Source organism: Chiroxiphia lanceolata, chromosome 4 (assembly GCF_009829145.1).
Source record: "Chiroxiphia lanceolata isolate bChiLan1 chromosome 4, bChiLan1.pri, whole genome shotgun sequence".
Lineage (NCBI taxonomy): Eukaryota > Metazoa > Chordata > Aves > Passeriformes > Pipridae > Chiroxiphia > Chiroxiphia lanceolata.
Genome location: NC_045640.1, coordinates 55,074,840 through 56,225,948, shown reverse-complemented (window position 1 = coordinate 56,225,948; position 1,151,109 = coordinate 55,074,840). Strand labels below are relative to the sequence as shown.

At 38.5% G+C, this 1,151,109-nt stretch overlaps 5 protein-coding genes and 1 long non-coding RNA gene across 19 annotated transcripts; 2 read left to right on the top strand and 4 right to left on the bottom strand.

Moving 5' to 3' along the window:
- Positions 1-1,450: 1,450 nt before the first annotated feature.
- Positions 1,451-136,942, bottom strand: FAM13A (family with sequence similarity 13 member A). Of its 11 annotated transcripts, none has more exons than XM_032686920.1 (23): positions 136,926-136,942; positions 121,052-121,241; positions 118,157-118,366; positions 109,222-109,402; positions 98,601-98,760; positions 75,383-75,555; positions 51,855-51,896; positions 41,746-41,790; positions 39,952-40,131; positions 36,894-37,080; positions 33,886-33,962; positions 33,125-33,167; positions 27,910-28,060; positions 20,131-20,344; positions 19,618-19,756; positions 18,464-18,545; positions 18,108-18,328; positions 16,702-16,785; positions 12,694-12,789; positions 11,051-11,134; positions 6,983-7,179; positions 6,196-6,297; positions 1,451-5,160 (listed from the first exon to the last, which is right to left on the bottom strand). In XM_032686920.1, the coding sequence occupies exons 2-23, from the start codon at positions 121,206-121,208 to the stop codon at positions 5,034-5,036; spliced, it is 2,952 nt and encodes a 983-aa protein (XP_032542811.1). In that variant the 5' UTR covers positions 121,209-121,241; positions 136,926-136,942; the 3' UTR covers positions 1,451-5,033. The 11 variants fall into 11 exon arrangements, with proteins under 11 accessions (XP_032542811.1, XP_032542810.1, XP_032542808.1 ...); XM_032686919.1 differs by lacking the exon at positions 136,926-136,942 and adding an exon at positions 136,144-136,423; XM_032686917.1 differs by lacking the exon at positions 136,926-136,942 and adding an exon at positions 135,437-135,488.
- Positions 136,943-161,689: 24,747 nt separating this feature from the next.
- On the bottom strand, positions 161,690-194,639 carry GPRIN3 (GPRIN family member 3). Of its 2 annotated transcripts, none has more exons than XM_032686565.1 (2): positions 194,251-194,639; positions 161,690-167,556 (listed from the first exon to the last, which is right to left on the bottom strand). In XM_032686565.1, the coding sequence occupies exon 2, from the start codon at positions 167,471-167,473 to the stop codon at positions 165,083-165,085; it is 2,391 nt and encodes a 796-aa protein (XP_032542456.1). In that variant the 5' UTR covers positions 167,474-167,556; positions 194,251-194,639; the 3' UTR covers positions 161,690-165,082. The 2 variants fall into 2 exon arrangements, with proteins under 2 accessions (XP_032542456.1, XP_032542455.1); XM_032686564.1 differs by lacking the exon at positions 194,251-194,639 and adding an exon at positions 193,798-193,986.
- A 40,698-nt stretch (positions 194,640-235,337) lies between these two features.
- Positions 235,338-243,167, bottom strand: LOC116786111. Its single transcript, XR_004356826.1, has 3 exons — positions 243,107-243,167; positions 239,790-239,905; positions 235,338-235,370 (listed from the first exon to the last, which is right to left on the bottom strand). It is a non-coding gene; the product is annotated as an uncharacterized LOC116786111 (long non-coding RNA).
- A 66,026-nt stretch (positions 243,168-309,193) lies between these two features.
- SNCA (synuclein alpha) lies at positions 309,194-372,746 on the bottom strand. 3 transcript variants are annotated; one of them, XM_032686639.1, is made up of 7 exons: positions 372,451-372,746; positions 371,974-372,109; positions 370,576-370,721; positions 365,215-365,256; positions 357,697-357,842; positions 310,827-310,916; positions 309,194-309,822 (listed from the first exon to the last, which is right to left on the bottom strand). In XM_032686639.1, the coding sequence occupies exons 3-7, from the start codon at positions 370,694-370,696 to the stop codon at positions 309,790-309,792; spliced, it is 432 nt and encodes a 143-aa protein (XP_032542530.1). In that variant the 5' UTR covers positions 370,697-370,721; positions 371,974-372,109; positions 372,451-372,746; the 3' UTR covers positions 309,194-309,789. The 3 variants fall into 3 exon arrangements, with proteins under 3 accessions (XP_032542530.1, XP_032542532.1, XP_032542531.1); XM_032686641.1 differs by lacking the exon at positions 371,974-372,109 and having other exon boundaries at positions 372,451-372,633; XM_032686640.1 differs by lacking the exons at positions 371,974-372,109; positions 372,451-372,746 and adding an exon at positions 372,283-372,368.
- A 29,072-nt stretch (positions 372,747-401,818) lies between these two features.
- On the top strand, positions 401,819-445,125 carry MMRN1 (multimerin 1). Its single transcript, XM_032687003.1, has 8 exons — positions 401,819-402,418; positions 416,812-416,931; positions 419,100-419,197; positions 424,566-424,664; positions 428,684-428,857; positions 433,533-435,512; positions 442,461-442,607; positions 443,741-445,125. The coding sequence occupies exons 1-8, from the start codon at positions 401,901-401,903 to the stop codon at positions 444,160-444,162; spliced, it is 3,558 nt and encodes a 1,185-aa protein (XP_032542894.1). The 5' UTR covers positions 401,819-401,900; the 3' UTR covers positions 444,163-445,125.
- A 61,993-nt stretch (positions 445,126-507,118) lies between these two features.
- On the top strand, positions 507,119-1,148,133 carry CCSER1 (coiled-coil serine rich protein 1). Its single transcript, XM_032686628.1, has 11 exons — positions 507,119-507,323; positions 578,034-579,392; positions 581,993-582,180; positions 628,838-628,931; positions 674,902-675,022; positions 767,705-767,915; positions 820,089-820,166; positions 862,678-862,761; positions 907,800-907,877; positions 1,026,408-1,026,453; positions 1,147,931-1,148,133. The coding sequence occupies exons 2-11, from the start codon at positions 578,078-578,080 to the stop codon at positions 1,148,014-1,148,016; spliced, it is 2,301 nt and encodes a 766-aa protein (XP_032542519.1). The 5' UTR covers positions 507,119-507,323; positions 578,034-578,077; the 3' UTR covers positions 1,148,017-1,148,133.
- The last annotated feature ends 2,976 nt before the right edge of the window (positions 1,148,134-1,151,109 follow it).

Sequence of the window (1,151,109 nt, the reverse complement as noted above, 5' to 3'; positions counted from 1 at the left end):
TACACGCAGTGGGTGGAGGTGAGCTGGACTCTCAGAGACAATTTATGTGTCTCACACCACAAGCAAAGGGCCTTCAACGCCCCACGCCGTGATGGTCAAAGGCAACAAAACCTTAGTGACCCCCAGAAGGAGAAGGAAGAGCCCAGGAACTCCTGCTCAGCCATCAGCATGGCTTGCTCTCATTTTGCATCTGTGCATGTTGTCCATCTCTGATGTATCCATTGCAGGCTACATTAGCAAATAATTACGCTGCACCAGACCCACTCTGCCCCTTTTACCACCAGTGGGTTAATTTGTACTTTCCCAGGTCTTGACATCAGTGCAGAATTTTTGACTTGACCTGTAACAGGTTCGGTCCAGTTTGGCTTTTCCCCACAAAGTGGCAAGGAAGAGGAGGAGTTCATCTCAGCCAGCTGAGGCTGGGGTAACTTCATTACTACTTAAAAAAATAAATGCTGAAGTGCATTTGAACGCTTTTGCAAAACCAATTGCTTTCAGCAGGGCCAGGCTTTCACCCTCTCCACCTACAAAGAATAAGCTCCTGAGCTTTTCCAGTAATGGCACTGTCAATTTATCATTTTATGGCTGGAAAACAATTGTTTAAGGCATTGTTTAAATGTTTGCAAGAGAAATCCCCTCCAGAACTAGATTACCAGAACCACTGGGCTGTATCCCAAGGGCCGATGACTGCTGTCACTTCCCCTCCCTTCCCTGTGCACAACACCAGGCGCACAGTCCTGGCTCTGCTGATGCTCCTGGTGCCAACAGCACTTTTCGTAACACATGCAGGGGAGATTGCTGGAATCAGCACTCTCTAAGTGCAGCCACTAGGATAAGGTTCTTTTTGCCCTTCAGGAATATGGAAGCGTCCAGAGATAGGAAGGCAGTGAGCCACCCTTTCCACTAAGTTATCCCTCACTACAGGGTCAGAGAATGCACCTCTTGCTACAGTTTTCAAATACAAAACTGACTTCCCTATCTGCACATGAACAAAGTCCCCTCCTGTGCTTGGCTTAGAAAAACCAATCTGCACCTGAATTCCTTTTCCAACAGGCAGAAGATGTTTGATCCCTCCCCCGGGAGATGAGAAATAGAAATAATGAACCCAGAGTGAGACAGAAACCAACCTAAAGTACAACTCCATGCCCTGTGTGTACACCTGGCACCAAGCTGGTTCACACGTGCAAAAGCCCAGGCCAGGTTCCCAGCCTCTGGCAGCTGAGCTTCTACTTGTCCCAGCCAGCAAGGGGAACAGAGCAGCCCTGGGATCACCCTGCTGTTTGATGGCCACCAGTTCAACCCCAGCACTGGGCCATTGGCTGGCACACTGGAGCTTCACCTCCAAGCACTGTCACAGTCCTCTAGAGAGGACTCCTCAGGCTCGAGGATGTCTGGCAGAAGAAGATCCCTCTGAAATTTGTACCAGGAATAACAACCCATGTGTCAGAAAAATGATTAAAAGATAAGATGCTTTAATTTCACTGCCTTTAACATAAACATCCATTATTCAAACTGTTTACTCAGGAGTAAACGGAATAAAACCAAATGCAACTTGTAAGAATGACAAGTTTTTCCTCTAACTCTTGCAATCTTATTTTGTCCACAACCCGTTCATGGCCATCATTTACATAAACCACAATGATTTATTATACCACAACGTGGTAACATACAGACACACGTCTGAAATGGCCCCAGTGGACGGGAAGCCCAACAGACCGTACTGCCATCTACAGCAGACAGTTTGTTCTAGCAACATGAAAACAGGTTGTCTTATACTAAACAGCTTATTTATATCACATAAAGTACATTTTTGTACAGTACTTCACACCTTTTAAAAAGCACAGTCTTGTATTTAATATTCTCCAGTCAATAGTCATTGACGTTGGCACAGACAAATTATCAAACAAAACACACAGTTGTTGCTTGGATTGACTTAGTGTGGCAGGGCAAAGGTAACTCCTGGCTATTTGTGGTTAGTGGGAAGTCAAATCATTTGTGGGAGATACAAAGACAATGTTTTAGTGCTCAGGAGCCCTCCTCCTTGTGCAGGCCTGGGAGAGGGGAGTCACAGCATCTGCAAACCCAGGACTAAGTTCAACATTTGTACACGTCTTTCCAGGACTGGAATTTTAAAATTCACTTCTCTACAACAGTCTTTTCTAGCAGTTCACAACTAGGCAGATGAAGTTTTACTTTCTTTTTGCCATGGGGAAAGACCTGAACAGTTTAAAAACAGAAACTGGCTAGGTGTGTGTTTTTCTTTTAATGTACAATCTCAGATAACAGGCTTTGTTACTTTTAGTTTTCAAAGTCCAAAAATATAAACTCTCTAAAGTGCATAACTGTACTTACATTTCATAGAAACTATCTGAAATTCTAGCAATATACCATGTAAACAGCAGTAACTAAGCATCAGAAAATGCTACAATCTCATCAGTTTAAAAATAAAATGGACTGTTCCCTACATATCATTTATCAAGATTTGTCAGGGGCAAAACCCAGCAAAACAGATAATTTATCAGTACACAGTGCAAACAGGCTTTTAAAAATAAGCACAGAAAACATACTCCCGGGAAGCCTTGGCCCACTGAAAAAATGCATGATTATGAAAAAGGGCAGAAATTGCTTCTCTTGTCCATTTAAAGGTGTCCAGGCCCAGATTCAGCAAAGCACTCAAGCTTTAGTCCATTGTAATTCAGCAAAATCCCAAAGCAGACCAGTTTGAGGCACATGCTCACCATCCAGGTTTTTGTTTTGTTGAACTGGGCCTAAACAATACAAAAATGAGCCAGTGCTGAGCACCTTTTGGTAACTCAACATCCTTTCTCATCCCACGCTTTTACTAGAAGAGTGACACTGCAGCCAGTTTGGTTCAGCTGCCTTACCTAAAATAACTAGGGAGAGCTGACTGTGAGAGGAAGAGTCTGCACGAACAGGTTGAAGGACAAAGGCACAGCTCTGTTTTCCTGGGCTGCCCTCTGTTAGGACAGGGGTTTACCCTGGTCAGGCTTCCCTTCCAGTCAAACACCTTCAAAAGCACTTTTTGAGCCCATCTGTCAGCCCAGTTAACACACCCAAAGGATCAGTTTTGCAGAGGCAGAGTCTCACATCTCTCAGGAGATGAGAACTCAGCACCTCTGAAAAGCCAAGCTCCAGGTCAGCACACAAGTCCTCCAGACCACTGGGAAATATGAAATTCAGTCTTTGCTGGTTTTATATAAAACAGGCAATTCTACAGTCAGTAAAAAACCAAACCAACCCATGAGTTCCCATCCTAAGTGCTTTCACTAATGCAGATCAGTGCCTTACCTATCAGGACTAGCAACGGGCATGTGCAATCCACTGGGAGATGGCTGCCTTTTGAAGAGTTCATGGGATCCTGAAGAGACCAAAACAGCATCAGTTTTGGCAAGAATTAACACAGCACATATGGCAAGTGAAACTACCAAAACCCCAATATAATTATTTGTGAGCTTACTTGTCCGTAATAAAGAGGGAAGGGGGAGGAGTTGTTCTGGGAGTCCTCTTGGCTCCTCTGGTACAATGTACATGAGGCCTGGCTACAACTGGCACTTGATTTCATCTCAGCCATTTGGCTTCTGCACACTGGCAAGGATCCCCTGGGGAGCTAAAGCACTATGGATGTGCTCTCCCTGGGACATCAGGGTCAAGCCCTGGCTTGGGCAGACCAAGGGGTGCACTCAAGCCTCTGGAGTAGGAGAGTAAGCCCAGGTGGCTCAGGACTGCAGAACTGTGAGCCCTCAGCAACTTCCTGCCTGTCTCCTTCAGGCAGCATGTTTGACACAAGCACCTGAATCAGTTGTCTCAGGACACTTTTCTGAAAGTCATAAGCAAATTTGAAAACACTGAACTGTCAAAACTTGCATCCGAGACACAGGCCCTTTCCACAGGCAGAACATGGCTCTGGGCTCTCAGTTCCCTGCAGTATCCTCTGTGCTGCCATACCTCCTACACACTGGGAAGAGACCATCCTCTGCTGCCACCATCACAGTGTCACTGCTGCAGCCCACACAGTTGTGAGGTACATAAAAGAACAAAATTTAGGCTAGTGAGTATGTGGGACACCCATGTGGACTGCTCAGCTTAGACTCAGATGTTTGTATCAGATGATGAACTACTGATGGGGAGGGTCTTCCAGATATCTTCCAGATACTTTACGCCAGATATTTAACCAACTACCCAAATCCCAAGGGATTCTGACTTTAAGCTTTTAAAACCTCTTCTCTTCCCTGTTGCCCAATCATAGTCATAATGTCACAGTATCACCTTCCAAGTGGAACAAGCTGGTAAGAACCTTCCTGCATAGTTCATTTTCTTTACTATCCCAAACAGATGTAGGTACTTCCTCTTCTACTTCAGTTGAATTGGCCATCAAAAAAGTGGGAAGAAAACCCAACTCAAACCTGGGCAAAACTGCAACTCACACCAGCTCTAGGTGATGGTGACGAGATTCTTAGAGCATTTCTCCAGAGCAACAGAAGATGCTGGACTCCAAACAGTCAGGTCAAAAGTCTGAGCAAATCTTTACTGCAGCTACAAGAGAACAGTCTTGGTGCTACCTGACGTTCACATGAGAGCAGTCAGGGTACTTGTCTGTTAAACTAAGGTAGAAGCTATTTGATGATTTCATTACTATTCATCCTACTGTGCCTCTTGCTATGAAATCCTGGGAAAAAAGAATAGTATGGCTGGCTTTGATATTCTAAATATTACAGGATCTGTAAGCAAATCAATATAGAAGGATCCCTTCAGTGCAGTCACTGAGCAGTGTCATGTCTCCTACACTGGCAAACTCCATTTTGGGCATCAGGCCTGGAGAAAGAGTGGGCAACAGTGAGTGTAGAGAGTGATGGAAATCCACCTTTCCTCCCTCTCCCACGTCTGGGAATGGCCCTTAAGTTCTCAGGGAGCTCCTCAACTCTCCCCAGTCAAGCTCCCGCTGCATCCACTTCATGCATTTGTCCATTTGGTGCTCTCTCCTCTTTGTTTATTGGCAAAAACAATCTCCTCCTTTACATGATCTTGGAGCTAATATCTCTTTTACTGATCAGGACTTCCAGCAGCCTCAGCTTAGCCTTTATCTGCTTGTATTCATTGTACTCTTCAGCCATGGGAGTGCGGTCTTCTTTCTGCACATTCCTAGTGGGAGTGAAAGCAGATCATGAAGATTTCTGTAACAGGAATGCCCTCCCCTCAGCAGCCTCCCTCAGTACCCCAACAAGACCTACAAAGCAGCTCCTCTCCTCTACTCCTCATCAGAGAACAAGACCATCACTTTTATCCTTTGAGAGGAAAAAAACAAAATTAGGGGCAATCAATCTGCTCCAAAGAAGTGTGAGACCCTTGTGTATTGAAGCTGAACATTATCCCACAGTTCCAAATAGAAAATTTTATTTGAAACATGCCCTGCTTCTCTGAAATCGCCAGCCTCTACACAACAGCTGGAAAACAACTCGGGAGCCACCTGAGTGCCAGCTTGCTAGCCTGACAAAATAAAATACAGCCTCCCCTGGCTTGGCACCACAGCACTTGTTACAGAAACAGGCACACTTCTGAAAAAGAACATGACATCTGATCAGACTGCTCTTAGCTTACAAGAAACCTTTTAAGTTTTCAGTGATTTTACAAAAACCTCTAAGGATGACAGCTGGTGGCAAGAAACAAACAAGATAATTTACAAATACAGGAAAACATTCTATCAGCTCATTAATGAGGAACATTTTCTGAAAACAATAAACCCAGCTACACTAAGGCAGAAATACTTGTTAAACTAGTGTCTGAATATCTCACAGATAAGCAAGAATAGGACAGAAATCTAAACATATATCATTATAAAAAAACTCTATTTTATTGCCAAATAACTTCCACCATTCCTGTCAGCTGTGCTAGAGGCAGCTGGATTTTCACAGTCTGTACTTTTGCTTCCCTCTGCTTATCCTAAGACAAAGTTTTCAAAGAGGCCGTGGTCCCTGAAGTTCTTTGGCCTCTGTGAGTGTGTGAGTATGCACAAGGGGTTATAATTTATTTTAACAGGTAACTGTAATAAATGTGGGTATTAAATGATAATTATTGTGAAGAGATACGTAATAGTCAATTCAGGTAACTTTCCATATTTGGAGCTCTCTGTAGATGCAAACCAGACAAAGTAGCTGAATAACAGAGAGAAATTATTACCTTCCATTTTGTCGGAAAAAATTATCTTCGAAGTCTCTCAACTTTTTTCTGATACGCTTTTTCTCTTCCCTGACTTCTTGGAGCTGCTCCAACAGTTCAGAGCTATTGGGTTTAAAGATAAATAAGATTATACATATGTACACAATTATAACAGGAAACATACAGTAAACCTACAAATGTATAGTTACACATATGCCAAGCAACAGAGCTGCTCTGGCAACCTCATGTTACTTGAAATCAAAAGCTCTCCAAATTTAGTTCAGAAAAACGATCATACACTTCAGCTGAAGCCTCTAAGGAGGTCAAGTGTGCATTTCACAATTTCCAATTTCCCCAGGGCACACAATTCTATGAAACTTACTTGCTGAAGATGGGTCTGGGTTTGGTGACATTTACACGTTCAAGATTCAATGGCTTAAGGCTACCACCTACATGTGGTTGCATCAGACTCAGCCCTTTGAAACTAGCAAAGCTAGTTCCACTTGACCTCTCCAAAAGCTCAAAACCTTGTAGAGTAGAGGGTTTTCATGATAGAGGCTTGCCACTGGTGAGGTGGGGCTATTATTTAGTGCTGGAATCCAAAGATGCAGAAGCCAAGTATGAGTATCAGGACAAGGTAGTTTCTTCCCAGACTCTTTCATATAAGGGTCTATTGCATTTAAAAATAAAGCATAAAACCTTCTCACTCAGATCATAAATGGAAAAAAAATCTAGACACTTTTCTGCCAAATAAAATGCTATCTTAGCAAGAAATAACTTTTTGAAGTTGCCTGTGAATTTAACATACATGGATGCTTCATGGAGATTTGAAAGCCCCATATCCTGATTGCTCCTAGATGGCATCTTATCATCCACCGGGGAAACAAAGCCATCAGCATCATCTTCCAGCTGATCCAAGAAGCTACGCACGCTGAAATCTGTTTTCATGGTAATTGTGAAATCTGGCTTCACATTGCTGTCCTCCTCGGACCCCTCCTCTTCCTCCTACAAACAGGGATAGAGTACCCCCACAACAGAATAGGTTACTGCTACCCTTCTCAGAAACAGGTTCCTCCTTTCACCACATGCACTGGGGAACATGTATGAAAAGAAGTGGATAGGCAGAGCAAACACTTCAATTGCCAAGCAATACACAGGACACCAGGAGACCATCAGTAAGGCAGCCCATACCCAAAGCACAACAGAGAAACTGCAACCACCAGACTCGACTGGTTAAGGAGACCCAGGGCAACAGAGTTGAGTAAAAAAAAATACCTGGGGTTCTTAGCAACACGTGGCCTTGTTTAGTTTATGTATTCTGATGTAAATCAACCCACTTACAGTCATTATGCATACTGTCTAAAGCACATCAGCCATCCTCTGCCTTTTCACTACAGCATACACCTGGCAGCATAAAGACTTCCAGGTTAAAATGTGGAATATTCTCTCAACAGTTGCAGCTCAACAGCTCTCTCTAATGGAGTGCTTGTAGAGTGATACCAATGAGCTCAGATCAGTCTTACAATTACCCAAATGTGGGATATGACCGACTGTAAAAGGACTGCTGTTGCTAACACGTTCCCGACATCAGCTCTGACCATTTAGCTGGAATACAGTAAAAATCGGAGTGGAAAACACTAAGTCTGAACTCTGCACAGTGCAATTTCCAGTTTCCCCAAGACACAATGATGAATTGGTTGTGTTCCAATTTTTTACAAAATTTATGGACATGAGATCTGAAAGTCCCTGCTGCACTTGATATTCACCAATTCACAGCATTCTTGAATGCAGGGCTTGTCCTGTGACACTATCCAAAAATTATTTTAATTATCAGGGAAAAGGGCCCAGTCTCTTATGTATGGAGACATTTCTAGAAGGCAGTTTTCAACCTTAATATAAAGAATGAGGGATGAGCACGAGCGAAAGGTAGTAAATGCCAGCACGGGCAGTAAATCTCTTAAATACGTATGTGTATATATATATTTATTTTACAGCCACGTAACTCTAGCCAGGAAGGATCTAAGCACATGCATATCTTTAAAAGTGTTTGAGAGCTTATACCACTGAAGTCTTCAAAACAAAAATATATTGTAGCATTGGGATCAAAAGAAGACATTTTCTTGACTTTTTTTTTTGTGTGATTCCTTGTGAACAGTTCAATTATTCCTAAGAGATTACCCCTATATTTCAAGCAAAAACGGAGAAGGTAACACTAGGACCTGGCCTAGTCCCATTAAATCCTCAAAGTCAATGATTCATAAATGCATACATTTAAATCAAATCATAGTTTGCCCAGAGTTTTCTTTTTAAGTTAAAGCTCTAGGCTATGATAATGCATTTCAAAGCCACAGGCCAAGAATTACAACCAAGCTTGAGGGTGAAATAAACATTAGCTGGGGAGAAGTTCTGAGTAGTAATAATAATAAAAGATCTAGAGAAGTTTGAATGCATCTTAGGAAAATCTGCAGGGGAAGATAATTTGTGAAAGTTAAAGCAATACCTAGCAACCCATTTGTCAGATGTAAATTTTATAGCTTAAACAGAAGGCATAAATCAGCAGTCACTGTTCTTAAACCCTGCAAACAACTCCAAGCTGAACTGGGGAGGGAAGACTGTTCATTTACCAGTCCCCAAATGTGCTGTGCTGCCTGGACAGGTAAGGACAACCAGGGCTGCAGCAGAACACCAGTCCTGCTGTGGCACGGAGGAGGATTTGCTACGTCAATCTAAGCAAAAACAGTACATTTTGTTTTAGGAGAATCTCTCTGGCACCAAAGGAGAAGCTCCCATGCCCTTTCCTGGGTGAGCTTCTGGAAAGAAGTAAACAGACAATTCTCAAAGGCAGTGTGCCAAACTGCTCCTGAGGACAGATGCAAGGTGTCTTCCCCATGGATGCCATGAGCCTGTCTTGCCTCACTCCAGGGCACCACGGGAGGAAGAGAATTGCAGAAATTTCATTTGTTTAGACCTCAGAGCCAAAACACTGCTCTGGCTATCACATTTTGCTGTTACAAATGAAAGAGCAAATTAAAAGGATTCTTAGCAAGAACTCAAATAGAAATGGCCATCTAAGGCCTTCCCTTTACACAAGTCTCACACAGGAATCTTATTTTAAACCTGCACCAGCATTTACACCTTGAACCAGAATGATCTTCAATGACTAGATCCATTTAGTGTGCACCTGCTTGGATCTTTTGGGTAATCATGAGGCATTCCAGAGTTACAAATATAAAATCTATAGAGTATCCTATCATTGGCACTCACAGAAAGCAATGATTTTTTCAACACAACATTCAAAATATTCTATCAAAATGTTTGGTAAGGCTTCACCTCAAACACCTTTCAAGCTGTTAGCCAACTCTCCCAAATGCTTCTGAAAACCCCAGCCAACCAACCAAGGAAAAAACCCCAACAACCCGATTGTCAGAGGCCTGTCAAATAGTGTTCTGCCAATAGAAGATCTATGCAGTGGCTGTTCTGGGGCCTTTTGGCCATTTCCTCTCTTTAGTTCTGAGTGGAGTTCAGTACAAAGCTGTCAGATGTGGCTCCACAGGGCCCCATTTAAGTGCTAATGGCCATGTAAGTGTTAACAGGCTTAAGGCTGTCATCCTGATCTTCAGTCAGAAACCTCTCTAGGTTTGCATCCCCTGTAGGACACTGCTGAGCCTGTTCCATGCTACTCTGGCACAGCACCAGCCATGCTGGCCATTAGAGATCACCATAACTGACAGTTGAAGTTCTGACTCTGGGTGCAAGCATAGGTGAAAAACAGAGAACACGCTAAAAGAAAAAAAAAGAGAAGCAAACAAAAATACTCCCCCACGAGAACATTACTGCAGATCTGATCCAGTGGTCATCTAGAAAATACTAAGAAGCTTAGTGATTATTAACCAGCCTTCAAACAGCAGCTCAACATCTTCAGTCTGCAATCTGGTATCAATGAATATGTGTCTTGAATAGTCCACTAATACACAATCTACTGTAACTGCCTAGTAATCAAATTACCTGGGATGTTTAAGTCTGCAGTACTTACACTATTAACCAAGCTCTGGCTGGGTAACAGATAAATAACCCAAGCGTGCTGAAGCCCTTTTTTCCCCTGTTGCATTGCAAGGGTACCAAAAGTAAGCCAGGGCCCAGCTCCATGCTCTCTGTCCTGGTCAACTGTTGGACTTCACTCCTCAGGGGAAGGCCCAATATCACAGCAATCGTCATCACCTAGAATTATTACTCCACAGCAGCAAGAGAAGAAGAAACAACAATCCCTCCAACCAAATGACCAAGCATTAACTAGCAGAATCAAGTTGTTCTTACTTTCATCCTCATGTGACTTAGCTAGAAATACCCTTCACCAGGTGGTGACACAGAGCCTAGACAAAATAAGCACGCGAATGGGAGTAGGTCAGGATCCCGTAAGTGCCCCGGCTGGCTCCGTGTGCGAGCGTTAGTTTTGTGAGAGCTCATTCCTGCCACGGTGCTGTGCGCAAGCCACAGAGCTTTGGAGTGAGAGAAACTACCGCAAAACAAGTTAGTGTCGTTAAAATGAAAGGAGGAAAGCAAGGAAGAAAGAAAGATACAAGGGTAATTGTGATTTTTATTTTTTTTTTGAAGTAAAACAAAATATATTATGTGGAGATGGAGGGGGAAGGAGAAGGACAGGAAAGAATGCAAAGCCAAGGAAATACTGTAGTCTTATCTACAACAAGGAAAGAATCTGATCAGAATTGGCGAGGCTTAAAGCACCTACTGATTTTTCAGGAGGACACTGCAAAAAAATCAACACTGACAAAAAAAAAAAATCAATCATTCTCTTTCATTGGTATAAGGGGAAAATTGATGCAAACTGAGCAATTAGTTAGCAGCTGGAGGTCTTCACCTTTATTTCCTTGAAGAAGGAAGCTGTTTCGCCCTCGATAATTGGCTGCAGCAAAGGGCTTCTCCGCTTGCTGGAGGGGGAACCCTGTGACAGGTGTTAACAAGTATGTTACATTGTGAACCCCTTTCTCCTCCACCACCTGCTCTCAGCTCATTCTCACCCATACATTCACTCCCAGTGACCACCAGGAGAAATCTATTTCTCACAGAAAAAAACATTCCTGGCAAACCCCTTGAACCTTGGGCTGATTTTTCTCAGGATGTTGCTTAGCAAAGGACATCACTGCCAATCTCCTTTAAGAAAAAAGCTTGGATGCTAGAATACTAGCTGGGCAGTAAGTACAAAGCAAAGGCTGCAAGAAAATAATCCCCAGCCCAAAGTCCATACACACACACAGAGCATCTGGATGGTTCTCCAGAGCTACAGCGTAAGTTCAGCAAGGCTCTCCAGACTTGCCTTCCAGGAGCCTGATTTCCCACTGAAGTTCCTAATGATGCAGAGATGGATTTTCAAATGTATCCTGACTCTGTATGAGCCTCTCACTGTTCTCACTCAAGGGGGCTGGGGAAAGCCAGTCTCATCTCTCCTCTGATAGCCACTGTAAAATTTCAGTTTTGTGTCTAAACAGGACCTGAGCTCCTTTGAGAGCTTTGTGTTAAACTGCCCACAGCACACTTACATGGCATCTTCCTTCATGATTGCCAGCACTGCCTTCAAAGCATCCATTTTGGGGAGTATTTTGCATATTCAGGGAGGAATAGCTTTTTGTTTTGTTTTAAATGCAGGACTAGGACCACCTCCCACTATTTGCAGAAAAAAGCCTCACTTCTCAGTGTGACTGCACTGAGTGATACTGCCAGTCCGTTCACATCACTGGCAGTCTATAAAAAGTGGACAGGACATCAGCACAGCTTGGGAACAGCAAAAAAAGTAAAAGTTCATACATGATGGACAGAGTAAACAGGAACCATGATAAAAGAATTCTCGTTCCATAGAAAGGCTCCAAGTATTCTGTGTGGGTTTTTTAGATCAATTTTTTTTTTAAAGTGGCTTACACAAGTTGTCTAAAATGACAATGAATTTGCTCCCTAGAGGTATATGTTGGGTTCCTTGCTTGTGGCTGTGTCTCCTTGCCAAAGCACCACTTTGAATGAGGGAATATCTACCACTTGTAGGATCTCTTTAATACAAATTAAGCATCAGAAGACTGCCAGCCCTTTCTTTCACCAAGGACACTGCTATGCCCTGTGGGATCTCAGCAAGTCTGTGTTCCTGACATACAACTTTGTGTAACCAAGCAGCATGAAAGACCTACAGCTCAGCGTGGGTTGGTATGGAAAGGGAAGTGAGGCTGTAGCCAAACAGAAGATGATGAAATAACAGCAGCAGCCCAATGGAAAGAGAAGAAACAACACAAAGTGAGATGTGTCCCATGGCTCATGGGTGGGCACTTAGAGACCCCTGATCAGCTTTGCCCTACTTCAGTATAAGGTGTGTCACTGATTCACTCATTTGCTTGATCTTTGAGCGATCAGGGAGGTTGGGACTTGGCCTTAGTGACTGTGTTGTATGCAAAAGTGTGGTGGTTCCTGCTTCCTCAGCTTGAAACCAAAAAACAGCCCCCAAAAGAATGCTCTACTCACAATAATAGGGATGGTGCTGGCTCTGGAGAGGATCTGTTTGACCAAGCGATACCTGTCATACAATGGCTTCATCACCTGTCGTTCATTTTTGGTAACCTGAAAGGGAGAAAGAAGAGAGATCCATGAAGCCTGAAGCAGTACTCCACTCTAGCTCACATGCCTGCAATCACCACTAGTATGAGGAGGCTTGAAAGGAATTGTATGGAGACGACAGGAGAGCAGCATTAGCCCTGAAATTGGTAATGCAAGTGCTCGTGTACTCATCGCAACTCCTGTGCCCAGTGCCAGTTGAGCTGTGGGTGGAGTGTCTTGTGAAGGTGGCTGTACGACACAGGTGGTTTAAATGACAGATTAGGTGTCATGTCCACAGCGCAAAGTGACCCTCAGAGGCAGCAGTCTGTGCCTGCAGTCACAAGTACAAGATGAGGTTTCCCATCCTTATTCCCATGGCTGGCCCTCAGAGGCTGTACTTATGATTCAGGAAAAGGGAAAAGAGCTGCAATGACTGGACATTACAATGTAAGGAGACTTTCCCCAAGCAGGTTAAACTACGGATTTCATAAAAACTGACTTTCTGGCTTTGTTATTCCTCCTAATTTCCTGTCCAAGCCAGCAGTTTTTCACTTTTTTAACCCCCTAACCTCGCCCTCCACACCTCCTTCCAGTCACCTTGCTGGGGAGAAGTTACCACAGAGCTGAGAAGGGACGAAGGTGCCAGGGCTGTGTGGCATAAGAATACAGAATAGTGCTGTAATGTCCACCTCAGGCATTCCTTACATTGCTCTGTCCTTAACCCCACTCCTAACTGCCTGTTGTGCTCCCTCCTCAGTCCGAGAGTATTAGAAACTTAAGTGTATTCATTTCTGTTTTAATTTCAGGTTTAAGCTAAGCCAAAAACTGTCAGCACCACTGACAGTGCAGAAGGGAAGACCTAAGGGCCAGTAGCTAGTGTGGGAAAGCAAAGGTCTGTCCAACTAAGTACTAGTTTTGAAGAAGCCCTTTTATTTCTTCAATGTTGTGTTACAGCAGGGTTAGAAAAACAAAATCCTCAGCAGAACCTGATCATCATTCAACACTGTCTGACCCACATCCTACAATGAGTGTCCTTCCATTAGATCTTTTGTCTAACTTTAGATTATAAAGCTCTTATGGGGAAGCTTTAACTGATGTCATGCCTATCTTCCTCAAGGCTTTCTACTGCTGCTAATCACCAGAGCACCTGAACAACTGCCATATAAAAATCATCACTGACAGCGTAACCTCTGGGGAGCTTTGTGCGGCCTCTTTTTCTACAACAGAAATAGGAGGAAAGGGAATACAGGTTGAGATGGGGAGGAAATTTTAAAGTGAATTGCCTTTTATTTTGTCTGCAGTTGACTTTCACTGGAGTAAGCTTTCTAAAGCTTTCACATCCTCCCTCCAGAGCAGGAGAGGGTGTTGGTGCAAGGGGTAGAAGAACTGTAAGTATTGCCAGGAGTGGGATGGCAGGGATGAACTCAGAATCTGGAGGTAGCATCTTCCTCCTGAAAATCAAGCCTGTTTCCTATGTTGGGGCAGATGAACAGGGAGGAAGGAGGAGGAAGATCTTTTTACTGCTCTCTTTGTTCAATGCAAACACGTCCAAAGCCTGATACGGGGCACCCAGATGGGCAGTCTGAGCTCTAGGGCCGGAATGCCCCACACCTCCAAAGCACAGCAGGGCTCCGATACTGCCTGTTCGTTGAGTAAGCAGCTCACATGGATTAGAGGAATGTCAGCAGCATCAAACAGCAGCACTCAGCCTTCTTTGTACTGAGTTTTGTATTGGTGTGTCTGCACTCAGTTGCACTGGCTAGCAAGTTGCCTCCATCTTTGGACATTTCTCTGTAACTAATCAAGAATACAACTGTAGAAACTGGGTAGCCTAAAATTATATATATATGTAATATTAATCCTAGCTTTACTAGACTAGCAGTTAGTAAAACAGGAGGTACAGCACTACTGTTGGCTCAGACAGTCTCTGTTACTTAAAAAAAAACCAAACCAAGACTGTGCTGAGGCTCATGTTGAGGTTGAGAACTAAAGCATTCAATTAATAATATTTCAAAGTTGATAAACAGTACTGTTCTGTACAGAAAAATAAACATAAGCCTTGGCATGGACAAAAATCCTTAGGTATGTTGAAGAATGGAAAAGATAAGCAACACGCTTCAGTGTCTGAATATCAGTATGGAGCAACAACACAGAAAATTAATTTAGGCATTGGAACTTAAGTGTATGGAGCCTGAGACTTACACCAGCAAACTTAACAGAAAGCAGATTCTGAAAGTAAATGCTTAGCACACAGGCAAACTGTCTCATTAAGTAAACATAAGTAAGACCAGCAAAGCCTGAGTATATTTTGGGAGAACATCAAAATGCAAAGAGACTGCTGGAATAATGGAGCCTTTGACACAACTCTGGGGCACACTCCACATGGCAGAAGAGCTGCAGCTGAGGAACAGACCATTGGTCGCATTGTTAGAGCAGCTCAAGAATTTCTGCAGAGACAGACTTTTGGCTTAACTAAAACAGTTCAGTTCCACCTTTGCAGGTTCGTGTATCACTGGTGCAGAAAGACCCAGCTGCACAATAAATCTGAGCTCCATTGTTTTTCTTGTTTAGTTAAATGTCTTTAAGACAAAAAAAACTTGGCTGAACTATCCCCATTCTCCTCAAACTCTCAGTACTTTTCCACTGCTGCACTGCCAGGAGCTAGGAACAGCAAAAGCTGATCAGCTACAGTCTTCCTTGCCATGCACTTCAGTGTTGCTAGGTATAGACTGCTTACTTAAAAACAAATAAATTAAAAAGCAGTTGTATAAATGAAGCAAGGGAAGGAGGGGGAAAAAAGGTGTGCTGACATGATAGGCTCTGGGCTTGTTTTTTTTTAAACAGATTCAAGTGAGTTCACTTCAGAAGGATGCTACCTGTTGATTTACATCATTGTAAAGGCAGCAAAAGCAGAGTTGGTCTCATGGAGAAGACAGGGAAGGTTAAGTGGACTCCCTTGTGCTTCCCTTTTGCTATTTTACACAGGAATAAATCTGCATTTCCTCTCATATAACTATGCCATTTTTAGTTGCTAATATATGTGACTGTACAATATTAGCACTTTATGAACATATTTAAATAAATTAGTGAGACTTTTTTAAAAACAATGGATAAAGAAGGAAATAATTCAGAAGCAAAAGGAAGGAAAAGATCAGAAATCCCATGCAGGAGCAGAATGACAGATTTGTCAGCTGCACTAATCAAGTACTCCTTATAAGCAGTAATTTGCTGCTCCCAAGCCACTGCTCAAAGGATTAGCACCACTCTGACATTAAGTTACTTTACCCATACAGCTGGTAGCAAAGATTACAGTGTCATCACTGAAAGAGAAGGAGGGACTCATAGAAAGCCAACTTGGTGGCCTGAAAGCCGCTGTGTTTCTGCCACAGCAGGGATCGACACAATACTTAATTCCCTGTCTTCATAAATAATTTGGCTTTGTTAAGATCAAATGTACAAGAAAACTCATGCCATTCTCTTCCTCTGGTACACAGATAAAACCCACCTCTTTCTCAGGAGAAGAACCAAATGTCCTGTCAACTCCCTTGAAGTGCCTTCCTGGTTAGCCATTAATACCAAAAAAACTGCAAACTTCCTGGTTGGATGGGAGACAACACACAAACTGGATGTCTATGGAATCTAGTGAGTGTCACGCCAAAACAATGCACACTTGGCCTCACTGGGCCTGTAGGCTCTGTCCTGCAGGTGTCTGTCAATCCCTGTGCTGTGTGTGGCACCACCTTGCCTAGAACAGACTCCTCAGTGGCAGTGGAAGTCAAGGATCAGGGAAGTGGATTAGAGGATGCATGGGGGGTTTGAAGAGCAAAAAGTTCCAGTGACCAGTGACATGAAAGGAGCATTATGGGCATCATTAACCACAGACAAAGACACAGAAAGATGGACTTCGAAAAAAAAAAAAAAAGGTGCAGTACATACCGGTCTGCCATGAATGCCTTCATAATACAGCAAAGCTTTTTGAAGAGCCACTTTTTCAGCTGCTATCTGATCTCTTGTCATGTCCTATGAAATTTGGCACAAAGAGAGAGGAGGAGGAAGAAGAAAACAAAGTCAGATTCCTGGACTCAAACAATACTGATCTGTGGTATAATCAAAGTCATGTCACATTGTCATTAAAGTTTTGAAGATTCCAGCTATATTGCCAAGGAGACTGTGAGTAGAACCCTACATACAATGCAGGCAGATTAAAAACATGTAAATTTTGCATATGAAGATATTTTTTAAGGGGGATTTATTGATTATCAGTGTGCTTTGAAAAAACAAGCTATGCAACTTTCGATGATTGTGGCTCTTTTTCGATTAAGATCTGCAGTGAAAATTCTACAACAGAACACGTGTCCTTTCTTTTTCTACAAATTTGAGACAAGCTCCAATACCTCTTGCAAAACTTGACACCTTTGCTTTGACTGCCACAAATACGCTTTACCAAGAGCTGAAGTGCAGTCAGATCATCTCCTTCTGCCAATTCTGCCATGCAGTGAAAAGCTGTGGCAGACAGACTGAGGGGACAAAGCCAAAAAAATAAAGGGCAGACAGACAGACTTCTCTAACTAAGTTGGCCAGAGCTCTCCCACTGAACTTACCTGACTCCACGCCTTCCCTCCCTATCACAGCACCAAATACTATCAACAGGCCCTCTACAAACAGCCAGGCTTGGATACTTGCTACAGTCAGAAAATAGCCAAACACACACTATGTGCAAGTTCTTCTTCTTCAGATCTATTAAACAAAGATAATGCTGTCTGCCTCACTCTTACAAACCACTGCACAATTTACATGTCAGCAGACTCAAGGACTTCACTTACAAGGCTGCCCAAACCTCAGGAGCATTCAACATCAGACACAAAGACCTCCCTGCTGATAACCCTCAGAGATTACAGCAGCTAACAGAGCTTCATGTGAAACTCTGAACGGTAGTGATAAAATACCCTGAGGGAATAGCATTCAGCTTTGAAATAAATAGAAGCAAACAGATGACAATATCCAGAATCAGTGGAAGACTCAGAATTTGCCAGAAGCCTTTGGATGTAACAACAGAAATAACCAAATGCAGGGCAGGAAATATTGCAATAATTCAGAAACATTGCTCAGAATATACAATGGTCAGACAAAGAACATACGATGACATACAAAAGAAACCAAGCTCTGGAAAAAAATCAGATACTAAGGGGCAGAGGGAAAGAAACTAAAGCAAGTGAGCCCAGAGTAAAGGTTGTAGACTTTTTAACAAAAGTAGAAGACCACAGTGCTCTCACAAGTGACTGTGCAGCCACAAGTTACCTACTTGTACTTAAAGACCTAAACCTGATCTGTCTACATCATACCTTAATATCTTCAGGTCGATTTGTCTCTGCTCGTTTTTCTTGAAGCTTCTTCTGGATAGAGTCAAGGGTTACTTCCACAGCAGGCTTGGCAGATTTATCTGACAGGTCTTGCTTCTTGTCATCATCCTTTTCCAGCTGAGAGCCAAAGCTCTTGGGAAGCGTGTTGCTTCGCTGACGCACAACAGGGCCAAGGTCTTCCTCCGATATCTTCAGTTTTGACTCTAAACAGGGACATTGGAAGATGCGTAATTTGCCATTTTTAAAATGCGACAGTGACAGGATTGCTACCTCACATCAAATCTAAATGAGTCAGAGTTGAGCCGCCCCCCAAAGGTGCACCAGTGGTGGCTGCTCACCTTTAAGCTGCTTTCGGAATTTGGCCAAATCATTTGTCCATTTGAGCACTTCAGGGTTGGCTGCTTTGTCGCTGTGGGAAGGCTGGGAGGAAAGAAGAATCATGCTGAATCTGTGTTAAACCAACAGGAGAGACTCACTGAAACAAGTGTGTGGGACAAAGAGGTACAATAGAACTTGGATTCAGCACAGAGCACAGTCACTGTTTTCTGACTGGCACCTGCACACCTCTGACCAGCTCATTTCAGACCTTGTTTTAATTGCTCCTGCCCTTCACTACACTGTCTTAGGGGCATCATGAAATTGATTTTCTTTTTAGAAAACACAAAACATCTGACAGCAACAATTAAGTCATAGAAGTGGCTCAGAGGGCCAGATGCACATTGGAATCTTTGTGCCTATTGTTTTGTAACAAGAGGGCACCTCCAAAATAGGAAACCTAACATGAACAGTTTGAAAAGTATTAGGATACATGTATCCACACCAAAGGCTGCCTTATATCCAAAGACAACAAAATAATCTAAATGCTAGGCTACAGCAAACTGAGCATTTCTTCCAGCCTTTTTTACTGCAGGTAAGATCCTTTCAGTACAATTCTTTGTACTTCAATCTCCAGCAAAGATACACACATGCAAAGCTTTGGTTCCTTAAAAAGCTTTCTGTGCATCGGAAGGGCATGTCAGGAACAATTAGAGTACAGTCCACCACTGCTGCTCAGCAGCAGACTGTGGTTCCTTGCTCAGGAGTGAAGGCAGCTGTTCTCTCTCCTCTGCAATGCACAGGTGTCCTGGGATTACCACAATGCAAATGAGATGTGCAAATGTGCTTTCCATAAACTGAACTTAAATAAGTAAACAAAGAGAAGTTTAACATAGCTATTCCTACACACTGTCTTAAGCAGAGATCAAAATCCTATGAGTTTATTAGACTCTCTCTCTTGTGCTGCATTGATAGTACATAATACCTGGAAAGGTAATTTGCTTGGTATGGATATGCATTTTTTTAGGGGCAGCAGCTTTTTTAATTTCTTCTTTTTTCTTTTCTCCTTATAAAAGCTTTCAAGCCCTCTGTACGTTTGACACATTTCCCTGATGTCCCTTCCTTTTGTTGTTAATTCATATATCTCCACATAAATGCTTAGCTCCTAGAAACTCACTCTGTATTTCCTCTCCTCTTCGAATTTGTCCTCAAATCTCCTGATCTTTTTCTTCAGTCCCTGAATCCTCCGGGTGAGTTGTGCAGGGGTAAGGTCCTCTCTGTCATCTTCATAAGATCCCAAGGATGAACTCCGCCTCCTACGAAGAACAGAGATTGCAGGAAGAGCTTATCCAAACAGCCACAGTACATCTCAATGCAGAGAACGGTATTTAAACTTTGGGTAAATAAAGGTAAAGCCCAGAAAGTGAGAATGCTATGTTGCTACTAGGTAATGACAGATAGCAAAAGATGCTCTAACAGCCTCTTTCAGCAGCAGCAACTCCCTAGATATAAATTCACAAATCCAGAAATGATTAGCTACCAAGAACTTTCATAAAAACAACAGTTTCCTGTGAGCAGGAAAAGAAACACAACACAGCACAGCTATCTGATGTATATAATATGATAACATATGAGGATGTTGCTTGATGCAGCTGGGAGGGAGGGTCAGCACAAGCAAATCACCACCCACCTCATGAAGGAATGAGAATTGGGAGGAGAAGGAGGCACTTCTGTATCATCCAGGTACTGCTGGCTCTGTCCATAGGCATAGAAGCGAGGGGACAGCATAGGATCGCTGTCCTCATCCAGCAGCTGGCGAATTAAGCGCCCAGCCTGCGGGGAAAGGCGAGCCTCATCTGAGTCTAAGCCGTCTCGCTGCCATGAGGAAAGAGCAGGGATGGGCTCTGGGAACAGTAAGACAAAGGCTGGTTTTATTGTTTTTGTTTTACATGTAAGACAAGACTCCAGGTAACTTTTCTAATGAACCTTGACCCATTTGTCCCGGACCATGAGATCCTTGTCACCAGGCATTCTCCGGTCATTACTCGCATCTGCCCTGTGTGCAAAGCAATACAAAGCACTGCCTGACCACACGGGCACCCTACACAAACGTAAGTAATCTCTTAGGTGCAACAGAAAACTGTGCCCAAAAGATGATGAGGAATTACCACAGACTGACTCTAAACAAGGCTATCACCAGGTAACACCTTTGACCAAAATGTTATGCTGGACAGAGAGAATTATTGGAACGCGTTAGTACAAAAGAGGCAACTGGATTGCAAAAGGATATTTTTTCAGTTTCAGGATGTACAAATACTGTAAATGAGTAGGTCTTTTTGTAGCCTCCAGCTCTCCAGTGCAACCCGGTCACCTGCTACTGGAAATTCAAAGCCTCAGAGTAAACACAGGTTCTTCTAGTCTTGCAAGCAAAAGGTGTCTGGCACTACTACCTGTTCCACAGGGTGCCCAGCCCATAAATTAACAATTATGGTAATATGGTCCCAATTTCCCCTTATCTCTTTCACATGCAATCCTGCTGCTTAACAGCATAGTACAAAAGGGAGGAAATTCTCAGTTCCCTGGATTACATAACCAGCTAGAAGTAAAAGCAATGTTGTACAGGGAGATGGAAGTGGGAAAGGGAAACCCAACTTAGCATTGCTGATTAGCATAACAGAGCCCACGGAAAGCAATCGCCTCAATCTTGTGATCACTCCCTCCAGATGCCATAAGGAGTCCAACATTTTGTGTTCAGATAGTTTACTAAGCTGATTTGCATGCTCCTACTTAAACTGTCTAATCCTGTGGTGCTAAGAGCCAGGCTTTGAACTTATAAATCTAACAAACAGTTCTAGAGTCAAGTAACAAAACAAAAACCTTATAGAAAGCTCCCAGATCAGTCGCAGAGCTATGGACTAACTGTTTCCTGTGCCTAGTGTGTCTTTTCTCCATTTACAAAGAGAAGGGGCTTTAGAAGTTATCAATTTATGAAAAAAACCCAGTTATTTCCTTTTCCTGAACAAAGATAACATTTTCACAGCTCAGAGTGGATAGCACAAAGACTCCCCTGTAGAACCTCTATGCTGTTTAATATTCCCTCTCTGTACAATTCGGGCAGTACAAGATCATCCCCAATGCAGTAATGACAGGCTGAGTGGTTTTTTGCCCATACACATCTTCAAAGGATGCTCTGCTCTCCTCCCTTTTCTCTTCTTCCTTAGCACATGAATATAAATGGCATGCCTCTGCTTAGAGGCTGGTGCTGCATTCACACTGATGGTTACCCTGGAAGGGATGGTAGGGGGTTTTTGTATAAGAGCTTCTTGAAGGTGTTGTGATAAGAGAAGTACATACAAGCCTGGTTCACAGATGTTACTTCCATGAGATGTGCAAGTCCGAAGTGCACGTAGAATCAGAAAGCTTATGCAGCCTGCAATTCTCTTATGTAATTTCTGGAAAAAGAGTTTTTCTAAGCACAGTTCAATCGTGGCAGTATCTAATACCTGAAATATTTTGCACCCACTTCCCTGAATCTCTTACGATTTTGGGAAGGATCTCACAAGATCTCTTGCAGCAAAATAAAGGGTAATAATACAAAAGGAAAAAAGTTGATACATTTGACTAGCAGGAATGAGAGTTACATGATGCATGGGATTCTTCCAGACATCTCTCCCTTTTAGTTCTTTGAATACGCTCTCACCCCCAAGCAGAACTTGCTCTTGGAAATTGTTAAATAACACCTTCATGGGATTTACATAGATAGAATAAATTTAGAAAAAATCAGCAGCATATTTAGCAGTAACCAAATTAAGCTCCTATCACACCAGCTAACAAAGCCATTATTAATCATGCATGATGCATGTGACTTTGTCCAAGGTGGATTTTTAAACCAGATAGCATGCGACATTCAGGGAATTGCAAAGGCTCAAAGAGCCTCTGATCAAATCCCAAAAGACAACAGAGCACTTTACATAAGCTATTCGAGACTGAGGTATATATACTTTTTATTTTGTTGATTTCAAAATACTCCCCCAAAACAGAAACTCACAGTGCAAAGGAGAAAGTGTTAAAAAGGAGAAGAAAAAAGTCCTAAAAGGAAAAATCAAATTTGAGACTTGACGGAACAAATGGTTGCTATAGAAAATCAGCTGGTTTTAACCCTTGCTCCTGGAAGGCCTGACTCTATGGGTAATTTTGTTTCCCTTGCTGACCACACATATTGAGAAGAAAAAAACTCATCTACACATAAAACAGCTAGACCTCCAGAGAGTAACACAGCAATTAATCAAGGAATATATGTAAGTATATGGATTTTATCTACATCAGATCACAAAGTAGACCAGAGCTGTAGTCCAACTGCCTTCTCTCTTCTTCTGGCCAGGTGCCAGGTGCTTCAGCTGGAAGCACTGGAATTGCTGGATCACACAAACATATAGGAACCCACTAAGGGTAAGCTGCCACTTTTTCTGACGGTGCCCAATCAATCAATTCCTGTTTAACAGGATACATATTTTTTGTTATTCATTTATCCAAGATAGCTGTTAAAGCACTGAGCCTTTCCTGAAGGCTGTTAGGTTCCTAGACTTAATGGTTCGGGTTTGAAGTATCTGCTATCATGATTAATGTTGTCACCCTTTCCCCTTTCTGCTAACTGAAGAATAGAATCTCAGTAAAGAATGTAAATGTTTCACCTTTTCCTTGCCATTGACTTGACAGAGCAGTTACCCTTATTAATTTTCTGTCCTGAACAGATCTCTCTTGCTCAGGGAAAACTCTTGGTTTTCTACTCATCTCCACATTGTTTCCACATGCTTTTTCCCCCCCCTTTTCCCTAATGAAAACTTTTTGTGAAAAAAAAGCAAAAGGGAATATCTAGCCACTGTAGCTGTACCAGTGCAGAGAAAGGGTGAAAATTTTTTTTATTTCTTGGTCAGATTCTCAAGGCATTTCTTTCAGGTCTGCCTTTTCTAAGCTGGCACAGAAGCAGCGAGCTATGCTGGTATTGAGCCTGCAGTCCTTCAGAAGCGCTGCACTCCCTCTCAAAATCCCACAAAACCAGCTAATCTTTCAACAAAGCTGTCAGCCATCTGCCAGGTGTGGCTCTGCAGAACTCTGTAGACACAATATGGCAATACAACCTCTCTGCAAACCTGCTGCATAGAGGGCTGGAGATATTAATAAGTCTGTAAAATGCAAGAAGGAAGAAAGATTTATTGTATTACACTGGTGTATTACTAGTGAGCTCCAAGCCCTCTTGCTGACAAAAACATGTCTTTTTTTATCATTACACTGTATATTTGCCACAGGGTTACTGGGGGCTGCAGGGCCAACAGAGGGGTGTCCACACACAAATACTACCTGAGGTGCAGCCAGCAAAATGCCACAGGCATCTCCTGTTTCCCTCTCTGCAGCCACACAGCTGATGCCTGCTGCTAACACTGCTTTTACACACACCCAGCTGTCAAACAAAGGAGGCCAAACCTTAGCTGCTGCAAACTGAAGTAGGTCCACAGGGATTAAGAAGTCTAAACTCATTATAACACCTGAGGTCCTAGTATCAAAATGCCACTTCAAAGAGTCCAGAAAGACCTCTTACAATGAAATGAATAAAGCAATTTAAAACTCCATCCAAAGCATTCACTAGCTCAGTAACAACCTATTTTTTTCATCTTAAAAATAACTGTATGAAAACATCCTTGTTTGAATACATCAGGAGGTATTCTTCCTACGCAGATCAAAAGAATGGCCCAAATACAGCACTGCCATGCCTATTTAGTTAGTGAGATGACACATCTCTCAGCTAGCAAGCAAATTTTAAGAATCAAAAACACGTTTTTAATATATTGATGCTATAAAATAAATTCAGTAAACAATGCAATTATTTTTTTTTACACTTAGTAATAAAAATAAAATGTGCTTCATTACCTATTTACCTTATGCTAAAGACTGTTACACACAAATACATTGATCAGTCTAAGTTCACAGTGCTAAAAAAAAAAAGAAAACTAAATGCAGCTTCCCTTTTGCTACACTATTTGGATTTTTTTGCATTCCTTGCATCAGCTAAGTCAATGCTAAAACTATTTGTAGATCAGCTTCACCCTCAGGGTCTAAGTGCTGCAATACTTGAGTTCTCAACACTGAGAACTCGAATTGTGTTTTTGCATTTTGAACTTCCGCTTTTTTTTTAAAGCTTGATAGTTTGCAGGAAAATGTCTGTTGATTATTCCATAAGTGCTTGTTACTGGAAACTCTGCTTGAAATCTCAGCTACAGAACTTTTTTCAAGCATCAGTAATCAGGTGACATCGGCAGCAATCACACACATCGTACTGATCCACTGAGCCGCCTGCTCAGCCCAATCTGCTGACAGGGCCAGCCACTGTTCTGAAGAGCAACATACTTCCAGATTTTCCTCAAGGACAGGATAGCAAGTTCTGGGCTTGAATTAGAAACATTTGGTAAGAAATCTGCACAACAGCTCTGAGAGAACACTCTGTACTCCTCAGTCACAGCACCCAATTCAAACATAATCCACAACAATTAGAAACCTTTGCTATGGAAGCAGCTCTGAAAATACTTGCTTAAAAAGCCATCTCAGCTGCCACTGACTGACCAGTTTAGCAGGCAAACCCAGCAGTCAGATATCCCAGTTCACAGAGACACCTCGGTTCACACCCAGTGTGAGAACAAAACTATCTGATTTGCACCTGCTAGATGCACACTCAGAAACTACTTCTGGACCATGGAAACGCACCTAGGCTAAGAGTTCAGGTCTTGAATTTGGCTGGGGCACTGCTCACGCCTTGCTGACTACTGCAATAGCCTGATGATCACTACACATATGCCTCTATACATAGCAGGCAAGGGGGACACAGAAGGTGGGCATGTGGTAGAGTGTGAGCCTATGCACTGCGGGATGCAAATTTCTCTGTCCCGTCTCTGCTCAGCTTTAGGTAAAGGGAACAGAGCTTGGAGAAGTACAGCAAATCTCTCCTCTTGTGTAGAGTTTTGACTATGTGGGAAGCCTTATGGGAAAGACAAATCTGGTAGAAATTACTTCTAGTGTAACATAAAAGGCATGGGACTCTGCCATGTTCTGTGCCCCTGAATGAGGGTTTTTATGGCAGCTTTGGTCTTAACACGATGGAGAGCCTGCTTGACTGACAAAACCTAGTCAATGGACAATGTTGTCTCGTGTGATTTTGTGCCCATTTTTCAAGGCTTTTTCCTAACACTCGAGGCAGTGACAGCTACAGCCAAAGGCAACCCCTCAACCTGTAATTGTTCTCACGAGTCACTTGTGAAAGTCCCAGCAGTTGCCCTTGTCCTTAGATGCTCTGTATCTCCTGTAGTATGATACAGAGGATCTTGTCCCCAAAAGTCAGTCAAGTATGTAATGGGTAATTTCCTGAAAGACGGACCTACCAAATTTGCTAGAGCAAAGCAATAAACAGCTCAGTGTTGCCACTTTTGAAGGCATGGTCCTTTCTCCTTTCCAGTGGGGATGCAACCAGAGCTCTGGCACGGATTCAGGAGAGATGTGTGAAGGTTTGAGTGACACAGGTTGGCTGGCAGGAGGATATCCTGGCTAGAGCTGTGGATGGGTGGTATAACTGTGCCTTGCAAAGCCAGTCTCAACAACAGACTGTGCCATTAGCCACAGAAGTAGTCTGAGAGTTGATGTTAATACCTTCCCTTCCTGGCTGCTGCAAGCTTGATTTCACATCCACAGCTGGGAAAGATTCAGTCCCTCCTTGCTGAGATACAGAAGACACCATTTTGCTGCTGTTGCATCCATGCCAACAAAATGGTGATTCTGGAAGGCACATAATTCTGAAGATGATGTCTCTCTCACTCCCAACAGCTGATTCTTTTGCAACTGCCCACCTCCTCCTCTTGTGAAATACACATGAACAGAAGGGAGGAAGGAAGAATCTGAGAGAAGCACTCTTCAAGTGCAGTCACATGTGCCCTTAATCCTGTTTCGTATTTGCAGGGCAAGAAAGCTAGAATCCAAACATAACAGTATGCCTGCTACAAGGAAGTTGTACCAAAGATACAAGTTATTTTATAGAGTGGGAAAGCCACTGGCAGACAGAAAGGAGCTGTGTTCTCTCCTTCGTACATTCATATGACTCCTATTACTAATGCAGGATGGAAAAAAAAAGAGTCATTATTTCCAAAGGTTCACAGGATGGCTGAAGCCACGCATCACCTCTGAGGACACAGACGTGCTCACCCTGCCTTGAGACCCTGCAGGGCTCTGCTAATTAGCATCTCAGTAAACACCGAGTGGCCAAGGCTGCCTGGGAGCCCTTCTGAGGCGCTTTGATCAGCCATGCTGCACAGGTGGTGATTCCATCCAGGGATTCCCTGCCCAGCAAGCAAATGGAAAAATTCCCTCCTGTCCAGGGTGACTAGTTGAATTCCTGGCTGAATCAAAGGCAGCCATGGCTGCGGGTTTTCTTTACTCATGCCTGAAGTGTCATAACTACTTCTGTCCTAGAAGGAAAAGCAAAACGTACTAGGTCACGTACACTGTGGAGGCAGGAGTAGAGAACTTCACTTCTCAGTGTTCCTCAGAGATTGCTTTTTTAGAGCAATGAATTAGTAGCACATTTTCCCTCTCCTGCTTTATTAAAACACTTGCGTTTTCCTGTTTCTTCCCTGTCAAAACCCATCTTTCACTCTTAAAGCATAAACTAACAGAAGAATTCTTGCTTGTACATAGAAACATTTCAGTAACGGGAAAAGGGTTTGATCCCAGAAGCACTGGACAGCTTCATTTCATCTCAATTTCAAATGAAATTGAGGCGCATGGCACCCACAGAGTTTGCCCAGATTTCCCACTCTTAAAAGAGTAAGTGTAAACAGCCAACCAAGCATGCACTCTGGACATGAGACCTAAGAAACAGTATTAAAATAATTTAAATGACATACTATCCATTTAAAACTGCTACTTGAGCTGGTGAACAGATTTCCTTCACAGAATACATAAAAAAAATAAAAGTTGTTTGTAAGACGAAGTAAGAGATAGACAGCTTTTTTTTCCAGCTGTGCCTTTCAGATCCAAATTATTATTTCCAAATAGCGATTGAAGAGGAAGAAATGTTCCTTTTAGACTGTGAAACACCCAGTTGCTTTGAAGCGTAAGACAGTCTAGCTTAAATCTCCAATGTCACCATGAAATAAGATATCCTGAAACACTAGGGATGAAAGTGCTAAACGGAACATGAAAGTAACTTCAAGAATAAAACAATTAATTTTCTCCCTCTAAGTGACAATTAGACTTAGTACCATTTAGTATTTGCTTCCAGTTTCTCCAAACTTTCAGTTCTACATTCAGGACAAAATTGCTTTCCTGTTGTTTTTAGCATAAGAACACGATCACATAAAGATACATCCAGCCCACTCAGGTTTCCCTCTCTCCCATTTCACTCATATGACCAGCCATCACACAATCCTACCTTCCCAGTTGTTGTCATCGCACAGTGAGGTTAAATCCAGCCGAGGCACTTCAGATACAAAGCTGTTTTCCTGATCATCAGCATCTTGATTTCTTTGCAACTTGTTTTCAGGCATGCTTGGATGCTCTTGAATCTTCATACTTGAAGTCAGCTATGTTCCCATACACCCAAAGAAATTAGAGAGAAAGAAAAAAAAATGTTTCAGGATGCAGAGGAAGAAAAAAACCCCTGCAGTCACAGCAACAGTAAGCTCATGCCTTTAGCTAATAGGATCCAAACAAACAGTCCCTGATGTTTCCAGTTCCAAATCCAAATCCCCTGCCTGGTGACCCCTATGTACTAATTGCTCACTCACACCAGTTAAGACATCTGTCCATCTGCCTTCCTTGAATTTCTCCTTCTTTAGAAAGCCAATGCAAGTTCCCGAGACTGCCTGCCCTGACAACTGCATGCAGCTGAAAAAGCCTCCAGTAATGGATTGGGATGAAAAGGGAGGGAGGGAGGGAGGGAGGGAGGGAGAAAGGGAGAGGGAGGGGGTGGCTGCGTACACTTCCTACAGGAGCGCAACTCCTTCGAGCAACAACAGAACCGCTGCTGCTGTTGTGAGGCTGTAGCAATATGGTGCCTTCTAAAAAGCAGGCACCAGAGGTCCTGAGGTAGCAGCTGCAGACAGCAAGCAGTGCAGGCTACGTACATGAATGCTCTCATGCAGGCTGTGCTGGCTCAGATCAATTAGTGCCAGCTAAGCTGTGCTGGCTGCACATTCCCTGATTTCCTGTGGTTGTTTTCTAGCTGGGCGTGGGGAGAGCAGAACTATTTATGGAGGAGCTCGGGGTATTAAAGCAGCGTTGCGCAAATCCAAACGGCAGTAGGGTTTGGCATCTCAGCTGGAAGCAGTGCGGACTCTGGGAAAAAGCCAAAAAATTCACACAAGCATCCAGTGACTTAGGAATAAAAAAAAAAAAGGTAGAATGCTGTCAAGTAAATGATTCACCAGTTAGCACTACCTAGGAGCAACTGCTGTTTGTCTCACCGCTATTCACCCCTGCACATACCACACGTCGTGTGCATTTATGCAGAAACCACTGCCATTCCCACAATCCAGAGACACACTGCGTGTCTGCAATAGTGCCTGACGAAACGAGTAGTTTTGTGACTCTAAAACAAATCAGCTGTAATGCCACACAGAGGGCAGCAGGGAAAAGGAACTGTAAAGCATGTACATAAACATATAGTGTGATATGCATAAATCCACCAACAAGCACAGAGCTATCCGAATAGACAGCACTACACTACTACATAAACTAGTGGAATTTGATAAGAACAGCTTAGGCATAATTCTCTCCAACATAGTCTAGCAGGTAGTCAACATGCAGATTTTCTCCCTGCAGGTATTTCGATAATCTAGTTAGTAATCTGCATATGCTGATATGCAAAGAAAATGGGCCTAAAGAAAATAACTGGTATCTCTGGACATATTTGTCTTGTGAATCCAGAAGCATGGCCAAATGCTTCAATATCCCTAATACACACCACTAAGGCACACTTACTTTGTTTCATCTGCATAAAGTTAATGATGTGTTTATGTTTTTTTCCCTTTTGAGCAGAGAAAAACAAGTAAATTTCATGAAGAGGGGAAGAAAACCTTGCCCAGTAGACAAATCATATGAGTAAATGTTTTAATCTTATCTGGATTCAATTCCATCAATCCCTGCAATTGAACAGGGTGCTAAATAATCTCATCTAGGCTTCCTTTCCCACAAAAGGTTGGATCAGGTGATCTTTTGAGGTCCCTTCCCACCTGGGCTGTTCTATGGTTCTAAAAATCAGGGTGATGAATACTCTGGTGTTGTAAAGAGTTTTCTGTATTGTATTTGTATGAGGTGTGTACTTCCTGTTCATTTCAATAAATCACCTTGTTGAAACAGCATAACAAAATGAAACACTAGATGACAGTTTGCCAAACACTAATAACTCGTACAGCTTGACGCTAAATCTGATTACAAATGTGTTTATTGTGAGAGCCGTACATGGAAAAATGCTAATTCACCGTTCAATATCTTTTAAGCTGCTTCCAGGTTGGGAGGACTTAAATATTTCTTTAAGGTTCAGTAACAAATTTCCTGCTAGGATCTAAATAGTCAGTGTACATTCCAAACAGAAAGACTGGTCAGTGGCCAGAAACAGGCAGTCTTCTACATTTACTAAAAGAACAAACTGTACCCGTAGATAAACTGCATATAATTTGCCAGCACAGTATTTTAAAGGTTGAAAGAAATTAAGCAGTAAGTTTCAAAACAAGTGTTATTTTTAATAACATAAAGAAGTGTGAAGAGAGGAATTTATCTAGATCAAGAATTTCAAAGAGACCAACCTGAAAATACCATCTCGTCACCACTACTGATACTAATTACAGAGTTAAACATCTTTTTATGAAGAGTGTACTATCTCCTGACTTATTAAGACTCTTAAAAGATATCTTTGGCAGATATAAGAGCACTTCCCAGATGGGTAAACATTTCCATTACAGATATATTAGAAAGATCATATCCATGTCCTCATCCTTCTAAAGTCACTTGAGTTGTAGAAAATATTTAAAAGGTGATTAAAAACAGGCCTGTGCTCTGCCTGTCGGCAGTTGCTCTCCTTTCCTTGCTCACCGATGTAGCCTCTAACACAATGAATAAATCATCAGGTGTTCTGAAAAACAATGGTGGTAAAAACCCAGGAGACTCAAGAAAGCAGATGTTTAACTTCCTTTGCATTAATGCTCCAAACCCTTAGAGGGGTTGATAATTCAGTGTTTCCATCACTTATTTTTCCTTTTTGATTTCCTGATGCCACAAGTTGCCAACCTCCAGGGAAAAAATCATGTAAGGGAGAACTACTTTGCCTTAGGTATGGATGTGCCACAATTTCTTACAAACTGAAGGGGCGGCAAGTTGATGATCTCGGTAATGCTTGGCAGCCTCAGTGCACTGCAGATATTACATAAATGACCATGAAAAAAATCTTCAAAGTAGGTACTTGAATTCTGCTTTTTAGAAGCTGCTTTTGCAGCTATACTTTGCAGGCAAGCAGTAACTACAGATCTAAGTAACCTGGGGACAAGTCAGCTACTTTCATTCTTGCTGCTCCAATGGAGATTCAGCACAAAGAGTAGTTCAAGTAGCTAGAAATAAATGTCAACAGAAAGGTTTTTAAATTCTGATCAGGAAGTTGTATTCTGATCAGTTACATGTGGATTCAAATTAAAAGGCTTTCTTCCCCTACATCTGATCATCCCTTACAACCACAAGCAGGAAGCATCCTCAAGCACATCTTATTAATACAACCTGATGCAGGAATGCAGCCATTCTGTTGCCTTACTCCTGAGTCATGCCAATCCCCCTCTACACTTGTTGCCATGCTGGTGTGAATCTTAAATACTCTTCCTTATCAAAACCTAGATACTACAAAGCTCTGCTTTTCATCCTGGAACTTAGCTACTTCGAAGAGCAGATTATGAAGGTTACAAAAGCACTGAAAACTCATTTGGGACTTGAGTTTCAAGGTATTTTTACAGCCTTGTGGAGAACCAAGTCGACACAACTGGTAACTATGGCAAATTCCAAATACCTTTCCTAATATTCTCAGACCGGAGACAGGGTGAGAAAGAGTAAGGAAGTCTCTATCCCTTCCTCATACATAATGGGTTGTTTGTTATGAAACGTATGTCTTTAAGCTTTCCTAAGCAAAAGGATTATAAGGGGTAAGGAATGTAAAACAACTCTGCAGGAATGTAACATTTTCTTGACCTTGTAATTCCTATATAATACAGGCTCTGGGTTAAGGCTGTCCTCTCCTGTAGTTAAAATTCTACGTTTTAAAACTTGTCCTAAAGAGAAGTTTATTTTTAGATTATGATTTCATACTCAAACATACCTCCACCAGGCTAATTTAAAAGCTTAATAGGAGTGTTGGGTGGCATGGCAGTAACAGCACCTCCTCCACCAGCAAGTAGATGCGTGAGGAACAAGGTGTTGCAAAATCTACAGTCTGGAAAATATAACAACTCACGAGCAAGTGCAGGATCATTGGGGATTACTGATCCTCTGGGAGCCAAGTAGGAGATCCATCTAAGCCCAGTCAGAGCAGTGATCAAAGGCAGCCCTGAACACCCTTTGCAGAGGTTACATATTTCAGTGTCCCACAAACTTCTCCAGCTACAACACAGCTGGTTAGAGCTCAGTTGTTAGCAATCTCTTATCCTTCCTGCTAGATGGAAATAATTTCTACCAGAAACAGTCTTTCAAAGGCAATAAATGCATAGTGGCTTTTATTGGAAAAAAACCCCCCAAACAACCACATGAGGAGTCTAGTTTACAAATATTACCAGCCTTCAGATAACTCCAGACAGCCAGAAAAAACAGACATTGGCTACAGCTGTTTTACTGTGCTCCTCTAAAATGGGTGCATAGCTGAGGGAGAGGTGCCTCAAATAACTTTCCCCAGTATTTTAAATGCTTGGCTGTCTAGAGGTGTTTCAAAGAAACCCAAATGAACGAGTGACTGCAACGGTGTTCACCCAATCCAACCCCAATCTCTGATTTGCTGAACAGTCAGATAAAAAACACCATAAAGCCAACGCAGGAGGTGTGTGTTGAAGAGGAATGGAAAGCTGGGGGAAAAACTGTTGCCATCAATGCCACATGTTCCCTCCTGACAGCCATCCCAGTTACCAACTCTGAGAAAGAAACAGGAGATGATCCAGTTTTCTAAAGACAAATGGATCTCAGACATCTATGTTCAAAAGCAACAGGCTGCACTGGGAAATCATAAATAAAAGACCAAGTTATTTTAGAGAAATCAAGAGAGACAAGCTGATCCTACTGCCCTGGGAGGTAAGACACCCTGTTTGCCATGATTAATAAGGCAACTTCGCATCACTTAAACCAAAGTGCTGACTTCAGTGATCCTTCCCTTTTTGGCAAGGAGGGATCAAAGGGACTGAAGCAGATGCTTTCAGACTACTCAGTGGCTGAGAGGCTCCCTAAATTATGCAAATAAAAAGCATAGGTAAGGGAAAGAAAAAGTACATGCTAACTCCATTTCTCTGAGAAAAACAAAATTTCACAGAACTGTACATGTAACTAACTACTTGTTTCTACTCAATAAAAAGCTCATTTAGAGACCAGAAAACTGAAACAAAACCAAAACAAAATAAAATACCAACCTGAGAATGCCTGAAAAAAACCTCATCGTTTTCACTTTCTTTGCTATAAAAAAAAACAAAAACAAACCAACATATTACAAATACAAAACCAGACTCTCTTGCAACAAAAACAAGCAGGATTCCTGCACGCACACCAGATTTTTATGTTCTTGCTATTCCTGCACTCTCGCTAATTCACACAGTAAATGAAGGGATACACTGGGCTGCAGCACGTCAAGCTGCTGAACTATGTGTTTTTGCTTCCTCTCAGAAGCTATTTGTGAAAAATAAATAATGTAATTTAATTCCAGCGCCCTTAATCCAAATCAGTATGACTTTCCCACCAAACAGCTGTCAAGAGGAACTGTCATCTCAGGTGAGTAGATTGAGGCTGTTCAGCTTTTGCAGAAGCAGAAAGAAAAGGGCCAGATTCCCAACCCAGAGGCCAGGTAAGACAGGCCCTGCAATCCTCTGTGTGGAGTATGCTGGCTCAGGTGCTTCACAGCTGACTTCTTTTCAGGTCTGCACCATCAGCACCTTCAGAGACAATCCTAACAGGCTGGGAAAAGAGTCTTGGTGGCATATGCTGCAGGGCAAAGCCCACACAACATACGCAGTGCCTCCATGAAGATCTACTTTGAAGTTAACATGGTGGGTAATGCTGTTCTGCAGCATAACTAAATGTCATCCTCATAGTCTGTGGTGGAAGACCTCTCAGGCTCTACTACAATCACAGGGAAAGGAAAACATACATATATTAAAAAAAAAAAAATAAAAATCACCTTTCTTCAGATAAAATTTCCATGTCATCAGGTCCTGTTCTGTCTATAGGCTTGGACGAGCTAAAGCTTTCCATACTCTGCAATACAGTAAATGTTAAAGCAGTAAGATACATATGAGAAACAGATTCAAGCTGCAGGTCATAAAACAGATCAAATATAAAAATATTAAACAGGACTTCTAGGAACAAGACAACAAACTACTGCCTGCTGCACATTTATAACAAAACAAATCCCACAATTTATTTGCACAATCTGCAAAAAACCCAACTGCTCACTGCTTGATCTCTTTCATCATGACCTCAAAACATCAAAACAGAACAATTCTGCAGAGTACCCCGCAAGTTCCCATGTTACAGACTGACAGAGACAGCCTGAGCCTGGGAGCAGTTCTGTGGTCTGTGCAACTTCTGTAGTAGCAGGTACAAAATCCAAGCATCTTCTCAGCAGGACTCCTTATGTTCATCTTAGAAAATACTCCACTTCTCAGCCAAATCCTCAAATCCTTCCCTAGTTTCTTCTTAAACAGGTAAAAGAATGCAAAATGACTGTCATGTGTAAAAATATAATGTTGTACTAATATGAATGCAGGGCAAGAAATCCAACTGGTTATGACAACTTGTTCTGATGTTTGCCTTGGCTACCATTAGGAACATTAATGCTGTTGTCCTCTAAGAGCTTGAGAAACTACTGTGAGGGCAAGCCACGTTGCCACTTTGGGCACATGTCCAGGAGGTTTTCTACCCTGGGTTTTGGAAAAATCCCTCTTAAATATGAGGAAGCCAGTCAGTGGCATAGCGTGGTTCTTGCCCTGGAAACTATGTGCACAGACTTTTTAGGACAGTCACAGCCCTCTCTCACCTGCTACACCTCCAGCCCCAAAAGGTGACACAGGTCAGTCATTCCAGCCTTGATTAATGTGATTCTTCAAGTCCTGCTGGTACCTGGCTACCATGTCTTTGAAATGCAGTTACAAGCTTTTAATGCTTTGTGGTTGGTTTGCTTGGGAGAGTAAGTGGAACTGACAGCTCTTCCACTGCTGACTTACACTTTTGAGTCAGATGCAATCAGACAGCTAAGAGGAAAGCTTCCACGCACTGTCCTACATACTCTTTCAGGCTTTGAAAAGAAGGAAGGCTCAGAAAAAGGTAGTTAAGGAGATACAACATCACAGACTTGCTCACATGACCAAGGCCTATTAGTAAATGCTAAGGTGCAGGCTATGTCCTCTCATACTTCAAGTTGGCAGTTTAATTTGGGTTATTATTTGTAGCATAATGGTGTAGCTAAGAGAGCTAAACCACCACACATCCTTCTGGCAGTCTCTGAAATGCATGCATGTAATAAGCACACACATTAAAACTTAAAAAGCAGCTTTTGCTCTTCCAGAAGAGTAGCACCAAGCTCTCTGCAAGCTGTTTCATAACAATACTCCCAGCTGACAATCCCACTGTGACATTTCCTCTAGCAGGCCAAGCAAGAACCATGCTGATGATCATCGTGGTCAAACTGCTTTCAGTACAAGGTTAGTTCATTTTACACTCCTTCCAGACTTTGCCCCTCAAGAGATCAAAAAACGAGGGGCAGGGCAAAGTCCAGTGGATACAGGTAAGTTTGAGGACATTTCTTCTGGGCATGTTTTAAGGCTTCATGAATGTTTTTCAGATCCACAGCAAAAGCGGACACTTCTGTCAGTCTTTCCTTTCCTAAATCCTAAGACAAATTCTCATTTACATTTAAACTGCTTTACACTCCACAGGCACAGAGAAGAGGTGCCAAAAAGAGGATAAGCACTAGACCTCTGCCTATCAAAGTCCATCGCTACAAGCAAAGACTCCAAGTGTGAATGTGTCTATCTCACTCTGCTTTCATGAAGTATCACCTGAGAAGGTTACTGATACTGAACATTAAATCTAAGTTACTAAACTGAGCACAGTGTACAATTTTTGGCACCTTGCCTTCTTTTTATCGTGAAGATAAGCGAAATCCACCTCTCTCTAGAATCTCTGCATGAGGTAAGAGCATCAAATCATTGCAATCTTATGATCTAAACAAAATGAGTCCAAACACAACGTCACAGTAAGAACTCACTTGCACCACAGTCTAAAACTTAATCAAACACAACTGAAGGAAATGCCCTGTAGCTCAGGACAGTCTTTTCACACAGCTTTTGCTGTTACTAATAACCCTGTAATGCATGCTCAGTGCCAGGCCCTGGGATGTACAGCACCTCTGCCACTGTATGCAGACCCTGCATGAAGCACAGGACAGTTTCTCACCTGCTGATACTCTAATCGGTGTATGGTTTGGTTGAGAGGGAAGAAGGGTGCATCAGTTTTATTCTACATTGGCAAATTGTCTTCTACTGTGGAGATTACACATGAATATGCCAGAAAAATTCTATACTATTCCAGATTTTTACGATGTTATATCAAAGTCATTCACGTTTTCATTAAAAAGTAGCTAGAGGGATCACCTTTTGGACCAACACTCTCTAAAGTGCTTTGCAAATTGCAAACACCACAGTAACACACAGACTTCTGGGAAAAGGCATAAAACACCTTTGTCATCTCATTATCAAGTAGTCACTTGAAATCTAGTTTCAGAATTTAGCAGGAACATAAAAATAAACTTGACCTGAACACGAGAACCTACATCTAAGGTTCCAACCTCCCCGTAAGACTTCTGAAAGACTGGGAAAAAGACTTATTTCCTTTTCTGCTTTCCAAAATGCTTCACTGAATTCAAAAGAAAAAAAAAGCAAAAAGTTGTGGAAAGAGAAAATGACTACAGGTGGAGTAAGAGGGTCATAGCAGAAATATAGCTTTTCAGTTGCCTTATCGCAAAGGTTACAAGTGTAGGATCCAGTGTTTCTATAGTTCAAAACAGCCATTTATGCCTATACTGCAGATAAAAAAAAGGCTTCCTAAAGGAACAAGTTGTGCACTGAAATAAAAAGTCTTTTACCCACCCTAGTAACAGGTGTCAAATAGTACAGCATGCTGGCTTACCACAGGACTGTCCTGGTTGTCATTGAGCTCTGAAAGCCTGGTGCTAGATTTCTGCCGCTTCGATTTATTCCTTTCACTGAGATATCCAGAGCTGGTGTCTTGTAATTTTTCTACTTCTTGAGCAGCTAGAATACAGTCCTCAAGATTGCTGAATCCAGAGGGAATGTTTTCTTTGTTGACAACTTCCCTAAAAAGAAAAGGGACGTTACAACAAGAGGTTGTTTAAAACGCTCTTCTGCTACATTTACAGTACCAAGAGAGAACTGCATCATGCTGACTAGTTCTGGCAACATCTTCTATGCCCTATGAAACCAGTATCTCTGGTTCTTCCCAATGCAGCAAAAATCACACACTGTGCAATGCTAAATCCCACTGGGGAGTGAAAGCCAAGTGTATACACCTCAGGTGAGAAAGCCGTAAGGATCAACGTTTCAGATTTGATTCACTTCCCACTAAACCCAACACAGAAAATCCCATTGACTTCAGATGGAAGCTGAACTAGCCCGTGGCTGTCTGTGGTATTTTTATTGAGAATATGCAATATATTTTCCTTTGAGACACGTGTTTTTAATTTAGAAAAGTGATTCACAGCTGTGGTCCAAGGATCTCCTTTGGTGCATGACACCACATAATTGTGTCCTTCTTACTCATACTCTCAAATGCAAGAGCAGGACTGTAGTGCTTTAGCCAAATCCTTGAATCTTATTTGGGAATTACACAAAACATAAATGTATCTTTGTAATGGCAACACAGCTGCTAGGACAGAGGACTGCTCTGCTAAGGGAAGTGGACAGCTAGCCTTAAGCCATCACGTGATGCACTAGCAGGGACCCTCTGGGCTGGGGGGTTTGCTCATGTTTTCCAGAAGCTTGGCATATGGCTTGTCTTGCCCTGCATAATTAACCTGCTGGGTCTTCAGCATGCAGCTTTCCATTCACAACCTGTTTAGTACTCTTCCCTCTAATTTGTCCAAGAGTGAAGATGCACATACATAACACATCACTACATTATGGGAACAGAAGAAACACAGTGCGCCTCATTCATCACTCTATTACCCTGCCAGAGGCTAAAGGCAGCCTGCTTACACTTGACATTGAAACTGGAATATTTGCTAACTGTTGTACGTGTTACTGCCTTACACAGTGCCATGTGGCTCCAAAACCTGCTTCTACAAACAGCAGGAGAATTTATCTAGTCTTGCACTGGTGAAGAAACACAAGAAACCAGTTACTCTGCAGTATCTGGACAGTGCCAGCATGACAAGTATTCAGAACAAAAGCAAAACCAGAAGGTTCCAGTGACTTTCTTTATCACAATTCTCTAGGTTTTGTTGGTGGAAAAGAGACACAAAGAGGTATTATAAATCTATGATTAAACTTCTAAGATAACACATTCGCCTTTGTGGAAATTTTTATAAACCCCTGAGCAGACCAATTACATATAGAGAGCCCATGGATCACGTAACCTTGAAAGCCTGGGAGTTCACCTATGTGTTTTTGTAATAAACACTCTTCCTGTCTGTAGTCCTATTTTGTGACATTACGAATCCTCTTGTGATCCATCACAAGGCAAAGAGATGAAGTCACTGACAACCAGAACAACAACCACAGAAAGAAATTCCCAATTTTGATAATTTACCCAAAGGAGTCCCAGCAATCTGACCTAAGGAAACTAGGGAAAACAATTTGAATCCTGGTCAGCATTCAAAACTTCCAATGTGCTTTAAATTCTTGTCTCCAGTTTTAAGAACTGAACCTGAATAACTGTGTCAATCATATCTAAAGGCAGCTCTGTAACGCAATGTTGAAAAAAAGCCCCGCAGTACTATATGCTTCCAAACACGTACACTAGCCAGTCTGTGACCTACTTACCTGAGAAGCCTGTCAGCAGGGCGACTAAACAAGAAAAACTACTTTAGAGCTGCTGCCAGATACTTTGGTGACTTGCAAGTGCTCATTTCCCAGTCCATCTTCACAGCACATTTTCATTCTCTAAGGAAATGGTGGGGGTTTTTTTTTTGGGTAACTGTAGATTTTTTTTACAACAGTAGCATTGACACATTTTGGGAAATACCACTGCTGCAATATTAACACGAGGTATTGATGGTTATACACCTGAACAGAAGTGGTGTTGTACAGAATGGTGCAGATCCAATAGGATTTGGAGAATTCAGCATTCAGGAAAAACAGAGGACTAGATGTTTATTTGGAATCTAACTTGATATCCTAGCAATTCAATACTGCAGTGAAGCACACACATTCTTTACAAGAATAGTGCTGTGTTAAAGCTAGACATATGGGTAAGCACTGATCAGAACATGGCCTTGCAAAGTCTGTAGTTACAATTCCTCAAACACAGATATGCTTTGCGCAAGTGTTTTTTAAGGCTGTGGTGGTGATATATTTGTATCACATAATATGTGCCACAAGTAGAGGAGTATGAAAGGAAAAATAGGTATTATCTTTATTCTTTCACAGACATTTAATGAAATTCACCACAAGATCATGTTTAAACTTTGTGTAATAGGGTGCATTAAAAAAAATAAATTAAATTCCGATTAATCAAAAGGAAGATTTTTCTAATTTCAGACAAACTACCAAGTTTCCTCACTAAATCCAAACACAAGCTGTGCCTTCACACACAAAAGAAGAACTTAATCTCGTTTTTGAAGCTATTCTGAATTCAGAAAAGCAGCTAAGCCCAATGTTAAAAAAAAAAGTTACCAGCAATAGAGTCAACTGCTTGGGAATTTCCACTAATGTAACAAATACTGTAAGTAACCAATTCCCAATACTGTAATTAAAAACTTTACTGCATAATCCCCCTAGATTCTTATCGTGCTTTGCCCCACTCCATGATCTCCAATAAACTCTAAATTTCCCAGCTCTAACTGATGCAATGGAGCTCTGCACAGGCACTGCAGCCTGCTCTGCCCTTTCAACTCATGGCAAAGGTCAGTGCATTTCATAACAGAATGTAGTATCGCCTTGATAAGAGGACATGACTAGGGTAGACTTAACCAAATATACTTTCCAAAACAAAGAAATCAGGCTCATACATGTCTCTGTTTCTCCGGGGTTCCTCCTGCTCTTTGTGGTGCCGCCTCCTCTGCCTGGCAGACACATTAGAAGAGGCTGAAGATGTTCCCGATTCAGAGTCCTCTGAACTCTGGCCGCCTGAGCCATGAACATCAAAGAGATGCTGCTCCACGGCTGAGCGGATTGTCTTCTCTAAATACCTGTCAAGCCGAAAAATAAGGTCAATTGAGCTCAAAGACTTTGCAGAGCTCCCTCTCTGCAACAATAAATAAAGCAAGGGTATCTGCGGGCTATATTTTTTTTATGATGGCAAAGCAGCACAAAATGTCCTAGGGCTACAACATATGCAAAAAGCAAAGCCAAAATCTTCAGATACCCTGCAGTTCAGGTCCCTCAGAAGAGCTGAGCCTTCCCAATTAATCTTGCTCTTTTTTATTTCTAGGGATGTTTGAACCTTCAGTAGAACATCTAATTTTACCTACTGCAACTACAGACATCGGTGTCTAACTTTCCCCCTCCACTTTAAAAGTCCTTGGCCTGACAAAATTGTATCTGATCCCCAGCCATGCTGACACCGGTCAAGCCTGTTGTGCAGTACAAGCTCAGCGAGGCAATGGATAACCTGCAAGAAGATGAGTCACTGCTGTCTCACACAGGGATGAGAGTATGCAAGCAGTAGTTCACTACAAACTCCTAACATGTTTAACTTTGTGACCAAGCATGGATTTTGTTCTGAATTCATTCTGTTTTCACACATTCTTGTGCCATGAACGCACCCAAAGCCACCCCTGATGTACTCTGGTGAGAGATCGTAGTCATACCCAGGGGCAGCAAGAGAGCTTCCACAGAAGCCACAGCAAAGGATCCTCTGCAGTTGCATTGCTTAAAGATGTGGAATTACTTGAACTTTCAACACAACCAAATCTCCTTCATTTTGGTACTCATATTTGCTTGTAATATTCCCTTCCATCCTTCATCAGAGGAAGCTTTTAGGGGCAAAATCTAATTTTTTGTTGTTGTTGTTTTTGCAAAGAGATCACACAGAAACACATTTTTTTTACATTCCCATCCCATCTCTGTTTCTTGCAATGCTTAAGTAGTCTGCTGAAGAAGGGGTTTTTCAAACATGCTCATCCAAAGTCCCTGTATAGTTTCTACTGTTTTTTTTTCATAATTAAAACATTGTTTCAGGATTTGCTGGTTAATTTTTAGCTGAGTAGATAGAGCATGGGATCCTGTACTTAGGCTGACTTCCCCTTTACAGAAGTTGTGTTCAGTTGCTATACTTGAAAGTCTGCTGAGACTGCAGTTCCCAAAAAAAGTCAAAATACCTTGGCAACTGCAAACTCCCACATGGTTTAACTAGCCAAGTATGCCTGTAGTTCACTATTGACACAAATCAGTTCTGCAAATCCATCAGCCGCTGGGAATTTCCAGCTCTGGCAAAGGAGCCAACTCTTAGCTCTGCTGCTCCCAGTTATGGTAGTGGGGTCAAGTCACATCCTCTGTTGAGATGCAACAGGGAGCCAACAAGAGCAAGAGGATAACACAGTGCAAATAGCTTCTCTAAATATGCAAGTTTTGCATAACCAAAACATCACAGGCACAGTGCGAGCGAAGAACCAAGGGCCTGAGAATTTTTCAGAAGGAAGTGATTTATTATCATTGCAGATGATCTGCTTTGCTGGGAAACTGGCTCTTTTTTTTGTTAATATAAGACCAACTCTTAAGGAGAAATCAAAGAATAACCAGTGATGCTTAAAAAAGCTCCAATATGCAAGAAGAATAGCTACAAAATTGCAAGAGACACTTACTCTCCTGTAGCAGGAATGTTGCTACTGACTTGTGATACATGGGCACTGCATAAAAGAAAAAAGAGAAGAAAGTTAGATCTTATCATCACAATAAGGTCTTGAAAACTCTTGTTCTTTGCAGCGCTAAGACTTAAAGGTATGAGCTGTCTCAACAGCAATTGCCTGCGCATGCCACTAGTTTTCCCCTTAAGGGATTTTCTCTCCCACTGTGAAATGGCACATTTTCACAATGCCAATATTCTCAAGAATTAATTTCCCTGTCATTCCCATGCATTAGGCCAAGGTCTAACAAAGTATTTCAACCTCAACACACCGCAGATTTTTTTTGCTTTCTTCTGAGCTTTCTGCTGCTGCCAACTGTTTTAGCCTCATCACAAAAGTCCTCGCCTTCTGAGGCTGACACTTAATATTTAACTGCTCTCTGATATTCATGTTCTTTGCTTCACATTTTAAAAAAATAAAACCTACGTTCTCTTCTTTCCCTTTTATCTTGGGCTGTTTTCAGGCTCAGAAAAAGCCAACACAAATGTGGTCAAATGGAGTAACTGCTTGCTGTTTAAAGTCCTTCTGAACAAGTTGACCTGTCACCTGGCACAGCTGTCACTGCCTTCCTCCCTCTGCCAAGCTGAGTCCCATCCTGCCTCCTTTTCCCCCCACACTGACTCAGCTTTGCAGCTAAAGTGATTTTTTTGCCTATTCATCCCTCCTGTTAGGTCTTGTTGACCTCCGTTAGGTCAAATAAGCTACAGGCCTAGGGGTTCATTTCAAATTATCCCCACATCAACACAGGAATTAGTACAACTGACTGATATATCTCAGTAAAATGACATTGTGGTCAGGGTATGAGCCAGGATAGATGCAAAATGTGTTTCCTGCCAAAACAGCCATTTATTGCTTTCAGTCTTCACCAGTTCCTCTTAAACCTTTCCAGTGCAGAACCACAAACAGCTGACTTCCCTTCACTACCCAAAGGTTTCCTCTGTTTCCTCAAATGTTGTGCACTTCACTGTATGGGCCCAGAGTTATCTAAGAAGCTGCAACACTCTCAGATAACCACTCTAGCAGGCAACAGCCGATAGAAGGGTAAGCAAGAAGTCACTACAGCTATCAACAAAACAGCCCGACTCCCGATTTACAAAGCCCACAAACACCCAGCTCCAAATCACACTTGCAATATGCTTCAGCTTCCTTAGGCTGAACCAGTGTGTTCAGCTCCATGTGGGTTAAGCAACGTGCCCTAACCACACACTCATCCTTTACAGTCCCAGCTTCACTCAGTGCACCTCTCCAGTCCAGGCACAGGTCCCTGGAGTGGTGGCATACCAGGAAAGCAGTCATGGACTTGTCACTATATCCCACGTGACCTGCACAGCACCAAAGCAGCTGTGTCATTCATGATTTCATGAATAGAAGACATACAAACAAGTACTACCGTATTTATTAGTACAGACACACAATCTGCATATAGGAAACAAAAAATTTGCAAGATTCCTCTCTTCCCACATCTAACATCTTGACTATTAACTACTGGATGGCTTTGCAATTTGAAGAGCGTGTTTCAAGCATTCTACTTGCATTCTTGTTCATTTACAGAAACTATTTGGCCTCTTCCCAGTCCAAAACTATTTTTTAAGACCTGGCCTCCCATGGGAGACATATTAGCAAGCAAGGAGCTAGTATGGTAGGCTAATAATTCATATGCTGGCTACTGCTCCTACACATGTGGGAACAGGTTAATATTGGATCAACTTTCTCTAATACTTACATGTAATACAAAATGAGCAAGGGTGTTATCACACCCTTCTTCTCTGTTTTCATGTCAGGAAAGTGGTAGTGGAGAGGAAAAAACCAACTGTTTGGATTCTATTTTTTTTTTAAAACATCCTTAGGATATAGGTTTATCTATCCATACATTTTTTTATAACACTCCAATACATTCTGTAGTTGTCTAATTCACAGTTAACTGTGTGCTTTACTAACACCAATTCAATTTTAAGTACATTAACCCAACTAATTAATATTGCATATTTGCATAACAATTCCTTTGTGGTATCCAGAAAAGCCCTACTCAGACAACACCGATGCTAGAGAAAAGACAGTACTATGGCAATTTTCAAACTACTGACAAATAACCAGGAAGTATGCATACAGTTTCATGGTTGAGTGGATGACTACAAAATGAAGGTCTAACATTCCGATTTTACTATATTTCCCTTCTAAATACTTTTTCCTTGTGTAATGAATCCAAGTTTATTCTTAATTCTGTGATATTTTAATGCTCTTTCATTAGCCCCTTCTCAATAAGACAGAGATTTTAAATCAGAGTTTTTCAAGACACCCTAACCCTCTTAATTCCACAATTGGTAACTTTTCTGGCTATTTCATTTTGAAGCTTAATTTAAATGTATTGCTAAATTGCTTCACTTACTCTCCACTAACCTTTCTTATATTGAGGAAGTTCACATCCAAAACAAATGGTGGAGGGTAGAGAGTTACACGGTGGTTTTAGGATTTGAGCGGGCTGCAGGACAGAGTAGGAGGTGTAGGAGCACGTTACCAAACCCGGGGAAAGACACCACCCACTAAGGATTTCACAGCCCAGAAGAGCAACCAGGCAGGCAAGGTGTATCCTGCGGGGTTTTCCAAACTTCTTGGGTGGCAAAAGTTGCTCTGCTGTTGGATTTACGCTTCACGGAGCAGGCGAGGCAAGCCTTGCTTAGAAGAGCCCTCTTGGCATGCCCACCCGTGCAGGCAGCTGCCTTGGGAGGGCTGCCTTGCTCAGTAAATCATCCGGACAATGAGAACTCATGTTCTGCTACAGTTCATTATTTTCTCCTCACATCTGCTCCATTTCACTGATACGTATGGTCAATTATCTCCACAGCTAGATTATCTTTATTAAATTATGCAGCTGCTGCAGAGCATGCTGAGAAACACCGACCTTTGATAGAATTTACAGGTTCTTCTCTGGTGACAGAAGGCAGCAGCACAGTTTCCCAGTGCTGGGGACTTTTACTTTCAGAAAGCCAGCCAGAAAACCTGCATCAAGGCACACAGCTGTTTTAAGTCCTATAAACTTTTGAACTGGCTTCTTATGACCCTCATGCTTTTCCTTTTAGGAAGTTTGACCTCTAGCAGTTCCTAGTGTTGTCTAACTTGTTTACCCAAGTCTTTTTTGCTCACTTTCAGAGGTTCTCCATCAACTCTGAATAACGTCTTGCTTCACACATAAGGTAAACTCTTACTGCATGGTCTCTTCTCCCATTCTGTTTCAACCTCAAGTACAGGAAGGTGTTATTTTCCATCACTTTAAAGCATATTAAAGCTGGCCTGCCCCCCTAACTAGTACTCTCTACGTTTAAAAGATGTGCACTGAAGTGAGAATTATCTCATTCAATGTCTGCACCTTGTTTGGTCTGCACTGGGCATTTTGTGATAGCAGACAAATAACTGAGTTGGACAGCAAAGCCCCTTCTCCAAATTTCTTTCATTCAAGGTCACTGTCGATGTTTTAGCTTCCAGGTAAAAAGAGCAAAGAAAAAACATCAAACAGAGCAAACTAACTTTACTGGCACAGTATTTTCCCAGATTGGGTTTTCATTTATGAAGTCAATTAATTACTTCCTGACAATGCTTAATGGCCTAAATCATAAGATAGACTTACAATCTGGTGCTAAGGTCATTCATTGCTGAGATTTATTTACAATCCAACTGTTTATTCAGGAAGCAAAAGGGTTGGGTTTTTTTTTCCTGTTTTTGCTTTTTTGAAAGCCAAGCACAACAGTAAGAAAGCCTCAATAGACTCAAAAACTTTTTACCATTTTGCCACTCCAGTAAAGTCAAGAATTTTTAAATAGGTTTGACATTTTAGATGGGAAATTTCTGAAGTCCTCATGAATACATTATTTCAACCCATGAGCTAAGAAATTTCTTTTCATAGGTACTTAAATAGTCTAAACACTACCCACTCTCCACACTGTGACATGCAATACGGCAGACTCACGTGGGATCCATTTTAAGACAACTACTTCACTTTATATTTTCACATAAAATGTGAAAATAATGAGATTAAAAATAAAAGAGATGTGCTCTTAGTTACTGGGATGTCTCATCACACAGATGACACACTTTCAGTATTTTTTCAGCATCTCCATGCTTTCAGAAACTCAGATCAAATTACCCTTCCTTTAAATGTGGTACATTATTTTTGACACTACCTTCTTATGCAGAAAACTAACCCCACTAAAAGCAACTGTCTTCACGATTCCTAATCTTTTTCACTTGCATTGAGATTATCCTTTCTGATGGATGCACACTGACACCTACTGCTTGGAGCAGAGACAACCCTGAAGGGGATTCATACAGGCCACATGATTTAGCTTGGTGAATTTGGATGGCTGTGTCGCACAGGTTCCCCTACAGAGAAGGGAGATACACCTCAGGGAGCATCAGACCTGCACGGTAACTGGACACCCAGAGCAGGGGCAACCACTGGCCTGACATTTACTTTCAGCTAGGGCTGATGTGATGCAGGACATGAACATGCATCACACAATGTAATCATGATTTGCAATGGGGCCCAGCATTCCTGTGGGCCTTAGGACCTCTTATGGCATGTCCACAGAGGAAGAAGTGTCCAGCAGGAAGGTGGTCAAGGAGATGTGAAATCCAGAACAAAATTTTTCAGCTCCTTCAGGAAAATGACCTAATAACAAACAACATCTTAACCAACACTACAGGTTAAGAATACTTGACTTGCATTATATAAAAAGAGTTGTCTCAAATAACAACTGTTAAAAGGAGAAACAATTAGCTGTACTGAATATTGCCAACAGGATGGATATCTGTACTTCTAGGAGAAGTATTAAATCAGGTGAAACTGTCCAATGCCTTGCCCTGCACACATGGGTATTTAATTCAATTTTTGGCATTGCTTGTGATGTCAGCTCTCATCTCAATTTCAGTTTAATGCTCTGCATGTTAGCAAGGAAGCTCCACACTACAAAGCTTTTACTTTTTCCCCCCTGTAATATCACCCTGCTTTATCTCAGGATGTATTCACTGGGAACTCCTCTGAAACCATCTACCTGACTAACCTCAAATCTAAAGCATATATGGCAGCACAAAGCATGTCTGTAGATCCTCTGATTTCTAAAAACTCATAGCACTTGTTGAGCAGAATTGTGCTTACAGGGAACTGCCGCTGCCAGATGCTGCTTCATTACCTGAAACTGCAGACTGTTCCTCAGTACTGATTACTCAGTATAGCTGGCATCACAGTCTCATTACAGAATTACACAAGGAGCAGTGCTTTGCACTTTTTAACAATCTCAACTCCATTTACCACAAGGTTTCGTTACAAAAGGTTTTGGAACGTAAACACCCTTCAGGGGAGACTCCCTGGAACAATCAATCACTCAGCAAGATTCTCCTCTTCTTTTACAATGCAGAAATCTCCTTGCCTGCTACTGAGCACAGCTGAACCAACAAATTATCTGACCAAGGACTACAGAGAGGGAGAGGATAACCCTGGTCAGCAGTAAGTGAATGGACTCAAATCTCACATCTCTCAAATTGGTCAAGCTGACCTCACCCTTATAATGCCCAACAAAAGAGGCCTTCAGCTACAAAAGTAATAATTTTCTGCCAAAATTTATTCATAGACTATTTGTACACATTTCCTCTTGCATCAGTATTGTTATTTAACACAAACAATCCTTCCCTTCTGTCTAAAACTCAGAATGAATATGTATCCTCTGGTTTCTTATGGTGACTAAGACCTCCATGCTCTTTTCTCCATCTTATAACAGGGTCTGCCCATTTCTTTAATCATCTTCATAAACCTAATGCCATTGGAACACAAGTTACTGAAGCTGTGCAGGGCCTCACCTGTCTCTTGTACAAAGGTATACTGAAAATAATTCCTTTGTATATCCATTGTCATGTGATTACTTCAACCTGAAGATTTTCATCCCATGCCTCCCTTCCATCCCTCCATGAACAAGTATGTCCACATCCTTTTCTTCCTTGGCACTTCCAAATGCGAGGAGCTCCCCTTTCACATCAAAGATTTTCATTATTAGTCCTGAGATATATGACATTATTACCTATGTTATTATTTTTATACTATACCTTATATATATATATATATATAAATCACCCTATATAATATCTCACTACCATATATTTTCTCCCAGAAGACACTCCCAACCCATTCATCTGTCCTAAATTTCTGCTACAAGCTCAGTTCATCAATATGATTTGATTTTATTGTGTCAGTGGCTATTAAAGAAAAAAAGTCCATGACATTTAAGGAGCTCCAGCAGCAATCTCCTTGCTCAATAGGTCTCACCCCCTCCCTACCCATCTTTAAGTTCTAGTACTAATGTCCTTTTTTTCCATATCGATGGCATGATATTAAACATTTTGCTGATGTCAGACAGATTAGGTATATTATTTTTCTTCCTCTCTCTGTAAAGTCTTATAAAAATAATTTTGCTGTGTGGTTGTCACCACTCTTTACAAAGTTATGTCACATTTTGCCTCATTTACTGCTTACTCTTGTACTGTTAATGACTGCTTATTTCCTTACAAAGCAGCAGTGGTGATAAACTCTATAATTGGTCTTGACCTTCCCAATGTCTAAAGGAAAAAACCCCAACTTAAAAGTTAAGATCTTCAGTATTGGCCTTATTGTTAAAAAGACCAGCCAGGGAAATATCTCCATTTCTAGCTGACACAGTATGGCACTGAATAATCAAGTCTGTGGTTTGATTCTCCCAAAACTGGTCTATGGGGGCGTGCTAGTTTTGGCTGGAGTAGAGTTAATTTTCTTCACTGTAGCTGATATGGGGCTGTGTTTTGGATTTGTGCTGGACACAGGGTTGATAATATAGAGATGTTTTGGCTTTTGCTGAGCAGGGCTTATGCAGAACCAAGGCCTTTCCTGCTTTTTGTACTGCCACGCTGGCAAGGAAGTTGGGGGTGCACAAGAGGCTGGGAGGAGACACAGCCAGGATAGGTCACCCAAACTGACCAAAGGGATATTCCATACACTGCAACATCACGCTTTGCATTTAAAGTAGGGGGAAGATGGAAGAAGTGGGGGACGCTTGGAGTGACGGTGTTTGTCTTCCCAAGTAACTGTTACATGTGTTGGGCCCTGCTCTCCTGGAGATGGCTGAACACCTGCCTGCCCATGGAAGCAGTGAATTGATTCCTGGGTTTGCTTTGGTTGTGTGAATGACTTTTTCCTATTAAACTGTCTTTATCTCAACCCCGAAGTTTTCTAGCTTTTACCATTCCAATTATCTCCCCAGTCCCTCTGGTGCAGGAGTAAGCGAGCGTCTGGTTGCTGGCTGGGGTTAAACCATGACAGAGGGACACGATGCTCCTTCAGTCTGGCAAAGCCAAGTATCATGCAGTGTTTGGAAGCTAAAGAGCTCTTGTTCCCACTTATTTAACTTGTATAATTATCTATATGGAAATACTGCATAAACACAGCAGTGGCTGCTCTGTACCTAAACATTCATGATTCATTTCAAGGATTACTTGAACAGTATTTCAAATTTTATAAATGTGGTTGGTAGTAATAGAAATATATTTGACCATCAGACAGCTAAAGGAAATAGTCTCCCCTTCCTTGCCCATGGTGTGAAACACAATTCCTACATATGTCATGCACAGCTCTGGGGCAGCAATTAGAACAGTCAAAGTTGCGCTGAAAAAACTGGCTACCCACTCAAGTTCTCAGTTGTTGAAGCACCATGATTTGCCCAGCCAGCACCAGCTCTCCTGCCAAATTAACTGCACTTGGCAACTGACCGCAGGAGGACACATTTCTGATGTGTGATAAATAGAAGCAAGACTTACAAGCTGTTCGCTTTATTTACAAGTAACTGTATCCCAGCAACATTACAAAAGACACAAGCTTGGCATGAAGCCTTTGTCTCAAGGTATGCTGCTCCCTCTCTGCTCCTACAAGCCATTCCTTCACTTCTCAACTATATGCTTATTCCTGACTGTTTCCTTCCTATTTGCAAGACAGATTCCCATAGAAAGCCACCCTTTCATTGCAATGGACAGAATCTTTCTTCCCCACCCTAATATCAGAGAATCACAGAATGTGTCAAGTTGGAAGGGACCCACAATTATCATGGAGTCCAACTCTTAGCCCTGCACAGGACCATTCCCAAGAATCCCACCATGTGCCTGAGAGCATTGTCCAAATGCTTCTTGAACTGTCAGGCTTGGTGCTGCGACCACTTCTCTGGGGAGCCTGTTCCAGTGCCCAACCACCCTCTGGGTGAAGAACCTTCTTCTAATATCCAACCTAAACCTCCCCTGACACAACTTCAGGCCATTCCCTCCTGTCCTGGCACTGGTCATCAGAAACAAGAAATCAGTGTCTGCCCCTCCTCTTCCCCTCACGAGGAAGTTGTAGACTGCAATGAGATCTCCCCTCAGTCTCCTCTTCTACAGGATGAACAGCCGCTCCTCATACAGCTTCCCCTCAAGGCCCTTCACCATCTTCATTGCCCTCCTTTGGACACTCTCCAATAGCTTAATATCTTTCTTATATTGTGGTGCCCAAATCTGCACACAGTATTCAAGGTGAGGTCGCACCAGTGCAGAGCAGAGCAGGACAATCCCCTCCTTTGACTGGCTGGCGATGCTTTGCCTGATGCCCACATTTCTATTTAAAATGTTCAAACTTGCTTTCAGGAATGTCCTGCTTTGAAGTTAGTTTCGTCAGGTTCACTCCTGGCTCCCTATCTCCTTGGCAATCTTGACAAGGTCAGCTGAAGACAATCTCCTTCATGCATAATTTTTCCATAATCCAGGAAAAGGCTTGGAAGGACAGTTTTAAGCAGTAAGAGATGGAAACATAATGAAAGCCTAAAATGATCTGAAGGTCACATTTAGCCAGAAAGAAAGAGGGGGACCATTTTCAATGGAAAGACAGGATGAAGATTTAAACTAGGGAAAACTTGAGACAGGGGAATGTATGTATGCAGCTACAAAATAATCTCACAATGGAAAAGGCAGAACCTCCTCAGACAGTTCAGAGCTTCTGAGGCCAAGACTGGGCAACATCTTCACAAACACACTTCAGGGAATGATGGTGTATCAATAGGAAGGCAGACAAGATCATGCAACCAGGCTAGTCCATGAACAGTTCACTGACACACATTTCTGCACAGTATGCATTAAATGCAGTGTTTCTATAGTTTGTTAAAAAAAAATCTCTAAGAAAAAACCCAAGCTACAAAGATAAATAGAAATATATACAAGAGAACTAACAAATTTCAGAGATCGCTGTAAGAATTCTAATTATCACTGCTCTCACATAAAGCACCACTGGGATTTCTTTTTATTTGTTTAAACTCTGCAGAGATCAAAGAACCCAATTATAATATCTGGCCCTTCTTCCTCTGCAGCCCTTCACTGTTAATTGCCCTGGCTCCTGTTCTTCCACTAAGTATAAATGAAAGCACTGGAATTGAGCCTGCTACTGAAGCAAGCACAGCAAACTTTCACCGATGTCAACAGAATTAGACCATTTTTACAAGCAGTGACTTTGCCCTCCAGTTGGCAAAACAAGAAACACAATTTGTTCAAATGCAGCGTGAGCACCATTCCCTCCAGAGGGGCTTGCTGGGGACCCAGGCACTCTCCTGCACTTCTGGGCTGCAGCAGAGAAGCAGTTGCTGTATGGGCTGCTGACTCACCATCTGGTTCCTGATTTCTTTCTGAGCAGCACATGCTGCGAGTTCCTCAAAGCTTGTGGCAAAAATCTCTCCTCTGCCTGCAGGTTATAAACTACTCAAGATAGGCACCTAAGCTACATAACAAATCAAAGAGGAAACCCATGTCCATCTTCTAATTAAAAGTTTAAAGCCCAGGTCTATTCTGTAAATACAAAAAAATTGCAACAGAGTTTGTATCTTCAAAGACTTATCTCATTAACCAAGCAATAATTACAAATGTAACATTAATCTTCACTTTGATTACAGTTTTTTCAGCATTTCTGGCACCCCTACCCACATTTAATTCCAATAACGAGTCAAGCCCGCACAGAAAAATAATTTAAACAACTGAGTAAATACCTCACATAGAAGGGTGACATAGGCCGCTCATCTTCTTGGGAGCTAAAAATAAAACATATTTTTTAAGGTTAGTATGCAGTTCTGTCTTGTATGTGCAGTTCAAGATACTCACTCTTAACAAGTAGAGATAACAAAAGTAAAACCTGCTACAGAGGTAACATGTCTACTTTGTCTCCTGGTTTTACACTTAAAGGAAGAAACCTTTAAGTCACGTTTCTTAAATCCTGGCAACCTAATTCACTTCTCAGTGTCCACAAATGTGGTGTAACTGATCTCCTGCTAGACAGGCAGAAGTCATTCAGACTCTGCAGCAGTGCAAGGACTATTCCCATAGCAACAATAAAGCATTTTTTGCCAGCAAAACCAAGAGAGCCCTTTGCTGCCTGCTGTTCCAGAATTAAACAATCTGCCTATTAAAGCCAAATTTGAGAGAAAACCACAAATGACATCTTGAGCAACCACAGAAATGGCCATAGGTGTATGCATGAGGCTACAAATTCCCCAGTTTTACTGCTCCTGTGGAAAGCTTATTTGACTATGACAAAATTTCTGTAGGCTTGAGATCAGGGACTGCCATCGGCTGGCATGGAGGTCCCCTGACAAAATGGTGTTTCAGTTGTCAGCTGGCCTGAACAGCCCTGATCCAGCTCAGCCTGCCTGTGCTGGCACAAGCCTAAGAACGAGATGCTGGGACACTGAAGCTTAAAGGTGTGGTGGACTGATGGCTTAAGTCAATGTAAGACCATGCCCCTGTACGAAGGGGTTGAAACAAATTTCACCTACTCATTCCAAACTGAGAAACAGTCAGGTTTGCAGGGTATTAAGACTTCTAACTCTCCAGAACAGGACACCTGGCTTCCTCCAAGCACACGGGATATGCCACTGAGGTCAGCAGCTTGAGCAAGCTGCACTCAGCCACTGCTGTGGGAGCACTGAACGCCGCTGTCGCTCCCAGAGCTGGCCAGCACGCAGAGTAGAGCAGAGCAGAGCAGTGCAGTGCAGTGGGACAGTGCCTGCCTGTGAACTGAGGTCAACATCACATAAACAGTCTTTGTGAGAAACTGCTATGGCTTTGAGAGTGCCTAGAAAAAGTGGATGGAAACATGGAAGTGCCTATTATTGCCCTTCCCAGAAGACGACCTGCAAAAAAGGCACAGGTAAGAACCTCTGCCAGGTACAGGCTCCCTCCCCTGACGGCATGCACAGTCTCCCAGCCTGCATGCATGTTATCACTTTATTTAGCACTTACAGAATATATATTTTTGTAAGTGTAAAGAAGCTACTTTAAATTCACAAAGCTGCTGGTGAAGATTTTTGCTATGTTCAGTTCATTGTGTTAGTAGCTGTACTTGTCATCTCAATGCGAACAAGTCCCAGTGTTGGACAGAAAACATGAAAAATGTTTTCTCACACAGAGGAAAGTTCACAGCACCATCAAGATTTCTGTTCATCGATGCAACTTCAAATGCCAACACCAAATGCTGCTTTATGTACAAGTGGCAGTTGTCAAAGCCACATCAAACATGCTTTCTCTTCTATCATAAACCCCTTCCTTATCTCAGGATTTGTAATTACTTTCCAAGTCGCTGAAGCACAATGATACTGAAAAAGTCCAAATAGCTTTTTTACATTCATGCTCCCAATATTTGCTTTGACAGATCAGATGGAAAAGCAGTATTCAGCAGGGACTCTGAAACTTCTTGCATTTCCTTCCTGTTCTTCCACAGCAAGTACAACTGCTGCTCTGTAAGTTCAAGAAAGCTTTATATTTGTACCAAAAAAAAAAATCAATATCCACCCATACAAAGTAAGAGAGGAGAAACAAATATTTAAAGAACATTAGCTGGGAATGGCAGACAAAACAGCTCTTAGAGAAGTAAGAAACCAAGTACCAGCTTCATTCAGATCATCACGTCTCAGAATTTCACAGCTGCTAATAATTGTAGCTGTGCATAACCTCTTTTACTAAATAATGGTTTATAGTTTTACGCATGCAGCACTGATCAGTAGCTGAATCTGGGATGAATACCTCCAAGTTAATTAGTATGAAATCCAGACTTCTGAGAAAACCATAAAAATCTTCTAAGAAGATCTCCTGCATCTGAGTAAAGCATATTACCCATTTTCCCACTAAACCATTAAAACCAACATATCCCAAACATCTTTCCCTAACTTCACACACCTTAGCCAACTCATTAGTGCAAGCTAGAAGATATGAGCTGTCTAAATTCCAAACAGATTTAAAGCAGTTATTCCACACAATTCGTAATCTCTCAAATTAGATGTGAGACTACCAAATCCTACTCCAATCACTTAGCACACAAAGATTCTGTTTTGATTATAACACTTTATGAAATAATGGATTATTCCCACTGAAAGGTAATAAACTGATGCACTTATACACACAAGTACAGCTTAGTTTAATGAAAGAAATGGAAATTGTGTGCAAGAAGTTTTAAACCTGTATATACCTAACCACATAGTTTCAGACAGAGAAGTGACAGGCAAGTGAGCAAAAATGTACAAGACGTGATCATAAATGATCACCAGTTGATATTACACAATAAATGGGCTAGAAATTGCTTTAAAACCTTCCACACAGCACTCTTTGTCACTATAACTCACACTATGCTGATTAGAAAACAACTGCTCACTTGTTTTTAAAACAAGCCCCTTGAACTAAAGGGCTTACTAGTATTGCTAGGAACCCCTGTCTACCATGTATCCTTTCAAAAGAAACTGCTAGAAGTCACTAAGATATGTTTAACACTTAACTGCACTGTACTGTACTTGGGTTGCATAATTCCTCTTTGGTTAAAGGGATGTATAACCCTTCCAGAAAGAAGAAAAATCTTAATACCTGGCACACTGACTGGGCAAACCAAGTCAGATCCCCACAGTATGGACAGGACAAGTCATTCTGATGAGCAGCTCTTACATAGTTTAAATTTCTACCTTGCCCAGCAAAGAATTTACCCATTAGACAAACAGGTTTAGCAGTAGATTAAGTTTTGGGGTTTTTTGGTTGGTTGGTTGGTTTTTATCAAAGTTTGTCTAGCTTTACACATGCTTTATGATGAGAAGGCACTAAAAGGATGAAATAACTTTAAAAAAAACCCAGTTATTTATTCAGCTATCCCCGATTACCTGGCCAAGCAGGTGAGTGCAAGATACAGCAGTCTCTTTTAACTCAGGTATATAAATAGTTCCCCTAAATCAAGGGATTAAACTGAAATTAAGTGCTTCCATGAAATACTTGGGAGATTACCTAACCGATGCCTTCTTGCTAAAAACCAAAACAAATACCAGCCAAACTAAAACCAAACAAACAAAACCAAACAAATAAACTTGTTCTGTTTATTTCAGAGCTAAAGAAGTAATACTGTTATGTTTGTGACCTCCACTGAGCTAGCAAAACAGTTTGTCAGACTGGAAGGAACACCAGTTTAGCCCACCAGTTAGTTTAGCACATTTGGGGATTTTCAGGCACATGTATTTTACAGCATTTACACAACTCATCCTTTCTGCCTCTGAGAAAGGAAATAGGAAAGCCTGGGTGAAGTCTAACTGTTAAACGATAAATTTCCATCACAGAAGGGCAGTTACCTTTTTTTGCCTCCCTCTTTTGCAACAGGAATGTTACAGTCAACTGTTCACCCCTCACAGACAATGATGGCCTTTTTTTTTTTTGCTGATGGTGTCACAGAACCACAGAATTGTTGAGCGTGAAAAAAACCTCTAAGATTATCAAGTTCAACCATTAAATCAACTTGCCCTTCAGGAAGAACAAGGGAGCTGCGGAGCCTATTGCAGAACACCCACTTAGACAGAAAGTTCCTAATTTATTTACACATATATGGGCTACCCCTGTCTCAGCCCTCTCCTCAACGGCCTGAGCTCTCAGCCCAAGTCAGAGGGTGACTCAGGGTCCTTCCTCCTTGTTTTATTTGCACTTAACTATCAGCAGTTCTTCTGTCTTGGCCTCCTGGCACTGGAGCCTCCATTGCAAATCCACTGCTGCTTTCCTATTCCACATCTCTTTTCAAAAGATAAATGGGACATTTAGTGGATGAAATTAAATTAATACACTGTGTTGCTGGTTTTGGGGTTTGTGAGTTCTTTTTACAATCATGAAAATGTACTTTGACTTAAGTGTCAACATTCTACACCAGAAATGAAAGGCCTAGAGACTGTCAGGGTCTTGCCTGCTCAGCCAAGGTCATGTTTTCCTAGTGCCTTGCCATAGACTTTATTTGTTCTGACCTCAAAAGTTAGATAAGGAAACGGCTCACTTTCTATTCCACCACGGATATTCCGGACTTCAAAAGAAATTAATTGCTTGTTTAGTGAGAATACTTCTTTCAGGCAAGGCAATAGCTGCTTTTAATTTTAATGCAATCAAACGAAAAGGTATTGAAAAGTCGGTGTCAAATTACTAATGATATCAAAAGTTAACGCAGCTTTTGAAGGCAGGAAAGGAAGGTTCAAGCTCGAGTCTCCTCTTGTTTTCTTCTCATCATTCAGAACCACCGTGCCTTCTTGGATTAACAGATATGCAATTTTTGCATTTACAGAGGATATTAACACTATGGTTTATTTACTTGTTCCGACATTCAACACTAAGAACACTAAAAACAGCTTCAAGGAAACGCTGATTTTCAGGCCACAGTAGTGCTTTTTGCTGAATGTTTCGTCTTATTCACAAGTTTTTCAGCACTTCTTCACCCCCCTAAGTCAATTCCCCATAAAAGTTATTTCAATCTTGCAAAAAATGCAAGATTGAAACAGCTCATGAAAATTTATTGCATACTTATTTTCTCAATAGAGCAATTTACTCATAGCTTGTGCTTCGCAGCAGTGGGTAAAAGGCAATGTTTTTGCCAAGGAGAAATACCAGGCAACATAAGCTTTTTCCTTCAAATAAATCCTTCAAAACAAACTTCCTTCAAATAAATACTGAGGTACATTATGCAAAAGAAGGAAGAATAATGCCACCCTCGATGCAAGACTAACTGTAAATTTCATCTAACATAACAGTGTGGTGATATAATGGTCAACATTAAAGTCAGCACCTACCATCAATTATTGAGCAATACCACCCTTACTCTATACACCTAAAGAAGAGGAAGGCAGGAATGCCCTATATGCACTATTTAAGAAACAAATGCTTAACAGCTATTTCTCTGTGAGTTATTTCCATGAAAACATTTTCATTTTCCCTGAAGAGCAACTTTTATAAATCAAAACCATAACATGTTGTTCCAGATATTTATCTCCAGTCTTCACAATAGTTATGCTTATACCTAACCATGCATACCACTGAAACTTAAATAAACTATTCAGCCAACGAGCCACATGTCAAAATATGAGGCTGACAACCCAGCTTCTTTATTCTGAACTCACATACTCCGCAAAACATCTCCAATGACTTGGGTGGGAGTGGATTGGTATTGGTTTAAATATTAATCTCCAAAGGATCTCACCATCTTCCCCAAAGCTGTTTCTTCAGCAGTGTTTTTCCTGAAGTCTCTCAACTAAATTACATCTTAAGCATGTGAGATCCCAGTGGGCAGCAACATAACTGCAGGGTTGAAGAAAGAGACTTTTTGAGGAAGAGTTCCCCATTTGCCTTCCAAAACAGAAGCTTCTGCTTCTTGTTTTCTCTGGCAGTCAAAATACCTGTATTACCACTCCACAGAGACAAGCTGAGGTAAATACGAACAATCACTTTGTCACGTCTGAGGAGCACTTATTGCTTCTTGTTCTATTTGCTACAGTCACGATTAAGGCACAAGGACCCAAGCCTAGAGTAGGAGGTTTTTAATTCTAGGAAACACTATCATAGAGCACAGCCAAACATAATGAGGATATAGTGCATTATCCACAGGCATAACTGCACCGGCTGTGCGTGAGGGGACACTGAGATTGAGGCACCTTACCTGAACAGGAAAAAAAACTACACTGAAGCCTTTTTGCACACCTCCTCCCACTTCAAAGCAACATCAGGGATCAGGGAGTACAGGCTACCCCACAGCAAGGTGCAATAAGCAGAACTTGTTGCTAATTAAATGCCCCTGTGAGCAAGAGGCTGATTTTCCATTTTATATTAACACATCTGAATATCCCAGAACCCTTGACAGCATAATTTTGTATAATGATTTTCTACCTACTATCCCCCTAGATTGCAAATATGTTTATCTTTTATAAAATGACATCAATGTTAAACAGCTTGCTTTTGTTGTTTCACTTCTTAAACTACTTGGGTCTTATGAAAGACAGGGCCGTGTCTTTCCTTCTACTTGTGGTTTGGCAATAGCCCTAACTGGGTTAAAACTAGAAAATGGGTCAGAAAGAGGCGGAATGAATGTACCAGCCAAAGTCTCACCTCATCTCAGAATTTAACAGTGTAAAGTTGCATAACACACACATACCTGTTGCATTATAATGGTGAAGAACTGTTACTAGGTAACCAGTGATTTCAGTTTCAGGGTTGTTTGTTAAAAGCTTGCACACTTCAAATAAAGGTATCTCAGAGCCCAGCTTTTAGGTAAATATTCATACTTTTTTGCTTAATCAGGTGGACACCCCAGAAGTAAACATCACAGAAAAATTCCATCTCACTTTCCTCTTTTAGTCAGAGCCCCCCACCCTCAGTTGTACTCAGGAACGGTTTTCCATAGGCTCCTACACTCACCATGTCACAGCTGTGACAAGACAAGGCACCCAGCTGTGGGCCAAATCTGAGCTTGGAAGGCAAAAAAATTCACATAAAATTCACATAGCATTTTGTAATAAGCTATGACTTGTGGAAGATGAGAACCACAGGTCTGAATTTCTCTTCATTCTTCCACCAGAAGAAAAAACACGCAAACTCAAAGCAAACAAAGAAAAAGTTAGATACAAGTTCTCAGAGAGCATACCTCACGTACATATTCCAGAACGTACTTCATTAGGGCTTGTCAAGTCCTCCCAGTATCTTGGATAGAAAGTGATAACAAAGTCCAAAGGATCAGACATATTTACAATACAACTTTACACACAGATGCTCACTAGCGTGTTAAAGAGAACACAGCAGCCATTCAAAAGAAAAAAGACTAAAGTGTGTTGAAATACAAATGGTGTTCCTGGGCTAAAATACTGGGTATTTGTGAAGCAAACCAACCAATAAGGTAAATCAAACAATCCTGATGATGACTGCAAGACAGCCCATACAGACAACTGCTGTGTAGAGATTAGAAACCCATCAGTCACATTCCCTACTGCTATCAGATGCACTTTCTAAAAATACTTGTGATGGCTTCACTCTTCTACTACCTTGACTTGTTTCAACAAAGTGCAAAACAACAGAGTCCACTGATCCCAAACAAAGTCCAAGTGTGTACCTGCCTTTCTTATCTCCTACAGCAACCAGCAGATACGATTGGCAAAGGCAACCACAGGCACAGCTGTTGTTAAATCTGCAATAGACTGAGCTAGAATAGATGAATTAACATGTATTAACAGCATTAGTAATGGTCTAACTAGGAATCTAAGATAATAAAGTAAGCTAATGCTATTCAGAAGAGATGTTAGCCTATTAGTAATGGAAGAGACAATTACTGGTGGATAAGTTGTTGGAAAATCAGTAATGCAACCCATGTGACATTTACTGGTGCCTTCTACAATGCTTGGGAAATATAGTACCTATTGGAGTGGAGGTTCAACACATTTGGCCTGCCACCTCTTCCTATGCAATGAAACATAACCCTGACATCCCCATCTCTCACAGCAGGCCACCATAACCCATCATGTGTCATTCCACAAATATCTATGTATAGAATAAAATGATACCATATAGTACATATGCAAGCACATTATATGATTTTCAGGAAGACAGACTCACAGCTTACGGATACCATGGTAGATATGATACTTTGCCACTCTACTGACAAATGCTATTTACATATCACAGCTTCTTAAGACAGAGCCCTTCTCCCTCTCTCAAGTTTTACACATCAGCTACACATCTGTAGTGCTTCCACACAGGAGGTTCCCACGGCAGGCACCGCATGGCCAGCTTGTGGTCCAAAGACACCTGCAGGAGAGTGGCGGGTGGGAGTTCACTTACACAGGAAGGGAACCAAGTGTGATTATTGTTGGCAGTTCATTCTCTGTCTTGAGAGGGAAAGATGGAGTCTTTTAGCTTGGGAAGTGCCCTAAGATGCAGCACCTGAAGGGTGGCACTAGTCTGATTTAAACCCAGCAACAGGAGCCGTGCACTGCAATTTGTCCATGCCTCAGCTGGAACAGCAACATTAGCCTGTCCACCTCACGGGAACTACAAGCATAGTGTTACCCATGCTGGTTACTAACCACTTATAGGCATCACTTTTCCTGAAGCTTGTAAAAAATGCTCAAAGCCAGCAGCAAAACCCTCTTCTGCAGCAAAACTCTGCACTAAGAAGGGATGAAACAACACTACAGGGAGAAGAATAAGGGAAAATAAAGGTGCACCCTGAAGAACACCACTGTAAAGGGATCTGGCATTCTGTGCTTATCTGCCTCTAGGTCCAAAGAAAATTAGGTGTTTAAAGTACCATATACACAACCTAAAAATAGACCAGGGAGATGGAAAAGAAACCAGAATTTTGTGAATAATTTTTAACTGCAAAACTCAAACAATTCTGTACCATATTCAAGGTTTACTGGAGTTTGAAAAAATTCTTCACTTTTAAAGTGCAGAATACGTCTCTAACTGATGGAGACTTAGCACTTGCAACAACAAAAACAAAGAGTCTAATTAGAGCCAGCCTGTGAAACCTATCTTCCCCTGGGGTGAAGAGTCAAGAGCACAATAATAACCACTTGTTCCGACCGCTGCTAGGACAGTAAGATCCTCGGGAACACAAAAAGGTTAAAAATATTACGTGAGACTGGTCCTTCAAATAGAAACTATGCACCATGACCACTTGAAGACATTCAAACCACATTTCTGTTCCTCTGCAGTCATCAACATGGACCCCCATGACTGCATTACTACAACAAATCTACCTGCAGAGGACCCTGCACTTTACCAAGACAGTAACAGTTTGGGCAGCAATTTCAGTTACTATTTTCTTGTGTTGAAGTAAAAGCAGCAACTCCGCAGGTTTGGCTGAAAGAGCTCCACCACAGTGCTGAAACAGCACGGTAAATTTCTTATTTACTGTTTTGCAGATTACCAAAAGACTGACATTCATCCCATTCAAATATGGCTAGGGGAGGTATGGACCGCTTAATTTTGAGAACTGAAAGAGCAGTAAAAATAATAAAAAAAAATTAATGACTCAGTAAAAGGGCTGTGTACACTCCTCCCCGCAGTGGGTCTGTGACCTGCCGTTTCAGAAGCTTGACTGAAGTTGCCCCTGCCATATTGTGGCAGGAGCACATGCCAGCACAGGTACGCACTCACAGCTGGTGCTGAACTGCGGTGTGTGTCGGCACCCTGGAAACAAACCAGCCCTTTTTTCCGAAAACTAAACCTCTCGCCCGTGCTGTGTGCGAGCTGACAGCTGTGGGTGGGTGTGCGCAGGGACAAGCCCGGCCACGCTCCCTTTACCGCAGTACAGCCCCCGCTACAGGGAGGTGGCGGGAGGCACAGGTTTGCCCGGGCACAGGGAGCTGGCAGACCCCCACGGCTGGCAGGGAAAGGATGGCCCCCAAATCCCTATAAACCCCTGAGCAACTCCCGCCCCGCGGCAGGCTCCCCGCAAAGGGGAGCGCTGTGTGGATTTCGGGGCGCTACATCGAGCCCCCCTCCCCGCACGAGGAATACAAAGAACCCCAGCCCCGGAGATAGGCTAATAACCAGACTTATTGCCCTGCCCCGGTGCCGGGGCAGGTATCCCAGCTCCCAGGTGGGTGTCCCCGCTCCCAGAGTCCCGGCCCCCCGGTCGGACACGTACCTCTGCAGGGGCATCACTTCGCAAGCCATGCTGGCCATGGAGCCGCTGCTCGCCCGCCGCGCCTCTGGCCGCGCCCGCAGCGCCGCCAGCGCTTCGCCACGGGGAGCGGCCCGGCCCCGGGGAGGGGCGAAGGCGCCGCCAGCCCCGGGTTGGCGGCTGACGTCGACCCGCCCCGCCGCCCAGAGCTCCGGCCCGGGCCCCCCCGCTGCCGCCGAGGAGCTGGGACACCGGCCCCGGCCCCGCTCCCTGCCCTCCCCGCCGGCCTCGGCAGAAGCAGGTTAACCAAAAGCGGTTTATAATGTCCAGTTGGTCCTGGGCCTGCAAGAGATACCGCAACCTGCGGGCTGATGGATACAAGACACCTTTAAACAGAAAGACCCCCACAAGGTCTTTTAGTAACCCTTTTAGTTACTATAACCCACTGCCCTTCTTCCTAAACGCCCCCCAGGGTGCAACGTAGGCACCCACGACCTGCCTCCCCACCGTCGCAGCAGCTCTGGCTCCTGTCCGGGGTGGCAGGGCGCTGGCCGTGCCCCCAGACCACCTGAAGCTCCAGGACACCATCGCCGGGCTGCTCTGGCTCTGCAGTAGACACCGAGCCACTGCTGCCTACACGCACCTTCATTGTCGTGTCTGTCGGGGCTGGCACAGCCGCGCCTTTGAACTTGATCCCTTTGTGTCGCAGTAGATACTAATACTACCCGGGTTTGAAAGGTTTGTGCTGTAGCTGGCCAGCGAATTCAGACCCACCACAAAGAGGAGCATACGAGAACTCTTCCCTTAACATTTAAACTGAAGAGTGTTGCAGGAGCCGAACTTATTTTTACTGATGTTCCCAGTGAGCCACCCTAAAGCACTCCTGCTTCTACATCTACAGCACCTGACCAAATACTGCTGTGAAACAACAAACCATGTCATTTTATTTGGTAGAAATTTGGGCTGGGAAAAGTGATAGCAAAAGAACCCCATACAACAGGTGACCCACACAAATGTGCCACTTTCTAGGACATAGCAGCCTTGGAAAATAAACAGTACAAAATGCCCAAAGTCTTACACTGAAATGTTTAATGGCTACTGAAGGAGCATACCCAAGGTTTTACTGTACACCTTTGCACCTCCTCTGACCAGAAGGCCTAAGGAATTGACTCCAATTTGCCCCAACACTGGACAGAAAACACTTTTGCTGCTGCCCTCCTGCCTCTGAACAATATTACCACAACAGCATACTTTATGCGATGGGGAAGGGGATGATGCCAAACTGATAAAGGGGCATAAGAGAATAGATTTGTTCTACATTTTAGGTGGTAAAAGCATAATGGCAGATGTCATCTTCAAAAATTCAAGTCAGTATTAAAAGCACCATCACCTTAAAAACCTCAGTGAGGTCTGGCACTGGTTTGGGAGAAAGCTGTGGCAGGAGCTTAGTACCTCTATGTTTAAGACTTTCATGCAGATGTAGGTCATGTAAATTAAACATGAGCCACATCAGCTTTCTGGAGAAGCAGCCGACACTCTCAGGTTAGCAGAGGGTATCAGACATTTCACAGGGATGTCTAACAGATCCTGACCTTTCTCAGCAGGAGGCAGGGACGTTTTCAGTCAAAAACAAGAGCAGCAGGCAGTTGCAGTCTCAGAAGGCAGTGGCATGGCAGAGACACAGAGGTCAATGGAGAAATGGCTTTGCTTCAGTACGCTGAGCTGTTTAATATTTGCTCCGGTCAGCTGGCTGACTGGAAGAAGTGCATTAGTAATGCTTCTGCCCATTGCCTCAGCACAAGCCTGTTCTGCTGTGACACAGCCACGCCAGGCAAAGCACAGGGCTCCCTTTTAGGAAAGTCAGCAATGCTGATAAAGCGCTCTGCCATCAGGGATCTCGGCTGCTTTTATCTGTGGCAATTAAATGAATATCTCGATGACTTCCTGTTAAATTAAATGTGCCGTACATGCTCTTAAGCAACTAGAACCCCGAGAGAAAGATTTTACTCTGATACATAAAACTACTTCAGTGTAAAACAAAAGAACCTTGTACTGTTTTACAACTTGACAATAAATCAAATTGCATTTCCCTGGCCAGTCTTCTTTTATACACACACAATTATTCATAGTTTATTACACTTCTATAAACTGAGTGTTATTACCGTCAGGATGCCATTAAAAAAAATTAATTTTCCACATTTAACTAAGGACCCATCTACACGGGGAAGGATTCAGAGTTCTCCACAGCAGCTTGCTGAATAAACAGAAGTGGAATAACTCAAATAGCTGCTGTACTCTGAATTTATACACTAGTTATTTTGTCATAACTTCCATGGGACTTGCTCATATAAATAAGCTTAGAAGTGCTAAGCTCCTTGACAAAGAATTCACTAACAAAAAGGGATGCTGTAATAACCAGAAAGATTAATTTATGAATTAGCATTAGTGAAGAAGGTTAGTTTACGGCATCACGCTAAAATCAACCAGATGCCTTGGGAAAACAGTAAAGTCGCAGGGCTCCTGTGCCATCAACACCTTCAGATCCACCTTCTGTTTCTGTTGTCTTCTTCTGGAGTCCCCTCAACAGGGTATCTACTTCTCCCTCTCCTTCCTCATCTGCCTCTTTAACATGGCCAAAATCATCACAACTAAGAAGAGGTACACTAGCTCATGTTTCCCTGCACCACTGGCATGCAACTTCAGCACCCACCGAAAGAAAGGCGATCAAAACTGAAAAAAAGCTAGTTGGTGGTTGCTGGCACTGCTGGTTTCCCTAGGTTTTAATTATTTCCAGAACAGCTGCATATACTGCAACAAAAGATTTTAACATCGAGAAATGTCAGAGAGTGAAATTTTAAAAAGTACTTTGGGGCACAGTGCCCAACCATCAGTAAGAGCAGTAGTACTCAAACAGCAGGAAATTTCCCCATGATGCATGTCACCTTAGTTCAGTTCTCAATGGGCCTTTCGAATCTCTCACCTGCTAAACGAGCTCACAACTCATTAATTCTTCATCTCCCCAGTTCAGGAGTATGGACCGCAAGTGATTTATTTGTGGCACAAAGGAGGCAGACAAAAGCTGCCAGAGAACTGCAGTCTTATCTCCAAACACTTCCACTTCCTTCACACAGATGTTTACCTTTAAGCCAACTTGCTACTTGACAGAGGCAGGAATTCCCACCTTTCCCCTGCCCTCTTACACCTTTTTTAACTTGCATAATTCAGGATGGGTTATCCCATATAAAACCTGGGATTATATAACATTTTGTTTTGGATTTCTTTGCACTGGTTCAATTTGTTCTCCCGTGTTAAAGATGGAAAACAAAACCTTATCTGCAGGTTCCATACAGTTCTTGCATACCTACTACTCAGAAAGGCCAAACTCACCTGTTGGCAGCAACAATGTACCACAGAAGCCCTTTATGGTACCACCAAACACACATACAGAAGGTGAGGAAAACCCTCCCTCAGGACATGCACAGCATCCTCCCCACTGACTATAAGCTCCTCAGTGTATTGCAAATATCTCAGGAAAACAGACAGCAAATAACAATAAAAATGATAAAGCCCCTTGAAATACCAACACATACCGCCACACTTCAGCACCTACACCAAGGCAACACCTGGGTTCAAACTATTAGATTTGCAAATTTCTTACTGAGATTCAACAAAGAAAAAAAAATCAGTGGATGGAACTAAATATGAATAATCACTTTTCTCCATCAAAGTTTAAAGAATAACCGCATGTTTGGAAAGGAAGTCTCCTGTCAATCATCATTACAGAAGTGCTTTCTTCTCTATCTTTCCCTTTCATACTTTGCTGCACACCAAGTAATTTTCTCAGCACATAAAGCAACAAAAGAAGAGGATCTGTGAGCAGCATCAGAGGATACAAGTGATCTAGATAATGGATTTTATGAGGATGTGGTTGTGTCTGTCTCCTGAAAAGCAGTTATCCCTTGCTTCACTGCACAGTCATACACGAATTAGATACTATTTTTAAAAGAAAGAGGTCTTGCCTGGTCTGACAAAATCTGAGGGTTTTTAGGATGCTGCTCATTTTATTCCCACAATATTTACTTAGTTATGCAATATTTTCCCTCTGGCAGAAAAATGAAATGCAAAGCAAAGATGTCACAGACAGAAAATTAAAGAACCTTCTTTTCAAAATGCCACCAATAAAAAATTTAAAGTGCCATTATTTATGTACATGTACATGCATGTACATGTATTATGTGCATGTATTGATACATGCATTTTCCTCTTTAGAATATCTGTCCATATGAGCATCTGCAATCACAAATGATAAATACCCTGGAAAATCTCCCACGGGCTAGAAGACTTGTGTGCACACATGAAATAAGCAAGTCACGAGTAAACAGAAACCATATTTGGAAACTGTAGCCCTTCATGTCCAAACAAAGCAGACAGACAATTAAATAAGCCCTCTCCAAAAGGGCACAAACAGGAAGAAAGACCAACTAATATATCAAAAACATAATTTAGTGAAAGGGGAATCCTCAGAAAGGGGGTGAAAGTACTAATGGTGACTTTCCAAAGCTGGTACTCAGCCCTGTTTCACTTAGCAATTTTATCAGTGAAAGGAAATGTAAAACTATGCTGGTGGTTCTTTTTGTATGTTGTGTGCAAGCCAGCATTAGAAGTTACAGTACAGCCATGTAAGAGTAAAATCTGGGAACTATGTGCAAGATGATGGGTCCTACTGGGGGATACAACATCATGCCAGACCAGCACTTCTATACAAGCTCTGAGTGACTGTGTGGCTGAAGAAATTATCATCGTCTTAGGAGGTATCAACACGGATATTGTGTGGGAAAGGTGTACAATGTTTGTATTTCCTACTGGGGTGGTTGCTACAGAAGACTATGATCAGTTCAGCAATTCCCATTCTCAAGCAACTTGTGAGAAACTGAAGAGTTCTCAGAGGCAACCCACAAAGGGAACACAAAAACTAAAACCACGTGTTTAGTGTTTTTCAAATAAAATAGCCTCTGCATGCAGAAAACATTAATATTTGACCTAGAACTCACAAACCGACCAAGACCCAGTGGTTGGGAGTCAAAGATAGGCAAATTATGCCTAGAAATGAGACTTTTTTCAATGATGAGAATAATTAACTACTGATGCAATTCATCAAAGATGATGGTGAATTTTTAATGATCTTGCAACTTAACAGTTGCTTCTGTTTAGGAACACCAAGCCTTAGGTGAACTGCCCAGATAGAATTTACAGAATTTTCTTACTCATTTTCTTAAATGATACTCCTCTTGTCCAAGAGACAAGTAGGTTGCTCTCAGCTGACTTAATTTTATCCCTTTTATTTTTTGCATTGGCATAGAAATGCAAGCCTTGTTGGCCTATCCATGGAGAATCTACTGGGCTTTTGCACTTCCTGTAACTTAGAGGCCAAATTACCTTTTAAACAAAGCTAATTAAAATCTCTTAAGGAGGAAACATATTCCAGAATTGTTTCTTAAACTTGCTAGAATAAGAGAAAAATAAAGACCAAGCTGAAAGCTTCTCATAGCCTCAGGTTCTCAGCACTCCTGATCTCAGCCAACAGATAAGCACACTAGTTCATTTGTCATTGCAAGGGACACCCCAAACTCTCTGGAGACCTGGATTGGCTGCTGTGGCTGCTCTTCATTAAGCAGCAGTGTCCTTTGCAAGCAGTGCCACACCTGCCTGCCAGCAGCTTTAACTTATTCCAAAGGACTCTCGCCCCATGGGATAGCCCAGAAATTATTTCTTGGCCTCCATCCTGGAGAAGGGAGAGGATTGGGAGTAGGTTCCTAAAGGGTTTCCTGGGAAAGCAACAAGTGATGAATGGCTGTGCCAGCTAATCTGCTGTGGGAACAGGGTAAAGCATGCTGAGTGACAAGGTCACTAGGTTTTTCATTTGCACTAGTTAGTTAAAGTGCCAGAGCATGGAAGAGCAAGCAAACAAGCAGGAGTCTGGTAGGGTGCAAGTTATTTCCAAAGCAGGCTTTCTCCAAAGCTCTGTTAATCTAATGAAATTTCTAAATGTTAATGTCCAGTGAAATTTCTCCCAGTCCTCCAAACTGTTATTTCTATCAGTCTGCACAAAACCCCTTTAAAAATCCAGCTGTTTCACACCAATGAAAACATCTGTCATAGAAAACACTAAAGAAAAAGCATTTATTTGCTAGCAAAAAAATTCTAAAAACTTAAAATGAGCCCCTGGTACTTCCTGCGTTAGTTTTATTTTCTACCAAAAATGTCACTGTTTTCACACTTTCCCATCTTGCAAAAACATCCTTCCAATCCTCTACTACTATCCTTTGAACTCCATGCCTCTGAACCCTCCCTGTTCCCTGCTTCCTAAAGCGTCTTCAAGTAAAATACCTGTAGTTTACCCTTAGTCTTATGAAAAACAAGGATATGAGAAGAGGCTGAGGAAAGTGGAGGAACTGGCCACACAATTCATGTTTGCTGCAGCAGGTTTCTACGACGCTGAAAGATAAACTGCCGTATTGTGTTGGCAAGGGAGGCAGTCTGGCGAAGTTACCCTCTGGAAAAAACCCTCTAGAAATAGCTCCTCTTCTTCAGCTAATGACGTGACTGCAAGGAGTCCTCCCTTTGCACAAGTGCCTCAGTGGCCGGCCTGGCTCCTGGGAGAGCTGGTGGGAAAAGATCACTTGAGGTTGACTCTGGCTGGGAGACGCTAAAAGAAGAGCGAGCTGAGTGAGAGTTAACTACATATCTCTGTACAGGGTTGGAAGATGCATCTGCCACGGAAGCAAGGGAGATCCTGGCGAAAAGGCAATTCTGACCAGATCTATTAAAACCTGACTACATTTGAAAGGAATACAGCCCTCTCAGGTCAGTCCTAGGGCTTCTTCCTGCACCCAGCTTTGCTGGTTGGGTTGGGATCACACTCCTCACAACAGATAAAATGAGAGCTCAGAGACAAACCGATGCAAGCAAGAGCAGTGAATAACAACCCTGCCATGCCATCCTCAGCCTTTTCTTATTAGACAGCCAGCTGACTACTTTGATTAAAAATATACATGTGTGTCATGGGAAGTCACAGCTGAACTCCATCAGCCTACGCTGCAACGTGCTGAACACAATGTCCAAATGCACAGCTCTTTCAGCCTGAACCGGGAAATTGCAGCAGCAAACAAGCCCGACTGAGAACCCGGTGACCTCTGCCCACTGATCTTCCTGAAGGACACAGGGCCAGGTCCCCTCTGGGAAGTGCAGAGGAAGGAGAACCTCACAGCTTCAGGTGGTAGAAAACTGCTTGCTCTGCAAAGCTACCGGAAACAAGGCACACTATGCTGAACCTCCTCATCTGAACAATGCACCAGGCACTTCAGGAGAGACAGGCTAAGGAAGTTATGGGAGAGGGAACTACTCACTGCAGTAAAAATAAGTCAAATTACAGTGCAGAGGCTCTGCCTCTTCCCTAGTTGCTAGTAAGACAGGTTAGTGATGGGTGTCTTGGTTTTTGTAAACACAAATATTAAAACCACAAAGATTTCCAAGGCTGGCTTAAATTCTTCACTGTATGTTTTCCAATGAGAAGTCACTGATCCCTTTGTTTAAAAATGACTTCAAAATAGTACAGATATTTGCATTTGATATCCTCAGCAAAAACTATTATCTGGCCCAGCTGGTATCAGAAAGCCACCGGCCTCATGAGATGTAGAGACTTTCTCCTCACAGCAAAAGCAGATACAAAAGAAGAAATGAACAAGATGGAAAAATAAAGAATCTTTCTAACTGAAAGGGCAATGCCTGAGGTACAGAAAGGGAGTAGGGTTTTTTTTTTCAGCTCTATTACTCAATTACTGGGAACTTAACTTTAGTCCCTTTCTGATTTCTAAGGCTGCTGGATGCTGTCCCAGGAAACAGAAAAAGCTAATATACTTGGCTAATGGACTGAAAGCAGAACTTCTGTTTCCATATGCACATTACGACAATAAAGTGCATATATGCTTTCTACCTCTAACAGTCACCAGATCTTTGTTTCATATGTGATTCTTGTTGCTTCCAAGATGAACCTCTACTTCTGTGGCACAGGTCAGGGCATCAGACTCAAAATGTTCTCCATCCCACAAGCCATAAGTTGTCACCACGTAAATCTTGCAAGGAGAGGCAAAGATAGGATGCATAGAAGTATACACGAAGGTTACAATAGTGTAATGGACAAAGCCTAATTTAAAGGATTAACCTGTGCAGGGTGGAAGAGAGAGGGCAAATGCTTGGAAAAGTACACTGAAATCCACCTAAGTGACTTGCATGAGAAAAATCTACATAATTACATGTTTCTGTGACTGTCATTACACCTTGGCTATAGATGGTAGAAGAACCCAGAAAGAGCTCAGACCACACCCTGATTTGCCATTCACAGTCACCTGCTTTGGAGAGACACAAATCACACGTTTTTGCGTCTGTGTTTTTAGAAAACTGAATGCTTTTCTTAACAACTCATTATGTAAGGCAGTTCCTGCTGCCAGCATTCCACAATGCAAGAAAGAAGGGAATTGATTGCATAGAAGGGTGGAGACAAATGTACTCTCAAAGTTAAATGAGTCAGCTTGGAAAAACTAACTCAACACAACCTAAAGAGACAAAGGGACAAACAGCAACAACACCTTACACAAAAAAGTCCTCTCTGAGGACTCAGAGCAGGGCCTGCCAGAGGTGTTGCACGCTGAATGATGCAGAAGGCAACTGCGCTCACTACCTCTCCATCAGCCTCATTCCAGACCTCTACCCCTTTCCTGAAACGTTTTCTTGAAGAATCCATGGCTGTTGGAGGGCAGCCCTGCCAGCTGCCTGGCTGCAATCCCTTATGTAAACCTGGCAGCCAGACTCCTGAGTGGTAAGGCAAATTATTACTTTGGATAGGGACTGAATGTACTGGCACGACAGACTTCAAAAACAAAAAAACCCCAAACCTAAACAAAAATAGTCAACTAAGCAAACAACACTAGCCCCCCTGTTTGATTTGTTCTGGCAATAGGCACCCAAGTTCTTAGCATGTGCCAGAGAATAATGGTAAGTTTTAAACCGCAGCTGCTAAAAGGAAAGCCAACAAACAGGGAAAGCGTTTATAGTAAGCACAAACTTCTCAGTGTACAAATATATGTGTTTTCATACCTCAACAACTAACAGTGAAAATATGCAGTGTCATTAAGACGAGGGCACAGCAGGGTACATTAACCCACCCCTTAATTTAGGGAGGTTACTATGCTACTAGGCACGTGATGCCTTTATTTTCAGGACATAGGTCAGATATAAGGATCTTTGTGAACAAAAGGTTGATGTAAACAAACCTTCTCCTTGAGAACATGCACGTGTTAGAAAGCCAGCACGGGGTATCTGTGCTGGCAGATCTCATTGCAGCTGTGATGGCAGTCACAAACAGGAATTTATGATCTTTGGCACACAAAGGCAAGGCTACAAAATACAGAAGGCAATGGCTGGCTTACTGAACAACTGCTGTGGTTGCTCTAAGCTTTGGCTCTCAGGAACTGCAGAACGTTTTTCACAGTCTGGCTGCCATACACACACCCATTCCTCAGCCCCTGACCACCACTAGCAAGGACGGGTGCCCAGCCCCACTCCTTTGGCCAATATTTCCACGCAGAGAGCCTAACAGCACCTTAAACAGCAGCGTGCTCTCCCACTGAGGGTTCCTCCTTCAAAACAGTACCAGGACTGCAGAGAGGACGCAGCTCCAGCAAGTGCTAGAACAGACATCCACAACAGTAAAGCGAATTTCAGTGCCCTTTCCTGGGCAAAAGTTCCAGGATGGTGATTGTATATGAAGTTTAGCACGAAAGGCTGAGAGCATTGCTTGCAAGAGGCCCTCCTACCTTTGTATCCACTTAAATCATAGCATATCCTACCCCTAAAGTAAAATCCATTTGAATCTGTGATTTGAAGCAGTTATTTGAAGTTTTAGTACCACTAAACACATCCAAAATCACACCAGTTCCTACCACAATTGTGTATGCCCTTCCGAACCAGTTTTGAGCAGACTTTTCCTCGTAGATAGCAGAAAGAAAGAGGGACCCAAACAGGGACTCTGAGGTTCACAGAGCTGCAAGCCCACTCTAATATCTTCTCACTGAAGGTCTGATAACGCCCCAGGGAGCCCCATTCCCTCCAGCCCACACCCTAGTCCCAAAGCTGCCGCTTTCCCCAGCTCCTGAGGTCTGCAGTGTGAGTCTTGTGTTCTCAATCAGGTAAAGATAAAAGTATGTGTGTGGTTCCCAGGGTCTGGAGGTTTGGCTGCCCTGCTCTGAAGCTCTGCACAGGAGCTCTTGCAAAAACAAATGAGACTCACAGAACTATGTAACAGGCTGCATATTGCATAAAGACTTCTATCCTTCTTTCAGAGGACCAGTCTCTCCTCTCCTGACGCTTCCTTTCCTTCATTCTCCACTGGTTTTGGATTTAATCGAGAGCTGCATTACAGGTGTGCTTTTCTGCTACTGCATAATTAGCAGTTTGTCCTTGCACACAATTATGATAAATGAGGCAGTTTTCAAAAGAACACATACATTAAGTGCTACTGGGGATTTTGGGTACATAGAGTTAATCCACCTATTTCGATTAGGAAAAAAGAATGCATCAACTTTACAAATAACATTTTCTTAGGATACCTGTTGAGAACAGAGCGTGATACAGATTTTATGCTCTGCAATGTTTTGACTGCAACTGATACATTGTATATTTCAAATAACATCAGCACCTTAAAAAAAATCCTGCAATGAGGAATAACATACCTGTAAGGAGGCATAACATGACTTTCAATATTTAAAAAAAAAAGGTAAGTTAATCTAGAAGACAGAGTCACAACCGTAGTTGCTACTTAATACACAAATCTTGATTTTAAGGACAACTGTATGAAGACACATACTAAGAGGTATTTCAAATAGTATTAAAAATTACTAATCAACCAGAAGTCTCTCATTTTCTCCCTGAAGGCCTCTGTTCCAGTGCCAAATTAAACTGATTGAAAATTTATTAAAGATTGAAGATTGTAGTCCTTGCTAGAGAGGGCCTTACAGGCTTAGTGTGTGTGGTTATTTCTTCACTTTTAAACACTTGTGAAGCTGCCTAAGATGGAGTTCTGCATCTACTGTTGTGTGTAACCCTTCATCCTCTTCTAATCCACCCATATCATGGTATCTGAGCATGGAAAGGGAACAAACCAGTTGTTTTCATGAAGCAGCAAATGATTATCACTGCCAAGAACAACCTTTATTCTTTTCTACCAAAGATCATATCATAGCTGAGCAGATACAGCAAGCAATTTCACTAAAACATACCTGATAATTACATATAATTAATGATAACATTTATTTAAGAACTATTAGTACCTTGTGACACAAAACATCCCAACAAGAATAGCAGTGTGTTTGCAAAGCACTTTATAATCTAGGTCAGATGCCAGAGTCCTTCTGCCGAAAAAGGTGGAAACTCCTAATAATAGCCTTGCACTGAAATAAAACCAGGTAATACCTCATTGTGGACTTAAATTACACAAGAGTGACCCAAGGCTGCCAAAAGCATGTTTAAAAACACTCCTGATATATCAGAGCACTACATTAATGCCAGGGAATAGGGGTTTCTGCCTGTTGCACAGACACTTCACGTGTTATGTCTCTTCGCTTTTCCTCTTAGGGGTGTTCCAAGGCCTTGTCTCCATCCCGTCCCACCCAACAACCTGCCATCCTGAAGCTGGGTAGGAAACAACAAACACTGCCTGTTCTTCCTCCAGCAGCAGCAGATCACGGACACAAAAGTACCAGACACAAAGAGCGGTGTGGATATTCAACCCAATGAGGTAAATAAGTACAGAAGTGTGATAGAGGACAGAAGACTAGGGCATTCCTGAACAAAATGGGATTACAAGAGAATTAATTTCTACAGTTTATTAATTTTCCAGATAAAATTAGAGATGCAGACATCTTTCACTCCAAGGCCTACGCACAAAGATTAAAATTCTGCCTAATTACAAACATATCTCATTTGGTGCTTAATGTCCTGTGCTGGTATTGGCCCAACTGTTCCATATTTGTACTCTTCTAAGCAATTACACATTGACAAGAAAGTATGAATTCCTACAGCATATATGACACCTTCTGGGGAATGTTCTCCTAAGAGAACAGCAGTTTTTGGGGTACCTCATGAAGTACATCAGTCACACACACCTTCTCAGACACAAGACTCTGCAGTCCTTTGTTTCAGCCCCGGAGCACTTCATTTCCCCTTACACCCTGCAACACACAGCAGAATACAGGCACACTCTTGGCACACTCTCTGCCAAGCTCCAGCATACCAACACAAGAGGCTGTAGCTTCTGACCCAGCCCCACCTGCCTGGCCTTGTCTAGCTGGTAGAACTATACTGCCTTCTCAGTTTTGCCAGATGACCTGCTCTGGTAATTGTTTCCTAACTCATCTCAGTCAAAAAGAGCTGGATTAATGAAGCCATGTAAACAAACCTTATGTGTTCTGGCTGCAGGAGCTTTGGGGGAAGTTTGGGGAGAGTAAATACACAGCTAATGCAGCTAGAACTTAGCACATGTGCCTGCAAGGGCTTCACCACCATCACTATGAATCAAAATCTGGTGTCAACGCATGATTTACTAACTTGTAAACTCAGTGCTGTCTGTCTGCGCTAGTGCTGAGAATAGCACACATCTCCTGCTAACACAGTGAAGTCAGTTATGTGTCTGGCAGCACTGCCTCTGCTTTGTGCTCCTATTGGTGTGCTGAGACACTGCGGTGTTGTGTTTCATGACATGTAAAATAGCACCATTTCCCACATTAGGCCAACTCCTTATTTCAGTAGCACACTGCAATTTCCCACAGTAACCTGAATCCTCCATGTGCTGCACTAGACACAAAAGGAGAGAGAATGACAGACTCAGTTCAATATCCTGAGAAGAACAAAAAGATCCTGGTTCAGCCTGATGTTCAGGGAAGGACTTTACAAGAAAGCAAACTGCACATTACCTGTTCACCTAATCAACAATGTGCCAGCAATCAAAACTCAAAATACTCTTTTAGGATAGATACCTTTGTAGATTCTTTAAACCAATAGACTCTCATAGATTAATTCAGACAGATAATCTTACAGATATTCTCTATATATTCTTTTATTCTGTCTTGTCTGAACAATAGTAGTACTAGCATTGTTCTTGCCAGAAAGAGAAAACCCCCTAAAACCCCTTCCTTTTGGACTGAGAGTGAGAATGAAGTCAGCCATCTGTTAACACTTAAACTGGGCAGATCAAATACGCTTGATTACTCAGAGGAGACACCTAACATTGCAGTTATATCTTGTGCTCATTGCAATTTCTAGTGCCTGATCATAGATCAGTCCTGTCCATCTGCACTCCTTCACCAAGCATCTACCTTCAAAAGCTTGAAATTTAATGTTGGACAGGCAAACCAAAGCACACAGCTGGCACTGGAGTGTGTAGATTGAACAGGAATAGGCACATTAATTTGTCTTAGACCCCAGTATATTTTGTAAGTGTTCAAAAAGCCCAGAGCTAGAGGTGCAGTTACAAAACAAAGAAGGAGGCAAACACAAAGACAAAAAAGGAACACTAACCTGGAGAAAAACACATCACTGTTAGTGAAGGAGATTTCATCTGTTAAGTCCATCTCCTTCCCACGTGAACCACTGTCTGTCAATTGGAGGCTGACCCGAGGTATTCCATCTGACCAGCCCGGTTGTGGCACTAGGCACATTTGGTTGGATCGTTCCACTCTGGACTTGGTCATCTACGGAAGCAAGGAGAGGAATGTGAAAGGAAGAAAGGCCAGAGCAGCCTTTTCAGATAATCTGTAACAGAAAGACATTCCGTACCAGTGCACAAGCAGCAAAGAATAAGACAAGGTGCAAACCAATATTATAATATACATATAAATCAAACATTCTGTTTGATAAAGGCTATTTAAAGAAAACTAAAGGTGTGTCTATTGAAAGAGCGGGGGCAAGAGTGACATTAAGAAAACAAAGGTTAAGTTAAATAAATACTTATCTTCTGCATCACAAGAGAGAGATTAAAAAAGTTTGCATTGAATTTGCTTCTTGACACAACTGGAGAAGGTAAAAGCAGTTATATACCTCTTCTCAACTCCCTTCACACCCTTTTTAATGGCAATTGATATCAACACATGCCCTGGAAAAAAATTTCTCAAGAAGGATGAAAACATTCTGGATTGGTGCTCTTTCCTGAGGCAGACAGAACACAGAGTTGGAAGCTGGGCTCTCTAAATACAAGCAAAGTTTCCAAGCATCATCGAATCCAGTAAGGCCAGGGCTCTTGCTCTGACCCATCAGGGAAGCATACAGAGTATAAGAGACAATGCTTCATCAGACAGCTGTCCAGGATCAGTGCCAGATAAAAAATGCCTAGGAAAGAAGAGGAGCATGTTCAGGGGTCTGTCCTTCATGCGATGCCCCAGATTTGGAATTCTGTGGTACAGGACCTTTCCTTGACTTGGCCACTGCACCTGGTTCACTGTGTTTTATCAGCAAACATTGAACCTAACCTTTGAGATTAAATTCAGTTTTCTCTTGTGTTCACTTCTGTTTTTAGCCTTTGCAAGATTCTATGGCTGGGAGTTTTACAACATTGTTACACATTGATTAAAATAAAAAAAAAAAACCTTCTATTTTAGATATGGCAACAGACAATCTTTCCCTTGTTTTTGAATTGTGAGAATTTGCCAGAAATAATGCTGATGGTTCCTAATGACTTTAATTATCCATTTGTTTACCAGTTCTGCTGTCTGCTGTAGTTATTACAAATATGTTGGACAGTAAATTGGAATTCCTGTACTCCTAAACCTTTTTTGTAGCTGGCTTACCCTAAGATTCTTTGTAAAATTTTTCATTTTTCATTATACTTCTGTTCCTAGTGCTTTGTTCCACTCACAGTTGTTTTCAAATGCTTTGTGTGTGTTGAAAAGTTTCACGGGACAGAAAGCTGCTTCTTACTGAGCTCTGAAGAGAATAAAATGAAAAATAAAATGTGTATCAGCAGCAAAGGGAAACCAGAGAGATATGCTGAGAGAGCTTTCCAGCTTCAGCCTCTGGACTGCATACTCTTGGCGAGATCCTGCCTTCACTGATGTCAATAGGCATTTTGCCCAAAGTCAGATCTTACCTTTGTACCACTGCTGGCTTCCAGTCATACAGCAATACTCTGTTAGCCCAACACCTGCAGCAGTCTCTGGCTGTTGGCACCATGGGAACTGGCCACACATCACATGGACACCAGGCCGTGCCTCTCAGCTGCTACAGAACGGCAGCAGTGATGTGATTTAAAAGGGGAAGACCATGTCTACAGGGAGGAGGGGACACAGGGAGCATTACAGGAAAGAATCGCAACAGGAAGCATCAGGGCCTGGGATCTGGAGGCACTGACTCACTGAATTCTGATGGAAGGGGCTCTTAAGCCCTTTTTTTGCCACTGAAACTTGCAGTCAGCCATTTAAGCTTTGCTGCAGCTGGAGATGACTGTTGACTGCCATGCTTGCACAGGGACATAGAATCATAGAATTGTTTAGGTTGGGAAAGACCTCTAAGATCATCAGTCCAACCATTACTTTAACACTGCCAAGTCCACCACTAAAACATTTCCCTAAATGACACATCTACACATCTTTTAAATACCTCTAGGGATGGTGATTTAATCACTTCCCAGGGTAGCCTGTTCCAATGCTTGATAACCCTTTCAGTGAAGAAATTTTTCCTAATATCCAATTAAACCTCCAGTGGCACAACTCAAGGCCACTTCCTCTCATCCTATTGCTTGTTACTGGACAGAAGAGACCAATCCCCATCTCACTATAACCTCCATTCGGGTAGTTGTAAAGATCTCACCTCAGCCTCCTTTTCTCCAGTCTAAATATCCCCAGCTCCCTGAGCCACTCCTCCTAAGACTTGAACTCCAGACCCTTCACCAGCTCCGTTGTCCTTCACTGGACTTGCTCCAGCACCTCAATGTCTTTTTTGCAGTGAGGGGCCAAGAACTGGACACAGCACTTGATGTGTTGCCTCACCAGTACAAGGGGACAGTCACTGCCCTGGTCCTGCTGGCCACACTATTTCTGATACAAGCCAGGATGCCACTGGTCTTCTCGGCCATCTGCTGGCTCATGTTTAGTGGCTGTTGATCAGCAGCCCAAGTCCTTTTCTGCTGGACAGCTTTCCAACCACTCTTTGCCAGCCTGTAGCACTGCCTGGGGCTGTTGTGATCCATGTGCAGGACCTGGCACTTTGCCTTGTTGAACATCATACAACTGGTCTTGGCCCACCCATCCAGCCTGTCCAGATCCCTCTGCAGAGCCTTCCTATCCTCTAGCAGATCACCTCTTACCATGGCCTTTTGGTGCTACTTCACCATGAGCCACTAGACCTGATGTCATGCACATCACAAAAGCTCTTCACCAGAGTAACAAAAATGGTGACTGTACATAAGCACAAACCTCTAAACTAGAACATATTCTACACATTGTTCCATCATTACTTTACAGAGCACATGTGGGTATAAGCAAAGCAGACAACTTCTACGATGTACTACATATAACGACAGTCACTGAAGCCTGGAAAACAGGAGGACACCAGCTTTTCCACCCCTACCCTACCACGTGCATCCCGATTTCAAGAACACAATTAACAAAGCTAATAATTTTGCTACCAGGTACTGCAGAATCTGCCTTATGAAAGAAGAAGTGCCAGCAAACAGGCAACTTCTGCTGAACAGCATTATCAGAATCCTGTGCAAACATACGTCACTATGAGTGTTGAAGAAAGTGCAAGAAAACCTTTCCCCTAGAGGCACAAGCTGACCAGTCAAGGTGGCATCATCCCACACAATACCACCACCAAGATTCTTCGTAAGTGACTGGGTGCATCACAGAGATGTTTCATCTTCCTGGGAGGTCTAGGGAGTTCCTGGGTTCAAAGATCAAAGATAAATACGCCACGTATTCTAAAGATCTGACGTGGTGTGGTGACTAACCTTTCTCTGTTTTTGAAGAACAGGGACTGCTCCACACCAAGATGAGTCTGGAGAGCCTTGTGCATATGAATCAACATGGTGTAAAGATACAGACCCTTGGCACAGGTCATCCTCAGAAATCTGAGTACATCACTCATGTTCTCAAGGAGGAAAAAGAAAAACTTCCAGTATCCCAAGCCAAGCATGAATACGTAAATAACTAGACAATTCATACCCATTTGAGTAAGTAATTATGAAGTGTAAATGCACAACTTTAGGAAGAAACTAGCTGCGAGTTTACATTTAAATGTTACAACTGAAAGGATAATAAAGATATTTCTATAAGGTTGTCATAAAAAACCCCATGAAGTAGTTAAAAAGAAGAATGTGCTGTATATGCTTTAATGCTGCATGAGCATACTATCCTTCTAGAGGAGAGAGAAATCTCACTCAAAAACTTTTTTGATACACAAATCGAATTCTTAGGGTTGTCCACCAAAACAAAGAACTCCAAATCACTTTTTGAAGAGCTCCTTGTCATCCTAGGGCTCTTTCAACTTACAAGTTGTCTATATCAATATAAATATTCCACAGAATAGCAAAAGGCACATTTCTTTTCAAAAATCTAAGCATGGCTGAGCGATGTAGGGAAATCTGGAATGCTGCTTTCTTTCTCACTCTAGTTTCATTTTGGCTAACTATCAGCACAAAGCTTACATGTCAATGTATCCACTGATCAGCACTACCTCTGCTTCATGAATGACTAAGAAAGGGAGACCATTAGCCAGCTCTTGCCTGACAGCTAACCAACTTGATTCGACCAGTTCTGTTCAGTAAAATAACCAGGGAATGAGACATTTGCCAAAGTTAACCAGGATTGGTATTTGGCCACTGACACCTCTTGAAACAAATATAATCCATTCACTCCATTTAAAATCAGCAGGTATTTCAATGAGATTTCCGTAAGCTCTCTACCGAAGTTAGTTAATGGTAACAACAATGACAGTGAATTACATCAGGCCTTGTTTGGAGACGCTAACTTTTCCCAGAGGGTTTAGGTCATCCTGAATTGTCCCAGAGAATCAGGTGGAAATTCCTGCTGAGACAGCAATGCCCTTCAAGTTATTCAGTGAATAGAACACATATTTATTCTGTACTTGTGTTGTTCTCCAAAACTTCATAGTGCAACCAGTTCTCATACAACACCAGCTTTGCCACCATTCTTCTTCAACTTCTGGGATGAATCTGGACGGGATGAATCTCCTGCAGCTGTGAGTACCAGATATCTTTCAGGCCCAAAGGCAGGGAGGGGTAGCTCTACAGGAAGATTTTTCAGTTACATTCATCTCACACTTCTTATATTATTCCCATGTGTCCCATGGACACACCTGAAGAACAGGATGCCATCCAGAGAGACCTGGACAAGGTTGAGAAGTGGGTCCATGGGAATCTCACGACGTTTAACAAGGCCAAGTGCAAGGTGCTGCATCCGGATCAGGGCAACCTCTGGTACTAATACAGGTTGAGGGATGAACACACTGGTAACAGCCCTGCTGAGAAGGACTTGGGGGTGCTGGTGGATGAGAGGCTGGACGAGACCCATCAATGTGCACTTGGAACCCAGAAAGCCAATCGTGTCCTGGGCTGCATCAAAAGAAACATGACCAGTAGGTCAAAAGAGGTGGTTCTGCCTCTCTGCTCTGGTGGGACCCCACCTGGAGTGCTGCCACCACCTCTGGAGTCCTTAGCACAAGAAAGACATGGATCTGTTCAAGCCAGTCCAGAGAAGGGCCACAAAAATGATCAGAGGGATGTAACATCTCTATTACGAGGAAAGGCTGAGAGAGTGGGGGCTGTTCAGCCTGGAGAAGAGACAATTCCAGGGAGACCTTACACCAGCTTTCCAGTACCTAAAAGGGGGCTTATAAGAAAGCCAGAGAGGGACTTTTTACAAGGGCATATTATGATAAAGTAGGTAGATTCAGACTAGATATATATAAGAAATTTTTTAAAATCATGGTGGTAAAACACTAGAACAGGTTGCCCAGAGATGTGGTGGATGCCCCATACCTGGAAACATTCAGGATCAGGTTGAACAGGGCTCTAATTAACCTCATGTAGTTGAAGGTGTCCCTTCTCATTGCAGGGAGGTTGGATTAGATGGCCTTTACAGGTCCCTTCCAACCCCAAACATTCTATGATTCTAAGACCTTAAGCCTGGACTAAGCTTAAAGCAAGAGAACAGTTGTCTTTAGCAAGGCTGCTGTCTTACTAAAATGCACTTGTGCTTAAATACTTGCCAAAACATAGATTCCATTCCTTGATTCATCACTTCACCTACCTCCTACAATATTGATTTTAAAACCACAGAGTCATATTACAGTTGTGAAGTTCTCCTCAAATTAAAGATGCCTCTTCATCTTACATTACTGACACTGGGAGACAAAGATCAATCCTTAGACTGATCAATCTCTGTAAGCCTTACCAGGTTTACCAGAGAGTCAACACATACTTGCAAAATAATTCAGTTACCAGCTCTCTTCCATACTCAGAATGAAGCCTGAAATCCTTCCTTGATTAACTGCCACACTGAAATCATAAAGTCACGATAAATGCGGTCATCCTTACAATATGTGCAGCTGCCACTGCCAAATTTGGATTTCTCTTACTCTATTTGTATTTTTAGGCACTGGATCACTAAAACACCTCCTCTGTACTCTGCCCTACTCAGATATCAAAGTTATAAATTTGATGCAATCCTAACGTGTATGACGCTTTAAAGTTCAATGAAGTTCTGATGTTTTATTCAAATTAGGTGCCTTAAAGAGGACAAGACTTCGGATTCAAAGAGTTGAGTATTATCTTCCTTTAAACCACATCCTAGTCCTGCTTGTCAAACTTAATTTCCTTTTATGACAAAGGTAACCCACTTAGTTGATCAAGGGAAGACAGCTGATGTAATCCTTTTGAATTTTAGTAAAGCATTTGATACTGTCTCTCACAGGATCCTTCTGGACAAACTGTCCAGCACACAACTGGACACTCATCATGTGGTGGGTGAGCAATTGGCTCAAGGGTCGAGCACAGAGGGTAATAGTGAATGGGGTGACATCAGACTGGTGACTTGACACCAGTGGGGCTCCACAGGGCTCCTCCACTTTGGGCCCTGTGCTCTTCAACACCTTCATAAATGACCTGGATGCAGAACTGGAAGGAATACTAAGAGTGCCAAAGACACTGAATTGTGAGGAGCTGCTGACTCCTTCAAGGGCAGAGAGGCCCTGCAGAGAGACCTTGACAAATTAGAGGGCTGAGCAATCACCAACCATATGAAGTTCAACAAGGGGAAGTGCCGGATTCTGCACCTGGGATGGGGCAACCCCAGATGTTTGTACAGACTGGGGAATAAAATGCTGGAAAGCAGTGCCATGGAAAGGGACCCGGGGGTCCTGGTGGATGCCAAGTTGTATCTGAGTCAGCAGTACCGTGGTAGGAGGGCCAACCATGTTCTGGGGGGCATCAGGGAAGGTATCGCCAGTCAGTCGAGGGAGGCGATTCTCCTGCTCTGCTCTGCACTGGGGCAGCCTCGCCTTGAATATTGTGTGCAGTTTTGGGCACTGCAATATAAGAAAGGTATTAAGCTGTTAGAGAGTAGCTAAAGGAGGGCAACAAAGATGGTGAAGGGCCTTGAGGGGAAGCCGTATGAGGAGCAGCTGAGGGCACTTGGTCTGTTCAGCCTGGAGAAGAGGAGACTGAGAGGGAACCTTAAGACAGTCTACAACTTCTTCATGAGGGGAAGTGGAAGGGGCAGGCACTGATCTTTTCTGTGTGGTGACCAGTGACAGGACCCGAGGGAATGGCATGAAAATGTGTCAGGGGAGCTTTAGGCTGGATATTGGGAAAAGGTTCTTTACCCAGAGGGTGGCTGGGCACTGGAACAGGCTCCCCAGGGAAGTGGTCACAGCACCAAGCCTGACGGAGTTCAAGAAACATCACCACAGCCTCCATATTTGACAGAAGCCACTGCAAACAGCAGAACTGCTTAAATGCTTGAAAGTAAACACACACCTAAAAGCTTTGCAAATGTTGCATGATTCCAGAGATAAGAAGCCAGCAAATGCTCTCAGAAAGCCCATGAAATTCAACACAGCTATGCAGATACTGCATTTCCGGAGACATCTTCCTTGTCACTGGTTGTGAATACCATAAATTTGTTTCAGTAAACTTTCCCAGTGTAAAAATCATGTCTGTTATAAGCCAGTCAAAGCACATTCCGTGAAGAAATTCCAAATTTTCCCTGAAGGCTAAACATAAAAATTGTACACTCCAGAAAGATGTAATCTGAGCCCAAAGCTATACTGTCCTAAAAACATTCAAATTCAAGAAAACAACCCAATACTAAGATTATCTTCAAACCTGGGACTCTCCACAGTACACGTACAACAGGAGGCTGTTAGAGTGAACCAGCAACATCCTAAAGCCCTTTTTTCTGCAGGAAACCAGACACATCTGCCTAAGGGAATCCCTTCAGCCTTCTGCCCTCTGCAGCTTGAAGGCAGCTTTGCCAAAACGCTGCAGGCGTGCAGCGTGCATGGGATGTAGGCCAAAAGTGACAAGATGTATGGGCCTCAAGCCAGAAGTTACAACCAGCTCCCAGCGATTGCCGACTGCTGGGTGGCATCTGTTTGCCAAAGGATGCCTAGTGCAGACAGTGTTCTGAATTGGGGTGAAGAGAGCTTCATCCAAGAAGAGAGGAAAGAGTGGGATTGATGCAGATTTTGCAAACTGGGGGTCTGCAGGTGCAGCAGAGAACAGCATCCCACAGCTGAGTGCACAGCCAGTTCACTGTAAATTGGAATTAAACGTTTAAGTCTGATTTGGCAAATACAGCCATCAATGAGGAATCCCAGCAAAAAGCACGTTGAGGACTCCTTGATGGGCTAAATAAAAAACTCAAAAACAAAACAAGCATGTATGCCTTCACATTGGAGAGATACAGTGTATAGTTTCAAAGTAATATACAGGGAAAATTACATAATAACAAAAATACCTCCTCCTTCTGGAGGTAATACCGAATTCCTTACACATATGTTTTTCAGGGCAATATGAAATAATCCTCTCTTGCACTCCTTCCTAGAGATTTCCATCAGCTTATGGTTTGGCATGTACTGTTTTTGTGTCACTGCACTGAGAAAGACTCTAACCTTTGGGTTGGGTTTTTGTTTTTTTTCAATTTCCTCTTTTAAATTTATGTAATCACGTCATCATATGAACTGCTGGTAACCTAAATCTGCCCCATGTATAAGCCTGCTTCCACATACTCTTGCAAAGTCACTCACAAATTCATTTTTTGAACTCCAAGGATCTCAAACTCCCACTCTTCAGCTCCTGTGTCTGTACTCTGAGGCAATGCACCTAACACAGCAGAATGAATGTATATTCTCTTATGCTGTGGAATTAATCTTATGCATGTATCAACATCACCATCCAGTATAAAGCAAGGACAAAACAGCATTATAAGTAAAACCAGTTAGTGGACTGTAAATGGTGTTAACCTTTTTTCCTTTTGCATTTCTGTTTCACATATGGAGACTGGAAACATGGATCTACCATTGCTTGGCCACAGCAATTGACAAGAGTCTTTCCTATGGCCTTTGCTCCATACTGATGGCTCTCCTTCAGCTTCAGTATTTTTAAGCAGTATCAAGCACAAAGGTGATGCCTCAAATTACCACCTGAAGCTTTGGCAACGAGTCCCAAGGTTGGTTTCATAAGCAGATACATTGTACCAACCCCTCACACTGCTGGGACTCTGCTCCTCTGGGAGTAACTTCTGCCTTTCCTTTGCTTGGTTTCTTTGGACTCTCCTAGTTTGAACAGGAGATGTATCACGAGTAAGAAGTGCAAATATGGCCAGATGATCACAATCAGAGGACAGATGTACAAATGAACTTAAAAGGCTGACTATGGTGATGATTCCTGTTTTCAGTTTCCTATAGACTTTCTGCTCATGTCCATATTCACCTGCCCAGTCAGAACAATAGCGAGAGCAATACAAATTATGGTAGGTTACTGTAGTTACAATGGGCATCATTTGATATTTCAATATATTCTTAAAATAAATGTCACCTCCAGTGAAGGAATCTTAAAGCAAATGCTCTGTAACTATGTGCTATGCTGTTTAAGGGCAAATGTTAATGAGACCATCAAAAGCAAGAGAACAGAGGAAAGCCAGTATAGCATCCATCACATTCTTCCATCCCTCCTGTTGGCTAATTGTTTGAAGTGTAAACAAGTCTTTGCCAAAGGATTTCTTCCTCAGAAAAATGTGCAGATGTGCCAAAATTCAGAGCTGCTCCACTGAAGTCCATGTAAGTAGGTTGGAAAGTTCAAACAAGCTGCTGAGAAATCTGTCTTTCTCCATGTATGGTACTTCTCCTGTTCACAGCATGACAGTGAATTACACAGTAATGAAATAATTTGCTGCCTAAAAGACACTGCTGGCACTGGCCTGAACTGTCCTATATCCTATGAAGTGCAGACAAATCCTTCAAGGAAAATTTCTCCTGTCCTGCAATACCATATGGCCAAATCATTACTAAGGGAACCTGAACAACTGAAAAGATGACTGTAAAGGCTGACTTCAGCTACCCACCCTTCAATCCCTTTTTCTTCTCAGCAATAAAGAATGCTGTTTACAAACTGTAAAAAAAGCAGGTTCAGGCCTTAGGAATTTTGAACAGAGGTGAAGCAGCACTCTCAGGCATACCAATAAAGCGGCACTAAATGTGCCCAAGCTCAACTAGCACATTTTTATGGCCCTCTGAATCAACACTGGGTAATACAGATAAGCTGAGACTCCACTAGAAATTCCACTAGATCACGCAACAATCCAGCAAAAAAAGGACAGGAATGATCCTCTTCTTGGATCATTCACCTCAGACCTAGAAAAGAAGTTAAAATACATCCTGTACTCTAACAGAATCTTCCAGGTGATCTCATAGGTGTTTTCTATCTCCCATTTTTATGGACCTGTATCTTCATTATAACTACACCTCCAATTATAAGTACAAGTCACTGCAGACAAATGACTCTAATGAGTCATGTAGGTGTGTTAGATCAGATTCTTCTGTCATTTGCTAGCAAAAGTCAGAAATCAACATTCCTGCAATTAATGTAGGGCCAGGCTTGCCACTGACTGAATGCTATTAAGATAAGCATGCAACACTCAGGGATTGCAGGAATCAGGCAGTACAATAATTGCTTCTAATATGTTGAATAGAGATGAAAAATGAGAACAAAAGTGTGTGAACTAAAAACAGAAAACCCTTGGATAGCAACTATTTACTGTTCCATCATGGATTCTGCAACAGCACATGTAGGTTCATGTGTTTCAGTATAGAAATTAATTTAGTTTGCATAAAATAATGCTTCCAAGGGAGCAGAGATCCACATACTGAGAACACAGCAAGCAGCACTAGCTAAGAACCTATTAAACATTAACCTCCAGAAGTCTGCTCAATACAGGCTCTGGCAAGAGATCTTATTTACACTGGGCAGAGTGCATAAAAGTGTATTTTTCTAGTTCTCTATGAAAAGATTTTATTTACAGTTTATTCCAACATTTGCAAATCTCCTGTTTATTCCCTATTATCTTTCAATTCATGCTGGTTTTTACAAGGCAAACATTACTATAAGATTATACCACTCTTCCTATAAACTAGCTGTTTTCTTTTAACTGTACAGCATATCCTTATGTTAATTAAGACAAGGGGAACAACTCACCACCATTAAAACAAAAAATGCAAGTTGAAAGACAAAAGCTACTAGAAAATATCAAGCAGGTGTAACAGTCACATTCTCAGGCTGCCCGAGTTCCTAGGCTACTTGGAAAACTTACAACAAACAAAGCAAAATGAGAATCTCAAACAGTTCAAGCTGAGAATCCACTGCTGTCAGTGTTTTGTTCTTGAATATTAGCTCTTGAAGGACTGGCAATCTGTTTGATGTTACCCTTTAAAATCCAAGAAGTAGAAAGAATATGTGCTCATTTTCAATAATATGTCATACTTCAGTGACTAAGCATATTTTGGAATATATTTTGTTTTTCTAAACATCCTGTGAACTTGTAGATCAAAAAAAAAAAGTCAAGATATTTTTGATTATAGTTATACTAAATCCTAATTCTACTAGCATAGATTAAATAACTGTTCATCTTCAGAAATCTGACACTGTTACTCTCAGAACACTGTCTGCTACTGGGATTCAAACAATAAAACTAAGTCATAATTTTCAAATGCCAGTGAAAGTCAGGTACTTGTATTCCACATAGAGTACTAGAAATGACAAAATTTCAAGTCAAGTCACATTTGCAAAGTCTTAAAGAGCACTTGTCTGTCTGTGTTTCTGTTAAGGAAGATTATGCAATTACACCAACCTTTGTACTTGCATAGTAATAGTATTATTACACAATTACCTATATGCATTTCTGTGCATCTCTGAATTACTGAAGCTTCAGAATTCCTTGAGATTTTTAGCACTGCTTGTGAAATCTATGAAACTGTGGGATGAAATCTGTTGTGCTTTAAAGCCTGATTTCCTTTACAATCAGTTACATAGCTACTATACAACTGGGATAAATGAACCTGAAGCCATAAAATAACTAGCATGCATCCCATGCAGAAGTACTACCTCAGTATCACTCTTCTAACCATTACAGATCTCCAGAGAATGTTCTAAGGAGAAAGGCTTATTAGCAATTGCATACTTTTCATTCCCATGTGGAAAAAAACCCCAACAACCTCTAGTACAGCATACTGGATACAAAACAAACAAGCTTTGTTTTGCTCAACTGTGTGTGTTCAACAATCACTGTTACCGTTTGTATCTGAAGAATTATCTAAGCCCAGCTTACTGTCAACAGCTGCCAGTGACCACCTCTCCATCTCATACTCCCCAAAACCTGCCCAAACTAGAATACCTGCTCATGATGGCATCAAGTCCCACCATTAAGCCCCTAAGGAAAATTTTCTACTAACAAGAGTACTTGGGCCAAAGTAAATAGTCAGCATCTACACAGGACACTGCCAAATCCCAGGTTTTGAACTAAGTTTCTTTAATGATTTTCACCCAAGAATTGACAAGAGCACAGGAAAAGCCAGAGAACATTTAATTTCCTAACTTTGACAAGCAGTATTTATCGGCAAATAGTCCAGTCAGAAGTCTATCAGCATAAAGCAAAACTTCTAGTCATCTCCTACATCTGCAAATGTGGCAAATTTAGAGACTTGAAGATCTTCCTAACCTTACAGTATAATAAAAACAACAACTTCCATTGGCCCATGCTAAATAATGGACTGTTATTTTCCACAAGATGTATTACCATCATACCAAAACTACACAACTTTTTGTATTGCTCAAACAGCTCAAGAAGTCTGTAAGCTTCCTTGGGCATGCCTTAGACAATCTTTTAACTCTAGGTTAAACATAGCAGGGCTTCCTGATCCTCAAATAAGATTCTCAGGTAAGACTCTGCTACAAATGCTAACAATTATCAAAAACCATTAAAAAGAACAGCTGACTTGTCCATTCCCCCAAAACCAGAAAGGAACTCACTTCATTTAAATACCAGCCCAGTATTCTTATACCTAGATTGGGTGAATTATACTGGCCCAAGAAACAGGTCATCTTCCTTCAGAAAAGTAAAAAATCTTCATTGCTAAGGAATATCTCACTGGCAGATTCTTCACAAGCCATACAAAATGCAGATTTTACAATGCATGAGACTTCACCTCAATAAAAGCTTTAAACAAATTAACTATGGAGACCTCAATGATTAGGAAAGATTAGAACATCCCTAGAATACTCTTTGACCTATTTATTCTTCAAGAGCATAATCCTTTCACACCACAAAGTGCTGACACTAATATAAAGGTTGACTACTCCAGAGCTCCTCACTTCATGCTGCATGAATAAAGAAACACCATAGGTCAAAGGCATCCTTAAAGGAGAGACTAAATCACAGGCAGGGTGTAAGACACCTAGCAATGTCTCTTACTCAGTTACCCTTCCTGTACTTATTTCTCTTTATGTTCATCTCTCCAGACAGACTGACCGACCGGGATTATCTGTGGAAGGGTGAGAGTATTCAATTACATATTTATTTTCAATTATGTGCTTGAATTAATTTTAGGGAGATGACTAACATCAGCAGAAAAGGCTGAGAAAGAACCTAGCAGTAAAAGACATTGCCTGCCACATCCTGAATAGTTAGCACTACTGACTCTATGTGAGAACCTTGGCAATGTTTTTGTACATTTCAATGGAATGAGAAAATACTTGCTACAGTAGTTAAGCTTTAGTTATTCATTATACTTTTTCTTCAAATAGAATAAACTACACTGGTTCCTTTATCCACTGCCATTATTAAGTAAGAGGGATTTAAACAGCATACTTGCATCCTACACTGTTATCTGTCTTGGATGCAAAATTCAAAACGGAACAGAATACTGCTCTTGCTTTTATCCTTTTCAAGAAATTGTTGAATGGGCATAAAAATTGTCAAGTTTCAGCCTCAGTCAACTGTAGTGCCAGAACTGCACAGTCAGTTTACAGTCTTTTGTATTTGTAGCATGCTACGACACTGTAATACAAGCCTTTAAATGCATCTGATTATGATTGCTTAAATAAGAAATTAGTGAAAAATAGTTATTAAAAACAACGGCTATACATTGCACTGTATTTTAATGACAACAATAAACTTATTTGTTGATAATTTGATATTCCAAGATATCTTTGGAACAATCTCATTATTACTACTGTGCTCATCCTCTCTTTCCTACTTGATTCAGTAATTAATCTCTTTCTGGTCTCACAAACTGCATAATCAGAGGAAACTGGCCTGTGGGGTTCTCAGTTCAAGTTTTAAATGTTGCTAAGAAAGCCTTGAATCTATTTTTAGCTATTAATATGTAGAAGACCACCTTAATTAAAATAAACTTGAACTTAATCAATGTGAAACTTTTTTTAACTAAAGCACAAATTAGATTTTTTACAGAAACAAGGAGTTAGATTCTCTTCTACAATAAAGAACATGCCCCGCTGACTTCACCAAAATGTCATCCAATTTAATGCATTAGAGTACTTGGCCTTGTGCCCCAAAAGAGGAAAGCTATTACATGTGACTGCTCACTGACTTCATGCAGGGACTTTGACAGAAAAACCAGTTGTTGTCAGTGCAGTGATTAGGGTTGCAAATATCAAGAGTAATTTTTCATTAGGAAAAAAAACCAAACAACCACCATGGTAGCTTGTAGGGGTTATGGGTGATAGAGAGAAGACAGACTGTTCACTATCCCCTTCAGCTAAATAAATTAAAAAAAAAAAAAAAACCAAAATAAAAGGAGAAAAAAAAGGGGAAAAAATCAGGCAACCTTCAAGTGACACTAGTAAAAGCCATGTTTTTAACAAACAAAAGGAGTCAGTTCTTCACGTGAGAGGAAACAATTTGTGGCACACTTTTCCAGATGACATGTTGGAAGCAAAAAACTTACACACATGCAAGAGAGACACAAGACAATTACTCTGTACATCACTGAATACACAAACCATTTCAAGAGCAGGAAAACCTCCAAGAATAGTCAACAACTGGTAGAAAAAAAGAAGGAAACACCTTGCTGCCTGTCCTCACTCTTCCCTGGACATCTGCTTATGGGCAGTGTGGAAGGCAGGACACTGGGCTAGATGGATCCCAAGTCTGAGCCAGTACAGCCACTCTTCTGTATGATGAGCAACCGTTAAGAGGATTATTCAGTGGATTCCATGCTGCAAATAACTGCAGAAATGATGCATTAGCTGATTGCATGGAGACAGACTGCAACAGCTGACTCTTTACTGGGTCAGCAGCTGTACACCACAGAGGAGGGAATATTCCATTTCCCTCAGGAGCACTCCATGAAACAGCGCAATGCAGCCTTTGCTTCAGGTGGGTGTCACCAGGGTCACACCTGCAAATTTTCCCAAGGCTACAACAAAAGTGCACAACAGGGTTGTGCATGGAGCAGTTCAAAAGAAACAGTGAATTTAAGAGTTCCTCGCTCTCCCTTCATTTGATATTGGAGGGGGAATATGCTGTCTCCTGTACCAAGTTCCCTGGAGCACAGCAGCGCAGGTGTGATACGAAGCAGTGCTGTCAAGGGTGCCAATGAAGAACCAAAAGAGCCACAGCAGAGCTGCTCCTACTCACAAGATGAAGACAACATGGAATCTCTCCCCTCTGTGATCATGCAAAATAGCTCATGGCTGATTAAGGCTCTGAAAGACACACGAAGTATCAAATAGCCTATTATTTCTAAGACAAAACTGTATAGCCAATGGCATGGCGATCTTCAAAGGCATTTTCTAATTCATATGGTCACAGGTATTTTCATGCACGTTAACTGGATGGAATAACTAAATTTTTATTCAGGTATCAGTTCACAGAGTCATCATTCAGTGGCACAGGTACCTTCAGGAAAAATACAGAAAATGATTTAATGTGAACAGAAATTGGAAAAAAAAAATTCTTCACAATGTATTAGGTATACTTTCCATTTTATACCCAGAAGGTGATGAAAACCTCCTTGTTAGAAGGGGGAACAATGTCAGTAAAGCTGACATACAAACCATGTAACGAAGATTGAAACAGCTAGTATTTATATATGGGGGTTTTGCCTTGCTTGTTTTTAGCACACAGATACCAGGTCAGCTTCTTCCTATCTGCTGTTCTACCTTGCCATCATTTACACTATACTTTAATAACTAGAATTCAGCAAAGCTGTTTCAGACAAAAGTGATAAAAAGCAAAATCTCACAGTTTGCAAAAAAACCGCATCACTGCTTTTCAATATAAAACTAATACCCTATTCAGTTCACCTTTCATTTCCTTTTGTTCTCCCAAGACTATTTATATACATGACCTTTTACCTGAGACCATATCTCTTAATAAATAGCTAAAGGTTATTCTGTTTTGCATCAGTACAACCTTAACCTACTGCACTTATGGTCATAAAACACACACAAAGGTCATGAATTGTTATACGTAAGCAAGAGAGAAATGTGGAAATCCATTATTTTTAGAGAGGACTGGAATACAGAAAAGGAAATGACAAACACAGTAATAATCCCGTGATATACCCCAATGCTCCCAGCTCCATCTGTGGAATATCATGGTATTTTCTTGGAGGAAGAGAAAAATCTGCCTCCAGTCACCCAGAAGGACTGGCTACTGAATGCTGCAAAATTTGAACTGGCAATGCCGGGATCAAACACAATTCCAGAATTTGTAAAAGGTTACAAAGACCTCACTGAGGGAAACTATTCACCTTCCATGCCCATCCCCACAATTTGAAATAAAACCATCCCCAAATTATCAACAGCGTTTGCAGTACAAATCCAAAGCACACCATACTAGCTACTATGAAGAAAATTAACTCAACTCCAGTCAAAACCAGCTGCCATCATCCTGTGGCAGGGTTAAGGTGTCATGCAATGGTATAATGACCACACCTCAGCTTCTCATGGCTGAGGTACAAATAAGGGGCCTGTAGCAGAACTTAAAATCAAAAAAACAAATCAAACATCTACAAAGTGACACAAGCCAATTGCTCTCTTGCTGGGTTTACCTAACTCTGTATGTGTGTGTGTGTGCGTATGTGCATGTATTCAGTAACAACAGAGCTCAGAGCAGTTCCAGGGGAACATTTTATTCTACCTTGCAATTTTGAAAATTGGAGTCTGACTCATCTATTTACTGTAATGTTATTCATAAAACAGAAAAAGCAGACCTAGCTATGGGAGAAATCCAGGCTCTCCAGACCTGTATCTCACATTACAGTTGCTTAAACTCAGCCTAGGAAAAGCTAAATTGCATTTCAGATCTAAAAATCAAAATATTCACAAGCAAAAAAGTTCTTCACGCATGGAATTCAGTAATGTTACTTTTAAAAGGTATATCTGATTTGCAGTAAATTAGGAAGTCCTGAGTATCTCTATATTGTTCTAGTTACTAGTGTAAGATTCCCAGCACACAGAGAACAGACCCCTTTCTTAACAGTGAAACTGAGATGTTCACTGCTTCCAGTTAAGGTCAAATGCTGCTGGGATCTACTGAATATATCAGATTTTCAAGAGCACACATATTCAGACACATTAAGAGTGTCTGGACCCTTGTGCCCCTTGCATCACATGCTCGCTCCTGTTGCTCTTAGACTGCCCTGAGCCCACTTTATGAAAAGTAAGTTTTGGGACACCAGAAATGTTACAGGCTCACCAGGGTGTACCAACCACCTTCTCCTGGACAAACTGTGATCTTCACAGTACTCACAGGAGGGTTTTTCAAAAATGCATTGGACTTAAACTGAAGTCAATGAGCATTTCACTGCACTTAATAAGGGCAAAAGAATTAATTTAGTTCTGGTTCCTTTTGAAGCTCCCACCTTGAAAGTACTACAGATGAAGCTAATGGCAGAGGTCAGTGAGAATTAAATGCCACAGGTTGAAAAATGTCTTACACTTCTTCACTTTGGATCAGTTCCAACTGCCTGCAATGTGTCCTTGTTACAAAGACAGCACTGATTACTGATCTAAACAGAGGGAATAATGCTGATCATTTTGTGTAACCTGATTAACTGAATGACTAATTAATGAGAAGCAGAATAAACACTGGGGAATCTAAACAGCAGGAATTGAGAGATTTGTCTTAGTAGAAAAATTCTCATCCTCTTGCTAACCTCCCTTTTTCCCCATGGGTATAGCAAGGATGCTCAGAAACAGCTGGCTAGTGCAGAGACTGACATGTTTATTTTACTGTACCTCGTTTCTTCGTGCTGACTTTCCCTTTTGAAATAGGATGTTGTACTGGCTTGTTGTACTCCCAAGTGCTAAATCACAATGTTGCATCACCTCACTCTCCCAAAAAAAACCCCAAACAACAAACCCAACAAAAAAATCAAAACAAAACAAAACAAATAAACCCCAAATAAACTCAAATCAATAACAGATAATGAATGAAAACATTTCAAATAAAACATGTGCAAGTACAGACCAGGCCATACATACACATATGGATCTTATTATCTCTATATTTTAGCTATGTGGTATTATCAAGGGACTATGATAATATCAATGAGCATTTGTTTCAAGAAAAAACTGTGAGAGAGAAAAAAACAAAGCTCCTAAGCATCTCAACTGCAAAATTAGTCAGCTGTATTCAAAAAATTTATAGTATACTAGAAATATGGACAGCAGGAGAAAGACATTTGTTATGTGTCTGTGTTTCCTTTACATGACCTAAATCTTGGCAAATTTATTCTCATAATGTGTTAAAATGAAAATATTACTGGTGAAATTCTAGCTAAAGAAGTATTGGCATAATAATTTATTACTTCATAGCATTAACATATTTGTGTAAATATTCAGGATTGCATTTAGTAACACCACAAGTGACAGATTTACAATCTTGCGAATGCTTTAATGAATTTCAAGAGCAGAAACATTCTGTTTTAATAATACATATACAGAGTGGTCAAAAACAGCAGTGCTCTTTGGAAAGCTCTTTCAAAATTACATGAGAATTGTTCAGGGTTTTTTTCGCTTGCCTTTCTGAATCATGGCATAAACACAACCATCCTCCTCACTCCAGACTGAATCTGCTATAGGTGAAGAGTTTGGAGGCTTATAAACTTTCACCTACAAATCTCATATTGCTCATTTCCTGTCAGCTCACATTTTAAAATGTCATTCTGTCTGAATCACTATATACCCTTACTATAAACATGTCCATCTGCTCACTGGTGGACAACTGCAAAGCGAATTCTAGCTGAAGAAATACTAAATAGAAAATGGCAGACAGACTTCCACAGGTGCTCCTTCTCCTCATGTACTTCCCACCCATCTCCACATCTCCCATGTGAACCCACTCCCACCCTTTGGTGCTCCCTAGCCCAGGCAGGAGCAAACTCATGTGACCTGCCCAAATATGGGGATACTTGCACAAAACGGAAATGTTTGTTGAGATCTTCAGAAAGGATTTCCAAACGAGATCAGTTCCTGCTGTTTGCTGATGGGAAAGAATTAATCCAGTACTGAAAGCCAACCATTAACATGGTGCTAAAATGGTCCCAGACGTGAAAGAAGAATAAAGTAAACTATCTAGACCCTGTAGGCTTAGCCAGGGCTGTGTAACATGGATTAGAAACGGATGCCTTTTTTCCTGACGTAAATGAGGGATTGCTCTTGTGTGTTGCTGAGTGTGTAACCATGGGGCCAGAGCTCTGAGGTGACAGGGAAGGAGGACTTATTTTGAGGGAGCCCACTCAGTCATGGAGTCGGGGAGTGCACACATGCAGCAAGAATGGTAGTTCAACTACCAGTAGCCCTACAGAATCATGTCTCTTTTTCCCATCTATAACATTTATTAACTTCTGGTCTCCTTAACACATATTTTCTTTAAGCTGCCGCAGTCTGCACCTGATTGAAATGCACTTGATCCTTCTAGAAGTCTGTAGCATTGTGGATTCCCCATAGCTATGACTAACATAGTAGACAAGATGCAACTTGCTCCACTGGAGCTGTTTTTCCTTTCCAACAGACTGGTCCAAGAGAAGCTTGATGCTTTTATGACTTTATCTAACGACCCACATATCTGTGTTTTCATTTTAAAAGAGCAGTATTTCTTGCTTTTAAAAATCCACTGATTTTATAACCAAAGTGTGGAAAAATCTTAAGATATGCAGACCATGAAGCGTCAGGAGTCATGCAAGTCTGGGAAGATGACTGTGACATGACATTCCCATCTTAGGATGGAATAGCATGAGCCACTAGTTCCCTATTTTTGGGTATTTGCTCTAAATTAACGATTTAGGGTTGATGTAGACTTCAAAAAAGGTTATTAAGAATGGATGATGTGAAGCAACAGGCATTTAAGCCACCTCAAGAACAGCCCAAGACTGCAGGGAGAAATAATATTCCTACAATATCTTCAGACACTAATTAAAGGTAGGTTCCTGTTTTTCCAGTTGAAATTTCAGCACCAAAGTAAAGGTATGAAGGCATGAAAAAGAGATAAGAAAAAGCAGGGCTGATTTTGCAATGCAGTAAGCTATAAAAGCATACCAGAGCAAGGAGAGAAGTACATTGTTTAATGTACTTTTTGATGTCTTTCCTTATTTTTTAAACCACTGTCATTGTGCTTCAAATTTTGATTCAAGTTAGTACTTCTGCAAATTTTTGGCATTCTTATCCTCGTGTATGATTTTTCATGCTTATAGATGCTCTTTCCAAACTCTTAGTCAAGAAACATGTGGATCAGCACTGATGGTTTTGACCATCACGAGGTTATACTCTTAACACAATGTAAAAACTGATTTCTTCCTATAAGTACCTCCATCCCCTTTTTGGGAACCTTACCTTTGGGTAAGGATAACACCAGCATTCCAGCTGAAAGGAGGAATTCATGCTTGTCTAGGAGAAGTGTCTCAATAAGCCCTAGCCCCAAACTACCCACCTAGAAGAACACATAAGGCAGGTCACATTACTGAAGCCACTGTACTAACCTAGAGGAAAAGTTATCTCCACAGTCAAGAACGTAAAAGAAAGGATGGCAAAGAAATACAAGCTGTGGAGGGGCTACCTCAAGTGTGTAGAGTGACTGGAGGTGATGGAAGGCTGTGTATCAAGAGTGCTGGAGCTTTTGCACTTCACTACAGACTGCCAGCCTTTTCCCTGGACTGGGAACGAAGGGCTATCAAGTTTGAGTACAGCAAGAATAGTGGGACAGGGCTGTGGCAATTCAGAGAAAAATGTCAACATGGAAAAGTGAGAAAGGAGAGTGAAGGCAATTATAGGAAAGGTAGCAGTGTAGTGACTCAGGGTGAAATGCTGGCAAGTAAGTGATTTGTGGGAAGGGATGACAGAATACTCCATGAGGGAGTGAGTGAGGTTATCTAAATCTCTCCTCACCCTCTTGCTGATCACAACATAAAAGCTAAAAAAGCCATTTAGATAAATGTAGCTGAGTTTGGTAAAGGACAGATCCTACTTTTCTTCACTTTCCTTGCCATCTGCTCTCCCATCCCATCATGGTTCATATTTGAATGCAACACCCTTAAAATCAACAGGTTCTCAGTCTATGAGAGCATTGTCCTGAACATCCTACATTTTTCACTGCTTTCAATAGGATTACTTGGCAAATTTCTATCCAGTTACCTGTAGATGTATCAATGGCTTTTCCAGAAGCAGCAACTTTGCTTACAAATGGCTTGTTATTTGCTGGACACTATGACACAAGTCAGGCCAAATAATTCTCTGAGGCATTTGTTCTTTTACGACAGAGATACCAGCTGGCTTCTATTGTATGTAATGGCTCATAAATTAGCAAACTGGCAATCGCTTTTCTCTGCTGAATCTCATTTGTTACCTCTCAGATTTCTCTTCAAGTGCACCATCTCTATTATACAAACTGGCAAGGATAGGGGGTACCCGCTAGGATACAAAAAATGTAACCTTTGAGAATGGTAAAAAGCATCCTTTAGTAGCACCACCTGACAAATTTCAACAAAATCTTCTTAGTATCTTTGCTACATGAAGTTAGATGATTGTATTTCTTGTGTTTGAGTATTTGCCTTCATTTAACTAGAAAACTTCCCACCCATGTTAGATGGGCAAGGAACAAGGTCAAATTTTTGCAGCTGATTGCCAACTGAATTTTGAAAATATCTACAAGATCCAAAGATGCAAACACAGCGCAAGCCCTTGTGTTCAGGCACAGCTTACTCCTCTCAGGCAATCACCTGTCTCCTGAGGCAAAGAGATGGGCAACACTTTCCATCTCATATGGGTAACTATACCTTTTAGGATATTTTGTTGAAGTAATTCTGGTTATCACCATGTACTTTGATAGCTCATATCTCTGAACAGCTGTGGGAAATCTTCCAGATTTCCACCTTGGTGCATTTCCAATTACCAATAAGTCCTGAGAAGTGAAAGACTACCTTGACTTTTGCAACTAGGAGAGGCTTGAAGGAGGAGGTATATCTGAAGCCTTTCTTCTGTGTTCATTTTTTAGAAATATGTTCTTCACCTGTTTTTGTTGCTGAAGTGACCATCCGTTGCTAAACATCAAATGGCCAGGCAGACCATTTCCATTACCCAAAAGTTACTGTGACTTCCATAACATAAATTAAGGAAGACAGTGGAAGGCTACCAGCCATTCTACCTCCAAATTATATAACTTTTCTTTAAGAGCTCCAATGTACTTTCTTTGAATAGTAACTTTTATTTAATGCTTCTCTTCAAGTGCTCTCAGGAATGGCCATTCTGAGTCAGAACATACGACTTTTAAACTCAGGTACACGTTTGAGACAAGTAGACTTCATAGTGGGGCAAAGGCTAGAGACCTCGTACTGTCCTAAAGTATGGAAGTTCATAATCACTGAAGTACATCATAAATGATCACCATGTCAGAAACCTTGAACACTTCCTAGAATTATTCTGCCTCCTCATTTAAAAACACTTAAATTTTAGTGAATATATTTTCTAAATAAATAACAGTGCTCAGCTAACAAAGCAAAAAGATGTTTAATAGAATGAACTTCCAGACTAGTAATGAAAATTAGCCTATCAGCAGAATCAATTTGTAAACTGCATACCAATCAATAACACAGAACACTATTACAACAGTGCCTGTCTCCCACTTATCTAAACATTTATGTTTTGAAGCCTGCAATAAGCCTGAATTACGAAATTGCTGTAAGAAAATGAAATATTAGAGATACTCACTTTTACCAAAATTATTCTTGCTAGCTCTTCACATACAGGCTTTTCTTCATCCTTCTTCAAGCCTTCCAGTTCAAACAAGGTATTGTAATTTTCTAGCATTTTTGTCATTATCTTGTTGCAGATCTCCTGTTCTTTTATACCTTCAAATCCAGAGGGCACACTAAAATTGGACAGAAGATAAAGCAGAGTGTTATAGGGACTAAACATACAAGAGTTCCTGCACAGTGTCTTTATAACATTTCAGTTGTGGATACAGGCTGGCTAGCAGGCACAGGAAACTCCGTCTTGGAAAGGAGGATTGTGCCTATGTTGGTAACAACTATCCTTATTGATATAAAATATCCAACCTGTTGGCCTAACTACCCATTCCAAAAAATCTAGGTAGAGATCTAATTGAGACAACCACCAAATGGGGTACCACCAACCCTGCTGTAAGTTCTGTTTCATGACTGCAATAGACAGCATGAGGCATTTAGATGCTCTGGTTTGTGATAGCCTCAAAGGTTATCACAGGATGAGTGAAAAAATTAAGAATACCCACATTCTAAGCAAAACACTAAAAGTGAAGCAATATCTTCGCATTCAGATGACCCAATGCTGTACATAACATTTTCTAATCTTATGTTTGAGTTGGTATTTCTTTCAAAAGTAGGCTCATAACTTAAAGGGCTTTTTAAAATACAGAGATGGAGGGTGCCTTCTGCAGAACAGCCTACAAGATTAATACAAGAAGTGGTTCCTTACTTCCACTTTCCGGGAGAATAACCAACTACGTGGCTGCTGAAGAAGCAGCTTCCTGGTTTCTTGAAACAGGCCCCTTTGCAACCAGGAATTGCTTGCCAGAAATTATACACAGAAATTATAAGATACTGATTTGGAAGAAGTGTTGTATTCCAGTCTATGCTCCTTTGCCCTCCTTATGTGTTTCACACAACTCTCTCATGTAGTAAAAAACCCATATTACTCAAAACAGGGGTTATAATTTGTTGAAGCTTCTAACGATCATCTGCTGGAATATAGGCTTTCTAAACTTTTTATTGGACTTTGCTGCCCAAAACTGACTTAAATTCTGTTTAAATGCAAAGTGAAATCTCTGAAGAATCTTCTTCAGCATTCAAAATACTTCTCCAATCATCCAGTATTTCTTATTGTACAGTACTTCCAGTAGACACACTCTCCTCTCAATAAGCCACGAAGTGGCTGCATGGATGTAAATTTTCTAAGGACCTTATAAAGCGGCAGACTGCAGACCAGGAGTAAAGAAACGCAAAAAATTTAAAGGGAAGAAACAGAGGAGTAAAAACCAGAAACAAAATAAAGTTTCAAGTATCTTTTGGCTGAGGACAACTAGCGGTTATACGAGAGGAAAACATAACCCAAACCCCCAAAAGCTAAACAAAATGCCATCTGAGCTATTTTATAGGGATGTAACTTGAAAGCAAACCATTGTTTATTACAACCAGCAAATTAAAATTTATAAATAACTACCTACTGTAAAACTGCAACTGTAGTTTATTGGTGCCAGCTGTGCATTTCAACAAGAAGACTCTGAAAGCAGATGCACCCAGAAATTTGCCATCAAAAAGTGCTTTTTTGTAAGGGCTGCATGCTGCTGATCCTTCTCAGTACTTTATTCTCTGTAGTACATCTATATGTCAACAGGGAGAGGATCCCACTACAGCAGAACACATCTTTGTAAACTCCAGAAGAGAATCTTTACCGCTATCATTTCAACATTTAATACATGCTAGAGTAGTAGAACCTGAATTTTAAAGGATCGCATTATTTTACACTGTAGAACATTGGCAACTGTAAAAAATGTGTCAGTCTCAGCTGATTTACTGATTTCATCAGTGTGGAACCTGGCCTCTGACTAAATAAAGAACAAATAGGACAACTGGTATTGACAGATGTGCACGTATATTCAGGTCAATTCAACTCAAAGAACCTCACATTCACTAAAACTTACTAACTGGCTTGAAGAAAAGTGTATGTTACCAATACGCCCATGCAACAATCCTGATTTAAGGAAACCCCTCTTTCCATGCTACATGATGTGCTCCACAGTTGGTATAGTGCAGAGCTTGCTTGCTTGCTAGTTCAGGCAAACCCTGACTCTTACCTTCCTGATTTGTTTCTCCAAAATAGGGTACAACAAGAAGCCTGGCATCCCTGTGAACCTCATTTCCAGGAAAAGGACTGGAAATGTACTAGAGCATATGCAAGTCAAAATAAAGACTCCAGATAGCAGAACCTTTCCCTAAACTGCATCTGCTGGGAACTACAGCCAAAACCTCCCTACTGGGAACAGCTAACATCAAAAATCTCTGACTGCAAAACAGGCCAGTCTACAAAGTTTCCAGAAAGCATAGAAACAGTATTTCATTTCTGAATAATTCCATGGCTTTCTTGCCCTCCCTTCTCCACATTACCTTGTCAGTTAAACTTTACTAAATCAAATCTGTGAAAAGTCTAACATCTTATTCTGAACAATTCTGTAGATGTATGGAGAGATATGCAGAACACAAGGCTAAAGCTCACGGCTTTAGTCATTTTTAACACCTCTGTCTGAACATAACTAAGCAAAGCAGTATGGTTTGATTTATTTTAAGGGCAATGTACTATATTTTATTCACTGCCATCTCTCTGCCACTTAAATAGGCATATTTTACAAAGTTTCTAATTTATTTTTCATTTAATTGCTGTTTATTAGACTTCCATCATGGTAAGGACTATTATACTCTTTGAGGTCTCCATGGTGACATTTTCCTTGCAATAAATATATGCTGAGCTGAAGATATGAAGTTTATATTACAAGCATGCACCACCCTGCCTATTTATACAGATTAAACTCCATCTGTTGCCACACTGCATGATCCACCAGTCTAGCTAGACTTTTCTGAAAATTCATGTAAAAAAATAGTATCTTTAGCTCTTTTTAGTCTGAAAAGTTTGCATCTACAAATGCCACTTCAACTGACTACAAAAACCCAGTCCTTTGAGAAGGTATTCTCTCACTACCTTCCTGATGCACATCCTACTCCTTGCAAATTTTACAAGTTCTTTTGTGAGGATCCTGTTAAAACATCACAGCAAAACTGTGTTCATAGTCATGGTTCTTCTATGTCTATTTTCATGTTAATTAGGCATTACAACTGTGTTGCTTAGAGAGTTAGGCACACAATTTACTCCAGATACAAAATCCTGAATAGCGGGACTTGATCCCTTATAGCCACAGATGCAGGAACCACTTCAGTAGTAGCACCAGAAACATAAGCTTCACTACCAGAAACACGTTTTCTAGAAGGGAGGCATAAACAGGCAATTTCTGTGGTTATTTCTAGAAGAAAAACTGTTGATAAATTCAGGTCTATCTTAGTGGTTTGAGCTGGAAAACTCCCACTGAGCTGTCACGGTAGCTTGCAAAGTCATGGACAGATACACAGCACAGGCAGAGCAAGAAGCAAATTCCCTACCGTCCCCTCCTGATTCCTTGGACACCTTGTCCTTCCCAGAAGGCGCTCTGAACAATCTGTGTGCAAAGCACAGTGGCTCAGTACATATTAATTATTTGGAAAAAACACGCCTTTTCTAAACCAGGTACCAGCATTAACAGCGTCTGACTCAGTTAAATAGGTTGAAAGGCAAAGGTGCATTAATACCAAAAGTTTTACAGGATATTCATGATCCAAATTACTGATGAAGCCACTTAAAAGCTGAAAAAGCAGTAGTACTGAAAGTGAAAATATTTACTGGGAATAGGATCAAGTTATTAGCTCTTCAATTCAAAATATGACACTCAGTAGTATTTCACACTTCTGCACAATGTCCTGAAAGTATGCCTGGCCCCTGGCCCACCCACTGCAGCTCCATGCAGCTCCTGTCCATGCAGATCCATGCTCACATGTTCCTTGTGTTCTCCCAGACCATGTGCATGTCTCCTTCCATAGTGATGCTCAGGAAAGCTAGTCGTAAATGCGTTAAGCCACATCAAGGCTCTGTGTCACAACTCTTACCCAGAACTAAAGTGACGTAGAATTACTTACATTTCATGCATTAGTTAAATGAATTTACATCAGAATCTCTGTAAACAAGGTGTAACAGGCTAAATGCAGAGTAGGCTTATGAGACAGCGAATCTCCAGACTCTACTGAGAGTGATGCAGTAACACACACCAATATTTCTGCATCTGACACAAAACAGGCATCACTACAAGGCTCTGTTATCATCCACCACACCTGGGAAACTTGCTTCTAGCAGAAACAGGGGCCAGGAGGACTTGGGATGTTGTTATCTGTCTGTAATAAACTGAACTGAGATCACTGAACTGATTTCCCCAGGCAACAACTGCTGACAGCTCCCTGTCACAACTGAGAAGCAGAGATTTCCATGTGAAAGGGTCCATCTCGTTAGGAATTCCCAATAGTGTTTGACCCTACCCAGTCTGACATGCATATTACCATTTCCCTAAGTGGCTTTGTAGAAGTAGCTTGCATGGAATGACAGCACTGTAATCCTATTTTACAACCACTGCAGGCTATATCCTCTGACTCCTACTTCTGCTGTTTGTACAGTACATTTTGTAGAGGAGCTCCACAAAGTCACCTTACCATTCTCCTAGGGAATCCAGCCAGAAATGAAGGGACTCAAAGGACAGGGAACACTTCATGGGTTTTTTGTTTCTCCAGCCCTCACAAAACATTTTTGTTAGTACCTCAGATGCCCATGAGTCCCTCAACAAGTGCAACTGAAGGCTTTGAGAGCTGACCTGCTGTAACATTTCTTAGAAGTTACAACTTCAGACAGTCTGTTCTGTCCCTCTAGACAGACATTACTGTGTCTGTAACAGACGTGACCTCGTGGCCACAACTCATCCCTGTACTTCAGCTGATGAAAGTGATTTGTCCTAACACACTGGACCACAAACTGGCGCATCTGAAAACGGGCCCATATTCATGTCTGCAGACTATAGTGCAAGATCGGAGCCTAACAGGTACCCAGAGATAAAGCATTGCTAACCTGAGACAGGTGTTCATCTCCGTCTGTGTGACTCATTTACGTGCTCTGCAGCATTTACAGGCTTATGTCTCACCGGTCTGGATGAAATGAGATGACAGATGACACTACCGAGATTTTAAAGAAGCATTTTAGCTTCTGAGGTACTGGAGAGTCAATTTTGAGGCATCTACCTGCCTGCCTGTTAAAACCTGTTTTGGATAATTTTCTGTATCAGATTCAGGTGCCTAAGCATTATTTGCAGCAGATGCATAACGCAAACTTCAGGTAACACAGGTAACACAGAGCAGATAGAGTAGACTGTCTTCATTTACATGCAATATCTTTAGCTTCAGCAAAAGTTCCATTTTTTATCACAAAATTACAGTGAGAGTAGGCATCTTAAAGAGTGAAACCTACACAAAGGGGGACAAAGGGCAGCCCACAGCCTAACACCCACTCTCAAAGTACATTGCTCTCATCTCCAAACATTTCTAAGCAGCAGTTCTTCAAAAACACCCCCTGTAATTGTATTTCAGCTGTATTGCTGAACTAAAACACCATTTTGTTTTGTGCATATCAGGAAAAAGTTCTTCACTAAGAGGGTGGCTGAGCACTGAAACAAGGCTCCCAAGGAAGTGGTCATGCTCCCAAGGCTGTTGGTGCTCAAGAAGCATTTGGACAACATACTTAGACACACAGTTTAATTTTTAGGTTGCCCTATGTGGAGACAGGAATTGAACTCCATGATCCTCATGGAACCCTTCCAACTCAGGATATTCAATTGTAGTTTTTCCTGTGACACTGGTCCTCCACTTAAATTCTCGGTGTATGCTTTATTGCCAATCCTCAGTTAAGATCAGAAGGACAAACATTTTCAACCCACAGCAGTAACTGACTTTAATGGAGCTTTTACAGCAAAAAAACCAAAAAACCAAAACACCCAACGCAAAACCAAAACAACAGAGCATTTCCTATTGAAATAATCACTATTTCATTCAAGAGATGAAATAGAAAATATCATAACACCTGACACAGGACAGATGATAAAAGACAAATTTAAAGGAGAGAACAGAAGGCTTGAGATGGAATTTGGCCAGAACACCCCTCCACTTATGAAGAGAGCAATACATCTTTAGCAATCTTCAGTTTATTTTACATAAAGGTCATTCAATGGGCCCCAGATGACAAAACTAAGTACACAACAGAAAAGAAACAGAAGAAAACACAAAAACATATCTCAGAAAGCCTTGGCAATATAGTTCCTTACACAATTTGCAAAGAGGAGGCAAGCACTCATAAGTATTTAATATGATTATGTATGAGGACATTTATGGCTTTCCTATATTATGTTTGGTGCTTTAAACTGGCATTGTAGGGTGTAGCATACTGAATTCTTACAGAAAACAATTCCTTTACCCTGCTGGAAAATGCAGTATTTAAAATCTACATAAACCGTGCAAGAAAGGTTATGGTTGCATGTTCCAATTTGCAATAATCAATGTTTAAACAACAATGATCCTGGATGCACATTTGTTTTTAAGACTGATGCAGGATTGGGACTGCACTTCCTGAAAACGAAGCCCATTCATATAATGTTTCAAAGGCCAATATTACTCACTGAGGAGTTCTAGTTCAGCCCCTCTGCTTTCACTTCATATACCCAATCTCTGTAGGCTCCAAGGCTACTAGAAACCAAGTAAGATAGTCATGCATAACTTCAGACTAGATTTTAATTCTTACAAGTTCAGCACCTCTGAAATACCTACAGCTACCCTACAGATGATCTACCATTTTCTCTGTATCTAAAGACAACACAGTTTTCCTCCATACCTAACACCTTCTTATGCAACCCTTCAGGTAATTTCTGTTACGTACTCATCATACATAAATAACTGCATCTAACTCTAACTGGTTATCTGCATTTGCCAGCCACTTTTGGGGGGATGGAGCAATCCCTCACAACATGCTTAATCTCTGCTTGAATGAAGCACAAGCAAGTTAATGAGGGCTTGAATGATGGAGGTCACACGTTCAGACCATTCTTTGAGAGATCGCTGCAAAAAATGGGTGCAAATGGATCCTCTGCTTACTCTATCTGGTAGATCTCATGTCTTACAATCCCAACCAAAGGACAGGATGAGTGCAGCAGCCCCTCTGATACCCAGCTCCAAGAGAACAGAGAAGAGGAGAGAAAACCCAGCTGGTCCTCTCCTTTCCAGCACAACCTGTGAGAGCTGAGAAGAGACCACACAGCAGGCCATAACTAAAGCTGTGTCTCTACTGAGGCTGAAATTTAGGTCAATGGACAATAACTTCCTCTAAGAGTAATGACACTGCAATGTTAATACTCTACACAGATTACCCCAGCGACAGAAAAGACAACTTTTTATGTTCCTTCATGCTCATTGTTCTTCAAGGGCTGTATTTCTCAATATACTTGACCTTTGCCTTCCATCACAATAAATCTGAACAATCCAAGTTGGAAGAAAACAGTGAATTAAATCTCAAATCTTCTTCTGAGCTGTTTGACCTTGCCCTTTACATCTTCCTATATGTGACACCACACTTCATTACAAGGAATGCAAATAGCCATTTTTTCCCTTCTTCTGTTCATTAGAAATACAGAAAGCACAAGATAACCTTTCATTAGAAAAGCAGCAGTGCAGTCTGTCAAACAGCAAGTAAGGAAGCAGGGGAAGCAATGGATAAGATAAAAGTAGTAAGGGCTGAAAGTTTAGGAAATCAGATATCATTACATTACATGTTTTCCTACATGAGATAGAGAAACAGAATGAAATTAAGAGAATTAAAATGAAGTCTAAATGTCTGGAAAGTGACCAAACAGCAAGATTTATTTCTGCATGATTTATTCAACCGTTAAACAGTTTTACTTATGCAGTAGGAGATAATATGCTTAAATAGCTAAAATGTCACTAAAAATACCTCACAAAAAGTAATCCTTCACTATCAGCAGATGGGCTTCATCTTCTCTGACACTGTGCCTTAACTACACAGACTCCAACATTAATTTTAGACACGAGTGTGAATTTGTGACAGAAAAATCTCAGATCTTCCAGCTTAAGCAATGTAATTTCTGACAAGCTGAATGCTAAGCCTTCTTTCGTTGTCGCGGAGAAACACCCCATACACTGCTCGGAACAAACAACGCAAAGCAAGAGGAGTGTTCGCTTCAGCCGCCTGCTGATATTTAATTTCTGCAGCTACCCTCTCCTGGGGCTGCCTGCAGCCAGTAGCCAGACAGCCCTTGCCAAGCAGACTTCAGGCAGCACTACTCCAGAGCTCTGAGCTGTGTTCTGAGGATCTCTCTCTGGAAGCTTGGCCAACCAGCTGGCCAAACCCAACGCCCAAAGTTTAGTGCTGCAAGTTCTTTCCTCACTCTGTCAAATCTTTGTTGATACAGATGGTCACAGTTCCAGCAATTTAAGACTGCATCCATTAACACAGGAGAAAAGGGTATTTGAACTGTTCCTCACAGTCTTTGTGCCTGGACCACAATCGCAAACTATGTTGAACACACCAAGACCTGATGAAATACATAGTTGAATTACCACACTGTGAAACTTAGCCTAAATAAAATCTACATGCATAATTCTGACCTATTCGGATCTTTAAACAATGCATTACTCATTTGTTAAGTGTCAAACCTTGCTTTCACCGCCTCTTTTGCCACATGAGCATTTATTTCAGCATGTGTCACAGCTGCTGGGCTGGTTACACTCATAATTGGTTTCAAGAGCCCTTGGGTTTTCACCTCCAGTGAACTCTGCCTTTCTCAGTCTTCTGTGATGGAATGATGTGATTCCACCCTTTACCTTCATAAGGTACAGCCCTTGTACCTTACAAAAACCATTACATCCTTTCTATGCCATCTTAGGAGCAGAGATCAGTTGTGGCAAAAACTACACAGCTTTTACGATGTATGTTTTCATTTAATATCAGAAACACCGATTGCAATTCCAAACTGCAACTCTCTGCATTCTACACCAAAAACTGTGCAGAGCTAATTTTCAAACTTTCTTGAAAGAGGTGATGAGTAAACTAAAAATTATTTTAATAGCCACTTGGGAGCTTGAGTCATAGAGATTTCGCCATTGAACTCAAATTCTTCTAATTTATTTTGTTTGTTCTTAACTCTACCAATACATTTAGACACAAAATTCCCAAAGTGCCCATAAAAATACAACTTTAAAAAATGATTTTGCTTTTCCTTGTCAGAAGTTTGCAATGTTGTGCTTCCAGTAACCCTCATATCCTTGCATTCCCACATACACTACTGTCTTTTGAGTATTCTTACTTTTGGAGAAGAAAACAACTATTTTCAAAATATACTTTATCTTTTTGCACTAACACAGTAAATTCTCTCCTTCATCATCCACCAGCAGCATCTTAAGATAAGACAGCAGTGTAGTCTCTAGGACAAACTTTAGTTTAAATGTCTCATTTCTGCATGTTCTCTTCCTAATCAATGGAAAAGATATGTTCCTTAAAAACCCAGAAGGCAGCATCTAGCCTAAGTATGTGGAACTGGCTCAATATATTACAAGGAACCCCGTTTCAGTTATTTGTCTTTAAAGAAATCTACTTCTTTCCACTGGCTATGGAGGAAGCCTGGGGAGATAGTCTCATTAGGCACTTAATCTAATCTAAGTCTTACCAGGCAACTCAGTATTATTCCCAAGCGAAATTTTACCAAGATCAATACAAATCCAACATCGAGACACTTGTCTCTTCTTGGAGATACCACGCACCTTCCAAGACTGATGACTGAACTGAACTCCCTACGTGTTTCCCATGTCTTAGATCTCGAATGCCAGCCAGTGGGTTCACCGCAGACAAGATGGGGGTGAAGGTGCTAATGCAGCACTGCATCACACCAGGGACTCAATAGGAACCTTTTCACTCAAGTGTGTTCTTGCACCTGGAAATAACTATTCTTGCTACTGCTGCAAGCTTCACTAGCATGTAAAACACATCTTCAGCACAAGCACCTAGGAACTGTGCCCAGTGAAAGAACCCAGTAAAACTACTGAGTCCAGTAAGGAGTCTCAAGAAACCAGGGGACCCCCAGAAGTTCCAGAGCAGTTTCTAAATACACTAGAGGGACAAAGAACTCAGAATCATTGGCATCTGAAGACAGACACCAGAACACAAGGCCAAATTTGCATACAGAATTCAGTATCCATCTCTAGAAATCATACAGCATCTGGGTGCCACACAGGAGTCCTTTTCCCCCAGGCATCCTCTGTCAAAGCCTTCTGCAGAGACAAATTCGTATTAACAGAGGGCAAAGGAAGAAACCTGTATGAGCACAAGTCTCCTTGTTCTCATAAAGGCACTTAAACAGCCTGAAGGCCTTTTGTTGTTATACTCCTGCTCTGCTACCAACGCAGCAACACAAAACTGATCAAAAGTTTAGCAAAACAGTAAGAGGAAATGGAAGAGCAACTCAACTCCCATTCAGCTCTAACAACAGCTTTAGCACTAAAATTTAACACACAGCCCCAGTCGTTGCCTCCATCTGATCACCTGAGCTACATTTCTGACCATCTGCTCCATTAGACTCCCTGTCAGCATACAGGGAAAAGTAAAAACCCCAACTTACTGAAAGCAGTTTGGTCCAAATACAGTGGCAAGGTTGCAAAGGTTCATCCTGTTCTCCACGTGATGTTCAGCAACCTTTATCAGGAACTGGCACAGGTACTTCAACAGGCAGTAATGAGCCTCAGGCAGTTCTTTAAGGAGTTCTTTCAAGTAACTTTCCTTCTGCATGTCGTTTCTCGTGTCTAGGAAAAACAAGAGAAGAAAAAACATATCTGTATGGTTTTCTCCATTGCCACCAATTTACTCACATGGGCCAGCAGCGGGAGCTAAAATTCAATCCTGCTTCTGTTCAGAGACACAGAATCCTCCAAACCCCTCAATTTTCCTCAGGGAATGCACACCTTTCTCCTGAGCCCACCACTGGCACCATTTCATGCTTACCTTTATCTTGTAATCTTTTTCCTGAGCAGATTGACCAGTTACTAACAGCTTTAGAGCATGTTTATTCCCACCCGGTACATAGCTAAATCTGCTCTAACTCCAGTTCCACCAAATCTCTTGATTCCATGCTTCTTCTGGATGTCATCCCTACTTCCCACACCCTTCTCATACTCATAGTTTTCCTTCCCACGAAAACTTTGAAAAATAAGAAAGCAAGAACAGTAAACAAAGGAGTCTCCTGAAATGCAGACAGTACTTTCTGGGGGTACATTTTACGAAAAACTCAATTTTGTATCTTTTGTCAGAGGGATAACTCTACAAAATCTTAGGTGAGGCACCTTGCTTAAGAAAAAAGGCTGTTCATGGCACTGTTACACTCTAAAATGAGCAAAAACTTTGCCTAATGTTGCAGCCTTGTTAAAATGTACAATCTTCTAGAATTTAGGTATGGGTAAAAGTTTCCCATGCTAAACTGAGTACTATCCAAGTATGACTAAGGTCAATTTTCTTTTATGCAGGTTTTTTGTCGCTTTTCTGTTTTAAAGGAAAAATTTTATCAACTTCACAGATGCTGTAAAGACCCAGGTGGTGAACACAAGCTTGGCCTCACACAGAGCTTCTGCTTAGCTGTGTTCTGCTGCTGGAATTGAACTCGCATGCAAAATTCTTTGCTCCCCTCCTCTACCCCAAAAACACACTTCCCAAAAAGTGTCCAATTTCCACCACGATCTTGAGGTGTGCGTGTTAATAAAAGTTTTGAAAACCAATCAGCATTGATTTCCCTTTATACCAAAACAGGATGCCTTAATGCTTGGAAATGTTAATTTCTACTCTTCACCAAAATGAAATGTCACTGAAACTTTCACATATGCACAAAAACCCTACGGACTTTGCAACAGCATTTTCAGACACGAGACCTCAAGCCCTAAAGGTTTTCCTCACCGATCTAATTATAAGCAATCTCCATTAACACAAGGCCATCTGTGCATTACTAGCACTTTTTTCATTTTTTATCAGCCTTATGGGTTGCTGGTGTCAATGCTTTAAGACTGTTGTTGCATAATAGCTTTTTCCTTAGAGATGTACTGTGAGGTTTAAAAGCACTTCTAGTGGTTGGAAGGATGTCTTTATTCCACAGAGTCGAAGTGAGCTCATGCTAAATGCTGACCTTCTCTGTTCTCTGTAACAGGCTGCCTTGTCCCAAAGTAGCTGCTGGCTTACCATGGGAATACAGACATCCTCCCCATGCTTAGGGTAACAAGGTGTTTTTTTCATTCAGAGGATGATCCTTATGATCCTTAGCAAGGAGATTCACCCAGCATTTAATCAAAACCAAATCTTGCTCAGTCTTCAAGATTTGTTTTCAGTCAAGCAGATGTATCAGAATATGTATCAAGCAACTGCATCAGAAGCAGTTGAGCAAATAGTTGCTGCTTCTGTTGCCTGCATGCAGAGAAGACTGGCAGAAAAACATCCAGTGTAGCTGCAGGAAAAAATAACATTTTACATTTCCCCAACATTTCAGAGGGAAAAAAAGGAGGGGAAAACAAAAATCTTTGAACACAGATTAAAATATGTATAAACACTTTGCAAGTTTCATCTTTGCTTTTACTTTTCATTTCCCAGAAATATTCCAGGGCTGGATTGAACAGTATTCCAGGAGTACGGTGCTTTGAAAAGTGGTTAGGAGTGAAAATTAGTAGTCTGTATAAAAATATCTGAAGGTGACTCCTGATAACTCAACCACTAAGTTGCAATGTTATTTCTGGTTTACAATCAGTCATTTTCTGTGGCTAATAAACAGGATTTATCCTACGTACAGTTTCGGAAACAAATGAGTTTTCTATATACATACTTGCCACTTCATACAGCTGAATTTGACAGATTTCATCTGCTTCCAAGCTTACAATCCCTGCTTTATACGACATGCATACTACTATATATGGTGAGAGAAGCCTTTTTAAGTTTTATACGCATGGTGAATTCATTTTTATGTACCTGTTTTGGTACCACCAACTTGATAAGGAATTCTTCCATGACAGCAAAGTTTAAAATGCCAGTCAAATTACAGGACCAAACATTTCAACCAACTGATTAATTACATCCTTTTCTTGTACAGCTAAGAAATTAGCTCCTTCAGAGAACTCAAATATCAAAAATGCATGAAGCAGATGAGAAAAAAATCTTGCTTGTTTATCTCAAGCATTTCTTTCAAAAATTTTGGAGCTATATAGAATATAAAACAGTCATGACTTCATTGCTATCAATCAGTTTGGTAACAGTAAGAAATCTGATTTATTACTTTATTTCTGCAGTAAAATTTCAGGATGCTTCTGAAGGCTGTATCAGATGGAATAACAATAAGGAATTTAGGTGCATTTGTATTTGCACTGATCAAAGTGGACTGTACAGTCTCTGACTCGATTACTAATTATCTTTCTATTAAGCTTAAAGAAAAACAAAACCAACTAATTTCCGCATAGCCAGATCATTAAAATTCACCTCCTAACATACTTCTCTTTAGATAACAAAGCAACTAGCACAGAGTGTTTTCTACTACAAATTGCCTGAAGTTATGATAAGGAAAGCCAAAGTCATCTCTCCGAAAAAATGCACCTCTTCCACCACCATCACCCCACCATCTAATTAGGAAATGCCCTTGAGAACTCATTGCCTCTCTGAGTCTTCCACTGGGGCTTTGGATTGACAGGTACTTTTCCATTTACTGAAGGATTTTCCATCCCTTCCAAAGTAGAAAGATGCTAATAACAGCCACAAAAGATTCCGAACACAGGTTTGCACTCTGACAACAAATAAGGTTATCAGGCTCATGGCCTCAGCTGTATTTGGTAGGTGGGATGTCCTTGTTCATTAACCACAATAAGTTATGTGGCGCAAATCAACACCGCAGATGTTTATCGCTGGGCACAGCCAAACCTTTGTTCGCTTCTGTACTTTCAAGTACAGAGACAGATATTAGATCTAAGATCTTGAAAAATTACCCCTAAGTGAAGGACACAGAGACACTCAGCAATACGAGGCAGCAAACCCAATTTACTGAGCCATGAAATTCCCTGTCCTTGTGAAGTGGGAGAAAGAAAATACGGCTTTCCTCTTTCTTCCTTTTCCTGTGAAAACAAGGGAAGGAACTCAAGTTTTTCTTCCAATACAGTCCAAAAACCAAAACCACTTCGTTAATTCTCCTGCTGCTGACATTTCATGGATTTCACCTTTATTTTTAAAAAAAATCCTATAACAGCTCGTGGTGAATTTAGGCAATGACATGCATACGCAGTATTCCATGCACTTTGTATATTTTTCAGGACAAGTGTACCTCTGCAATCCATGATCATTTCTTCAAATAAAGCAGCTTTTCAACTTATTAGAGAGCAAAAATAGTCTTCAGTCATAACAATGAGCAATTCCTTGGAGCAATCCTCCTCCTTTGACCACCTGCTAGACAATTTTTCAGCTTGTTTCAAAGTCATTCAGTAAGGTTTACTCAGCTGGTACCGACCAGAGAAGGAGAAAGAAGTAAAAGAAGAATGAAGGCTAGGAGGAAGGTCTCTCAAGGTACCTTTTTTATTCTGGAAGCCTTCCAAAAGTCACGTGCAATAGATGGCATCTCAGTAAAGGCCTGCACAAGAAGCACTAGATGTGCAGCCAGGAAGGGCTTGAAACCAAGGATGAAAGAGAGGGTAGGCTGAGGAAGGGAACAAAACCAGAAGCCTCAGGCCATGTCCAGCCTCAGCAACCGGAGGACACAGAACACAGCATGACACAGGCAGAGGACCAAGGAAGCCAGCAAGGCCAGAGTGGTACCTCAAAGCTGAACTAGGGACTCACTACTGAGGAACAAGTCAAGGAGATAAGTGAAAAGGACAGGCAGTCTCTCTAAAAATGTTAATTAACTAGAAACAGGAGCCTCAACATTGTAGGAGGCACAGACACATCTGTGAGTGTGTTTTCAAGTCTCATTTACTTTCAGTATACACCCACATATCACAACAAGAGGGACATATTTTCCAATAGTTCATCCTATTTCTGAACATACTGAACTTCTCTGACATGCTACAGACACAATCTAATTCCCCAATTCATCTCTCCTCATATTACTCCTTCCCCCTGCAGAACCTGCTGCCTGAACATCACTAAAGGTATGGATGCCTGCAAACAGGTGTGTGTAATTGTTTTGCTCATGTCTCAAATGGTCTGACCCCAAACAACTCCAGCCTGGAAGCGCTGAAACCATATCACCAGGGTGCCATGCCCTAGCCAACTATCTGTGCCACGAGATGAGGAAGAGAGGCTACTGCTTAGTGTCATGCTACCACAGCTTTTCAGATTGGAGGGCAGACAGAAAAGCTTGCATCTGTCAGCAGCTATCAATGTGCCCGAGGAAGTTAATCTTTGGCAGAGAGGCAGCAGGTTGTACACTGCAGTACCATGGCACCCACTGGACTGTCGGAGGAATCAAAGCATTTCTTTCCACCTCCACAATCTACGGGAAGCGGGGCTCCAGTCTCTCTCTGTCAAGAGACAATCTGCTTCAGACACGATCCTGCCACAGAGGGGAAAAAAAATCACGCCTTGTTGCCATCAGTAACAGAAATATTGTAAGTCCTTATCATAAGAAGGCTGTCATCACAATCCAACTTGAGACCCCTTGCTCTCTATCATTATGGCACTTTGCAGCGCTGTATTTATGCCTCATTCCAACACAGTGGAGAAGAGCACTCTCACTTCTTTTGCAGCTCTGCTGAGTGTCATCATCTGCATAAAAAAATCCAATTACAAGAGGTTTTACTGCTTAACAAACATCATCTCCATGTGCAAAACAAAAGTTATTTCTCTAGTTTGGAACTAGCCCTTATAACACTAACATAACACTAAAAGCCAAAGGAAAAGATTAAAATCATGTCACAAGAGCCTGGAGAACCACAGATATCTCGTGACTCTGATTTGGTGCACTGCTGCAGTTACCATGGTTAAAAGGTCAGCTCTCATGTATTCATTTTCACAGTCACTGTTCAGATTGAAATTTGACCTCTAAAATCGCCCAACACAAGCTGTATTTTTGGTTCTGCTTGTTCATGTAAGTCAAACAGCTGCCGGCTACTAAGCGTTCCGTAAACTGACCTGTTGATACAGAAGGGAGCTGCTCATTCCCTTCCACCTCCTCCCATCCCTCTCGCTGAAACTAGCAGGGCTGTTCACAGGCATCAGACAAAACCTTGCCAGACATGGCAGGTTGTGAGCAGAAGGAGGTATGTGAAATAAAAGTCACATCTAGCTGCTGCCCCCTGAAAAATATAACTTCTCTAGTATGGAGCAACGTCAAGTAGCCAGAGTGATGAAACAGCATCAACATAATTCAACTGTACCAAAGGAAGACAGGAATCCACATTTCACTGTATCCCTGCAATGGCAGCAACAAAAAATAAACTTGCATGAGGGAAAAGCTTTCTGTATGATAAAAAGGAAAAGTATGCTAGCAACCTGTCTTTATTAAAAGCAAGTGACCTGTGAAAGGAGTAAGAGCTGCACGTACAGTTCCCAGTATGTACAAATGTCTTAAGAGTCAGTGACTGTGATGTAGAAGATAAGGAATGAAAAGCCAGAAGGAATAAACAAGCTCAGGCAGGGATTGCTTATGGGAGTTGCTGATTTCTTCTGTCTGAGGTCTCTGTAAGCACAGCCCATTTTACATGGGCAGGTATAGCTCTGCTCTGCCTCAGTCACAAAAGAGATTGTGATGGACATTTTTTACCCCAGGACTCCCTGCAAGGAGCAGCCTTCATATTTGACAGGTGCTCTGAGGAGATCAGCCAACACCAATGTGTCCCTGATCTGCACTTGCTACACACATCTCTGATCAACATCCTTTACAGAGGGAGGCCCTTCTCAGCTCCCACTGCCACTGTTCTTTTCCAAGGGCAGAGAGAGAATGTCAGGACACAACAAATGGCCTTTGGACATACACATTATGTTTTCTGGAAATGTATAGTCTTGGCATTATGCTGAATATTTATATAAACACCAGTGCTTTAGGATTTGGGGGCAGCATGCAGAGCTCTGTTTCACATGACACTGCACAGGTTGCAGGTAGCAATGCTAAACAAGCTGCATGGACTTCTTGAACTACTAAAAGGACAGGTTCTCTCTTTCATAAAAGGGCAGATTATTTCCTCTTTGGTTTGGTAACAAAGACTATACTTGGAATTGAGAAGGGTTACAGGTAAAATCTGTAATTTTCAGTCCAGTTATTTTTAACCAGAGAAACCACTCTCTAACAATTTTTATAGTAAGTAATCTAACTATGTGTTATTCTCATGTCAAGATCTCAGCTGGCTTAGAACATGCTGATATCAAGCCGTGAAAATACTCCAAACTAACTCCAACATAATTCCAAAAAAGCATATCCCATGCAAAGCTTCAACAGAAGGAAATCCAGAGGCTGTAACAGAGCTTCTATTTGCCTTCACTGTAGACATGCAGTGAAGTGGCTTCAGATTCAAAGTTATTTTTTAATAACCTGTTGGGTCAGAAACAGTTCGACCTCTCTCTTCATAGTTTACAAAAAGAACGCCCAGGCACACACTCTCTTGGTACCATTTTGCAACAAATACCCTTGCACATACTTTGATAAGTGAACAGATAACTCCTCCAATCCTGCACAGCTGGTTGATCATTTAACTGTAAACAAATGCCCACTTACCACTTAAGCTAATCTGAACACACTGAAAGTCACCAGTCACATAGCTACTCATCTATGCTGTGTTTTCTAGGGCATGAAAAACCCCTCGGTTTTGGTCAAGCTTTACAGAAGTCTTTCCCTTGCCGTAATAGCCAACTGGCACTTCTTTGCCCTAATCAAAAATTATAATGGGACTAAACTGAAGCTTCTTGTGCAATACAGGCAAACTTAGCTATGAAGACACGTCACAGTTGGATGGACTTTTGCAGAACTGGGTTCATAGGTTACACCACTAACTTTATTTGGAAACAAGAAAGTTTAGTGGGTAAATCTGCTAAGTGAGAATATCCATCTCATTTCCCTAGAAAGTACTGGGGGGATTTTGCATTTCTTGTGGGAAGCAGGAACAGACTAAACTTTCCACAAACACCACAAACAGCACTGTTCACAAAGCACATCAGTAGTTCCTGGCACAATACACCAATATGACCTTTGTGGGGATGTAGAACAGCTAAGGTGTGACTTATACTAAATTTACACCTAAACTGTGATTTATGAGAAAGAACATAATTAAATACAGCTCAAAAGTCAGAACCGGTGAAATCTAAAAGACCCCAAAGAAAGCACAACAATGACCAGAAAAAAAGGGACTTTCTAAAAGAACAGCACCTTCCTATACAACACTTCCTGAACACTACCCTTGGGCACCAGAAAACTTTACTAAATAGGGAAGGTATTTTACACAGCTCACATGTAACCTTAGAACAGCTGAAATGTCTGCACTCAAGGTAAAGCACAAAGTTCTTCTCCAGTGCACCATCAACACTCTGTACAGCCCAAAACAGAAAAGAAAGAAAACACATGGTAGTGTTCTCCCTCCTCTGGGAAATGGCTAAACTTCCTCTCCTCTGAAGGCAAGAAAAGGGGAAGGGAGTGTGTGAGAACTTTGCACCATCTTCCACTAGGGATGCATGTCAGAGCTCGTGTTACTTCTCTGCATCATGCATCACATATGCTCCTTACAGGAAGGCAAGCAAATCTCTAGTAATATTTACCCACCCATTTTGCAGCTTCTTAGGAAAACATAAAGAAGTATCGACTGCCTGCAGCAAGAGAGAAGAACTGCCACTGACTCACACGGTCAAGAACAGGGCCAACCACCCCTCATTCAACATAACATCACCAGAGAAGAAATGTATTACAGACAGATGAATTAGATTTAAACTTACACAACTCTCTGTTAAATGATTTCTCAACTTTCCACAGAAGAAGTGGTGTTCTGTCCTATGGTTGATCCACCACTTGAAGGTGGGTGAGGGGGCGTGAAAAGAAAGAAAGAAAGAAAGAAAGAAAGAAAGAAGTCTTCCAGGTTATGTGCTACAACACAGAACAAAAGATAAAGTCTGCTGATACTTGCAAACTGTTTCCTTTTTTGATGGGACATTACATAGAGAGAAGCAGAAACTTAGACAATGTATGGTTTTGGCCCAATTTGATTAGCAGATGAAGTTGTAACTTTTCAGAGTCCATTACAATGAAACTGCCAGAAACCACCCCAGCAAACAGAATCAAAACTCTGTCCTACACAGACAACAGCTGTTGTCTACAAGTTTGCTCAAAGAAACCAACTGATCATTTCAGTTTATATTCAGCAGATACAACTGGATAAGAAAATCATAAATAGTCCAGACTTTACAAGCACATAAGAAGCATTCTTCTGCCTCTTGTAAGAATTGCACATCTGGGAGCAGGTAAGAGCTAAAGTCAAAGGAAATGAGGAACAAAGTAGGTAAACCAAGAAACCAGTAATCCAGAAAGAAAGTGCATTGAAGGACTGATATTTTACCTCGTCACTTACCCTGGTAAAGCTGAATAAACCTGGGATGTAAGGCAGACGTGATAATCCCATCTGGCAACTCTCTCAAAAATAATTTCAACAGACTGGCTGCTGAGTACACATCACCATCTTTAACAAGTTCCACCTCTTCTCCACGTTCGTACTGCAGACGCAACTGCTCCACCATTTTCATGCTGCCATTTACTCTGAAGAGACCTTCCTGCGTCATACCTGTAATTATATATTGCAGGTAAGACTGATCAGAACTAAGACATCCCAGTGACACGATGAAACATATTTAGTGTGAATAATATACATGTAGTGATATAAAAGAGAGCAATTAATACACCACAGTTTAAAAAAAGTACTACTTTGCCCCCAGAAACCCCCTCTAGTCAAGTAGTTGGATTAGGATAAACAACAAATACTAGTGACAAGATCTTGAGGCCTGGGATACTCTTTTGAGAACCCACAGAACTCAGTGGCATTGCTGTAACCTCACACTACGGAGAAACCAAATCAGACAGACATATTTTGAATTGGTATATTTCAAGAGAAAAGGATCCCACAAAGGACTCTACAAAACAGTTCCGTTGTTTCATTTTTGCAAGTAGCCCATTATCTTGAGCAGGACTCCAACAAACACACATGTGACTACTGCCAGCTTCATGTTTCAGGGTAACAGGTTCTTACGCGTGACCATCATGAAGCAAAAACATCTGAACATATGCTGACTGCAGCAGTAACTCCATTATGAGTACTGCAACTTTATGATAGTAAGAAATCTCAGTGAGCAAATATGTATTTTGGATAGCACAAAGACCAAAGTATTTCACAATGAAAAAGAAACGGTATCGATCACCACAGGTTAGACAACTCACACCCAATGAAGGAGATGTAGAAAGAAGGAGGCTTTGACAGAGCAAGCCAGACAAATAATACTATAACTAACATCATTTTCTAGGCATTTGTTGAGATTCACAACCTCCTGGGAAGAGCCTAAAACTGAACTCAGTAAATTAATTTTCCTCTAGAATGCTTTCACCACAAACTTTCTGCCTTTTCTAACATTGTCTATATTCCTGCTTGTTCTTCTTCAGAAATATAACACTAAAAGGATCAAAATATATATGGTTTTCATCAGTTCAGACTAGACATCATGAAACAGCAATCTTAACAGAATGCTTCCAGTCCAGGAAGTCAATTCTGATGCAGCAGAGTTTGTAGAGAAAAATAATCTCTTTTATTGGACCAGAAGACAAATGGCTCTAGTAAGGGGAAAAAAATGGACAAGCACTCAAACATTTTACTCGACTACTATGAAACAGTGCTGACAGAGTTTGTATTCCTGTATTCACAATGAAATCCATTTTTATGTGGCATGCTGTGCTGCCATCTCGAGGGCAGAAAACACCTCATCTCAATCATGATTTTCATTTTTGCAGCACTGAGTGAGCAAAGAATACAGATCAAACTTCCTTTCCTCTTCCTCAGTCATTTATAGAAATAAAGAGAGGCTAGAACATCCTGATAACAGCAATCAGACAGTACTAAATACAGAAGAGGGAAATTTCACTTCATCTATAAATTTGGAAATAGGCAGCTTAATGCAAATTTAGTTCAAGGATGTATCTGCCCAACAGTCAGCTCAGACCAGTTCTCTGGCCCTCTGTTAAAAACGTCTTCACGGTTAACTTTGCCATTAATTCACAAAACAAACCTTATACAGGCACAGGACGCTCATTTCAAGAACTTCTTCCCATGTAAGAGAACGTCTTTGAGATCTAGCTTGAGCTTTTGAGAAGGAGAATGGATTGTATCTTTATCGGGGCTGGATAATCAACTTGGCATTCAGAAGCCCAGCTAATCTAGCTGCAGAGTAGAAAACTTGGCTTGTTTAGTCCATATTTGGGACACAGTTGTGTGGGATTCTGATCTTTTTATGGAACACAGAGTGCAGCCCACAACTTGCAGTCAAGAGCGTTTGTCAGCTTCTGGTTTTGATTAAATCCTAACTGATGCAAAACTTTTTCCATCCTTGCTCTTTCAGTGTTCTAGCAAACCACTTCAAGGCAAGTTGAAATAGATCAAGCAAGATGCTGCTGTGTAAAGGTAGGACCACGTTTTAAATTTGCACTGTACCCTAATCCAACCTAACTTTCAAGCCATGATTGCATCTATCAGCTTCTGAGGATCTATCAAGATACTGTCATGGAATCTAAGGCTCTGCAATTGGATTATCATTACTGAGTAGCTAAAAGAAAAACCTTAGGGTAAAACCAGATGTAGCTTCCTACAAGATGAAATTATCTCCACAAAACCCTTTCCATTGCTGACCAAGTGCCACAGAATACATCTGTGCACCAGTGGTGCTCCAGATTTCTGCAAGATTTATTTCAACAACAAGAAGTCCCATTAAATGAGTGCAAAGAGGAGCTAAGAATTGAACACCTACCTCCTTGAGGGGATTCATAACTAGAATCTATCTGAAAACCTGTAAGAACATGTATTCCTTTTCAGTAATGTTCTCTGACTGGGGGGAGGAGAGGGGGGTATCCGTGAATACCTCTGTTTAGATACTTACATCTTCTCACTGTCAAAAAGTGTTAAAGACAAATGTTTTGCAACTAGAAAACAACACAAATCTTCGCAAATGGAATACATTCTATTTACAAACATTCTATTTATGAACATCTTGTTTATGAGAGTGTGTTGCTACTTAACACTGTAGTTTACCTTTATAAACATATTAAAAAGTAAATTCAGCATCAAAGCAGGAAAAAAGAAAAAAGGAAGCAAACTATATACAGTAATACTCTTTGTCTGTGGCTAGTACCACAAAAAGAGACATATCTTCCCTTTGAAGAGTCTTACATAAAGAGTGCAACTAAGCAAAAGTGATTCCACTAAGCTTACCATGTTGAGTGAGGTACTCGACTATATTCCACACAACTATTGGAATACCGTTTTTGCTCAGTCCCTGCTGCTGGAGCTCCAGAAGACTCACACCAAACACCTTTGGACAAGTTGAGTCCCTCTGCTTGTTCAGTGGAAGCACAGCTATCTTTTTCATGTCCTCCTTCAATCTCACAGCCGTTTTGCTTTGCTTAAAGGAGGAAAAAAAAGTGGATTAGTCACATTTGCTGTAGAAGGTTGCACAGTCACAACATAAGCACATGTATCAAAACTGGCTTTTACACTCCAGAATAAGGTTTTGGTCTTACTTTCTTTTAAACCACAGGAAAAATATCTGTGAAGTAGGAAAAGAAAAATTAACAGAGAAAGAAACTAGAAAAGGAACAAGAAAAGCATGTAGGTAGTCTGTAGTTAACAGAGAAAGACTTTTATAGGCAAGCTTGTTAGCAGAATAACAAGTAACTACGAGTCACAGGAGACTGCTCCTCTAACTCATGAAGTTCACATGGATTACAAAAGCAACCGGGCAAACACAAAGAATCCCAACACACCACCATTAGTTCAGCTTGTCTCCAGGATGCCTGTCAGGGAGAGTACTCTGGGGAAGGTTTACTACACCCTTCTTCCAAATGCTATTCATTAGGGATTCATTTTGGCCACTGTCAGGTGAGATGGACCCTTTTGAAAGATTTTACGTTATGTTTAGTATCTGCTAAGTCTGAAATTTAATTACTGAGGTTTTAAGCTTAGAAACGGACTATGTAATCTAATCACACATAATAAGGGGGTAGAAAAACAACTCCACAATAAACCCTTAATCCCATAGGTTCTTCTGGAGGCACAACATTCTCAAAAGTTTTGAGGTGCAGTGGCAGGGAAAACACAGGAAGATAGTCAATAAAACCCAGAGGAATAAAATAACACATGATAAATTTATAGGATCCATAATAGGCAGAAATCTAAATTAGCCTACAGCACTGACATTTGGAAAGACCGCTCAAGGCAGAGCAGCAGCATCACCCATCACAGCTGTGATCACACTGCAGGAACTGGGGGCCACTGTTACCACAGAGTTCGAGCTCTTTGTCCACCACTTGCATGGTGCTTAAAAATGAACTTATTCCTACTGTGTTTCATTAACAAATCTCTAGTAGAAACATAGAGCATATTGTATGGTAACACAAAAATGTGCTCAGACTCTTGACTAAGTCTTGGCATTTTATTGTATTAAGACAGATTTTAGCATGGTATACATGTTTTATTTTAAAAAAACTTTAAAATCTCTTCAGTTGTGAGTCCATATTTTTACTGTAGCCTGCAAGCTACATGAACATCTGCATCTGTGCTGCTATTAAACATGACTGACCTTCTTTCAGACATAAAATGGTATGGCAGTTCACCCACTTTGCTGTGCTTTTTCCATTAAACACACCTATTTGAAGCACGTGTGTTCTACAGTCCCGGGTCCTATGCAACACACCTGATATTTACAAAAGACATTGCTTATATAAACATCATAAATATGTTTTACTATTTGTGAAACAGAATTGCAACATTGCATTATTGTGACCACCTTATAAATATTTATGATAAACAGTACACTCACCAGTGTTCGAATTAAAATCTGACTGACATTAAAATACCACATTTCTTTCAAAGAGACATGTTCCCATTCAAGATTAATGAATAATAAATGATTTTTATTCCAGGCAGATACACGTCAAGGGAAAAATCATCTAGCCTAGGTTAAATTCAGAAGACAGCAAAAATCCTTTGAGCAGCTCCTGAGCAGCTGTGATGCTCAGAGAGCTTTTCCAATTAAGGCCTTCAATTAGCCTCACAATCTTGCTCAGTTACAGCATTTCCAGCCTGTTTCAGCATTCGAAAACCTGAATAACTGAGCTGGACTTACTTGGGAAAACTCACTATTTAAATTTGCATGAGAACCAACAGACGTTTCCCATGTTTCTGGAAACATAGGAACTGAGAAAATTTTCGAGCTTGTTTCACGACCTGGAGAGGCTGTGCTAACTAGAGAACAAAAAATTACGCGGTTATTCAGAATACACATGTAACCAAAACCAAAATAAAATCATCCCCTCAAAACAGCTCTGAAACAAAGAGTTCAGTGTTAAGTTGCCTTATAGATGGAAGATCCAACTTTACACTGTGAAAACGTGTCCAAACATTAATGCCACTGTTAGTGATCACAAGACTGGGAAAGCAACTTAAATCATCCCTGCACGATGCCGCCAAAAAGTGGCGCCCAGACACATGGAGAAAAGCTATTTATACGCCACGGGGACGCACTTTTACAGCTCATCTAGGAACTTTAACGCGGGGAACACGGCAGCGTAGTTGCTCTCTGGCTTAAATAATGGGGGGGGGGGGGGGGGGGGGAGGAGGGAGGAGGGGAATAAGACCAACTGGAAATGTCTTTATTAATCTTCACCTCTCCCAAACGAGAGAGCTGCCGAGAGGGAGGGAAGGGAGAGGAGGGGAGCGCTCGGGACGAGCAGAAGGCGCCGGGCCCAGGCCGGGCTCTCCTCCCCCGGCCCCGCGACGGACCCCGGCGGGGCGGGCGGGCGGAGGCTCCTCCAGCCACCATCCATCCCCCCGCTCCCCGGCCGCGCTCCGCAGACGCTCCCCCGGCAGCGCCGCCCCGTCCCCGAGCCCGTCCCGCCGCCAGCCCCTACTCACGCGTACGGCCAGCGCCCCGGCCCCCATCCCGGCTCCCGCTCCGCCCCGGCCGCCCGCCCTCGCTGCTCCCGGCGGGCCCCTCCCGGCGAGAGCCGCGGCCCCGAGGTGCCGCCCGCCGCCCCGGCCCGCCCCGCGGCCCGCGGGGGGAGCGGGGTCGTTCCCCCGCCTCCCTCCGGAGCGGCCGGGAGGGCTCGGCGGGGGCGGCTCTGCCTGCTGGAGCCTTCCCGGGTCATGGCGGCCGGGCCACGGGGCCGGCGGCTGCACCGGGCGGTCCCTGGGCATCGCCGAGGGCCCGGGCCGGGAGCTGCCGCTCGGAGCCCGGTGCCGGGCGGGGAGGGAGAGGAGCCGCTCAGCCCGTGTGCGAGCCCGGGCTCGGGCACAGCCGGGCCGCCGCTGGAAAGGTCTCCGCGACGCCGCGTTCAGCCCGGTAACGTTAGCGGGGCTGCGGGAGATATCGCAGCCGGGCAGCCAGGGAAAACAAACCTTCCTGCGCCATGGCACTGCCAGGGGAGCACGGCGCGGGGCAACGCGTGGCCTGAGTTTGGAAGGTGTGAAGCAGTGCAAGCGTAGCCCCCGTCCCCCCTGTGAGTGTCCATCTAGGGATACGTTGGTGAAAGAAGTGAAAAGTTAAAGCAAAAAGTGGAGGGCAGGGCACCCTTCACGTCTGCCGGCAGTCACGGCATGGTGGTGGTGGTGGTGGTGGGATGAAGAATTCACTCCCCCGTTGCCCTTCTCCCGGTCACCGCAGCCTGGAAGCAGTGTTTGTCCTAGAAATTAAAAGTGCGTTTCAAAACAGAACTGTAGAGTTCTGGTGTTTCAAATGTTCGACTTTGTTTATTTGTTTGTGGAAGAAAAGCACCCACATTTTTATTTCTGTATCAGATGCAAGCACTGCTCGGCAGGGCCTTAGCATTGGGATAGGAGCAAAGGTCTTTGGAAAGTGTCTCTCAGAAATACCCGCTTCTGGTACAGGGACAAAAGGAAGTCTGTCCAAATAGAGTAAACGGAAGGAAAAAGAAAATTTGATCGAACCTTCCAGATGAGGAAAATGCTACCTGCAGATCTGAGTTCTCATGCACAATTTCTATTTTATTAAGAACTGTAATCACAATCTCCTTCGTGCTCAGTTTTTGTTTTCCTCTCTAAGGCAGTCTAACCCAAAATGACTAATTTCCAAGTTGGCATGTGTACAACAGAAAGTTAGACTTAGTGGTAGTTAATTTTGGTGTTTTAATTTCACTTTAGGACTCTTAAAGTGAATTGATGTAACAGCCTTTTCTTCTTAGTCCTAATTGCAGCTTCACCATGAAAACCAATGGCATGCTTCAAGCCCTAAGCCAGAGAGGGAATGATGAGAAACTGCAGCTCTCTGGAGACTTCACTTGGGAGTGAAGAGTTCAGACATGAAACCACAGTAAACAGAAGCTACAGTGTTAAGGTTTCATTAATATATGTTGAGAGGTAGCAGGAACATCCTATAAAAACCAAGACCAGAAGACAAGCATTACCATCTCTTAATCAGAGCCTTGAAAGTCATGCTTCTGCTAAGTCACTGGAGCACTTGGGGCTATGATATGCTGGTAACTTTTCTCTAGGTTAATAAAGACACTTCTGGACTTGCTTAAAGTCTTGAGAGAGCTGAAGACCAGTGTACTCATCTCCTGTGTGGCAGAAGAATCAAAACCAGACTGAAACTTCCTCAATGCCTTTGTCCCCTCACAACTTTTCCTCATCAGCACCCCACGGGGCCAATGACCCCTGTGCAGGGCAGAGTAAGATTCACCTGAACTTTTCCTAACCCCAACCTAGGAGTAAATACATTCCTTCCTGCACCTTCCACCCTTCCCACAGGGACATGTTTCCATATATCCTGATGTTCTTCTCCTCCCTTTACTGAACCACCACGCTTCAGGATGACGGTTCTAAAGAAAGGTGTGATGAATGGGGAACAGCAGTATTCTGGCACCACAGAAATCAGCCAAGACCTGCTGTGGTATTTGACTGTAGGTTGCACCCTACTCAGGAAACCTTCACTGTTTTCCTTTAAGCAGTTCAGAAAACCCTTAGAAAACAAAAAATCAGAAGCAGCCACACCTATCACAGAGAAACGGAAAACTCCCCAAACCCAACAATAAAAAAGCATACTTCTGTATATGACCCCTATTATGCTATTTCATTTTTTCTGGCTAAGGTGTTGCATCAAACAGCTGTCTCTTCCCTTTTCTACTCCTGAGGAATTTTATACTGCATGAACAGAACAACTGCAGGATGCATGCTTATTTATGCAACTTGTCATAAACTATGTCTAGAGCCACGAGAGCTCAAATCAGAGCAAATGCATTGTGAAAGACTGATGAAAAGTCTGTGAGACCCACCAGTTGTGTATCCCTAGCTTTTGTCACATATCGTGCCTACCTTCCTTGGGCCACACAGTTGTTTCCTTTAGTTCTCAACTACGCTGTTATCATCTGTGTGCAAGAATAGCTCGATGGCTTTTTAACATGCCTGTCTTTTTAGGGGAGCTGAGAGAATATATTCTCTACCTGAGATACACACCTCCATCATTTACTCTCTAATTCCACATAACTGCTAAAAGCTAATGTAAAAACATTGCAAAGGACAGGCTAATAAGATCATGCAATGAATCAATAGAGGAAGAAAAATATTTTTTTTTCCCCTTCCACTTGTTTACAAACAAGGCGTTTAACCTCAGATGTTGAAACAACATTCCCGGAGGGAAAGAACAGCTGGGATAGTGTTAAAAGTTCAAAGGAACTGCCTCACACCATTTCTGTGAGTAATGCCTTTGTCTCTGTGATACCATATGTTGCTTTAACCTGACTATTATTCATCATTTCCATTGTAACATCAGAATTCAGCACTCATTTCATAACAGCTCACATAAAAGCAGGGTGAAAAGAAGTGAAAGAAGTGTCTACTGCCGGCTCTGGCATCCTTGAACATTACTGTTTCCTCCTGGTTAGCCCAGGTAGCCAGCTGCGGGATATTTGCTGTGACCTTCCAGGGCGCTCACGAGAAGGCCAGCCCAGCTGAGCATGGGGCATACTCGAGTGACCTGCATAGTCTAAGACCTGGCAGCTGCAGGTGACAGAAGGAGACAAATCAAGAAATCAAGAAACATGGAAGAGCAGCTCAAAATTGCCAGACCAACACGTTAGAGTAGGTTCAGATTACATATTAGGAAAAAATTCTTTACTGTGAGGGTGGTGAGGCGCTGGAACAGGCTGCATACAGTTTTTAGGTCCACGTTGGATGGAGCTCTGAGCAACCTGGTCTAGTGGAAGGTGTCCCTGTCCATGGCAGGGGGATTAAAACTAGATGATCTAGAGGTCCTTTCCAACCTGGGCTATTCTGTAATTCTGTGATCTGGCTGACAGGTTTGTCTGCATCGAGTAACTAACCAGAACTTCTCATCCAAAAAGCAGTGACAAGACACCTTTTTAAAAATAAAATTAAAAGGCATGCAATAAAAAGCATGTGATTTGCTTCAATCAAGACGTCTATGTGAAGTACTGAAGTATTACTGAACTGCTTAGACTCTGAAATACAGCTATAATGGTAAGGAACCAAAGAAAAATAAATAGCTATCAAATACCTGAGTCCAAATTAATGTATAGTTTAAACAGCAGGGTTACCAGCCTACTGCATCAATGAGATGGAGACAGTCACACTAATTATAAAATTATTTCAAATAATACCAAGTTTCTTCAGGCGTACCTAATTGCAAATTTAAACATGTCCATATAAATTGGCATTTGCAGATTTGGTGATCTCAGCAATTTTTCTGTAAAAACAGTAGCATCATAAGACTGTGTGATAATTTAGGTTATGATCTGGGAAAAACTGGATTTTTAAAACAGCAATAGAGTACAGAGGGCAGGAGCTGCTGCTGCCACACCAGCTTCTGGCTTGTAGCACAACAGAGAAATCTCTCACCTCCCCAAATCAAAACTACAACAAAGCAATCAATTTTTGCCTGGGCAAATTGCTATGCCTTCATGAAGCCATAGTAAAAACCACCATGGTTGTTAAACTTATGTGGGAGAGTAAAAGCATAAAGCATGTTACACAATTTCTGCCTAAATGCAGTGCAAGCTGTCTGACAGCCAGACTGCTCCTGAGGATTTTACTTCTCTGTAATGGAGCCTACGCCTTTGTTGCAAAGAAAGAGGGGAGCAAAGACATACCAGCACTTGGGCTCAGCCTGCCAGTAGTTGGGGCTAGCAGCACGGTCCTGCATCCTACTCTCCTGGGTAACCAGTGCTGGAGGACACAAAATTAATAAATATTCAAACAAACTAACTTTGCCAGGCAAAATGTGCCTTCTCACCTGGCAGCTGCAATTCAATCAGTTTTCTGTGGACCGCTGCTTCTTAATGATAATGCCTGCCCTTCAGTGGCACTAGACCAAAATACACTGGGTTTTGGAGTCAGAATAAGGATGACTTTCCCCAGGATGTTGTTCTTGTAAGTGGATTAAACATCTTAAATATGTAAAACTAGTATTAATTTTGGAGGGTTTTGTTGCTTTTGTGAAAAAATACGTGTCTACCTTGCACTTCCACCTGAAAACTAGACAGGGAAGGGACTAGAAACTATCTCATTTTCCCTTCATTGTGTTGTCCAAATGAAGAAACACCAAAATCCACTGAGCAGCAGATGGAGGACAGAAAATTAAACCAGCATTTTTGAGTGCTCTTTTACTGAAAGATGGGGCAGGGATTTGTTGTGTGACTCTTTTCCAATGTAAGCCCTACAGAAACGGTGGGTTGAATTTTTAATGTCTTCACAGCACCTTTACCCTTCAAGGCAGGGGAGGATGTAGGAGAAAGAGAAATCTTACATGAAAGTTACGATTCCAAAGTAAAAAAACAAATTGTTATTCTTGAAACACAATTTTGAGTTTTACCAGTCCTTGAATAATGTTCTGCTGCTCAGCATTATCTATGACAACCCATTTTATTTATACAAAATTTCCTTTAGAAAAAGTCAATATTTCTTGGGGGCATTCATTACTACATGTGACTCCTCTGAAAACAGAACACTCTGAATGACAAGTACTTCATCATAAAAACAGCACTGCAAAAAAAGCACAGAAATAATCAGTGGTGATAAATAGGAGAAAGGATTTATAAATAAATTATTTTTTATTGTAGATCAACAATGAAAAATGTCCAGTACCTACATTTTGATATAATAGTTTCAGGGTGGGAGATATTTTTTTTTTTAAGGTTTATGGCTTCTGGTACTTGAAATTTCATTTTCTTCCCCTCCTCACTCACCTTTTTTGCCTTCCTTCCCCTCCAGGTAACTCTAAACACAAATTTCATCTAAGTGCTGCAGTGCTTGGTCTCTCTAGGGCTCCCACATCCTGGAGCAAACCAGTGAGAGGGATTACAGCTATTCACAAAGACAGCAGTTGTCCCAAACTGGTGATGAAAGGATGTATCACCTCATAACATGGATGATGAAGGATGGGATTTTGTGTGCTCAGGCCCCTTTCATCACCCCTATATGTGTGCAAGGCCTAAGTAAATGCTAGCTAAATGAAGAGCTGAGCCTGCTAAACACTTGCCTTTAGCTCAGAAGGAACGGGAGGCTTCACTACAGTAACTTACAGAAAATAAATATGTGTGTGATGTATTTTCTACAAAAACCTTTCAGAGGCTGCCCATTGGTGTGTTATGAAACGGAGCCTGTTAATCATTTCAGCCAAGCTACCACCACTGCCAGCTAAACATCAGATCTGCAGGGCAAGGACCTGCCTGGGCCACGTTTTAGCCTGAATTTCTTCCCTTGGCCACTTGGGACAGAACCTTTGTGGGTATTTGATGACTCTTGAAGTTAAAAACCGAAAATAAAGCAGGTTGTATAAGTGTAGAAATGATTTAGCTGACTAAATCGATAGTCAGCTATTGTCTGACTAATTATTAGCACGCTAATCTCTACTTAGTGACACGTAGGTATTTTTAGAGAGAGGTTTGCCTCTTACTGTTGCTGCAATGTTTTAAAATTAGACAGGGAGTTGCAAACAGCTCAAATGTTTTGTGGCAAACTACATTACAAAGATGTTTTAATTTCAACAAAGCTACGAAACAGGTTTTTTTCAGACCCAAACATCCCTCAATAATAGCAAATTATTTAAGAATTAACGTATCTTGCCAGTATGCAGGCTCCAAATAATAGCAAAAAAAGGAGGTCCCTGAGTGGGCAAGGATCACAGAGATTCATTCCTGGAGGGAAAGAAGCATTTTCATACCTGACCTAAACTCAGGTTTACATCTCCATCTTGTGGCAAAAGGGGATGGGTGCAAGGCAGCAAAAGGAAATTACACTTTGTGGCCGAGGGTAACCCGCGGTTTGTGGCCGCGGTTTCACAACGTACCAAGCAGGAGAGATGCATAAGGGATGTCCTCTTGCTAAAATCTCAGCAAAACTGCATTCCAAAGAGTTTTGCTTGGTGTAGAAAGTGTCTCCATCCCAGCATTGTGCCAACCAATTAAAGAAATCTGCTTGCCATAGTTCAATCCCATCTTACCAGGGGAAACCTAAATTTCATTTAATTTCATGGACTGCTGGTAAGTTTTGGATCAGATCTATTAGTTAAAACCGAGAAAGAAAACCAGAAAAGCACTGCCAGAAGAACTGTACCGTGGGCACAGTGCTGCCCTGCCAGTCTCAATATGCTCATTGTTTGTGGGTGTCTGACTTTGAGCACACACATTTTAATACACCTACCCCACTTCTGAGACAGACATATTTCAGTGTGGTTAGTGCTTAAGCTGGGTGATGTATGTGGTCCTCCAACTTAGAGCAAGGAAGAGCAGCATGCTGTGTTCCAAAGTTATAGTTGTGTTTTTTACCCAATATCAGCTACTAAGGCATTTTATAATGAACTCAGAAACACAGGAAGCAGTTGAAATATGGAGACACGGGAAGATCAGAGTGCCAAAAAGCATAACAAGCCTACAGTAGAATAAAAAGACTTCGTTGGAAACCCTGTGAGAATAGTAACGAGCTTTACCAGCAAATAAGAAGTGTTCATCCCTTCTTTCTCTTCCCATCTCAGCCCCCACCTCAGGTTGTCAGTCAACCTTAGCAATTAAATTGTTAAAGATCAACAGCTGTAAAAGAAAAGAGAATAGCATTTTTATTCTATCTCACAGTGAGCTACATGGTTTTAAAAATTATGGTGAAACCTGCACACATTTTTAAAACCAGGCAAATCCAGGCAGCAGCTGGCAGGACTGCAGCATACTTAAAGATATCTAGAATTCCCATGGGACAAGAGTGTGGGAGCTTGTGCTGCTGTTCAGACACAATTCTGAGGATATTAGTGGGATGTCTACACAATTCCAAAGATGTTCAGACACACTTCTAAGGATATTAATGGGATGTCTATCCTATGTAAAAACTCTCAAAAATTTCATCCTGTGTTTCCTGGCCTAGAACACCAGCACAATCCAGCCTCCAGGTCTGGCTACTTCTCTGTGCCCAGTGCAGTCCAGGACCTTAGATTTAGACAGATAGAGCCCCACTGGAATCTGGCTGTGAACTGGGCAACATTGTGTGAGCTCAGCTAACACATGGCAATGAGACAGCCTTAGCCTAAGATTTAGGCTTAAGTCAATTGAAAAGAGGATCCAAGCTCTTGAATCTGGGCTAGACTTTGTGAAAAGGTTGCAACACAGCCCAATATGTTTGGGATGCTGCTATTTCAAGAGTTCCAGTCACTCCATGCAATTGTCAGAAAGTAGGCAAGAGTTTCCAGGATTCCCCAGGGAGATAAATAGGAAAGAGAAGAAAAAAGTTTGAGGACAAAAAATGTTTTTGGGTTTTTTTTTTTTGCTATCATATTTTGGCAAAGGAAATATCTCCAATATTACATACCAAAAATGTTCATCTTTCAGTGACCAACTACATGCAGCAGAACAGGTTAATTTTTTTCCTCCTGGAAATTTCATTTTTTATGTGTGTGAGCTTAATCTCACAGGTAACAGAAATCACATGTCCCTTATTGCAGGGTAAAATGAAGTGTGATCAATAGAAGAGAAATATGTAGGCTGGGCCTAAATAAAACTTCTCTAAATTTGCTATCTTGTTGCCTTGACAATACAAGTCTGTGTAAATAACAAATAAAGACTCTGAGTACCAGACTGGAGAGAGCCACATCTGATGCAGGGAAAGGATCCTGCCCATTAATTTGTATGAGCAGAGAAGCCTACATGACAGGATTTGGACATTGGAGACAATCCCCTCATGAGGGAACTTGCACTTAATCTCCATGGTGCAAACATATAACACTTGCATTTAATCTGACCCTGCTTTAGGAGTCTCTGGTCTATGAGGGATTTGTTATTGCCCATGAGGAGAGCAAAAGTCATCCTTTGTGTTAAATCTCTGAGGCCATATTGTGGCCCCCTAGATGCTCTGCAGAGGATAAGAAGGAAGATCTTCTGGTGGCTGTCATTGCCCTACAAGTTTTTTTAGTTATATTTTTAATTTATCAGACGTTTACCAAGTGTGTAAAATAATCACTTTGAGAGTGAATGGCATTTGACAAGTTGATTTACTGTAAAAGTCAGCAATCCCAGCTGAAGCCAGCTCAAACAGTCTTCAGAAAGCAACCTGTAAACAAACCTGTTTTGGTTGGAAATTGTGCATCCTGAAGCCAAGCAAAACTCAGTCACATCAGATTTTGTAAATTTGATTTTGTCCGGGTTTTACAGGCTTCTTTACTGTTTGTTCAGCACCCTGAAAGCTAGTACCAAGGGGAGATCTAGAGCTCAGCAGAGTTTTAGCAGGAAAAAAAAAGTTTTCTTCAGATTTTTTTTTTTTTTTTTTTTTAAATGTTAGCACACACCATTTTGGCTGAAAATCTATTATTTCAAGTCTGAAATTGCCCCACCGCAGCACACTGACATTCTGGCCAGATGATCCCTGCTCCTACCCTTTTCTTTAGTGGAAAGGCCAAGATCTGCTTTAGCTGTAGCCTGATAATGAACTGTGATAAAAATACTAGGATCTGTAATGTGGTGTGTTTCCAGCTGAATCAAAGAAATATCAGTTCTGCTGTTTGAGGTATTGGCATAAACTCACCTACAGTACTGTGTTCAGTCCTGCTTCATAAGAGATTAATTTAAATGAAGACAAGTGCAGAAAAGAACTAGCAGGATCAAATAGAGAGGAGAAAATTCAGCTTGGTGTTGGAAAATGAAGACTGGAAACAAATATGATTGCTTGCTGCTACAATATAGGAGACACCAGAGAGAGGAGAGAGTTGTAATGTATGGAACAAATTTGGAAAGAGTCAAACTGGCATCTGTGGCTTGTGAATAATTTTAGGGTAGAATACAAATATTTAAAACCTAGCCAAGTGCTGGAGTAGCCTTTTGTATGGAGGAGTAAAGGCCAGAAACCTAAATGGTCTGAAGCTGGATTATGTGATGGGAACATTGTTGCAGGAGGAAGCAGTTCCGGGGACCCAGTAGATTTTTTTTCCCATCTGTGGTCCAAGGGCAGGCTTGATAGGGAAAGACACATGACATGGCAATTCTGGGTCACACTGTTTTACAGTAACTGAGTTTCCAAATTGAAATCTTTTTGAGTTTGGGACTTCCCCTTTTTCAGCCAAAGAGACTTATCCATGGGAAGCAGACACATTCCACAAACATGCTCATTTAGTCAATAAGCTGTTTTCCACTAAGAAGTCGTTCATCTGGAAATTTTCAAGAAGCCCCAGCTCTAACATCTGCTTAGATGCAAACCCCTTGGGCAATAGCCTCCACTCCTTGTTTCTTCAGTGTCAAAGACCCTTGGTGAGATAGACAAATAAAGGATGATCAGGCAAGGGAAGTAGAGAGTTTGTCCAGCTTCTGCCATTTCGCCTTTCCATGAGCTATCTGTGAGAGGAGAGGGCAGTGAGTGACTCTGACACACTCAGACATTGGCTAGGCTGGAGAAGGGAGCAAAGATGTAAACTATGTGATGAATGTGACCATAGAAAACTCAAATGCAACCTTGCAGTGCAAAATGTCTTAACAGAATACTGCTGAATGAAAGGCCAAAATAATAAATAGCAATAAATTATCATTTTTAGTAAATTAGCCATGGGTTGTGTAGATGAAACAGGAGTTATGTCAGGAACACAGGCCACAATAAAAACCCACGTAATTATTTGAAAAATTCCATTCTAAGAGGAAAAAAAATGGGATTGAAAAGCTTGGATTTATTTTAAAGATTCCCATACAAAATTGTTCTATTTAAGAAGAAATCAAGTTTTATCCGCTGCAGCAGAACCCTTCTCTCCTACTTGCCTGCTCACTCATCCTGTGAGTCACACAGAGCTCTGTATATCTTATACATCTGGAATAACAAATTTTCTTCCTGGAGAAGATTAATCCTTTGTCAGGTTTTCCACATTTTTGCCACCTACAAGTGTATTGGGAAATGCCATTCAACAAGCTTGAGTTAGCATAGAATTGAGCTCAGCTCTTTCACAAAGCTTTTTAAAAGCTTGATTATCAGCAAGATGCACAGGGGATGCTCAGCCACATTCATTTCATGATCTCACACTGCCCACAGCTCAGGAGTTCCAAGTACAATGCATAATTTTGGTTTGTAACCCAGCTTCTTTGCAGTGTCAGCTAGTCAAAAAAAAAACCATGCCCGCATGCATATACACATACACAATGTGCTTCTTGCTGCAGAAAGAAAGAGGATTCTCCATGCTTGGAAGTTTCTGTGGGGAAGCAGTGGAGACAGCAGCTCTCCTCCAGCTTGTCAAAGCCTGGCTAAAAAAAAAAGGATGTGCACAGATCTCACTCAGACATGATTGATTGCTCTGATTTACTCTTGGGTTGGTTTTTTTGTTTTATTTTTCCTATAACCTTCTTTTCCTGCTATAGCTGACAACTGATTCGGTGCCTTTGCCGGCTCGGAGGCTGTAAGGTAATTTTTACTGTGTCTCTCCCACACAGCACCTAATGATTTAGAGTCAGAGCACCCTTGCCTATAAAAGGGAACATAAAGCAGTGGGCATCACTGCCACTTGCTGTACCTGTCCTGAGTGGAAACGGGAAAGTCTCCATGCACAGATAATTGTGTTTATATTTCACAGCCCATAGGGGTGGTAAGGGTCATACAGGCACCAGGGAAGGTCAGTGAAAACAACATAGCTTGCATGTAGATGAAACAATTACAAAGCCTAGTTTCTTTGAATAGTTATATTCACCATGACAGGAAAGGAGCACAACCCCCATTTCACAGTGAAGATATAGATGGATCCTGCAGTGCCCTTCTGGCAAGGCCTCCCTATGCTTCATTTGCAACTTGGGGGGGCAAACAGTAAGGAAAGAGTATGCCCTGTGAATACCCAAAACAGTAGACACCCGTGGCTCTGGCCCCCCAGAGGATGCTTATCATCAAGGACACCCCAAAACCATGAGCAGTCAAAGACAGGACCATAAATGCCCTTCTGACATTTTGACTCAGCACTCTGAGTTAGCAAAGGGTACCCTTGCTTGTAGCATTAGAGAAATTTTCAAAGACAGTGCTGGAATTACAAGGGAGTTTAGATTCTCCAAAGAATTCTGCTCCCAGAAGTACACGGCATGTAGAGGTACATAACAGCACAGGAATACAGCATTGATGTGCACTACTCACTGAAGGACCTCTCTGTGCACTCAGCCTCTCAGGATCGGTCTTCATGAGATGCCTTAGAGTAGAGTCAGGATTCAGAAGAGGAGAAAACAGCAACAAGGTAATTTTCATAACTCATGGCCTGCTGTGAGTACTTGCTAATAATTGCTTTCACTCTGGATTACGGAACACAACACATGATGGCACACATTTCATCCATTCAACCTCATCTGTTTGCCCAATCTATTTTCTATTCTTTCCCTACCCAAGCAACTTCTTCCTTTCCCACTGTTCCGAGTCGTATGCAAAAAAAGGTCACTCTTCAGTATCAGCACAGGGATCTCAGAGCAAACTCACAGATCATTGCCAATGGGCTGATGACCTTTTCACCTGTCCAGTAGCACAGGTGAAGAAGGGGCCTGGAGTTTGCCTTGCAGCAACCCAAGCTGACCTTTGCTGTCAATTGCCTTTTACAGAGGTTGGCAATGGACAGAAACAAGCATCCATCAGGGCACTGAAAGAAAACCCTCTCCTGAAGAGAGCAGCACCAGGGCTTTGCCTGCCAGCTCGGGGCCACAGGGAGGAAATCCCCTTTATCAAGCCACCCTGATTCATGAGAAGCAAAAATAATGACATGAAGGATAACAAGTCCCAGAATAACTCCAATTAGATAAATTTGTTATTAAGGACCTCAGAAGACAGCAGCAGGGGGACTGGAGAAAGGTACTGACCTGAAAAATACCCTCTGTATGCCAATGGGGAGGAAAGGATGGTGCAGCACAGGGAAGCAGGGAGGTGAGGTCTTGCCCAGCCCAGGAGCTACTCAATGGCAAAATTTCCTCCTGTTGTCTGCAGTGAATGCCCAAGTGCTTCAGCAGTGCTGAAATACTTCACAAGCACTTGTCAGTGGTTTGGGCATGTTGAATCATAGGTTAACCAATTAACTGATGAGTACAAGTAGAACACCTGACCTTCCCAAGGACTAAGGTGCTTGTTCACACCATCACTGCTACCCCATCTGACTGTTACTACAGTTAGTAATAGCCAACAGAAGCACCTCAGTTTTTAAGTCACCTTCATAATTAATATTCAGACATGGTACTGAATGTCTTGTAAGCACCTGATTTTTTTTTTCCTCCTGTTTGATATTATCTATGTCTAATCTTTAAATCCATACAAAACTGGTATGTTCTTCAACTGTTTGGTGGTTTTGCTTCAATTTGCTTTTTCTTCTTTTACTTTTCTGTTGAGCAGATCTTTAAACTGGTGTCACTTTCTGACTTCCTTGTGGCATACATTTATACACCCCCCCCAAATTCTACAGCAAAAGAACAGTTTAATCTGCATCACTCAGAACTGAGGAGGAACTGTAACAAGGGCTGTCTGTACAGCTTTAACTTGACCCCAAAGGCAGATGCATTAATGACACAATCATACAGTATTTTTCTTCAGAGAACCCCATGGCAATTTACCGCATAAGGAGTGTTTTCATTTCTGTTACTGAGTGTCTCACCCTAAGCCTTGTGCTGGACAATCAGGTTGGCATATTTCCTGCAGAAGATTCAGTCAGAGGAACACAAGGGAACAATCCCTCTGTTCGCCCCATCCCAGCCCTTGCTCTAACCACAGTTGCTGCTGAACCCAGTCATTTGTTTCTGCCAGAGTCTAGAGAGTCCCAGAGACATTAAGTTCCTATGCTTGGCTGAGGAAGAGGAAATAGGTAATTTTCATGCCTCCTGCAGGGTTGGTAGGCCTCCTAGGTTGGTAGGCTTCCTCCTTTGTGGACACCAGTGTCTCCCCCTTAAAATCCATGTCCATATCTCAGGTGTCCTTGGCTCTGCAGTACTGGAAACGACTGCTTTTTTCCTGGTACTCATTCCCATGCTGATGCTGGCCACTTGTGATTATTCTGTTTCCTTGCCTATGATTTTTTTTTTTTAAAATCTTTTAGTTCCCTGGACCAGAGCAGTGGCTCTGCGAATGTTGGAGAGCAGCTAGCAGCAGCATGAGAAACTGATATTCTCTTTAAAAAAAAATTAGATTTATAAGTGAGACATCCTGTCCTGGAACAACAAAAAAGGCCAAACAGAGGAACAAGAAAAGTTTGTTCCTTTTAACATGAGGGTAAAGATAGAGTGAATAATAAGGTGGTTGCTGTCCAAAATTCAGGGATGGGGCTGGAGCATCCACAGACCTTTATAATACTCATTTCAGGATAAAACTGCCTTTCTGTGAACTAGATAAGGGATTGTGACTCTGCAGAGCCACAAAGGTCCAAAGGTCTTATGGAACCCTGGGAGGGGAAAAGAAATTACAGATCGCCTAGTAGGCATATTGGCATTAATCTGACCTGTGCAAAGGACAGGGACCTTGTCATGTCCTGATGACAGGACATGACAGCTCTTCAAACTGTGGATTGTTATAGCCTCCTATTTAAACATGTAAATTGTATGGTTAATAAAATGCACAATGGCTTTTATCAGCTCATGATTATAGCTTGGGTCAGCTGATCAAGAGGTTACATGCTTGAAGAGATCTATGTCTCTTCGTCTGTATTACCTTGCCTGACTTAGACCCAGGTTCAGAAGATCCACGGCCCATATCTTGATGTCAGGGGGAGAAAGGAAATCATGTTTTGATGGTTTTGCAGAGAGGCAGATGCAGTGGGTTGGCAGCAAGGAGGAGAAGGTGATACTGGCCCCCAGATTGGCACAAGGACTAACAAAGGCAAGTGGAGAAGACTAGGCAAAATGCAGGAAGAAAGAATATGCCTGGCATTTTTTACAAACTCATGTGGGATGCTTTGGTGACATGCATCTGAAAAGGGGGTCCCAATAGCTTTGAAACAGATGTGCAGAGCACTGACAAGAGATTTGCCATACAGACTCTGAGCAGATTGCCTGCAGTGAGAACAGAGGTGGATGCAGTGGCTCTCCAGCATCGCTGCTGCCAGGAGGTGAGGAGAAAAACCTCTTTAGGTGCCCTCTTCTCATTTCGCTAGTCATCTCTGCTATAAATTGTAACACAGATCTTGTGTCCTGCTATCCTGAAGGCAGTAGATGGTGCTATTGATAGCACTATTAATGCATATGTTAATCAAGTAAAAGTATCCTTAGCTGAACAATGTTAAATGCTCGTGTTTTCCTCATGTTCTTCATCTCAAGGAACCTCAAGACACTTGCAAAAATTTAAAACCTGCATTTTTATGTCAGTTTATGTTCAACCTCAGTTCAGCCACTCTTCTGTGTGTCAACACAGCCCTACTCCAGAGAGAAGACAGAAGAAGATAGCAGAGTAATTGTAAGTGGCAAAGAACCTCGTTACACCAAGTCTCACTGAGACTTGAGAGATAATTTCAGGAAGAAGGGTGCAAACAGCCAGGTTAGAATCTGGCAGTGCTAATTTAAATCAAACTAATCCCTCAGTTTTACATGAGAGCCCTTAACAACTTGAGGTCAGGCTGTCATCTCTATAACCTCTTGGGAAAAGCTGTTCTCAAAAGCCAGCACTGATTACCCTGTTGGCACATGGTAGCTGCTCTGCTGCTTTTCAGAATAGGGACTTGTAATGGTCACATTACAATAATTGACGATTATTAGTCTCAAAGTAGCAGATTAGTCAAAAGCTATGGTTCCCAGTGGGGCAGAGGCAGTGCAAAGACATAGCTCTTGCCGGAAAAAATTTAGAAAGGCAACTGCTCCACCTCAAAAAATTAAATTACATCATCAGTATGATGAAGTTGAAACCACTAATTTCTGACTCCAGATCAGTCACATTTAGAGGAACTAGCTAACTCCTTTTGTACCATGTACAAAGTTTGCATTACAATCAAGAGCCATGCATCCTAGCAGAGATGCTGACAAAGAAATGGGCCAATACACACAGCAAAGTGTACCCAAGGATGCTGAACTGGCTGACTCAGCAAGACACTCAGCAGTGTGCTTTGTGTTACCAAGCTTTGTGGAAAACATCTGAGGCCCCATAAAACCAAGACTGGAATTTCTATAGCTAAAAGTATCAGTGTTCATGGGAGAGGCAACTCCTTATCTGTGGAAAAGAGGTGCTCAGAGCCGTGATGAGTTTAAGTTTTCCTGCATATCCTAAGTCTTATGTGTTTTGAGATCCGTGTTTCAGGCTATACACAGCCCTTTTCCAAATGCATCCAAACACACACATCCAGCTCTGCAAAACACATACCAAGCATGAGAACAGCAGTCTGGTCCAGCTCCCGGTCCACCTTAATAATCACCATTATTTTCTATCATTTTCCTTTGCTAGCAGCAATTCTTTAAATTGATCTTTGAATGTGTACAATTTTGTACTCTGTAGATGTCTCAGACAAGATTTAAATAGCAGCAGATTGTGTTTCAAGCATTTCACATTGATGGAAATTAAAGGCCCATTTCCCAAAGCTTTTAAATACGTGCTTAATTTTGGACACATGAGCAATGCTATTGACAGCAAAAGGATAATTCACATGCTTTGCTGTACTGCTGCACAACAGCTGAATGACAATACAAATTGCTCAAGTGATATTCATGGGATTACTCTACATGTTTTCTTTCAAAAAAATAAGCCTGCAGGAGGGATATCACTTGGCAACATAATTTAGCAAAGGGAAGAGGACCTGGTGACAAAGGACACATGGGAGCCTGAGGTACAGAGAGTCTCTTTTGTCTCAGTCTTCACAGGTAAGACCACCCTTAAGCAATCCAAGGTCCCTGACACCTGCAAAACTGGAGCAAGAAAGACACAGCCTTGGTGGGAAAGGAGCAGGTTTGAGGATATTTAAACAAATTGGACATACATTAATTCCATGGACTCTGATGGGATGCACCCACAAGTGCTGAATGAGCTAGCAGGTAGCACAACAGCAGGGCTAGTCTTGCCAATCTTTGGTTGTGTTGCTCAGGGGAGATTTCTGATGATGGAAAAAAGGACACTTCTGTCTTCAAGAAGGACAAGAAAGAGGATCTGAAGTACCAGCTAGTATCCCTCACTTTGATCCCCAGGAAGGTGATAGAGGAAGTAATTTCTAAACACACAAAGGACAAGATGATAGAGTAGTCAGCAGGATTTCTGAAGGGTCAAGCCTGACCAACCTGATAATAATGAGATGACTGGTGAGGGGAAGGAAAAGGATGTTGTTTATTTGTTCAGTGGACTGTAGTAGGCTTTCAATTCTATTTCCCATAACATCCTCTTAGACAAGCTGATGAAGTACAAGTTAAATAAATGGACAGTAGATTGAAAACTGTCCGAACTGCCAGACTTGGAGTCATGATCATGAAATCCAGTTGTGGCATGAATCCCAGCTGGAGGCCATTCACTAGCGGTGTACCCAAGGAGAGTATGCCGATGTCAGTACTGTTAGACATCTTCATTAATGATTTTGATGACAGAGTGGAGTCTACCCTCAGCCAGTTTGCTGATGACACAAAACTGAGTGGCTGATACTCAGGGGGGCTGTGCTGCCATCCAGGGGGACCTCAATAGGTGAGAAGAGAAAGCCAGGAGAAATGGGCTGACCTAAATCTCATGCAGTTCAACAAGGCCAACTGCAAACTCCTGCATCTGGGGAATGACAACCCTACATCTCAGTACCTTGTGGAGTCCAAGTGTTTGTAAAGCAGCTTTACAGCAAAGGACTTGGGGATCCTGGTGGACACCAAGTTGACCATAAGCTATCAATGTGCCCTTGTGACATGGAAGACCACCAGCTTCCTGGGGGGGAGGGGGGGCATTAGGAGAGGCATTGCCAGCAGAAAGTGATACTTCCTCTAGTGCTTATGAGACACACATGGAGTGCTGAGTCCAGTCCTGGACTCATACAAGTCCAGTCCTTCCTCATACAAGGAAGATATGGATTTAATGGAGAGAAACCAGAGAATGGGCCAGAAGGTTATTAAGGGACTGGACCATCTGTCATACAAAGAGAAACTGAGAATTAGGAAAGTACAGCCTCATAAAGAGACAGTTGAGGGAGGATCTCATCAATGTGCAAAAATATCAGATATGGGGGGAAGGGATAGAGAGAACTGAGCCCTTCTCAGTGCTATCTAGTGACAGGACAAGAGACAGTGGGCACAAATGGTAGTACACAAAATCCCATTCAAACATAAAATTAAACATACTCTTTTTTTTCCTTCCTGTGAGGGTGGTAAAACAGTGGCACTGGTTTCCCAGAGAGGTTGTGACATCTCCTTCATTGAAGATATTCAAAACTCAACTGATCATGGCCTTGAGAAACCTGCTCTACATGACTCTGCTTTGAGCTTGGGGGTTGGTCTGGATGAACTCCAGATTCACCTTTCACACTTAACCAGTAAATGGCTGTACGAACTGCATCTAGAGGAAAGGAAAAAAAAATTCACAAAGTATGAATAGGAAGCTCTTTAACAAAATTAGAAAAAGTACTTATTTGTGATTGACTGAGCAATTTATAAAAGTGAGGGGCAGCTTTACTCAAAGGAAAGAAGTAATTGCCTAGTTTCATCAGCTTCTAATATGCTTAAGTTCATGCTTAATCACATTAAAAAACACCCAAACAACTCTATAATTCCTAGTTCGTATTGTTTGTTGCCTTTTGTGGTGTAAAAGACATCCCAAAGATAAATCTATGGATTGCAAACTGGCTTTGAAAATTTGCCTTGTGATAAATCATTGTTTTGACCAAAAATGCTTAGTCCCATTTGTTCGCAGATAATCCAGCAGCAGCTGCCACAGATGCAGTGCTAAATTCAGATTTACAGTAAGATTTTTCATTTTACTTTTCCTGGTGGGTAAAATATAACTTTTAAAGTACAGCAGTATAGCTCCTTATTCAGCTCAACCATGAAATAATGGTCATTGCAATATACTCAAGCTGAAGGCAGTAAAAGCCCATTATCCTACAAGTGGTGATTTTTGAAGAGCTAACCTTCTAGCTACATCTTTACTATGTCTTTTCCAAAGCTGCCAGTGCTACTGTGTGTTTACATCACAATCTAAATGGACAGTACTTATTAAGGTTTAAATTGTCTAAAGAAAAAGTACAGCCTAGCACAACAGAGTTATATCCAGTTTCCTTTCTCTTTTTAACTTCTGCCTGCAAGGTTCCAGGAACACTTTAAAACCACAGCTGCTCTCCTGCAAAAGTCCTTTCTGTTGCCAACTGTGCTAAGGGGTGCTCTGTAGTTTCCTCTTTCAACACAAAAACAGCAAATGCATTTCAAACTTGCAGAAAATGCCAGTGAAACTCCTGGAATACTTATGGTTTCTCTAGTGCAGGCTGAGTCATATTAGCATCAAGAGGCTGGGAAGCCTGAAATGCTTTTAGAAATATTATCTCTGTTGGTGAATCAAAGACTGAGTTCTCCAGGTCTGACTAATTTTCAACTTTCTGCAGACCTTGGAGATTTGCTGGCCTCCTTCACCATCCAGGGGAAGTATTAAGCTGATGAAGCTGCCCAGAATTGTGGGAGAGAAAACAGGGAAGGTTGCTATGGAAAAGAACTGAGTATTAGTATTTGATGGACTTTAATGACTATCCTCAAACTCATCTCAGCCTAATGCCAGACATACCCATTCAGTTCAGTCCTTAATTCTAACATTTTCATGGTTTAGAGGTGGACTAGGAAATACTATGTTTACGGTTGGACTCTATGATCTTAAGAGTGTTTTCTAACCTAAATGACTCCATTATCTATAGTCTACTAAGTACATGCATACACTATTATTGTGAGTGCTAAAATTTGCAGCAAACCTTCCCAAAGCAGAAGCATCAAGCCAGTACCCAGGCAAGCCCTGCATTAGCGACAAATTACTTAAATCAATATTTGCTTCTCCAAGAATCAAAACCAGGAACTTTCCCAGGCAAAGGCAAAAATAAAAAATATTGCTGACAGGTATACAGAAAAACCAGTCACAAGAGAACCATAAGAACAGCCTTATTTTCCCATTAGGAGCTAACACAGGTATGGTCCACCACTATTTACTGCAGAGTTGCTCATGATTTTGCTATACCACAACCACAGAAAATAGATACTATAAACAGCAACTCTCACTCAACACTGTATATAACGATCCTACAGGGAGGAGATTTTATTCAGTACTGACACCATTGGTTTCTTGTTTGGAATCTCAAGCACTGTTGAGACACAAGTCAGTAAAATTGGTTCTCAGGCTTTGGAGTTTTCAGGCCAAAACCTTAGTTGCAGTTTTAAGCTACCTTTCACTTTAGAAGATATTTATAGTTGTGAACACTGCTGAGCATTGTCCTCATTTTCCACTTAGTTCAAAAGAGGTGAAAATCTTGGAAAATTTCTGCCAAGGTTTTGTGTTTTTTGTTTTGTGGGTTGTTGTTGTTGTTTTGATGTTGTTGGGTTTTTTTTTTGGTTGGTTGTTGGGTTTTTTTCTTTTTCCTTCTGCATTCCCAGCAATGGAAACAAACCAGAACAAAAGGAAGGGCCAGTGTGAGCCCAACTTGAATCACGATGCTTGCAACTGGCACCCAAACATGCCCATTAACCAAATGCATTGTAGCCTGACTCTGCTGACAACACAGAGCAGGAGCTGAATCACAGCTGAGCAGGGCTAGACAGAGCCTGGGTTTGATGTAGCAGACCTTTGTGGAGCCAGTCCAGCAACAGAAAACCTGTTTTCTAACTTTGCATGTCATGAGTTAACTGTGAGTGAAGCAACCCAACAAGTACTTAAATGAGAGCACTACTGAGGTTCATGAGAGGAAACCAGCAAAATTTCTGCTCAGTACAAAAATACCCTCAGTGGCTTTTTTTTTTTCTCCTTGTTGATTTGTCCTAGAAAGTTTTTACCTAATCTTCAGCTCGTCATTTCTATAGAAAGAAGAGTAGGACCAAAGTTTGCTACACTGATTGAAGGAGAATTTAGAAAAGTGTTACAGAACACATGTGTTGCTCTTTCACAGAACACAAACCTGTTCTTGATTATTTGACAGGATTTGAAATGTTCGAAGTGGCTATGCTGTTACATACTGTATTTTACCACCTCCTAATTACAAGTTTCTGAATCACTTAGCTATGGTCAAAAATCCTAGAGGCATAAAATTAAGAAAACAGAGATAATTAGTTTACATGTGCTGTCATGAAGATCATGGCATATTTGATGATGTTTTAAATATTTGGGATAGTACTGACACAAAGTAACTCAATGGAAAACAGTACACGCATAGCTCAGATTATTACTTTATATACACACTGGACACACTTTCCACTGAACCATGAATTTGATCTCTACACAGCTATTGTATCTCTTCTTAACAATGCTGATTTATTACCATTTTTGCCTGCAAGAGCATATGCATCAAACATTAAATCACAGTAATTTTTGCCTCTCTGACAGCCAAACCAAGGGCCAAAATACCAGGTTTGGATGACACTGACCTCCCACAGCTGCTCTCAGGTATTGATTGATATTATGTGAAAAAACAGGCAACAAGTGGGGAGTGAGCAGAACCTCTATAACCTTGGAGAAGGTTTTGCATCAATCCCTTCACAATTTTAAATGCTAGATGCTTGAAAATCAGCAATGAAGGTGTTTACACTTCAGCGCACTGTAGGCAGTGTCTCTGTGGCAGGGTAACTAGGAAGAGCTCAGTATAAAAGTGCTTGGAATCTACATGTAAAAAATGACAGTATTTAATGAAGTTAAAATGTTGCCTCAAAATGCTGCTGGAATAGCATAGCTTGTTTCCAGGAGTAAAGGGAAAATTGAAGCACCACAAAGCAACACTTGTAGAAAATTTCAGCAGTTCCAGATATCTTGTTTCTGTAACTCATTTGCTCATGACTAGAAAGAGGAGTTTTTAACCACCTACCAGCTATTCAGTGTTTTCCTGGACTCATTGGTTTGGTAGCATTTGTATTCTGTAGCCAAATCATACTTCTTGCAGTAAGAAGCCAAGGGGCTTCTGTCTACTTGGTTTGTGTAAGAGGTTCTATTGCTAACATATATATTCTATTGCTAACATGCTGCCTAGTTCAAATGGAAGTAAAAGGACTTCTAAGTTCTGCATAGCTTTGCATTACAGCTAAATATGTTTTAACATGCTTCTTGGACAAGACTTGGAAATGATGAAAAGATTTAGGAAAATCATGTCAGTAGTGAAACCTAAATTGTCAAGAAGGAGTGAAGAATCTGATTTGGTGATAATAAGGTAAGGTCTGAGCTCTGTTTGTAATAAAAATGTTCAAATCATAAGAGATTTTTAATTGTGCTCTGGGTTCTTCTATTAGAATAAAATATTTTCCTAGTTTCAAAGGCACTCCAGATACCCTGTAATAGATAGCACAGGAGTCATCTATCAGCACTGCCTGTCCACTATTGCATCTGTCACACATATCCCTGGACTGTTTTTCAATGCTGTTATTTTAAAGATGACAGACATGTTTTCAATTAGAAAGGTTGTCTATTTATATTCCCTTGACACAGCTTCTTTCACTGTTCTGTAGAAGCTTTATCCAAATAGGAAGGATAGTGTAGTCTGAAGGATGCTCTTCCCATTGAAATTATGTATACAGGCATGTCTACTTGGGAAGGCACAGGGGGCAAAGAGGAGATTAGGGCTAATCCATGAATATTGGTCCCAGTTATCTTAGCCATGCAGTTTTTAGCTGGGGCCACACATTCACTTTGCTAGAAACAATGCATGAAAAGTAGCATCTGTGTACCCAATGGTTTAAATACATGTTTCAAGAAATTAACACTAAAAGGGCAAATTTCACTGGTGACCTGCCCAGTGCTGTCTGGGAGGTTGCAGTGAAGAAAGAGGATAGAGTGAACAGCAGATAGCCTTCTTGATACAACAGTGATCCAAGTGTCCCAGTTGCAAGAGGGGATGTGTGCATGACCCATCTGCAGACAAACACTTCACAACATGCCCAGTCACCAGAATAACCCCTTATTTGTTAGTTGGGGCTGTTGCCCCAGTCTGAGCTTCATGCTGGACATCAAGCTGTCTGAGGGGTCCTCGAGGACCATAGTGATGGCTTTTTGCTCTGGACCTCAAATGTTCTGAACTTGTGCCAAAGGCTTTCTACAGGGAAGCCTGCTGCTGGAGGAATGTTACCCAGACAATGTGTTGCTGCCCACCAGCTTGTCTTGCAAACTCAATAGGGCAGGCACCTGAAGATTGTCCCTATAGAATGCCACTTACAAGGTATCCTGGTTTTCAGCTGGGCCTCAAGCTAGCACAAACTTGTTTCTGAAGTTTATTTTCTGCAGGGAGCATGTTCACCAAGGAAAAAAACCAACTTCCAGTATCTGTGGAAATCTTGCCAGTGATTTCAAAAAGGCCAGGATTTTGCAGTGGTCTAATGGTATCCAAGAAAAATGGTTGGGCCACCCCTCTTGTATCCATTTCTGGTCTTTTCAGGCCCCATCTACCAGAAAGAGTAATATTACAAATTAATCTAAATGCAGTTGTTTGAGATCTCAGTTTCAGCATAGTGAAACACTGCCTGGTGAAAATGATGGGCTTACTGTTACTTTTGCCCTCCTCAAAATTACTATTTTAGTAATATGGTCTCACTGCAAGACACTTATTCTTTAAAAAGATTCAGCAAAAGAGAATCTAACTAGGCATTAAAGCACTGGGATAATTAATTAATTGCACAGAACGGTGTGGAGGAGACCCTCACGCTTTAAATCCAACACTAAACAGTCTCAGCTTCTCCATTAAAAAACAAACAAACAAACAAACAAAAAAACCCCCCAAACAACAACAAACAAACCAAACCAAACAAACAAAAGAAACCTAATCCACAATGACCTGTCAAGATTCACTGAACTTCTGTTCTCCTTATATATCCCTGAATATGGATACATCTGAGGTAGGTTAAAGATATGCTATTAATGCCTTAAACCAACGTAAGGTGCAGTTAGTAAATCTAAGGAGAACTGAAGATATTGCTTACAGCTAAGGCAGCAGGGCACTTTTTCCTTCTCATTCAAACAAACTGCAAAAAATGGACATTGATGATCAAGTAATGGTTGCTGCAGCATGGCAATATGGTTCAACCACAAAAACACTCTTCCACACACTATCACAGACCACAGCCACTTTCTCTCCAACAAGCTGAAGACCCTCAGCAAAAGACAGAAAGCTTTAGAAATCAGAAGAGAGAAACTAGGAGATACTGAAAGAAGCGCTAAGAAACGCTTGCCCTTGAAACAAGGGTGACTTCGCCAGATGAGTTCTCTTGCTTCCACGTGCACAATCCTCTTATTGCTTTAACATTCAGACTTTGAGCACTCATCCCCTCAGGGCTTAGGGCTTCCAGTAGAGCCTGTTATTCCCTATATCTCAAGTTCCATGTAAAAATACCCGGGAGAGAAGATTATAGCTTTAGCATCTCCTGATCACTGTTGCATTCACAGACACAAAAGCCACATTGATGTAAACTGAATATTTGCCCCACTCCCCCATCTGTTTCAAGTGACTATACAGGCTATGCCAGCTCCACCTCCACAGCCAGGCTGTTTCTTATCAGCCCAGATGCCTCAAGCTGTTATTAGCTATTATGCTATTGATCATCGTTATCTCTCAGACACATCTTCAGAGATAAGCTTGAATTTGCAGATGCTCTCTGCCTCCCAAACCACCTCTGCTTGAACAGACCCACGAAATCTGGAATGTGAAATGCCTATTACCATAGACTTTCACTACAGCAGCACGCAATGACACTTGGTGAACAGAAGAAGCTGTCCTCAAAGCACTGCTGGAGTTGCAGTGTGCTTACCCACTGCCAGCTGAAAAATTAACCTAATACAAATTCATGGGAATGGGATTAAAAGGTCACTTGATGGTGATTAGCAACACCCCAAACCTTCTGTTTAGTGTTGTTAGCAACTCCAGATATATATAGTAGCTATGAGATACTTCCTGTGCCTTCCTGGTAGAGACACATTGTTGCACTGGCTTTAGACAAAGAGATACACGTATCAACCAGACACAAAACTGCCATCAGGCCTGCAGGTGGGACTGCAGCCTTTCCCAAAGCAGAGGGGAAGCAATAGGATCTGTGGTACAGCCATGGGGCCACAGCAGTGTTTTCAGGCCCTACATGTGGTGAGGAAGGAAACCCCCATGAGGCTGCAGGGATTAGGGGGAGCTCAGGGACCAGGCTCTCATTCTGCCAGCTGGGGCTGGGAAGATTATATGCAGATGTGGGAACAGCTACAGCAAATAAGAGCACTTTCCCCCTCAGTCACTTCTGAATATAAACACTGTGACAAGCAAATGACTAACTAAATCAAGGGCACTTCAGTGGAGGGGCTAAATCCCCTACAGGTAGCATTAACAGCCTCGTCAGCCTCTCACAAGTGTTCAGTGACTCCATATTCAGGTAACAGCAAGAAAGCCATTCAGGAGGTGAGAGCCCTTTGACACCAGGCACTGTACAGCTTGGGATAGTTTCCCTACCCTGTGAGTCTGCAGTCCCAGGAGGACTGGAACAAAACAAAACAAAACGATTTGGGATGAGGAGGTGGAAAAATAGTCAATAAACTGTGCTCTGTCAACTCTGAACATTGAATTTCTGACAAATCTCAGTTAAGTTAAACCTCAAAAAGTAACAGTGTATTAGTATGTGTAACCTCCCCAAAATGTGCAAAGTTCAGTCTCACTATCTACAGGACAGCAGGTTGTGGAAGTCCGATTCAGATTTTAGGTGTATGGAGTTATTCAGATTCAAAGTTAGTTCATCAGCAGCTATTAAGTGACTGATGGCTTTGTTGCAGTCAATAGCACTATGTTCATTAACTCCAGCTGATAATCTGGCCCTTGGGGTTTGATTCAGATACAAATCTTTAATCAACTAAACACCAACATAAGAAGCTGCAGATGCATTTGCGGACAGTCCATTGATTAGAACAGGAAGAAAGAGGTGATTTTTTCCATGTATGTTTAACAGCTTTGCTTCGAATTGTTTTTAAATCTAACATCAATCGGACCCAATATGTCTCTTTAGAGGAAGCTACATAAACCAGAGCCCCTGCCCTTTTATATGAAGGAACAACGCAGTGCAGCTGAGGGGTATGATGGGCATTATTATTCTCAATACACTGCAGTCTCATTACATTCCAGGGCAGTCATCTGAGTCGATTGCAATGCCCAGAGCACTGGTGATTGCAGTCCAGGGGCTGGCTGAACTAAAAGCCAACTAGGATGCTGAAAGAATAGGTAAATGCAGATTCCCTCTACCTTTCAGAAGGAAATTAAAGCTTTTAATTTTGTTTCCCTGCTGAGCAATGCTGTGCTCTGGTGCCCAAGATTATCCTGGAGGCCCCACAGCTCAGGAATTTCTTTAGTCTGATCAGTGCTTAAGCCGAAGGAGTGGTAAGACTTCCAGAGGGAATTCTTACTGAAAAGGTAGGGTAGGGTGGGATTAAGCCAAAGAGAAATCCTTTCTCTACAACCCCTGCATGTGATCCTAGGAAGAAGATAGCATTAATATAACATTATACTTGGCCTGGACAAGAGGAAGCTGTGGCCTCTGGGGCAAGGTGAAGGTCACAGGCAGAGCTGGCTGATGGCCAGCTACCAGGCTGTGTCCATCTTGCAGGGACAGTTTGGCCCAAAGCCCAACATGAAGGCAACAGAACATTTGCTCCAGTGGGCTTCCCACAACCTCACCCTCCATCAAAAAAACCTTGGCTGCCTCCTTACCTTTGATTCAGGTACGACTGTAAGTAGTAATCACAGGACTTCAGAGGTGGCATTGAAGAGTAACCAATGCATGTACTGCCTGAGGGCAGCCTGGCCTGCACAGAGAAAATGGTGTGGATGCTGTGCCTTATTCACCCTTCTGCAGAGGGCATGCTGTTAAGTGTCCCTACGTAACATGAGGGATGGAGAGGTGCCATGGGCAGCACTGAGATGTGTCATTGGTCTGTCAGTGATGCTACTGCAGGTTTGTATGGCAAGTGCTTGGGCAGATGGACAGACAAGCATTGATTTACAAATTCTTCCAGGAAGCAGCATTATTTAATGCATTTAATTAGCAGAGCTTCTCCACTAATTTTGTCTGCTTGGCAAGGGGATGCAAAGGCTGCCAGCCTCCACTTACTGGGGATCAGCCTGGAGGCCTTTGCTTCCTGTTGAGCCCTGTGGGAGGTGAGTAAACTGAGCTTCTGGAAGGCATTATTTTTCTGCAAGATTATGTCCTTTGACATGGAAAACTCCAATGATGAACAGGTCTTCTGCAGGTTTTATCATCAGAAGAGACCCTCCTAGTTACCTGAACAGATTGTCTATTATATGCCAGAGAAACAGGTTAACTAATTTTTGCACCCAGCTGACTGAGCTGAAGCTTACTGGTCTTGCATGAAACAGTCCTAAGTGATTTAGTTGGAGAACATTAGTAGACTCTGCTACTGACACTGTTTGATACTTGTCAGCCAGCACTGTCTCATTATGGCCTCCATACATTGCACCCTGTCCAGGCCATGAGCTGATGACCAGCTGGGTGGCTTTAAAAAACCCAAACCTGAGCACTTTGCACACTGAAGGGAAGAGGGGTTTAATGCTTGGGCTCAGTACAGAAACTGTAAAGCATCCTGCAGTGTGACTGCAGCATTTTCTGCTTCTCAGCAGAAAAATCAGCATATCCTAGAGAAAAATGTTCTCTTAGACTAGAGGAACAAATGCTTGCACCCTCTGTTACAACCGATATGGAAGGAAAGACTTTCTCTAAATATGGCAGGTAATTAGAAGATCAAGAAGCCTCTCTCTCTCTCAGACATTAAGGCCAAGGCTTTAAATACCAGTGCTAAGGTGCCTAGATCACCAGCTGAAACCTACCTATGCAGCAGTGCCCAAGATTCCCTGTTGCCCAATGGCTTTGGGATAGCCTACAATAAAAGTGTCATCTACGTAAGTAAGAGTTAAAGTTGCCTCCACAATTGACAGGTTGGACATTTTGATGGCAATTTATACAAAGTGACACAGTCATGAGTCTAACCCTTCTCTTGATGGTTCAGTAGGCAGAGACAGCACTACTCACTGGAATGAGATGTGGAAACTAAATCTTGGCCCAACACAGTTGCCCTCTTCACTGTAGATTTGCTGCTCTTGTGAGGAACAGGCTGTATACAATCACTTTGTCACCACAACCTCAGAAGTCATGCTGGGTAGATGCTTCCCTTTGGTTTCCTTAATACATGGTCATCCATTTAGAGAATTCTTCAAAAAGGTCACCTCAGGAAAAGGGAGACCTGAGACATTGAATGTGCCAGCCCCAGGCCATGGCAGCAGGCACTATGAAGGGTGAAGACATTTCCTTTGCTAAAAAAAAACATTTACCAGGGTGTGATGTTTTGCTACTTGTAACATGAAAATTTTACTTTATGTGACACTTCTGATTCGCCTTGGTTTAAAATACAGTTTAGTCTATAGTTAGCTGAAACAGTTTATCAAGGAGAATATAAGGCATTGGATAGCTGTATAGACACAGAGACGGTCACTGTCTCCAGAGGGGACAATTAACTTTGCAGTGCAAGAATCCTGCCAAGATCAGCTGCTTCCTCTAGATGTCTGTCAAGCTTTGACAGCTCATTAAAAGTTAGGAGAGAAAAATATATTATTTGCTTGACTTAGAAGCAAAGCATAGAGGCTTACCCTTTTGCTCAAACAATGCAGTAAAAATGACCTTCACTCTTCCCAGCTTTTCTATGCTACACCACAGCTAGCAGCAGGGGAGGACCCAATTCTGTGCACAATTATTGCCAACAGTCTTTTACTGCTTTAGAATTGATTCTTCAGTCAGATATTAATTTGCACTGCAAGAAATGATTTAGAGCTACCTGCAGGTTTAAGGCATACGGCTGCATCGATTATGCTGAAGACACAATTTTGAGATAATCTTTGCAGCTTGGACAGATAAACTTCAGATTTTTATTTTTTCCTCCCACTGAGTAGAAACAGAGACTCTGCAAGGTCAGATCCACTTCAGGCCCTGCATGCCAAAGGCACAGTGTGAGAAAGAGTTAAATATCCATGTGGCACCATGGCTAGTGCTGCTCCTGAGAACTGTCACGGTGTTTGTGTGCAGTGTGTTAGCGTGACATTAAAATCAATGTGTGCTGTGTATACCTGCAGGCAATACTTGGTCCCTGGTAAACAAGGAAGGCAGGGCTGGTATGAGAGCTACACGACAGAGGACTCAATAATTTCCCTCTATTTAAAAGATATCTCACTTGAAATGCGTGGCAATCCCACATAGCTTGCCAAGAACATCTAAAATACCAGAGCACATTTTCATTCTTCTTTGGAGTTCTAAGGCTAAAAAAGTGCTGACAATACTTTTTCATACATGAAAAAGCTTTTGTGTCGTGTTTCTCTATTACTCCAGTAGGTTACACAATCAATCTATATCTGCCTTTTCTATTTATCAAACCTCAGTCAACATATTTTTCTCCCACTAAAACCAATGAAAATTTAGGGTAAGCAATCTACCAGGGACTTCTTATTTCTTTTTGCAGCTATGTGTCTCATGTCAAGAAAAAGAGAGGGAAACACTAAAACTTCCGAGGAAAGCCCGGCCTTACAGAGTTTTATGTGTCTCTCTGGTAAGTCCACACAGTTGTGCCACTTTGCACCCCCTGGGCTGCCCTGGCTGGTGGGAGCACAGGCACACCTGCTGCAGCCTTAGCTCTTTTGTCCTTCTTTTCTTTGGATCTAACTCTATCTGTTCTTAGTCTTAACTTACAAAGTGGGAACCATAAGTTCAGCCAAGCATCTCAAACTGCCTTATTTCTCTGCTGAGAATCAAAACCTCTAGCTGTACCTTTTCCTTGCTATGCATTAATAACATCACACACTGTGTAGTGCAATACCCCAACCCTGAGTCCCTCCTTTCAGCCCAGGCCTTCATCCCCTCCACTTGACTGATTTAAATTTCACAACGCTTTGGAACCAACCTTGAATAAAGGTACCACAATAAGCAAGAACTCCATGTTGCATCTTACCTGCAGCTTCCCTAATTGCCTCAGCTATTCTGCAGGATAAACAGTCTTCTCAAGCTGTCACTGGAGGCTTTCCTATCTCTCCTGAGAAAGGACCCTTACCCAGTGTTATACTTAGGTGTCTGTTACAACTTGCTGCATCTTCATCAAATGCCTTTAGGCTCTTGGCTCCAGCTCACTGAGCTTAAGTAACGAAGAGCACTTGTGCCCCTGCCCTCTTCCCACCTGTCAGAGCCTCTACTGCCTCCTGAGCTTAATGCACATCACCAATACACCTGGTGTTTGCAAAGGTGGCGAGAGATGAGAGCCTCCTTTCTCACTGTCCTCCCTACAAGGTTCAACCTGCCAAGACCACTGGTTAGAAACCGGTCTTACAGGAAAGCTGCTCAGAGACTTTTCATCTAAATGAGTATTTTTCTTTTCATGACCTCATTTTCATCCACATTGCAGCACTTGGGAAAACATGTCAATCACTTGATTTTTGAAAGCCAAACTGAACTCTTGTAACAGTGCTGAAATGCCTTTTTCAAATATAGTTTATTCAACTGCAAAGGTGTGGAGCATCCCTGGAAAAGGAGCATTTAAACCAGCCCATCCCTTCCTCTACAAACCTTTCTTTTCACTATCAAAGCAAAGCTCCACACTGTGGTGTTCTTCCCACTTGCTTGTTGCACATGCTGCATTCTCAGACAGGGACACCAAACGTCTTTTTCCTCCCAGCATTTGGAAATGTAGGATTTTTTTTTGTTTTTGTTGGGCATATGACCTTTTAAGGAAATAAGCCACAGCACTGAAAGACTCAGATAATTTATTCAAGCAGAACTTGCCAAACAAGTTAAAGAAGTATGAAAGCTCTTCTGGAGCTGGTATTGAATGCCTCTCAATGTTAGAAAAGTGTGTGATCAGAGCAGACTGCCAGGAAAAGAGCAATGTGTACATTGTGCCAATATATGTGTTTGGACAAATAGAACAGAGGAGTGTGCCCTGGTACAGGGAGGCTTCAATGTTGGGTTTTTTCTTTTTCAGCCTGCATTGGAGACAGAAAAGATCGGCTATGCTGAAGCTGGACACAATCTCCATATGTGTAGCTATCAAAAAAGCTATTAAGCTATACCATATACCTCTCCTTTTGTCAGGGGTTGGTTCTAAAAAGCTCCAGCTTCTGTTTTGGCAGAAATTAGGACCATTTAGGGACTGCCTTCAATTAGGTAGGCTCTCTCTACAGTGCCATCAATTAGTTTGGAGTAGCTCTTCCAGCCAGTATGTGAGCCAGGATAGAAAGAAAATGTACAAAAAAAAAAAAAAAGCACAGATTTACAGCTTTTCTCCCTGCAAGCAAAGGAGTGGACCTTATGAGATTGTTACTGCAGCTCTGTGCCTGTGGAAAGTGTGCCATCTCAGGGAAATATCCTGTGGAGAAAATATGACTACTTTCTGCTCCACCTGTGCTGCCACAGGGGAACAGGCCAGAGAACCTGTCTTTGGCTTTGCAAGGGCAGAGACATGAATGACAGATGGGGAAGAGGTACTCGCCCACATCCAGCCCAGGAAGCAGAAGCCATGTACTGACTGTGTTTGCACTCAGTTTAATGATCTCAGGCCATGTCCCCAAAGGACGGGAATGCACATTAGAAAACACAAGACGGTTGCCAGTATCAATCATGCAAACATCCAAAAGTGAAGAGCAAATGAGAGTGAGTGACCAAGTGCTTCATTCTTCAACTGTCCATCATCAACTGAGCCAAGCTGAAAAGGTGGGCGAGTCTGGGAGGAGAGAGAGCACTGTCAGCTCCTAGGAAAATAAAGCCCAAGATGACAATGCAGAGGATAGCACTTTGCAGAGAGCTTCAGTTAAGTAAGTGCATTATTCTTCTCTGAAAGAAGATGGGTGCTATAGTCTGTTGTAGCATAAGCTGTGCAGCAGGGAAGTTAGGAAAACTTTCCCAGCGGAGAAATATATTAGCATGCAGAGCCATGTCAGTGAAGGCAAAGAGATAAATGTGTAATAAAGAGTATTTCATGTAATGAACCAAAATTGGAGCAAATTTTGCATTTGCATTTGCCTCGTATAGTTTGCAGGACTCATTCCAGGGTTGTACCTAAGCTGCTGTACAGCTCTCAGCTTTCTTAGCCAGCGTTTCTCCTTTAAATAGCTGAACAAGTTAATGCTGGGTGCAGGGAGATATTTGGACATGACCTGAGCAACTATCAGCCCTATTTATTCCCCATTTCTTCTCTCCTGAAGCCAGGAAAAAACAGAGAAACCTGTCCACCAGCCTCTGTCTACAGAGCAGGCACTCAAAGTGTCCAAAACCTAAGGGGAGCCCAGGAGTTTCAGAAGAGTAAGTAAAAATGCATGGAGACAGCATCTCCCTAGAAGCTTTTCCCTAGCTTGAGACTTACTAAACCTAGGCAGTTTCTCTCATTAATCAGTAGATCAGTAACTATCCTTGAAAAAGGAAGACACACAAATCTTGAGGGAAGAAACATGAGGAACTCCCAAATCCCAGGAGGAGTAGCTCCATAGATGGCCTCACCTCTGCCGGTTCCCAGGCAGACCTTGTCCCTCCTGCTTCTCGAGGCCAGGGCGACACAGTCCAGCGGTTCCTGGCTCAGCGCAGGTGTGGGGGCTCTGCAGAACCCAGCAGACATTCCTGCACACCAGCCATTTTCTATCAGGCGCCGAGGAAAAGGTGGGTGCCGAGTGGCTGTGCTCTAGCTGCCAGCGTGTTTTGCACCAGCCCGTGAGAAAAATGTCCTTAACTGCTCAGCTCACTGATGTTATGTAAGTGGATTTAGAGAAAAAGCACTGCCATGAGCAGGTTTCTAATTAGGAAAAGAAATAAAAAGAATTATGGAATTAAGGCAGAACCTCAGCATGAATGACCCAAATCCCTTCCTTGTGCTGCAGTCCACAGCAGGCTATTAGAAAACTTTTTTTTTTTAAAAAATTAATTCATCACAAAGATGGTACAGCAAAGGCGAATTCTTTTGTAGGCTGGCACCCGCTCTTCCAAGCTGCTGATCCCACTTAATTTGTCTATTGTAAGTGCAAAGGACACTTTAGGAAGAGGTGTGCTCTGCAATGCAAGCACTCCTATAGACGCTGCTGTAATACGACCAACAATGTGGCATATCATAGAACCACAGAATCATCATGGTTGGAGGAGACCTTTAAGATCATCATCCAACCGTCCACCCAGCACTACCACTGTAACCCCTAAACCACTAACCATTTCACCCAGTGCCAGATCCAGATGCCTCTTAAAAACCTCCAAAGGATGGTGACTCCACCACCTCCCTGGGCCATCTATTCCACTGCCTGACCACCCTAACAGTGAAAAAAACTTTTTCTAACCTAACCCTAACCTTTTATTTTCTTAATCTCCCCTGTCACACCTTAAGGCCATTTTGTCTGGTTGCCTCACTGCAAGCACAGCAGAACAGACTGGCCCCCCACCTCACTACAACCTCCTTTCAGGTAGTTGTAGAGACCAATGAGGTCCTCCCTGAGCTTCCCCTTCTTTAGACTGAACAAACCCAGCTCCCTCAGCTGTTTTTCATGACATCTTTTCCAGACCTTTCACGAGCCTTACTGCCCTTCACTGGACACGCTCTAGCACCTCAATGTCCTTTTTGAAGTCAGTACACAGTACTCAAGATACAGCCTCACCAGTGCCGAGTACAGGGGGATGATCACTTCCCTAGTTCTGCTGACTACCCATACAATCACTGTACAATTAGCATTTCCTAATCTGCACTGGCAACTTTTTGTAGGTTGTGTGCACTATAATTACAACTCAGAGTTGCCTACAATGAGTTACTTACTATGGCACTGGGTATAGGTGTCTCATTAACAGTGGAGATGTCAAGCATCCATAGGTCTCCACGATCTGACCTCAACAAGAGATAAGAGCACCCTACACTTCTCACAAATGAGGTCATATTTGTCTAAATACTAAATTGCAGATTTAAGTGCCTATGCTTTAAAACATTGGCTAGCCAAACTGGTCATTTATGTTTCTCAAAGGAGTAAGCAATTTGAAATTTGATGAGGAAATTTTAACTTTTCTATTCACAATACTGCCTACTGTGAGTGGAAACACTCACCTAGCAGAGTCATTTCGATGTCACTGAATCCCTAAAGGCATGGTGGTTTCTTTAGCAGGTTAAAGAAGCAAAGCAGATACCCCAGGATGTAGTGCTGCTGGTTGTTAAGCTTACATCCTCAGTAAATCAGCTGATGTATGAACAAGAAGCCAGACTTATTCTTTATATATGAAGGCGCTATCTCCCTGAAACTGTCACATTATATGATACAAAATCTGCATCAGATAGAAAATGTGCACTGGTCATTATTAGTTTGATGGAATGGTAGCTTATCTTCTGCACTGGTCCTTTTTCTGCTCCATCAGTCCCTTAGGGGGAAGGGATCTTTAGGCTTTTTCCTTTCTGCAGCAAGACTACAGGGATGAAGTACAAAAGGGAGACCTCAGCTTTCTGGCCTACAAAGAGACCTTGCCAATTGTGGCACACAGCTGAATGAATCCAGGTACCGCAGGGAAGCACCTTGCTCCTGGAAATTTGGGTTCAGGACTAATGTTTGGCAGTGACTAGCATGCAGGAACCTGAACCTGACAAGGAACCCAGCAAAGCTCATTAATAAAATACCCTCCGCAACTGCACAAAGGAATGGGCAGTTAACTGAAGCACCCTGAGGCCTTGCAGCCAAGACACAAGTACAGAAACACAGTGAAGGAAACAACTCTTTTTGGGGGAGAGACTCCAGCTTGGGGTGAGCAGACAGAAATTCAGTTACAGCAGAGGCACCATGCAACCACATTACCTGTCTGTTCTGCTCCTCTCCCCTCACCATAGGAAAGTCTGTGCAGAGGTGGGGTCTTCATGCCCTCTAGTAAAAGTCAGGTACATGGAAATACCATACCTGTAACACTGCTGGATCAAAATACATCACTGCCACAGATATCTTATGCTCTTTTGTACTCTGAGATAAAACTTTCTCTTTTTTAGGGGAGGAAAATGATTACTGATGCTTTCAGCTTTGTGTGTGTTGTGTGCTGGTGGATGGTGGTGACAATTTGCTACAGCAGTGACACAGCAGGGTTAAAACACTGCCTTTTCCACCTCGGCTCCTGGGTTGCTGAGCTAAATGAGTAATGTGTTGTTGTGTGGCAATGGACTGCTGAAAGGCTGAGCGAATTCATGCAGAAGGGTAGAGTAGCAGCTGATGCAGAAAAGCCTGTGCTCATAAACAGCTGTGCAAAGGCAACTGCACTTACACAGAAGGAAGCAGACAGGTCTCTTCTTCAGCTGGGACAGTGTGTGGAAGCTTCCACCATGCTGAGCTTTGCAAGGTGCCAGGTCTCAGGCCTGAATTCAGAAAGCCTTTCATAGCGGCTTTGACTTACAGACATCCACAGATTTAGCCAGGAGGTCCACCCTTAAAAGTCCTTTCTTTTCCCATGTCAGCCTACAAACAGAGACCCAGAGTAATTAAGACAGTGCTCATTTTATTGTACTCAGCATGGAAACCAGATGTAAAACAGCAAAACATTAAATTCCTAAGGGACTCAATCAAGTGGGTAACATTGCTTTAGTATCACTGTAAGACTTCTTCACATGCAAACTTCTGTTGGTATGTCTCAAATGAATGCCACGGTACACCTGGAAGCCTAATACTAGCTTTATTTTGTACAGTACATCACGTTCAATCAGTGTAACTATAAAATGAATAACGCCACAATAATATTATTTGTTGTTAGAAGCCCCAAAGTTAGTTTTCTTCTGCTGCTGACTGATCCATGGCCATAGTTTTTTGGAATTAAAGTCCAGCTATGCTCCCTCCCTTTAACTCTGTGTAGAAACTCCCAGTACTTTTCAGTGTGCCACTGAGACCTTTATTTCACAACTCAGATGTGATTTTATGTGCCACAAACACAGGGATCTTTCTCTTCCATTTTATGGAAATTCCTCAGGGCAGTGTCTAAACTTGCTTTTGATGTACTTGAAATTATTGATTGTGAACTGGGCTAAGGGAAGTGCTGTCAGGAGGACACTGCAGCAGAAGGGTCACCTGTTGTAGCAGAGCTGCTGAGAAGCATCTGAGAGACTCATATTCTGCAGCAGACAACCTCTGGAAACTTTGCTGGCAGATGTCATTTATTTCTACTCCAAAGAGTGTCAGTCTAAGCAGAAAACTAACAAAAACTCATGGTCTATTATTTCAAATGGGGCTGAGTTGATGTGATTCTATTCCTAATGAACTCCAATGCTTGCTGTCACCCATAGTCTGTTTTTTAGAGACCAGATAAGGAGAAAACCCTTGTTTCTGTATTGCAGAGTGATTTAAACTTGCCTCAAGGTTGTAGAAAATGCTAAGCCTCCAGCATTCAATCAGAAGGGCAAACAGAAAAAGTCATATTAGAGCATGAGTGATGCATGAGACCTGCACACATGTACTCCCCTTTTAAATAGGGACACATGTACACAAAAGCTTACCTACAGCAAACATTTTCCTAGAGGAAAAAATATTTCCTCTCTGTGTGATTTGGCTCAGTAGTAACATTATTTTTTCTTTAAAGCAGCCTGAATGGTGAAAGGTATGTTTCACTTTGCAAGATCTTTGCCAGATTTTGATGCAAAATCCACATTATAAATTCTAGGAGGAAGGGTTGCTCAGAAAATCAAAAAGCAGAAAAAAATAGTAAATCTCAAGAGTTTAAAAAAACCCCACAGATGACAGTAATTTCAGTTTGGTTCAATTCAGCTGTAATACTTCATTCTTTTAAACATCTACACTAACTTAAGTAGGATAATTTAGGCCCCTAAGAGAACACTGCAGCCAGTTCAAGGTACAGGACCTGACCTTCAGGTCCATGAACCACTGCAGCAGCCAGTGATCCCAGAGATACTTGGTAGTGTGCAGTATTTGGATAAGGATCTATGTGCACATCTTTCAGACAACTGAAAATACTGATCACTCATAGAGGCATTAGAGAGACACCAAAAAAACCCAAACAGCTGAGGTTGGTTACTAAAACTGTAGCTGTAAGTTTTTAAGCCCATGGAGTCTGACAATCAGTTGTCTCTTTCAGAGCAGCTGTTCCTATAAGCTGCCTGTGAAAGACTTACTCTGTCTTGGTAACATTTTGCATTAATTTTTAAAAGGTGTAGAAGGATAGGCACAGAACAAGATAATGGAGCTAACAAGCTAATAAAATCTGTACTTTCACACAAACCTTGCATACACTGAGCTAAGTAATGAAACACTGGAATGGTGTATTCCATCAAGTTTCCAAACTGAAAACCAGCGGCAGCCAATTTGAATTTTCCTTCAACACTGATCTTCATTTGGATTTCCACTTTTACCTTTAACACTTCAACATAGTAATGAAATTCAAGAGAAAAGCTAGTGTTATCTTTAGAGCACACATTCACCTTTTCTGAATCCCTTGAATATGCTTCTCCAAACAGTGCATTTTACAATTGCAGTAGCAGTAATAAACTGAGGTTGTTTGCCTAGAGGTTTTATTTGATCAAATTTGGATATATCTATAAATACTAGCAAAATATACAGCCTTTGGAAATGTTAATTTTCCTAAAAGCCACGGGATACCACCAACAATATGAAAAATGTGTGAGGTCAGAATGAAGAAATGGGCAGAACTTAAGCAAAACACTGGCTTCACACACACAGGAATGGGAATTCTTTGTGAAGCACCTACATCAACTTTATTTTACATGTCTTTTGGTCGCTCCCTCCCCATGTTTCTCAGCAATTCTTTCTTGTATATTCAAAAGAAGGTTTTTTTCCTCTGAAACGAAGAAGACAGATACTCCCCTTCTTGTCTATTCAGCTATTTCCCCACTCTTTTTTTCTCGAAACCAAGTCAGTAGAAATGAGGAAGAACTTCAGAACTTGTGCCCAAAGCAACACAAAGCTGGCTGATACCAACCAAGTGCACATAGACATGTCACAGCCTCACATGAAATCCAGGACTATACTGCAAATTGCCTGCACCAACATACTCCTTCAACTCAGGTTTTGTATTGGTAACACTGAAATGTGCTTATTCTCATCTTTTCCTAATGGAAAGCTCCTGAAGTGAAACTAGAAGTAAATATTCCATTCTCATTCACTGCTTTTATAAATGCAACCAACAAGAAACAGTTTCCTGACAATAAGCTTGTTTCCCAAAATTTCTCATCTTGCAAAAAAAATGAATTTTTCTCCTTTTTTTCCCATATAGATTTACTCTTGGAAATGACAAAGTATTTTCTGTTTTGAACCCTCTTTTTATTAGCACAAATGGATTTCCTTGGTTTTTAACCATCCAACCATCAGCAATGTGATTCTGAGTCACTGGGCAGAGAAAAGGAATGGGGTGGTGGCACACAGATCATCTGCCCCTACTCTCTGCTATACCACTACTCCAGGCACACTTTCATTTTTGACAAATGAAGACACCAAGAACAGTCTTTCTTGGCTGGTACAAGCCCACTCACATGCATAATATTTGCTAATTGCTACCCAAAACATGGTTCTGTTTTGCTGCTGGTGAAACGTGTGTCATCCACATGAGGATTCATATTTTCATCTAGACACTGTATGGAGGAGTAAGCATAAATCACCAGTGTTAAAACTAGCAGCTTGCCTACAGTCTGCCCTAGCGAGGCAGAATCAAAATCTAAAATATTTTCCATGAGATGTGCTGGTGATTATCGACTCATTTTTGTGTGTTGGCTTTTGGCACTTTATTGCTTGACTTCAAACACATGTCTGCAGGACTTCTGCCCTCACTAGACAGCGTCACGGACACTCTGCGTCTTTACACTGGTATTTTCCCAGAATACGTGCTGAACACTACATTTTTTTCAGTTATGCCCATGCAGTTGTTCAGATGCATCCACTTAGTAAGCTGTCCATCAGCACTTTGTGGTACGTATGCATCGGTGAAATTTTCCTAGAAGAAAGGTCATTTGGCACGGGGAAGGGAGCTGTGGGTGGACTGGCTAGTGAAAACGCAGCTGAAAGAAGCTGCAAGGAACCAGGGGAGATCTCCTATTCCTCACAAAGAAGAATTAATTCCAGTGCTGGCACAGCACCCTGCTCATTCATTGCCAAGCCCAGTTTGGTCTCAATAAAGCCACCCATACACTGGAAATATTTTGCAGAGCTTAAGCTAAAGGATAAAGTTCGTAGAAATTGGTGAATGCGCGATAGCCATTTATTCTCCTCTGGAAAAAAATATGACAATCCATTTGTATATTCAGACTGAGGATAAAAAGGGACAGTTCAGAGTAAGCTGGCTCACAGCACTACAGGAAGGGGGACAGCAAAGAGAGGGACACAAGCTGAGCCAAGGGACACGGTTTCACAAGAAGACAGGCTGGGCAACAGCTAGTGAAGGAAGGGGCAGAAGGGAGGCAAAAGGAGCAGCACAAAGCCTTGGACCTGGACAGGAGACAGCAAAAAACACAGACAGCTCGGGGAACCTCGTCAGGGCTGACATGGACACAATGTGGGAAGAGACACTGAACTTGTCAACTAACCTGACCTAATGATACTGCCAATATTAATGCCACACAAAATTTCACACGAAACTCACATCTCAGACACTGCTAGGAAGGGGATGAAAACAGCAGTACTAACAGAAAAAAGGCTGGAGACTTTCCTCTGGTAGGCAGAGGTGGGAAGACACTCTCTAATGTGGTGTTTCAGGATGAGCAATTCAGCATCACAAGTGGGAGAGGACTTGAAATAACATATAAAAATTGAACGAAGACGTGACATAAAGCCCCCAGATATGCACCAGAGGAAAACTGGGAGTCAATGCAGTACTATGCCTAGAAGTAACACCTTTCATTGAACTGGGTTAAAATATTGTATATTACAGTATTTTACTCTTCTGTTGGGGAAAAATTGCCCCAAAACAGCTACTTTGAAGGGTTGCCAGTTGATATACTCAAGAAATCTGGCCTCCTAAATAAAATGGGACTACCTCAGGTTCGCTTCACAGAAAAAAATGAAAAAAAAAAAGATTAATACTCATTTACACTGTGTAAACCTATAAGATTTAGAGTAAGATCTACAGAGTAAGTCAGGCATGTGGTACTACAGATGGAAAAAAAATTATCATCATGATTCATGAAAAATCTTTAATGGAATAAAAGTAACTCCTATTTAACTCTTGTACTCTGCAGGATTACAGTATCCAAATCCTCAGTGCTTTGCAGGATTGATAACTAAATTTCCTACAAACTGCAGGAGTTCCCCAGCCTCCCTTTAAGAACTCTAGTGGACAGAATAAAAAGCTAGTGGGAAACATATTTCCCAGGCTGAAAAATATTATGTTGAGAAATGTGACCAACATACATTTGAGACATTATTGTATATCACAATTCTGGAGAAACAGTCACTAAGCTACTTTTTATTAGCAGTTTCTATAACTTCTCTAACTTCAGAAATACAGCAAAGATTGTCTCAAGATTTCAGTACTGCTATAAAGTAAATTTTTCAAGTTAACAATATAATGGTTTATAATATAGTGTTAGGTAAAACAAAATACACACAGGCTAAATAAATGGTATTGGTTTTATGAAAGGCAGCAAGAAAAGCACCAAAATACTGAAAAAGTAGAGTTGGCTAAGGACTTAAAAAGGAAAAAGACCCACACTAGACATGGAGGCTCATGGACAGGACAGCCTGCTCGTATGGGAGAACATCTCTGGAGAGAGAAGAAAGATCCACATCACTTTAAAGAGTGATTTAGAGGAGAGGTGCTCAGCACCGTGGGAGGTGGGGAGCAGGGGCTGCCCACCCCAGCTGAGGAGCCAGAATGGCTAACTGCTTTTGAAAGACTTGGCAGGAACACCCCAGCAGGCACCATCCCACTTGATGCAGGTACATTTACCAATGTGCTCTCCTGTGCCACACCTGCTTATACCTTAAGCATGGCTGATGCGGGGGACAAAAAGCCCCTCTTTCACCTCCCCTTCTGGCCACCAAAATCCCATTGATTTAGCTTCTCCCAAAGAGACAGTCCTTCAGTCTTGATCCTCCCTCTTTTCCTCATTCTCCATTTCAACAGGAGGGGAAGACCTGGCTCCCTGGGGCTAACCTGAAAACAGTAACCACAGTATCAGCAGAAGTGAGACTGCTCAGTGATCAATGTCCATAGTCTGTTCATGGATTTGCCTCAGCGTAGGTAACTTACACACCAGGAAAGTTGTCTTGTGTTAGATCTTGACAGCTGTTAAACCTTAGTTTCACCTCCCTTAGCTTCCCCCAGTCCACCCCTTTGTATAAAGACCTCATGATGCACACAAATAATTTCCCATAATAATTCTGATAATCTCTCTGCTTCCTACTTTATCAGAAGGTGCTGCTCTCTCTGCAACAAGGTGGCAATTGAAATTTGTGCTTTTGCTAAGTGCCTAGCTTTTCATCTGACAGTAGTCGGGATAGGGGCATAATGTGGGAATACACCAGCTGTGACAATAATAATGGCATGATGGAGCATGTGGCTAGTCAGAAAACAAAGGGGAATAATTTTCCACTGTTGCTGCATCACAATCTCAGTAACAAAACCGAACAGCAGGACTTGAGACTTGAGGGGAGGGATTCTCTCTACCACTGCAGAGATCCAGGCACCCCTGCAAACCACGTCAGTCTAACACAGAAGAGGGAGCAGGTCGGACACAGCAGTTAGGACGCCTAAAATTCTGCAGCATGGACTGGAACATGTTGTGCTGCCTCCCTTTCAGTTTTTTATTTGAGGATGTATCCGAGGAAATGGATTTCCGTGTCTGACTGTTCTGGGTCCGGATCAGTTTCTCATGTTCCCGTATTTGTCTCTGTAAGTGGTTCTGGATGGCAATTCCCAGGGATTCTGGATCAAGGGAAGCACCGTAAACTTCCCATGTCATTCCCTGCTCGTCCCAAACAACATCCCTGATGTGTTTGGACTGCTTCACTTGCACTTTTGCCTCCATGGCTGGGGTGTGCTGCTTTTTGTTTTCCCCCAGGTTTGGCAAGGCCTGAGCTGAAGCAGGAATTGGTGCTGTGTGAAGCTCGTGTCTGGACTCCCTGGCCTGGAAGCCTTGCTGCTGGAGAGCTGCAGATGCCGCCACAGGATGGGCAAGACCTGGAGAACTCCCACTCAACTTAGGTGTCAGTCCTGCCTGCAGGTTCTGGTTGCTGGCTGTCTGAGGCTGGCCGGTGTCTCCCTGGCCTCTGCTCTCCTCACCTACATCCTCCAAGCACGCCTTTACATGGACAGTGGCAGGCTGGCTGCTAACATTCATCCCTCCTTTAGGATCAAGCACCATTGAGTTTTCTTCCTTTGGTTTTACCACAGATTGATAAGGAATGGCCTCCCCTCGACCTGCACCCTTACTTTGCACAGGCTTTTGCTCAGAGCTGGCTGGGACCTCCTTCTGCTTGACTTCACTGTCTGTGCTACAGAGTAAAACTAACGGGCTGCTTCCTGCAACATGGACAAGATCTCGCCCGTTGTTCTCAGTTCCTGGGACAGCATCAGGGGAAGTGTTGCTTGGTTCATCAGTGCCAGTCCCAGACTGTGATGGAGTTTGATTACTGGAGTCAAGACCAAGCTGCTCGACTGGGACAGGCTTTGGTGGGACCGGAGCATCCACTGGCAGCTGAGCAGCATCCTTGCCATCACGGGCTTCACCAGTCATTCCAGCATTACCCACAGATGTCCCTTGGGAGGTAACAGCTGCAGGGGAGATGGGGACAACAGGTTTTGCATTATCTGCTGACACTGGAGACACCATGTCAGACGGCACCCCAGGCAGTTTGACAGGCTGGGTTTGGGCTGAAGCAGTCACAGCGATAACAGTCGATTTTGATGTGATACCAGGAGAACATGGGGACTTCTGTGGTGGGGATAAACTGTCAGTACGTTCAGCCTGGCTCAGCCCCATACCTCCTTGGTAAATTATGTGCAGTTCTTCCTTCTCCTCTGGAGGAGGATTCCCTTTCAAGAAGGCAACAAGGATGCTGGGACTGGTGGAGGCGGATTTGCTCTCCACGGTAGCCACAGCCTGAACCTCAGCATCTCGCCATGTCCTACTTACAGCTTCCTGAGTCAAAGAGCTGCTCTCTGGCTGAACCGTCATTGTACCTGTTTCTCTGAATTTGGAGAGCTGGGTGGGACCTGGACTTCCTGGCCTGGGGTCTGTGTTGTGTACAAGATGTGGACTCCCGTGGCTAAACTGGGCTGGTGCCTTGTTGCTCTGGGCCGCTTCAGCTTTATCTGTGGGCTGCAACTGCGCCATGTCTGCAGGCCCGCTCTTCGCCTCCAAACTGGTCTGTGGGTCTCTCCCCAGGTCAGCTTCAGTTTGCCTTGCTGGCAAGGCTGACTGACATGCAGCGGAACCATTTTTTTCTGCTCCCCTGTCTTTTTCCCCCCTTTGCAGAAGGTTTGCCTGAGAAGTATGACAGGATTCATCACCCCTGACAGGATCACCTGGGGAAGAATAATTTAACACCTCAAGTGCCGGCTGATCATTGGTCCCCTGAGGTTTCAAGGCAGAGTCATCTATTTGCGTCAGGGAGCTCGTTTTCACCTGGCTGCCTTGCACGAACTGCCGGGAGCTCTGGGGGGCTGGCATCATTTCCGGCCCTTGCCCTACCAAGAGGGCTCCTGCTGCAGGAAGGGCTTGTGCTGCTGATGCTCCGCTGCCTGCTGGCTGGGAGCAACCAGCAGGATTTACGGCTGCAGGATGCCCCTCTGCAGCTGTGCTGGCGAGCCCAGGAGGAAAGGCTTCCTGCTGGCTCTCATTGTCTTTGTGGCACTGCTCACACCTCTGAGTGCCGGCAGCACCTGCGGCAGCACCTGCGCATTTCAGGTCGGACAAGCAAACTGCAGCTGAGCTGGACGGTGTGCAAGGGAAGCCATTGCTGGTCCTCTGGCCACTGGGTAGTTGGGGCTGGTGCTTAGCAGACTGCAGGTCTCCCAGGTGCTCCTCCTCTGCAGAAGCTGAGACCACAGAAAGCTTGGCAGATCTCAGAGGATCTGGTACAGTCCCCATGGACTGTCTCCGAGATGTTGTTTGCGTTCAACTTGTCCTTGGAGTTTTCTCGCTGTTGGTGACCGGTTTCCTGTGAAGCTAACCTGTTAATGAAACAAACACAGTGTTAGCAGCAGTCAGATTTAAGTAAAAGCACCCAGAACAAATTGATTTTACAGCACGAAAAGAAATACTTGCAGGTAAAGGGGAAAGTGAAGCACCCGATTCAAAAAACAGCTGCTCTGTTGTCAATACACTACCGAAAACAATGACATACCAAGAGGGAGGAAAAAAAAAAAGAAATTTGAAGTTAAAGAAGAGGTACAGACTTTTTAGAGGTGTTTGAGGTCACAAAATAAACTCACTGTGATAACATTCTCTAACAAGCCACATACGGAAGGAAAGGCCCTACCTTGCCTGTTGCACCTATGTGAAGAACAGACCTGATTTCCACCCCTAGACCTGAGTGGATCCCACACCTGCAATAAGCACCAGTTCCCCCTTCTTCTCAAGAATAGCCCTTCTAGCTCCAATACCAACAAGGACGTGGTCACAGGGGGCAACAGGTCAATTCAGACTAACGTGGATGAACCCAAGCCTCACTGGTAAAAGGAATATGCAAGGATCACAACCTGCTGGGTGATGCAGATAAACAACAAGAGAAGCTACTGCACAGAACAGCACAAGGGTTGTGCACGCACTTACTGCTTTCACACTTAGATCCTTTGAAATAATTACAAGGAAGCCAGCTTGATTAATAAATGGAGGTACAAGTGATCTAGAAATCAATTTAGGAGCAGGTGGTATGAAACTGGAAGGGAAACACTGAAGCACTGCAGAACAGGAGGGGCCCATGCCATACCCAGGGAAACATGGGGGAGAGATTTTAAGCAGGTGCAGCACCGTTATCGAGGTTGAAATTCTGCCAGGACTGCAGAGAAACCATTGCTTCAAACAGGAGGCGATCTCCAAATGTGCCTGTTGGCTGGGCATTCCAAAGGGCTTAGCCCAACTTGGATTCTGTTAGAGGTCAAGGACTGCATCCCTGTCAGTGTCAGCAGAGTGGTGGTGGCCAGTGATAAAATCCCAACCCACTCTTCTTTTAAACTGCAGGCTACATGTGCTTGTCTAAAAAGTTTTCCCTGTCTTATGCTGTCAGGAAAACACAAGTATGAGACTTGGGAGACACCCTGAACATTTAGTTTTGTTAACCAGAGGGATGATGCCAGGAAAATGACCGTACCTTTTTGTGTGCCTCCATCTCTGCAGGTACACAGTAGGATCTCCTTTGCTACATTCCTAGGGAGATGCTGCTGGAAGCAGCTGTGCAATCACTCAGCTGTTCCAGACCCTCCCTCCCTACTAGCAAAATCAACAAAAGTTCTTTTCAGAAAACATCTCTCCTTCTCTTTCTCAGCCTGAATGGCAGCGGTATAACTTTCTTAGTTTTTGTAAAATTAATCCTAAGTTTCAACGCCTTAGGATACTTAGAGCAACAGAAGAAACATGTTCAGTGAAAGGAAAATTTAAAAAATACAGCCAGTCTATTTTTCTAAGAAAAGAAAAGAAAAGTATTACTTATTCATTAAGCTTTACATCTTCCAGATATTAATAATTTATTATTTTTATACTGTCTCTTTGGGCTCTGTCCAACCACAGATATACAGTCTGCTGGGTTAAGCCAGTCCTGAGAAACTGTGATCCTGCCCCTGAAGGATCCTGAGTTCCTTAGCTATAATCTGTGACAGCAGCCCGGCATCATCCCACAGTGGCTTTCCAGGAAGGCTAAGGATTGCTAAGATTTTTGAGAAGTATGTAAACCAGACTGGAAGTCAGTGGGAGTTTGTGGCTGCCTACAAGACATCTTCACTTTATTATGTGCTCACTTTACAGACAGCCAACGTAGTCCTTAAGGAAAGGAGAGCCATCCCATGTTCTACTGTTGTACTATAAACATCTAATGTCTGCAAGGAGAGGAGCAGATGGCTTCGGGAATCTTTTTGTCTAATTCTGTTACTGTCTTCTCTCCCTTTCCAAATATTATGCAAATCAAACCAGTACATAAAACTAGGCAGGTCACATATCTTTTTTATTTTTTAGATCCAGAGTTTATTTAAGAACAATTAAACAAATAATAGAACAAAACCAATCCATATTTTTAGGATGAGATGTACTTAGCAGTTTCAGAAGAAATAAAAATTTCAGAGAAAATCTGTTCAGTTCTTCACTATACAGAACCAGGAGCACCATCTTTTAACTCATACCCTCTCAACAGGGGAATGATTCCTAGTTTGTCAATTTAATTAACTAGTTCTACTCTGAACCCCTGCATGAATTCTCTCCATCTGTTTAGTGGCTCTTCCTCAGCATCACCTGAAACACACATTTAAACGTCTGCCTCGTGCTAGTTAAAAGAGATTCTGCTACAAAGCCCTCCACATATGACGTCAACAGAGGAAATTCTGCCCCAAAAAATCCACCTGGACCTATTCTCGGATGTGGGACAACAGAGCATAGGCCAGACATTTTGCTTGACCCTTGAACACAGGTTGGGGACATGGGTGATTCTACTGCCTGGAATGACTTTGAAAATGAGTTAGTTTATGAGAATAAGGTTTTTATAAAGACTGTTGTCAAAGTCATGGGAGCTACTTCCTAGACTCCTCACTAAGCCATCCTAATGACAGGAGCCAAAGGTACTGTAGCAGTCTAAATAAACACGGTAATTTTTGATAATGTTCTTACTGAAGAATAAATAAAAATCAGAAAGAAAGGTAAGTCTTAAGAAAGAGAACAAGCAAACCCAACAGATTACAGAATTGGAAAGGTATTTCTGTTATTGAAATCTCATTTATGATTATTGTCTCATTTTTATTATTTGAGTCCTGTTATATAGGAATGAAGAACAATGCTGGGGCCTTTGGGCAACACTGTTCAACTGCCAAGACAGTGAGGATTCAAACAAACAAGCAACACTGCCTGCAAGCAAATACTTAGGAGAAACAGAAATACAAAACTCAGTAGTAGGCCAAAAAACATGTCAAAACAAATCAAGATCGCTGATGAATTTTTCAAATCTTGTACCAGACCTGAAGCAATCATCCAAAATTTTCTGTTATTAGGAGGTGAAATTAGTATCTCCACAAAGGTCAAAATCAATTTTTAGTAATAAGAACAGATTTGCTACACCAACACAGTTCTCCTTCCCCTTATTCTTGCAGGCCAAATTAGCCTGCCTGAGTGTGTCACTCTCATCTCAACAAAGAATTATTCTGTACCTTTTGCAACAAGAGGTTTCTACCTTTGACAATGTCTGTGTTTGGCTTATATGGTCTGGGAGGGTCCCTGCATGGCCAGCAGACCTTCATGGACTCTTGTGACTGAGTAGGTCTTTTTTATGTGCTGTACAAAAACCACAGAAACACCACTAACTCCCAAACCAAGAAGTTCCCAGGCAACTCAATGCTGACAATGTAAAGAAACTCCTAGTTATTTCAGTAACACCCAACCCCCAATTAAACAACACTAAAATTTTTCCTCTTGCCGCTTATGAGAAAGTCTGCATGTTTCATAATACAAACCAATAAATTTGCAGGAAATTCCTACATAATACTCTGCCTCCCATTCCCTCTTGAAAAAAATTTGAAAATGTGCAAAAGCACAAATAAGACTACCAGCATCTCCACCTGCCCTCAATTGTAAAAATAAAAACAATTAAAAGGAAGCTCCCAAACTAATCAAGCATTCCTTCCCCAGCTCTATTCTCATTAGGTTTCTATTTTTTGAGCCCCCCACTCTTGGAGTCCTCTCTTCACCCTTGTCTCTGCAAATAGAAGAGCTGAGCATTTGCTCCTAACAGTTCTAATCTTATATGATCTCTCAGAGCATCACAAAAATCATTATACAACCACATGGGTTAAGGACAGAGATAAACATTTGCTGAAGTGAGAATTCAGTCTCCATTCTCATTTCTTGATCTGAGAAAAAAGATAACGGCTCACCCAAACTCATATTAAACCACTGAATATAAAAAGCACAAAGCTCACTTCTTTAAATTTTAAATGTAAATATGCACGTGCGTCCTTCTAATTCTGTACCCAGTGGGGTTTTTTCCCCACATCATTAAGTTGTTTTTCTCTGTAAATGCTGTAACTTTCTTTTTTTAATGTCAAAGGGTGTTTGTTATTCTTTTTATTTGTGAAAAATTTGCTTTATGGGTTATTTTCTCCTAATTATCTGTGGGATTGAAAACTGGCAGTACAAATAAAGGGCAGCACAAACCAAGGACATATTCATTAAAATACGAAAGAGGTTGCCCGAAGAGGTAAGATACAAGATGCAGAGCTTCCATCTTCCAGTGTGCTTTGGGAGTGTGCTGACAGGAGACAGACTATCACACTATGACCACAGGGAAGCAACAGGCGGCAGGGGATGCCCACAGATACCTTGCATACCTGCGGTTCCCAGCAGAGATGGGGCTGGCATTTCAAGGATATGGTGCCTGAAGTCCCACTTCGCCTTCTACACCTGGGGACTGCACATGTTATTGAGGGACAGACCTGCAAACACAGCATGAACCGGTTCCAGAGACAGACAGGGAGGTGGACAGCAGAAGCAACCAGTGCAACACCACAGGGCTGCAGCACCTTCTGTGCAGACATTAAGCAAAGTAGGTTGTATGTGGTGGTTTGCTTTTGACTGGCCTCTGCTGACTCAGCAGAACTTCTGTAACACTTCAGCATATACTGCTAAACAGCTGTTTACTCCCTCACTATCCAGTGAATTGACAGGACTTTACTCAGCACAGATGGACAACAGCCTACTGCTAGACTGCTTTTAGTGCAATAAGGGGTTCTCTGCCCTTTTTAGCTATTTACCTTTTCCTGTTGCTTCTTCATGCTTTTCTGCTGCCTTAAACTACAACGTACTTTGACTCTGCTCATCAGCTGATCCCATCATCCTGTGTTTGAGCACATTCACTGCAGCATCTGTCCTCAAGGCTACCTCGAGTTACGGGCCCACTCAATAATTTGACCACACCGAAAGCCTTGTTTGGCTCTATCACAACTGCCCCGAGGACAAGAACAGGGAAGACGTGATGTATTGTGTATCTTATTTGTGCATTCACTGTTACATTCCCTTAAATGTCTGGTGGGGTTAGCCACACCTCTCTAGGAGAAGCTCAGCTCAAAGGGCCATGGGACAAATGTTGGAAAGGAAGTTGAGAAGGAATTGAGATGTGCAGTCCCTGCAGGGAGCATCCAGCCAGGTGCCAAGGGTGACAGGAAGAATTTCAGGAGGACTGGAGAGGACCAGGCAGTCTCATGCAGCTCAGGAGCCTCTGCAACCCTCATCTGCTTATTTTTATTTTTCACTATATTAAAAATTAAATTCCTCATTTGCGATTTTTTTAACTCTAGGTGTGTGTGGGTTTATTTGAAAAGCTTTTCAGTTTTTCTTGTTACTTTTTTGGGGTAGGGAAGTTTATTTTAGAAAAACATCACATCCACTTAAAGGTTCTACCCAGCCCAAAGCCCTAGCACACATACAGACACAGATCCTCTGTACGACCTTCCTGCTGCTGTCCATCAGGAGTTTCAGGATTTTCCAAATGGAAGGGCACACTTTAATCACCTTTGGAAATGAATGCACATCTATTTATGAACCTCCTTAGCATATCTGGCCTATACAAAATGCTGTGCAATGCACACATGCATGCCCTATGAGAAAAGGACCTTTATTTGTACAAGCCTGCTCAGTGGAAGTCTGGGCCACTCATTTTAATGTTAAAGCAAACACCACCAAACCGAACCCCACAGCCCCTCCTAAAACCCTTCCCAGCACCTGCCCTAGAAGCACTTTTGAATCGCGTGTGACGCCACAATACTAGATCAGCTGGAACTACCAACTGAGCCACATGAACAGCCCTGAGGAAAACTCTGCTCCACCCAGGGCTCCCAGGGTGCAGCGGCTCCTCACTGGGTCTCACAGCTCTTTCTCCCGAATGCTGACACTCAACCCCCACTGCCTAGCCAGTCTGCTCACAAAGGTGTCAAGACACAATGAATAATGCAAACAGTGGAGTGAAAAATGGGAAATAAGTCCAAAAGAAAAACAGGGATAAGTGCTCGTCTTTGCTTTGTAATGGTAATAAACCAAGGAAAATCATGTGAGAAATCAAGGGCAAGATGCACTGCCATTTTCTGCCAAAAGGAGATGGCTGCCAATCAGCCTGACAGCTACTGAAGATTTACCTAGCAATATTTTGTACATGCTGAAGAAACATATTTTTCTGGTTGTTGACTCCTCCCATCTTGCATCTCTATGCTTCAGAATGCAGAGCATGGGAACCCCCCTTTAGAAGGACAAAGCTCAGCTTAACCTGCTGCCCAAAACCTGCAGATGAAAAAATGAGTAAAGCTAGTCCTACCAAATGGTACAGTGGCTTCTGGGACTAATCCAAAGCAAAGCAAACTGCTCTGCACCTTCTTTCATTTCTTTCAGCTTCTGACAAACCTTAAATACAGCCTGAAAAGAGGCCACAGTAACCTTACTGTGAATGACATAGTCTACTGAACTAGATGCAAAAGCATTTCTGATTAATATTAAATACATTTTAAAATCTAATATTTACAGTATTTTCTCACTGAAGCATGCAGATACTATTGGTGGATTTTGTTTCTGCAGGTACATGCTCTCTTTAAATATATGCTTTCTGTGCTCCCTAGACTCTTAATTCCTTAGAGTCTAGAAAGTGCAGTGTCCAGCAGGCTGCAGAAGAGCCTCTCCAAAACCAGATCTCCCAAGTGCTCTCAGGTACTTAGCAGTGAGCACAAGGGATTGTCTAGCTATAATTTTGGTACTGCAGTGCTTATCCTAGTTTGGAAGCAAGCATCAGTCACTCCATCCCTACCATAACCTCAGGATTGCCCAAAGTCAGTGCTGGCCTAAGCAGCTTTAGGCTGGTATACAAAGAGTGCACCTAAGCAGAGCCGAACCAGATGTGGGGCACACCTCTGCTCCAGCTTCAGACAAAAGGGTGCAAACCAGTCCAAGTCCCATGGCTTGGGAGTGCACGATGGTGCTGAGAGTCTGGGCACATGACCTTGAGTAGAACCTTGCCCTGACACTTCAAAATGGTCCAAGGACACATGTGTACCTCAGCAGTTGCTCAGGGACAGATGTATGAGAGTATCTACAATCGGCTTTTAATAGGCAGGCACACAGAACAAAAACTGTGTGGTGATCAAGCGTGATTCAGTTCTACCATCCTGCTGGCAGTTACCCTACAATTAGAAAGATGTCCATCTAAAAAGGAAGTACAGCTCTGCTCTGATACAGCATGTTCTAGCCTGTGTCCCCATCTGTTCCCTGTGGGCAGCACCCATCTCGCCCTGGCCAGGAGACAAGCAGCAACCCCCACATCCAGCTCCAGCACCCGTTCACAAAGCCCTGGTGGGAGCCCGTGCACCGTTAGCAACACCATGATGTAATTCTTCAGCATGCATGTAAACTTCTTGCCTGGTTGCATTTTGCTTTTAATCTCTGTCAGCAAGTCACTGTATTGGAAGGGATCACATTATCCTTTTCTGTACCCTGATGCATTCAGCTACTGCAGTCCCACCAGGGGCTTTCACTCAGACATTCCACAGCACGAAAGCTGGGCTGGCTCTGCTGAAGATGTCACTGTTCTGTGGCCATGGCACGTGCTGTGGACGTGCTGCAAGAGCATCTTGTTTGTGTGGGAGTAAGGACCAAGTGGTTACGAATTTATGGGTGCACCCTGATTTTGTGAAACTCTTCCAGGTTTCCAGAAGAAAAGTGACGTTGCCTTGTGCTCCAACACTTTAAAGCATGAAAACATCGTATTTAGAAGCGGGAGAAAATACAATATTGAGAAGATTGATAGAAGCCAACATTTAGAAAGGAGATTGAAAATCTTGGTTTAAATTAAGAATTGTGGTATCATCTGTTGCCATTGAAGGTTTAAGCCTTCAAAGTTCACTTCTTTCTCACAGATTAAAAGCCTTTTCCAGGAGAAGCGCAGATCCTCACATAATCATAGCCTCTAGAATCTCTCAAAAGAGCCCCCCACATGGTCAAAGGGCAGTGGCATGGGAAGGAACCACAGGAGGGCTGGATGACAGCCTGAACGTGCACCACCTCCACACCCTTCTCCCCATACCATTCCTTCCTCTGACCCCCATCCCCATCCTGCCCCTCTACTCCCCCACTCAGCCCATGCTCCCAAGCATCCTCCCTGTTGGCAGACAGAGGCCTTGGGGAGCAAAGACAGGCACACCTCCTCCCAAGGCTACAGCACCTGGTAAAAAGGCTTTCTTCAGCAAGGCGTGTAAGTATGCAAAAGTCCCTGCTGAACACTGGGTTTGCTGCAGAACACCGCCAAGAGCCCATCAGTCTTTCTCCTCCAAGGTGAAAGGGAAGGATAAATGGCTTTATGAAAATAGCTAAATCAAACAATAACTACACTGACCAGCAGCCACATTTAACAGCTGCATAAGCTACAGTGACATTCCTTCCTCATATCCTGGGCCACCAAGGAGTGGATGTGACATGCAGGTAAAACCCACAGAGATATATATTTTATTTTTTTTTTTTTAATTGCATGTTATTATGTTTAGCCTCATTTTTTATCAACAGGTTTTTCTTATTTCAATATCTGACACTGGAAGTCATTTTTAAGGAAACACAGCCTGACTTCAAGGGTAAGCCATGTTTCAGGAGGAACATCTGCATGCCGCACCCCTGACACAAGCACACAAGAGGAAAGCAGCAACCTGTTGTCCACATCAGGTGACTCCATTTAACATAGCTCACTGCCACGGTATTTTTTTTCAGCTTACTACTGAGTAAAAACAAGACATGATGTTTGAGGGATGTGAACAGGAGGCTTTCAAACACCACTTTAATGTTTGATGTTGTGAGCAACAGAATTTCTAGCAGACCAAGTGGGAATTCACTCCTTGTCTATCCTGCTATCTTCTCCTGTCTGATAAAAGTATGGTAAAACCTAACCCCTCATTAACGCATTTCATGCAGCTGAAAGCTTTTGAATGTTGACAGCTGACAAACAAAAGCCCTGTTTTTTGTGAGAGCAGTTTAACAGTAGCCAACAATACATACCTTTTTCCTAAACAGCAATGCCAACGTGACTTCATTATAAAGCAGAGTGATCATCTTTAGGGATGAAAGCATAATGCTGGCTTAGTGCCCATGCAGTTCTTGCTTTTTCTGCTATGACTCTCAGATAACTAGCAACAACCAGGATGATAAGGTTTACGTGGACATCCATCTCTTGTAAGCTGGACCAAGGCCAAAATCACATTTTTGTGGTCAGGAGAATGTAACTACTGCTGAGTAGGTGTGTCTTGGAACGGATGGCTCTCGGGACAAAGGATGTTATATACTTCTAACATGCTTTCAGATCCTCAAAAGGAAGGTTCCTGAATTTCATTATGACCTCCTTAAGAGCATTCCCCCAGTGCACTAAATACAAATACTCATCTCATGGCTGAAGCATCCCCAGCAGAGGTGCTGCTAGCCTAGATAATTAGGCCTCATTTGCTGCTGAATAATCATATTATCAGTGCCCAGAGAAATGTATTGTAGCAGTACTTCTTGTTTTAAAACCAACCTTGCAAATGAGGAAATTTTGCCTTGGAAGAGCTGATAGCAGGTTCAATGTCTTTTGCATAAAGTAAAACCCAATGATAATGTTTAACTCTCATGTGCTGTCTGAGAAAATTAAGTTCTCCTCATATATCATTTTAATGAAGATGCTAGGCTTAGTATTAGAGAAGGAAAGAGATCTTTACATAACAGGCACCTGGCAAAGGACATATCCATTGTCATTTACAGGCGTTATCCTAACGGAAAAGAACTACTCCAAATGGCATGTAATTAGGGAAGAAGGATGTAGTGCCTAACCAGTCATTACTGTAACAGAAATTTGCCGTACTGTGTGATTAACCTAAGAAAGGCATGATGATGATCTCACCACGTCTGCTCTTGTCTCCTGGCTATCAGAAAACACAACTAATGTGAATAAAGGCCGGCAGCTGAGACTGTGGCTTTTTTTTTTTTTTTTTAGAAAAAAACCCCCAACAGTTAAAAATATCTTGCCTTCTTCCTGCTGCCACCCCAGCAGTTGCTTCCTGCTTTTTCACGTTGTCACTTTGCTCTGCTGTTGTCTGTCATTGACATAAGAGCAGCAAAAAGAACAAAATAATCTCCTTAGTAAACCGCCTCCTGCTAAACACCTTCTCAAAAAAACACGAGAGGAAGAACCATGTTCTGGGCCACTTTCTGTCTGATGTATTGAGGCTCTGCAGGAAACCAAATGGCTGCAGGTTGGAGGCCTTCGCTGTTCAGGGATAAAAATCGGAGCAATTCTATGGTATCTTTACAATGCTGGTAAATGCTCTTTTGAGGGCAATGACTCAAACCTGTATGATTAGCTAAGGCCTCTAACCTGCTCACCTCAGCCACTCAAGCTTTCAGTATGACTTCACTGAGACCATTACATGGAAAGCTGCCACCTCAGTCTCAGACTCTTCTTTTTTTTAACTTGAGGCTATACACTTTATTTGGTTGAACATTGACCCTGCTGGAATTGGACGAAACCAGAGATCAGTGCCTCGTTCATTATTTTTTTAACTGATGAAGTACTGCATGTGGGACATGAGGAAAGTGGGATGCGCTAACCGAGCAGGGACAGGATGACACACCCTAAGTGGCACCTTGCAAAGCCAGGAAAACCAACACATCATGTACTGCAGATAATCAGTGACGCCATTGTTCTTTATATCCAGAAATGATGGAATAGCCTGATGGTGTACAAAGCACTGTAGGCATGTGAGGGCTTCCAGTCACCTGACTCTAATGAAGGTCAATGCCAAATATTAACATTTTGGTAAAATCTTACACCTATAAACCACAGCATGTCTTCTTTGATCTCCACCCAGCGCTGACAGAAGGTGTTGAAAGACACATCTGAGAAACCTTCTAGATGACAGTGACTGTGGCAGATCTGACCAGGTAAAATTGAGAGCAACCTGCTATTCTGGCTCTCGGCTTAAGTAAAAGGAGGGGCTGGCAGTGACACCAACTCAGTGGTGGTAAAAATCAACCCCTCAAACATTACATCCCTAACTTGGAGTCCTGAAATTCACTATACAGCCAGAGAGCTCCTCAGGATAAAGAGAGCCTCTTAAGCCTTCTCCATCCACCACTCACATGTGCTTGAACAGAGAGACTGCAGTGCTTCCTCAGGATGAAGAAGCCAACTCAGTCACCAAGTCACTCTCTCGACACCTCCACCTTCCTGTGGCAAAGAAAAACACCAACAGCTGTGCTGTACGACGGCTTATTTTAGGAACAATTCATTATTTGCAGTCTATCCCACAGGTGTCTGATAGCAATGGCTTTTTAGAGTTGCCCTTGCAGGCAGCCCAGGCGTATAAAAATCACTCAACACTAACAATCGCAGGAACCATCCTCACTTCTGTTAGAATTGTTTCCTAACAATGGCTTATTCAAAACCTGCATTTTTATCCATAGATTCAATGTGCTTCTATCCTTCCAGCCCCCAAAAGGGGGGGCTAAGGTACCCAACTGTCTGCAGCATTTTACACTATGCTTTAAATATGATTTTCACAGGTTTAAGGATAATTACGTTCTCTGCTTCTGAATTCTTAAAAATCTCAGTGCTCTTAAAACAAATCCTTATTTAGCATCTGAGACCTGAGAAGTCCCATCTGTGTCAGAACCAAACTAAACCCAGAAACACTCCCCCAGGACAGACAATATTTAAGATAGAGCAATGCAAAATCTGGAGACTAGTTCAATAAAACATGCTGGAAACAGACACAGCATGTCTTGTTCTGTAAACCCTCTCAAAGCTAATAATAGTATTGGGAGTCACTTAGTGGAGGTGTCATAAGCCAAAGCTTTGCCTGTTGCAGCATGGCACAGCTATATGCATACCCTGGACCTCTGCCTTATCCATGCCAGATGTACACTCTGGTCTGTACCCTGGAACTCTGCAAGGTCATGATTGCTTATATCAGGCTAATGTGACATTCTCACTCCTGTCAAAGGGAGCTAGAGTTTAAGATTTACACTGACCCTATTGCTGGGCATACCTCTTCGCCTCATTTCTTCTACATTAAAGACAGGCATATTTACATTTACATTTATCAGGTGACTGAAGCAACTGAAGCACACTCTGATGGAGGCAGTGGTAAAAAAACATAAACTTTGACTTGAACTACTGTCCTTCAGGATGATTGCCAAATTGGTTAATGAGTATAATTAGCATTAATTAAAATGACAGCTCAAACAAGATATATCACATTTGAGTTTAACAGTCTCAGCTTTACTGAAGCTGGCTGCCTCGACCACCTGGCCAAGCCCAAACCAGACATCCCCAAGGGCAACGTGACTGGCACTCACCATGGCAGCTATCCCTCCAGCTCACCTTCCAGCTTCTCAAGCTACACACAGCAAGCAAAACATGCCCTCAAGCATTCAGAAAGAGATTTGGCAGCCCCAAGGAATCACTGAGTTTATCACCAAAAGCCCAGCACCTCCCATCAGGCTACACTCTTTACTCCTCTTTGGAGCAGTTTTAGTTGCCCTTGCTTGAGCTGCCAGCATATTTAATCTGCAAATCTTAGAAGTGAGCTGAGGTCAGGTTATACCTTGCTAGAGCACAGCTGTGAGCAAGCAGGGCTGTGCGACAGCTTTGTCCTTGTTTCTAAGTCAGCTGGAGTGGAAGCTGGCAGGGTGTGAAAAAGGATCATTCACAGCTTAGCGTTTAATTACTGGACTCGCATTGAACATCAATGCCTCATGCACAGAGGCATACTTGAAAGAGCAAGAAAACACATGCAACCTTGGAGCCAGCATGAAAATCCAGACAAGATGGTTTATTTTCACACAAGACCTTCTTGAAGATAAGTACTAGATACTTCAACCACTCATCTGACAGCTGTGAATGCACAGAGGCTTCCTACCACAATTTATTTTTATTGACATCCTATTTTTGGATACAATTTATATTATCACAAAGTATGCATACTTACATGATTGCAGGCAGACATACACATACATATACACTTTGATATATGCTAACATAAAGATAGTAATCTAGCCTAATCTGGGTGATTAAAGCCAGGCACTGAAATCAAAGAAGTCTGATGCTGAATAATCAGAAGTGCTGAATAATCAGAAATACCAGTAAAGCCAGTAGAATTCAAAAGTTGTTCAATACTTTTGAAAACACAATTTCTTTTATTCCTGTTCTTATCCAAGAAATGCCAGAAGGCTCTGACATACTCTGCCGTTCTGTTGGATGCCACATGTAAGCACAGAGACACTAAACATTCATCGCTTAAGCAGGCAAGACAGTGAACAGAGGTAGGAACCGGTACATTTTCTGCCTCTTCCTTAGAAGCTAACACAGCTGAAGATCACAGAGAAAACTATGCAACAGTCAGTGTCTAATGCCAATGATTTAACTACAGAACACCCATCTTTACATCTCATCATCTACTACTAAAACCTGTGTAATCATGAGCACTTGAATCTGGCTTTAGCGATCCAGCTCTGCAACACCAGTAAAATACTCAAATGGGTGTTTCCCTCTGCTAGATTGCCATATTGCAAGTCCTGAATCTATGAAGAGGGAAAGCAGGCTGGTACCTCTGTTAAAGCAAAATCCAGAAAACCAAACAAGTGCATAGAATATGCTGCTGCTAGCATTTGCAAAGAAAAAACCCAAACCCCACAAAGCCACCACCTTAAAGCTGAATAAGCAAAGGATGTTACAGACTAGGAAGGCCATCCACCCAAGAGAAGTACCTGCAAACACTGCAGATCCACAAGTGTTCATACAAGGAGATAAGCAGTTTTGGAAAGGGCTCTGTTAATGCTCTTGCTCTTCAGAAAGCTCAGGCCAGGCATGGGATCAGATGGGATATGAACGTAGGACAAGTGAGAAGTCTAAACCGTCTAAACAGGGCAGCAGTCAATGAGATACTGAGCAAGCAACTCTACTCAATTGTCTTTTCTTCTTCTTAAAGATGAGTTGCTTCTCTTGTAGAGAGCAAGTCTTGCAACTTGTTCTGAAAGACCTTTCCTATAAACCTGTAGCCTGAGTGCTTAAGCAAGGGGACTCAGAGGCAACCAAGAAAAAATGGAAGAAGTATGTGGACAGAGGCAGATTGCGTCAGAGGACCAAGTAAGTCCAGGCTACAGAGCTATGACAGTAAGAGAAATTTATCAAGTATTCACTGTATAACCACATGATCAAATGCCCAGGCCACACTCCAAGCAACTTGGCTGTCAGTAAGGTGACAAGCCTGCACCTTCATCCCTGCTCAGCTGCTGGTCAGCACAGTCCAGGTAATTACCATAGCCTGATTTTCATTCTCTCAGCTCTCTTCACTCCGCTCCCTAATCTATCTATTAACAACCCTAAACCACAGGTGTGGGCAGTCACAGGGAAACTGTTGGGTTTGTTCTACTCAAAGTCAGCAGGAGAAAAACATTTTTGCAAATGCAGACTGCCATGGGAGGTGGTTTGAGAGACAGATGTCTGGTTAGTACTGCAGATGGGCTGGAAAATCCCCCATTACCACTTCAAAACTCTCATCCTTCTCCTTGCCCAGGAGGACAGAAAACACATTTTCTCCCCTCATGTGTGGGGGCTTTTATTTTAAGGGAAAAACTGCAACATCTGGAAATTCATTAGCCAGCTGGCCTTCTCTCTGGACAGCAATTAGGTGAAATGGCTCAGTTGTTGAATTTCAAGGTTAGCATGCCTCAGTTTCTCCCACAAAACTAGAGTGTTAATGCTGATCTTGGGAACACCAACCTTCTCCCATGTGAACTCAGTAACTTCATTCCATTTATGAGGCTGACAGATCTCTACAACTGCTGATTGAATTCTGTCCAGGTAAGAAGGCAGGAGAAGATAAAGGGTGAAGGGGAGACTTGCTCTTTCAGAATGAGGATGTACAGGGGAAAGTTAAGTTGGTTGGTTCTTGTGATAGAGAAATTTTTGGCCCTCTGCCTCCTGGACCTAGGCTTGAATGCTCCTCCAGCACTGATTCCCCATCTGCCTCTTACTGTGTGCTCCTTGCCAGACCATTTCACAGCTTCATATAGCTCAAGGCCAGGAAACTGCTCATAAATGGATGTTTCAAAATAATCTTTTGCACCATTGTATAGCATCATTTTTGAAAGACAGTTTTAACATTGCTTAAATATTTGTGGTGTTGACCATGTTCCTATATCTTGCTACCTCATGTTGCACGCTCAACTTGAACATTGTGAGTATTGTTCTGTCTTTCTAAGCCTCTGAAGAGTATTTTTCCCCATTTCCTGATTTATTTTTTTTTTGGTAATCTATTAGGTCTCTTTCTTTTAATGCTTGACCAAACACTATGTGGAAAGCTGCTCTGTGATCACACAGAAAGTATTTTTCTGTGTATTAGTAAAGAAGAGGGAAAAAAAACCCAAGGAAAACAAATAGACTAAATAGACTTAACTAAAAACAAATGTGTACGTGCATAAAGCTTGCCCCCTTTTCAGTCAGAAACAGGAAACCCTCTCAAGAAAGGCAGAATTAGTCAGGAAGTGTATATAACCAATTAAGCATTTCAACAGTCAAGAGTGAAGCAGTTAAAATCAGGACCAGGTGACTACAAGAGATTTATCCCAGCTAAATTCTGGTCACAGAGGTCAGCTCAAAAGCCCACGGATGAAATCTCACAGGCAACACACAAAGCCTTCAAGAGGGGAGAGATGGAAAAATGCTGCATTAATTCAAGGGGGAATATATATTGTCACATGCATTTCTTCAAAATACTCTCCAAAACTAAGCTAATGGGTCTAACCCAAACCACTTCTAATCATGTCTTTAACTCCATGGTGCAAAAGCTTAGTGAGAGCCATCATATGGTCTGCTACAAAACAGGCACTTTTACACACGTTTCCATTCAAGATATGAGATGCTGAACCATTAACCCAGCCAGAAAAAGGTTCGAAGAAGCATCAGGAAGACTGCAGAAAGCAATCAGAACAGTCCTTTCTGCAACCAGACACAGAACTCAGAAGGTGTGTCACAAGACCTGCTCAGTGTCTTTTTCTCTGCAAATTTTCTACCACTATGGTCTTTCTTAAGTTCAATGATAGAAAGCTATTGCAACAAACCATTGCATAGGAAACTTTGGGTTTGGAACCTTCTGCTCAGCACACTGCATCAAGCACACTGGATACGGGTTCCAGATTTGCAGGAGTCCTGGTACAATTAAACTTCTTACTCTTGAGAGTTCATTATCATCATTACCTGCTGTTTAGGGTGCACCATTGCTCTGTTCACTGTTCAAGCCAATAGTATTTCAGGACCATCACTAAAGATTGTAGAGGACAAGGATTTCAAAGTGCATGTCACTGGCTGGCTGAAGTATCACAGCTGAATATTCTGTCCATTCATTTCTACCTCATCTGCTCTACATTCACTATGAATCAGCTAAGATAGGATGACTGAAAGGATGATGATGTTGTTTGGCTTCCTGTCAGAATGGCAACTATGGTGTTTGGAACAGTTTCATGTTAATTTAATAACTCTGGTTATATACCTCTGGTAAAAGGTCAAATTTATACCTCATATGAACTACAGCAGGTCCATTAATGGGGTTTTCATCAAAGGAATTACAGCCTTTAACTTCAAGGTCAAATTTCACCTATCTAATTAAGTTTCTTTTTCTGAGCAGCATGTTAGCTACAGACTGATGTGATTTTTAGAATAACAGGTGTGGCTTTGATTGCCAACTAGTTGAACTTGTGGTCATTAAAGACTCATTTGATTGCTGAAATTGAGATTATAAATCACACTGAAAAAGAAGAGAAGTTTCAACAGACACATGTGAGACAAACTGAGGCTGAGTAGGTGGGATTCATTAGTCACCAGAAGGCAGGCTCTGCTCATGGAGGAACACCACCACATGGGTTGTGTTGGAGCATCCATACAGATGGAAGTGATGAGTAACAGCAAATAACACTTCTTTTATGGAGCTCATTACTAGGGATCATAGTATTAGCAATGTAATGTAATTGAAGCTTGTTTTCTTGGTAGATACTTAAAACTATTATTAGCTTTGTTGTCCTTATACTTCACTTTTCTTCTCCTAAAGCTTTTCAAGGATTGGCTTAGACATTTTGTGGGCTTTCTCCTTGTCATCTGCATGTTTGAGTTGGCTGCTAGTAGGAAGCTCTGCTCACATGCCTGCAGGCATGCCAATCTGGATACAGCAGACACATACAAATAGCCTGCATGCAGTAATCTAGATTAAAAAAAAAAAGAAAAAAAGGAAAAAAAAAACACCAAAAAAACCCCCAAAACAAAAAAAAAAACACACAAACAAACCAAAAAACCAAAGAAAAACACACACACAAAACCCCCCACAAAACAACAACAAAACAAAAAAACCCCACAAAAAACACTCCAAAAAACAACAAAGAAACAAACCCCCAAAAAACCCAAAACAAAACAGGATGCTATCTTTTAATATATTTTATATATATATATATAAAAAAAACAGTCCATGCATCGTCTCATTCAGAGCAAGTGTGAGTGTGCTTATTGTCCATTTCTTTGGCAAGCCTCCTCCCACCTTCCTGTCCCCTCCAGCATGGAAAACTTTAATTCTAAAATAGGTCATTTTATTATGAAAATATGTTTTCCAAGCAATATTCCCCTGAGGCCCTTCATATTAAGAGCATCCTTTGAACTGGATAAATACTGTTCTCCTATTTCCCAATATCATCTGCCCATGTCCCTGTGCTAATGGCCAAGCATGGTCCAGCTGCAAGCAATTCTCAAACAGACCATTTAATAGAAGAGTATTTCTGAGGGAAGGCTCCCAGGCCTTACAGGATATTATCTGCTCTTATTGCACTGTCACCCCAAGACTTGAGATTTGGATTGTTCCCTGTAAGTTGATGTGAACACTGAACCCAGACAGGAGGTAAAGACCCCTCTTCTCACCAAAGGCAAGACTATCTCTGTTAGTTTCTATGCCTGCTATATGCAGGAGGAAACTGCTTGTCCCTTCCCCTTCCATCAAGCTAATTGAGACTCAAACAATCAATAAAGGCTGGATTAATTCCTGAGTGCCAAAAGCACAAGCAACTAAATTAATGAAGCTAATCCTTTTGTAATACCCATTTGTTAAAACTTTTGTCTGCATCTCCTGATGAAGCTTGCTTGACTTGAAAGCTCCAAAATGAATGAACAGCTTTTATTCCTCAGTCATAGTCTGCAATGCATCCTCATGCATTTTTTGCACAATTAGCGCATGGCCAAAAACTACAGGCTGAATTTAGCTGATGAACCCTATGTTCTCAGGCATGAGATAACAGCACAAATTCTGCACAGTCCTGACCCAAAGTCATCACATGCTGGTATGGTCTTGTATGGTCTTCCAAGTCTATTCAGCTCTTGGCTGAGGTAGGTGAAAGCACATTTGCAGCCACTAATGCTTGTGCTTATGGCATGAACAGGTTTATTTGAAGAACTAGACAGCAGGCAGGGACCCAAAAGCCTGGTCGCTTTATTCTGCCATACCATGGACTTGAGATGACTCTTTGATATACGACTTGCCCTTTCTGTGAAAATGCCTTTGGTGCTGCAACTAAGAATTGTCAAACCATAGCTGAATCTGTAATTGGGATACCTGTCCCTATGGACTGAATAAAAACTATGTTATTTTTATACAGTACTGAAATGGGAGATCTTGTAAGGCTACTGTTTAGTTTGAGCAGAAATCTGGGTTCTCAAACTCACGCAAACCTTCATAGCCTCTTTACTGGCTTTTAACAGATATTCCCAAATTATTAACCTCAAGGATAGGATTAACATATTTTAATAAATATGGAGATGTTGTGGTATGCTGCAGTATTATAAAGAGTTGTGAAATACCAGCCTTTCAGGGTAGAATAATTCTGTCATCTTGTTTCCATACAGCTCTTCTCAAGAGCATCATCTTTCTGACAAGTATTTTATCACATTACTTCTACCTCTTACCACACTCCCTAGTAAGCTTATTATATTTAATAATTTTCCTAATGATTCATCTCAAGCTTAATCTTTCAACTGCGTGAAGTTTTTCATGAAACTGATGTTTCATAGGAAGGAGAGGGACATGAATGAAAGTGACTCTTCAGTTTATTAAATACTAAGGGGTGATTATCCTTCAACATTTTCTAGCCAAAGGACTAGCTAACTCCAACAGCCAGACTGCTTCTAGGAGAGCTGAGCTGGGAAGATTTATAGGATTTTTACATCTCTCTGCTTTATGAAGTTGGGACCTGGTGATATCTAATTAATTTCTCTGTGCCCAAAGGCCATCCTAAAAGCTGCTCTGAACTGTAGCTCCAGCAGTCTAAGAAAATGGGGCTTGCTAAAATGCAAGTGCCCTGTCCATATCATCTTCTTCACTAGAAGCTTTCTTATATAGTCCATTATACCAACTTTCCAGATTTACTCTGTTGTTTGATCCTGGTTTTGGCAAAACTCCACCATCAGAGTCCTGGAGCCCTATGGAAGGGGAGGGACTGTTCCCTGAGCTACTTTGCTAACTAAGATCTCACTGGCAGCACACCTTCACCACTCCAGGACTTCAAAATGTTTTACAGTTTCTTTACTATGACAAAATGACTGCCTGTGAGTAGAAAACCCCTTTCAGTTAGGCTGGTTTTCAGTTAAGGGACTATGCTCACCCCAAAGCTGCCAGACATGACCCTTCCCTGACCAGAGAAACCACACACCAGCTCTACCTGCTACCAACAGGAACACTCATCTCTTCCCAAACCCATGTAAAATCAGATTAGTAACCAGTCTACTGTTCTTTTCCTTCTCTGTTTCACCCAGGAAAGGAAAAACCCATCCATCTGAAACTTATGCCTAACCACATAATTTTTTTTTTCCACATAAATGTTAATGGATTGACTCCTGTTTATCAAACGTAAGGTAAACATCAGAACCTTTGTTATCCTGTGTTGGAAATTCCTGCTGTTTCCATGATAACATCTTGACTGATTTTCTTAGCTTTCTAGTGATTATAGCATGGAGCAGCAGGTATAGCCTTGCATGTAAAAAGGGGTCCTGGAGTCACTGGAAAATTTCTGAATTAATTCTTCACTGACTTCACTGTCATCACTTGAGATAAGCCATTGCTTTTTATAGTATCCTTTTTAAGATTAGTCATAATGTATCATAGTATTCATGCCCTCTATTTGAATTTGTTGGGGTTTTTGCATGAAAAGCAGTAAAAATAATTGCACAGCTCCTTGTTTCATTTTACCTTTTTTCTTTTTTTTAATTCCATTTTAAAAACTGAGATTTTTGTTTGTTTGCACATTAGCATCACTGGGAAAGAGATTTTCACCACTAGAATGCAATCTGGGATGCCGATCACAATAGCCAATATTCGTTCAACTTTCTCCAAAAGAAGAAGAAAGCCACATAGGTATAAAGAAAGCCATCCTCTTTTTCAGGACAAAGTGCCAACTGGTGATAATTGCACGATGATTTTGAAGAGCTGACAATATTCATTACCACCACTGAGCTACAGCAGAATCTCAAGATACAGATGTCACAGAGAGAATTCAAGCAAATACTACTTCTCAAATTTTTAGAAACACTTTGTCCATTTAGAAATAAAAAAAAGAAAAAAAAAAGTCAAAAAGAGGGCAAATAGGAAGATCTGCCTGAACATTTGGTCACTACATTCTGTTTATGTTTGGTATATTTTTTTTTCAAACAATAACAATACTTCTGGTTGCAGGCAATTGTCAAGTAACCTTTCCTACACTAGTTACTTCAGTCCTAATCTATGCTTTAGTTGAACAAATACATAGTTGTAGCTGACTGAAGCACTGACATAGCTTTATTAGCTCTTGCCGGAATTAGCCAGACTACCAATGCTTCAGGAAACTCTGCTCTTCCCCCCATTTGTGTGTGCATTAATGTATAGGCACACAAATGAGAGGGCATAAATTATTCCTGTGTAACTCTGATCAATCCATAGACAATATGAATAATATCAGACATAGCAATACTGCTGCTCCCTGGATCAGAAGGTCACCAGACCACAGTGAAGATTCCTATCTAGCAATGTGCTTCATAGCTATTTTATCATAGTTGAGTTTGTTTCCTTAGTAGTGACTGTGAGGGTTGCATTGAGGCAGAGATGATAAATATCTCAGAATACATTCTTCTTACGATCCTCTTCTAAAAAACTTTTTCTCCACTCCCTCAGCAGAATATTTCTTATCCAAAGCTAGACATGAATGATATAACTTAGCCTGGGAAATGAATTGTTATCATTTGCCAAGTGATACAAGCTTTTTGTCTCAGCTCAGAGCTGGTCTCCCCTATGTTAGATACAGATAGTAATATTACGTAGAGATGCTGATAGCACAGATACTAATAGTATAACAAAGCATTGGGGTGTCTGTCTCCCCCTTGATTAATTCTCTCTTGTTCTAAGAAAACTACTGTCAGATGGAAGAAAATAGGCAAGGAAACAAGCAAACACAGCTGTCAGTACAACATTTTACTAATGTATAATAAATACAGTAAAATAAACAGTAGAAGTAATGGGTGTTGCTAACACAGTCACAGATATAACAGATACACTCTTTTTCCTGGATCATTCAATATATAACTGTACCTTCCCAGATGTCTGGTTGATATTGGTTGTCGTAATAGCTTCCATACCTGCCACCAAGTTTTGTTACACAGGATCATGGAGTCAGAAATGGGAGGCAGGGGAAAGAAGTCAATATCTGCCCTCTGTGGACACACCTGCAACACCCTTCTACCACAACTCATTGTAATATTTGTGATTGTTGGCATTCTTCCCTGGACTTAATTACTTTCCTCACGTACATGTGTCCACTGACAGAGGACAAATAGGAGCAAAATGGTATTAAGGCTGATTTCTGGTCATTTGGTGCTCACCTTTCCCTTCACCTCTCTCCTCCACACCCCACATGGAGTTCCAAGTGTTGGCATTGCAATTTTTCCCTACTTACTCAGGCAGCATTCTGACACCTCTACCCTCTAGGATCTGCTGCCAGTTTACAAATGCGAACTCTTAGCCGTGGACTCCCAAGAGACAAATCGCTCAACGTTAATAAGTAACTGATCATGTGTGATTAAATTTTTAATCGGCACCAGCCTTTGTTTCTGTAGAACTGTTACCGAGTTCAAAAGTCCATGTATATAATAAAAGAGATATATGTAGACCTTTAGTATTTTTACTATTTGCAAAAGTTAACTATACTCAGATATGCTCTCAAAAGGTTTTCCTACTGGGGAGTAATTTAATTTCATTCAGAACATGTCCAGAAATTGTTTTCCCCCAGTAAAATTACCAGTCTTTCTTTTTTTGTTCTCTCAAAAAGGTTATGTTTACCTAAATGATCCAATGTGTAAGACCAAATATGGGATCAGTTTAGACATCCTGTCATGTAGGACTGAGGCTTACAATGAAGGCACCCAATTCAGATCCAAGGTTAATACAAAAACAACTATAGGAGGCTTTTGCTACGTTGCTAACCTGCCATAATAATATGAAAATACTGCCAGTAGCAACACAACTAATTTTAAAGAATTTTGCACTAATAGAACCAGTTCATAACACTGTGCAGCAGTTATGAAAGTTTTATCAGCTATGAAGCCGTTACATACCCTTAGATAATGTCAGCTCTTAATCCAGGATTGCTCTTAAATCCACAAAGGCATCAGATTTAGCCTATATCCCAACTCTGCCTTTAATGTGGGAGTTAGAAATTAAGAAGTGATGCGCTGCTAGAAGCGCAATCATGAGTTACGAAATGTCGCTCTGTAGCTGCGAGACTGGAAGCAGCTTGCTTGTACTCCCACATCAGTGACGATTTCACAAACTGGAGGCAGGATGTTGTTCTCCTTAGCTCTGGCTGTGTCTGACAGAGAGAGTTTATATTGTTAAAAATAAAGGTGGCAGTAACAGCTGCAGGACCCAAATCTGACAAGGTTTACTACTGCCAACACATTTTGCTAAAGAAATCTGTCTAACTCTAACCTAGCACTTTCTGGAGAGACTTCAGCAAGTCTGAGACTCAAAAATACTATCTTCTGTCTGTTTGTCTGTCCTGGTCCTGTAGAATTAATTAACAGCCGCTAATTTTAATGCTGGGCTAACCCTGGGCAGACATCATAACTGAGAAATTTATAACTTTTGGGACCAGCCACCCTATAGAAACATACAAATGCTCTTCTGATTGTGAAAGGAATTGAAGACAAGGCACGACCTTGAGAAGAGGAAGCCTATGTTGAAAAAACTCAGATATCCCCTAATTTGGGGCACAGAAGCTGAGTTTGAATGGTTGAGGGAAAGATACCTCTCAGGTAATAATTTCATATATACAATTGTATAAACAATTGATAAACAATTCCTAAGATGCTGACACCAGCCTGTAGAAAATTCACCATAATTCTAGAGTTCAGTGGTGCTTCATTCAATCAGATATGATATCTGAGCTCTGTAATGACTTTTCAGACCTTTTAAGAGTCCACCACTACTTATACTTAGGGAAATCTTCTGAAGAGACACTTTCAGGGACTTGTAATGAAAAAATCTTCATGAAATTCAAGAATGCTCACTGTCCTGACATTTAAGTCATTACACAATCAGAATATACTTTCCTGAATTCTAGCACTTTGAAGACAATTAGATCATTCTAAAGGCTGAAACCTGGTATCTTATTTCATGCAAACCAACCTTACTTATAAGCATCATCATATCACTTACTGCATGGGATAGTCTGCATGTACAGGTCTTTAACTTTTGGACCTTACATCGCCCTCCCTCATTGTGCACTAAGCTTGTAGACAGGGTAAATCAAGGTAGTTACTAACACACCATCCCCAGAAACCAAAAAGTCCCAACCCAAACGAGTCCATTTCAAAGAACTTTATTTTGTATTATTTCCCACAGCAGGTGCTTTCAGACTACTCAATCTCATCCTTTCACGGAGATGCTACATGCTACTGGAACAACTGACAATATCCTGTCAAAACCACCTACCTCTGGCCTGTACTTTCAGATACTGTTCTTTCTAGAGAGAGCTATAAATCCAGGCTTAAGCATACTTCAGACCAAGTAAAACTCACAAAATTCAAGCTCAAGACTTGCAACATAATGAAACTGTATGTGTTAGCCTAGACATTATACCGAGTAGTGGTATTTATAGCTCTCCAAGACAGGAAAGCAATTCTCTTTCTCTCCCACCAACACTTGGAGGCACAGCTGAACAAAAGCAGTTACAAAAATAAGTCACTGTAGTGGGCACTTTCAGTTTGCAGTTTGTATATTACTAGGTATAACTTATCCTCCAGTAAACTTCAAATAACTTTAGGGTCACCTAGAGCACTACCAAGAAGAAGACAGACTTTTTAGGATGAAAGTCCCATGAAAAGAAATTCTTTTGACTTCTAGAGGACACCAGAGGTCTCTTGTGATTCCTGAGCTGCAGATTCCCTAGAACTGAAGTGACAGGAGGAGGGAAAAAGCTCTTTAATATAGGCAGATCCAAAGTTATACATGTAGGAATTTTTAATCTAAATGCCCCTTACAGGACAGACAACCAGCTTCTGAGAAAACCCTGGCTCAGAAGGAAATGCAAGGATCACTGCTTGTAACTAACGGAACAGCAGTTCCCACCATGTAGTCGTGGGAAAGGAAAGTTTGTACCGTTGGGTGAATAGACAGGGGAATACTGAGCACAAGGTTATTATCTCCACACATGACATTAGCAAGAGCCTTTCTGGAATCCACAGTGCAGCACCCGGTGGCCAGCAAAGACAGTGGTGGGGGCTCAGAGAAGACCAGCCCAGACACTTCTCCTGGGGAGCATCTGCATTCCAGGGAGAGACCAAAGGAGTCAGGTCTATTTATCTCAGAGACAACATTAAGTAGCTATTTAATTACCGCCCTTAAACACTTGAGCAGACAGAGATGATCTGAAACTAGATAGCTATTTAATCTGACAGACAAGACAAGATCCAGTAGCTGGAAGATAAAGTCAGAAAAGTTCAAAGTAGAAAAGAGATGTAACCGTTTAACAAAGAGATTAACAACTGGAGCCAATTATCCAGGAATGTAGTCAACTCCAATCCTTGGAAGTCATTCAATCAAAACTGTTTATAAAGAGGCTGGTGGGCCAGATCTTGGAATCACTAGGGAATAGCCCTTATAGTGCTTTATATTATAGAAGAGGTTAGACTACAGGATCATAATAATTCCTTATGAGTCTAATAAATCCACCACCAGCATTGTTATCTTGAGCAAAAAAGAAGAATGATGGAATAAAGCACTAACAAAGCCACGGCCTGTATGGGGCACAAAACACAGGCTGAATGAGAACACCACAAGACAGACCAGGAGCTGGCAAGACCATCAGTAGTTTTGTCACCAACTTCAGCAGGATAAAGAAAAGGCCCGTGAAGGATCCGTTCCCAGCCACAAGGCCCTGATTCAGGAGGGCGGCGAGGCTCTCACACTGGGGGCATCACCCGGCCAGAGCTCACGGTGCGATGCTACTTGACCGCGACATCCCAGCTCGCACCATCCTCCCCCTCCCGGTCCGGCGCCCCCACAGCCCCCTGGGGATCCCTGGGCCACGCAGACCCCCGCCCGGGGGCACACTGGCACCCCCGCACCGCTGCGTCCACCAGACCTCGCCCTGGGGAGGGCCCCGGGGACGCCCCTTCGCCTGGGCGGCCGAAGGCGGGGGATTGGGGTTGCCTCTGGGGCACCTTCCGCGCTGCGACACCACGGGCACGTTGCCGTGGCGACCGCGCCGCGCATCCCTCCGGCCCGTCCCGGCAGCGGTGGGGGGCACCTGATCATTTTTCCTTCCTTTTTATTTTTTTTTTCCTTAAGTTTTCCGCGCTCCCAGACCACGCGGGAGTCAAAGCCGCTTCCAAGCGCCGGTATAAAAGAGCAGAGGCAGAAAGAGACGCCCTCGGCGCTGGCCCGGCCCGACTGTCCCTCACCCGCTGGGGAGCGGGGCATGACTCGGTCCCTCGGGATGCGCTGCCCGGGCACAGCTCGGTCCGCCCGGCACCCCGCGGCGGGCAGGGCGGGGCAGTCCCCCCGCCTCGCCCCGGGCACCTGCCCACGCACCCACCCCGATCCTCTCCGGCGCCGAATACACTCGCTGGTGCGCGTGTGTGTGTAGGTGCTCACGATCCCTCCACCCCTTACCTCCGCGGCGGCGTCTGGGGAGCCGCGGGCGCACCGCCGCCGCGGACAGGGATGACCTTGCGGAGAAATCCATCATCCGGGCAGGAAAACAAGCCCTTCCTCGGGGTGTGCGGCGGCGGCGGCAGGAGGGCGGGAGCGAGAAGGGCTGCACTTGAGCGGCCCTTCCCGCCGCGGGGGCAGGAGGGAGGCGGTTCGTGCCCACTACGACAAGAGGCTCGGGCAGCCCGGCCAGGCTCCGCCGCCGCCCAGGGAGCTGCGGCTCCCGGCCGGCTCGGGGAGGCGGGGAGCGCCGGGGCTGCGGCGCCAGGCTCCCCCCGCGGCCGCAGGGAGAGCGAAGCAGCTCCCGCGGGCAGCTCCCGGTCCCCGGGGAGGGGACCGCAGCACACCCCGGCGGCGCTCAGAGCCCGCACCCCGCCCCGAGCCCTCCCAAACGCGGAGGGCGCGGGCACGTACCTGCTTCCAAGGAGACATTTCCCACTGACGCCAGCCCCACCCCAGGCCTCGCCTGGCTTTTATAACCCGGGAGCTGCCGGCTCCTGTCCTGCAGCAGGGGCTGGGCGGGGGGCCCTCGGCAGCCCCCCAGGAGGGCTCGGCAATCCCGCCAGAGTCCCGGGCTCGCTCTGCGTTGCCGCCTCCACCAACCGCTTCTCTCCAGCTCCTGAACCAAAACTACGAGCTTGAGCTGCTTCACGGCAGAGGAGCTAGAACCTCACATCCCAATTCCGCCAATTCCGTCCACCTGTGTTGGTCTTGCATGTGTCCGCGGAGGAAGCGCTCCCACAGCCAGCCAGCGAGGCACCTCCCGAGCCCTCTGCCTGCCGGGTGGTACAGGTTTGCGTGGGGAATCGCAGTGTATGCAAATGCGTATCAGCCTTTGTCACGCTTTCAATTCGGATTGTTGGTTTTGATAGGCAAATTTGGCTTCCTGTATGAAGCAATGCCCTGATTGCCTGCAGAAAAAAAAGAAAAAAGTAGATCCAAGCAGCAAAAGATATTTTGGCTTGGAACTCTTTAATTATCTGGAAATCTTTGATCTAATTTTGGTTTATTCCCACCACAGTGGAATTTTATCTCTCCCTGCTGCAATCACAGGAAATGGTTCTGCACTGCCCGGAGAGTCAAGTCAAGTACAGGTTTTCAACTGGGAAGATTTTAACACTTCTGCCATCATTTAAGGATAAATAGGAGCAGGATTTCAAAGAGCTACAGGACAAGCTGTGAGAATTCTGTTGCAATATGGAAGAGATTGAGGGGGAAAAAAGAACAGTTGACTAGGGAACCTAATTAAATAACTTTTAAGTCTAATCGTCATAGATATCAATGGATCATATTCCCTTGATCCATATGCATGGACTCATGCTTTATTCAATTCTTTACCAAACACCCTCTAGCTCAGTTATTGATCCTAAATCTCTTCAACTCATGGGTTAAGTGATTATGAAAAACGTCTTACATTTCCTACCATAGCATATGTAATTTCTTGCCTAATAGTGGCCACTAAGATCAGCATGTATTTATGTAATAGACATTCCTGAATGTGGCTTTTTGACAGTTATCTAACCATGGAAAATTTAAGTGACATTTTCAACATTCACGGTCAATAACCATTTTTTTACATGTGACAAACCCAAATCAGCAGTACTCTTAAGAGCCTGAACATCTCAAGCATGAGCGAACCTCACTGGAAGGAGAGGAGTGGAGAGAGCATCAAACTTTATCAGGAAAAGATTTATAGCACTAGTGCATCCAAGGCTTCCTAGTAGCTTTTTACTTTGTTCTCTTCACCGTCTTGCTGCTTTTTTTTTTGGTTGCTCTGGAGGGCTAAATAGAGCCTGGTCCTTACACTGCTCATGATGTCTGAATCTGGAAGACAAGGTCAGGTTGGCAGAGTCAGCATTCAACTCCTTTTCATTATTCTGCTAAATGACCTATTTTTAAAGAATTGTTGCCAAACTTCCTAGAATTAATCCTGCCACCATTGACATTATTACAGTGGAACTTCCCGTTTTCTGATAAAGAAGGAGAAAGGCGAAATGATGCAATTTCCTTTTGTCAGCAATTGTACTTTTAAGAAGAGGTAACCATCAGCACTTACAGACCGTGCTGCTGCAAGGACTTTGTGGGACCTCAGGGGCTGCTTAGCAAGGGATAGCTACAGTTAGTGTTGTTTTCATAAACTTTCCTAAAGATACCATTCCTTATGTGGATTCTTAAGAAAGACCCCTTCTCTTAATAATACACCCTTTGCCTGAGATATAAAATCAGAGTCTTGGCATTCAGCTGATTAATTCTACAAGCTAGCCAAGCTTCTGGTGTCCTTTAATGTAACTTTAACCCCCTACAGCCATCTTTTCCTTTCTTCATCTTTCCGACAATGTCCAAGTCACTGAAAAATATTAAAGCTATTCCTTTCAACAGCAACCTTCCCTGTCCAGGAAGAAATAACTTGCCAGAGAAAGGTGAGATTCAGGCTTCTTTCCAGGCAGACCTTATTTGTCTCTGAAACCATTTGCTAATTTCAGCTGCTTTAGTATTTACAGCTAATGCTTTCCTCCTCTGTGGAAACCAACTTTGAAATTAACTGAAGTGGAAACATGGTAGGATTTTCAAGTGCTTATAAAAGAGGTGGTTCACAATCCAGTCTTGAAAGTCGCAGCAATAAGAGCCATATACATTCAGCTGGAAAGACGAGGAAGCTTTTCTATGGGCTATTTTAGGGTTATTATAGCCATGATGATGATTTTAGGGTTTTGAAGCACCTTCAGAGCATGTGGAGGACTCAGTCCCAGAACTTGTGGGAAAGGGACAACTGTCATTGAGACAAAAAAGATAGGAATTGGGAGCATTTTGCTCCAAGCCCCTCCATGCCCATGCACCTCAAAAGTAGTGCCCAAATGTTTTCCTGCTGTGTTCAGGTAAAACTTTCTTCTGCTGTACAGCATTACTGAAAATCCCCATGATGCTCTCAGCAGTCATATCTGAGCACTGGGTCTACTTATCATCTAGTGGACAAGGAAATCCAAGAGGAAAGAAGGCAATAATATGACTGGAATACAGCGCAACTAATAATTTTTTTCCCATGCCCAGTAGGGCGTGGATGCTTTAGTTTCCAAATGCAGAGATCACATCTCAACACATCAATGTGTCACCATATCAATGCAAACCAGAAATTTAGATTATTCTGATTTATCTGAATTTTTAACTCACTTAATCACTTGTGAGTCATGGCCAGTGTACTATTTTCCCATCTTTTTTTCTGCTTCCATCTCCAACTATATGCATTTATTTTATGTCAACTTTTTGTAGGTCTTAACACAGAAAGCATTCATACAGAAGGCAGCACATAGATGGTTGCTTAGCTTTAAGCACCCTATGTAGCACTTTAAATAAAGTCATCAGAACGTGCTTAAAATGAAGTGTATGTGTGGGTCTCAATAATATGAAGAATAATAAAGAATTCAGCCTTTTTAACTTGCTAGTATTGACTGAGATAAACGCATAAATTTGACTGCAGAGGGTTTTGTCTTTCGATATGTGTTAGACCAGAGCTCAGGGCAACAGGAACCTGGATTTTCTAGGAGCTACCAGAGTATAATCAACCATCAGAATGACAACCACATTTCTGCACTGTCTTTGAAGACTCTTGTAGAGTATTTTAAAATTTCACCTTCAAACTATATCACCATTTGGCTAAAAGAAAATAAATTCTTTACCATAGCTGAAAAAAAGTGGTAGTGGCATAACATAGTGAGATGTGCATTTGGCCTAAACTAGTGTAGTTTCATTTACTTCAGCAGTGATAGACAAATTTATGTTGGTGTGAATTAGGCCTGTTGCTATTGCCCTGCTCCTGCCATATATCTCAATATATTTTGATATTTTGAGTTTTACTGACAGTAATACCAAATTTAAATTGTGTAGAAGTCTTTTTTTCTTTTTTTTTAATACAGCATCTTTCATGTCTTCTTTAGAAAAAGCAGTTAAGAATACTTCAAACAGTAAATTAAAGAATAACTTTTCCCAGTTCAAGGTTGAGTTGAAAAGGGCAATGAAGAGCAAATTTCTGAATACAGTCATTTAACATTTATACTTTTGTGAAGACACTTGCAACTTTACTTCCCATTAATGTGAAAAACAAGTGAATGACTGGATGAATATGTTTCTTTGGGACTGGGAGCTGAGCCAAAAAAGGTGCAAGTCCTCTGGTATGATAGTTGCAGTTGACAGCTGTGTCATTAGAGACAAATGTATCGAGGAAGAAAACCATACCGTACACAGGGTGACTTGTTGCGTGTGTTTTGTGATCATGCACTTTATGTATAACCAGCAGAGCAGAGTAAATATTCGTTCCACGTGTTGCACAGCATCTCTCTCTCTTAACCTCTCACATACCTAATGGGCTGTACTGGGCATCTCACAAATGGATGCGCTGTTTAGCCACAGTAATAACCCTCCTGGATCATTAGACTGGGGCTGATAACACAGTTTATGGCTAGAAATTATAGGTTCTGTTGGTCATAGTTCCCTTAAGAATGTTTCCCTTAAACATTATCGTCTTTATAAAACTACTAATAAAAGGGATATGAAGAAAACTTCATGGATCAAATAGTATGCCATTGTGAGAGAACTCAGTATTTGGAGTGTTTTGCTGTTTCACAGTGGTTCTAAAACCCTAAGAATCCATAAGCTAGCTGCTGTACCTCAGGCATCTGTGTCAAATTTCAGTTAAAAATATGTAAGAAAGTGAATTTTTACAGCATTGTGAAAATGTCTTTGACCCTCACCATGCACCTCTCGAGAGCTTTTTCTTCTGACTGCTGTAAAGGTCCTCATGGGGACCTTAAACCACCCCAATACATACAGAAGGGACAGCACAGAAGGGCATAGGCAATCCTGGAGGTTCTTGGAGTGCATCAGCTTCTTCACCCAAGTGATAGAGAAGCCAAAGAGAAGAGGTGTTCGGTGGACTTCGTATTCACCAACAAGGAGAGGCTCACTGAGGATCTGAAAGTCAAAGGCAGCAGTGAGAATGAGATGGTGGAGTTTGGGATCCTGAAGGGAGGCAGGAGGGTAAAAAGGTAAAAAGCACCCTTACAACCCTGGATGTCAGGAGAGCAGACTTTGGCCTTGCCAAGGGTCTGGTTACTAGAGTCCGATAGAATAAAGCCCTAGAGGGAAGAGGGGCCCAAGAAAGCTGCTTGATATTGAAGCATCACCACCTGCAAGCTCAGGAGCAGTCTATCCCAGTGAGGAGGAAGTCATGCAAAATTTCTGCGTGAATGATCAAGGAGCTCCTGGACAATCTCAGAGACAAAAAGAAAGCATACAGAGAGATGAAGCAAGGACAGGTAACCTGAGACGAATATGGATACATCACCAGAGCATCCAGGGGTGAAGTTAAGAAAGATAAAGCCCAACTGGAGTTTAATCTGTCTAGGAATGTCAAAGACAACAAGAAGGGCTTCTATGGACACATAGGTAACGAAAGACTAGTGAAAATGTGGACCCATTGCTGAATGAGATGGGGGCCCTCTCTGCACGGGACACGGAAAAGGTGGTAAGAATGCCTTCACCTCAGTCTTTATTAGCAAGACTGGCCTTCAGAAATCCCAGGTCCCTGAGAACAGGGGATCTCTGTAGCAAGGAAGACCTAGTATTGTGGACAAGGATCAAATTAGACAATACTTAAGAGGACTGGACATACACAAGTCCATGAACCCCAGTGGGATGCACTCACAACTTGTAGACTTGGCTGATGTCATTGCAAGGTTACCCTCAATTATCCTCAAATTATTATGGCAGCAAGGACAAGTAGGTCATGATTGGTGGCACAGAGTCTAGTTGGAGGCGTGTAACCAGCGGTGTTCCCCAAGAGTTGATAGTGGGTCCAGTCTTTCCTTAAGTTGTTCATCAGTATATTGGATGAAGAGACAGAGTCCCTCCTCAGCAATGTTGCTGATGACACAAAGCTGGGAGGAGTTGCTGATACCTCAGGAGGGCTGTGCAGCCCTTCAGAAGGACCTTGGCAACTTGGAGAGATGGGCAGAGAAGAACTGAAAGGCAACTTTGCTGTGATGGTGACCAAGTACTGACACTTGCCCAGAGAGGCTGTGGAGTCTTCATCCTTGGAGGTATTCCAAAGCCATTTGGATACGGTCCCAGGCAACTTGATCTAGGTGGCCCCGCTTGAACAGGGGAGTTGGACCAGATGACCTGCAGAGATCCCTTCTAGCCTCTAGTAGTCTGTGATTCTGTGATTCCTTTGTTATGATAGGAACCTTTGGTCAATGTGCTGTGACATTATGTTTTCACCCTTAGGCTCTATGAAGTACAATTGAGTATGATTAATTTCCCATTCTGCTATTCCCATTTAATACATATTCTGTGTATTCATTACTGTGTTTCTACATGTGAAACAGGCCACACAGAAAAATAACCTCCCTTCTCAACAAATTAAAACAGGCGATTTGATGAGTCAGTAATTTATACTGTTTACCTCCTTTTATGTCAACAATGCCGAGACCTGGAACAACACATAATCATAATGATTATAGACATAATGAGCTGATTTATTACGTAGTCACCACATGGTATTCTGGTGCATATTCAGCTGTAATGATGTCAAACAATATGACTGGAAAATCTATCTGCTCAGACAGCCGCTGCCTAGTGTGAACAATAAATTAAGCTAATGCAGTGTCAGATACATGGGGTCTCTGGATTCAGAGCTCCATCTCTACTTGCATTATGTATATATCAAAAGCCTTTGACATTTTTTAGAGTTTCAGGAAAAAAGAAAGTCAATCAGGGATTCTTTTCAGGAGTGGTTATGGGTGCTGAAGGTAAATGAAATACTCTTCCAGTGCAGTTCTATGACATGGGACCACTTACAGTTGTACATTTTCACTGTTTAAGAAACTGTTCTGGTTGCGAGTCTAGTTCTGCCTACTTCCTTGGCTGTACAAAGTGTTATTCCAGAGAGGAACATCCTTTGACAGGGCTACTACAGCTACTTTCATACCTGTGCATTTTGTTGCACAAGACAGAAACTTCTCATGCTACCAAAAGAACCATTCCTTGGACTGCTACCAAACTTGTTTATGGCTTACAGCTGCCTTCCCTACAACATGGATTTTTATGCTGATTCATACAGCAGGTGAGATGAAAAGCAAATGTAATAGGTGCTGCAAGGTGAGTAAATAAATGATGGATAGGCATAAGCATGAAGAATAAGTACCATGAACAGTAGAGAGTAGAGATAAAAAGAACTGAAGATGAGCGGAGGCTTTTGCTTAAATATAAAGAATGTAAAAAAGCCCCCAAGAATAACTATATATATCATAGATCAGTGTAGAACTATATACCCCAAAAGAAAAAAAAGTCTGGATTGAAATCACTTGTTAATATGATCTCTAAATGTGTAAGTGCTGCATTGGAACAGAAAGCCTTACAGTAATTCCATGCAGCTGATAAAATGAAGCATCAGGTGTTTCTGTTTCCTGCATATATTCGCTAATTTTCATCAGAATCTTACATATGGTCTGAACTGTCTGTGATGCAACTGTTGCTTTATGAAACAACATTCCTGGTTATCATCTTTGAGTTTGCCTGTGTGTACATTATTCCTGAATTCTGTATAAAAGTATCTGATTTACTTCCTCTTGGCCATTCTTTGCGTTGTTGTATCTATCATCAGAATGTATCTATCAGTCGTCTATCTATTTATGTTGTTTTATCTAAAATAAGGAAGTCAAATCTTTACATATTTTTGCTTTTTCATGCATCTATTACATCACCTGCCCAGCCATGGTTCTAGTAACATTACTAGTATCAGAAACAGGTAAAAGCCATTCTTTTATCTGAATACAAAGAAATTATATCTTTGGCTGAAAAAGTTTAGCTGTAGCTCAGTTGTGTTTAGGGTAGCTGTTTCTAGAAGCTGAGCTTGGACTTTTGAAAAAGTCTGTTTTTTGCTCCTTTTCTTACCACAGAAGTGGTTATCTCCACTTGATCAAACCACTACAGTTTCTCAGTTTAAAGCAAGTCAGGCCCTGTCCTCTGTTTCTCAGGGTTACTTTCTGTTTGAGCTTTCCTGCAATGCTGTAAGCAGCTCAGTCCACTCGCACTGGACACCTTCATCTTCAGACTCAGCCAGCCCCGTTCAGAGGGCTGCCCAAATGGACACAACTGCACCTTCCCTCTGGGGTCCTCCAGGAGAGGCTTCACCATGGAGCTCACACTGGCTTAGTTTCATGCAAATGGACAAGGTTTACCTGGGAGTTTCTCCCTTCCTCTTTGTCCTTGTACCTCTTTCTGCTAGGCTGATTTTCTGCTCTTTCTTGGTTATTCTCCTTTTATACTCCTTCCTAGCTACAGGGATCATCCAAACACTGTCACTAGCATGAAGTACATGAATCATTCAAGCCAGGACTGAACTGATCCACTGGGACATATAGGGGGCCCATTCTATATGATGTCACTATTTTTCTGACCTATGAGCCTAAGGAAAGCATTTTGAGATAGGCTTTCTGGAGCACAGACCATCACTGTTTCCCATTCAAGTTCTAGGAAAACACATGTCCATTGTGGCTGTAGGTGGATTGCATTAGAGGCAGCAGCATGGTTATCACAAGATGCTTAGTCTGATTGTTATTTAAAGATGTTTTTCCTCTGGAGTTTGGGACATCCCTCCAAAATATGAACTAGTCAAGGTTCAGTGATTTATGGGGAGATTTGGAAGATTCCTGTTTCACAGCCACAGAGTAAGAAGATATTTTTATGTCATTGCTAAGGAAATATGTTGTCAAAAAATTGTCTTTTAGCTCAACACAACTGACACTGAAGTCTCTAGGTGATTACTGATTTCAGTGGACAAGACAAAAATCACAGAATAAGTCACAGATGACAGATGAATAAATGTTTTACTATCCCTTTAAAGTCAACATCCTCTTTGTATAATTTCAGAAGAACTTGACCTTGTCTGTGAGCTAAAAAATCTTCTGATTCCTTTTAACTAGGGAAAAGGGCAGGGATAAATAGCTGAAATTAATTCTAATAATTTTATATTAGCTTGCATACTGATAAGATATTTGAATGGTTTTCAGCATGGAAAAAGAAAGTAATTTTTCTGTCTATATCTAATGGGAATTTAATGTCACATTGCTTTATGACAGAAACTTTGATTAATTAGCAGCATTCTGAACTCAGAAACTGATGGTCTGTGAGTTTAGCTTGGCTCAAGAAGGTGATTATTTTAAAAACCACTAAGACTTGTTATTTCTTGTTAGAGTAATATAATCTATTAGGTTGGAAAAGACATTTAAGATCATTGACCCATCCCTGCCAAGCCCACCACTAAACCATATCCCTAAGTGCCACATCTACACGTCTTTCAAATACCTCCAGGGACAGTGACTCCACCACTGCCCTGGGCAGCCTGAATGATTGAACGTGCAATTGAGGCAATTTGCAAAGCTAAACTGCAATCCAGCAGTGAGCCTTCCTGTACTTCCTGGTACTGGGACTACCCATTTACTAGGTGAAAAGTTAGCTGTGATGTTTGGTGTGTGCTGTAGAATTTTTCCTTCCTATGAAAGTTCAGTTTAAATACTGCTGTGCCGAGATTGGAACAACAGAAAAAGAGAAAGCAAGGCACTTCTTTCCAATATTTTAGACATCTCAACACATTCAAGACAACTCAAAGTGAGGCGCTCAGAGTAGCATCTCTCCTTTTATCCAACATCAGGGCTAAATTACAGAACTTCTCAGTTCCACAGGCCAACCTTAAGTAACTTCTTCTCCTGCAATTCTGTCCCAACATGTCATTTGCCTGACTGTGTCCAGTCACTTCCTCTGTCCTTTCCCTCTAGAATTATTAGAATGAGGCACTTTCTACTAGTGAAGATGTTCTAACCTCTTCTTTTGAAGACAGTATCAAAGCTTTCCTCAACAGATGTTAATCCTCTCACCTGGCCATGAATACAAATGCACTTTACAGTGTAGCTTACCAGATGAAGTAAGAATCATCTCTTTTCTTCAGATAGCAGAGGTAAGACTAATTTTTGTGAAAGTTCAGTTAAGCATTTCAGGCATATTTCAGGTAGTGACAGCACAAGAAAAAAAGCATTGGCTTTGTGAAATAAAGTCAGGCACTACAGCTGACCAGACAACTTCACTTTATTGCACATGGTGTAGAAGTAAGGAAAAAACCGTTAATTCTTATGTTGTACCTGATTAAAAACAAACAAACAAGAAAAGAAAAGAAAAGAAAAGAAAAGAAAAGAAAAGAAAAGAAAAGAAAAGAAAAGAAAAGAAAAGAAAAGAAAAGAAAAGAAAAGAAAAGAAAAGAAAAGAAAAGAAAAGAAAAGAAAAGAGAAAAAACCCACCATGTGTAAATCATGTTATATTGGTCTCAGGAAACATTGTACTAATAGTGATGAAAACTCCTCAAATTCCAGAAAAATGTGATATTTTAGAAAATACACTGTCTAGAATACGCAAGCATGGGTCTGTCTTTCATTTATTCCCTTACTATTGTTATTTGCCATTCTTCTTAGTTGAAGACATGCTACTCTGTGTAGCTAAACGGTGTTAAGATCAATGCTATGTGTGTAGCCAAAAGCACTTGCTGACACCATCAACAACACTGAACCACCACCACATTAAGAGCAAAACCCCCCCACCAAAACTGTACGGTAGAAACAAATTACCTGGATGAGTATCTGAGAGGCTGAATATTTTTGAAAAACTTTCTTAAAGATACACTTGTGGGCCTCACTACAGTCTAGAGATTAGTTACCAGAATATTCCCAATTGGCATAGAAATGTGAGTGGTTTGGAGCTGGAGGACTCCAAATGTCTCATTGTGCTTTTGGCTATGAATCTGTTGTAGGCTAACAAATGACTAAGGCTGGCTCAAGTGCTATATGAGAAAGATATAAATGGTGCAGTGGTTAGGGCACTGGATTCTGACATCATTTTCTATCCATTTGAGCATGATCATAGATCTCCTTCATGATGTTAGTCGAACCCTTAGGGCGTTGGTTTTCTACTTTACAGGATAGTTGCTCAAGAATAACAGAATTGGGAGCTATTTGGAGCAAAGGAGATAGCTCTCTGTAAAACAGGGCTGCCAGGTTTTCAGAGACGTTTTTCTTCTTTGCCAAGCTTGCAGTGGAGTAGGACATACTTGAGTACTGTGATCACCAGAGCTGACAGAGAGGACTCAGTGTAGGTTTGCTTTTTCAGAGCTGTTGTTGTGGGAAACAGCAAGAGGCAGGAAAACCAGTGATACTCATATCATCAGTCAACTTTTTACAAAATCTACAGGTTTGATATTTGGGAATAGAAACTACCTGAAACCTGTATCATATACAAAATGGTATTTAATGGATAGGAGCATTTGGCAGGTTCTCTAGGGCTTCCCACAAGGCACACATGGAAGAAGCCAGACAGCTCAGGGCGAGGATCTCATGCATCTCTGTCCCATCAGAACAGTTTGTTTTTCCCCATTCCTCCTGTGAAAGGTTGACTGATCTCCTTACCTGTGAATCCTAAGCTGCTAATGTCTACTATCTCCCAGGAAATAGAAATGTTAAAAGCAAAAGGCATGGTTTGGGTTTTATATTGAGAAAATCTTTCTGACATTTCTAACAGCAGCCCTGTTAGCAGCCTTATGCCCTGGGGCTTTGCAAAGGGAAGTCACCCATTTGCCAAGACAGCAGAACAAGCATGACAAAGTCTGTCCTGCTGTGCTCTGGTGAAGCAGCTGCTGAGTATTATGGGATACATACTGACACTGTGTTCCCTTGTCAAATAGCACAGAACTGTTTCCTGCCTGACAAAACCCTCTGGACAGCCTAGTAATTTCCCTCAATCCAGTTGCCAATTCTCCCAGTCTTCTACCTCTATAATGGCCACAAAATCCTCTATTTCCTCTTACACCTATATTAAACACAAAGACAGGTCTCCACTGGATCACATTTCTCCATGCTCTCATTGGGAATGACAGAATGACCTCAGCCCTCATGTGATTGCGCCTTTCACCCGCCCGTATTTTTCTTATTTGTTTTAAATTGTTATGACTCAGTTGCCATTTTTTCCCTCCTGTGATGGCATCCTGATGGGATAATTCCAAAATCAGAGGCCTGGGACTAGTCCTGCCTTCCTGCTCATCATCAGATTCAGCTGGTGTGAGATCCTGGATGCGTTCACTGAACAGGATGCCAAAGTAGTGAGAGTGTAAGGCAAATAAAAATCCTCTTTCCTCTATTGCTTCCATATCATAGATGAAAAACTGAAAAGTTTTCAGCTATTAAGGCCAATGCTTTCTGTGGTTATATACACAAACATATACACAGAAATAGATAACCTAGGCTAAGGTTTTCCGTGCTTACATCCTCATGCTGTGTGACTGGTTGCTTCAAAGGAGCTGGACCTCCCCATTTTGTTTTAATGCCCATTCCCCAAGATATAACCACGTTGGATTTGAATAAGCAAACTGTACCTGTTTTTCCTGCCAGAGTGCTCTGAGCCAGCATCTTAATCAAAGTGAGGCCAAGTGGTGGTAATACTGTAAGGAGCAGTCATTATCAGTAAACTGAAATCAATGAATCTCTGGCAATTTATAAGGGATAAGATCTGCCTTTACCAAAAGGGAAAGCCTTAAAGCTGATCTGAAAGGTATGGCAAGACACAGCAATCCTCAGCAGTCATAAAGCTGTCAAAATGGGCTGAAGCTGAAAACTCTGGGCTAAGTGGGTGTCCTGGGGACTCACAGGATGGCACTGCCAGATAAAGAGGCCTCCTGGTTGCTGTAAAAACCCTGAGAGATGAAGCAGGTGGCTGCCACAAAGTAAATATGAAGCTGCCCTCCTTTTACTGGGTACTGAGAGTTGTAAAGAGCAGGGAACAAGGTAGTGACATGAGCCAGGCTGGATCCTGGGAAGACACACGGAAGTCCAGTCAGAAAAAATTCCTGGGCTTTCAAAACCAATTGTAAATTAATTAACTCTCTCTCAGTGTTACCTTTTTGTAATACTCAGAAAATGCGTGTTTCTTACTTCCAGCAAAATATCATGCTTTTATGTCACTGGAATAACAAAAATTTTAAATTTGCAGGGGCCTTTTTAGATCAGCTCTTTACCTAAGTATAAATCACATGTCCTCATTGGTGGGGGGGGGGGGAAGGCATAAATATGACTTGACATTCTTATCATGTATCCGTTTCCCAACTAAAAGGTTTACTGTGTTGCTCTCTGGGAAACATTCTTGTAATTAAGGGACTCATATAGAAAAACTCAGCTATGAGACAACCTTATGTGTCAGAGAGATATAAGTCAAACTATAATAATCTTCATAAATCTATAGTATATTAACTGCCAGATTGCAAAGGATGGATAAGACTCTGCTGTTTTTCACTTGACTTTGACATAACTACCATAAAAGCCATACACTCCACAGATCATTGTGATGTTTGAGAGGCTTGTGGCGTTAAAATTTACTAGAGAATGGCTTACTATTCCAAACAGAATACTATAAGGCAGTGAATTCTTTGCTAATATCTCAGTGTAATTGAAAAATTGATTTGTATGTGATTAATGTTATTTGCAGCTGCAGTCATTACAGATTTGCTCTACTTCCTTTTAACCTGCTTGTATATGCAGAAGTACCCTGCTTCCAGGAGACACCAATATCCAGTTTCAGGAGTCACCACAGAGATTTTTTTCCACTGGAATGTCCCCAGTTTTGTAAGAGTATGCAGTTACTTCACTTTTTTCTGCTCCTCTCTGGAAAGGGTCATACTGCTCATTGACATAGCAGCCTGAGAACTCTCTTCAGCATAGCAAATTTGACTGTGACTAGTCTTCAAGTGGCTTGTACTAGTGGACACAAAGACAGCAGCCTGTAACAGGTAGTACAAATGTACAAATGTACAGCCATTTTGACAGTACAGTCAATAATAAAGCCTCATCCTTTGCAGATCCTTCGGAAGAAACTCTGCTCCTGTGTAACTTTTTTTGAGCTCAGCATGGCATCAAACATTAACATGGACAAAAATAAACAATAACTTTAGTAATTAATGAAGACAGTCAGTATTGGTAAGTCTTCTTTTTATAATAAGATAAATGAGTTTGCTATTGATACTAATGGCCACAGGATTATCTTCCTGTACACATTAACAATTTTCTATTATGCATACGCATACGAAGAATTCATATTGCCAAGAGGCAAAAATGTTAAAAATCTATTGGTCTTAGCTGAAGAGCAGTAGGAACTAGTCACACATGAAGAAAACTCACTTCTCACTCTGCTCATCTGACTCAACCCACCTTTTGTTTTGAGCAAGCTGAATCCTTTGCACTAGAATAAATGGCAGGCTGCCAGGAGATATTGTAAATGAGCCCTGGAAAACCTTGTTGAGAGACTGAGAGCTACTTCTTTCTGTGACCCATCCTTCCCTACAGGAATTGCCATCCTCAGGTCTGAGAGAGCAAAGTATGTGATGCTTAAGGCCATCTTTATTGTGATTTTAATAAAAATCTTTGAAGCCTCAGGCATTCAAGGAAACATTTCTCATCATTGACTTCATTCTACATACAGAAAGCTGTGGTAAAGGAGTGAAATAGGCAGATGGGGAGGTGAAAAAAAAAAAGAGAAGTTACACCACGAAGTGTCACAAGTCCATTTATGAGTTCCTTGAAAACACTTGTTGGGACTCCACATGAGATCATGCTAAGAGCCCTTGTGCTTAGTTGTTAAAGAGCCCTTACTTGTTAAAGTGGCTCTTTTCTGTTAATGATAAGTCTGTGTCATGAACTTCTTAATTCATTCTTGTGAGACTCAGACATACATTTGTCTAAGCTAGTTTTGCTTATCTTTGAACTAGGTCCCTGTCTTGAGTGCTGGGAGTTTTCTTACTGTTTCTCTTTACCGGTTCTCTTTTTTTTCCCTCCTGTATCGATTCTCTGCATTTATTTCTAGTTATGCCAATTACCTGTGTGTGAAGTGAGCGCTGAATTTATCATCATTGCAGAATACTGCCAAGGAAGTCTTGGGTTGCTATGGCTTCTATCAAAGGTGACGGTGCAATCTATACCTTTTGCAGAAGATTTTCTGCTGTTCCTTTCTTTTTCAGCCTAGGTTTACCTTTTGCTGTCCCAATATATTCTCATTGGATGATTTTGACAAGTCTTTTGACCAACAAGCAAGCATCACTGTCACAGCAAGATGATGCTGACAAGAACTTCCTATTTTGCCTGTGTTCTCAGAAGTGTGGCCTTCGGAAGCATCTCAACCAACCCATAAAGCAGAGCATGTCCTGTACTTTCCCTTAGACACTGATGACTCTTCAGCATTGCTGCCCATGAGCTTGCACATATCCACCAGCAGCTAAATAATTCAATGGCTGCTGAGGGATATATTGGAAAAATTCAATTGGTCTTCTAAAAAGTGTATATTAATGAAGTGTGTCTATTTATGAAACCACTTCAATAGGCAGCAGGAGAATTGTTGAGAATTCTGCCAAGGGCAACCAGTACAATTTATACTGCTAACTGAGGATATTAGTCACAACTAGAAGAATAAATTGGATATCACCAGTGCGCTGAATGACTGTCTTGAAATAGGGGTGGGGAATATAAATAAAAATAATACCCCAAAAGCATTAAAGAATCCATCAAAGAGTTTAGACTTTTTATTAAAAACTGTAATCAAAGCTGGATCCCATTGTGATCTCACTCTAGCTTAATGGTTGGTAATGCTTCTCTGATCTCAGTGGCATCGCTAAGAAGGGACTCAGCACAGTCAGAGGCAGATTCTTTTTAGTCTCATTTAGTGAAGTTAAAAGTGAGCTGAAAAGAAAAAACTATTTATTTACCAATGTTGATGAGAAGAGGCTAGAGAAATGAAAGCAGTATTCCCTCCTGTGTTCAGTTGTATTGCAGAACTGCAGAGATTAGCCATGCTGTCTCCAGGGACAGTCCCTTCCATGTCACGGATATGGGCCATTGCAATGGCAGGGCACAGGCAAATTTGCACTCTGTGCTTGCCTGTTTGCCCCATGCTACTGCATATCTCTGTTAAGTGGCACCACAGTGTTTATCAGGACTTAAGATAGATGACTTGGTTTTCTACTGAGTGAAGGCAGGGAGCAGATCTTGGGACTACACATTTCAAGCAGTGCCTGAAGTAATGTTGTTCTTTGTTTTTCGAAGAAAATGGCATACATGACCTAAAATCCATGATGGATTTGGCACCTTTAATACTACAGACTGAGAAGTCCCTGGCATCAGGGATGATCTTACAAGATGAATGAATCTTTATGGAATTAGGCTAGATATACTGCCCTACACTGGGCCAAAGCTGAAGTTCAATTTTTTTTAAAGTTTTTTAACTGCTTGGCACAGGTTACATTTTTTTAAAGGAAGAGTATCCAAGCAAAAAGATGAAAGATGCACCCCATGCTGAGGAGAGATAAAACCAAGTCAGCTCCTTCTCTGAAACTTGGAGTTTTGTAATATTCCAGAAAGAGCAGAACCGAGTCCCTAATGAAAAAAGGCAGCACCCCAACCCCTGAAAAACCCTCAATCATTAGAAATGTCTCACAACAACATTAAAGTCCATATGTTTTTCAAATGTTTAAACTTCCAGAAAATACAGCATAGCCTCTCATGTGCTGAGCCTGAATGTGCCAGCTTTAGCTTACTGACTCTTTAGAAGTTAAAGAAAATTGTATAGTGAATGGAGACAAATAAGTAATTTCAAGTCTCTCATTCAAAAGAGACATAGTGTGTTTGTAGAGTAACCAACATGTTGCTTTTCCGTATAAGTCAGCAGCGTGTGGATTTTTCTATTGTGCTGCATGTGCTATTTACTGACTCATTTTAATTGTCTTTCCACAGAGGATAACAATGAGCTCACTATCTATAGCCACTGAGCTCAGACTTAGCTCGACTTAGCCCTGTGTCCTCCAGGACTTTTCCCTTCCTGTATGATGCAGGAGCAAGGACAGCCATTTTGGACACATGAAATAAAAGTGCAGAGGGGACCTCAACAGGGGAAAAAAGGCAGTCGCCTAATATGTTTTTTTCCCTTTATATGGATTTTCTGATCCTCCTGCAACCCAGAGGGCTCATACAATATGGAGCATGCATCTGGATGATGGTTTTTTGGAGAACTAATGCTGATCTAGCAAAGTTCAAGCTCCTGGAGGGTCCAGGGGCTATGGTGATGTAACCTGCTAGACCAGAGGATCGTGCCTTCATGTACTTCATTATTTTATCAGTTCTGGCTAGCACTCTGCCAAGAAATTCCTGGGCTTGTCTGGGTGGCCGGTAGGATGCTTCAGGTCCATGCCCAACAGCACTTTGGATGCAATCATCCTATTGTTATTTACTCCATTTATGACTGAGTTTGCTCCATGACATTTGGCCTCATCCTTCAGCAGAGGGCCCCCTGACAATGTCTTTGCTTGAGGGCTGCCAAAAGGATGTACAGAAATGTAGTTTCAGGGCAGTTTGCAGTGGCTGCAGTCGTGCCTACGTCTTCCACACAGTTGCACTCTCCTGCCTCTCCCCAGACCAGCACAAACACTCCCTTGCTTCCACTGCGAGCTGGAACAAACAGCTAATCCAGGCAAAAAGTATAGCTCTCCAAATTATTAATTTTATCAATACCAGCTCTCCAAACCATCTCATCACAAGTGCATAGGGATCACTTGCCACCTCAGGGGAAGGGTGGGAAGAGGAGTGAAACCTCCAAATCATAGTCTAGTCCTCTACTGCTTCTCTTTTAAATGCTGATATGAACAGCAATTGTTTCTCAGTTCTGCTACAGAAACAAGAAGCGGGCCTTTCAGTTTCTATAAACAAAATCTTGCCCCTCTTGCAATAAGACATCATACTCCAAGGTTTAATTCAAAAGGAAGAGTGACTTTTTAAAGGCTAGAAAGATTTAAGAAGTATTTTCATGTATCTCACCACATAGTGGTCACCAGTGAAGCAGGGAACTTACAAAAAATGGTGGACCTAGAAAACAGTTTGTCCTAGAGAGGCTGAGTGGTCCCATACAAGAGAATAACTTGTGATGGATACTGTAAATTCATTTGGCATACAACATTCCTTATTCCCTATTTGCACGAGGCTTTACCAATGAAACCTCATTCTCTGCTGCTGCATAGGTAATATAATAATGTGTCACAGAGCAGCTGAACAGGAAAAATGAGGAAGTTTCCTGCAGAGATCAGGCAGATGGCTCCAGGGCCCTGCCTACTTTTCATTGGACTGCCACTGGAAGGCAAGTGTCTTTACAGAATTCACCAAAGCTTTTCCAGCTGAGAACTTCAAATGGGTCAGGCATCCCTGCAGGACAACTTGGTAACTTGAACATACAATTCAAATTTTACCCACAAAAGTGAAAGCTTTCAGACTCTTCCCTTGAGAGGAACTTAAGGTTGGCAGCCCTCTAGACGTTAACCTTAGAAGCCCTAAAATCTCCCATTCCACAAGCAGTACATCTGTAAAGCATGCCTATTATTCACTGCTGTGCTACTCCAGCTGAATTCCAAAGTAGCACTGTAACTGGTGCAAGATCTGACTAATGAAGTGCTAAATCAAGCCCAGCAAGTGGAAGGATTCAATTCTTTTTTAGTTCAAAGCTTTTGCAATTAAGGATAATTAGGATCCAATATTTATACTACTTCTGTTTCAGTTTTTCTGCAGATAAGATTTGAATTTTACACACATGATACTGTTTAGTTTCAGTAAATATTTCAGTAGTAGTATAAGAGGTCTATTATCACGTAGCAAAAATCTGTTGCAACATTTATTTACTAATAGCTCTGAACTGTTCAGAAATGGCCAAGAAAAAAAAAAAAGAAGAAAAAAAAAAGGCCAGTCTGGAAATGCATGAATGGGTTTGCAAGAGCACTGTTTGCTTTTTCCCTGTAAGCCTCTATTGCTGCAGGGAAATTTGATTTATGAGGCCCTGAGTCCATGTCTGCTTCAGACTCTGGCCTGTTGCTTAATTTAGCAACAAGGCATCAGCTGTGGATTGGCTGCCCTGGAGCAGCACAGCAGTTGGGCTCACTCTCGCTTTCCCTTGTGTAAGGTCACTTTCTCCACCAGCTTGAACGTGTGATGTGTTGCATACAAATAGACAGGAAAAGGCAAAAGCCTGTTGTGAAAACTGTCTGGCTTTCTGGTACTCATCAACAATATTCAGCCTGTTGCAACTGAAATGACTCTACCTTACTCCTGTTTTATACCTTAAGCCTCCCTTTAGCCCTTCTCTGTCTCTGCAGGTCTTTCTCCTTCAACCCCCTGTGCTTCTTCTTTACATTATTGTTTTATAGCACCTTTATCCAAGAGGCTTTATTTTGCAAACATTTTGGACAAGTGACAGACCATCTGAGCTCCATACTGTTCAGTTGAATAGACCAAAAGGAAGGTAATATGACACCTGGAGTAAGTATCATATCATTAAACACACATAGGGAGATGCAAGGGACTCTTAAGTCTTACAACTTCACATGCTCATTGGCTGGAAGATGAAGGTGAAAACAACGAACAGAAGACCTAAAGATTTCAGCATCTCAACTTTAGCTTTATTTTTTTCCCAGGGCATGCCTCTGTGCTTTCGGAGTATCAAATAAAGTTCCTTTCTGTTTTTACATTCTAGCCACTTAAATGTATATTTTTTTTTGTAACTCATGTCAGTTTAGGTCTGGAGGAGCTGCAGTTGCTCCTAGGAATCAAATGGAAGATATAGTCCACTGTAAAAAATTGCAGTTATCCAATGTTAAAGAACAGAGGTAAAGTGATTTTTAATGTCCTCTTCCAGCAAGTGCAGAGCTTATATCTCTTTAAAAGTTGCTCTGGTTGGATTAACCCTTTGGTTTACTGACTTCAGAAGGTGTCCTGCTTGACTCTGCACTATGTACCTTTCTGGATATACATGTTCACATGGATGAAAGCTGTACAGAGCTTCATAAGCAAAGCAGAGGCATTCTGCAGCATTGGGGCAGTTCTTCTGCCAAACATCAGGCTTACTCATGCAAATAATAAGTCTCAAGAACCCATTCTAATCAAATTTTTCACAGATTCTAAATATAGATGTTTCTGTCAGTTCCCTCGTTAATAAATCACAAAGAAGAAAACACAATTGCTGTTTACACAGGAGTCAAATGAAATCATCTAATCTTTATTTAGCATTGGGTTTTGCTATGACTTTTTTCATAGTTGACCTTTTCTACTTCAAGAAAGGTCTTTATAAAGAATAAGCAGGGATGGGAAGAAAAAAGAAATGAAATTATCTTGCTGAAGTGATAATTAAGCAAAACAAGAGCCATGAAAATAATGTATTTTCATGCAGCTTGCAAAGGTCTGTGCACACTCAGTTGCCTTGGGCAACAGTACAAACTAAGTGACGCTCTGCCCCTCCTACAGCCCTTCCTGTCCCTGACATCAGCACATCACTGTCATTAAAACTGTTGTAAAAAAATAGACAGGGCTGATGGGCTGCCAGAGAGAAGCTGTGACAGCTGCTTTGTGTGTGTCACTGGGTTTTATCACTCCATTACAGGATAATGATAATGATTAGCCTTGCCTTGCTCTCAGAATGGAAAGAGGTATTTTTGATGAAAGGAACTAAAAACTTGGTTTGGGCATCAAGGCAAGATTTCAAAAATCAACAACATCCGGCAGCACAACCCTGAGTAGTTGTTCTAATCTGTGTTCAAATAACCCTCAGACGTCAAGTGTATGAGACAGCACCTGACATGAATGGCTCATAGGTTAAAAGAAACCATGGACATGGTGTGGAAGAGAAAGCCATTTTTGGGTGTATTAATGTACAGCATTGACTGAAATACATGCATACATATGTTTACATTTTGTATACAAATGTAGGGCAAGCCACTTTCTAACACTGCCTATCAGGTAGCCCTTGCTTATGAGACACTGAGCTACCCTTTGCACATACCAGGTTGGTTCCCCACTCACCAGGTGAGGTGACAACTCATGCAGGTTCTCTGAGCTGCATGGCAGGCACCAGACTCTTCTTGTTACCTCTGTGTGAAACTAGGATGTCCTAAGATAGCTCCCCTGATTCAGTCTGTGCTGTTCACAATGCTCAGACTGTCAACCTCACTGACTCCCCCATCAATTAGCTCCAAGGTTAATCAGAAATGCCAGTGTAGTGTATCCAACATTTTTTCTGCAGCAGTAGAAATCTTCAAATACCTCCTGCTGCTGCATTTTCAATCTGCTACAATGCTTACAGTTAAATACAGCTTTAACATCCTTACAATCACTCCTTGAAATGCACCAGGGCATATATAAAACACTCAACCTCTTCAATAAGGCAACTGAACAAAATACACCAGGTGTCTCATTGGCAATGTAACCTGTCACGCAACACCCATCACTCTGCTCGGCACTGCCCTGTCCTGCATTGAGACACCCTGTTCAGCACTAAGATCTCTTCTTTCAAGAATTTTGCCACAGCCATCAGTAAGCATCTACCTTCTTTTATGAGAATTTTTTGGGTGACTTACACAGCATTTTTCAGATTGTGCTAAAGCATGAACACAAATGCTGGACAAACTGACCAGCCCTGGAGCTGCTTGCTCACAGGCTCAGCCAGGAGTTTTACTTTAAAATATATATAAGGTTCTTTAATACTTTGAGATTAAGAGGTATTAAAGAGCATTAAGAGAATAAGTCACAGACTTATAGAAGAGGTACTTCTATTAATTTAGGGGAGAAAATAAGGGAACTTGGCGAAAGTTCCAAGGGCACCACAAAAAGCTACCACAATACTGACCCAGCACATACTATTCCACAACACTCAAGTCAAAATCCAATCCCTCCAGCTCCAAGCCACCCAAAGCATCAAGACAGGAGCAAAGAAAGAGAAGGAGAGGGAGCAACAAGAAAGGAGAAGAAAGAGGGAGAGACAGATTATATAGCTACCACTGGAACCTTGTGGAAGACCAGGTCTCACAAGTCCAATGGCAGAACCACAACACGAGGCAAACACATGCCCTTGTTTTTATTTGCTCTGGTCCCTCTGGCCAACCCCCCAGGTGAGGTCTCTGACCTACCAGCCACTCTGGGGTTCCAGAGCAGGGTTAGGGGCAAGGTTCTCACTGTCCCTGACAATCTGAGCTGGGTTAGGGGCTCCAGGAGCTGTGGTGTGTTATAGTTTTCCGAGGTTGTTTGTGACTGACAAACTCTGTGGCTACTCTGGGGCTGTCCCATGTGGGCTCCAGGGCTTGCCATGAGGGACACAATGCCGCCCCACCTCTGTCAGCTTCGACCCATCCCTTCCCCCTTCACACACGCACACACACCCCCACCCTCCCCAAAAGGTGGTTCTGACCCAATAATTACTGATCTGGTGTCTAACAACATTAAATGACCTGAAAATATATCTGGTACACTGGCAAGTATTTTGTGGCCTGTCCTGGGATGGGGTCTGCCATCTTTATTTAATTCAGGATATATCTTGCTCAGAAGACAGTCCAAACATAATTAGATTTTCCTCTGATTTAAACTTAGAGAAAACAGGGTCATGTCTTTAATGGAGTGTGTCTCTCTGTGAAGATTAAACAGAATTTCTCAGCAAAGCAAGCCCTTTAAGCCATGTCGTGGGACCATGGTTTCTGAAAATTGTTCAAATCAGATGCTCGGCTTTCCTCACAAGGTACCAGTGTAGGCTACTTTTCCCACAGCAACTATCTCTAAACAACCTTTGTTTTCACCTGCTTTTCAAACTTTGTTTCCTATTTCTGTGGGATGTTCCTTGGACATGGACTATTTTTCTGGTCTTCTGAATCTTCAGGGATCCTATCTGTTGCACATGCAACAAAGCTATGGGCTTTTAATGGCAGAGTGCTTTTTGGAACAAAACAAAGCCAGTAAAAATAGCAAACAGAAACAGAGACAGCTTTCCCTTTAATCAAATGGGCCTCAAATCTGGGATCACTCTATGGTGCAAGAGACCCAGCTCTTCCACTGTCAAATTAAAAACTGACTATGTTTGTTCACCTCCTTTGCTATTTGGTAGTTGGTCTGTATTGCTCCTCAGCTGGAGTTCTGTCATGCTGTGTCAGCCAACACTTCCCTGACCACAGGGATCACAAGCAAGGTGGGCTCTGTGTCCTGTGGTTGTATCATTTGCTGGCATATAGGCCACTGGAACCTCTAGCTTTTATCAGGCCTGATTCAAATCAGGTAGCTGTGATGACTGAACCACCAGGGGCTTTTTGATCTTGGAACAACAGCTATTGTCTCAGTATGTGTGAATGGAGTTTTTTTCATTTTGTATAGTAAGTTATTGCTCCAGAAGAACTTTAATGTTTGGTTCCCAAACTCCTACACATATTCCAGGGCTGATATGTCATATAAACCCCATATATAGCTCATAGTCAGAGAAGTCTAAAGGGCCATCTCTTCTGAAGGAATTATTTCCTAGCAAAGCTGACCCACTCCTTTCCCGCCAGAGAGAGAACTGTGTGTGGGTTAAGCCATGAAGCGGGTAACTTGTGAGAAGGAGAAGATTACAACTTCAGAACACACTAGCAATACAAGATCCTAGAAAGACCTCTCTGTGATTCACATGATTAGTGTAGGGTCTGGCTTCACACCCTGGTATCAGTGGAGGCAGAAGCAGTCATTCCTCTGTGAGTTTGTAATGAAGTCAAATATAGTTTGGGAGTAATCCAAAGATATCAAGTTAATTGCTCAGTACTACGTCTGCATGCTGTGCAGAGGAAGGAAATGGCAATTTCATTAAGCTTTTAGTGCAAACAACACATCTCTTTGTCTTGCTTAGTTCCTAAATGTTACTCTAGATTTGTTGCCTTCTTCATATTTCATTTGCATAAGCTGAACTATCATTTTGCAAAAGGGGCATATTTTTTCATTTTACAATCAGTAGCATTATTTGGTACATTCTGTTTTCATTCCTAACAAGACAAAATGTATGTGGCCCTCATAATTGGCCTTTCTGCATACAAGCTAATGGCACTAAGTGCAAAAATGTCATTCTTTATGAGCTCTGTATTGTAGCAGTCTTCAAAAAGCATCAGCAAAAAAATAGCACAATATTCTGACCTATAACTATTTAAAAAATATAATTTGTGGTAGAAGCACAGAACATTTTGCAACACAGTGACTTTAATACCTGTAGATAAATTCCTTTAAATACACTTTGAGAAGCATCATTTTTAACAGCCATACTCTCCCACTGACAGAGAAGGCAGAGGGTTCTGTCCACGGAGATGTGGAGGAGGAGCCACTGCAGGCAGCAGAGAGACAGCCTGCACATTTCAACAGAGTCTGCTTGGTTCAAGAGCAATGCAAACACCACCACTCTTTTATCCCCTCTTTGCCATCCTTACTTAAAAGAATGTAGTGCTTCTTTAAGTCCCAGCTGCTGCTTGAAGACTCAGTGAAAATTTTTTTAACCTTTAGATGTGCCAGCACCAGGCACGACCCATCTTCTTCTTGCCCACGGTGTTCCTCTACAGCATCAGGTCCTTTGTTCTCTTTTCCAGGGTGATTAGCTCATGGTGTCCCTACCTGACAAAGCTCTTCTCCCCACTGCCCTCTGTGCTGCATATCTGAAGCTGTTCCAAGTCTTTGCTGCCTCCATCAAGCATCCCACTTCAGCCCTTTTCTTGGTTACTCCTGACGAAGCATTACAGGGCTTCAAGATCGCCTTCACTTTTGACCACTGCTGACACTCTGTGTTTGTTATTTACTTCATCTTCCCCTGCAATGGCAGCCACACGCTGTATTTGTTTAGAGAGACAGGGAAAAGACTAATGCAAAACTATAAAAGCTGCCTCAAGGATTGCCAGTGTCTATTAAGGTGGGTGGAACCAGGCAAATCTGTCTCCTAGACATTTTAAAAACCTGCCAAAGTGCCTAATCTGTCACGATTTCAGGCCCTTACACTGCCAAGCACAGCATTAAGAGAGAAAATTGAAATGGGTTTCTAACCTGAGCGTATTTTTACAGTTTCCAATCTCAGCCTTGTGGCATTAGAACTATAACTGCATGCAAGATGCTGCAATTTCCCTCTTCCCCGCTCTTATGTGGTGTCTTGCTCCTTAAGTCTTCGTAACAATTTTTAATGGAAACTGCAAATTTTCCGTGCTTTTGAGCAGTCTTATTCATTCATGAAAAGGATAAACTTTTGATGCTTCCTGAGCTTAGTCAAAATTTTAAAATATTGCATGTTAATAAAATTTGGGTTTGAAATGGTGAATTTTGGTGACTAAAAAGACCTTTGCAAAAATTGTTTTGCTAAAAACTCTTCAGTTGCCTACAGAGATGGTTAGTATTTCAACGCCCAAACAAAGATGAAAAGAGGAAAGAAAATAACACGCCTTCTTTGACTCTCTCTATTAACTTGCCGTAGGAAATCTTTAGCAAAGAGCACATGCACTTTGACTTGGAAAACAAGATGTATCTACATGCTTTACCTGTGCAGTTAACACCATATCACTGCTGGGGTTTGCCTGCTGGCTTTCAGAACTGGCCTCTTGATTGGCAATTTGCCTTTTACATTAATACCTTACAAGGTAATCTTGAGAAAAAGGCCTAAATCGATTTATTTAAAACACATATTGATTCCTAGGCTGTGGTTGCATGATCCTTGATGCCATAGCTGTAGAAATAGCAACCAGCTAAATGAACTCGAACTGGATTGAGAGTTTATGTGTGGTTGTGGCATTTTAAAATCTGTTTTACGATTGAGAGTTCTTTCAAAATTAGTCTTAATTCATTCCAGGCAAACTAGTTTAAAACAAACCAGTCTCATAGCCAGACACATCTGTTTATCCAAATGAGTAAAATTATGCCTTAACCAGGCTGTTGCTCCATAGATAGATTTTTCTAGGTACCAAACATGGGTAGAGAGGACCTGAGAAAAACTGGTTATGCACATTGTGAGGTACCTGGATTATTGTTATGACCCTTTACAGTCTTTCTTAGTGCATGCACCCCCCTGCCCTCTCTCAGCTGACACTGTGCCAGTGAGACTGAGCTGTAGGGCAGCTCCAGGCCGGGGGCACTCTTTAGACCAGCTTCGCTGCGCTGCAGGTCAAGAGGAGGCAGGCTGAGGCACAGCCAGAGCGCACCCTCTGCAGCAACCAGATTCTTGGTGACCAGCCAGGTGGGGAGGTGCAGACACGCATCCCTCTGTACCCCTGCACGAGCTCTCTGCCACCCTGGCTGGCCCTTCACCCTCCTTTGGCACAGCTGGACCAGAGCCAGATATCCACACCATGGCCGGATGTAACTTCAATGGGCAGATTTTCAGGGGCATCGGGGAAAGGAATGAAATGGGTGATTTTGTGTTTTGTTTCTATTGTATTCGCACTCCTTTAGCCCAAAGAGTGTGAAGGTGTTTTGTGATGTCCTGTATCACTGTGGGCAAATGAAACAGAAACAACAATGATGTGTCTGATTGTGATTTCTACAGGAAACTGTGGAATGTTTCCAGTCATATTAGGTTTAATCTCATTGGCTTTTTTTTTTTTTTTCCCAAAAGCTAGCAGGTAGTGTCCCTTTTTCATATTTTAAAGTGAAAATAAATCAGTGCTGAAATACATAACGGTTGGTAGCATTCTCCTGCAGGAACTCCATAACCCTGGCACTGACAAGCAATACATTAAAACATGATGTTAAAGACGAAAATAAGGCAATGGATGCTAAAGACACACATCACAGACACAATGCAAGAGGGGATCCAATCTTTATATGCTATGAATGAACCCTGTTGCCAGCCTCCCATCTCTAGGAATTATGAGGGATAGAAGAAAGGGCATATTAGTTTTTTAACAGCTTTGTCAGGTATAAGGCTTAAATTTGTGCTCCACATCAGTGGCGTTTATTATTCTGGCTTTGCACTGGAGTCTATTACAAAGAAGAAAAACCTTTCAATCCTAAAGGCTCACACAGAAAAAGATCTTGGTTTGATCCCATTTCGCTTTTAACGTTAATTGCATGTTTAGTTTTTATGGGCAGGGGGCCAAAAAGCAAAAGAACAGCTTCCACCATGAGAATGACTAGGGCCAAGCAGCAGAATTTAAGGCCATCTTGTTCTTATTGCTTCTGGCAATGAATATCTCTGACTCTAGCTCAGTCAGAAGGACTCTAGTCCTTCTCATATTATCTTGGATGTGTTACAGGATAACCTTGTGCATCTCAAAGTGCAGTATGAAACAAGGGTGTAGATGCCCATAGAGCTTGGGACTATATACACAAAAATAGCAGTTTATGAATACTGCAGTGTACCCTCACTGCTGTTCTGCTCTCCCTTCCCCTTAGCACATACATTGCACCAACCTCAGCCTCTGAGTAAGAAATGGCAGCAAAGACTTGATACACTTATTTTTTTATTGTTCTTACCCTTTGTATGTTCCAGCAAATATAACCACTCCACTCAAAAGGAGACCAGGTAGTTTCAAACAGTATATGCAGGAAAAGTGAGCACATTTTCATTTAGTTAACTCTCGGCAGAAAAGGGATTTGGTTTTTAGCTGGGGGCTGCATGTGGTATGATACAAACTAATAGCAGTAATCAGTTCTTCACACATCAGAAGGAGTTAGGCTTAAGTCCATAGCTTGATGTGATCCCAGATAGAGAGAGGAAACCTGATAAAAGATAGCCTAGGACAGCAGACCATGAGGGTGGTGGGCTGGAGATGGGAATAAAAAGTATCAGTGGAATAATATGGCTATAATTCCTTCTCCCCAAAACTGACCTGAGTCTCCCAGAGTCTGTTGTGATTGTTCTCAGGGCCTTGGTGAGAGCAAGAGGGTGCCCTGCCATTGCCCTGCTCCTGCTGGTGTTACAACACACCCGGAGAGATGTCTTTGCTCATGGATCAGCTCACCACGATGCCCAGGCAGGTCTGGAGGACCCTATGCCTCAGCCTGTGTCTTTAAAACCAGACAGAGCAGGACCATTTGCAAAAGGCCTGAGTTCACCTCAGTGTGCCACAACCACAACCCCTAATGCAAGCAGGACAAGCACATTCAGAGCTGTGTTTTTCCTTCTCATCATATTTTGGGTATACTTATTACAGGATAAGCTCATTTTGCTGCTACAAGCATTATAATAATTTAAACAGCAGTCATCTACTGTATGATTTCCTTCCTTCCACCAACACTATCATCCTTAGGTCCAAAGTCATTAGAAAAACAATTAACCACAAACTTCATTTAGCTAACTAAAATGAGATGAGGTATTTTTATTTGTTTATATTTGTTACTGCAATAGCAGCACCAATTTTGCTTGTTTGTTTTTGCAATGACTTAAAGAGAAGCAAACAAATTCTTTCAAACATGTAATAAATACCTAGAGAAAAAATAACAATAATTACACTTTCAATGTCAAATAAGCATTAGCTCCCCATGTCCTGTGTTTCACATTCTTATGGTGTTTCCATTTTTAAAGACTGTTTTTAAAATAAATGTGAGTAAGTGCTTCCTAGAAAATACTGTATTTGATGGCATTTTGTTTTCTTCTGTGCATGAATGGCTTAGGGACAACTGTTGAGTTTTCAGCTGTAAATGCAAATGTAAACCTAACCTAGGTTACAGTCTGAACATGTGCTATTTGCTCCACCTGTTCTGTGTTTGCAAGGTGGTCTGATTCAATCTCCTTTTTCAAACGACACTGTTTAAGTTCTCTAGTTGTCTGGCAAAAACGCTGAAAGGTGAAGAAAAGCAGGTGGTTTCAAGATAGACAAATATCCTTTGTTCTGGTTGGGTGTGTAGGGGATCCACTGCCTGTCCAAAAGTTTTTAGAGTTTGTGAACACTGCATTTGCTTCTATAACTTCTGTGGAGTTACATGTCTTTGGTTTTTCCTGGCCTCTCTACCAGGTAGAAGTACATCTTCTTTTCATGCCAAGAGTGTGCTTGCTCAGCCAGTACGCTGAGCCTCCCATGCTGCCTGCACTACACAGTCAGGGACTGAAGGCATTCCCTCTGGGAATAGTTATCTTAGCATAGTTACGTTTTGCAGGCTGAGGAATCCTGGTAGTAGAGGGGGCTGGAATGGTGAAAAATCAATCCTGAACTGGTGAGGCTTGGCGTAAAAGGCACTTACACACTGGAGACAGGAATGTAATGGCAAGCTTTAAAGGAAAATCATGAATTTTTGGGGAGGGAGCATGATTATTTGGGGAGGGAGCAGTGTTCTTCCTGGCTGTGCTTACATGACATACATCCCTTGTCAGAGGATCTGTAATAGCACAATATGGCTATATGGGAGCAGTGCCAAGGCTGACAGAAGGGGTCTAACATACAGAGCATGAATCCTTCTCTGAACCTGCCCCAGGTTCCCTGAGGTTTTGATTAATGCTCATCCCAAAGTGTTTCGTCATTTTGTTTACCTTTTCAGCTTGGAACCACTGTTGTATTGCCGCAGCACTGCACATCCTGAGCTGAACACATCTCCAGTTCTCCTAGCACATCGGTTGAATTATGTAGGTCTCAGTCACTCTGGTGAATTTGTCTTGGGGCAGAGAGCCTGTTTATTTGAAATGCTGCTGAATCTGTGCTCAGTCCACATTAGGGTTGCAAAACCAATAAAAAAATACATGCAAATTGCTCTAAATGCTAGTTTACTTCGAAGCCTAAATTAAATCTGGTTACGTGCAGATTCATCGGCTCTGCTGTAGGAAAGAATAACTTTCATTTTATGGCATTATTTGCTTATGAACCTACTGGGAGTCCATTTCTGTGTTATACAAGTCTTTGCCAGCAGCCTTGTGAAGTAAAGCTTTGGCATTCTCAATGTTCTTCATCTTTCTGGTCGAGTGCAGTGACCAGCCAGGACTTGGGAGCCTGACTTTTTGTTTCTAGCTCTGCAGCAGGCTGAGACACAACCTCACCCAGCTGCAGCCGGATTAGCTGCAGAGGCAGGCAAATTCTCCTTCTCCTTCTCTATGTCTGATGTGACTTTAAACACTTGAAGTTAGGAGCAACCTCCAAAGGTACATCCATGCTACATCGTTACAGTAGAGAGTGGAGGGAGACAGCCAGGTTGCCCTGAAAAAGCAGCGTCCAGCAGCTCAGCTCAGTGCCAAGTCGCACACCCTGCTTGGTGCCATGCAGCCAGAAGCACAGAGCTTCTGTGGCTAACAAGTTACCAGCAAGAATCCCACCTAGTTCAGTTTTCTATACGTTCTACAGTGTGCACACACCTTTCCTATGTTTCTGCAGCCCAAGAACACAAAGGGTCAATGTTTTAAGGTGGCTTTGTGGTGTGGGGAGCAAGTGCCTCCAGAATACCATGGTCTACTCAAATATATTTCAGGTCACTCTCAAGCAATGTGGACAAGCTGCAGTTTGTCTCATCAAGCAGGAGATGGAGCAGTTTAAGTACTCCGAAGGCTGAATAAAAAGAGGGTATAAGCAGCTACCCCCTATTGGTAGCTGTTCTAATGGAAGGTAAAAAATGACTGCCCTGAGCAAGCCCATTTCCAAGCAGTTAGAAACATACCCCAACTCCAAAGTAGCCCATAATAAAATAAAAAGAGGAACCAAAAAACCCCAGAGTTCATTTTCAGTCACTTAATTCTGCCACTCTTTATCTCAGTAATATATAGGAAGAACCAGCAACGTTCCTTCATAAAGCCCTTGCTTCAACCGCAGCCAGCATTAAAGCAAGGCAGGCAATGGGAAGAAAAGAAGTAAAAATTCCCTGCAGGAAGCCAGCCCGTAGTCTGAAGGGTTGCTTCCCGCTTCCCTCCCTGCAGCTTGGTTCTCCTGACAGCATACCGTATGGCCTGGCAACTCTGCAAATGCTGAGACAAGTGTGCTGTGGAGCAAAAAAATATTTCCTTATTGCCGTGTCAGGCTGTCACTCCTCTGCTTCCCCCACTGTTAGGAGCTGCTAGACTCTCTCAGCCATCTGGTGCAGGACTCGAAATTTCCTGCTGTTAACTCTGGCCAGTCCTGGCATTGCTGTGCACTTGGTGTATGGAGATAAGACAGGTTTTGAAGTGTTTATACAAAGCTGGAAAAGCAGTGGAAAGACCGGAGGAAAATGAGTGGGAAGTGTGAGCTGGAAACAAGACACATTGGTGCTGAAGGAGGCCTGAGCACACATTTCCCTTTTGGAGGGGATAAAGGAAAGGGCTTTGCCCTTAGACTTGAGCTGTCATGGGACACAACCATGGGAAAATAAAGTGGTAGATGTCATGCTCTTCTTTATTCCCTGCTGGAGAATGGAAATACAGACAGATTTCCAAAGAAGCACAACAACTTGGAGCCCTTTGGATGAGGAAGGGTCTGAGAAGCCATCTGCCTCAGTTTCCTCTGCCAGCTCCTCACCATGGGACGCCACTCATGTGACAGTTGGGAAGCTAAGGAAATCCTTATAAGGTGTATTTAGACCAGCGTGTCAGTGACCGGATCGGAACCAAGCTGTGCCTGCATAGTTTGCATGGGCAAGAGAAGAAGTCATTGATGCTCTTGTGGCTCTCCCTGCTGTAATCTGCTCTGACCCCAAGTTACACTGGTTTGCTAATACAAAGAGCAGTAAGGCAGGTGTCAGACTGCTTTGTTTATGCACTTTTTTCATCCTGCTGGCATTCAGGAACTTATTACTGAATGTGTGATTAATTGGGCCGTGTTAGAAGATGTAGCTCTTCCCACAGACTCAGCACTAGTGGTGCCAGCAAAAGTGCAGAGCATCACTTTCTCTGACAGACAGAGAAAAGCCACCAGTGTCCTACATCAGGCTCTGTGATCCCAAGTCATCTATTCACGACTGTGCATGTGTCCCTTGTAGTTACTGGAATGAGTTTTGAGCCTGTCTTAGAAAGCCCTGCGGATTCCCAGAAATTCCTAGAGGGATTTTTTTTTTTTAATTTCAATAGGTGCTTTACCTGAGTAAGAGTCTCACAAGGATGCAGCACCTGGTTGGGTGAAGTGAGTGTGTTGGGCTATCATTACGCTATCATTTGGGTGAATACCCAAAATACATGATGCTGCCTTGAGTGAAATATGGGCTGGGTTTCATTATTACTTAGCAGATACAGTTTTCATGCAAAGTGACTTGACTTTTCCTCAGTAGGAATGATAGGATTTTAAACAGTTATTTAGATATGAATATCTGAATTTTGAAAAGATGTTAGCTCCAGATAAAGGGAGAGACTTCTTGGAATTTATAGAAAAACTTTGAGTTAGCCAGTTTTAAACTACTGTCTCAAATGTCTATTCTAATACTTGCTGTGTGTATAGTGAGTGTAACAGCACTAGCACAGGACTTCAAAGAATGATATCACACCTTTTCAGAGGCCAGCATGCAATTGTTTGAAAGTAATCAGCTGGAGGTATTATTTTCTATTTCCCCATGAAATGTTGTTGAAATCATTTACTGTCTTCTCACAGTTCCAGTATCTTCCCATGTGCCCTTACAGGCTCTCTCTATGCGTAAGGCATTTTATTCCTGTATCTCCACACAAAGAGAAGAATTTATTGGAACAAGCTGGCACAGCCCAATTGACTTTAGGTACCTGCAGCGACTTTAAGTCGCAGTAGCTGAGGATGCTCCTCATGCTACATGCACCACCCAACTGCATGTCCTTGAAAGTCAACTGAAGAGTCCCTGTTAATTTGAATACTCTTTCAGTCAGGCTCTAACAAACATACTGCCTTGGTCCTATCCAGGGCAATATCACATGAACTTCAACGTGAATTTACTTTCTAAACAAGGAGCAAACAATATGTGCCCCATGAAAGCTGCAGTTACACTGCAGTGGGAAAGGTGAATGGTGGTGGTGGTGAAGATGACAGCGATGGTAATGATCATGGTGGTGGTGCGCTCCCCGGCGGTTGCTTTATGTCTTTACCTCACTACTTAAAATGTCTTCTATTTTTCAGGCTAAATGTTGAACACAGCACTTTGCACTGCTGTATTCTTGCAACTGCCCTTAAGCTTACAGGCTTTTTAGAAGGGGCACAGCTTCATAGAAGCTGGCAGTGCTCCTGTCTTCAGCTGGCAGTCATCAGTGGAACATCATAACTATGGGCATAACAAGGAGCAGCTCGGACTATAAACAAGCTGTCTAGATACAGACAAGTTATTCTGAAAGAAGATAGTTTTCTTTGGATGTATGCACAACCTGCTGCTCTTTCAATCTTCAGGGCACGTAAATCAGGACATTTGCACCAAAACATCTGTCTGAGTCTGTCCCAAGAAATAGAAACCCTCATGCCCCAAGCAGTACCTGTTTCTTTTTCCCCATAAAACACAGCCTGGCCACAGGAACTACAAAGCTTATGCCATTAGCATTTCCCCCGCCTAAATCAATGACTTCAGTGTGATGAAAAGAATAAGTGCTTTTGACTGATCCAAACAAGACTGTTATTTCCACCTGTTAAAAGAAGTCTCAACAGAGTCCAACATAGATGAGCAGACAGACTTGTGGTATTTAAATCAATTAAGACTTTATTTATAACTAAATTCAGGAAAAATGGAATTGTAAACAACAAGAACTATATACATGAAGAAAAAAGTCCCTCTAAGACCTAACCTTCCAAATCCATCTGAGTCTGTATTTCAGAAACAGAAGTACTCATACGCAAACCGGATGATAGTCATCATAAGTTAGGTCTGTCCTGCAGGTTGGGCAAGACCTGGCAGTCTCAAGGGCAACAAGGAGGCACCGACTGACAAAAACAGTTGTTCATTTCACAGAATCTGGAAGAAAGGAAACCACAACCTGTATAGGGAGGAAAGGATTTGAGTTTGCTGCTCTGTTGGCACCAGGTCAGTAGGACTTTGAGTATCTGGAATCAGTTCATCACTCCTAGGATAATAAAGGACCCACAGATCTGCCAGTGCCATCTTGGCAAGGGTTTCTCCCTCTGCATACACCACCAAGAAGGAATTTTTTGGAGCTCCGTGGCAAGGTCACATAATCATCTGACTGCACTGACTGGCCATGATACATTTCTTTTGACGAATCCTGTGTATCTGTCGCTCTCTCAGTTTGCTGCATGTAATGAGGAGTTCAGATCTCCCTGTCCTAAAGAAAACAGCATCTCAGTTTTCATTGTGAGAAAATGCAGTCAGTCGCCCTGCTCTAGGATTTGAAGTAACAGCAGTCTCCAGCACTGGGCAGTCTATGTACTGGCAGAGTTAATCTCCAACAGGTCATCAGTAGCAGCTTTGTAACTGAAGGATCAAGCTCTCCTCATTCCAGAAGGGAATGCAGTCTGCCACTACAGAGTAACACTGCAGACAGCTCTGGCAAGTTCCAGCCTCAGGAAGGACCCTTTGGTCAATGTTGAATGCTGCAGCACTGAGCTCTTTCAGCCTCACCTAAACAGAGCAGGAAGGTGCGTTCTGTAACAGAGAAACTCGAGACTGAAGGAACAAAATATTCCTTTTTCATATTAACCAAGGGGTGGGATTTGTTCACCAACATATTTAAAAACCAAAATTTAAACATCTATAAATCCATTGGCAAAATGCACTGTGATTTAGAATAGTAGAAGCCCTTTAGGTGGCATATTAAAGACCTGACACCTTAAAGTTCCCAATTCAAGTTCTCTGCTATACTACCTTACAGTAATCCAAAAGACTCAAAGCACATTAGCTTTATTATAACCTGCATTCCACACCCCCCCCCAAAACACCCCCCACTTTAAAAACACTCTATGTCACAATTCTCATGATCTTCATCTTCCCTAGTCACATGGACACCTGATTTCATTTGATTAGTTTAATGGATTGCATCTTTCTTATCCAAATGGAGTACCCCTGCAGCAGAACTTTCCTGTTTCTCTGCAGAATAGGGACTTTACTGCACAGGCACCCAACATGAGCTGCAAGATCCCCATGCCACATGCAAACATATCAGGGTTCCATTACATTCATGGGACTGAACAAGAACTGGCCATAAAAGCATAACCTCCACAATGGCCTACGTGCAAGTCTCCCTTGGGAAGAATGGCTACTGCTCCAAGAGAGAAAGGCAGTGTGTGACAGACACAGTGTGTGATAAAGCAGAGGATGCGTAAGAGTTTTTGCTGGACTTTAGGCTGCTGCCTGCTGGTCTCATGATGCCAAGCCTCATCAATACTAGTGAAAGTATTTCCATATCCAACATCCCTACCAGACCTTGGCATGAAAAGTAAATGCAATACATTGTGAGCTATGGCCTGTGACTAATCTCCCTTCCTTGCATACCCCCCCAACTTGTCTATAAGGATACAGGCAAGGTTGTAAATCTGCCTTGGGCTGCCTTTTTCTCCTAAAGTGGTTATCATTTGATCATCATGCAACACAGGATGTTGTCCTCATTGAAAGAGGGAAATTAGTAGAGGAAGTGAAGACTTCAAAGTTAAGCCAGGTCATAGCAATATAGCTTAGTCCTTTCTGTATACAATTTTTTTTTTAAAAAAAGCAAAATTCAATGTTTGGTGGGTCATGAGGCATATGTACTTTGAACTTTAAGTTTCCTCATCCAATGATCCCTGTTGTTGAGATGCTATAGTAGGCACATACACATCATTAGCTCTTGTTTCATCTTCGTCATTGCTGCTCAGTACAGAGCTTTCTGACTGTTGCTGGCTTCCTAGTGCAAGATTTCTCCTTTGTTCTTCATATCCTGTAATTTAATTTTGGTAAGTTGGATCCCTTATTCCCTCTCACTCTCTCTGGAACTATCCTTCAAATGCATTATTTTAAGTAGTCTGTAATGGTTCCTATTTTAAATGGACCTTTTTCAGCTGTGTGAAAGGCAATCTTAATCAAAGTAGTTTCCTAAATATTAAAGCTGAAGCGTTCCAGACACTTCACCCTATGAACAGCTGAAAAGGTGGCCTGAGAGATTCTCAGTGTTATATGTTCCATAGAGTTACACTACCTGTGAATAAATCTGCCCTAAAAAGGGAAGCTCCCTCACCCCATTCTTACTGAAAATGTCTGCTGTGATCCTATGGCGAGGAATGGCAACAATTGCTGTGTGATAGGGGAGAGACTGCGGTCAAGTTTCCAAGGAGCATGGTGACATAGCACATACACAACAAAAAGGCCTGGCAAAATACAGAGTGCTTTGTTCAGAAAGTTCCAGAAGGAATGGAAGAGGTGCTTAAATCTCAAGCTACATGTTCCAGAGCTGCTGTGTTTCTTCGTTATTATATGATGCTAAACTGTTGCACTCTTTTTGTCTGTGTTAAACCAAACCTCCCCACTCAAAGGCAGTTTCTATCAAATGAGTATTGTTAAGAGCAGTCCTTGGAAAGTATAAAGACTTGAAGCAGTGTCTCCTTAGAAGTTGTCATCATCTCCCTCCTGAGTTAAGGTAACTTGAAAATGGAGTTATATTGTCCAAGTTCAAAAGAGATCAATTTTTAAGGGCCTGGTCGACAACATCCAAAGGCCCAAGAAATGCTGTTCATTTTTTAATTCTCAGAAACTGAATACAACAAGGATCTCTGCAACTCCAGTGTCCATGTAACAATAATCTAACACTAATCAATTAAAATTACAGAAAGTGTCACCAAATTAAAGTCCTTTTCTGCATACATATTCATCCAAAACTTTGATTGCAGGGATTTTCCGCTGTGTTTGATAGTGGCTATCAGGCACAGATTGGATTCATTCTCTAAGACACTGGCCAGAGGCTTTAGCACTGTCCTTTGCCTTTCACAAAGTGCAGTTTCAATCCCTGCTGCTTGAGCTTCTTGGAAAAGACATACAAAAAATAACCATTCCATTTAGGACAATTCTATGATCGACTGTAAAACGTCAACTCACCTTCAAGAAGCTTCATCAATGCTTATGGGAAGGGAGAGAAAAGAAAATACGATTAGACTTTGGTGTGCACCCCTGGTGTTGCATAACAACAGCATAACAACAGCTCAGCAAAGCAGGTACAATGGGACAGGGGAAGAATGATAGGCTGTTGACCTCTTATTTTGGTTAAGTACATTCAAACTAGTAGCCAGTTAGCTGCTGCCCTGAAAACAAGTAAGTGGGTGCTTCTCATTGTGCTCCCACTGCTAGAAAAAGGTAGAAACGGAGGCAGCTTGGGAACCATCTGAATGAAGCCCCTCCTCCCTGCTCCCCTGTTCCAGTTCCCTAACTGGATTTTGGCTTCAGGGGAATCTTTCCCCTTTCTCCCGCCAAAAAGCAAATTCAGCTATAGCACTGTGTTAGATGAACACCTGATGAAGGAAGGAAACCCCAAGAGCGGCCAAGAGGAAATAATTGCAGTTTGCTGCTCTATTGGCACCAGTCAAACAGGACTTGGAGTATCTGCAATCTGTCAGTTCCTGCTAGAACAATAAGGAACCCACAGTTCTTCCAGTGCCATCTTGGCAAGGGTTTCTCCCTCCGTGTACACCACTGAGAAGTGACTTGGAGTGATGTGCTAGTTAAAGCTCCAGAGCAAGGTCTGTGCTTTAAGCCAGCAGCCTGTAGCACCCCACCTTAGTCAACTGAGTTGCATAGCTCCCCCTCTGCCCCATTCCCCATCTCACAAAGCTGAAAGGATGACATGTGGATCCTTACCTGTGAGTTCTCATCCCCCCAAAATGGGGGAGAGAGAGGCCATTCTGGCCATAAGCTACAGAGAACAGAAGCAGAAAAAACATGGAGACATTAGTTTCACTGTGCATCAAGGGTTACCAATACATAAAACATCAGAAAGTGAAACACTCCCTATTCTGATTTAGCAACATCCCAGCCCAGACACACAGGCATTCCAAGAACTTTTATGCTCTGCGACCATCTCAAACCATAGTATAAGATACAGAATCACAGAACATGCCGAGTTGGAAGGGACCCATGATTCTCATCGAGTCAGACTCTTAACCCTGCACAGGACCATCCCCAAGAGTCCCACCATGGGCCTGAGAGTATCATCCAAACACTTCTTGAACCCTGTCAGACTTGGTGCTGTGACCACTTCCCTGGGAAGCCTGTTCCAGCATCCATCCACACCGGGTGAAGAAGCTTTTTCTAATATCCCACCTAAACCTTCCCTGACACATCTTCAGGCCATGCCCTTGGATCCTGTCTGAAGCCACAGTGTGAGACGCGTTCAATAATGACCTCATGAACAGAGAAGAAAGGTTTCTGCTGGAATTTGCTGTTTTCTTTATTTTGTTTTATTTTTTTATTAAAATTAGTTCTCTTTCAGTCAGGCCACTATATTCCAGGGTTGAAGTTTTTTCACAGAATCAAGTGTAACCTAAAAGCTTGGCAAACACCTGTTTTTACCGTATGTCAGGAATTAGATTTAGAAAGACACTTTTTCTGTCACATACTCGTCATCATTTGCTGGTACTTGTTCATTTTCCCTCGCCAGTAGCACTGGTGAATTTTCGTCTGCTGCTTCGGAAACAAGTGGATGCTTCTCACTGTGCTCCCACTGCTAGAAAAAAATAGAAACTGGTGAAAATCTAACAATTTAGATCCTTATTTCAAGTCTCTGAAGTCTTGAAGATTTCAGGTTTTCCTGAAATCTGGCTATTCCTCTGCCAGCATTTCACAACAGGGTTGGGAGGAGGTTTGCTCTTCTCCTAGGGACAGCACCTTCCTCCTGAGGCCCTGCTGCGCTATGAAAGATGACACAGCAAAAAAAAAGAGAAATTAAAATTCAGTTTACCTTCTAGCCAGTCTGACACTGGAGCTGCATTGATAGGGTTTGGCTGGGGCTCCTGAGACCAGCAGCGACCCCATCTTGGCCCTGCTGGATTCAGGGATGCTCCTCAGCCCCTGGGTGCTCTCCATGTGGGAAGGATGGCGGAAATTCATTCAGTGGTGGGGATAGCATAAGAATATTTTCTTATGCTTTCCTGCTTCTTCTAAAGGAGCATCTTTTTCTTAGAGCTTGGTGTGAAACAGAACACAAATGACTATTGCACTAGGAAAAGAGTAGAGAGAGTAATTTCAGTAGAAAAGAAGATATCCTTTCCATTACATGAAAATCCATTTTATTACTTCATACAGTTAAAGTATAGGGAGTAGCTCCTTATCATGGCAAGCAAGAATAAATATAAAAACTTTTCTCTGCATATGAGATCCGCAGATCACTTGGCTCAGCCTTTCTGTTAGGCTACATTTCTTGCTAATATTCTTTCATCTCAATAGTCGTTTACCAGTTTGGCCAGCAAAGTGAGAAAAATTAGCTATGTACTCAGTACCTTTAGAAGCCACCACCTGCTTAGCCAAAGATACTTGCACTGCAAAACAGATGGTTGTGACTGTTCTAGTGTTGTGCCTCTAATTCTGTAAGATACACTTGCCTATTATTAAGAGCTAAAGAGTCATCTGAGAACAGAGAAAAGCTTTCAGATCTTGCAGAGTTGCATGCTTGGAGATGAACTTATAAAAATCCTCCACGATTTACAGAGATGAAAGAGGAATGGCCATTTCAACTGATTTTTTGCATTGTGAGAACTTGGCTGCACTGACTTATTTAAGTACCTTTTTTACTGAATTTAGAAGACATGTGGTCTAATTTGTTGATATTTTCTGTTTCTCAAAATTAAAACCCCTGACTGACAGTGCTGGGATGGAAACCCCTGGAATCAAGGGTAAGTGGTAAAAGGAGACAACTGATTTGTCCTTGTGAGTCTTAGTCCCAGCTTCCAGTGTTCTCTAGTATGGTGGCAGGTTGGACCCTGACCTAGAAACTGTTATTCATGACCAGCTTGGATCAGCTGCTATTTTTTCCTCCAAAAGCTAAAAATATGTCTAGAAATATGTGCATTTGCTTTCTCTATTGTTTCTGGAATTGGTTTTTTTAAATTTTTTTTTATTTTGATAGCAGAAAGAAGATCAAAAAGTATGTGAACTTCAAAGAGAAATCCAACATTTCTTTTAGAGAACTTCCATTCCTCGCCGTCCATGCAGATGGTGCTTTCACAGAGAGCATTTGGGTCAACAAGTTGTCATTCTTCATCTCACTCTTTATCTTTCTGCACGTATGAAAGCTCACGACTTGACAGGCAGCTCAATACCTGCAAATGGCTATATAGTGATTACAAAGTGTCCATGTTTTCACACCTATTACGTATGCAGTGATGTAAAGCTTCTATTTTAAAGATAATATTTATTTATCGTACCAGAAGGGGATAATATCTGGAAAGGTTATATCGGCAAAGTAAACATGAAGCACTACTAAACAAAGTATAACTTAAATGGCCAGTGTGCTTTCAGTATTGAAATTTTAATCTCATTTCCTCATTTTATTGTAAATGGTAAGGGGAAAAACTGATACAGAATCCATAGGAAAAAAGTCCTGTGCACTGTACACTGCTTATGTGAAAAAAAAAGTCCTCCTGATATCCTTCTGGTTTGTTATTGACAACAGTTTGTTCCCTGCCAATTACACGAAGAGCAGCAGAGCTTGCTTTAAGTTACGATTTCCTGTTTGTAGCCAAGCAAGTTTATTAGGGGTGAAAAAGGGTGGAAAGGGGGATGCGAAGGAAAGAAGGTATGTAGGTTACACATTATATAATAAATATTTAACACCCTGGTACCACATAAAGCCTGTGTTCCCAGGCAGCTCTGCTGTATCTTGGGATAGAGCCAACAGATAAGGGAACATATTCCACTTTCAGGTTACTTCTTATTACAGCTCTGAAGGTCAGGGAAAATGAGAAAAACCAAAAAAAGGGTAGCGAGAAAGGGAACAAGATCTAGATCATTAGCTGATCTGGAAAGGCATGGGGAGTCAGACAATTTCTGAGTCCTTTGTGGACTTAGTGCAAGCTCTCTGAGACAGAGTCCTATTTTGTCTGAAGATACATAAAAAGAGAGCTGTGAGCCATGCTGACCATACCAGGCAGCTGGAAAATCACATGCTCATGTGATTTAAGGTTAGAATAAAACACTGTATTCACCTAGTCTAATGTGCTTCGTGACACTGGGTAGAGCGTTATCCAGAGATTTCTGCATGAGGCCAAACAGGTTTTATGTTTTCCGTGATAAGACTTCTAGAAGACCGTCTGATCTGGGTTGAACACTCATTTGACTGAGAGTCTGTTAACTTTCTTGTGCAATTCCTCTCTTGCAAGGATATCCCCATTTCAATAAATGTCCATCTCCTCTCTCCCATTTTGATAAAATGTGTATATTTAGCTATGTGATTAATTATTTGTGATTCTTTGAATTCACTCCAGGTTTCTAAAGCCTTTCCAGATGATCCTAGAGGGAGCCTCATCTGTGTGCACAACTATAGAAACAGCTCCATCTTCCACTTTAACACTGGTTTTATTCCTAAATTTTCTTGTGTTTAGGACAGCTGCTGTCACAGTAGTCTTAAAAAAAGTCCCGAGTCATATTGCTGAGTATAAAATCAACAGAAAGTCAGAATTCTGATATGGCTTCTGTAATAGCACACGAAGATAAAAATGCCAGCTTGCCATAGGAAGCTCAGGAAAGTGCAGGTAGAGTGAAATCCTGAAATTAAGATTTGTCAAAACCTCTCTGAACAAAGCAAACTTACATGATTTCGTGCACCTCAGTTGACACAACCCTCTTAGCCTCATTTTTCCAATGAGAGTCCAACAGCCAAACCTACAAACATTTTTATAAACAGTGAAAGCAGCACAAAGTAAAGAAGAACAAGGCAAATCAGAACTGACTTCTATTGATTTTGTGATAAAGGCTCCATGGAGACCAGCTGTTAATTACCTTTCCAGAGGAGACACTTGTTTAGCTTGGAGCCAGGTCTGGTTTTTATTCCCGCCCTTTCCTCTCAGGTACAAGAGAGTGTACTGCTAGGATTAGCATAGGATTTAAATTATAAATGTGTATTGGGACATAGTTTTAATTATTCATCCATTTTATTATGGTACTGCTAAAGACCGGGCAAGAATGAGGTGATACACAAAATAGACACCCCCCTTCTCAACTGCTTTGCTAGTAACATTTTCAACAGTTTAGCATCACTTTCTTTCTAGTTAAAGTTACGCCAGAGCAGCATGAATATGTCCACCTTGTTTTCCTTTCCACTGTTTTTACAAGCATTAGTGACTTAGCCCTTCCAGGTAAATGGCATTAATGACTTAACCCTGACAGGTACAGAGCTCTCTTGATGCCCACTGCCTTCAGAATGGAGGCAGAGGGAAGACACAGTGCTGTGTCGCTGTGCTTAGCTCCTTTCTGAATAAAACCACTGAGTGCCAGCTGTATGATCTCTCTGAGCTGTGTGTAGTGGAAGACTAGCAAGTAGGGATAAATGAGGCTTGAAAACCATCTGTTTGCTCACCAGAGCCTGACATGGGCTGATTCAGTCCATGACATGGCTGCTGCAGTGTTTGCTGGCCTGCCTGGGTGACATGAGCTGTTACTTACGGCAATAACAGGTGCAAAGCTTTCTGACAGTAGTGTTGTTTTTAAATCCCCGAGTCCCTCTAATAACCCAGAGAGGCAGCAGGCTGAACTCTCCTAAGCCATAGGACCAACTTCGTACATGCAGCCTGGGCAATTCTGGATGCAAAACAAATCATGCCAGTGAAGTCACGATGTTCCTCACTTCTCAGAATTTCTGGGGATACTGTACAGAGAGCAGGAGCATACACAATAGGAGGATGACATAGTAAAACTTTGCAAACACATACGCTTTTCCTCAAAAACCTCTCTGCTGCTAATAAGGCTGGTGCAGTTTTGCTGAAAATCTTGATGCAGAAATCATAGAATCAGAGAACGGTTGGTTTGGAAGGGAAATTAAAGATCATCTAGTTCCAACCCTGCTGCCATGGGCAGGGATGTGTTCCACTAGACCAGGTTGCTCAAAGCCCCATCCAACCAGGCCTTGAACACTTCCAGGGTTGGGGCATTCACGACTTCTCTGGGCAACCTGCTCCAGAGTCTCACCACCCTCACAGTTATGAATTTCCCCCTAACACCTAATCTAAATCTCTCCTCATCAAGTTTAAAATTGTTCTGCCTTGTCCTGGCACTATCTGCCCACGAAAAAAGTCACTCTCCCTCTTTTTAATAAGCCCCCTTTAAGTACTAGAAGATCTTCCTTCTTTTTTAGACACCTTGAGAAAGAAGGTCAAAGAGAAGGGACTTTGGTGGGTGCAGAGCACAAAGATGAGTATTTAAATTACTTATTTTAAACAAAATCTCCCTATATATGATTGAAAACAGGTGGTGCCTGGAATGACAGATCATAGCTGCTTTCTGATTATTAATACACCATCATTATGTGGTGTAAGGAAAAAAGCTGCAGCAGATGGAGCTCTCTACAACCAGATAGCAACAGACCATACAGGAAAATACATGACTCTGCTTTAGCTTACAAGCTGTAAACACAAATGGTAATATGATTTTGATCCAGAGGGAGAACTATGTGCAATAAAACTTGAGGGTCTTCAAACACTACAACCACTCAAAGTAGACAGACTCTTTGGTTAGTCACTGTCCTCCTGCCTACCATGTATTTCTTTATTTTCTTTGTGCTACTATAGCAGCGCATCTAGTGCAAAATAAGCAAACAGTGTAAGCTAGAAACAATCAGCATGATGATCTTGGTTCACACTTCAGCTCATACATAAAGTCTCTCTACCTTAACAAGCTGCCACTCACAAGGAAGCCAGCGCAATCACGAATTAACAACCTCTGCTTGGTTTTGATTCCAGAGTTACTGTGCCTTGAGAAATATTACATCTAAAAATACCTTGCATTAAGATCCCCTATATGCTTCAAGCAAGGTGTTCTAGAAATGATCTATAGCATTTTGCATGTTAAAGAACAGCAGTGGCCTTGGTGAAGAACACTTTGCTCATTTGTATTTATGCACGTTCCCGGACCAACAAAGTGGCCAAGATGACTTTGAGAGGGGAATACTGCTTGAGTATGGATAGTGCAATCTGGTCCTACAACTTCCTGTGCATGTCAAAAGTCATTTGTATATTCGTTAGTTTTTGATGAGTGCTGTGTGGTCAAGGGAAATGTGCTTTCCCCTTTGGTGTATATCTCAAGCCTTCTGTAAATCCCCTGTGCTCTGTATCAGTGTGGGCATAATTTAGTTCTGTATGGACTAGATCCTGCCCCCATGTTACTGTATTTTTAAATGCAAACAGAATATTTGGGAAGGCAGAGAGCCTGGTGGGGAGTTTTCTGGGGGTAAATATATAATTGCTAGCTGCTTAATTAGTCTTAACAGACTGCTTAACAGTCTGACTTTTCTAGGAGATAAAAGTTGCTTGTTTACTGGGATTGAGCAGCAGATGTGCCAGTCAAGGCTACTAATAAATCCAAGAAATTCTGGTGTCAGGATCCATCCTCAGCTGGGGTTAAAAAGACACAGCTCTTCTGTCCTCACAATGTGAGAGTTAAAGCAATTCACGATCCACTCCTAAAAATGAGACAGAAGCTTCAGAAGAAAGAAATGGGACTCGACAGATGAGTAAACTATTGCAAGTGAATTTGGCACGGGAGAGGTCATGTTACTGAAAGCTGGATGTGCTTGGTCAGACTGCTTTCCTCTAGTAACTCAAGGAGCAACATGGTTTGTATCTCTGTAGAAACCATTCTGTGTATCTCTCTCAGATCTACTGTTACAGGCCAGCAATGCCACTTAGTGGCTTCATGAAAAGTGTTTTCTCATGGAAAAAATTTCCTTTATTAGAAAGCAAGGGATTCAGTTGAACAGCAGCTCATTGCTAAATCCTGAGCATAGCATGATGCAGAGTAAGAAGAATGAGACGCCGCTCAAAATTTCCATCTATCTTTTCCAGATCTTACATAATGCATAACCTCCAGTGCCATGTGCTCCATCCCTGCATGGGTGCCCAGAGCTGACAAAGCCCAGGTGCCCTGGGAGGCTGATGGGGAAGGCAAGACTTTGGGCACAAAAGCCTATCTTGCTTTAAGAAAGAGCTCCATTCTAACAGTGGAATTAGAACAATTAGCCACAATTCAGCAGGAAAAGCCATTCTCAGGAGACAAGTGGAGGCTGTCTGGCTCCTGCTGTCTGCCAAGCACCTTCGTTCCCAGATTTGTCAAGGTGCTGTGCCATCTAGAGGAATTTGAGAGGCATTTTCCCGTGTCTCTCCAAATAGCTCCTGGCTCAGGGTCACTGCTGGTGAAGCCAAGCAGCGAACCCGCTCCTGGGCCAAAAACACTTCTGGCAGTCCCTGTGTCTGGTGTTCCTGTTCCAACACAGTACATTTGCTGGAGTTATACTAAATGTCTTTAAAATGTGCTGCCTTAACCGTTTTAGTGTGATGACCATGGTTTTCTTTACTGCTTCAGTTTACATGCAAGTGTGATTCACAGTAACAAGGGCACACCTGTACCAAAATACCGGGCTGCTGCTGACATAGATACCTGTTTCTACATGAAACAAGGGCTTAACCTTTTTTTTTTTTTTACTTCGTCATATACAACATCACAAAGAAGACTGCTGTAATATTCAGCTACCAGTGACTTACAGGCAGAGATGGACTTCATGGCTTTTGTTGTGAGGTAATTACAGAGCACACTAATTCTAATTACCATGAAATGGGAGAAGTGGCCTACAAACAGAGGCACAGGGTATCTGGTGGGTGAATGTTGCTATTGACTAAAAATGGTTATTTAATCTTTAAAAATGTTGATGCAAAATATTGCCTTCATTCCTTTCCTGCTCAACAACACCTCAGGCTTCAATTACCCCGTGAACTGGCCAGCTCAGCCTGACATCCTCATCTCTATCCTGCCCAATACACTTGTCCTGTTACATATCTGTCTCCTCTGACTGATAACCATCCAGAGCTGATGGGTTACTTATGGCTTTCCTTTGCATTACCTGAGTAACCCTGTGCTCTCAGCCTCCGAAATTCCTTTATGCATCCTAATCCCTATGTGATTCTGATCATCAGAGAGGTGAGCCATAAATTAATAGAAAAAACTAAGCCTGTCCTTTTTCCTCTGGGAAAAAATAAAGGAATTTCCCAGGTTCTCACCAGTTTTAAATGATCATATGTTGCTTCTACAGTCTACTTTCTTTTTGACTTTTCTCCACTATTGATATCTGCTGCTCGGTGTCTTCTGGTAGGAGGTGACTGCTATTAAGTGACTGTCAGAGCATGATGCTTGTTGTCAGCCATCATGTCGCACTGTTTGGAAACAAAACCAAAGAAACCCCCAAACAAACCAAAAAAAGAGAGAGAAAAGTGTTATTGCTACAGGAAATAATCTGTTAACAATGTATCATTATGTGCTTTTAAATTAGCATGTGTTCGGGGGACCCCTTGGGAAGCTTTACTCTGCCTTCTGAGAAGTTTTCAAAGGATACCAGCTGCAAGCTTTACCAAGCTCTAGCTGGTGGCGAGCTAGGGACAGTTGGTGCAAACAAAATAAGAAAGAATTTAAAACATCATCTCTCACTTGAAATGGTATTTACTGGAAGTTTAAGTGGGCTTTACTGAAAGTTTTAAACCTTCATGACTACTGGTATTGAAAATATTTACTTTGTTGTTAGAGGCTGAAATGCTAAAAACAGAAGTCCCAAGGTAACAAAGAAAAATTGTCCTCACACTTGGCTCTTCAGCTGGTGACCTCAGACATGGTGTCTCCAGAAGTTAAATATCAAGGGGAATATTATTAAGCAGGTTTAGATTTCACAAGAAAAACTAACAGTAGTAGCTTGAAGAAGTTGTCTGGTCTCCTGTGGTGCAACAATTTAGAAATCTCAGCTCTGTTGTAGCTATGGGACAAGCCCAAATAAGCAGCGCCCTTTCTTTCCTGACGTGAACTCCCAGAACTTCAATGGAGTTGTACTGATCTGCACCAACTGAAGATCACTGATAGCATCTTTATTTGATAAATTGCAGGCATTCCTGTTATAGAAACAAATACGTGGCTGGACCTGAATTGTCTGTGTTTTGGAAAAAAAGTAATTCTGAAATGAAAGATTATGGAATCATAGAACCATAGAATGGTTTTGTTTGGAAGAGACCTTAAAGATCATCTAGCTCCAAACCTCCTGCCATGGGCAGGGCCGCCTTCCGTTAGACCAGACTGGAAAAACTCTTCAGAGGTTATATCTTGTTTGATATTTATGGAACAAAGAAACAGCTTTACCTTTGCTTCACTGTTGATGATCTTGAATTTTTAGTCTACGTGTCACTGCACCAATGACACACTGATGCACTATCTGCTTCTCTGTTTTGATTACCAAGTTCACAGCAAATCTAGAGAGGTCTTCCATGTCACACTTTCAAAAAAGATGATCTTTCGGAATCAGAAGGAATTTACTTTCTCCTGCAGCTAAGGTCAGGGTCTCACAGGCTTGCTCTTGAGGTGCAGACAGCCCTGCTGCGCCTGTGTTTCCTGGGCACTGGGCCAAGGTCTGTTTCTGACTGTCATTAGCTTGCTGAACAACTCTTAGAAGTCAGTCACTTCCCATCTGTCTTTTTATCCATGTCTTGAGCATGTAGGAACATACAGCATGCAGGGGTGAAATGAGCTTTCACTGCATTTTCTTTCCTTCTTGGACTTCCACAATGTACTCAGAATGAATGATTTGTTTTGCCCCTTTTCCCTTGTCCTCTCAAACTGCCTGGTTACACACCTCAGCCTCCACAGAAATAATTGTTCCAGGGAATAAGTTACACACTGCTTAAGCACTTGCAAAGGTTTTACATTTTATTCTAATTCTGTAGTATCTGAGATATACAGAATAAAACAGAGCATGCTTTAAGTTATAAAGGACTAGATTAGGCAAGTAGTCCAAACACTATCATTTCAGAATGAAAGGGTTGATGGTTTATACACATTCAGCTGAATTCATACCTGAAAAAGGTGATACAGATCCTCCGACTGTAGCTATTCCTACCTTCCCCAAGCCAAAGACAGTTGTGCTTATTCACTAGAGTAGACTAGAAAAGCAGGTTCAGTCAATGCCTGGTAAGAAATGGCACCACTGACTTGAAAGTCAAATTAGTAGATAAGGATAACAAATACATATATACATTTTGATATATATTTATCAAAATTACCTTATGTTCTGTGAAAGAACAATATGTGGAATGGAGGGACTGTATATAACAGAATAAGAATTTAAAATGTGTAAAAGTATCTGGGTAAATGTGGAATATTATAAAGACAGTAATAATAATGATGATGATAATAATAATAATGCAAAATAGAATAGTCAAAGGCAACACATGTCAATGGTCATGTAGGGGATAGCCTATGGAAGTTATGGCACTGGAGACACAAAGTGGGAAGGATTTCTGGGCTGATTGGTCAATGTAAAAAGGTTAAGGGATTCATTCTTTCAGTCATAGAGAAAATGTATGGTCTGGATCATCAGACAGACCTAATTGCAGGACACGTGGATGCTGCCCTACTTAGAGTACAGTTTTGAATGCTGATTGAAGTTTAGACAAGAATTGCTATATTTTTTCTGTAAGAAACCCGGGAAAATTCTTACAAAGTGCTATTAAACCAGGCCCTTTAACACCTTGTAGAAGTAGGCATTTGTCCAAAATGGTCTCAGAAAGTTCTTGCAGGCAAGCAATGAACGCTATGGTCAGTAGAGAATTGCACAACATGGAGATAAGGGCTGCAGCATGCTGAGGGTTGTACAAACATGCAAGACATCATTTAATTCTAGAGCTTTCAGGCTGAACAGGCAATGGAGATAAAGGAGGGGCAAGCAGCAGTGAAAAAGGCATTATCCAATGCAATGAAAAGTTTACCAGTAAAGCCAGGAATCATGGCCAAGCTTCCCAAATCCCCATCTATGACCCTCAGTCAAACCTCCACTGGATTATATGAAAGAGTCTCTACTGCTTTGTGACTTGCCTTATAGAAGAAAATCGTAGGAAGGAATAGTTACAGCAACAACATGAAGATTAAAGAACAAGACTGTCCCTTGAGAGAAATTTGGGCAGCTGCACAATGTAAATTGCATGTTGTGGCCTGAAACATCTGTTTTGATGTACTGATCTCTCCAGAGGATTTTAGGATTGTTATCTCTCTATTTCAGTTGTCATCACATACTGGATTGTGGCCCTCTAGTAGAGGCATACCCATGTTTCCCCTGAACACAGGTCTGGTACTTAAATAACATGGCTGGAATATAATTGTACAGACATACTCCCCAGTATCACTTAGTCACGGCTCCAAACCCACTTCCCCCTATAGACTGTGACTGAACACAAACAACATGTAGGGGAATAACAAAAGAGAAATGGGCCAGAACTTACTCCCACTAACAAGAGCAGGCTTAGTTTCTCACCTGGAACAATCCAGCTTTCCCCAGAAAGAGTACATCTTTTAACAGGATTACCTTGTAGCTGTTCTCTTACCATATGCTCTCTTTGTACTCATGTAAATCAGTCTGTTTGGCAGATGAAAAACTAGCATGACATGTGGATCCTTTACAGACAGCTGGGAACGGTGAGGCTCCTCTGTCATGAGCGTCTCTGCATACAGGGCACTGGATCACTACACCAAACAGGACTTTCCAGAGATGGATTAAGACCTTAAAGGTGCAGCACAGGCAGTGTAAAAGGAAAACATCCCTTAGTCAGAGGTGACCAGAGGAAACAAAAAGTGTCTATGCCCACACATAGATCTACAATTTTCCCAAGGCATCAGTGCAGTTGCAGAGATGAGGGTGGAACTTTTGTTTTCCATAAATTGTAGCATGCTTCACCTGAGACACATCCATGTGCCTTGGATTGCCCTCCCATCAGAAACAGGAACATGGAAGTAGTGAAGGCAAATCTCTGCAAATATATGTTTATTTCTTTAGTGTTTTGTAGCTATATAAGGTTCTATCTTAGGTTTACTCACTTCCAGTCTTTATCTTTCAAGCCTTGTCTCATTCTTCCACTTCCAAGAGGAATATCAAAACTAGAGATAAAAAAAATCCTCTTTCCTAGTCCAATATATACATCCACATATTTCTACCTCTCTGCACAGAAAGTTCATTAAGATATATATGTAAGCAAAAGTCTTTAGGAATACATCTTAACAAGTATGAAATGTGGTCATCAGTTCCTTCTGGGAAGCCCCACTCCTTTTTTGAACATGCAAGAAATTTTGTTTACATATCTTCTTCCAAGAAACATTCCCTTATCTTGGAGGAACTGGTCATTACTAGTAGCAGTCTGTACCTTTAAATATCTGTGAGTTACTGAAGTCGGGCTACTGTTGCATACACCTGAATCTTTTTAAGAGTTGCTTATCTGTTAATGGTCACATTGATGGTTAAAGATCGGAAAATATAACCAAATCTAGTATTAGTGAGAATACAGCATGAACTATTTCTTTTAGCAGCAGTTGCATTTATCTTACGAGATTACCCACAGTAGCTCAGTAGTTTCAATATGAATATCACAGTTACAACTGGGGGAAAATATACAAAAATGTTTTGAATCATACCTGTCTGTGGAGAGGGACAGTTTGCCACAGACTTGGCAATAAACCTCAGAAACAAATTCAGTCCTGGTTTTGCTTTATAACAAGAGCTGCCAGCACCTGCACATCAGAAGTCAGGGCTGAATTTGGTTAGGCTGTGCTCCAGAGGACACTGCTTGAGCAGAGAGGTTGAACTAGATGGTCTCTTCCAACCTTACCCATCATGTGATTCTGTGACTCTAATTAAATATCTGAAAGCTGAAATCCAAATAAGTCTTGGAAGCTACCACTGCTTCAAAAGGAGATGTGATTCCCCCCTGCCACAGTGAGTGGGGAGTAAAAATCCTGGCTTCCTTAGTAACACCAACTAATCAACCCTTACTCTTAATCAAGCCTATAGATGAGTTTGTGATGGACCTGCGCTCTTTGGAAAATGTCTTCCAAGCCTTACATCATGTTATGCTTCTTCACAGGCTGCCCTGAAAGCTAATCAGTGTGTGTCTTAATACAAAACAACTGAACAGCACTGCTCTTGCTAGTGGCACTTTCCTCCCAACACTGCAGGTGTCACTGTAAAATAGAAAATCTGCTTGTAACCGATTCTGTTCTGGTGACTTTGCAGGGGATTGTACACAGCTAGAGTTTACATGAAAATATTTGTCCTCTGATAATAGACTAGATGCTATGCTCTATTCTAACACTGTTGTTTGAACTGTGTTTGGTGGTCACAGTTCTCATAGGACAAACAAAAGGTTGATGTTATAAAGGCAGATTTTCCCCTTTCCCATGATGTTGCCATTAGCGAGAAAAACGCATGATATTTTTGGTCTGCAAAGCCAAAGTGTTGCCTTTTACAGGCATAGCAGAGCAATGAGAGTTCAGTGATGTAAAAAAGCAGTTTATTTCTTAGTCATATGATTGTCCATGCAATTCTGCCTTTCAGCGATGCCTGAGTAATTCTTTGCAGAAGGAATGCTTTAATTAGGGTGGGTATACCCAGACTATCAAGTTATTAGGATGATATAATGAGTAAATCCAGAGCAGGCTCCTGTCTAGTAAATGTGAGAGGTGTCTTAACTATGCTGTAGTACATTTCCATAAGACAGAGATTGTCTTTTATCTTAAAGGTTCATTATGAGGATAAATGTAAAGAATGTGAATCACTTAGACATATTGTTGTGAGGGTCAGATAAAATGCCAAGTGAGATTCACCTCTCACTCAGCAATACCAGTTTTTGCTTGTTATTTCACAGTTTTTTCACTCAGTGTCTGATGAGAAATCATTTTGTGAAGGCTAAAAAAAATCAGCCTGATGCATTCCTTCATTGCAGGCAAAATTATCCAATTTATCCACAATTATAAAGGTCTTTATAAAAGAAAAAATACCAAACCCAAAACACAAACCCCTGATTTGTTTTTTTTCTCTTGCATTAATTGCAAGTGTTTATGCCTTTGAAACATCCCTAAGGATATATTTTAGTAATATGAATTTTGGCACATAAATGATTTAAATTACTCATATAACTTTAAATTCTAGCTCCAGCTCCTACTGCTGTTGGCAGCAGGTGTTACAGAGAGATAGGATTAGGAGCACTTATGTTTTAGCCATTGAATTACCTTTATTCCATTTATTCTTTCTTCTTCTAAAATGAACATGTTCTTTGCAATTTTATGGGTAACAAAAACTAGAGGAAGTACTAAAGCAGCAATTCTATCTTTTGCCCTTGAGTATGCTTATGCTGTTCTCAGTAATGTCTGTGGGGATACTGTGCCTGTATCCTGGTCAGAAATTTAGTCTTCAAGAGAGCTAATAAGCTGGAATTCAGCCCAGAGCTAAAGTCATGTGTCTGTGTCAGCTTATAGGCCCCTTTAGCCACCTTGGGGGAAAATGCAAACAGGCTTCTCCATGTTACACTTTCTCTTGTTGCTAAGAGTTGACATTGGAAGTGTTGCCTAAAATCAGGAGAAAAAACTCACCAGGCAAATTTAGTACAGATAAAATAGAGCAGCTCTTTTAATTAAGGCCTTCTGGCTCATGGAGTACAAAGGCATGTGCTCGTGTCCAGGGGTTCCACAATTTATGGTCCAACCCAAGAACTATCTGCCCCCAGATCCTCTCCAAATCTGCCCCCTGGCATGCCTCCCCAGAAGTTGAGTCAGAGGTCCCAAGACCCCTTTCTTCCTCATCTTCCTCTTTTTCACAGTACATCCTGTCTCTGGAGCCTCTCCAGGGTTCTGGTTTGAAGGTTGCTTTGACTATGATGGTATCTTGTTGTCCTGGCCTGGGGTGCACACGTTCTTAAAGAAGATGTATAGGAGCCTAAACAAGCCTAAAGAATTTAGAAAATTCAATATGAATTGGGGAATAGTTTTTGGTAAGTGTTAACTACTATTCTAAAATGTGAGAGACAATACAACTATACTAAAAATCTATGGTTACTACATGGCTACTTAAAAATCTACAAAAAGCTAAAAATTCTTAAAATCCTAAGACATCAGAAGCAAAGGAAATCTGGTCTGAAAGAGCTGACCCACCTCCAGCCTCAGGTCAGGAACAGCTGTACCAGTTTCATTGTGTCTTACCTTTGTCTTGCAATGTAAAACTGGCCCCATGCTCCAATTATACTCAGTGCTATCCTGTTATATGCTAGTGGTAACTTCTGCCTAGATGGGAATAATCACCTCTTTCTGTTGAATAGCATCATGTCTTTTCAGGCTGCTGCTCCAAGTTGCAGTATAATTTTGACCTGCTAATGAGATCCTCTAAGCATCATTTGTAAATCCTTCCAGACTGGTTTTGTTTGAAAATGTGTTATATATTGTCTCTGTTACAGAAAATACAGACAAGAAGACCTAAGACAGAGCCATTCTTAGCCCAGGCTCTCACAATCCCAACAGCACAGGATAGAGGCCAGCAAAAAGACTAGACTACCAACAAAAAGACCAGCACTGTGCACCTGGAAACCCTACCCATTTGACAGCACCACCAGTCACTGCAACCTTCACTGAAACCCAGTTGACTATTTTGGCTTTTCATCAGTTGTTGCCATAGTTTCCCAAACTTTGGAGGAAAAGTAAAAATGCTCGCACACTTTTCAGGTGTAGCATTAAGGTCTCCCAAGAACAGTGTTCCCTTCCTCTCCCACTCAGTAATGGAGAAGCTGGTCAGCCTTCCCAGTAGGGAACACAGCCACTGGTCTGCAGCACTGACCCACCAGGATTTGATGCCAGTTTTGCCATTTCTGTTGACACAATAAGCATAGTGAGAATGGAGGGTTTCAGGATGTTTGCCTAAAAAGCTTTTAAGCAAGTTGTAGCTTGTCTGGTGTTTCCAAAATATTTTCACTGCAGTGCTTGAGGCTCTACCAGCTCTGTGGCCAAGCCATCTTTTCACAGCTCCAATGAGCCTCTTCCCACCAATGGGTAGTTGAAACTGAGTGGAACAGCAGCTCTGTTCTGTCCCTCAGAGAAGGCTTTATTAATATACCTGGTCACCAGGAATGAGTTTACTAATTATGTGGTTGACCTTCAAGAAAAAATGGTCTATCAGACCTATGTGAAACGAAGAAGTCAAATGAACTCCATTTAGCACTTCCAAAATGCTGATCTAGAGTGCTAAGTCTTTTGATATGGGAATGCACGAGCTATAGTGGATATAAAATAAGACAGGAGTGTTTAATTTTTCTACATTTCTTTTACTGTAGCTACAGTAAGGTCTTCTTAGCCATTATCAGACCAAGCTAAGCTAATGCTGATGACTAAGAAATTAAGGTCTAAGAGAAATCCCTCTTGCTCTTCCTAATGCATTTCATTTCCTCTCAGACAACAGAGCTTCTACATGTCTGTGGTAATTTCACACCACAGACCAGGAAAGTGAAATCAGAACATCAGTGTTCAAACATTTAAGTCGAGATTTTAAAAAATTGGGTGAGCTTATTTTTGCCTATTTAAAGAACTGCATGAGCAGTTGAAAATCAAGAAAAGGAATTTTAAATACAATTTCATAACAATTTTTTTTCACTCTCAGTCAGCTTGAGGTCCAAATCATCACAAGCTGGTTGATCAATGCAGGAAGCAAGGATAAATCTGTACCACAGTACTCTTCTCTTGATCTGTGTAAAGGTACACTTTCTTGAAGTCAATTAGGGATTTGAGTCTCTAAGAAACGGTGCTGTACAAAGAGCATCATTAATATCAGCTGCTTTCCTGCTATCCAAGGGTACTTGCAGCATTTCAAACTGCATTTGTTTTACTGTTCATCATTATATTATCTCTAAAGTAAACACTCTTAGGTGAGAGATACTTCATTTCCAGTTTATATTAAGGAGCATCCTCTTGGTAACCACTCTCAGAGGAAAGAGAAGAGATTATGATGGACTCCTGATGATGAATTAAAATACTAGAATAGCAGTGGGAAAGGCTAGACTGGAAAGACCAGGCTTTGCTCTCTGGTGCTTACTTATTTTGTTGATAGTGCCTCTGAGTGCTCAGCTTATAGAGCTGCTGCTAACACCTTTGCAAACATTAATCATGGAGTATGCCTCCAAATTCACAGAATCACAGAACCACAGAATAGTCTGGGTTGGAAGGGACCTTAAAGATCACCTAGTTCCAACCCTTCTACCATAGGCAGGGACACCTTTCACTAGACCAGGTTGTTCAAAGCCCTACCTAAACTGGATTAAACACTTCCAGGGATGGGACATTCACAATTTCTCTGGACAACTTGTTCCAGTGCATCACCACTCTCACAATAAAGAATTTCTTCCTAATATGTAGTCTAAATCTACTCTTTTTCAGTTTAAGCCATTACCTCTTGTTCTGACACTACATGCCCTCTCCAGCTCTCTTGTAGGCTCCCTTTCGAGGCTGAAAAGCTAATTTAAGGTCTTAAGGACACTCTTTTAACACATTTCCAAATGGGTGTAGTTAAGCTTAAAGTTCAGGGCTATGAAACTGTTCCTGTGAGGCATTTTGAAGTCTTCTTAATCATATGATGGCTGGACCACACTGGATAAATGCAGACCTGAGCAAACACGTTTTGATGGAAGACATTTAAAAGAGTTTTTGAAGTCTCTTTTAAGAATAATGCAAGAATCTTCAGAAAATATGACCTCATCAAATGTCATAAAAGACTGTTTAATGGTGCAAGTATATTAGAGACATATACTAGTATGCTTGTATTTATATATTAGTATTCATATATCAGAACATACCAGATAAGACATCCTGGAATGAGCAAGATCCTAGTTGTCTAGGAAAGTGATATTAGCACCCATTTAAATGTCTCTATTTAGGAAAACCAGAAAGGGTATTTGCCAGAATATCAACATCTCCACGCTTCCTGTTTCTTGGGTTGGGCAGCGATTATTGACAGGTATTTAGCCCAATATTAACTTCTGCAACCTGAACTCTGACTGTGCTCCAGTAACATCTTGACCACTGGAGTTCTGCCACTGAACTGCACAGCACTCAGTAAAACAAAAGTAGCAAGAAACTATGTTAGGGGAGTAATTTCCCTTAACAGCTGTGTGTGAGGGTAACAACAGACTGTGCACAGGTTCCAGAAAGAACAAGCCTGTGAACCTGCAGGAAAAATGACAAAGAGCAGCCAAGTTGTATTCTGCCAATATTTAAATCATCTATGTGGAACGAAAGTCCTCTGCTCTCCTGGTATTTCACACAATTGTATTGCTATACCCAGGAACACGGAAAACTGCTGTTGCTGGTTTTCCACACTTCAAAGAAAATTGTTGCTTTAGGCAGATTTTTACCTTTGGTTTGTCCTGGCTAGTATTTTAGGTTAACAGACAAGTTCTGACAAAATGAAAAAGATGCACACTGATTTTGTTATAATTTCCTGTGCAGGGATACCTGCCACCACCAGCGTGGATAAAGCATGCCACTTCAAATAAATGTAGACATCTCATCTTCTGTTCCTTTTACTCCTTCACTGATGAACACATGGATAGATTATTTTAATTCAGTTTGGGTTTTTTTTGATGATGTGCTCTTTCTACATGCTACAGTAGAAATTTTTTGGCGACTTCCATTTATATTTAACTTATCTTAGGTAGCATATTCTTATAAGCCTGTGAAATGCAATGATTTTTAGAGATTGCCTTTTAGTTCAGTGCTTTTATTATTTTATTATTATTATTATTATTATTATTATTATTATTATTATTATTATTTTTACTACTTAGGTTGGCACCTAGAAGACCAGATGGATATGTGCCAAAATAATTTATTAGGTTGTCTGCTTTTGACTTACAGCCTTAGAAGTCAGTCATAATTTGTATGCATTAGCATGTAGAAGAAATGAATGTAAAACTAAATGTTAAATATGAGTATATATACCATGCAATTCTTTTCAGGTCACACACTTCAAAATTAATTATTTTCACCATATATTTGATCCTTCCAGTGTCCTGAAATGACAGCCTTGGTTCCTAATCAGGTTCTTGGAGCAAGTGAATAAATTCCAGGAGTATAAGGTAAGTAGCCATTTTGTATTCCTGAATTAATTTTGATCCCTACAGTTCAACAAGAATTTACAGAATATGCAGTGGTTTGCCAGGAAATTTCTACAGTCAGAGAGTTTATTATCTATTTCTGTCTCAGCTCTTGTTCTAGCAAGAGTTAGCGAAAAATCCATGAAAGGAATGTGTAAAATGCCAAAATTGTGGATGACAGCCATTCGTATGTACTCATATTAGAATTATTTATTGATAGCATCAGGTGGGTTTGAAAGTAAGAGAACTGAAAAAGGAGAAAGAGAATAGAGTGGGTTTTTTTAAGGGCTCTGAGGTGCTTAAATCTTTTAATGAAGAAGGATGGAAAGCTCATGCTTCCCTTTCTGGTGGTCTCAATGGAAAACCTGTAGCTCTTAAAAATGTCAGTAAGTTGCAGCTCCTGTTTCACCCGAGTTGGTTGAGGCTTTGGTACTGTGCTCTGCCATGAACACCTGCAATGCTGTAGAAAGAGGTGCAAACCTCAAGAGTGGTTTTCTTTGCCATTAGCTCTCAGAAAAACCCCTTCCTGTTCTCTGGGAAAACACCTTGGACTGCTTTTCATGCATAGATCAACCATCTGCATCTTAATGTGTTGTACAATCTCCTGACCAAAATCCAATTCCTTTGACTGTTTTTGAGTGAATGTCCTAAACCTGAATTTTCAATGTTCCTTCACTGGACTTGGTACTTCGTTATCCTTTGTACAGCAAAATGCTGATAAACTCCATCCTTGATCCTTCAAAACACTTAGATGCATGTTTAAACTTACCTGCACATGTGCTTTGCTGCACAGCAGTCAGTGCTCAGCAGCTTTCAGGTCCATTATCTGGGGGGAAAGGGTTTTGAAATATTCTGTGAGCACTGCAGAAAACAAAATTCTTTCAAGCAGACCAACACATAGGAAAATATTTCCAATTTTTTTTTATTTCTTCTTTTCCTTGGGCAGGAAGGAAACAGATTGGAAAGGTAGTAAAATCTGAGCATGTTTGACTCAAAAGGTGATCGTGGCTGTCATCCTGTTTTCTGTGTTTGTATTGATTACGAATATCCTGCTGAAAAGAGAGTGGCTGGTGCAAAGAATTGGAACAGATTTAACTCAGCTGTGCTCCTCATATTTCATTAACATGATACTAAATTCACGCTGGACTGAGAAATATCAACAAGGGTCAAACATGAAGTGAAGAGAAAGTACATCTCCCTGCCACGGATGGTAATTGCTCTATGGGACATGCTTCAGATCTGTATCTTGGTTTCTGTACAGCCTGTCTTTGTGCTCAGCAGGTAATGAATCAGCACCATTCCTGGTAGCCAGCTGATGCTGGAAGAGGAAGGTGACTGCCTGGTGTTGAACTCTGGACACATTCCATGGAAATAAAGAGACACTACAGTTGATTTTTTTACCCTGAAACCACAACACAGTTAAAAAAGCTTGATTTATTTATACTAACCTGGCTAGATCCTCTGCATCCCCAGGGGATGCGGGAGTCCTGCAAGACCTGATGCAGAAATGACATTCTTATTCCTTACTGGCACAGCAAACTTAGGACACACATTCAGGTAATAAAGTGTCCTGCACTATGTTCTTCTCTTTTGCTTTATATTCAGATTCATCCCACAGCTATTTGAGAAGCAGGAAACTGTAAGAATAGCATAAAAGGAGAATTCACACACACAGTGTATTTTTGCCATCTTAACAAGGCAAAAAGGTGGCACCCTTTATAACAGGATTGGATAATTGTTTTAGATGTGCTTAGAAATGTGACTCTTTCCTCTGATTCTGTATCGGAAAATATACAAATAGACCTGATATACACATTTACACAATATACAGGGAAATATGCAAGAATAAATATTATGGAAGAAAAAGATAAAATAGATTATAGTGAAATATTACTCAGACATTATTGAGGAATGTACTAATTTACTGCCCTAGAAAATTTAGTTGAATAAGCGAAACATATTTTTTTTCTGTCTACTGTGTGCAGAAATACATAATTTTGTCCAGTTTCATTAAGGGAGGTAATTACTCTTGTATACACAGGCATGTACTAACAGAATTTCTTATTAATCTCTGCCTCTCTTTTCTCCCAGGGTAGAATTATTGACTGTGAGCTTTTCCTTTGATATTTTTTTAAATTAAGAAGGGGTTACCTTACTTGTTTGATTAGAAAAATACATGTATTTATTTTTCTTGTTTGGTAACCTTGTTTTAACAACACCAAATTAAAGAATTTTTTTTCACGCCCTCCTAAGGTAGGTAGAGGTGAGGTACTAATATGAAGACCTTAATATTACACACAGTGGCAAACAGCATTTAGCATTAAGGGCTGTAGTTTCCCCAAATCAATTATAATAATATGTCTATTATTCAAATATTAATTTAAAACCCATTTATAATACATTAATAATATTTAATGAAGGACTATATCTACGAAAGCCTTTAGAAACTTCAGCACTGCCTAGAAGCCCAGTGTAAAGTTGAAAAGTTAACACTTCATTTTTCCTGCTTGTTTACCACACACCTTCTGGAGGTACGTAAGGTTTCTACAGAACAGGGTTCTCACCCGTGAAATCTCAGTGCAATAAAGATTCTGAAGAGCCGAGCAGTGAGGTGCCCCAAATCCACAACTAGGTGTTTCATTTCCATCTCCCAGGTCTTTGGAGTCCGAACTGGCATATATTCTGACAAGGCAAGGTTTATATGAAGGCAGTATGATGATCCTACTGCAACGCCTTGTTCTTTCAGATACTGACTTAATAGCCCCGGATGCCAGAAGCTCAACTTCATTTCCTCCCCCTTCCTGAGGCAGTTTCACTTTGCATGTTTACCTATCTCACCCTGTAGCAGAATTGTCTTAACTTTTCTTGCTGTTGCATTTTGTATATGGTAATTGCACAGTCATCAGACAGAAAGACTCACGATGTTCGTTACTTATTCAGGGATTAGGCAGGACATAGGAATTACATGGTGACAGCAAGTTACAGTGCCAGGAATGAATCATGTTTCTTAGCAACTCTGCGTCAACAAGGAATCCAATTGCAGAATATGTCCTTCTCATCCCACCCCAGTGGGAATGCAGCAGCCAGTTGCCTATAAAGTCATTCCTGCTCTCCTCAGCCAATTAAAAGAAATAAATGAGTGCTATTCAGCATCTTCAGAAGTTGCCAGAAATCTTGGAGACTTAGCACCTGAAGAACTATATTAGACACAATTATTTGCATTTTCAATAATTCCCCTTTGAGAACCTGGAGCTTTCATCTTGTACTGAATTGGCACAGCTTCACATAGTTTTCTCACTATTACATACTGCTGTTATAAAAAAAATCAAAACAACTTTGTTAAAAATGTTGGTTAGCACAGCTGCATACAAAAAGCAACAAGAAAGAGAAATGATTTCTCCTTCAAGTGAATGCTGCCTGTGAACTTGAGGATTTGATAATTTTAGCTATAATTAATCTAGTGTAGAGATAGAAGGGCTAAATCATAATGCTTTTTTTGCTTTCTTTCCATTAAATGAAAAAGAATAGCTACTGACCTTTTGCCAGCAGCTAAGAAAAATTGGTATATTCAGCCCACTGTTCATGTGTTGGAGAGAAGTGCTCTATAAAACATGCTCAATAGCAAGCCCATACATTCAAAGACTGCTGCCACCTTCTGCCTTCAAATGAGAAGCTTATCCAAAGGCACTACAGTGATAGGACACCTTCACTAACTTTAGTTTGGAGCTGGATCTAATGATTACACCAGTAAAATAATATCAAGCTGCTGAGATTTAGTCTCAGCCTGTTCATGTGAATGGCTGAAAGAGTTAGGATGTGAGCCATCATTTGGATGATCCAACTCCTCCAGGGCACCTGGAGGAAATCTGACCTATAGGAGCTGGAGACACACATCAGACAAACTGCAGGTAGAAAGTACATTCATGCAAGCAGGTGTACCCCTGCAACCTCTTTCAATAGAAAGGACAGCCTGAAGGACACTCTTGGGGGGGTGCAAAGGGTGTCTCATGGCCCTGTTGCATTAGCCTTTGATTTAGATATCAGAGGACCCAGGACCTGGTAACTTAGTTATATGAAATAACTTAATTTCTGATTTGTTTTTTAACTCCACATTTTTATGCTATATATGGTCACGACTGAAATCACGTGTGGTTTTTTTATTCACTAAGCACTCTCTACTAGTTTACTTGGAATTTCACTTTGACTTATGAAGGGGGTTTGATTTCTTTATTTAACTTTGCTTTCCCTGACAAAAGGAAGGGACTAAATGTTGCTGTCATCATATTGCTGCAAAAGTAAGGCCAGAAAGTAGTTTGTCCTGTGGACACATCCACCAAAGCACTGAGTATCATGTAAAGGAATAGCAGAACTGATATTCTACACTTAGAAAGAGTAGAGCTCTGTTAGGCCAGAACATTTAAGGTGTAAATAAGTTAGATACAAGCTTGCAAAAGATGATGTTGATTTCTGATAATGTTGAAAATTACTAGATTTTAGCAATTTATCTATTTCTACATTAACTTAAATGATGAATGCCCTTTTGGCAAGATCTATAGAGAGAGGGCAGGCAGGGCTCATAAAAAACTCTCACAGCATCTTCTCTTGCTTTGATCTCTAATGAGCAAACTGCTACAAGGTTGGTGACTTCTTACAGGAAAGTTCATGTCAGAACCTATGTAAAATTTATTGTGCAGGACCCTGGAGGCCCTTTAAAATGCAGAAAAGTCAAGAGATGTAAGGGAAAGGGAATGGCATGTCTTAGGTTTACAATTTATACTTTCTTCTCAGTTCTTATAGTTTTGCTAGAATTTGAACCATGGGCCACTTTGTACAATTTCCGAGTTAGTGTAGCATTACACTGGGGGAATGTATACACAAGGTATATGCATATATGTCATTAAGAAATTATAATCTCTATATATACTGTCTTTATATGTACATCTAAAAAGAGAATATATATGGAAGAGATATATATCAGAAGTAGGAACAGAAGGCAAATAAATGAGGAAAGAAATCTATTCATCGTAGGGAAATATGTTCACTTTCAATTTTGAAGGTTGACTGGTATCTTGTCAGGAAATCTAGACATGTGTCACTAAACACAATGCTGATGAAAAATAACCTCTCTGAAGGACCTGTAAAAAACCTGTAAAAAACCTCCCAAAATTCGGCACACAATTCAAATAAGAGGCATCCCAAATGCTCGTCCAAACTAAGACCCAAGTGTCTCAAACCAGGTTTTTCTCAGTCAGCAGGTTTGTCACATGTTTATGTCTGATGACTACAGTATTACTCCCTTACTTTTCCAAGCTGTGCAGAGTTCCTGTTTCTAAAACTGAATGAGATACAATCCTTTCCATTTTCTCTACCAGAATTATCAGCTAAATCATGGAACATTACTTTTCAAAGTTGTATCTGTGGAATCTCATTGAATGATGTGCTTCATCTGAGCAAAAACATGCAGGCAAGCTGCAGTTAATATCTATGTGTGGTCAGCATTAAAATAAATTTGGCAGGCAGTGAAAGAAATTCATACCAGTTCTGAAGAGCTGACAGACAAAATATGATCTACTTCACAATGACTAAAAAGCATTTTCCCCAGAACACCTCTCTCTGTAGATCATTGGGAAAAGCTGTGGCAAGCGGCAGTTCTGACTCACAGATGAAGTGGGAGAACAGGTGCTGCGAAGACTGGTATTATCCCTCAGAAGGGTGAATTACTGTTTGGTGCTCTCATTACATACATCTTAAAATGTTTTTAAAAAAGATAGAGAGTAATTTACTGTCATTCCCTATAGCAGATTGATAACGGACCCAGGAATAGCTTAAATTCATTTATCTGAGTTAATACTCACATGACAGTAGAGAGAGAAACATAATTTAGAATATGTTTTTGTTTTTTCCAGATGGCTTACTCCACATTTGTTGGTAATGATGGAGAGATAATAATGCCAGAACAGAACAAATAGGAATTCAAAGAACGAAGCTCAGTATTTACAGACATCAGCAAGAAAGACAGATTAGTATAAAATATCCAACTATTCTGTCCATTCTCACAAGCCATTTTAAGACAGATTTTCATTTCTACTTCTCATTGTGATGCATCTACAGACTGAATGGTATCTCTTTTTATAAAGCAAAATAATTCACGTCTGGTTGCCATCTCTGGATTTTGTGCTCCGTCGCTCACTTTCATATCCTGAGCCCTCAGCCAATGGCAGCGGCAATCCACATTCACCTGCCTCCTCCAGAGGCTTTATTTACTGTCATTTGTCTGCTTTCCCCCTCCTTTCTCCTTGCTCCACATTAAACTATACGAGCTAAATCCAGTTCCCCATCCTACTTCTGTAACTCTATCTGAGTTACCCATTGGAGAGACAGTTTAAAATTTTTACACACTTGTGTCAATCTACTCACCTTTGCTGGTCCAAGATTGGTTATGAAAAACACTGCAAAACCCCAAATGAAAAAATAACAAGCACCAAGTCCTCATTAAGCTCTGGAGGTTTTCCTGGATTTCTTTCCCTGCAGGTCAGAATCCACGTGACACTATTGCCTTTTATTTTTTCTTTTTTTCCCCCCTCAGGGTTTCTTTGGTGCTGTGAGTGTTGTGGATGCACCAGGAGGCTACTCAGAAGATAGAAGGCTCATCTGAAGATCAGTTTAAGAACATGTAAGCTATTTCACTGACATAGATACTGCACTGGCCCAAATACATGGCATTTTAATCATTAATTGACTGATTATGCCAGCAAATTTCAAGGGCAGCTCTTTTACTTCTGATTTTACACCTCTGCTACAATGTCATTTTAGGAATCTCTGTAAAGGGCCAAAAGGAGAGGCACAGTTGTCAGCTATCAGTTCAGTCACTGAGGTCACTGCATAAGGCAACAAACTAGGACTTGCAGCACTTCATTTTCCCATCAGGCAATTCTCTGCCTTGGTAACAAACTTCCCTGGGACTTCAACTGTATCATTCTGGTATCCTCCCAGTGTCTTCTCCTGATCTGGGACTTGGGAGTTAAACCTGGAGATAAAAAAACCTTCCAATGTCCACATCTAATCTTTGCCAAAGATCTTTGCCACATCCAGTACTGAATCTGGATTTAATGTTATATTTGAATAGCATGTGCAGTCTTGCCAGCATACTGGCATCGTGTCCTACCTATATTTTGCGCATGATAATGATCTTCTGAGTTTTGTGTGCATGTAATTTGCTTCCTGCTTTCTGACTTACTGCACAAGGCACTGTAATTATATTACTTGAGCATGTAATTCAGTTTTTAAGGCTTCTAGCACTGAGGTGTGAGGTATGAGCTCATAGCCTCTGTAAGTGAACAAAATCAGTCATGGGTCACACAAGTTCCTCTCCCCAGTGGCACCACATCAGCCACAGCCTGGAACTGGAGAGCCTGGACACTTGTGACAGCTTGCCAAACACAGAGGCTTGGACAGATGGCTCTGAGATGAAGCAGAAGTCAGGGTCATAATATAGCTTGGGGTCCATTTAAATTAAATTGTCTATTGGCTTCCTGACAAAGGCGGTGTAAAGTATCTGCTTATTGGGGCTGCTACTAACCTGATGCCTCTGCACTGGTAACTCTGTGGTGGATGTGGCATGCTACACTCTCAATTAACAGCAATTGATTAGCATTTCACGTAGTTCATAACAGCAGCACGGGGCAGGATTAAAGATGAATAATTTTCAAATGTAAATTTTCAAGAGAAAGACACCCTGACCCATCACTGTGTCAAATTTTCAGGAAATTGCTGTGACAATTGGCAGTTTATGTAATTTGATGTAATTATTATAAAAATGCGACTCTCTATTACACGCACATTTTACCTCAACTCTGAAGCATGCACATAGCTACAAACTGTGTGCCTGATTTTTTTGCAGGATGCTAAAATCTTTAAAAAATAATAAATAAAATCCTAAAAAAAACAACCCACATCCACTGTCCTGTGGATGAAGAAGAAAAAACAAACAAAAACTCCAACAAAACAATGTATTTGAAAACAGCCTCAGCTGTACTAACTGATAATTTGTAGCATTTCAGCCCTATTGGCTTTGAGTTTCTCAGGGGCCTCAGTCCTGCCAGTACCATTTTAATACAGGCATCCATTACACCTAGTTCACTCCCATAAGGTACCACTGGTCTTCTAGCAGGTTTGTAACCCTGTGAATGAAGTCAGGAAAAATGAATATAATTGAAATCAGCAGCTATGTTTTAAACTGTTTCTAAACAGCATTGCTTAAAGGTGATATAAAAATATTTGTCTTTAAAGTATTTTTCTTTTTTTCCCCACAGCAGTTATAAGAAGTAATAAAGCAAATCCAGGTACATGCACACAGTTTACTTCTTTGCCTCAGCTGCTGAGAATCACTGAGCCATTTCAAAGCTCTGACATGCTGTTTCCATTTGAATGAATACTCACTCCTATTAGCCAAGATCATAGAAATGGCAGAGATTTTACTACTGAAATCTCTGCAGTAGAAGTGACATAAGAACCATCAAACTGTCAGGATCATTCCTTTCAGGATGTGCTTCCCATTATTAAAGGCATTTCAGAAGATCTCCCTCTTTCCTGACCACCTCCACTAGACCATAGCATTTGTGAAATTCCTTGAGAGAACGAAGCCAAGGCATGATTCCCTGTAGCAGCTACTCCTGGGCTATGCTTTATCCAAGCTACTGGGAGAAGCTTCTATAGTAATGCAGCCTCATCCCTGTTTTGCTTCAGTCAGAAAATTCCTATTACATTGAGCAAGTCTATAAACACCATCCAAAGCATTTCTGAACGCTTACAACCTCATGCTGAACCAGAAACCTCAGAAATATTTACATGGCAAGAGGAAATCATGTCTCACAGTCATGGCATGAGAACTTTCCTCAGTCCTATTTTTAAACATCTCCATTGTCTGGATACCTGTGTCAAAAGATCAAATGGTCCTCTTTACACAGAAGTTAATTTTCAGTGTGAACTCACATCCTATGCATTAGCAATGATTATCCTAAAGAAATTGAAAGTCACTTTGAATACAGAGGTCTGTTGACAGTCTTGCAACTGTCTCAAAAGTTAGAAAATAATCTGAAATTGTTATAAGTAGGTGAAAACAATCAGATTTATTATCAGGTCATGGGATACAATGTTAATGGTAACTCTGAAAATTTCCACCATGTTTAGTGCTTTAGTGGTATTTGATGCTCTTGTTTTTTCCTTGTTCATGGTTTCACTTTACAAATAATATATATATATGTTTTTTTTTTTCCACCTGGTAGCAGGATTTTCAGTACCCCACACTACTAAATATTATCCTTTGGTGACACTAATTTCCTTTCCTGGAGCAGACTTCCCGTATAACATCAAATATAAACTAAGAACAGTACAGGAAAACCTCTCCTGGCAGGCAAAAGAACTTTGCAGCAGCTTGTCTATGTGATTCTCTTCATTTCTGTAACTGAGGATATTCATCATCTCGACAGCCACACTTGAGAGAAGATCTATCGTTTCTCTTTCAGTCATGTATCTGTGGAGCATGTAGAATCATGGAACAGTTTGGAGTGGACTTTTCAAGGTCATCTAGTGCAACCATCCCACAGTGAGCAGGGACAGCTTCAACTAGATCAGGCTGCTCAGAGACCTATCCAGTCTAACCTTGAATGTTTCCAGGAATGGGGCATTTACCACCCTCTCTGGATAACCAGTTCCACTGTTTCACCACCCTCATAATAAAATATTTCTTCCTTATGTTTTAGTCTGAACCTGTTATTTACAGGACTGGAGCTGAAACTTTAAAAAAATTCCAGAGAGACGACTTAGGTCATGTTTCCATTAGAACCCCAGAAAAGGATCCATGGACATACTCAGCTGATGCAAAAGATTAGTTCAGGTAGGTATAGTTGTGCTGTGATCAGGATCTTAATTTCCCTTAAAAAATGTGGTTTTGTGAAACTGCACTTTGTGAAATTGTGTTAATTTGGCAAAACACTGAGAGGGAAAGAATTTTGACAATAATGTAACATGCCACTTTTCATAATAGCTTACATTTCATAAGAATTCAGTTTGGGGTGTTTTATTCAGCAATTTACTGTGATATAGAGGAATACGGACTGTTTAAATCGACTCGGTTTCAGAGCTATTTTTCTGTCAAGTATGAAACTTAATTTGGAAATCTGAAAACCCACAAACAACCAGACTTTCCATTCTCTACCTTGCTTCTACTCAGATGATTTGTGTAATGTTTTTCTAAGCTACCAGCTTTCCTTACACTGATCGGTGAAAACAGGAATTTATAGAAATTGTCCATGTCACAGTTGATAGAAATCATCATGTATGAGGTGCTTAAAAGCCTTTGAAAAATCTGACTTCAAGTCTCTATGGTATTATGTGGAGATACGTGTAGATAAGATTAATGAACACAAGTTGAGTAGTGAGAAAAACATAATTAGGCTGTTTCTGATGTTTATCAGAGAGGAAGGAGCCATGAATAAAAAGCAGGCATTTAATCAGAGTGGAGAGACGTGCTCATAGCTGTACATTTGCTGCAAGCAGACTTTCCCCAGCTCCTTTATGGAGCTGTTTGTCTGGAAATGCACAGTGAGCTGCAGTGGAAAGCCACAGTGAAAGGAGGCACATACAGAGCACACCTCTGCTCCCCAGGGTGTCTGCAAACACACAGCACTTCTGTGGTGGGGCTGTCATAGGGCAATAAATGAAAACAGAGGTTTTGATTTATTTGATATACCTTCTCCCGTGGAGCATGCTTGGAAAGAGAATATGGGAGCTGCAGTACGGTCATGAACTGTTGTCCTTTTACTTGCTGGTGGCACCATTGGAAGTTAGCATAAGCCAAGTGTCTGGTACACTGATTTCCCCAGGTGGCACCACAGTGTGCCACCCAGAGTTTGGATCATGACTTTTGGGGCTTTTTTCAAAGACATGTAGGAAGAAGGGAAAAAAACATAGAGGTTTTCTTCCACTCTGAAAACATCCATCCATCTCGTCAGCCAGGGGCAGCTCATAAGACTAGAGGGAATGGCAGATTCAGAATCTTGAAAGGACTCTGAAATGCATGGGAGAGCAAGGTAATTTCCAGTACAGAGCAAAAGCATGGACTGCAGACTACGTCAACTGCAAGGATAGTTCCAGTTAAATATCTAACGCAGTATATAGAAGCTGAGTTTGACAACTTTTATTGGTGTGACAGTCACTGAGCACAGGCACAGTTTGCCCACAGGGGTTGTGGTCTCCATCACTGAAGACTTTCAAAAACTACCTGGATGTGATCCCAGGCAGCCTGCTCTAGGTGGCCCTGCTTGAGCAGGGAGGACTGGACCAGATGACCTCCATGTGTCCCTTCTAGCTTCAGCCACTCTGTGATTTGTTGTTCAACAACTTTATTACTGTTGCTGTTGTGTCCACTTTCTGTTTCTCTGTAGATAGTGCAGCAGAAACTCCTTCTTCCAGCCTCTGGGCTGTCTGCTCACATCTGAAGCTGCCCCTAAGGCAGCAAGAACCTCTAGTTCAGTAAGGTTATCATGAAACTGTGTCCTCAGAGGCAGTGTATAGCTAATGTTGTAATACTACATTTGATCTAAGTGTCCTCACTCATGGGGAAAGAAGACAGTATTTTTTCTGTATTTTCACTGTCTATCTACACAGGCTGGCCCGGAGATGGCAGCTGGGTTTGGCTGCTTATTCCCATCACCAACGTGGCTATAAGTTAGAAATAAAAATAGCCTGAGGTGCCTCACACAGGTATTAAGAAATTGTTATTCACCTGTTAGTATAAGGCACCTGTTTTAATTAAAAAAAAAATAATTAAAAGCAGTAAATTCAAGCAATTTTATGTCCTTTAGTTCCAATTCTAGCTTTATACCATTTTATCAACAGTATAATGCTTATTGACTTCTTGGTCAAGCTCAATTTGATGGATGGAAAAAAGTCTGAGCACTTGAAATGCACATAGCTACTGTGCACGGGAGCACAAGTCATCTTGGTGGTGCCAAGTGAAGGTATATGTTGACACACAATAGCTGGGCAGTTTGAGTGCTGCTAAGAAATGCCTCATTTTAGCAAGAGACCAGAGTGTGCACCTCGCATCACTCTGGCAGCATTTTGTAACCAAGACTCCCCTGAGATGTGAGGAAATGCTGAGCAATTTAGGTCATCTCACACTGGTAGCTGGAGGTGGATCTTGAGGTTGAAATCATTCCCACAGGTCCTTTCCCTTTCCTCCGGTTTTGGGAACTGCCACAGCAAATGCAGCCAAAAACACACAGGCAATAAACACCTAGAAAATGTGTACAAGCATCCCTGATTTGCACTGCACAGCTCTGTATTTACAACACTATTACCCCCTCACAGACATCTGCAATGCTGAGCCTCTTCTGTATAGGGTAGAGGCAAGTATTTCTTTCCCTGATACGGGAAATTAAAACAGAGAAGCAGTGAGGAGAGCAGCAGAAAGATGGACACATTCACTCTCCCAGCTCTCTGTGGTGTTATGTGCTGGAAAGAGAGATGGCAAAAGATGTCACTGTTCAGCTAATGCACTTTCAAAAGGCTGTACTAAATACACTTTTTATTCTTCCTAGATACAGCTTGTTTCTTTGAAGACAGTGTGGCCCAGCTCAGCCCTGGTGTGATTACAGTGGCTTCAGTGAGGTTACAACCTCCTTAAAACCAGGCTAAAATTGTTCTTTTGTTCCACATTTCCTATTTCCTAACCAGCCATAGCTCCATTGTCCTGGCTTTTAACTCCTGTAGCAAAACAGCAATTGCTGCAGGAAGTGCTTCTGTTGTCCACTCGCAAGGGATGACCTTCCTTTTCTCTTGGCACAAGTCCCCAGATGGAAATGTAATCTTTCACAGCTGAGTGACTTTCTATACATAGGCAAAGGCAGAGTGAAAACCTTAGCATTGCTATTAAAGCTGATCTCTACAAACAATTACTTGTCTTAATAGGGATTAATATAAGCACTAATCCAGTACTGAAAGAAAATGAAATCACTGCAAAGCCCCTCTTGCAGATGTAATTTCTTACTGCAAATAGAGCTGTGAAGCTACTAAGTCAGGCACCCTTTACCAAACAGGTAATCAGCAGAGTGACAATGTAGGAACAAGCTACACTAGTATCCATGGGAAGAAAACCTGTTTGTTTGTTTATTGGTTTGTTGTTAACTATGAAGACTGCAAATAGATGCTGACATAGAGAAAGCATATGCTACAATGTGTTTGGTGGCTTGTTAGCAAGTTTACATAAGACTTCAAATAAAGGAAAAAATGACTAGTGTATGCAGAACATTAGAACAAATAACAATAAGCTAGGTAGTAACTTCTATTTGGTGAATTTTAATGCACAGCCAGATCATTAGGAGCCACAACAATACAGAACTAACTGCTCAGAGATGCACTAGCATAATCATCTAGATTAAATGCAACCTTCTGAACCACTAATAAGATTACATTCCAGTGAGCTAATCAACGCAATATTGTGATTACACGGAGTTAAAATAGATTTTTAGACTAGAAATTAGGCCAGTCATTTAGATGGAATTAATAGTCTGTCTTTTCTTGCTTTTACATTTCTTAAAATCCAAGCTTAGTCATAATAGCTTTACAAAACACTCTCTGTTATGTTCTATCTGTTTATTTGCCATTCTCTGGAATAGTCTTGTTCAGCTGAGTGAATTGATAAGTAGAAATCTCACGCTTTGTTGTAATGTGTGAAAAAGTGACAACATCTGGAGAGATATGTCTCATTTTGCTAAGGGGCAGCAATCATACAAAAATGCTAATAACTGAGCAGCTCAGTCAAAGCCTTCTTTAAATACTGAGTGTGGACCCAGCAATGTATCCAACTGAATGTTCTGGTGACAGTGCTGGCCTGCTCTGCTTTAGAGTGTCTTGAGGCAGAGGCTGTTCACCTTCCTCAGCTTCTCCAGGGAGCTCAAAAAGTAGCTCTGAGCTTAAGAGATTGGCTGTTTAGCTTGGCATTTGCTCTGGACTCAGCAAGTCCCACTGAGCTGCGTGTTTCCCTTGAAGAGCATGCATGTGGCCAGTCATGGCATTGCTACTGTAGATGCCATACATGCCATGTACTGCAGGAGAGCCTATGTACACTGAGCATAGGGAATACACAAATACAGTCCACATCATACAGTATCCATTTCTTAGTAATAATTGTTAGGTTACGTGATAGCAGCTCATCTGCACAACCATAAAGGCCCAAAGACATCACCCCCAAACCTGCTCCTTATTATCTCCCCCAGCCAGCTGTCTCCTGACCGGCCACCCCCATGTGCCCTTTGAGCAGCTTTTTATCCACTTTGTATTTTTTTATTAAATCTTGCCTCCCTCAGTTTAAACTGTACTTTTTTTTCTGGTGATATGAAATCAATTACTGTGCTTATGTGTAAGTAGATGAAAACTGTTCTACTTTCTTGTCTTTAAAAAAAGAGCCTATGTCTCATGGATCTGGAGGTTAATTTGCTTCAATCTGCCATATACCTTTCTCTGTCAGGTTTTGGAATTTTGTGCATTCTGAGATCAGATGACAGGATGCACTGTTTATGCAACTCATTTTTTAATTTTTCCCCATAAAAAAGCTATTCATTTGCTGTTCGATGGTCATGGTATTTATGACACCTCAATTTCATGTTTATTTAAAGTAAAAAATTACATCTTTTACACCTTGAGCCAGAGCTCTGGGATGGAGAATATCCTGTTTCGCTCTATCTTTTTGAACCTTTAGAACCTTTTTAACCTGTAGAATCTTTTTTTACCTGGTTTCAATGCTCAGCTATTTATTTCTATAGGCCAGAGCAGCCTCTCCTGCAATCTTCACTGAAAACTGATGCAAACGGTGCTGAATTTAATTCTATTCTCTCTACATCACTGTCCCATTTCCTTTCTTTTTTTTCCTCCATAAGACTTATTTCCAATTTCCTTTGCATGGTTAATATCTGCCAGAGGAGCAACAATATTTACTTTATCATTATTCTATAATCTTCTAATATCCTTTTTAATATCCCCCTACTGCAAGCTTTACTCTTCCTTTTTACTAAAATAAATAGCAATCAAAATATTATTACTAAATTTTAATATATAAAGAGAATAAGCAGGTACATTTGTAATAAAATGTAAGTTCTATTTTCAAGCAGATTGGTGTGAAATTCTTGCTGGCATCATCCTGGTTTTCCCCATATTGCCAATCTCCTTCCAACCAAGAGTTCAGGTTAGGAATCCTCTCTCCATATACAGATGGTCAAAGATTTTGTAACTGTTCCTCAAAGCAGAAAGGTTGGAATGGTTTTCTTTGCTGTGCTTGACACACATTTTAGTGTATGTTAAACAAAGGGAGTTACTGGGTTTTCTGGAAAATTACAGAAGCTCAATATTTACTGTGAGCACACTTTTCCATCTATACCCAGCGAGCAGTTCAAGGTGGAATAAAACACTGTCTGCAATAGGCACATTCAGATCATTTTGTTGCATTCTGGTGAACTCTGCATAATAACTGCAGAGGAAAATAGCACATTTACAGAAAATAATGGTGTTACATTGACACTATCTGAGGAGCTACAAAAGATCTGACAAAGGTTGAATAAGCCATTGAAATGCAATTTTTCTTTCATGTTATCACTTCAAAATGTAAATTGCACTTTGTTAGTTTTACATTTGTGACATACCTTCTGCCTGGGAATATAATTTGCTTAAGAGGTAGCTAACTTCCATGTTAAAAATAGAATTTAACTCTCATAGTTAAACAGATCTATTTACATTATATATTTACTTCCAAACGCAGACTTATTTCCTTACTTTTCGCTTGCTCCAAGCATTTAAAGAGTTGTCTTATTTTTTAAAATTTTTTTTCCCCCCAACTATTTATTTTAAGTTTAGAAGGACCTCTATAACCTTTATTGCTTAATCAAAATACATTAAAAAAGGAAAATGCCTAGGTTTTCCTGCATTCTCTCCTCTTTTTCAAGCAATGACAAAAACCACAAGTAGCACTCTCCTGTTGATCCAACTACAATGGAGTGGTGATAAGTCACAGCTTGGGTACAAGACCGTATCAAAAATTGTGGAAGCATGAAATGGAGAAAAGCAAGGAAGATCTGAGTCTATATTCCAGACTGACTGCTTTTAATTTGAGTCATACAGCGTTCTGCCACTTACCATTGTCTGACCTGGTAACCCAAATGCTTGATTTCATGTACTTGAACAAAATTACATCTTCAGAAAGCTCAAGGGACCTGCTGTGGAGTAGTCTGGCATAGTACAAATATAGAGAGGGCAACAAGCAGTGGTACTAAATGAGCTTGCTCTTCTGTTTCTTCCTTCTGAATAATGGAAAGCAATTAAAAAAGCATTTTTGTTTTTCTGTGGATTAAAAATGAATCAGGCATCACATCAGAATAGACATCACCAATTCCAACAGGGTGTGCTGTCACAAGTTTGTCACCAGCACATGTGGCTGGCAGTCAAGTACAGTAGTGCTGCTGAAGCACAGGACAATGGTTTTCTACACAGAAACAAAACCAGAAACTATTTCTAGTTATACCCACATCATTTTGTTTCACTGCAGTCTTCTGAGCATGTATTTGGAAATATGTTTTCCTCAAAATGGCTGAGAAGCAGTAGATCACTCCTTCAAAGATGAAAAGAAAACATTCTTTACAATTCTGCATCTAGCAATTGTATGAAGAATGGTTTACACACCAAGAAATGCCTGCAGGCAACCTATGAGGAAAAAAACCTGAAAGAGCACAGCTTATTTACCTAACAGAATGAAAGCTAGAGAACTAGGATTTTTCCTCAGAATGGAAACTACTGCAAATGGAGAACACTGTTTAAAGTACTGAACTGTACTTGCAGCAAATCAAATAGGTACCAATCAGTGAAAAATTAGTTTCACTTGGATATTTTGAGGGGGACCAAGCTCCTGGAATAGTCTTCCAACAGGAGCATGAGGATAGCCCCCTGAAGCAGTATTAAAACAGGGTTTGCTAACACTATAGTAAAAAATGGTTTGTCCTGGGCAGTTGTAGCATCAAGTGACTGGATCTCTAGATCTATAAACTCACATTACTAGTTGCCCAGCCTCTCTTCCTGTGCTGGAATTTCCTCTGATTTTACATGAGAATACATGCATTCAAACAAAAGAGACAAATAAAAGCCTCCACACTTCATTTCTCTGTGTAATCTTAGACTGACCACATGCACTAGTCACATAAGTCACAAAGTGGAACTGGTGGTACCCCTTCAGTGTAGTAACATTTCGTTTTCCCTAGGTCTCTCTTCCAAGAAATAAAGTGCATGAATTAAACCATTTGACTAAACTACAATAGACAGAAACATGTGTTCTGCAACAAAGTGAAAATGCCATTGTCCTTACCTTACAAATTCATGTCTTATTTTCTGAGGCTCAGAACACTCGTGAATCAGTTAGTAACAGAAGATAATTAACTCCTAATTAATACTTACATTTTATATAACTTCACATTTTATAGTTTTCCCAGCTTAGCCTGCTCTGACCCTTTCTGTAATGAATAAACAATTCCCGTTGCTCCTGTCAAGGGAAGTATTGGTGAGGTGAGATGCTGCGTTCTGATGCTGTTCTGCAGCCTGTGTCTCAGGCACATCCTGTTACACTCTTCTGGATTCCAGGGGGACTCTTGCCTACATTTCTCCAGGTACACAGACAAACAAAAACACTTTTTCTAACATATTTTTAAAGAATTTCAGATTAAACCAAGAGCAGCACAAAACTGTCAAGTACTCTGAGGACACAGTAGGGGCTTGACTGAACATGTGTGAGGTAACTGGCACTGTACTTAGTGGTGACTAACCTAGCTGAAAAAAATGAGGTATGAGTTCAGAGCTATGCATATATCTCATCTGATGGAGGTTTCTTTCTTATTCCGCATCCACAGTCCAGCATTTTTCTGACTTCTTAGATGTCACATATATATGTGAGGTTGAAAGCTCTTGAAAAGTCTCCATCTATGAAATACATCCTCCTGTGAGATGATCAGAAGGCAGAAAGAGCCCTTTTCTCTCTTCAATACCAACCATTTCATCCAGCAGCAGTAGAGCATATATTTCATTTTTCATTAAAGTTATGTTAGATTTGGAATTTTGTAGAGCTTCTAAACAGGTTGTTTTGAAGATGGCAGAAGGTCTTGTGTTTTGATTGATGCCTGGAACATGCTGGAAGAGTCAAGTGCCAAATCAGGCCCTGAACATAAATTTAGTTTGAATTTTTGCTTTTTACTGAGAACACGTGTTTGGGGAGAAGCTCTGAGTTTAAATCATGCCTTATCTTCAGATTTGCAAGCTTTTATATATCCAGACAAACAAACCATAAATTCTCAAGGTAACAGAAAATTCATCACTATTGGATTAGAATATTAAACATCAATCTTGGTTAGTTGGTACTTGAGGATACAGCTCAAGTTTAGTCTTATGAAAGTGAACTTACTTCTGTCTTGTCTCATGGTTTTTGTATTTGCTTTATTTTCCATTGGTCATGATGCTCATCAACTTTGAATTACCACAGTTCAACTGGTGGGTGATTATAAGCTGTGTAGCTGTCACTTCTGATCATACTTTACCCTTGATAATGGTAGCTAATGAATACTGATCTCATAAGTCTTCTCCCTATTCACTGGCTCAAGTTAAACAGCCTTTTTCTTTCACACTTTTTGTCAAAACCTTTCCGACATGCTTCACACACAAAGGATTTTGCCTCCTGTCTTGAAACAAGAACACCTTTGCTGCAAAGTTACAATGACCTTGATTTTTTTTCCTGCTAAGATTACCTCCTTGCAGGTACTGCTTTCCTTTGAACAGTTTGTTTCGATTTTACAAGGTTTCCTTTATCTCTTTTTTCCAGACTAATGTCTGCAGCCTGTTTTGGACCTTGTCAGCGTTAGTACTACAGCTGCTGTTGCTGCTGCTGGTGCCATTGCAGTTTGCTGTATATCAGGCAGCTGCTTCATACCCTCCACACCTCTGGCAATGTTTCTGAAGTGGTCTGCTGTATCTTGCTGACCACCAGGTTAGACACACTCCAGTTAATGTCAGTCATTTTTTGCTTTGCTCATTGCTGATACTTATCACAAAATAAAACAGATTAACTTCAACAGAAACCTTTGGTCGGTCACAAAGTCATAAAGTAAACCCTTGCTGGTAGTGTGGTTTTCCTTTCATACTGATCATCTCTCAGGTCAGACAGACAAGGTGATGGACAGTCATTAAAGGTGACACTCTTTAAAGATCTGTCTGCAGCTATGCACTTCTACAGTCTAAGCAAGATAAATTACCTGCTTATTTAAAGGAAGCTATAAGCTTTTATCCCACCAGTACATTTGAGATAAAAACATCAACTCTTTCATATTTACAGTATCTCTGCATTATTGACACAAAGTCACAGCTTTCTTGAAAGTATTTCATGAAGTCCTTGGCATCAGAGCACCCAATATCTGTCTCAGTTCCTTCTCTTCAATGAGGAAGTATTCATGTAACTTTATCCTAAATATTCCAGCAAGAGAAATGAGTCAAGATTTCATGGCCTTAAGAGCAAGCTGATGAAAGCAAATCATGATGTTCCCATCATGTGCTCCCATTTCATTGGCCCTGGCAAGCAAAGCTGAACCTCTCAAGGATCCCGTTTCTCTGTGTGCTAAGCTGACAAAGATTTGAATACAACCAACAGTGGTGGCATGTTACCCAGTCTGATTGTTTTCTCCCAAAATTCACTCAAGGTTACCTCAAAAATTTACTCAAGGTTACCTTCCAAAGTAAGTATCCAGATGGGGGAAACATTCCAAATTTTAGACTCCTAACAGCACTGACAGCCTGAGTTGTGTTTTCCAAAGGAGAGGGAATCAAGCTGGGCTGTGCAGTGACTCTAACATTTTTAGATGACTAGCCTTTGGCTGTACTTCAAAGGACACTTTCAGCCTTCCTAAGCAAGCACAGCCATTGAAAGAGGCAGTCCTGCCCTTCTCCCCAGTTGTTTGTTTCCACACCCCCTCCTTGTGCTAACAGCAGCTTTTCTGTGAATGTTGTGCAGTACTGAGCAGGTTGGAAAATAAATCCCTTTATTGGTTTTGGCAAGGCTATTTTTCAGCTCCTAGAGTCTTGCCTGTCATCTGACTGCACAAATACTTGTGTTAGCCCAAAGGCGAGGACGATTTGAGTTCAGAAAAACTACAGCCTTCCTAACTGTGTAATCTGCACAGACTTTTTAAAGCCAGATAATCCACTAGTTGTTGTCTGTGAGCAATACTGCTTTTCCAAGTGAGGGTTGCACACCCCATTCCAAGCCCTGTGCCACACCATGGCACGGTCATGCAATAATGTACATTTGGTCTTTGCAGAAGAAAAGTACCATGAGTAAATAATCTGACAACAGCAAAATAGCTTGTCATGGGTCTATGAACAGTTTGCATGACAGTTTCTCCACCCGTTTAAATGAGATTTTTTAAGATGCATGTATTTTCACAGTAGTAGCTTTTTGTGCAGGCCGGTGTTTTTCTTCTTGAAACCCTACCTAATAGAAGCCACTGTTAGGAGACAACTGAAAAGAAAGGAAGAGAAAAGGAACTTTCTAGTCTCATTCCTGAACAGCTGTTATGTTCTGATTTTGCCGTGTCTTTTCCATTCCTTGGTCTTCCAGCAGTAAGAGAGCAAAACTCAATTACACCTAAAGTAGAGCTGTGAAATTAAAAGAGCTGAGAAGGTAACATAGAGAACGTCAAGGGGTCTAGGAGAGCACTTCTGGCTCTGCTCAAGGAACACAACTCCCCTGACACTTGACTGATAGGTTCACGATGACTGGGAAATTGAGCAGCCAAAACCACCTGAAAATGACAGGCTGTGGCTACCATTAAAAGCAGAAAGTGTCTTTCTGTGTGCAATCACTGTATCTTCTCCTGGAGGAGTTGGGATGCAAATGTGCATGGATGCTTCAGTGACAGCTTGAGTGTCAGTAAAACCAAGAAATGGGAAGGACATTCATTAGATGGGGGCCCCAGAAGATGGTTTCAGACTGAACAACCAACTCCTACATTTTAGGGACCTGACCTAGATGCTGTCTTAATAACAAAATGAGATGAAATGTAACTGCAGCCTTACCAGCTTAAGCTGAAGTAAGAGGCAGCAATATTGTTTTGCTGAGTCTAGTGCTTAACTGTTTATATGAATTAACTTGCTAAATAAACTACATACAGGAGTTTGGTGGGTCTTCCCCCTCTTTTCTTTTTTTTTCCCCTCTTTTTTTTTTTTTTTAACTACTAAACCTCTATAACGTTTGGAGACAGACCTTGAGAAAATCACTGTAGTGCATGACAAGCTGTGATTTCCTGGCGACCTTCACCTGGCTCCCTGGAGCCTCCCTGAAGCTGTGATCATCCATTCACTTAGCACATTCACTCATCATCATGGACAGGGTTCATCCCACTCACCTTTAATCACCAACGCATCTTACAGAAGCCATTTTTCTTACCTTCTTCTGTATGGTGAAAAAAAAGTAGTGTCCAGTTAGTTATAAAAACCAGGATTGTAAACAGAAATACAGGACAGTGTAGTCCTTAAAGCTCTTTGTTCTTTTTTTTTTTTTTCAACAGATGCTATTTTGTAGTTATACTTCTTTGAAATTTAATACTCTGATTACTGATCAGTGTCTGGTATATAGTGAGTGCTTTCCAGGAGAGCCTCTAAGACTTGCAATTTATGGAATAAAAAATAATTTTGTTTTTTGTTACTTTTATATATTGAGTTCATCAACTGCCATTAAAATAATGGAGGACTCACAAAATTAAGCAGTACATGTAGAAATTATAGTATTATGTAGATTTCTTGAAAAGCCATGGTTCTGCCTTCACTGCTCCCTCTCTAATAATTTTTATTTATATAACCAGATTTTTAATCACGAATATGACTTGTTTGTGCCTCCAGGCAATGAAAAAATGCATTCCTCTTTCAAGCAATAGTGTTGTTAACAGATAATGGTTTCTTCTTAGTTCATTCAAGTCTAGAACTAATCACCTCCAAAAGCGTTCTTTTTCTGTTTATTTCTTCACAATACAACTGTCTTCTGTTGTAGTCTTGTGCTTTTACAGATGGTCCAAACAGGTTTCCTTTGTTCTGATTTCCCAAAGGGTGTATGAAACACTAACCATTAGTCTAAGCTTGTTCTGCAGTGGGTACCCTGAGCATTGTACTGACAGGTGTTTACAGGGCCTTCAGACAGGTTAAAAGAGAGATTTGCTAATGTTAGACTTTCAGGAAATCCTTCCAGCTAAACATCTCCAGCCATATCTAACTTTACCATATGTAAATTTTTCTGGGGTTTAAACCAACTTTTTAAATTATTATTTACTTAATGTAATACAGACTGATATAAAACTAATATAAGATATAAAAATATTGTTATATTTTAAAAACATGTTGCTATTTGTTAATATGACTTATGCTGATTTTCTAATTAGTGTGATTAATATTCGCAAATTGAAGTGCAATTAACACTGGGAGTTTCATACTCTTCTTTATTTAGATAAAATCATTAGTCAATGTATAAATACGTTTTACACCTGTCGTTGTGCTTCTTGGGGGTAGTAACTTTATCCCTCAAAGAGTTCTTTCATTCTCAAAGATAGATAATTTTCGCAAAAATAATCAGTTCATTCAGCTACTATATGTAAGATCTTAAGTCTTTTTTCCATTTCTCCACAATCTCAGGAGTGTTTGCTGGTTCTAGTGATTCCTTTAGACATCCCAAAGCTTGACTGATTTCTTCATTTCAACATACTTAAGTACTGGGCTGCTTTTTATTGTTTGTTTGCTTGTTTGTCTTCTTATTTCTGAAAAAAAGAAAAAAATATTCTGAGTCTTTTTGGTAGTCAGAATGAGTCACCTACCCTTGTTAGACTGAGTGTCTTGCAGTCAGATTGCCTCAATTCACTTGGGATCTGTCTCTCTCTCAGCATAGTGTGTGTCATCTGTGATACATGAGCAGAATGATGTAATTTTTCTTAATTTCACTTAGTTTCTTATTTATGTCTTTTTATACAAATGATGAATATATAGATGAAAATAAGGGAATAGTTTGTCCCAATTTTTAAGCAATGCTTCACTAAGTGCTTAAATGAATATTTGTTTACACACGTCAGCTCACCAGCTCCTCTTTTCCCTACATTTTAAGAGAAAAACTAGATTTGGTGACACAGAATGAATGTGGGAAAGATCACCTTCAAAGCTGACAGAGGAAAAAGATCCTAAAATTGGGAGGACAGGGCAGCAAACACAGAACCAGTTTTGAGCCCAGGACCATCATCCCCTAGGCCAGAGCTAATACTTTTAATCCTCTTTGGAAAGTTGTCAGCGGCATTTTAGCAGCATTTCCCACCAGCTCTCGCTCCCCCCCGGCTGCAGCCACGGCAGAAGGGGAACGGCGGGCCCGGCTGCTGAGCTCGGCGAGGGGCTTGTGTTGGCAGAGAGGGCAGCAGAGCGGAGGGTGCGCCCTGGCAGGGACCAAGGTGGCGAAAGCGAGGTTTGAGGGCTCCTCTCCCCGGCCGGTCACCAGGTGGCGATGCACGGTCAGTGAAACCGAGTGCTCCAGGCAGATTCCCACACTGCGAGATCCAGAATCACACGGAATCACAGAATATGCCAAGTTGGAAGGGACTGACAATTCTCGTCGAGTCCAACTCTTAGCCCTGCACAGGACCATCCCCAAGAGTCATGCCATGGGCCTGAGAGTATCATCCAAATGCTTCTTTGAACCCTGTCAGGCTTGGTGCTGTGACCACTTCCCTGGGGGGCCTGTTCCAGCGCCCAGCCACCCTCTAGGTGAAGAACCTTTTCTTAATATTCAACCTAAACCTCCCCTGATACAACTTCAGGCCATTCCCTGTCACTGATCACCAGAAAGAAGAGATCAGTGCCTGCCCCTCCTCTTCCCCCCATGAAGAAGTTGTAGACTGCCATGTCTCCTCCAGGCTGAACAGACCAAGTAACCTCAGCTGTTCCTCATATGGCTTCCCCTCAAGGCCTTTTGTTGCCTACCTTTGGATACTCTCTAATAGCTTAATATCTTTCTTATTTTGCAGTGATGTACCTGTCTGGGTCTGCACATGCCTCTGATGCTTAAATACTGGATCATGTCAGATAGTTCCTTACTTAGCTCCCCCTTTCCCCACAGCTGTATTCAGTTGGGTAAATCTCTCCTTACCACTGTGGAAGCTCACAGATCCCATTCAGAAAGGTACAAGATTTATTCCTGACGCCTCTCGCTTTATTTTCCCATCTATTTCTAAAACATAACCAGACAAAATTCAGCAATTTTTCCTGCACACACACTGTCTGAATATTTACCTTGACTATGTACAGCTTCCCCACAAGGAGCAGAGGAGGGGCAGGCACTGATCCCTTCTTTGTGGTGACTAGTAGTAGAACCTGAGGGAATGGCATGAAACTGTGTCAGGGGAGGTTTAGGTTGGATATAAGGAAAAGGTTCATCAGCCAGAGGGTGGTGAGGCACTGGAACAGGCTTCCCAGGGAAGTGGTCACAGCACCAAGCCTGACAGAGTTCAAGAAGTGTTTGGACAATACTTTCAGGCACATGGTGTGATTCTTGGGGATGGTCATGTGCCAGGCCAGGAGCTGGACTCAATGATCTTTGTCAGTCCCTTCCAACTTGGGATAGTTTATGATTCTGTGTAGCCCTTTGGGCCAGCTGAAATGTGACAGCAAGAAAATTCATGCCTAAGAATTCCTTTGAAGCAAAGCTGCTGTTACATTCAGTCATCTTGAAGTGACTTGCAACAATCAGAAATCTCCAGCGCTCTCAGAGGAGCTGCTTAGATTGTGTGTTGGGCCACCTTTCCTCCACCATAAGGAGACTTTCAGTGTCTGTTTATACAAAAGGCTCAGTCACCTCAGATCATATTCCCTAAGTCTGGAAGACCTAGCTCTGCAAGCGCTATCAGAGAAAAAGATGCATGAATTTAAAAATGTTAATGCAGATTCCATCTCTATCTTCTGAGAACACAATTCATTTTCTGGAGTCCAGCACTGAGACTACTGTAGCTGTATTATTACCAGTGTCCATCCTTTCTATCTACTTACATCCCAACAACTGTTTGCGATTCAGTTTGAACACTCAAATCTGTTTCTTGGGAGGGAGGTAAGAACAAGTTTTCATATTTGAAAGAAAATCTTATCTAAGTTAAATATGGGCCTTTTTTTTTTCTTGCATTCTGTAAAGCAGCATGGCTCCACAGTACTTTCACAACTGCAAGTTGCCTTCAAAACCACATGATTGGTGAAATTTCAGAGTATCAGGATGACATGTTTTCATTAGCCATCTCAGTTTTGCTGAATATAGCTCTGCAAAGCAAAATTCACAAAAGATGCACAGTTTCTAAAGCTACCCTGAAATGGTTTAATATTGAGCACAGTTCTCCAAAAATTTTACCTACCATTAGTAAACAGTTGATTGAAAGCACACATACAATTTTTACAGACCTCTCCTGGCCTCTCACACCCTATAGTGTACACTGTCTAATGGCAAAGAGGAAGGAAAGAAGTAAAGAAATGAGAAGGGATGAACCACTCAAACAAAGGAAGTCAGAGATTTTCAGGGCACTCTCAGACATGATAACAAGAAAAATGTAGGTAGGTTTATTTTGGCAGGAAGAAGCAGTGACTAATCATGCACAAAAGAAGCCTCTACAGAGTGGGAGTTTGAAGTGCGGGTGGGGAAAGAAAAGGACGTCACTGGGAGAAAGAACATTAGCATGACAGAGACTTTATATTTTCACTGTGTGTCTGGATTTCCCTTCATGATGCCTTAATCCATGCTGGTAGTATTCATTAAATCCAGAAGCTGCCACGACGGGAAACTTGTACCTACCTTGAAATCTTAGAGAGTTAAAAGAAGAATGAGCAGAGAGTATCACATTAGATGATGAGATTCTAGATTTCACTAAAGAGGCAGAGAAGGAGGGAGACAAATCCATTATCTGTCAAATCTACAAACAGCACTACATTCCCAATTACAGCTCACTTAAGAGCAAGCACAAGCTGTTCTGTAGGTCAACATGAAAGTAACTAGTAAGAACCCAGGAGTATGCTTGAACTCCTGAAGTTTATCCATGTCAGCACCTGGGACAGCAGCAGGAACATCCAGCTCCTAGGTGCTGTAAATGCCATCATGGAGCATGAAAACACAGACCACAGCAACATTTTACCTCCTCAAGCTGTAACCCTGTGTAGGTCTTTAAATCTATTAATTTCTGACTTAAAAGTGAACATTAGATTGCCTAAAGCACTATACTGGTATATGTTGCGTAGAGGATTAAAATTCCCGAGTTTATTTTACCTTATGAAATGAGTTTCATATGCCTAAACAAAAGGAGGAGTCACCCCAAAAAGTTCAGACCTGTCTGTCGATATTGTGATATAAAAGCGGCTGGTCTGGTGCATAAGCCTGGTGCATCTTTTGTCTCTAGATCATCTGTGTAGACCACTAGTAAGATGTTTCCAGAAGAGGTGAAGAGAACTTATTCTGTGAGCCTCATCTGCATCTGATGAACACCCTTGTCACAACACACTCTTGGTACAAACTGAGAACCAACCCCAGATTTTCAGCATTCCCATGACTCAAATGTAACAGAAATAGCCAGAGCAGGACTGCATTGAGGAGCTTGAAAAGATAAAAAATGAGTAAAAGTGTCCCAGGAGAGAGAAGAAAGTATTTAGTCTTTTCAGAGCAACTGAAAACCAGCAACCAGGTAACTGTTGAAAAGATAAAATTAGATACTACGTGGTGAACATCAGAGAAGGACACATCACAGAAATTACAGGCTGTATATAAGGAACAGAAAAGGGGGGATGTGCCATCCCCCAGTAGATTATCAATTAGTTTCTTGGCAATATCTATTCTGCACTGATAGCTTAGAAGCATAAACCAAGCTCATCTGGGAAAGCATACATAGATGAGACCATGCAGGTAATTCAAGACTCGATGTTCAAGTTCCTCCCTAGAATGTATCAGGCTCATCAGATTTTCTACTGGAAGACTGTTTATTCACTTGTGCCTAAAAGCAAAATGAAAACTACCAGAAGATGAAGATAAAAAATATGTCCTGAGCTATGAAATGACAAATATGTGAAATACGTTGTGGCAGGTTAAATCCATCTAAGCTGGCTTGCTAACTGGCTTACAAACATTCTAGTCTGAAAAAGAAAATATAAATATTCAAGTAGCAGCACCTGAAGAAAGAGAATATCCAGCATTTTTAAGCATTAAGTCAGTAAAGTTCTTACTTATCTTTAAGACTATGATTTTATCTAGAAATTTCTGAAACTATATGAATGCCCCTCAATTATTCAGAATTCAGTCCTATGGCATTTTCAGGACTTTTCTTGACATCAACAGAAATCAGTACTGTCGTATCTCTGAGTCTTATTGTGTAGTGTAAACTCAGCTCGGCTCTGTAGCCAAACTCTTAACACACGCAAAAAAAGGTAAGTTCAGAGGCACATGAATGTTCCCAAGGCCTACAGACATATTACTCATCTGTGGGGGAAAGAAAAAATAGAAAAAAGAATCTAAAACTGCAGTTCTGATATATTTGTAATTTTCAGTGGAAAATTTGAATGGGGATCATCCATCCCTGCTGGGCAATTTCTAAGAAAGAATCTGTGTAATTGTGTGATTGTTACTCTCCATATTATATGCATTCAAATTAAAGTAGGAAAGCCTGTAAGTTATAATCCAAGCCAACTATTAGTCTAATCAGTCTATCATGCTTATTGTAACTCAGTAATGAGTTGCTGGAAGGATATCTCTAAGCTGTATGGAATGGCCTGGAAAAGATCCAGTCACTTTACACATCAGAAAACGTCATCAGGAAGAGAGGAATTAGACATACAATGCTATTATAAGAAAAATGTTCACATTATTTCCAATGTTTTTTTACCACCCTCTACAATACACAAAAGGTGAATAATTTGCAGTGAGAATACAGGGACTGTGTGAGTAGTAACATTTACCTCAGGAATATTTTCATCAAACATCTGCAGACAAGCTACTGAAAGGAAAGTCCAAATCAAATCATTCTTCAGAATTACCTTTTAAATCAAAGTCAACCCTGCTAGGCATGAGTTGGAACTATTCCGAGGAATCAACACTACTGTGTCATGTTTGCAGGTAACTGGTTTGTTTCATAAATCTCAGTTCAAATGAAAAGCTATGCCTGATATGTCTAAGACTGCATAAACATTCCCCATTTTTGACACCCATCTTCTGTTTCAATCTGAATAATTTAAAATGCTATGTACAGAAACCCTAAAACGAGTAATGCAGAATGTAAGTCTGACATTTCACTCTAGTCCAGTTACTTCGAGATTTTGATTTCTTGAATACTATTCTGGGTTCCTGGGTACCTACTTAAGGAACTGAAGGTTCAGAACCTGACCACACTGTGCTCCCAGCTTCTAGAGTAACATCCTGAAAGAGCTGGACACAGGGCTCTTAGTAATGCCAGTGTTTCTATGAGAGAGCTGGGATGGAGGAGCTGGAAATTTTGGGCTGCTCTGAAGTGACTTGTACAGCAGGGATCTCCAGGGGGCAGACATACTCAGGGGTTCCACACTGCTCCACAGACCCTGTGGCTGGCAACAGGAATATTATGGTCCCCTGCAGCAGCTGCCAAATGAGGGAAATATTTTGCTTCAAATATATTGCATTCAGGTGCTTCTGAAATAAAATTTTCTTTGATTTCTGGTTCATAGATTTCTGCCTGAAATAGAAGAAATCAAATTAAAGGAATCAAATAATGTCTCATAAACTGCGGACTCTGGCTGTTAAGTGATCTCCGTGTGGTACTATTCTCTAGAATAAAAGTTATTTGAAGACAGTTCCCACTGCTTTTCTGCTGGTGGATTAAACAATAACATGGATGCTGGGTATAGCTGTATTGTAGCTTGCTTTAGTACCAACAGCATAAAGTAACTGCAGTCTTAACATCTGCACAAGAAAGAATCACCCACAATTTTGACAACATTAGGAATCTTTAAAACAATGTGTCAAGTGGGAGTAGAAAAAACTCCAGCTATAATACATCACTGTTTTCACTCAAATAATGTATGAATTTAAAAAACACCACCTTCAGCAACCTTTAGCAAAGCAAAGAAGGAAGAGAATGAATTTACATCAATGGGTGCTAGTTTTCCCTTATGAAGAGGTCAGTTTGGCAAACTTCTACAGGGCTCACCACCTGGCATGCTGCAGCTTTCCTTGTTTTTTCTGCATCGTGCCTTATCCCTAAAGAATTGCAGCTTCCTGCTCACTTGTACCTCAATGTAAACTGGCACCACAGGAGCAAAGGTTACTGGGGAATCGTGTTCCTTCCTGTGTTCCCAAGCAACACTCCGCAAACCTGCTGGTGGGCATTCTCTCTATCTGAATGATGTGTAAGCTAAGTATTATTTTGCCATTTAAAGTACAAGTTCTGAGAATGAGGTCAAGCAGGCATCTGGAGTAGAGTTCCTCTCCCACCATCCCTGGTACCTACCTTGTTTTTTCGTTTTGCTCTCTGGGCAGCTTAGTAGGCTAACCTTCATCCTCTAAACAACAGCTATATAATGGAAATACTTTTCCAAGAGTGGTAAAGTAGTTTCTGTTTCAGAGAGAAAACAGAGAGGCAGGGTGATTTTTCACTTGCTGTCCTCTTGTGTATTCTCCAGCAGCTCTGCAAAACTACTCTCCCCAGCAGGCAGAATCTGGACAGCTGCAAGACCAGGGCACCTGTGCCTCAAAAGAGCTGGAAAAAAGCCCACTCCCAGAGTGTTTTCCAGATATATTTCAGATACAAGGTATCAGTAGGGTTCTTAACCAAAGGCTAGCTTTGTTCAGTTCAGTGCGTAGAACAACTTGTCAGAAAAGACTCCAGAGGTCCTGGGAAGTTGGATTACAGCCACTTAAACAATTTCTAGGATGGTGTCATTCAGTGCAATCCTCACAGACAATGCAATTATGCACTGAGCCTAAGCACAGGCCAAGACTGGGCTGCCTATCAAATCATAAAATCAAATTAAAAACAAAAACAGTGACATATGCAGAATGACAGATCTTCTTCTGCATCCAGCTGGATACTACTGTCCCATCTCCTCTTTAATTGAAAGCTGAAATAGTAAGAAAGAAACCCTGAAAATCCAGATCTCAAAGTCTCAAAGTTTAGGCTCACTTAACAGGTGGTGAGAGTGGGACTAGGAACTGGCCTTTCTTGTGAAATGGCTGAGACTGCTCCAGTACATATCATGGTGCTCAATCTCTCCTTACCAGATGGGAACTCTTGCAACCTAAGAAAGGATAGCACACCCTTCCTCTAGTCAACAAGAGAAGAGGTTCCTACTGCTTATACTCAGAAAACAGCCTTTCTTAAGCACCTAACTAAAGCACCTGACAACGATCCCTTCTCTAGAGATGTTTCTGACGGTGGTGAAGTGCCCCCAAACAAATACAAGTCACTAGAGAAGGTGTCTGGTGCAACAGCCACCTATGAACACCAGCAGTATTGCTCAGAGATACTGGAGCAAGTGAGCCATGCTGGGATGTAGCAACCTTGTGACCAGTAGGTGCCTGGGCCCCTGAGCAAGAGGTTGATTCCAGCATGAACATCACCCATTGCCTTTGGTGATGATTTCCTCCATATTTTCATGGCAATCTGGAGATGTTATTTTGAGTACTGATGCAACAAAGGATTAAAAGAAATACTCATCTCCAATTGCTTTACAAAATCAGTTCCATAGGCATCTTTGGCATGATTTACTAGATCCACTAAAATTCTAGTAAACATTTGGTAAATTATATACATTAGAAGTAAGGAGAGAAATTGCAAATGTATTTTTGCTCAGCCTTGCCTCCTTGTTGGACTAGATGTCCATGGACTATGATTCGTGAATACTGTTTTGGGATCAGATTTACTTTTAAGCCCAGAATTAAACATATATTAAATGAACAACTTTGCAGTGCATTTACTCCAGATTTTCCAAGAAAAATTAATCCTGGCAGTTCAAGTTACCCTGGTTGTTAGATAGCCAGCAAAATGTGTTTCTCAAAAGTCTTTGCACAGCTGAGAGCGATCTTTGGGCTTGTCTACTTCATGACGAAAGGCAGAGAGGTAAACTGCTAATATCACTCATATTAAAATATTTCCTAGAAACAATTAACGTAATTTAAAGAGAATTAATCAAAAAAGACATTGCTTTCATATGTTAATCCCTAAGCAGTAGCTAAAAGGCTGGAATTTACAGAAGAACATAAACATTCTGCCTATGTTTCAACTTGCTTGCTAAATCTTTACTTACTAACATTATGAAATACAGAAGAGGTTTTAGGATGGGGTACTTTTCTCCCATTTCATTATTACTATTAATACTTTAATTGAACATCTGACTCCAATATAATTATAATAGTCTTTCCTAAGATGTTTGCAATTTGTAATATTTTCATGAGACTTAATTAGTTAAATTTACTACATAGTCTGTATACTTCAGGTTGAAGATGAATCCTCATATTTAAGTGCTACATTCTACTGCAATCAAATTTGTAATAGTTTGGAGGATTAATTTTAAAAGCTGTTCTTCAGGAAAGTTTGTTTTGGGCTTGTCCTAGAGATCTGGGCTTGAGCTCACTGCAGAAGAAAAAATACAACAGATTGGTTTCTGTCTGAGAAGGTCTTTCCTTCAGGATTTCTAATGCTAATGATTTGGAGAGTTGGCTGGAGGAATGATGCTTGCAGCTAGGGATGTTATGAGCCCTTGCAGACTCACACAGAACTCCACTCGTGCCAACATCAGCTGAGAATAAATATTCTTTTCAAATGAATAGTTATGTCCAACGTGAATGTAATTGGAAAAATAAAGCACTGGCAAACGGAGCTTTGAGCAACTGAAGACATCTATTGCAGCTTTTGTCGTTTACCTCAAGTACTTCGGTTTCATTTGACAACAGATGGAAATCACAGTCGTTATGGCAATGTATGTCTTGCAAAGACCCTTGGAGACACCTTCATCCAATGGAGACCCTGAAGGGGAAAAATGTGGTACAAATGGCATCACTACAAACTCACATCAGAATTACTCTACAGTTTTCTCACTGTGACTTGCTAATCAACAACACCTCTGTGTGGCAAACAGAACTGGTCTTTCCACTTGAAAAATATTGCTAATCAGTGAGCCCAAACAGAAAGGATTGGAGAAAAGAAAAAAAAAACAAAAAAGAAAAAAAGGAAAGAAAAAGGAAAGGATTGCAGGAGAGGAGGAAGGAAAGGAGAGGAGAGGGAGAGGAGGAGAGGAGGAGAAAAGAGAAAAGAGAAAAAAGAGAAGATGAGAGGGGAAGGGGAGGAGAAAGGGAAGGGGAAGGGGAAGGGGAAGGGGAAGGGGAAGGGGAAGGGGAAGGGGAAGGGGAAGACTGGACTGCTCCTCACTGCAATGGTTGAAGTGAAAAGTCACCAGACTTATAATTTTTAAGGGAAATTAAGGAACCTTAATATGACACTGTTCTTGTCAACCAAGGCAAATACTGCAGATAAAGAAAATTATGAATTTGAGAATGAAAGCTCTTGGTTTGGGAAAAAAGATAAGAAACTCGGTTTTAAATAGAATGAATAACACTGTAAACTGCAGCAGGCTTGTCACTGAAAAAAGAAGCAAGTGTATTTAATTAAAAATGCTGCTTTTTCATGTAAAAACATGCAGTCTAGGCTGTGTCAACATGCAGCCTGCCTAATCTGAGTATAAAAAGAGCTGGTAGCAGTGAGATAAAGTACAAGCCAAGGCAATGGTTATTTTTTCTTTTTTTTCAGTTGTCTCTCTACCTCATGGATTTTCTTTTATTCCCAGGCATTAAGCAGCCTCACATTCTTTCTCAGATTCATATTAAATTGGATCATTCAGTTAAGAACTGTAAAACACCAGAAGATGAATCCAGATGACAGAGGGAGCAAAGACATTCCTCTTGGATATTGAGATATGTTGGATCCAAAAAGTTTTGGAGTGCTCTTGGCCCAAAGACCTGTGAACTTTTTCCAGTTTATTGCAAATTGAGTATTTCCAGAATGAAAAGGAGGGTTGTGGAGGGGGCATGAAAACTCAGTAAGTCTCTCACATGCAGTAGGTACACTGAATATTTTCCTGATCTGCAGAGGAAGTAAATTTCTATGTCACATCTGAGACTCTTACTAACCTTTAATGCTGTTTGGAGGAAAATAGGACATCACCCAAGGAACTGATGGAATGGACTCTGATGGGCTTTGGCTTGGAGTAAGAGTATCCTCATTGTACAGAGTATACCCAAATATGGAATCAGTCAGACCAGGGGAAAAAGGAAAAGTAGAAGATTAAATTCCAGAACCTAAACACACACCTTCAGCATATTTTTACATTCTTTCTCATCATCTGTGAATTTTTCATTTCTCTAGTTGGTTCATTTGCATGGCAGTGACGCTACAGTTTTCAAGTTATAGTCACTCTTAGGAAATAAACAGAAAGAGGTAGGCTACTTGCAAATTACATCACCCTTGTTCTGTAAACTTCAGACTATACTTTTAGTACTATGATCTAGTTTCTTCTGCATGTACCAGCTTGTTAGGAATAAAAACCAAAGTGAAAAATCATATTAATACAAGCACGAGAGACTTCAATTCTCAAACGCAATTACAACAACTCAAAGCCGAAGAGCTGGAGCAGAACAAATTAAACAATTTCAGTACTAACAGTTTTTCACCAGTTATACAAAAAAAGAGAAGAGTTGAGGGAAAGAAGTTTTGAAACCCCTGTTCAGTCTCAAATGAACCATAATATGATTAGACTGTATTTGCTGGCACATGATATGACCCTGAGTCAGTAGCAGCCCAACGTCAGCAGAGACTTCCAGTGGCAACAAAATCAATAGGCAGTGCAAAGCTTCATACAAAAATAATGCTACAGATTCTTAAATCTAAGGTTAAAAAACTAATCCTTTTGGTCACCAGAAGAAAGAGAAAACTGCTAAAATGCATGTACTTTCATCTGCAAAAACATCCCTAATTTAAAATGAAAAGAGTACTTTTTTTTTCTTCCCACAAATTAGGGCCAGCTATTGCTAGCCCTGGTGTCCTTAGTCGTTTTTTTTTCCGGCCAGTATTGTCTTCCTGAAAACTTCTGTCAAAGAACTACTGAAGAAAACAATATGAGCATACAAAAAAATGCCAGAATCAGGTATCTAGTTGATGAAGAGTTTAATTTTCTTTCTGCTCCTAAACAAAATGGAGTGAACTTTCTCAAGCAGATGTAGTTTTAAAACAAACAAACAAATAAACAAACATTTATTGTTTTGCTATCAGGCAACAGTGTTCATTTTTACCTGTTTTCAGGACAAGCGAGAAATCATCTCCTGTCTTTACCACTTCTGTGAGTAGTGTAACTATACCTGGGGATGTGACAGCACAGGAAAGAAATTTAAAAAAAATATGATATACATTAGTGTTGTCATGCACAGTTAGTGCATTGTTCTCATCTGAAAAATTCAAGAAGAAAAAGGAGGATGACCCAGAGAAATTAACATCAGTCCCAAATAAAATCATGTGGAAATTAATAAAAGATTCAAGTGACAGTCAGTGAAGGATGTAACTAACACCATCAAGAGGTGTTAACATCCTTGGTAAAAGGATGTATGTAAAAGGTAAAACATCCTTGAGGATGTATGGTTTGTTTAATAGAAAAAACTGCAGGTATGCAGTGTAGTGTAATGTATTGTAGTATACACAGACCTTGCTGAAGTGCTCAGTTAATCTTTGCAGTATGTTGAGATAAACAATGGCTCATATAAATGCATTTGAATTGACAGACTGACAGACACAAATTTATTAAACAATCATAATTGAAATCACATTTTTTCTAGAGATTCTTTTTTCATGGAAGTATATTAGATCTGATACAACTCTGATACAATTGTTTTCACTTGTCATCCAGAAGTACTTTTAAAAACTCCAACGATCAAATTTTCAAATGACAAAGATGAGTAGAATGAAAACATTGAGACAGACAAGCAGACATAGAGAACGACAAAGACAATATGAGAAGCTAGGCCTGGATGTGAAATTTTCATTTTGATAGGTTTCAGTTCAAAGCAATGTATCTCAACACATAGACTACAGAATAAACTTAGAAGATGACAAAATCCATCTTGGACCAGCAACTCAGGGAAGGCTATGCCATAACATCCAGAAAGCCCACCTTGAACCTGCAGTGTCATACTGTCCTGCAGCAGAAAGAAATACGACAATGACATTGAGCTAAGTATCACTAGTTCCTTTGCAAAGATTAAAAAAAAGATGCAGAAAAGAGTTTTCACAAAGACCTGAGAAACCAAGAATACACCTTGCAGATGAAAAGCTTAAGGAGAAAAATCTCTTTCGTGATTTTAAAAACGAAGACTGAAAGGTAATGTAATTACAATGTACAGTAATTAGCTGGAGGGGAAACAAGAAAGTCCTGAAGTGCCTTTTAATCTAGCAAGGAAAAGAGTAACTTGGATCACTTGATGGAAGCTGAAGCCAGAGAAATTAAAACTAGGTGTAACACACAACTTTTCACCATGACAGTGATTAATCACAGAAGCACACTGTGAATGAAAGCAAGCAAGTCTCCATTCCTGGATATCCTAATCCAGACTGGGTGCCCTTCAGGAGCATACATGGAAGTACCAGAGCATTAACAGTGGTGAACTTGGTGGCATAGCTTGAGTCATAGCCAGGGTAGTACAGGAAGAGCTCTTGTCACTGTCCAGACCCTGAGAAGAAGCCCAAGTTCAGCTCCAGGAGTAGGGACCATCCTTATACCTACTGATGAGGGACTGGGGCACAGATTTTATTTTCCCTTCTGACCTGGACCCTGCCCACAGTTCCCTGACAGCAGCAACCATTCAGGAAGAACTTCGGAGAGCAGAGCCATGGTCCCAAGCAGAGCAGGGTTGTGCATGTGTTCCCTGCCTGTGAGGTCTCCCTCCCCCTGGCACCAAAAAGGAGATAAAATTGGATGGCTGCTCGCACTGAGTTCAGCCAGGCAACGCTCCCCCTGGGATCATGGTGGTTCAGGCCCCAGGGGACCTCAGAGCTGCCATTCAACTTCAAGGGCCTGGACACCTTATTGCACAGAGCTCCAGTGCTTCATAAACACAGAATAAAAGGCAGTGTCCCTTAGCCCCGGAAATTAAATAACAGAGATGCAAGAGACGCAAATTTATTTGCAAATGGAAACAAGCATTCCCGTATTCCTGTAGCATTCACATGGATTTATTACAGATGCCAATTAAAACAGCAAAACAGCTAAGAAATCAAATATGTTAGAAGTATAAGGATAAATACCGCACAGGAAAAAGGGTAAGTGTGACAGCACAAACCCTGCTGCACTTCTCAAGGTGAGCAAGAGAGACTGGGCAGACACAAAGGTCCCTGAAACAAAGCCCAGCGTGAGCCAGCTGAGGCTGGGTGATTCATGGCATTAACAATCCTGGCTTCTGGGAAGGTCTGGCATCTTGTGCAATGTTGCAACAGCCAGCTGGACGAGGATCAACTCTGACAGCAACAGCCGCACGTGTTATAGATGGAAATGATTAATGCTGACAGGAGGTTTGTGGATTAAAAGCACTTACATTAACCTGCACTGCACTGTTTCTTATTTCTGCCCCTCCATCCCCTTGGCTAATACCTCCTTGGCAAGGTTTCTCTGCATTGTTCTCCACGGGAAGGTGCAGGGGCTAGATCTGATCCTGACTAAAGAATGTCTTAGCAAAAATGTAATAACAGTCTCCAGGGTAAGCTTTCAGCCACACTGGCTCCTGTCCTGGCCCTGGCAGTAAGTCAGAGCAATCTTAGCTTGTTCTAACCTGTGACCACTAAGGGACCACTGATCAGCAGACATTTGACATCTGCATGAAACAGTTTCCCATCCCACTCTTCTTCATCCTTCTAACATGCCTTCTCCCTGCAGTCCTACACTAATAAGGGTATGCTAGCAGTCCTCCAAAGGCCCACCTTGACGAATATAAAGGACAAACACAGGGATCACGCATGAATGTCTTTTGCTTTTTCAGGAATCCTGTCTGAGGAGCAGAAGGCAGCAATGGCCTCTCTCCTGTTCCACAGATAAACTGCATTGTGAATTTGCCTGCAGCATAGGAAATGATTGGGAAAGCTGCTGTCTTGGAAACACCTAGCAGAGTTTTGCTTACGCTAACTCAATTTTTGGTCAGCAGTTCTTTGCTAATGCAACAATTCTTCCTGTCATGCCACACATACTAGTGGGAGTTTGTAGCCTCTATATAAAAGCTGGAGAACAGGAAAAAATACTCTTGACAACTTATTCTATCAAAAAAGCCCCCAAACTCTTTACCCTGGGAAGCAAGGATATTTGTAAATTCTTGTTTAATATCTATATTCTTTTGTTTCACAAAGACCCAAGTTGTTACGTACTTTGGGTACATAGAAGAAATTCTGTTGGCAGTAGAAGAAAGTTATTGTATTGTAAATAGGGTGCCACACAACGCCTCCCATACACCTTGCTCTAGCCTTTATCCATGTCAGTTAAGTTAGAAGGGGCAGCACTGTGCCAGGTTTGTCTGGAAAAATGTTTGAAGGTACCTTATGCCATCTCTCCCCATCTGTGACAGCCACTTCGGGCAACCACGATGTTGTTCATGCTCATTTCTGGGCCAAGACACGGGTTGTGCAAAGACGTTGTATGCTCCTGGAGACAGCTGAACCCTGAACTCTTTGCTTCAAGATCTCTGCACAAGAACATCCCTTCCCCATACATATAATTACATATGATTCAATGAGAGCCTCAAATGTGATAAGTGATACAGGTATAAGCCATTTATATTTTGTAATACCTAAACTTCTAAGCAGATGACAGATGTAAAGATATTAGTACTGACGTAATTTAATTTTTCCCCTCCATTGGAATTAGCAACATTCACCAACGCCACTCCAAAGATCCAGGCCTGTGCCAAAACTGAAATATCAAGTGGATTTGAGGCCTTTCCACAAATGTTGCATCAACATATTTTTCAAAATCTGAAGTACGAGAAACCTTAACCAGGCAACAATTATCCAGAGTGCCAGTGTCTGCTGTAGGCAGAGAGCAGGAACGCTTCTCAGCAGGGAGGTGACAAGCATCTCCAAGGGAAGCATCACCAAGCTCTGTAACACCCCCCCTTTTCTTAGAGACACATTGAGCATCCAGCTTTCCAGGAGAGAGACAAAACCTTGAGTTCCTGAAGAAAAGCTCTGCGGCTATGTTTACATATGACATTTAATATATTACATAAAATCCATTGAGGTTCAGTAAATGAAACCAGGTGATCATGAACTTATTGAACATTTTCCTTTACTGTGCACACAGGCTTGCACAACGTATTCTTTCCTTTTCCCAGTGTTACAATACAATAGAATGTGGTAACACAGATTCACCTTCAAGCACTGTGAAAAATAAACATCTGCCATTACCTGATTCCCAGTAATAGTGTAGCATGTGGCTCTTCAAAAAGTATCATGGAAATAAACAAAAGCAATAAGTAAACATAGGTGTCACTTACCAGTACAATACCCCAAAGGAGTTATTAGAAAGCATTTTAGGCATGAAACATTTATTTATGACTGTACAGCACTTAGCACAAGAGAATTTTGAAACTTTAGGCTGAAACCCATATACACTGCCACTCTTCAATTAATAACATTATTAACAATAAGAATTAAAACACAAGCTGACCATGTTGCTATGGAAATTGCTCTGTGCTGCTCGGATGTGCAGAGACCACCTCTCCATCTCAGCACAGCAAGGCCAGGACCAGATCGCAAGAAGCAAAAAAGTTTGTCACCCCATCTTGATCCCAGGCAACTAGAGACTGGCTTAAGGCCTGAAGCCTGATGTTTAACATCTTTCCCAACCCCTGTTGTGACATTTACAGTCACAGCTGGGGTTTTGCTGCCTGCTTTACAGGATACATCCCACAGCCCATCTCCACGGGGTTCCAGAGAGGTGAGGCCATGCTGCATTTCAAAGCAGGTAATCCAGCAGAAAACATCAGCCTGCAGTAGTGAAGGGCAGGACAGGAAACCTTCAAACAAGGGCTTTCATGACGCAGCACAGACAGGCAGCACAGTTAGTGCTGAACAGCCCCACAATTAGATGTGCTCTCTAGATCTTCCCACAGCTCATTCCTGCCTTCCCTGCTGAGAATCAACGTGGGTGGGTGGGTGGGGTTCCTTCATGCGTACACCCCTGATGGGCACAGCTGGCCTCAAGTCACGAACATACACCCTCCTGAACAGCAGCCAATAATTGGGAATGGCATAAAGGAAATGAGCCTACAATTAATTACTAAAGTAAATAGGATTTCTTCAAAGATAGAAAAGAAGAAAGCCTTGCTTGAGCAGGCATCAGGAAATACAAGTACATTAGTATTTGCACTGATCCTTACCTCCAATAATGACATTTCCAAAAGCATAACTACGAAAAGGATGGAAGAAGAAAAATGAAGCAAGCAAAAAGAAGGTGGATAAACAAGAGTTACTAATCTAAAATCTTTTAAAAGCACAAGCTTGCTATCTTAAGAGAAACAATGCCGCTTCCATTTCTGGTTTGAAAATGAAAGTTGTACTACACTACATAAACAATTTAAATGCCAAAAGACAAAAAAGGTGCTGTTCTTCATTGAAAATTTATACACCAGCCAAGGCAGAGATGCATCTATGTAGAAAAGCAAGATGATCTATGCATTTCCTTTCATTACCATGTTACCATCTGGTAGCTTCAAACCAGAACGTGTATCCCCATGCCCAAGTCTACCTATGCATTTCTATTATACCTAAGGGAGGGTGGCAGATCCCTCCTCAGGTTCTGAGTCTTTCCAAACTCTGAGGCTGATTCTGGCTTTTGGAGATACGTGAGTTGACAGGGTAACTGAAAGTAGTCATAGATCATCTACCTCTGTGGATGAGAGAAGGAGCAAAATAACACAATTTGTGGATAAACTTAATAGAAGGGTGATGGAGAGGCCCAGGAAATGACAGTGTTTGTTCAGAAAGGCTATGAGTAAGAGGGGACAGAAATACTTTTGCTTTCCTTTCCCCACAAAGCATTCCATCTCCTGAGAGGGTTTGCTTTCATCTGCTGACAGAAACCTGCATCCACAATTTCTCATGGGATCACCTTCCCTGAAGTCCTTCTGCTGTGCTCATACCCAAGAGATCTCTGCTGGTTTGTGTTTTTGCTACTCTATTCTTACAGCTACTGGAAATTTCCTCACATGTACCAGGAGTTATTCCCCAGCAGCAGTGATTAATTTTTCATACACAAAAGATTCTGGTGTTTTGGGGCATTTATTTTTTGTGCTTATATGTTCTTGTGCTGATTTTCCCTCAAAATTATGGCTGAGAATATAATTCTGACATTTTTCTGGTGGAAAGACCAACCTTTAGGGACAAAGATATCACTGTTATCTAAATCCTAGGCAGTAAGCTGCCTTTTGAAATATTGCATCCATCATTGCCTGAAGGCACACTTCTGAGGCGGATTCCCATTTCAGGATGAGGAAGTAGTGAAGATATTCCCCCACCTTGAAACACATGCTGGGGCACAGGAACCTCCACTCAAAGCAATGGATTCAAAAGCTCTACTCTTTCTGGATTGCCCAGATGACACAGACACAAGTAGGTCAAAGGAGCAGGCTGGTCATCCAGAGTTTTGAAGGGTAGAGTGCAGGAAAATGTGCAGATAAACAGTATCTATACACCAACTCCCAGTCTTGACCTAGGTAGAAGCCTGATACACACAGTCAAGAGCCCTCAGGTGCAGGCCCCCAGGTGAGCAGCTTGATTTTAAAAACACATGCCTAATGAACTACATACATCTCTATTCACATCCCAGTAACAGTTTGTACTTTTCTTTCCCTGAGGACAGTACACAGAAATACATTAATATTAATTTAAATCCCAGAGGTTATGGAAATTTTTCAGGAGAATAAAGGCTTACAGAGCACAAATAACACATATTTTACAAATAGAAAACATTTCCACTACAGGTAGGGAAAAAAAATGGATCATTCAAAGCAACTTGTCATTTTCTGTTTAAAAACACCATCATCAATAAAATCAGTTCTTTGCGCTGCTGCAAGTTCCCTTAGAGGCACACTCTATCACTTCATGTTGGGCTTGGAGTTGTGTCTAAAACACTAGAAGGAGATTGAAGAGTTACCTGGAGTAAAATAAACAAATAGCAGTACGAAGCATAGCGGATATCTAAACACTGTAGGCTCCTCTGAAAAATTTTCATTGTATTAGAAGAGTGGCAGGCAAGTCAGCTTCTCATTTTATTGCTCTGAATTTTCTAAGTATTTAAGGGTCATTTACTAGGAATATTTTTCACCCAGGACAAAACAAGAAAATACCCATTAGTGGCAATTATTGGCACAGAACAAAATATCATTGTTGTTAATGAGAATACACTGAATCATAAGTTAACCAGCAGTGACCATGAGTGTATTACAGCTAATCTAATTTAATAAACATATATTTGAAGATTGCAATATGAAGCTGTTTCTCAGCACCATAATTGCATTGTTCTGCAGCACGTGCAATGATTGTTGCATTTTCTTTGAAGTGTTACTCCTAAGGCCATACACATTTCCCATAGTTTCACACAGTAGTAGAACTGAAGCCTATGGATACTTGACGTTCTATATGTAATATGTCTATTTAAAAATAAATAAATAAATTCTTTACTTATGAATTCTGTTCAGTAGAGCTAGAAGTGCAATTTATGTATGTGGAGGGAAGATTGTAATTTAAGTCCTCTTTAACCTATCAAATCAGTATATAAGGAACTTGATATAACACAAAGAGATGGTTAAAAATCATAATAGACTTTTTTTCATAGAAAAACTCAAGCACTTCCAAAATAACTGAAGTTGAGCATCATGATGCTCAAACTGCTGCTAAATGATTGAATCTTAATTTAAAAAAAAAAGGCAAAATATATGTTTTTAAAATTAAAAGAAAGGAAAAGACTGATATTACTATTCCACACACTTCAACTGATTAAGATCTCTTTCTCAGAAAACAACTCTAGAGAAAAACAGATCCAGAAAGAAGAAATACCAGTGACAAGACAGAGGACTACATCAGCTAAAGAGGTAAGTAGGAGCATCATGCCAGTGGTTTGAGCAGCAGGCTCTATTTCAGAGAGGCTTTGTCTGGAAAGCTGATTTACCATTTATACTCAATAGGCAGCATTCCAATAGCTGGGCTAATCACATCGTTCTTTGTTTCCCATATTTTCAGGATGCCGCACAAGTTGGAAATGTAATATAGTGAGTGACCAGTAGATTGTGAAAGGGCTGCACACCTGAGCTGAAAGGATAGAAGACATCAGTTTCCACCTTTTCTAAACTGAATTCCAGCCCAGACATTGTCGAGCACTGGGTACAATACCAAGAAATCTGTATTGTATTGACAAGGCAATAGCCAGAATTGAGTTCTTTTAACAAAGTGGAACCCAGTTTGGACCTGAGACATCAAAAGCTCTATCAGCATATTTTCAATTGTGAAGCATTAAATGGCAAATTTTTATTGCAGCTCTCCAGCTTGAGATAAAAATGAACTTGTTAGTTGAAACTGGAAATAGTGATAAAAATGTATTAAGGGGGAGGAGAACAACAGTGCACCCATAAACAGCATGTGTCTTCAGAAGGGAGACATAAAAAGCTGGGGAAAAATAATGAATTTTATGGAGGCAATGAGAAAACAAAGATAATTAAAAACAAAACCAAAACTCTTTACCATTATGGTACCCATATAATACCTTCCCTTCAGGAAAATAAAGGAACTATCATCTGAATGTATGGGGGAAGAAAGTTGCATTTCTTTTGGCACTAGAAATAAGTGACAATTTTTTTTTAATTCAGATGAGCACCAAAGAAACTTGACCTCAGCTCATATAATGCTAGAAACATTCTGGTACCATCTAGTCACTACAGAATTATTATGGCAGCAGTACCCTGTATGGTACTTCTTTCCCAGCAGTTTCTCTCCAAGTTAGACTGGAAAGTCTAAGGACTTCCAAATATTCTGAGTCCTTGCAAAAGCATTAGTTGCAGTTTTGTAGATACTGTTTTTATTGAATGTATCAATTGATTTTAGTTTTATTAATACTTTCCTACTTGTGCTTTTAAGTGGAAACATTGCCTGGCCCATGTAGCAGTGTTCTGCTCATACTGCACTTCTCCAGCTCTTCCACTACCCGAGCTCCAAAACTCATTACCCACCTCAAAACTTCCCCTCCAGTGATATACCTGTATGTGGTGCAGAGATCAAGATATTTTGAGAGTCAAAATACAAATAACTACCAACAGTTACACCTTTCTTCCTCCCCATTAGGAATATTTTTCAATCTCCAATTCTCACATGTTTTTATCTGCAGTTAAAAAACACTTTTCAGGTAAAATACCACACCATATCCAAAGTTATGGCAGATTGAATCAATTCCCTGGTCTTGTAGGCAGCGACAGACAGAACTGTACACAGAACTGTACCTGTATCTCCAGCTCTCCAGAAACCATTTCAGCAGGAGAGATGCAGGTGACCTCACCTAAAACTGTGCCACCTCCTAGTGAAAGACAGAAAGGCAGATGAAAGCACAGGCTGCAGATATAACTACTGCTTTTGGGATACCAAAGATCCCATTTCAAGGCTGATCTAAAAACCCCCACTGCACTGTGCATGGAAATCTGCCAGTGCTTTAAGAGCAGGCAGCTTCCTGAGAGGTGACTTTGTGCCAAAGGCCCATTTCAGAGAACATATAACCAGGGTGTACTTAAAGATTGCTTCATCTTCTTTTATACTCTGTTATTATTAATAATGCACCTAAGTTTTAAATACTGTGCACCCAAGGTCTCTGTTGGAAAGCAAAGTGGTTGCAGATGAAACAGCTTAAGCCAAAACAGCTTCCTTTCCTGTGAGCCCTGTCTGAACCACCAGCTGTGTCTGCCAGAGCAAGTGTTGCCTTAATTCCCTCTCGAGACAGTAAGGTGAGGCTGGCAATTGCAATAAATATTTTTTTAAAAAAACAAACACAAGATACCATTAACAGCTCTGTGGAAGCAGTAAGTCCCACATGCCGCTTCCTAATTAGAAAGCTGAGCCCTTTTGGAAGGTGGAGCTTTAAAAGCAAGTATTTCAGCTCTGTCTCTGTTGCCTATGACTTCATGCCAGGGCCCACCTCTGCTGCTGCTTCTTCACCTCTCCATCTTCTTTGAACTCACTGTACAGTAGATGTTTGGAGCTGCTTTCCCTCCTTCTTTCCAGCCATCAATGCCATTAAGTCAAGTTTCTGCTGCAAGAGCTCTCAGAGACTCTGTCATGTCCTTGATCTTTTCTATTGTGCTCATTTTTGTAACTGTTTATATCACTGAAATGAAATGGCTCAAACCCGTTTTCTGTAGGATCTTTACCAGGCTTCATCTTTGCCCCTTTCCTTGCTTTCTTCATGATAAAACTGATGAGCGAGTTCCTGGAGGTCCCACCTCCAGCACTGTCACTACACTGTTCCCTCACTTGAGGGAAAAAAATACACTGCATTTGCCCACTAAGAAACACAGTTGAAAATTATATAATCTTATTTATTATTTCTAATTAAAGTCTTCAAGCCTGCCTCCTCCAGACAAACCACTAGAACAAGTAGATGAACACTAAACTTAAACAGAACCAATTCTTCCTCTCTCGCAAAGATTTGATTAAGTTTCTCAATATTGTGTCTACATCTATATGGACAGAATTGAACATATACCATTTTCTCGAGCTGCTTTTCCTTTAAGGAATAACTCAGGGCTGAAGGAGTGTCCAAAGATAATGCAGTCCTTGTCACTGTCAATATTCAAATATTATTTCATACTGTTTTCTTAGCAACTCCTTCTGAGCTTCACAAACTGTTTGCACATAAGGATTAGTAATGAAGTTCAGTCTCATTCTTCAGCCTCCCCCCATCCCACAGTGCAAAATATAGCTGTACTTTGGATTTAAAACACTTACTAATCACATAAGATACCCATCATTCATCTATGGAGAAGGCAGCACTTTGTTGCAGTTTCTACAAGAGCATTCCTGTCTTTTGCCCCTTTGCACAGCGCTGTTATCAAGACAGAAGGACTCTTCTGTGGACAGGGAGATAATCAAGGCTTCTAAATCACAGAATCTCAGAATGGGAAAGGCTGGAAGGGACCACCAGTGGGGTCATCTGGTCCCACCTCCCCGCTAGAGCAGTGCTCCCTAGAGCATGTTGCAGAGGGTGGCATCCAGACAGTTCCTGAATATTTCCAGGGACTGAGACTCCACAACCTCTCTGAGCAATCTGTTCCAGTGCACAGTCACCCCCACAGTAAATCAAATAGCCTTCAGTCCTAAGAAAAGCATTAGCAGGTTTCAATACCGTGCTCTTTAGGAAGACTGCTTACCATTAAGAGGTAAAGGATGATTGACCTAGTACTTACAGTATGAATCTGAGGGCAAAGATGCACCTCTAGGTGCTGCCTTAATCTAAATTTTCATATCTTGGCAATGAGCAAATGCTCTAAAGTCCAAGGAAACTGATGATGACATACATCTCTTCCTGGAAAAACTTGGCTAACACAAATAACCTTTCACAGACCAGGTAGTTACACCTCCAGGCTATATTTTACAGTCCCAGAATACTTGCTGTTAACATTCATCCTCTACTAACAATGTCAAAGCATCATAAGACAGAAGAAAGGCCCTGCTACCCCTTGACACATTTACAAATTTCCAGGTTTAGAGTCTTTTTTTAAAAGCTTTGGTAGATAGACAGAAAGTTCCAAGATAGAAAATATTTGTCTGTGCATTCTGTGCAGCCTTTATGAAGAGAGAAACATCTGAAACAGAGAGAGGGAGAAAAATCTTGCAGAAAAGCAAACCTCTAATAGATTGGTTGCATGTCACAATCTGTCAGTGGTGTGACTCATTTTGTGCTCGTTTCTACTGTAACAAATTATTGTTTTTCTAGGCTTGAATTTTCTCTGTTGCTGTTTTGCTATAGCACTGCACGATATAACCCAGCACTGAGCACCTCACTGCAGGAGTGCCACATGCAGTTAATCATTAGCAATAGAATTTTGGCAAAGAATGGAGAAGGGTGGTGCAATGTACAAATAAAGAAATATTAAACAAATAAACAACAAACAGCAGCAGGTGTGTTAGAAACAAATGGCATGGCATAATTGCAGTATGCTATTTTACACTGGGCATCAGCTTGAGTCCAGCCTGCTTCTGTCAATTTTATTGCCATCAAGCAGCCACTCATTTTCCTTTGTCTAAACATGGTAGTGACAACATTTGTTCTGAGATGGAAGATCCCGATTTTCAAGCACACAAGCACACCAGCCAGCAACTAAGGGCAGGAAAGGAAGCAGCTCTGTTCTCCTTCTCCTCACAACAGATCTTTCTCTTCAGCATTTATGTTCTTCTCGCTCAGCTTCACTACCATCCTCTCTGCATGTCTCCTTTTTCCCAGCCTTTGGACAGTTGGTGCAAAATCTAAAGTCAATTCCTATAGGCTACAGCTGAATAGTGAGAAGTATCAGCAAATACTGGAGTTTCCTGAGGTTGCCTTGATCTCCGGGGTGGTAAAATGGGAAACCGGGAGTGCACAAGTAGAGATAAAAAAATAGGAGACTTCTGGTGTGAAAATGACAGACTGGGAGATGCCCCTTGCTGGGCATTTCTGTAGTTTTTCCAGAAAGTGGGGGAGAAAGAGCTGGCTTCACCCTCACACTTTCCTTAGGACTTGCCACTGGGTTTTTAACTTGCTGAAAGAATAAATTAAAAACTCAGATTCAAAATCAAATGTGTCCCCCCCTAAAAGCACACACCCTGTGTCTCCTTTAAAATGACTACCTTGGAGGTAGTCCAAGGTGAGTGTGACAGGGAAGAGGCTTGCTCAAAGTCAGAGCTGATGGAAGAAATACAAACTCACTAATACGAAATGAGATATATTTGAGATATCAAAGTTAAATGACTGGTTTTAAAGCTGCTAAAACAGAACATGCCTGTTTTCTTTCATTCTAGCAGATGCTGTTTTCCCTCTGAGTTACAGACTACAAGTGACAAAAGGATCACGATTTCTAATCAATAATAATTTAAAAATCAAGAGCAGCCTCTGTGGCGTGACTGCACATAAGCATCGGACAGGCTGCAAAGACAAGAACCTCCTCTCAAATAAAAGGTCAAGCCAAGAAAATCTTACTAATCATGTCCCTTACACTGACTTGTGTCCTGACACATCTAGAGCTAAAAACTTGTGAAGTCTGATTTTTAAGAGTGTCCACAAAAAAGCTGCTATTTAAAAACAGAGGTGAAGCATTTCAGGTGTTGGCACAGTAACCCTGACTTCCTGGAAAAACACTCGGACAAAAGGTTGCACCTGTCTGTAACTTGATATTTGTAGTTCAGTGTGTCCACCAGCACATGATTTAAAGCCTTGACTTGGAAACTCCCCAAGCTTCATCAAGCTCTTCAGCTGCACAAGACATTTCAGGCTGCACATGCACATGTGGCAAAGGAAGAAGACATGGGGAAGCAGAAGCAGCAGCAGTAAGGCAGGGATGAGCAGGCAGTGTGATTCATATGCACTGCCTTGCCTTACTGAGAGCCTGACTTGGAATTAATTTGATACCATTTAATCACTAGAATAACTGGAATATAAACAGCATACTATCATTTGGTGAATCACTTGTTCACAAAACCTCAGATCTAAACAGATTTATCTGCTCCTCAGCTCCTTGTCTGATGGCCTGAATGGCAAATCACGTTTAAGAAAAGAAAAACCAGGCATATTAGTGCTACAAATCAGATAAGAGGGTTTTGGTGGGGGTTTCAAAGTCCTTTTTAAGAAGAATCAATTCAAAACCAGTACGTAAATGATGCCATATGAATAACATTCTTAGTAGGGTTTTTAAAGTATATTCAGACATGGGCCCTGAAAGATGATGGCGGTTTTTCAAGATGCTCCGCAATAAGGTTAGACTCAGAAGTTGGGGGGCATCATTAATCTAAAATAATAGGAATGATAAATCTACAGACCAGAATTTCCTGGGGGTAAGGAGGCAGAAGGGGGAAGACAGGACTAAGATACTTCTATCCCTCTAATAACACCCAGTTTTAAGACAGTTCCTTACTGCAAGGTAAAAATCTTACTAGAGTATGTGGTTCCAAAAGTAACATGAAAAATCTTAAGGAATTCCATTCAAATTTAAATCCTTCACAGGACAGAGGGAATTTTGCCAAAATCTCACTTAACAGGAAGTTGCGCCGTGCTGTCTGCCTTGCACCTCTGCTTGGTGTCTGCAGCGCAGGGATGAGATGATGTTTTCCAATCGCACCCCTTCAGCAGAGATCCCCATCAGAGCACCCTTGTTCCTGTGTTAAAGAGGTAAAGTGTGATCCTACAGCTTAGGAAGGGAAATGCTTGGCCGTGACCCTGTGGTGGCATCCTAATGAAGTGAGGAGCATGGTGAGTGCTGACTTATCCTGACACCTGATGTTCGGCCACCAACAGTACTCTACAGTTTCCCCACTTTTTCATCAGAAAATGCACTGGAGGGTCAGTACTCAATCCCTAGCAAGTCAGTCTGCAAGCCGAGTTTTTTTCCAACTGACTCTGAAAAACAATCTTCCTCACCCGCAGGTATATATAACTTGTGGCAAGTAGGGGACTGCTGGCATTTAAAGCAAAAGTATTTTACAGCCTTTCCCTGCAATATTGTTGTTTATTTGCATGGCACTGGGGATATGCCAGATGTTCTAAAAAGCCACCAAAAACTAATCTCCCTTTCGGCTTTGTAAATAGCTGCCAGTGCATTTACATTCTTCGTCAGCTTTGTTTCTCCAGTCAGGTGTTTTAAAGCTCCTGGCCCAAATCATGTCTAGGGCCTGAGGATGCCCTCCTAGCATCAACAACAAATAACAACTGAAGGACCTGGGATTTCATGGTTATGTAATGACTGTGAAAGTGAGATCTGAAACAGGCTGCAGAGCTGTCCAGAGAATTTACACTCTCACAAAAAACTACAGAAATGATACCAGCAAGCTGGCCAACAAACTGTACATGACAGTCACAAATACTGATTTTCTTACAAGTATAATTAAAAATGGCACTGGAAATACACCACTGTGTGAACCTGAGTGCATGACAATAGGAAAGCGATAGGTCCCTCTGTGCTTCAGCAAGCTTTTCTCAAGTGATAGGTAAAGCCTTGCGTACCCACAAAAATCGTAGCAAGTTACTTTTGAAGGTAAACCTGATAAGCATCAGCAAAGAGAGAGGCAGAAATCTGAAGCCCAAAGGCAGAAATCTGAAGCAGGAAGAGGAAATCACTTATTTTTGGATTTTTGAATAGCAGAGTACTGTGCAAATTGGGATTCAAAAGCAACAGCAAGGTGACCCCAGTCCCCTTTCTGGAAAAAGAAAACCAGACTGACAAGCACGAAATAAACTACTTGTACTGCAATGAGCAATTAATTAAATCTGGACTCTGAGGTCTGCTGATTAATTGTCCTTATATTTAAAAATGGATTTTGCTTCTCTAGAGCCTGCTCACACCTGGTTCTCACCTGGACCACTTATTCCAAGGTTCCCTCTTGGCTCTGCAAATCCAAACTCACTACACTGTGATATGTAACTGGAATCACCAATACAGAAAGATAACTGCGGAGAAGCCACTGCAATACTCATTTCCATTCTCTATCTCTGTTGCTCTATTTCCCTTCAGATGGCCAAGCTGCCTGCTTACTATGTAGCAATGTGCCCACAAAAATGGATATGTTCATAATCATTTAGTTTAGAAACAGCATAAATGGAAAATAAAAACAAGAAAAAGCAGATTATTTTTTTTAAATCGGCACACGTCCAATTGTATTAACCCTGCATTTTCTGTACATTATGGCTCTAAAGAGATTCCACAGGGCATCAGGGATGTGCAAGGTTATGACCTGACAGTCAACACATCTTTGGCTTTGTAACTGAACACTGTAACATCAGCAGAAAGACAAGGACAAAAGTTAACGGAGAAAACAAACTATTCTTTGGCAACATTGTTTTGGAAACAGTGTGTGAAGAACCCTGAAGAAAAAAAAAGTCTAAGAGGGATGCACTCCAACTCCTAACACTTGGGCACACAGTACCCCAGTCTTGCTACCTCAATCAACAAACTCAGAGCTGATGAGAGCAAGTCATAGCTGTCCTCTAGTGCAGGTGTCATTGCAGGATGGACCTCAGTCTTGGGGTCAGCATGTGGCTGTGGCATGACCCCAGCCAGGGAAGATATACACACATTAATCTTCAGGTACCTCAGCTGCAAACTGGTGTCGTGCAAATCAACAATATCCAGGTGAACATTCATGTTTAAGTTTACTTAATGAGAAAATTAGAGACTTGCTTGCATTTTACATCTCACTGAGCCCATTCTTTGCTTTCAATTTAAATTAAGAAGTTGGAGGATAAAACCTGCTGTTGCTCTTTTCCACCAGTAGAACCATAAATGGGTAAAAAAACCCCTCGTGGTAATGTTTTCTTTTTTTAAAAGTCAGCCATCTATCAACAGTATGGCTTGGTCATTTTAATACAAATACCTGCATGACTCAGGGGAGCCTGCAACCTCATTCTTTTACACCTTCCAGCTCAGCTGTTTTGATCTTGTCCTGTGTTTCCTAAACTCACAAGAGCCATTCAGCCCTGGTAAAAGACAAAAAGTTTGACAGAAGAAGGAAGAGGAAAAGCAACATCAAGCTGTGGCAACTAGCTACAAATTAATTTCCAGTTCTTTATTTTCTTCTGCTGTATTGCATCCATATTATCAAAGGGAGTTAAAAGTAGCTTCAGAATTAGCAGTAATAATACTTCTCAGATCTGCAAGCACTTTGCAAGCACAGCTCTTTCTGTTTTACAGTGGGGTCATAAACTGAGCTGGAGTGATTTTCGTACCACCATAAGCAATTAGTGGAATTTGAATTAAAGTCTGCCTCTATACCTTACATTACAGCCCTTGCTATGCTGCAGTGTTGTGGGATCTGAACTTGCCCACTGATTTAATTTTCTAATCATAACCCTTCATGCCCATCACAGACACAAAAAGCAGAAGACACAGCCCTACACTGGCTGCACTGCTTCTGCAGGTATTGAAGAAATCGTAAAGCAATAATTCCCACTTACCTCTAGAAAGTATCTGCTTTTTGAAACAGTGAAGTCACACACTCTTCTTTCTTTCCTTCCATTTTGAGTTTCTGTGATGAGATAAAGTAAATCTCACTTTTAAGATAGCATCTTCTCTAGAAATTACATCCCGGTCAGCCAGGTGGAGGTGGAGCTGGTTCAGGCACTAACCTGGAGGCAGAGCTGGCAAGGCACAGGTACATACTTTTAAGCAATGCCAAAATTCTTTGCTGTTGAGTAAACTCAAACTTTTTTTTTCCACAACAGCACTTGTGTTTTGTGTAATGAGAAGCCTGGCAGGAACTCAGTCAATAGTTTACAAAGAGCTGAAGTAGCCCAGAGTGGTTGAGAGCTGAACTCCATCCCCACACCACTCATACCATTCTTCTGTGTATTTCCAAAGGGTCTCCAGAGGCAACACACCTCACTCTGTATAACCGACCTCCAGGTTAACAGTATTATCCTTATACTCCACTTAAGTTTCAGTAATATTTGAGGTCCTCTTGTACAAAGGCCTGAGCAGTCATGAAACAGAAAATGACCTTTTCTCCAGCAACCTTGTAACATGTAAGACAAGACAAAGTGATTAAAGAAGGAAAACAGATGGGTGATTTATCAACATGTTAAATGCTGTTTCTCCCCAAAGTGCACTCCTTTCACCATCAATTCTCACCTTTCAGACCTACCCACCCTCCCAAGCAAGGGAGCACTTTTGCTCTCATTTCTAGACTGACTTGCATTAGCCAGCCCAGAGCTGCCTTGTCATAGAGCTGCTCCGGGGCAGAGCTGCTCTGGTAACACTCATCTATTCAGCTGTATAGTCAAGCTCAGGATAATTCCCTTTATTTAAGCAGCACAGCTTATCTCTTTATGAGAGAGAGACAGACTACCCTGATTTAACGTGATTGTTTACATGATGGTCTACAGTTGACATGAAGAGCTTGTTTGTGGTCACACAGGAGCCAATGTTCCACTGGCAGTTGGGTTCAGAAAAGCCACGCAGTTCTTGGGAGCAGAAGGTTTGCCAAGAAATTCATTGTGTAACTAGGAAATGCCAGGGTTTCTAGGTGGAGTGCTTTCATTATCATGCTAAGCGGAACTGGCACTGTGACAAGGGCTTCGGCCCCTAAAAGAGCATAAAAAAAACCTGGGTGAGAAAAAACGCAATTCTTGACTGATGTAGCTGTATCATCGAGAACACCTAGTCCGGAAGTGTAGTAGCAACACTGCATCTTTATTATACAGTGTATTTTGCTGTAAGGGACCAAATAATGTCCTGCACTGTAGGTAAGATAAGCCACATACGGATTTGTAGAGTTTTATGGGGTTACAGCTACAAAACTCTGCTACTGCAGATTTGGCCAATTAGTTGTAAGGCTTGAATTTGGCAGCTTTCAAATATATTACCTAGTATTTATATGAAGTGCCTAAAAAATGGATTCCTTGAATTTAGGATAATCCTCCTCACCTCCAAAGACAATTATTAAAATAGTATCACTTTATAGTACTTAATGACAATGCCCATACATTCTGAACAATTAAAGCAGGAAAAACTCACCTGAAATGTGTTAGTAGAGGAGAGCTGTCACTTTAGTGCACTGCAAATGCCTTTTGCACAGACTACAACAGACTGAAATTATCATTGTATTTGAATTTGTTGAGCTTTCATAAAACCGAGATTGAAAACTGAAGGCTTTCAGAAGTCCATTTATTTCACATCTAAGAACATCCAATTATTCAAATGAAATATATCACTCTCTTGCTGCAAATCTGGGCCAGATCTGGAAACTCAATTTCAGAATGAGGGGGCTGAATAAATAGGATGAATTTTGTTTCAAGTGTTTTGTGGGAGATGCTGTCACCTTTCTTTGCCAAGGAAAGTTGCCACTTAGTGGTTTGAGATCACAGATTTAATTTCTTTTTGGCCTTATTATGTATAATTTGTAAATTACTGTCCTTTACATTTTCACCATTAACATGTTTTCTTCCTTTACTCAACAGCACTGTTATGTCCTTTCGCTAAGGCTGCTCCTTTTGAGATTTTTTTGGGGTTGATAAGTAGACGATGCAACCAATTCAGCAGGATGCTATCCTATCAAGTGCTAACATTAGATGACTGTCTTTGTTATTTTTGCAAGGCTTCATGGAATTGTGCAACTGAAATTCACATGAATAAAACACCTGAAAAAACAACAGAGGATACAGTCCCAAGGGCATTGTGCAGTTCCCTCTTCTATGCAGGAGACTGATAAAATCAGCTTTCATACTTAGTTCTTTATTTATTAATCTAGTACACTACTTGGTCAATTGCTTTTATTTTCTTAGTATAGAGGACTTCTGGTGGCAGAAAAATAGAAAAGGGAATTCAAGATAAAAGCCAATTCTCCTCAAACAGCACAGGAATTCTGCCTCATGGAGAGTCCCTGAATTTACCTGGCTCCTTGAGGTGCCAGTCCCTGGCAGAACTGTAAAGCCATGGGCTATTTTCTATCATTAGCCTCTGACACCAGAAGCAGTGCCCAGGGGAGGGAGGCAGGATGAATGCCAGCCAATTCTCAGCATGGCTCTCATGCATGTTTTGCTTCTCCAGCCTCTTCCTCGGCCCTCCTTGAACAGGCACTGTGCCTCTCCACTTCAGGGGCAATGCCTTGGCTGCAGTGACAGAGCACACCAAGGAGGAGATGAGCTGTCTTCCTCTCTTTAGAGAGAAGATCGAAGACTAAAAACCCCAGCTCTCCAGGCATACTTGCAGCCTCATCACAATGTACTAGACAAATCTAGAGTAAAATTTTGCAATGAAATGGACACTCATAGCAGTGGGTACAGGGTAAGAGCTAACCCTCTGAAAATTTAGCAGATCAGTGGAGAGAAAGAAATAAATGTGAGAGGGGTGAGCAGAAAGAAAAAGGAAAGAAGTTGAGGTATCTCAGCAGTTACCTTTTCCTAAAAACATTCTCCTTGTTAAATCTCAAGTTAATCATCAGAAATGCATAGGTGCTTTGGCCTCTTGTTCTCCTATGCTGAAAAAAGCACCTTGTAATCTCAGACGTTTCTGCCTTTCCCACAGAATTATTGCCCATAGATGTATCAGTTGCTGATAGAGTCTGACCTATTCAGAGATGTGAATATTAATGGAAAATGCCAAAAAACCACTTTTATGCATCCACTGGAGGAAGCATTTGTGAAGGCATTGATTCCAACATGGAAGAAATCTCATCTGACCTAGTTTGTTACCTCCTGGCTGTCTCATCTGAGGTTCCACCTGCTGTTTCTCCATCTGCCAGTCTTTCTTGTATCAGAGGAACCTTCTGAGTTACACATTAAATGTCAGGCAGGCTGGAGAAAAGTTATTTATGTCTGCATTTAAACAGATAATATTTTCCATTAAAAATGCATAACGGAGACACTAAAGCCTAAGATCTCCTTTGCTTTTGGTTATCTTAACTCAAGGGCAGGTCTGCTTATGTGAAAACTGATGCTATTATTTCAGACCTCTGTATATCCAAGCAGAACAATGATACCCTGTGAAGCTCATTATTAGAGTCTTTCCCAGTAATATTAAAAGCCTCAAGCTAGGGGCAAAAAAGTATCAGATAATTTAGTTAAAGTCACTGGAACCCAAAACCAGTATCAGGGAACCATCTGTCTTCTCCCACTTACCTCCTAAGGTCTTTCAGAGCAGAACACAAAGAGTTACTTTGGATTAATATATGAATAAATATCTATTACCTGAAGGAGTAATTACCTCTAAGGTTGCAATACCTAGGGGCAACTACTCTATTCAAACCCAACATCTGAGGTATGGTATTCTGCCAGTATATAAGACCACAGCTATGCTGCAAAAGTCTGGTAAAGACTTATCTGTGGGATTATTATGATATCTTTGTTTTTCTGCTACTTTTGCTGCTCTTAGATATTCTGTAAATTACCTTTGATCACCTGATCTCTGCTGTCTTAGTTCTGTTCAGACTTAAGAGAGGCACTAGGAATCATCCAAATCCATGTAAGTCAACAAAAACACCTCTCTTTATTTTCATCGAGTTAGGGCTCAGAGCCCTGGAGCATCACCCCCATTGCTTACCACCTATCTGATTTAAGTACTGTACAGCCAGTGCCTTAGGAAACTCTAGAATCCAGGCTTTCAGCAGTTATTTTCTCCCTAAAAAGCATAAAGAAAAGAACTGGAAACTCATCACATCAGTACAGATTGCCACATGGAATTTTTTATGAGAAGATCTAATGTATACTGGAGCTACAGGTGTCCTAAAACACCCACCTGAAGCCAGCAGGAATCTTTCCACAGATTTCAGTAAACTTTGGATCAAATCTTAGAGGCAATTAAGAAGTTCTATTTGGTGTATATATATATATATGCTTGGTATAGTAAGATTTTATGAATATGTGTAGGCAGCCATTCTGTACCTGTCTTCTATTGTGTTCCTGGAATAATTTCAGCCATTAAATGGACAGCCCTGAATCTTCCAGTCTCACAGCTCTTGGAGGTAGAAGTCTCTACTCTGAGTTTGCTGCAGCTGATGGATCCACTGCCCATGTTTGATTCTTCATATATGAGAATCCCTGAGTCTGGGCCACCCAAGCTATGAAAGCCAGGATGAATAAAATCTGTGCTTCCTGAAGAGATGCAGGCATGTTACTTTTCTTTGAGCTTATGACATTGCAATTTACCTTAACTTGTCTACAGCTGTCTTGAGGGAATGAAGGAAAGTCTTGGCAGGGAAACAAAATTATTTGAAAGTCATTATATGTATGTATGCAAGTAACACAAGTATTAACGCTATGATTTACAGTAATAAAAATATTATTACAAGGTGTTTAATTAGGAATCATTATAAGACCAATTAAAGTTGTCAAACTAGAACAAAAAAGCCACTGTGTTTTTCCCCTGGAGTACTAGGATATGCTGAGGCTCATTATTAGCTATTTATATAAGAATAGAAGACTGCTTTTGATTTAAGTTAAAATCCAAGCTCTTAAGAAAAAAAGAGCTCCAAGTTATATTCCTCTCTGGCAGACATTGTTTAAACAAATTTTATCTAAACATTTTCTAATTCCCAGAGTAGACACTTTAAAAAATCTGAATGCAGCAGTATCTATTTAGTTCAGCTTTAGCAGCCAACACAGTTCTGACATGTGCAATCCACACGTCAGTATTCATCTCAAAAAGTAAGACAAAATCACTGCAGAAAGCAAGACAAAATGGCACTTAGTTTACCTGGAAAGGATGGTCTGACAGCCCTTACAGGAATCTAATTAAAATGCAGCATGTTACCAGAACAATGCATCACGCTGTGCTGCCATAGTAACCAGGGGTCCCATGGACTTTTGGGGCCATCTGAGGGCACGTTTGCAAGAGGCACAAGAACTAAACTGATCACTTATGGTACATTTTAAATTACTTAAAAGCTCTAAATGATCTGATGTTAACCAACAAAAGAAATTAATTAACTCTTACATTTTCAGACAATGGACCAGTCTCAGGAGCAGATTTATTCTTGTTGCTGTTCTTTATGGCATACTGCTCCCCATAGCTTATTTAAGAAGTGCATGACTTATTTGCAACACGTGAACAACCAGTTTAATTTTATTCCCTAACAGAGAATAGAGCAATTAAGACCCGGAGGGCTGTGGAAGACAAACAACAGAAATACATATTCTACTTAGGCTACTATTTCCAGTGCTATTTTCTGAAGTATTAAGCATGAGACTGGTCTCAGTTGTTGCTTTTAGTGGATGAGTCCCTGCTGCCATGCTGGGGAAAAAAATCACACTACAGCACTGGGCTTTTCTTCACAAATCCTTCTCCTAGAATAGAAAGATCCTAAAACAACATTAATAATTAAAAAAGCAGTATCTTACATTGTGTCCTGTCCTGATTTTCCAGGGATACAATCAATAGATTTGTCACTGAGGCATCGATTTTTAACAGTAGAGGCATCCAAGTCAAGAAATTCTTTTGATGCCCCACCTCTGAAGGAGACTGCAAACTGTTAGTGGGTTGTTGCAGGCTATCATGGAAGATTTTTGCTAAAGAGCACAGGAGTTTAGGCTCCATTAAGCAACTAAACTATTGATGAAAATGCCTGCAAGTTGTTTGAAATGATCAAGGGGAATTTTAATTGCTTTGAAAAAGATACAGAAATTCTTCTGAAATAAATGAAATTCCTTAGAAATACAGGGGCGGGACCAGGGGGTGACATGGGAAATTGAAGCACTGGTTTTCTAAGCATAGAGAAACCAGTGTGTCCGTGTGATTTTAGTTCACAGTATTACACCATCAACTCTCACTGTATACAGCTGGGATGGGTTCATACTTGGAAAGATCTATTCCACATTGGGCATGCTAATACCAGGGAGGTTGCAGAAAGCCAGAAAGGAACTCAATTCAAGAACAAGCTGGAAAGTTCAGCCTCCAGGGTTTTGGTCCTCTTTTTGTGCAATACCAGTGATATGCACTATGTACTTGTGCCTAAGTTTCCCATTTAGAAAGCCAGACAATAATACTTACCTGTTAACCAGACCACTGAAGACGAGCTGTAAGGGAAGTTCAAAATCCTACTCAAGACTAGTGAACCTTAAATACAAAACTACTTCAGGTTAGAGGTAACATTAGATCCAAAATAACAAATAATAAAACATGATAAAAGTAAAAACATCTCCCATTTAAATCTTTTTTCTATATGGAAAAATGCCCAGGCAACATAATAATTGAAAATTAATCTGTCTAAAAACAGACAGTAGACTGTACTTTTCCTAACTGGAACTTTATACAAGACAAATTCACTGCAACTAATCCATCACTGTATACCCCAGCACTTTAACAACCTCGAAACAGTAATTCTTCAAAGGCCTCGTGATTTCCTGATAATCTGCTGCAGCCTGTTATTAATGACTTCAGCCACTTTCAGGTTGTCCTTACAACAGAAAGTTTATTAGCCTTACAAATTAATCTATTTGGTCAACAATTTACTCCACCTGAGGTAGCAGCCCTGATGCTCTCATTCTTCACCATGGTATTTTGCACAGACTGGGCTGCCATTTGCTGGTTTTGTTCCTCCAGTTCCTTTACAAGAAGTAACAAGTCTGAAGGCTTTAACAGGGCCTTTTGGAACGGAAAGATGGTGTTAGGAATCATCACTAATTTAGAAATTCGTTTTTAATGGGTTATGTTTTATTTGCTTCAGTTGAACACCATTATTTACAGACACAAGTTAATAAAACACATCACAAAACAATAAAATTTCAACAGCTAATATTTATAGGTGCATAGTTCATGCTCAATTACTTTTTTTTATATGTATAATACATACACATATATATAAAGCTCTCACAATAAGTCATCTCTGCACAGAAAGAATAGTCATAGGAAACAAATAAAAACTGTATCATAAACAATATCAAATTACTGACAGCCTATCAACAAAACATGTACAGAATTAGAAATAAGCATTAGACACTTAGGTGTTTTTACTTAAGATTTTCTTTTTTAACTTTTAAACTTGAAGCCACAATATCCACAGCACGACAATGACCCTGCCAACCGGTTTCATTTCAGCAGGAGGGAAATGCTGAAACAAGGTGGATGCGGTCACAGATACTCCAATCATTGCTGATGGAAGACTTCAAAATACACCGTAAAAACTGTAAAAAAATTTTACGACTGGGCACATTGGAACTCAGCACTTGTACAGGATGGGACGCCTTTAGTAGTTAGTAGATCTCAGGTGATAAAAGGAAGAAAAGGACTCTCATGCTTCGGGTTCATAGTCTTGATACTCTTCCTAATGGGGAGAGCAGAAATCAGCACTGCTAGTATTTTAGATAAATACATTCTACTTTCACTGTTTATTCTAGTCCTGGTGGATTCAATGCCAAAACAGTATGGATTCTCATTTAATCAGGATCTTGACATTTATTTGTATTTTGTCACATTTTCCAGATCCTGTACCTTACAAGATATGGTACTTAGAAGAGAACTAACTCTCACTTTTACAGTGACTAACACATAATTCAGCTGGTGTTGCCAGGAACTCATGAGATCACCCATGAAAATTCACTTGCAGACAGAGGAGAACAACAACCTCTGGGCTGAGCAGCACACCAGGTGCTGCGGACCCTCATACAAGTTGCTCAATCATTTAAAGGAGTATTTAACTATAGACGCATGAGCAGCATCCAAAATTCCACTGATATTCAAGATGTTATGCTCAAATGTGCCTTTAAGTCTTTTACTGGATCATGGCCTAAATTTTTTATACCTCTCATTTTCAGTCTAATCTGCGCTACCATAAAACTGCTACTCCATCTACTCATGCATCACATCAGATATTGTAGTAATATTTTAGATAGCTGGTTCATAAAACTCAACAAAATAATTTACTCTCATAATTGCATTAACTTAAGATCGTGTTTTACAAAGCATGATGGACTGGTAAGTGGCCAAGCTATTAAAACAATCTATCAAGATGCAGTTTGCCCTGCATTCGCTTTTAAACATATGAAAAAGATACAAGGTGACTGTGCATTACTCAGAAACCCAGGATCAAGTGTTTTGAAACACACACAGTATTTTCCTATTTTACTCCCTTACTAACAAAAATAGCAATTAATTTTCTGATTCCCAGCACTACACCTCTGGCAGACCTTGGCCAAAGAGACCACAGTTCTGCTGTGCCCTTGCAGCTCACAGCATCAGTGTGTGCCGGGCTCACGTAACTCATGCATGCAGCCTCCTCCTGTGCCCTTCTCTTACATGCATTCACTGCAAACACCACAACAGATTTACCTCTGGAGGCATTTCGTAAGCCTCGTTCTCAGGATCCACAGGAACATCTGAATTATTCACCATTCCCTCCTGTAGGAAACCTTCTTCATTCTACATTTAAAATAGGGAAAGAAAAGTGACAGTAACTGCTTGCTTCCCCACCTAGGCCAAAGCGCGTATTTCCTCCCTCTCAGATTTCTTGGCCTGTCCTTTGGTTGTGGGATTGCCAGGGGTTGTGAAGAGCTAGAGGACATTAGTCCCAGAGAGATCTTCTCCATGTTCCACAGGGGTATCTGTGGGAATGACTACTATCATCTCTTTGAATAGCTGAGATTCCATTTCTCTCTTGCCATGGACAGATCATGGAGTCAATCGTAACAAAAGAACAGTACCACTATCAACTTGCTGAATACCTTTGGAAAATATTTTAATCCCACAGAAAATGCCTTGGTCAAGACAGGAAGCAAACCAAAACAAGTTTTTTTGTGCCTTAAGAAACTGACCTGAGAAACAGAGTCCTATGCAAACTGTTTAAGCATCACATTAAGTTATCACGTTAATTCCTGTTTAACTGCTTGGGGCAATACAGTCACAGGTACGTAAAAGTGCCTGTAGGCCAGAATTGGATAGTACCAAGACACACAAATGAAATCATAATTCAATTATCTATTTTTTAATATTATAGACACATTCACACCCTCATAAATCTTTATTTTAAAGTTTTAGCTTTTTCAAAATACATTGCAAAGTGGCCAAAAAAGGGAAAGCTATTATGACTTAGATTACTGCATGCTAGTTTTTTTCTTCACTTTTAGAATCCGATTGTGCTGGGAAATGCTTTTTTCCTTTAATGGGTCATACCTCTACATTCTTTCCTATGTCAACCAGCATGTTATTCTATGCACTGTTAGTATATGATACATGGTATAATATAATACCTGTCACTCAGCTTCTTTCATTTTTTGTCTTTATTACAGAAGCACTTCTATTTTACAAAGCAATTTTAATAAGAGCCTCTTAGAATTAATGGGATTGCAATGGTGTAAGGAATAACTTGCTGAGTAAGATTATTAAAGTGAACTTATTATTGTCCTAGAACTATAGATACTATTTACCATCTGAAACAAGCACAAAGGAAAAAAACCCACATTTCAGTTGGGCCAATCCCCATTGTAGCCGTTACTACAGAACTTCACAGAGAAGAAACATGAGTTCTGGCAGAGCAAAAACTGCTGGAGTTCATCCTGAACTGTGAGAAAATTGATATGAAAACAGGCAGAGTATCTCAGTGGAACTATTGTGATCACGCTGATTTATACCAGCTGTCGGTCTAGACAGAAATGCACTAAAACACAATCACAGACACTCAGGAAGAAATTCACTTAAAAAAACCACCTGCAGGCTGGTAGAGTAGACAGAAATACAAAATTAAGTAAGTCACAAAACAGACTAATGAGGTAATTCTTCAAAGTCTACAATTTAAAGGATAGCGGTGCTAAATTAAATTTAGGATACAGACAAAATGAGGGTAAGAGGAGCTAAACCTGAAACTCACCTCTGCAAGTTTAACACAAAATAGAGTATAATACACAAGTGCACCATTTGCCATGTATTGGCTCCCTCTGTGGTTTAACCAGGTGACCATAGTCATAATGCTCTGTTCCTCATTTTCTGCACCTCCCCAGATTGTGACTTTATCTGCCAGATAGTGACTTTATCTGCCAGATAGTAATCCTGTTCTTCCTTGGATGTCACCTTTTCTGATGCATATGCAGGTACATGTATTTTTTACCCTTATCATCAAAGTCTATGATGTGCAGAATTTATTTCCATAACATGGATTCTTCTCTCTAGCTCTTATTTCAGACTTTAGAAGGTCAAATATGAAGATATCTGGTCCCATTGCTTCTCAGTGGAGCCAGATAAGTTTTTTCCTTTAGAGGTAAACAGTACAGTCCACATGGAGTCAATACCTAATAACAATTCTGCCAAGTACCCTCCATGGGTGTGCCTGCTCTGAGTCAACACCCTGCACTGCTCTATGGCATAGGTAACACAGACAAATTCCAAAGAGCCAAGGGATGCCAACAAATAAGGTTGCAAATACCTTTATTTAGGTATCTAATAGGTACCTTTGTCTCCCAGAACTGCCAATAATTTGGGGTTTTCAAAAGGTAATTGAAAGGTAAGTTCTAAAGTAAAAGGTAATTTTTGAAGGTGAAAATGAAAGTTAATTTTTCAAGTATGAAATTATCATACTTGAAAAACTAGGCCCAATTACAGTTCTGCCTCAGCTTATCAAAACACTTGAGCTCCTCAGATGACCTGATCTTCATTTTTATTTAACCTAGCTTCTAAATAAAATTTTTAAGGGTATTTATGCCTATTTACTCTTATGAGAAGTAGCATCAATTCCTACCAGCTATTACTGAAATAGCCAAATAGTGTGTGTGATGCAAATTTTAAAGCCGTTACTGCGCACTTGATCTAACGTATCAGCTCTAAGGACCTAAACCTCCAGTCTCCTACTCTCCTGTTTAATCCAAAATATAATTTAATTTCTACTTCTCCCAATCATTAAGGAACAGCTTCAGCTAATAATCAAGTAAAACTGCACAAGAACAGTTGGGGTTTCACAAGAAAGAAAGAAAGCATGCAGCTTAATGTTATCTGTAGCAGGAAAACAGATGGCAAGTGAAACTGCCAGGATCATTAGTAACGACAAAGAAAGAGACTTGCCAGTCGAATTTCAAGTAAGAGCTTCAAAGTTTGTTTGCTGTCTGTTAGGAACCTCTGCCATGGATCTGGACTGTCCATCAGGATTACAAAGACACAATGCCTAAAAGACTGAACTTATCATCTTCCCAAGTTCCTTCAGCAAGCTCAGGATGGAGATTCCTCTACAGCTTCAAATAAAACAACCAGCAGCACTAGAAAAATACAACATCAATCACACCACCATTATTTTTTCAAATGAAGCAAATCAAAAGCTGTACCAAACCACCAAGGGAACTCTTTGCCTGGGATAGGTTTATCACCTTTGTTCAGCTGCAAATAGTAACATAAACACCCCCATCCATGTTGATGTCACTGCAGTTCAGATGAGGATGATATTACTCAAGGTCACATCTGTTACATTTAAATGTAGAGCACAGGTGACCACACAATTTTTAATGGTGGTGCTCTCTACTTCTGAAGTATCATTTTTTTTTAATTTCAGGATATCACAAAAGCAAACAAACACCTACAGTAACAAAGAGCCATCTAAGGTACATCTTATATCATAATTCACCTCCTTTAAAACAAAGAAATGCAATTTTACGTTCTCATGATCAATAATTCCATATCCTAATTCAGTTATGGAAGAGGAAAACCACCCAACAGACCAATTCTTGTCTTATTATGAAAGACACATTTTTCTCTAGAAGCAGCAACCTCCCTTAGACCACACAGAAGGTCATTTCCAGAGGGAAAGGTTTCTATTAGATGATCTAAAAAGTTTAACTAAAGACTCTCAGAAATGAAGGTGCTGTTATGGCTCCAAAATGTTGACTCCTCCTCCTTTACTATGGGAATGAATCCTGCTAAGCTCTGTGCATGACAGTGTGAAATGACCCACTTTTGCAATACAATAGTAATGAAACTAATGAAAAAGTCCTCCTGAAGACCCAGTTAAAATGAAGACCTGTTAAAATATAGACTCTTTGACAAAACTTCAGGACTATTCCCTTTACCAGGAAAATGTCACCAGATGGGTTTCTCTTATTTCAGTGTTTTTGGTGAAAATCGCACCTCATTCTTTCCCTTCGCTCTCTTTCTCACCTCATAACACTCTTGGTGGAAGGGGAGAGACTGTTTGGGATCTTCCACACATGGAAAACAAACCAAGTGGTCTGCCCATGGTACTGCTCCTGTGTCAGCACCATGTAGTGATGGCACCTTCAGGATGGTGCCTTCTGTCCTCTCAGTGATATGTGCTGGAATGCCAAGTTATTACCACCAGAAAGAAAATATATCTCGAGTCACAGAAAAAAGCAACTTCAAAAGGAAACATTTTAACTGTAATTTAGCAGCTGATCTAAGCATTACAATCTGCTATCTCCCTGACTAGTAACGTGTTTTCCTTCCATTATGAACACTGAAGGAGTCTTAGAGTCATGCATATTCTCATGATTACTGGAGACTAATTCCTTCTGCAGTGATTCCACATTCTGAGATAAATAAACCAGGCTACCAAACTGTCAGCTCTTAAAACATTTATCCTGCCAAGAGGTGATCACCCTGGAAGCCACTAATCACAGAGGTCAGAAGACACCTCCAGAAATTGTCTAGTTCACCTTGAGCAGCTTGCTCAGGGCCATGCCTGATCGGATTTTGACCATTCCCACAAATGGAGACTCCATAATCTTGCTGGATAACCTCATCCAGTGAAAAACCTTTTTCTTACATATAAATGGACTTTCCTGCATTTCAGTCAGCGCCCACTGCTTCCTGACATATCACTGGGCAATGCTGAAGAGTCTGGTTCAATCTCTACCGCCACTGCCACCATATATTTATACTCACTGATAAGTTCCCCCCTTAAACTTTAGGATTCACGTTGTTTCACAATTGCTGATTTTCTGTCTGTTCTTGAGACCTCTACGAAATTTTCCATGCAGATATTGTGGGAGGACCTTTTCTCTACTGTCCACATTCAATTATAGACATAAAAACAAGGTGAAGCTTGTCTCAAACACCTAAAAAGTTAATGCAACATGAGAAGTCATTGTTAGTTTCAACAAAATAGATTATTATAAACTCAATGAGCACTGGTCACACTATATCACTTGTCAGTCTGTTATTTTGTGTCTTATAATTACTGACTAACTGTGAATCAAGATAAGAGGCACTATGGAAAAAGCAGTGAATTGGAATAGGGAAAATGCTGTTTTACAAGGTAATTTTGGTATACCTCGGTGTAAAGACCTTTAAAGTCCCTTTTGGAAAGTCCTTTAAGACCCCCAAAAAAATGTTCCATGCAAAACCATTTTAATGCAGTCCAATTTGTTATTTGTATACACGAGGTGGTGGCACCAGCAAGAGCTCAAAATAAAAAAATACACATCCAAAGTATTATTATCTCGCAAAATTATCATGTACTGATATATTAGAGTAACGGTGGGATTGCCTTATATTGTACTAGCAAGCTCTGTGCACACCACAGACAGAACTGGCTGAGAGGTGGGATATGATGCCTGGTGAACAAAAGGAAACAGTGCTTTCCTGACTCAACAACTAAATGGAATTCCCATCAGGGAATTTGACATTTCCTGAGCTTGTCAAATGATCCAAGTAGCTTGTTCAGAGAAGTCATCCTTGCTTCCTGCCTGTCTGACAGCCATGGTCTTGTACATCTTTGTGAGCCCAGATATTAAGTCTAGCCCAGTATTAGTGAATTATTGAATATGCTGTTGTTACAGTCTGGATAAGTGCACCAGTAATCTGTCTTTATCACCATATCATTATTTAGAGATTACCTGTTTATCCCTAAAGCTATTGGTCTTGTGCCTGTTATCGCATCCCAAACCTATAATTCGGCAAGGCTGCCTCAATATGTGGTAACTCAATGGTAACTCAATATCCCTCCAGCCTGAATAAACCCATTTCATTTTGGTATTACGCCCTCTGTAAGAACTTTTGTTGGGAGCTGTCAGTCATTACATGGTGGAGCTTAAAGAAAAATTTTGGGATTCCTTTTCTATACCCTCAGCGCAGTTGTTATGGTTACTCTACAAATTCACCTCTTGCTACAAGCTGAACAGCAATTGTGTCAATGGGCTTAAAATTCCCCTTTGAAAAGAAAATAATTTGTATTTCTCCTTCTCCACCAAACATACTCCACCAGGACACTCAGAGGCTGGATATTGGACCAAAATGAACAAATAACTGTTTTTATCATTTGGTAACTTATTTTTTACACATATTTTAACCATAAAGCCCAATTTATCTGGATGGGAGAAAAACCCTTGAACAAACAATTCCAACAAGATGCAGAACAAAGATATGCTAAAATGGTCTCAATTCATCTACTTTCCTAGTCCTAAGACATTAAATTCATGGAGCTCACTGGTTATAACTCAGTTGCCAGGTCAGCTTAGGATGCTTTAAAGCTCCTGCTCACTCACTGCAATAGTCAGTGCCTTCAAGATTCAGCTGTGAATGGCAAAGCAGCATCATCATCAGTCTAGCGGTTTTACTCTGGAGATACAGACGTGTATCTGCACACTAGCTAGAAATAAAGTAAATTGTTTTAATTATCCCTAAGCTGATCACCTAAGTGAAAGAACTGATGAGAAAGCATTATGTGTGAAGGAAACTAGCTGTTCTGGTGCACAACTCATTTAGAGTACCAATAATGAAATGAGACTATCGCCCTTCTTCTCCTTAAATGGAGAACTGAAACAAAGAAGAGACATTTAATTAAACAAATAAATATCACCTCAATAGCACAATTCCAATGAAAGGCTAAAATAGTTCCTGCAAGTGCTACAGGCTACATTTTAATTTGTGGTTTTATGCCTTTCAGTTAGCAATGACAAAAGTGAAAAGGAAAAAGACTGAAGCCTATAGGGAGAGGAATGAATGTGAGGATTGAGTGTCCGTGGTTACAGGTCCTTATCGGTGTTTATAAATGGCTGGAAATACTTTCTGTTTACAACAATTTATGAACTGTTTCAAATTAATTGAAAAACAAATTTCAGTACAACACAGATTGTGTACATTTTTTCTTCCCTTCCTTTGAAATTCCCCAGTTAGTACTGCTTGCAAAGATGAGACTCAGTTCAGAGTAAAACAGGAACATTTCTGTGAGGAATCAACTCTACTGAAACTCAGATTCCTGTTTGTATTAACCAGGTTGATAAAATACCTAATTAGAGTTACTGGTATGTTCCTATTTGCTGATGAATAGGGATTACATGGAGAAGCCACTCATTTCTCAGGCCAGACCAGCACGTCATATGAGTTCTGCAGTGATGGACATGTGCATTAATTACAGGTGACTTAAAATAAGAGATTGCCCAGGGGATAAGTCAATGTGACATCAGTAATGCATGTAAGTGCATCCAGAACACACAGTCCTCTCAGATTCATCCTTTTTGGTCTCCAAAATCTATGGTGACATGGAAAACTCCACAGGTAGGGAAAGAATAAACTAGGGCTTATCATTTGGAAAGACTGAAGTAATTTCCAACTGGAAGATAGTGGGAATGATAGATGCTAACTGGACATCACATCAGAGGGATGTGGTCACAGATCTGCCTCTCCTGACATTCTCCTGAACAAGGTAATAACAATACTTTAGGGTAAGGGATCTGCTTGAAAAACAGCTACTATAAATTTTGTGATTTACGTTCTCAAAATTGAAGTTTCAGAGTGCAGTTTCACAGGAATCTTGAGTCAAGTAATACCACTTATTTCAATAAGGATTTGGAAGAAGGACCAAGGACTGCACTTATGTGTTTGCTCAGTCTTATGCATTAAGAAGGAACAATAAACAGCCTGAGTTTATTTTTATTATTCTTACTACATAATTCAAAGGTACATTAACAAAACTGAGTAAGTGGCTGAAATAAATAACATGCACCTCAATAGGAAAAGGTGTGACACTTAGGCTCACAAAATCAAAGATGAAGGGCAAATGGTGTACAGAAAATAATTACAAAGCCAAAGAATAATATAAGCCAGAAATGTCATGTTACTGCAAAAAAAGGCAAACCATTCTCTCATGTATTAACAAGGCCTGTGAGGTAACCTACTTGGACTAAGCCAGCCCAAGAGTGCCTTCTCCTGAATACAGAATTCAACCTACACAACACACTTTGCTGGGGATTTTGGAAGATCCCAGTGGAGAACAGGAGGAATGTTCACATCCTAGAAAACAGAGAAAAGATGAAGGAACCTGTCAGACCCTGTCAGATCCCAGGAGCATCCTGGGATTAGCTAAACCCATCTGTCCCCTTGCTGTAATGGAGGATTCTTCAACCTATATGAACCCATCACCAGGAACGATCTCCAAGGATGATACCTGAGCTTTGCCTCCATTGACTAAAACTAACATAATGACACATGATCTTGACAGATCACATTAACTAGAAGAGTGGTACACATCAGCTTGACAGTCAGCATAGAAAAGAGCAACCTTGCTGCGATTTGGCTCCATTAAGTCAATAAAGATGATTTTGAACAGCATGGTCCCAGTTAAAGCTGCAAAGTTTTTTTACCATACTTTATTTAAAACAGTTTGAATATCAACATTATATAAATTTTTAGTGCAGACAAAGTCCAGAATTTATTGTATAGACTCCACGAGTACATATTCTCTTTCCTAAAGGCAAAATTAAAGGATAAAAATGAGTTTCCTCTAAAAAAATTCTCCAATTATGCAAACAGTTCATTCAATGCTGTATTATCCAAAACAGCAATCTCTAAACCACAGTTATTTCTACTACTCTTAGGAAAAGTCCCCTGTGAAAAACTGCTGGACCAGCCATCCTCTAGCACAACGAAAAGCATGAGTTCCCACTCCATTACACATGGTCCCAGAGAGAGCACACATTTCAGTTCTGTATCCCATTTTGTGTGACTGTATTCACAAGGCAAGGAAGTAACTTCACTCATTCCCAAGGAAGTTTTTAAAGAAAGGGGAAGATCTCTCTACAGGTAGTGGAAAGAGGGCAGATTTCTCTCCCTTTTGCTGTTTCCTAGAGTATGAGAGGAGAAGCTAATGCAGTCAGCATTGGCTCTTTTGCTTTCACTCTCCAGCACATTGAGTGGTGGGCTCAAAGGTGATCTAGTGGCAGAACAGTCACCTTCAAAGGCTTTGATTGATTGATTGATAGTACGTGCTGTAAGTGAAGTGGTTACCCTTTGTTTATCATCAGTGAGCATTTCTCTAAAGCATTCCTTCAACTCCAACCTCCTACAACACTTTACCTAGCTGGGGAATTTTAAAATATGTTTATTCTGAGGAGTAAACAAGCACTTGCTCTAAAAAAACTACTTGCAACAATTACTTGAATTATAAGGGTTTCAGATGTATTTCCTGCAATTTTGATCTATTCAGCAGCAGATGAAACACTACAAAAGACTAGAGAGTCAGCCTGTATTTTAAATTTATGTTCCTGAAGAGACACTCTTCATCTAGAAGCAAGTACACAACTATTCAGAGCTTTCACTTGAATTGGGAAAGGTTTCTTCACAGTCCAGTGGCATGAAACACAAACATAATAAAAATCTCTTCAGCTTATTCTTCTTCCATAGAAGAAGAAATAACTCTTCAACTAAGTGAAAAGAATCATTTAATAAAGTTTACTTAGTAAGGTGTAATAGTTAAGGAGACTCATAAAAGACTAGTACCTAAATATATAATACTTGAGTATCTGTGTTTTCTTTCCCTCCTCCCCCAGCACTGTTACTGCTATCTTTGCTTTTCACTTCTGCCTTAGATGCCAGAAAGCAACAGACTGAACTCTGCTATCACCTACACTGCATGAGAGTGGAGTTCAATGAAACACAGCCTTATCCAGGCCAAATTCTGCTCCTTCTACGTCAATAAAAGCCTAATGTACTCTACTCCCCACTAAGCCAGTTTTGTACTTAATACCTGTATGTCTGAGAGCAGCCTGTGTTTATAACCCTCTCTTCAGACATGTGCTGCTATCCCAAAAGGGATCCATAAAAATCTTCACTACTACTTCATACACAGAAAATCATAAGAGTGCAAGTTTGGATGGCCTTTGAGGAGTCACCTAAGTCACACCTCTGTTTTAGACAGGTTCAGCTTTCTTCAAATCATTCCCAACAGATGTCTGAGAAATGCCATATTAAAAGCCTCAAGTGACAAAATTTCCCAGCATCCCCAGGCAGCATCCCCAGGTAATCTATTCCTCCACTTAATTACTGTTACCATTAGCATCTCTCCTGGTGTCTAACCTTGATCTCTCTCACTACCACTTAGCAACAACATTTCTAGTCCTGTTCCCAGTGGACACAGTCTCCTTTCTCTCTGTAGCAAGGGCTTGATACTAGAAAAACCATTACCCTAACTCATTTCAGTCTTCTCTGGGGTAAGCCAGCTTATTCTGTCCATACAAAACAGTTAGGACAAACCTGTTGAGCATCCCCTACCCTGTGTCTCTGGTGCTCATTTATGAGAACTGCATGCAAGGCAAGTCTTGCTAGAGTTGGGATGTGGCTGCTTGGTGTTTGGAACAGAGTCAAGTAGGGCAGAGATGCTGCTCATTGTGTTGCTGAAAGAGGAAAGGAGGGCAAGCCCCAGTGGTGCCTGAAGTCAGAAAACTACCTGAACCAGTGTGGGATGATGATGATGATCTCAGCCACAGATGAATCTTCAAAGGGGAATTGTTACTGCACTGGTTTTACCAGAAGGAGCCTTCTATTAATAAACTCTGTTAAACCATTTGAAATTAAAATGCAAAGCTGCTTTTAAAGGATCAAAGAACCATCAAATGTTAGTTATCAGAATTGTTAAAATGACACTTTTCTTCTGGTCATTTCTTATTATTAATCACATTAGCTGTATGAACTTAACCAGCTAAGCAGGGGCTGCCCTCTGCACCCAGGAATGCACCTAAGTCACAGTGAAGATATCACCATGAATTTCTACAATTCACAGGAAAGCAGTCAGTCCCACAGCCACAGGGAACACAACGAAAGGGAAATATCTCTTTTCACATCTACTATTATGATTTGAGAGAGGGGACTCAATCATACTCCAGCCACTACCCCATTTATATTTAAGCATACCAGAGGAAAAAACAATGCATACACACCAGAGAGGTAGCATACAAAAAATGTAGTTGAGATAAAAGCATTCATTCTGTTCCCAACACCCAGAACAGCAGGTAAAATCACAATTCTGTCAGGAAGTTTTGAGTGATACACAGCTTAGTAATTGCACTCATTATACCCTATACTTTGGGGATAAATAGGAAAAACCAAACCAAACCACTTTTCTTCAAATTCATGGCATAACAGTAAGCTACATGTGATTTACAGAAGCTCAGATAAAGCTGAGGAAGAATAATTTCATGTATGACATGCCAAAGAGAATGATTACCAACAAAGCTTATTCTATAAGAGACAAGGATGTTTGATTAAAACAGAGGAGGAGAGAACACATGTTCAATTACAGTTGGTACAGTTCTTTCTCCTACAAGCCACATTTGCAGATCCTGAACATCGATACACTGCCCAAAGCAATAAAACATTTTCTCCATCATAGTGCTTTGTATTTTCAGAACTGAGGATGATACAAGAAGACTGGCAGGATTAGTCCATGCTTCAGAAAAAGATGTGTATTTATGACTCCCTGTAGTTTGAAAGCAACACAAAAACCTATCTGCTACCAGCCATAAAGATGTTTCTCTACACGTGCTGCCTGGTTAACATTTAGATAAGAAGGACAGCCAGATCTTGAGAATCACCCATGCAGATCTGAACACAACTCACTTGCAAGATTGCCATAGCCAGATGCCCAAGTGTTAGGAAATGCTCGAGCAGTATCAGTTAGACACTCAGCTGGTGAATTTACACGCAAATGCCATTTTAGAAATGATCCAGACTAGGAAATACTTCTGTGGAACATGAGGCTAAAAGCAAATGTAGTTTGACATGAGCAAACAAACTAAATGAAATTCAGCAGTATGCTGCATCATCATCTTTTAATCATGATTTCCAAATCATTTTGTTTCAGTTATCTGCCAAGAATTTGTGCATTCCCAGCACAGGGGTGTTTCAATGGCTCTCATTAAAGTATGATAATTTTTGTAGTTTTGTAGCATAAAGCCAGATAATGTTTTTACTATTTCATAAGAAGCATTGTTCAACAAGCAGATTCAATGAGGAAATAGTGAAGTGCCAGTGAAAATGGCAGTGATTTCTGTTATACGTGTATCATTTCTGTAAGAGCAGGCAACAAACCAACGGGTCCCTATTCTCTTTAGTTGCCCATCTGCCAGGAATTATCCAAGAAGGGCAGTGGCATCGGAAAATGCAACAATTAACTGCTCTAATGTTATTAATCTCTTTGCTATACCTGCAACATTGCAAACAAATATATGCCAAGTGTGGATGCTTAGTGGGCTACATCTACCTAAACAAAAGACACTTCTGCCAGCTTGTGCCTTGGACCATCTAGCATCCTCAAAAAGCTATTTACAGAAGAATAACCAGTACCTCAAGTATTCAAAAGCATTTTTCTGAATGCAGTATTGCAGAAAAAGAGTTCAACACATTCTTTGCAGTGACGACAAGAAACGTATACCATATTGTGCAGCTGCATGGTATTTAGTTACCAGCTGGGCTTAAACCACAACATATATGTAAGCAATCTGATAAGAGAAGATTAAAATACCATTACTAACAAAAGCTTAAAAGCTGATCTACTTCAACTTGGATTATTTTTAAACATTTAAATCCATCTAAACCCTGACACAGCAAAGATTTTCAAGCATATGCTTCAGCAAGTAGTTAGTTGCACTCAAGTCAAAGCTTTTACATAGGTTGAACAGTACCATAACACTGTAGTGAATCAAGAACAAACTTTAGAAATCCAAAGTGTTTTAAGTGCCAAAACCCCAAACTACTTAGTATGATAAGGTACAACATCTTGGAAGTTAGATAGACAGACTCAGCATGTATCCATCTGTAATTTCCCAAATTAAATCAGTGACAAGTGAGCTCTTCTACTGTACCCTCATTGCAATAGGAGCATAAGATTCACATATAAAGAGACAGCATTCAAGCCCAGTGTCTTCCTAATACATTTCAACAACCCCATGGAAACCAAGATTTAAGGCAAAGTAAACTTAGAAGCCAATATTCCCCCAATTCATTGCAGAAACAGAACCCCTTCAGCACTGAAGTTATTTTTTTAATACTGCTGCTGACTACCCTGTACAAAAGAAAAATGCTCTAGTGGCTTGTGTTGTGTGGGTGATGCTCCCATTTCCCAGCTGAGTTTGGTCCAACATTTATAGAAGGGGTGAAGTATTCTGAGTTGGCTTCTATCAGTAAAATGACTCAGTGATCACTGCACGAGTGGGCGGACTTCAAGCATTTGACATTGTTTCTCACATTCTTGCTGTCACAAACACAAATGTTAGAGAATTTAAACTCGTTCTTATCTTGTCATTTTAAAATCCTAAAGGGACCTTTGATCATGCAGCAGCCTGTTAAATATTTAGCAGTCAGGAAGAAAGGAATTTTTTCCTTCCGGGATTGTTTAACTGGTTTCAAATCTAGTACTACTTCCTTCATGTGAATACGAAGTATGACCATTTGCCCACCATTTTCTTCAGAGGAAAAAAAAAATCCTCAAACGAAACATCGATCTGCCTTCTAAACTAATGAAAAAAAGAAGACAGAAGCAATATAAACAGACAGAAGATAGGGCTGTGAACCCCACAAGCTACATAACCTGTATGCACAGAACACATGTACATTGTGGGGCTTTCTATGAAGTAAATTTTAATTACTGTGTCCCCCTCCAAAACTAAGTGCCTTGAGAATAGTGGCTGGAGACACACTCAACACATTGAACGCAGCATTAACACCACCCTCTTCAAAGGTGTAGGACACTGGTCCCGAGGGCAGCAACACCCTAATGTACTTGAACCTGATAATTCCACTGAAGCAAGTGTGATTGTTTTATATTGTAATGTTAATCACATTGTATGAGGGGATGTGTACGAGGGGATGTGTCTCTAACTTGTGAGATGAAATTAAGCACCTGGGAGCACTGAGATGTAACCAGACCTGTTGCTCCGGCTCAACTCTGCAGCAACCTAAGCAGAGATGACTTTTCCACCCTCCCACACAAACCCTCTCCCCGCGCTTGTTAGTGTGTCTGTTATACTAATGACTCATCTATATCGTAAAGCACCAGCTCAGACTTTTCATCAATCACCTAAATCGCACTGGCTTCTGCAGTTTGCTCTGAGTCCCCACTCTGAATAAAATTCAGGTTTCAGCATTACAAACAAAGGGAAGGAGTTTGTGGGTCAGGCCCTGCAGTTCAGCAAGGACTTTGTAACTTCACTGAAAATACCTGATGGTGAGAAACCTTTTTTTTTCAACCCAGGGTTGAGTATTTCCTAGATATTTGCTATGAGTCAAAATTACAGCCTTCAAAACGTGATGGTTAAATTGCGTGAGTGGCCAGCAAGTCACTGCTGGTGCATTCCCAGTGACAGGCTTGCACAGGGAATTAGTCCTGTAGCCCAGCCTAGCTTTCCTGTAGGAAAACCATCAACTAGCTTGTTCAACAGTATTAAAAACCTAGAGTAAATAATGAATGCAAATTGATTTATTCTTCAGGGGAAGAGAAAAAAATCCCTCAAAATATTCTGCAAAAGGCTCTCTCTGTGTTATGAGAATGAGAAAGCCACTGAGAAGAACTCCTTGTGGAGAGGAGGCACTGACTTTTGACGGACTGTTGGCCATTTCTTCTGCATTCCAGACCACTAGATCAGATTCTCAGCTCCTTCTTTGCATTCTTTTGAATTTCAATTAACTGCTTCTTACTTATTTCTGTAGCAACTTCATTCTGTTCCATTTGAAAAATGACCTTTTTTTATTAACACTAACTACCAACTTAACATGGCCTCCTACTCCAGATTAAACAGGTTTTGCACAAATAAACACCAGGGTAGAATGCACTGTTAGCAAAAACTAACAGTGTATATAAGTGATGTAAATTTATGTTCACCAGTCAGCCTGTCAGTTTGCTCTCTTATAAAATGCCAAAACACCTGTCAATCATTCAGACAATGTAAGAGGCTTCATCACAGAGACTAACAGAATAACTGTCCCTTATAACTTCTTACATTGCCAAGTGTACCATTTGATACCAAGATCAGAGCACAGACACAGCAGATATCTATCAGAAACTTGACAGATATGTAAGTAATACATCAAGGCTGTACCAGTCCTTGACAGATCACTTTCTTAAAATATTTATTAGATACCACATATGGGTTATCTACAACCACATATTTGGCACATCAGAGCAGTTGTGTTGACTTTGGACCCCGTGACTGACCACTTATCTACTATGACAGATTGCTTATGATTGAGACTATTTGTATCTTCCGGGGCACTAATTCCCAGAGAGCTGGTTAACTTCAGCTAAAGAGGTGTGCTTTAGTCAAGCCAAAGGCACAGATCTTCATGTATAGCTCTCTCCACAAAGGAAGGGGAAAGCTTTTCCCCTGACTGTGGATGCCAGATTGAACCCACAAAAGCCTAGAATACAACTAAGGCTGGATGTACCAGGTTAAATGGATAATTCCCTCGCACTCGTATCTTGGAAACACAACGCAATTTCCTTCCACCGGACAAGTGTCTGTGGTTAACCCAAAGGAAGTGTTCATTCCTCCTCTTGCCTGCCTAAAAGAAATACCTTTATGGTACAGATGTGGTTAAACACAGAAAACAACCTACTTTTTAGATGTGCTACATATGAGCAATATATTTTGCTGTCAGACAACAGAGACCTGAGCTCACAGCAGCAAGGGGCAGCCCACAGCTGACAACCCTCCCAGCCCAGCTGAGCTCATGTCTCAGGTGGCTTTGCTTTTCTGCCTGAAATACATTTTGTTTCCCCTTCTGCTTTAGATTTTTTTTTTTTGTTTTGCACTTTAGGATCACTAACTGCAAACCCAGAGCCATGTGTTGCCGCATGAGTTGTCACAGCTCCTCTGGTCCTCAGTGAGGACCTCACTGTCCCCCTCTCACTGTGCTTCTCACTTTGGGTAAGAGCAGTCCTCCAAGGCCAGTCAGCGCTGACCTGTTGTAAGGAACAACATTACATGGGAAGATGTCGAGCCCAAGGGGCCAGACTTTTGGAAGTGATGAAGCTTCTTTCCTCTACATCCCCAAAGGGCCACCTGTCTTGCTCCAAGCCCTGCTTATTGCTGGATGGCTGTCAGCACAATTCCTCCAGCATGCTGGCCCGGTAGTTGAAGATCACCAAACTGCAGTACTGACCAAACCTGTAACATCACTCAACACTCCAGCTTGGGGAACATTAATGCTGCTGCTTCACCATGTCTATTCCACATTTTAATTGACCCAGAGACTTGAAATACCAGTAAACCATCCAGTAGGATGTTCAAGTGTCCCAGTGCAGTGAGTGCCCATTAAAATACTAAAGGAGCTTTCTAGTTCAAATAAAAAACCTTTTTATTCCCTTCCACAATACATTGCTTTAGTCAGGGGAATCTGTTCAAAAGCTCATATTTAACCAACAGCAAATTAAAAGTTGTCTTTCTACATGGGAACTTAACAAAGTCAGCTGCTTGTTACGGAAACTTCTCTGTTTGACCAAACCATCCAACAGCTACTCTGGAAGTCACACTTGCACCACCTAAGCTGGGACTGAGGCCCTTTCACAGCTATACACCCCGCAGTCACACCCAGTTTCCCATAGCAGACTTTCGGATATCCTGATCCTTAAAATAATTTAATCACAGTGCAGTAACTGAATAACAGCTCAAACTGGTGCCTCTGAGGAGGGATCCCAAACCAAGGAACCCCTGGTCTTTTATACAAGCACAGTCTAAGCATAGGGAAGTCTGGAGTCATCAGCTCCTGCTTTGTCTGAGTGTTAGGTCACCCATAATAAGTTTCCACTGGAAAGTTTTGCTGTATTAGTTGTACATATTGGGATCATGAAACCAGTCTGTCCACACTGATGTGTCTACATCAGCACCAGCTCTTGCAATGCAGTTCTTCTACCAGTATAGCACACACTGAAAAATATCCTCAACTTTTTTTTGTTTTTTTTACTATAAAAGCTTTGTTAACATTTGGGATGAAGTTCCTCAGAGACCTCTACCAATATCTGTCTGCCTTCTAAATATAATCTTTCCTCAGATATCTACCACAGCCTTTCACACTATACACAGAATCTGTTCAAGCTTTCCATATAGTCAGTGACAGATTTAACTCTGTGTTTGCCAGGTTGAGGAGAGTATAGATGTGCCAGCACTTCTCCAACAACATTTCTGTCCTTTCTCATTGATTATTAGACTGCGTAGTTACTTGTTTACTCCCAGTGCCATGTGACTGCTGAGAAAGAGCTTTATTTTGAAGTTTGTAAAGTTCACAAGCTAAAAAAGGCCCTCTTGATGCTTGTTCTTTACAAACTGCACAGCAGGAATCAGCTCCCAGCCCCTTCCCTGACAACCTCTGCATTTCCCAGACTGCTTCTTGAGGTTCACTTGGAAGTGTGGAGTGATGAGCTTTGCCCTGCTAGAAAGCAAAACGATCCCAGAGGTTTGCCATGGTTTTGAAGTCAAGGGTATGCCATGTTTACTTGCAATTTCTGTTTTCTTTTGGAAATTTTGGAGAGAAAAGTTGAAAATAAAATGCTCACTGCTGATACAAAGCAATGCCTTTCAAGTGCAAACAAATGTTTGTAGACATGCGGAGGCATTCTGGGTACCAGATGTGACCATAATACAGTCTCTGCTTTGAAAACATTATGATTACTCTCACTCTTTTTTTTTCTTTTTCTTTTTTTTTTTTTTTTTTTTGTGTGAGAGAAGGAAAAGGTTTAAAATTCAGGTGATGTTCTTCAAAGGACTACATTAGAGAGGCAAAAATAAGCAAAGCACTCAAAAAATCATGAAACGCCATCTGCTCTCCTTTATCTTCTAATGTCTATCAGCATCGCCAGTGCTGCCAACATTAGTCACCCTCCTGATGATATTGGGTGTTTTTCTTATGCTTTCAGCTCCCACAATCAAAAGTTAAACAATTACATTTTATTTAAAATAAATGAAAAAATAAACCAATCCACCTGATGCCTGAGAAAACTAGTACAAGTCAGCAGCTCAGAAAAGCAAGTTAAAACTATTTAGACAGATTTGCACTGCTAAAATTTTTATGATATTAAGTGTGGTTATCCCTTTGGTACCCCTGTGGAAGCTGAGCTACTTTGAAAAATAGTCCTTGGAGTATACTTAAGATCCAGAGTAGAATACTGAATCTCTCAAAAATCTGGTTTTAGCTATGACCACAGATTATCTGAAAAATCCTGTTGTAAGCTGCATTTTTACATAGGCATAGTTCTTGACAGACAAGTTAATTGAACTGTCTGCCTTTGTAAGTCAGGCATTACTCAAACACCAAGCCCCATACCGATTACAATCTCATTCTCTCCTCATCTGAGCATCTAAGAGAACGAGTGCAAACTCTGACTCTCCTGCCAAATTTACACTATCACGATTACATGTTACTCAGCTGCCTCACGTGGGTTTTATTTTTACATAAAGTGTTATTCTGAAACAGAAAGTATGTCATTGCCACTGCCCGTTGACACAAGGGTACAGCTCATGACAAGTGCTGTAGGCACTGGAGAGGAACCAGCACACCCTTGGTTGGCAGGTGGAGCAGGGCAGCCCAAACAATGCTGCTGATTGGTATTTTTCATCTGACTCAGCACAGCTGAGTTGAGACCTGAGGGATTTGGGTCCCTTTATTTGTAGAATTGCACCTTGTATGCCCTGCTGTCTCCCCACTGCATCCCTTATATAGATGTCAACCAAAACCTCAGTCCCAGCCTCAGCCTTTAATAACATCCAAAGTCTTTAATAACCCCATCATCCTGATCATCTGTTTGAAATGGAAATTAGGGGCTGCACTACGTAAAAGTGTTCTGTTCTCTGCATGCTACAGCTTGGATCTTTGCAGAAGGCTCTGTGACTAATATCTGACTCATGCAAGACCTGTATCACCAACAGTATCTATCATAGCCAGAAAACAGAGAACTTGCTCCCAGGTTAGAAGCTATTTTAAAGCCATGTGTGCTAAGGAAGAAATAGGCACAAGCCTAGACAGGTGGTGCAAGGAGACTTGCACCACTTGGAGGAACGTGATGTTGCCCTGATCCCCAGGACCCTCACTCAGTCCAAGCACTGGGGTTACCAGGAGAAAGATTAAACTAACAATACCTACCAGCTAAACTTAACAACAGCACCCTGACATCCTAATCCCACTCAGGATTTCTACGTACATACACGTGAGTTCTTGTACCCACACAGAACATTGAATCCAAGCATACACTCGGTCCTTTACATGACCAAGTCCTGGTGTTTCTGGCACTGTGATTCGTGTGAGGTATTTCTCAGAGTTTCTGGTCTTTTGTTATCTATATTTTCCAATGTGAAACAGTGAGTTAGTAATTTCCTTGCTTTTACAGCTTTTTCTCCCCCCAAGTGAACAAGTGACAAACCAGGACTTCAGAACATTTGAATACTTCCTATAAAGTCACCTCCTCCTCTGCTTTGCTGCTGAGACTCCAGCCTCAATAAAAGAAAGCCATTCCTTCTCCACATTTAAAACCACTGAGATCACTAACTATTCAATGAATTTTGTGCTTTCCTGCCACACAAGCGACAATCCTCAGCCTATTTTCCAAGTAACAACCTTTTTTTGTTGTCATTTTTAATACACAGTTTTGTGCTCGGAGGTTTCCTGAGTGCCAAGTGGACCGAGACGTGTTTCTTCACAGTAGGAAATAAAGAAATCGATAGACCAGCAGTATGAAAATTAAAACATTTATTTGATATGTCAAACAAAACTTACAGCACCAAACCCAGAAGTTCCTTACTATACTACACTAGACTAAGAAAGCACAGGCAAAATGTGTAAAATATACTGGAAATAGAAAATTTGAAACCTTATCAGGTGTATATTATATTTAGCAATATAATCTAAATGCACAGTAAAGCAGAACTGACTAAGCATTGCCCACACTTATATCATTACAGTTTCTCTACTACAAGCAACTCGGGCAGTGGAGACAAGGATTTTTAAGTTGCCTGTAAGAAATTCTTTTGGATGAATTATCAGAGGTGGTTGAATATTCAAAACAAGACAGCTTTTAGAAACCTATTTCTCAAAGAATACTCTATTTAGTCAGTCCATTTAGAAACCCAGACCAGATCTTTATTTATGTATTTGTCAGTGCAGATCATCTAAATCAATCATTTAAATTACATTTACATTTTAGACATTAATTTTAAGAATGAGAAGAAAGAGGACAGATCATAAAATGATCTGCTTGGTTGATCTCTGGCTGCTACTTCTAGTACAGCTGTTAGGGGGAGAGCAGACATAGGTCTCACACATACAGGAATCCATCTTTTTAAGCTACTACAAATCAGATCAGATGATCACCTGGGCAGCATTCCACAGCTGCTATTAACAGTGGTCACTGAAAAAAGGAATGAACTAGCAAAAGCTATCATTACTAATCCAACTTCCACGGTGTAAATGAAAGGAAAAGCCTCATAGTAGCTTTGATGAAGCTCTTGAGTCCTTGGTTTGACCACTCTGTTTCTCTAGAATTTCCAATGGGAAACATGTGAATTAAGTGAGAAAAGGGATCTCTCAACTACTTAAAACCCATAAAGAAAGTAATAAAAACAAAACCCCAAAGCTAGTAAGACTGCTTCAGACACCTTATGTTCAACCCCTCTTCCCATAATTTCCATCTAATGCTTCAATTTTTAATTTTTTCTTTTTCCTAGGGTTACCATTATGACAGCAGCTATATTACCTATGAGCCCCAGTTATTGAGGAACTCCATCTTCACTTGATCGCCTTCTGGCCAGTAGATCACCCAGCACAAAATATCCAGGGTTAACCTGTCTTGCATAGGAAGAATGGTGCTCAAGATCTGCCATGGAGTTAAAGTGAGATCAAACAGTCTATACATCTCTGTCAGACCTGAATTTTAGCACTGCTTTACTAAATACTGATGCTTTACTAAATATTATGCTGATGTTTACCTCTTCAAAAGTCTTCCACTTGCTTACAGCATCATGCCAAGCTCTTACATTTTACATAGATAAGAAACATACTGCAAGCTCTACAGGTAAGGAAACAGATTTATTAGGTCTCCAGTGATTAAATGTAAAGCTGCAGGAAGTTTATGATAGACCAGAACCATTCCTCCTACTTCTCTAGCAACCTCTGTCCATGGATCCAAATTTCAAAGTAGCTCAAAATGCATCCCAGGCATTTTAAGCTCTGGAGTTAAAAATTAATCCTACCTAGCAATGTGCCCTTAAGGTATCTTACTTTCCTGGAAGTTGTTTCAGTGATCCTTTTTGTTACAGAAGCAGCTTGTGTTCAGTATCAGCCATTTAATTTACAACTGGCACTTGAGAGAACCTGGAAAAAGCTTCACTTGATCCATCCAACCTTGAATTTTCTTCCTTGCTTCCTACATTAATCCTTAACTGAATATCACTATCCCTATTCCCAACAGAACAACAATTCATGGAAATCAGTTATTTTTAACAGTACAATACAATATAATAATTTCTGATTTTCTCTCAACATCTGGAAGGATGCACACGGTTCACTACGGGGTCACCAGCTGCAAATGTCACTTCCCACATTTTGCAGAGTTTCTCTTGACCACATGCTTGTCTGCCATCAGGCAGCTTATCCTGCATTATTGTCAGTTTCTCTGAGCGCTTGTTTCCAAGGACAGAACATCTAATTGTTAATGATTATACGCCCAAAATTCACCAGCTTCATAACTACAATTCAACTAAAGATGCTTTGACAAAACCTTCACATGTTCTATCTTTCCCAGTTTCACCCTGTGAATGGCTTTGTCTTCTATGAAGAAGACCCACCTGCATGTGCCTCACACACAAAGCTCCCTCCCAGTCCTCATCAGGGAAAAGGGACATGAATGTACAGAAAAAAAAAGTTTTCCTCATTTAAACAGGTTTTCAGTGGGAGCCATGTGAAAGTTTGTGTATCACCCAAATAACGTTGCTCAAGATGAGTATTTCTCCTCCCCCAAAACATCGATTGTTGCTGAGAAAAAGGCAGCCTTAAATTGTTTTTCAGCCATGTTCTCTGCATTGGATACCCTGCTGGATCTTTGCTGATCACTTTATATGCTGACACTACTATTATTATTTTTTTGCCTGTTGAACTAATTTTTTTAATTTATTTTCACATGCCGTCCCTCTTTGGAATAAGACAGATTGCTTCCACAGTGTACACAGCTCCCATCACTACCTTAGCCACAAGGTGTGTATATCTGTTTTGGCTGCATCCCCTCCTCACCTAGTGTAACTTACAAACTCTGATATTCATTCAGCTCCCATGCTTTCATCCATAAAGAAATAACCCACCAGCTACTTGCAGGAACTGCACTATCTGTCATTCCTTCTGTAATCCCTGGCATCTCTGTTCACTGCCCTTAAAAGAAAAATTAAGGTGGAGATTGTGCAACATTATTGGCTTTTCTTCTGCTCTGATGACTATGTGGGTCTATTTTCTTTTCCAACAGGAACTGAAAGTTGAGTCCTCAAAGTGTAACTAAGCATATCACCTGCGATTTGCACGTTCGTCCTTGGGACATTTGGTGGGCATTACCACCAAAGCAAAGCTTTACCAGGTAATTGATGCTGAATTCAGGTTGTTCACAGCAGGATGATGCTGGCAGAACATGCACTCAGAGGTTTTAGTGCTGCTGTGATTTTTCCATCAGTTTCCAGCAGGATGTTCACAGAAAAGTTTTTTGACACATTGTGGCCAATTTCTATTTTCCTGCTATCCCCATCCTAAATTTCCATTTGTCTTGATTCTGTTTGAATCAAATTCCTTAGAGTTTTGCAGGTCATTCAAAGAAATCACCAAGAACCATAATATAACTATTTTCCTGCAGAATTATGTATCAAACTGTTTTAATGGGGAACAACTTAACGGAAACATAAAAGGTGCTGAACTTCAAGCAATGGTATAGAAAATTATTAACAGTCCGTGATAGTTTTCAACTCCCCATTTCTGAGGTAGGATAGTACTAGAGAGGGGGGAACACTGTCTCAGTGTTCTTTCACTAGGACCACAGTGAATGAAGTTCCTGTCTCACCTGTCCTAAGTTGTACCCGCACTGTTATGAATCTGGAATCCCCAAATTCTAGGATAACTCTTTACCATGTTTGTTTCAAACACAACACAATCACAGCTTTCTCAAGACCCAAACAGATGAAACCAATGACTTCATTTAATTTCATTTTCCCCAAAGAATCAATAATTTCAGTGTGCTGCATTGTAGTTGGTAGAACAGTACATCTCACAAATTAAACAGTGAAAAATAGCATTCCCAATATCATACTGCATAATGCAAGACACTGAGATTTACTATGTTATTCACGAGCCTTAACATACTGTACTCGTCTATTCACAGAGCACTGAATCCTCCTTTTTAGAAAAGGCTCCTACATGTCCCGTGCTAACAAAGATGACATTTACAAGTTTTACCATGAGTCTTTTTTCTCCTCAACTAATTTTGTCATGGTAGGAGTATGTCATTTATTTATGGCATGCATTTGGGTGGAGTGTGGGGTTTTAATCACCAACTTGAGGAACTTTTGTTCTTGGACTTTTTGGCCAAGTTTGTGTTCATTTAAGAGTGGTTCAGCATTAGCAACATTGAGAAGCCCAATTGGAAGCACTTTAAAAATACCTATTTCAGTACACTTCTAATTAATCTCAAATTAGACACCCTGAAGTTAGAATCCTAATTATGGGTCACTCAACAATTGCCTTAGATAGTGACCTAATTTTTAATACTAAAATGACATCATCTATTCCATTGCTGCTGAGATGCAAACAAAGTAATTAGTTGGTGCTTTTTAACACAACAGGACAACCAGCAATTTAAGTTTCCTTTACAGGGAAATAGCCAAAATTGCAGAGTTATCTGCAAATAAATCTTCACTGAATTGCTTCTCCACTGCCAAGAATAGGCCCCCATTGTACAGAAAGCACAGGCTGATGGCAGAGAACTGCTTCATTAAAAAGCTAAAATGGGTATGTTATTCCAATTTCTCAAGCAAACATTGCTTCTCCTTTTTCACAGTCTTAGAGACAGAGTAAGAGCATTCCATTTGAAGGAAACCTTCCCTCCAGTTGTTTTGGAGAAGAAGTAAAATAACCAGTACAAGCCTATATAAAAAAACTAAAAAAAAAAGAAACTGAACTCCTAGAAGTGGAATACTCTGGGTTTTTTTAAAAGACTGGTTACTCTCCTACCACATTTCCAATCAAATGCTTGGCCAGATCTTTGGGTGGTCCAAAATAAGCATTGATGAAAGCTAAGCAACAACCACTGACAGTCGCAGGGTGCTCTGGCGCTTCATGAACAAAAAAATGAGCAGGCCAGGGTAGGGATTTGAGAACTGCACCAGAGGCACTAACGCTGCTCTCAGAGAGGAGATCAGTACTTATTCCTCCGACTGCAACAGCCAAGACTACACACAGCTGAAAATCCTGCTCCTGGAGGGAAACAGAATCACGAGGAATAAAACACCAGAGCAAATCTTGTCTGACAAGATTGCTTCTTTTGCTCAGAATTGCAAAATTAGTGTATTAAGGGTGCACAGTGAAATGAATCTAGTTAGATTTTAATCAAGCAGCTGGTGTTGAACCTCAAAATCTTATTTTAAAAATTAATTCAAATTGATTTGAATAAAAACAAGGCCTTTTGAATTAAAAGTGAAAGACTGAAAAGAAAGAGTCACAATAAATGACAGCGTTTCAGTTTGAAGGAAAGTGTCTCATCAGTTACTAAAGGGATTTTTTAAAAATATCTTCCTTAAGGATCTGTGACAGAAAAGACAGCATACAAGTCACAGATTTAAAAGTGGTAATGAAGTGGAAGAAATTCTGATTTCTGGCAGTAGAACAGGAAAACAAAAATCTAAAAACTGAATCTCAAGCATAAACCTTCCAGAATTTATCCCACAAGTAATTTGATCATAAGCTTAAAATTTCACTTAACATCCCTCCTCCCCCCCAACTATTTCTAGCAGGAAGTCTTGAAAACGTGAGCCAAGCATAACTGTTACATATGTGTGTGCTCACAACCCCAGAAAGACCCAAAGACAGCTCAGAGATGCCACATCTCCCCTTCACCTCCAGCTGTTAGGTCATAAACCTAACAACAACAGTTTAAAGGCCAGCAAACTTATCTCAGTAAGTCTTGCTACAAAACCAGCACCCAGCTAATACCCCTATATACCCACAATTTGAGGACAATGTATTTACAATGCCTATTTTTAAAAGTATTCATGAGAAGATGCAGTAACACTAAGCCATCGCAAAATATTCCAGGATACTCATATGAACACAATTCTTATAGCCATTTCAATTGCATTCACCATTCCTTTTATTTGCATTCTACTATCATACACATGAAAAGCCACTGCAAATATGCATGCAGTAATTTATTTGCAAAGTTCCTTCAGAAAGGCTTTGTGAGCTTGGAAGCCTTTCTATCCAAGAGCAAGAACATTCCGTGCGATCAGTGACCAAACACACAGAACAAATAACAAATTGCAAAAAACAGACAGAGCAACTTATTGGCTGAAACAGCCAAATAATTTTGAATAATGGGAAAATTAATGAAAATTGAAATCTGCTCACACATCATTTATGGACACAACAGCTTAAATTTCTTTTCTGCACAGTAAAGTTTTGAAACGAGAAAATGTACTACAGGAAAAAGATGGCTACTAGCACCAAGATGGAAAGCTTATCCTTTTTTTTCTTCCCCAGTTTCTTTATAATCATTCAGTCTAAGACAAGAAAAATACAGCTCTACTGAACAAGTAAGTTTCATAAAAAAGTAGGATTTCTTCTTCTTTCCCATTTTATTGCAAAGTGGATATTTCTCGGGAAGTGCAAATAAAAACAGAAATTCAGTTAACGCCAAAAAATATCACGATGAAGAGCACCTGAAAGAGCTCAGATTTGATATTTTTTTGATCATCAACATGACCTTTAGCTGCTAAACAGCACAAAGAGGATAAGGAATGATAGATCAGCTGTCTTCACAGATGAAAACTAAAGGACTTTAAATAAAATCACCAGTGCCACAATCAAAATCCATGTAACACTGGGTTACATGGATTCAAATAACTGCTGGTAAAGTTGAGAGGTATCACAGAGAAACACAGGGCTTTTCATATAGCCTACTGACACCTCTGAGTTAGGAACTCCCTCCATTGCAAATCCCCGCTGGCAAGGGAAGAGTGAGACCCTGCCACGCATGTCCTGCATCTTCGAGATGAGATTCCCATGCCACACCAATGTTTATAACTCTTTTTAGGTTAATATATCTGATGCATTTACAAGCAAAAGGACTAAAACATCTAATGCTCATTGTCAAGGTGGGGAGAATAGATAGTTGATAGTTGTAGCAACTACTCATATTTCTAGGAAATCAATGTGACTCCTTGAAGATGGAAAAGTTTTCTCTCAGTCCATAGGCACCAGGAAGAGAAAAAAAAGTGGCCAGTGGCAGATCCCTTATACAGAGCAATGTGTTCAACGTAGCTTACACTTGTGGAAGGGAAAGGACAAGAATCCAGAATGTGTCAAAGGCCACTTCCGTCCTCCATGGATTTGAAAAAAAAACCCAATAGCCTTATGGCTTTCACAATTATCTTCACCATACAATTGATTCCAGTTAGTGTGGAAGGAAGTTCTCAAGAAGATAGGGACTGATTCAGCTGTTATTTTTCCTTATACTTACCATATCTCCTTGAAGGTAAATATTATTTATTCACTTGAGAAGTGAATAATCCTGTGGATAAATGCCCTTAAATGTTTTTCTGATTTTTTTTACTGTAATATCAATGTCTTCTCAAGCTAATGGCAAGTGAAGTCACAAGGAACCCATCATTAAGTAAGAAAAATACCCTTGCTGAGGGTAGACAAGTTACAGGAGACCCACCACTATTTTTTTTGTTTTAGTTTCAAAATTCCCTTCTTTTTTTCTCTGAGGAGGAAAATTCTTTCTGTCCTTAGTACTGAAAGCTCACTGCTGCCATTCCCATGACCTATTTGCATGTTTATAATCCAGAGTTAAATCATATGCTCTTCTATAGCAACAGGATAGAGTTGCCTTCTGAGTATGAAACATGTCTCATGTTATAAAACATCATTCTAGACAGAGGGATTTCTCAGCCTGCTATCACATCCCAAATTTAATATACCTTCAGTCTGACCTGGTTCACCCCAGAAAAGAGACAAACCAAACTCAACACAACCCCCACACACATAGAAAACAACAACAACTCAGAAAAACACCCCAAAACATAAAACAAACAAAAATTCCCAAAATAAAAAAAAAGAAAATAAGAAACAAACAAACAAACAAACAAAAAAACAACAAAAAACAACAACTCCCCCAACCAACCAACAAAAAAACCCAAACCCCAAACAAACAAAAAAAAACCAAAAAACAAAAACAAAGCAAAAAACCCAACAGTAGCTTCACAGAATAATTCCCAGACAAACTGATATACATTTTTACTCATTTCTGACCCAAGAAACAAATATGACTATGGCAATACATGTACACTGAAGTTCCAGCCATTTGAGTCTTGTTCACTCAAACAAAACTTAAACATTTCCTTTGAAATCAGATGACAGAGTAGAAGACCAAAACCCATTTTTTTCTTTCAAAAATCAACATAATATTAACACCATAAGAAACTTCAAACATTCCAGTGATGGTTATAACTTCAAGAAGCATGATGAACAATTTAAATCTACATTGCAAATCTGTCCCAATGCTGAACACTAAAGCAGCAATATCCAACGATGCAGCTCTGAGTCTGAACAGTTCAACTCAGTGCCACGTTTGAATTTCATGCCACTCTGTGCAACTGTCCCTTGCCTTTGTATTAGAAGCTTTTAAATAGAAACATTGTTCAAAGAGATGCTACCAAGCTTTCTTTTCCTGTTACTATAAGAAACTTAATCTCAAAAAAGCTGAAGACAGTCATCACTCAACTAAAAATTTAATTAGTTTAAATTTAAGAGGATAAGCAACTCATGAGGGTTGGGCTGTGCCTGACTAGACAGATGGCATTAAGATTTCTTTCAGTGTTCAGAAGCTGTTGACAGTACAATTTCTAAAATGCTTTAGGAGTGCTGATGTATATTAACCAGTGTGAATAGTTGCTGGTAAAGCCCCATAGGATGTTCCAATAAACCATTTAAACACTACCTGTAGGTGTCTAAATCAATACTCAGGCAGTGAATCGATGCTTACACATCCACGTTTGGCAGACAATTGACTAGTTCAGGTTAGCACCTCTGACATCAACATTACTAATAGGACTAATTAATGTAGCTTACATTCTTCTGCTTCAGAACCAGCAAGAGAAATCCAAGCTTCCTGCCTTGCATTTCCAATAGATTAGAAGCATCTGCTCTGAAGATGAAAAGTGACATTTGGCTTTTAAGTGCTTTGAAATAATCCACATACTTTTCAGAGTGTAAGGACTAATGATTTTTGTCAGTTTATATGTTTGAGGATCCTATTCTAACGAGCTACATTTCTGTCACATTTTTTTCCCCTGGATAAAATACAAATACATCCCAGAGCTACAAAGCTTTGAGAGGTGTATTTCTCCATCCATTCAAACTACACTCTTCATGTGTACAGTGTGACTTCAGACAACCATCATGGGGGCCTTAACCCAAAGATTACTAAAAAACATGCTATGCTATACTCACAGTTCAGACTGTATTTTAGGAAAGCACTGTGGCTGCTTAGAGGACAGTCCCTGTGATTGGGGAACGTGGTTTTGGGGGGTCTGGTCCAGGATTCGAAGTACACAAAGAAAAGTATCAACAAACCAACTTCAGGCCAACATGGCCTGTGTACATCCCCCCTCACCGCAATCCATTAAGGCAGAAGGCATCCTCCTCCCCAGCCATGTGAGGGGTGAAATGATTCAGTCTCCACAAGGACTGGTCTCAAAGGTGATGCAGTCAATGTTGAGAGTGACTAGGACTCATGGTGCTCACCATCTTCTAAAATGAAGTATCGCCACGCAAATCCAATTTTTTCTGCAGCACCTACATCTATTATGTCTGGACTGACCAAAACAAACCACATTTGAGCTAAGTGTTGCCAGTTCAGGTTGATTGAATACATATTTTTTAACTGTATCTTTAAATATTAATTGGCACTGAGCATTTAATTCAGTTCCCCATCTCTTTTCTCAAACAGAAATAGACATTTATATGTGGCACTTGAGCCAATCTTGTCTAAATAATGTGACACAGAAGAAAGACACTGTCAAGAAAAACATGCACAGAATGGTACTGCTATCACATTTCATGCTACTGCATATGTGCTTTGGTAGGAAACACTTCAAATACAACCCAAGTACTAAGATAACACTTAAACCACAAGGATAAAAGAATTAGTATGCAGGTATGGCAGAAATAAGCAAGGCAAAATTCTTTCCCTGAAATTAAAAGTGTAATTACTTTGGTGTGAAATTTCACACACATCCACTGATATTTTAATAGCTGCAGGTCTATTCTTCCAAAACGTCTTCCTGTTGTAAACATGCTTCCATCCTTGAGCAGTACCAATAATAAGACTGAAAAAAATTCAAATAATCCAAACTCCACAGGAGCCACAAAATTCCCTTTGTTCCATTTCCACCTAAACACCTTTCTTTGCAGTTATGGACATGAAGGACAAGAACTAGAATGTATGGTGTTCTACCACTCTGCCCTCATAAAGTAACTGCTCGAAAACCCAAAGGTCACCAGCCTTGTGATCACTATCTTGTATCAAATCTAAAACTCCCATCGCCTTGCAGTAATAACCTGCTTCTCTGGCAGTCTGAAGATGACTCTAATAGCTTACTTGTATTTCAGGGACTATGGCAATGATGAACCAAACTACATGGGTTGGGAAAGGTGGAGGGGAAAGCAATAAAAAAGGACAGGATAATTCTAAATTATTACTACTTACCTCAGAGCTAAAAAGTCTGTGTACAGAGTATGAAATATGCTGGTATTTCATAAGGGAAAAGAGTTGCTGACCATGGCACATACACAAGACTAAATGCATATTGATTCAATGGTACTTCAGGAAAGCAAACACATGATGGTCCAATAGCGCAATTAACATCTGTGATTTTTTTTTTAATTGCAATGCACTTCTGTGCAATGCTTGACTGAACATTATTTTGTATATTCACAGCTGAAGAACCAGTTTCCCTCTGACAAGAACATCCTGCTCCCTGGCTTTTGTACTTCCTAATCTTTTTACTAATATCACAATTATATTAGTACTGATGATCAAGAAGTGGAATAAATAATTTGGTAAGAAATACAGCCATGCACCAAATTATCTCAGATTCTCAGATGTTCAGTCGGCACAGTCTTGAAAACAAAACTATTTATATGGCATAATTAAGTACTCAAAGATCAGAAAAATCTTGAAGAGAAAGAAGAATAGAAAGCAAACACCAAGAAAATGAAACAAGTTTTCTGTTGGGTAGGTTTGACTGACAACATCGTCCCTTCCTGTCTTGCCTCATCCTTCTTTGCTGTACTCATCCTCAAAGAGTGTCAGTGGCTGCACAAACAGGGAGATAAAAACTGTCAAAGGAAGTAAGAAAACTTAATTGCTGCTAGCTGCCACTCTACCAGCCTTACCCGCTTGTCCTTAATAAATTCTGTTTTCTTTAAAACCTTGCCAATCTAGAAGACACACCAGATTGATCAAAAAAACAACAGTACAAGATAGAACTGACAGTTGACAGGCTTATAACAGCCCTTCTTCATGCAGCCAAAGAGGTGTATCAAACGGGAATAAAGGATGAATTTAACAGACCCCAACACCATTTCACACAGTAAGAATATGATGTTATTGCTGCTCTGTACTATTGGATGTTATCCACCTACAGCTTGATGTCTCTGGGAGAGCATCCGCCCAGATGACTAATGCTGACCCCGACAGTAGAGAAGACAACACTCCAGATGCTATGCAAGAACAATAAAAGGAACAAAGAAGAACAAAATATTTTCATGTCAAATTTTAAAGCCAGAAAAATTACACATCCCATTTATTTCCACCCTCTAGAGACTTCTTTAATCATTATTCAATAATGCCTGGTGGCAAAACTCTCAGGAGTTTTTTTTGGTTTGGTTTGTTTTATCAAGGACAACTACTATAATTTCTCTCTCATATACAACTTTACCAGATGATGGTTGAGATTAGTAATAAAAATTTGAACACTGCAGCACTGCTCCAACAGCAAAAGCTAAACAGAAATGAGTCACAACTGTTCTGAATACAGAGGGGAAAAAAAACCAAAACAAAACATGCATGGAAATATCCCAAGGGCTGACTTTGCCTAATGAAACTATGCACTCCTTGTAGCCAATATATGTGCAGACACAACTGAGAAAGCCTACTGTTAATCGGAACAACTACAAAATTATGTACTATCATTGCTAAAATACTGTAGAGTTCTACCTCACCAATTAGGTACATACCTGTGTATATACTTTAGATTATTTTGTTATCGATATGCCCATTCACTTCTGCTTGGTTTTTTTCCTGCAATCACCTGTCAAATGCTGAAATTTTCCATATTCTCGAGTAGCCCCACTCACTGCAGTTCAGTTTACCTGCTCACCAAAGCACTATTGAGTGGTTGAAAAATCGAAGTCTTACCCTTGATGCACTGTCAGCTTTAACATTAGTGTAAGAAAGCCCGTTTAACACTCCTGAACAAAGATGATTATGAGAAGCATGCACTCAAATACAAGCCTGTTTTTTCAGTGAATGATTTGCATGCACACCCCAAGTCTTTCCAATGCTAGACCACAGAGCATGCAAGAGTTGGACTCTGGTCTCTTGTCCTTTGATTTTGGAACTGAAGCTAGCTGTGCCTCTTGAGAGGGACAATTCAATTCATCAGTCAAAAGAGGAGTTTTTTAGTCCAGTCCCTCACTCCTAAGCTCATATAGATAGCTTGGACCCTACTAGCAGCTCTTCCAAACCTCTGTTAGCTACTTATCCAAAACAAGTGAGGGAACTTCATGCAGTGCCTCACTGTGAGGAAGACAGCTCCTCTAATGCAAAGATAGCTGGTATTTCTGCACTTCTTTGCCCCCACTTCTCGAATCATTCTCAAATGGTGGCCACGTGCAGAATGACATTTTGTCAAAGCGTGGTGTGTTCTAACAAAGAGAGCCAGCAATCAACACAGAGTTGGGTGTTTTCAAAGACAGGCCACAATGTCTGGGGATGAGCCAGCCAAATTCCCCCCTCTCCTCCAGAAGAGATTTAAAAAACCCATAACAATCCAATTTGAAATCGCATGACAGTCTTACAATAAGAGATGTAGTAGATGAGATATTGCAACACAAAAGCTCTTCATAAATACGCTACATACAGTAGCTTAAAACACAGTCATGATTTTAACTGCTACATTGAAGTGATTTTTGCTAGCAGTGGACAGTTCATGTCAAAACAAAAAATACAAATTATTTCAAGTTTTCTTCCTTCTAAAGAATGTTTGGTAAATGCTATGACAGGCGTGTTTTCCTCCCTGAATGCCAGATACACTCAGTTAAATGTAAAGAAAAATCAAAAAGTCAGCCTGAGCTCTTACTTCCCTTGGACAATCACTATATTTCAATAAAGAGGTTTCTAGCCAAGCTCCATGTTCAATTTCTACTGCACAGATAGTTTGGATAAAATTCTTGTACCTGTTTACACATTGGCAAGCAAGGTAGCCTTTGACAGATTTACATAAATGAAGCTGAGCATTAAGGTGATAAAAAAGCTAGCTTGAATTGTTACAAATCAATTGATGATTTGTAAGAAAAGCAGAAAAGCATCAATCCAGTTCTGATCTCCTATCAGTCTACCTGGGAGGTCGGGGGCAGGAATTGATTACAACTCTGGTATGCACATAACAGACACTTTGTGTAAATTCTTTACACTTCGCTGAAATTGTTGCCACTTCCTTTGAGTGTCAGTATTGTGCCCAATGGTGGATGGACAGTCAGTCCCCCTGCCATCCTGGTAAAGGGGAGATTAGTGTCTGCCAATACAAGGTGGTCATCTTTACTTCCTCAGGACAGCTGTAGAGATCATGACAAAGGAGGAGGGAAGATGATGGCAGGGAGGTTGGATAATGGCAAAGGGGTTGTATCTAGATGATTTTAAAGGTCTCTCCCAACCTAAGCCATTCTGTGATGGTTCTGTGATGGCACAATATGACGTTGCACTAGACTGATGAAATAGCTGGTCAAACACTGTGCACCCTGTGCAAACCAAAAGGACAGGTCTCCTCCACAATCTATAAGAGTGCCTGAAGGAGAGATGAACCTAATGCCAAGTAAGAACAGATTTTAACTCACTGGAAATTTTAGAAGGTATTTAGATTTTTTTTTAAACTTGGATAATTAATAAGCACCTACAAAGCACATGGCTGTATCTTTTTCTTATACTCAATAATCTTCAAAAATTATTTTTCTCCTTTTTTTTTAATACATATAAACCCATTCAAATACAAGATCCTCAGAATATGATCAGTTAAGATAACTTTCTTTCTCCTTGGGGTAAGGGGTACTAATTAGGTGAGCTAGTGAGATGTCAAAACACAGAATCTAGGAAGACTTAGGCTGATGTGATGGTTTGCACAGAGCTTAAAACATGCCTCAGGCACTGAAAGGTGGAACAGGAAAGCAGAAGAGGAGGACATGACACGTTGGACTCTGTACTAGTCCTTTCAGATAATTTGAAATCTCAGCTGAATCTGTGTCCCTGAAAAAACAATCACTCAAAAGCCCTGCTTTTCTAAACTAAGGCAGAACATTCAAAAACTCCAATTGTAAGTGCTAAGATGTGATATTCAAAACAGTCAGCACTCACCAAGTTCTGCTCCAAATAAGTTTCCTGGCAATTATCAAAGGGATCAACATTAGGACTGATGCAGAGTGGTTATAAAAAAGAATCTGAAATGTAATTTTTTCCTCCCAGGGGATTCATGTTCATTACCGATGTTCACCAAAAAGGCAAAACATCAGGCTGAAATATTCAAATTCCAGAGCTGCTAGACTTCCAAGACACTATTTTGCTGGCAAAAAAATGAGCAACTGGGTGTAAGAGAAAGATAGAATCCATTGCACATCCCCTATCACAGATTTAGCCCTTCTTCCCTATTCTCAGCAGCAGAAACACATTTCTGGAGGGGGAGTTCTGTGCCAGCATCCCATACCCCAAGGAAACAGGATTAAGAGGTTGCCTCATGGTGCTTGAATGTTAGATGAATACAAGAACTGCCTTCTCTCATACATGGCCACTCTTTCCTCCTTCCTCTGATTCCTGATCATCAGATATTTTCTACCCAGTCTTTCCATCCTTCCTGAATCCAACTCATCCCCCACATCAGCTTTGTCTCCACAAAGAGACTTTTGCTAACTAGAGGATACCAGGATGAATTGCCAAGCCTGCTTCTCCTTCAGGAGGCCAGCAAAGACTCCTGTTGAGTTGCTTCCCTTCCCATTATGTACCACATAGAATCTAGAGGCATACAACTGAGCTCAGGAAAACAGAAGCTGGGAAAAGACGAACGAACAAATCCACTACTCTCAGCTGTCACTGAGGTGTTTATATTACCACAAATAGATTCCAAAGCAACATCTAAGCTTTTCTTTTTAAATTGGTTTCATTACTTCTCCCAGCCTCTCCTATTTCTCAGTTTGGACAACAGCTGGCATTTACAGCAGCCCAACCAGACACATTATAAAGCATATATCTGAAATGTAACTCAGGGAAAAAACTGCAGAGACAGCTAAGACTTAAAAACTCCATCTCATAGATGGTGTGTAGGAGGTGGAAAGAAGCACTGCTAAATTTGTTACCTTTCCTGTGAATGATGAGCACACCACCCCTTCCAAAAATAGACTACGAAGGAAACATTATGCCAATGACTGTGAAAAGCAATGGCTTAGACATCAGGTCAGCTGTATGTGAACACATGCCCTCTTTCAAAGCTACTAGGATAGCTATTACTTATATTTTTTAAAAAAGTAAACACCTGGAATCTATTGGAAATAACAATACTTGAAAAAAATTACCCTCATTTCAAGAAGCTGTTTTATAAATTCCAAGCTAACAAAAGGTAACAACTGACGTAAGGTTCCTATTAAAACTTTCCATCTTCCACCTCTTAGTCTAATAACCCTGTGCTGTACTCTTGTCACAACGGCCATCACTAACCCCTCCTGTCTCTGCCTTTTAAATTTCTGCTCATAACAGGGTAGTGTCTCCATGCTGTAGATCAGGAAGAGTGTTTAGCTGCTAAATGCATTGGCCAGCATCATTAAACACAACAAATTCACTTCAGATAAATTTCTAAGACCATGATACAGGTGAGGAGGAGAGGAGAAATCTTTCTTCCACCTGAGGAACCATGCAAAACACATTCTCATTTACATCACCTTGCCAGTGACTTCATTTTTGACCTGCTAGAATAATTTTCTCCAGAGAGGGAAATTAATTCAGCCTCCAGCTCTGTTTGATCTCTGACCTCTCTCTACAAAACAATTTACGTATAGTATGCCTATCTGAACTTGGGTAGTTATATCTTGAGGGATTTGTAAGATGACATATCACATTCAAAAAATTAAAAATGACCCAGCCATTAAAACTGATGCTACTAGGAATTTGAAAAGAATCATTTGTTCAGATCAACTACATGAAGTACTAGCTAAGTTGGACAGGGGTTAAACAAGCATCTTTGAGTGCAGTTCTTACATACCTAAGATATGCTGGATGTTAAGTAATGAACTGAAGTGTTTGACACCACTAGTGTAATGTTATTATTTTAAATTGACATAAGTATATTCATTAGGCAAAGCAAAAGTTCTTCATGCATATATTATCATCTATAAACTGCATTAGGGATATAAATTCTACCAAACTGGCCAGCAATGCACGCATCCTTAGAATTAAACCACACATTTCAACATCTTTAAAGTATTAACTTACTATAAATTATTAACTAATTACAAACACTTTGCATTAGAAGCAATCAGAAGCTCATAGTCAGTTCTTAATACTAGAGCTGCTAACAGGTTATACAGCTTCCAGCCTCCTTCCTAAAGGCTTACATAAAATCAAGAGAAGCTTCAAGTCTTAAAAATGCTCTCTAACCCAGCTCAGTTGCCCTCGTAGTTTCCTTCTCCAAGCAGATTCAGCATTATTAGCTGTAAAAATAGTTTTCTTTAGATATGATAGTTTGTTTCAACCACTGCTGCTTCCCTTCTTCAGCTCGGACACTCCCTGTTATAAATACTGTCTTTAAGGATAAGAAGACATTTCTTATGAGTGACACTGACCCTGACACCCTAATTGAATTTTTCATACAGCTCCAGGGCAATGCATGTCGGTTTAGACCACAGTGAACCCTTCCCTAAAACCATCACAGGGAATTAGAAAGAAAAAAAAATAAATCCACATATCTTCTTTACATATAATAGCACACAAAGAAAGAATTACGTTACACAATGAAAAGGTATAGCAAAGGTTGACCAAAAAAGCCTAGAGCCTTTGCTTTGTCCCACAGCCCCAGAGAAGAAATATGCATGGCTGACACAGGATGGAGTGGGAGGTGGGACAGAGGGATTAAGCAGCTTCAAAGGCACAAATCCTGTTTTATGAGCTTCTGAAGCAGAAGCAGTTACAGACAGCTTCTCTCTCTGTTCATAGCTAACCTACAGCAAAAGAAGTTCTTTACTGGCTGCATCTCCTCATCTTCAGCTTCATTCTGACTTTTCTGACCCAAGCCTGGCAAACCTCCTGGGTATGTGCTAATAAAGGAAACAGCTCTGAAAGCTAACACCAAAAGCATGGAGGGCAATCAATATGTCAAATATATTTCAGAAGCAGGCTCTCTGCCTGCTTCACTCTTTCAAAAAGCATGTTTTTTTTGAGGACGACTTTAGCAGCTTACACCTCCAGTTTCCTCACAGGGAATATTTTGCATTAGATTGGCAAAAAAGACATTTGCCATCTAAATTTTCAGATACATTTCTGAGACATTCCATGTAACTTTCTCCAGTAACAAATTCCAGTGTCCATATATACAATGACACACTCTTAGACAAGTAACTTAAAAACTGAAAAATTATACAGACCACTCAACTTCCTCTAAGGGACAAATTTAACATAGTTGAAAGCAGGTGGGAGCCAAAAAGTTTAATACCAGTTTACTGTAGAAAAAATGGGTCATCTCCTTCGTTATGTGCGAGCAGCTTTGAAGAAGACCCAGATATAAACAGGCTGTGTACAAGCTTTTACCTATTACTGGATATATATGTTTAGGAAGTTTTATCAGTGGCCAAAATTGCCACCAAAATGCTATCATATGCCACTGGTATTTGGTGATCATCACAAGTACTCAGACATAAACTTCCATTCTACTAACAGTAATGACAGGACTGCCAATAATTAGGTAGTCCTAATAAAAGCATCCTGCCTTATTTCTTTCATCCTCCCTCTCCCTCAACCTACAGGGTTTTGAGGGGGAGGGGGGGGTGGGACCTGCCATTGGATTGACATTCTGAAAACACAGATTAACCTATTTCTCCACTGAGAGGTATTTACTCCACACTTCAGTCTTTGAAGTTTATACAGTCCTCATCATTAGTTCAATCCAGGACCCCAATTTGCCACTCATGTCTATTAAGCATCTCACTGCAGTGCTTCACTGAACAGACTGGCAGACACAAACACAAACTGCAGTGCTTTGCCAAAACGTCATTTCAGCACCATAAACTTTCACTGCTAGCTAAAAAAAATCTGCCAGCTGCAGCGTTGGGCTTTTACAACATCAGCAAGTCACACCAGCTACCATCACAAATCCTCTGAAGATAATGACTTCCAGATAGGCACTGAATGAATCACATTTAAGCTCCTTACCTTCCAAGGCTACACACTCCATCCTGGCAGCAAAATAAAGGAGCACTGAAACATGGCAGAAGATGCTAAGGAGACAGTTATTGTAACCTAGTAATGTTTGCAAGCTTATAAAACCTTTACCTCAAGTTGCACAAAAATGCCACTATTAAGTTTGCCCAACTATCACAGGTTACATAAAACTATTTCCCATCTGAAACAGTCGAATCTTTCACACAACAGTGGGCAAGAACAGGAATAATTGGCATGGATATGAATCATCCTCAAATAAACTTACAAGTATTCCTCTCAGCAAGTAGCACCTTCCTGAACATTTAACATAGGATTGGCAATTATTTAGAGCAGGGAAAAAAAATAAAATCTGTGAGTACTTCATGAAATCCCACAGAGGGACACACAGGAGAGACTGGGGCACTATGAAACAGAACTGGTCCCATAGTTAGCCTGAGAGAATCCCATAGTGAAATGGCTATATATACAATCTCAGAGCAGCCTGGAATGCACTGTGGGGGTGTATTAGGTTGGTTAGAATGGAAACTGGAGATGGAGGATATAGGAGGTGGAAGGGAGACCAAAGTAAAGATGAGGGATGAAACAGAGCAGACTGCAGACAAGCAAACCCTTATAACAAATGCAAAGAGCAGCCTCCTGGTAAAAGGATGGGGAGTGTCTTTTGCTTCTCCCTCACAAGTTAAAGAAAAAGAAATGAAAAATTGTGTTCTGTTATTTGTAGATACTACAGATATTATCTCATTATCATGACATGAACAATTCCTAATGGAGAATGTGTTCATATTTCTATCAGCTGGCAAACAATTCTTATTCTTGGACATCCAGGGAGATTGGCATTTTCAGTTTAAGATGGGGGTACTTCATTTCTTCAGGGTCAAAGATAAATCTGTGGTTGAGCAATTGCTAAAAAACAAAGAACAATGTGATGCCACCCAAAAGCTTCTTAATTCAGTTTCTCCACAGGTAATTAGGAAAACATTATAGTCAGAAGTATGGAAGGCAGCAGGTAGACCCCGAATATCAGTCTGCACTAAAATGTTATCTCACAGCATGAAAGCCATTAGGAAACCAGGAAAACTCACAAGACCTTTAGATTAGACTGATATCTGTTCCTGAATTAATGAAGAGCAATAACCCCCAGGACATTTTGGTAACACCACACAAGTTTTCTTCCCTCAAGTTCTGTTTAAGTCACAGATGTGAATGCATGGAAATGCTTTGACAGAGAGAATGTGGTCTTCCTTCAAATACTGTTTTTTTGCCTTCTGAGAAAAAGTACTGACAACATGTCCCACAGCTGGAAAGGAATTTTCTCTGCCAGTCAGGGAGGCCAAGCACAAGCTGACGTACCAAAATCCTACCAGCATTTCAACACTCTCTTCAACAAACACAGAAACTCTGGCACTCCTATCTGGAATCACTGATCTTTTGCCATTTGGTTTTTCCTCAATTATTGTTATTTTCTATGCATATTCATTTCTATCTTGCCCATCCTGATTTTAAATATTTCAAACAGTGGTGTTCAAAGTGAAATAAAATTAATCTACTCATGTCCAGAAGTGCTACCAGAACATGCACATACCTGCTGAGAAGGAAGTGACAGGTAAGAACATCTTATAAAACAAAAAAGAAAGGCAGAAGAAAAACACGGTATTTCCTTGTTGGCTTTGTGACTTCTCTGCCCTTCCTATTCATCCACCTATTTCCTGTGGGCAACATTAGCACATTTCATCAAATAAAATTGCTTGTAAACTTTAGAGTCTGCTTCAAGCACTCTGTACTGTTCTTCACAGTGCCATTAGGCACTATCGACACATACTAAGCTACATATGTGACATCTGTCCATGTGGAAACAGAAAAGGGAAACAGGACTGTATTAATGAAACTGCATTAAGTGGATTCAACTGTAATTGTAATTTGTTTCATTAATAAATTCAAATCACTGAATCAAAGCCACTCTCATTCCAATACAGAGCATTCATACAGGAGCGTAGTGCAATTTCACAAGTCCACTGACGGTCATACCTCTGCACAACCTGGATGATTCATGAGCTTTCCCATCAAAAAAATACATGCACTGTCATGAGGAGGAAATTTGACTGTGTACATAAAGCAGATTCAAAACTTGAATATCACCTACCTATGGGTGCCTTGTGATTTATAATAAACCAGAGTTTCCTGTTTAAAGAATATGGATTAGCTTTACAGAATTGATTTGTTACAGATGTTTTAATGCAATACACTATCATTAATTCTGAGCTTGGTAAAAAAAGCCCTACCAAAACAAACCAGTCCAGCTACACCACAATCAAAGAGATATATCAGTTCACTGACAGTCCCACTTTCTTCATGAATTTTAAGAAAGAGCTAACAAATGCTTTCTCTTAAGAGGGTCTTCTGTGATTCAGTCCTGAGCAATGTGGATCTCCTAATGGGGAATATTCTTCCACTCTCAATCCATCTACATACATTAAAAAAGGAAAGAGTGCTAATAGCTGTTAAATATCCTTTCTATTTTGCAGCAATCACTCATACATTATGCAGAGATCAAGAAATAAAACCATAAGGGATAAAGAAAAATCTACCTCATACCATGTGCTCTGCACATTATGATTTAAATAGAAATTTGAAAGCAAGTGTTGTCTGACTGATGTTTAGTTGTGAGTACCTGAGCAGGCCTTCTCCTATACACCACCTAAAGCACTTTGGTATCCATGAGGAAGAGTGACTGACTCCTAGTCATCCTACCAGAAACCACACTGCGCAAGCTTCCAAGGTCAGGTTGGATGGAGCTCTGAGCAACCTGGTCTAGTGAACAGTGTCCCTGCCCATGCCAGGGGTGTTGGAACTATATGATCCTCAAAGTCCCCTCTAACCCAAACCATTCTATGATTCTATGATTTCGAAACTGCTGTAATTGCTCCTACAGACCAGACAAGAGTGTCGCAGCAGAACCATGGTCAGGCCCACCCCGAACAACCAGAAATCCCACCTCTCTGCATTGTACAGCAAGACAGAAACTGGCACTACTTGGCTCAAGTGTAGAGGATTAGACCTATTGCTGCCTGGCAGGCTGGCTAGGGATCTAGGTTACATATATTTTATCATAAACTTATCCATTCTCTACTGTGACCTTTCATTAGAGCCATAAACAGCAAGAAGTAGTTGAGGAGAGAAATTAGATGTTGCTGAGCCCCTGCAGCCTGCTCGCTCTACAGTGTCTACAGAAAAGTATCAGCTCAGAAGTTAATTGGGTGGAGGCTATTTCTGCATTTGGCACATCAAAAGCTTTTTGAAGTTTTTTTGCTTAATTCAAGGCTAGGCTTGACATTTTGCTCATACTAAGTGCTATCAGAGATGAATAAACCTGCTTACTCCAACTAAAGAACAACAGTTTAAGTCTCATGTAACTTGCATGTACTGTTCTGCTTTTAGTTAGGGTCTGTTTACCTTTTGGGACATAGCTGGCAAATAGTATAAAATATAATGCAAAGCTGGAAAAAAATCCCCAATTCCCTTTTGAATAAGGAAATTGGATATCTCTGCTCCCTAATTTTTCCTTTTTTGTTTTTGAGAAAAGCTTTTCAAGATTAATTGATTCATCTACAGACTGGAAAGAAGATGAGAAGCAGTGATCCTTCAACATTCACGCATCCTGTACAGTATACTGAATGTAAAGATGGTCAAAAAACCAGGAGATATTCATATTCTATCAAAATACATTGTTCCACCTAAATCCAAATTTTGCCATGTCTGGAATCCTATTTACAAAAAAAAAAGTATGTTAAAAAATTAGACATAAAGGTTTCAAAAATTTTTCATGTGACACATCAGTATTACAGCACAGCAGGAAATAAAATAATACACTAAATAGATCTCAAAGGATAGAAAGAGACTAAATGAGAAAATGCCTGTTGGAGCTTTTTCATCTGTCAAGCCAGGCATTTATATTGTACACAGTAGCAAGGAGAACTCTAAAACAGCACTGGAGACTCCAATGTTGGTATTCAAATTTCTGTGATTGATACCCAAGATAACTTCAGTAAAAGTCAAATGCCAATCCTAAGTTTGTGGTTATTTCTCCATAAGACTTCAACAGAAGGGTTTCTAAACTGATCTAAAATTCAAAATATAAAGTGCAAAACCTTGCACTTTAAAGATTTCATATTCAACTTTTTGGGCTTTTAAACTACAGGTGGTAATCAAAACTTCTTTGGGAACATAGGAATCTTAGTCTGCAACAAGACAAAACAGAAATCTTTGAAAGAAGAGGTTTCACTTGCACTTAAAAAACCCCAGTGTTTAATACAAAAAGAAACCTTCATTCTGCCACTGAAAGACAAATTTTCAGAGACACTTGTAGGGTTTCCTTTCCTTCTACTAATAAGAGTTCCCAAATGAACAAATAATAGCTGGCTGGAGTACACTATGATGCTTGGTGTCTTAATCAAAAGGAAGTCACTCTCCTCTCTTCAAAATTAAAGGGTGTTTCATCATGTCTTTATTCTCATGGAGCTTCCCTGTAAAAGGGATGAAAAAGGCTCCTACATATTTGTATATTTGATTATGGTGATTCCCCAGATTGGATTCACACTGTCTCTAAACAATGGTCAATGGTGTATGGAAAATTTCGGTCATTCATAAGAGTAGCTATTCTGGGCTGGGCAAGAAAATTAATAACACAAGAAATACTCTATGCCTGGGATCCACTGCACTGAATGTTTATGCTATGACAGTGTTCAAATTCTAAGGAGTGCCAGGAAATGCATGGGGGTGGGGAGGGGGAGATACTGCAAGCTTGACATTGCTTTCATTCTTCTCTATTAATTTTCACATAAAATGCAATTAGCAAGAGCTCTTAGTTAAGTAATATTCCCTACAGAAGAAAATGCCTAATGCTTAAACTGGCAATCTTGACACTTAAAAGTCTTTTTCTCTGAAAGCTTTGTAATTAAACCAATGAGTTATATTACCTGCTCTGTAAGTACATTACCTACCTACGTTACCTGGTACTGTAGTTTTATGTTTGTGTTCACAGTGGTATTTACCATAAACATGTTAAATTAAGAGACACTAAAAAGAAAAAGGATTTAGCACATATAGATACCAAACACAATCTATATAGACCATATAGATCCCAAATATGGTAAGGACAAGGTCTGCTATTCTATTTACTTTAGTAAATCTACAGCACATGAAATCTGTCTGACTATATACTGACATGGTATGCAGAGAAATGTGAGGTTTTAGCTTGACTGGGGATTTTGGTGCTAGTATAAATAAAATTATTCACCGTAGAAATCACAGAACTTACAAACTGTTTTATTCTTTAGATGCTAGGGAACCAAATTACATGAATTTAGCGAGGTTAAGAACTTTAATTTGTTAATCACCTATCTGAAAACAATAAACTTTGTAATCTGTGTTTTGTTCTCAGGCAGTATTATACACTATAGTACCCCTCCAGACTATTTGGGTCCATACATTCATGCTGAGCTGAAAACAGCATATTCAAATTGTAAAATCCTTTGGATTTTACAGTTTTCTTAACTCAGGAAAAAAACATGTTCATCTCTACATTAAATGTAATCATCGATAATTTTCCTTTTTCTTTTTTTAACTCCATTAATTTAGAAGCACATTCACACTGTACACAGAAATAAAACATGTACAGGCACAGAATAAATGCTTTGTTGTTTATTAAAATACTGCTAGCAGTACACTAGCCCTTTTATAATTAATTCAAGCCTACTAACCGCCACTGCCCTTGCTGTGTTAAGCAGTGAGTTTCTGCCACAGCAGAAATCCCCTGGGCAGCCCTCAGATGGGCACTGCCGAGTCATCCCTGTCTCTCACTAGTCTCAGCTGTCACTCTGCACTGCCTGCTTACACCAGCTGCGGGGCAGGTAGGTGACAGTGTGGTGTGACAGCAGCCCTCCAGCCTGGCCTCAGTCGGATGGTTAAGCCTCTGCTTCATGCTCCAAAGCACTCCAATATTAAAGGCTGCACTAGGTAAGCTTGGACAAACTTCTCAAGAAAGGATTTTTCCAAGAAGTTGCTTAGTATTTCCTTTGCGTAAGTAATGTCGTATCCACAGGTAAAGAAAATTACAAGTGTTTTCAACTGGTTGAAAGTCAAAACCAGACTTCCATCATGGCACAAGAAGAATGCCAGTCACCACACAAGCCTGCAGGCTTTCACACAGGCAAGCAGATCAACTAGTAGCAGATCCCAGCAATGACATTAGTTCAGGGGGCTTCCAGAAACATGTTTTGAAGCAGCTAATCCCTGCAAGGAGCAGGGAGCTGGACTTGATGATAATTTAGGAGTCCCTTTCAACTTGAGATTTTCTATGATTCTGTATTTATTTCACAGTCCTTGATTCTGTAATTGACAGCAAATATGCAAACCTCTTCACTCGCATGCAGGTTGAGTTTATAGCAGTTCACAGAGTAACTCAGATTGGAAGGGACCTCAGGAGATCACTGTTCATTACGTTCAGTTGGAGAATTTGGATTAGATTACGTGGGTTCATGTGAATTGGAAGAAATAATTTGTCACAAGTTTAGAAGCTAACTAAAAATAACATATTATTGGCTAATGCCTTCTGTGGAAAAACAGTCTGTAATTATGGTTCTATCTGCTTTCAGTGGTATGCTGCATTTGCTATTCCCTGTTAAATCAAATGGCTTACCCTGTGTAAGCAAGCAAAGTGTTCATCTTGCACATGATATACCCAGCCATTTGCTTTATATGGAGTTTATAAACTCCAAGTAGATGTCCCTAGGAAGAATTAACCTGCCAAAAGCATTTGGCTAGCCACACTGAAGCTCAGGGAATGAGTTTGCTATTGCTAATCATGGTCACATTCCCAGTTTAGAGTAGACTAGATATATCACAGCCTTAAGTCACATGACCTTACAGAGATAAAACACAAAGTTATATTGATAGTTTGATTGAATGCTTGGTTGACACCTTCTGTAATTTCAGAAAGACTCTGTTTCCTACAAGAGACCTGTGTCCCATTGGTATTCTGGATGCCCACAACTGGCCTACCCAACTGTCACTTTACCTGGAAAAGCCAAGCAAAAGTCTATCTCATGCCTCTGAGCTGCACAGGAATGCAAAACCACGATTCAATTTTGATATTAATGATCACTCATCCCTTGCAAAATCAGAAAGAGACAGAGACCTAAGGCAGACCACTAGGAGCCGCAGATACTTATCAGCTACATGGCTATACTGCAGAGATGACTGAGAATCTCAGCCTAAAAATACCGGTATCAAGAATCAAATGAATGGTTTTACATATCTAAAGAACAAAGCACCAGTTCAGAATAATGTTGCTATTTATAGGGCCGTGGAATAATATGCATGTACATTCTGGATGTTCTTTCATTTCACAGATGTGATTTTATTCTGTTAGAGCCATCACGACTTATATTTAAGCTTAACAATATACAGAACATATTTAAATGAAAATCAGAAGACATTTGCTTTATACTTTATAAGGATCTCTATATGTATATTGACATCAAAAATATTAGTTATGCTCAATACTAAAGTAGGTAATAGTGCATTACTACAGTGATGATCCTTATTACACTGAGTTTGAAGAGCTATGAACAGAAATGAGTATTCTCTGTGTAAAACTACAGAAGAGCTTTAGCAGGAACTAAGGGCATGGACTACTGTGGCCATGCCATACTCATGTATCCCCTGGCAGTTCATTGGTTACTCAGTTTTGCAAATCTTCAACATAGCTTTTACAAAGGACCATGACCACCTAAAAAGCAACATTTCTCCCAAAGCTGAATAAAAAATTACTAAAAAAAAACAACAGGAAAACTGCTTTGAAAGAGAATAAAACTGCTTGTGAGATGTTTTCAAGAACAATCCACCACAATGAAATGAATGCCTACTACAATGTAATATCCCTTTTTGCTCCCCATACTAAAGCACCAATAGGATTTGTCAGACAGATAGGAATACACTTCAATAACAGACAAGGAAAAAACTAAAAGTTTTTAAGGATTCAATTTTAACAGATTCTCTGGATGCCAATTGGAAATAACATGCACAATAGAACTTCATGCTAAATCTGTGACACAGTATCTTTATGCAAATACTAAATATTCTTCCTAATCCTATTTTTTTAAGTCTTAAATGTTCATACAGAAAACAGCACAAAGGGAGGTATTTGTCTCTTCTGGGTTATTTTTGCCTCCAAACAACACTGTACACATTTTGGAAATCATTGCTCCCACCAGTTGGGGTCACTTTTCAGCCAGTGTAAGTGGAAGAACATAATCACAGTGTATCAGCAACAAAAATGTAGTAACAATTCATATTGTGCAAATACTTATGTTTACCTTGGTGCTGGAATAAAAACACCTACAGAGTGCTTTACAGGATGAGCTAGAGCAAATTTAATCTGAAGAGTTCAGAATACTTGGAGGCATTTTTGAGATAGTGTCGCTATATTAAAGGAAGATAGAGACTCTCCAGCTAGATCTTGACTTTAGATGTAATATGTCTAACCAGTCAGTGGATTGGTACACAAAATTGTACCAATCTTCAGCTACAGTGGACACAAATTGTGCTGTTAAACCTGAGATTTGCTGTTTGACCTTTCAGCACTAGCAGGTTTCCTGAGTCACTGGGAAAAACAGTTACCTTTTCATTCAATGAAACAGTTATTCTACAGTGGCTGGCCTCCACTAGAGGCTGCTGAGTTCAGAATCATCACTAGATCACACTTTAAGCCATGATACAAATTTGCTAAGACATTTCAGAATAGTAAAGTTTCATGCCTAATCCTATTCAAGTTCTCAAATTCTTCAAGTCACTCAAACTACAAGTTGTAAACAGCAGACTTTTTTTTGCTGTTCATTTGTTTAGCGTAACACAAATGATCAACTGGCAGACAGAAAACGATCCACCTGCCCCTCAGTTCATGGAGACCACTCATTGCTCACTTCTTCACCTGGAAAAGACTGTAAATAAACAAACCTGTTTGGCCAGCTGATCCTTCTTCACCAAGCCAGTGGCTGCAGCGATGTTCCCTGCTCCTTCCACTGTCTTCTGGGCCACCGCTGTCACTCCTGTCACCACAGCTCCCCCAACATTGGACACTTGCTCTTTGGTCTTCTCAGCCACTGAGGAGAAACAGATGATGGAAAAACACATTAGGGCTCTGGGAGCTCTAAGGTTTTCAGAGAATTTTATTTATCACTGGCAGCCCAACATCATGAAAAGCCATAAAGCCATTACATTTTCTGTACCCCAAGTGCATCTTAAGAAATTAAACTATCCAACTGATAACACTGGAGCAGCAGAGGTAAAAATAATCCTTATTTTTGGCTCAATATCTTTCATGTGAAAGATATTTGACATTTTCATTCATGTCTAGCTGTACTTTAGGGAAGAAAAGTCATGATTTAAGGGCCCTTATTATGTTCAACTCACTGCGTCATGTATGCCAGTTTGATAATGCATTCCAATTAGTCCACCAAACACTTGCTGCATGGTACAGGGCATGGAAGACAAGATTTCTTTCATTAGACTCAAAAGCATTGATTATTCTTTTTATTTTCATTTTTTAGAATATATTTCATTAAAAAGCAGATCTACCAATGCTCAACCAGAGAATTTCAAATACAACCTTTTATCAGACCCTCTAGAGATTTTTGCCCTGATGCTGCTACATAAAATAGTAATCTACAAAAAGATTGAATGCCAAAGATGCCAAAGCAAACTGGATTAATAGCTAACTTCCAAGCCCCAGGGAAACAATAACTCATTTTGCCTACATATATATCAGCAGTTGCCACTCTACCTTTCAGAATATCACTGGATTCTTTCTGCTCATTCATTCCCAAGGGCTCTTTCTGACAGCAGCTTGAACTAAGAAAAGGAATGGAATGACTTCATGCCTTAAAGTTATGCAGCCAGATTTTCAACAAAAAACACATTTACTCATCTAAACAAGGGACTGTTCTTCAAAAACACCCATATACTTTTGCAGTTCTAACTAACTCTATATTTTCCTTCAGGATAAATTCCCTCTGATCCATAAAATGTATTTGTAGCTTTATTTGCACCCTTTTTGAGCACAGGATGGATTCTGCTTGGTAGCCAGGCCACCCTTTCTGAGTCTTTTTTTGAGGAAGTACATGCAAAAAATTAGACTTTCTGAGGATAAATGATATTTCTTTAATTTCTTGCATAAAGAGTATCAGCCATCCATATTGCAGGGCAGGCAGAATACATTGCTATGACTGACATTAAAAACAGCAATTAGGAAAAAGCTAGAAAGGTAAACAATGCAATTTTTATTAAAGACCCAAATAATAAATATCTGCTGACTGAAAAAGGATGCTGATAATTTAATGCTCATTCTAAGTGAAAGGGAAAAGTTAATAACCAATTGAGTATTAGCTCTGCTATGAACCAGGAGATTTCATTACAGAGTAGGACAGCAACAGACTATACATCGTCTGAAACTAGAAACAGAGAAAGTCTGTTCCATAACTCTACATGCTAATGAGATAAAAACTTCTCAAGAAGTTTTATTGCATACATCCACTACTCTACTGCCATGTTTTTTCCAGAAAAAAAAAATAAAATCAAAAGTGGTTTTTGCTGTAAAGCAAATGTTGCCCTCAGGGAAGGTTTGACTTAATGCTAGTAAGTGCAAAAAGACTTCTGTTAAGATGCCCCACTTGATTATTACCAGTTACAGACTACAAAAAGCTCTGGATTCTACACGTAACTAGTTCTTGTAAACACGTATCTTAAAGTGTGTCCTAGTGACACATTGTATCTTGCAAAGAATGTTAAGACCTGATTGTACACGGAGTCTTGCAGAAACAAGCTGAGAAACATTATGAGACAGAAACTCTCTATTGCTTCCCATATTATTTCAAGTAGCAAAAAGAAACCTCAAACAGAGATGTTAAATAGAGTGGCATCTTGCAGAAGTAGATTTAAAAATTCTATTCTCCAAAAAATATTTAAAAAAAAAAAAAAAAAAAAAGAAAAAAAGATGTGTTTTGGGTACATTTCAGTATTGCTTTTCAGTTTTCCTCTGTCTCATTCATTTTTTGGGAGACATCCTGGGCTGCATCAAAAGCGTGACCAGCAAGTCAAGGGAGGTGATTCTGCCCCTCTTGTGATATCCCACATGGAAAGCTGTGTCCATCCCTAGGGCTCTGACACAGGAAGGACATAGACCTGTTGGACAGAGTCCAGAGGAGGGCCACAAAGATGATCAGGGGGATGGAACACCTCTCCTATAAGGAAAGACTGGGAAAATTGGAATTGTTCAGCTTGGAAAAGAGAAGGCTCTAGGAAGACCTTGTAGGAGCATTCCAGCACCTAAAGGGAGCCTACAAGAAAGATGGAGAGGGACTTTTTACAAGGGCATGCGGTGATAGGACAAGAGAGAGCGGCTTCAAACTGAAAGAGAAGGTTCAGATTAGACATAAGGAAGAAACTCTTTACTGTGAAGGTGGTGAGGCACTGGAACAGGTTGCCTAGAGAAGTTGTGAATGCCCCATCTCTGGAAATGTTCAAGGCCAGACTGGATGGAGACATGAACAACCTGGTCTAGTGGAAGGTGTCCCTGCCCACAGCAAGGGGTTGGAACTAAATGATCTTTAAAGTCCCTTCCAAATCAAACCAGTCTATGAGACATTCCATGATTCTATAAATCTGGGTCCTTTCGTTCTGTTCATTTTGTTTTCTATGCAAGTGACATACACTGTTTTGAAAACTCTCTTTTCCAAAACATGTTGAATGGCAGAACATATAAAGGACAAATTCAGCAGGCTCAATGCTTACAAAGGATCACATGCTCAGTTGCCCTTAAGCAGACTCACCCCTTCAGATAAAACGATAAACGTATGGTTGCACTGTGTTCCTTGCCAAGTCATAATTAGTTTCATTATCTGAAGCTATTAAAAAAACTGCACCTCAAAAGCAGAATATTAAGAAACAGAGTGGAATTGAGAGCACTGTGGATGCTTCAGCAGAAAACACCTAATTCCTGATGCCATTATTAAAGCCATGTTTCTATGCTGTCCTGGCAAGTACAACCACCTACCAAGCACAACTATCCAATGGCTGCTGTTCCCACTACTAGAATGTTTTGGAAAAGCTCTGCCTGAAGTCTGTTTTCTCCTCTCAGAAACATATTATCCTAGGAAAGGCTTAGTACATGCAAAGTAAAATCAAAAAGAATCAGGCCACTAACACCGTTAATGGCACAACAATAAGATGTTGATAAAAGTAGTAACAAAAGAGGTATATTTAAGATTGCTTCTATTTCAGACTGTTTTGTGATTTAACCCCAGCTGGAAACTAAGCACCACACAGCTGCTTATCCACTTCCACCCCCAGCAGGACAGGGGAAAAGAGAATTGAAAGGGTAAAAGTAAGAAAACTTGTGGGCTGAGATAAGTACAGTTTAATTGAAATAATATAACTTGAACAAATTGTAATAAAAAGGAAAATAACAGAGAGAAAGAGAGATGAAGCCCAAGAAACACAAATGATGCAAATTAAAACAATTGCTCACCACCAAGCAACTAATGCTCAGCCAGACCCCGAGCAGTTGCCCCCCACCAACCTTACCCCTAGTTTTATTGTTGAGCATGATGCCACATAGTATAGAATATCCCTCTTGTCAGTTGGGACCAGCTGTCCTGGCTGTGTCTCCTCCCAGCTCCTCGTGCACCCCACCCTCGTGGTGGGGTGAGGTGAAAAGCAGAAAAAGCCTTGACACTGTGTAAGCACTGCTCAGCAGTAACTAAAACATCCCTGTGTTATCAACACTATCACTGTTTCCAGCACAAATCCAAACCAGCCCCATACCAGCCTCTATGAAGAAAACTAACTCTATCCCAGCCAAAACCCGCACACAGACATAGTATGAGAAAGCTGACACAGGAGTTACGATGAAAGATCTCTCACACAGTGCTTCAGAAATTAGAGCACCCAAACATCATCGAAGTCACCAGAGTGACTCTGATAATTAGCTCCAGCCTGGTGACCACCCAGCTCTGAAACCCCAGTGACAGGAGAAGAAAAACCAAAATAGGTTTCCAGTCTCACATATTTTATTGCCTTCATTAAGTAGTAAGCAGGGGAAAGCATTAACTATGCACAAACAAATCAGTTCAGAATGTAGGGGGCTGATTCCAACTAATTAATTTAATCTGAATACCAGGTTGTTTAATGATCTTAAGCCCTTAAGTCTTTGTAGAATTGATACATGCTTTGCATCACAGTGTTGAGAAACAGAGTAAATCAGCTTCTGCAGAGCTCTGCTGTGCTCTGGCCTGATTACTTCTGTCTATGCAGAGACTGTCCATTCCATTAAATGACCCTGGGACGATGTACAACAACCACCCTGAGGCTAACTTTGAGTTTGAAGTTCAAATACTTACTACAGCACGGTGCAAAAAATATTAGCATTGAAGCTTTCTTTTCCCTACTTATTATAGGCACCTGGGTAACATCTAATATCATTGGGAAACGTTTGGCTTAATTCAAAATGATAGCTAGTTGCTTTGAACTTTGAACAATAAAAGTAGACAAAAACTACAGGATTTCTCTGAATTTCTTCTTACTGCACTAAATATATTTTTGAATATCTGTTTCAGACAATAAGTTAGTCTTAAGTACTTGAAGAATTCATTTACAAAGATGCCATAAATACATTGGTGGTCCTTTAATTTATGCAATTTTTCTGTAAGATACCTGATGGAGTTAAAATAAACACAGCAGGAATGCCAAAGACTGTATTAAGAAAAACAAGAATGATTGGATAAAATAATTCAGCAAAATGCTTGACTATGGTTCATAACTTGATATTGTGTCTTCACTCACTTTCAGGAAACAGACACATGGTTGAAAGATCAAGGGCTTTTTCTCCCTGATCTATTTACAAATAGTGCTTTATTTTGAATATCAGGAGATGAACTGTAAATATTTTATCTTTGATATTGTTCATTTCTGGACATTTATCCGTGGGAGATAAGCAAGGTGGATGAATTATGCATTTATAGTCAAAGGCCAGTAGATGCGTTAATTAGGAAGGCAATTCTAAACACAAGCAAACACCCCATAAAACCAATAAGCAAAGCTGCTTCATCTTCAGAAGTTCTGAGAAAGGGTGACTTCACAAATAACACTCTCACCATATTCCTGTGAAGCGCAGCCTAGGATCCTCATTTCACAGTGTCTTTATGCCACTAAACCTGGTACAATCAGGTCACATTTAAAGCAAGAAACATCTCAGTCAAGAATGTCTGGGTTTGGAAAGTAATTAACCAAAGAGTGTATTTAGTTTTATAGCACTTTGAGGTGTGTCAGCTCACAGTTATCTCACCAGCATAAGGTTTTAAACCACTAACTATTCAAAAATAGCAAAACTAGCAAGATTTTGGAACTCAGACAGTAAGAAAGGACTAACTGCACAACTGTGAACACACTTGTTTTGATCTGTGATTCTAGTTTGCGTTTGACTGTCTCCAACCTCTCGAACCTTTCTTATTTACATAAAATATTTATTTCACCTCAGGTTTCACCTGATGCGCTGGGGAGTTAATATGCTAAGATGACCAGAACTTGTGAATTCCCAGTCCTATGAAAAGAGACAAGTAGGTCTTTACAAGTGTCTTAAAGGGCAGTTTTGTTATATCAACCTTAATAGCATTGATTTAAAGGGATTTGATTTCTACAGCAACTTCACTGGCATTTCTCAGTCTCTTCATGTTATACCTCCTAGCATGACTACACTGAACCCAAATCTGTTTTCATGTACCTTCTCTGCTGGCCAGAACAACTCTTTATAGACTTACAATTAGTTTTTATTCTTAAAATATGACCCAAGAAATTTCTCTGTTCTTATAGTACCAAGTCCATACTGTTACATTTTGGACACCATGCTCTCTAGAGTCTGCCTGAAGTCTCCTCACAGTCATATTTCAACCTGAAATTCAACTTCTATTCATTTTCCATTTCCATTCAACAGCCAAACTCATCTCAAACAGTTGAACAGGCCAGAAGGAAGCAAACTGTGGCACAAACCCCATTACTCCCAAACTTTCAGTGTTTCACTTTGAGACACCCATTTCATAAAGTGCATGAGGAACAACCACTGTTTTGCCTAAAATTGACAGCAACTTTTCAAAATTTTCTATTCATAGGCACAGCACGTAACAGATGTGTTCTCCTTATGTTTGGCTTTATAGTCTGTTTTGTTCCTTCCAGAACAAAATTTAACATCTTTTCAAACCTGTCAAAAATTCTATTCATTTACTTAAAATTTCCTGTCTCACTACACATGTTGCAATCAGATAAAGAAAGATACTCACAATGTTTGAGATCAGTAGTTTCTTCTGGGAGATGGGAAAGAAGTCCCCCACTGAGCTAGTCTACTTGAGTCCTATTGCTTCAGTACGTTTCATCCATGTGCAAATGCCCTTGACTTGGATTCTACCACAGCCCAGCTTGGTGTACATCACCTCTATTAACTTGCTTGCAACTGTTGTCAGTTGTTGTTCCCACATCTGTGATGATATTAGATATATGTGCCTCAAATCTCATTCTACTGCAATCCTCTACTGGTTAAAGTAACGATCCCTTTGACTATTTCTCTTAATTGAGGTCTAACAGGCTGAGATTTCAAACCTCATAACAACAGCACGCATGCTTAGCCAGAGGCTAAACTCTGAAGGACTATCATAGATGTTCTCTTCAGTTTTGTTACTAGAAATACTCTTGACTGACTTTTCAATCATTTATATGGGCTGTGATATTAAGTACTGACATTTTTATGTACCACTGTTTATCCTTGGCACTGGCTTATGTGAGCACACGTGAATGATACATTGGCTGTACACTAAGAAAAAAAATCCTTTTCTACTACCTTATTTGTTTTCTCATTTCTTTGGGGAAAAACAAATTAATATTCTTGACCATGCATTTTCTTCACATCTCCAGAAGCCTCATATTCTACAGCAGAAAATTACACATTCTATTCAGTGCACTATGGTCAGCTAAGGCTTTCCTGCACTCTGTAGATATCAAAGACTTCCATTCATTTTGCCCCTTAAAACAAATTACTGGTTTCAGTTCATAGCTAAAACGATTATTGCAAATCAATTTAAAATGCAAATTTACTCCTTTTTTGGTGTAGAAATGATATTGTGAGTATACATGCCTGGCGTTAATTCCAAAGTCTGAAAGTAGTCTTGCTACTGAGAGATTAGGTAGTTCTAAAAAACATCTCAAAACACTCATAACTGTGACAAATTCAAATCATTTGATCAAAACTCTGAAATTTGTTTCTTTCCTATAAGTCACTTCTCTTCAGTCATCCCACCCAACCAGCTCTCTCAATTTTCCTATGTTTTTCTATCTTTTGTAAATTGTAGTGCTCTCAAAAAGAATTTTTAACAGCTAAATGGTTGATTAATCAAATGTAGAGAAGAAGTTGAAATTGAGAGATAACTGTCTTACCTGTTGTGACACCATGAACAACTCCCTCCTTGGTCCTGGAACCTAAAAAAAGAACAGTATTAGGTTGAAAGTGCATATTCTTAAGTACTGGTAAAGACTAGGCAGATGATAAAGAGGGATTAATATATAGATTACATACAATTGCATACAGTATTTTCTAAAGTTATTAAAAGAAATTAAAGAGGAATGTAATCTAAGGGAAGAGGTAAAATCATCAATAAAGAACAAGGTTTTAGAATTTGGCTACATTTCAGGGATTAGTATCCATCTGTGGACTATGACACTTAACAATGTGCAATTAAGCATTACAATGACAGAGTTTATGGCTCCTAGTTAATCATCTTACTTAGTCTGCCAGAGATAGCATGACTTTTTTTATTAGCAACACAGAATTACCTTATTTGTAATGCAACTTTTTGTCTCTGTCATTCAGTATTTGAGACATTAAAATTTATACTTCTGACTTTACACTTTTAAAATAGATACAATTTTATCTTAACCCTATAAAAATCATATACAAACTGATATAAGTAGAAATATACTAGAGGAAAATGCACGAGCAGAAAAACATTAAAAGAAAGAAACTTATTGTTACAATAACACAATTAAACATTGAAATAAAATACAAGTTCATTCATCAACATGTCCTACTGGCTACTAGTGCCAATTTATGGAACTTTAGCCATCTATTCATGACACTATTAGATTGATTACAGCATTGAAATGGCTCTGTTACCCATGAGCAACAGCAGAATAATAATCCACAACAAATAAAAGGGAAAAAAAATACTGCATCAAGTAAAATGACATGTTCCTTCAGCTAGCTAATGACGAGGTTAAACAGCTGAGAAGTATTTTCCCCCTTTATTCTAATTTTCTCTTTATAAAAAAAGGTTGTTTTCTCTCACTGAAAATATTTACCATTGAAGAATCATAAATTTCATTAAATGCAAGGTGTTAACGTCTACGGATTTGTTTTAGGACTTTGGTTCTCAATCTTGTGATACCGTGAGACCTGAAAAAGCAGGGCACTGTGAACACATGCTGGAATTCAAGCCTATGATGGTTCTACTGACTTCTAGAAAGAGACTAAACACCATTGCAGGCTTACAGTGTCTATTGGAATACCTAATATTAAGCATATGCTTTTAAATGCATTGTTAAACCTGGTCAGTATCTCATTCATCTTGTTGAATTTGCAGCCTGCAAGCCAAGCTATTAAAGACATGGAAACCTGTGAATTATCAAGCACTCGGTTCCCTGAGGCCAGTAAGAGATGGATGGTATGACAGAACTCCCTGAGGACCTCTGCAACGCATACAGCTCCAGAGGGATCTATGTAAGCTGATTCTTACTTCACTCGCCCTGATGTAACACTGCTATAACCACAACTCATAAAGAAATGCTCTGCATTCTCTGTTAGTGGAAGAGAGGCTTTTCTTTAATGAAAACTCGGCTCATAGACCCATACAGAACAGGGATATGTATAGCCAAATCCATTAATTGGCAAACAACCAGCTAGCTGGTGTTCCAGATCTTACAGCATATGTTAGAGTTCAATACTACTTGCCCCACTACTGCACATTTGCATGCAAGTAGCTGTTTCTGCCATCCCAGCTACAACAGCATCTAGAACTACATTAGGAGCTGCCAGAACAGGGCTATAAATAACAACAGCTTAATTCAGTAGGGTGACTTCTGGCTGGCAATGAAGGAAAGCTGGTCGTCCACATTGTATTTGAGAGAAATTAGCTGTCTTTCATTCTGGCATTCCCAAAACATCAATAGTCTTGTTTGTTGTATCCTGCAAAACAAGAGGAATCAGAGTATGGATAATATAAAGACCAAGAAACCTAACTCTGACCTAAACTACTTAGAAGCAATAGTAGTACACGGTAATGCTTTTTTTCCTAGCTATAGTACACATTTGTGCGAGGCGAGGGAGAAGCCAAAACAGAATTTCTGCCTTTTCGCAATTATAAAAAATACCATAGACTCTCTTCATAATTTATTATCATCACTGTCATTATGCCAAAAAGAAGGAGTGTATCAGCAGTTTGGAAATACACTCATTTCTGGACTATCTGAGAGACCAACAGACTATTCACCTTGTTTAATCAGAGTTGGCTAAAGACAGGTAGACATAAGCCCAAATTAGGGGAAGGAGAAATTAACATCTAAGGAAAACGGTTGCTTCCAAGTCCTGAAGCCCATTATTCCACCAGGCAGATTTTGAGTCCCTCAACTACTCTGCTGGCTTTTCTACCATCAAAGGAAACCAAGAAACCTCATGAAAAGAGAGTGCAGCAGAGGAATTTGGATGGTCTTGCCAAATAGGTCATGACTGCACTGTTCTACTCTACAGCCATGTGCCAGCACAGAGAGTAGTAAACAACTCATCTGTTAGCAACCCTGCAGCTGATGAATTATTCCTTTGTTGTGCTCGTGTATGACACACCAAAAAATGGACTGGAAACTTCCATTTCTAAGCACTGAACATGAACTTAAGAGTCAATTGAGCAAAATCTTCAGCTCACCGGTAGCACACAAAAAGCTCAGTGGACATCTTGAACACTACATCACCAAGAGCATGCAAATGTATCCTTTGTACTCTCAGTTCCTGGTTTCAAAGCGAGTGGGGGTAAGTATTGCCACTCACTTCCTCACTGCTTCACACCAACAGCTCTTGAAGGATACAGAGAGACCCAGTTTTAAATTTACAGCAAACGCAAGCAGCACAGGACTGCTGAGCCTCAGTCATCCTTTCTAAACAATGATCAGGCCCTTGTTTAACATCAAGAAAGGTTCTGATGCTGCACTTGTATGAGTCAAGACAGAGCCACCGATTTCAGCTGGCCAATGATGAAGCCCATCAGCAGAGGAATTTGGCAGGAAAGAAACCTCAAAAAACAATACATGAAAGCATAAAAACACATTGTAGACTGTATTGAAAAGTATCTTGAGTACTTAAAAAGAGGATAAAGACAGTGGACTGAGGGAAGAAAAAAGAGACAGGGAAAAAAAAGATCCCCAGTTAATCCTTTACTAGATAGAATTATGTTATGATCTTTCACGTAATAGTTAACAGCAGCCTGGACAGGAAGGTCCAGATGTTTTCCATATTTACTTCAATTCCACTCATTCAAGTGAGAGACCATACCATCTAGAGGATCTGGACCAAAGACTTTGCATCTTCTTAATTCTCCAGCAGCAACTGAAGGCTGAATGTTATGAAACTAAAAACCATCAACACGTCCCTCTTAGCCCAGTGCTGTTAGGTTCTTTTTTACAAGATGTCAGGCAGCTTTCACAGTATAATCTGGCTGTGAAACTCAAACCTGAAAACCCAACGATAAAGGGAGGGAGAAATCTTCAGGAGGTCTACTGCATTGTGCTGCTCCTCTCCTCTGCTCTTAAAGGGGTTTCACCACCTTTTGCACTGAAACCATTACCAGCCTACAGAACCAGAGATTCTCACACCAGCCCTTGCTAATGCTGCACAGGAGAAGAGCCACCTCTCCTGTGTCCCTGGGAAGTAGACAGAGAGACACCCAGCCCCAAATTTACCCCTGACCCTACATGATCCTGTTGAAACACCCTGCAGGTATGGACAAGCACACAACTGTACACGGGCTGCCAGAGCTCCTGGAGACAGCTTCCAACCAAAGGCTTTTTTACCTGCACAACAAAGTGTGCATACAGCTCCTTCCTTCTGAAAAGGAGGCATCTGGCAGGAGAACGATCATCCACCATTACTACAGTCACATGCACAGGTTCCTATCATGGCTCAGGGTTCTGCCATCCTCAGTCATTTATTCTTTAAAAAAAATAGCAAGCCTGCCCTCCAAAGTTCAACCTCAGCAAAAGCGTCTCTGAAGTCAACAGGAAATCTGTTGCCTTTGGGAGCAGAACTAGGTTCAAATATTATTACAGTTTGGAGAACAGGTCAAACACAAAGATTAATTCAGCACGCAATTGAGGTTTCCAATACAAAGAAAGCAATGACCCCAGAAGCATGGTCAGCACTACAAGAAAACAAAATAGAAGAAAGCCTCACCCCTGAAAAATTACTCCAACATCAAGCACAATTTATGGTGAGAGAACATCTATTTTGATACCTTGAAAATGAGCAGATGCTCATTTTAAAATAGACTCATCTTACAATTAGTGTTCAAAATAATTGCCATCCCTGTTGGCAAGAGCACTGAGCTTTGCTATGGCTCAAAATGAGAGAAGTATATTCCAAATGAGTAGTCCACACTATCTGGAGCAGAAATAATTTCTCACAAACTGGCACTAGCCTGCAAGGGCGGAGGGAATCCTAAAAAGACACGAATTGCAGCGATCTCAGTGCTCCCATTGAAAAGAAATGCCTCCGGTTTTCAGCTCTGTTTAACTTCTCTCTGCTATGTGTGCACATCTCCCTTGGCACACACAGCATCCATTACAGAGCTGAACTGCTACAAAATCGGCAAAATAGAAAGGACCTACAGAAAAGGCTATGTTTTTCTCTCCTTTATATTAAGCACAAACTTTATTTGATAAATAAGAGAAACAGATCCATAATTACTTTTTTTAAAAATAACCACTTACTCCTATAGTCTTGGTAGATTATTTTTCTGTGAATTTTTCATGGCAGCATTTGCAAGACAGTCCTCTAAAGCCCAATACTTGCTAAAATGAAGATGACTATCATGCATAAAAGTACCAACCTGGGATTTGAAAAGAATTTTATCCCTGCCTCTATGCAAGACTTTTGTGTCCTAGAATGACACCTAATAACTGCTTTGCTACCTTGGGGTCTACCTGCCCTACCCCATTAATTGTAGCTGTTCTTCTTGGAGAAGTCATGGAAATGCTAGGAATTTGCAATAGTAAGTACAAAATATGAAATTAACTTCAAATGATGAGGACATGACACTTTGCCATACAAAACATTACTGTCAACACGCCAATCAGTCAGCCTGTCTGATCCTCAATTCCTGAATTAACCTCTCAAATGTCATCTCTTAAATTCCTATTTAAACTCCACGTTCTATAGAATGCTGTCAAGTTACCTTCCACTTCAGCTTTTATATTTTTTTTAATTTAGTTTTACTGTACCAACTTCTTGAATAGAATAACCAGCCAGTGACCTGTACTGCAAGGCACCTCCCATGACACAACCTCATTCAGTCTGGTGTTACAGATGTGGCTCCACAGAGCAGTGACACATGGTCAGCACGTGACATAAGAACCAACACTTGATTTTAAAGAACTGGAGCTCAGGAGGCACAACTCTCCTCTTGTTTGTTTTGCAATGGTCTCCTGTGAGTGATTAGGGGTTTTTTTCAGAATACTAGGTCTCTGCTGCCCACCTACCCACATAGAGGACTCCCTCTTTCGTCTTTCCTGCCGCCTCTGCCACACCCTGCTTGGTTTTTTCTGCTGCTGCTACGACTCCCTCCTTTGCCTTGGAAAGTCCTTTCATGAACACATCCATGGCTGAAGACTTTCTTCACACAGCTCTAGAGAAAAAAGAAAAAAGACAGTACACTTTCAATAAGAGTTTTTAAGTCTTTTATTCCAGAAAGGGGAAAAAAAATTATTCCAACTGAATGGGAACACAATTACTTAAAAATTATATTATTTATACGTCTATATTATGTAGCTATAGGAAACAGAGATTCTGTTTCCAGAGAATCCTAAGAGAGGTTGCCAATAATGCAGTACTGGTTGGAAGATAGATTCACTGATATGAGTCCCTTCCTTGTCTAACAAGACATCATTCCTTTCAAAGGATGGTTCTGTTCATGTGCTGATCGCAAGATTTAGCCCTGCATTTAATGATACTCCACCTCTCATTCAGAGAAAAAAAAAATTGAAAAAACACCAGCAACCTAAAAATCCCCAAACAAACAGACCAACCTGCAAAACAAATCACATTAACCAAAATCCCTCCTGAATGACAAATGTTCATTTGTTGTAGGAAATTGCCATTACAACCCAGAAGGACTGGAGGAAATAGAAAATGCTGCTTTTCCAGTTGTTCAGCATTTTGCACACAGTCCACATCCCTCTTCTGGAAATTGAGCTTTCCTGACTGGGTTCTTTGTATGCATCAGGACGGAGAAAAGATTTTACAAATAAGCAGAAGGAAGAACACAGGGTTTTAAAACCACTGAACTAAAGCCACCAAGTGAGTTCCGTGGCAGCTATGCAGCACAGCGCTACACTGAAACCACTAAAATAGTAATTTAAACCAAGAATTAGTGTCCCTTCAACAAATACATTATCAATATTCCTTTCTCTTCCTCCACCCACACAGACAGAAGTGCTGCCTGTTATCTTTTCTTCTTTGCCAGAGCCTGAGTAGGAGGAATGGATGTCTAGGAAGGCATCTGGGCTGTCGCAGCTTTCTACTAACTCGTGACGAGCGTGTGAAGAAAGGCAGTGTTTGTGCTCCAGCCAAACTGCCTACAGTACCTGTCACCCTGGGGGGGTGTTTTATACAGAGAGACGGGGCGGAGGCAGGACCCAGCCCGCGGGACCCTCCGACTCCTCCATCGAGGGTGTCCCCAAACCCGCACCCAGGGCAGCACCGCGACCACATGTGCGGGGGCACCTGGGGACCGCGGGCGTGCGGCACCGGGGTGTGTCACACAGCACACAGGCACCTGCAGAGGGAGGGAGGGAGGGAGAGGGCAGGGCGCCGTGCCCATACAGATGTGCAAACATACATATACATACATCCATACATACACATAGAGAGGCACCTACCGAGCAGGGCAGGGCGGCGCGACCGTGTGAGCACCCACGGGCTCCCGCGGACACGCCGTCGGCACAAGGCGGCCACGGCGCCCGGCTTCTCCTCCCTCCCCCGTGCCCACACGAGGACGTTCAACAGGAAATTTATCTATATAGAGAGATAGATAGATAGACAGACAGACAGACAGATAGATAGATGGACAGAGAGATGGATAGATAGATGGATAGACGGATGGATAGATGGATGGATAGATGGATGGACACACAGACAGATAGATAGATATTACATATATAGATATAATTATATCTATATATTCATACCCACATACGCGCATCCCGCACGGCTCCACAGACACAGCTCAGTCCCGGCAGCACCGACGCGCAGCGGAGCCGCTCTCCCCGCGCCCGAGCCCGGAGCGGCCCCCGCGCCCCCCGAGACCCCCCTCCGTCCCCGGGGCCGGCGGCCGCCCCGCCCTGTCCCGCACTCACCGCCGGGATCCTCCGCCACCGGCGACCGACCCGACCCGTTCCGAGCAGGCGAGGGGCGGCGGGGGGAACGGGCAGGCGGCAGGCGAGGCGCGGAGCGGCCCGAGGGGAGCTGCCCCTGCTCAGCACATCCCGAGGCGGGGGGTCGGGCTGGCGCTGCTGGCACCACCCCCGGCAGCAGCCCCGCAGGCGACGAGCGCCGGGGAGAGGCGAGGGCGGGGGGCGGGAGGATGCGCCGCGGGAGAGAGGGAGGAGGAAGGGAGGGGCGGAGGCGCGGAGACACCTACCGCGCTCCCTCCCGGCCCACCCGCTGCCGGGGTGTGCGCGGAAGAGCTGCACCCCCCACCCAGCCTCCTACACCCATCCGCTCACATCCTCCGCGGCGATGAGGTGAGAGGCGTGATCAGCTGGGAGCACTCGTTCCATCGGCGCAGATCAGGAGAGGGTCGAGAGGTAAAAGGCAGACCAGGCGACTTGGACCCCCCTGGGACTCCAGACACCCACCGCTCGTTCCAAAGGCTGGACGACCACATCTTAGGAGAAGTGTAAGGAAGCTGTTGATGGTGACTGCAGTACCCCCGTGTTTCACTTCACCAAAGCCATAGAAAATCTCCCCAAGCATCTAGTTGCTTTTTCATCTACTTCCAGATCTTTGACCCTAAATGACTGCAGTTCAATGTGACTGTCCTCACAAGATCCATGAGCCCAGCTCATTTTTAAGCATGGGAGGTGTTGGTCTTACAAGTGTAATTTGAGCCTATTGTAGACACACAAAAATTTTCATCCCAGGTGGAGACCAATATGGCAAGACTTGACTGACCCCTATACCTCTACTGACATTCTCCACCACAAACTCCATGTCCACTGCCACTCAAATCTTAAACTGATGCGTAGAAGTCACTTTCTCCCCAGAAAGGGAAAGCTATCAAAGTTCTCTATTTTAGTAACAGAATTTAGGCATGAAAAGCCAAGACCAGCAGGAGACAAGGCACTAGAACAGATGGACCTTCAGCTTCAGTACATCCATTCAAATCCTGCAAGACCTACAGAAACAGTTTGGGTTTTATTGCACTCCGAAAGGAGAAACAGAACATGGTATAGAAGAGATACAAGGCTGTGAGCTGCAAAGAGCATCTTTCATCCATCATCCTGTGCAGACTGCTCATGCATCCCTGATTTTATTTTCATTCTGAACACGAAGTGTAGGTCTTCCTCTTGTCAGGTTTCTTCATAAACCTTAATATTTCCGTGCTGTTTGATCAACTTTCTTTCGCTTCATTCCACTAGTAGTTCTAATCAACCAACCATTAAGCAACAGATTTTATTTCTTTGACTAAGAATGTGCAGAGTGACAATATAAATCATTCCCTCACAATTCTGCTCTCAAGAAAACCATAAAAAAAAATTACATAAGTTAACTCATCTCGTTCATACCGTGTAGCATACTCATAGTTTGTAGTGCAAGAACTAGGTATGGTATTATTTTCTCCCAATTTGGGGAGAGGAAAACAGGTACAGTTTCAGGCAGTAAATAAAATTTAATCAAAACCATATTCTTTCCACATTTTGTTAACTGGCTTAGCAATTTAGGTATGTAAATTAACTCACTGAAAGCCATTCCTTCAGTCACTTTCTACTACCCTGGTCAGTAAACATAGACCCCAAATTAGAATTAAAGAGAATATTGCACTCCTTATGTAAGTATTTTCTTCCAGATTCAAAGAAGACTTTTGTTTTTGTGGCATGCAAGGGACTGTTGCTTTTTATTATGCTGATATAAATCTGGATAGACTTATAGTATTTAATTATATTAGCAATAATAGAGAATCCAGTATGATAAATAACCTCATACATTTATGGCTCTACTTCCGAAAACTTTACGAAGAAAAGCTCAGATGTTTGCAACTCCCAGCTTTTCCAAGGATTCTTTTTTTGCCTTATGTTTATCAAAGGCAGGAATTATGTTCTACAGTTAAACAATGTAGCAGCCTGTCTGTTGACAAAATCATGCAGCTAGGAACAGAGAGGTAAAGGCAAGAGGGATTCAGTTGCCACAGCAGAAGTAGAGCTTAAAATTTCATCTGTAGTATTCAAAATAGGCAGCTGTTAAATTCTAAATCAGAGGGTAAGAGGCACAGCAAGGAAAAAAAGTAGGGCACAAATGTTGACACAAGAAATTCTTCATTTTGAAAATGGATGGGACTTAAGTGGAAAACAGAACTAAATATGACACAGAATTGGCATTGTATCCGCAAGGCAGTTTCTATTTAAACCACATTGTCTACAACAGCTGGTTGGGGTTTTTTTTGTAGGTTGTCTCTTCAGTACTATTAGTATCACAGTAAGTTCTCCCCTGAAGCCTTTCCTGTCTGAACAAGGGATAGTAGCAAGCAGATTGCCCACTGATCGCATTTAAAACAAATCTTTATTTAATGACACTGTTTACTTTGCATGAGCATCTAGAGCAAAAATCAATTAATTAGTAATAAAAACTCCCTCAATTCATCTTGCCTTGCAGGCTAACTTATTGGTTTAGTTGCTTGTGATCAAGTACATCTACTTTATTAATATGAAAAGAAGAATTATAGGCAATTGAACAATGTTGCAGAATTTACTCTCTCTGGGTTAAAAAATTCAAATATAAAACTATTCACGTGGAAACACTGTAAAAGTGTTCCCCTTGAACACAAGTAAATTGACAGCTTTCTCCTGTTGATTCAAAGAGTGACTCACACAGGCTCCCTGTGTTACTACGGAACTGATAGGTGATGTTACTCAGAAAAAAGGTACCTTTGAAAACCTCAAAGCTGCAGTATGAAGGGAAGCTGTCTTAGGAAAGGCTCTTGGTAACAGGTAACACTGATCATTCCACTGGAGAGTCTTTCTACCAATTGCAGATAATCTGAAAATGGTCTTAATTTGAGAAATACATTAACTGTGTGAAACTGCAGTTTTTATGCAAACATAGTTTAGTCTTTTACAAAGACTGTGGACTTTTTACAAAACTGTGGACTACCTCAGAGGCAACTGGGAGTTCAGACCATTTTTCTAGACTCTTGCATCACAACGTTTGCATTTCTATTCCCATTCGGGTCCCTCTTTGGACCATTGCTGTCATTACTGACCATGCTGTAACTACCTGTGTGCACAGGCCATTTCTGAGAAATCAAAAACATGTTCAATTTAAAAAAAAAGATGAGGAAAGCCTCATCCTTGCTTACAGGTAACCCTGAGGTTTAGCAGACTGTTATCTTAACACTTAGTGTGCTTGCAAGTGTCATAGTGTAACACTCTGGAGCGTACATAGTGTTCCCTGATGTTTACTCAACTGAAAGTTAAGGACATGTATTAAAATATTCACGCAATTAAGTCACAAATTACCATTTCAGAGTTAGTTTCCCTAATTCATTATTATACAGAAGTTGCCATTTCCAGTTCATCCCTATTGCAAAGATTTCTGCATGTGAACTGTTTCGTTAGATTTAACCGGGTGCTGGCTGTGAGCTGGATTATTTGATGTCCACTATCATGCCCTGCAACCATTGCTAAGAGACACAAATAGAACTGCCTTTGGGCATAGAGTCTTTCATCTTGGGTCAAAATCAGAGCACAAACAGAACACTTCATGGAGAGCACAGACTCACAGAATGGTTTGAGTTGAAAGGGTCCTTAAAGATCAACTAGTGCTCCATGAGCAGACCTAGCTCCAGCCTTTACTCTTGTTGCTTCTCCTCTGCTTCTGGTTTACCTGCTTCTATCTGACATAACGTTCTTTCTCAGAAATCTCAGTTCCAGCTCTTGTATTTGACATAGTCAGATCAGACAACTTGTCTAGTCCTTCCTGTTCTCAGCTCATGTCTGCATGGAGCACAGCATGTACCATTTCATATCTGAAAACTACAGGTCAAGTCTTGTTCAGCTTCAGGCCAGAACACGTCCAGTGCAAGTGGATGCATCAGAGATTTAACCAAGGAAAAAGTGTGTGGGTGGAAACCGTGGAAGGAGAAGGGCTTCTTCCATAAGTCTTCATCATCATGGCAAGGCTTCGTGAACGAAGATTTGGGAAGGGCTCTACCCACGTTTGTTACAAGCATGCTGGTGGCTAAAAAGGCCAGTTTGAGATAGGCACATCCGGTTGCAAAAGGCACAGCAGAAAGACTCCTTAGGTGGTACATTCTACAGGGCATGATTCTTTCTGCATTGTCTTTTCTCCTCAAGAGTGATCCTGCGTGCTTTCTTGAGAGCATCAGCAGTGTTATAGATAGTGTGTCTCCAGACCTCACGATTGGAGGCCAGAGTAGACCAGTTATGTTGATCAATATGGCCAAGGCTGAGATGTTGTTTCAGGGACTCCATGTATCTTCTCTTTGGGGCTCCTCTCATGAGGCAGGCAGTGGCAAGTTCACCATAAAGCAAGATCTTAGGGAGGCGGTGGTCCTTCATCCTGGAGATGTGTCCTGCCCACCGCAGTTGTGTTCTCAGCAACATGGCCTCAATACTTGTGACTGCTGCTTGTTCTAGAACAGATGTATTGGTCACATAATCTGACCAGTGGATGTTTAGGACTGTACGAAGGCAGTGTTGATGGAAGTGTTCTAGGAGTCGCAGGTGGTGGCAGTAGATTTTGCCAAATTCCAGGCTAATCTTCAAACTAGGCTTGATAACTATTCCACAGATTCTACAGATACCTCTCCTGTAACACTCTGGCACCAAATTAAAACCAGCATCCTGCAGTCCTCTGAAGAAACCTTAGGGTTCTCCCTCAAGAAGAACAAGGATTGGTTCGATGAAAACAATCAAGAGGAAGAAGAGAATCACCCACCAAGCACACTTTGCACTGCCATCCTGTCACATAAGAAAAATAGCCTTTCACATTAGGTGCAGCAAGCTCCAACAGAAACTCCGTGACATCCAGAACAAGTGGTGGATCAGTCTAGCTGAAAAAACACAATTATGTGCAGACACGGGTGATCACAGAGGGTTCTATGAAGGCCTGAAAACAGCATACGGGCCTACATACCAAGCTCAAAGTCCTCTACTCAGCGCTGATGGTCAAACACTTCTGACAGATAAAATCTCCATTCTGAATCGATGGTCTGAACACTTTCAGACTCTTTTCAGTACCAACCGTGTAGTCCAAGACACAGCCATTCAGTCTATCAGACAACAACTGGTGAAGTATGAATTGGATACTGCCCCCACTTTAGGAGAAACCCTTAAGGCCGTTCAGCAGGTGAAAATCGGCAAGGCAGCTGGGGTTGATGGAATTCCACCTGAAGTCTGGAAACATGGGGACCTTGCACTCCATGCTAGATTTCACTAGTTTGTGGTGCGCTGTTGGGAACTAGGTGAGCTACCATCAGACCTTCAAGATGCAGTCATCATCACTCTATATAAGAACAAAGGAATTAAATCAGACTGTTCAAATTACCGTGGTATTACTCTGCTCTCCATTGCTGGCAAAATCCTGGCAAGAATACTCCATAAGTCTTAACATTTGAATAAATTAGGTTAGAACTGAAAACATATCTATAATAATGTATATCTCAACTGAGGTTGCTTAACATCAAATTCCTTCTTTCAAACATGAACAATAAAAACATTCTCATAAGAAAAGTTCGCCACAATATTTTAGCATAGGTAAAGCAGATTTTCTCCTAGAAATCTGTTCAGGCATAGCTCAGACATTTTGGGTGGTTTAGTGTAGGTATGTTCCTACTATGTCTCTGCCCATGGCAATAGGATTTGACCTAGATGATCTTTAAGGTCTCTTTCAACACAAACCATTCTATGATTCTATGTATTTGCATAGATATATGTGAGAGAATATTTACAAGGTGTATATATATAAAAATGTTTTAATTGATACAGACATATATGCCGAAGTACCGTACTGGAGGTATGTACACACACATGTACATATACATTTATTTAAGGAAGATTGATGTATGTCTCTCATTTGGTAGATATCAGCTCAGTTACACTAATCTTGGCATTAATCACCAGATAGAAGGGTCTCACAGCTTTATACCACCTCTGTTACAGACAAACCCTGCCAGACCTTCACCTCTTTTACTTGCAGCCACGGGTGAAGCTACAGGCCTATTACATCACATGATTCTCTTCTCATAGCTACAGGCCTATCACACAGGCTTGTCTTTCATAAGCAGCCATAACATTTCATTAATTAATTAATCTGTCTGGGCTAGGAATTCAGTGCTGAAGGGCAAAGAAACTCTGTCTGTTTCACCTGGAACCTTAAGCGAATCTGTGCTATGAAAAGCAACATCTTGAGTGCCAAGGAGGCCATCTGGCAGTATGTTTCTACTCAGAGACACCCAGTACGTCAGAAGAGGCTGACCTAAGGGTGCCTGACAAAATCAATGCTGATTGTTCTTTAGGATGTTTCCTGTTACGTAGCACAGATGGGTTGATTGTAAGTGAAAGAAACAATCATCTTCCTCACATGTGATGCAACATGTTATCAGCATATCATATAACTGAAAATGCTAATGCTAGAAAAGTGGGAATCATCACGCAGAGTCAGGTCTGATGCCTATCTTGTCCCAAAGTCTGTTTGAGTGAGAAGTCAGCACCAGATTTCTCCAAGGTCAGCGATAAGACAGCATGCTCTAAAGTAGCCTGCTGCAAATATAGGTATCTGAGCCAGTGCAGACACAGCACATTAATTACCTGGATGGCAGCATTTCTTGAGAGGTACACCAGGAAGACAGCAGCTTTAATTAGATACTGAAGTTAGTCACCAGAAAGCTGTTTAAACAAGTGGAAAACCCAAACAGGAGCATGCTTCATTCTATCAAACTGTCTTCTTTCTGTACTTTCTAAGGGAATGTAGGCATCGCATAAAATAGAAGTGACCATTTTCATTCAGATTGCACTTTTTGCATCAGAGGTATTAATAATCCAGAGGTGATAAAAATATGAACAATCCAAACACATGAGTGCATCTTCACACAGCAAATTTTTGTTTTTTGTGTTGCTCGTGACCAAGTTTTCTTTATTGCTAAAAGTCTGTTATCTGATACATTTAATAAACAGAACTTACATGTATCTGATGTTCACTAACATTTTCCCGGCAAAGTGGAGAATCTCTAAATGGAGATTCTCTGCACCAAAAAAGGGGATTCTCTTTTTGAACATTCAGTGTGTGCAAATAAAAAATACGTAAACAATAATATATGGAATAAGTACATAAAGACTACATAGCTTGGGGATTGTTTGGGGTTTTTTCCACATTAACCCATAGGGAGAACATAAAGTCTTCTCCAGAAAAAACAACACATGATTCTCTTCTCATTTCTCTGATTCCAGCTTGCAAGCTTCCCAGCCAAGTCAGTCCCTTAGATACCTTTTGCTGGTGCTACTCCAATCACCAAAAGCTCGTGACACGGTCATCAGTTGCCAACGCTTTTTTTGTAACACCAACTACAGATCCAATCCAACTCCCATTCATGCTGCCATTAAACCAGAGATTGACTCAGGGAAGCAAAAAAGTAACAAAGGAAATACCAATATGAGAATATTATTAGCACTTCTGATTTCTTTGGCTCCATTATTTATTACATGGAATCACTTACTGGAGTCCTATCTTAGTGCAATTTCCAACCAACAGGCCTGTACCTCCTTGCAGATGTTTGTATTACCACAAAACATATAGGCACTTGTCTTGATCTAAAACTCTTAATTTTAAGGTAGCATCTGGGCTATTAAAATTTGTCTATATGCAGCACTAAGCAGGGCACAGAGTGACTCAGGCAAGACAGATTTCTTTAAAAGGGATGTATACTCAGGCTTGGGCAATGTTGACAAGCAATAGAAAAAAAGAAGATTACTTTTCCTTATAATCATGCACAAAATAAATGTACCTGTAAATTTAATTTAATTTAAATTGCCATTCCAGTTACAGCCTCAAGCTCAGATCTTGAAAAAAACTGTACCTTAGAAACATTTAATTTCTGTTAGGCTCTCCAAGCTGTTTCAATTCACAAGCAGTTTGAAGCATTCACATTTGCAGTGATGCCCAGGAGGCAGGAGAAAAAGACTCGAAAGATCACTTCAGTAGGGGACAAGATAGTTAGGTAAGGGACAAAAGGAAGACAAAGCAGCAAACATGGTGGGAGTGGTCACAATTAAAGGCCACAGTCAAAGTCAAGTCAAATTTGCGTAGGCACGTCCATGAGAGGTTTGTCCAGAAAGAAATTGCAGGTTGTCAGTGGGCCGAGTAGAGATTTCTGGAGAATCGCTTTTCATGCATGAAGATTGGTAAGGTAGAGGGCATGAAATGTTCTCAAACAATCATTAGTGGTCAGATGCCACAGGCACCTGCCAGAAGAGGGGCAAGAACTGGCATGTTGGCAGCAGACAGGAGGTGGTCGATTCAGGAAGTATGGGCTACAGGAAGCCTTCAGGTGTCTTGTCCAGGGAAGAGAAGTGACAGTGAGGACACACAAAAAAGAGATGTGACATGGTAGAAACAGTGTGCTAGGCAAATTATTTCTCCAGTAGTTTACTGTGGGGATACTGGAATGAGATTGCGCTTGCAAAAGTCTAAGTAGGTGCTGTATTTGCCAAAGCCTCCAAGTTGTTAGATGACCAGATCATTTTAAATCCCCCAAGTCAGCAAGGTCAGAATCACAGCAATCGTGGCCTACTTCTATTAGGATATAAGTTCCAAAGTCCCAGCTGTTGGAGTGCTTGCTTCCCAGGCTGTTTGTACCATCATTGCCTCTAAGGCAACTCACTGTCAAACTGAGAGATATTCAGACTTTAATGCTTGGGTGAGTGAGGTCCATCACCCCTAGCAGCTAAACAAGTGGCCAGATTTTCAGCATTGTTGCCCTAAACAGCACAAAACCAGTTTTCCCCCAAAACAGGTCTTCAAAATAGACTTGAAGAAGCATTCAATATCCAATGTTGTGGCTCAGACCCCTCAGTAGTCATTCACCTGCTATATGCTCTCTGTAAAAAATCCAAATGATCTTGCCTGAAACAGTTAAATCTCCATTTTTAAAACAAATAGTCAGTTCCATGTATCTCCAGAAAAAAGATCCAAATAGGCCAGTCTGCTTTCATATTTGGCAACTGCATTTTTCCCCAGGCCAAAATACATACTTCCTTTTGTGTTTTGAAATACAGAGGCAGAACTTAAGCAGAATCAGTATTTCAGGAGTTTGCCTACTCCTCACAGTCCTCATCATGGCTGAGCTTCGCGAACGAAGATTTGGGAAGGCTTTATCCACATTTGTCACAGTCCTAATCTACAGGAAATATTCAAAATATAAAAAAAGTGGGTTTTTTCCCCCCTATCAACGTATTTTTGCATTCACTTCACTCATAACTCATAACTGCTGATGAATACCCCATTGTGCTTGACATTTCATAGCCAATATTCTTGGCTCAAAAGGGCTTATTATATTGGTTTCATGACAAGATACAAACAGGGAAATAAAGCACAGAAGAAGGATCTGAGAAGGAGTCGTGAGAATGAAGCAGGTGAACCGTTCACAGCAAGCAATAATCACAGATCACTGCCTTTCTAGGTACCAACTGCCCTGTGAAATGAGAATTTAACATCCCTGTAGCTATTTTAGCAGTGAACTTTGAATATGGAGTGGATTGTTTCTCTTCAGCTTTCACTGTAATCTTCTCTGCTGATTGCAGCCAAGGTCCACACATGTTTGACTCGTGGATAACAGACCATAAGATGCTGCTTTTGTTGCTGCATTTTCTCTGAAAGAGATTGATCTGCTTTGCTGTTCAATTAAAAAAATCCTGGTTATGCCACTGCTCAAAAATGTCTATGTCAATATGCATTGAACTTGAGGCATCCTTTTGTGCATTACACAGAACCCCTTCCATATCTTCTTCATTTCCAAGCCATCAGGCACAGAGTTGCTGGAGTTACAGCAACAGAAGCTGATTGCTATTGTCCCTAATCAGGGCTCTCACAGGTAACAGTTTAGTATACAAATTGTTTATAAAGGTCTAATTTCAATATTTCAGTAAAGTGTTAGTAATTATTATTTACTGCTCATGTCTAATCAAGTAGTAAACTCTTTGTACCTGTGGCATATTTTCTGCTGGCATCCTCATAACCATGTTACTAGGTACTTCTGAAGCTCCCTCCAAATACTATACTCTTTCAGAACTACTTGAAATGGGCATAAATTGAAGTCATAAAAAATTTCTTCTTGTTATTCATGAGCCAAATGCAGCTTTCATTATTCTCTGAGCAGTTGGAATGCTCTGCTGAAGAAAGGCATTCCCATCATCAGCAAGCTTGAGTTTCAATTTGAAATGTGACTGATGACACACTTTTAAAATGAATGTTCAGCTTCCTAAATGAACTTTAATGTTCTTCACTTAAAATCAGTGTGCTGAGCACCTTAAAGAATTGTTGAGTACTATATTTCCATTTGGTGATTTTAAAAGATGGTGTTTCAGTCACCACTACTTTTGTCTATTACGAATAAAATAGCATTCACTCTGCAGGGGTCATCTGTGCTGTGAAGGACTAACAGCATGAATGAGAAAATGAGACCTTGACACTTCATTAAGCCATCTCAGTCTGAGAACAGCATTTCCAGTCTCTTTAACATTTTCCATGTCAGCTCTATTGCTCCAATCCAGCACCTTCTCATCACGTTACAGTTTTGCTGTTTTGACACATCTAGTGTGTAATCACTGAAAACCATCCTCACCTGCTTTTGACTTCAGTGATCTCCATATGACTTTACCTGTCTGACTGGGGCTACCATTTAGCCCAGCTCTGTGAAAGACTGATTCCTTGCAGGGACCACAGAACTAACTTTACACATGGCCTGGTATGAAATGCTGAGTCAGACAAAGCTTTGAGGGAGATCTGTCTTGTCCCTTTCCATAAAGAAGATCAAAACATTCAAAAATCCAGGTATGATCTGAGTAAAATCTAGGTAAATAACCCAAATTTACTAGTGAAGTCCAATTAGATCAGGTCAACTGATTAGCCCAACCAAAAATGAAAGTAGTTTATCCCTAGCTCTGTCCCATGTTCTGTCAGCAGCTCTTGCTTCCAGACTAGCTTATTAACTCTCTGAGTTGCAGCAAGTAAGCCCTGCACATTCCTCTTTGGTCACTGGAAAGTTCTTCAAGCTCACCTGAGGTCAGGGAGCTGCTCTCTGCCCTTCAGTGAGAATCCCCAAGCTGTGTGAGCTGTTGGCTTCTGGCTGCAGGTGGTGCTATGTGGCCCTGCCATAGGACCTTCCGTCCCTGAACGCTCCACAAAAGAGATTGAAACATCTTGCTGCTTCTAGAAGGTCTTCCTGACCCTGTCTTCTTATGCCAGGTCTACACTTGTAAGCAGTATGGTGTTCTAGAGTGGATAATCCAAAGCATCTAGAATAAATTTGCAACAGAAGTGTTCTAGATGCTCTAGTTTGGTCCCATGGGCAGAATACCCATAAGTGGAAGGAAAAGTTTTCATACTCTGCGACTGGACTGTTATTCAACCAGTAAGTCAGGTAGAGTGGAAGGTCTGCTTCAAAGACCCTATCAGTAATGTAAATGCACTGAGGTGAATCTCTCCCCTAATGCAATCATGAATATAAAAAAATATATTGTCATATAGCCTAAACCAGTTTTGAATATCATTGTCCAGCAATGAAACAATGGATCCATCAATGTGTCTTCTAGAAATGTAGACTCACTTGCATTTTCTTTTGAGCTGTACAAATGTACACAGCTACAGAATGAGCAAATGCTCATTTTATATTGATTAGGGAATGTCTCTTTGTGGTTTATTTTGGTCTACTGTGATCTATTTTGCTGCTAAAAATGGGGGATTTGAATTGTAGAAGAAAATGTGTTTACATCATATGATAGATTCACTACATCTGCATTTAATGAGGAATTTCCAAGAGTGTGACAAACCACACTATTGTATTGTAATTCTGCAAAAATATTACCCTTTCTTATATGTCTAAGTTAATTTTACCACTCTTAAGAGAGGAAATAGGGGTTAGTTTTAAAGATTATTTGTATTTCTAGCTTCAAACATTATGTAAAACATCCCAAAGGATCTAAAATTCTCAGTGATGATATAGGAGTATCTCTCCCCACACCTCTTGAGTGGATGAACAGCAGTATGGGAACTGTGTCAGCAAAGTCCTTCCCACTATAAGTAAAGCTCAGGTTCATGGCCACCTGAGGAATCTGAATGTACACAAGTTTTTGGTACCTGATGAGATGCAACCCAGAATCCCGAGGGAATTGGCTGATGTAGCTGCCAAGCCACTCTCTGATATTTGAAAAGTCATGGCAATTAGGCAAAGTACCAGCTGACTGGAAAAAGTACCCATCTTTAAAAAAGGTAGAAAGGAGGAGCCTGGGAACTACTGACCTGTCAGTCTCACCTCAGTGCCCGCGATGACCACGGAACAGACCCTCATAGAAACTGTGCTAAGGCACATGAAGAACAGGGAGGTGATTTGTGACAGCCAGCAAAGCTTCACCAAGAAAGAGTCCTGCCTGACCAACCTAGGGGCCTCCTATGATGGACTGACTACATCAGGGGACTAGAGAAATGTTACAGATGTCATTTATTTGGACTTCTGTAAGGCCTTTGACACAGTCCTCCACCACATCCTTCTCTCTAAATTAAAGAGAGTTGGATTTGATGAGTAAACCTTTAGATGGATAAGAAAGTGGTTGGACAGTCACATCCAGATGGTAGTGGTCAATGGCTCAGAGTCCCAATGGACATCAGTAACAAGTGGTGTCCCTCAAGAGTCCATACTGGAATGAGTGTTATTTAATTTCTTCATTAATGACATAGACAGAGAGATTGAGTGCATCCTCAGCAAATTTGGAGATGGCACCAAGCTGAGTGATTCTATGCTTCATAGCATATGGAAAGCCATTAAGAATTAAAATTTGGTTTTTCTTGCAGGACTAGATGAAGAATAGAGTTATTGTAGACGTGAATGTGTGGAAAGTATTCATTAAATGTATGTTTATATAAAATAAATTACAGTGATTGGTAGCAGGCTGATGTTACAATTTTTTTCATTACTTATTTAGTTTCATCAGGTAGAATTTCTCTGTTCAAAATTGTTTACGTTTCTGAAACATCCAGACCCTGACAGCTCCCTCTCGTCTAACCCTAGTTTGCTTAACCTTGGCTGTGGTCAGTCTCCTGTATGCACAATAAATGGGACATTTAGCTTAGAGCAGAGATAACGTTAGTACGATAGTATGCCTTCAGATTGCTGTGGCTCAGATTATAAATTCAGTCTAAAGAGAACCTTATGCCCTCTTAAAATGCAATATCTCCTTTTGATTTTAGTTTCCTACAGAGGGAACACTATTTCAATATTATTTGATATAAATTTTCATGGTTTTTCTTGATAAAATGATCAAGGCTATGAATAATATCATTACGTTATGATGTCCCAGCTTCAAAGTCCCCTTTGAATTAAAGTTGACTTTCATGGCATCAAGGCTGCTTGTGAGATAGGATATGGGTTTTAACACATATAGGAGGGAGATGATAAAATCAAATGTTAGTAACATGTTTCTTATGGTTACTTAAGTTGGTTAGCAGCTTTTATGCCTGTTTCTGTATATTGCAGCCATTAGGTTCATGGGGAGCCATCATCACAGGTGGGACAATACTCGTCATAAAGCTGAGAATACACCCTTTATGACTTCTAGGCAGTAAAAATAGTTAGTTGGATAAATCATTTGCAGAGAAATAGGCAATATGCAGCTGAGCCCCTCTGTTTCTCAGGGTCATGAAGACACTCAGTGGCCTTATCTGTCTTGAGCAGCAACGCTTGACCCCACTCTGCCTCACCCTAATCCCAGCCCTTTGAGGGAGTGACTCAGGATAGTGTTGTCCCGTTGTGCTGTGCTGGTTGTCCCTGGGCTGGCAGGAGCCAGTTGCTGTCATCAGCCCTCTCCTGCCCAACAGCAAGCTCCCTGACCATGGTGGAGCCACCCTGTACACTGTCCTATCCCTGCTGTGTGAGGCAGCCCCCATTCCTGCTGCTCCCTCATGGTGGGCTCGGGCAAAATTTTCGGACCTGGGACCAACGTCAAACAGGACTCCTAGGCCCTTGCTCAGAGGGTATGGAGTGGGAACCCCAAATGAGATTACTCAGGGCAGTTAAGGTCATTGGTGCCCTTAGGTCCATGATGCTATTCTCATTAGCCAAGCAAGCATTCATACAACCCCTTTAGGCTACCCTGAGATCTGAAACATTTGCTAATTCAAGTATCACAGCCTGTTCAGACAGAGCTTTGTTGGACAGAAGCAGCTGTGTCCTTGTTAATCTGGAGATATTACAAAGCTCAGATATTGAACTGAAATCCCACACTGAAGATGGTGATAGTCTGAGCATTGACAAAGAAAATTGCATATTTTAGCATGGAGCATTGGCCCAAGGGCTAATGGGACAGTCTGAGAGTTTTTTAATCTGCTATTGTGATTACAGATTTCAGAGGCAGAGCTGCTTGAGAGAATTGGGCTTCCTAAGAGAGCAATGCATTTAGCATTCCTCGAAGAAACAGCAGAATAGTCTTAATGGAACAGCAGGATTCTGTTGCAGTATTCCTTTGTAATTGTAAGGAGAAAGATATTTCTTGCAATAAAATCCTCTCTGTATAAGTCCACAAATACAGACTTATTCTTTCTAGCTGAGAATCAGGTGAAGATCAAATGTATTTCTCTCAATGACATGTCTGCATAGGCACATATAGGAAGACCTCAGTCTGCTGGAGAAAGTGAGGTCATTTTGGGAAGCTCTACAGCAAAATACAGCCCTGCTAATGTGACATGCAGTTTCTAAGTTTGAGTAAGTGTTCATGGAAACAAAAGGCCCCTCTCCAGCCAAGGGCATGCTACATTTGCAGACTTAGCTAGGGGAAAAGTTACCTTGTCTATGTCACTGCAGCTTCTATAAATGTCTTAGTGAGTCTCATTTACAGAGTAGATCAATACTGCAGCTTGCTTGCCTCCTGCATGTTAGTCTTGCCAAGCTTTGCCTTAGTGTCACAGTCAAGCCTTTGTGGGCAACTCGTTGCACAGACACTTGCTTACTCCCTCACAGTGGGATGGGGAAGAGAATTGGAAGAGTAAAAGCACAAAAAATTGCAGGTTAAGATAAAGACACTTTAATAGTTAAATCAAAAGCTGCATATACAAGAAAAGCACAATAAGGAATTAATTCACTAGCTCACATCAACAGGTATGTGTTCAGCCATTTTCCAGGAAAGCAGGACTCCATCACACGTAATGAGTACTTGGAAGGATAAATACCATAACTGCAAATGTCCCCCCCTTTCTTCTTCTTTCCCCAGCTTTTATGGCAGAGCACGATGCCATATGGTATGGAATATCCCTTGGGTCAGTTGGGTTCAGTTGTCCCAGGTGTGTCGCCTCCCAACTTTTTGTGCATCCTCAGCCTCATCCCTGGTGGGGTGGTGTGAGGAGCAGAAATTGCCTCGACATTGTGTAAGCGCTGCTCAGCAATAGCTAAAACATTCCTGTGTTACCAACACTAGTTCCAGTACAAATCCAAAACACAGCCCATATCAGCTACTATGAAGAAATTTGACTCCATCCCAGACAAACCAATAGACTTAGTTATGGTTGAATAGTCTTTCAGTGTGGTTTGCAACATTTCAGGCTTTCTTCCAAACATGTGAACTGTGATTAACATTAGAAGCTCAACTGCATTTGTTTACCAGGTTCTAAGCTCTGAGATGCTCTGTTGTGTCACTAGCTCTCCTATCCTCTGCTATAATTCGTGAGTTACAACCTTGTCTCTCTCTTTTTAATGTACAAGACTCGCATACTAGGACATGAAGAGCATTTCATGTGGTTGACGAAGAGGTTTGATAACTTGAGCAGACTCATCAACTGTTTTCTCCAAAGGATTAACATGTCTCTGTATTTTTGCTATGTTCTTTCCAGTTTTTAGATGCTGAACTCACTAGTCAGCCAAAATCTGTTGAGTTTAATGAGAACTTAAGGATCATCTAGCGTCAACCTCTCTGCCGTGGAGGGAGTCTCCTGGATTACCTGCAGGTTGCTATACTACTTTCCCAGCAGATGTCAGGGTGGTTGAAGTCCCCCAGCAGGACAAGAGCTTGCAAGTTCAATGCCTTCCGTAGCTGGAGCAAAAAAGGCTTTGTCAACAGATCATGTGGCCTGTAGTAGACATCAACCACAGGGTTCCCTGTGTTGTCTCTGATTCTTACCCACAGGCTTTTGACCTGCTCATGGCTGTTTTTCAGAGACAACTCTTCACGCTCAATCCAGCTCTTGATGTAGAGGCCAACCTCTCCGCCTCTCCTTCCTCCCCTGTCTCTTCTGAACAGCCTGTAGCCATCAATAGTCACACTCCAGTCATGGGATTCATCCTCATTTCCATTCAGTAATAGAAACTAGGTCCATAGCTCTCTAGCAGCATGATGGCTTCCAACTCCTCCTGTTTACTGCCTTCAACTAGAAGTATGGAGGAGAATACAACTTGTGCCCCAGATTCTCTTACCAAATGTCCCTAGGCTCTGAAGTCCTTTTTGATTGCACTCAGACTATGTGTTGCCACTTCATCACCCCCTACTTAGGTGGTCAGTGATGGGTAGTAGCTTGAGGGCTGCACCAGGCTAGGAAGTTTCCAGGGAAGAAGCAGACCTCCCCATGTATTGGGACCAGTCAGCATGCTGGACCCTCTGTTCCCCTTGGAAGGGAATTGCCTACAACTATAACCCATCTTTTCTTCCCCTTGAAAGTGTTTTTAATGCAGGGAGTTGGCCTTTCTGATTGTATTGACACCTCTGGTGTAACTGGACCTTCATTCTCTTCATCCTTTGTCTGGCCTTCCATGTTCAAAGCCTCATATCTATTTTGTCGAGGCAAGAATAGCTAGAGGGTAAGAGTTCAAAAATGCCTTGAAAACATACTACTGAAACAGGGTAGCTTGTACTTCTGAGACTCCTCCTACTTCTTCTTTTTGAGTAAATGGAGGGTTCGTTCTCCTTTTACTAACATAAAGCTGACCACTCAAAATGGGGGAAAAAAACCCATAGAAACACAACCTGGTCAAATCAGGGGTCTCTAGTCACCTCCCAGCCTCTCCACCAGTTTGCCAGTGGCCCTAAGTAGGAGATCCAGCACGCAGGCTGGGGGAGCCATGCTGCACTGCCACCCCACACCTGATCTGGACAAGAGTGAGGCTGAATGCCGAAGAAAAGTAAAGGGAGCATTCACAGATTCTGTGTATCAAATAAATTTATTACATGCCTGCCACTCTGGGTTACTCAACATCATGATTCACATTCAGTCAGATATTCTTCTATACACCCTACAATGCCTGCCTGAGTGGTTTTAGGAAGGCTTTAGCCGCTACTTTAGATATGCATATTTTCTTGCACAGCAACAGACACCATCCTAAAGTAAAGCTATTTTTTCCACCCCTCTGACTCAGAAGTGTATCAGGGCTGATTGAAACTCAGTAAATGTAGCTAGCAGTGGCAAACCAACCGAGAACATGTAGAAATTGAAATGGGGTCCATAGAGGAAATTTTATTACTGCAGAGGGTGAGCATAGCTTGTACACAAACATAAGCACTCATCTTGGGCCCTAACACACCATATGACAGAAAAATGCTTTGCTCAGTTCAAGCTGCTTAAAAAGCCAGGAATAAGCCATCAATCATTTTATTTTACTGTGCCTCGTAAAATTGTGAAGCCTGTATTTTCCAGTGGACCATACAACCCATTTTATAGAAGCATGGAGCTTCACAGGAAGCTGAGAACAGCCTGTCCTGCCCTGTTCTGTTACATTTTCTTTGGATTTTCACCAGAAATGCGTGTCATTGACAGTGAGTCCTTTTACTGAAATTAATCCACTGAAACTCCCCATCCGGTAGTTGGAAACACCCCTGGTTAATGGCCCAGGTTACTGGCAAGGCTTATGCTGGACTGCAACACACACCAATGGGTTTTTCCCTGCTGCTCCCAGTAGAGATTCTGCTCTGCACTGAGTTACCCGTTTTATGCATCCATATAAAAGACTTAATTGCCTGAATTCTCCACAGTTATACTCCAAATTCATGAGCAAAAAGGGGAGTACACCTTAAGTGCAAAATCAAGAACTTATTTTTAGTTTTACAAAACTAAGTCATTTAATGAAATGACTATTTTTAGCCCAATTTCAATGATACACAGTTCAAATGAAATACAATTAAAAATGGCATATACACAAACTTCCTAGAACCTACCCTTTTTCTGTTATTGTGCTCACCCTTGCACTGCCCCTCTGGGTATGAAAGCTGATAGCTCCAGGCCATGGGCAGGGAGTTACATCACAGTCAGCATCTCCTCTCTGGGAAGAGTGGGTTGTTAATTCTCCTTTCTCAGCCAAGAACCTGTGGTTGGGATCAATTCTATGTTTGGTAACAGCATCTACACTCTGCTCTTTCTTCCTTGGTCTGTGATACCATATTGCAGCCTCATTTGTGAGTTGAACATATGTTATATACTAATTCTTTGTTCTCTTCCCTTACCACTAGCACTGGTTTTAGCCAGCTGCAGGGGTTGCTTTCCTTTGATAACTTATTTGTATCTTATTTATAACAACTGACCAGTGCTGAGATGTCCGTAGTCATGGGTTTGCTGATATGATCCTTTGCCTGTGTTTTAAAGCTCCTGCTTTGATCCCATGCCTGTGGTCCTCTATGGTGCATTTTTTGGGGGGTCACAGATAATCCACTCTACACATAAAAACTACTTGCTACTGCTATGTGTAAGTACAGATAACAATAAATATCACATCACACAATTATACAGAGCTAAGCAAACAATAAAACAAGATCAGTAATAGCTACCTGATCGTTAGCTAGTTACTGTTACAATGCAAAAGTTAAAATGAAGCTTCAAGGAAACCGAAAAAAGTGCAGACCTTCCAGAAATGCTTTCTGGTAAACAGAGAATAGAGGAGCAGCATCTATATCACTTGCCTTCCTCTGAATGGACAGAAAGAGTTTGAGGAGATAGAAATAATCTGTGTCCAAAGGTCTCAGAGGTCCAGCATTCCCCAGGAGTGGAAAGACATTTCTACATGCGCTAGGATCAGCTGGGGAAACAAATTCGGCAGATGTTGAAAGAGTAGAACAGGATTCCTCTCTCTATTAAAATGAGATTGGAAGAAATTAAAAACATGTAGAAAAGTTACTGGGCCTTTCTCACCTGAGATATTCACTGCAATACAATATATGAAGTCCAGGTCACCCCTGTCCCAGGCCGAGATGCAACTAGTTAAATCAGTGGCTGCTCTGTTGTTTCTAGGTCTCTGAAAGATTCTGGTGCTTATAGTCCATCAACATGACTTCTAATGAAACACCAGGGCTTTCTGTAATAGATGTTTCATGTTCCCTCTAGCAAGGGAAATAGTGGCTTAAGGTTTAAGCTGGAAGAGAAGGTCAGGCCTTGCTCACTCTGAATACTTCCAGAGATCCAGTCTAAAAGAGATTCATGTTGAGCACTCAAGTGGTTGTGCTCCCAGGGTCCCTTTTCTTCTCCAGTGCCAAGTTTGAACAGTACAGTTGATGCTTGGAAAATGTCTTTTCCTGTTCTTTTTCAGTGCCTGAATATTATGCAGAGGGATTGAGCATGTCTCAGTGCCTTCCTGGCTAGGCTTAGGAAGCTGCTTGATTTTTTCATGAGCATTTAAAGGCCCTTCAGAAAACAGATCAGACAGGCCTGTAGCTCCTGTAGGAACAATGTCCTAGGTGTCCTACTGCAGTCTTACATTCCTCAGTGGCCAAAAGAGGTGGTAGCAGGTCCTACCATTCAGCTACATATGATAGAATATATCAGTCTCAATGCATCACCATTCTTGCTCTGTAGCAGAACTGACAGCTACAGAGCAAACAAAAAGCTTTCAAAATCAAAATCCTTAGCTTATGAATTGGAACAATTTTACTTTTTCGTTGGTTGGTTTGTTTTGGTTTTGATTTTTATTTTGAAAGCTTTTTCTCAGTTATTTTCCTTGCTTCTTTTCCTTTTCTCTTCTCTTTCATCTTTTCACCAGTAGTGACTGGTGTGGTGACAAAAAACACATCTTATTAATTTGGGAATTTTCTAAATACACCAAACTCCCCCAAACATTTTGCTGAAGTAAGACTTTATTATTATTTCTATTTTTAAAAAAAGAAATCAACCTCTTCTGACATTCTCCCAGGCTTTCCATCTGAAATGTGAACAAAAAAAGAAGGTAGTTTGAAAAGTAAGAAATCATACTTATACACTTGGTACAAGGTTTCCCAACTCTTCAATTTGAAATCATTTGCTAGTGGCCTTTACTGCTTGATCCGACCTACTCTGACGCTGTCTTAACTTTCAGTTTTTCTCTTACTGATACAGCTAAGAGAGATCTTTCAAATCCCAGCACTCATTTGGCACTTATTGTGTCATGGCTACTGTACATGAGCATACACACATATATTTAGATTTTAGTACTCACTCCCAAAGCTCATTATTTTCTAAATGAGGCCACTTCAGGCTCCAGTCCAACTCTAAACTCCCAGCTGCAGCAATCATTGCATCACACATTACTCAACCCTACTTCACTTTTTTTCCAAGGGAAAGATTAGTCACTACAAATAATCTACAATTACTCAAATAGAAGATTACACACAGAGGTTCATGTTGCCTTCCTTTTGTTTTTCTCCCAGGGCACGTCAAGACTGAATTTTCTAGGAATAGAATGAATTGCATGAGCTAGAGAAAAGTCTCTCAAATTTATTTTCAGGATGATGGGAAAAGCTTCTTTGTAAATAGCAGAGGGCTCACTCCTAGAGCTTGGAGCAACGTTCTTCTTTTGCAAGATCAGAGGATTTTGAGAAGCTTTCAATATAGATTAGTTTTACATATTATCCAAGTTTACAAGAAAACAAAATATAGCTCCACTTAGTAGCAATCCACATAGTAGCTGAATGTGAGAGTTTAAGTCTGGGTGGAAAGGATAATTTTGAAACTCTTGCTACATTGAAGAGTAAATTTCAGCTAGTTTGGAATAACCTTTCTGGTAAATCCATGGCTAAGTACCAGTTTTTTTGACTGGAAAAATTAAAACACAACATCACTGATCACATCTGGAGGCAATTTGCCCTACCTTCAAGCAATGTCTTAAGGAACATGGATCCTCAAGTATCTTTTTAAGTAGGGGTGAAACCGAGTAAGGGTTCTGAGATGCTGGAGTTCTGTTCTGAGGAGATATTACAGACCCTCGCTCTGAGGATTGCAACATTAATGCAAGGGGTAGCAGAGACAAGTGGTATCCTGCTCTGAGAGCTCTGCCTGCATGTGTTCTGTGCTAATGAAAAGATAATAGAAAGGACAACTTAGTAGTCATGAATTAGAGAGAATGGACATCTGGGGAGACAAACAAGCTGAATCAAGGGAGGGTTTTCGCAAGCTCCCAGTACGTAGCCAGGAAAAGTTGAAAAGTTCATGACAAAGAAGAACAGAAGAGATGACCCTCCTGAGGCCGAAGAACAGGAATGACCACCAGAAAACTCCCCAAAAGAACGACTCCACCTCAAGCTCTACCTAAACTCCACCTATTATGAATATGATAATTAGATTGTGAAATTAGATGAATATGCATGCAAAGATGTTGTAATCACTCATGAAAACTGTATAAATTACTTGACTTTTCACTGGGAACTTCAGAGCTAGTTTGTGCAGTGAGAGCTGCCTAATTCCCCAACGTTGCTCAAAATAAATACCTTTGCTGCTTAAAGACTCAAAGCTGTCTCTGAGCAGTCGTATTTCTGCCAATTTTGGCATCAGGGGGAAAGGGAGAACAACATGATCAAGTAAATTCTGTAAAAGAAACTGAGCAGGTTAAATCAAAATCGGTGTTGGAAATTGACTCCAGCCAGTCATTGCAAATCAGATTAATCTCTTGTATAGGCGTTCCACATCCTTAGCTCTTCTATCAAGCCTACTTACATAAAAATATGCTTAAAAATCCAGTTAGAAAAAACTCACTGCCACAGCACTGCTTCACCCTAGACAGAGATACTTTTGCAGATTCTTCTGAAATGTGCAGCTAACTGATTGAGTTCTATGTCTCAACTTACCTGAGTTATCTCAGTGAAATTAAGACACTACCATATCCTGACACAATACACGTGAAACCACAGAGGTGCCAGTCGCAAAACACCAGGCAAATCAAGTGACTCACCCTACTGAACTAGAACACCCTTATTAGACCAAGATCGCTACAAAAATTAGACTGACACATTTATTCCCGTGCAGTTCATACACCCACCCTATGAACAGCAACAAGCTCTAGTTCTGTATTCAACTAACCCTGGACAAATTTCAAGCCCAGCAGCAAAAATTAGGAGACAGAATAATGGACAAACTTAAATTTAAATTTATGTATATTGAAATGTGTTAAAGATGTATTATCACCTTCCCTCTTAGTTTTCTATTCCACTAAGCCTTTCCAAATGCCACAGACAGAGTTTGGCAACAGGCCATAGCTCATGAGTAGCGGAAGAACTTCACAGCTATCTGCATGCTACCAGTTGCAACGCTGGGGCCTGAGTGATAGAAAACAGAAAAAGCAATTCTGTGTATAAAATGGCAAAAATGAAATCGACCCAGAGATGCCTCAGAAGACCAAAATGCAGAAAAATAAAACCTCATGAGTAGAGTTCCTATGGTCTTAGGAAAACACATGCAGATTTTATAGCAGATTTTTATAGCAGATAGCGTTTTATAGCAGATCTTTATCTTGATTGGATCCATAAAGACTTGTTCTTTGCATAACTTGTGCAATGCTCGTTCTGTTTAATAAGAAGCAAATGGCTTCTCACTGCCCTTTAAAGGATCTGTGACTCTCACTCCAGGCAGTGCTGCTTGAGAGGTGGGGAGGAAGGAGCTGAGAAGAAATCTATTTTCCCATGAAACATATATCTACAAGAAAAGTGATTAAAGAGTGTGATTGTAGAAAGCCAAGTCTGTATATTTGCCATGGAAACAGCAGTTTTAAGAAACACAGTGATGAGAGGAGTATCAACTTCAGTCTGATTTTTGCAGCATGCAGTCATAGCAAACTGGCTAAAAGTAGGCTGCTCCTTATGCAGCTTGATAGATTCATCAATATTATTAGGTTGGTAATTATGGGTCGTTTCTGGCTGCTACTTTTGAAATGCCCTAGGTATCCTTTACAATATCCAGAAAATACGAGGAATTAAGTGGAAAGGAGAAAGCAAGGGTGGAATGGGCTCTCACCTCACTCTGGACACTCACTTCATTTTTTGTGAGGCCAGCAGTAGCCCTGATGCATATTTCATTCACACATTCATCTGTTTCTTTACATCCTGGCACAGGCAATCAGCGTAAGGAAGGAAAGGGACTTCTTTGGAGACCCCCTGGAGACAAAGCAGTGCAGGCGTATTCTGGTGTTCTACTTTTGGAAATTTTTTGTTTCACCCGTACCAGGATAAGCTTGACATTAAAAGGTCTTTGAGGGTCTAAGAAATCTTAATTGAAGTAGTAAATACAAATTTTGTCACAGGGTTCCCTTTCCAGAACTCTTGCTACTTCTGTAGTTGTCTTGCCAGTTTCCCTTCCTTTTCATGCTCTGTTCCTCTTCAGTCACCTCTCTTTCCCTTCATTATTCCTTTCCTTTTGCTACCAAAGGTGTAGTGGAAGCATCCCAATCTCCCTTCTCATTCCAATTGATGTGAACAAAATCAATAAATCAGTTTTGCCAAAGGAGAGAGATTCACACGCTGAATGCTGTCTGTTAGCACTACACTCTGCAAAACAGATATGATACACACTCCAGAAGAATTTGCAGCGTTTGATGTCCTGCTCATAAAGTATGCCAAGGGGTTTGACTGCTCCCAAAGTTCAGGCAAATGCTGCCCTTGCATCATGACTTTTCAGGAGAGTTGATCCCCCCTTGTGGAACCACTTTCAGCTGCAGAAGAACACCCCAGTACAGATATGAATATGTGCTACCAATAGAGGAAATTTTTACTTCTCTGCCTTTTTGTTGCAGCCCTGGTTCCTTCTAGTTTCCACAGAACATTATTGATCTCTACACTAGGGAATGAGCTAGCATGGGAGTTTGTTTTTCACAGCTATTGGAGCTTTGTCAGTAACAATCACATGCATGAGAATTCCACACCATCAGACAGAAGAAAAGTGCATCCAGGAAGCTTCTGTCCTTCAGACATCATTGCTTAGTTCCCAGCTTGCCACATTCTCTTGAAGGTAAAGCCAAGCTTTTCTTGGTGTTGGCTTTAAGGGCTATATAGGTAGCTGTTGCTATCCTAGGTTTTTGCTGATTTCTTGGCACTTGGGAATAGTGTGAGCATTCCTTAAGCTAAACTGTCTTTTAGCACCATCCCCTAGAGTCTGGTAAAAGAGACTACAGTGCTTACCAAAGCCCTGTGCCTCCATCACATCTAGGAGGCAATGCTGGGAAGAAAATGGTCAAAGTTAGAGCTCTGCACCCACAAGTTACTTCTTTTGTTCTAGAAAAAAACTAGTGTTCTTTGGTTTATTTGCCTATCAAAGACATTTCTAGAAATTAAATTCTAGGAAAGGCTAAAAGGGTTGGGTTCTTTTTTTAAGTAACCAGACAATTGCCAGTTCCCACTTACCTGATGTCAGCTTTGCCCTAAGGACAGGCTGAAGTAAGAGCAAAACAGAGAGCAATCTCATTCATCACCTACCACTGTTCACACAGCGTATGTGAAAGAATATATAAATGTCTCTGAAGGCTAAAAACTTGCCCAAAGGCAAAGTAAAAGAATACACTTTAAAATCACAGCTATTACATGATACTTCAGCAAAGGTATACTCAAATACTGTAGGATATTTTGTTTGCTTAGTTTGATCAAGGATGATGTTGATCATAGAATATAACTCTCTGCCTTAACTGGATCCCAACTGCAGCTGAGTCATCAAAAACACAAAGAGTTCTTGCTGTAAACATGCAAACTTCACGTCCTGACCTTTAATTGGGATATCCTTCTGCTACTATGTTCTTTCTACACAAAGTAACGATTTCTCCTGTTACTATTGTTCTAAGGAAACTAAAATTCAAAAGAGTTATTTTTTTGAGAGGGACATGGTGGTCTGTATTATGTGACCAAAAAGCACTTAAGAAATCTTATTGATTCATTGAATCTTATTTTGGGCATAAAATTTGAACTTCCTGGATAGACATGGAGAAATATTCTTGTCTATAATGTTTATAACCAGTAAAATGTAGCCACCTTAAGCATGATAGCATATTTCGTAATGTAGGCTTTTAATTCACGGTAACCAGTCATACATGTTGGATATGAGCTATAGATTTGGACTGACTAAGACTGGGGATAGCTTTACTACTGGTAAACCCCAAAGAGTGAGGATGACAGAGCTCACAGAGCTGTGAGGCAGACTGTTGGTTGGGTATCCAAGGTGAACTTATAGAAGTTATTAAATAATCTGGAGAATCAATAGTAGCTCTACCAAAGTGGTTATGCAGTCTAGTAACTTAGAAGAAAGCGAGATACTCTCTTTACAGTGCTTGGGGAGAGCTGAAAGTTTCTGAAGAGGGTTCAAGTTATTCAATGAGATATTCAGGGATTTGTCTGAAGTCAGAATGTTGAGTGTGGGCCATTAGCAGATGTCAAATATAAAACTGTTTATAGAATCACAGCCTTTGGTCAACTTACTCAGGCATCAGCAAAGTACTTGCCTTATCTGAAGAACCACAGCTGTGACCCTGTTCCTTCTTCCGCAGTACCAAACAGAGATAACACTTTCGTGAGCAGAAGGGTACTGCTCTTTTATGTAATGTGGCCTGATGATTTAAATGCCCCCCAGGAGTGCAGTTGCATCTTCACACTCTATTTCCACCTCCCAGGAAACTGCTTCTTTTACCATTCTGTGCTCTCATGGGAGATGAGACTCTCCATCCTGCTGAATGTATAATACATTATACAGAAGCAAAGACTCATTGAGTGAAAGAATATGTGTCCAACAACAAGCACGAATGTAGACTCTGAGATGGACACTTAATATAGATGGGAAACTTGAGATCCAGCTTCTGCTCCAAGGTCAACTCTGATAATTTCCAAGGAAAGCCCATGAGGCCAGCCCAACAGGCAGGGATTTCAGTACCACTGATAGACAACTAATACAAAAGATGTGGCACCTATGGATTTATGCTTAAGGGAGTCAGCAGCATGTTGAATGGGAATTTTCAGGATAATTTTGAACCTATTTCTTCTACCTAAGTTTCACCAAATGCATCCAAGTGCTGATCTTTCCCTGGGTTCAATTTGCACCAAGCAGTACTTGGATGTGAACAAATGCTGCAATACAATCTGTAATGAGCTTGGGATTTAGATCTAGCACGCAACAACATGAGTTTCTCACAGTGTCAAGATTGTTTTGATAAATAAAAACAACTTCAAACAATTTAATCTTTTAATCTACAGGCCAGACATATACTAATCAAATCATATTAACAATAAATTTTCATTTTGGAGTATTCAGACAGGGAAATAAACACTGCTGTAATGAAATCTATCAATGACTGAAAGCCAGACTTTTCTACACTGCTTTTCTCTGCACTGGTGGAAATCTGTAGTTGCTACCCTGAATTTAGAGGCAGAATTAACACTTGCAGTGAAGTAACTCAAAGCAGAATCCAAGCTTTGTTTTTATTAGGCACTCTTACTGCATGAATAAACACAAGATGCAGCTGCTGTGATTTTTTTTTTAAGTCAGCTTGAGTTTAATTTGCAAATACAGTCAACACTAATTTACCCTTAATTTTGTCTTGGGACTTCTAAAAAATATGGGATGCCAAATGCTAATTCAGGTAATAGTATTAATTCAAAATCTCAAATATAAAGCTCAAAAAGATAAGCACTCACATGAAATAGCTTATGTTAGTCTTTAAATTAAATTGCTCATTAGATTGTCTCCTGTGTCCTACATTCAAAGGTCATTTACAGATTTTCATTATGAATAAGAAAAAGAGAGGGGAAATAACATCTCCAAAAGGAAGCACAACTGCATGTCTTTTCTAAAGTGTTGTATCCATAAAATTGGATCTGTTTTACTTACACAGAACCCTATGTTTTACCAAGACAATAAAACAGAAAAATAAAACCACAACAAATGGAAAACCCAACCATTTAGCGCATCTAAACCTTTTCACCTGGAAACTGAAAGCAAAGCACTGTTATCCAAATCTTCCAAACAGGAACAGTCATCACAGAGCTTTACCTGACTGCAACAAGGTCTACTGATTTATCCTCCATATTTGGTGTTTTGCTTTTGGGTTTGGGTTTGTTTTTCAGTTTTTTAAGTAATTTCTGAAAAAAAAGGCAAGCTTTTCCATGGTGGCCCTGTTAATCAATAGACTTCCATGGAATGGGGATTTTGAAGAAAAGGTGATCCTCAAATAATATGAAGCATCTTCAGAAGATGCTGTTCTGTTCCCAGATACGTGAGGTTGCTTTCATAGATGTGTTGTCCATAGTCCTTACTACAGCACTTGTGTCAGTGGCCAGAGGCTTTTTGAGCCAGTTGGCAATGGCCTTTCAGATCTATATTGCTACTGACAGGTCTATTCTGTTGCTGCTTTGTACCTTTTCCTTCAGCAAGAAACCAGCCTTAGTCTCAGACAGCTGGAGAATGCCAGTAGAGGAAGAAAGAAAGGGTTGTTGTGGCCAAAGTGTTGGACCCAGCACTTGGCCTTCTTGTACTTCATACAATTGACCTCAGCCCATCCATCCATCCTGTTCCTGCTGCAGAGCCTTCCAACCCTCCAGCAGATCAACATTGCCGCCCACCTTGCTGTTGTCTGTGAACTTACCGAAGGTGTACAAATCATACAGATCATCCAGATCATCCATGAAGATATTAAACAGGACTGGCCCCAGTGCAGAGCCTTGGGGAACACCACTAGTGATCAACCACCAGCTAAATTTAGATTAACCACCACTCTCTGGGCCTGGCCATAGAGACAGTTTTTAACCTGGCACAGGGTACACCTCCCAAGCCTTGGGCTGTCAGTTTCTCCAGGAGAATGCTGGGGGTCAGTATCAAAGACTTTATTGAAGTCCAGGTAGACTACATCCACAGCCTTTCCCTCATCCAGTAGTCAGGTCGCCTGGTCATAAAGGAGATCATGTTGGTCAAGCAGGACCTTCCTTTCCTCAACATATGCTGGATGGGCTTCATCCCCTGGTTGTCCTGTATGTGCTGTGTGAGGGCACTCACAGTAATCTGTTCTAGAACCTTACCTGGCACTAAGGCCATATCCATCTCCTCAGAGCTTTTCTACATGTAAAGTTGCCAATGTTATGTTTAGACTGCAATTAATATTGGTTTAGGACAATATTAATTGCAAAAGCATGTAAGAAAAGTGAAGGAATGGACTGGGTGATTCCGGATATTCCTTTCTGTCTTATCTATTGGTGGGATCCAGTTAACATTTAGAGTTAGGTATTTAGAGGCTCATAGATTTGGACCTGCATGGGAACTAGGTGTCTAAACTGCAGCTACAGCCAATGGGGAGGATGGGATGCAGTTGCCCCTTGTAAGCTTTTAACACTCTTTGAAATGCCCCAGAAGGGCACATCTGCCATAGATTACATGCTGCCCCTACCAGGCTCATGTAGGTGTTTCTTGTACCTTTTAGAATCTGAAATGATACCAGATGCCTATGGGCAATGCTAGAGAAATACTTCATATACATCATTATGAGGTATAGAAATAGGATGAGGCATAAATGGCCAATGACTACAGATAAATTATTACATTCAAAGGCTTGTGGTACAACAGTGGGTACAGTGTGAACCTCTTCCTTAGGTCCTCACTGTTAGCAGCAGTGTGCTTAAACAAAACGAGAAGACACAGCTGATGTTCAGCTTTGTGTAGCACACCGGTTTTGCTAAATCTTTTTCAATAACAAGGTCACAATTATGAACCATTCAAAGGGCACATCACTTCCCTGTACATGCACATGTGAAAGGAAAACTAGCTAATAATTTCAGGTTTTATCCCTCAGGATTACTTCACAGCACATATTTTTCCACATTTCTATTGTGCCATTAGTCTTTATCCTGTGCCTTCTGCAGAAACTTCTTTTTTCCTCCCACATGGGTTGCCAGGCTCTCACTCTCCAAGGGGTCACAGGTTGAAGGTGAATCCACAGAAACAGGAAACCAGGCTTCCTCAGTCAGTTTTGAAACACCAAAACCTGTTTCCTTTCTATGAAAATAAAGCCTGTCAGGGCATCCTCTGGGTAGGCTCACTGTACAAGTAGCAGCTCAGGAGAAGGGAGAAGCTTCAGGATTTCTTGTTCGGGAAATAAATGTGAGACAACTTGTAGCATTTACAAACCATCAGAATGAAGGAGATCATCTTCTTGCTGCTCCTATTGCACTTACAGAGTGGTAGTGTTGGATTTAACACTCCAGGAAAGCTCTGGACCACAGGACAGGATGGTGAAACCCAGACAAGTCACTCAGACTTGACTCCATCTTCGACCACAATCACAGGGTCACGCCATTCGGAAATCCAAGCTGACAAAGTGAGTGCCTTACAGGGGCCTCCTTTTGCATCTTCAGGCAAGAATCTGGGAATGAAAGCAGTGAAGAAAATTTCAAGTCTGACAACACCTACCCCTGCAATGCAGTCAAGTGATGGAGACTCTGACAGAGACAAGATGGGAAGCTCATCCAGTAGCAAAGGGACAACTCTACAAAGCAATGCTAGAGAGGTCCCTCTCCAGCAAGGGATCACTACAAGCCGGGCTACAGCTCCAGGGAACAGATCTACCAAGCAGTCTTCCCACAGCACTGGCATCACCAGCACCCAGCAGGATGCCAACTCCAAAGCATCTGGCTTTGAAACTACCAGGGGAAGGTAACTTCTGTGGTTTTTCTTGTCTCCTGTGTGCTGCTTAGGAATGCCTATTTTTCTGTTCCCAGTGAAATAATTGGCAAAAGTTCTAGCAATTTCAGCAAAATTATTTTCTGAGCTTAAAAAAGATCAGATAAAACAAGCAAGGGACCAAACCTGCAGCACCTACTCAGGTAAAACCATACACTTGTAACAGAGTAAATGCTGCAATGTTTCATTCCTCAGGGTAGTTATCTCAAAATCAACAGGAAAGTCATTATCATATTTGGGTAGGAAAGAACTACAATAGATGCCCCCCAGTTTTATGCACAATAAACTTTTGTTGGTGTTTTCTTTTCTTTTTTTTCCTTGTGGGTAAAAGAACTTGCATATACACTATTTCATTTGGAATCTATTGAAAATATTGTGTTTGTAAGCTTCTCCACTAAATTGAAAACAAAAGTGATTAAGTGTACAAAATGCATCAATGTCTAACAATTTGAAACACATAAAAACTTATGAAAAGTGGTGTTGCAAGTGACTGTGCATTCAGAGCTGTATAACTTACATAATAGCTATGCATAGCAGAATATATCAAACTGTACTGTCTAGTTTTATAGCTCTGGAACACTCAATTATTTTCTTTGTTCCCCGGTGTCTTCAGTTCTCAATGGGGATATTAATACTGTCTTTGCAGATGTTGCAAGTTTCCCTTAATTGCTGATATATAATCAGATACTGCTAGAAAATGAAAGACACAAAGAATTGGTTGTTTTCCATAGTAGTTATTGAGAGTGGGCTTTCAGAATATAGATTTCTTCTTTTGATAGTACTTTCCTAAATGTTAGCATTCAAATTCATGAGAAAGAGAATAAATCAACCCTTAGAAATACTCCTACAATCATCTTGCTATGTGCGACTGGGAGCTAATGTTCCTTCAACTCAAAGGTAAGATTGCCATTGATTCTACCTCTTCCTTAAGATAAAAATATAGATAGCAAAAAATCAGTCTCTGGTGATGATGGTGTCATATTTTATTTTCATAATGACATGTTGTTGCAACTGCAGAGAGGAAAAACAAGCAAATCATGCATTTTCTAGCACCTGATTTCATGAATGGTCAAGGAGCAACCTGCTGTGCAACACACATATTTGATTCCATTGAGCAAGTTAACGATAAAGCCAGGGTTGCATATCAAAGTTACAGGAATGTGTAGCATCATGAAACCCCAGCATAAAACCGAGTGCTGAATCCCCTCTCTCTTTCTTAAACTGCTGAGCTACAATAGCCTCTCTCTCTCTAGCAAATGTCTACAGTTCTAGGTGTGGTTCAATCCTTTTCGCAGTAAGATTCTCGTGCTGAAAGGCTTGTCTTCCTACTGTATGTGGGTGTTTTTACAATCAGCTAGGGTGTTTTGAGCTTTTCTTCCAGTTTTGCCACTGACTTGGACTGTGACTTAAGTAAATCACTTCACTATTCCATCTTCCTTTCCCTATGAATTAGACCCAGAGGAATAATAAAGCTGCTTGTGACTCATTTTTTTCAGTAAAGGCATGAGAAAATGCCAAGTCTAGTGTGCTCGCTGTTACCAATCACTGCTGTGAAACACCTGAAAAGCTACTGCCGAGAAACTATGCATAAGAACACAAGTATTTTGATTTATTATGTGCAGATGTCATTGGCTACACCCTAAATTTTTTTCCAGCTTATATTTTCTTTTAAATCTTTTTAATCTTTATTGCTAATAAAGTGCAAGAGATGCTGTGAGACTTCCAATAAAGACATGCAGCTTTCTTCAAAGCTTACACATTTGAAGTCTGAGCACAGCATGAATTACTTGATAGCAGAGTCCACAGTTGTAAAGTATACTACCTCCGAGGAAGTTTGGAAGCACAATTTGCTTTTGAATTTACTTTGAATTAAAGCATCTCTCTTGTTATAGCCTGTATTCTAACCTAAATTTGTGAGTGACCTTGCAGGAACTGCATGACTCTGTAATCTTTTATGGCAACCTGTTGTGCTAACAGATGATGATGTTGAGAGGTTCCATATAAAAGGAACAATAAGGAGAGATCAGTGAGAGACAGGAGGAAGGAAAACAAACAAGAATGAGCATTTGTTTTAAAATAGATTTATAATTTTAAAAATACCAATGCATATATTTTGTTAAAGAGTCTCCAGTCAGATTACCTACAAGGTACAATAGGTGCCCATTGTACAAGTGTAGTTACCCAAATGCCCCTTTCTGTAGGAGGTCATGTGCCTTAATGGCTTAATTACAAAGATAATTCCCTTGTTATCTCTATCCTAGATTATCTGGAATAGTATTATATACACATATTTTATCACATGCATACAAGAACTATGTCAGAAAAATGTTCTGATTAATTCTATTTTTGAAAAATTCACATTAAAATGTCAGAAGAGCATGAATTGGAAATATTTAATGGATTTTCCAAGTTTGTCCCTGAAGAATATTTCTGACAGCCACCAAGCAGGGCAGGCAGGACACATCCAGATGTGGCAGCTAGCACCCCCCCAGTGCCCAAATCACCAGGCACATCCGTGTTGATGCTGAAGTGCCAACATGAAGCTGGGAAGGCAAATCAGCAAGTCAGGATCAGGCCTGGTGATGGTGACTAGGGCAAGTGATCACTGGGCAAGTCCATAATGATGGGGCAGGGTCAAAGTTAGGCCAGGACGTCAGCTTGCAGGTCAGGGTTGCCATAGACACAATGTAGCCCTGGGAAGAACTTCAGTGGGGCCCTGAGCCCACAGGTAAGATGTATAGATGGAAATCCTGGATCAGGCTGGTCCAGGCGAATAAGAAGCACAGGTGCCCTCAGGGTTCTGACAAGTTTCTCTTTCATTTTATTGAGAGAAATGCACTCTTAGAACTGTCAGAATATTTTTTTCCCCTACTGAAACAGAACCATATTTGCCAAAGACCATGACTTTATTTTAAAAACTCATCTCCGTTTAGCTTTTCGGATTCCAGCAGAACTCCTGGGGGCAGAGACATATTACAATAGGCAGTCACCCAATAAGAAGTACAATACAGGTCTAAAATCTCCAGATCCAAGATTCTACTGTTAATAAGGCAAAGCTTTGCTTTGGGCCTCTCTACATCACTTCTTAGTGTGGTATTATAAGGGCTAAATGTTGGGCATATCCTTGTCTCTAAAAACCCTAAACTCTTCCTTATTCTTCACTGACATGAAGATACAATTAAATCCTGTTCTTTCACAGTGGAACAATTTTATAGTTAACCTTAGAATAGATACAGGAGGACATAATTTATAGCTACCTGCTCTCAAACTATTTCAGAAGAGTGTTTTCTCTGGCGAGGTATCCTCCCTTATGGTGAGGTCTGCACCTAAGCTTTCAGAAGGATAAGAAAACTTCATAGGAAGTATATCCGGAATGGCCTGAGCTGAAGGAAAACTCCTTTCTTCACTCCTAGTAATGAATTTGACTTAAGCCCTGAAATGTAAGACTTAATGTCTCTACAAATATGGTTTGTTTTCTTTTTTTTTATTATTTCTACCTATCTTGAAAGTTTAATGCAATCCATATCGATGAATAAAGAAATGCTGGGAAACCAGAGAGTTTTTCCAAAGTTCAGTGACATTAAATCTGAGCAGCAATTTGATGTCAAAGAAGAAAATTTATGATACATTCTTTTTAATTGAGTTCATTTGAGATACATATTTTTCATATTCATATCTCTCAGGAGAGAGACAATTGCAGTATTTCACTGTATAAAGCAGTTTAAATAACAGTGGTGCCATGGAGTAAGTCTGAGGTGGAGTCCTGAGACTAGCTCACTCATCTTTCCATTCTAAACCCTACTTTATTAATTACTGTTTAAGGCAGCTCCTGAATACATGAGACATTGATTCAGGCTGTAAATTACCCACAGTGTCTCCACATTGTTGAATGGCTCTACATAACTCTTTTCTCTTAGTATGTGTATATTACACCTTTTCCAGTCATCAGGAATCCACGGAGGGTCTTTATAGACTTCCCCTGCCACTACCTTGGGTACTGGTGAGGTGACAGTATTTTATTAGTAAGCACAGGAGGCTTTAATAAAGTCAGCACCAGGGACAGATTTGCTTAGCTGTCACATGTGATAGGAGTGCTGAAATATTTCATTCTCATGGCCAGACGTCTGCATTTCTCCATGGGCATTGCTTTTGCCTGTATCAGCTTGGTAGAATTCTAGTGTACTGACAAATTAAAATGAATGGTTAAGATCAGCAGATGGTTCAGATACACAAGACACATAGAAACCTGATTTAACTGCCTAGTTAATGCAAGGTTCACAGTCTCTTTTCATCATGTCACTTTTTAATGGAGCAGAGAGAACAATTCTTGAATCGATTTCTTAAGATTCTGCATCACTGTGCATTTACGAAAAATACAGTTATGCATGGCTTAGGTTTCTGCCTCACTAGGTATATTCACTGTGAGCTGGAAGGAGGAAACTCTTACACTGGCCTTAGGTCACCTTGGTGGCTAAGTGTCAGGAGGTGTCTGACAGGCTTTGCCCCCAGAATGTTGTATTTCAGCCATGTAGAAGATCTTTGCAATAAGCCCCTCTTGTCCAGCAGCATCTTGAAGATATTTCTGTTGTTTGGCTGTAAGCCCACAATATAATTTTCCTACACATTCTGAGCTCAGTGTTAGTCCCATTGCAGTCCTAAAGACCATTGCAAATGGCAATAATGGCTAGGTAAAATCATGACAGACTCTTTTCAGTGGCACAGAAAACACAGCACTGGAAAAAAAATCCCTTCTCTGCCAAGGTTGCTTTTGAGACTCTCACAAAGTATTTAAGTTCCTCAGAGTCTTGTTATTTAGTCTTTCTGTGATCAGATTCAGATAAGGCACCACAATACAGATGATTTCTGAATTTTTTCAGGATGGTAAGAAGTGTTTCTGCTCATCTCATTACACTGTTGCATTGATGCTCATGCTTAACTTTGCTCTTGTTCTTTGTTTCATCTGCCATGGGAACAGCAAGGATTAGGAACAGACTGTTTTCCATCCTTAAAATATCCCTTCACCCCTCTGCATAGATTGGGATTATGGTAACAAACCGGACACAGTGCTAGGATTTACCTCCCAGACACTGCAAATATTCAACTCTTCCTAGCATTTCATTTAAGGTACACCAGAAACATCTGCTCAAGTGTGCACAGAAAACACTCATTCTTACAAATCTGAATATAATTAACATTTTGGGAAACTAACACTAATTCTAGAATAGACTTGGCAAGGAAGAGGACAAGCAGCAAGGTGTCCTCATATGTTTTCCAAAGGCTTATCTGTACTGACAGTTAGAGAATGCAAGTGTTTCAAATTATATTTTCTCTGCAAATCTCAAAGCATCTATTCTGTATCACAATCCTGGTAAGCAACACTATCAGTCATGAGGAAAAGCCTGTGGAAAAAATCACCTTGAATTTCATGGACTTTGGCTCAGATCCTTTTTGTTCAAGAGCCCCCTAAAATCAATCAGTGACACCAGTAAAGATATACATCTGCATGATTAAGTGACAAATCAGGTACAAGGAAACTGGCAAGGTATTTACCTTCGTTTAGTGAAGGTAAATAAGAAAAGAGAAGTTGCCAGAACAACACTATGAACAGACTGAAGAACAGCATTCACCCATGGAACTGCCATGGATCATATTTTTTATATTTTTATTTTCTCACTTATAAAGGCGTTGTTTTTTTTTTATCACTATTTCTCAAAGTGGAGAAGCCATCACTGACACACTACAACCTCCTTTTCTGTAGATTACAAAAGGACTAACAAAACAATGAAAACCAAACCAGGACCACTGAAGGTCACCTGAAAAGTACTGACAATAAATAGACCAGAACTACCTTAATGAATTTCGTACTCTGGATCAATTAGTAGATGGAAAATAAATTTCTATTTCAGAGGGGAAAATGTAGAATTAAGGTTCTTTTAAAGAACAGTTTTTCTGGGTTTTTTTCAAATGTGTTTTACTGGATGATTCTCAAAGGAGATTGATGGATATCTTCTCAAAAGTCTAAATTCTATCTGGAAAAGTTTGATTGTTTTAAAGGGCTCTTAACACAGAGTGGGAGATCAGGTCTAAAAGAGCTAATTGGATTTGCAACAAGAGAACTTTTTAAATGCTAAAACAGATTGGTGAAGTGCTAGATAAGTGGAAATTGTGAATTAATTTTTGAAGCACAAGGTAGGACACAGTAAATAAAAACTTGGATGAAACAAAGAGGCTGTTCGCAGTCCAAGGCTTCAGCACTGCACATACAAAAAAAGGAAATGAATGACGAGAGTAGAATCTGTGTTTTGTAATAGACAGAACAAAATGTCAGGACACTGAGTCCTGAAAAAAAACAAACATTAAACAATTGTTTGACACCTAATACTTCAGTGTCAACAAGTCAGCTGTTTCTCAGGAATAAAACCACATCCTATAACATATTTTACCATCACATACGATATTATATTACATATCAAATGCACTTTTTAGAGTTTTTTCCATTCCAATCACCATGTAAAACACATTTCCCAATTTGATTTGTTTATGGTCAGTCCTTAGTGAGTACTGAATTTTTTTTCAGCTCAGATTCATATTTTTCAGAACAAAGGAATCTAGGCACTGAACCTAAAAAATTAACTGATTCTGGTTCAGGTTTTTAATTTTTCTTTGAAATAGAGCTTATATTTTTGAGAGATGACTAATGCCTATTTAAATATAGAGAATTTACCACATCACTAATATCAACAAAGTGAGAAGACTCTGTAGTCACCTAGTGGAATTCAAAGGAAGTTGCTAAAATCTGATCTCCCATGCAAGAGCTAAAAAACGTTGTGAAGGTGCTTGCTATCCTTATAATCTGAGTGTTTACATTGTGTCAATCAACATTATCTCTCCTCATCCAAACTTGTCAAATTGTTTAAAGCAAATTGAAAATAGATCACAGCAATGTACTTTTACACAACCTAAATTCAGGGCTTATGCTCTGATCTTTATGTAGCAGTCTTTCAGACTGGGAAAGATCCTATCTAAAAAAACAAACAAACAAACAAACACAAAACAAACAAACAAACACAAACAAAAAAAAAAAAGAAAAAAAAAAGAATGGATTTCTTCCACACCATGTTGTTGTATGGTTTTATCTGTGGATGCACTTAACCTATCTTCTTTCAAAAGAACAATAATACCACCAAAAGGAGATAGATAGATATATAAGCAAGATCATAAGTTCACAGACCCATAGGATCACTCAGGTTGGAAGCGACCTCCTGTTCACAGCAGGGCTGGGCATGAGATTAGACCAAGTTGCTTGGTTGGGCACTGAGCTCCACTCTCTGAGCTGGCGATTGTACAACCCCTCTGGGCCCTGCTCCAATGTCTGGGTGCCCTTATAGGGAAAAAGTTTCTCATAGTCAGTCTGAACCTCTCTTTTTTCAATATGGACCTGTTGTTTCTTGTCCTCTGCCCTGTACTGCTGGGAATAGCTGTGCTCCAACTACACAATATCCTCCCTGCAGGTCCAGGGAGGCTGCTGTGAGGTGCCCTCCAAGTCCTCCGTTCCCCAGCCTGAACAAGTCCTGGTCCCTCAGTCTCTCCTCATAAGGCATCCCCTGGCTCTAAATACTTGTAGCATCTTTCTAAATCCCCTTTGCTCAGGTGTAAAGGACAATAAAAATGAAAACAGGTGTAGAATCAAGATAAGTATTTCATAAACTATTCTGTGAAATACAAATAAGCTGCATATAACATGAACGAGACACAACCACCAAGCTGGGCATGGACTTTGACAGCAGCTCCAGCTCTGAGTCCTTTTGTATTCCTTCAGCAACACAATAATCTCATTTTCATGATTCAGTGATGTTCAGCTGGGCTGATTCAATAGCATTTCTATTAAAAGCCAAGCAATCTAATTTACTTACAGACAAAAATAAGTAATTTTCAGATATAATATGAAGGGGGCAGAACAAATTCTATACCCTTTGTGACTGACTGCCTCTGGTATTCCCGTGGGCTGACTTTAGGACCACTTACAAGGATCTGTGCTTATAAGCAAGTGGAAGCAATCACGTACAGGTGTTGCTGGAAGCTTTTGTGAGGCTTGGGATTTTTTCTCTCAGCAATGTACCCAACGAACAGTTTACAGTGGAAATGTGCTGTGGAAGGGGTCCTTGCGGTCTCATATACTTCCTCTCACCATAAAGAAATCATGATTTTTTGGTATTAGTGTAAATTGCACTTTGCTTTCCAGCACCACTTGGTAATACAGTGGGAGAGCGGGTTCAGAGCCCGCTGGAGTTAAAACACACGCATTTCCATTGACTTGTGAACGCATTCAGAACAATCCTGTCACAGACCAGACTAACAGCAGCAGCAGCAGCAGCCACAGTGCTCCTTTTTGGAGCTAGGCACGTTTATTCCCTATTGTTTCTCCCTCTTTCCCGCGGGCCCATTACCCTTCCCAGTGCTCCCCTCCGCGGGCTGCGGCCGCCACCTGCCGGCCTTGCCCGCCTGCGCATCCCGCCGCCGCCGCCTGCGCATCCCGCCGCCGCCGCCAGAGAGGCGGAGCCGAGCCCGAGCACCCGCTAATTGCGAATTAAGCGAGGAGTTTTAAGAGTGCCGGCAAAGCGCCAGGGAAGCAGCGGCGGGTTTAAGGGCTCTCGAGTGTCCCCTGAAGCAGAAGGCGGCGACCGCAAAAGCTAAAGGCAAGACCTCAAGGCATCGTCTGGGTCCCGCTAATGGATTCCTGCCCGATTGTAGGCGCTTTGTTCCAGCCGTCTGGGCAGGCTCCAGGATCCGTCGTCTGCTCAGGATTCGGAGCTGGCAGTGGCCGTAAGCCCCAGAGGACTCGAGCTGCCGAAGCTACCGAGCAGACGTGCTCACTGCTTCCAGCAGAAGCAAATGCTGCTCTTAGCACTGTGCCCCGCTGCTCGGTATAGGTGCTGCCTTCTCCTTAAGGGTGGGACGACACTTTTGGGTACGGTCAAATCACGCTGGGTGCAGAGTTGGGCTAGCAGCATTTTGATTCAAGCTGGAAATGCTGCTGCAAATACCACATCAAAGAGGCTAGTTCAAAGGCCTGAGGACTCTCCCACATATTGCTGCCAGTGCGTGTCCCAGGCCAATACATGGAAGAGGAGGATGAAATCTGCTACTTGGGCTTTTTGCCAGTCAGGGACTTGTACCACTCTTTCCAGGCTGGATTTCTCTTGTATGTTGCAAGGATTTTGTTTTGTTTTCAAATACGGCTTTCCTGATTGAAATCAGGCTCAATGCAAAAGAGATGCTGGGCTCCTGCAGCTCTCAACAAAATCTGCATGTTAGAAGCCTGTGTTGATGATCTGGAATAAATTATTCCAGGGAGGGTAAAGAGGATTTTCAGGTTTAAAGTCCTGTTATGCAAATCAGTTGTCTTCTGTTCTGCCTTTGCATTAACACAGCCTGTCATAGTTCTTCCACCACGCTTCATCTTCTATTTCCAAATCTACATTTTTTCAGACAATTTGATTTCAAAATTATATTTACATTCTTAACGTCTCTTAATGAGCTTATTTCATTGGTAGCATAAACCTAATTATGAATCACACCAGGGGCTCTTTTGCTGTGAATATTTCCTCCAATTTAGCCTGATCAAAGATTTCTGGTCCGTGTGAGAACCACAGTTTCAGACATTGCACTCACATATCTTAAGAATGAGTTTAATATTTAAATAGAAACAATGAGTTAAATTTTTTAAATGGAAACAATCTACTCAAGTTAGTTAAAAGCTAGTTAGCAAAAGGCTGAGTTCAGACTGTCTTTAAAAAACATGAATAGCCCTTAACTGATACACTTGGGGTGTATTGTAGCATTTTTCTCTTTGGAGGGCATCTCCAAATAGTCAAGTGCCAGTAGCTGTTACCTCAAAGCTAGCCACCCTCAGTAATAATAATAATTAGGGGATTTACAGTATACACTTTAAAAAGGGGTTTTCGGGGGGGGGGGGTAGTGTTTGTTTATTTCTAAGTGGACTGTGTATTCTGGGGCTTTTGTGTCTTTTACCATTTTTTTTATGCCTGTTTTCATTGACTACATTTGCTTAAGGTGTAAAATGGCTTTCCATTATTAAAACCATACCCCAACCATGTGCATTGCAGAAAAGGTTGTCACTGACAACAGTGTTATATGTCTTCTACTTAATCCCTTTCTCTGGTGAGCTGTAGAATCTGCATGCAAAGGTAAAGTGCAGACTAGGAAACCACAAGCTCAAGTCCTAACCTCACCCCTTGCTCATTGTAGCCCACATTTTAAAATCTGACTCCTATATTTGGGTTCCTAATTTGCAGAGGTGGGAAGCTTAGCACCCAGCTGCCCAAGGTGTTAGCTCCTTGCTTCCCAGACAGAAAACGTGCTACAGTAATGGAGATCATAGAATCATAGAATCAGCCGGGTTGGAAGGGACCTCTGAGATCATCAAGTCCAACCCTTGACCCACTACTGCTGTGGTTACTAGACCATGGCACTAAGTGCCACATCCAGTCTCATCTTAAAAACCTCCAGGGATGGAGAATCCACCACTTCCCTGGGCAGCCCATTCCAATGTCTGATTACCCTCTCTGTAAAGAATTTCTTCCTGATATCTAACCTAAACCTCCCCTGGCAGAGCTTAAGGCCATGCCCTCTTGTCCTACTGCTGATTGCCTGGGAGAAAAGACCAACTCCCACCTGCCTACAACCTCCTCTCAGGTAGCTGTAGAGAGTGATGAGGTCTCCTCTGAGCCTCCTCTTCTCCAGGCTGAACAACCCCAGCTCCCTCAGCCTCTCCTCATAGGACTTGTGTTCGAGTCCCTTCGCCAGCCTCGTTGCTCTTCTCTGGACCTGCTCCAGCACCTCAATATCCTTCCTGAACTGAGGGGCCCAGAACTGGACACAGTATTCCAGATGTTACTGCATAACTGCTTGAGGTGGTATTATTGCTTCAGATGTCTTCTGATCGGACTTTATATGCCATCAGTTAATTGCTGAGAATTATTTGGAAGTTAGATGTTTGCATTCTCTATATCGAGTTTAAATCATAAGCAAATCCCCATTCTTAGTCAGAGCTCCTCCTGAATAGATCGCTGTCAGTCTAGCCCAGAATCACTTTCTGCATCTGTGAAGAAATATTTACTACCCCATTCATATGCTTAGAGATTTTTTTTTAATCTCTCTGCTACACTTCAGAGAAAGAAACTACAGTTTTTAATCTTGAATATGAATATGCAGAACCCTCACTACAGCATGAAAGGGAAGAGATTTCATGCCTGTACTGAGAAAGGAGCTCAGTGGTAGTGCCTTGGGCAAGATAAACAAGCCTTGATGATCCTAAGCAACTTCACCTGTAGCCTCCACACTCATGGGCCAGGGCTCCACTTCAGCTCAGGCTTGAGCATGTTCTTCTTATTAAGGTGCTTGTCCTCTTGGACCTGACTTGTTACCTGATCTCTGCCTGGTGGGCTGCTAATTGACCTGTTCTTGTTACCCCACTGCTGCCTGCTGGTCTCTGGTGCTGTGGTGAGGTCAGTGCCTGAATTGTGGGGTTGCCCCTTCCCCTTCTGTTAGGGAGACTCCCCCCTCTTGCTCCTCCCTTATGCTCGGTGAGGAAGCCCCATGGAAGAGATGTCTTCCTGGCAGAGGAAGGTTAGGCAAGAGGGGGTACCTGTCCTCCTGTCCGGAGGTGTTCTGGGAGGGATGCAGCTACAATGCTTCTCTTTGGCTTACTGTTGGCGATGTTTACTACAAATATCATTATTATTTAGTTACTACTGCTAGTCTCTGTGTGATACAGGAGACTGTAAAGGACCCACATGCCCCATCCAGAGGGGTGGTATGGGTAACTTCATTTTTCCTCTGCAAAACTCAGTCTTACATCTCCTTTTGATCCTGACAATTTTATGTGTCTGAAACTTGCATACAGTTACTCCTGGCTTCTGCAGAGGAAGTGAGGAGAGTATCTAATCTTTATGATTATGCTTGATAGCTGCGTTTACCTTTTAGCAAATATTTCTTCGTGGAGTCTCTAACTAATACATGCAGACAAAAGGCTATAACTAGAGGAGGCAGAACAAAAAAAAGCACAGCCTTTTTATACCCAATTAAAAAGAAATATTATCTTAATGAAAACTCTCAAGGAAGAAGAGAGTGAGTGAACAAAATCAGATCAAAGGCACTTAATAAAAGCCTGTTTTATATGAAACACATTATTCATCAATTAAACAATATGTGTTGTAGAAGAGAGCGCTGCAATACTGGCAGCAGAGATATTATGAGGTTCAGCCTGTTGGCTTTACTTAGCATCCTGCTTTCTGGCTTATCCTGCTGTTTTCTCAGGAACCATTTTCCAAATATAGGACTACTGAGCTTAACGTGCATTCACTGGTAAGATCTCGGTAGACAAAAGCAACCACTTAAGGATAGATACAGATACTATTTTGTGTTTTGTACTGTTGTTCATGTTTGAGGCAGTCTAAATCTGTAGTAATGCGACTTAAGTAAATGGAACTAATCTGGTCTTAATTGTATTTTAATTTTTGCTGCAAGGAGCCCATATCAAGAGAGTGATTTCAAGGGTAAATATGTATTTGCTTACTGAATTATGAAACACTAACAAAACTACTACAACTGGAAGCAAATGTTAGCAGCAAAACATGACCCAGGAAGATGAACTCTAAGTTCTTGTATGTAAATATTATGTATTAAGTATTTACAGCTCCACCAGCCCTAAAACTGAAACAATGTCCTGTCACTAACTTGCCAAATCAAAAATCAAATATGATATTAAGGGAATAATGCATGATCCTGAGAAAGGCTCTACTAAGTTAGAGATGAAAGAAAAAATCTGTACTAGGCCAAATAGACATTTGTCCCAACAGCAGAAATGCAATAATGCTTTCTTCAGGATCATAGAATCATGGAATGGTTTTGTTTGGAAGAAACCTTAATAATCATCTAGTTCCAACTCCCCTGCCATGGGCAGAGACACCTTCCGCTAGTCAAGGTTACTCAGAGCTCCATCCAGCCTGGCTTTGAACACATAAATTGGCCTATTCAAATGACTCTAAGGTTATTTTTTTATTCTGATGAGAGCTAAATTAGGTAGTAGTATGTCTCTATAAGGCTGTCTCTATTTGTGACTGACTCTGCACTACAAGGCCCTTTTCTGACACCTACTTAGCTGGAAATTCAGTAACGTGAGATTTCTGCAATTCTTCAAGTCAGCTTTATGTTTACTACACAAAATGAATTTGTATAGTTCTGCATAACTTTATCATCACCCTATTAACTTACTTAACCCCTAGTTAATGACTATACTGCCTATTACAGGTTCATGTGGGATTCTGCTGATAAACTGTTTCTTGAGAAAGCTAGCTAGTCATTAATCTCTCTGATTTAATGCTTTATTTATCTATAGCAGGATTTATCTTCTTACTATGTTACCGATTGCTTCCCTCACTGCCCGCTAATACATTTGGTGAGCGACCTTGCCAAAAGCCTCTAACAGTCACACCTTTATCTCCCTGCTTCTGAGTCAAAGAATGACAATAGATTTCTTTGACATAATTTCCCTGTTAAAATCTGTCCTGAACCATTATTCAATTCATAATTTCTGCTTAATTCTGTTCTCTACTGTAGCTTCTACCAAGAGCCTACTTTCCAAATAGGATTTAACAGTTAGCATTTTCTTGCAACATCCTTAGAAACCTTTTTAAAAAAACTGACAATCCTGTGGACTCACCAGCTCCAGCCTCTGCTGCAGTGATCTAGAGCTTGATCATTTTTTATGTGACTTCCTTCTCTGGATGGGTACCCAGTGGAACAGGCAAGTGTGGAGCTCTGACATGTTTTTGCTGTGTGTGGCTTTGACCCCACAGTGCACCATAAAACACAGCCTACATGTACTCAGAGTACTGCTGGGGAAAGGAAGAAACAGTAGAAATGTCTGTCCATAAAGTGAAAGCTATGGGTGACTAAAAACCTTACCAAACAATCCTTTGAATTCTGGATAAACAGTTTCTCTAGTCTGAAATGTAGGTGTATTTTAAGACCTGACATTACTGCTGTCTAGAAGAGCTTCTTTATACTTGGAGCTCCACAAACATTTACAAAGAAAAAATTAGATTTGCAATATAAATGTATGTAGAGATGGAGAAATTATTATCTGTTTTCTTTGCTGAAGCACAAAGACTAAGTAATTGTCAAGACAACATTGGCAGTCTGAGAGAAACAAACTTTTTTTTCATAACTTACTCCTCTTTCTAAATTACGGGTTTAGCTTTCTCATTTAAATATAATATATCATCATATTGTAGAAAATATTATTTGTACTTTTAATCATATTTACCTTCTGTATCTTACAGAAATTGGTGTGCTTATGTCCATACCAGACTCCTACCTACGGTGGTAGTGGACAACCTGGAAACCTTCTCATCAGGCAGAGCGAAGCCTTGCACTTGGCATATTGGATCATGTGCTCAGAGGTATGTAGAGCGAGGAAGAAAGAGTACTTGCAAGTTCTTTAATTAACATGCTTAATTAATACAATTATGACTTTAGAAATTAAATTTAAAACAAGAGGGAGTAGATTAGCATGTTTCCAGGTCTTATCTTCACATGACTCTATAGCAAGTCTGAGCGGTCATGACTGTGCATGCCTTCATTCTGGTTCTCTGATCAGTTCAAAGTCTTCAAGTAAAAGAAAGGTGCAAAAGTACAAAATCCTTTTTGTGCAGTTTTCCAAGTTTGTGCTCTGTTAGAGCAAAAGGCTTCCCCTGAGAGGCACAAGTATTTTTGTTATTATCTCTCTGCTGAGTGCTTATTTCTGGCACTTTATTGCTTTATTCGCTGGTCAGGCAGTGAACCTAGACAAGTAATTGGCCTGGATGCAACTTGTAAATAATGACTCTGTTAAACATATTCATATTTGTGGTCTAGGTGCCTCCTTATATTCTCCAAATGTTACATTTCATTCATAAATGAAGTTGGATTTTAATACATGAATCTGGAAAATAGCAAACTGAAACAGCACCAACAAAACAGAGATTGCAATGTCTTTTCCCCTTGAAAAATTTCAAAAATCTCTTACAAGTCAGTTTGACTGTTATGGGAATATTTCTCTAGCTGGTATGGCAAAGCATGCTTAAAGGTTTGAGGTGAAACAAGGAATAGAGGTTCCTTAGGATTTGTGACTCGGAAATATGGTTGATCATATTGCAAAACTCTGGAGTGGACCCTGTGATCGAAATGTTGCCAGTTTAATGTTTTGTTTTGTATTTTCCCCTAATTAAATCTAGATGATTCACATCAGCTTCTTGTGCTGCTCCAGTAAATAAATCTCTACTGTATATATTTTTGAGATTTGTGTACGTGGAGAGTTATTTTTGAAATGGCTATTCCTGATTAACTCCTTTCATGGACACTTCATTTTTGTGAGTGGTTTTAGGAATGGATTATGCTAATGCAGAATAGGGTGCTTTTATCATAAAATAAGACCATCCATAAAGCAAAATAACTAAGAACTGTCTTGATTTCTGATCACCTTAATCTTTATTGAGTTCTTGCTGCTGAAAAAGCCGTTTCTTAGAGGCAAAGCTGGTTGGGAACACATGCAAAGCTCCTGACAGCTGCTATGAGAATTTTAATATATATAATATTACATCCCTTATGAAGGGGTGATAAGATTAGCTGGAGTGTAAAACAAGGTGGCATTTTTATAATTCATTGGGAGGGTACTTTTGGTCTGACACCCTTCAAATTTGTCTCTTCTTCTGGAACAATTTAGACAGGGGTTTTGTGTCCAAAACAATTCACTAACCATTTTATAATTGTATTTTCTGAAATTTTAGGTGTTCTTCATGTTAGCATTTAGCAACTAGTAGTACTGTGTGATATTATTTTTATTCAACCTTTGGATTTAGCATATTAAAAGGGCAAGGAGACTTGCTGTAGTTTATTCTGTATGCCCTACTGAAGCATGCTAATTCTAAACTGATTTCTCTGTGAAGTTAAGAAAGCTGGAAGTGATGGGGTAGCCAGGACACGAAGAATGTGTTGAAATACAGAAACAAAATTGCTGCTACCTTTGCAGTCACACACTGTAACAGGAATAATTGAGGCATCACAATTACATATTCATGCCCTCCTTTCCTTGACATCCAGAGTGGAAATTTTCACACTTTATTGGATTAATGTTTGTATAATCCTGTTTAAAATAATCAGAATGGAAGGCTTCCAGTGTACACTAAATGTGAGCTGGTGTGGTATAAATTTATTGTGAATGCATTTTTTCACCAATTTCAAAGAAAGTGGTATATGACAATGGTATTTTTTTGCTCTCTTTGTTCAATTTAGTAGAAATTAATTGTAATATCTTCCATGACAGTTTGCAGTATTTGACTCCTGAATAAAATATTCTGAGAAAAAAATCTGACAGCACTAAATAGACGTCAGGTTCCTTTAAAATTCATACAGATGAACAGAAGGCTGGAATATTAAAGCTGTGCTATTGAAACACCAAACCCTAGTTAGCTTCCAAGCAGGTAATGAAAGGATAGATTTCACAAGTGAGATAATGTCATGTAGTTATACAGGTATCCTACAACTCCTGTTTGGTCACCTAAAATAGGTTTAAATTTTTCTTGTTTTTCAGGTCCCAGACAACAACACACCAAGCCTACAGGATCAAACATAAAATAGTAACATCGCTGGAGTGGAAGTGCTGTCCTGGGCAAAACTGCCAACCCAAAGGTAAGTAGAGTTGTCAGGGTTTGAGACTATTCACTTCAGCAAAAGAAAACAATGCAGTTTGGTTTATGAGCAAATGGCTGTGCTGAAAACCAATACAGTCCTTCCCATTAATTTAAAACAAGAAAAAATGCCCAGTAAACTAAAATACTTTGGGATGCTGACTCTTCCCTGCACATGAATTTCCAAAGCAGCTAAACACAATGTCCTTTCCTCTCTTCCACTCTAAGAAAAGCTCATAAAATCTTCAGCCTTATTTCATTTTGCTAAAATATGGAGTTCATATTCAGTGTGCCTCTTTTTTTGACCTTTTAGTTATTGAGCATGGCAGTGCTGGGGATATTAAATTCAGGTCATCTATTGAATGCTTGCTGTAAAATTCATCTACAGCACCGTTACTCTTTTGGCTTTCAGTTTTAGGCTCTATGAATATATTTTATATGCGATAAAATAATGTATCGATTTTTTTCCCCCTCTGAATTGTGTAGGACTTTCATTGTTCATTTCAACAGTGACTGAATTTTACTAGGTATTACACATGGTCCCTGTATAATTGTGCCCTTTTAGACAGAATAGTCTTTTACCTCTGCCCTCGTGATCAAACATGTGGCATCATACTGCAGTTTTACATCTGTATAATAGCTATTTCTGTGGTGCTGGCCTTAAGCAAGCAGCCCTTGAAAAATTAAATATGGCATCAGCATACATGTTTTAAATGAATGAATATTACAAGAAAGGCCATTAGATGTGATAGGGAATTCAATCAGCAGTGGTAAAGTAGAGGCTATGATTAAAAATTAATGTAGGGGAATGAAGAAAAATCACTGTTATTCACATCCAGAAGGGAAATTTCAATACTGAAGAGCCAGGACCTCAGCAGGCACAGAATTCTCCTCTGTGCAGCAGAGTGTGGAGTCAGATATTAGCACAGGACACGCTCAGTCATCAAGGCTGTCCAGTGAGCATGGACCAGAGGTTTTAAAGGTTTCTTTTCAGAAAAATGCAAACATGAGCAAAAATAGATTAAAAAAATGTAAAGCATAACATTGAGGGGGGATGTTAGAGTTGATAAAACTGAAATGGCATCAAAACAACAGGGAAACATTGACCAGGAAGAAAAGATGTATAACTCAATTTGTAGTGTCACCTGTGTAAAAATAAGAATAAAGGAAAATTCTGTGAAGTGTTACAGAAGCAGGCTTGAAATTACATCTCCTGGGTTCTATTTTCAAACCTCTTTTGACTTGCTGAATAACTTGGAGAAGCCACTTATAATCTGCATAACCAAGTTTACCCATCTAGAAAATTGAGATGACACTTATCTCACAGGGGCACTGGGATATTTAATTAATTAATGCTTGTAGAAGTGCTTAAAGAGATTGGGATGAAAGGCGTTATGTCAGAAAAGCTTTTCTTCCCTGCTTCTGGAATCCTGCCTCCCATGAGGAGCAGACCACCAGCACAAGCCCTGCCTGTATTATTCAATTCCCATGAAGGGACGTCAGCTAATGAACTTGAACAGCTGGGAGCCCAATAGCCTTGTCTTCAGGCACTCCGGCGGGGGAGAGACACTGTAAGCTCTGAGTGGGGCTCTCCAGCGTCACTGAGCCTTTCACTTGGCCTCTCTGTTGTTCAACAACAGAAATGACACTGAAGGATTTCTGTGCCAGGGGAACTGGGGTGTTCTGACAATATGTTTTAGATCCTGGGAAGGCACTGTTAGTGTGATGTGGGTTGCTTGTAGCAAATGCTAATTTAAAATGCCTTCTGGTTTAGCTTCTATCTCAGACAGAGTGAAATAATATGTAACTATTTCAGCCTGATAGTTTAGGCAGGAGGAAACACTTGCCACCATCTGATAGTTATTATTACACATCTGAAAAAGTTATTTGGTAACGCCGTTGTAACTGCTTGGTTACAGATGCTTCTCAAGGTAATGCAGTAGTGAGTGAAATGGAAGAGATGTATTCAAATCACTGTTTGTAACCTTACCTCCCCTGTGGCAACACATGGCCAAATTGGATAAGACAAGGATTCTAGTCCAGCATGGACAATGCAATTTTATAAGAAACTTTTTAAGAATGGAAAAATGTAGACAAGATTTCTTATAAGTCTCATGAAACATCACAATATGGATAATTCAACAACTAAAGCATCATTGTTTTGATTTGGGAATATCAAATGCTTAACGGGGAGCAAAACCGCTAAAACAAATTAACATTAAGTTCTGTGTTGCAAAGTTCATGACGTGTCACTTTTACTAAAAAAAGCTTTATTTTAATTAACTTTGTGCGTGTAGTAAGGTCTGAGGGGAAGAAATCTCAATTCCCTCATGCACATATGTTATGTGTCACAAAAGATTTTAAGAACTGGAAGATGCATCTTCAAATGTAGATCATTCTGTGTTTGAATTCGGCTCTGCTGTGGAGTGAGGCTGAGGTGACCGAATGTGTACGAATCTCCTTCCATTTGCCCCGGCCGTGGTTTAGAGGAGCGGCCGGCTCTGCCAAAGCTTTTGTCAGCACCGAATTCCCTGGCATGGCAGTGATGTCCTTTCTCCAGCAGATGGCTGTGCTATGTTCCGCACAGGAATGAGAGCAGTCCTCTACTTAGGTGGAGCTGCGCACACAAAAGGTAGCAATTCATCTTGAAACATAGAGAACGGGAGGAAACTACCGAACCCCCGTAAGGGATTCCCCTTCAGCCACTCCTGCTTCATCAAAAATATGTTGCAAGAAAAAGGTTCAATTTCCATATTTTTAATATTCCCTGAAATGGTTTTGCACAGTGTTTAAAAATACATGGGACAATAAATTATACATCTAGGCCAATATTTTGAATGACAGGCCCCTAATGTTGCATTTCGATATGCATTACCCCGTATTTCTGATATAACTGGAAGAATTCATTGCTCAGGGTTTTATATTGCTGCTTTTTTTGGTTTGTTTGGGTTGCTTTGTTATTGTAAATGGCACATATAAGGTGGGTCTAGCAGTCTAATTTGCATTTTATATTTTATTTTTTTTAGCCTAAACTGAGCATAGCATAGCTAATTCTTAAAAGATCTCAATTGTGAGTCATTTATGCATATTAGATTTTCGGTCTGGTGCTCCCATCATATCTTCCATTATCTAACATCTAACATCTAAGATGGGAAATCTGAGCTGTGGGACCAAGGAACATGTAGAAGTAATCACCATACGATGTCTTGGAGTCGTTCTGTTGGAAAAGGCCTGCGCCACACTGGAAGAATGATGTAGGAGAAGCTATATTGCCAGTGACTCTTCTGAATTGGTTTCACAAATGAAAAGCCTGAATTTCTAATGGTGCCTGAGGAGTACCTTTCCTGTACAGTGATGAAATTTAAGAGGTGTACAATGCGTGATACTGTCTCTGGGTGAGGTTCATGTGTGTGTGTATCCCTGGCTGCAGTCCTTGCTGCTGTCAGGGGCAGTGTAGTGCACTATTGGCTCGCTCCATTACTGCTTTGCTCCAACAGAAATACTGTGTCCTGGGTCTTGCAGCAATTAAGTTACCTGAACAGTTCAAAGCATTAGTAAAACAAGCACAGAGGGATAAATATATATCCTTGGAACTCTAAAACCAAACAAAACTGTAACAGTTTGAGTATTCTAGAATGTGGAGTTGTGAGTGGGGTAGTTGATTTATTAGGGAGGATGAAAGATAAGATGGATAGTATAAAAAAATGTGGTGTCTGTAGCACTAACAGTGTCAGTGAATGCATTTAAAGCAACAGAAAGGCTGGTAAATGAAAGAATAAAAGGACATCAATCAGCTGGTCTTTATCACAGGCAAGTAACTGACTCCCTTGTCATAGATTATATCATCATATCACCACCTGATAAATCCTGTGTAATGAGTTGGGCTGAATGCAAGTATTTAGCAGTCAATAACCATGCCACAGGAAGATAACAGAAGCTGTTTTAAATTATAACTATATGAGGATTTTTTTATACCTTATCAGCCAATCTCAATAGACTCTATGAAACTCTCAGTCCATAGGATAATTTCCTCTGAGTTTCTATCTTAATTTTTACTACCCTCTTAATGTACAATATGAAACATATCACCCTTAAATCTTTTTATCTTCAAATATACTATTTAGAGATGGATGAAACATGGAATTTCTCAATTCAGCATTTTATTCTGTTTCCCTGGAAACTCACATTATGGCTGAACTAGATTTTAATATTTGAACTATAAAATAATGTCACCATGCCCAAGTTATTCTGCTTGTACTGTACTAAAGACTGGAAATCACATTAGTGCCACATGAGGGGCATTCCTTAGATATGCTTCTCCTGGAACAACATCCACTTCAAAATGTTTCATGAACTGAATACCATAAAAAATTGGTATGAATTTACACTAGCAAATTTATGACCTACTTTGTACCTATTTCGTTTTTTAAAAAAAATAATGAAATGAAAACAACACCACCAAGCCTGATGGCTAGAGAAGTATGTCAGGAAGGTGGAAACCTCAGTTTGGTTCCCAGTTATCCTGTCAGCTATCATTTGTGAATGAAGGCACTTCACTTTTCTGGACCTCAGTTTCCCCAACTGTGATACTGAAATAATAATAATGTCAGTACAGCTTTTTACAAATTGTTTTGGGATCTTTCAGGCTGAAATGTAAAATAAACACAGACAGTCCCATTTGCTATCACCAAAGAAAATATTTATAAAATTATCACCTTTGTGAAGATTTTTTATGTGTGTACCAGTCACAAATCTCAGATGATATTTGTTGGAACTTGGAATTTGATTATGTTTTGAAATGGTTTGTATTTTTTAGGGTCGTTAACAATGTAGTGTCACCATTGCCTTAAGTGGTAACATTTCCATAGTTGAAGATCTGTGTAATCTGTTAAAAAAACAACAACAACAACAAAAACAAAAACAAAAACAAACAAAAAAAAACAGGCCCAAAATTAGTTTCAGCAAACCTGATTAATTTTGTAGCTATAAGAAGCCCTAATTAATTTTACAGCTGACAATCTCTATATTGTCTTTGTATTGTTGGTTTATATTGTTCTAATATATTCCTCTAGAATTTTTAGCCCTGAGCATTTAAAAATTCTGTTCATTATAAAGCAAGTTTTGGTATTTTAATATTAACACCACCCCCTGCCAATCTTGACAAGCCATTTCTAAAGCCAGTCAATGTCTTCATCAACAGTGTCCCACACTATATTACAGATGCACTAAGCAGGTAAAGAGCCACTGTAGATGAAGTAGGCTTTGGTAAAGCTGGTATAGAAGAGAGAGAGAAAAAATTGTTGTGGAATCATCCAAATTGTCATGTTCTGTGGTTCACTCACCTCCTTTCCTCTTTCTACCTCTTTTAGCTCAAGAACAACAATCAGTTATACATAGCAACCAGGCTGAAAGCAGCAGAACTGTCATTGAGAGGACACCAGGAGCTCCTCAGGACCCCAGTGGGCCAGGTCAGTTATTACCATTACTATTGTCTCTAGCCCAGTCACTGACCGTGTGACTCACTAAGATCACTGCAAAAACAATTTAAGGAAAATCCCTGTCTGCTGAAGGGACTGGAATGAACCTTCAGAATTTCTAGCCATGATTCAGTGGTATGCTCATCTGATACAGATGGGCAGAAGAAACTGAATTTAAAGGTAACAGCAGCTTAGCATTTATAGAGTATCTTGTGACTAAATTAAATCCAGGAAAGTATGCTCCATAGAAATATTTAAACTATTGTGTTACTGAGTAAAATAGATTAATTAACAGTTGGGGGGGAGGAAATTTAAAAAATAAACTAAAAATACCAAAGCAAAGAAAACCCAAAACTAAATCTAGGGGTAGTACAGACCAGCACTGGTCATAAAAGAAAGTGTAATGGTGTTAATTGATTATCCGAATGTGTGATTATTGTTATGTATTTTCTTACAAAAGTTGATGCTTTATTCAAAATGAGTACAATGACACTTCAAGCTTTAACAAGGGCAGCTTAGGCACATTTTAAGCTACTCTGTCTAGGATTATCAAATAGCTAAGGAACATAGGGACAGTTTTATACCACAGATGCTTGAGACTATTTCTGATTGCACTATTCATTTGCTCATTTTTGCATTTACTTTAACCTATCTAGAGTGTAACTTTTTGGAACATAATGTCAGTGTTGTCTTGCAAGGGTACGTACAGACCATCTAGCGTTGTAAGAGCTGGTTAATAACAATAATGCTTTTATTCAGATAGTGATGTACATTGAGAAGTTATGTTAGATGACTGTGGTATGAAAAGCTTCTCCACCTCTTGGTCTCTAGGAATGCTGGGTGTTCTCACTTCCTGTTGTATTTATTTTTCATTACCATCTGTATGATTTAAAGTTTACCAGCACAAATATTCCAGAAAATTAATTTCATAGTTGTCTGCATAAGTATTCATAGGAACAGAATTTTATTCATACCAGGTGTGTTTGTGCACTCGCTAGACTGGGAGCAGAAACAATCATAGTTTATCAGATCATTCCAATTAACCATTATTTCAAATACTAATTGTTCACTATAAAGAAACCTCTAAATCCATGATTTAGAGGTGTTGAAGTAGCTGGCACACTGTACTCTACTCCAGGCTATACCATCTGAAGTTGTATATGCCTTTGAGGGTGTAGATATGTTGGTAGGGCAGAATTATTTAGAAAGTCTGTGTACTCAGAACTGCCAACAATCAGCATATCTTGTTTAATTAACAACTAAAGAAATATGTGAAACGTATTTGAATAAGGAAGTACTTTGAAAAAAGTCATCCTCTGCTTGTGATAGACTCCCCAGCAGTGAGCAAAACTGCATTTGTCAGGTAAATTTTGTGTGCAAATTATATGCAAGTTATTTGGCAGCATTCTCTACTTACTGTCAAATAAGCTTGTAGTTTACATGGCAAGGAGCCAAAAGATGGACAACATGTGAAAAACGGTGTAAAGAATGCACGTTTCTTGAACTTTCTTACTACCTCCCTTTCTTTTGAATCTGTTGATGCTTTGGTTATGGATGTCTTCACTGGCTTTCTGCATAATCATCAGCTGTTACACACTGTAGTGTTATTGTCACTCACACAGTTGGCCTATATCCGAAAACATTTTAAAGAATCAAATAAATAAGGCAACTTATGTTCTCAGATCTGTGTTTTGCAGTTGTCAATATACTGTTCTGGGCTAGGATATTCATGCATGCTGGGAGAACAGGATGTCAGAATTGAGATCACCACAGGGTTTTATGGAGACAATACACATGTATGTGCTTATGTCATGTATGTTTTTACTTTAAACCATGACTGAGAGACAGAAAAAGAGAGGGAAAGAGTGAATCTGGCATGAAAATATAGAAAAGTATTTCAAATGGGAGTTAGGAGTCTGTTGCCCATTGATGATATTGTGTGAGCAACCAAGTTTCTCAGTGGTGGAGGGAGGAGGTTGTTGTTTAGTAAAGCAGACAGGACACATATGAAGAAGTGAGCACTGGAACGTGCCACTTCTTTTAGTAGGAATTATGCTCTGAAAAATAAATCGGAAATTGGAATCCGAGCTCCACATTAATTACATTTTAGCTAATTTTTTAAATCAAAGTGGGTAAGTTTAGAAGGAGAGAGATACCTCTTCTGGGTGCCAACACTGCAAACGTGACGTGGGGCAGGACTAACTGCCCTGATCTGTCATTCCATCAGCAGCTGCCATGAATCTACAAGCCAGATTCTGTTTCCAGCTCCCACTATGCAGCCATGCCACTTTCCAGCATAAACCCTCACTTTCAGCTTCATCTGTGTAGCTTCTCTTCTTCCTTCAGTCAGAACTGATAGAAACCAAACCAAATAAAGCATTACACCCTGAAGGTTAGGTATCAGTTTGGGTGGCTGTGCATGAGCCAGTAATGAATTCAAATCCCTTTTTGATAGCAACAATTCAACCAAAAGAAGAAGTATCCAGATCTATTTGTCTGTCATGAAACAGTATGACCATGAAGAATATTCAGACAAAGATCTATCAATGGACTGTCTCCACAGGGCTATTGGAGAGAATTGCCAGAGTCTAAACTAGGTGTTTGAGTTATAAACACACTTTAGTATCTGTGTAAGTAGCACCTTGGGCAGAGAAGACAGCTGGAGATGCTAACATCCTAACCTAAAAAAGCTAGCCTTATTCACCAGGCTCTACCAATTACGATTTTTACTACCAACAGACCTCTGCAGGAGAGCATTCTTAAGGGTCTTGGCATGCTTCATCTGTGCTGACTGGGTGCATTTAGTGAATTTTCTGGATTTTCCCAAATGCTATCAAGTTATATAAGCCACATTTATTTTTTACATACTAGAATTTTGAAGAGTAAAAATCGTCAGAAAAAGATGCCCTTTTACGTATGACTTGCTTGGGGTTTTTTGGAGTCTTTAGACCCCCGTGCTTAGACAGGATTTCTGATTATAACTGTTAAGTGCCATGGGAATAGACACTGGCGCCATAATGAAAAGTGACAAAGGATCAATAGCAGTACTATAAATTTACACTAATAAATACTAGTATGTACTGCTAAAGAATCTCTTGCATAGCAGTTTATTAAGTCATAGCATGGCCAGAATCATGTGTCTAACATCACATGTCTAATGTAGCCCATTTAGGCTGAATTGTTGAAGGAGCTGACGAGATTTTCTAGCTTTGCTTACAGGGATTCGAGAATTTAATTTTATCAGCATCTTCTGAAAATCCCAGACTAAGTTTGATTACTGTCATCTCTGAAACTCAGATGGCTAGCTGAAGTCATGTGGGGTCCTTATTTCAAGATCAAGGTTTTCTTCACCGCCTTAAAAGCATCCATTTAGGCCTTTTTTTTCCTGAATAGACTAAGAGTGTCAGGAACAATTTGAGCAGATTTTAAAATAAACTTGGCTTCAGAGGTTGAGCATCTATTCTTAATGACAGACTAATGATTATTCCAAAGTCCTTTATCTATTAGCTGTTTTTCTGCCTTGCTGCTGTGTTAAACAAGTCTTTATTTTGACCTGAACAATGAAAAGATGATGTATTCCTTCAGACGCAAGCCTTGCAAATTCATGAAGTTATGTTATAAATAGTAAGTAAAAATGAATGCTTCTGTGATTGTGTTAAAGGAGATAGACTAAATGAGGGATAACTGAATACCCTGTAGGATGCTAGGGGGAGAAAGAATGACATTATGTTGATTAAAATATGCTAACCATTCAAAATACTCTTGTAGAATTATAAATACTTTATAATGGTTACGGATGCTTCAGCAATTAGTTACTGCTGTGCTGCTGAACCTCACTAATACATGATACATGACAAAAATCAAGATGATTCAATGAAGACTAAAAATTCAGAAACTTTTCACCCCACTTTCAACTAATGTCTTTGAAGTCAATTACGCTTCCTTTTTTTTTTTCACCCCACAGTGGTTTAACACTATTTTTTTCCTTCTAATTTTGTTCTCTGACCAAGCACTTACACAAAAAATGAACGAGAAGATTAGCAGTCAAGAGATGAAACTGACTTTTCTACAGAAGAAGGTTGACAGCATTGCTGCTGCAATGAATGATGCGAGCAAGATGCTTTCTTCTCTGGAAGGCAAAATCAATGAAGATAAGGGCAGAGACTTCCAGTCTTTTCTAAAAGGTAAGAAAAATAAATTAATGTAATCACTCACCCTGTAAGGTACCAAAAAAAAAACAACCAACAAACACTAAAAGCCTTCATGGATTGTCCTGTTCTATTGCTCAACATTTATGGGGAGAACTCATTTTTAATTTCATTTCATAACAGAGAGATTTGTTTATTTCACCATTTTTTATGGTGTCTTTCATAGTGACAAAAAATTTGTATTCTTGGGTACTACATCCTCTACATGTTAACTTAAGCCATTATCAAGGCATTTTCAGTTACATAGAACTTCTGCAAATATTCTAATCTCTGTTTTTGTTTATCTGACAGCAGATAAAGGTTGTAGTATTTGCCTTGCTACCAAGTCTAACTAATATGCCTTAATACATAATTCACATATGCAGGGGAAATTTATAAGGAATTCTGTGATGGTTGTGTTAATAACATGGCAAACATCATGCTGAATAATTCACTGACCATATTAGGCTACCTTTGATAAACATCTGTACTCATGTTCCGTGTATGAGAAAGACACAGTTAGAGATCAGGAGCTTGGACAGATCCTCACCAGCAGAATTATACATCCATTTTTTGTGAATCCTGCAGCAAGACCTGTTTGTTACCCAACTACAAATGGTGCTTAACAAACAGATTCAAACTGAAACTTTCATTTCCTTGATGTGCAATATTTTTCTCGTTTTTCAGGAATTTTCCCTAAACTGTATTTTACACTTTAGAATCCAGAGGATTTTTCTACTGATCAAAAATAGAACAAAGGATCTGGAACTCCTTACATTGAGATAAAACTTCATGAAACAATAAGTGCTTCTGTATACCCCTCAGATTTACCAAGTTGGACCCTATTTCTTGTGTTTTCAGTCCTCTGTCTCCTGAGTTGCTCCTGCCACGTGCTAGATGGCTCCCTTGTATGCAAGTTTATTCCATCTCTTGATCAATGACCTGCTTTCACCTCTCCACATATTGCTAGATGGCATTCTTGACCTTTGGGTATACATTTAATTTGTCTTTGAATATTTTCCATTTCCCTTCTGCTTTCTCCTCATTCTTTTTCATATTCCACTCATTCTATCTGTCTTTTTCATGCTAGTCTAACAGGTGATTTGCTGCAACCTGCGCTCCTGTTTCTCCATTCCTTATCTATATTTTAGGGTCTAAGTCTTAATTAAAATGTGCTGTCCAAAAAAACCCCATTATTTCACACTTATCTTTAAATGTGTTTCAAACCTTTATTATTTTTATGTGCAATGCTTTATATTACACCCATTTAGACAAAATCTCCAGTTGATGGCCCTTTTTTGATTTATCTTCTCAATCTATCTCCTAATCAAGTAGCTCTAATGAAAATGATGCTATCAGCTACGTTTCTTGACTCTAATAATGGACATTCTAATACAGGTTATACTTGGCTTGTACATAAGTAAACAGCAGGAAGGAGGGAAGGAGGGGAGAAAGAACAAGGTTAATGTTTTTGTTGGCTTTTATATGTAGTGACAAAGGGCAACTGTGGTTTCTGTCCAGAAAACATCAGTCAGTTGTACTCCAAATGCATAAAGAGCATCCTAAAGTAGCAGGACCTGGAAAGAGTTTCCATGCTGTCCTGTAACTTGGTACAGAGGTGCAGTATGGGCACATCAGACTTGCTAAAAATCACACTTAGAAGCTCCACTGAAGAAAACTACAACTTTCTCCACTACCATTGCCATCCTGACGCAATGCACTTTCAAAGCACACTTAGGTCTGTAGTTGCTTCATGCATCTCAGACTTTTTCCTTCTTCATCTACTTTTCTGCCTTCTTCCCATGGTGCCCAGGTCCTTTGCTCATAATCCATACATCAGCTTTTTTAATTATCACAGAAATTCCAAGGTCTGCCCAGCTTTGCATAAGGGTTTGTTAGGAGTGAGGCCTGATTCTGTGACCAAGCAATTCAGTACAGTTTAAAAAGTCTTTAATTCTTGGTTTCATCTGTAAAGGGACTTCGGGGACACAAACCTGTCATTTGTTAATAGGGGGCAACACTCACTGGAATAATTGATAAGCTTCTCTAATTTCATTTGTTAAACCTGTTGTGCATTTTAAAAATTGCTTTCAGTACTCAGGAGGCTGTTTGTACTTTTTACTTAGGGAAAATAATTTGGTATTCTCCCTTTAATTTAATAAACTCTGCTTACTTCTTGATATTATTTTCTTCCTCCTTCAACTCCATATTTTATAGACACCTTTCCTCTTCATTCTTAAAATGTACATGCCTTTAAAAATGAACTCAACAATGGAGTGTTAATCACTTCCAAGTCAGAAATGTCATTTCAGCTGCATATATAACCTTAATTCAGACTCCTGTGTACATACATTTTGCACATTATTCTTCAAATAATTGAAACTGCAAAGGGAATATATGTTGACACAAAGTAATTACACCCTTTGGATTTGATCCAGGAAGTTAAAATTGAAATTTATAATCTCATAAGAAGTGCAAAAGGTCTTTAATGTTCATAGGTAGTTTGGACATTTCTATTTCAAAATGAGAAACAGAGAAATTGAGTTACATCCCTGAGTGCACAGTATGTATTCTCAGCTCAAGCTCAAGAACATACTTAATTGTCACCTACAACACAAGTTTGGGTCAGGTCTTTCTGTGGAGAAGTGTGCTCCCACAGCCCCTGGTGGGCTTTGGAGTAATGCTTATTTACTTGCTACCTAGTTGTCCTGGCCAGCAAGCAGTGGAGAGAGAAACCCAAAGCTGTCTGTTTTATCAGGCTCTACACCCCCTTGGAAATGGGAACACCTGAAAACCGGAGCTGAGCTCCATAATGCACTTGCAGTCCAGCTAAAGAGAGTAGGAATAGGAGGGAGGGCGGCTGGCACCTTCTTGGCTGTCACAGAAAGAAAAGGTATAGATCCTGTGGAACACCTCTCTCAGCAGAATGGTCTGTTACCAAGATTTGTTGCTGAGACAAAGGAATTTAATTGATTCCTCACAGAAGGTTTAGAGTAATCTTGATTCTTTCCACAGCCATTAAACTTTTCTTCACAGCCCGTTGTGTCTCAGAGCACAGAACATTTTTCAGCATCATAAAGTAACCTGACCAAATCATCACTTAGAATGGTTTCGCTACATGACAGTTATTTGACTCTGCGTTCACATCTTCGTTCTTCCTCTCAGCTGCCAGGACATCTTTATTCTCAGATATCTCAGTGTGTAAGTGTGCACATACATGTGCGTATTCACGTGCACTCATCTGTCTAGTCATTCACTTGCTCTTCAGGTAGTAAAGAGAAAAGTAAAAAAGGTAATCTCAGTATTATCACTGTTGTTTATAATGCTTTGTGTAAAATTGCTGTGACATTTGGGACCTCTGTTGATGGTAGCTGAGTTTATTGCTTATGAAACTTCATGTTGTATTTCTGAAGTGGTTCTTTCCAAGGCTAGCCAACTTAGTGCACCTGCATACTATATCCTGCCTGGAAAAAAGCCACTGCCTGAACATGTGAAAAACTACTGTGCTTCTCTCTAGCTTGCTGAACAAAATAATTTTCATTTGGAATCCTTTTGCACCCTTGGAGCCCAAAATTGCATTGCTTTTCATGGGTTTGATTTCCTGACCTTTTACTGCCAATAAGTTTTTAGAATGTGCCTTGGTGTTCTACAGACAAATCAATAAAATCCAGGCTGTAGAACTAATTGAGAGGAATATAGGGGAAGGAAACAGAGAATTTCTGCCTTTATCAATACAGTTTTAACCAGAGAACCTATGGTCATCGAGGCATTGTCAGTGTTGAAGGGTTTAACCATTATATCACAAGCTGGCTACAAGTGTTCATTGGGTTTAGGAAAAACATGTAAAAAATGCTTCAGTGTTTTCCTTTGGAGAAAAAATTAATAAAAATCCTCCTAATCTCACACCAGAGCAGAACTACTGCTCTAATTAATTACAATATATTATGCAGCATTCTTTTTTTTATGACTGTCTTGACCCATCTGAGGCTATATGGGAAACATATTTTAATGTTATTCACAGGAGTAGAATTCCCACACATTCACCTCTGCCTAGTACTTTTCAAAATCAGTACTCCTAGGAACTATTTAAGCAGTTGTAGTCTGCAAGACTAAAAGTTTCTACCTTTAAAATGTCTGCATTTTGCAGCAGTTGTCATGTTACTAACTTAAGCTATTCAATAAGGTTACTCTTTGTATTTTTGTTCTTTCTCACTACAGTGTTTCATATGATCACTTAGCACATACAATAGGCAGGTCATAGTCTCTGCTTTCACTTCTTGATCATAATGGTGATAAAGCAGTTGGTTTTTCCTTTACTTTTCTAGTGGAGAAAAGACACATCATTTTATTAGAGAGCCACAGAAACACACAGATCTCTTTTCAGTGCTCAGAAACCACTTAAGTAGGAGATCAAAGTTGAAACCACATACAGAGTCTGAGTTTGCCTTTTCAAAATAACAGCAAAACTCCTGTTGATTTCAGTAGAAACAGGGATTAATCCTCAAACACTATTAGACATCCTCTACATTTCTCAGCTTTAAATTTTGCTCTGTGGGGCAGGGATGTGCGTGTTTTACTTCTGTACATTGTGTTTTCTCATGTTGTGGGAAAAACTTAGATGTGGCTAATACAATTGGTTTGATTGTTTCCGTATTTCTCCTTTTCCCCAAAGGTCTCAAATCCAGAAGTATCAATGAATTAGTTAAAGACATAGTCAGAGAACACTTTAAAGTATTTCAAGGGGAAATGCAAGAGAGCATGGCTCAAATTTTCAAGACTGTGTCTAGTTTGTCAGGTGAGCTTGAAAATATAAAAGAATTAGTCAAGCACCTGAATGAAAGCCAACAAAAATTTGCTCAGGAGAATGACAGTGGGCCAACAAGACTTGACATTCTGGAGCTAAAGAGTCACATGGTGCAGATGAAAGAAGAAATGGCCCTCTCTTGTGACAAGCCTATGAAAGCTTTACAAGAAAAGCAGAAGTCATTGGAAATTAACTTGGAGCACCAACAGTCAAGAAGTGCCATTTATTATGAATCTTTAAATAGGACTCTTACTGAAATAAGAGATGCTCATGAACAACTGTTATCAGCTGAACAGTCTTCAAGACAAAGCATCCCTTCAGCAGATAAAGTCATGGAGTACAATCTTACAGAGTACATGTTCACACTGCATGAGAAAGTAAAGAAACAAGGCATGATGGTGCTGGAGATCTATGATGATTTAAGAGTCCAAGACAGCAAGATCAGCAATCTCAGTGTTGCACTGGAAATTCAGAGAGACTCTGTTCTGGGGGTCTGTGATGACATGTTGTCAGAGAGCAGAACAAATTTCCAAACACAGCTGGCAGCAACCCAAGAGAACATGCTTGTCCTAAACAAGAGTCTCTCTGACCTGTTCCTACCACTGGACAATAAGATGGACAAAATGAATGAGCAAATTAATGATTTGTGCTATGATATGGAAATCTTGCAACCCTTGATTGAACAAGGGGTACCTTTTAGTCTAACTGCAGAGTATGAACAACAAATTCAAGTTAAAGATATCAATGAGAAGCTTGAAAACCTTACTACTGTCATTGACATAATGAGTTCTGCAATGAAGGAGCTTTCCAAAACTCAGGAAGGACTTAAAAATGAGTCTCAGGCTTATCAGGAACTGTTTGAGAGTCGTGTTAATGAATGCTCCATGGAAATAGAGGATGGCTTAAACAAGACCATGATAGTAATAAACACTGCCGTTGATTCTATTCAAGATAACTATGTGCTGAAAGATACGCTACATGCTCTAAGAAATGAGACTGAAATCTGCTGTGGCAGAGCTGAGAAACTGGACAGCATCCTGGCTTTCATTCCCCAGTTCCAACAATTGAATGAATCCCTCCAGACACTGCTCAATAACAAGAAGTATGAATTCACTTCACAAGTAGCGCCATCTCTTTCTGATCTTCTGTACAAGGAGTCTGACAAAAGTATCCTCCACAATTTCAGTAGACTTCTCTACATCTTAAATGATACAGCATCAAAAGTGGAAAATCAGCAACAAGATATCAGCCGCCTGGAAGAAAAACTACTTGACTCTGTGGAGCAATCAAAGGACCACGAGGTCCGCCTTCTGAACGTAGAGTCAAAAATTTCCAAGTTTTTGGCAAACAACTGTGTCTCACTGAAAAGAACCAGTGCTGCCACAACAGAGAAAGAACAGGTGGTCTCACTTCAGCTCCAGACACTGAGTTCCAGGATCAGGGCCCTGGAAGCCAAGTCGATCCGTTTCTCAAACGTCATCCCACTTGTGAACAAGACGGCTCATGAGGCCTGGGGGTTGTGTCAGGTTGCCAACAACAGCATCCAGAGAGTTAATGCGAGTATCCCCGTGCTAATTAAATCTGCTCAGCCAGATATACCCCTGCTGCAGAGAGGCCTCAAAGAGCTCATTGAATCTGTCCTTGAAGTAAAAGCAGGAACTATTTTGACAAATTTAACCCAGCATGTTGACATATCAGTGGCAAATGCAGTGAACAATATCACCAAATTCCAGAAGCAGATGAAGCCAGTTATAAAGAAACCAGCCCCAGCAAAAAAAATAGCAGCAAACATCACCATGAGCCTGGCAAGCCGAAGTCAAAGAAACACGGATAATACCATAGATCCAGGTAAAGCATTTTGCTCTACTAAAAATCAGGGTGTTTTAATAAAGGCTTATGTAACCATTGTGATGAACTGAGTGGCAGAACTCGACTCGGTAAGAAAAAGTCTAGACTGCCAGAAGGAGTGTTTCAGAGGAACTTGAGATTACTCTAGTCTCTTGCTTACAAGAGAATTTGTTTCTCTTGTGAGGAGACTACACTAAGGCATCTAGAAGCTCCATTTTAATATTCCTAAATTCACATCTGATCATTTTAAGATACATGTGTATGCACACACCCTCAGCTGAGAACCTGACCTTTGAAATGTAACTGACAGTTTAGACAAAATCTAAAGATAAAGATGTTGTGTCTGCATCTCAATTAGTAATTTCAGTTTAAAAAAAGTGTATACAAGCTGGGAGAGAAATATGGAGTTGCATCAGTACTTTGCAATGTCAGCAGGGATGACAAATCTGAAGCAAGTGAATACACCAAATGACTGTAATGAGGCTTTTGCCGACTCCTTCAGTAATTCATTGAAATTACAGTTACAGTTATACAGTGTGTTCTTGCAAAAGAAGGAGTGCAGCCAATAAAGCATGTTTGGCTCAAATCCACCTGGAGAACAGCTCAGTTGAGTAGGAGCTTCCATTCTTAAAATGGAAACTTTGAGTGTGATTTGCTTCCGAGCTTAAATTCAAATGTCATCATGTGAAATGAATTCATATGAATGAATTCACAGAAGTACAAACTCTGAATTATGACTTTTGGAATCCTACTTGAGTGAAAATCAATAGCCCAAGATAATGCTTCATGGAAATATAATTTCTTGCACAATACAGAAAATGAAGAGTGACTAAGTGACTAGAAATCCTGAGATAATTCTAATTCATGTTAAGATGATACAGATTCCTTAATGACAGAGACATGCCCAGGTAGTTTTGAAGATTCAGACCTAAACCTTTTCTGTAAAGCACTCTTAAACTTATGAATATTTCTAAAACAATATTTGCTCCCTATTGTATGCAGATGTAGGGATAGCAGGAGCTATTACCCTTTTTCATGTGTTAAGGCCATGAACAATCTTCTTTGTCCTCCCTCTTCCTTCCTTTCCCCGCCTTGCTCCTTTGTCTCCTCCTACCCTAGGTACAGCGTTTCTCAATAATCAATGGAAAGGATCATTTTAAAGCCCCAGTCCCACAAATAGCTTGGCTTCTGCTGAAAGCAATCCCCACTGAAGGATTTCAGTCCTTGATTACCTTCTCAGTTAGAGAGGAGGCACAGCTGTTCCAGCAGGCAGTCACGCGTAAAAATGCACCAAGATTTGCCGTGGTCTTACTACAAATTAATTTGAATATTTTGCTACTAAAAATGGCAGTTCTTCCTCAGTAATTTCTGTGTTTTGTCTGTTCCTGGCACTGCATAGGATGGAAATTCAAAACCTTTGTTAAAATTAAGAGAGAATGACATATGATGTCTTTGATCCTTCCCACACCATCTACTTAGTTGGAAAATATCACTGGCGCTATTTGCCTGGAGCACAGAAAGGTGCCACCTGCTCTGTCTTTCACTCCACATTAATGAATTAGTGTCTTTCCTATTTATTATTTATCTCATACTGAATTTTAACAAATAACTTGCTTGATAACATTGTATGTATTCTCACTCCTACAGAAAGTGCAGATCTTGCAGATGTTAAGAAGGCTTATTTCTACACAAGGTTTCTACATAGCAATGTTTTTTCAGACTTTTCCATCTATAATGAGTTTTTGTACTCAATAATATTGAATGCCTAGCAAAGTCACACGTTACATTTCTGTAAGTTGAAGAAGTAAGGCCATTATCCTAATTAACAAGTATCCATCTTCTGCCTGGGTAGATTTTGCTTCTCCAGTAAAGTTTTTTCTCTCAAGTTCCAGAACAGCACCCAGAAATTTGTGCCATCTCTACTAAAATTTGTCAAAGAAACCCTGAGGCATAATTGGCTAATTATAAAAAGTATTTAATCTCAGACTGTCTTTTTCAATTAAAAAAAATGCTAGAAAAATGTGAATGACAATTCCCATTGATTCCAATATGATCAATATTTGATCCTACTCTAACAGATTTGGGTTCTCATTGGCTTTAATCTGTTCAGGATTTGACCCTGAGGTAACACTTTCCTAAGCAGTTAGTTGAAATCAAGACAAAACAATGTGAGTTTGCGTTGCTTATCCAGGGACATATACCTTTGCAGACTTCCTATATTGTGGAATGAACTAAGGAAAAGGTTTATGTCAGCTAGAGGCTGCACTACATGTGTTAGGGGTGAAAACACTATCACTTTACCTGATACTTACTGTAATGGCAGGGTGGATAAAAAGTAGTGGTCTTCAGACAGCTTCAACATCTAACATAGTGGATATGACAGCCCTTATAAAATATATATATTCAGTGACTCTTCACTAGTCTTGCATATGGGTTATGCAAGACTAATGCATATGGGTTATGCATATGGGTTATTGGTCTTACCTTCCAATGCAAATACTGTTCTACTGCAAAAAAGTATGATGCAGTGTAAGGGGAACTTAGCTCCCCATTTGCCTGTTGCTATTTAGTGCTGTGTCTGTTTTCTAAGTAGTCTAGAGGCTGCAGTGCTTTCCAAAGGTCCATGTGCTCTCTTGGTGTGGGTTTTGCCTTATTCAGGTTATGCCACCCTCCCACCAACATGAATAACTGAGTGAAGCTGTGCTTCACATATTTATGTATTTAAAACAGTGCATCTCCATGAGAGGTAATTTCTTTCATTTCTACATTTCCTTTGTATTTATTTCTGATTTTATTTTCACAAGATTTCTGACTCTTAACAGAAATGCAAGCTTCCATTGTTGCTTTATCATCCAAGCCTGCAGTGAAATTAACCTATTTAAATGTTTTCCATATTAATTTAATTGCACAAGTGTAATGGTTATTCCATTTCAGTTTGATGACCTACACCTCAATTTTGCATATTTAGGCTTTAGACTAATGGATTGATGAAACTGGTTCTTTGTTTTTAAATTGATGATCCTAAAATCATCACACTGGAAGTATTAAAAACCTTTGCTTAACAGAGAAACAGACTTGCCAGAGTCCAAGTAGCTCAGATGGGTCTTGACAACCTGCCCCCACCCAAAACCAGAGGGCACAGCTGAGGCACCTCTCCTCCTTGCTTTTTGCGCAAGAGTACTGCGGGTGAACCTTTGTGCTTCTTTGCAGCACAAACACCCTAAACAGCTTATACCTGAATTTCCTGACAGGGCCCAGAGCACCTAAACTGCCCTGAGCATCCTGACCTAGCCCCTAGACTGCACACCCTGCCTGTGGGTCTGGGATCCCTCTTTCAGCTCAAGCCAAAATCCAAGGCCTTTTCAGTTCTGCTAGACTGTGACTAACCCTGGTTACCACGATCAACCTGCTGTCACAGGGGGTAGTGGAAGGCTTAGGCAAGTTTGTTAAAAAGCAAAGCCTTGCCAGTGAGTCTCAAGGTACAGAAAGGACTCCCTTGCTTTCTAAACCCCTTCTCAGAGAGGAGTCTAGGTGCAGCTAAACCTAATCTTAGCCTCAGGTTATGTTAATGGTTTAAATTTAAGGAATTACAGAGCTATGATTGAGCAACTTTTGTCCTGCAGGTTTTGATGATTGGCAAAATGAGAACATTTATGTAAAATGAATAATTTATTTCATAGAAATTATCAGACAAAAGATCTTAATCAGAACTAAAAGTACACAATATAAACACTAAAAATCTACTGGTAGAGTATAATATAGCATAATGTAGTATAGCACACTGTAGCAAAGCAATTATTGAAGCAGTTCTATTAAAGCTAGCAAAAAGGAATAATTATGAAGTAGAGATCTGATGAAACTCACCCATATCAACGCTCGTGGGGAGACCTCTTTCTCTCAGCCTTAAGGAGTAACCTTGGAGGGCATCCTCAGCCAAGGGAGGAATCTCCACACATACACCCCAAGAAGGGTTATGTCAGAAGAACCTGACTGTATGCAAGGAGACTGGACTTTCATAGTATAAAGTGATTGACTGCTAGTTACAGATCTACTAGCCAGCAGACTAGCTATCAAATCCTGTTTCAGCAGCAGGATGCATATCTGAAGTCTGGTGAACCAGGATGGTCTTAGCAAACTTTAACACCAAGACAGCACCCCGGGCGCCTGCGGTTGATAACTTGCATTGTGTTGGATTATAGGTCTTATCAGGGGTAGGCTCTCCTGCCACACCTGCCATGCTGTGCTTGTCACCTGTCCTGGTGAGGCACCAGCCCTGCTGTCACCCCCAGTTCCTGGGTGCTGGCCCAGGTGAAGCTGTCTTTTTCCTGTTCCCTGACACTCCTTGCATCTAGAATCCTGGGGATGGCCATTGCCTTTATCACTGTCAGACTGAGAGTGCCGAACCAGAGGTGATTAATAACTGTAGGCTGACAACCAGTTTGACCCTGTGCAAGCAGGGTGGTTTAGTAGATTCTCAGGCACTTCCAATCTCCTAGGACTTCCTGAGAAACAGTTACTGATAACTAAATATTTAAAAAATGTTGGCCAGTTACTTCCTGTTCAGAAGAATTTCCAAACTTAACCACTGGAGTTACTTCCTTCCATAAGGAGACCATTAAATTGCTAAGTATTTGATTTGCTTCTAAATAACACTCTGGTAGGTACTGACAGAGCATCATTGTTTGTTTGAAGATTCGTTTGCACAGCATTGGCAGTCTATTTCCCAAAAGAGCTTCTGGATGTTTGCCCTCCGAAAGAGTAGGAAAACTGAGCATTAACTCGCTATTCTCACTCCTACCATACCAAGTGTAATAAGCAACTGCATTCAGTTTATTCTCTGCTATTAATAGCTACAATTTAAGCCTTTAATTTACAGTCTCCATCTTTTACTCATCTACACTATTAAGTTGTGAAAGATTAATTAACAATAAAATATGTACTCTAGTAGGAAATCTTTTCCTAGCCTGAACCTCTTAGTATTTTACCCCAAGGAGGGAATAGTCTGTCTCAGAACACCCTTCAGTAAGGAAAAAAGAAAAAGGAAATACTAGACAGAGGAGTAGCCTCAGCCAGAAATGACAGCAGAAACATGCTATTGTAGCATAGTTACATAGAGATTACCTTCATGGTGGAGATCTATGGTATTTGCCTTTTATTCTGAAAATCCTAACATAACTCCCTTCACAGCTTCTCCTATTTCTATCAAATGGAAGAGCTTCCCAGCTGCTATTAAGCAATGCTGCACCTGGAGGGTTAATATAATGTAGATAAAGCTATGCCTGCATTTGAATTAACTCCAAGGTTAAGTTCAGGCAAAATCACCCCACAGAAGACTTTTAAAACAGTAGTCTCAACATCATTGTCATTTCCTTTTTGTGATCGTTTTCCTGTTTCTTGGATTTACTTCTTGTTTATGATAAGCAGAGGCCAATTAACAGAGAGACTGCTATGTTCTTACACAAAGCTTTTGTACTTTGGGAATATGATATGGTCAGCAAAATCAGCTGTTTTCCTTCCTTTTCTGCTTTCCTTTCACGCTTGGTAAATATGTGGATGCTTGGTAAATGTAAGTGAAAAATAACTTCAATTAAGTGTGCAGCAAAACTATTATCTGAGAAGAAAACCATTATTTCCTCATGTCCAGTTGCCTGTGCTGTGACCCCAGTCATGACAGTCTTAAATTACTTTATTTCAGGCATTAAGGGATGGACATTATTTTCTGTGGAAGGAATTACTGTTGTTTTTTTAAATCATATGCTATATCAGAGTAAATTCAAGTGTCACTGTAGCATGTGCCTTAGCATTCTGCTCACTGAACTAAAATATCACACAGAAATAGTTTGCCTTAATGCATCAGTCTGTGAAACGGCTGGTTGCGAACCTGAAGATAACATGAGCATTACTGAAATATCTGTGTGAAGCTACAGCTCAGCATTTCCCTGCCAATAAGTAGATCCTTTTACACAAGACTTTTCCAGTTCTGACCTACCAATGTAGATTTACCATCACAGGACTGTGTGGAGTTCTCTTTCCAGAGGTCTGCTGGCAGTTCCCAACAAAAAAAATTTGCTAAAACATATGACTTTTATTTAACCAAAACAAGAGAAAAGAAAAATGTACGGTTTGGGAACGCCTTGTATTCAGAATTTTTCATAGCATTATTTAATTTTTAATGTGACCTGAATTTTCTTCCCCCTAAAACTATTATGACAGCACATTATACAATCACACTCAGTAGTTGCTGTCTCAGAGCTCAGCAGCACTGGCCTGACAGATTTTTCCTTATCGGCTGAGTGTGATTTGGTCAGCTCATACATAGTCGGGAACAGAGGCAAGGACATCCTCAGCAAGGGTACTCTGCTCTCTCTGCTCTGTTTGGTGTAATTTTCATTGCCTGCAACAGAAAACTTCTATAACAATCTTTGCAGACATACTGGACTTGGGTTTTTCAGGGATAAGTACTGGAAGTGGTTTGAGTAGCATTAAAGATCTTTCATCACCAGGAGCCAGACTCTCCTGCAATGGTCACTACATGTCTGGATGGGTCATCTCACAGACAAGACAGTCCAATCTGTACACCAGCAGTACAAAATCTCTATTTTGGTACACCCAAGGATTAGCTGGCTCTGTCCAGAAAAAGCAGCATGATCTAACTTCTTGGAAGCATCTTTTACCTTATTGCGTGTACTTGACCCTCTGAGACAAGCAGAACTTGGCACTTAGAGGCAACTTTGAATATCTTGGGGGTTTGCTGAGTTCAAGTAAAGATAGACCAGACCAGCAAAGGGTCTGAACAGCCTGAAAAGGATCTGAAGTTGTCCTTCACAAAGAATTTCAGCAGAAATTATGTATTGACAAAGAGGCTTTACAAAATACTGTAAACTTGGCAAGTGTCATGGTAATGACATTGCAACTGAGGTTGTTGGTTTTCCTCTCTCTCTTTCACAGGCCAGTATTCAGCTTGTGTCAGTTCCCCGTGCCAGAATGGAGGAACCTGTATCAATGACAGACAGAGTTTTATTTGCGCTTGTCGCCACCCCTTTGGAGGAGTCAACTGCAGCGTGAAGCTGGGGAACGACAATTCCCTGAGTGTCGGCAAGTACAGAATTTAGCAGAGCAATATGCTGGCAGTATGGGCCTCTGCCCCAGGGCCTAGTTAGAGAGCGTTTGCTGGTCAGAGGTCTCACATTTCACTTTAATGAGTACCACCTCTAGTAGTAGTCTCCCCTGTTTTGGTGCCGAAGACATCAATCCCAGTGGGTGACTCATGATCTCTTTCTTTAATATGACCAGATGATGGGACTAAATTGGTTTGGGACCTGCCATAATAGCTGGAAAGCTCCCTGATGAAATGTGCCAAGTGGAGGGTGTGCAATAGATGTGTTTGAACATGATGTCATGGAGTTTGTAGGGGGAGGTAAAATCACATCTCTGGGGAATACTAGTTTTACAGGGCCATAAATGCTGTATAAATACTAGTAGTTACCAAGATGTGTGGGACTATGGCCTCAAGGAGTCGTGTTAGGCATGCCTCTGACTTTCATCAACAAAGGATGTAGCCCTTGAAAGATAATTTCAATTAAAAAAAAAAAAAAAAAGAAAGAAAAGTGGAAATTATGCTTATTCAGTCCAGAAAACAAGTAAATAATTTACATCCAGGCCACATGGAATGTGAATTATATGCTCCTTTCAGTATTCATTTGGCTGATTTTCACTCATGACAGCATATGAACAGTGAATTAAATCATTTGTACAAAAGCAGGTAATGATACTGTGCAGGCTCAGCTTGAAGAGAAACACATATACTTTTATTCCTTCATTTAACATCAGGAGTGCTAAACCTCTTCAGTATTCATCTAAGATTTCTGGAGAAATTCTTGGCTTCAGCTCACTCACATGAACAATGAGAGAGATCCTGGGGTGGGAAAAACTAGGAGGGGGTGGGGGGAGTGGAAAGAAAGCCACCTAATTATAGCTTAGTATAGGCAACATAAAGTTCCCTTGATGTTTCTAAAATTTTTCTTTGGTATATACACCTAGCACTAATTGTGAAGAAAATTATGTTTTATACAATATAGAAAAATGCAGTTTTGCAGAAATACTATATTTCATTTGCTCAAGCTATGGGATGATGTGATTTCAGAAAAGCTGCTGTTGATCTTTTGGCTGGTCTGAATTGCTTTTCTACGATGTAACACCACTTGAAATTGTTCTCTATTCCATTCCAGATTTTTCAAAAGGATCATACAGATATGCACCTATGGTGGCATTTTTTGCATCTCATACATATGGAATGACAACTCCAGGACCCATCAGATTTAACAATCTGGATGTCAACTATGGCGCTTCATTTGCTCCAGCAACTGGAAAGTTCCATGTTCCATATCTGGGGGTCTATGTTTTTGAATATACCATTGAATCATTTAGTCCACGTGCCTCTGGCTATCTGGTCATTGATGGAATAGACAAACTCACTTTTCAGGCTGAAAATATTAATAGTAACAAGTACACTGACAGAGTAATTACTGGAAACGCTTTATTAGAGTTAAATTATGGTCAGGAAGTCTGGCTCAGATTGGCAACTGGCTCTATACCAGCCAAGTATCCACCAGTAACCACATTTAGTGGTTACTTGTTGTATCGTACCTAAGTCAGTCATAAATGTAAGCAGTTAGTCAAATGAAGCAACCTGCATGTGAATTTAGCTTTACCTTTAAATACTTTGTTTCTTTAACTACAGTAAGTTTCTGAAAGTAATCAGTGTAATGGCATTTGTCGTGCTGATTCTCCAAGATGTTGTTTGGTTGTAGCCATGTGCACAACCACCAAGAGTCAACAGGTTGGAGATGAAGGAAAAATAAGCATCTTCCCTATTTAGACATGACTGGGAAGCATAAATCTAATTATGATCTACAGTTACATTGCATAGACATACTTACTTACACAAGGTTGCTGAGAATCAGTTCTCAATACAAAGCTGGTTTTGATTATTCCTTTACACCCTGATTGCATACCAAAAGTGATGGATAGATTTTGATGACTTAGATGCTGGGTTACTACTTAGCTCATTGTATCAATAATAATCATGGGTATATAATCTGTTTGGAAAAAAATATGTTTCTTTTTCATTTTGCCTAACATTATTCACCACATACTTTGATATGGCAGCATTTAATCAATTCATGTTTTTTTATGTAACCAGTATAATAACAAACTGAGGGGTTTTTTTATCTGGCAGCAAAAACAGAGAGAGATACCTTCAGATTAGAAATAAGGTACTCATTTTTAGCACTGAATATAAGTAGTCATAGGACAAAAGACCAAAATAGATCTGGTGGATTCTCTTTGTTGCTGAAATATTTAAACCACAGCTGGATTTACCTTAGGTGATAAGTTTTAGGGCAAACATATTGGCTTCACACACATTTTAGCATTTGACCTATAATGTACACAAGGTTAAATGATATAACCAAAGTGTTTTCTAAGTTTGACCTCTGTAAGTCTATGATTTTTTTGTTTCTGCATTATATTCACTAACTATTGAGGCAAGATGAAATGAACTTCAGTCTTCATGTGATTCTTCAAGCATCAGTCCAAAAAAAAATTATTTTTAGTTCATGCTATGACTACGTGAAAAAATAAACCCTCAGGTTTGCACCGTTATCCTTTGCGAAGTCCCAGGTTGCTGCAGTTTCTTGATATCCTATTGTCTGGTGTGACTGGCTAGGTTTGTTTCTGATTGCTGCCTTTGTTAATGCTAATTGATCAGCTTTTATATGTCTCTGTGTTTGTCTCCCTCCATTTTCTTAAAAGCTGAAAAAAACTAACTATGATTTATGCCAATTTATTGAAGCCCAGTACGGTTTGAAGCTTCCTGAATTATTTTGTTCTCCACTGTCAGAAACTTTTCTTGAAAACATATAAGAATCTTCAGCTCTCTTCTTAGTATTACTTAATATACCTTACCAGATCTTAAGATGGGTGTCCATGAAATGACTGAATTCCTCTCATGCTGTCCGTTGATAAGAGAATCTCTTTCCTCAGATACATAAATCTACATTTTATTGTTCCAAACTTATATGCACATTCTCCACCAGAAACACTGATACTGAAGTGTGACCATGGGCATGTGCCTGTGGCTTTTGGCTACCTGAACTACAAAAGTGTGCAGCACTGAACAGCATCCACTCAGCTTCAGGAGATCATCCTACTGTGGCTTGTGTTTAAGGACAATAGTTGAGAACTGATGAAAGCTTTCAGTATAAGCCCATTTTCTGAGGCTCTAAATCCACTAATTAATTGTTAAGAGATCTTGCAGCACAAAAATAGTTATTAAAATATCCTATGTTTCCTTGAAGGATCTGAAAATACCCAAAACCAAGTCTTTAGTCTAAGGGTCAATTGCAAATCTTGTTAACAGGTTGGGATGTTTTGCTGTTGTTTGTATTTTTGCTTTGTTTTTTTTCAGGCCAGAAATCCTTTCTCATCTGTAATTGATGGATTCTTAAAGTACCATGAACCCTGAATGAGTGTGCTACAGACCTTTCTCCTGTTGCATAGCATATTTTTCTGTAAACACTCAAAATCTTTGATACTGCATTAACTCAGCCTACCGTATCATTGAATTTTATCAAATATAATGACCACAAGCCCCAATCCCTCCTTGTATGACTTTGTCATTTTAATGTGTTTAGTCCTCTTCATTCCTGCTGTGGTTATGGCTAAATGGCATGAAAATTACTCTGCAGATGAAATTCAAATGACCCACCAGAGACTGCATCTCTGTTTTAATGTGACTTTCTTCGCCCTTGCTGCCCTTCCCTCTAAATTCTTCAAGCTGGCTCCCCATCTTCACAGACATTATTTTCCCCCAGCAACCAGATAATTTCTATATCACTGTAGTGGTTTTCTTTCCTCTTTTCATCTTTTTTTTTTCATCACAACACTAAAAATTTACTGGGCTAAAGTAAGAATTCTGATTAATACCACATTTGTAGGAGTAACAGTTATAAAACTAATTTCCTTAATATAAATAGTACTGAAGCTAATTCTTATTGTACTATTCAAAAGATAATAAAATATAATATTTTAAAAATACAATAAATGTACACTCCCCTTTTTGCACCATGTAACAATCCATTCAAATCTTTCCTCAGATGAATTAAAACTATGTGTAGTTGTCTTTGTCTATTGTTAAAAACGAAAATGTAGATTCTTCACTGTAAAAATTGGTTTGCATCAGCCACTGAAGCTTAGTTATGGGCCCGTGACTATGTACCTGAGCTGCCTGGGCTAATGAAGAAAACAATATTGAAAAATAACTGAGGATCAATAAAATCAGTCAGCCTACCCATTATGCAGAAAAGACAGCAATCAGTCTGAACTCCCAGGAGAACTTTTTAGGCATTAACCAGGAAAGGTAGTTCCTGAGGCACTTTGTCACCCCTCCGCTTCCATTTTCATGCTCTGATTTGCATTCCCTAATGATAGCAGGCAGCACATCTGAACGCTCATCTCTGCCCACAGCCCTTGTGAGGGACCACAAAGCCATCCTGAGCCTTTGTACTTCAGAGTGAGCAGGGTTCTCTTTATTTGGGGGACTCAATAACCATGGCAACGTTTTGTCTGATCCGGCGTTGACAAGCCCGTCCAATTTACTCCAGAGTTTGCATTACCATTTTCTCACCTATACCAACCAAGTTATCGCAGAACACATTCTCCAGCCCCTCATACACTCAGCATTCACACTGAGAACAGCGGTTCGTTTTCCTCACATGCCATTTCTAGCCAGCACAACCCTGCCTCACTACAGCTCATGCCAAGCTTCCCTGCTAACACAGGCCTGCCTGATGCTGACTCGTGGGTATTGCCGTCTGTCCCTACATCTGGGATATTTTTGTTCAATTATTTTTTTCTCTGCGATAATAACATCTACATTGGCAGCAAGCAGGAAGAAAACCATTATTTCTGAACTCAGGCAGTGACTGAGTGCATCTATTAGGAGCAACTCTGCAGCTAAACCCCACCAAAATCAGTGGGTATCCAATGATTAAGCACCTTCGACAGTGGGATAATTAGTGCATTGAGGCAGTTGCAAAACCCAGTCTCCCTAGCTCAACTTGGGCAGGTGAGCAGGAGAGTGTAAAACAGTGCAAAACAAAATAAGACAACACACAAACAATTTTAACATCTCCAAAGAATTAAAGTGTATACCATGGCTTTGCACATTTGTCGCTGGTGGCTGCTACTTGGGTGCAGAAACTACTGCCTAGCAGCTCCACTGATTTCATTAACCCCTTCAGACCATCAATGTACCACAGTTAGCAAGGTCCACATTTTTTTTTCAGTTTAGATTTGATGAATCCATACTTCTTTCTATGCTTAGCTGACTGTTAGAAAGCCTGATCTCAATACTCCTGTCCCCATGATAGGGTTATCAACAACAAAGGATGGAAACCTTCTTTAGTTATTGTGGAAGAAAGCTTTGTACTTACTAAATCTTCCTGGTGTAATCACATTTCCAGCAGTTTTATAAGAATTACAAGTATTTATCACCACTTTGTGTTTAAAATATACAGCAGAATTTCCACTGGAGTAATTTTCTCTTTGCAAAGCTGCCACTCTTCCTTTTTGTATGATACAAGTGATGGCAGGAGAGATCTCAAGAGTGAGATATAACAAAACACTGTCTTCAGATGGGACTCCAGTCAAGAGTGCTTGGTAAGAAAGCTTTGTAAGCAAGCTGCTTCCTAGCTGAAGTTGCTATAGATATGTTAAAACCAACACACTGGCTGGTAATGAACTTCCTTGCCCTGCTTCCCCACCCTCAGAAATCTGTGGTGGCTGCCTGCTGAAAATAGTCTTCTGCATTCGCCTGTTACATGTAAGCAAACTGAAGTGTTTCTGAAAATATTTATTGTGGTGGTTGCTGTTCAAGATTCTCCTCTTAGAAAAAGCAACTTGCAAACAAAACAGACCACGGCTGTTTACAAACACTGTACAAGTACTTCCAGAAAGCTTGCTATTCAGATTTGCGGGAGTTGGGAGATACCATACAAATGATCTGAAGTGCCCAGAAGTTCTTTATAAATACCAAAAGCTTTCTGAATGGTCTTTAAGCCCTCTACTGGAAACCAGTATATCTCGCATCCACACGGATTTAGCGGGATGAATGGCAAACTCAAGAAAGCTGTCAATTGAAACAAAAATCGTAAAATGATAGACATGTTTAGACAAAGAATTATCCTCAGCTCTATCTGATGACTCTGACTTCTCTGCAAATTGCCTTGGAAGGGGAAAAAAAAGGTTCAGCCATCCATTGCTAGGCTACTTATTGCTACTTACTGAAGTGAAAATACACACGTGAGAAAATTGTTTACTATTATTTCCTGTCAAACAAAGGGCCATTACCAGCTTATACAAGCAGGAGACAGTTTTCAGGCTCAGTGTTTAGACACATTCTAGAAAAACATAGTAAACCTCAAGTATGGTTTTCATCAATAATTTCTAGGGTCTAAGTAAATCACTCTGTTACCTTGGCCTCAAGACCTGGGCATTTTAACAGCTTGTTAATAGGTACATATTATCATAATACATTTAATTCTGGAAAACAGGAACTATGTTTACAGGAGAAGGAGAGAGACCTCACAAAAGGTTAAAAGGCAGCAAAGTAAACTGGAATGCCACCAGCAATGGATCACAGAATTGCTTAGGTTGGAAAAGACCTCTGGGATTATTGCATCCAACCTTTGACTGATGACCACCTTGTCAACTAAACTGTATCACTGACTGCCATGTCCAGTCATTGCTTGAACACCTCCAGGGATGGTGACTCCACTACCTCACTGGACAGTCCATTGCAACTCTTAACAACCCTTTCCATGAAGAAATTCCTCTTGATGTCCAACCTGAACCTCCTCTGGCATAGCTTGAGGCTATATCCTCTCGTCCTGTCACTAGTTGCCTGGGAAAGGAGGATGAATATGTATTAAATACAGCCTATATTGGCCAAAAAGTGCTAAAGGTCATTCCTTTACATGTGGAATTATCTGTGAGGAACTCCTAGCTTCCAGAGCAGTAGATACAGATCTAGGCCCACCCTTCAATTTGTCTATGGGTTTGTCTTGTTTGTATAGGATAGGTTTGGACTTTGACTTAACTGGTCTATATGGCCATTTTCCCCAAAGGAAGATCAGATGTTTAGACAATTGTGCAGCAAAGGCATAAGTCAGGAAAATTAAACAGGCCATGTTTGTAAGCTTTAAAGAAAATTAATAAATAATAATATGTTTGTCTTCCTAAATAAGGATGAAGAGAAAAATTAATTAAAACTAAGATGTGGGATAGTGTTCATCAAAAGTTAGGATGCCCAGGTGTATGAAAGGTGAGCTTTTACAGTGATTCTTTTCTACAGTTAGAAAGGCTTAATTTTGAATTATTGTAGAATAGATACTAACTTTCCTCATGGAGTTGTTGTCTAGGAAACCAATTTCTGTGTTTCACTGTGTGAAGTAGATTTTCTTGTGGGACTTCACCTCTGTGGCATGATATGAAGCTTATTTGGTGGGTGTGTGAAGTTACCACACAAATACAAAGCCTCTCTATAAATTTCAGAGGAGGCTGAAAGCTTGAACCACTGCTCCAGAAAAGCCCTGCATCAGGTGTGCTCTGTACCTGTTCTCCTGGCTCTCGCAGTGCCCTTGTGACTTGGAGCTGAACCACAGCTCTGACTTTTCTCAACCTTTCATGTTTCCTCCCTTGTATTTCTTTCTACTTCCGTGATGGTTTTGAGAATGTCAGACGGCAGTGACTTTGGAAATTGTTCATGATGTAATATCCATGCACCACACTTCTTCAGAGCCGTAAAATAAACCCAGATTTTTTTCCCCTTATATTCTGTTTGCTAAGTCCTATGAACACCCTAATTACTGTCATTTGAGTTCTGTTATATTACAGTACAAAGCTCCAGAAAGCTTGTGCGGAAGACAGGATAGAGTATTCTTTCCATCTGTTTCTACACAAACACAGTATTTCTTTATTTCATTGTTGCTGTTTGTGTGTGTATCCTTTGTTTTTTCCCAGGCAATAACAGGAAAAGCTGATGGGGAGAAATTACTTTTCAACCAGGTGAAATACACTTTGGGAGAGAAGAAAGTGCACATGGGTGAGAAGCTGTTTAGTGTCCCCTAACATACAGTCTCTCCACTGATTTGGTAGCTTGTTTCATACCTCTCTCTACAGGTTGTACTCTCTCAGGTAATTTTTCTGGTGACTGTGAAAATGTGAATACATCAAAGGCTCCATAACAGCACTGAAAAACAATACATCTGTTTTAAAAATCCTTGGAAATCCCTTCAGGTTAAGGTATACTGTTGGTCACCCAGCAATGCTGCCCAGCAGAAGACTGTAACTAGCAGGTAGACCTTGATCTATTTTTTGAAATAGGACTAGAAGCATGTTCAAAGATACAAAGATAGAAGAGGCCTGTTAAAACCAGAGAATAGTTAAAAACATTGCAGAAAAAGTTAATCAAGAGCTGATATGTGAATTTGTTGCTCAGTGTATAGGATAGACTTGTAGAGTTTTTTAAGATTGGAGAGAGTCTGATGAAAAATTATCTTCTCTGCTGATCAGGAAAACTTCCTGTTTACTGGAGACAGAGAATGAATGGCAAGACATATGGATCTGTAAAATGAGATTTCATTAAAGCACTTAAACACAAGTCTTGATGTCCATCTGAAAGCAGAAGGAAGATACAGAATAAAGAATCATGTGACTTCCTAAACTTGTCAGGAAAGCTATCAACAGGAGCAGCAAAATCTGAGTAGGTCTGAATAGTGTACTCACTTTGTTACTGGGAAGAACATGATCAAGATGGGGGCATCTGGGCCACCCTGGGCAATGGCAGCTCTTATTGTGCCCTCTCCAAGTATTAGATCAAAACTGGGATATAAGTTAGACACGGATAGGTAACAAGCCTAACTCCAGGTTGTGCATTAATGGGTATGTACAGAGAGCTTCCCCTGGCTTATGAGAACTGATAATAACAAACTCATTGAGTGATGCCTTTCCCATGTCAAATTACCTGATGTCAGCTGCCTGTGATTGTGAATACTCTTTTGCAATAACTTACTGTGGAAAAAAAATTGAATCCTTGTCTAGGTGAGAACCACTCAGTCGAATTTAAGCCAAGTAATTACAAAATATTTGTTTAAGAAAATAATGAGATTACATTTTGCATTTAAAAATCCCAAGGTAGATTTAAATACTGTAGAAAAAATGTCCAAAAGTTTTTCAGTATAAATTGAGGGAAGCTAAATGAGGAGTTGGTTTAGTAACCCTGCTAACCATATTGAACACGAAGAGGGCAGTGCTAGTGGCAGTATTAGCATGCCAAATTTTTTGAATCTCAGGTTTAAGTGGTTATAGCAATGAATAAATACCAAATTGTATGTGTCACTCCTATCTGACAGAATAAAGCTACATGGAGAAACACGTGCATAGCAGGCAGTGCAATAATATTGAAAAGAGTGATATGTTTGACAAAAGTAAATCAGTGTTTACAACAGGCATATAAAAAGTTGAAGTAACAGAGAAGTAGAAGTGCCTGACAGCACTGACAGGTTAAGAGCCAGGCTCCTGCTCAAGTCTTCTTGCCTTGAAACAACATCCTCTTGTGTCTGTACGTTTGACTTTCAGGCCGCTCTAAGGTGTGCTTGTGAGCCTCACAGCCTGCAACCAGTGCAATTGTTAACTGCAGCAATGTCTGTTTGTCATCTATGGAGAGTGTCACCAAACTAGTGAATGCTGGTACCTTGTCAAAGCCACTGTGAGTGTTCGGGTGGGTTGCTCATCTCAAGATGAATTGAAGCCTATAACCAGTTATGATGCTGTCTCTGTAAACTTAATAGATCTTGCTTTTTAACTACTGACTTTAGTCCTCATAATGATGTCTGGCGAGAAGAAGACCGTCTTGGAGTACTCTTTATCACCATATAGTTTACTATTTTTCTTTCCACAATTATTTTCAAAAGTGCTGGCAATGACAACCCCTTCCCAACTAATATCTTTAATGACAAATTTTTGTTTGACTTTCGATCATTTCCCAGCATGATGGCTATCCTTTGCAGAGTTACAGCAGCAGCCATGTGCTCATGTGTGCTGAGAACAGCATGCTGCAACTGCTGATGTTGTTGGACCTGTCTCTCCAACTTGACAGGATTGATCACAGCAGTTTACCTCTCAAGTGGTCAATACTTCTGCAGTATTTCAAACTTTCTGTACTGAATCACATACAGTTTCATGCTTTTAACTTGCTTTTCACTCCAAACACACTGTGAGATCTCACAAGGGCTCAATTCTTACATCCATGCTGCTCTGAGCTTCTACATTTCTTTAGTGAAGGCAGCATGCATCATAATTTCCACCATCATTGTTATGCCGATGATTCACTGGTTCATTTATCAAATATTTGCTTTGGTAATTTGCTTTCAAATCCTATTCCTTCCGTAATCCAGGAGTGTTAAAAGAATTGCCTTGGGAACAGCACCTTTCTCTACCACCTCAGTACACTTCTGTGTTTGTTTTTAAGGTCTGTTGTGTGATCTCTGATCTGCTTTGTCTTATGAACTTCACAAGCATGATTGAATTCCCATGCACCAAATTAGGGTCTGATCTGTGAACATATCATTTCAGTTGCTCCCAGAAAGCTGATTCACATAGGCCTTAAAAAATTTAACTCTCCTTTTGGGGTAGCTTCCCTTCAAGGGTGCACCTGAATAGCTTCCCTTTCCCATTTCTCAGACAGTTGTGCCTCTTTCTGTGTCACAGAGGTTGCAATTGAAAATTCCAGGCTTTCCTGCCTGGTCTGGAGACAGCTGGCTTGAGTGCAGTGTGAACAGGAACGATTTTTAGATGCTGGGTTTCACATGAAACCAAAAAGTACCACAAACACTTAGAGCTGAGAATAAATGAGAGACTGCTGTGTGTCTCAGCATAAAAACTAACTTCAGTAAAACTACACTTTCTGGTAACTACAAAGATCCTCATTCCTAATTTGGCGTAATATATTACTTTATATATTTTGATTATGAAAAGTAATATAAAATATATTGAATGATTCTGTTTTCCCCTCCTCCTGGGATTGCTTTGATGTCCAATATTTTCTTTTTGGAGAGGGACTAATTGGCACAGCATTTCAAACAGTTAGCTTGAAACTATGTGTTCCTCTGGAGCCCCCAAAACTCTTGAAGCTAAACACTTTAAAATTCAAAGACACTTTGCTCAAGTACATGGATACAAAAGTGCTTTCACAGAAAGAGTTGCAATCCTTTTTAAAAATCACCTCGGTGTCACCTGTTGCATTACAAGACTAACTCTCCTTTCAGCTAGCAGATTGAAATTGCACATTTTGAAGTCACAAAACTTCCCTTTATTCTCCTAGGAGTTGAGAGCCCAGTTTCTCCAAAAAACTATCTGGAGTGTTGAACTGCTATAATACTTCAGAAAATAGTCACATTTTGCTTTGGAAACTCTCTCTGATTTACTTGTGTGGTGCCAGTATTACGGGAATTACCAGATATTCCTCGAAATCTAAAATCCTCCAAATTAAATGTCTTTATTGCACTTGTGTCCTCACAATCCTTTCATCCTACCATATGGAATGAGCTCAGGATTTACAGCAACTAATTTGATAATTACCATATTGTGCAGATGTACAGAAGGGTAACAATTCAAGTCTTAAAGACAAATCCAATGAAAATAAAAGGAAAGTATCTTTCTTTGTCTGGCTTCTCCTACCTTTGTGCCAAGACCATCTAAAACACTTTTGCCCATTAAGATTAAAACAAGCAGCTTGATTCTTAAGGATAGCAATTATTTTTGAGTGCTCTGGTGAGTATAATTACACTGTCAAGAGTTCACTTATGTTCCACTGGTAGCCATGTGGCTCTGCTTCAGACTTCCAATTTCTCTCTCCTACAGTATCTACACCCTTTAAATGGTTTTAGCATTGCTACTAGCCTAATACATTTGTGCTCGTGCGGTAATGAGCCATACGTCACCTGCCTGCAACTGTAACTTAGCACTGAGCAGATAAATATGACAGGGTCCCCAGGGGCTCCTGCTCTCTGCTTCCTAACAGGTGGCCGCACGACAGGATCCAATCCTGGGAATGTCACCAGAAAATGAAAGTGGGAGTGTGAGAGAAAGGATGAACTATGTTGAGAATGTACAACTAAAAAGCCCACCCTTATAAGCCAAGGTGTGAGATGCATCCCGGTAACGATACAAGGAAGGATGGTACTGAAGTGAGAGAAGTCAGCATTAAGGGAGGTGCCTCACAGAGAAAGGGGACATGTACTGTCATGTCAAGAGATACAGAAGCAGAGGAGAAAGATATAGAAAAAAGCAGGATTAAGAGCAAAAGAAAATACAAGGATAAAATTATTGTGGACAATGATTCATTAGTTAGCTTTCATGGGATCCGTGTGATTTCCAGAATGCTAAAAGCTCAGCTCAGGGTGTGCTTCAAAATAGACTCAGGTCTTCTCAAGGAAGGAGGAATGAGCCCATCTGGTGAGCAAGATAAAACAAAGAGCAGGAGAGACACTGATGAAGTATTTTTGTCCTACCACTGACTTTCTTTCTGTGTGACTCCAGCTGTATATTAGCTAGACAACACTATTGTACCCAGTCAATACCCCCCCTTGACCAAAATTAATCACTGATATAAGATTTGATCGTTTAATGCCATACGGGGAAGAACAGAAAGATTTTTATGATGAGCAGAGCATGTTTGCATAACCTGCTGCTTCTTTTAACTTGTATCAATTTGTCTCTCGGCTTTTCTGTAGAAACCTATTACAAATTGCTACTGCCTGATTTCTTCCCCACCAACATATGTTATTATAGCTCGTGTTACACGAAAGAGGAGTGAGAGAGACAAAGTAAGTCTTGGGGGAGGCAGAGTGGAAAAAGATGATGTTCCTTTAGATGTAAAGCCTGAAAAGAGATGAAACACTTTGGGGCCCATGAAGGTTGTTCTGAAAAAGCGTCTTGACTCAAATGTGAAAAACTTAGAGGATCAGCCCATCTGCTCTGCTTGGTCCCCTCCAATTTGCCACTTCCAAGGACAGAACATCCCTCTGCTTGGGAGATGTGGGGGAGACCTATTCTTCATCAGGAAGCAAGAGTACATTTTCGTAGTGGTTTGAAGGGGAGAGATGACATCCCTTTGGGAGCTCAGTTTGACCTTCTCTCCCACCTGTGCTGTAAAATGGACATCTGTCTGAGAAACCCTGAAACCAGTAAAGGCAACACAAAGACCTAGTGAGAGCATGTCCTGCTCCCTGATCCAAAGGGATAGGAAAGTCCCTGCACAGTAATTTTAAGAGTGTATGACCTGAGAGAGAGCTGGTGACCAACATTCCTTGGGAAAGCTTGCATGCACCTGCTGTTTGTGTGGTTTGAGAGACCCCTGGAGCTGCAATTACTTGGCTATGGGTGTGTTGACTTAATTGTTAAAGTTACAGAAGGAATAGCAGGGCACAGAGATGAACACAAAATGTGTTTTGGACCACTTGTTTCATTTGGTTTTTATCCCTTTTATTGGTTGTCACTGTTGTTGCAATTTGTGGCCTAATTTTTCCCTGTGTGCCATTCTCTCTCTGTGCTCTGATTTCATTCTGTAACTAGTATTTTTGGCAATACTATGATTGTCAAGCATGCAATGAATCTTTTTCTGCTGTTCTTTCTAAAAGCTCAAAAAAGCATCAGATGGTCTGAGTCAGCACTGTTCCACTGATTTCTAAACAGGTGAAACAAAGCTGGTTTGAGGGGTTGGTATGACAGGGTGGTGAAGGGAAGAGGAACTTTCCCATATCATTACAACACAAAATTAATAGTGATAGATATGATTCTATATCTCATTTTTTTGACCAAAACTGTTGAATCAAAATAGATATTAGAAAAGCTTTCCAATTTGCAGTCTCCTGTGATATGACACTTGGCTGACAGAAAGATAATTTATTTGCTTTTCCAGTATTTCTGCACAGCTCATGCTTGTCACATGGTGACAAGTCTTCCTGATTCATTCGGTCTCTGTAGAAAAATGCATCTCCTTTTCTTGGTTTTTCCTAAGATGAATACATGGGTCCCTTCCAACTCAAGATATTCTACGAATCTATGATTCTATTCCTCCCCCTCACTCCACTGCAAGTGATACAGGATAAGCATGGGATTAAAGATTAAAACAAACAAGTGAAAAACCATGTTTATTGATTGCCTGGCTGTGTTGACAAAAGTCTACTCAGACACTGTAAAATGCAGAGGTTGCAGCAAGGTGCATCAAGTGTGGATTTTGCTTGTCACAGGCAGCACAAGAGTGGAGTGAGTATTGACTGATTTTATCAGATTAAGCAAGAGACAGAGGAAGATGCAAAAGTCAGCGTGAAATTAAGGTGAATATATGAATGCTTTTCCTTGTAAACAGTCTACTTAAAGCTGACAATCCAGTCTCTCCCTGTGATTTGACCTGTTTCGGGAAATTGCTTTCACATTCAGGGTGAGAATTCTCAGGGCTCAAAAAATGCACTGCGATTGCATAAAATAATTAACTTCAGTTTTCTTGATTCTGATTTTATTTGCCTGATTTTCTAACTCTCAGATCTTTTGCCTGAAAAATCAGGGTTAGAAATTCCATGTGTGTGGAATGGATTGGTGGGAAACACAAGTTTTGTGTAAATGTTAAGGTTTTTGTGTAAATGCTGGCTTTATGATCTAGACCTTCAAGAAAGAGTCCTGTGAGATTCTCAGAAGCTTAACAAGAAGTCAGGTTTCTGTACCACAGCTGATAAGTTGTGATCTACATTAACCACATCTTGAATAGGCTTGCCCATCCTTCTTTTCTTCTGACACAGCATTTACAACTGTCTTGTTGCTGTTTAATATGAGTGCAACAATTATCTATTATGAAATTCAGGGATACAGCAACAATAAACTGTCAGAAGAATCAGTAAGTCTGCATGTAAAAATAACCATATGATGCTTTTGTTACCAGATCTTAAGTATGCAAAGCTCAGTTCTGCATCCTGCCCAGTTAACACTTTGCATTTAAATGTAACTCACAGTTAGTGACAGATGCTGAAATAAATATACAAGTAGGGAGGTGAAAGTATTAGTTTATATACAGTCATTTATCTTCTGATAGCATGAGCAAAGCTAAAGTCAGATACAGTTAAATGAACTGAAGCTTTAACAGTGCCTTTTGAACTGCTTGAATTAACAAAATCAATCCTCATAAATTAAACTATCATTGATCTATGATACAATTAAGTTCTATAATCAAAATACGCTATTGGCGCACACAGCGTAACTGTGCTTGTTCCAACGCTGAATTTTAACCACTGCTGGCTAACTGCTCCTGCCATATTCTGTAAGGTTCCCATCTGGCATGGGAGATGCTAACATTATGATACAGTATTTCTTTTCCATTTTTCAATTTAGGCTGACATCTGCTGGTCTCCACAAATGGCAGGCAACCCTGCTGAATGCAAACCAATTTGAGGCTGCAGCTCTTCATGCTTTCCCTTTGTCATTTTTCCAGCGCTGGGAATGGTAACCAAGCCACTTAATTACAAAGGAAATTCATGCAGAATAATAAGCCCGTGGTAGAAGAAAGGCAGGAACAATACTGTGTAAAAGAAAATGAGTTTGACATGATAAATTACATGCATACACACCCAATGCACTGTGCAAGCACTTAAAGGAGCCAATAGCAGCTACTATACATTGGCCAATTAGACCTACACAAGAAAGGTGTTATTTAAGGGCACCACACTGTGGGTTGTAATGAGAAGGCTGCAGATGGGAGTTCTCTCTTTTACACTCTCAGTAAGGTTAAAGAGAAGGGGAGTGGCAGGACACTGGGCAATCGGCACCTCATGTTTGACCAGTCATATGGCAGTGGTCAAAAAGTGCCTGGCATTGGAGGTGAGGAATTCCTTCAGGAGCTACCAGTACTCCAAGTGAAGAAGTGCTAGGCACATCTGGCCAGAAGCAGCAACAGAAATGAGAGGCTGCTCTCCACCACTACGATTAAATGAAACAAGAGGCATCTCTGGATTCCCTGCTTCTTGTAGGTTTCTTACCTCGGGTTTTTAGAAAAATGAGCCTTTTGGCACCTTACACTGACTACAGCACTCCTTGCCCAGGCAATTCAAGGGTATCTCCAGTGGTCCAGCTTCTAGCTGTGTGAACTATGAGTTGAATTGTTTCCCAGTTATTTTGGACAGGAATTCACAAACACCTGCTTTCCAGCCGAGATTTTGAAATCCTGAATAAAAGCAGTCATCTCTGAATGAACTGTGGATCTGTGGAGGTACTGATGCTTGAGTTGCAATGCAGATTTGGATAGGCAGTGTTTCCTGATCCCCCTACGGTAGTTTGTTGTGCACTTTGAAGTCCAAACAGTTTGCAAAATTTTTGCTCATCACCTTTGATTTCAATTTGTTCCAACTCTTTGTTTGAAACAGCTGGTGTCCCTGCTTACCTCAGCAGCTTTATTTCCCATTCAAGTTGCATCCCTTTGCATCCCCAAAGATGTTTTGTAAGCAAACTGAAGACAAAAGGGAAGCATTAATAATGGGATAGCACCTCTAACATCAGGGTGTTTCAAGTGTAGGCTACTGACAATAAGCATTGTCCATGCCACCTACAGGCTGCCTGGCCTTCACTAGTAGATGCATGAGGGTCAGAGTATCTCCCTGTTCTTCCCGTGGTGACTAGCCCTGCTTTTCAACAGGGTAATTACACTCTGTTGGTCATCCCAGCTAATGCCCTGACACATTTCAACACCGAAGTCATTGCACAGGGCAGATGCACTTTAAATCCTGCACTGGAGATCCCCTGACCTGATTTTGGTTTTGTAGGGTGTTGAAAATATGCAGTGCTAGTTGTGATAACTCATGATGTTGACATTTATCCTTTGGACACCGGCTTGAAGTTTCTGCTTCCTTACAGCTGTAGCTTGGAGGAGACAAGAAAGTCTGAACCACTGATAAGGAGAGCCCTTCCAAAGCTGCCACATCAGTGAGCCACCACTGCTTGTGAGGTGCTGAGGTGCAGCCACATAGCACACAAAGAAAGAGAGAAAGGGTGGATAAGATCTAGGTCCTTACATCTCACAAGTGTTAAGGATCCTCCAGCTGATCCTGCCCAGAAAAGGAGAAAGCCTCCCTGCTTTGGGGAGTAAGGATCAGAGAAACATGTGCAGTTTATATATGCCACTAGTATTTCAGCCAGAAATCTGAAGTCAAATTGAGTTTTGGCACAAGTTTAGTGACGGTTGTTAATTAGAATTAACTGTTATTTTCTGTTAGGTGCTGACAGACTTGAGAGGAGACAGTGCCACCCCCAAGCATGGTAACAACCGAATAAATCATCAGTTGTTACCAATAATCCTGATCCCCAGGTGCTAAGGTGCAGCTGAGGTACAGACTTGGGCTTGATGAAGATCCTGCAGATAATGCTTGGTTAGTATTAATGTAATGTGGGAGACAGGAGAGTTCTTCACATTTCTTTTGCTAAGAAAATTCTACAGCACTTACCAGAACAAAATGCAATTTCAAAGTGTCAGCCTTCTGGATCCTGACTGTGAAAATGTATTCAGGAAGATAGGCAAGCTACCTAGCAAGGTGAGTTTTTCCTCTTAACACTTCAAATCATACCAGTTACATGCACTAGAAAGCTACAGGACTGAAGCCGGCACAAAAGTTTGTCTTCATTTTTTAAGATAAATGGGGGGGGTGTGTTTGTTTGGGTTTGGTTTGTGGGTTTTTTTCGTCATTTAGGTTATTGTTTTAAAGAGTTTTTAAATATTCTTTATAAAAGCAATATAAAAATATTAGCAAACTTTAAGCAAGTGCAATGGCAACATCGGTGAAGCCATAAAGAAAATTCTTAAACTACCTTAAGCCTTTAAATGAATTGTTATAAAGCAGTTTGGACTGTTATGTAAGTAACCGCAATGACATTAGGTGCTTCTTCAGGTTAAAGCCCTTTGAATGCTCCCAACAGCTCTGAATTGCAGTTCAGATTGCTCTGCGTAGTTGCTTCCAGGCAAAAACGCACGCATTTACCACTGAATTGCTTTTCGACTGCTTGTATGTTTCTTTCCCTCTCAGATTCTGCAGCTGCACTGTTTCTATCAGGTGTTTAATAGTGACATTAATATACTGGCAGATACACCCAGCCATGTTGCAATTTACTAGAGCTGATGGGGAAATGTTCTCAGAGCTACGCTTGCAAAATGTAGCTGTTTTATAACTTTCATGATTGAAAGCTATTCTTGAAAACTTCACCTCTCTGCGAGTGCTGATAGACAATTTTCCCTTCCATTCATTCCCTCTGCTTATCGTAATAGATACTTTCAGCACAGATCAGTGAACTGTAAATCTGAACAGACTCCTCAGCATTTCATACAGTAGAAGAGAAGCACCAGAGAATTCAAATTTGTTACAAAGCTTAAATAAATTATACCACAGGTATCTTGCTAAGATGGATTTTAAGCTCCAAAACTTCAATATCAGAGCCAAAAAACTCCTCAGGACAAGTTTTATATCTGCCTGATGCCATGCTTTGTGAAGTAGACTTTAAATGGAGTGATATGCTGAATAGCTGAATGGACCTCTGAAATTCTCATTTAAATGAAGTCCTGTAAATGCAGGGTGATGTTTAGTTGGTTGTGCATCCTGGATTCAGGTAATGGTGGGGGCTAAAACCATCATGTGTGTACAAACAGAAATTTTGTGTATGTACAAGGTACATCAGACTAATGTTGTGCCCAAAAATTTGTTAAGAATTCAGCCAAAAGCCAAAACAACTCTTCCCCAGTCATGTTGCCTCTTATCATTAGTGGAAAACATTATTGTGGATTTGACTTTGTTACAGTTTCAAGACACAGAGCAAGATACACTTAAGATAGGGCTATGGTGTGTGGTCTTTTACTACTAGTTCACTACTTTTTTTGTACAAACCACTTTTGAAATTTAATGATATTGCAGCAATGGCTTTTAATGTGGAAGTTGAGGTAGGTAATTTCATATTTGTGAAAACTGTACAGTACTGCCTAAGGATTTAGGATATGCTGTAATAACATCTAATTTTGTATCATCTCACGCGTTCAGCTTGCATATGTGCTGGTCCCCTTACACAACCTCTCTGACAGTGGCATCACTGCTAATGAACAAGGCCCGTAATTGTTAATTTTCATTGACTTTGAGTACAATCAAGTCTAGAGGATTTTAATTGATCAGGGTCTCATTTGAACTGCCATGCAGTTTTATATTCTGGAATCCTACAGAAATGAGCATAGTCAGGATCCAGAACCTCAGCAGTTCAGCTGTGCTAGGCTTTTTTCAGATATTCAACTAACAACAAGAATCATCTTTGTCATTTTAGTATTTCCTTATGAAACAATCAATTTTTTCCCCGTTGGAGCTCATTAGCTAAAAACCCTCACTGATCAAAATTGCAGATAATAATATCGGAGGGCTTTCAAAATCGCTGAGACAAGTATAGAGCTGGTAATCCCTGAACAAAAAGAGAGACAGATGGGAGTAGCTGGACCCAATCTTCTAGATGACCTTTCAGTCAAGTCAGAGAAAACTCTGAACACTTTGGAGAGAGGAAGGAAAAGTTCGTATTTCACAGCAATAGAAGAGGTTCCCAAGTAGAAGTGTGACTTCCTGCCTCTGAATCCATTTTTCTATAGACAATGTAATCCTCTGGATCAGCTTCTAGCCACTTTAAAACTCCTGGTCTAATTTACCACTACCTTCTGCTTTGTCCCTTTTGTGCCAGTAGAAGCAGTTGTGAGACTTGTTAGAAGAGCTCAGATGCTCACACGTCCTGCACAGTTTGCCTCTGGTGACTAAGTTTAAGACACTGATAGAATTTAATGCAGAGGCAAAAGGGTGAAATCAGAGATTCAAATGGTGACCTGATAGAGGGATCCTGGAGGGGCATCTGCAACAGAGAGCAAGGTGAGGAACTCTTTGCACAACACAGCTCAGGACAGCACAGGTCAAGTGAAGCCACTCCTGAGACATCCAGCTGTGAGACAAGAGTGGGAGGTAAACTGGTGGAGCTACTCAAGTCCTGCTGGGATAGCTGATCACAGACTGACTAGGTCAGGGGATTTGGAGGCTGCAGGGTGCATGCAAATCCTGTGTAAGCCTCAGCAGTGAAGAGCTCAGACCAAAAACCTTCAGTGCTGCTGTAGAGTTTCTGCCTCTGTCCCCGTTCAACTCCCACAAGAATGCTTAAGCAGCAAAGCTTAAGCTTAATCGAGTTATGTGAGCCAGTAAACTTCACTGCATTTCTTATTGCCCAACCACAATGGTATGCTTCTAATATAGTTTGCTTAAAATCAGGGTGGGGATTTTTATGTATTTCCTCTAGCACAGTCTCTCCACTTCCTGAACTCACTGCTCTGCAACTCAGGTGGACTCAGGGCTGCTTGGTGTGTATGTCTGTGAGGAACTTTATGAACTGCACAGCTTTCACTTGACCTCAGGCTTCAGAAGAACATCAGGATCAGACTCTAAATATCTGAATTAAAGGCTTAACTCTGAAAAGTGCACAGTCAAAGTGCTCAGAAGGTCTGTGGGGTGCACAAAGCCCGTGATTGTGCACTTAGACCCCTTCCATCTGTTGCCATCAACCAAGGCTGAAAGAAAGTGTTTGTGTTGCAGGTAATGGCATAAAAAATAACCTGGAATGAGGAGTAAAGCAGCAAAAGTTCTTGTTAAAGTTCAGTTTCAGAGAAGCTGGCCCTTCGACCTCACCTTTCTACCTTAGCTTCATATTAATAAGAGAAACAGTGAGCTCTCCCTCCTGATAACTGAGCTCACCCAGTTCCCTCCCTGTTGCAGTGTCTGCAGTCCTTGCTGTATTTTAAAAGCAACACCTGTAACAATTACCAAGTCCTAAGACAGGCAGGACTTCAACTCTGTGGGCACCACTGACATTCTTGGGGGCACATCTCTCAATCCTGGCCCTCACCAGCCCGTGCTTCCCATCTGCTGGTGAGCACAGGAGGAACAGTTGTGTCTCAAAGCAATGCGACTCCCAGGCATCTTTCTTCATGATTCACACAGAAACTTTTAATTTGTAGAGCTGACATATTAACTCCAGTGGCCTAAAAGAATAAATGAGTAATACTGTGGGGTCTTCCGTTCAACAACAGGAATGTTTTCCCAAAGATCTCTTTTTAATTGAAGCCATTTGTCATCTTGAATGTAGAATGTATTCATTAGAAAGTAGCACCTCAGAGGGGATTGGAGAGCTCAGGACATTAGTAACAGGGTACAAAGCCTTTTGCCTCCAGGTTGCCAGTTGCAAATCTGGCCATGTCACTAATGATCAGAAGAAGTCATTACAGGCTGACAGATGTTTGGATTCTTATAGAGAAGTGACCTTGTCAGATTAGTCAAATTCTTTGTTAAGAGATATGTCCCTACTCACACACACACAAAAATCCTCATTAGCACCTTGTTGGTAGTCCTTGCAGCATGAGTAAGAACAGAGCAAGCTTGTTTATGCAAAATCAGAACAGAGGGATTTTTGAGCGATGTGAAGGTTGATTGAAACCATTTTCAAAGAATCTGATGATGCACTTTGAAACTTCCAAGTTGATTCTGTGCTGCATAATATAAAATGAATCCTTCTTAAAATATTTGCCACACTTTGATCAATATAATTTATTTTTTTTTAGGAATCTGAGAACTGAGATTTTTTTTTTTTAATAGCATCATCAATATGTGTATTAGCAGTAAAACAGGTTCTTAGCAAAAAAAAGCTTCTGAAATAGCTTAAAAAATGAACAGTAATACTGCACATATTTTACTCAGTAACTTTCAGATTAAGGCCAAAAATATTCTTAGTCCTGTGATGTGTGTATTTTGCAGATTTTGCTGACTGATACTTAGGGGACAGAAGAAACTTACAAAATCACCAGGGGCACTTCAGCTCAGGCTGCAGTAACTCGTATTTGTAGTTTGGATTAAACCCTTGCTCCACGGACCAGAATGGCCACCAATGGTGACAGTAGACATCACGTTTTATAAGGTTCTGTTACCTCTTCAGCATAACCCTTGTCTTTTAAAATCACTTGGAAGAGTGTATATGCAAATTTTCAAATGTAGGCTCTTAGACAGATCCCTTTCCTGTGTTCTTTCGAAGATCCTAGAGGGAAGATAATTCAGCTTGGAACAGGGCTTCCTCCACAAAGGCTCCACCGGGGCTCAAGGGAACAAATAATCTGTGGAGGAAATACACTCCAATGCTTCTCTGGAGTAGAGGAAAAGCAATGTCAGAAATCCAGTGGGAGCTCAATTTGCCATAGGGAAGAAAAGGTTGGGGGTTTGTCAGCTTTGCAGCCTGTGCTGCAAATTGAGTTTGAGACAGAAAAAGTGCTTTGGGGTGTTCATACTTTTTACATCACCAGCAATAAATATCAAAGCTGGGTTTTAGCATGGAAGGCACAGGTGACATTGGTCTGTATTGCAAACAGCAGGTAGAGCGTCTCTTGGTCAGTGAGACTGGTAGGCGGGAGTTTGTGATATTGTGGTTTTGATTCCAGGCCAAATTCTGTTTTTAGAGGACTGAATTAGATTCTTCCCTGAGTTAAACCTGCCTCTGCAGGAGCTTTGTGCAAGGTCTTCTTTTAAACAATTGTAACCTCTCTGCAATTATAGGGTGGGAAAGCAGTAATACCTTTGTGCTGGTCTGGGTTGTTCTGAGAAACGCCAAATCACTAGCACACCCTGTTATATCTTTTAAGCAATTACAGCACGTGACTTCATCTCTTTCTATGTCAAGAACATTTGTTGTTAAACGCCGCAAGGATATGGGAAGGTGTGCCAAGGCTTCTGTGCACCTTCAGCTGTTCTCAAGGTGATGACTTAAAAATGGCAATTTAGCCTTTGCAGAGCACAGAACAGCACATGGTATTCAAGTCTTGGGCAAAAAGATAAGATAATGTTGTATTTTAGAGTTGAGGATTATGAATTGAATCGCTGGGCAGGGGGTGGGGGGAAGGATGAGCAAATGTCAAACACTTCATCTACCAAACTTGGGTGATTTGATTTTTCTTATCCATGAGGAGATTTAACCTACCTGATATACTATCTCTTTAATGCCTAAGTAATATTGGGTCTACAAGAAGTAATATTTCAGTATATTTCAAAATCTAGCTTGCCTAGAGGTCACATCAGCCATAAGTAATGCACACACAGTACTTAGTATCCCACAAATATGATGACCTGCTTGTGTCCCAGTAATGTGGAAGGCACTAGTCCAGAGCAGGCCTATGGAATTCTTAGGTCTCTAATAGGGAAAACAAAAAGATAGATGTTTTTTATGTATTTTAATGGGGAAAAAAGGCATCAATGGGAAGCTCTAAATTAGTTATTGTGGTGATGGATGTTGCACTATGGACCTGCATGTGTGCCTCGGGCTTTTATGGGCTTGTAATTACATTAGGAGATATTGTTTTGACCTAGACATAACTGTATAGGTTATTTACTATTATTCTTCTGCTTGAGATACACAAAACCCAGTGAAAAGTTTCAAATACTGTATGCCAAACGTATATCTGACAACATACAGAATAGAGAGTCCCTGGTGACAAAAGGAACGAAGACGGCAGTAGAAATCTATTTCAGGGTGGATCGGTGAATGGGAATATTGATGGTTTCATGGAGGTAATTTAACTTGTCTTTCTGTGATGGTGTAGCTAAACTGAACTTTATTCTACCACTCTGTGCCACCAGCCTTCCCAGAGGCAGCAAGTCCCAATGGACATGGAGAACTTAGACTGTTTCAAGATAGTGGGACAGATTAAGTCAAATCACCGCTGAAGGCATTTCAGAACAACCTGGCTAACTTTTCTAAGTGGCCTCAAAGCCTTCACACATCCTAGAAAAGCTGCTTAGCTAGGATGTTGCAATGAAGTATTGTTCTAAAATAATCATGAATGTTCATAAAGCAGATGAAAGACTCCAAGTGGCACAGCAGAGCTAAGTCAGAAGGCTAAAGTAGCAAGACACGTGATTTGTTTAAGACTTTCTCTCCACTTACATTATTTTTTTCTTTCTCGGATAAAAAATGAAACAATACCTTGAAACAAAACCTTAAAACAAAAGTCTAAGAAGGTCAAAATTAAGGACTTTAAAAGTCTTGCAAAAATATAATATTTCTGTTACGAAGTAAACATAGAAACAGAGGATATAAGGATAAAAATTTAAAAAGAAAACATAAGGAGTTAATAATACAGCTTTTTAAGTATTGTTTCAGCTAGACCCAATGGTCAGGCAAAAGTAGCCATGCAGCAAATTAAAAAAAACCAGTGGATATGAAGGATTACGATTTCAAGGAAGAAAAGGAGAAACCTGTAGTACAGCTTGGAAGGCACAGCTATTAAAACAGAGATAATTTCTGAAGCTACAGAAGATGCTATGCTCCAGGAGCTACTGGCACACAGAAGGGAAAACTAAGCATTTTCAAAAAAAAAAAAAAGGAAGGGAAGAAACCCCAAAACCAATTGAGAGTTTACGCAGTGGGTGGCTTCACTTGCATTTCTCATTTGTTTCCCATCAGTTTTCATTTTATATCAGTACATACTCTACATAGCTGAAGTGTAAACACCTGATTTTATTTTCTTAGTGATTTCTTTGCATTTTCTGCAAAGCCTCCAAACACTGAGTCAGAGAAAGACATAAAGTCTATGTAGCCTGAACTACAACTTTTTGAGGCACTGAAATAGTTGTCAGTATGACCAAGATGTACCTTGCAGAGCAAGCAAAGGGAAAGGAAAAGAAAGCAGTTACCGTGCCATTGCTGTAGTAGTTACTGTGTATTGCTGCTTTGGGCAGTGCTATTTTAGCCTTTGTCTACTCCAGCTGCTCCCAAGAGCCTGTAGCGTCCCAGGGAAGCTGCCTCCTTCATCAGGTGCTGTCCCTACTCCTTCATCCTTTCCAGGGAGAAGCCAACTGCAAAGCTTAGGCTGGTTATGTCCAGGACTTGCCTGGTGAAGTGGTCTGTGCACACACAAACACTTTCCTAAGCCATGGCTGTGAACAACTAATCACTCTTTAATCTTACTAACCTCTTTACCTCGGCCGTATGTTGGGGTTAAAATTCCTGCTGATAAGATTAAGTGCTGTCTTGGATTGGGGCCTACATAAATAATAATGCTATTTCCACAGTTGCACTCATTAGAATGAAATGTAAAAAAAGGGATGTCGGTCTTCCTACTGTGGGATGTCAGCCAGATGCTAATTGTTTGTGATCAGAAAGAAGTTCTCATCTTGCAGTCCTTTAGGGATCTATATTTGTTGATATAATTACATTTTACACTTGCACTGAACTCCAATGCATTTATCTCCAGTGTTTGAGCTAGATTTTTACACTGGATAGCTGTATATAACTCCAGGTTGTACTAACTGCATTTCATGTTTAGCTTTCTTATAAGGTTGTATTTTCAATCCGAGTGGCACCTGCTATAAAATCCTTCTGAATGGCCAAGACAGTCACACCTCAGATTTAATCCCCTCATTATTAAGCTGATGTGTTTTCCCCATCGTCATATTGGCTCACTACTCCCTTCTGTTAACCAGAAATCCATTATATTAATGTTAGTTTGAGAAGTGCAATAAAATCACTCCAGTAATATTTATTTTAAAAATTCATCATTGAACACCACAGAAACAGAGTGGCTAAGTCTGTCATTTTACTGAACAATCTAACAAACATCTGTTAGAGACTGAACACTGAATTTGTGGCTTTAATCTTTAGAGGTGCTCTGTGCCCTGTCACCAGCTTAGGCACAAAAAATGTGAAGCACAAGCCTAATTTTAGGCACACTTGCAATTCTTCTGGAGTGACTAAATGCTTTGGTTGCTTTAGCTGTGTGTTGGCAGACTGAGGAGACCTTTGGATGCAATCCGCGAAGTCTGGAAAATCTTCAAAGCAAATCGTGTATCAAGATAAAACACTCATTCATGCAGCATTTTAAAACTAAATGTTGAAACAAACCCACCTGTTTTCCCTTGAAAAAATAAGGGATATAAAAGATGCCAAAGATCAGCTTTCCACGTAACAAGCGTCTCGTGTAGAATAATAGAGGTGTGCCTAAAACCACTTTTGACGTAAATTGTACAATAATATGTGATGCAGATATAATTCTCAGCACTTTTTGTCTGTTTGAATGCTTATTTTGAAAAAATCTATTTTCTTGTAAATCTCTCTCCTGGGAGATGGGAGAAGGGAGGATTGGAGGAGTACTGATTTCTCCCGTTTTGATAGAGATATGCAGAGATTGCTTTGAAAATCCAAACTGAATGGCTATTATCACAAGAGGAATCTGGCTGACTGGGGAGCAGTGCTTTGCCAAAGGAGATATGTAGGGCATGCCTGCATATATGTCAAATAACACTTGTCTGTGATGCCATTCCCAGTTGCTTGTGTCGTGAGTTATCTTCACTGTTCCTAAGTCATGCACTGTTAAGATAGAAATGCAAATTTCCTGATGTCTTCTGGAGGGTTATGGAGGGAAGACAGTGAGGAAGGGAATCAAAGGGAATATATTATTGGTGACAGCAACTACACTAAGTGAGAGATGGAAGCACGAACTGAAGAGCTGGTTAATGAGGGCATGTGAGGGAAAGCAGCCCACTGTGCATGCTAAACCTGCAGCTGGGGGAGGGGGTGGGGAGAGACACTGTGAGGAAAGAATGAAAAAAGCTAATGTTTCTGATACTGCAACCCTGCCCTTCCAAGCTAGCAGCACCCACTTCAGCTGGCATGGTCAGAAGCCCTCTAATCCTCTTATTCCTCTTGGTATGTTCCCCATCTAGAGCAGAGGTTCTCTCTCCGTTTCCTAAACCTCTACAACCCTCCTGTTCTCTGACACTGGTGCTAAAAAGATCAAAGCTTGGTGCCATTTTAACGTTGTGAAATGAATTTCTTAGAGCTATGATGACTCCTTTCAGTTTTCAGCTCTTTATTACTGTATCTTCTAATATTTTCAGATTGAAATGTTTTCGGTTTTCAAAAGAAGGACTTCCAAGTAAAATAATTGTCTTCCCAGAATATTTCTGTCTTGAGGATTTCAAAATCACCATGTTTCATTGTAACTCATCTTGAAGCCAAGTCAGATTTTAAAATATTTTAAGCCTTTGCCAAATAATATTTTCATCCTTTTGCCAGGTCTAGTACAGACTTGTAGCATGACACCAGCACAACAGATATTGTACATTCATCCTTTCCACTCTTACGCAAGACTTGTAAACAAGAGCGTGTCCTCATTTTGGCCTGTATCTTCATTTCCCCGATGGTTTAGTTTATTTTTGTTACATTAGTATCCCAGCTCTGCTTTTTCTCTTTACCTAGAGGCACAAAACCCACACTGAAGCAGCACAATAACACAATACTGCCGTTGTTATAGTAGGTACTTTTGGAAATGCTTGGTGGCACTGCTCTGCAATTATTATCATACTAATGCAAGATTTCCAGACCTCTTAATTTATATATTTATGCGATATATATATAAGCACACACACAGAGTCTCAATCATTCTTTGTGTTTAACTCATATTGGCATTCTTTCATCTGTGATTAAGGTGATCTTTCATGATCAATAAAGTCTCTAGGTGAACATTCTACAAGCACTGTCTCTCCACAGAGGTCTTGCCTTTGTATTCTCTGCTCCATTGTATTTAGGGCTCCTTCAAAATATTCTGAAATTGTAAAATATCCAAGCAAGATTACCAAAATTATCTGCATAAGAATTATCATAATAAGGATGGAAAACTAGAGGTATAGTACATACTACCTTTTTCTCTATTAGGAATATTGCTTAGAATTTTTGTTTCTTTAATGAAGTTTTGATGTTTGTGTATCCTGAATGTGTTACAAAGAACAAGGTCTCAAATATTTTAAAATCTGTACAGCAAGCAATGCCTGGATGCAGGGACTTTCAAAATCACAGATGGGAGTTCTAGAGAATTCATTGTACCTTTGAAAACCTTTACCTTGAAACTAACTATTAGAAACTTACTTCATCAATGTTTAAACTTCCACACTCAATCTTCATGTTGTGTTGAAACAAGTTGTGTCCTGTTGGGAAGAAAACCACCAAAATTTTAATGAGTGGCTTTTATGAATGTGTGCAACGTGTCTGTCTCATATTGCTTTGTTACCTGAATGTCTCACTCAACTAGACTGGAGTCCAATAATGTGCTGATAAGTTTAAGAACACACTGCCATCAAACAAGGCCTACAACAAAAATAACAGGTGTCTTTAGGAGAAATAGAAAAATAGGACTTCAATAAAAATTTCTATATGTAAATACATATGGGTAATTTTGAAATTTTGTGAGTGGATTATAAATTATACTTGTGCTGATTTTGGGTGGGATAGATTTAATTTTCTTCACAGCAGCTAGTATGAGGCTGTTTTGTGCTGGAAACGTTGTTAACACAACATGGGATGTTGTAGATATTGCTGAGCAGCACTCACACAGCATCAGGGCCTTTTCTGTTCCTTGTACCACCCCGCCAGTGAGGAGGCTGGGGCTGCACAAGAAGTTGGGAGGAGACACAGCTGAAACAGATAGTCCCAACTGGCCAAAGGAATATTCCATACCACATGGCACAATTCCAGTATATAAAACTGGGGGAAGAAGGAGGAAGGGGCGTCATTCGGACTGATTGTGTCTGCCTTCCCGGCAAACTGCCATGCGTGATGGAGCCCTTTTTTCCAGGGGATGGCTAAACACCTGCCTGTCCACGGGAAGTGGTGACTGAATGCCTTGTTTTGCTTTGCTTGTGCATGTAGTTTTTGCTTTACCTATTAAACTGTCTTTACATCAACCCGTGATTTTTCTGACTTTTACTCTTCCAATTCTCTCCCCCATCCCACCAGTGGGGCAGTGAGCAAGCTGCTCTGTGGTGCTCAGTTGCCATCTGGGGTTAAACCACAACAATGCTGAAATGAAACTAATACATAAATCCTCTTTGAACGTTATTTTAAAAATGTCTAGTGACACTTTGCTTTCAGATCAGGTAGCATGTGTCAGTGAAAGCTCTTTTTTTCCCCTCTAGTAAGGAAAGTAATTTCTGAGATTCTGTTTGACAGCACTTCTGACGAAAAAAGAAGATAGGTCACTTGAAATGAGTTAGTATTTCAATGGAGAAACAATACAATCATTTTATCAGGAGGCTATTTGGAAAAATAAAAGGCTTGTTGGGCAGGAAGGAATAGATCCTTAGATTATCAGATTTTTGAAGAGCAGTGATTCATTTGAAATACTACAATCTTTGATAAGAAATGAGTTTGTGCTTTATGACATTTTAACAGATACGTAGAGAAATCACTAGATGATTTTTAAAAAAAGCTCAAATAAAAAACTATGTAATTTTTATCCACTTGTCCAACCCCAGAAAGTTCATACTTCATATGAAGCTAAGATTAAACTAACCTGAGACTTCTTGGAGGATGAAATCTGCTTCCACAAGCATCCTACTGCTCAGCAAATCTGCAAATCTCTCTGGCATTTGAGAAATCTGCTTGAGTTGTTCTGCTTTTCAGCAGATGATATCAGGCTTGCAGGACTGAGGCATTATTTCACTGTGTTACACACATAGTCCCTCATCGCTGAAGACATGTCAGGCATTTGGTAACAGAGCAACTCTACAGTGCAGTGGCAGAGCCAGAGATCTCTAGGAATGAATCCAAGGCCTTCTAGATAATATTGCGGAACAAAGGGAAATCATGCAGTACAACCAGCAGAGCTGATCTACTGGAGGAAAGGGAATTTGTCTCCAGCTTGACTCCTGACCAAGAGGCTGGTGACAGGCAGAGAGAAGGGACCTGCTCACTGCTAGCCAGCAGTGCCAGCAGCCACAGAGGACCCCTTGGAAAGTTCACACCTTTCTGCAGCTCTGCTTCCATGGGGAATTCCTCCTGTTTTCCCACTGAGAACAGCTGTAACGCACTACAGGAAAATCCACATTTTATGAAAAGCCAAAAAACCACAGACAAAACACCATCCAGTTCTAGAAGCCTTACCCTTCTGGGGACACATGTTGCCTACACACACTTTCTCCTCCATAAACACATAACTGGATTAGAAGGACCATGAGAGTGATGACTTGAATTGCCTCTTGCCAACAGCAGAATATCTGGCTGCCTTATTTTTAATACAATTTATGAAAGAAAAATATTTATACAAATGATTTTCCAGGCAGTGCATAAAATATTTTATTTTTAAATGTTGGGATGCTAGGAAATATGACTGCTAACTAGAACATAAAAAGCTTAATAATTTCATTTTAATGTGGAAATACATGAATTTGAAATGTCCTCCTAGCTAAGGAACTGTCCTCTTTCTAATTAGCAATCACAAATCTGTCTATCAATTCCACATACAAAATAAGTATCAAGCTAGAAAGCAGTCTTGTCATTCCCACTCTTGTTTGTGCATGTCTACTTTGAATGCAAGAATCCCTTCATGGGAAAATCACTAAAACCAGCAGCAATATGTTTTCTATTTTACACATGTATAAACTTATATTCACAGAAACTGTAGTTTTGGCGTTCATGTATAATGTGTGCCAAAAACTGCAGCTGATTTGCAAAATATTATTAAAAGAACCAATTACCAGTCACTTAGTACTTCTTTTACTATGTTTTACCTTGATCTATGTCTCCTGCTATGGACATGAGGGAGGATAAATCATCTGCAAAACAAATAACCCTCATTTTAATTCTTCTCTTTTAACAATGAATTTATGGATCTAGTTCACCCTTTCCCTTTTGGGAAACGTGTATTGCAGAATGCGGCAGTTCCCGTGTGTCGTCTGCCACCAAGTTCAAATTACAAAGCTTGGGAAGATGGAAATACCAAATTCAGATGGGGTCAGTCCTGAAAACTGCAGAGTGATCCGATCCAGGCTGAGCTAGGCACAAGCCTAACTATGAGAGTTCACAGTCACATGGCAAATAAGAGAGCAACTTTTGTACTTAAAATTTTATTGCCCATTGTGCTTTTTTGGACAAAGTCTAGAAATGTCTCCACCTTGCTGGAGTGGGCACCCCACATGACCTGCTCAGGTCTAAATCCAAGCCCACTGAAGGCAAGGACAGAGTGTCTGAGTGTTAATGGACATTGCTATCTCCATCAGCTCTTGAATTAGGCGCTGTCATGGCAGCAAATATTTTAGCTTTACTGAAAAATTAGTTGCTCAAATTTGAACAATGATGGAGATTTCAACACACTTTTATTATTCCCATCACTTAACTAAAATGTCCTCTTAAAAATTCAACTATATTATTCCATTACTTGTCAACTGTTACTTCACCATTATCTAGGTCCTCATTAATGCATAAATCTGTCATATTTCTTCACCCTTTTCCTCTTTTGGGTCACTAACATAAGATAGCAGTTCATTAACCCTGCTATTATAAAATTCTTGTTAATTTGATTATCCCCCTTATTTTTCAATGGACCTGCTTTTCCCTGGTTCTTCTTTTATGCCTGTTCCATTAAACAGGCTTTTATTATCATCCTTATCTTTGTTGGCTAGCAATAGCTCATTGCCTTTCTCCACCTTGTCCTGTTCGCTGCTGGCTATTTTCTGTTCTGTTATTTTTTTCCCTTCCCATTTCAGGTCTGTCTCTTCCTTGTAGCTCTCTGTGAAGCAACAGCACATGCATGTTTTTAGCCAGCTACATGTGGTGAGGTGGGTTTTTTCCTTTCTTTGGGTGGCTCTGAAAGTATGGAGAAGAGATGAAGTGCACCTTGGACACATTGCTCCGCAGATCTCCCTCACTCTTCATCTGGTCTTCCTTTAAAGAGGTCCAGAGTACTTTAGCCTCAGGAGTAAGTTGTTTCTGTTATTGACAAAATGTGAACTCAATTCGTTATTTCTGCTGAAAATAAGTTCAATCAAGCACTGCAAAGACGAGATTTCAGAAGAGGTGCATTTATGCTGGAAGGAGGAAAGAAGAAATTCCCAAGTATTTCAGTATCCTGTCTCTATTTTTGGCATGCCATGTTTGGTGGCATGTTACACGTTGCTGCATAAGTTTCTTCTACAAAATGCCTGCTTCTCATTGAAGCTAAACTGCAAAATTACCTTTAGTTTCAATGTGACAGGAAGGTCTTGTGAGTTTTGCTACTGATGGCATCACCACTGAAAAGCTTGTGCTCTTTCTGAATCTCTGCCACCACCCCGACAAACAGGTAAAAGGTTCTGTCTTCCTGTACCCTGTTACTTCACACACCCATTTTCATAAGTGCATGGTTGAATTTTTGTCTTCCAATATGTTTTAACTGAATACCAGTGACAGGTGCTGCATAACACACACGATACAGAACTGCAGCTGCTAAAGCCTCCTGGCAGATTGGTCCCTTCACTGCTGCTAATTCTTTGCTGTTAACCTGAGTGATTAGACTGAAATCTGAAAAAGGAGCCCAGCCTACATTGCTCAAAAGAAATCTCCTTCACCCTCCCCTGATATCCTTCATCTGAAAGATTTTCAGCCAAGGTGCTGCATCTGTGCTCACAAGAGGGAGGAGATTCTCTAGCTTAACATCTTTTGTGTTCTTTCATGTAATCTCTATTTACGTAACCAAAACACCAGGATTAGAAGAAAAACACAGAACTATTCCCAAAAGAAATAGCATAAGCAATTCTGTTGCTTATTTCCCAGGAGTTCTCATCATGTTAAAACCTCCCAGTCTCTAAAATTAGTAGCTGGGGAAGAATGAATCACAAAAGAGCAAAGTTAAAAAAAACCACAACTGAAATGAAAGAAAAAGCTGCAAGCATACAGCTGTATCAGCTGGATCTGTGTCAGCCTCTGCTACTAAAATATGTATTACTGGCAAAGATTTGTGAGTGTTGTGTTTATCCAGAGAGTTACTCTCAGTCAAATTACTGGCTAAAATCCAAGTAGGTAAATTCTGGTTCCTTTAATGCTTGGAAAAAACCCAATGAATTTACCCATTCCAAAGCATTTACTCTACTTTCTGCTGTTATTTTCTCTGTTCGTTATTACTTTTCTATGCCAAGACCCTGAGAATCTAAACCATGGGCTATACAACTAAATAAGAAGCCACAGCTTGCAGTCCTTTGCTCCAGGCCATGCCATTCCTCCATACAGACCCATACAGCCACAGGTGTCCTGTCCCTTCCCACTTATGTTGGATTGTAACTTAAGCTGAGGAAGACTGCAAGAGGCTTTGACAAATATGAGACAAAAATGCAACTAGGAGGTTGGGATTAGTGATAAATATACAAAGATTGGATGCCTATACTTAAGTAAGGATGCTACATAGACTTCTAGCTGGCATCTCATTCCAGAAGCCTGTTCCGAGAAAAACATTGGCAAGCACAGATTTACCTGATTTGTGGGTATACGAATTGCAAAGAACAAGGATTCACCTGCTGTTTTCTTTGTAGATCTGTACACCTGGCAAAAGACATAACCACCTTCCTACCATACTTCGTTTCTTCTAAGTGTTTCCATGCTGATGGCTGGAAAAACAGACTGAGGATACTGAAACACCCCTGGAGTTCTCTTCACCGTAATGACTGCCCCTTCCCCTCCACCAATGCAAGGATGCTGTAGAGAAAACATTCACCAAATTAATAGCCCTATCCCAAAACTTGAAAACACTGTGCAGCTGATATTTCTATAATATTTGTATTCATTGTTTGCAGAGGACTATGAACATCAGGGTAACCTAGAATATGCAGACAGCTCGTTAACGCATGGACATTAGTTGGCGTGGGGAATATACTTCCAACTCCCATTCCTAGCAAATTAAATTTTATAATGAAGTATGTTATTCAACACATTATATCCATCAGAGTCAGATAGTGATCTTGTTTTGTATAGTCTTGTCAATAAACCTCAACTGTTTAGAGAAAATCTATATAGAAAAAACCTAGAGAAAATCTACTCTGTAGAAAACCCAACAGTTTCGGAGAAACTGCCCATATGAAATACTTCAACCCATACCTCCCACACTCAGTTGTCTCTTATAAGAAATATGTCTCACACTTGTAATTTTTTTGTAGAGTACCATAAACTATGACAGGGCTGCTTGTTGCTTATAGCAGATTCATTATTTGTTTAATCCTCTCACTGTGAATCTTTTTCCTGTTTCATTCCCTTTTTTTTTTAAAGGGGGGTCTATTTGCAAATACAAGGTTTCCTCTCAGACCTATCATTAACAACTCCCAGACCTTTCCTTGACTTTTTATTTTCAGCATGGATCTTAATCTTACCTAAGATTACATATCATGACAGTGTTGATAGGTGGCTAATAAGCTATCATGATCTAGATATTTTAAGCGTTATGTATTGCTTCTAAACAGATGTGACAAGATAATATGTAATCGCTGTAGCATTCTTGACATCACTGGGCTAAATGCCTAAAACCCACCACTTGTATCAGAAGTGCATGATTGCAAAAGAAAAAGAAAAAAAAAAGACTATTTGCCTTTTTCTTTGACTGCTGTGGAAACAGAGACACGCAGCTGTTCTTTTTCATTATTGTGTAGCAGACTGAGCACTGTATTCATTGTTGAGTAAAATAATTGCAGAAAAAAAAAGGCGAGATGAAGAGAGAAAAAAGACTTGTCGAATTAAGATAATTTGTTTGGAACTGAGACATTTGTAATCCTTCCATCCATGCCTATTGTTTACTTGCACTGTATTTGCTTCCCTGTAGCTGAGAATGAGCTTAGAGGTTTTTTTCATCAGAGAAAACTAGCAGCTTTATTAATTTCACATTTATGGTGTGTATTCTTCTGTGCCCCCTCCCAGGTGGCGTTGGCATTTTACTTGGATAGTTAGAAGCAACATCTGACAGAGAGATGAAGTGGGGGCAGAATGGGGAATTGACTTTTTCAACCCCTGACCACGCAACCACATCTGGAATTGTAGGATGTCTACAATAAATCTCATCTTATTATCCTGTATATGAAATATTACTCAACTAATGACCATATGGAGAAGACTAATGCAAGCACAGTCTAATTTAGTAAAGACAAGGGGAAAAAAAGGAAATTTCTTGCTTAATTAACAAGGATAGAAATACAGCAACAGACAGTATAACAGGAGGACCATATTTAAGGCACCTCTCATTAAATGTTTTAATGGCATATAGGGCCCAAGACAGCTCTGAAAACGCCTGGCACTGCTAATGTACTTGCAACGTGGTTTTGCTTTTAAAAGCATTTTGGTTAACAGTTTTGAAAATTATTAATTATTAGGAATATCTTGATTTTTCTATCTATCCGACTTGCAATACCTACAAAGGGGGTGATGTTTAGATGACTCTATACAGTAATTACATAATTATGGCAAGGCGGAGCAGGGTATGCTCTCAAAAATCAAGGCACCCTGGACTTGTTTGGAGGAGGATATAGCATGAATCAAAGGACAACACAAATCGAGTTGCTGCTTGTACCCCAGTAATACTCCAGAAACATTATCTCACCTGGGGCAGCAGTCCTTCATGATCTTAGCAGCTGTGAAAACAACTTTCAAGTATCATCTTTGGCCTGTGTAGGCAGTGGTCCATCATTGTGGATATTGTAGTGTACGTTCTTGCTTTTGATTCCCTTTCCAGCCAAGGCAATTCCTTTGATTACTAGTGCAGCTCTCAGAAGCCTTTTGTTTTCTCATATATTCAAATTAGTCCTGGTGAATGACTGCTGCATGAAAGCCTATGGAGTGTGTTTTTCCTGTTAAAGCAATAGTTTTTAACTGGTTCTTTTTCCACAGCTGCTGTGAATCTTGTGAAGTATGCTGTACAAACACACAGCAAAAGGCATTTCTTTTTCAGGGAAAGCTTTCTGTCTGAGAATCGAAGCAGGAGAAAAGTGATTTGTATAAATCTAGAGAGAAAGTGAATATAATTTTCAGGAGGGTTTCACAGTAAATTTGAAAGCTTTTTGCTGTTTTTTCATTATCAAATTAATGCAATGATGTAAAACTAGTGAAACCTGAAACCAGATTTTTCATTTTCTTTTTTACCTATGACCCTTGAATCCTTCAAAATACAGGAAACAACACACAGTATTTCTTTGTACTCCTGACAGGCTTCCTTCAGCCCCACTGCCATCCTAGCTTCAAAGCCATTTTCTGTGTTGTCACATATATGACACTGGATGGCCTGGATTATGTATAGCAAAATGTAATTAAAGATACATATTGCACGGGAGAGGTAGAATCACCAAGGAAAAGAAGATTTGCCAACCCTGAAATGAGGATTAAGGAAGAAAGAGGTTTGCAGAGACTTGAATACATTAATTTTCCTAACAGCTTACATAGCAATTCAGTGACTTCTATTGTGTAGAGTGTAGTTAGCACCTTCCTTGACCTGAAATCAAGAAGAAAGGGTGTACCTGTTTGGAATCACATTAGAGAATATGTTATTTTAGAGTCAAATAACAAATATCCTAGGCTTGAAAAGAAAAGCTGATAGATTGTAGCCAAGGATTAAAGTGGCTAGGTCACCGAGGAAAAAACATATGTTCCATCTTGTCTTTTGGGACTGTAGTTAAGTGACAATTTAATGGTCAATGAAATTATTTTCCCAAATCTCATTGTTTTGCACTGCTTGTTGGAGTTTGTGTGCCTTGGACTCATGATAAACTAGATTTGAGAAAAAGATAGAAATGTCACTCCAGTGTTATCTGTGAGCTGGTCGATCTCAACTCTTAAACCAGCCTCAGGTGGTTACACAAAGAACAAAACCATACTGTGTGATTCTGTGTAAACATTTGTAACAGAAGAAAAACAGTGTTTTGGAGCTATGCTGGAATAGGGAGGTATGTTCTCTGTTATCCTTCAATTTATATGTCTGTCCATCAAATTGCATATTTTAATGATTAATTATATAAATCTCTGTTGCTTTACTTAGAGATATGTTAGACCTGTGAACAAACAAAGAAAAGGAGAGATGTGCAGATCAGAAGGTTAAATGTGGCAGTACAAACATTTACCCCAGACCAAAAGCTACTGAGCAGCAAGTACACAGAACAAGGCACAGACCAGCATAAAATTATGATATCTGCAATGGGGAACATTATGTTTCCCCCTGAGGCTAGAAAGATATTTTTCCTATCAAATAAATACATATTCTGCCCCTGCTGCAGTATAAAAAAAGAACCCAAAAGACAATTGAGCTGTGGCAGAATTTCAGGAACGTGAATCACTGATGTAGTTCACTAGAATCAACTTCTTTTCATTTAGTCTCATTACTAAAGGATTATTTCTTTGCAGCTTTGTTTCTTCACCCAGGCACAGGTTTGCTTCCAGCTCTGAAGGAGGCTCTACACAACCTTGGAGGGCTGATTCTCTCCAAAGCCTTTCGTGTGCTGCCCCCGTGCCTTCCCACGAGCTGCCCAGCCCTTTCCCCAGCTGCTTTTGATCAGTGGGGACAGCCATCCCAGTGCAGTGGGTACAGAATTTCTTGCCAGTCATAGAAGAGTCCACAGTGGTTGGTCATGTGTTAAATATAAGCAAGCACTGCAGTATTTTGTGTTACTTGCTCAAATGTCTCAGTCACAGGCTAGGTATGTTTTCTACATGCTGAAAATCCTTGTCTTGACTTTATTATCTGAATGATACAACACTGTTTCCTGGATATGTTGAAGTTTATTTGTAGAGCCTAAGGAATGCAAAAGAAATAAGTGCAGCCAGCGTGAAGTTCAACGAAACTTTGCATTTTGTCCTGTCGACTGTGCATGCATAAGTGATTTCCTTGTGAATAAAGATTAAGGCTTTTTTAAATTCAGGGATTATTATGAGGGCTGAGCTGTTTGTTGGGAAAGTGAGAGCAATTCCCTCTGAACTTTGCACTGCACAGGAAATCCACATGGGCTCATTTTATCTGAATCTGCAAACACAGGCCCGTTGCAGAGAGTAGACGATTACTTTTTTCTTCTTTTTTTTTTTTTTTTAATTTTATTTTAGCAAAAGGTTGCACTAGAGCTGGTGGGACTGTAAAGTCAAAATCCGTAAAAGGCAAAGGAATTGATTTAGCCAGGATTTCTGGTGGAGGCTGTGACATGTCTCTCCTTCAGCATCAGACCCCTTCCAAGAAATAGCACAGCAGCTGAAGCTTGGTTCTTCTGCTGGTGCATTCTCTGGGATGCACCAAACTCTAGGGAGTTTGATGGAGCTTCCCAGACCTTATACACTAACACTGGGCTCTTTTGCACCAGGCATTTAGGCTACTCTGCTATACTGCTCACGACCCCCACCACCCAGAGCTCCATGAGAGGGAGAGAGCAGAAAAGTGAAACCTGGATCCTCCTGCTTTTGCCTGTCTAGTGGGAGGGTTATGCAGGGCAGCCTTGCATGCAACAACCCTTTCCAGCACCTTTCCTTTTTCCATTGGCAGTATTGTCCTGGCACACAGCCCTGTGGTCAGGCAGTTCAGCATGGGTAGCTTTAACCTATGATACATGTTTAAAAAGCATAAGCATAGACTGTATAATGCAATGTGTTTTTACCAAATTGAATAGCCTGGGTGTCTTGATAGTACATGAGATTATTATGCCTAGTTTATCAGAATAATTACATTATCAATGACCTTGACTAAGAAGGTCAGACCCTTTCCACTCATGTCAAAGTTCAGTGTTATCTTTTTCATGCAGTTTATGTTGGCACTTAAGTGATACATACAATGCAATTAGCAGGAATGGCCCTGAGTTTTAAGATGAGAAGTAGGGAAACAAGGTAGGATTTCTCTAGTACACACTTGACTATTCACTAATTAGCTCCTGTTGTATCATTAACATCAGATAAGGGTCTCAGGAAATGAAGGCTAGCCAACACCAAAAACAGACCACTCAGCATCAATTCACATACAGACTATGCTATCTGCAAGAGTTTCTATCTGTTCTTACAATGATTTGTCTTATAAAGTCCTAATAATCTCAGGTGTTATAGAAACTATGAGGGCATTCTTAAAATTTCTTTTTATTTATTTTAAACAATGAGGCAAACCCTCTGCTATTAACTGATAATTCTAATTAGCTGAAATAGTCCAGAATGAGAATGCGAAGAACAAATTGCTTCTAAGAGCTCATTGATGGTGTTGTACTTTTTTTTTTTCAGAGAAACTGGTGTGTAAAGGTTGGGCTTTAACCATACTAAGTGCTATATAATACTGTGTGCTCTGAAACATCATGTACTACATTGACCAACTGAGATCCCCACGATGAAGGTGTTTGTGTATCACTTCCTTTCTATAACAGATACTATCATCCCCTCAACTCACAAAGAGTGCAATGAAAATTAATTAATTTTTGCAATACACCCAGGTATTAGCGTCATGAGATTCTAGTCCTCACTCCCCCAACTTGCTGTAATATCTGATTCACTTCCCTCTTACCTCTTCTGATTTTGATTTTAAAATTCACCCCTTTAAAAAAGGCCCTTGTTCAAAAGTCCTTACAAAAATTAAGAATAAAAGCGTTGTCCAATATCAAACAATTCTTTTATGTAGAATAAAGTCTTCCACTTTCAGCTTATTTAACCATTTTTTGTAATTGAAATGAACATGTTATATGCATTTTAAGTGGTCTGAGAACTTCCATCTTTTCTAAAAAACCTTGTTCTCCTTTTCTACTGTACAGCAAATGTAATTGTTAAATCCAACTTGATGGCAACTTCTGCCCCCCCTCTCCAGAATATACTAAAAATTGCCCCAGCTGAGTAGCTAGTCCTGCTTGGTAATAAAAAAAGCCCCTGTGAATCAGTTCAGCTGAGAGATTTAAACAGGATCCTGCTTCAGGTGAGAAGAAGCTTTTGGGGTTTGCTTTTGGGTTAACTCACAGGAGAGTTTCTATTTTATCACTTGAGGGCTGCTGTGGCCTGACCAAAGGAAGACAAAAAAAAGGCTTGTTATTTTCTTCTTCCCCCTTCTCTCTTTCTCTGCAGCTGTAGCTGTACTACTTTTTTCCATTTATTCTGTGGAGAAAAGGTCTGGCTAAATGGACTGGCTCTGGCATTTATTGTCCTGTGCTCATTAAGTGCTGTAACAAATCTCAGGTGGAATGAAACAAAATTATCAGTTTGGGAAGAAATATGTCACCTTTTCTCAACTTAGGATGAGTGGAAAAAGTTAGAAGATCAGTTTAATTCCAACTTATAAATAGATTTTTTCTTTGTTTTGTATTGGTTTTAATAGAAATAGAGTTTTAGTATTGTTTCTCAAAGGGCTGTAAAGTTTTGATTGCTGTGGTTACCAGTAACAAATGGCTGCATCATGAGTTTTTAATTAACAGTGTATGGCAGCTGAAAGAAATCTTCCTTTTCTTCATTGCTTCTTAACCCCTGTATAGGAGAGGTGCCTTCCATGTGATGGGTAGTCAGAGCAGACCGTGCCCTCTGCAGGTAAGAGCCAAGGAGGAGGTGGGACAGAGTTGGGAAGAGGCTTCCTATGACTGCTGTCAGCATCCACCAAGTCAACTACAAGTAGTCAAGTGCTTTGCGTCATTGCTCTCATAATGTTCCTGATGCTCTTTCAAAGGCTAAAGCAGCAGTGCAGAGGTAAGTCTAAAAAGTGATGAACAGAAAATAGCTTCTTTAGTCAAACAGGAAGGGAGCAAGGAAGAGGTGGTGAGTCTGTCTGCCTGGACTGGGTTGTAACTGCAGCAAAATGACTACAGCAAATAGGCACCCTTTCTTAAAGACATTTTTACATTCATTTGTTTATCTGTATAAAACTCTTTTCAGTTTGGAGTGTTTGCACAGTTGCCATGCAGGCTTGTGCTTATATTCTGGCTAATTGTTAAATTGGTATGCTGGGGAGATGTGAAATTTCACACTGTATTCTCAACTTGATCCATAATGTTCCAATTATGATAATAACTAATTAAGAAAATGTGTGGAATTAAAATGCATTCTTATCTAGGAAGACCAAAACAAGAATAGAGAAGCAAACTAGAAAAAAAGATACAGTGAAAAATGTTACCCCTTAACATCCTATCTCTATAAACTGCTTTCGAAATACAAGAGGTAAATCTAGGTTTTTGAAAGTCAGCTTAGAGAACAGCTGTGCATTAAGAGATGTCTAAGCTCCTTTCTCTGCAGAAGCAATTAGAAGCCTTTCCTGTGAAGGTAATACCATTAATGTAGATATAGTAGATTTGAAAGGCTAGATCTAGAAAAAGAAGCACATTGTGTCTATGCAGCCACCTTACTCAAGGCACTTGTTGATCAAAGAAACGTTCGCAAGGCAAAATTCTCAAAGCTGGGAATTAACGTATTTTGGATCATAGGGATTTAACTGTTCTCATTCCCTTTAATGTAAAGGAATGTAAAGATGGCTATTGTTTGATTTGTTTGTATACCTATACAAAATATGCTTGCTACGTAGAATGTATATACATAGAGATTCTGACAGTTATTTGTATGCATCATTATACACAATATTCAAGCAAGGGTCTTCACCCCAGGGTCTCCTTTTCTAACTCGTGACTCCTTCCTGCAGAAGAGCTCTCATCATTCAGTGTTTTGTTGGATTTCTTTCCCCTTCTGTGCTTGGTTTGTCCTCCTTCCCCAGAGTCTATGCAGTGGGTGATGAAGTCTAAGATGAAGGATGTGCATTGCTTTCTGAACACACTTTTGTGGAAAACTGACAAGAGGATGCTTGCTAACTCCCTATAATAAAACTTTCTCCTTATTGTTCTTTATTTTGGATGTGCAATGCTACTGCCTATTAAAATTTGTTTTGCATATAGGTTGTTTTGGGTAATGAAACTACATGTTCCTATAAATTAAGTGAATGAAATATATATCTATATATATATTACATCTAGGGTCAAAAGGGGTGTTTTTTGCTGAGATATGTGTAATAGTGATGGAAATTCTTATTTAGATTCTTTTTCTAGTAATGAAGGGGTCACTAGTATCTACTACACCTTTTCAGGAAGTTGTGGCTCTCTTCCAAGATTATTTCTGCAGAGATATTGTGAAATATGAAACAAACTTACTGCCAAGGCAAAAATAGAACATACAGAACACATGAAAACAGTTCCTTTGTGTTATTGTTTACAGGAAGGTGCAACATTTTTTTTTTCTTTCCAAGGATATATGAGGTCCAACAAGTCAGCAAATAAAGCATCACAGTGCATGTTTTCTCATATTCTGACAAGGACATCTCAGAATTACTGTTTTGTAGCAGCCCTCTTGTTGTTGTTGCCCAAATGCGGGGTTGCACCAAACCCTATTAGGCAGGCAAGCAAGCTGGAATCTTTTTTTTCCTCTAGTGATTTCAATTTTAGCTTCTGAGCTCCTTGAGAAAATACTACTTTCTATAAGTTCTTGGCAACATACTGTATATCATGTCCCTCACTCGTACTTGTGCTACAGTCTACTTACCACAGGGGTGTTTCTTCAGCCTAACAGATTGATGATTGACATAATTAAATATCTACATGTTGATGTAATTATTTGGTCCCACTGTTTTAAGGTGACTTTGATAAAATGACAACTTCATTGGAAAGAAAAGATAGGGTTAAAAAAAAGACCAGTTGTTTTATTGTCTTGATTTGAAGTCTGTGGATCTACAGTCAGAAACAAAAAAATAAACCAATATATCTTGAGAGATGTTGTCAGAGAGTGATTACTTCTGCGCTTCTGAAAATTGAGAGCCTGCCACATGAATCCAAGGGGTTACTGATGTCAGCCAACTTGCCTCTCAGGCCCCTCAGAGAACACAGGAAATGTAAGCTGGGGAGACATGCTGCTGCTGCTGCAAAGTTGCCCTTCTGGAGGCTGGGATGGAGTTTAAGTAGAAGCTAAGCAGCAAGTGTGAAAATTTTCCTACCAAATGGCTGGGCATTTTAAAGATGCTGACTCTAAAAATCAAACTCCTTTTTTCAGGTGATGAACAATTCATAAAATCGAGTATCAAACACCTGCCTGCAATAGCAATCTGTTTACACTAATATGAGAGAATATGTTCTTTTCTGTAGCCAAAGGAAATAAAGTGCTAGAAAGTCACAACTTTTACTAATCTGTATTTAAACCTGAGCTCATCTATCAGTTGGTACAGAAGCACCTTAACTCTTTTGCTATGTCATGTCACTCTGAGATGCCAAAAATTAATATATCCTTTTCTTGTCACTTTGAAAAGGCAGACACATCAGGAACAATAGATAGCTTTGCATCTACTGCTGATGCTCCTGCTAAAATACTATGCCCATTTTTAAGGTATGATGCCTTTGTCTGTGTTCTAGCAAACACATATTAAAACATGCCTCTGATGGTAAATACACATGCAGATAGAAATCTGTGAAATAAACTATGATTTTTTTTTTTCTCATCACTGGCCTGTGAAAGACTGCTTAAGCTGGAAAATATCCAACCATTAATTAATGCAGATACCTTCATTTGAGTAAGTGCCAGAGCTGCTGATCCCTTCCCCACTCCTCCACTAGCTTCTTGCTCTAGGGAGGTAAATGTTTTGAACTGCTCTACAACCTTCAAGATCTATAGTAGCTTGTGGCTTAATTATATAGGAGAGTTGGAGAGAGTGAATTACTGTTCAGTAGTACAAGATTTCAAACTTGTGAAGTCACATCTCTTAAGATTTAATATGTGTTTTTGGAACTCTCTAAACCGACTTGAATTATGGCTATGAATGTATCTTGTGTGAGCATCCATATTCTATATATTAGAACAAGAGTCCTTCCCCAATATAAATGTAAAACTTTGAACTGGAGTGCATGTTAGTGACTCTTGGGACAGTCTCTCTGCAAGCTACAAAACTATCGATGGAATAGCTGCAAGCCTTTCTTTAGACTTTGCTCAGATATTTTGTCTGTTGATACGTAATTGCAAAAACTATATAAGTCAACATCGAAAGATTTAAGCATTAAAAATAAAATTCTGTTATCAACTAGACTTAATTGGTACAGCGAGTGAGCTCAGTGGAGCTATCTAGGTTTTCACATTGTGAAAATTTGACCATTTGATGGTGGATCTGTGTTTTCCTGTGGCCGTCTCACTTTCATCTCTCTTCTCCTGCAGAAAACATAAATTGCTTCACCTCCCCAGCCCCCTATCTATTGTTTATTAACAGCAATATGAAAAATTACCAGCATAAGGATCGAATTATTCTGCGTAATCAAGAAAACTAATTATGAATTTTTTATTTACTTTTAAGAACAATTAGCCATTGGAATAAAAATTCCTGGAGAAAAAAAATAGATTTTCCTTCACTTAACATCCTTAGAGCTGGATATGTGTTTTACTGCTCAAGCAAAACCTAATTTTGATGTAGACGTCTTTAGATTAGATTTTAACACCTAATCTAGTAAAGACGTTTATAATAACTCCTCTTAGCTAGTGAACTTAGAATTATCAGTGATAACATTTTTTTTTCCTTTTGATATGTGAAGGGAACCACTAAATTGCACTCTTGGAGCGGGATTTGCACTAAATTGGTCACTTGGAGCCTTTTCCTGTTCTGGTGAAAACAGTTGTCAGAAAGGTTAAGTTGTCTACTGTAGTCAATAAAAACTTGTAAGAACAATTATCTGAACTAAAGATTCAATGATACTTGGGAAAAAGTATCATGTGAGATAACTTTGGTAACACAGGGGCCTTTCCTGGGCTTGGGAACTAGAGGCATCATAACAAACTCTGAATTATGTTTTGCGATTCAGACAGGACAATTTAAATGTGTTGCCTTGTTGAAATATTTTACTATCCCTGGGCCTCATCTGGCAAATACATTTTTATTATTGCTATGCAATCCTGTTCATCAGTGAGTATTGGACAGCTAAGATGGGGTGATGGGCATTTTAAAGATATTTGGTGTTTGTCCTGGTAGAAACATATGCAAAATCTCCTTTGTGTCATGTCGGCACTGCCGTGTGTCATGCTGTCACTACACTATTTCATGTGCTATTGACCTCTCTGAGAGAAGGCAGAGGAGATTCAGTGTTGAAATTCCCCATGTCCTTCAGTCTGTGTCAGTGCTGTGACATCTGTGTGGAGAACAAGGACTTGGGGAGTAAATCTTGAGCTACAGGATGTGAAAATGATTTAGAGCTTTCCTTATGTAGACAAAGTGTTGCCCTGCACATTTCTGTCCAGCAATGCAGTCAGGTTTGGGGTGATTGTTCTTGTACTTTTTTTCAATATTGAACATTGTCTGCTACTGAAAGAACTATGTTAAGGAAATTTTTCATTTATCACATGCTTAGCTGATAACATCTATGGTGGGGGGTGACGTGGTTCTCTTATGACTGGTAGACTAATTTCTGAATGTATCAGCTAAGAGTGAAATAAATCCAAGCTGTGTAAATGTATATTTAGTGAGACCTGTACAAATATTCCTAAATGATAAACTAGAGTAGCATCAGGAAGAAGCTGAGTATACTTTGGCAGAAGGGGCATAGCAAGCGCCTAGAGCCTTCTTCCTTTTTGATACCATTCCTTGCAGCAGAGAATTACCTCAAGTGCAATGTAGATTCCCACTGATGAAGCAGCTTGCCACTGGACACAAGTACTTACTACAAAGTCGGTTCTTCCCTGCCCCATGCATCTCAGTTGCAGACATAAAGCACCTCCCAAAACCAATCCCCCCTGCTTTGGTCTCTAACACAAATGGAATTTCTGTAAGGCAAATAAAAACTTAAGCGCTTTGGTTTTGCCAGCTGTTCATTGCAGAAGATTTCCAAGGCTCTGAAAAGACAGTCTGATAATAAATAGCTGAGAAATAAGTTTTAGAATGTAGTCTACACAAAATCTGTTTTATCACAGAAGAAAATAAACCAGGACTCTGCTCAGAAGGGCTTGGTTTCCGTTGTGATATGTTAGTGTATAGTAACTCCTACTAGTGGACTGTAGTTACAACCTGTGCTGCTCCTGGAAATGAAGGTAGAGCTCAGCAGAAAGATGACAAGGCTGGTAACAGACCCTTCCCTTTTCCTCATAACCATCTTTGGATTGCTGATACTGAGGGCGTTCATTATTGCTAATGCTTCTGCAAGCACATTTAATCCTGACAACACACACCGGCAATGTATGGGTACAGTGATTACAGGAAGAAGCAAGAAATGCTGTAGGCTTGCATCTTCCGTGCCCAGCCTCCTCTCATGTGCAAGGCTGCCTTGCAGCCTCCCGGCACCCTGATGCTGACAGTCTGTCTGCCAGCGTCCACCTGAATCTGTTTTAAGTGGCCTTGTGTTTCTGGAGATCTGACAGACGGCCTCTGGCTATGCCAGGGGTCATGCTTGAGGCAGCGCTGTTGTACAGTCTCCAAGTTTGGTCTCTGGGAGAGCCCTGGGGAAGTCTGATATGATAAAGATGCAAGTTTAATTTTTTTTTTTTTTTTTACCTCCTTGGAGAATGCTGGGAGTCAACTTGCTCTGGGAAGTCCAGGAATGACTGACATGGCTACAGAAGAGACTTCTGTTCAAAGTGTGAGGGGTTCTAGGCTCACCATGATGCTCCCAGGCTGCTCTTGGGTAAGTTCAGAGTCAGATAGCTCAGGATGGCTTACCCTGACTTGAACTTGCTCTCATGGATCAGTACTTTATTTGGGGTTCTACATCTGACACTACAGTTGTTCACTTAGGTTTTCTCTGCCAAACTGCCTTGCAGAGGAATGGGCATATCCAGATTCATCTATTATGGGCTTGTTAATGGGCACAGAGACTTCCAGACCTCTTGTCTGTCGTGATGGCTTCTTTTGATAGATACAAACTGCTCAGTAGTTGACAACAGAAAAAATTGTACTGGGGAAAAAAAAGGACTCAATTTCTTATTTTCCAACTCCTGGTAATACTTTCAAAGCCTTTTGTACCCTTACTTCAACTTGTTCAGTCTGTATAGTGGGATATTTCCAACCCATTAGCATGCGAAATTACCTGAGTTAGTAACAGGATGATCTGATCCTCCTCAGCTGACTTTCTTTCATGGTATTTCTTACCCAAGTAGCAAATCGAGGAGTAAAATCATGGGAATTTTACTTTTTACTGCTACTTTAATCCAACCAATGCAAAATTGCCTGTCACGGTACTATTTTTAAACATATATTGCTTCTTGTTTCATTACATACAAAAAACCTTTGCCAAGATGAGGCAGTATCTTTGCCCAGTTTTAAAAACAGGTACGAATGAGATCCACATGCAGAGCCTGGAGCTCCGGACCCTTGTTTGTGCTTGTAACCACAAATCACCCTGCAGCCATTTGCACCCATCAGCTCAGTTTCGTAAACATAAAATGGAGTGTAAATGGGTTAAGTGAAATATAGGTCTGTCTCCTCACGTGCTTGAAATAACAATAGAAGCGGTTGACTGCATTTTCTATGGATACAGTTGCTCTCGTTTATGTTCTGGTATTGACTTGGTGATCTTTGGCAACTGATGCTCTGCTTTGCTAAAAAGATGAAATACAGAAATGCCCTGTCAAGTGTCATCTGATTTGCAATGGATAGTTCATGAAGGAAGACAAGCTGTGGGCTTTATGAAAAGCAGAGTACTGAGTAGAATGAATCTCAAGGATAAGCATTCATTTGTTTTTTGAATTTTATATCTAAATCATAAATAAGGCATAGCAATTTAAGTCTCCCTTCTGAATTAATCTGATATGGCTCTGAAACAGTACTGATTGCTATGATCATTTTCCCCCCCCCTCGCGTGAGTACGAGAACACTGGCTGTATAGTCCTTTGTGCTGTGCAATTATCTAGTGGCGTTAATCGCTACACTCTTAAAATAGTTTACCATGAATTCACACATACGGTGATTATTCGCTTAGGTGGTAAACTCATATGCAACTACAAGAAATATTTGGTGCTGATTATGAGTGTTTAAGTGCATGCAGCTATTGACAGTGTATTATGCACATACTATCATCGATGTTTATTCTATTCCATTGTAATTAAGTTCCGCAATTAATTTTAATTACTACTGCCTTTGCATTAGCTTTCTGCATACCACAGATATTCATAATAAACACATATAGATGGTTCTCTGAAAAAAAAAATAAGACTTGAGCTTTCAGCAAAGCAAATGACTTGAAAGGAATTATGGAAACACCATTTTTTTTTTATACACAGCAATGTGTGCAATACTTGACTGTTAACAAACATAAAGATTAAAAAGAAAATCGAGGCACATAGTCCGACCCTGCTCATCATGAGCTGGTATCTGTAAGATTTTATTTTTTTTTTTTAACGTCGATAAAGTTGTAGAAAGAAGCAGTAGCTATTTAAAATTACTTAAGGTTAGATGAGCAATCAAGTTCTCAAGGATAGGAATGACTTTATGTGCTAAAGGAAGTACGGTTGGTACTTGAACTTTGTTAATGAGGCAATTGTTTAAAGTTGGGGGGCGGGGGCAGCACTAAAGCAGCATTAATTTGACAAAGAAGAGAGAAACAAAAGGCGAGACATTTAGTGCAACTTCGGCATTTGCAAATCAGAATACAAAGCAGCTCCTACTTTGACCAGGAATGGAAAGGGATATCAGAACTATATTTTTCCTGTAGTTATTCCTGCTCCTTTCAGGCAGGCACAAAGGATGCTTCAGTGGGCTGGGCTGAAGGGCTGTTGTTATGGTTAGTGCAGATTCTGAAGCTACCATCACCTCCTGTGATCTGCAGCAGAAGCCAAAGACAGGTTTGGTTCAGAGAACCTCAAATGTCAGGGAAAACTGAAGGAAGGCATATCATCTCTTGCTCCTTCTAAGCACCAGCTGACTCAGCCCAACTGGTACAGTATTGGAGGCATCAAGAATAATCTGTTATTTAAGTTATTCTTGTATAGATTGAGGAAGCCTATGTATAATGTAATCATGCTGTTGATTTAAAAAAAAAGGAAAAGATGAAACACCATTCTGAGACTCTTCTTCCATCTGCCTGAGTATTCTTCAAAAAAAATTTTGCAGTTTCTTTCTTCTTAATTTCCTCATGCTTCTTAATTTGCATGTCAAATAAAACCTCCCAACTAATTTTGATGACACTGCAAGTGTTTAGCTCTGTAGATCACTGTAAATTGTCATATGTGATCAGATAAGCATTGGCAAACTACCTAACCATGTGCTTCATAGTCTAATGTGTAGTGATTTTTCTCATGAAATTAAGAAAATTCAACATCACTACAAAACTGTGTCTTTTGTTTGGAAATGCATTATGTGCATTGCTGGAAAATGAGAGTCAGGTCAGGGAATCTGACTGAACTTCCTTCTCCCTCTGCCCCTAAGGTCTATTTAGCCTTGAGACGTTTACCATATGCCACACATTATTTTAACCACGAGTGCTCCATATCTTTATGGATGTGGAACTACCACTCGGCTTTCACTCTCACTGGAATTTCAAGGTTATTTTTCGGAACCAGTCTAAAAATTATGCTGATGTTGCAGATACGTCAGTCTTGATCTTAGCATTGTTTTTGCTTTTTTTTCTTCATGAATAAAATTTCATTATCTGTGAATAGCCATTTGTTACGTTGCAGCATGAACTTGAGGCAGAGAGCAGAGTGTGTGCCTGGCAGGGGGTATTTCTTCCTTTAAGCTATGGGGGCTGTAGATATTGCTTTTTCATATTAGGCACAATGGTAGGCATCACACTTTAGAGCTTAGTTTCCAGTCAGTTATCCTGTTTGGTGAGGTGAAGTGATCCATACTAAAGATATTTTTCAGCAATATCTTAGCAAATGTCAAAGACACCACCTCTTTATTGTTAAGAATTATTTTTCCCAGTAGAGTGACATCCTGGTTTTATATGACAGAACAACAAGAAGGTGCAAATGTATGCTTTCTTTACCTAGGATATTTTTGGTTTGTATCATAGGACATAATTTCACTTTTCTCTACATTATGGTTAGCAGAATGATGAAAACATCTAAGATCTGCAATGCTATTACGAGCTGTTATTTATAAACATGGGTTTGCATTAGTTTGTGATGCTGACATAGTGTTTTCTAGAGTTTTTTTCTTTCTCCTCAAAAGACATATTCAGAAAGGACTTTTTCATAAATTGGATTCGAGTATATGTGTTGGATATCATTTAAGAAGGAATGAGGAGATGATATGGAAACGTTATGTACAAGTTTTACCTCATTTAAAATGTAAGCTTGAACTGTTTCTTAAAGCCCTCTCCTTAAGGTTTGGTAACAAAAAACCTACCAGAGCACGAGCTCTTGTTCTGGCCCATTCCCAGGGTTTTCTGAAGGTCTCTCTTGTCTTGCTCCTCATTTGTCTGATCATGGGAGAGCCTGTCACGTGGGGCAGAGGGGTTCCTCAGCCGTCTAGCTCCAGTACACAGAAGGCCTCATTGCCTTTATTCCTCAGCTGCAGAGGGGCCAGGGAACAACTGAAAAATGCTGTAAAATGTTTGCCAACACACTGCTGTCATCATGTGAGTAGAGCTGCTGAGCTTTGTGTTGCGCATACACCTATATATAAAATATAAAAGTGTTTGGGTGCTAAAAACTTGCAGGCTGACTATTTTGAGAGCATTGCTTAAGAGTTCTTACCCGTGGATGTAGGACTCAACCTTTTGTTCAGATGCAAATACACTGGAAATATTGTGAAGGGCCATGACATTTTGTTTTGAGGGTTAGCCCCCTGCAACCTGAACCCCAGGGTGAAGGAAAAAGCAGGACAGTGAGAAACCGTGCTCAAACACTCTGTGTCAGGTGGGTGCTTGGAGGAGGTGGCGGCAAGCATTGAGAGCACCTCAGGGCAAAGCAGCCCTCCAGACCCATGGGCTGACTGGGACCCTTCTCTCCACTCAAGCACCTGGCTGTGCACCCAGCCTGGCCTCTGCCACAGGGATGGGAGGCACTCTGGTTAAGGAGATGATGTTCAGTTTCCCAGGAGGTGGAGGAACTTGAATATCTGGTTCTGCCTTGGTTCACACGGTCTGTTCGCTAAAGAGATCAAAGCATATTTATTTCTGGCACAAGACTCAATACAGATTCCTGTGGCTGTATGTCAGCAGAGCATGGATGGACTCTGTGACCATCACATTCACCCTGGCTCCACCAAGATGTCAACACCCCTCAGCAATCCTTTTGGGAAAACAGTCTTAGCTACCAGACCAGCTTTCCCTATCAATTAGTTTATAACGATCAAACACATCAAATTCTCTTCAGTGTTTGTTATTTCTGATATTTTATGGATTAAGCAATCTCAGATTTTCAGCCATCCATGTGAAATAATTGTGAAACAAGATGATCAACTGACTCATCTAACGTTATGCCATAAAACATGGTTTAATTCAGCTTAGAGTTTCAGCAATATGTAGTTGTAGTTATAACCGAGTGGTAAATCACTTAGCCACTAATTGTTTAGGTGTTATTTGGGGTTTGTGACTAGGAAAAAAAAAGTTTATGTGAAAGGTAGAAACTTCCTCTCCCTTGGTCCTAAACCACTGTAATTAATTGTGTACCTACCATTCTAATGTTCAAATAGTGTTATTTGTTAATTTTTTTACTCCCCTAAGAATTTTTGTCAGCTTGTGAAGAGGCTGATTAGTTCATAGGCTATCCCCCACAGCTCTCTAGCACATCACAAGCTCTGTCATGTGTTGGGTGACTGACATTGAGTCATACCTTCTTCTACTGTACCTGTATTTTTTCTACCACAATCAAGTTTACTCATATTCTTTCCTGCATTTTCTTTATTTGAGTAATAATTCACATATTAATGGGATTTTGTGTGAGCCTGTTTCCAGAAGAGTTTTATGTCTCTACTTTCTGTTGTAAAGATGTGTTTTAGATTTGTGAGATTTTTTTTTTTTTAATAGCTGACATGGATAATCAGCAAGCAGTGTGCTTCGTAAAATCCCTCGTGAAAAACTGAGTAGGATGTCTACTATTTGCAGTAGTTTACCAGAGATAAAAGCAATGTTAGAGCTCTGATGCTAGTGCCACCGATTCGAGTCTCTCCTTTGTGTCATGCTTTTATCTGGCAATTCCTCTTTGTCAGGGGCTGATTTGACATCTTAGAGGGTCTGTAGACAAATCCCTGCCATGGTAGAGGTGCTCCCAAGTGCTGCAGGTCTTGCAGAGGAGCCACGGTGCCCCGCAGGTCACGGTCACCTGCTTGGGGTTTCCCCATGTGTCTCAACATTCAATGTATATTTAGCATTCAGGTCTCAATTGGGCATCCAGGCTCCTTTGAAAAACAGGTTAAAAAAGTCAGAGCAAGGGATCCTCTGAAACCAGAAAAGCCCATATTGCTTGTAACAGCTAGGAAATGAACATTAAAAGAAAGAACTGCAGTTCACTATGTGCCACCCACCTCTCCCTTTGGGATCCAAAGTGTGACCCTTTTCTGGGAGTTTATTCCAAAATGGTGCATTAGTCAGATACATCTTTGAAGCTGACTGTGCTTTGAGCAGGGTTTGTACCAGGTGGCTTTCTGAGATCCCTTCTGACCTAAATGAATCCCGCCTAGTGGGGATTGGGTGGAGGGACATAGCACAACATTGCCTGGTTTCCAATGGCTTGTGTGTTCCAAAGCAGCAGCGTGTGAGAGGCCCAAGTTCATCTTCCTGTCCTGCCTGTTTCATAAAAACATGAATCCCTATGATCTACTCCTTAAGGAGCTATCCTGACAAACAAGTTAATAGATACTTTGGAGGGCTGAGGTCTCTTTTTTTTTCTTTTTTTTTTTTTTTTTTTTTTTTTTTTTTTTTCTGGAGTATTTTATCTGAATGTACTTTGAGAAAGAGTCATCTGGATGCTGGCTCCATAGGTTACTGCAGTTCCCTGCAGATGTGAAAAGCTGGGCTAATAAACGTGGAGTTATTTATGAAGTGTACACAGGGAAGAATAGAAAACAGCTTTAAGGTTACTGTGCTTACCTGGATGTCAGACAGCTGGGTTGAGTGGGGACCTGAATGTGGCTTTCTGACTCCACTGCACTAGTAAATGTTTTGGTATTTGCCATGTTGTCAAAAAGCTTCCTAGCTCTTTGGGGAGCATTCAGTTAGCCACATACTAATGTCAAAACCATATTTACAAGCAGACCATGGTAATAGACAGTCCAGTACTGAGGGATAGCAGTAGTCCCTGAATGAAGTTGAAAGGTGCCCTTGTTTTTCTTGGCAATTTCACCCTCTGCTCCGGAGGCCTTCTGCCTGTTGTTTGTTTGTTTGTTTTTTTTCTCTTCAAGAAATTTTACTCTGCGGTGTCAGGAGTCTTTCCTCTATAAATACTGCAATAATGGGCACAGATGTGTTTTACAAGCAGCGTGGAACATTATCTTTCTTTTAAGTGCTGGGTAAATACTAGAATTGGAGTTTCTAGAAATTTATGCTGCAGTAGGTCAGAGCATATTCCCACAGTATGATAAGTAAGATCCAGATAATTTTATGTAAAACCCTGGACTTCTACACATGCACACACATAAAATTCTATTGATGTAATGGACTTTCTATGCAAAGGAAAAGGTTTGGGTTTGGATTTTTTTCCCCCCCTCTGGCTTGCAAAGCAAAACATTTCAGTATGGATTAAAAATTATGCACTTTAATCATAAATCAATGAACTAGTTTATATGAAATGTAAAACCAGGCATTTATTAGAATAAAAAGGACTGTTTTGCAAGAACAGCTTCAGCCCTCAGCTCAACTTACATGCTTAGCTAGATTAATATACCTGAAATTGAAATAAGGGAGTCTGGATCAAGCCTAAGGAAAAATTTGATTGCAGTGGACCCAATATTGAAGTCAAAGGTAATTCTCCAACTGATTTGGGTAGATATGGGATGTTGGAGCCAAGAAGGATGCTGCAAAACCTGGCATTATTTCTATTATTAGCACTGTGGTGAGAATATACCTGCTTCAGATCTCACCACCTATTTGGTGGCCCTCAAGTCCTGATTCCTTCAGGGTATTTTATCCAGTGTCTCATTGAGGGTTACTGAAGCTGCGCAGAGTGTAGGGAAGGTGCAAGCAGCTGGCTGGGAGAAAACAACTGAACTCAGGCTTTAAGGGTTGAAACTCTAATGAAGCATCCTCCTAGTAGGCTAGTTGTGCAATTAAAGACTCTAGAGCCAAACTGGTTATTCTAAGAATACACTGTTAAACATCTGATCACTCTTCTGATGAAACAACCGAGATATTTCTGTACTAGAGCACATCAGTGGCATTCTTTTCCTCGCCATGAAGATAACCTGCATGGTCCTTTTAGATAATTGGGCTGCTGGGTTTTTTCACACTAATTAAACAGAAAACGTTTTGAAGTGAAGTCAGTCACTCTCCGCTGGCAAACTGCCATACGGGATAGTGCAGGAGCAGACACACTCACAGCTCTCTTCACTGGCTACAACGTACAGTGATGGGTAGCAAAAAAAAAATCCATGAAAAATGGACTGTTCTGTGGAGATGTAAGTAACAGCAACATTAGACCAATAAAAATCAACAGTGTGGTTTTTATGTGCAGCTGTAATTGTTTTCCACTAAAGAGCATGTAGAATAAGTACAAAGCCCTGCGATTCCCATTGCCAGCAGCCTGTGAGCAGAACGCCCGCCTCCTCCTTGCTGCCTCTCACATACATCAAACAATTGCATTAGCACTTCTGCTGCCTTTCTTCTCCCACCCTCTTTTTTCACACTATTTAAAAGCTAAAGCAGAGCGGTGTTGATAGTTGAGCCTAACAGTGAGTTTTGTTTGAACACAGCTTATATTATCAATGATAATTCAGAAATTTCTGCATGTATTTTGAAGGGAAGTTTAAGTAATTTTAAAGACACATTTCTTGATTTGCAAATAATAAATAATTTGTTCTGTTTAGTGCTTCTGAAAGCATGGCTTTTTGGAAAAGCCTGATGCAGAAAGTTGGAACAGGATAAAATTCTCCCTCTGCTTACAGGGATGTGCCCTATATATTTGTAGATTTAGAATATGTAGAGTTCTAAAAAACATTTGTAGAAGAACAAATTTTAATATGTCATCTTTGTTGCCACCTTGCAGAATCACAAAATATGCTGAATTGGAAGGGACCCACAAGGATCATCAAGTCCAAATCCAAGTCACACCATGTGCCTAAGAGTATTGTCCAAATGCTTCTTGAACTTTGTCAGGCTTGGTGCTGTGACCACTTCCCTGGAGAGCCTGTTCCAGTGCCCAACCACCCTCTGGGTGAAGACCCTTTCTCTAATATCCAACCTAAACCCCTTCTGACACAACTTCAGGCTATTCCCTTCCGTCCTGTCACTGGTCACCACAGAGAAGAGATCAGTGTGTGCCCCATTTCTCCTCACAAGGAAGTTGTAGGCTGCAGTGAGTTCTCTCCTCAGTCCCCTCTTCTCCAGGCTGAAGTTGAAGCTGGCCAGAAATGTGGGGGACAATAAAAAGATTTTTTTCGAATATATTAATAGCAATAGGCAATATAGAAATATCATTAGCCTGTTACCTGTACTACTGTGGGAGCAATTTTTAAGGAACGGCAGTTCAGTAACTCTAGGTGCTTTCTGCCGACAGCTGGTTTTTTTTCTTGACATGTTTTTAACAGTATTTGGATCAGGCCTCAAATATGTGTAATTAACTCTTTATAAAAGCTATTAGAGTATAATCATCCTTCCATCTGGATTTTATGTGCTGGCTATTAATGTTACAGATGGTTTAAAATATAGAGCTCCAAGCCCTGCTCTGTTCCTATTAGCTAGAGGCCTAAATGTCTTTTTTTTTTTTTTTTTTTTTTTTAATAGGAAGGGTGAAATTCTTGGAACTTTAAATGTAAGTACTATCCTTGTGTAGGCGATGTGTTTAGTACTGTGGTTATAGATAATTCACCTACTGATATGACTACAGGGCTGCTCCCATTAAAATTACTGGGACCTTTGCCATCAAGTTCAGCACATACAAATTTGTGTTCTTCACTTAAGTATTAGTAAAATTCACATGTGTTTTCTCATGAGCTTCCATAGCAAGCTTTCTCTGTCACTGAGTCAGTACATCTTCTACAAGGGCTAACATTTTGTGGTCTTATATAATGCAGATGATACTCATAATTTCTAAACAAAAGATGTGACCATCATTTGGTATTTTCGGAGGTCCTACATTTGTAAAAAGAAATGCAGACTAGAAAGAAAGTGTGGTCTTGAAAAGTGCATCCATTTCAGATGGCATATTTGAGGAAGTCTGTGGGAGTTAGTATCCAATTTCTGGTATTTTAATAGGATTTAGGTCCCTAGCTCCTATATACTCTTCAGAATCTCTCAGACTTATTTACTCCCCAAGATTGTAAATGAAGACCAGAATTCTGCTGGGCTAAACCACTGACTAAGCAGCAATTTTTGCCTGAAAGAATATTATATATATATAAACTTCAAACATAGGATCCGGTCAAAGAACAGAAACAACGAGTTTGTGTGAAAATGTCTTATGCCTACAATGTAGAAAAGAAATATTTTGTCCTGCTGTAGTGTTGTTTGTTTGTGGGATTTTTTTTTTGTTGGGGGTTTTTTTTGGTTGTTTTTTTTAATCATCATTTAATGAATAGAATTAACTAATACATTGTTTTTCTCAAAGATAAATTCAGTATCTTGGAATTGATATGCCAAAGGGCATATGATTCCTCAGGTTTCATGGCAGGTATACAAATGTTTATTGAAGAGAGAAGCATTTAGGGACATTAATCCATGCTGCTTGTTGAGGCATAACTTACTGTTGCCCTTGGGAGGGAAAAACACTTGCATTTCTCTGTGTGTGTGTTAATGAACACATATTTAATATACTGGCATGTTTTACTTGCTACAACACTCAGGTTTTCGTTTTCCATTTTTATTTAAACTCAACTCCAATGGTAGTAAGATGTTATAGTCTAGGCACAGATGAGTAAAGTAATCTGAAAAACTGAACACTTAATAGAGTTAGTAAGAAATATCTGTTTATTTCATAACTACTCTCTACATATATTTCAGAAGGATCCTATTTATTATCTGTATATGATTCAAATACTATAATGATAAATATAAAAATATACTCAGGGGAAGAGTAAATAGGGATAAAAAAGTCAGAAAATGTTGTAATGTGAATTATTATTACTATATACTAGTGAAATCAGTTTTGTGCTTTGAACAGTTTTTCTTACTGATTTACTTGTGGAGTGTATGTATTTGGCAATGTCCAGGCACTATTGAACTCCACAAGTTTCTGGTACCTTTCTACCCCCATCATCTATGCTTCTGCACTTTCTAATGCTTTAGAAGTCCACACTACTGAAAATTCGACTGTTTAATACCAGTTATCACATTTATGTGACTATAAATAACATAAATTAACAGACCTTTCTGGCATCATCCTGCAGGTAATTTAAACTGATCACCAACTGGGATAGAAACCTCCACAGGAGAAGTGCAGCAGGGAGCTGGTCCCTTTCGCTGAACACCAGACTTGCCCTGTTACTACAAGGCACTGTTACTCTTTTCTAGATCCACATTCCCTAGGAAGGGATATGTGCTTTAGGGACCTGAGCCAAAGCAGGAGCCTGTTCAAATATTCAGTGCATGAGGTAACACTCAGCATTTCTGTATTTGGGAAAGTGTGCTGATTTTCTTCTCATACTAACTATGGTAGAGCTATGTATCAGGGGTGTCTGTGATGTTCATAATAATACTGTGTAATAATAGAGTATGCAATGGATAATAAATATCCTTAGGATGTAAGATAAAACCCATTAAATTCATTAAGCAGACTAGATTTCCAGTCCCTAGCAGCAGACCTTGCACTTAAATCAAAATCACAACATGGGTTTCAGCATTTGTCCATCTTTAACAGAGACTTGAATATTTTTGGAAACTGACTTTACAATGAGATGTCTGAATAAAGAAAATGCCCTTGCTTCCATAAATACTAAGTATGAAGTTAGGCATAATAGACATGAATGTGCAAAGGGATGCATCTTAGTGTGTCTTTGCATCTCAGATTGATTGCATATTGTGAGAGCTGGTGGCTTGATGCCTTCTTTCCTGGAGCCCTGCGATCAAACAAGCCAGTGCAGTGGTTGATGAAGCAAAGCTGTCCCTGCTACAATAGCAACCTGAAGTGAAATGCAAGGCACCAACCTCTTTCAGACTTTGGTGCCAATTTGGAAATTTCCATGCAAATGCTACTCTGCAATGCTATCTTGAATTCACACAGATTGGCCTGAAGTTGCATTGCATGTGGCAGCAAATACCAAGTAAAGATGGTACTGTGGAAAACGTAATGAGGTCAGGCTGAGAGCTTTTTTTTTAACCCTAACTCAGCAAGGGGCTGCTGATTCTTTTAGTCCCCAATGTCCATTCTCCACCTGCAGCCTCAGACAGGGCACAGGAATGTGCACACTGAGTATTCAGGCACACCATGTTCTAATAGCCCCTAAACAATCTGCCTCCTAGATTAAAAAATTGAAAGTTTCAGTGAAGTCTAAAATACTTTAATTTTGATGTGGTATGTCTTTACTGTTGTATGGACATTTGAGGTCTGCCACAGGTTGGTTTGTTTGACTGCTAAAGATGTAAAAACTAATGTGTTTTTTTCTGTGCTTGGGGAAATATGGAACCGGTGTTTTATACAAAGACCACACCCCTTGCCTTCCTGAAAAAGCAGTCGTGGCCATCCAAATTTTTGCCCATGTGACCACTGCATCGTGGATACAGAGATAATGCATGAGGGAACTCAGAACTATGTATTTATTTCCAGTATGTTTTTCTAGGAAGATTCCTCCTTGTGAAGATCAAACTTGAAAGGCTGTGTGGAAGAATATCAGAAATTGCATGAACTTATTAATTTTTCTGGGTGTTGCCAAGATGCTGGTTATAGATCGCACAAGCCAGTTGATTAATATAAAATTCATGATGTATTCTTCTGATTTTGATATTAATTATTATTTGACCAATATTTGAAGGTTATCTAGATGTTCTAACTAGCAGATTTTTATTTTTTTTTTTAATTTACTAAGCTGATGAAGTGGAGAAACAAATGTTTTCTCTTCTGTAAAGTCAGTATCGGTTGATGGGCACATGAAGAATGGGCATTTCAGGGGAGAAGTGAAAAGAAGCAGCAGAAGTGAATGGTAGAATTTGGGAAAGGAGTGATAGAAAGCTGACTTTCCACTTGGGTGAACAGTACCAAGCCAAACCTGTGGTATGGAGTATCTTTAACAGTTTCAACAACAGACCAAGGGTCCTGCAGTCCACCTGTTCTGGAAGCCTTTTCAGTAAATGATCTTTTAGCTGTTATACTGCATAATAGAAGTGTGCACCTTATACGTTTTGGTGTATTAATGTTTACATCTGGGTATTCTACATTTCTCTGCCTAATCTCAGATAATGTCTACCTCATTTTTTTGTCTCGTCTATGGTCTTTTGTCTGCAAACAGAGAAGTTACTGCTCACTATACGATTGAGGAAAACTTTCATAATTGCATGTTAACTGAGCAACTTGAGGTCCTATTTAGGCCAAGGCAAACTGAATTAATGAGACTTAAATGCAGAATTTGCTCAGGCCCTTCCCCCCCAGGTTCACTGGTACCAAAGAAAGCTCCTGCTGTGATGATGCACTGGAGTCACAGACACCACAAAATGCAGCACACAATATTCTTTTTTAATCCTCTATTTTCTGGTCCAGAATACCACCCTCAGACTAAGTTTTCAATTCTAACACTCAGTCTTTTTCAAATCAAAATACAGTTTTCCCTTTCAGCAGATTTCCTTCCTTTTCCTATTTTGTACAAGTGATAAATAACAAGGGTGAAAAGAATGCTTGTCAACTTCAATTTTGCCAAACATGTAAAAGTATAAAAATAATCTTTAAAAAAATCCCTAGACAAACCAAAATATTTCCACAATTTAAGTTAGATTACAAAGCTGAACAGACAATTTACAAATAAACCCTGGTAGCCTGGAGAACCAAACTATTTTGTCAAGGGGATCCTCCTAGTTGAAGAGCTCAGAATGAAAAGTAAAACTGCATTATTGCAGACTTCTGTTGTTCAAATAAAAAGGCATGCAAACTGACAAGGCAGCCATTGGAGGCTTTGATTAGATGCTGTTTGTGAAAATATAGTGCTCAAGTCCTTCAGAGTCCTTCAGGTTTATGTATCCATGTGGAGTTTTGGGGATTACAATGGAGAATGAGGAGTTTGCTCACCTACTGCAGGATTGGACTCTCAGTTGGTGTGCACATATTTTACTGGGGAAATACCCCTCTGAGTTAGTAATGTTATCTTCTTCACCAAGACAGTTTCAGTGAAACAAATAAATAAACTTACACTTATACAAAACTGCATTCTCCAGTTACGGCGTATTTCTCTATGGAAATGTAAACAAACTTACCTCTAATAAAATTTATATGAATATTGGAGCAGATGAGATTTTTACTCTTTTGATTATACTGATAACAATAGAGCTAGAAACCTGCATATTGACAGTGTTTAAAATCAGACTAACTAGAAAAAATATATTTACGAAACTGGTTTATTAATGAGAAATCTTTTTAATACCCTTCTGTGGCAGATATACATTCATTGGCATCACAATTTCCAGCAATGAACGATGACAATATCTGCATTAACTGTTTGAAAGGAAATAACAAAGCCAAAATAGGTGAACTGAAATTGTTTCAACAGACTAAAGAAGGAGAAAAGCCAGAGTATGGGGATTGATCCTTTTTTAATGCCAAACTGGAGATTTTTCATCAAAGGGAGAGTCAAATAACCTTTCTTAATCAACTAAATTTTGTAGTGTAAGGAGCATTTATCTTCTTGAATGAACAGAAATTCTGTATTTCTAGTTGTAATTGTTCTTTCTGGCCTCAGTAGTGAAAATGGTTATAGTTCTAAAAAGCAGTGTAATTTTTGCCATTGGTGCTGAGGGAGCCAAAAGACAGAGTATAAATCAACTTACAGCCTGTTTAAAAGAGGGGAACAAAATGCATGAACAGTAATTTGAAAACTGCTTCAGATTATTATTCTTTTATGATTAACTAAAGTCGGCTTCAACATCCTTTGAGCTTCCAGTGTTAGGGTGATAAAATTCATCGCTTTTAACAAAAACTGACCAGTTTCAGTATTTATTCAGTATATTGCACATACATGGCACTATACAGTAAGTGGAAGGTCACTAGATTAATCCTTGCTCCAAAGGTGTAAGTGGATATGATTGTGTGCAATACAAAACCAATACATATTGATCAGCGTGACAATGCTTCACTGAACAGATGTCTTTTGAAAGGAGAGTAGAAGCAACTTGGTACCGGAGGCTTCCTTTGCACAGTCCTCTGATGGTAAGGTAAACCAGGGCCTGACCAGAGTGCTTTGTGGTCACTATGGTATAGAAATACCCCAATGCCAACCTGGCTCTAATAGTGTCATTAGAGAAAAACTTTAGTGAAGTCCATACAACCCCTGGACTGATGCCTCAGAGTACCCCAGTGCCGAGTTTAGGTTGTTCTCCCAGACCGTGGTCACGAGTCACTGCATGACATACTTAGCTGTTCTCCAGAACCAGTTCCTTTTTGGCCTGTAAAATGCTCCTACAAAACAGACTAATCTGGTTTACTCTCATAGGACTGTTTATAGCTCTGACCAGCCCCAAATTTCCTGCAGACAACCACTGAGTGTACAGTCTATTGAATAAGGCAGACTAGCACTTCTCTGTGCAGGAAGACTTGTCTCAAGAATACAGAGATGCCTATTTGGTGAAGGGCTGAGGCCTTGAGGCCATGCTCAACCCTGATAGACATAGCTGTTGAAACTGATTTGATCTCACGTCTCAGCTTCCCCTGTACCTGCCTGTGATGCATCCATACATATGGAGACAGAAAAAACAAGTGCTAAAAGTGTGAAAAACACAAATTCCTCTTATTGTTTTGGAAGAAGGCAGCATCAAGCATGGGGATAATGTGAAATCATTGGTCAGGAAACAAGGCATGAATGCAAACAGAGAGAATGCAAAAAGCAGACAAATAATGCAAGGGAATCAGATGTGTCAGTTGTAGTGACTTTCATGACCCTTTTTTCTCAGTCAATGAGAATGTCTTATTCCTGGCAAAACCACACATCTCTGAATCTGAAATTTCCTTTTAATGCTTTGTTGTGCCGGCAAAACCTAATGAAGATTTTGGTGAAACGCCCTGTCATACAGAGCAGCTTTCTGCTGAAGTCACCAGGGCCACACCACAAGGAAATGGGGGGAGGTGGGGGAGGAAAGAGAATCAGCTTACATGTGCTTGAGCAGATCCAGGGTCTGGTGAATACACATGTTCTTCTTCCAGTACTTCCTATAGCTACCTGCTGGGGCCTCAGCTAGCAAACCTATTTAAAAACAGGCATTGCTCGATGTTTATGCTTATGACAATGTTTGGGGCTTCCCCCCCCCTTCCACCCCAAATCAACAGAACACAGTTTAATATTGGAAAAGGTGACGTTGTTCCATACAACCTCTAGCTGCTGACTCTATTGTTTGTTTGCCTGAGTCACTGGGCTGATCAAAGCCTCAACAGCTTCACAGGATGCATCACTTGTGAATGTGTCTGGAAGTTCTGCTTAATCACAAGAGCTCATCTTTCAGGGCAAAGCATGCTGAACAGCTTACAGAAACTGGAGAGCCGGAGTTAACCATTAGGAGGCTCTGTGAACCTTCAGAATACATCTAGGAGATGCCTGATTCAGCAAAACACAGATTCCTCTGTCTCTAAATTCAAAGCTGTCTCAGCTAAGCAGGTCCATAATTTTACTTATGGCAAATATCCTCATCTTCATTGAGATGACTCATGGCAACGGAGTTGAGTACATGGTTAAGTACTTTGCAGGGTTATGAACTAACTCTCAGTAAAATGTTAGTAAAAAATGTTAGTAAAAAGTTCACTGCATACTCTCATTTGAAATTCCCAAACTGTGAAGGTAGGTACTTTCAATTAGGAACATCTACGCTTGAGGTGGTGTCATATGAGATCTTTTGCCTTTTAAATGTGGATGATAGGTTACTTAAAATCTATTTCTCTCCATTCACTCACATAGCATTTTTTGTGGTGCTGCTGTGTGCTGTGTATGCCAAACTTTCCTCTGTGACTGTAATACATTTTATCTGATTTAGGTTTATTATCTGGCTAAAGAAGAAACAGAAACACCTTTAGGTTTGGTTATTACATTTCATTGAACAGACTTGTGAACATATTGAACAGACTGACAGTTATATTTCAGTATAATTAGGTATGGTGAACTCATTTGTTTGAAAGCTTAGCTCTGGTAAAGACATATTTATAATTATTCAGTTTCTTGATACTTTCATATCAAGTATGACACTGACTTCTGCGCTCTCACACTACTATTCAGAATTTCAGCAGAATCTCATTGTTGTTCTTAAGTTGTAGCTGTATTTTATGGAAATCTATTTTACTCAAAATTCTTCAAAACTCTCGTTGACTTCATTCTGACCTACATTTCTCTATATAAGCCTAATAGCTGAAATTTCTTTGGGTCCTTCAGTTTCACGAGGAGCACTGATGTTACAGAATAAACAAATTTTATTCCTGTTGAGACAGAAGTCTGCAAAGTCAATGTATTTCTTCAGTGCAAGGAGTTATGCATGTTATTTTTTGGTATAGGAGGGGATAAGGCACATACTTGCAGCCTGTCACTTTTGAGTTGTCACTCATTTTACCTAAATGTTCTTAATGAGACAAGGTAGTTCACTTTGGTATGTGATACAGGAGGGATTCTGTATACACTGGTAAGAAAAAACAGGGTATGAAAACTCAGTCATATTCCTTAAGTATAAGCCACAAAGAACGTGGTTATTCCTCTGTTTTACCTTCTCCTTCTGAATTGAATAAGGAACTTAATTCATTACACCTAAACACCATGTAATTGACCTCTGCCCTCACCCGATATTCCAGGGAAATCACTTCTGCTCTTACAGCGGTGCAGCCGAGACCTGCTTTTGGCGTGAAGATGCTTCTTAAACCTCATTTCCTCGTTCCCTCCTTAGGACCAGGAACGCGCCGGGATGCCGATGGAGCAACGGGGAAATAATTACAAAACACGTCTCTTTTGAAAAAAAAAAAAAAAAAGGACGAGGAAGTGAAATCAGAGGGCTCCACCGCCCTCCGGGAAAGGGAAAAAAATACATATAAATCCCTGAGCAGATGGTGAGTGTAAACACACCGGAGCGGAGCTGAATTCCTCCCGGGGTGGCGGGGGGAACGGACGGACGGACTTGGACTTTTCCCCTCTCCGCCAGCTCGCCTCTCGCCCGGGGTAGGTGCTCCGCGCGGGGACACACGGACAGACGGACACGGACAGACGCGGGGACGCACAGTGACACATGCGTACGCGTACACACACACGACCCACCCCCACGCGTACGGACAAGCTCATCACCCACCGAACACGGACACACAGAACCCGAAGCCGCCCCGCGCCGCCCCACGGGCACCCGCGCCCCGCACCGGCACACGCGCGGAAGCACCGCCCCGGACCGCCCCCGCATCCCTCCCTACTGCCCTCCCTCCCTCCCTCCTTCCCCGCCCCCCGCGCACACACACACCGGCCGCAACATGACGGGCGGACGGACAGAGTGACGGGCTGGGGCGCCGCTGCTCCGCACGGATTATTCGCCGCGCGCCGGGGGGGGACGCAGGAGACCACCGACCCAGCGACCCGCAGCGGGGCGGGGACGGCGCCGCGCCGCGCTGCCAGGAGGGTCCCCAGCCCCCGCCGGCGGACGGTGAGCGCGTCGGGCGCTGGAGGAGCCCGGCCAGGTAACGCTGGGCAGAGCGGTGTCGCCGGGCAGAGCCGGCCCAGGCCGCGGAGCGCAGCCGGGTCCCCGGCGTGCGGGTACCCCGCGGCCGCCTCGCCCCGCACGGCAGGTGCCGAGGTGATGCGGCGGGTGTCGCCCCGGGGCGCGGGCGGCCCCCCCTGCCTGGCCTCGCCTCTGCCGGCGGCGGGGCGGCGGCCGCGGGGCGCCCTGCGCCGACCGGCGGCGCGGCTGCGGCGGCGGAGGATCGGGGCTGCCGGTGCCGCAGCTCCGCGCTGATCCCCGGCAGCCGCGCTCCGGTAGCGGCGGGGATTAGCGAGGGCGGGCGGGCGGCGGGGGGGACACCGGCGGCACTGGCGTCTTTGTGGCGGGGCGGCCGGGGATCGGCGCCCGCAGGTGTGTCCCGGGGCCAGCCCAGCCCGGGGCAGCGGCAGCGCCGGCGGGGCCGCTGGGGGCGGCCCGGGGGCGTCGCGGGGCCCGTCGGGCCCGGCCTGCGGGGAGCCGGTGCCGGGCGGCTGCACCGCTCCGGCGGTCGCTCCCGCCTCGCTGCGGCAGGTGACGGGGGAGAAGAGTAGGTCTGGTTTTTGTTGGTTTGTTTGTTTTTGGCGTTTCTTCTCTCTGTGTTTTTCCTTTTTTTTCTCCCTCAGTGTTTATTAAGCAATCTGCAGTTAAGCTATGAAGAAGACAGGGAGAAGTGGTTTCAGAAATATGAATGGGTAGGGCCAGGGCGCTCGTGGTCATGTGTGACATTTCCCGTGGATTGTAAGGCGGGAGCTGGAGGATGCTGCCTGTGTTTTCCAAAATCGCATGGCATGCTTAAAAAGTGGAGCAGATGGTGATGATACTGCTTATTATGAAAAAGGTTCATGAAAATCCAGTATTTCCTCTAGACAGTTTTTGTGTTGCTTCTCCAGGCTAAAGAGGTTATCTTCGAGTTTTGGCAAGGAAAAGAATGTTGCTGCAAGTTGTCTTGCAAAAGAACAGTTATTTTGCTTTTCCACAGAGAAGGGAACCCCCTGCCACCCAGTTTTATGTCTCTCTCTTGCCTTTGGGATTGACAGCAGTTAAGTGTCTTGGCATAGACAGAGACTGCAGTACACTGTTTTCTTATTGCACACCTTTATTATTGAATAGAACTAGAAAGGAGACTCAGAATATCCTCTTATCCCTCTCTGTGCCAGATGTGTTTTTCTATCCAGTGTATATTGCACTTGAAGTGTTAAACTCTCAGGGGGCATGGAGGTGGGGATGTGAGGCAAGGTCTACTAGTTACTTCAAACAATTCTCTTTGCTCATACTTAAGAAGGAGAGAAAGGAACATGTTGTAAAAGCAGCTGAGGAATATATAAAAGTGAAATATTAATGAACTGGAAAAGCTCAGATAGCAAAGACATTGTGCCTAATCATTCAGGAGGGTTCTTATTCTCTTTACAAGTCCTCATTGTATGTGTGCCTGTAGTACAATTGCAATTGGTATAAAAGACAGTAATATTTATGTTTAACCAGAAATAGTAGTAGTAGTAATACTTTTTCTTTTTTTCTTTTTTTTTTTTTTGTATTAGGGATTATCTCTGCAGTGCTTGCTTTAGCCATGGTTTTTGAGGCTGCTATAAGACAGAAAAGTATTACAAAAACAGTAAAAAAAATATTTCAAGAGCGTTTTCTTGCAAATGTAAATGGAAAGGGCTGACTCAGACCTGGAATAACTCTGAGGAACAAATAGCCTTAGAGAGTCCTCTTAGAGACATTATGATGACTTTTCACCCTGAAGCATCTTGGAGTCTGGAGTGCAGTGATCCCTGCAGTTTGAGTAACTTCCCCAGTTGGGTTTGGAGGGATACTTAGTGCAGCAGCTTTATGCCACACTTTGGAGGGGGAATTTAGTTCAGTGGGAAAGTCGTCTGTCAGCCCACAGCATGAAGTCCTGTTGCTCTGATTCCTGGCAGTACTTCATGGAGTACCTGGTGGCTTAAGTGAGGCCTGCCTTCTGGAGAGCTTAGTGCAGGCCTGACTATAGATGGGGAGCTGTACCAGGAGGACCTGAAACAGTGTATAGGGTATATACCATGTCTGGGTTACAAGAGGTAGTGTTTGGTTTTTAAGTCCGTTAGTCACAGAAGATGCTGAAAAAGCATCTTGTATCTTCAGATCTGTGCATATGGTTGTGTGACAGCACGATCTCTTGTGCTGCATAAGCTGTGTGTGGTTGAATGTCTTCTTCCTAGATTTGAACATAATGCCTCACAAAAGCTTTTCAAGTTAATAACTTGATATTGCTGAATTTAAGTTTTTCAGTGTTTTGGGGTTTTATTTTTGCTAAATAGAGTGTTTCATAGATTGAAAGAGAGATGTAGAGCTATTGTTCCATCTGAAGAAATTCCCACTGCTCCAGGAAGGCTTATGGAAGATACTACGGTTTTGTTGGATTAGCTCATCTAGAGTATTTGAAAGGGCAGAGTTGCATAGGCCAATGTATGGTTTTTATGAACTGTTGGGATTTAAGCAGATACAAGTCACTGGGAAAAGCATTTTGTAAAATTAAACTTAATGATAGATTTTGAAAAATGTAAATCTGCATATTCTAAGGATGTGACATTTTCCCTAGTATTTTAAGTTCCTGGATTGTTTTTGCTGTACTTTTGGAGCTGTTCTAATAAAAGGAGGCTGTGTATTTATCAAGTGTTACAGACCTTTGCAGCAAGGGAAGAAGTGAATGTTGCACAGTGTTTTTTCTGAGGTTGAATGAGATGAAAGTATGAGTAAAGCATGAGATGAAATAGCATATCAATGGAAAAGAAACCTTATAAATGCTTACAGTCAAATTATTAAGCGATTCATACTTTAGTTTTGGAATAACTACCAGCTTGTTAGGGGGAAGAACTGAACTATATTTTCTATCTTGCAAAAGTTACTCTATGTTATAAGGTTCAGTGCCTTGTGTCTTCCACTTAAGAATAGTTTTACTGCCAGTGGGGGGGCTCATCATGGGATAGGGTGGGGGGAACAAAAGGAAGTATGTACATAAATAATGGCAAGTGGGGGCTGGGTTTGTTTCCCGAGAAATAACTACAGTTTCATCAGTTTTTTCTCGCAATATTGCATTTATTTGGCAGTTTTTTGCAGTGATAGTAAACTGGATTACCTTGATAAAGTAAATATGCTTTTGTATTAGACTTTAGCTGTTGAATATACTGGCTGAGATGGCATATAAGATACAGAACTTGCAAGTACTTTAAATGTGCATTGTCGTTTGTACTTGTGATGTTTCATGTGTATTCCTATTCCCTGTGTATTCATCAAAGGCCTATAACTTTGAGAGTATGGAAGATGCAGCCATATATTTTGCAAACAATGATATTAAACTTCTGTAGCTGTTTGCTAGTTAAATGTTTACTTGTATTTACTGCTTTTTGACTTGTTCTCACCACAACTCTCACCACTACGTGGTGGAGTGTATTGCTTAGATAGTACTAACTCACACACTCTGTGACTGAAGACTGTAGTATCATTTCTCCATTGTAAGGCAATGAAATGATAATGCTTCCTGTGAAGCATGTCTTTACCTGAAATGTGACTGTCCTATAGAAGGTAGTTGTTTTATAATAATATATGATAGTGTAGGGGAAAAAAAACTCCAGGCAAGCAATAAGGAAAAGCAGTCATGTCCTGAATGTGGAAAAAGCAAGATTTTTATTAAATGTGCGCTGTAGTCTGTTGCTAAAGATTAAAAGGAAAAAATACACTGTTGAGGGGTATTACAAGATCTGAGTGATGATGATTTTGTATCCAAATGTTTTATATTGCCTATAGACAGTACTATTTCTTTACCCTGGTTATTGTTATGAAAGCCCTTGTGAGTGTTGAGGTATGAATGTGTAGTTGTTTTCCTCATACGTGGGAAATTGAAGCAGTGATTATGTTCAAGTCATGTAGTTGATCTGTGATAGAGACAGACAGTTGAACTGCATTATGCATCCCGAGTCCCATAGTCTTATTTTAATGGATTAATTGTGTTTATATAGCTTGTTTGATAATTTGGCATAGATGTGGAAACTTCCTAACAGATCCAATTTCAGGATTTGTGTGTAAATTTATGCAGCATTTTATCCACAAGGACTAAATACTATTGGATTATTTCTTTCAGTCTAGGCAAAAAAGTTTTTCCTGGATTTCATTTTGTTGTTATGTTTGAGAGAAAGCAGTTCTGCACTCGTAGAATGTAATGATGCTTTTACATTATTTAAGGAAATACCACTTAATTTTTTATAATGCTCTAGCATATCAGGAATTTGAGATCTAGCTCAGTCAGTAATGCTTCTGAGGGTCACAGCTGTTTTCCAGTGCGAAGAACCAGTTGTGACAGACTGGTAGGAAGCTTTTAAAAACACTCTTCTCCTATAAATTTTGGTAGTGCAAATCATTGCTTCTGAAAGTGTAGCGTTCATTTCTAATATATGTCCAGCTTTGGCTTTCTTCTCTTTTTTTCTTCTTTCACTCTTGTTTTGAGGCTCCTTGCTGATCCTGCTTTGATGTTTCGTCTTGATGTGATCTCTTCAAATGTTTTAATACAAAAATAACAGCTCTCAAGTAATTTACTGATTTTGTATAGTGCAGTAAGATTTAGATTTGGGTAATAGTACAGAAGTATTCTACAGGTTTCTCATCTGTGTGTTACTTGTGACATAGTCCAAACTTGGTCATTTATCTATGAAGCAATGATATCTGTGGAAATGTCACCTTCCAGTGATGTTAACCTGTCATCATCCAGGCCAGGAAAATCTCAAACCCTGACAAAGAGGGAGTTACCCAGTACAGCCAGAAGGTGGTCAAGGGGGATGTGCTGTGCTGAGGTTGTAGTGACAGCTCCTGCCCACTCTGCCAGTTACCAAATACACCAGCAGTGCTTTGTATTTTGTTCTGTGTGTTAGGTAGTAATTCCAATTTCTACAGTGTCTTCTAGCTATATTTAGTGCAGTGCCAATTTCTGGGGTTATATTTCTGAACTATCCTGACTCATTTATTTATTGATACAAGTGTTTTGTATTCATTTTTTGCTATATGAAAGTGAGGAAAGAGGAGAAAGAGCAAACTTGCTGTCACTTCTTGGAGAAGTTTAAGCCAGTGGCTAAACTGCTACTAACTTGAATAGGAGCCCTATTCAAGTAACTGTTTTATCAGGTTTTATGACTTTAAAATATGCAGGCTGGATTCTTGATGACCAACTGAACATGTGGCACAGAGACAATGGAAATAGAATAAAAATTCTTCCAAAAATAAGATTGCCTTTCATTTTCTTCATTAGTTGCCACTATGCTTAATACTGTAGTCTATGCAAGACTGTTTATTCTGTTGTTAACACAGAAGCTTTAAATAAGAACGTAATCTGTATAATGAAAGGATGAAAATGCTAACAATTTCATTTACTGTATTCAGAAATTATTAAACTGCCTTGGAAAGGACATTCTTCCAATGATATATTAATGTTTTTACTCTTGATGTTGCTGAAGGGAGGTAACTGGCAGAAAATGGCAATAGGGAAAATGATGTGGTTTTCTCCATATTTATTTGAAGTAAATTGATGCTGGAAGTTGTACATTCTTTCAGATTCACAGACCTCTCAAATACTTTGAGAGCAGATCATGCCTTCAGCTTGAGTGTAAGGTATCAATTGTGCTTAAAGTGACATGTTAAGCTTTTAATATTTCTTTATACTTAAATATGTTTTGAGTTGGGACACACAGCATCTGTAGGAAATGGCATTTACAAATTGATATCATGTAACGTGTTAGTTCGATATGCATGTAGAAGTGCAATGTTGTGGTATAATAGAATCATGGAATTATTAAGTTTGGAAATGACCTCCAAGATTGTGTCAAACCTTTTACTGAATATCACTGTATCCACTTAACCATATCAAAAAGTGTCATGTTTTTTTGACACTTCCAGGAATGGTGACTCCACCATTTTCCTGAGCAGCCTGTTTCAATGCTTAACCACTTTTTCAGTGAAGAAATTTTTCCTAATATCCAGTCTGAACTTCCCTTGGCACAGCTTGAGGCTCTTTCACCTTGTCCTGTCACTAGTTGCCTGAGAGAGGAGGCTGACCCCTCACCTTGCCACACCCTCCTTTCAGGTAGGTACAGAGAGTGATAAAGTCTCCTTTGAGCTTCATTTTCTCCAGCCTAAACAACCCTAGTACCCTCAGCCTCTCCTCATAGGACTTGTGTTCCAGACGGTTGACTTATTGCATGATTGTTTGGCTAAAAACAAACCCCACCTGGCATGTGAAGGCACACCTGTGTGTCTAGCAGAAGCGGCCTATGAAGACATTCCAGCTGATTGATATGAATTTCTTCTGGTAGAGGTTAATGAACTGCCAAGGATCTCCTGGGCTGGGAGAGCCATGTGGGTGTCTGCTGTTCTCTTCTGGTTTTGCTGTTTCCCAGTGTAAAAGTAGATGTGGTGTAAGGATTGTGGTGTGCAGAGGTGATAGCAGGCTCTACCCTTACTGTGAGTAGCAAAATAAAGTGGGTTTGTTTTATATCAATTCTGTAGTGTTTTGTAGGTACAGTTCATACAGTGGTTATACTGTGGGGAGGAGACTCAAGAATCCTAATTTGTTACGGTTTTGAACCCATTTTTTCAATGTAGCAGCTGTGAGCTCTGTGAGAAATGTCCCGTAACCCAGTAGCAAAACTGTTGCTGATTTTCATGAGACCTTGATTACACCCGTAATAATATTTTAGTGTCTGTTAGTTTGCTGTGTACAATAATTATTTTATTAATGACTGATTTTCAAGTTACTGAGCCTGTACTGTTTTGATGGGGTTTTGTTACATCATTAAATTCTTAGTACTTCTAAAAATTAGGTTATGAAAATGTCTCTTACAATAAGTAAGTCCAGAAAAGTAGGAATTCTAGAATGGTTAAGACACTGCATATACAATTGATATAAGTTCAGTGCATCTGAAAATAAGGTGCTTTGTACCAATAGGCATCTATTTTATACTGGTAGTGATTATGCAAGGGCACAATATGGGCATTTAGAGTTTTTATGATGTTGATAGCAGAGGTTCAAAAAATCACGGTTGTTTAGATGATTCCCTGGATTTAAAATTTTCAGAAATTGATAAATAATGGGAAAGTAGAAGGAAGAATAAAATTGAGTAGAGAGCTGTGGAAAACATGCATGTGGAGTAGATGAGGAAGAAGTAAAAGAAATATAAATAAATTAGTTTGTCAGCTGATAAGAACTGACACCACAAATATCTTCATTTTATCTGCTGATCTTCATTTTACAGATAGCGAACTCTAGGGCATCTGCTGAGATGGGAAAGAAAAAGACACAGAGGAGAGCTGGTGGGGAATGAAAAGGAAAATCAGCTGTTCTGTTCTCTCAGCTCTATGCCTTTGTTCTACTCTACCGCAAAAAAGCTGTTAGAAGAAATGTAGGGATTAGTCACATTAGCCACAAGGTAATCTCTATCCTCTCTAAACCCTCATTTTAACATCCTGATCTTGGCCAATTATGTTTTTGGTGGCTGACTGTCTGTGGCAGGGTCTCAGCAAATTTCACACCAGTCTTCAGTACTTGCTCATGGCCCTTAATAAGGAAGTAACGTACAATTGTCTGTTAATGATAGGTTTTGTTACAGATTAAACTTTTACCAGGGAGGAAATCAAAACCAGAAGCTAAAAGGCTGTTTTAGACTGTCAGATCTGCAGCTTTGCTACACTTCTGTCTATTTCTAATGTACAGGAAAGTTAGTTTGAATTTGTTTCATTTAGTGTTTAGCATGAGCTAAGAACATGCAAATAGCCACCTTATGTGGCATAGCTAAAGGTCTGATAACTTAATTATGCATCTGAATCCTCTTTGTCAAGAGACACAAGTAATTTTTACCTATAATAATTTCAAATTAAGAGTGAAGATGAAGATAACTAGGGTGTTAATAAGACTTGAATGAAGTTTTTAGCTAACTCATCCTGTGAGTTGCTTGCAGGGATAACTGACATTCCCGAGACACTGTAGGGATCAATTTTCTGGGGTAAATACTGCATACAGACACACATAGGAATAAATAAATAAATAAATAAATTTATATATAAAATAAAAATGCTTTCAAAGTCAGAAGGTAAGCTGTGGTGCTTTCAGTTGAAGGCTATGCTCTGTTCTAAATGAGGAATAGTGAATTGTTCAGAAAAAAGGATTTCTTTCCTTTACTTTAGTAGCAGTAAAATTGAAACAAATTTGCAACTTTAAAAATCTGCTCTGGCATCTCTAAATAGTCAATAACTGGGAGGTGGGGGATGGGAAGAAAATAATAAAACAAAAAAATGCTTTTTATTTTGGTTTTAAGGAGTTAAATATGTTGTGGGCAAGATGTTTCTGAAAGCTGTGTATTGGAAATACGCACATTATTTGTAGCCTTGGTTTAAGAGGGTCTTATGATGATACTGTTCATTGAAGAAGGCAAACAAAAAGTTACTACTGGAAAAGGGTGTGAGAATTTTAGAGTTTGTCTATTTTCTTATACTTTCATTTGAATTTGAGTGAGATCCTGCATTGTAAATATTTCATTGTGTTTCTATATGCTTTGAAAATAGTTAAGGGTGAAAAAGGAATGTATAAAAGAAGAGATTCCCTGCTCACATAAATGATTCTTTTTCCCTTATAGTTTGCAGTTGCCCAGGACAATTCATGTGACTTGCAAAGTACTGAAGTTGAACGCCAGTAAAACCGTAAAACACTTACTTGGCACTATATGTTTATGCAGCATTTTCTAAATATAGACTAAGTCCTTGTCATAAAGGGTTTGTATAGTTGAAACAAAACAAGACTTGACATGACACAGAACAGCTTGAGAGAGAGGCATGAGAGCTGTAGGTGAGGAACTGTGAGGAACTGAGCAACTGCTTCAAGTGAAGGATTTGAGGAGGGCTTGAAAGGACAGTAAAAATACTCACCCCCTTCAATTAAAAAAAAAAATACAGGAGTTGAACTCCTTTTGTTGCCCATTTTTTTTGTTAGTAGGTTTTCAGAAACCACTATTTCTTTCTAATTTAGATAGTAAACACTATATGAGATCTGTAGAAATTTTTTATTAAAATTAATAAATAACAAAGGAATTTAAAACTGTTCTCAAATGTACAGTTATGGGTCTAGATCCTCAGTTAGCGTCACAGCACTTCTTCCTTCAGTCAATCCAAACGCACGTAATGGTTGTAGCTCCTGTTTGGCCTCATATTTGTTAGGCTGAGCAGTGGCTGCTGATGGCTGAGTGAAAGAAGGATGGAGTAGGTAGAAAATGTAATAGCTTCTGAATGACAGTGTCTGTGGCATCATTCCCTTGGTATGTGTTGGTTCTCCTCTGTTCGTCTTGAAACCGTTTTTTTTTGTCCTCGAAGAAGCTTGCAAACCTTTGGTAAATTGTGCTGCTCAGACAATAAATGAAAACACATTGCAGTGAAAACAACTTATGCTGATTTCCTATGCTATCCTACTGTCTTGGCATATTGTTTGTGTATTAATCTGCACCAGATATTTTTGAACTTGCTGCTTGCTTTTAGCGGTATTTGACAAAAGAACGGAAGTCCTAAAATGTAATGAAAGTTTTAATAAGTTTTGAGAAATTGGAGGAGAGACAGTCATGTAAATTCTCTGGCTGAGAGAAAAGTTGCCTGGTGAGTTCATTCTATGATCGGTATCAAAGAGTCAGCCTGGGAGAGGAGTCTTGTATTTGTCCTGGCTGCTGGGAGCTTCTTAGACATTAAAATGAACTAACCACAACATGCAAATCTGTAGCTAACTAGGCCTTGTTAGATCTGGACTTCATAATGATATATGAGTTAAAAAAACTGAGTGGTTTTCTTAAGTTGTTGTTTGTTTGGGGTTTTATTTTTTTTAATGGCCTTCCTCCCTCCCCCTGGGTTATTTTTATGTCACCTTTTTCGAAAGCATAGGGTGGAGCACTCATTCAGGGTGTTGGACTGACGCCTGCCTGATGAGAATTGGTTTGTTTAAGACCTTGTGCTGTATCCATTTACACCACCTGCAGATTTGCTTCTCTTTTTGTTTTTATTACTTACCTACCTGAAGTCCTTAAGAAAGCATGTTGCAGGTATGGAGCTTTTATTAAACTCAGCTTTTGACTGGGAAAGTAACAGGTATTGTGGTTTTTAAGTTAGTCTGGTTTTATTGACATTCAGCACATCTGTCAACAGAAGCAAAGACCAGACTTCTTTGTGTCAGAAAAGGATGGGGAAAGCCCAAACAAACTCTGCTGTCAAGAAGGTGCAGATTAATTGGTTTTGCTTTGAACGAATGTGCTTGGAAGAATAGAAGCTGTGCCAACTTAGAGAACTATGTATTGGGCTGGCCGGCCGTAGTGTAATAAATTGAAGAAAGATCCCAGTTACAGATACTCAGCTGAAGATGGGAAACTAGTAATCTATGTTCTATTGCCATTCAGCATCTCTCTGGTACCTGTGGTTTAGGAGTGTGCGTTAAGAAGAGGCATCTGTTTTTCTCTGCAATAGCGAAACACTTAGCAATTAATACTGAATGCAAAATCCAAATATTTGTATTCAAATAGTGTGCAATCCTATGAAAGTGTTTTAAGTGGTTTGCTGCTCTAGTAGAAAATAAGCTTAGAAATAAAGCAAGGGAGTCTTTGTGTCAAGAGTAGCTTAACAAACATACGGAATGTTAAATTTCAGTACTTCAGTCTTAATGCTAAGATTTAGAAAGCACATTACTTTTCTGAACTGTACCTGAGCACAAATTATGGTGAAGAACATACAGAATAAATGAAGAGAGTGACTGTGGTAAAAAATAATTATATTGTGTAAGTGTTTGGCACGGTAACAACATCCAAACCCTCTTTATGTGTTTATTTTGGAAAACAGTTTGGGCAGGGCACTACAGTAATTACTCAAGTCATGTTTATATATAAAATGAGCTTGGTTTGCTTTGTCAGGCAGGTGTGTTGCAGTGTTTCATTTGCTGAGCTAGTGTGCAAAAATGCACCTGTTTATTGGAATGACAATTTCAGCTGAGATAAACTGGTATGCAGGGTACAAGAAAGTGACTCAAGGGTGAGGCACCCTTTTTAAGATGAGATTCTTGTTTTGGCATTGTGGTAGTTTTGCCTTTGTTCATTTTAGTTGTGCTTCAGTCAGTGCTGGTTGGACTTCAGTTGTGCTCTGGTTACTGTATGTATGTATTAGAAAGACCTTTTGTAATTTATCTATTATGAATGATTGTTATTGAGGAAAGTTATTTCATGAGCTAACTTATTATCTTGAATAGAGCAGCTTGTAATACTTAGGGGTTTCCCAGTGGGATTTAATGAATCTATGACAATAGAAACAATTATAGAGGTGGTGGGAAGAATCCTTGAATGTATTATTTTTATTTCCCTGGAGTTAATCTTCACATATCAAAGTAAATTAACCAGAATATGCTGCTTAGATGTCTTCTAGATTCCCAAGCCAAAAGCTATTATGAACAAAATGTGATTCTCTTTATTCCCTGTCCTACAATCCTTTTTCAAAGTATGCTCCTAGTGAAGTCAATATAACTGAACAAAGCAACATTCTACATACATTTGTGGTATTAAGGGAAAGACTCTAGTCACTGGGATATGTATAGGTGAAATTATTTCAGGAGATATTTTTTCATGAGTTTCTTTGTTGGTTTTCTTTTTTCTCTGTTAAGTAGATTTTTGACATTAATTAACCAATGCATGAAAAATGATGTCTAAATGATTACTAAGAAGAAAATTAACTCTATCCCAGCTGAAACCAGGCCAAAGGAACAGGTGTTTTCCTTTAATGAATGCTAAGTCATAGCTTGTCATATCATTCTGCAAAGATTTTTTTTTGAAGGTTGCAATGTTTTGTCATGAATCTAGTTTTCAAAATCAACTGAAAATCCATAGAGACATATGCTGTGCTACTGTTAAGGAAACTTCCCAGTCTGAGCATTCCTGGCAGTCACACTCCTGATACCAGAGACATTAACTACTGGGACTGAAGCCCCTTCATGGCAGGTGGCTCCAGTGAGATGACAGGAGCCCCACTTGACTCCCCACACATCCCACTCAGACCAGGTTTCCTTACTAGTTCAACCCCAGATTTCTCATAGCAAAGTCTCAGATGTCTTGTTCCATAAAGTCATTTTTTCATGGCACAGTAACACAGAAGGAGTTTGAACTGGGTGCCTCTGAGTAGGACCTCCAGCAAAGGAACCCCTGGGCTTTTATCCCCTCATAGTCTACCTGTGCACAAGTCTGGCTCTTCTTTCAGAGTCTTCGGCTACTGCCCCCAGCTCTGTGTTCATCCACCTGGCTGGCATCACCCATCTTCAGGCTCTTAGTTACCCAAAGGTTGGCAGTTCACAGCCTCTTCTCTTGGGCTCCCACCTAGAGCTCAGTCTGCATTTCAACCTGCATCTCAGTCTAAGGCTTGCAAGCTGAGGTACCTGGACCAGATGCAATGTTTACATACCTCACTTAGTCCATTTAGTGCCCTGAGGGATTTCCAACTGAGTGACATTTACTTGAGAGGTCAGATGTGATGGAAATTGAAATCATAGCCTGGCTTGAGATGAAACAGAGTACATTTTGTATTTGTTTATTTGTCTAGGAGTGTATACATGCAGAGATAAATTTCATTGTAATCCTCAAACTGTTTACTATATTGTGTTAATCTCTACAGCTACATCTGATTACAAAAGAAGAAAAGGCCACTGGTAGGCTTTAAAAGTTTCTGCCATCTGTCCTGGTGCTTACCCTTCATTCACCGTAAGGACGTGTTGTGAGCAGCTTGACAGACTCCCTGTGTATTGTGGCCTTTTACGCTGCTTTTACCTTCTGTCTTTCTTTGGACTCTAGTCTGTTCAAATGGAGCAGCATGTGGGTCTTCTCTTTCATCAGAACAACGTAGATCCTTGAATCCTTTGCTTTGGATTTGGGACCTTCTTTTTATTCTTTACCTCTTCATAACAGCTTGCACAGTGGAGTTATCCCGAAGAGGTCTTCTAGGTCTATTCTAGCAAGAGGAACCGTGTGCTTTCCTTCTTATCATCTTAGTGCTCATGGAATGATTTTACCCTGTATACCCTTGTTAGCTGGCTGCATCTCCAGATCCCTACCATGTAAATTACTCTACTCTTTGGATAGCTCTCTGGATTGTGCTCAACCGTTATCTTCATCAGATGCTTCGCTGTTTCTGTCTGTTGAGGAAGTCTGGCTAGATTTGCAACCACGGAAGGAGGGGGATAGCATACACTTGTAGAAGGACAGTAGCTTTCCAGCAGCTCCTGGCCTACTTTATGGTGTTTATGAGTTGAAAGGATTGCTGTGGAGGAACAGACTGTGCCTTTGGAAGAGCTGAGGAAGGTGCATAATTCACAACAATGTTTTTCCAGCTGAAGTACCTCATTCATCTAAATCACACTTTGTCAATGTTCTGAATCTAATGAACAATCCGTCATTAAGGCTAGTAACAACAACCATGGGCTTTTGAGAAAAACTGTCATTGCTGAAAAGCTGGGTTAAGCTCTACCTAAATCCATAAGTAATTCAGGCTGTTAATGGGGTTTCCGGACTCTTCCCTAGAAAGCACAGACCAGGCAAGTGATGGAGATCAAGAAAATAATATACAGATACCAACTCAGAGAAGTAATCTCTCTATTTTTAAATATTCACCAAATATTTTACGACAATATTTTAAATATTTAAAGTGTATTTAAAGCACCATGTCAGCAACTCTTGCATCTTTGGATTTTTCTTTCTAATCTTTTTGGTTCATGATAGAGGTTTCAGGTATGCTGTTATTCCTACTCATTAGGCTGTATTAAATTGAATTATTGGTTCAAGACATGAAATGGTTGATGTCACTGCTTGGGCACAGTAAGACATAGATAGATACCTAAAAGATTTTTAATTTCATTATGGAAATCAAGCTTGCAGTTCTGTTATGTATGTGTACACTTAAAGCCTTGCTTTCCTGAGAATGCCGAATGAAAAAGATCAAGCATTTTTCTAACTCTTATAATGAAGTTGTGGATTTCAGAGAATAGGCTGTACTTAGAGTTATTCACACAACTTGATGAAAGAGTGCCTTAGAAAATATAATAATCAAATTTTGAAGATTTTTGGTTTAAAGAACTTTTGCTTTGCCATTGTATGTATTCTCTAGATCAGTTGCGGTTTGAAAAATAGTAAGAAATAATATTGGTAAAGTTTTTTTATGCTTAAAATATGCTATCTTTGTTTATTGATTGTCATTGGCTGTGACAAATTAATTTAGGTGTAGCCAGTTCTAACAAAATAAATTTTTCTAACATGCTTTTCATACAATGGGTATGTAAACTTGAAGCTTCATGCTGCAGTGTTTTGTGATTAGTTAAAAGCCTCTATGTTTTCAAGGGAATACAGGACAAGTTTATGGAAGTGAAATCCAATGAGTGTTACCAAGTATGCAGAAATACTGGCATGAAAATGGTAGGAACAATATATTGGGTGGGATGGGTATCTTATGTTCTTCCTGAGCATAAGATTTTGCCTCTGTGAGATGGGGGTGTGAGCTGGCTGCACATTGTAGGAATGGCTGCACCAGATTAAAATTCTGCATTCACAAAGCATCCTCAAGTGTTTACAATCATAGAAATTAAGAATTGAACGTCTTTGCAAGAGCTAGTTATGTCTACAGTGCCCAAGGTAATGCAAATTGCATGAGCTGACAGTCTTATTCTGTGAGCTAGGGGAATGCTGCTGATGTTCTTTTTGTTTTTTGAACTTTGATAATCCACTGTCCCGCGTGGCCAAACAAGGGAGATCTTATTTTCTGTGTATCAAATGATGGCAGCAATTTCTTGGCAGCTGAATTAATTTCAGATTCTGTAACATGACTTCAGATTAACATTAGATTTCTAACAGCTAATGGTATTTTAGCCTCTCAACTCTATTCACAGGAAGAAAAAAGTCCTCTCTTTAGAGGTATTTGTGTTTTAAATCTTATCTCCCCTACTTGCTTTAGTATCCTGTGTATCTGTCACAGTTTGACCCTTTAGCAGATAATGATGTGAAAAGTACCTTGGCCATGACTAACATCACTTCTTTTCAAAAATCAGTTCTTAAACTTTCAGATTCTACATGAACAAAAGGGTGTATACCTAATAAGAGGAATTCAATTTCAGAGAGTGATTTGTGCTGCTTGATAAGATGAACTCACTTGTACAGGGTTCATTTTAATAAGCTAAATGAAACATTTCATTAATAGGAAGCAAAGGTTTAGGTCACCCTTAAACTATGTAAGAAAAACAGTGACTCACTGAAATAGTGGGTAACCAATCCCTGTGTCATACAGGGGATGAGGCTGCAATATGTCTCTGCATGGGGGAGTACTGAGCAGAAATAAAGGAGGTGTTTTTCCTGCTGTGTATTTGGAAATGCAAGTGCAGGTAAGGTGAAGGTTCTTGAAATAGAGTGATTTTTAGTAGTTGGAAGTATAGAAAATGCTTCTGTAAAACCTGGAATCTGAATACAAGAGAAGTACTTTGTGCAGGGTGTTACATATGAGGCTGGAAGCAGTGCTTATCTTGGTTACTCCGTCCCTAAAACCTGAGAATAATAGACTTATCCCTGGGATGCACACAATCACTTAGTAAATTTTATTTTAAGACACTGTGATGGATGGATTAAAAAAGTAATTGTTTTTAAAGAGTTCACTGTCCAGGCATCTTCTGTTTAAGATTAAAATATTTTAAAAATGGAAGCATTTTTCAAGTGTTCATGCTGATTACTCTGTCCATTAATTTATTTTTCCTTTACAGCTTCGAGTAGGGAAATGATGTAGCCTCTTCCATCTTCGTATTCTTGCACATAAGGACAGACTTAACAGAAAAGTTGATGGAGAGAGGTTAATTAATTTAATTGGTTTCCATGGGACTTATAAAAATAAATATGGATACAATTAATTTTCTCATAGAAGACTGTTTTCTATAAGCCTATATAGTGAGTTAAATTTGGCTTAAAATGTGTTTGGAGGAACTTATTTTGATGTGTCCTAAGAGATAGGATGGTTCAAGTTTCTGGGGTAAAAAGAGGATCCAGGACCTGAAAAGTGCTTCCCTCCATCCTTGGCAGCAAATGTCATCCCCCAGGCCATGGCAGAAGTGGCACCTATGTTTATGCCAGACTGTGTCCAAGAGGAGGTGTTCAGCTGTTGGGTCGGCGATCACTGAGCAGCTGTTCTGCGGCTCCTGCAGGTGATGGGCCAGATGGAAGTGTCTCATGTGCCTGGCACAGCTCACAGGCTGTCCTCTGCATGGTCCACGTGGTTAGCCAGTGCTCATGGTGGGCTTCTCCTACTGGTGTGAGTGGGTTTTCTAAAAGCTTGCAATTCCTTTGTGTATATGTACACTTAAAGCCTTCCTTTCCTGAGAATGCTGAATGAAAAAGATCAAGCATTTTTCTAACTCAGAAATGGAGTGATTATGGATTTTGCTAGCTAGAAACTCATGTTTCTCCCCCGCCCCCCCCTTGACTGCATCCACTTTTCTTGTTATCTGCTGGCCTTTTGCCTTTTACATCTGTGGATGCATGCAGTTAGTCACTCTGTATCCTGCATTAGCATTCGGTGCCAGGAGAAGCCCTTGGAGACCATGGCTTAACTCTGCTTAGGCTTTGCTGTACAAGCCTGTTGTTAGACAAAGCTTCACATTGAATTCACGTTTTCATTATGAAAATGTGCATCTAATTGGTTCTTTCAGCTAACTGAAAGATGGGTGGCATCTCTCTATTAAAGTCCATCATCATCTGGAGATTACAGAGGGAAATATTTATACTTTCCTGTATTGTAGTGTGTTGACTCAGTGTTTCTGTAGGGGGTTTGATGCTGACCTGTAGTTTTTATGACACTTCATGCAATCAGTACATGGCTTGAAACTGTTATGAATGTGTTCCCATGTTGATATTTTTGGGACTCTAGTGGATGTCTAAATATGTACTTGTAAATTTGAAACCACAGAAATGGAGAGTGTGCATTACCAGTCTTTCATCTGAGCTGTCCAATACAAAGACCCTAATTTAACCGGGTATCTCTCATTTATTTCCACCATGATTCTGTGTATTTTTTGGACTTGAGCATATGATACTTTTTCTTTTTTTTTTTTCTTTATTTCTTGGTACTTCTCCAAAGAAATCTTTATGCCGAGAGTTATATTCAAACACGTTGGCACACACTGAAAAACTTTGTAGATAGTTGAGGCATACCGTATATTGTCCACCACTTTGCTGCAGCTGGATTCTTCAGAAAGTTGTTCTGGAGGCATTTTATGGGGTTAAGTATATGGAGGGCATATGGCATGTTTCTTGGCTGACTATGAACTTCTAATGTTCTTGTGTATAGCACAAACATAATGCTCTTTTTTATATAGGTATTGTGTGTGTGTGTATATATGTATGTAAAAGCAAGCTGATTTTATACTACAGTATTGCAGAGTAGTGTCATAAAGTATAATTAGACAAGCAATAATTAAACTACTACTGAGTTATGTAGTTTAGGATGTTAAATTGTTTCATTTTGGATGAAGGCCATTTCTCTCATGTGGTTTCCATTTCTGTGATTTCTTGTTCTTCAAAATACAATTAAAGACTCAGCAGACATACACAGCTAATGACATTGAGGGGAATATTTTAATGACTTGAAGTGTGAGGCTCCCAATATTATTTAATGCTGAATCTATGCCAATGAAATATGACAAAAATGAAATCACACAATACAGCATCTGTGGAAAAGCTGAACCTGATATGTTTAGGATATTGTAAGTAAAGAGTGTGTTCAAAGGCTACCCTCTGTGTATCAGTTGAAACTACTGGGATGCCGTGTCAGAAACAGACTAAAACAGGAGCACTGGTTCCTAACTGAGGGGTTGATTGTACGCATTTTGGTGACCGAGGGTTTTGGATGGGGTTGCCCTGCTCTAAGGATTGCCCTTGTTTCTGCCCAGTCAGTTGTGGATAAATTCCGGGACTGGTTTAGATCAACCTCTTCAATACCACAGCATAAACTGTAGCAAATGATAAGAAGGACCCTCAGGACTTCGGTGATGCCTGCATCAGAAAGGGAAGATGTGGATGATGAGGGATACTGGTAGAGAGGGGCAGCAGTAAGGGCCTGTGAGGAGGAAATGGAGAAATTTGGTGTCAAGGGGAGAATGATGTTTTGTGTACATGTACAGGTTGTGTGCTTGGAGTTGGCAATATCTTAGGGGATGACAATAGGATTGTTAACCTTGAGTGGTGGTCCTTTAGCCATATCACAGCTGGACAGCTGGATCATTCTTTGGAATGAGCGTGTTCAGTTGGGCACCAAGAGAGGCTTTCAGAGAAAAGGCAGCAGTGCCAGTGTCAAATGGACAGTTGATAGTGAATGTTGTTTTGCTTCTCTTTTTTGTGGAAAAAAATTCTGAACAAACATAACTTTACACTGTGTTTGTTCATATATGCTGTGCAAAATGTACATATTTACATAAGCTTCAATCCTTTTGCATACATGATTTCTATGGTTTACAACTGCCTGGTGAAAATTCTGTGTTCCGTTTGAATAAATGTTTTTGTCAAGGGATTTCTGCAGTAATGATGATCTTAAAAAACGGCTTAGTTGTTTTTTTTTAAATTTACTTTTATCTGTGAACCGTGGTATAATCAAAAGTAAGGTGGCATAAAACTTAAGAACATCTGTTCTGCTATAGGAGTAAATAATGCTTTATTAAAACAGATAGCGTATATTTTTCAACTGCTTAAAAACCTTTCCAATCTCCTTGCCATAGCAGTTACATGTAGTGCTTGTACAGTGCTTGACTTTTCCAAAAGCACTTTACAGCTATCCATTAATTGTTTTCCTAGATTGAAAAAGCTGCACAGTGCAGAATGTGGGTGGGAGCAGTGGGGGTGTGGGGACAGCCAGGCCAGCAGAGCAGAGTGCGTCTTGCTGCACCTCATTATTTCCTGTTGAAAAGATGATTGTCTGAGGTGCCAGCCGCCTTTCATGGTCCTACCTTCTTGATAGCTCTTAACTTGAGGAGTCCACCCTGCATATTTCTTATTGAACCTCTCCTCTGAGAATACACTGTGAAGTCTTGCCCCCAATATAGTTTTAGGCCCACTAAGGCTTTCACTGGAAAACAACTAATACTGCTGTGTTCTCTTAGTATGCTTCAAACCAGGGGTGATTAGCATTTGTGTGGTGCCTTCCAAATAGTGATCTCGAGGAGTCTAATGAAGTTGGCATTTCCCTGTTTTGCAGATGCATAAAAAAATTAAAGTTCAGAGAAGACAGAATTGGAAATAGCATATTGGACTTCTGGCAAATAGATTCTCCTTTAAGTAAATCAATAAGATTATCTTAATACGGAAAGTAGAAATGCTTTGAATTGTCTAAAAGAACAAGATTACAGGAGTTAAGAGGTGCAATATATTTCATATCCCACACTTAAGTCAGAGAAAAGGAGAAGCCAGTATCCATGCATGTTGGATTGGGTTCACAGTAAGACAGTGAGTGCATACATGTGGGAATTTGTGTAGAAAATGATTTCTATTTAATTTCCTTAGTAGATTGATTAGCAATGACTAAGGAAGTTAACGGAGTAGCAACAGCGAAAAATACTGTCTCAGACCACATGCATTGCCATTGCCCTGTACACTTTAGTGGACCTTATGTTGATTTTTAACAGCAGAGGAACCAGCGCAAATCTCTGTTTAAATCCCGATTTTGTTACCAAGCACATTAAACTCTGCTTCTCTTCACTTCAGAAGCACTGAAACACTTCTTTCCAGTGCTCCTTTTCACTGGAGGAACGCTGCTCTTACAGATTCTCTTCACCTCCAGCTGCCAATTATAGGCATAGCTTTGGTGTTGTGCTTCTCTGTGTTTGGTGAGGTACGATTATTCTGGACTCCTGCAGCCCTCTGATCTTCTGCAGTAGTTGCCTGGACTGCAACTTGCCAGGTTTGAGTTCAAGTGCGCTTTTCTTTGTGCATCTTGTCCCATCCTGTCCAAGGAGAAGAGGATGTCTTTTGCAATGATCCCACAGGGGCTTGAATAGGAAAGGGAAGAAGGTGTTGAGAAATGAGGAAAAGGCAGATGAATCAAGGAAAGGAGATGAATGTTCAAATGCGTCAGGCTTTTTTTTTTTTTTTTTTTTCAACTGGTATTAGGTTTTTGTACAACAATGTCTGCTACAGATTCAGGAAATGGTATTGGCATTTAAACAAAAAAAATCTACTTTCTATTTCAAGGCAATTCTTTTTGATCTTCCAGAAACAAAAATTTGATTAGCTCAAGATTATGATAAATGATTATTTCTTGAGGATTCTGACTCAGCTGAAATGATCCCATTGCTCAGTCATCTTCACAGTAAAGAAATTCTTTCTCATGTTCAGGTGGAACTTCCTGTTCATTAGCTTCTGCTTATTGCCTCTTGTCAACCCAAGAAGAGCTTGGCTCCTCTTGACAGCCTCCTGTCAGATACTACATACATTAATGAGATCCCCTCTCAGTCATCTCTTCTCAAGGCTGAACAGGTGCAGCTCCCTCAGCCTGTCCTGGAGAGAGATGCTCCAGTCCGTCATATTTGTTGCCCTCTGCTGGACCTGCTCCAGGAGCTGCATGTCTCTTGTACTGAGGATCCCAGAACTGGACACAGCACTCCAGATGTGGCCTCACCAGGGGCCACACCTCCCTCAACTTGCTGGCAATGCTCTTCCTAATGCACCCCAGGATACTATTGGCCTTCTTGGCCACCAGGGCACAGCTGGCTTCTGGACAGCTTGTTGTCCACCAGGACCCCCAGGTCCTCTTCTGCAGAAGAGGGTCAATCTCCAGCCTGTCCTGGTGCCTGGGGTTCTTCTTCTCCAGGTGCAGGACCCTGCATTTGCCTTTGTTGAACTTCAGACAACAAATGGTTCTCTGCCCATCTCTTCAGCCTGCCAAGGTCCTGCATAGCCCTCCGGGGTATCAACCACTCCAGCTTTGTGTTGTCAATGAACACACTGAGGAAGCATCTGTCTCTTCATCCAAGTAATTGATGAATAAGTTAAACAATACTGGATCCAGTATTGACCCTTGAGGGACATGACTAGTGGCAGACTTCCAGCTAGACCCTCTGCCACTGATTGTGACTCTCTGATATCTGCCATTCAGCCAGTTCTCAATCCACCAAATGTATATTATTTTTATCATCTTTGTTAGCTAAGAATAATCAGTCAAATATGTTATTGCCTTTCTTTTCTGTCTTCTACTGCATATCTTAGTTACGGTTTGGACTTTGTATTAGGCATTTTTCAGAATAAGAATGCAGATATGACTGAAATAGATCAGTCAGTGGCCTGTTTAGTCCAGTGTTCTGCCTTGCACAGTTAAGAGTGGCAGTAGCTTCAGGAGGAGTTGCGAATGTGATTCCTACATAGCAATTGCTTTTATTCTTTGCGCTTTTGAGACTTGCTACAAGTCCCTGAAAGTTGAGACTTAAAATATTTGGATAGGATGTTTTGATATTAAAGACTCTAGTCATCAGCATTGTCTTCTCCATAAAATTGAACACAGTTTATTCATTCCAAAGTCTAACCTTTGCAACTAGTAATGGGCCAGGTATCTGCAATCCTTGAAAACAAGAGCTGGAGACATAAATCACTGCATTGTGCTAAAATCCCACAGAATTACCCATTTTGATTGTTATTAGCAAAACGATTATCCTTAAATGACAGGTTTGGTTGTTGTTTTTTTTTTTTAGTGCAAAAAGAAAACTAGGCTCTTAACAACATAATTAATAGACTATCATCAGTATTGGTCTGTTTATGCTCTCACTTCAAAGGGCAGCTAAGAATGGAGAAATATCTGTTGTTAGAGGCACTTTGTAAAAATCATAGTAATATGGAAAGGTAATGTACATACACAGGTTAGTTATAAGGAAAAGCTCACTTCGTCTTTTGAGTTTTTGTACTCATCTTTGCTTAATTATACTCTCCACTTCTTTTCAAATCCTCTCCATTTTTGTGTGTGCAGCTTTCTCTGTGATGGTACATACTAATGTTTAGGAATTTTGAGGGAAATAAACTGAAGCAGCTAATACAATTTTTTAAAAAGACTGGTCTCAATAGGTGTAATTAAACATCCAGTTCATCACCTCAGTAAGAAGCAATTCTACTCTTGTTCTGGTGTCTTATTGCACTGTGTCTGATCACGCTTGGTTAACCTGTTATCTGAACATTTTATCTGAACTGGTCAGTGGTGAAATTCCTAAGTTGATATTTGGATTGCCAAATTAATGCATTGTTTATATATGAATACGAGCAATGCAGGGCCATGCATATGCTTATATTTTGAGTCTTTTCTGAATACATAGAAACAATTCTGCTTTGTTTTCTGTCTACTCATACTGAGAAACTTAGCTCTGGAACATAGGATTTTCTCTTTTTTTGGCAGCTTAGATCTTGCTGATCAGAGGAGGAAGTCTGAAGTTTTTTGAAGGTGTTAGGTCTCAGTTGCTGCTTATTAAGAAAGCTGCATTTTTGTATTAGCTAACAGGAATTTTTAAAAAAAGCATCATGGTGCTTATATTTCTTATTTACAAGCTGGAGCATTTTAATCATCTGAATATCAGATCTGATTTATTTGTACAACTGTTTTAGAAAATTATCAGAATTGTGTTGTGAATAGTAGCCCTAGAGGCTTAACAGAGGTTAATAGCATCTGTGAAGTCTGAAAAATGTATTTCAGGATAGTGGAATACTAGATATCTCAAGAAAAGTGCTTTGGCTATTGTATATGCAACTAAAGTTATGCTTTCCAGTATCTAAATAAGCATGGTGTTATAAATCACTGATCAATCAGGGGTTTCCTGGAGCACCTCAGATAATGGAAAGACTGATAATAGGCAAAATTTTATTTCCAGTTTAGGCTATTATGAGCCTGCAGTAACTCTGCCAAGGATAGTAGGGTTATTCTATGTTTATGTCCAAATAGATGATTATGCAATTAGTTCAATAAAAGAAAGACTAGAAACCATTGAACTGAAAATGTTTGGCTTTATTAAGGATGTTGACATCCATGTGACATTATAAAATATGAATGAATATTAAAAAAAAAGGGAGTGATAGGAACGGCCTGTTTTTTTCTAGCCATCTGGAAGTTAATATCAGTATAATGGTGAGATAGGTGTTTTTCATCTGTATAGGGACATTCTTCATGGAAGCATTGAACATAAACACTGTATACCCAAGCAATTTTTGCAATTTAAATTGCGGGATGTATTCTATCAGGAAATGTCACTGCACACTGCCTGCTGGAGGTCAGAGAGTTAAATTGTGGAGTTGGAGTCTAACAGGGCTGGATACTTTAATAACCCCTAACAACATCAGCAGTTACGCAGGCTAAGATAAAGGTTATCATGCTTTGCTGTAGGGACCTACGGTGCTGCTTCCCTTCTGTACTCACTTTAGAGCAGCGCAGCACAAGAGCTGTTTTCTTACAGCTCTTACAGAATCACCTTTGTAAAAAGAATAGTGGTAGACGTAAAAGTTCAGTGATCTCAACTTATATAGTGGAGGTTCCATCACTTAATTTACACCAATGAGATGCTTGACATGCAGAGATGTTCCATGAGGGTTGGTGCAGCACAGCGGAAAGATAAAGTGCTCTGCCTGACTCTGTTGCCCAAAACATTATTTAGAGTAAAGTAATCGAAGCAGCTTTGTATGAGTTAAAGAATTTAGAAGTGGATTAAGAACCTTTAATCTCCATGTCAGTACAGATGGATACCTTGATAACGGGAATCTGATAAGCTTTTGGGACAAGATGTGTAGAACTGCCATACTGAGGCTATTATAAGAGCTAATCAGAGCTGAACAGTTTTAATCTGTTTGTTTACTACTGAAAGAGTACACACAAGGAAACAGGAAATAAAAATTGAATTTAAAACTGAGTAAAATGTTTGCTTGTTGATTCATCATACTTTTAAAATAAAATTTGCAGTCAATTAGTGATGTGAGAAGGAGTCAAGGTACATGCACCAGACAGTCAACTTTGGAGAAAAAAAAAGTGTGTGTCTTAGTTTCTGTTTACTCAGGACTGGGTGCAATTTTTAAGCGTGTTCTCTGTTGATCTGGACTTTATGAAAGAGGACTGAACAGAAGGTACCACGTTTTTTGAGATATTAATAACGGATGCTCAAACACAATAACTGAAGAGTTGAGTATGTGCTGGAACGTAGTATACTCTTATAATCAGTCTGGATATGTAGAAGATTTCATTATAGTTAGATATTCAACACTGAGGGGGAGGTATTGACTTAAATCACAGTTACCTTATCACTCAAAATATTTGTTCTCATAGTCTGTTTCTTACTTTGTATTGTATTGCTACTTCCCCCCCCCCATTTTTTTGGAAGTCTGTTTATTTCTTTACATTTCCTTTTTTTCTTCTACCTTTCCTTAATTAACAGGGCGATGAGGGAATATTGGAAGTGTTGAGCTATTGTTTACTGTATATTGTCCTTGCAGTAAACTGAAATATGGGATTTTTACTACACTAAATCAAAACAATAACCAAAAAAACCCACCTGTGTTCTCTCAAGCCTTATAGAGTTAAACTTTATCCCTCATTGTATATTTAACTAGAAAATTGGAACCTGCTTAGGCTGAGATGTTTTATTGAATAGAGTACCCAGACATATGTGGGCTATTGCTCTGCAGTACATCTGTCTTAAGCATTTGGTGCACTGGGGCTACAGGCATCTAAGTAACATCATTTGCAGTCCTGATCAACACATACTTCAAAGAGACTTGTTATATGAATAAGGTAAGTTTGTGCTGTGCACATTTAAAGGTTAAGTGAAGAAAAAGGTATACATAGGGTTTTTTTTTTTTTTTTTAGTTTCATTTTACAGAAAACTTGGTAGAGGATTGTAGAGGGATTTAGGATTCCCCCCCCTTTCCACCTTTTTTTGATTCTGTACAAAAAAATAGCCACAAAAGCTGGGGATATGCAGATGTCTTAAGCCTGCCAGTAAACAGGGATTCCCTTCCCTCTTCTGAACCTTAAGCTTCAGAGCAAAAAACAATCCCCTCATCTAATTGAGTATCTAACTCATTTTTCATGCTACTGTAATTCTCATGTACTTAAATTGGACTAGCAGTCTGTTATGGGACACAGTAAATGACTTCCTATATAGCTGTGATAGATCTCATGGAGAGGATGCAGTTTGTCTGGTACCATTGTGAAATGTCAGGAACAATGCACAGAAATCAGGGTTTCAGCAAGGATTTTAACCTAAGTCCTTGAAATTGCAGAGACCTTTTAAATCTGATTGCTTAGATTAGAGGCATGGAAGACAGAAGGAATGCTTGGTTTTGAGCGTTACTGCATTGCTACACATCAGTGCTCTGAAAATATAAATATTTGCACTTTTATTCTCTTTGATTTGTGAAAACTTGCTAGAAATAATGATTAAAACCCCCAAACCTTTAAAAATTGACAAGTCTCAAGCTCCTTATGCCCCCTCAGGAAGGGACAAACTGACTGATTCATCCAGGAATAGTGAAGTTAATTTAACAAAAGTATTGCATAGCTTTGAAAAGAGCAAAACACAGGTGTATTTATGTATTGTGCTAGGTGTAACTTCTAAGTGTGTATTTTTTGCATCTGAAGCACGTTTTCCTATTGCAGCTGTGGTATTAACGTTGGGAAAATACTAAGTAGAGTTTCTGTTAATTATCGGAATAAGTGATTGCATTCTCTTTGTGTATGTCAAACCATCTTCAGTAAAGAAGAATAAGTCCAGTGTCTTAGGTGAAGGCTTATGCAGCCTATCAGCACTTTACTTGGAGTTTGGTGGGGATGGTTACTAAGCTTTCTATGCAGAATTTTCCTTGAAAATTATACTGGTGGCATATGGGCTAGAGAGTTCTCGTCTCTTCTAACCTGACCACAGGTTGAAATTGCCTACATGGTTGCCACACTTGGAAGCAGCCTAATGTTTGCGCAGTAAAAACTGTAATGATCCATAAATTCATTGCCAGGACAAAAGTCTGCCTGCCTTGTAGTGGTTCATATGATACGTGCATTTAGCATGCAGGAATTACCACTTGTGGAGAAAGAAACTGGCTTCTAGAAAAGGGGTATAGCTAGTAAAAACTCTGGCAGTGGTTAAATCAGAACCAACATGCAAGTTACAGTAAAGGGAGGTATGAACACACATTGGAAAGATCTTGGTTTGCTTCCTTTTTCTTTTCCTCCTAAAGTATCTGCTCTTGTGTTTTTCTTTAAAAAAAATTTAAAGAAATCAAGTGAAATTGTTGCTTGAAAATTGATGTGAAGTTCATTGTGTTACTTACACTGAAACAGCCTCCAAATGGAAATGTTACAATTTTCTACGAAGGAGTTCTATTTCCTTGTATTTGGTAATTGTAATGTTGTTAATTTAAATGTTTTGGCAGGAGAAATGTTTCCTTTTAATAACCTTATTTAAAAATACTGTGTGGGCAGCAATTACATGCTTTTATGCAATGGATTATATTACATTTTGTTACATTTTGGCAAAATGGTGAGTATGGATTTTTTTATTTTTTTTTTTACATTTTACTGTATGTTTTAATTTTTCTTATTGGTTAAGGACAGATGGTTAACCTAATGCCAACTAAGCTTAATTTGGCCAAATGGGTTAATTTTCTGGGTTTAATCCTCTAGTATATATAAGGAAACCTTTGGAGTATTTCCTGCTACCCTTAAGATATAGTGGTACATATTTGTAAGATTTCAAAGATAATCTCTGTGTAGCGCTGCAGATAAAAAAACAATCTGACAATAGTTGAACAACCTCCTGGAAATTATGCCTTCTCCATACCCTTCATAATCTCCTGTTTCAATAAATGTAGGCTACAAACTTCCACCTCTCTGGGGCGATAATGCTTTCTGACAACTGCAACATGATCAGATTTTATACTTTTCAACCAGGATTGCAATGGCAATAAGTTTGCCGGTGGTGCTTTAGCTTTATTGAACTAAAATCAACTGACTTCAGACAGAAAGTTTGAGGGAAGAAGGGGGCTTCTTGTCACCTCTGCTGCATGTTTAGGTTGTTGTGAAGTGAGGAACAGGTGAGAACAGCATTTTGGTTGATGTTACTAGTGGAAGATGAGTGTGTATAGTAAAAAACTTGTCCTGGGTTACCTTCTCAGAGGAGAAAGCAGGTTCTGGGTTACTTGCTTGGAGGAGAAAGCAGGGTTTTATTCAACAACAGCCACACTGGGCTACAAGCCAGTGAGTGAACTGGTCCCATGAGTTACTCCATGTTACAGTACAGAACTGTGTCCCTGCAATTGCTGCAGGTTCTACTGGCACTGTTTATCAGCAAGGGGATGGGACCTGCCTGCATCAGTTGGTTCTTCTTTAGGGAAGGTGAGATTTATATAGGGACTTAGCTTTTTGAGATGTCTTCAGTTTCATGAATAAAGCAATAAGTAGTCATATTTCAGAATGTGTTTTGATTTTCAAGTGCGTTTTTGAGGGGAAGAAGTGTCCACAAATTCTGACTTCATCCATGTAACTCAGATTCTTATTTTAGAAGTCTGTTTTTCCTCTGTGGTCAGTGGAGACTGAGAGGCTTCTCTGTAAAGCAGTTCAGAACATCTAAATTGGATTACTTCCTTGATTTGCTCACTTATGGAGCCCACTGTTCTTCACAGAGAAAGCTTAGGGAGGCTAAACTCATAATATACTCTCTTAAGTCAGGTATGATGGAACTCCTGTACCCAACTTAATTAATAATATATATTTGCATTATATGGTGGGAAAACACCTGAAAATTTGGTATCGTGACAGTAAGCCTTTCCTTTACATTTTAGACAGACTTTTCATAAAAAATTGGTGATAATGAGAAAATATTGCAGTTACTATAAAATGGCACTTTGAAAATTTCTTAGTGTTAATGTATTTATATTATCTTTGACAGTAGCAAGTTCCACATACTTTGGAACATCTCATTCAAGATGGGATAATAAAATGAAGTATTGTGCTACATGCTTGAAAATATTTATTACAACAAGAGGGAGGGACAAAAAGAACTTAGTCAGTTGTAAGGAGTATGTGATTATGTCTCTGCAAAAAGAGCCCTAATGCTGTCTGTGACACAAGCATTTTAGTTTTGGATGTTTTGCAGTTGGGAAGCAGTGATGATCAGAGACACTTTTTGAAGTATTATACACATGCTTTTTGTTTTATATAAAGTAATTGGTTGACTGACGAGTAAAACTTCTCTAGTGTGTGGTTATAAGGATGTGTGTACAAGTGTTTGGAGTCATCTGACTTGCTAATACATTAAAATGGTAACAATTACAGTGTTACAGTGTATAGAAGAAGCAGTGCTTTTGTATCTGACCAGCAGAATTGGCACACAACTGCAGGAATAATTGTAAGCAGTCAGGCTTTCTCCCTGGCTGACAGTTTAGCAGATTTTTTTTTTTTTTTAATAGCTCAGGAGAGTTGTGTAGGATCACTTTGTGTACTTGAAGTTAATAATTGGCAAAGTGCTTTGTTGGATCAGGGTCAGTGGTTCACTTCCTCAAGGAGTCCCACCTCTATTTCTCATAATCTCTTTTTCTGACTTTCTATAATCGTCAATTTCAGGAGAATTTTTTTTGTGTGTGTGTGTGTGGTGGATTGGGGTTTTTATTTTTTTTGGGTGTGGGGAGGTATTTTTTGTATATTTTTTTTTTCCCCAAAGAAAGACTTGACAGGGGTCACCTCATTGTCAGGCATTTGCTAATAGTTAATTTCAGATTTTTCTATGTTTCTTAAAGTAAAAGCAGCAAGTTCTTAGTCCTGGGGACTTGCACCCTGATAGGAGGCCAGGGGAACCAGGAGGGCAGTGGCAGGTGGTGGTGCTTGGGAAGAGAGCCCAAAGGTTGCTGCAGTGAGATCACAGTTACTCAAGTTGTGCATATATGCCTCTTTTACTTTGGTGTAACAAAGGAGTTTCTCATTAAGGTGAAATAAAACATACTGAGATGCAAAGATACATTCTTGGAACTTCTTGCTTCGGTGATTTTCTTATGAAATAAGAAATGTTAAAAATTAGTCCCAAGTTGACAGTGTTTATACTGTCTGCTGCTCCTGCCTCTTGCAGTAGCATATTCTTAGTGCTCTTAATTGAACAGTTGGTGTTTTCATGCAAAAGAAATGTGCCATGGAGAGCAGCAGAATGGCCAGAGAGTCTTTGGCTGACATTAGACAGCAGTATTAAATGAGAAAATGTTTAGTATGCTATGTTGTTGGTTTGAAATATGTAGTCACATTGCTTTATAATGCCATAATGAAAGTAAAATCAAACCTATAAATCAGAGAGTGGTACATTCATTTGACAAGTGTGGCTTGTCAGAAAGGACATTAAATAGAAAAATATTTTAATGAACTATAATTCTTTCCTGGGAATATTTGGGCTTACGGTAGAGGCAAACATAAATAAAATAGTCTTAGAATAGTTTATATGATGCTAAGTGAACACAGTGGACTTTCAAGACTTCATACTTTTGGAGGATAATACATACATATATCTGGAGATAAAAATACAGTGTCTGAATGACTGAATTTAAGAGCTGGTATGTTGTCAGAAGCACAAATTTGCAAATTTAGGGAATTCAAATCAAGAAAGCCACCGTCTGACTTAGAAGATTGAGTTAATTGTAGACTGCACAGGCTTTGGCTTTATTCCTGGCATCCTTCCAATCTATGAAAGACACGACACCAAAAAAAAGAGATGCATAACGCTGGAAAATGGCCTGAGAGCTCAGACAGCAGCAGAGTAATGACTTACAGCATCCTCATTGCTGAGGGAAGAGCCCTGCAGCCTGGGAGTGGGGCTCACCTGTTCATCAGTGCTCAGTGAGGCAGCAACGCCCCTTCCAGCTTGGCACAGCCTTTGCTTGGCTTCAATTAGGGCTCAGGCTCAAGCTGGTGCATTTGCTGTGCCGTGCTTTCTACACGTTGAAAAAACAACTTTTAAAAGTTCACAAAACCATCTGAGTTGGATTATTAGTGACCCAGTAACACTGGACACTGCACACATAGCATATGAAGTGGCAAAATTATTTTTGATCTCCCTGTGCATATGTTGAAACTCTAAGACAGCAAAGCTGTGCCTACAAACTTAGGTACTCCTACTTGAAAGTTGTCTATTGGTAATATACACTGTCACAAATAAGCATTATTCTGTGTCATTTGTAGAGATACAAGTGTGTACTTACTTAAGATAGTAAGGTAGGAGACCATTAAAAAAAATTGGCAAGCTGTTTGATTTCTGAGTATCCATTTTTGAATCTGCTAGCACCAGTTTTGTTTTAAAGGATAGCATCTTACAGGGTTTCTTTTAAATGACTTGATATGATAGCCTGCTAGATTGGATCATGAAAAGAGGATATAGGTTTGGGTTGCAGTGGTGTCTTTTTGCAGAATGTTTTGATGGAATCTGTTCTGGTTTTTTTTTTTGTTTGTTTGTTTGTTTTTTGACAATAGTTTTAAGGATATTTCCAGCTTTTACTTAAAAATAAATTAGGTTGAAATGAAAAATATTTTTTAATAGAAGGGAAGGCAGACTAGCAGTTTTCTCTGTCTTAAATCTAAAGACACTAGTATTTTCTTGGGAAGAGCTATTTTCTGCAAATAATAATTTTGACTTCAAACCTCATTACTCTGAGAATGTTGAAATGGAAATTTTCATCTCATATATGTGGAATATTCTTTTCGTTATTTGCGAAAGTAGTCAGTCATATCATATAAGATTCAGTCATATAGACTGCTCCTGATTTTATGCCAATCTGTGAAGACAGACCAGGGAACAACAGGGCTAATTATAATCTGTCATGCTTACTCATCCACGTACACTTTCATTTTCAAGTGCAAAAGTCAAGCTGTTGTATATGCATCTCACTGCACTCAATAAACATATATTTGCTCAGAAATATTAAATATATGCCAGAAATACTTGAGACATTTAAAAAAATTACAAGAAAAAATGCATTGCAAAATCACTCACGTTACTCACTAATTCTGTCTGTGGCAACTCTAAAAGAGAGAAGCATAGGCTGGCAGGGAGAATGAGAAGTGTGCAAACTTTTTTATTGCTTTTTGTTTGAAGATCACAGAGTTTTGAAAAGCTGGCATCTTTTTTTAAGTGAGCCCTCCTTTTTTTTTATTTTTAGTAAGAGTCTTATGATTAGCATAGTATTTTTATTGTATTATAGATTAGATGTCAGTAAGACTTTGGAATGCCCAGTTTGCTATTACTATGCAGTAGTACAGATATTGCTTGCTTAAGAAGTTGATGAATGGCAGATTTAATTAAATCTAATTGAGTGATTTTATCATAATGCTGTATCTTGAATTTAACCCATTTTTACAAGTTGTTTAACAAGTGTTTGCACTCTTATGGAAATTTTTTAATCTCTTTCTCCTCTGGGTGAGTACGCTATGCAAAGCCTCTGAACTGTGCTGCAGAGAGACAAGCACTGAGATGACTTGAATCTCTACAAGCACATTGTCTATGCAGTGCAGGACCAGACCTTCCCAGAGCAATAGCTAGATTCTGATAAATCCTGAATTATACTTGGTGTAAATGTTTGTACCCTGAGGGCATCTGTCCTTGAAGTGGCATATCAGATCACATCTGTGAGCATATGTAGCCGGTATTGAGATTGAGAGAATTTAAAATGCAATTGAAAGTGGTTTGTAATCCCCTTTCTGGAATTATTTCTGAGTTATTTTTCTCATATTCATTTAGTTTAAAGCTGTGTCTGTTAAATTAAGTTGCCTTTTTTTCAAGTGCATTTTCTTAGCTTTTCAAGAAAATAATGAGTGAAAACCGAATGTCACATTGTGACCTTCTAGTTTTCTGTTTAGTGCTCCAAATCAATCACCAAGATGTATATGTTACATCAAATACATATTTAACATGCAGTCTGAACACAGAGATGTGATGTTGAAATGCTGCAGAATCAATAAAAATCAGTTTCAGTCCTTGCTTTTTAGCTGCATTGTGTTTCAACGCTGCAGTGAGGGAAAGCTGAGGTCCTAGCTTACAAAGGAGGACTAGGATGGTAGCTGTTAAAACATTCCTCCTGCAGAGCCCAGCTTGTGTTAAATATTCAGTTCATTGCCCTGCAACTCCAAACTCATTCTTTTGCAGGATTCTTTCCCCTTCAAGAAGCATTTGCATCAAACGATGTCAGTTCTGTTTGGTACGACACACTGAGGTGCGGGGGTTGATCAAGTGTAGCTAATGATAGAAATTTTATAGCCAGTTGGTGGGAGCACCAGGCTTCTCAAACACTGTGATAGTATTTTTATTTCATGAACATTTCTTGATGCAATTGAAAGGCATGTGTTTGAAAGCAGGGTCCTCCAATTTCTGTAATTCTTTGGTGGGGTTAAACTGACTCTCAGTTTCCAGCTTCAAGAAAAATGTCATCGTGACAGGCACTTTAGTCATGGGGCTACTAACCCTCCTTCAGAAAGAAGGTGAATGTTAAAATTAAGGCACTGTCATAGGAGATACAATTTTTCTATACAAAGAAGGAGTCTCAGAGGTGGAGTATTGTTCATCTGCTACTTAAAACACTAATTTTAATGATGCATATTTTTAAAGGCATTCATGAGCCTAATTTCAATATTCTGACGACTGATGCCTTCCTGCATTTTGTGTTCAGAGGGAAATGACTTCAAATATAATAAACTTATGTCTTCTTACAGCTATGAAAAGGAGCTTGTAAGTAGGATTGAACATGCTAAAAGAAATGGTTCCAGGAATCTTACCTTTTAATGTAAACCTTGCATGGATGAGTGTGTGAGATTTGAGGTCAAAGGAGGTAGGATCCAGCACACTGATAGTAAGCTGTAATGTTTCCAGACCAAATGCAGTGTTCATTTAATACAGCTATTTGTACACTACTATTGGATTTGGATATATTTAGTCAAAGTCTCCTGAACAGCATCCTTTAGTTGGCACCACCTGTCAGCTTTTCAGTGGCAAATGTAAAATGAGCTGGTATTCCTAGTTTGTTTCTTTGAAGGTAAGCTTGTGATGTCTAACATCACTGTTAACATCTGCTCTTAAGAACTATTTAACAGAAGCCTCTTATCTCAGGGACATATTTTCTAAGGCTTCTTAGATGATTATAGTTGGAAGTCCTGTGTTGTTACTTCATATTGCACTAGTTGTCAGTAAAATACCTTTGAAGTTTCTGTATAATTTCTGAGAAAGAAAAGAATGTGATAGAATTTCGTAACTTCTTTGTTTCTGCAAGCAATTGTAGTAGAAGCCCTAAAAGAATAGATCTACAATGAAGAAAAAGTGAAAAACGTAGCAAAAAAGAAATGCAATGCATTTAAGAAATGGTCATAGGACTCAGAATTGGCCTTATATTGGTTCTGTTGTTCTAATTTATTGGAAACAGTCTGAAAAAAAGTATTCAAAACAGTAAGTGTAACTATAAACAGTAAAATATACCGATTATCCTTAAAGATTCATTAAAACTGTGGAGAAGTTTTATTAGGGCAGAAGTGATAAAACAAGAAGAGCAAGATGTATCCTCAGGATATTTTCCTGTAATTCTGGAGCCTTTTTTTGCCATACTTCTAATAGTAATGTGATAAAAGCTTCCAGACATCTCTGTTTGATACAGATCTTCCATGTGCCATCTCTTGCCATCCTCAGCATTGGCCAGGGGGAGCAGAAGTTCTGGCATGAGCAGGTTCTTTTTCCCTACGGCTTTCTCTGGCAAATAGCCCTCAAGAAAATAGCCTTCATTTGTGCTTTAGACCCAGAGCCAGCACATAATTAATCAAATGCATCTGTTATCAAAGTGCAGTGGAAGACTGAGAAGGAGGAAGGAAAACAGGTAGAAAGAGTGGACTGTGGTTTTGATACCTTTTTTTTTTTTTTTTTTGACAAAAAGCATATAACAAAATGCTGCTTTTCTTTGTGGTGCCTCTTTTTCTCTAGAGAGCTGATTTTCCTTGAGCACAAAAGTAATCTTTTCGGAAAACTACCAGGTATCAGGTAATAAAACGGTTTCTTTATCTGTTTTGTCTAGTGGAAGTTATTCTTTCAAGATGTAAAAATGAATGCTATGGACAGCTTAAAATTAGAGTTTCTAGAGGAATTAATTTCCCTGATAGCTTTCCAGAAATATACATTTTCTATGAAATGATATCCTAGCATTAAACAATATACGCTACTTTCCTTCAAATCCTGGGGGCAGAACTGCTCTGGACAGTTCTTCAGCCACCTCCCATAGTGGAAGCGCAAGAAGTGAGGCACAAGATTGGACCTGGAAGGTGCAAATTTCTCCTGTGTTCATCCCTAAAGGATAGAAGGCATGTAATAAGTATCACAAAGCCTCATACGTTGGTTCTTAACAGTGTTTAAGGGGATAAATACTGTTCTCTTGAGGTAGCATGAGCAGATACCACCCTAAATAGGAAATGATGTGAAAATTCACAGTCTTCCCCTTCCCCCTTCTTGGAAGTAGTCACAATGCTATTGAGGGTGTAAGGTAAATGTAGGATAAGATTTGACATCCACTCAAATTAGGATGCTTGGTAAGTGTGAGGATGTGTGTATCCTAGGTTTGACCAGTGCTACCTGCACAGTTATTGTATCTGGAACGTGATTAGTGGTGACAGGGCAGCCTTCCTATGTACAGAGAAGTTCTGTTTGCAAACCAGCACAGATTAGCTTGCAAAAATCTCTCTGCTGCAGAATATATGTGAAGAAGGAAGGTCTTTGTGTAGCCTTGTGGTTACAGGAAAGAAATGGTGGGAGCAGCATGAAAACTTCCTGCAAGAATTTGGAAATGTGTAAAGGTTAAAATGTTATCCTTTACTCATCTCACAGACGAACAAATTTAAGCCATTCCCTCTAAAAGGAAGGAAGAAATAATTTGTTTGAAACTTTGCGGAAATGGTAGAGTTCCCTTACTCATACACAGGTGTTTCCTGGATAGAATCTGATATATCCATATATTAGTGTATAGTTTTGCAAATCTTTGGGCATTCTCTAGGGCCATATAGGAAAATCAGCTTTTCTGGAGCTTGTAGTTGGAGAAGTAATGATCAGCTTTTCAGCTATAGTGTACATGAGCATTACTCTGTTACAAAACCTTTTTTTGACACAGTTTGTTAAGATGGACAGGGATGCTTTTCATAAGGGTAGCAAATTAGAAGCAAAGAATGTTGATGTTTAGTGCTTTTGACAAAGCTTTACCTAAGTCAACCCCTAGAGGGTCAGGGTGAATAAACCATTTGAGACATGTTTTAAAACTAAACTGTGGATAATTATAACAAGACAGTGGACTGCCACTTCATTTTTGACTGTTGGACGTTATTACATGATGCAGCCATGGTCAGAATTGCTTAAATTCCTCAGATGTCCATGCTGCCACCAGAGGAATATTCTTGCTGTTATCTTTGTCCCAGGCCTTAGCGTTCATTGTGTGGCTGTTCCTCATCATTGCAGCATCATAACTAAGCCTGTGGAGAATTCACTTTGCTTTCGCCTGATTAGATTTCAAGTAGTTAAGTTCTCTGATTTGATTTATTCTCTGCTCTAATTCTACCCAGGCCAGAAGGAAAGGAAGAGGGGGCAGTGAGACTCATCTGGGTGGGAGGGGAGGCCAGAGCCCATTTGCAATGGGAGGATGGGTTGAAGTGCCTCTCAACTCTTTGCTGGGCGATTTGGCCAGGGATTTGGGGATTTTTTTCAGGTCTGAAAAAAAAGCATAAAGTAAACTAAACACTGTGTTTTGTTTCTACCATTAAGAAAGGAAATAATTAAAAAGGAAAAAATAAAGAAAAACTATTAACATATTTCAGTACTGAAAACAAGGATCAGATTCACACTACTAGATTTGGTCTGTAATCATGATTCTTTTACTTTCTGAATATTTCTGGGGTGCACACATTTATCACTGGTAAGCTTTCTTAATGGAAGGCATCATGTCTGGACAGCAGTGTGACAGCCAGGAGGAATTTCCAACTGTGGCTAAATATGCTGGTGCACCAGCTAAGTAGTGTAAATTGCTTAGGATGCAGGTTGCCCCTCCTTCTCCAGATGTTGTTCTGACTCCCTCTGCAATTCCAAACTGGACCTCACTTGTAAGTGCTGGTCTTTAAACCCCCTCCCTCAGCTGGCCTTGTATGAAGGATTACAGCAGAGGAATGTGAGGCTCCATAGGAATTTCCTTTTTTTCAGACCTCAGGGCTTGTCTGATCTCCGCTTTTGTGTTTTAGGACATTGCCAAGTACATAACTGTTTTGCGTGGCCAGTGCATTGCTGACAGGTCGAATTCCCATTTCTTAGTTTGATGACTCTTTCCACAACCCAGTGAAGTTGTGTAAAACGTATTTAACACTCGGTAAACAAGTCCTTGAGTTAGCTCTTTTATTTTTTTCCGTTAATTTAGTACTTTACTAAGCCCAGCTGCACTGTATAAATCTGGTATGTATTCTGTATCTTCTGTCCATACAGCACATTTGAAAAGGGTTTTGCTAATTGCAGTTCAGTAGTTCAGACCTATTGTATGTTGAGATCACTCTAATTGCATTCTCAGAATATACATTAAGGTTGGTGGTGATGCTTATTAATTTTTTTTTTTCACTGAAATTGCTACCTCTCATCTCATCCATGAAAATGCTTTCTCTCTGAAACACAGCTGCATTGTGATTTGCTATGATAAAATGTTAATTGATAAATGATAGTCAGAGTCACTTGTAACCTTATTACAGATTCCAAATTAAAATTCAGGAAGCATTTTTCTGAATGCGTGAATGGTACAAGGAAAGAGGAAAAATAGGTTTTGGAAAATATGTAAAAGATCCCACAAATGGACAGACAAAACTCAACATAATTTTTTCAGCATATAAATGATTCTTATGGTAATCATTAAATAAAACATGAAAGTGACTCCTTTAATAATAGATTCAAGTGATACATTTAACAATATGTATTTCCTGCTCATTGATGTGTAAAGAATTCTTTGTTTCCAGCTTTTGTGAATGTATCTAGGAAGGAGGTGATTTATGCTCCTGCTACATGCAGTTTTATTGCACCTCAAGCTGCAGCTGCCATGTAAATTCAACAAACAAAATCTCCAAGGTTAAAAGCAGTAATTCCTGGATTGGGAGAAGTCTGGGTCCTGATTTTGTAGAGCAGATCTCAAAATCATAAAACTTTAGTCAGAAGTGGCATCTCTCTGAAGTAGATTGTTGGTTGTGTTTATGTGTTAGCTGATATGTGTAGCTTCATTTTGACTGGATGATGTAGTTGGTGAATGTGAGGTCCACACTTTCTCACAGTCAGGTCTTTACATGTAGGAACCTTGTAGTGGGAATACAGTTGCGCCACAATCAATTCGAAGACTTAGAAAATGATATAGCAGTATCTGAATTGTCAGTCCAGTTCATGATTTCAGTAGTTGCAAGAGCTGCTGGATTAATATAAAGCTGTATTTTGACACCAGCTTTATTTAGGAAGGGTAGAAAAGTCTATTTGTACATATGTGTATTGAAACTTTCCTGGTCCCAGGCTCTTCTGTTCATTTAACTCACCTTAATGCCATAATTCATTAGAACCAACTTCATGGTTACATGTACAGGGTGTGATACTTTGTACTGAGAAGTGGAAAAGAGTGAGGATTGTTTTCTTTAATGTGTGTACAGTACACACAGTTTTGCTAATCTATCACCCAATGTACATATAAGTGTAACTTAATATTAATTTTTTTCTCCATGAATACCTATTACTCTGCATGTTGCAGTCTGCTGACTTAAAGTATAATTGCATGTAAAAACATCACATGAACCTTTCCACTTAATTTTGAGATTTCTGCTCCCTTGTAGAAAACATTCTTTCAGTAAAAAGGGAGATTTATTGCCTGTGTGACAGCACTGTTGTTTTCAGTTTAATAGGAGTGCATTTACTGCATGTATTTAGAATGTACTGTGTGTGTTTTTATCAATGTTGACAGTGCTTACGTATTGTATAATGAGCATTGTGTGTTTTAAAGATTGTATAAGAGGTTTAGTGGGTTTTAAGAATGAAGTGGATTGGTTTCTGTTACTATAAGCAATGTTTATACTTTATGCTTCTGTGCATCATTCTGTGTCTGTTCTCTTTTAATTTACTATAGAATGTGCTTCTTTCAAAAATGCTTAAATCAGAGATGAAAAAATAAGTCTGATGTGCTGTTACATGGGTAGGGTTTTGAACAAATAAGTGATCTTTGGCTTCTAGATATCTTAATGCTTGAGAGCTGTAGGAGTTGTACTGAGGTATGAAACAGTCTGAGGTCTGAAATTTATTTAATGTTTAGTTTGGAGGCTGAACTATAAAATAAATGAAAGAAAAAACTAGCCGACAAGGATTATTCCTTCATTATATGGCAGACTGACATAAGCTAAAAAAGTGTTTTATTAAGACAGAAAATCAATGTTTTATTAGGATTCTTGGACACTTTTCAATAGAAAAAAAAATTTAAGGTTCCTAGGAGTTTGCAGGAAAAAAGATAGGACTGTTGATACTTATCTTCTCCCTCAAGTGTCCTGATTTGACTTCTGTGAGATTGGTGACTCTGGGATCATTCACTTCAATGGTACAGCTTTCTCTTTCCTTTCTCCTGCTGAGTGCATATGTATGTGTTTGGTGCAAAATGGAATTGGTTTGACAGGAGAGACTGTTGGGGAGAGTTCCCAAGATCATCACACCCTGTCAGTGAGACACTGCCTGGCAATCAGTCCTCGGTTCACATCTCTGCTAGGAATCACACAGAGAGGGGAACTGTAGCCTGAGTCTTCCCTGTCCCAGGCAGTCAGATTCGACTCTTCTTCATGGAAGATAGTTGTGACCTTGCCAAGGGCCAGCTTGTTGTTCAGCCTGTCCTAAGACCTTTCTGCCTGCCTGCCTCCTTCGGTTACCGGATCAGCTACACCTGGAGGATAACTGCATTCACCTGGGTGAAAAGCAAGAGGGAAGGGATGGGAAGCTCAGCACAGAACACGGGTGAAATCTTACAGGTGTTGAAGAAGGTGGAAAATCTGTGAGGTGAGCAGTGCTTCCTGTTTTCCCTGCTAGGCAGTGAATAAGTTTTTAAAAAAGAAATTTTCTTGATCTGATTTTACTTTCAAGGATTACAGCCTACACAGTAATGCAGTTGCAGGTAGAAAAATTGCGTTCAGAAGACCACTTAGAATATGGAATTAAAGGGCATAGGAATGAAAGACTAATGAAAATAAATGGACTGTGAGGATGTGGGCTTGGGCTGGAGGAGAAGGAATGGGTATATGTGGCAGGGGAACAAGGAAGAGATGGATGATATGGAACTGTGGAGTAAGGTTACACTATTTTAATAATGTTCTGATACAGTTTTAGTAATGTCTTCTGTGCCCCTAAAATTGATCAAATTACTGTGCCATTTAGAAAGTGAATCAGGCTTTGTTTCTTTGGTCTAATCTGCACACATGTAATAATTCAGTGTTCAGTTAAATTCGTGCAAGCTCCGTGTAAGGCCTGGGATCTGTGGATAGGAAGCTGAAATGAGGCAGATTGAAGGTAGCTGAGCTTCCAAAAATAAAATGAGGAAACCAAAATTCTGCTTCTGCATTTCTGTTAGCAGTAAGGTTTTTTTTTTCTCTCTCAAATGTCATAGTCTTTGTGTCTTCTAACATTCCTCACTCTCTTCTTTCTAAGCTCACTTTCATCTACAAAACTTATTTTCCCTTATCATTCTTTCCCCTCTTTTTTTTTTTTCCCTCAATCTTCTTCTTTTCCTCAGGGTTCCTGTAGGATTTTTAGCAGTAACCTTTCCTGCAAACTCTGCTGTTTTTGCTTGCTGTCTTATGATAGATCACTGCTTCTGACACCCTGCAATTTCTACAAACCTATCTGGCACCACCCAGAAGCACCTTTGAATGTCTGGAGCTGAGATCCAGAGGAACAGTTCTTAGCCTGTCTGCCTTAGGGCAAAGAGAATGTGGTTGGTGGGAACTTGTTCAAGAAACACTGTTTTTCTTTGTAAAAAAAAAAAACAAACCCAAAACCCCTAAGAAATGAAGTGTGCACATGAATTTGTGTGGACCAGAAATGCAGCAGCATAATTTCCTCTGTCCTGCTGCTTTATATATTTATATATTTAAAATTATATTTAAATTTAAAACTTTTTTTTTCATGACTGTTGTTTAGATTCCAGTTAATTTATTTCTTCATATACTGTCCTGTTCTGCTGAATTCTGCAGTAAATCTTATGGCAGACAGCTTGTTTAAGAGGTAGGGCCAGGTAATTCAGAAGTTATTTCCTCGTTTCACAAGGTTTTTTACTTTGAAAGAATATCATATGACAGTATTTACAGTAAAACTTTGAGGTACTTTGCTCTTATTTGAGGTAGAATAAGATTTTGCTTTAGGAAATTGGCTTCTCTGGAACAGTTGAATAGTTACCACTTTTAGAAGTATTCAGTTTACGCATCTGTATATTTACTAAGAGACAGTGAAGCAGTGTACAAAGTTTAGCAGCTGACTAATTCCAATTACAACTCATTCTGCAAATATTTGGTCTATTTGCTTTCAGGTAAAAAGCAAAGATACAGTAATTTTTCACCTGTTTAAATCAACGGGGTATTAACTTTCATTGGTGGTATGGATTTTCTTTATCAATATTGATTTTGGGGAGATAAACTTCTTACTGTATTTGCTTATGGAAGAGGCCAGTCAGGACATATTGACTCATTCCTTCATTCAAACTACAGTTGTAGTTTGGTAGTGAGGTTTGTAACAGACTAAATGGACTGTCTGAACTTGGTGCTTCCTGAAGATCTTTCAGCAAAATTAACTTAGTATTTAGAAGAAAGAAAATAGTGAAAAAATAAGATTTTCGTGTACTTTACTGTACAAGAAGTAAATTTGGTTGGAGATCCACACACAGACACATACATATACTTTTATTTTTAACAATGAACAAATTTTATTCTGAAAATTGCCATGATTGATATTTGGGGAAATACTTTCACAGAGTGGGAAACTCCTTTCAATTCTGACGCTGTTTTGGTGTTTGACCATCAGTGAAAACCTTGTATCCTTTGTCTCTGTTTATCCTTCTATAATGTTATTGTCTGTAAGGTGTGTGTGTGACTCTGAAGAACACCTACAAAATGCCAAGGCTATTTGGATGAAAAAATTCTGAGAAGTCTTTGAATGGATGATAATTTTACAGTGTAGTTTTTCAAACAGCACTTTAAGGTTTGAATGTGGGGTTTTTTTTGGTTTTTTTGAGGGTTGTGGTGGGGTTCTTTGGTGTGTTTTTCTGTTTGTTAATTTCTCTCCTCCTGAAACATTCTTTAAAATTGTATTAAAAGGAATTCATCTGGCCTTGTGCAGTTATTTCTAAGTGTGATTTTCTTGTAGTAGGTTTATTGGAGGTTCTTTATTGCTTGCAAATTTTATTGGGAATCTGATTTCAGTTGTAAAACATGAAGCTTTATTTTGTTCCTGTAAGTTGCTGAGTCATCTTGTTTTATTATAATATGAACTCTAGTGTTTGGTAGACTCTGTAAGCTATCTCTGCTTTAGAACTGATAGAGAGAGAGAGACAGGCTGGTGACACTGGCTCCTTGTGGACAACACCTTTGGGAGATGCTTTTCCTGTTCCTCTTCAATGGTTTGGTGAAGGCTGAAGAGGCACAAAAAAGGTAATGGCCTCCCAGGTTTTGCAATACTGTTCACACAATCTAGTTAAGTGCAGGATTCATCAGGTAGTGATGTCAGCAAGACTTTATTAAAATACTTGGTATTTCAATCAAAAGAAAATAGAAACAGGACCTTTGGCTTTTTTAGGAAAGATAGGCGTGGTTATTTGCTTGTCAGTTTAACATAGTCTTCTTACACCAGATTCAGGTATGGGTTTATTTTCAAGTTGATCTCTACTGAGATCTACTTAAACCTTATTGTAGGGTTTTTTGTTGTAAACAGTGGCTTACCTGAGCTTTCTCTGTTTTTTGTACTTCTCTGTTAGGAGAAAGCAGAGGTGTAAAGGAAAGCAGGGGTGTTTTATCTATTGAAGTATCACTAACAGTTGTACTGGTGGTTCCCCTGTTCGCCTCCTGTGGTTTCAGGCTTCCAAGGAGTACCCGGAATTTGGATATTCAGATCCTGTTGTGTAGTAGTAAGAATCATAGAATGGCTTGGGTTTGAAGGGACCTTAAAGGTCGTCTAGTTCCAACCCCTCTGCTGTGGATAGGGACACCAAGGTTGCTCAGAGCTCTGTCCTACCTGACCTATAAGAACTTAAATGATTTACTGCGTTTCCCTGCAGTAAAACAAGGAATTGTTTTTCCCCTTGTTTGGGTTTATTTTAAGGAGTAATGTAACTCTAACAGTGATTTATTGTTGGAAAGGTAATATTTTTAACATGTTTCCTGAAAACCATAGTTATAATCAAATATTATGCTTTTTATTTGAAGTGAGAATGTGTGTATATTTTAAGTTGTTCTGCTACAGTGAAGATTTCTGCTGTCATTTAGCTTGTGCCTTAAGTACTTAAGAAAGTCTTTTTTATGTTTTTAGGGGTACTGTTATAATCTTAGAGAAGTAGCACTGCAAGTATTAAGTGATTGTGAATGTAGTGTCAGAGGATTAAAGCCCAAAGCTCGTTTTCCCTGTGCAGATATAATGGTACTTTGTTCTGGTCAATATTATGCCATGGATAGTGATAACCACAGTCCTCAATGACTGTGTATCAAGGCAAGCAGAGAAAATACAGCGTTGAAGAGACTGATAACTGCAATATCTCTGTTCACAAACTGCCCTGAAATTCTGTTGATGGCATGGCTGTGGCATCAGACATCAGATCTCTTGATGTGAATCCTTCTGTTTAAAAACCCTCAGGAAAGAAGTACACTGACAAATACTGCCTAGAAGAGTTAATTCGTTCGGAGTTTTGAAAGTAGGGCAATTCTTCTAACGGTGCTACTTCCAAGAGCTGTTCTGTTGTTGATTTACCTTTCATATATGAGAGATTCTGCTTTTGAGAGGCAAAGAAGTTCTGTAGAATTTAAAAAGATCTGTTTTTATAATGAGGATTTCTGATCAGGTATGGCAAGGCAAATCAGGTAGGATAGGGAGATGGCAAAAGGTAATACCAGCAGTGATAACTTTTAAAATCTTGGACTAAGCTAAAACCTCGTTCACGCTTTTTTTCATGTCTGATTAAACAGCATAGAAAAATTTTTGCGGAGAGGTTACGTGGGTAGTTACAAACAGTTAGGCTACTGTAATATGCACATTAAGCTCTCTAGACTCCTGTAATTAAGCCTTCAACTTTCAGGCGTAATCAGGGTCCTGAAACTTTGATATTAGCCTTCTCATTGATTATATGGGACAAGTATATTTATGAAGATGACATCTGTAGGTGGCCTAACTTGTCATAGGCACAGCATCGATGTCGAATGCATGTGAAGGAAGCATGGAGAGTCTGCAGATGTGCAGGGGTCAGTGTTGCATATTATATTAAAAAAGCCATGTCAGCTGCACAGTGTGTTCCCTAGGTTTCAGTGAATGCATTTCATGTGTAGATCATTATGCTAATTATCCTCCTTCCAGAGATAGGGAAGGTGAAGCACAGGGACATTACCTGCCTAAAGACACAGGAGAGTCTGCTGGCGGGACTGACTCCGCATCTCATAAATCACTTTTCTGTGTTTTGTCCACAGAACCAAAATAAGAGATTTGTATTGAATTACTTAAATTCTGAAAGTGCTGCACTGTTGTTAAAGGTGCTGTATTTCAGAATGCTTTCAGATATTTTTAAGCATTATAATTGTCTATTCAGAGAAAAGTGGAAAAACCCAGACCCCTTTTCTGCTTGCATTGAAAAAGGCTTTCATACCCAGATGTAAAATTCTATCCCAGAGCAAATTTTACAGCTCAATTATTAACCCCTGGAAAAGAATTCATAATGGAAGTGCTGTCAGTTCCTTAATTACAGTGATTAAAATAGAATCTGTAATAATAAGGTAGTTGAACCCAGGCTACCAAAAATCCCTTTCTGAGTGGAAATGTGGTGTAATGCCATTGAAGGGGAACTTGCATCTGCTGTTCTTACTGAGCATGTCAGCTAATGTATGAAACAGTGTCTTCCTATCATTATGGCTGTATAGCCTGCACAGAAAGTGTGTCCTAATGCATTTGCAGTTATATCTGTTTCTTTAAAAGGAAAAAGCATTTCATTCTTACACTAGACAAAAGCCAGTGTTATTTGAGGCAACTGAGGAAGTATTAGCACTGTTAAAATGGTAATTATTCCTTTTTGTTAAAAAGGTCTTTAAAACAAGAAACCATCTGTACTTTGAAGCACTGGTATTTCATTTATGCATAGGTTATAGTGGCAAAGTCTTCACAACAATACTTCCCAAACAGTGTGGAAGACTGATATACCAGTGACCCAGTTTTTCGAGGTCTGTCCATTTCCCATTCTGCTGTGTCTTAACATAAACATTTTCCCAACTTGTTTACTTCAGACTATAGAAAATAGTTAATCAAGTTTGACTTGGTGTTAGCAAGGAGCTTGAACTGGCATTGGATGTACAGTCTTGACAGTTTATCCAGGGAACAAATCCTTTCCTAGGTAAGCTGCCATCCCTAAGTGAGCACTGGGTTGCACAGACTTCATTAGCTAGACCACAGTTATCTTCAGTTTCTAGAACAGCTGGACTTCTTTTTCTGGGTCATGAACATGTTGCCAGTGCAATAACTGATAATACTAACCTAGTCATCTTAGCAGGGATATTTTAGAATTAGGTTTTTAAGCACATAAAAATGCATTCATGAACAACTAGTACTTTTATATCTGATTATTAGCTATTATATGTCTTGGTTTCTAAACATATTTCATGTTGGGCTAGTGATGAAACCTCTATTGTCATTGTCCATCTGAGAGTTGATTTAATTGTGCTTTTGTTGCAGATGAATCTGACAGTTAGACTTTCAGGGTAGGAAAAATGTAGAAAAGATTGCTGGTAATGACAGACTTCTTCAGGGTTTGCCTATGATTTTTACAACTTACTTTCAGTATGGGATGAAAAAGTACCTTTTAATTATAATTTTGTGTAATAAATGGACAGTTTGAGGTAAGTCACAGTAGTGTTTGTATGTCTTCAAGGATGTAATCCTCTTGAAAATAACTGCTTTTCTGATGACTGTTCAGCCAATTCTTGATTACTTTGCTACTGAGACATATACTGTGCTTCAAACATTGATCAACAACTTTATAAGAGTACTTTGAGTAAATAGTCATGTATAAAATTAACTTCAGTTTTACTTTTTAGATGTTAATAGTGTAAGGAAAAATAAAGAAATCTTCACGAATATTTAAAAAAAGTTTTATTTGGTATTCAGTAATTATATGGTTTAATTAGCATTACTTCATTAGTAGGGGAAAAAAAAGAGCAAAATTGTATTTTTTTTCCTGTAAGTAAGCAGTTATGTACTAACTGAAACATGGTTTGATTTCTTTGGCTGTTTTAGAGGTAAAAGGAACTACTTGTTTTTTGCATGTGGATTCATAAACACAGCTGTAATGGCTCACAATGCGAAGTATCCTTTCCTTTATGATATAAATTAAGAAAAATGCCACTTTCTGGTATTAATGTTACTGGGTGTCCTCTCCTGCTAATGTTCATTTGTAGGGAAAAATGACTGGAAAATGCTTAGTAGAGACTGAAGGCTTGAAGTCATAGGCTTGTATTCTTATAGATGGCTGCTTCTTCAGATCAAGTCCTTGAGAAACCCTCTGAAGTATCCATAGGCTGCCTTTGACTTGCAACCATGTTTATGCTGTTATAAAAGCCAGTGGGAAAGTGGTTCTTTGCCCCTGGCATCTAGCCCAGGAGCAATGTATACAGTTCCTTGTTGCTAACCTAAGTAATAGTATTGATTTTTAGGTGCGAGGGAGAGTGTGTGCATTCACAGTTCAATTTGAGAGCAGTCGGTCATTTCTAGTCCTTTGATACTGATACCACCAAAATAACAGTTCAGAAAGAGACATCAAAGTGAAAGCTGTGCTGTGCCCTACAACCACTGCTGGGCAGTTTTCTTACTATTGCTATGTTTGTCCTGTATTGATGGTTGTGGTAATATGATTGGTGCTATTTACAGCTTACTGGCAAAACCAGCAACTGAACAAAGGTGTTCCAGAAACCCAGTTGTTTGTCACTTAATGAGCAGACAAGCCATTGTGGTAATGGATAATGAACATCTGTGTTTCAAATAGAGTTCAGTATGCCTGAACTTGTAAAGCCTGGCTGCAAAACAAAGCTTCTCTTGATTTTGAAGTGGAAGCGATATAATAACACATTAACTTTAAATGATGGGGGTAGATGGGTAAGCAAGATATAATTGAGTATAATCCATCCTTCCTTGTACAAAGTAGTGTGAGTTGGGCACTCTGTTACTGTATGTCCTCGGGCATTTCTGATGGTGAGTTGTGTTCTGTGTTTACAGATGAAGTTTCATAGACCCTTGTTGCTGACTGCTATCAGGTTGATGTCATTTCAGTTGATGTGCGATATTCTTGTGGCATGGCTGCAGCTGTCCTCTTCTGGGAGTGTTCACATCTTTATACCATCACTGCACCTGGCTTGTTTGTCAGCACAATAAATATTTCCTCCTTCCTCATAGTAGGGTTGCATATATTCTCAGAAGCAGGGGTTGATTCGACCTTTTATTGACTAAATTAATTACAGTTTAATGGGATGAACTTTGCAATTGGCTTTTCTCATGCGATGTAAAGAGAGGTTATTGAAATAGGAGCTTGTCTGTGGGATTTTATTTCTCTCAAGTATTTTTACTTCCTTCAAATAAAGAGGCAAAATAGTTCATGTAGCCCAAAAGAGAGCATCAAGGAATTGTTTCCAGCTTCTCCTCTAGTTTTTGCTTTGGAAATGCTTCCTAAAGGTATTGTATTCCTGTATAGCGCATTCCTAAATGGGGGTATAACTCAAGTAAGTGTTCCTGGCCAAGCTTACAAGTGTTCCCCTCTGTCATTCAACATTGCCTTTAACTTGTGAACAGTAACTCTTGAAACTATTAAATGTCTTTAGTTGTGTAAAAAGATAGACAAGACATTTTATAAAATTTAAGTCTTTCACTTGGTCTGCCTTATGTACTGTAGCACTCCTGTTCACAGCACTGAGATTTGGTGTTTTTATAATCTCTACAGGAGCAGTATGAGCATAACATAATGTTATAATTTACTGGTATCGTCTGGACAGAGTCTACATTGCCCTGAAATTTAAGTGTCTCAAGGCATTGCTTTTGCTTTGGCACAGCACCTTCTGCATTTATTTTCCAAAAGCTCATTGGTGCTGCCTAGTATTCTCAGCTTCAGAAACTGCAGGGGAAACTTGCATTTGTGCTATCTGGCCATTGTAATTTGTAATTTCTATTTGTCAGAGTTTGAGGATTATAGCTGTCATTTTGGCTATTCACTTATGAAGTTTTTGGAGGACTTCTAGATGTTACAGTCTGAAGCTGGGGAGTTGTTTTGGAGTAGGTCACTGGGCATAGTGCAAAAGAGTTCTACTGGAGCAATGGACAGGTGTTAGGGCCAGAGCAGGAGCAGCCGTGCAGCTGTGTGCCTTGCGCTGATGTCCCAAGCTTGCAAACTTTACGCAGCATAAACTACTATCCTGTAGAAAATAAGATCAGAGCAGGAATTGCAAAAACAGAGAGGATTCTCCTCTTCTTTCAAACAAGACTATTCTTCCACAGCAGTTTTAGTGATTGCTGATGACATGTATGAACTGGCTGATCAGGGATAGGATTAGCGCTCGATGATTTGTTATTGCCATGTAACTTCAGCTGGTCTGGATTAAAGAACAGATATGTGTATTACAAGTACATGTATGTCTATATAAGAGCTTAAAATCAGCTGCAGCGAGGCTGCCATTTAGCTTCTGAATTTTTACTAGTGTCTCTTGTGTGGATATTCCCAGCAATGCTTTGTTTTTGTGGACAAAAAGTTTGTGTTGCGCTGTAATAAACTATAATACTACTTCCTATTAAATAACTTTAATTAAATTTTTGGTACAATCTGACTTGTCTTTCCAATCAAATCTCCTAATCTTAAGGAATACTTTGATAGTTCAGCTCCACCTCTGTTTTTAGTTATTTTGCTCCTAAAACTAATTTTTCTTGTATTTTCCATTTACAATCCTGTGTATTTTGTTCGTTGTATTGAAATAGCCATATTGAAATAGCTCTATTGAAATAGCCAAAGTTTAGCATCTGAGTAATTGGCTGTTTTCTCCATCTCATGAGTGTGTTGGTCTTTTGTTTGAAACTTTCTTCAGATCCTCTGAAGATCCTCCAATCCTCCTCTATTTATAGAGGATACTCTGAAAACTTCAGTCAGAAGATAAAGATAAGAGCGTAACAGTTAATGTAACCTATTGGCCTGAACATTGCAAATATTTCCTTACCTGTGGTAACCTCAAATCAGGCAGGAGTGAGTGTGTGAAAGGGCCATATGCACTGCATACCCCTGAAGTATTTGTATAAGAATGTAAATAACTTCAAACGGGTTTGCCAGCATTTGAGCTTTGACCTACTAATGACTTCCTCATTCAGTAAAGTGTGGAAGGCTGAATTCCTGTGCTTGGCAAATTCAGACTGCTAATTTGTCAGAGCTGAATAAGAGGAAAACATACATTTTGTAATTCATTGCAAGAATGTCAGGAAAACAGAAGTCTTAATAAAAGGAAATTCAGTAATTCAGTAAGATGCTGAATATCCTTTTTGTCTGTTGAAAGGAGATGAAACACAGTAGGACTAACTCGTAGCATCCCATATGACCACGTGCTGTTATGTCAAATGAGACAATTCATCTGCTTAAATACACACAGGAGTGTTTTGCATGCTGAGGAATGGATGGTGGTGGAGAATTGAAGTAATTAGTTCAAGTAAATACGAAATTGTTTATATTTAGCCATACAATCTAAATTTGTTAAACTAGCACAGAGTAGTTAAAAGGTTTTTGATGGGCATATCTTGCTTGTTGAGTTTGGTTTGACTTTCAGGACAGATCGTAAAGTCTGACACTGTCACCTGAAGGCTTTTTTTCTTTTTTTAAAATAAATTATCAAAAGAAAGATAATTCTGAAAATACTTATTTACTCTGGAATTTAGCCTGAGTGAGAGATGTCCTTTACTTCTGTATTGTTTGGTCTGTTGAGTGACTTTGTGTCCTAGCTACATATTCAGAAAGGAAAAAATAAGAGATACAGTGTGAAGAGTGAGGGCCCTGCAAACGTGTACTCAGATCCTGATACTCAATGAGTGGTGAATGGACTGAGAGCAGCCCTGGGAAGAAGGACTTACAAATGCTGGTGAATGAGAGGCTGAACATGAGCCAGCAATTTGCACTTGCAGCCCAGAAAGCCAGTTGTATCCTGGGCTGCATCAAAAGCAGTGTGGCCTGCAGGTTGAGAGAGGGGATTCTCCCCTCTATTCCGTTCTGGTGACACCCCACCTGGAATGCTGCATCCAGCTCTGTGGCCCCAAACATAAGAGGGACATGGACATGTTAGAGTGGGTCCAGGGGAAGCCATGAAGATGATCAGAGGGCTGGAGCACCTCTCCTTCACAAAGGGGCTGAGGGAGTTGAGGCTGTTAAGCCCAGAAAAGGGAAGGCTCTGGGGAGATAATGTAGGACCTTCTAATACCTTGAGTGGGGCCTATGAGAAAGTCAGAGAGGGACATTTTTTACAAGGGCATGTGGGGGGGTAGACAAGGGATAATGGCTTGAAACTGAAAGAGAGTAACTTCAGATATTTGGAAGAAATTCTTTACTGCAAGGGAGGTGAGGCACTGGAATAGGTTGCCCAGAGAAGCTGTGGATGCCCCGTTACTGGAAGTGTTCGAGGCCAGGTTGGATGGGTCTTTGAGCAACCTGGTCTAGTGAAAGGTGTCCCTGTCCATGGCAGGGGGATTGAAACTTTAAGGTCCCTTTCAACCCAAACCATTCTATGGTTCTATGAATGGTAGAACAACTTGTATGTGGTTAGTGAAGGATGATGAGCATTGCAAGTCCTTCTGAAGTTATGCTTCGTTATCCAAATAAAGTGCTGTATTCCCTTAGTCAGCAGTTCCTCTTACATTTGCACCATATGCTCTAAGCAAACAGCAGATGTATGGTCTAACATTTAGCAATGGAACTTTCCCATGTGAGTGTTTAGGATAATACTAAAATAATGAATAATTACTTTGTATGCCATTAATAGGACTGTTTTTCTTTTTTGGTGCTATTTGTCCCCACTTTTTGCTGTACCTGTTTGTTTCTGAAGGGTTTGTCAGTTAAAAATTTTAGAGCTCTTATGTAGACATTTCATTATATCTTTACAATAACGCAGAAAGCATTAGCCATTTTAATGCTTGAATGGCTAGGTGACTTTCCCAAGATCACATAAGGCACCATAGAGATGCAGGGGGACACCACTGGTGTCTTGAAGACTGATGTTTCTGCAAAGACAACCACAGCTGTGGGGTCGATGGGAAGCTGCCAAAGGGCATAGCATCTGTTAAATGACACAGTACCACCTTGGAGGCAGTGCTGAAAGACATTGTCTCCTCAGTCTCTTCACTCCTATTGAGTACTGTGTATTTCATTAATAAAGGGAGTTCCAGAAACTGGATGTTAATTCTAGTATTCTATAGTGATAGAAGGTACTTGCTTTCTAATGCCATGGAAGGTAGGTATAAAGTTATATCAGACTAGAGTGCAAGATAATGAGATCAGGGGAAAATGCCAAATTTCCTCTGCAAGTTTTGATAGCTCAGCTCAGCCTTGGAGTAGCCTGAAGAATATAATCTTAATTCAGAGTTCACTAAAATCAGCCTTGCTTTTGGAAGTCGAAGAGGGGCTGACTGGCTATAATAGGATCTATTTTTAAAAGTGTTGGTTAAAATTGTTCCTGTCTGGTCACGTTCTTTAAGAGGAATCTTGTATTGTTTGTTGTGAATAGTATGTTAGCCTTCATAGCCTCCCGAGGAATGTATTGATTAACTTCCTTTTTTCAATTCAGCCTTATGGTTCTATGGAAAAATATCCATTATGAGTATAATGTGTAAAAATGTGGATAATATTTCCTTCAGCGGAAAACTGATGATCTTGTGACCTTCTTGCATAGCCCTTTGCTAGAGAGATATGTAGTCTTATAGGACTTTGATTCTTAAATTCTTGAAAATAGTACCGAAGGTGCAAAAAATGGAAAAGGCTTCCGTTTTAATGGGTATTTTCTAACTGTAAAAACTCTTTTATCAATTTTGTCAAGTGTGAAACTTGATCTATTCCCTACAAAGTGTTATTGTCTCTTTCTGTGGTTTGTTTACAGTTCATTAGAAATCCATGACTAGGTTTTTTTTTTCCCTTTAATTCTGGTTAAACCAATTAGTAATTGTCAGATCTTTTCTTGATAGTAATTTTGCAGGCTGTAGATGTTTGCTCTCTCTCCCTTATCTAACTGAGGATGAATCAAGGCTGAATACTCTTTTCTTTGTTATGCACAAATTTATGAGCAAATGGGTGCAACAAATGGGAACAAACCAAGGTTTTTTTGTACATGAACAAATTTCTAATAGATTTATTTTTGCCTCTTGGATTCTTTTGCCTTATTGGGCCACTGTGGTATTCAAAGTGTCTTCTGAGGATAAAATACAAGAAAAAATCCTTCCTTTATTCAGTGATATTTCTTGATGATCTGGATGAGTGATCAAACCATGTAAGACTGCATTAGTTGCATTAATATTCTGTGCTTTTCTGGGATGTGCACTGTAGTTAGATGATGTGGCATGGGTATTATTTTCACTAGGAAGACAGTCATTAAGTTTAGCATTCAGCACATCTTACCTGTCGGACTGCACTTGCTATTCTAATGGAGCTGAAGGAGCAGTCTCTCAAAATCATTCCCACTTTGGCCTAGTTCTGTCACCATTCCAGATCTTGACCCAGTCAGATTCAATTCCAAAATATATGCCATGCTGTTAGCTTTTTTTGCCCCAGACCTATCCAGTGGCTGTCTTTAGGGACATGGATTGTCTGCAGTTACTCACATCTGCATTCATAGAATGATAATATTTCACTTCTTGGAAGGCTTTTTTTTTTTCCTTTTTTTTTCTGTTTTGTTTTGGTTGGTTGGTTGGTTGGTTTGTCGCCCCCCTCCCCCCCCCCGTCCAACCACTCTGATGTTCCTTGCGGAGTTAAAAGTGCAAGTAATATACAGATAATGTGCAGCTGCTCTAAGCTGACTTTCTATTGGATGCAAACATGAAATCCTGGCCCCGCAGAGTTTTAACTTTGACCATTAGTAGAAAGAAGTGCAATTTAATGACGATCAGCTTTAGCAAAATGAAAGTTGTTGTGAGGGTGAGAAAGTTGCTCTGTCGTTAACTTTCCTGTATGCTAAAGTCATATGGTGTGATTCTTTGGGTTGTCCTGTGAAGGGCCAGAAATTGGACCTGTGAACCTTGTGGATCCTTTCCAGTTTGGGATATTCTGTGATTCTGTGAAAGCTGTCTGTTGACTTGACTTCTGCTGTGCTCCCTCTAAGTGCAAGCGAGCTCTGTCGCCAAAGGGATTCAGAGGAACACATCAGTGATATCAGTTGTGGCACCACTGGGCTGCCTTTGACTCCAGTTCGTATTGAAGTTCCAGAGTGTCCCATACAGCAGCACTCAGCAGCAGTGTGATTTCATTCGCGTCACAATAATCTTTTAATCTCCATTCTCTATTAGACTTTCACACTGGCCATATGGGGCCATTAAAGGGTGAGTAGGTCCTGCTAATTACTCCTTGGCTTTCCAGTCTGTGACTCAGTTTATGGATGTGAATCACGGACTCTCTGTTGTTGTGACATTGCTGCCAGTGCACCCTTGGGGTACTGATCAGTACCTATGGTCCTTTGACCTTCAGTAATCCCATGACAGGAGGGTCCTCGAGAGACCAGGCAAGATAGACAGATGTTTCATTTCCTCTGTCTCCAAGGCAGCTGTACTGAAAGCCCACTGCATAGCTTGATGGCAATAGGATTCACGGTGCACTGGTATCTACTACAGCCTTGTACTCCTGTGCTTTTGATGTTCCAGGCCATCGGATCCCCACAGTCCAGTAAACCCAGTCGTCCATCTACTCCTCCTGGCTGAAGGTAGGGCCCCTCTAATAGTGATCATAGCATCCTTCGCTCACTCCTTGTAGAAATGGATTAGAATTTCTTCCCCTAGGATCAGGAGTAAAATCAGACTTTCCACTCTGCCTGGGAAACTGTCCACTGTAGATTGGAGCAGCAGCAACTTTTCTGGAAGAATCCCCATTTGTGATAGTTCTTCCCTGGAATTCATTTATCTCTGTCTCTAGGGTTGATGTAGATTTTTCATCCCACATGCTCACGTCTTCATGGTCTCACAGGTAAAACCATAGAGTACTCTGTGGTTATAACTTCTGTATCCTCTCTCTTGAGCAAAAGTTAGACAGGTTTTCTTTCTCCACTGTGGAAAGTCTCAGTTGCTACAGTGATGCATTCCCACATTCCTTCTTGGATTTGTGATAGTACTTAAATTAGCTAGAATTTGTCAAAGACATGATTATGGTACCTGTGACCTTGTCTGCAATGTCCTACCCCCCCCCGAGACTTGCTGGAGCTGTGAATGTATAGTCAAACAGAGAAATGTCTCTTCCTCTTCCAAGTCTTTCCATATGTTTTTTTGTCTCTGGAGAACGTCTCTGTGTGGGTAGCAGTGGCGTAGGTGCCTTAGGTGCATCTTTACCAAGTCAGGGTTTCCCTTCAGCCAGCAGATCAACTCATAGTTCTTGCAGGAGCAATCACCCTGGCAGCATGTCCCTGGAGAAGCTGAGGGTGTCTGGCCCATCTCCTGGGAGGCACAGAGCAGGGAGCACAATGTAAGGGACAAGGGGGTGCCTCAAGGGCCTGAGACCTCTCTGTCTGGGCTTTGACACTCCTGGAGAAACCTGGGTCTGGCTGGGCTGTCCCAGGCAGCAGATCATGTGGAAAGACCTCAGGCAGACTCTGTCTTGTTCCTCTTGTTGGTCAGCCCATCCTTGTTTCCTCTGCAGCATCTGAGAGCTACCTCTGCCTACTGGGGTTGGGCAGAGGGCTGGGAAGGAGGCAGAGAAGCTTTGGCACCTGCCCAAGCTTTCTCCTCCACGTGGGCTCTTAGTCCTTGCCCTACATGTGGTTGGCCTGAGTCCTGGCTCCCAGCCACCTGGCACCATCCCATCTGGCTGAACCCCATCACTCACCGCTCTTGAGTGTCTCTTGGCTTGTCTGCAAAGGCAGCAGATGAGCCAAACCCCACTGAGCTGCTCAAACAGGCCACCTGCAAGGACCTCAGGGTTACAGCCAGCTGGGCAGAGGAGGACTGGCTTCCTGTGTCTTGCTGCTCCAGGTCCTGGGGAGGGACATCCTACATGAGCGTGGCAGAGGCACGATGGCTGAAAAGGCCAAGGCTGCCAGGGAAGAGAGCGGCCACACGGAGATCTGAGACTGGACATGGTGAGCTGTGGGGAGACAGAGCAGCAGGCTGAGGGCTTCTCAGACCCTGTGTCCTTGACGTGGCCTTACGTGCTTCCTCGGTGCCAGGCAAAGGCCTTGTCTGAGCCTTGCTTGTGCCCTGGGGGCCTCTGTGTGTCCCCTGGAGCACCCAGGTGTGGTTCTGCCCCTTTCCTGGTGCCCTAAGGTCCCCCCCTGCAAGTGCTTTCTGGTGTAACCCAACCACCTCCCTATGCCTTTTAGCGCATCCTGGTGCAATATGTAGAGTAATATAACAAAAGTTTAATTTGAAGAAGTAGTCAATAAAATATTTCCCATGATCATATATCTAATTGTTGTAAAAGTGTGATACGTGTTCATTTTACCAGACTTTTGTTGTGAAGGATGAGATAGAACATAAAAGCAGTCAACTAGGGTCTTGACATGAGAAAAACCATGTCCTGCACTACTGTTCTAAGACAGAGATAAATCTAAGAGTGAAACTGAGGCCTGACCATAGGGATCTGAGAGAATATATATATATATATATATATATATATATATATATATTTATTTTAGCGAGGTGAAGAATTGTGTGGCTTGTATTTAAGGTGTGTACGCAACAAAGGGAAAGTAACTTGTGAGGATCAGGGCTGCTGTTAGCTGCTGTTAGACTATCCTGGAGCTACAACTATTTTTCATCTAGCTGTCTCTTCTGAAATGGTTTCTGATGGGATCCAAAAAACAGACTAAAAAGAAAACTCATCATTATATTTTACAGAATGGCCTTTGGCCCACACCCAAAAACGTTGTAACCTTTGACATAATTATTAGAGCAGTAATGAGCTTAAGAGGTAACAGAGAGTGCAATCTCTGCCCTGCTTGACAGGAATTTAGGACTAAAGCAGAGGTGTTAGTTTTATTGATCTCATTAAGGGAAAAGTAATAAAGCAATAGTGTAATTTTCCACATGGGATGGAAATTAAAGGAAATTTCGTTTAGGTTAAAGACAGAAAGAGAGAGACAAAGAGAGATGCAATCTTTCAAAAACATGAGTAAAATTTTTAAAATTTCATATGTGTAAAACAACTACAAATTTTTTTTTAATTGATTCGATAATTGGGCATTAAATAAGAAGCAACATAGACAACTAAAGCTTAGAACTATGTCTCAAGGGACACTTTTGGAATCCCTCAGGGACTGTGATCTGCATAGTAGATTTAGCAGGGAATGGCAAAAGACAACAAGGGGAAGAAACAGAGGAAATTTAATGATTTTTTCCACTGCCTTGAGGTACTTGGTGAATGCAGATTGGTGTGAGGACAAGAGGTGCTCCCCAGAGCCTTCTCTTCTCTAGGCTGAACAGCCCTGATTCTCAGTCTTTCTCTATCCAGTGTTCCATCCCAGTATCCCCAAGAAATCCTGATTTGAGTTAAAAGCAATGAGAAGAAAACCTAATGTTAGGAAGAAAGAAGAGGTTGTGGTTGACTGAAAAAGTTATGAAATACCTATAGTATATCTAGAATCAAAGCAGGGGAGAAGGAAGACCAGTTTTTACTGAATTCCATCGGAGGTCTATATGATATGTAATCCCTGTTTCTAAAACTTAGAACCATAATAGGAAACTTTACACCATCACAAAAGACCTGTAGTTTCTCTACCATTCTTTCCATTTCATCCTGTACCTTTGTCCACTTCAGATATCTGGTTTTTGTTTGAATTGTAAACTTGTTGAAGTATTGACTATATTTTTGATTAAATAAATGAGGTAACTGAGATGGGACCTACAGGAATTGATCTAATTAAAATAACACATGATTTCTGAAATAAGAAGCTCTTTTTTTTTTTTTTTGATACTAGATACTTTTGTCACCAGTTGAAGAAGAAAAAACATCTTGAAGCTTCTTGTAGCAGCATTTTTATTTCTAAGAAAAGACTTCATTTCCATTCAGTGTTTTCCTTTACAAAGTTGCACTGTCTGGTTGCTGTCAGATGCTGGAAGATTATTGCCTCATTTCTTAGTCATCTCCTGCATGTGGTATGTGTGAGATTTGCCTTTGTGACATATGTTCTTGACAGAAGAAAATGAGGGAGATTTGCTGTTATCACCCTCTGTCATCACTGAACATACAGATATTTCCCAGAATGCTACACTCTGGGAAATTATCTCATGAAGTTTATGCAGCTTTTTGCTATGGTCTGTGTAAACAGTAGTAAGATACAGTAGATTTTTGTAGTAGATAAAGTAGATTTTTAGAAGTCCTCATTGTCCGTCTGCATAAAATTGATTTTTCAAAAGATCTTAGCAAGACTGACTAGTTAAGGCTGCTGTGCATCAGATGTTTTTGAACATCTCATCCAAGCCAGCGGATGGCACAGTGCTGTCACTAATTCAATTTCTTGGTAGCACTTTTTAGGTTCTAGAACTTTGATACAAAATATATCCTGCTCCGCTGAAGAAGAGAGTTTCGTTTGCTGGCTCTGAAGCTGGCAGTATGCTGTCCAGGAACAGAGCTCTCCTTCATTACTTCCAATTCTTTCCCCTCTGTGGAGGTTAACTCCTTCTCTCCACGTCCTTTTCTTAGCATTGTTTCTACAACCTGCAAAGAGAGTCTGCCAAGTGCAAAGTGACTGCTTGTCGTCTAACGCCTACAGTTAACAGGGACTAAACAGGAGCTACTAGGCTGTGTTAATACACTCACCATCCTGTTGAGACTTCTAAACAATGTGTGCTTGCTCCTGACTCATGCTGTCTGTATTCTGGGTATCTGTGTATAGTCATCTATGTATATCCCCACAAGAATAGGTGTACCATACCAGGGTTCAGAACATGCTTTAAATAAGGTTGCTTAATCTGACTACCACTGTTGGAATTCAGCGATGTTACACTTGAATTTTAGTTGCAGTTTGCATCTTCTAACAGAACATTCCCCGTTTCTGTATTTAACAAATAGTAGAGTGTTTTGGTTAGATAATTTTGTCTTTTTTTTTTTCTGAAGAAAAATAATCAAGGAACACTTTCCATTTCTGGAGAAATAAATTCATGAAAATACGAGGAGAGCAAATATGCAGAGAGATTCACTGTTGAGCAAGTATGCTCATTTTGCGTAGTAACAAGAGTTCTTATTCAGAGAAGTTGGTAATAACAGTAGCTTAAATGTCCTTGTTCTGGCTCTTTACTTACTAGTTTGTTCCAGTTTGAAAGCTTCATTATGTAACAAATAAAAAGATCAAGGCGTACGTGTAAATTAGAATATATGGAGATCAGTAGATGTTTTAGTATTCAGATGTAAATGGGCTGTGTTTTGGGAATACATTGACATGTTGTGCTACAGTGTAGGAGGGCCTGGCTCAGCAGCTGTGTTAAGCAGTTCTAAACAGAAGATGTTTTCCCTCCTAGTGTGCAGAATCTGAATCATGTCACTGGCTTATTTTCATTTTTGTGTTGATCATTAAGGGACCTTTCCAGAACTACATATATCAGTTCTGGGACACCTTTGGTGATCACCTGGAATTTATGTTTGACACTAGCATGCTGTGTCTCTTGTTTTATGGAGATATTCCAGCAGGCTTTTTGCAGCTGATAGCTTTTAGGTGCCTTTCAGCATTTCTTTGCAGCTCTGGGATTTGGGCAGACTCACAGAAAGGTTTGTGTTGAAAGGGACCTTTAAATATCACCTTGTTCCAGCCCCCCTGCCATGGGCAGGAACACCTTCCACTAGACCAGGTTGCTCAAAGCCCCATCCATCCTGACATTGAACACTTCCAGGGATGGGGCATCCACAAGTTCTCTGGGCAACTTGTTCCAATATATCACCATCCTCAGCATAAAAAATTTCTTCCTTATGTTTGATCTAAACCTATATGCTTTCAGTTTAAAGCTCTTACTTCTTCCCCTGTCACTACAGGCCCTGGTGAAAAGTCTCTTTCTCTTTTAATTATAATCTCCTTTTAAGTATTAAAAGGTTGCAATAAGGTCTCCCCAGAGCCTTCTCTCCTCTAGGCTGAATAACTGATTCTCAGTCTTTCTCTGTCCAGTGTTCCATCCCAGTATCCCCATGTCCTTCATAGGGCTGCCCTTAATCCATTCATACACTCCCTGGTCTGTACTGGTATTGGAGGTTGCCCCAACCCAGGTACAGGACCTTGTGCTTAACTTGTTGAATGTCATGAGTTTGCATGGGCTCACTTCTCAAGCCTGTCAAGGTCCCTCTGGGTGGCATCCCTCCCCTCTAGTGTATCCCACTCTGCTTGGTGTCATCCACAAACTTGCTGAGGGTGCACTCAATCCCACTGTCTTGTGTTGTTGCTGAAGATACTCAATAACATCGGTCCCATCCTTGAGGGATGTGACTTTTTACTGATATGCACTTGGACACTGAGCTATTGACTGTAATGAATCTTTTTTGGCTTCGCTTTCAAGTGCAACGAAGCTTTCTGACTGACATTTTCCACTTTGAAGGAGATACATCTAAGCAGAAGAAGCTAAAATTATTGACTATGATAAAGCAAGCCCTTATAATGAGAAAGGCCAGTCTTTGTAATACATAGTGCAGTAGGAATAATGCTTGCTGGTGGGAGTGTGACTTTTATTATCTGATCACTTGAGGGCCACGGAAAAAGAATGGGCCTTTGAATGAATAACTGCTTTTGCAACAGCTTTGAGTCTGCACAAGTGTATCCACAACATGCTTTCTGATATTTGTAGGCAACTTTGAAAGTATGGAAACGCTACTGCTATATAATATTGTAGAGCTTACACGTGATGGAGTAAGTTATGAATAGACACTACCATGAGCTAAAACTTAAAGCCATCTGAGACTTCTAGCTGTGGGCTTTTGTGAGTGCTGACATAGTAACTGAGATGAACCACCTTAATTTTCTGAGTTTTACCTCCTGTTTATTGGTGTCTCCCCCATGCAACTTCAGACTCACCACTCACTACTAAGGCAGCCAAAATGTGCTTGTGTTAAATGAGCAGTGTGCAAAACTGGTCATCTCACTTATCTCAAAAGAGCATAACTAAATCAGCGAAACTTCAACTCTGTATAGAGTCAGAGGACAGGGATATACAGATGTTGGCATCTCATAAGTATATATGCAGAAATGGAGTAATATGTGCCTGTAAATCAATTTTTTGATGTGAAATTATTATGCTTTAAATGATTACTGTGCAAACTGTTTACTTATTAAGCATGATGGAGGTAATTGGGAAATACCCAGACTTGTTTTTTGACACCTCTTTAATGCACTCAAAACTGTATTTAAAAAACTCAGGCAAGCACAGAGACCTGCTGTATTTAGCTGTCTTTTAATCAGAGTTTTGTGTTCACACACAAGTGTGTGAAATCTTCTCTTATGTCGCTGATTTTTGGAACTGAGAACCATATGGTATCTTGCTTTTGCATTTCTTAGATCTTCTTAATTGTGCCTGCATAGCAATTAGGCTTGTGCATAAATTTGAGAAAATAATGTATTCATTTGTTCTTACTGTATAAAATGTAAAACAATTAATTTCAGCTTTCACAATAACCCTAAAAAGCATTCAGAATAGGACAATTTGGGTTACAGTTACTGTATAGTTAATTTTACCTTTAAAGGTTTACTTTACTTTTTTTTTCTTTTATTATGAAATGACAAGAGACAGGGTATCCAAATCATCCAGTGAAGGGGGCTAAATTATGTCTCTGTGCACTGATCCAGCAAAGCACTCAGCATTGTGCTTATGTCCCATTGAAGTCAATGGGACCACTCATGTTTTGAAAGAAGTGTACTTTTAAGTGTTTTACTGAATCGGGATGAGATTATTCTCCAAGTCAAGCATGTGCTTAAGTGCTTGGCAGAATTGAGTTAGTTAACATCTATGAATTAGCACAAGAAAAACTGAACCTTGTAACATGTTTGTTCAGAAGGTTCTTTTTTTAAGTTCGGGTGAGTTTGACCAGCTGTGAGAGAATGTCAGGGAGTAAGTCAGTGAACTCTTCTGTGATATATCTTTCAATAGAATTAAAAAAAAAATAAATCAGGATGACTTTAGGACTCTTCCTCGTTCGGACGTGGTTTTATCATCGACTTCTATTTTCCATCTTTGTCTCTTTTATTAACTCTTAAAATTTATTTTGCATTTCCACCTGCTTTTTCTATGTCTGTTCTAGGCATTTATCTTTTTATAGGTTGAAAAGTGAGCTGATTTTCTTCCCTGAGTTTCTGATCAGAAGCTGATGGCTTCAAAGACCCTTACTCTTTCACTTAACACTGGGCTATTTATATAGTAGTTGGAGTAAATGGAAACTGTGATATACCATCTTTTTGTAAATTTACTGTGTTGAACTTGGGTTTGAATTCTAACATTAATGGAAGTTGGTGTTGTGTTGTGACTACTAGCTCTGAATTTACAGATAATTGGGTTCCTAAACAAATTAAATTGATGTTTATTTTTTCTAGAATTCTTATGAACTTCTGTGATTTTTTTTTTTTTCTGTTTAGGCAGTTCAGAGTTTGCAAGCTGGTTTAATTTACTTCTTTCTGTGCTTGTTTTGTGGGCATCACTTTTATGCTTAGACCTTCTTAACCTTCAGTTTTCAAAACGAAATGCAGGTCTTTACTGTGTGTGGGCAAACTTGGTATACAAGGTTCTGGGCATTACTGCTATAGCACTTGATTTTCCTGAAGTGTGCTATACTCATTGCCACAGGAATGTGAGCTATTGTGTTTTATTGCTTGATTAACAACTTGCAATTAGAATTTGAGTATATGAATATATTGAGTTGTCTTGAGTGCTCTTCTCTTTCATTGTTTTTACTAGCAAGGAGACAGATGAAAATGAGTTGATAAATCTAACCTAGAAATAATTATATTTTTAGTATAGCAAAAGGGGGCTTGCCTGAGTCTTTGCTAAGGTTCATGGAAGTCTTAGGTAGAATGTGATAAGTATCATAATTTATTTCTAAATGTAGTACACTTGATTCCTAAAAATGTATTCTTATAAGTAGTGTCCAGTGGAGTACATTAACATATAAAGAAACAAAAGTAGTTAGTTTGCAATTAAAATAACAAAATTACGCAATGTTGGGGATGGTAATTATGAATGTATTTAATATTCAGCCCCACAAGGCATGCATCTCATGTGTGGCAAAAACTACAGGGAACAGGAATCATGTGGTTCCCTTTCATTAGAGTTTATTAAGCTGAGAGTAGCTTGCCTGGAATGTCTCAGTCAGTCTGAATCCTCAGTCTGAGGATTATCAGTTCATTTTACATCACCATATTTCTTTCAAGGCATGAGTTGGGAATTGTTGTTCTTTTCTGTTGAGCTTAGAGGAATTTGGAAAAGAGCGTTCTTGCTCCTGTTGCTGTTTTATTTTGTGCTAATACATTCAACAGCTGCAACAGTGATGTACTACAATTACCTTTTTATTAATCAAGAGACCAATCTGTAAATTAGACTGGCTATGTTAGGCAGAGCTTTCACAGTTTACTTTCAAGAATAATATTAGCCACATTTGTTTGTTTTATTTTTAAAATCCTTTCACTTCTCTGGATCTCCTGAAAGAGTTCTTAGTGCCCAGCCTTTTTCACTGTGAGAATGTAAGGTGGACCATGGGTCTCTCTATCTCAGTACTCTCTTTTCAACAGCAGCTCTAAGGCGCTTAGGGAGAAGTAGGAATGGAGCACAGGTGTTGTATGGATCTTCAGAATTGCATGATTAGTTTGTTAGGGTTTTATCAGTTTTCACTATAATCCATTAAGGGATTCTGTACTTAGTCAGAAGAAAAAAAGATGCGAAGAAAACCCTGCTTCCATCCACTTAAATTGTGAGTCTGTACTAGGAGTGGTTAGATCATGCATGTCCAAGTATTGCTTCTGCAAGAGTTAAAGGAGAATTACAGATAGGGTGATTGAGGCTTATAAGGATGAAAGGCCAAATGGCTTAAATCAGCATGATTCACTTCATTGGAGCCTGTTGAATTTACAACCGATGAGGATTTGGTCCTTTTTAATGCCATTAAGGTCACTCATTGAACTGGAGACAGAGGTAATAAATGACTCCAGCCCTTGTTGGTTGCCATATACACAGCAGAAGCAGACAGCACTTGAGACTGAAAAGCAGCCAGACTTGGAAATGTGCAGGAAGCTTTAGCATAAAAAATAAACTGCTGATGACACTGAAATTGTGATTCAGGAAGGCAAGAGGCATAGACACAGGAGAGCACTGAACAAAGACTTGCAGTTCTGCTGGGACTGTGTAGTGCTGAGAGTTACAAGATGGTTCCATGGGGTGAGCAAGAGGTGTGCAGATTTTAGTTAGGAGCACATTACAGTGGAGCTTGAATTGACTACTAACTGTGCAAATCAGATGGATTATGCTTTAGAGACCTTTATGATGTCTTGCAAGTCATCAGAATATTTTTAGGAAATTTTGGCAGCTTTTTTGTAGGGGCTCTGATAGAGATGCTTTGAATACCTGTGGGAGTTGTATTGATGCTTTGCTTCACTCTACTGGCTAATTTTATGCAGTGAACAGTGCACGATGGATACAGAGCTAGGGCTATGTTATTCCAGCTATTTTCCTCATGGGAATGCCAACTGTCTTGTGCAGCAGTGATCTGTTCCACTTGAATTCCAGAGCAAATGGCTGGCAAGGAGTTTTTCCCTCTCTTTATGTCCTGGGCTGAGGCAAATGCTAGATCTGTTTTTCAGCGTACAGATGAGTTAGTGCTTCTAGTGGGCATCTTACACCTCTTTATCACGCATGAAAGAAGAAAAGATGTGATTCTTTCTAGGTTGCTTTTCCCTTTTGGTTAAAATAAAATACAGCCAGAAGTCAAATCGTTGTCTATATATGAACATATCCTGTATTTATGATGAAATACTAGTGTGAAGTCCAAACATAATTATTTTCCTTGAAGTGTTACTAGAACATAATTTTCTATTTTCTCTAAACATCATAAAAACACTACCATGTACAACAAGAATGGGGGTGAGAGGAGAGAAGGATGTGAAGGGAGAGAAAGATGCTATTTGATCCTGTTGAATCCTTCCTAGTCCCTAGACTGCCATCTCCATGTCCACCAAAGATGTCTCAAAATTAGCCTATTTCTTTTTGTCCCATTATGGTATAATTTCCATGTGCACTCAGGGACCTGTGTAAGTCCACTTCACTTGTTAAAAGTGAATAATGCAGTGCATACAAGCGCATTTGGGAATGGTAATCGGGAGTGGATGCCATTGACATTTGAATCACAAAGCAAGCATATACTCTTTGATATTTGCATTTCCAGGTTATTATTTATGCTTGTAACTGTTTCGAATTAAACTATAAGTATTGTCAATACCAAATTTTTAAGAAATGCATTGTACAGTTGTCCAGAATTCAGATAAGTGACAGAGGTAAGAGATCTGGTTTCTCTTCTATTAAAAATGTAACACAACACACCAAAACACAGTTACATGAATGTGACTTCTGCTTCACTGTGGTATGGTCCTTACCCCATTTCTGACCTCTCTTGTGTTTCATTGTTGAATGTGTGAAAGCTAATTGCTTATCTTCTTCACACAATCAACAACAGCAACACTCGAAGTACGGTATGATTTAAATGGGAGTGAACTGTGACCTCTAGATTTCTAGACATCAGTTTCTGTTGTTCTCTTTTAGTAAACCTGCAGTTCACCTGGTACAAGAGGGATGAATTTAAATACCCAGTGATAACGAAGGAAAGACTGAGTCGTGTGTGACCTGTCTTATGTTAACATTTGCCTTCTGGCTAATTTAAAGTCTAAAGAGGCTATATAGATAACTTATCTCCAGCTGTCATCTTTGTATGTTTGTTGCACCTCTAATTTAATCTCAGCACTGGGAATAGCAGTTAAGGATATATGAAATCAGAGTATTCAACTGGTACAAGCCTAGTCAAAATCAGAGATGGGATTTTAATATATATGTGTGGCTTCAGACTTTATTTCAAATTTGCTTGCTTACTTCCTCTGTTGTTTTCTGAAAGCATAGGAGTGTTTGAAAATAAAGTTGGGCCTGGGCTGCAGAACACAGGAAACTAAAAAGAAATATGTCTTGACTTAGAATCCAAACACTGAGCTATACTTTTTTTTTTTTCCAAATATATAAAAGCTGATGTGAAATATGAAAAATCTATTTTGGACAATTGGTTTTCAGTACAGAGGGAAAAAGTGTAGAGTTGTATGTGTGTGCGTGTATAGACATACATAACTTTTAAAAGTCTAGCTCCCTGTATTAGGTGTTCTTTTTTTTATAAAGACTGTTTAGAAAAATTAAGCTGCAAGCAAGTGGGGACATGGTAGTAGCTTAGAAATTTCACACCGAGAATTGACTGCAACTGCTGTTCCACAAAATCCATTCTTGAGCTCTGCTGCAAGGGTTACGTGCACAAGGAAAGGAAGGGTGTTATTCTCAAAAGTAAATGGAGCTGTTATGTATTAGGAGGAGTTTCACTTGTTTAATTTGCAAAACCAGATTGCTTCAGTGTCACAATCCCACCTTTCTCAGCTAGTGCCTTCTGTTGTTCAGGTATTTGGCTTTGCTAATATTTTCAGTAATTAATATTAATTCAGTTACATTGTCCTTGGTAACAGCTAAACTCCTGAGTATTTATATGCAGGTGCTTATTTGTTTGCTTTTGTTTTAAATGTAAACTGGTATTTTAATGGCTTTTTTAGATTCTTATGTTCTCCTCATGTACAGGATTGTGCACACATAGTGTCCTCTAGGAGCTGTGCAAATAAAACCCAGTCACAAACATGCTAGAGAGACAAATAATACTGGGATAAAATCAGAACTGTATTCAAGGTAGTAGTATACTGCTTAATGATTCGGGTGGCAGTCACAGGCTACGATATTCACTGTTGGGCTAAAGGACGATTCTTTATGAGTGCATCAGCTGCATTAGGACTTCTATTGACTTACCAGTTAAAAATATTTATTTTGAAGTGGTTTTGTGGGTATTTGTAGCATCCTGGGGTAAATTTAATTTCTGTGTGAGACTGGAGCCAGCTAGTCTACAGAGACTGTGTGTGTGACATGGTCCTTGCCTCCTGCTTGTACGGTAGTGCTCACTTGAGGAATGGAGTATATTTGCAGATTTACATGTTAGTCTTGTGTCTGTTGCTTTATTATACAGTTCCTGATTCAAAGCAATAAAAGAAAATGTGTCATCATCCTTAAACTATGAGTGCTGTCTAAAAATTGTAACAACTGTGGAGAGCAGAGGTAGGGAACAGATGCATATTGATATTCTGCTGTGATTAAAGGTTGGGGCCCTTCAGCTATGACATGTCATCTCCCAGTTTAAACTCTGATAGCTAATTCAGTTTTGTTCTTTGTGTGAAAGATACTGTTTGATATTTCTAGGAGGTGCATCTTAAAGGAGAATATCTTTAGGAGAGCGTTGTTTAAATAGAGTGTTGAAAAATACAGGTTGGTTTATTCATAAAGGGAGTGTTTGCACTCACACATTGCAGTGTTGAATAAGCATATATTATCTCTTGTTATGTACTTGTAATTATGATAATGGTAAAATTCACATATAGTTCCAATTCCTAAATTTTGCCTCAAAGGCAATGAGAAATGTAAAAGGCACTGAGTGTTGCTTTTTCGTACTCGCAGTCATTGAAAAAGTAGATCCATGGCTCCATCTACTGGGGTTCAAAAACACCAGCACGAGGAGTAGGTATATATGGAATGCACTGCACTCTGGCACACTTGTGAGAGTAACTGCTTGGCAGAAGCTGAAATAAAAAGTACTGAGTTTTATTCTTCAGCTAGTAGATTGGAGGAGTAACTTTCTCTGGAGATGTTGGTGTAATATTTTGATAATTTTACTTATTTTAAATCTTGTGGATTTTCTCTGCAGTTACATTCACTGTCTGAATGTTGAACAATTTGTTTCTTTTGACAAGATACAGCAATATGCATAATGCAGAGCTACCTGTGTAATTTTTACCCTGTACATTCGTGTTTTCCATAATCACACAACTTCTGTAGGCAAGATAAAGACCTAATATTGTATAGCTGGATGGCTCCTCCAGAGATCTTCTGTGGGGAAAGAATAAACCCCAAGTATAAAAAAACTTGACCTCCTGGTTTTCTCTGGCAATTAAATACATAACTGTAAGGTATTTTTGAGATTAATTTGCATTTTCCAGCATTTTTGCGAAGACCAACATGAAAGAAAACTATTTCTATTTGCTTAACTTTTAAAATTACCACTAAAAGGGAAAATATTTTGTTCACACTTAATCATTTACATTGTTTTTGAGCACAGGAGCTCAGCAACTGAGCTGTAGCCAAGCTCTTGGGGAAGTGCAGATTCTAAAATAACCCACTACTACTCTGGCCGCAGTTGTTTTCAAAGTAGTTTACTCATTTTCCTTCATTATATTGAACTCTATCTTGTGTAATACCAGCTGCAAAAATGTGCATCAAAAATCCATTCCATAAAATGCAAAATTTGAATGTCTGTCTCCCTCAGCACTGAGTAAACAGTTTCAGGCAATAGCTGTATTTTAGAATTAGGAAGTATTACAAAGTAATGATTCTGTATTTGACCAAGATTCAAACCTCCATACAGAATACTGGGACTATTTTCTTGAGTGTTCTCATTATGTGATAATGATGCAAAATATATTTTGTCCTAAACGAGGAGCCTGATCTAATTGACAGTCTTAGAATCATAGAATATACTAAATTGGAAGGGACCCATCAGATCAAGATCACTGAGTCCAACTCCTGGCCCTGCGTAGGACAGAAACCTTCCTAGACTGTCACTTGTCCTCGATCCTTCGTGTTTACTTGACTTCTTGTTAGTATTCTAAAGGCACAATAATTTATGTTACACAGAGTTTTGTATTAGTTCCTCGATTGACTGTGTAGGATCAGAATTGTTGTCCAGTTTAAATTTGAAAGAGGTGTCTGGAATGACATAATACCATTACAGAGGTGACTTTCTCTGCTGTTTTCTTTTTCCTTTGTTTCAGATTTTAAGAATAATGCAGTAGGGACAAGGATGTTAGATAGAGAACATTAATGATTTTGTAGAGAAGATGTAGTTGGAGTGAAGTTCACTCTGCAAGAGTTACTGCCATAAAGTTGTAAGCACAAATAATTATGTTAAATGTGGAGACTGAAAGGAAACACTTCCTATTTTGCTCATATAAGCAAAATAAGACATATATGTTTATAACTCCTCTGCAATAAGCAAAAGAAATTGATAAAAGATCAGATTTCATTAGTGTGTTGGGGTACTAGTATCTTGAAATTCAGGTTATTTTTCCCTGTGTTGCAAGTAGAAGAGTTGTGACTTTAACTCAGTGCTCAACTTTGGCAGTTTAATGCTGCAAAATGTGTGTTTGTGTATATAAAATAAATGGTATATGAGAATAATATTAAAAATATTACTAATATATTCACAACATTCAAAATATTCAAACTATATATATGCACATAAACAGTCCTATATGCATATATACATGGATGTATATGTTTTAAGAAATGTCCTCTGATAGCTACTGAAGAAGATAGAAGAAACAGTATCTTATACTTAGTTCATATTTTATGGGTGAAAATTTCTAACAGTTTATTTGTGCTCTTCCTTCAAGAGACAAGAAAGGAATAATGACTGAATAAATGCCATTTTGTTATCTGCAGTTTGAGGCAGTGTATTTGTTACCACCTGGAAAGCTAAGGTTGCGTTTATTCACCGGTCAATAATTAGAAATAATCTCTATTATTTAGACACAACCTTTGTATTTCCAGTGCAAGCTACAGTATGTGCTTTTTTTGCGCAGTTTTTTGCTTCCCTCTGCTCTCAATTTGGAGAATTTCATAATTATAAGCCAGGATGACTTGTTCTTCAGTGAACTGACAATTAAGGTGTGGGCAAGAGAGAGAATGATGGCAGCAGATGTTTTGTCTGACCATAAAATGTCTGTAGTGATCTAACGTATTTTAAAAATAATTTGCTCATCTGCTGCTGTTGTAAAACTGCATTCTGAAATCTTTTTTTTTTTTTGACAGTTATGATCTGTGCTTACAGTAGAAGGGAGAACCCTCACAATCTCTTGTGTATGTGTGCTTATCGATACATATCAGTATGCCTGCAAGTAGATGTCCAGAAAAGCAAAGAAAACCCAAAACAATTAGGTCCTAAAGTGGTTAAAGAAGTAAGAGAAGTTTGTAGGGGGAAGGGTGGAGAAGGTTGCGTGAAGGTTGCTTTCAAAAGCCCCTTTTCAGTAGGCTGAATTGTGGACAGGTGAACAAGCTGGTGTAACACCAGCCCCTGTGTGAGTTCACAGGGCCCCGGCTTCTCTGCGCTGTCACCTCTGCAGCTGCTCTTACACAGTGGTGTAAATTCAGACTTTCTTACTTGTCAGGGAAATGGAACAGCTTCTGTGCATTAGTTCATTTGGTGGATGTAAAGTTGTTCTGATAACTCTGTGGGGTTCTGTATTGTCAGTTTTGCCCCGGTCAGACTGAATTCGAATTGGAGTTTCAATCACAGAACCTGGGTATTGTCTAGGTTGGGTTTTAGCTTGTCATCAGAGATCACCAATGACTTCTAGCAATTAGTGACTATTCCCAAGCTGTTTCTCTCATCTTAAAGTACAAAATTACTTATTGATTCCTGATGCTTGTGAATAGTGTGGCTGCTTGGCATTGTATGTTCAGCCATACTAGCATTTTAAAAAAAAATGTTAACAACACTACGTACAGTCTGATATTTAGTCAGAAACAGTCTCTGAACTTACTCTTTACCCTGTCTTTCACAGTTAGATATGTAGTTTTATTACTGTTTAAATATTCTGTTCCCATTTTATATATATGTGTGTGTGTATATATACACTACATAAATTTATATCTGTATAGTTAAGATCCTTGTTGTGACCACATAACACAAATTTCTCATCACATGAATTACTTTGTTTTTGCACTTGACAGACAAACATTGTTTAGGTAAATGACTTGGATTTTATTTCTGTATGCTGAATACCAGCAGCTCATGAAGTTATGCTTGGGCATTATACCTACAGCCTCTGTTGTTCTTTTGATTATATAGTACATGTTTTTATTGCTCCCTCTGTGGTGCTGTCTTTCGCAGTGATGATTTATTATAATGAGAACAAAAAGGAGATAGAACTGGTATATATTTCATAATGATTAATGTTCTTCTAGTACATCTGTGGTGCTGATCAAAATAAGTTTTTATTGCTTAAATATTTATAAAAATACCCAGTGCCTGTGTATGACACACTTTTCACTAATTTCAAAAAAACCCTGAAAAATTAGCCAATTATAAGCAAATACGCTGTGGGAGGATTTTAGAGGAGTGTTCAAAGGAAACATGAAAGTTTAAATATAGAAACATGATCCTGTGTTTTGACAATAAATTCCCAGAACTTAATTTCTTAGGAAGAATTTTTGGTGGTACATATTTTGACTGGACTGCAATGCTGTCATTTTCTCTGCTGCAAAGTGATACATGCAGCCTTTAGCAGGAGCACATGAGGCAATTAAAAATCCAACTGAAAGTTCAATGAAGATTGGAAAATTTAAATCCTCTTCTTTCATGCAAAAATCTGAGTATATAGAAACACAAAATAATGATTTGTTCTACTCAGATGCTGAAAAATCAAATATTTTCTAAGAAATCTTACAGTTTAGAAGACAACTTGTTCTAAAAACTTACAAAACCAAGGACATTTTGAGTGATATGCTTGTATAACTTCTGGTGTTTAGATTTTATGCTGTTACCCACTGTGATCTGTGTTGTACAATACCATATATAAAACTGTATCTTTCATCTGTGGAATGTTTTGAGCCACATCTTCCCTCAGTTGCTGGGTTTTCAGGGCTGCTTATTGAACATCACTTTGAAATTCTAGAAGTCTTCAGTAATGCATATACAATAACTTGCAGCTATACAGAAAATTGATGTTGACATCTCATTTATTTAGGCTGACTTAAGAGTTTGTTCAAGTGGGCTTTGAGGCTCAATTATTTCTCTCTCCCCCCCCCCCCCCCCTTTTTTTTCTCTAATTCCAGGTTAGTTTATTGACCGTGAGGAACCACGGACACTTTGTGCCCTGATGGGGGACTCAGGATCCAGACGATCGACTCTAGTATCTCGGTTGCCAATATTCAGGAGAAGTGTTAGCCGGAGACACGACTCCCTTCCTTCCTCTCCTTCTTCTGCTAATGCCATCGGTGCCCACACTTCCTCTCCATCCAGCACAAACTCCAGCTCAGGGAGCACAGGAAAGCGCCGGAGTATTTTCCGCACTCCTTCCATTAGCTTCCATAACAAGAAAGGGAGTGAGCAGAAGCAGGACTCAGCTAATCAAAATGTTAACATCTCAAATGGTGCCCAGTCCTCTCTCAGCACTTTTCAAAAACTCAGCTTAGAGGAGCACATAAAAAGCAGAGGAAGACATTCAGTTGGCTTTGGCAGCTCACGTAGCAAGAAGATAACAAGGTCTTTAACAGATGATTTTGAAAAGGGAAAGGAACCCTCAGCTAATAAAAATGTCTTCATAAATTGCATAAGCTCTGGGAAGAATGAGGGTGATGATTCGGGCTTTGCGGAGGAGCAGAGCCGATATTCTGTCAAACAGTCCACACGAAAACTTCTCACTAAATCTTTTTCATCACACTACAGATTTTCCAAACCAGTTCCAGAGAGTCAGTCAGTTTCCTCTGTGCAGCAGTCCAGGTGCTTGCTGGAAGTTAAATCCTATGTGGAAAGCGAACCTGTGATTGCCAAGTCCTCTCCTCCATGCTCAGCCGAGACAACAGAGTGCATGGGAAGCTCTTTGCAGTCCCCTCTGCTCTCAGCTGACCTCACAGCTGCCCAGACCCCCTCTGACTTTGTTGCCCTGACGGAGGATTCTGTTTCAGAGGTTGATGGTCTGCCCAGCAGTGGGCCTGGTGCACTGCTCGCAGAGGATTTTGGCCATGATGTCTCTACCTCTCATGTCTTCTTTAATCCTGATGCTGCTCCTGCAAGGGAAATGGATTTTGTGGAAAGTACTGTCCATTCTGCTGGTGTATCTCCTGCGAGTCACGCGAGCTCGTGTACTGTCGGATCTAATACCTTATTCAAAACCTCAGCTGCTAATCAAGCAAAAGTACTGTTACAAGCCAATGGACTGCATATTAATGATGCCAGGCACATAGAAAAAATTCATGTGGACAATGCACATTTAGAAACCTTTGTGTTACAGCATAGTGAAGAACCAGTGATACTCTCTCCAAAGGCACGAGGGTTGACTGGGGACAGAGATGAAAGAACGCCGTCCAAGCACATGAGAGACCCAATTTCTGTAACGGAGTCTAAGAACGTTCCATGTTCTGAACCTCAGTCCTTTAAAACACAGCAGGGTTATGAAATGAACAATCCTAAAGGTATGTCTTGCAGTCTTCTTATTTTTGAGTTTGGTGGGGGTTTTTTTGGTCTCAGTTTTTCTGTTGGGATTGTTCGGTCATGAAGTGTTTTTGTACATTTACAAGAGCTAGCTAGGAATTAAAAAAGTTACGAATTGTGTCCGCCTCCCAAAATTGTAGGAATTAAACAAAAAGTCTATGATTTTTTGAATTGATGTTGTACAGTTAGCGAACACCCATCACTGCTGTTCATGGCTATGCTTTCTTGTGGTAGAAAACGAATTAAGAAAGAGAATATTGATTCTTGACTCTTGTTAAAGGCTGAAGCTGGGATTTTTTTGAGGCATTCCTATTTTGGACTTTGTACAAATTATGAAACTTGGGATGGAAACATCACCAGAGAAATAAACCTTCTTGTAGTCTGGTTATGAAAAATGACATGGTTTACCTTATATTGATCTAGGTTTTGAAATTACTAGTCTTTCTTTCCCTGTTCAACTATGTTACGGAGTAGCTTAGAGTGGATATTTCTGTAGCAGAGTATGAGAGATCCTATTTCTGCTTCCATCTCAAGTAAGCGTCCAAATTGTCATTGTGTAATCTATGAAACTGAGAGAGTTAATTACCGTCTAGATTTCACATCGTGTCTTTAATTTATGAAAAGGAATTTGGAAATACTAACAAGATTAAGTGGAAAGCCTGTGCCTAGAAATCCAAGTCAATAGAAATGCTGATAAGTAAGGCATAAGGCCCCTGAGTGAAGGACACCTGCAGAAAACATTTATCTCTGACAGTTGATGTTCTTAAACAAACTTAATGACTGGTGCTTTCTTGAATAATCCCAAGGCTGTATCTGGTGGGACAAAATTTTTAAGAGATAACAAGGCGACGTATATAGTGTTTGTATTAGAAGATGAATGACTTTAAGTAAACTCATATGTATTCACACCCATCTTTTTGCTTGGATGTTTATCTAGGCATATAAGATTATAAGCAATCAAAAACAATTTTGCTTTTTGAATTATTAGTCACTGCAAGGCTTGGTTGGATATCTTGTACATAAATGGCAACATAAAGACAAATTAATCCACTAAATTAGCTTTCACCAGAAGGCAACTCTTTCCCTCAGAACCTTAGGCACTCTGGAGAAAAAACATTTCTATTTATGTATATTACCAGTCCTGGGCACCCCGTTTGTCTTCCTTGCCACATTGTCTCATCTGTGAATGAGCTCATATTTTTGGTTCTGCCTTACTAGAGTGTACTGCAGAAGAGCAAGTGAGCAGCTTGGAGGGATGTTTAGAAATGCCCAGTGTGTTTCAGGCTCATGCGCTGGCAATTGTATACTTAATCTGTATTTCTGGAACGCAGCTAACTGGAGTTGAGATTGTGATAGAGGGATTTTTGTAAATTGGATTCGTGTTCACAGAAACACTAGAGCTAATACTGCGCTATATAAAAGTTAATGATTAATTGTTATGGTTTTATAGAGCTGTTCAAAATACAATTTTTTTTGTGTGTGGTGAAGAATGTATTTCAAATTAGAATCTGGTCAAGCATACAAAAGGACCATTGAAAAAAAGATATAAAATCCTACCATATGAAATGAAGCAAATACAGGAAAAGCTTACATGGCATTCAATAAGATAAGTAGTTATATCTGTTGCAACAGACTGGTTTAAACATTTGGTTTTCTAAAACAGTATTTAAACCCAGATGTGAATACAAAATATTTCTCTGCTTTTTCTTTGTTAATAGGTATTTTCTTTTCTGTATCTGGTCTCAGCTGATATCATTATAGATAGCATTGTGAACATGACATTAATGTATGAGCAGGTTTGAAGTGCCATGTATTTCTTAGTATACCTTTGTATATTTTTATGTGATCTGGATTTTTTTGAGAACCCTTGGAGAAAATGTCTCTTCTCTTGCAAAATGCAAAAGAAGATAAGATTTTCTCTGTGACATTTATTATGCTATCATGCTTTTTATCTTTCCCCATCTCTACATTTGCTCTAACACTTCAAAATGTATTTTTTTCTCCTCCTTTCTTATTTTGTTATTGTTTAACTGGAGTTGGGGACTGGGATTCAGCCCACTGACTGCAGGCTCAGTTTGGAGGGTGCAGGGGCAGAGTTGAGCTGGGAAGGCTGAGTAGAAATGGCAGCCGATGTGCATCCCTGTCCAATGTGGGGATAACAAAGTTGTGACCTGGCCCTACAAAATGTGGACTTGCCTTGGGATGGAGGGTAAGGCAGGGTGAGTTTTGGCACCAGTGAACCAGTGATAGTTTCTCTGATGGATTTTATTGGACAGGAGTTTGAAAGTGTCCTATAACAAGGGGAGAAAGAAAAGGATAGAGCAAAGACCCTCCTGGATTCTATGAGGAGCCATGCACTGGGCTGTAGTGTGCTGAGTGTGCAATTCGTTGAGGGCTGAACAATGAACTGGTGGCCGAGGTGACACTTTTATCTAGGTAAACCCAGTCTGCTTTCTACAGAACATCTCTTAGGGGATTCCCTTTCGATGTAAGCATTTCAAGCAAAGAAGTGTTCTGATTAAGAAAATATTTTTAGAGAGTAAGTCCCTGTAATGATTGCTGATTGCTTCTCTGTTTGTAGTTGATCTTGCCAATAGCTTCAGTCCATGCCGGGAAGGCAGATTTGTTGAGAAGCGGTTGAGATCCTCTTCGGAAGGTACTGCTGGAGGCAGTCGGCTGATCATAAAACCAAAGGATGGAAATGCGGAGGAGCTGAACAGCCTACGGAAGCAGAGGGCAAGCTCGTCCTCTTCAAAAATGAACAGCATGGTGAGTTTTATTCCAATATACATATGTTTGTGTTTTTCTGTGAGTGGTGTAACTAAGTACAGTGAGCAGCAGTGCCTTTGCAAGTAACTATCAGTAATAAAGACAGGGGGAGCTGTCTCAGGCTTCCAAAATGTAATCTACGCTCAGCTACAGCTATTAAAAGTATTTTTTTGCAGGATATGGCATTGTGAAAAGGTTTTCATACTTTCTGTGAAGAGTTTCTTCTTGTCACACATTGCTGATTTGCCTGGGAGAAAAACTGGGAGAGGGAACTGCAGCAAAATTCCGTACAACTAGTTCTGAGGTTAAATGCAGTGGGATACTCTGTTAGCAACATTTTATTGTTATTGTGGTAGTTATTTCATGTGCTTGTCTGGTATGGGTGAGATCAGACAGATCAGAAATTGGATAGAGAGGAAGTTGTCTGTAAGGAGAGGTCTGAGTGGTCCCTTTTGAAACTGGTGAGAAGTTTGAGTGCTTTCAGTGAGCACAAGGTAAAGAGGAGAAAGGATTCTTCACGAGAACCCGTGGAAAGTCCAGAGGACTGGAAAAGCTAAGGCAGATCAGATAACTGCAGGAGAGTACTTCTGAAACCTCTTTTTGAAACAGTAGTAGAAGGAATGGACTGACAAGTGCTTTCCTATAGCGAATGAGAATAAATATTTTAAGGTGAGTGTAATTTATATGTGCTCTCCAGTGAAAGAAATAACAAAGATGGTGAGATTGAACACTACAGCGATGGAATTCACTCTTTAGCTTATGGGAATCATTAAAACAAGCTTTATGGTCATTATTAGTTTGAAATATTTTATTAACTATGTTGACTGAAAAAAAGGAGGATTCAGTTTGTACTTGTATCCAAACACAGCTTTTCGTGGAAAGCAAAAAGGTGCAAGTTTCTTACCCCTACCTGTATTTGCTGACCAGACGTATAAAAAAGCTTTTCCTTTTCAGGTTTATGTAGTAGCTCTTATGTTACAATGATGCAGGACCAAACACATCTCCGAGACATTCAGATTTGACCACAACTGCCTTTTGTAAGAGAGAATTTTTACAGTTTCATGGAGATGGGAAATGGATTGGTGCAAACTGATGTTAGATCTCCAGTTATGTGCTCTTTTGATGTATTTTTGCAGACCAGTACCAGAAGTCAACAACTCATACCAGTGCTTAAGGCAACTTTTATGCTGCTTTGGTTGAGACTAAACATAACATCTTCTCTTCCACCTGAGAAGCCAAGGAAGACTAGAATTGTCTTTCTCTGTTCCTGATTGATCATTTAATAAAACCAGGTCCTGAGAGGGAATCTGATTTACTGTGAAATCCCCTTACAGAAACTGTGACAGGAAATTCAGGTTTGGGGGTTTCTCAAGAGGATGTGAAACCCATCTGTTGTCTTGATAAATCTCATCCACATGTCTGAATGTATCATCTAAATGTTCCTTTGTGACTGGACTTGAAAATGCTGCTGAGGATGGCAAGAGAAAATTATATCAGTACCCAAGCACATTCTGTGAACGTGTGGCTGATGCACAACAGATTTCACCGGGTACCAGTGTCCTGAAGCAATGGTTGCTAAAACACTCAACTAAAATGGAGTTACTTGATGTCTTTTACAGAAAATCTTACCAGTACAAGGGTAACCTGGGCAGATTGGACTGCCAGCAGGATTATTCTCTTCTTAGCAGAATCAGGTTGTGCAGATTTATCAGATTAATTTTATGCTACCTGAAAGGGCAAGAGGCAAATTAATTTTAGGAAGTAGGAAATTTTGCACACCTTCCTTTCTTGTTTCTAGGTTGTTGTCAACTTGTCAAATGAAGTAGTACAGTAATTCAAAATTTATTTCAACAAAAATTTATTTTTACCAAAAAAATAGAGTTTTAAATGTTTGTGGGTTTTTTTTTTTTTAATCCCCTGGATTATTGCACCCAGAGATACAGCACAGAAATAGAGACATAGAACTGCTAAATAGTAGAAGAAACCTTTGTGCTAAAAAAGAACTGAGCTTTTGCATATTTATCTGTTTTTGCAGGAAGTTTGCATCCAGATATCAGTGAATAACATTTTATTTTTCAAAACCAGGAAGAACATGATGACATTCAAAGATGCTGTTTCATACATAGCATTATACGGATGTAGTTCATGCCCTAAAATACTGGTTAACCTTGGCTCAGGCCTGTAAACCTTAGTTGGTTTTTTAGACCCAAGCTGTTAGGTAGATCTCTGTGTTTATTTCAATACTGGGCTAGATTGATGCTGTAGCACTTTATTCTATTTAGCCCTGTATTAATAGTGGAATTGGGAAGGTGACAACCCAGTAACAACATGAAATAAGCAAAGTGTTGATGGGGTTAGGTGGTAATCTGAGTCCCTTCTTTGTTTTGTATATGAAATCCAGGGGCTTTCCCCCCCCCCCTTCCATTAGCAAGATCGTCCACAAATTCACATATTTTTGCTCAAGCAAACAAGATTAGAGAGCATACTCATGAGTGAAGGGTAAAATTATTCTTGCTTTCCCCCCAGTACATGAATATCATCTTCCTATCTTAAGAAAATAAAAGCTTTTTTAGTAAAACCCAAAGTTTTAAGAAGTAAATCAAACAAAACCAAACCTGAAACCACTGCCCTGCACACCCCTCCCTCCCCACAATCAACCAGAAGGCAAAAGAATAAACAGAGTTCCCTGGAAGTAAAAGAATAAAACAATTTAAGAATTTGAATGTTCATAATAATACATATTTGAACAATAAAAAGGCCTCTTCAAAGCTTGTCACAAGCAATTAATGTTTAACACCGTAGTAGCAGGTGTAGTAGAATATTCTTGTGTGATTGTCAGTTCTTGTTTCAAAGGTGCTAGGTAAAAGCTTGGATAGACTGATCTCCTAAATGCTGGGAATATGTATCGAACCTGCAAAAATGGTCACCACTTCCCCCAAGTGGGCCATTAACTCACTTGTGAGATGCTGAAAGTAATTTATAATCTGGCCAAGAGCAATGCTGCTCATCAATGAGATTTAGGGAAAGAAAAAAAAAATCTTTCAAAATAACTCTGTGAATGTAAACTCTGGTAATGTAAATAACGATCTGAAATAGACGCTGGAGACAACTCCTTGGATTACTCTAATTGTGTGTTTGCAAAGCCGACGTTCTTGCAGTGACCAATTTCTGCCACAAGAGGGAACCATTTCCCTAAAAATGGTTTTGGATTCACGTGTCACAGTTACCCAGAAGGTGACAATCACAATTTAGGACTCCTGTTGGAACAGTTCAGTGTTATTAGCCTATGCTGTATAATAGACCCTTTTCAAATGAAAATTGTTGATATTGATGCAATTTAGAGAGGTGGATGTTGCTGCAGAAACTCTGGTCATTCAAACGTTCCAAATATGAACCCATCAGTTACAGCTTTAAATATTCAGACATAACATGTAGACTAGTTAATTAAGTCTCAGAAGGTTGGTAGAGGCTATGTCTGACAGCTCTGTTTCTGCCTCAGTGGTTCTTCTTTTGCAATGGGTAAGAGAGGCAAAAAGAAAGAAAAATGCAAAGCAGCATGGTAGAAGACCTAAATGGTCTGAAATATGCAGCCCTGCAAGACCAATGAAAACAATGCAAACCTGGCTAGTTGAGATACAGGAGAAAATTAGAATAACCACATGGAAAAAAAATTAGATCAGACCACCAAACCACTGTAATTAAGTTCTTTAAGAGGATCAAGAGTCAGAAGAGCAGGGAAAAAAAAAGACTTGATGTGCTACAGTACTTAGAATTGACAGAAATTGAGATGTGTGTGAACAACGAAATTATCCATCACTTCTTATAGTAGTGGCTAATATGGAAAGATGACTATCCTGAGTATCATATTTATCAGTACAAAGAGAAAATGTTAAAAATTGCCCCCCCCTTTTTTTTTAAGTTGCTGATAAAGATTTTGAAATGCTAACAAATTACAGTTATTAAAACCAGATAGTCATGAAGGATGATATAAATGGAAGTAACTGTGTGTTACTGCAAGATAAAAAAAAAGTTCAGAGGGTGGTTGGAGCCCCTAGACCACACTGCCCAACTTCAAGAAACAAGCTGCGCTGTGCTGCATGCATACATGTGTTTTCACTCTGTCTAGAAACATGACTGTATGCAAGCAGTAGAATGAGACTGCCCACTTATATTTTGCTCTCACAAACCTGCCTTTCTGCCTCTCTGCTATTATTTACAAGGAAAATACTTATATGTCTTAGTGACTGCTCCTTTGCCAACAGCTATCTATCTGTGTGTGCTATATAACTAAAAGAAACTTTATCTTTCAACTTTTTCTTGTCTCAGTGGGTGAGCATTCTGTTCTGCGGGACTGTGTTTTTCCGGGCACTGTTCAGCACAGTCTTTTCTTCAGTTTCTCATACTTGAATCTTCTCTAGATGTTGCCTGGTTTTTGTCTCTTAAATTGAGCTACTACTTTTCGTCCTTGCAGGTAAAATTTTTATGCTTGCCCTGAATGCTGCATCATCCACTTCTTTTGCCAAGAGCAAGGCAGCCTTACCTACTTGTGTCAGCACAATTAGAGCTGCACAACTTAGTTTTCCGGATTGTTGCTTTAACTGTACCATTTCTTTCTTTGCATCTTTCCTGTGGTTCCTATATATTAGATAAAACCGCTTGTTGCCCAGGACTTTCAAGGCCTAAGGACATCCCAGCTTTTTTCCCTCAGCTTTAACAGTGATACAAGTCTTCATTGCCCTGTTGTCAGGATGTCAGATAGTTGCATTCACATTTTCTCCCACACTGCTTATCATGAACTAGAGTAACTGCAGTTGCCACAAAACTTGCTTTATTTCCCTTCTCAATTTTCATTTTAATTTTTTACCTTTTCTAAAGATATTTTTTCAAGATACCTGCTGGTACTGTGTTACTGAGTTTTTTTACTGAGCTTTTTTTTGCTTACCCAACCAATGCTGATGCTTAGCCAAAATCCCCTCTTCCTTCTGCTTGTACTGTGCTTATTATGTGAGGATGCTCTGAGTACCAAACATCTCAGTAAGTATGCTTATAACATAAATTAAGAACAGTGTATGGAAAAAGCAGTGTTGGAATATAGGGTAATATTTCACGGGCAGGAATTCAGTTTGATAATGGAAGGGGTTGAATATGTCAATTAAGCATTAAATTTGAAAAATTAATAATTGACTAATTTATTACAGAGTGGGCCATCTGAAACTTCAGGAGGATAGAACAAAGGTAAATGATCGACACAGAAACAGTGAGATGCTTGCAAAGGAGATATTACCTGCAAGTATTTCAGACTCCTAGTGTATCTCTGGAGGGAGCAGAAAGTTAAAACATAGATCACTAACAAAAATGTGTTCTGGCCAGAACAACTGTGATAATTACCTAATTAGCAGTTGGTGTCTAAATTGTAGTTGGTGTCCTGGATATTCTGTGTGTGTGACTGTACCTTGGTTTTGTTACCTGAGTGATTTGGGGCGACTTAGCAATTAATAGTCAGGTTTCTAGTGTGCTTTAGAAAAAGTACTTGCAATGATGGAGCAATTATCCAAGCCACTGTATTAAAATATATCCTTATTTTTGATATTGTACCTTATGAAATTGTATCCAGATCTACAATGAATTTCAATCATGAAAAGGTGTTCATTGCTTCTCATAGATGACTTTATTTTTAATGTTATCTGAGTAGTCTTATTTTGAAGCACCAGTTTTAATATAGTTGCTACATCATGACAGAAACAACAGGATTGTGTGCCCCCATGGACTTCAGTGAATGCACATGAATAAGGGCTAAAATGTTTTTTTGTGTTCCTCTTCTCTATACTGAATAGCATGATATTTTGCTAGTGTCTGATGAAGCGCTGAGAGTGTGAGTTAGACTAGGTTGGCTGCTAGTCTAGAGAGGATTGAAGTGATTTTCGTATTCATTTCAGGTTACTTTAACATTTTCTTCTACACTTTTCTCCTTGAGTATGGACTTGACCTTCTGCTTCATACCTCTGACAATCTGCACTGAGAATTGGAAGCTGAGATTTTTATGCAATTTGTGGCTAATACATGAGGTGGAAGATGCTATCGAAAATACTTGAGTTGAATGAGTTTCAGTGGGTGACCGACCAGTAGATTTGAAAGTGGAATTGAAGGTGGCTGTTTTTGTGGCCTGGAAATGTGACCTGTAGAGGCCTGAGAAAACCGTATGGGGTACACTCTCCACCTATAGGGATTAATGATTAATGTTTTAACAGCCTGCTCTAGGAAGGTAGTGAATGAAAGGTTATAAGGAGAATTTGAGTGCTCAGGGCTTCAACACAGTTGAAAAAAAACCTCAGACAAAACAGCCTTTTTCAGATACGCTGAAACTTATGAAAATATGAACTAGGTAAATAAAATGCATACACTTCTTTAATGTCTTTTGCCCAAGAAAGAACCTTCCTTAGAATCAACTAGGTTATGTTTTTTATGAATAACTGCAGCCTGTTGTTAACTTGCTCTGCGTGTATTATCTTTGGTATTTGTGGTGTTCATAAAAGCTTTTTCATAGCTGAAGTAGATGTTCCTTTTTTTTGTGTCACTGAATTATGGGATTTTTGCTTAATTCAAATTCTTCTCTGCTATGCTGGGCTTCTCGAGGGAGAATTTTTAGGAACATCAATTCTTATTGAACTGTTGAAGCAAACCCTGTAAGGCAGTAGTTCACCCTTCATGTGAAGTGGACCTGACAGCATTCATTTATAACTAGCTTTGTACTAACGTAACAAAATTTCCCCTTTTGCAATGAATTTGGTGTTTTGCTCCTTTGTGGAAAGAAACTGTGGAAGCCACTTAAAGCGAGAACTGTCAGGACTACTTTGATAGCATAAGGCTGAACAGTGCTATCTAAATAGGAATAAACTGCTGACTGCAGGTAAGTAGTAATTTGAGCCTTGTATTCTTAGTTTGGCATAGAGAAAATGCCTTTCACATCCTAATAGCATAAAAAAGTGGAAATGGCAAATTGGGATTTCAGCATTTAGTCCGTGATTTTTAGGTCAACTAGAAGACGGATAAATTAATGTCTGTAGTGTACTATACATTTCTTAGCAAATTAAGGGTTTGTGAAAATCAGATTGCAGTTGTTAGACACTTTGAATTAATTCTTGAGATCAAATAACTAACAGAAATTAATTTAGATGTGACTTAATGGTTGTGCTATAATGTTTTATGCACTTTTTAAAGGACATAATCATTATAGCCCAAAAAAGAGTAAACTAACATTGCTGTTATCATTTCGATTAAATGGAGTTACATTAATAGAGGTTGAAGTTAGAGTGAGTTACTGGCAATTTTAAATGGCAATTTTAAATCCCAGAGTAAACATGGTAATAGATGGATGTGTTTGTTACACAGTGAAAATAGAACAGAATTACACAGAATCGCAGAATATACCAAGTTGGAAGGGACCCACAAGGATCACAGAGTCCAACCCTTAGCCCTATACAGGACCATCCCCAAGAGTCACACCTTGTGTGACTGAAAGTATCATCCAAACGCTTCTTGAACTCTGTCAGGCTTGATGCTGTGACCACCTCCCTGGGGAGCCTGTTCCAATGCCCAGCCACTCTCTGGTGAAGAACATTTTTCTAATATCCAACCCAAATCTTCCTTGGCAGAACTTCAGGCCATTCGCTGTCACTGGTCACCACAGAGAAGAGATCAGTGCCTACCCCCTGTGCTTCCCCTCACAAGGAAGTTGTAACCGCAGTGAGGTCTCCCCTCAGTCTCCTCTTCTCCAGGCTGAACAGACCAGGTGCCCTCAGCCTCTCCTCATACGGCTTCCCCTGAAGGCCCTTCACCATCTCCGTTTCCCTCCTTTGCACACTCTCTAACAGCTTGATGTCTTTCTTATATTGAGGTGGCCAAAACTGCACACAATATTCAAGATGAGGCCTTTTATCTCTGTTGAGGGTTAACTGCAGTGGGCGACTTGTCACCACTCAGCCTCTGACTTACTTTGTCTGGCAAGATGGGAAGGAGAAGTGGAAGAATGAAAGTGGGAAAACTTGCAAGCTGAGATAGGGACAGTTTAATAGGTAAAGCAAAAGCTGTACGCACAAACAATGCAGAATAAGGAATTAATTCACTAGTTCTTGTGGGTGGACATGGGTGTTCCCGTGGTGGACATGGGTGTTCCCGTGCATGTTTAGCCATCCACAGGAAAGCAGGGCTCCGTCACACGTAATGGGTACTTGGGATGGTAAGTGCCATAACTGCAAACATTCCCACTTTCTTCTTCTTTCCCCACTTCAGTTGCTGAGCACAACATTGTATCCCTTTGGTCAGATGAGGTCAGCTATTCCAGCTGTGTTCCGCTCCAAATTCCTGCATACCGCCAGCCTCTTCACTGCTGGGGCAGTTTGAGGAGCAGAAAAGTCCTTGACAGTGTGCAAACACTGCTTAGCAATAGCTAAAATATACTTTCTTGTGTTGTTAATGCTATTTTGGTCACAAATCCAAAACACAGGACTGTACAAGCAAGCTGGTATGAAGAAACGTAACTCTGTCCCATCCAAAACCAGTATGAGTTGGGTTTTTGATACTTTCTTCTGAAGTTCTAATATAGGAGTACTTGCTCTAAGTATTATTGTCTGAACAAATAGGCAGGGTACTGAACTTTTAAAACTACAGATAGATGTGTCCCTTGTAATGCATTGTGTTTATTTTTCTGGTTTTATATTTTTAGGAAAATTGTAGCTATTTATTGAGACTCAAAAATCTAAGTGTAAAGCGCACCCAAGTAATGGATTTTTCTAAAAAAATATACTTTTGTGCTAGTCTTCCTACATTCCCCAAACAGTTTTGCCAGTTAATGTAAGAGAAATCTTGTTCTGAAGCTGCTTGTCACTTGGAGTTGATACTGTTGCCTAAAAGACTAAGGAGAAAAACAGGAGAAGACTCCAGGCCAATTTAGGTAGGAGATAAGATAAGAGCAGAGCTTTAATGAGCCCTTGGCCTACAGGAATACAAACCAGCATGTGTTCATGGGCACACAGGTTCTATGATTTTATAATGATGTCCATCCAATCCCTGTTTGTCCAACCTCTGGTTTTGCCTCGTTCCACCCTCTGGCACACCCCCTCCGGAGTTGAGTCTGGGGGAGTTTGCGAGACCCCTCTTTAATCATCTTCATCCTCCTCTCATCACTTTGAGTCCTTGGAGACCCTCCAAAGTTCTGTGCTTGAAGGTCACTTTCGCCCATGTTTACATCTTTGGTGCAGGCTTTAAGGTGTTTTTCTGCAGTTCCACCTTGAAAAGAAGACTAAACAGCTAACAAATTTTTGAGGGATTGATATGGGACAGGGTTTGATGTGTACAATTGTTAAGCTACTGCTGTTACTTTTACTGGAAAATGCTGGTAAGAGATATAATACAGTGAGGCAGTAAAAGAATGCATGTTAATTATGCTGGTAGAGACCTCAGTGTGGAAATGATACCTGAGTTTATGTGCTGCTGTAGTTACTTCTGCTAGAAATACTGATACATTAAAATCTTCATCCCCTACATAATTAATTCAAAAATCTGTAAAAATTAAAAAATCAAAAAAAACTCTGAGTCATCAATATTTTTAGAGATTTCTTTTCCCACATGAAGGGAAAGATTTCTTTCTGTACAGAAGTATCTGTTAGTGTGTTAAAATGCACACTAATGATTAATATTGTTTAAACAGCTATATTTGTCAAACAAAAGCAGCTTGGTTGTTTTTCTATTCTATTTTGACTTTTACATTTCTTTCCTATTCATTATCTTATTTTCCACAAGCACAGCATGTTCTGACTACAGACGAGTACTGTAGCAGAATTGTTATGTAGTGCTTTCGAAGAAAGACATTCAATCTGGTTTTGTGTGTGGGCTACTAAAATCTGTATGTCACTACCTATAGTGCCAACTCCAAAGAAACAACTCATTTGTGGTGAAGACCTTTACCTTCTGTTCAGTGCCTGTCATGCTGTGGACTCGTGAAAGGGGTCAGTAATTTATCAAGGATTAAACAGTCTTATGACAAATCTAATGAATACTCCCTACCCACTCTCACAACACATTAATCAGTAGTAGGAGAGAAATAGAATCTCGGATGCTGGAAGGCACCTCTGGGGATTATGTGGTCCAACAGCTCTGCTTAAACCAGGGTCAGCTAGGATTTACCCAGGGATGGATGTAGCTGGGTTCGGAGTGTCTCTGACGGTAGAGAACTCCAGAACCTCTCTTGGCAGCCTGTCCAGGTGTTTGTCTAGCCTTACAGCTTGAAAAAAACCAAAGCTTTTAACTCGATTTCTTGAACTTCATTTTGTACCTTCATCTCTATTCACTGGGCACCACTAAGAGGAATCTGGCTCTGTCTTCATTACACCCCGTGGCCGCCCTCGTATGTCAGATGCTCAAAGTCCTTTGATAGTGGAAAGAGATGAGTCCAGTATTGAAATGGGAAGATAGGGAACTCCGGGGTATGCTGAACAGAGCTCCTTTGACACCTCCACAGACTCCCAGCTAATTTGTTGTGCCTGTGTGCTCTGCCCAGTCATGCTCTGCCTGCAGACTTGCTGCGTTGGGTAGAAATTTTAAACTCACAGGAAGTGGGTTCGTCCCCCTGTTTACACTCAGCTTCTTATATTTCCTCATCCTACTGTATGGAGCTGGTGTGCCAGAGAAAGGAAGTGGTTGACAAGGGGTTCCTGTGATACGCTATGATGGCAGATGGGAATAGAAACATGAGGGGGGGGGGAGACAACCAGGCCCCTAACAAGTGTTTCTGAAAAAATTGGAAGAGGTATTACAGCCTGGTGTACTCTTGTGTGCTTGCATAATGGGATCTCTTCTCCACAGAAGGGGCACAGGTCAGGGCAACCTGAAAGTTATCATTGGTGGAGATAGGTTATAGGGTTAAGTGACCTAGTGTGGCTGATCTGATGTCTGTATTTTGGTTACTGCACTGGATTTTTAAATAAAAGAGGGGCCTTTGTGCAATGAATAATATTTAAGTGGAAAAATCTTTCTTTCCAGTACTGGTAAAAGAAAGTACTTGTTAAGAAATGACAGGTAAATTATTTTTTAATTGAATTTCTGCTATACGCTAGAAGGTCATGTCTCTTATCTTGGGAGATGCCCTTAGCATGGGCAGTAGTTTTCAGCTGGGATATATCTTCTCGGGTTAGCATATGCAAATAATGCATACAATAGGAAAACAGAAATCTTCAGAAGGTTTTTCTAAGGGAGACAGTTAACAGAGAGCTAATTCACTGAACTTGAAATTTATGACTAATGAATACAAATCCAGCAGTCTTGGGTTTATCATTCTGTAGGTCAGATGATTCATAGGTAGTTTGCACTCATTTGTTATGAAAATAAAAATTGAAAATTGCCCTGGCTTTGTTCTTGGAGTGACTAATTTAGCCCCTGTCCTTTCTTGTGCACATCATTTCCTGCTGTGTAGGTCCCTCAAACAGTGTGGCCAAGAGCAGTCTTGTAGAGAGAGATCTTGAATGCTTTCCCATAAGCTGCCTATTTGTATTCTTTTGCTTATGTGAGAATAAACTCAGAATAAATACAATATTTTTTCCCCCAGGCCATAGCAGTTCAGGGTCAGGTGCTTCTCCTAGGCCTTTGATCCCTTTGATTGATAAAAAGAAGGTAATGGGGTGAGAAATCAAAATGCTGTTGGGTCACTTGTTAGGTCATTTATATTTGCAGTCCTTCTTGTCTTGCCAGTGTGTTGCTGGAGGCAATACTAGATGAACCCTGGGTTAAGAACGTGGCCGTGGCTAGAAAACTAGCTGTAGACCCAGAAGCTTGCTATTTAGAACAGGAGATTTCTCTGATTTTAAGTCAAGTGCATGCTAGCCCATTAAAGACTCAGGACCACATTTTGTGGGCTGTATTACTGATTGATATATGGAAATTAGGAATGTTTATATAGGTTAATTCACCTTTTAATGGAGGAATAGGCAAAAGTATGTAATTCAGGAAAGAAATGAGATGTTAAAACATATTTTGTTGTCTCTGAGATAATTTTCTGTCTTCATAGCATTCATTCAGTAAAACTAATAAAATTCATTGAAATAACACAGACCTGGTGAATAACTTAATATTGACGTTGTAAAATTTTCATAACTCACTGAATAGATATTTCCATGAGCAAACTGCACACAACCCCCCAAACAATACAAACTTTTCTGAAATTATTGTACTTAAATTTCAGGAATGTGTAGTTTTTATTTGAATTCTTGAAAAAATCCCAAATGTTTTGTGATTTTGTGCTATGAGCAGCTTTCTTGACTTCGGAGAATATTAATATGGATAATTGTCTGAGATTTATAGATGCATAAACAGTTTGGATAGCTGTTACAATTTGGAGCTGATTTACAGTCAGACAAACTTCAGTACTTGAGAAGTAGTAGTTAGTAATAGCTGGAGCAATTCAATGCACATCACAAAATGCAATATTGCAAGAAAACCTGGGGAGGGGAGTTAAATGCTTAGTAACAGCCTGCTTCTGGATCTTGAACATCTGCAATGGGATAGGGAGTTTTAATCAGTTGAAACGTAATGGAAGGTTGTTCACCAAAACCTTTTTCTATTGTTCAGAGATCTTGGACAAAAAGAAGGGCTTCAGTTTTTCTTACTTAATTGTTTTTTATTCATATATATATGTTTTAAGTTACTCCCATCCTGTGATGCTGGGAAACAGGCAACTCAGTAGCAGAATTCATGTCTCCTAAAAATGACTCCTACACGATTCTTCACTGAGTAACTTTTTGGAGTATATCAAAGGAAATGAGGTTAATTTTGACTGCTCCAAAAATCAGAAGTCTCCTGTCATCTTTTTTTGGCATCCTGTGGTTGATAAAAGTAAAATCCAACCTTTTTTTACTTAGTTACTCTAACCTGAAATGATCAGATTGTATGTGTTTGGAATATATTTTGAAGAAACTATCCCAAAATAAGCATTGTGAAACTCATGCTATGTGAAGAAAAATGAGTAAATAGTGGCAGGGAACACTTAGTTAAATGAAATTGTTTTTACAAATCTGTAGACTTGGCAGACTGTTACCCTGGAAGACTTTTGTCTTTCTAAATTTGCCAACTTTTGAAATGTGTCTCTTTACTGGAGTGGAGGAAGTGAGAGTAGGGAAACTGAGAACCTCATCCAGAGAGAAGCAAGTAGAATAAAGAGTAGGATTTACTGGAGGCTAGGCTATGTTCCCATTAGAAAATGGATGGAATTATGAAGTGCTGATGATAAGAGAGGAAGTGTTGAATATAAGAAAACTGCAATTAAGTATGAGGTGGAGTTCAGTACAGGTACTGTGGAAAAGGAAGGGATGAGGCATTGGGAAGCAAAGAAGTTCAGGAGAAGTTTGGGACTAGGAGCTCTGAAATTTAAGGGAAGTAGGTCAGTGAAATAAGCCGGAAAGATGGGAGAGGCTTTCCATAATTTTATAAATCAGACAGAAATCAAGGGAGAAGCTGGGAACTAAACAGGTCAAGAGTTTACAGGACTGGTTGCCAGGAAAAATTTGAAATCTTTCTATTGCCTGAAATAGCAAAATTGAGGGGTTATTTTTTTTTTGTGAATATTCCTGTAGGGGACATTGTTCAGAAGAAAATAAAGCAGCCTGTAAAATATGCATTGTTGGCAAAAACCTGTCAGGCATTGCAGCTGAAAGAGGCAAGTAATGAAATTTTCCTGCTGTAAGTGTGGCACTGTGCACAATAGTGTAAGTATTTTCATTAGTCACATTTTAGCAGAGTTTTTCCTCCAGATGAGTATAAATCTTGTCATTTTTGTCTTTACTCTTTAAGGACTCATGTGACATGGTTAAAGCAGTTTGATCTTTTTATCAAAGCTATACCTTTTCTTTGAAGCGCTGTACCTTCTCACAACCTGTAAAAGGGGAAAGAAAAAAAGGAAAAGGAATATATTTGCATCTTTATTCATAAAGATTTATGCCCATAATTTCCATTCATGTTGGCTCTGATTAAAGTTAAATCACAAAGTATCCCCAGCACTGACATCTTCCCTAATTTGTTAATTCAAGTCTTTATACAAAATATGTTTTCTGCTTTCTGATGTGACAATTATGTCCTCTTTTTGCAGTAGACCACAACATTTATTTTTCTGTATCTTTTTCTCCTTTCACCCAGTTTTCACCAGGTGCTACTGTTTTCACCCTATTGTTTAGACATCACTATTGTATTCCTTATTTTGCAAGCCTGTAACATGGAAAATATTTTTTCTTGAGTCTGTGATTAAGGCTTATGTGCTGAATTGTTACCTGAAATGATTTGGCATTCTTCAGGACAATATTTGAAAATATAACTATGACACATTAAAAAGAATTTATTGAGATTTTCAGAACAAGAGGGAGGCTGTATTGAATGAATTTACATGAAGTGTAAATGTACACTGTTTTATGGACAGAATTGTATCCATCAGAGCATATACCTGCAGATATAAAATTAAGCTTCTGAAATGAATTTTGTGTGTCTAATGTGTAGATGTTTCTAAGGGAATTAGGAAAAGATGTGGTGTCACCTGTTTATTCATATTGCATTTTTATTGTTCTAACCCAATGCTTCGGGGCTTCTGCTGGTTGGAAAATTCTTTGGTAAAAAATAACCAAGTAACAGCTGGATTAATTGGCCCAGGTTTGGTTTGCTGCAGTCATGGCACCGTGCTGTAGGGGAATTGCTAGCTGAGGGTGGCAAGCTGAGGAAACATGTTTTTTATCATAGCTGTTAAAATGCATGTCAAACTACAGCCCTGTGCTGGTGATGAGTGACTGGTTGCTGCTGGTGAGATATTAAGTAGATCTCATAGTGATTAAAAGATTTTCTGAGGTGCCTAATTAATCTGCCTTGTTCACACCTACACTATTAAACTAATTATCAGAGGTACAGAGTCAGGGCAGTTTTTTTTCCCCTTATCAGACAGAAGGTAGCTTTTGGGAAACTTTTGCTTTCCTCTTAGAATATTCTTTGTATTCCCCATTCCTGTGCCAGAGGAAGTGTGTGTGCAGTTATTAAAGATTATGCATAAAGAAAGATTATTAAAGGAAAAGAAGACACAGTCATTTCTGGGCTTTAGGTTTTGCTTGCACCCAAGCACATGTTAAGGATGTGTGTTTTATGTCTAATTAATGTAAATTAGTACTCAATCAACTATGAAATTACGCATAGGTTAACTTGTTTTTACACTGAATCACTTCTAAAGTTTACTGCTGAAAGAAGAGTTTAAAAAACAAGTGGTCTATTTTCTATGATTTGATCACACTAGGAAAATTGGTATGTCTTTTAAACAAAAAAGAAGCATCATCAATGACAGAGAACTACCTCTATTTCAGAGGCAAGCTCTCAAGCTATTCATACTGCTTTCCAGATTTCTAGGAGCAGAAGGGATCCAAAAATAAAGTTAATTCCTCAAAACAGTAGTTAAGTAACAAAATATGACCAGAACTAATGTTAGAATATTAATAATAAAAAATAACGGAATAGTAAAATGTCCTTCTTACTTTACTGTGCCCAGACACAAAATCAGGAGTAAAATAGCCCCCTGAGAAGTGACTAGCGACCAACAAAGCTTATTTGTGCAAATGATATCATCAGAACAGACAGCTCTAGGATGGAGGTTGGTGAATGTCAGATTCTTCATTGCCAGTATTAGGCACTGATAAGATGAGACATTGAATCTCAGCGTGTTGGTGTCTTTGTGAGGTTTTTATTTCAAAGAGATACAGATACATGAATAAAAATCTTGAACCTAAGTGAAAGGAAAAGTCAGCCACTCAGCCATGGTTCATGAATCACAGTAGTTCATTTCAATAACTTGAGTTGAGAAAGTGGATGCCAAACTGTTCTATCTCAATGCTTTAAGTGGACTCAGCTGTCTACTGGAAGAATCTACAGGTGGAAGAGAATAGAACTAAAGCAGGGATGCTATGCTGACTAACACAAGAAAGAAAGGCACTATTAATGCATGGTTTTGCTCTCGGATAGCATTCCCCCTTCTATGCAGTCTGCATAACAAAAGCAATTGTGGCGTTATTAAATGGTATGAAGTGATAGACTGATTTCTTGAGGCATATTTATTGCTGCTTGGTAGGAGGCCTGTAAGGTCTGTTAATCAGAGAAGTTCAAAGATATCTCTTGTTGTTCAATATTTGTTTTTTTAAAAAAATTCCACGCAACAGGGTGTCTGTTAAAAAGGTTTTAGGATGCTTTGTTGTCTCTGTAATGCACATTTCAGTTTGTTTAATGGAACTCTCCATTTTGGAGCTAGCATAGAAAACTGCCAAAATTAATTTGTTCATGAACCTGGTTGCTGTTGTTGTATGGAAAGAAAAGCCAATGTTACTATGGGTAGGTGAAAACTTTTTCATGATCAGATGCTTTAATCATTATTGCATGTTTTAATAGCTGGTGAACAAACTCATCGCTTGTTATTCTGTCTCTGTGTTGTGATGGCAAACAGTGTTTATTTACCAAAAATAGAACAAACAGTGCAGAATCTGTCAGGGGCTTTGTTTAAGCTTAGAATTGTTTGGCAAATAAAGGAAATTGAAAGAATATACATCTACTAATATTTCCTTCTTAAGAGATGGACCAACTGTGCCTTCATTTGCTTGGTTATTTCCAAGGTGTGAGATTCAAAAAATAAACAACAACCTAAACAACAGCCAAGGAACCAAACCACTAAAAACAAGAGTATGAAAAAAGTAGGCCTGATTCCTAAATTAATGGTAGCTGTGTTTTTACTTCCAGCCATTAGACCTCAGTTTGTCTTTTGTACCTAGACTTAAGGGCATTTTTTAGTACCTGGCATTTTCCTGTCCATTAAAGCTACTTGTAAGTTATAAACAAAGGTACCTTCTTGGTAAATCCTTTTTTTTTTTTTTTTATTTGAACAGACTAGGGTCTTTGCATATCTTACTTGCACAATATTTGGAGTCTTTGATTTTTATGATTTTTACTTGGCTGCATGGATTTTCTTGTGTGAGGGTAGGTTAAGCAAAAGGAAAAAAAACCAAAACCCTGTTTGATTCTAACAGCATTTGTGAAAATAACTGGTAGAGAAAGACAAAAATCACCACCTTGTCCCTGTGCTACTCTTGTATGTATAGTTGATAACTGCAGTAGCAATGAATACCTTAATTCTCCAGAGTAAAATAAACTGCACCTCCCAAGAAGAATAATTCTTTGCTGCAAGGTATATTGACTTCACGTGGATGTTACTCATGCAAATGATGTGTCCCTCATAAAGCATTTTGCTCAGTTAAGAGAGTAGCTCTTTGTAAATTCGTGCAGAATTGATAATTTTCCACTGTGCTATTTCCTGTGAAGCCGATACAACTATTATGCATTAGAGAAAATAAAGTGCAGGCAGCAACACACATTTTGTGTTATCAGTTGAATTCATTGAAGTCGGAGTCCTGTTTGTAGCTCAGTGGGATGACATATGAAATTAATCCAGTGTGTTATGGGAAATAATTGGCATTCGATTCTCTTTGTTGCAGCTGTTCTTAATGGTTTTTATTTGTCTGAGTGCTACATGTATATTTTCTGGAAGGGCTGCTGATCATAACTGCTTGTCTGTCAGCATTTAAGTGAGTATTCTTCATCTGTTAATTCATCTTTCATCCACTTGCATTCAATTCCACAGATGCTGTGAAGGGATATTTGTTTTTGTCAAAAGATGTGGTGCACCATGGTGCAGAAAGAAATGAGCAGTACAGGTAATATATTTTAATGGTCTAATTGAAATAGAGTTAAAAATGAACAAGCTTTTGTCACATAAATCCTTGTTAGGGCTGGTTCCTTAGGTAATAAGAAGTTATCCTGGAAGAAGTGTTTGTGTCCAGGGCATATGTCTGGTTTTTTTAGCTGTAAAATTGGTCCAGTAAAAGATATTGTTCCTTCTAGTAAACCTTGGCTTTCCTAGATTTTTAGTCAATCATGCTTGCAACAATTCTGCTAATGTAGTTTTTCAGCAGCTCATCTCCGTATTTTTATGTGCCTTCAACCAGTGCAAACAGAATGTAAGCTATTTTTCACACATGTAAAAGTCTAGAAAAACAGTAATAGATCAGAAAAATTTAGAAAATATACTCAGTTTATCAACTTTTTTATATGGCTGCTTTTTACCAAGATGATGCTATTACTCATCTCCCACTGCACCTATTCACTGCAAACTCCTATTTCTTTTTATTTATTTTCTGGATTAAAAAAAAGGCAGCTTTCATCATTTACATTTGTAGGTGAAAACTGCCAAGCTCTATTAGGGGGCTAAGCTCACAGGGGGATACTTGTGTCATTTCCACACGCTTGTCATGTTATTTTCTCTACACTTGTTAACTTGAACTGTCAACCTGTAAAGTGCTCTTATAACATTTGCACATGAGGGGCTGCAGGAGGTGACATAAGCTAATAGAGGGAGTTCATAGTAACAGAAAATCTCATTTGTACGTAGTGGAAGTGATGAGCTCAGGGACTTGCACTTTGATAGCGTTATAATTAAGGATGCTTTGTGTATCTTAGTGTGATAGCTGCAGAGACTGCTGCTGTCTCACTGGTCCTGTCTGACAGGGTCGTTTCTCCTAAGAGATGTGGACAGCAGAGAACAATCAAGCAGGTACTCGATCTGGCTGGACTGATTGCAAGTTTCTCTACTAATCACGCACCCATCACTCATGATAAAGAATCGAAAGCCAGTCTTCACCCTTATGTCCCTGTTGTGGATGTAATGGCTACAAAACTGTGTTTTAAAAGCATTTCTGTTAACAACAGTGGAAAAATTATGTAGATATCCACAGGAATAAATGCTGAGAAGAGACCACAAGGAAAGAAAGCTTGTATTATATTGCCATGTAAAAGAGTGGCAAGATAAATCTTTTATGGCTTTTGGAGATGAAGCTTTCTGCACCAGATATTGTTAACCTCTGGGCTTTTTGGTTTCATTGTGCTGTTTCTGATTAACTCTTTAGAGAGCTTTTTAGCTTCTGATTGCTCTCCAGAGAGCAAAGATATTATCAACTGAAGTTTCTATTATGCTTAGTTGCCATTTCTCCCCCTTCTCTAAAAAAGAAGGCTTGTGAAGGGGTTGAGTAGAGCTGTTCCTGTTTGGTAGCTGCAGTGATCTGGCACTTGCTTTGGTTCTCCCTCTGTGAGTCCTCCTTTTAAGATAACAAAAACGTGTGTGAATGCACAAACCCATTGAAGAATGAACCTGTTTGCTCTCTCTTCAAGGTCTGTGTTGGCCCCACATATCTCCTTCTTTGACGTATAAGATCACTAACCCTAATGGTTCTTTCATGCTGAAGGACTGCTCATGCTTTTCACTTCTTGGGCTTCAGACAGTATTTTCCTGCTTCCTTTTTGCTTGTCTTTGCTAAAGGCTTGGCTCATATGTTTCGGGGGATAGGCATGAACAGCTTCATTCCTTCTGGGCCATCTTGCAGCTAGCAAGCAGAGTTGATTATATTCTGCATACCTTCCCAACATTTCTCATTTATATACTGAAATTTACGTCTCTGATTTCTTATGAAGTGAGTCTTTGAACCTAGAGCTAAAGGACAAGAAACTTTTGCCAACTCTCAAGAATGTTTTGTATTAACTTCAGTGTAATAAAAAATTTCTTATATATTGTCTTATTTCTACTGTATATGGATTCAAGTCTCCCATCTCCCAGCACTGGACATCTGTCCTCTGTGTTCTTGTATAGCATATTTGTAAAACTTAACTTTGACTTACAGTTAATATCCCTGGTGTATTTTGTAGTCAGAGGAGAAAAAGACTGGACTCAGGGAGAGGAGAAGGAAGACAACTTTATTAGAGTAGATGTCATCTAGAAATTCCAGTGTCCAGCACTAGGGTGTTACTCATCATTAACAGACGTGGTAGAAACATTATTGGAGTTAGCTACTAGCATAAATACTATAAACTGCAGAGCAAACCACCAAATGACAGCAGGGTTTTTCGGAACAGTTTTCCTCCCATTAGTCTGTGATCCTTAAGTCAGGAGGCCCTACTCATACCTGAAAATGCACTTGAATTCAGCAGTCTAAAAAGCATGTGGTTACTGCACGCTTACATACTGTTCATCCTGGCCTCACCTATCTCTGTTGATCTCAAGCAACTGAAGTCTGTTATCTGTCAGAGAGAAATATTTTGTTGCAGGCTTGCAGGATGAAACTGAGACTTACTTCTACAGTTGCTCTGAAATTCATAGATTGATGAGCGTTTCTTAATAATACTTCAGACTGCATGTCAAGGAGGTAGTTCTTGGTGTTATTTGAAATACGGTTCTGTAACCTTGGGAGAAAAATATACACTCCCTTTTTATTTTCTAGAGCATCATCGTGTACAGAACATATGACATTTTGTCTTAGAATTGCATTTTTTATTAGACTAGAAGAAATTTACTGGGGAAATTCTAGTAAAATCAATTGAAATTTTGCATGAGGAGAGATATGGTGTAAATGCTTGGATATAGCCAAGGATCATACCACTGTTCTTCATGACAGTCAAATATAAACTGCATTGTCAAAACCTGGAAAGCACCTGCAGTTCAGATTGCTTGCTTACAAATTTAGTCAAAGGGTTCTTTTTAATGAGGTTATATTTTTATGAATTCTTACATGAAGTGAAGCAATACTGTACCCTCTTATTGTACAGTGCTGGAATTGAAGACCTGAGAAATGAATGAAGGAACACACTAGATTTTTGTGGTGTGTAAATAAACCTTTAATATCATCAACTTCGAAATGTCAAATCACTAAGCAAGCAGGCTGCTTTTTGCCTGAGAAAATAAAATTGCTTTCAAAACAGTACTTGAAGTCCCTTTTTTCTTAACATACTCTCTAGGAAAAAAGGGTCAGGAAAAGCAAAAAGTATCATTGCTCTCAAAAATGCCTGTGGTAGTACAAGAATTTTCTCATTTTTGCAAAAGGACTGACAAGAACTTGTAGTAAATGTGCCTACTGCTGGAAGAAGATCTAAGATGAAAAATGCTTGCTGTTTCAGTGGCCCCTCATAGAGGGTTGAAAAAACTGCAACAGAAATAGGAAGTAGATTACTGGGATTGTAAGCAGATATTAAAATACCCTTTTAAGGCAGAACAATTTTTATCTCAATTTAGCCAATAAGATGAAAATACAGGTGGAGGTAAAAACAAAGAGTATGGAAATAACGGATTAAGAGATAAAAGCTTAATACTGAGTGAGCAAGTATTACTCTTTCATTACCTGTGTTGATTGATGTATTAGGGCAGTTTGGTTTTCTTCTACCTTTGGGATTTATTTCTAAATACATGCATATAATATAGCATGTTGTCATCTCCTTCAGTGTTCCTGCTTGCTGATTCCAGGGTAAAATCTGTTTTAGGCTTGATACACTACATTTCACCCATTACCTTCTTAAAAAAGACAAATGGTTATAGGTCTTCGTAAGTTGACAACTCATAAATAGGACCTTTAGGAATTAGAGGCTTCCTTCTTGCTGTCCTTCCTTACAATGATATAAACACTGCGTAAGAAGAGCGGAAGAAGGATCAACTGTGCATCGTAATGGCAGATAAAGGTGTTAAAAATACGAATAAAAAATGCACATTGATGGTCATTGTGCATAGTTGACTCCCCCAGAAATTCTCATAGCATTACAGATATTTGGGTCCTTAACACAAATACATACATCATAAATAGGAAGCTTAACATTGTAGTAAGTTATAGCCTGCTTATTAAATTATCTCATTTCTTTTTGGAAAATCTTGCAGTCTCTATGCCCCTAAATAATTCTTATTCATAGTTTTCTTGCTTGGAACACTCCATCATGGTTATTAATGAAACATCATCAGTCATGTTTATTTTCAATTTCTGTTTTCTGTGTCCAGGACTGATGGAGAACTCTGTGTATCTGATGAGTGTAACTTGAACACTATTGTCACAGCATTATCTTTATGTCTGTATAAAACTTGTGGTATGCTTGGAATGCTGTACAAGCTTTAAAATATTTGTCGTAATTTCATCCAGATCTTTGAGTAGTACAGGTTTGTTTACAATAATAGACAATATTTCATACTAATGTTAGTTATATTCTCTTTACATATGATGGAATATAGCATGAAGTCTCTTGTTTTTCTGAGATACTACAGTGAAGGGATAGTAGTAAAACCTGGACATATTTTTTTGAGTTTGTGTTTCTTGGAGAAGGACTTCGATTTGCAGTGCCTGGAACTGTAGGTTGTAAAAAGATGAGAAGCTGTTAACTGTGAGGCTCTCCCTTAGCCTCTCTTACAAGCTTGCTGCACAGCCTGAGCTAAGTTGCTTAAATGACTTATTTTTTTCCTCTCTGAAAAAAAAAAATAAAAATACAGACATCTTGCTGGCTGTGAAGTTGCTGATGTAATGAGGGGTAATCTTCCCTAGAAACGTGATTAATGATATTTTGCTGAAGGGTTTTGCTATCTCCTAATCTGTGTTCTTCAGTTCTAATGTCTGAATGTGTGCCAGAGTTAAAGGCCTGTATAAGCTCTGGAATTTGCTGTAATGAGTAGAATCAGAAGGAGCTGTGTATACATGCATGACGAAGGAAAGATAAAGATTTTATGCTTGTAATTCTGAGGCAACTATTTCATGTTATGTTTTTCATAGTTCTACAGGTGGTTTTGAGATTGAAAATATACTTCAAAATGTTGGTTCAACAAGGAAAGTTACTATTATATTGTTCAGAATTTTCCATTCATTAAAAATGCATAGCTAATCTATAGATACCAGTCTGTGTTATGAGACTATTGCCACTTCAGCCTGGTGACATTTGTCAAGAGTAAATTTTTTTCTGTTAACCTTACAATCAATAGACAAAAATCTCATTTTTTATTTATTTTAAGAATTAATATTCCCATGGGTGAAGGAAATATTTACGTCATTTGCTTAAGGAAAATGTTAGATTTCCTTAACCTGGAAAGGAAATGATCTTTGTGCGTCTTTTCTGTTGCATTTAAAAATCAACCAGCTGTCTACCCAGCCAACCCTGTTCTCCTAGTTTTTACTGTAGTGCAACCCTCCATTAACTTCACTGGCTTTATTGCGTTTGTATTACTGAGGAAAAAAAAAAATAAGGTTTGTGGTGCATTGACTGGCCAAGCGCATCCAATCTTAGGTTGAAAATGAAAACTCTGACTCCAGTTAGCCTGCAGGCCTGGCTGAGCTGTTACGATGAGCCTGGGCTATTTATCTGGAGCAGAAAATTACATGTATGTAGAATAAATTTGATAAGCAGACCTGTAAGAGAAATGTAACAAAGTACCATGAAGATGAACTAATAATCTATTTCTTTTTCAGTTTGAGGCTTTCATGCTAGTGATAGAGGTACTGTTTGTGAGGGCACCAGTTTTTTGGTTTTTAGAACTATCTGATAGGTAGTTGCATTTCTTTTTCTCTGTATAAATATATTAAAATTTACCATTAATCCTGCAGGTGTTATATAGAAGCACATAATAGTCACCTTAAAATATACAACAGTTTGGAGGCAAAAAACCTCAGCATGAGAATGAATATTCTGTTTTGAAATGAAAAACAGGACCTTGCTGGAATGGCACCTCCAGAGAAACAATTTGAAGGAGCCATCTGAAGCCTGTTACATTTTGTATTTCAGATGTGGTTTGACTGCAGCTCACTGGGACATCAGGGACTGTAACATTCAATGGAATCACTGGGAACGTTCAGTCAAAGTTGGTTAAAGTATTATAACATGAAATTTTGCTTTGTTTAAATGACTTTTACTTTTCCGGAAACCTTGAAGTGTTACTTGGTGTACATATCATGTATGAGTACAGAAGCAGCTGTCTATGACAGAGGACCAAAATTATATTATATTAATGTAACTAAAAAACCAAACAGCCCTCTCCCCCCCGCTTTTGAACTTTTTAGTAGCTTATGTGAAAAATGCTGGGTTTAGGCTGAATTGATTCTGTATGCTCAAAGTGGAAGAGTGATTTTCTCCAGATTACTAGCTTAAACTGTTTTCCCCTCTTGAATTGAGATCAGTGCTGATACTGTTGCAAACCGTGCTCCCCTGGCAAGTACATGTGGTGAGTTTTGCTTTTTCCATTTGCAGCACTATATTTCATTTGTTTATCTTTAGGTAATTTGGACATGAATGAAATGGACATGAAATAACAGCATCTAAATCATACTCTAAGGACAGATAGGCAGAATGAAGCATTTAAATTTCTCATTTCAGTGTACAGATCCACATGGGTTTGTGTTCTTGCCTTTTATGTGTATATCTGTAAAAAGGAAGTGAAGAGAATGTTGAAATAGAGGAAAAAAACATCTTAAATTTCTCCATGGAGGATGGAGAATAAGCTGCTGTTAATTCTGTGCATCCACTGAGAAGTACAATTTTAGGCAGTTTTACTTACTGTTTTGTGTTTCATATGTTGTTTTTATCAATATGATTGCCCATACTAATACATTTGAGGTGTGTGAGTGTCTGTGCAAGAGCTGCAACAGGCAGTGATTTAAGGTTTTACTTAATGCTTTAATACAAGCCTTGATCAAGTTAACGAAATTCCATATCACCAGGGGAGCAATCTTCTCTGGCTGGGCTCTGCTCTAATCTCACAGATCAGCACAGACCTCAGAACTGTGGATGAGAAACCCGAGTCTGGATTTGCAGGATGGTATATTACACAGTGAGGTAGCTAGTCTTTCACTCACCAGTACAATAATAAACCACACTTTTATAGATTAAGAGATACTGATGCTGAACTCCATACAGGCTGTCGGAGGTAAATAAAGTGCTACAAAAATATTGCTGCTTCAGGCGCAAGTCATGAAATAGTGTTTTTTAGAACACAATTTTTCAGTTATATTAAACTTGGTCCAGCAGACAAAAAACACATTGCTGGTGGGCAGTGTGAGCCCTGGGAGGTTGTACGTCCTATACTTATATTCAGAAGAAGAGTCTCTCTAAATATGAAAAGCTAGGCCCAATTCTGTGCTTATTGCATCAGAGGAAGATGAAGCAAGCTCCTCTGCTGGTACATCATCCCACACCCCATCTATAGCCTCCTTTTGTATTGAAATCCATATGTTTAGTTTTTAGACACTAATTGATGTTCATTAGTGCCAGCATTCTTGCAAAACTAACAGTAAGTTAGTTTGGTGTGTTATGCTAACTTGAAAAGAACTATCTCTATGAAAGACATGGACAAAGTTACTAGGGACAAGAGAAAAGGGTTTAAAATGGGAATAGTTAAAATTTGGCTGTCTTTAGTGTCAATGGTGTTATAGGCATGATGTGTGTCCCTAAGTGGCAGCCCAGGAATACCCAGCAGAAGTCAACCAATTGACCACCTTTCTGTGGCTTTTTTTCTAATGCATCTTGAACTCACCTTTATTGTATCTGATATCTTAATATCTCCATTTTAACTTACGTGTACTCTAGTGCATCTGGTTTGTTGGTCCCTTTGTGTTTCTTGATGGGTTTCTTTTTAATGTTCATTATTTTGATGGGTTTTTTATGTGTTTTTTTTTGGTTTTGGTTTGGGTTTTTTGTGTTGGTTTTTTTTGTTTGTTTTGTTTTGTTTTAATTTCTGTTCTGTTCTGCTGAATAACTTGAGGAATAACTAATGCTTTGGTATGTTCATGGAGAAAGTAAAGATATCAAAGATATCATTGATGTTTTCACTGAGTGAAGATGGTTTTTAATTTCTTTCAACCAGTATAGCAATGAGATTGGGAAATACTCGTGAGAACAGTTGTGATGAAAACTGTGCCTGTTTTTACTCAGCAGTTTAAAGGGATGATACATCAGTGCTACATGACCCCAGTTCATCACAGATCTTATATCTGTAAGTCCGGAAGCTGCTGAGCTAAAAACATTATTCTGGGTATAACATAGTGTTAATTTCCATATCCTGATTTAGAGAGTATACTGTATAGCAGTACTTAAATGTGGTCCTGAAAGTTGCATAACTCTGAATAGGTGTTATTGGAAAACTCCTTGTATTTGGGAGGGATACTCCCTAATTCTGGTATGCAGAAACAAGAACTCAGTTTTCAACATAGAGTACTGTGTTCAGTTTAGGCACCCATATTTCAAGCATTTGTGAGGCATAGGGGAAGGAGAAGCAATAGGAACGATCAAAGAAAACTCTGGGCAATATTGGATGATTTGAGATCAAATAGCTTGAGGAATTTGAGGAGAAAATAGTAATTACTTTCAAATACATTGAAGTGTGCTGGCATGGTGAAAATAATATGTTCTCTATATTCAAAATATTAAAATTATGATATTAGGACAAGTATTTGTCATAGTTTGCATTAAGGAGTGACCAGGAGGTATATTAGGAAATGGTTTCTGATGGTAAGTATGGTAAAAACCAGACAGTCTGACTAAGGGTATTGTGGAATCTACATGACTGGACATCTCTAAGAACATAAGCAGAACATATTGGATAGAAATTATATAGCTGTATTTTCTACTGTGTTGGTGTAGCAGACTTGACTCGGTAACTTCTTTTATCCTGCTTTAGCCTTTCTACATCTTTGCATGATTATGACTTATGTGCTGTGTGCTCTGTGGGCAGTTGTGAAGCTTCATCACGGCTTGCCAGCAGGTAAAGTTGTTGTATGTAGAAGGTGCCAAGTCAAAAACCGCATGATTTCCAACAGACAATTCATTTATTTTGTGCATGTGTCACAGGAGTGGAGGAGGAAGAAAAACCTGTTACTACAGGAGGCAACACCAGAGAATCAGCAAGAAGCTGAAGTACTCATTGAAAGCACCATTAACTGAAAATGTTTTTCGCATTTGGTCTGTTAAGTCATTGGACCCATATCTTGTGTCTGAGAGAGGTTCTGGAGTGTATATCTGTGTGGGACGTTAATAGTTTTATATCTCGTGTGCGTATATGTATGTGTAATGACATGAATTTATCATGAGTTCAAATGTTCAGAAATAACAGCTGTCGTAGAACGTGTTTTTGCGTCACAGTCGCTCAGGAAAACTACATTTCAAATGTCTTAGAGATTTTTTTTTTTTAAACTTTGGCAACCAGTGTATTTTTGCAAATATTCCTACAGTGACATTTTACAAACTTCCTCAGTTACACGTATCAAGGTATGCTGTCACACCAGCAAACTGGTGGAAAACTAAGCACCGCTTTTGTCCACCAAACTGATATAATCCTACTCTGTTTTTCCAGGAGCAAAATTTTCTGTTTTGTGGCTTCAGATGTTTCAGGTTGTCAGGACCAGTCATCCTAAATTCCTATATTTTTTTCTTTCTGCCTTTAGTGCTGCCTGTTGGCTACTGCAGAGCCTTGAGACAACCAGCAATAGCAAAAACTAGGTAGAGTGACTTTGACAGAATTGAAGCAATCTGAAACTGAACCTGTGTATGAAGAAATGCTTTTATCATTTTCTTAATGAGTGGAAAAGGTGATAACTTGTCTTGTGTTCAGAAGTAGAGTTTGCATTATGTCTCTTCCCAAAAAAACGTTGGCCAGATCTTTCAAGGAACAAAGTATTGTTTTAATCCTTCCCACCCCCCATACAGAAGATATTGCTGTGTAAGGTTATTGTCTTGGTTATAGAATTGTCTGAAAGTCCTGCAACAATAAATTTATGAAGTAGATTGCATTTTAGATAGTTAAAAGAATGTATTAGTATTCATTGAATGTATTATCTGCAGTTTTGAAGAGAAATACTCAATATTTTAAGAGGGGAGATAGCTCTGCTGAGGGTGTCCCATCATTTTCCCCATTTACCACTTCATTTTCTGTTCCCTTTCTCTTTCTACCCTTGATTAAATACTGTGCTATGGTGCTCATGAGAATAATTGGGATGAGTAGAAGCATTACTAACAGGAAAAAATTGCAGCCTCCAGCAAGTACTTTTTCTTATTAGTCAGTGTGCCACCTTATAAGAATGTGATTAATTTCAGATCAGAACTTCACTGTAATGATATGCTGATGTAATACCATATGTGGATCATTTGTTCCCCCAGCCCCCAAAAATCTGCTGGGCACTGAGGTAGTCTTTGTCTTAATTTTATATCTGTGATGACCACTGATGAAATTATAGCTTTTTATACTTTTATTGGGGAATTTATCTTGGTCTGAAGCCTAACACTACAGAATTAGTAGTAATACAGTACTTGGAGGTTTTACTTTATTTAAATAAAAATTTGGTGATAGGCCCATTTTGATAAAGCTGTACTCATGCAGAATTGGCTGTAGCACAAGAATGGAGAACCTGGCTTTGTTTACTGTGTGATGTCAATAAAAGCCCATGGGCATTTGAGAAAAACAGCATTTCTGTCTACTTGTTATTGTTATTTGTGTCCTGAATTATCTGGATCCTGAGATGAAAAATGAAAGAAGTGCAAAACATTGCTTGCTAAGGTTGGCTTTGGTCGAGAGCATTGATGTTAGTACTTGGATTGGATGATAATCAAATGAGCTGAGTCAAAACTGGAACCTTTTCAGATTATTCAATATGGTCAAATTATACTTGTGGAAATTGTAAGGGCAGCAGTGTCCTCTTTACAACAACCTTGGACATTGCTAAAAAAGGTGGAAGATCTGATTGCTAATGATATGGAATTGATTAGTGTTCATGTAAGATCTGCCTAGTATGTCTGTGATTTCACTTTTGAAAATAAGGAACTTATTAGGTTTATATCCTACCCCCCCCCCCCCATCACAACTGCAAAACAAAACTGAAAAACCTGGCATGGAAGAAGTCACAGTGATAGTAAGGAAAGAAAAGCATATGCTTATGGTTGTATCAAACTGTAAGGAATTTGGGGAAACAAGGGCTGAATATCCAGCTAAAGTGAAGTGGGGGTAGGAAGATTCTGAATTTCATTGGTTTTAAAAGAAAGTATATTTCACCAAATTTACTTTATAGTTTTAGCTTCTGGGAGTTTGATGAAAGTATTATCAGTCCCTCTTTGACAAAAAAATCCATTTCACTAAACTTGTTTTTGGTAATTTTAAAGAGTGAGAAGAGAACTTAGTCCTGCACAGTAAAACTGTTTAAACAGTGCTCCTGTTTGATGTGAGCCTGTCTGAAACCAGTAAACAGACTTCCCTAAAGCAGTAAGTAAAGGGCCTATCTAAAACATCCAGGAGGGGCAGTGATGTTAACATGCTCAGTTACAGACCTGCTTTGAAAACACTTTGAAATAATCACACTTGTTAGTTGCACATTTCTGCTACCCACTTGTTCCTTAAAGGTAGAAGTGTTTTTCAGTGGAGACTGCACTGTTGGGGAAGTTGTTTCATCCATAAATGAATAAATTAAAAAATACGGTTTCTTAGTCTGTTCCTGTCTCCTGTTAGTCAATGCATAGTTCCAGTCCAAAAACCCTTCCTGAAATTTGATTAGCCTTGCATTTTAATTTGGTAGAGTGTAACATCTATGTTATGAAAACCAACTTCTGTTTAAAGGAGTTTCATGACTCTTATCTGTGGATAAGGAATAGTTGAAAATGTTCTTGGATGGCGCTTGATTAGTTTGCAAGTCTGTGGAGTTGCAGGACAATCCAAGGGACACTGCTTGTAAATTCATAACTGCTTTTGTTGTCTCTGCCAAGCAGCTGATTCAGTGAGGTGTTTTGTAGGAAATAAGCAAGTCACCTAGTGCCACTGCTCACCTTTGGATAAATCTGCAGAGTACCTACTATGTTGTGGACTTTTTGTAATGTGAGCTCTGAATATACCTGTGGACAGACCACAAATAACTCAGATTTCACTTAGAGAGTTTTGCTCCTTGTTAGAATTTACTGTTCAGAGACCGAAATCAAACTTTAAAATTAATTATGGAAACCTATCATCTTTAGTTTTTTGCTAACTTTTATTCTTAAAGTTTAGTAGTAGTAGTAATGAGTCCCTTGCCTGTCAGCATAAAATGTGATGATGTATCAGCAGATGCAAATGGGTTTGAAATTTTTCTTCAGCAGTACTATAATAAGAAACTGTGGTGTCATAAAGTAATTTTGTAACTCATAAATTTGGAATCTAAATCTGAAGAGAAGACAGCTTTTTCACAATCATAGGAAAATATTCTAAGCATCAAACAGACACAGAATGGCGAAGATGCTTTGGTTGCTGATTTGAATGTTGTCTGAATTAATCTCTCCTTTTGTACCATGTCCTCAGGGAAATAGTTACTTATAATTTGTATTTGTAATTGCTGTTTGTTGACCCCTAGCCATGATCTGGGAACCAAGAAGATTTACCAGCCTGACTGGAAATCAAGCTTTCACAGACTTTGCAAGCAACTAGATAAGGAAGGACTTCTCTTAAACCTAAACACAAAATGCAATCAGTGATTAAAAAAAAGAAGTATAATACAAGAAGTTTGGTGATAGTAAGTGAAAGAATAGGATGAAATGTGATATGCATACTATTGCACATTCTTGGAGATCGTGGAAAGGACCTTATTTGGTAAGAAATGCCATCTAACTTGCCCTAATAAATTCCAAAAAAGTCTCTGGGCTTCTACAGATGGGAACCTCTGCTTGTACATGTATTTAATATGAGAGTTGCCTGAGAAAAAACCTCTAGTTTTATTACCTTACCAGTACTGAAATATGATCACATGCCATAAACAGCAGTATACTTATTATGGTATTTTCTATCAAGTGTGTTTTCCTAATATTGCTTTTGGAAATGCCTTGTTATCTCTTGTTTGAGATGTTTTCTGTTTCTGATGTTTTCATGGTTCTTTCTTACAAGCTTAATTTAAAATACCAAACAGGAGGATAGGTCTCTTCTCTGTATATGCCTTATGCGTATTGTTTCTTGTACAATTACAGGGTTGTTCGGATTGGAAGGGACCTTCTGAGGTCTCTCATCTGACCTCCTGCTCACAGCAGGGCCAGGTGTGAGATCAGACCAGGTTGTTCCAGGCTTGATGTAGCTGGGTCTTGAAAGTCTCCAAGGTTGGAGACTGCACAGCCTCAAGGAACTGTTTCAGTACTGTCATCTTGTAGAATGAGTTTCTCCTTATTTCCCTGTTGTTTCAATGTATATCTCTGTTACCTCTTGTCCTTCTACTGTGCACTGCTACGAAAAGCCTTGTTCTCTCTTCTCTCTAACCTTCTCAACACTAATGATGGGCTGCTTTTACTTCCATTTGTATCATATTGTGTTAAGGGCTGTATTATCAGCTAAAGCAGCAAAGATTATTAGTTATACTGTAGAGATTAAATTAAAAATTCTTTTCTGAGTGCGCAGACAATCTATGGAGTTATCTTGATATGGAATTTAACTACTACCCAGTATTCAAAAAGAAGTGCAATCTTTAGAAGCTTTTCTTTTTGCCCATTACTGACTTAGAGAACAGTAAGATTGCATGTCAGAGTCTGTTAATTTTCCCTGACCTCAGTGGAAAGAGTTTTCAGATACACAAAAATAAATCTGAAAACATAATTTTTCTTTGCTTTGTGCTGGAGTTGAAATCATCAGCTTTCATAGTGTATCACATGAAACAGAAAACAGTGTTCACTATCCTGAGCTGTTATTTTTATTGACAATGGAACAGAGAAATTTAGATTATCTATGTGGTGCAGTGCATAACCATGTGATAGAATGTGTATGGATACAGAAAGTTGGTGTGATTATTATACTCTGGGGTTTTTTAATATCAGTAAGAGAAAATGACAAGTCACACCTGAAGAACTTGCATTGTATTTCATAGTATCTTTGAATCACCAGGAGTGGGCCAGAGTCCTGTAAAAAGATTATACTCAGTTTAAGAGCTCCCATGAAGAAATGAGCAGTGAGACTGGTGATTGTCAGTCACAATTTGAGTGCTTTTTTTTAAAAAAGGGGATGTTTTTCCAAGTATTTAAAAAACCCTTTTGGCATAACTTTTCTTTAATTCACTTTTTAGAAACTTGTTTTTTTGAAATGCAGTTTGGATATAAAGTTTGTATATATCAAGGACAAAAGACAGTACCATATCATCCTGGTTTTAGTTTGAAAAGAAAGCACTTGTGTGTTTGCTTGAAATCAAAATAGAACAGAGAATGTGCTTGGAGCTTCTGCACTCAGAGTTGCTTTAAAAGGATGCCAGGAAGCTATCAGCTCTGCCACTGATAACAGCAATTATGATGTACTTCTTACATTCTGGGTAACATTAATATTTAAATGTATAAACCTTTCCATTATACTCTAAATTTGATACAGAACCCTGAGGCAGAAATTGAAGGCAATTATGCTGTGGTATCAGGACACCATTTGTCTCTCTCAGAGATCCATGAAGATTTCTGTTGATTGTTGTGCCTAGAAATTAATTTTTGATTACCTGATTTTCTTAACACAAACAGACTGCCAACTGCAACTCAGAAGTTATTCTTTTGGGAAACACATCTGCTTTCTGCAGATACAGTACATTTTACCAAGGAACTCACTTTTCCTCTTAGCCACTCGGTGGCACTAGGCTTCTTCGGAACTGTAAACACTGATGTAAAATGTGCCTGTGCTTTGGAATAGAAGACTGCTCTGTTTCTTGTGTAGTATGATAGCTAAGCCTTTTGATTAAAACATGAATTATATTTTCCTTATTTTATACAAATAGTGGTCTCATAATATTTTGGAAGCATTTAGGAGCAGCACGCCACGCTGCAGCGTAGAAGAACCGTGTTGAAGCGTCAGGAAGAAAGTGAGTAGGGTACTCGGATTTCTCAGCAGGTATGGCCTGTGGCAAGGAAGCCTCTTTGAGCTTTTTAGTTCTGATGGTGCCACTGTCATGGGCAGGGAACAGTAACCCTATGATGCTATGAAATTGGCAGTGCATTGTGCTTGGAATTGGGAAGGATCTGAGATGTCTCAGGAGACCCTGACAGATCTCCTGACGGATAAAATACCATGGCAAGTCAGATTCTTATGTTGAAGCTGTGCAGTGCCAACCTTCAACTTCAGAGTTCTGTGGTGTGGCCCAAGGGCAAGAGATGCCTAAAGGTGCTGTGCAACTGGTAGGCTAAGGAGTTCTTTTGATGTGTAGAAAGGCTGTGAGTGAAGTGATGGACAGGCTGGCTTAGCACGCTTTTACTCTGCCTCTGTAAGCATCAACTGGCTGTAAAAGAAATTTGCAGCTTTTTGAGTAGCAGAATGAGAGGATCCAATTGTTCAAAGCTGTTGCTTGGTAGCAATGCAAGTGCTATATGGAGAGGAAAATAAAATCCTACTGTATTGAGGCATAACAGAGCTTTCCTTTTTACTATGCATTGTCTCAAGACATTTCAGCAAAAAATGATTTAATAGCACATGGACATTGTACACAAATGAAAGAGCTAAATTTCATGCAAAATGACATGATGCAAAGTAAAAGATATTATGTGAACTTTCTTTGTTTATTACTGCACTAAGTTGTCATTTATTTTGTTATTATTTTTAGTATATAAAGGCATTGATCAAAAGACATGCTTGGCATTCTGCATAGGCGTAGGATGCTACAAGCAAAAGAAACTATTATGGCTGAGGCAGTTATAGCTCTCTATTTTCCACCTGGCTTTTGCTCGTAGCAGATGCAGTGCACAATCTCACTTTTCCATCCAAATATCTGCTGTAGCTCAACTTCTGCATTTTGCCTTTAAGACCATCACTTTCCTGTCCAATTTAGTTGGTGTTGCTAAAGAGGTTCAAAACTTACCAAGGAAAGGCCAAAAAAAGTTTGTGCTTAGACAGTGGGATGACATCAACCTTATTCTGTAGGAAACACTGTAAGAAAACCTATTAAGTTGTCATTTGTAAAAGTACGTACGCTCTTCCACTGCAGAGCTGGGAATAATAGTACTGCATAGTATTGAACTCCAGAACAGTATTTACATGTGCTGGCTTTTACACAGTGATTGTTTGCTTAATGATTCCAATAGGTGGAAAAAACCGAAAAACTAATTTTTGGTTAATCCAGTCCATACATACAGAATTAAGGCTGCAGAAGGTATGAGCTTTGAAATTTGATCAGAATTTTTTGCTCAGCAGATTCAGTAGTATCTAGTCTTTATGTAGATCCTGCTGCATGTTTCTAAAACCTCTTTACCTCTGTACTTTCCTTTTATTTTACACTAAAAGCAACTGCAGCTAGAGAAAGAGGTTACATGCAGAAAAACATCTTAAAAATAGGAATATTGACCAAGACAAAACATATCCTCTATTTTGGATGTGTGAAGATGTCTGCTAATCCTTGTAAAAGCGTGTTATTGACTGAAGTGAGTTTAGAACCTGGGTGAAAATCAAATCACCACATAAAATTAGTATAGTGCAAATATCCTGGAGTAAGATACTCGAAAGTATAGTACGAGTACTTCCTCATTCTAGTAAATATTTGAAAATAACGTCAATCTGCCATCCCTAAGACAGCAGATATTTACTGTGTAATAATTCAGTTTATTCTCTAAAGTCCTGACTACTTAAGCATTGAGTTCTGGTCTCATTTAAGAGAGTAAGTTCTTCTTAGTATAAATTTGAACATTAAGTTTGTGGGTTGTTATATGCTGAATAACATTTTTTGGCAAATATTCTCCAGATGAGTTTATTGTGATGGCCCTACTGAAGCTTAGTCCCTGAGAATTCAGTTTATTCATGTAATGGGATAAAAACCTGTCTTGAGCACTGAGAGAGTCTGGATTTTTGTGGTATTGCCTGTTTAGAGTGGGAACGAAACAGCTACATTTGTTATCTGAACCTATAAATGCCACTATCCAAAAGAGAAGACTGTGTTTTACCTCATTCTGAAAGAAAATCATAACCTATCCTGTGATGATGTATTGCTGACTCTTTTTAAATCTAGACTTGACCAAGAGGCTATCTTTTTTTAGGCTTCTTAACAATTTGCCCTGAGCACCTAGGCGTTAACAAATAATGAGTGCATTGATTCGATGAGAGGAAAAAAAACCCTAACTGGAGCACATTAGACTATTAAATTAAAAATTTATTCCAATTAGTACTGGGGGGACTGCTTTCTACCGTACTAAATTAGGCAGCTGGGAATTAATGGCAAGTGAAAATCATTATAATGACAGTCTTTTTTTGGTAAGGATTTGAGAAAGTTTCTGACAGTGTCACCATGACCTCGGATAGTTTCAGTTGCTCTCTGTACTGAAGATGCATAAATGTTGATTAGTGGAAAAGGTCTTTGGAGTACTTTCTAGCAGAGCCAAGTCTTTCCTGACCTGAGGTCTAACTTGTCAGTGTAATAAGCTACCCATCCCCATTCGTTCAAAAAGCAGACTTGTCACATGCTTAGGATGAAGAATTCTGTGACTTGATATATGATCTTTAATGGCAAACCAGAGAGCCTTTAAGAAGTAAGTTGCTGATTCAGTGAGTGCATTTTTTTATTCACTGTCCTTTTACACCAAAAATGTGCTATTTCTTTGCTATTCTTCATTATATGCACGTTATTTCTATTAAATTTATAGGAAAAATGGGAATTGTCAAAGAAATATTGCAGATGCCATTTAAACTGCCAAGCCACACAGTGAACAGAAATAAAAGGAAGCAGAACTGGGGGTGAAAGACCTATAAGCAGAGTGAAAAACAAGTTTTGTGCTTTGCTTTGTGGCAAATCCAGTAAATAATATTTTAGAATGTTGTTTTCTTCTGAACAACCAGACACTGATCCAGTTTCTACAATATGCGTTATAACATTATTTGGGTTCCTTATGCATGTATATGTAACATATGTTTTATGTAGCATTATTATTTGAGCTTTCACTGGTTAGAATGCATCAGCAATTACATTTTCCCAGTTTCATAAACCTGGCATCAGTCTGATTTGTAAACAGCTATATTGACTCAAATTACTGAAGGATTGGATGTCCTGCCAGCAAGTAACAGTCTGTGATGCAGTTAACATTACTAAGGATTATGTTGTACTGAAGATGAACTGGGAGTTCATTGCTTTACAAAGGGAAGCATCTTCAGCATCTTCTTTAGGCTCTGAAGCAGTGATAAAACTAGTGCTGTTGTTGGGTTAGCCTGAACAGACAGGGATGCCTAAAAGCTTCAAGACTAGTCTAAGTGTCTTCTCTGTCCTTAGTTCAAGGAGGGTTATACCTCTCCAGGAGTGTTGTGTTTGCAGGTCTTTCCACTTCGCTCTGGCAAGGAGATCACTCCCTTAATAATGAAGTATTTTTAAGAAGAACATGCACATGTAAATACTGAAAGAGGTTGTTATCTTAAGCATCAAATAGTTTTGAAAGTACAAGGGAGGAGTAGCAAAGCACATAAAATGTATGCATTGCAGAATCTCGAGCAAGTGGTTATGGTTTCTGTCTCTATTAAATTCAGATACTGCTAGATACTGCTCCATTTAGATGGAGTGTTGTATTTTGTACTGCTGACAAAGCTTGTAACAGGTTATCTTGCTTCAAATTCCTAATTCACTGACCGTCCAACTGCAATAACTAAAAAAAAAAAGTAAAAAAAAAAAATCTTTCTTCTGGACCAGTAATTGCCATTACAATTTTTCTTTAAAAAAAAGACCAAAACAAAGAAAGTGGAGAAGAGTATGCACTAGTGGAAAAATGACATGAGCAGAAGCGTTTCTCAAAGAATGATATAAAACCTTGTTTACCAGAGCAGCCGTAGGCCAACGTTGCCATGGAAACAGAAGGAATTCAAATAATATTAGCAATAGCATATCTATTATATATTGCATTAATGACACTATAGTAAGGGGTCACTTGTGGTTTCATTTACAGGGCTCACTTTTTAGTGATTTATCGCCAATATTACAGGCTAGAAATTAGAATTAGAAATAGAAGGTTCGGCCTTGCATTGCCTTATAATAATATTGGGAAGAAAAAAGTATTGAATTTTCCTGTTACTAGAAAAAATATTTATTTAATCATATGTCTAGAAGAGTTTTGAGTTTTTTATATGTAGCAAGTTCTTAGTCTTTTCTTAGAAACAAAATCATGCTCAAGCCATAAAATAGATTATTGTCATTTGGCATCCAAAAATGCTGACTGCAACAGTACAGATGATACAACTAAAATTGGGACATTCTTTTATTTGCAAGAAAAATCAATCAGCCCTTGAGTTTGGTTGGGGGAAATAGGTTTTGAATTCAACTGTGTCTACCAGATGAATGTGGCTGGTGCTGGATTGTGGCAAAAGGTGAATTATTCTGATGTGGTTTGTCAGAACAATAATATTCTTTAAATAAGAATTTGATATAGGGTAGTAGTGGTTTATCATGATTATAAATACTGAGGGTCTCCTTCGTGTATCCCCTGAATTTAAATGTTGTTCCTTTTGGCACTGAGGGCCTCACTAGTTCTTATGATTATATCCTTTTTCTTTTGTTTGTTTTCCTCTGTGTGTACCACTGGCTGAGAAAAGGCAAAAATAAAACTGAAGATTGTTTAGCTGTCACAAAACAATTTTGACCCTTTAAATGCTGACCAAAGCATTGACTTGGGTGCTCTCAGGACACAGACAAAGTTTCAACTGACAAAATGTTTAGATGCAAGTTATGTGTTTGAGTGGTTTCAGAAAAATCTACCTCGCCATTCCATGTGTTGAATAATGTGCTCACTTTTGTACTCACACCTCTAAGGTATATACAAATAAGCTTACAAAATGGTCTAAATGGTATCCTATATAAATGCAGGATAGAGATGCTCAAGGAGCTTTTTCTGTGTTTGGCAGAAAAATCTGGCACAAGTTTAGAAAACTTTCCCAAAGCTATGTGATGATAATGGCTGCACTAGAACGCTTGCATAACGCTTTGCCCATTACAAAAGCTGTAAAAACATTAACTAATCCACAGAGCAAATTACGTGCTGCAGATGTATCCCTCTGCTGGGAGGAAAGCATATGTGTGTATGAGTGAAGGGAAAAAAAAAAATCTATTAAAGGAGGCTTTATTTGGTCCTTTTAAACTTTATTGCATTTCTTTGACTGCATTTTCATACTTTCTAAAGAGTGGGGTTTTTTCCCTAGGATTCTGGTAATGAAATTATAGATTAATGCATGAAAAATGTATACACCTTTTTGAACACAGAGAATCCAATTGTCTTGATTCTGTTTACAGCCAAAGTGAATCTGAGTGCTCTAGAATTACTTGAAAGAATGGCAAACAGTCTCTCAGAGTTTCTGGTGCGCATTTCAAATGTGGCTTTTACTTGGATATTCTTGCCAGATAGCGAATTCAGGGTTAGGTGGTTGCTGTCTTTATCTGGTTTGTCAGAAGCTGATCCTTATCTAGGGTTGACTTGAACATGGATTTCAGATACTTAATTGATGCATAAAGTGTGCTAAAATTTAAATGCTGAGGGCATCTGTTGTCTCCTAGCTCTCTTAAGAGCTGTTGATCTGTGACTGTGTGGTGCAAGTAGGTATATGCACATACATGTGTGTAAGTGCATGTATTAAAGATGTTGAAAGTGTGAGTGTTTAGGAGAGTGAGAAACAAGGCTAGTCTTGCTGGGATGTGAGTACTGGTGATGGCAGTGATCCTTGGCATTGCTCTCACTGAGGCTGTGGAGGTCAGGCTTTGTACTCTCAGGTGTTGGAAACTGGTGCCCAAGTGTGCTGCTTCTTCCTTCCTCATCTTTGCTCACTCACCCTTGGTGGTTTTGTCCTTCTTAGCTTCCTCCACAAAAAGAAACGGAGGGAACCTTATATGCCTCCCCTATAGGTCATCTTATTTTTGGGACCAACACTAGTTCTGATTCCATCACACACTTTTCCTGCATTTTGTACCACCTTTGCTATCAACTTTCTGAGATTTTTTTTTTGTTTGCATGTTTTCCTGTACATAATTTGTGCAAATGTCACTGTCCTTTGTTTGAGTCTTTGGAACTAAATGTTATTTATATTCCTGTACTTAGCAGTGTTAAAAAATACTTGTGTGTTGTTACCATTTACACTGTTAGTGTCATTACTGTGCTACAAAAACACTGGCTTTGGCCCCTTCGTTTTTGTGGGCATATGTCTGAGTTCAAGGCAAGCAAATAGTGAGTGTGGCTTCGGTTGCTCCTGCAAAGGTGAGTTCACTGACATTCACCAGTGTTACTACAGGCAGGTTACCCTACTGCACTATGATCAATAGCTGCATGTTATTCTCACCAGCTTTGTGGTGTTCGAATCGCTCCACAGCAGCAAATATATCCAAGACCTGCTGGCAGCATCTACAGTTGCTATGTAGGAAGATAATCCCTTGTAGGTTTGCCATGGGAGGTGGGCTAGTGACCCCTGACTGAAGTTCCCTACCCTATGATCCCTATGCTTGCTGTCCCAGTGATAGGGAAGCTGATTAAGAAGGAGAGAGGGTACACTGGTGCCATACATCAGCATGATATTTGTTCAGATGCTTTTCCCTGTGGACTTCTGAAGGTAGGTGCCACTTCCCTGTCATCGGTCTTAACTGACACTGTGGCAGGACAGGAGCATGCTCAGACCCTGTTCCTGCCACCAGTGGTGCCTGGGCTGGGCTGTGTTACACTCACATGGCTTCAGGGAGCTGACCGTGTTGTGGCTGAGTGAACCCTGTGTGGACGAGTGCAAACCTGAGACCTGTTAGGAGAGTACATTAGTTATTATCACTCAGGCAAAAGGAGCATCATTGCAGACATTGATTTAATGCACAGAGAGAATTGAAAGGGCAGTGGCAACAGTAGGATGGAAAATACTGCACTTCCCTTACACAACCAAAAGAGTGCAACACGGAAAATACTTTGGAGAATAGTGTGATGGATCTGAGCTTAATAGTTAGACAGTTCCCTCCACTGCTAATTTTCTTTGGTTCTTAAGGGCACATTAATTTATAATATAAATGGGTTTCCACACGATAGCTACAGAAAATGTTCTTACTGAACATTATGACATTTACTTTTTTCCTTTGTAAAGTCTCTAATTTATTTGTATAGGGAATGGGTTTTGGGTGGTGCTATTCAGGAAAAAGAACGCTTTTAAGCTGGTCTTGGTATATGAAAGTAATGTATAAGCTTTACATTTGATACAAAGACTTTTAAGCTGTTGGCAGGGATTCCATGTTTTTAAAAGTTCTTCTGTTTGCTGGATTTCATGTACTTTCATTTTCCCTTTGAAGTGTGTGGGAGGGAGCAGAAGGGGAAATACTTCATTATGTCCATGAATTATTCAGGTACAGTTCGAGCTTCTAACATTACTTTAAATAGCTCAAGGTCTTTCTTTTTCCTTGAGTATGTCTCAGTTTTCATTCTTATGCTGATTGTATGCCGTGTTCTTTTGCTGAATACAATTTTGATGAAGTACTATCCTTCGGCAATCTTTAGAAATCGTTTCAGTCTTGAAATAAGTATTTAATTCTGATCTTTTCCAGCATCAGATGTGCAGTGACCCTGAGGAGATACAGGTGAATTGTCATACATGTGACTTTACAAAAAATCAAATTATTCTCCCTAGAGTGTATTTTCTATGTACTCTTGCAAAGGCATTGATCTCAAATAGCCTCCCACATATATTTCTACAGTAAAGGAAAAAAGGATTCTATAATATTAAATATTAACACACTGTTATACTCTGAGAGGAATTTTATAAACCACATTTAGTGCATCATTTCAATGGGGAGGTATGAACACTAACTCCTTACCTTTTGGAAATGCCCCTCCCCCACCCCCTAATGTATGAAAATCTGTATTTAGAAAATAGTTAAGAACAATAACACAGAGGAAGGCCAATGTAGGGGGAAAGACAGACAAAACAGAACCCTAAGCATATTTTGAAAAGTGAATTTAAAATTTTGTTCTTGTAGTTCTAAAAATATCTGTTAAAATCCAGTGATTGCTGCATAATCCATTATGCAAAAGAGACATTTATTATTATTATTTCAGGGGGAAAAAAACTTTAAAGAATTACTCCCTTCTCTGAGGTTTAGGACTTATCTGGTATAGTCTAAAGAAGCAGCAAAGTAGGATTGCAGACAGTTGAGGAGAAATGCATCTGTATACAATAAAGGTGATGATGAAGACATGGGTTTCAGAGAGGGATGCCTGTGACCAAAGCTCATCTGCTCAGTTTGAGTTGCAGCAGTGGTGAATATTTTGCAAGGCACCCATCAGAGGAGGCACGAGTGACAAAATCCTTTAGAGGAAAAAAATAGTGGTTTTGCTGAGCACAGGTGCAAAGCTTGACCAAAAGGTATGTTAAAGATTAAAATGTAGTCAATATGTTCAGGTTCACGATAGTAAGGTTATATCAATATATTTATAACCTGAGTGGCTTCTGTGTATACTGTCTTCAGCCGTGGATATGTCTGAGAGAAATGTTTATGAACTGAGAAATTGCAAACACACCAGTGCTTCAGTCTTGTAGCTTCATTAAGTTGCTTGCTGGACCTCAGGTTCTCAAAGCCTTGAACCATCTCTAAGCATTAGTCAAGATTTTGTTGCAGTATTACAATACAGTAATGAAATGGAAATCTCAATTTGTGTTGAAGAATCCTGAAATACACTGGAAAATGCAAGGCCTGTGTGGGAACACAAAACACTGGTTAGGAAAAAAAAAATTACATCCTCTTGCTCAGCAAAACAAGATTTGTCAGGGCTGAATCTCCCTCAAGATACCAGAAAAGAACATGAAAACTATACAGAAGCCATTGAACATCATATTGAGCATGTTAATTAGAGTAAATTGTAATATAACATATACAAACCTCCAAAGATGCTGATAATGATAGAGAACATGTTTCTGTAGCCTTTAGAACCTTGCTTATTATTTCAATAATTATTTCACTTAATTTCAATTGTATAGGAGCAAGAAGGCTAGAATAAAAATGTGTGAAAACATAAAGAAATTAATCTTTTGATTGGTGTCACTGATTACTGGCTGATTTAAATGGGCAAATTTGTTACTTAAACCCAATTCTTAATCTTGGTTTGTCTCTTAGTCGTAAATACTCAGTTCTACATGGATTTACCCTACTTTGTTTATGTATATTGTGCAATTGATACAGTTTTGCTGGGTCCATGTGGAATTGAGTTACATTGCTTAACAAAATAATATGCTTTAGTGTATTTGCATATTCATATGTGTGTTTTATTACCATTTTTTAATACCAGAGTAGTCAATTTTTAAAGGAGTATACTGTAATTCCATAAGCAGTAATTTCACTATATATTTATATGTGTAAGATGATTATTTGGAATTATGATTTGAAAGAAAAAAAACATAGTAAAGGACCCTTCATAAAGAAATGTGATTTGCTTTTTGTTATTTGATTAAGCCAGTAATTGGAGACATGTTATCGCGTTCATTTTATATGTATTGACTACTAAAGCTGTTGTTATTTGTTCCAGCTTTCAAACTCTTTTTAAGTATGAATGGGTATACAAATAATTAAATACCTGACTATTGTGGAAAGGTACTGAAATTTATGTATTATGCATTAGATTTCCTTTGAGTGGTTATAGGAAGGGAAACTGGAAAGAGAGATGGGAGATAGGGAGGGTACTAAGGGAGAAAGGAAACACCATTTAGCAACCTGAGTAAACTTATTGTCCAGATACACATCATCTGGCTGGGAGGAACTGCGTGTCTAATACATCTCTATCACTAAAATGTTTCACCTTTTTCTGAATTCTATCCATGCAAATCACTGAGCATCTTTTCATACTAAACCTATTCTTAGGTCATATTACTTCAGAATGTTAAGAAGTTCTGGGCCCAGTCACAACTAAGTTGAGTATCGTTGAGTTCAAGGAGCCCTGAGTAAGATACCTAACTGTTGGATAAAAATAGCAGTTTATACTTCTTGTTGTTGCTGAAAGAATTTTAAATATGGATTTTATTAGTAAGAAGTTACTGATGCCTTAAAATATTCTTGGATTAGCATTCTGTTCTGCTACAACCATTATCAGTTATGAAAAGCATCCTAAACCATTTTACTTTTGTTCTGCTGCTATTTATTCTGAATTAGTAACGTTTAAGTTATCTCTACTAAATTCTTGTTTAAATAGAAATATTTAAATAGTAGTGGTAGTTAATCAAGTCAACAGTGGAAAGGGTGGTTGGTAAACTGGGTTTACCAGTTTTTAAACTGGTTGTGACCTGTGTTGACCAGGAAAAACTGAGAGATGTAGGCAAATGATTGACTGTGTTCACATGCGCTTCTCACAAGTTGTGATCAACTTTGAGACTAACTAGAAGAAAAAAGCATCATCATGTTAATTTTGAATATATTATAAAGGCAAATGATGACAGAAATTGTCAAGCAGACAGCAGAACTAGGAAGTATGTCTTAAGACTTCTAAGGGGCTATTACAGAGTTAATAAAGAGGGTTTTGCTACAAGGTTCTGCCTCAACTAAATGGTTTGCCTCCTAAAATAAATGAAAGGTATGCTACCATAAATAGACAACAAATGGTTCCTTGAGACCGTGATGAAAGCATTAATTTCTTTTTCTTTAGGTAGCAAAGCCTTGAAGCTATTTACTTGGAATGCTCTTTAGGGCTTGATCTCTGTTATTTTTTTTTAATATTTAATTGCGTTATTCTTCAAAGGATGCAGCATCAGTGGTGAGGGGGAGAACAGGAAAATGGTCAAGAGATATTAAACTTTAAAAAAAAAAATTACAGTTTTTACTAATTGTCATAGCAACAAAGGAGTAATGGATCCTGGTGAGGAAGCAGGGGGGTGGAAGAGGTTAGTGTGCACTCACAGTGGTACTGCTGAGCTGTTCTGTGACATTAGGCAGGTCATTCTAGGAGCCTGGCTCTCTTATTTTCTAATTATATGTTTTCAGAAAATATTACTCAGAACAGCCCTGGGAACTTAACTAATGCTCTCTGGTTGGGTGGGCTTTTATGCATTTGTGAGTTCGGTTTTGGTTTGTCTCTGTGGAAGAACTCTGCCTGCAGGTGGGTGATCAGAGCTGGAAAGCAGCTGCACTGCCATCACTGACTGACATCCTTGGCAGGGGAGCAGCTCTGTCAAACCCTCGTTCTTGCCATGATGGAGAGTAGCTGCTCTAATTTGTTTGGTCCCAGTTCTGTCATTTGCCCCTTTATAAAGAACAAGTGAGCTCCTGGGAATGGAGGGAGACTATTTCCCTGGAGGAGCTTTTCTTTGTCACTGTAGCTTGCCCTGCTGTTGGTGCAGTTGAAGAGGCTGTAGGCAAGGCAGGGCAAGGATGCATTGGGAGGGCAGCTGGGAGCCCTTAGTTCAGGTGGACAAGAAGAGGTGTTGTGTTGAGCAGGGTGTACTTCAGCCTCACAGGATAGAGAGGATAGATGGAGCATGGTTTACCTCCTCTCTGGTGGTTGCAACTGAAGACGATCCTGAAGTGCAACAATAAGGAGAAGGGTTGTATACAAACATTTTCCTTTTGGTCTATCTTACATGGGAGTTTTTTTAATTTAGAAAACTGTGGTTCTGTTTGCGTTTGTTTGTTTATTCCAAATCAAATGGAATTTGTTTCTTGATGAGGGCTGTGAATCACTGTTTTCACAGGCAATCTCCTAAGATTTCAGACCACGCATAAGTTACTGCACAAAATGTAGAAGATGCTCAGTTAGCACGAAATCATGCTCCTTTCTGCTGGTATAGCTTATCAAAGGATTCTCAGCTTTAATATCAGTGTGGAGTCAGTTGGATAGACAAACCTGTGTACTTCAACCTTTTGACCTTTTACTTCTACTGGTATGAAAAACATTTAGCTGTTGCTTAAAAACTGCAAGGATTATTCTCACGGACTTTTTCTCCAAGTCTTTTTCTTACATTAATAAAGCAATATATAAACAAGGTATGTTGTACTTTCTGAGTTGTTTAATATGCCATTTGCTCAAGCTTGAGCATCTAAATTTAAAAAGGGAGCAAAAATATAGTAATAGCAGTGTGTTCTGTGTCTCAGAAGAAGTTTTCCTGCCCTGATAGTAAGTCAGGGAAAGAATGCAAGAAAAAGTCCTTGTGTTGCCTGTGTGTTGTTTTTGAAAGAGTTTGAAGAAATAATTATTCAAAAGAATTGAATTAGGTACAAGTGGTGAGTGTGAATAAGAATTGACATCTATTGTGGTGGGAAAATACTTCAAAGAATTAGAAGGAACCGAAAAAAAATGGTTAGAACTGAAGTCAGGAAGGGCCTTTACTAGTTTAGTGTATATAACTGTTATGTTTCTCTGCTTTCTATGCAGCAGATTGCTATATGGGGATCTCACAGACAGCTTGATACTTTGGGACAATAGCCTGGCCTCCTTCACGGTGATTTGCGATGTTGTCTGGGTTACACCGATGTTGGGAGCATGTGAAATGTACGGGGTGCCAGCATCTCATGCAGGATCTACTGACCTTTTTTGCTTGTGGGTGAATTGAAGAATTGGGCTATGCATTATTGCTTGTAGATTCAAACAAAATGCCAGCTGGAGAGTGCATGAATAGCTTTGATTAGATGTTGGTGACTGTGGAGAAAATCATAATATCACATCAAAAGAAATGACTGTAGAATAAAATATACATGGGAAGAAAATGGAGTATGACTATCACTTTTAATACATTGAGTATAGCCACTTGAGGTTGGTGGGGGCTAGAGAAGAAAATTGCCTCACTGCTTCATTTTCCAAAGCTGCCTGTGGTGAGCACAGGAACAGGGAACAAGAAAGTGAACTCTCCTGGTGTGTGTTGCCTGCTCCCTGGATGGCAGAGGAGAGACTTTCTTCAGCCATGGCTCCCAGGGTGCCTCTCTGTCCCCTGTCAGCAGTTTGTCTCTTTGAGACTGACTGTCATTCCTGTGTCTGGCTACAGACCCTGGTTTTCCAGGCAGGGCTTTGCGAAGGACAAGCTAACACCATTTCATGACCCCAGATGAAGCCTAAATAGTGATATTGCTGTACTCGGAGTTTACAGAGTAAAGATGTCTACCTGAGAAACAACTAGTCATTTTATCTTCTGAGAAGCTAATCCTGTAGGGATTAGGTAGTGTGAAAAGCTGCTATTTTGCTCTCTTTTAATTATAGCCCCTCTACCCATTTTATCTTTTAGGAGGATGCATTGTGTAAAGCTACCTTATCTGTCTGTGATTAAAACTTGGGAAATGGGGGACCTAAGCAGCTACACTTCACAGTCAGGCTTTCTTGTCTGTCCGTGTTAGCCTTTGCCACCCACAGAAATACTTAAAAATCCACGAGTTGATAATTCGTGCCTGAATTTCCTGTTTATCCTAAATTTGTGTCTCTTTATCCTTTGGATAAATAGAACAGTAAATCCCTCTTCAGAGTATATTGGTAAGGACAGGCAGTGCTTAGAATTTCAAAATTTAATAAAAAAAAAAGTACTGATACTTTTATGTTGTGCTAAGAATAACACTTTTTGTCTTCATAAGAAGTTATGATTAGACTTGCAAAGACACCCATCACTGAATGTTTTAAAAAGTTGTATAAATGGTATTACTTGTACTTTGGGATTTTTTGGTTAAATATTTGAGATCCTCTACAAAGAGAGACTGGTGACAAATACATTTGGACAGTTGTTCCATACTGTTTTTCACTGGTCCAGTGTTTGCAGAAAAACTTTCTATAGCTCCTGCTTAAACGTGTTTTCCAGATCTGATTGGTAATTATTTTATGCAGAGCAATATGGCTAACACATCTATCTAAATGTTTTTGTTTTTGTTTTAATATATATTAGGATGTTTTGAATAACTTGGGTTCCTGTGAGTTGGATGAAGATGACCTAATGCTTGACTTGGAGTTCCTAGAAGAACAACATCACCATCGTTCTGGTAAGTCAGATAAATACTGACCCTCTTCAGTGAGGTACTGTTATTGTAGAAATATAAAGTAAATGTTTTCAGTACAATTACTTGGAAATAAAAAGAAGTAATTTTTTTAGAAGGGGAATAGCAGTATGCATTTTGTTGTATTATTTCTGTATGTGTAATTGATCAGAAAAAATGCTCTTTACACTGCATTTGGACTTCATATGGTCAGTTATGAAATGAAATTGATTTTTACAGCTATGTAAGAATTTCAGCGCCAAGGGCAGACTCATCTGTTTTTCTAGATACTTAAAATGACTGCTGCCTACCCCAGGCATTTACAAAAAGAGCATTGCTGATATAATTGCGATCACATTTTGTGTGTGCCAGAATAATCTTCAGATAAAGAAGGTTTGACTTTATATGTGAGCGTAACTTGATCGTTTCTCTCATGGGTTGGTTAAAGCCCTGTTGCACTGCCTTGATTAGTAGCAATAAACAAGGTCAATTCATAGAGCATTCAGTACAGTTTTATAATAGGATTATGCAAGGTTGTGCTAAGTTGTGTCACCTGACAAACGCTGCATTTCCTTTGGCTGTGATGCGGGGCAGTGTAGTGTCTAGTCCGTGAATATGAAAAGTCCTGCTAATGCAAAAGAGTTTGGAGAGTCTTAAATCATACATGAGATTTGTACTTGATCACAGGTAGAGTTTTGATTTTGTGTTCTGTTGTGTTACTCTGTTTTTTAAGCAGGAGTAATTCTCACCCTCTCTTTTACTTGCTGTTTTCTGACCCCTGTTTGTCCATTCACCCACATAGGTGCCAATAGTGCCCCGTTCCTGCATACTCATGTGAAAGTGGGGTTTTTGAGCCATGTGCTGTGGCTGGTATGTGCCATCTGCAGTTTTGGGCCCTTCTTTGATGCAAATTTAGCAATGGTTACAGTTAAACTGCTTGAATTATGCTCTTGTTTCAAATTTTCTGTGTATGATTATTCTGTGAACATATCTGAATTATCTGTATGATAATTCTGTTTAACCATTGTAGTGTGCTTTTTAAACCTGTCGACATATCTACTTATATGATGAAACATCTATTTTATTTGGTAGATATTGTGGAGGGTTGTAGCAGCAATATGTGCATGATCACTGTTTCCTAAATTACTGGGAGTTAGGATTGCAACAAATGAACTGCACAGAAAAGGCCCTTTCTAACCTGGACTGAATAATGCTGTTAACTGGTCAACGCATGGGAAACATGCTTCAAACAGCTTAAAACAAATCTTAACATTTTTTAAGAAATCATAGCATTTTGACTTGTTTATTCCCCGGACCTCTTGGAAACAAATTAACTGGCAGAACCATTTTCCATAAATAAACTTTGCTAACATGTCGCACTTGGCCTCACATGTATTTTCCTCCTTTTTTTATATTTACAAAGCACTGAATTAACAGTGAAGGAAAAGTCATGTCCGGCGTATGATTACAAAGATTTATAGCAGCTTCTGGAACAACTGAGATCATAATGCCTAAATGACATTATACTTGATAGAGAAGTAATTAAGATGGAGATGTGATATGACACATGATCTTTCTACTCTTGGCTCATTATCCAGAGCAAATGAGGTACTTTTAAAACAGAGATCTGCACTGCCCTTTGAAGAATGGTGACCATTTCTATTCTGAGCAGTAATGCAGAGACTTATGTTGCAGTATGCACATTGTCTTTAAGAACAAATGTGTTTATCTTAGTAATATTTGCTCTTTGATTTGTTTGTTTGTTTGTTTGGGTCTGTCTGCAAAAAATTTAGGATTTACCTAGCCATCACTTTTGGTTTTGAGTCATTCAATTGGAAGAAAGAATTGGTAGGGTAGAGCCACAGTATAGGTTGACACAATTTGATATGTTGACACAATAAAGCTGATGTCTTTATCTTGTGTTAGGATCTGGCACAAAATGATTAGTGTGATTGTAAGTCATCCTCTTAAATTAAGATATTGAGATAAGAGGCTTGATTTTCAGAGTTTTTTAGCACTTGCATACCGCTGCAGTACAGAAAACTCTTGAGTTAGATGCTGGTATCTAAACATTTTTTGAAAGTTGCTTTTCTGATTCCCGTGTTAAGCTGTTGCCCACTTCCAGGATTTAAGACTTTTCAATCAAAATTCTTTTTAGCAGTTCCAAGTCAATCCATTCTCTGTTTTCACTTTTGGACTTGCCTGTTTTTTTTCAATAGGCCTCTCCATTCCTACCTAAATAGAATTCTTATAAACTTCTTCAATTAGAATATATAACGAAATATTATTGATGTGTTTTTTTAAATAGGCTCTGGAATACAGAAGTGATCAAGTGATCAAGCATGTTGAAGATACACAGTTAGTGTAATGCAGAACTTTAACCTTTTAAAAACTCAGCAAATTGAAAGTGATCATATTTCTGGACATGTTAATATAAGCTCTTTCAGGTAATTGGGAAGCACTCTGTCTTTGAAAAGATCTTTAATCTTGCCCCCTTCAGGAACAAGAGGACAACAAATTACACACGGAGAATGAGCCAGCACTGTTATGGTAGAATATATTATTCTAATTGAATTTGAATAAAACCAAGGGGCTGCTTAATTCTTTGAGTATGTGAGTGGCCTGAAGAGTAGATGATTTTCCATACTTTCTGGTAGTAGTAGGTTTGTTGGACTCTTTATAAAGGCTTCTTTAAGACGGTGGGCTTGACAGTTTACCTGTGGCTTGCCTCATTAAAATTCAGTCAACACAATCAGACATACAGGTTTGTGAGCCTTCTTTTCCCTGCTGATATGTGCTGTCATATATAAGATTCAGCCCTATGTTATGTCAGCTTTACATTTTGTTACTGTATTTGTTTACTTTCCCAACAAGTTCCTTGTTGTTCCTTTCTCAAATACTTGAAAGGGATCTTTGTATCTGACATTCACATGTGTATCATACTGAAGTCATCTGGGAGTGTTCTATGTCTGTTATAAAAATGGAGTTGTTTGAGTGTAAAAATATGATAAAAAATGCTGTGTCTTGCATGGAAAGGTTAAAATTATTCTCTTCTGGAAGTCAGAGTTATTAACACTACTGTGACTATTTGTAGTACAATAAAAATCCTGTTGATGTTCTACATACTGATGCTGATTATAGCATTTATTTGGCTAAGGCCTGCAGTCCTAGAGCCATATTACAATTCACTTCTGCCTCATTTGACTCCCAGTAAGCAATTCTGTGGGGAATTACTGTAGGGAGAAATGTTCCAAGAGAAGCTCCTTTCAGTCTTTTAAAAAATACATTGAAATATGAAGAGGTATAATTTTAAAAGAATTCAGTTCTTTCTTCAGTTGTTGCAGAGGGATAACTAGGGAATAGCTAAGGATAAGTAAACTTCAAAAGCCTATGAAAATCTTTAATGAGAAATTACACAAATACAAGGCCTAACATTGCATTTTTAACTTGACTGTCACAAACTATTCCTTGGTTGGGAGGCTGTACACAGCAAGCTGTGTCATTGAAACATAACAATTCTGAAGCATAGTGCCACAGTTAATAAATACAGTTGGCTGGTTAATGGCAAATTGAGAAAGTCTCTTAAATGTTATTAGGAGCTTTAGTTTTTTAGAAATTTTTTATTTAAGACACGATTTACAGTATTTTTTACTTTTAGCTGCCATGGTTGTAAAGAACGGTATTTGCCAGCGTGAGGATATGTCTTTGACTTTGTACTGAAGTTTACAATATAATAATAATTTAACAAAAGAATTGTATCATATCAATCAACCATAATTTTAGGGACCATTTATGAATAGGAAATAAGATTCTATTAGAAGGATTTCTGAGAGAAATGGCTATTAAGGAGTTTTTTAAAGAGGAGCGAGGAGCCAGTTGGCAGGCAAGGAGACGTTGTTCCAGAAAGTGGAACACTGTATTAATTAAAATACAGAATTAGAAAGGAGAAAGAGGCAAAGATCTGTTACCTCTTTCATTGTTTGTGTTTGGTTTTTTATTTATTTATTACTCCAACTCATTTTTTACTTGTGTTCTTATTCCGTCCTCTCAGCTTTTCCCTAATGAGCTAGTTGCCCTCCAGCAGCATCCTCATGAAATCGGGTTCCTGCAAAAAGGTGTTGTGAACCCTGATGAGTACTAGAAAATAATTAAAAAAAAAAATCCCAAACCTTTTCTCTAACCATACAATAGAAGATAAGGAGATACTTGCAAACGTCAGGCAGATGCTTCTACTTTGGATGTAGATTTCTGTGCCCTGCTAGTCCTAGCACAGCTTCAGAAGTCTTGAATACCCTCACTTCTGACCTCCCTGTGAGTTTACTGCTTTAATTTACTGCCTTTGCTTGTGTTTTAAAGGCTGTATTGTCGAGATAAAGAATGTAAGACAGAGACATTTTATTATCCCGCCTCACACAATTGCTTTGAAATTTAATAAAATAATATTTATATGGTACTTAGTGAGTGGAGAGCACTACAGCATACAAATTCAAAATACTAATCAGCTTGATTCGCTGAGAGTTTTGCCTACTGCTCTTAAGCTGGAATGCTTAAAATTAAGCATAATATGACATACATGATGAGCCTTGAGGGTGCCTTTTTATTGCTCTAGTAAATTAGACTTTTAAAACATGCTACAGCGTTGATTTCCTATTGCAAAATAATGAAGTTAGTGGTTTCTGTAGCGGGAAACTATTGCCGGTTTATAGAAAGTGACAGCATTAATTTAACCTCATTCATTTTCCTTTTCCCTCATGAAACAAGATGTATTTGATTCCAAGTATTGATTAGTCAAATGTACGAGGAAAACCTTTATATTCAGTGGTATAAGCAGGGGGGAATTTATTCAAGTAATGCACATTAATGTACATGAGTTGTGTGCTTGTGTTGTGCCATAGCCGATTGAAAACCGAATGGTTTTATACAGTTAGTTGTCATTAAATCAAGACTGCAGTAAATAGTAGCCTTTTCTGAAAGTTCACAAAAGCACAGCTATCCAAGGGCTTTTGTAATTTCTTAAGTGTTTGCCACAAGTGTAATAAAACCTGTGCCCTGCCTCTTCTTACGAAGCTGTGTGGATGTAGCTGGGATTTGTAGCGAGTGATTGGACTGAAGTCAGGGGCACTGCTTGTGGCACCGAATATTAAGCACATGAGCCAGTCTCCTCCACATCAGGCTCCACACTATGCAGTGACTATTTATGAGGGTGATATTGATTAGCTGTATACTCAGACTGGCCTGCACATCCATCATGTTGTAGCTTGAATGCTTGCTGAATAGTTTTGAATAATGTAGCTTGCTAAATTTTTTAGAAGAGATTTGTCTTTGGCCAGTGCTTCAGCCATTTTGGGTTTAATGCCTCAGCCTCAGCTGAAAAGCTGTAATCCACCGTATACAAGAAGGATAGCAGCATATTTCAGAAATGAAATGATTTTCTTTATTTGCTGAAAAAAATGGATTAAAAGTGGAAATACAACAGTGTACTTTATAATCCATCTAAATATTATTCAACTCTCAAAAAAACAAACACTTTCAGAGATGGGCATGTTTTGGTCAAACCTGAGTTAAGATCACGCCTGTTAGAAACATTTTAAGTGTGTTCCGGACTCTGTGGTAATACATGTTTTGGTAGTTGCTCAGGGTTTGTGAATGAAAAAGAGTATATGTGACTTGGCAAAGTAACTTTCGATATAGTGGCAGTGGCTCTTATGTGCTCTCTCTATATTTTCTTCTATTAGTGGATGTTGAGAAAGAAGGGCCTGTTCTGGTGTAGCTTTGTGTTAATGTAACCGAAAGTAATGAGCATATGAAACTCGGATGTAGTAATATCACTCTTATGCTGTAACACTTGCTCATGTATACCTGATAAAAAATAGAAAAATAGTTATTAAATAGATGTTCTTTATGTTTAAAATGCAATGCTGTGGTATATTGTCTACCTGGCACTGTCAGTAATGAGCAGGGAGAGGCACATCTTAGTGAAGTTCTTGGAAACTGTGGGCTCTAACTTTGTAATGTGTTGGCATTAGGCAGTTTTTATTTAGTGCCCATTAGTGAGATCCCAAGCATAGTATCTAGGGCTAGAATACTCTATCATAACACAAATATGTATGTGTATTAAAAAAAAAAAAATCATTTGACAGATTACTGCATGACTCCAAGGGCAAAGTAGGAATAGTGTTTTAGTTTTTGACTGGGACACACAACTTAAACAGACTTATTTAAATGTCAAATTACAGCAGTATAACTACAATAGGTATTATCAGCCTAACCAACAAAAACAGTGCATTTGTTTTTTAGAAAGAAAAAGATGAGAATTTATATTGTATTTCTTTTAAATCCAGCTAGCTTGCAGATCAGTTGCCATCAGCACCCAATCAAACTAATATCACTGGGTCATTACGCCAACAATTTAATTAGGTAGTTGCTGAGTTATTTTGAATATGATGAACAAGCTGTGTGAAAATTCTGTGGTGAGTTTGAAACTCCTCCTGCGTGTATTAATTGAATGTACTAATTATTTTTATTAATTTTTTAATGGAGGGTAGGAGTGCAGAGCTGAGATGAAACCCTTTTGGTCTTCTGGTGGTTTTTTTTTGACCAGAGTGGGAAAAATACAGATGTTGTTATAGAAAAAGTACATAAAAATGTAGTGGTGGTAGTGGGTCATTGACACTGATAGTTACAAACTGTAAACCAGAAATAAATTTACTTGATTTTCAGATGTGAAACATATTTGAAATGTAATAGGGGAATAGAAAAATGTGTAAGTTACACTACTTGTTTTGGCAGCGAATCACTGAAAGTCAGCCCCTTGGCTGAGGTGGATCAGCTGGGATTCATTGACACCAAAGGCTGTTGCCCTGCCCAAAGCAGGGGGGTCACAAGGAGCCTGTGGCTCCTGGGCCAGTCCTCAGCCAGCCGAAGGGTGGCTCCTAGCAGAAGGTGGGAGTTGGCGTTAGTTTCTGTGGTGGACAGCATGGACAGTGAGCTTTGACATTAGCCCAGCTATTGTCTAAATAGATGGTATCCAGTTTTGTAAGATGATGGCAACAGCATAGGAACTCAAAAGGGCCAAATAGCACTGGCTAGCTATTTTTCCTGAGATTTTCTAGCAAAGCAGATGTCCTGCTCGCAAGAAGAAGTTGTCTCCAAGAGTTTAATAAAGTGCCCATGTAATCCATTCGTGTTTGTCAGTGCAAGGAAAGCAGATTTTTCAGAGGTTTTAATTTGCCTTTGAATAGAAAATAGGACAAAAAGATCCTGACTATGTATTTTTATCAGACAGCTGCTTTGAACTAGATACTAGATATTTAGGTAATTTGAATGTATTGTTCATTGATGTATTGTTGGCAGCAAATTATGTTTCTGTGTTTATAAACAAAGACATAGTTTGATTTTTATTTGGAATTGGACGCTCCTTGAGCTATTTTGAAAGCTTTGCCATTGCCAAATGCCACCTTTTAGAGTTGTATCAGATCAGGTTAAACTGTAACTGCATTTTAGTTTTCTGCTTTTACAGTTCATTTTTGAAATGTGTAAAATCATTTTGGTTTATATATACATGTTTTGAACAGAATAAAGTTTGTGATGGTAAAATAACACAGAGCTCTGTGCCTCTGCCAAAAAGGATGTTCATAGATAATTTAGCTGATTAGCATCTGATGCATTGTCAGTATGAATTTTGGACAATAAGATAATAAAAAAGTAAGTAGTACTAATAATGAACAAACCAAAAACTGATGTGTGATTTCACTACATTAATGACACCACTATATAGATATCCTAATACCAATTAAAAGGGGAAGTTCGTATGTGTTTTTATTTTTGTAAGAGAAAAAGACTTGCTGAATAAATGCCTGCAATTCCTCCATCAAAATTCTTGTTGTGAAGGTGAGCAGCACAAGCCAGAACTGCGACCAGCCTGATTTCACATGTACATGTGACTTGCCACATGGCTTTGAAGCATGGAGCAGAGAATCACATGCAACTAGTTTCTACACAGCTAGAAGAAGTTAGAAACAGAGGGACTTTTATATTTTGGGAATGACATATTCTACTAAGCTACACATTTCCCCCTGAAACATTGTTTAATAAATATTGCACAGTAGTGGAGTAACTTAAGGTCTCCAGAGAATGAAATAAAACTTGTCATCTTCTAAACTCTTCTAAAAATGATCTACAGCTTCTGAAAGAGCACTGGGCATGGAGTAAAAGGGGTTTTTGCAGGCTTTGCAGTGAAAGAATGGGTAGCATTATTAAATAAGAAGAGCATGTTTGTGTTAGTCAAAAATAACCATTGCACGCTTGTGACTGGGCATGTGTTAGGATTCTGGTAGTGGGAGTTACTGAAAGCAAGGAGAAGAAGAAATAAGGACTAGAGAAGTTAGTATTAAATTGGAATGAAACTAAATAGAAACCATAGGCTGTATAAAGTTAGTCTGCCAGCATCTTGGAGCATCCTGGTCCCTATTCTGGAAAAGAAGTACTGAATTTTGAGAGTCCTGTTTCTGTTCTGTTATTTATGTAAGTGGATGGTGCAGTTTCCAATTTTAATTGAGGGGAAAAACCCCAAACCCTGCAACCGCTACCAAATTGACCTTATCCTAAACCTCTTGTAGTGTATTTTACTTTAAAAGTTGAGTTGTGAACAAGCCTAGTTCATGAGCTGCAGGAGGAGTGTAACACTAACTTCTAGCTGTGATTGCCTCAGAATATGTTTAGATCATGTCTGGGGTATAGATAATTGGCCTGTGATGTGTGTTCTCAGTGGATCAAGCAAAATACTTGGTTTCCTGAGCAAATTAGAATTTTTAGCTCTTTTTTTTGGTGTGGAGAGATGATATATTCAAATGGTGGGTATATGTTAGCTTCCTGTCTGGCTGTTATAAATTTTATTAATGATATATACTTGTAAATCCTACTCAGCTAAATGGAGCAGCATCACAGAGCATCACATCATAATTTAGATACCAAGAGATTTTTTCTTCATAAATAGACAAGAAGAGCAAAAGAGCACAGTCCTGAACTCCAGGGTCATGAAAGAATACTTTGAGTGAGATGCATTTGTATGGTTATCATAGAGCAATTAGAATCAGAGTCTGTATCTCAATTTCCTGCTCTTTCATAATTATAGTGTGACATTTAGTTACAAATACTTATTCATATTGGTATGCTCAACCATCATTTACTGAAAGAACCAGGACAGTAATTAAATTAGGCATACTACCTTTCTTCATTCCTTTGATTTTATACGTATATTGAGATGAAACATCATCTTTAATGATATCTGCAGGCAGAAAATAAATGCAATAATAAATGTTATGACAAATCAAAGCATACCGTCCTATTTAAAGCAATTCTGCATTTTTAGATGGCAAAGTTTAGGTAGGATGCCAAATACTGCTTTTTTTCTCAGGCTTTGTGAATTTACAAAGATCTGGACTGGATGTCTTGCCAAAATGGAGATGTGATGAGAACTTGAAAGGAGCATGCTCTTTATTCTCAGTTTCCTTTGAGAGATTAAGGGACTAAGAGGAACAGTTATGATCTCACAATTATTCTGCAGAACAGCCATTATTCAGTTTATATAAAAACAACTTGACCTTCCATACAACTTCTGCAATGATCCTACTTCAAGGTCAGACCGAAACTGTATGTGTCTAGAAAGTTAGTGGTCTAGAGAGTTAGTGGTGGCTTTTGACATTATGAAATATTTATCTCTGGGATCATTGCAGCTTCACTCTTAGGTAAAGAAAGAAATGGTAGTCTGATAGTTAAAACTTCAGTCTGGGTCTCCTGGGTGGAGCTGGATTCTTTGATGCAGATTTCCAGTGTTATCCTGGACTAGTCACTTAATTTACTTGTAGTACTTAGAAAGTGGTACTCTAGTAGTCATGGGGATTTGGCATTAAAGTTTGAGAGATCCTCAAGATACCATTGGGATGCAGCTGCATTAATAACTTAGAGTCATTACAGTCTTTAGAGGCCAATTATTTCTGTTTTGTGCCTCTTCATATGTCATTCCAGGAAGTGGAGCAGACACTGCCATTGCTGTTGCTGGTGTGTCCACTCCTGTTACTGCTCCTCTTACTTTTTATTTCTTTTTGCTGGAAAAAATCCCAAAGCAAAGCCCAAGTTTCTTTATATAACAGGGGGAAAAATATGGCAAAAACCTATTGTACTAATCGACTAAAGCCTGGGCTCAAATATAAATTACTTTTTACATCTTTCAAAAGTGTACCTACTGTCCATCATTGCTCACAGATTGAGTCCTATCTGCTGTAGTGTTTGAAAATATTAGGTGACTTCGTTGTTGTATGTCTTTGCCTGAATCTCTTGTGATGAGAGAGCCTGTTGTCCCTTCTTTTGTCTCTGTGAGGGTTCTGTTAAATACTTTGTATTATTTGGATTTTGTTGACTTTTTTTTTCCTTGTTTTTACCTCCAACTTCTCTTGATGGAGGAAGGAATTGACAAATAAATGCCATGCAGGCAGTAAGCCCTGAGATTTATTGCAGCCTGGGTTCAGCTTTAGGAAAGGGATCAATATGTAGCAAATGCTTCAGAGGTTGGTTGGGGGGGTACATTTACTTCCTGAGAATGTTTTGTCCTCTCAGAGACCCCCAGAAGAGACCAGGATTTTTGTATTTTACAGCCTAGCTAGTTTTCTGTGGTATGTTTTAAGAAGGATATTGTACACCTGTCTTTGCCAAGGGAACAATGTGAGATACATTCTGAAAGGTAACCTTGAAGAGGATTTTCTGGTTTTACCTTCTGTACTTAGGCTTATTTTAGAAATGTTCAATCTGACCCAAAGTGAATAGCGCCTGGCTGTTTCCTTCTCACACGCCAGATAGCAAAATTCTTCCATGCAACCCCTTAGTGTAGGGAACAGCTTTCAGATGGAAGTTTGTCAAAGCACCTGCTTGCCACCGCCCCAGTAGCTTCTCCAAAAGACAGTGCGTTCTTTGCACCTACTGAGTGTGACCTCGGTGTTACTGGGTTTGGGACTCTTTTTTCTCCTGTTTTCATAGTGTAATGTCTTTAGGAAAGGGAGTCTGTTTCCAGTTAAGATTTAAAGGAAAGTGTGATTGCAGCTGAAAATATTTAGAATGAGCTTTTGAGTACGAGAAACAAGTGTTCTCTTGTGGGATAGATAACATATGTATACATGGATCTGCAAATAGCAACTCATGCACTAATTGTTATTACACTGAATGTATGGGTATCCCTATAATTTTCCTTTTTTCCCCCCACAGAACTAAGCATTTATCAGTTTGATATTTAAAGAGTTGCTGAACCATGCATTAGTCTGTGAAAAGTTGATTGCCAGTAAAGGTTTCTCAATTTCAAGAACATAGTCTGATGAATGGGTAATTTGAGAGCTTCTTGAATCTTACTCTCTGAAAAGTTTCTCTTTCACTACAAACAATGGTGAAACTGAAATTCTTTCACATCTTCAGAAGTAAAGAAAAATCAGCATGTTTCTGAAGGCAGTGCATTGCAAACTGGGGAAACAGATTGCAGCAAGTAGTTTGGAGTTAAGGTCACATACGCTGCTGATAAAATAAGCAGTTGCTAAGGCAGAGAATTCTCATAAGAGGTAAAAGGGGCTGGGATGTGGGCAGGAGTGCTGGGCAGACAGAGGGACTATGCTGGTATCTGAGGTATCCACAAATATGCATGTGAATCCAGAGAGCGGGATGGGGGGTGCTTTCACTAGTGACCTTCAGTCTTCACCAGCCCAAGAGGAGGAGGGGACCTGTCTGTGCAAGTTCTGTATGTAGGCACTATTGCAGGCAGCACCTTGTCTGTGGCAGTCTGTGTGTCTGGCCACGTCAGTGTCTTGTGCTTTTAATTCCTCACACTCAGCTTTTGAGTGCTAGTGACACTTGTAATAAGAGTAACTGCTGAATCTGGAATGGTGGGAAATAAAAGAGAAAATTGACGGTAAATAAATGTAGTGCCTTTTTTTTTTTTTTTTTTTTGGATAGTGTTCTCATTTTTTCTTCTCTTTCTAAATATTTCCAACCCTGGAAACATAATTTCCTAAAACATATGTTTTAGGAAAAAGGATTAAAGCAGTATCTTTTCAAAGGTTAAGAAAACCAGAGAGGCCCTAAGGCCCGAGAAACTGTTATGGGAAAAAAGAATTCTTGGTAGTAAACATCTCTTTGTTATGGTAGTAAACATCTCTTTGTTATACTAGATTGTGAATTTGCTGACTGTCAAAAGCCCCAGCACCATGATTAACCTGTTGAAGATCTTCCTGACTTGATCAATTTTTTTCTCACAGAAGTTTTTCTTTATAAAAAAGCAATTTACTGTAAAAATACACTTACTTGAGGGTTGAAAAGCAGTAGATAAAATGAAAGTATAGCTGTGCTGTAATATTATTTTTGTGCTTTTTCCCAAAGCTGTTAATTTCACAGAAAATAGTTTTGACGAGTCTCTGTATTTCTAATACATTTTCTCCATGAATAAAACACAAAATAGCTCTATTTCTAAGGTTCAGTTTCATTGTTTTCTTCCCTACTTAATCTTTAATTTGTTTGACTTGTTTGGAGATTTTTGCAAGATTGGGGTTCAGGAAAAAGTATTCTTGATACTTCTTAATGTAACATTACTGACATGATGTACTTGTAAATTATAGGGTTTAAGCTAGAATGACATAAGTACATTACTCAACCATCTTATTGTCAGCGTGTTTTGGATTAAATGCCAATAGCTCCTGGTTCTGAGGATTTTCAATCAAAACCCCTCAGCTTGCAAATACAGCATGCTTGTATTCACAGACTCTGCAGAGCTGTGTGGAGTTACTCACATGGAGGAACTCGTGACTGTATCATTGTGCATCTGGAAGGGGCACTTTTGGCTGTGGCAAAAGGCATTGCCTTGTACTGAATTTTTGTGGAAACTCATACCATGATCCTTTGACACTGAGTTATCACAGGTGGTAAAGAGTAAGGGTAAGTAGAAAGGGGAAAAGAAATGAATAGAGGTAAGAAGGAAAAATGGTGTGGAAAAAAAAAATCTCACCTTTAGCTTCTGGGAAAAATAACATGCTTTGGAATGAAGTTGCTCTAAATTTGGTTTAGAATGATATATGGCAAGCAACTTAAAATAGTTTTTCAAACTCTCTTAGCTTTCAGATACCAGCAGAGGTATTATTCTGTCCCTCTATTCTGAAAAGAAATCAACAGGTTTGAAAGAAATCCAGGTGGTGTGCATCTTTCAGGCTGCAGGGGTCATAAGCAGGGGCCCTCTAATACAAGTGTGTCTGCTGCATGTGCTGCTCCCCTTGCTCCCCACGGCAAACACAGAGTAAGAAGTTATGGAGAGGTATGTTATGTGGTCCATCTAGTGTCACAATAGCCTGAACTCTTATCTAACCTGCAAGAAAAGCTCTTGTGGTTTTCCCTTGGAATACAGAAACAATGAGCCACTGAATCAGCTCAGTGGCAGGTGCCAGGAAGGAAGCAAAGGGTACTCAGCAAGACCAGAGGAGATGAGAGAAAAGACTGCACTTTCTTTCAGTGGGAGAATTTATATTTCCCATATTTTTTCATTGTGAGTAAAGGAAGACACTTCCAGTTGTGTCACTTTTTTCTTAACCAGAAGTGAGGTTGTCTTGCTTCCCCCTTCACAGTCACATTTGGCACGTTTTTTCCTCTCTTCTTACCTGCCAAGCTTTCTGTACTTTCCTGAAATATGCAGGAGCTTGTATTACCTTAGGTGACACTTGGATTTATTATGATTGCAACTTTATAAAATAAGATACTACTTTTGCAAATTCAGCTCATTTTAGAGGTGTTGTGCAAAAAAAAACTACCTTACTTGTTCATCTTTAACTCTTCTCTTAGCGTCATTCTGTTTGCTTTCTGTTAAAGAGTTGTGTTTTGATGGGATTCTTTCTACTGTACATTCTTGTTCAAATCTCATATTGAGGTATGAAATGCAGACAACCTGTATATTTTCAGCCTTTAGTTAGTTCTTGATTTCAGGTAACAGCTTAGTCAAGTAACAGTATATATTTTGAAACTGTAGGTCAAAGGTGGTAATTCTTGCTTGTTTTCAAGTTTGAAAGTCCAGACAACTGAGATAACAGTTGGACAGATTTTTGCAGTTATAATAATGGAGAATTCTGTCTCCCAATAGACTATTTTGTTTCTCGCATTGTAGAATAGTCACTATGATTATTTAGTAATGCTAGTTATATTTATAAATTATAGTTGATAGAAGTCCTTGGAGATTAGTCTACTTTCTAATAATGTGGAATGAATTGTCCTTATATTCATTGCTGCAAAAATGTATTTGAAATTTTGGTATCTCATAAGGATTTAGGTCACTGCATTTACTGTTCTGTTCAAATTCCTGTCTATATGAAGGATGATTCAGCATGTTTTGAATTTACCACTTATCCCTTTGATCTATCTTTTTTAAGATAGATTATAGATTCAGATTTATTCTCTGTTTTTACTCATTTGTATATATGCATGTTTGCTAGTTTGTGGGAAATACATTACTAGTGTATCAAACAGTACTAGAAAAAACATGTTTTTCCTTTGGGAAAAAGGAATTTTTCGATGCTTCAAGAATTTGCTGTGAGAATGTCTCAGTAGGGAATTAAGCATGTATCTAGCCTAAGGCATATAACTATCTCCATGGAAGTCAGTGGGATCATTTGCTTCAGATTTAAACTCATTCGTAACTGACCTTGGTTTTTGGAGCTTGAACTCAATTCATCTTAGTGCCTCCTGTGAGACTGACTTTTTAACAGCTATTCAGTTGCTGTCATTTGCTTAAATACAATTATGTTGTGGCTAAAAGTATGTGTGAGCACAGTATTGCTAACATATTTGGTAAAAGACTAAACTGTGTAGTCCACCTGAGAAAATTTATAGTTATAACTAATATATGGACTAATGTGGGTAATGATTATTTTTCCTAAAATAGTTTGGGGATGCCATCTATCTGTTTAATTTCATGTGTTTTCTACACATGGATATGAAAGAAAAAGATTCGAAGACACCACAAAATTTTTGTTTTGTTTTGCAAGGAAAATTAGAGTTGGTAGCAAAGCACAGTCTGCTTATTTAAATTAAAATGTTAATATCTTTTCAATAAAAAAAATCCTTCAGAAAGTACTCTTGTCTGGTGAGGCTTAGTCCATACAAACTCTGCTATTTTCCCAAAACAATGAGGACCTAATTCCTGGCTAATTCTTAATCATCCATGCAGAGTAGAAATAGGTAGTAAGAAGACTTTACTCCTAAAGAAAATTTTTATTAAACTGTTTTATTTTTTTTATAACACTCAGTACGCTCAGTAGTCTGAGTAGACCTAGAAAAAAAAATATGGGGGTGGGAGGGGAACCCCACTGCAAAAATAACTTATTCAGTGTTCATTTTGGTGAGGTTCATTTAAAATCTCAGCATGCCTTTCAACCCACCAGAGTCCTGTTTAAGAAGTGATCTGAGATTGGTTCTTTAATATAAACCAGAAAGAGATTAGAAGCTGATTAGGTCCCTCACTATCTCTCGTCTTAAATAAATTAATTTTGTTTCTCTTGCATAAATATAGTGTCTTGATATTTTGCAGCCCTCAGAATAAATTATTGGGGGATCCTATCTTACTTATTGTTGTAGTAATTCCAACTAAGTCAACCTAGAAAGTTGTATGGTCTGGGTCTCTCCCTTGTCCTTCCTGGCAGCCTTGATCACATGTGTAGGTTCCTAAATAACTAAAATAATCTGAATAGGGGATACTTAACAAGGATATTTGATTTTTCTTGCCTAACCAAAGACCATGATCTTACAGTTTCATTTCTGAATTTTGTATCTTGAGCATGTATTTTCCAATAGACTTTCTCAGTAGGTGACTAAAACGATACTGCTGCTTTCTTCTCTTCCTCACAAGGACAGGAGCACAGGACTTTTTTTAGGCTTTTCCGTCTGTAACATGACCTAATATGAACATCTAGAATACCTGCACTGGGAAAAATTAGCCAAAACTCAGTGAAAGGTTTTTATATGAGGTTATTTTGTAAGAGCTTGTGTGCTGTGGAATCAAATCACAATTTCTGGAAAAGCAGTTCTGTCTCAATAAGCAGAAGCTGGATCTAGATCTACTGTGTTTTAATGGCATCTTAGCTCCTAACTGATTATGTAGTCCGTGCCATTAAGTGCGCAGACCTTTACTCCTTACCCTTCTGTTTAGGTACCAAGTAATCAAATAATTTATGGAGGTATTATGCACTGATTGAAATGATTTTATGGAGTTAAGGAGTACTGATGGTTCAAGTATCAGATGTTACAATTTGAAAAAAATCAAAATACTGTCCATATTTTTTTTTTTGATGCAGTGCCTACATACACTAAAGAGGATATGTATGGATTAACAAATAAAGGGGATTAGGTATAGACTACTTAAAGGAGGATCTATGAAGCCATTGTTCTTTAGGTTGTTAGTGATGTGGTGAGTGGTAATTTTTTGTATGCTGATGCAGCTTTCCATACTTAGTGGAACTTGGCCTTCTGCTCATTCATGATCTCAGTAGTTTTGATTTGGGTGTGAGGTTTTTTTTTTCCCCATCTTTGTATTCACATGCATTAGTCTGTGTGGTATAACTGTCCAGATTGCAAGAATAAGCTAATAACTTAATAACTTTTCACGCCTTTTAGTGTACCTTTAGTGTACCTGCATTTTAAAAATAATAGCCAGTGTGCTGTCTGAGCAGAGAATCGGATTTAGAAACATTTATCTGGTTGGGTTTTTTTGGGCTTTTTTTTGCAGTCTTTTACCTTAGTATTTAATGTAGTAACTTAAAAAGTTTTAATTGTATTTTCCATAGCAAATACTATAAGGAGTATTACACTGAATTTATTGTATAGCTTTGGACTGTTTTGCGTAATTTTTTTCTAAGATCTTTTCCTTTTCTGGTACTCATTCTGAAACATTACCACGCACGTGTGTTCATATGAGATAGCATGACAGAAATGAGACTTCTTGCACGCTGAAAATACTGAAAGATCCTTGTTTAGTTTCTTAATAAAGGTGGCAGCCAAGCAATGCTGCTGAGCCACTATTGGTTATTACTTCTACAGTTTGTCACTTGCAAATTGAAAGCCGAAGTCACATATTCTGGAGGTGACACAGCAGATGTTATAAAAAAGGGAGTTCTCATGTACAGTGTCAGAGTTACGTAGAGTTCCCAGTGAGGAGTAACCTTGAATTTCAGTCATCCTCAAGGTGCAGTTTTTGGTGTTATGTCTGTTAACATGGAGCAAATGAGGTTTTGTGGTTGTGGTCTAGGGATCTCTTCATGCCCTGTAGCGCTTGCTGAGTACTTAGGGAGTCATCATGGCTGGGCTTCATGAACGAAGATTTGGGAAGGGCTCTACCCACACTTGTTACAAGCCCGCTGGTGGCTAATGAGGCCAATATGAGGTAGACAAGTCTGGTTGCAAAAGGCACAGCAGAAAGTCTCCTTAGGTGGTATATTCTGCAAGACACGATTCTTTCTGCATTGTCTTTTCTCCTCAAGAGTGATCCTGAGTGCTTTCTCAAAAGCATCAGCAGTGTTAAAGATAAGCGTGTCTCCAGACCTCCCGACTGGAGGCCAGAGTAGACCAGTTATGTTGATCAATATGGCCAAGACTTAGGGAGTAGTTTGGAAGGGAACGTAGTGTTTGATACGTTATTTATGTTAGATGATTTTTTTTCCCCAACATTTTTGGTAAAAGAAAATCTCACATTGCTAGGGTAGTGATAAACTTTTAGATGCATATTGGGTTTTAGAACAGCAACAAAATATTTTCTGTACTCCCTATAGTTTTATAAACAAATCTACTTTAAAGAAATATTTTTGTTAGGGATTTGATTTCAGTTTCCAAATGAATGCAGAACTTTGCTTTGCATTTGAAAGTATCTCTAGCAAACTGATTGGTAAAGATCTAATTTTGCTCCAGTTACAAAATGCAAATTTTGTTATTGTGTCAGACTGTTCTCCTTGGTACTTGTGGTGGGCTTTATGATGTTAAAGTTGGTTCAACTCTAATGAAGCTGAGGATGATCAAGTATAACCTGAATTTTACAGAATCGTATCTTCTAGTGTAGGCTAGCTAGTTTGCTTAGAGAAGTAGTATGTTCTAAACACTAAAACAAGTGGATGTAAAATATACTTGGAAGGATTATTTTAGTTAAGGACTGTCATTTTAAATAGGTGACTATTGAGTCAGAAGAAAGAATTTACTACAGTGACTTTGGAGGGAGTGCCCTTTGAGTAATGTTTTTCTCATCTGCACCCAGTAGGGAACTGTCTGGTAACGTGAGATATCGTATATCTTTCACATAATTCAGAGAGATTCTAACAGTACGTCTAACAGTCAAGGCTGTCATGCAGATTTGTGCATTCTCTGTAGTACCTCTGGTCTAGAAATCAATAATTATTCTACAACAGAAATACTGTCATTCTGGTTGTTTGATTTCTGGGTTTTGGGAAGAAAAAAAGGAAAGAGTCAGTGAGGAGGGGAGAAATATTTTTCTTATTAGTTTTGAGGTTTTTGTTTTTTTTTTTTTATAAGCTGAACACGGGTAAAAGCTGTGTAAGCATTAACAGAAAAGAATGAATATATTTTTAAACTAGTTTTACTTGATAAATATCCTAAATTAAACCAGCACTAACTTACACTTATATAAGTATTTTGTATTCTGAACAGCTTCTTTTTTGGTAAGTTTTATGACCTTCCCAGAAATTGCAATGGAATTACAGATGTACCCCGGGCAAGGAGAAATAAATCATACAGTTTACAGGAAAAGTGTGTAGTCTTGATTCAGGAAATTTGAAATGTACTTCTGTCTGTGTTGTCTATATAATCCTTTGCAAGATACTCTTTACTCATCAATATTTATCTCTCACATAAGGATTCTTTTGGGATGCATTCTTTTCTTTATGGGTGTTTATGTGCTGTGATTCCAAGTGCTATAATGTATCCTGCAGTTTAATAACTTAGGTAAGTGTTCTGCAAATAGGATTCTGATACCAACTGGATTGTTTGAGAAATTATTTGTTACACCTTCTTTTGCTGTAATTTTGTAAGTGATGTTTACTCTTAACAAAGGAGAAGGTAAATAGCTTTCAATCAAATTGACAGTGATGAAACAAAATGCTCCACAGGGAGCTTAGTGTCTTGATTGACAGTGAATAGAAGCAAACAGGAGATTCTGATCTAGAGCATGAGGAATGAGAATCATCAAGTATTGCATCCTCAGGCTGTGATAATGAGTCTGTACTGAGGAAGGGGCTGGTCCGAGGGCTCCAGCACTCTCTGCTGTCATTCTGCCTTTGGCATATCTGTAACTGTGCTCTCGTCATACGTATCTCACCAATATGTAAAGTGTATTTACTTCACAAGTATTTATTCTGTATGTACATCCATATTTTAAGTGATCCTCTTCATCCTGAAGAATCTCAAAACATTTTATGGTGGCATCACAGGAATATTAATGGAATTACTGGAGATTCATAGAATATGCTGAACTGGAAGGGACCCACAAGGGGTCATCAAGTCCAATCCCCAACCCTGCACAGGGCACCTCAAGAATCACACCATGTGCCTGAGAATATTGTCCAAATGCTTCTTGAACTCCATCAGGCTTGGTGCTGTGACCACTTCCCTGGGGAGCCTGTTCCAGTGCCCAACCGCCCTCTGGGTGAAGAACCTTTTTCTAATATCCAACCTAAACCTCCCATGACACAACTTCAGACCATCCCCTTGGGTTCTGTCACTGGTCACTCCAGAGAAGAGATCAGTGCCCTCCCCTCCTCTTCCCCCTCATGGGGAGGTTGTAAACTGCAATGAGGTCTCCCCTCAGTCTCCTCTTCTCCAGACAGAACAGACCAAGTGACCTCAGCTGCTCCTCATACGGCTTCTCCTCAAGGCCCTTCACCGTCTTGGTTGCTTAAAACTCAATTTAGCAAACAAACTACAATGCAGGAAAAAATGCTGCAAACCATCTGAGCCACTTTTGTAATCTACGCTTGTCCGTATGCTCTATACCCAATCACAGGCTGGATTGTTTTGTGACTTTCTGGATCCTGTGCTTGTAATACCTTCTCTGTACAGTTTTCTGGTATCCACTGGTATTGAGAGTTTAGATACTTCTACTATAGAACTTACTAATTATGGTATTGCTAACATCTGTTTATTTGCAGAAGTGGAAAAATGCTTTCTTTCAAAACTGGAAGAAAATACAGAAATTTTGAAAGAACACATAATTGACCATCCCTACTTGTGTGAAAATATTTTGACATCTTTCATTCAGCCAATGAACACAGATTTTATGAACCAGTATGAATCACTTTAGTTCTGGGAAAAAAATCAGTAGTGTTTGGCTTGTGTTTATGAACTAAGCATCTGTCTTCCTATGCCGTAGCTATAAGAAGGCACGGTATCATCTTGTACGGTAGTGGGACATGGAACTAGTGCCCTTGCTGAAGAAACAGAACCAATCCCCAAGACACAAGTGTTTCCTGTTCTTTCAGTGGTTTCTCATCTTAATAACTTGTCAGGCCTAATGCTTCGTATATTGTTATGGGGAGATCACAGCCTGGAATACCATGACTGAAAAACGATCAGTTACATGCAGTCATATTGCTTGATACCTTTTTTTGATAAATTTCAGATATTGTTACTGAACAGAAATCAGTGATAAAATGGTATGGTTTTATACATAATTCATCATCATGGACAGATCATTTTAATGCATTAATCACTTTGAGGAGGTCATAGTTTCCTCTACATCATGGACTTTAGGCAGGAAAACTGAAGTTCAGAGTTCAAAACTAAATGTTTTCTGAGCCTTAGGTTGAAGAATCAAATGTGTTTGTTTAAAATATAAACCAATTATTCCTGAATTATACTGATCACCATAGTAACCTACATTCATTTTATTTCGTATGAAGTAATTTAAACTCACTTAGCTGGAAGAAATAAGTGGTGTCAATTATTGATATATGAATGTAGCCTAATTATATTAATGTGAAACATTTTTGTAGGATGAATATTTCTTCATGCATTGTAGTTTCATGTCATTGTCATAATTAGTGTCAGTCATTTATGCAAACTGGAATTCTGAGAGGTTTTTTCCTCTTCTTTTTTTTTTTCCTTCCATGTAGCTCTTATACCATGTGTAATATTCAGCATTTTTTATTTCAGTTGGTTGGTTTTTTTCAGTTATGTGTAATTGCTGTCTTCCTCCTATTAGAGACATAGTTTGTTTTTTTCTTCATGTATCAGGCCACATAAGATTCTGCCTTGGTTGTCCCTGTGACTTAGTTTTCCAATTTCTCATATTTAAAAACTTTGAAGGGCATGGAAATATACCTTCCCCTGTATGTTTTACTATTGCTAGCTGCTTAGAATCAAATTAACTAAATCTAGGATTTAGTTAATATTGAAAACTGTCCTGTTGATAAGCCTGTGCCCCCTGCCTTGATGTCTGAATTGTTAGCACATCAGTTCCTGAGCCTCTGCAGTTTAGAACCTGGCATTTTAAGACAAACGAAGATCAGTGGCAATTTACCTCAGAATGTGGTTCGGGAGATGATTTAAAAGCTGCCCACACATTTTTCTGCATGGGCAGACAGTGATCTTGAAAGCTGTCCCAAGTAAGATGTTGCTGCTGTTCACTCAGTCTTTGATTTGTTTGGCTAAACATCCAGGCAGAAGCTTAGTCCCTAGTACTTAAGACGTGTTTTGACTGCAGTCCTTAGCGTTAACTGCAGGCATTTTGAGTGTCTAGGTTGTATAACTTTTTCCTGCAACATCTCACTGTTCTCAGAGCATGAACGAAGGTGATTTCAAACCACTACTTCTACACCTCATCACTCTCTCTCCCCTTTTCTCTTGTCACTGCCCAGGCCTGAAATTCATATTGTCTAATTTTAGAAATCTACTTCTGAACCATCAAGGACTCTTTGTGTTCTTAGTGGCTGGTGAGCACCACCACTTGTTGTGAGACATACTTCAGATGTGACAGTTTCTCTGCATGGGCTGTAAAATTGTCTAAACAACTAATCCAGGTATAAGTACCTGCTGACATGAATCCTACTGTTCTTTTTGTGGGTTCTGTCTTGGTTTCTTAAAACTGATATAAGGACTCAATCTGTTTTGCTTGCAAATACAACTGGATTGTATTTGAGAAGTGCTAGATACCTGCTAGGTTCTGTGGTAAAGCTGTAGTCACATACATCAAAATATGTAACTAGAGAATATCAGTTCTCTTATTTGTTTTATTTATTTTCTTGGCAGACCATTACTGATGTGATCATGCAAAGTCACTTGAAGTTGCTGGAAAGGTTTCCTTGATCCTGATTTTTAATGGCTTTTGCATATACACTTGATTAATCAAACTGTTGCTTATTTGTTTAATTAATTAAACCCAGTGATGTTTAAAGGCTCGAAAAGCAATGAAGTAAACAGTCTATAATTGACTGAAATGGGAATTCCATTTGAAGACTGCTAGAGAATCAAGTTCACTATGTAATCTTACAATGCAGAACACTTTTGTTGTTTAGCTATGCAACTCCTGTTCATTATGCTGAAATTGAGCTGAAAATTGTTTTCTTTTGCTGCCATTAATTTTAGTTTTTAAATTCAAAGCAAATTAAGTTGCTAACTTCAACAGCTATAGAGATGGCTTCCTAAATATGAGGTAAACTCAATCTCCAGCTATGCCTAACAAGCCTCAATTTTACTCTGTTGTTTCCAAATACCTGCAGTGAAAGCCAATGTATTTGAGAAAGAATTTGTCATGATTGCTCCAACTAGTATAAACTACCCATTGCCAACAGTAGGCAAATAGCCCTAAAGCTTACTGTCGAAATTTTACATGCCAGCTTTATCTCCTTCATTGTTAATCACTTCACCAGACACATTCAGATCACCTAGTAGAGCTGGATAATGCAAAAGTTAGAGATGGAAAGAGCTAAATACCTCATTTGAAGCTTTTGGGTTTGTTTGTTTTTCTTTCTTCTTCCTGCCAACACAGAATGTTGCCTATGGTGTGTTTCCCGTGAGCTTTCCATTACCTCAATTAAGAGACTGCAGCCAGTTGCCTTGACAGTTACCCATGTTTCACATTTTTTCCTGTTTTGATTTGGATCTTGTGTTCATAGATCTGAGTGATGTATGCAGAGGAAAAATAGATGGTAAGATGAATGAACAGATGTACCTAGAGTTCCCACTGTTATGTTTTCTACCTCTGACCCTGATTCTTAATCAGAATTGTATTTCTTACCATTTTCTGTAACAGACATTGATCCTAAACTTAATGGATACTGTTCTAATATGCAAATTTCTCTTTCTCTCTTTTTTGTTTAAAATTCTGATGTGGGTAACAAATGAGAAACTTTTTTTTCTCTCTTTGATACACATTGTGTTTGTGTTCATTCATGACTTCTGTGAAGCAATATGATTTCCTTATTATGGTAAGGAAAATGTCCAGGTACATACCATCTTGTTCAGTAAGTTAGCTTCTGTTGCATATTCTTATTCTAATATGCTCACTTTCTGTCAAAAATAATATCTAGACTTGTACATTTTGTTTGATCTTTTACTTCATTAGTAGAGGAAAGAGTGTAAAAAGAAGGAAGCCAACTATTTTTCTCATCTTGGTCTTAACAGGTTTTTCAATCAACAGAACTGTGAGCTGCTTTTGATTTTTATTAGCAATGATTTGTTAGCCTAAAAAGAAACCCAGAGGCTATGTTAAGCATTCTGGTGTTACCACGAGGGAAAAGAAAAAGGTTATACTAATAAATGGAGCATATTAGTAGAATCATTTTGAGACTAAATGCAGGGCCTCATAAGACTCTCTCATACACAGTCGTGCTGAGATGATGCTTTCAGTAAATACATTCACCAGTCCCCAAAATAATACAAATATTCTTGTATCTTTTGGTGTTTAAATAGAACTTTCAAAGAAGGCAAATGATTGGCTTTGGTCAGTTGAATTTACACTTGAACTTTCAGATCTGCACTTCATCTTTGTCTATGTTCGGCCATCCATGGATGTTGGTTTTGGTAGTAGATTGGTATCTTAAAAGATACTTTGTTCTCCTCAGCCTTGTTGTCATTATATGAAATGTATTTACCAAAGTGTTCCATTTTTACATGGAAAATCAGTTCTCAGTTTCTCCATCTGAGGGTTAAGGAAAAGCTTAGACTCCTGCATGTGCCACAGATGAGATTCTGGAGGAGTGTATTAAAGGTAATCTGTACTCTTCCAGGGTTAAAGGTGAAGATGAGTAGCTCACTAGTATGAATTGCTCATCTGTGCACATGTATGTCAGGATCACACATTCATCAGTTCATTGTTTGTTCAGGACTGAATTAATTTATGTGCTTCTGGCATAGAGGCCTCTTTGTAGTAGAAATTCAGTAAGTGTTTGCACAGCTCTCTCAGGCACATGCCTGTGATTCCTGGTGTTGTCCTGTGCAGGGCTAGGAGTTGGACTTGATGATCCTCATGAGTCCCTTCCAACTCAGGATATTCTGTGAAATAACTTTTGTTTGTTTGCCACAATCCTTAGCATCTGCTGTTTGGTATCAATTGCTCTGGATAGATAGTACTGCTATGAAATAATAAAATAAATAATGATACTATGAAATAAGAAAGAATTTCCTCTGTTTTACATGTATCTGTTAGTATAATTCTTGTAAGAGGGAATTTAGATGCAGCCGAAGGATTTGCATTGACAAGTAGAGTGTGAAAAAGCTAAATCTTAGTAAAATAGTGAAGTAAGATTCCTTTCAGATTATCCAGAGCAAGAGAACTTTTAACTGCTTATGCAAAGTTTTTAGTGGCAGAAGACAAAAGTTTTATCTGAGATTTTATCATACTGATCATACTGCTGTGTATGACAAATCGTACCAGCCAGTATATTGGTTTAAAAACTGATGGAGCATAATTGCTGTCATACATGGACATACCTTGGTTTAACAGTGCCTCACTGTTTTATTTTAAATTAACTATTACTTCTGTTGTTGGAGCTCTTTTTCACATATAAGTATCTGCATGGTTTTATCCTTTACTCCTTAGCAGAATAAGTTACAACATTTTTTAATAAATTACCTTAAACAATGTGGTGCCGGTTGAGATTCTGACAGTGTGTAGATCTCCAAAGTCACTAAATTTGAACTGTAACAGCAGCCTCAACCATAGAAGACTCTCTGATAGTCTCCAAAAACTTCAGAGTAGCTGGAAAATAAGTGATATATCTCTACTATGTGCAGCATAAATAGCATTATGGTAGTGTTGAGTTGTTTGAGTGAGTACTCAGTAGAGTCTCAGAGGCTTTAAGGGAAGAGCTCTTGGGGGTATGCAGGTAGCTAGATCTGTCATGCCCATCTCCATGTGTTGTTCTTAATACGCTTTGTAATAGTGCCTTGAATTGGCAGGATGACTGCAGAGGATGTAAGTCTAATTGGGAGGAGGAAGAAAGTCTCTGAACACTTTCATCTATGACAGTGTCTGTCAGAAAACATGAGAGACTATTCCTGTGGTATTTAATTAAGCCTTGAGTCTCTGTAACGAAAACAGCAAACAATTAATTAATGATTAAAATTAACTGTGTCCACTGTGTAGTGATTTATGTACCTAATTAATGCTGTAGCATTTTAAGGTGTTAGCTGTCCTTTACAGAGCTGCGTAATAAATGGTGGCCGCAGAGGGTGTAACTGAAAATTCAAATTAGCATTTACTCCAAAAAATTCTCAGTGCTAAGAGGATAACTAGAAGCAAGAGTAAGCCCCCCTGCCAATTTTCTATGGGTGTGAAGAGATGTCAGTCTTGTGCGGGGACTACATTATTGTTCCTACCTACTCTAGCTATCTAGATATGTTTTTTCTGTTTCTAGATGGATGCTTTATGCTGCTTGTATTCCCAGGCTACCAGAATGACTGATTAAACAGCCATGTTTAATCAGAACTATAAATATGTGTAAGGTACTGGTGCTCAATTTGAGTTATCCCAGTTTTCCTCAGCTCAGGATCTGTGTCCTGCTTATAAAGATGTTATGGTGCTTCACTTTGCAAGACCTGACTGACCTCAGAGCAATAGTCTTATTTTATAAAAGCACTTGATGACTTCGGGTTCTTCCTTTGACTTCCAGTGAGATACAAGCTCACAGGGGGCTGATAGACTGTTGGAATCAGACAGAAGTCCAGTGTCCAAAGAAAGCAAGATGTTGTATTTCATAGTTGTTAGAACTCTTGGATCTAATAAAGCTTGGTTCACTTAAGCCCTGCAGCCAAAGAAAAGCGATAGCACATCTGGGATAAAAACTTGGGCCTTAGCTTCATCTTTGAACACACACTTTATCTTTTGTCCATTGGAGAAAGTGGAAGGCTGAAATTCAGAAAATGTGCACAGGGCACTGATTTGCTCATGGGAGTTTTACTCCTTTATCAGTGATAGAGTTAGGAAAGATGACTATTTGTGTCATCCTGTTGTGTCCAGTCTCTTCATCTTCACTCCAGTTTTTTCCTGAACAAGGTTATTTCAAGGTTCACTCAAAATGCACATTTAGTTTAGCTGTAGTATCTTGTATGCTTAACTACTTTTACAAATCCTTAGAGCTTAAAATAGTATTTGAAAACAGGTTTTTACTCTGTAAAGGAATATACTTTTATGCACCTGCAAATACAGTTTCAACTGCAAGGATTGATTGGAAAATGAAGATTTAAAGGAAAGCTGTGATTCAGTGGCTATAAAAGGCTTGAATTAAATATGTGAATTACAGAGAGAAGCAATTCAGTGACTATAAAGTGCTGGAAATATGTGAATTAACGCCACAAGGAAAAACTACTGTAGAAGTATGCTTTGGTAGAAATTGGGAAATTTTAATTATTTTATTTCTCACTGTACCTATGATTGTACTCTATCTACATTTGGGATAATAAGGAGTTAGATATAAATAATTCAGTAAAGAGAGGATAATTCATTTAATAAAAATTGATTTATAAGTACAGGGAATTCCTATATATAGAAATTATAATAAAAGGGCCAGAATAGCATGCTAACCTGGGAGTTTCTGCTCTGGATTAGAACTGTGTCTGTTCTCATTCATTCTCCTGTCTTTACCTGAGAGACCTTAGCAACAGAGAAGAGAAAGTCATCTTTCTGTGGAAAGGATCTTGCAGAATTCAATATATTTCTATTATAATATGGCACATGCTCAAAACTCTTTTACTTAAAACCACAAAGAAGGTAACAGCACAAAATGCCATTTTCATGCCTTGTATAACTTTCTGTACCCTGATAGTATTCTTAAGCATTAGGGAAAAATTCGTTTAGCTTGAGTTTCTGATATATCACAGAATGTGGGGAAATTGTATCTTATCCTTCTGCATCCTCATCCCTACCTTCCCTCCAACCCTTCCATCAAAACTGTTGTTCCTATGTGCTTGATGCCAGTGAAGTCCAAAACACGTTGATAGGACAGTGGTCTTGAGCTGTGACACTGGACACAAGGAGTGTGTTGTAGGTAGAAAAATTCTGATAGTGTTTATTTGCTTATGTAAGTTGAATCTTTACCTACATGTTATGTAATTATTTTAAAATCCTATATGACATTGTTAATTTCAGCAGTAATTAACAACCTGGTAACAAGATAATTATATCTAGAGACTGTTTTTTAAGTGAATGTTTATCAATATGCCTAAAAAGCCACACCAGTGAAAACAAAAACCAAAAAGAGTATTGCATTTAGAGAAACTACAGATTTGGTCATATCACTGCGAAGTCAACACGAGTTACTAAGAATTTGAACGATAAACCCTTCCTATCCAGTACCTAATTAATGAAGGTTAATCAGATCCTCCTACAAATTGTACCTCTGCCACCATTCCTATTAAATATCAGGGTCATGGCCCTGCTTATGCCTTTGTTTAAAACATTCCTGTGGGGTATTTTTACAATGTAAGGTCTTCATAGTACATACACTCTGTATCAGGGAGGCAGTGGTACATATCTGAAGCCCATAAGAAATTTAGACGTTGATGAGATTAGAAAAATAATTGGCGTTTAGGGTGTGGTTATGTTTTTTTCTTAATGAACTAAAATGCTTTTTGACATTAGCAGTAACTTTGCTGATTAGATACGGGCCTTTCTGAATTAGCTGAGTATTGGATGTATTTGAAAACCACAAGGAAAATAAATGATCAAACCTTTTTTTTGTGCACTTACATACTTCTCTTCATGTTCACATAGGAAAATAGTCCACAGCACTCCATAGAAATGAGCATTTTTTTGCCTATTTTTATTCATCATACAAAATGCAGTGCATGCAAATTCTGTTTCTCACCATTAGTATGATTTTGCACTTGATTTGAGCTTGACGTGGAACTTCCTGAAATAACTGACCACTTGAGTGTTCCTGTGTAATTCACAGTGTAAGCCACTGCAGTGGATTGATTACTTCTTCATCACTAATTGCTAGGTTCTTAAAAATGCAAAGGTAATGCTGTGGTAATGTAAATTTTACTGTACAGTTTTTGAAGTTGACTTCTGTTGTTGAATATTCCTGTCCCAGGGGCATTACTAATTTATGTACATGACAAAGCATTCCTGCAAATTATATGCAAGGGTATTTTCTATTATACTGGACTTTAGCTTTCTCACATTGTAATAATAGTAAATAAACTGTGAAAATACCTCTCAAGGGAAGGCAACTCCATAGTCAAAACTGTGAAATACCTGTTCAACAACATGCTATAAGTTTACCTGCAAATAGATCTTGTAATGTTGGAAGTACTTTTATTTTATCTACAGTAATGGTTCTACAATATTCCATCCAAACTGATTTTAGCCCATCTTGGTTGTTTGTTCAGGGAAAAACTGGAAATTTTTTTTTTTTAAATAGGCAGCCACATTTTCCTAAAAACCAAGAGCAGAATCACTCTGTAACTGGGAGGCAAAAGATCTTCTGTTTAAGAAAGACAGAGGGAGAGAAGCAGCAAGAATTGAATGTCTCCTGCTTGCATATACAGAAATGCAGGCGAAAAGGAAAGAAGTGGGTGAAGCTTCCCATTAGGATGTGTGGTTATACTGTGGTATGCTCTTAACAGGAGTGCCCAGTGTTAGCCTTCAGTTGGCAGTATGCGTGCATGACTATAGACTGAGTATAACATTTCAGAAAATTCTTACTTTAAAAAAGCTTTGGCAGAACTTAACAAAACTTATGGTTGTTTAAGCTATGGCATAGCTACTATTAAGTATTACTAAATTAAATATTGTTAAATGCTTAAAAATCTTTCACATACTTTTGTAGCAGCTCTGTAAATTTTTGTTTCACCTTCATCATTAAAAATGAAGAGGTGGTGTTGATAAACTTAAAATTTCGTACCTTGTAGTCATCCATACTCTGTCAACATGGAGACCTTAATCAGAGGTCCACCTACCACTTGGAGCCTTCTTCCCTCCCAGAGCACCACTGCAGAATGTGGTGGGGCCTACAGTCCCTTCAGTCTTCATTGTGTTCTGGTATTTCTGCTAGGATAAGTCTGGAGCAGTATAGCCCTGCACCAGGACTGTATCTGGTAGTGTTGAAATTCCTAAAGAGGAGGTCTTTTTGGTTAAGTGTTTGTTTGTTTTTAATTTGCTGTTTGTTTTTAGTGTGTGTCTAAACTAACACTTGAGTCTCTGTTTGCGAATAAATGCACTGTTTTAGAAAAGGAAGAAAATACCCTGTTTCTGACAGTAAAAGAGATACTTGTTTGGTATTAAGCACTTAGAAAAACAAAAGCATTTTTTTCATGCTTTAAATTGACTAGCAAATTGGGCAGGATGTCAAGAGGTTTTTCTGCCTTTCATTGGCTCTGCAAGCTAAACACTGTTCTGTTGAGATTTCAAAGCAAGAAACTGGAAGTTTCTGATGCAGGAGTTTCTCGAATCATGGTTATTTGAGACCTTTATTCTGGAGCTATCAAGAAAACCCTCTCTCATTTGACAGTCTTTCTTTTAAAGCAATTTTTTATTTCTTGCGGTTTTATTGTACTTATTTAGAAGGCATTGTGCAAGTGTCAGTGCAAGTTACCCAGAAATTCCAACAACGTGGAAATGTTTTGCCATCTTTCAAGGACATGTCACTGGGGGTATACCTGTGTGACTGAGTGCCCTCCAGATGCTTGTGACCAGATTGCTTTTAATGGTAATGTCTTGGCCCACAAACTTTTCTTGTGATGTTTCATTGTCCTGTAAGAAAGTATAAAACCTAAAATAGTTGTTAGTTCTGTTATTTTCCATGTATAAGCAAGGCAGAACCTTTGCCTAATACATTTCTGTGTGCTGAATTTCAAACTGGGTTTGCTTAGATTATTTAAAAATAATTCTTCGTTCTCTTTGTGTTTATGACAAGTTAGATATTCCATAACCCAGGAAGGGAGAACAGAGCTCAGAGAACAGACACTCAACAGTGTCGTATAATTGACTGTACAATGTCTGTATATCAGCAGAAGGACCTCATTGCTGCTTACTGCCACAGCAGTCTTCAATAGAGGTTACAGTCTTCAATAGAGGTTTGGGGAAACTCTTCCTGAGAACAGCTACTAGGCACATCAGCTGTATCTCAGACTTTACATATGGTTTTATTTTTGATGCACTTTGTATACTCCTTTTCAATGCCTTTCTTTATTATTCAGAGGCATAACTGGATGATTTTAACAATAGGCCGTTTCTGCACAAAGAGTACTGAAGTAGAGACTGTATCTTAACTCACAGTTTCCTTCTGGTTTGTTAACTTCTTCTGGTTTACTAATGTTTCTCTTGCTCTCAGTTAGAAGACAAGCTACCTCTTCTATATCCTTCAGGGCTATACCAACATCAGACAAAACACAGAGCATGTGATGCCCAGAACTGGTTGAAACTTCTGCACCTTAGGTTTTAGCTACTGAGACAGACACCAAGCTGAGGGCTATTATTTCTGGCTTCTAGAGCCAGAAATCCCGACTTCCACCATCCTGAAAAGACACCACCAGTTGGCTGCTATTTTTTTCAAAAAAAAGTAGTTTAAATTAGTTATCTAAGAAGGAAAGTTTCATGTATCCAACAGTAAATGTGTGTCTTTGAGATCTCCGTGGTCGACCTTGATCCCACAGTCACAGAATCATGGAATATGTTGAGTTGGAAGGAACCCAAAAGGATCACAGAGTCCAAACCCCAGCCCTGCACAGGACCGATCCCCAAGAGTCACACCATGTGCCTGAGACTATCATCCAAATCCTTCTTGAATTCTAGCAGGCTTGGTGCTGTGACCACCCTGACTCTCTCTTAGTTTTAGTCTTTGACTACTTGTTCCATCTTTGAATTTCATGGGACTGAAAAGTGCTGGTCCTTCTGTCATTCTTCACCTTCCTTGGGGGCATGGGGGTCTGTGTATATCCTATCTGTAGCTGCAGTGAGCCATACCTTACTGTGCAACTTTCACTTCCTAGTCCATCAAAAGGAGTCATGGTTGTGTAAAGTAATCATTCCTTTCTTTCATGTTTGTTGTCTGACATCATTAATACTGACAGTACAGCTCTGGGAATCATTTGCTAGTTAGGTTGAACAGGCTCTCTGCTGTCTCAGCGTTGACAGGTTGCAAAGTGTTTAATGTATTACTTCATATTAAAAACACATTTCAGTAACATATCCATCAGTAGATCTAAAAATCAAAATAGATGCTCAGAATTCAGAAGTACTATAAATATCAAATTTTAGTGTATTACTCTTTCCTAGAATTTTCAGCTGTGGGTAGCAGTTCTGGATATAATCATTGCTATCCACATTGCTGGCACAGTTGTACAGAGGCTGACAGGGAAATATAGTCAAATGAAACCTTGGTCAAGTGTTTAATCCCAGGGGATTGCAGCTATCTCATGACGGTATTTTATGCTTTATGTTGTTAGACTAGGCAATACCTCTGAAACCAAAGCCAGGAATAAGATAGTGAATGTAAGAAGAAGAAGAAGTAAAAGCATACAGTGAGAAATCTTTGAGTAGAAAATGCACTGCCTGCTTTTTAGATCTAAATGGATGCTGATGGCCTAAAGCACAGTAACTTTAGCACATTTTATGCATGGCATATCACACCTGAGTACAGGAATTACTCTTTCCAATGCAATAAAGATAATTTAGATAGCTGATTTTCCAGCTTTTTTATGCTATTAAATGTTTAAAGCATCTAGCTGTTTTAAATGCCACTGATGGATACAATTTAATCATATAGGACAATTACCAGAGGTGTTTTTGAGGAAGGTGATGTGTTAAGTATGTTTCCTTCACCTTTGGGATCTTTATATTTTGAATATTTTAGTAGGTTAAATGCAGTACCTAACATTTATATTTAAGATTTTATCAAAAGTGAAGTTTTATTTTGAGTCATACACATGATATTTAAAATATTGGGTAATTTCCAAGTAATTCTTGTTTTGGAATTTCAGGGCTTTCAGCAAATGTCAAGTGTTAATCTTAAGCCTACTCTTAAATTCTAATCAGCTAAGAGCATAATTGTTCACCAAGTGGAGAGCGAAGTCAATTATCTTCTTATACGCAGTGACTTAAAGAACAAGTTGGAAGAAGTTCCAGGGTTGGTGACCATGTTCTCCAAAATGGAAGGAAATACTCTGCATACCAGAGATCATTTTCGTCACCCTCCCTTTGAAGAGACAAAGGTAACCTTTGCACCCTGGCATCCAGAGTATTCTTGAAGTTAGTGGGACTCCTTCCAGTGAGTGCTAAGGTTTTAAATGAGGTTGTGAAAGTGATAACTGTTGACCTTTGGATGAGAATGGAACGGTGCCATTAAGTGCACTACATTTTAGAGACCTTGGAGCTTATTTCTTCTGATTCACTATGTAGGTTACAGCTTTTCTAGAGCGTGGACATTCTCTGTGTGTGGTGTTTGTGTGTGCCATCCTTTTGAAGCAAGCTATAAAAATATGGAGTAAGGAGAGTATTGTCCCTTGGAAACAAGCGGTGAAGGCTGATGGATATAAGCTGATTTTATATAAGGCCAAATTCCCTAGTATTTACTCGTAGTAAAACATGTCTCCAGGATCACTGTGGATTAGGAAAAAAGTTGTTTATCTTAATTTTTAGGTACCTCTAGAAATCTAGTCTGTCTGCACTCTAACTTCCAGCAGGACCTGTTGTACTTGACTGGTGCCTCGGATGCCTCTGGCGTGACATCTGAAGTAAAGATTGAAGATTTCCCAAGGGAAGATGGAACGTGGGGCTGTGAATGTGTTCTCACTATTTAAATAGTCATTAGGCCAGATTTTGCTGGATTCACAGATGCACAACCAGTCTTCCATATTCATGAACACTCTTCATCTGCTTTGACAAATGGTGCAATTTGAGAATTGAGCTTTCATCTTTTTGCTTCTGTTTAACCAGTTCACCTTGGGTTCAGAAATTGTGAGGTTGCTGAATCCACAGAAAGCTCCAGGTGAATCTGACCATTTAATTTTTATCTTCAGGTAGAGTGTTATCCAGTGAAAATCAGTAATGTATGTTTTACTCCTATTTTCTGTGCATCTTCTGCTGATTTAGAACATAATGACTTTTTCTCTGGAACAGGTTTTCAAGTTATCTTCCTGCCAGCTCCTACAGAATTTCCCAGTATCCTCTTCTATATTCATAAAATTTATAGCCTAGATTAACACCTGGTGGAGAGCAGGAGAAAGAACGTGTAGTTCTTTGCTGTTGGGTGAGACAAAGAAAAAAAAAGATTCAATGCAGGTTCCAAATCATGCTTTAAATCATACTTGTCCAAAAAACATTTACAATATTTCCTCAAGTAAAAACAACAGTATTGATAATGGTGCCAATACTTATTATTTGCAGTTCCTGTACTAATATTGTCAGAGTACACTATTGTATTTAGTTTAAAAAGTGCAGCAAACCTACCTGACCACTAAATGGCACTCTTTCCTTATCAGAACCAAAACTAGAGGAAAGGTGTTTAAATCAAGGTAGAGGGATAATATGCAAATGTATGTTTTGTTAATTTCCAAATCGTTGTTTGTCACTGAAAGAAAACTAACTTATTCATTTTTTTGCTTTGCATCTGGTATGGCTGGTATAATCTGAACAGAAACTGATGAATTTGTAATGGCTTGATTTTAGCTGTTGCATTGCTTCATAGGCTTGTATCATTGCCTTCTGTGAAGAACTTCACTGGTAACATGAAGAGAAGCAACTGAATTTTTTGCAAGTTAGGTTTTTATTTGACTCACGTTAGGAATTTGAATTACTCCTCATTGGTAAGTTTTTTGATGTTTAATGAGATTAGAGCAAATGTAATGCAGGTCTGGAGGGAGACCAGTGAGATCTGGCTATTCTGCTTCCAGCACCAGTCTATCTCTGTGTTGCATCGTTGTCCTGTGGCAGGCAGCTCTGAAGTTTTTTTAGATATTTTCATATGGGTGCCAAGCACATGGACAGTTAACAGACATCCACATGTTATGCAGAGTTGTTACCTATGCAGAAGAAAATATTTGTAGTTTTACATGTAATTTTCTGATACATGGATCTTCTTTCACTCCATTGAGTTCTGTGGGACTGCAGTGTAAATGCCAGTATCAGATTTGAAAATTACATCAAGAGAAAAATGGTTTAAATAACTTTCTTAAAGAAAACAGCCTCCCAAATACTTCTATACATGCTAATGTTTTTTTGCTTGCCATGAGTGTTTGTATAATTAAAAACACTGGCTGACAGGCCAGTGTAACTGAAGCATGTATGTCACACCCTTGAAGTGTGACTTTGAACAACCAATTTTTGTGACTTTCACAGATGGGGGCCTCAGTTCATCAAGTCCAATCTCCCAAATAGCAAAGTAATTATACTTTGCAGAGTTATGCTTTGCAACCTTAAGATATATACTTGGCTAACACATATCTTTCAGAATAGTATTAATCTTAATTTTAAATATGTTCGAACTCAGACAGTCACCAATTTTATGTTAAGTGTTTGGTTCCCCCCCCAAAAAAAAAGTTTAATTGCCTTTAACAGTTTGACTTCTGCTTATTTAGGGAGGTTTGGAATTTTCATCCATACAAGATCACCTACAGCAGAGTGTACCCTTCAATCATCTTTACAAGGCAAGGTGGTAACCAAGTTAAGCCTGACTTCAGTGACTTCAGAATCACCAGTTCTGTATTGGTAGAGCCAAGGCTTGTGTTGGACCTCTTTGTAGTGGCAGCACATTGAGTTGCTGGTTTGCTCTGAACCAAAACTGCACTGGTGTAGTGCTAATCTTTGTTTCTAGGGCTGCATTGGGCTCCATTTAAACAGTGTTGATTATAATCTTCTGGTTTAATGGCTCCTCAAGATTGCTGAGCTTGTCTGATGTGCCTGTCCTGGCCCTTTTTACCAAGTGTAACCTATTCCTATTTCAATTTATTTTTCTTTAAGGTAAAATATATTGCCCTCAAAACTTGATTGGATTTCAAGCCCTAGTGATTTTTTTTTTTTAGAATATTTGAGACTTTTAGAGAAAATGTGAAAAGGTATCAGCATAATGATCAATTGTTTTATTGCTTTTCAGGAAGGTGCATCTATATTCCTTGGCATATGCTTTATCGGCAGCATAGATATATGGCTAGCAGTCTGAAAATCAATTGGAAAAATTATGCAGTTATTTTGACCATTAATTTGAAGAACTCCTCGGATCACTTACAAACCTGGTGTAGCAGTGACCTCTACTCTTCCAAGTTTTTCATCAGGACTATAATATTGAACTTTTGGAAGAACCACAGGATGTACATGTGCCACATGTCAGATTAGATGATCCCAATAGTTTCATTTGGCCTTGAAATCTAGTAAAACATATGCAATAATCACAAAGTGTAGCAAAATCTGCAAGCTGTGTAAATGGGCAGAGTTTTAAAAATGCAGGTACAACAAATGGTATTCCTCATTTTCTTTCTGGCACGAGAGGCTTCATACCATTCTCTTTTCATAACTGCCCTTAACCTTTCTTGTCACCTAGCCAGCTTGTGAACATCATTTCCGTGGTATTGCATAAAAAGCTGTGTGAGCAGCCTAGGAAATTCTTGTCTTGGTTGTCTTCTAGCGTCCCTCTTTTGCTTGCTGTCACAACATATCACTGAACAACCTTCCCTTTCTAGCCATGTGAACATACAAATGTTCTTTGTTCATGTCCAGGTTTAGAGGGTGCCTAATGGTAGATGCCCACAGGAGGAAGCTGTGTATTCTATCTTATCCCATTTTTCACCTGCTGTTTCTTAAAGCCTCTCTATTTCCCCTCTTGGTTCAGACGTCTGTCAGTATGTGCTCAAAGTGCTGCTGGCCTATCCCTTTGCTTCTGGAATACTGAGTGGAAAGACTGTGGGTGATGCTTTACCTACTTTCCTCATTTCTCTGCTGCTTTGCAGTTACACTGGAGCAGTCTGCTGGAGTAGTAGCAGCTGTTTGCTTATGCATGATGCTTCAGTGACTGCAGACACGTTTGGGCTGAATTTGCTTTCCTGTGTGAGTGTGGGGGCCAGGCTGCAGCTTAGCCCAGGTCAGGTCTGTAACTACTCCAGGCAGAGTCCGATGAAGAAGGTGGAATTGACTTTTCCCAATAAATGTTTATTTTTGTTTTCTGAAGAGGTTGATTTGTTTTAGTATGTGTTTTTGTTAGATTTATTAAATAGTTCTGCAAAACTGATTTCATACAATTGACACTTTTAGCATTAAGAAAAACAACCAAACCTCAATATCAGTTAAGCACATATTGATTTTGAAGTTTCTCAAGGGAGGTGGGTAAATATTGGAGTTATTAACTAATTAGGGTTCCAGAGTTGGGGCAGTTTAATCACTAAACAAAAACAGCGATTGCAAAATTCCCTTGGGGTGGTGTGTGTGTGTGTCTTGATTGGGTGTTTTTTGTTTTGTTTTTGAAGGAAACCACGCACACCTTAAAGAGAGCAAAGGAGTAACATATATTGGTTGCATTGCATAATAAATATGGAAGATGTGTTCCCTGAGAAAAGAGAGGGAGGTCTTTTTTGTTGTGGATTCTCTAATTGCTTCAATGTTGGGTGTAAATTTCTTAAATACAGTATGTGAGTGACTTCCGTGAAGGAAGGAATGAGTCTGGAATAGCTACGACCAATGTGCTGCTGTTGGGACTGCTCACTGATTTGCTTGTCACTGGAGTTGACAAGGGCTGTCGTTCTGTGACTGAAAAGATGAACAGCTCTGCTGGCAGCTGTACCTGGTGCTCCCGCCAGTGACTGCCAATACGACTGTAATAGAAATCCAAATAGCCTCATAATCTTGCAAAACAAAAATGCCTCATACAATTTTGGTGGTGAGCTTTTGTTGTTAGAGTCTGCAAGGAGAGGTGACATTGTGGTTCTATTTAATAATTTATCTTGGGAAACTATGCTTTTGGAGGTTATCTGTGTGTTAATTATTTAAATAAATTTCTTGTGACTACAACCATTCAGTACAAACCACAATAAATTAATCTTGCTTGCCTGTCAGTCTTGATTTCAGCTAGGCCAAGAATAATAGTTGAAGCCAAGAGACTGTGCTCCTGAAAACACTTGCTATTGAGTTTTGACAGGTTTACTCGTGGTGAGTGACAGTCGAGGATATTGTTGTTAAAGTAGTCTTTTCTTCAGGGACTTGTATTATGCCTACGGAAATGCCCTGCAGGCCTTTTTATATTTCTCCTTTTAAGATGCTAGTGTCACAGTCACTCCTGTTTCTCTCCTTTTCTTGAAGGCATCACATAGCTTAAATAGAAACCCAAATGTGATCAAAACCAGAACTAAAATTATTATTCTTCTCTTAGCTGAAAAAGGAACTTTTAGGCAGCCAGCTCTTGTGGCTGGTGGCATCCCTATTGGGTTTTCCTCCATGTCCTGTAGGAAGAGAGACAAATGTTTCCCAGTTTCTGGTACCTTATGGTTATTACTGGGGCACAGCTTTATGCTTCCATCTGAAACTGGTACTTTCAATAATACCTTTTCCATTCTTATTGGAAAAGTAGAGTTTTGGACCGTTCTGTTTTCTTCCATCACCTAGGACCCATGGTGTTTTTCTTTCTTACTACCCAGTGAGAGCTTCTATGCCTTGTGTGCCTCCCAGTGAGGCAGCCCTGCACTTTGTAGCTCTGTTGTAAGTCAGGAGGACGAGGGATCTGAGAGCTCAGCCTTGTATGTAGGCCAAGAACAGAAGTATGCAACACACAGAGGAGGTCTGGGCCAGCCTTCTTTCCCCTATGAACCTGCCTGCAGCTGTTTCCTATAGTAAATTAATGTAACCAGTTATCTGCAAAGCCTCTTTGTGAATAAACCAATGCACTTATTTGGATCACATGGTGATTACTACCACGCACTGAGACCAAATGACTGAGCCTCCCCGTCTTATTTTAATGGAGATTCGTACTGAGATATTCACGAGACTTCCTGCAATTTGGCAGAGTTAGGTATGATTGGTGGGGCTCAGATCATTAGTCTTTCATTATAATCTTTCCCTCATTTATGCATATGATTTTTATTAATGCTCACGTCACAAAACAAGTCACAAACTACAGTGCTAAAAATACAAGCCTGTGACATCATCCTGACTGATAGTGTTGCCAAAAGCTAATGAAAGTTAGTTGTTATTTTAAAAGTCCTAATGTTAACACTAAACCAATGCTTTTTGACATTGAGAAGCAATACCTATCTACTGTATACAGAATATGCTTTTATTTTTAAAGGTTGATTTTTCAGTTTCTGTGTAGGCTGCTTGGAACAATATTTGCTGTAAGTAGTTCACTGTGAATAAGAAAGTATTTTAGAAGCAGCCTCGAGCACAAAGAGATATACTTAGAATGTTTTAGGTGTACAGTAGTTACAGCTGAAAAAGTAACCTACTTAATTTTCCATAAATGCAGTTACAGTTCCTCCTGGTGCAATGATCCATCATTGCAAGAACTGCAGCAACGAGTGGTTGTTTGTTGAGAGGACGACAGGGTGGCCAGAGCTATGCAACAGGTTTTATACAGGAACAAATGCAGATTCTGCAAAAGAAATGGCGAAGTATCCAAAAGAAGCCTGTAAAATCCTGAGTGGAAGGTGAACGGGGAATTGTCTTTTCCAAGACTAAAACTGAGGGAGTCAGAGGAAACTACATGGTGGCAAGTTTCAAGTGGACTAATAGAATTATTTCCTCCCATAACCTGTAGTTCAGCTTTGGAAGTCTACAGGACATTGTGAATGCTAGGAGTTCGTGCAAGAATGTAAGCAACTGAACAGATTCATAAAATCCATGGGAGATTAGTAAATACAGACACAACCACTCTATTAAAGCAAGTCTGCAAGTCAGTGTAAGCTGGGAGAGGCTGCTTGAGAAGACTGAACAGCTGTTAAGGTGCTACCCTGAGGCATCTCTCTACCTCAGGAGAGACCAAGCTGCAGTCCTTTTGTCAATACATTGTACTTAACAGGAAATATGCAAAGAGTGGGCCACCCCCATTGCCTGGGTGTTTGTTTTAGCAATCAGTGTTTCTCCATCACTTATCATGTCTGTAAGGTCCTTATGTGATCAGAGCATACCCTTTCATTCAGTATCAGCACTAACATCAGCATTTCCTTAAGCATGAACATTGAAAGATTACAGTTAAATTTCTTATACGTAGAGTGCAAGTCACTAGGCCCAAATTTCTCAGGTGGCTCTTATCATATTATCACAGTGGCTTGTGAGAACAAAAACAAGGGTGCAGATAATCACTGCAGAACTGCTGGTGTGTGAGAAGAATTCTCTGGTTCCTCTTAACACTGCATTATGTACCCTTCACATTTGCGTGCCGGTGTAGATAGCACAAAGCAGATATGTGTGTGCAGCCTTTGTGAATACTATAAAAGAGCCATGAAACATAAGAACCTGATAGAAAGTAATTCATTTGCCCATAATGGGTCTGTAATTGTTGCTATTACAAAATTTCTGATTGTGACTATGTTGTGTTTAAGAACTGGGCCTGTGGTTTTATTGCAGAATTATTAAAGCAAACCCTTTGGGGACTGTGAGCATATACTCTCATTCTCTTAAGTATTTATTTGGCCAATATTGTGAAATGTAGTTGTTTCTAAGGGACAAGAGGCCCTAGAATAAATGTTGAACTAATAATAAAATAGAGATCCATTTAGTTTCCTTTTTTTCTCCAAAGACCATCATCAAATCTAGAATCAAGCAGCAGGGAAATTAGGCTTTTTTATTATTATTTTTTAATATTAGGCTTTTTTTTTAAGCAGACGGGCAAAAATGGCTTTCACACAAAGTACCTTGACCTTTTGTTGCTTTAGAGACTGAAAGTCTCCTTGGGCTTTTGGATTTAATAACAAAGTAGTGAAAGACTTTATTGTGTTTCTGGGGCTGAGAAAGAGCGTATGGAACTGAAATCATACACTTGGTTTTGCTGAAGTGTTTCATGTAGGTGATGTTTGGGGTTGATGGGGAGACAAGTTGGAACATTAGTTCTTTTCTGAGCCTGTTGAGTGGCCCAAGTCTGCCAGGGGAGGTACCTGTGCAGTCAGGAAGGGATTATCATGATGATTAATCACAGTTCTTCCTGGGCATACCACAGTTATTCGACTGGATTTCAACATCCTCTCTTATATTCTATTTCTAGTGTCATCAGCTTTCCTAGGAAAATAACTTGAGTTATATGTTTTAAATGTTCCTTTTTCTTTCCTCAGCTCTTCACTTGTCCTAATGTACTAGAGGAACTTACAGCAGATCCACTATTCCTTTTTGGTTGGTTGGCGTTTTTTTGTTTGGTTGCCTTGGTTTTGGGGTTTTTTCTTTTGCAAAATCTCTGTTTCACGTGTAACAGTTATTTGTCCTGAATTTCCCTTATCTGAAGAACCTGCATGTGGGTTACATATTTTGCAGCTCTTCCTTGTCCTTTGCTCAGACCACCTCAGTGTGGCTCATTTCCTGAGCCTCTTCATGGCAGAGACACATGTTGGAAACAATGTGCTAAGATGTAGATGCCTGCACTGAGAATTGGTGTTCCAGAGTTATTAAAACATCCCTTCTGACCTTTTGTAGTAAAAGGAATGTGGGATTGGATATTAAGATCCAGACATTGCTCCCCCACACTTCAGTCCTCTGTCTTCTACAGTGGCAGCTGACAGATATTTCAGAGTAAAGTATTTAGCACCTTCCATGCTCCTGACTGGTTGCCTGGGTTTTTACCAAAGCAGAAGATTTTTTGATAAAAACAGTGACTGTTTCCAGACTTGATCTGTCTCTTGAATGATGAGAGCTGATTATTTTAAACTTCATAGGCATAAATGTAAATATTTGAATTGTCAGGATAAGTGCCCCACTTTTTTAAATCCAGAAATACCTCACTGGTTTTGTCTCCCTGTATCACGATTCCCTTATGCTTCATTGCACACTGCATATGAACATTTCCCTTCTGTTTTCTCTAAGCAGGTAGTACTTGCTGTTAATTTCATCTAACCATCACTTGCATCTTGTGTCAAGGGAGACTTTTTTTTTTTGATAGCAAGCAGTGATAACCAGATTTTCTTTCTCCTCAATTACAAAAAAAAAAAAAAAAAAAAAAAAAGGGAAAAAGTGTGTACAATTAAGTGTTTGAAATACATGATGTAAATTACACCCCTAGAACTTGAAAATCCTTTTATTCTCTGGAGAGATACATTCTATTCAGTAGCTGTTGAAGGCTTCCTACTGTCCTACTATTTAGGGAATTAACATTTTTTCACTGGTTGGTTCAAAGTAGAAGAAAACTGTCTAATTAGTCATTCTCATTGTTCTCAAGAGAAACAACAGAGGGGAAAAAAACGGTAGCTAATGTTTTTCTTTTCCAGATGTAGAAATCTGTTTTGATAGTGAATGATGTTGTGGGACTGCTTAAACCAGCTAGGGTAAATCCAAACCAGCACTCCTAGTGATAAATATATGGGGTACTTTTAAAACACTTGGCAATGGAAGAAAACAAGCTGTATGCTTCATTAAATTGAAGAATCTGGGGAGAACTTGTGCAACTTCAAAAGTGGTATGGATCTTTTATAATAGCATTCCGTGAAGTTAGACTGTTTTCCCTTTCTGTAGAGTTGTCCTTTACCTGACTTGTAATTGGTAGGTAGTGTCTTTTATTTCACTAAGAAATATGTTTCTTTAATGATAACACAAGTAAAGATGTTCCTCCAGTTGTGTTATTTCACTTCAATTATTAGCTTGTTCATGTAGTAGTTGAATTGTGAATAAAGGACTGAAAAATGCAATCTCACTTCCATACAAATTTATTTCAGAAGTTATTCAGTGTATAACACCTTCTCAGTTACTAAATGTTCGTTTCTTAAAGAACCTGCTACAGGTAGTATAAAGTCAGCTGATTGTTTCCCTTGTTGTTGTTGATACCTTGTACAGTTTTTTCCATCATTCTGGGGAATTATCACACCAAGTGTGATAATGAACCTCTACCTACAACATGTACTTCATGTTTGTGTGCCATTGTAAAAATGTAGCAGATAGATGAGCAGATTTTCTTTATTGGTTTCTTTGTTGTGTGCCATGGCTTTTGTAAGGTTTTCAACACTCTCTCTCATAAAATCCTGATAGACAAGCTGTTGATGATTGAACTGGGTGAGCAGAGAATTGAGGTATATTGAAAACTGAATGGCTGGGCCCAGAGGGTAGAGAGCATGGAGTTAGCTTGCACACTCATGTCAGGAGTAATGAAATAGGCTGGGCCAGCTGATTATGTTGGTGGGTTTGCCAGACACCAGTTCAGATGATATAAAATTCTACTTTTTTTTTTTTTAATTTTCCTTACCAGTTCATGTGGGAAGGCTAAATTTTTAAAGTTCTTACTGGATGTTAAAAAGCCAGCTGGACATGTGAGAGGATTTGTGTTTAAAAGGGGTAATCCCTTAGTGTAATTGTTATTCTGAGGTTTGTGATATTTTGAGGATCAAAGAGATTTTGATTCGTGAAGAGTACAATATGTAGACATCATAAATGATATTTTCGGGGGTAATAGAAGCCACTTGTAGATAAAAAATTAAAGTGTAGAAAGGAATCTGGGTTTAAGAGTTGAGTTTGGAGTGAAAAATGCAGGCAATCTTAAGTAAAATAGTGCTCATCTCCATCAACATTAAAGTTGAGAGTCCACATTCAAACACATTCTCATAATTTTAATGGAAGTTATGAACAGATAATAAGAGCACCACTCCAGTAGGTGAAAATTACCTGCTGGTGTGCCATCGCTATTTCATGACATTTTTGTTAATTATACTGTCCCATAATGACTGAGACTGTGTACACAGAGACTTGAGATAAAAAGGAGGAATTGTAGTGGTTTTCAAAAGCGAGACCAAATAGTGCTTCTGTCTAGAATGGGAGGATAATAAATTCCATTAGCTCCAATCACTGGATGACCACTGGGTTTGTCTTCAGCTGTAAATTAGAAGATTATACAACTCCTATATAGCATTAATTATTAAACAAAAGCAATTTCACAGTTTTATTCATTTGTGAAATTTCTGTAAAGACTAGCTGTGTCATCTTTATTACTTTTGATTCCCTATTTTGTCTTTCTTTGTAACTGCTTTGATGGACAGTGGCTGATCTAGGGCAAACCCTACACTTTGATGCTTGTCATGAAACTTTTTACAAGTTCTAAAGTAATAATTTGATATTCAAGCAGTATCACAGGTCTTCTACAGAAAAATATGTATTTGCTTCATCCTTTATGCTCCCTTTTTTTATCAGTGTTTCTGATTAAAATTCAGGTCCTGAATGTCAGTATTGCCCTCTGAAAAGCCTATCTTTTTGCAATTCTTTGACTGTAAATAAAGAGACAAATAGACATAAATGTTTTTATTTGCACATATTCAGTCCCTGGTTGTAATGAGAAGATAGTGTTTTTTACATTGCTTGGTGCCTAGCAAATAGCACCTTGCTAGTAGATGGTCTGCTGGTTGCACATAACATAGTAGGATGAAAATCACCTGAAATTCCATTCTTTCTTATGATGTTTCTCAGGTTCATAATATTTTGCATTAGTTCTATCTTAATTTGTTATGCCTGAAGCTCTAATGTATATGCTACTTGCATACCTGTAGGCGATATAGCAAGTTCTCTTTGTGTATGACCATGTTTTGGAGATGTGTGTCTATGACAGTGACAAAGTTTCGAGTTGCGCTGGTTCCAAAGGTAAAAAATGGAGTTAAGGTTTCAATACCGGTCATCTTACGTGTCTTAGTCGCTTAGCACAGTGTGCACATTAATATTTAAAAATACAAGCATAAACAATGCTGGAGAACATCAGATGAGTTAAATGTAATTACATGCACTCTCAGAAAGGTTTTCTTCCTGACAGAAGCTGCCTGTATTCCTGCTGACCTTGTGCTGCTTGCTAAATGGTTCAGAATTGCTTGGAAAGCAAAAAAGATCTTTGCATTTTTTTGACCTTTGTAGAATTATCCAGCCCCAATCTGACCTGTTCCTTAAAATCTACTTTGTAGCTGCCTTGAAGCGCCATTTGCTGTTTCAGGGTGTTTGTTGGGCACGGAACACGTGTTCTTGATGTGTGCTGAGTTCATGGTGAAGGTGTAATTCGAGTGCTCAGAGTAAAACAACACCACAGTGGATCTTGACCCAGTCAGGGCAATATGGATGAAGTTTTACTCCAGTTTTACTGCTTTTGTAAGGAGAGCATAGGCTATGCAAACGGTATGTTGTCTGTGGGCAGTAAGGAGGCACATCATTGTGGAGGCTGAAAGGTAGGAAAGACTTCTGAACTAAGTTTTCCACTGATAAATAAATGCCATAGCTCAACAATCCCAGCTATACCAATCTTGCATAAATTTATGTACTTGTAAAATACGTTCTTTCTGGTGAATTGCTAAGAATTTGTCGCTATTCTTGTTTTACAGGCTATGTTATTGGATGTGTATGTGCATGTGTGCCCTCTGTAAAATAGTTCTGCATGTTATAAATTACCAGGTGACTCTCTGTTTAAAGATAGGTCACCACATATCTTCTCGTTTTTATATGATACCTTGTAGAAGCAGATATAATATAAGAAGCTGCTGTGCTTTGTTAAATATAACCAACTATTAATTCTAGCTTTTATAAATCTCAGAAAGGTATACCTTGGCTGTAAAGGAAACCCATAGCTTCAAAATCAGTAGGAGTGGTAACTGCTAAAACCTAAATTATAATGATGCAGTTTAGAGTTTAAAACATGTATAACCTGTGACACATATAGTTGTCTGTTTGGAGGTCATAAACTTTTGGGTATGCGTTTATTAGTCTTAATTGAGCCAGGTGCTCAGCTGAAATACATGATCATTCTTCAAGTTCTAAATATCAAGTTATAGCATTCAGCACGGCAACACATAGATTATTTTTATTAAAAGAAGAAAGCATCAGGTAGCACTTCTAGACCACTTGGATTTGGCCTTTTTGGAGTAAAGTGAGTAATAACAGAGACAAACATAAATCACTAATCAGATTTTCTCAAATCTATTTTCTAACAAAGTCTGAAATTTTTGAGTGTTGGAGGTTTGTCTGGAAACCATCCATTATTTCCACTCTCTTTTTCAGTCTGTGATGAAAAAAGACAAAGAAGTGGAACGTACTCTGATGTCATTTATGAAATATAAGTCCTTTTACGACTCAGGTACACCAATGAGTAGACTTACATCAGATCTTGTGCTAGATAAAACTTAGTGCATGATCAGTCAATGTCAAAAAAAAAAGTGTCAAGCAAGCACATTTAGGAAATGAGGAGAACAATGGCATTTTCATTGCAGGTGACCACAGTGAAGTCTGATTAATTATTTGCATTTGTATTTATCACAGTATGAATGGATTTATTTTTTTTTTCCCCTTTAAAGTGCAAACCAAGTTCACTCTTCAACACTGAGATCCTTTTTATCTTTGCAGTTTGCCGGGAAGACTCGTACCAGTCAATAGTCTCATGTGCTGCTGTAGTACTTACGCCTGTAGAGCCAACGGTGGATACAAGGAAAAAAGAACAGACGATAATGCCGGATGTGTCCAAACAGTGAGTTATTCAAATAACATTATCTTTTACAAGTGCAATTTAAATACCAGACCAGATTCCTTCACGTGGATATGCATATACACCTCCCTTCTCTTTCATCAGGGATTACATAGGTGTTTCCAAAAGTAGAAACTGGCCTGAGGCTAGGCTGCTACTTTTGTTCATTAACCTATATTTTTTCCAAGGCTTTTGGTAATATAGAGGGAATGGTCATTTATACTCTGAGAAACTGACTTTTTAACAGATGTAATAAGATGATTCTTTTTGTTTAAATAGTCCTTTCATTCTTGCAGATAGTTGATTTTTATAAAGAACATAATTCCTAAATGCTCAGCTCATCTGAGATATTTCAGTATTTTTCAGTGACTATTTTACCTCTGTGATACAAGATATGATTGCATCTTCAAAAACATAATTCTATTTAATTAATTAGAATTTCTATTTAATTAATTAGACTGTATTTTGATATCTTGCATTAGATGAGAATCATAACCGCAGTGTACACAGTAACATTTGCCTTGCAATACCAGGCAGGATGGTTGTTTCTTAATGATTGAGTCCTTGGAAAATAAAAATAATTTTCTTCTCATGAAAAGGAGGCAAATACAGTGGTAAGGCCTTACCACAACAAAAACTTGGAGTCTGTGCATTTTAAAGTGTGGAAGGTAATTAAAAACATGACAATGGATAATATGACATTTATGTTTAGTTTTCTACTTCTCTTGGTATATACAAATTTAGCTTTGAACTTGTCTATGAAGTCCTGGCTTGCATGCCTATTACTGTAAGAAAATGAAACAATCCTCTTATTACCACCCCCCCAAAAAAACCACCAAGAAACCCACACATCCGAAACACCACTGGAGGATTAGATAAGATGGGATGTGATCTTGTTACAGATCTGTGACTTAAGTCTGTCTTTGACCGTGGCATCTTTTTCAATCTGTTGATAAAGCCATTTCATCTACTCTTCGTGTACGTGAAATTTAACACAGTATGTTACCTATCATCTAGGTATTGTTGCAATGACTTAATGTTTGAAATAGTGTTAGCATCTAATTGTTTTAGTGGTTCAGTTGTGTGGCTCTCTGAATACCAAGGAGTTGGAAAGTTAATGAGCTGTGAAATACAGTGCTGAAACCCAGAGTAATTTTTGTGGTTAGTTCAAGCGGTATAGAACATTTTTGCCTTCTCTTCACTGAAAGGCAAACCTGCAGTGTTGTTTGATTGGGTTTTTCATCTACTGTCATAAGATTCAGCGCTTCATAATCCCTTATGAATTCAAAGTAGGAAACTCTGGTACCTGTTTAGCATGATTACACCTCCTAGACTTCTTTTTTCCTTTGCTTTATTGGTAATAACAAGTACATTAATCTGCTTAATCAGAAACAAGCTTGTGCTTAAACGTATTAAATGTATTTGAACTTCTCCATATGAAACTGCATCAGTGTATGAATGTTTCTGACAAGTATATTGGAAGTTTAACAGAACTGTCTCGCTGGAAAAAATTTGCAACTGGGATTCAGTAAATGTAGAAACTTTCAAAGTAATTGTAGGAATGCTTCAAAAAACTCTCAAGCACTATGAAACATCAGCATACTGTTCACATCCCTCATTTCATCCAGTGATTTCTACATGTAGATAATTTTCTCCATATCCAGCAAAACAGGTCCCAGTTCCTGTGTCTAAATAACCCAGTGTCATCTGTCCCCAATGCAAACATGCCCTTGGCATGTTTGAATTCCATTGACTTGAATGCAAAGTCCATGTATGACCTGATCTGCTTGTGTAGATTATAGTTATTGATAATCATAGTTGGAAACAACACCAGTGCTTTGATTTTTATGCTTATCTTTGTGCACCTGTATGGTTGTGACTTGCATGTCCAAAAATTGTGCATATGACAGAGGGCTGAGCAGTGGCCACCACTGAGGTCTTGAAGTTGCTTCTTTCAGGTCCTACAGGGACAGAGCATGTTTAGAATAACTAATGCTTTCTAAAGCTACGTAAGAAAGTGTGTAGTCCAAGCTAGATAAAATGCATGTTAATGATAATAAAATGTTAAGCAGTTATAAATAAACAAAAGTAATTGTATTGTAAGCCACAGTAAAATTATATCCAAGACCTTCAGGAAACAAGAAGCTGTGAAGCCTGGGTAGAGAAAAAAAAAAAAAAAGGCCTTTAATGCGACTTGTATAATATTTGATTAATGATGTTATTTTGTTTTAGAAAGAAACTGTTTAGTGGTTTTAAATAATGTACTGTATTTGCTGAATGTATTTTTTTTGTAAGCAGTAAATGGTGCCAGAAGTGGTAGCAGCAAAGCTTAACAATTCTTTGAAGTGTCAATGATTAGATGTTACAGGATTGCAGGAATAAAAGGCTAATTTTTTTTTGCCCTGTATTTTTTCTTGGAAGCTGAAACCATTTCATCAGGGAGCAATTTCTTAGTGATATGTAGGTAATTGCTAACTCATATGTGCTTGTGCACTGTGCAGAATCCATACCTCGGTTGTTCAACAGGAATGCATTTGGCAAGAGGAAAAGCACCCCTTGGTAGCTTTTGTCCTTCCACTCCAAAACAGACTCTTGAGGCAGAGAAATACACGGTCAGTGTGAGGTCGCGGGGAAAAGTAAGAAATGTGAGTTCTACCTGACTTTGCCTTCTGGGCCCTAAACTTTGTCTAGGATGTTGCATTAACTTTGTTATATTTTGTAGAAATACAAGATTTAAAAACCTCATGCTGTCTTAACAGTTCGAAGTTATTGAGGAGTCTTTGTGTTGCCATAGTGATAGATCAGTCAGTTGCTCTCCAAAGTGCCCAGGTGCTAAAACAATCTGAACATTTTGAACAGTGTATTCTGTTTGCATAGTCCTAATTTTAGTCCTTCCTATCTGAATTCTAATATAAATAAATCAGCTGCTGGCACAGAGCAATGACATGAGGAATCCTCACTTCCATTTCAAGTTCTTATGAAGAAACATGGAAAAGGAAGCATGGCCCAGGGAACTGTATGTTATGCTTTAAAGCAACTTAGCTTCAGCTTTACTGGGCTGAAAGGTCAGCTTTCAAGGAGCAGTGTGGAAAAAGATGTTTCTCAGACATGTGTCCCTGAGCAGACAATGTTCTGCTGCTGTATGATGTTCCTGTGTAAACACAGAAAATCACTCATGTGCTTCTAGTCCTTGAAAAAAGTATAGTGAAGTTCAGGTGCATAATTTTTAATTTATCAGATTTAAAGTTGAACTGGTACTTATATACTGAATTTGATTAGTTTCTTTGGATGTGACTGCCCTGCAGTTCAGAATAGTGATGGCAACATGTAACCCTCTGAGCTGACCAATTTAAAAGTGATTTGTGCATTTGTACTTCAGCTGCTGTCACAATTCTGATTTTGATTTTTATTTAAAAATATTATTTGCTGTTAAATTGTTTTTAGAGCTACAGGTCTTATGTCATAAAGCAGACACAGTAATTTGCCAACTGTTTTTCATGTCAGAAATATTTTCCTGAAATTTAGGGGAGATTTCTAGATGAAGATCCTAGAAAAATGATATGACAAGAGGTAATGATTTTAAACTAAAAGAGGGTAGATTCAGACTAAGTCTAAGGAAGAAGGCTTTTACGATGAGGATGGTGAAACAGTCGAACAGGTTGCCCAGAGAAATGGAGGCCCCATCCCTGGAAGCATTCAAGGGATGTTGGATGGAACTCTGAGCAAACTGATCTAGTTGAAGTTGTCCGTGCTCATTGCAGGGGAGTTGGACTAGATGGCCTTCAAAGGTCCCTTCTAACTTGAACTTGTTCTGGGATTTTATTCTATGATTCTCAATGCTACAGATCCTTTGGCAGTTCTTCAGATTCTTAAGATCAAGTCAGATTTTTTCTGGTAAACACATGAATGAGCCTATGTAGTGAGTCTTTTCCATATTCTGTCTGTGCTAAAGCTGTTTAACTCATACCGTGCAATTGTACTTAACCTGAGCAAGATTCTTACATGAGTTCAAATATATGAGAAGGCTTCTTGGAGTCACAGTGACTATCTGGGTGCTTACTGGTGTGAAACAGAGTGGTAAGTGGGAGAGTTATGGCTTTAATGCCATTCTGTACCTCACTGATTAGTACAGATACTAACCTGCGACTTTAGTACGGATGCAGATTGGTGTCTGGAAAGATTTTGGTGCATACATTGTATTTGTTAGCTGCAGTAAGCATATTCCAAATTTTAGGAGCTTTTTTTTCTCTCAGAGTTTCAAATTGTAGAAATATAATTGTTACATCAGAAGACTAGTAATCCTTTTTTTGACTCTTGCAGCCTTGCCTAATTCCTTTCAAAAGAAGTTCAAACCAAGCTGATTATATATTATTCTTCACTTATTCAGTTGCAGATTTTCTTTTCCTTTTTTTATCCTTCCCTCTAATTTTGTATTTTGTTAAATTTCAGGGAAGATTTTTTTCCCCTCTAAGCAACAGTGTTGTTATTTTATCTTTTTAATTTTTGATGCTCTTTAGCAGTACTGTGAAATATGGTCTCTCATGCAGCCAGGTTGTCAGGCAGTGGTACCCACTGCATGATTTGTGTCTGCTTTGACAGTCTTTTCAAAAAGGCATGTTTTAGTTACATGAAAAATGAATGCCTTTCAGACTTGTTTGGAAAACCTGATAAAAGATGATTGTACTGTTTCAGTTTTCTGGATAATTGGGAAGATACACTGTGTGTAACTCTTAGGGTAGTAGAGAGAGAATAGGGATGCCCAGTGTTGCCCTGAAATGACAGCATTTTGAAAATTGTGGTTTCAGCTGAATTGTAATTTACCTTCTACCATTATGTTTTAGTGATAGGTAATAGGTAGAGGAGGTGAAATTTATATCCATTTCTTTAAAGCAGATACTTTGAGTAAACATCGGCAATGTGCTTATGCTGTCTGTGGTCAAATCCATCATTAAAATATCTTCCTGGGCTAGTAGGAATCAAATATATATCCGCAGGGGCCAAATACATTCCCAGAATTGATCAACATGCTTGGATACTGAAGGTCCTCCTCGGGAAGCCAGCCAGACCTGAGTCTTCTGAGGGTGCAGGCCAGAACAGTGGGCCATGCTCCACACAGGACCCTGCAGCCCCCTTGCTTTGTGGTACTTTGTGGGTGAGTGTGTGGCTTTTTCTCTGTGTAGATTTAAGAGTGGCTATAACACATTAATGTAACTCACGATAGGAAGTGCACTGCTTCCTCCTCACACCTGTGGAAACTGCTTATGAGTGCTCCCTGTGTCTCAATGGACAGGACAGATGCAGGTATTACTGGTGAGGAGCATCATCTACTTCTCATGTGACAGGCCACCTGCAAAAGGTGGAAATCACAGCAGATGAGTTTGGGAAGGTAATTTCCACTGTAGAATAGGATTTTTGATTTGCTTTAGAGCCTAGGGAGAAGGTGAGTTTTGCGTAGGATATAGAAAATTCTTCAGAAGAAACATGGAATGAGCTTTTCTTTATAGTATGAGTTATTCTTTATAATAATTCTAAAGAAAAACTTTATTCTTTGATAAAGTTAGGCTTAATGAAACAAAGGTGGTTTATTTTTGTATCAGCAAAAAAAGCATTAAAAAAATCATATTAAGAGTATGTAACTGGCTATGAGTATGCAAAGAATTAATAAATACCCAAACATAATGAAGGTAAGAAGTGACAAATTAACTCTTTGTCTAAAAGAAGCTACTAAGATGTTACATTTGATTAAAAACTCAATTTTGATTATTCCAATTTCCTGTCCCTCTGCAATAAAACAGAGAAAGAACAAATCATAGCCCATGGCTATAACAATTCCATGTCTCCCTGTAAATCCTGTATTGCTTTGTGCACATAATGGGAAAATAAGTTATTTTGCTGTATTCATGTCTTCTTTGAAATGGGAAACTTTTCAGAAAACAATAAAAATACAGTATTTACACTTCATTTATTGTCTGCTCATCCCTAAACCTAACTTGTTGAAACTCCTACCTGACATTGCCTCTTCTCTAGGCTGCTCAAATTGGTAATCTCTTTGTGCTTGCTTTGAGGAAAAACAAAACAGTAAACCAGACACTGTTGTTTCTGCTTTTTTTTCCCCCTCTGTGTCTGGCCACTGCAAAAATGAAAATAATTTTGCAATTATAACATAAATAAATGTTGTACAAAGGAAGTACAATTGCAGTGCAAAGCAAATATGGAAGAAGCGTTATGTCTGGTTTTAGAATGGGAGCATCATCAGTTCTCATATTTCTTCTCAGTCACTGCAATCATCAATTTATGGGAGAGATTGACAGGAAAACAATCTACATGTGTATTTTAAATATCTTAGGCAATTGTTTGCAACCAAAGGATTAAGCAGTTCTGTGCAACCTAATTTGATCTTTAGTTGCAAATATTGAATAAGCTGATTTTTGAGATCCACTGACTAATTGTAATTACAGCACTCAATATTTTCAATATTTTGTAGTTCAACTCCTGTCTTTTTCTGTGTGGTGGCCAATAATGCAGGAGGCAGAGGAATAAGGACAATTGTCCTATGGAGGGAAGGGGTTACATAGACTTTTTCTATAGCCCTGCCAAGAAAGCTCTGATGCTTTGCATATGTACTCATCTTTTAGAAAGCTTCCTCTTTTCCTCTGAGAAGAGACTTGGTTTCTAATGGACAATTGACCGTGAGTGTTTCAGTCATTTTGCTTAAAGTATTACTGATGTGACTGAACTCTGCTTGATGAAAAGATGTAGGGATGGAATGTTGAGTAAGGTGTTTGATCACAGTGTGGAAGATCAAGAACACTAAGGAATTTTCTAGTTGAGATAATTGTAACTTTAAGATGAATTCATTATATCATTGTGTAGCTAGTTTTTATTAATAAAAGAAAATTCAGGAAATCAAAACGTGTAGGGGTAACACAACTTGGCTGAAAAGTGATGTTTCTGAGCACTAAATGGTGAAAATTTGTATAGAACTCAGAGAGGCAAAATAGTTACTGTAATTTACATTGGCAGAGAGCGTGACCAAAGCTGACTTAAAGCATTGGACTGCACAAACAAAGGACAATCCAGTTATAGTAATCTGGAATACAAATTTCCCCTGCAGTGGATAACATAACTGTATCAACAACTACAGTATCTTAAGTAGATCTGAAGTCGTTATAAGAAAAATATTGTCACCAAATCACAGTGACATTTAGAAAATGGCTTTGATTCAGCCTGAAGCAAGAATAAAAGATCACATTGTTCCATTCACATCTGTAAAATTAGATACCTTTATGATACCATAATGTCGTTCTGGTTTTGGACATCACCCTAAGATGAATGTCCTTTAGAGTAAGATTATCCATTTATTTATCAGACCTGAGAAAATTTTTTAATTCCTACATTAGTTTTAAGTCTATGCATTCTCATGCAACCATCTTTTCTTTATTCTCTGTGAATCATCACGGTCTCTACTGGACACTTCTGCAATAGAGGAAGCTTTAGTCATCTGATTTGCTTGTCCTTCATGCCCACACATTTCCCCAAAATAAATACATCAAGATCAGTAATTTTGAACTATGTAGTTAGAGATCTTATTTGAAAATATGCCAGTTGTTACCCAAATATATTTATATATGTATATATCTATGTTTATCTATCTGTAAAAAAGGCAGGGGCTTAAAGATGCACTTGATTCAAGAGTGGAAATTTTATCCTGTGTGTACTGTCGTGTCTGGAAGTGTCTGCTTTATTTACATTACTGAGAAGTATGAATCAGATCACCAATATCAACTTAATCTCAAAGTGACAACCTCATACTTGGCAAGCAAGAACTCCTCTAAACTGATGGCCTTGAGTAATCATTGCAAAATATTCTTGGCATATATGTCATAATTATAACAAGGAGCCGTAAGACAATTTTGAATTTTAATTTTGTGCTGGGATTTTTTTGTGTGTGATAAAATAGAAATTATTACATATATCAATACTCCTTAACGTCTGGAGCAATTTTGAAAGATGATGTAGTTGAAGTAAATAAAATCTTACCTGGTTCCTTGGAAAGGATGGTTACTATAGGCATTGCAGGCAGGGATGGTTGAGACAGGCTTAGGCAATTGAACATCAAATATTTTATCTAGAGATCTACATCTGAAGAGCTGCTGTTCTAAATTGAAGCGTTAGTCACTTAAAGTGTTTGTTATTCTAATAAAATCACAGTGTTTTCCATTATCCTATATGGCAGCTGCCTAATCCCTGAAGAGCACACCCATTGTCTGCTGGTATGACTGTACAGAACCACTCAGGCATATAATGTCTTTCTGAGGTAGGGTTGCATTGGGCATGTGGAAGATGACTCACTCATTTACTTCATATTTAAAAGGAAAAACAAGTTCCCTGGGGAATCCAACCTAAATTCATGTCCAGTTTAGACCCTCAGAACAAGCACTGTTACTCCCTCAGTTAAACGTTTTAAAGGAGATCTGGAGTTTTTATTTAACAAATACTTATTCAAGGGGTTGAAAGAACTTGATTTTGGGGCAGCACAAAGAGTCCTCAGAGATTTGGAAGAAAGCCCTTTTAACTCAAATGGGGAGAACGAGAGAAGCACCAGCCATGCCCATTGACCCTTTTCTTCTTGCATGTCTGAAATCTTGAAAGTGTACAGAAGTTATTTTGCTGTAAAATCGGGGCAAAAAATATTTGTCAAACCTCTTTGACTCAAACTTTCAAAAAATTTAATGCAAGTGCTTAGTCTTAGGAACCACTGTAGAAACAGAATTATACTGTCTGGTATGTCAAAGCATAGGCTGTTGCTAAACTGTAACTGAAGTTCTGTTTGACAGACAGCCAGTGGTTGTATTTTTCCATCTCACAAGGAAATTAAGGCAGGTTAGGATCTCTCTGCTACCTTCGTGCTGCAGAAACGACAGTCTGAGGTAGTATTGTCTAAATACTGAAGAGATGGGGATGGGGTGGAGGGGAGAAAGGGACCAGGGGATCGATTTTTTTTTTTTTTTTTTTCTAATTTAGAAGTCTGTGGCATGTGTATTAAACTACAGCCTCAATTCTAACAAATTAGATTTCAAAGCATAATTGCAGCATCAAATATAAAAATTAATCAACTATGTTATTACTTGTGAACAATTAAAGCATCATAAAATGAAAAAATATGAAGGAAATATGCTTGTACATGTAGTGCCAGGATTGTAAAGTGCTTAATTTGGTTAGAAAAATGTATTGTAGATTAAAACTAGAAAAACAGATCAAGTACATAGCAGATAGGTATTTGTTTCACTTTCACAGTAATTTAATATCTCTGAAGCATAACAAAGAACAGCATTTATTAGTGATTTCTTTCTGTCATGGGAAGGGGGGGAAAGGAGGGGTGTCAGGGAAAAACTAGGTAGATTTGCAGTTATGACTGCATGGTACAGCTATTGGGCTATGCTGTACTGTTTTATAGGTCTTTGTACACTTCCAGTGAAAACATTTATCAGATGTTCTCTTGAATAAGATTGGCGAAAAATAATAGTGTTGTTGTTGTGATGTTACTGGCTTTATTGAGGGGTTTTCTAAATCATGTATTTTGCAGAACATTCCTAAAACCCATTATCTCGTGCAGTGGCTGTGTTGGAGTTAACTTTGTTAGAAAATGTACTACTCTTGAGTTGTATTATTATGATCTAAATAGGAATATCACTGGAGCAAATTTAAGTTCGATCAACATACTGCTTAAAAATATCTAAAGTTCTTCATAGTGCTTCAAGATGAGATATTACCTGCATCCTAGAGGAAATGAATTATGAGAAAAAATATATATATATAAATATATATATATATATATACCTGCATACTATGTTTCACATACTGTCAGGGGAATTCAGTTTTTAATTTGCCAAACTAGATGTGGAGAGATACTCCAGAAGTATTCATAATCTAAATATTAGTATTTCTAAAAGGAAGATTTGGTCTGTTTTGCAGAATAAAAAAGAGATATTAGAGAAGGACAGAAATAATTTTAAGAACAAGCTCCTTATCCCCACCTCTAGGTACAGTTTGTTTTGTTCGTACTTATTTTTTCCTTGAGATATCAAAGAAATAAAGGCAATATCCCTTATTCTCTTCTATGTGCATTTTCAATGTATCTGTGAATAGCCCCGGGAGCAGGGATTTTAGTAACTTATCAAAATGAGTATTGAATACATTATTTTCATTTACATGGATTTAGTGATAGTGGAGGTGGAAGGCTATAGCTGAAAGGGTGAAATGGTACTATTACTCTTTTTTTTTTTTTCTCTTCCCCCTTCTGGCTTTTCCCAGTCAATACACTTGCTATGGTAGCCACCATATGGGATATATAAAACACCTACAGCTTAAAAAAAAAACAGCCCTGAAAAGCAAAATGGGAAATGGGGATGTAGGAAGCAGAGGAGATGAAAGTGAAAGGACTCTGCGTCATCACGCTAGGACAACATGCAGCATCGGTAAGGTTGGATTAAGACTAAATTTGCAATTATATTGCAGTAAAGTTAAGCTGTAAAGACAAAATACTGTAACAAGTAGCAGTTAATTTAAAAGAGCTGAATGCTGCAAAACCTATCCCTACAGTTATGAAGTGAGTACAAATAAAAATTCTTCCTGCAGTGCTCCAGGAACAGGATTAATCTCTGTTACACTGATATCAACTGGCCCAGCTGCCTTTTATCAGTAGTAGGTGCAGTAACCACCATGTAAAAAGTTCACTGATGTTTGTGAGGGGAGAATATTTTTTGGTTTTCTTTTCCTGTGCTGAACCTCTAAGTATTTCATGTTCTTCCAGGTTCATTTACTAGGTCTTTGTGGATACAGTAGGATTTCATTCCAATTGTTTTGATTACAAGTTGTTTTGGTTATTTTAATCCTCTCTTTATCATTACATAATGGAGTAGTATGTAGCTTTTGTTGCCCATAAAAGATATTTGCTGCCGCTACATTGATTAAATGCACAACAGCATGTATTGCAAATATTCCCACCTAATAATAATAATCCAGAGTTAGAGCTTCCATCGCAGCAGCCCACAACATCAGCTTGTGTACAGCTCTAATAAACGTCTCCAAAAAATAGAAGCAGGGAAAGAAAAAGACGCCAGTACTTGCATAGTAAGTGTGAGGTGGCTTTTGCAGGAGCAAGGACTTATACATCAAAATATGACAGGCTACAACCCCTTTTTCCTCCCAGATCAGCTGTTTTGTATGTTCAGTGAAGCTCACAGATCCTAAGAAGATTCCTGTGATGAGCAAGACAAGCAGGAAGAGGGAAATATAGATAGGAGATTATTAGGAGTGAGCTATTGGGAAAAATCAAGGGAAGCACAGGCAGGGAAAAAAGAGGGGTAGCTTTGAGGTAAGCATTCCCATGTTTTAATCAGTCATGCTTATAAACTATACTCTTGGTAAAACTCTTTATCTATCTCTTTTTTTGTTTGTTTATACAGAAAGCCTATAGGGTATTCATCCAGAGGTGTGATAATGTTCATCTAATTGTTGTAATTACCTACTGTGCCATCCCGAGCCTTTTATTCAAATTTTTAAATATTGATTTTTTCAGGAACCAAGTACCTTTTTATTATGTCCTTTTGTATAGTCAACATCTTCATATACAATTTTATCACGTGCCCATGTTGCTACTTTAGAAGATACTGAGTTGAAAAGGACTCATCTCTCCTGGCAGCAGTAGGTGCAGAAGTGACAGAGACATCAAATAAGAGCTACAAACCAACCTGGAATAAACGTTATGGGAACCAAGAATGAAAAATATTCTTTTACTTTAAAATACGCTTCTTGTAGTTTTGATTGCATCGACTGGAAAGGTCTCATGCATGCAGTTTAAAGGCAGGGCAGGAAAAACGGAGGTCCTTTTTGACAGATTAACTAAGTGGTAAGGTGATGCCAAGTTATTTTGTCCTACAACAGCCCCCAATCAATGGGGCTGTATTTTTGTAATCCCTTTTAAATCTTAATCTAATGTTGCATTCTTATTTTTCTATTCCTTATCTGGACCTTTGTAAATAGAAATGATTGATATTCTTGACTGGAAAAATGTAAATGTTCTAGATGAACATTTTCAGATATATGGTCTAGATAACCATTGCTAAACTTGATTTTTTATTGTCAATTCCGACGAAGTGTGTTACAGCACTCCAAAATAGGTAAATAAAAACCTCCTTATTTTCTTGTCCAAGGAACAGTGCACTCTATTTGAGATAACTTGTGGAGGAACTAGAAAATAACATTTATGGGTCAATGAGAAAGCACAAGTGTTCAGAAGTAGGATTACCTATTACTTTCTAAATCCTGTGCTGCTGATGTGGGAACAAATATACATAGAAATAGCGTACAGAATACATTTTACTTTGATAGCAGATGGACTTGAAATGGAATAATGCAAGTAAGGTGTGTAATAAATACTATTTGCAGTTGTTTTCAAGTTCTCTAATCTTCAGTTGTTCTGCAGATTAAAATTACACTGTGCCATTAAAATGAGAGATTAAATACTGTGCTGCAACAAATCAGATTATTTAAGAAAATTTAAGAAAGAAAATCATAATTTTTCATTTATTGTTCCAGAAGTTCTTTTTTTTTGAAGATGTCCCCTAAAACTGGGAATACATTCAGAGGGCTTGGAATTTAGTCCAGGTCTGTTACAGGAATGAATCATAAAGCTGAGAAGTTCAGAAAGGAGTCATATCCCCGTACAGGTATGAGCTCTAGCAAGGATTGTTTATCCTCATATTTAAAACTGAAGTTACTAAAATTCACCTGTTCAAAATAATATTTAATGCTTCCAGCACTGTGCTATCTACGTTCTACTTCCTGAATTATTTTATTACTGTGATACTACATACTAAAATGCAGTAAAGGCTTTACATTTCAAATTATTGAAAGCAACCTGAATTTATAATAAATGCCTGATAGACTTCAGGGAATCTATAATTTAGGTGACAACAGAACGCACTGATTCCAGCTACAATAACATTATATTTGAAAAGACAACAATTAAATACAAAGAATGGCTTTGGTTACTATGGGAACAGTTAAAGAGTTTTCAGCATTGCGAGCCACTGTGTGTATACAAGAGAAATTCTGTTCTTCTGAGTCAAAGAAGCTATGAAAGCTTTCCTAGAAAAAAGACTAAATAATATGAAATATTTTAAACAGAAGCTTTTAAATACCTCTATGCAATATGTCGATGTTTTTGTGTCCTCTCTTCCTGCTTTACCCCTATTTTTCTGCCACTAGTTTTTGGAGTTAGAGTTTTTTGAATTGTGTAGCAAAAAGCACATTGCAAAGAGGATTAACGAATGAAAGAGCGATGCAGATGAGTTATTTTATTTCTGGGGCTATTTACAAGAGATCTAATCCTATCCTATAAATCTTACTTAGATGAAGTCATCTGTAGTGTAGATTCACACTTCCTTTCACATACTTTTCTCTTTATTCTCTTAACCTGGAAATGATGAATGCACAAGTAAGAGGAGAAAAAGTAGGGAAAATTATTGAGTCTGTATTTCACTACAGCTTAAGTGCTTTCAAATAGGGTGCACAGTCACGTTATGTATGCAGTATTTAATATTGCTAAACCAGGTGTTAACGTCATTATTTTTATTAGTTTTTGACTCTAAACTTTATCATCAATACCTCAATTTTTATATTTGTAAAAAAAAAAAAAAGAGTGTCAGGTGGGTACTACTTACAGCATCAACTTTACAGTGGACCAGATTTTAAAAGTATTTAAACAACTTTTATACTTGATCTAAATCGGAGGTTTTGTTTATCTGTTGAGGAAACTTTAAAAGCTTTGTCAGGAACGATCAGTCCTGTATGGAAACTGGCATAGTCTGCAAGACTTCACATCATCTGAAATGTGGTCCCTTGAAGTAAAAGAAACTGTAGTTGAAGTACTTTCATGATATGACAATGAATTTAAAAAGGAGAATGTTCTTTGATTTCTTTTAAAAGAAATAAACTGTCTGGAAAGTATATTATCAGCTGTTATTTAAATACATATTAAACAATACTGTGCTATTTCTGTGTATCTTTCAAACTCCAGATACAGGAATGTGCTGATGTTGAACTACAAACCAGCAGTTAAGTAAACTCTCTAAATATGTCATGTAATTTTCTGTGCTTACTTGTGAAGTGAGAATGCCCACCTCGTGATGCTAAGTACTCTACAGCTTTTTTATTTTTAATATTGAAGCAAGAGTACTATATATTGAGGAAAAACATGCTTAGGGGCACTAAGGATACATACTGAAAAGTCTCAACTCTGTTGGTTGATTATGAGATTATTATTTTAGATTCATATATATATATATATATGAATATATATATATATATGAGATTGCTAAGCAGTGTTTTTCATAGTTGTATATGAGAAAAAACACTCTGTTGGTAAGGGAAATATTTCTGTAATCTTATTGAGAGACCTGAGACTAACAGTTGTGTGTGCAATCAAGAGTGAGGGGAAAGTCTCTAGACTTAGACTAGTTTTTGCCTTATATGCCTGTGTATGTAGGTCTGGCTTTCTTACAAGTCACCATTAAAAAGCAAGGAAGTGTTTTCTGTCCTGCAACCAGAGTGTTATAAACCAAAATTTTCTGGATTCTGCATTTTTGGGAAAGGAAAACACATCTCTTAGCAATTAATTTTCATTCACCCACATTCATTTGTTTAGATCATTTAATAACCTCTAACTTTAAATGGTTGTCAGGAACAAGGGAATACAAAACTAGTGGGGGGAGATAGTGCTGGGTAGCTCAGTGGCCTTCTCAACTTCCAAGATATTCATTGGCCTTTACATCCTCCTCCATGGAGAAGGAGGCTAACGAGTTGTGTTACAGATGGTTTTGTGCTGATCTCTGTTAGTTTTCCTCTGTGAAATTCCCACTGAGCACTACTGCAGAGGCCATACGCTCCAAATGTATAGCTGCCATGACTGCTATGTGCTGCTTCATTACCATCCTGAACCTTTTCAAAACTGTGTTGAAAAGCTGATTAAATTACTTTTAATGAGGATTGAGACAAATCTGTTGTGCTGCCTGCAGAGAAATTGCTACCAGAACTGAAATGAGTTTAGTGCTCAGCATTATCTGTTTGAAATACTTCCTCACATGAGCCCTGTTTCCCAGTGTCTAACCTGGTAGTACCAGTGATAGTCAGGGGAAAGAGCAGTGAGAACAGGCACTGCTCAGCCTGTGCCACAGTTTGTGGCTGGGAGGAACGGGCATGGATAGGCCTCCTCCAGCAGGAGAATACCTTTTGTATCACTGACAGAAGACAAGGGCTGTTTTTCTTCACCTGTTGACAGCTGCTTCAGAGATGACCTCAGAGCATGTCAGAAAAAGTAATAAAAGACAGAAAGCCTGGCTTTAGACAAGAATAGATAGATTTTTATAGATTGCTTTCCTCACTTGGATGGGAGAAAGCTAACTCATGCCTAGACATTGCTAAGGCTTCAGAAGTGATGTTACGGGTACCTTGGTGATTTTGGGCAGTCAATATATCATAAAATAATAAATTTCTTTTTGATGAAGTAAAAGCAGCCTTGCATCTTTTAATCTTACAGGTGGCATTGGCCTGATTTGCCACATTTACCTGTTTTCTTAAATGGCCTTTGCAAAGTTAGTAAAATGCAAAATGGATCTTTCAGAAAGCCCTGTTTTTGCTAGCAATGGCTATGGAGAAAGCATACTTTTGTGGAAAGTCTGGTGGAGTCATTCTTATGGGACCAGATAATTAATTAATTTTTTTTAATCTTGTCTTAAAAATAGGTATTTGTGATTTTCCTACACATCCTTTAGTGATCGTTTTCTATGCTGCAGTTTGCTTAAAGTGAGGTGAAGGAAGCAGTGTTCCTTAATTCTGAATCGATCTTCTCTAGGCTCTGGATATTTTCTAAAATATTTTCCAAATATGGCCTCCTTGTTATTTATAATGAAATAAAGTCAGTGGTAAATAGTAAAAAATAAGAGCAGATATTATAAATGAGTTTACTTAATAATACATCACGCTGCCCTGTGATCATCATCATCTTCATCTGCTTTTGGAGGCAGTAAAAATTTCAAATCTGTTAGGGAATATGTATAGGCAATGTATTTTTGGGGGTCTTTATATGACCACCTGGAGACACACCATCTATAATGCTGCTGCTTCCTTTGAGAACGCACGCAGGATCACTATTGAGAATACAATGCAGAAAGAATCGTGTCTTGCAGAATATACCACCTAAGGAGTCTTTCTGCTGTACCTTTTGCAATTGGATATGTCTATCTCGTATTGGCCTCATTAGCCACCAGCGTGCTTGTAACAAACGTGGATAGAGCCTTTCCCAAATCTTCATTCGTGAAGCCCAACCATGATGATATGACCATATGTGAGGTTCATAAGGATGAGTTCTGTTGCCTGTTTTCTCTTTATATCAGTGTAAAACCAGAATAATGACACAGGCTTAGTGAACTCCTGGTTATGCAGGAGTTCACTAATTTTATCAACTTGTTTGCTGCATTTTTGTTGGGGTGAATGGGGAGAAATACTTCACACGAAATGAGATGCCTGTGCTGTCTGCACGGGATTCATGTGTACCTTGCCAGTAAGTCAGGCTGTCCAAGGCACTTCTATTGCTTATCCTCAGAGATGTCTTGTCTCATAACAGAAAGCTGCACAGATATTTCTTGAATTAATATATGCAACTATGCCTGTAGATGTCAGTGGTTCAATACACGTATGCCATGACACACAATGTTCAATACACACAATGTTCAATACACACAATGCCATGACAAGAAATGTAAATTATGAGCAACCTCCCTTGGACTCTAGAAACAACAGTTATCTTAGAACTTTCTCGTTCACTTGTTTTACTAAAAACTTGAGTATTTTAGCTTGAATGGAATGCTACCTAAAGTGATTGGAGTATGCCTGCATAATGACATACTCTCAACTAACTATCTGGAAATAATAGCAGATTAATTATTTTTAACAGGGTTTTTTTTTTGCTTGATACAGTTGATCAGTGTAGAAAATGGTTTTATTGAGTATGGTCTAGATTTTTTTTTAATATTTTTGTTGTAACCCTGTTTCTATAGATTCTGTAGGAAAGAGCTTGATGGTTTATTTCTGTTATACTGATTAATGTATCATGTAGACATTCTTCATTGCTGATGGTGAACGGACGAACAAATGCTAATCTTTCTTCAAGCACAATTTTTTTACAAGAAGATTTAGCAGTTGATCCTTTTGATATAGCTAATGTGTTTTGTGAGACATCTAATCTCGAATCTGTGCTTGCTTACGTTAGGACATTCTTTTCTAACAATGTTATGTATTTTGTGCCTGTTGCTGAAAAAATGCGCTTCAGCCCTGTCTATCTTATGAATGCTGATGAGCAAAAAACAGGTTTGCTGTCTTGATTTCTGCTCCTTAGGTTTCTTGGGGTTATGAATCCCATTGTATATTGATGACACAGGGATAAAGTTGTTCTCTCAAGCACACCTATGAAAAATTCATGTCTGTTCTAAAGATCTGTCACTTTGGATGCATATTGGTTGCTATGTGAGCACATCACATCATGTATTGGTCAAAGGCTGTATTTTTTAAAATTCAGCTCAGAATGGCTATATCCGTCTGCCAAAGCAAAAATAAAGAAAAACCTTGGGTCAGCCAAAATTTGTAGGGAAACTTTGATTGAAGAACATGCCTATCCTGAGGTTGCTAATTCCTCCAGATAGTGATGAATTAAGGTAGTTAAAAGCAGGAACTTTAAACCACGAGTTATATAGTTAGATAAATATAAATGTGCCAGCTGTTATACTGTCTTCAAAAGACTAATTACAATCTCCCTTTTCATATATTAATCCAAATACAGTGGTAAAGCAGTTGAATGGTTGAGATTCGCTTTGTAAACTTTAATTTCATAACATTAAAAGGTCTCTCTGTTTAATGATAAAATGCCGGATGCTGCATTGTGCTGAATGTTTTTGCCCAGTAATTTGTACTGGCCAAGAGTAGTGCTGCTTCTCTAAATTAAAAAAGACTAGTAGGGAACAGGTGTCCTTATATATATGTGTGCTTGTGAAATGGGGGCCTTTAGCTTGTATGAATAGTACCTTTTGAAATAAAGTAGCTATTGGTTTTTTACTCTCTTCATGGAAATAGAGGATTTGGGGTTTTGTTTGTTTGTTTGTTTTGCTGGGTTTTTTTCTAAAATACATTGGTTATGTGCATTAGAACATTATAAAGTCAACGAAGTTCATGAAAGCCAATTCATATGCATGCTTTAGTGCTCAAATCCCCCACTGAAAGAAGTAAATACAGAAGATTTGAAAATTCTCTTCTGTATTACTTGCATGTCTGAAAGTCCTAGATTCTGATGTATTGAGTTTTGCAGAAAATATAACTTACCATAAATGCACTTTTATCTGAAGTTTGAAAGTGTCATAATGAAGTTAATGTATGTTAAAAATTCAACTACAGTACTATGAAGATCTGCATAGTTATTATAATTTAAGCAAATGAAAGTCCATTGAAATTTAAGCCTGTGCATGAATCTTTGTGGCAAGCTTGTGCTGTTTTATCCAGTGTTCTTTCATTCAGTAAAGTAGCTGGGACGATACATGTCTGTGAAATGTAAATATAAGTACATTTGCGTGGCAATATTTAAAGAACTTTAGGAAAATAAGTACTGAAACACAGAAATTAAAGATAAAAGCATTCTTATTTCCAACAGAACTAGCCATAAATTTTTAACTGTGGGAAGATACAAAGGACAAAACTGTAATTCAAACAGATGAATGTTGTGTCCTTTCAAAGAGTGGACGCTCTTATCATTTTTAATAATTTAAATTATTTCTTTCTTTTGAGGTGAAGATTGTAGCGTGATAAAATCTCTTGTACCATTTTAACCATTAAAAAGGAATTTGGAGATCTCTTACCTTTTCTGTCCTTCATTACACTGAACATTTAAAATTCACTTTTGATATTAATCATACTTAGAAATCCATTTGCTACCCGTAGTGATTTCAGTAAGGAAGACTCAAATCTTTCAGGGTAATGAAGTTCTGAATAAGTATTAGTTATTAGATACTTAAGATCTTACTTTTTCCAGATGGGAATGCTTAATCTGGATCTTAACCACTTCTGGTGGGTAAAGATTCCAAATCACATTCCGAAAAAGTTATTCTCAATAGTCCAGTTGAATCAGGTAGTAGCTCTACACCTTGTACAGAAGCTTTCCCAGACAAGTCACCTTCTGCCAGCTCCAAACCTTATTCACTGTGATTTGGCACTGCACTGGAACCTTCCATCAGTAAGGGAGGTTTAACCTGCAGTCTTAAAACCTATCAGAGCATTTAGGGAAAGATTTCTACATAGTTGCAGTTTTCTTGAACTGAAGTTGAAAACTGACAGCAGTTTTCTGACTTCGTGCAGCATCTACTTGTGCCATAGTTATTCTCAGCTATGGATCATAAAAAGTAAGGTTCATGCCTGCCTTATTTCACCATGTTCCTAATCTCAGGGTGGGGCTGGGATGACCACTCATCTGCTTACTTCAGCATCACTTGGGAGCAGAAACCTAAAGCAGACAACTGAGGGAGAAGAGTGAATGTCCAGAGAGGGGGAATGAGGAAGAAACTTACAAAAGTGTAATTGCTATCAATAGAATGAAAGTGTTGTTTTTTTGTTTGTTTGTTTGTTTTTTTGGTTTTTTTTTGTTTTTTTTTTGTTTGTTTTTTTTTTGTTTTGTTTTGTTTTTTTTGTTTGTTTTTTTTTTGTTTGTTTGTTTTTGGTTTTTTTTTGTTGTTGTTGTTGTTGTTGTTGTTGTTTTGTTGTTTTTTTTTTTAATGGCAAGTCTGCTTCTTGGAACTTTTCTTGGGACTTTTTGCCCTCATAGTCCTAATACCTAGCCAAGCACTATGTAGCTGATTTACAGATTTATAGCTCCGAGTTCCAAGGAGATGCTTTGGTCAGGACATGGTGGTTTAAGTCAGTTGACAGGTTTCAGGCTAAAAGGTGTAGCACAAGTTTTTGTTTACAGTATTTACTGTTCCCAAACATTTATTTTCATGGATTTTGAGGTGCTGAAAAATGATGTAGAAAATTTAACATGATACAGTAGATTTTAGCACAAGTGGGATTTTTGTAAAAGCCCATCCCTATCAAAATCAGCACCCTTGAATAACAAAACAGAATAACCAATAGAGTCCACGGCTCTTCACATCTTTTCTTTATGTTTGTTATGTAAAATTAATCCTTCTGTGACAATCATTAAAACAAACATCCACTCATTAGGAACAACCATTAAAATTAATCTTAACTATGAACAAATCTCAATACTCATTAAAATAGATGTCAGCTCATTAGGAATTTTAGTATACAGGTTGAAAACAGAAGACGAGAACATTTGTAAAAAGGAAAATCAGGTGTCAAGGCCTTTTCTGCATCTCTTACTTTCTCACCAGTGAAGGGCATGGGAGTGCAGAAGGAGTTGGAAGGAGATAGAGCTGACCCCAGCTGACCAGGGGGATATCCCAGACCATATGTTGTCCTGCTCAGTATATAAAGCTGGGGGAGGAAGGAGGAATGTTTGGAATGATGGCATTTGTCTTCCCAAGTGGCTGTTGCGCATGATGGAGCCCTGCTTTCTTGAGGATGCCTGAACACCTGCCTGCCCATGGGAAGCAGTGAATTAATTTCTTGCTTTGCTTTGTTTGAATGCACAGCTTTTGCTTTACTTATTAATAAAATGTCTTTATCGCAACCCACGAGTTTCTAGCTTTTGCTCTTCTGATTCTTTCACTGGTCCTGCTGGTGGGGCAGTCAGTGAGCAGCTGTCTGGTGCTTAGTTGACAGCTGAGGTTAAACCACGACAGTCCTGCATGAACTGCTAATACCACAGCTGTCCACAACAGTGTTCCCTTAGCTGATTTTTCATGGTGCTGCAGAAGTGTTGAGTCAAGTCATACCAAAATCTTGGTGTATGGGTGCAATTCTATACAGTGGAAACTTTGAAAGTTGGATGTGTATTTGCTCTTATAGTGGAAATAATCACCTTTTCTATTCAAAAAAGATACTAATATTGGCAATTTAGGAGTATATCTTCTATGCAATCAAATTCTTCACTTCAAGATTTTGTTGTAATAGAATTTTTTTAAAGGTCTTTTAGTCACTCTGGATCAAAATCTTCTCTGGAACAGAGTGTTCATATTCACCACATGTTAAATTCACCTCTGCTTGGTATGGACTTGAACTTTGTTCATTGTTTTGTTCTTCAGGTGAAAGGAAATGGATCAATGGGAGTTGAAATCTGACTCAGCTGAATAGGAGTTACTCGTGCATACCTGTGGTCTGAGTACAAACCATTTATGTTCAATTAAATCTAGTGGTCTGAGTAGAAAACAGATCTAATCTCTGTTTGTTACAATGCAGGAATGAGCAAATCTAGTTAAGCAAAAGAATAGAGATTACTGTGTGGGATGTAAGGATCTGGAGGCATTGTTTGATGCATGACACTGGAGCTTCATCTACACCAGGAATAAATTGTATAGGTGACTCTAATTAATGCTGAGGTTTCAATTCTGGTACTAATGAATCTCTAAAATTGCTAGAACACTGTTGTAGGAAAGAACGGCTCTTTACAAAAAGCATCAGCCAAAGACAGTATGCCTTTGTATTACCTCAGTTCTTAGATAAGCATTTAAAGCTATACTAGATATTTCTTAAGGTTTTAAAAGCTTGATATCTTCCTTTTAATGTTTGTTGTACTTTGTGGTGGACTTTCTTGGAAACACAGTGATTGTATATATACTTTATTAAAGCATGATTTTCTAAGGGAAGTTTTTCTAGGGGGTGCAACAGGGAATGTAATGCCATCTTTTTCTCTTAAAATTATAGTGATACTTCTACCAGAAGTAATGCAATCTTTTTCGGGTGGCTCAAGGATACTTTTTTCCAGAATAAAATCCAGATTTTATTCTGAAATCTCATAATCTGTATTTGGCATATCCTAAGAACAGAACCTGAGAGAGTATTTATTCTTACTGAGATCAGAGGATATGGAAACTAATCTGTACCCTTAATGTTAGGGATAATCCATCCATGTTTTCTCTAAGGAACCTTCTATGGAATCCTATTAGGCAGATAATAAAAGACTCAAGTTTTTGTCAGTCAGAGCTATTTTGGCAGTATTAACTATGTTTAAAAACAAACAAACAAACAAAAAAACCTGCAAAAGTTGCTAAGAAGCCACAATCTGTGGTTTAAAAATTCATATTCTTCATCTGTCTGCAGTAGATTTGACAATATACAGACAAAAGCAGAAAGCAAGCCCAACAGACAAGGTTCTCTATTAAGGTAGAGACAGCTCTGCCTCCTACCCACCCCCCTTAGTTGTTTTAGGACATTGGTCACTTTAATTTTCTGAACTCCACAGTATATTTGATTTACACAATTAACTGCAGAAAAATAATTTTAATAAAGTCTTGGGATTTTGCAAGGTTAAGATATGGCTAATTCTTTCCTCAACCTCCTTTGGAATGCAGTTTACAACAATCTGTATTTCCACTTCTAAAATACTGCTGGTTACAGGAACCATAGCTATTACACTGTCTTTGCATTGTGAAGGGTAGACCTATCACCCTTATTAATTTTTCTTCTGTAGAGATTCATTTATGACAACCTAGTCAAAAGTTCAGTTGATGTCCGGTGTGCTTGACAGTAATTGCACAAGTGGAATTTCCTAAAATGTCACTGCACAAGGAAATAGAAATTTATAATTGTTGTTTTTTGTTTTGTTATTTTTTCTTTAAACTCGTTGTGTTTGCCTACTAAAAATGAATGTGGGGTTTATTTGTTTGTTTGTTTGTTTGTTTTTAATCCAGAATTCATGAGGTGCTCGCTGAAGCAAAGTGATTATGTTAACATATTTTTTCTGCTTGTTGCAGTGAACTCATGCTGTTTGAAACCCAACAATATTGCTTTAAATCTCAATTTTCTCACTGTTGTGAGCATTTTATTATAAACACTTTGAAGAAAAAAAATCTTACTTGAATTATATCAGTATGCAAGAAAAGTGTAGTGTTAAAATGTTTCCTTGAAAGGTTTGCTGTTGTTTGTATGTGGTAGTGTGCAAGATCTGAGGAGCAGAGAAGGCATTTGCCAACGTAGCAAAATATAAAAACTTCATTAGTTTTGCATAGGATTTTTAGATGGTGTATGACACACATAAAAATGTCATATTGGAAAAAACTGCTTTCAGATGCTTTTTTGTGCCTTCTGTCCAGCCAGTGGAAGTTGGTTGTTACAATGCAATGCCTTTAGCTTGCTTACCTGCTTGCATGAAGATATTGTGCATTTGCTGTAGGGTTGCAGTAATTTGAAGTGATCAGCTGTATAACCTAATTTAGCTCCAGAGAAAACTCTCGTCCTTTCTCAAGAATTATTTGTTTTCATTCTAAGCAAGACAGTATATGTTTAGGATGTTCAAAACCCATGTGATGATGAATGGTATAAGTAGATGAAATCTCTGGAAGACTGTATATGTTTTGTTCTGATTTGTGACTAACATCTAATGCAAAATTAATATTTCCACCTTTGTGTATCTTGAATATCGAAGTTGTGGAGGTATGATGAGAAGATGCATCATGTGAAGAATAGCTTCTGCCTTTTTAGATGTCAGGCATGCATATGCCTACACAGATAAAACTCCTTGGTGCAAATTCTGCCTTAGTTCAGATGTATACAATGCTGTGGAAGCTGTTGAAGGTTCACTTGAGCGATTGAAAATTGAAATTGGCCTCTTTTTTTCCCCTTTTGAAAGTAATATAAAAAATCATCTCCTGTGCAGTAATCATAGTTTCGTATAAAAACATAAGCTCATGTGGATATATTTGACCTTAGGGAATATCAACAAAGATTAACATCAGGCAAAATAAATAAACCATTACTTTTTTTGCTGTCAAATCTGTGATTGGGCAAGAAGTTTCATTTTGTTGCTGAAACATTTTATTGCTCTTAAATTTGTATTTGTGTCATGTGCTACATTATTATGTTGCCTCAGTATTTCAGTAGTCCTGCAAAATTTTGTAAATGAAAAAATATGGTATTGCTAGGCAATTTCATATTAATGATTTCTAGTGCACATTGCCATGTGCAGTTGTTAGTACTTGCTGTAGTCAAGCTAAAGTGAATGAAAAATCCCAAGCTTTGTCATAGAATATGTTACTGAACCCTCAGTATTCACCTCTAACATGGCTGTTTACAGGCTGCCTTCTCACTGTAAGTACATAGCTGGATCTTTACCTCCAGATGGTAAAACCTTGCTGAAGATGAAGATTAGCTTGTTTTCATACTGACTGTTTTTTCATATCTCTTGTGATTACATGGGCCCCAGTTCCTCTTCACAGACCTCTTTCTTGAAGTTATGCCAATTGTAGATGTAAGCTATGTGTTTTTACCTTTATGGCTGTCCTAAATCAGAGTTTTGCCACCAGATTGCATTACCCACCACAAATGTAGTTTGTGTTAACTCCTTGCTTGCACCTCTGCCTACTCACATTCATAGTAACTAAAACTGTTGCTGCCACCCACCAACTCTTTAAGCCCCAGGTTTAGAAGCCTAGCAGTCTTAGGAAACCTTACACAGTTACTTGAGCACCACCTTTGCCCAGCTTCATTCTCCCAGCCCTGACTCTCAGCTCCTCCTTATCTGGCCAGGACATACTACTGCAGTTTAAGATTGTGTGAAATTTACCTCATTCCCTTCTGGGAATCAATCTACTTAGCTCATACAGGTCGTCTTCATTTCACTGGGCATAAAAGGCGTTACAGTGCATGACTGGAGCGTGAGGGTGCAAGTGAAATACACACATACAACCTGTGCTTTTCTTCTGGTAGATCCCCATCGTGACAGCAGCACCTTACCAGAGCTCCTGCCCTGGTGGCTGTTTGGAGGAGACCGATGCTGTGAAATTGCATCAGCTGTTATGTTTTCAGTGAGGATCCCAGTGGTTAAAAGGATTATGATTGTAGAATTTTGTACCATTAAATTGATATGTATTATGCACTGATATTTATAATTTGTAATGACAATTCAATTTAATCCTGATTTACAGATGTATATTTTCCCTATTTACAAAGAACACCAACAATGCTGTTTTGCTTAAAGATCAAAATACTGGCTTACATTTTTCAAATTATTCTGTATGAAAGCATGAACTCTTTTTCCTGCACTATAGTCTCAGTTCATGCTAGGAGTCAGATGGAGAGCTTCATTCCTTGCCAGCTGATGGGATGGATTCCCAGAGAAGCCTAGGAAATTAATTATACTGGGCAGCAACCATTCATACGGTGTATGGAAACTAAATGTGTAGCAAATGTCGAAGGATGCAGATGCTGTGGACAAGCAGATGAGAGCAGTTGCCATAACTGGGTTGTGGTAATGTGGGAGATGTATGGGAACAGCACTGTGACACAGTAGGCACACTGGCAGAGCTGTGGGAGTGGTCTCAATATTCTGAAAAATCCCAGATCTGTTGACTTGAACATACTGATTTTTTTTTCAGTAATCATTTCTGTTATAATTGTTTAAAAAAAATTTACAGGTGAGGTAGCATTTCAGGAAATAAAAGGTACTTTTGAAGTCAAACATTGATACCACCCTTTCCCCAAAATAAAATGAAATAGTTTGTCTATACATCTATGGAATATGTTTTTGAAAGCTTTGCCTGAAGGAATTAATGCTCTGCATCTGCAGTAATGTCAGATTTCCACGGTTTATTAATCTCACAGTAGGATGGAATTTAAACAGTTTTCTTATGGTACTCTTCTTCATGTTGCCATGTAGTTCTTAATAGTAAGGAAGAAAGCTACAAGCCTTTATGGTGGAAACAAAACCAATATTGAAGGCCTCTGTTAAGTTTTTTAAACACTCTCTTCAGCCTGACACAAGCCTGACAAAAGGGAGAAACTAACAAAAACTTCCTCAAGAGCTTGAGAAGGCCCACAGTTCAGCACAGCTTTCATTATTATTAATTATTTGAACTGATTAAAATACTTTTGTAAATTATGTGCAATCAATCAAAAACTGGAGGGGCAAATCTAGAGTGAGAGGTCGCCTGCTTAGTGTGGGTTTTATAAATCCCTGTGTCCCATCTCTTCACACGACACAATGTTCTGTTTCCTTCAACACTTTGCCTCAGGAAACATCAGTTTTGTGTCTGAGCTGCTGTCTGGGTTTCTTCTTGCTCCTATCCACGTGTCACTCATGGTACTGGCTATATATCAGCAATACAGTTACATTTTCTCTTGCCTCTCCATCTAAAACACACCTGTGAAATACAACTAAGAATGACAAAAAACGTACAACATGGGCAGGAAGGGGAAAAGTTTTTTTAATAGAGAATTATTTAAAAATATGTGTCTTGGAGAATGAGAGTGTAGACTAGCTAACTTTGTTTTCTGCATGAATTAATGAGCAGTGACTAGACCAGCTGAGGTTCTACAGAAAATAGTGACACTTTTTTGTTGTATTCTCAAGTGCATTTGTATATATTGGTTTTAACTATTTGGTGTTCACATTCAAATTTTTGTGCCAAGTATAGCACAAAAATTATGTGCTGATGTAGATGGAGTTTGGAATGCCAGTTCATCAGTTAATATGCCTTCAGCTGTCTTGACAGGATGAATGTGATACTTGAATTCTGCAAAAAGGGGGTTCTGATCTACTCCAGTGTTGGTTTTGAAGAGCCCTGCTTCTGGACTATACAGTGATCATGCAGAAATTATTTTGTCTTTACTAATGATGAGACAACTATTTACGATTTAGGAATCTGTCTCTCCTTGGAAATTGCCTGATATCATCCTTTCAGAAAAGGCATTGGAGCTTCATGATTTGCATCCAAGATTGACTCTGCAGTGATGACCTATCAGGTAATCTTACTATATCTCAGAGAGGGAGGGAGGAAAAAAATCATGCACAATTACAATTGAGAGGATCCTGTTTTCATGATTATTTGTTTTTTAATCAAATGACTAGTGTTTTTGACTAATATGCTGTATTAATTTAATTGAAAAAAGCAGAGTCAAAGTCTGAGGTTGAGAGGTAAAAAACTAAAAGTCATTTTCTGTCTTACAGTGTCCTGGATAAAATATATTTTCACCATACTTAAGGGAAATAAAGGGAAGCTTCACACCTGTCATGTCTGTGATGACTTTCCTTATTGGCTCCTTTGACAGGAAAGGTTAGGAAAGCTTTTGGGGTTTTCAGAGAATTTATACAGAATGAAAATAAAACACTAATATTACCTCTCTTCCTCCATTTTCTCTACAGAAATAAGTGTGATGGGTATTATTTTTAATGGTCCATAGATATTGCTCAATGTGAAAGCTAATGCATTCTTGAATAAGTCTTCCTTTAGAGACATTAGCACTATAAGTGAGAGACTCATTAAAGCTATCTATTTGCAGTTGCACACATCCATCCAAAAAACAGTCCTTAATTGCTTCCCTGGATGTGGACAAGAGCTTAAGAAGAAGCAAAATATAAAAGATTAAAAGAGCATAATGACATCTTCAAAAGATGAAAGATATGATCTAAATGTTTAAAAACAAAATAAAAAAAAAAAGAGAAAAGCTTGAAATCTCTTTGTGTTCCCCAAGTTAAGCAGGAGAACTTTGAAGATGACAGTAATATTCCATTGTGTTTCATCTTTTTTCATAATAACATATTTTGAAATCTGGAATGTATCACCTAATAATGCTTTTTAGGACTACACAAGTTGTAGTATGAAGCAAAATATAAGCAAGATTTTCTTCTTCTTTTTGCAGTAATGACTAAAGGTACTGTGCTGTTTGGCTTTAAATAATTCTGATTGGATGCGTACTTGGGTAAGGCATTCCTAAAGAAAAAGGAGATCAGTGCTGATGATTTATCAGGTTATGTTCTACAACTTAGTTGCAAACTGAGATCTTAAGTGCTCAGTCGTGAAGTGCTTGCTTTTGAATGCGGTGTGAAAACATGATTCTGACCGTTTGTGGTCATGAAAGATCCCATGGTACTTTTGGGGATAAACCCCCCCTGCGCTGGCCAAATTCAGTTTTGGTTGGTTCCACAGTGATTACCTTATTCTCCCTGCAGTTGCAGTTAGATATGACATTCCTTGCTTCCCATCCTGAATCCCTGGTGTGAGTTGCTTTGATGTTGCTTAGCCCATAGGTTTCAGCCTAAAGGCAATTACTGTTCAGCACAGAGCTAAGTGGTATGACTTCATGTTTGCTATTGAGGTAGGAGGTTCCTGGACTCTTTTGGAAAAGATGTTTTTGCTAGATAGAGATTACAATTTCAACGCCAGCACAGGCAGTGTGAATTTACATATGCTGGACTAATGTCTGACCTGTTCTAATTAACGATTTTTTGAATTGCTGAGTGTATTTCTGACAATGGGCACACACACACACTGGTGATGTGTGTAATAATGTGATGATGATGTCTGACGATGTGTGTAATACTCTCAGTCAAGGAGCTGAAAAGAGCTTGTATTTTGCAAATGCAAGAAGTTGCTGGAAAATTCTTGACTAATGATTCAAAACCAGTATTCATTTTTTTTATCTGAACATGGAAGTGCACATTCCCTATTTAAAATTGCCTATGTTTGTGCATGTGCTCACCCAGTATAAAGGTTTTTTACACACCTTGGTGTTCTATGTCTATAGTAAATGGAATTACTACTTCTGTTTAGGTTATAACAAGAACTCCCCTGATTTCAGAACACTGAAGAATCTGAAGTGTTTAATTGATTTTGACCCTGTCTCTTTGTAACTTCGTAGTTTAATATTCCTTTGTGTTATTTGAAAGGGATGAATGTGACCGGCATACTGATTATCAAGTTTCTCAACTGATTTCCTGCAAATTTCCTTCTTGCTGAAGAAAGTAGAGTGAAACGTTTCCCTGATAGTTTCAGAGTCATAGTTTGTGTCAGATGGACTTTGTCAGCAGTGAGCAGAGAGTTTCTGTACCACTGCTCTGTATTCTTAAGAATTTTTTTGCTCTCCCTGCTACAGGAAAATATTACGTCTTTGCAACAATGTTGTGTATCTTTGTGGTGAATGGGTTTTGCTATGGAGTGGAACTCCTTTTTCCTGATACAGCACTGATATGAATAGCTTCAAACAATAGCTCCAGATTGTTTAGAACATCCCTAGAAACCATCAATCAATAACCTTTTCTAGTTATTAGGTGTTTATAATGCATGTTGATGTGTGTTTGTGTGCACATAGGAACACGTGCATTAATATTGCATGGTGAATTTTTTTGTGGAGTGATTTATACTTGACTTTGTGTCTGCCTTTGTAAACATGAGGGCAGTGATGGGTCTGCTTGTTTTCAAGTAGTTTGGTGATTTAAGGTAGATGTAACACTTCTTCCTGGTTAGGAAGAAGTTTGTGCATAAAAAAATTCAGGCTTTAAATGGGGAGCGAGCTTAAATCTTATCTTTGGCCCAGTGCGCTCTTTGACCGTGATGCTATAGAAGAGGAGCAAAGCTTTTGTGTCTCAAACAATATTCCTGGCATGAGTTTGTTCTATCGATTCCATTAGCATCTTAACACAGCACTGCTTTTACAGATACTGTGCTTTAGTTAAAAAGATTTTAACAAAACAGCAGATGAAAAATCTCACATTTAATTGTATTGCTTCATGAAACTATTCAGCTTTTGTTGCTATCATGTGGACCTTTCAACTCTCTCTTAAGCAAAAACTATTGCAGGTCCTCTGAAACGAGTTACATGAAGAAGTCATTATTATTTCATTCAGCTGTTTAGAAGCCAGGTTTTGGATGTTGTTTGAGGTGCTGACATGAGCACTTTCAGTGAGCTGCAGCAGCTGTTGTGCGGTTACTGCTCGTTAGCTACTGCTCTGAGACCAGCAGATTATTTATATTTCATTAACATTTAATTAGCCCACTGTACCTATGCCTGACTAATGACAGATGGCTACAGTGAACTTGAGGACTATCTGGCTTTTTAAAATTTATTTTAAACCTGTTTTTCTGTCTTTCGTCTTACCTTTCTTTTAATACTATGACATTGTGATAGATTTGATTTTATTTTAATCAATCTTTGGATACTTAAACTAGAAGAGGGAATAAACCTTACTGTAGCCTTAGCAATCACAAAATTCTGTAGGACTGTGGTAATTTCATGTTCTTTAGTGTGCTGTCTCAAAAAGACCTTTCCCAAAAGTTTATGGTATGAATATACACCGAATCACTTGAAGAGCGGGAAATGTAAAGACAATCAGCCTTTTCAAGTGGATTGCTTCAAACATCAAGTTGTACTTCACTACTAGAAAGCAAATCTGACCAAATTATTTGTTTAAAGGAGCATTTTAATTATCTCTATAGTCCTTTGATGTCATGAGAAGCCTTTATGATTTTGCAAGAGCGATTTTAAATTTTTTTAAAATAGCATTTAAATTATAGAAATATAGAAAATTATATAGACCCTTTGCTTCTTGTGGTATGGTGGCACAGTATTAAAATGCAGAGAATTGCAACAGCATCAAATTCAGAAATAATAAAGTATTTTCTAGGATTAGAAGAAAGAAGGAAAGAAATGAAAATGAAACACTGCAAAATAAGGGAAAAACCTTGTTATTTTTCTGAAACACAACAGTGAGTTTGATGTGAGATTCTTCATTGATTTTAGTATGGAAAAGTGACAGAGCACAATTCTTTCTTGTAATTCTCAGGAGTTTAGTAAATGTCCCAAAAAGGGAAAGAAAAAAAGCAATGTGCAGTGTTATTGACATCCTTCCAGTTTTGGCTCTTTTCCCTATGTCCTTTGTTCTCAGAGGAAATTCTGTTTTTAATCTGCAGTTTATTTTCTGCCTAGAAAAAAAATGCTTGTGACTGTTGGTATACTAGAAATAGTAGACTTTGCTGACAGAATCTAGACAGAATTGAAAGCACTATTCCTCAAACTACTAGGAAAATCTTCAATAAATGTACATTTTTTCACACGTATTCTGTTGACTTGCTGTTCAAATCTGTGATGTCAAGTAAGTCCAACAAGAATAACACTCATTAGCACAAATGTCTAAATGCTAAATCTAAATGGATTTACAAGGACAGTGAAAAAGAAGAGCTGTAGTAACATTTGATTTTTATCTTCATGCCCTAGCTCAAGTTTATATTGGTATCATCAATAAAAAGCACCAATAAAGTCTATACAATAAAAGATTACCTCTTCAGATATGGTCAGTGGTATCTACTTGGTTAAATTGATTACTGGGGACTTCTTCACAATGAAAACCTGTTTAGAAGTCAGGTCAGTATATCTTTTTCATCATCATGTGGCCAACAAGAACACTGACCTTATCTCAAAAAGGAGCACGTTTGCCGAAGCGGGAAGTTTTCTAAGAACTCTGTATCCTGTAAAGCTGAGGGATGCTGGAAGGACAAAAAGCAGTTTGAGCAAGTAAAGGTTGGAAAGACATATGTTGCCCTTACCTGTGCCTGTTGGGATCTGTCAGTCAGTTCATTTAATGTTCTTCTTTCATGACTGAAATGGTTCACCTGGGAAGTCAGTAGTGAAAACGTCCTCATAAACCCAGAGTCTACCTGACTGCCCTCTGCCATAGATCACTTCTTCTCTGTAAGAAGGGAGAGTATATCTGAAGACATTGCCAGAAAAGCTGGTTTATAAATCTGCATCGGGTATAATGTATTACTGAGTGTGAAGGTGTATGACAGAACCTGTTGTCTGTCCTTTCCAAGTGTGGGCATGAAAACCAGGTGATAACGGTGTTTCATATATCATATGTGAGGTTTGAGAAAAAATTATATTTGAAAAGAAGTTCATTTGACATAACTACTCTAACCACCCCAAATCTACCACCTGGAGCAGCACAGGGCATCACTGGTGTTTGTGTCTGCCATAGTAGCAGTGAACTATTTTAATTTTTAAGTATGAAGCCAGACACAAGTAGTTGTGTTTTGGGAAGATGAATATTTTCATTTTGAGAATTCCACAGCAGACCATTTTATTAATTCAGAAATTGAAAGTAACATTTGTGGTTGTAAATTTCTATTTTCAACCCTGAAAAAAGAGAGGAAATGAAGGTTAATACATTCTGGATTAATTTTCACGGGTTTCTTTAATGTGCATTTTTGAAAGGATGAGCTGTATTTCTTTGTAAGAGTCTTAGCTATTCTTCTGTCTATCTTCAAAAATATCATTATGCGAACTGATGACTGCATACCCCTGGGGATGTTACCATGTAAAAATTCTGGTTTTGTGAAACTAATCTCTGTAAAATTGGATAGGAAACATAAGCAGCAAAGCTCTTGAAGAAAATCTGTTGACTTTAGCAATTACATATACCATTTCAATGCTGCCGAAGGATGATCACAACTGAAAGGTATTATTTACATGTAGAAATACGTCACTTCCTCTGTTAAAAACTCTTGATCAACACTCTGTTTGTGTCTATTAATTTTTGGTAAACACAGTTTGAAGGGTCTCTTTCTGTTAGCATTTTTCTGTTCATACCGTAATTAATTTTTCACAGCTTTACTTCGAAAAGTATTTTTAAATTTAAAAATAATATTGTTTGGGATGGTGAAAAAAATATTAACTTCTCTACTCCCAGTCACTGCCATCTGCATGATAGCATGCAAGAATGTAGAAGAGAAGCTGTAGGTTACCGAGTAGGACTTAATTTCTTACATTCAGATCTTACGTAGTCTACCTACGTTTCAACCTCCCAAATCTGACATTCACGCAGTAGTTTATACAGTTAATATTGTTGTGATATTAGATGTGAATGCGTGAATCCTCGTGTCTCTGACAGAATTTGTGTTTTCAGGTAGTCTAAGTAAATTGTATTAGGATGATCTATGTGATACTACAAATGATGAGGAACGATATTCAGCTTTGAATGCTAATTCCAGTAAAATTATAAGTGGCTGATTTTGTGATTCTGCTTTAAAAAAATCTGAAAGCAGCCTGATAGTAGACATAATTTCCAAACTAAATTTTTTGCGCTGAGTGAAGAAACTTTATCAAGTTTTTTATATCAAAGTTCGCAAAGAGAATATCATGTCACAAGAAATTGGTGTCATTGTTTGGACATGAACTAAAAAATGAGAGCAAAATGCTTTTGAAACAACTACACAAAATTATACAACTCTTTAAAAAAGTAAAGCACACTTTCTCATTTATTTCTTTATCACCTTATTAAATCTCCTGTCTGACAGCTAAAAGGAAATTACTGTGATTTAGGGAGTGAATCTTTATCAGTAGTTGACAGGTAGAAAAAATGATAAGGCTATATAAACAGTTATTTATAATAGCATTTTGCTGGAAAATGACAATTGCTCAGCATTTGATTTATGTAATTTTCCAGGGCAGTAGAAATACCTTCTGCAGTCCATCAGGCACTTTTTATGAGTCTGTTACTGAAGCATGAAACTTTGCCTGCTCACTGCAGAAGGAACAAGATAAATGCTAAACTGGATAGTGTTGCATAGCAGATAATGCATTTACAGATTTTTGTCCTGCATAGAAAACATAATTCCTTTATAAAGTCAAGTTGGTATTTAATTGTTCTGGCTTTTTTTTCCTGAAGTGCACACAGTGGCCAAACTCTGCCTGCAGAGTTTAGTCTACTACAATAAATGGGTGCTTGGCGCAGCCACTGAGGATTTTCCTGGTAGAGACAGAATCGTGGCATTAATTTCACTCTCTTTTCCATCTTTTTTGTGTTTCTGCTGTTCCAGAGGAAGAATTCCTTGTCATGTCACCAGATGCTTATCTAGTGTTTAGGGTGGAGAGATGAGTCCCCTCTTTTTGTCATATATTAGTGAGAAACGTTTTTAAAACAAATTATTTGAGAAATCTAAAACTGCTCTGTGCCATTTTATGTTGCTTTCTAGAGGGGATGACAAATGGAAAAGGCAAAATGTCATGAGGCTGTCTTTTCCTTTTGCTGGTGTTCCTAGCAAATACTGAGACAGAAAGCCTCAACGTGAGTTCTAAATAGAAATTCATCTTATGAGAGAATTTTATGGTTTTGAAAAGATAGGACTAATCACCTACATTTTTAGAGGTTCAGCTGAATAAGCCACGATGCTTTGGGATCACCTCCACTTTCCTTAGTTCCTCTCAGTTTGCAGGTGACTGTAGAAAACTAGTATTTTGCTCATGCTGTGCTTCTCCAGGTGGTGAGCCAAACTGCTTCATTTTGCAGGTATCCAGTCAAAAGTGGGTGGACCAGACAGACCTCTGGGGTGCTGGAGAGCTGATACAGTTAGTCCAGGATTACAGAAAACACATCCCCATCTAAAGGGAAAATGTTTCAATATAGATAGAATACGGTTTTAAATCCTGTAATGGTGTGAATACACACAAGTCAAGAGAGATGATATCAAGTTTGTTCACGGAGGAGCTGTCCTGAACAAAATTAAACCCCTAGGAAAGAAATGATTGAAGTTGAAAACAAAAGTTAATCATTCAGTAATCATAGCCAAAGATGACTCATTATGAATTAGCTTTTCTGTCAACAAACCTGTTTTCCATTTTTTTTCCTGCTAGTTTGCACCCACCACCAACTCCTTTTGTCTGTGAGCAGTGCCTTATAAAGTAATAGAGAATTATTATAATACTGCCCAAAAATGCTCTTTGAAGAAGACAGCCTTTGCTAAAGGAATGGCACACTTTAAATGAGACCTTAGGTCAGCATTATTGTGCCTTACAAGAAAACAATAGCATCCTAAAAACCAATTGTTATTGTTGCATAAAGGGTACAGGACAAAATTGTATTTGACCTTTGCATGCAGATCTCGATGAAATTGTTTCTCTCATTGCAGGCTTCTTATATGTTTGTTAAAAGCTTCCTCTGCTGTGCTACTGCAATTGATGATTTTACAGTGCTTTCCCTAGCAAGCACCAGTTAATCATAAGGTGCTTAGATTTAGAGTTAGATTTTTTTTCCTTAGTTCTCAGTACAAAAATTTAATAGGGGTTTCAGTGCTTCAAGGAAGAAAAGTTAAGTAGCCTGCTAGCTGAGCTTCCTCATTATATTACCTTATGCTTAACTGCTCAGATGAAATGAATAATAATTTTCTTCCTTGGCAGGATTAGCTCTTCAGAAGCACCATAAGCATCCAGTCAGGCAGTTCTGCATGTTGAACTGTTTTTAATACATCCATTTGAATACCACTTTAATGTGGTTTACTGTGATGTTGCCATCACACATAAAATGGCATATCTTTTAACTTTTTTTTTAAATTAATTTTGAGCTCACTATGTGTTAGGTTGTATATATGTAGCTAATGATTCGTGGAGGTGTACATCTATGTTGCAAATATGCATCAGTTGTTTGAATAATTAGATAGAGGCACTGAATATAGACTATGAAATAGAAATATTCAAGCGGAAATCCTAATCTGCCACAATAATTTAAAGAAGAGGTTTGTCATCGCCTCATGTAAATCTTGAACAGACTGTTATCTTGCAAAGCCACAACAGCATAAAATTTAGCTCAGTGAAATAGAGGTGCTTTCTTAATATCCTGGGGTTTATCAGCTATGGAAATAGGCATTTTAGAAATAATATTTAAAAAAAAGCACCAAAGTTTTAATAATGGAGAAGAATTTCTTCTGTAATACTTGGTGTTTTAAGCAGAGGGTTAAAGAGATCTAGAAAGTAGGCAATTAAGTGGGAAAGCTCTAAGTGCTTTGTCATTGCCAGTGGAGAAGACTTTAATATATATAAAAATAATGAGAAAAACATGTAATAACTCTTATTCTGTACACTTGTCACAATATATTTCCTACTTCTTCAGTTACATGGCTCTTACAGGAGTGAATTTTCAAGATCTTTCTGGAGTGAGATATTTTCTTTATTGCTTCAGTCTCAAATTTGGCTTTGGCAGCTATAGCTCAGAGCAGTCTGGACTGGTGGAACAAACTGGTGCCATCAGAATCAGAACTCCTGAACTTTGTCATGGAGGTTATTTTGATCCCAGTCCAGAGTTGTATTTCCATGTGTTATACAGGCCTGTGCTGGAGGAAACGGCCCTGTCTTTGTCATCAGTATGAGTTGACTCTGAGCTCTATTTTTTTTTTCAATATTTTTAGGTTATATCTTCTTGTTTAAAATCATGTTAAAGTTCCTTTGGACTTGAGATAGATGGAAATGTTTGGTTGTTTCTTAACATCTTGGCATATTATTGCCAGTTCATCTTGTCACATGGCATCTGTGATGGGATGACGAAGATCAAACGTTACTTATCACAGCCATATGACACACCAGTGCTAAATTATTGAGTCTCAGTTGACAGCAGTTAATAGTGGAGAAGGCCTTTGAGTCATCAACTTCAAAACTAAGGGTGTTAAAAGAAGGCATTTCTTGCCAGAGAAAATTGAAATAAATATTTGTGGACTCTGCTGGCTTATGTGACATGTTGATTGCTTTTCTGCCTTTCTCTTCTCTCTTCCCCCTTATTCCATGATTTATTTAATTTATCAGTGTTTAACATTCTCTGCTGAGCATAAGTAATTACTGTGATGATAATAATAGCAATGATTACTTTCCAAGATTCTAATGGCTGCAATCTCTGGTTACCTTTCTATGTGATCGAAGTCATGATGGAAGGAGCTAAGTTAATAAATTACAGGATATATAGGTGCTAGGAAGAATCTAGGTTTGTCCCTCTTGAATGCTTTTGTTAACTTCACCATCATGAGCAAGGTAGGGTTTCCAGTATCTGTTGAAGAATGGCAAGGGATGCACATTTTGGATTTGGAGTTTATATGGTGTATTTTAGAGTTGTTTTTCTGCTACTTTTGGCTGTGTAATGCAGTTTAATTTGCTTTCTGTTAACTTCACTAGATAATTACTGGTTTGCTGAGTATTCTTCCCATTAAAACTCGCCTAGAAGGAGATTTGGGAGAAATGACTACATGAGGTATGCAGAGAAAAGCAAAGGGAGTCACAGTTTTATCTTCTGTTTGTTTTTTTCTATTTTGTGTATGTTTGTGAAAGAATGTTAAGATATTCCCCTGGCTAGGAAAGCATTTTGCTTCTCTGAATGGGAGCAGTTGCTTGGAATCAGTGAGAACTCTGTCATTGATACCAGCTGGAGCATTAGTCCAACTTCTTGCGAGATTTGCCAACAAAACCTGGCCATGTTAAATAAAATTTTTATCTCCAAATATTTCAGGTCTCAAGACTTGTCAGATATATTTTCAGTTCAGCCTGCTCATTTTTGCTGCTGTTTGAGAATTACAGATTCACTTGCAATTTGTTTCCAAATGCTGTAGCTTGGCTATATACTACTTCTGTGGGATGATATATTAAACTAATTTTTGCAGAAGCATTATAATTTTTTTAAATTAGTATTTTGTCATGGTTATGAAACAAACTACATTGTAGATTAATAATTCAATTTTTCACATTTGAGATAATAATACTATACTGTCTCTCTCTTAAACATATTGAGTATATGTCTGTCAGGTTTTTTAAGATAGAATGAAATTGTACTCACACTTACAATTTTAAACCTGTAAAATAAATGATGTATTAACTTCTTTTAATATTTATTTTATTTTAGAAAGTATACAGCTAATTGCAGATTTAAAAACTACAAACTAGGATGTTTTATTGTTAGGGCATTTATGTCTTTGCTTTATTTTTTTCTGTTGTTCTTGTAAGAGAACAGGAATATTTTTGCAGCCTAGCAATATTTCATTGTCCGTGTAATTAATCTTTGTTTGACAGTCTAAACTTACTTTAAATGTCATATTTTAGCAGTTGTCTGGGATTATTATGATGGTTACATATGGTATATATTAACTAGGAGGTTAATCAAAATACTTGAGTTAATATTTGCTACTAGAAATTCATTACCAAGTACAAGCTATTGAACGGTTAGCCCTTAATTTTTATCTACTTTTATGTAGTCATATAGTAGAAATCATTAGAGACACAAGGAAATAAGGAAGACAGGAGGAGAGAGAAGTGGCAAGGTTAGCAGATGGCCAATAATAAGTGGCTTTGGATTTTTCCAATCCAGAATTTCAGTTCAATATGATTTGTGGAGTCATGGACAGTATCAGGCAGTGGTAATTCCAGCAGAGAATGATGAAGTACTCAAGGCAGGAGGGAGAGAACTGTTGTAATGAGAGGTAGCTGGGTATTGAGAACTATGTTCATATCCCCCCAAAAAAATTTAGGAAGATTAGGTACTTCAGTCTATGTATATAATAATACTGCTAGGAGGAGGAGGAGGAGGAGTAATAAATATTCCTGAGCTTGGTCAAGGAATCATAGAATAATTTATTTGAGAAGGGGTCTTGGAGATATCTAGTCCAACCCTTTACCCGGAGCAGGTCCATTAGGAACCTGTTGCACCAGGTCTTGTTGATTTGAGTTGTGAGTATCTTCAAAGATGTAGATCTGACAGCCTCTCTGAGGCCACCTCCCAGTGTTTCACAGCCCTGATGAGAACTAATTTTTTCAATGTATCTCGTAAGAATTTAGTATGTTCTGCACCTACATGTTATGATGTTCTCCATATTCTCTGTACCTGGCATTAGGTAGTTTTAGACAGTGTGAGACTTTAAGGCTGAAAAAAACCTGTTCTCTCAAGGTTTCCCCTCATATATCATGTTATTCCAGGCCCTTGGTTCCAGTGGCAATATACTGGCCTTTCTTCAGTAGATATATGTCTGTCCTGCTGTTGGAAGCCAAACACTGGGTATAGTACCATAGTGATAGTCTCACCAGTGCTGAATGCATAGATGGAATCACTTCCCTCAGCCTGCTGGCTTCACTAGTGCGGCTCAGCGTGTGGTTGGCCTTCATCGCTGCTGGGGCATTCTCTGACCACTCTGCTCTTGCCAGGACCCTGAAGTCCTTTTCTGTAAAGCTGATTTCCATTTTGTTGGTGCCTGCTCTATGTTGGTGCAAGGTGTAATGAGGGGGCAGGAAAACAGCTGTCTTCCTTGCTTCCTCCCTCCAGCTTGCACTCATTTAGTAAGTGAATGTTGGAGCATGTTCTAATAGTTTAGATGGCTAAATGCAATAAAGAAAATGTGAGTGTCACTGACAATTGTAATCTGTAACAGAGTAGCTGTTGGACAATGCAGATTGTAATTTTACAGTTTGAGATGTCTCTGACACCCAGTTTAGTAATCTTAAATGGAAAGATTTGACTGTCCTCTCCCATGAGTGTTTTACACAAGTTGCTTAGGGTTCCTGTTCTGGGCCTGTTCTACTTTTAGGCAACTTCTTTTCTCTGTCTGCTTTATAATAACTTAAGGTGCCCAAGTTATGTCTATGCTTTCTGCTTCAGGGAACTGGGTTCTCAGCATCTGTTACCCTTGTTCAATGTCACAACCTTTAAGTGTCTTTTGTGTCTCACCACCAGTGACTGGATCACTCTGCATAATTTAATTGACATATTTAGCTTGTTTTTTCTGGTTTAATGTTTATGAAGGGAGTACATTTTAGATGAGTTATCCTGAATAGCCCCAAGAATGGCTTTGTCCCTCATTTTTAAAGTCAATAGGGTTAATTGTATAAAATTCGTACCCCAGATTCAAAATATGTGCTATTTTGTCAAGTTGATCTTATTCCTTTTGTCATGGCTTTTTTTACTTTCCTGCATTGAAGTACTTCCATGATTGCAAGCTGAAGATCACAATTTAGCATAGCATATTTTGTGAGATTTGACTGACTCTTCATAAGAGTAAATGATTCTTTCTCTCTAGTAGGAGAAGCCCATTATTCTTTACAAAAATATGTCACCTACTTATTTAAACATATAGTCAGGATATTTTTTGTTCTTTACAATTATGTCAATGTGCAAGGGTATATGTAGAGCTATCAAAGGAAAATAAATATATTTAAAATCCAGTTGTTGCATTGCTAGTGGAAAATAAGTCAGATGTGACTGGCAGACTAATAACCTGATATGACAAGAATTATCATGGTTTTTAGAGAGTGACACATTATATTGGATCACTACTTATGTGAATAAACTTTGAGTACCTTAGATCAGGTTCGTTGGTGTGGGGTTTTTTTTCTTAGCTTCTGTTAAGAGTCACGGTGTCTCATAATCTGTGTGCATATATATAAGTGCCAAGGTTATAGTTACAAAGTGATAACAGACTTTGTAGGCACCTTGTTAGACCCTTCTATTACTGGGCATACTGAAATGTTGTGCTACTGCATATTACAATACTATCTTTCAGATGATTTTTCTTGTTGATTTTTTACTTTTTTTTTTTTTTAGTTTGAATGTAAGCAAGGAGGAAGAATAGTTCTAAAACAGGAGCCATTAATTTTCCTCATTTCTGTTCCTAGGGTGGGCTGAAATATAAGAGGATCTCTAAGATTCATTTGGCTTGGGGAGTGGAGGGATACGCAGAAATATTTTTTTTGTATAAAGGGAAGGGGAAGGTTGAGAAGTGGGTATTGTGAAAGTACAGTTTCTTAAAAAAAGAAGAATGAAAAATTATATGAACAGTTACTGCTTCTCTTCCTTCTTTGGAAGGATGCTCTCCAACTGTATCCCATCTTTTATGGAGGTGACAGCTGTGTACACATCATTCCTGTCCTCCTGTATGTGCCATGGTTTTTGTAGAAATCAAACCTAAGCACAGAGGTCCATGACTGACTGCACGTAGCCTGTGGCCTGCAGTTTACACATAAAATATGCAACTCAAAGGAAACCTGAATGATTACCAGCTAGGATACAGTCTGTATGTGAGCTATAGAATGTATTTGGTCTATTTTTATGATTTATTTCCATTTTCAGTTGTGGATTAAATGTATCACTGTGGACAGTCTGAAAAAAAGTATGTTTAAAAACAAAGAAGGTAATTAGCAGATTGGAAGATCTACTGCTGCAAAATATCAAGCTGGCAATGGGCAAAATGTCTTACCTAATAGTTGATACTGAATGTCATTCAGAAGAGTTGCTCTGTGCAAAAGCCCACTCTGTATTTTGTGCTGTAGCTTTCTAAAAAAAAGTTAGTAGGCAGTAAAGCTGCTTCATAATACTGTCCTGTCAGGTCTTTAGGAACAACAGAATTTGTGAACTTAGTGTGTTGTGTTGACAGATCTTACCAGTACGTGGCATTAATTGAAATGGATCTTTGGAGCAGGATGGTGTCAAAACTGGTACCCACAAGAGGATGTTTTGATGAACAAATAACCTACATAAGAAAGACTGATTATGATAATAATCAGTTATATGATATTAGTGCAAATTGGTGTTTAATTTGTAGATCTCTTCCTCATTCTTCTTAGTCTGGCTTTAGGCATACTTTACATGTAAGTATCGTGTGCAAACTCCTTGTTTTTAGTATTAGCCTAGCTTTGCATCCTCTCTGTTTAGTAGTATTTTCTCCAAAATACAGTTTGTTCTGGTTGCAAAATCAATTCCAGAAAGGTTTGATGTAAAAATCTCTTCCAAAAAGTTGATGTAAAAATCCCTATAATTTCTAAATACTTCTAAAATGAGATGTTTAAATAAAAGGATAAAAATTTACATTACAGTTGCTAGAGGTAATGTTTTCTAAAGTGCCTGAAAGTACAAGAACCAATAAATGATTTTTTTTTTTCAAATACTTGAACTGTTTTATACCACATAGGTTTTGTTGCACACAGTGCAGTGTACAGTGCACACACAGCCTACATCCTAGATTATTGACTGTAATTATTCAAGGAAGGAATTTTGAGTGGATGATTGAGGGTATACTTAGCTGAATGTGTGTTGTGGCTGAATGGGAGGTTACAAACGAATCCAGGCTTCTAGCTGTGTATAAATTCTATTTACTACCCTGTGAGAGTACTTTTGGAAATAGAAGATCCCTCTTTAAAGTTTGTTTGTCTGGTCAGTCTTATTGAAACTTTGTGGAGTTTAGATCCATAAAAAAAGGCAAACTTTTAAAGAAAGGATAGGATTTTAAAAAAATGCTGCCTTCCACTATTTTATTGTGGGCAAGAAGTTAGAAAAATTTTTAGATTTTTACCTGGCTTCTGCTTTCTTAAGCACCAAAATATTTATAAGGTTGTCCCTAAGCCACAGGAGACTTGATGTCTCATCTACTTGAACTTTGCTCTTGAACTGTTCATGTTTACTGCTACAGTGTTCATCAGGAGCAGTGTCTGTCACTGTGCTACATATTCCTTAAGGGCTTTTGTCTCGATTCTGAAAGTAAAAACCTCTGCAATTGAAGGCAGGACATATTCAGGTTGAGCTTTTTGGTGTAGGAGATGATTCATGCTCCAGGCGGTTCAGGGGGAAGTGACTCCAGCATGCCATGGGGCACAGTGCTTAGAGGCATTTGTGTGGCATCTTGCTCAATGCTTTAAATGATCTCTTCATGTGATAGTGAGATTGCGCTCTAGATGTGCTCTAAAACATGAGAAGGGGCTTGATGATTACCCATGCACCAGAAATACAGTTCATTATGAAAGGTGGATCTCAAGAAAGACTGTAGAAAGTATTAAGCTGTCTATTTGGTGAATGCTTGCATTATATATAGATTTGAAAATATCCTAGATGGGTTCTGGGTGGAAGCGACCTTAAGATCACCATAGTTCCAACCCCCCCTGTCATGGGCAGAGACACCTTTCACTGGACCAAGTTGCTCAAAAACCCCATCCACCTGGCCTTGAACACTTCCAGGGATGGGCATCCCAGCTTCTCTGGGCAACCTGTTCCAGCACCTCACCACTCTGATGGTGCTGAATTTCTTCCCAATATCTAATCTAAATGTACTCTCACTTTGAAGCCATTTGGCCTTGTACTATCCCTACATACCTTGCAGAATGTCTCTCTCTGGCTTTCTTGTAGGCTCGCTTTAGGGACTGGAGGGCTGCCATAGGTCTTCCTGGAGCCTTCTCTTCTCCGGCTGAATAACCCCAGCTCTCTCAGCCTGTCTTTGTAGGAGAGTTGCTCCAGGCCGATACAACTTCTCAAAGCATGATAGATAATATTTGTCTTTGGGAGTTTTGTTCCCCTTTTTGTATAGAGACACAATTTAAGATTGCTGTCCAAATCACATTAGATTCTCTGAAATATTCTGTAATTTAAATGAAAACAAGTCTTAACACAGTAAGAAAGTGCGAAGAGTATTTAGCTAGTCACTGTACTGTTTCTCACACATTTTTTCCCTCCTTTTCTCTTCCCATTGCTGGTACAATTGCATCAATCATAGTAAAGCTATCAAGTTTAGCTCATGCACCCCAGTGAAGTTGTTTTGAGTGCAAATATGGTTCAGTTGCTTTAGTTTCTCATTTATGAGAATTTTTAGTAACAAACCTGATAAATCAAAACTGGAAAGTAAGTGGGTAAAGCAAGATAAAAACCCCAGCTCCTTCTTGAATAATGGCTTTGGATATTAATTTTTTTTTTCAATTTAAAGGAGAGTGATGAAGTTCAGAGTAACGTCATTTTGGAACTGTAGCTGAAATGAAATCTGAAATACTTCAGGTTCACCAGCTATACTGGCAGGCTTTGAATGAAACACAGACAGCTGGACAGAATTCCCCCATAGCTCCTCATGTTCATCTTCTTTGAAGCCAAGCAGTGCCCTCGGGGTTACCCCATCAAAGTATGGATTTGAAACATTGCATTTGTTCAGCAGGTGGGCACGTTCATTGCATCTCTCTGCTTACTTGAGAGATTTGTATGTTCCTAAAAGCATTTGCTATAACAGCACAGAGTGAATGCTTCTGTCACTTTAGACAGAAAATAATACTAAATAGTGGTTTCAGCAAACAGAAAAGTGGGCCACAGGGAGAGACTCTAAGAACATGGGGAAAAGGACCTGCTAGCTGGCACAATGAAATCTTTTACAATTGTGTATGTCTGACTTTATAGAATATTTTAATTACCTGTAGGATTGTAATTTCTGACAAAGATGGTTTTAACAACATATAGAAAGACAGTAAACTTCACATATTCTGGGAAATAACCACCCACCTGTTGGTGCAATTCTAACAAGAAGTTTCCAGTGGTTTCTTCTTCACGTTCACAGCCGTTAAAGCAAGTGCTTATTTTCATCGTTGTGTTTTAAATTTTCATTTCTACCCAGAAGACGGTAATGGGATCAGGCGAGTCATTCTACACTTCTGAAGACTACAAATGTTACTCTTATGTATGCAGGTCAGCATGTTTAATGCTGAATAGGTCACTGACTCTCACAATTAGCAGTTTCAGTAGAGAATAGGTGTAGAAAATCCAGTCATCAATGAAAATAAACTTTTCAAGCCCTTAGTGGGCTGTATTTCTTAATTAGGTTGAAGAAAGAGCCTAAGAATCACATAGTAATAGGGTCTGTCACTTTATATGCCAGTCACACAATGTTAAAGTCTCTGTCAGCAACATCATGGACCTTCACATCACTAAATGAGTTGGTTTGTGTGCAGGAAGAAATTGTTTCTGTGCATGCCTGTGATATTCAAATGTCGCATTTGGCCTCTGCATCTGGAGAAGTTTCCAGTGTAGATGGTATCAAAATGGGCACTGGTTGACCCATACTCAGACCTGTTTTCCAATAAGAGCCTTTGCAAGGCTCTGGAGATGGAGAAATCCCTTTTCCTTAGATCTTTGGCCTCATAAAATCTAGAATCTTAGTATTTTACATTCTTTCTTACAAAAATAATAGCACTCACTGTTATTTCAGGCTGTCAGTTTTAAAAGCAGAAACAACTGGGTGGACGGCACTGAGATGAAGACAGAGATAAGAGGCTAACATTTTATTAAGACTGAGCATTCTAGATTTAGACCAGTAAACTGTCAGTTCTTTTTCTGGATCCTGCTCTGCATTAAAAATTATTATAAATTTAGATTTGCCTTTATTTGCCTTCATCGCAATATACTTACACAGAGGGCTCATAAGTGAAGTTTTCCTGGTAAATAATACAATTGTAGTAACTTTCCTATGATGATGCTGATATGTAGCTTTACTTGTACAGTGATCTGCAAGTTTATTTTCACTGTAAGAGCTTCAGTTTAAATACTAAGTTGTATAAATGTTATTGTTTTTTACAACATTCAATGTCTTGTAGTCAGCTTACAGCATTTGAATAAACCAGTTCAGGAAGCTTGAGTTTAAAGGAATGCGGTATTACGCTTTGGTTACTTAGCAGTTTAAAACTATGTTCTTCCATTTTGAATTAAGCGTTTATTGGCAGACGTGGAACTAAATATAAGATGGATATCCTCAGAACATTTTGCTTCTGTTTCAAACTTTTAATGGTTTCTCTTGGCCTTTTTAAAAGTAAAGTGCAATTTTAGTAACAAGATTTACTTTCAACTGAAAATTGCATATTTTTTTAAATTGTAAGAACTAGCTATTTCTATTTTTGTCAAAGGATTTCAAATAAAATTGGCTCGAAGCTGTAATTCTTATTCCATTTGATGGAATCCATTTTGCATTCAAGTAAAGTTAGAGCAGTTTTTTTACCCTTTCATTTTTTCTTCTTAATGAACACTGAGGAGGTAAATTGAGTAGGCAAAAAGTGTTTTCATTGTAGTAGCTTTAGAGTCTGCAGCAAACAGCCAACTTTTTGACTCCTCTGCATGTTTAAAGTACCTAGATTGCATGTTCCAAGCTGGAACATTGTATGTGTGTAGGCTTATCTGCCTCTCTATGCTTATTTGGTTAGATCCTCCCAGTCTGGGCATTGTACTGGTTGCAGGAGTTTTTACTTGAGTCCCTGTGCCCCAAGCAATCCCTTTTCTCTTCTTGTATTACCCATGTTCAGTTATTTGTGGTTACCTGCAATAACAATGAAATAAATCATTGCATGCTCCTGTGATGCTGTTGGAGCTGCAGCAGCTACACTGGTTATCATGTATTTTTTGTTGGAGGCAGCTGTGATAAGCTCTTCTAGAGATGGAGAAGTTTTAAATTTTGCACAACACATTTAATTTTCTGGACTTTCCTCTGATTTGTGAATCGTGGGAAGTGATTACACAGTAATCTGGGGAGGGGCCTTCTAGGATGAATCCCATGACATATTTCTGGATAATTGCAAGTTGGTCATCTCTTCTATTTGATACTCTTAGAGGCGTCCCCTCTTCGTGATGCAGCAGGTGGCCAGTTCTTCCAGATAGCATTTGGTAAGCAAGCTGGCAAGCTGTAATTGCATCTCACTTGCATCTTCTTCCAGGAACAAAAATGAATATTGACCATGTCTCTTTCCATTGCCATTGTTAAAAGGAAGGCAGATGTTCAGGTAGCATTTATAAGAAACAAGATGCGGTCACGGCAGTTTTGAGGACTATGAGTCCTGTGTTATCAGCTCTATAAAGATAAGCCACAAACAGTTGCTTTGGATTGTAAGGGACATCTAGATAAAACCTGACAGAAAATAAAAGTGAGATGATTTCACAAACTACATCAGAGTTCAGTTGAGCTTCTACTTACTTTTTTCAGTGCCAGAGAGCTTTTTTTAGCAATCATTGCTCACTGCAAAATGCTTCTTCCCCATCGATGCTATGTAGTTCCTGAAGACTAACACTCTCTTTTTTAGTATTGTCATGTCTGTAGACATGGTTGATGTTACCAAAGTAGCATGAAACCTTCAATTCACATAATTCATTTCACCTTCAGATCCAAACAGAAATGTTTTTTTTTGTCCTTATTTACAAAGGCTGTATTAATGTTTGTTTAGAACAACAACAGCACCCCAAAGCTTAATTTATTTTGTCACAGCAATTTATTGAAGTCACCCTCTCCTTTCCCTGTATTTTTTTGACCTAGCTTATCTGGAATTATGTCCTCTTCACTGTCCCAGTTCATGCATCTCCCTGAAATGTATACTAACCTTCTTGTTAGAGTTTTACAGGAATTGCAGTTAAATGCATTTACATATCCACAGAGCTCAGGGAGTGGTTTGACATTGATAAATGAAGAACTTGCATGTCTCATTGGAGACATAAATACCCTTTTTTTTTTGATCAGGTGTCATCTCCTGAAGTTGCGTGGTCTGTTAGTAACTGCTTGATTCAAGAAACAAAAAATTCCTTCTTCCCCTGTTTCTTGACGACTCAATAGTTACACTTTATTAATAAAGTCTCTCCACTGCTTGAACATTATATTATCCTACAAATTGAACAACTCTACAGGTCACAAACATCTATACTGGATTAATGTGTAAAGCCTATTAATAGCTCTGGACTGAGACCAGGCGCAGTGGTAATCAATTGCTTTGGGATAATATTAAGTTTGTGACTGACTCTAAATCACATAATGTGGTGTTTCAAGTGCTGGAGCAAAAGAAATGTTGAACATAACATTCTTTACAGCAGTGAAAGTGTGAGGCTTCTTTTGCTGGATTCAGCATGTTGTGACAACATATCAGGTAGCCCTGTAGAGTTTGTAAGCAGTGGAAGCTGCTGAAGCATAGACTTCACCTGAACATGGATTTGACACGCTAATTACATTTAAAATTTTACGTTTTCTTTACAGAAGAAACATACAGAAATTTTTTTTATTTCTACTTAGTACTTGAAAGGTCAGAGTGATGATAAATAAGCTTAGAGAATTTCATGCATATAAGGTCAAAAATAGTTTATGGAATTAAAAACTTAGTTGTACTGAATCTTTGTTTCTCATACTAGAACTTTACTTGGTCTTATTTCACTGTTGCATTTGACACAGAAGATTCCACAGCTCTGCTCAAAGCAGTTTGCAGCTGCCAGAACTCATTTTCCAAAAGTATACCTTGTCTACCCCTAAATTCTGTTTACTGGCATAGGAGGGCATAGTATGTCCTGCTTAAGTACTGTGGATCTTCTGTGTTCTGAATGTGTTGAAAGTCCACATAGACTTATTTATTTTGGTCAATAGTCCAAAAATCTTGGCCATGTTATCTTCTTCACCCAAACACCTCTATCACCTAGAAATGCAATTTTCAGTAGGAAAAAAAGGCATATTTGCATGAATCAAGATGGATTCATGTACAAGATGGGAAACAGAACAAAAACTCCTATTTGCTAAGGTTTTTTTCCACTCTCCTAGTACTCTTTTTCATAGAAGCCAGCACAAGCTGTGCATAGTTTATCCTTGAAAGTTATGAAATTTATAAAATAGCTGTCAGGTGAATCTTTAATTCAGTAGGGATAATGTCAAAGTCTTTTTGTATTCAGTAGAGCCAGACTTCTAAACACTTTCTAAAACCTTTTGAATTAAATTTATGGCTTGTATTCAAAGAAATTTCTATATATGTGTGTGTGTGTGTGCTTGAGTTTACATACATATTTAAAATATATTTTAAAACTGAATTACAAATGCAGAGTGCATATTAATTTCCTCAGTAGTATACTGTTAGTGATACCACAGAAATGTATGTTGATCCTTTCCATGAATGTGTTTCCTGGATTTTGTCCTTGTTCCTGGAACTAAGTCCTAGCATCAGGCTGTCAGCCAGGAAATGTCTCAGGAGAATTATTCCCGCAGAAGAGCTGCTGTCGCTTAGTCCACCAGACACAAGCCACTGTCAGAAAATCCCTTCACCTGTTTTGTTTTTCTTAAGGAACAAAGAAAAGATGAAGTTAGCAACCTCTTCCCCTCCCCCTAAAGGCTTCAGTAATTATTATTATTGTTAATTCATTATTACAGAAAATGCCGTAATCTTCTTGAAGGAGGGATTGTCTTCATGTGTGCTGTGATCAGCCACACCAGTCTTTTAGTTGACACACCGCCAGCAGTAGAATGGCTTTATTAATTAAGCAGTATTTTCAATGCAGTATTTGTACTATTCAGGGTTGTTACACACATGCACATTACTGTCCAAGTTTACTAAGAAGCAAATTCGAAGGGGAAAAAAGGAACGCATTAATGTTCTATGAAGTCTGAATCTAGAAGAAATTTAAGCAACATCACTGAAACTATTTCACTAAAAATTCCCAATATCTCCTGAGAGGATTAGTTGGTAAATGTGATTTTGGATATCCCTCTAACCTTTGCCATGAGTCTTCAGTTAGCTACTGTTAAACTGAGATTTAAAGAATTTGCAGTTTGCTAAAAAATGGCAATATTTGTCTTTGTCAACTGGTAGACAGAGACAAATACTCTTTCATAAGGGAATTATTTATTGCCTTTATGTGAAGGGCAGAAGTTCAATTAAATTAGTTGGAAGGTCTTTTTGCTGTTCGGTTATCAGAACTAGATCATATGAGAGAAATAAGAATTGTGAGATGTAAGATACATTAGGCTACAACAACATAAAGTAATATAGTGCCTTCCTTTTATTTTACTTAGAAGCTTTTTTTGGGCATGATGGTTCACAGGTTAATGTTGAACAATAAGATGGACATTCAAAAGAAAGCAAATCTGGATGGTAAAGCACAACAGGACAAGTATGACTTTAGTACCACTCTAAAGGTGGGAGGAAATAATTCCCTTGGAATATTGAAGGTACCCACACAGAAAAAAAGCAGAAATTAATAAAGTGAGACACAAGCAAGAAAACCCATTATGACTGACTAATAAAAGAGATGGGGAAAATATTTGAAAGTAATGGCATGCAGAATAGAGCTTATTCTGACATACCATATTAAACATGGTGCTTTGCCTAAACTAGAAATGATACATCACCTGCTATTTATGAAATAATAGTAGACATGCTTGAAATAGTTGGAAAGAGTAGGATGTTTATATAGGCAGTGTGCTGTTTAAAATGAGGAAAATTCAATGCTGTAATGGATTATGTAAATAAAGTAATATAGATAGTATATGAATATAGAGGGTACTAAATCAGTCTAATAATTGTAAAACAGTATTGATTTCCTTTGAGAAAAACAAGTTTGCGAAGTAATTCTTCTTTGTTTGCTAAATATGGTGACTCTTGAGGTGAGACAGTTGTGTGGATTGTGCTTATATCAACTGAGGTGTAATGAGGCAGTAAAATTTGTACCCCAGTTTTTAATTTTAGCAGTGTGTACGTAATGGTATTGGTACTTTAGTCCTTATATAACAAGCTCTTTATAAATGCAAGGATAGAGGAAATGGTTGTTGTATATTAATAAAGTGAGACTGATTACCTCATCAAAGTTACTCACTTTTTGACAAACTAGTTTTCTCTGAAAAGCTGTCATGAGAAGAATTAATGTTATCCATTTTTGCGTCTGAACAGTCAGTTTTTCTTCACAGTTACTCTCCTGTAATGCTGAACTTCTAGGAGATTTTGGAATCCAATAACAATACCGACAGCACTCTTCTCAAACATTTGGTATAGTACTTGACTTTCACTCTGAAGGATTTGGATCAGCTTGATGTCACTATTAAATTGATGGTTAACAGGTTATGCTGGATTAGAACTATACCTGTAACCATCCTGCAGGGAAACCATGGTTCTCTCTGGAATGGTTGCACACGTGTCTCCTTGCCATAGATTTATCCTTGTCTGAGATACATACCTGTGAGGAGAAGCCCTGGCAGGCACACATGCAGTATTATACTCCAGCAGTCCCTGAGTCATATAAGGTCTTCTGGGTTCATATTTGGTTGTCACAGTTTATAAAAAAGCCATTTATCACCCTATGCTGCTAAGAGCTTAATGATCCCCTACTACTTGTAATATTAGGAACTTTCAGCCAGATTAATTTGCAGCTTCCAGTTCTCTTTGCTGAGGAGTAAACCCTTGAGGCTTTAGTTGCACTGCAAGAATTAAAACTATAGTTATGTTGTTGTGCTGTCAGTTTGCCCTTTTTTATCTGAATGGTAAGAGACAGTCCTCGAGTACAGAGTAGTATGTAAAATTCCCAATGCACTTGAGTGAGACCAAATACAAATGTGAGTCATTGGCTTGAAGGGAATTTGCCAAAATTGCAGATGAGATCTGTTAGAAATGAAGTATTTCCCTTTGAAAAGATCTGTAGCTTTTTGCAGATGTCAGTGAGGGCTGCAAGCGCTGAACATACTGGGATTCAGTCAAAATATCTTAATAAATATGTCTCAGAGTAAAGCAAATTGTGACAAGAATGAACTTCCCTTACTATTTTATTCTTCATGAAACTAAATAAATACCAACAGGAGGACACACTTCCTGTTTATATTTCTTCATTTTATCTAGAAATAAGAAGGTTTATGAAGCATGTTAGGGATTTAATTGTATAAATAAGTCAATGCACACTTACATAGTTTTCAGTCAAAAGTCTTGGTTAAATCTTGTAGAGGCAGCTTTTCTATTTCTTTTTAATGCTATCCTGGTTCTCCTCTTTCAGAAAAAGAAACAAACAGAAAAATCTTGACTAGATCAAGCCTTTTCACACACCCCCACACACCCTCCTTGTGCATACACAAGATCACTGAATATTGATGAGATTCTGTGTTACAGGTTATGACCTCAAATTGCAGCAGAATTTAATTCCTGATCAGAAACCTGACATCTGACCTGTTTTTCTTCCAGTTTACAGATTTTAGTTTTATTACGTTACTGCTCATGCCAGTATAAAACCCTGATATGTTGAATTTCATTCTTATGTAATTGGCATAAATAAGCCAAGGCCAACAGTACAATTCGTGTGGAAAATACAAATTCTGATCATATAGTAAAGACAGTAAACAATTCATAGATTCTCCTAGCTGGTTGGGATCAGCAGGTCATCATGTCAGACCTCTTCCTTAAAATAAACACAAGAATTTCATTCAGATACTCTTTTACTAAGAATATTATAGCTAGGTATACTTATAACCAACTTTCTACTTTGATTGCTACTCCAATCAAAGTGGATCCAGTCGCTTTTCCATATATAGTGAAGCCATATGCAAGACAGGTAGGAGTTTATTTCAGCCATCAAGAAATTTAAGACTGTAAACGGGGTAAAATGTACACTATAAAAGGCCTGAGGAAAGCAAGATAATTAGCAATACTCTGGTTAGGTCAGAAAGTGCGGCTGGAGGTCACAATAGCTGGTGGAGGTAACAGCATCAAGGGTCATAATTGCTAAGACACTTGGAATTAAAAGTCCTAGTTTCAGATGTGCATTTAGTATTTTTTAGAAACAATTAACCATTAATGAGATTTAGGATAAGCATCTAGTTGTCTTAAATTACAGAATGTAGGAAAATGTTTTACTTAAGATACCTTGTAAATTTTAACTTTGGTTTCTTACAGCCTCTGCTCTGGGTATCTTGGAAATCATAAGTGATGAGGTCCTATGTTTTGTTGTTTTGAAATGTAGGGAGTAAAAGTGCTCTTCAATTTTACTGTCATGGTTCTGGCACGGAGGATTTCCCCCTCCCAGCCCTCCAATGCTTTTTATCAGTTCATGGGCAAAGTGCTTTTCTGTATTTCTGTCTTTCATTTATGTAAATTACAACAGAAAACAAAGGCCAGAGTGCTTTTGTTTTTGATGCTGTTAATAGCACAGCCTCAATTATTAATTCTTTTCTGGATTGAAGCTGTGGGTTTAGCAAATGTACCCTAAAGCCATGTTTACATCCTGTTTCACTCATGCCTCTTTTCATCCCATTTCCAGCCTATCCCAAAGTAAAGGCTGGAGAACACACTTTCTGGAGTCCTGTGGCTGAATGGTTGCTGTGAATTGATTCCTGTGTTAACATCAGTCTAACAGCTATGAAATATTCAAACTTTTCTGCTAAGAAGGAATGTTTGAAGCTTGAGGATATTAAAAGCATATGGGGTTATCTTTTCATAGGTGATTAAATCAAAAGAAAACTTGTGTCTTGTGGAAAATCAAAAGTAAACAAAAATGAGAAACTGGAGAAACCCTCATACAAAAAGTGCTTTTACAGCTTTTCTGTTTCTGTATTTACTTCCTAGACTCAATTACTCCATGAATGTAGTTGTGAGTCCAGGTGACCTGGTTTGGGTTGCCTCTTGGTATCAGTGCCATTTAGAATATTTCTTGAGTACTTTCAGTTACTCTCTCTTTTCTGTACAGAACCAAGACTAAGGACTTCACAGCATAAACTCATGCCCTCATGTGTCAGTGATTTAATTGTGAAGCACAAATCTTTCATCCTGTTTTTTCAAATGCTGCTACCAGGTAGAACTTATTCGCTATGCTGACAGATGCTTTGGAGATAAGGGACAGCAAGAACTGTAGATCCTTAGTTCAGGTATGCTTCCATTCAAATTTGGAAATTAATTTTTTCTCTATATGATCAGTTATTCATATTTTTAGATCTAATGATGGGACTAGGCATGTGATTCCAAAGAAAAACAGAATAAGTTGGATGCAGAATCCTGGAAAATCAGAGCCCATGCGAATTATACCTTGCTACTCAATTTCGAGTTGATATTGTCAGTCAGTCTTTTAACTTTCTCTTATCTTTCATCTTACCAGTTTTTCTTCAATTAATTATGAAATTACTCTTTTAATGTCTCACTACTGTTCTCCCTTTGTTTTTAAACTACAGTTAATTGCTACTTCTTCTACTCTATATTTCTAACTAATAAGCCGTTTGAATTTGCTTACTGCGAACATATGGTCTAAAAGGGTGTGCTTATTGCTGTCATAGAACAGGACCTTACCAGAAATGATCTCTGAAGTAGTCATCCCTTTTCTTGATGGCAATTAGATTTCGTGTTGGGATATCATTACATGAACAAGTTTAGATAACTAATTTTTTCATATATGTATATGAAACCTATTTGTGGCTTTTTCCTGTCGAGAACTAGAATACATAACGTAGTAGTGATGGGTTCATATATTTGACTAGTGCTTATTCTCTCTAGCCTCAACCTTATTTTCCTGATTGTTACTCCTCTGTAGTGTACGTGCACTGAGTCTGTAATCCCATTGATTCAAACTATTCTTTATTTACCTGTATAGTTCCATGTACATTTATATGTATTAAGAGCCATGTATGCCTAAACATACAACAATAATATCATCTGTACTGCCACACAGGTTAGAAAGGATAACATTACACTGCCTGTTGCCTGTCACCTTTGTAAAGCATTGTTCTGCCTGTAGCCATTGATTTTTCTGAATCATTTGGGATTTATGGAGAGTAGTGATTTGGGAAATGTCAAGACACCAATCACAAAGTGTTATGGAGTGGTTTTGTTCACAACTAGTAATCATTTTTACCAGTAAAACATTTTTATTGTGTAGTCTTGTACTCCTGGCAGCTGTTGAAAAGTGTGACTATGGAACATAGGTCTGAACATAGACTAGGCACACTGTATCAGCAAGACCAATCTGGTTTCAGCTAGCACTTGCCACCAAAGAAAATACTGGGATTTTCCTTTGAAAGAACCTGCACCATACAGTATCCGTTTAAAAATGCTGATGAAAATCTGGAAGCAAGTGAAGGAAAAATACAAATAGATAAGGCTGACATTTCATTGTGTAACACAAATTTAAATTGTGGTGATATTGTTATTATGTGCATCCCAGAAATGTAAGCTTTAAGAGGGGAATGCTAAAGCACCATTAGGACAGAAAAAAAGCAAGTGCAATCATCCTAACTATGAGATGCTACTTTTTAAGGAGATAGAATGGAATATACTTTGGGGGTTTATGATTCCTATGATATACTTTTTCTTTGCATTTTATTTATTTATTTGCTTGATTTCTCCATGTTCTAAACAGAGTGATAATTAAAGCAGAGTTCTAAGTATTTCAGGCCACTCTGCAGCACCTCTTTCCTCTGTAATTGCTACTGGCAGTATCAAGTTACTTATTCAAGCTCTGAAAGGGGAGAATGCTTCCGTGGAAAAATCTGTAGCAAAAGTGGATCACTCAACCCTGGTGAAAGCAACATCTTGTATGGAGCTGTGAAAGAAATTAGCTCAGTTTGTCTTCATGGATCTCTAGACACTATTAAATAGCTGATTGTTATATTTTAAAGTGAGTATAGTGGTATGAAGAAGTTCAGTAAGTGATTTCCCTAAAACCATTTAGCAATTATGTTCTGTTGTACCATGTATTTGAGAGGAAATGCTACTAGAGGTTTAGTTTCTCTGTTACTGTTTCCAAGAGACAACATAAACAGAAGAGTGGACAGGGAATAAAATTAATAAAATAAGATCATTCAGATCAATATTAGCTTCATACTTTGTATTTGTCCAGTAAAATACAGAAATCAATGATGGAAGTTAAAATCAGAATATCACTTGCTGTTTATAACTATTGATATTTTAGAAGTATTTTTAAAGCCTTGTGTTATTAACAGGTAGCTGGGGAAGACATACTATTTCATCTTTGAGAACAAGGGCTTGGTGTCTAAAGGTACCAGAAGTCTCAATAAGATAAGAGGGAGAAGTACTTGACAATTAAATCAAAAGTGAGATGGAACAAATTTGTGTGGAATGAATTAGTTGCTGCTAAGGGTTTTCTGAATGCTGGAAACAACTCTTTTACAACTCTTTTACAAGCACAGTATTTTCTGAATGTCTTTGAAAATTTCTTTCGGAACTTGACAACTCATTTGGTAGATGTCAGCTTCAAGGTTCAAAAAGCTTGGCATAGAAAGTTCAGCTTGGAATGGAAAATCTAGAGCAGCTTTCCTGGCAGATGCTCCCAGCAACATCACAGAAAACTTCTGCAGTATAGGTGATAGGGTTTTAACACAGTTGTCTCAGTGCTAGGTTAATTTGTAGACACTGTTTCCTAGTTATTTGGCATTAGGGCAAGTTAATAAAGGACTCAAGTTCACATGAAGAGATGTGTAAATCCTGACAAAAGCAGCTAAGTTAGAGCAGACAAACCACAAGCATACTCATACAGTAGCAATCTGGGCTGTTTTCTTGAGAAGGATATAGAGCTTTCTTGATTTTTAGAGGATATCCTTTTTGTTTGGTTGGTTTTTTGCTGATATGAAAGCTGTGGGAGAAGACTGTGTGCACATCACCGAGTCAGTGATAATTTTCAAACAGAGATAAAAATTTTCAGTTTTGTCTGGTTATTCTCATGGAGTGTTCCAGCCATTAGTGAAAGCAGAAGGCAAAGATGATGTGCCTTGTTCTCAACCCAGATTTCTCAGGGACAGTCAGTTATTCTGTATACATCATCTTCATAAATGTTACAAAGAATGAAAATACCCAATGTTTGTTTAAATGTAACATGTATGGTTTTTTTCTTAACCTTTCCCTCTGATTTCTAGTGTTCTTTATATGCTGGCAGGCTATTTGTCTCAGTGCTGATAACTATAATATCGTGTAATACTACTTATGAGATGGAAGCCCTTTTTTTGCCTAGGACATAAGTTACTGAATTTAAGGTTTGACTTCTTTTCTTTTTCTGTATTCCCGGAAAAGGATCTCTGCTGCTGCTCTCACTTGTAAATAGTGATTTATAATTCTTTTGGTCTGTTTGAGGACAGTTTTTGTTGTCTTTGTACTGTAACAGGTCACACAGAGAACTCCTTATCAGAGATGAGAACCCAGCTGTGCTGGTATGAAACAAGCATACAAGATTAAGATAAGGCACATCACCTAAAGAGTTTGCAGTGTGTGTGTCTCTATTCTGTGACTGGTATAACTGTAGACTACTCTGGTGGCTGCTAGGTATATAGCTACCACACCTGGATTCTTATGGTAAGAGGAGGGAATATACCCTCCTGTATTAGCTTCATCTGGTGTTACCTGCAAGGCCCTTTTTTTTCAACTCTGTTTCCTGCAGTTTATTCCTTGTTTAAGATTTACTATGTATTTACTCAGCATATGTTTCTTTCAGCTTGTTTTGAGGTCTAAATAATACCATATTTAACCTGTTTAAAATTTTTAATGTTTAAAATAGTTAAATGCATAACCAACATGCATGAGTTCATTAGGAGAAAGTCCTGCTTGTCAAACTTAATTTCCTTTTATGACAGGGTAGCCCACCTAGCTGATCAAGGGAAGACAGTTGATGTAATCTTTTTGGATTTCAGTAAACCTTTGATACTGTCTCTCACAGGATCTTTCTGGACAAAATGTCCAGCACGCAACTGGACACCCATCATGTGGTGGGTGAGCAATTGGCTCACAGGTCAAGCACAGAGGAGAGAAGTGACTGGGGTGACATCAGACTGGTGATATGAGGGAATGGCACGAAGCTATGTCAGGGGAGGTTTAGGTTGGGTATTAGGCAAAGTTTCTTCACTCGGAGGGATGACCACAGGGATGACCAGGCTTCCCAGGGATGACCACAGCACCAAACCTGACAGAGTTCAAGAAGCATTTGGACAATGCTTTCAGGCCCATGGTGTGATTCTTGGGGCTGTCCTATGCATGGCCAGGAGTTGGACTTCGATGATCCTTGTGGGTCCCTTCCAACACAGGGTGCTCTATGATTCTGTGCAGCTATTTCATTACGCATTGATGTAAAGTAATTTTTCCTTTGAAAAGTTTATGTTAGTTTAATAGATATACTGAAATATGTTCATGCCATGCTGCTTCTAAGACAAGTGATTTTTTTCAACCTAGGGCTAAAGGAATGAAACTCTTCTAAATTAGCCTACATGAGAATGAAGGGAAGACACATTTCAGTCTTTTCAGGCTTTGAACAGAGAAGCTTGTAGGTATTTGGACAATTTTTGATAAATAATTTAGTAAAAACATTTCATAGTCTACTAAAAATCTACTGCTAATGTTTTTCAAGATTTAAAGAATGATTAACATTCCTACATTTGGTTACATCATTTTCTAAAAATCTTGCAGAATTCAGAAGAGAACTTTGACTTTTCTACATAATTGACAAACCACCCACAGAACTAAATAAAAAGTTATTTACAGTATCAGAGTCAGAAAAAAAATGTACAGGAAGAAATTCCACTTCAGACAGTGATTAGGGAGATATAGGTAACAGAACAGTTTTTAAAATTGTAAATGAGAGCTTCCAGTCACTTCCACTGTTCCCAAAATCTTTATTTAATTTGCGGCGCCCAACTTTATGCCTCTGGGCATGCTCAAAGTCAGTTAATTTGACATCTGGCTCCTTTTTTCAGCTCCTTTGGGATTCACAGAATTGGCATTGCCCTGACTTCTTCACCTGTAGAACCAGATGTTAGAAGGATGCTAACAGAGTTCTTTCAAAGAGCCACTGAAAACACACTAAAGAGCAGTTTCAGGTTTTATCAACTCTCTTTCTTATTATAACCACTTTAAACTTGACAAAAGTATTTCTACCAGTTCCTTTGTTCAGTGATTTGATTCTCATAATATTTCTCCACTTGAACACACTCTTTTTCTGCTGTGGAAGAGAGGGGCATAACTGGCCTGATGGGAAATTTTGGAAAAGATGTATCACAGACTTCTGCTTTATTCAGTAGGTCAGTGACTTGCAAAGTGGACTGTGTTTGGGAAGCCACCATTTCAGTCCTTCTGGCATAGAGGTTGTGAAGCCCTGTACCCAAGTAGAGCTCCTTGAATTTAGTATTCTGAGAATATTGCCTTCCCTTTTGTTGGAGCTCTTCTGTTTAGATTGGTCAGAAAATCAGTGGAGCATTCAAAATTTTCCGAAAAACTCCCTGTAGTTTTGTGGTTGAATCATGAGGACGAGTAGAAACATGTAGCTCAAAAGTCCCTCAGGCAGAGGAGCAATTTGCGTCCAGGACATCAAAATGTTCTCCTAAATTCTGATTATCAGGCTGTGCAACAGAGAGCCTTAGCACCTCATAGATTTCTTTTTTCACTAATGTGTATGAGTATTTAGCCTAGTGTTTCTCTAATGCTTTTAAGTGCTTCTACCTTAGCATGCTTTTCAGTAAAGAGGCATTTGAAATTAGTGTTTTCCCAACAGGAGGAGGTGATTTCTGCTGTTGCTGTGATTTATGCAGCTTAGGATCACCATCTGTAGTCCGTTTCTACCTCACATAAATTATTGGTTGTTTAATTTAGCTTTTTTTCATGTCATTTATTTCCACATATGGAGGTAGCAGCTTTACCAGTAGATAGTAGGAAGTTATTAACTTGTTTCACCTTACATTCCCACAACCACATGCTGCTATTTCTTATAATAACCTTGGCTGCAGTAGTGTTGCCCTTTGTGGGATCTTTCGAGTGTATTGTGTAATTATATTGTGGCTACAGAATGAATGTGAACTGTCATTCCATTACCCTGCTAATCTAATATGGTGATCAAGGTGTTATTTGTATGATATTTTCCCACTTTTCTCATCTGATAAAATTCTATTTGAAATGAACTCTTTCCTTTTTCTGCAACATTGATGGATTCTGCTGCACTCTACAGCTAGTGCAGGAGTAAGGAAACATCTGTGGAACTGCTAAAACTGAAGTGGTAGAATTGATGGAAATAATATTAATTTCCTTTTTTTGAAAGAACACTGCCAGCAGCAGAGCAAACAAAATTCTAATCTGTTTCTGGGAAATTTTTCAGTGGTTTTGATGGGGAAGCTTGAAGTATTTTTTTTCTGAAATGTTTTAACCTGAAACAATTACAAGTAATTTTTAAAGACACCACAAAAGAAAATAAATGTTTATTTTCTTTTTAATTATGTATTACTTGCTGTATTCTTAACATTGTACTTTACATTTGTAAATTCCTAACTAAATTAAATAGAGCATAAATAATTAAAAAAATATAAGGGGGAGAGGGGCCGAGACTCTAAAACTAAGGAACATATTCACCCTGGGCATTTAAATTCTCTGTGTTAAATTTAGTGCTGAGTTTGGCTTGTTTCAAAAATATTCCCTAACTGGCTGGTTATGGGACTCTCTATAAGGAGATGGCAGTAAATGCAATTTGCCATCTGTGGGCAAGGTTTTTTTTGTGGCAGCATACCTGTATCAGAAATGGATCTTTGTCATCATGCTGTGTTTTGAAGTAAATGTCCAAATTTTCTAGTACTGCAAACCAGTCTCTTCAAATGAAAATTAATGGAGTTTAGCTAATTAAGCCATGTGAGATCTGACCCTGTTTTTCAAGGCGTCCTTTATTGTTCATAAAATGACTCATTAGTAATTGTTAAGAAGGATGTAACAGTAATTGTTAAAAATAAATGAGTTTCTGGAAAGTGGAAAGTTGAAAAAGTAAGATGTAGTACCATTTAGAGATGGAGACCTCTATGTCGATATTAACTTTCTGATGATTACAGTGAATCACAAGTAATGTATTCTCCCACTCTGGTTTCCAGTATTTGATGGTGGTGGTTACAAATTCTTTGATGTGTCTTAGAAAAGGTCATCATGTTGCTTTCCTTTTGCTGCAACGAGACAGGCACATTTCATACCATGAAAATACTCCTTGATTTGCCCTCTCGTATATTGCTCTGAAGCACTTCAATAAAATTAAGGTTGTTTCTGTTGGGGATGAAGGGAATATTTTTGTGGATCAATGCAATCGATTAATTGGTTTATGAACCCGAAGTTCTCAAGGTGATGCCACAAATATTTATGATGTCCTTGAGTTTTACACCGGATCTGTAAATTAGCTGAAAGATGTGTAAAAATTCATACAGCCAGACAGCTCCCTCCTGGCTATGCACATAAAGTGGCTCAGGAGTATAAATTATTCCTGCTGAGGTCAATCATAATTTATGCTATTTTGCTTCTGTATCTGCTATTCTGAGGAAGAAGAATATAAAGAACATCTGCATTTGAAGAAAGATTTCCCTCTTTGCATCAGACTTCATTCACTTTGGGAAATCTGTTGTTACAAATGGTAATCTGAGGGGCTTCAATTGAAATTGGCAGGTTACAAAGGAAAAGTGCTTCAGATTGTGTTTGTGAAAAAGCTGAAAAAATTACCACAGCCTTCGCAGTTCAGCTTTAGAGATGTTTTTATAGAGGATGTATTCTGTGCATTTCCCTGTGTAAAAGTAGGAAGTAAAAATACATGATAGTGAAACATAGTCACAAAATGCCCAAGTTAATCTTTGGTCTTCCAGTGTCACATTAAAAGCATAAATACAAAACAGTAAAGAAATTCCAAATTACAGTGCCTAGAGCAACTTGAGTGCAGTCATACTGCATGACTGATTTCCCACTGATGGCTGTGTGGAGTTGAAAGACTTCCTTATGACTTTGGAAGTCTTACGTGAGCTTGAGACCCTCCTCTGTTTCCCTTTGATAGTGATTAAAGAGGATCCTGCTCTTTGGAACAGCTAGAAAGCTATTGACAGAGTAGTGATCTAATCATGTCATGGTTCTGAAGTTGTTTACTGTTTCATGGCCTATAATATTCCACATTTAGTGTAGGATTGTACAATTGCAAACAACACCTGCTTGGTGGCTCTTTTGAACTGAAAACTTACTTCCTGTCTTGAGGATGCGATATAAAGTGTGATGACAAAATTGGTAGACATTTTGCTGAGTACATGATTATTTTGTTTGAAGTTACTGGATAGAGGTGTGATGGGCGAGTGATAGAATCTGGCCTTGTCCTGTTGAAAGGCTCAGGCTGCCTCGTCATCACCCTACTGGGATCCCTGCTACTGAATTGCAATCACTCTATGATGCCACAATTGCAAAGTTCTGAAGTATTTTTTTGTTTGCATTAGTAGAAGTACATCCTGTCAGGTATTTTTATCTGACAGGCTTAGATTTACTACCATCCTTGACAATATGAGGACTTCCAAGCAGCTAGACAGGTGTTAGGATATATCCTTATGTAGTCTGAAAATTCTGATTTAAAGCAGCTAAAACTGGAAAAAAAGAAGCATGTACAAAAATCGTAGTTTTATATTGTTTTCTATGTTGAGGAATGAATTCTAGCATAATTAATCTCATAGGGATTTCATTTATCCGATATATGTCCCACGTGTATGAAGGCGGACTAATCCTTTTAAGAAAATTATATTAGACCAATTCCAGTTTCTGTTCTCTAGGATGTAGGTGAAACCAGGAATTCATGTCTTTAGTTCTGTTCTGCTTCTCTCTTCATGATGACAGTGGACAGATTTAAAACTCGACTGTCTCTTTAATTTTCACATTTTCTGCATTCTTAGCTCCTTGAGGGAATTATTTGTAATATACCTGAAGTATGCCTAAAGTGTATTTCCTAGGGAATACCTAAAAAACCTTAAGTGTTTTGAGTACATATGTTGATGATAACTTGCATGGTTTAAAAAGTTTGATGTGGTAATAATTTTAGAAGCTTGTTGCCTGTAATTCTTTGCCTAATCGTCCTTACTTTATTTGGGTGAGTTATGTGATTTTTAGATGTCTAAAATGAATAAAACTAGCAGAGACGAGCTGTAAAAAAAAAAAAAAAAAAAAAAAAAAAAAAAAAAAAAAAAAAAAAAAAAAAAAAAAAAAAAGTATTGCAGGTAGAAGTCAAGAAAGTAAAATGGGTTAGACTATTTCTACTAAATAGTATTTCTTGTATTTGTCTTTTATAGCTTCATGACTATTTTATCTGAAGTTGCATGTTGTATATATAGCGATAGCTCAAGTTGTAAATTGATTTAAGCATTTTTCTTAATTTCTTAATCTGTCTGATATATATCACTAAATAAAGGCAGACTGAGTAGCCATTATGAGGAAAAGAATCCAGTTTTTCTTTATGTTGCTTCCAACTGAAAGATATGTCTATAAAGAAAGTGTTTGAGTTAGGCAAGTATGAACAGATTATTTACAAGACCTAATGGCTGTCTTATCTCCAGTCTTTTTCTTTTTTCTTGAAAAAAAGAACAGGATGAAAAAAATAACATAGCTTACATTAATAAAGTTCACCTTTTTGACACATAGTAATACTGGTTGTTTGTATTAGGAATGGGCTTTGATAGTTTGAATTCAACAAACAAGACATTTTTGTGTTAATATCTAGCTCCATTTTCATTCTAAGCAGGAAAAAAACTAGATATTAGCTTTTTTCCCCCCCTCACTTTTGTTCAGCCCATTCTTCCAGACTAGTTAGCTCTCCTAGGCAGCACATACTGTATTTCATTTCCAAAACTATATTATAGCACCCTTCCTCTAGATTAGCAAAATTGTTTGGAAGCAAAATGAATGATTTTTGTGGTGTGCAGTTTGGGCAGATGTGCTATCTTCAGGGAGGGAAAGCTAACAGTAGAGAATACAAAGTGTTGGAAAGGCATCAAGATGCCAATAATATAATCTTTAATGAACAGGAATGAATGAGTCAGTCTATATTTTTAATTTTATATTTATACATTGTTTCATATTAATACGGATTAATGTTTCTTCTGCAGACAGGCTGAGTGAGCTGGGATTATTCAGCCTGGAGAAGAGAAGGCTCCAGGGTGACCTTAGAGCAACCTTCCAGTAGCTGGAGGGGGCCTAATAGAAAGCCAGAGAGGGATTTCACAAGGGTGTGTAGGGATAGGAGAAGGAGGAATAGCTTTAACTTACAGAAGGTAGGTTCAGATTAGATGTTAGGAAGAAATTCTTTATTCTGAGACTAGTGAGGCACTGGCACAAGTTGCCCAGAGAAGCTGGGGATGCCCCATACCTGGAAGTGTTCCAGACTGGGTTGGATGGGGCTCTGAGCAACCCAGTCTAGTGGAAGGCGTCCCTGCCCATGGCAAGTGGGTTGGAACTAGATGATCTTTAAGGTCCCTTCCAACCCAAACCATTCTATGACATTCTGTTATAACACTTAGGATGAGGCACTGTGTCTAGTGCATAATCTCCTTTTATGAAAAGTTAAGCAGCCTGACATCAATGCTGTGAAGTGCTAAACAACTCCAAGAAATTCTGAACTCAAGTTGCAGAAACAAGCAACTCTGTGGTATAATTATCATTTCTGATGCCAGTACCATCTCTAATGAAGGATGTTTTTGTGCTGAGATGTAAAAAATTTGCATTTAAAATTCTCTTCTGTTTTATTTTTAAAAGGCAGTTTATGTCTGAAGAAGTGTCATTTACTGCAGAATGCCAAAACAAAAGCATGCAAATTATACCAGAGTTTACCATTTTCATCATGAATGTTGTTACTGCTTGTAGAATGAAGATTTTGCTCCTATTTGCACTCTTTGTTATGTATATTTGTCATGTTCAGCATGTTTCATCCTGGTTTTCTTCCAAATTTCATTTTCTTTCTCCATAAATAATAAACAATGATAATGAAGTAAAGTGCCCTTTCTATTCTGTACTCTAATGAGTATAGGTTATAATAGCCTCTCTTAAATATATTATAGGAATTGCTTCAAATCATGTATACTATATCCACTGCTTGAAGAGATGCACTGGAACAAAAATTGTGTATGTTACTAGCTTTAGGCTCTTTGGAGGGGAAAACAAGTAAAAAGAAATTATGCATTTGAATATTGCTGCCTAGAATAGGTTTTGCATTTTTCTTGATACTTAGAGAAGAGAATTTAATTCGAAAACATAAATTGTCACTTCTTTTTATTACACTGCCTTAATTATAAATGTAAGTTTTGATTCTGTTCTTGATGGTTTCAGCTCTCAGTATTCAGCCTCTATCTGCATGATATTGGGGTATTTACTGTTTGAAGCTCAATAAAAGTGGAATTCTAAGGACAAATGTTTTTAGATTGTATGTTATTGACAAGATTACACTAAATATCAAACCTAGTAGATTTTACTTTGCAATTGTGCTGTTCTGTTGAAATCCTGTAAGACTTGCAGAAATTTAACGAAAGGTAGCAGAAAAATTTGAGGGGTTTTGGAATACTGTTTCAGAGTAACTATGACATGTGACAACATTCTGTTATTTTTAAACATTTTCAGTCATACAGACCTACTTTTTCACAAGAAGAAAAAAAGCCCTTGGTCTGTCTTTTTAACATTTATACTCGAGATTTTAATTTAACTTTTTTTTTTTTTTTTTTTTAACTAAGGAATGCCAAAATGCTTATGGTGCTTTCCAGGCTGTTTATACTTCGGACTTGGAATGTAGAATGTGTTCTCTTTCAATTCACCACAGGACAGATGGAGCAGAGTGATTCCAGCTTTGCAAAGCCATCATTTTTATCATTTCTTTGAATGGTTGTTTCTTAGGTACTTTCCTATAGCAATAATTTTACTAATAGCAACTGAAAATTACTGTACAATTCTAGCATTACATTTTCTGATCTTTTTAGTTGATCACACAGAAATTGTAGTACAGTGTCTTCTGCACAGTAATCACAATACTGCCTATGGTATGGCACTCTTCCAGTGCCATTTCTCTTAGGATCATTGCTGTCCCAGTCTCATTTACCCACAGCTTATCAGCTCTATAAGGGGCTAAGTTACTGCTGGAAGTGGTAGCAGGGTGAGATATTCCCCAGTAGCTCTGATAGTGTTCCTGAAGTGCTGGGTTCAAAAGTTCTGGCACACATCTTGTGACTGTAGATCAGGTGAAACCTCTTCAGGCCAAAAAGCTGGACTGGCAGAGCATAAAGACAGGTTTACCAGAGGTCCAGCAGAATCACTCTTCGCAGCTGGAGGGAGGAGGGGGGGAAGAGTATAAATTGACTTCTGGTGAGTACTCATGCTGTCAGAGGAGACACTGTGGTGTAGTGCAGTCCCACAGTTGATGTTGTCCTCACCCTTCCCACTGCACAGCAAAAGAAGAAAGCATTGGCTCCGGATATGAGAAATCAAGTTTCAGTCACTTGAGCAATATGAGTTCTTATCTTCCCTTTGTTGTGCTGCAGACACACAAAGGACACTTGTTATTATACCACTCAGTTTTATTAAACCATCTCTTTCGCCCTCATTATATCTTAGTAATGGGCACACAATGAAATGAACACTGATATGGGTAAATAGTCTCCATAATCTTCGGGTGCTACACTCTTAACTTCTCCTGGACATTTTATGGCTGCCCTGATATGTGGGGGAGAAGGGAAGTAATCAAAGTTTTTGAGCCAAAGGAAGTTAGCAGTTGTTCACAAAGCCAGCAAAAGACTGATTTTCACGGTTCTCAATAGAGGAGAGTAGAGATGGATGGACATTAAAAGGCAAATTGGCACTTTATACACAGATATGTTAATATAGCTGTAGCCTTTTACTGTGCCAATAAAAGATAACAGCCATAAATTTCTAACTGTGAACATTTGGCTTTATATCATCATTTACATGAAGATTTTTTTAAAACAAAAGTGAACCATGTTTCAGCCATTTGGTTTAATTAGTAATTGTTTTGCCTAAGAGTATGAAAAAAAGTATTCTAAATTAGATGGGCATTAAGCTTGGTCTTTAAAGGATTTTGTTGTCGTACAGGCATGAGTCAGAAATAGTGCTAGGCAATTTAATTCATATTTTTGTTGCTTCGGATAAGCAGCAGAATACTGAAACTGCTTCTGTAAGATTGGTTCTTCAAGTAACTTTGCAGTGCTATTTTCACAAACTGTGATACAACTCACTTTGTACTTCTCATTCTCACTATTTGATTTCTTTTCATTGTAGAGAGGCACATTTAAGAAAGTAGCAGAGAGATCTGCCAAAAAAATAAAGCAGATGTAGCACTATATGGCTCTTCACATCAAAACTGAGCTCTCTAATAAGTATGAGACCCTTCCTGGTTTAATTTAATTGATTTCCCCTGTCAAGTTTAGTGTAATGAATTTTCTGTAGCTGAATTCTACTCTCATTGCTAGTGGCTAGTAAACTTTTTCTATTTTCTATAAATAGGTTGGTAAGTAGAGAATCACTGTTTGAACCTACTTTTCTCCTGTACATAGAAAACAAAAGGAAAGCAACTCCTCCCTGCTATCACCAGTATTAAAAATAAATGAAATAAATAAATAGTCATTACATAGACCTTACATATCAGACTTAGATGTGCTGAATGAATGGGCATTATACAATGCTTAAATTTGCTATTGGAAGCAGTCTTCAGCTTCACAAGGGTACGTGACTGTTTAGCTGAGGCAGGTGCTTCTCAGTAAATAAATATATGGCCTACATATATTTCACTTAGACAAAAGAAAATTGCGTGTCTGAAAAGCCAGTCCCTTGACCGGTGACAGATAGGGAACAGATTGTGCTGACAATCCATAATGAAAGAGTTTCCTGGGCACACATTTTGAGCTGTGCCTCTTAACCAATGCGCAAAACATAATGTTAAGATAATGCAGCGTGCCATGTCCATAATTATGGAGCTGATTCAGTAACTATGGAACCCAGCACAGCAAGATGTTGATTGCACTGCAGACCAGTGGTCTGGTACATTAAAGCTGTGATCAGAAAGAAGCATAGTATTTGGATCTTAAAGGAGCTGCAGGTTTTCTTTGCCACAGTTTCTGCTGTCCTCTTCTCTGTGCAAGAAATTGCAAGACAGGAGGTATCTCTCAGCAGAGAGTTGCTTTCCCTCCCAAATACCATGTGATATGGCATCATTCCTAAACCTCTTACAGTGCTGTGGCAAGATCCTTCTAGGACTTGTTGTCCTCAGTCAATTTAAAGTTTTGAGGACTGATTTATTACCAGTTCACAGCATGCATCCCGAAAATCTGTGCAGTGCTTCCATGTTTTTTGAGATCCTTCTGAGTGGTAAAGCTCTGAGTGGTAGTGCTGAATTGCAAGGAGAAAGCACAGTCAGGACTGGAAAACTGAGGCATGTGCATTTTGTATATCAGACACAAGACTAATTAACTGTGAAATTTTGTGTGGATCGATTTGTTCTTTTCTTTAAGTCCACAGAATCTATACAAACTGGAATTGAGGCAGTCTTTGGTGGAATAAGAAGAAGTACTTGTGGGGCTGTCAAAGTTTGGAGAAACCCAAGGTGACCTTTATAAATGATGCCAAATGTTCCAGGTCTGTAGTTCCCTCTCTAAACCAGTTCCAGAGAGTACAGCAGATGAATGACTCAGCTTAAGTTAGGACAGTTACATGAGGCAGTTAATAAGGGCTTTTGCAATAGAAAATAGTCAGATTTAACCTGTAAGTGAGAATGGAGAATAAGCACTGACACTTGCAGACACTAAAAGATCAATACTAAGTGCCCAGAAAGACAGCAATCCCCCGATTTACAAGGTGGGATTACAGAGGGTTTTTTCATGTCAATGATACCTTGAATATCTAACTAAAGCTCAGTGGAATTACTACTTCCTGAAGTTCATGAAGTATTAGGCATGATTCTGAGTTTACCTCAATATGCAGGCTGAAAATAATAATCTCATGTGAACAGATTAGTAAAAACAACTGCAAGGCCAGGAACATGTTGATTAAGTTTGTAATAATGAGGTTACAAGCTGTTATTGCATGTTTTAGGAGCCAACTTTCTCACCTATTGTAGCTCTTTTAAATAAACTGTGAGGCAGTTAACCAAATTCTTTCTGTGCAATACTGCAGATGTTTCAACACGTCATACCAAAAAGTAGTAGCACATGGCATTTGGTTCAGATCCCTGTAACTGCTTAAAAAATTAAATTTTTTTTGTTAGTTGTTGTTGCATGAGTCCCAAGTTGTTAAAAAAGCCAAATGAGTTGAGTTGCTTTGAGGCAATAGCTCTAGAGGATAAAATGTAATTAATTTTGGTAGGTGAAGTTGACTCATCACAGAAGATATTCCAGATGTGTAGTAGGCACTCCAGGAAATTTGTCAGATTTCTGCAATAATTAGAGAAGATTTATAGTTCCTTGTAAAAGTTATATAGTATTTTGGTAGGTGTGTTAAAAAAAAAAAAAAGACATTACTGGTAAGAATCATGGTTCTATAAGATGCATTTGGTTATAAGTAAAGAAGGTAAGTTTACAGAATCCAGGGTGGCACCTTTAAGAAACTAAAAATCAAAAGGCAGAAAATTGTTTCAAAGCAATTTGGATATGGCAGTAATTTTATCTGTGACCTGATTTTTAAATTTCTTGTGAAAAGGTGGGTTGTCTTTTGAAATGTAAAGCAGAAATAAAAGACTATTTTGCAGGTCCCCATTAGTCCTGTGAAACACTGATGTTTAGAAGAATTTTTTAGACAATATCCATTTCTGGTAAGAATTAGTTACAGCCTGTACAAATCTTTTCCTTTTGTATTAATGCTGAATTTAAGAGGGAAATGCAGTGAAAGCTAAGCTTTTAAAGAAGTGTTTAAAACTTTGGTATCCTGAATACTTTGGCTTTACCTGTACCAGTTATCGCTTGCCTCTTTCTTTACTGGCCGTCTTTCATAATCCTCTAGCTCATGGTGGGAGGAAAAATAAGAGAAAGGAATGGATTTTTTTTTTTTTTTTCTTGTAACATAGCCCTGGAAGTGGAAACATTTGACCTCGTTTCAAACTGTGGAAAGCAAAAGAGGGGGAACAAGGGTCAGGAATCAAAAATGTCAGTGTAGTTTTTGTCTCTATTCCTTGTCTCCACATGGACTACTGATGGCTTAATACACAGAAGTTTTGTACTGCAAGACTGATGATTTGCAACTTAAAACTGATCATCACCAAACTGTTTTTTTTTTCTGGTTGTGGGAAGGAAATAGCTACATAAATTTTTACTGTTATTACTGCATTAATAATATATATAATATGCCTTTAAAATATCTGTAGGAAAATGCTCTTGAAACTTCTGCTATTTTGCTGCTTATGGAAGTCTATTTCAGGTCATAGTATATTACAGAAATTCTATTACTGTAGGCATCTCCTTATAAATTGCTGTGTAGGTTTTTGTTTCCTTGTTTAGATTAGTTTTTCTTTTCTATTTAAAGATAAATTGCTGAACTTTCTGAAATGTGAAATTGGAAGGTATATAAGAAAGCATTTTTTATGGATGTTCGGTAAAATCTCTCTCCAGTGTTGTTATAGATATTATTGATATATAAAGCAAAAAATAAAACCACCTTATTAACACAACAGCAAGAAGCTACAGATTAGCTGAATATTGCATTAAATACCCATGTTAACGTTATGAACTGGCATCAGACCAAGATGAGTAGTCTTTCTCTTTTCTCTCAAAACAGCTCATTGGACAACACTGGTTACACATAGACAGTCAGATCTTAAACTGAAGTTCAGTCTTAAACTGAAGTTCTTTCTCAGTCCAGTTAGACAAATTAGATATTGATAAAGGAATTTTTTAATATTAATACAGAACTGTTCATCCAAATTGATTGTGAAACGCTTAGGTCCCTAAAGAATCCTTCTGTTCAGAAGTCCCATATTGAACTGTTCAAATGGGTGTGTGTAATCTCCAGCATTGACAACTGGGAATATTTTGGCATTTAGGGAAAACATAGTTGGAGAAGACACCAGCTTGTGATGAATATGGCTGTAATCTTGGAAAATAAAGGTCTGTATAGAAGTCTTTGGTAAAGGGAATTTAGTAGAATGAAAGATGCAGGTTATCTCCTCCAAGGTAATTAGGAGGTAGAATGAAGGTGTTGGTCCACTGCCACACCTGGGAGTTAGAAGGGACCCACAAGGATCATTGAGTGCAACCCTTTGCCTTGCACAGGACCATCCCCAAGAGTCACACCATGGGCCTGAGAGTATTGTCTTCTTTGACTCTGTCAGTCTTGGTGTTGTGACCACTGCCCTGGGGAGCCCGTTCCAGCAATGTACCACCCTCTGGGTGACGAATCTTTTTCTAATATCCAGCCTAAACCTCCCCTGGCACAACTTCATTCCCCACAGAGAAGAGATCAGTGCCTACCTCTCCTCTTTTCCTTACAAAGAAGTTATAACTGCAATGAGATCTCCCTTCACTCCCCTCTTCTGCAGGAGAACAGACCAAGTGCCCTCAGCTGCTCCTCATACGGCTTCCCCTCAAGGCCCTTCACCATCTTCGTTGCCCTCCTTTGGACACTCGCCAGTAGCTTAATATCTTTCTTATATTTTGGTGCCCAAAAATGTACACAATATTCAAGGTGAGGCTGCACCACTGCAGAGCAGAGCAGGAGGTTGTGATATAGTGGATACAGTGGATACAGTGGATGAGAGGATTCAAGTTCAAATTGAAAGGTATCTGTGAACTTTAAAAGAGAAAGCTTTAGGTATGAGAAGAATAGAGTGGAAGGTAAAAAAAATAAAGATTGCAAAGTCACTAGATGTTGTAGATTCAGTCTGGCCTAGGAAAATGTCAGAGACCTGATACAAGTCTGTAACGTGTTAAATTTCTAATTCCACTCAGGTGACACAGTGGTACCTTTTTCTTGAAAGATACCAGATGGCACAGGACTGGCAATGGAGGAGGCAATGCTACATTTTGTGAGGTGGAGATGAGGAAAGAAAATGAAGGAAGGAATCTAAAGGATGTTGATGAAAGTAGGCAATGTATATTTGGTAGAAGTAAAGAGGAAGGAACTAAAGGGAAAAGAAATAAAACCACAAGAAATACTCTAAATCAGAGGTGATTAATCCAAACCTGAGGAACTAAGCTTAGAAATGGATTTTAAACTTGGAAAGATAAGGCTAAGGATTAACCTCTTTCTTGGCACAAATTCATGCTACTTCATTCCTTCTTCAGAAGCCTCAAAAATGGGAATAGGATGCAAGTGATTTACTGCCTCTCACTGGGCTTTGTTCAGCTACATCCTGCCATGTTCTCTTTCTAACCACTGTCTAATACCTCCTGTGAAGAAAAAAAAACATGAAGAAAAAGATAGGATTTACTTGACAGGAAAAAAAAAAAAAGATATTAATATGTTAATAATTTTGAAGCTGTTGTTATGGTTTGTTAAAAGCCAGCTAACTCCAAACTTCTTATTGGAACACTTTCAGGTGCATTCCCTGATATAGAATGTTTTGTTGTTTTTTTTTGTTAAGAGGACTTTTTTCTTCAATAAGCTGGTAGTCTTGAAGAATGCTGCTAGGATTGTAGTATGGATTTCATAGATTAGCCCTTACTTTCTGGTAAAATCGCTGAATCTATTTCCCTGCACTGAATCAAACTTTTCAAATTCTCACTCATTAAAAAAAATCAAACTAGAGTTTACATGTATTGTATTGTTCCATTTAAATAAGTTTCTGTATAGGAATAATAGTTTGACCATTTCAGTAATAGAAAGTCATCTGCATATCTTTTCTCTTGGATTTGTTGTTGTATTAGCTGTCATTCTGTTTGTGTTTGAGTAAATGCTCAATTTTTATTTTTTCATTGTTACGAATCAAGAGAAAATTACCCTTCCTTATATGTAATATAAGGTTAATGGTTAAGGGGCAGGAGCACAAGTAGTGAAGCCTCTATCCTTCCAGTTGCAGAGAGTGATGTTGGAAGGAACAGGAAGACCGAGCAGATCAATACCTGGCTCCATGACTGGTGTCACCAGTAGAATTTTGAGTTATTTAATCATGGATTGGTCTACATGACACCAGGCCTGCTGCAACAGACAGGGTACATCAGTCTATGAGGGGAAAAGGATCTTCACAGAAGAGTCAGCAGGGCTCATTGAAGTAGATTCAAACTAGATTTGAAGGAGGGAAGGGTTAAAACCAGGTGATAAGCCATGGGGTGGCATGCCAGTGTTCAAGGGACAGTATATATGCATTCTGAACACTTTTGAGAGTGATGAAACCAAGAGCAACAAAATCCACACTGCTAGAGCTAAACTCTTGTCCAGCTGTGAGTGTGTTTCTGATAAGATTTAGATGCCATAAAAGTGATGCCCATGCCAGTGACTAAAATTTAGGCTTTGTAGAGGTAAACACCCTCTAAAAATGTTTGTACAATCAAGGAACTTTCAGTTTAGGATATACTGACTTTTTTGTCCAGGAAAGAAAACATAGTCTCACTTTCTGCAAACAGCAGAAAGCAAAGCTAAGCAAAGAGTTTGAAACTCTGAAGTGGGTTCCTTACTTGCTCCAGTGGCCATACACTAGTCCAAAGCAGAAACTTAGTTCATACAATTAAATTGCTGTTTCCATATCACCAGAGCAATGGTGACGACAGGACATAGCAGACTCCATTCATGGGTTGCCTTGAATTTTTCAATGTATGTTTAGTCTGATTCAATACTGAAAACTTTTTTTTAACATTTTCAATGAAAAAGAGGCTCCAGAAAGTTAGCTCCAACTGTTTATTTGCAACACAAAGTGGAACTCTTGCTTTTACAGTCAAAAATGGACTCAGTCAAGTAGTATTAAACAGTTGCTGTAAAAACTGAGCAATAAAATGAAGAAAAATGAAACAGTAGAGTATTTCAGGTGTTTTATATTTGATAATGGTTCACCTCTCCTCTGAGAAAGCATACAAAGATAATGTTGAGCGGACTGACAAAATTGACACAGAGCTGAACTTTGTTGAAAGATGACCCTTTTAAGTACAGCCAGCCTTATAGATTTGTGAGAACTGAGGTCTGTGTGATTATGTCCCTTCATGGTTCATTGCTGAATGAGGCGAGGAGATCACCATGAGGAAAGTTTTTTCTTGTATTTTGCCAGCAGGTCAGCCTGGCTATTGCCCCATCAATCTCATTTTGGAAGAATTGCAGCAACTTTGCCAAGCTTGCCTCAGTTTGAGAGATACCTGCTGCATCTGGTAGCTGCAGCAGCAGCTTACACCATTCTTTGTCTTACTGATTTTCATATCTTAAATGTATTCTATCCATTTTAGAGTAACACCAAATTCACATCCTGCTTCCTGCTGTTTCCTTTTCCTCCTGACTGCTTTCCTTTTGGCATAACAAGCCCTTCTGGCACACAATACTGAGAAGGCAATTTATATGCAGGAGAACAAAAGTTTCACAATTTGAATTTTTCAGCTATGCACTTTATACAGAAGAGCATGTTTGGCACATTTTCCATAGGGAGTGAACCAAAGCTTGCTCTCTGCTGTACATTATTATAATGGGAAGTGTCCTTTATGCAGTCTTTAATATTTATCTTATAAGCTAACATTTTGAAGGCTGAAACTCTGTCATTGCTATTTATACTGTATTTGTGCTGTGGGATAAAATAGAAAAGCATCTGCATAGAAAAGGCTTATGGGAACTGTTCATACACTGAGATTTTTCACCCTGGGGTATGAAATGCATTGCATAAAAAGCATCAAGAAATCTTAATCCTGTTTATGCTTCAGAAGTTCCCTCCGGGGTTTAAATTTTTCTGACAGTGGAGACTGGACTCTTTATGAAAATATTAATGGCTAGAAACGATTTTCACATTAAGTGAAATAAATAATTGGATTTTGTTCTAAATGAGATTGGATAGAGTGGCTTGTATCACCTACCGCTTTTTTGCACTTTCACTATAAGGGTATAAAAAGATAGGTGTAAATGCCAGGTCTGAGAAGAAACTGTGTGTGGCAGAGAATCTTCCATTAACTTCTTCATAAAATTACAATATTTTACTGATCATGCAATTAGAATTGCAACAGCATTTAGCTATTAATGGAACCTTCTAAGGTTATTATCATATATATAAATTTCTTCTCTTCTTTCCCCACGTTATTTCTATTTTAAAAAATTCTCCTTAGCTGAGTGGCTACTTCTACCCATTTTGCCCCATGTGCAGGAATGATGCGTAACTTGTATTTCATCATTTTGTTTCTACTATGCAGGAGAGTATTTAAAGAAAATAAACAAATAAATGACTGAATATTTCTAGATATGAACTAAAAGTATTACATTATAGTTAAAAGATTAATCTGATGGCTGTAATCTAAAAGAAATTACAGAAAAGGAACATTAGAGAAGGAACTACTTGTGCTGAATTGTCTGGTTTTAATTTTGTTTTTCTAGACTTAAGCTGATTTGTTTTGTAAACTCTCTGGAATGTGTTGTGAAATCAAATAAGTTTGAGAGTGATGGTTTCATAAAAGTAATGAATTAGTGCTGACTTTCACATTCTCATCAGGATTTCTTTCTTTTTCTTTTATTTTCCTCTTAAGGGATTAAAAGGTATAAAAATGCCAGTTAAACTCTTCCTTTGTTTCTCTCTATGCCCAAATACAAATAAGCACAATTTTTGTTAACTATTTTTCACATATTAACTTGCTTGTCTCATTGAAATGCCTTGCTTTCTGTTTCAAGATCTGACATCATACTTCTTAACGCTGGTTTTGGCTGCAGTAGAGTTAATTTTCTTCACAGTGGCTGGTTTTGGGCTATGTTTTGTATTTGTGCTGAAAATGGGGTTGATAATATTGGGACATTAAATTACTGCTGAGTGGCACCTGCAAAATGTCCGGGCCTTTTCTGCTCTTTGTACCACCCCACCAGCGAGGGGGCTGGGGGTGCACAAGGAGCTGGGAGTGGACACGGCTGGGACACCTGACCTCAGGTGACCCACGGGATATATATTCCAGACCATCTGGCATCGTGCTCATATGTACAGCTGGGGGAAGAAGGAGACAGTGGGGACGTTTTGAGTGATGGTGTTTGTCTTTCCAAGTCACCATTACATGTGATGAAATCCTGCTTTCCTGGCGGTGGCTGAACACCTGCTTGCCCATGGGAAGCAGTGAATGCGTTCCTTGCTTTGCTTTGCTGTCATGCACAGCTTTTGCTTTACCTATTAAACTGTGTTTATCTCAACCCATGAGGTTTTTCTTATTTTGACTCTTCCATTATTTCTCTCATCCTGCTGGTGGGGGGTTATGTGTGATGCTTAGTTGCCAGCTGGGGTTCACAAATGACACTTCCTCAAGTCAGTTTTGATGAAAAACATAATCTGTCTATGCCTGAGTTTTTTATCTGTGTGTGAGTGACAGTGATTCCCCATTATTCTTAGCTGTCAGTCAGGACCTGCCTGCAGCTGTATGCTTACCTTGTGGTTCTTAGTCTGCTTGGAACTATGTAATATCACAGGTGGGGCTAAACTGAAGTTGAGCTTAAAATACCTATATTTAGTCTACTTTATCCTGTCACTTACATGCACTTGGACTGTTGGACCAGGACATGTCGTTTGAAAAATAGGGTTGTCGTTCTCTTTTTTTGGGTGGTCGTGAGTGATAAAATAAGGCATAGATGTGAGTGTTTTTCCAGTTGCCTCTCATCTCTGGGTACTTGATATATTGTTCATATTTACACTTCTTTTCTGTTGCTCTTCAGAACTGTCATTCTCTGTGTTAGAGTTAAATTGCTCTTACTGTAAATTTCATTCTCAGTTATTGATTTTCTTTTCCATAACTGGTTCATTGTGTATTTATTTATTTGTTAGTGCTTTGGTGAGGGTTTTTATTTCAGCTTCTATGCTCCACTTCCTTATGAAATGTCTGTTTTGATGTTTATTTGTCTTTCCAATCATTATTTCTACTAGGAAGCAGTGGTCAGTAGTGGATTGGTAATGTGGTGTGGCTCTTGGGCTTTGATGCTTTGGTAGGATTTTCAAAATGCAGCAATAACAGATCTCATCATTGAAAGTTTGGAAAAAATATCCAAAACAGAAGAAGTATTTCCTGGTTTTTTGCATTCAGGTAGCAAAAAATACTCTTTAGTTGTCCTTCTTTGCTCCCAAGTAACTCTCACTAAACAGCAGGAAAAAATGTCACTTCAAGGTCTTCAAGCAATATTTTCTTATAACTGTGTTGGCCCAGTGAGTTCTAATGCAAAAGCTTCTTTGTCCATTTGCAAGGTTTTGTCTCTTGAAAGCAAGAGCAAGGAGGGGAAGTATAAGTAAAAAGTTAAAAAAGCTAGCTAGGAAAATTGTTCTTGAATGTCGTTGATAGAATCAAGGAAACAAATGAGTAATAAGGCTTTTAGTCAGGTGTGTTCACCTAGAACCACTGAAATCACTCTTTGCCATCTGTCTGGCATTACTGGAATGTGTTTGGAAGGATAGTTTGGGGGATTAGCAGCACAAAATGAGGTGATAACTTTTCTTCTATACCCTCTGCTTTCCACATACAAGTCCTTGAGGAAGGGAGTATTTTTAATTATATGGCCTTTTTCTCTCGTTCTCATGTTTTCACCTGAGCCTCTGCATCGATGCTGTGGGTGGCGAAGAGCTTTCCTCCTGGCCTCAACCACCTAAATGCAATTTGTGCATCTGTGACAGGAATCTTTGATCAGTCAAGAAACAGCATTAATTACCTCATGCAGTGAATACATATTGAGATGGGTTGGGTAAGATTCACACACATAAGTGAAAGTTGTTTTTTCACCTAAAACATTGCCTTCAGCAGCAGTAGCCTTTGTCACATCAGGTAGAGCCCAGCACTGTGATACATGAAGCTCCTTCTTCTACATATGTAAATCTCTTTCCTAGTTTCTACAACCATGAAATACCGGGAGGCAATAAAAACATTTAGTGGCAATACTCTTCTAGAGCTTCAGAATATCAGTTCAAAAATATATTGGGGTTACTTCAGTCCTAAAGCAGAAGCAGCTCTTACAGGTTTTAGCTGGGATGGATTACACTTTCTCTGCCTCTCCCTTCCTTGAGATCACTGTGCTGGGACAATACACTTCCAGTTGTGATGTCCTGAGGTGTTGAGTTTGGCATTGACATGTCCATTGGGCCTTTAACACATGAATAAAATGACTGAGCAATACTTGACCAAGCTGACCTGCTAATGTTCTAGTAGTGATGGGCCCTACAGTCCCCAGAGTAAGAACCTTTTTCAAAAGTCCCCTGCTTTAACTCTGCTTCGTGACTTCAATTACTGACAGCAAGCTGACTGAAAATGGATTTTTTCTTCCACTTAAATGTTGAAATTTGAAATTCAGTGGAGAGAGTCAGGAGAGACCACAGCTGAAGTTACACAAGTAGTGTGATAAACTCTGAAATGCCTCAGCAGAATATGCAATTGCTTTTGATCTCCTTCTTAGCTGGAACATACCCAGAGATAGACTGCTGAAACACAGGTGAAACAGTGTCCCCCAGGCTGGGAAGAGGATGTCCTTCAACAATACCTCCTTATACGTTCACTCTACATTATTTGCCTTCCTCTCTAAAAGCTTCTCAAGATATATTTTAGGTGTTATTACCAACATTTGGATGTATGACTGCCATGAAATCACTGCCTCTGTAGCCTGTAGTGCTAATGAGAGGCTTAGTACTTCCTTTTCACATTTAAGGAATAGTTTAGTGTGATGATAAAATGTGCCAGCTTAAGTGGGGATATAAAGTAGAATTCTTGCCTATATTATTATTGAAATTCCAAATATTTCTAATTTAAGAGCAGTAGCCCCAGGTATTATTTGTAATTTCTAAATTTCTGCTCTTAAACTGGACAACGTGCTGTTCAAACTTGAAGAGATTTTTTTCTAGTTTAGAAGGAGAAATTTGTATTTCAGGAGCAAATAGATTTATGTGTTTTTTACCATATGCGTACTGAATTAAGCAGTGTGCTTATCCAAGGCTTTAATTGTTTTTGCTGTCAATATCAAGAATGAAAGAGGGATCATGTACCAAATATTAACAAAATGACAAAACTGCTGGCTATCACACATCTCTAACACTCATTTTGCACCTGTTTCTATTGATAACCTTATGGGCCTATAAAAACCCAAAGTACTTATGGTTTGGTTTAGGTGAATTAATTCCAGGAATTTTATGGATAAAGAGTATGTATTTATTTTCCAAGCTTCCACAGCTTTCGCTGTTTCAGAGATGAGTATAGAGAGATATAGAGAGACAGATATAAATATATCAGTCAAGGTGTGGAATTGCTATTTTATCACTTTTGTTATTTTCAACTGTAGTAACCCACTGTGTCTTGGTGTACTGGAATTTAATGCTGATTAAAATGCCGAAGTTTTTTTTTCCTAAAAAAGTTGTAGCACATAAAAAATGAGAAATAACATAATTAAGTATAGAATGCTCAGCCTGTTGTTTTAGATGATGCTGTGGGGAAAAATGTCATCTATACAAATAACATTACCAGTTGTCTCACTTAGTCAACCAAGCAGAATGAAAACAAGGAATAGTGGATGCTAATAAAGATACACCATCTTAAACTTTCTTCCTTACAACTTTTGCTTGTTTCAGTGGCTGCCTCAACAATTATACTGATAGTGCAGTGTCTGCTGTAAGTATGCAAATGAATTTTCTGTTCATGTTCTGAAGGGGTGTTCATTTATTCTTATGTAACCTAATTGTCCTTGTAGGATCCACAGGATTCCTCTCTGTTAGTAGTGAGCTAATCACAATTTGTAAAGTGCAGGCTTTTAGTCTTCCACTTAAAGGCATGGGAATTGTAATTATTTCTTTGGTTATCCTTACTTTGTTTTAAAAATGAGGTTAATATTCCTGTTGCATCAGCTTTACATTTTCACATTTTCTCTCTTCTTTATTATTGCTCTGGCAAAAGTACATGACTTGTGCCATGCAAGTTTTGCATGTGAAAAACTCAAGTAGCTTATCCTGAAGAGGAAGCATGAAAATCTCCTGCCTTTCACCATGAGTTTTGTGGAGTTGTGCAAATGCAAATCAGTGGTCCAGTAGGATTGGCTTTCCTCTGTTTTCTGGCACATGGATAAAGGTGTTAGTTGTCTGTCTTACAGTTTTTGCCTTCATTTAAATGAGTTGCTTCATTCATCTCTTAGTAATTCCTATGACAGCCTTTATCCAGGAGTGAAGTGATGGGATGAATGAGGAACGATCTGCATTAAGTTACTTATTTCTTACCCTATTTTCTGTTTTCTAAAAGCAATTCGTAATATTACAGGACTTAGAAAGTAATTTAGAAGAGATTTTTGCTTAAACTGTGCTCTGATCTAGGCATTTCTGTTTCCTTATCTTTTTCCAACATTGTATTTGTTCTTGAAAATTAAACAAAAAGCTTGATGACTGATGTTTAGTAAATAAAAATGGAGGCTTCAGCCCATCATGGTTCATTTTGTCTGACAAATGATACTAAAATTTAAAAATGCCGCTTCTAGAATGAATAAAAATGTCTGTAAGGGAAGACTTATTTAATTGTCTGCTGCCAGATTTTGCTGGCAAATATTGTGTTTTGTTGTATGACTCTGGACAAGCTGAAAATATATTTCACCTAAAGATGGACAGTAGTTATGTTGGAAAGGAGAAAAAACTTACAGCTTATGCTTGGAGTTTTGTTGAAACCCTCATACTAGTGATGGTCAAAGTACCTTCTAAATCACTCTGTTGTCAGTTTAGCTTGACTGTGGTCAATTTATTATGCTGCCGGCATGAAACCGTTTGAGAGAAAGGGGTTTGTTGGGGGTGTGTGTAAGGAGATAATCTTCCTTTGTGGAAACACCTCTGTAGTAGTTTTGAGAGGTTACTGCCAGGTGTTAAGTGTGGGAGATGCAGGTACACAGACTGTGGAATATTAGGAGCCCAAATAAGTGAGATGGAATAAAAAAAATTCAAGGACAGATATCCCTACTCTCCTGTGTTGCCTCAGAGGAATATGAATAATTCCTGGCCACTCAAAGAAATAACTAAAAATATACATTCTGCATGCCATATTTTGTGCCCTCTTTCCTGTCTGAAGCTTTGATCATATAGTTTACAGCAACTTGTTATTATAACGAGTAGAAGAACTATTTAGTTAGGTGGTAAAAATCTTGATAAATGACGAGATGCAGACTGAAAGGCATGACATTTTGATTTTTGTGGCCTAAGAACTGTGGATGTAAGTGAATGCTGCTAGCTTCCCTATGGTTTTGTGGCATCAAGATTTTTTAAAGAGGTAATTTGGTATCTGACTCATCTTTATCTCAACTCCTCACAAAGCCAGTGAAAAACAGCACGTGTCAAATGTATAAAATTTATCACTCCTGTCAGAAGAAATGAACTTTATCCCTTTTTGACCAGTTCCCCTAACTGTATTCACTGGAATGAGATTGTCCCTTCTGGGATATGTCACAGAGGAGAGGAAGACTTTTATCATTTTTACCATCTTTGGTCAGAGCAGTAGTTGCATTCTGGACTTTGTTTACAAGACAATTGAACAAAGATAGTGATTGCTGTTTATGTGGCTTAGTGTGAATAGAAACCTTTGCCTTTGCTGCTAGCCAGTGTTATCTGGTTTTAAATGTCAAGTACCCTTCGGTGTGCACAAAAGAGAAAGATTAGATAGCATTCACCTTGGCCCATGCTGGGAAAAGAGGTATGGCTTCAGGAGATGGGTATTCACACCTCTGTGCAAGCCTTAAGAAGGCCATCCATCCAAATGAGGCACAGAGACCACCTCTGAACACAGTATGTTCTGTTGTATATTGTATTGAAGTTGTGACATTAGTCTAAAGCTGAGACACTCCAGACTAATTACATATCTAATTACAGGTCCAGACAGAAAAAAACTTTTTAATCCTAGGCATGTTAACTTTACTCTTTTAATTATGAGGCCAAGTGCAAGGTGCTGCACCTTGGTTAGGGCAACCCCCAGTATCAGTACAGACTGGGGGATGAAGGGACTGAGAGCAGCCCTGCTGAGAAGGACTCTGAGGTGCTGGTGGATGAGAGGCTGGACGTGAGCTGGCAATGTGCACTCACAGCCCAGAAAGCCAGTTGTATCCTGGGCTGCATCAAAAAACGTGTGGCCAGCAGGGCAAGGGAGGTGATTCTGCTCCTCTGCTCTGCTCCAGTGAGACCCACCTGGAGCACTGCATCCAGTTCTGGGGTCCACAGCACAGAAAGGACATGGACTTGTTGGAGCAGGTCCAGAGGACGGACACAAAGCTGATTAGAGCCAAAATCTGCCCTCCAGAAGTCCAGTGTAGAGGTTTTATTGATGGCCCCCCTTGCATCTCTGAGTATTGAAAACTCTGTTATTTCATGGTCACTGTGCTCCAGATGGCCTCTGACCACCACATCTCCAACCAGCCCCTCTCTGAGAACAGAAGGTCTAGTAGGGCCCCATCCCTGGTAGGCTCATTTACTAGCTGGAGCAGGAAATTATCCTCTCTGTGCTCTAGGAATCTCCTAGAGTGCCTCTTCTCTGCTGTGTGGAGTTCCCAGCAGACATCCGGCAGGTTAAAGTCATCCATGAGAACAAGGGCTGGCGATTTTGAGACATCTGCCAGCAGCTTGTAGAATAATTCATCATCCTCATCATCCTGGTTGGGTGGTCTCTAACAGACTCCCACCAGGATATCAGCTTTGTTGGCCTTCCCCCTGAGTGCCTGTGGAGGCACTTAACCTTATTGTTACTGGCTTCAAGTTCTACAGAGTCAAGAGACTCTCTAACATATAGAACCACTCCTCCACCTCTCCTACCTTGCCTGCCCCTTCTGAAGAGCTTGTAGCCACCCATGGCAGCACTCCAGTCATGCGAGTCATCCCACCACGTTTCCGTGATGGCGACTACATCACAGCTTTCCTGCTGCACGATGGCTTCCAGCTCCTCTTGTTTGTTACCCATGCTGCGTGCATTGGTGTACATGCACTTCAGCTGGGCTGCTGATTTCACTCTTAACTGGGGCTTTCCACCCTTAAGCTTCTCTCTGGAGAGCCCAATTTCAATCCCTTCCCCCTTCAAACCTAGTTTAAAGCCTTCATGATCAGCCCCGCCAACTTATGGCTAGAGTCCTTTTGCCCTCCCTAGACAGATGAAGCCCATCTGATTTGAGGAGACTAGGTACCATGGAGTTTGCCCCATGGTCAAAATAAACAAAATTCCATTGGTGGCACCAATCCTTTAGCCACCTATTGATGAGTTTTCCTACTCCTCTCCTTGTTCATCCCTGCTACTGCAAGAACTGAGGCAAACACCACCTGTGCTCCTGTCCCATTAACTAATCGACCAAGCGCCTTGAAGTCCTTTTTAATCGCCCTGGTACTTCTTCCATTAATGTCATTGCTGCCAGCCTGGACTACCAACAATGGATAATAATCTGAGGGCCGAGTTAGCTCAGGGAGTCTCCTACTAAAATCCATCACCCGGGCCCCAGGAAGGCAGCAGACCTCCCTGTGGGATGGGTCCAGTCAACATATAGGGCCCTCAGTTCCCCTTGGAAGGGAGTCACCGACCATAACTACCCTTGTTTTTTTCTTTATAGCTGTGATTGTAATCCATCTGGTAGACAGGGTACAACCAGGAGACCCTCCAGATAGATCTTCCTCTTGACTGTTCTCTACCTGATTCTCTGGGTCCAGGGTCTCATATGTGTTCTTTAAGGGCACCCGGGGAGGTCATGGGGGTTGGGAGGGGATTCTTCTACCTCTCCTGTCAGGGACCTGTTTCCATTCCCCCCCATCTACTTGGCTTGTTCCATCTGCCTGATGGCAGGAGGGGCAGGGCTTCATTGTCTCCTGCTGGACTTCTTTTGGGGGTGAAAGGGTGCGAATCCACCAGTCCATTTCCCTTTCACTTTCTCTAATGCTTCTTAGCCTCTCTACCTCTTCCTTGAGCTCTGCCACCAGGCACAGCAAATCATTCACCTGCTCGCAGCGTACACAGACCCCACTCACACTGTCCCCTGGTACTAACGCCAGGCTCAAACACTGCACAGCCAGAGACCTGAACAGCTGCGGCCGTCCTGGTGTCCTTCTTGGGGAGTTCTGTCTGTGTGAACACACCCCTGTGATAACAGCAGCAGCAATGGCTTTCGCTTTTTTGGAAACCATTGCTGGCTTTAGTTGAGTTGCAGGGAGAAAAAAAAAAAAGAGAAAAGCTCGCCCGAGAGAGCTGGGAGGTGGCTGTGCCCCTCCTGCGCGAACTGCCTTGCTAACTGCCGTGCCACGTCCCTGTTTGCCCTCTCCTGTGCCACATCCCTGTTTGCCACACTGCAGGGATGGCTCTCCCAGCAGCCGTTTAAATCCCTCGTGGATGGGCTGGGTTCCGCCCCCTAGTCAGCTGATTCGCCTCCCAGGAGACCTCCAGCAAACCGCGTGCAGCTCCAGCAGCCGTTTAAGTCCCTAAACTAGAGAATGTAACAACCAGAAAGTGAACAATTGAAATAAACATTGAATTTTTATACAATAGTCTAAAAAAACAACATTAAAACACATGAAAGTGAAGAGAGATGAGGCATTGTAGAGAGAGTGAAGCTCCTGATGGGACTTAAATTTGTGAGCACTTATATATCAAGTAACATTGCATCAACACAAAAATATTATAAGCAGGGAGTAGCTGAGCTAGTATTGAAGTTTTAACATGCTACTTCCTTCTGTGTGATGATGTGCAAATAAATGTTTAGAGATACTTCAATATGTCTCAGAGTTCTGAGCTTTGGTCCTTCATAGTTAACCAAAACAGAAACCGTCTCTTTTGCATCTGCCTCTGGCCTCAGTTTGCGGATTCATTAGATTTACTTTTTCACAGCAGGCCACATTACGGGGAAAAGGAGGGAGGAGAAATGTTTTCTTCTATAAAAGGGCAGTATGAAAAACACTACTGCAGTGCTTTAGTCAAATCAAACTAAATATTCTGATTATTTTAATGAGTTATTTACAATCAGAAAAGTCAGAGAAATCTCCTGTAGGTGGGCTACTTTTACCATATCATATAATAACACATTTCTGCTGTGGCACTTAGTGATTGATTATGTCATGTAGGAACAAAACAATTAGGTTAATTTACACATTCATTAGCTTATTGCTTGCTTTTTGTTTGGTCTCTGATGCCTTTGTTTAAAAAATTGAGCATATGCTGTTGGATGGGTTTAATTTCACTAATTAAATTCCAAGTGCAGACATTGCAACACCTGCCTTGTAAGTGAAACCTTTTTGAATAAATACAAGTGCTCTGGTTGTTTGAGAGGACGCTCCCAAGGAAACAACACATGAAAGATCCCATAACTTAAAAGCTTTCATCCCCCTGTACAGCTGGAAATTTTTCTTAGTAAGTTATTTGACTCTGTTTATGCCAGTGACAGTTTTTGTAAGTTAGTAGCTTGAGCTGTGCAATATTCCAGGGAAAAAGTGAGGTTTTGAACCTTTGGAAGGTCAGTGATTCCTGGGAAATCTTTGGGCTTGTGAAGCTCTCATACTCTTAAGATGATGTACATCTGAATGTGAGCTGTTTGTTTCATACTGGTACCTGGCATTGTTCATAGAGCTAAAGGTTTAACTTCAAGTGTTAGACCTACAGTTCTGGAATAGCTTTTGCACAGTTATACTAAAAGGAAGTTAATTTATTCTGTTCTATACACTTATTTATGATCAGTTTTGGCTGGAGGCCAGAAAGTGTATGTTATTTAACTTCTTAACTTTTTTTTTTACTTATTATTTCTTATCTAAATCTACCTGACAATGTTGATTATGAAACAACAGATTTTACATCAGTGAATGGACTGAGGAAGATTTCTGTCTTGCTTTTAGCTTGAAAACACTACTCTTTTTTGTAAGTTCCACAGCTTCCCTAGATACATGGTTTAACTTTCAGGTTGACTTGTGTGGAGTCAGGGGTTGGACTTGGTGATCCTCATGGGTCCCTTCCAACCGAGGATATTCTGGGTCTCCTTGATGATATAAACAATATGTATGTGGACATGCATAGACACCATTACCCGTCAAGAAAACAGATTATTTGCAACTGTTGTGTGAGGACATTTTTGTCTGCAAATTTCACTAGAGAAATTAATTAGCACTGGTGCTGGATTTCTCATGTTGTTTTGTTTCTTTTGTGTAGATCAGGCTTCCATAATGTTTCCTAAAAACCTTATAGGAGAATACAATATAAGCATTAAAAAAAACCCCTCTAGTAGATTGCTGTCTTTTAGGAATGGATATATAGTTACTAGATGTTCTGGATTTCTTCATAAATTATGTCCCTAAATCTGTCACGTGCTTTCATTTATTGGGCATAAAAGAAGATTTAACATAAAGGCTCTTTTAATGTTAACATTAGGTTCCAACTATTTTATGTGATAATGAAATAGGATGGGTTTTAGAGTTGCAGTTTCCTCCTGACGTATTAATCAAATTTGCTACGTAAAGTAGCTGGATGTATCCTCTGAATTTAGATGCAATTGTTCAGTAGCTTCTTATTAGGCACAGAAAATACTTTTTTCTTTTTTTTTTTTCCATTTTAAAATGTACCTAATTTTGAGCAGAAGTTTGAAAAGCCTTGTTAGCAAAAAATACTGACCTGTAGTCAGAAGTATTTGACAATTTGATTTTAATTAATGGAACCTACCTAGTTTGGTAACTGAATGAAAGGAGTGTGCTTTCATTTGTGCTTTTTGGAAGACGGTTGTCGTATCCGATATCCATTGTGATTTTCCAACTTTTTTAAACTATTTTTAACCTTACAAAAACTCGAGAGTTTTATGTTCCATTTTCACATTTCCTAAAGGCAAGACTCAAGCATTTAGATCAAAGAGCAAAGGTGAAGAAAAATGTTGCTTTGATCCAGAAGGTGACAGTGCCAAAACGGGTTTCTATTTCTCCTTTTCCCCAATACTGTGAATTTTTCTGGGCACACTTCAGTGGCTGTCATTAATGGATTAGTTTTTGTGGTTGTAGTCCCAGGTCAGCTGAGTCGGTCACTTCCGTGGAGTGCATTTGGAGTGAGATTTGTAGAGAACACCAAGTGCCTTTAGCTTTAATCTTTACTGAGGCAGTGTCCCATCAGAAGTAGTGTTTACAACCACTGCAGTGACTGGGGATGGATTTATCTTTTGTCCAAATAAAAGAATCACAGAATGGTTTGAGTTGGAAGGGACCTTAAAGATCATTTAGTTCCAACTCCCTTGCAATGGACAGGGACAGGAATGCTTTCTTTTGTTTGTATCCCAGCCAGAGATGTGTTGTGAGTTACTGCTTGCTTGTGTGCATAATTAAGCTAAAATTTATATTTTGTATACTAATTTGACCGTAGTTTCAAGAGTGATCTCCTGCTCTTGTTTTTTTGGAGGGGGAAGGGGGGAGAAGGGAGTAATAAAAATTTTTAAATACTCAAAGTACCAAAGTCTCAATGCCCAGCCATTGTCATTTACTTTTCCTGGTTTGTCTGTAATGCTTTATTTACTACTGCACTGTTAGTACTTGAAAGCAAAAAAACCCCACTGGTCTTTCCCAAGTAGCTATTTTTTGAACAGTATCTGATTGCTCTATAGTGTTTGAATTATCTTACTTTAGCACATTTAAATTTTCCTAATAGATTCCAAGAGGAAGAAAAGGACTGAAATCTGAAGTGCTGTGCTATTGCATGCTAGATCAGGGGATATAAACAGAGAGCTTGACTCTTGTGGAATTTAGAGAAAGAAATGCTTGACATGCCCATATCAGCTGTACTTTACCTGCACCTGAAAGATGGAGGGATTTTTTTTTTTTTTTTAATTCTTTAATTTGATGCCATAGTTCATGATCACCAGATTCTAGCCCAAAGGATGACTGTGGTATAAACCTGAGAGAGAAAAGTAGTTGTACTGGAAGACACTACTAGTTGCTTAACTTACAGCAGCATTAGCCATTCGAGTTTGTGTGTACACTCCTGTGTGGTTGGAGAGTTTCATAGTGACAGATACTGAACACTGTTTTTCTAAAAGGCTGACCTTGAAAAATCATAACATCAGAGTACCAGTAAATGATACCTAGTTCTAAAAGCTGTAAAATGTCAAACAAAGTGTACCTTATGACACAGTGATGTTTAATATTCTGAGATGTTATCCCTGTAGCTTCTGAAGCATTCTCTGTTAGAACAGAAGTAATGCAGAGTTGTGTGAGATAGAGGTATAAATTTTGATGCTAAAGAATGCTAATATGGGTAATTAACCAAGTGTTTATGTTCTGATTACCTTTTTATCTTCTCAGTATTGCAAAGGCTGCATTTTCAGACCTGAGTGAGGAGTTTGCCAATTTTTATCCTCCTTGACTAGATCTTCAGAACATTTAGGCACCCAGCAGTGCATTATTTTATGTACCCACTGGAATATTTAGGAACATCCTTTTAAAAATCTGTGCCTCAGTTCTGCTAGATATGGTGAGAGGCCTTTCTTTTTTTTTTTTTTTTCCAAAATGTGTCCATACATTTCAGTTCTAAACTGGTTGGGATAGAACATGCGTCCATACTAGATGAGATTAGTAAGAGATCACTCAGGGATTAAGATTCAATCTGGGATGATAGTAGGGTTTGACAGGTAATGTTCATCATTTTAAGAGAGCCACAGAGTGCTTTGAATTGAATTTTGGAAGAATTTGAGGTAGACAGATTTTTCTCTAAAATTCAGAAGTAGTTTCTCTGATGTGCCTGACATGGTCCAACTGAAGGACATTTATCTAAATAGGAATTAGTGATTTTTCTAAAGGAGGAAAAATCTCTTTATTGTTGGTGAGAAAACAGAAAATTCTGGATAGGAGGAAGATGTGTGGATTGAAGGCTCTCTAGATTTGTATGAGAAAGGATTTCAGAATATAACGTCTGTGTGGAACTAAAAACATTCTTCTAATGTAAAAGGTCATATATTTCTAATGGGCCAAGTTATGGACAAATAAGAACTTTTAGTTCTTCTGAAATATTTATGAAGATCAATTTTATGTATTTATATATGAGTGTGTGTGTATGACTTCTAGAACATATATAAATATATGTAAATATATATATATCTATAAAAATACATACATATATATATACACACACACACATGATATCTGTATTTAGGAATATAAACATATAAAGTTGCACACTCAAACACTGGAAATAAGTGATTTAAGGCTTTATCTAAGACCTTGCTTTAGAAGATAAGTCCTCAGGGAGGAAAGAAGGTATGTTCCGCTCTTCCCATAGAGTCTGGGGTCTTTTGCTCTGCTTGCAGAGCCTTTCTGATGCCAACAGCGTTACATGGGTTCTCTTCTGTTAAGCTGGTATCAAGAGAAGCAGACTCAGGGGAACCAATTGTATTAGTTTAGGCTAATTCTTCTGTAGCAACATCTTGAGCACTGCGGATGAAAACTAAGAAGATTAAAGTCCACATAATCTGGGGATCTTTATGTAAGTGAAGTTCAAATTACCATAAGCTCTTCAAATCATTGATCTGAGGATCAGTAAGAAAGAAGAATAACTTAAACGAGCTCAAGTTGCAAATCCTTATCTTTGGGTCCTCTTTCTTTTCTTTTTCTCTCCCTTTTTTATCCTTTTTTTTCCTTTTCTTTACTTTTTCTTTACTTTTTCTTTTCTTTTTAGTAGAATATTTTAAAAATTCTTTGACATAACGTTGGTTTTGTTCTACTTTCTTCGTGGGAAGAAGCTTTCAAAAGAGCTGCATAACTGTGTCTCTTTCTCAGTAAACATGCAGTTACATTAGATTTATAGAGGCTGTTAAAATGCTAAAAGTCACTGATTGATTATTTTAATGCTATCATACTGTTTCAATAAAGACTGCTTTTGAAATAGAAATCTGTCCTAATGGCACTACTATTTTACTAAACATGGGTATTGTAGCTTCTGGATTTTTTATCAATTAGAAATGAGAGTGACCAGTGACAGGTCCTGAGGAAATGGCCTGAAGCTGTTTCAGGTGAGGTTTAGGATGGATATTAGAAAAAGGCTCTTCATCCAGAGGGTGGCTGGGCACTGGAACAGGCTCCCTGGGGAAATGGTCACAGCACCAACCCTGGCACAGTTTGGACAATACTCTCAGGCCTATGGTGTGACTCTTGAGATGGTCCTGTGTAGGTCCAGGAGTTGGACTTGATGGTCCTTCTGGATCCCTTCCAGCTCAGCATATTCTGTGATAGCCATGCTTAGAGATTTGAGGTGGCATCTACATAGGATGGTACTTTAGTGCACATCGGCACCACTGACATCCTCTAGAATGGAGTGGTTCCATCCAATTTTCCTGTAGTGGCAACCAAACCATGCCAGGGAATCATTTGAAAGAGTGAGGGTTGGCTCAAACAATTTCAGAAGTGTTTTGAGACTGACTGACTTTCAGTACCCAGGAGTGTTTTCAGGTGTGGTTTTATTAAAGTGGGAACATAGCCTAAGTGTATGTCAGGCAAATTTAGAGCTCAGACAGGAACCACATATTTAAAAGTGACCAAACTGCTTTTCTGAAATATTTTACATTGATAATATTACAGAATTAAAGGAAATACTTTTTCTTTAAAGGAAATAGTTGTCTTTAGTCATTAAAATAGAACTTTTGAGGCTTTTTATTAACAGTTTGTCACAGATAACATTTGCCTCTGAAATGTTTTTATTACAGTAAATACATATTTGGAAGGTGGAGGGCGCTGGCCCATCTGTAAGGAGATCCTGCACTACTAGTTGAAGAACCAGTTCCTCCAACTTCAGAGGTTAAGAGGTGTTTTACTAATAAAGTAAAACTTCTAATTTACTAAGAACTTCTTTTCCCCCTCCTAAATCTATACTGCTTCATTGAGGTGAATTGCAATGGATTACTGTAATAATCCTGTAACAGACCACCTGGATATTGTTAATAATGAACTTAATGAAAGATCAGTTCTGAAATGTATTTAAAAGGAGCTTTTTTCTGCAGCAAGTAGAATGAGTTGTATCAGACAGTGAAGAGGTTTTCTGTCACAAATCAGTTAAAGTACCTCTGGACTATCAGAAAGGATTACATTATCTGAATACTCATTGTATACCAGCTCTTGAGTCACTATTTTTCAGTAGCAACTGAGTTAGATTTTAAACTCTTGTGACTGTGAGTGGTAATATGTTATTATGGTACTTTTCATACTTTAGTACAAGATTCTGTATTTGAAAAGATAGTAAATTCATGTGTTGAGTGGTGTGATGGCAACATAAAGCTCACCAAAATAATCAAAGATATTTTTTTTATTTGAAATTCAGAATTGCTGTATCTCCAGTGCATCTATAGCTTATACATAAACACTTTATCTCTTCCATATAAGAGAGGAGGATAGTTTTCCAAGAGTACTGCTTATGTCCTTGTCGCTGGGGAGCTTGGTATGTCTGGTGATACCAGGTTCTTCTTCCTGATGATATGCAGTAAAAGACTCTTTCTGGTAGGCAGTAGGTCTTTAACTGGTCCTTTCTCAGTGCCAGGATGTTACCCTTTTAGGATGCCTGTAGAGGTTATGAAAAAGCAGTGGCTTAATATCCTTCACTCAAAAGCAACTTTACCATGTACCTCACATTATTGTTTTAAAGGATGCAAAATATTCCACTCAAAGTTGTTGCAGCGCATTTAAAAATTAAAACAGACTAATTTTGTTTTTTTAGGAGAGTCTTGAAAAGCCTAGATTAAATAAAAGTTTTAGTTCCATTGGCCGGCATGAGTATCTGTCCATATATGTGGTCCCTGTGGTACATTGCTTGATAAAACATATTCTCATTGCTGCGTATTATATAGCTTGCAAAATATGAAAATGAACCATCCTTAAAAGATAGTTCTAGTATTCTAATTTCCAATTTTTTTTGTATAGCATTTGGAGTTGCTTAAAAAAATCACATCCATTTTTGTATGTGGATCCTATAAAAACAAAACTAACTAAGGATAATTTAATGTAAAAAATATTCTTTGTCCTTCTAAATTATGGCAGAATCAGTTTTGTGTTGCATGAAAATTCAAATGGAACAGAAAATTGGAACAATCCATTAAATGAATAAAAATTGTCATTTTGTTCACCACTTATGCTAACATCTTTAGTTGTACTGAATTAATTTAGTATGAACATGGGTGTCATGCATTGCTGTTACCACACTTTATAATTTAGTAGTAATTATATTCTACTATTGCACGGTGAGGCCACATTCTCAGATTTATTCTCCATTCAGATTTGTCCTTTTTCCCCTGCTGGTCAGAGAACCAAATAGGTGCAGCATTGAAGTTGTGAATGCTTTCATGCCAGAAAAACCCTTACTGTTTTTAGTTACATTCTCTTCCACCAAAATGTCAAGCAACCTCTGTTTTTCTACTATTAAACTTCGGGCTGACTGTGGCAGATAGAATCTCTGACCTCTAGATCACAGAGTCATACAGGTGGGAGGGAACCTATGCAGGTCTCTCTGTCAAGCTCTTGCTAAAAGCTGTTCCAAATACAGCAGGTTACTGAGGGACTTGTCCTACCGTAGTGTGAATATTTCTAAGGGTGGTTGTCCAATAGCATCTCTGAGCCTCTGTTCTTTTGTTTGACCATCCTCATGGTAAAAGATAAGTCAGTAAATAAATAAAGTTCTTATATCTAGTCACAATTTCCTGTATTCTATCTTCTGTCTGTTGTCTTTCATCCTATTACTGTGCATCCCTAAGGATAGCCTGGCTCCATAATTTTTGAACCCTCCTAGTGGAAACGCTGCTCTGGTCAGCAATGAGATTCACTTCTCTTTGAAAGAGTGAGCAAAGCTGGCTCTCTTAACCTTTCCTCATTTAGTGTGCACTCCAGCCCCCCTCACCATCTTGTTGGTGTTTGCTGCACTTTCTTCATCATGGGAAAGTCTTGTACATAACTTACTCTGATATTAAAGGAAGGGAGTGTGTATGCAGCAAAATAATGGTCTTTCATTACCTCCAAAGGCCATCAAAATATTTCTGAATCTTTCTGTGCCTTTAATGGATTCTCAACCACAACTTAATGTTTTATTTCATGTTCTGCTTATGTAGCTTTGGTAATAACTGAACTTCAGAGTGAGTAGAGATTAGTTAAATTTCAAATTCCATTTTGTACAATAGCGGGTTCATCTTAAGTCACTACACCAGCCCAGAAGTGAGTTGGTTTTGTTTTTTTTTCAGTTTTCTTTTCTTTTTGAGTTCTAAGTCAAAGCATATGGAAGAATGTGATTTGATTTAGCTTTTGAAAGTGCATGACAGATTCATTTTTTCATGAAACTGAACTGAAATAAAATGGGCCTGTAGCAGTTTTGCCCATAGGATATTTTGTTTTAAGAAAATGGCTTTCTTTTGAAGGGCATGAGATAGAGCATGGTTTCAATTCCTGTAGAATATGGTACATTTATAAATGTGTATTTTATTGCTAACACCATATGGCTATATGTACTTTATAAAGGCCATTCACGCTAGCAGGCTCGAAAAGTGAATGTGTTATGCATCTTTAAACTCAAGGGAACTAATCCCCCCAAATTATTAAGTTGGTTTTTTTCTTTTTCATATTTTAGTGTTGATCTTTCTGTTTTCTCTTGTAAGGAATCTATCTCTGAAGCTGTCAAAGGAGGTAGACCAAGCAGAAGCCAGGTACCCTCGTGTTAGCCAGCTGGCTGGCAGCCCATCCATGGAGTGGCCTTTCACCGGTCTAGAAGAAGGTGGAGGCATTGAATCTTTGCCCTTCAGATTGATGCTGCAAGACTGCACAGCTGTAAAGACATTGCTTCTGAAAATGAAGAGGGTTCTTCAAGAGGTAATCACCCACTTATTTGTTAGATTAATATCTTTCAGCATTAATGAGCTAAGCAGCAGAAAAGGGTCAGTAAAGTTTATGACTTTATACCTTTTAATATGTCTTGAATATATGGAATTGATGCAGAAGTATAAATAGTTGTGCCTCAACATGGTGTAGGTCAGGAAGCTTATACTATAACAGAATTTAATTGATACTGCCATCTTGGCTTCCAAAGTGTAAAGCTTCTCTTGAGCTGCAAAAAGAAGGCAGGAGAGACCAACTGCTTTAGATCAAAATATGTTGTATGGTTTTCTTCCAGTATTTTAGGGCTTTTCAGTTTCCTTACTGCATTTGTTAACCATTACATGAAGTCACATGTAATTTATTTAGAGTAGAGATGTTAAGAAAAAAAAAATCTCTTAACTAAGAGTACTATAATTTTACCAGCTTGAGTCTGTAAATGATGTCTGAAATCAGATTTTTTAGGCCGTTCCTAACCGTTGCAAGAATCACGTCTTGTCCTGTCCTGCTGGTTTCTCCTGCTTCCCATATGGACTGCTGGTGTTGCTTTAAAAATTTTATTTTGTATCTGTTTCCCTTTAGAAATTTAGGGAAATCAAATTATTATTGGTTTGGATTTTTTTTTTTTTTGGTATTTTCCAGCTGTGGAGCCTTGACTCAGGTGTGTATTACAAACTTTTATCTTCATGTTTGTGAATTGCAGTGTGTGTTATCTTTGAGATCTGCAAGAAAGATATTTTTTTTGGTTTGTTTTTATCTATATAGTTCATAGAATTACAGAATAATTTAGGTTCAGAGGGCTCTCTGAAGGAGAGGAGGTCCCCCTCCTCTAGTCAAAACAAAGCCAGCTCAGAACAGGTTGCTCAGGTTCTTGCCCACTTAAACTTTTGGTACTTTAAATGGCATTTCCATATTGTCTCTGGGTAAGCATTCTAATATTTGACTACATCATTGTATTTTGTTCCCTATGATGTGAACAGAATTTCTCTTGTTGCAGTCAGCTTCATCATACAATAAAGACCAAATATAAGTTTAGGGTTTTTTTACTGCTCACTTCTTGGTCATCTGTATCTAAATTCAACCAACTGCTGCTCTGTCTGAAAAGGTTTATCAGCCTTTTGTTTGATAAACTATGTTTATCATTTACTCATGATACTTTTCAATCAGTCCTCCTAAATCACATGTTTTTGCTGGATGGCAAGCCTCTTTCCAGTTTCCTTTGATTCTCTAGAAGCTTCATGTGTGCTATTGGGATTCTTAATGCACTCCTGTTTTGCTGAATCCAGAATTGAAGTCATTAGTTCTCCATCAGTTCCTTCTTATATAATGTCAGAATACAGAGTGAATTTAAAGGATTTATAACCTCATTTTATCTGGAAAGAAATAATAAGAATTATGATAATACATGCCATAGCTGTTGTAACATTCAGGTGGTAACATTGGCAGCGTTCGCTGTTGCTTCTAATGTGAATAATTCTATTACACTCAGAAAAGTTCTTCTTTACCATGACGGTAAGCATAAGAATTTTAGTTTTAACTTACCAGGTTCGATTCAGCTTGTCTAAGAATTTACTGTTATTTTCTATATGGATATATGTTGTACCTTATACTACTTCATCTTTAAGAAAATTCACCAGTTGATCTGCACAAAAGAAACACAAGGTACTTCGTGCAACTCGATGGAATTTCATTTCCGCTTACTAATTTCTCCTTATGTAACTCACTGATTTTAGTTTGTCATCTTAATCATTCAGTCTTTTGCTTACTTGTTCCTTTGTGTCATATAATTTCCATCTCTCCATCTGACTGTTACAAAGTGTGTCTTTGTCCTTTGCTTTTCTTTTTTGTCTTGCCTTATGAAATCAAAATGGCTTTTTTCTAATTCCATATTAGATGTGCTGGAATTTAACTCGCTGTTTATCAGCACCTTTGAGATCTAATATCTTGATAGAATTACACATTTTCTTAGCTATGTACTAGAAAAACTTCTTACTTGGCCAGAATGAAATCACCAATCTGATGATTATTGAAAAGTTTTGTTGCCTTGAGTTGTTATTTCTATTTCAGTTTTCAATGAATGGCTGATGTAATGTCAGCAATAGAAAAGTTATGAAGAATGCTGTAAAATGGTATGGGAGTGTACTTCTTAGTATCCCCACATGAGAAATAGCTCTTTATTATGTAGTGCAATATTTCAGTTCTGCTGATGTAAATACATGTGCTAATTTTTGAAACATATAATTACTTTTGCACAGTTTTCATAGTTAACAAACCCATCCACTACACAGCAGGTGTTATTAAGAATTAGTAAGAATTAATCCAAACCCAGAATATGATTCAAAACACCATGAGTAACTAGTCTGAACAACGAAAGAAAAGATGACCTTGAAATATACTAGAAGTTTATATTGAAATGACAGAACTTGATTATTTTCAGAAATACAGACATTTATGCATTTACGTCACTTTTAAATTATTAGTGAAAGATTACAGGAAAATATAATCCCATCAAATTGAAATATTGTATTGAAGATTCTGATAAATAAGTCATCTGAGCATATTTAGCAGACAGTTTCCATGGAGAAGATACCCTACTTCCATTGCAACTAGATGTAATTTCTTCATCCAGAAATCACTTTTGCCCCAACCAGTATTATAAATCAAACTCACAATAGTACAGAACAAAAGACATAAAAGAAAAATTTTTTCCTTACCATGGAACGCTCAAATATTTTTAGATGTAGTGAACCATAGTCTCTCGCAAGCTTATATGGTATAGAAGTGATATATTTTATTTAAAAGGATAAATTAAGATTATTTAGAAAAATAATAATATGTCATGTTTTCATCCACTTAAAACATACAGAGCATAGAAACTACACGGGGAAAATTACACGGGTCACCAGAAAAAAGGCTGCAGTATTTCTGTTTTATAGCTGATATAGAAGAAGGAATCACAGTAGTGTACACCTCTTTGTTGAAAAATAACATGCTAATTGAGTTAAAATATTAGCCCTATTATTCAATAAAATCCTTCTTCTTAAGCACTGAACACCGCTTCTAAAGAATAATTTAATTATTCTTTGCCAAAATGTAATACTAGCTAGTAAAATATGCTTTTTTTTTGTTGCAGTTGCTTGTAATTGAAGAATCTAAATGGAAAAACTGCATGCAATGTATGCTGTTCTGTGCTGCAGATTTATAAAGCAATGAGTTAGCTTGTTATTAGTCTTATCTTGAAAATGGAAATTGAAGACATGGCAGTAACTTGCAAGATTGAGAATGTTATTTAGTAAAAGGCTAATGAATGATCATTTAATTAAGAGAATTAATTACCTTTTCAGTTTCAGTGAAAAAGCCTTGAAAATGTCTATTAATAATTCTTTATAGTTTTGGCCATGCCAGTCTCATAAGGCAGATTGTCCCCCAGTGTTTTGAAAACTTCATTGAACAAAGCTGAAGATAGTCTGAAGGACCCTGGCAAGTGAGGAAACTAGGCAATCCACCAAGCGGACCAGAAAATATCTCAAATTACCTTCAGCAGCTTTTTCTCATGGCAGTTCCGTTTCTAACAGACAGATCTGCAATAATGGCATAACGAAGGCTTGTGGGCTGCATCATTTCATGAAAAAGTATTACTAGAGATTAACATCATGGGCAGCTTGATAAAAGCCACTTCAGCCTAGAAGACAATACAAACTATCGTGTAGCCTGCCTGTGATTTACAAGTAGTTCTTGGCCTCCCTTTTCTCTCCAGCTCTCTGATGTTTATTGAACTGTTTGGGTTTTGGTTTGGAATTTTTTTTCCCCCTTCAAAGTCTAATCAGTGTTGACCTTTTTGTCAGTAATGACTCCTCTCATTTAAAAGAAAAAAGGAAAAAAATAGGGAGTTGGATGGATAACATTGGTAGGTTTGCCCACTCCTGAGAAATGGATTCTCAACTTTCTGACTTCAGACAGGCCTTTCTGCTCTGAACTGCTCTTTAACTTAATCTCTGCCACTTTTTTTCCCCAATATGCTGTTCCATACTTTAGGCTTGTTTCTGCAGGTCATATTTTCCCTGTATTCTTTATGAAATACATGGTTTATCAACTACATAATTCTACTTTTGGATATTTTTATGAGGCTATCAGAAGTGACCTTACTGGTTGCTAATCTAGAAAATTAAGATATGTTGTCTATATGTTTGTGTAATTCAGAATATAAATTATTCAGTGCATGCCCATGCTTTTTTTGGAGCTCTGCAAAACAGCATGCAGGCTGTAGAGCTTTAGCTAATTCCTACAATTAGCAATAGGAATAAGTCACTTTGGACATACATTGCATACTGTGTTTTCTAATTAATCATTTATTTTACTGAGGGAAATTACAGCTGTCTGTGGCTGTCATTAAAACTTAATGGGTCCAATACAGTGTCTTTAGATTACACTTGAAAAAAACGAAAAAAGAGAAATGTGGAAAATGAGGTTAAAATTGCTGTGAGTCTGGCCCTGAGAGCTGCCTGAGATTAGGGGGGCAGAGTGAGACCACTCAGTCTGCAATTAGTCTGTCAGATATCACTGGGTACATTACTTCTCCCCGTGCATCTTTCACTTCATCAGTAAAATAAGCATAATTATAGGGTCTTCTTTTATGCTGCACTTGCAATCTACTAATGGAAAGTACTAAGAGAAAGCTAAGTGTTGCTTCCAATGTTTTGTGGTCTGATTGCTAAGCAATATAGAATTGACCTTAAACTATGGTTTTTAAAGACCTGAAAGCATTTCCTGCAGTCCACTATGAAATGTATTGTGTTTGCTAATATTGTGCTAGCCACTCTAGAAACCAATTGCAAGTTTAATACACTGTAAAAGACTGCAGGTTTTCTTCCTTTAAGTAACTTTGTAATTAACCACTGTAGCATTGCTGATTTATTCAACAACTCTGCATTTAACACAGTCCCTTTTATCAAGTAATTCATGCTGGAAATTGGTAATTCCTTCATTTCATGGTGTGTTGACACTGCATATACCCATAAATTTAAATAACTAATAATAAAAATGTACTAGATTTAGTAATAGGATTTAAATTTATCACCTTAAATTGCTTTTTCACTTGAAAATATGCATTGGCATACCTATGCCCAGCTACTTGCAAAGACAGAAACAGAACCCCCCAGTTTCACACTTGTGTGTATCTTCTAGGAGTATATCTCAGTGTAATGGAGAATAGTGGGAGCTGGTGGATATAATCTAGTATTCACTTTCACAGTGAAGATGTTTTACTCTAAGATTATGCATTATAAGGTATTTAATAACAACAAACAAACTCAGTGTTTGTTATGTTGTTAGATGTTCACAAGTTACATGAAAACTTTCCCCTCGCCCCCCCCTCCCAACCATAATTTTTAGGCACACTTCATAGGGCAAGCACCAGCTCAAACATTGTCATTATGTGTGCTGAACTTAGCATACTCTGAAACAGGTTGTATACTGTAATTAAAGTCCTATTTCTTAGGTTTCTTAGCTGAATATGCCTCAGAAATCATTGAGCAGCACCCCCAGATCCCTTTCTGCTGAGCAGCTTTCCAGCTGCTCTTCCGTGCTCCTATAGTGCTGTATGGGGTTGTTGCACAGGACCCAGCGCTTGGCCTTGTTGATCCTCAAACAATTCTCAGCCCATCAATCCAAATTCAGCCTGTCCAGATCCCTCTGCAGAGCCTTCCTACTCTCCAGCAGATCCAGACTCCCACCCAACTCTACGCTGATAGGCCTGTAGTTTCTTGGAGCCTCCTTCCAGCCCTTCTTGTAGATGGGCATAATGTTTGCTAACCTCCATTCAACTGGGACCTCCCTGATGAGCCAAGACACCTGGTGAATGACTGAAAATGCCTCGGTGAACTGCTCCACCGGCTCCCACAGTACTCTTGGTTGATCCCATCTGGCCCCATAGACTTGTGCATGTGTAAGTGGTGTAGGAGCTTGCTGGCCATTTCCCCTTGGATTATGGAGGTTTCCTGTCCCTGTCTTTCAGCTCAAGGGTCTGGGTTGCCCCTGAGGACAACTGATCTTACTATTAAAGACTTTAAAGAATGAGGCAGAAGGCATTAAGTTCCTCATCCTTTGTCACTTTGTTTCCCCTCACATCTGGTAAAGGATGGAGAGTTTCCCTCGCCCTCCTTTTGTTGTTAATGTATTTATAGAAATTTTTTTTGTTTGTTTTTTACAGCAGTAGACAGATTAAGTTCTAGTTGGGCTTTGGCCCTTCTAGTTTTCTTCATGTATAACCTCATGAAATCTTTGAAGTCCTCCTGAGTTTCCTGCCTCTCCTTACAAAGGTCTCAAACTCTCTTTTTTTCTTAAGTTGCAGCCAAAGCTTTCTGTTCAACCAGGCTGGTCTTCTTCCCTGCCAGCTTGTCTTTTGGCATGTGGGGATGGCCTGTTCCTGTGCCACTAAGATTTCTTTGTTGAAGAATATCCAGCCTTCCTGGACTCCTTTTCTCTTAAGGATTCCCTCAAGGGTCTTTGTACTTTACAACACATGCTCCTGAAAGAGTGTTCATTTGCTCTCCTGACACTCTATGAGTAATTCAGAGTGTGAGGTTACAGGCTGGGATGGGCACACAGCTTTTGGCTCCTGCAAAGTCACACTAATCTCGACTCAACAAAAAGATCTTCTGAAATGGTTCAACTCAGTTATCGGTTCATGTCATTGCCCATGCTCATGACAAAGTTCTTTAAAAGGCCACATTCAAAGTGTTTTTGAGCCCCACTTTGCGATTATCAGTCTCAAATGAATACTCTTAACTTTTAATACTGAAAGTGGAAAATTTCCTAGCTCCATTTATGTTCTGTTTGATCTGCTGTTGACCTAGTGGCTTAAGGTTTGTAGATTACGTATGTCTGTGTGCTGCAGCCTTAGTGAAACCAGAGTTACCATGAAACATTATTCTCTCCTGAATGGAGGTGGTGGTGATACATATGTGCTTACTCCATGTATTTGGAAGGCAAATGATGGGTTCTTTCTTGTTTCTCCTGTGGTTGCCTGAATGAAACATTTTCATAGGGCAGTGCAATGTGCTCCAGGTCAGCACGGATTTGCATAGCATACTGCCCCAGCCTCCTCAACAGCCAGGTCTTAAGAGCACCTTGCAGAGAGGCATTAAAAATAGTAACCCTATTAATATGTAATGTCCCTACATCAGCAGTTCTGTGCAATTGGCTGTGATTAACCTGTGGCTGAAGACCATGAAATTGTAACAGTTACAAAACTGAAACCATTTTGTCATTTAGCACTGCTGTGGTTTTGATCAGTTGCTGCAGGTCACTCAGCTAAAGCGCACCTGACGCTCCTTGGCAATGGAGCTGATCACACCAGTTGCATTTTCTGATAAATCTACAAATTCCAAAGAGTGCATTATGAAATTATGAGCAGGCAGTGGAAGAAATCCAGAATGTCTGCAAAAGGCTGTAGAAGGAATTGATTATACTAAGTTGTTAAGAGCTCATAAGTAATTTGAGTTAAATGACAGAGGGTAGATGGAAGAGTTTATGATAAGAAAATGAATAATACTGCCAGATCTAACAATTTTCCCAATAAGTTATCCATTTTCTTAAAGAAAAAAACAGTTGGAAATAGGAGTGGGATGAAAATGAGTGCATGGCACCTAAGCTGCACTATAATTGATTTTCCTGGGGTTGTAGATATGAAAGTACCAACTTGTCAAACACTTGGAATTTATAAAGAGCACTTCATATGAGGTTTATAGCTGGTTCCATTGCCTTCAAATTGCAGTAAGTTAAAACCAAAAAGAATTGTCCTCATCTATACAGTTTCTTAACTTCTGAAGTTTTACAGTCCTATATATGCACTGTATTAAGATTTTTTTCTTCCTCATGATAGGTTTCAGAGTTTTCTTGGCACTGAAAAGTGACTGGTTCTATAGATAAAGCAGTAAAACTGATAATATGCAACTGCTGCTGTAAATGGATGTACAAGAAGAATAAAATATAATAGATAAAAGTGTAAGTCTCATATTCAGGTAGTGGAGTGCCAGCTGGGCATGTAGTTACTCATTTCAATATTTGTGTTCATATATGATTATAAAGATGATTTTCCAGAAATTAAATTTGATCTCTTAGTTATCCCCTAATCATCCAGAATTTCTGAAACAAGTGCTAGTGTAGTCGCAGGAGAAATTCTCACAGTTCATAGCATAGCTGGATCTTGGCATAGCTCTGTGCTGCAGATTTGTTTAATGCTTTCTCTGCACAGTGCATTCCATTACTTTGTAGCCCAGGTTATCAGAACAGTGCTGATCATTTTTCTAGTGGAAGAAAGATAAGATATGAAAAATGCTGATATAGCATGCTTACAACTGAGCAGCCTGATCTAGCAGGAGATGTCTCTGCTCACTGCAGGGGAGTTGGACTGTTCTATAATTCTGATTTTGACAAAAATAATAGCGCTGGTTTTGTGCAGTCTGACTCCACTTGAATTCATGAAGATGAAATGATTTGTTTGATGGCTTACACGATGAATCCCAGTGACAGAAAAAGAAACATTGTTTTGGAAAAGGATTTAGAAATTGCACATCAGAGGCATATTCTACACCTGGTTTTGTAATTGTCCAGAGCAAGGCACATGTGTTTTTCATGAATACATGGTGTCTCTAAAGAAATATTGCGTATGTCCAACGATCTGTATTTCTCTCCTTAATATATCTTAATATTATAAGTACAGCAGTTCTCTGCCTTTGGTCAAAGCCTCAGCTGGGTGTGAAATAGCACAGAATGCTGCTCCCTTCATCTTTCTCCTTACATTTTCTTGTTAATGGTGAGTTCCCTTTACAGAGACAGTAATCATCCTTGTGATTAAGAGCTCATGAATGTAAAATGCAAACTTAGCTCATGCCTAGGAATTTATTTTGTTTAAGTGAAATTGAAAACTGTCCTCTGTTTTCCCTCCTGGACTAAATCTTAAATATTGGAAAGGTGTCTGGTAAAAACAATATCCTCATTTGCAAGCTTAAAAGGGAGAATTCTTCTTTTTATCAACAGCTCTTGTGTCAAATCTGTATGAAGATAATCTAGATAGGAGCAAATACAGATGAAAAAATAACTGATGTTGCCTCAGTATAAACTGAACGTGTCATAAAGCAGCTAAGCAAGGATACAGTTTGATGACTTACCTCTTTTAAGTAGGGTAGGCATAAATAGAATGAACAACTAGCCAAGGATCACTTATATTCTAGTGTCTCTATTGGGCAAATCATTGTGATGGGGTTTTTTGGGTTTTGTTTTGTTTTTAGATTTTCTTTTAATACGAGGAAAACAACTCTCAGGTCACAGCAATAAACTGCCACCTTGGAAAAAGAGGAGCAGGTTTCTGTTAACTTGCCAACCCATGCAAAATCTTCTCAAAAAATTGTTCTTCACATTTCATTTAAACTATGTTATGAAATTAGATCGGTGGTGCTTGAATCTCCAGTGTATAGCCGTGCCAGTCCTACTCATCTGTGCAAGACCTCTGCTGCTAATAAATTTCTGGCAATAGCACAGAGAGAGCAAGCAGTGTTTGTGTCAGTTCTTTTGCTATGAAAATGAGCTTTTTTCTCACCAGTCCCACCAGTCCCCAACTCCTTTTTTTTTTTCTCTCTGTACTTTGTGAGACAGCTTTGGATCAGCTGGTGTCTTAAGCTTGTACTCCTAGTCTGTCTGATATTTAATTTCTCATGCACAGTGCTATGGAGCAATGATTGCTTTAAAAATAAAAACAAACTGGCATGGTTACATATAGAGAGAAACAGTTTAATGTGTCTGAATGTTTTATAGCTAAAAGATTTAACAAAAATAATCACTTAAGATGTAAGCAAATCTCCCACATAAGTGGGACCTTTCCTAATTTGCCCATTCAGAGAGGAAGAACTTTGTATCCTACTTGTATAGCCTACTTTTATATTGAAAGAGAGAGTTAGCTTATTTGGGGTACTCAAACTGAACATTAAAGGTAAAGTTTAAGATAATCCAGGATAAAAATACTGCTAATTATACTGACCTTTGTAAAACCAGTCAACTGTCATAACTGTATGCTGTCTAGTTCTTTATGTCATTAAAGGTCTCTTTCAAAGCTCATTGAGATGGAGAGCTCTGCCTTTACGTGTGTGAGCTTTGGACTCCCTGAACAAATAAGCAGTGACATCAAAATGGATTTGTACTCATAGTTCCTGTTTGTATGGGATTGTCATTATAATTCATATTCTAGTGGACTTGACTGTCTTTTTTCATTGTGGTTGTGTGTGTGTGTCTGTGGGTAAAATGTGGGTGTATAGCTGTAAATTATTTATATATTTTTACAATAAACTACTTACAAAGATAAATGTGGCTTTGTGATACGTGCATAGCTATACAGTTCTTACAGATATACCTAAAATATGCCTCTGTCTCCTGCTAATCACACTGATGGTTGCCTTGAATTTTCTGCTAAAAACTGAACCCATACCAAAAATTTGTTATATAATTTCAAATGCAAAGTACTTTTAAATATGTGCTTCTTCGACTGTTGTTTAGGTACTGGGCTTTCCTAACCTATGTCATTCCGTCATTGAACTGTTCTTTCACAACTGATTTTTCTAATGAATGTGAACTTTAAATGTATTTCTTTTGACTTTTGTGATTAAGCTCATTCTTAGATATATCTATCTTTATTAACATGTCATTATGTTTTGACAATGCAAGCTTCATCAGTATATTTTGTCTGGCAGTTCTGCAGGCCATATTTTACCATATGCCGTAGTTTGCTCATACTGTGCATTTATTTGGTTATTGGTTTGTTTATATACCCAGATAATTGATTTTTTTCCACAACTTCAGCATCTTTTTGTTTATCTCATATTTATGGCATATTTTGCCAGTTTCTTGAGCAATTTATAAGGGTAATGTATTGGCTCAAAATATAATTGTTTACTATTTATATCCCAGCTTTTACAAAAACATAATTATATAGTATTATTTGGATGAATTATTTTCTCGTGTTCTAGTCACTTTAGGACTTGCATTATGTACAGCTTAATTGTCTAGGATTAGTAAGAATTAATATAAAATACAGTATACTAGTATACTAATATTATAAGTAGTACAACATAGTCTTATTATTTTGATACTATGCAGTTTCTTTCCCCTATGTATCTCCATCTGAATACTGCAAAGGGTCTTAGAGAGGCATTTTTAAGTATCTTGACAGTATTTAAATCTTAGGGAAAAAAAGAATTTTGGATGAACTTTGGTCCTGTAATATTGTCATTGCATAATGCTGTTTTCTCTATAGTGTTTAAATAAATTATAATCAGTTGATCACTGATTGATCTCTGTTTGTAAGTGATATTCAGAACTGTGGACAGATAGCTGTGTGGTCTCGCAGATCCTACTGGAAACAAATTGAGATTGTGGTAGTTTGGTACAGTGTCTTATGGAATATGTTTCCATTAGAGCTGGAAGAGCATGTATGTGGTGATAGATTTGAAGCCAGTGCTAACTTGCATTGTTCACATTTGTTCATGTAGTAGAACCAGTTTATAAATAGATATATAGTGAGTCTTCAAGAGCATATTATTCTTGTGCTGATTTTTTTTTTCAGATTCCATTTGTGCCATGGTTACAATGTAGAACTTTATTCCATTTTCTGTGGAGTACAGATAGAAATGAGCCTTTTTTGACATACTGGGAAATCAAAATGCGTGTTCTTCTGGAGCTCTTTCTGTGTCAGAATAATCAAAATTTACATGGCTATAAACTACTTTTTCATTCGGATCTTCTTATTGGAAAATGCAATGTAAGTAGTGATAGCTTTACTTATGTGTGTCATTCAGAAAGGCATTCTATGCAAGTTACACCAAAATACCCCTTCATTTATTCCATCTTGGCTTTAATGTTAAATTGCAAATTCCTACCATGATCTGGAATATAGCTGCACAAAGGAGAGGGAATGAAGCACAGATGCAAAAATAGAAACAGAAGAAAAGTGGTGAAATATGAACCAAATGTAGAAATGCTTTGCTGGAAGGGGGTTTGTTTGAGCTAGTCTGGCACCCTGACAGGCCTGCTTCTGTATTTGGTATTTGCTGAAGCAAGTAATTTATCCTGACAGTAACTTTGCCAGTACTGCAAAAATCCTGTTTCACTAAGATTAACACTTTCTCCCTTGTTTCTAAGAAGAAATATGCTTTGTTTCTTGTTTCTGGATCTTCTTGTCATGTCTTACTGGTCTTCTGTGGTTTGTATGTGTACACTTTAGCAAGTGTTTTACATGAACTCCAGAAATAAGATCTAGCAGCTGAGCTTTTTAGCTTTCTTAGGTTGTTTTTGTTTTGTTTTGTTTTGTTTGTTTGCTTATTTGTTTTGTTTGTTTACTTATTTGTTTGTTTGAGTATTTTTAGAAACTGTCTCCTGTTGTAAGATTATGAGCTCCAACCACAAGAGAAAGTATGAAGACTAAGGTTTGGGGTAGCCATTATTCCAGATGGCTTTTGGAGCAGTAATGTGCAATATTCATATACTGTCCAATGAAATTCTCATGGCTTTGGCCCATGACATCATTCAGGCCCTTTTTGTTCATCACTACTGTGGTGACAAGTTGACTCACCTGCTTTTGAAGGAAAAAAAACTTAGAAGGAGTGGATAAGGAAAAAAAAAATAATGCATTCATAATTGTATAACATACAGGATTTATTCTGAGGAGAGTGCTGGTGGTGAGATTATGAGACTTAACTTAAAACAGGACGTGTGGGTATTTTTCTTCCTCTATTAGGTTTTAAGGCAGAGCTTTATTTAGAGAGGTTTCTACCCAGCAGAATGAATTGATAACTTGTAGTACTGGCAGAGGAGAGGACATTGTGTACTGCTGGATACCAGCAAAGAAGCTCCTTGTACCAAAGCAGTGTTTAGTTTCACACTATGATTGGCACAGTACAGCTGAAATTAAAATAGTTACAGTAATGAAAACTGGGCTAATTTTTAAAGTAAATTCAAACACAAACAGTAGTTTGTGCATTTTTCTGGTTTTTATGTCGCCGCATTTCAGTAATTCCTACTTTTTACTGAAAGTAACAAATCTGAAATCTACCATTCTTCTCAGTTGCAAATGCTGTTCTGCTTCATGTCATGGTCTTACAGCATAAGTAATCAAAGAATCACTAGTTGCAGCTTTTGCTATAAATGCCCAAATTTCAGTTTTCTACTTCACTCCAACACACAGCAGCTCAATTGCAGCATGAGACAAAGGCCTTCTTGAAACAGATAAAGTCAGTCTGGCAATTTGAATTTGCAAGTTCTAAAATAGGCAGTAGAGCCTGGCTTGGATCAGCCATCCAAACTGACATGAACTAAATGGTATGCTGCACAGTGGGCACTTCTAATGACAATACTTCTGCTTCTGTTCCTGTATGTAAAGCAAAAGCATGCACTAAGACTAACTTCTGGTTTTCCTACATAGAGTGTCATCTATCTAGAAAATGGTGGTTTTAAGCACCTTAGATTTCAGTAACATTGAATAGTGGACCTACACTGCTGATTGTGGTACTTTAACTTCTGTTGCAGTGAAATAAAGAAAATGATGACTGTATGGATTTATGGGTATGTTTAGGGTCTAGAGGGGAAGCCATATGAGGAGCAGCTGAGGTCAGTTGACTTTTTCAGCTGGAGGAGACTGAGGGGAGACCTCATAGTGGTCTGTGGCTTCCTCATGAGGGGAAGAGGAGGGACAGGTACCCATCTCTTCTCTGTGGTAACCAGCGACAGGACAGGAGGGAATGGCCTGAAGTTGTGTCAGGGCCATTGTTTTGGTCAGGAAAAGGTTCTCACCCAAAGGGTTGTTGAGCACTGGAACAGGCTCCCCAGGGAAGTGGTCACAGCACCAAACCTGGCAAAGTTCAAGAAGCATTTGAACAATGCTCTCAGGGTCATGGTGTGACTGTTGGGGCTGTCCTGTGCATGGCCAGGATTTGTAACTCCATTCTTTCGCATATTCGTAGGGAATAGTGCAGCCATCAGTTTTATTTTTAAAGTCTACCTGGTGCAGTTGTTTTGTCTTTGAATAGACCAGGAAAAGATCCTTGGTTGTTGAAATTAAAAAGCTTTGTTGTTGCTGTTGTCATTTGATTGATTATAGCACAGAAGTACAGTACAGGTTAGTGCAGGCTAATTTTGTTTACAAAACACATCTTTACTTATAACCAGAATAAGCATTGTCGTTCTTTAATGTAATCTTAAGACTTTCTCAAGCCAAGCCAGTTTCAGAAGTTAGATGTTTGCAAAGGTATATTCATGACAGTCTCACCTCTACCTCCAGTGCACTGTTGCATTACAGACAGGGCTTGGACAAAAGGCTCATTATGCCCACCTTCATTGAACATGACTGATGCTGTTCTTAATCTGCATTTGTTATCTGTGTGTTAAACATTATTTTTCCCTTGAGTGATTGTAGATGCTATAAATATTTGTGAATATTTGGTGAACGTTTTGTGGATATTGCAAAATACCAATATTTCCCTTTTATTTTATTTCATCCATGGGTTAATTAATTCATAGTAAATTTCTTCTCCTCTGTGTCACTGGCTTCTTGTTCTGCATATGCATATCACTTTTTGTAGTAGTCATCTCTCAGTGACCATCTGGTATATAAAAGGTCAGTTCAAGTCTTTCCATTAACCATAATAGATATCAATTGAGAAGATACTCCAAAAGAGTTTTTCAGTCTCCTTTTAAATAAATTTTAAAGGGTTTGATGTGGAAAGATCAGTGTTTGTTAAGTTTTTAATCTATCCTCTAAAAATTAATAGATTACTGTACAGTTACTATAGAATTTTGTAGGACTCAAAAGACCTGTTAAAAACTTTGTTCTGTGGAACCCTGTACATTGGATTTGTTGTGTTTTCACCATCACTGTTTAAAGACAGAAACATCAATCACTAAAGTCACAAAGCTCTCTGTTTAGGGCACATATATCCTTGTATTCCTAATAATACTACATCCTGTAAAATGTTAGTGGAGTTTTGATTTTGCAAGCCCTATTGCTGAAGTGTTCACATTGTTTTGTTACACACAACTTAATGTTGATTGCTTTCAGAGATGGAACTGAAGCAACTTTAAGTGCATGCATATATATAGAATAATTTTCAGAAAGAGAAAAAAGGCTGTCTTAAGTTCCAGTAAAAGCAGCATAAAAGCTAGTGTATGTATTCTAAATTAATATATAGTTTCAAATGAAATCATATCTTTAGGCTGAATCTTCAGGAATTTTAATACTACCTGAACATGTGCAGTTGCTTATTTGTCTTTGTGTACTGTTAGGTTTTTTTTTTTAAAAAAAACAAAGGGTCTTAATCAGATGCTGATTATCAGAAGCAATAGATCTAGGAAGAAAAGGCAAACATAGCTTTGGAAAAAAAGGAATTAAGATTTGTAGTGTGCAGGGAAAAAAAGGCTTCTCAAGTTACCTGAGATTACCTCTGAGCTATTTCTTGGTGGGAATAGGTGGGTTTTTTTGATGAAATATGTTTATGTGGAAGATGAATGAATTGTGTGTGAAAGTTCCAAGAGGCATTTTTAAGTAGACAGTTTTACATGCTTAGCAGCTGTTAAACTATGTCCACTATTAAATGCCTTCAGGGAGCAGAAGCAGTTGTTTTAGAACCATATATGAAATGGCAAGAACTTGATTTATTCTGCTGAGGTGCTCCTTCTTGCTGTTAAGAAACTTCTAACAAATGTTTCCAGTGGTTTCAGTTTTTCATTCTGAAAAAGGTGATAGAAACCTGGGAGATTTTAATCTGGTGCTTTCTTATTTTCTCACATGGAATAGATTTTGCTCTGTACTAAGACTACAGGAGATGGATTGGGACAGAATCAGTCTTCCAGCACGTGTCAACACAAGGAGCAGCTGGTAACTGCTCTTCTTAGTTAGAGGAAGCCAGAAGGAGAAATGATGTTTCATTTCCTGCCTTGCTGTTCTTTTGGGCAAGAGAAGATGAGGAAAGAGAGGGAAACTATTATGGCTCTTTAGAGACAAAATTTTATTTCCTGCAATGTGCCTGTTCTGCTTTACGAACTGCAAGTCAGGAAAACTAAACTTCTACCTTCTCTTGATGTGTAGCTTCAACACTTCAGTGGCAGGAAGGGAGAATCCACTGTGCAATCACCAAGGGAGTCATTGGACCAGAGCCATTTCTGGGTAGGACAAGTAAGGTTGGAGGAGGAGGGAGTTTATTCTTCTGTGTGGCTCAGAGACACCGGCAGATTCTTAACATCCTTCTGTGGTTTCCATGTACTAAAAAGCCTGCCTTTTTTTTAAATTAAGCAACATTTGCTAGTGCTTTGCAAACACATAGAACAAGGAACATGGCTTTTTTTTTTTTTTTTTTTTAATTTACCTTTGAATGTGTGATATAAATACGTGTGTGTGCTTTACGGTGCATCTGTAAATATTCTCATATTTGTCACGTGGAGATTTACCTTTAAATATTGAAGGATACATGAGCTCTAACAGACAACTAATTAGACATTTCTTCCTACAAGGAGGGCTTGTGTTTATGAGCCACATATGTCCTACTTGTATTTTCAAATGACAAGCCTTTTCAAATGGTGAACTTGTTTTCTGCCTGATGCTCACACAGACTTTTTCCGGTATTTAGAAGTACATTTGCAGATTGCAGAGCCAAGCCAGTTTCACAGCATGACAGACCAAACTCTAAACACTCTTGCTGACTGTAAGGAAGATGAAATTATCCTTTTTTAAATTTCTGTCATTCGTTATATGTGATAGCAAGCTTCAAATTTAAATTCAAATGTAGTGTTATAAAAATAGCTGGGAAAAAAATTAAAAAAGAATGTAGTAAATCTAACCTCTTTGCATGGAATGCTATTTTTAAAAGCTCTAAGGTAAAACCCAGAGGTGGCAAAATATATAATTTTCAGTCTGGAGGAAGATTGATAACCTTAACATGTTTCTTATCATGCCAAAAATAATCTTTATGCTAATGGACATTCCTTATAATATTGCCTATAGGTAATTAGAAATTATGAAAGAGGGAAGGAGACCTTGAGATCACATTAATAAAGTAGTACAATGAGGGAGGATAGAGAGTAGCCAATGTGTACTGCTGTCTGGCAGACAATATGAAAGATCATTGAGAGGATATTTAATTTTGATACTAGATCAAAATTGTGGTAGGAAACAGAACACAAACCTTTTCCTTAAAAAAAAAAAAAGGTTAAAATTGGATCTTCACTGGCTGTTTTTAATGGTAGGTTCAATAATAGCAAAGGCTCTTCTTCTTCCTCACTGAAAAGAATCTCCCAAAGACGTAAGGATATTTGAGTGCATATTTTGAGCACAATAGATGATACTGTCCATCTATGAGAGAGAATGGAGAGGAAAATACCAGTGTGTATGAGGGGAAGGAGAATGTTATAGGCACTGGATAGGAGTGGGAAGGTGTGGGAAATGGAAAATTAGATATATCCATCGGTATCAGAATATAAGGAATAGGAACCATCCTTTGTGGAGCAGTTTGATAATATGTACACAGGAAGGAAATGAGAATACAAGAATGGAAAGAGATTTTTTAAAGCAGTGTTAGGATATAATAGCAACAGTGGAAACATTTGTTTATATTCAGACATAATACACTATATTCTGAGAAGGACAGTGTTAGGAGTGGTAGTATGTGCCCTGAAATTTTCTCATGTGATTTCTGTAAGTAAAAAATAACATATTATAGGATGGAGTGACAATGGCATTTTGAGTTCATCCATCTGTGAGAAATGCTGTGCCAGTTCTGCTTTCAGCCTGTGGTCCTGCTGGAACTCAGGTTTGTGTGGAATTATCATAGTTTGATGTAACCAAAACTTGAACAAACACCATGGGGGTTCAGCCACCTTCAATTTCTTCCAGAAATCCAGAGAGCTTCCACTGGCTTCTGGAGTGTAATGTGGGCTTTACATGAGCCAGATGAGATTTTTTTGTGCTGTATTTTCATAATTCTGTACCCAGCAAGAAGTAAAAAATGAAGAGATGAAGACAAAGGCATGATAAATAATGTAATGTAAACCTCAGTAAGGATTATTCTTTTTGACTAACCATTCTTAAGGTTCCTCTTGAAGGTCAAGAGTGTCATAATTTCCCCTGTGTTTTTCAGTTTTGATGAGAGCTCTGAAAATTGTACCTTCTGAGATGGCAAGTTCAGGGTATTTAGGGATCCAGTCTTCATACAGAAGTTCTTGCAGACTTCGACCTTATTATAAACTGCACTTTTCGAAGTTACGTACAGGAGCAAGGCATAAAGTAAATATTTTTAAATATTGAAAGGGCTTGTTTCAGTTCCTTTACTGTAAGTGTTGAGTGCCATTTATTATGCCTTGTGGTAATCTCATCTATCTTCTCGCTCCAGCTGTTGAAGAGCATTAGTCTCCTACGTGTCCTATGTCATATCTGCCAGCCTATATATGACTTAAATACTTTAGGATATCTCAGAGGTACTTATATTTAGGGAACTAACCTGCTCCCAAAATCTCAAATCAGAAACCAAACATGTCAAAACAACTGCAATCTACTAGAAGAAATTTTTTACAATGAGGGTGGTGAAACACTGGTACAGGTTGCCCAGAGAGGTGGAGGATTCCCCATTCCTGGAAACGTTCAAGGTCAGATTGGATGGGACTCTGATCAAGCAGATCTAGTTGACAATGCCCCTGCTCGTTGCAGGGGGATTGGACTGGATGACTAATTTAAAGATCCCTTCCAACCCAAACTGTTCTATGATTCTAATTTTGTGGGTTTGTAGTACTGTAGAGGGCAAAAGAATATAAAGCTGGTGTAATGTTTACTCTAAGTGTATTTGCTACAGTAGAGCTACTCACGTGGAGGTATGCATTCTGTTTTCCATATAAAAAAGAAAGGTTTTTTTTTTCTTTTATACTGCTTTCATTTTTGTAACCTGTCTTTCTAGGGAAAAGATCTTGAACAGACATTTAAAAAAAACAAACAAAACCCAAACCAAACAAAACAAGGAAACAAACCACAAATAAAACCTATCTAATTCAGTTTATATGGAAGTCTTTTTACCTTTTAGACATGAGAAACTAAATCTCCATTTTTCAGCATTGTTAAGTATGCAGTAAAATAATGCTGTTACCTGACTTAATGGCAGTATCAAGCCCACACAGCTTGGCTCTATCTTTCAGAAGAAGCTTTTCATGTGAGGCAAGAATGACACTAAAATAGTACATCTAAGAGCACCATCAGTGCTTTTCTGCTAGGTTTAATTTCTGAATTTATGGGCTATTGCTTTTGAAGCTCAAATTTCAGCTAGAGTGTGTATTAGATTTAGCGAGCTGTTTGATTTCATTACAAGGCATAGGTCTGCTGCGTTTCTCTGATGGCACAATCCACCTGCCTTTGCAGAGAGCCCTCCCACGGGAATCTGAGTGTTCGTTCGATGATGAAAAATTAAACTTTCCGTTTGATGCTCATTTTATTGAGGCTCTGCAAGAGGATGTTGAAATACCTTCCGTGTAATAGGCAGCTGGAGTGAAGTATTATTCATCAGTGTGGGCATAATAATACATGTGAATACATATTTATCACTATAACTGGTGATAAACTCCAGTGAAGCTCAGAACGTTCTTCGTGGTTACCCAAGGAGTGTTGTTATTACATTTCCTGTTAGACTTTGATGCCTTTTTTGTCATTGTTGGTTTTGTTTGTTTTTTTTTTTGTCTAACAGTTGTTTTTATGAGTTTCTCTGTATGCAAGTGAAGGAGCACTATTCTTAGCCAGTTAATCTTCCTTTCTCTATAGGAGGCATAACCTCCTCAGAGCAGCTCTCTACACACCAAAAAAATACAAACCTGTCTAAAGGAACTGTCAACACTGAACTGAACAGGAGCAGGCATAGGAAATACTTGCACTGCAGTGACTGCAGCTTGTTTAGATGCAACGGAGCTTGTTTTAAACTTGGAGTAGCTTGTAATGTAGCTGTCACACCATTAGGCACAACATGAACTTCAAAAGCCACTGGAGCCTTTGAATAGATTCTAAGACAGCCTTAGTGCCAATGTGAGATCCAGGCTGCTCCAGCCTCCTTGCTGGCAGTGCCCGGATTAGCTTTTGTTGAATGCTGAGGGTGTCAGTGTCCTGCTGAGCAACAGTGGTTTTGGTACATCCTTCCCAATGGCTTCAATGATTTATTGACTTAAGGAACTTCCCTTTATATTTTTGGAAAGAAATATGGAGGTAAATTGTACAAAGTCACTGGAATTGCTTTGGTTCTGTTATTTCTATCTGTGTTGAACAGTGTTACTTTTAAGGCAGCAGATGCTCCCCACCTGACACTGGTCTGTGTTTCTGAAGAATGTGGTTCTTTTTTCCTTTCTGAGGCTTTTTTTTTTCCCCGAAGAACATTAAGCCTACCAGATTTTGAGTTGAACTCATTGGTATTAACAATTTCTGATATATTGGTCCTAAGATCTTTTTAACATTCTTGTTCATAAACTCTTTAGCCTCTGAAACTATTAATTCTTTAATGAGTAAATTACCTCATAATTTCTTTCTGAGGCAACAATGTTGTCTCAGCTGTGTGATCTTTTCAGAGTATTCCCAAAGAAAGAAAGAAAAAAAATTAGCAACAAGGTCAAAAACCCTCCAGGATTTCCTACTAGCAATTACATTCATCATGTGCAGCTCTCTGGTGGCCTCTTGGCTTCACTAATTGCCTATAGTGCAAAGTAATTTTATGTCTAGAATAGCTTATGTGCCTGTAGCTTGGGTGAAGGCCGGAAACCAGGCCAAAAGTTATGACTGATAATTTGGAACAAAATCTAAGCTATTGAAGAAGTAAATTGGCTTGTCCCATCCTCTGTCTGTCACATCTGAAGCTCATGTCTTTCTTCCTTTGTTTTCTTAGGATGAGTTAGTGATTTTAAACCAGCCAGTTAGCATTCTGCAAAAGCATGTAGTCTTTCAGCTGCTCTCTGAATTTCTTTCTTTCTGAGACCTGGTAACGTCCAGTGGGGGTTGGAGCAACCTTCCCTCCTCCGAGTACTGCAGCTGAGCAAGGACGCTTCAGACCAGGACATACAACATACTGATGTGTTATTTGTAAGAGTCTGAAGATTGGAACATTTCCTGACAAAATTCTCTTTTTCAGAATTCTCTGCTTCCCACCTGGAGAGAAACACTTGTCACACAAAGAGGTGTTAGGCAGTGTGACTCCACAACATACCTTCTCTGTGTACATACATGCACATACCCACGTGATCTATGCCCTGTCACTCACTTCTACTCCACAGTCAACAGGGAAAGCATAACTATTTTTGGCCGTGATTTTTCACAGTGAATAAAGCATTAAAAGAAATTGTGTGTCCTGTTTTTTATTTTATTCTATTAATAAAGAAACAAGTGTAAGACCATCAACAATCAATCTTGCTTTCCAATTTTCTCCTCCTTTCCCTTCTCCTTTCCATTGCCTGGTAGGTATCCGGGAAGAATGAACAAGCTGAGGTGTAACACTTCCTGGAGTGATGCAGATAATTGGTTTTCCCTTAATTCAGTCAAATCCCCGAAGTGATTTTGCTGCTAACTTTTTTTTTTCTCCTTCAATTCTTATAAACTAAATCTCTCTCACAGCTCATACTATTCATGTAGTCAAGATAGATATCCTGAACAGTTCGTTTTTTTAATGTTTCAGGATAGCAGATTCTGGAAGATAATAGAGTGTTTTCACATAAATCAAGTTAAATTGGAAGCATTTGGCAACAACATTTCCTTCTGTATGTGTATAGAAACCCTTTTTATCCTCCATCTGGATGCTATGGGTAGAAATTACTATAAATTAGAATATGCTGTATTTCTGTGATGGCATCTTTTGTTCTTGATCCTGAAAAATAAGTATAATTTTCATTCACTTTTAGTGTTATGCCAGGATATCACATTTTCTTCACTAAATAAGGTTTGTTTGCTGAAATAAAGGATGCATTTTATGTTCAGCTTGCCAGAGTGCCCTTTTCTATAATTCAATGTGACATAATAATAGCTTGGGTGTCTTTTGCTTTGCCTATACCATTTGCAGTATGGGAAAATTAAGAAATCATGGCTTTAGTGTTGCTTGTCAGGAAGCCCTGAAACTGTCTCTTCTTTTATACCTTCAATTTTCATCTTGTGCAGTTTACAAGAACAAAAATGTTTTATATTTTGAATGAAAGTGTGGCATCAAATAGCATATATAAAAATGCCAACAAAGCTTTTCAAATAGAAAAATTCTGAACTAATATAGAGGGTTTCATGCTAAAGAAGCTTTCAGTGTGAGTTGTATTCTTAATTATAATTTAGGAGTCTCCAGCAATTTAGGAGTCTAAAATTTGGATCCTGAAAGAATGAACATAGTTCAGTGGTGGTTATATTTACTATCCAAAGGGAGGAACTAACTTTTTGCTAGCTTTAGGGAATATGTAGGTCTAAATTCTCTGCAACTGTCCATAAACTCACACTGGCTGCCTCACAGCTCCTTAAGTACCTTTCCTCTTGTTTTGTCTTTTAAATCTCTCTGCTTACTTAATCTTTCTAAATACTGCATAATATTGTCATTTGATTACAGTAGTTTTACGAAACAAAATCAGTATTGAGTTATCTGAGACACTGTCATGATCTAAGAATAATATAAAGCAAGGAAGTTGCACTTGTGCGCATAGTTTAGTTAAATTTATTGTGAAGCTTGGACCCAAACCAGTCTCCTAAATCCAGTCCTGAAGTTGTGCAATAGCTGGGATGTTGATCTGAAAATTTTGATTGGCTCAGGCTTACTGAGGGTATGGTCAGGTGCCAAAGTCAAAGCCAGGCTCTTCACTGGGGAAGGCAGTGGGCATGGGATTGGAGGAGGCTCTGAGCCTCATGATGCCAGCTCATCCTTCCTCTCCTCCTCACGTCTGCTTGTAATGAATACTCTCCTCTAACTTGAATTGTTCCAGCAGCCAGATGGCATTGGTTGATTAGAAAAGCATATACTATTAGTGTTGGGTGGTATGCTGGCTAGTGACAGCAGTTGGTCCAAGCTAGTCCATCAAATGGATCAAAAGTAAAATTTTCATTAGCTTCTCTGAATAATACAAACATGTAGTAGTTACTAATTTAATCCATTTATCTTATCTTTTAATTACTGATCTAATTGCTCATCTTCCTGCATTAAAAATATCACAGTGAGGTAGGAGAATGCTTTTTAATTTTGGCTTGTCTGTTGAAAATATAGCCTATGTAATGAAGATTTAAGTCCCAAAGACCCTTTTTAGTTTGCTTTCTAAATTACTGACAGTCAGAGCTGAATGTCATGCTGAATTTAACTTAAAACAATCTATTCCATTGTCTTTTTGAGATGGGAGAATGGAAAGTCAAAGCAGTGGTGATAGAGTGAGCCAGGCTTGGAATAATTACTCAAACCCTTACGTGATTTATTTTCATATCTCTTTGGAATTCATGAAGTTACACAGAGCATGATCAAAAACACTACAAAGGTCACTTAAATGTCTTTTACCACCTATATGGTCTCATGTATATTCTTTGCATGTATATTCTCATGCAATTCTTAAAAAATGCCTTGGTTTAAAGTAGTATCTGAGGACATTTTAAAATATTTTGAAAGTCTATGGAATGCAAACACTTGCATAGATTTAATGTCTTTGTCCCAAGAGGGAGCAATGTAAGTGATTACTTTTACTCTTATTCTGAAACAGGGGCCTCAGTTAATGATTTTATAAAGCAAAGGCCTGCCTACTAACCAGGGATCTGTTTGTGTGAACATCGATACTGTAAACATCTTGTTTTAGCTTCAACCTATAAGGATCAATGTAACACAAGGAAGAAAAGAGGGACTGCTTATTGGTCTAATTATCCATCTAGAGTCTTGAATTTTCTTTTTCCTTTCTTAATGTTCAGAAAGTCAGTAGTGAAGCATCTTTTTTTGGGAAAACATTGTTTAAAAGTAAGATGAATGTGTTAATACAGGAAAATCTGCTCATCTCTTAAGATGTCAAAATATGACAACATTGCAGTTACACCAGTTACTGCAGTTTACTTTTGGTATTTGTAAGTATTGCAGATAATGGTTACCTGTTATGTACTGATTTAAACTTGGTTTACCTGGAACAGGAGTGAGTTACAAATGCACTGTGAAACCCCTCAGAGAATCAGAAACAGATTGTACTAGCTAGTCACGCTTTACAACAGTATATACAAGAAAGAAACGAAACCCTATCTTGTCTACCTTGAGGTTAATGTTTGAAGGCAACAAGGAGTATTCTTTAATGTGTTGCTAATATTCAGATTAAAAGTGACCCTTCCTTATTTAGCCCTGAAGTGCTTCTCATTTCTGTTTCTCAAATAACTATTACTTATGTCATGAATTAATTACTTTTGTGTAGCTCCGCTGCAGAAAAGGAGGCAAATTTGGAGGCCTTTCTCTTTTGCCAGGAGTGTATAAAAGTGATCTTTGCAGCTTTGCTCTCTGCAGAGCTTCATACATCACTCTGTTAATCCAGCCTGGAGAATGCCTTGGGCGTATTGTATGTAGACTTCCTTGTTTCTGAGTAGGTGCCCTAGGAGTTCTTCCTTCCTTCTGAACTGCCCTGCCAAAATAGTGACAGTTCTAAAATCTGGGTTTTCAAACAAGCCAAGCTAGGCTTTCAACAGTGCACAGCCAGGTCTCCATATTACTGCCGTGCCATGTGATGACATAGAGATGAAGTTACCTTGACATGACCATCCAGGACTGTTCGATTCTGTGAAGTTAGTTTTAGCTGTATGAATGATATGAACATGGTGCAGTGATTAGCTACTGTTAGAAAGAAGTTTTATCTTCATTTCTGGTTTTGTGTCAAGGAATATAGTGTTCGGATCCATCCTGGCTGTGGGGCACTGTTCAACAGAGAAGTCAAAATGTTTCTGCAAAAAGTAACATAGAAATTTGATGCAGATTTGTAGGTAGTTGGTTACTTGCTTAAAGTAACACCTATTAGCCTGTCAATAAATTATTTTAATCTAAATTTCTTTACATCAAATCTAAAATTCAAAGCACCAAATCTGTTTGTTTCGAGATATAATTGAATGTCAGTCAACAGTGTTCAATTACATAATTGTAGTTTGCAATAAGAAAAAACAGTGCATTCAGAGTTATCAGATCTAACTTCAAGAAGCACTTTAACTTTCTGAATTTCATTACATTAAAGGAACATGTATTTTTGGCTTATGTATGCCATAAATGTCAAAGTACGAAAAGCATGTTTAAAACATATGTATATGCATTAGTTGTCTGTTAATATGTATATTAACGTGCATTATCTATATGTGTGTGTGTAAGCAAAATTATTTATGTTCTTATGTGATACAGTAAGAGGCAAGTTGGTGGTGTTGCCTGTATAGTCGGTATATTAGAAAATCTCATTTTGGCTCTAAATTTATTATATAAGTGGGTAACTTTGTAACTGGGAATATTACTGAACTTATTTTTATTGCATACTTGTGTTTGGATTACATAGGCATATTTTGAATCAAGCATGTGCCCTGCCAAATGGCTAGTGCAGTTTGCCAGCCATGTGGAAAAGCAAAAATCTCTATTTGATTAGGTACTGACAGATATTTACATATATATTTCACCATTTCCAAATATGTTCATATAGTTGTAAGCACTTCTATTTTTATAAAGCTGACTATTACTGATCATGCAGAACTGTTAATGGTCCAGATTCAAAAAGACTTCAATCATTTAAGAGTGACTTGGGAATTTTGTAAGTGAAATGCTAAACTGGAGTCTAGCAAATGTTGTCTACCATATTATGAGGTCGCCATAATCCTGCCCTTGCTCATGCAAGGTCTAGCTCAGGGCTGGGAAATGAACCGTGTCTTCATCTAACTGTACTCAAGGGTCTCTCTCATACGTGTTTTCTGTGGTCATGTTTGCCAAACACCAATAAAACTGTGTCTCCTCAGCAGTCCCACTGATGATGGTGTTTTTAGTAAGCAACCATAGAAAGTGGTAGCAGCAGCACCTGTTTTCACAACAACAGGGTGGGAGGGATGCTGGAAGCCTGTGATTATGTTGTTCACGTACCTGAGGAAATTCAGACCCACTTCTGGCGATTGAGCAAGGAGCTAATGAAGGCAGAAGGTGAATGCTCTTCATTTCTCCCTTCAACATTGTGCCTCTGTGCAGAAACATATCTAAGATTCATTGGTTCAGAGAGAGAGAAAAAAGCCAACAAGCATTATGTGAATATCAGTGAGTGTGATTTTACATTGGCCTTTGTTCAATACTTGTCTATGAAAATATTTTTTTGTTTTTTTTTTTCTTTCCTGGATCCTGGTACTATCTCTGTATTTAATGCAGTGCTTTTTATCTAAATTATGTTCTTGGGAATGACTAACATATCAAGAAGAGTTACCATAAAAATGCTGAAGTAATTTAATGCATTACAGAAATTATTTTGGATCACTGTGCTAGTCTAATGCAGAAAGCAGACAGCTGGCTTTAAGTAAAACATTAATATATTGGTATTGGAAGTTAACAAGCCTTCCTCAGTGAGTTGAATAACAAAAAGGCAAAAAATACCTCAGAAATCAAATTCTTAGAAGAGCAATTTTAAGTTCTCTGTTTCCTAAGCAGGGATCTTAGAAAATATTATTTTGGTCTGTCTCGCCTTTCAGTTTTTCCCTAAGCACTTAGAAAACTGCAGGTCATGTATTATGAACATAGTCTAATATGGAAGTCAGGATCTTGGCTTCATTAACTTCCACCTAAGGAGAGATGCCTCTAGCTGATACGCTCATTCAGTTGGCAGTTTCATCAATTCTGGAAGAATTACTGCTTTTTCTTCTGGTCTGAACCATTAAATTGGTCACTGAAATTGAATCTCAGCTTCTAAAGAAGTGAAAAATCTCACATAATGTTCAGTTTCTGTACTAACCAGCAGAAATTTTGTCATAGCCTTTATTTTGATGTAATAGTGCTATAGAGGTTTTATGAAATGGACAACAGGACTAAAGGTTTCAAGTCAATTTAAATGACTTGAAGTAGGAAGATAAAGTAATATATGCATACAAATTTATTGAAGAGTCTCTTCACTTCCCCTCACCAGGAAAAGTGAGAATCTGCCTTAACTATGCACAACTTGGCATTTTCAGCATCAGTTGTCCCTGTTCTTATTTGTAATCTGCATAAGCTTCTTCATGATCAAATGTGAATCTCCACAGCACTTTGTTCCCCAAATACACACTACTTTTGTGGGCAAGTTATATGAAACCCACAAGCACTGTCTGGAAACCATTCTGCAATGCATTGACTACAAATGTAGAGACTGCCAGTGGAATTTCTAGAGGTACTTGGCATCAAGCAGAACTGAAAATAAGCTGAAAGTCTCCCATTATAGTCTGCCTCCTGTGCTAAACCCTGTGATTTGAAGCACATAAGTCCTCTTACTAATCTGATGACTCCTACCAAGGGAGCCTTTATAGTCTGCAATTCCTAGGAGCACTTTCAATGGAAGTATTTGTTCTTATTTTTATTGATTCTCCCTTCTTATTATAAAGCAGATTGGTTTTAAGATAAAATTTCTTGTATTTTTTTATGTCCCTCAAAGCCACTGGCAGCAGCTTCAGTCTCTCCTTCCTTCCTTCGCACCCTCCTTATAGTCTCATACCATAGAGACATTTTCTCATCTAATGTACAGTTTTCCCCTCTTCTGTCCATCTGGTCATGGTTATTAAGGTCACTCTCTTTCACCAAATATTAATATGAATAAGCATTGTTAGATGTCCACTGCAAAAAGACTAACGTTGTAGAAAGAAGATTTCCTTTTGCCCTATTTGAAAACTCTATATTTCCTCCAAATAAGTTTCTGGTTAAGAAATAAGGCATTTTCTTTAAGTGGATTATGGAATGTTTGGGGCATTTGCACAGTTAATGTTGCTACACAGCTGTAGCATATTTGAATGTCTTAAAGAAAAAAAGTAGTTTAACTACAATTGCGTTCACTTCACAGTCTTCTTTATAGAACATAAGACTTCAGTCTTGACAGTTCAAGAGTGAGAGGAAATGAAAGCTGACCTGCCTGGGAACTGTCTATAACTAGTAAATACAGGGAAGTCTTATGGGTGTATTTGAACAGAATAATTAAAAAAAATAACCATGAGCTCTATAACCTAGGATGTACAGCATGTAGCAGAAGTATGGTAATTGCAGATTTATGTGTAGAAGACAGATTATAAATGCAATGTCAATGTGTTTATGTAACAGAAAAATGAACTGCAATGTTCATTATTCTTTTGAGGCAGAGTCAAGGCAATATCACGTTATATATTAGCTTAGTTCCATTATTTGTTGGGTATATGAGCTATGTAAGTTACCTAATATATAACTGCACTTTGTCATGCATTTTGATGATGTATTTTTTTAATATTTATATGTGATATATATGCTAAACAGTGTGTGTAAGCTGCAGTTGTCTGAGAACACTTACCTGGGTTTGCACAGGTGAAATAAACTAAAATTTAGATGATTATAGTTGCTAATAAGGTGGAAAGCACAGGTTTATTTCACTAATTATTATAAAAATGAATTTTCAAAATAAGACAATTTAAAAGCCTCATTCCTTTTCTATCCTCACGTGCGCAAGTTTATGGCTAGCTACTCTAGAGACTGCTCTTTTCATTCTGTTATAGACCTCATATAATAATGTTGTGCTCCACTATACAGTTAGTCCTTGTTGCCTTTCCAGTGCATATAGCAAAAGAACCTTGTCAACATGCATTTGAGTGCCTAAAATTCAAGGCACTTTAAGACTGGTGTCTTGAAGTATGCTGGTGAAAATGAGTTCTGATTCAATTGATGAGTTATGGAAGATACACTTTTGCCCTTCAATTTCTTTAAACATCATCATTGTCGTGTTTAGTTTTCAGACATTGTGCTTCTTTAATAGCACCTTTAATTTTATTTTTTTCGTGAGGAACAGTATTTTAAGTCTTTGGCATTTTATCATATTATTTTTATGTTCTTCTTCTCAATTTCATGTTGTCAGTCCATTTCACTCATGCACAGTTGGCCATCTGTCTAGATACTCTCCTTTGGAATGATGCTCAATATTCCATACACTTTGGTCATAGTTCCTTTCAAATATTATTTTGTTGTTATCTACTGGGTAGCTGATGCTGAAAGCAGACACCTGTCGATTGGAGCTTTGTCAAAGATCTTTCCAAATAGTGAAGGCCTATTCCAGTCTTTTCACAGCAGATCAGAATTTCTTCATCTCTGTAGGTTCTTAATACTGGGTTTTTTGGCATGGTGCAATATTCTTGTGTGTTGTCCTTGGCTGATTACCAAGTGTCCGCCAAGGCGCTGTGTTGCTCCCCCTCAATGAATAGGACAAGGGGAGAAAGATGCAATTAAAAGCTCATGGATCCGAATAAAGGCAAGGAGATCTCTTAATAATTATTATCATGAGCAAAGCAGACTTGACTTGAAAAAATTAATTTCATTTCTCTTATTTAATTGCCAATTAATTGTAACAGAGTAGAATAATGAGAATTACAGAAAACTGAAACACCTTCCCCCTATCCCTCCCTTCTGCACAGGCTCAGTGTCTTCTCATCTCTTCCAGCTCCTCCCACCCCACGCCCCACCCAGCCCTGACCAGCACATGGGGTGGACAATGAGGGTTGTGTTAAGTTCATAATTCTTTCTCTCTACTGCTTTTACTTCCCATGTTCTTCCCTTTCTCCAGCATGGGGGCCCTTCTATGGGATACAGTCTTTCACAAGCTTCTCCAGCATTTGTCATTCTTGCTAGCTGCAGTGCTTCAAGAATTTCTCCAGCAGGGGTCCTGGCCGTAGGGTTCAGTCCTGCAGGAATGGACTGATCCAGTGTGTACTCTCTGCAGCCTTCAGCTTTCTTCAGGGAACTTCCACCTACTCCAGCATGGGGACCTCCATGGGTTGCTGGTGGATGTCTGCTCTGATGTGGACCTCCAGAGACCTGCTTCACCATGATCTTTACCACAGGCTACAGGGGAATCTCTGCTCCAGTGTCTGGAGCACCACCCCCCTCCTTCTGCACTGACCTGGGTGTCTGTAGAGTTGTTTCTCTCACATATTCTTACTCTTCTTTCCAGCTGCTACACAGCTTTTTCTACCCTTTCTTAAATCTCTTATCTCAGAGGTGCCACCACCGTTGCTGATGAGTTCAGCTTTGGCCAGCAGTGAGTCTGTCTTGGAGCTGGTTGGTGTTGGTTCTATTCAACATGGGCAGCAGCTTCTCACAGAGGCCTCCTGAAGAGCCTCTGGGATGTATGATGTAGGGAAATAAGATCTTAATAACAATATTAACAGCTACAAATAGTTGAGAGAAAAGCTGTTTAATTAAAAGAATTAATGCTCTTCTTCCTTCTGGAAACCTTTGTTTTCATAGGGAACTTTGCTGCAAGGTAGAACATTTCTGGAAGTTGATTTCCTTTCTTCTGTGCCTTTGTCTCCAGCCCTTTCTCCTCTTCCCTAGGAATTTCTTGTGAAGGACCTGATTCACAGTACTACTGTTGACCTTGTATCATGAGTATCCTTAAACATGAGACGGTGATGGAATAGCTTATGTAGATCATCAGGCTAAGTACTCAAAACTGTGGGGCTTTATTCAATTTAATATGGCACTCCTTGTGCATGCAGGTAGGCTGAATTGTGTTGCATTTATTCCTGATAAACTAGTGTCACCTGTTGAGCAGGAAATTTTGGTGAAAGAGAAGTTTATAAATGTCTTTGACATCACTGAGAAAGGAAATTTTTTATGAGATACATTTGTTAAAAATCTCTGACTGAAAGTATTTGTGTTAACTAAAATATTTGCAGGTTTGATTTGTGTCAAACACAACTAAAACCTAAATTCATGTGCCTCTCGGGGCATCCTTGAAAATCAAAGCAATTTTAATACATGCTTTAGACCGGGATGACCAGTCAAAAGCAGTGGAGAGAGAGCCTCTAGGGCATCAGAACATCCAGTAATGAAAGCTGTTTGCTGTCATTTTTTCCCTTTGTGTCCTTACATCTTTCAGACCTACTTTTGTCATGTCAAGAATTCAATAGAATTCATGTTTTTTACATGTTGTTGTGTATTCATATAAGTCTTTATTTGGGCTCTTTGTATTGGTTCTACTCTAATAGTTAAGTACTTTTAGTGCCTAAACAAAGAGGGATTTTTAAAAAATCAAAACTGCTTGTGAATGAGAACGAAGTATGAGAAAAGGCTCTGCTACATCTGTGAGCACACAATGGGCTCTGACTGTCCTTGGAGAGAAGGAAAGAACGGGAATTTTACAGTTTACAAGAAACAGGTGCTGGAGAAAAGACTGCCAAGCCCTGGGAAGAACCATGCAGAGTGTCATTCCAAAGACTGAGAAAATTGGTGTTATTGTGATATTATGCAATATTAGTTTGGAAAGAGCTTCAGCTAACTAATCACCCTTTTCAAGTTATGGCTGCACACTTGATGTTAACTTTGCAAGTATCAAGATTTGCTGAAATGAGAATCAGCATGGTCCTCCTTTACTGCTTTTGGGTTTTGTCTTTGAGTTTGGGAGCTCAAAATTTGTCAGTCTTTAAAACTTCTTCACCATATGTGGTGCAGAAAAATGCAACATATCATTCCCTAACTGCTTCTCGAGCAAGCTGCTTTGTGAGCTGAGCAGGAGTTGAAGGGGTTGTAGTGCTTTATAATCCCTTCCCTTTGGTTCTTTTTGCTCTATGAGAATTCAGGGGCAGATACCAGTGATTTAGTCTTTCCGTTCAGAGAGTGCCAACAATAACTTTAGTTATCACTTCAAAATTTTCAAAATTCAGTACAAAACATCCCAGTATCTCAGAAAACTCAAATGCCCTATGGAGATAGTAGGATATGAAAGCATATTATCATGATAGCACATAGTTAACATGTACTGCTGCTGTGTTTCTGATTTTTCCACCCAGCCTTTTGGAGTTTGCTTTAATTCTTTCTTTTTGTTCCTTAATTTAGCCTTTAACCTCTGTGAAAGAAGTTGTTTTCACGAAGAAAGTGTTTATATTGCAGTTATGCATTAGCATTGCTCTTATTGTTTATTTTTACTTTGTAAACTCTTTGTTTGTTGTCTGTGAACAAGTGATTAAAGCCAATAAGGGTGAAAAAAGATTATGTGGGTGAAGCTCTGGTTTGAGGCATTGGCAAATCTAAGATTAGTGCCTGCATCAGCCATGGGGGCTTTGATTTTTGGGCCATCTGTTTATTCTTTGCATCTTCCTATCATATACCTTTTTCAAAATGAATTAATTGGTACTGGGCTTAATTGTCACATTTTTCTTATATCACAGTTATCACTGTGATGTAACAAAATATATATGTATATCACTCTCTTAATTCATAGGATAACAGGTAGGGTAAGGGGTGTTGATTTTGAGCTTCTGAAAGGCTTGCAGACAAAAAACAGTAAGTGTTGGTTAGCCAAGAAGCAGACTAAAGGTGTTTACTCAATTCAGTTTTGGCAGAAGCAGCTATTATTCAGTTTATTTGAGTTCATCTGCAGTGATTGAGATAGTACTAAATCTGGCATACCCTCTTTGTTTCCCTAGCACTAACCAAAAGTGCTTAAATCACATAATTGATACTTGAGCCTACATCTTCATTTAGCAAATCCAAAGGGCTGATCAGACATACTGGAGGAATCAGTCAAAGCAGAAGGACTTGCAGGTTTTTGGGCTCTGTTTGCCTCTAATCTTGCTCTCTTTACAACTATTTGTTCCTCATGATTTGTATGGGGTAAAAATAATAGGGCATCAAACCCTCCCCTGAAACCTATGATTTGTGCTGATTCACTTGAGATTGCTTGCTGTGAAAGTTTACTGAATTAGCTTTGATGGTTTTCCTCTTGACTTTTTGGTTCTGAAGTAATCTCTGTAACTTCTGAGAAGCCTGCAAAAAAATACAGGAAAAATTACACGTTACACATACTGTAATACTGATTGCAGACTGCTGTGAATGCTTTCACAGTTTCTTTCATTCCTTATAGTTACCACTAAGGGGGCAGTTCATTTGAATACTTTTTGCTTAGGTAGAATAGTAATTTCAAGGCAGTGAACTATAAACTTAAACAGAAACAGTTGATTAGGATCCTGCACATCTGTTATATAGACCATCTTACAGACATCTGCACTTAAAAATACATATGCAACACCATGCATAAATGGTATATGTTCTAGCCTAATCTTCACAGAGATGCTAAAGACACTGTGACAAATGTCTCAGGGAGAAGGAAGAGAGGGGAATACTGTTAGAAGGAAATAGAAGGTTTATAGGCAAGCTATAAAGCAGTGTTACGTTGCCTTCTGTTTTACTTCATGATACTACTTGCAAAACCGAGGAAATTATTTGCTGAAAATCATTCATATCTTCCAGTGTGACTTTGAAAGAGGGTTTTCTAGGGGTGCCAGTAAAATGTCTGAGAAGAGGTGCCATTTGGTGCCATTTTTCTGGACAAGATGGTTAGATTAAATATTACAGTATTTTCCACTCACATAAATCATTAACTGAAGGCAACTTTTGTTTATACTTTAAAGGGAGAAGGCACAAATACAACATTTCTACAACATTTCTACTGTTCTACATACAGTTAGCTTTTTGTCACGTGTGCCACTGAAGTTTGTTGTGTAAGCAGGAGAAAGACTAATGTTGAGGGTGATGGTTAGAGTAGGCAAAATGCAATAGTAATCACCTAAAATGCCATTGCCATGACTCTGTTGGTACCAGTAACTATTTCTAGCCTCTTCTGCTAAACCATAGCGTTAGTATGCCCTGTTAAAAATGGACTGAATGTTTAAAAGTGGCTGAGTCTGCCTGTGCAAACAAGCACGTAGCCACCTTGAGCAGTGTGGGCTGTCTGTAGCAAACTCAATCAATCTTCATCACTTCCCTTGTGCTGGCTTACTTTCTGTCCTCCTGTATCTTGCCCTCTCCTCATTGGTGCTTCCAGAAAGCTTGTCACTTGGGAATGAAAAATTATTGCATCAGGTAAAGGTTGCTTTTCAGCCAGCACAGACCTGAGATTCCGAGCCTGCAATATCACCATCTGGCTTCAGATAACAGACAAGGCTTGGTAGCAGCCACTTTCATCCTGAAAAGGAGTGATAATTTAATCCCTTTAGTGTATTAGAAGAGCAAGGGGAAAACATTTATGGTATTGAATAAACAAGCCTGTTTTTGACTTCTGAGTAATGCTAAACTGTAATAATAAAGCTTTATGGTTGTTTTTTATGCCATATTTATCTATGTTTTGTCGGATCTCTTGAGCCTGGTCTTATTTATTTTGCTCACATTTTGAGACTGAGAAACATTATCAGATAGTTGAGCAGCCTGTCTAACTTTCAAACACTTTTTTATTTGTGAAATAGTGAGTTTGTAGGAAAAGAGTGGGGGGTATTAGGACAAAACTGCTCTCTTTGCTGCTATCGGTCTGATCTGAAGGTCACCAGTATTAAGGCACAGGGGAACTTCAGCACACAGCTGCCTTTTCCTGGGCTACCCTTCAAAGTAGAGTCTCTAATTGAAGAAAACATTGGTGTCTTTCCATACCAACCCACAAGGAACTGTAGCACCTCATCTTCAGAGAATTTCCTCTTAAGTTGCCAGATATGCATCAGAAAATGCATTATATATTCCATCAGATAAGGACCGATAACTCTGCTGGCAGATACGGTGGGTGTATTTTGCTTCTTGTTGTTGTTTGCTTCCTGTGCTTGTTGTGTGCGATTCTCAGAAATTTCCTTCATCTCCTGCCTGCTCTCCCAGCAGTTGTCCATGTTTGTAATTGTCGGCTATATCAGCAATCAGGAAGCACAACTGAAATTTCAACAGTTTGACAAATTGAATGTGACAGAGTGACTGTCCTGAATATATTCCTTCTAAACAGGTGTTGCATCTACTACAGTTCTTGGTAATAAAGGTCACATGTCAGACCATGTAATCTAGGAGTGGTATCTTTGGTTCAACTTCATTTTAAGGAATTGTTTTGCTGTGTCCATAGATTTCCTTTTATGGTTCAGTTCAGGTGAAAAGTTTTATATTTCCTGATAGAAACTGGTTTGTATCATATAGCAAAGTGACAGTTTCCTCCCACTGACAGCTCACAGCTATTCCTTTGTGGATTTTGTGGCACCCACTCGTACTTTAGTGCAATGAGCTAAGTTGTATGGGTTTTACTCTAGTGGGTTACTGTTTTAGGTAGACTGCCAACATTTTCCCAAGGAATGTGAAAAAAGTATAGAGAAATTGTACTTTAAAGTGGTTTATACCTCAGCAAGATTTCTTGACACAATGAAAAGTCACTTCTTCAGTTCAAGGCTGTTTTCTGAACTACATATAAAAGACCTGCAGAGAAGAGAGTGTGCATGAAAGCTTTGAAGAAAAGGTCAGCGTAATCTTTATAATGAAAAACATTTGGCAGGCTGCCTGTAGGTGTCATTACAAGCTGTTTTGTGTTTGCCCGGAGGCCTAAACTTGGAAACAATTAAGTGCAAACATGTGAGTAACTTTAATTGCCTACCTGAAAAATCAGTAAGACAAACTGAAATCTTTCAGCATTTGTAAGATCTTCAGTTTACGTTTCCCCTTTAGCTGTTTTAGCAAAACAATTAAATGAAACATTGGAATCTTATCTAATGTAAGTTTAGTGTTGTATTGCAAGACACTGAAAAGGTCTTTTACATAATATTTGTGGGATTTTTTTTTTTATTTTGTGCTCTAAATAGGGTTATTTTGTTCAATACATCAATAACTAGACAAATAATTATCATGTTTTCTGCTTTCCATTCCTTTCTCTGATAGACTTCTTCATCTTAAATTGCCATTTCACTTCCTTTTAGAGTTTAGAGAAAATATTGTCTTCTATGTTCATATGTATTTCAAACCAGGTATCATACAGTATCAATGCATTCTCTGAGAGAAAAAAAATAAACAGTGATCTCTGCTGGGAAACGACATCAATTTGTAATTACCTGGTTAATTGCATTTATACTGCACTATGTATTGTGCTGAATACTGTAAACTATCTCACAAGACATCACATCTTATCTGTTTTTTCATCTGTCTTACAGAATGCTCCTGCAGGAAAGTGAAGGTACTTATTTTGTTTTGTCTGAACATCAGTGGAGTGTGAAGCATGCATACTTGAGTATATGTATTGAGGATAGATAGATAGACAGCTAGCTTTTTTTTTTTCCTTAAGTCAAAAAAAATTGTTGATCAAGGTGAAGAACAGTAGTTACATGCATTAATGCAATTAATGTTTTAATTTGGTTTGGTTTTGCTTTCTTTGTATTAATTTGTAAGCACATAAAATGATTTTATCCTTTATCTTGTCTAGTGTCTTGGACTGATTTCAGTGCTTCATCACTATTTTATTTTGTTGGGTTTTTTGTTATTTTATTTGCAGATCTAGCAGGACTACAGTTACGTGCAAAAGCCCAATTAGAACACACACATGAAATGGTACAAGAAATCTGCTGTTACCTGGATAGGAATAACAAGACTTTTCTTATATTGGTTTCTTCTTTTTTAGCCTCCGATTGTAGTTTGTGTAGCACACTGTGAAACTGAAGTAGTCCATCCCTGGAACAAAACAAGTAATACTGAGGGTGCTGTGTTGCTTTATTTCTTAGTGTTCTTTTCCCTTTCAGAGAGAAGAAATTATGTAATACCTTCTTTTACCTCCCTATTCCAAAGAATTCCTTTCTTTTGACACTTCATCCGGCTCTTTGTTCAGCCCATATCAAGATCCTCACTTGTTCTTATTCTCCAGTCTTCCCACTTGCCCCAGTCAGCCCACTGTATTTTGATTAGCTTTTGATAGAAAACCTAAATGTAAATACTTCCTCCTGCTTGTTCCCTTCCATGTCTTACTTGTCACAACACAAGCCTGTTTTAATGTCTTGCGTAATAACTGAAGACAACCTTGGGATCTCTTTAATGGCTTATTTCAGATTTACAGAGAATCCTCTTAGACTGTGCTTAGACTTCTACTTCTCCAGTCATCCTACCCTTCATCAAGGCCGTCCTCCATCTCCATCACTCAAAAACGTTCCCTCCATTCTACACAATGTCAAGACATTCTTCAGGTCTTGTCCTTTTTGGTGTCAGTGGGTATTTGGCTCTCTTTCTTCTAACTCTTTATTGGTTTCTTCAGTACAGAATGCCCTGGCTCTGTCAGCAGCTCACAGACAGTGAGAGTTCATCAACCACTTCAGTGTCCTTTTCTCCTTCATTCATACCTCATTGAATGTTCTTATCTGACTACATTAATCTGTCAGATAAAAGGTTAACTTGGAGATCTCGTAATCTTCTCCAGACAATTTTTGTCTTGTTGAAACTAAATCTGAGTGGGTTAAGAGATAAACCCCCCGTTTATTACCCTCATATCAATTCATCCTAACTATACCTCTGAAATTAATTATGTGCGCTTCTCTGGAATCAGTTACACCATCAGAATGCCACTGTATTTGGCTTCCTGTTTTTTCACACTCTTACAAAAATGTTGCAGTAAAATGCCTTAGTTCTCAGTTCTTTCAGAGAATTCTTCATTTCAGGAGCACATCTTATCACAGCAAGCACTTTAGGCATCAACTGAACTGATAAAGATATAATAAAGACTGTCCTATTAACTTTTGCATACTGAAATGTATTATTCATCTTTTGTAAAGAAATATACAAAATGTACATAATTGCTAATGGAGATCAGATACCAAAGCTGTTGTTGATGGTATACCACTGAGACTTTTTTTCAGGAACTCTTTTATTGACGCAGTCTTTTAGTAAGCTGCAAAGTTTTATTTCTGTCTAACACAGTTCTTCTCGTGTCAGAGAAATTATCTTTTGAAGGCTTCCCTTCCCTCCTCCAAGTTTCTGTTGCTCAGTGGAAATGAACTGCAACTGGTGTTGCTTCTTATGAAAGCTCCCATATGTGGCATACAAGTGGATTTGCACAAAATCCACATGCCAGAATGCTGTCTGAAACCACTAGAGTAGAGTAAAGTATCAGATACTACTGTCCCATTGTTTGTAAAGTCTTCTGTTGTTCTTTAACTGGTTGAAAATCATGCTATACAAGGCTTTAGTCATACCAAACATTACTCTGCATGTATGCAATATTATAGAGTTGAGTAGGGAGTTGTACAAAATTTTGTTGTTCCAAAGAAGTGTTTCAGCCCTTGTGTAATCATACTTCTGAGTTTTACTATGTATTAATGGCAGTATATGCTTTGTAAAGGCCGTGGGGATAGATAATTATTGAAAGGGAAAAAAAAAACAACCAGTATCTCATCCAGCATCAGTACTGTAGATCCCTGCAGGATCGCTGAAGGTGAGAAAGACTCATCCGCGCACTGGTGACAGAAATTTCTGCTAAGACCATTTTTCAAATGCAGTGATGATTCCCTATGTGAAAACGGTCTTCTGTATCCCTTGGCAACCAGAAACAAAATGTCTCTGTTCTTGTCTGCTGGCCTTCAAGAACATATCTGAGGAGTGATTTGTTTTCGCAAGACAATCATGCAACATTAGAAGCCCACTCCCACCCATTCCTTATAAAGAATAAACAAAATAGACTATTTATTCTAGCTCTTGATTGAGTTGTAGGGCAATTTTTTTTGTATGATGTGAGTTTTTTTCAGATTCGTTCTGTGACTTTTTAATGCATGAAAAGTAATATTGTATTTTTTGAAAATTAGTTAGTATTTAATATACAGTTGAAATCTGAAGATGTGACTTTTATTGTCAGAATTTCTCAGATTTCTATAGCAACACAATATCTTATTATTTTTTGCTTGCTATGCTGTTAAATTTTATTGTTTAGTCTGCTTAAAATAAAGAAAATCGAGACTCCATATTTCACAAAACATATAAAGAACAATTCCTTTGAGCGTAATATATCAAATGAGTGGTGTATCTTTGTGTAGGCAGTTGAAATTCAGTAAGTCAAATGCTTAAAAGCTTGTGTCAAAATAGGCACGAAAGACATAGGTTCTTTTTGTCAGGCTTGTTTCTCAGCAATCGCACCCTTTTCTCTTTCCTCCTTGCATCTAGCAATTGATGTTATTTTTAGAAATCATTCTGATAATAATCACTCAGCAAACCTTAAACTGAGTTGTTAAGAGTACTATACTATTAGCTGGAGAATTGCATGATGGTGTACGAAAGGCTTTGACCTTTTCAAATCTCCGGTTTCCCTATTTTGCTTTATAAATGTAAAGTGTGAGGGGAAAAAAAAGTTTGGTTTTATCCAGAAGAGATACTTACTGCGTAGTTACAATTTGCATTTACAGAGCAAATTGTACTGGTTTCTTCCAGTTTTAAAGTAGAGTTTAGTTATATTTCACCCTGGCAATTGTGTGAAGAGTTTTCTTGTGGGAAGTTAGATCAGAACAGATCATTCACTGTGTATGTTCATGTCCAGACTGACTGTACAGTAGTAGCTCCCTTCCTGCACAGTCCGTAGGAGAGAAGATGCTTTAGTCCTGGAGGAAGTGTCTGACTTTGCCTCATAGATTAACTTAGTCTTGCTTATACAAGTACTGTAAGATAAAGGTTAAATTTGTGCACCTGAGGCACAGATTTAAATGAGAAGCAGCAGAAGAAAACCATGTTTCTCTTGAGAAGTATTTAAATTATCATAAGAATTCACATTTGAATTCATTTTATAATATAAACCATTGATCAGCTTTATTTATAAATAAATTCAAATGAAACTGCAAAAATGATCATACTGCTCAAAATAGAAAATAGAAAATAAATTATCAATGCTATTTTGATGTTCTTGCATTCTGACATTTTCCTCCTTCTTAATTTTTCCTTGTCTTTTTGCTGTTGATTTCATAAATTGAACTTTATTAATCGTGATTCATTACTTCAGGCCCCATTTGTACATGATACCTTCATCTGCTTGAAATGTATTGTGAAACAGGAAGATCAGGAACTTGAATTTGTGACTGTTGAGTACAAGTCACTGCTGCGTAAATCTGTTGAAGGCCCTTGCTTGTCTTTTTGAAGATTTGGAATTCTGTGATATCTCTATGTTCAAGGAATAAAACCCTTTAAAGGTCATCTAGTCGAACCCACCTGCAGTGAGTTGAAGGGACATCTTCCACTAGACCAGGTTGTCCAGAGTCCTGTCCAACTTGATCTCGAATGTTTCCTGGGATGGGCATTCACCACCTTTATGTGCAACCTGTTTCAGGGTTTTGCCACCCTCATTGTAATAAACTTCTTTCTTATATCTAAGCTAAATCCATACTCTTTTAGTTTCAAACCATTGCCCCTTGTCCTTTTGCTACTGGCTCTGCTTGAGTCTGCCCTAGCATTCTTACAGACCCCCTTTAAATACTGAAGGGCCACAGTAGGGTCTCTCTGAAGCCTTCTCTTTTCCAGGCTGATCAAACCCAATTCTCTAAGCCTTTTCTTGTAGGAGAGGTGCTCCATCCCTCTGGTTATCTTGGTGCCCCTCCTCTGGACCAACGCCATTAGATCCATGTCCTTCCTATACTGGGGACCGCAGAACTGGATGCAGCACTCCAGACGGGGTCTCACCAGAGCAGAGTAGAGAGGCAGAATCACCTCTCTCAGCCTGCTGGCCACTCTGCTTTTGGTGTAGCCCAGGATACAGTTGGCTTTTTGGGCTGCGAATGCACATTGCTGGGTCATGTTCGGCCTCTCATTTTCTAAAACTCCCTTGTTCTTCTTCTCAGGCCTGTTCTCTATCACTTCTTGAACTGCATGAGCTTCCCATGGGCCCACTTCTCAAGCTTGTCCACATCCCTTTGGATGGCATCCCATCCTTTTAGTGTGTCAGCCATACCTTACACCTTGAATACTAATAACATTTAAAAAACATTTACTATTGACATTTTAAAAACAAAGTTCTTTTTAATGAAATTTGTTGTAAACAGATGGCAATAATAGTATGAATTGTTTTCTATTTTGTGTGATTTTGTAAAAGTCCTCTGAAAAATATATACCTGCAAGTAGCTTTTTTAACCATAGTATTTTTACTTAAGTTTAGGCACCTGCTTATAATAGGCTGTTAAAAGCATTCAGCAAGAATCCTATGAAAATTGTCATTTTCCTTCAGGAAAACTATACTTACGTGATGAAGATTTTCTATTGGATTTTTGCTTCTATCTGTCAAAAAGCTACAAAATGGCTTTATTTTTTTCCCCTGCTTTCTGGACATGACACTCTCTAATTTGCAGAAAACAAACAAGTAATGTACAAGTAATTTGTATTCACTGTTAATATCTTGTTTTAAAGAGCCATCAGTAAAAGTTGCAAATTTTCCTAATTTTAAAAAAGTTATTAATGGAGTTTTATTTAATATAAGATTTCACAGAACTCCTGGGACTGAACCCTTGTGTCTCTGGTTATGAGAAGGATTAAAACTGCTTCTGGGCACCTGTCCATTACCCTGCTAATACGGAAACCAATTAGACTTTATACTACCGAAGAGTAGTCATAACGTGAAAGAAATGGAGCCATTAGACTAGAAAAGATTGAAACCTGGCAGCAGAATTTTCTTCTGATCGTATGTGGGCAGCTTCCAGACCCTTTACAACATCCCAGTGTTGCAATAAGAGTACTGTATGTTAAAAAAAAATACTGAGAAGTTTTTAAAGGCCATCATCATGTGCTCTGATTGATGCAGAATTTAGGGGAAAAAGGTCTGGGGCCATTAACTGAAAAGCTGTAATAAAATAGATAGGCATGGCAATATTGATTTTAGCATTCCCTCAATATTGATTTCTTCTGTTGAAAATGCAGTGTTCCACAAGTGTATTTTTGCATCTTCAGTGTGTGTGCTAAAAGTTCCTTGTATTTTATCTGTTCACTTCCTGTATTTCAATGCAAACTCTTCGCCAAAAAAACGTTTGCCTCTATTCTCACAGCAACTGCCTTTTCGAGATTCTACTTCGTATGCAGTATCTGATACAGACAAATAATAAATTGTCCCAACTTTAAGAGACATGAAAAAGGAGACTGATGAAATTTTTATATTGAGCTTATCACTCCTGAAGTGTTGAGAGCAGCAATAGGATAAGAGCTAGAGTTCACCAGGAATACTGTGAGCCAGGTTTTTCAGCCCAGCTCTGCTGATGGACATCATTTTTGCTGTCTGCAGATCCTGTGATCTCTCAGGGTATTCTTTTATATGCCTATGGATATCAGTTTCTTTCAGAGTTCTTGGGGATTTTAGGAAGAAATTGGGGAACTAGCTTTTGCTTTTAACTCAGATGATAGCTCATGCCTAGGATGAGGTAGTCACGTGCAGTTTGCTCTGCACGAGCTTGCCTCTGGAAGCAGCTGATGCAGTGAAAACCACAGGGCCTCCTTGAAGCAGCCAAGTGGTGTTAGCACCTGCCATCACCTCTGTGGTGCTGAGGAGTGAAAGATGCAACAGCGATGCCAAGAAAAGCTTCTTTTTTACCATAACTGAGCCTACAGAGATTTTTGTAAGCAGTGGCAGCTGATGAGAGCTAAAATCATAGTGGTGGATTCAAGGGGAAAAGAAGCAGATAAAAGAAACTCAGTGGAGCCATGCAGAGAGAGTGCCATCAGATAAGCCAGAGTGCCAGCTGCTTTGTGAGTATAGATAAACTCATAGCCTGTAGCACAAACCTAGGAGTTTGTTGACATGTCTCCTCATTTGCTCTGACTCTTGCTGATTTATTTTTGTAACGGTTCAGCCAAAGCTATTTCAAGGCATACTGATTTATCACATGATGACAGAGCCAGTACCTTAACTTTGCTTTGTGGAATTACCAAACTAAAAAATATATAAATACTATAATGGAGATGCGCGTAACAGTGCCTCCAAAAAAACCCAGAAAGTAGTATTATTTTTAAAGTGTTTTTTGTTTTAAAAGCTCTTTATATTTTATTGTAGCTAAATGAATGTGAAAGGTGTGTTCAATTTTTTTCCCTGGTTTCCCTATTAATGTTGAAGGGTAGGAAGAAATTATACTCATTTGTATTCCTGGACATAATATAAATGAAAAATGAATATTTTATTGCTAATGGCTTTATCAAATGCTGTTCAGATATCTCAGCAAGTTTAGTATATAATTGCATTGCAAACCACAAAAATTAAAACAAAATGCTCAGCTGAGGGCTCTAAAAATAGTGATAATGCAATGCCTAAGTACTAGTACAGGCAATTTTTAACTCTTCTATTCCTTTGCAAGTCGTATCAGTTTCTTAAGCAGTGTAGTTTGGCCTCCCCAGACTGCGCAGAGCTTGAGGCTGAGAAGTTGTGTCAAAATGGATGTTTGCTGTAGAAAAATCTTACATATTTTTCAGACATGCGTTATTTGACCAGCTTCAATGTATATGTATCTTATGTAGCAAACTAATTGTATGGTTGGTACATCACAGCAGCTACATAAAGATTTTTTTCAGTCAATTTTGTGTATTTTTATGTCTAAATATATATATACACTATATGTACACTATATATACTTTAGATATATTAGATATATTTTAACATGTGTAATAGCCTGTATGTAGACTAAAGGGGATGGGTGTTGACCAAAGGAAGAGGGAGAGGTAGAGAAGGTGGGAACACTCAGTTTCAGATAGATGGGGTACAAAAGGAGTAGTGCTGGTGATGGGATGGGTGCAGGAATGGGAAGTGCACAGGAGATGCTGTGCAAGTGAGATGTTGTGCAAGGTGAGAAAGATCAGAGTCTTGAAGACAGTCTTGGAGTGTGGGTGGATAAGAGACTGGACATGACCCAGAAATGTGTGCTCACAGCCCAGAAAGCCAATTGTATCCTGGGCTGCATCAAAAGCAGCGTGGGCAGCAGGTTGAGGGAGGTGATTCTGCTCATCTACTCTGCTCTGGTGAGATCCCACCTGGAGTGCTGCATCCAGCTCTGGGGTCCATAGCACAGGAAGGACATCAACATCTTGGAGCAAGTCCAGAGAAGGGCCATGAAGATGATTAGAGGGATGGAACACCTCTCCTACAAGGAAGGGCTGAGAGGATTGGGATTGTTCAGCCTGGAAAACAGAAGGCATAGGCATGACCTAATTGTGACCTTCCAGTACCTGAAGGGAGCCCACAAGAAAGAAGGAGGCATGTAGTGACAGGACAAATGGGAATGGCTTCAAACAGAGAGAAGGTTTAGGTTAGATGTTAGGAATAAATTCTTTACTGCGAGGGTGGTGAGACACTGGCACAGGTTGCCCAGAGAAGTTGTGGATGCCCCACCTCTGGAAGTGTTCAAGGCCAGGTTAGATGAGTCTTTGAGCAACCTGGTTTATGTCCCTGCCCACAGCAGAGAGGGTTGGAACTAGGTCATCTTTGAGGTTCTTTCCAACCCAACCCAAACCATTCCACAGTTCTGTGATTCTGTGAATACCTTAATTAGTGCTGGGAAGAGCAGTAAGTATTAGACTGGAGTAGGGAAGAAGAACAACTATAACTAGAAGAATTGTGGAGAACTTACTGCAGTTGGGGTAGTTTCTATTGAACCCTCTGGTAGGATGGGAATTGAATTACCTGTTGTGCCTTACCCTTGTTCTTTCCTACAAGAATGAAATTTACTGTGTGAGGGTGGAAAGTCAGCATACCACATAATCAAGGAATTTTCGTTCTGCTTTGACCAACTTCACTTTGGAACCTGCTCCCTAAATGAAAAAGCAGGCTTAGCTTTCTAGAAACTGTGTCTATGGTAATCAAAATTTCTACATTTCAGAAATGTAGATTTCAGAAGCTGACATATTGCCTTCTGTTGCACAAATAGATTCAGCTTCCTAAAATCATTAAAGAGTATTACAATTAAAACCACTGTGAAGCAAATAATATGGCAAAACTTACTTACTAATTATTTACCTTTTATTTCTATCACCATTATATGGAAGCAGTGCTGCAGCCATGGAAAATGTATTTCAAATTGTAAAATGACACTTACTTCTTTTCTTGTAGTGGGGAAAAAACCTCAATCGTGTCTTCCTTGATTTAGCAGCAGACACATACAGATGTTTAAAATGTTTCCTCTGTGTTATTGGGTAATTCAAGGAAGTTGTGAGAATGGCGCCTCTGCATCCAAATAAGTTAAAAGAACCACACTGTCAGAAGTGGTTCCATATTGAAATTGTAAAAATCCTTCTGAGAACTGATGAAGAAGTGAGAATAATTGCAATCACAATTGCAATCACAACATTTGGAAAGTGCAAAATAGCTTGTTAAAACCTCAGTGAAATGCATAGCAGTTGAAGGCATCTGAATCTTTTTGGGAATCACAGAAAACATACTGAAACACCAGTGTGAAAATCTGGCAAAGTTGCCTATATAATGCTTACAAAGTAAAGTAAAAGTAGGAAACAACTGGATAACTGAGCAGCAAGTTGTGCATAAATGAAAATCAGGTTGGCTTCATCATGTTCAGAATTGAAAAATAAGTTTTGCTAGTATTATGAAAGATTACCCTCATTTAGATGAAGACACTCTATGACAGGGAAACTATAGTCAGAAGACCAACCACAATATTGGAGGAGATATCGCCTGTATCCCAGTGTACTTTTGGGCAAAGAGATACACTGAACAGTAAAGCATGTATAGTTTTTTGGACATGAGTTTAGTGTATTGTTAAAATGTGTACCTTAAAGAAAAATATTCATTAATAGCTAGTGGAAATAGATTTTTGTCTCAAAGGAATCGTGTCTTTTTTTTTAGTCTAAAGGCAAAAAAAAAGACATTACATTGTAAGGAGATCACAAATATCTTTCAGTGCTTCATGGAGAGCAGTTAATTGTATGAGTATATGAGCATAGGAACTGTTTTGCTGAAATTGGCACTTAAATCTGTGTCTGGCCGAAACAATAGCCATCTGTGGATAGTTCAGAGGAACTTAGAGAGCAACCTGTTTTCAGGAGCATTTTTTTCCTAACCCATCAAGATAATTACTTCCACATATCCAGTAATATTTAAATGTATATTCTGTAAATATTTCTGTCCTCCTTAATGTAATTGTAGGTGCATTTATTGGTTGTATTGATATCTGATCCTTTCTGGCTACAGCTTCTATCTTGGTCCCAATATACTATGCTGTATAATGATACAGAACATGCATGTGTGGGTAAGAGAGGGAGAGGAGTCAATTCTGGTACCTGATTTTACCTTTGTCAGTTTAATTAATTGGTTACTACTTTTCTAAGTGTTTCATTTGGAAGTGCAGAAAAACAATGGATCTCTATGCAGGGAAGATACAGGAGTTTGAGAGAGCATCTGAGTGGATGCAGACATTTTCTTCTAGATTCAGGCTATAACTGTGGTATGGAGTATCAGGTAGTTACTCTTAGTGCTGTGATGCAGGCTTTGGAGAAAGAACGTGTCTTTGTGACTAAAGAAAAATCAACAAAAAACCCACTGACCCTACTGTGTGAGGCAGCCATCATATTTGCCACAAAGCTAAGTGCAGTTTGAGCAAAAAAATGTGTACATTTGAACCTGAAAGATCTCCTGCAAGTAAAGAAAAGCAATTGAAATAGGCAGCCTGCAGATTAAAATCCCAGGAGAGCACTTGGTTCTCTCAATTGCCTGCTGAAAGAGCAGAAAAAGCTGATGTTATATGATATTATTAGGAAAGAATATACAATAACAAAATGTCAAGGCTGGATAGTATAGTCAATGAAGTATGAAAGAAACAATAGAAACTGAAGGGGGAGTAGAGTTTTGCTCAAGGAAATCAGTTCTCGACTGTGTTATCAACAAAGCATTTGCATCTGTGAAAGCAACCCCCTGGTTTTCATTAGGATAAAAATATGTCTGGAGTTGCATTTAATATAATGTGTCATAGTAGCAGTCCCAGCTCACACAGTGACAGTAATTGATGATCCTGCAAGTACTCTTCTCCAAAAGATGTTAACCCCAAAGTCACTGTCCAAATTACTTTTGAAATTAGATTCTGCTTGCGATGGAAGTGAAGGGGGTTTTTAGAGATTAACTCGAGGTGAATTTGCTGTTTGGGAAGGTAAAAATGATTTTCTCCTACATATTAATGGACCCTTCATCTAATCTCTGTGTGCCAGGAAGTTATCTGACCGAGGAAACTTGTGTCTCTCTTTATTATGAGTTTTGTGGAGGAAAGCAAGGGATGATGATAAACTAGAAGGATGAGCAAGGGGAAAACAAAGAGCAGAAAGGAAGAGATATTTGCTATTACATAAATCTATTAAGTATGTGGTGTATATGTGTCGTTGTCTGTTATGAGAAATGTGACATTTCTATGCTTATAAAAATACTGTGTTTTTTCCTCTGTATATACTCCACTGTAAACCAGAAACCCCTAGATCTCTTTCTTTAAATTTGCACATCTAAAAACATGTTTATTAAGGTATTTTCCTTGCACCAGCTACTAAATTATTTTTATGTTAAGAATTTTCATATTGCCATTTTTTTGAAACTGAAGAACCAGTAGTAATAGTAATTTGTGCCTAGTACTTTGGTATTCTTACATTTTTGCATTTAATATAAGGAGAGGAGAGATAGGTAACTTGGTCAATTTAAATATTCGAGTAAATTAAGTTTATATTAAATAGAAATAAATAATGTTAAAATATAATCTGAGTGTGAACTACTTTAAACACTGTAACCCTGCAACAAATTGTGGTTATGCACACTTTATGTTGCATGCTGGTTATGGGCTTTATAATTGATTCATCCTAATTAAAAGGCTAAAAGAGCATCTTTCCAGCTATTTTTCAAAGTTAACAAAATATGCTTCCTGCTGATCCCTCCTTGCTAAAAAAAATTATTGTGCAAAGTATTAAATTTGATAGACTTCCTGAGAACTCGGACTCTTCTAAAATAAACAGTACTAGACATACAAATGCTGTTAAGTGATAGATCAATGTCTTATATGAGGTGAAATTTCCCACTGGCATTTCACAGCTCAGGTGATTAGCTTTGCTTACGTTGTAAGAGCAGTCAGGTCTAATCTGTACACCTGTATACTAATTGCTCATTGTTAATCAGTAGAGAATTGAACGACTGAAAATGTACTTGGCCACCTTCACCTCACATACTAGCATAAAAAGAGGTAGCAAGACGCAGCAGCAGATGTAATTTATGCTTCATCCCTGCACTGGGAGCTGCAATAACTCAGGTGGCCTTCTAAGCTATGGGAGCAGCAAGCAGCAAGACCAAGCGAATGCTGGAAAACAGTAACTAAATGTCTCAGCTTTTAATTGCATTTATTAATACTTAGTAAGAATAATTAACTATACCTTCTAATAAAAGATACATGAAATAGATTTATGAAGTAACCACCTGAATTCTATTCAGAGACGTTAGAAAATAGGCCTGTCCACCTCCTAGTGAGAGAGATTGGAGGTGTTGGGGACAGTTTCTCAAACATGGTGGGGGGGTAAGAGATGAAAGTTTGTATTATGTATCTACTTCTTATCTAAACTGATATTCATTTTTCTGGCCTCATTTTTTTAATAGGATTTTTTTGCATGATGTATGTGTATCAGCAAAGCCTCTTTGTGATGCTAAATAGTATAGAAATTACAGAGATCAGAGCACTCCAAAAGTGTGTAGACCATTGCGCAGTCTGGATGAATAACTGGATTTCTGATTGTGTCTTTGTTTCTAACCTCCCTTCACAGCTTTGAACAAATCACTTTCCCTTCTTTTTCACTTCCACAGATAAAATGGGATAATAACATTTAAGTACAATATTTCATACAGATGCTATGCAGACCCATTAATAAATCCATTTGCAGGTCTTTGATTATCTTCAGTATATCAAAATGTCACTACTGAGTTTGCTGACTACCCTTATTAATTTCCTAACTCTAGTCAACTTCTAGATTATAAAATGATACTTTGTGACATAACTTATGATACAACTAAAACTATCACTCTGAAAGTCAGTTCAACACTCCTTAGTAAAAGCTATAAAGTACACAGATTGTCTTTTCTTCAGTTATTATAAAGATTTATTTGATCTCTAGCTCTAATATCCACTGAAGGTTTTCTCTGTCAGTATTAACTTCTTAGATCAATAAATTGTGATACTGATCTCCAGAGAAGTCAATGTCTGCCAACTACCATTGCAGTGTTTACCCTTGTTGAAAAGCAGTTGTAGCAAATTAAATTTGCTGTCAGTGGACAGTCCTTATTTTATGATACAATTAATGAGGGTTGATACATGGGCCACTTCCTAGAAAAGATGAGATTAAAGGCAAGGGTTTGTACCAAGAAAAATCCAAATTTATGGTGAGGTGAAGCTGCTTTCATTTAAAGAATAGTTGCTGCAGACTGGAAGATGACTTGTTTTCGAAGGAGCATGTTTTTCACAATGTGCACATACCTGATTGTCTGTATTGTTGGAAAACCACGGACTATATTCTCTACTCTGCTGTTAGACAATTTACATCAGTATGTAGGTTTGTGAAACATTCTGCTCTGAGGCAGGTATACACAAGTGAAAGAAAACAAAGCCAAGCCTGTAACTACTTCAAAACAGCTCCAGAAAGAGCTGCTTTTTCTTTTATCTGGCTCAAATGGTGGTAATCTGTCCTCAAACAGGATCCTGATCCTTGATCTCCAAACAGGATGTAGAAGTTTGTTCTCTTAGACTTGTTTTCTTCCTTTGCCTTCTTATCAAGAAACTTCATGATAATCACATTTTTAACGTTGCTCTCTGAGGATAAGTGATTAACATGGCCTAGCAGTGACTCCAAGGTACCCATTCAGTTGCACAGGAAGAATGATGTATATTTAGACTAATCAGCTCCAGAAATTAGAATAAAACTTGAGCATTGATCTTTGTAATCATGGAAAAATTGCTGGCAAAATTCTAATAATGTCTAGATAATGTTCTGTATTTTAACAGCCTGTTCCAGACTAAAGTTGGCCTAAAAGCACTGAAAAGACAACATCAAATAAAAAGTACCCACTGGGTGAATTCCTCACAGTGATTTTTTTTTATACGTATGGGGAGCTTTAGACTGCAAAGTGTGATTGTGATAAATATACCATGAACAGAAAATTTAGGGGGGCTGTGATGATGTTTGAAATTGTTAGTATATCCCTTCAGGAGGGCAAGCTGACAGCACCTCTCAAAGCAGCGATTAGTTTTTAGTAGCTCAAGAAACAACACTTTTGGTACTGTCCCACTCAATTCTCTGCTATAAAAACTGTGCTAGTGCTACTGGATTTAATTAATTTACAAAGGCATGGAAACAGCTGTGCATTCCTTAGAGGGGAAAATTACTGAAGTTCTTAGAGGGGCCACTGAGAGTATAGACATGTGAACAGCGCTGGTCAGGGACAGACTCTTCTGCCAATGCTCCTGTCTGGCCAGACTCAAAGTCTGGCCATCTTCAGTCCAGAAGCTGTGTAGCCACAGTGCTCCTTCAAATATACCCCATCTCTCAACAGCCTTACAAGTTCAGGCATGGTGCCACACCAGTGTGACATTCAGACCTGGGCTGGCTCGTGTCCAGTCATCATGGAAGAGCAGATGTTCTTCTGAGGTATTGTGCCCTGAGATGTTTTGTCAAGCAACATAATCATTGCAACTTCTAGTTGCAAATTAGGGCACTTGATTTGGTTCGGAAGCAGCTACTTGATTTTTTTTCCTGTCTTAGTTCTTTTCAGTTCTGTGTAAATTAAAAGACAAATTGTCCTCAGCTGAACTGTTGGCTTTTGATGCAGAATGCTCCCACAGAGGAGGTGTCCTGTCTGTATGTACTTTGAATTTAATCTAAAAGAGCTATGTTTCACTTCGTTTCGTAAAGATTATTGGCCAGTTTTCTTGGTTGAGTGCAGGAGTCCATGTTAAAATTTGTAATGTTTCTGAATGCCAGAGTGATCATTTCTACAGAAATATTGGCTTTCTGACATGCAGGAATCTCCCTTATTCCTCCCTTATTCCTTCTCTGTGTTCCGTGTGTTATTAATTACCTGGCTCTCTCTTTCTCTTAGGAAATAATTACCATGGTCCCCTTCTTTCTGCTTTATTTGCGTCTCTTTTATTTAGCAAGTAGCTGTTGTCTCTTCTTTCCGGTGTGGTGTAACTGATGTGTATCTAATTAAACTCAGACATTTTCTCAGTAGGTGTTGACTTTGAAGTCTGTGCGCTCTATTTGAGTTCTGACATAGGGATTTTGTACCCAAAATTTTATCTCATTTTTCATCATGTACCAGTTGGTTGAATAAAATGCAATGTCTCTACGTAATGTAAAAATCTTCTGATGAGTGATCTGTTATCACTTAATGGGTGGAGCCGTATTCTTCACTTGAAGAATTTGGTTTTTTTAAAGGGCTCAGAGTTGATCCCTATTGATGTGAAAACAGGTATCAGATTAGTTAAACAAGCTGAATTCATTAATTCATTCTACATTGTAATGTTACAGTATGAAAAGGAAATGCATTTCTATGCCATGCAAATTTGTTGATTTTTTTGTATTCTTCATTATATCTTTTCTGTTTTATTGGTGGTTGTGATGGATTTCTTTTCATTTTATCATTTAAGGAGTTATTTTCCAAAAAGTATCTTATATTCTAGTTTTCTCCAGAACAGTTGTGTTATTGTTTATATATTTTTTTAAATCCAGATTTTATTCTATTATTATTACCATTCCAAATCGCTAAGAGCTTCCACACTTCTTTTCATATCTATCACAGCTGTAAAAATAATGACCACACTAACCTACAAGAGAGAGTAGGGGTTTAGATCAATCTTTCAAGCATTTAGACTTGATAGGTCCATTGAAGAATAATGACTTATTTTTATTAATAACTTTGGTCTTCCATGTTTCTATTCATATATTAGGGCTTATTTGTGTATGTGTGCATGTGTTTCAGTCTTTGAATGGGGAATTAATTTAAAATAAAGAAAATGCAGAGTACTTAACCATTAGTGAAATACTTGAACTAATTACAAGTAAATAAAGTACAGATTGCAGTTGCCTTGTCAGTCTAATTCTGTTGGATTTTCAGTGTCGTTTTCAAGCTTTTTTTCTTCTCTCACAAAATGTAAAAAGCTGTCCATAGAACTTAATTGAAAATGCAAACTCCTGTGTGCTTTTCTTTCAGAGTACAGACATGAGTCCAGCTAGTAGTACCACCTCACTCCCTGTTAGCCCTCTCCCTGAGGAGCCATTATTTTTCAAGGTATGGTTAATTAATTTAATACTAAATATTGTCTATTAATTTTGGCTTATCATATTATCTGGGGTACTATGAAGTGCTATTATTACTTCTTCCTTTTGTTTAAATTACTGTGGTATCAGCAGATGTCCTGTGTAGCAATAATGTAGCAATAATGTAGCAATAATGCAATTTTCAAGAAATACCTCGAATAAAATGTTATTAGTTTTGAGAGGAATATTTTTCCAGCAGACTAGAGGTATAAACTGTTATTTATAAAACTGTGCTTTTATCCATTTCATGCACTGGTGATACATTTTGATATGTGCATTCCTGGACATTTGTGTATCATCAACAAATTTCTCTTTATTTTTTATTTCAAGTACACATTTTAATGAAGCAGTGATTAGTTACTCCAAGGATACAGGAGACATTAAAGATCTGTCAAAGAACAGGTTTGTCGTAAATCCAGTGTAAACCACAGGCCTGGCATTTTAATTGTTTTAGTAATAAACGTTTGGACAATGTCCACAACTTCATAAGGTTTAAGCTTTGAGGAGTAAGTGGCAGTGTGTCACTTTTTCAGCTGACTTCATGGTATCCAGCCCTGGGATACAGAATGGCCTTAGGCAGAGCTGGACTCTTGGAAGAGTTCTCCTGAGGCCACCCAGGTATTCAGAGCAGTGCTGTGTTGGGAAGCAAACAACTTGCCAGTTGTTTGGTTAGATAAAGAAGAGGGAACTTGTGTCTTCCTCACCATTGACTCAATTGTCATAATATGGACTAAGTTACACTCACAGGAATATCCCTTTTAAAAATTTTAAATTTTCCCTCTCCTGAATAAGTTTCCACCTTCTGTTTGGATAGAATTAGTTGCTTGCACTGTTTTTTCAGTCACTTTGTGATGATGCCAAATTACAAATGAGGAACTGGAATGAATAAAGTTTGGTGATATAAAGTTTGTGTCTCTCCTGCACATGCCCCCAGCACAGGAAATACCAGCATCCTTCAGACCTGGCCAACTCTGGAGAAAATACCCTTTTTTATTTTTTCCATATTTTGTATGTCTGTGCAAGACTTGTAGCCTATGGGTCATAATCAACTAGCTGTTCATAAACAGCTGATTCCTGTTACTAGAATGGTTAAGGATTGTGCTTGCTCAGTTGTTTCATTAGCAGAGGTGATGATCTCAACAAGTGGGATATCAGTGGTCAGCTGTTCACTGATTCTCATTCCTATTTTGGGATTTCATGTTTACAAGACCCCTGTCCCTCAGTCACATGTGGCTGAAATTGAGCAATGTTGTGCCAAGATACTGGGGTGCACATCTGTTTTCCTTGGGACATCACATTAAAGGCATACTGAAGTCTGGTCAACATCCTAAGTCAGATTCAGTAGTTATTGTATCTCCCTGTGCCTGGAAAACCACTAAGATATGTCACATAAGAAGAAATGATCTGCTCAGCACAGATAAAGGTGTAAGAGGTAAGAAAATCTAGCTTGAAAAAGTACAATGAACTCTCATGCTGAGGTAAGCAAATGCTCTGTTTGCATCAGGGAAGCTCTGACAAGTACATTGTAGTGCCTTTATTTTTAGAGGAGATGGTGCTTGTATAGCTCAAAATTGGGTTGTAAATTACTTATTTGGAGTGGAATAGTCGCTCTAACAAAACAGCAAAGAAATTTTTGAGATTAAAAGTCTAGTAGAAAATGGTAGAAGAAACTGAAAAATAGGACAGTTTTCAAAACAGGAAACATTTTCCTCTGGAATTCAAGTAAAATGGAGGTCAGACCAGGAAAAAGTCAAATACATCTCACAGCCGATGCCCTATAGTAGGAAAAAAAAAGAGTAATTTACAATGTAACAGTTTCTGTTATTTCTCCTTGACTCACTCCAAGAGAGAGCAGTATTGTTCTAGTAGTAATGTGAATAACAGGTTTTGCAAGTCATAACCCTCTCCAAATACTGTCAGTCAATAATATTGGCTTTTGATGATGGGATGATGCATTTCCCTTAGCAACATGATAATAACCTTTCCCACATCCTTGCTGTAGAAATGAAGATTGAAAAAGAAATTCCATTCTGTGGTTCTGAAAACAGAGGTGAAACGAAGCAGGGCCCTAAAAACTGCCTCTCTTTGGGATAGTTGAGGATCTCTGAGCTAATGAGCTTTTATATTAGACTGTGAAACGAAACCCAGCCCCAGTTCTCAACCATACCAGGAAAGACAACTGTCCTTCCTTGGATTTTAACAATTTACCTTTATTTTTGTTTAAAGAAAGAATACAAATCCTGTCACCATACTCTTGTTTTACATCCAACTTCACCAAAGCAGAAGCCTGTCATTTTTAATCCCACAGGATATGTGCTGTATAAATATGGAGAACCTAAGCTTGTTCAAAACCATTTTAAGATTTTGAATTTAATCTAGTGGAAGTGGGAAACAAGATTCCCCTGGGAGTGCTTGCAGGTTGTATCTCAGCTCTCCTAACATGGAGCTCAGCTACCATTCTCCCGGTCTATTCCACATGCTGTAACATGCAGCACTGCCAGAAAGATGCAAATCATATGAGACCATACTCAGGAGTATTTGGAGGAAGATTGTTTCCAGTGCAGCAAGAGATACTCCACCTGGGTCCATCGTATGCTGCTATTTTGATTGAATCATTGTGCTTTTTTTATGTTAAGATTGTACCGTTAAAAGAGCATAAGTGATACCTAGCAAAAGGAATAGAAAACAATTGAGTAAGAAATAAAGGTAGCCAACTCTAGTGCTATTTAATCCTAAAAGCAACCATGAGAAAATGAAAAGATAAATATATCATTAGCGCCGTTCAGCAACTTTTGCTCCATAGCTATTGTAAATAGTAAATTTTGTTTTCTGTGAGGAAAGAGCAACTTTACACAACAGCCAGAAGTGCACACAATTTTGTGTGTCTTCGGGTTTCCTTCTCCCTATGGAGTTAGTGACAAACAGGTATTCAGAGCAGTCTTCTTTAGCTGTGCTCTTCAAAATCTTGGAAAAAAGTCCGATTCAGCTGCATATGCAGACACTTTTGAAAAGTTTTTCTGAAAGAATTTTTGATAAAACACTCATAGGCATTTCATTTTAGTGATTATTATTCTGCCAAATTCCTGCTTTCGGTCCTCTGCTGTTTTCCATGGTTAAAAGTGTTTAAAAAAGCAATATATTTTCTTGTATTATGGGAAAAATTTATTTCTCCTGTCACAAAAGAACATCATCTTTGTTGATGGTTTTGAACTTAAACTCTTCTATAGAGAGGATCTTCCTTTGAACAGAAATTTATTATTCTGTCTCTGTATAACATTACTTGAAGAATTAGGTCCTTATCTTGTGGGGAAAAAGTTGTGTCACAGTTAAAAAATTTTAGAATTAAAAATTTGAAATAAAACAGTATTTGTCATGCAACTTTAATTCAAGTGTTATTCTGTGTTATAATAGCAAAACCGTAGCTGGCTCAAATGTGAGTGACTTTTAATTATGACTGCTTATATCTATGCTCATTAGCTGGAATTAAAAATAATCCTACCTTTCATTTAGAAGATAAGTGAAGGAAGGGATATTTCTAAAAGGTCAACTTACCAAGCAATGTCTCATCAATTTTTTAGAACCTGTTCTTTTCTCCTACTCATGATACTGTGCTTTATTATAATAGTATTTTATTATTTTTAAATTGTTCTAAAATATAGTGACAGCCTTTTAAGAAGAGATATATGACAGCCATTTAGTACATAAGATATCTAATATTACCTAATTATACATTATCTATTATAATGAGGATCAGTCTCACTGGTTATTAGCCACAACCAAGTTGTAAATAATAACCATGAATTTATTATAGGAAGGTTTATTGTGTTTCAATTCTATGATTAATCTCAACCACGCTTTGCTAATTGTCATTAAACAAAAGCAAAAATAAATCTTCCGTCCTTTCCTTTCTGCTTTGAGGGAGTTGAGAATTTCCTTCAGCATTTATTATCTTACTGTGTTCTGACTTCTGTAATTAATACTCTTCATGCAAATTCCCTAAGTAAGAAAATGTAAGTACCAGCAGAAGCCACAAAAGCTAACAGTCCTCAGCAGTGTTACCACTGCTGTAGGTCTATGTAGATCTATACTAAAATAGGTCTGTACTAACAGTTCTGCTGTTCATCCTGCAGCTCTACTGGCTCTGTAAACATAGATCTTTGCAGTCACTGATGGACACAACTCTGGCAGCTCATGACGTTTGTGCATACAACTTAGCAAGAGATAAATTTTCCATTTGGTCAATAATCAGATTAATAATTTTGCTGCGGGTGTCTGGAATAATCATTATGAAAGTCACAATAGTGATCGCTGGTTAGCCCAGCAGACTTATCTTTGAGAGTGTGACTTCATATATCCAGGTGAAGAATGAGGTCATTTCCTAACTTAGTCAGCAATGATTACAAAAAAATGGGCCTATACTTCAAAAAGCTTCTTAGGCTAGTTGACACAGCAGGCATATTTATCCTCTCTACCTTAAATGCAGTATTTCCAATATTTTAAATATTTGTTGTCACTTCTTTGAATAAGACCATTTTAATGTATTGTTTGTTTTTGAAACATACTCTGAAATAATCACATAGACATTGTGACCCATGGGCAGATAGAGATTAGGGTTCACTGATCCTCTTTCATGGGCTGGAGCCTCATTAGCTCTCATCCATCTCCTTTCGCCCTCTGCCTGAATTTCTGCTTCCTCTGAGAAGCATGTAAGTTCTGAAGCTTCTGTGGTTTTTGTTTGGTTTTTTTGTTTGGGTTTTTTAGTGGTTTTGTTTGTGTGGTTTTTTTTTTTTTTTTTTGGTTTTGGGGTTTTTTTTGTGGATGTTTTTGGTATTTTTACTAAAGTGAGTAGAGTTATACAAGTATGACTCATGCAACCCCACCTCTATTAATCTGCTGCCCCAGTCTCCACTTATTTTAAACCAGTCTGTCACCATTCTTCAGTGGTTTAATCAATTCCTCCCACTTTTTAATTTTATTTCCCATGTCAGTATTTGCTTTCTTTATGACTCCTTATGTCTTACTGGTGTAGCACAGACTTATGAAAGTCACATCATCATAGCAGCTTTCTGCCTTTGATGAAAGCCTTCAATTCTGTAATTTCTCAAAAAGATTTATACATCTGATTTGTTTTGCAGTCTTTATCATACTAGTCTATGATACCTGCAAAACCACTGAATTTATTCTGAAGGTAGGAGTGCAAAGTAGGTATTATGGATCCTGTTGCAAGAAGCATCTGTGTATCTTCACAATATTTTCCTTTTCCTTAGTAGCTCTGTGCACACTTTTCCTTAGGAACAGGGTTCTGCCAGCAAGCCTATCTGATTATGACCACATCACCTGTTTCATGAGAAATATTTGCATCAGCTCATCCAGCAGGGTGTGGATGTGGCTATGAAATTATCTTTCTCAGCTTTGACTGATATGAAATGGAGTGAAAAAGAATAGTATTATCAAGATAGAACTTAATAACAGAAAAAAATTAAAAAACAACTCTTTATGTATTTTATGTGTGTCCATTGAAAAAGCTTTCCTGTACGTGATGGAACCAGAAAAACCTACCTTTTCCTTCAAGTTTAGAAAGGAGGAAATGTAGAAGACAGCGGAGCTGCTGTATAATCCAAAAATACTGCTATACAATTTTGAGGAATGCTGTATGTGAGTTAATCATTCAGATAATGTTACTGCTTAGATACTTTGGGCTATTATACGTCCCTACATGGGCATATTTGATTTAGCTCTCTTAGGGGACATTGGGTGAGTAAGGAGAAACAAATAGACTAAATAAGCAATTTTCCAAAGCAGAGTAAAGACTGTAATGAAGTGTTAAAAAACAGACTGTAGAAAAGAGTGGGCTTAAAATGCCTCAATGGATATTCTTTTCTGAATGACTGATGTATAGTTAAGGAAGATTTTATCACCCAGACGAAAGTAGTCTTGTGTGCCTGTGGGTAATCTATACCTGCCAGACTTCATGTATGGAGAAGACAGACAAACGTTTACACATTCTGAACATAAGATGGTATTTCCTGAGATTACTATTTCTTTCAGGGCTTGCAGCTCAAAGTCTAGTCTGAAAATAAAATACTTCAAGAGAGGTAATAGCTGAAGGCCCTGACACATGAAATGTGGGATCATTCAAGAAAACTTGTTTGAACTCAGTAATACGGTTGTCCTGGTGCAAGGATGTTTATTTAAAAGAAAAGATTACTTTTTATTGCAGAGAGTGTAGGTACAACATCAGTAATTTCCCAGTGTCGCTGATATAATTACTAAAAAAATCAGGAATGACCCTCAGAACTATGTGGTATTGTCTGATTTCTTTCTGCCTCAGTGCCTTGATCATAGTTTACTTTCCCAAATTTTGTGGACACGCATTCTCTTTTAGCATGTTTTCCTTAATTTGTTGAAACTTTTGTCATAGCATGACAATTCAATATTTGAAAATTGTAATCCATGATCTTAGGCAAAATTGATGTTTTTAGTGCTGTAAATTCAGTTAGTTTACTCAGTGGGGCACATACAGGAAAATTATTAATGTGTATCTTATTAAAGTCTCCAAAAGCAACCAGAAACACGGATGATGCTTCAAAAAGGCATGCAGAGGGATCATCATTACTTTTTTTCAGTTAATAGGGTTTACAGCCTTACTTAAAATTTGATACAATCAGTACTACAATATCGGGTTCATTCAGGTTCCTTTCCCTCAGGCAGACACATGCTCACAATGTGTTCTGATGCATACCTACAGAGTAAGTTTGTCCTGCTGAGTACTCTATATCTAATATTTAAAAGTCATACAACTTGTAACATTATGGGTTCCTGACAAGGTGTTATCACTAAGACTATGAAAAAAGATTTTCTAGAAACTCCATGGGAGGATTTTGATATACCCAGTAAGAGCACTTAAAGTTCTTCATCTCAATACAGACAGTAAGTCCTCCTAATTTCCCTTGTCTAGGGACTGATAGGTGTAAGTAAATCTGGGGGAGTACCTTGGCATGTTGAAGAATCCATTCAGTGCAGGTAGCTTGGGTGCAGCTCCAGGATGAGCTCTGGGGGGCAGAAGCCAAGGTAGGAGCTCCTGAAATGCTGACCCTTTGTTTATCAAAGGGCCTGGGGACCTTTGGCCCAGGCAGGTGACTGGACACTGAGGGACACAGCAGCAGCAGATGACTCCAGACTTTCCTGCCCTTAGACTGTGAGGGTATAAAAGCCCAGGGTTTCTTTTATTCAGGGTCCCTCTTTGGAGACAGTTAAAGCTGTTATGTAGTTATTGTACTGTCATTAAATTATATTAAAGATCTGGACATCTGAGACTCTGCTGTGGGAAACGTGGTCTGACTGTGAGTGTGGGGTGTGTAGCTGTGAAGGGACCTCGGTCCCAGCTCAGAGGGTGTGAGAGTGACTGCCAGGGTGGCTCCTGGATGCTCAAACAGAGAACTGTCCTTAACAGGCATTTTTAAAATATGATGAGTTTATTTTTAGTGAGCAGAATTATTATTATAAGAGGTTTGGAGTAAAATTCTGTTTCAAACGATGACACAGTGCCCACTGACTACAGTGGCATGTGGCTTCAGGTCATGGATGACATGGATTATGTCAGAGGCATCAGTTACTTTAAAAGTGAAAATGTTAATCTGTACTGACCATTTTAACCCCAGCAGTTATTTTAAAGGTGAAAATGTAAAACCATATTGACCATTCCAACCGAAGAGTATTTTTTTTGTGGTTGTATTGTCATAAATGAGATAAAATTTGAGTGTTTTCATAAACTTCATTCAGTGTAGTGAAAATGTAAACTGTTTGCAATGCAGGAATTAATTTAATAATAATTATTCACTTTCCAGTATGTGTTAGAGCAATATATGTTTTCTTCCTAGAATAAATTAAACAAACTGGGGACTTGAAAATGGGTTTCCTGCATCTAAGATGTGTATTCTCACTTTAGCAGGTGGTTTCTCTCTTTCTGGCCAACGACCACATTTTTTATCCAGAAAGCCTCTGAAAGACATTTGCATGGAAACTTAACGTGTTTTTGACAAAAAGTTTTGGCTTCTTCAAATAAATGATTTCAAATGCAAATCATGCAGTCCTTGACTCTTCTAACAAAACATGTATGAACGACTTTCCTGGTGTTGAAATAAGTAAGGTTAATGGCCACATTTTCAAACACAATCCCTGTAGAGAACAGGAAAACTGTAGGAAACACAGGGTTAGTGTTTTGAAATTCTTATCAAACTGAATGTCTCAAAAGTATGACACTAAAAGTAACTGATTTTGGCAACATTCACCTGGAGTTTAAAGAGACAGATATTTTAGTGAGCAATTTAGACAGCTGTTAAGGAGTGGATATATTCTCTTAAGTGTAATCACCTGAAATTAAAGGCAAGGTTTAATTGCTGAAACACAGACACCTTGTACCACTTAGGAAACCCAGCTGTATCCTGTCTTTCCTCTTGCTCTTTAGTAGAGCAGACAAGGTATTGAGCAGTGATGAATGTTGTGTTTGATTTTTGTTGTTTTCCTGGTTTTTTTTTCGTTTGAGTTTGTTATGTGGACATGCTGTGTCTCTTGGTAAGTTTTAAACTTCTTTGCAAGCCACTTGTTTATACTGTACTGTTTAATTTTACCAAGGAATGTGACTTGTCTGGGAGGCTTTGATTGCATCATATAGCTGGTGACTTACAGTGTTTGGTTGGGACTTTTGAAGTGCTGTTCCTCTTTCCGCCAACCTTTGCATGGTTCTATAACATAAAAGCTAGTTCTTTGTGAAAAGAAATATTTTCCCCTGTATTTAAAGATTATAAGATGGTAGTATTAGGGTAATTTTTTTGTTTCTGAATGGTGTAATGTAGCCTTATTTTAAGCCCTATCATGTGCATTCCATTTATTCTCTGTTCTTCTCCTTGCTACTGGTACAGTTCAGTACTTTGATGGTTGGTAGTGAAATGTATTTGTATGTTTAAGGTGACCTTTTAATGCCTTATCTTTTGTTTAGGAACCATAAAGTTTTCTCCTCCATTTTACACAATTTTTTAAAAACAGGAGAAGTAAAAAGTTATCTTTGTTTATTGAAACAATATGTAGCTATATGATCTGGCTCTTAATAGTAGTCCAGAAAAGTTATGTCTCTACATGTATAGAATAAGAAATCTATTTATTCAGGTTTCTTCATTTATCAGAGATTAATAAGAGTTCTGAAAGGCATTGGGGATGAAGACAATGGAAAGTGTCAGTTTTAATTCTTTTTAAAATGTTGAAAACCTAGTCTCTGGGCTGTGGGTATATTGCATTGTTGTCATGGGGAAAATGGATAGCAAAATGCCATTCATACTTAAATATCTTACAGATAACTTTGACAATTAAAAAAACCCTGTAATTTTTAAAAAATATAAATTTTTAAACATTTTTAAATAAATGGATGAGGATATGATTTACTTGCAAATTTCTGTTAAAAAAAAAGGGAGGGGCTAAAGGAAAAAAGAGCGCTGCCTTCATGGTTAAAGGAATTGATAATGGGAGGGATGAAAAAGCCTAAAAACGTACTTAATCACTTGATTTTACCCTAGTGAATAAAGAACTAAATACTCAGTAGATCATCTGACAGAAAATCAGAGAGAATACATGCACTAAGGAAGACACTTTTTTTTTTAATATTTGATATCTTTGAGCAAGGATGAATGCTATAGATGAGAAGGAATAGCAAATTTTTAATTTGGATAATATTTTCAAAGTGTTTTAAACTTGTACAGCTGTGTGGTACACTGTTATGGGTAGCCTTCTGATAATTGTGTAATTTTAAATATGAGTTCTGAAAGATTAGATGAAGATAATGAGGTTGTATGGAAGAAAGTTTTCTTAAGGCACATGTCTGATTCCCAGGTCCCTAGCTGTAAAATCTGATGTTTGTTGGTTCTCGCAAAAGGCAGCTTTCCTTTGTGATAAAATGATCAGTTCATGGGGTCTGGCTTTGTAGTAAATTTTGAGGTTTTTATCTTGATATGACCAGAGAACATTGAAAATTTATGTCCAAATAATTGTAGTTTTTCATGAGATTAAAGTTAGCAAGGGCTTGTAGATCAAGGTATGATCAAGGTATCTTTAAGTACAAAACTGGGGATCTGAAAAGAGATAGGAGAAATCCTTTTCCATTAATTCTGAGTAGTTCAGTTCCTAGACAGCAGATGATGAAGTTCATTGAGGTCAGCAGCGTGGTTGCTCTTTGATAGAAATTGGGAATGACAGGGACCTCCTCTCTGTCCCAACCAGTTCTTTACTCTTGTAGTATTTATTCTCACCAGTATTGTATAGTTCCAGTCCTCATTTCATTAAAGTCACCTTCGAACAGGCTTTCAGTCCCCTAAAGGTTCTGTTCCTCTGGTGTCTGATTATCTCTGTTGCCTGAAATCAACATGACCATTTTCTGTAATCCTTATAAGTCTTGATGTTGTCAGTAACCAAGAAAGGAATGAACCAGCATAACTGATTGTTGTTTATTTTGATTATTTTTTTTTCTTCACAGTGAAGTTTAAGATTTAAGTGAAGGGGAGAAGCACATAATGCTCCACAAGCCTTTACAGAGCAAAAGTTTTTTCTGGTGCTTCTAACAAGATGCCTAAATAGCCAGTTTATTTCAATAAATCAGTAAACAGAGGAAAAGTTTAGAAAAAAAATAGTTTATCTACAGCTGAACCAATGGAAAAATCATGAATAAGGAATAAATAGTTCTTACAAGCAGCATGAGACAAATATTATTGCTGAAGTTTTTTTGTTTACTGTTCACTAACATACCTATCACCTCACTTCTTTGACAGACTGCTATGTCTGCATCAAATTAAAAATGCTTAGGAAACAGAGACTAACTGGAAGTCTACAGTGTGTAATTATGTATCCTAATAAAAAATATGCAAGAAAAGCAAGAAAAAAAAACAGGAAGAAAATAGCGGAGAGTGAATGTTTAAAATAAAGTAATTATTTGGCATGCCAGTGTTAAAGAACTTAGGAGTTTCACACACAAATTATCAACTTTTAGTACTATGAGAGAAAAAGTTTAAAGCTATTAAATATTGTTTTCATTCTGGTATTGCAGCTGATAAGTAGGATGAAATTGAGATACTGTTTGAGAGGGGAACTTGGGCTGTAGTGTTACCTTACTAATTCTGAAAATGATTGTTTGGATTGTTCGAGGTCGGTTTTCTTTGGTCAAATTTTCAATCTTTTTGGCTATAGGTCTTTCTGTATTTACAAGCTTAATAGGCCAGAACCTCTGTGCGAGCAGTTCTGCATGTGCATTTGCTGCTTTGTCTGCAGTGAGCTCTGCTCGCCGAGCAGCACTGAGAGGAGGGATTTTGTTAAATTGACCACTTGAAGGCAAGTTGTCGTATCAATACAGAATTAAATTTGGATAAGAAACGGTTTTCCTGTCCCATGGAAATGTCAAACATTTCAGTACACTCTTGTGTTTCCTGGTAGGAAACAAGCAGATCATATGTTGTGTCATTTGGTCACCCCAAGCTATAAGAGGCAAAGCCTTTGGCTGTGATAGAAAGGTATTTGTCATGATTAGAAATGACCAAAATGGTACTTGTGGCTTCTTGGTATCTTCATTGTTTTGCTTTATGCTCTGCTGTATTCTTGAGGGTGATTCTTCAGTTGCAAGTTGGTATATCTGTTGTTTATTGCTGTGTTTATAAACATTTTGAATGAATAATATGTATAGGCTTTTAAGTTATTAATCCTTTAAGCCTTTTGCTTCAGTCTCCTCTTTTGAATATCTTTATCCTCTTCTCTTCTGCAACCACAGAATGGTTGATTTTAGTATTCTTCATTTCCATAATTATCCTTAGTGATGCGTAAGGATGAATGCAAATTTTTTAGCAAAATGATGATTCCTTATCATGACAAGAAAAAAACCTCACAGAATTATCTCTCCATAAATTAAACCAACATTCTATTGAGCTTAATCTGTTTTATAAAGAGGTATGCACCTCTTTGACAGAAAGGGGTCCTTAGAGTAAATGAAATTAATTGGGGAAAAAATTAACAAATGTTATGAAGCTGTCTTTTTTTTTATGTATCAGTACTACAATCATATAAATGCTACTCACACATCAACTAGATATCTTCAGCATGCAAATTTGATGTGACCAATCATCATAAATATTAATTAATTTTGAGCTGCAGAGGCTCTTGCAAACACTAATGCTCATAACACTCCTATAGGGTGAAGAGGAATTATCTTCCTATCACAGGAAGACGCTTGAGGTATTTGTGTTGCTGATATTGCATGTTGTCCTGGTCTCAGACTGGGGAACGGATTCCGCTTTTTCTGGTTTCAGTTTCCAGATAGTAATAATTCCTCACTGACCTGTGTCTTACTCAAAGGGCTAATATTTCCAGTCAGAACAAGAATTCTGCAGCTCCTTTACTACTCAAGCTGGGAAGCCAAGCCTACTCTGCAAACAGATCTCTTCATTCACAGTCACATGTAGAAAAAGATAATTTCTCTTTAAATAAATAAGTGGCATCTGAGGAAGATTTGTTCTATTTTGAGATAACTTCCATTTCATTAGAGCATTAAGCAGAGAAGTAATTCATAGTATGTGATACTTCAGTTCTCTGTATAATACTGAAATTGCTTTGATTATAAATAAGAGTGGAAAGACAAGTTGAAAAATAGTGTGTTTAACCTTACATCATACTATTGAATGGGAAATGTAGTGTGTTAATATTTCTTTGTATATTTCTTTATGTTCTATTTACAGAGTCCTTCCCATCTCATAGGGAAATGAGTTTCTTTTTTTTATTTTCTTTTTTTTTTTCCTGTTTTATATTTTTCCCCTCTGGGAGCCTGTACACCAAGGACTTTAAGTGTTGAAACAGAAATGGCATGCATTTGCTAAGAAAATTTAGTGACTACTCTGCCACAAGAAGATGAGGCATAAGTGTCCATTGTTATTCAATCCCTCCTCTAATATTTCTATTTTTTTGTGTGTGTGATTTATGGAAATCATAATTGCTCACCTGTACATAGGAATGTCTTGCACACCTCCATGAATCATTAAAAGCAACAGTGCAAGCAAGCTTTATGATGCAGTTAGCTTGAAAGAGCATTCCCAGAAGGGTCCAAAAAGGCAAAACTAACTCAATCTAAGCAAGTGCTTGCCTCACAAAGGAACGGTTTTAAGTTAACTTATGGCACATCAAATGTTCTTCTGTGACACATATAAGAGGTTGCTATTTGACTGTCCAGTTGCAGCAGCTTCATCCTTTCAGGCTGTATTGGCAACATGAAAAAAATAAACATGAGAATGTGAACTGGAGTGCAGCTGATTTTGTCAGGTTCTTTTGTGCCTCTGACTGTGGGTAATTTGTCAGGAGAAAAGTAAGAAGGACATGAATGCAAGCAAGGTGGCATTTAATGCTAGTTAAAGCATAATGGCAGAGAAACAAGTAGTCAAGAAACAGGGATTTAACTTCAGTCAAAGAAAAGATCAGATGCAAACAAAGCACCAGTTCTGTGTGTGTGATGATTCTGTAGGCTCTTGCACACCAGAGGTTTGGGGCTTGTTATTTTGCACAGCAAGAGTCAAAGGAAGCCCGAGTCCTGTAGTTCCAGTCTTTCTGGGCAATCAACTGTGCCAATGATGTCCAATTTAAGACAGGTGAATGGGTGGACAGATGAATGCGTAGTGTCAGATGGACCATGCCACTTCTCTCCCCTGTAATGAAGGAATGATCCCTCCCTAGGTCCATTCCAAAGCCTAGGATGTTCACTGTGTGTACATACAGAACTGACCTATAGTTCAGTCCAGATACATTTAACCTGACTTTTCTACTTTACAAAACATAAAGTGCTGCCAGGGAAATTGATTAAAGGGTTCAGCTGAAAAGATTCCCCTGCAGATGTAAAATATACATAAGCTGTGGTTATGCAACTTTTTGTACTTTTCAACCATACCAGCCTAATCTGTAACTTTTTTGTTTTTGTTTTGTTTTTTTTTTTTTCAGTTGAGATGTAGTTTTCATAAAATCAGTTTAGGCTTAAGAATGGTTAAAGGAAATTGGGTTAAGGAAGTACTATTTCTTTAAATGAATCAAGTGACATCTTACTTTCTTGGTATGTGCCTGTTGTGGGAGTGAAAAAAAGCCACCTGACTGTCACAGTGTGGTTAATGGAGCATTAGATTGTTGAGCAAAATTGAGCATTTGGCAGTATAACCAAAATGTTTACAACCGAGATGTTTAGTGGAATTGGACACTTGTTAGGTTAAATCAACAGAAACCATCTTTCTTTGCCCTGCATGAGTTCAGTTTATCAGGTAGCTCTTTCCATCTGTTTGCAGTTTTTTCAAGTCTTAAATAACAGCATGTTCATAATTTTGTCTTGACTCAGTTTTTTCTCTGTGATATCAACTCTTACAGAACAAAATTTTGCACAAAATATCACATGGCTAACACCAGAAAAGTATCTTCTCTATAAATGTTTTACCTAAAAAAGGGTTCAAATATAGTCTGTGATGTGACAGTTGATGTTAGTCCTGTTTTTAAATGAAAATGCTGGTATGTTACATGGTGAGAAACACTGCCAATATGAATGAGGATTCATCTTGTGTCACTTCAAAAAGATGCCATGAAAGACAGGAGCATCTTGGGAAATTTTACTGTGTTATACCCACTTGTTGTAGATTGACTGTTACTCCTTCCCAGTCCTTTGGGCAATTGAATTTTTAAAAGTAATAATTTGGAGGCTTTTGAGAATTTTTACAGTGAGCTGATTGTGTTTCCTAGTGTGATTCTTTTGGCTGCAGCATAGGCTTGTCCCTAGTGGTGTTTATAGAAGACTCCTGCAGAGTAGGTTGATTGCCACTTGTTACACTATCATTCAGCAAAGAGGCAGTTACTCAGTGCTCTTGAAAAATTGTGATAACCGTTTCTGGTGTTAAATCTATTTGGCAGGAGAATTAGTATCTGTGGGTATCATGGTGGTATAAACAAATGCAATTCAAACAACTTAAAGAAATTGCTGACATTTAAGCTGCAACTTTAGCTGTAAATTTATTCAAAAGTACCGTGTAAGGGTCTAACTGGTTAAATGACTACAAAAGAGATTTGAAAAGATCCAGACTGGTAGTCAGTTACTCAGGAATGTGACAATGTCGCAGTCTTAGCCCCATTATTTACTTGTAAAGATACTATTGTTCCTCTGACAGCTATAATATTACTGTGAAGAGTCAGCTGAGGATGCACACTGACACTTTAAAATTTGATTTAGAAGTCCACATTTTAACTATTTAGTTCCTCATCTTAAGGCTGCGTCAATGCTTGCTGAATCTGTGTAACGCTGGATTCTTGGTATATGAACAAGGATTCACAGTTTTATAAAACATCCATGCTGCCTTCCCAAAGAGGTGGAATCTGTCTACTTCTTAAGTTTGTTTTTGTGTTGTGTGAAAAATGCTGAGAACACATAAATAGATGTGAGGATCATGGATCAATACCTCCATTATAATTTGAACAGAGAAGACTTGATAATCCAGAATAGAATCTGATAATCCAAAACGACCTTGTTTTAACAAAAAAAATAGTTGTTCAGAGAAGAGATGGAAAATACATCCGTGTAGTTGATGACCTAGAGAATGAATTGTATGCTTGTCAATCTTTATTACGTGTGTGAAATCTTTAAGAGTACTTAAAAAAAAAAACATTGCAACAATGTATATATAGTACAGATTGGCTGCCATGCTCTGTTGTGCAGACATGAAGTTGTTGAGTGGCTTTCTCAAGGTCATAAACCACCCAGGAGATGTTAACCTCTCTAGTTCTTTTCTGTAACAAGTTGATTATATTTTTTCAATTAAAAAAAAAAAAAGGTTTGAGAGTTTTCTGACTTGAAGTAACAAAATAAATGAAAGGGAAATGTACAGCATGGAGTTGTGACTTTATGAAAAAGCTTGTCAGTGACAGATCCAGATCTCATTATCTTCCTCTTTACTACTTGCTGCTTCCCTGGCTTAATCTCTTTTCAAACTTGGTATAATCTTAAACCTCCAGAAGAAGCAGTCACGTTCCCAGCCTTGCTTCTCTTCTGTCATCATGAGTGTTTGTATGTGAGATCTCTATTTTGGTTTTGCTCCATGTGCTTGCGTACAGGTGGGAAATGAGCTGGATTTGAGGAAAGGGCAGGACATTGGCACAGGATCTGCTCATTCTAATAAATTATTAATTGAACTATAAGCCCAAAACAAGTTACTTGCAGTAAGTGACATTAAGTTCTATTATTAGTTTAATAAAAAAGGCAAAACAAACACAGAACCCACCACAACTGTTCTCCTCATGTGACAAGATAGAGCAAAATTTTATGAATGAAACAGCTTTCGGTACATCTGTAGGTGACAGTGATCTGGTCTGGTCAAGAACACATAAACATCCAGTTGCAACTAGAATATGCTGTCACTGGAAGGATAACCAATGGAGATCAAGGGTGCCTGGAATGAGGAGATAGTTTATCAGATGATGGGACTTTGTGGAGCTTCTCTATGTGCCAGGCTTACCCGAGAAGTGTTATGAGTAGCAGGAGTGGCATAGGTAGAGAGTTCTGTTTTGCACCATGGTGTGATGGTTTTGTCCGGGGTAGAGTTAGTTTTCTTCAGAGTGGCTGGTATGGGGCTGTGTTTTGGATTTATGCTGAACACAGGATTGATGATATAGAGATGTTTTTGTTATTGCTCAGCAGGACTTACACAGAGCCGAGGGCTTCGCTCTTTTCGTACTGCCACACTGGCAAGGGGGCTGGGTGTGCCTGAGAGGGTGGGAGAAGACACAGCCAAGTCAGGTGAATCAAACTGGCCAAAGGGATATTCCAGACCATACGACATCATGCTCAGTATATAAAGTGGGGGAAGAAGGACCAAGGGAGGGATGTTTGGAGGGATGGTGTTTGTCTTCCCAAGTCACAATTGTGGAAGTGGAGTGTTATGTGAGAGGCTCAAACCAGACCAGCAAAGCAGGAAAGTTGTCTCCCATAGCACAGGGGCAACTGAGAAGTGACTGTGGTTCTGTTCAGTTCTCCTCAGAAAAAACAGAAATTTTCTGTACTTGAAAAATTAAATGCTCTTGTTTTAATCCTAGTGAAGTATTTTGGGTTGGGTGAGTTGAAGGCCATGTAGTTTTTAGAAAGTTTAATATAAAATTTATTTTACTATAAAGTTTACTATCAGGCTTCCTGGGGAACTGATTTCACCCTGATATCTACCCACCCACAGATACACATATACATTTCTTACAGACATACTTACTATAAACATACTGTCAATTTACAGCTGCTTTAAAAAAAAAAATAAAATTACACCTGCTCTTATTCAGAGCTGCATCTATGTAGCTCTTGACAGCAGCCTACTCATCCTCTTTTTCTCCTTTGTTTCATGAGAAGAAAGGGCATTAAAAGAAAATAGGAGGAAAAGTAAATCAAATGCCAATCAAGGGTTCTTATCAAGAGCCCCGGAACAAGAAAAGATTGCGTCTGCCTGTGATTTTTGAAAAGGAGTGCTGGATTTTTCTTTCTCTTTCTGGATGTACAAAAGGCAGAAGATTGCAGGGATGAGAATTTCCATTTGCGATTTACAAAGATGTGTTTAGATTACAACTAGTGCAAGCTTTGTGCTGTTCTAGTAGTTTATTTATAGTGAAAGATGGCCTTGGGTTTAAGGTACAAAAGTGCAAATAGGAGTATACGGAACTTCTGTCCCACAAGCAGGGTATCTTCCTAGGGGAAATAATGTAGGTGATTTAAATTCTATCTGAAGAACTGCCAGAGTACATTTATTCATTTTACTGGCATAGTGAGACTAATTTTATTTATCCTTTGAAGTACTCAGAAGGCAGCCATGATATATGTGCAAAATATTAGTACTTGAAAATGTTCTGGATGCCAGAATATGTAAGAATGGTGACGTGAACATGATGCTGCAGGTTGCATACTGAAAACTATGGGGGTGCTCATTTGTAATAAGAATATTAATTCATATCAAATAGTCCACACTGGCATCTAACTGTTTGACTGTTATGAATGTTATAATTTAATTACCACTTTTTGGCAGGTCTGAGGATGTTTCATTGAACTGGTAAGATTAGATCTGTTATTCATGAAAAGGAATGGGCAATGTCTTACCTAATAATACTACGTCTTATGCTATGTTTTAATTAGTTTTTCCTATTATGAACTTAACAGAGCTTTAGAAGGGTTGACACCTTACATTACAGGAAGCATGTTAAAGTCACCTTGCTCTAGTGGTTTTTGATCTCATGCATATGAGATTAAAAAACTGCATATTTGACAATTTCGCTGAAAATTAGGTTCCCCTCTAAGTTACATTGTCCCTAATAAATAAGTTTGGATCAAAAGAGCTGCTGTAAATAACATAAGATGAATACGTTTTGCAAAAGGCTGGTAATCTTAAAAGTTTGTTTATTAAGTTCTTAGTAGTCATCTATTACATTGTATACCTAAAGTCTGAAAGTTTAGGATAAGGGTCTTTATCACTGAATTCTAAGCAACATTTCATTACCAATTATTCTCTCTTTAAAAGTCTCTTTCCACTTCCCTCATATCACAAGAGGAGCCAAACATTTCTTTCATGTTTAACAGATAATGAAATTGAAATTCAAATAATAATGAAAATGCCATTAAACAAGTAACTGTTTTCATCCCTTCCTTTTCTTGTCACCAAGGTGGACAAGAGGCTGGGAACAGGCAGGGGGTGAAGATGTCATGTAATGATAATGATGACATACAGTTTCATCTTTCCAATTACCTCATTAAAAAAAAAACAAACAACAAACAACTCACACCCATAAAACTTGGTCCTATTTGTTTCAGTAGAAAATAAGCTCAGAGATGATGTTTCACTCAGAAGGGAAAGGAAGATAAAATTTCTATATGAAAAATGAGTACAACTTCACTAGACTGTCTTCACTGCCTGTAAAGACAGATTCGCATACAAATTTTGTTATAACAGTAATTTCTTGCTCCTAAATATGTCCATCAAATTTTTGTAGCTATTAGAGCATGACAGCAATGTTTCAGTTAGTCAAAATTAAATTTTAGTAAAGCAATTAACACGGTGGGGAAAAAAAGACCTTAAATGTGTCATAATAGAAAGATTACAGGTTTGATGTGATCATGCACCTCATAAGATACAAACACTTTTTGAGAACAGCAGCAAAGTAATAACTAGCAGGAAAGCCACATGGCAAAGAGTAGTAGAAGATGCCTAAATCAGAGATAGCCACCACATGGCTGATGAGCCATATCTTGCCCACAAGTGCAAACAGGAAGAGAAGGCTTGATGCTTCTCTAGCTCGTTGGCCAACCTGTATGGAAGTGGCATGGCATAGCAGTTCCATAAGGCTGATTTGGCTGACATGTGATGGACTCACAGGAAAAAGGTTAGTTTTCTGATACAAAGGTTATACTGAAAAGCAGCTGGCTTTCTGCTGCAAAATTCTCATCTGTCTAAACTGTTGTATAGGGACTGGAAGATGCTGGTCAGAGCTGGGGGCCCCCTGCAAACAGCTAAGACTAGAGTCGGAGAAGGGGGATAGTAGAGACAGCTGGATGGGTTGAAGGACAGCGTCCCTCACAGTGGTGCTGTGGAAGCAGTTTTGCTCTGGTAATTTCTGTTGAAAAGGCCTTGGCTATGTAGGAAGATAATTCCAGCTGGAATCTGTGCTAGCGTGAAGATTTACTCGTGGGCAGAGGATTGAGCAAGGTTCCTGTGACCTAAGCTGCAGGTTCTCTGATTGATGAGTCTTGTAGTTGCCATTAGTTCCTCCATTATTTGGAGTATGCCACCTGCTGACTATTTTGGGAAATTATAAGTTGTTCAAAATCCACCTGAATAAAGAGATTGGATCCAGAACAGAAAGTGGCCAACCCTGTTCACAGCAATTAAGGTTTAAAGGAAAGAGATTACTTGAAGTGAGGGTTTCAGCTAGCTGCAAAGCCAGCTGCTATGCTTTTCCTTGTTAAGTCAACTGCATACCCACGCCTGTCTTTTTCAGTTCTGTGTGGTGATGCAAAGGGAAGAGGAATTCTATCTTTCTCTTATAGTCACATCATCCATCATCTATTAAATCTTTCCAACATAGAGTGATGCCAAGTACTGTCAGCTTTTTGTCCATTCTCACTCAAATTACTTGAAATACTTTTTTCCATACTAAGAACATAAAGATCTTTCTTAAACTGTCTTATTTGACTATTCAGAAATCCAGATGAATTCAGTGTCCCTTTCCAGGAGCTTTTGCAGTAAGCTTCTTCAGAAACATTTGTTTTCTCTTGCTCTTGGGAAAACATGGTATTTGATTTGCGAAACTTCGCCTGTGCAAGAAAGGGTTTACCAGCAACGTCTAAGAAAAAAATAGTTCTGCCTGATCAAATGAAAATCACAAATTTTTTTCTAACCTGGAAAAGTACTTTTCCTTGATTGATTGGGTTTTCCACTGGGGAGAAAGGGGCAGAGAAGCTGAAGATTAATTGGATCCTTAGAGTCAGGTGTGCAGTTCAATGCTAAGATAAATCAGGATAATATAGCTGTAGCTGAAGTTTCAAGGTTGTCAGAAGTAAAAGAAATAGTTGGTTTTCTTACTGTTTGGTTCCTCCTCCTGTCCATTTCTAGGTGTCTGTTAAATTGAAAAAAGCCTAAACATAAATTACTTGATTTCAGGAAGGACATTCTTTCTTAAATGTAGCACTTCCAGAGATGTAGCTATGTTGTTACTCAAAAGTGGCTGGTTTTAGCTGAAGTTTTCAGAAGTGCCTAGTGGTGTAAGCTCCTTAGTTTTCCCTACTTAGCATAAGACATGAAAAGGAAAGGTATTTTGTACTCAAATACCCAGTAGTTTCCTCAAGTCAAGTTTCTTAAGAGTTGTTGTTACCTAAAATTAAAGATTGCTTAAAAGGCAATGGTAAACATCTTCTGTACCAAAAAGAAAATGCTGCTCTTCAGAGCAGGTAGTGCCTGCTCTGTACATCACACAGCTTTGTACAGAAGATTAATGTTTGCAAATTACAAATAGAGCAACCAGCTAAGGTCTTTAAACTGCCAAGAGTTTCTTACATTTCAGGTAGCTTATGAGTTTTTCTTTCGGGGCTGGTCTGCGAAAACATTGTCAAAGACCTGATTCATTTGAATATGCAAAAGTGCTTAATATCAGTTAAAAGCATTCACTGTGTGATGTCATTTGATGATAATTAAAATAGAGGAAGGTTTACTGTACCTATGGTAGGTATTTATATAAGTGAAGTCTTTCATACCAGAAGTAGCCGCGTCATTTACACAGCATGTGGAGAAATAAAGTTTTCTGAAAAAAGAACTTGTGAATTGTACAGTTTGTAAAATGCACACCCAAACATACATTCAAAGCAATATACAAGGTACCTACTTATTTTAATGCATTAAATATATTTCTTAAGAAATAATGTCATAAAGGTCTCCCTTCTGTTTGGAAAACTTGTTCAAGTCCATAGTCACTGTTGTACATATAATTTTCCTGTTTTGTAAAGCTACCACAATCTGTAAATCAGTCTCAACTTTTAAGTAACAAATTTAAGGTGCTGCTAGAAATGCCCATATAACCTGGATGCCCCTGTCAATATATTGATTTTACAGTAGTTCTCCCAAATGTATCTTTCAATCTTCATGAGAAGTTATTTCTATTCTTCTGATGTCTTGCTTAAAACATAAGATTTCTGTGGGTAGTCTTTGAAGACACTTTGCCATACTGGGCCCCTTGAATTGATAAATGTTTTGAAAAATATAACTTGAACTGCAACAACTTCCTTTTATGATATTAAAAGTAGGTCTAATATAAATATGTGTCTTTCTTTATACACGTGTTTGGGTTTATTAATGCACACCTCTGGCATTTTCAGTGCTGGGGAAATAAAACCCAAGAGTTATTGAAAGTGTTTGAGGTATTGAAGTGCTCTTCACAAAGAAAGCAGCCATACTGAACAGCAATGTTTTCTTAAGGAATGGTTCCAACTTTTGGAACTCGATACATAAAAGCAGAATTCATCAGCACTCAACAGTTCAACTAAAAGTATTTTGCATATTCATAATATAACAATATTCTGGTTGTGAATTGTTTGTAATAGTAATTATTTCCTTTAAAAAACCCCTAGGATTTATCTATCATCCCTTTATTATATGGCCATGTCACACTCAGAATAAAATGCAATAATCTGCTACCTTTGCTGCCAGTATCTTTATGTAGGAGTGCTGTTGTACAAACAGCTTAAAAATACAAGAGTGAAAGTGGTGTCATGCCCTCAGATATGTAGGGAAATCATTTCAACAAACTTGATGCTCAGGATGAATAGCCATCACATGGCAATGAGACAGTTTGGATATTGTGCCTCTGCCAAGTGAGTGTACAGTAATGAATGTCTGCTGAAAGAAAGCACGGACCTGTGATCCCAAGAGGAATGTTTGATGAATCTCAAGACTATCCCATTTGCACTTGAAAGATAAATCTGTTTAACCTTTCTGATAGGGATACAGCTGCAACCTAGTATTTCAGAAAAGATACATGTTGGTTTTTTGTTTGGTAGAAAGTTACACAATTAATAGGCCTTTAGGATATGATATTTTTTGAGTAAGGCATAATATGTGTTCTACACCTTGAGAACATAGTTGTACTGATGAAAGTCTGTCAAATCATCATAAATTTCTAAAGGTTTCCAAAACCAAAAATTACGTTCAGGAAGTGCTTGGATTAACAGTCTAAATGAGCATAATTTCTTTTTATTAGTTTCCTGATTAGAATCAGATAACTTTGACTAAATAAATTTCTGATTTTTACTAAAACTTTTCAAAATGCTGTCATGAGAGATGAATTCCTGTTGTATTTGTTGTATATGCATACTGGCATTTTCCCAGTTTGATCTTGTGTTTATTACAGCTTTATTAGCTAAGGCTACACAGCATTACTGCTTTTTGAGAAGTTGAAATTATATATTGAAATTATATATTTTAAAATGTTTTATCGAGCAGTCGAGTTATAAAGTGTTTTTTATATGTACTTTTAAAAACACTTTAGCTGTAGCTCCAAAAATGAAAGATCTGAGTTTTACGCCTGATCATAAACTAGTACATTTTAGAAACTAGTTGACATATTTTATGTCTGACTGTAGCAGGATGTAATCCAGACCATCCCTCACTGTGAAATGGTACTGCACTTAATCTGATTTGGATAGTGTTCTTTCTTAGAAGTTTACGGAAAGCCATTCCACCATCAGTGTGAATCAATCCATAAATCCTCCTCACATTCTGACAAGGGGTGCCTTCCTGAGACAGTGCGCTTTGAGGTAAAAGCCCTACCTTAACTATTAGATACATACTGAAACCATCAAACTTCCTTGTCCTGTCTTTCTGGACTCAAATTCCGTATGTTTGGAAGCCTCTTAGCCTTTTAATTACAATAAAATTCACCACATTTTTAGTGTGAGGGGAAATAAGCATTTGTATCAGCCTGCACTGTGGGCTTTGAGCTCTGGAAACCCTAAGTACCCAGGCACGTAGTCACTCCTTGGAGTAATGTCTTCCCCCACCACCACCACCACTCCCTGTTTTTAGTTGCTGTACATTTTTCATGCCTATGCACCCTTTGATTGCCCTCCCTGTAGAGTGTGCTCTGGACTGCAGTATTCCCTGTTGTGGCTCTCTTGTCCCTGCAACAAGCTCTTGCTGAGCTTTGTAGTCATGATTCTCAGCTGTGATAGATGTAATTTGAGTTCAGCAGGCTAAGTGGGACCTCTTCTAGCCCATAAATGCCGTGAGATTAGTCTCGCCATCCTTGCCAGCAGCCTGAATGCCACCCCACAAACAACACAAGAAGAAACATTTTGCATTTGGTTGCAGCTGGAAGTGTTTTGTCCTCTGTGTGTAAATTAACCAATTTTGCTAAGTGCTCTTCTTGTCCTCTTACACTTTCCCTTCAGCAAATTACAGACTTAAGTTATTGATTGATTCAGTTAGAAGACCTCTTTAATCAACAAATTTTTACAGTTAAAATGCAGTCTGTCATTTTTTCTTTTTTTGTACTATGCTTTTAAAAATGTCTGAAGTGTTGTTGAATAATCAGAACTCTGAGGATGGAAAGCCTTGAAGTTTAACTGCTTGAATAGTTTTGTTAGATGAGAGACGATAAACAATGACTTTTACCTTCTAATATGATGAGAGCCAAGTACAATGGTGAGAATAAGCCATACTATCCTGGCTTTGAGCAGTGGAAAACTTGAGAAGGGAATAAAATGAGGTGTGGTTTCTTTCTTGGTTCTTAGGCTGTGCATCTCAGTACTATCTTCTGATAAGTTAGGTGGCTCTTTGTCCATTCTGTGTTTAAAAATAAGCCAGATGCCTTCTTATAATAGTTTTCCCTGCATTAAAGGAGGGGGAGGGCGTAATCAATTTTTTAATTTATTTTCTATCACAAAGGTTATTATAGTGACATAAAGCAGAGAGAATGTTTCTGTTAGTGCAAAAATAATACCATCTGGTATTTAATTTTGATTATTATATGAAGCTTAGCATAAATTTTTATGATTTTCTGTCAATTATGTCTACTGATATACACATTCCTCCATTAAATCACATTCATTATGATTACCATTCTGTTGATACTGAAATAGATACTATATAAAGTTATAAAACATTTATGAAATCTTACCTAGTGAAGCTTGTATGAGTTGGTGATCCATCCTTTCTGTCTTAGGAGGATGAGCACAGTGCCTGGCTATTTTAAGACATAGATTGAATTGAATAGGCATAGATCAAGTGCTCTGCCAGGTACGTGTGGGCTGTCTTTTATCTGAATCCAGAGACTGAAAATTATACTAAAATAATATATAGTGATCACAGCATTGCCTGGGGTACAGGAAAAAAAAACAACCTGAAAAATATTAGGCGTATTTGCCATTCCATCAAGCCCTACACTTTTCATGCAGCTTCCAGAGGTATGGCCTCCTTACCTGCTCATGCCACATCAATTGCTCTGGCCTTTTATTTTCTATCTGTAATGTTCAGCTTCCCCTGATGGGAAATGATCCTTAGCTTATGTTCCTGTGTAGGTGCACTGTCTACCCAAGGTCCAGTCAATCTTCGAGGTTTTTTTCCTGACTCTTTAAAATCTTATCTCCTATAGTCTGTAAGATCAAAATCTTCTCTCTATCCTTTGCTGTCTTTTCATTGATTTGAGTCTCTTTTTCTGCTGGAACAGCAGTTTTTCCAATGGGCTGCCTCTAAAAATTATTGAATACTTAGAATTTTTCAGCTATGGGCATTTCTTCATACAGCCCTGACTTCCTTCTTAAGCCATTATTTCTTCTATATGACTTCTGCAGGATTGCATGCCTTTCCAAGGCAAGAACGAAAGATGAATACTGCACCAAGTCTTTCAGCAAATTACTTTCTTACACATCAAAAGTTCAGACATTGGATAAAACATTCATTTTAGGTTCTTGTACAAGAGAATTAGATTCTGTTTATACATGATATGACACTATTTACATTACTGAATCTGTTTTGTTTTTGATTATTGTAAATTGTAGCAGAAGGAAACATTTCAGATTTTCTGGGGCATTTATTCTGTTTATCTTTCATTCTAATCATATTTTTTATCAAAAGCTGTAAACGTTTCTTCCGCTGTTTTTACTGACTCCTTCTAGCTTAATTTTTCTTTCATGATTTTTCTTATTTATTCTTTCATCTAATCTTCTTTTCTGTCTTACTTAATCGATTCTTTTATTACATTACTCATTTACCCTTCTTTCACAGCTCCTCCTTCCCTCATAGGGCTGGACGTTTGTGTGCCCACAAACCTGGGCACTTAATTAGGCTTCTTGGTGAGTTGGGTCTGCTAAGCAGGGGGAAAAGCATCACTTGCAAAATAAGATTAATCCTTTCTCATCCCAGTTTCAACCAGCAGGTTTTATCAGGCTCTCTGGGAGGCCTTGGATAAGAAACTGTTGGAACTGGGCCTGAGCTTATGTGTAGGTAGCCTTTAGCAGCTGCTCATGGAGCTGATTAAAGATTTGGGGCATAGAAGCATCTATCCTGGTGTACAGCATTGACCTCCTGCACTCCTCCATGAGGGAACAGCACAGCACCCCTGAGGGAGATACCCAAGACCAAATAAGCAAATGTGTTGTCCAGAGCAATATAATACTGATTGCTGCATCTAATTGTATTCTACTTGTGTAGAATAGCATAAATTCAGTTAGGATATATAGGAGTCAGTATATGAAATAAATGAATAAGAGTAAGTTAAAAGGGCAATCCTCACTTAATGCATCACCTACATCCAATAGCTGCATAGATGCTTTTTTTTTGCCTTTTTTTTTTTTTTTTTACCTTTTCAGGAATTGTGGAATTTCAGTTACAGCCACTGGACAGGATTGTCTACTTTCATATTGGTATTCAAATGCATAAATTTCTACTGTTTCTATAACAGGTTGCATTCTCTAGAAATAAGCTGGTGTATATAAATTTTCCTGTTCAGTTGTGTTATACCTATCTCATATATATTGAATTTAGCATTGAGAAAGGTGATTGGGCCAGCAAACATCTTGTGCAGCAAATGATCAGCAAATGGTTCTTTTGCTAATAGATTAGAATTTTACTTACTTCTGGTGACTAGTTTAATGCCTTTTGATCTCATTCCTACTTAATACACATATACTACTTTGCTTTTAATGGACTGCATTATAAAGGCTAATAGCACTCCTAAAGCTTTTTAAAATAGCTGATTTGTGTCAGTGCAGAAGGATTTTAATTGTTGTGAGGTTTAGTTGAAAGCTGACAATAGCACTAAAGAGTAAATAATAATTTGACTTTACGGAGTAAAATAATTATAAACTAGTTGGGCAATAAGATACCTGGCAAAACCACACATTACTCTTGTAGAGAGCAAAATAGGAGTTGCCCGCATTGATCTTGATGATACCATAAGCTGTTGTGTTTCTCCCAAAAACTACTTCTTTCTATTGAATAAAAAAAAACCAAACAAACTACGCTTCTGTTTTAATGAAGAAAGTCTACTCTGGTGTTTTCATTCTATTTGATAGTTCTGTAAAATTAGTCTGTTTTTTCTGGTTTTCTGAAGTCTAAACTCATCCCTCTGCAGGATATAAAAAATTACTGTTCAGTCCTGTAGGTGAACACAGGCTTACTAGTTTACATAGTCCCGTTAATCTTCATAACACCTGGTAGTGTGTGCCTAACCTATTACTTGTTTAGAAAATACGTAGGGCAAATCATCTGTCTTCATACAAGTGTGGGGATATACAGAGGATGATGATCTAATTCCATGAATATTGTGGCAATATATAGCCTTTTGATGAAGGGGCAGAGGGTGAATTTTGTGCAGAAGTAATTGGGTTTTTTTGTTAGTGATAATGCCTGCAGCGGTGTTCACCTGGACACGATCTGCTTCTGTGTACATGGAAGGAAGGGTATGCTGCAGCTTTAGTGGTATTATGTCTGCATACTACATCTGTATCTGTTAAATGTACAGGCAAACTTGTTTAACTTTAAAAATTCTCAATTTTTCACTGACAGCAGCAAAAAAGGTTAAATTCATGACCTTTGCTTGGTTCTGTTTTATTTAAGCTTATTAAAATAACAGTAAGTTTTCTAACATTTTGCAGCTTGGTTCAAGGTGTGAGCATATCCCATACTGGATGTAACTGTCTTCTTTGTTATAGATTACAGATGTGGTGTTAATGTTTTCATGACCTTTTGCATGAGTTCTTTTTTTATATATGGCAGACAGACGAACAAAAGCAGTGTCTCTGTATACCATAAAGCAGATATTCTTTTGGAGATACCTTTTAATGTGGTGAAAACTTTCTGTAAAAATGAGTTGTTCAATCAACAATTAAAGTAAATTCTAATATTTGCTTCAGAGATTTAACCCATGAGATAGTGTTCAATATACCTTTTAAAGATCAGGACCTCATTGGGACAATTGTTTAATCATGGAAGTAATCTCTTTCCCTAGTTTAGAGCCTTAATTAAACTACTCATCCACAGTGTGAAAGGTGCTGAAGGACAGTCTCCAGGACTCTATGTCATTTTCTAAGTCACTCTGTAACTGTTGTCATAGGATTTTCACACATCTAAATTCTGGAGTGGGGTTGAGGGGAGTCAGATGAAACCATGCATATTACCACAGCAAGCTTCACACTTGAATGATTGTTCTCTACTAATTTTAGCTAAAACTTCTGCTCTTTTTACTGCAAAGTCAGCCATTTTATATTTCCAGGGCTAGCATTTGACTTTTATAGGACAAAGTTTAATACAAACGATGCATAAATATAGCAACAGCTGAGAAATAATAATTGAGTCTAAATTCTATTTGCTTTTCTGTCAGACTGAGGATTTTTGACAAGTGTTCAAAGCACTGACAGTAGCTGATAGACTCTCAGTGAGAGTTTACCAGTACTCCGTGTTCATCAGCTAGGTTAGCCCCAAGAGCCATCAGCTTCTTTCGTTCTGATTTTCACTTAGTCTCCCATCAAGAAATTTAACTGAGAAGGAAATAACCCTCTTCCACCTCTGACTTTGTAATATAAGGTAATTGTTCTGTGTAATTTGAATTGAGCAAGAAGACAAGAAACTTTGAAACATGATAACACACAATTAGCTAAATGAGAGGGAGTGTACTTCATGTTAACAGTTATTAAACATATATGTATTAGAAAAATCAGGGTCCAGGTTAATGGGCATAATCTCCTTTTTTATTTTTAGCCATGTAAATATGTGATCTTTAATATTCCAGCCTTATTTTGCTGATTGTTTTTAATTAGTTCCATTAGTTTAGTCTCTACCTCATTATTATTTTTCATGGATGGGGCTGATGGTTGAGTTCAAACTTTTTAAAAAATGTGTGCAGGAGGAGTATGAACTATAGGACAATAAGTACTCTTTAAAAAATTAATAAAGGTGAATGACTGAGATCTTGTACATCTTTGAAGTAGGAGTCCCAAAGACTGAATTTGACATATAGATTGATACACGAGTGATGTTATTTGATGAGTCATTTGTCATAAACAGGTTATACTGGTGAAAAATTTAGGTTTATTTTTCATGAGAGAAGAATAATATGATTGATGACACAGTTTTTCAGGTGGATTTCAAAAAGACATCCTTGAGAAAATACAATTAAATAGACTGCAATCAATAAAGGCCTAATAACATAGTAAAGAACTGTGTTACCATATTTAAAAAAAAATTGTGATAGGTTATTTAAGCTGAATATAACTAGAAAAAAAAAGGAAATTAATTTTTTACATTAATTTATAATTTAAGTCAGTTGGGCTTTGCTTCTTTAAATACTTATTCTTAAAAAAATGATAGTTTTGATTAATGTGATTCGTCCAAACATAGTGAAAGTCGCCATTATTTTCAGGATTTTTCCTTATTCACATGGTACTTAAGATTTTTGAGTGTTTTCTCAAAATCAGAGCCCTGTTGATTTTCTGTGTCAGGAACCCAAAAAGTGAAGGAACTGAAATTTTAAGTTTGTTTTTTGGGGACTTGTTTTGTTTGGTTTTTTTAAAAGTGTGGCTCTTGTGCTTCTGTATATGCAGATATAGTTCTGGATATCTGGAGAGTCCTATTGGTGTTAGTTTTTAAACCAAACCCATGGTTCTTGTGTATGTGGCCTTTTGTTGTACTGAAAGTGCTTATTAGAAGTGTAGCTGTATTTTTTCCACAGCTAAACTGACATAAATAGAATATTCAGTGGTGTCAGGGAACAATACTACCATAATTTACTGATTCAGTGACCAGTTCAACAGGGATTTTCAAAGTATTTTCTTCACACATAAATTCAGATTATTTTCCTTCTATGTCTTTATTGTATACAACATAGTAATTTACAAAACATCTAAACAGGTTTGTCATAAGAACTTTATGTATTAGCTCTACAAATGGTTTGGTTGTGTAACCTTGTAATAATAAAATGGAAAGTACACAAATCAGTCCTGTAATGTCTCAGAGAACTGTTTTGAACAGAACTTTTAGTATATTGAGTGTCCTTTCAAATAAATGGACAAACCCCAGCCTTTACATTAATTTTGTATTAGCAAGGGCTATTGTACTTCAAGTTCGGAGAGGATCAACTCAAAGCAGGTCTCTTTTTATGTTACTGCCTTGCTTGAGATTTGATTTTAATCGCAGTTTCACTCCACAGCTCCCAGAAAACTGCAAATAATAAGTGATGCAAGTGAGAAAAAGGTGAGGTGACAGTAATTAGGCAGTCTTCAAAATGTGCAGAGTGATCAGTCTGTGTGGATTAACTAAACTTATACCTAGCTTTAGCCTACATACATAAACAAGGGTGATGTTGAACAAACTTTACTTGAACAAATTAACTTGTCATATCTGGCATTGCTGAAATTACTGAGTTTTCAGTAGCTCCCGTAAATCCACTGTGTACAGTTGTCGGATGACTATGCCAAAGTCTTGCTCAAATCCTCCTACCTTGATATGGAAGGGGGTAGCTTGGCGTGGTGTGTTTGTTTTGCTTCTATTTTCACTGTTTCACAGCTTAAACTGCAGAAAATGTTCCTCCTTACATTGAACTATTAAAATAAAAAATATTTCCCATTTCACATGTTGGACTAGACATTCAGTTGCTAAGGATACTGTTGGCCCTTGAAAAGATAATGCACAAGAGGGAGAAGCTTACAAATACTAACTGACTGGGAAATCAGTATTAATCACTCCTAAAATAAGACCTGCAAAAATCCCTCCACCTATTTCAATTATTGGTAGTAGACCCAGGAATCCTATTTTCAGTCTTGGGTTCATCCTTCCCCCTCTCAAGTATCTAGAAATCTTCAGGGAATATAAAGTCCTGGGCTCAGAACCAGCATGGCTTGGGAAAACTATACCAACCTTAATTATGCCTGATGCAGGTGTAATACGGGGTAAAGAGGATTAAGGGGTCTGAGAGCAGTAACAAGCAAAAGATAATTGAGTTATAGTCATGGCAACAAATGAAAAATAAAAAATGTTAGGGTTTTTCTGAGTTATTTTCACTGCGCTTTTTGTTCAGCTTCCTTTTCTCTGAGATGCAAAAAATGACCTGTCAGAAGACTTTTGTAAGACTTATTTTATTAGTTCTGTAAGCCACAGTGCAATAGCAACAACTGCCTTTAGGATAATAGCACACAGAACTGTAAAGAAGGCATCCCAGAAACCTGTGTGTTGGCTTTCTTTATTTGTTTTTGTTAATCCTCCGTTTCTGATACTTACATGTACTGTATTTTCAACAGGAATGTGAAAATATCTGAAGAGTCAGATGCTGCTGCCCTGTCAGTCTTAACAATATCATACTCAAATAATAACTGGTGGAGCCATTTGCTGGGGGGGAAATGTTGCAAAGCTTGTGCAAAGGACTGAGAGACACCTACTTTTGTACGTGACACAGAATAACAATGGACTGTTGTTCTGTTGTGTAGTCATAAAGAAACCTACTCCTTTGCACTAGAAAATTCAAGAGTTACTAGCAAGTTGTTTGTGAAAATGTGAGGAGAAAGAATTGCTTTGAGGTAGTGGGTGTTTGGAGTGGCTGAAGAATGTAAGGCATGAAAATATGATGGTATGTTTGAGAGCTGAAAAGCGGTTTTATTGTACATTGTGTAATTACCTCACGTATGGGGGGGGATTCTTCCATTATGCTGCTCTGAAACCACCTGAAAATTATCTTAAAATAGAAATAATTCTTATCACTAAACATATGCTCAGCCTTAATTTTCCTTACTTCATTATGATATGCTGTTGAAAATTTGATCATCCATGATCTTAAAATGTATTAATTTATACTATAGTTTCATCACTTGTTCTGTTCATGAATAGAACAGAGGCATTTATAAGTATTTCCTTAACATTTGTATTAACACAAGTACCAAACTCTTGATTAGTTATATAACTTGATAATACTAAGCAATTTATTCAAAATACAACTAATCAGGAAGGTAGGGCTTAGAAAGGTTTACTGTTGCTTAGAGTGAAAGAGAGTGTAATTAGAATGATAAAGTAGTCATGATTGGAATAAATTATTGAGGTTACAGAGATTAGACCTTAAACCATTTGATTAATGTTTAGGAGACATTGAGTGTAAATATGTTGCAGACCTTTAGTCATTAAAAAAGTGGATCCTAGAATGTAATCCTTTCTTCAATGGGAGTTTTGCAGACTGAACAAAACTCTTAATGCTAACTTTCTATTTCTCTCCTTCCAAATCTTCTGCTATTTTACCTAGGTATTTTTACTTGTTGTTATCTACAAAAGTTCTTTACCTGTTGTTTATCTGCAAATTACAGTTACCAAAAAATGTGTGGAAATGTGTTTGCTAATCTGAAGAATGACTGGGAAAGAGGCCCGCATATTTCTGAAGAAAATTCAGTTAACAATTAAGATTTTCTTTAAAATATTTGAGTCATAGTTAATTTGCATTAGGATTTATTATCTGAGCAAACCTGACCTATTAAACCTTCTAAATCTATTACTGTCAGTTAACTTCATGATTACAGGAAGAGCACATGGTGTGCCGTAGCAACACAGCTGTTCCACCGAATTTTTAACTTGAAATCACCATTGTGAAGTTTATCACTGAATTATTAGACATGATAAATTATTTTATACTAGCCACTCTCATGTCCATCTTTTTAGTATTTTCTTTGTCATTATAAGTGTCTTTAGCCTTACAGGCTAATGAAAGGTTCTCGTATCAAGTCTGATTACCACTCTAATGTTTTCCAGGCATGCTTGGTGATGAGTTTGACATATGAAACAATTTCCTACAGTAATAAAGCTAATTAAAGTGGGCAGTCATCCTCACATCACTCTTTAATGAATTATAATGAGCTCATTAATCTATCTAGTCTTACTCACCACATCTATTGACTAAGCTTCTCTGGCGCTATGTAAGGATAGAACACTTACCCAGGAAAAAAATGGACACTGAAATACATCTATTTTCCCTTTTTTGAAAAAAAGCCAGGAGACAGCAGAGGTATTGCTGTAAGTTGAATATGCTTTTGAATAATTAAAATGGGAAAGGGTAAACAACTAAGACCCTCTAACTGTGGTGAAGGAAGAATCATGCTGGAACTTAACTAGGTGTAATGTTGCACTGCAAGTGACAGCATAATTAATGCTTCTGTGACACACATATCATGTAAAAAATGACTTACAAAAAATATTTTAGTAACTGGATCCCTGGGGAAACTGCCTAAAGAAAATAACATCAAGCTCTTTTTTGGCTGAGTTTCTTGGCATTTTTTTTTGTTTGCTCAAAATGAGCAGAGAAGAGGTTGTAAGGTTAAGTTTACCAATTCCGTAATGACAAATATTGAAGAATTAAATAGTAAGTCTTAAAAGTGGAAAGAGGTGATTCATGCAAACACACATCTAGAAGAACCCTTTATTTTTCTTAGATTGTAACCCTGCAACTTTCCCCGTCTGTAGAAGATAAAGTCTAGTAAGAGCTAATCACAGCTAACCTATGAAGTTACCTAGTTCTTATTAGCATTTGGATGCTTTTAAATCAAATCCTACAGGCATAATTAGAATGCTATTACCAGGCAAATTACTCTTTAGTTTTCCTCCGTTTGTGTCATGTGTTTTAATATTAATAAAAAGTTCTGCAGAACATATGCTCATAAGTGTATGCAGAGAAGGTAAAGCAGATATGCTGTTACAAAGCAGAAGCAGCAGCCATATTCCATAAATTTCCATTGGTGTCTTGTCCGCAACAAAATTGGTGCTGTTTTCTCATTTGTAACAAAGAAGCTTGAATGATGTTCTACTTGAATCAGGAGTTCATTTTATGCAGACTATTGAGATTTTGTTTCATTTTCCTGTGGAGAGAAAACGTGCAGGCAGCTCAAACAGTCTTTGTGATGGGTGACCAGAGCAGCTGAAGCAAATGCAGGTGACTCAGGTTCAAGTCCCTGTTGTGATGAGGAAGCACACGTGTCTCCATCCACCTCCCCCTCTGCCACTGAAGTCATGGGCAGACTATTCTTCCACCTCAATGGTACAGAAACATTTTGCCCTTATAAGGTTCTTCAGAACTGATGAATTTTTATTCAAAGCGGTCAAGGGCTTTTTTTAATCAAATAAACACTTTAAAGTGAGGAAATGCATTGTTATAAAATCCCCAACTGGCTTCAGTCTAAGTGCTAATCTACTACTTGGTTGCAAAGAAATAAACAAAAGATGTCTTTACTTCATGGCCATTGTGTTTCCCTTGGTATCTTGGCATTATTAGGGTGTTTACTTGTCTGGTTTTTACAGAGGAACGTTTTATCAAGACCGATAAATTTATAGTGCTTCTAAATACATTTTTAGTTCATTTTTAGGAAAAGAACAATATCGTTATACAAGTCTTGCATAAAAAATACTTGAAATATTCTGATTTAAAATGTAGAGGGATTTCAATATATATAAAAAAGCCAAACAAAACCCAGCCCTTCATATTTCTGTTATTTTATGCAAAGAATTTTATTTCTGCTTGGCTTAGTGCATTGATTTATCTCTTTACATGGTAACCTAGAAACAGTGAGAGCAGTTCTGTATTAGCATGTTTGTTATGGTAGTGAGTGATGTACTGATTAGACTGTACTGTCTTCTATGCTGGACAAACTGGTTGGTATTTATAGCTGGTATTGTATTGTCTGAGAAGACTTAAATTTTGTAGTATCTTTGTAGTTATGCTGTCATAGGACAATTATCTTTTGATAGCTGAATTACGTTGGTCTAAGTTACTTGGCAAAGCCTTTCTTGTTTGGTTGTTTGCTTCTTTTTTCTCAAAAACTCTTTAAGATAAACAAGTCTTGCCTTTTGTAATGACCATAATGTCAGTCCAGAAATCAGATTTCCTGTATGTATACAAAGTTGATGGTATTCAAAGATTGATGTAGCTGCATAAAACTTTCCGTCAGAATGTCCCATTGGTTGAACAAAGGTTTATTCTCAACTGAAAAATGCATTTTCATTTAAGGTCAGTAAGTCATGAGTATGCAGTTTGTGAGGGAGTCACGCTGACTGTATAGTCTAGTTAAGTCAATTGACTTTATACATGTGTACTTGGTGTGAAGTGTGTTCTCTGTAATTCAGAATCTATTCTTCCCTACTTATAGGAAGAGATAAAACTTCAGTACTTGTAGAGAAGCAGTGTGTGTCAGAGCTTAGTGTACTAAGTGGCAGTAAATAAAAGAGGATATACAAAATTTTTTATTTAGAGAAACAAATCTGACTGTGTTTAGCACGTATGTTAAAGGCAGGAAATCTTCATGTTTTATATGTGCAAATTTTACATAAAGTGTAGCAAGGTGTTCTGAAATATCAGAATGAATGACAGCTGTGCATCATTTTGCTATTCATTGCTATTTTCTTTTAAGGGTCAGTAATATTATACAGTGTGTTTATTTAAATATTTGAAAGTCTTTAAGCAGTAGCGAATTAGAACCATTAAATATAGTTTGAGAAGACATCATGTTCTCCACAATACACCTTCATGACATAAAAATAAACTGTGGTACTTCTGGGGTCTCGTTTTATCTGAATGTGAGGGTCTCTTTCTTTACTGTGTTAGAGCTGTGGATCTAGTTAGCCTTTTGGAAGGAGATAGATTGGTGTGAAAGTACTGAAAAAATTGCCAAAGCAAAGGTATTTGTTATTTGCACACAACATCCATATGTGCAAGCATTTGTATATTTGATCCTAAAGACCTGACTGGAATTACACATTATTTTCATCATTATAACCTCAAACAGAGCTGGCTGGATCTCTTCCTTCATATTCTCTTGAGAGGATTTAATAAGATTACTTCTGTTAATTCCAATGTGCTTGGAAGATCTCAAAACTTACTCATTGTTTCCCTTCATCTTCAGCAGTCTAAAATTATTTTTATGTAAAACAGTAATGGTAAAATATATATTTTGTCTTGTGATTATTGTGTACAAGATGTTGTTTTGTTTCCTCACAACTGGAAGAGCTGAAGTCACTATTTCCTAATGCTCCCCTTTCCTCCTGTCTGAAGCTTTCTTGTGGTTCCAGAAAGCAGGACAAAGAATATTTTAAAGCTCAAATGTTGAATTCAGCCTAAAATAATGGAAATGTTCACATTTTCAAGCTGATAGTAGAAGACTACAGTGGACTGAGAGGAGACTTGAGCTCGGTGGCCTGTGCTTTTTTGGAGCTAGAAGAAATTTTTCTATTCATCCCAGGGCAGCCAGGATCCAATTGGGGCTCATTCTGTTCTGTTTAGACAAATGAGATTTTGTGTAGGACATTATTCTCCGAATATGAAGAAATACATTTACTGATATGGCAGTAATGAAACTTTTACAAAAATGCTGCTGTTGGCAGATATTTTTACTTTACTTTTTTGACCTGAATGTTTTTTGTCATTCTGTTTGGCAGAAAGAAAGTGAGATACCAATGAAAAAGTGGCTGCATTTCAGTTGTGAGTGAAATTATATTTGTACAAAGTTATAGACTGATTCACATGAAAGATCTGTATACGTTACATGATGAATAAGGTTGTTTGCATGTAAGAGTGTGAACGGGTTTTGGTTTTGCTGATTTGGTTGGTACTAGGAAAGAAAATAGAAATTAATAGCTTATTTTTTTCCTGATGATAATAAGAGTTAATAGAATATTAAATTGCTAAACATTATGGTTGCAAACAGACAAAACCCCACCCTGATTATAGAAGGTTTTCTGCAAGTTAATAAGTGCAATGAAGTCTTCCAGAGAATTTGCAATACTGAAAGAAAATTGATGGTTGAAGAAGCACTCCTGGCAAATAAGATTTATTGTGGGGAAGAAGAAGAAGAAAAAGGTGTTTGTTTTCATATAAATAGATGCACCAGTAACAATGAGGGAGCTAGTCCAAGGGATGAGTCTTGAAATGCTAGTTTAAGATATCTGGGAGTAGTAATGTAACAGCACAGAATAAGAAATCTCTTCCACTAGCTACTCATTTGAAGTATGAAACTGATAGGGGAAACAATCAAACTGCTAACTCTTGCCTGTTATCCCTTCTTAGTAAAAGGATAGAAGGAAATAAGATGAAAGGTTTTTGTTTGTTGGAGTTTTTTTTTAAAGTTATTTTAATTTGACTTTCTTGTTGATTAAATTAGTAGAAACTCTTCTGGAAAATAGATTTACTTGGACCGTGAATGAATATAAAAAAGGGGGGAAAGCAGACCTGGCTTCCTGAGATCTTAATCATACCTCAGAAGTCTGCTGGAAGAGTCATCAGCATGTGAATAAGGATGATCTGTTTTTTGTAGTTAACTTAATTTCCAAAAAACTTTTAACAAGGCCCTTCATCAAAGGCTTTTAAAATATAAGAGGAAAGTCTTCTCTTGGATTAATGGCAGATGAGGTGTAGAGTACAAAAGACATGAGTAAGTAGTCATTTATTAAAGGAAGAATTATATTTCTAGAGGGTCCAGAGTAATCAGAATTAAAATGGGGTATGAAATGTTGCAGAAAGACTTCATCATACTAAATGATTTAAAGATGAAAGGCAGTTGAGATTCAATGTCAGCAGACACAGTGGAGTACCCAAGGGAACAACAGTCCTATTTTTCTAAATGAAGAACGAGAACTTTCAGACATAGTTCCTCAGAAAGACCTCCTTAATAATTATTAAAATTAAAAAAAGAAGTACATACAGTTGAGCCACTATTCTTGATAGTTCTTACAGCAGTCTTGACAGATTAGGTAGAGGGACATTGTTCCAAAAATTTGTTTATTCTGAAGTTTCTGACGTTTGACTTTAGGTTTGCAAAAGCGTGCTTGATTGTGTTTTTCCCCCTTCTATGCAAAACATAGCAGATGTGTGATTTTTTTTTTCTATAAATCTGTGCCCTTAAGATTTATTTTGAATAATTACTTAAAAATTAATCCAAAGCAAAATATCATAGTGCATTGTGTGAATGGATGGCTCATCTGCTGCTTTAGTGCTACATGGAACCCTGATTACCTGGTTTGAATGAATGATACAGTGCAACTAGAAAAGGTGGTTGATAGGTTTTGACCAGAGATACAGAGTGTCTTATGTAAGGACGAAGATATTTCTTAGCTTTAAACAGAGTGGACAGTAGTTATGCAGGAAGCATACAGACTTATAAAACAATGGAAGGTGTGGAGGAGATGGTTAGGAAGTAGTCCTGTCTTTTCTTAGGATAGGAGCAATTACATTGTTCTGCAGCAGGTTGAGAAAGAAGGATGGGGGGATTTCTTTCACTCGGTTGTTTTCTCTTAGTGAATGTGTGATTTATTTAGGGATATCACCAGAAGAGGTGTCATACTGTGTGTATGAGTTCTGACCATAAAGGAAGAATGAGTGAAGTGGTTATATTGGGAAAAATACATTCATATTGCTTGTTACTCTCTTGGCTGCTATTCATGGTTTCTGCAGATGAGACACATCTTCACCTTCATCTAGTATGATCATTCAGTTTTATGTTTTGCTGTTTATTAGTCAAGCTTCATTCCTTTAAAAGTAATGCTTTTAATTATTGCTCTGAAAGAGAGCAAATTTCAGCTGTAGTAAAAAAAAAGAAAACAACAACAACAAAAACAAACAAAAAAAACCCCAAATTAATTTGTCCAATCTGCATTTCCCAGTTAACATACACGTGAATCAGTGTGAAGAAAATATTATTTATTTAGCTCTATGTTCATAAATGTCTGAAGTTAAAGCCTACATAGCCTACGTAGTCTTTTTGATGCTACTTTCGTAGTAGAGTATCGAGTTCTAGTATTTCAATGGATATAGCTGCCGTAATTTGTCCAGTAAAATATTTATTGACATGTTCCATGCAACTGAACTTAGAACGTGTTATAATATTGCATAAGGATTTTTTTGGGAGATTAAGCACCTTTATTTATCATTATAAGATCAGGTCCCCTGCTCCCCAAGCTCCATTTGATTTCTTGATCAAGAAATGGAGTTGTTCCTTTAGAAATATCATTTGAATACTGAAGCTGTGTGGAAAGAAGATGTACAATATGATGTCTGTTTCTGATATGACCGTGGTTTCCTGCTTAAGGATTTTACTGACCTGTTTTGTTCCTACCAGAAAAATAACTTGCAGTGAGGCTCTGCTTTTGCTGGGTCAAGATGGCTGTGGGAGATTGCTCTGAGTTGCCTGTTAAGCTTTCTAACAGGAACTTCTGAGGCATGGACTTGCTCTCACCCTGGTACTGGGCTTAAGCAGCAGCTGGCAGGGCAGCTTGACGTGAGAAGCAGGAGAGTTAAGTGTGACCATTGCCTGCAGTCAGCGGCTGCTCTTTGGGAGCATTGTTGGGACTCCAGCCAAGACTAACTGGACTGGCACAGCACCAGAAAAACAGATGAGCCAAAAAAACAAAATCAATGTGCTTTGCACATGTGAAGAAGTGCAGCCAGCCAAATCATTTCTCTCTTGGTGTGATTGAAAGGAATTGATACAACAGATATAAATTGATACAGTAAGTAGAGCTAGAGTGAGCACAGAAAGGGAAAAAGTCATACTGCGTACATAAGGTGCCATGGTGGACATACATCAGGGGACCAGACCAGTGACTTCATTTTGACACCCTGAACCAAATAATGCAGGTTCAGGCTCTCTGCCTTGTGCTAGTATCGTTAAGACTTTGATTAAAACAAGAGTAACAATAACCCATACAACTACTCACGATCTGACAAAAACCTCATTTTTGAAAACATGGTCTGTAATATCTAGAAGTCTACTCATGTGTAATCTCAAATAATAAGATGCTCTTACTTATATTAAAACTGGATGTATCAATATGATACGCGTTAATACAAGTGGTGTCTCTGTTTGGGGATAGATAATGGTGCTACTCTACAATTTTCATGTAAGATCCACAAAACTACTTGTTGCTTTTCAGCTGTCAGATATTATAAAGTGAACTGTAAAAGATGTCCACAATCCTGTACATAGTCTAGACTCCTATGCTGTTGGCATTAAAATCTTATACGCTTGTGTTTTCTCTGAATGTTCTAGGCAGGTATCCAGAAATGGATTAATTTTGCCGTATAGATCTGCTGTATAACTTAGAGGAAGCTTCAACTGTTACATCATTTATGCATCTTTCTCGACCTAGTATTCAGTTTTAAATTTCTTAGTTTGATTTGTTCTAGGATTGTTTTCTTAAGACACTACATCCTAAGTAATTGCTGATTTTTTGCAGTACCCTAAGTTGGTAAACAATCTGTTTAGCATCCAAAATTCAGCACATTTATCAAGTGAGTTTTATGATATTCTAATTTTGTGGTACAATTTTGGAAGCATATTCTTATTAGTATCAAAGGAAAAGCAGTACATTTATCTTCCATAATATTTGGTTAGTTCTGTTTATAGCCCTTTGATTATAGTAAGCATGATATGCCTATTTGTTCCAAAGTATGAAGAAGTATAAAGTAAGTATATATGTAAATTATGGAAATAATGGAAATTATTATGCTTTTTGGCACTTACACATAACCTGCTGCAGCTGTCTTCGCACACAGAACAATTTGTCATCTCGTGACCTGATCTGATGAGAAACAGATTTGCTATTATGTTTAGCATTTTCCCAAATGGACAGAATTAAACAGGAAAATACTAGCATTGAGACGTAGCAATCACTGTCATAGCTGATGACTGAAAGTAAGTAAGAGGATGATAATTTGAAGAATATTCTGACCATAAATGTGTACGATAATAGCAGCAGATCCATAGTGAACGTGCAGATAAGTCGTGATTTTTTTTTTTCAGTATCAGAGCATATAAGTGAAGAAAATGATAAACAGCTGCTTTTACATTTTTATTAGGTGCACTTGGAATTTAGACTACAAACCTTTATGATTATATTTAATAAAAGAAAGTAGTTTGAAGATGCACAGTTTTATTTACAGGTCATGCTGTGTCTAAGAGTTCTCTTTAAGAATGAGATGTTAATTGACTTCTCTTTTTATCAAATATTTCCAAAATCTTGGACAAGCCTGTTATAAACATGGCTACTGCAATGGAGAGCAGAATTCTTATCCTTTTTTCATAATAAAATAATGAACAGCATTCATAAAAATAATGAGAATAACATTATAACATGTAATACTCTATGTAATATGTAGTACATATCATTTATTAAACTCAGCAAAATGGCCTCAAAGCTACAGTGTGTACAGGAGCGTAAATTGAATTATTTGGACTGATGTTTTCATAGCATCCATGTTCTCGTTAGACCGATAACCTTGATAAAATATTGATATAAACTCATTTTGCAGGAGGATAAGTAATCAAAACCACATCAGTACTGACAGAGTTCAGGTTTATCACGCTTGTTATACCCTTTTGAATCCCTGAACTCTACATGGTCTTAATTTCTGCACTCTTACACTTGTTATTAGCTGATAACTAGAGGTCCAATTTTTTTATTTTTAAATGAAGTGTTCTGCAAATACCAGCAGATTTCCATAAGTTTTCTTGTTGTACGGCTTTTATGTGTGGGTTTTTTAAAATATTGGTACTCCAAACCATTAAATTTCCCAAACTAAATATATTTCCATGGTAGAAGGATATAGAGATCTTCAGTTACATTTATATGACTAGCTAATTGGCTGGTTAGTTTCTTATGTCTTTACTCGACAGTGCAGTCATTTAATTTGAGTTTCTCCTCTTGGGTGTTTATCAGAACAACACAAAGCTACGTGATCGATATTTCTTCTTCAGTTAAGGTGTTCAGATTTACATGAACCCATTAAATTGCCTGTGGACAGCTTGCATACTGCCTCATGGACCTGGGTTTTGCTACAGTTTTAGCTATTAGATTCATTTTCATGCAAGTCAAATTGAATTCTAGTCAATGGTTATGCTGCTAAGTGGTAACTATTTTCTTTTCTCCCCTAGTTAATACCAGAACTGCTGCTGTTTTGGCTGGTGTGGGACAAAAGATGTATGCGTGCTTTGCTTTTGCTCTGGATGTCTGTTGTGCTTTCTTTTTCTTCTCTCCAAGATCAAGAGCTCTGCAATAATGTTTCTAAACTGATATTTCTCTAATGTTGTTTTGTATGATTAAAATTATAACATTTCATAGCTGTTCCTTAAATGAAAAAGAATGACCTGATAGGATCTTCAGTAAAAAGACTTAAAAATCCAGAAAACAAAGAAATGGACTTCTGTGCAGGGAGCTATTCACATTTCTGTATAATGTCTTTGGATGCATTAATTTGTTTATGAAGCAGCTTAGAAAATGTTATTGAAAATACCACACATGACAAAGGAGAATTGAGTTTCATTATTTGAATGTAATTATCTCACACTGTGTGAAACAGCCTTTTCTTGTCAAGAGCAAAGTAAAAGTGTTAAGCCTATTATAATATCTCTTTTGATGTTTTTGTAGGATGGAATAAAAGATGAATGCTCGGTACTGAAGCTGCAGCTGACGGAGAGAGATGAACTCATAGCCCAACTTCGTGAGGAGCTGGTAAGCAGAAGAAGCAATCTTTTTTTTTTTTTTTTTTTTCTGGTGATTTTGAGTTTGTTTACCTGATAATGTCACTCCAAGAGCAGAAATTAAAGAAATACAATTTCACACCCTCTACAGAGTAGCTAGCCTAGGGCTATGCTAATCATATGGATAAACACTGATAACACTGACTGTACATTTCTAGGGACTTGTCAGCCTCTGAAGTGGCTATCTAGATTCACTGCTAGTAGACGTTTCTTTGAAAAGATTGTGTTGACAGTTGTCTTGATCAGAGGCAGATTAAGTAGCACAGCACTGTATGCATATGCCAGAAATCTTGAAGGGCCATGCACATGCCTGATAAATTGTCAGTACTTCTCCCATGAGCTGCTTTTCACATGCACAAGATTGTTCAGTAGAAAATGAAATGCCTTTTTTTTTAATCCATAATGGATGTCTTTACATAAAATAATAAATATTCTTACATTTGCTAAACCTTTCTATAGCATATGGGCTACTAATTCTTGACTACTACCATTTTAAGGATAGACAGAATACTTTCCAGTGACTGAAGGAAGTTAAATACCTAATATAGAAATTAAAAACATCAAACACATGAAAATGCATTTTATTATTCTATTAGGCTGTATTAGCAGAATTTTAAAATTCCTTTTTTGGTGGAACATGGATGTCTTCAGTATTTTTAAATAAAGGAAGAGCAATTTTTTACCTCCTTGCTCACAGAGAACTGAAACGCTCTGCAGAGAAAGCATGTAGGGTCACCACATTCAGGAAGGCATTCAAACATGCATTCCTTCTATGAAAACTGCAGGTGTGCAGGCACCTAAGATTTTTTTCTTAGCACCCTTTGGGATGTGGGGTTGTTTCCTTAATTAGATCTTAATTAGCTGATCTACCTCAGGGCCTTTTTGTGCTTTTCTCTCTCATGCCTCATGGCTAGCTCAGAACTGGAACAGAATTAATTCAGGTCTATCTATTATTGCATCTTTTATATGTTCACTAAAAACACCAGTATACTTTTATGCCAAATAGCTAAGTTTCAAGTTGCATGCAAAAAATGTAATGCTGCTCAAGGATGAAAGATTCCTTTGCTATAGTAACATCTGCAAAATAAATACAGGTCATCAATATTCTTTGTTTCATATTTGGCTACATTAAGAAATGATATAGTATGTAATTATTATCTAAAATTAAATGACAAAATGGGACACGGGGTACATCAAGCTTCTGCACAGTCCTGGAGCATTAATTTTATATCAGTCTAGTTCAGAACATATGCTATTTAACTGGTCGGCAATTTTGTCAATGTGAAATTACCCTGTGTTGATACAGGGAGCTGTAGCTCATTTGCTGTTAACTATTGTCAAAGTTCATCTGTATATATGTCAGTCTCACAGGGAACTGTCATAATAGACAAAAAACCTATAACTTCCTAGGGCTATGAAATAAGTAGATTTCTGTATGATTGAAAGTAAGTGTCATGGATTTAATGCATGATTAATTGACTTCAGTTTTGACACTCTAGGACTTGTAAAAGGAGTGCAGGTGAGATTCCTGAGACCACATTTAGTCATTTGAAATTAAGTTTTGAAAGGACTCAATATATTATCTAACTTACACCTATTGTACTAAATAAAGAGAGATTGGAAGGTGAATATGACCGAAACTACTTTTAGTTTAGAAAAAAAAGTAGTGGGTGCCCACAGGATTGGAAAAAAAGGATTTTTATTTTTTTGTCTGAGATATCTAAGTACAGTCATAAATGATTTTTTTTTTAATCTCTACTATGTTTTCTTCTGCAATAAAATTTATCTGTAAAAAGGTGGGGGTTTTGTTTGTTTAAGGGTGCAGTGTTGTAAGACATGCCAGGATTTCTAAAGCAGCTAGAATTAGTGGCAGTCTAGTAAAAGAGCTCACTTAGAAGTTGTGCCAGAACTGAACATTATGACAGTCTTTCATTAACAATGTGATTTTATCACATTGTAGGATCACTGAACTAAAGTCTACTTATTGAAGGACCTCAGCAATCCAGTTGGGGAAGTACCCACTCAGCTTAGGCATGGGCACTGTCTAAGGTTAGGTGGCTATGAAACAGCGATTTCCAATGACATTTTTGATCTTGAGCATCTAAAAAAGGCTCAATATGGTTACAGCAAACCCTTGTTGTTTCTCTGTTGCTTCTGATGAGCCTGTATGAAGCTGATGATGCAATCTGAAGTCCTCTGAGGAGAAGCAGGACTTTGGTCCCTCTGGACACCACCATTTGCACTGCACATCCAGTGCTCTCTTCCTGGAGGTGCCCTGGGCCCTGCCACCATGGGACTTCATGAGGTTTGCTCTTGATTGTGTGAGGTATTCTTAGGAGCTGCATGCAGTGGACTGTTCAGGAAAAGCAAGCTCTCTTTTCAGAGCTGTTAGAAATGAATTAAATTTAAAATGATTGCTAGAAAATTCTGATAATGTTTTCTTTGCTTACATAAAATTGGCCAAAAATGATACAAAGCATGCTTTAATATTCTGCAAATGCTATAGTTACATATGTGTTTGTAAGACTGTAAATATTCAGAAAGTGAATGTTTACATAAGTTAAGAGCAGTAATTTTTGGCTAATGAAACTGTACATGTTTCCACGTCTGCAATTTATTACAGGCTTAGCACTTAATGGATAACTACCATTTTTATTCTTGTATCTTAGGGCAACCCATGTTCCACTGTCATTCTGAATATGGAAATGTAAAATTTGTAAATACAACCTACCTATCTTGAAATTGTGGCATCATGATGCTAATTCAGAGATAGCACATAAAAATTGGTTTGAGTGGGAGTCAGTTTTGTACTTCTTGAGAAATACATGGAAATCTGTACTTTCCTTGTTGTTTTCCATTAAGTTGAATGTTTGCATGTAGATGTAAACCCCTTGGTTAATTGGCTTTACTGCAGAACTCTTCAACTAAACTAAAGTGAATTTCAGGTAAATTTTGGCTCTCCAGGAGCTTTTACTTCTTTCTTTTCTCTCATTTTTCTGGCGTTTCCTAGTTACCTTCCCCTCTCCCCTTGGATATTTTTTTTAACTTTCAAATAGTGTAAAGAAGTATTTCTGCCTCGTTTGAGTGCATTATGAAGGAGACTTTGCACAGAGCTGAGGGTGGAAAATGTCAAGGGGGAGTGTGAGCTGACTTACTGTAAGCTGATGAAGGTTCAAAACACCTGAAACTGTTCTCTCTTGTAATTGTTACCTAGCTTTTTAAGGGAGAAAAAGATTAATACTTCAGGAATGAAAATAAGGGTTTAGATGCTCAGCTACAATACCGAGGTGAAAAGGATAAAATGCAAGGAGCAATCACCTACCTCTGAGCAAAGAAAAAAGAACACATAAAAGTAGTCTCTTACGAATTTTTTGTTTGTTCTCTTTTTAGTGATTATTTTGAATTGACTCCCTTGGTCATCAGAAGGGTGTTTGTTTGTCTTTGGAGAAATAAATAGGGTTAGGCAGGGAAGTGGGATTAATTCCTCTAAGCTCCCATTATGTCCTGAAAAATACGTGCTTCAGAAATTGAAGGAGAGTTTGTCTTCCGAGATGTCAGGTGTAAAACCTGCTTTAAGGCTCCCTGTAAAGGTAAACCTCAGCAGAAACTGAAAATTTGGGATCAAAACATCGCTTTGTCTCAAGGCTCTACTCATTTGTGAAAATATTATCTTATGTAGTAAATCAAAGAAATTAATTGTATCCATTCTGCAGGTTTTGGTAATGGAGTCATTCATGTGGTCTTATTTTTTTTTTTTTTTCATTTTTCTCTTTTCTTTCTCCCTTCTCCACCCCCCCAAATTAACCAAAATAAATGAATGTCTTAGTTTTCATTGGGCACAAAGATGTTTGAAACCTTGGCTGTCTCATGCCCAACTCTACCTGTAACTGCATCTTTACGTACGTTTTCCCAAATCGATCTTTTTCCACTGCAGTGTGGGCACTTAGAATGACTTTAAGCAGAAAATATTTTCATGGTATATTGGCAAAAATAACTGACTGCTGTTTACAGTAACATTTATTCTATTGCTGTCATTGGTACAGCGACATTCACACTGAAAAATGAATGTTAACAGCATTATCCTTTCAACCTTGATTCCCTGTGTAACTTGAGTCATGTGTCATGTGCCACAGAAATAAAAAATGTAGTAGGCAGTTTGAGTGGATTCTGAGTAGAACTGGAGGCAAAGTTAGGTCAGGAAATTAATCCCCCTTATGGCCTAGCTGTTGGAGAGACTTTTCTGCTGCAGAGGTGGCTCTTTATCAAGTATTTAGACTTTTTACATTTATGGAATAGGTAGGTACAGTGCTAGCTAAGTGGGCTTTTCGTCAAGGTGTAGAAGCTAATCCTTTAGGACTGGATATTCCATAAGACATAGCTGCCTTTTTTTTTGGTCTTTTCAAATCATAAACAAGCTCTACTTCCTTGCCCAAAACTTTATGTTAAATGATTTGAGGAGGTGGGGGGCTTGTACCGTAATTTGGGGGAGGAGGTGTGTGTATGTGGTTGTTTTTGGGAGGAAAGTGGGGTTTTTTGGTTTGTTTGGGGGGGTATGTTTGTTTGTTTGTTTGTTTGTTGCTGTTTCCTAAATATAATGGGAGGGCAAGAATGATGGCAAGCTTAGCTGTTTCTGTAGATTGATTTCAATAATGGGCAATTAGCCAATTGCTGATGTTTTGAAGTATCATGAAGATGAGTACTTGTTATTCAGCTTTGAAGTGTAACAGAAAGCGTTAGATGCGTTTGAATCCTGCTGATGAACTGTTTATGAAAGACACTTAGGTTAAGTGTAAAAATCACCTTATGTAGTTATGCCGATATAGATCCCTTCAATTTTAGTCTTAACATCACAACTTGTTTTGACAGGCAAATAATGATTTTTTTTTTTTTAATGAACTTGTGGTAAAATGATTTTTTTTTAATTGTTAGGAAAAAGTGAAATTTTAATTAGTCCAGGCTATTTTGAAAATTTGAAAAAAGTTGTCTTTGAAACATTAAGGCAATCACATAATTCCCATTCAAAAGGAATAATAGTCCTTATGTTTTTTAAAAAAGTAATCTAAATTAATTGTTACACTGATTATCCATTTTTTCTACATTCTACTGGTTTGTAGTGTTATTACATGTTGGCTATTTTATGAGAAGATATTATAGACCTGTGGATGACTTACATAAGAACCAGCATTTGTAAGTACTTTCAAATCCTCCTACTTCCTCATATTTAGGAAATTTTTGGAGTAGAAAAGAAATAGATTAGGTATACTTAAACATTATTAAAGTATCAGCCTTCTTCCCCCTTTTTTATGGGAGAATTAATTGCTTTTATTCGAGAAAAGACTTATCTTGGCAGTAATTACTCTCTGAATCAGTTCCATAAGACAGACATGAAGTGTGAAAATGGCAATATCCTATTACACACAACGAGGATTAGGCTCCAATTCCTCTTTACACCAGACCCTTGATGAAAAGCTGCCAGTCAGATAGAATCTTTAATATTCCTTGGCGCTTGTGGAGGTGATTCTGCATATGAGTTTGTCTCTACTACAAAACATTTTCCTATTGTGGTGTTTGGCATAGATAAAAAAATATGACAGTAGCATTAAGTAGTGTATTCCTGGTCTCACTGAGACTCTGCTCAGAAAAATAACACTGCAAAAATGAGCAAACCTGAAATAATAAATTTGCTCAAAGTGTCCCTTGAGACACAGTGCCAAGGCTTACCCTCCTGTAGTAGTAATGCACTGTGTATGCTTGTCTTCAACAGGAGTGTCACTTGAGTGTCAGCTGTAGACAGGTGGCTTCGTGAGATATGCGCTCATTTTCCTGACAGGCTTTCTACTATAATCAGGCAATTCTGATCTGGCCTTATGCCAAAATCTTGGAGAACTTTAATTTTTGATCTATCTGAAGGACAAAATGTAGGTCTCAATTTCACCTTTCCTTTTTTTTTCAATTCATTTTTTTAACAAGTTTTAAGTCTAGTAAAGATCTAAAGGTGGCTGACAATTGAAGGTCCTTTTGCAGTAGGCATATTCAGGGAGGGGTAGGCTTTGCTGGTTGTGCAGCTGTTTCTTTTCAGTTTGCTCCAGGGGACAGAAGCCTTTTGGTGATCTTAGAATGTTTAAGCCATTAACTGTTTCAGTCTCTGATGGTAAGAAAAGGAAAATCCATGTGGTTTTGTAAGTGCTAGGAATAAAGGATATGAGGTCAGCAAAGAACCGGTGTGATTTTTTGTGTTGTTTAGATTGCTCAAAAATCTATTTTTTTTTTTAATTTAGTTTGTGTTTTTCATATAAACATGCGCACATAGAAATATATATATATTTACAGTAATACATGTATTTAGAGAAACACAGAAACATGCACATATTCACACACAAATGCACATGCTGTCTCTCATTCAGTGTCTCCTTGGTAGTTACCTTGCACTCAAGAATGGCTTACACTTTATGATAAAGAGGGTCGTAGAAGGAAAGCTGGCTAAAAATATTGAAATTCATTGCTGCTTGACATGGCCCAATGTTAGATGAATTCTCAAAGAAGTACTTAAGTTTGAGCTGGCATGAAGGTGACTGCTGTCAGTATCATCTAATGGAATACTATTGTGTATGTGTGTTTAAAAAAGCATAGAGGAAAGTAATGTTGCTTAAAATCAAATACACATACGCTGAAAAGCTTCTTTTGCTTCTGAAGACCAGCAGTTTAATTTGTATGACTTAACAGCTTCAGTATGTTGCTAAAGGCATGTGTGTGACACATTTTTATTGTAGTTGTCTCATAAATGCATTATCCTCAACTCTGCACCATGGTGTTTAATGAATCAACTGGTAGTGTTATTTCTTTCAATAATTAATTTTCAGATTGGGGAAATACTTTTACTTTTTAGAATGTTTCATCTGTCTGTGTAGTTCACTAAGGATTGATAGGAGGATAATGGGGTTTTTTGGTGTGTTTTTTTTTTTTTCCTTCCCCTTAGTTATAGTTTAGTGCCTTGTCCAGTTTCATACCTGAGCATGATTCACAGAAAAGTCTGTGCATAAACACTGGTGTAGCAACATCACAATGAGGAATCATCTGTATTTTAATGGCAGAATACAATTTTTCTTTACGTTCTGGTGACATTCTTTAAGGCAAGAGTGTTATGAGGTTTTTGTCCTCAATTAATATTGTTTCATTCACTCATGGTATATTCATGTCCAGAGGTGAGGTTTTGCTGGCACTTTTCCTCCTGTCAAAAGAGATTTTAAACTCAGTCACGTCGAGGTTGCTGTGGCCAAGGTGGCCACCAATCTCCACTTCGCTCATGCAATCCACTGTGTTGACAAGCAGCAGATCAGCAGACATACCCAGTTTGTCTATGTGAAGCTTTAGCTCTGAAATTGAGAATGTATTTCTGTTACCCCCTCCAGCTTTTGGAGAGCAAAACTGTCCTTTTCCATAGCTGTTTCCCATGTTTGGGAGAAGTGAATTAAATAGAATTAAGTATTATTGATCTTCTGTGTTTGAGTAGCTAATCATTATCTTGCATGTCCTCTGTTATCTCTGTTATTTTTGCCAGCATATGTGGGAAGGATGCTGGTCCTAAAGAGCTACTAGAAGTGGCCATTTATCCATCCGTGTGTTTCAGAGAATTTAGATAAATGCCTTTTTTCACAATATATATTTGACATGAAGTGGTAGGTTTTGGTCATGGGGTCAAGCCTCTTTCTTCCATCCAGATTTTCAGTGCTCCACTTTGGATTGGTCTACTGCTGCTTTGATTTCCTACATCTTTCTTCATCTTTTGAAATATAGTTCCCTTCTTTCTATAGAATCCACGCAGTCTGCACATCTTTTAATGTCTTGTCCATGTTTTATCAATTCTTGATCCAGAAGCTTGTTTGATGCCCATTTCTAGTTTTTTGAGTGAAGGCTGCTACTGTTTTCAAGCTTTGACATTTGTACTGATGTTCAAGTGTAATCTCCTCTCATGATGAGATTTCTTCAGTATCCCAGTGCAACAAGAAAGGAATGGATTCCACGGCAAAGTTGTCCGAGTGACCTGCTGATTACCCTGTATTTAAGCTGGGTGTTTGGTGAGGTAGGCAGGGGTCTGTACAAATGCTTCTTCATCCTCCAGGGAGGAGGCAGATGACTGAAGAGCTGTAATTCTTTTATGATGAATGGTAGTAAAAAGTGCCATGTGGGATATCATTGATAAAAAGTGTGTTAGAAGACTATACACAAAAGCCTGAGTAGTGTCCTAGCAGAAGCTGGCTTTCAGATTTCTACTTTCATTGGCAAATTCTTTCCAAAAAATATTACTCAAGTAATCTCCTTTCATATTTTGTCTCCCTTGATAGTTTAATTAGATGAACTCTTTATATTCCCTTGTATCTTGATTAGAAGACAATAAAATGATTGTATATGGTCATAATCAGAAAATCAAATAAAAAACAATCTCACTGACTTTTAGCCACATATTACAGTTAAATTATAAGGAGAAAAAAAGCTACTGGTTAATAGTAAATCAACTTAATCTCACTCGTACATTTATTTGGTTTGTCTGGAGTATTCAATTCTGAGTATTTTTTCATTAGGTTGCTCTGTATGGCTACTAAAATAAACGTAATAAACTATGTCTTAATATTCTTTGTTGACTTCAGAATATAGAGTGAAAATATATCTTTTTGAGTTTGGTTGGTGAGGGTTTTTTTTTCAGAGCTGTTGTTCATGAATTATTCAGTATGTTTGAAATGTACTTAACGTATTTCAACGTTTTCTAGTAATAATGGAAGACATTTATCTTACACTTCCCAATTTGACTTACAGATGATATTGTTTTTCTCAAAGGGAGCTCTGATGATTTACCAGAAGAGTAATAGAGTTTGCAGGCTGTGATATTTATCAGAATTCGCCGATTATTAACACAGGATTTTATAAAACCAGACTTTCTCACAGTGTGATATTTGTGTTGCAACTTACAAATGAGGGTTTCACCAAACAGTGCTACTTGAGAAATAGGATGCTGTATTATTCTGGCTTTAGAAAGAACAAGTGGAGCTATTGTGCTACTAGTATGGTGATGAGAAGGAATAAAAATGAACTATGTAAACTTGCTTCAGTCTGGTTGGTGTGGTTGTGGTGGAGCTCAGGTTAATAGGCTGAAAAAATAAAAAGTGGAAGTAATTAAAGGGTGATCTAAAGAAGCAGGAGAACTCATTCTATTTTTTTTATCTGAACTGTGTATTTATCATTCTGCTTTCAAGAGCAGGGTCATAGGTTCTAAACGGAAGGGTGGTATACAGAGGACTGAGGATTTTTGGATTATCCCTAGATCCACCTTTCGAGATCACTTCAACCAAGGGCATGTTCAGCCTGTAGAACTTGCTGTGCAAAGGATCCTCATTTAGCCAGTGTGAATAAGAAAGCTTAGATCATTTTCTGGAATTTTGCAGAATTTATTTTGTTACATCTTCAATTTATGGAAATGGAATTCAGTTCTTAAGGGACAAAGATGTTTGCTCTCTTTTCTCCCTCAAGTTCAGAATCATTGGGGTGATAAGGGTAGAGAAAAAGGAACTGATGAACCACCAGTAGTTTAGAACATCTTTTGTAGTGCTGTTTTGTCTTCATTTGTCAGATTACTGTCAGTAATGTATGTCTGTTTTTCTTTATTTGACCTACAAATTCGTGGACCATTTTGCTTAGTCAGCAAAATTTAGGAAGCATCCAAGCAGAGAGCTTTTTTCACATATATTTATTGCAAAAATCTGATCTTCTGCTGAATCATGTAGGCAGATTGAGAGGGAGAGAGAAAGCTGGTTCTTAAACAGTAGGACTTCAATTAACTGCTATGTGCATTGGTACTCAACCTGTAGGAAATCGGGAAGCTGCATGTTGCATGCTTGTCTGCATAGAAAGAACCCTAAAAGTGTGACAAAGACAAAGTTGTGTCTTTGATAATTCCAAGAATCAGTAATAAAACATGTCTGCAGAACATGAAGTTTTTTCTTAATTCCATTTCAGCTTTATTTTTCCTTTTTATTAATCTTGACAATTTATTTTCATTATTCATGAATTATTGAAAACTTCTATATACATGAAGTCCCTAATAGGGAGCTTAATGAATCAGGGAGGTTGATCTGGTAAGGAATACATAAAATTTGGCCTGAGAAGTACTAGAAACACCAAAAGACTAGCAGTGACCATGTTACCCAGAGAGTTGTTGGTACAGGCAGTCAGTTGAATTGCAATTCTGTGAATAGCGCTGAATGCACTGAACACTTTAAGTTTGGGCTTAAATGTGCTGTGTTTGCCCAATTGCTGTGTTCAGTTGAAAAAAAACTGAGATAAAAGTAGATAAAAAGAAAAGTTTTATCTCTAAAGAGATAAAATAAAAAGAACGTTATCCATTGCAGAGCATAATAAATACATGCATAAGTCAATTTATTAGCTCTTTGATACATGATACATTATATCATAAATTCTAGCATCATTTGATTTTTTTTTTTTTTTTTTTTTTTTTTTTTAAGAACATAAGCAGGTAACTTAAAATGATGGGTAATTTAGGAGTGAAGGACCAGTTCCACCTTCTGGCTCAAAGTAGCATTCACTTCAAAGTTAGACCCTGTTGTTCAGGGCATTTTCTCGCCGTGTTTTGAAATTTGCCAGGGATGGAAACAATGCAGCCTCCTTGGTCTAAGCAGTCCTGTGAAGGATTTTTTTTTCTTGTGTCCAGTAGGACTTTCTCTCGTTACAACATGAACTGTTGCTCTTTGCTTTTCTCTGTGTCCATCTAGAAAGGCTCTGGCTGCTTCTTCTGGCTTCTATCCTGTTTGATACTGGGAGAAAGCAGATAGATCCCCTCTTTACCTTCCCTTTTGCAGACTAAACAAACTATTTTCTTTAGCCTCTCCTTAGTCGTTTGATCCACTATCACATTGCCTACAATCTCTCCAGTTTGTATCCACTTCTCATACTGGGGCACCCTAAACAATGTGTTTTATTTTCGGGTACAGCCTCCACAGCACTGAGGGGTAATACAGTTCTAGGCACTTTCTGTTTGCATGCTTGGCACAGTAGCCCAGCATACTGTTAAATTTCTGGTCTTAGTGTCTAAGCATAAGTCATATTATTATATCAATATCATAATAAAATTATTGTTTAAATTACTACATTTTAAGGAGTTCTGGGCTAACTGAAAACTTGTGGCTGTTACATAGGAGGAGCTTTGACTCACTGTGAATTTGAACTAGAGTTGATCTGATGACTTTCAGGTAAAGTACTTCAATGTTTATGCTGTCTAGTATTCTCTTTCTTAAAATGTGAGAAACTTACCCATGGAGAACCTTTTGGACTGTGATGTGAGGCTTGGGAGGCTGGATTTTTTTTGGTTATGTCACCCCACACACATATGTATCCGTCTCTTATAGGGATAAAAAGGTTGGTGAACATGAATTTGATTTTTCTTAAGCAAGGACTCTAACAGTGAGTTTGTATGATTCAAGTGAAATGTAGTTTAAGGGTAAGCCATATAAGTCAATATCTGAACAAGGCATGTATTTCTATAAAATCTCTGCATGGACACTGGCATTTGAGATAATCACGCAAAGTCTCAGTAGAAGATATTCTACAGACCTGAGAATCCAGTATTGCCTCTGTTAAGTTAAATCTTCAGGAATGCCTGAGAAACTACATTCAAACGGGATATATCTTTAAGGAAATAGGATATATTTTTAAGAATAGGACTTCTAAGAAAAGAAATGTGTGGAAAAATATTTTTCATGTCAAGGATATAGAATAAAGCTAAAATATATGAAATGATGAAAAAATCATGAGGAAGGAGTGTGTGAGTGATTACAGCTCAGAATTTCAGTACTACATGGGACTGTGTCTCAGATGAGCAGCAGGCTTGAGTTGCCCCATGGTGCACCAACAAGATTGTGCTTTGTCTCAGTAAGAACAGAATACAGTTACTCCTTAATTACTCTTTCTTCCTCTAATAAAATACTGAAGGCTTATAGGATCGCTTTTCAGAGCAGATTTTTTCTCACTTTCTTTTTCTACAGCTTTGACCAGTATAGTTTGTAAAATTTTTAGGTTGGTTGTTGGCATAGATTTTATCTTTATCATTTTAGTCAGTATGCATGAATAGGCATGCATGCACTGCTACAAAAAAAAAAAAATAGTGGTTATGTCTTGCTGTTCTAGTTTTTGTGATCATCCTCCTTCTTTTGCTCAGAATGTTTTGTAGTTTAATCATTTTCTGACTTGATATAATTAACAGAAAGGACATCCCAGGCTAATAGATTTCATCAACACAATTAAGTTTGTTTTAGAAGAGTAAGGAAGCTATTCACCTCTCCCTGGAGAGCTGCTGCCCAGGTAGCTGCTAGGACCCAGGAAGACATTTTGGTGTGAGGTAACTTTTGGAATGTTATTAAGGCTTTTATGTATACTTACCCTAGTGTGCACTGAAAATGTCAACAAAAAATGTTAACAAAAGTTTGCTCATTTAGTTCGCTGTACGTCTCTTCACAAGTAACTGTATTGTGCCATACATCTAACTTACAGGACAGCGTCTTTAAAGGGATCTTAAGGGCCTCAAATATACAGATTTCAGGAGTTTAGATCTGTAAATTCCTTTAGATCAGTAATCACTTAGTAATTCTTAGTAATTAATTCAGGCTGCAGAATTAGAAGTATTTATTGGCGAAGAATGTTAAAGTAGTGTCAAACTCCATTACTTGGCATTTCATTATGATTTTGACTCTTTTTGCTATAGCACTATTAATTATTATCATCCCTCTTTGTGTTTTGTGGTGCTAGAATCCTTGTGCTTCTCTGCACTGATGTGAAAAAATAAAATATATAATATATTCCAGTGCCCAGTAATGTTGCTAGTCTCCCACTAGGCACTGAGTGAAGTAGCTCCTGAATTGTACTATAAGTAGTGTTACATTTTTCAGAAGGTGTAGGAGTAGAATTTTATACTTATGACTAATTAATGCAATTGAGAATGATCATGTACAGGAGACATCTTTCACAGCTCATCTGTTTTTATGCTAAAATGAGTGAAAATAGATATCCTTCCTTTTTCTGTGAAACATCTGCTTTAGTTTTTCATATGTAATTGTTGTGAGAGAATTATATGGACAAGCTTGTTCATGGTTCTTTGCTGTCAAAAAAAATGTTTAACAATCTCAGTTATCAGGTGTACATCAAGTTTACATTAGACTTGATTCCCTATTGTGTCTGCTTTGAACTTAAATGTGCTATAGAAAATACGTTGATAGCATCCCATTCATGTCTTAGGGTTAGAACCACGTAATCTCTTATTCCACTGTAGGACCTGAAGTAACAATTCTCATTCACTTGTGCCAGCCCCAGAGTAGTTGTTTTTTGTTTCTTGCACAACGTTGGGAAGCACCTTAAATCATGCCATGAAAGCTCTCATGTGTAGGCTTCATTCCTGGCAACTGTCTTTGTTTGCATTAATACCCAGATATGATGTTTAGCAGAGGCATGAAGTCTTTAAAAAAATAATCAAATAAGCAAAACAAATTTGAAGTGAGAGATGGTCTACCATAATCACAAGCCATTTTATAATGTAAAAAAAAAAATAATTGTAATTTTTTGTGACATGCTTTTTCTCTGCAAAACTTCAGTGTAAAATAAGAGAAAAGAAAGCTCTAATTTCTGCTCATGATGATTTATTTGTTGATAAGGACTGGGTCTTTAGCAGGCATGCATAAGTGTACCTAGATGATGTGCTGATGAGTTGTGCTGATTTACAGCAAGTCCTGTCATTTAATGCCTAAATAGGAAAATTGTAAGTATCCATTTTGTAAGAGAGTGATAGAATGCTTCATTTACTTTACATGCTTTTGATGGACAGGTATATTAATGTAACACCTCACATGTAAAGATTGTTGGCAACTTACTTTGTCATTCATTAGATCGGGTTGTGCCTTTTGATTTAAAGATGATTTGTGTACCGCACTGGAAGTAAAAGAGCTCAAGAAAGGCCAGTATTAACCAAGTTGCCTGCCTCTCTCTGTGATTTATGGTGTGACCTCCTTGATCAAATAACCAAAAAGAACAAGGCATTACTTTTAAGATCAGGTTGGAAACGAAGAAAGGGAAGCGTTGACAATACCATATGCTATCTCACATGCACACACGCCCACACACCCCCTTGTCTGCTAGAAAATTGAAAGCTAATCTTTCTGAAGTAAAATAGCAACAGTGTTTCTCAGACTTCGTGGGATTAAAATGAAGAAAACAAGAGAATAATTTTGAAGGTTTGGTAATTCTTTTTGTTTTCTGAGACTTTTCTGGTTTATGGTAGCTGAAGGACGCAATAGCAGCTACAAGAGTGCAAATCTTAACCAGAATGGGAAACAGCTTTTAGGGAAGACTTGAAAAAATCATGCTAGAATGCTATAGAAAACTTCTTTTCACAAGGTCATCTGTTGAAGGCGATTTTTACTGTCCTTTTCACTACAACTGCTGTGAGTCTTGTAATATTTTTACCACCAAGAGGAATCAGAAATGCATTAAAACATGTCCAAACTTAATGAAACAGAGGTAGGAAATGACTTAGAGAGGGGTTTAGACACTAGCACCAGCTTAAAAGGGTGTTGCAGTTGTTCTGGAAAAAAAAGATTTTACCAAGTCAGAAGAACTTAGCCTTGACAGAGGAGTTACCAAAAAGGTACATATGGTACAAATTTTGTTTTTGTGAAACGAAATAGGGTGCTACTTCTGTTGCAGGCTTTCTTAGTGATGAGAGTAGAGTTACACACATTTATGTCCACCCAATTTGGGGGAGGATTAACAAGAAGGAAAGAAAAGATGTTTGTGCTCTTTGGTGTCTTTCACTTACCATGGTCATCCAATGGTGGCTCTTCCTACCAAAACTGTATTATTCTCTTCATTAATTTGGTAAACTAAAACTTTATTGTCAAGAAAAAAATGGTATTTTCTCTTGGGGCAGAGACAGTTAAAGGATTACCAGCAGTGTACAGTTTTATAGTTTAATAGACAGGGCATTTTTTGTATATATATAGATTATGCTATAATGAGTACCTAGAGAGGTATAAAGCTAGCTTTGTAAGGAGAGGTATGCAATGTGGTGTCACAGGGGTTTAAAACAGTACATTACCCTTTAAGCTTTAGAAGATGGAGTTCCAAATGATCATCTCAGAAGCCCCTACAGTCTATTTAACAATTCTTTTTATTTGTTCTTAAAGTATGGCTGAACATACAGTGCCATTTAGGCCATTCTTTTAAAATTCTTTTTAAAATAACGGTGAACTCCATTTAAACCACTGTGGGGACCTCTCTTCTCCAGCAGGAATGAAACTTCAGCAGTTCTAGGTTTTCTGTGTGCCCTTCCACAAGTGTTTAATACTTTTTTGCAGATGACTTCTGAAAGTCAAAAAGTTTTTTCACTTCCTGTTGTCAGGATACTCAAAAGAGAAAAAACTTAAGATACAAACTTTTCTAATTTCAAGACAGAAATCATTTGTTAGTCAAAAATTGGGTTAAATTCCAAAACTATGTCAAGGAGAATGCATTCATGATTTCTGTTTGAAGTTGTTTGAATTTTTTTTGAATTAACTTCAGTATCACTGTTTTTTTTCATCACACTAACATTTTTTAAAAATCCTGACAGAATAAAAATGATGTAAAGATACAAAGATTGTCTGCATTTTTTATGTTGTGAGTCTGTAAACATCTGTTGTTTCTGTACTGTCAAGTAGTATTTATCAGCATGAGTAGGAATGGATCTGAAGATTATAACAGTTGGTTCTGATGATTCAGTATCCACTCTATGAATTTTCATGGTATTTTACTCTTATAAAAGGTCCTCTTGATTGAACCTTCATTAGAAGTTGAAGCATACCAAGTGTGTTCCTCAAATATGTGTCTTTGTTCAATTTTACGTGGAAGAAGCTGAGTTTGTGCACTCAGAGAATGTTACCTGGTATGAACCAAAAGTTCATACTGGAGTTGACATTTTGAAATCCTATCTGAACTCCAGTGTCTGTATGGTTAAACTCCTAGACAGGTGCAAGCTTTGGTGACAGATTTTGCTCCCTTCAGTGGCACAGGGAAAGGTGAACGGGGGCACTGGTCAGTTCATCACATGTTGTCTCTGCTGCTCTGTCCTCTTAAGGGATGAATTTCTCATGCTCTTTCCCCATGCCACACCATGCAGTCCCTCCCACAGGAGACAGTGCTCCACAAACTTCTCTGATGTGAGTCCTCCCCCTGAGCTGCAGTTCTTCATGAACTTCTCCAGCGTGGATCCCTTCCATGGGGTGCAGTCCCTCAGGAATAGGCTGCTCCAGTGTGGTTTCCTGACAGGGTCACAAGTCCTGCCCCAGCGTGGGCTACTCTTTCCATGGGCCACAGGTCCTGCCAGGAGCTTGCTCCAAAGTGGGCTTCCCATGGGGTCACAGTCTCCTTCAGGTCACATCCACCTCTGTGAGGGATCCTCCATGGGCTGCAGGTGCATCTCTGCTGCCCCATGGACCTCCATGGGCTGCAGGGGAATCTGCTCCAGTGCCTGGAGCACTTCCTGTTCCTCCTTCACTGACCTGGGTGTCTGCAGAGCTGGTTCTCTCTTCTGCTGCAATTGCTCCTGTGCAGTAACTTTTCCCCATTCTGAAATGTGTTATCCCAGAGGTGCTGCCACTGTCATTGATGTTGATACCACTGTCGGCCTTGGTCAGCAGTGGGTCTGTCTTGGAGCTGGTTGACATTGGCTCTATAGAACATAAGGAAAGCTCCTAGAAGCTTCTGAGATAAGCCACCCCTATAGCTTCCCCAAAAACCTGGCTGTGCAAATCCAATGCAGAGGTGATGTGAAATATATTATTTGCACAACTTTAACATGCGATGTGTGGCCAGTAAGCATTAAAAATGTTGTCTGAAAAAAAGCACTGTGAAACGGTCTGTTAGTATTTTGAAATCTCCTTTCTCTAGGAAATGACTGAAATTCACTTGAATTCTATGTTTTGCTGCTTTTTTGGTGATTTTGAATCACTGAAAGATGCATAGATCATTACTTGTCCCTTACAGTACCTAATCAGTTTATAACAATCCTGCTAGTCCCATTCTTGTAGCATTCATGCCAATGTCATATCATTAATGTAGATCTAAAGAGAGAATGAGATCTTGAATGCAAGGTGATAGCATAAAATTTTACTGTTTAAGAATGAGCTAGTACAGAATTCATTTAATTCTCTCTGATTATCTAAAGAATGATTTGTCGTATTAAAAACCTCTGCAGTTCTGCAATTTCAAGCAAGCAGATACCAGTCTCTTCTAGAAGTTGATGACAAAATTTGTTTTGTTTGATTTGGTCAGATTTGTCCTGTGCAATTATGGATACAAAGAAAATAAATTTGCTGTGGAAGCGGATTATGCTCCATTTTTAGGTGATTGTTGGACTTTGCTCACATTTAAACTCCATTTCCTGTGGATAGCTTTTTTTTTTGATCTTACTGAATGTTGTGTCTCATTGTACATTTCCTCTATGTATATTGATTAAATAGATCATTTGTATCCCTATTCTGTTGATTTCTCTAAAAAGTTAAAAAACAAAATCTGTTTTCCATATTTACATGAAGAGATGCACACTTCTAAAGTTGATACTATCCTAGAATATGTTGTTATACAGAATAAACTTTTAAATCTTACTGTTCAGATTACAAGCAAAAATAATGAAAAAACCACAAACAAACAAAAAAACCCCCAAAGCCTCAAATAGCTGAACATTGCTTAGTTTTGATGTGGGGTTACTTACTGAGATGTCAAAGTGTAAATGTTGGTCTTCAGTCTGTGAGTTGGTTATGAACAATCTCTTTAATATACAGCCCAGTAATTTTAGGGAAGTTATTGCACCTCTCACAGGCATTACTTGTACTAGGAGTTAGGGGAAATGAGGTATCTGACAGATTTATTCAACTTGGGTAACTTGGACTGAATCTAGACTCCTGAAGTTTTGTGACAGTGTGACTCTTACTGCATTATTCATAGCTTTGGAATGGGACGTCTCTCTCTAGAAAGATTATGCTTTATCCTTGACCACTCTCTCACGCATTAGAAACCTTAAATTATGAAGAAAATGAAATCACATCTGTGTCAGTAGTGAATGGGACAACTCTGTCCTAAATGCTGTGCATATCACTTCTAAGTTCTTATTGATAATTAGAGGAAGACTGTGTTTTGGGAGGTGCTTCAAAACAGTAATTTCTCACATACATTAATAACACCGGTATACTTCTGATGTTCTTATTTTTGAAGTGCCCTTATGAGAACTCATATTAGCCTTCGTAAAATTCAAAAAGATCTTAAAAAAAATGTCCTTTGGGTAAGATTTTTCATGTTTCCCAAGATTTTGCTGTTGTTCCTGTTAGAATAGTTGTGTAGTTACAAGTTGTTTCTTTTTATGAAAGGTTGAGGGAAATTGAAAGTTTTCCCCTTAATCTGAAGTGAATTCTAAATTGTTATGGGATTATATTTTTTAATGCTATTCCAGTTTTATTAATTGCCTGTTTTGTTCTGAAGCTATACGTATGGTTATAAATGCATTATCACCATAAGTGCTTTTCTCAGTCCTGTTCTTTGAAGCGTTTATTTTGGATAGTCCTTCACTGAAACAACTTGGAACAAAGCCATTAGTGAGTGCCATATATTTTATTGAAAGGTTGAAAAAAATTTCTACATGTCATGTAGTACCTGACACTAACTGCTGTCGCAATCAGGAAGTCTGATTTTTCAATTGACATTAAATTGGAAACTGTAATGATAACTGATATTAAATAGGTACAGGGATCCTGAACTACTGCAAGAAATGAGCTAGTGGGACAGAAAATTGTCGTCCCATTGGGTGAGATTTTCCATTAAGCCACCTGTTATAAAACAGAGCTGGCTATCCTCACTCTTTCAATGTTTAGTTTAATGTGTAAAACATAAGATGGTCGCTTTGAGGTTACAACTGCATTTGTTTTTCTTTATTAGAGTGAAAAGCAGCTCTTTTGAAAGCTTTGAATGGACTGTTTCATTGCGAGTGAACATTACCGGGATGTACCCATACTTGGAGAGGCACAGAAGATGTGCTTTGATCAAACTCCCTGAGTTCAAGGGGCCATGACTATGGAGTTAGAGATTAGCAAGGACATAAGAGTATAATAGGAGTCTTCATGCATTGTGTGCATCTCTTCATCTGGTTCAGTCAATTTAAGTCCAATCGGATGTCTTTTGCAATATAGAGGCTATTGTTGCTTTGAAAATTTTTTGTGCTCCTATGGTTTCTTCTCTAAAATCATTAAATGCAATTTTATGTAATATAAGTCCTAGTTTGGATCTATTTACTGCTGCTCAAAAGCTCTTATGCCAACAGAGCTTGCTCTGTAAGCGGAGCAGCCCTCATAGCAGAGTTTATTTGTTGCGCTGGGAGTGTGCAGAACTCTCTAAAGAGGAGGTCTGAAAGATGGAGCTGCTGAACACAGCTGGCTTCTACATACAGCAGCAAACTAATATGTGGTGTAAAAACAACCATTGTTCCCTTGTATTCCATGTTCACATAAGCTGCACAGGTGCAGGGTCTGTCAGCAGGGATTGCCTGCTTCTCTCGCAATGTTACTGTGAAAGGGGCAGTCTAAGAGCAGATGCCGTGTTAGGTAGAGTGCATATGTGCAGCAATCCACAGCCTCTATTCTGAGGACCAATTGGTTTTGTCAAGGTGTGCTGTATCTTTTTCAATTACTCTGTTAAAGGCTTGCCTGATTACAGAAGTTTAATAAATTGCCAAGTAGTAACCTTAGTATGATCAAACTGATTTTTCTAGGGAGGTATTTAAACATCTTTTTATTGTCTTGGGGGGCTAACAAAGTTACTTCTATGTAGAACAGTTTATAAGATCATGAATGAGAGAGCAAATGTATGCCACTGGGAGCTGAGTACAGAAACACACTGAAGTGTATGTTTCTGGGTACATGAATTTTTTATATCTCCGTAACTCATACCTTTTTGTAATATGAAGAGAAATAATTTTGATATTCAAGGCTGCATTATCATGGAGCAAGCAAAATAGCCTGCTTTGTATCACACAAAAGTGAACATTTTTCTATTGTAACTTGTTTCTCTTCATATTACAGGCTAGATATGAGATGCTGCCTTCCAGAAGGGTAGCCTAACACTGATATCTTTAAAATTATTATTTGAACCACATTAAACCAAAATGATGCCTTTCATATTCTCATTTAATGACTTCAGTGAAGTCTCCCTTTATTAAAATATTGGAGAAATTATTTGATTTAGTTTTCAAAAGCATTAGCAGTGTTGTCAGTATGTTCAAGTTACGTCCAGACTTTAGGACACTGACAGAATCAGTTGTATTCAAAAACTCTTCTTTATAATAAGCTGGAGGTTAACCTAAAACTGAAAACTAAGGAAGGTTATGAGAGTTCCATACCATCCTCTGTGTCATTTCCTGCTGCAGTAAAGCATTTGAGCATTATGTGTGATTTAAATACTTAGGGTTTTTTTAAGTAACTTGAATTATGCATGACCTTAAAATTAGCCATGTGTTTAACTGCTTGGCCAGAAGTTAGGCTTTAATTTTTCTAAAATTTCATTGTGAGCTATACTGCCTGCTTGACTTAATGCTTGCGGGTTCCTCCACAAGGTCATAAAAATGTGTGTTAAGAACATTCATGTATTTCTAAAACTATGAGAAACATCATCAGGTGGTTCAACTGAACTATTTGTCTCATACAGAGTCCTGTCTCTAAGAGCGGTCAGTAGCAGATGTCTTTGGAAAGACACTTCATTACTGCTTTTCCTAACAAAGCTTCACATTTTAAAGTAATTTTCTCTCTTTGAACAGTCTGAGTTGGTTTTTTCTTTGTCTTATAGATACTGATGGATTTTTTTTTCCTTCTCCTAATCTGCTAAATAAGTTTTTAAAGCAATATAGATTTTCTACATCCACAGTATGTTCTATCCATGAGTGGGAATTTTTAGCAACAAAGAATCATAGAATATCTGGAGTTGGAAGGGTGACACTAGGATCATCAAAGTCCAACTCTTGGCTCTGCACAGGACCACCCCAAGAGTCACACTGTGTGCCTGAGAGCATTGTCCAAATGCTTCCTGAACTCTGTCAGGCTTGGTGCTGTGACCACTTCCCTGGGAAGCCTGTTCCAGTGCCCAGTCACTTTATGGGTGAAGAACTTCTTACTAATATCTAACCTAAACCTCCCCTGACACAGTTTCGTGCCGTTTCCTCAGGTCGTTGGTCACCAGACAGAAGAGATCAGTGCCTGCCCCTCCACTTCCCCTCACGAGGAAGTTGTAGACTGCAGTAAGGTCTCCCCTAGTCTCCTCTTCTCCAGGCTGAACAGACCAAGTGACCTCAGCTGTTCCTCATATGGCTTCCCCTCAAGGCCCTTCACCATCTTCACTGCCCTCCTTTGCACACTCTCTAAGAGCTTGTCTTTCTTATATTGTGGCACCCAAAACTGCACACGATATTCAAGGTGAGGCCACCCCAGTGCAGAGCAGAGCACGAAAATCCCCTCCCTCCCTCGACTGGTGGGTGACACTTTCCCTGATACCCCCCCCCCCCGGACAAGGTTGGCCCTCCTGGCTGCCAGGGCTCTGCTGACTCACATTCAGCTGGCCATTAACCAGGCCCCCAAGGTCCCTTTCTGTGGCACTGCTTTCCCCAGCCTGTACGAACATCTGGAGTTGCCCCATGCCAGATGCAGAATCCAGCACTTTGTTAAATTTCATACGGTTGCTGATTGCCCAGCCTCTGATTTCTCCAGGTCTCTCTGCAGGACCTGCCTGCCTTCAAAGGGAGTCAACTTGTGTGTACAACTCCATTGTATTGTTCAAAAAAAAGGGTAAACATATGAGCAGTTATAAGGATGGGTGGGAAGTCACTAGCTGAAAGAACTGTTTCTACCCATAGTAACAGGAGTTAAGCTCTATGTGCAACAGTCTTGTGCATCTGAAGTCCTTGTAGGGAATAAAATGTTTTCTCAGAGTGCAGGTAATTATATTTACATTCACCTTTTTAGAAGTTTTTATTCTGGTATTTTTGGCAGAAAATAGTAGAAAAAATTTGGAAGCAATAGAAGTCTCAAATAGTTCATGATCGTCTGTGGACAAGGCTTTGGTTGAATTTTAAAGATGCCAATGACTCCAGGAAGTCTCAGATGATTTTTTTGTGAAAGAAATCAGTATTGTTTTTCCAGTACTTTTTGCTGGTATTTACAAAGCCACTGAGGAAGGTGCTACTGAGGTTGACATAGTCTTTGTTAACTGTTAATCATTCATGATTAACATTTTCTAGATGTTTCATAACCATAATAACAAACTGCTTTCACTCAGGGCTTTTTTACCTTAAAAACTCTAAATTAAGGATCAGTTTTCTGGTGGATTTTTGTGTTTGTCTGTGAGGTTTTTTTGTCGGTTGGTTTTTTTTTTTGTTGTTTGTCTTTTTTATAAATCTTGATATCATGTATTCTTTTTACAGAATTTAAAGTCTACTTTTACAGGCATTTGATCCAATGTTGCCAGAGTAACAACATTCTGACTTCAGCATTTGGCAGGCAAACAAAGGAGGAATTCACTGTCAAGTATTTTGCGTTTAAATATAATTATTATGGATCTTTATTTTGCAGTTTGGGTTGATTTTGTTTCAGTCTGAGTTGTAACTAGTGTCTGCTTGAATGACAGTTTGTAATAATTTGAAAATGCTGTAGATATTAGAGTTATGACTTCCAACATCTTGTATACAGAAAGTACTTTGCTTTTTCACAGTTTTTAGTTCTCACTATGAAATTATAGTGCTTGTTTGGAATTGTGTGGATGGCTTATGGTTTGCATAAACTTTTATATGAGTGTTTTAATGATTGTCGTCTTATAATTGTGTTATTAAAGATCAAGCCAAGCATTCAGCACCAGCTTTCACTTTAAAGATCCTTTAAATAATTGTTTACAACATTATAAACCATCTTAGGCTGAGGTTGACTTTTGTTCATTAGGAGTTTTTGTGGTTTTTATCCCTGAGTCTGAAGGAAAGATTTTTAAATATTGTTGTATTTCAAATTTATGTTGTACCAGGTAATCCCCAGTTTTCAAACGTTAGTACAGCAGACTCTTCTGATTTCAACGAGATGTCAAACAGTATGTAGTTGAAAGTAACAGATTCTGTGCTTGCTTTCAGCCTTCCTTAGATCTTAATAGTTTTTGTCACAAGGATGTTGGTGTAGTAATCAGCTTTCAAGCAGCAGGGCTTTCTCAATTGCGTGATACTTTGATGAAACTGCCGACTGCAATCATGCATGATTGCAATATGGCAGGGAAGCAGAGTGGTGATTAAAATTAATTTAGGTAAGTAAAAATGGACATCTGTTATATTAACATGTATTTAAAATTACTGTGAGTTTCTGGATGTTAAAGAGTTTCTCGTTGTTCTTACAGTAATGAGAAAAATAAATTTCCCCCCCCTTTTTTAGTTGAAACCAGTTCTAATAGATGTCATCGAAGTCGTAGTAATTTTCTGGTTTCCAGTAAAAGAAGCTACACTTAGCCAAATAGAATGAATCTACGAAATGGTTAATTTAATAAAATAGGGGGTTTTATAGCTTCCTGCCTTTCCCTGTGCTAGGAAAAAAATAGCTAGAGGCTCTAGTGCACCCCTGTGGTGGAGCTGCACCCATTATGGGCCATCGTTATACTTGAATCTCTTTGCCCGTGGCATAACTAGTTAGCAGAAGGCTACAGTAAACACAGAGATCTTATTTTTTGTTTTGCTGGTGTTGGCTGGGTATTTTGGCTCTGCAGAAGATTGTTAAAGGGAAGGAGCTACAGAGAACATATCAGAATCAAGGAAAATCATCTTTCTGGTTCACATTAGAAGGGACATTGTCAGTAAGAGTTGTCATTGTGTCTTCACAGTTGCAGCATGTAACTTATGTATCCTATGTCTATAAGCCATAACATCTGTAGGTTTAACTTTTTAAAAGAGCAGCTGAGCACTGATGAACATAGTAGTGAGCTAGTTACTATGCATGATGTTTTTGCCATATGTCAGTATTATATAGCTGAATCCATTTCTTTCTAGATGGGTAACCTGAAGTTTCAACTTTCATTGCATTACTTTTCACACTTTTTACATCTGATATATAGCCATATCTTAGTTTTTCTCTCCTTTACTGATCTTTCAAGACATTCCAAAAAGGATAGTTATTTAATCATTCAGAAAATTTTGTTTTTTCTCCTTTTATACATTGCTGTTATCAAGAACAATACAATAGTTTAGCCCCTGTTGGGGGAGATTTTCTTTCAGGAGTGCTTTGTAGCTAGAAAATGCTTGGTTTGGGTTTGTTTTTGTTTTTTTTTAATTGCTGTTTTTCTTCCAGTTATTCAGCTCTATGCACTGTATCTCTTTGGACAAAATATCTGCTAAAAATGGTGCATTATGACAAAATAGTTTATTTTTTTTTTCTAATTCTCGCTTTCTCACAAATAGAGAAAGTCCATTACACATAATGAAGGATAAAATATAGGCATAATCGAATAACACATTAGACCAGAAGGCTTTGAATCTATGTATTCAGCAAAGGCTAGAACTGTTTGTTCATTTACTCTCTATAATAATGCAGCTTTGACTGAATGCTTGTGCTCTTTACAGACTCAAACTTTAATGACAATGTGCTCTGTGTAAAATGTGGGGAAGATTGTAACCATTTTGATCTGTATTTAGCTTAGTAAAATGAAATATCAGTTATTCCCTAAGGTATTGTGTAGTTGTAGATCATAAACTTTTAGCTTAAATTAAACATCACAGCTGGTTGCCTTAATTTGATGCATTATAGCACAAATGTTTCAACAGCTTGACTAAAATGAACCATACTGCAAATTCAAAAGAAGAGCGAAGGTCAATGCGCATGGTGCCTAGTGATTTGCAAATTTCCTTTATTTGGATGTATTAAATGTATTATGTGGAACTTAGCATAGAGGAATGGAATTTGGCAGGGTAGAACAGATTAGCAAAGGATGTTCAATCAGTTTTGCTTAAAAATAATACAGTATAATAAGGAAGTAAAAATAGTACAAGCTCAAGTTTTCAGAAGGAAGTTAAAGTTAGAATATCTTCTGGATAGTCAATACTCTTGAATTCTTTTGTATGTGTTTATATGGAAGTATATATTTCATAATTCATAATCCTAATTTCTCATCTGAGTATACCACTAAACTTCATTACTTTTTAAAAACGTGGTATGGCTGCTGCCTCATTCGCATGTAGGGGATTTCTTAGTTAACAGGAGGCATCTAGAGATATCTAATCTGTGTCTGTATTTCTAATTGACTAAGAAAATGCATTGTTCTGTATTCCACAAAAGGCCTAGAATGCAAAGCAACTGCCATTGCTCTCTGTTTGTTCAATGTGAGTGTAGTGTTAAGAATTCATATCTCTGCAATAGAATTAAATTGATCTACCACAAAGGAAATGAAGGTAGTCTGGGCACATTGCCAAATATTGTACGTTTAATACTGAATGCTGTAATTATCTGTAGAATTTCTTTTTACTCTGCACCAAAAGTCCGTATAGTTGGTAATTTCTCTGTAACTGCACTGGATGTACATACCTCTATACAAAGTTGAAAAACATGATCCAGCAGTTTTCTCTCACCTAAGTAGTAGGTAATTCTAACTTGTATGTACTTTAGGAGTTTGAAGTGCTTCATAGCAAAGATAATGATTTATACTGGGAGGAGCAAGCCCTATAGAGCTTTAGTTTGAAGAAATACTTGCAGAAATCTCTTGGTTCAGTTTGCTTCTCTGTATTGTTTTTTATTTGACTACTACCTTGCCTGTGTGAAATGGGTTTGTGCTAGTGGTATTTTTTTATTAGAAAGTATTCTTTTACATTTACATAAATTCAGAGTTTTAGAAAATCCAGTTCAGTTACTCTATGTTCTTCCTTCAGCAGATGTCAAAAGTTTTAACCATGCCTTTCTCATCATATGTGATTAATTCTGACCTAAATTGTCAGTGTTCTTGCATCTGTGGTACCTGTATTGTACCCCAGTTCATACAGCAGCTCTGTATTACAAAGCAAGGTCCATACAAGTACTGTTGCTGATAGGTTTGCTGTAGTTAGCACCTGGTGTTCTTGGTAGAATACCTTTATGTATGCAGTTAATAAGCAATGACTGTATCTCCTTAATTACCATCTTTCATGGTTCCCTGAACTTCCAGATACTTATTTTAATAAATTTTTTAAAAGTTTTTTCCCCATGACATTAGAGAAGCATTTTTAGGTTGCTACTTCTATACTTTATTTCTGCATGCCCATTTCTTTGCTCTTTGAAAAGCAAGTATGGGTTTTATTTTTCCCTAGATATGCCATCTTATATGGAACTTAAGTAAACATTAAAATCATGTGATTAGATGATTAACACTATGTAATAATGCGTAGCAGGAATAATTATTGAGAGACTAAATCCCTCTGACTGCAAAGTAAAATCTCTATTTCTTAAATTGCAAGTGCTTGGGAGTTTATCCTTCATCATTAATACTGATGCGGTATTAGGAATATGGTGATTAAATTAGTGTGTCACTTTTGTGAGATTAAATGTAGGGGTTTTTTTCTGTTTTACACATGAAGCTCCAGTGATGACATAGCAATTTTGATTGATAATATTTGGATTCACACTGTGGTGCTCAAGCTGAAATGTGGTGCAAATTCAGTGTTTTTAATATATCAACCTTAATTGGCCTCAACCTTTGTAGTCTCAAGACTCATTGCCATAACTTGAATTAATGACCTAAGGCAGTGCTACTCTAAAACATTTACAATCTCATTCTTTTCACCATTTTAATCATAGGGGGCTTAATCGGAAGTTACTGTATAAGAAATACAAGATATATTCATTACCTTAAGTAAATATTTGATTGACTACTTCAGTTTTCAAATGAAAAGTAATGATAACTGCTAAATATTTATGTAAATAAAAATAAACAAACTGGTATGTTCACTGGAATTAATTTGTTACACAAAGCACCCGTTCTCCAGTCTCCAGGATCTAATTCGTAATATTTTTTAAAATATCCTTCAATTTCTGCAACTTAATTTCTTGTAATCATGTTTATTTTTAAATACCTCTACTTCTGTGCTAATGCTTCAGGTTTTCATTGAATTTAGTTTTACTTGGCAAGTTGGCAGGAGCAATTGTTGCTCGTTGGCTTTTGAAAATGTAATTCAGTTGGTGAAACTATGTTGTGCTATTAGTATGTAAATGCTAGTTTAGTCAGATGCTAAAGTAAGTGAGGTACTTAACTCCCTTTTCTCTGCTCTTTTGGTTTAAGGGCATTTATTCATCATATAACTGTGTTTTGAAGACTAAGTGCTTGTCTTGTATTTTTTTACTCCCATTAAATTTTGGTTTCTGGGTCCTTACCTTGAAAATTGCGTAAGTCTTCAAATGCAATTGGTATTTGAGAGTCTCATGGAAGTTAATACAGATAATTGCATCCTTCCAGCACTTGAAAAATGTTTTGTTTATGGACTTAATAGCTTAATCCAGAACTGCATTGTAATAAAAGCCAAAACAAAGCCAAACTCCAAAACAGCAGAAAAAAACCTATCCCAAAACTGTATAACTATGTTACCTGTTAGAAAAAATGCTTTAGAAGTCTTGGTTGTGGCATGGATGCTTTGGGAAAATAGCGCTAGACGTCCTAATCAAGAAGAACAGTTTAACTGATGCTAATTTATAAGAAATTAATTTTACGTCTTAAAAAAACCTTTCTCTGAGGCTGAGCATAAAATTTTATGTGCTGATTGTAGGGAAATGAGGTTGAATACAGTCTTTTTGTCACTAATAAGGTAAGGTGATCACCAAAAGTTATTTGTTTTTATTTAAAAGATCAACACTGACGTTGTGGACTCTTTGAATTACAAGCAAGTCTGTCAATCAGATACATGAATTTGATTTTGATATAATCACTTTACCATTAAGAAAGCCATATTGTTTGAGAAGCTCTGTCTCAAGAAGATATGTAAAAGCTATTTCTGAAAGAAATATCAGAAAGCAAGGGTATCCTATGATCACTTAGCTCTGCCACGTGTTTTTAATAAGCTAACTATTCCAGTGATAAGTGACAAATTCAAACCTGCTCTTTTTGTGGGATAGAATTAAGGGAAAGTACTTAAGTCATAATATTGTTTGTGACTAAATTATGGAAATATAATTACAAAATGTTAAAGGAAAATGAAGGCTGCAAAGTAAAGCACTCCTGTGGGAAGTCCTGAAGTGAAGACTGGCTTCGCTTGTGCTCATTTTCCTGCTGGCAGTGGTAAAATTTCCAGTTACATGAGCCACCTTCCTGCCACCCTCTTACCTCCCCAGACTCCAAGAGGGGGAGAAATTAATCTTCTGAGGAGTTTGTTGCTTTTAATATAGTCATGGTTTGCTACGCAGTTCAGATTTTGTTTCTTCTTTTCCACCAAACACAAAATGTGTTGCCCTGTCAGCTAAACCTTGGAAATTTCCACCTTCCTACCAGAAGTTGCTGCTAGAGGATGGAGGCATTAGAAATCAATTATAAAGTTATATTTCACATGGAATAGATTTTGATAACACATTAAATACTTTAAAAAATAAAGAAATTAAAAATAAGACCAAAAGCCTTCCAGGACAAAATATCTTTTAAGAAAAACACTAAGAAGGCTGAATTTCATTGAAACTATTGCTGGGGGAACTATCCCTTTGAGAAACAGCAAATGTTGGCCAGTGTTTTGTAAGGTTGTTACTGTTAAGGAAAAATAAGCAGAAAATATTTTATATGATGGTGTTCAATTAAACAAACAAACAAAAACCCAAAAGAAAACAAACCCCTAGGATTTAGAGGGCAGTGATCTCTGTAATACTAAAAATTATGTCTACCACATAAAAAACAAATTTTCTGACATCTTACTATGAACTTTTTTTTTTTATTTAACTTCATCTTTGGAACCTGAGTTGCAGGAATATTTTGTCTGAACTAATGTGCAGACTGTACTTGATTTCCCACAGATGCTAAAACAAGGAATGTGCTTCTACTAACATGGTTTCAGATGTAGAAATTAGTTTCACAGTAGAGTACAAGATCTAGACAACTAATTTGGTTATACTGTAAGTTGTATAAATAATAATAATTTGTTCAAGAATGCAGGAGGATGTTATTGTCTTTCTCCAGATTTTCCACAAGGATTTTTAGTTCGATACTGCAGTGAAGTATTCTGTCATTATACTTGTGATTAAAACGTGATGATGTGCTCTGGGTTCACTTTTGCAAAAGAAGTCTAAAGGGTATACATGATTTTGGAGCTTTGTTTTCGGATGAGGAATGAAGTGATAAGCTGGATATGCTAACCTGACAGATTGTAATGACACAGTACACTTGGGGAAATCAGAGTTATTGTTCTTTCAGAGTAGCATCCTGAGACTACCACTCAGTAACTGTAGTAAACAGAAATTCAGAGATGGATAAAGAAACCACCTGTCTAAAGCAGTCAGTTGAAACATATGAACAGACAGAACAGAGGGAAGTATATGAACTATGTCACCTGCACTGCAAGGCAATTTGGTAAGAATCATTGATATAGAATATGAAATTTCTGGTGACTACCTTTCTGAATTGCAAAATGAATGAAAATAGAAGGGGAAAGGATTTCTGAGAGAGGTACATTACAGTGCAACTCCTTTCCCTTTTGACCTTGGAGCTCTCATTTTGTCCAATTTAAAGATTTCCCTGAAAAGGTAGCATCAAAGCCAATGTGTTTTGGAGCCTTTTAATTTTCTTCCCCCCTGCCCTTCCTTTTCTTTCTTTCTTTTCTTTTTTTTTTTTTTTTTTTCCCTTTCTGAGAATGTGTTGCTAAAAATGTGTGTTAAATTAAATCTAAAATCTTTGGGCCTTTCCTGGAGTAAGGAGATACTTACAGTCTATGAGGTATAACTGAAGTAGTTGAGACTGTTGTAATACTGATCTTACAGTCATATAAGATTCTACAACATTTCTTTGGTCTACTGTAACTAAATTTTCCATCATTCTGCCCTCTAGTAGTAAAGGCAGAGTGCAGCAATACACTTCTGTGCTTCTAGGACACACAGAGTTTCATTCCACTTGTCCATGGTCACATCAACTGCAGAGTGCATCTCCTGTAGGCTCACAGTTAACCCGTTGTGGTAGGTTGACGTGGGCTGGATGCCAGGTGCCCCAAAGTTGCTCCTTATTCCCCTCCTCAGCTGGTCAGGAGAAAGAAAATATAATTAATGGCTTATAGGTTGAGGTAAGGACAGGGAGAGATCACTTACCCATTATCGTCATGGGCAAATTGACAAAGTTAGTTTAATTTATTACCAATCAAATCAGAATAGGATAATGACAAATGAAACCAAATCTTAAAAAAAAACTTCCCCCACCTCTCCCTCCTTCTCAGGCTTAACTTTACTCTGGATTTTCTCTAGCCATCAGAGCAACGGGACAGGGAATGGGAGTTATGGTCAGTTCATCACGCACTGTCTCTGCCACTCTTTCCTGCTTACAAGGAGGATTCCTCACACTCTTACCCCACTCCAACTTGGGGTCCCTCCTGCAAGTCCTCCACTAACTTTGTCATCATGAGTCCTTCCCACAAGCTGCAGTTCTCGTGAACTGCTCCAGCATAGATCCCTGTGATGGAGAAAACAGGTGTTCCCCTTGGTGGGGGGAAAAAAAAAAGGTAATGAGAATAACAAAGGTGCTGTGTGTTTGTATTTTCATGCCTGAGGATGTTCTAATGCCATAAAAGTATCAGTTCAAAGATAACTTCACAGTGAAGTGAGTTCTATTTTTGTCCTTCCTGTGACATCTTTACTTCTTCAGAAAGAACTTTGAAAAAGGTGGTAGCCCTGGCACTTTAGCAGCCAGTTGTTGTGAGTGCTCCTGAAACTGAAGTTGTTGCAATGAAGAGAAACCTTGGATTTAAGGGTCACACATATCAAAGACTAAAGTCTAAAGGGAAGAGCAAAGCCTCTCACTGGCAGAGAAAGAACAAAGATTATTAGAGACTCTCTGGCAAGGAAAGAAGGGACACAGGAAAGTTACAAGGAAGGAATAGGTCCACAAGGAAATAACATGAGTGGAAAGGAAGGAATGCAAGAGATGGTCATCTCAAATCTAGTGCGGATAAAAAGAGACAAAAGGACTTGAACTCAGCTGAATAGAACTGAGAATTTTGTGTCAGTATTTTAGCTGTGTAGTGTGTGAGTCCAGTTCTTAACTATCCTGATCACTGATCATGAGGAAATTGTATGGGCAATTTTGGATTTTTTTTGTGTTGCCTTTTTTTCTTTTTTTTTTTTTCCTTTTCCCTGTTTTATAGCAGGGAAATAAACTGCAGTATTGGGTCACTATCTTTAAGACTGTAAAGATTACACAAATTACACCAGCCTAAGAAAGCAAAACTTTAATGGTACCACCAGAGCCTCTGAGAGACTAGCTGTAGGGCTAAAGATGGTCTTCTGGATGAAGTCCTCTTACAGTCCCAGTTTTTATATCCACTGACAAACTAATGATCTCTTCATGTTGCCTATTTCATGTGTTGTGTGTAAGTGCATTGACTATGTCTCTGCATGGTGCAGTTTCCTTCTAGTTGAGAGTCTACCTAGTGACTTCTACCAAGAATAGTAAATAAACAAAATAGACAACTAATAGAACATTATAGTCTGAGCAGCAGGTAAAGCTTTGCAGATGAGTGAAGCTGAGCTGAGTATATAGGATCAAGTGTCACGAAAGATCTCTGGAGTGCCTCTGGAGAACTTTCTGTCCTAAGACTAGGATAGAAATGAAATGCACTCAGAAGAACAGAAATGAGGAAAATTCATCTGTTTGTAATGTTTGCTGTAGTTCCTGTTGTGGAATTGGAGACCTAGGCTGCCAAAAACAGTAAAGTCTTTCACAGGTTCGGTACAATTTTGGCATTTCAAAAAATAGTCACTGTCTTTCTTCACTTCTGCTTGTTTGCAAATTATGATAGGAAAGCAAATACTGTCTCTGTAAGTGATGCTAGAGAAGTCAGTGTAAACAGAATAAACTGAGCATCTCTTCCTAAAATTATTGAACTTCTCAAGCTTTCCACTCTTTTGATATAAAGTGGTGCTTGTGAATAACAAGTCCATTTTTCTGAGGTATTTCTTGAACAAATAGCTAAAAAAACCTGCAAGCTTGAGATAATTGACTTGAGAAATTCTCAAGGAACTCAGGAAAAACTCAGCTATTTTTCCATAGAAGACAAGATATATCTACCATTCCTGATAATATCTGTACTTCAAAATTATGTTTGTTCAAGTAATTCTGGGTTTTTTCAGCTTTTATATTTCCTATTTCACGCAATTTGGAAATAGACATGTGACATCATTCTGTAAATGAGTTGGATTCAGAGGAATGAGGCTCTTTTTTACCATGAATAAACTAGCGTGCCCTAAATGCTTAAGACACAAAAACTGTAAAACCTTCTGTGAGTATCAAATAGGCAACAATCCAAACCAGTTTGTTCATAAACATCTGACTTTGAGAGTTCAGTGATATTCCAAGTTGTTGGTTTGAGTCAGTTTCAAGAAAGCAGATAGGAAACCAGGACACAAATGGATTGAACAATTGGGTAGGCGAAAAACTCACAAACCTATGGTCAGATTTAAGTTCTGCAAAACCCATTTAACAAACAGGGTAAAATCAGATTTTCACCTTATTTGACTTGATTAAATTATCAGTGAACAAAAACGGCTGAGCTTTTTGCACAGCTTACACTTAATGATTGTAGTTGGTACTTGTGTTACAGTGGTTCCTAAATCCACAGAGATCTTGTTACAGTGGACAGTGCAGGAAGTTGCTGGAGAAAACAGAAATCTGAACCAAGTAGCAGTAGTATGGTAGAGGCACAGGTTGCTACTCCCCAGGTCTCACAAGTAAATTTTAAATTGCTTTTACCACTAGCTTTTGGATGCACCTCTAGAGGGTCTTATAGAGTCTCTTTTCACTTCTGTATTAATAAAACCCCCGTGTCTTTACCATGTTTTATAATTGTCATTCAGTTTGAAATTTTGAAAATTGACTGAGAGCTGCCATATGGCTCCCAATTAGGCACAAAGAGTTTGTAGGTTAAAATAAGTTCTAGAATTATAGAATATACTGAGTTGAAAGGGACCCATCAGGAGTATCAAGTCCCACTCCTGGCCCTGTGCAAGACAGCCCCCAGAATCACACCATGTGCCTGAGAGCATTGTTCAAACACTTTTGAACTCTGTCAGTCTTGATGCTGTGACCACTTCCTCGAAGAGCCTGTGCCAGGTGGTTGAGCTGCAGGTGAAGGTGAAGAACCTGTTATCCAGCCTAAACCTCCTCTGACTCAGCTTTGTGCCGTTTCCTTGAGTCTTGTCACTTTCTTTTGGATTAAAAAAGTGTTTGCTGTTTTATCTACACAAAGTGTCTTTCGGTTATTAAGAAACAAGGAAAAACTGGATGAAAAATAGAGGCAAGAAATTTTGTCCGTTGAAACAATATGACCTGGCCTCTTGTGAGTTTGATATTTCAGTATTTCAAAGAAAACTGGTTTTGGATTAGGCTTTAGAGTATGAAATAAGAAAAACTGTACTGGGTCAGTGCAAGGATTTATCCAGCCCTTCAGCTGTCTGTCTCCAGCAGTGGCCACAAGCAACTGCTCACAGAAGAGCTGATATGTGAAGGCACAGGATACTTTCTTCAATGCTCCCCCGGTCCATCACTTTGAAAGCGAGGGATCACCTGAAATTCTTGTTATCTGTTTATTTATTAACCCCCAAAGGATCTCTGCTGCTCACTTGTGCAATCCAATTTGGCCAAGTTTGCGGTTTTGTACCTCCGTCTTCTACTTCAGCCATTCATCACATCTTTTAACCTGCCTAGTCTGAAAGTGCTTTTGTTTCAAAGCTGTCTTTTTTTGGTTTACGCTTAAAGATCAGAGAGAGTCCCTGGTCTTTGACCAACAGACAGGATTCATCTCTCTTCTACATCTTTACAAGATACTAGAGCATGTAGCATGTGTGGAGAAATGATGCAACTTCCTAGGCAGCACTGGCTTGTCTGAAAGCAGCAATTGCAAACAAATCCTTAATCTGATGGTAGATACACATTATGAGCTGAGACAGTGCTAGGGCAGAATTAAAGAATACTTGTAAAAATTTAAGCAAAATGATTTTATCAACAACAGTGTACCAACAGGCTAATTATGAGACAATAAAGAGGGTTTCTTTGGCAGAGTGAATTTATGTTATAGTATAAACTGACTGTTAATGTTTCTCAAGTGCCATAGATTCACTTTCATTTCTTTTTCATTTCCTGTTTTCTGAAGAAAAAATTAGAATTTATTCCTCTTTTATCTGAAAAACTCTATAAGAAAGTATCAGGGTATCTCTTTAGACTTGTATAATGTAATTCTCATGTTTTTATGAATATATCATAGTTTCAGTTGTTATTTCCCCTCTTCAAACAGTTTTATGTGACAGCTCCTTTATGGTCCTGATGCGTCGTCCTTTTTGGTTTGATTACAGCAGTAATCTGGGGACCATAGCAACGTGTTTTGCTTATGATGTCTGTCAGTGGTAAATAGAGGTCTAGTCACCATTTCCTTAAATGGTGAGAAATTGTAGTTTTAAAAAGGAGAAAAAAAGACAGATCCTGTAATGCTCCCAGAAATAATAAGAAACATCTTACTTTAATTATTTGTGCAACAACTTCTTTGTGCATACACATCATACCAAAAACCCTAATGTAATGGTTACTTTCCTTGTACAGTAAAGGAATTGTTAGTGTCTTTTACAGGTGCGTGGGAAAGTACAACATTTATACAATGATGAGAATATTTCGCTGTGTATCTTATTAGTTTCACCAATTGAAATCAGAATGTCACTGCTAAAATGCTTAACAAAGCTCCAGCATCCTAATGATTTGCTGTAGAATTTGTAACAGTCACATAGCTTTCATGAAATCAAACTCCCATCATTGGTAGAGTTTCTGAATTAATTAAAGACATATTTGAAAGGAGAGGAGATAGATATGCTTTTCTCATGTTGTGCTGGAATGTTACTGTGTTGTAGTCAGTTAAGTACTATGAAAAATAAGAAAGCTGGCTTGGATTGCTTTGGTATTGTAAAGGTGAAAGAAAATTTTGTTGTCTGGTCAAAACTCTTCTGCTTAGGAAAAGCAGTACAAAGCTGTCAAACATTACTTGTAAGCCTTAGTTAGATAGTATTTGGAATACCCTGATAATGCATATTAAAGTGTGTTGGTTTTGTCTTACTGAATTGAATATGATGTGCTTTATACTTAATTTTCAGTATCTCAATTGGGGTGAGTGGATAAGAATGGAGTGCATGAGTGGTAAACCTGAATTCACAGTAAAAGCTCTCTGCTTTAATAGCTTTCCATTGTCAATTACTGGCAAACCCCATGATGTGGCTTCCCCTGAGAGAAGGTTCGCAAAGGGTAAAAGTGCCTTTTGGTCCTTGCTTAAGCAATTAATTGCAGAGGAAAAAGTCCTTGCAGTATGTGTGAGTGCCTGGTGTAGTGACGGAAGCTTTTTGATGAGCAATACTACTAAATCCTATTCCGAGTATATCTCCCTAGTCTTTTATTGAAACCCTCTGTTTCACTATAATGCTTCATACCCCGCTTTCCCATACAGCCCCTAAAGACCTTTCTGAGCTCCTAAGTGTTACTTGGGCTGAAGGCACTACACAGCTCTCTGCCAGTTGCCTGTTTGACTGACTTTCAGGTTGAAGCTCATGCTGAAGCCCCTTGCCAACTTAGGCCCTTCTCATCTGTGCAGACAGTGATTTTCATGAAACTTACAGAAGCTTTAATTTTCTACCTCCGTTGCTTGGACTAGTTAGTATTGACCACTGTAATAAAAAAATTATTACTGAGGAACAGATGGACAGACAGCAGTGATCACTTCCAGCATGTGCATGTGAATATGTGAACTTAATGGGCTGCCCATGAGTGTAGGACAAAAGCAAGCCACATAGTTGTCCTGTTCTGGCAGCGCTAAACCCAAACTGATGGTTCTGACCAAAATACTTGCCAAAATCTACAGATAAATTAGTAAATAACTGGCATAATTTCACAGGGGGAACAAGTCAAAGAATGGCAGCTGTGGGTTGTTTTCAATATTGCTGGATATATGTACAGTGATACGGGGGTCATATATTGTTGATATCAGTGAATGAAACTGCAGCCTTATTTATTGCAGAGATTGGTACAGGGATTTGTTGATTTCCATGGTGGCATCAATTATTTGATTTATGTTATTATTTTCCTCTATTCATTTAACCACCAAATGATCAAAATCTGCCTGCCTTATGCAATTGTTGGGACAGTTCGAAAATGACCCTTTTCTTCTGTTTGTGCTACATGCTCCTAATGTCACAGTCGTGAATCTCGTTCCTTGGGACAGCAGTCTGTAAAATTATTGTAAACACTTAGCGGTGTGAGGTTTAATTAATGCCAGAAGCCTTCAACAAACATCAGTTGCAATTTGGGATGTGCTGAGTTAATGATTCCTGCACTCTGCCTAATGTGTGTGCTGTTAAATCTATGTGCCAAGTGACTGCTGCTGACATTAATCACATCCCACCGATGTCCCTGCGTGCACAGAGGGAATGGAAACCACAATCCAAGAGATGTATTTCACAGGCAACACATTTAAACATCTCCACTTAGAGGCCTAAAGGACATGGTAGCATTTCACATGGTAGGGGAGAAAAACATAATAAAAAGTTAACAAGTGCTTTTAATACTTTCAAAAATTAATAAACTAACTTCCCCAAGAACAACTTTATATTAAATGTGTTGCAGAGTCATCTGTTAGTTAATGCTAGAGGATTTTCGTAATGCTGTAATTTTATGTTGTATTTGTTTAACCAGAGAGTTTTTCCTTTGATGAATTCTGATAGTCACAGAAAAAAAGAAAAAAAAAAAAAAAAGGAAAGAAATTATGGAAAAATAACCCCAACCCTTCCAAAACAGATGTTTTGGACAGACTGTGAAATTCTGTTTGTGTACCCATGCAGAACCTGTCAGCGTTTAAAAACATGTACACCATGAAAGTGATAAATGTGGTAGCTGTGAAGAAGGATAAAGAGCAAAACCTGAAGTTACAAACTGTGACTTCTTTCTTTACCAGACTTGAGAGGTTTATGTTCATTTACATGTTAGCTCTGTGTTTGTGGTCACCACAACTCTGCCAGCTGAATCATGAGCATACCAGCTAGAGGTGATGTTGTGGCAGTATGTTTTACTGAAAGCAGAAGCGCATAAGGAATAATCTGTCCAATCTATTTTGTCCTACTCTAGGTTCTTAGAGTTAATTCTTGCTAGACTTTGAAAAAAGTGCTACTCCCATGAGACAAATACTTGGAATAAATATGTTTATATCCTTGTTTAAGGGGTAGGATAGAGATTTTCAAAGTTGGAGTTGTTTCTGAAATACTTGAACATTAGTTTGCAAGGAATTTAATTAGAGACTTTGTGTCTCATCTCCATTTTCAGCTAGTAAACATAAGAAAAGCAGAACTTAAATGGGGTAAAATCTGTTTGTTCTTGATGACCAAGTACTTTACAGCTTATGGGTCAACACTTGGTTTTACAAAAACAGTAACCAGTTTCATATCTTAAGTGGAGCTGTTAAATGCTTTAAGTAAATGAGAGCTCTAATTGAAGATAATTTCATTGGTTTTTAGGTGATGTCCATTTAGATAAAAATGCTCAAGCATTGTGAATCAGTGGTGTGCAAGTTACACATTTGAACCTAAATGTGTAGTAATTCAGTATTGTACTGAATACTCTTCACTGCTGTGGCCTCTGAAAAGGTAACTGAGCCCAGAAATTCCTGTCTGATGTGAATGTGTTGAAATTTAATGGTGTGAGGAAGACTGCTTTTCCAGAACATGACATTTAGGCTATGGATTTATGCAGCACTCCATAAGTCAGCAGGTGGCTTCACACATGACCTTAACAAATAAATCACCTATTTTCTACTTTTCTTCAAATATTTGTGGGATGATCAAGTCAATAGTACTAAGGTGGGTTTTGTTTTTTGCTGCTGTAAGGCTTAGTGTCCCAGTATCACAGTTTCTGAGTTATCAGACTGGGATAATACTGACTCCTAGTCTTGTCTGTTGGGTGTCATATTTTGGGAAAGGATTGTATTTATCTAGGTGGTCTTAGCAGTTTGTGTAGCAGTGATAATCCAAGTATATATGGATTGAGAGAGATAAAATTCTGTATTAGATGAGCTACTATAAGACTTACGAATATCTTCTTGGACATCTAGATGCAACCATAACATAAATTAAAACTAACAACAATGCTTATTAAAAGTTCAAAACTACTTGTAGAGATAACTTCTGCATGAATTACTATGCTTGATATGTCAGCCTTGTGAAGGGTCATGACTGCACTAGTGCTTGTTTATTCTTTGCTTTCAAGGACCACTTTTCTCAAGTTGTGGTTTTTGTTTTTGTTCTTCAGGTGTTAAGATTGTCATCACTTGTTATGACCATATTATTCACAGAGTGTGACCCTATAAATTTTTTATTGTTTTGCATTATTCAAAGCCTGCATGCCTATATCTGGGCCATATGTGAATGTGTGATCCTTGATTTTTTTTTTTAATTTATTTTTATTTTAGAGATGTGATCACTAGAAAAAGTTCCTCTATACTTCTAGTGATGTGTTTACTTACATTTATGTCTAAAAGTAGCTATGAGAAATGTAACCAGTAAGGAAATGTCTGCTTGCTATTCAGCTTTACTAAATGAGTGAATGATAAAAATAAGCAGTAACCAGGTATTGCTTTAAAATATAAATCATAAATTTTAACACCAACTGAAAATGTAATCTTTTACTTTCTGTAACAGGAAATAATTAATAAAAATATATCTGTTCTTAAAAAAGTCTCCTAATCCAAGAAACTCAATGGGTGTACTTTTTTTTCACATAACATAAACAGATATCTATATTTTAAAGCATCTTCTCAAGATGATTTTTAAAAATAAATTCAAACACTCAGGTATATTTGCAAAATCCTTATCCTGACATTCTGGGGTCATCTCATGTCCCTGTAAAAATTTGTTTAATTTTGCAATACATACACAAGTGGTAATGGCAATGTTTATGATACAGCATGGTCCAGTCAAATAAATGAAAATCAGAAGATACAATTTTTAAGACTCTTTTCCTGTCTCTGACATTTGTCAGCTCAGTGGATGAGGAGATTCACTTTTTTTGTGTTTTGTGTTTCTGATTAGATAGACTGTGCTCAAAGCTTGGAATTGCCTTTTATTGGTAAGGTCGTACAGCACTCAGAAAAACAGAAGAGTTTTTTAACTTGTGGGGCTGAGGTATGGAAAATTTAAGAAAATAATTGAGATAATAAGGATTTCAGAACTTTTAAAAAATAGTAATAACCCTCTCTGGTTAGGATCTAGTAAAACTTTTCTGTGTTGTGAATAGGATTAGCTGGCGTGTCTACAACAGGACTTGTAACTCTATCAGAGTTGAAACCTTACTAAATATTGTTGATCTTCAAAGAGCTGTTGTGAAGTGATTGTACTTTTAGAAACTGTAGGGTTTTTTATTAAATTTAGACTTGGCAATAACTAATTATTTAAATATTGCAAACTGCTTGGGGCCAGGCTTTTCTTAGCCTTTCTTGATTCACACCTGGATATTGTGTTCTGATAGAAATCAAAACAGAAGATATGTTGTCTTTCATTCCAGATACCATACTTAGCATATGCATGGAACTTTGCCTTGTGTTTTGCAAAAAAACTATAATGTAGTAATTGAAAAACTATTTTGATTTGTGTGAGTCCTGTGTGAAAACTTTGAACTCTTCACTGAAATTCCATGTTGTTTTGGTGTTTGTTGTTTATAGTGATTTAACAGAACTCAATGAAATCTGTATTTGTGCATACTTGGATGCATTCCCACCAAGTTTTCCCTTGTTTTTCTCCTGGTCAGTGGGCTAGTCTCCTTGGGGATGATCACACCCATTTGCCACTGTGATTCCAGAGTAATGCCTTGAAATTTGTTGTGGCTTTTGAGCACCTTATTTCTCAGTACATTTATCTACTGAGTGTTGAACCAAGCTGTAGCTGTTTTCTCATCCTGTATTGAAGAGACAGCTTGGCTTTTTGCTAGGCTTCACAAACCATTTTCAAGTGTGATGTGATTCAGCTGTACCACAGCTGATCACTAGAGCTATGCTGTATATGTTATGTTTTCTTCCCAAACTGAGATTCAAACCAAAAGGGACTCAATTTCTATGGAAATAGTTGTCATAAAGTCAATTCTGTAGCTCATTGTAGTCTGTAAATTAGGTAGAATAGATGGTGAAAAGCAGGATTTTTTCTGTTTGTTGTCCCTTTGCTCTCACTGCCTAACTGCTACTGTTGATTAAGTTTAATCCCAAAGCACATAAAAATTAAAAGACTTTGCATTTTTATAAGTCTTCTGAAGAACAGCTTTTTTCCCCCAGTTCTGTGGTGAACATAAGTTGCTATTCACAGTGGGGTAAATGCCTGAAGCAAGGGAAACAATGATTTGTAAGTTGTAAATCTGACCGCAGTGTTTATGACAGCCATAGGCTGTTTTGGATATATGCTGAGAGAAAATGTAAAAAAAACACATTTGTTTTCATACAGTTGTACAATAATCTGTACAGACTATTGGAGAGAGAGATTGAGTCTTTTGAGTATTAAGAGATTTGAAGGCTAAAAGTTAATTTATGATATTATTCTTTTTTAATCTAAGTAAGAATAAAGGTGAAACAGCTAGGAGGTGAACAGGAAAACAACAAAAAAAAACCCAAACCACCTTTTAATATGCTATCAACTAGACAAAATAGATTCCTTAGGGGTGAAAGCAACAGCTGTACTGTCCTGTAGACTTCTGTTTCCTCTAAAACAGCTGGAACAGTAAATTTTGCTCTTTGATTTAGTATGAGCATTCAAGGTGATTTTGAAGCATTTTCTTTTTGGAATTTGCAATTAAACGAAGCACCACAAGTGGTCACCATGCTGTCACAGGTAAAGAAATGGGTGAGAGAATAGTCACAAAAAATAACTTTGACCTATTCACAGTCAAAGCTATGAAAATTGTTTCGATACTCTTCAGTTCAGAGAAGGAACATTTTAGAAAGCCAGTCTCTTGTTTTAGGGTGATTAACCTATATTGATTCCCTAAAAATAAGTAGTCTGGTAGTAACTGACTCGACTTCTTTTCTACTATTTGTCTTTCAGTGATGAAGTCTAAGGCCTTTTCTCACTTACTCTTTTATTTCACTTTTCTACTTTAATATTTTTACTTAGATGTTATCAGCTGATGTCTGTTATCTTCTCTGATATATAAGTAATCGTGATTTGTGAAACAAATGGGTGATTACATCAAAATAAAACAAACGGATTATAAAACTTAATTACACCCCCATAAAGAAATAAAACAGACCCTCTCAAGGTCAAGAGGCCTAAAACCTCCTTACTATCCTAAGAATGAAATATAGTAGAACTTTAAATCTTTAGGCGCCTGTTCATCCAAGAATACATGAATTATGACTGGTTGTAGAGATAACCCTTTTAGCTTTAGCTGTAAGAAAACCCATATATTAAATACTTAGCAGAAATCTGTAGAATGTATATGTATATGATATAATTAATATACATGAAGTAGCTAAGATAAATACTAAATGTACCCTGTAGTAAGGGTGTGCAGATTTGGGAAACTGGTCCCATTTCTGTCACCCAGCCGGCTGCTTGCTTCTACCATATAATAAACTATTATTCAAAACTTATAGAAACTCGAGACTTTGTTTATCACACTTCCTATTTCAGCACCTTTTGGTGATTTATTACAAGCATAGTAATAAAATAGTAAGTATTCAAACAATTATACTCTTGTAGTAGAGGTAGTAGTTTGAGATATAAACTACATGTGAACTTATTCCAATGTGAAGAAATAGATAGGACCATGATCCTTATTGGTCATGGTCTAATGCTTTTCACTAAGGCTGTTGAAATACTAGAGTCAGTAATCTCAGTAATTTAAGCAACTGCAAATGATTGAGAAAATGTCCTTCCACATAGTTTTTATCTCTCTCTAACCCTAACACTGTCAAGTTCTCAAAGACACACACATGTGTACGTGAGAGGGAGGGGTGCAATGAATGTTGCTGGTAATGTTTGCTGTTAGGATTGCTAACAGCTCTTCTTGCCTTTTCACTAATTAGGATGAACACAGGGAATAAAATTTTTTCATGCTCTTATCCGTATCACCTGCAAATGTACTTTCATGCTATTTATTTTAGTAAGAAAGAATAACAACACACAGAATGGTAATGCTCTATCTTAAAAAGTCCTAAAAATATTTTTAAAATAAATTATTTGGTCCCTTCTTGGTCTTTAAGAGAGGCAAAGGTACCTATTTTGTTTACACTGTAAAGAAAAAGGATAAGGAAGAATCTATTTGCAGTCTTGTTACTACATAATACCTTATAGAGAAGGTGGAGCTGACTCAGACAAACACAGAGAAAGGGCAGAAAGCAGGAGGATGACAATTGAACCTTCTGTGATTCTCTGAAATCTCTCAAAATAAAAATTGTGGCATTAAGGAATCCCCTTGTACTGTGTTTTGACTTTCTCTAAATCCTTATTTTGTAACACAGACTTACAAAAAAGCTTTTGTGAGCTTTTTGATGTTTGGGGAGAAGATGATAGAGTGCAGCATTTGAAGTTAGTGGCATGAAGACTGGGTCACATGTGGAAAAACTCACTAATTATTCAGGTCCACCAGGAAGCCCCTGGAAGAAGGCAACTTTGGTGTCTTAAAATGGCAAAAAGGTCTCAAGGAGGTTTAAGGACTTGAAAAACCTTAAAAAAATGCTTTAAAGTGTGACTTTTTAAGAGTAACTGTCTCTGGGAGTAATGATGTGAAGGCACTAGAAGGCTGCTGTGGAAATATATGTCCAGGTAACTTACTTCTTTGTTATGAATTAATGTTAAAGTGTGCTACCTGGCTTGTAAAGATTTTCCATTTCCTGTTTTGCTATAATTGCAAAAAAGGAAGAGGTTTTTAGTTCCAAATGTATGTTTTCAGTATCTGGGCACCTGGAAATTTTCAGTCTTTCCCATTTGTATTAGTTAGCTTACTAAAAAGTAAATAAAAAGTATTGCCACGTTAATGTGGAGTCAGAACTTGGATGTATTAAAAATGGATCTCACTACACATATGTAGTTAAATGAGCAGCTCAGGGAAAGAAGTGGATTTTGTTATTCCAGCCTTTCTAGATCTCCCAATTAATTGGTTGCCTTAATGAATGTTTTGACTTCCTCTGTGTTTTTTCCCCCTGTTTCTTCAAAACATATATTTGTCAATCCACAGAGAAAGAAGGAAAATGTTAAATTTGATCAGATGCACAGTTTAATCCTAGTACTGGTCCAGTCATAATGTTACTAGAACATCCAGTGTCTGTGAGTATCTGTGTTTGTAACTAGAAAATTCATGGAGTTTCTGAGCAGTAAAATGTGAAGCCCAGCCATGAACTAGAAAATTCATGGAGTTTCTGAGCAGTAAAATGTGATTAAATAATAGAGTAAATATGTAATAATATCTGTTTTTTAAACATGTAAAAATGCTGTAGGCACTGCACTAGTAAATTCAAACTTTGAGAAGATGAAGCTTTTCTGTCAGAAGTGATTGCCTTTTTTATGAATTCAATTTTAACTCTAATTACATCAGCAAATTGGGGCACAAGTATCTTATACAAGTGAAGAAATGAGTCTGAATTCTGTTCCCCCCCCCCCCTTGTTTGAAGGGTTGAAATAGTGGAGATAAGGGTTACTTAGGTGTTGATGTCTTCCTATTGTTAACTTAATGTAGTAGTGTAGGTATCTTGCCTTGAAACAAGTAACAGGAGAGCTTGAGTCAATTAACTTGAAATTCAGTTTAAACAAATTCTGTTTTATTGAGATAACCACCTGTCTGTAACATTAAAATACACTTCTGTAGATCTTGAGGAATTTGAGTCCAAGAGAATTGTTTTGTATGGATACAGCTGAAAAATAAAACTGTATCAGTAGGCAGTAAAACATAAATCAGTACAATAAAGGAGTTTACTGATTCTCCTTCCCCTCCTGTGTACCTTTTCCTGCCTTACCCCACATATTTACAGCTGTTTCATCATATGCTTTCTCCTAGAACCTAAAATAGTATACATACAAGCTTGATGAGGATCAACATTTCTGCTTAGTGATGAGTTTCAAATGAAGTATCAAAATCCTTTTTTTTTTTTTTTTGGTGAAGCATAATGGTGTCAAAGCAGCAAGATATCTTTGCTCAAGCCTGTCTGAGATTCCATGTCACACTTGCAAAAATGATTGAGGTACAGAGGGACAAGGATGGGAAAAGCAGAAACTAGTACAATATCGTGTTCGCATCAGGGGAAAGGAAGTCATCTCAGTGTTGTGATCTGCAGTGGAGTTTGCATATTCCTTAATGTTTCTTAAAAAAAAAAAAAAAAGAATTGTTTCTTTGCTGTTGGAAGGGTGCTGGTGTTTGCAAGAGTTCCTGCAGCCACTCAGTGCTTTGTACCTGTATTTACTGTGCTCTGTATCAGGTTTCAGTGACATCCTTCTTGTGGGCCCAGCTGTACTTCATAGTTGGACTGTCTGAGTTCACCCTCTGTTTAAGAGACAAATAAATTTATAAAGGGATATAACACTAAGGAAATCAACCTCCTGGTGAGAATAGTGCCATACTAAATCTGTATCTTAACATCTGTCCATGCATGACTTTTGAATTTATGTGGATATTTGTAGCTGTAAAGCCACTGAGGAAAAACATGACTCACCTGTGCAATGTTATTTTGTTTTACAGGAAAAGGCTCAGTGCTTTCAGAAGGCTCTTCCTTCCCAAGCAGATAAATCCACGCAGACAGAACTTGTATGCCATGATGTAAGTAGCTGTATTAAACAGTATTTTTTTATCATCTTTGTGGGTTTTCTGTCAGCTGGTTTGCCTCTGCTGCTATTGTGTCCGTGCATTGATTTGGTGATACTAAAATACCTTAGGAAACATGCGAAGATAATTGCAACTACCTGCCATCGCACCAATGCCCTGCTAATTTTAGGCTTTACAAAGAGCTGAGAAATAGCATAAATGAATGTGGAGGGTATCTATTAGTGGATTGTAAATTTTTTTTCGGTATTCATTTGCACACTTACTGACACTGTAATAAGGTTATTATGTTTATAATCGTCGTGTGCTGTCCCAACAAGATTTGAATTTTGGAAGATAATGGAGTAAGTATGATTTTGCCAAGTGATCTTAAAATTCCATTTCCTGAAGAGCATCTCTCAGAATTTCTCCTAGAATGTGAATTCATAGTATGTATCCTCATGCAAGAAGGTAGTCAAGGAATATTCCTTAATTGTAGAAATTTTTTTTCCCCCAGTTTTTCTAACTACAAGTATTATGTCTGTGGGATGTTGCTTAAATATATGCAAGAGATTCACTTGTTTGCATGAGCCTCTTGAATAATCTTTGATTAAGAATGCCACTATGTGGAATATTTAGCACAGTTCTATTCTGTGATTTGAGCAGTCTAACAGTAATTCTTGCCAAAAACTGTTCTGCAAAATAAGGCTATGGCTGTGCATGGGTGTATATCAACATGCTGATTCAAATTTATGAAGAGAATGATGGAATTAAAGCAGATTTTGAAACCTTCCTTTCAGTATGTTTTGTATCAGTGGAGCATTAAAGTTTTGTCTTCTGAGTCTTTGCATAGTTTTCTTAAAATAGAAACATAAAAGTTTCACGTTCTAATCTGAAAAGTTGTTGAACCAAAGTACACTTCGGTGGTTTTTTTCAGACTCTTTTAAGCTGATTCAAGCCAGGAGTACTAACATTTCTTTTTAAATTAAATACATTGAACAAAACCGTAGTTACAATTATTCTCCTTATATGTATTGCTCAACAACTGTGGTTTGTTAGATGGGTTTTTTTGAGTATTTTCTTATTTGGGGCAAATAAATCAGTACTTTACTCAATGTACCCATATGCACTGATTTCGTGGTTTTGGTTTGCTGAATATGAACCCTTATGTTCTACTTTGTGAAATAATGTCTGGTGGAATTTACTGAAATTCTGAGGTATGTATATATTACTGGTGAAAATTACATAATATTCAAAAATAATTAAAAACATTTTCGTATGTTGCAATTATATATCCATTTCTTCTGTGAGTAATTATCCTTAACAGCTGCTTTCTTATATCTTGGATGTCAAATAAAAGTCTTCCACTAAAAATGTTAAAAAGCAATATGTAAGATTTGGGGGGGGGGGGGGGGTGTTAGTTTGTTTGGTTTTGGTTTGGTTCGGTTTTTTAACAGGTATGACTTAAGCATTTGATTGTTCTCTCCCAAATCAAATATGTGGTACTCATGCTGGAGAGATTCCTGCTGTTAGCAGATTGTATCTTTTTTCCCTTTTTCCAGTCTGCGTTCCCTTGGAGTTTGAGAGAGGAGGTGTTCTATCAGTAAAATAAAAAATAAAATTAGAGCTCCCTCTCCCAAACAGGTACAGGTTTCTGGCTGAGATCTGAGTATTAAACATAATAATAACAACAGTAAGTCAAGTAAATCCTTTTCTTTAGCAGCATCCTCTTCAACATTAGCAGAATGCATTTTTTAAACTTTCCTGGTTAAAATGTCTCTTCCTTTGTCATGGTTGCAATAATATATTTTTTTTAAATAGGCTGTTGCAATGCAAGAACAAAAGAAAATGTGGAATGTTTTTCTATGGAACAACACCTCACCTGTATTTATCTGGTACAGAGTATTTGTGCAAATTCCATTTCAGGGAATTGATTGCAGAGAAATTTGAATTAATATGCAGGAATAAGACAAACCTGCTATCATCACTGTGAAGGGAATTGAGTGAAGAAGGATGTGCAAATAAATAATATAAACACTTTTTGTAATATTGTTAAAACTTTTTACTCTTTTATTTTTTGGATTGTGCAGCTTTTCTTCAGAGGATAGCTATTAATGATCGGTTCAACTGTGTTTCTGTGGAAACTAAGCAGCAATTACATTTGTATTCTTTGCTTTTGTATGAGATTTTAAAGATCAAGTTGTAACTGTGGCAAGTAGTATCTGTTCATCATGTTATTCAGGATGTCAGTAAATGTGTATAACTACAAGAATTATTATGAAATAAGATTCAATAGAAAAACATAAAACAGACCAGAGAATACAAGATATATTTTTCACTCCATTAGTCACACATTCTGAGAAGAGTATACATTGAATACTTAAGATCTAGTTTAAGAGGTAAGCAGAAAATTTAAGTTAATTTCATCATCGTTACAGAGTTGCTGCTTTAATTAAAAAAAAAAAAAACAAACAAAAAAACCCAACAAAAAACAACTAACCAAAAAAATAACCCTCATGTTTTTTATTTTTCCTTAATTCAACTTTAGAAGCGAATAGTAGTTAGGAATTTACGTAGCATTATTTCATAAATGTGGTACAAATGTTGATATACACTTCATAGTATAATATTTCAGAAATGCTTAAGATAGTGCCATTGTGAATGGCATGTTTTATATTCTTGTATATTTGTTCGTTTCACTGTGTAATCTTAAAAGTTGCATATTTTGCAGTGCAAAAAACTGAGACAGGTTAGCCCCAAAATAAAGCAATGCTTGGGGTTTTTTGACTTCTGGACAATGTCTCCAGTAGTTAAGAGACTATTCTTTAGCCTTGGAATTCATTTAGATGTGTCATTAAAAGTAAATGGAAGTTCTGACTTTGACTTAGATGAGGAATTAATCCTTTTGTCCATAGGGTGTACAGTAATGAAATAAAGCTGGAGGCTAATCTATATTTAGGAAGGAATGGGTGAAGAAATGAGGAAGTGCAGAGTTTCAAAGGGAAGAAGTGTTCTTGTTTCTGTGGAGCTGCTCTGATGAAGCTTAAACAGTATTAAGTGAATGTTTATGTGTTTGAGAGGTGATGGAATTTAATATATTGTATTTTATGTTAACAGCTATAACATAATTACAGTCAGATTCTGGCTATCAAGATGATCAGTAAAGTTTGGATCATGCAATCTCCTGCAGTACCTTTAAATTGCTAGATAATACTTCTGATAGGTTTCTCTGTTTTTTTCCCATACAGCATACTGAGATTTTTCAACTGAAATTGCTTTACAGTATTGTATTAGTAAGCAAGTGGAAGATAAAGTCTGTAGCAGTAAAGATAATGTTTCTCATAAAGAACTGTTTGAACTGGAAAGCACACTGTTTAATGTCTTTTATGTATTAAAATGATCTAATAGAAACTTAATTATGGAATTAAAACATAAAGTTTAAAATAATTTTTGATAAGGATGAAAGAGGTCTTCCATGATGAGAAATGCTACTGTGTTCTTAAGTGATTAACATGACCACTTTGCTGCTTGAGTAGATTGAAAGTAAAATACCAACCCAACTACCCTATGTATTCAATGGAAGACATTAGAAAGTAATCAGGGTTTCTTAGAAGGCTTTGTACTGCAGAATGTCAAGGGATCTTCATCTTGTGATAGTCCTAAATTTATTCTGTTTTCCAGTATGTGTACTGAGAATCATTTAAAACGCACTGGGAGTCTTGCATAAAGAGCCATGTGCACAACAGATTGATGTCAAGGCTGCTAAATAATAAATTATTAATGTGTCTTCAGTAATCAATGCTAGTTTAACCTCCTTCACCTTTCTGTGCTTGCAGAGTCTTATTTTATTGAGAGATCAAGGCATAATTTCTTCCATGTCGATCAGGTTGCTGGAATGGACTGAAAGATGAATAGATGCAGTCAACTAGCATTGGGACTGATTACAAGATCATGTTAAGGGATACAACTCTAATAATGGCTTCTAGCTGAATAAGTAGTCCAAAGTATCATGCAGGCATCACACAAGCACACTACAGCATGTGCCACTGCTGATGCATTTTCATTAAAATGTGTCTCAGAAGCGGCATTAAACAATCACAGTACACTTCTCATTTCTGTCACCAAAAGAAGTCCAACTCAGCACCACTTTGTCAGTCTTTATCAGTCTTCAGATGAAAAAGTTTGTACTTAATTTTATTCTCCACAGAGTAGAAATTCTGAAGAACTGACATGATTTCTGCAGAGTCTTTTCTGTGCTTGCCTTATGCTGTTATTACAGCTTTCACATCTGAGAACTGCTATTCTCTTTGTTCTTTGTCTTTCATACTGAGAGTAAAGCTGATGTAAACAGGTTTTGGACTGGTCCTAAATTCATTCCATATTTAATGAGAGTTTTTTCCAGTTTAGTGATCCTTACATTTTGTATGATGCTTCTAAAGTCTTAGACAACAAACTTGTGTGGCATTGCTCGCAATCTGCTACAGTTTGATTTGCATCGCTGCAGACAAAAATTACCTTTCCTTGGTGATCCACCACCACTGTGTTTATAACAGTGCTCTGTGATATACCAGAAGGCACTGACTTTTATCACCTGCACAATCATGCAGTATTAAAATCCATACTGATACATATTTTAGGATAATTGTTTTGTAGCTTGCTGTGAATTGCCTTGGACATTGTGCCTCCCTTACCCTCTTAAAGCCTGGGTACTACTTTTTCCAGAGCCTCTGAGTTTCACTGGGAGGGAGTGGAAGATATGGAGGTGGATGCTCTAACTGTTCCCCTCCACCTCCCTTCTATGCTCCTTATCCTCCCTGGCGGCTAGCCAGCATAGCTTATGGATACTGTAAAGGGACTGTGTTGCATTGTCCTCTACTTTAGGAGGGCAGGGGAATAGAATACTGAAGTACTTGAACTTCTTGAACTTTCCAGTTTAATCTAAATACTTTCCTGCCCACAGTATTGCATAGTTTGTTACAGTGTGAAATGAGTTGTGTTTTGCCACTTAAACTAGAAAATGCATTCTGCTTCTGCTTCCCCTCCTCGCCTTGGAGACTGATGTCCATCTGCTATTGCATCTTATCACTAGATTATTTTTCTCCATTTATTTCTTATTTTCTCTCTCAGTTTATTTTCTAATGTATACAGTGAAATAACGCAAACTTATGCATCATATACCTTTGTCTAATGCAGTTTTTTTAAAAATACCTTTAGAAATCAAACAAACCGTTAACTATTTTGATATTTGCTTTGATTGTATGTCTGTGTACCTATTCATATCTGGATATCCAAGTTGTTCTTGACGTGATACATCCTTTCCTACAACTTCCTATAGCAATCATTTTCTCATGTGCAGTTTCCTATACAATTTCAAAATACCATTTTAAAATCCACATATGTTCTAGGGTGTCCTACGTATGCAAATTGTCAAACTTTTCATCCATTAATAGTGAAATGTTATGCTGAAACTTTTTTTGGTTTTAATGATTGCCTTCCACCAACCCTGACCAAACACACTGCTTCCCCATCAAACCCCTATGTACTTGGTGTTTGAATTCCATTCAACCATGAAATATTGAAGATGAAAGATTTGTTACACCTACTCACAATGGGGATAAACAGTTCAAGTTACTGGTGCTGAACTTGCCGGAGGACACATGTGCTGAGGGTTTGGTGTCTGTGGTGCTGTGCAAAAAATGATACAGGTTTTCACATAAAAAACCTTCAAAAGTAACTGAGTTCTGGGACAGAAACTGAGGCTTACCATATGGAAAAGACAGGCTTCTACTAACCACGTTAATTCTGTGGCAGATTATCAGTAGATTATTATGCATTTAATTTTGCCACCTTTAGGAGTGAAGAACGATAAAATTGGTGTTCCATGTGGTGTGTAGTTGGTATGAATGATCTTTAGTTTTGATTTGTGGCATGCAAGTTGGTTTCTGGCTGCTTGTGTAAATAAACTGTGTACCGCTTCAATATTTGTAGTAGTATGTGGTTTGAGGATATAATAGCTGTTTCCTTGTAGACCCAAACTTAATATAATGCTGTAGTCTCTGTATCTCTGAAACACTGTTTTCCCGTAACATACTCTTTATAAACAGAGCAGTGTTCTTCTTGCCTGTTAAGTTTTCCATCTTTCTACTTATTCTACATTTTTCTGTCATAAACTTCTTCTGTCTTGATATCTGCAGTTATGCTGCTGCTATCTTGCTTTTAAAGTGCAATAAAATATGAGGTATATAGAAATATTGACCAAACTTACTGTCACTAACTTTTGCTTAGGTGTCTTGGTGTGGGGGAGAGAAGAAAGGGAAGAAACCAAGAAGGGTGTTTAGTTATTACTACTTATTCATCCTAGAAGGTTTTTTTTGTTTGTTGGGTTTTTTTTAAGACATAGCTTTTCCCACTTTTTCTGCTTTAGCTCCATCACTGTGTACCCATTATAGTTCTCCAAAAGTTTACTTTTTCACTTTATATCCATAAACTATAACCATTTTGTCTCATTTCTTGTTTTACTTTAATTTCTGTACTGTACTTAGGAGTATGACTTACCGACATTTTATTGCAGTAGTGTATTTTCAGTGTGTTATAGTTACATTGTTTCTATCATAAAGATGCTACCAGACAGTTCATGACATCTCTCAGCATGAAATAAATGAGAGTTAGCCCTAGAATTAATAGCATGTTCTTGCTGTATCCACTCTGACCTGTTACTCTAAGGAGAGAAAGAAATAGGATACTGAAAAACAAGATGTTTCAATAGGTTTTTTTTGATTGAAATTAAAAAGACATCCTTGTTCCACCAGGTTATACCTTGCTGACTCATGCATTATGCTGAATACTAACAGTGTCCTGTTTGTAAGGCTGGAAAATAGCAGCACTGAAGCCTTTTCAGTGTTGTTCAAAAGAGTGAAGTGGGAATTTAGTGAAGTGTGCTCAAAAGCTGTCAAAATTCTAAAAAATAGTAAGATTTTACAATAACCTTTGAATATATTTTCTTAAAAATGAGAAAAATTTTGTTTCACCTTGAAGAAAAGATCAACAAAGAAAATTGAAAAATGAGGTATGGATAACCACTGCATTATAGGACATATGTATGGGTTTTGTTGTCTTAGTACATTTGGAGTGTTTTTTAATACAAGATGATCTGCTGACACAGTGGAAGTGGTTTATGTTGTATGTAGGTTTCCTTTATTAGCATAGACTAGCTCACTCTGGTGACCTTTTTCCAGTACAAACATGGCATCTCTTGTATGTAACTGTTTTCTAACTAGAACCATGTCATACACCAGCTGATGACTCATATTTCTGGTTTTGTCTGCCTTGTCACTTAATTCGTTGATATGTTGATGATTAGTGTGAAAGAAGCTTTATTATTACATGCTACCTGCATGACTGCATACAGCAGAAACAATCATTTTTCATTTAACCTTGTGTTGCCATCAAACCATGCATCACTAAGATTTCATTTCATTTCTTCTTTTTTTTTTTTTTTTTGTTTGTTTGTTTTTAAAGGCCCTGTGGAACTCTTCATGTTCTGAAGGCTTAGTTTACAAACCTATCAGCATCTCATTGGTTCCATCATTATTAAATTAAAAAACAACACCTGGACACTCTGCACTTATGGATTTAATTAAATTCTGCTGTATATGAAATGAACTGCAAGTCACCATTGCTGGCAAAATTCTGCTACTTATCGTAACATTTGTATTATGAACAGTCAAACCACTTTTTTTGGCAATATCTTCATTATTAAATGTATCTATGAATAAATTATTAGTAAGCCATCGCAAAGTTATTATCTGAAATAAAAATTGTTCTTACCATTTTGTGCATTCAGTCATCCATTGGTGATTCACTGTAACTAAGAAAATCCTTTGCTGATGCTTGTCTCAGAGATTGAAAAAAGTGTCTTTAACATCTGGAAACCTGAGGAAAACATTACTTTTTAAAACATGTATTTTTTTCTTCCAGTAGCAATACTTTTGCACCAATTTTGAATACAGAGTCAGGACCTTTCAGTATGTGGTCTATCTGATGAATGTTCATAATGATGTATATAATTCTTATGTGGGACTCAAGAGACATTTCTGTAGGGTATTAGGTAAGCTTTTACAAGGCCAGAATTTACCCATCTTTATCCTAGGAAATAGGAGAGCTGATCCAAAAAACGTACACTGATTTTCTTTTAATCCATTGGAATAATGGCTTTACTTTAATTTTCCTGCAGCTTCTAAGAGACATTGCTAAGACAACATTAATGTGAGCAAAGTAAATGTTGCGTTTGCTGGACATGACTGTGCTACTTGAGTTGATAGTAGTTGTTGTCCAGAGAGGGTGGGGTGGGGAAGGGTAATTCCTAGTTCATGGCATTATTAAGCAAGAAACCACGAGCAAACAGTGAAGTTCACCACAAACCCTGTCACCACTATTAGTTGCTTCAGTGTAACCTTACCCAGGAATGGCTTAATTCACCTGAGGATGTACTCTACACCCACTCTTACCAGGTAAGATAAGAAAGTGCTTGTTCCAGCAGTATTCTTTAACCTTTCCTGCTAATACTTTTTCTTACTAAAAAGATACAATACTTGAATCTTATTCTTCTGCCATTTCGATCAGGCCTCATAGTATGTAGTAAGAACATTTACTCAACTGGAGCAATTCTTAGACACCTGTACCTTTAATTTCAAACAGAGGACATACTGCACTAATTTAAAAAAAACATTTCTGCAGTTTTTCTTAAATGGAGCTGAACTGAAAATAAAAGCATTCAGCTAAATATTCATTCAGGATCTTTAAAGTGAATGAACCTTCTTCATAGGTGATGTTGCATTATGTTGTCTGAAATTCTTTACCACTTAACATAGTGTTATTGTTTATCAGTCTTATATCATCTTTTCTTCTTTGATCATCACGATCATCTTTGGCATCCTCTCTTGCCCTTTTGGTCAGGCTGCCTGAAACTTCTTTACGGGTTTAATTGTGTAGTTCTTATTGTGATTGTTGGAAGTATCTTGTAAAACCAATTAGTAGCAAATGCATAATTTAAAGAAACTATAGAATTGAGCATGTGCATGTTATCTTTTTGAACTTAACCTGTTACCATTCTTCCTTCTCTTCCTTGGTCTCGAAAATCCTTTTTGAAATCATTGGTGAGCATAGAAATGTCTACCTCTTGCTGCTGTTATGATTGACAAGTTCTATTCAGACTTCAGGGAAACACAGTCAACACTTTATATACATAAGCAAGACCTTAATGCTAGTTTAATTAAAGTCTTAACAGTCTGAGCAAAGATTTTTTAAAAATTATTGTTGCAGTACAGAGTGATACTAGCACATCTAGTTGAAAAAAAAAATTAAATGTACATAATGTTCCCAATGTCTCTTTCGTTGATGTATTGATCACTCTTGCACAGACTCTTGTGATCTGGAGTCCAATGGCTTCTGGTCAGTTGTGGGAGTGGGAGCATTACAGTAAATCTGCTATCACAACTCCTTGGAAGGAGTCTGATAATAATGTTGATTTCTTTCTCCTCACTCTGGAATCTAGGTGGGATCTCTCTAATATGTTTGTTAACATGTTGTACACCTTGCTCTTTATCATTGGTTGCAAGTTTATGTGATACCTCTGTTATCCTTAAAAATGGTTTTACCATACTCCAAAGATTTCTTTCCTTTGATGGTGAGTAACTTCATAGTCCTGGAGCTCTAAAACCTGAACAGCTGGTGCAAAAAGGTGATAGTAACCTGGTCATTAGATAACTGCCCTTTAGAGCTTAAGTAAAATATCCTACAAATATCCAGAAATAAAATATTCTGTAAATATCCAGGCAGGCCAGGCAAAACCAAATCTTGATGCCTGTGTCGTTAGCTTGATCCAAAGCCTGCACCTTGTTCCAAGCAATGGCAGCACTGTGTTAACAGAGATACAATGCTAAAACAGTATTGGCAAAATACTTTGTTCTCATTCTCGCATTGGCATTTAACAAGTACAGGAGTTTGTTATTTTAACTAGCACACATTGTTTTTCTCTATTTGATGCATTTCAAGTGATACCAGATAACCTGAGTTTGCTTTCAGTACTTTCCTCCAGGGACTTGTGAATGTGCGAGTGCAAGGCTGTTTCACACAGCACAGGAGGGGGAAAAGTAGAAATTGAGGACTGAGAAGTAACAAAGGTGCAAAAATGTTACAGCTAGAGCAAATATTCTGTGGTAAATGTTTGGAGAGGCTGAGAAGGAACGTGAGTGATTTTAAGAGGAGTCAGATTATAAGCACTCAGAAGGGAACATGTTTGAGACTCAGAGTCTCAAAAAGCCTGGGGTAGGATAGAGAGGCAGAAAGGTTACATTCTGCTTGAATTGAAGGGAGATTTTTTTTTCAGTCAGTGTTTTTTTTTGTTTACCTTTTCCTTTTAATTTGATCTTCTGAAGCAATTTCGATATGAAAACACACAGAACAGTGTGAATACTGACACAGAAAGTATTCTACTGTACTTCAATAAGCATTTGGACCAATAAAGAATTCCTGTAGCTTACAATGTTTACAAAAGGTGTTAAAATAATTTGTAACATAATCATTGAGGCTGTTCGTGGACATAAATGCTGTGTGCCTAGTGGGCATAGGTGAAAGAGCTGGAAATTTTGTTTTTCTTGAGTAGACAGGACATCAGTGGCTTACTTCTGGAGCTGAGTTTACCCAGTGTTGACCAGTAGTTTTTAGGTATATTTACAGTATTTGGTCACTTAGATAATAGTTTAAACTGTTCAGGATGCTTTAGACTTTTATGTAAGTGTTAAAAGTTAGGAGGACAAAACCAACATATAATATGTGATCCGTGTTTTACTAACAATAGAAACAGAAAATGCCATTTCTATCTCTGACCTATTACTAGTATTTTCTCAATAGAAATGCAGTGAGAAGTATATCCAGGCTCTGTACTCGTCCTTCATTTTAATACAGTGCTCTTTTAGTATTCATTTATTCATTTTTAGTAATGGGAACTTCTACTTTTTAAGAGTCAACAGAATATTAACATTAATGATAAAACAGCAAGAAGGAACATGAAGGGAAAGGATTATAAATGATATTTGGAGAATAGTAATATGTTTCTTTTGTAGTGTACAAAAAGGCATTAAATTTAAAATGAATCTACTGGATATAACAGCAATAAAAGAAAAAAAAAGTTCTGTTTGATTACTAGCAAATGCATTGCAAAAAAACTTACAAAGATATATTTTTGTGCGTGCATGTATTAAATCATGCTGAAGATGAAAGTGCACGAATTAGATACCATATTACAACTTTATATTCAGTACTAGCTTCATTACTTTCAGGGAGATTTTTATTCATCTAAAAACACCTAGGAAAAGCTTGGTGGTGCTGTTAATGGTAACTTTAATGACAAAATTAAGTGGTACCTTTGTATTTGATACTAAAGTAGAGGGGCTTGATCTGTATTGTGTAATGGTGCATCCATACTATATAATATTTGCAGAGAAATGCCAACACCTGCACTGACATATTACATTTTAAGCAACAAATGAGGAATGCACGACTGCAACAGAGGAGCAGATGATAAAGGCGGTAGGACCTTCATATCTTAAATATATGAAACAATTTTAAGTGCACACATCAAAGATGTGAGCTTTGCAATGTGCAAGTATTAGAAAGTGTCCATGTGAATATCTCTTTGTGTATGTGTGTACTTCTGTATTTCATCTTCCGGTCTGTTAAATGACTGGGGAAAAAAGATTATTGTGGAGACAAATCTACTACTCAAGTCTTGTCAGGTTATGGATAAATTCTGCAAAGATAACCCCTAAGAAATTGCCAAATTTCAGCTTTTACAGAAATAAAGACAACATGAAGAAAGAGAAGTTTCACTGGCTTGAGCAAAAGTTTGCAAATGGACCAATTCAGTGATTCAGTCTGGCTCAATGAAGGCAACTTCTGAGGTTCTGTATGTTTTGCAAGCATCCGGGTACCCTGAGAAAACTCGAGTAATAGCAGAACATGATTAAAAGTCCTGAGACTAATGATGAACAGTTGGCTTTTCAGGCATTTTCATGTATCTACTTATACTCCTACTGTCACAAGTTTGGTTTTGTTTTTTTTTTTTAAAGGCTTGTGGGACTGTCCCCTCCTGACACTGGAAGTTGCTTATTAGAGAACAATAGCTAACAGGCTAGTTGCTTGCCAAAAGCTTGTTCATATATATATATGTAGAGCAAAATAAATCCAGAGATTTTTAATCATTTTGATAACTGGACAGAAGCGAGCCCATTTTTTCTGTGGGAGAAGCTCTCTGAATTGCAAAGCTAAATATAATATGAGCTGAAGCCACAGGTAATGTTACTTATGGGACTCTGGAAATTATGAGAGCTTCCCAATGAACCTGAGGCACGGCTAGGAGGTTGTGTCATTTGTTCTTTCCTGGTTTTCAGTTGGGATCTGGAACTGAGGGTCTTGACTGTGCTTCGGGAGACACTCCAGTGTGGGATCTCCATGGGCTGCAGTTTCTTCAGGGCATGTCAGTCTGCTCCAGTGCAGTGCTCTGCAGGCCACAGTGGATCTCTTCTCCAGTGCCTGAAGCACCTTCTCTCCCTTCTTCATTGACTTTGATGTTCACAGAGCTTTTTCTCACCTTTTTTTCCTTTACTCCTCTGCTCCCTGATGTTTTACCCTTTCTTAAATGTTTTCACAGAGGTGCCACCAGCTTTACAGATGCTCACTGTGTCATTTGTGTGGGTCCATTGTGGAACTGCCTGGAAGCATTTATGTCTGGCACAGGGCAGCCTATGATCTTTTCTCACAGAGGGCACCCTGCAGCCCTCCTTTTGCCAACACCTTGCCACATAAATTCATTGCAAAAGCAAAGTATATCCCCGCAGCTGACCTGAATGGGATGAACGTTAATAATCTTATAATTGGTTTTCTTTATGTTAGGAAAATGCTTCCATGGAGTTACAGATCTGTTAATATATGAGATGAGTATTGTAAAATGTTTGATTAGTTGTGTGAGTTTAGCTCCATAACAAATTCAGAAACTAGTGAAACAGCATAACTTGTGTTCCAAAATACCTGGATACACTGCGATTGGTGGTGTTGGTGGTGACTGTAGTGAATTCATCCATCAACTTGCATTTATGACCCAGGCAGGGAGACCTTTTTTTTCCCTACAGGAGCTGGGCATTGTGTTGAATGTGTCATTCAGGTGGTCCAAGCCTCAGAAAAAGAAAAGAAAAAATTACAAATAGTATAATTCTATTTAATTATGTTCTTAGAACAGTTAGTCTTCATGAATTACACAAAAACATGGAGTGGATTAGTGTTGCATTTTATATTACTATTTTGGAAAAATCTTTGACCTAGTGATGTACGACATTTTTATTAGTGTATATGTGGTGATACTTCATCACATTTTTAGTTGAATCTGTACAACACTTGAGGGTGTGCAAGCTTGATGTCAATCACGTAGGAGTTGAGCAGCAGGCAGAGTTTGCCTCCCAAATTTGAGCCCCAAATTCTGTGGTCGCCATTTCACAAACATCTGTCAAACACTGGCTGTTTAATATGGGGGAATAAACTGCTTGGCAACAGAAAAATAGTCTCTTTTAAAAAGTTGAATAAAATGTGTTTGCATGCATTGCTTATACCTGCTCTTCTATTGCTACGGAGGTTAATTTTCAAATCTTTTTAAAGCAGTACGTATATGAACTCAATAGTAACTTAAACAGTAAAACCTTTCAAAATTGCCTTCTTTTGGAACTCCAAGATGCAAATTGAGTGATCTGACTGATGAAATAACATGGACAAGTAGTGTGAAAGAGAAAACAAAAACAAAACTAGTGAGGACAAGGAATAAAATTATGAATTTGTCAGTCTGACAACATTCATCCTGGATTTTCCTTACTTTTTAATATTTTCCTTTGCAACAAATATCCTTGGAGACCAATTGCTATGTCTTGTGAAGTTCCTTATAGCTCAGTGCTCTTTGCCAGTATTGACCAGTAGTAGAGAAAAAGCAAAACAAAAAACACCCAAAAAACAAGAAAACCCCACAAGACTAAAACCAAACAATTTAAAAACCCAAAAACAAGCAAACAGAAGTATAAAGGGACAGTAATAGTAAACTGACCAGTTTACCAAATGAGATTGGGGATTTTCATCAACCTGCAGACTGATAATTGCTGATAGTCCTATTTTTTATGAGTTTATTACCTTTGAGATTCTCTTATCTTGAGAACATCCCTAAAGGAATATATTCTCATTTACATTTAGTCTGATTATTCTTGTTTATGATATTAGTTTAATTGATGTGCTTCTTATCATAGATAGTGGTCATAAAACCAGTATTCAAGGTTTGTGATTTTTAATAGATGGTTTTCAGTAGTTAACTGAAAAAACTGTATCTGTATAGTTCGCTATCTATAGTTCTGTCTTTATTGAACAAGCAGATAAGGTGGATATTGTATATATGGGGCATATATTGATAAAAGAAGGTGACAAATGCTTGAATCTAAGAGATTTTTATACATCCTTAAGCAGGAAGGTAAAAAATTAGTTGGCTGACTCTATTCCTAAACACTGTATTTTTCTGGTTTCCTTTCTCTTGTTTCCGTGTCTGCAAATTTCTCTTTCTGTTGGAAATATTTGCAAACTCTGTTAGTGGTGGAGCTTTTGTTCTGGCTCATTATTTTCCCCTGCTGTTGCTCCTTTGCTCATTTCCTTTTATCTCGCTGTATTGTTTTTATTCTCTCTCCACATTATAGTCCCATTTGGCTCATCCTCTCCTTTCTATCTTTTCTATAAAACATAATTTTTATCACATATGCTTCTAAAACTTCAACAATACCAAAAACCGGAAAGTCACACTTTTTCTTTTAACTTCTGTTTTGTCTTAGGCTTTTTCCTACTTTGAGGCAGAAGGAAAGAGAAAAAAATTACATCTTAGGTAAAACTGCCCATACAGAATAATTCTCAAGGACTAGGAAGTCATATTTTTCCTGTAGTTCTGAATGCCAACTGCTATATTCAAAATCTAAGAAAAGAAAATAATGTTATTTTCAATTCTGTGGATGTTAAGGTAATTTTAGTTATCTTTTTAAGTGTCTATAAAATTATATTGGTTTACTCCATCTTGTATCAAGAAAAAAATTCCTGTAAAATTTGTTTACTCACCATTTGATTTTCTTGAACTATTTGTAACATATTCTGGAAGGTATATTGAGAAAACTGTACTGTATGCTGTCAACTTGGACTGCATAAAGAGCAACTATTTTCAGCTGACAATGCAGAGGTACAATATAATTAAAACACTTTTAAATTCTTTTTGGCATCTACAGAAAACTTTTTATACTGCCAGAAGGCTTATTTTGCATTAGTGCTCATAATGTATTGAATTTTAAGTAGGTCAGGCTGCTGTTCTGGCTAAACACAGAATAATTTCTGTACGTTTATCATGTCACGTGTTTGTGGAAGATCCTAGGACAGTAAATTGGAGGATATGAAGAGAGCACTGATGTGATATTCCCCTTTCATATTGCTAGCTTGTGCTTCAGAACAGACCTCATAGTTCTTGTTGTTGCACAATACCTGTAAAATTTTTGAAGCTTTTTAAAACTCTAGGTAAGTTACTTAATGTTATAGTAAAAAAAGGTGACTTTAATATTTTGACAACATTCGGCAGCTTCCCTTCTACCCAAGACACTCATTTCAGCTTTGTTTCTATCCTACATTGTTCCAACAATTGCTATTCTTGCCATTTGGATGTAAATAGTGAATGCAATGAGCTGCTTTACTTCTGATAAATTTAGTTAATCTATGATTAGTACCAGTATTTCTGCATAAGCATAAAAAACATGTTCAAAGACTTAAGGCCACGTGTTCGTAAAATATTCGTCTTGTTCTTGTATTAATTTGAGTAGATTATTGTGGGACCAAATAAAAATCTTATTAAATGCACCTGGCAGAGCACACCCACTCAAGATTTTGCATGGCAAGATTTCACCTCCTTTTCATAGAAAGCCTTTTAAAGGCCATGTTAGAGCTACTCCATTTTCTAGATAATTCTTGCCCAGGGAAGGCCTGATGCTGCTACAGACTTTCTTAGCCATCAGACTAAGAAAACTTCTACAGAAATATTTACAGTGTACCGCTCAATATCTATAGCCAGAGGAAGCTCTGTTTTGATTGAAGGACAAGGAAATGTGAACAGCCTGACTCAACTTCCATGTTCAATTTGGGATGCCAGAACATTATATTGAACTATCCTGAGGCATTAGGGTGAGTCATTCAAAATCTCTTTTGCACATTTTCTTAGCTTTTTCAGTTTTCTTTTGCACATAGTATTTTCTTTCCCTTTTTTGCTAAAAGGACTGCCAAAACTCATTAAATACAACCCCAACAGTAATGTGGAATGTTATTCTGTAACCCCTAGTTGGATAAATTTGTTCCGCTTCGTGTGTGTGAGTAAGAGTTGATGTTTCAAATAAATAGCAGGGAAATCTCGCACAGTGCATGACATTTTTCCACTCCTACACCTCTCCCAAGACTGAAGTCTAGGTCAGTTCTCACAGGTTAACAAATGCATTATTTCTGAAAAAGTTCTACTCCCTACAGGAAACTATTTTCTTTTGGAAGGCGCAAGCAGGGGAGGCATTGGGATGGGGATCAGAGATAAAGACTCTACAATATAGTTAATGACACGTTCACCTTTTTTTTTTTTTTTTTTTCATTTTTTTTTTTTCATTTTTGTTCTATCTTTCTTTGAAACGTTCTCTGGAAACTTCCAGTGCTTTCACTTCTTATTCTTGCAAACTTGCCTCATTGACCCATTACAATTCTGTAATTCTCTAGTTTCTATTCCTTACTGTATTTCTTCTTTTTTCCCCCTTTTTCTTTAGTTCCCAGACTTTTTCTTTGTCAGCACTTCAATTTCCATGCTACTTCTGTGCTCATTTGTGAAGTCATCTTCCCCATCTGCAGTTCTCATTCTTGCCTGAAATCTTTCCTTCAAATATGTCTTTATTATTTTCTTTGTAATCATATTGATAGTGCAGAACCAATAACTCGAAGTGCAAGTTTATATGGAGGTACCAGTGAGGTTAAGAGGGAAATCTTTTGAGTGTAGAATAAAATTTCCAGTTGGAAAAAAGTTATTGCGTATATTTTACTAACATTTTTACCTTACTCAGCATCTCTGTCAGCTACTACAGAATAGGTTATATGCCCATGTTAAGAAAATAATTTACATCAAGGATTGTCACAGAATCCTTAGGCTTCTTTTTTCTTTCCTTCAAAAGTGTGTTCTCTGGGCTCTTGGTTATTGTTGAGTTACTGCACCAACTGTGGATTTCTTGAATGCATGTTGAGTTAGCACATTCACGTTACTGATGCCAGTAAGGTTCAACTGGCCCTCAGGCACTTCAGAAATAATGATGATGATATTTAGATATTCTTACACTTTCTCATTACTGTTTGCTGTCATTTTCACCTGCTTTGTCTTCAGAGACCAGTATCTGACGCCAGAGTCAACACCTATGGCAATAGTTTCGGCTGTAGTTGACAACTAGAGGATCCACATGACAGTCCCTGCTCTTTAATCATAGTCTTTGCTACAGAAGTTTCTTTATGTAAATCAGTGTTGCTTTGGTCCTTGTGCTATGGGGGAAACCTTTGCCAGTTAACCTTGGTTTTGATATAGCTGTCATGGAATTGCAGTGACCCTAGATATTGCAGGAGACCTTTGCCTACTTATACCACCTTCTTTTCCACTAGTTTCTATTATTTTGCATAACTTTAGTTAAAATTAAAATAACCAAGAAAACCTACACATAAGGTTTCTTTTAAGATGTTCCTTTAAAATTATTTTGCAGAGCTCTGTAGGGATGTGACAAGTTTTGGGAGAGAGGGTATTTAACCCACAGGGCAGTTCAGATTTCCTGGATTGGTAAAAAAAAGCCACAAGGGAATCTGTTCTTTAGTGTACTTTATTTAGTCACCAACTAGATAAATGCTATTTTTCCATGTAAAAAGTGGCACACAAATACCATGATACACAAAACCTCCCCCCAGTGTAACTGCTTTGAATTCAGTGTGACATTTGCAAAGTAATTGATTGAATGACACGTGATTATAAGAAGCAATGTACTGATGTTGACACCCTCTTAATTTCAAGGAAGCTACATTTGCCAAGGTAGGAATTGGCCAGTGGCAACTCTGGCTTTTACAGGTTGAACTAATTTCCATGAAAACTTTTCTTTCTATTGTCTGAATTATTTATGAGGCCTTAGGTTAGGCAAAATTGACCAACCAATTTATGAGTATACCAGATTATACTCCCTACACAAGGACTACAGTTTCATTACTAGCCATAAATGGGAACAAAACCCAAATCACAGCATGCAGTGTCAAAGGATCTCTAAGGCCAATATGATGTAAGATATCCAAAGAGCTTTTTTTTGGTTTGTTTTAATAACTTTATATTTTCAAAGGGGTTAAGTTACTTGCTGCAATAAATATTAACTTCCGTAACTCAATATCTTACTGTAGTTTGCTGTTTCAGAAAAACAGTTAGTTTTAGCAGCTTAATACATCACTAGGCTCTAAGGTTGTGCTGATGAATATTTAAGCTTCAGGACCTTCTTTTAGAAAAATGTAAACTACCACCTTAAACAGCATCTTTTTGGTGAACAAGGTCAAATCAGCGCACAGATCCTTGTCTTCACTGAAGATTTGCAGACACATGGAAGTTATTAGGAGACGCCTTAGTACACTGAATTTGGTAGCACATCAGTCCAGATAGAAAGCTGTTTTTAATTACCAGCTGCAGCGAACACTGTCCGAAAACCTAAATGTAGTTTGTGGATTTGGATCAAGGTAACTGTTGGAATTTTAGATATCTTTGTAGTGTAAATGACCCAGGCACAACTTTTTATGCAAATATGAGGAGCTGGTAGGTTTTTTAGAAAAAATAATTATTTTTAAGTTTGGAGGAGGGGGTTTGGTGTTGCCTTTTTTCTTTTTTCTTTTTAATAGAGCTCTTTTTCATCAGCGCATCTCCTTTTTTCCATCCTTGGGTTCTCAGTTACCACCATGGAGGTTTTCCTGTGTGAACCTTTTGTAAATGAAAGGTGAAAGATGCCAAAAAATTCATCTTGTACTAATGAGTATTAATTGTTGTGTCCTAGAAGTGAGGACTTTTCACTGTATTTGTCTGGAAGAGGTTTCACCCTTGCTACAATAGAAATCTACTAATCTGCTTTGCCTATAAAAGGGTCAAAAAAGCTGCTGTGAAGGGTGTCAGAGATGGGAATCACCTTTTTTTATTTTTTTTTATAGTGGGATCTAGAATTGAATATCTTATTTATTTGTGTGACACAAATAGAATGATTTTTTTTGTACGGTTCCTGTGAACACATATGTAAAGATTGAAGTAAAAGCTATTTACAAATTGTAAGGAAAAGGGGGACAGCAATTGCTTGTTGCTTCCTTTGTTTAGCTCTCCAAATTAAAAAATTATTTAAAAAATTATAACTTGCTCCTCTTCCATGGCGTTTAAGAACTGAATTCTCTATTAGTCTCTATCCAAAAACTTTGGGGTGAGGTAGACAGGTAGTATTTCTTTTTATTCTTACCATTACTTCTTGCAGGCTGGAGAGAGCAGGGGAGACTGCCCATTTGCAATTTAGAAAATCTTATTGGCTTTGCAAAATGAATCTGAATTTTTCTACCTGCAAACTGCTTGATGAAAATGTTAGAATTTTAAGTATAGTACAGTATATATACATAAAGTCTGCTGTGATGCTCTTTTATCAGAAAGGAGTGTTCTGCCTCTGTTGAACTTTGTACGATTTTTGTAGCTTATTCAGTTAGGTTCTGATCAGATCTCATTTTGTAATGAAACTGTGAGTTATTTGGAGGGACACAATGTGAGTATTCAACTATTTATCACTTCTGAGGCAGAGAGAAGTAAATATTCTGTCACCTTTTCTCAACTGTCACCTGTTCTAGCACGTTGAACTCTGGGATCATGATCTGTGCAAATTGAGAGAATTCCACGAGGGAATTCTGGTTCATCACATGCATTGTGGTGCCTTTTGAATGAGCATGATCAGTTTTTTGGTATATTTTCCTTTACTATGAGAGTTTCTGAAATGATACTGAAGTATATAGTTCCCTTTGTTTAAAAAATATTTTTTTAAAACGTGATGCTGACTTAATTTAATCTGTTACTTGAGCAAGTATGATTCATGGTTAATCTTCACTTGCACATGCTGTTACAAACTCTAATTAATCCTATTTGCAAAAAATTATGATTAATGCATATCCTTAAAATTTACACCTAATTACAGAAAATATAATCTGTAAATTTGTATAAATAGACTTTAACATTTTGAACATAGTAGATAATAAGCAATTTTCTGAACTTATATTTGCATGTGCTAATTAATGACTGCTTCATTGTATTTACATTTGCAAACAGTTTTGTTTTCTCATTACTCCACTTAATGCTCTGAGAACAGAGGAAAAAAAAAATACCATTTTTGGCACACGTCAAAAATATACATCTTCTACCTAATTTTGAATCTAGGTTCAACTTCTGATGAATTAAACTAGGTAGTGGCATTTTATTTAACATTTGCTATTGATTTGATGGAATTTCCCTGCACATCAAAGGAAGAGAAATTCTGAAATTATTTTTTCCTTTTAGTATTTTGATGAATACCTTGGTTTTATTCTTGGAAAACTAAACCCTTATGTAGTAAGAAACTTGATCATGGTATAATAAAATGCATGTGTCCACATGTAATATAACAAATTTCTTGTGCTAACAGTAATAATAAATACCTTTGGACTTTTTTTTATATGTACACTTTTCGTCTGTTCCTACATACAAGATTTTGAGATCTGGAGAATCTAAAATTCTGAAAGTGAAGAAAATTTCTTGGAGGCCTTAATTCCTGGTTCTGTTTTCAGAGGAAGATTAAAAAGTACATATGCATATTGTGATGGAATGGGTCATTTGTGCAATGTGGTAGTTTAAGCAAAGTATTAATTTTCAATCATGATAAGCCAAAAATAAAATTTAGCAGATCTTATTTTTACAGTCGTCAGTTGCAAACTACCTCTTTCTAAATTAAAGTAAAACCCATACCTGAAACTCAATCATTATCTTATCTTTAAATCTTTTCACTGCTTTCGAATAATTTAAACTTTTTTTTATATCCTACCATGAGTTGAAAAATGTTATTTATAAACATTTACTAACAGTAGGTAAGACATACCTACTGTTCAACCATCTCATAAAATCATAACCACTGACAGTAATCGGTGATTATGTGCTGATTAGTGAAATATTTGTTGTTTTGTTTATTGGATATGGCTACTGTTGAATAAATGAGTAAAAAACCTGAACCAATCACGATTGGTGAAGACTTGCAAATACATTTGACCTCAGACATTTTAAAAATTATCATTATGACATATTATATTATTATAATAAATATATTTTCTACACTACTAGTGTGAGTTTCTAATTTAAATAAATGGAGGATTCCAGAGCACAGATCTTGGCCTTGCTGCAGTATAAACATTGGGCTTCATAAGGTGGACATAATGCAGGTCAGTGACATAACATCTTTTTTTCTCTGGCCACATAATTCCATGATGTGGTGGTGGGTAAATTGTCTGTATTCAGTATGTAGAAAGCTGCAGTCCAGACTGATGAAGAGTTACATTTACAAAAACTCACTGAAATAGCTCAGTAAGCCTAACTTAGAGGTTATTCATATGAGCTAGTGACAACTTTAGTTAGATTATCCAGTGTTGTTTTTCCTTGGACCATTTTTCTGTCAGTCAGTCAATGAAGTTGACCTTTAGGGCTTGTAATTACGCTTGGCAGTATTTTAAAAATGGCCATTTTTTAACGTTGTAATGTGTTGTACACAGCCTCCTGAATCGAAAATGGACATCAGTTTTAATGAACAGATTTGTAGGTTTTTCATGACTTTTGTTTATTTATTAATTATTTGAAAAAGGTCTGTAGGGAAAGCTTTTGAGATGCTTTCATTGGAGGATAAGTCTTTACACGTTAAACAAATATAATCATTATTTGAGGGGGGATGAATGGGGAACAGCAAAAGCTATTTTACTTAATGAGGCTTATCTGATATTTCAAGGTCTGATTTTTTTTACAGTGCTTGATCAGTCTCTGACTTTTGGTACACTATCACATGTTTGTACGCACCTTATTTTTTTAAAAAAATTGTGATCTAATGCATTTTTGGGGGCTTGAAAATGGCAAAGATTCTGTATGCAACAACGAAGCATTATTAGTACTGAAGTAGAAAGTTCTTCTAAATGTTTTATCAAATGCTTGTTTTCATTTATTTTGGAAAAGTTGAACCCAATCCTCTTCTTGTGAGTTTTCGTTGTTAGTTGCATCTTTTTAGTCTTCTGTAGACTGCTTCTTCCCTAATTTTAAGTTCTGAAATCAAGCTCTTAACTTCTTTATTAGTTCACCAGATCCACAAGAAACATGTTGATCCAAATTCACAAGTTGTGACAGTGCTATGTCACTGAAATTTCTGCAGCTGTCTGTACAGTTGCCTACCTGACATAATGTGTGCCATTTATTCAAAGTGTTAGCTTTAAAAGAGATGGATCTTATTTGCAAGTGTAAATTTGATTTTAAAGTACTAGTAATTGTTAGTCAAAAATTTGTGTATTTTTGTCTGTTTTGTTTGAAGATTTCTTGGACAAAAGTCTTCAAAATCAAAACACGTGTTATAAATCGAACAACCTTCCCTTCATTGGGTATTAATGAGATAAATTACAGTTATTTGGTATGTCCCCTTTTCACAATTATTTTTAAACCTTAAACTGTGTAATTTTATGCGTTGTTGTTCTTAAAATAATGTCTCTATTGAACTTCAAGGGCTGTCCGCAAGATGTGATCCAATGGTAATTTACGTAATAATGTTTGCCAGGGACTTGCAAGAACTGGAAGTAATCGCTGCTAAGGCAATTTCAGTCTCCACATGTATCCTCATTTGAGGTGTTCACTTAGACTGTCATAATTACTTAAATGCCACATTTAAATGTTTCATCTTTTTCAATACCTTAAGAAAGCAGAGTGATTACAGTGGCAATACCGGTTATTTGCAGGGAGAGATTTTGAATTACCACCAGAACTTGGATTGCTACAGTTTGTATATATGTGTATACACTCAAGTGAATCAGAAATTTATCAGCAAGGCACCCAAAATAATCCTTCCTATCAGTTTGGTGCTGGTAAGGCCTTCTGAGATTGCTGCTGTTTTTGGGGGATTGCATTGCAAGATCTGAAATTAATAGTTTGTGAAAGTCCAAAGGAAGTAGAAGGAGACTAGCAAAAGGCAAGAAACCATCTCTTGTTCAGAGAATTTTCTGGAATCTGAGTAGTGTAAGGAAAACCATATTAGAGACTGTTTGATATGGGTCTCTAAGCTTAGAATTTCTGCAGAAACTCTTTCTGCATCAGTCATTTCGCAGCTTCAGTACTGCATATAAACAATGGTAAAGCTGAGACAGTTAATTAAAGCTACGTGGGAAGGAGAAAAGTGTCAATAATTCTTTGTTAATAGGAACCTGCAAAGCAAAAAATACTTTTTAGCAAAGCAGCCTTCAGTGATACGAATCTGAGGTCACCTGAGAAGAATCACCCTGGGATTCAGTTCGATCGCAGAGCAGACTTCTGTCTTCCTGCTGCCCCTTTCAGTCGTGCTGAGCTGCTCACTCATATTATGAACCTACATCTTGACTCTGCAAAAAGTGAACAATTTTCTGCTGGCTGTCTCAATTTGAGGGCTCTCCAATGCCAGTGCTGGCAGTTTAAAGGGCATATCATGAAATTGGGAAAAGTAGGTCATTACAGGGAAGCCTGACTCCTTTGTGAAGTGTGATTCACTCTTAGCTAAAGCTGTTAGTGGCAGTTTGCCACTGAATTTGCAGCAGCTCTCCCCAAACCACCGGTGAGGCAGTTCAGGATGGTATTCACTTCTCTGTCAGGTTAGGTCCCACTGACTGAGCTCCTGACCTGCCTCCCTGGGGTGTGAGACGTTGCAGTGTTTTTAAGAAAGGAGCAGCAGGAGGCCCAACAATGCCAGTGCTGTAGGCAGCAGCTGGCTGGTGTACCACTTCAGGTCTCCATGAAAGCAGAGGGCTTAGGGACAACATTGCATGGCTTTTCCTTTTTTCCCCACAATGGACAGTGATTTTTAGGTGTTTGGGTAGTGCCTTGTCTTGGAGAGCTCACCACAACAGTGATCTGTGATGCAATCGCTGCTACTTGCGTTGGAATGGGTAGGGCTGCAGGACGAGACTGTGGAGTCCAAACTTTGACTGACTTTTTGTGCTCTGGAAGAGTAACATCTCACTGGTGTAAAGAGCTGAACTCAACCTGATACTCTGTTGATCCAATGGGTTTTTAAACAAGGGATACAAAGAGATGTGACTTTGACTTGAGAATTCACAGGGATAAATCGAAAGCACTTTAAATTTTAAATACGGTGGAAATAGCTGGAGTTCAAGCCATATCAAGAGTATGCACGTGCTTAGGTTTGTGCCTGGGTAGGTATAGATTCTTGGCAGCCTTTGTAATGTTTTAAATCCTGAGTAATCAATCTCAAACTTCCACATAGTGCAGTAAGTTGATAGCCTTGCTTTTTTGAATAAGTGACAATTAAAGTACTAATTTTGTTAACTGTGTTTTCAATTGGGTCATTAAAAGTAGTTCAGTTACCATATGTACCATAGTTCTGAAACCCTGAAGCTATTGAAAGGGAAACCTTAAAGATGTAGTTTTATGTTTGCTAGGAAAACTCAATGCTGTTAATGTAAGGCTGGTGAGAGATAAATATCTGTTCATCAATATTTCATTTAGACAAATTAATCATGATGTTTTCAGAAGAACCCATCCTTAAATATATTCCCCAAACTCAACTGAAGCATCTTTGTGCTCTACCCTTAATTTAGCATCCTGCAACCCCCAGAGTATAGGAATAAGAAGATGTTTACATAGTATATTAGCTCCAAATGTTGATTTCCTTCTTTTTTTGACAGATGTTAAGTCAACCGTTGCTAGATCTTGCGGGATGAATTGAATGGTTTTCTTTTAGGCTGGAAGAAGGAATGGAAGAGGAGCAGTAACAAGTAATGATGTAGTTCTACACTACATACAGCACTCCAACAGCAAGATGTTTGAAGTGGTTTCTGCTGTCTGTGTAGCATTGAATATTGTGACTATGGGCCAACCGTGTGAGTCAGTTGACAGGGTGAGGAGGGTATGCACCATCTTGTCCTGCAGCATCCTGATCTTTAGAGTTGGTATAAGTGGGTGGAGGGATGTAAGAACCCACTGACTTCTCTTTCAGTGCAGCTTCCCCTGCAGCAGCAGGTTAGTTATGGTGAAATATTCCACCTTGTACCCTGAGCTGTGAGAGGGAAAACTGAGGCTGAAGCAAGCTGATGCTCAGCTTTGCCTGTAGTCTGTGGAGTGTGACTGTCAGTGGTAGCACATAGAGGTGCTCCATGGGCAGGGTCAAGAGCCAGGGTGCCAAGGAGTCACAGGAACCCTGGAGTCATAGGTTTTTTTTCCGGTGGATTGTCAAAAGCAGAATACTCTCATATGTGGCAGCATTGGAGAAACACCCTGGTATACTGGGTCCTCAGAGAACATGTCTCATGCTAGTTACAGACCTTCCTTGAGAGGGAATGCTGCAAGCATGGTCCTAGAGGGCCATGCTGCAAATGTTGAGTATCACTGAGGGTTGCAACTAGTGACACACTAGCTGTTGACAGCCCACGTTCTTGATGATGTAATCTATTTGCATATACCTTAGAGAATTAAGTCCTTTTCTGTTATGGGCAGTTGTTGAAGGTATGGGATAGTGACATGACAATTCCTTCTGAGAAATGCAAACATTTGCACACCACAGTGAAAAGTGGGGTGCTTAAAAAATACAACATTTACACCCCACCAGGCAAAGAAAAAAATGCGTGCACAATATTGTTTGTGCTAAGGAAGAATAAATAAGGAAGGTAAAGTATCAGAACAAGGAAAAACTATCATTGGATGCTGCAGTTGAAATTCAGTCATATCAAGAGCATTTCTCCTCATCTCAAAATGATACAGAAGTCTGAATTAGCATATACAAACAGAAATAGTCCATGCTTGGGTTGTAGGTGCTATTATCAAAGCATAACGTACATGAAAATTTCCATTTACCATTTGTGCAGATTTACCACTCAAATCAATTCATAGCATTTGAAAAAATTGCAGTAGTAGTTCTACTTGTTAATTAGGTATTTGTTGAAGATAAAATGCTGTAATATATTTTACTCCTCTGAAGGGAGAGATGAACTGAGTATATATTATTATTGGTATTTCTGCTTTTTTATGGTCATTGTTATTTTGAATATGTAACTGTAATGTCACTTAGTGTTTTAAGGATTGCTCTGGAATTTTTGCTTACCTATCTGTTTTCTTCTTCCACCACAGCATGATTTAACACTGAGAATCTTGAATTTAGTGACCAGAAAACCTGTTTTCTGACCTCATGCTTCCACTGATGTTCTGTAGGATCTCACTGTGGTCGTTTTTCCTTTCTCTACCTTGGTTTCCTTATTTGCCTTTTATTGAAGTTCTTTGAATTCCTGAATGTCAAGAATTAGTCTTTATTAGGAAAAGATACCAGCTTTTTTTGTTAATATTTGCATAAATATTTAAATTTGCCATACTGCAATACTGTCAGTTTAGTAGAGGTAACAAGTGTGATGGCTTTGTGTCAACATTTCAAAGTAAAAATGAGTGTTCATAATGCAAAAGCCATTAGCTAATCAGCTTGTTATGAACAGTTTAAATAGGCAATTTTAAAAACCCTTATCTGTCTTTACCTAGCTTGAAAAAGCAATACAGTGAGATTCATAGTGGATCATAAACTGGCATAGTTTAAATGCTCTTCAGTTTGTATGCTGCTATTAAACCATGAAATGTATGGTCTCAGAAACTGGTCTGCTGTTTAGTGTATGGCATGGGACCGTATCCAGTACTTCCACCACTGTCTGCATTAAGATTGTCTCTAAATGCCCATACTGTGAGAAGAGAGAATTACTGAATTTTCTAAGTGATTTATTTATTATAGAAATGAATTAATATAGCTGTTCCTGTACCAGGTTGCTTGAACAAATTGGAACTTTCCTCAGAACAAAACCAAATAAACTCTGAATTCTGAAAAAGTATCCAGGAATGGAAAGATTAAGATTATTCTTTTTGTTCCTTCTGGAACAACTGGAATATTTTTCAGAGATTCACATGCTTTAACCTAACAAGTTTTTGGGATATGATTTTTCTACTGTTTGGTTATTTTTTTGGAGGGGACAGGGGTTACATCTTGAATACTTTGCAAAATGGTTAGTTATTTTCTGCCTCAAAGGTAAAATATTTATTTTCTAATAAATCTGGAGGATTTTAATCTGAAAGTACATTCCATGGTGCCGAGATTAGATCAATTTATTACTAATTTCTAAGAGAATTCATCTGCTATCAGAAAAAAAGGAGAGAAGTTTCTAAAATAGAACTTACTCTGACTAAGATTATTGCCTATGTGGGTTTTGCTGCTTAATTTTGAAACTTTTGATTACTGAATAAGCTGTTTCATAGCAAAGCAAAAGAAAAACCCGCACATTTTTCTCCTGTAAGAACTTTAGCATTATTCCCCTGAAAGCTCCCTTGACATCTGTGACACCCATCCCTTGATTTAGCATGAATCACATCTACAAGTGTGGAGGATTCTATAATGGTGTATAAAAGAGTTGCATTTTTGTGTATGGTATTATTTTACTGAAGGTGTATGGGAGCATGACATGGAACCATAATGTAGCATGTGCTGCTTTACCATGTTATGATAGGATTAACTTCTACTGTAGTTGATTCTATTCTGATCACAAAATATGGGCCAGCTGGACAGCAACCTACCCCATGAGCTGTGTGATGTTCCCAAATTCATCATTCTTGGTATGTAATGTGTCTCATTTTCCCTGTAGGCTGCCAAAGCCTACTATTTCATAGCAAAGTTGACCTTCTAAATAATCAGACTTAAATGAAAAAGTGAAATACAACTCCAAAGTTCCGAATTTGCATGTAATCAGTGAGTCCTACTGTTTTCTGTTATGGATGACAGATCGGTTGAATTAAACTGATCTTTTACTCTTCTGATGGATTTGATGTCAGAATGTGCTATTTTCTTTTGGTAACTTATCAGGAAAATAAACCAACATGTTAACTAAGTACTTTCTGATTGCAGATAGATAGACATGTTTTTGGGTTACTTTGTAAAGATGTCATGTCGCTAAGTTCAATTTTGCAAGCCATTCTGTGGTGCTATTTTGGGTTTCTTTTTTCCTCTTGTAAGTGTAGAAAGATTCAATGTCTCCAAAGATGCACAACTCAGACTGCACCTTCCTTGACTACTTTGATACTACTATTTCAGTAAAATGCAAGCTCTGTAAAGCCCAATGCCAGCACTTACGTATTGTTGCCCTCTGTCTTTCAAGAGGATATTATATAGAGAACTGCAGAGGATTTGGTCCCAAGGAAAGTAAGGTCTATTATGAGAAAGAAGATTATTTCTAACTGTGCATTTCAAAAATATTTCATTGTTCTACATATCTTAATGTAACAGCCAGCTTAGTGAGAAGTGTAGCATTTGCTTGAAACACTATCCATCAAAAAGAGTCTTGTTTCATTAGAGCAAGTAGTGACTCCAAACTTGACCTCTGCAACAGAGTCGTTGGGGATAAAGAAAATGTGAATTGCTGTGGGAGGCAGCAATGTCCTATTTATCTTTCTTCACTTGCCCTCATAGTTTTCTGTTTCTTTTCAAGGATTTCTACTTTTTCAGTGTAATACAGATCCCATGGTGGGGAACATGAGCTGCTTTGTGAAAAGGGCGCCTGCAAGCAAACCGTTTTTGCTAAGGCAGCAGATTGTTTAAATAGTGAGAGATGTGCTGAATGATCGATGACATGAATCATCTTACTAAGTGCCCCTATTGACAGGCTTGTAATATCCAAACCAGCCTGGGGCTGTTCTACGTGTCTTCTGTCTCTCTTGCTTTACTCAGTAGTGGAGGATTGATAAGTACTATAGTGGTTTGTCCTCTGGGTGTCTGAACAAGTCGGAGTTTTCAAATGTAAAGAAATTGTGAAAATTGTCTCGGGAAAAACAAAAAAGGTGTTTTGTCTATTTTTAAAGAACAAGCATTGCAAACGTGTCAGCATCTTCTAAAAGTCTAATTCTGTTGTGAAAGGATATGAGGAAATGTGCCAACAGGAGAGCAAGCTTCAACTATAAAAGGTATATAAGTCATTTATTTATCATCTTTACAGAAGTATTAATTCCTATAAAGTATTTTCAGGTATTTTCTCACTGATTTACAGTGTAACCAGGACTAGCTGAAAATATAGTCATAAATGGGGTCTTTGGTTAATTATTTGGAAGAGACAGGGTAAAATTGTAGCATTTAACTAACAGTATAAAATTTATTTTGCAGAAAAAACTGATATATTTCATGCTATCTTCAAGTTTTTACATCTAAAAATGCACTCTAAATTTATGCCAGGATACTGCATCATTAATGTTTAATAGCGAAATAAATCTAGGTATCATCAGCATAACAATGCTATAATCTTTGGATGTGAGTAATGTGTCTCGTGGGTGGGCATGAATGGCAAGTAAGATTGGATAAAATATGCAACTTTATGTAAGGGACTGTGGGGATTGGTGAAGATCTGGATGCTATTCCTGACTCACAGCATAGTAATGTTTATGTATAAAACCACTATAAAATCAAGGTTACACCATAAAAGAGACAGCAATACTAACATAACATAAATATAAGGAAATAAATCTTTACTTCTGCTTTAAAACAAGGGGAAAAAAGCTACAATGAAAACCCCACTATAAAAAGACAAACTGAGAATCATTTTCTGTGTTACAGTAATTTGTTTACCTAGAACCAGTATTCTGTATTCTGTACAGAACAAAAACAAACACTTAACTGATTTCCCATAGGAAAAGACAGCAATTTTGATTCATGCTTGTTGATATTAGATCTGTAGATTGTATAGAGATATATGGAGCTTATCCATATATCAGAATAGTTCACTTTATTCTCATAAAGAAATAGCACTGGAGTCCTAGTCAGTAGGGCAGCATAAGCAGCAGCACAGTTTTATTGAAACTTGATTAGCTGATGATAACTATATGAATTTCTGCTGAATGTAAGAATTTGAGGGCCACCGGTCTACGCTGTCTGTTTTTGTTTGACTGTATTCTATGGGCCTTGAGATTCCCCAGAGACTTGTGATCACAAGTTAGTTGATCTGAATCAGTTAGAGGGGAGTTAGAGGAGAGCAGCCTAAGTTTTTCTAAACTTTTGTCCTTTAGGCAGCTTGTGAAATACAACATATTTGTAGGGAAACTTGTCAATATATTCCATGCTATGAACAAAAGAAACAGTCTGCTATGAAGCTCACTCTACTTTTCTGGTTTTTGGAATTACTTTTGCAGATTTTGCAGTTTTCAATATTTAGGAGGGGGGTGGTTAGCTATTGGTTCTATTTTCAATCTTAGATCTTTCAGTGCATTGTTAGTGCTATTTTGCATTTATATAGAAACATAAATCTAATGCCTTTTATATGCATAAAGTTTAGCTTTATGGTGCTTAGAGGTTCTAAGTAGCACTTTTTTATTCTCAATTTGGTAATTCTTATTAATATAGTCCCACTTTTTTCTTTTCATCGGTCTAACACTTAACTATCTTCCCACATAATGCATTCATTTGCAGATTTAATTAATGGCTTCTTCATTTAATGACTACTTGTAGAAGTCTGATGAAACTTTAACATTCATCCAGCTACTAGTGGAGTAGGCTGCTTTCCATCTACACCAGGTAAAATTCTGTTACCATCAGTTTTACTTATTGTTTGTCACTGGTTGTGATTCATCTAGTGATCCTTTCAAACAGAGTTTACTTTAATTTTGTTGTTAAACTTCCTGGCATGATTTACTAGTGACATCATATTGCTTATTAAATGTAATAAAATGTCTCAGATCAAGAACATGAGTAGTTTCAGAGATTTTTACATCTTTTTAAGTGACTTGTGATATTAAATATTTTACAAGCGTCCAGTTAAACAGGAAGCAAAAGAAAATTTGGTTTTTTATACAGAAGTCTTCCCACAAAGTCTAAAGTCCAGTGACCCTGAAAACTATCTAGGAGTATTCAAAGTATTCAAAGTGATTATCACAGTTATCCAGTTTTAATGTACCATGAATAAAATGAGTGCTGTTCTGTATATTAAATGGAAAAAGTACTACTGGAGAAAGAGGAGCACATAACTTCCTTGACTGTGTCTATGAAGGCTTTATATATTTATAAATTATATTTATATACTTTTAAGGTCTTTATGATGATCATTAACCTCAAAAGTTTCATGTAAGTAGAAGACTTAATGGCTTTTTTTTTAATGTATTTTTTTTATTTGATGATTAAAGATGTTAAGTTCATGTTAAGCAGGAGACAAAATAACTTTTATTTGGCCACTGGAAATCTGCAAAACTGTCCAGTCTGTCTGAACACTGATAATCCAAATATTTACCTAAGAAAATATAGGAAAACGGAGAACCTTACTCAAGTGGTTATTTTCTTTTGTAAGTATTGTGCCTTGGTGCAGCCTAAGCAAGTTCCCATAATTTGTAGGGCTTTTTTTTTCTTCTCTGAATAAAAGAAATCTGAGTGATTAGAACAAATAGGCGCCGTTGGTCCCACATCTATGTCTAGATCCTCTATTAGTTGTTATTAAAATATTTTATCTTCTCTGTTTGTTTATTTTTTTTAACAGCTGCAGCTTTCTCTATTTGGAACAGCAGTGTTTTTCTGTCTCATAGATATCTGTCGAGTGTTTGTTTTTCTCTAGGAAAATTGTTAGTTATGTATGTAAGAATAGTAAGATGGGTTGAGGGTGTTCATGTATCCTTGATCCCTGGGCCCTTTAGAGGCCCAGAGAGGTAGGAGAGGTCATTGAGAAATCGGGTCTGTAATTCCAGTAACATATTTAATATATTTATAGTCTGGATTAATTTTGTAGAAACCTAAACTACACCAAAGTGCACACGCTCTTGGATTTTTGTTGAGTTGGAATTGAAGCACTAAACTGTCCATTCTATAAGGCAGGAACAGAAATTTATAGCAGAGCTAGAATGGAGCCATAATACTTTAGGATGTTATCTTAGCTCTTAAGAGATAACCATCATCCATCCTGTTTACTTTTTTGACAATTAGCCAAGATGTTCTATCCAAAGAAGAGAGAAGATCTACTTTTTAATTTTCTTGCAGGCACTGTGTCTTTTTACCTTCCATTTGCATAATGTAAACTTCTCTCCCCAAAACATAATTTGATTCTGAAGTATCTAGCTTTGACTATACCATACTTATAGATCTGCACCAATAGTAGATTATTTGGGATTTACCAGTGAAGAAACTTCATTAATTGTATTTTATTTTCATGCTGCAATATATTGAAATCGTAGTAGTAGTTGCCTAAACACTCATTGTAAAAACACTATGTCCTCCTGGCCTTACAGTCCATAAGTATAAAGCATTGCTAGTCTGATAGCCTGGGATTACAGGGCTGCAAATTCTATGGGTGGCTTTTAAAAAATTTAAGTAATTGTAAAAAAAACCAAACAACCAGTAACAAATATACTGACTGGTCAAAATTTTTTATTTTGCCTCAGTTGTACTCAACTTTGTAAGAATTTAAAACTTTGTAAGTACTTTCTGAGTACCTATCATAAAGTTTCAAAGGCTATTAAACAGATTTAAACTCTCCTATTTGAAGTGCGAAGCCGTGTTTTTGCACACCATTAGCTGGAAGGTATGTGTAATAAAAGGAATAGTTTATTGGGCAATAATGCTGAAAGTTGAAGATACTTATTTTAGTTTCCTGGAGAACGTGTTCGAGCATGTGTTTGGCTTGTAGCCATACCCCAACTCATATGAAGCTGATCAGGATCCCTTCCCCATGCTGTTGATGTTTTCTACAATTTCCTGTCATACCTTTTCCTTGGGGAGGGGAGACCTGGATGCGTCACCACAATATATCCTAAAAACCCTGACACAGATATAGGACTTGGTGCAATTCTTGGCATCACCTTCTAGTGAGCTAGTAAACATCCAGTGGTACCAAGCTACGCTGCAGTCTTTAGTGTGTGGCACATCTTGCATCCAACAGTGCTCTCTTTTATTATTAAAAAAAACCCTATAATTGCATTTCACATGAGTCCTTTTAATCTACTGTGAAATGTGCTGACAGTAGTGTGTTAGAGCATAAGAACTCATGAAATGGCATTCCTTCAGCACGGTTTTGGAAAGGGGTCTTTATTTCATTATGTTTTGCCCCATTTTGTGAATAGATTTCAAAGAAAAAGGCAGAATAGAATAGAAGATAACCTCTAGAGAAGGATTTGAACTGAATGCAAAAGTTCTTCCTTTGTTGGGAGAACGAGTGGTGCTTCTTCTACTGTTTGCATTTGAGCTACAAATTCTTTAGCAATTATCAAATATCTTGCAAAAAATTACCACACACAAGCAAGGCTTTAGATGTTATTTATTTATTTCTATTATTTACACCACAGAAACCACATTTGGCACTGCAATAGTATGAAATATGATTTGGATTTTCTTTATTATTATTATTTTATGGGGTTTGTATCTTCATGCATGTAATAATTCTCTGGTTATTTATATGAGCACAGAAAATGGAGGCAGGAAAGCACCAATCCTGGTGCATATAATGTGCATTGCCTCCCAAATGATCTGATATTGGAGTTATGAGCTTTGTCTAGGAGGAATGCTTTTAAAGTAGCACTGCCAATCATTTAAACATCTAAGAGTCTGATACATATTATTAATGTTTTGGAAACAGCTAGTAGCTTAAGCAGTAGGAGGAAGATGAAGATCCAGACACATAACTGAGGGAGGGCAAGTCTTCTTTACAGTTCTTTTAGAACAGAAAAAATTGAAATGCAATGTTTTTAAAAGCAGGGAGGTCTAATTACTTGAATAGTAGGCCATGCAACTAAAGGAAAGATCAGATGATTAGTATGTTTTGCAGGAAGAAAACAAAAACCAAAACCATTTTTGCATAATTTTATTTAATTTGAAGTTTGTTGATGAATGGGATTAAAGTATTTATTCTTCAGATTTGGTTTCTGCAGATTCTTTTTTATTTCTTAAAAATGCTAGCAGATAAACACTCTATGAAGTGTTCCTTATTACCTCACTATCCATACTGCAGTGGTGTTTTAACAACACAGTTGTTGGGTGGCAGGATGTTTATAAAATTTATGCTTGAGCTGTAACATGGGAGAAATAATGTACAAGCAGTGGTGATGGAGAAAGACTGGATTTTCCAATTGTGAGCATTGGAGTGATAATTAAAACGCAGAACAGGGGAAAAAACTGAAGAGCAGGAGGTCAGATATAAATCTATGTGGCTCTGTTAGAGACAGCATTGCAATGCCAGCTTCTGGCAGGTAATGCTCCATTACTGACTGCAACAAAAGGTCAAGGACAGAAAAGTGTGAGGAACTATAAAACTGTCCTTCACTTCAAGGGAGTGTGAAGGAAGTTCTAATTCTTTTTTAATTATGTGAGACTTTCCAATATGAGATTCTTTTATCCTGTCATTCGTGCTCAGCTTTGGTCTGTCTGTCCCCTAGTGCCAGCCTGTTTCTTTGAAGGGAGGAGTGTGGATAGTATATGCGCACGGTGCACATAAATATTCCCTGTATCACAATACTGTGTGTGTTTGTAAAAGGACTCCGTCGCGCAAAGTTGAGAATTATAATTTGGAAGGTAAATCACGCAATTATTTCATTTCAGACCTGTTTCAAAATAAATTGGCACATACTAATTGTGAGCTTAGAAAACATTATTTTTATTCATCAAGACGTATTGCAACATGGAAATAAAAATAAACTTCAGTCCTCAGAAAAAGAGTGCTTCACCTGTCAGCCTTGTTCTGCTTGAAGATAGCAATGTAAACTGCTATGCAAACAGCATTTTGCAAACCACATTGTTCTCCTGCATCTTATTTATCTCCATTTAAGGACTGAAGCCTAAAGTCTATATGCGATGGGTGTGATCCCACTGATCAAATATTTTTATTAAATAATGCTTTATGAACATAATAAATTCCATGGCATATCATTGGATTGAATTGATGCTTGACACATCTAAGTAAAGGAAAACAGAGGTATCTGCTTTCAGAGGATTTTAGCCAAGGTACTAGAGTTTCAGAGAAGTATTAAAGTATTAGTTTGATTGAGTTGATGAATCCTCTCCTAATCCTCTTCTTAAACAAGGCAACTTTGTGGATGTGTTTAACTTGGAAAATTATTTGATACATTTATTTGCATTTTTACATTTTCCATTCAAGCACAAGATTAATTTTTTTTCCTTTATTTAAAGATACTTTGTCAATTTTAATAGTTTATAGCCTGGGGGAGGAATCACTTGTAAGAAGTGTTTCCAAATTATGTGAAGCGAAGGGTTAGATGAAAGCAAATTTGTGAATATGAAACAGACAAACATTATTACAGATGGTTAAATAGTAGTAGAGATAAAGTCAATTACTTATCCTAGATCAATGACAGATGAAGAGAGTTCTTAATTTCTAATAAACTCTTATCTCTAGCCTACGGATCATGCGATATTCTCTAGTTCTCATCCTATAATCAAAATAGTCATTCATAAGCATGTAATGAAAGCTTAATCAAGGTTACATACATTTCATTTAATCTGATGGAGAAATCAGGATTCTTTAGAAAAGGAACATTTATAATAAATTACTAATGAGGTTGGCAGTGAATCAGATTACTACTTTAAGAACAAAATCCATACTGAGAACTCTACAAAAAGAGTGTGAAAAAGAGACGTTTAACTATCTGTGAAATGAAGGTTATGTTGCTATAATTCAAGTAACTTCAACACTTGCTTTGGGTTTTATTGATAACATACACTTAAATTTTTCATGAATGATTGTATATAGCATGACTAAGTATTTTCCACTTATCATCTCTCTTTTTTTCTCATTAAAAATACAAGTTATGTTGTGCCAAGCTAAATAATGATTGTGGCACAAAACAGAAGTAATTTGAAATAAAAAATAAAATATTTTTGTTCTTTTTTCCAAAGTCTAAACTGTGCAGAAGAGGGTAATCCCAACCATGTTACTCAGTCTTCATAAGTGCTGATAAATGTCTTGTCAGATCATGTATCTATTCATGAGCCATAGATATTTTTAGTTTAGAATTTTTAGTGTAGCCTTCTTTATATATTTTCTACCCTCTCTCTTCTTTGTTTGAAATTAAAGTGCTGCCATGATATAACCAAACACCACCTCTTGTACCACTGTCCCATAGGAAACGTTGCCACTTAAAAATAACAGTGGTGTGAAACAAATGAGAGAAACAGTAGATTAACATTAAAATGTTAGTCAAAGCAACCTGCTAAAGAAAGATGGATATATGTGTTAGAGAATTTTATTAAACTTAATAAACTTTGTTTGTCAGAGAATCAGGTAAATGAATGCTGCTTCTGTGCCTGACAGAGGTGTTCTCAAGGGTAAGTGTTGTTCCAGGTACTTCATCACGGAACCGAGCAATGAGTTAGGAGAAGCAGGATTTCCCCGGTTTTGCCTATTGCATTTAGAATAAGGAAATCATACATACCAAAGGCAAGGGAGAGAGGAGTTTGAAATCCAGCGATGGATTAAACATTTATTGTGTTATATGCTAATTGCCTTAGCATCAGAGCAAGAAAAGAGCATTGGAGGGAACATTAGAGTGGTGTCGCACTGGAGTGACTCGCGTTGATGATGCCTCTCAGTGAAAGAGTGAATTTAGATGACGATTCTGATTTTTGAGGTCTGATTATTTTTTGTACTGTGATTTGTTCTTTGCACTTATGCAAACACATTTTAAGATATTATCTCTTTCCATGTGGGGGAAATATCATTGAGAGAACGTATAGAACAATGAGGACTAGGAATTCAAATTCATGCTGAAGGATCCATTCATGTGACGTAGGATTTCATTGTAGACTTTAATGACAGATTGTATTGTACTAGTACTGAACAAAGGAATATAGATTTGTTACTTTTAAATTGCATTTAACAATTAGAGCTGCTGATATCTTTCGAAAGATCACAGGAGAGTACCTTCCAGATGTGTTTGCAGTTACCCCTAAAAGCCTAGTGAAGGAATTTGTCTTTAAGCACTCTACAGTTCATCTCAGCATTTTTCACTGTTAAGGTCCATTGTACTATCTACCCATTTTTTTTCTTGATGTTCTTGTGGCTTCTGGTTGGAGAGCTTCCTAGAATCGCAGTAAAATTGACTTGGAAAGGAACCTGTGAAGGTCACCTAGTTTTCAGTGACTTACAAATCTAAGCAGAACTGGAAAGCTTATTCCTACTGCTCTGCACAGGCATGTTGCTTTTCAGTTGCTGTAAGTGTTCTTTCTCGTTTCTTTTGTGATGGTTTTCTGCACATGTGAACTGTGCTATTCTCTCAGGTTAGGATGAATCCTTGTATTGTTCAATATATTTTTAATTTATTTAGCTATAACTTAGTAAAACAGTTAAATACTCTACTTCAGTAATCATAACAGTCCTATTAAAGAGAATTTTAAATCTATTGTGTGTTTTTGCATTGTACCAAGTTAGACACAACTAGAGAAAAAAAGGAAAAAACCTTACGTTTTTCAGTTCTCATAAATATCTTGCTCCAGTTAGTATGTACTTGCCCTGTTTCTGAGTCCTGATTTTACATTGAGTGACTTAGGCAAATTTGTCTATGACTTTGTAAATCTCTGTGGGTATTTGCATGTGTTGTGTATTCTTGCTGGTTTGCCTGAGCAGAAAGGGATATAAATTTTCCCATTTCCAAGAATAATGGGAAAATACAGAAGAGCTCTCTGATGCTACTTTTTCCCTCTTTTTTTTTTTTTTTTTAACCAAGCCAGCTAGCTGTGTTTGTGCAGTACCTTTGAAGATATGTGTCTCTGTAATTCTCATAGTAAATGATCAAACTGCTGCAGGTATTGGTGTTTAAGTGATCCAAAGTTTGGCTGTAGGAAAGAAGTAGGAGAACAAATGGATATAGCAATTACAGATCTCACTATAAGCATTTATTGTTGTTGGCCGTTATATTGATACTTTTAGAAATGCTGCCATCTCTTTATTTTCTTAATGGTATTTTATAAAGGTTGCAAACAAAGAAATATAGTTTGGGTTTTTTTGTGGTTTTTTTGTGTATTCAAGATCGTTTTATTTTGTGCAAAGCTTGGAGAGAGAGGGGACGCTGAAAATGCTTTGGTGTTTTAAATTCCTAGGACACATAGCATGAGAGTATTTAAAGTGTAGATTGAGATCCTCTCAAAAATAAAACACTGTCCATTTATGGCTGATTTTTGGATTTTTTTACAACTGGAGTCAGAATCCACGATACTTATTCTTTCTTGCTTAGTCATAATGAGTTCAATGATTTAATGATACTTTATTTTGAATGAAAGATTTAATTTTTTTTTAATAACTAATACAATTTTGTGAGGGTGTTATCTGCTCAGACCTGGAGCACATAAAGGATGGCAGGTTTCTGTTACTAGCCAGCAGCAGAGTGATCTATTCCCAATGTAAAAAAACCGCCACTTGCTGCTGTTGATTCCAGTGACGAACTCTTTCAAAGAGGGGCAGAGGGGGGAATAGAAAGAGAGACAAAGGAAAAGAATTCCAAAGTGAAGACTCCAAGAAAGTAAAAAAATAACATAAAGTGTACTGTCAAACACATGAGTTTCGCTTAATAGCAGTAACTTAAGTTCTAGAGAATTTATCTTTTATTCTGTGACCAGGGAAGCCTTGTATATTTTTAAGTTTTGGGTTTGAGGTTTTTTTGACCTAAAAAGTTGTATGTAGGAATATGTTCTTAAGTAGTTTTTGCAAACTTTATAAGCACAAAAATTGAGGGGCATAGAAGACAATTTTTGTCAAGAGTTACCAACATCTGACTCAATGGAATAATTTTTCTATTGTGTTTGTTAATGGATGAAAATCAGGATGGCTTAATAGTGGGGCAATAATGGCCTAGTATTTGTATAAAATTATGAGCAGCAGACGATTACAAAGCTCTTGCAAGAGGAGAGAAGGCTAGAAGGGAAGAATTCTCATGTCATTATGCAAGAAGTCCCTAGGTATGGAAGGTGCCATGGACTGCAGTACATTCTTTTGACATGACAGCTACCAGGTGTTCCATTTCCATTTGTTTTCATAGGAGGAAAATAAAATCTGTGGGTCTATCACAAATGAAGCAGAACTGATGGTGCCAGCATAAAATTTCTGTTTAGAAAAGTAAATCCCAGCTGCTGTGTAGCTAAGGGTTAGGTAATTTGCTTCAGTACAGAGGAAATATAGCATAGGTTTAAAATGTGGGGTTTTTATTATTAAAAGTATGTTGCATCTGCTCACTGACAACAGAGAAATTCATCGACATTTGTGAATGCAAACAGATTCAGTAAATTTAAAAATAAGAAACTTAGAGTGTACTTTAGATAGATATCAATATCTTCTTGAAATAGATGTTTCTAACAATATTTTAAGTATGTAAGATGTAAATTATTTTTCTGAGTCAGCCTTTGTTTCTTAGCACAAGTAAATAATTTGGTATTTCTTTTGTAACCTATTTTTGCTGTGAATCTACAGGCAAAGATTTTGCTCTCTTTTAGTAAGCTTTATACAGAGAGAAACCATGTCATATATTGATATTTTTTAAATGCTTACCACAAAATAATACTCAAATAGAAGTGGTTATTGAATGTATCATTATAGTACAATGACATTCTTGTATGCATATTCCTAGAAATATTGTATTTTATTTTTCATGGGTGTAGGAGAGGGAAAATTGGATTACCTTATTTGAAACTAAACTTACTATATTAGTGTCTTGATTTAAAATTACCTGCTTCATGCAAACTGCACAGTATAGTTCTAGAATCTCTTTAATGGTGTGCATTATGTCCTCTTCTGGAAACCATACACAACTACACAGATATTTCTCATAACATTTTGTTTGTTAGTTGATAAATTTGTGATTGTAAAACTTCATCAAGGCTTTTTGTCTTTTGTCTTTCAACTGCATGAATTGCAGGTTGTTTGCTATCCTGAACTTTGATTTTAGCAAATTAGGCTATTTGTTTCTACTGGAGGAATTCTGGAACACTAATGTAGGTTGCTTCAGCCTCCCTCCACCTCTGGGCTTAAAATTAATTTTCTGTGTGGTTCCACCTTCTAAAATTGTTCTCCAGAGTGCTTCAAGTTCCTGGACTACTGTATTTTGAAAGAGAGTATCACTCTTCCATAGCTTACACCAGTTCCATGCTGTTGTGACTTCATAAACTTTGGTGAAAACCTACCAACCCATAGTTGTTACACCATGAGGTATCAGGCTACTGTGAGTTTTTAAGGGTTTTTTGCATAGTATGGTATTCTAATAGTTTATGATGCAGAAATCTTGGAAGTTTTAGTTAATTGCTACATTATGAGACTGGGATACATAGGAGACAAAACAGGCTGATAACAAATTACAAATGTGTAGATTGTACCCGTGTGTACTTATTACTGATCTCTGGAAGAACATGGTACACACCTACTGGGCTCTGCTTGTGTCCCTTCAAATGACTCTTTTATGTTTAGCTCCCTCCTGTGTGTTGCAGAATCTACCTGAACCAAACTCATCCAGTTCTTGCAAGTAAGCAAGGACCATCAAGCTGGCAAAACTTGACCCTGTCCCGTCAGACTCTTCAGCAGAGAAATAGTGGTCTTTGCAAACAGCTTCATTTTAGGACCATGGGAATGGCTGCATAAATATGATTGCATTTATTTATGTGAAAGCTTTATGTGGAGCTGTAGCACAACCTATGTAACCCTCATGTTGATTAAAAGCACTGTAGTTTTTCAGTTGGAACCTGCCATCTCTAAAGAAAGATAAAATCACAACTCTGTGGCCAGATCTATTGTTTTGGTCACCTGAAAGGAGCAAAATAACACATGAACAGTTTGCTATCAAAATAAGACTTGCTTTAAGTCATAATTTTTGGTTATTACAGATTTTTTGCTGACACGGTACTGAAGAGTTACTGGCCTAGTCCTTCTAGGACCTTTTTTGTTGTCCTTTATATCAGTGATGATATAAAGGGGCATGAAGCAAATAAAGCTGTTGTAGAGAGTTGGGGTCATAGTCTTGTGGGGTCATAGTCTTGTGGGCCTGGGCGTTATAGTCTTGTGGGCCCGGCATGGTAGCAATGGCAACAGGTAATTATTGGGAGACTCATTCTGCTCAGACTCATTCCTGTCCTTGCCAGGGTTGAGGAGCAGCAGCCAGCTATTTCACAGCCACTGTCACTACCAGTACCTGCCTCTTCCTCAGAAACTTCTGAAGAGAGGCAGGTGATGCACCCTTGTCATCCCTGTATTCTGATTTTTGTGGAATTGTATTGTTTCAACCATAAGCAATTGTCAGAGTGTCTCCTCTTGATTGTTGGTAATTGTCTGACTCTAACAAGAATTTTAATAAAGGATGGTGATTAGAATTATGGTCCCATAATACCACTTCTGTGTAAATTTATTACAATAATTGCCATGTGATTAATAAAATGTTAGTGCATTCATTGAAATCACCACTCTGCTATCACACAGTATGGTAGTTAAACACAGTAAATGCTTCTAATTAATTAGTAATTGAATAACATGCATTAATTTTTATTATATCACCCATAGGATGTTTAGTAGTATAGTTGACTATTAGCTGCTATGAAATATATGGGAAAGGTTAAGTTATATAATTATCATAATTTTTTTGCATTTTATTGGAAAGTCTTTGAACAACTGTTTCAAACACACAAAATTCTCCTCCACTATGCTTGGCCTATATTAAGTATTTTCAGGAAAGCCTCTCCTAAAATTAGGTTGGAAAGCTAATGATTTTGTAATGATAGTCACTTTGGTTGTATGTAAATATTTTGTTGCTAAAAATTGAGTCTCGCTTTTAAAACTTGTGTTTAAAGTTGACCAAAGCTATGAAAAATACTGAATGGTTTCATATGTGCACAAACATGTCAGGGTATGTGCTTGTGTCTAAGCATGCTGCAGACATTTAACTGAGATGCATGCAGTGGGAAATATGTATTGTGATTTTAAGTATTTCTGACCACTTTTCTGAGTTTGTTGTGGTTATTAAGGCAAAAACATATTTGCATCTTTTAAAAAGTACAGTTTCCAGAACAGTTTTTTTTTTCTCTCCTGTGGCTAAGTGCATTCTTGAACCCCTAACATCCTCCTAGTTTTATACAAATATATAAAAATTCCAAAGTAACACTTTTTAACTGTGTAGATATATAAACAGAATTGGAGACTGATATAGGGTGTTGGTGATTTCCCAGAGAGAGTTTAAAATCCTTTACTTATGGCTGATTTTACAAAATATTGAAAATAAAATGGTGTCCTGAGCTGAACACCCCCAAATCATTTTGAAGCTATCCTCTGACTTCCTATGTCATAAGAAGTAGTGAGCCTTTCACTCTTTCCCAGCTTCAAACATCAAAGTGGAATATTTTCATTTCCTAAACTTATCTAAACATAAATTAAAATTCAGATTTTTAATACCTAAAATGCCTTTTCTGCACTTCAAAAAACACATAATTGGGAACATAAGGAGATATAGGAAATGGACTTAAGCTTGTCATGAGTAGAATGCCATCTGTCGATAATGCAATAGTCAACAGTTTATAATAAAGAACTTTACTATCACAGCATGATTATTTTTTATGCGTTTCTCACTCTCTTTCCGCTTCCTGTGGGCATTGGCTAGATTGATTTTTATTACATATGTAATTTAAAATAAGTTCAATTTATCAAATTTCATTAAGCTTCTAGGTCAAGAAGGATCACATGAAAGGAGGTGCACTGGATTTTCTTCTACAATGACATTAGTTTTTATCCAAATACTTAAAATTTGTTGTATTAAGTATAAGAGGAAGATTATAATGTGATCATATCAATATCACAGTAGTGTCAGGATTGTATGCTTATTTCCTGTACCTCAGTGGTCAAAATAGACAGAGGGATTTGGGGAGGTTTCTTTGGGTGTGTGGTTGGTTTTTAAAGCCCAAACTTATCAATATAGTGAAATTATAGGTATTTGGGAGTATTGTTAGCATTGACAAAACTGAAACCTTGTACCCCAGCTGGAATAAGAAGTTAGTGGAATATGTAATGGTTTTTTAGTTTAGAAAATGAAAAAATATTGTTCTCCCTGTTCTAGTTAAGTTCTTTGGAAATCTTGGACTTTTTGGTTCTGGTGTGCTGAATTGAGTACACCACTGAATTCATCTGAGATCTTGTGCATTTGGTGAATTTTGATGTACAAACACAAGCAGGAATGCTGAAAGATGATGGGCCATGCTCTTCTCCACAGAAACAGCTTGTCTAAACTGTGAACAGCATCAGCAGAAAACAGTAAGTCCACTTTCAAGTGAGAACTGTGTTACTGAATTTTGATATGCTGGGGAGCAAGGGGAAGGAGGGGGATGACTCAGAAGCTGAGCCACCAAAGCACTGCTTATTTAAAAAAAAAAAAAAGTACTTCACTGGAAACATTCAGGGTGGAAGGAACCTCTCAACATGCCACGTGTCAGTTGTATGGGAGAGGAATATCTTTCTAGAGTCTTTTAAAATCAAAAGATGCTGGGTCCAGCTTCACATCTGAAATAGGTGTTAACAGGCAAACAAGTGAAGAGCCAGTTCTGAAAAACATCCTTCAGCTTCTGGCACCATTTTTGTAGGCCCTTTTTCCTATCTCCAGTCTCTTAGTGTCTGACAAAATCCATCCACCATTCCCAAGTCCCACAGGTAATTTCTAAGACGTAAAGGTTCATCTACTGGATTGTTTGTTCTTGTTATTCCCAGTCCTCCATTTTTTTGTGTTTGCCATTGAGATATACTCAATTCAGTGGCTAGTGTCATTAAAGACCACTTTCTTCAGAAGTAGAAGGCTGAGATGCAGTTATGAGATCTCAATTCCAGCAGTGCTGTGATTTTAGAAACGCTGTGTTTCTGCTTGGCCATAAATGAGTACTGAGAATATTGGTCAGAGACCACAAACAAATGAACAAACACACCACAGATCTGATGATGGGAGAATCTTACCACTCTTTTATTTTTTAAACAAGTAAAAGTTTTTTAAAGATGCTTTTAAAATATGTCTCTTTATGTTAACATTTCTTCAAAGTGGTCTATTGTGAACCTGTACAGAATATTTAATTAGAAAATTATACACACACACACACACACGATTCTCTTTTGTTTACAGCCAATTTTAATTGCTGAGTTTAATTAGTTTTTTCCTTTGTTCCCATCCCAACTCAGTTCTGAAAGGTTTTTCTTTCTCTTGCAGTGCTTTTAATTGGAGTATAAGGGAGTAAAAAGGTACAAACTTAACTGACAAACTTTCCTTCAACTGTTTCCAAATAAGACAGGGCACGGTGCAGAAGTATGGGTTATTAAGTTTTGCTTTTTTCTTTTTTTTTTTTTTATTTTTTTCTTTTTTTTGGTTATAGTCTTCCATATTGTATTCTTTTTACAGTCTCTGACTATCTTTGCGAGAACTAATTACTTGAAGGTTTCAAGACTGCTGCTGACAAATGGTCTCACAGTTAGTGACCGGGTATAGAAATGAAACAGAACACTGAACCTTAGGGATTCACCTGGCCTCCTTTGCAAGCCAGGTTGGTTCCCACAGTGTCTAATAACATTTATAGGAGTTCAAGTTTGAAAGTGACTCTTCAGATGTCAAACTACAAAACAAGTTTCAGTATTGAAGTACTGTATCTTGGCACAGAAAAAGGAAGAAAATAATACAAAAGAAGGAAAAGCAGAGCAAAAACATTAGGACATGAGGTGATGTTTAAAAGTTTTCATCACTATACACAAGATCTTTGCTTATTATTTAGGGAGACATGTTATTAATACTAGTTTGTTGCAGTTTCCCTAGGGCAATGATCATACAGTCATGTTTATGTCTGCATAATTTCATACCTGTCAGAAGGGCTCCAAAATGAAAACCTTCTTTTGGCTTTTGTAGACATGTAATATGTATGTTGTCTTATTAAAAAGAAAGGGTTATTGGCATTTATGCATCAATGTAATGAATGCAAGTGTTACCTTTTATCTTCAGTTTGAAAATCTCAAACCATCATATATCATTGGCTAATCAATCCTTAACTGGAAAATTCAGAGGTTCAGTTACCAAGGATTTAACAGCTTTGACTATGTACAGTAGCCAATAGACGTACACTTAATGTGAAATCTTATGTGAGATCTGAGAGACCATAAGGGAGCTCCACAAAAGGCACAAGATGTTTAAAAGCATCTTTGGACATCTGAATGCCAAGTTTGTCGTGAAAAACTTTGTTCAGTGTTGTTGTTTTCTGGATGGGGATGTATGTATTAAATATAGTGGAATGGATGCAGTTGAGGTACCTGGTGCTAATCTCATTCTTCCTCTTTTACATGCTCCACAGATTTGGCGTTGTTTTTCAGTCTCTCTTGCAACACCTATTGCAGTGGTTTTCTTGCAGCACATGCACTGGATCATAACCACCTTTTTCACATTCTTCTCCTACCTCTTCCAAGAAATAGAGCTATCACCCAGGATTCAGGAAACAAAGTATCTGTGCATCTTTCTGGTTGAGGAGGTGAGACTACCCGTCACTTACCTTCCAAAAGGTGACCTAACCCAACCACCTATTGGGTGTCTCTGACGCTCCCAGCCAGTCCCTTTGTTGAAGCAGTTGTATTTTTCATAGCATTTTAGGCTTGCTTGACCACTGAAGAGAATTTGTGGATTTTCAGACTAGATGCAAAGAAGAAATTTTTTACAATAAGCGTTTTTGAAACACTGGAAAATGTTGCCCAGAGAGGTGGTATGTGCCTCATCCCTGGAAACATTCAAGGTCATGTCAGTCAGGGCTCTGAGCAACCTGATCCACTTGAAGATTTTCCTGCTTTTGCTGTAAGAGGGTCGGATGAGATGACCATAAAAGGCCCCTTCCAAGCCAAACTATTCTATGATTCTGTGATTCCATGACTACAGCTATTGACACACGTGCCTGGGAGAGGAAATGACATATGTGGTCTATGCTTTAATGCATTTCAGGTGTATTGAGCAGCCATTACAGCAGGCTCAGGAACTCTTGTCTCTGCTCAGTTGCAACTACAGTGTTCCTGTTCTCTGAAAAGTCTAATAGCTTCATTGGGAAGATTAAAGCTTCCCACTCCACAATAGGGGACAGCTTGCTAATTAGAGCACCCTGCCAGGAGAATCAAATCTCATGAGTCTGAATAGGGTAATCACACTGTTTTCTCACATTCTGGATGCATGTTCTAACAACTTAACCTTTGGTTATGAGTTCTTAGGGCTCAGGCTAATGCCTCCCTGTTTCTCCTGGAAGTAACTTTATATTCAGCATCCTGCCTTTTGTGGATTCCATCCTGATGTTTGTCCTATTTCACATCCTCAACAAAAAACCCATATGCTTACCGTGTTAGGTTGCCAGCAACCACATACATACTCAAAGGCCTTTTGAGCGCTACTGTGATTGGTGATTTTATTGGGAGCAATGTACTTAAACATCTTCAGAAGTGAGGCATTGCTACATGAAAGGTAAGATTGATTTCAAAGAGCTGAGTTTACCCGTCCTGTGCAGCCTAAATGCAGCTTGTGGACTATCCAAACAGTTTGGAGACATTCTCCAATGTGTTCTTGCTGTAGGATGTGGCATTCCTCTTTGCTTTGCTCTAGTTCTTAAGGCTCTAGATCTCACATTGTTTGTCAGCCTGTGAAAGGGCAAAATAATTTGTTGTGAGTATGATTAAATTTGAGATTGGATTCAAAGCATATGAGGTTTGAGAAACAATTTTTATTACTTAATCTAGCATATCTTGTATTTCTCTTTAAGTTCTGGAAACACCAGTTGAATGAGATGTTCATTTCAGGATCTGAGACATTTAGGATTGGGCCAGCACTGTACGTAGGGTAAATAAGGTTGTTGCACATACTACTGAGGCCAAAATTGTCTTTAAACACTGCATGTTGTTCACTTTGGTTTTCTGGTTTGCTTAAATATTCAGAACCTTTTCTAATGAATTTAGACATAAAAGTTCAACAAACAGGGAGGAGAGAGTCTTGAAAGAGCTGCCACAAGAAACTCGAAAGGTTTTCCTGACAAAGACTGACTGGTAAGCAGTCCAATGTCCAAAGTGGTAAATCTAACTTTTAAGATTTTGGTGGAGAGGGGTGTAAAGCTGTGCTAATTTTACATAGTTTTCCAAATGCAAGGAAAAATTATGTAAGGTATTCTACACTAATATATTTCCAGGCTACTGTGATTATCTGCTATTAAAATAAGTAGACCTAATTTTAAAGTGAACAAGTATTATCCACTTCCACCACCAGGAATTTTTAACTTCATAACTTTGAGACATCTTTTCTACCTGACCAAAGTAATCTTGTTCGTTTGTGCACCTGCATTGCTCTATGTATCTATGCACCTTTATCTCCACTTCAAAACAGAAACAATGTTATTTTAAAACAGGCTGTTACTGTCCGTGGTAGGCACTATTGGTGTACACCCTGTTGCCTCTGAAAAAAAAAGATTTGAAAAAAGAGTCTAATGTTACCCTTTACTGCATCACGCACAGTTCATTGGACAATATAAATTGCTTGTGATTCCAGAAAGCTTCTCAGTTCTGTTGAGTGCAGAGTACATTGTATTGTATTGTATTGACCACAGGCCAGACAGATACTGTCAATGTTAACCCAAACCCTCAGTGTAGAAGAGAGGTTAAGACTTGCCAATCAAAAGGTTTCTTGAATGAAATAAATTCCTGTCCAGGATAAGTATCTTATGCAGTGAAGAATTCTCATCCTCCTGATTGTCTTCTAGCTCTGGAGAGTGCAACAGCAGTTGATCCTGTTGTCTTTAAAGGAAATCAGAGCTAAACAAAAATATTCCTTAATCTGTTTAATCCTAAATGATGAGTTAAGGTGTGTATTTTTTTACTTCTTGATACTGTTTCCAAAGCAAATGCTATTTAGAAGGCACTTAGGGAGCCTGATTCAGTCAGCAGATGCCAGGGGACAAGCACACACATCAAGTGCATTATACATTTCTCACAGCATGATATCTTTAGTATGATACAATAAGTACCAATTTAAAACCTCAACAAACATCTGGTTTCTAGGGAGATCTTCTGAAGAGGATCACAGCCTCGTTCAGCAGTGCTATGATGCGCTATGCAGAAAAGCAGTGAAAACCCTTTAATTTTAAGATTTCATACTGTGATGGCCCTTAAGTACTTCTGGGGAATGGTACTGGGGTGTTGTCTGGTGCTCCAGAAATGCAGTTCTGTGTTTGAAGTATATCATTGAGCAATTTGTACATAACTAGAAAATAAAACAGAGGGATAAACAGGGAGATCAAAGCTGAACTTGATTTGGGGAAAATATTCTTAAATACTTTGGGCCACACTTTTTCTGATTTTTTTTCTTTTTTATTTATTTATTTGTTCCCCAAAGGGTTTGCGGTTTAAATGAAAATTGGTCAGACTGGAGTCCAGGCTATGGCAGTGAATTTAAAAGCAAGTATAAGTATATAAACTATAAGTGCTGATTTAATAAACCACTAGCTTACTCATCTTGTAAACATCTTTGGAGAAAAATTAATGAACTCATACTGGACAAAATTGCTTATGATAAAACATCACTGTTCAACCCCAGCAGATAATTTGGCACTCTTGAGGTTGTGTGTAGCTTGCAGGACAGATGCACACTGCCGTGCCACCCCTGTCCCGATTTACCTGGGTGGAGAACTTCTTACAATGATTTGTAGCTCTCTTCCAGCCTGTGTTCCCTGCTTTCCTCCCATGGGAATGAGCAGTCAGACAGATGGTGTGTTCCTAATCCTGTCCTCCAAGGCCAGGAGCTTATACGTGTTCCAGGGCCAGAAAAAAACCCTCCCTGCTTTTCGTATTGTCTAGAGAGAAAGGGCACAAGAACTTCTCTGGCTGAGCAAAAGAAGCATATTTGAATCCCTCGGTAGCTGTAATGTTTTATAGTCTGTATTTTTAGCAATGATTGGATTGTTCACTTTTATACAATTTTATACCAAGTATATAGATAGGCTGAATTTTAGATAGTAGATGAATTACAGAATTTAAGAACGGGGAGAGAGAGAGAGAGATGAAGAGAAGGGGAACTACTGAAGTGAGTAGTGGTGACATGGTGAATTTTGAGTTGAAAGAAGTAGAGGAGACCAGAGAATAATGTTTAGCACAAAGGTTATTCATCATGCCATACGTGTTTCAACAGTTCCCAGTTGTTCCACAAGTCTAATTAATGGGAATAAGTGGTTGAATTTTGATTTTAACTTACTGTAGACAAATATCGAACCTGCAGACAAATTTAAAGATCCCTTATGAAATAAATTCTGCAGAGCATTATGCTAGTTTGAAAGTATTGGGCATAAATAAGGATAAAGGTCAATGTGCTCAAATGACAGTAGCTGAAGGGCGATCAAGATTTCCTTTGGGAAGATTCAGAGGTTGCTGTGTGTAAAAGATCTGTGTGAATTAAGTATCCTCAGTATCTCTTGGGCGTGAAAAAACCCCTAACCAAACATGTTATCTAACTTTTTGATACCTAAATGTAGAGATTTTGGTCAGTGGTCAAAGTAGTAGGACTCTTTATAGTTTCAGCTCTTTACTCATTATTGGTGCAATGGAATTTACTTAAGCAACAAGAAGTAAAAGCAACTGCATATCATATAATTCAAACTTTCACTCAGACTTAATTTTTTATTTAGCCTTCAGCTATGATAACCACAGACAAAGTCTATGAAATGTTATTTGTGCCCATAGAGTACCATTAATTTTCTTTTAATCTTTCTCTGCCTCAGGAAGCATTTCAATTGAATGTTGTTCTTCGTGCAAGGAATCAAGAGTACCAAGAGCCAAGCTAATTTCCTTTCATTTTCCTTTTATTTCCATATTTTAATAGATTCATGACCCATGATGCTAATACGCAAGTTATTGTAAGAACATGTTAAATTAAAAATATGTATTTATTGTGTCTATCTGCTAAATTCCCAACATCTTTCTAGATTTTATGGAATTTCCTATCATCAGATCTCAGTTTCACAGTTTGGCCTAGTGGCATTTTCCTGACTAGATGATCTTCTCTACCCTTCCCATTGCCACTCTCTTTCTTTCACAGTTTTACTCATCCTCTCAGGCTTCCATGGTTTCCTTATGCTGCTCTCCTCATTTTATTGGCCAAGAACTATCTCCTTTCCCCCTTTTGAATTTATCAGATTGTCTTAACCTTCTTTCCAGCTTTCTTCTCATTGTATTGTATTACTTTTACCTTCACCCCAGGTTGAGGAATGCTGTTCCACTGGTATTGGCAAAAAGTTGCAGAAACTTGGGTGTTGTTTATGTGAGAGCTTGAGAAAGAGAGTATTTTGTTCGATAGGAAATAGTGAACATGTCTTTATTTAATACCCTGTTTCACTGTTGCATCTTCAGCATTCTGGTAGCATATTTCTCTTAGATGCATTGAAGCAGCTGTTTGACACAGAATAATGCCACAGCAGAGCTTAACAACTTTTACTTTAAAGCAGGCTTTGGATTGGTAATGATTTTATAAATCAGGATCTCTGCTGTAAGATAACACCTCTAGCAATCTCAACCCTGAGATGCTGGTTCAGAATTAACTCAGAGGAAAGTGTACCATCTGTTGCTAAAACCTCACACTAAGAGCTCAAACAATTTCTAGCTTAAAGGGAAAACGTGGACATGAACCTAGCTAATTAAAGGAAGCAAAGAGAGGGATGGAAGCAAAAACTTTAAAATAGCTTCTGGTCCTTTGCTTGTGCCTGGTGCTTCTTGACTATAGAAACAGCAGAGAGAATTGACACTGCAGAGAAAATAATCTGCACAGAAAGTTCTGTCAAATGCCCAAAGCAAACAAATGGGAAACAAATATTGTTTCTTTGCTATTTGATTTAGAATAACTATACTATATTATGTAAAGCTTCTCCAGACTCAGTCACCATGTTTAAACTGTTACTGCTCCTTTAATGCTTGATAATCCAGACAAATTTTTGTGCCAAAAATGTATCTACAGATAGCTAATTTACTTCAAGGCTGCTTATCAGATAAACCTAGCAAAAGATTCAAAATTTCTTTATGGTGCTTCTTGACATGACTGGCTTATTTTATCTCTTAATTTTGTAATTGAGTGGTTCAGGTGATCTAGAAAACAAGCCAAAATGTTTTCAGTTCTGCTAAGAGGGGGAAAAAAAGCACACCAAAAAAGGCAAAATGAGAGCTGGAGGCCTCAGCTGCTTTGAAATGAAATACAGTGCTCCAGCTTGCTTGCCCATGCCATATCTTCAGATAATGCAGAGATAAATCTCACACAACTGTGGAACCTGGGTAAATGCAGATCTGACCTTTTGTTTACAGGGTATCAAGGGAAATCTTTATGAGACCACACAAGTGATTCAAAAGTTTTAGAAACATTATGAGATGGCAAAACGTGTCCCCTGTGGATAATTCTGACAGCAAAGATCTGACACTGTTTCTCAATGAGCAGTGCCCTTTCTGTAGAGATTTGAACAAACCATTTGGCAATGATGTTTGAGAAACATTTTGGTAATACAATTCAGGGGAAAACTGATCTGTGCTGTTATAATTAGGTAAGATTTTAATGTTATTAAATTATTGACATGAAAATATTTCCTGGATGTACAGATGTTGATGCTGGTACAATGCAAGATAAGCTAGAAAAGCTAACAATTTTTTTTAGGAAGAAAATTAGTCAAATTAGCCTTTAATACCTCCTCAAACTTCTCTGGTTATAATTGTTTATCTGCTTATAATTAAAAGCGGAGACTTAAATCAGCTTGATTAAAAGTCCAGATTGTGTTTTGTTACATAAAATGAATCTATTGATTAAACAAATACAGAAAAAAGTGTTGTGAGCAAGAAAGGACCCTTGCTGCTGAATTCTAGGCAGAAAAGATTAAAGTCTATTCTGCTGCCTGAAAGGAAGTACTTTAAAGAACAGAATAGCAGCAGTTGGTTGGGACTCATTTTTTGGGTTAAAGCACCACTTCTGGTTTTGGTTTTGTTTTATTTTAAATTCAGGTATCTTTGGTAACCTGTGATTTAGTTTCTGATCTGTACAAAGGTATGTATTATGAATACATCCACTAATTATTTCTATGTGACTAATTTACTACAACTACTACCCTTGGTAGAAGAGTATCAGGTCAGAGAATACTTAAGCAGACTTTAAATAGATAAACCCATGGACCTTGATGCGATGCACCCACAAGTTCTGAGTGAGGTGGTGGTGTCACTGTGAGGCTCTCTCAGTAATTTCTGAATAACTGTGGCAACTGGGAGAGGTGCCATCCAGAAAGCAGCTTTGCCGAAAAGGACCTGGGGGTCCTGGTGTACACCGGTTGACTGTGAACCAGCAATGTGATCTAGCCAGGAAGGATAATGCAGTGAAGGTTTAGGCAAAGTATTGACTAGATCAAAGGAGGGGGATCCTTCTGATCTGCTGAGCACTGGTGAGGCCACACCTGTAGTGCTGGGACCACTCCTGGGCTCCCCAATGCAAGAGACACACAGACGTACTGGAAGGTGTCCGATGAAGGACCACCAAGACAAAGAAGGCACTGGCAACTCTTCTATGAGGAAAGGCTAAGAGAGCTTGGGACTGTTTAGCTGAAAAAAGGTTTGGCTCTCCTGAAGGGAGAGGCCATAGCCAGGCTCTTTTCAGTAGTGCCCAGTTGCAGGACCAGAGGCTGTGGCCACAATGAGTGTGAAATGCAGGAGATTCCCTCTGAACATCTGGAAACACTTTCTCTTGAATGTCATGATCAATGGGAGAGCACTGAGATAATCCAAATAATATAAGTACCGGCAAAACTCCTGCGTATGCGAGTTGAAGAGAGACAGGGAGGTGAGATTATGCAGTTTCCAAACCCAAGACTGCTGCCAAAAGTTGTAAGGAGTCACTGTTTTAGATAGCCCTTTGTATCAAAGTTTACTAAATTTGAGAAATGCATATATATGAATTTGTAACTATACTGGCTAGTACATGAAGGATGTGAATTTTTTTTTGCCATGTGAATTATACTAATCCTAGTTATTAGCAATTAACTATCCTTTTGCTGTGTTTAATTTATTAATATACAAATTAACGTGATACTTCATTATTAAAAGAAATTATTTCTAGTAAATACGCAAAAATTCAAACTTAGCATTGGAAGTATGACATAACTATGACATAGTCAAGGTCAACTTAAAACCTGTCTGCAAAGAGCATCTAGGTGCTAGCTGGCTTGAAAATGAGCCATCAGGGTGGTAAGTCCATGTTTAGATAGTCTCTGATGGGCTCAGGACAACATTTTGTAGTGGGGGAGAAAAAAAGCTCACCAGAAATGAATAGACTGCTTTTATGCCAATTCCAGTCTATGTAGGGTCTTCTAATGCTGTCATTGGTACAAAGAGATTAATTCTTGCTGGATTTATAACTTCAGAAATCTGCCATTCAGCAGTGCTGCAGATGGACTTTTCTCTTGTTTCAACTTGATTCTCCTGTAACTGGAGAATGATGATCTAAGAGGTCTTTTCCAACCACAACAAACTATTGTGTGTTGCGTGCACGTACACAGTGGGCACTTTGGCATGTCGGGAGTTCCAACATGTTGCCACAGCAACAAGCTTCTGCAGGGAGAAGATTATCTGGTAAACATTACCGTGCATGTTTGCTGTAGAGCTGTGGGAACAGAACCTTTTAACATTTTAAGTAAGCAAGCATCTGGGGTTGCTGTCTCTGTCACCCTGCAGGATCAGGGTGCTGTCATATATTACAAAATGAGCATAAAATATATATTCCCTGACACGAAAATGCTACTGAAATGGTTATTGCTTAGTTTTTGTTGGGCTTTAAAGCATATAAAATCACAGTGCAGGTTGCATAACTTTGGGTTTGGGTGTTATGTTGGCATGCAAACTTATCTGTTGTTGGCCTCAGACTATTAAATAATTACATTAAAATATTCCAAATAGAAATGTAATGGATCAACAAAATGCGTCACCCTGCACCATATTAATTAAAAAAAAAGGCAGTTTAAGAAAAAAAAGAATTATGTTTTTATTTCACCTGTCAGCCTCATTTGCTCTAACTTATGATCTCAGAAACTAGATCATCTGAAAATGAAACAGATGGAAGCTCCTTTAGACTGGGTAGGTGTGGGAATGGGAGGGAGAGGGACACAGCCGAAGGCACCTTCCAGGGTGAGCAATGCTACTTTAGCACCTGCCTTGGCTTTGAATTGTCGTCTGGTGACATCAGCCTCACAGATACATTCGCTATGATTCACCAGTTTTATTACGGTTTGGCAGCATGAGGGTAGAGAGGAGAATGACAGATAGGAGAATAAATATCATCTCAATATATTAGTCTGACCCTTCTGCCAATATTGATTCATTCCTGAGCAAAACAGCTGGCATAATGCAGTTCCCATCTTCTGTAATGCAAGTAACGTGCAGAAAAGCTTGCTGCTTGCCATCCCCATTTTCCCAAGAAAATGAGCTGAAGCTTGGGATTATTGGTGCTATTAAAAACATAGAAGATTTCTATTATGTATGAGTGCATTTTGGTTTTCTTTATGAACTGCATTTGTAATAGGTGAAACTATAATATTAAAACTACAGAAAATCTCAACTACACAATAGTGCTTTTCTTTGGGAGCTGTGTTCTCCATACTTACCTAGAAAATAATCTTTTCCACATAAAAATACCTTATATACTATTGAAAAAAAAGTAATAATAAAAAGTCATTGTTTTGCTAATATGCTTCTGTGGAGTTAAAACTTGTTTTAACCCAGTCACGTGTTGCATTCATCATTCAGTGGGCATTTTTGAGTGCATATCTTAATTATTTCTTTGGTTTGAGTTCCCAGTTTTCCTTTTGGCCTTGTAGGTGTTTTTGGCACTCAGTATGTGCTTTTTTTAGATCATCCATTATCCACACTGGTGTTTGCCTTTTGACAGCAAAGATGCCAGCTAAAAAACGGATTTGTTTTGTGTATATACATAGGATTTTAAACATCACCATTTCAAAATGGCTGAATCTATTCATATGACTGACATACTGAATCTTTAATGTTCATTGTAGAAGGGATTGTAGAGCAAATAATAGAAAAAACTTTTTTTTTTTTGTGGTGGAGTAAGATAAAAAAGGACCTTATTTTTGAGATAAAATGAAAGGAGAAACAAGGAACATCTCAGTATCTGTCATTTCATCTCAGTAATGTTTCTGTCTCAGAATCATCATAACTGGTGTATTTCACAAACAAGATCTATAAGTCATGTCTATTAATGAAAAATTTAAGCATAAGCAAACACCAGTTTGCAGCTTTCATCATGAAGATATAAGTGTCATGCATACTGAATTACAAAAGTCAGTCTGTTGTATTTTCATTTTTCCACTGTGACATATTTTTATAGTGGGGAAAAAGCATTTTAAGGAACAGAAGAAAAATCTAACCCACTTTAAAATTCAGTGTTCAGAAGCACGTACTTCTGAGCTGATGTAAATTCATAACACTTAAAAAGATTTGGCACAAGTTAGCATTCTTCTATTTTTCCCACTGAATAAGAAGTATGAGCAGTTCTTTCTGCCTGCCTGTTTAAACAGGAGCTAGCAGTATCAGTCCAGACAGGCTGAGTAACATGTGATTTTATTTTTTTTCTCCATAGTTAGAGTTATTTAGTAAAAGCCTTTCCTGAACTGGTTACAGTTAAAATAGTGTCTTCTTTAAAACAAAATAAACTAAGTATTCAAGGAAAGCAGCATAAGCTATATCTAACATAATGTCCAGGCTGAACAACTTAATGCATGCTTTTTGCATTTCGTCTTAATGTTAAACTACTTCTCTCAAGGTCTGTACAGGTATAAACTTAGAGACAGGAAAGTTTTACATCGCAGGGTACCAAACTGGGATCTGCCATATCTGTGTTAACATCCTGGGTTTACCATAGACTTCCTGTGTGACGTGGTCATGTGATTTAGTATTTTTGAACCTTGTTATCTAACTCTGTTTATGAAAATTATATGTTAATGATTTTTTCTTCCATTCTTTGGATGTCTCGTTTATTCTCACTAATCTACGTTTCTGACGTTTTTCTGTGGACTGAGTGCAATAAATTAACAATAAATTGCACCACAGTCTGTGAAATTGCATGGAAGGAGAACAGTCATGGAACAGTGAAACGGTTATTTAATTGTTGGACATTAAGGTGTTTTTGTTTTATCAAAAAAATACTCTGGTTTTCAAATTACTTGGGCACTATTACATATGTAGTATCAAGATACTGTATCTTAATATGCAGTGTAACATGAGGCTTGCTTAGGTTACCCTTAGTAGAATTTCACTGCCCCAAAAGGTCACAAAAATAATTTTTTTTAAATTGGTGCTTTCTGAACGTAGATTGCTTAAAGTTGTTCTTTTCCACCTTCAAAAATATATTGTGAGAAATTCTGTGTTCCCTTTATCTTTTTATTTCTAGATGTTGTAATGGAAGTTTAAAAAAGAGTCTTCAGGTTTTCAAATATTTGTTTTCCTATATAGGCTTTAAAATATGACAAAGGAGATCTGGGTAATACCATAGTCTGTGTTTCATAAACACAGACCAGTTGAATACTCTCCCAGATTATGTGACAGACCAGACATCTCTGACTGATAGATTCAGAGCAGAGAGAATGCAGGAACTGACATTATAGCATTCCTCATTGTAATGGGAGTGCTATTGTTAAGCTATGCACATGCTTCATGTCTTGATTATTTTTTTCTGATAAATTTACACAAGTGTCTTGAGGTGAGATGAGGTTGTTTCTGATGAAATAACTTCCAGTATTTAGGTAAGGCCTAGTTTCTCATGTGGCTTTCACAGAAGATGGTTCAAATGACACATGAAATCCATGTACAGGAGAATTAGGATGTGATAATGTTGATGCAGTCATAAAGAGATAGATTCAAATGTGTTCAGGCTTTTGACATTTTCTGAATTCTTTTTTTACAGCTGAAATTCTGTTAAAACATGGACTGTCATTGTTCTGCTGAAAGGTCATTACTTACAGAAGATAGGTACTTAAAAATTATACTCTTGACCAGTGTTTCAGTAATGCAGGTCACATTAGTTAAAAGCCCAGTGTAGACACAGTAGGGTCCTGCAGGTGCTTGTTCTCCCTGGTCTGACCATCTTTTTTGTGCCAATGGTTAAGGGTGCAAATGCCTGTGGTACATATCTTGGTAACTAGATTATGTGTTACAGGTAACTGAAACTTTATTGCAAAAAAGGCCATAATTACATCAGAACAAAGGGTAAGAAGAAAAATAAATGTTTTGTTTGATTGGGGTATTTTTTGTAGCATATAAAAGTTTTTTTTTTAGTATGGGTATGATTTTTCAGCATAAAACTGTATTTCAAAAGATACCATAAGAGAGTGCTTCCATTTTGATTAAACTTGCCTTTCATATTAACCGTAACATCCTCATGACTGGTAATTATTTCATAGATTGATTTTTGAATTTGATTGGGAAAAGACATTAATGGAATACCAACTCTGAAGAAGATATGGGACTCCATTATGGGAAATTAGTAATGATTGCTCTGATATGTAACATGAAGAAATTGCATGGTGACTGGGTAGATTTGCTGAAAGGAGACAGAAAAGCAAATTACTCTTTTGCTGAGCTGGTAAGATCCTGAGAATTCCTGTTAATTCTGAATCTCATCAAGGAATAGCCATTAATCAGACATACCTTACTGATCACATAAACCAGACATGATTTGTAATTGGTAGCTGACAGTGTGGCTCATAATGTGAATGGCATCCTGGGTGTGACATCCAAAATACTGACAACCCAAGTCTTTCTAGGAGAAGCTTTGAGTCCCCATGGCCTGCTCTAAGCAGTCTGTCTGAGGATTTCCTTTCAGGACACTGACTGACTCGTAGGGTGAGTTGGTTTGTATCTTGCCATCTGGATGTGTCCTAGATGCAATCCTGATAGAGGCATCTTGTGCTGAACGGTGCACAACTCTGGCCTGGCATTTGGTGCAGCTCTCACACTGTAGAGCTGTATGTTTTAAATTCAGAATTTTGCAGCAATAATTGCCTGTCGCGGTGCACTAATTTACTCTAGTTGAACCCGTTAGGTGCTTCCTGTGAGTTAGTATTGGGTATATTACAAAACATCTATTACCAGGTGGTCTTAAGGGCAGTGCAAGACATTCTGTTTGCTTATTGGAGGAAATGACAACCGTTGAGGTATACTTGGGAAATAAAAACAGGCAGTAGTTTACTATTAGCTAAACAGTAAATACTCCTAGAGAGCCAGTTACTAGGCAGCATATCAAATACATCATGGTGAGTACAGATGTAAATTAAGAGAATATTAAAATGTAATTTAATTTATTTTAAAAGTGGAGAATAGTACATTGTTTCATTAGGGTATCGATCTTAGTAACATTAAAGGGTGCCTTCTGTGTTGCTTCCATTTAACTCCTAAGTATGAAAATGTAACCATGTATTACCAATGCCTTTTACTAACAGCTATTACCAATTACATCTTAAGAATTTGAGAGGAATTCTGTTGTTCATCCTTTATTGTGCCTTCAAGTGTAATTTACTAAAATTGCATCATTTGTATTGTCATATAACTTACCTGTTTCATCACTATAAAAGTGTGATATTATACTACTGAATGCCATCATTTTCCTCATCCCTATGAGAAACTGGTTTTGTCCTTTTGCAGACCTACTTTATAGTCTACAGAAAATGACTTAATATATCCTGTACTTAAATTTGCAACCTATAAAAGGGAAAATTTAAATTTGTGTTCAGACTTAAATGCAAATAGCTTGCACAGAAAACATATGGATAGATCAGGAAGTAACTTCTAGTTCATTTCCTTGTTCATCTCATATGAGCTTCATTAAGTGGTGCAAACTGCCTATCTAGAGAACTAAATTATGCTTTACCAAAGCATAATTAATATTGTCATTAAGATACTGTAAAAGTTAACAGTGATTTGAGTGTCCAAATCCATAGAAAGCTTTTAAACAAGACAGTTTTCTTCTACCCTTGCCTTCATCAAACTTCTGTCTTCTCCCTTGCTTCACTCCAAAAACTTTCCATGGGCTTAGGAGACTAAATGCATCTGTTACTGGTGAGTAACCCAGAAAGACAGTAACAGTTCTGAACTCCAATTTTATGGGGGAGAGGCAATGACTTGTAACTGATAGCAATATTCTGATGAAGCTTTTTAAAATTACTATTTGTATATAAAGGAATAGCTTTATTATATATATATAAAAATATAAAGGACCAGTGGAGAGGGACATGATTCTCTCCTGCTTTTTACAGTAGTCACTCATGAAGTTATCTGTTCTAATGAATACACATTTACATATTTTTTGAGGTCTGAGGACCCCCTGCTGCCTGCACAGAACACATAAAATTTCCTGTGTAGCATGTGTACATGTATGTGTGAACTTTTTACGTGCAGCTTGTCAAAATAGCCGAGATTTATAGAACAGCATGTGTCAGTTTAGTCAAGCGTCTTTGGCCTGATGGAGAGAGTCTTCTGCAACCAGGATATATACAGCTTAAAATCTAAAGGAATTATTTACTGACACACAAATAAGGTGGCAATGATTTTCTGAGCTTTTAAATTTACCACAGCTAATAAGCCGCTCATAGAGTCCTCACTGGCCAGGAAGACATCAGGCAGGCAGGGAAGGTTCAGCTTCCACAGCTGAATCTTACTGCTATATCTCACCAGTTCCATTAGCAGAGACAAACAGGGTTGTGTTTTTCTCTTTAGGATATTATATGTTTTGTGCCAAGTTGACTCCAGGCAACACCTACTCCCTTCTCACTTTAAGGTGAAAATGGAAGGAAGGTGAGAAGACCTCTTGGATCTAGATAATGACAGTTTAATACAGAAAGCAAAAGCCATGCATGCAAGCAAAGCAAAAAAGAAGAATTCATTCACTACCTCTCGGCAGGTAGATGTTAAGTCAGTTCCTGGGAAGCAGGACCTAAGCACACATAAGCCTTGCTTGGGAAGCCAAGCACCATAACCACAGATACCCCCCTTCACCTCCCTTCCCTGAGTTTTTATTGATGAGCACAATGCCATAGGGTCAGGGATATCCCTTAGGTCAGTTGGGGTCAGCTGTCCCAGCTGTGTACCCTCATAACTTCTTGTGGGTACCTACAAGAAGCCTACTTGCTAGGAGGAGAGAGGAAGCCTTGACACTGTTGAGCAGCAGCCAAAACACTGGTGTGTTACTATGCTGTTTTAGCCAGAAATGCAAGGCACAGCACCATATGGGCTGCTGTGACCAAGGGCTGCCTCCATCCCAGCCATACTAGTGTTTTCTCTCTTGAATCACAAATGTGACAGCAATGCCATCTCAATGAACCTGCTCTCTCACTGTAATTTCACCATTCTTATCTCTACACTTCTTCCCCCACAACATCCCTTAAGTTGAGGAGGGATGAATTAGGTGGGTAGACTGTTAGATAGATAAAGTGTTTGGACAGTCTCATCCAGAGGGTAGTGACCAACAGTTCAGAGTCTCAAAGTGACAAGTGGTGTCCCTCAGGGATCTGTATTGGGACCAGTGCTATTTATCATCTTAATTAATGACATAGACAAAGTTATTGAGTGCACCCTCAGCAAATCTGCAGATGACACCAAGCTAGGTGGTGCTTTGGACACACCTAAAAGACCAAATGCCATTCAGAAGGACCTGGACAAGCTTGAGAAGTGGGCCCATGGGAATCTCATTAATTTCAACACGGCCAAGTGCTGCAGCTGGGTCAGAGCAAGCCCTGGTATCAGCACTGGGGGATGAACAGATTGAGAGCCACCTTGTGAAGAAGGACTTGGGGGTGCTGGTGGATGAGAGGCTGGACATGACCCCGCAATGTGCACGCGCAGCCCAGAGAGCCAGTCAAGTTCTGGGCCGCATCAAAAGCAGGTTGAGGCCAGCAGGTTGAGGGAGGTTGATTCTGCCCCTCTACTCTGCTCTGGTGAGACCCCACCTGGAGTGCCACAACCAACTCTGGGGTCCCCAGCATAGGAAAGACACTGACCTGTTGGAGTGGGTCCAGAGGAGGGCTACCAAAATGATAAGAGAAATGAAGCACCTCTCCTACAAGGAAAGGCTGAGAGAATTGAGTTTGTTCAGCCTGGAAAAGAGAATGCTTTGGTGTGACCTAATTGCAGCCTTCCAGTAACTTAAGGGAGCTACAAGAAAGGATGGAGAGGAACTTTTTACAGGAGCATGGAGTGACAGAGCAAAGGGGAATGGCTTCAAAGAGAGTAGGTTTAGATTAGATGTTAGGGAAAAGTTCTTCACTGTAAGGGTGGTGAGGCACTGGATCAGATTGCCCAGAGAGGTGGTGGATGCTGCATCCCTGTAAGAGTTAAAGGCCGGGTTGGATGAAGCTCTGAGCAACCTGTGAAAAGTGCCCCTGTCCTGGCAGGGGATTGGAACTAAGTGGTCTTTAAGGTCCTTTTCAACCCAGGCCATTCTATGATTTTTACAGGTCTTTTTTAGCCACCTAAGTCAAGGCAATACAACTTGGTGATGTTAGAGCTGGAGTCCCTTCCCTGTTAAACAGGCAGCAAAGCCCATGGGGGGGGTGTGCATGCGTGTAAGGCACTTCCAGCAGAGTTACAGAGAGAAGGGCTCACACAGGTTTGTTAAGTTAACCTCATTGTAAGTCAGTCTGCCACCCATTCTTTCCTAGATGTTTAAAAAAAATAATTAAGATGGGATTAAATCATCCATGGTCTTAACAACTGAATGCTTTATTCATTATAGGACACATCAACTTTCTGTTCCCTTGGGAAAAATACAACTATTTAATTCTTATCCTGCAGAGTTTGTAGTTCCTAAGAGTATATAATTTTCAGTTCTCTAAATAAAACATTAGTTATTATATGAAAAAAATCACTATTGGCAAGTATCCCTATGCCATTATGCAAGCATGCAGAAAAGTCTTCTCAGCGGGAATGTCTCAGGATGACTCTGTGTGCCTGTTTCTGCTCTGCAGTATCAGAAATAAATGGGCACACTATGAAACCACATAGATACGTTTAGTTTTAGGTCCTAAGGCCCATCTGCTGTGCCTTTTTCTGAAGTCCATTCAGAAAAGAAGGAAAAAATGCACCTATGCAGGGGGTTCTCTAAGAGGTGAGCAGGAGTATTATTCTCCACTCTCATTCCCGGGTGGATGTAGCGAGAGGAGCCTGTGCTCTGTTTGTTGTGTGCAGTGGGATGTGTTGGTTTTGTAGTGGCTTTGGGTGTGTTTTCATTCTCAGGCAATGCACCTTTATCCCTCCTTAGGCCACTTTGGGTTTCTGGGTATTTTTCCTTTCATATTTTGAATTTTAAATAAATCAAGACTGGATGTTAGTGGTTTTGTTTTTAGGCAGTGCAAAAGGGGAAAAAAACTGTAAAATTTAAACTACAGTTGGCAAAACAAAGTTAAAGTAATAACAGAAAATGATATGCTAAGCACTTTTTTTTGATGATTAGTGGGGAGTGATTGAGCATGTAATAATTTGGGTTACGGTATCCTTCACAAACTCCACAGAGAGTACCATTTTCACATTACCACAATGGAGCCTGAGACCTGCGGTTGTCCTGAGGCACAGGCATCAGTACAGCTCTGCCAGGTGAGCCAGAACAAAGCCTGCCTCTGGCAAAACCAGCGGGGAATACTGCTAGGCTTGTTTCAACTGGGAAGTCATTCTGCATAACTTACAGTAAACACACAGGAAAAATTTAGAGATGAAAATTAATGCAGACATGAAAAATGTTAAATGAGAATCTAAAGCTTTGGTTGTACTTGACATTCAAGTTTTGGTTCCTAAATACACAGAAACATCTGCATATAGCATATTAAATCAGATTGCACAGCCTAATGGTGGTCTTCATGGCAAGCTCAGTGGCTTTTTTCTTTGATTTGTAGATGTTCATTGTCCATGATTTGCAAATGTTCAGTAGTTAATTAGAAATTTGAATTAATGAAACGTGTTCTTTAAAGAGTGTCTCTGGTACATTACTTGCTAGTTTCATTTTTTCTTTCCCCACCCTATCTTTTTTTAGATCTGATTGATCTTAGTGAATTACCCTTAGTGAAATTGTCTGAATTATAAGATTGTAAGTTCAAGTATCAGCTCTTGTGATAAATCTCAGAAGATATTAAGAGTTCATGTCGTTTAGCAAAGCACATGTATTTTGACTAATACTTCAGAAATGAGAGGAGAAGACAAAAGCAGAGAGTCAGAAGAAGGGAAAAAAACTAGAGGGAAAACCAATTAATTGTTTTCATGTCACTAACACTCATACTTAAGTATTGTCATTAGGAGAATTAGATGTGTAAGTAGGATATTAGAAAGCTTAGGGTTTTAACTGGAATTTAACTTCAGCAAGTAATACAAAGCTGAAAATAATTGATTTTAATAGATGCCGCATTTCAGGCTAAAATACGTGTTTTGTAACAGTTTGTATTATGAGAATTATGGTCAAGTAGAAGTGCAACTTTAGGTAGAGCTTTTAAAAGTTTTCAGAAAGCAGAATTTATAAGGCTTTCTAGTTTTACTCCCTTGTGTTAGCTTTTGGGGGATGTTTGTGGTTTCCAGGACAAGTGATAAATGCAGGCAAATTTTATAGTCTCCCAGTCATAATAATAAAAACTACATTAAAGTGGACATGCTGTCTTCAAAACTCATACCTTCCTCTGACAATTGCTAGGTTGAAAGAGAAAGTGTTTGCCTATTGTTCAGTTTCTAGGGACTGCAGGCATATTGTATTGTTGTATTCAGGTGGATTATGTTGAAAGTTTCCTTGGAAGCCTGTAGATTCTGGCCTGGTTTGGATATTACCAGTAATATTCCACAGTCAGTGGAAGTGTCAGCAGTTTTTGATAGCAGCTGTATGAGATGGTAAAGTGTTCATATGTAAAAGCTACAGACTTTCGTGGTGTATATTACTTCACATAAACACCAAGATTGTGGTTATAGTGGTCACACTGGTGTTTTTATTACATTTTAGAATTTTTTATTTTTCTGCAGGTAATGATATATAGTCCATCCAAACAGTCCCTTTATATTTTAAGTAATATGCTCTAAGTTCTCAGTCGATAAAGCATGAATTAAAATCATTCCTGGAGTTCTAGTGAGAGGTAGGAAATATCTTCATCTACCAGCCAGGAATGTTCCATGGTTTGGGCTGCACTGAACAGCTCCGTCTAGCAGTACTGTGGAAATAGCTGCTTTTCCATAATTGAGAAAGCTCTTTAGCTGCCAGTTCTTGGGGAATTGTGTAAGGAAGATTTCAAAGACTTCACCTGTCTCTTCCACTCAAAAAGTACTTTCTGTTGCAGGAAACACAAACTCCAATCATCTAAAGTAGATACCTATCCTCAGCCTTGAAAGAGGCTACTGGATCATGCAAAGTTTGCACTTTAAGACAAGTGATTCTAGATAAGTGGATTACTGCCTCAGTGCAGATTTGAAAATATTCTCATCTTTTAGTGACCTGAGGTTGTAATATTAATTTTATAACTAAATGTTAATTAACTTTATAGCTGTTCTGTGACATTTTGTCACCATACTGGTTTGAATAATAATGTTCTATATATGATTACAGTTTTCTTTCCCATCACCTTAAGTAGAGTATACTTGATGCTCTAGTTGAATTTGCAAATTTATTTTAAAAATTGTATTTTAAATGTCCCTTTTAAAGTGATTGGATTTCTCTGACTGTAATTTGCAATTTGATGTGCCTGTAAGAAGGATAAAAAACCCCAAAAGTTTGTCTTCATTGATTGCTATGTTCTGAATTGACTGGTTTTCGATAGGATCTGAAGGGAAGCAATGGATCAAACAGTACTTCACGTGGCCTAAACTCTTAGAGCTGCACTGATTTCTGTGTTGCTTCATTAGTTGTTTTTCCTTGTCTTTTTTTACTTCGCTTGCCAATCCACAATAAAAACAGTAAAGTGTATTTTTCAAAGGTGAGATTTTTGGGGATTTAAAGCACGTTTTGGACTTGAAACCATTTCCTTTAAAGGGACCATTGTCTAGTTTTGTAGCAGAACGAAACAACTAAACCCCTCTCTGTTACTAGTCTTTGTGCAATCTCAGGTGAGTGACTAACCCTTACTTCTGTATAGGGTTGAAATCAAACTTCATATAAAAAGCAAACAAAATTAAACTTTGAGGAAAAATAAATCCAGAACTGAAATGCTTGGTGAGGATCACCAATGAAAAATGAAGTGTTTTGGTCATGGCATTATGGCAAAATGAGTTGAATGTTGAGGAAGTTGGATGTGGAGGAAGTTCAAGTTTTATTTTGGTGCTTATTTCAAGTCTTGAATTTGGATTGTTTAGATCCCCATTTGTTTATCTTGCTTCTGAATGAAAATTAAGCCATTACCTATCAAGCTCAACTTTGTGTCTTTATATTTTATCATTAACTAAAACCATAAGGTAACTTAAAAATGTGTGCTAATTGGGTTTTTTCCCTCAGCCCTAGGATTTCTTTCATCATCGTTTTGCACTGATTTTTGCTCTAAGAGAAAACTAGTTTTTTCTGAGGCTCTCTCTCTTTTACCTTTGTCTGTCATTTGAAACAGTGTTCCCTGACTAAAAGATTAGCAAAGAGAAGGTGTATTCCATCTTCATCTTCCTTCATTAGGACAGTGAGAAAATTCATTAATTTCCTGTTCATAGGCAGGTGATACTTTGTAAAGGTAGGTTAAGAAATTTTTGCTTGGAACCTCTGACATTTTGTCATTAATACAGTTCTTGAGGTATTTGTCCTTCCAACAGCTCTTGTGGAATATAGACAATGTTTGATGCTGCTACTACAAATGCAATTTGTATAATCAGTCTATGACAGTTGGAGGAGCTATTAATTGTGTTGTCATTTTGTACTTTAGCAGAAGTTGCAGCTAGATATATGATCTCATTCCTTATCAGTTTTTGAAAAAGCACATGAAAAAAGGAATTTCTACTGATCTTCATTTATAGGTATTAGTGGCAAGATGGATATTTTCTCTTTTTTCCCCAGTTAAATAGAAATCGTATGCATTTGTGCATACATAATCTCATTAAATTTCTGATCAGATTACATCAGCTTTTTTCCTATCCTTACCAGTCATAAAAGCATGTTGGTTTGTATAAAACTCACAGTTTGCCAAAAGATCACCAGTCACTTTGCTTCCATTCTGAGCTGTCAGAAGCAATCCACACAGTATTTTGGAAATGTTAGGTAGAGATATTCCATATGCATTTAGAAACCTATTGCAAACGGAATGAATTTTTGTTGGTTTATGATGGTAAAATGTTGAGAGTGGGCAGGCTGAGGATGTTGTTGTGAGGTACTAGCTTAAATTCTTGTCTGCAGATTCCAGTAGTGATATAATGATTATCCTATCAGGGCATATTATTAGAATATGCATGTATATCTAATATGCCTGGATTGCAAAGTTTGATGGCACATTATTATGTTTAGTATGCTAATGTGTTCCAAAACTGCATTTCAACAGCTATACTAAGAGATTATTACAGCTTGAAATTTGGTTAAAGCTAGTGGAATTAGAGTTCTTGCAACCTTAACTGAGTCCCATAATGCTATGCTGTAGTAAATGCACTCAAATATAATGGCTTTATCACATCGATATTGTATGCCTATTGCATGTGTAGAAAACTGAGGCAAAGGGGTGCTAACACTTCAAATTGTCAAAAGTGCATAGTTTTGGGGTTTTTTTTAATTTGGATTGTTTTATTATTGTTCTTTGGTTTTATTTTTGTAATTTTCAAAGCACTGATCCAGATGAGTCAATTCGGAATTGGCCCGAAAGACTGCTCAGAGACAGTTTTTTATCTTTAAGCAGCAAGGTATTTGTTTATTCAACATTGGGAGCAAGCCAGCTTGCACTGGACAAACTTACTTGACTTGCAAGTGCAAAACTAAACCATTTTATACACTTTAGATACGTGGTTACATCATTTAACATACATATTAATAGGTGGGCTAGTCTCTGGGTGGAGTCTTTCCAGACATGCACAATCTTCTACTGTGGGGGTCTTCTCCTCAAGTCTTCATCCCTCTGGTGGTCGCCATGGACGTCTTCCTCAATTTGACCTCTTCAATTAGGTGACCTGAATTCTTTAAGCTTGCAAAATCCTGGCTCTGGGCCTTCTAGATCTTATTCAAACATCTAGTTTACCTAATTTATTACTGTGTGTGTACTGCTTCTATTCTTTCTATAATAAGGCCTTTGGTCCAGTGAGCAAAACAGAACATGATATTAACCAGTGCTCCTAAAATGTTCTTCCAGCAAAACAGGTATTGGGGTTTCTTAACAGGCCAACATATCTCAGTTAACTCTTTTAGGCCTGGCTCCTGTTTCAATCCTGGCCATTCTGTACTTAATAGAATCAAACCCTAAATGCCTCACATAACCCTGAAAATATAGAATATACAGGCTTGTTGATAGCTGTGAAAACTTGGGGGGTGTTGGCTTCACTACATTTACAAACTTGATGGTGGAAGGAAGGATCCGATTACGTAGGTACTGTTCAGTAACTTCATTGTCTCAGCCATTTCACATCTTCTGGTTTCTACTTATCAAAGATATGTAGAGCTAGCAGGGTCCCTTATTGTACACTTTTATTCTTGCCTTCTCTCTCTGTCTCTTTTTTTTCCTTCCACTATAGATCTCATGTCCTTTCTTCTAAATTTCCACTCAGTTTCATCTTTAAAACAAGTGCTTTTTCATTTTCCACAGAGCTTGAGCATCTTCCAAGTAAGTGGATAATTTGGGATTAGAGAAGGGTTTGAAAGCATACTAAGAACTGCAGAAGAAAACCTGGACATGTGGTGGAAGGAGTGAATGCCAGTGAAGTCCTGTTAAACTGCCTTCAACACAGAAGGCACATTTTGGATATGAGAAAGTAGGGTTTGTTTTGCACATTGAAAAAAAAATTAATTAAGAAAATGTAGAGGCCAAATACCAGCATGTCTTCCATGAAGCTGTGTGAAGAAAGCTTTTCAGTGGCTTGTTACTTTCCTAGGTTTGGATTTCTTTCCATAAGAAAGACAAAGGACATATCTGAGAAAGTGAGAGAAGTTTCTCTAACCTCATAACTCTGAGGAACTAAAATTTTCAAGTGAATAATGTTGATTTGGGAACTCTGTCTTAGAGTGCTTTGCTTTGACACCATTCTTAGACAACTAATTTCAACTCCAAATTTTTAGAGTCAGCTTGAGTGATAGGAATTACTAGCCCAGACTCTTTAAAATTTAATAAGCGATAAGCGCTTTGCAAAACTTTTATCTAGGGAAGAATTCAGCAACCAGAACAATACATAGAACAAAACTATCAGCTCAGCCTATAATCTGTTTTATCCTGCGCCTTAGTGTACATTAACAGAAAGGATTTCTCAAAGATCAGAAAATAAAAGTAAAAGGCCTATATTGAACACAAACAACTGTATAATTGCAGTAATTCCAGAAGAAGAATGATAAAAAATGCTTCTTTGTTTCTTTCTTAATACTATCAAGGCCTTTAGGATATTCCTGTGCAAGATAAGTGACTTAAACTAATAATCATTTTCACTAACTGATATTTTACTTATGATTGGAGCCGAACTCTACTCTTTCTCAAACTCTTTTAAAGGAACATACATGATCTCATTTGTGTCGTTCTTCCTATATTTCAGTGCAGGTGGAGAATGGTTTGAGATCATAGGCATTCATGTGAAACCTGTTGATATCTGAATCTACCTCTTTGTTCTGACTCACGTTCTGCTTTATAAAACCCTAGGGAACTCAGTGAAAGTTAGGTGTGCTCACAATGCCCCCAAATCAAACCATAATTGATGTCAGTATGGAAGGACACTTCAATATTTCACACTTCCATAATGATGTTATTGTGCATGGATGTACTCAATCTGACAGATGTTTAAGAAAGATAATGATAGCTAAGAAAAGCAGAGATTATTGAATAGTAGAAAGATCAATTTTTTAAGCCTGAAGGCTATTTGGGTTTGGTACGTGACATTGGACATCTCTCCGGGCATGTTGATATCAGTGACAATGTTTTTGGCAATTTAACCACTTTCTTTGACCCTTTCTAAAATCGGATGTCAGCAATACTCTCAAGCACTCAGTAAAAGGAAAATACGAAGCATGAGAGAGAGATGTTACCATATAAAAATCAGTGAAGGTTGAGTAGAGAGGCATGACTTTTTATCTCGCATATGCAACAAGAGTCTTGAAGACCATTACTTCTCCCTCACAAAAAAATGGATCTTTTTCCAGTAGATTAGTAGATCCTCTTGGCCAGGCAAGGTCAAGAACCTCTCCAGTGCATGTCAGGAAGGTCCATAATAGAGTACACCTTCACTCAGAGTTATCAGTCATGAAGTGAGTGTTCAAAGAAAAAAGAATATGCAACTACTCCTGCTAATTTCAAATGTGTACGCAATTTGTAATTCTGAGGAATGCTTTCTGGCTTTATTGGCACAGTAGATTGACTTCTTTACCTTGCTAATTAGGATGTTTCAGTTCCTCTACATAGACACCTAGAGTTAGATCAGTAGTAAAGAAAACAGCTCATTATTAATCTAGTGATGAAGATGTAAAAGCTGAATCAAAGCACTTTGAATCAAACCTGTTGACTTTCACATGTGTCTAAGCCTGCAGTTTAATCATTAAAGATAAACTTACTCTGATTCAAACCCTTTACATTTACAGAGTTCACAGAGCTCATTCAGAGGAAGAAGCTGAGAAAAATTCTTTCTCAGAGGCCTAAATGGTCGATTAAACACATGAATTTGCTTAGGCTGAATTCTCAGTATATTGAATACTCACTGTAATCAGGATGTAGTCGGAATTATAATTTCTCATTTCAAAGAGAATTGACAAGCTGTGGTGAAGTGGTAAATGTCATTTTCAGATCCATGCCCCAGCATGCCACTGAAATTCTCCTGTTCCTTTTTTATAGCCAACTCTGAGCTTCTTTCCAGAAGTGTGGTGTGTGAATATTATATTCAGTGTCTCCACAGAGTTAGTCAACTAACTCCCATATGCACAGAATTTTGTTGCAGTTTGTGCTTGAGAGTTTGTGTTCCCTTAAGAAAAGAAAAATAATTGTTCGAACAAATGCATCTTTTGCTCTTGTCAGACTATGACTAATTACTATGACTTCCAGCACTTTTGCCACAGTATTCTGCTGGGACCAAGTGAGAGATATGATCCAGCTACAGTCAATAATTAGGCCAAAGTAAGTTAGCAAGTAGTATAAGTATTGCCATACTGTATGCAAACCACAGTCCTGTAATACACCTGGATATTGCAAGAAAGAAAAATAGAAATAGAAATAAAAAGAAAAATGCTGTCAGAGAACCATATCCAACACTGAATATGCATAGTGATGTGTAAATTATATTCTGCACTAAAAGGAAAGAGAAGGCTGTTGTTCTTACTCTCTGGAGTATATGCAGCTTTAAATATATTTTACTGCATAACAACAGCATGCAGAATTCAGTGCTTAAATATATTCAAATAGCAGTCTCACCTGAAAGGAATGTGTATCATATACTCAGTCCAAAGTTATTTTTTGTTGATCTTTGTAGTATTCATATAGTACTCGTGAACATATGCCATCAAAATTTGGCCACTATAGAAAACAAGGATTATTTTGTTGGTTTTATTTCTTCTGTAGAGCTCTGTGTAGGATAAATAACACTAAAAATATCTAGTGAGCTGTGTTGGCTTGTATTTACTCAAGAGAGCTCTGGAAGTGTGTAGGCGAATGTGCTTTGCCTGTGCCTTTTAAATTACAAGCATTTAAGCTTAATCACTTGCTCTTTCAAGTCAATTGCAATCATCTCCTTTTGTTTTAATATTCATGTTTTCTTTATACATGTGTGGAAAGATTGCTTTCTCTCACATATATGATTATATTTAAATGATATAATGGTTATTACACAAATCAGAAAAACAACAATGTGTTTGAGGGGAGTATAAAAATGGGAGAGGTAAGTCAGACAGTCATCATGCCATCTTTGACAAGCAAACCCTTTAATTACTCATTAACCAACTTTCCCAGACAGTTTTCCAGTGATGATTGTGTCAATACCATTAGAGGAGAAGGTGTTGCATGACAAAAAGGAAAATCTAGCCAACAGTGTCACTCACACTGTTTTTAAATCGATGATATACAGTCTCTTGTCTCTTGTTGGGTTCTTCAGCCAGTTTTTTCCCCTCTTGGCTAAGACTTTTCCCTTACCAATGAATTGGTGGGCTGTATTGTTACATGCCTATTGCTTTTTGTTTGGTTTGTTTCTCAGCAAATAAAAATATTTTCTTAGCATTAGTTATGATATACAAAATGCAAAACTGACTGCCAAAAGTGAACTGTATAATTTTGGCCTTTTCACTGACTCTACTTTTCATTCTAGTGTATTGTGCTGGTCTAGAAAATTATATGCATATATTTATGACTCCATATACCTGCATGTAATATCATTTTAAGAACCATGCTGGATTACCGTCCTAAGCAAGGTGTTTTTCAGCTTTTTAAGAAAAAAATAAAAACTATTATACTTGTGGTTTGAGACTAAGAAGTTTCTCCATGTCTTCATATCATCTGGGTGTGCTGGTTGAATAAAGTGTACTTCCTAGGAAAGTCAAGGCTTTCAACCTATGCCCTAAAACCAGTGTCCTTTCTGTCCCTCCAATCTTGCTATGGATACTGAATATTTTGATTGTCTTCTTTAGACAAGTAGGAAATTGGGGATACCAGAGGAATTTCTTTGCTGCAGTTGTACTATTGTATCCTTCAGACTTACAGATAACTGCAAACTGGCACTGTCTTTCTGCTTATTTGGTAGAGTAAACCACTTCTCCCCGAAGAGCTCTATAAATGTAGTAACAACCCCTTTACTAATTCTCAAGTCTTGATACCATTTCTTTTCCTTTATATCTTCCACCATTTTTTAGCAAGTTTTTGTTTTGTCTTTCCATGACTGTTGCCAGTGAGTATTTTAATACTTCTTAAAAAATCGCCGCCAAAGGATGCACCACCACAATGGGCAGTGAATTGTTCACTCATGGGTTATTATGATAATATCTTATATTTCCTCTTAGAGTCTTTTGTTCTTTGTAGCATCAGATCTCAGTAACTCTGTGATAAAAGCAGGCATAGTCTTTATTTTTATCATAGCATCATGATATTGTTCTAAACATTCCTGAACTTGTGTAGTGTTACTCTGGCTCTCTTCCTCTATAACCAAACCAATATGTACATCTGTAAGGTCCGTTCTAAGCTGCACTGGTTGTACTCTGCAGCATCAATATAAGAGATAATATTCCACATTTGTGGTTATAGATTAGGCTCCTAATCTTTGTATCTGGTTGATTTATTTGGAGGTTAAAATTCCTACTGAAAGCAGGAGAGAGTGGCATACATGGGCAGCAGTTTTAACTCATTCTACCCACGTCTATGTTATGCTGCCAGAATTAGTCTGGTGACTACTGCCTAGCTGTTAAAATACTCTCCCCCTACACTGATAGATAGATAGACAGCCAGACAGACCTATGCCAACAACAATGAAAGTACACAAGTTTCAGATTTCATGAAATTAACTTTTAACTTATGTGCTGTTTTGTGCTCATGGTTGGTTTACTTCTTCCTGCTACTATGAAAGCAAATGCCTATTTAATGTTAGGGAAACCAATAGTTTCTCTGGAAGGGGTAGAATTTCTTGCAGAATGTGCTCACTTTTTTCTGTGCTGTGGCTGTTGTCATTTTTAAAAACATTGCCATCTAACTGATATTAGCTTAATTCTGCCCACAATAGTTGTCTCACAGGACGGAATACCTCTAGTTTGACTGTGGAAACCACCAGATGAAAGCCTGAGAATGTAATTTAATTAATTTCTTTGTCTTTGAAGTCTTGTAAAACAATCAATACTTTGACTTTTTTAAAGTGGAGCTAGTACTCAAATTGTCATCCTTTTAATAATGTATTCTTCGAGTAAATACTAGAATTTAGTGGGAAAAGATATCAACAAGATCTACTTACATACTTTCTCAATCTAGGACATGGGTTTTTCTAGGAACTGGCAAAGATTGAAATTACTAAGTCTAAAATAAATGTATTTGCCTTGACACTCATATATTAATCCCTATAGTTGAATATAGAGGAATAATTAAGTGCCCACATCAGTACCTTTTCCTTTATCTGTTTACATAGAGAAACATCTCAATCCAGAATATTCTCTTTCAATATAAAATTATTAGTTTTTAGTATTTTTACACTCTATATTGCATAAAAGAATTACTTTTTATGGTTTGTGGGTTTTGGTGGGTTATTTGCTTCAAAAATAGGCTATTATACAGTTGAATTCAGTGATTTATATGCATCGTGTTAAGAATACGAAGTAAAAAAGTAGCATAGAAATTTAAAATTTAGTTATTTATCTCTTTTGGTGAGTTAACAGAATGTAATCATCTGATATGGTGACTCTCTTCAGGGAAGACTAAACTGGTTTGAGTAATAAAAAAATTTCCTTTTTCCATCATGGAGAATTTCTTGCTTACATTTGGATATTCTTTCCCACGTTTAAAAGAAACAGGCAAGTGAGGTGATAACTATTCATACTCTGTAGTCAGATTATAAAAAACAATTTTGAAGGTTAATCCAGAGAAATATTTGCTTTGTTTGAAGTCAAAATATTTTTATATTTAGGATCAGCAAGAAAGTTACCATGTTGATGATAGATATGGATAATTAATCATTAGAGTTTTAACTGTATTGTAAGCTACTATTTCTCTCCTCATTTATATGCAGTTAGTTTCTTCCCTTAATCTTCATCTACAGGGATAGTGAAATAGCTTTGTTTCTGTCAGATTCTTCTGTACAATGCTGAAATTTTGGAGTTGTCTATTGCTAAAGAAAAATTTATTTAATAGAACTACTTCCTTTTGAATTTTATGGGCACCTCTCGCAAATACATATGAGAGAGCATTCTTCATTCATTTACACTGATCTTAATTTAAAAAATCAAATTTGGAACCAAATTTGCAGTGAGATTCTCTTAAGAAACTAGTTGTGGAATGGTTAAATCAGATTGCAGTGCCAAAACAAACTCAAATTTAAATATTCTGGAGTTTGAGAGTGTTGTGAAGCTTGAATAATGCATGTGTTGAAAATTATGTCTGATGAGAGTGTGATATACAGGAAACAAGTATTGTAATTGTATTGTTCTTTTTAATGGAAGCACGACTTACACAGTGGACATGGTCCCTGTGGCTTTGTGCTGATTTCATTAATTTATTTACTGTCCTGTCCACATGTGTTCTGTGACAGAAGCCTCCCATAACATTATATTTTAGAGCCAGATGTTTTGAAAATTTTTCATCTGGCACAGCATAAGTGACATAACCAGTGCACAAATGTTAATCTGCATGGACACTTTTCCTACCAACAGTTTCTGTGATGACTGCTCGTCTGTATCTTTGCTATTGATATAGATTAGTCATGTCTTCAGGCACCCTTTCCCCCTTTCCCCTGTTTTCCTACCTTGATAATACTGTTGGGAGGTAGGAGAGTGGGCAGAGTGATTAGGAGAAAATGCCATGTGATGCTGAAATAGGAGTTGACCTTGTGGTGACACCAGCAAAACTGCAGATGTCATGTTCAAGCTGCTGGGAGTCCTCAGGTGAATATCTGGTTTGGAGCCCTTTGAGTATCTGTTCAGCATGTGTGTCAGGATTCTGTTTCTGCAGATCTTTCAAGACAGAAGCACAATATTCAAGTCTTTTGTAGGTGATTTCTGAGGTGTGATTCTCTCAAGCTTTCCAGGTATGCCCCAGTTGTGATCGATTCTTCTTTCCAATGCCCTGGAAAGCAATCTATTGAGCCTAATGAACAGCACTGCCTGAAAATTATGAGCCTAATTTTGGCCAGATTAGCCTTACTTCTATATCAACAAGTTTGTAACAGATAGCCATGCTTGTAGATCAACCTCTAAGACAGCATGGTTTTCTCATGATATCAATATGCCATGATAATTGTTTTCTGTCAGCATTCTGTGCTTTTTTCAGAAGGATATTCTTAAGTACCTTGAAATAAGTAAATCTAGAACCCACAGAGGGGTCAAAATTGCCTGATACAAGGATGAGACAAGAAATCATACAGAAATAGTGAAAGAAATGTATGGAAGATGATCTGGTCTCTTATTAATTACATTTTCCACAGGCATTTCAATAATAGGACACAGCATTTATTTTGAGTAGTTATTATCAACTCGTTATATATGTACATATATTTGTACATTTTCAGAAGCAAAACTGTAGAGAAATTGTAATTGTGGTGAAACTGGACAGTGATGTCTTTATGTAAGATAGATTTCAGCTACATTCTTAAGAAATCAGGAATAATTTAGGAAAATACCACTTTTTTAAGGGAAATTAGGGAAGCTTATTTTTACTTTGTTTATTTATTCCAAATAAACGTCAGTATTTATCTTCTGTATTTTCAGATGGAAAACAGATGATACACATTGAATAGTCTTCTACTTTCAGACTACGAGTAGAGGAGTGTAAATTTAAAATAAATTCACCAAATTTGTGTGCTAAATAAATACATTAGGATGTCAAAGAGCAAATTCTTAAAATATTGATAAAAAAAAATCTTCATGGGAGACTGAATTAATTTTTTTGCAAGGGCCAAAGCCATGATTCAGAAAAGAAGAAGAGAAAGAAATATTTCACCGTGCTATCTATCCATCCTTCATCCCAAACATCAGGACCGTCTCTGTCTCCCATGTGCTTGGTTACATTCGTAGGGGTAGAGGGACTGTGTAGTCTGGGGTGTGTGGTTTTTCTCCTCCAAATAAGCAGAGGGAGGGGCAATTCCCTGCCACCTGCTTCATCTAGGCTGTGGATATAAAGAAATATAATAATTCTTATTCAACAAGTGCTAGTGCATCTGTCTCATGATGCTGGTGCATGACCACTAAATGTCATGCATGTTCTACCTGTTGCTTGTGCAGAAGTACACACACCCACACACCCACACCCACACACCCCACACACACGCACACAAACACACAGAGCTGTGTATCCAGCCACATTTTCCAACTGCAGAGTCTTCACCAACCCCGAAAGGCAGCCCCAGGGAGTGCATCATTTAACTGAACACGGCCTTGGGCTTGACCTCAGTTGCTGGGGGCTGTGTCAGGCTGCCTCAGGGAGAGGCATGAGTGCCGTAAGAGAAGCAGAGGTGAGCAGGGTCATTAAACTGTGACTCTCTTTTAGCAGCAGGGCTGAAAACAGAGCTGCAGGTGGCTCCAGGGAAATTCTTGTCTACAGTGTACTTTTAGTGATATCAGAGCACATGAAGTGAGGCAGGGAATTGCTTTTTCTTATCCACACATCTTTGGATTTTTATTCATAGTAAGTATATGGGATCTGCTGTGGTAAATCTGTGTTGCAAATTATTAGGCTGGGGACATTTCACATTTTAGGGCATATCTACTCAGCGTTGTCTGAGTATACAGGCACTGGAATGGAATGGTCTTGGGTAGCCTCTGTGGGACTTATGACAGTACTGAGGTGTACCCATGCTAGTTCATTTTGAACTAGCTTGGGTGGGAGTGAGCTTCATTTAAAGCACTGAGTGCTGAGGGATTTATATTGTTAGCTTGGAAATGAAACTGCTTTCTTTCTTTCCTCCCTGAAAAAAAACCCAACAACTAATCATGAATAGACAATAGGGTTGCTGATCAAAACTCACAGGAAAAACTGCCTTTATAAGTGAAATATATGGACCTCTCAGAGAACAGTGTGTACAAAAGCACAGAGATTATTTAACAAGAAGTAGTTTTTATGTGTAATCTCTTAAGCACTGTGCTTTTCATACTTAGGAAACAGCACAACTGGAATCTATTTAGCTATGTAGAAGACACTGTAAACCAGATCCGGTTACCCTTTCATGTGCTGTTTAGTATCTCTTCCCTTTTGAATTCTTTCAGCTTTTCTAATGTTTGCTCAGTATGCATTGATCAGAACAGTGATTTGGACAATAGTCTCATATGGTACCACATTTATGCTTATATTAGGGAGTGCAGCATTTTCTCATGTTACTTAATCAAAGCAGAGAACAAGCTATTTTGTTTTCTCTTAGTGTGGTGTTTAATTATAAGTAGGTCTGTGCAAGTTTACTGTCTTCACAGAATGACTGTAAAACCATTGATGGCAGAAAAAATTTCAACTTGGCCTGGACTCGTACATCTACAGGATGTGGGGTTTTTTTACTCTCTGGATTTTCTAGCACTATTGTCTTTAGATTTTTAGGTTAAATTGTGTATTCAGCTAAGGTTTTATTCTGGCGCATTATCGTCTAATAGGAGCATTGCACAGCAAGTACCTTAGCAGCCAAAGGGTTGCTTGCAGTATATTTTGAGTACTGGTCTGTTTCAGCAAGGGAAGAGGAGAAAATACCTCAAGTATGCTTTCCTTTGTTTTCTTTCTTCCCTGCTGTTATTCCTTTCAGCCTGACACCCAAGCTCAGAACTGAGAATTATAGTTGTTGACCAAGTGTGGAAGAAAACAAGTACCAATCCATTTGTTCATACAGAGTCTAATTTATATAAGGAAAAGTCATTTTGAATTGACAGTTTTCATTTACCTTATATTCCCACTGCCTTTAAGAACTTCAGTGTTCTGTGATAAAGCTGGATAACAGACTTGAGACATTTGCCATGTTGTCAGCAAGCATTTGGAAACACATTTGTAACTGTGTTGGCCCTAGCAGACCTAATGCATTGAGTCTAACTTCTGCTCAAATGCTGAACTAAACCATTACTTAACAGGTAGCTGTTGGAGGGGTTGGAAGGGTGTGCTGACAGGCTGTTACAAAAGCAAATGCAATCTGAGAAAGTTCCAGTGGTTGTTCACAGAAGTGTATTAGACTGCTTTTGTTGTGCAACTAAGAACTACCAGGCCTGCATCCCATTCTTGAGGACATCTCTAATTTGAGTATTTTTCCAATAAAATCTGAAAACCTCTAACTGCTAGCTTGGAAACCTAATTTTGAATTATTGACCAAGAATTAATGAATCATTCATAGCCTGTGTCAAAATATTTTCATATCACTCATATGACATCCTCCCACCATGTTTCTTCAAATAGGAGGGGAGGGAGGAATTAAAAGGGATTTAGAATTAAGAGAGCAGCAAATAACAAAAACTTGCATTAAAAGTTATTAACACAATGAACAAGGATTCAAATTCACTATCTAATTAGTTCTTGGATTTCACTGCTGGGTACTGTACAAAAAAGTATAAGGTGTAGTTAGAATATTAGATTACCAATCTAATTGGGCAGTATAATTTTGCAGCAACATATATAATGAGAATCCAAGCCAACACTTAATTTAGTGGTTCAGCCAGTAGTATTCTTGGGTAGCAGCCAACTTTTCTTATAACCTCAATTACATTGTTTCTTTCTCCCCCCATCCTTCTCCTGAGAATGGTCATCTTATTTTTTTCCTCCTTATTTTAAAGGAAATTATTGTGAAATATCAAAAGTTAGATGACTTAAAAATCCAGTGCCATTCTTGAACAAATATTGAATATTTTGTGAAGCAGGAGAAAAGGAAGAGAAATGTGTTAATAAATGATGAAGTAAAAGACTTCAATCTAAACACTGTGCTCTGCTAAGACATGATTTCTTTTCCTCTGTTATATGAAATGAATGCATAAAGCTGTATTGAAAAGAGCCCTTTGAAGCCCTGGTTATTCTCTTTATATTGTGGTTGTAGAATCCTATACTGTTTTTCAACCTAAAGGATTGGTTCTGAATTGAATGTGTATGTACACCAAAAATTCTGCATATTCTACATTGCTCATAAATATACTTCTATTAGTATCAAAATGCAAGCTGGCTGGGGGCAGCCTTACCTTACCCTTCCAATGTATTTTTAGCTTTATGTTCTATGAAGAAGGATGATAGAAAACATCTATATATCAAATGTACATAAAATTAATCACGTGTTCAGGAATTACTTCTAGTTCAAGTCTCATTTACTTTATACTAAAGATGAACAGAATTTCCAAGTCTATAAACTATTTTCTTATTTGAGAAACACTGAAGGGTACTTCATTTTGCTATAATTACTTGAGAGAATAAGCCAGTGCTGAGGCAGTTTAAATTATCTATTTATATTACAGAAAACTTGAAATACAAGTGACTGCCTCTGAGAGCTAGGATTTAGGAACAGTAGTAGAATTATCATTTAGAAACTTTCCGGTTCTTTTTAGAACTTTTTCTGTTAGTTTTTAAATCCTTGTTTCATATATGAATCTTGTGGTTTTGCCAGTCCCAAAATACATATTTTCATTACTTTAATGGATGACCTAGTTAAGGAGGCAGATACGTATTCAAAGAAATTCTCTGATTCTGTCCAGGATAGGACAGAAAAGCTTTTATGTATATCTACCCAAAAGTTGAGTAGAAATAGTCACTTTAAACAGTAGACATCATTTACTAACTGATCCTTTCAAATTTTTGTTACTACTTTTAGCAAACATACTGTATGTTATAGGAGTCATAGTGCTGAAATGCCTTTTTAGAGATGAAAGCAGTGTGCTGAATGCCATTAAGACATGGCATAATGTTTTCTTTTACCTGTAAAACTGCCTTGTGCTAATGAAATTTATCCTGAAGAAATGAGTTTAGGCAGTCCTGTTACAGTTTAGTATTGTTAGGCATTAGAAAAGTAGTTGGAGAGAAGACTTCATAGCTAAATAAGACATAATAAACAAAAATATTTTTGCTGAAAATCAAACTGGGGAATTGCTTTAAAACTGTGAAATCACCTGGAAATTCACCAGGTGTAAACAGGTGAATTCTACTCGTGAAAGGAGTAGAAGCAAGTTGTAAGCTCTGTCAATTCTCCATCCTCTTCTGCATCAGACTGTGTGTGTTCAGTCCTGTATTCTGGAAGTGGTCAATTCAGGTACTATGTCTAAAATTACTTTATTTTCCCCCCTTATTCTTTGTTTACCTCGGAAAGGGACAGGAAGCAGAGAAAAGGTGGAGCAGTATCATCCCACTGCAGCTGTCAAATGCGTAGCAATCTGTCCTGCTCTAGGAAAGACCAAAAGCCTCATATGTATGGCGCCTTCCAACAATAAAAAGGAAATAAAAATAATTAGGAGATAATAGAGTACAAATGTGTGTTTCTCTTAACGTTATCCAGTTTTACAGATCAATTTTGAGATTAAGCTTATTTTTCAAGCAGTTGCAAACTGTTTTCAGTAGGAAAGTTCACGTCCTATCAATGTTGTCACTATCCAAGCAAATGTTAAGCTTTTAAAGCTTGTATTTCCTCTCTCCCAGAAGACAGTTCAACCTGTCACTTGGACAGACTCCAGAAGTCTTTGCTGCTGGTATTATTATCATGATGACACCCAAAATGTTTCAATGCCATACAAACACACACACACACACACACACACACACATATGCACACTTTCTTTCTCCAGAAGGCTTAATGTCACAGTGCTGTAAAATCACACTATGGAAAACTGTAAGAGAGTTGATTTACTTTGTATGGCTGCCATTACACTGTTGCTAATGCTACAGTGTCCTAAAGAGCTAGTTCAAGATTTTTCCTATAAAATGTGGTATTTATTTATGTGAAAGTATTTTTATACCAGAGTAGCTGATCTCAGATATTGCTCAACATCCTCCAGATTTTGACTGGAAAAAGGAGATGTTTTCCCAGTTTAAATAGCCATTGCTCACTTTTCATGAAATCTGCTAGCAAAATGTACCAAAAATTGTAAAAGGTAGAGGCCGTATACATTAATAATTCTTTTTGTAAGATTTGAGTTCCGTTTTGGGAATTAAGGTCTTTGCTCTTTTCTCTCACATTGCAACTTGTGAAATACAGCTTTTTTTTTCCTAATAATAATAAAAACTCTAGCACTCATGAAATACAAAAATACAGTAATCCAGCATTTTGATGGTAGATCCAGTTACTGTACTTGCTCTCTATGCCTTTCCCTTGAAATAATTTCTTATTCAGGCAACAAAAAGGGTGAGCTGTTGACCATGCTATTGCACTAGTAGCTTTTGATGGCCTTGTCCCTACGACTAAACTCCATTCCTAATGATGTGCTTCATAACCTGTTATTGATTAAGCAATCTAAATCCCATTTCAGTCCACACAGATGTGCCACAGAAAATAGAAGAAAAAAACATGTCAAACAATGGTTAAGTGCATTTGGTCTGGAAAACGCATCGTCTGTTAGAATAGATGCAGTTCAACCCTTTACAGAACTAGAATTTTAGATGAAGAGACATTTAAAGTTTTTACAGGTGTATCAAACTTGAAGGAAAAAGTGCATAATCAGTCTTCTACTTTAGCTTTAATTCATGTTTGCAGGTGGGATTATATCAGAGAATGCTTCATATCAGAATAAGTTTCAGTCAGCATAAGCTTCCTGGGAAAAACAGATAGTTCGTTAGGCTTTTAATAATTGGGTTTGTGACATGTTTTTTATCGGAATCCAGCACACTAAGTTTCTCTTAGAAAATGCAGTTTGAAGTGTTTTCTTAAGGGTAATATAAAAGGGTTATGTCTCCCCAAAAATTGTACCTTTTCAAAGTATGGTCCTGGAATGAGCATTCCATTTGTTTGGGCTTTTTTCAGGCTGGTTAGTAGTTAGTCTTTGCTACTTCTTTGCATGTTATCTCCACATTAGGAATCTGCCAAAATGGACAGATGTAGTCAATGTATCTTCTGTCTGTGTGATGTACCTTCTCTGTTGTTTCAAGAAGGTATTTTCAGAAATTTGGAAATGAGAAAGTTGTTCTTGTATAGCATTTGTAGCTTTGACAAGCATCTTCCTACCTCTCTCAGAAGAAACTTCAATGGTTTATTAATCAATAGCATTTTATATTCTCACAACCTACTACTACTGTTCGGATGTGTACAGCTCATGGCATTATCATATCTTAGTGTGTTGGATGCTCTGTTACTCTGGGAAGGTAAATAGGTAACTAACACAGGGCCAAAGACAGTAGCAAAACTGGAAAGCATAATGATATGTCATACTGATTTTCCTGAGTCTTATAGAGTCTTGCTTCTTAGTCTTGCTTTCAGAAAGTAGGATAAAATAAGACCTAACTCTGCACACAAAAATGAGCCACTTGTACAGAAAACAACTAGCTGCAGATGTTACAATGTGCATGTGACAATATGGGAAGGGCAATAAATGAAATAATGGAATGTCATAAAAGTGCCTTTCTGACACTTTTGTAGACTTTCAAGTCTTTAGCTTAAAATTAAACTATAATTTGAATATTTATATTGCAAACACCTTCTGATGATTTACCGAGTCATTTTTGAAGGTCAGAAATCAAGTAATATTTCATGAATTAACTGTTTCCTTTTATCTATCAAATTTAAATTTTGTATTGCCATTAAGTTCATTCACAGTGTTAGGAAAAATGCATTTGTTTGCCTGCTTTTCCTGTGATAATTCTGAATCTCATTAGTATCCCTATGCCTTCTGCCCCCATTGCATAAACTTGGGGCTTAGCTCTTTCTGCTAACTGTACAAGGACTTACAACACAGACACCAAGGAGAAAGGTCTGAAACAGAGTATGAACCCCCCCTTCTCTTTCAGAAGAGAACAGGGTAACGAAAAATACAGAAAATTCTATTAAATCTGTAAATGGTTATTATGGCCTCTGATACTGATGCTTACTGATATAAGCATCAAAAAAATGACTGAAGGAAGGAGGTCACAGAGGTAACGTTATCATTCAGTTCTAATGGAAGATGAGAAATTCACAAAGTAAAGAGTTTGCTTTTGAACACTGAAAATAATCCCACTATAAAACTATTCTTATATCATATACTGAAGTTAAAGTTTGAAAATAGGCATTGCTGCAAGCATTTCGCTTTTTTTGTATATGACATAAATTTTTTGTGTCTTAACGAAGTTTTTAAAATTTGGTGTTAAAAATGGCATATTTTAAACACACTGTGTTTTGGAAATAAAAGAGGAAATGCTTCAGTTCCAAAATTATAAAACATGGAGTGATCATTTAATTAAAAATAATAATCTTTCCAGCTATAAGGACATGATATTTACATGCCCTGTGTGATACTATAAGGCCCAATGGTTGTATAAAATTCATCCTAATGTTGCTCTGTAAACTAGTATTGTGGTTATGTACCATCGTTATTCTGTTCTTTAGCAACAATCGACTTTATAGGTATCTACAAATACAGCAGGCAGATATTTCTACAACGTAACATGACATTACCCCATTTCATTCAGTAAAGTTTACACCATTTATGAGGTGAAGGTCTGACTGCACAGGGCTAAAGTACAGCTCTTTACCAAAATATTTTCTATATCATAAACAAATTTTTATTTCTAAATGTTTTTGTGACTGCTTGGATTTCACTTTAGCAGTTCATCTAAGTGTATAAGCTTGACTTTTTCCTCCATTTCTGTAGCTGCCATCCCAAAAAATCTGCTCCTACATCAAAATGCATCTACCCTTCCCCCTCTTTTGTTACATTCTATGCTGTAGTGGTAAGATCTTAGAGAGATGTTAGTTTAGAAACCATGGGAAATCTTTAAGGATGAAACATTCACTTTAAAAGAAGACTGTCTTGAAAACTTTGTAAGCATTGTGAAGTTTTGGGTATTCATGTTCATTTGAAGGTAGTAGAAAAAAAAGAAGCTGTTATTGAAATAAAACTCACTTTTAATTATTCCAGTGTTTGCATGTACCAGCCAGTGACAGGAAATGTTTACATTTTCAAGTGCTTTTGTTTGATTCTGTTAAGACTTAGGGGGTTCTGATCAGAGATTATTTTATATAATTTCGTTATTAAAATTACACATGTAAATATGGTGCTAATTAAAAACAGTGATTAGATAAAATCCATACTCTGCAGTCCAGAATCTGGTTTTAACTAAGCTCTTATGCTAGTTTTGTTTCATAAAGGCTTAGAACAGAGTGGAATTCCTGTGTTTTCACCGTTCTCAAATTGGTAGTATTGGGCTTTAATGCTTCCTGCTTTTTGGAAGGAGGACATGTTGGCCTTTGAGATGCAGGGAGATCATCAAGACATACCCTGTGCTTACAGTTTAGGCACTGGTTTGGTTATCTGGTTTCCTACCTGGGAACTTGCAGAGTCTGCAGTGTGCTCAAAGTCTCTGGTAATGACTGCTGCAAGTAGGCCCAGAGACAGCAGTGGAAGGCAGCAGCAGTGAGGTGTATATTTCGTGGAAATACGTACCAAAGTTTTCATCTTGGTTTAACCCAAAACTACTGCTATTAAAAAGGCAATATATAAAAAAAAAAAAGAAAGAGAGAGAATAAAATTCTAAGCTCTTTACAGTTTTCAAAAATCCTCTAGATGACATTGAACCCATCTTGAAGGATCCAATGAGCAAGGTTATCTGTTCAGTTACCATTCAGAATTGTAATTGTTTTCAGCAAGTTTCAATTTCTGTGAATCCTTGGAAACAGTGAATAAAAGAAATATTTGCAATTTCAGAGGAAGTTCCCATTTGTTTGGTTATGACATCTATAATGCTGTATTTCCAGTAGCTCAATCCAAATTGTCTAAATGTAAATGGGTTTCATTAAAAAAAATTGCAGTTGGTAATTTCTATTTATATCTCAACTTATGCAGAACCACATTTAGAGATTGTGAACTGGTCTTTTCCAGTATATGTAACATTTTTTGCAAGTGAAATACCAAGCTTGATGACCAGGATGTGGTGCCCAGAACAAGGTCACTGTCTATCCTGTGTATAGACCTTCTCCAGATGATAACGATCTGTATCTTCCTAGAAGATAAAATCCTGCTTCTAATTACTGCGCCATTTAACTCTGTTGTCTCCAGGGCTCTTACATCTCTAGCATAAATTGTGAAGATCACCTTTTAAATGGATCAAGCTCATGCCTGCTGTGACTTGGCTGGTAGACTTGTTATATCAGAGGAAATACAAACATACAATTTCCTATTCTTTGAAAGTGCTTAGGAAACCCCAGGAAATGGAAACTTTGTTTTTCAAGATGAGGTTGTACAGTCTTAGAAATGCAGTTAATTAACATTTATTGCTCCCGACTCTATACAGGTATTTTAATAGTCAATATAAATGTTAATATGTCTTTCAATAGTGTAAAGTATTTAAATATGTATGTATCTGATACATAAGACAATTTGAAGTGCAGCTGAAATGGTTGAGGCTTTTCATTTGGAAGGCAGGATGAGTGAAATGTCTCTGTGTGACAGACTGATGTTTTCTTCCACCGACTGCTCCAAATCAGAATTAAGTGACCCCACATTCCTGAAGGTTATTAACCAAGATATTACTAGTTATAGAAACTGAAATAGTTGTGCTCAAAAACGTTCAGGTCATAATGAAGTGTAATTAACTTACACATTTATAGCAATCGTATTAATAACAGTTAAAGATTTGAAGATAAACTGTCGCTTGTTTAAGTATGCCAGGATTTCAGGATACAGTTTTTTGTGAGAAGTAAATAGTTTATGCTATCTGAAATCTGGCCCACTTAAAATTAGGCATAAAAGATAAATACACACTTTGTTTATATAGTCTTTTTAATTCCTACGTATGTATGTATTTGTAGTCTAGAAGATGTGTGTGTATATATACACACATAAAAATAATGTGAAATAATGTAAAAATAATTGCATAGAGAAAAAAAATGGCCTGCAGACATTCCTATGTTTATAATACTTCAGTAATCTCTATATTTAAATCCACAGAAATGTAAATGTTCTGTTGGAAATTGTTTCTTCTTGTAGACAATTACACAGAAATGATACTATGTATTTTAGCTGCCTTGACAAGCACTAGTATGGCCTAGCATTATGTATGGGCCCATTCAGATATGTGTGTGTATGTATTTATTCGTCTATAAATGCCTTCCTGTAACAGTGAAGTTTCAAAGGTTAAATTACAAACCCTTAGTATTGTTAACTTGACCAATTTTCTGGTTAATATATCACTTTCTTGGCACATGTTAGTGGGTTCTGTAATGTGTATCATTAAATATACAGAAGCTGTGGTGTTTCTAAGTAAATGTCATTCATCTTTTCCACTTTGGAGTTGTAGTATCATGTTATTATAGCTTTTGTTCAGTCTCCTCACTTTAAAGTATGAGTAATGGTTTGAATTGTGCTCAGTAACGTTTCCATAACTAACCCTTAATGTTTAGGCCCCTTCAGGGTGAAGGTGGGACCATCCCTGGATCAGTTCACTTTTATGTTGTTGCTGTAGAGATAAAAAGGCCAGTTACACTTTCTCCTGAAAATAATTAGGAATTACTGAATATTATGGGCTACAGCAAATTCACTTTCCAGACATAAACTTTTCAGTAGCATGATATTTATCATGAACATCATTTTGTATTAGTACTAGCGAAATGGGCTCTGAAACGTGCAGATAAAGGTTTCACAGAAACATTCTTCCATATTTCAAGTGCTCAGGATGATTCCTGTTTGGTTTGGGAGTAAAAATATGTATGCCTTTCAGGAAAGCTGTGAAGTTTTGTTTACTGACTGATGACATTGTCACAGCTTAGCGCTTCAGCAAAGGCCCTCAGCCTGCTTGTCCACCTCCACCCAATTCCAGTTGTACAACAGCAACATCTCACAGTCCAGTCACACCCCTGAATTTTTTCATTTTCCAAAGCATTGTGAGTCTGTAAAAACAACTTTAAATGATAATTTTGATATAAATCTCAGATTACTGTCCTAAAGCTGGATATATAGAGAAATTTTAAAATGCAATATACCTCCCAAGATGCATAGAAGTAATATTGCTCTGTGATGAAAGACTCCCTGAATATATCTGAATATAGATAATGACTTGATTTCTTTGTTGAAGTGATAATCTGTTCAAAGACTTTTACAGTTTATTACCTCTAAATTATATTGTGTTATGTTATTCCCTGAAAAACAGGACAAATGCTAACAGATGAAACTAAGAGATAGAATCTCAGATTTGTTTATGATATTCTGCCTGGCACAGCTGGGTAATATAGTCATATTTCCTACCCTGCTTGACACAGATGCCATGTGATATACTTCTCAGAGGATTTTTTTGTCTTTGTACCTCTTCATTTTTCAAATAAAATGTAGTGGATTTCATCCTAGTCAAAGTTTCCCCTGTGTATCTCCACCACAGTTGCCCCTTAGTGGGGGTTCAGATGAGAAGTGAGAGTAGGACAATTAAAAATAAGGAAAGGGGGAAGAAAGGCTAAAAGTCCTTTCACATGCAGAACTTCAGGCTTTTACGTTTGCAGTGCAAAAACAATGTTTCTGTTTAATTCCATTTCTCTGCATCTAGTACAAAGAGAAATAAGTAATTGCCTTGCTTGTAGAGCTGCTTTGTTCATTTTGCTATGTAAAATTGATGGTTTGAAATTTTTATAGAACGGGTACTTCTAAGAGTATCATTTTTCATTTCACTCTTTCTATTATCTCAAATAACATACATTTTGTATTGCCATATTTTGCTCTGTTTATTCTTCACACTCTTGGTTTTGCACAGTTCAGCAGCTCTGAAAAATAGCACAGATGTATTCTTAAAACAATAACAACAGTACTAGGTGAGTGTTCTTTAGAAAAAAATAAGCTTTCTTTTGTCTTTTGGCAGTTTAAAGCTCTGCTGGAATAAATGTAAAGCTGTGTCTTTTAACTACACAGTATTGTGAAAATGATGGAATGCACAGTAAAATTGCAAATTAGCACTGGATGAAACCCAGACCCTGATACAGTAAAGGGAGATTAGAAATGATTTGTTTGGTCTCTGTGGGGAGGTGTGCCAGATGTCCCTCTGTTCAAACAATCCCCGGTGATTAACCCCTGAAGCAGTACTCTTTGTAGCTAAGGAGAGCTGCTTACCTGCTCTCAGCTCCAGGTTAGGGATTGCCTCAGGTATAAAAAAAAATTCCCCTCACAAAAGATAATTTTCCACAAAATATGTATGAGGTTCGAAAACATCAGGTTTGGGTGAAGGGCATAGCTTTCTGTAGGTTAAGGTGTCTTACTTTTAGACAATGGAGCGGTACACTCCAAGACAATCAAGTAATGCAGTTTTACTGAAGTGGATCTGCTTTTTATTGACTAATGGGCCAATTACATCAGAAAGGGAACTGTTTGCAAAGTAAGGGAAGGTGATTTTGGATGCGCTACAACTTAATTTAAGTTTTTCTAGTGTCTTTATAATACACGTATGTGCATGTATTCATACACATTGAATGTATGTAACTTTTTCACAGAGTAGAAAAGTTACCTGAAATTATTGCATGCTGTTGGTGTAAATTGATATAAGCCTAGTAAAGTCAGAAGATAGGCTATCTTTAAGACTTGACTTCAGTTTTGTCCTCTTTATCTGTATAACTCACTGAAGACAATAATTGCATGAGCACCGTTTTTCTCAGTAATTAATAAATCACCATCTATTGTAGTAGTTTGCAAAGTGAATACCTTGCTTTCTTGTGTAATGTTCTAAGTTTTTTAATACAAGTTTGCTAATAATGTGTTTGCTATCTTAGTTTGCAAAATATCAGTACCTGCTGACTGTAGATGGTGAGGGACTATGTGTGTGCTAATGAGAGACTCACCTGCTTACCCCCAAGTTTAGCTGGTGTCACCATCCTCTTCAGCACAGTTGAGCAATTCCTGTAAGGTGTTGTGTGTCTGCTCCTTTCATTGCAAGAGGGCTTTTACCTGGAAACATTATGTGTCTTAGTTAAGGTAGCTTATTTGAGTGGCTAAAAGATAAGTGCCTTCAATTTGCTACAGTTACAATGCTTGTGAGAAAATCAGCTGCATCCCAAAAGGAGTCATAATTGCAAAGTGCCCTTTTATAGAACAGGAACTATTGTGCAGCCTTTGACAGAGCAAAAAAGGCAGTGGAGACAAGTGCAGTGTTTCTGTCCTGATGATTAATTTCCTGAGGAAGTGTACCAAAGGAAGGCATGAGTGTGTATATATTTTTCGCTTTGTGGCAGTTGTTAGGAGGCCATGCCCTGTGGTTAGTGTCTGGAGCCCCTCATGCCACACAAATATTAATTGTGGCCATTCTAGAGATCATGAGTGGCAATGACTTGGACCTAAGCCGAGTTGACATTTTGACCCAGATTTAGTTGATTAGGGAGATATTTCCATTTCAAATTTGGCATGTGCTGTAGGCTACCAGGAAACTAGGGCACATATTCCCAGAGGGTGGGGGTTTTGAATTGGATGTATGTTCAAATGTGTGCTTATGTAACTATGGCACTACTAAATTGCACACCCATTTATGCTTGATTATTAAATAGGCAAAAGAAGACCTTGCTCCTTAATTTTTGTTCTTATTTTCCCTGCCAAATTTGAAAATTTAGCACAAATAAACTATATTCAAGAAACATAGTTGTAATTTTTCAATGCCTAGAGGTCAACGTGTTTAAAGACAGTAAAGTTTGCCAAGTTCTTTATGGCTAGTAAAGGTTAGAACTATGGTGTTTGTGAACCAGTCTTAGCCAGGTAAGCATGAAATTTCCTCAGCACCTGTGAGATTTCAGATTGGACAGCATGACTAAAGATTGAGAAAATGTTTCCAGGGAGCGGTTGTGCTGCCTTGTCAACATTATTGCTGCATAGGATAATGATTAAAAACTCTGTGGTTAGAAACTAATAGTTTTTCTTGTAAAAATTAATCATGGCTTTGTGTGTAGTTCTGTGTAGGAATGTAGATACTTGAAATGCTGTTTACATTATACTTCCTAGCTGTTTGATGTAAATAATTGAGTAGTAGAAGGTAGCTTTTAGCTACCAGCTGCTTGCTTGTTTTTGTAAAGATTTCTCTGCAAGAGAACCCAAACAAAAAGGCTTCTTTATTAAAGAATATAGGTTGTTTAGCTCATCCCAACTTAAATAATTGTCAGCTTACTAATTAGTCTAATTAGGCTAACTGCATAATATATAGTAAATATGATATCCTGAAAAACTTCTATGAAATTATTTGTTTCAGTTGTTACACAATTTAATTGCTAAAAGGTGATTTTTTTTTTTTAAAAAGTGACATTTTTATTATATATATATTCACAAAATGTAGATGTGATGGACTTGGAGGGAAGAAGAAACATTATGACAAGATTTGAATGTGATCGGTTGTTTCAAATTAAATAACACATTTTTTTAAAAAAAGTTATTTGATTATATATACCTCATAAAACTGTCAGTTTTGGAAAAAGATTTAAATCAAAATAGCTTTACTGTATTTTAATGTATCTTGTTTCCACTCAAATCCTTTCAAGTAATTCAACAAGATTTGAATTTTTTTTTTATTTCAACATCAATGTCAGCTGACTTCTTATAAAGCCCTTTTCCTTTTACATTTTTTGCAGTCCTTCTTTATCCAGTCATCAGTCTCTAGTGTATAATGCTGTAGTAGCTATCCCAATATTTAAACTTGAATCAAACTTTCCATTATATAATTTCATTTTTTTTAATCCAAGATTCTCCCACAATAAACTTATCTCTGAAATTGTAAATACTACATCATGACCAAGGTTTCATTTCTGGGAGAAGTATATGTATGGAAAGAGTTTTAGAAGCATAAGGATACCTTGTACCTGCCTTTTTAATACCAATTTTTCTGTCTTGTGTCTTGACTGAAATCACACTGTTTAGCAGTATTGTCAAGATATTTTTGATGTAAAAAGAAATTCTCATATCTAGAAAATGTCGCGCAAAACTAAATGTTTAGAAATTTTAGATGTCAACTGGTTATGAACATTTTGAAATTTGTACTTCTGAAATGCAAATTAGTAATGGTGAATCAGTGAGTACCACCTATTCTGTAAAGCTCAATCATTTGGTTTAAGGGCTTCTATGTTTTAAGCAGCTCTGCTGCAGCAGAGATTACTTTTCAGGGGCTGGGTAAGCTAAAAATGTGAAGTAAAATGTTGGAAATTCTTTTCCTTTACTACTAAAGAAGTTGAAAATATTTTAACTTCTTTGTTGAGATGTAGAACAGACGTGATTCATATGAAGACAGCATTTATAGACAGGGAGCCAGGTGTCACAGTTGGAGCTCATCTCAAGAAAGAAGCAGTAGCAGGTTTAGAGGTATAGCCTGTAGTCTTAAAATTCACACCTACATGTGAGAGTACATATTTACTCTAACAGGAACTACAATGTGCTTTAGAATTAGAATTACAAATTAGCATTAGAAATTATATGCATAAGTTATTCTAGGCTTTGTGGATTTCCCAGAAATGTTTAAAATTAGTTTGAATGTTGTGGCTGCTTCATGAGGTTCACTGCACCTCTCCCTCCACACTTCGTCAAATTCACTGTTTTCTTTATTCCAGCATAAGTTTCAAGATGTGTTGGAGTTTGATTCACCATCTTTGTTCGCTCTGCCATTATGCAAAGCTTTAAATCATGTTTATGGTATTGTGCTGCACATCACTGGTATCCTCCTTTTCCAGCCAGTTTGAGTATGGGTGAGCTGACATCAGTGGCATACTTGGCAAAACAAGAGCCTCTGTGTTCAATTTCTGATACTGTACAGCCAGCTGAAGAGGTGGAGGAACACCAGGAGGCAATGCTGGGATAGATGGAATTGGTCTTTATGCAGACCAGCGCAAGTGAAATGGCGAGGGCCATAGGTTGCAGTGGCAGGTGTTAGGGTTGTTGCAGGAGCCACCGGGACGTGGCCAACGCGCTTCACAGTTAGAGAATGTCCTTCCTCCTCCTCCTCTCTCCTTCGGCAAACATTTCTGTTCTCCACTGAATGGCTCTGTGCCCATACTACACTGATTCCCCTCGTCTCACCTCTGGCTTGATTGCCATCCTAGTGTTTTCCAAGGCAAGGAGACATGACCAGGGAAAAAAAAGCCATTATCCTAATCTAGCAGTAAAATAACGTATTTGGATAAACTTTTAAAACTCTTTAAATTCTTATGTGAGCTGGATGTTTGGTCTTTAAAGAACAAACTCTTGAAATTGTACCTACTATACCTGTATAGTACTTTTTTTTTTCAATTATTATTATTTTCTCTTTCCCTCTCAAAGAGGCTTTACACTCTGCTTTCCCTTCCTTTAGGTCCTGGTACATTTTCCACTGCTCCACTTAGAATGTAATACAATGACATGACGCCTTGTGACCTGCAGAGTGTGTCAGAGAGTTTTAGAAACAGAAAGGAAGCATATACTGCAGTCCTGGTATTACATTTCCTCAATGCACGAGAAAGCACTTAATGTGGATTTCTTTGCAAAATGGGATTGGAGGACAGTTATTTCTGCTTCCAGTACAGGCTAGTGGCTTGTGACTATGATTTTCTTTTTTCCATTTTTGCTAATGTGCTGGCAACTCACTTGAAAGAAGTGCTTTTCAGATTAATTTGTTGTGATTATGCTGATTTTTATTAAGATATTTTTTCCTGCCTATCATGTTCAGTTGAAAGAAAAAAAAAGTTAAATTTAACCAGTAGCTCTAATAGATTGGCAAAACCCCCTGTGAACATTAGTGCTGCATGGAGATGTAGCTGTGTGATGTTTGCTGTATGATGTTCCCCAAGTTTCATTGTCCCAAGCTAGCCAGTTGCAGAAAGCAAACGACCATCACTCATGACAAAGACAGCAACATTTCCAAGAACTTTCTGAAGAAGGAGGAGTATTCTTTGACTTGGCAGATATCTTTTTACAAGAGTAGCCACCCTATTTCTGTACATCTAGTTAGGTATCCAGCACAACTTATGAGACGCTTTGTAGTAACTCAGTAGTGCAGAAAACTTCTGAGGTTCAAGCTGTGGAGTTTGAAAGAAACTGAAGAGAAGCCAAAAGCTTTAGCTAGGAAGTGGATAGAAAAACTGATGAAATAGGAGGTTAAAAAGTAAATCAGATCAATTATAGGATTTGCACTAGAAAGAATCTAAGAGCAATATCTAAGAAAGCTTTTATTGGAGAGAGAAGAGGTTTGCCATCGCAGCCTTTCTGGTAAGCTGAAGTAACATGTTAAGTCTGGGTAAGTACTTGAAGCTTCAAAAAAGGGGAATTCTCAGCAGTGCCAAGAGCTAAGGGGATTCGAGGACAAAGGATTAATACTATTAGTGCTGGTGACATTAAAGTTGCAGAAAAACATGGGAGGGAGGGAGGAAGGGAGGAAAGGAAGGAAGGAGGGAAGAAGAGATGGGCAGTTTATGAGGAGTATTGATCTAGAGACAGGAGTGACAGCTTCAGAAAATGTGTCCAGAGCTTAGATTCAGATAAAGAGACTTCTTTATTTCCGTTATGATATGGACATGGAATCTGAGGTATTTCCACTGGCCATTGTAATTGCATTGGTGTGTTTCATTACTTTTAAATGTTTTAGTATTTGAATACTAAGTGATCTGTGTAATTGACAGCAGCCATAGTGAAAATGTAAATAATGTAAATACAATTGGCACAAAAGCCAGCTAGCCTGTTGAATTCTCTTCTCAGCGGAAAAAAGTACTCAGAAACTACACTAATTTACATAAATCTAGTCTGGTTTAATTTTGTCTTTTAATGAGATGGTTCCCAGGATATCTAAAGAGAGTGGAGAAACAGGGAGGAAAATAAGATTAATAACCAATAGTTTGGCTGTCTCAGAACTGAAGTTTCTATGTGAGTTAATCATTAAGATGGCCTTAAATGATAAAATAAGGAGAAAAAGACCAATTGTCTACACGCTGTTTCCATTAGAATAAGTCTACAGACTTGTTTGCTTGCAGGTGTTTCATTGAATTTGTCAAGAGGTCTCTACATTTGTTTCACCTTTCTTCTTGATGAGTCTCTCCATGAAGTGTTTTGTTTGTGTTTTTTTGGTTTTATTAAACACTACTTAAAGAGCAAGATCCAGCTCTTGCCATAATTTTGTCCTTGTTTTTCCTTTTAAGTTGGTGGAAAGATCACTGAGTTGCAGTGCATTGCACTCTATGAAGAAATACTGCAGGAAAGGTCTAAATGTAATATCTAGAGTTATGAGTTCAGCATGAAGGGATAAGCTTTGATATTCATAAGTTAGTAGTTTAAAAAAAAAAAAAAGAAAGCCAGCTTACACATATCTGAATCTGAGCAAGAGCTGAAACCACAATCTCTTGCAAAGTCAGCCATTTGTCACACTAACGATCTCCGAACTGCTGAAACCTGCTAAAGAGAATTGTGCAACCAAGTGCAGTGAACTGCCAAAATATCAAAGTAAGTTTAAAAGATCCTGTAAAGTTTTGATTTAAAATTTGGTTTAAGTTTTACTGATCTGAGATTCATTTAAGTTTTTATAGACTGAGACAGTTTGCACTCTAAATTGGATATTTTTATTCCATCTTTGTTAAGTACAGTTGCTCTCCCTGGGGCAGTATCTAACCAGACTACACTTCATAAACAATTAACAAACCAAACCATTGATTACAGGAGGTAAAAGCACTGTACTCAGTAAGACATTTTATAAGTGAGAATAAATTAGTAACTCAGACTAATTTGTTATACGGTACAGTTTTCAGTTTACATTCACTTACCCTCCATTCTCTTACTCCAGTTTTTATACAAATAAAAATACTACTTGAATATTGTACCAAAATAGACATTGGCACAGTTTTTGAGGGAAGAACCCCAGATAAGGTAGAGACTAATTAAGCCCTCTAGTTTGTCTCCCTGGAAACATGTGGTTTATTGGTAGATTATTGAATGTGTTGTTGATTCTTATTCTACATTGGAACTGAGATTTAAAAGAAAATTAATCTAATCCTTTTCTGAATAATGACATTTTAATGACTCGGTTGACTCTTTGTATTTCACCTAGTAGTTTAACAGCACTAGCATTCGAATGGCTGATCTTTGCTGTTAATGTTAATGCCCCTTTTTAGACAAATGGCAGAAATTCCCCGTTTAACAAGAGATTTTTCAAACAATCTGGTCACAGATTGAGGGAGAGGAACTCCCACTACATGCTCTATCATGATAGTCAATAATCATACATGTTAGTTTCTCTGAAAAATGTAGTTTGTGATGTACTATGATGTTGTGTATTTGAAAATGAGTTTCTGCTTTGGTATAGAAGATTCTTACTTCTGTTGAGCTGTATGCAAGTAAACTTGCTCTATAAATTGCACATTAGAAACATCTTTGGTCCAGAAAGCTAGATAATGGTCCCTTTCCTCCTTTTTTTCTTTTTCTTATTTCTTATTAACTCTACATTTTCTTTTGAAACAAACAAGTGTGTTTAGAGAGACAGAATTTTTCTCTCTTTACAAGGGATTTGAAAATGCTAGATTCAAATACAGGTAGCTGTAATCAATATTCAGTGCAGTTGTGGATGACTACAAATCCTGTTCATCTGAACAGAACAAATTTTCATCTGAAAGCCTCTAATCCTGCAACCAGTCATGAATATACACAGTCTGTATTTTACAGTTTGTCCATGAGGTGGCAAACACTGTTGATGCTTGGCTTGCCACAGAGAGATAAAATGTGTCAGTGTTGCTGATATTTTTTGCGATCAGCATGGTAGTTGCAGCAACCTTTCTGATGTTTTGCAGTAAAGGTGTTTTATATTTGCTGGTACGTAGCAGCATTGTGATTTCTCTTCTGAAAAATCTGGTCAAAAAGGTAATGGTCCCTTGCTTTTCTCCTCTGCTCCTTGCCAGGTTCTGGCTCAGCTACAGTGGCAATTACTGCCTATGATTTAAATGATGCAGTGCAGAGAGGGGTGAGGTGCTGGATCAGGGTGGAGCTAGGAGCAAATTTCATCAGACTTTAAAAAAAAACCCAAAAAACAGCTGTTGTAAAAGAAATTCTCATGTGGATTTATACCTTAGTTTCCAGGGGGAAAAAGTATATCTGTTGATCAGTTCATTTTTTTTTTCCCTTTTAGCAGTTGCCTTGGCAATCTTCAGTGATTTCCCCTATTCTGTACTGTCCTTGATAATGGCAGTCCCGTGAGAGGGAAGACTAGGAGTTCATTTCCTGCAGCTGCTAGGTTCTTGTTTTCTTGTAAGCAGTTTTCTTGTAACCAGTTGGAGGAGTCTGTGACCAGTCTTCTACTATGTGTCACTAAATAGGTGACACGCCATAAAAACAGTTTTGCTCTGTGAATAATATTCCTTTGCCTGGTGATGTTGCAGAAGTTATACAGGCAACACAACTGCTGGACCAGGTCACCTTGGTCAGTGTCATGAAGACAAGTCCTTTGATCAGCAACTTCTTGTCAGTGGGGTGGAGTGGGCTTGAGAGATGTTGTGGCAGATTTGCTAGATTTTTTAAGACTTCTGTACAAACTTCTGCCATGTAAGAGCTAAGTATCTTTATTATTGCTAACAGGCAAATGAAAGAAAAGAACCACAGGATGGTCAAAAATCAAAAGCATAACACCTGGTTATAGGCGGTATTTGCAAGGATAGTATTTGTGGCTGCAAATACAGGACTTTCCTATCCAGGCAGACCCCCTGCACTGCATGGACAAAGCCGCTGGACCTTTTGTGCAGAGCTTGTAGAATTAAGGTCCTTGTGGCAAACTGCTAAGAACCAAACAGTATTAGCTTTTAGGAGAAACTCTGATAGGAGTTCCTGTGTTTTGTCTGTATGGGTGCATGCTTAGCTGTACCTCACAGATCTCCCCAATAGGATGTACCAAAAAAAGTCTCTGTCAGTTTTTCAGATTTGTAGAATCTAGAAATCTGTAGTGATTGTTCCTCACAGGTATGCAATTAACTCTGAACTCTCTTAGATTCAGAATATGTTATTAAAACAAAGTTTTCCTCTAGTTAAGTTTAAGCATTCAGGAATCTCTGACATTTATCCTACTTAAAAGCATCTTTCATTTTTGTTATTTAAAGCAGGGCTGCTGCTGGCATTCATGTAAGGTCCATTTCTTCTTATATTTGGTGTGTTAATTCCTTATGAAGCTCCATATTTAAAGAGTGTCAAGCAAATAAAGTGATATGTACCCTATAAAAATCAATAATTATAAAAGTAGACAGTTCTCTTCCTTCCAGACTCTCGTGCTTACTAGCTCTGGGATACAGTGTTCTTAACTTGAGCTCTGTGCTGTTGCCATTTATAGGGCAAAAATCAATAATCATGCTTAGCTATTTTATGGCATGTACATTTGCCAGATTCGTTATCTGTGTGTTGCAAATGAGAAAATTGAGAGCAGCTGTGTGACTTGCCCAGGGTTGTACCTGAAATCTGGCAGTTTTGTGCGTTTTCTATCTTGAGCTGAAACCATTAGACCACTTTACCTCTCTCTGGGGAATTATATGGAAATGATGCTCTGGTCACGCAGAAATACAATTTTTGCTGTTGATGTCAGTGGATCAGAGTTTCTCTCATGTTGCTTGGATTTTTTTCCTTTGTCTCTATTAAGTCTTTAAGGTGAATGTGTACCCAAGAGTTTATTGAAACAAAGGGTAGCTACTAGCAGCTACATTATAAAGAGAGGGAGAGAGGAGAAGGTGTAGTGAAAAGCCAAATTACTTAAATCAGGGCCATGATTTACTGCCTCCGTTGATGTAAATTTCTTGATTTTCGAAGACTGCATCAAAAAAGTATTTTTCTAGCACTGAATGAGTAGAATTAGATTTTTTATTCATTGGTAAATATGTGTCCTGAATAGAGAAGAAGCATAAATATATTCTTCTTACTGAGATTTTTTTTTTTACAATTCTTAGGAGGCCATATCTCATGGGAATTTTGAAGTCTTATCTTACTGACTGTGGTTCTCATAGCAAATAAAAAGGAGCGCTTTTTTTCAGCTGTTTCAAGTAAGTGCAGATGAAGGAAAAAATACAGAATTTAAGAGATGTAGTCTCATGGTAGTGTTTTACTAAAATCATCACAGAATCACAGAATATGCTGAGTTGGAAGGATCATCAAGTCCAACTCCTGGCCCTGCACAAGACCATCCCCAAGAGTCAAAACACATGCCTGAGAGTATTGTCTAAATGCTTCTTGAATTCCGTTGGGCTTGGTGCTGTGACCACTTCCCTGGGGACCCTGTTCCAGTGCCAAACCACACTCCGGGTGAAGAACCTTTTTCTAATATCCAACCTAAACCTCCCCTGACACAACTTCAGGCCTTTTTCCCTTGGGTCCTGTCACTGGTCTCCACACAGAAGAAATCAGTGCCTGCCCCTCCTCTTGCCCTCACGAGGAAGTTGTAACTGCAATGAGATCTCCCTTCAGTCTCCTCCAGGCTGAACAGACCAAGTGACCTCAGCTGCTCCTCATACGGCTTCCCCTCAAGGCCCTTCACCGTCTTCTATGCCCTCCTTTGAACACTCTCCAAATCTTTCTTACATTGTGGCACCCAAAACTGCCACAATACTCAAGGTGAGGCCTCACCAGTGCAGAGCAGAGTGGGACAGTCCTCTCCCTCAACTGGCTGGTGATGCTTTGCCTGATGCCCTCCAGGACACGGTTGCCTGGCCCTCCTGGCTGCCAGGGCACTGCTGACTCATATTCAATTTGCCGTCAACCAGGGCCCCCAGGTCCCTTTCCATGACGCTGCTTTCCAGCATTTCATTCCCCAGTCTGTACAAATATCCAGAGTTGCCCCATCCCAGGTGCAGAATCCAGCACTTTCCCTTGTTGAACTTCGTATGGTTGGTGATTATGAAGATGTCTGCTTTCTTTAATACTTCTTTTTTATCCTGTTTGTAGATAGGTTTTTCCAGTGCTTTGCTGTTCTCTGGTTACAGCAACTAGTTTTACTACCATCTAGTAATACTGTGTTTATACAGCAGAAAAGTAGCTTCAGTAATGTTAAAATTTATATTTGTTCAATGCAGGAGGGAGCTAATCCCTTAGGGTCTCATTTCTAAAGAAAAACTGAACTCTGAGGGTGGAAAAAATGAAGATACTAACTGTGTTCTTATTTATACATTTTTTTTAAATCTGCTTTTCCATAATAATTTGTGAAAGATCCTTCTTCGAAACTACAAATACTTTGTTTCTGAAAATGTTTCTACAGCCTTAGATTCTTGCTGGTCCTAAGGGTGTCATAGAGATTGCAATTTAATGATTCTTGTTAGGGAATAGAAGAGGGGATTGAGCCTGATCTGTCTAATCTGGACCTAAGTATTGTCATATATGCTCCTATGGCTTCCATCAAGTCATAGGGACAAGCTGTAATGCTTCTCATCAGGCTTATGCTCTGGCCTTTCCTTTGACTATGACCCTAGTTACAAGAATTAGGTTTTTTGAAATTTCTTGCCCTCCCATAGAGAATTTTCTGTCCTGCAATTTTACAGAAGAACATTGAGTCTCTTAAACAGAATAAAATTGCAATTGTTTCTGCTATTTTGTGGAATGTGCAGTATTTGATGGGCTGTTTCAGAAGACATTGGATCACGCTTTTTCTCCTTAGTAGCTGTGTTCTTAATCAGCAATTTTGGTACTTGAAATCTGGGCTATAATTATATCTTACATGGATGAGTTCAATTTGTTGGAAACAGAACGTTCCCCACTGTTCTCTGTGTCAGTTTATGTTTAATATAGAATAAAAACTGTTGAAAAATGTTCTCAAACTGTTCAGATGTTCTCTCTCTTATGATTTTGAAAGTAGTAGCTCCCAAGTCCACAAATAATTTACCACCAGTTTCAAATTATCATCAGTTGGAAATGGGAAATGGAACTACTTCTGTGACAGACTGAAATGTTTTGTCCAAATAACCACTTTATGCCTATGATATATCTGCATCAGTCCATAAACTCTATTTACTCTGTCCTGAAAACCAGTTCCTCAGTGTAGTTATCGAAGGAAAAACTCACTTTATGCAGTGAACTCATACCATCATTTAGGTAATTGTCCTTGATAGTTGTATTTGTGTATTGGATGTGATACAGTGCCCATCTAATTACAGATTACTGTTTCTGTGAGGGATATTAAGGAAAAAAAGAAAGATATTCTACTGAAAATTTTGGACACTTCATTGATTATTTTAGTTGTTTTAGAAAGCTGTTCCCTCTTTTTACCTTTCCATAAATAAAAAATAAGTGATTTACAATCACTTCTTATCAGAAAATGCATATTACAAATATGCCACTGTGATTTTGAAATACTCTTACAATGTAGTTTTCATTGCAGCCATTTCATCATTACATTGAAATAACAGAATGTTTCACCTCCTGATGACTAGTGCTGTAGCTAAATGTTCAAGGTCACTCTGTCTTGGATGGATTTTATTTTTAACATAGATAGCATTTTTGTTTAGCTAATCCAGGATGAAGCAGTCTTCTTTTTCTTTTCCTTTAGTTTCTTTGATAAAACTTGCCCAGGGACTCATTAAATCTTAATTCACAGTACAAATCTTAGCTCATTCCCTGCAGTGTAGCCTGGCGTTGATTCTCTGTAGATTTGTTCTTCTGTGAAATAATTGCATATCTTCTAACCCCTTTAATTCTCATGCTAGCCTGGGTGTTTTCAGAGACAACCATTCATAATTGTCCCCCTGAAAGACTAACATGCTGAAAAAGACCAGAGAGAAACAATATACTTGAGTTTTTGGGTTGTTTTAGTACATAGTCCATCATGTAAAAGCTGTGCACAGCCTGTGCAATCTGTTAAGCCTATTACCTAGAGGTCCAGCCCAGGAAAAAATGTAAGAATACACCTAATCACTTAATTTTCGAAGTGTGAATAGTTTTATTGGTGTCGATGGGATTACTGGTGCTTAAAGCAAGTGAACTTATGTCCTGCACCAGTGTGAACCTTCTGAAAACATTTCTGTTCTTTTGTGACCAAAAAGAACCTTATAAATACAATTATTTTAAAAATTGCCCAAAAAGCTGGGTTGAAGGAGTTCTCCTGGCATTTCAAGCATACTGAATTTACTAACTGATTCAGAAATACAGGAAGAAAGCCTTCTATGAAAAATTGGTCATAAACTAGAATTACAGTGTAGAGAATTCTATTTGCTATGTAATAACAAACAGGATTGTTTTGAGTAGTTGGATGTTTAGAGAGTTCGTTGGTTTGTGTGGTTTTTAATCTACAAGTTTTCTTGGCTTATAGAAGTACTAGAAAGAGGTATCAGGATGAAAAGCCAGTTCTGCGGAGGCTGAAATAAATCAAGGAAAAAAAACCCCTCAAGCTGTTTAATGGAACTGTTAAGGTTTTTCTTTCACCTTGACAAAATTTTGCATTCCTTTCAATAGGATTTCCAATAGCTTCCTTGGCATCTTATATGCAGCATATAAAGGAAGCATGTTGTATTCTTAAGCATTTGGAGTGTGAGCATAATTCGTAATGCTAGAAGAGCCTTTATCACAAACTTTGTTCTCTCAAAAGATATTTGTCATGACAACACCTTTCAAAGGTGAAGTGAAAGTGACTTGCTTAATGAAATAGTAATTTTTAGATAAGTCCCTGTATCTAAAGATGTCCCTTTGAGTTCAGGAATAATAACTGGGCAAGGAGTGTGATTTTATATAAATTATTGAAGTTAATGTGTTATTGAAACTGAAGCACAATTCACCAGTATGTAACTGAGAGGACACTTCTGCAAAAAGCTTATTAGGTCATTTTTTTAAACAACAAAAAACAACTTACTTTTGACAAACTAAAAACCCCCAAGGAAAAACAAAATCTACAAACTGTTTCTGTTGGTCTCAAGAGATGGCATAACCAGTTTACAAATGTAATTGCAGTGAGCAGTGTACATTGCTAAAAGTGTAAATTTGTCTTTTATCACTGTTGTTCTCCTTTTCTGTTAAAATAATAATAAAACAGTTAAAACTGTTGTAATATAGAAATATTATTTTTGAGCCATGTCTTAAAGTGTGTGTTAAAACTTATCTTTGTAAAACAACAACATCTGTTTGCTGCAGTTACTGCTGCTGCTGTTTCAAGAAGCACTGCTGGGCTTGACCATTTGGGAATTTATTACATTTGTTGTGAAACCTGCCTTTCTGATTAACTGCTTATGTTCACTCCAATTAGGATCTCTGAAGTCGCTGAAGTGGGAATCCTTATGGGTGATTTTAGGCACTTACAAGCAGGGAATTAGTATGTGGCTGGTCTTTTACAGTCTGAATTGCTGAAATGCTCTGCCCCTGTATGATCAATCATTTTGCTACAGAGAAAAAAAGGCACACTTTCTTCTCCTTCACTGAAATGTGTAAGTAGTCGATTGTATAGTTGCCCTGGGGTTTAGTGTTCTTCAAAAGAACAAAACATTGGGGCACAGTTATTGTATAGGAAATAATACACCCACCTACTTTGTCCTCTTTCCTCAAGGATTGCCTGTTGCCTGTACTGAATGTGTATTATTATTTACAAACATCAGTGTGTTCTGACTATGTGTTTCCATTGCATTACTCACATTCTAAATTCAGTGTGTATGATAATGTAGTTAGGGATGCATTTAAGACTGCAATCAGATGGATCCTATCAGAAAGTTGGGAAAAGAAAGTCTTATTTTCAAGATAATCTTTGAGAAGTGCTGGAAAGGTATATAATCCCTGCTGCATAAGTGGGGATCAAGGGTAAATGTTTGAAATACAGAAAATTTAAAGTACAGGAAGACCATAGGAATTAGCACTCTCATCTGGTGCTAAGAGTGGAAATCAGCATTAGATCACTGACTTCAGATACGTCCAGTGTGTGGGTGGATAGTGACTGCTACAAGAGGATGCTTCAAGGTGTAACACAGAGCAAATGTGAATCCCATTTCCATTTGTGACTGGAGCTGGACAGTACAAATGTACTTAAAACTACATGTAAAATGTGTATGTTCAGAGTTCAGAACCTGCCTAGTGTGTATGTGATCACTTATATCTTGCTTGATCCCACAATTTGCTGTAGCACTACTATGTACCGTAGCACTATATGTACCGTAGCGCTACTACTACTGCTTTGTCTTTAGCTCTGCCAGTCAGAGCATTTGAATCTTACAGGTGGTATTTCTATATTGCATTCATTGCAGTGTTCTTCATTGTAAACTGAGAGCTATCTGGATTTTTTCTTGCCTGGGAATCTCTAAGCACAGTGTAGTTAATTAGTTTAAGATTTTAGGACATGTCTATGGAGTCCCTTAAAAATAAATAATACTTTGTCTATTTGTATTTCATTTGATAGCAGCAAAACGAGAACTAGCACTTTCTTTTTTTCATTATCATGATAAAGGTCAATTTGAAAAAAAAAAAAAAAAAGAAACTTTAAAGCAAAGTTCCTTTCAGAGACCCCCAATCCAAGTGTATTTATGTTTTATGGCAGGTGTTTCAGCAATTATTACTAATTGGAAAATTAGATGCCGTTGCTATAGCAGCATCTTTCTGCACTAATTGGTTTTGGCACATTTTAACTAGCACTAGCTCAGCTAAACACAAAGCTATTCAAATGAGACAAGTGAAAGTTTGTATGGAAATGGTGAGCCAGTGCTGCAAGTCACTACCTTAACCTTCCACCTCTTAGTGGTGGAAAGTAAAGCAGAAGAAAACAGGAAATTTGCGACATTCTGAGCTACAGTTCTTCATTTCTATTTTGACTGTATTGGTTTCTGCAGGGTCAACAAACTCACGGGATTTTCCTTTTCAGACTGTTGTGCTACTGGCTCGACTGCCTCTCTATTTGCAAGTATATTGTTGCTTAGATTTGGGTGGGTGATGTGTTTCTTTGCTGATCTCGAAAACCTTTGAACTCATCTTTCCTTGACCTTTCTTGTGCTTTTTCCTTTGGTTCCAGCAGTAAATATTTGTTGGAGCTTTGGTCATTGGAGTTACTTCCATGTACAATGTAACATTTGTTTTCTAGGCAGTTTACATTTCTATTTGAATGTCTCTTTGCATGTGCCTCACAGTAGGATGGAGCTCCACTGACATGCTGCAAACTGTGGGATTTTCATACTTTAGGTACATTATTCCCTTATTGAACTTTGAGAGATAGAGCTTGCTATGTAAAATTCTTTTTCTTTTTTTTTCACCTTCTCTACCTCTCCTAGATTTTGTGAAGATTTTGAAGTCTTGGAGGTTGGTAGAATTTGTGAACAATTGTTTCAAATCTACTTGCTTCCCCCTGCCCCATCCCTACATTCTAGAGGGCCTTCCCATCCACCCTTCCTTCTGTTGTAGGTACCACGTGAAGGGGAGAGAACAGTTGCTTGATATTAACTACGGTTCAAGTCTTATCTCTTCACCATTTATTTTCTGCCTTTTCTCTGTTAGAGTCTTTTTGAATTACTGAAAATTAATTTGAAGAGCTTCTCAAAGCAAGGATAGTATAAAGTATTTCCTACTCTGTGTCTGACTCGGGAAGGCATAGTGGAGGTGTGAGCGTCTGTTGGAGAAAAAGCAGATTCATGTAGGTTGCATGAGCTACATTGAGAGGTCTTGTGTGTGTGTTCACAAATATTTTAAGTTATTCAAAGTACAGTTAGAGCCATGCCTCTTTTCCTTTAAGACCATTACATGGTTGTGTGCCAAAATATTGAAGTGCTGTGTGCCATAAATGTTAATAATTTTTCATTCTCAAGTATGTTTCTTAGTGAGTAGTGAAATAAACCATTTTGATGATATGAGTTTAACTTAAAAAAAGGCAGTTCTATAAAGAAGGGATTTCTATTTGAAGGTGCATCATTTGGGCATTAGATAATGTTTATGAGAGTTTGATTTCTAAATGTGACATTAATGACTGTTAGTCATGCCTTGGCACCTTTTAAAATAGCTTTTGCAGTTATAATTTTTTTTGTTTGTTTATAAAAGTAAATTCTTGTTTTAATGAGATGCACAGTGATAAGAAGTAATCAGAGGTACAAGTTCTTTCATGGAATGACAAATACACCATAGGTACTATAATGAGAAAGTTTGAGTTCTGAGGCATAGAGAATATTCAAAGTTAAAGGATGATTTGGTTTTTTTCTTTCATCTCCCTTTATATATCAGTTTAAATGCTAATTTGGGAGACAGAAAAAATGCCCTGAACCCCCAGAGAAGTTGCTGCATGTATACTTCATGCTTCTATAGTAGATATTCTCTAATAAAAGGAGAGGGAAGAGATTTTGAAAACCCATGTTGGTTGTTGTGACACTCATTCTAGGACAATTTTGTTTGTTCTTAATAGCTGGTGTCCTTTCTTTGACTGTAGCATAGCCTTAAGGCTATTTAAAAAGAAAGAACACCTCAAAATAAAATAATAAGGAAAAGTCAAGGTGACTCTCATCAGTTATACAGAAAACAAACAGATGTTACTCTCATTTTTGTGGTACTTCTGAAAACTGGTATTGTATCAAATCCCACGTGCATGTATATGTGTAACTAACACTCCTCTCACAAAAAACCCCTTGTAATATCTTGCTTTCTCATTCAGGTTTGAATTCTACTGTGTTTAATAAGCTTTTTTCTGATAGTTACTCTTTTTTTCTTATCTAATCTCATCTGTTTTGTAGTAGAGTTATACCTGTGATTTGGGAAATTATGAAATTTCAGTTAGAAGACTAGACACAGCTTGAATGTACCTCCAGCAGCACAAAATTCTAATCAAATGACAAGTGCAAAGATTCCCAAACCTACACCTAAAATGTCTTCAGCAGTTTGGAATTCAAAGTAGAAATGTCACCTGCCTTTTTTTCAGTCGTGTTTTGACCTACATTTATTAGAAGGAATTTCCACACAGCTGGTATCATACCCACATGATGTAGCTGTGATTTTCTTGGCTTTGGCATTGTTATTGACTCTAACAAGATAAGGAGATTCTTAGTCCATCCCCTCTTTCCAGGCTTCTCTGTTTCTTCTGTTTCTTCTTTTTTTTGTCCTTACCCACCTATCATTTTCTCTTGTTTCATGCCTCATTAATAAATCTTAGTAGAATAGATACTTTGTTTTCTTCATATCCTACCATCCATTCAGTAAAAAGTTAGAATTCATTGTGGTATATGTACTACCAGTAAATCTGATAATAGTAGTGAATTTTAATACATCAAGTGATAAAAAGACTTTTCCATTTTGGAACTGAGTAAAAAATTTAGTTCAATTGCAGAGTGTGGGAAGGAAGAAATGTTTTGTGCCAAATTAGGTTTTGTTGTGCCACACATGCTTTGTGTGAGGCATGTAGCATTGTATTCTTAGGGAAGTATGCATTAACAAGGTATCGGGGAATCTGACAAGCAACAAAGGCAAGGGACTGAGCTGCGATTCAGAATGTTTTAATGTAGTTACAAGGCATTCACTTGTTTTGAAAACGGTTTGGTATAAGAGGTTGGAAAAAATAATGTTCAACTGATTATTTCTAGATGAATTCTGAGGAAGGGACAGGCTTAAATGGAATAGAGAGTGTTTCTGAAAGGTGTGCCAGCCTTCACACTGAAGGAAGTATAAAATCAAGCAGCAACAAAAATATGCATAGTAATAGCACCACACAGATTCATAACAGCAATTCCCTGCAGCTGTGTATAAGGTTGTATTGTGGGGGTTTTTTGCAATAAATTCCTTAAGCAGCTAGGATGCTGTTGAAACACTATGCTAAAAGGCTTCTGTAAAAAGCTGATGGGTAGCCCTGTACTAAAAAGAATGGTTTGGGTTGGAAGTTATCTTTAAAGGTCATCTGGTCTAGCCTCCCTCCAGTGAACAAGGATATCTCCAACTAGATCAGGTTGCTCAGAACCCCATCCGACCTGGCCTAGAATATTTCCAGGGATGGGACATCCACCACCTCTCTGGGCAACCTGTCCCAGTGTTTCACCACCCTCACTGTAAAAAAACTTGACCTTCCTTCAGTTTAAAACCATTACCCCTCCTCCTATCGTAGCAAGTCCTGCTGCAATCTGTCCCCATCTTTGTTGTAGGTCCTCCTTAGATAATAGAAGGCTGCTTATCTACAGCCTTCTGTTCTCCAGGCTAAACAACCCCAACTCTCTCAGCCTTTCCTCGTAAGAGAGATGCTCCAGACCTCTAATCATCTTTGTTACCCTCCTCTGAACCTGCTCCGTCAGATCCATGTCTTTCCTGTGCTGGGGACCTCAGAGGTGGACACAGCACTGCAGGTGGGCTCTCATGAGAGCAAAGTAGAGGGATGGAATCACTTCCCTCGACCTGCTGCACACCCTGCTTTTGATGCAGCCCAAAACATGATTGGCTTTCTGGGCTGCAAGTTCACATTGCTGGGTCATGTCCAGCCTCTCATCCACCGGCACTTCCAAGTCCTTCTCAGCAGGGCAGCTTTGGATTTGTTCATCCCCCAGCCTGTGTTGATACTGGGGCTTGCCCTGACCCAGCTACAGCACCTTACACTTGGCCTTGTTGAAATTAATGAGATTCCCATGGATCCACTTCTTGAGTGGATGGCATCCCATCCTTCAGGTGTGTCAACTGCACCACTCAGCTTGGTGTCATCTGCAAATTTGCTGAGGGTGCACTCAATCCCACTGTCTATGTTATTGATGAAGATAATAAACAGTACTGGTCCCAGTAGACCCCTGAGGGACACCACTCATCACTGATCTGCATCTGGACATGCCAAAAAAGGTAAAATACTGTATTGCTCACGTGAGCATAGGTCAAATTAATTCATATATATGAAACAAACAGAAGAAACAACAGAGCTAAATCTAATAAAAAACTTCCATGATTGACCATTTGCTCAACAAAGAATCATATTTTATTGAACCAAATCAAAATCTCAGATGCTGAAAAAAGTTGAGCAAAGCATGAGCACATCAATTAGGCTGTGGTTTAGATATGAGAATTGTAAAAATATTTGTGGTTTCAATTTGCCTGCTGGGATTTTTAGAATTATTATTATTTGTAAGGATTAACTGGCAAAACACTCTTATCTATAGATTCTGGAAACAAAAAAGAAAGATTTTCTTTTTACAGGAAAAGAATAGAAACGAAAGATAATTGTCTTCAGGAACTGAGAAATTAAATATTTCCTACCAGGCAGTTGGAAATCAAATTTGAGAGCTTGATACACACTGCCTGTAAAATAAAAATCAAAATGAGACGTATCCAGAATCATGTCCCTTTTCTTTTGTAGTATGCGTTTTATTTATATTTTAATTTGGTTTTGTAAAGAAGCTAAATCAACAATCTGAAAAAAGGTCTTCTGCTTGAAGGTGATACAAATTGACATACATCTCAGCAATAGAATCTTTCTCCAATAACAGTTTGCTTCAGTTTTGGGCATAAGAGAAGAGATTGTGTCCAATCAAGTTTTTTATTTTTTTTCTACCAAGAATGATAATGTTTTCTCCCTCCCTGCCTGTCTCATCCCCACCCCTCTGCAGTAGTGCTTTGTTGTAACGTAAAGATTTACCAGTTAGGTCCAGGACAATTAACACAGGGGCCAATGACAATTGCTTTCATACTGACTGAGTTCATCATCTAATAAACATTCCTTTCCGTTCTTGGCAGTCAGTCACCTTTTTCATGTGTATACTCATATGATTCATTTATAGATATGTATTTTTGAACTATAATCCTCACTTTCCTAATAGAACCATCAAATTAGTTTAAAAGCTCATGCTATTTGTAATAATGTGTTATTGGTGTTGGCTACTTATATTATTTGTTACAAATAAAATTAAATTAATTGAATGAAACAGGAGCTTTTACAAATATTCTCCTACCACTTGTGGATTGTGAGTATCTGCCTTCATGTGGACAACTAATATATACAGAGAGCACTCCATACAGTATTTGAGCTTACACAAGAAGAAAATACTTTGGGATAGCAATGACTTCCATTGACTTTTGATCAGACCTGTAATGTAATCACATCAAAACTGTCACTGGTAATCACATTCATGGTGATTTGCACAAGCTTCATATTCACCCCTTAAAAACAGGAAAATGAGTTTGGATTGCTGGGGTATGTCAAACAGGGACAATTACAGGAAATAGTATAGAGAACTGTGGAAGTATTTATTTAATGTAGCAAAGCAAACATTGCAGTTCTGCACTTTCGCAGTGAATATGGGACTAGATTTGCCGTTTGCAATAGGGAGAGAAGTCCAGATTTCACATGTTGTTGTTGTGGTTTAACCACAGACAGCAACCAAGTACCACACAGCCATTCACCCACTTCCACACCAGCAGGATCAGGGAGAGAATCAGAAGACTAAAAGCTGGAAAACTCTGAGGTTAAAAAACCATCTCTATATTATCATCACTGTCTTCAGCGCAAATCCAAAAAGTAACCCAATACTAGCCATTGTGAAGAAAATTGACTCTACCCTAGCCAGTACCAGCACAGTTGTTCATTGTTACATATTTCTTTTTAGCATTAACACTGTTTTTTATGAAACCACAGGAGGTTATTTTTAGAAAGAAATGAGCTATAGTGAAAATATGAGCTGAAAAGGTAGCTGTAAATGTGTGCTTCAGCATTAGGTTCTGATTAAATTAAAATTGGAATATGAATCCCTAGGCATTCAGTTAAGCTTTGTACAAACATTTACTGCAGTGTTATATTCTGATCTAGATACAATCATCCAATGGTCTTTACCCTTTTCTCTATTGAATTTTTAATTTACAGGTGGTTAAGTCAAAATTCATTGCTGACACCTGGCTTTGAGCGGGAGGGGAAACTACATGACCAGCAAAGATCTCTTCCAATTAGAATGATGCAGATTGTGTAATAATCAATCAATAGGATGTGGATATATCTATACCATATGCATTTTTGAATTGGTTCTTGAATATTCTAGAAGCACTTTGCATGCAAATGTATATATCTGAATTCAGTTGTGTAGGCAAAAGCAACAACAGCTAGAAATGGGAAGTGAAAATAACTTCACAAACAAAATCATTTGATTTTTTGCCTCCCTTTGAATCCAATGAAGAAATTTTCCTATGGTTTATGCTGGGAGTAATTCAGGGCTAAATAAGGCCAGTCTTAAAAAAAAAAAACAAAAAAACAACAAACCAAACCAAACCCCCAAAAAACTTTGCAGAGTTGGATATCATAGTTATGAACCAGGCACAAGACAAAAAGTGGCCATTAGTGGAAAACTTGGTTCACGTAAGAGGACCTAAATACATGAGATCAGCCTCAATCAGACTTTCAGCAGAAGGGTGGCTTTTGACAGGAGGAAGGGGCTGAGGAGAGTGAGAGAAGGGGTGGAAGTTGCCCAGCAGTTTCAGTCTGAATTTCCAATGCACAGCCCTAAAATAGAACTACTTTTACTGAAGTGTGTACAGTTGATATGCTTTAAATGAAAGATGTCTTAGGCAATAGTGCCTAAGAGACCTGTAAGACCAGGTTCGTGAAAGACTTAAATGAGCAAAGCAGGGTAGCTTTAAAACAACTTGTATAAAACGGAAGGCAGGGGTAGCAAAATTCAAGTTCCCTTAAGTCAAGTCTCCTGAGAGGAGAAAGAATCAGGAGATAAAAGTGAATAAGAAATTAATGTAACATAACATCTAAAGTGTGAATGAGAAGTCTGCAAATGAGTTAATATTTTCTGATTTCATTTTTTTACCATATTCACAAAGCATTTTCTTTAAATGTAAGAACAGTGTTTCAGCAGAGGCATGCAAGGATTCACAGTTTATAAGAAATTTCCACCTAAGCGATTTGAGCAGGTTTTTGCTGCCAGGAAGAGAGTTACAAGGAAGCATTCAATTAACAAAGGGAAGCTAGCTGTACAGAAATAACACTTGGATTATCCATTTGAAACGTGTATCCTATTGCTATCACATAAGGGACTGTAAGCACCCAGAAAGATTGTTACTTCCTTGTCTGATTGTATCTAGAGCTAACCTAGTATGTATAGGTTGGCCTTATGAGATTGCAAACCGAAAACTGGTGCGAAAGTGTATTTTAAGATCTTTCACTTATATGTGGAAGCAGATTGCTGAAAAGTGCATGTAAATGTTGATTCAGAGTCGAAAATGTGCCAAGAGACTGTTAGTAAAATATTTACTGATAACTTTAAGATGGAAATACGTCTTCCTTATTGAGCTATAGCTTCAGTTTGGAGTGTATTTGGAGGAGGAACATATTTATATTAATCTATCTATAGACTGTGGAGCCACATTGGCTCTTGGGGCTATTTTCTTTTAGTAATTTTATTCATGCTTGGCATAGCTTTCAAAAAAGTGAAAATGAATGTGTCTGATTGTGTGCTATCATCTTCAATTGCACATAGATTTAAATATTTTTGAGTTGTATGAAGGCCTTATTTTAGGCCACTATAGGAACAAACCATTTTTTTCTTATTACTCTGTTTAAGGTAAAATACGCTGCAATGTGAAATCTAATAAAGGAAAAAGGCACAAATGATAAGCAGTTTGTCATCAGAGGGAATGTAAAGACTGTATGTTGGCCATTATTAAAGTTGGATAATGCTCTAAAAGACATTAAGTTGAAAACAATTGTTCGTGAAAAGTAGTGGAGGGTTTTACTTGCTTGGGCTTTTTTTTTTTAGTATTTTTGAATTCTATCTTTCTAAAAGGAAAAAGAATTCTTGTTCTACTTGAGTTTTTCTTGAAAGCCTATGTCTCCCTACTTTGACTATGGTTTTTCATTTATATTTATGCAAATGATTTTTCTTCCAAAGTCTCAAGCTTTCCACCTCTCTGTATTCAACTTGTCAAAATGAGCCTGAAGGCTGGATGGTTTCTACATAAGTAGAAGTGGTCTTAGCACTTAAAATTTTAAATGGGATTTTTTTTTTTTTTAATTTTAAATGGGAAGTTTTTAAAATGAGCAGTTGAGTGAAGGCTTGAAATTCAAGTAGAAAACAGGGCAAAGCTATCTTAACTAGCATAGCCCTATTGAATCAGCTTGCACAAAAAATAGGTCATGTGACAAAAAGCAGATTTTTCTATCAAGGTGGTAAAAATGTTTAAACCAAAATGAGTGAATTTCCATGTCCTGAAATGAAGAACTCTACAGCAGGCATCTCAGGAATTTATGGAAAAATAAGTGATAGGACATTACTACCAAGTTATAGAGTTGAGTTGGGACTTGCATGTTAAAAGGAGCTGTTACAAGCCACTTTCTAAATGCAGTTGAAAGAGGCAGTACTTATGTCAAGGGGGCTATGGATCATATGATGGTAGTGAGGATATACTGGAGAGCTAGATACAGATTTTGATTTGTGAAAGGGCTTTTGAGATGTTTGTGCCTACTAAGGTTGAGCGTGCAGAGTAATACACAGTGATCGAGAAGATGTTAATGAATAAATTTCTTGCACCTAAACTGAAGCTTTGGAGAAAAGACTTGATAGAAGTCTGCATATTTTAGAATATGGTGACACTATATCTGAAGACATACTAATGTCATTATATTGAATTAACTGATATATATATATATATATATATATATAACCTTTTAAGAGTTAAGACATTGCACTGGAAAAGTAGTAGATCCAAGGAAGCCTTTACTGAACCTCACCTCTGAACTCAGAGTAGCAGCACACTGGTCTGTTGATCATTTCATTGATACACTCAATGAGTGAAGTGTAAGCTGTCACACCAAAGCACATCTTACCATTTTAACATTTGTCCTCTTTGTGAAAGAAATATATTCTGCTCTTACAAGAGAACGTGGGAGTGATGCAGCAAGTTCTTCTGTCTCTAGGAAATCTTACGTATTGTTGATAGTATGCCATCATGTATTGATGTGGAATTGTCTTTCAGAACACTTGTGAGATCAGTTGAACCTTTTTTTATGTGGTCATAACTAAGACTTCAGTATAGCCTGTCTTTTAAGACTGTGCTTTTTATTCTTAGTAGTGCTCTGAAACATTCTGAGATATCGGTCTGGTTTCTGTGGTGAGAAGAATATTCAAAGTTCATGTCAAAGTATTATATGCTTTGTCTAGGGAAAATGTTGTATATCATGAGTTAGGCTCTTTTAAAATCATAACATGAAGTTGAAGTTGTTTTGAGATTTTGAGTTGTTTTGTGGGAGCAGAGGGGGGTTGGTTTTTTTTGGTGTGTTTTTTTTTTTAATCTGCCTTTTTAACCATGTAATAGGTGGATTTGTGCTCTAACAGAATAGAGGACCCTTATTGGAAAAGCATTCATTTGACGGGTAGTGAGCTCTTCTGTTTATTTCTGGCATTGATTGATCTGTTGTTAATACACATCTTTGTGGAGATTCCTCATAGAAAGTGACAAAAAAAAAACCCAGCAATATTTGTGTAGTTATTCTGCAGAGGGGGTATTCAGTTGAATTGATTTGATCATTTCATATATTGCAGTATTGAGGCTTCCAAGTTGCTCAAGGGGAACCCAGAGGACTTTGGTTGCTATATTAAGTTAATAACAGGTGAAATCATAACTTTGGAGTTCAGCTAGATATGGGAAACACATGCAGTTGATAAAGTATTTTTATTGAAAAGCTTTGAAAGCAAGCTAATACATACTTGGATGTTTTGCTTTGTTGAATAGGTTGCATTATGAACCCTTTTCATTTGAACTTCCTTGCTGCTGTTGTCCCAGAATAGCTATAGTCATAAATATTTAGTCTGGTTGGTGTTTGTAGTCATTACTTTAAAAAGTTGACAGTGACTGGTTTTGTTCAATGCGAGGATGTGAGAAATAAAACAGCTGTGGGAACTAAATGCCAGATTTTCTTGCAGAGTTCATTGGAGTTTTCAGCGAATACTTAACTGTGACTTCTGACAGAAACTGTGTCATACTCTCACCTTGACAAGATTAAAAATTGATAGTGTTTTCAAAAAGAACTGAGTTTCGTAATGTTCTGATTGCATTTCTGAAAACTAAGTGAAAAGAAATTAGAAATGACTGACTGAAGGAATGTAAACGGAACAACTGTGTATCTGCTTGTCTGGCGCATAAAATCCACATTCATTTTAGGGCTGTCTTGGGTAATCAAACATTCCTGCATTAAAAATGAGGGGATGCTGAGGATATGTTATATGGAGGCAGAAAAGCTAAAATAAAAGTCTCTCTTATTTTTCTCTTTTGAGGAACAGAGACTGTGGCACCGAATTACATGGCAAAGGAACATACAGAAAAATTAGTCTGTGCCCTGCTTTCACAGGGAACACAACTCCTAGGGAATCTATCCTAAGCTTGAGTTAACTAGCTGATTAGTCCTTAGTTCAGTATCTGGTGCTATGGTAAATATTAAATAAATTAGTCTGATTGCATAGAGTACTTAAGCTTCTCTGGCCCTCCCAGGCAAGCAATCACTTCAGACTGAAATCTCAATATATTTTGTGACACAGGCTATAAGATGTAGGCAGGAATCAAGACCTGAGCAGATGTATTTTCATTTCCTACTGTGTTTGTGTGCAAAGCAGTCCTAAAAATTGTGTTTCCCTCACTGGCCTTTTGAATAGGCCAGATGTTATAAATGAGGCATCCTGGCATCTTCACTTTTAGCTTACAGATCTGGATGGATTCCTGAGCTCTGACTTTTCAGGTACTGATATCTGTTTTCTCCTCACATGTATATTTAAAACTGAAATTTAGGGGCTGTCCATTTTTAAACCTTCCCTCCAGAAAGTCTCTGTTCACAAAGAGTGACTTTTTCCAGTTTCCTTACCTGGGCATGTTAATTGGCTGCTGATGAAGTGTGTGTCACTGCACTCACTGGACTATTTTGGTATTTGTTGGAAGAATAATGTGTGTTGCAATATCAAGAATATAATTTTTAAAATCTATTTCATGTGAAATGAATTAGCAAAGAGATTTATTTATGCATGTTAAGTTCTTTAGGACTAATTGAAGTGATTAAGAAAGGTGTAATCATCATGGAAACTGCTTTCCTGCTTCTCATAAATGACAACCTGACTTGCTGGCATTTTAGCAATGAGTTGATACAGGCAGAGGGATCAACCAAGAAAACCCCGGTTTTGCACAGTGATCTGGAGATGTTGATTCTGTACCTCTGTTCTGTGCATTTACATGATAAAGGTATAGAAGATGCTATCATTAGCATGTTTTATGTACCCTTTGAAAGAACTTCAGAACATTGTAAATCAAAATGAGTTACATACCTTAAAATGTATGAAAATCAGTGTCATGGTGAACTTCGTGCATGCATGCCACTGTATTTACAGATTAATCGAAATTCAAACTTAGCTGTATACTGAGAAGAGTATTTTGAGAGATGCTATTCAGTAAGTGATCTCTTAGTTAAAATTATGCAGCAAAAAGATAAGGAAGAGTTACCCCCTTGGAAGCTTCAGGTGCGTATGCTAACCTTTATAAGGCATTAACTTAGGAACTACAAGGTAATTAGTAATCTAAAATGCCTCTGTATTATTGATAGCATTATCCCTTTGTAAGACTCTACATATCCGTGAATCACAGGGCACTTGGAAAAATTAATAAAGTATTTAGTTTGAAACGATGGAAGCCTAGACACTTTTAGGATTACCACATAGAGAGGACAGAAAGAAAATTACATATAACTGGAACTGTTGAACTACCATGAGTTCTAGCAGAGCCTGAATTTTCTGCAAGCCTGAAACTTGGCTTAGTTTTGAAAAACTCTATTTATTATCGTGCCGGATGATACTGAAGGATAACATTTATTTCTGGAATATGTGAAAAGCAAAGGAAGGCCTGGTTAAAAGATAAATATCTTTTCCCTTGAGAAGGCAAATTACTCTGGAAATCAGAAATGTTAAAAAGTAGTGCAGTCAAATTCATTGGCATCTTGCTTTTCAAAATAGCATTATGTAATTAGAAATACATAATTTGTGTCAGTAGTGATAATAATAATCAGCAATCAATAATTAAATTCCCAATTCTTTGGTTGATGGATTTGTATAAGTTGAGGCTGTGTAAATGTTTTCTATTTGATTAACGACTGGGGAAAATGTACATGCTACACATTAAAAGTACAGGAAAAACAAGAAAACTACTGGCTAAATAAGCAAGTAGTCATTTAACCATTGTCAGACCAGTTTACTTTGTGCTTTTTGTTTTGTATATGATTTCACAGATCATTTTAATGTTTTTAAATGATGAACTGAAAACTTACTTTTAGGAGGTACGTTCATTTAAGGTACCACTGTGTACCTCAGCTTTTCTAGAAAGCCTTTAGGCAAAACAGGATAACATATAGTTGGGAGAATGGGGAGATTGTGGTGCTGCCATTATGCAATGTGTGTTCTTCAGTATTTCTAGCTTTGCTGTAGATTAATTTCCTTAGTATTTCAAATAACTGTATTTTGTTTTTGAAAGACTTAAGGGAGCACTGGAAATAATAGGTAAAGCCTTAGCAGCCACTGAAGAACTCATGTGAGTGCTAAGTGTATGATTGGATTTGGTACCCAAACCAACTTGCCCTTTGGCTATTATGAGATGTTAGCTGGAGATAAATGTGGGCTTTGACAGTGCTGAAATAACCCCAGAAATAACTGTGGCATTCGGGGATAGTGCACTTGCAGGGCACTTGCCTGCCTTGGAGGAAAAGTGAACACACTGCCTGTTTTCCCTGTTTTCCTGGTAAGTAGGAGAGCTTACTGCCTTTTCCTGGCAGCCTTGCAACCTTGAAAACAAGAGATGCAGATACTGATGTTTTTGCTGCTCTAACACAAGTTAACCCTGGCTTGCCCTCTTGGCTACTTGTTGCAGTGACTGTGGCCTCTTACTACAGTTGCAGGAAGGAATTGTTCTTTGAGTGACAAGCTTGGGGCATAGTAAGACAAATAGTTTCTGCAGAGCTACCCAACACTGCATGTGGCCACAGCATAGCAGTGTCACAGCCATGGTATCTAAAGTGAAGAATAATCATAATTATTTCATCATTATTCTGGTTTTCCTTTAAAAAAGGGATAAGGGATCAGTGATGTAAAGATGGTTTTTCTGTTGCACTTTTTAGATATGCATATATATATGCTTCACTTGTCCTAGCTAAAGGAAAATGGCATTTTACAAGACCTGAAAGAGCAAATTATCTTCAAGAACCAATGCCTAGTACTGTCTAAATGTCTGGTAAATCAGTTCCCAGCCTTGACTTCTAAGAGATGGTAGAAGTCAAATTGACTTCAAAGGAAGCCAAGCTCCACTCAAGTCTTATAAGTTTCCGGTGTTTGATCTTTTTTTTTTTTTAAGGCAATACTTGCAAACTAAATTTTACTGTAATTTATTCACCCTTGACTACCCAGTCCAGATGATCAGAATGCTCTTTTACATTGGAAAGGAGGATGCAGTCTTGGACACAAATTGAAAACAAAGCTCTGATTCGTGGTCTAGATTCAGAATGAGACAACATAGTTTAAAAATGGTACTTTTCAAATTTTATACACTAAAGTTTCTCTTTACCTAGTCATCCTCTTTCTTTCTGTTATTAGTTTGTTTTTATGGGATTGGTTTGTTGATTTAGGGGGGGAGCGGGCGGGTGTGCTGAGGGAGATTGTGGGAATAGGGGATCACGTTGGGAAGAGATTTGCCTACAGATCCTAACTGGTATGACTTGCTTGGTATTTGATTCATGGTTTGATTACATGCACAGTTGGTATTTCAGAGATGTGTGATAATTGGTGGCATAATGCACAAAAGATGAAGCACTCTGTCTACCTGAAGAGCATACTGTGTATAGTGGTCGGGCATTTAATAAAGCTGCTTCCTGTCAGCTGTCAGAAGACTGACCCAGTGAGGACATGTTGAAGAATTGTGGAGAGAAGATAAGGAGGAAGTGGCAGGAACCAAACAGTACTGCACTCACTCTCCTTCATATCTGTTTGAAATGTACTTTACCTTCAAACAGTGACAGTATCAGCTAAGACATTGATGTAATTGAGCCTTCTTATTATTGTAAAGAAATTCATATTAATATATACTCCATACATTGTCCTTTCCATCAAATTTAATTTTTGACAAGTATGAGCATGCCTGTCTTAGGCTGATACTTTTTTTTCCTGTGTTCTTTCTTTCTCTCTCTTTTTTCTCTTTTTGGTTCATTATGTTCACTGATGGGTGGATTACTCACAGAATGTTCTCCACTATAATTTATGTTTATCTGAAAGTAGGAACTGCAGTTCTTCAGTAATAACAAACTCTTCTATTTCGTTTCACTGCCTTCATTTTCTTCATGTCCTGTCATTTTTTTCATTTGCTCCTGCTGTTAATCTGACATCCTTTGCTCCAAAAAAAATGTGTTTTATTTACAGGGCACAGCATTTGGAAGTGCTCCTGTACCTTCTCGCAGGCAATTATGTGAGTCTCTTAAATTCCGCTCTGTGTTGTAAAGATGACTATGTGTTCATGTGCTGTAGCATGGCATGCCAATATAGAGTTAATGCCCTGAGGTCAATATTCAACCACTGGTGTTGTATATTGCCTGTAATGTGTTTGTAGCTAACAGCTTCTATTGACCCCTTCTTTATTTCTTTGTTGTGTTTTGTTCAACACATCATAAAATGGGGCTGCGCTGTGCACTATAGAGTTGCAAGAAGAGAAGAAAATACCATGATGACTCAAAGTCTGGAGGGGAATAAGAATAATATTATGTGTGCAGCATAGTAATGAGAACCATTGTTAAAACTAAACAGACCCCTTTTCCTATTCTTCAAATTAGTCTCTCCATTGCGCAGACAAAAATAAAAAAATCTGGTCCTCAAAAAATGAAGAAATGGAAAATCAAACAATGTGGTGTAAGGCAGATGCTACTGAGATCAGCTATATTCCTTATAAGACTTTCCTTCTAATTAATTTGAAGAACAAGTCCGTCTGCTGAGTTTAGGAGGAAAGGGAACTTTTAGAAAGGGATCTCATTCATCTTGTTTCCTTAAATCCATTGGAATTATTGATAATAAATAAAATTTATCTTAAATTAAAATAAATTCCCCCTGCTATCTACAAAAACCTGAGAAATCACAAAGTGTGCTTATATTAAAAAAAAAGAGAAAGGCTTGCATTCTAATTCAAGGTGATCTCTCTGCTGCATTAATAGTGTTCGTGTGTGAGTGTGTATATTGAATATATAGATTCTCAGCATACCATCAGACTTTGAGATGAGGACTTTCTTACATTCCTTGAGTTATTTCTGTCTTTCTCCTCCTACCTTGAGTTAATGTCCATACTAAAGACATTGGTGTCTTCCATATGCACATAATGAGCTACAGCCATGCACTGCATTATTATAATTACTGTGCACTGCATCACACTGCTGAATGTCAAATAGATTCATTACAATATAACATTACAGGCTTATTCATAAAATACAGTGCAGTTTGAACGATGCTTCATTGTTGGCAGTCTTGAAACATGTTGCTTGCATAAATTCACTGGTGCTGCTCTTGTGTATTCCTAGGAAAACATATGGCATTTGTCTATGAGTGTGGGTCTTGCAAAAGTAACAAAAAATATGATCTGTATATGACTGTCCTTTCTCTTGTGCAATTATCTAAGATGTTCCTATTCTACTGGGTATATCTAAGGGAAGTAAAAAATATCAAGATGTAACACTCTTCATGAAATATAATTGTACTCCTGTTACAGTTATTTAAGGTATGGTGGAAAGAATTAATATTCTCATTGAGTCCTTCAGAAAAACAGTGCTGGAGTTATTTTTATCCAATATGTATGTCACTTAGCAGTCTGCTAAAATGAAAATTCAAATTTCTGCCTGGCTTACTCTCACTTATATTAATCCTACTACTGATTTTTATGATTAACAACATCACTGAAGACTTTGGAAACACACTGAAACAATAACATGCTTTAACATGCTCAGTACTATATAATCAGCACTGTGTATCGTTGACAGCTTCCTTTCTTAAATGGAGCCCCTGTTTGAGGTGAATGATTAAGTATCATGTGATGAAGTGTCTGGGATTTGAACATAAGAAAAAGTGTGGGAAGGGAAGAAAATGTTTTATCTGGCAAAGACAGGTTAAAAATTTGGGTAACAAACTGGAGTTGCAGAACTCTGAAGTAGGCAGAGGAATGGATAATGGTTGGGTTAAATATGTGGATGAGTAGGCTGGAAGAAGTGGTCAGAATCTCCGTGCTTAGTTGATGAAAAGAGAGTAAAAGTAACATTGCTGAAATGGTGAGATGTGAGAAGTAAGTTTAAAACAGCATTTATAGAATGTGTCAGTGCCTTTACTGTGAAACAAATGGAAACAAAAACCCATGTAAATAAGGGAATCCATAACATCCAGGGGAATTATTTCATCCAGCTTTTTTCTGCTTTTTTGTGTTCTGGGAGGCAAAGATTTTATGGAACTATGAATATTTTGTGGTAAAGTTCTAACAGGAAGGTGGAATTATAGCTTGAACATCCTAAGATTGTCTTCTAGTCATTGGTGGTCTTTGTTTTTTCCTGGTCTTTGCAAAGCATTGAATGCTATTCTTGATCATGTGCAGAAATGAAAGGGAAAAGAGGTTGTCTGGGAATCCAGAGCAGCAATGCTACTGGATGAGTGCTGTGTCCTATCACATTGAAACTGAAAGGTAGCAGAAATGTTTTTTTCCAGATGGTGTGACCCGTGATCCTACAGTAACTCTACTGCAGTGGAAGAGGCAAGATTAATTTGATCTCAGTTCATGCGAGATGTTTTAGACTACAGGGGACTTGTGGGTGCTTCACCTCCAGAGTGAGCAGGGTTGGCTCAGTGGTGGTGTTGCAAGTCACCAGGAAGTCACGGACCTCTGGGCATCCAAAGCTGTCCTAAACATTGAGTGACATCAGTGTTAATTCTGTGTTACCACATTTCCTCTTCTAGTCCAGGGTCCGGAGAAGCTGCTGGGGAAATGTGGCAAAGTAGTAAGTGGTTGAGACTTAGGATGTTTATATAACATTTTAAAGTAAAAAAACCTCCACTCAAAGGGCATTTTAACTCTGGCTATAAACTGTGAGACTCCTTATGAGTATAAGGGTAGCTAATAAATTCCAATATGGGAGTTAAGGCTCCTTTCCACAAGATAGAAACTTGCTTTCTGAAATTGAATAGGTTGCAACTTTATTTCTGTTTTACAATAAAGACACCAACAGAAGTGAAAGAAAAGGGCCATACAATCCAAACTGACCTAAAGATATGAGAAAATCTGTAATGAGCAAGAAAATAAGATGCAAGGGCACAGGATGGGGAGTCCAAAGTGAATATAGGAGTGTAATGATAGCTGTATGACACAGCTTTGGGGCATTGGAATACTGCTGACCTAAAGGCAAAATACAGATTTACAAAATACAGTTATGACTTAATAAAATTTTGTATCAAAATAAAATGCAGCTGCAGAGTTTTTGGCAGAATTGCAATATAGTCACCCTAGTGTGAAAAAGGCTCTCATATTTTCTTCTGTTACTTGTCTCTTACATAGAGTAGAAGTAAAAATACACCAATGAAATACATAAAGAAAAGTAAACACCACAACACTGAAAACACACATGTTCATTGCAAGATTTCTTTCAAACTGCACTTTTGTCCTCTAAAAGTTCATGTTGGAGCCAGGGTTTTAGGTTTATATCCTGTGTTAAAGCATAGTGGATTGTGCACCAGAAGGCAAAGCTTTTACTTTTTTATACCTATGGTATTTTTTATAAAGACTTTATTCCAAACATTTTCCTTATTTAGCCTGAAATGTCCTCAAACTGCAAGTAATTGCCAATTGAAGGTGACAGTGGGTAGTACTTTTTAAGAAAATGTATTCTCATTTACATGTAATTTGGAAATGAAAAATACTTACCTGTTTTGATTAGCACTATTTAGAAGAAGAAATCAATGGGCAGAAATAGCACAGAAAGAACCATGCTACAATAGACATTCTTGAAACAGAGAAGGATCACAACAAAAATAATACGGTTATGTGGTACCTGACAATCAACTTTACAGACAGAAAAATCAATGGACACTTGGAATAGCTATATTGTATCCAGAGAATTTCATACTATCTAATGATAAGAAGAGTGCCAGAATTGAATGCAGCTAAACTAACCTTCTAGGCATGGAATTTCATGAAGAATTTAAAATAAAATTACCTAACATCAAAATTAAAGGAAGTAGAGTCTTAGCTGGTTGATAAATGGCACTTTAATGTTGCAGTCTCACAAACAAAGTTTAATTACTTGGAGCAAATATAAATACTTCAGAGTTTTAAATTCAGCTGTAGTGATTTTAATTACAGCAGAAAATATGTAGAACAGAAATTACAAGAGTTAAATTTCTCATGTAGATAGTTAACATGATGAAACATCTTAAATACTTGCCCACCATCAAGATATTTCAAAGCACTGGATGGCTTCTTTGGTCAACCAGAAGGAGAAAACAAGGAAATAAGATAAAATACTGAGAAGTTAAGTATTTTATTGATTTATGGTGCACTGTGGGGGAAGAAACCTTTTTGAATTGAGTAGTTTTCTGATAAAGAGAAAAACCTAAGGTGTTAATGGTGAATGCATAAGTTATGAACGAAAATATTTACAATGTTTTATTTCAGAATTTTAATGAAAATCACATAGATGAATAGGCTAGCACACTAGTAAAAACATATTCTCTTGCGAAAAAGTACTGGCAGTCACTTTCTTGTGGAGTCGATCAAAATATTTGCAGACAAGATGTAAGTAAGTAGTAGTTTGGTTAAAACAATGCCTTAAAAATTCTTATTAAAAATACCTGCACGTTTGCGAAGTCATACCATACCAGGTATTTTCTCCAAAGGTTTATCTATCAGAATTCTCTTCTATGTATGATGAAAATTGTAAGCATAGGAAATAAATCAGTGTATTTTAAGCTTTATAAGGAAATTTCACCCTCACAGGAAGGTGCAAAATTCTCCCCCCAACTGTAAGCCAGATGGGAATTCTCCAGACTGGACATCTGACTAAGAAAATTCCTGATATCTTAACCTCACGCAGTCACCGATTAACTGGGCCTCTCTAAGCTGTGCAGATGGGAAAGCCAAATGCAAATCTGAGCTATCAAAGGCTGTGCCTCTCTTAATCAGGGAATCATTTAGGTTGGAAAAGATCCTTAAGATCAAGTCCAACCATTAAGCTAACACTGCCAGGTCCACCACTAAACCATGTCACTAAGTGCCACATCTTCACGTCTTTTCACCATTTTCCTGGGCAGCCTGTTCCAATGCTTGACCATGATTTCAGTGAAGAAACTTTTCCTAATATCTAATCTAAACTTCCCCTGGAGCAACTTGATGCCATTTCCTCTCAGTCCTATCAATGTTACTTGAGAGAAGAGGCTGACCCCCACCTCACTACAACGTCCTTTCAGGTAATTGTAGAGAGTGATGAGGCCCCCTTGAGCCTTCTTTCCTCCAGGTGAAACAATCCCAGCTCCCTCAGCCACTCCTCATAAGACTTGTGCTCCAGACCCCTCACCAGCTTTGTTGCTCTTCTGTATAGTAGTAGGTATATGTAGTATAACAGAAGCCGATCCAGAGAATAAAGTGATTAAGGTTGATGCGGTGGAGGAAAAGTTGTCTATATCTTAAAAATTATAATTGTACAGCAATGAATCTGAGTAACTCAGTGTCTTAACTCAGTAGGGCTGCACAAGTAAGATTTTTGCAAATTCAGGAACCTTGCTAACTGCAAGCTAATCCTGGATAGATTCTCTTTTCAAGATTTTGACTGAAGTTATGGTTTTGGAAGAGGTAAATTATGACTTCTTTTATTACCAGTTTTCTTACGGGAGGTGCTTAAATGTTTGTAAGATATGCAGAGAAGTGAGGGAAAAAACAAAACCTCTTAATTACTGTAAAAGAAGCATGTTCTTAATTCTATAAAGTTTAGATTTATGCAAGTATGATGTCCATACATTCAATTACTGTCTAGGTAGAGCATAGAAATGTATCTGAGTAACTGTAAAAAACTTCCAGTCAGGTTTTAATGGAAGTAATTAGCAAATAATTTATTAGAAATAATTTTAATTCTGTTTATTAGAAATAAATTATATAAATATTAATAATCCTTAGAATCTATTGTTTTACATTTTTGGCTCATAAATCTTCATTGTACTATTTCTAAAAATGGCCTTATCTGGCAATCACCTGGTAAATTTAATTTAAAAATTCATTACAAAATTATCCATTTAACTGAATATTCTTTTTATCACATTTTTAAACTCAGTAATACGTTCTTAGTGATTTAGGCTTATTGTAATGTAATCACAAGTTACAGTCCTGCTAACTCCAGTAGAGGTTAGATCATGCTCTGTTTTTGCAAAATGATAAAATATATATTCTGACAATTGTTTTGTTAATATATTATTATTTTTAAGTCATTCATTTGTGGGAAAGAATTCTAATTCCTTTAACAGCAGTTTCTGCTTTCATTCCTGTTTCTATGGAAACAAACATTAGCACAATGAAAGTTTTTAAAAAGTGATTATTTGAAAACATTGGAGACTGGAGATTTCATTTAACAAATTTGGAATCCACTCATAAAAGCCATAGAACTTAGATATAAAACAAAAATAAAAAGGTTTTATGTGATATCTTAACATGTGGCTTTTATTTGTCTTTGTTTCTTCATTTCACGATTGTAAGGAAGGATTTTTCCTGCTTGTATAAAACTCCCAAGAGGAGTACTGTATGGAAGGATGTGGCTCTGTACCTAAGAACATTGAGAAATTTATAGAAATGAATTTTGTTATTCATCAGTTTGTGCTTGAAGAGGGAGAGTAGGACTGCTATGTACAGTGGTGCATTGAAAATCAGTTTTGTTTGCACATCACACCTGAATATGGGAGAAGAAAACAAATGTGTTATTGCTATCTTATTATGGCATTGGCTATCTTGCTTGTCTTATCACTGAGCATGGAAAAAAAGCTATGGTCATAATTTGATTAAAAACCAGATACTGTTTCCTGTTAAAATACAATAGCCCTTCAAAAACTTAGTCTTTCATCATTGAAATAAATGTCCATCAGGGTGAGATTCACCAAAATCAGGCATAATCAGTTCTTCCTGTCCTGCTTTGCATTCATGGACTGACTTGATTACAGCTTAATCAAGGAAAAATAGAGCACAGAAGCCATGAGCTTGAAGAATTGCTTATTGTGTTTGTTGTTTTCTGCTGCCATTGTAGTGTGTAAAAATGAAATACATGGTTTTACGCTTATTTTGAGAGTTAAAAGATGAAAACTAAGGTAGTCCACTGAAATTAGATAGGCTCTTGCTAAATTAATTTGAAACCACTAGATGATTTTAAAAACAAAGCATTTAGGGGTTGTCTTGAGCTACCTCAACTACCTGTAATTGGATGTTTTTGGAAATGCTCTCTTCAAAACCTCTGTAAAATATAGTTCATAAGGATACATTTTTATAAAGTAATTTCTGTATGAAATCCTTTAATATTATGGGGGGGGTTAAGCTTTTTTTCCCCGTGAAAATAAGCAGAAATGGCACTGACAGGTCATAAATTACTACTTGGCAGGTAAAGATGGGCATTAGGAAGAACTCAAGGAGGCTGTTGCAGCTGTGGAAGAGATTGCTCAGGTTATAAAATCTCCATCCTCAAATGTTTTCAAGACTTGACCAGTCAGAGGCATGACTGAGCTCACCTGGAGTTGGTGGTAGTTCCAAGAAGGAGGCAGGGCAAGATGACCTCCAGAGGCCCATTCCAGCCAGTGCTTCTCTGAGTCTGTAATTTGGGAAGCACTGCTGTGAATAGAAATAAGAGAAAAAGTGTGCAGTCTTTGAAGCTGCATCTTTCTTTTGAGTTTATTTTCTGTTTGCAAATTCATGTGCAGTTAATCTAAGAAACTTAAGCTACTAAACGGAGTAATTTATATCTTTTTAAGTGGTTTTGTTTTCAAGTTTTTCAAATGAGATTGACTTTTCAAAGTGATGATACTTTTTTTTAATTCTAAAAATAAGGTTAACGCGGTAAATAATTCTTCAATTTAAGTAATATTTCATTTTAGGCCTTACAAAATATTTTTGATTGATCTGATCATTTTAATTCAGGCATAAAACTGAAGAGTCCCTTATTCACCTAACTCTATTATGAGTAATGAAATTGAATCTCTGATAGATCTCCTTTAGGAGTAAACTCAGAGTTTCATCTATTCTGAATAAATTACCTCTCAAACTAATCCTGTTTCCGATTAGTCAGTTATCTAAAATCTGACAGAAATTTTTTTTTTTAAAGAACTATTTTTGAATTGTAATAAATTGTCAGTATGGGCATATGTTGGCTTACGCTTTGTCAGTGGAGCAATTTCCGTCATTCAGTACTTCTCTTTTGTCTGCTGTAATACTACTGCTGTTCCTGGACAAGTTTTTTCCACACCAAAAAAATCTTTCTCTTTCTCCGGATGACCATCTACTGTCTTATAATAATTACAATAGTAGCGATGCATACTTTAAGATTGCCTGTTGTTAAATTTTGCTGTGAAAAACTTTTCCTACTAGCAGCTTAGGTGTTCAGTTGTTACAAATATTCTGTTGATCACATAGTTATCAGACGTTTATATAAGGAAAGCATCAGGAAAATTAAGAAAAACATCTGCAAAAAATTGATACCTTATCTCATTAATGAGAATAGTAGAGTAGTAGAATACATAGCAATTCGAAATAAAGCCTCCAGTGAAAGAAACTGTGGTAGAAAAAGGATGCAACAGAATTAATGTCAACAGTGACTATTTCTACTCGGAAAATGTAAAAGTTGCGGCTTAAAGACTCTTTCTCAGGACATTTGAGTGTCAGAGACTTAGTGACTTCACATACCAGTCTTCTCATTGATGTTGGAATAGACTTTAGCGAAGCAGTCTCAGGCAGAATTTAAACTAAAGAACATATTTACCCGTGTTTTTCAGAGTTAGAGTATGTACAGTCATGAAAAAAAGTTATTCCATGATGTGAGGTATTACAAAATCATTTTATGATGACTTACAGTCTAGACAGTTATATTTTAGTTACCTTGGGTGACACTCGGCATTTACAGTTAAGGAGACTGTATTTGCTTTTTGATTAATTATTGTAATAGATAGTGCTTTTCTCTTGTATGTAGTTAAATTAAAAACTATTGTACTCATTGTTTTAGTCAGTAGTTCCGTCCTAAGAGTATTAATGAAATTTGGGACTGCTGAAGTAGGTTATTTAAATTACTAAAAGGCTTAATAGGCAAGTCCATGTTAAAAAGTTTTCAAGCCATTTCCATTAGCGTATATTAAATGGAGTGGAGAAATTCTGTGAGGCTCTGCTTATTGCCATACTGCTATTTGTTGCATGTATGGCTAGAGATATCATGAATATGTCTTGCTTTGGCATAATTATAGTATATAGGCTGAATAATGAACGATGCCATTTGTTGTCCTTCTGATACAGCTATTAAACCATTTAACAGTTTTCTATATCCATTGGATGGATTAAAAAATGCTGCCTTTAATCAACATGGCATGACTTTTTTTCCCAGATTTCCCATCTAAGATTTTGCAAGTGTGATCATTGCAATCACTTTTGCATTTTATCAACAGTGGAAAAAGCAAACTGGTAGACTTTGCTTCAGATGGTTGAAGAGAGTTAAATGTTGGAATAAGAATATTCAGCATTTATCTTTGCCACATAAGCTTGTGAATGCACCCTTTGCTGTTCTCTCCCTCACAGTCTGTACCTTTCTAGAGAGAAGCTAGACAAATGATCTACTCTGGTTTTTTCCCATAAACACCATGGATTTTATATGCTTCATAGACCACTAATTAGAATTACTTGTTTTTAATGTGATGAAGCAAGACATTGCTAATGCTTGAATTATTTATGAGGATTTATCAAGTTCACCCATAGGAACTATAAATACAACTAATGTGGTAGGGTTTGCTAAAAACGACCATTTGGCGTCGTGCAATTTTAAGTAGCAGTGTATATAATACTTTATATATCAACTCAGTTTATTCAAGCTCATTCCTCCTTCGGTTATTTTTCTAAGAAGGTTTTCCTCCTTTTCATCCATTCATTTCTAACATCCACTGCTTTGCTTTTATAGAAAACTCAATTCATTATTGTCATTTGGTCATACTGCTGAAGTTCAAGCACACAAGAAGGGAATGAGAGGCTTTTATGTGCTTTGTTACAGTCATCTATTGTTGGGTAATAAATATCTGCTGAATGTTTTCTGGAAGCTATTTCAAGCATTTGTTATAAGAAAATACAGTAAATGCAGTACAGAAAACCTTGTTAAGCTTTTCTATAAAGCAACAATAATTTTTATGTCCCTTCTCTTCAAAATGCTAATAATCGCCTTAGTTTGGTTGTTAAAATAGCACATTATATAAGTTTGCTGCTTCTAGAATTTTATTTTAAAAATATTTCATATTGTTGACATTTGCCTGTATATCTGATCTTTGGAGGTTTAAAAGACCAAAGAAAAGAGATGCAAAAATGAACATAGTAAAAATGAACTCTACCATAGGTAATAAAGGTATACCAAGATTTTATTACTCAAGATTGCATGTTTTGGCAGTGAAAAATCTTATCCTCTGTACTACCAGTATGTCTGAAGAAACCCACTGGTAATTCCCAGGTGGAAAGAACTGTTCAGTTCAGGGATCTGTCTCTACCACAGTCTCCTGCCAGCTCCATGGGAATGAATCTAGACCTGAGATGGAGAACGAGAAAGTAGGAATGATCCGTGACTTGTTTCCGTCTCCTTTGCTACAAAAGGATGCAGTATTCCATGTTCTTACAGTTAAAATCTGTGAGAAGAGTTAACAAAGACCATTATTTGTTATGATAGTGAGTATATGCATAAAGTTGACCTTATGCTAGCATTTAATATTTTACTCATCAGATTATCATCATCACCCCTAGGCTGCTTATATTTAGTCTCTATGAGTAGGCTTAGATATTGAAATTTAGGGATCAGGCACTTAAACTAACTGAAGCATGACTCCAAGCAAGAAAAATGCCATCATCCATGCAAAGAGAGGTGTTTGAAAGACAAGCATAGGCAAGAGTATAAAGATGTGGTTCACTAGCTTGATGCAGACAATCCAGAAGTGTGAATTCATGTCTTTTTGTATTCCTTCCAGGAACTCTGAGTGTTGATCAGCTTGCACTAGTCATGGGTTTATGTACAGAACAATCTTCAGTGTTTCAGTGTCATCCTGTGTCCCTGCCTGCTTCTGGGTTGTCCTTTCAACACAACCAGTTCTAGCTGACTGTGTTGTATCTCCTATAACATTAAAAGAGTTCCTGATGTAGAAAACCTTATTATTCTATTTAATTTATTCCTAATGTTTTTTCAAAAAAAAAAAATCTATGGAGGTTGAGAAAAGAGCCAATATTACTGGGGGATCAGCTTAGTCTCTAATTGTCACTAGCTAGTGTTTTGTAAGCCTCAGTTGCTTGCAGTTTGTGTCTGCATTTCCACTCTGAGCTACTGCTTTTGTAGATAAAACCTTGACAGAGATTTCAGTCTGTATGATTTTTCTCAATGGTGCTTTGAGAAAGCTTTTGAAGTTTGAATTCATTTGGGTTTTAGCTATCTTGGCCATGTACAGTGTATCTGCTAGCATCAGTTTTGCCTACTCACTTCTACCTAAGTGAACTATAAACAGTACAATATATACTCAATCCTCCTTAGAAAGGGTTAAGAAGTCTTCCTGTGAAGAACACACAGGCCAAACAGGATTTTTTTTTTTTTTGGCTTTTTTGCTAGCAGCCAAAGCCAACCTTGGAAAGGAGAAGAGTTCCCGGGCGATGAACATCTCCTGTCACGTCACATTGTTTGGTAGCCCTCAACTATGGCATGTATGGTGGTGTAGTAGGAGAAAGCTTGGGTAAAGATTTCTGTTGGTCTATTGATGTTCCTTGGCTGGGAAGTTTCAAAGAATGAAATTTAAATGGACTGTACAAAAACTAGACTGCTGTCACATAACTATAAGCACCTGTAGTTTGTTTTTCAGCAGCAGTGATTGTTCATAAGTTGAAAATTTTATCTAATCTTAAAAAGCAGTCTAAGAGTCACTTATATTAGCAAAATAAGCAGAGTTAATTAAAATAAAGCAACTGCTACTTTAGACTGGGAACAATATGGCTGTCTTTTAGCATAACATGAAAGACAGTGTATAAAACCCTCCTTTCTTCTTTTTGTTTTCTTTTGTCTCATGTGGCACAAGTTAATGATGTAGGTGTGATGACTGAATGCTAGCAATAGCAGTCATGTGTTTATTTTTTTTTCTACTGGCACCCCTTGGCTCGACCTCTCAAACATCCTATGAGAATGCAACACAGAGACCTGGGAGGAGGGATGCTCACCTGGAGTGCTGTGTGCCCCACTTCTCACCATCTACATACAAGATTTTTCTTTTTTTTTGATTAATGTGCCTTTCAGCCAGGCAGACAGTTGTACGTGCTTAACTTCACGGGTGTGAATAGAACAAAATGAGACTGTTCTTATATACAACTAAATGTGCCTGTGTTCTTGGAGCAGGGGTGGGGGTGCTTCCATCCCATGACTGATTTCATATTCTCTTGCCTCTGCACTAACCACACAGCAAGGGGATAAGGGTATTTAGGAGGCTTTCCTGTGACAGTGAAGGAGTTTTATTAATTTATAAAATGCTTATAAAAGCTTGAAAGATCTCACATCCAGCTGTCAAACTTGCCAGCAAGTTGCACATCCAAATGATCTGTTAGAAGCAATGTAACTGTTGCTTTACTGAAAGCTTTAATGATACAATAATTTCAGTTAGCTGTCCGGGTCAAGTATAAGCATCGGTCTCATGATTTGAAAAATTATTTCTCTGCTCATCTTTGTGAAGTGTGCGATCTGTCTTTGGATGCAAACATAATTTCTTTTATTATTTATTGAGTATAATATTAAACATGTTTATGGTTCTATAAGTATTTCAAATATTTTCAAAGGAACTGTCAAATATAGCCAGAGACTGAAACGGTAATCACATCTGGACATTTTACAGTTCATTTTTTACTTCAGTGCTAAAATTTAAATGCAATTTGTGCAATAAGTCATGGAATAAAACAATAACGCAAAAAGTACCCTGCAGTATTAATTTGTCTGAGAAGGAAAACTACAGAGTCTGAGTACATCTGTGTGCCAAATGTATGTTTCGTTGCCGTAAGCACAGGATGCCTCACTACAGATTCAGCATTCGCATTTACATGGAGCTATAAAGCACAAAAAGAACCACTGCAGGAAGTCGGTTGTTTCCTAATGGACTTACAGTGACATGGAACACAGATTCCCTAAAAATACCTAGCTAATTACAGGATGAGGTGCTATATTGTTGTATTTTTCCAAGTATACTGTTTAAGCAGTTGCCCTGCTTCTGAATTAGATGGAAAATCAAGAAGGACAAATATAGAGTAATTCTTCGTATTACTTATTTTATAACTAACTATTTGAAGACTGATTTTTTTTCCCTTTGAAAACAACAGGCAGAAGGCAATTTAAATACTGTAATTTATCTTTGATGGATGATGTATTTAAAGCAGCTGAAAGCACATAATTTGAGCATGTAGCAATTAACATTCTGATCCCACTGAGGGAGTGTCATGTGCTGACCCTCACCATCTAAATGTGTCTCTTAGCAGGTATGAGGTTGGTTTAATTCTGATTTCAGCTGCAAAGGAAAAATGTTGCACTTTCCTATGCTGATTTGAAATGCCAAGAAAATCTACAAAACTGTTTCTAGCCCATCCAGATCAAGGTAGTCAAGTCTTTTGCTGCAAAGAAAATCTACAAGCCTTTGAGAAGGCATGAAAGGAGTCATGACTCAGTGACACGTCAAGCCTTATTCTTAGTCTAAATGATATGAACTGAGTATTATCTAAACCATGATTTGTATAAATACTTGTCTTTTCTGATGATGTGGAGTCCCACCCCAGGCACCCTGTGCTTTCTCTATTCTGTTTTTATTAATGCTTGTTGTAGAGGAGCAGTGGCAGCAGAGGGACTCTGCAGTGCTTGACGGATTTCCTTGATGGCAGTACAGCTGTAGTACAAGTGTGTGGTGCAAAACAGCCATTTGGCTCCCCTGAAATCTGGATCAAAATGTCAAGAACTGCAAAAGGCAGTTTTGTATTCTTTGTTTTCCATGGGGACATACATGGAATATTTTATGTGTGTTGTGTTTTGTAACACCTTACTGAACAACATGGTCCTGCTTTGCTGCTTCACAGAGGTCTCCTAGCGAGAGATAAGCTGTGGACATAGTGTGCTGCTGATGGCAAGACATCAACCTGCTTTCTTGAAAAAAGAAAGTCCAGGACTGGTTATACATAATCAGTGTGAAGCTGTTGGCTTGGATTTTAGGCAGTAGCTCAACCTTGGTTATGAATCAGTAAGTAAGCAGTAGTTTGAGAGTGCACACTTATAAAGAAAAGGTATAAAATTATGAAAGCTGTCTTGCCAATTCGGGGAAAAACTGTTCCATCTGCAAATAGTCCATACACTTTTGTCCATTTTTTTTTCCTAAAAGGGCTGATTTAGATAATAATGAGATAATAATATATAGACTAATGCCTTGATACTTTAGACATGTTAATTTCTAAATGTCTATGTTTGATTTCTGATTTCAGACATTTTCCTATTATACGTATATGGGAAAAAAAGACTCTTCATATTACAAAATACCCCTCTGTCCTTATTTCCAATTAAGGGGACATGCTGAAATCTATTGAGAGCATTACCTAGCAAATGACTGAATTGCTTTGATATAGGAAACTACAGACAGAATGAATATTGAAGTTAAAAAGGGTTCTTCCCTCATAAGTGTGATCATCTTTCTAGTACCGTCTTTCTAATAAAATTTTCAAGTTCCTTTTGTTTGTACTACCTCAATAAGACATGCCAACATATGTTGTCATCCCTAAAACTCAGCACTTGTGATACAGACTTTACATGAAATTGCACTGCCTTATAGTGTTTACATTAGTGCTGAAATTAATTTCATCTATTTCAGCCATTCAAGTTAATCTCTGAGTGAAGTAAAATTAGGAAAATTATAAACAAAAGAATACTTAAAACTAAGTGATGGTTTTTGTATATGAATGATATAGTAGTAAATAATTTTAGTTTAGTTATGGCTTTCTTTTCATTCACCCTGTATTTCTCTGGCTGTACTTCAATGAACAGCCAGTCCTTTCCAAAAGGGCACTGATGGATATCTGGAGCCATTTTTAAGCTATTATTGAAGAAAATATGTTTACTTTGACATCTATAGGCCAAAGCATGTTTTAATAGTTGCATTTAAATTGCACTTACTGTCATACCATCATGTCATTGTAGTTTTCTCTTGGCTTCTAGGTAACCCATCAAGGTTGTGTAATAAAGACTTTTTTAAACATTTTTTCTCTACTGGGATATTGAAATACAAGATAGATTCAGTGTCTGGGAATCAGTGTATGGATTGTGAGGTCTGATTGTCCAGAATATGTCCACAAAATAAAATGCAAGTAGAAATCAATTCTTAGAATGATCCAATATTTAGTTTTGGGTTGGGTAATCCCCTAAAAGTAATTGGAAGTGGCTAAAGAAAATTTATATAGCTCATAGGGTTGTGTTGTGTTACTGCAATGATGAGTGATTCGTACTAAAATTAGTACCTGTTGGTCACCTACTGACTACTGTCCCTTCAAGTAGCTGTGCTGTACAGTGCCTGTGTGAGCTGTGGAGGGGCTTCTTCTTTCTTCTGCAGCCCCTTGAAATCCCCAGACGTTCAGCATCTCTAAAAAGTGCATCTGCTGTATCAGAACACGTATTGCAATAGCACTCATTTTTGAAATTATATCAACATGAATGTGTAGCTTATTATAAAACAAATATCAACAAAAATATATACTGCATTTAGAAACATAGTACAAGACTAATTTTACTCTAAAAAGGCTTTCTGAGTATATAGAAGCACTATTATCATAGCAGTTGAAGTAACTTGAAATGGCTGACTATTGCTTATGGTATTTCTTAATGTGGTACTAGACCTTTTCATTTAGGTTCATAATACATGTTTATGCAAGCCCTCAAAATAGTTCTGTTTGGAGTAAAACATCTATTTTGTCATAATATATTCGCTTGAAATAGAATTAGAGAAATCTAGGAAAAAAAAAACCTACACCTTAAAAAAAAGTTTCAACTAAGTAGGTTATTTTAAGTAGTTCAGTCTGAACAGAAAATGAAGACATATTGGGTCAGTGACCTCATAAGATGAAAAGGAAGGAAGGAAAAAATCAGAATGCAAAATATTGTCTGGGTAGTTTGACCATTTATTTCCCCTCTGTCACCCCACTAGCCTTACCAAATGCTTTCAAAATGACACCTAATTGCTGTTTTTATTCCCTTTTTGGTACAACTTGACATTAATGTATTTGAAAATATAGCATATAATCTGCTAACTATTCAGAATCTGTAGTGAAAATAAAAAAAATCAGGTTGACAGAATTTAACAGTTTCTACACTTTGAAAAAGTGTAGAAATGCAAATATATTTTGTGGAGGAAATAAATTTCTGTGTTCTTTTCATTGTCTGCATTTTCTCCTAGGTCACATGATTTTAATGAACAGGCTGAATAATTTTAGTAAGCATTGGGAAGATACATGATAAATTTAAACAATGATAAATGCTAGAGGGAAAGTTAATATCTGTTTGTTCTTGTCATTACCATGAGAACTTCTATGGATTCAATGGTATTTCTTTCAGAAGAGTGAACAGTATCAGAAAAGAGCAGTCAATACCAATGCTGCACCACTTGTTGCCAAAAACAGAGCCTCAAAGTCTTGACCAGCTGATCCATTACTCGAAATGAATTACCATTTTACATTTCAAAGACTAAAATGAGAGGTGAATCCATGGTGCCATGGGGTTATCCTTCTTGCAGGACTCTGGACAAAACAGGTGCAGGCTCTTTTAGCATTACATATTCATCTTGATTTAAACTGAACATTGGTTATCTCTTTTCGGTTAAGGAGAAAAAGGAATTAAGAGGCAAAATGGCATTTTTCATTCCCATCAGTCCAGATCTGCTTGGCTGTGCTTTTGACTCCACAGCTTACTTGTCTTGCAAGGTCAAGTGTCAAATCTTCTGCCCCGTGGAAGCAGCTGGTGAGGTTATAAAGCAGGGCATCTGACCATTTTCCTCAAAAACCAAAATATTCCCTGTTTAACTTCATGCTGTAGTCAACTAGCTGCCTCAGTACATTTACCAAGAATTATGCAAATTTGAGTCCTACTAAAATAGCTTAAGATGTTTGTCTAAAGCTTATACAGTCAATGCTAAAGTTAAACATAGAGATCGAGGTTTTGCAAGCATAAAAGCGGGCTTCAAGATCACCTTTTATTCTCCAAAGAAAAATTCCCAGGAGATCTTTTTTTTCCATGTCAATGGTGGCAAGTCTTCCATTTAAGATCTTTTTTGTGCCGAGTTTAAAAAGAGGCCCTCTTTCAAGCTTGGGCAAATATTGGATTATTTCACCTTACCACAGGCTTTTATCCTTCTCAATCACCAGCCATTGCTAAGGAAACAATGCAGGTTAGGTAAACAGCATAGTGCACGATCAGTCCACTGAAGTAAAACACAAAATACATCATGTTTTACACTCCCAGTTTTACACTCCCAGTTGAAATCAGTGGTAAGAATGTAAATCTGTAAAACCGGACAGAGTTGTTACAATCCTATTTCCAACACATATTTTGCAAAGGCTTCAGGGCTATTCACATTACAAAGTATTGCATGCTAGTTTCACCTTGAGATCCTGACGTCAAAAGTATTAAATGCTTATTTGTGCTTTAGGCAAACACTAGCAGCTTTTTTCCAGCTTTAGCTTAAATTCTCCTTATTTTTTTTGTCAGGTAGCCTTGGAGATTTTAATTTTGCTTTAAATTTTCTCTCTTCATTGTAAATTCAAGTGTATACAGGTATAAATTTCTCAATGGGAAAAATTAAGTGTTTGTCTTTTCCTAGACAGTGAAATGCTGGTCCACTGTTATCGATTATTTTAGCATTTGGTCCATTGACATTGATGATTTTAGCTTTACCAGCAGTTTAATTTTTTTTTTTGTCTGTTATAATTTTTCCTTGATTTTTTGCATCTATGGGAGTAATTTCTAAATGCTTGACATCTATAAATATAAGTTTCATAGGTTTGAAGTCACCTTCTTAAGACTAGCTGTGGTTCCTAATAGTGTGATTATACATTGTTATCTTCTTGTAATTTGGGATAGCTTATGATTTTAATTAAGTTATGATGTACAGGATTGCTGTTAATACACATTTCATGTAATGACAGCATGGGGCAAGGACTGTTCTGTACCCTGCTCAGTGAATTGCTAAATTGGAGGAGAGATACAAGTATTCCTGTCCTTGTGGTTTAGCTGAAGAGCTGCACCAAATTTTACACAAAGTAAGGTTGTAAGTAATTCCTTTGACATATGAACAGTAACGCATTTTAAATAATGTGACTGAGATACAATTATGTTTGAGGCTTAGCAGCTTCAAAATATGTTATTAAGTTGTGCTCAGCCCTAAGTCAGGCCAAAAAGTAAGATTACGTTTTGTATGACTTTTCTGGAAAGTCTATTGATATGAGAAATAACTTTGGTACTTTCCCACTCCCGTATAAGTCACTGAGTATAAATGGATGCCATTAAGCATGCATTAACCTGTGGTCTTTTAACAGGATGAAAAGGGAGAAAAAAGATGAAAGACCATCTTTCACATCCTTGGTGCAGATCTGTCTGAGATACCAGTCTCATACAGTGTACATGTTAGCAGTAGTCATGCTACATTGTATAAAACAAAATCTTACATTGAGACTTCCAGTTAAACTAATTTTATAAATTTGACTTAAGACTTTGGTGGATGAAATATTTCTCTTTGTCAGTGAAGCTTAAATAATTGACCTGAGAACTTGGTGTTTTTAGAGTTTGCTTCCTGCCCTAAGTCATATTGGTATCTCTGAGTGTAAGGCAAATCCAACAAAATCACGGTTTGTCTGCTGAGTCACTTCCCAGCTTCCATGTATCTTCCTCTTTCAGTACTTTTAAACACCCGTATTCTCAAATTTAGGTGTACACTGTTTTCCCCTACTCTCTGAAAAGCCCAAGAAATTGAGTAGAAACACATTTATTCAAACATAGCAGACCTCTTAAACACAGTATATACTTTGACCATTCATTTATTTTCTTCAGTTTGCTTTGGGTTTTGTTTTGGTTTTTTCTTTTTAGTTTTGTTTTGGTTTATTTTCTTTATTTGTGGTTTAAACCGGAACCTTCTCAAGGTATGAGTTCAACTCCTGTGACAGACTATGAAATATGTAGGCTATACTGCTGTGTTTAATCCATAAGGTTTTCAGTTCCATTTAATTATAATAAATAACCAAATCTGTCATAGCATTCCCTTTAAGTGAAGCACACATGAGATAGTATCTCTCAGGAGGTAATGCTGGAGTAATTTGCTTATTCAAAAAGATACTGTTTGCATTCTTTCTCATAAGAGCTATAATACCAGAAGAATACAGGATATAAGGGGGAAAAAATTTTGATGTAGCGTACTTTATTGTTTTTTTAAAGCTGCCTTCTAACCAATATCTCTGTTTTATATTTAGAAAACCTCAGTATTTGTAGAACATCATTAAATGTGATATATGAACTTTAATACAAGAAAATAACAGGTTCTGATACAATATAGTCATTATGTGATATTCAGATAGCATTGCTTAAGTGCTCAAAGGCTTCAAAGTAAATGCCAATCATTTGATCCTGCAGTGAACTTAGTTGATAAACTGCTGTGTTTGTCATCTGTGGAAAGCAATACTGATTGCTGGCACTATTGATTTCAATTCTGGAAAACAGACAGATGATCTCTCAGGGGAGCTTGCCCTTTTAAATAGCAACCTGAGCATTAAAATTACACCTTTATTTAATATTAGTTTTTGAAGGGATACTTCAGAAGAGAAGTGGCATTTATTCCCTGTTTGAATCAAGCTACTGTGTCACAGGTGGTATCATATTCAACAACAGTTTTATAAATCTATGGAAAGGCTTCATAGACAGCAAATTTCAAATCAAAACCAACAGCTACAGGTTTTAGACATGCATCCATCCATGTATGTGAGTGGAGAACTAACTGATACTTCTGAGGCAGAGGGGATGTAGTAGCAAAAAGGTGCAATAAGTTGTTTAGTGTTTAAGGAAAAAAAGAGACAAGAAAATAATATACTCTTCATTCACTATGAAGACAAGAAAGAAATAATTACTTTGTAATTATGTATTAATTGTAATTGTGTAGTTGAGATTCTTCTATAAGAAGGGTAAAGAGGAATATCTAGGAAGTATTTACTCCAGTAATTGATGAAAAGGGTCAAAAATTTGTGCAGGTATTATTTTACACACAGGCAGCACTCAGGAAGTAACTATTCCTGAGGCGTGTTGATTCTCACGGAAGATGCTTTTCATGGTGAGCTTAGTCAGGATAGTGAAATGCTTGAATTATAGAAAATATGGCCCTGGGGAGTTTTCTTTAATTCTTAAAAACCTTAAAAATCTTTATTTAAATCTCTGGTGCTAGGTGTAACTGTTCAATGACTTTTGATATAAGTGCTACAGTAGGATAGTAAGTGTCATGGAGGGTGTACAATCACTAAGAGTGCATTACAGTAAATTTCTCTGTGTTACTCAGGTAGTTCTTAAAAAATGTGACCTGTTTCCCTATAGATGAAGGTAGCACTTCCAAGACCAGAAGTACTCAATATTGTGTGTTTATTTTTATAAAGGTACATAATTTGCATTTCTTTCATTGTGATGTAGGGTGGCAAAAACATAAATGACACCTGAAGCTTAATGTATTTTTTACCACCTCCTAATGTTAGTTTGTGAAGCTAAAGGTTGAATGTGGATACTTTCATTCCCATTTTGTAGTGGCTTTTATCAGTGCTCAGTCAGTGAATGCAGCAAAGTGCTGCTTAATTGGAAAAGGTGCTATGTTCTAGGCTGATCATGGTAATGTGATTTATACTTCTCTCCTTTCACAGAGGAATTCCTGTGAAGGATTAAGCATCTCTGCTGAGTTGTTAAGCCTGCAGAGTTCAGGATATTTCTTACCCCTCAGTATTAATCCAATTAGTCTATCCGTAGCAGAGATAGACAACTGAATAGCTGTATCCTGTGTGCCCTGCTCCTGCTGTGCTGTAGGATGCAGTTCTGCAGCTTCATATGTAGACAGTATGTGTGTGTATAAAGCACCCCTAGTATTTGTTTCCTTTGTTTCATGGTTTTCCTAACCCAATTAACAAAATTTGTCATCTTAGAGACCAGAAATTGAGGAAAAATTATTCCCAGACAGTCTATAGCCTCATAATTTGATTGCATCTTGTGAATAAAGCAAATCACATGTGAAAAATGAGGGATAGGGTGCTGTGGGAACCAGTGACTGAGTCAGCTTTGAGCAGTTTCGCATGTCCAGGAATAATACAACTCATGAACTTGTTCAATTGCAAATTAAAATGTTCAATCATAGTGATAGGCACCCTCATATGTACAGTGCCAGACATTGCCTACGGAATACCAAGAACATGAAAGAGGAAGAGAGGAGGACTTAAATGGCATAGTCAGGGCCAGGGGTGAGATGTTTCACTTTGCACCTTTGTGCCTTGGAGGACTGTGTCTGACTAACAAAGAGTGAGTCCAATTATAAAGCGATGATAATTTTTTATTTTCTAACTTTCAGCATGTTGTGGCATTTTGGATGAAGCTTTTAATTACATTTTAGCAAATTTACTATAGGTGGTGGTAGTGTTAAGAGATGAAAAAAGTTTCAGTACAAAAAAGAAACACAGAATTTGGAGATGAGTTACTGTATAGAATAAACAATAAGAAACAAACTTCTCAGCTGCCTTTTGAGTTACTTTAAACTGTAGTACCTTATCAAGCAAAAGAAAGATGATGCTGCAGCATTTTTATAAAAATTAGAAGCTTCTTGAATTTTTAAATTAATTGGAGAGAGCTAAAACCAGGTGTCTCAGAGACAGTACAAGGAAGCAGAGAAGTTTACCTTTTCTGGAGTCAGTCCTGAGACACAAAACAGAGAAAAGGCTGGGAAGTTAAACTGATGGACTACATGACGCCAGGAGAGGTATGTGAGCTAGTTTCTGCTCCCCACAACACACAGTGGTCTCAGGGATGGAAATAGAGCCTGTGCTTGTGTCTCCTGACACGAGATGGTTTCCTGGGGTGCTGCAACTCTGCTTCCTCTGGAGAGATCAGGAATGCTCCGATTTCTTTTACCTCATGGTCATCAAATACTGTCTTCCTTCTGTTTGTTTTTTTTCTCCACGAATGGAGCAATGTGTCTGGGGTCATCTGGTATGTTTACGACTAGAATAAACTTCACTTCTGAATACAGTGGTTTAGCTCTTGATAGTTGTACAGTTTGGAGATTTTGCCTTCTGTTATTTGTTCTGGGATTAATTAATCCCTAGAGGTAGTTCTATGGGTTTTGGTCCAACTCTCCATAAATCCATTAATTTATTTGTTTAAAATAAGAACGTGGGCTTGGACGTAACAAACCTTAATGTGTTGACAGTATCTTCCCATTAAAAAAAAAAAGGCATTTCCAGCTCCCTAACCAAATTCTGAATATGAATATTTTCTAATAGGTATGTATTTCAGTTTTGCGAATGGAATATTCACACCATGGAACAGTAGCACAAGCCGTGCAGACAGGTTTCACATACAGAATCATATTTGCTGGAGTCTAAAAACCAAATCTAGAAAATGCTTCAGAGTCCAGCTGTGACTGGTGGTTGATGTACAGGTGCTGTGAAGCCTTGCAGAAATACTAACAGCATGGCTTTTTGCCTGGAAGTTGAGAATTTTTTATGTAAAGATTCAATTTCAAAACCATATAATGACTTTATCGTAAACGCAGAAAGTAATGTGAAAAAGTAATGGTTATATTTACAAACCAATAATTTTCAGTGACAGCATTTCTTTGATTTGTTAAGAAATCCATTATTTTCAGGATGGGTGTAATAAATTTCTTATAAAATATTGAAAATACCAATTAATTACTGTAATAAATTACTATAAAACTTACCTGATTATATAGAAGTAGTTATTGTAATGAATTTTGCATCTTGAAATATAAATAATCCTTCCATATAGGATGAAAAAAGCCCACAAAGATAACCTTTTTTGATGGCATAGCCTTAAAAGTGGATTATGAAGATATGATATATTCTTATACAAAGAAGTAAGGACTGCAAAAGCATTCTTTACAAGATATCTATCTTTCTTCATGCCTTGACTGCTTTTTGTGAGGGATTTAATGACCTTTTTTATGTGGATCCCTGTAGTTTTATCACTGTCTTTTTATTATTTTTTTTTATTCCTGCTTTTGTACAAATAGTTGCAGGCTCTCTAATAACCATCAACTGAAAAAAAAATCTAAGTTGCATCAACTATATCAAATTTATGAAATAGCATTTTCTTTGCCTGCTTGCACAGTGTGCACATTAACTACCAGCACATTGCACCTCCCTTAGAGTCAGATCACACCACTTAGTTCCTGGCTGTAGTCAGTAAATGTTTACAGTATAGATTGCAGATAATTGAACTTATAATTGATGTTTCTTATTGTCATCATACTGCAATTCCACACCTGTCTTGAACAACACCGTAGGAGAGCATGAAGTAGACACTGCTACACTTTACGTTACATTGACCAAATTCAAATAAACCCACTGCTGAAAAGTTTGACATATCTGTATTACCTCGGACACAAAATGGAGTGTGTTTTGGAAGTATATGTCTGTTCAACAGGGTTCCTTATTTTCCTCCATCACTTTTAAAAACAAGCTAGGATAACCACAGGACAGAGAAGGGGAGGTGGTCATAGTCAAACTCATGGTGTTCCCACACATATTATTAATTTATGGCTGCTTCATTAAGGGTCAGCAAAAAACCTAAGCTGTGTCTGGTATAGCTCCCTTAAATGTAGAGGTGGGCATTTTTATTTTTTCTTCTCTCTGATACCACAAATCAATTTGGTATTTTGAATATGCCTGAAGGAAGGAAAATATTAGTAATTACTGTTCTGAGTAGCTATCATAAAAGTGAAGTACAGAGACAGGTAGAGAAAATAATTCCTGAAACTTGCTCTTTTGAGACTTCTCTTCATAGAACTTGCAAAATCTGACAATTATTTCAGGTTTCAATATTTCCACCCTTGTCTTTATTAGCAATGGAAGATACTTTAAAAATTACAGTTATGTACTTAATACTTAAAGAAACTTAAACAATGTTCAAGCATGTTTAGCATTAGTTTTGGTTCCAGAACTTCACCTCTGTTTTGCTGATAGAATTTGGCTCTGTACAGATTTGACAGCTGATAAAAAGCTCCTTATATATAAATAATATTTTTTTTGTAGAGTATACCTCAAGTATATTTGAAACTGAGGTTACTGGAATGCACTACCACATTAACTCTGACATGTCTTGGGTTGGATCACGCTGCTTGACCTCCTGCTGAAATTCCAAGTTATGTTAGAAGAACAAATCACCGAAAACAACCCACAGAAATTAGTGATGCCTTAGATACATTGTCCATCATTTTATTCAGTTCATTCTCTGTTCTGCTTTTTCTGCCACTTTTTAAAATATGAGACCAATGAAAACAGAGGAATCTCTTTTATCATAAACTTTATGAGACAGATAAAAAACCAAGACAGAAATATTTTGTTGGCCAAGGTTGCTTTTAGAGTTGTTAGCGTTCCACAGAAAAGCAGAGCTAAAAGCATGTGGCAGAGCCTTGTAGCGTGATGTCTCAAATCAGACTCACGGTCTCACCCATTTTTTGTACTGAACGTTGCTTACTTGTGTTGCCAGCATCCTATATGGTTAATGCATGAGCCAATTCACAGATCTTTCTTCCTTTATTACTTTTTCTTTGCTAGGAATAATGTGCCCACACATCCCTAGTACTTTGCACTGTTCTGTTTCTCTTTCGACACTAGACAAGAAAAACAGGCTAAAATCACAGTTAAATATTAATAGCATAGATACTGGGGTTTTGAAAATGATCCATTAGTTTTGTCTTGGAAAATAGAGATGTTTATTCATTAGTCACAACTTTATGAATCAGTTGTTTAATGGGACATTAATCTTTTGGTTTGTTTTGGTTTTTTCTATTTGGAAGAGTAATTGTTTGAGTTTCTTTTCTCTTGGTAAAAATCCATACAATCCAGTATGAGAAAAAGCACAATAGAGACTTGAATTCTTTCACAGGAGAAATAAGTAGCAACCAGGTCTTTCACATGTGTGTGCTTAGTCATGTATAGGGAAAGAAAGGGCAGAGTCTTTTCACACATGTGCAAAACAGCAGAACTTAATTATATTGAAGAAGAGAACTGAATTAAGAGTTCAGTTATGCTACATATAAAAGTTTTCAATTCTTTGCCTAAATACACAGAAAATTAATTGTATCAAGAATCCTGCTTACAGTGTTGGCATGAGAGCCTGATCTTACCTAAAGCCATGGATTTACTTAGCAGTTAGTGTTTCTCAGCATAGCCCCACTCATACAACTCAACCTGATTGAAAGGAATCTGAGTACCTTGTTTCTCCAATTCTGGGCTGCTTTCTGCAGTGATTTTTCTAAATAGGAGCATATGAATGTCAGCTTGCCCTGTGTTATCTCCAATAGTGGTAAGTCCCTAGGGAGTGTGCCTTTCCCTATATTTTCCCACAGCCCAGATATTTTCAGCTGCAATTCATATGTACTGGCAGCTATGTTGTAATGCTCAATGGAATATTTTTCCCATACTGATCCTGTTGTTTTTCAAAGGATCCAAAGTAATCCCAACAGTGAGGGCAGACAAGTATTATGGCTTGCCATGATGCTTCCATAGCACAGAGGAACTCTGTACATTACCAGTTGCTGAAGACATGACTTAACTAACAAATAAAGATGGTGTTAAATTAACTTTGTATCTATTGCCGATAAGCACAGCTATAGCTGAGATTAGAACAGATTTTAGGTATCTTCATGTGGGAATTTGTGGCCATATGTTTTCTTTGATCCTGATGCTGTTCCTTGGTTTTGGGAAGTAAGGACCTTTCTTTCTTTTTTTTTTTGCCTCTTTGCTTTCATACACACATACATTACTCTTTATAAGCACCTAAGCACTGTGGAAAAATGGCCCTCCAGTCAGAGTTTCATCATATTATCTACAAATAGTCTACCCTCACGTCACATTTTCCCCTAGTTGTTGTAGCCTTCAGGTTGGCTTATGTTACTGCTAAGTTGGGTTAACGTTTTACACCATGAACTTTCCTTGGTTCCTTATCTCCCACCCATTTGTCTGGGTGGCTTCAAGTCCTCCCACTGATTGAGCAGGGCATATTTGTGACTTGTGATGTGCTGCATGAAGAACCACCTTCTTTTGTTTGTTCCTTCTATTATTGTAAGTGGATAGTCCATTCTTAGGAACTTTTTCCAAGTCCTATCCTAATTTCTTTTCAAGGATGGAGTGTTCTTGTTTATGTGGTTGTTCTTTGCACTGGAAACTTTTCCATATTTTGATAGTCCTTATTACTGTTCTTTGGATTTTCTTAATTTCTTAAATTTTCTAGTATAACTTATTTTCTTGAGTGTTGCTGAACACTAAAGGTGTTTTATAGAGCCACAGATCATAACCCATAGGTTATCTCATGCTGCCCACTTCATGCCCATCCAGTCAACCTTGTAATGTCCTGCAATTCTTAACAGTTGGCCTTTGCTCTCTGTATCCTGATAATGCAGTACCATTGGCAAACTGTCATCCAGATGACTTCTCTCAAGCAGAAAATGTCTATTCTGATGTACACCAGCTCTTCAGCTATTTCTAATCATTTTCCCAGCACAGACATCATCATCTGTGAGTCCACAGATCTATTCTTCAGTCCTTAGATGACAAGGCTGTTTTAAGCGTGATAATTTATCCTGCAAGTAGTAATTTAGCTGTTTCAGCCCTGGGGTTCTTCAGGATCCTTAGGGAGACACCATCTGGTCCTGCCTCTGTTTTTCCCCACCACCCACACCCAACCCCTCCTTTTGTGTACATAATATGTTCTTCCATGTCTATCTTGTTTTTAATTCTATACTCCAACTTTCTGGACTACTTACCCGTTTGAGGGGTGGAGGGAGTGTTGTTTCTTATGTATGTGTTTCATTCATTAATTTTTTTTCCTAAAAGCCTACTTCCAGTGAATCTTTACTGGATAGGCATAGTGTTTGCTTCTTTCCCTCATCCCCTTGCTCCATTAAGATAGGTTATTCCTATTGAAAGGAGTTTCATGGTTAGCTCATGCTGGAGAAGTTGTGTGGTGCTTATTTTGGAGAAGCAGTGCTGTATTAATTGTTTAAAATACTTCAGATGTTAAAACTGTCAACAGAATTTATTGATCACCTATGATACAAAAATTTCACTGAGTATGCTTTTTTTGAGGTTTTGTTTCTAGATTCTAGAGGCCTTCATATGGGGTGCAAAGGGTTAATATGAGATATTGTAGACCTGGGGCTGCAGTTTTGGGTTCCTTGTATATTAGGTTTTGGTAGGTGTTGAAACTTTTTCCCTAATAGAGAAAATTGTGTACTCAAATTTTTTATTTGCTGGTGCTTTACCAGCACCAACTAAAACAACCTGAACAATGTTTTCACAGTGAAAATGCAGTGTGAGCCCTTCAACTTTATTTAAATAGCTGTGTTGAGGCTAGAAGACAATCACAAGCATGAAAATACCTGATCTTGGATGTGTTTCTTTTTGAGGTTTTATTTTTCCCAGAAGTCAGGGGGAAAAGAATTTTCCTGTTTTGAGACCAAAAAAGAAGAGGAGAAATGGCTTTAAAAGTTTTAAGTGTTTCTGATAGTTTTTGAAAAACTGAAAATTTCCACTGGATTCAGAGATTTGAGATAAAGATCTCAAAAGATTTAGATTCAAATTCTCATTACAAGGTTTGAAAGGTGCACAGCTTCAGTCGGGTAATAGTTCCAACAAGGATAACCGGGAGCTACTTCAAAGGCTGTATCAATAAATATTTATATTTATGCTTTATATTTTAAAATAATAACTTAGGGGAAAAAAGGAAACATTTTTAGGTTGGGCTAAGTAGACTATATTTTTATTGTATATTGTAAACAAAGTCTACCTATTCTATAAATGTGTATTAATTGCTTTTTACTTAAATAGATTCACCTTATCTTGTTTTAGAACTCAAGAAACTTGATAGTTTATTTTCAATCCTATCTCAAAAAGGAGTATAAAATTCTAGTAGAAATAAAATAAATTTATACAGTGTAATTTAAAAGCAAGTACTATAAACCATTTCCTGTAACTTTGATTCTCTTATTACTGTACAAAAAAAATTTCAGAAGCAAGCTAGTAAAAAAGATAAAAAACAAGTGGTCTGATAGGCAAAAAAATATTATTATATTTTTAATACATTATCATAATTATTAAAGTAATGTTTACTAGTTTTTTTTATAAAATAGTTTTAAATTTTTCTTTTAGCAAAATGAAACATTTTGTGGAATGAATTATGGCCTGGTAATATGTAGCCCTTTTTGTTGAACCAAAAGTTTTCTAAACTTTCAAACCACAGGTAAGCTATTTTTTGACTCAATAAATTTTGAAGGATCATTGTATCACAAAGAAATTGTCAGTCTATACTTGTGTCTATGCAGCCATTCTTGTGAGAAAGAGCCTCTTTGCTAAACAGCTGCATAAACATTTAGGATACTGTTGTTATCAGAGGAATTACCCAAGGTTTCATGTTTTTAAAATGTACCATTATGCTTGAACTGATAGCTTGGGAAGAGAAATTGGAATATTGTATAATACACAATAAGTTGTCACAGTATATCAGCCACTTACTTGTTTACCAGAGCAGCACCTAACAAGTTGGATACTCCAGTTTCAAATGATAGAGCCTCATGAAAGTGCTCTATTCAAGATAACCTGTGAACTAGAGAGGCATTACAAGCTGCTGAGTATTCCTTGGATATTTGTTAGACAACATATTAGCAGAGGTTGTGCTACTTACTATTTCACTAGCTTTTGTTTAAATATGGTATTGGGCAAAAAAAAAATTTGAAAATAATTTCTTCTGCAATTCCTTCCTATGGTTTACATTTCCAAATCTGACTTTAAAGTGGGGCAAATCCCTTCTTTCTGTTTTCCCTCTAATTTAGTTTGAAAATATTTACTCCTTTTGAAATGTTCATAAATTTATGCTGTCAAAATTCCTTGAATCAACAAATGCTGCCACTTAACCATCTCCTCTTCAGAGAGCCTAGTTATGACATTACCATTTTACTGCCATGTCACCATCCTAGCCAATCTGGGAATCAATTGAGGAAATTCTTGGGTCCATTAAGTCTGTTTGTGTTTGTTACTTAGTGGATGACTCATGCAAAATGGCAGATCTGCCTGGCTGAGGGTGGGTACTGAAGGAGGGAGAACATCCACAGAGTTTCTGAACAGATAATAACAGATGACAACAGATCACCTGAACAAATCATACCCAAACAAACCCTGAAGTACACAAAGCTCTCCTGAAATAAAATTCAGCGAAATTGAAAGTCACACTAGTGACCCAATTTTCACTGAAGACAGGCCACATGCACCTAAAATTTTGCATTGTCATACAGGACCATATTTCAGGTTGTGGCAGATGATACCAGGATCTTGAAGCTTTCTGGATGTAACATAGGCAATTCTGGCTAAATGGCACAACTTTAAAATATACTTGAAGGCTTCTCAAATTTGGGGAAAGTTAACATAATGAGTTTTCCAACCATAAATCTCTCTCCATACATTTGACTCAAAACAGAATCTAGTCCTCTCCCTCCATCATTTGTTGTATGAGGATATTCCTACTAGACTTTGAACCTGTGTTTTGAACCCCTCTTCAGTTTTGAGTGAATCTAAATTTTCTATCAGTTTGGCTTTTCAGGCAAATATGAAGTAAAACTTGGAGCCAGTGACAGCTGATGTGGCTTCACTTCATAGAAATTCACCACTGAAAATCCTAGCAAAACCCTTGAATTGTGACTGAGGTCTTAGGCTTGTGCTATTTGGCCTTTTTGCATCTTGGTGTGAGAATAATATGGGGTGGATTAGCAGGATTGTTTTGTCTCTGACAATTATAATGCACATTCAGTTGTTTTACTGTTGGTGAAATTTTCTTCAGATATCTGTCTTTAGGTTTGAATTACATGCTAACACAGCTCTAAAACATCTTCTCACCAAAGTTATTCTTGGTCTAATTTGCTACCTTCTTAGAGTAACAGCTTTGCAGCAGGGTTAAAATGGTGTTTGTGGCTGTGAGCTACAGAGCCAAATATCCTGGAATCCATACCCTTTCTAGGTAAAGAAGCTAAAACCACAGCTGGTTTTTTTATTTATTTTCTCCTTAAACACTGATACTCTTGATAGGTCAGTGATGCTCATAACTGTTGTCTCTCAGGTATGACAAGGGATATTTGTGTCCCTCTCATGACAGAGGGACATGAGGAGAAGCATATTTTATCCCTCTACTTACAAAAACTTTAAGTTTATCCAGTCCTGCTGTCTCAGTAGGAAATTCAAATCTTCTTGTTCTCTTAAGTGGAGTTCCATACTGTGAGTGGACATCCCTGCAGCTATCTGATACACGATATAAGTAACAATGGAAAAGAAAAATTAAAAAAAAAAAAAAACCAAAAATTTACCTCATAACATGGCAAAGATGTTGATGTTATTCACCACAAGTGAAAAGCCAGCTCAAAAGAGAAAGTCTGCTTGGGTTAGAAAAACTGGAAAAATGCTCTAAAAGGAGTTATTCCTTCTCTTCAAGCACATAGTTTGTCGTGACAGAACTGTCATTTCAGATAGTTAGATTGCTTCTCATATGTTTTTGCTTGGTATAGATGCCCAATTTCATTGTTCTCACCAGGAGATAGATTTTTGTTTGATGTATAATTGGGTATATACAAAACTTATTTTAAGGATGGCATGAGTTTAAAAGAAAAAAAAAAAAGAAAAAATGTATAGGAGAGATGCCAACTAAAGCTCCTACCATGATGTTCTCTCAAATATAGCAGTTTATATTCTATTCATTTGTCACCCTTAGCACTTGATTACATCAAATTCTCATTGGAAATACACACAGTGGATTCCCGCTCACTGTCCTTTTTTTTGCTGACTTTATCGTGGATGTGCTTGAAGAAAGAAGTGTGAGCACAAGTTGGTCTGAAGGTGGTGAACTTATAGAGCTCTTCAAGTCTATTCAGCCAATTAGTCATATTATACTGAGTCAAGTGACCAGTCTTCTGTGTTAGGAACAATGTTGCCACTTTTATTCTTTTGTTAAGGATGAGCACTTGGTAGATGAAAAGCATCTCCATTAATTGCCTGAATCTCATGAAGATGTTAAAAGTTTCAGATTGAAATGTGGAAATTGGGCTGGAATACAGTAGAAACATTAATAGATTGAGGACTTGTATGGATTTGGGTGGGTGGTTTTCCTGTGTGATACTGTGCCTCCTTGAACAAAGGGATCAGCTGTATGGCAGGGTTGCTCTGGCTTCTGTAATGTGAGATCCTGCTGGGGCTGTACATCTGTCATGGTTTTAAAATAACATTGCTGAGCATGCTCTAAGTGTACAATATATTCTATGTGTGCCACAGCTCATAAAAGTGACAGCATCATCAAGGATGGAAGTGACATTTAGTCCAAACTCTTGGACATTGCCAATTTCTGAAACTTTCATGTTGAAAACTCTTCTGCTTAGCTGTGAGGCTGAACAGAAGAATTAGCAAGATGGTACAAATCACAGTATACATATTGCCATAATTCTTGGATGATTTTCAGAAGGAAATCTGGAAGAAGAAAAAACTTGACTACCTTTCAAAGTGTTTGCACGTGCGTTTTTGCAAATATGTACCACTTACTATGCAGTAAATGAACTACTGGTTAGCCTTCAAAAGACTTTGCAAACCCAGATTACCTTTTCTCAAGACCAGACTTGGAAGATAAATTCTAAGAGTATGTATGTGTGTGTATCTCAGTAAAAAAAAATGAATGTGCCCATTATGACTTTCTAGGTCACTAAAATAGCTGAGCTAATAGCAGGGCTTGCTGTTGTACATAAAACCATGCAGTTTGGCATATTTAACTGTCATGTTCTGATCTCCTCTGTGGAGGACATGGGATATGCATATGAAGTGAAACATCAAAACAATTATAGAATTATTTAAAATATACATTCATGACACTTCCAGCTTCCTATTGAATGCTAGTATTCAGTCTTATGATTTTGTGTGATCTTCTGGAAGATATCTGCAAAAATAAATCTTTTCACTTTTGCCAATAAGGCACTCTTGTTTTTCTTTCTGATATTACTGGGATTTTTTTATATAGCTAAAGAATATAGAACTATGTAACTTAATGTATAACCGTCCTTATTTTAAATGATTAATGCGAGATCAGTGACCAATAAAATGTCAAAAAATCCTGACAAATGTTCATAACTTAAAATCATAAGTATGATTTTATGTTATAGCAAAGATGAATAAATCTGAGAATGGGAAAGCTTTCCAGAAGGAATTACATAAATTAAGCGAAACATTTCAAGTAAGAATGACTTCTTTTTTGTCTGCTTGGTATCCTCAGAGAGAAACTTGAGACACGTTTTATTTCCAGGCAATATCTTTTTATTTGCATCCACTCAACTCATTAGCACAGTAAAAAAACTTGTACTAGAGCTGATGAAATAATTGCTGCAAGCTGAATGTTTAGACACATTGTACAAGTTAAATGTACAAAATTCACCCACTAAGATCCCTTGTGCCCCTAGTTTGTCATTCAGTCCCAATTAGGAATTTTCTTTAGAGCAAACAAACAAAAATCCCTTGAGGACCAATTCTGCAAGGTGTTGAGTGTATTAAGAAGGTGAACATCCCTTGCTCTAACTGAAGTCATCTCTCAGAAGTTCACACGTTTTTTCAGGCTGATGTGCTGGAGTCTTCTATACCTACTGTAATCATTGAGGCGTTTTGATATTTTTCCATTCTTATTCTTCTTGCCACCACTATTTATTTTTTTTTTAATGTGGTTACATTACAGAAGATCATTCTTCGATGGCACAGAGTTTTTTTTCTTTTTATATACTTACATATAATTCATAATGGTCAACACACTCTAATGAACTTCTAAAGTCTATTAAAAAAGGTTTCTCGTAAGTAGATCTGCAGTAGGTCAACACCATTGTGGAAGCTGGAAGAGATCTGTTCTCCTGCAGCTGTCTCTTTCTTCCCTGAATAGCTTAGGATAAGAAACAAGCAATAACAAGCATATAACTGTAGCATTCTGCAACAGCAACTGACTGCTGCTCTAGCTTAGGGTAGTCAGGGTACCTAACTGCATCTTTAATGATTTTTCACATGCTCTTATTGCTGAAAATTGTAAAGAATTTGCTAGACCACTCATGAGGGTCTAGCCACACTGTAAAATTCTGAGTTTCTGCAAAGAATGGTATCCAATATCCCTTGCAATGCAAGGAGGTTTTGGCGTATGCTGTGCTCCATACAGAACCATAATGGCAATTTCCAACCTACTTTTCTTCAGTCAGTCTTATTTTTGATAGTATAATTTCTTTGTTTCTTTTACATTTTAACAGTTTGGAATGGGTCAGTGGTAGATATGATTCTCTGTGTTTATCCTCTGGATTGGTGGAAGATGAAATATTAGATAACATTTTGCAATTACGCTGCTGTCAAGTTTAGGTTTTATATGGTGAGAAGTGATACAATATTTCAATTGAGAAGTATGTACTACTGTTAAATGGGCAGAGGGGATAATTCTGATGAAATGAAATCCCTATAAAAATCTGTGTAAAACTAATTCATCCCCTGGAATAGCTGCTGCAATGTACCAATGAATTTGGTAAGAGCCTTGATGTTTCAAGAGGAAATGAAAGGAAGTTTGTTCTTTGCCCAGAACAACTCCAGAGGAACATTGATTGCTATTATGATAAAGCAGCTAAGCAAACTAAGTCTCAGATATGGTTTAAACACAGTGATGTCAGCATACTCTGGCTTCCAACAGGGCCTTGTAGAAGGTGTGAGATGCAGGTGCTTGCCAAATAATGTGTAGAGGACAATGTTTGTATTCTTATCATGCCATTTATTGACGGTACCTGGCACCCAACTCTTGTTTTACAGGAGAGTTGCTTTGCTGTTTTGTTTTGCCAAGGACAAGACTGTGCATAGCTAAAGGATATCTTGTGCATGAATCTCTGATTCCCAAAGCACTCCTACTTCTATGAAAAAGAAAAAAACAAGCCCAAATTAAAGGAGTGAGTTTGGAAAGGGGGATTTTTCCAGTCAGTAAAATGACTGGAAATAAATGGATTGATTAATTAAAATCAGTATGTCTACTCATGGAGTAAGGCACTCAAGCATGATGTATGTGAGGAGTTATTGCACCAGACCCTTGGATCTCTTGCTTTGAGAATTAAATGTAAAAGTCTCATTCTCAGTTTCAAGGTTGAATAAAAATCCTTGGGAGCCTGCCTCTGTTAAATTGTGTCCTGTCGCTCTAAAGCATTCAAAACTTTCAGCGAGGCCAAATTCACAAATCCCTTCCTTAACCTCCAATTTCTGTGCTGTTGCTGCGTCGAGTTAACTCTCATGAAACTTTTACTAAAGTGAGTCCTTTTACAGTCTTCCTGTAAATCTCTCTGTCTTACAGTGTTGTATGAAATTTGTTGATGAAAGATTAAATGTGCAGTACTTGTATGCTGGTTAAACATCATAAGAATAATTAATTGTAACTATTCCCTTTCATGCCAAAAAACTTACTAGACATGGGCCATTGGAGAGATAATATGAAATGTTTTACCAAATGTTATTTACTTTATTTATCTTCCATTTGGAGTTTTGTTATAAATTGTCAGGAAACCTGTTTATATCAAGGAACTATTTATAAACATTCATTTTGCAACAATTCTTATGGAAGGTTTCCAAGTGGTTATTGGATGTTTCCAGACGAAAACATTTTTCCTCCCCAGTAAAGAGACACAGACAAGACAATTGTGAACCATTCAAATTAAGACATATCTAGAAATGTCATACTGATGCTATTCATGAAGGAAATTGCATGAAAAAATAAGGAAAAGAGCAAATTGCCTTTCTAAAACAGGACACAAGATATATCTTTTTGAGGCAACCACTTTTTATGTTTTTCTTCTGGAAAAAGTGATTTACAGTGTAAGACCAATAGAAACAAGAATTCTGCATAAACTCCGTAGGCAAACACCTGGGAGTCAATCCAAGGGAAGGGAAAATGACATTTGGAAGAACAGAGTTTACCCAGCAGAAATTAATGAAAGGAATTGCCACTTGTGCTGAATACAGAGCATTGCTGACTGACAGAGCTGAAAGTATGTCACAAAAAAAACCCTCAAAAAACAACCAATCTTCAGAGAAACCAGTCTCATACTGTTTTCAGTCCTTTTTGGCCTGTCAGATGGGGAAATGTCTCACAGTGCACCTGGAGTTGATCCTATTGCTGGATAGCTCTACCCTGATTCTATGAGTGGGGGTTTTTTAATGGTTATGGGTTTTCTTTCCGTCTTAGGATTTTGTACCTTTTCATGTCTGTGTTTGCCTTTTGAATCTTAGAGCTCCTAACTCTGCCCACATCAGCAGTGAGAACTGGTTGTCTCAAGACTGTGTAGGACTGTGGGAAAAGAGGAAAAAATGCATTCCTAGTTTTCCTCCAGACTGCCAAAATCAGTGATTAAGTGGCACGACTTGTCTATGAGTGAATTTCAACAGCAGACAAAAAGGTGTGCCTCCCCCTCTAAAGTATTGATATATCCTTGTGGGAATATGAGACAAGTCCAAAGGATGGAGAGGTAGGGGGATTAATGGATGTTTCTCTAAATTATACCCCAGTCTAGAGTTTTGATTGAATTATATTAAAATGTAAGGTGGAAACAAAAGCCTAAGAATCTGATGTGTGTTTAAATGATGGTGGGTTTGCCTGTGGTTGCATTGTAGTCCAGGAATGAAGTCCAGTGGTAAAGGTCACCAAGTGAGCTGTGGCAGAGCTTTGTTTGGCTTCAGCAGGACCACTTGCACACAGCAGTTTGCTGAATTTGAACCTCGATTCTGGTGTTCTTTTGCATTTCGGATTATTTTGATTCATGACATGGGATCGCCTCTGAGGCTGTCACCTCAGTAGATTTCTTGCCAATAATTTTTAGTTTTAGTTATAGGCAACTTTGATAAACACCATTTCTTTTTGAGTTTTCCTTCAGACCTTAGTGGTACCCAATTAATAGTAAAAGGTGTTTAACCTCTGTCAGTTAACTGTGGCTTTACTGACCTACCATCAAAATTTTAGCAGAATCTCTATTTGAAACTACTGAAAAGTTTCCCAGTTTTAATGAAAATATTAGGGAGAGGAGGGATAACATGGTGACTTTGCTGCCTGTATCAGTAGATTCAACTGCTGTTTCATCCTGGTGCCTTGAACTTCGTATGTTATTACAATGGCTTTCACTTCTTTGATTTATGTGTGACTTTAGAACATAACTTTCTGCATTTTAGTTCTGTGTTTTATTTTTAGATGTATTTTCTCAGTAATTGAAAGCTGTGATAGTGCGCTAAGGAAAATGGTAGCATAAAAGAATCAGCTTGCAGTGATTCCAGCATTTCACTTTGAACCATTAGTTGGCTGCATGATATGTAGCAATTTTGCTTTGAAACATGGGATTTCAATCCATAATCTAATTATTGCTGATTTATAAAGTAATTTAAATTAATTTGATAATAGTATTAATGATTTTCAGATAAATCAGCTAAATAACAGGAAAAATTGGTGCTATTTTTCATCATTATATGGTTGTTTTAGTTTTATTTGATTTCTCAGTTTTATTAATTTGTTATGCTTTTCAAATTACACTTGTAAAATATATAAACCAAAACCCCTACAGAGCACAAAAATTGTAGGTTTTTTTTAAAAAATTGCGTAGGGTGACTATGAAATAAGTAAATAGAATTGTATTTTTTTATAATTAATTAATTGTTCTTTTGCTTGTCACTTTAAAGGACTCATACCCCAAGTTTAACCTTTATTTCCAAAACGTCATGGTTAGGTGGTGTTCAGAAAATGAACATGATCTATATATACACAAAATATACAATATATACCACAAAACGTACAATGTGTTTAGTATACACATACAATAATGTGATCTTAGCAGAGGCCATACAGATAATATTGGTAAACAAAGGACTGCAAATTCAACAAATTTTCTTTTTTTTGTACGTGTACTGGCAATTTTTGATTAAATTTAGGCTACCATTTTCGAAAAGAAATTGATACTGTCAGAATGAGAGAAGATTATTTAAAAGACTCAAAAAATCAGCAATCCAAGTAATATTAACATCTTGAATTTCTCATGAAACCTGTATTCTAACTGAAGAACCCATAATGGTAGTCCAATCCTATAGCTGTATTTCTTTTTTGTAATTGTGAATTTAGAAATGCAGTCCCTCAGCTTCTTTCATATTGAGCACTACCTATGCATAAGAGGACATTGCAGTTCTATATGCAATCCTTTCCTTCTTCCACAGTCAATAATCTGGCTACTTACTGTTAAAGAAAGAAATAAGCAAAACACCACAATAACAGCAGATTCTTATATAGTAATTTGTTTTATATCTCTTTCTGTGCATGGCTTTCAGCAGTGATTACATCTTGCAATAGAATCTGCTCCTTAAGTGGACCAAAGTATCAAAAACTTTCCGATTCTGATTTTATCTTAATGAAGTAATTAAACTAGATATAAAGCACAGATTAAAACTCCTTGTTTACCGTAGTCTAACATTATTTGCAGTTTTGTTTTTCTGGCCGTATATCACTTGAAAGGCTGAATATGGGAGTTGTGAACAGTCTGACTGCTGCTTAATGTTACCCTTGCTTTGTTGCAAACAGAGGTTAAATAGGTCCCCTCCCTTTGCTGCCATCCATCCCTGGCTCCCGCAAACCTCAGCACATTCCTTCCCTTCTGTTACATGGTGGCCTTTTTGGGGAGGAGGGAGCCTGAGCCCGTCAGTGAAGGAACAGAAAGAAACAAACAACGGGAACCTCCCAAGTGATGTTTCAGCTGAAGAAAAAATTACGGGGAACCAAATTCACAAAAGGTCAAATAGTACCTGGGTTTCTAAAGTAGATGGATCACACCATGTAGTTTAGCTCCCCTTGGGTGACCTGCTGAACCAGAGAGCCAGAGCTTGGTGTGATCTGTACGTCTCTTACCTCTCCATTTGTTTCTTCCTCACAAAGTAGTAGGAGTGATACTATAAAGCAAGAGATACCGTCACAGCGTGAAGTTTTAGTGGAGGTGGTTGTTATATATTTTTATATATATACACACCATCTAACCTCCTTTAGAATATTAAGATGAATTTTAAATGTCTCTTCTTTTGTTGATTTAACTGAGATTTTTCTCCAGTGATTGAAAAAATATTAAATACCTCTCTCCATGTGTTCATAACCTAATGTAACATGTAAGGTTGAGGTACTCAACAACAAAAACCCAACTGCATTCTGGTGATAGTGGTGGGACTTGTTTCCACAGTCTGTAATACTCTAATAATGGAGTGTAATATCAGCTGAAATGTTATAGTCACAGGAGACTAGTCTTTCTTTACTGCAGTTACAAGCAGAAAGTAAGCAAATATGAGGGTGACATCTGTAAAGATGATCAGTTTAGTTTAGAGATCTCAGAAGTAAGTTGGAGGGGGCACTTAATTCTTCAGTATGCTCATGAAGTTTTCTAGTTGTTCATTTTTTGTTACATGTGTTTTAATATCATTCTCATTCCTTCTCTCTTCTTTTTTCTTTCTTTTACCTTCCATCCATCCATTGTCACGCATTGCATTCTTGATTACAGTCTGTGTAATCGTTACCACCGTGTGAAGGCAATTCCCCACATCACCAGGTATGGTGTCACGTCTGAAAACATATATGTGTGTTTTCAAACCTATCCAGTGTTGTGCATAGCAGATTTCTCTTACATTAACCTCTTTTATCCTCTCTTCCTTTCTTGTTGTATATGAAATAACATTTCTGCAGGAAAGTGATTTTTAAAATTAATGTCTTTTTTTAAAAAAATTAATGTTCTGTGTCAAGGAGGTACTGCCTTTCTTAAGGTCTAAAAAACTATGCAGTACCATGCAAGTTTTTGATTGCCCATAGATCACAGCCTATGGATCTGTGATCTTTTTAGTATATTAACATCTGCTATGAAGCTTCATTTTTGAAAAATCCTAGAGCTACATTGTTCAGTTAGTTTTCATTCTGATTGTGATTGGTTTACATTAAAAGCTTGATACTTAGCTGTAGTTTTGACCTCTGTAATGGTAAACACTGATGAATAAATTAGTGCTTTTGTCAATCCTTATTGTCCTAATTCTATATCTAAACTGTTATTCATCAGTGTTTATCTGGCTTTTAGAAACATGTTATATGCAGATTGCTATATATGGCTAGCTGATTTTTTTTTTTTTTGAGAAAGTAACAAGATCCTTAAGATGCTCATTTACATGCAAATTTTTATAACTTTCTAATGATGTTTCTGAACATCACTGCCTTGTAGCTTGATTACTTTTGCACTTGGCAGAAGAAAATTTCATTAAAGAGCTGTTGCAAGAAACTGTTCTTAGTGACAGTGGAAAAACCATGTCTTACGACCATTTTTTCCAGAATAAAAATAAATGTAATTAATGTGTGTTCATGAGCTTATGCACATTTAATATATGTCGATATGTTAAACATGAATCAAGTCTTTCTAAGCGTTCTTCTTACAAGAAATAATAAGAATTCTTTCTAAACGCAAGTTACCAAATCCAAAGCTAGGAAAAATGAATATAATCCAATTGCTTCTGTTGGTGACACATCTCATAAACCATTTGTAATGCTAGTCCTTTCTATTCAATATTTGTTCTGGGTCAACTTACAGTCCTTATGACTCTCTAAGCTACAGTGTACATAGAGGTATAAGTTTTTCTGATTGCGAAAAAAACTCGTGAAAATTACATGCTGACTATTACTAGGCTCTTAGGTCATATCTCAGCTTTTTAACTCCGATGTCTCTGCAACAACTTTAACAGCATAATCACTTTCCCATGTAAACATAATTAATTTATCAGTACCTCTTTTCCTAGGACACTAGTTGTTTTTTCTGTCCCCCCAACTTCAGACTGTCAAATTGTAATAAATATTAGCAATTGAAAAAAGGGAAGTGGCAAATACTTCTTTTTGAAGTAATGCTCTGAAATAGCTGGATTTATGTGTACAACTTTTTCTTGTATTGGGTGATAACAACATTTAGGGCTGCTAAAATTCATCTCAGTACCCCATTCACAAGCTTACATAGAGGTATTCAAGATGTATATTGGCATAAATATGATGTGGTCCTAAATAGCTGCAAGGTGCAGCTTTGTAGCATTCAAGCTGCAAGGTACATACATTATTGTGAGGTCAAACCTAAATGAACTGTCATTGCTTCCATGCTATGTTCCAACCTGTATAATTGCATTCCTTACTTATGATTAAGGTAAAATATGTGGGATATAAAATTATCTATTAATTGACTCAGTTAAGCCAATGGATAAGGATCAGGGTTTGGTTATGATAATCACGTGGGTTAATAGCTTTGTTATGGTACCTACTGTGGAATCACATTTTGCAAAAGCACAAATGTAATTTGATTTAAAATAATTCAAAATTAATTTGTTTTGAATAGTGAGCTTCCTAGAGAAGGAAGAACTGGAAGCATTGAGATAACTAGAAATACATGTAATAGATGGATGAATAGTTGTATAAGTGAGTCTAATCCCACTGGTAGGCTTAGCGATTTTTCAGCATTCTTGGATTTATATTAGTAGAGACAATTCTACATTATAAACAGTATTTTGGGGTCACAGAAGCACATGGTATACCTTTAATGTGCTTAAAATAATATTTATCTGTTTGTGAATTTAAATATTCCAGTTTTACTTGAGTTTTGCAGTCTCAAGATCACTCCTGGAGCTCAAACAGCTCCTCTTTTGATTTATGAGGACCATCTATTCCAGCAGCTCTTTTCTTATGTTTTTTGGCATAACCTTAGTCTGATGGTCAAAGTTCAGTAAATTGTAGTCATTGAAAATCATTTGGAAAGTGAAGATATATGATAAGGGAGAAGGAGAACAGGACCTGAATGAAACACACAAGTCTGTATTTTGCTTCTGGGAAGAGTCTGAGAAGAAACAGCAAAGCATCATCTTGTAGCGCTGCTTACAACAGTGCTAATAAAATCTACCAAATAATTCTGCCTATTTTCTGCTTTGTATGTTGCTAGTAAGAAAGTAGGGCAATTTGCACAAAAGTGTTATTATAGTGTATTGATCATGAATTTGCAATAAGTTGAGAAAAAGAAAAGTTGTATTTAGCTACTGATATTTAAATTCCAATCCTGGTAAACTAAGCCTTCTATGATTACATTAGTTTGTATTACATTATTCATCACAAATATCCCTGAAATGATTGCACAGAATAGGCTAGCACTTTTAGATGTAATCAGTACTAAATGAGGCTATGCAAGGAATACTGTTTGTATCTGGCCTGTGCTGCTGAAATTTTTGTTCTGCATATTCTCACTTGTAAATCCCTTTTTTCTTGGGCACATCTTGGCAGTTTGAACTACCTCAATGAGATTGTATGGATATGGCTATTGGCGTTTAAATACTTTATATTTTTATCATTTTTTTATTTAGTTTCTGAGGCATATAATATAACGTAAAGAATAACTTTTTTCCATGAGAATGGAATGACATATAATTAATTCTGTATTTTTTCATTAAACAGTAAATAGTTGATATTTCAGGTTACATACAGATGTTATTCTGTCATGAAATCATGAGATTTCAAAGTATTCTTTCACCCAGATCATTAAAAATCTGCTGGAGGATTTTCTTATGAGGCTGTTTTGGATTTATGAAGAACATATTAAATTCTAAAAAAAAAAACCAAGCCCCCAAAGACTAAAGTTAAAGGAAATCTCTGTAGTTCCACTCATGAAGCAGCTGAAATTCTACACTGTTATAATTTTGTAGAAAACCAAGAAATCAAATCTATCTGTAATTTTATTTTATAAAGAAAATACTATTACTTTCCCTGAAATGTGCTTGTGGGTGCATTTGAAAAGCACAGGGAATATGAATGCTTGATGGAATTAAGTGCAGACACTGAATCATGGTGATTGGATGTTCTCTGTTAACAAGTAGTATCTTTTAAGAAGACTAATTTTTGTAACTTAAAGCATTGATCTCTTCTGTTTCAGATTTTAATGAAACAATTCCCTTTTGGCACACCACTTTAATGGACAAATGCCAGAGGATAGAAGCAAAGGGCAGCATGTTTCAGTAAATCTAAATAGATACATGATATTCAAACTCAATTTAAAAGTCATTTTTGTTGTTTTCTAGTCTAGTCAGAGTCCTTTAGAGATATCAGTTGGTGATTTTCAGCACAGATTGGGAACATGACTGTGTCCCCGTTAGCTCAGTACATGCTGCTGCCCTGTGCTGCTGCAGTGAGGTCAGCTGAACTTCATAGAGCTTTTGACTCTCATGCTGTTTTTTCAGTGCTAATTTTAAGCACTTTATTACATGAGGGTAAATTTCTCATGGCTCAGTGTATTCCTGTGGGCCTTTGATAACTGGAATAATCACTTATTTCCATTTCCACTCATCTAAGCGATTTAAGTAGATACTACAGTAGGCTGAGGCAATGAATGTTTTCTTCTTTCCAGCCGTATGTCGGTCATGCAATATAACTGCAAATCAAAGCTAGACAGCGTGCCAATTACTACTTCCAAAATGTGTCTCTCCCACAGAAGTTATTTATGCATACTGCTAATTAGCCATAGAGATTTTTGTTCACTGGAGGAGAACAGATCCACATGCATGGCACCGCAGGAAGTCTTGAAGTATGGGCAAGGATATCCCTGTCCAAGGCCCCAGGTCTCCTGCGTCTCAGCAGGACATTCTGACTTTCAGTAATAATTAGCATTTTAAGTTAAAATACTGCCACAGGTGTTTGTGGCTTGTAATTTCAGGATGTTACCTGGAGGAGGGTATGAGGGAGTTTAAAAAAATTTATTCCAGGAAGATGTCCTTCTCCCATGCTCACCACTCAGAATATTCACATACTGCTGAGGGTACTTTAAAACTGTCTATATTTGGGGCTTTCCAAAGTAGCAATTCTTTCTTACTTTGGTTTCTTTTGTTTAATTTCATTTCCTTTCTTAAACATAATTTATTTATTTTTTGTTTCAGATACTTCATCCAGGAAAACATGTGCTTCTGCTATCTTGTCTAACCAAGCCTTCTCATTTTCACCACATATACATAAACACCACATATAGAAATAACATAATGGAGACATATGTCTGCTCAGAGGTATAGCACTTGCTTCAAATAAATAACAAGTGGATGAGAAATCAGTGAGAGATGTAACAGTTCAATGTAGTCAAACATAACTGAGAAAAAGTACAGAGGTTAACTGAGGAATATGACAGAGAACAACCATGATGGAGAAAAAGTTCTTAGTGGGAATCCAGCTGACCTGCATAGGACGTAAAGAGATTGGAACCATGAGAGGCAAAATGAAAGTTGCCATTAAATCACAGTTGATTTTAGGTAGAATCAAGATCTCAACACCTGTACTGTTATTCAAACTTCTGCTCTTTTTCCCCTTCCAGTTGTTCTGCTTCTCTTCTCTCCTCAGTTGCATATGCCTCTAGTGACCAGCTTCACTTTAAATGTGGTTTCTTGTTTTAGTCAATTGCTGGTCCTTGTGATACCAGTTTAGGAGTAATGTCTACTGAGTGCCCTCATCTCAAAGATCCCAAATTATGCTCTATACCGTTTGTGTTCTTTCTGCCCCCATAAACCTCCCCTTTCATAGTGGCGCAGCATCATCAGGATGAGCGGCGAGTGTTCTGCTTTCCCTCATCCACTGCCAGTACCAGGGCCTCTTAGTAGGAGCTTGGAGATAAATGACTTTGGTCATGAAGCTGAGAAGGACATGGAAACAATATTGTTTAAAAAATTATCCCCTAGGTGTCTACCTTCCCCTTCTCCTCCTGTTTTGCACCAAGAGTGAGAGGCTTCTACCTTTCTCTCCAAGAACTGATGGGGCCTTCTCCCTTGCCAGGGAGGATGCCATGCCATGGAGTACCCCTAATAGGTGCAAAAGTTGCAGTCCTGAATCAGCAACATAAAGATGATATGTGTATTTATATACTAATTTAGAAAGCTCCAGCTTTATGGAAACCTCGGCAGCATGTTTAAGGGGCGGTGATTTATTAGCTCCTGTCAAGGAAGTATCTATAAGCAGAAAGGGAAAACTGGAGAAGTTGTGAGGCCGATGAGGCAATAGAGGAGAAAAAGAAAGCACTCAAGCTCACAAGTGCATATTTTATTCCAAATGTTGGAGACCCAGAAACTGTAGTCATGCTAAACAAAAGCATTCACATAAAAAAGTAAAACTCAGAATGTAATCTGAACTTGTGATAATATTATCATCTGTGATAATGGTATGCTTTCAGATTGTTTTTGTATATTTCCAGTGTAGGATGAACAAAACCAATACATTCACATTTCTACTCCCAGGAGAAGGAGAACTATGGCATTTAAATAGTTGTACAACTTAGCTTCAAAATACTTCAGTTGTTTGCAATAATGCTTCTCTGCCCTCTCTGACTAATGAAGGAAATTTTAAATATGAAGTGTTATCTGTACAAAATCTTTCAATAGAACATGTAACTAAGGGTAAATGATAGTCACACATTTCTCAATGACTATTGTGGAAAATGGTAGTCAGAAGCTTATTTGTTTTAATACAAAAACTGTCAAACGTGCCTATGCAATGTTTAGTGGGATCATTTTGCATTCCTGTTTTCTGTTTCACAGAAACAACACAGAATGAGTGGGTTAATTTTTAAATAAATTTCAAGTTTATTTTTAATCAACAGCAAATTAGGGATTTAGTTTACTGAGCAGCTGTGCCATAAATTATAACAGCACACCGCAGGTAGAGAGAGATTTTGACACTCCTGAAGACAGGAATGAGCAGTCAAGGGACAGACAGATGGGAAACCTGTTTGAGCAGCTTCATTGTCAGTCACAAAACCAATGTGATTTTACATCTTCTGAGGGGGAAAAAAGCACCTTCCTTTAATATGCTTATACAGACTTAGAATAAGATTGTGCAAGGGACCATGGAAGTACGTGATTTAGGTCTAAATGTGAGTTCAGCCAAACTGCCAAGATTAAAACATGCTGAATAAGATGGAAACAGAGTGTTCTGAGACCACTGCGAGTACCAGTGCTACTACGCCATTGATATCTCTTATTGGGTTTGATAACCCAGACCGGTTGTGGGTTTGGTTTTTTTTTAGTCAGAGTTGTAATGCAGTTTTTTGGGAGGGGCAAATATAATGATATATTTTTAAAGATTTGTTGAACTGAGCAATTTTTTGGTAGAAACTGTAGATTTACAGGACAGTCAGCAGTAGAGAATGCCATGGAAATGTTGTTTCAAATATTCAGCATTTTTAAAGCTGTTCAGTCAGCCAAGTTCTTAAGAACTTGTACTTAAGAAAATGTACTGAGCTATTAAAAGAGCAGTGAAAATATTATTATTTTAATGTGAAGCAAAATATGCTGAGGTACAAACAAAAATGTAATATGCAGTAAATACAATAGGCTATTTATTAGAAAAATGGCTAAGAATCACTTCCATTATGAAGGAAATGGATTATACACAGCAATGGTACCGAAGCCATACACTTCTCCAATTAGGTTTACACTTTCAGATTAAAGAAAATGAGTTGAAAATGGATTGGGAAATGTGAAATTTTTGGGGGGAGCTTAATGGCTTATTTGCATAAACTACAAAATAATCAAACAAACCTGAGGCTGGCTTTAAAAGTATACACTAAGGATATAATGTACTCTATTCTTGTATTATTTTAAGAAAAACTTTAATTGACCTCTCAGTGTGGTGGTGTAAAATGTGTGTAATAAGCTTAGGCAATGAGATAAGCTGTTTAATAAGACATTAAGAAATAAATAGCGGATGTGTTAATAAACAGGGAATCAGTGTAAAACAGGTGAAGAAGTGTCCTTAAAGACTGATGCACTACAGTGTGTCATTTTTCACTTAAATTCATGTTCCAATTTAATAAAAATTGTAAGACATTAGTAGAAGTCATATCAATTGTATTAATAACTTACAATTTTATTAAAATATGTGTGAATAATAAAATACTTTATTATTAAAATCTGGTTTTAGCGTTCTTGGGAGCAATTTAGGTTTGCAAAGCTTGATGGCACACTAATCCTCTATTAATTTTGATCCAAATGAACTTCTGCTTGTCTGTTTTGTCGTTTAGATTTTCCACAAAGTCAGATAATCTAAAGCCGTAGGCAAAGATTTCATAAGATAGTTCCAAAATCAAGCCATTGGAAACAAACATCTACCTTTTTCCCTTTCTTCAGTTAAAGACAGGTTCCTCATGCCTTGCTCTCACTGTTGGCTCTTTCTACTTATTTCTTTCCTATTTTGCATCAGCTGGAGGGAAGAATCATAGTTTTACACAGTTCAAACTTCGCCTTCTCCATTTGCTGTATAGTGAAAGAGGTGGAGGTTGTGTGTGATTTGAAAAGAGCTCAGAAGGGTTTCTCACCCTTAAAGGGATAAATAATTTTGTAAATAATTATAGATATGTTATGTTTTTGAATGCTCTGAGTAAGAAGTGACACACTGAGCATACATGCTAAACTTTCAACCCCTTCTCAGCTGAGATGCAGTGAATTGTTTATTTCTTGTCTTGAGCAAACATTTACGTGCTCACAAAACTGCCATGTCTCTTGAGGCAATTTTCAGCTTCAATAGCAAGTAAGTTCTAGAAATAAAAAGAAATGAATAAATGATTTTCAGAGGCAAGAGACAAAGCTTTTTGTTGTAAAGATAGCTGGAAAAATTTCATCCAGAAATTTTACTCTAATGCCAAAACGTCCAACAAGAAAATTTTACATCAAATATAGTGCACAAGTTAAGCATCACCTTGAAATTAGTCTTGATGGCAACACTGTGAAGACCTAGAGGAATAGTTTTGTAGCCATATAAAGTTGTTTATAGTCTGTAATTAGACAGTAATCAGTCAGTGCTTGACATTTTAGCACTTCAGCCAGCTTCAATACAAAAGTACGGACTCCAACCACAAATCCCTCATTAAACTTCTAGTAAAACAGGATTACTGACTGTTATGACTGTCAACATGCATTTTATTCTAAATAGTAATCAGAAAAATGATTGTAGTTTATTCTATAAATATGTATATTTTCTCTATCCATTTTTTTTTAAGTCTTTTGCTGTGAAAGATTAAGTAGGATGAGATCATGGAGCTTTCTCCTTAGAAATAGTGCATAGTTCTTTGCCAGTTTAAATCTTTAGCTTCAATTATAAAGAAAAATTAAGATGTGCTGTGGAGTGAAACTGCAATGGTGAAAGATTAATTAGCTAATATTTGTGAAGCTCTGAAGATAAATCAGGCTATGCAGTGTGTGTGTTAAGTATTATAGCAACAGAGTTGCTAAATGCACAGCTGAGAGTCAGTTGGAGGGTTGAATTTTTTCCCAATTCACTCCCTTCATCTCAAATCTTCCGTATTGTGAGGACTTAGCATCTGGGCAAGTAGATGCTCATGATAATCTCCCTGGCACTAGTGGATCGATACCACTCAATTAGTTTAGCCCACGCTTCTTTCACAGTCTATTAGTGCCTCTACATGTCTCATCACACTAAATCCTTTGGGGGGAACTGAATGGTGAGTCATTCTTCATTTGCAGTTCCTTGTCTACGGAAGACAGAAAATTCATTGTTTTGGGGGCAGTAGTGACCAGTGAAGAAAAATTCCTTTTGTAAATGATACCTGGACCTAAATGTCCGTGCCCAAGCAGAACCAAAACTATGGGCTTCTAGATAGAAGAGCTGTAAGTCTGTGTGGTCCTCTTAGTATGCAAACCGGAAATGTTGCAGTTATATCAAGTGAAGTGCCAGTCCAATATAGACTCATTGTTTGGCTCAAATAATCTTGATAGGTTGGTTTTACCTGGGAAGACTTACGGGGGTTCAGGCATGGCCTGTTCTTGACTGCCATAAAGCCAGCATAAAGACATTAAAGCTGCCTTTTCTTCTGTGTTGTGCATTCAACTTGAAGTATGGTCTTGGACCCATGTCAGGTGTTTACCAAATGTGCAGTCCTCATGGAATGACTCCCATCTGGGAGTCATCATGATTAAGAACAGTGACAGGCCTTCAGTCAGTTTGTCCAGGGACCAAAAAAAAGGGAAGGTTTAAGAATGGGACTTGCAGGTAGCACCAAGCTTACACCACCCATTTGGTTAGAAGTGGATAACCAAGATAAAAGAATAAGCTTCTTCTGGAATGGTTGAAGTAGTATAAGTGACCTTTCATTATACATTTTTTTAATCTCCACTTTTTTAAAAAATAAATTATGCTCTTTATGGAAGACACTTTTTCAGTAGTATTTTGTCATTTTCATTTAGTAGGATATGCAAAAACTTCAAACTTTAATTTACTCCTTTCCTTCTACTTCATTGCTCATCAGCTACAAATAGATGTCTTCCATTTATTCAGATATGAAATGTTGCTTCTTTTGCTACAATTGGATAATCTGTAAAAGCAAGGTTTGATTTAATAATAATACCAGTGGTAATAGTGATAATAATTGGATTAGGATCTGTCCTCCCACCTAACAAGTGGTAGTCTGAACCACTACACAAAGAAACTGTAAAAGGAATATGCAGTTCTGAATATTAACCCAGTGATAGTTTCTTTTCTTAAAACCCACAAACATGGTATTTTCAGTATTTTAATGTCATTTCTGTTGTCTGATTTGACATGTTGTTCACAACTTTTTAATGAGTCTGTCCCATAAATCTGAAGAATATGTTCTTTGAATTTTTCAATTAATTACATCTAAGTAGTAGCAGTCTATTTTGACAGTGATACCATCATTTTTTCTCATTAATTTCACTAGTGTATCTAGTAGCCATTTACTGGACCTTTCAGCATTGACCTGGTGGTGACACTTGTAGCCTTAACGTAGAATTATCCAAAGAAATGCTTTACTGTTATCTTCAAGCTTCTGTATTCACTTTGTATGTCAGTATCTAAGTCTCATTCCAATTTAGCAGAATTCTTTCTCTCAGAATTCTCTCACATTGTTGGGAAGGTTAGTTAGTTTTCTGGTCTGTAATTAAGTAGGAAAAAAACTGATACTGCCTCCTAGTTTTGTCTCAAAATGTCTTATGCCAAGTTCTCAAAGAAGCCATATAAGGTGTTCAGTCAATCAGAAAACTTAATTTTGAATAATGCCTTAACTTTGGGGAGTATTTTATTCAATTATAGACCTGTATATACTTCAGAATCTCCACTGAATTTGCCTATCTCATACACAGCCACAGTTTTAGACACAAGTAAGGAATGTATTGTAAGGTTTAGATAACTCTTCCTTTACTGTGTGCATAGGTACTACTGCTTAGCATGCAATGGAAAACATGTTTACACATTTCTTGATGAGGCTGGACCTCAACTTCCAAACATGCTACCATTTATATTTTGATAAAAATGGAAATTCTAGTGGCAGTGAAACTGCTCTGTTTTATTTTGATTTCCAAAATACCAGCTTGAAGGTTTGCAGAAAGCTTTGCCCCATGACAGTGTCATACTACCTAGAGGAACTACAAAACAGCTGTGCAGTAGTGCCTTTGTAGAGAACACCCTTCCTCTGATGGTACCTTGCTCCTCTCTGAGGGAACCATCCATCAGCTAAGACTTCTGTGCAAAACCAGCAGAGCTTGGTTGCAGGTGTAGTTATTCACTACAATTGTAGTGAATATTGAAAACTAGGGCACTTGTGAATATTTTAGTTACTTTTCTGTTGACGTCAGAAAGAAGTTCCAGGTTGCTGCATGATAAATAATAGAGACCTGTGATTTATTTACTATTTATACACTCCGTCAGAAGTGAGAGCATGAGTGAAAAGTCCTGTGTCACCATAAAATTCTCCTTACCTCATCACAGTTAAACCGTAGCTGCAGCATAGCTATTTGCTCAAGGAAGGTTTGCAGAATTTTAGTCTCTAGTTCACTCTGTAGAGCTGTGCAATGCTGTCACACTCAGAAATGCTGGAGATGTGACATCAAACTCCTTTTGCGAAACAGAGTGGAGAGTTACACAGAAGTTCTGCTGTAAGGCCTGGAAATGCCTTCAAATGTAATGTGAATTAATATGTCCAGTATGAATTATATTCTTTGATTTTTACATTTTTAAGAACTCTGGTTCTGATGTGCAGTAAAAAAGGAATCATTTATCTGCTCTTTAATTATTATTCAGATGAATGATGTAGTCTGATATTAAGGGAGGATGTGTTCTTCTTTTCTGCTGGTAAAAAGGCAACAGAATAGTAAAAGATAAGTGTATGATTAAGGAAATTCTGATTTTGTCATTGCAGACAGGGAGCAGACTACTTCTTTGCTGAAAAGAAAGCCTCTGTCTTCCTGGAGCTGTATCACTTCACTTAAACAAGCTCCTGAATCTCCCAGAGTATATATGTGCTCTATACCATCAATCTCTATGTAAGCGTCCATAACAGGCAAACTTGGGTGTGATTTTTTTTCTAAATAAATGCAACAAATTCACAAAATTTCTGTAGATTCCAGTTGCCTCTTGGTAAAGATAGTATTTGCTGTTTCTCTCTGATATTTAATAATAATTTTACTGTACTTATACTATTAGTGAGAATGTTTCTTTTCCCCTTTCTGATATTCTCATGCTTTTGTAACTATTTTGAGGTAATAAAGCATGGTCACAATGTGGACCAGCAGGTTCTCTTATCTGCTGGGTTCAGTGTTTGATTTATATTTATAGCTATTTTTTATTGTTGTTGAGAGATGTAATGTTGTAGAAGTGTGGTTGTAGCATGCTTTTTTTTTTTAATCTGCAATTGTTTGGATTTTCCAACTTGGTTATTTTGTAACAAATAATTTTCTTGTGAACAATTTTATTCATCATTGGGTACTTGGATTCTCTAAGAATTAAAAACTCGGTATTTTTTTCCTAAGTTTGTATCTGGTCAGTCTCAGGTTAGGCAATTTTCTGATAGTAAATAAAAGCCATCATCACAGTAATGCCTCAGTGAATATCTTGGGACTAGATCTGAATGCATGAATGTTTTTGCTTATTTTTGCCTCATTAAACTTCTTACTCAAAAGGTATTTTGCTGGTGTTGGCTGGTCTGCAGTGTCTGATAGTACAGACAACTTAAAATTGCCTGAAACATCTTTGTCACATCTTTGCAACACTTCTCAAGAGTGCTTTTGTTATTGTTGTCGCAATTACTACATGCTGGTATTTCTTCTGGATTAAATAAAGTTGTATCTTATATTGATCTAAGGCTACAGTGCATGTACGACCATTCTGCAAAGTGATGACTTTGTAAACTGTTTTTAATGCAGTTACTTGAACTACTCCTTTATTTCTCAATAGATTTAGAAGTACAATTAGATTTACCACGTTGTCTGTTTGCACAGCTGTGATGGGTGGCTGAAGTTGAAGTGGGGCCACCTGAGAGGTGCCAAGGCTTGTGTGGCTTGCAGGGAGGTGTTCTCATACACACCAGTGGCACCCACTGGGTGAAGAAAGGTGTCAGATGAGAAGGGGCCACCAAAATCTTCCCCTCAGGTAAGCTCTCTGAGGAGGGTGGCTGGCCTTGTCTCCACGCCTTACAATTAGCCTTAGAGAAAATTGTTTTCTCCACATCAAATATTCTCTTTATTTGTAATGTAATTTGGTTGCTGTTGTATTCTCACCTAATTCATGCTTGCTGTATTCCCTTTGTCCCAAAGTCTGCATGACATTATACCATAAATGCTTCAGCCTCTGTTAAATCTTAATGAGAAGCAAAACTGGCTTCAATTAACCACGTCTGACTGTATCAATATTTTAGCAATGCAATTTAAAACTATATGTAAAACGTGACTTGTAATTCAGAGGATTATCTACTGTTGTATAGGGAGGGGAGGAAAAAAGATAACATTTTAATGCCTTTAAAGTTTTCTGAAATTAAGTTCTCCCTTGGTTATACTTGCAATCCAAAAGATTTTTATATTTTTATTTTATTTTTCTTTCATCTCTAACCTTTATAGAAAAGACCTCCAGACCGGTGGAATGAAACTAGGATTAAATAGTGGGTTATTTCTGATATTAAGGACTACATTGTTATGCTTCCTCTAGAAGGAACTAAGAGTCCGTTAAGGCTCCCTTGTTCCCTGAGATTTACATTTCATGGTGGACCTTGCTTCTGTTTCTTCTCTTATTGAGAATGTTTTGTAGCACAGTAAGAATGATGTCATCACTTAAATGTCTGGGATGGTCATGACTAAACTGTTTTGAGCTATATTTTCCTATCTCCCCTCAACCCCTTGCACAGGGATTGTGACCAAAAAAAACAACAACCCAGACACCACAAATCAACTTGTGTTTACATGACAGTTGCTGCCATGTATAATCTTACTTCTAAATAAGTGGTATACTTATATCACTAGAAGTATAATACTTGCCTGACAAGAAGTGTGACATACTTAAGGTTACCTGTAGCTTTTATTGATTGTTTATTTTATTTTCTTTATTGTTTATTTTCCTAGAGCTGTTTTGGAAAGTACTTTCTCACACTAATGTAATCTCTCCAGAATTTTCACAAGTGTTATTGAAAATTATTTTTAATGAAAATGCCAAAGGGCACATCTGCACCCAGTGTTTGTAATCTGATCTCTACCAAGTCTAGCCTTGATTGCAGCCATCATATAAAAATCTCATGAACTAGCAAAGAAGGAAAACAAAGTCTCTCTATTTTCTTCTCCAAAAATGTCAGCTTCACGAACTGTCCAGAGCACATTATTAGGTTTACAGGCTACCCAGAACGAAAGTAATGAGTTCTTGATTATTTTCATTCAGTTATTCCCTAGTATTCAGCAAGTTTTTAGAAAATAACTGTTCCACCACTAACTCAGAGTGACTTTTGAAAGCACACATAAAACACTGTATCTCGTTAGCAATGTACCAGCATTTCCAAACCATGACCAGCGAAACTGCCACTATTTATGACAATTGTGGCATCATGTCACCATCTCTTGGCTTTCACCTTTGTGCTTGATTTACTATGCCTTTGACCATTTGAGTCTTTGTGGAAGCACAATAGTCCTGGAAAAGCAGAAATTTTACTTTCAAAAAAATAAGTCTCTCTTTCAAACTGTACCTAGGCAGAAGTTTTGAGGTGTTCACAGCTCTGGTTTTCCAGAGTTTGTAAGATTGCCATTTGGCACTTGGCAGGGAACCAGGTCAAGGGTATGAAAAGCTGTTTGAAAAGCTAGCTTCTTGACAGACCTTTAGACTATATAAGTGATACAATAGACCAAGTCTTGTCAAACCTGCAGACAAACTTTGCAGATTTTCGTGCTCAGGTTTCTATTTCCATGCAACACCAGTTAAAGAAAAAACATAACGAAACAAAAAGTGGAATTCTCATCAAGCATCGTCTGCAATCCTATTAAGAATGAGAAAGAGCAATCATTATTTTTGCACAAAGTTTGAAAAAAAACTATAAATGATGGTTGCTTTGAAAAGTTTTTTTTCTGTGTATGTGTTGCAATTCACATCAGCTGTTTAGAAAGGAGCACAGAAAGATCCAATCCTGTCTCTCAGACTTTTTCTCCAGAGTAAATAAAAAGAATATATGTGAATAGATTTTTCAGGGGCTCCATGGAACTTTTTGTCTCTTTGGAAGTGCTTTGATTTGAGGCAGTTGGCATGGGTCAGTAAACAGTCATACACACTGGCATATCAAAAGTATGGTCTCTGGTTCCAGAGACTCAGTGATCCATTTTCCATCTTCAGTTCACAAGGTATTGTTTCTCTTGCCTTATTTAATTTTTAAATTTCAACTTAAAATAAACCTGTAAAACATCACAGAGTTTGGCTGAATACATAAGATCTATTATCCAGAATCACAATGTTTCCAAACTACTTCTAGAGCTTACAACATCTCTTTTTGGGCCAGCATCCTTCTCCCACTATTATGTTAATTAATTGAAGACCAATGTGCTTATGCACTCTTTATCTTTCTTAACTGACAACCTGTCAGTGAGCAAAACTATTAAAATTGGCATCTGTTAAAGAGTTGGTTGTATCTACCCAGCTGCAGGATAAAAAATATTTCATATTATCATGCTACAGAAATCACTATTTTAGGAGTTAATGTTGTCTCCTGGTCTACCAAATGAAGCTGTGTTATTTTCCTTTATTATTTTAGGTGTCTCCAGTTTCTGAACATCTGCTTTTCCTTTATTGACCTATTCATTTTGTAGGACCATGGTTACCTTATAAAATTACCAAAAAATTCTGTTCCATGAGAAAGTATTAACAGTATTACTAATGAATATCTTTGTATGAGTTGAAAATCTACCAGTTAGTGTATTAGAATAATTTGGAGGACAATTGAGCATCTGCCAGTTATATTCTATGATATTGGCTGGTCCTATCAATAAAGGTAAAGACTATTTTAAATTGAAAAGGCTGCCACTCATAGTGTAATTAAATTTTTGATTTTTGTGCTCTCTGTACAGCCACATAGCTTCTCTTATAACTTCTATTAAGAAAATGAGATCAATTACTTGGGCTCTTATTTTTATTAAGAGAATGCGAATCTATGAATCCTACATGCTGACAACTCTACTGTAATATCTTGCCTCTCTAGTAGTTTAATTAATAAACATACATTTGCTCATTTTGTTGGAGTAAGTTTATTGGTATAATATAATAATGTTTTACTGGTGAATGAAACTCTCCAAATCTTCAGCTTGATTAATTTCTTAACATGAAAATGGATTTCTTAGCTCAAACAGGTTATTCTAAGGTGAATTTTTAATACATTTCCATAAAATTGTTTTCCTTCATTTTGTCTTTCAGTTAGCTCTTTGGAAAACTGTAGTTGGGAGCTTGTTTCTAAAATTAGAAGGTCACGTTTTCTGTTTCCTGTTTTATGTGAATTGATTCCATTCTGTTCACAGACTCACTGAAATGTTGCCCAAAATTGTAGACAAGTTGTTGAGTTACTTTTGCCCCAATTTGTGTTTGCTGCAGATAGCTTTTAAATGGTGGATAAAAGATAAAGCTTTAGAATATTATTAAGAAATACTGCATTTTATCTTTTGGATTACACATGCTGTTTTCCAAGGTTAGAAGAACTCCTATAACACAGAGCTGAAACAAAAGTGGAACTAAAATATTTCATTAGTCTTGCTTTATACAGGTAAACCAGGAGCATATGTATTTTCTAGTATAAATAGGTTGAATTACATTAAGTTGTAATTCATATTATTGTTATTCCTCTGTATATAATTTTCTGTCTCTTTCCCAATTTCTCAATCCATTTGGCTCTTGGAGGCCTAAAGAAGTTAAACTAATTTTTTTTCCAGAACCCTAAAGGGAAGTTCGCTTTTGTTACTCATTTCTAGGAACACCTGTGCACTGTTGAGTTTAATTGGGCTACAGCTGGTGCCACTGATGTGTGGAGCAAAGCAAGGCTTTGCAGCCTGACTGGAAGTCTTGACATTGTGTGTCATTGTCTGGTTCGTAAGCTATTACTGTACTTATGTAAGTTAGAAGGTGTTCTAATTTTTAGGGAATTGCATTCTCTGTGGACTGGTAGGAAGATCAATGCTATGAATTGTGAACGCATTGCACACTGGTGCAGAACAAGGTTGCTGAACACCTTGTGTTGAGGAGAGTTTTATAAAGAAGGGAGAGAAGCTACACCTTTTATGGCTTTAAAAGTGTGATTGAAAGCAAGCTATCTGTCTCCTGTCCTAAGGAGATTCTAGAGGACTGGTAGAGTGGAGTAAGGAATGGAATAAGACGAACTATGCATCAAATATGCTGATCAAAAATAAGAGAAATTTGAAAACAAAATCTCTTTATGGTTAGCTTTTTATCTATGGAATGTATTAAGTTTAGAAATGGTAATAAAATAAGTAATATTGAACTTATAAGAATTCTTCTAGTAAGGGATGAATAGAAAAGCAATGTGATGTCATCCCCTGTGTGTAAGTGATGACCTATGGTTAATTTTCTTACACACCTTATTACTGCAGGTTTGCTATCTGGTTTACACATGCAGTAGGGAAGAAGTTGCATGCGGTGGCCTGACGAATAAATCAAGTTTACCAAACTTTGTGGTTATCTTTAAAGCAGTTCATAGCACATGGTACACCCATGTGCCCCCTGACAGAGAAGAGAGCATCTCTGACACGGTGGAGTGGTATGTGATAGAACAGTGAGTCTGGCTGCCATCTCTGGTCCACTGAAGAGCAAAGGCTTATCTTGTACGGCTGAAATAATTTCAGCATAAAATTCCTGTGGTGGCCCTGAATTACCACAGACAGACGTAGCCACTGGCACTTTTTGAGGACATGCTGCCAAAGGACCAGCTGCTTCCTGTAGGAGACCTGCCATCTGGAGCTTAGAGAGTGATCCCTTTGATAGACATCTCTGGCAGTGAACCGTTTGCCGCATGTAATTTTTCCTCATTTCCTTTCTTTTTCCCCCCTGAAGGTTTGAAGGATTTTTATATAGTAAACTTGGTGGAGAGATGTTAAAAGATTGGGTTAAAAGATCTGGGTCGACAGCAGGGGAAGTTATTTGAATAACTGTTTGGGATTCAGTCTTAAATAACTAAAGTTCAAAGTTAGAAATTGTGACAGAGTACTGAGGGTCATGTCAGAGATTAGCAGCAGTTTGATACAAGGGAGGTGAAATGACTGTGTTCTTGATAGGAAGCTATTAAGTAGCATTTTTTTGGTATGTGTTTAAAGATTTAAGAGAAAGAACTTGAAACATGATGAAATCCTCTGTTGAGCTGAAACTGCCAAAGAAAGTGATGAACTTGGGAGTGGTTTAGACAAGCTTGACTTCAAGTTGAATAGATGGATTTCCAGTTCCATGTAGAGAAATATAGAACAACAATAACATGGGATAAAGGACATAAAAGGGGAACATGCACTCAGTAGCCAGAAGTTAATAAATACTGTGCAAAATGTTAATCTGGAGATAGGAGTAGGTGCAATTGTAAAATCCCTGTGATAGAGAGCAAAGAATAATGAGGCTGCACTCTCCTTGTGGCTCAAAATAAGATCTAATGTGGATTGTGGATCAACTTCTTCCTGTCAGAGCAGCCTTATTTTTGAAGTGTTACACAGAGTGCAAACATATTATAGAAAAGCCAGAGGGAAAGAATGATACTTAGTTACATAGTAATTTCACATGACCTTTTCCTACAGTTTTGTTCCGGCTCAGTTTATTCTGAAAGGGCGTAGCAGGGCCCATATGGTGGCCATGATTCGTGTGCCTAGGTGGTAGGTCATTCACACCTTTCTGCAGAAGCAGAATTGACTCCCTGGGAGTTTCTGCTTGAGTTCTCTTAGTTGTTGTAATAAACATTCTTAAGTCCTGAATCATCCTCTTGAGGTTCAGGCAAATGTCTAGGAAGAGCTTGTCCTTTTAAAAGCAATCCTGGATTTATTAGTGAGGACTAGAAGCAGGAGAGCAGTACATCCACCTTTAAAGTGGATGCAAAGGTGAATCAGCTGTTCGTTGAGTATTTTGCCTCTGGTTTGCTTTACTCTTCTGTATCTCTATCATCTTGGCTACCAAACTGGAAGTTATTCAGATGATGGTTCCTTGGCATGATTTACACAAGTCCTATGATAACACAACTCTGCTCTTGCTCAAGATCTGTACTACTTTCATTTACAGAATCATCCTGTAATAGCCAGCTGTTTGTTTTCACAGTGATATCAAGGAGTTTACAGAACTTGTGCTGAAAGAGTAACACTGAATTGAATTAAATTAAAAGCTTATTTTACCTGGCTTCATTTCATACGTAGCTCTCCTTTTTTGTAGTGCAGCAAAATAATAAATAGTGCTGCAGATAATTAAAAGTAGAAGTGCAATTGAATTATTCCGTTCTTTGGAAACACTATTATTTTTGTACAGACTTCAAAACCAAGAGAGATAATTTCTTTAGGTAAAGGTTATGTTATTAGGAAATGAAAGGAGAATTCATCACAATCTAGTTTTACTCTTTGAGAGCTTCAAACTATAAACTCTTTACTTTATGGTGGTTTGTGGACCTGGCATAGGTAAAGAGCAAGTGATATTTACAAATGATAACTCACTAAGAAAATTATATTTGTCACATGAGGAAGCTGTGTCATGCTGAAGTACAGGTTGATAGTTTTGGAAATGTTTTAATGAAGTTTTTGTGGAAAACAGAAAGCAGTATGTGTCTAAAATGCCTTTCCAACATTGGATCTAATTTGTGAGATGTGAGAAATTGCACTCCATGAGTATTGCTCCTGAATTTCAGTCCATCTGGATCTATCTACCTGTGACATAATAGGGCTCAAAGCTGCTTCTGCCCAAAGCCACCTTCGGTGATACAATAGTCTTACTGTGATGTCAAAGGTCACCATTATTCCTTCTGCTGTTATTGCTGCAATTATAAGAAATTACCAACACTTGTTGCCCATCCTCTGTGGAAAGATTAGTAGTGCCACAGCAGGAGCAGTGGATAGAAATATATGTCTAGACTGCTGTGCCCGCTCGCAATGAGGAGCTGTAGCCGCTGAGCCCAAGGCACATGTTTGTTTCTGCTGCAGGTGCATTGGTTTTTGGCAGCAGTGGCAAGCAGGGCCAGTGTACTTGGAGGGATGCATCTTTGTGGTATTTTGATGTGGTCTGCAGGGAGCAAAGTTCCCATGCTTTGCTTCATTGCTCTTGATAAGAGCAGCAGTTACTGACTCGTTCATGTACGATGATGTTCTTGAACAATCACAAAGAAAAGCCAAGATAGATGTCTACATGGTTTCTTCTGGAGGTTGGTGGAGCATATTTGGGAACTATGCCTGTGCGACTGCCCAGGGTCTTTTACCCTGCCCTGGGCATTAGTTCTTGGCTGCAGTTGGAGGTAAGACGCTGATTTGCCACACTTTTTCCTCTTTCCTTCTGTGTTCTGTGGTTCATTAGCTGCAGACTGTGCAAATTAAAAGAAAAATATTTTAATTCACTGAGTTACAACATGAAAATAGAACTAATCATATAATTTTATTTTCTTTTTTTCCCAAATTATACAGCAAGTGGTTCTTCAGAAGACATAGCAATAGTCTGCTGGTAAAATGTTAGGATTAGGCCTGCAGCAGATGAAATAAAAAATATCAAAGTACCGGAAGTATGGACAGTGAAAGCTAGTTGAGGATGAGAAATATTAATGTTTCTGGATCTGTCAAAAAAAGAGTAAATAATACAAACTGCGATGTAAATACCTTTGGTCAAAGGTTTAATTAACCTGAATCTGAAAACAATATTGTATCTTCTTGCATAATATGAACTTTCCATTTGCAGTTATAAAGTTTTGCAGCCACTTGACTTTACCAACAGGGTATTTCAGATTTATCAGTTGATTGAGTGGGTCTCACCATAATATGGATCTGGCTACAGATGAGGACATACAGGGAAAAAAAATTATTTTTAAAATTTGAATAGCTGAAAAATATGAAAATAATTATTTTTTAGCTCAAAGATAATTTTTGACTGAAAGGATTTGTCTGGGAAATTTATCACGGAAGTGGAATTAGGAGTGGAAGCTGGAACTTAAAAGTAATGACATGCTTATGTTATAATATCTGTTATCTATTTTTATACTTTTTTTTTAGGTGTAGTTCATATATTTTCATTTCTTTTACTAAGTCTATGCTAATAACAGCTGTTTCATTCCAGTGCTGTAATTGCTTGATAAGAAAGGCTTTTCCTTTTATCAATTTTTATCAATTTTTCTTTCCCTTGGAGCTGATATAGTAGTTGCAGTATTCAAGATGTTATTCTAAGTAAAATTAAAAACAAAAGAAAGAGTACTATGTACCTGCTGTGATTAACTTGCTAGTATTACTTTCCCTCAAAATTACTAATAAGAAAAAGATTCTATAGTGGTCTTACAGGACGGGTTTTGTAACATCTGTTTTCTTTTATGTGTACACCTCATACCTACTGCTGCAAAACAGGCATTCTTCACTGTAAGTGTTATTTGTTGCTGTTTAAAGGTTCAATGAATAATTCAACCCCTTTACCCTTCTTGCTTCCTGCACACCTATAGAGCTCTCAGAGCAGAGTTGTATCAATAAATACTGTCTTGCTTTACAGCTCCAATTTCATGCTTGGCCTTTCCTAAGATACATACAAGCAAAAATACATAACTGAAAGAAAGAAAAAAAAGTTTCTGTATAAATCATTTTATTAAATCTCATGTACTTGTAACAAGGCCATCTCATCCCCCCTCAATTAAAGTGGATTGTTACAAGGAGTTTGCATTTTTTTGATCAGGCAAGCACAGTTGTGTTGCCCCTACTTCCACCAACATGAGGTCAAGAGTTCAAAAATAGAGTGAAGTTGCAGAGCGCTGTGGGTGCTGTCTTTAAAGGTCATGAGCACATCATTGTGTATGTACATAAATAAAGCACATATTATGGTGGAAAATGGAACCATTGAGTCCCACATTTAGGAGGCTTCATTTCTTCATACGTGTAGGTAGATCATCTGCATATGCTTCTAACTTTTCTGTTGTGACAAAACATGAACAAACTTTTACCCTACCTTACCTTTAACTGTCCACAGTTTTTTTTAACTTGTTCATTCGCGTATTCTTTAGTTCGCTAAAAGCTAATTGTGTGCTGAAGGGTCAGCAGGGGAAACAGTGTTTTTTAACCTTCAATACAGAGGAGTTGTCTGCATTGGAAAAGTGAGGCCTTCTTCAATAAGTGTAATGTGTAAAGTGATTCATTCCTCAGTGTAGTCAAGATAGTCATAGCTAGTCTTACTTAGCCTTGGATACTCTCTTAGTCTTCTCTAGAAGGCAGAGATTTCTCCTCAGATACTGGAAACATTTGGTAACTCAAGTAGCCTTGCAGTCAGTGTGATTTAGGGATCTAGATTCCCTTATGACCACAGATTTAGCTCTTCTAGAAAGGTGAATGATACATTAACCATAGTCATTTGAAACAAATCCAAATGGAAGGCTTTGTTGTCCTCAGCAAATAATAAAACATGTTTGTCATCATGCTACTTAATCTTGCCTTAATTATGAGTGTTTATTAAGAGTTATTGCCTGCAATGATTAAATAAAAAAGAAATGTACTCCTGTGTTGGAAGAGATTATTTAAAGACTTATTTCCTGTGAACTTCCTTGCTATTAATTTTTTTTCAGTGGAGTAATCATCTGGACTCTCTGAAGATGAAAATCTGTTGGCATTTAAATTAAAAATTCTGCTTTTGCTCAGCCACCAACTTCTGAGACAAATATCTTAGAGCTGGAGTTGTTCAGGGGAAAAAGAGAATGTCCCTTTCAAAAGTGATGTTTGTCTGTGGAACGAAAAATCTTAACAGTGATTGATGAGAAAATTTGATAAAGTATTTGAAGTATAGCTTAAAATCATATTTTTCCTCTGTGATGAACCAGAGGGATTTGATTCTCCTAAAGAAGCAAAACCCCTGGCTGTAGGTGAGTGATCCATAATGTCTGCAGATTTGTAAGAAAGACCTTGTCTGCTAAATTATTTTATAGACGTCAAGACGCATTTAAATATAAATTGTTGTTTCTTCTCTTCCACATGAAAAAAATATTGTTGACAAAAGTTGCTAGGAAAAATCTTTTCTGAAGTACATTTATAGTTAAATACTAGCACTGCAACTTCTCCCAGTGTGCCCCAAGGGATAAGTTTTTAGGAGTTTCCTAAATGGAAAGGCTCAGGCAGGGGATGATAAAGTGAGACGCTTATTTATTTAGCATATTAGTTCACAAAGTTTAGATGTGCTCATTTGGAAGTAAAGTGTATATAATATTCCTGAAAATGATTGAATGCTTCAGTTTGCCAGTTGTTATTTTCAGTGAGATCCTGATTTGACAGCAGCATCTCTGCTGTATACTGCAGTGGATAATTGAATTGTTATTTAGATTTTAAAAAATCAGGGTTACATAAAAAAAGATACATTTTGCTCTGAGGCATCACATGAACCCTTTAAAAAGTTTTAATTGTGGCTCAGATACTGTAGTCTAAAAATGAGAACAGCTCTACTCTCATCTTGTATTTTTTTCCCCAGACTCTTAGTATCGTTGTCTAAATATTATCTATTATTAAACTTGCTTGCTGCTTGTCTTAGTAGTGTACTCATTTGTGGATGGCAATGCTGAGATATTAGTCCTCTAGAGCTCTCCAAAGTGGAAAAAATATTCCCGATAATGCTCCAAAATTTTTCAAGTCTTCTCATTATCTGTGTGTACCTAGCCCATACTGTCAGGCTGACATATTTCTATTCTTTTTCTCAAAGAGTATTTTGGTGAAAAGTGACTATACATCACTCACATTACCTAATTATATTCTGCTGTTCATATCTCATCAAGCATGCAAGTTGTTGGGACAGCAGTTCCAAGTTATAGCAGATGGAAGTCACTATTTTTATAACTATAAATAGTTAATTTGCTGTCATTCTTTATTCCTCCAGAGGTAGAGGAAAGAAAAGAAAGTCAGTTGATATAGGAATAAAAAAGAAATTTGCAGGGTTTTTACTCTGGCTTTTACTACTGGTTTTGTGTGATCTTTTTGGACTTTTTTGTTTAAAGACAGAAGTGGAAGCATAATGCAATCTCTGTTTCTAGAGTTTTTTAAAATTATTATCCTCCAAATAATACTACCTCTTTGGAGAATGACATTATCGTAATGATCGCCTCCCTTCTCACAACTTATGTCATGTTATTGACCTTAATGCCCATCCTGTGTCAGTGGGAAACATGTGCCTGCAATAAACAATGCAAATATATGGATGTGGCAACAGTCAAAAGTGATTCTCTTAAATCATTGCATGAATTCCACTTGTACTCATGTCTTTAAACTTATCTGATTTCTTTTTTCTCTCTAAAACTTTATATACATGTCTAAGTGTAACTTTCAGTAAAGCTGACATACTCTAGTCTATGGTTGTGGATAGCCATACTCCTCCTGACTGCAAAACTTCTCTGTGAGGGAGACACATTTTTTAGTAATATAGCAATGTGGCATCCCTGTAGCAGTGGGCACACATCCACAGACTACAAAAAGTATTGTTGCATCCTCTACACTGTTAAACAAAGAGCACACACAGGTGTCCTGTTTGCTAGTAGCCAGAAAGCCTGTGGCATGATCACTGTTGAAAGCAAGACGTTTTTCCTATGCAAATGAACCTCGATTTTTATTCTTTCTTTCTAATTTAAGAATCTGAGTTTCTCAGCTATATGAAGAAGGCAGTGATCAGTCATACTTTTTTTTAACACTTAGTATTTCTGTGTAGAAGTAGAACGTTTTCCTTTACTTTCTTTTTTCATAGCTTGTTGATTCTCTTAGTTACAGCAGGGGGAGTCTCCAGCCTAATCAGGTGGCCATTCAGGTATCCTGATTGTCTTTCGTAGTTTTCATGCAAAGATGATTTGAAGGATTTTTGTTTAGACTCACTAAAAGTGTTCAAGTTTTCGTCCCCAGTTCCTGCTCTGGGATGCAGGACATCTGATATCTGCTCCTGTTGGACCAAGTCCTTATACCTTTCATCACATGGTGTGAAGCATTTCACTCCACACCACTCAGGTAACCACACAGATTTGGTCCTTGCTGCGTGAATCGGTTTCCTTCTAGCATCTGCCTGTAACAAGCTTCCTACAGTGGGGATTTGCACACCACTACAGGTATTTCTGTATCTTTCCTTCTAGGAGGAGTTGTTTAATATAAAGTAGCACACAAATAAATGATCTAATGGCAGAGTCCTACTTGGCTCCTGTACTCTGTGAGATAAAGATTTCTCATTAATTTATCAGACTCATACCCTCCATCCCACTCACAAGCTGCTTGCTTGTTACAGTAAGTCATTGAATAAGCCTAAAATTTATTGCATCTTTTCCTGTGTAAAATGTGCAAGTTAAAAGAAAACCTCCCGAGTTAAAAAAATTCTGATGGGTACTTGCAAATTTGTTGCAGATTCAGTAAGAGCTGCTTTACTGTCTCAGTTGATGCCTTTACTTAACTAAGAAAATAAAATCCCATGGGAGATTGGTATGAGGGTTTTGGCCTTCATACTAGAAATATGTACCAGAAAGTATTGCAATGGGTGTAGAAGTACCAGTTTGTTGGCTAACACACACTTTCAAATATGCAAGGCTATACAGACCTGCTGCTGTACTCAATGTAGTTTGGGAATGAAGCTGTTAGCGTAATTTGGTAATCCATGCTGTCCATAGGAACAGTGTTACAGTATTGATACTAATTTTGAAACATGGCAGTTTGTATCATTCACTTCAAAAATGCTGCTTTTCTCACTGGACCCGATGTAGCATAGGGCATTGTTTAGAAAGTGTTTTTTATTAACTACCTCTATCAGATCTGTTATTTACTGTGGCCAGCTACTGCAGCAGTAGAAGTTACAATGAAGAAAAGCTCTCATGTGCTGTGTAGAACCATACATGTAAGAGAACCTAAGCATCTAAAATTAAGAAAATATTTTTTTTTTCCTTCTCCTAAATACCAATTTTAATTTAGGTGATTAAAGCACTTGTGATATTTAGCTCCTTGGGTTAACAATGAACAAAGTAATTTAAGCTGCACTGAAGGGCAGATTTTAAAGGTTAACATTTTGATGAAAGCTTTGATGAAGATACAGTATTCAGAGAAATGAATGTTTATTAATTAGGAAGATTCATTGGCAGGTGCAATGGGATTTAAAAAAAAAAATCAGGGAGAATTTGTTCTTGCTTTTTATTATGTTACAATTTGTACTGAGTCTGATGATGAATAATTGAGGTCAGATTTCCAAATTTGATCAGCATTGACCTAAATCAGCTCTTATTGAAATCATTGTGAATTCTAACCATATTTTAACACAAAGGTGGCTCTGCTCAGTCCTGTATGTATAGTTTGGGGTGCAGTAGGGTGTGTGTCAGTGAATGAATTGAGTAATCTTTATTAGCTGTTTAGTTCCTCAAGTTAATTTAAAGAATTGAAAAATATGCAGAATATAATTTTAAAAAGGCAAAGACAATTAAATTCCAGTTAGAAACAAGAGTGCATTCTTAGCAGCATCTTAACATAAATCCTCCCATATTAACAGCTTCAAAGCAGTAAAAGTTTTTTGCTTGCAATTGCATCAATTGTTAGAGGTCATTGTTTATGATGGAAACATTTTACTTACAGTTAAAAATACAGGTAATATGGTAAATGTTGGAGATATTAAAGGCCACTTACCTGAGAGGCAAATATTGATGAATTTCACTGTCTGCCATCCAGGTTACACAGTGTGACCTAATTTTCCTCTAGAAAAGTTACATGCATTTGGCATAATTAATATTTCCTGCTGGGGCCTCTACTAAGTTAGTGTACAAGAAACAAACATTTGTTTGTTTGTTTATAACCCTGCCTCATGCCTAGCCTGGCCTCCAATTCTAAATAGCAATTGACTGAACTTCTGTTTTTTGAAGTGATAGTGATCTCTACTACTATCGACTCTTGAGAGGAATTTATTATAATGGGCCACTGAAGTGCATTAGAAAAAATGTTTATAAATAGTTGTGTCTTCTGATACTGTTTCAGTTTTCTGACAGGGTTTTTGCAGGGGGCCGTGGAAGTTTGGTGTAGTTGCTATTTATTTCATTGAGATTTGGATGTATTGATCACCAGGCTGCTTTGAAAATCTAGCCTTTAGAAGGGGTTTACAAAATCCATTAAGTGAGCAGAAAACAGTACTTCTCTTATAATCCATGGACAACAGAATACATATGAAGGAGAGAAAATGGGGAAAAACTATAAGATTTGAGGCATGTAAATGACTTTGAAAATTCCCCTTTAGTTAGGATCAAAGGTTATACTGGTATAATAGTTGTGCTTCTGGGTTTCTTCTCCTGTCTTTGAGATCCTTTAGACTGTTGAAGCAAATCAAGGGCATCTCTACTGCTTCTTGTTGCATATGAATGTACAGTAGGTAACACAGAATGGAATGAGTGGTTCTTCATGAAGTTTAATATTCCAGATTAGGATATCTTTATTTATGGTGCATAATGTCTTGCTTCAAAATAATCCTAATAAATTCAGTGGAAATAAACCTCAGAAACAGTCTGCTGTAACTGCATTAATGATTTCTGGTTTGAGTTTGGTACAGGACTATTAACAGTTGCACACACTGTAGAAGCATTCGAAAGGTGTTCAACCTAAGGAGTCAAAATAAGAAATGACATTTGATTGCATTGTTCTCCAGATTGGAGATCATCCAGACTTGCACACAGAACGTTTTTTTTGTTCATTTGTTTATTTTAAAAGAAGTGTGTCTGTCTTTCTTTGAAATCAATTTCTAATTGTGGTTTTCAAGGAGATTCCCGTAGTGTGCATCAAGCCTGACAGTCTCCTATTGGGTTCAGTAGGCTTTTTCATTCACTTGTTATATTTGCTGAGCTCTCAAACTCCTGTGTTGCTTTTGCAACAGAGTGTTTCCACTTATGCATGGAAATAGGTGAAAATACAGCAGCAGTCAGCATTTAAAAGGGAAGATATTTGGATGTTGGGTGTGTTTCTGCATTTTACTGGGGCATCTCTAATTCAAACGTTGTGAATGTGCAGCTGAAGCTAGTGTTGAACTGCAATTCTAAACATGGCTGGGCAGAAGATATCTTCCTATTCACAACACAGCAGAAAGTTGTACCACCTCATTAAAAGAAAAGTAAAATTAGCTGAAAACCAAAGGCACAGTTTTCAGAAGAAACTGCTTGTTTTCAGTCTTTTAAGAAAAACTCAAAGGAAGCAAATACTTTTGGTTTTAAAAAAAATCAAACCCAAGATTTCCATTAAAAAAAGCTTCCAAAATATTCATTAGTCTTCATTCTTATGCCTCCATTCCCATTGACAGCACCTTAAGACTCACTTTGTCTTTTCTTCCCTTTCTTTAAAGGCAGAGTAGTTAGATGTAATTGTATCAAAATACTGTGAAGAATCAGAAAACAGCTGAAAGGAAGGATCTTTTAAAGTATGCCTTGTGAAGGCATAGGCTCAGTTAAAGCATGTACCAAAGAAAGCAGTTTGGGAATGGTATTAAAATAAAAAAAAATAATTAAAATAATTAGGCGCATGAGTGGAGTAAATGCATGGAAGTAGAAATTAATGAATGCCTTCCGGGGGCACAGCCTGAAACTGTGTCACGGCATTGGGCTGTATTAATGTAAATGGTATGACAGCATGATTCTAGCTGTTGTAATTCTGCTAATTGTTTGCATTCATGGCTTAATGATGCTAGAAAGAAATGGTGCATTTCTCAGTAAAATACATCTAACTGACACTTAAACCAGCATTATGTTCAGAACCAAGTGACTGTGAGCTGTGTGTAGCTTCTTTGCAAGTGTTTGAAGCAGTGCTAACCTTCAAGATTCCCTGAGGGAAAGAGAGTGGTTATTCTCTTGATTTAAAATATATTACAACTGTTCACATGCTAAGCAACATATGCATTAGAGAGATTGCTGTAGGCTCACAGGAAAGTTTGCATCTCTTACATGATAATATTTCCAAGTACGTTTCTGAGCATATCTGTGCGGTTTTGTCCTTGCAGGACTCCTTGTTATGTACTTGGACTTGGCTTAATGGGAAGAGGGAAGCTTTAAAGATGAAATTTGCTAATGAGGATAAGGAGTTCTATTTCCAATATGCAAATATTCAACAACAGCAGAAACATCATTGCTGATACACATAAAGTACCTCAGAAATGTTAGTACCCCTAACTCATACTAGTTTACCTTGCTTTAGATCCTATTTGCAATAGTAGCAGTTGTAGCAATTGAAGGTTAACTATGCATCAAAAAAGGGGAAGGTAATCATTCCTAGTGCTGGCAAGTGGTTTTTTTCCTGTGCAGAACCAGCAGAAATAAAGTATGTGAATCACATAATAAAAATGTGGTACACACTTTCACTGTCCTTCCCATAAGCTTCTCAATTCCCAGCTTTAAACAATTAATTTTCCTGCCCTGCTGCACAGTTTGGAGGACAGCTCCAAAACTCCTTTCTCTTGTTTTCTAACCTAAATATATTGCAAAACTAATGGTTTTAATACATTGAAAATCAGACTGTGTCTAGTGCATCAAAGTATTTAACCACTTGTACACTGCCATGTTCCTTGCAGTTACCAAGTTACCACCTGATCATACCAACTACACACAATAAAAGGGATTATATATGTATATGATAATATATAGCTATATTATAAATAACGTGAAGAATGCTAATCCTAATAGACCTATTTCGTGCACAAAACCTGTCAGTGTGGTACACTAGAATATTATCAGCACATAAAGTACAACAGAAATTATCTCTCTGATTTTTGAACACCAAGATCTTGTATGCAGGCGAAGAGATTGAGAGCACTTTTATTTTCTCAATTTGTTTTTTGGGTTTTGGTTGGTTGGTTGATTTGTTGGTTTTGTTGATTTTTAAGTTGGAGACAGTGTTTATTGTAGGTGTGCACTATCAGACTTATGAAATCTCTTCCCAATGAATACCCAAAAAAGAGAACCAAGAACCAGTTCTTACGGTTTAAATTCTCACTGGGTCACATGGAGGGATTTTAGGATGGGAATTGTTGCTGATACTGGCTCACCTTGGCTTGCGTAGAATTTTTAACTGTATGTGTGGTTTTGACAGTCGTTTTGAAGGGTGAGAAATGGCTCCATATTTGCATTTTTAACATTCATTATGGAGAAGCTAGAAGCCTGTGGTTTTCAATTGCCTTTCTAACAGTGGTCAGATGATGAAGACAATCTGTTTAACAAACTGGCATATAAGATAGCTTTCTCCGTATGTCACACATTTGCCATTCCATCTGCTGGATAATAAAGCCAGCAAAAACCCAGCCTGACCAACCCCTTAGGTGATCTTCTTGTTGTCTTCCAAAAAACATCAGAAAATGTGACACACTCATTTAAACTTTAAGATATTTTATTTTATTTAGTGCTTCCTGTTGTTCTTGATACTACATAACGTGGTAAATACATAGTAAATTCAAATCAAATATTTGAAGTAAGCATTATTTCTTACTCTTTGTCCTTAAAGAAGGAAAGATGGGAAGTTATGAGAATATGATGCACCTCACCAGTGATTTGTAATAGGAACAATAAGCTAGTGCTCTTTCTTTTTTTAGGTCAATTAATGCTAGTGAAGAAGAGTCAGACTCATAATATTAAAAGAGTATGACTGTGTTAGTGTTAGGTCATAGCATAAGCAGTAACAGGGCCAGACAAATGGAAGGTTGTCTATGTGGTTGAGCAAAATGCAGAAAAATACAAAGAGAAATTAAGTGAAGCACCAGTTTGCCAAAACACATTTTTAATATGCACTTTGCATTTAATGGAAGATGGAAAACTTTTACGAGAATTGATTTGAATGTGTTTTTCTAACTAAAAAAAAAAAAAATTCTACTTGATAAGCTGCTGTAAAATTGGCATTTAATTTTGAGGTGTCTCAGAACTTCTTGATCTGTGGTTCAGATATTCTTTTACAGTTTTCCACTGAATGCAGTATTGTTGATTGACAAATGCTATTAAGGGTATCTGAAGACAGTCAAAATTAGGTTCATCATATAGTTTATAGTGAATCTGATCATTTTTGTATGCAGTGTTCATGTCACAGTTATTAAAGAAAAAAAACTTGCAAAACTTTGTCATAACTAGGACTTCTAGTAAAGATACCTCCTACTCCTGGGAAGAGGTAGAAAGATTTCAGCTACATTTTTGAGCTATAATCTATTTACATATCTGTACAAGCACAACAATAAAATGAAAGTTCAGTTTATAGCATTATTAGGAAGAAAATAATTTCAGCATACGTCATAGAAACTTATGCTTTAAGGAAGAGTGTTTTAGTTAGGCAGAAGTTTGCCAGAAAATCCCTTCAACTTTTGAGAATTATTTGTGAAGTTAGAGATGATAGTAGCAAAACTTGATGATTTATTAGTTGTTTGACTGTAAGATGTTCTTAACTCAAAGATATGATCACTAGCTGCCAAATTGTTACTTGCATCCTTAATGGAGGTGGTCTTCTTTAACATTTTAGTTTTGTGGTGCCATTAGAAGGGTGCAGACAAGCACAACACAGGCTTGCTTTGAACTGTTTTAATTAGCTCTGGCAGAAGTCTTCAAGCAGTGTGTATGAAATTGTGCGGCACACAGTCCATCTGATGTGGCCAAAGCTCTTATCTCAAGTGATGAAGAGGAGGGTACTGAGAAGTCCTTGATGGACGCATTGTCCTTTGGAGGGACATCTGTGCATAGCATTGCTAACATGCCCTGATCTAATTTCAGAAATATAGGTACATTAGAGAAGTTCACTTTTTTCCTTGGTAGAGCTTTTCTTTCTGTAGATGTGGAGTGGGACAACCACTCATTCTCAGTTCACAGCTCCTAAAAGAATGCTGTTTCTCCAGCTCAACTCTTTTTTTTTTTTTTTAATATGAGAATAAATACATTCATTCTTGAGCCAGAATTTATCCTTTGACAGGCACATTTGTGCAGCATATGTTAGCCACTCAAATCTCAGTGCCATGAAGACCACATAAGATCTTCAAGAAAAAAAAGCTGCTGTCAGAAGATGAAGCATTGCGATTTCTTTCTGTTCAAGCAAAGGAACTTCACATGGCTGCATCCCTGCACTGATACCCTGGGACTGAACTTCAGTTTGCTATGCTGTTTCCAGTTTTTATCAGCACTTGCATCAGTCTTCAAGTACTAAGAGCTTCTCTTCTGTCCCTGACTAAAGTGCTTGAAACCTAACTCTTACAAAGCACTGTAGAGAATAGAGGGATGACTTCTATTTTTTTCCAGAAGAACAGGTGTTGCTGAGACAGAGTGTAAATATGGTTGGATACTGCTGTGAGGAGAGCATTGTAAAAGTACGTATAACACAATATGAAGGGCTGCTCCTGCAGAGAGAACTGGAATACATTGTCTAAAACCTGGTAAAGAGTTCAGCTTTTGATTATTTTTTTTTTTTTAAACTCAGCATAAAACTACATGGCAGGCTGTTCTAGCAGTGATTATTATCTAGTGGTTATACTATATAAAGTATTATATTATGTTATCAGTGTTTATATTATCTTGAGTATTACCCTAGAGGAGAGAATTTTAATTCCCTCGCTGCAGATCCCTAATTGAACTGTTTTAAAGGAGCGTACGTTAGCACTTTCATATTTCTCATTAAAAATAAATAAATAGTAGATTTTTTGAAGATCATTTTGAGTTTTTGAGAGTTGGAAATTGTGAACAGAGGAGTCCACTCTGTATCACAATTCAGGTTTCGTTTAAGCTGTTTCTAGAAACAAGTTTGATAAATAACATTTTAATTTGAGATATAAGTTTGTATTGCAGAGATTGGTGTTTTGGGACTACATTGTTCACTCCTTTGTAAAATAAGGATAATAAGATTTTTTAGCTTTACTGTATTTACTTACTCTGAAAATTTATTTAAAATCTCATATTTCTGTATATGTTTTTGTGTGTGCTCTTGTTGCTTTGTCCAGTACATCTCTGCAGTGATATGTCTTTTTATGTTTCAAAAGCATGTCTACAGTTACTTCAGAAATTGTTTCAATGCCTTCTCAGTTGCCTTTGTAGCCTGAAGTGAACTCCTTTTTCCTTGCCTGTAGTCCCATTTTCCATCTCCCATCCTAGACAAAGGGTTATCATGTGTTAAGGGGTGACTTACTTTCAGGCTTTCCTGTTGATTCTTTTCTGTGTTTTGTTTCAAACACATTGGGATCTCTTTTTGCAGTTGAGGAAGGAAAAACAGGGTGTATATATATAGGTGGCTGTGAACCCTTGGAAAAGGAATGCCTGTATTTTAGTCCCTGTTTCAGTATATTGTCAAGCTTTTCATGAAGAAATACCAGTGGAAAAATGATGGTTTTATCTCAGAATATTGTGTAGCCCTGGGTTATGACCCTGGCTCAGATATGGGACTTCACATTTATTCTTTTTAATATAAAGATTAGAATCTGTTTTGTCTTGAGGTGGAGATACTTGATACTCTCCACTGTTCTACAAACAAATACTTTGTGCTGAACAAAAGAAATGTCTGAAAGTTATCTTCTTCTGAATTGATATTTAGGGTTGTTTTATTTGGTTTTACATTTAAACCACTTTTTTCTCTTTCTCCAAGGTTGATGAATGAGTGTTGTTTCTGATAGAGACCCTCATGACTACAGTTTCTCAGATAAATAAGAATAAATATTTTATACAGTGTTCAAATTTTTCTCTGGTATGTATGTCTCATTTCACCAGTGTATGACTAAATTTGTTGTGTGTTTTGAAATTCTGATGGAGAATAGGAGAAGCTAAGAGTTCCTAACGTAAGTTTAACTAGGTAGAAAAAGTGAAATCAAAGTGAAGGGTGACAAGGTTTTGACAGATTCTGTGGTACAGTGTTTAAGATAAATATTTGAAATGTTTCCTCTCAGAAATACTATAAGTTGTTAGAGAATCCTTCATTTTCTCTAAACCTTAGTGTTTATTTTGCTTATTACAGTTATTTGATATTTGTAAAATTGTGCTGCATTTTTTCATAGCTAGTTCAAAATGAATTATTTCATTTTGTTGGATCTCTCCTTCTTGGAAGCAAGGAAGCTTAGCTCTGTGCATTCATCTATCCCTAATGGACTCGTGTACATTTGTAGTGCTCTCCTCCAAAGATTCCAGCAGAATACAGGAATAGATTATATGTAATATAAGGCATACTATAATATAATATGTATGCATTATAAATATGTATATATATATAGTATGATGGTCTGCGTAAGCACCTTTTATGCCAGAAAATGTATTTTTAGCCATTGCAGGGATTCTTCTGTCATATCCATCTCCGCATCAGCGGCTCGTAATTGATCCTAGTGTTTATGCAAGTTCCATATTCAGTACTTTCTCTGCGATCATAACTTGTGACCTTAGGCTTTCATCTTCATGTGCAGTCCTAGGATACTTAGTGTTCACATTATTCATGACTACCGTCATTGCAAAGTCATCCAAATTGTATTTATGGAATTTATATGTGCCATGGTATACTGACAGTTTTATGGGTGAAATTAATCAGAGCATCTAGAGATAAGTTTGTTACTTGCCACTTTCTTCTCATCCCTCTGCCCCATTATAATTAATCTACTTTTTTTTTATAGCAGGCTGACATAATTTTAATGATGTTTCTTCTATGCAAACTTTAATTATATTTTATAATCTATGTTACATTATCCTTTCTCCTTCCTTGTGCTAACAGGGTGATAATCTGTAAAATGATGCTTCTCTCCAGCCTTGTGCAGACAAGGAATGATGAACACCATAGACACAAGCTGTTTTTCTCTTAAAAGAAATGTCAGCCATTAATGTAGCTTTACTTGGTCTCAAGCCAATGATACTCTTGATAAAACAGAATTCTTCTTGTCAAGTAACATGGTCAGAAATGGGAAATAATGGGTCAGTGAAATTAGAAAACACTAGTGTGTTCCTGCTTTGTTTGTCATACTGCATATTTTCAGTAGCAGTATTTTAGTGTTCATGTTACCCTGAGCATTAAATGTTTTCCAGCATGATGTCATGAAGATGCACCATGGCTGATTTGGTGTCACAATGGATTCAGGAAAACCAGTGATGTAGGGAGAGGTTTGCTGCTGAACATAACAGGCACAGATTTATAGTTCAATTCTAGACATCTTGAGTGTATTTAGTCAAAGTTCACAGGCATGAATGACATTTTTATACGAGTATAAGATCAGATTTAGCTAAATTGGTCACCTTTAGGAATATTCTCAGGAATTTGGGGCTCATATCCTTGTTCAGTCTCACCCGGTTTTGGAAAGCAAGATTTTTGGGCCCATGTACAGCAGCATCAATACTAAACGATCTATGCTGGCTCAAGTAGCTTGGATACTGTGATTTACAAGTCAAAGTTAAGTCTCTGTTACCTAATGCCCACCTTAACAGCCCAGGTGCAGAATGCCTGTTATTTGCTAAATGAGAAGTAGTCTACACTTAAGGGAGGGTCAACTTTTTTTGACCTTATAAAGGAACACAGCTGAAACAGAAATCTAGCTCGTACCAAAATTATCTACTTAATGTAAAAGTGCTACTAGGATTTGCAGGAAAATGTCAAATCAGGCCACTTTTACCTATTTATCTATTTAAAATCAGCACACTTGTGTTCACTGGTATTGTGAGACCAAAAATATGTCAAACTTCACATACAGGTTTTAAGATAAAGGTGGAGAGATAATACAGATAAAGGAAGTATAACTTTCTATTCATAAATGCAAAGTTATGTACTGTATTTTTACAGTTCTGTACTGAGATTTCAGTAAGGTAATCTCATTCCATAGCCTGACATTTAAAATTCTTCTCTTACTTTGCTAACATAAATGAAAAGAAACGAAAGTGGTTGCCTCTATATCACAAAAAGCAGATGCACACAATTCCTAATAAATGACTAGGCCTCAGATTTTTAATGAGTGATGAAGGTAGGAGGGTTTTTTGTTCTTGCTGGCTATATCCATTTTTTACCTTGCTTTTCTCTCATCTCACATTTGACTGATCTTGCCCTGCCCTTCCTTTTTTACTTTCCCCTTTATTTCTTTCTCACTGATACCTGGCTTCAGTTAATAACTTTTTATTTATTTGCAGTCACTCCTGTTGCCTACACTTTTTACTTTTCCTGCACCTATTTATGTGACCATTTGCATTCTTTGCAAGGAAGAAGTGGAGCTTTTTATATGCCTGGAATATCAAACGCGGAAAACTTTACTTTCCATTCCAACTAGAAGATTAAGATTAAATTTTCTATAGAATAAAACTTCTGAGTACTTTTAATATAAAGCAAAAATGTTTAAATCATCATAGTATTATACCTAAATAATCTTTTTTGATTGCTGTAAAGACATCTAAATGATGGTTTAAATTATCAGAATTAGTCAGAAAGAAATTACATTAGCAGAAGAAAGATTATTTTTACTTTTTCTGATGAAAATTTCATTTAATCAATATATTTTCCTAAAAACATTTTATTGGTGTGAAGCTGCATTTAACTTTCTTTCCACTACCTTCTCTGTTACAAAAATTACAACTGGCTGTAAAGGATAGTGAAGAAAAACCATACCTACTACTCTTGCTAGTTTGCTTGTGAAATCCACCCTTCTCAGAGAAGTGCTTTGGATAAATTTAGAGCAGTAATAGAGCAATAAAAGAAGTAGCTTATTTGGTCTATGGACCTCCCAGCTGTCAGGGCGAGATCACTTCTTTTACTGTATTACCTGAAGATTTGCTCTGTTCCTGGAATTGATCTTACTTTCTTATAGCGATCAGCAAGGGTTAGTTGCAAACAGTTTAGTCAGTCTTTCCTTAAACTCTTCACAGAACATTGCAGGATAATAAGTGGAAATCAAGAACCTTCTGCAGCTGACATTTTCTCATGGTTTTCTCTTTTGTTACTTTACACTTTTTTTTTTCCTCCTATCTGTAAAGCCCTGAAAATTTTGCTATGGTTGAAATGAAGTTGAATTACACTGTGGTTAACAACTTTTGGACAAGATTAAAAAACAGTTTGGAGAGTCTCAATAAGCCCTTGGCTGTGCATCTCTCTAAGATATGAACACAGTCATGTTTAATTGCCATGTTTGTAACTGTAATCTGGATCAGTGGGATGGGAGCAGCTCAAATTATGATTAAGGAAATAGTGACTAGGTAACTAATAATACTTGTTCTAATTAATTTAAAGGTACCTGAGTATATTGAAACAAGCTACACTCAGCACAACGTTTTAGTTAACCATTCCATAAGAATTCCATAGGAAGGACCACATTCTCCGTAACACTTGTATGGGTTGCAAATAATTATCAGAATGTGAAAGTTATAGGGGTATGTATGTAGGGTTGTTTGCTGTTTAATATCTAGCAGAAATAAAATAATCTAATTTGCAGTACCATTTATCTTTTCTTTTGAAGAGGACTTTCATTATATGTACATGGATGCAGTGACACATTTCACTCTTAAGAGAGAATTAGCAATAAGTTTATTGATATAAAACAGTGATTTAACAAAATTTGATAGTAAATGAGACAGTGGTTTAACAAGATTAGATAGCAAAGTACCCTTATTATTTACTTCATGAAGGACAGGGTCAGATAAAACTGTCAAGGAGACACTCCCGTTGAGGCATGAGGTTCAGAAAGGACCCCCTTGCATTCTTAATTTTTTTCTGAGAGTTTAGATGTGTCTGGATCCAGACTTGGTCAGTGATTTATGCCTAAAGGATTGTATGTGCACAATCAATCTTTTATATCACTTAGGTAAGATTTCAAAGTTTCAGTGAACTTATTCCCAATTCACTTCCCCGGTATCTGGCACAATAAGGATTCTCTCAACCTCAAGGACTAACCTTGAGAGGCATCCCTCCTCAAGGGGAGATCCTGGTGCCCAGCTGTCATGCAGGAGAGTTCAACGGGCTGTGGGCTCTCCACTGTTTATGGAGTAAGATAATTGATATATAGTCATATTTGCATACCAGTCATATTTTGGTTGGCTGGCACATGGTCAACAAGCCCTTAGCTGTTGAGCAAGATTTATAGCCCTCAACTTAACCCAGATGTGACTATCATGACCCACTGCTTAAGCAGAATGGGATGAGGGGGGCAAACTGCCACACTCTTTTCTTACAGTAGTTATAATTTTCGCTTTACTGCACACTTTCTTGTGAGACCTATCATCTGCATATTATGACAGTTAAGTAGAGACTTTCAGTTCAGCTCTTAACCGTGCTTTGCCGATGAGGATGCTTCACCCCCATCTTGAAAGTATTTCTTTTGTTCCATTGTACTTGGAAAATATTCATTGCCCTGGATACTCATATGTAAAGAATAATAGCCCAAGCCAATACTTAGCTTTGTGGCACAGCTAAGTTCACCTTTTATCTTCTTCCATTTTTAATAATTATTTCTTGCTAAGACCTTTTCTTTTGTCTGTAAGTAGTCTTTAATTCATTTTAATAATTCTTTTTAGCTGTGGCACTCTGACACAAGCAATCAAACCTCACTGCAGGCATGAATCTTACACTATGAGACTGTTTCTCACTTCAGACAAATCATATCCATTACTTCACATTTTTGCTTTCCAGTTCAATAGCGTGCTTGGAGGATGTCTGACAGGTGCAATCCTCTTTTCATGGGGCGGCTGGCCCTTACTTTACTGCGTGTTGTATATAATCTCTTTCTCTTACTAATGTGTCCTCACAGCTGAAGACAGAACCATTTCTTCATCTTGTTGGTTTTTTCTTATCTATGGGGATATCTGCACATACTGGATATCTCCTGGAGTTTGTTCAATGTTGTATGATAAATCCACCTGCGAAAAAGTCTACCTGTTTTCCTCATTAATTTCTGGGTCTGTGACCTTCTTATTGTTTCAGTGCATCTTTCAGGTTTTGGTTACCAGCACAATGAACTATTTAATTTATTCCAAGATATTAATTATTTAGTCCATGCCTAAAGTCATGCCCCATTATCAAGTGTTCTTTTACCTTGTGGTAATGAAAATAGTAAGTAAAGCACTTCTCTATCAGAAAGATATCTCTCTCAAGGGATCACCTTCAGCTTTCACTGTTTAAAAAATTGACAGAGACTTCAGTCTCTCAGCAACTTGATTTCATCTGTCACCACAATGTCACTTTTGTCCCTTAATGGTCCTACTGTCTCTTCATCGTGCTGCTCATACCTTGGGGTTTTTTTAAAGACTTGCCTGCAATTCATCTTTATTGTCTGTGCTATTTTTATTTCACTACATGCTTTTATATCTCCTCATCCATGCTAAGATTCTAATTTAATTACTGTTTGTATATCTTTCACTCAGCCTTCTTCACTGATATTCATACATTCCAGTAAGGTGTATTCTCAGTCCTTGTGTCAATCTACCTTTCCAGGCAAATGTCACAGAGCTGTGGCATTGCACCAGTGTATTATTTACTTTCTATCTCCTGTAGTCAGTGTCAATACTATCTTGTATGTTCAGTTAATCATTCTCAATTCCTCTCTTTTCACTTATTCTTACTTTCTGCCTTACTCTGTTTACTTCCACATGGTTTAAACGGTACCCAGCCTTGATAGTATGTGTCTTCTTCCTGACTTCTCTTTTAATAAAATTTGTATTGCTGAGATTCTTCTCTGACTTAAAACACACCTATTCTGTAGTCTTCTTGCAATTTAATGTATACATTGAATTTAGTCACATTTCAGATAGTCTAGTGCAGCGTGCTTGCTGGTCTTATTACTTCAAATAGATGCAATTTAGGCTCTATTTCTCTGGATAATTTAAATTTTACACTGCTATCATTTCAACCTTTTAAAATGCTCTTTTATTATCATTTTATAGGCCAGTTGTTCTTTCTTCTGAGAACAGGGCCAACCATCTATCTCTATTACAAACTCACCATCTGAAGTATTTTCAGCCACCAACCATACTAGTTCTTTTCTGTCCACATTTCTCTACTGGTCATCTCTTGAGGAATTCTAGGTCCTCCTTGATAAATCAGACTCTGTGTTTTTCTTTGTTGTTAGCTATGTAGCATAGATCCGTATTCTGATTTGCTGGAATATAATACTGAATATCTTCCATACAGCTTTTGTCATCATATGATAAAGAGAAGTCCTTGCAGTTTTTAATTTGGAAGTCAACATAGTTGAGCAGAGTGGGAATTCAAATATCAGCTGTTCTTCAGAAGACCTAGACTAATGGCGATAACAGGAGTAGAAAAATTAGATCATCTTGAATTCTAGGATATACCAAAGTAACTCTCAATTCATTGTCCAGCATAAAAAATACAAGCTGAACAGAGCCACCCATTCAAATATATCCCTCTGTGATACTTATTTAGGACATCTTGCTGGCACCTCAGTGTTTGGACTTCAGTGAACCAGGGCTCACATACTATAAGCACCCCCAGCTCAGAAATACTGGCAGGTATTGGTGAACTTTAAACAATTTTGAAAGTTACATCAGCTACTTGTGTGGCTACAGGAATGCTGTAAAACAAAACAGGACTCAACTTTTCCATTTGGTTAGCTTCACAAGAAGCGCTTTCTCCTGTCTTTCTCTCTGCATCAAAAATCACAAAACTACACGTTTATTCTTTAAAGTCATCCTTCAGTTCTGTTCCTGTTTTGTTGACAGAGTGCCATCTGACACAGGGTTGTTTGGGTGTCATTACTTAGTGGATGTCCTCCAATTCGCTGGTCTCACCTGTTGCACTTTTTTAACACGCAAGTTTATGAGGCCTTTAAGGCATAAACTCTATTTTCTGTAGAATTCTGAGTAGAATCCTCATACTTTCCTCTGATATGTTCTCTTAGAAATCTCAAAGATTAAAATTTTTTTGCCACCTAGAACCAATGTCATAAATACTAAAAATTGCTGTAACGTCATGCTGACCGATTGCAGCCTGATAGAACTGGTGTTCTGGTGTAAGCCCCAGTCACTCCCAGCTGCTTTCTCACTGACACCAGTGGGATGGGGGAGAGAATCAGAAGGGTAAAAGTGATAAAACTTATGGGTTGAGATAAAGACAGTTTAATAGGTAAAGCAAAAGTTGTCTGCACAAGCAAAGCAAAACAAGGAATTCATTCACTGCTTCCTTTCCTCTTTCTTCCCCTCAGGTTTTGTTGCTCAGTACAATGTCATATGGTCAGGGGTAGCTGCCCCAGATGTGTTCCCTCCCAAGTACTTGAGCACCCCCAGCCCTGCACTGATGCGGTGGTGTGAGGAGCAGAAGTGGCTTTGACGTTGTGCAAGCACTGCTCAGCAATAGCTAAAACATCCCTCTGTGTCTTACCAGCAGTGTTTTGGTCACAGTTCCAAAACACAGCACCATAAATTTCTACTATAAAGAAATTTAACTCTGTCCCAGCCAAAACTGGTACAACTGCAGCAAATATTTGCAGTGGTTTAGTAGGGTCCTAGCTCCAGAGCTGTGGCAGGCCCATTAAGAACAAGTTGCACTGCAGTCTCCAAAGCTTTGCACTAAGGGATAATGGAAATAAAAGAGACTAGTTAAACACATAGATTTCTGGAGCTCAAAGATGAGAATCTTCTGTAGCAAAGATGTAGCATCAGATGCTTCCATCATAAAATAAATATAATTATGTGCTGTCAAGTTTGAAACTACTTTTGATTGATTTACTTATAAAGCATACTTCTAAGTAGAATTGACACTTGATATTTACTGAGTATTAACACTTACTTCTATGTATGGTTGCACCAGCAGGCATAATGTTAAGCCCTATGAGGAGAATATATGCTTGACAAGACTCAGAATGGGCTTATTGTTTAGTATGCCTGTATTTCATAAATGTTTCATGCTGACCCAAGGACATGCTTGTGTACAAACAGAATGGGAACACTTCTGTCTAAATAGGTTTTCTTGTGATTTTATAATAGCCCTTTTCTTTTGTATAACTCGGATGGGAGGTTTAAGGAACCAAATGTGCAGAGGTTTTTTTTTCATGTTTCATTTTATTATGTTTACACATTTGCTATATTCTATTTCTCTTGCACCATATTTACCGGTGTTCATTTCTCTGCTGTTACTGCTTAAGATGATGTGTGTGTTTAGCACTAACAGAAAGCTAAACAAGGTCTACACTTAGTTTGATGGCAGCATGGACCTAAGCGGTGTAACTTTTAGAAACAGTGATTGAATGTGTTTCTAGAGTCAAAAACTGTTTTTATGGTTTCCAGTTTGATGTATCTTCAATGCAGCTTCACCTCCAGTCTCTTCCATTTTAACCTCTTTCTTCAAGTTGCAATTTCTATTCTTTTCTGTGAAACTAAATACAATGCTTGAGTATAGTTGGTTTGATTTAAAAAGCTCAGCAAAGATCCATCTTCTTTGTTCAGTCCTTAACAAAAATTGAAAACAGTTCTGGTTTCCATCCAGCTGGTGAAACACATTATTCTTGGGGATAGGAAGAAAACAGGGAATATTTTTATCATAATGATTCTTAATTTTTTGCTCATTGTAATAAAGACAAAAATGCTTTATTGGGAGGGGGAAGGAAATCTTATTTCAAATTTTCTAAATTTTTTCTCCGTCTATTCTGTCAAAATTGCTGTCTGACTTTTAAATATGTAGCCCTTTAATTGTTTGCCTATTCTATCCGTCTGTGTAAGTGCTATGTAAGTGGTATGTAGGCTCCTAGGAGGTTTTTTTCATGTCATTGCAGGAAACATGGACTAAAATAAACTCAGTACTGACGCACACAACTACTTTTTGCATGAGCAGCATTAAATCTATCTATTGGATAAATTAATCTGATATTGAATCAATCTGCCCAACCTCAACGTACCTTTTTTTTTCAGATGATACTAGCCTAGGTAGGTAAAGCTGAAAAACTTGTGTTTAATGGATCACATTGGCACAGTGCATTAAAGACAAACCTTTTTTGGGGAGGGAGAGGGGCAAGTCTAAGCTTTGTGTTGGTAGCATGAGAAGTAGGTGTCATCTTCTCTCCAGATGTACAACGAAAGAAGATCTGCATATGTAAATAAAATTTTCAGCTTAGTTTGTACCAAAGAATTGAAACGCATTAAAATTCAATATGATGAATTCAATAACACTTAAGATGAAATGTTACTGCATGTAGGCCATTGCACAGCACACTTTTGAGAGATTGCTGGGAGTAAAGGCAGATACTGCCTAAATGACAGGTCAGAAGAATTGTCAGGTTGCAACAAGTCATTATTTAGAATAAATGAATTTGGCGTGTATATTTTATATAGCTTTAAAGCAATAGTGGAAGGAAATTATGTTCCATATACAGGATTTCCCAGTCAGCTTAAATAGCCCTGCCTTTGTTATAGACACAATAAATTTGCTGAATTGCAATTAATTTAACTTTCCATGGAAGGAAATTGTTCATCTGAGCTATTCTTCGTACTTAATGCCTCATTTTTTATAACAAAAAAACCTGACTCAGTGGGAATTTACTTGCAGCTGGAAGGCAAAATGGAACATTTGTTTTTGTCTCACATCTGGTTTGGTAAAGAAACACCTTAAGGAAGCTCTTACCAAGACAATGAATAATTTTTTGAATGTTACAACCAATATTGGTAGGAATAAATGTAAGTGTATGTATGTCAGATAACATCTGAGTAAAAACAGTTAAGAATCACATTCTGATGCCTCTGATTAAGGATTGTAGCTGTATCATTGGTTTCAGGAAGCATACGAGATCAGGTAAAGCATCAGAAATTAGAAGATACCAGACTATTATTTTTCTATTTCACTTTGTCATAAAAATTACTCAACATTTTATAAATTATTCATCTAGAGAAAGCTGCCCATAAAAAAGCTCATTTTTAGGAAAACCTGGCAGTTCAGAGTTAATTTTACACACATTTCATATCAGCATTATTAGAATAGACTAGTTTTCTGTGAGCGTATTACTGTTCTGACTGGATTTAATATGCACTTGTTTTTATTTTTGCAAGTAATATGCAAGAAACAGAATGATGATAATCAAGAATCAATTTTTGCTTATCAACAGCTTCATTTTGTAATTGTCCATGTGGCAATATTGGATTGCAGATAATTAATAAGGTCTTTTTTTCATTTGATAAGCCCAACATTAAAACAAAAAATTATGTATATTGTTTAAAAAATTGCTATTCCTTCATGCATACAACTTGAACAATATTGTCCATAATTTATGGCCAAAGCTTACTTCTGACCAATAAGAATGCAGAAAAATAATTTAAAAATAAAATTTATGATTGCCATGTTTGGGAACAATCTTCACACATCAAAAGGTACAAAGCATTCAATTATTTTCAAAATAAAGGAAAAAAAGATTGTTAATTAGATAAATTCCTTAATAGTTTGTTGAAAATTCTTTTTCTTTTGAAACTCTTAGAAAACATATTAAAATATTTCTTAGTCTTAGATTTTAAAAAAAATCTCTTGTCCATATTATCTCCATTTTTGTAAAACTAATTCAAGTTTACCTTTGAAAACATGTCAGATATACATCAGCATAAAGGCAATTATTGCTAATACTTGGAAGTAATTATAGAAATTACATTTTTTAGCAGCAAGACTTCCATTAACTTTAAAAGTCTTTTACATGTTATAAGCATTCAAAGAAGTTGTATTCAACTGGCATGAGTACAGAAACAAGTATAAAAAAGCTAAAAAAAGACTATGGCCTCAGACAGGTGTTGGTACAAACATGTTTTTTACAACAATGAAAATCTCTCTCTGTGGTGTAAAACTTTCTTTTCTATACTCTGCACCACCGTTTATCAGGCAGCAACTTTTCCCGCTTTTCTAGACACAGCTGTTGAAGCTAAAAAGCTTTTGTTAGAATTGATTGAGGTCTTTTCCTCAACTTAGAGTGTCTTTGGACAAGATGCAAATTCCTCTTTTCCTTAATCAGCGTTGTATAAATTGTTTCTTGTCTACCTCTCCCCACACTCCCACCTGCCTTTGCTCAACTCTGCAGATCATTTTGTGGTACAGAAGCGTTTCTATATCTTATGTGCTTTGGGGGGAAAAAAGATTGTTTGTATGCATAAAGAGACTTTTCTAATGCACCTGAAATGTAACATTATGGCAATTCATCCAACTAAATTCTTGCTAGAGAACAAAAAACTGTTGTCAGTTAGAGTAACCATCATTATTCCTGTAACCACTTTCCCAAGAAATTACCCATATACTGTCCCTCCATTGGCAAGTAGATAATTTTTTCCCCAAGTGTTTGGGAAAATAAAAGAACAGGCAGAGCTAAATGGATTTACTTTGTAGTAATGTCCCATAGTGCATCCCATGCACTATGCTGGGATGTGCAGTCACTTATTCTTACATTACTTCTAAGGGAGAAGAAAGCTTCCAAATGTTAAGCTGACTGACTGAGTAATAGAAATTTTGGGATAGATAGCAGGGAATTTTTAATTTACATTCTATCCTTCATAAAATAATGCAGAAGCCTTTGGATTTTTCTAGTGGGGACCATTCCTTTTTCTCACGTATCTCTTTTTCACTGGTACTAGGGATGTTGTGTTTCTGTTAGTTTTGGGTTTAAATACATGCAGCATGATTAGTTTGGGGGGTTGTATCACATTTGTATCCCTGAAATACAGAAGGCATGCTCTGGCTTGGTAAGGAGATATTCTTTTAAGGTTGGAAGTGTGGAAGGAGACTGAGTGAAAGCTAATCCTCTAGCCACTGATAAAAATGATGGAAGCCATGTTCTGAATCCATCTGAAATTAGGAAATACATTTCCCTGAAGAAAAGTGGAGGTACTAGTGAGAAAAGTGCAGGCTAACATCTTGGCTGAAGCAGGCTGACGTGATAAATATGATCAGTTACCTTCTGACAAGTTACCTGCCTTACCCAGGTAACAGCATCAAGCCTAAGAGAGCATCTCAGTGTTAGAAAATAATTTTTTTTACAAAAATAGGCAAAGCATTTAGTGTGGTTCAGGAAATAGAAGTTTTCTTTTACCTATGCTCTCTTACGTTTAATTTCATAATGTGGCTTCCACTGGCACCCTGTATCAAACTCATCAGAAGGCAGTAATGAACACACAGAAAAAACTGAACACATGTCAATCATTGCCCTAAATCCAACAGGCAGTCCTTGGGCTGGGTCCTGCAAATCCTTATTCCAGACTGAGTTTAATAGGCGAGGTACTGCAGTGTCAAGCACAGTACCAAAACACTCAGCACGTGTTTAGGGCAGAAGTCTTCACAAAGGACTGTGTTGTTAGACAAACTTGGAAGGAGAAGCAGCTTGGGGTGTTGAGGGAAGTAGGAAGCCCCTTAGAACCCAGACACTGAGGGGAGCCTCAAAAAAGAGAAAATAAGGGAAGAGTAAAATATGCCAGGAAGCTCTAGGCTTAAAAGGCAGTATGGATAAACACTATTTTAAAGACAGGGATACAAGAGAGGGAACTTGCCTGAGGGAGAGAGCCATCATTATGTTGGAGATGGAAGGAGTACAGAAGCTCCTGGAAAGTTGCTCAGCTCCTTGATGGAGACAAGGCCATAAGCTACTGAAAAGATTTGAGGGGATAAGTAATGTACACAGAAGTAACATTTATTTTTACTTCTGAAGGAAGAAATTCTTACAGGCAGGATTATTTTAAATACAGTCAGCTTAGAGTAAAAGCTCAAAAGTTCAAACAGTCAGCAGTAATGGTAATTATTATGCCATGTCTGGTTTAATACTGAGTAATAAAAGAGTGGCATATTTTATAAACATCTTTGCACAAATACTTTTTCAGTATTTACAGTAAATCTGTTATATCTGTTTAGGTATCCTGCTTTTTAAGAAGATGTATTTATTCACTTAGCTAATTTTCATAATAATTGGACAATTTTTGTCTTTAACAACTTGTGTATTTTTCAATTCAGGGTTTCTCACAGTCTATCTTGAGGCAAATTATGATAATTGGACTTATTGTAGGGCTGTGTTGCTACAAGTTTTCAAAGAGGTAGTAAAATATCTGCTAAAGGCTTGAGAGTGAACAGAAGATCCCCTCCCCTCACTCCTCCCCCGCATCCAGTGGAAGCTAAATGCTTAGTCATTTAGTCTAAGTCATTTAGTCATTGCCAACCAGGCCGGTTGACAATGTTTCCAGAAGAGGACATTGATAGGTCAGTATAAGCATCAAATATTGGCCCTATCAAGAGATAAACGGATGCCAAATTTCTTATGGAAAGTTTCTCAGCCCGGTAGTGGCACAGCTCTTGAGAGTTACCTGACCCACGGGTGTGTAAAAAATGTGAGGATGGGGGTCTTGAGATTCTGTAATAGACAAAGACATGGGGATCCAGGTTTCTGATCTGGGTTTGTAGTAATCATTTTGAATTACTACAAAACTACAATTAGTAAAGATATACACACACTAGTATACACACACACACACGCACACACACAACAAGCCAGTACAAAATTGCCGCTAGAAAAACAAATATATATATTAAAACTTATTACAGAATTCCAACTAGTGAAACAAGTTTATACTTGTGAACGTTTACCTGTGCGCACATATAAATATATTATGTGAGGTGTTACCACCATGATATTCAGCAAACCATTCCCAGCAGTGGGGCAAATCAATAACAGAAAAGCCTCACTTCAAACCTGACCCATGTCGTGGAGTCCAGAGTCAGCCAGGTCTCCCCATCCAGGGTCCAGACTGTCCAGGAGATCTTGTGCAGAGAAGGTCATTTCAGGTGGGTAGGCAGTTTACTTTCTATCACTTTTGGTGTAACTGAGTGTAGGACATCAGTTCCCAAATAATTGTTGCTGCCTCGTGTTTTCCTGAAAGGCCAGTTTGTTATCGCTGTTTCTTTGTCCTGCACCCACCAAGGTTTCTGTTTTACACCTATAAAGGTTTCTTTGTCCTGCCAACTACTCCCTATCAAGAAGATTTCAGCAGAGCTTATCAGGGATGTCTCAGGGCTTCTGCTAAGGATGTCAGGATGTTTACCAGTCTATGTGGCAGCTCTGTCAGGATATTATGCTTAGAGATAGAAGTAAAATTTGCAATTCAGAAATAAAATGCAACTGCTGTATTCAGGCAAGTGTTTTACTTAATTAAAACGTAATGTTAGTTGCTGTTCTTTCTGACATGCAAATTTACCTGTAGTAAGAAAACCTACCCCAGGCCTTCTGAAGCACCCATTCCCCCAGTGCCCTCTGTTCTTGAGAAAAGTGCTATTTGAATATCCACAAAACATGCTCAGTACATGGCCCGCTCTATACTAATTAATCTTTTACTTGCAATTCTTTGGTTTAGGCGGGTTTTTTGGCTTGCCTTTTTTTTTTTCTTTTTCTCATTTAGATTAATGCATTCGCCTTTTCTAGGGAAGCATAATCATTCAACATGTAGGCTACCAATATAAAGCCTTTTCTGCAAGAGTTAGTAGAAGTGCTTCAGAATGAGTGGTACTGAGTAATACTGGATTGAGTTGGGCATGGAAGAGGCTACTTGCTTCCTTAGCTATGAACTCAATCATCTCAGACTACCAGAGTAGTGATTCACGTGCTGTGATCCATTGATGAGAAGGTACATGGTGTGTATGCATGTCTATCTCTTCTCTAAAAAGGAATGATAGATCTACGCTTTTCAGGATGCTTTCCCTTCTTCAAACATTTTTTAAGAGCTGGGTATTGGTTGTGGTAAAATAATGTTAATGGACTATAATTTAGTTGAATTCCTAGACCACCTTGATTTCCTTGGTGTGTTGGATTTTATTTTTATTTTATTGAAGTGATGTTAAAAATGGAAAAATGGTTTGGATTTTCTAGAGATAAATTTTGAGGTCCTAATCTAGTGTCTGATGCTGTGAATGAATGCTGTAAAGAATTAAATTCAAAAGGGCTGCAAATACTGCCTGAACAGCTTTATTTTGATTGTAGTCACTTTTCACCAAATAGTTGCAAGATTGTAGCTTTTTTTGTCTTCTTTTTTTCCTTTTTCTTTCCTTTTTTTTTTTTTTTTTTTTGCAATAGAGTAGTATGTCTGGCAGTACATCTGTGAATTTTATTTTGCACTGTTGTAGGCATCACACCACTTGTCATTTATATGTCTCAACCTATTAGACAGAAACACAGAAAACCTCAGAGTAATTTTGTTTTGGTTGGGGGATATAAAGTAGGTAGAAAGCACCAAATTTACAAGAATTAATGGGAGATCTTTCAGTCATTAGAATATTAGTCCAATTCACTCAAGCAACAGCACAATTCTCAGAAAGCAAATTCTCTGTGTATTGGTTTGAAATATGGAATACTAAAAACTACTGAAAAATTGTGCAGGTGCAGGGGAAGGGAATAAGGGACTTCAGGAGTAATGAAGTATAATAAAACCAGGAGGAAGATTTTTGCATTTTCATGGTTGTGTAAAAGTAGCGGTAAAAAGTAGTTTAGGGTTTCGCTCATGTTTGCGTCTTTACATCATCTTTCGTGTTCTGTATAAATGGGAATAGAGCTTAAAGATGTGGGGTTTTTACTGACACACAGATCAAAGTTTTGAGAAACATAGTATGTTCTATTATTTGTCAAGAGAAAAGATTCTTGGGGGAAAAGTTATTAGCACTGATACCTTTATTAGAAAAAAGGAATCTTGCAAGTTGGAAATGTAAAGTGAGATAAATTCCAGGAAGCTGAATTGAGATAGCAGGACACTGTGCATGCAGGAAAGAAGATTACAGGAATGGAATACTGTCTCCATTTTTTGCAAAGCCTGGAGTTTATATTAAAAGTTATTTAGTTTTGGCTGTCTAGTGCTCACTCAGATGGACACATCAAAATGGTTCATCTTTAACAGGGGAAGCACATGTTACTTTTCTGGTTTTGTTCTACTGAGAAAGAAGTAGAACATCTACTGTTGTTTCCTCAGTGTAAAATTGATCAAAATGACATAATAAAATTTTACAGCATTTTTGAAATAGCGGAGCTGCTAACGTGTATACCTAGGAGGTCTCTGAATATATTAAATAAGAAGCAGATTTAATATCCTGACATGTTTAGCTGTATCTTATATTTCTGAAGTAACAGTGAAATAGAAACAAGGGTTGAAGGTGTCAAATAGAAAAATATTATATTCTTTTCTAATTAAGATCTTGATCTGCCTTCACAGAAGACAATAAATGCAGTCTTAACTTTTGTTAGTCCATAACTGACATCACAATACATACACAGAGATCTCACACTGATTAGGACTCTTGCCATGAGCAGGCATAGAAGACTTTTTTTTGTATTTAAACTCATGGACTTGACTAGTAGCTGATAGAAATTGATGTGCTTTCATTAGCAAGCACAGGTATGCACCAACCGAGAGGACAGTGGAGTCAGGCTTCTAGAAACAGTCTTCTGAGGAGTGAGAGGACAGTGCCAATTAGGAGGAAAGTTCACTTAACCAAAGCATGAGTGCCTTCACCAGCTGGAGCAAAGGGAAGATTTGATTAAGTCTCCTCCTGCATATGCACTCATTAATCAAGCCCTTTGAAAGTATAGCTAACCAGCAGATTATACAGTAGACTGGAAACAACGGGGAGGTAGGATTAATTTGTTCTGTTCCTAGATGATCTAGTGACTTGCAGGGCTGCTCTGAGTTGGATTCTCCTTCTGCCTGCATTTCCCTAATGAAGAGTAAGTAATATTTATACAATTATCAGAAACATGGTAAGATCTCTAAAATAGTTCTTTTTGCCACATTTTAACTTGATTTTAAAACTCAGATTGCAGCCTACTAAATTCACTATGAACAGAATGAAATTTAAGCTTAATAAAAAAAAGGGAACATTTGCAAATATGAGGCTAATAGTCTTCAGGCAGAAGTCAATTGTAGTTGGCTTGCATGTTGCCTTATCTGTTTTAAGAATACTTGTCAAAGATATGAAGATAAGCATTTGCGAAAGGTAAAAGACCTTTCAGTTTTCAACTACTACACAGAAGGATTTTGAAGGAAAGACTAGCTAGTGGAAAGTATGTCAGCCACAAGCATAAAATGGGAGAGGAGTGGCTGGAAAGCAGCCCTACAGAAAGGGATGGGGAGGGGCTGGTTCACAGCAGGGTCAACATGAGTCAACTGCATTCTGGAGTGTATCAAACACAGCATCACCAGCCAGTCAAAAGAGGTGATTATCCCACTGTATTCAGTGTTGGTGCGGTCTCACCTTGACTGCTGTGTGGAGTTCTGGGCCCCACAGTTTAGGAAGGATGTGAAGTTACTTGAATGTGTCAAGAGGAGGGCAAATGAGCTGGTGAAAGGGCTGGAAACGTCCTGTGAGGAATGGCTGAGGATTATGTCTTTAGAGAGAAGGAGGCTGAAGGGCAACCTCAGACCTGCTGTGTTCAGCTTCCTGAGGAGGGGAAGTGGAGAGGCAGATGCTGAGCTCTTCTCCCTGGTGCCCTGTTCTATTCTGTTCTGTTCCCGTCTGTTCTGTTCCATTCAAATGAAGTTGCAGCTTTACAAGGGTCTCTTCCTTGAGAACCAAGATAGCCAACATTCTGCTATTTTAAATAGCAGAATCAGCTATGAATCTCTTGCTCACTAAATATAATATTAGTAGCACAGTGTTATCCTTGATATAATGTAGACGTGAGTGTACTTTTATAGGGACAAGAAACAGCAGTTCAGGTTAGTGTAATTTTTCTTCAGTCTGCAGGTGGCTCAGTTTTACTGAGACTAATATTACAGGAAAGGCTAAAAGAACTACTTAATGCAGCACAGGTAGTAGATTTTTTTTTTTTATATTATTCTAGCTTTATAGAAATGGGGGTGGAGAATAGGAAGTGATAGCAACCCAATAATCAGTTTATCAGCTTTGCTGTCATCACTAAATGTCACTGTCATCAGAAGATACTGTTCCAGAATACTTTAGAGGACAAAAGGATGATTTGACAAGCTCTGAAAAGCTATGGATTGTGGAGGAAACGAGAGAATATTGGAAGGAGTCAATTTACATATCTGAATCATGACAGGTTTATAGTTTAAATATTTCTGTATATTAACTAATAAATTTGTCCCCTTTCTACTTGCTTCTTTGTTACAAAATGATAGTGAAAAGTGAAACTATATTTTCATGAAGTCACGGGCGACTCTGACAAATACATTTTTAATGCATGAGGAAGGAGAAAATACAGTGCACTAAGCAGGATGGTGTTCTACTCTTTAACTGTTACTCTACAGTGACTGTTTAGCAGTGCAGTGACAAGTAATATCTTTGCCTTTTCTTTGGTGTTTTGGAAGCAGTTTTATTTGCCACAATGGTTGTGATCAGTGGAGCCCTTTCACTCATGTATCGCAATTAATACATTAAATAATTTTCTTTCACTGTAAATATACATTCTACCTCTCCCCAAATATTGTTCACTGATAAGTTAATTTTTATTTTCTTTTATTGTTGTATCTTTATTTATTTGGTGCCTCTTTAAAAAATGGCAAGGGTTCTGTTTAGCAAGGAGACAAGGGAGACTGGCAAGAGCTCTATAATATATAAATCTGTAATCCATAGTCCAAATGGTAGTGGGGATACTTAAAAAACTGTTAGATAAGGCATTTCTGTGTACAATAATGATCTTTTTAGTTGCAGAGGATAGTTTTCAGTTCCCCTGTCTGTTTTAAGCAGATGGCTTAGCTATCTGCTTGAGCTCATGCTCCTAGACTTTGAAGGGGTGACAGGATCACCATGGAAGAAGCTTTGGTCTGAAATTTCTGTTTCTCTCTGCAAGAGCACTAGAATAATGGATTTTGCCATGTCATTTGTTGCCATTCTGCTCTAAGAAGTTGTGCCATAAATGAATGCTGTGCCACTGAAGTTGAAACAAGTAAGTCAAAGCTGTGCTCAAAGGAGAGCACATCAGACAGTTTATAATTAAATTCCCTTAAAAATAACTCTTCGAGCAAAATACCCCATTGTTTTTGCAGACTTCCATTATCTTTACACTGAAAATTATTTGGATATTAATGGCTTGGATTCTCATAGTTTGCTGTTTTCCTTTGAGCTTTCTTTCACTTTGTGGCAACATTAAAAAAATCTACCTTGACCTTTCAGAGTTCCTTTCCAGTAATGCTTTAGAGAGTTTTGCTTACTAGCAACAGCAGCTTTTAAAAATGCCAGAGGGAGGCTTGGGTACCAAGGGCACAATAATGGTACACCTACTGCAATCATTAGATACTGAAATTGCTACAGTATATTCTCCTCTTGTGAATAGGACATGAAAATACTCCTACATAATCGACATGCAGACCAATAAATATACAGGGAATGGTAAAAGCCATAGGTGAACTGTTCTGGCGTGATAAGTAAATGGTTTATTATACAAGCGAATGTTAACAAAGAGTTTTAGTGCTTTTGATTTGGCCCTGTTTTTCAGCTGACTTATCTAACATGGAGTTCAGTCAATTTATACAAACAGGTTAAAGAATTAGCAATATGAAGGACAGGATATTTCAGGTTTCTTTTCCTGTATTACAGAGGAATCAAAGGATTTTGCCTTCTTTACGAGCTGTCACTGACAGAAGTTTAATTTAGGAAGAGCTGAACCCTATAGTAGGGCAATAACAGTGGTGCAGCACAGGGATAACTCCTAGGCAAGTGGTAGGTTTTCTCTGTCCTTCCTGACTTTTTTTCTCTGCCAATTAGAAGCAAAAACAGGAGTTCCAAATTTTGAAATGAGTTCACATTGTTTTAGGAAGAAAATACACTTTCATTTGGTTTTCTGTGAAGAAAAAAATTACCAAAAGTTTGCAGCACATCCATTCTTTATACCACTGGAATCTTGAACACATATGCAGTCTGGCTGAAGTCAATGACTTCAAATTCAGACTGTGGTTTAAGTTATTTTCTAGATGACAACAAGTCATTACTAAATTGCATCACATCATTTCAATCAAACAAACAGTAAATCTTTGTTATTTTTATTCCAAGGGACACTTGAAATAAAAGAACCTTGTTGACTAGTAGAAAGCAGTAAGCAATTGATAACTAAAATACTTTTGTATCAACTTGTAGGAGCTAGAGATGTGGTGGTAACAATACTCAATTTTTATTTTGACTGCTTTTACTTGAAAAGTTCCTCATTTGGAGTAGTAAGTACTTGTGAACAAATATTTGTACATTTATTTAATTTAATAATTAATCATGTATCAGGAAGGAAATGGTTAAACAAATGTGTTTTCAAAAGAATGAAACTAAAAGAGGCATGTGTAACCTGTAATGCACAGCAGCTCAGGAAAAATGGGCTGACTTTATAAAAGTTATTATAAAAATACTTACAAAAAGACTGAGTAATAACAGCAAACGCAGTGCAACTGAGCATCTTGGCCAAAGTAGGGATTTGTTTGGGGAAGGAAGGATCAGAAAATGCTACAAGTGACATGCTACTCTCCGCAAATGATCCAACTTAATATAAAAGCCCTGTAAGAAGTAGAACTTGACAAAATGTCAGTGAACAAGTTCAGCAAATGTTCGGTTCAGGAAGGTAGATCAAATTCAATGAATACATTGAGGTCAAGGAGAGAAGCCAACATGGTATGCAAATAAAATTATTCCACTTGATGTTTTATTTAAAAATTAGGTGGGAAGCAAGTTGATTTTTTTGTAATTTAAGAAAAAAAAAGAAAAAAGCTAAATTAGCCCTTTTTTTCTGTCTTTTATTGCCCTCTGCACATGAGAAATAAATGGTTTAGAACAGATTTAATGAACATGTTCTAAAAGACAGTAATAAATCATAAATTAAAAGGAAACACAATACTTTTTTTCCTCAAAGATTCAGAAGTATTCACTGAGGCAGATTATTTTACAGCTGTAAATTTCAGATATTGCAACCTGAAACAAAATTATATCATACTTTTAACTCAATCCTGTTCTGACCGTCCCCTTCTCTTTGTGAAGAGATGTAATGCAAGAGTATGTTGAACTAAAAACTGCATTTACTTCACATCTGTATATGGTGTGCATGGTCACAGTCCCTCTGTGAAACCCTGGTCTTGCTATGCCCAGTATTGTCCCTCTCCATGATCGTTGGCCTTTTAGCCTTCCACAACCCCCTCCCCCCTCCTCCCCCCCAGCTAAGAAAATGTATTCTGTTTATAAGTGTTGTGGCCTTCTCCATTAGGTAGCCTGCAGATGTGGTTTCTTCTCTGCATTCCAAATACTACTTTTAGTACCAGAATTGGGTGATCAGAGGATAGATCATAAAACCACACAGTTATACCAGTGTCTGTTCGTAATTACTTAATGGCCTTTTTATTCCTTGGAAGAAAACATATCTCTTTTCCATGTTTTCAGTGTTCATTACCTTTGAAAAGATAATTTTTTTATTAGAGGCCTGAGATAATTGTAAATATGAACATTACAGTTATGTATATGAATATCTCCATAAAATCTGTGGAATGAATTGGCTTTTTCTATCTAATTATAAATTGTGCTTATTTGCACACCGTACAGATCTAGATTTGCAGCCAGGAGCTTGCCTGCTCTTTCACCTTGCTTATAACGTTTTTGTTTAAAATGATGAAAGACTCCATTTAGTCTTCCCATTAAGCAGATGGTTTATTATGTCATGTTAATTTTCTTTAGAAATAGTCTGTTGGTGCTTTAGCATTACAAGGTTAGCGGATGCTAACACACCTACACTAAGTTTTGTGCTTTTTTTCACGTCTTCACCTGATTGCAGTAATTTTTGTCCAGCAACATGTCTCTAGCACAGCTTATGCCCTTCTCGTTTTGCAGGTGATGTTCAGAAGCAGTGGTGACCCAGTGGTTTGAAATCAGAAGTGTGTGTTTTTCTTTTGCTGTATCGACTCTATTTTTGCTAACTTCTAATAGGGAAAGTACATTAGCAAAGATGGTAAGCAGAAAGTGCTTTGACTTTGTATTTAAAAATGTTTTGTGCCACTCAGGAGATAAAGGAGAACTTAGGTTAGAAAACTGGGTTAAAAGCAACTGTAGCTTTCTTTAGAGTAGAGGTACTAAGACTTAAATGTAAAACCTCTAGCACAGAATGGAGTTTTCACTAAGAATCTGTTATTAGCACAATCTCTTCTTTAATCCCAGTTACACTGCAAAATTAAAGTTATTACTCTTTAAAAGTTTGGGATTTTTTCCTGCATTCATTTTCTTCATTTTAATGTCTGTTTAATAACTCACGTACATAACATTCTGGGGTCCTCTGAATAACACAGTTCCTTTAAAAAAAGGAAGATCTGGTAATCATGCAGATCAGCTGTACAGGAGGCTCAGCATCCATTGATGTTTGCCTCAAGTTTACACGTTTTAAAGGACAGTCCAAGAAAAAAAATATCTGTGATTTTCTAAGCAGCACTTTGCAACAGCAGTGGGCATTTGCCAGGGTATTTTAAGAACAAAATGCAGCTTTTACTACATGAAAAAACACAGTATCTGTACTGTACAATTTGATGTACTGTGCACTGTATCTGGCGATAACTTGCTGTCACATTGATCTTCACAGAGAAACTCTATTCCAAACTCTATTTGAAGAGCTTTAGGGATAATGGATTGAATTGTGCTATATGCATAATTGCAACTTCTGGTACACAATGCAGATGCAATCCTTTTCTTACAGTACAAAAGATTTTAATCTAAAATCACATACAGTCTCTGAACACCTTATCTGCACCAAAGCATTATTCGTAGTACTTCATTCTAGCTAGGTGATGCCTGTGGAGTGGCGCAGTTTTAAAGTTTCCCCCAAAATGAAAATTTATGATTGTAAAAGCTCTTTTCTTTACCTTGAAGCTGCATTGGTCTTTCTTGCTTATGTTCCTGCTTTCCGTTCATTTTCTTTTTTGTTATTGGCAATGCAAGATCATCTCCTCCTAGCTTAAGTCCATTAGGATGTCCCCAAGTGTTTCTTCATGTTTTCTCCTTGTCTTACCCTCCATGACTGCTGCCTTAGCATTATATTCCTACATTATATATCCACTATACAAATGCCAATCTAAAACACCCGCTTGCTTTTCATTTTCCTGACCAATCCCTTACTTTCTGCATGTCTCTTCTTCTTAAATATATTCCTGTTGCTTTCTATTTGCACTCATCACACTCACTATATGAAATCACATCTTCAACTGAGTCTTCCCATTTATGCCACCCTTCTGAAAATTAATTCAAAATTAAACTATCTTGTCTTCCATTTTGGCTTTTCTAATCTATATAATGTGGAAATCTACTATTTCAGGTTTTTACAAGATGGTTGTTCAGATATGTGTATCCCACCCTACTGGGATAATTCCCTATCTGCAGTACTTAATGTCATAGATTATATCCCTTTTCCGGTTGGCACTCTTTTTTGTTTGTTTGTTTAGCAGTAACAACAAATAAATGGCTGAACATACAATAGTGAGGGGAGAGAAGGTTCCAGTTGTTACTGAAATAATAAAGAAAACAAAGAATTATCAGAAAATTGTTAACCATCTTACCAGCAGGAATACAAAAATGCTCATGACATTTGAAGAACTGGTGTAACCTTAGCACCTTGACTGTATCATTGTCTGTTTTCATCCTATAAAATGTATCAGATCATAGGTGATGTCTCCATCTGTGGAGCCTTTGGGTCTTTGTCAGCTGCTAGCACCATTGTGTCACTCCCTGCACGTTACAGTTGTGAACACACATTCCTCTGTGTAAGCATACATCTTACATACATAGAGAACATTAAAACAAAAACAAAACAAAACAAGAGAGAAAAAATGAGGAAACCTTCATTTGTATAACCCAGTACAAATCACCATGTCAGTTTGTCGATAGTATTAGGCAGGATATTAAAGGAAAAACAATTTAGTACAAATCAAGAGAACTACAGCAACATTTAGACTAATAGAGTCAGTGAGTAAAAATAATTCATGTGTAGCATGGTGGTCTGTATGGATAGTATTAATCTTCTATCATAATATTTCTTGTTTGGCATTAAGGTGGCATATTTAGTTGCAACTGTGACTGCTAGGTATGAAGTGTGAAGTGGAAATTCAAGTGGTTTTCCATGGATGTGAAATGAAGGAGTATTGCCTGAGTATCATGTTTCAATTGTCAAACAACTATTGCTTTCTATTTTTTTTTACCTCTTTCTGCTGATAGTATGTATTTTTGTGGGGTCACATCCTGTATTTGTGCCATGTACCTGAAATAAAATTTTAGTGCAGAAAATTTAGCTCCAGGTGATTCCTGTGTAAGGTCTACATTACAGGATTAATTAGTAAATTGAGACAAAATTTGACCTTCTTGTAGGGAACTCTTTTTCTTCAGAATTTGCCTTGAAGATCATTATCTTTATTTCTTCTTGGAGGCCAATTACTTAAACCATCAAAGCAAGGGAAAGAAATTCTGTGGATGTGAGTCCTGGTATTTGAGTAGATGGTCAGCAGGTAAGACTGAGCATAGGTTTTTTTGCAAAACACAAGAGTGTATGTGGCCATACTGCTTGTTATTGGCTACTAAGAAGGGCCTTGATTCAAGACCTTCGGATGTGGCAGGTATGGTACATAAATAAGCTCCTTCCTCATAATGTGTACATTGTCAAAAGCCAGATAGTATCGTAACTCAGTGTGCTTTGTGAAGCCTGATAAAATTTTTGAATTATTAGAAATTTTCATATGCTTTGGTCTTACAACTTTAATAAATGTTACCAGAAATTGGTGGCTCAGATAGATTCTCCTCTGCGTACCTTTGATGGAGCATTATTAATTCACTGGAGCTCTATGAGACTTATTTCTTCTGAAACTTTTAATTAGATTGGGAAATGAAAATAATAATTTCATCAGAAAATATCACCAGTCCAGAGATTTCTCATGAAGGCAGCATCAAATATTTGAAGGCTGTTTGTTTTGAAATGTGAAACAGTTAAATTACTTTGATCTGGTTTGAATCTGAGGCCTAAGCATGTACTACCTAATTTGCTTTTTAGTGCCTTCATAATTGACCTCAGTCAGAAATGATTGTTCAGGTTCTGTGTTTAAAGAGAGAAGTTGATAGTCCCTGTGTGATATGCCTAAGGAAAAAATATAAAAGCTTCAGGTACTGGGGAGGAAGAAGATGACATTATACGAATAAGGATAGTGACTTCCTCTTACATTACTTCCAAAGACTGGAAAATTTAGTTGCTACTATTACCTGTAGGCTAACAAAGGCACAAGAAGAACTGCTGGTGGTGGGCAGATGTAGTGGCAGCATCTTCTTATCAAGATAAAATGTTTTAAGTGAAAACTTCATGGATATTCTGAGACGTAAGAGAGAAAACATTTATGTAGAAAAGCTTTCAGTAAAAAAATGGTAATTCCAAATTCTAAATACTCCCAGCAACAAGAATACATGTTCACTACACTGATAAATTCCTACCAACATGTGGGAGGAGTCAAGCTGTGTGGAGGTCTACTGAGAGCTTTCATTAAAAAATTAGCAATATTGAGTATGAGTAAAGCACCAGTGGACCTTCCGAGGCACATAGGTCAATGTAGCTTCTCAAAGTCTTGCCATTCCTCTTTTCTCTCTTATTATTACATTGTTATTGTACAGTATCCTTCATGCAGTGGAATTGATATGATTTAGATTGTATTTCTTCTGGTATCTAATCACAGAGCAATGAATGCAGGTAGAAATTATGCTGAAAGAGAAAGAAGTGATCATTTGGAAAGCGCGAAGTACTCCATATCCATGTGCACTAATGCAGTTTGAAGGATCATTTTTCACAAAACTCCTTCATGATAAATGGTTATTTGCCATAGGGAAAGCACCAGTCTGCTGGGTTTGTCTCATTTTCCCCATAAAGAGTTAGAGTTTGGAAGTGTGTTCATCCTACCCAGTCCAGCCCCATATATTTCAGCCTAGTCCCGTATAAACTCAAGGTATAATCTCCCAAAAGAAACATTACATTGCATACAATAACATTACTGAAGAGGTTACACTTAAATGTAGATTTTCAATAGTCTCTCCAATAAAAAAACATGCATACTTGTATGGAAGACAATAAGTCTTGAATTTAGGATATTAAAACCACACACGAAAATATATGAATTGACCATTTCTAAGTCTACTGAATATGAAGAATCTTACTGGTCCATCACACTGACCTTACAGGTTATTGTTTTTAGTGCATGCATTTCCTAAGTGTCTCGTGTTCCACAGCTTTGTGTTGAATAGAAAAGAGTTGTTTCTTTCTGTAGCATTGTTTCTGTATTGTTATGAATATGATGTGTTTTCACTTGAGAAGCTCTTTCAGCAGGTACTGAGTTAGTACCTTTCCGTCACCTTGCAGAAAGCCTTGCTAGTTTTTTATCTCTGCATTCACAACAATTGTTTCAGATTTTACAGCTCCACACCATTGGAAATTTTTCACATGGTTACAAGTCAGAGCAGCATTGAGCAAAAAAACCATTGGCATTTGTGCGAGTTGTTTCAATCAGCCTTTTCAGAATACTGGTTTTCAGGGTTTTTTTGTGGGAGGATAATGTGGTGTTTCAGATGAAAAACTGAAGAATTTTATATATGATAGATGCTCTTTTCTTTCACCCTTCCAAAAGTATGAATCGGCACATTTATCCATAGATTGAAAATAATTTGTCAACCTGTTTAGTCATGGCTTTCTCTTTTTGTACTATGAATTCTTGTAATGCACATTCTGCAATGCAAATGTCATCAGGTGTAATATATATATATATATATATATATACACATATAATAACGTATTTCATTATTTCTTAATAATGACCTTATTTTGTATATCAGTATATAAATGGTGGTGCAATACTATTTTCTCTTCTACAGTTTTGGTTTATAAATGATGTTGCCACAGCTCTTGATGTGTTATGTATTTTCCAGGGTAATTTCCTATATAGGGCTATGATTCTATTTTTCTTTAAAGGTAAAGGAAGAAAGGAAAAAGAAAAAAAAAAATTACTTCTCAACTTCCCTGTGACTTTACTATGAAATGTAGGACTTGCTTTTTTTCTGTAGAAATAGATAGTGGAGAAAAGTCTACATCCTTAACTTTTGTTAAAGAAATTTTGTAGCTGACACACACTGACAGTTGAATTGGATGAATCAATTCAGCAGTAGAAACTTGGAGAGAAAATTCTGAGGAACAGTAGAAAAACTGTTCCAGGTGCCCCATTTGCACCATTTGTGGCATTTAAAAAACAGAATTCTAGCAGGTTTTAAAGCAAGACTGTGTTATATGTCTGGCACTAAGCTAAAGTAACCCCAAAGCGTGTTTCTAAGAGTTTTGTCCTGCAGTGACAGTTCTGCCTTGTGTGTCTGGGTTTTACCTCTGAGCCTTGATGTGTGTGTTTGAAGGTTGGTTTGAGCTGATTCTCCTGGTGTAGCTTTGTCTGGTTTTGCTCACAAGAGCTGTTTGCAATGCAAAGACCTGGTCCCTCTTGTTCCTTCTGTGTGGGCATAGCCAACTAGAACTGATGTGAAGATCACTGCTTGTTCAACGTGTGACATGGACACGTGGGTCCCTAGCATGGCACAACAAATCAAATACTATTGAAAGACAAGGAAACAAGAAAAAAAGAGGAATGCTTACTAATTGTGGCAAATGAAATGTCATTTGAAATATAAGATCAGTCTTCCTATTCTTAACCCTGTTCCTGTTCTTTACAAACTGTTTGTTCCAGTGAGATTGCTTACTGTAATAAGCATGCACTATAATTTTTCTGGTTTTGAAACAGTTTCCCTTGGAGTCCAGGGACAACAAGGATTTGTGAGAACAGGAGAGGAGATAAAAATGAAGGTAAAAATCAGCTTGGTGAACACAATATATAGAGAGAAACGGGAAAAATCTCAAGCTGGAGTCTAATATTCTATTTACACCAAATAACACCTTACTGAATATGTAGTCTTTTTGAATTTAATAACAGTCATTGAAACAGTAAAGAAGTTCAAAATTGCTATAAAAAGGATTCTTACATAAGCAAGGATAGGTATAATAAAAGTGTTATTGGTCTGTGAATGATCTCAGAGAATAAAAGCTAATTCAGATGATGGCGGTTAAAAACAACAGTAAGTGAAGACAGCTTTGAATATAATAATTTAGAATTCATTTTGTACCATGAACAATAAATCACATTAGTAGTAATTCATATCTGTGCTGTTATGGGCCAATAAAACAGTCTGTCTTTTTATGTATTTATCTCCAGTAAGAAATATATACTAATATGCCACATATGTAAGTGATAAAAATGTAAAATTTGAAAGGGGAAGGTTTGACTTTTCTTGCATAGACATTTATGATAGAACAGATGGATTTGATTCATTATTCCATGAATGTTTAAAAAGCTTTTAGTCTTCAGACCAATCATAAGGCATAGCTGGCATCTAATACAAGTCATAGTTCTATGAGGTGAACAAAATGTGAAAAGAAATTTCTCAGGTTTTTTTTTCATCTTTCTATCATGTACACCATTTATTTTTGGCATTATTGGTGTTCTTGGTTTACAGGAGAAGGGGAAGTGTGTGAAGCTAAACTTTTATGGCATAGATGGTGGAAAATCACTTTTCTTATAAAAGAAATCTAGTGTAGTTACACAAATCAGCTTAGAGGAGACTTTCAGCTACAGAAAATCCTTATATCAGAGAGCTAACCCAGCCAGGACAATAAAGATAGGGGCTATGACCTACTGTTTCTATTAATTGTGCTGTGCTAGTTTCAAACTGCAGGGGTTGCAAGCACTACAAGTTTGCTCATCAACACTTGCTAAGTCTTTTGAAGCTTTCCTCCACCAACCTCCAGCAGAATATGTGCCAGCAAAACTGATGAAAAAGTCTGTAGTCAAAGACTTACATGCTAAAACAGAAATAAATAAGTAAACAAAAGCAGAAAATTATTGCAAAGATTGCACTGATGTACTATTTAGGCATACAGGGAGTAGTATGGATGTTCATCTCCTTCAAGGGAACGATTGCAAGTTATGTGATTAGAATGAGCTGAACTTTAATTACACACATCAGAATTCTGCACATGAGGAGAAGTCACATTTTCCACACTGGTGAGAAGACAGAAGCTTGCCACTAAAATTAAAACCCAGTGAAACTCAAGCCTCTTTTCCATTCTACTCTTTCATATTTTCTGTACCCTCCTCCCTTCTCACTTTAATTTTTTTGTTTGTTGTTTCCTCTCAATGCTCAATATCAACACTACTTCCCTTCTGACTTCCAAAATAGTATTGTCGACATTATGCAAGAAAAAGCAAATGCAGAGCTCTAGATGCACGTTTGATAGTTCTTTCTAAAAATAGGTGGTCTCTATGGCAATATTTCACAGTGCCCTTGAAGGTGAAAATTCAGTTTTGCTAAGCAGAAGTCTTTCAGCAAAAATGACAGATCTCACTTTTATAAGGAGATTGCTATTGTCAAAGCTGTATATTCAAAAAGTTAGAAGTATTCAGAAAAATATATATTTTAAAAAGTCAGGAACTAGACAAACTTTTCCTCTAGAAACTCTTGCGTGTTACTGTTTCATTACTTTGGTATTATTTTTGTCTCCTTTTATTCAGCTCTACAGAATTGCATAGTTTGATATTCTCAATTTATGACAAAGATCTTTATGAACCATCTAATCTATTATAGAAATGAAACACTGAAACAACTCTCCTTATCACTTCAAGAGTTGCTTGTGTTTTTAGAGGATGTCTCAATATTGACTATAATTGTCTAATATTGCTCTATAGCATAGCCTATAGGCAGGCTAATTTCATTCCTAGATATAAGGTCATTTAAAGTGGCAACATATACCGTGAAAAAGCAGGACCCCTGTTTTCAGCAAATGAATTACAAGGATAAGGTAAAGCATTTGTCGTGACCAATTATTAAATTGGGGGAATTGCTAAGATTCGCAGTGGTGGAATTTTAAATTATGCTTCTGTACTCTTGGAGTTTTATAGCCTGACATCTATGTGCATTAAACACCAAAGCAACAGATCCATGGGCATGGACAGATACATGCACATGTATTCTATTGGGGGTCTCACGTAGGCAATAAACAAGTAAGAGATTTTATATCACCTTATCAACTGTGTAGCCTCTAGTTTTTCATTAGAAGACACTAAGAATGCTGTAAAATAAAAAGGAACTGGAGAGGGCGATAAAGAAATAGTCAAAGTTAGTTATGTACTGGTTTTCAGTTGCAGTACATATATAGATATATGTATAGAACACATGTGAAGTTACAATGTTAGTCTTTGGGAATTCTTGAATATTTTCCTAGTAGTAACCACAGAGTTAGAAGCTTTGAGAAAGCCCTAAGATTCACACATATGTTTTTGGTGTCAAGTCATGTCACATCATTACCTAATGTATCAAACCCTCATAACATACAGAAATAATCTGTATTTGCATGTAGTCCTGCTGTACTGAATTACTGTAGCAAAAGTTTGCCTTAAAAAGTCTGTCTAGTCCTGTCATTATTTAATAAAACTTCTTGAGGAGGTGCTATTTAAGTGATTATGAAGCCTCATAGAATTGTATAAAAACTGTTTGCTAAAATCAAATGTGGCAAACCAATGCAAATTAATTTTACTATATTTGTGGCAACTTTAGCTTTATTTTCCGTGAGCATTATATGATTAGGTGTTTTGCTGGGAAGTGTATTAGATGTTGTGATGGGTCTTAACATGAGAATATTAGAACCTGCAGTGATAATTTGCAGTGCTGCTCCTGTCATTTCTTTGTCTTCAAAATAGAATTAAAAATAATCTATAATGTGACTTTGTTTAGCAAGTTTATTTTTTGTAGAAGATAAAAAAAACCCTCATTGGAATGAGAAGCTTCCAGAGCAACATGAGAATTACTTTCTCTGTTAATGAGAAAGCCAATCCTTGATTTTCCCTGGTCTAGGCTAAAAAAAGGAGACCTTTTAATGAATTTTACTTGGGTTCACTGTCCTGTGTCACATGTTTGAAACATGTTCTGAACATTAGTCTTGACAGAATGCACTGTAGATATTTACCAAAAAAACTACATCAGAGGGCAATGAGAGGGAATTTATTTGCTTTTTATATGTATATTACATCTCTTCCCTGAAGCACTTCATATCTCAAGAGCTTTTTCGTCTCTGTTTTGAATCATTTTCATATCCACTGAACACTGAAACTGCTTTTCAGATTAATATATAATAAAAAATACATTTTTAAGGCAACAAATCTGGAAAACAAAGGCCTATGCACAGTACTTACATTGCTGCAAGACTTTCTTTTTTCTATAAGTATGAGGAAAAAACCCTGCCAAGTCAGGAATAGAAGGCTTATATAAAAGCTTATTTGTTCTTTTGTTATTCACATTGACAAAGCAAGGAAACTGTGAAGTTTGAAATGCTGCTATCAAACCTAAAAGATATTAGTTTGTTAGGATGTTTAAAATACACTTCAGGTTGTGCTGAATGGATCTCATAATAAATCTGAAGGTAATATACTTCAGTGAAATATAGTTTGAAAATACCTCTAAAGGAATTATTTCATGCTAATAGTTTGCTGACTTTTTTAATTTCAAGGAGTGTATGAGTCAATTCCTTCTCTGAATGTTATTACTCTATCCAAGTGAAAGAAATAGAATTTACAGATACACCAAAAAATGCATCTCATTATTCATTGCAAGTGATCAACATGCCCAGTTGCTCAGCTTTCAGTGTATTTTTGTGCACCATGTAAATAGCAAAGCTATGCAAAGCACATTCATTGATGGCTTTGTGAACAAACATAGAGATGGAAAAAAGTTCTGTTGAATTATTAATACTTAATGTATACTTTATGTGCCCCTCCCTCGCTCCTTCCCTGCCTCCCTCTCTTCCTTCCTCCTTTCTCCCATTCCCCCTTCCCCTTTTCCTCCCTCCCCTCCCTCGAGATTATTGAAGTTTTTATTATAGACTATATATATATAAGTATATATATATACGTTTGGGGTTTTTTAACCCTCATCTTTTCTCTGCCCAGCATTTTCTGCCTATTCTTAAACACACTTTGCCCAAGGCACCACTGTTCTAGCTGAGGGGCTGAGCTGTGCCCTGCAGTGTGTTGGTTGGAGCTTCATTGCCTTCTCTTTTGCTTCCTGCCATGAAATAATATAGGTAGGTCAAGCCCTGCATGCAGGAGTGCAACAAGCCCTTTGGACTTCACAGTGGTGTAGCCTTCTTAGCTAGAATAAAAATTGTGGCCTGGTGAAAAGCAAAAAACCTGGGGATTGCTGATTCAAAGACAAATGTTCCCTAATTAAATTCCAGAATGCAGTGTAGTTGTTTTAGTAATGCGTTATTATAAGACTGAAAATGGAAAATAGTGTGTATTGCTTAATTTGACCATTTTATTACACAGCATAAGATAACTGGGTCTTCTGTTTCTTCTTGTGAGGTTTTCTGAACACGATCATTACTAAATATTGATCAATCATAAGAATTACAATATGTTTCTCATTACTACTTGACTGAAAAAAATTAAGAAAATAGCAAAATAAATTCCTGTAAGTTATGTCTTGTTCCCTTGAAAATACAGAGGTTGTATTTCAATCTTTCCCCTGGCAAATTTGAGCCACAATGTTAAAGTGGAAATTCGTATACAAACTGTCATTAGAATTCATATTGTTTTCTATTGAGGACTGTTGACTGTGCTGCTGTACAATAGTCTTATCAACAGAATGAGACACTGTGAACTTATTGAGAAAGAAATGAGCTGAAAATATTCCATAGTGGTTTCAGAAGAGAAGCTTAAAGTATTATCTACAATGAAATGTACAGTATAATGATAACTAAATTAGTATTTCGTAAAGCACTTTAATGACATTTTAATTATACTTAAAAAAATATGGTTTTGCAATTTGTCGTGGGACTGCTACCACATTTGAGTTATTAGTCTGCATTTTTCTTTTTCCAGTGTTTTGTTACTATTTCCAGCATTTTGTATTCTGAGCAGTTTCAGAGTGAAATTTCTTCCTTTAAATCATTTGACAGTTTTAATGCTAATAAATTTCACATCTTCAAGAGGGAAGAGGGTGAATTTTGATTTTTGGCTGTAAGAGAGAGTGTTGAACACAGGGAACTAGTCATAAACCACAGCAACCTAAACAACTCCCCATCCCTTGTAATGTGGGTGACAAAAAAATCTCAGTGTCTAGGATTGTCATTATTCAGACATTGAATAATTGCAATCCTAAGGCAAGCAGCTCTTTTCAGCTTTAACAGAACCTCTGAAATGCATAGGTATCCCTTGCTTGGTAGCACAAATGAGTTTTAGGATCTGAAATATCTAGACGTGTAATTTTAAAGATATAATGATATCCCAGCTCCCCCTGCACTGCACCTAAAGATTTCATGTCTTTTTTATGAAACTGTTTTTCCATACAGAACGTCACAAACTGACTGCCATGTGGGGTGAAACTCAAGAACTGTGACAATCTTCAGTGAACTAATGATCCCAGATTTATATTGAGAGTACCAGAGATGATTGTGCTATTAGTTAGACACAATCTTTTCCTTGTCCATTGTAGTCTGTGATGAAGGAGAAGGAGGAAATAAAGACCACAGAATTACAGCAACCCACTGATGTTCTCACCCAAAGCTCAGTGAAATAAAATGAAATTTTTGCCATTTGTTTCAGTGAGGACTGAATTATCTTGAATGTGAAGAAGCAGCTTCATGAATAAAGTTAATAAAAATAAAATAGCTTCCTGTTAAAAATTAATTATCTTCCTTTTCTTTTTTCTTTATTTTTATTAAAACAACAGGAAAAAATAACATGGAATACCCTCTTTGCTTAAAGATGCCCTAAGATCTAGTCTCCAGACTGAATTTAAATATTACCTCATTGCATTTTAGTGAGAATTTTCAGAAGACTAAATAGCATGATCTACTTTTCAAAAAGCATCTACAGGAGTTACACAGACTTAAGTGAAATTGCAAAAGGTCCTTTATATTTCCTCCAGACATGTTTTAAGGATTAGTATTAAACTTTAACGAAGCTCAAACCTCAATCATTAGACAAAGCTTTTGAGGTTTTTCTCCTTTTCTGTAATTAATTTTAGTGGGAATATTATTAAATTTCATCCTGCTGTCTGGCTGCATGATAGTGGTACATTTTGGCAAGAATACTGGAGTTAATTTGAAAGGAGGAATGATATTTTGGTTATTTCCAGTTAAGCAGTCAGTCTTACTTGGGATGTATCACTGCATGATAAGAGTAGCATTATGAGCTTCTCTTTTAAAATGTCTAATATATTAATATAGTATTAAGGAGCCTTCCTTCCAGCAGGGTCCTAATGTGTTACCCTTACACATTAAAACATTCAGAAGGGGCCTAATCCAAAGCTCTCTAAAGTTAGTGGGTCAATTTGTAAATTCCTTGATAAGAAGCCACTGAGTTGTATCATTTAAGGGCTGAACTGGAGCCCAAGAAGCAGCTTAAGAATTTTATGAGTGCACCTGGGAATATAAATTAGATTTCTTCTACATAATTTTTAAAGTTATTATATATGATTGTTAGGAATTCTAGGAAGGAAGGGTAGAAGTTACCCATTTCAGACACAAAAGCAATCCAGAATGAATGAGGAAACAGTAATAGAAGCTATGAATTTATATGAACCATTAACAAAGGGGAGAGGGGGGGATAAGAAAAAAAAAGGTGAAAAAAAAGGAAGATAAAGAAGACCAGAAATATGAAGTAGGATTAAAGATGTTTTTAACAAATATGTTCACACTGTTGGTGGAAACTTCAAAGAACTTTAATTTGTCTCAAATAAAGTTATCAGAAAACTCACAGCTTAAACTTGTGGCATTAAAGTAAGTCCGTGGATTGTTTTGAAAACAATATGTGCAATGGATGTAAGGATATATGTATGGAATAAATGCACCTTATACAATTGTTCTCAGTCTCAGGAAACCTTTCCACTGCCTTTTGTGCAGAATTGAAATAAAAATGAGGAGCAAAGGATTCTTATATTGTGGCATCTTCTTCATTGCAGTGTCTGAGCTTTCATCATAATGGAGAATGTAGGAGGTGAATGTGGATTTCCCCTTTGCATCCTTGCTTAAAAGCTCAAAAACTGTGATTGTGTCCTTAATGATCTGCCTTAAAATACACTCTGATGACAATATCTGCCTCTAAAATCTGAACATATACATTTCACCATATCTATAACAAAGAGGAAAAGTAATTTATTCCTTCTTAGATATCTGGTATGCTATCTATAAAGTCAGGGACAATAAGTTCTCAATTGATACTTCTGGGAGTTGCTAGCTCTCATATTTCCCATTACTCAGAAGATATCAGAAGGGGGAAAAAAACCAAACAAACAACCAAAAGAGCCTTTTAAGTGTATTCCTTAAAGCCCCAAACCTTCAGTAGGAGTCATGTAGGTGTATCTCAGATCCACTGAGCAACTGCTCTTTGTAAGCTGCTAGCACAAGTGCATACAAAAGACTTAAATCGTAGTGATGTTCTATTTTCAGCAACAAAATGTTCTGGAGACCTTACAAGGGCTCTGTATAAAATAGAGAGTTTCACCTGAAAGCCACAGCTGCCATTCATCTTCCATACAGCTTTAAATCACCATCTGCACTCATTTGTCTAAATTCAGGATCTCATCCCAGAAATCTGTAAAGAAAAGAAAAGTTTAATTATGAAAAAGGCTTTGTCTGGCTTTGTGTTTTACATCACTTGGTTATGAGCAATGTGGATAAGCAAAAATCCTAGTATCTTCACTCTCAAGATAGAAATATCAAAGTAATTCAAAGTTGCAAAATTTTTGGAACAACCTTTTTCAATATGTAACGGGACATAGAAGCGATGCTAATTTATTTATCCTATATTGAATAGTGTGTCTGAGAATAGCATTAAAGGTGATAAATAATAACCTGATAAACTGATAAAGAGTCTGTCACATTTTAAAAATAAGAAAATGCCTGCCAATGAGAACAGATGGTCTTTGGGTGTTGCAGTATAAGAATGCACTAGTAATTTCATTATCTTTTTTTGTAAGAACAAATTATGAACCTTTTGTTTGCTCTATGTAAAAGCAGGTATGTTTTACAGAGGGTGAAGGTGTAAGAACCATGTTCTTCTAGATGGTAATCCAGAATACCTGAGTCAGTCCTGGAGCTGAAAGGTCCTTGTGTAAAATTAGAAAATCATCCTCTGTTTGTCGTATAGTAGATATTAGTAGATATTTCAATTGACCAGTTTGTGCATGGAGATGATGTAGAACCCACACAATCCCATTTAAATGTGTTTATTCCGATGCAATTTTTATTAATAATTTATATCCTAGAAAGAATAATTAAGGGATCCTTATATGTTTTACATTTTTATTTGGTTTTTGTCATCATTTGCCTGAAGACATTAAAATTTACCATGGTGATGGCTTTCATTTAGTGGCCTAATAGGAACTTGCTGGATGTTTATGGCTTTTTCACAGTGAAGTAGTGAATACAAAGTTCCTTAACAGCAAAATTAATAGTTAGATGGTGCCCTTGGGAAATTTTAAAGTTGGTAACTCACTGATGTCATATATGAGAGAAAGTTTTAACTTGTGCTTGCAGCTGCTCCATGCCTTGAAGAACCAGAACATGGAACAGAAGTCTCAGAGATGAACTCAGCAAATGTAGTAGCCAGGCAGGCTGGATGGAGGTGGCAGTGGCAGAGGACTAGGAGTAGGAAGGTTATAGTTATGCAAAGGCAAAACTCTGGCACTGGAGATGGGTGGGATCCGTTCCCACTAGAGCTTTATAATCCCCTGTGTCTGCAGGAGCCTTGCTTCCCTTCAGGGACAAATGCCAATGGTGTGTCACAGCACAATAGAAGCAGAAGTGCTCTGCATCTGGCAGCAGAGCTCAGGCAGAGGAGGAGATGGATCCCCACCAAGTTTTTTTGCATAACCCGCTTTCAGTTGCCACATTGCTGCCCTCTCATTAAAAAAAAAAAAAAAGAAAAAAGAAAATCTTGGTCTCCATCTTCCTCTTTGGTTGATTGTTCTGGCTGCTTTTCTTGTGTGACTAAAAAGCATTTGATCAGTGAACTGTTCTTGTTGAAAAATAACTTTCCACATATAGAGAGATTTGAAAGACATAGTTTTCAGTCACACCAGCTTCCTTATTTAATTCACTGCGTAGCCACTCAAACCCGAACACTGGCACAAGGGAATTAGCAGGCAGGGATGGCTCCAGCAAGTTGAACAGTAAAGATGACAGAGGTACAAAACTTAATATAGTGGGGTAAGTTTTGCACACAGAGGGTTCTGCCCCATATTGTCTAGCATAGCAGTGGCCATTTTATTTGATATAGTATTAAAAAGTGTAGTTCCCAAAAGAAATATTCTCTAGAGAACCCCAAGCCCCCAGGGTAGAAGTTTAAATAATTCTCCATGGATTTGTACCCTTCTTTTTAGTATGAGCTTGAGGTGATTCCCTGAAGTGTAGACATCCTGTTACAGCCTCATATTTGAGAACAAAGCAGTACCGACCAGAGTTAAACACAGGAATATACAGTCTGAATAAGAGACACAGCTTTTAAATATGGGGCATTTCTCAATTAGGCTTTCTAATACTGTGGTTTGTCATAATTCACATGCAAAGCATTGGCAAGACGGGGACATTAGGGGTTTTTTTTAGTGCTGCACTCCCATAAATTCTTGAATTCTCATTCCTCATTTCCTTGTCTTCCCGTGATAATTTGTAAGAACCAGAAATCACCTATAATTAGCAAACTCTACGTAGAATACCTAGTTAAAGACTTTACTGACACATTACAAGTGAGAAGCTGCATATATTTTTCTTTTATATGTCTTTTTCAGATCTAGCATTTTGCATGCTAAAAAGTCAAGCTGTTGTTTCTTTTTACTAGTAATAGCCATAAATGTTAAGAATGAAGTGAAAATAGCTTAGCAAATTACCATATATTTCTTTTCCCGAGAGAATGAAATAATGTATAATAGGTATTGTTTATGGCATTGTGGGCTAGTTAGATTTAGTGTGCTTTTTATTTCACATTTACACTGGCTATATATATACATATAGATGGTCAAATTAAGCCAGTAGATCATCTCACCATTCCTAGCAACATTTTAGAAAATATTACCTGTGTACAACGTGACCTGAACTGTTTGTTCTTACATTTCTTGTGGGTGAGGAATTCACAGGTTTCTTCACTAGGGCTTTTTTTTTTTTTCCCTTTCTGCATTTTAATATCTATGCAGGTTCTTTCCTTCTCTGCATTTGTGAGATTTGTTATAGGCAACATTGTTTGAACACTATTTAATATTAAAAGCTTCTTGGAAGAAAGTAAAGATATTTTCATTAAAGTGGACCTTAGATAATATTCAATAATATTTTTTCAGTGTAAATATACACTAAGCATAGAAAGAGAAGTTTGTACTGTAGATTTAGTTTTTTATTTTATTTTCCTTTATGTGAACATATAAATCTGCTTGATGTTATTTAAGGGGATATTGTGATATTTAAACTCTATTAAAATAAAGCTTAGTGACTGTTATCAGGTAAAAAAATAAAAAAAAGAAAATATTAGACACCCTTATTAGGGCTTTCAGGAGGATGTGTTTTAATATTAATGAAAAGTTATCATGAGTCATTCTTGTTAGAGATTATCATAAGGATGTGTGTTGAACTTATAGTATAAATTTTGTTAAATCCACTATTAAGATTTCAAAGCAATGGTACTCTATCTGGAAATGAAAGGTGTTAAATGCAGACTATTTTTCAATTAAATAATTTCTGAAGAGAAAGGAGAACCTACATTTCTGCTATTGAGAAGCAGTTTCATTTTTGTATTGGCATGGAATGCATTTTTGTTCCTGTATAAAGTTTGGTATTCACATACACTTTCAGCATTCCTCTTCAGGTACTGAAAGGAGAATGCTTTTCTTTCTACATAGCAGCCACTTCCTATTTATTGTCTAGCACATGTGTTTCTGAATTTAAAGAGAAACAGTCTGAAAAGTTAATATCCCCATTTCAATTCAAAATCAGTTTGCAAAGCAGTCAGTCTGAGCTTTTTTTTTTTTGCAACATGATTGCTCCATGTATCGCTGCATCTTGTGAAAGGATTTCAAGCGTTTGTGTGTTGCCCACATTTCAAGACAGGATAGTTCAAGGAAAGGGAATCACAGAGTGTCATGACACTGGTCAATCTTTCAGAAAGAGTATGACTCCCATTTGAGAGTCTCCTCCTCTTCTGGCAGGCGTGTTAAAATTCTTTGGAGCTTGGGGCAGGAGCAGTTCTCTGCACTACAGACCAGCACTCAGGCACATTCAGCATTTTCTGTTCTCGTTATTTGACGTATTGTCACTGTGGCTGTTGGATAGATTGATTTTTGGTTTAGAAGCAACTGTATGCTCTAAGGTCTTCTTTCTTGTAGCTGCACCTCCAGGAAAATGAGGAAATGGAAAAAGAGAAGGACAAGAGAAAGGCGAAGCAGTGTTGCTGCTTGAACACGAGTTTTCCCAAAGCAGCAATGTACTGTGCAGTAAGGAATAACTGTGGGCAGGGAAAAAAAAAACAAAGCTGTGTTGCAAGTTTGGGGTGATCAGGTAGATCTTGTGGATGTAGAGCTTCTACATTTCATTTCCTTCCCTAGCACTATGCAGGCAGATATCAGCATGAGAGTTTGTCTGCTGAGAAGTGTGTAATTATTCCTACATGAAAAGCCAGGAGTCAGCTGTTAACCTGTTTGGCCTCGGGAGGTGAACTGTTGAGACTGCTCTGACAGGGTGGCTTTGTGCTGCTTATTGCATGTGGCAGGTAGCAGTTGGTGGGTGTCCTACTGTTTGCCAGACTTCCTGAGGTTACTAGAGGCTCTCCGTGCAATTGCTCAGCCAGTTGCAGGGAAATGTAATTTTAGGACTATTCTGGCAGCAGTAGATTAGATATATGTTAGGACAAATATGCTGAGTTGTGCTCCAGTGTGCTCTAATGCCCAAAACCTACTTGATTCATCATATTTACTTCTGGCTGATAGGAAAATGTTTGTGAGCTGGGGTTTTCAAAATTCCTACTTGATATTCCTAATGAGACAAGGGTGCTTTTTCAGCATACCTAGTAGTATAGTCATCAGCATAGTTGTTTTACTCCAGAACACCCTGCTTAATCTCTCTTTCCACAGCTGAGGAAGGGTTTTACTCTGGGACCAGAGCAAAGAACTGCCAAACTAGTGTCTAAGCATCTTCCAGATCACAGCAGAGATTGTGGTTAAAAGACTGAAAAGTAGATGACATGCCCTAGCTGAACACCTGGAAGCAGCAGAGTTGGTATGTGCCCTGAATTATAGAGTATTCCCTGTTTCCTGCAAGGTTTGCAAAAGCAAGGGGAGCAATTTGCCAATGGCTGAGAGGCAGAAACCCAGAGGTGAGATAGGCAGCTTGTAAGATATCCCCTCCTAAATAATGAGCACCTGTGCATTGTAAGCATAGCCTACACAGCCTACTTCAGGTGTGCTGTTGGAATATTCTGGGGAGTTGTTTGTGTGTGCTTTATAGGCCTTTAGGAGTTGATGGATGTCAGTCAAATCTGAGACTATCTTTTATCAGTCCTCAGGGGGTGTGTGAGTATGTGCATGCACATTGTCCTCCTTCATGAATTTCAAACATTGCTCATCTTTTATCTTTCAGTGTACAGTTAATTGGAGTGTCTGGAATGCTGCCTTAGACAGCTTTGTTGTCTGTGTGCAAAGTTTTGCTACCACGCTTCCAACTTCCCTGAGTTGAAGCACAGTGTCTTTTTAGCTACATTGGCCAAATTTTTAGCCAGTTTAAGTGTTGGTAGTCTCAAACAAAAGGCAGGTTCATTGTACGTGGATTAAATTAAATGTATCCTTTTTAGATAGATGACAGTTTTAAAACAGTGCTGTTTTGGCTGATGAGGGAGAACACTAAGAATATCTGTAACACTAATAAATGCTACAAAATAGAGGAATTCAGCATCATAGGGATTTCAGTTTACAGCAGAAAATCTGATGGTCAGACCAGAGATCTCTCCTCTTGAGGTGCCTTGAGAGCTCTTTTTTGCTTTAGTGGCAAGCCATGCAGGTCATGCCACTTAAGATGGTCAAAGGACTCTCCTCTTGGAAAAATTTGTGTTCCTTGCCAGATTTAGGACCAATGCACTGGGGCTTCAGCCCCGGTGATAGGATGTAAATAAAAAGCAAAAGTAGAAAGTGAGTTGCAGATTTTATGTGTATGTAACTTCCTAAACCCTATTCTGTTCAGTCTTTGCCTCTCACTTGTTCTCGTAATTGGATCTCAGACTCACAAGGCACAGCGTGGCTGAGGTTGGCAGATCATTCTGTCGAAACCCCCCACTCAATCAGGGCCACCTAGAGCTGGTTGCCCAGGATAATGTCCAGATGGCTTTTGACAGCTTTTTCCAAGGATGGAGACTCCAAAACTTCCCTGGGCGACCTGTGCCAGTGCTCAGTTACCCTCACAGTGAAGTGTTTCCTGACGTTCAGATGGAGCCTCCTGTGTTTCCGTTTGTGCCCGTTGACTCTGGTCCTGTCACAGAGCACCACTAGAAAGAGCCTGACTATATTGTGTTTGCACCCTCCCTTCTGGTGTTTGTACACATCAATGAGATCCCCTTGAGCCCATAAACCCAAGTGAGCAAATTATCTTCTATTACTTTTTTTTTTTCCAAGTGAGAAACCCGCAGTTTGGACTGTAAAGAAAAGAAAATGTAAGTTTACACTTTTACAGAGAAAGAGTATTCTGCAATGGGCAGTAGCTAAATGCCTTCCCATGTGCTTTATTACAAAAAGTTGGAAGTATAGTATGAAATATAATGTTGCTAACAATCCCTAAGCTAGGCATAGAAATAGAGAAGTAGAATCCAATATTTCAGTATTTTTGACAAATTTCTTGGTGTTGGTTCTCCTAAAAAGAAAGGCAAAATAAGAAATTTCAGTTGATGCTTATTTATGTTTTTGTTTCCTTTTGTTCATTTTCCCTTGCTAAGTTTGTGTAATATAGTTTTGCTGAAGGAAATAAGGAGCTAATATGGTGAATATTTTGAAATACCTGCATTATTTTTTTGCATGTTTCCAGGGAAGTAAGATGGAAAGGAAGGGGTTTTTTAAGATTCAAGTAAGAATCTTGGTGCTATCAGGCTTTTGTGAAGTGTTGGGCTCTCTAACTTTGCAGGCTGTATTGGGCTCCTCATGGTCATGCATCCTGTATAATCATGTACATTAAGAGAATAGAACCTTCACATCATATATATAACTACTTAAATGACCCAAGCTTTCTCCAGACAGGGATAGCTCCAAATCCAACCAGCACTTTCTCCAAGAACTGTGTATACATAAATGTCTTAGACACTAATCCCCTCTGCTCTGTAGAGACACTATCTCCTAGCAGCAGTTTTGTCAACAGCAGTATGTTCAACTACTAATTTAGGATTTGTTACCAGAATATAGCAACATTTCCAGTAAGGACCTGGATCACATTGGTATAAAATATTTTAATGGATTAAGAAGAAATAAAATACATTCTCCGTTAATTCTCCATACATTCTAAGTTATGCTGTAGTTTTGCTCCCTCTTTTGGATTATTTGATTCCACCAAGAGAAATCTATGGCTTTGACTGCAGAGAAGGTCAGACAAGATGATAGTAACAGGTTTTTCTGGCCTTAAAATACATGAAATATATGAAATAGAATTTACCTTGTTGGAGTTCATTTTCCTGAACACTAAGTAGTATGTCTTGTAATGAGCACTGCCCTGCACAACCTGGTTTAAAGAGATCTGAATTGAATGGACTCTTGTAGACATACAATAAAGATGATATGAAGTATTTTTCTTCTTTTGTGTAAGCTGCTGGCATAGGCAGAGACTATTTTATGTACTTATCTGATGGGTTATCTTACCTATGTGAAACTTGGTTTGTTTGAAATTACACAGGGAAATTTTCTATCATCACCAACTATACACAGTTCTAAAATGTAAGGAGATAGAAATGGACTTCATAGCTTTCAGGCTATGGTCATCAATAAAATAGATAAGGCACGAGGCAGAGATCCTTTAACAAATTATGTCTACAGAGCACATCAAATGCCATATAGAAATACTAGTTTGGCTTGCAAAGCCAGAACACCTGTGTTAGCATAGCAATAAATGTCAGCTGAATAGCACATTCTTTCAGAAGGGCTAATTAGCACTTGTCCAGTTTTCCTGATTGTAATTCCAGAGCAAACTCCCTTAGTGTTTCCTCAGGACCTTTGTGTCATACTTCGTTGCCCACACTGCACAAACTGTGGTCTTTTGAAGTGACCCTGGTGTTCCCATGAATCCACTTCTGCATTTTCTGTTTGTTCATTTTGCATCAGTTATGCAAAAGAGGACCTTAACTGCAGACACTTGTGACTTTCTATATGACTGTAGCTAAAAGCGTGGCACAAGAGGCCATAATTTCTTGGGTTGCACAGAAATAGTGAGACCCAAAGTGCTGCCTTATCCAGTCTCCTTTGGTGGAGCCTCGAAGGTTCCATGGGCGAGCTTGACTTGGGCATCTTTCTCTAGAGATTCTGCTGCCTGTAAACAGAGGTGGAGCCTGCGCATAAAAAGAGCTTAATGAAGAGATTTTCATCATAATTGGCTGCCATAGATATGTCTACCCAAAGAAGCTGGGGGGACAGAAGATTGGTAAAAAGAGATGTAAAAGGCTTCAGTAGAGGCAGAGGTATTATGAGAATTGCTGGAGATGGGGGAGCTAGTATTTGCTATAAAACGCAAATTTTTCTCTTAGATTTACTAATGGGAAAAATCTTCCCGTTAACTCTTGAAATGCAGTATTGAGAATGCAGAGTAGTGACTTACTCTATGTTACTAGAAATTAATGGGAATTTCTTCACTGTTTTCTTCCTGCTTTATAAAACAGCATTACATCCTTTTACACCTTGTTGCCTTAACTGTGCATTATTACTTACATAAATAAAATTTTTCAAGGATGATTCTATGTTATGGGAAAATGAATATCTTATGTAAGCCCTCAGTCAGTTACTTATCTCACTGTATCACCACTACCAGAAAATTATTTTTGGACATTAGCTTACTATAGTTCACTTTTATTCAATTTGCCTGTTTGTTTAAACGGCCTTATGGCAAAGAGGCATGAATTTTAGCATGCCATAATTTTTGCTCTCAGTAAGTAAATGAAGGTGTTTGAAAGGCAGAAAGAGAAATGTATCTAATCTATGTTGACTGCATTCATTTTATAATGGACAGTTGCAGAGCTGTCAGATTGATCAGCAGCTGGTTCTTACCCATAACCTGTTGATACTAGTCCATGACTTATTTTGATACACTGGGCTTGCTTTCTTCCTTTCATGTGTCACATGTTGCCAGAAGGCAGCATGAGATGTTCAATATATGCAGGTCTGGATTGTAAAAGCCACTCTCTCAGTTCAGGTGCTACTGGAATCAATAAGAGTGAGTGCTTTTTAAGAGTCTTGAATGAAGAACAATTACCTGCAGCAGCTAAATTACATTTTGTATTGGATCATCTCTAGGCTGGAAGCTGGTAAGCACAAAAGTGAGGAGGTGTAGAAATTAAGGAGCTGACATAGTGACAGATGTGGCATACCAAAGTACTGAGTTAACCTGTGTTTTGGTAAATTAGATCTTCACTTATATAAACTGTCAGAACTGTGAAAGGCATCTGAAGGGATATAAATTCAAAAGCGTCGTGCGGGGCTTAATCCTTTCCATCCTTCAAAGAAATACAGAGCTATAGCACCTTGTTTTGTTTCTGGACTCCTTTATGTTGCTGTATATTTTATGAATTCTGGGCTAGGCCACAAGTGGAGACAGTTCTGCAGAAGGTGCTGCAGTCCAGCTGAGACCTGACAGGGGCCAAGTGAGCTGTGCTGGGCTGTATAGATAATATTGCATTGGAAAAAACATTTTAGTTCCTCGCATATCTGCAAATACAAAATTATTAAGCAGTAGACAACATGACAGAATCCAAAAAGTCTTCAGGTTTCTGTGAGAATAATTGCTTTCTCTTGTGTGCTTCCATTAACACCTCTGAAAGCAAAAATCCTTTGGGGTGATAAAACCATGTTCTTCGAATACACCACTGTTTGGTTGTTAGGGGGCAGTGGGTAGGCTGATGAGGGAGTATTTTGTTTGTTTTTATTCTCTATACCTGCTGTCAGAATGATGTATTTAAGAAAGCTGCTCTGTTTGAAAGAATTACATTATAGGCATCTAAGACTCCCAGGTGCCTCTAGGCACAGACATTTTAAAAATCTGCACCCTTTTTGGGGTGTTTTTGTAATTCATGTCTTTTCCTGTCAATTTTTATTAGTACTTTATCACAAGACAGTCAGAAACAATATTCATTTTGGAATGTCCTGCAGCACTATTGTCTTGTTGTTAACTCTTGTCATATTTCACTCATTGGGTTTGAAAATGGAAAGTGATGAATGACTACAGTGTTTTGTTTGTAACATGTCTCATTCTGGAGCTTTCTCTGAGTAGTACATTTTCTTTACTTCGTGATGAGTCATTGAGGGGGCTTGGGTTTTTTCCTAATATTAGAAAAAGTTGCTAAAATGACAATCACAGAGGAACCCTCAAAAAATGTATGGAAAAGTTATTTTAAGAATATTAAGTTCTCATTTTGATTTAATCTTGATGTATTTAGCGGCAGTGCGGAATAATCAAACCTAAAATATTTTGATATTTCTCACGTATTTGTGCCTTAAAACATAACTGATCATGATACAAACCTATCAAAATTTTACAGCCAATCAGATTTTAATAAAACCCTTTTTTTGTTTTCTTTTTGAGAAAGAGTCAAGCATGAAGCATGCACTTTTTGTGCGTATGTGTTTAATATGATCAGGAAATTCAAATCCAGATGTTTTCTTAAAGGTTAAAACATATTTGAAACAACAAAGGAGGCCTTTTTTTTTCCCCTCTGCATATATTTTAAATGGGACACTTTTGAAAGAAATTTCACAGCCCCATTTGCATCCTAATTGCAACCCATTTCCTGGGCCCACAGTTAGGCAGACTATAGAGGGGCATTGGGGATTTCTGGGGCAGAGAAGTTGTTGGTTCTAGCTGAGCTACTGAAAAATAAAAGGGAAAGAGATGAATGGATTTTTTGCTTCAGCAGTCACCAGCTGGCAGATCAACTCCTTGGAGCACTGCCAAGCAGCAGTTTACAGCAGCGCTGCAGCTGCTCTAGGCTAGGCTGGAGCACGACTGGCATGAAGCCACCTTCAGCTTTGGACAAGGACTCAGCCTTCAAATTGGCAAACAGATGCACTGGGATTGTGGCTTTGCTCGCTCATGTCTAAGGCTCATAGAACGCAGTTGGTATCTAAAAGTCCACTGCAGAAAATTTCGCATTAAACATTTACAGGAAGATAAGGAGAAATAGGTTAAAAATAAATGTTTAAGTTTGTCCAGCTTTTTTGTTGTTGTTGGTATGGCATGTGTGGGGTTTACTTTTGTACATTTCATTCTGGGACATGTTTCTCATTCTGACCAGTTCATAAGGATCCTAAATAACTGTAAAATGGACCAGCAAGAAAACCCAATTGGATTGTATTCTTTCAAGCTAAATTATCTGAATTCATCAAATGAACAAAAACATACAGCTAATTTTAATTCTGTATGCTGTGAATTTTATAAAAATGTTAGAATTATAGCAAAAAATGACTTGCATTAAGATCAAACCCGCATTGGACTTTTTATTGATAATATTTTGGAGGGAGAATAATGTTATTTGTGTGAAGAGAGGGGAGAGGATTTATTGTTGATTTTGACTCCCATCTGATCACTGTTCTCTCTTTTCCTGATTAGAAGCTATTCTTCAGTAATTTTTTCATAGATAAAAACAATAGTATTGGGTTTGGGAGTGTTTCTATTAAAATCTCTGCTCATTTGATATCTAACTATGCATCTGATAGAATGAATCTGTCTCTCCTTGTTAACCATCTTGTTATCTTATTGCTGGGGATGTGGCCAAAACAATGTCTTAGAGTACTGATGGCATATTCTGAATTTCTTTTGGTATTTTAAAATTTAGATGAATTAGTCTTAATTTGTTATCACCTGGTATTTGTTTAATTATTCAATAGAAGAGGAATTTCAGCAAGTTACAGCTTCACAAAACCAAGAGCTTCCCTAACCATATCTATATTATTAAATATTTATTGATACATACACACAAACTCTCTCCCCCCATTGCCCAGGAACCAGAAGCAAGTATTTTGTAGACCTACAAACCAGCATTTATTTTCTAAATTGAAAATATTTCATGTGAAATATAACCTTGATAAGGAAGAGCAAAGAAACACCACAGTGCCAGATATTCATAACAGCATTTCATCAAGATCAAGTTAAAAAGCAGTATAAAAAAATCATGTAATCATGCCTTGACCTGTTACTGGTACCCAGTATGCCTTGCTTTGAACATGCTACTGCAGTTTTTATTTTCAAGATCAGTTGATTCTTCTCTATTTACTTTAAAACCTTCTTGTTGGTACAAATAATTTCACAAGAATTTTTTCCCTACAAGTTTTTATTTTTTGTTCTATTTCAAGAGGCAAGAGTGACAGCTTAGAAATTCTTAAGATTATAAGACAACTTGTATCCAAGACTTCTAGGAATGATCATGCTTCTCACTAGAAGTGACCTGTGTAGCCAAAGCCACAAAGGTCTACAGCAACATGTTTAAACCCTGGTTATTCACATGTCATGCTGCTTATGACTGAGTAATCTGACTGAATGAAGACAAGAATAGGGATATTTACTGATTAAACAGATTCATGACATGCTTTTGATGGCACATCAGTAGCAGCTGTAAGAATGAAATGGTTCTTAATTCCTAGACTTTTTACTGAGTAGTGTATATGACCACTACAGAATCAGGGAAACATCCTGAAATATTTTTAGCAAAATATTGTTGTAAGGCTTGGTAGTATTTTTTCTTCTCTCAGCTTTTTTCTGCAATGTCAGAGCTCATATATTAATGTAAATGTCGAGAATGCTACTATGTCCTTTTAGAATTCTGTTGCAGAAAACCTATATGGAGTCAAATTGGACTTTTGTTGCAGATTAACTAGTTGCTTTAACCAGGGAAAGTGTACCATCACCTTGTCTTCCGTCAGGTGTTCTGTGGAGGACAATATGAAGTATTACACTAGTTATATGTTGAAAATTTGCTGTGATCATTGTCATGTAGAGGTAGATTTCCATTACCAAAATCAAATGCATGCATGATTACACAGCATCAGAAGTTGGTAACATGCTGGAATCCATCTTACATTGTATTTTTACTGGGCAGCTGAAATAAAATTATTGCTCTGTATTTGACTTGTAAATATGCAACAAAACACCTGGATTCAAGGGACAATAAGAACTGAGCATGTTCTAAGCTTAACCAAGCCATGAAGATCTTTATAAAACATGTTCTTTAGATTTTGTAAGCATTTCAGAGTATTAAGTCTTGAACTGTATGCAGTGAAAATTCTCGTTGTTTCATCATATGAAATGCTTTTGAAAATCTGTTTACAGTTCGTGGAAACTTTTTATCCAGTTATTATGTTCTGAAAAAAAAATTATCCTCCTTTGATCTAAACTATGTTTTTTTATAAAGAAAATGCCTGAATCATTACCTGTAGTAAGCATTTGTCAATGTTAATGCTGTTAAATATGAATGAACAGTACTTTTATTTTATGCTGGCAGTGCCTTGGAAGTTTAACCAGCAGTTGAGAGTCATCTTTCATTTTAGTCTGCCAGACCCATGTGCCGGCTCTACAGAAATGTGTAGTGAGGAGTGTTTTATATACTCCACACCATTTTTCTGCTGTGTTCTTTACTAATACTTTTGTTTTGTCTTGTTTCCCCAGACTACATATCCAATCAGAATGGTGAGCCAAAATCTCAGCACAAGGGACAGAAAGTCAGCACATACTCCCACCGAGGACCCTTTTAGACACCCGTCAGGCAACCAAGCAGCAGCCTATGAAAGCAAGAGCTGTCAGCTGTCTAATTTGTGTCTGAGTAACCTGCTAAAAGAGAAGGAGATCGTGGAAGTCATCAAGCATACTAGAGGCACGTATGAAACCCTCGCTTCAGAGGTCACCCAGAATGGGTTGGCTATCACAGCACCGAGTACAGAAAAGCCAGCATCCAAGGCAGACAGCTATCCAATGTTCTCAGGGGCTCCAAAAGACCAAATTGCTGTACCTCGGCAGCACACCACCTTCACAGGGAGACTTGGACAGCCTCCGAGGGGACCCATCTCTTTACACATGTATAGCAGGAAAAATGTTTTTCTCCACCACAATTTACACACAGCAGAGCTACAGACTTTAGGTCAACAAGATGGCTAACAAGGTGCTTATATTCTTGCCATGGAAGGAGAGTTGATTAAGGAGGAGAATAAGCTTGCCTAGAACTCAGTCTTCACTTCTCATCTGTTGCTACTTTCATGTGAAAAAATAATGTAAAAATATAACATTGTCTGTAGATTCCATACTTTCCCATCTGGGACTGAGGCAAAAGGATGAACTAAATTGTTAAATAACTAGCCTGATTTGTCATGTGGAAGTCACCATGGATATAATAAATGGGACCATTTGGCTGGCACTGCTAGTCCAGTATTGGTAAACTATTTTTTCCCCTCTATAAGTCACTATCATTCCTGAAAGTTCTAGAAGATGATCTTGAATAATATCATGTATGTTTAATGATATTACTGTTAAAGTAGATGTGAGGAATGAATAGATAATAATTAGTAAACCCTCTTGAATTTTATAGAGACAAGGGAAATAAGGAGTCAGAAATCTTTAAGGACCCTCTTTTTACGTTATTTTTTTTTTAATACAGTGAAATTTTCTGACTTGTAGAGGTGTGTTACCACTTCCTGCTGTATGTGTTCTATGAGTGCCTCATGCCACAGTAGAGGAGATGAGTGATTTTCCTTTAACAGCAAGGTCCATAGAGACTCGCCAGGTTTTCAAGTCAGTAATTGAGTCCCAATGAGAATGTCAGCTTGGTTCCTCAACCTTCCCTTCCTTCCTCCCACCTTTATTTAGCAACATTTCTTCAGGTGTTTCTGTTCTATGAGGACATGTCAGGTTGTGCTTTACAGGCAGTGTGTCACTCATGATGCAGTGTGACATTCTGCTATATAATGCATCCTATAGTTTCATTTTACTTCCCAAACCAAAAATGGGTGAAAGACAAAAGAGAAGTCTTATTACCCAGGCCAAATTACCTGCATAAGTCGAAATTTCTGTAGGCTATGTCATCTCTGCTTAAGAACCAAGTTTTATACCAACTCAGCAGGTTTGCTTGTCTTGACGTATTACACAAAAGTGAGATTAATTTAATGCCTGGTCTCACAGGGGTATGAAATCATCTGATCACACCATAGAACTTGCAGACCTGTCAGTAGCAAAAGATCTGGTTTTCCCCTCTCAGAAGGTCTGAAAACAGGCATCTGAGTCAAGTTACTCTAAACATGTGGCATATACTAAACATGACACTTAGTTTACGATCTCTCCAATGGAGGGTACTCTGAATTATAGAAGGAGATACAGTTAGTAGTTCATAAATAATCTGGCACATGTAAGTACAATTGAGGCAGATCTGAGACAAGTCCCCTCTCTCTTAACTGGTGATTAAGAAAGCCAAGGGTGCAGCACATTCTCACAGGAAGAAGCAGGGCATTGCGACTTAACAGAAATAGCATCTAATGAAAAACAAAGCTTTTATAGCCACTAAAAATCTGTAACTTTTGAAAGGTAAGTCACATAGAGCATGTAAAATGAATTAATGATCCAATTTTACCTAGTGTTAAATATATCTGCTTCACTACTTAATATTTGGATTAACGCAAGGATTGGTTAGATTAAGAAAAAAATAGACTATGAGCTTGGCAGATATTCTGCAAAGTGATTTCAGCAGCCTGAAATTTCCGGCTTCTGTTTATTGAGGATTTTATTTTGGTTAGAGCAGATTTTATTACATTATCTGATGTTGAAGAGAGCAGGTTTTGTCTAAATATTCTGTAGTGATAATTTTGAGTATCCAGAGATGGATACATAAGAATGAAGACAAATATTTGCCAAAATTCTTCATGTTCATGTGTACATTGCTACTGCCAAAACAGAATGTGCAAAAATTGCAAACACAGCTTGACCGAATTAACTATGGGTATTCGAGACTCCCAGTTCTGCATTGCAACTCATAATTTAAAGCCTACCAAAAAAGTTAAAAATAATAGTAAGAGAATTTCACTACTCAGAATCACTTTCTGTTCTGAGCAATCTCTTAATGTCATGGTAGATTCAGAGGACAGTTGATTCCTACTAACAGTTCATTTCAGTCTTGCTCATCTCAAAAGTTGATGTGTGCAATTATATTTCAGATCTATAAATAAATTAAACATATGCTGTAATCAAGGATTTTTTTTTCCAGGATACAAATGTACTATACTATGTTAAAAAAAAAAAAAAAAAAAAAGAAAAAAAAAGAAAAAAACACACACACCCCCAAAAAAAAACAAACACAAAAAAAACCAAAACCAAACCATAGCTTATGTACTACAGTTGTTTATTTCCTGGAAAAATGGACTTTTGGATTACACTTTATTAAAAAAAAAATCCATCTATGAATTTCAAAAAAAAAAACATTTTAAATGCTACTATTTTCTTGGAGAATCTTTTATAGAGCTGAAAACTTAAAAAAACCTGGAGAAAACAGTTCAATGAAAGTGAGGGATATTTTTAAAATGTCATCTTGAAGCTGTTTTGTATCAGTATTTTCAGCATTGTTATGTTATTTGTAATACTAAGTGTAAATCTCACCCAGAGAAGGGTATTAGCCACATGTTAATGTATAGTACAGCAGTAACTGTAAAACAGAGGTCCTTTCTTTGATCCTCTTGTGTATATAGTAAATCATAAAGCAACAGCATGTGGACATTCTTGAAGTGAACTGATTCCTTTGTACTAAAAATCTCTAGTTTTTTAAGAGTTCCATGTATAAAATGATTTATACATTTCTCCAAGGCTGTACA

Coding starts and splice junctions, on each gene's coding strand:
- MMRN1 (XM_032687003.1), top strand. CDS start 401,901: ATGAAGGAGATCATCTTCTTGCTGCTCCTATTGCACTTACAGAGTGGT. Junction 416,932..419,099: donor ATTGGATCATGTGCTCAGAG/GTATGTAGAGCG, acceptor CTTGTTTTTCAG/GTCCCAGACAACAACACACC. Junction 419,198..424,565: donor GCAAAACTGCCAACCCAAAG/GTAAGTAGAGTT, acceptor TACCTCTTTTAG/CTCAAGAACAACAATCAGTT.
- SNCA (XM_032686639.1), bottom strand. CDS start 370,696: ATGGATGTGTTCATGAAAGGACTTTCCAAGGCAAAGGAGGGAGTCGTA. Junction 310,917..357,696: donor AGGATCAGCTGGCCAAACAG/GTTTGTTTATTT, acceptor TTTTAAATGTAG/AATGAAGAAGGTTTCCTACA. Junction 309,823..310,826: donor CTTACGAAATGCCTCCAGAG/GTAAATCTGTTG, acceptor TCTCCCCATTAG/GAAGAGTATCAAGACTATGA.
- CCSER1 (XM_032686628.1), top strand. CDS start 578,078: ATGGGGGACTCAGGATCCAGACGATCGACTCTAGTATCTCGGTTGCCA. Junction 862,762..907,799: donor CCCAACTTCGTGAGGAGCTG/GTAAGCAGAAGA, acceptor TTTGTTTTACAG/GAAAAGGCTCAGTGCTTTCA. Junction 907,878..1,026,407: donor CAGAACTTGTATGCCATGAT/GTAAGTAGCTGT, acceptor TTTTATTTACAG/GGCACAGCATTTGGAAGTGC.
- GPRIN3 (XM_032686565.1), bottom strand. CDS start 167,473: ATGGGGACTGTACCAGATCCTCTGAGATCTGCCAAGCTTTCTGTGGTC.
- FAM13A (XM_032686917.1), bottom strand. CDS start 135,481: ATGAAGACCGATCCTGAGAGGCTGAGTGCACAGAGAGGTCCTTCA. Junction 18,546..19,617: donor AAGAGGAGAGGAAATACAGA/GTGAGTTTCTAG, acceptor CTTTCCTCCCAG/CCTTCCCACAGCGACAAAGC. Junction 7,180..11,050: donor CCTTCTTCAAGGAAATAAAG/GTGAAGACCTCC, acceptor CCCTGTTTGTAG/GAGGAAGAGGAGGGGTCCGA.